Genomic DNA, 1069516 nt, shown 5'->3' with positions numbered 1-1069516 from the left:
ATGGGTTATCGAGGACCAGTTCTCCAACGGCCGCCCAGACTTCGAGAAGGTCGGTGTCCAGGTTGTCAAGAATGTCCACGCCGTCGAGCAGTTCGAGAAGCACAAGCTCCGTCTGCTCAACGGCAGCCACTCGGCCATCGGCTACCCAGGCCAAATGGCCGGCTTCAAATACGTCCACGAAGTTATGCAGAACCCGCAGTTGCGCAAGTTGGTGTGGGAGATGATGCAACAGGAGGTGAAGCCGCTCTTGCCCGAAATTCCAGGCGTCAACATCGACGAGTATTGTAAAACGCTCATGAAGCGCTTCTCCAACTCCCAAATCCAAGATCAACTGCCCCGCGTCTGCCTCAATGCGTCCGGCAAGATCCCCCAGTTTATTATGCCGTCGATTGCCGAGGCGATTATGGAGAGTCAGAAGCATCAATGTGAATATCCTTTCCGCCGCCTGTGTTTCGTCGCGGCCTCTTGGTTCCTTTATATCAAAGGCGTCGATGACCACGGCAATAAGTTCAAGGTCATTGATCCCATGCTTGACGAGCTCCTGGCTGCGGCTGAGGATGGCGATGGCCCCGACGGGCTGCTTAAAATCAAGAGCCTCTTCGGCGACGACTTGCGCGGATATGCCAGGTTCACCAATGAGATGAGACAGGCCATGAAAGACATCTCTGAAAAGGGCGTCTTGAAAACACTCGAAGAGTACTTCCCCGAGGACGCTAACTAATCGCTGTTGGTTTTGGCGAAAAAGTTACATTTGCGTCTGCGAGCGTTGTTTTACGTTTTCTTTGTATGCGTCCTGAGGAGTGAATATACCTAGGAGGAAAATACGACATAGAGATAGACGGTAGGTATAATTTACCTAACAATGTACTTGTATGTTGGAATGGATCTCGTTCTTTGGGAGGCACCTATCATTTTCGATTTGATTGGAACTAGTTGTTTTCTGGGTGTGTTTATTTTAGAGAAGCAAGCTGCAAAATTTGGGGGCGGGATATAGCCATGGGTCTATGATGTTTAGATAGACTAATGCAAATCTTAATTAGTACATCTGATATACCTCGGGAGCAACTTTCCAAGCCTTGTATGTGGAGTAGACAGCTTGCGGCCCCCGGGGGTCACCTTCTCCCGATGAACGTGCTCAGTTTTACATTGAAAAGAGAGATGAGCGCTTTAAAAATGGAAAGTGAGGACGCAGGAAAATTGCAGAATGTCATCTGGGCATGCTTAAGCCAATTGTTGTGTTCCATGAGCTATCAAGATGGCCCCCGAAGTCAATGACCAGGTGATAACATGAAATACTAACTATATAATTACACAAGAAGCTCGGGCCAGCCCTATGGGCCGGCCTCCCTCTACTAAAAAAAAAAGTATTAGAGGGTTCGCCAGTTTATTAGAATAAGACTAAATATTAAATAAAAAAAATGCGAGGAGGCCGCTACCTCTACGCTCCTATAGAGCACTGTCGACGCGGCAAGTAGAGTGGCAGCAAGCCTAACAGCCAATGAGCGGTCGCGAAAATGGAAGCAAAAAACCGAATTGCAAATATATATAACCGTGCCAAGCGCCCAATACACCTGCCGGGTATTGGTACGCCCCAGCAGATGCAAGATTTTCACCAGATGCAAAATCTAGAAATTAGGTATCTTTTGTATGACTTACCTATACAAAAGGTACTTAGGCACCCCGTAGGCATAACATACATTTTCTCAGCGCTCGAACTAGCTAAAGTAATAGAAAGTGTACGAATATATAGTGCAAGTCTAGCTTAATTATTTTAATGGTAGTATTAATTCTTAGTATCTAATATGGAAGAAGAATAATAATTTAAAAAAATGACACTATGAAGGCTATGTGGTAGAAATATACTAGATACTTTCTTTATTTTAGTATACTTAATATTCCGTACCAAAGTTTGGTTAAATAATACAGACTTCCTTTACACTATATATATCTTCTTATATCTTCCCTAACTAGTTTGAGGGCTGAGAAAATGTATGTTATGCCAACGGGGTGCCTAAGTACCTTTTGTATAGGTAAGTCATACAAAAGATACCTAATTTCTAGATTTTGCATCTGGTGAAAATCTTGCATCTGCTGGGGCGCACCAATACCCGGCAGGTGTATTGGGCGCTTGGCACGGTTAATTGATGATACCTCAATCAAGAAAACGACAGTTATCGCAATTGAATTCTGACTGCCCAGGTGGAAGATCTATACATACATATTGTAGCCCATCTACACCTGTAACTACCAAATACAAACTAGGAAAAGAAGATTTGTTTAAAATAACATCAACAGTGGATTTTGAAGTAGTATCCGGGATAATAGAACACCTGCTAGCAGTTTAAAATAGTATGTGTAAACAATGTTACAAAAAAAAAAAAGCCAAACCCACAAATCTAACTTGGATGGGGGCTATATAAGACAGCGAGTAAACAAAAGACAAGTCTAAATCATGAATATGCAAACAAGTCTCTCAACAAGTCTACAGCATGATCATGAAGACACCAGAGGCAACAGCAGCGACGGCATAGGCACCAGCCTGCCAGACACCAATGTGCACAGCCTGGGGAACAGTGCCAGCAGCAATACCAGACGAGGTAGCACCACCCGCAGAAGTGCCAGAAGCACCAGCACCAGCGCCAGTGCTAGCAGCAAGACCACCGCTGACAACACCAGTACCAGCGGTGCCAGCAGCGCTCATCTGAGTAGCGCAGGAGCCAGAAGCAGAGCTAGACTTCTGAGTCTTAGCGACACCATTGAAGCCACAAGCCTCGCTACCAGCCTTGCCCTTGTTCTTCTGGTAGAAAACGTTCATAGCCCAGGCCAGACGCTGCTTAGCAGAGCACATGGAGTAAGCGCCGTAGGTACCAGAAGTAGCGTTGGACTCGACTCCGTCCATGACACCCTTGCTGCCGAGGTAGCCGAAAGTAGTTCCGATCTGCTTGTCGGTGATATCGGAGTTGGGGACACACTCGAGGGAGCTGTACATGCACTCGCAGAGATCAGCGTTAGGCGAAGGGGGCAGCTTGCTGGCGGCGTTCCAGTCGGCGCCGATGGTGGGGCAGCTGCGGCCGACAGTGGTGGAGACGGAGTACTTTGCTGATTCCACGCCGCTCGGGGTTGCCGAGGCCATTTGCTTGGAGAGGTTGCTGAAGTCTGGGAGGGTCTTTACATTATCGCCGTCGACGGAGACAAGACCGTATTTGTTGGCTTCTTCGTAATACATGTAGACGATGCCGCCGGACCAGACGTCGGTCATCTTGTCGCTGTACAGGACGGGGACGTCGGTGAACTTGCGGGGACGGACTTGGTTGCAGCCGTACTCGGAGAAGAAGGCGGGGACGGGGTAGTCTGCGAATTCTTTGGTGCGCTCGGAGTAGCCGGATTCCTGGAAGTTGGAGTCGCCGCACCACTCGTAGATGTTGTAGCCGAAGAAGTCGATGGAGTCGGCGGCTTCGTCGCAGATTAGGTAGTTGGAGACGGCTTCGCGGACGCTGGCATCGTCGTCGGTGGCGTAGCCAACAGCGAGGGAGCTGCGGTAATTCTTTTGCTTGATGTAGGACTTCATGTCGCGGACGGCGGCCTTGACGTATGCCATGGAGTTTGTGTTGTTGACCTTGTTGGCGACTTCGTTTCCGGCGAAGAAGCCGATAACGTTGGGATACTTGGCGAAGGCATCGACGACCTGGGAGTAGCGAGTGAAGAGATCCGAGTTCCAGGTAGGTTCGTCGGACTGGATAGATTCGCTGGGCGAGGACAGATCGGTGATCAGGTAGATGCCGGCATCAGCGAGAGCGTTCATACACTCGTCGTGGTCCTTGCTGGGGTCGACGGCGTAGGTACGGACAACATTGGTGCGTAATTGGGTCAAGTAGGGAATATCACGCTTGCAGCTGTCGATGGCCAGCGGGTCGGTGTATGAGTCCGTGCCGGAAGCACCGTTGCGACCTGTGAAGTTGGGCTGGTAGGCGACACCACGGATGAAGAACTCGGTGCCGTTGTTGGAGTAGAAGAACTTCTTGCCCTTGATCTCAATAGAGGGAGCGTCGGCAGCCATGGCCGCTCCCAGAAGGGAGAGACCAGCGATGATAGAGGCCTTCATTGTGCAAGGAAATTGAAATCTTAAGGAATGTCTGACGGGTACACACCGTCTTTAGTGATAGTGAATGTAAATAAGAAAAATAAGAAAAAGAAAGAAGAAATCTAGGAAGGGAGGAGAAGAAAAGAGACCATGGAAGGGGGAAGTGGAGGAGGGCCCAAGGGGGTACGCGCATTCATGTGGATATATCAGTTGCATATCATCGTACATTGGTTTATTCTTTTCTATTTTTATTGAGTTTGTTTTTTGGTAAATCAACTGAAAGATGTGATTGGCAATCCACTTGGACCATATCAAAAGAAACGCGGAATGGCAGAAGTTGATATTCCCCCGTCATTGGCCACTATACTCCACCTTTTTCCACTTCTCTCCACTATTCCTCAATATCCCTCCACTATTCCCTTCCATCAAGCCTTTCCCGTTGACTACTTTGCTGATTTGCCACTTCCCCTGAAACAAGTGTATGCGCTAGTGAGCCCGTGGACGGCTGATGACGCCCCAAAGACCCTGGGAGACCCTGACTGGAGGGTGGTGTGGAATCTCATTCTTCATTTTTTTTTAGGTATTACTCTATTGCATCTTGTAACTCGTTCAAACACGGGTCACATGGTGTACATAAGCCTACAGTATTTGTATAATAGACAAAGATATCCAAAGCCAGAAAGCTTGTTCGTTGCCAAGGGCGATCAATGCGATGACGTCGTTCGGAATGAATCTCTAGGCGTCCTTGGCTAAGGCTTGTACATCGTAATAGCACTTAATCAGAAATATAAGAATTAGTAAACTGCAATCCCGTCTCAAATCATGGTCTGGACTTATGGTTAGACTGGTAATAGAGTACATGCGTAGGCACTCCGTACAATATACGGAGAACGTCCCCCTTATGTTGTAGGCATTTCGGGACAATGTTTCATTTTGAAACTCGCATCTACAATGATTTATGATATTCTTAGATCCAACAAGGCTATAATTGACTATTGTACAGCAGCTTAACATCTTATGGCACGTATACTGTACAATTTAGTAACCTTCTATTGATTTCCCATTAACTCGTTGAAAAACCAATCGATATCCATAACATTCTCAAATTTGGATGGGCGATCAGACGGCACAGCAGGCACTGACATTTCTTCCCGTTAGGTTACCATGGCCCTCTTTTCATGGGAATAATGGTATAGCCAGGGTCTTTTTCTATTAAAAAAAACGGCACTCTACGGGGTACAACAGCCCAACGCAGACTACACCATTCGAGACCAGAACTACTTTGTAGGCAGTGCAGCTCAGGGGTACAAAGTATATGCACCCCTGAATATCATGGATCACGTCAAAAGCGGGCCCTAGCAGACGATATACTCCATACTAGAAAGTCAATCCCCTCCCGTTCGGGGCTTCATGGCATTTTGCTTTACCAAGCTTTTTGGCGACCTAATAGTCCGCTTGGTATGGAGTCGGAGTGGATGTTTTGCTTCGTTATTAGTATGAGCCATTTTCTAGACATTGGGGCTATGACAAAACTATCGAGGATTGGCTTGCTGTGAGGTACATGTTTATGTTTGCTCCATGGACTAACAGAGACTGATCCCCCTTTACTATCTACAACATATACCGCGATAAACGTTGAACATATCATGTGTATAAGAGGGCCTCTGTCCCGGACACAGACGCGCTCCACACCCTTGCAAAGGATCGACCTGCCCCTGCGAATGAGACGTCATTTCTGAAGTCCAGAATACGGTTGTTTAACTCGGCGTCGTTATAGCCGGAAGCTAGATCAAGCCAGTATGCTCGGGTAATACTATGTGCGATGCTAACATCTACACCGTCTCCAACGGCGGATAGACATTTTATAAGCGTCTTGTAAAGGATGCCCGTTCGTGCTATTAGAGAAGGAGCAAGAATTATGGGCTAATCAACGCCCGAACCTCGTTAGTGTCCACGGGTATGGGACCTCTGGGGTTAGCAAGATCATATAATCCTGAGAGCAACGCGAGAGTTAACACCCTTTTCATCTCGCTATCATCAGCCAACGCTTGGAACGTCGTAGTTACGGGGATAAGATCGTGGTGTACTTCAACTAGTGATATTCAATGCGGAAAGATGGGGATATAGGTACTCCGTAGTCAGTGAGCATAAGCCTAAGCGCCTTCATCTGCGAATACTACTAGCTGCGCAGGTGATATGGGGTACTCTGCACACGTTCTAATAAGCAAACGTCCAAATAGCGTGATCTATATTCTGTTTTTAGAGACAGAGAATGTGGATAATATTAACTACAAATATCCCAAATGAAGTTACTTATCGACATAAAGCCCTCTAGGGCTGGAGAGGAACTGAAAGTCAGCATGGCTCAAAGTGGCTAGCGCGACGTAGGCAGCAACTATTTTAAGGGCACTTGAGATGCCCCGGAAATTCATAGGGCTGAGTTTTTTTTTCCTTTTCTGTGACTTTGTATACCATCTACCATTTAACTTGAGGCTCTTGACTTCCCTTTTGCTCTGTCTGACTCTGCTTCTCACTCTGCCTCATTTCGCTTCAGCAACCCGACCGCAAATCTTACACCACAAACACCAACCAACGCAACAGAACTGGGAAAGTGACACCACGTCGGCAGCGCAGCTAAGTGAGCTGAGTGCTCATGGATATATTTCTGCGGGATGACGACAGCCATTTACCTTTGCAGGTCAAAGGGCAAGCCCAAGCCACCGACGTCCGCAGAACCTGCCGGAGGCCGAATTGATCATTGATCACGACCTCATCACGAAGAGCCGGCCTATAACAAGTGTCAATATAGACACCAACTGTCTGATGATAGGATTACAATCCCTTGTTGAGGGAGCGTGCCCCCTCCCAGAGCACCTCCAAGGCTCCCCGGGGCCGAGGGCACCTGCTTAGGTGAACACGAGAGTCCTTGGCGCTGCCCCGCGCTTACAAGGGCACCAACCAACCCAGAAAACCAAACCTTGGAAAACTAACACGTGATTGTTTCATTATGCGTCTGGCTTGACGGGACACAACCCGCACCATAACATAAAGGAAAAGGGGGTTGTGGCGTTCATGCCTGATGTGGAAATCAATACGAGTACTTGAGACTTGATTTGACCAAAAACACTGCCAAGAGCGGGTCAAAACCCCCTACACAATTTGTGTTCGAGGAAATTTCCCTAATCAACGGAAGACCCATATTTGTGGCCCGGTCTCTCTCTGAGCCACGATTGCACCGCTACATCGTATGTCAATATCTGCAGGGATGCCCGAGGAAATTCATCAGATGCGGTGTGACCATGCTATTTGAAGACTGCAGAATGCCGACGATCTCAAAGAAACAAGTTTATGCCAAGTCACCCAAGCACAAAGGAGCAAAGCTTCCACTGACGAAGCTTTCGGTTCCAAGGTTTTTGAGTGGCGCTGGAGTTTCATGGATCCAGCCAGCGCATCAACATTCACGATTTCACGATATCTGACGCAGTCTGCGCAACAATTAATAGAACTGGGCTTGAAACAAATATTTATTCTGACTGGTTCTTTGCCAACTACCACCTACTTTATACCAACCAGTCTTGCGATCCGAGCTCGCTTTTCTTGAACGCCAAGCTCATAGTACATATTTACTCCACTATACACACTATACGCACCACAATACGGAGTACGCACCATCACGATCGCCCCGGCGTACGGATTAGTGTGGCTGTGTTTTTCAACTCTTCTCGAAGTCTGTTTCTAAAGAAACCCAGAAAATTGTTACCAGACAAATCTATCCCTCCATTTTCGAGTCACTCCTTTTGCTCTCTTTCCCACCGTCCTCGTTTCATATTAATCACTCGTTTGGTCTTTGTTGATTTCCCCGCCTACCCCTTGCTTGAGCGCGACTCTCACCGTTCCCCTGTTCGCGTGCCATTGTTTGAATCTCCTTTAAACATCTTGGATCCGCCATTCATCATCCTGCTGTGGCTGTATCTTGAGGCTCGTCCAAATTTAGCGCTTAGACTGCCGTAATCGCTCGCTTCAGCCTGTGAACCAGCTGAGTTACCCACATCTCGAAACTCTTAGCCAGTACGTGTTCCCCTAGCCCTTCTCATAGGCATCCGTCGCAGGCGTCGCAGGTCCAAGCCACGTTGTGGCTCGTATCACCAATTGGGCCAAAGTTAACCTCACTGTTCGCCTCTTTTCTCCCAACCGCTGTTGCTTTGTTCTTTTTTAAATATTTAAACATCTCTCGCAAGATCACACTTACTCACGAATCCATTTCTCCACAGACCCTCACCTCAATCCACCACCATCATGCGTAAGTCCAACATTTATGCATACTCAACATGTCAACTGGCCAACCATACTAAGAATACAACTAGATAAAATTCGCAGAGCGGCCCGCGTGTCAGCATGGTACGGCCCCTCCTTCAACCCATTCCAAAAGCGCGGCCCAATCAGGCCCAATCGATCGAACTCTATGCAGCTCGAGGATGGACTATCCCACACCCAGACCATGGACGAGCTCTCGGCGGACCAGCACCGCCGAGAGGAAATGAAGGACGGCATTAGCGTTCCCGAGTACTCGAACACATTCCCGCCGGAGTTCGCTGGCAGCGACCATGAAACACACAAGTCTCCGCCTGAACCGTCCATGGCTAGCCAGGATCCAATCAATGTCTCGTCGGTGCGTGGGGTTGATACTGAGACTGTTGGATCTGCGCAAGCGCGTCAGCGGAAGGGTGGCATCTTGGGCAAGTTCAAGAATCGCCATGATAATGATGAGTTGGAGGATAAGAAGTCGCAGTCGGATAAACAGACCTTTACTTTTGCCTCGCAGTTAAGGGCTACTATCTTGAACTCGTGGATCAATGTTCTTTTGATTGCTGCGCCTGTTGGAAGTATGTCTTGCTCTTTCTGTCGGCTGTTGATGTATGAAAGTGCGCGTTCTAATTTTATGTTTGTGCACAGTTGCGCTTTATGCCGTTGGAGCTAATCCGATTGCGGTCTTCGTGGTTAACTTCATTGCTATCATGTGAGTGATTTATACCGCTAGCTATTGTCGAGGATCTTACGGCTAACAAACGTCTACTAGTCCTCTTGCTGCCATGCTCAGTTTCGCAACTGAAGAGATTGCCATTCGGTATGCTTCAATGTATCTGATTCTATTTGACCTATGCTTATATCTCTTCTAGCACGAGTGAAACAATCGGTGGTCTGCTGAATGCCTCATTCGGGTATGCTTTATACTCGTTGTCTCCTTCCGCAGTACAATTACTAACTCAGATAGTAACGCCGTCGAGCTAATCGTTGCAATCATCGCGCTGGTCCAGCGCAAAACCCTCATCGTGCAGACCTCGCTCATCGGAAGCATTTTGTCCAACCTGCTCCTGGTGATGGGCATGTCCTTCTTCCTCGGTGGTATTCCTCGCGTAGAGCAAAATTTCAATGTGACAGTTGCCCAGACAGCCGCGAGTATGCTCGCATTGGCTGTTAGCAGTTTGATCATCCCCACTGCCTACCACAAGTGGTCTAATCGTTAGTCATGACCGCATCCCAGACCCCCGAGAGATGAGAGCTAACAAGAACTTTGATTATAGTTGAGAAAGTAGACGGAACTGCCGCTCTGTCCCGAGGTACGTTCCTTCCTGGAACTTTCCAGCCCGTCTGTGTCTATAGCTTTACCTGTTTTCTTACTCACACCACACCACAGGCACCAGCGTCCTCCTTCTAATCGTGTACGGCTGCTACCTCTTCTTCCAGCTGAAGTCACACGCCGATATGTACAACCGGCCCAGCGAGAAGGTCGAACGGCGGAACGTAAAGGTCGGCGAAGGCGATGCTAGCCGGGGCATCGCGCAGATCGGCAAAATGACCGCCACGCCCTTGGTCGGACAGAATCCCGACCACATGCAGATGGAAGACGTCCAGGATGCACCCGAGGAGCCGCAGTTGTCCATTACGAGTGCCGTTCTCACGCTGATTATCTCGACTGCTTTTGTTGCTGCGTGTGCTGAGTTCATGGTATGTATCTGCGCTTTTCTCCCAGATCTGTTCTAGAGCCTTTTTTTCTTTCTTTGTGTGATTGCAGTAAGCTCATACATCTATGCAGGTTGAATCCATCGATGCTTTGACGGCTACTGGTGACATTCGCGAGACGTTCGTCGGGTTGATCCTTCTGCCTATTGTCGGTAATGCGGCTGAGCACGCTACGGCGGTGACAGTCGCATGCAAGGATAAGATGGATCTTGCGATTGGTGTCGCTGTCGGTTCCAGTATGCAGATTGCGCTGCTTGTATTGCCGCTCATTGTTGTTCTTGGGTGGATTATTGGTGTTGACGATATGGTATGGATGAGCCCTACGCAAAAGATTAATTTGGATTTCGTGGCTGGTATTAACTGTGATAGACCCTCAACTTCGATGGATTCCAGGTGATTGTACTGTTCATGGCTGTTCTATTGGTAAGTATATTCGTTTCGTGGCGAGAAAGCGATCTCATTGTACTGACGTTGTTCCATAGGTCAACTACCTCATCGGTGATGGCAAGTCTCACTGGCTCGAGGGTGTCTTGTTGATGATGATGTATCTGATCATCGCTCTTGCGGCTTGGTATGTGTTTGTTACAGATGGTTGACGAGTGTCCGTTACTGATTGCGTCTCTAGGTTCTTCGTTTAAACCCTGACACTCATTATAGTCATCGAGCTGGGTCCTCGTTGACGATACGATATCGATCTTCTAATTTACCGTCCCAATCCCGGGAATTCTTTGGTTATTATTTCTCTTCTCTATATCATGTTTATTTGACTTATTTTTGGATTTTATTATGATCGCTCATAATATACCCACTCTGGCGGTGCTTTCTATGTCGGACGCATTTTATTTCTTTTCCTTCTTTATAGACGAAATTGACTGGTTATGCCACAACTTTCGCATTAATCCATTTCAAAAAAATAATAAAAAACTAAATAGCCGAACAAGAGTGTATTCATACAACCAGCCTGATAGATCAGGCTAAAAAGAAAGCTGACTAACCCGGTAAGTTGCCACCCGGGGAGTGGGGATTGGCAGGGCTTTCGGGACTGAATTCCCGACGAATTTAGAAAGTCACCAGACGCAATACAGCCGACGAGTAAGCAGTGTACAATTATGCTAATATCACAGTATATTAAGGTACAACCTTGGAAAACAACATACTTTAGCCATCGGGGAATTATCGGGCTAAACAATCTTGCACGGTAGGCTATCCAAATCCGGACTCGGGAGACTCGGTATCCCACCGATGTTTCTAACCGAGCCGATGTGGGGAGGGCTGGTTCCTGGCTTATTCTTTTGAATCCTTTTCATTTTTACTGCGGAGTCTCCGTACCGAGTGGAATAGTGGAATCCGGCATCTCCCCGGGTCTTGGATTCCTTTTCTGGAAGTGTTTAGCCTATGCAAATTAGAAATGTGGCTTTTAACCCACGTAGAGTACTCCGTACGGAGTACGGAATAACTCATCATGATATGGATGATCTCAAAAACTTAGTGCGAACCACGTGTCGACGAATCACATGTGGTCGGTAACTGCTCCGCGCCGAAAAGGGACAGGGATGGAAGGGAAAAAAGGGATATGGTCCCGACCGTCGGTTTTCGTTGGAACGAAATAATATTTAAAGCCACTATGGCGCTGGAGGCTTGTTTAGTATTATCAATTGGATTGGACTATTTCTAAATCGAACGGTATTCCGGCGGCACGGGATGTCTCGGATAATATCAAGTTGGGAAAGTTAGCAGGAAAACCTTGGAAAGATGAACAAAGGACTTTCCTTTATTAATTTTTGTCACCTGAGAGGCTACTCCATATGTGGGGTTGAGAACCAAGAATGTGGAAGGACAGTGTAGCAGTAGCAGTACGGGGTATGCACTGTTAATCAGGTATATGTCATGAAAACTGTTCAGTTTCCTTTTTAAGCTTCCCCACTATTATCCACTTGGGGTACAATATAAAAAAGCCAAGAAGGTCGGAGATTTACTGGACATGGGTATATTGGGCACATGACTATTGGTGCCCTCTCCCTTCTAAAGTTACTATACCATATAAATACTACTCTAAGTCTCCCTTACTATACGATATAGATACTACTCTATAGGTCTAAAACCAAAAAGAAACCTCGGAACAGACCCCCAACTAGAACTTCTTACCTAATATAAAGTAAATGCGGGGTTATCCGGGGTCCAATCGCTGGCGCCTCGGAGGTTGCGGTCCAATCGTAGTATCGGACGGGGCCGAAATGTGACCGGGGAAAAACTCGGTGGATGAACTTTTCCGATGTGCGACCTTCTTGAGCATGTGTATAACCTCGGAACTACACAGGTATGGATTCCGTACTCCGCAATGGATGAAACAAAAGCCTCTGATCCCCGATGCAGTCGGCCTCGGCCTGTTTGCTTTTACACATGAATAGGACCAAATTGTCGGAGTATAAGGATGGCAGCAGAAGTACGGAGTAAGGACTGGTCGAGTCAGTCCAATTCCCCATCCCGTGAAATATGCGTGTTCTTCCGAAGGGATGGCAGCTCATTCGACCCTCTGCCGAGCGACCTGATCCCTTCCCCGATTCTTCCACCTGTGATGGGTTGGCAAGCGGGGGGACAAACACAACCAACAGCCCACATTGTAGGAACGTCACACGGAGACCATCGAATACGGGGTGAGAGATGAAAGGTCACAGCCGACGCCAATCAACTCCAGGGTAACTTTCAATGTAACTCCCGTGAGGATCTAGGATCTCGCTTGTTTGCGGGGAGCCCCGACCAGGGTTCTTAGAAACCGTTGATTGGATGCTATATCCCTTTCTCCCCCAGGTTGATAGGCTCTGTGTGAATTGCAGGTCATCCATGTTCTGGGGACCAGGCTATACCCGAGGGATCCAAATGGGCCGAGATACCCCTCTTGGGGAAAAAGAAAAAACCCATGTGGGAAAAAAAGCCTTATGGTCCGGTCCACTGGTTTTCTGGGCATCTGGTGGAGTTTCGGTTTTCCCCGTTCTTTTTCTACTCGCAAATTCTGGATTCTCGCTGTACTCTCCGAGAATACCCCCATCTGTGCGCACACTTGTCCCGCTTGCCTATTGTGGTGTTCCCGACGCGGGAAGAGACGGTGTATGGATTCCCGCCCAGACAAATGCCGATCGGCCATCAGCTGTCACGGGGTAGACCTAGTCAATTACCTAGGTAGAGGCAAATTGGTACTTTTGTACCCTTGTATGTATAGAGTTCTAGGCGGCGATGGAACCAGGATGTACAACATTGTAGGTATGATGTCCCAAATCCACCGATCCCCCAGATTTAGGCCACTGTGACTTAATCCTCATGGCCCTGGAGGAAAAATGCCGGAAAATGGCCGGAGGACAATCGACCGGCGAGTGGATGGGTATTGTTATTCCAGCCAGTCCGGGTGTTTTGGATCTGGATTTGGTCTGGAAGTGAAGACAATGTCCTACTTGACAGGCCAGATTGCACTTTTCTTTTTTTTCTTCTTTATTTTCGGACCGTGAGCTGAGCCCGAGTCGGGTAGAGATGCGAGATGACGATCATGAGATCAGAGCCTTGGATTGTAAGAATGGGGTATATTTCCTATGTAGGCCGCTCAGGCCTCAGGGTGTTTCCCGTGCCGAGAAGGTATATACTGGATAAATAAGGGATTGTAACATGAGATATGTATTTGTATAGAAGGTATTTTTATAGTTAAATCTAAATAATTCAAGATTTTCTATATTTTCTATACTAAATGTGATATAATATCACCACATTAATACGGAGAAACGTAAATCGGCAGCCGGAAACTGGGGGGCTCCACCTCCACGAAAAAGCGCGTCCTTGCATACTTTGGGGCCCTCCGCAATTTCAGCGGCTCTTGATTTTCTCGGCTTTTCTTTTTTTTTTGGATTTTTCCCTTTCCCTTCTTCTCTTTTTTTTTTCCAGCTTTCTCTCTCATATTTCCCCGGTCGAGACATTCCCCGTTCCCTCCCGACAGTTTCTCCCGGTCCGGTGCCCCGACTCTTTTGAGTTTCCCCCACACTCCGCCAATTCCGTTCTTCTTCTCCCTTGGCTCTTTCCCTCTTTTCTCTTTTCCTTTCACTTTAGGGATATCTAGTAAGTTTCCAAGCTACCTAGGTAGTCCCCGGTATATACAAAGCTGACTATTATAGAAACCAAACGCGCCTTCGCTTAATTCCCCCGAGATTCTTCCCCCGCAAAAAGAAATAGCGTGTGACCCGATACCGACGGTAAATGGGAGAATTGCGATTGCCAAAAATCGACTCGTCGCATATCTGCAGACCTCGGATCTATCCAATACACCATGCGGTCCAGCATCGCTTGCGCTCGATGCCGACGCAGTAAAATCAAGTGCGTCAATGCCGGCATCGATACAACCTGCCGCGCGTGCGAATCATCCGGGCGCGAATGTGTCTACCCAACCCCAGCAATCGGAGTGAGCAGCGCCAAACGAGACCTGGCTGCCCTAGCAGAAGGCGAGGATCGGAATGGAGACTGGGATGGCCCGAAACGACATCGTTCGCGCAAGGTGGTAGGCATCTCCGGCTCATCGGCTGGTTCCAAGCTCGGAGTGGATGCGCTTGATTCCTCGATACTTACAACAAAAGTTTGGGAGGCCGTCTTCGACCTCTTTCAATCGCATTTTGCGACTCTTCTACCCTTCCTACATCCCGCGACATTTCTCGGCCAGATTCGGCAACTTTCGTCTCCCGCTCCTCCTCCCGCGACTTTCGATGGACAAGATCCCCGGAATCCCATGTATAAGGTGGACCCGTCTTCGTCACTGATTCCACTGGGTGTACTAGCCTTGACTGCTCGGTTCCACCCTCCGTTGGCTGCAGCTCACTCACCAGCATCGCCTAGCCATTCTTCGAATCCGCTTGCCGCATCGGAATACTATGCCGCAGCCCTCCGCAGCCGGCTGGCCGGTCTGGATGGAGCTTGCCTCGCTCAGCCTGACCTTCCGCGCGTGCAGGCGCTATTGATGTTAGCCTTGCACGAGTGGGGGATGTGCCGAGGTAAGAGTGCATGGGTCTACGTGGGCATGGCCATCCGGCTTGCACAGGCCATGGGTCTGCCCTTTGAACTTGAAAATGAATTCCCAGCGCGAGATCCTTCGAGCTCGTCCCCCGGCTTGAGAACCGAGACAGATCATTTCGGTCTGCCACGACGTGTGGAGTCCAGGGAGCCGACCTCTGATGATATCATTGCGCAAGAGACCAAACGCCGGACATTTTGGGCATGTTTTATCCTCGATCGATGTCTCAGCAGTGGAAAGTATCGACCTCGGATGGTCCGAGTTAAGGAACTCGGAATTCAGCTTCCGAGCGATAATGCTTTTGCCTTTGGCGAACGGGTTCGGACGGCCCGACTTAATGAACCGACCGTTCGGCGCCCGCAGAGCTTTGGTTCTCAAAGCATGCAAATCCCTAGCATCCGTCAAAGTATAGGAGGCTTTGGCGAAGAAAAGCTCCCAGGACCCAATGGGACTCCAGATAACAAGCCCTGGTCGCCTATCTCTCGCCGCAAGGATTCCAGCGAGGAGGACGTTGATCGATGGGAGGTTGGCGCAGAGGAGTCGGTGCTCAGCCGAGTTATTCGGATCATTCGTGTTTGGGGAAGCATCGCCAAATGGTCTTGCGCCGGCGGTCGACGCACGGAGCAATATCCCCCATGGCACCCTGAATCTCGCTTTGCTTCGCTCCGTCAGCAATTGAACGAGTTCCAGGATAGTCTTTCTCGCAACCTGCAATATTCCCTGCGAAATACCGACACACATCTCATGTACAAGACCACTCTGGCTTCATATACCGTGATGCATGTTGTCTACTTCCTATCGGTGATTGTCCTTCACCGTGCCTATATTCCATTCCTGCCTATCCGCTGCAATGAGCCTTCTGGCCCCTTGGATGAGCCGTTGTTCGCTGTCGACAAGGTCAATGGCCCACCCGATGGTTTCTGGCGGGATAGTGCTCGCGAGCTCTTCAAGGCAGCGCGGCAGATGATCGACCTTGTGGCCACCTGCCAAGCCCGCGGTGCTCTTGTTGAGAACCCGTTGGTCGGATTTGCTATCTACAATGCCGCTTTTGTCGGTGTCTATGGAACACATTTCCCGCACATGGACACGGATGGCTTGATGGGAACTAAGCCACCCCCTGCGAGCCATGATAGCCACCAGCTTGGTGTCGCACAAGCACGCAAGGCCTTGGATATCATCCGAGAGATGCGACCTCGTCTGAAGATGGCGATGGGCTGGTTCCGCACCCTGAACCGCCTCCACAGCTACTTCTCCAAAGTCAAGCGCGATTTCCGCCGGGTTTCACGAAATCGCCTGGATAGCATGTCGGATGCCTCTGACCATGGCCTCAATGGTATTCGCCTCCTTCGCGAAGGCGGTGCTGGTGGCGGCCTTGAGGAATTCAAGATGCTCGAAAAGCTTTTCCTTGACTTTGGAAGCATCGAGGACCAGTTGATAGAGCCTGGGATGGACGAGGACAGTATCGCAGTACCCGCAGCAAGCGAGTCCATCTACGAACGCACGAACATGAGTGACGCTGGAAGCAACGCCGTCAGGAGCGAAACCGGTGATCCCGGTGATCAGATGCTCGACGGTGCCGGTGGTCGTCGCGAGTCGTGGGTCCCGGTCAACAGCCCTGGTCTGTCACTACCTGGACACGAAGGCGATCGCCGTCCCAGCCTACCTCTTCCCAACAGCCGCCAAATGCCATCTGGATCCCCCTACTCCCTCCCATCCCTTCAGCAACATCACCCAGACGGCCCCATCTACACCACCTCATCCCCCAGTTTCCCCTCTCTATCCGCAACTACGCAGTCCCCATCCCAGTACTTGACGACAACAAACAACCGCCTGAATCCCATCAACTCCTGGCTCCCAACCCGCCCGCAGGCTCCTCCCCCGCCGTACTCCCAATCCCTCCCTCCTATCAACGCAGCGGCCTCACACACTATCCCTGTCCTCCCCCCACCGGGTTCCGTCAGTCAATTGGCCCCCTCCCCGCCTCTGACCTCAACCGAATACCCAGACTCAAGCCTGCTCTCCACGAGTCTCGGCGGAGACGACGTCCTCGCCTTCCTAGATGGGTGTGAATGGGGTCAGCTATCCATGCTCGCACCTTCTGAGATCGGTATTCCCGCCGGTTGGCTGAGCACGGTCTGGTCCCAATTCAGCCGCTAGAGCTCCCAACAGAGATAAATTATCTCTGTCCCACCTCTTTAACCGGCACCCATCGAAGCAGTGGCACCAATCGCCCCGCCTCATTGTATTATTACTCTTTACGACTTCCCTCGTCCGTTACGTCTTACGTACTGTACGATCATCTCTTTACCTCTCTCTTTTATCTATGATCGCCGGCGACTCAAAAAATGGGACATTCAATTCTGTGGAAAATCGCCCGAGTGCCGAAGGCAGGCGAAATGAACTCCAAATCCAATCATTTCCTCTCCTGGTCTGGCCACCTTATTTATCGGCCCAGACCGGGAAGTGAAAACGGGATCACGAAGATTGATTATCACCTATACCCAGTGCGCGCGACCTCGTCTTTTTTTTTTTTTTTTTTTTTTTTGTCATGCTATTGTTTACTTGCTACATGATTTCTTTTTTTTGGTTTGGGTTATGCTGCTCAACCTGCGCGGAAGGCGTTCCTCGTGGTTTCCCAGCCAAGGTGGCCGTGAAACCCGAGTTGATTATCCATTTACCGTCAAATGGTTTATTTTTTTTCTTTATTGGTTTTTGGTCAATTTGTTTCAAGCGAAATTTGGGATGGCGCGGAAGCCTGGCAGCGTGGCCGGGTTTTCCGACTTTGATTTATCTTTCTCCGTCAGTTTTTATCTTTTGTCTATCGTCTTCCGACCTTTTAGAGGTCGAGGTATGTTCTTGGAGATGCGTTTACGATAGCCTAGGCGTTGAACTTGTCTGTCTGGCAAACTGCAATTCTTTTGGGTCAATTTATCTGCCTTTATGGCTGTTTTGTTATTCTTCATTCGGATTCTTTTCGACGTACAGATACACACTTCGTAAAGGCCACTGCTGTAGCCCTCATAGAGTAAATACCGACGGACGATAACTAGTCGCCGGTTATGCGCGGATGTTTTTGTAGGTTTTAAGCTGTTCCTCGGGTATTCCGCGGTCCGCGGCTAAATGTATTTTCGTCCCGAGAAGGGGAAAATATATTATACAGATGTCGTACTAGTATCTGGTACACGATGGCTTTGATATAGTCTCAGGCTAATTATCTTTTGGGTATGCTTGCTATAATATATAAGACCGTTCAGTGATATATTCTAATGATTGGGTTATCCTGTTTGAAAGTTTTTAACAGACAATGTTGCTACATATTAAATGCTTTGCCGCCACTGCCAGTCGTTAGTTATTTGTGAGATACAATATAGTTAGTTACTGAACTTAGGTTAGGACAAACTATCTCATTATTAAGTTTTAAGGTTAGAACGACCTCAGGAAAATGATTCCAAGACCACCATCCGATAAGATCAGTAATTGGCTGATAATATGCATAGCGATTCATGTCACATCTATTAGGATGCACATGCACATATCTTAAAAGGCTGTCTGTGCTGTGCTTTTTTTCCTTTGACATTTTTTCTTGTACTAAACTCCGCCTTTCCATACTCGCAGAATTTCGTCCGCCACGGCGACCTTTGCGACCAGGTCTTTCATTCACTCGGCTCTTCCTTTTGCAAACCCATCACCTATCTCTTGCCTTCGCCCAGATGAGCCAAATAACCTCATTTTCTAGGATACTCTCGATGGAGGTATCGAGCAGGGATGACAGCGAGTACAGAATTTTGGTTGGAAGTCGGGTCAGATATTTGATCATCAGCGTCGGCACATTCGAACGGTCAACGCTTTCCATGCCCCTCAGCTCGTTGCCCAAATTTCCTGAAGATGACACCTGGAATATGGCGTACGTTAGTCGAGACCCGTCGAGCAATGAGGTCATAATGGATCTACAGCATAGAAGCTTCACTGGCATAAAAGACCTTTGGCATCCTGTATTGGTTGACTGTCTCGAATTGAAAAGGATCAAGTACAGGGATTGATACACAAAAGAAGATTTCTATGGTATGGAGTAGATGGGAGGAAGGAAGAGAAAGGGGGACTTACTTCCGCTCAAGCGAAATTTGTGAGGCAAGTTGTTGGAGTCGCTACATATAGGATGGCTCGAAAACGGGTTGGCCATTTTATTCGTATAACGTATTCAGTAAGCGAGCCGCCTTTCCCCAGGGGCCAGGTCTCTAAAACACATAGCTATACATGCCACTCTTACATCCACAACTACATTCGTGTTCTATTGTATTGTTTGTCGGTAGCGGTAGATACCTAGGTAAGGTTGATTCACATTCTATATCAATTTCACGGAAATATGAAGTTTGACCTTATAGTCGATCCGATCGATGGTCCTTAGTGTTCTTGATGATTCTTGAGCGACAAAGTTCTCCAACACCACCTTCATGACGAAGTTCGTCAACAGATGCGATAGCAGCGGAAGAAGATGATCAGCCATAGAAACAGCCAGGGATCACTTCTAAAGTATCCTCAACTTCTCCCACTTCTCGAGCGCTTTGGTATACCGAGACTGAAGCCTCTCAAACCTGGCTCGCATTCTCGCATCGGATTGATCTTCTCCGGCTATAGCGCCGATCTCTTCATCCTCTAACCTAGCAAATTTCTCAACAGACACGGCGAGCATGGGACATCTCGGTCCTAGGATATGTCGCTCCACCACCTGCATCGCCACATTGTCAATAAAGCGATACAAAGCAATATTATAGTATGACTCCAGCCTAGCACGGACAAGTAACACCTGGCTGAGATTCGTGGAGATAAAGCGAGAATGGTCGCCATTACCCTTGCCGCTGTGCTTGACATCGCCATTCTGATCATGCTCTGTGGATGATCCTTTGGATGACATTTTCCCAAGAAGAATTTTGCCTCGATTCTGATCCGCATCGAGCGTGTCTGCCAGAAACTTCGGGTTGTGAGTTACTAGCGGTCTAGCTTGATTATCCTCCAATAGTTCGGAAAGAGCCGTGTCTGCATGTTTATGCCACTCTTCTAGTTCCTTAGCCATTATGCGACTGACCTCCAATCGCACTTTGCTGTTGGGGATGGCAATGCGGATCAGAACATCATGGCAGTTCTTAACCAGATCTTTCACATCATCGACAAACCGGCTGGCAATGCCTCCCCAATGGGCAGATTGCTTGCGGAAGATTTTCTCCTCCACGTCTGGATGCACAGTACCGGGAAGGTTGCGCCCTTCGCTGATCTTGGCTTCCTTGTATATTTCAGCGTATAGACCACCGGAAGAATTACTCATGAGTTCGTCCCACTTCTTTGGGTCTTTAGAGCTGATGGCTATCAGCTCTTGCTCATAGTCGAAGAACCGATGCTGCATGGTTGTTTTATCCGCCATCTCCTTATGGAATTGATCTAGGCGAAGTTGTATTTCGTATCGTAGCATGATCCTCGGGTCCTCGGAAGGCACAACCTGATACTGACCTTTAAGCGTTGCCTCTGCCATGTGCTGCATCTCATTGCAAAACTGGAAGGCAAAGAACCGCTGGGCTTTCGGGCTATCTCGAGCTTCACCCATGCGGCTCAGATCTGAATTGCATTCCCGAAGCTTCTGACGAATTTCCGCTATAATGTGCGGGATACTAGACTGGATCTGCGCTCGTCGTTCTTTGTCGACATATTGCATCAGCGCTTGTATTCCTGTGCGGTCTTTCGCGACTTCTTGCCAGTCTTTCTTCATGAATTCGGCACTTTCTCGTTCGTCCCGCTCTGCGTCGGTGATGTGGGCTTCGTTAGGGATTCTGCTTCGCAATCCGAACCACCCGTGATCGAGATGAGGAACAGTAGAGAGATCGTTCCGAAGGAGTTTGACCATCTGAGTTGGGACTTAGCATGATTCGTTGTTGGGTGGGTAGGGGGGTTAACTCTGGAAGATGACATACCCATTCATCCGAACCTTCTTGTTTGCGATCACACTTGTTCAGCACGCCAATACACCGCTCTTCAAGGCCTGGAATCTCCTCCATCAGTTCGAAGATCCGGAGACGCTCCACATCCACATCATCAATGACAACCCTGCTTAGCTATCAGCCTGGGCATAATGGAAGACGTTGTCAGATAGCCTACAAGACGATGTTCCGGTCGTTCGCTAGGTACCTGCGTGCCAGGTCCGATGCAACAGCTGCATTCATCCGCATTGACGTATCTTGCGGACCGTCACCATTTGCGCCTTTCAAGACATGCCCCTTCTGTTTCTTCTTGTCGCCACGTATGAGTCCCGGAAGATCGATGATGGTCCAATGCATCTCGTCTGGGCCCACCCGCTCAATGCGCAGTGTCGCGTCGCTCAGACTCACCCTCTTTACCGGCTGATCCGCGCCAAAAATACATTCGGTTGCCTGAATGGCCGAGCGATGAGATTATATTCAACCATCCACGGCAATAAACATACCTTATCGATAATCTCTTTTATGACATCGGTCGTCAGCTCCTCCTTCTCGACTGAAAAGTCCTTAATGCGAGCCAACAATGCCCCGTCATTCTCGGACTGTCCACCCGGCACGATCGTGGCCTTGATCGGGAATTTCCTCGCAGCGGAAGATTGGCGGAAAGATATCTGGATGGGGAACCGAGTGCAAGTCCCGTCTTTCACTGGAAAGGAGACCTCTGTGATAGCTTGGAGCACCGAGCTCTTGCCCGCGCTTTGGTCACCTACCACCACGAGCTTGTGCACATTAGTACTGTGTCCACTGATGCTATTGATGACAACTGATCATTTGGACTGACCTCGGGTAGGTTGATGGTACTACTTAGCCCGAGCGCCTGCAGCTCATCGATGAAGGCCAGCTGTTCCGAGCTCTCGACCCCTGCGAAGTGGCGCGGTCTACCCATTTTGATGCTGGTTTGGGGATGTCTGTATCGACGGTGTCACTACGGGACATCAGCCCTCTTATATTTTCTTCCCCTGCCCAGTACTTTTAGAATAGTGAGCTGCTAATCCCAATCCTGATTCAACCCCTGTTCTAAAAGAGGGGTAACCAGGCCGCCGCAGCCTTCCCCCTGTTGCCATGGATGGCTTTACTCGCTGTCCATGCATTAGTCGTTGTTCTAACCGCCGATGCTTTGATTTCGGTATCTTTCTGGGATGGTACTTGGTGGATTATCCCGTGGGATTGGTTCAATTGTCTTGACGGCAAACCAGCAATGGAAATGCCTTTTTACAGCTACTGAACGTGTTGTCTTCTTCTGCTTAAAGCCCCCGCCGCAAATTCCCAGATGATGACAGTCTAGTGGAACATGAAGTACGTTTTCTCGCTTGCCGTAGACGCATAAGATGTCCGCGAAAGTGAAACGCCTTCCCATGGCAATCGCGGGACCCATTCCCTTCTCTACCCTCAAAATGATCCATACTGTGATATTTAGCAAACTAATGACTTCCTTATATAGAGAAGCCGAATGTATAAATAATCTAGGGGGAAAACGAAACCTCCTAGGAAGGTTTACCGAAATGCGGCCTTGTCTTTTGATCACATTTTGATCACATCTTGATCACGAGGCTGGTATCCTTGCCCCCTGTAGCCAAGGCAGACTCCAGGGCTAACTGATTGGTTACTAATTAAAATGGGTACCCCTGGAGACTTGGTGTGAGATAGATTTTTAGGCCGGAGGGGGGTATGTTGTAACTTGTAGCTATCTAACTATCGACGGGATCTTTCCCATGTGAGGCGCAGTGCCTCAGGCAGGATTCAGGCACCCGACAAAATCTACTCAGCCTGGTTCTGAGCGCCCTCATAAAAGCGGCAGCTAAGATAGGAAAGTCCTACCCGAGAAAATCAAGTACGTATAGCTACCTAGGTATACTGTGCAGCACATCCATACACTCGGGACAGAAAAGCACCTCATAGTTCATGGATTCAGGGGTTCGTCTACGCCCCGCGCGGGCCCAGGATCTGCCTGATATTGCCAATGTCGTCGCACAGGCCATGCTGGAGGATGAACTCTTTACCTGGATGTGTCCGGGACGCCACGAGCACTATGCGGATTTCCGCTATTCGTTTCTCCGACGACTCAAGACACGCTTCGTCTCCCCGGGTTATGTAATGGTTGTGGCGGTAGAACACTCCGGAGACCGTGAGCAGATCCATGGGTACAGTGGGTGGGAGAGACTCGGGACCGGGGCAGATGCGGGACAATGGCAGCGCAGGAATAACGGCTGGTGGCATGGTGGTGATCCCCGTTTCATCTACCTTAATCTTATCTACGATCGTCGTGGGCAGGCGCCTGGCTAACACCAGCAGCATATGCAGCCCTGGAACGCACATTACTAGACTTAGAGAACCGATATCTCTCTATGGTATCCCCGGACCGCAGTGTGGATCTATATCGACAACAGCACTACAGGACGGCCGCCGCGGATGACGCCTTCCCCTTCCCCGAGTTCCCCGAGTTATGGTACCTGGGGCAGTTGGCCGTCGACCCGGCGCATCAGCGCCGCGGCATTGGCCAACAACTGGTCGAGTGGGGGCTGCAGCAGGCACGGCGGGAGCGTGTGTGTGTCGGGTTGGAGGCTGGTGTTAAGGGCGCCGGGTTGTATCAGAAGCTCGGCTTTGAGATTATCAATACGACCGAGTTGATTCCGGGCGTAACTATTCGGGCAATGCTGTACACTACATAGTGCGTATGGCTGCATGATGAGGATGAACGACCGAAGAAGGAAATTTGATCCCTTGTGGTGGTGCATGATGATCATTGTCCTGAAAATCTACTCTGGAATTCTGAGTTGTAACGAATTCTTATCATTGACTTCCATCTCTCGACGCTCAGCCGTGGTTGGAAAAAGGAACAGGATCGAACAAGAGGAAGTTATGCCAACTGCAGACCCAAGAGCCAAAACCTCTCCGGGTAGTTTGAGCGTGGGTCTTGGGCATATCGAATGGGCCGGCGCATTTAACGCGAGGTCTGGACACTCCTGTGTTAGCGAACTCTTTTTTGTCTGACTCAGAAAGGTATCATTCTTTTTTCCCGCTATGTTAAATTGATAATATTGCCTGACGCGCAAGCAGCCGTATTTCCTATTCTTGGCCTTCCCAGCTAATCAGCTGATGGTTAATAGTCTACTTGTAGGTGCGCCATATGCTTTTTGAATTGGATAAAGGTCAGAGCTGTAGGTCTGAGGCTATAGCAGCCAGCTGATAGACGAGCTGGTCAATCGCTCTTATGGTATCTATCTGCAGAATGAAAGCGTCTCTGTTCCTCATATGCCGCAGTCGGAATTTTCCGTCATGAATTTCAGCTGTATATTGAGTCTTATTCGTATGATGCTTACATCACGAAGTGGGAAGGCCAAATGCTGGGGTATTTGTTTTCCACCAGTGTGCTAATACAAGAGTCAATTTCCGTCCTATTCGATGGGACCTCGTCATCAACATAAGGATACCCCTTCCCACAACCCGTCAAAATCCGCGCACAAGATTTTCTAACCGAAAGTACCAAAATTATGATTGCCCACTTTGTCCGACTATCTACATTGCCGTGGAGCAATTCCCAATCAATACGACTTGTCATGTACTCATACATACGATCACTTGAACGGGTTATCAATACATCATCCCATTTAACAATACGCAAAAGTGCATCAAAATCACATCAATCCTCCATAGCTCTGACCCTCAGCTTACAACTCCCTGTCCTCTTTATAATACTTTTTGAGGGCTTCGTCATCCTTCTTCAGGTAGTCTTCATAGGATTTCGGTTTATCTGTGTTCTTAGACACTTCGTTCTTCTTTTCATTGTGGGAATTTTCTTCCTGTTCGTGGTTGTGATGGTGCTCGAAGATCCTCTCGACTAAGGATTCCTTGTGTTGAGTATGCTGCTGACCGTCTGCTGGATTCTTCTTAGATCCTTAACAAGTCCAAAAATGACCAGGTGGCAAACCTTCAGGCATGTTGGTGTTTGTCGGAAAGTAGATTGGTCAAGCGGGTGATAGATCTTAAGGAATGGTTATGACCGAACCGAACATCCTTCACTTAAATATCTGGGCTGGACAACCCAGCCGCGAGTAACCCGGTCCCAATCATTCCCGTTCCGTGCCGGGCTTCTCACCTGGGCACATGCTCGTATTGCCCGACCTTGGTAGAACTAACTAGCTGTTGACTTGTACCCAAACTTACCAGAGACACGATAATATCCCCAGCCAATAATACCTACTCCATCACCAACCGATGGGGCGATGCACGTTCCACTTGAATTATACAGAGTTATCGGCACTGATCCGTTCATTCCCATACTTTCACGTTATATTCACGACTTTGATGGCTACCTACTATAACCTGTTATATCCTCATGACAGGCGAGACACGGTGCACCGCACAATGGACCATCTCATCATTTTGGTTATTGGTGACTCGTGCAATTGCATTACGATAATTCACCTCAAAGCTGTTATAAATCGTACGCCTGAATCGGATGTTTACCAGACCTGCCTTTCTTGCTCCCTAGTACTGAAACTCGCCATGGTCGTCTATACTTCCAGTCCAGAGACGAGATACCGTAGAGATAGAAAATAACAGCGGTAAAACCCAAAGCCTGCCTTTCACTCTTGTGTGCTGCTTCCTCTGGCCGAACTAACTCCGACTGGAGGGCGGTTGTGAATGATAGCTTCACAAAAGATATGACGATAAAACTTAAACAGCCGCAACAAATTACTAAAGTACTGTTGCCACATTTGAGCCCCAAAGTTTGTATAATCAATTGCACAAATCTGAATGATCTATGTACAAGTCTGTTTTTTCTTACAATAATAACCTGTTATTGAGTATATTTAGAAGTACATACAAAGGCCCCGAAGGTGTTCCCCATCGACCAAGATATTGATACAACTCAAGAAAACCATTGTTTTATCTTAAAACACCTAATAGAATCCTCACATCAAACCTCCATATGTGTCTCCTTCTTCTTCCTCATTCTCTTCCTTGTGGTACCAATCCTTGTACTTCTCCTTCGCACTTTCCTTCTGCGGAGCTTTCGGTTGTGATTCGGTTTTGTTTTCCTCTCCATCATCCTTGTGGTGATGACCGTGATGTTCAAAGATTTTTTCCACAATATTTTCGTGGTGCGGGGGTGGGGGTTGGGATTCTGTATTTCATCAATTGCGGGAATTATTTATGGTAGCCTGGGGCCGAACAAACGTTGAGGTTGAGACATTGTGTTCTTTCGAGTGACTAGACTGTTGTGTGACTTGGTTTCCGTGACTGGGATGGGGATTGGGATTATGAACTGGCATTATATCTAAGGTGAGATACAAGTACGATGGACATGATGTCAACACTTTTGACGGCTGGGCCAGATATGCTGTGTGCATCAGAAGGTTACCCGATGAGGCATTCCCCACATTGAGCACATTGACTTTTAAGGTTCCACCGGTTGGAAGTTAATGGCACTCGGGGCATTCTTCTTCTCAGTTTCATTGGGTTAGAAAGTTGGATCGTTATCGATCCATTTATTAGCTACCGAGAGCTACCATAGCTATGGATTCAATTGATTTCTGAGCGGTTTTTATCAAGGCAAAGTTTCAATCAGTCCAGTAAACCCGGGCCCACCCGCCTTGCGACGAGAGAGTCCCGGGAGCCAGTATTCATCCACGAGTACATTGCATCTCACCACTTCTCTAGCAAGCGATCACTTTCAACTACCACGCTGGATGATGCACACTAGGATATTCTTTATTTCGATTTTCGAAGCCATGTATGGATAGATACAAGGTCAGGGTAAGGTGGCACACATCGGTATCTTGGTTACCCGTATTGACTGCTCGCCCATTTTGGAGACAGTAATTGCCCAATCATCTTCCATATATAACATTGTTTCGAGATACCACCATCTTGGCATTCTAATTGGCTGATCGCTGGAATTATGACGTGTAACACCGAATCGACACCGAGGAAGAACGAGCCTTGGTAGCTCCACACGGGCCCACACGGGCCCACACTTTGTGGGCGGTTGAAACTCAGCTCCTCCATTCTGTATCTGGCTCAAATCACGTTGCCGACTGGGTTTTGACCGATCATCGACCGTGGTGCCGCTGAGATGTGACTTCAGTCATGACAGCGGTGGGCCGTAACACGAATGTACGCTTGCTTTGATATATTGGCTTTAGGTCATAGACTCTGCGAGGGTCCTAAAAACTGACCAATATACGTCGATTCATTCCAGCTTATATCCTTTGGACAGGCCGCTTTAGTCGGGCCGTCAGGATGACGGAATTGACTAGCCGGAAAGAGAGCTCAAAATAGCCGCAGCTAGCTCTGCGGGTTTGGTGTATATATAAATCGAACCAAGAGCACTAAACTGCATCAAAAAGGTCCTAAAGCCATTTCCACAAGAAGGGTAGCTACAGAACTCATCATGTCCGCTGACAAATACTATACTCTTGCCGAAGGTCAGTCATTCTAAACAATGTTATGGCATTTTGACGTACTTATTGTGAAAAAAAGGTTGCCCCTTCGCAAGCAACAGCACTGCGGTGCTTATGCGCAACAGAGAAGGTGGGGGTCTTGGTCTACTGCAGGACACCCAGCTCATCGAGACCCTCGCGCATTTCTCTCGTGAGAGGATTCCAGAGCGGTAATAGTGATACATCGTGAATATATTTCTTACAGCTAACAATATAATTGTTCCAGCGTCGTTCATGCCAAAGCAGTTGGGTAAGTCCCTTAAATAAATCCATTCTGGATAAGTGAGCTAAAATGTACAATTCTCCATCCAAAGGGCGTACGGAGAGTTCGAAGCTACTGCCGACTGCTCCGACCTGACATCCGCCAGCTTTCTCAATAAGGCTGGCAAAAAGACTCCTGTTCTCCTTCGAGTTTCCACTGTTGGGCCAGAATCAGGCTCTGCTGATACTTCGCGAGATGTCCATGGCTGGGGGATGAAGCTTTATACTGATGAAGGAAACCTTGACTGGGTCTTCAACAACACCGTAAGCAAGTCATTAACACACCCCAACAAACTTCTGCTTATACAAAGCGAAGCCAGTATTCTTCATTCGGGATCCAATTAAGTTCCCCTCCATGAATCGTTCTCACAAAAGACACCCACAGACTCACCTTCCCGATGCGAACATGGTATGTGTCAATTCCTAAGCTCAATACATACAAAAGGCTAACTAAAGCATTAGTTTTGGGAGTAAGTGGAGCCATGAAACGTTTGGCGAAGTATTACTGATAAGGCCTAGCTTCCATGTGGGCAATCCGGAAGGAATCCACCAGCTCTTGGTTCTCTTTAGTGATCGTGGAACTCCTCGATCAGTCCGCTTTTTAAACTCCTACAGTGGACACACTTACAAGTTTACCAAGGAGGTAAGGAACCATACGACAATATTGCATATAATTGGCTCACGCTTATAAAATAGGACGGTTCATTCAAATATATTAAGATCCAAATGAAGACCCAACAGGGAGTCAAGAATTTCACCCCAGAAGAGGCAACTAGAATTGCCGGCGAGGATCCCGATTACATGATTCGAGATATGTTCGAGGCTATCGAAAGAAAAGACTACCCTTCGTGGGATGTTTTTGTCCAAGTCATGGATCCCTCCGAGGCCGAGAACTATCGTTGGAATATCTTTGATATGACCAAAGTCTGGCCACACAAGGACTTTCCGTTGAGGAAGATCGGCAAGATGACCCTGAATCGTAACGTTCGTTATCTGATACCCTTGGCTTGCTTCGGCAGACTGACTATTTTAGCCCGGAAATTATTTTACCGATATTGAGCAGGCGTCCTTCTCTCCATCTACTCTGGTACCTGGATTTGCCGCTTCCGCCGACCCCGGTTAGTCATACACCTAGAGCGTCATCTGCTACTTAAAAGGCTCATTCCCGTCTTATCTAGTCCTCCAAGCGCGCTTATTTGCTTATCCTGACGCAGCTCGCTACCGCCTTGGCGTCAACTACCAGCAGCTCCCAACTAACGCAGCTAAAGTCCCCGTATACTGTCCTTTTGAGAGAGATGGAAGAATGAGATTTGACGACAACTACGGCGGTGATCCAAACTACGTCAATTCCTCTCTCCAGCCGACCAAGTTCTACCCCGACGTCAAAGGAGTCAGCCCTGAGTCGTTGAGCTTGCACACCGAGCACGAGAAGTGGGTTGGTGAAGTCGCAACCTATAGCAGCCACATTAAGGACGACGATTTTATCCAGCCTGCTGCTTTGTGGGATGTCATTGGCCGTGATCCGGGGCACCAGGATAGAACCATTGACAACCTTGCTGGAAGTATCAGTGGGGTCAAGTCGCCGAGGCTTCGTAATGAAGTATATGGTTCGTCCACGCTTTCGTTCAATGTTGTGAAACGGATTTCGCTGACCCATATGCAGCACTCTTTAGCAGAGTCGATCAGGATCTTGGGAGAAAGGTCAAGCAGGCGACCGAGGCAGCTATCAAGGACCGAGGCATTTCACGAGAGCTCTCTGTATTATCAAATTGAGTATTATTATTCAACTAACTTCCTTCTATTCGATCAAATTGATAGCAATTTTACCACCTATCAACTAGCGATTGGCACTGGTAAGCTTTTGTCGCCAAAATATAGTATACGAACACGACTTTCAGATAATGCAGATAATCACCTGCGTGAGTAGATATTGATCCGCAGACACGACATTCCAAGTGTTAAAAGAAGATATCACTGGATTTGGATCACCAAAATCCCCATCAGGGCCGAAAGACTAGGTAGAGCTGCATCAACCGTTTAAATTATTGCATAACAGGCACGCGCAAAGGGGTCTACATATCACCGTAGAAGTGGTAGGTTTTAGGACATCGCTTTTAGAACATCATGTGGGTTCTTTATAGTCCTAAGTCCTATGGACTCTATACTTCGTCCATACATCGCTTGGGATACTTATTAACCCTGGAAGAACCAAAGTTCGACCGTAAATACCCCTAGTATTCTGTGATCAGTCTCGCGCCTAGAGCACAGATCATATATGGAGTACACCAGTATTAATGTTTGAAAATATCCGAGGAAGCCAATTGCTGCGAATGCAAGATCAAAAATATTCCTAGATAATATTCCCAGAAACCTGCGGTAATTTGTCAACGTTGAACCTACAGACAAGACCATCCATGAACTTTCGCTTTTTTTGTCCTTTTCTTTCTGTCTTTCTGTCTTTCTCTTTTTTTCATTCTTTTTTTTTCAAATGAAACGAAAATGAAAAAGATTGCTGAAACTCCACACTACAAGCGGATCCAAAATAGTCATGTTAACAGGAATTATTCGTCGACATCCCGTGGGTCATGCTCTTTCCAATACTGCTCATATTCCTCCGGTGTCTGACCCGAGATAATCTCATAGCGACTAAGAGGAGCCAAGGGAATCCCCTGCTGCTCATACTTATCCAAACGCTTTCTTGTAATTTCCCGACTCTTGTTGATACTATAGACCTTGATTCGATGAGCCGAGGACGTGACATGCAGACCCCAGTTCCACGCCGCGCGGACATTGAGTGGCTGCGTGTTGAGGGAGTTATCCCAGCATCGACAGACAATCTCAATCCATCCTTCGACGTCACAAGGTAAATCGAATTCCCAGGTACGCCAGGTCCATTTTCCCTTTTTGGATAGACGCTCCGGTGGCACGTCGTACCAGGTGAAACCGCCATCTGCGGACAATTCGACTCTTTCAGGCCATCGACCACCGCCGGAGTAGGCCCAGCCTTTGCATCTGATCTTTCCTGTGTGTATGACCGCTTGTTTTGTCCATGGGCTCATGATAGCTGAGCTGACTGGCATTTCCTGGATTTGGATGCCGTCTGTGGGGCGTATGTTATACTTGCCAACTTGTTGGTTGAAGTAGAGGTATTCCTTGCTCTGAACCGGGGCGAGAGATGGGTTCGCAATGGCCTTGATGCGGTAAAGCCATTTGACGCTTCGGGCTCCAATGTATCCTAGTACCACAACTCGCAACGGATACCCATGGATTTTGGGCAAAGGTTCACCGTTCATCTCCCAGGCCAGCATCACCTCATTGGCCTTCACCTTGGACCACGGGACACTAACAAGGTAATTGCCCACCTCAAGATCCTTGATGTAGGTCTCAGCACCGTAAAGTTCGAGATGTTTAGCTGGCTTGACGAGCCCCCCGCAGTCCTTAATCAGCTTCTTCAAGCTGATACCGACGTAACGAGCTGTCCCAATGGCACCCTCAGCCCACGGTGCCTGGGGAACTTCGTCTCCCTGACCACCGTACAGGGAAATTTGCTCAATCCGACGAGTTCCCGAGCACTGGATAGTGACTGTCTTCTCCATGCGTGGGAACTTGGTCTCATCCATGAGATCATGGAATTTATAAGTCGTTGGGTGATTCACCAACCCATCTAGCGACAGTTCCCACTCTTCTTTATCAATGATGGGAATGCCGCCGTGGTTTCGGACGAAGTGGAGAGGATTTGGTGTTATCGGCTTCGAGGTGACCAGCCTCTTGGGAGGTTCCCCATTGTAGGGGAACTGGAGGAGATGCAGCATATCTGCATGTTTCTCGCGAAGAACGCATCTCCAAGAGTCATCTGCAGTAGTGGCAAGTTCACCTCCGAGGGCAGTATGCCACGCCTTGAAATCATCGCCCGGAAGCACAGGATTTGTTCCTGGAATTGGACCGAAAATGAAATCAGGGCATGGGGCAAATGTCTGCAAATTGAGGATCTTGCGCGCTTTGACCTTTTTCTCAGGATAGTTTTCCCACTCGACGTATCTATATTGCAGCAATAATCATTAGCTTATTGGCCAGTAGTCATATGTCATAGGCAAGGGGCAGCAATACCCTTTCCAACCATTACGTTCGCGGGTGAAGAGCTTAGCCCGATCACCAACCGATGCGATCGCCTCTTCGTCCTTCGTCAATTTGGTCGCCGGCGGGGGGTAAATGTGGACAGTGTCACTTTCAGATTGGTCAAGGATAGGTAGCTTGTGACCCGCCAGGCCCTGTTCAATCATCCACTCATCAGGACGATTGGTAGTATCCAGTTCAGCTGTCAACTCCATTATAGATAAAGATGCAAGGTCACTATGTAATAAACCGTTACGATAGATACAGGCACCCGTATGAGGCCAGGTAGCTTCTTATATGTCAGACATGCTAGGGTTCTAGAGGAGTGGGAAATTCCGGCAGGTGGCCCTAGCGGCACCTAGGAATTGTTCCCCGATACAGAGTTCAGAACGCATCCAGGAGGAGGCATGTAGTGGCCCGGGAATGATGGCTGGGCATTGTAATGACCTCACGACTTTAAACGAACTCGTCGACAATAGATACTATGTAAAGTCAAACCAAGGATGCACTCCAAAAAAAGCACAAACTTTATCTCGGAATAATAAGCAGAAATTGGCGTTAGCATAGTAAATCTGGTGTATTTGGACAGTGGGAGGTGGGTAACGACGTCGTCCTTCTAAGCGAAACTCAATTTCGTGTCAGTCTATTTGTTATCGATATGGAAACCGTTTACTTTCTCGGAATAAAATACAGTGCCATTGGCAAAACCGTGGAGTCCCCCTATCGAATCGGATTTCACCGCAGAGATGTTCCATCAAGCTACAGCTTTTTGCTTCACGGTGGATGCCAAAGAATGGTGGTGACGTATCGCTTCTAGGTCGACCGATTTGTCAATCCCTTGGGAACGATACAGTCCTGGCTACGATTATTGGCCAATTTTGCTTGAGCTGTGAGGAGTTCCGTAAAACCATGCCCATCATTGAACATTGATCGATCTCTTTTCCCGTGTAGGAATGTAGCGGAGCGTTAGCGTCCGATTGGGGTAAGGAATGCATGATGCGTTCGTTGGTTTTGCGCTTAGATCTCGCTAGTTCGAGGCATTCGAGGGGTGAAATTATTCACGCTTCAGTCAGTAAACCATCTCATCTGCCGCGAGCAAAAGATATATTTATTTGAATCATGGCCCAGCGACGACTCGCGCGGCGAACAGCATCCCTAATTCAGCTATCTCAGAACTTTCGCACACAAGGCACTTTCACAAATTCTGGAGTAGGGAGACGGTGTCTGGGAATACCAAGTGAGGTACCTTAAATGCGTCTATACCATTCTGTGGCCCCTAGTTATCACATAATCTGACCAGATAGCCACCTCGGCATCAGCGATCCTTTGACGAACAAACCGTGAGGCCATTTTCCGACTTTCTCACCGACAAATTTCATCGTCAACATGATTATCTACGGATCAGCGTAACGGAGCGGTGTAATTTGCGGTGTCTGTACTGCATGCCCGAGGAAGGCATAGACCTATCGCCACAGCCCCAGCTGTTGACATCACCAGAAATTGTTTACTTATCATCACTCTTCGTCTCTCAGGGCGTTACAAAGATCCGTCTGACGGGCGGGGAGCCAACCGTACGGAAGGACATTGTCCCCTTGATGCAAGAAATCGGCAAGCTACGGCAGGACGGGCTACGGGAGCTTTGTCTCACCACAAACGGGATTTCTCTACACCGAAAGCTAGACCAGATGGTAGAAGCAGGCCTAACAGGCGTGAATCTGAGCCTAGACACTCTAGATCCATTCCAGTTTCAGATTATGACCCGACGGAGTGGATTTGAGGCAGTGATGAAGAGTATAGATCGTATTCTGGAGATGAATCAGGTCAGCGCTAGCATCAAGCTAAAGATCAACTGCGTTGTGATGCGCGGCTTGAACGATCGCGAGATCATCCCATTTGTCGAGCTATGTCGCGAGAAGCCTATCGAGGTACGCTTTATCGAGTATATGCCCTTCGATGGGAATAAGTGGAATAAGGGCAAGATGTTCTCATACCAGGAGATGCTGGCGGTGATCCGAGAGAAATATCCGACGTTGGTGAAGCTCGACGATCATAAAAATGATACTAGCAAGACATATCAAGTACCTGGATTTAAAGGCCATATCGGATTCATTACGAGCATGACGCACAATTTCTGCGGCACCTGCAATCGGCTCCGAATCACGAGTGACGGCAATTTGAAAGTATGTCTTTTTGGCAATTCGGAGGTTTCGCTGCGAGATATCATTCGAAAGGAGAATCATGGGCAGCCTATCGACGAGGAAGCCTTAAAAAGACCAGGTCTCCTAGATACTATACATACCGCTGCTCGTCGCGGTGACAATAGGGCCCTGCCTAGTGAACGAGAGCGTGAGATCCTGGATATCATCGGCATGGCCGTGAAGCGCAAGAAGGCGAAACATGCCGGCATGGATGAGCTGAAGAACATGAAGAACCGTCCCATGATTCTCATTGGCGGGTAAGCATGCTTTTGTTACAATTAAAATGATTTATGACCTGTATATTTTCCATGCATCTAGATGGAAAATACCAATTCACATTCAGGATATTTGGTTTTACATACTTATAAAATCTTGTTTCGGGTGTGATCTTCTAGGATTCATGCTGATAGCCGAATAGATAGTATACCGGTCCCATCACGGCCATTTACCAGCTCTCGGGCAGACCGGCGCTATACTTTCTCTCCCTAGTCAAGAATTTTGAGGGTGTGCGGCTAATAGAGAAACAAGGGGGCAAGAGCGGTCATTGGGTACGCGAGAAGGAAGACGATAGATAATAAAGCTTGTCATCAATCAGAGTAAATGATATACCTAGATGAGAGCGTAACTAATTCCTCACGTCCAGGCCTGCGCCACACGCCGGCCTATCTATCAAGGCTAATAAGTTAGAATCCTCATTGATGTATATTCCATTGTTATTTTCCCCTCGGTTTCTATTGTGTTGAATTCTCAAGGTAAAAAATAAACAAAAAGTACCTAATCGAATGGTACGGGCTGGCCTCTATTCTGCGGTTTAAGCATCATTTGCGTCCCTCTCCTTTCCCTCGGTAAGCATGGGTCTTCAATCCATATTAGAGCGCCATTTGAAATTCAATTTCCTTACAGCATGAATGCCCAATCAAACCAAATGATGTAACATGTCCTTAATTGACATATCTGGAGATGATATTATAATTATACCCAGGTAACCAAAAGAATTTTGGAATGATGCGTTGGCTAGGGCAGAACCATGGAACGAATCAACCCAGATTTAGAATTACGGAGAACCTTGGAAGTGGTAGCGGGCGCTTGAACCCAATTATCGCTCACCAATTCTACAAGTGAGGAATTGAAGGGCGGGGTGTGCATGAAACTTGGAAGGATATAACCTACCTACCAATTATCGCCTACCAATTTCACAGGTAGCCAAGTGAAAGGCGGGGTATACATAAAGGATACTACCCACCATTTACCAAGCCAACATCCACTCTGGGTCTTATGTGGCTAGATCGTAGGATGACTTATTTCGGTGGGGCCGAGCGTGAGTGGGGTGATGTTTTTTCGGTCCCTCATCCCTCATCTTTATTCGCTCCTGCTAAAGTATGAATAGTCTAGTCTTATCTTTCGCTAAAAATATCGTTTCTACGATCAGACACAGACTAGATTGGGGTTGTACCTTGGTATATCTTTCCCTTCCGCGTTATCCGACGCCTGATTTTACCTGTCCTCTAGATGGTCATATCATCTCGCTAAGGAACCCCAAAAAACCTTAACCTCCAAGTCCATCCTCTTTCGCATGGATCTTTGAACCTAAGGTAAGCCCCCGCAGCTACTGGACTGTTGGTGAACCGTATCGAGTTGGGGGGGAGCGCTGTATAGAGTTCCCCGCACGAGGTAGACTATTGATAAAGCTCGGTAAGCCCACTGTGGTTGCTATACACCTTTGAACGGTCTCTATACTGAGAGCAAAACCTTTCAATCATGTCTGTCCTCTTCACACTCTTCGTGGTGGCTTTTCTGCCTCTGGTAGATCTTACCAACGCAGAAAGGGTCCTTGGGGCTTATGTCTTCCAGCGCCACGGGGACCGTACAGCTAAATCCTGGCCACCTGCTAAATTGACCAATCTGGGTTACAGCCAAGAGTATGTGACTGGTACCTTTTTTCATGACCGTTATATCTCGTCAAACTCCTCCTATCAGATCGAAGGGATCAGTACCGAAATAGTCAACTTGTCCCAGGTTACTACGAGTGCGCCGCAAGATAATGTTATCGAAAACTCAGGAGAGGGGTTCCTGCAAGGCCTCTACCCTCCTATCGGTTCTCTTGCCGTGGAGACTCTGCGCAACGGATCAACAGTTCAATCCCCGATGAACGGCTATCAGCTGATCCCGATGTCAGATGTACACTCCGGCAGCGGGAGTGAGGACAACATGTGGCTCCAGGGCACAACTTCCTGCAACAAAGCCAAAGTCAGTAGCAATAACTACTTCTCCTCGAACTCCTTTAAGAGCCTGTTATCGTCCACCAGCGAGTTTTACCAGTCTCTTGAACCGCTAGTCAACGGGACATTCAGCCCCACTGAGCTGAGCTTCAAGAATGGATACACCATATGGGATTTACTCCATGTGGCTTTGATTCACAACTCCACCACGACCTTCCCCCCATCTAGCCTTCTCAATGATCAGGTAATGCAAAAGCTTTTTGTTCTCGCGAGCGAGCACGAGTTCAACCTAGCATATAATAGCTCCGATCAGATCCGTGCTGTTGCTGGTATGACACTTGCTGGCGAAGTTCTTGCAGCTTTGAATGAGACAATTACATCTAGCGGCAAGTCGAAACTGAACATCCAGTTCGGTGCTTATGCCACTTTCTTGTCTTATTTCGGCCTAGTCGGGCTGAACACCGCAGATGAAAGCTTCACTGGTATACCAGACTACGCTTCGTCCATGGCATGGGAGCTTGTGACAAACAATACTGGCACCGGGATGCCCTCCACGTCAGATATAAGTGTTCGTTTAATGTTTCACAATGGAACTAGCGTCGAGGGCTCGACGGATCTAAAGGCTTATCCACTTTTCAGACAATCGATGCTCGAGCTCCCTTGGGCGGAGTTTGTTGACAAGTCAAACGAGTTTGCCATTTCATCACAGCAGCAATGGTGTCAGGCCTGTGGGAATACAACCGGAATCTGTAGCTCAACTTCCAATGACGCCGACGGGGATAGTTCATCCTCCAGTTCATCGTCTGGGTCTTCTTCGGGCAAGGGGATGAGTTTAGAAGTGGCAGGTGTCATAGGTGCGATGGTGACCTTGGGTGTTCTTATGGGGCTATTGGTACTCAGCATGTTCATCTTTGGTCTACGGCTCGTACCCAAGAGTGCGCTCGCCAGTGTTCGTCGGGGGTCGGAAACTTCTACTACATCGGCGATGAAGACGACAGCGTAAAGGGTTCAGATGGGAAGGGGACTATGAACAGTAGGATATATCCTTGTACATAGCTTTTACTCTTCATGAAGCTCATCTTTGTTACTCTGTATTTACTTTTAACATCACACTCTCCTATAATAAAAGCGTTTATTTGTGTTGCGATAAGCTCTTGATTCGACAACAGCCCCTACTCTTACACCTGAGCTAGTAAATATTATAAGCCGGCTTTTAAGACGGTATTAATTTACGTAATATAATATAAAGCTCTACGCACAGTTTTGAAAGTTAAGGACTCGGAATAGGCTCGTTAGGAAAATTCGAGTCTATAGACTTGTTAAGTAAACGTCTCTGTATGTAGTGAGTCAGGTTTATATGAGAGTACTCAATTCAAGATACTAAAGATGGGGAAGAAAGGACAAGATCTGGAATCAACCATGGAGAGCTGATATACCCCAGATCTATGCAAACCATGCAAACCACCGACTTTTACTATCTAAGCGAAGCAAACAAAGACAGATAGTGACACTATCTACTAATAACTAGGAATCTAAGATCGGTGAAATACAGCTTCGAGCTTATAGAACCTCATAAAGAGTTAAATAGTCGTTGGACCTGGCACTCACCCTCAATTTAGACCCGCCAAGACGCCAAGGAGGGTCCAAATTTTGACCTTGGACCCTCTTAGGTAATATTTTGAGGCACAAATAGGCCTAAATAGGTAATTTTCTGCTTATAAATGGTGTTTTATATACCCTTAGGAAAAAAAGGAACTCTCATTGAGTAGTCTTCCGCACGACCCAGTAAAACCCAGACCCAACCCAGAACCCTATATATGAGAAAGACCGATAGATTTAAATTCAACGAGGCTGAAGTAAATGGAGTAAATTGCCGTGTCGAACCGTGTCCTTCTGATCTCTTCCAAGTCCATTGGCTTTAGATGCAAACTTGGGTGTGCTTCATATTTAGGCCGTGGATTATGCTAGATAGCTACATTGCCAGAGGAATTGACGACGTTTCTCATCCAAAACCTTTGGAAATTCTTCAAAATGGCTTTCGTCGTTGACCTAACGCTTAAAGACATGGCTACATTGCTTAAGGTGGAGACACGAGCTGCCCACAACGTTGGATAGCAACGTAATATCGTTGAAGCTCTTATGACCACCATGGAGCTGGAGCGCAGTGAGAACGTGATTGTTGTCACGCACCAGGCACTGCTGCACTGCATTTACGCCTACTTCCCGAATGTACCCCAAGAAAAGACCCTCTAGATGGAAATACCCTTGTACACCCTCATTAAAGTTCACCCCGCGCGCTTACTGCATCGAGGAGCAGCGCTTTAAGGCTGACATCCCGGCTGTCTCGACCTGGCGAGGCAAGGGTAGCTCAGCCAAGCACGGGGACTCCCCGGCGGATAAGCAGTAGGGGCATCATAGAGCTACATTGGGTGGACGTCGATTTTTATTATTGGGCTTAGATTGAGATTAGGCCGATACCAAACCATCTTCATAGATTGAATCAGTATAGACATTCTTGAATATCTACAGTAGTTCTCTATAATTAGTCAAGAGACCTCTACCTAGGGAGGAGGCTACTTCGCGATATAGATATCTATCATCTATAGCTATTCATGTATTTAAAGTAATTATAAATCCCAAATTGTCGACCACTTGCAAAAGAATAGTGCTGCCACACCAACAGCGAATGCTAGGATATACTGCAACCAAGTGCTGGCTCCGAGAGCCATCTGTTGATTTTTGCTTTTCAGGGTACCAGCAGCCAGCGGACTCATCTTTGATTCCCGTGTTCCGGTTCGGACCCGAGACAGGAATGGGATCAGGTCTGTCCCGCCAAGCCCCTTCCGCGTCTTCTTCTCTGGAGCGATATAAGGACTTTCGGTTCGAGGTGCGGAGGTGTTCTTGTCACAAGAACAAAGACCCTGACCGTCAATTTTGTCATTTTTGAGCGATTGAGTCATGATGTAACGGGCCACAATCCGGATGTGGACATCTCGCATGGAGCCCATTATTTCGAGACAGGTGTTGTAGGCCGCGAGGAGGTCCTGGTGGTCACTTCGCTCTTCCACAAAGGTCCGGATGTTGGCAATCTCTGCTATATGTTCAAGGAACCGGCGGTGATTTCCGGGCATATATCCACGCATGTTGGAGAAGAAGCTCTTATCGCCTTTGGACGAACGCGAGTGCGAGATGCCTAGTACAAGGTCGAAGAAGACCACTAGCGAGCTTTGCGCGTTGCTCATCCCGAGATATGCACGACGGTCTTCTTCCTTGCCGGTCCCATCATCGTACACCAGACCGCCTATTGACTGGCTCCCTGCCAAAAAGTGCCGTAGGTGGTGGTAGAAGACGTGTGGATCGCAACCCTCGGGCATTCGTTTGAGAATGTCAATCATTTCCTGGAGTCCTTTGGCCAAGGTACGTAAACACTCAGTAACTTTAATACCATCCCCAGCGCGTGCGGCAGCGATCGCGTCTAGCATTAATGGTATGGTCGAGGCCGCATTGCCCTCGATGGCAATGGAAATCTGGTAAAACCACCGCTCATCCAGGCTCCCAGTAAATGTGCAACCCGCTTCCATATCCTCTGGCCGACTACATGTTAGATTCTGATCAATTGGCCGGTAGTTCCACAGATTGACAGCGGCGTATACCCCTATCGGGGGGAGCTCCAAATATGCAGATACACTCAAAAGTGGAACCGTGAGTGGGGGAGGTATCCTCTTGTCGTATCCATTGATGTTAGTCCGATTGGAAAGAGGAAAAAAAGAAGTGGGTCTGTCTTACTGCTCTGGGTTCTTTCTCTCCGAACACATAGGCGTGAAGCATGAACGTAAGGCACACGCTCGCCCTCCTCCACTCCGCGGGAGTTTTCAAATAATCCGTCGAGAGGACCGGAAGCTGGTCAATTTCCTGTCGCAGCTTCTTGGCCACGAGAAGTGATGGTAGGTCGGCCACAATAGCCTCCCACTCGGCATAATATGGATCCGGCAGGACACTCAGTGGTGTTTCCGGGGGCAGAAAACCGTGGTTTGGGGACATATCATAGTCAGACAAAACGGGAATCGGTCGAGTCATCTTGAGAGGAGGTGAGCGTCGGATTCAAGAATGATCTGATATGGCAACCTGGATCAACACAGAGGTTACCTCGTTATCCAAGAGCGACTGAAGATTACGAACAGAACAGATCAAGAGCAGATTCTCATGCTAGGGCAAGCATGCTAGGTCAAAGAGGACCTAGATTCTGCTCGTACAAGCGAGGTCTGCCGCGAGGGAATAAAGACTACTTAATGCCCCGCCTGAGGTCCATTGCAATGTACTTTCCTCTCCCTCTATCCGCCCTGTCACGCAGCTGAGATTCAGCCCAGGGCATCCACTCTTTTGTGGCGGGCCTGGCAGAGCAACCATTGTGCATCCTGTCGATCCCAACCCCAGCTCGTCAGCCGGGAAGAACATATCGTCATATTTCATGGCAGCAGCATCATGATCCCTAATCGACCTCACTCCCACTGGCATCAGTCCCGGAGCCCATTGGTAATTAAAATTCGCGTCGCGGCTGCAGTCACGCGGTAATGTTCCTGGAGCACAGTGGGAAGGGTCGGAAAGTCAAAAAGATCGCCAGACCCCAAAACAATGGTAATTTCTAGGTGGCACACCTTCAGGGCGATCTCCGAGGGGCAATTTGCAATTATAAACTTACTACGGAGTACTCCATAGTATTCCAAGGTTGTGGTGTCCATGCGGGATCGAATACGTCTGTCACTCCACTATAATTCGAACCTCGAACCTCAAATTGCGTGTGGATTTGCCGATCTGTCACGATCCAGATCTCGCTACTAAATAGTGAGCTTAGTCACTAGTGCATAGAGTGCAGCTGAGAATCCGCTAATCTGATACATTCATCCGTTCCAATTTTCAGCCAGCCCTTGATGCAGTCTGAAGTTCTGATACCTGTCCGCCCCGCTCAGCAGGGTGTGCACACAGGAAAAAGGTCATGGTCTGTAAATTAATATAAATTTTTTTTAGTTTCCCCTGGTAAGGCATTGACAGCTATCAAGCCGGAAAGGCTTCCCCCATCTTCAATTCAATCCAAAGCCCAAGTCACACAGAAGTATATGTCTAGCAGCCTAAAACTTGTCATTGTAGAGACCGGTCCCGTGGGGACCCTGGCAGCACTTTATGCCGCCAGTCGAGGGTGGAAGGTGGAAATATACGAGCTCCGGGCGGGTGAGTGCCTTCTCTTGATTCTATCTATTCTATCTTCTATAATTGCAAACTGAACAACATTTCTAGACGCTCGTCTCTTGAAAAATTCCGTCGCTGGCGAAAGGGCTTCGATCAGTCTCGCACTCGAGAGATGTGTAATGTAACTTATCCTTATGACATACTGTATTTGTAAACTGTTGGAATATTAATATTCCGGATGATATCTAAATATAGACTTGTAGATCTTGGCGTTATGGTTAGAGAAACAATCAAATAGTGTAGGTGATGACACGGATTTCCGGAAGCACTGAGATTGGCGAAGAGGTAGTGCGGCAGGTCGGTCCATGGAAGGAGATCAAAACGCGACCGGCACTAGACGATATGGTTCAAAAACTCACAGAGGCGACGACGGCGGCCGTGGACCATGACCAACGCCATGCTCTAAGCGGTGGTTCACTCCAGACCTCAAAGCATAACAAACTAAGGTCAATCAGCTACGCCGGAATTGGAAAGAAAGCTGTGCCGCACTTAGGCGAGAGCACACCTCTGCTATAAACCTTTTCCGAGAGATGCAATAAAGACCACGAACATAAACCTGGGCTATTGAGGCAGCTAGGTGATATTCTATGTGAAGACCAGAGTGGAACTGACCGGTGGAATGAAGACGGGAATGGGCGCTTTCGTAGAGTTTAGTTGCTATTGAGAGCCGTCTATTCTGGTCTGTGGATGGCTTGGGTCGGGTTGCGATGGAAAACAGAGTCGAATTGTTTATAATTGCATAGAAAGATGTGAACATAATTGAATGCGATATATATAACACACCAAACTCACGCCTCCAAATTAATAGCTTCCTGGGCCTCCAATAGCTGCAGATAAACACCCGCAACATTCCACCGTACATCAATAGCCATGAAGCCCTCACGCAGGCTCCTCACCACCTCAAGGCCATGCGGTGTTCTACAGCTGGTCCGCATATGGGCCCCACAAATGCGATAGGCAAAATATAGACCCCACGGGGACATACCCTCTGGATCTCGATCTAAGAAGCATTGTCGCTCGATCAGATTTGCACTAATACGGTCCGTGATTTGTTGAAGGATAACCTTCGCTCGTCGTGAACGACCGGTGTCAATTTCTTGAGCTCTATCAGATGACAGCCAGGGTGTGTATAGGGCGACTAGGGCACTGAGTTTCGTGTTAGAGCTTGTACAAGACAAGGTTGATGATTGTAGTACCAACCTGTACACGAAAGTGATTTGATCATAGTCCGGGCAGTCTATATTCAATGAAGCCGCTAGCATTGACTGCAGGGTACGGTCCAGCTGTATCCAAATATCATCTTCACTGGTGAAGTCGGTTGAGAGGTGATGGAGAACCTGGCCCAACAGCCTGGCGGCTTGGCAAAGTAGAGCAAATTTACTCATATGCCCCGTCATTGGGGACGAGAGAGTAGAGAAGTTTCCGGGTTTGACGGTCTAATTTAAAGATCAGCACCTAAAAGACAAAGGTCACGGATTGAGATACCCCCTGGTCCCATGCAGCATCATCGGCTGGTAAAAAATCATCCAATTTTGGATCTGCAGTTGCAAAGGGCCGTCCTGGACAGCCGATGCTCACAAAGCTTTTTTGTTATTAGTATCCAAAACAAAGGACTCACGGTGGACAGTGACGAACCGGTCTAAAATAACAATAGCCCACCAGACTCTCCGTCGTTCTTCAACCTCCACCAAAGTGAGCACTCTCCTACTCGGCACCGTGCGACTGACATTGATACCCAAGGCATGGGCATACCTTGCACAGGTCCCGATCGACAAGAATGCAGCCGGGTAGATCCCGTGTCCTAGCTCATAAAGAGCAACAAGAACACCAGCTTGAAGTACTAAAATAGAGAAAGAGCCTTCCACTTCCAGATAAAAATGTTTAGTTGAGTTATACAAGGCCGTCCGGGGACTACGAGAACCAGCCGGCGGGAAGGTAGTGATGAGCTTCAGTGCCAATAAGAGAAGAACAACATCGGGCCGCGAGTGGGATGAGGGCTGCAGGTACAAGTCATAGAACCGCTTCTTCGAAATGAAGGGCATCCACTGATGAATATGCTCGAAAAACTGCGCTGCCGTGAGTCGGATTTCATCCAAATCGCCTAGTAGTTGTAAAATATACTGCGGGACAGTCCCTGCCACAGGTGCAGTCTCCACTAAGGTGTGCTGTAGCAGAGTCGGATCGAGAAACAAGATGGTCTGAAATTCAATAGTCTGAACATCTGCCTGCTCGTCCAGGGGAGAGGGGTACCATCCTCGCTCCGGGCTTGAAGCGGTGGCCGAGTGACTGGGCACCTCTGGTCTCGAATATTCGCAATTGTGATTCCGCCTGCATTGCCCCGCGTTAGCTCCGCTGCTGTAACGTAGTATTTCGTGCTTACTTGGCGCAGAGGGAGCATCTGGGGAGTGCCTTGTCGCATTTCCTCTTGCGCGACCTGCAGGATTGGCAGGACTTCGGGGCCAGGGCGAGGCTGGACTCATGGCTGGGCATCTGCATGGTGAAGGTGGACGGGGTTCGGTTTCTGGCGGGCTTTGACGGCCGCAACAACGGGAGACTAAGTGAGGAAGATGGCCGCAGAATGCGGGATGTGGATATGGACGACAGGCGGAGATTAGGCGGAGATGACCAGATCATTTGCGGCCGCAAATACGGCCGCAAGTGATGACAAATTGCGGATATCGGTGAACGGGTGGGCGGAGAAACAGGACGCTGAACTATACAAAGAATGGACACATATAAGTATGCATCATTGTCGATTCATTCAAGACACTAAACCTTGATATTTATCTGAAAAACTTCCCCTCTGCTCCTCAATATGGGCTCATTAGGCCCCTACGCTACCGCACATCTCAATCCCCAAGGCGCCGGAGATGCACGACCAACCGCCCTTCAGATTATCCAAGATGAGGGTGTTGAAGGCAAACTGGCCGGCAAGGTTATTGTTATCACTGGAGCCACGTCAGGCATTGGTGTCGAGACTGCTCGTGCCTTATCGGCAACCGGGGCTATTCTGCTCCTCACAGCCCGCAACCGATCTAAGGCCGAGAAGAACCTCGCCGGGATTCTGGAACCCGGCCGAGTCTCGCTGATCGACATGGACCTAGAATCATTTGCGAGTATTCGGGCCGGAGCCGAAAAAGTCCTCACCGCATCCAAGGGCCAGGTCAACCTTCTTATCAACGGCGCGGGTGTCATGGGCCTCCAGAACCACACGCTTACCGAAGATGGCATTGAGGCACAATTCGCTGGCAACTATTTAGGATTCTTCGTCCTCTTCCAGCGTCTAAAGAAAGCTTTGTTAGCCAGTGTGACCCCAGAGCTGAATTCGCGAGTCGTGGTCGTGGCTTCATCTGCCCACCGAGCTGCCACCCTCCCAGCTAGCGACAACTACAACTTCGAAAAGGGCGGATATACCCCTGAAATTGCATACAACAACGCTAAGCTAGCAGCGGTATATCTGGCCAACACCATCGAGCGGGTATATGGTGCCCAGGGACTACATGCTACCAGTCTCCACCCCGGCGCGATCAAAACTGATATATCCCGCAACATGCCTCCGGAGTTCTTAGAAGCTCTCATGACCAACCCCTACGTCCTGAAGATCTTGAAGTCTTCCGAGCAGGGGGCGGCTACGACGGTGTGGGCGGCTGTGGGTAAGGAGTGCGAGGGAAAGGGTGGCAAGTATATCGAGGACTGCAAGGAAGCGGATCGTGGTCAGGACGATGGCCAAACTTTTGGTACTGGATGGGTGAAACAGACATATAATCCTCTGGAAGAGGATCGTCTCTGGAAGGATTCCCTTAAGATGGTTGGACTGGAGAGTGAAGCTTGATCCTTTTCATGCGTTGATAGATGCTATGATTATATCACTCAAGATAGCTAGGATGGCAATGTGATCTACGCAAAATGGGACTTGATTTCCAGGATTGCGATGGCTTCTTTCTTTTAAACAATGCTTCAGCCTTGAGGTTGACTAGGTGCTATGATTCTCGGCTACCGTGTCTAATTCCTACATATTCTTCCACTGCCTAATACCAAGATAATGAGATGAAAGCCTCAGAAAGCTCAGCTTTGAAAGCAGCATGTGCCTTTCCAGCAGGCGTTGAGACTGAGATATCGTCCCCGTAAACTGCAACGTAGATTGACACAGACCTATTCTGCAGCTGCTCATTGAGAAGATCAAATCCTAGCATCTGCAACTCTTCACTCCGACACCCTTTTTCAAGGCTTGTAAGCCTTGCCAAAAAGGTTATGAGCCCCTGCTCTTTATAATATTTCCATCAGTTTTTTCTTCTACTTCGCGCATATTCTTCTCCACCTTGCGCCCTTCCACTTCGCTGTCGCAGTAAAACTTTGTCGCTTTTAATTCTGGTAGTTATATAAGATCAAGCACTTCTCAGGTTGCTATGAATTCATTTTTGTTGTTGAGCTCAATAATTGCATCAGCGATACATCTACGGATGTGGATGTTTATGATAATGAAGGGAGTTTTGGGCCGCTGTTTATAAGTACAATGACCGGGTTGGTTATATATAATTGGAGGCCAACCCTCCCTCCCATCCGTATTCATATCATAATTATATGGGGGCACCCCGCTCCGCTCTTCCTCACTCTTGCTCAATTGCCCATATCGAGTCGGCGCCGGCTGTATCGTAGATCAGCATGTTAACCCTGGAGATCCTTCATAGTAAACGAGTGACATACCGCGAGATTTCGCGCCGGTTGATCCAGAAGATCATCTTCAGCGTCTCAAGGACCGAGAGGAAGCCGAAAATTAGCCCGAGTATGTCACGGCGCATTGGCCTTCATGAAAGGACGGCGCTTCCCAAAGGCGAGCCGGACAAGTTCGGATAGGGCTGGCTCTTCGTTGTCTCGGGAGCGAACAGGAATTGGAGCTAGAAAACATGTCAGAAAGAGGCCAGAAAAGAGGTCCGAAAAGAGGCCTGACTTACCAGCTAGAGCAAGGGAGGCCAAAAATGAGATTAAAAAACGGTTAAAACAGTCCATCTTGATGATGGGTATCATACGGCGAAATGATGAGAACATGAATTTTTCGCGATCACCATCTTTGGTGCTTCCCTGGCCCTGCTGGCCGTTCATCTCCCTCAATTCAAAGCCCCTGCTGCCCGCCCCCCTGCTACCCGCCTGGATCATATGTCAGCATGCCATTCCACCCGTGGGCCTGGGCAGCCAACCCCACATAGCATCCAAATAACATACGTGGAAATCTCACGCCGGGCAACCCAGCAACACAGGGAGAGGAGCTGCTGCCCAAATTGGTACATCAGGTGTCCTCCAACCACCGTGAGCATGATGGGGCCATTGTGCGGCGTTCTCCGAGGCCAGGCGAGCTAACTCGCCGACCCAACTTTCATTTTCGTTGGCGGCGGCTTTGGGTATCAGTGCTAGAAAACACGTCAGAAAGAGTCCAAAAAAGGACGTCAAAAAAGACGCCTGAAAAGAGGCCAAACTTACCAGCCGGCATAAGGGCCAAAAAAGACCTTTGATGATGCCATTTTATTGATAGCCATAATAAGGGATAAAAAAGAGATAAAAAATACTCTGTAAAAGGTCATCTTAATGATGGTTATCGATGTGGGCAAATGATGCACCTGTGTGAAGGTGAAGTTCTTCTGTGTCCTACGAAATTACTTTGTAGACTACAGGGGAATGGTTTGTAGGGAAGGTGCGAACCCACAATCCATAGATGTGATGTCAGAGCTTAATCGGTTTAATGAAATACAATAGCAATCCAAGTGTATGCTGAGCAACATACAATATCCGTATATCGAACCCAATCAGCCAGTCTTATCCTTCTTTGTTGCCGAGCCCTTGACATTTGCAACATAGCTTGGTGGTGCATCAATCATGTCAAACGGGCTGTCATAGCTATCACCTAAAAGCCCCCATATTGCGACTCGCGTGATCCGGTGCCTGGTAAGATTGCTTATTTCTTCACGACACTGTTCTTTCAGCAATTTCCTGTCTTCTTCAGAAACTTCAAAGCCTCGAGCTCTGCGACAACATCCGCATTCAAAAGTACAATGTCCAACTCCAAGACCACGCGTGGGATCAATCCTACGGTTAAGACAACACCCACATCCACGAGCACAGCACCCATGCTGGCTAGCACAATCTTCAACAAGCACACGGTGCATATACCATTTAGGATGGGACCGCCATAGCTCAAACGCTCTTAGCTGATACCCATCTTCCAGACAGGAATGATAATGCCACCACTTTTGCTCCAAGAGCCAGTATTTGGCATTCAAAGCATCAAGCCTCTCTTTGGCATCTTTTTTGAAGGCAGCTCCCTCTTTAATAGATATCTCTTCTTGAACAACTTCCCGGAGATCTTCCTCTAAAAAAAGAAGCTTATGTGAGATAAAAGGAGGGCCAGAGTTGTCTCTTCTGACTTCCCTCCAGTATTCACCGAAGCGATATCTTTGGAGAATGTTTATCTCCCCAGATCGTTCGAGACCGACTTCCCAACGGTCTTTGTCGCCCCTCACGGCCCCGAGCGCTTTTCTGTGTGCTCGATCTCGACTCGGTTTTCTTTTACGACGGGTGAAAGAAAACGGCATCTCTGATGTTTGAACGTGTTATCTGAATTTGAGGATGAAGTATGTTTCTTGAGGGTTTTTGCTTGGTCTAATAAAATCCATCCATAGTGGTGTCAGCATACATCTCCCGAGGTCCGACACCTGAAAGGTTGGGTGATGACTTAATCTTTTAGTAACCCCTTGGAAGTAATTAGACTTCCAATATCTCGATAAGACGTCCGTCTTCACTTAATGATGAATAGCTTAGGTGGAGTTACGTGCTCGCAGAGACCTGAGACAATAAGGATAGAGCCACAGTATTAGCTAGGTATGTAGATACAAATATTTTGAATACACCTAAAGGATACATCCAATTCCATCAAAAGCAAAGCGATGTGCATATTCCCAAACCAATTATTGATAACTACTAAAGAAACCTTCGAATTCAAAACCACATCTACTACATAATCTTGTACAACGTATTTTGCTTTGCGGGAGACGCGAGAGACGCTGATCTGTATTGCATCAAGCCCGATCACGGGCAAGATAAATGGCTGTGACGTTTTTACTTATGTGGTGACGTTATCTGATTCTGGTATTATAGTGTTGAATCATATTTGCTGTTTTACTACGCCTCTTATACATCCCCTGTTCTCTGACCAAATGACACGGTTTCTATATTCTAGTTTCCGAACCGATCGATACTGGTATGGCCAAAATGACAAAGTGAGGTCTACTAGAGAGGTCATGATCCCTCTACGGCCCGCATTGTTAGAGGTTTGAAGAGCCAGGATACTGTCCTCACTGGGTGGGTATAGGTTAATAGAGGGGGAGGTTTCAGGGTCATCCACCGTTACGTGGTAAAGCTAGTCTCTCCTCGGTTCTCATAAGAAGTTTTCATTTCCTATCAGACAAGATCTTTTCAACAGCCAATTTACCATTAGGCTTGTGCCGTAAATGTCGAAAGACTTCACAATTCAAAACACTGTTCCTGTGCCACCTAATCAAAAGAAACCCTTACGCATCATCGTCAACTCTAAGAGTAGACGTAATGCGAGCAACAGTCTGCACATCCTTGTCCCCCCGTCCACTAAGACAAACAACAACATCCCGCCCAGGCCCCAACTCCTTCGCAACACGCACAGCCCCAGCAACAGCATGCGAACTCTCAAGTGCAGGCATAATTCCCTCAAGCTGACTGAGCAACGAAAAAGCCATCAGAACCTCCGCATTATTTGCCACGACAAAAGTAGCCCTACCAGACTCCTTCCAACTCGACAACTCAGGTCCAACACCAGGATAATCAAGTCCAGCAGAGACAAAATGCGTTCTGCCAATCTCCCCATCCTTATCCCAAGACAAATAAGTCCGCAAGCCGTGCAACATACCGACAGACCCTCGGCTCAACAAAGCAGAGTGCTGATCCGCCATAGACCCATAATCACCCGCCTCGACGCCAACAAGAGCAACAGATGAATCACCAAGGAAGGGGTAGAACATACCAACAGCATTAGAGCCACCGCCAACACAAGCAACCACCGCATCAGGCAGTTTACCACCATTCATCGCGCCGAACTGGATTCGAGTCTCCGTGCCGATAACAACCTGGAATGTGCGCACGATAGTCGGATACGGATGTGGGCCAAACGCCGAGCCGATAACGAAATGTGTCGTCTTCAGCTCCGTCGCCCAGATCCGAAAGGCCTCGTTGGCTGCGTCGCGGAGGGTGCCCTTCTCGCCGCTGCACGCGGCGTCAACGGGGATAACCACTGCGCCGAGGATGCGCATGCGCAGGACAGTCAAGGCCTCACGTTGGAAGTCCTCGGAGCCCATAAACACGGTGCATTTCATGCTGAATTGCGCGCATAGACTTGCTGTTGCGACGCCGTGCTGGCCAGCGCCTGTTTCGGCGATTATCGAGGTCTTGCCGAGTCGTCGAGCGAGGATTATCTGGCCCAGGGCGTTGTTGATCTTGTGACTACCTGTGTGATTTAGATCTTCGCGTTTCAGCCAGATGCGTGCTCCGCCTGCGTATGATGTTAGGCGCGGGGCTAGGTGGAGGGAGGAGGGTCGATTGGCGTATGCTGCGTAGGATTTTATCTCGGTCCAGAAGGCTGGGTCTGCATTTGCTGCCTTGAAGCCGTTTTCTAGCTCGGTGAGGCCTTCCAGTAGGGACTCTGGGACGTATTGGCCGCTGAATGTTCTCAGGTTGGTGTTTGTGTCTCCTATATTGGTGGCTTTGTCGGTGTCTTCGGGTGTATCGCCTGCTCCATCAGAGGAAAGGTAGATAGTAGTGGAAGACAAGGGTTGGTTAGCTTGCTGTCTTCTTTCTGTTATGATAATTTGATCTTCAGTGCATCCAGCAACTCGAAGACAATACTCCTTGACCTTCTGAGCACCAGTTCCAGGAGACGCCCTTCCCAGTATGTAGATGATCGGGGTGCCGATGACGACTCCTTCAGCGAGACGAGCAATATCAACAAAACTTTGTCGGGTGTCGATACCAAATCCGACAGCTACTGGGACTGAGTTCCCAGTGGAAGTATTCACACAATGGAGCAGGTCTTCCACACACCCATACGGCTTCTCATGGGTTCCGCTGACCCCCATACTAGATACAATGCAAATAAATGAGTCAGCGATGTTGCAAAGCATATTCAGGTGTGCGTTCGGGGTGGAAGAGGCAACGAGAGGAATGTACGATAGCCTGGAATCTTGATTAGCCGAATAGAAATGTAAGCCCGGAAGATGGGGTATGCAGAGCAGACCCTTTGGATTTACACAAATCATGGAACTGCACCGTCTCCTCGGAGGGAAGGTCAACGATGATAAGCCCGTCCACACCAGCAGCCTTGCAGTCTCGAAGTAGCTTCTCCTCTCCGTAGGCATATGCACGCACAGGGCTGCAGTACCCCACCAGCAGCACGGGGACAGTCAGACCATGTTTACGGGCTGAATTGACCATCTGCAGGATGTATGAAATTTGAACGCCGTTCTCGAGGGCCTTGGCATTGGCCTGTTGGATGGTTGGGTCTTCGAACATGTGGTCTGTGAATGGAATTCCAAGTTCGATGATGTCTGGTCAAAATTTATAATTAGCTGATGTTTAGTACAGGATGGTACATGTCTCACGAAAGAGACAGGAGTAAACCACTCATACCTGCACCCCCGGCTTGCATGGCCAATATGATGCCCGGTGTTTCGCTAACCGTAGCCAGCTGTCACATAAGTGATCAAGGCAGCGCGACTTTGGGCCTTGCATTTTGCAAAGGCTTCCTTAATGGCTTCCATGTTGTAGTAGATTGAGAAGACAACAACGTTATCTTGTCGTAGAGAGAGCACTGTCCCAAATAGTGAATAGAAGAGATGAAAGAGGAAAGAAAGAGGTGGGAGCCAAAACCTGCACCTATTTAAGCGAACAATCTCAGATTCACCTGCACAAGTGGAAGTCTTGTGTTAGAGGCATTGCTGTCTGAAGCCTGCCTGTTTGCTTCCCATGTCCTCTCTTCCGGCCAGATAGATTTCTGTCTCCTCTATAGCCATTCATTTAAAGTCTTTTCTCTAAAGGGCTTTATTTCAGCAGCATTTTTACAAGTCTCTGAATTTTACGTATAAAATGTTGATTATACGTGCCACGGCGATTCAATAATCTCGTCACCAACCGAAACACAATGGCCCGTTGCCGAGTCTCCATCCCATCTGGCAGTTCGGTTATTTACCTACCAACTGTTTGCCCTCCTCGCTAGATCCAAGGCTCGCAAATTGAATCTTGCGAATAGCATGTCCCTTCCACATGAGCAACATAACAAACATAAACGAGAATACCGCAAAGAAAGCCATCATACCATAAACCCAGCCAACATCAACAGCCTCAACCCAAGGATTGATATAGAAGCTAATTGTCAATCCATAGACAATGCGATAAGCACCAATAACAATACCTGCCTCAGCTGGATACCGCGTAAAGCACTCGACAACATAATTCACCGTGACAGGAACACTAGCCAGCGACCCAACAGTAACAATAAAAACTGCTAGTGCGAGCACCATATAGTGCAGATGATACTGCAACGCGGCACCGAAGATCCCCAGGCCAATTGGGTTGATCACAAGACTAGGAATCCACAGTACATGCAGTCGATACTCGGGCTTCCAAACACCGCCGTTGTACCGTCGCGCCAGTGCGAGCGGCAACCGGTCGTTCAGATAGTGGCCGTAGAATTGGACCACGATGATGCCAATCCAATGGCAGAATGTGAATGCCGCGTTTTGCTCCAGTGAGAACCCGTAGCCACCTTCTGAAATGGGTTTCTGGAGCCATACCGGCGTGAGTGCGTTGACTCCAACGTAGAACCCGAAAGAGATTAATGTGAATATCCCCATGATGATTGTCACAGGACACATGCCGATTAAAAAGGGGGTGATTCCGACTTTGGCCTGTTCGAGTAAGGTCAGATCGAACGTAGTTATTATGGTATGGTATAGAGCCTTGGGCTTTCCCTAACATACCGTCTCTTTCCAGGTAGTCGGCAAGACAACCTTCTGCCCGAAGAAGAAAGTCGCGAATCTATTGGCCAAAATTCCACCTGGAACATCCGGGTTCTTCTCAAAGCATTCACGCTCGAATCCAGTTTCCTCAAGGAAACAGAAACAGCAGATAAGGGTGAACCCCAGTAGACCGACCGTCCACCAGAACTCAACCGGGAAAAAAGAGTGCGCAGAAACAAAACCCGAGAAGGTCGGACCGGCAATAGTTCCAAACAAGAATGACATATGCAGAGCAGTAAAAGCGCGGCCACGCTGATGCAAGAAGAACAGATCGGTCACGATGCGAGGACCAAGCACTGTAGGCACGGCACCGAAGAAGCCGGCAAAGAGCCGGGAGATCACGTATGCGATATAGTTACCAGGGTCGGTCATGACAGCGCCCCAGATCTGGCATACTAGCGTGAAGAGCACACACCAGAAGATCACGGAGCTGCGACCGAGCATGTGAGATATCGGGGCGAAGAAGAATGGGCCTGCCGCCATGCCGGCTAGGGCGGCTGAGTTCTGGAGGGGGATATTAGATGGGTGATACTTGATTTGATAACCGCGTAGAGTTTTCAGTCTTGGCTGTGTAGTTATAGGCTTACCGCATATGACTCCTCCAGCTTCGTCTTGTTGTACAGTTTCTCCTGATCAGCCAAATTGAGCTGTCCCGATAAAGGCGCAATGGCGCCGGAGAAAGAGGCGAGGCATAACACGGCTAGTATTACATATTTGCGGGTAACAGTCCAGTTCTGGAAGGATATCATCAGTTCATTTTCAGGAACAATGATGTTCATGGGGCTTCTGCCGTACCAGAGGGTCACGGGGGTGGGTACTAGGTTGGGGGACCAGGACAAGTTGAGCTGTATGGTGCTTTTCCACTGGGGGTAAACAGGAAGGGGATGTTTCGACATCCTGTGCTTCTTTGGGGTCCATGGCTGACTTATAGGGCGTCGTCAAATCCTGTATAGCGATCAAATACCTCTTCCAAGAGCTGGGGGTGTTTTTCGCTATCCCTTGCGTTGACGTCTCCCTTTTTTTTCAGCCCTGGGACACAATATATCTTGGCGGGCTAGCTTAAAGGCCTTAATTTTGCCAAGCTCTTTTGCCGATCTCTTTGTGAGAGGGAAAGTTTGCGTGGGGACGCGTCAGCTTGGCCCTAAAGTCAGTTGTGGAGTGTTCCTTGTGTGGCATGGAGGAAGCATATAAAACACGAGAGTCATTCCTAACATCTTCTGCACTTAGAACAAACACACTGTGAACAATTGCACCGAGCAGAGCTCGAATTTGTGTCAAATCGATGCGGAAGTCGAGAAGAAATAAAATGAAGGCCTGATATTTCAGGTATCTCCAGCCAGAAATGGCACATGAACTTCAACCTCACACGGTCACCGTGGAGTGCCACTGGGATTGTCCCCGTTATCCCTGACTATTTTTGACTTGACTCATATCTTCATATGCAAAATGCAACTGTCGGCCATTCACGCCGACAGCCCTGTCAGATCGACATGGGAGAAAAAAGCTCCACACGAGAAAAAAACCAGACTTCGGCAACAGCTTCAGCATGCCGAGGGGTCTTTCATACAAAATGTCCACTCAATCCTGTTGGATTATTTTCTGTGTACATCATTTCACTATTTTAGACATGGGGAAATCATCAATCAACATTTTACATCGATTATATACCATCTAATCCCACCCAACATTCAATCATGGAATCCAAACCAGATCTCGAGTCCCAAAAACAAACCCCGCTGGTCGATTCTCCTCACGATTCGGAATCAGAAGATGACTTGGCCCTAAAACCTCAGCCCTCAAACGCCTATGGCATCCCAACATGGCGCAAATGCCTCATCCTTTTTGTCGTTAGCTGGATGACCCTGGCTGTCACATTCTCCAGTACTTCACTATTACCCGCAACCCCGGAGATCGCTACCGAGTTTTCTACTACATCGGAAATTCTCAATGTCACTAATGCCGGTGTGCTGATTGCCATGGGCTTCTCGTCTTTTATTTGGGGTCCTATCACCAACCTATTCGGGCGTCGCAATGCCTATAATGCAGCGATCCTTGTGCTTTGTGCATGCTCGGCTGGTACCGCCACGGCGATTAATTTGCATATGTTTATCGCAATGCGCATTTTGGGAGGCTTTACGGGTACCTTCTTTATGGTTGCTGGGCAGACTATTCTTGCGGATATCTTTGAACCGGTATGTTGGTTTGGTTCCGGTTGTCTTCTGGTTACTGACAGTTGATAGACTGTGCGTGGAACGGCTGTCGGCTGCTTTATGGTTGGATCTGTCAGTGGTCCTGCAATTGGTATGTTTGGACTATCACTATACCTATATATATCGCTAATTGTTTAATTAGGACCCTGTATCGGCGGCATCATCGTCACATTTGCTCAATGGCGCATTATCTACTGGCTGCAATTCGCGATGACATTACTTGGCCTCGTCTTATCTCTTCTTTTCGTGCCAAGTATCCAAGAAAAGAACCGGGAGTCCAACAAACCCTTGAAACTTTGCACTGTTATAAGCATGTTCAATCCCATGCGCATATTTCGTCAATTCGTGTATCCCAATGTCTTTCTCGCAGTAAGTATTATCCGCCTGTATTGAAATTGTACTTCGTCCATAATGACTAACAAGCAACAGTGCCTCACATGTGGCCTCCTTTCTACATTCCAATACGCCCTTCTCACATCAGCCCGCTCAATATTCAATCCACGTTTCAACCTGACATCTCCTCTCGTCAGCGGCCTATTCTACCTCTCTCCGGGAATAGGCTTTCTGATCGGTAGCGTCGTTGGCGGCAAGCTGTCCGACCACGCCGTGAAGAAGTGGATTATCAAACGAAACGGGGTGCGCCTGCCTCAGGACCGACTGAACAGTGGTATTGCCACCCTTTTTGGGGTCCTCCCAGTGGCAACCTTAATTTACTGCTGGACCTTACAGGAAGAAGTGGGTGGTATGGTTGTGCCAATTATCGCCGCTTTCTTTGCGGGCGTGGGGCTTTTGGGTGCTTTCAATGGGCTGAATACTTATTCGGCTGGTGAGTGCTATCTATGTGATACATAAGTATTCCGAGCTAACCATATATCTTGCAGAGGTTATGCCACACGTTCGTTCGGAGGTCATCAGCGCAAAGTACGTGGTGCAGTATATCTTTGCTGCCGCAGCGACGGCGGTTGTTGAGCCGGTAATCAGTGCTATCGGAGTAGGATGGACTTTTACAATCTGTGAGTTTTCTCGTTGAGATCATGATTTAGACATGTCTAACAATATATCCAGGTGTATTCTTCGCTATAACGGGTGGTTTTCTTGTCCTTGCTATCACAAAATGGGGCATTGATATGCAGCGATGGTCTGAAAGGAAGTTCGGCCTCGATGCGAAGTCTTGACCACAACGATATGACGCTTTTTTCCCATTTGCATTTATATTTTTGCATTCTAGGCGATATGAAATGCCTGCATGATAGGGTTGGTTTATAGATTGCGATAGACAGACATGACTCGATGATTTCAAGAAAATAATAAGACTTTAATACTGAAGTCTTCCCCCATATAGAGAACTCTGAGAGGAGACATTTCAAAACATTTAAAGGCGCATTCTTCATTTCTACTTGCTCACCTAGGCAGACCTGGGCCTTCAAAGTTGCTGCCCGGGCGCAAATAAATCGATTAGTCAGCTCTAACTCGGCCAAAGCCCGAAATTGCCGAACGCTCGGGAAAGAACTTCAAATTTCCGACCGCATCCGGACGATGTTCTTTTTTTGCGCAACTTGAAAAGCCTGAAAATCAGGGGATTTGTCAGATGGCGCGAAAAAGACGTGCTCTTACAGAAGAGCAAGACCAGGAAGGTCGGGAGTCCCAAAGAAGGAAATTTGTCGCGTGCGTATTCCAGGTACCCCACGCCGAAGCCACCGAGCACTGACGCGCGGTATGAACAGCTGTCAAAGATGCCACTCGCATAAAATCAAATGTTCCGGAGATCAGCCGTGTAGCAAATGCCGCATGGTAGGACTCGCTGATGAATGTGCCTACGCTACTCGGGATCGCCAGGTGAAAGTTAGTGAGAAGTATGCAAGCAAGCCACAGACTATTATTAGACCAAGCCCTTTAAAAAGCTTGTCTATCACACGTGTCAAACCAGAAGCTAAAACATTCTTCTCCAATCAGCTATTTAGATCAAATCCTTGCAGAGAATCAGCGGCTCAAGGAACGGTCGATCACCTCGGCTCAAGTTGCCGAGACCAACGATCCCTCGCAGAGGTAGACACCCCTTGACTTTCCAAAAGATGACCCGCAACATACTGAGATGTACAACAGAGGCCCCTCCAAGACAGCAGATGCCCCTGATGGAACAGGCATTCAGAATCCATTGATTGGAGATCGAGCCTGGTTCCACCGGTATGATCCCTCTTCGCCACCCATCTACATCGGCGAGGCAGCATGTTCAGCATTCGCAACACGGTTTCGGCGTTTCTTGTCGGGGAATAGTGCAATGCCACATATTCCGCGAACACAGTATGAGCGTGAAGAAACAATCGCCGCAGCGAACGAAGCCGATATCCAGTGGCCGAGTCTTCACCATGCTCGGTTGTTAGTCCGGATAGCAATCCACCAGATCGGGCATCTGTACCACCTCATGATGCGCAAGTCGACGTTGGATAAACTGGAAGAGATCTACCAGACACAAGACTTTGACTGCACGGCTAACAAGTGTAAATTCTTCGCCCTGTTCGCCTTTGGCCAGGCGTATTCAATCCGATCCGAGCCTAATTCCGGCTCCAGGGTACCAGGCACGTCCTACTTTGCTAGATCAATGGGATTGGTCCAGGTCCTGCCGGAAAGAACCAGTGTTACACACTTAGAAACCCTGCTATTGTTGGTATGTGGCCCAGCATGTACTATTGTTAGACATCGAGTACTTACCCATATCCCAAGTCTCTTTTTTCATACTATCTCAACCGGCGTCATTCAGCATACATCCTGATCGGGAATGCTATGCGGATGGGTTTGACCATCGGCTTGAACCACAATATCCCAGAATCACAGCTCATCGACCCAGTGGAGCGGCAACACCGCATTCAAATATGGTGGACAATCTACATCTTCGACCGGATGTGGGGATCCAAAATGGGTCTCCCAATGCAAATCCTCGATGAAGATATCCACGTCGACATGCCATCAACAATCTCCCCCCGCTGGCGCCACGAAGAAGAACTCTCCGACTCAGAATACATGACCGCCAACATCAAGCTGGCACGCATAGTCGGCGAGACAATCACCAAACTATACAGCCGGCGAAAGTACCAAGAGACCTTCCTCCAGCGCGTTCAGAAACTCCTCAAAGCCCTGAAACACTGGGTAGAAACACTCCCCGAATCCCTCAGACTGAACATGGAAGACCTGGAATCGAGCAAAAAACCCATCGTCTCTCTGCACATGGCCTTCAACCAATGCGTGATTCTAACCACGCGCCCAACGCTACTACACCTCCTGATGACACTAAGCAAAAAAAGCAAACCCCACCCCAATACCGCCAATAATACCAGTGGGACCGGGGCCGAAAGCGAGAGCGAAGAAGTATCCGTTTCCCAGCCTGTCCTTACCCTAAGCGAAGCGTGTATCCATGCAGCGCGGCACTCCCATTCCATGATATTGACAAGGTGGATCAACGGGTCGATGCCAACCTTCGGCTATTTCCACGCCCACTACCTCTTCTCCTCGGCGTTGATCTTGGCAATGTCCAGCTTTGTTCCGATCGGCAGTCCGACTGATATAACGGGATTCGACTCCGCGCTGGATCTGCTGCGCTCCATGGCCGAGAACGGGAATTTGGCTGCGGGGGAATTCTATAATAACCTCGAGCAGGTGAAGGTTTGTTTGACTGCGTATCGAGGAGAGAGGCGGGGCGACGGGAGTGCTGTGATGGCTGCTGGTGGGGGAGTGGCGCCTAATACCAACGCCCATGCTAGTGGTAATGCTCCCTCTGGCGCTGGTGCACTAGCTTTGTCTGGGCCTTCGTCCAATTTAGCAGCAGCTACTACTCCTTTTTTGAACACCTTGCCACTGAACCCATCCACATCGATATCGGCATCGGCATCTATACCTCCAGCGTCGTTAATTCCCACAACACATGATATCCTTTCTTCTGCTACCAACCAGCCTGTCCACAGCCATGGCATCGATGCATATTCTTATCCCTTGAGGGATACCGTCAGCGGGTACACCACTGAAATGGCGTTTCTAGAGCCGACCATGCAAGATTTCCTAGCGCAGTCAGATATCGACCTTGGGCTATTGCATCCTGTTGATACGTTCTTCAACGAAGCGGAGAATCTATATACATGTCATGAGTTCTGATCAGCGTTGGCCTATGAGATATTGAGATTGGTATGCACGTTCCAGACTTAATTGTTCTTGTCTGAGTTGAGTTGACAGGTCACTCGACACTCTAATGCTTGAAGGACACTCTATCGTGTGTACACAGAAATATTCTTGTGAGCAAATGCAAGAGAACAATTTTATGATAAGACATAAAACTGTTAGAATAAGACGCAACCAACTTTGCGAAAATCATTGATGAAGATAAACCGAAATCATAAATAAGACATCAAGTGAACAAGCATTCCCAGTATGACAAGGGACGCGTGATGGATAGAACAAGTTGCATAGTATATGTCGTTAAAGCCAGCAGGCAAAAGCAGATGCATCGCTTAGGGTCGCTTCCCCCACCAATCAAGCCGGGGTATAGATCAAAAGTTTTTCAACTACATGGGAGACATTGAAGAAAATGCGTGAGCCTAGAATTCGGTGTCAACACCAAACCCAAACCTCGAGCCATGTTGTGAAAGAAGGTCGATGCAGACAAGCCAGGCTCGCTGGGCAGAAAGGTCTTTGGCCGACATCTCTTTCAACCAGCGAGTCGCTTTGTTGATCTTCTTGGTAATATCAACAGCCTTGGTGGAGCCTATATGAGTGTGAGTGAACAGCTCGGTGAGGAGGATGGTAGTCGACTGCATGATGTTGTGCAGGATGCACCACCATGGAGCGACGCCATATAGCCAGGTCGAGTCTGGCTCCTCGGGCAACAGTTCGAGCATTTGACCTGCCGTATAAACGCACAAGGCTGCCATCTGATCACACACCGTTCCCGGGGAGCTTGCTTCAGATGACTGTTGAGACGGACGGCGGATACAGGGCTGCAAGATTATCAGCTTGGTGGCGTAGAATTGGAAAGCAAGACTAGCACGGTGCTGTAGGAATTGATGAGTTGTGTCTAGCGTTGTGAAATCAAACTCCGCCGGGAGACGAGACAACCAGTTGTCAGCATGGTTGTTTAGTGTGGATACGGCGGCTTCGATCTCATGCCATGACTGTCGCATTTCTCTAGGAGCATAGAGGATATTAATAGCCTCCCGTAAGAGATGGGCTAGGTCCACTGCGTACAGAAAGTACAGAGAGGAGTTGGGTGTCAGATTCTCTGCCCCCGTTTGACTGGGCCTTTCTTCTTGTTTCCCCTTGCCAGGCTCTTGTTGTTCCGGGGGCCTTGGAGCCATACTCTCTTTTGGTGAAGCAGCCATGGTATCGAAAATTAAAGAGGTCAAAAACGCCCTTCGAGTCCTTTGGTCGGTAATAAGTTGCATAACACGCCTATCCCAAAATTCTTCCTCTGCAAAGGGGAGAGGGAGGGGCGTGGAGCAAAATGTGTCCCCCGTGCCAGGTGGACGGCCTGTCATCTTGCATAGCGTAATATCCAACATAAACAGTGCCCACCAAACCCGATATCGAAGTTCTTTTGAAAAGGGTGTCATACTCTCGCTCTCGCTTCGAATGTTGAGACCCATGGCCACGGCCGATCGAATTGCAATTCCAATGAGTCTCCATGACCTAGATGAGCAAGTCCCACATATCAGATATAAATCACACCTAAACAGACAAGGGAGAGAAAGGGGGAAGACCAACCTGTTAACTTGCCCAACCGATAGGAGGTAAAAGGCAGCCAAACCCTCCACCTGTGCCTGTTGCAAGTCGGGATGATCTCGCAACAAGCTACCTCCATTCAGCCTCCACGCCCGTGCAAAATAAGTCTGATGGTCGTCGCAGTTGGGTTGAGGCTGATCGACAAGGAAGGAGTGTCTGGCCGCAATGGAAAACACCAGGTTTAGCACTATAATCCATCGTTTTCCAGGTCGCACGTCCGGATTCGCATAGAAGGATCGATACTGATTCAGAAAGATTGCCTTTCCAATAATCGGGAAAGTAGGATGAACGACGTGAAAGTAGGTGTCAACGAGCCTGTTAGCGATTTGTTGTGGAGGCCGGCATGCGAGGTCGATATCGTCGAGAACCAAAATTTCCGAGTCATCTTGGAAGTAGTTCACGGAAGAGATCGAAGGGCGTCCGGGTGTCTCTTTGATTTGTTTCGAATTGTGATCAAGATCGCGTTTGAGTCTGTACAACCATGCCATCTCCGAATGTTCGCCCACAAATCCCGTCGCCTGTACTTTCTCATCACGGTTGAAATCCTCTTCGGTATAGTCTACAACCCCGGAGGGAATAGATATAGGACTAGCATCTGCACGGGAAGAAATCACTGATTGATTGATATGGCCTGATGGGTTGGTGAATAAGGCAGAAACAGGGGTACGGGAAATCACTTGGCTGAGTGGAGTGCGTGCGTTTAGCTCCCTCAGTGTTTGATCGACCCGTTGGGCCGAAGAGGCATCGAGCTTGGGATAAAGATCGCGGATCAAAGCATCGAAGGTTTCAACGCGTGTAGTTAGATCATTCAGCTGCCTATCACCTGTTAGAGAAAAGTATGGAGACTGGCGAAAAATGTTACGAACTTCACCATCTTCTCTCTTTTCCGGTCGCCATATAAACACGGGACACTGGCATCCAGGCACCGATGACAGGCTGGGCGATGGCCACTACATTTGGCCTTTTGTTCACGGCAATTTTCACAGGCTCGACTGACTCGACCACTGCTAGCCAAACTACTGGGTTGTGCGTTCCGGGGGATAGCCACCTTAGCATTCACGCGGTCGCTTGTGTTGAATGAAGGATAATCACGAATATCACGGATAGCACGAGCAGGGGTTTCGGTATTGAACTCGAATGGGGAAGGTTGCGGGTATTCAGGCACGGCCCAGTCATAATTGAATTCGTTTTCCGGGTTCGGATATTTTGAATACGGGGCAAAGCTCTCACTCATATCGTTGATATAGTCTTCAAAAGGATTTGTTCAGAAGGATCTTTCGCGAGACGCTAGCGGAACACTCATAAGGCCACCTAGAAGAACCGCGGGAGAAGGAACACCCCCTCTTGCACAGTTTAAAAAAAAAGGAAAAATCACAAAAATACATAGTAGATCCCCCTACTGTGGGTAGTGGGTTTCGACCGAAATCGGGCCCTCTGGTATGCTGGAGGTATTTGCCGTTTCGCCACTAAGAGCAGCGCTAAACCCGATAAGCGCTTCGCTCTGCACTTTGGATGGTAATTCTGAACAGATAAGGATGAACATTGCAAACCCTTCCATATAGAAATATGGAGGTACTGTATCGCATGAACCATGGTGTATGTGGTATATACGAGCCATTCTCGAGGTTTTGGCTTTGAAGCATCCATGATGGCCGTACATACGGTTATATTAGACCTGCTCTTTGATAGGCCGCGTGAGACTGATGTTCTCCCTGTACTTAGGGTTTGGACATTCCAAATCCCGATGGCCCTGGAGTCTGCGATATTGTCGAAGAAAGGTTGACCTGTGGATCCATGTGCCGCCCGTGGACCTGGTTACATCGATGGATCATACCGAGGGGGCTTAGGCGTACTAAGTAGGAAATGAACCATTGTCACCAACGACATCAAGACAAAACAAAAAAGGGGGTTCCATGCTTGCATGAGAAAGATCTGACGATTAATCGCGCTCGGTGGGTGATTTCGATTAAATTTTGAAGCGCTTAATTTTCTTTAGTCTCCACGGTTTCACGGCACTGTCAGTCCCTGTGACAATGCATCGGTGCATGGGCTCTCAACGACTAACTTTGTCCATCGAGTACGGAAAGTCCTCGAGACATTCTCAGCAGGTACTAGCAGTTATAATTCCGAACCCTCAAGCTGCTTTAGGATGTGATGATAGGGGTGGACTTGGGATCAACGCGCCCGTTGCTCTTGCTTTTTCTGTTAGTGCAACAAAATCCATCGAGCCATCGTTCAACGTCATTCTTCCAGGAAAATCCCAGAGACGAATTGAAAAAGATCCCCCCAAGCTCTGTGGGGGTAACGAAGAGGTGTTGTTCAAATTGGGTGTTGGAGACGATAAACAATGACGGGCAACCCGGAAATCCAACTCCGGATGATATCGAACCAATTAGGGCCCTGTCAAAGAGTGTCAAAGAGATCAACATCATAAGCTTCTCCGCCCCTGTGATTTTAGGCAAAATTCGAATTTTCGATCTGAGCCTATCAACAGCGCCAATGCCGCCAATCCTATGAATTGGGAAAATTATGCCACTTCTTTGTCCTGCTCAAGGGGATTACGATCAACCACACCCCAACTCACAAAATAATCACTTTCAATTCCTCTTTAACACCAGTGGAGAGCCATGCTAAAGACAAAAAAAAGTGAGATTGGAGGCTTAGAATTTGCCTCTTCGGTCAAGCTCGCGTGGAGTTGAACATCGAGTTGGGTGTAACTATCTGCTATCTGCTAGAGGTTTAAGGCTCAGAACTAGTTTGCCCCCAGAATTCCAACCATCTTCGTTATTGTTTCCCATGGGTTCTTGGGATAGCAAAGAATTTTTTATCCATCAAGTCAATTGATTCAACCTGTATGATAGGAAATCAACGGCTGCTATTGGATGATTGCGCCATAGATCGAGGTTTTATAATTTGCCTCAGGCATCAGTATCATGTGATGATGTTAGTTCACGTGACCGTGGTATCTCCCTTTTGCAAAGGTTATCTCTTGCCAGGACTCATGGACGCATTCCGATATCTAAATTAACTAATTGCAGTGAAATGCAAGCATAAAGGCATACAGAAATGTCTTTGCGCGGGCCCATGCGGCGGTCGCACCTGAGGCAAGTGAGCGCGGCGAGCTTGGAGAGCAGCTCCACCCACTCACCGGAGGCTTCGAACCGTGACCACGACCACGACCAAGCCACAGATGATCGGACTGTCAGGCTGTCCTCAGCAAGCTGGACACGACATCAATGTGCACTTTGGGTGCATGATGAGACGTTTTCACGTGAAGAGATTTTGTTGAATCCATCGGCTTTCGGCGAAACCGAAGTGCAAGTTGGGGATGTCGTCGAGATCCTGCCCATGCGGGGATCTGGCGATGCTGGCTATTCTACCCTAAAGCCCGAGGCAGCTTTGAAAGCTGCTCGTGAGAGTAAGGCCGAACTCAACTCGGCGTCTCAAGCGGATAGCACCTCCAAATTCAAGACTCCACTGCAGAGCCGTTGTCTATTCGTGGTAAAGGCCTTACCGCCAGAGACTAAGGCTCGGAATCCTCAATTGGAGATTTCAGTGACAAACAACATTGCCAACATCTTTGGTTTCAAGAACAGAACGCAAGTTCTATTATCGATTGTGGACCGAGACCAATGTGCGGCGTCTCATGTCGACATCGCCTTTCGCGATCAATACATGGTCCGATCGGACATGTGGAGATTAGTCATGTCAGAGTTATCTGATAAAATCATATACAAAGGACAAAAGATCATGTTTATGGGAAGCATCAAAGCCACTGTCAAAAACATCTTTATCCGAGAGAAGAAATGCCTTTCAGGATATTTCTCGCCACAAACGATCCCTATTTTCCGAAGCGAGTCCGCTAAATATGTTCTATTCATCCAAATGTCGAAAGAGATGTGGAACTTTGACTCGGAGGGGACTGGCGACATCCTCTTCAGCCGGGTTATCAATGGTTTTCTACCGGAGCTCTTCAAGAGATGGGCTAATTCGGATGCAAAACATTTGGTGACCATTGTGCTGTTCACTCGAGTCGAATATGATAAGTCCAACAATTCAAGTCAGCCTAAACTCAGCGCTGGGAACTTGAACAGCAAATCCGGACCAAACGAAGTTCCAACTCGAGATTTCTACCGTGTGGTAGTAAATGATATGGCAAGTGGCCATTGGACAACCATCCTAGATGAGCTGAAAAGGGAATTCAGGACCTTTTTGCGAGATGTCTCAATCCTGAAACCGGACGACATTGATGCTGCATCTGGCAGTGGTATCAAGAGCCATTCCAGGCCAAACATGGCGACCATTGCCGGGCACCCAAGTTCGGCTCTACGAGGAAACATCCTAGAGGCCATTCATCTCGCCTCTGCTCACTTGGCTTTTGACCATATCGATCGAGACATGGTCCACACTGGCACCTCAATCATTGTTATCACCCCCGGTAGCGGCGTTTTCGAAGTCTCTTACGAGTCCTTGGCTTCTACAACAGAAGCCCTTGCGAACCGAGGCATAGCAATTGACTTGGTCTGTTTGAGTCCGATGCCTCTCCATTCTGTGCCGCTCTTCAAATATCGGGAGCCAGTGGAACAACATTCTGGGGATTCGGGAGGGGCTAGATCCAGTGAAGTTAACAGGGATAGGATGCCTTCTGAGATACATCATTCCCTTTCAAGCGTTGTTAGCAGATCATCCTATCTTTCTCCAAGCTCATACCTGTCTGCAACAAGAATGAGGGAACGGGCAACACCTCAAGCCAAAGACTGGAGCTTTGGTATTCCTCATTGGCTTGACATCTCCTATTGGAACCCTGAAACATACAGAGAGGCCCGGCGAATCTTGAAAAAAGACCCAAATGCGCCTATCTCTCTTACCGTCACTCGGCCATCAAAGGCGTTCACGCCACGAGTGCGCATGTATGAGATCCAAATGATGGGAGTCATGGAAAGTGAACAAGCAAACATCACAATCCCCTACCTTACTGAAGGGCGCGGTGGAACAAGACCTCGTGGATCTTGGCCCGGTTACAGTTCAGGTAGTCGCGCTCCTCCTAAAGCCCGTTTCGCGAATCCTTCATCTTTCAAGGGACAACTCAGTGATAGTCTTCGCCCGGGATCCTTTGTTCAAAACGCGGCGGACCAAAATGAATCGCAAACTCGAGATACGCAGAGTTCACGCAAGGAAGTGATGTCTTGGATGGACCAATACGACGAAAACCTTTTCGCTGTCTCTCCGAAACCACACCAGGCTACCAAAGCGCCCAAAGCAAAGCGACCCAGTGAATCAGAAGTCCAGGCTGCTGGGGGCGGAATACATGAACGGTTATCTGCTCGCTCCATCACGCACCTCCGCCATCATGAAACAAATCCTGCAGACGAGAATAATTCTTTGCACTCTGGGCCTCGAAGAATTGACTCGAATATGAGTACACCAAGAAGCCCAAGCTCGGGTAACAGCGTGTCTCCCATAAAAGCAGCGTTGAAAAAGACGCCGGCGCCAATGGCCTCACGAATTTCTCGGACGATTAGCTTTGCGCTTCGAGGCTTGAGCGCTACTCCCCCGAGAGCCTTGGCGAGCACGGTGGTCAATGTAGAACATGCCAGTGCTATGCCCATGACAAACCAAAGAACTCCTGCCGGGTCAATTTCCGATGCCAGGAGCATCACTTCTTTGAGCCCGTCAGAAACGCCATCGACTACATCAGTCTTCGATGTACTGTCGCCATCTTCAACACCCGCCAAGTCTTCCCAGACTCCAGCTAGGCCGATTTCCATCAAAATGCCTCCCAAAAATTTACCAAAGGAATCCGAACAGCCAGAAGAGGCGGACCCCCATGGATCACTGTCGGTGGGAACGCCAGCGAATGAAGTCGGTCGGGGCCATAGTGGAGATCCTCCGAACGATCACAAGATCGAAATTACTCTCAGCCATAGTCCACGCGAGCCACATGCGCGGCACTCCCCAAGCAAAGCTTTGTCTCCATGGGTCCGATCTGTCAACCCATGCAATACCCCTAAAGATGTGCTGCGGGATACTAGTTGGTTTGGCCGTTGGCAACATGCGTATCCTCGCCCTCCACATGTGGCTGTGGTAAAGTGGAAGAGCTTAAAGTCTCCCGCGGTGCTTCCATTGACGACGGAAGAATTTCCGACCGCTAGTGTGCTTGCTTCAGACTATCTACAGACACCATATCGTGTCTTCCCAAATGAAGATTCCGAAGGGATTGAAGCACCAAAGACACGCGGGGTACTTTTACGCGAAATGATCTCGCTGCGGCTTTCTCATGGCTTCCAAATCGTTGTTGGAAAACAAGTGGCCGAAGTGTCCGCGCAGCCCGCCCTTGAATCATTGAACGTCTTCGATTTCCGAGGTCTAGAACGCGATGGGCTCACAATTTATCTCTCCAAGGGCAACACGATTCACCGACTTGTCTGCATCCAGGGGGAGAAGTTGAAGTGACCCGCTTTACGCATCAAAACTCTGCGGTGGTCACTTCTCCCAAGAAGCCTACCTTTACTCTCTATCAACCAGCAATGAAAACAATATTGAGCGCGGAATATGAAGTGAAAGATATCAAGCTGGATCCAACCTCCGAAGAGTACAACTGGAATTATGCCGATAATTATGTGGCTGGTCATCGAGATTATCTCCAAAACCCGGCACAGCAGCTGCACTTCTGGCGGGTCCGTTACGTTTTGATACCGCTTCAACTCCAGGGCAATTCTCGGCGAAATTTGCAGACGTCCCATGAGGATAACGAGGAAGAAATTCATTTGCTGGGGATCAGCCAACTGACCCATATCTGGCAACGATACAAATACGTGTCGCCAGAGGAAAAGCTTTTCGAGACATCAAATCCCAAGCGAGACCAGAATCCTTTGAACATCATGTACCAAACACGCAATCCATCCGAGATCGTTACAGCAGAGCTGGACCGTTTGCTACTCACTGATCCAGGGCTTGACAATGCGCCTGCTCAGCTCTTACCGGAGTCAGAACTGTTGGACAGATCCAGCATCAGTCTTATGTCGTTAGCGCAAATTATCCAAGGCGAAAAGGGCGTCCGGATGATGGACCGACGTTGGCATTGGAGGTTACACTACAATTGCTTCATCGGGTTTGAATTCACAACCTGGCTGTTGCAAAACATCCGTGATATCGATACCCGTGAACAAGCGGTCAAATTCGGCAACGAGTTAATCGATCATGGGTTGTTCCAACACGTGGAGAAGAGACACAACTTCCGGGATGGCAACTATTTCTATCAAGTCTGTGCCGATTATCGTGTCACTCGTCCTGAGTCTCGAGGAAGCTGGTTCCCTCAGCTTAGACCTGACAAATCGATGCCGTCGACACCCGCCATCGGGACTGCCAAGGACTCTCCTGCCAGCCTCAAAGCTCGATCAGACAGCATCGACGAGCGCATACCACAGACTCCCAACACTCCTTCCAAGGCGAAGAACAAGGTTGCCATCATGCTGTCGAAATCCATGAAATTCGATGTTGATCCGCGCAAGCGGTCGAATCGACCGGAGGTGATTGACCTTCACTGGGACCGACTACATAACCCCGAGAATTGCTTCCATATCGAACTCAGCTGGATGAGCACGACCCCCAAGTTGATTGAAGATACCGTGCTTTCTTGGGCCTCGACTGCCGACAAATTCGGGCTGAAATTGGTACAGGTGCCGATCGCCGAAGCCTGTGCTATCGACAAGACGCAGCCATTCCGGAAACCCTACAGGGTCACACTCAAGGTCCCCCCACCCAAAGGACCACTGCACACAGTGTTCAACAATGCGTCGTTTGCGCAACCGGGTCCACCGGATCGCCTCTACTACCAGAAGGCCATATTGCGGAAGTTTGATTTCGTTCTAGACTTCGAAGCCGCCTCTGCATTCCCAGCAGACGTTGAAGTATCTTACTCCTGGGGAAAGCCCGATTACATTTACCCGCAATTCATTCACCGAACCGGAAGCATCCTCGCGCAGATTACGGACGAAGGCGATTTCCTGCTCCTTGCGAATCGGCTGGTGAGTACCCGCAGCACTCCGAGTCGAGACGCAGGCCGTTTCGACAACCACAATCGGTCCGACTTCCGAGGCCGTGCAGCAAATCATGATGGACTTGACCGCGTCTCGCCCCGACTTTCCCCAATTACCCGGCCCGTTCATGACATTGGCAGCATCGGTAGCCCACTTACCCCATCCGGATTAGCCAGCATCGACCCAGCAAACCTGTACCGGGCTCCGGAACACATCCTCAACGGCTTGGCTGAGTTCTGCAGCGATGCAGCCCAGCTAGAGCAGTTCTACTCGGAGTCACATGCTCGTCCAGTATCCACAAAGGTGGAATCGACTACCACAAACCTAATGGATGCATCGATCCCGTCGCTCGAGCTTCCTGCCAGCGTAGTCAGTCATCCTATCTCACCGCCGCCAGGACTGCCATCCCGGATCACCCGTGAGTCGCGCGAGGGACTGATGTCACCGGAAGTTACACGTGCCAGGGCTCGAGGGGAAAGTATCAGCTACAATGCAAGCCCTAGGAGTGGCAGCTTACGACCCTTGATCTAACCATTCGAAGATACCCATTTGACGCTCTGATGATTTTGTACCCAAATGAAATGCGATATTAGCTATTTTCTTGTTTTTGTAAAGCAAAAGTGGCCGTGAAACGAAGCATTTGATTTTATTCGACCCCCACGTATTCCGTACAGATTTTACCAATTTCGATCTCGATTGGGGGGGAATCCAAAAATATCCAGTCTTTATCACGATATAACCCCTCACCAACGCTAGAGCAAGCCACCACGCAGTTTAGCCTGATATCAGCCATTCAGCCGACATTCTAACCGCACACTCTGGTTGGTCAACATCTCGATCCAACGACCTCTCCAAACCCCCGAGGTTTTGCCCCCGCCTTATGTGCTACCCCGAGCTCCAGAAAATAGCGGAGCTCTCTGTTGGCGAATGCGCTATTCAAAATCAGGCCATCGCGGACGATACGCCGTGTCAAATGAAGCAGGTCTACCTTCCCCATGGCGTACCGGCGTAAAACAAAAAGAAGCTTGACTGCCCTCTCTGTAGTTCAATTTCTTCTTTATTCTACTTTTTTATTCCCATCCAGAGCTGAAAGATAGCCACCAGGTGTATCTGGGGTAGCTTGTGCAGAATCGAATCCAAGAACAAGGATCTCAGTTGAGATTCCCTGCCCTTTCTCCCAACATGAAGTTCACCGACGGGATGTGGTGCCTGCAGGTAATTTTCCTGGCTTCTGGTTAATGAAGTTGTCATAGAATGAATACTGACATGCAATCGGATCGTATAGGAGGGCGTCAACATCGAGTGGATGAGCAACGTGGAGCGATTTTCAATTGAGGACGACTCAGCCAATCTGCTGTTGAACAAGTTCCAGGCACACCGAGGACACACCCTCAATTCGCGTGCGTTTTCAATCCTCCCTTGGTATAGAAATCCAGAATCTAACAAAAGTATACAGCAACTGTCTCCGCGCGGATCACCTCGCCAGTGGAGGGAATCATCGGCGTGAAGCTTGTCCACTGGTAAGTACCCCAAGAGCTCAAACCGGAGCTCTCAATGTTGGTGTTGGCAATCACTAACAACATGAAGGGCGGGCCAAAATGACAACGGTCCTCACTACCACCTGAACAAGACCACCGGACACACCAAAATCCAGCACGACAAGGCCGAAAAGAAACTCAACTACACAAGCGGGTCACTCAACCTGGCTGTAAATACCGCCGCCAATGAACTGGGCCTAGAATTCCAGTCTCCAGCCGGTAAGAAACTGACCGGCCAATCGTTCCGCTCTATCGGATACGTGCGCGACCAGCGCACTGAGAAACATCGCTACGAGGACGGCATGTACGCCGAGCGCCAGGGATACATGCTCACAGGGCTTGACCTCGGCGTTGGCGAGAAAGTCTACGGTCTTGGAGAGCGGTTCGGACCTCTGGTCAAGAACGGACAGACGATCGATATCTGGAATGAGGATGGCGGTACCTCGTCTGAGTTGGCCTACAAGAATATCCCCTTCTATATCAGCTCGAAGGGATATGGTGTTTTCGTCAATCACCCCGGCAAAGTTAGTCTGGAGGTGCAGTCTGAGCGCACGACTCGCGTCAATATCTCTGTGCCTGGCGAGGAGATTGAGTACTTTGTTGTGTATGGAGCTACGCCAAAGGACATTCTGAATCGGTATACTGCTTTGACTGGTAGACCGGCCTTGGTTCCGTCGTGGAGCTATAACCTCTGGCTTACTACGAGTGAGTTTGGGATATCGGTTGCTCTGGGAAGCAGGATGAAAGAAGCTAACATTGTTGTAAAGGCTTCACGACCAACTACGATGAAGAGACCGTCACTGGGTTCCTTGATGGGTTCCGTGACCGCGACATCCCACTGGGCGTCTTCCATTTCGATTGCTTCTGGATGAAGTCCTATCAGTGGTGCGACTTCGACTTCGACTCGGAGATGTTCCCGGACGCGTTGGGATATCTCAAGCGCCTCAAGGAGCGCGGTCTCCGCATCAGTGTCTGGATCAACCCGTACATCGCCCAGGCATCTCCATTGTTTGAAGAGGGCAAGAAGAACGGATACTTCATCAAGGTATGTTCATGTTCCGAGACAGTGGCACACAAAAGATGATTTTAGAAGAAACAGCCACTAACAATCCATAGCGCACCGATGGCTCAGTATGGCAATGGGACATGTGGCAAGCCGGCATGGCCGTCGTTGACTTCACGAATCCCGCCGCCAGCAAGTGGTACAACACGCACCTAGAGCGACTAGTTGAGATGGGCGTCGACAGCTTCAAGACCGACTTCGCCGAGCGCATCCCAGTCAAGGGCGTGCAATACCACAACGGCGCGGACCCGGAGCGCATGCACAACTACTACGCTCTACTCTACAACAAGACCGTATACGAGACACTCAGCAATCGTGTCGGACGCAACCAGGGTCTCCTGTTCGCGCGCAGTACCGCACCAGGCGGACAAGCGTACCCAGTTCACTGGGGCGGCGACTGCGAGAGCACATTCGAGGCTATGGCTGAGTCACTGCGCGGTGGACTAAGCCTGATGCTGTCTGGTTATATCTTCTGGGCGTCTGATATCGGTGGATTCGAGGGTACGCCGCCACCAGCACTGTACAAGCGGTGGGTGCAGTTTGGTCTGCTGTCGACGCACTCCCGTCTGCATGGATCGTCTTCGTTCCGTGTGCCGTGGATCTATGGAGAGGATTGCTCTGATGTGCTGCGGGACTGCGTTAAGCGCAAGATCTTGCTTACTCCGTATATCCTGCAGGAGGCCCTGAAAGGCCATGGAAACGGCACGCCGCTTATGAGGCCGCTGTTCTTGGAGTTCCCTGAGGATCTTAACACATATGCTATTGATACGCAGTATATGTTTGGACCTAATTTGCTGGTTGCACCGGTGTTTACGGAGGAGGGTGAGGTTACTTTCTATGTGCCTGCGTCTCCTGATGATGAGGCTGGCAAATGGATCTCGTGGTTTGATCATTCCAAGTCTTATGAATCTGGTCGTTGGTACACGGAGACTCATGACTTTGATACCATGCCAATTTTGATCCGTCCTGGCTCTGTTACTGTTACCAATCCCACGATCAAGGCCCCTGAGGATGATGCCTTGGAGGGAATTGAGTTGCTAGTCAACGGGCGCCTGCGGGCTGAGACTACAGTCGAAATTGTCAACTCGGCTCAATCAGACGAGATCTTGAAGACTGTCCGAGTTTCTCCTACTGAGGATGGAAAGGTTGAAGCAAGTGGTCACAGTGTGAAATTGGTTTATGTTGCCTAGATTCGTATCAAATAGAGAATGAAATTCATGGAAGCTATGTCATTTGCATCAAATTGGTCAAAGAGTCATATTAAAAGCGTAGGGGAAGAGCCCCCACTAGCAGAACTAAACTTCAGTATGAAGTGGGTGGGTATCATATTCAAAACAGGTCGCAATGCAAGAGGCAAAGCCGAAAAAGCAAGAAACGCAAGAAAAAGTAAACAAGAGAAAGGGAATCAAAAACTCGAAGCGCTGGTCTTGTACCATATCAGGCAAGACCAAATCACTAACTATTGGGCAGGGGAAGAAAAAGAACAATGCATGAGTGCAATATGCATCGGTATGCAATCAGTAAACGTAAAGAAATCGAAGCTTGGTAAAGCAGAATCACCAAACTTCTTCGACGTCAAGGAGCCACTTTCGGATTCCTTCACGCAATGTATTATCAGCGCCTGATAGTGCTCTTCTCCGCTCGCGGTCGGCAAGCCCGAGTGTGCTGTCCACATCCTCACGGCAATGTTCGGCGGTGACAAGGCGGACGACTTCTTCGAGGGCTCCGAGCACCATTTTGCGGCATTCACCACGAGGTACTTCAAGGGGAGGGGCTTCATCGCCTCTAGAAGAGGGGCCTTTGTCTTCAGCTTTACGAGCACGGTTAGGGGAAGGGGCACGTGACTGTGCCATTGACGAGTAACCGCTCTGTCCCAAGACACGCTCGACAGCATCAACTAGAACTCCATCGAGATCCATCACAGGCTCCTCGATGAACCGCTCTTCCACAAAACCCTGAGTGGCCGGGCTGTGAGGTTTCTCATGCCCGGAAAAGAAGCTGGTGAATTGTGAGGCCGAGGCACCTCCAGTAGATCCACGGGGGGTAGCGTCGGCAGGGGAAGGAGGCGTATGAGAAGCCCCAGAGTTGTGACCCACTATGATCTTGCGTCGCAAGCGGAGTCGTTTCACCGTAGAAGCCTTGGTGTCTGCAATCAAAGTCGTTGCAACATCTACCCATTTCTCTGATCCGTCCACATCGGATGTGGAGGGGATATATGGGGATGGTTCAGCCCGCATTGCCTGTTTGATTTCTGCTTCAAGAGAAGCATAAGGCCGGACCGCTTGGAGCGAGAAATCCTCATGGAAGGATTTTAACCAACCAGCCACATGGGCAGTTGGTCCATCGCTATCCTTCATGGTACCCGGAAATCCGGAGCCACTGCTATGTGTAGAAGCAATTGCATCCATGCTGGTGACGGAGGTTCGAGTCTTCTTTGGCGAGGCAATAGTCGAATCGCCGGATGAAGAAAGTGACATGAAACCAGGAAGTGGAAGGTCAACATCCACCACGCCTTCCTCTGCTCGGACTGACAACTTCAAAGGCGACTCCCGAACTTGGCTGGTGAGTGATGATGGCTCTGGCGAGGCAGCCTCAGTGTTGTGAGGAGCGGCGGCAAAAGCAGTTGGAATTGAGATGTTTCCACTGGGAGCTGTTTCGGGCCGATGCTCATCCTCATGTTCTGTGACCTCCTTGACCATTTGAGTCAAAGTAGTTGACCCGCGCCTAGCAGGACCAGATATTGTAGAGGCAGACCTTCTGCGAGCTTCAGATGGGGAATATGGCTCGCTACATTCGGTAGATGAGCCTTGGCGGGAGCTCCAAAGACCGGAGAAAATACCCCCCCAGCGGCCTCCAGCTGAGGAAACACTGCCATCCGTGCTTACTGCAGAGCTGTCACTTCGTTGAAGGCTCTTCAGTAGAGTCTCCGATGCTAGGCTATCGTTGCCTGCGGCTGCGCTGCGCTCTGTTCTAGCCTGGGTGGAATGGCTTGGCTGAGAAGTAAAATGAGGAACAGGAACAGTGCTGCTCTGAGTGATCATAGAAGTAGTTGCTCCGCTCGTATTCATGGCTCGAGCATCCTTCGGATGGATGTTTGCCCCGGGGGGTTTGATGGAGCGAGCATCAGATCCTCTGCGCGCCGAGGCCGAGTGTTCCGCCGGTGGTGTTATTTCAGCTCCATCGATCGACCGCTGGGCTGTCTCTTGAGACGAAACGCTCACTGATCGCTGGTGGTGATCGGCATCGCCCATGATCATTCGTTGAGCACGAGCTCGTCGTTCAATCGCTCTTCGAAGGGATTCCTGGCGGAGGACAGGCACAGTCGGTGGGCTTTGAGAGATAGCACGCATTGAGGCCGATGTACCAGGTCTAAGAGGGGAAGGTAACGGCTCCAGGCGTTGTTTGGAGGGCAAGAAAGCGGCTAGTAAGAACACGAGGCGACGAGCAGTCATCTTATCTGGGCATATAATGACTGTTCTGTTTGCAAGAATGAGTTCGCCATCCTGCTGAGCTTTGTTTTGCTGGTTATGGCGGCGACGATACCACTCCGGGCCAAGGCTGTTGAGCCACTCGGTGTGATTTCCCAAAAATGCTGTCAAAACAACTAGGAAGAAGAAGTTCTGCTCTTTGTCGCCCAGACCACGAACAATTGAACGGCCTTCCTCTCGCCAGACGCCCCAACGACTTTGTCCAGTAACCACATATGGGGTTTGAAGAGCAAGGCTGATCCGGCGGGAGCTGCGAATGGCTTCTTCTTTGAGCTTCGAATTAACCGATAGAATGTTGGCAGGTAAATGCACAATGGTCTGGTTGGTCCGCTGCATATTGGGAGGCTTCACAGGCTTTGGGTGTGGCCCGGATAAAGAGTCCACCTTCTTCAAAAGAAAGAGAATTTCGTTGCGAACAAGTCTTTCGAGGTGGGAGAGTGTACGAGTAATGACGTCCCAATGATCAACTAACAAGTCCAGACGCTCATCCAGGCTAGCCGGGGGCGAGGCAGAAGATAGGCTATCATCAAAAAATCCACCCGGCCAGCGGTGATCAGAATCCAGCGAGCTTGAAAACCCTGGCCGAGGAGAGTCTGGGCCTGGAGTACTAAACCTTGATGCAGGACGTCCGGTATTGCGTGGCAGCAAGGGGATCTGAATCGTAATTGCAACCGCGTACATGGGTGTTTTCTTCTCCTTGATTTTCTTGCGCTTAGAAACGTCCGGGAATGGGAACTCCATCTCGGGCAATGACTCTTGGTAGAGAGCATTGGCATAGTCATGTCGCTCAGCCGATGCTTCCGCTCCTTCGGGAAGATTCACACTAAACATGCGAGTCAAGAGAACTGTGACTTTGGAAGGTGGCTTGTCGTCCACTCCTCGGGCTAGTCCTATCGGAGCCGAGGGACTCCCTGTGGTATATGCCCGGGAAAGTGGACTGCGGGCAGCAGGTGATGCACTCACCCCAGTTGCCGGGCTTTCATCAGCGGAAATTATGTGCATTTTTGTAGACGACCCCCGGTAGCTGAAGGCGCTGCTGCCGAATATGCAGTTCAGAAGGCCGGTATCATTGGAGTCGGAGGGGTGTCGCTGTGGGCCAGGGTCATGCCATGTTCCCGGTGGTGCCAGTGTAGAGCTACGGCCTCGAGCCCGGGAAAAAGCACCCGGGCCGGCTGGTGTCGACCTGCGTGCATCTGCAGCTGCGGAGAGGGGACTCGATTCGACGAGGGATGATTGGGTGAGAATATTGCGACGTGTTCCACGAGAAAGACTTGAGGCTGCTCTAGTATGTCTAGTACCGGACTGGTCGTTGCCTTGTGGGTCGATTCCTAGACCGGCGGGGGGTGAATCGGAAGCACGAGTGTCAAGTAAGACACATGCATCTCGGTCGCCCAATGCATTTTGTGCAACAATCACACGAAAATCTTTGATTGGATCCAATTCCATTCCCCCGCGGTCATCATATGCACCAGCGGTCGAGGCATTCGGGGAATTGAAGGTCGTCTGTAATGGGAAGGCATGGGTATTGGAACGTCGAAGGAGGCTGGCGTCGGGGAAAAGAAGACCGGAGGTGTGTTCCTCTTCAGTCACAGACTCAAGAGGCGTTCCATTGCTTCGTCCAGAGTATGCCGCCGGGTTCAGAGTCGACGCGGCGGTACTCAAGAGTCGGCCAAGCATGGTGAATGAGAACGGGGAAACCCACAGAGAGAACAGGTACTTAGGGACGGGGAAAGAAAACGGGCCGGTCGAATTCACGCGGTGTAATGATGGGTATCAAGCAGCTAGGGATATCTAGGCTGCATCCACCCATAGCTTAATTCAACGAAGCAAGAATCATCATCAAACGATGAAGGGAATTCAGAATATCCAGAATGATGAGAGGGGAGGAGTGGAAGGTGGGATGAGGTGCAGCAGTGGGGCTTGGGATCAGCAATTAGGAGTTAGGACTTGGCTTTGCACCCACGAGGACTCCACAGTATCAGAATTGTGTAGGAAACCAGGAAGTCAAATGAAATAATCCCAGAGCTTCTTAAGGGACCCAGTTCCTTGAACAGAGAAACCACCGGGGGGGCAGTAGAGAGGAACGTGAAAGGGCGGTGAGTAGAGTCACATGATCTCAGCCTCATAATCTATGGTCAGGGATAGTGACCTTTTGGTCTTTTATTATGGATCTGATTCTCTGACTCTGGTGCAATCAGCCCTAGAAAGCATCACGAGGTACACAGTTTGGGGCATAGGAAGAGCCTATCTTAACCATGTATTGCCGGCTATCGGAACTGCATCCAATGATACCCATACCAATCACTACTACTGGCCAACATGTCGCTATTCTCTACTGTCCTCGTGTCACCGTATAGTCGGGTTTACAAGGAATCGTGTTACTCGGGGGGCGCTGATTTGTGTGATTTGAGACGGACATGAATTTAGGATTGGAGGGAAATGTTTTATCTCCCAAATATTACTCATGATGGGCACATGCCATCTCTACACCGTCACTCATACCTCGTGTGATACAAGCATCATGCCTGCAACCCCAGATACCACACCTCTCGACAGGCCCTTGTAATCATGTTTGTAAATACCCCGACCCTAGGTAGAAGAAAAGGACCCTCTTCATGTTGACTACTAAGCTGTTCTGTCCACGTGGTTCTGCCCTTCAGCCGGTCCTTTTTCGTATTTTCAGTTTCCGTTTCCCATGGTAGTAAGTTGACACGAGACGTCACATTGATTGTCAACCATTCTGGATAGCATGTTACCAGTATCTAGTTTCATATTGCCAATGGTACATATGTAAAATAGATCATATTTCACAGTTCAATTTCTTTCATTGAACTTCAGTGTATATTAACTACCAGGTCATTTCAGTTCTGCTATACTCTCAGTGAGAACGCTTGACTTTTGCCACCAATCGCTTCAACTCCTCAGAGCTAGACTCCTTAGAAGATTTCTTCTGCTTCTTCTTGGTATCCCGGCTCTCTGTCGGCGCTTCAGCCTCCGCGTCATCACCAGTACGTCGGCGCTTACGGCCCTCGTCCAACAATGCCTTCATGCCGGAAGTCGACTTGAACCGGGGGTTGGTAGGATCAATGGCGAAATCGTGTGTGTCGTACAGACGTGAGAAACGGGGGTCGCTGACGTTGACTTCAAAGTCATCTGCCTGAGCAGGTTCCACCTTCTTGCCCTTCTTGCCCTTGCCCTTCTTCCGGGCCTGTTTCTCGGCCTTTTCAATCTCGTTCATGTCGAAGTGCTTGATGTTGACCTTCTCGTCATCTACCATCAGTAACTCCAACTCAGCCCGTTGGGCAGCTGACGCGGCTTCCTCGGCGGCACGTTCCTCACGCTTCTTGCGCCTCTCCTCCTTGCGTCGAGCACCTGCTGTAGCCTTTCCATCAGGGTCATCAAAGAAGGGATCATTGAATCCCATTTCTTCTTCCTCTTCCTGTGGCACCTCGGCTGGAGCAGCTTCATTGTCTTCACTGTCCGCTGCGGCGCCATCCTCTTCAGATGCCTTAGGAGCCTTGAGTTTCTCCTTTCGGCGCTTTTTGCGCTCACGCTCCTTCCGCACGTACTTGTCAATTGTGCTTTCTTCGATCTCCGGTTCATTTTCGAAGATAGTATCCTTTCCATGGCCGCCAGCCAAGCCCGACGTGAAAGTAACCTCCATCTCGCCGACGGGGCGTTCCGCTTTGGTGCGGGTAGGCTCGGCGCTCAGACCCAGCAACGCACGCATGCGCTGTCTCTCGGCCTCTTTCTTGGATAGCTTTGTGGTCGTAGCTTCTCCTGCAGTATTATCGACAACTTCGACGCCTCCGTCCTCGTCATCCGAATCTTCGTTCTCGGAACTATCGCTACCAAGGTAGGCTTTCAGGTCGTTTTCGTCAATGTCCTGGCGTGAGCCCCGGAAGGCACGTGCCTGAGCTTCTTTTCTTGTTTTGTCGTCCGCGTCCCATGTCAATTTGACCTTGCTGTGCTGCAAAGCGTCCGTTACAAATTCAGTAGGCTTGTAACCGTCAGGAATCCGAGAACACTCGTCCCGAGACTTGTCATCGGAGAAGTCAGTGTCCTCGGGCACAAAGCGGAGATCGAAGAAGTTGGCACTAGAGAGATATTCGGCACCATCCACCAGATCGTAGACATGCTTTGCGACGTCTTTTGATGAAAATTTGATAATGGCGTAGTAATACCGCAGTCGGTCGAGCTGGTACCGGCGTAGCTGTGTAGAGTTGAATTCTTCACCGTCGTCAGCCTTCAGCATGGACTTCTTAATTTCCTCCTCCTCCTCATCAGAGTCAAGTTCCTCCTCTTCGGAATCGTCTCTGATGTTCTTTTTCTTCCCAGAAGCAAAAATCTCTTTCGGGGGGCCTTCAACCTCCTCCCTCTCCATGCGCTCCTTTCCAAATTCGCTAGGGTAGACTGTGGCGTTCAGCACCCGTCCCCCAGACGGAAGGAAACTAGAGAAGACTGCCATCAAGTCCTCGGCACGAATGTTTTCCCAATCAAGGTTGACGACAGCTATCCGATTCGTCACTTCGCCGAGCGGTACATCGGACCGCTGCTGGTCCGGGAACTCAATCACATCGTCTTCCGCATCGTCTTCCTCTTCGCTGGAGCTTTCTTCTTCGGATGACGAGGACTCAAAGCCGCCATCACGGGCAGGATCATATGAGACAGCGTTGACCCGTTTCAATTCTTTCTGGACTTCTTCGTCGTTGTCGGCACTGTCCTCATCCTCGTCTTCATCTTCATCTTCATCCTCATCCTCATCCACCTGGTAAAACTGCTTCAATTTTTCCTTGGTGTCGTCTTTTCTGAGCTTTCGTCCATAGCGGTCGACAGGAGCGTTGCTGGAGAAATCCTTATCGTCTAGCACATGCGCAAAGCGCTTATCGAGTTTGACATGAGTCTGGCGTTTGCTAGGAAGACGGTAGCGAGGATCGGTCTGGATGCTCGCGAATCGAGGATCCGCTAAAGCGACACAAATAGTCAGTAATCATGGTCATGGGATTTCCTGAAAACAGGTCTTAAGCTTCCACTGTACGTACTGATCGCTGGACCAACTTCGCCTTTGGGCTTGCCAGCCTTGGACTTTTTCTTGTCTGAGCCTGCCATTGTGAGAGCTGGGAAGTTTCACTTCGCACACCACAAGCACGCAGGAAAATATTTTCAATGCCTGAATATCAATAGAGATCGTCGGATTCAGCAAGTGAAAATAGTCGAGACCGATAAATTATTTCTTTTTTCTGCCCGCCGAAGTCAGGGCGGTCAGGCACGTGTATTCTCAAAACGGCAAGTCTATTTTTTTACTTTCCAAGGCCATTGTCATGCAAGACAACTTGACAAGATAAATTGTAATGGTGTTTGCTTAGATTTGAGTAAATATACAACGTGTGTATAAGCATGCTCTTGCTAAGTGTCAATCCTAGTAACCCAATGCTTGGTCTCGGAAATAAATCATAGTGAGCGGATCAACATATATACTTAAGAGGAGGAACAAATGAATGAAGGTTTCAGCATCCGAAGTACCGCTTTTCTATCCAGCGCGGTTCTCCCTCTTCTTCGATGCGTCCAACAATCACATTGATCCTGGGGTATACGGCAGTAAGTCTTTTGAGGCCCCGTTCACCTGCTGCGCAAGTTACGAAAACGATCCTCCCTTGTTCCACCCCATGATCAATCAAGACGCGAACAGCCATAAGTGCGGCACCTCCACTGGACATTTGAGAGTCGATTAGTATGACAGTTGCATGCTCCTCGATCTGCGACGGAAGTTTCAAATAATGCAACTCTGGCTCCTCGTTGCTCTCGTTCGTTTGGATGAGCACACGACCAGTAAGACAGTCGGGAATGGATCGCTTAAGTGCGGTCTCCATGCAAGAGCCTCCACGTAAGATAGCCACGGCTGATACGGTACCCTTGGGATGCAAACCGAGGTATGTGCTCCCTTGTGGTGTTTCCACATTTGCGGATACATACGATGTCATGTCCAAGGCCCTGCGACAGTGATGTCAGTAAAGTAGTTATTGGGCGCATTTCGGGAGGGAGCGCAGTACTTTTCAATCAAGATCGAAACCAGTCGATCAAAGTAGAAAATGAAATCTTCTTGCTCAGTTTCTGGGGTCTGCAGAATAGTATTCATGCCAATAAACTGTGGTGTCGAAGGCAAGACATGCACGTTTGGAGGCAGCTCTACTTCAGCTGCAACCAAACCTAGTTTGCGAAGTGCTTCAGTGTGATTGTCAGATTTCTCCTGCAGCTTGCGTTGGATGTGTTTGACCACCATGTCTAAATCAATTAGTGTACAGCTCTCAAAACCAGTAGCTCCAGGGGATTGCATACCGATAGCGGTCGTGTTCTCAATGCCACGCGGGATAATGATATCTAGGATTCAAAGTTAACAAAAAGTCTCGAACGCTTTGCAAACCCATATGACTACCAACCTGAGATAGGGCGTTGAGGCTCCACAAATCGAGTGTAAGAAGGCTTCACGAATTCAAACCATTGTTTGATGATTCCTTCAATGTCACGCCCTCTCTCACGGACGTCACGCAAGACTATATACTGTTAGTGGGGTCAAGGTAGCACGATTGAGGCAACCCACTCCTGCGACCTAAGCACACATCCATATCTGCTTCAACGAAGATCTAGGCCATCAAATTAGCACCGATAAGCACAATAATAGCAAGAAGCTATAATACCTTCACATCCAACATCTCGACGATTCTAGGATCATGGAGCGCCAAAATTCCCTCGAGAATGATCACACGAGGGGAGTAGAGGGTGGTTGTATTAGGCTGCCGCTGGTGCTCAGAAAATGAGTAAATTGGGATGTTCGCTTTCTTTCTGTGACATCCAGTCAGGTCAAATAGGAGAACTCTAGGAAGAACAGTAGATTTACCCTTTCTTCAGATCACGGAGGGTCTCCACTAGAATATCAAAGTCAATCGATTCCGGGCAGTCGAAGTCATATTCATTTGCGTGGGCCTTGTGGTGTTGCTCGGAAGTCAAGGTTTTGTAGAATGAGTCCTGCATGGAATACATTAGAACAAGAGGGTCTCAATTTAGATGCACCAGAGGCCACAAGCTGTACCATTACAAGGATCACCACCCACGGCAAGTTCAGAGACTTGACAATCTCCATTGCCACGGAACTCTTACCGGAGCCAGAGCTGCCAGCAATGCCAATAATGCTCAAGTCCTGCCATGGTGGAGAATATCGCACTTCAGGGGACGAAGAATATAAAGGGGAAATTGATTCCATGTCTATGTGCGCGACATACAACACTGTACTTTGTAGGTAGTTATCTTAACCCTCTCCACCCCTCTGATTTCGATGTGAACCTTGAAAGCTGCCCCGGGTGGGGGCCCACGATAGATTACCTAATATTCTAGTCCCAAAGCGGGTTAATCGAGGGTGATTTCTTGGACGGTTCCAATATTGCTGTGTTTGATCACGTGCTGATGAGTAAGATATTTGTAAGCATCCCACTTGGGCCTAGCGGATTATTTTCGCTTAAGCTACTTCTTCCGCCGCGAGCTTTTCAATTCCTTTTCTCTTTCGCATTCAACCCGGTCTTCTCCCACAAAGCGATTTGCCTTTCCCCATGGCCGTCGTCTCTCGGGTTGCCTTCCAGCTTTACGGATAGCTTCAGATCAGATTCAAGACTGGCTATCTAGCTCATAATGTCTGCTAATCTTGTATGCTTCTCGGCTTGACACCCGTGGTTGCTGGCATTTTAACACTATGCAGATGTCTCGCACTCCCTCGACTGCGACGCCTACTTGGCATCACTTCGAGCGGAAGCTTGAGGAGGTCAAGCCGTCCAAAACGTGAGTTACCTCTGTTCCATCCCCACCTACCCACCACCGTGACATGATGTTCTTGAAATTAAGTTGGGAATCTCTCTGAAAACATGTGAGGAGAAACAAATTTGACTTATCCTTCTGATTCACGTCACCACTGCAAAATTTTCACTCATCCGTTTCATCAATGGTTACTGACAATTATAATGCAGTGATATCAATTATTTGGTCATGGATTACCTCATCACCAATGGCTATCCCGCTGCTGCGAAGAAATTCGCAGTGGAGGCCAACATCCAACTCAGAACGGATCTTGAAGCCATTCAAGAGCGGGTGGAAATTCGCACTGCGATTCACTCTGGTGATATCCAGTCGGCCGTTGAAAAAATCAACGAGCTGAACCCTCAGGTAAGAAAGTTTTTCCCACTAGTCTTACTTCACATCCCTTGGCCCCACTTGCTATGATTTTACCAAGTTTCATGCACCACTCTTAAACTCCCTTCGGGGACATTTGCAGAAAAACAAACATCTTCAGTCCTTAATATGAGCAACTGCCAAATATTGAATCTCACCAGCATATCACACATTTCATGTCAAGTGCCATGGCTAACCAGACTTCAATAGATCCTTGACGAAGACCCATCGTTGCACTTCTCCCTTCTGCGTCTGCAGCTCGTTGAGTTGATCCGCACCTGCATGGACACCCCTGGTAGCGATATTACTCCTGCCCTGGACTTTGCGACGGCACAACTTGCACCGCGCGCCCCTACAAACCCTCAGTTCTTGGCGGATCTCGAGATGACCCTTGCCCTTTTGATTTTCCCCAGTGATAAACTCGCCCCCTCGCTTGCGTCGCTCCTGGACCCTGCGCTTCGTAAAGAAATCGCAACCCGAGTCAACGAGGCAATTCTGCAGAACCAGGGCGCTCGTAAAGAGGCCCGGCTGCGCAATCTTGTGAAGACCCGGGCATACGCCGAGCAAAAGGCACGAGAGGCCAAAAAAGACATCCCAGATACCCTGGACATTGGCTTGGTCGGCGATTCTCACGAAAACAGTAACAGTAATGACCTTGCTACTAACATCCGTGACACATTGATGTCGAACAACAGCGACCTTGACACAATGATCTCTTAATTCTCAACTTTCCTTTCAAGCTGGCCTTGATTGTCAGCCAGATTCCCCCTGTCCTGTCACGGCAGAAGATCTCCTTTTTTTTCGTCTTTGCTCTTCTAGCGTGGCGTCTTGGATCCATATTTCAAGGTGTTCAGGCGATGGTATTTCGCTAGCTCCAATATGGGCGTTTCAACCCATTGCAATACAATTGGCTTTTTAATCTTGATTGTGGTCACGTACCTTCCTTTGTCCTGGACATGGTACTTCTGTAGCGTAATATCACTTTATTATATGTGAAAAAGACTGGTGGAATCGATACAAACAATGCATGTATGCAGCAACAAAAGAAAGAGCTCTCCCACACAATAAATCAACCCGCAAATATGAACCAAGCGTGGCTATGGAAACTAATAAAGAAGCAACAAAAGCAACATCTATGGACGAGTTTTAAAGCAACCAAAATACCCCCGGACTCACTCACTGCAGAATATCGAAAAGAAAATCAATCAAATGCCTCTAGATCAATCAATGATAAGAACATAAATGGGACGCAGCATTGCCTTCCTGGCTTTAGAAGCTCATGAGATCTGGAGAATAAAAGCATTAGCAAAGCACGACTGTTGATGACTGTTGATGGAGGAAAAAAAAAAAAAAAAAAAGACATACCTCTTCCAAAGAGCGCTCTCTTGGCCCAATCCATGGCTAGCATACACCGCGTGCGGAAGCTAACACTCTCGGCGAAGTAGATACTACGCCAAAGATACATAGCAATGACACCGCCACTGAAGCTCATACCACCAAAGTCAAACACAGCAGCGTTGCTGATGTATGCCAAGCTTCCGAGGTGCCTATACTTAAATGCCTTGTAGACAGCCTCGTCGAGGTCACCGTAGTCGATCTCGTTGGCCTTGAGACCGGGAAGAGAGGCGGCAATCTTGGTCAGTTTACGGCCCAGGTACACGCCCTGCTGGTTGGCGCGTTGGGCAGTGGCAGGCAGGGACGTGAGCTTGGTGTCAATCTGGTGCAGGAGCTCGGACAGCTCGCCGTAGTCGAGAGTGCCGGAGTGGTCAATGTCGTACTGCTCGAAGAGCAGATCCAGACGACGGAGATGGTTCGAGGCTTGCGGGAAGCGTTTCTTAACCCGAGTGGCGAATTCGGTCCATTCGGAGAAAGTGAGGTGCACTTTCTCGGGGTCACGACCTTTCTCCCAGGCAACGGTGCGGAGGAACCTGATGATGTTGTCTGCGATGTTGTTCTGGACTGTTGAGCAATCGCCGATTGCGTAGACATCGCCTAAGGGAGCGCCAATCACGCGGAGATGGGAGTCGGTTTCGAGAGCGTGCTTGTTGTTTTGGCCTTCCAGTTTGTTAGAGAGTTTTTCTGAGATTTCGGCTTGGGCTAAAACGATGTTGTTAGATCCAGTACATTAAGTAATGGTGTTAGTGCACTAACCAACTCCAGTGGACCACAAGCAGAATCCAGTTGGGATTTCTTTTACAACGGTCTTGCCGTCTTCCACCTGGGAGAAAAGAACCCGATCGCCACGGACTTCCTTGACACGGGCGTTGGTCAACACCTCAACGCCATCGCGAGTGAATCGACCCTACAAGGCGTTAATATCAGAACAGTTCCGAGGGTTTCAGATGTGGAGAAAACATACCTCGGCATACTTAGAGAGTGCTTCGTCGTAAGTGTTCAGGATGTGGGTTCGACTTTGGATGATGTGGACAGACATCTCGTTTCGTACAATGCGAGGGAAAGAATGAAGCAGATCTTCATTTAGGAGATCGAACAGCTCGGCAGCGAATTCAACACCGGTTGGGCCACCTCCACACACCACAAAGGACAGCAGGCGTCTGCGCTCTTCATCAGAGGTAGTGGGGAGACATGCTAGCTCCATATTCTCAAGAACCTTGTTCTTGATTTGACGAGCATCATCAATCGTCTTCAGGAAGTTACAGTTTTCAAGGCCTTTCACACCGTGTGGGTTTGTTACACATCCTAGTACATAGAAATGTCAATATGTTTGAACGTGAACCTGCTTGCGATTGGCACAACATACCGACTCCGATAACAAGCTTGTCGTATGGAAGATAGAAGTTCTTTGTCTGACCATCTTGGCCAACCTGGGACACTTCCACCAGCTTCGCGGAGAATTCGACATCAACCGCGGAAGCCTTAACGAAGTGACCATTAACCCGGTCAATGATACGCCGAACAGGCTCAACCAGGGACCGAAGACCCAAAGTTCCAACCGTTGCAGAAGGTAACATGGGAGTAAACAGGAAATAGTTAGTAGGGGATACAACAGTAACATGGTAATCGGCAGGGTTCAAGTTCTTAAGGAGCGCGATGCTACCCCAGCCCGTTCCCAGGATAACCAGACGAGGCTTATCCTTCTGCCGAAGCATCTCCTCCGAGTCATAGTCGCCAATTAGCACATCGGCGATGGGCAAGTTCTTCGGGCCTCCGAGTCGAGGATTGAGAGCCAATTCCGAGACCGGGATATCCATCCCACTGGCAGCTTCACGGTATGTACTAGCATCGTAGACGAAGAAGGCGACGATCACAGCGCCGGTGGTTATTATGAAGAACCCGCAGAATGTAAACACCTTGAATATAGCAGTAATAGTACGGGATCGTTTCAAAGGTTCGACTTTGGCTGCGATTTCTGATTTGAATCGGATCGGCATCGAGACCGGCGCCAAGGCTCGCCATTGGGGGGCTGGTCGCCGACGCGGAGTGTGTAAGGAGCGGGATAGTGGTTGGCGGGACGTAAACAATGCCTTCGAGGCATGAATTCGGCCTGGTAATGACCCCATTGACTTCAGCGCAGCGCCGTCCGCACGGGTCCGGCGCAGCATCGCGTTCAGCATTGTCATAACAGAAGGGAAGCTTGTGTAGAGGATGTTCAGCGATGGAAGAAAGAGACGAAGCAGTTCATGGTCCGTCCGTATGCACTCAAATAACGAGCGTCCTTGAAGCAATCTAAAACAAAAAAAGACTCTATCTCACAAAAGTTATGACCCAGGACAAGGATACGACGCCAACTATTACCAGCGACGTCATCTTAAAATAGGTCACGTGTCAGGAGCTACTCGGGAACCCGGCATCAAAACTTTGGACTCATACGACAGCTCCGGGCTCCGTTGTAGATTCACCGACAACTATATCTAGATAAGCCACTCTTGTGTGTACCAATGGAAATGAATCCGTGGAATTCTATTATATACCCATAACTAATGGGAGTGGATATCGGGCCGAGCTCGAGGAAAGCCTCAAGCTCAGAACATGTATGAAAAAGAGCATAAACACAGCAACCACCCATCTCGATCTTGAAAATAAAAATAAAATAGCCATTCCCCGTGGAATGCTTCATGTGCAAAGGAAAATAAATAAACGCCGACCTCGCTTGACATGCAAATAATAAAAAAAAGATTTCCCTGTATGATGGATGATGTGGATACGCGAAATCAATCCCAATCCAGGTCCTCGTCCGGCTCAGCGCTAGACTTCTTCTTTCCGGTTGAACTCTTCCGGCCCTTGGGTCGCTTGCTGAGGTTTGAGCTGGAGACGGAGCTCTTGCGCTTCATGGGCCGAGGAGCCACCGTCTCGTCGATATCTCCGACGGCGTCCAGACTGTCCCCTTCTGCGTCCTCGTCTCCATCTACCCTGAACTCCTCGTCGATGGAGAGTAGGGTTGCAAAGTCTCGACACTTCTGGTGCATCGCTTCCTCGCTGTCCAGGGCTGTCATATTTCTGGCAATGGCCTCCCAGAATTTGTCACCGGTCACACCGTGCACCTTGGTGGCAGTTTTGTTGAGCTCCTTCGTTGCAGGTTTCCCTTCTTTGTTCTTGCTGTGGGAATTGACTCCGTAGAGACGACGAAGGTGAGTTCGAGCTTCCCAGAGCATTGACAACGATGCAGCAGCAGTTGCAAACAATCTCAAAGTCGCAGGGTTAGTTTGCCGCGGTATGATTGTCGATTGAGACATCTCAGGCGCAAACCCTGTCATCATGTCATTTGAGGCATTTGCATCCATCTGAGGCGGGCCAATCGGGGTGGGGGATATGTCCGTCTCAATCGCGTGTGCAATAATAGTGCCGGTCGAAGAAACGATGCGCTCCATACACGCAATGGTGGGCACCACTTCAGCCAATTGACCGTAGTCAAAATATGCCAGGTTTTGGGAGATGAAACGTGCTAGTAGAAGATGTTCTGGGGGGTTACCAGTTACATCCAATTTCTTCGGTTCGAAGTTGATTTTGGAGCAAAGGTTCGCGAGGAACTTTTTCTGGTAACGGCTGTTGCTGATTTTGACAATCTCGAACAATGGCGCGAGCTTCGAGACATAAGGCCGAGCATTAGCGCCATTGGAGTCGCCAACAATATCACGCTGGTAATAGAACGCCTCTTGCACAGCCCGCATGTATTCTCGCTCAAACATGGATTCGTACTGTTGGTGTAGCATTTTGTGCGTGTCGAATGCGATTTTCGCGATTGCAGGGACTGTAGAAGTCTCCAGAGAGACGAGAACGCCCGCGCATTCCTTTGGATGCACTAAGCCCTGCCTATTGATACTCGCAATAAGTTCAATGGCAGTCAATGAATAAGTATCCTGGCGCGATTGTGCCACCTGAAGCATGTTTGAGAGGAAGTGTTGGGCGATCAAAGCAGCAGCGCCATCATTGTCGCTAGCTCTCAAAGAACCACCCAATCTGGTGGTGTCTTCCTGGGCGGCGGCTTCTGCAGTTGGCATGACGGCCTTTTCGGACTTGCCTTCATGGATGGCAAAGAAGTCTGCAAAAGATCGGAGAACGATGTTTTGTAGGCTTGGGGCATCTTCCTTGAAAGCCTGAGCGAAAGTCTGCCGTGTGCGTTCTCTGCCGAATTGACCAGGCCAAGACTGGCATATAGATCCCAGGCTTTCGAGAGCCATGACCCTCAACTCAAAGGGCGAATTCGATGCAGTGAAGGGAATAATAGAGTCAACCATCAGCCCTGCAACTGAGCCACCGGCCCAGGTGGGAAATTCACTCTTGAAATGAGATGCATACTTTTCAAGATCGCAATGCCGCCCAACACAACCTGCAATACGAATATAACTCTTGGCACGGGCCAGAATTGCAGCATGTGTAGTCAAGGAGAGATCAACACTCTTATACTGTTGCAATGGTTTCAGTACTGAAACTGTCAACTTCACCAGTCTGTTCGTATTTTGCAGAACACTGTTGATGGTCCACAAACAAGCCATGACTTCGTTCAACTCCGAGCGGGCGAGCTTAGCAACACTCTTGAAAAGGTCATTTTGCACTTCTTTCAGAAGGGTGTTGTGGGACGATGATAAAAATGGCAGCACGCAGCGATAGATAACCACAACAGATCGGAATATGAAAAGATCATCTGCGGTAGAAAGGTGTCCGATGTAAGGATGTAGGGCCTCCAGCTGATCCGGGGTAAATAGCTTCGCATTCGACTTGGCAAAGACAGTGATCGTCTGTAAAAGAGCTTGTTGGAATTCCTTGCTAGATCCATCTGAGTCCTCCACAAGTCTCTGGAACATGGTAGAGACCATCGCCTTACAAACTTTGAAGTTCAATGTTGCGGACTTGGATTTGTCCGAAAGAACCGCTTTCAAACAGACGCTAAGAGACTCCAGGGCAGTTTCACTGCGCTCGGTCAGGCCAACGATGAGGCCTACCTGCTCTCCGAGAGCCATTTTCAGTTTTGGCCCTTCGGACGAGGAATCAATAGATTCATGGAATGGAACGAGCCATATTTCTTCAAAGGTTTGGCGAGCCAAAGACGCCACGCTCTCCTCAAGGTCGCCTGTGCGCTGGAGGAAACTGTCGAGAATGGCCAGCTTCAATTCCTTTCGAGACGTTTTGTGGTAAAGTTCCTTCAAAAGCCCGATGCAGCGTTTCCGGACACCAGCTGTTTGATCAGCTGCACAGGCTAAAATGCTTCGACATCCTTCTTCTTCGAGCTTAGGTTTCAAACCAATGCATTGTCCGATCAACTGTAACGCAGAGTCTCGAACCATGGGTGAGGCATCTGTTGTACACCGATGTATTACGCGCAAAACCGAAGGATCTCTGTCAAGAAGGTTCGGGTCTTTCTCCAGCATGTAGATGACACTCTTCAAGCTGCGGCTGCGAACCTTGGCCGAGTCACCAAGGAAAGAGGCCAAAAGAACTTTGAGAATGGTGTCGAATGCTTTGCCAAAGTTGGAATTCAAGACCGTGAGGATATAGGCAAACTTTCCATGCACGTTTGGAATTTTGTCGAATTCTTTATGGGTCTCCAACCAGCGTGGGTCCGAGAAGGATCTTGTTAAAAGAGTAACCAAATCATCAGTCACCTCGTCGTGGGCAATTTCTTCCTGATCCTCGGAGTTATAGTATAGGGCGCAGGCTGTTTTGGCCCATTGAGCCAAGTAGTAGCCCCGCGCGCTGGTCAGTTGCCAATTGTCTGAATTCTTGTCTTGCAAAAGGTGCTCGAGTGCAATCCTATATGGACCCGTTGGAGTGATGAGGTCTTGGTGATGCAGTGCGCCAGAAGAAAATTCTTCGAATTGTTGTTTGAGGTAATCAGTCAATTCACTGTCGGAATCTTCCAGAGCCGGGAGCATGTGCTGAGCGGTTGCTATCAGATCTGAGATAGCAGAACCCATCCAGCCAAGAAGCTCAAGTGCCATGCTCTTCGCCGTCGCCGCGCTTTTATCTTGGTCGGTGATTTGAATCATGCGCAAGGCCAAGATCCGGAGAAGCAGTTCTGCAGCCGGCCAATCAGCCGAGCCCAGTACATTGATCAGATCCTGAGTGAAAAGATCCAGAATATTCCGGTATGGCTGGTCACCAGTTTTCGTCGAGTTCATAGCACGCTGAACGATGAAGTTCACAATGTATTGTGCGGAGCGCATGGCATTGTCGTAGAGTCGGTTGGTCTTGTTTGCTAGGCGTTCCAACGATTCGTCTGACTCGCCGTCATCAGACTCACCATTGGCATGGTCCTCGCCATCGCCCATAAGCTCGTCGTCGTCATCGGCTTGTGCTTTGATTCGACGTTTCGCCTTCGATCGCGAAGGTGTTTCCAACGCAGTTGTCTGAACAAGCTGCAGGACTAGTGCGGTGAGTAGTTGGATGTTTTTTCCATCTGCAACTTTGAACTGCCGGGCGTTCTGACGTGTAGTGGGGAGTTTCTCCAATGAGACCAGAATCTCATCCAGAATGAACGGTCGCTGCTCAGGGTATTTGGAAAACACCTTTGCAAGCACATCCATCGCACCACGCCTAGCAGGCTCGTACTTCTGGTATCCTAAAGTAGAGTCTTTGTCGTTGTGCGCATTTTCCACAAATATTAGCTTTGCAGCAAAGAATTCTGCGGCCGTGATCGTCCCCTCGGAGACATCAATGCGAGACAAAAAGTCTGCAAAAAGAGTGAGAACTTTCTTGCTCTGGTGAACAAGAGTGCCGATGATCCGTTTCTGGGCCGAGAAGAAGTGGAAGTGCTGGCCGTCTTTGCCACCAGGACGCGATTCCACTGCGGGAATAATGCAATGGTCAAATAGTTGATTGAGAACGGTGGGAATGGCCTCGATGAGATCTTCTGGACAAAGATCTCGCTCCGTCTGACGCCCAGACATCGTCTGCAGCAGCGTTCCGATTGCAAATAGTGCGTTCAACACATCCTCGATCTTACCCAGCCACTCCTGGGACTCAAGCTCACTGAATGAATCCCCTAAGCCTATGTCGGGGGATTGTGCAGCAATGATTGGCTTTTCGCACAATTTTTGAATGCGGTTGAGGTAATCAGACGGTATGTCCTGGAGTCGGTCAAACCCTGCAACTTTCCGAAGGGCTTTCTGAAGGCGAGTGTGAGCATCAGATGATAGTATCAACCCATGCACTTCTAAAGATGTTGGGTTCACGAAAATGGGGTTCGGTGTGTCAGAAGTTGGGGGCGTCGAAGTATCGGGTTCGATTTGATCTTCTGCTTCAAAAACCTCGTGAAGAAGATCTTGAAGTTTTTGCAAGGCTGCATCTGCTTCTTCTTTTTGGTCCCTGAGTCGCACCGCCACCATAGCGTCTTGGCCATGGGCTTTAGATTGGACCTTCTTCGCATTCGCGTAATCGCCGTGTTGAGGTACGGGTTTGATTGGAATAACGACGGATAGTTGGCTCGATGTAGGAGGACGATTCTGCTCAAAAGAGGCTGACAAAGATGCCGAGTTCGATTTGTTCGCAACGTATGCGCGCTGATTCAATGAAGCAGCTGTCTTCGGTGTGATGTCTTTATTTTCGGGTTTTGTCTTTGAGGGTGCTTCGGGATCTGCGGTCGTCAGTTAATTGACTATGTACAAACGTCCGTGGTATCTTAGGGCTTACATCTGAATGCAATGTCCGTAGAGTTAAGCATCATACGTGCGAAGGAACCAAGGCTGTTGGGACCGGAAGTCACACCGTCAGGATCGTTTGGGCGCAACTGTTGACTTCGTGTAGGAACCCGAGGAAGCTTGAATTTGCTATGGAATCCAAATGAGTTAAATGCGCTTCAAAGACTTCAAGTTTCCTTACAATTCTGTTAGCTGGTCTCCATCCAGCAACTGTTGGATATATTCTCGAGACGTTTCTAAACGACTAGACTCGTCCGGTCCAGATTGCATTTCCGTGTCAAGTTCACCCAGTGTTTTGCGGCCTTCTTGGAGGACATGGTTTATAGAAGTGGTATTTGAAGGTCGACCAACATCGGGGCGTAGGATACAGTCTGTGCATACAAGCTGTCAGTAAATTGAGCAGAATTGAAGAGATAAAGAGAACAGACGAACCGAGACCAAATACAGGCGCGCTGGACATGGATGAGTACTGTAGTGCTTCATCCACAGATAGCGGCCTTTGATTCTGAAACTGCATATTGGAGCCATATGGTGGCATTTGATCATGGCCGTTGACGACCACCTGGATGGCCGGTCGTCCATTTTGGTCCATGGTCGCGGTTAAGTCAAAAGAAGTAGGCGCGTGTCACAAGGTTGACATGCTCCTGGTAGAGACATGGCAAAGAAGACAGGCGCCTTATGACATCCCTAGATCATTTAAATAATGAAAAACCAGAAATCTGAAAGAAAATAAGCTGAGCTACGATCAAATGCGTTCATGAATTCCGCATGGGTGACGGCACCCCTACTGCCGCCTGTGACCGCCTATATGGGGGCTCGTGCGTCAAAAAAAAGTTGCATAGATTATTCGCTGCATAAGGCCTGATTCGTTGTCACTTTGCTTGCACCCTTGATCTTCTGCAGCTTCCAGATTGTGAAGTTCATTTAACACTCGTCAACATGTCTGCCATCGGTTCCTTGATTTTCTGCACAGATTGCGGTAATCTCCTACGAGAATCTACCGGCAATGCGGATGCGATTCTGCACTGTGATGTCTGCGGCACTCGGAATAAAGGTGGGTGAATAAAAACCTTTTGTCGTTTTTGCCAGGCTGCTAGGTGATTCATTGCTAACTACTATTTGCAGATACAATCCCTCAAACAACCGTGTCCGAGTCCAAGCCCTCCGCATTCCCCTCAGCACTGAGAGCCAAACGATCGGCAGTCCAGACCCTGTCAGCAGAGGACCGGAAGACTGAGGCTATCATCGATCGTACATGCAACGACTGCGGGAGGAAGCAGATGTTCTACACTACAGTGCAACTGCGCAGTGCCGATGAAGGAAGTACCGTGTTCTACAGATGTGTCTGCGGTTTCAAGTATGCCCACCCCTCAAAAGCATGCCCAACAAATACTGATTATTTTGACAGGGAAACCTCCAACAATTAATCTTGGAAACACCGATATTGTACAAAAGATGTGGGGAAAGTCTATTTTTGGAGAAAGGCTGTATAACTAGCGGGATAAGAGTATTAAAATCACGACCGTCACGAGACAATTTTCTTTTTTTGCAGGACATCCATCATGCAGCAACGGGTGCAGCACTATCTGGGATCAGCGCATATTGGGTTTCGCCATTCTTCTCAAACTCTGCCATGTCAAGAGCAACAATGACACTGTCCCTGACCACCTGATCGGGGTCATTCAAGAATTTCTTCAAGGTCTCCTCCACACCCTCCTCCTCGCCCAGGCTGCCAAGGGCCTCCGCCGCTTCGTGTCGCACCATTCCTACTTCAGACAGGTCACTCAGCGAGGCTGTGAGACTAGGGATTGAGGCAGGGTGGCAGAGTTGTCCGAACACAAAGGCAACCTCATGACGGAAGAGAGCAGAGGGGTCTTTGAGGCCCTTGGCCAGCGCATTGACGGCATCAACTGCTGTGGGAAGATCTGGGGGCGAGGCAAGGTCGCGCAGACCGAACATTGCACGGTATCTTTGAAACAAAGGGAGCTTTGTGTCAAGCAGTGTCTTTTCCAGGTCAGGAATGCAGGGTTCGGCGCTGGCCTCTAGGGGCATGGGTGGAGCAGGGTCGATAGAGGTGAAATCACTGTAAATCAAAAGATCTCAATGTCAACATTTCTCTTCATGGTATATAATCTCCCGCAGATCGTACCTAGGCTTCAATTTCTCGGCCTTGCGCTCTTCTGAGTTCTCCCACAGGATTCGGTCGACAGCAATGTCGCAAGTCTCCCGAATAATATCCAGTTCCTTTGTATCATCCCTCAATTTCTTGAGGATGTCCAAGCTATCGGCGTATCCAAGAGCGCCCAGCGCCTCGGCAGCCTCATGGCGACACATCGCATCCTCCTCGGCATCCTTCACCACATGTTGCAGGTATGCGACAGATTCGAAGTTTTTGGTTTGGCCGAGGCAGTAGGCAAGCTCATGCTTGAGCAGAGCTGAGGGTGACGCGAAACCTGCGGCGATCGCTTCGATGGCGGGGAGGGTCTGGTCTGTGGTGGGTTGTAGGCAGGCCAGGTGCTTAAGGGAGAAAAGAGCGCGGAAGCGGCGAGCAAGCGGCTCAGATTCTGAGACTAAAACCTTGCGGAGAGTAGGAACGGTTTTATCTGTTTCGGAGGCCATTTTGAGGGGTGTAGTCCGACGGGGAGTATAGAGGTGGAAAAGAAAAGTTGTTAATCTTTTTGATCTTATCAATTTTTAGAGTGGGGGGTGGGGCCCATTCAGACTTTCGCTGCGCATGGGTTTTTGCTCGTACGTTATTGTCTTGAATGCTTCCGGTGTAAGCCTAAGCCATAATTTATTGCTAATTGCGTTAAACTGCCCAGGTATCCTTACCGTTTATAATCATGTATTGTTGTAGATTTAAGGATTGAGTATGCGGGATCTAGGAGGTGGGAGCGCTGATCTTAAGGATATATATAATTTTTTCCTTGCTGGCTGTACAGATCTTCCACATGTAAATTCCATTGAGATCCTTGAGCATTGAAACAAGAATTTACCGAAGAACTAAATAAATATTCTCACACTTCCTATATACATATCGCAAGACATCTACTACCGGAATAAAAGCTTGAATGGCTCAATTCGAAGCACCACAGAACTAAAGCTAGCCCTTACTTTATAACCATTAGGATATTCTTGCTCGTATGCCCTATTATCACGCAGTGACCCCGATGGCTGTATGATGCTATATATATAGAAAGCGCGTCGGCATCCAAGCACAGCTGTTTTGGGGAATACCGGACAGTTGGAGCTACAAGCATTTTGACAGACTTTCCTAGGCAACCTTTTTCAAAGCCATAAAATAAAACTAAAAACCAAGCCAGCCAAGTAATGATCTTGTACTATGTAGACCCTCATCTACGCTCAGTTCACAGTACAATGCTACTGGCCTGGGAACCGATTTCTTGACTGAAAACCCTATATTGTACATCGAGGAACCTCCACTCTAGTTCTATACTCCCACGGACTTGAGTTGTTGGTATTTCAATAAAGTTTAAGATGCTGTATCGCTGGTATTATGAGCATACAGTTAGCAAAGAGGGCCGTGATGCCGGTTAGTTATATCCAAGACGGACATGTTGATTTGAACATTAAATTTTACAAAAGCGACACGAGGGATATACATGTGCAGACGTTTCAAAAAAAAAAAGAAAATTAATATGTCACCACACAGAAGCAGAATTGATATCGTTCCCTTCCTTTACCTCCTGGTAGTTGAAGGGGAGCTGACTGGTAGCTGTTAACCCTAACTAATGACATCTAGAGATGACCTATATTAGAATGCGATATATCGAAGTGCTTGAAATTTAGTTCGAGTGGTAAACTGGTAAATATGTACATAATACAGCGCGAAGTCAAATCATTTGGTCTTGATATGTCTGAGCTTCTTGGGCTCGTGAACGAAGTTGTTGGCGTAGGACTTGGGCACGAAGCGGCGCTCGTTCGGTTCCTGGACGAAGTATTCGTAGCCCTGCTTCTGGGCAAAAGCGATTGCGTCTTCCTTCGACTTGAACGTCAGGTTGGTGCCTTGCATGCTATCGGCAGACGACTGCCAGCCCATGAGCGAGTTCTCCCAACGGTGACCCCGCTGCAAGATATCCCAATCCATGCGCCAGTGGTGCTGGTGCCAGGTACCGGACTGTGTTGCGGCCTTGGTAGGGCGGTAGATACTGTGGGAGTCATGGGTTAGTGTGCGGGAGCTAGGCGATACGGCTCGAAATTTGTATAACGTACCGGACATTGCGGGCCTGGAGATCGGTAGGGGCTCCAGAGAGAACGGCCGCAGGAAGAGTGTCGCCAGGCTCGCTACCATCCATCACGCGCTTGGGCACAGGGGAAAATTGCCTTAATTGAAGCCAAAGAGTTAGTGAAAAGATCTGCGATGGAACTAAAGGGGAATGTCGTACGAGGTGCCGTGGTCAATGGTGGCCTCATAATCCGGCTGGTGACGGGCCATAGCCTCGGAGGGGGTCTCCTTGGTGATCAAGGAGCTGTCCTTGGGAGGCGTGGTGGGAGCATCCGAGGTGCTGGTCTTCACGGAAGGATCGCCCTTGGGGGCCTTGAAAGAGACGAAACGGGCGTTAACAGGCGCAGAAAATCGGCTGACCCGAAGGCTAGCAGCACCCCCAATTCTGAACAGTGACATTGTGTCTTTTTGGATGCGGGGAATGGTCGTTGCCAGTGAGGACTCCCTTCAAGTGTGGTTTGGTTGCGAATTACAGGCAGGTCACGACACCACCGAATCGGGTTTAGCCGGGCTTGGCAAGCCGAACACCCGCAGGGCTCGGTTTGTTCCTCCTTCCTCCTCCATCAGCTTTCTTTGGTTCACTTGCGCTGCGAATCAACGTAAGTCCACGTCTCTACCACCCTGCAAATGCTCATTGAGAGCCGCTCTATTCAGTGCGACCAATTTCTGACCCCCTTCAGCCTAGACAAGATGAGCTACATTGCCCGCCGAGGTCTCTCGACCTTGATCCCCCCCCAAGGTAAGAGCACCCCCATTCATGACTACTCATAGTCATTCGATCATTCGACTCCTCAAATGATGCTAATTGTTCCTCCAGGTCGCCTCCCCTAACGTGAGTTATCCACGCGCTGCCACCTTCGACTTAATGCATCCCTTCCACACCCGTCCCGCCCCGAAGCCGTTTTTCGTGAAGCCCGCGATTTGATCAAAATGCCGCTTTTCTTTCGCCTTCATAACTGACATATTCTCAATCAAGGCCATCGGTGCCGCCCAGGATGCCGCCCGCATGGAGCGTGTTGTGACCTTCTACGCTGGCCTTCCCCGTGGCCCTGCCGCTGCTGTCAAGCCTACCGGCCTCATCGGTCGCTACCAGGCCCGCTACTTCAACGGCAAGAACGCCTCCGGTGTTCGTACGTATTTATCATTTGTCCCCTTGTATTGATATAAGTACTGATTTTGATGCAGCCCTTATCCACGCTATTGGCGGTATCCTGATCCTGGGTTACAGCATGGAATATTACTTCCACCTGCGTATGTATTCTCCAGCTATCAAACTGCTTATATACCCTCTTTATAGTTGGAACATCACTGACTTGATGTTTTTGACTAGGTCACCACAAGAACCACCCCCACTAAGCTTTCCCTTTCCATCGAATGGGTGGAGGATTGATGTATGTACTGGATCCTCTGTCCTAGTGCAAGGGAAGGATGTGGTTTTAGCGAGAACTTTGGAATCTCACTGTGTTTCAATATTCAGATTTACTATCCTTTGTCATTTTGTCGTAGTTGCCGTAGATTTGGAAGTATACATATTACGTAGAAGTTTGAGTGACGGGCTCTTTCCATAGTTTTTCATCGCATGCAAACTTTACACCAGATATTAAGAAATCCCTGGGAATTTACCACTTGCAAGCAACGTCAGTATCCAACAAGATTACCGTTTAAACTGAACAAAACGTCAAAAAACTAGGGCTTTCGAAGAAGATCCAAGGCGTGTGGGCAGACCTCACAACTTTTGTACGGGCCACGCTAAACCGAAAACAGCGACCCTCAGCTTCAACCCGAGTTGACACTTGAATCTCGTATCATCCCTCCCTATCTTTGTATCATCAACCGTCCTTACGCATACTCCCTCCCTCTTTGCCCTAATCCCTTTCTGGGACCTCTTGGGCTGCGGATTTCCCAAGACACACGCGCCTATCGATTCCGCGATCGTGCTCTCCACACCAAGCCCAACCTGACACCGGGCTTTCTCATCAACATCCCAGAGAGTTGGCCGATATTATCTCTGGTTGTGATATCCCATATATTCAGGGTGCAACCAGTCAAGGAACCAGTGCAACTGTGGCGATCCTTGGTATCTGACGATAGGTATGTCTTCTTGGGAATCTGGCATGTTCGATCTGCAGATGCCTATTACGTCCCCGGACCTATTTCCCCACTGTCAGGGCACTTGGCTTACCTGGTCGCAATTATTGTATGGAACAGAATCGAGTATTGTTATGGCAGAGCAGAGCAACCGCGATGTGGTAGATCAGACCCTGTCGGGCGGCGAGCCTTCGCCTTCCGACGTTCCTGCGAGCACCAACGACAATCTATCTGCTGGAGGGGACGCAGGGAAGACCGAACATATCGCAATGACTACCGCTACATCGAAAAACTCAAACTTGAATGATCAGAAAAACCATGAGACAACGAACACTCTTGATTTACAGGGAGAAAAAGCCGCCGGCGACAAGGACGCTGGAGGCTCGACGACGGTGAGCATCGCTTCTGGATGCGCTCCAAAGCACTTGCTAATATGGGCGTAGGATACTTCTAAACAAGGCGCCGGAGTTGTTGCGACTCGAGTTCTTGAACTTAATGGACTGGCCTCGGCATCGGACGGCGGAGAGGATACAGCATCACAAGGTGGCTCGGAGTCGGATGCGAGCCGGCCAGATAGCAGGAACCAGACTCACAGTGGCTCAGTCAAAAAGCCAGCAGGATTCAAGCCAGTTTCATTTGCCAAGTTTTCGGTAAACAAGGTCCCGGGGGCTCCAACACCACCTAAGGTGCCTGAGAAAGGTATGTTCTTTGTCAAACACTTCCCATAGTTGGTTCTAACTTGCTCAGCGCCAACCTCTACCACAACACTTGGTACCCCACAGCCAAGCTCCCGACCGCGCTTGGTTGCGAAGACTACACTCGGCATGCGTGATTCATTTTCGAAGACTGGAGCAGGCGGAGGCAAGCCTGGTGGATCAGGGCCTGATCCAAATCAAGTGTGGAATAAGAACCGACGTATGTATTGGTCATGCGATGCAGTGGAATCATTTGAACTGACATTGATATCCGTGCAGCTGTTGTGCCCGCTCCTCCGAAACACTTGACCGATGAAGAACTGAAACAACAGTACGGAATTCATATGACTTCTCGTATTCAAGAAGATGGGGCTGTTAGCTCTGAAGCAAAGTGGGCGGATATTGATGACGATGAAGATGATTGGGCCCCTGAGACAATTGAGTGGACAGATGGAACTAAGGTCAATCTCACTCAACCTCACACTGAACCCCCGCTGGCTCCCACCCATCGGGAACCCAAAGAGCTACCACCCGTAGAGCCAAGCATCGTGAAGGAGCCTGTCAAGGTTGCGCCGAAGCCAGCTGTATCAATGGGGTCCCGTGCTATGGTACTCAAAGTTGGAGCGAACGCTGAAAGGCAAGCGAGAACTGCGAGTGCTTCTTCTAACGGCACAAATGACAAAGTTCCATCTAGCTCCACAAGCCCAGCACCGCCATCCAAGTCTCCTTGGGCCGCTCTGCCTCCTGTCGAAAGAGTGTCACCAGTCAATGCCCCGGTTCAGCCTCACCAACACCGCATGCCCATGAGATACCCCCAGAGAGATGATGGCCATCATGCCCCAATGGCAATGCCACCCAAGGAGATTGCAGCGGATGATTTCAACCGTGCATGGAAAGATCAGTCAGATTTGCCTCAGCTTTTCAATCCTCGATCTTCCCAGTACGAGCCGGTGGGCGAAACCAGGAGAGGATCTTGGCGTCATGACCAACACCCCCGTGCTCCTGCGGTTTTGCAGAGGCCAAACGATCACCCAAGTGGACCGGCAGAGCCATCTGCTGCATTCCAGACACACAGGTCTAGCCATCAGGACGGTATGGGCTGGGGTGGTCGTCGTCGCACATCATCAAACGTGAGCGGAGGAAGTGGAGGATTTGGCCGTAGGATGTCAGTTGGCCGATTTGATGCCCCTCCGAGATACAATGATGCTCGAAGAGGTTCCCAAGTGAACGGGCCGGGTGATTCAGCAATAGTGGGTCACGAGCAGCACCATGGCAAAGACGAAATTGCTCCGTCTGGTCCAAATGGTACAGCACGTCCAGCTGTTGATGTAGGTATGTCTACTGTGGAAACACAGACAGCGGTTCCTCAAGTTCCGCAAGAACCTCAGGAGGACCCTGTTGCTCTGCAAGAGCGTATTATGAAGGAGAAACGTCTAGAGGCGAGGCAACGAAGAATTGAGCAGGAGGAGAAAGAGGAAGCGGCTAAAAAGGAGAGGATTAGGCAACGTCTCGCGGCCATGGGTCCTGCGCCAGAGAAGAAAGCTCCCGAATCGCGCAACCCCCCTCTCTTCAACCTCAACCCCAACCTCACTCTCATCCTCACCCTCTTCATCCTCCCCAAACCCCTTCTCAACTTCCTATTCAACCCATCCACTCTATTTCTTCCCCGCCCAAGCCTCCTGTCCCAGAACCCAATCGGGAACCAAAACAGTATGGTATGATGAAAGTGCATCATCCCGACTCTGTCAAGAAACTCGTTGGTGCGCATGACCGGACGTCTGAGAGCAAACATCTCAACCGACGTGTCTCATCACCCCACCAAGAAACCCACCGTGACTCTGCACCTGCATCTGCCTCCCACTTCAAAACTGAACCTCACTCACCTGTCCAGAGCAAGGCAACTGATCCAAAGCTCGACGAGCACGGTACTCAGTGGCAAGGCAATTTGACTTCTACTTCACCGTGGTCTCATCCCAATATTGCTGTGCCCACTACATCCGCCAAAAATCTATGGAAACCATTTGGAAGTGACCGCACTCCAACCCTCGGTAACGGCATCTTTGACCAACCTCTGGGTACTTTTGCATCACGTGAAAACCCTCTAGGCCAACTCGGCTTGGAATCGTCAAATATGCCTACTCCTCCCAAGTTCTCTGCTCCTAAGGAGCCAACTGATTCTTTGCCGTCACCTGAGGCACGTCACCCCTCATTTGAATCCCTCAACCCAATCGGACGCCCCAGCCCAATCGGACCGCCGAGCACACGGAATGCTCGTGCCATTAACGAGTGGAATAACTTCCACGAGAATGCCTTGGAGAAGGAATCTCAGAACGCTAAGGAATTCCTGAAGCGACTTAATGACAGACAGAAGGGAGCCCCAGGCCCGCCACCTGCGCCTGTGGTTTTCACTGAAACCTGGAAAAAGACTCGTGCCACCGAGGACGGCCGACGAGTCGTCACCCGGGTCACCGAAAGGGTCATCAACAACGACGAAGACATCGCCAAGGCCAAGGCGGCCGCGAACCAGCAACCTAACCCTCTTACGAGTCTCGATACTCCTATGGATGGCCTCAACGTGTCTGACATCGGTGTTCGTCCAGCTGGCAATGTTTCTACTCGGAGCTCTCGATTCTTCCCCTCGGCATCTGAACAGTCGAAGCGCCAGGTCGCCGAGAAGGAGCGCAGCAGTCCTTCGCCTCCTCCTCCCGAGGAAGTTAGCCACCCTGCCTATTACGGAGACGCGAAGAACCCCCACGTTAATCTTCCGGCCCCTAAGCCTCCCAAGCCCGTTGTGAAGCTCCCTCCTAAGGCCATTGGTGCCCCGGCGCCCCCGCCAACATTTGCTTCTATGGCAGCTGCGCCACCGCGTAACGCGGTGCCTCCTTCTTCCACTGCGCTGTCGTGGCAGGACAAGATTAACGGTCTCTTCGGAAAGACCACTCCTACGCAGAAGAAGAGTGCCTTGGCTGTGGCATCAGCCACCAAGGAGCCTCTTCCTGTCCTTGCTGCCGCCGTCTCCGTCTCTATTCCCCAGACCAAGATTGGTTCCCAGACTGGCGATGGCGATTTCGCCGTTCGACAAGTCAATGAACAAGATGAGATGTTTGAAGACCGCGAACCCGGCTCTTTGCCTGCCGTCCGTGTGCCAAATATGGCGCCCCAAAATTCTTGGAGTGCAACTCGTCCATCAGAGCGATCCCGTGGCAAGAACTTCAAGCCGGTGCAAGCGCAGAGCATTCAGCCGTTCCTGGTTGGACACAATGATCGCGATAATCATGGCAATACTCGTGCTTCGATTTTGCTTCCAGGTGGCTCCGAACCCAAAACTGTTCTCATTCAACGCAAGGCTGGTCCGACTCGAGGCCGCAATACCAATACCAATGTCAGACCTCGCAAGGGAATCAACAACAAGTCTGGCGAAGTTTCTGGGGGAGGCAATAAGAAGCCTACCTCTAACACCGTCCCACGACAGCCACCCCGTCAGCGGTCGGGCTGGAGCCCAGAACCCCCTACTTCTCGTTAAGAAGTTTCGGTCTTGCAAGCATATGGTTTATCTCAAAGCGTTTTCGGTATTTTCTTTCTGGTTCCTCTTGCCTGGGAGGCGAGAACTTGGGGTCATTCTCGCCAACTCCTAATCAACATCTGTTTCCGACTCTTGTGACTTTTGTTGCCATTGCTCACTTCGTTGCTCTTTCCTGGAGTTGGGCCCACAATTCAGATCCTTCCTCCACCCCCTTCACGCATTCGCGTTTCTCATGTACTTGTGATTTTCGATTTCTCGCCTATTGTGTCTCCTCCCCCGACCCATTCAGGACTGTGGCCTTTCTTTTGGCTTTTTATGTGTGGATGACCATGGTCTCCCGATTCAAAGTCCTGTTTGCGCGATCATTGCCCGAGTGGTGCATGCTTGTTCCGACCTAGCAGTATCACATTGCCCCGTGTTGCTGAGTATTCAGTCAAATTCGCACCGATACTTACCAAGAGAATTCCATTATTACACAATTCCATGTTCTTTTTCTAGTGTAAACGTAACCTCCAGCTCTCAAGATAGCTAAAGAGGGTTGGCCTGCTGCTGTGTATCTCCATCTCCCAAACATGTATTCTCCGTCTACTACTTTCACAGATTGCTCAATCTCAAGCAAATCTATCCAGGAAGCGACAGCGTTGTCCATATCAAACTTTCACCCGTCAACTCCTCCGTCGAACCTCAACCATCTGCTCTCTAACAAGATGTTACGATCTCAGCCCGAGGATTTCATGGAAACTGCCCAACTGAAGGCGATGAGTCAGATCACGACCAAGAGCTCAACAAATGATTTGTTAAGGCCATGGGCTAACTGTATATTGGATTACAGGGGGGAAAAGCACGCATTCGAGACCATGACGAGAACCTGCGACCTGAACACGCCCCAGAGCCTGCATTTCGGCTGTTCTATTCCTTCGAACTCTCCGGCCCATAACACCGAATTACCATACCCATGAAGCCGTCGGACTCTTGGCTTGTACCACGCCCTTTACCGACTTCGGAAACAAATCCACCGAACTCGAGAGGCAGGTGTCGTCTGTTTAGAGCGAACCTGTAGCCCGACTACAATCAATGGCAGGGAGGGTCTTTGGACTCGCTGTCAAGCATTGCTGGCTATGGACATATCTATGGGGACAGCACCACCATATTCAAAGCCGCTGGACTGGCAAGAGCCACCGGGAGTTATGGAGCTTTCTTTGGGCGTTGGAGGGAAAGATTTATGCTATAGCTAAGATGGGATACTCGGCCTTGCTACGGGACTATCGCGGGATTTTCGGCGGTGATATGTAGTATCGCATGCTTTATACCCGAGCTAAGTATGGAGCTATGGGCTTCTTTGGTCGTAGGGTGTGGTCTTAAGCGTTCGGCGTCTTATTGGGCTGTTTTATATGGCTTGGATCGCATACTTAATGTGTAGTTGAGACGGATATGCAGGTAGAACTGGGAGCTCTTTTTATTTTATCGGAATTTAGGTAGATAATTTGCATGTTGTCAGTCTTATATCACGATGGCTTTACTCGACTCACATGGTCACATCGATAGAAGAGACAGAAAAGGTCATCGTCTATGACGATATGATTTTCCGAGTAATGAAATGCTTTTAATAAAAAAAAGGCTCAGAAGCACAAGTAGAAGATAGTCAAATAATGTACACAAGTGGTAGGTATCAACCGAGGAAAGCCCTTATAAGGCTCAAGATAAACGCCCCGTCCCTCGAATACGCCGCCGAGATCAACCGTAATGTCATAACAACTGAATCAACACAGACATGGTGGCATCTGTGATACCACAAGTCCGAAGGTTACCTATCGTGTCGACGTCCATAACGCCCCCAAAACCAAGCCCGAACATCCGTTAGATAACCACGCATATTTAAAAACTCGTAGCAAATTGAACAAAAAGAAAAGTGAGCAGAAAACCTCCCCTTACCAGTTCCAGGTCCGGCTGGAAGCAGCAAAGACAGGAGGTTTCCACTGGAGACGGGCAGGATCGATTTTGCGCGCGCCCTTGACCTCCTCCTTCTTGAGACGCTTTTCGTGCTCCTCCACGACGTGGTCCGTGAGAACAATGACCCAATTACCCTTCTGCAAAGAGAGTTAGTAAATCACACGGTATTGTATGGGCTGCAGTGCAGTGCACACGCGGGAAATTAGACTTACATGGTATCGGAGCATGTTGAATACAACCAGGGTCTCGTGAACATCCTTCTCAGTCATGGAAGTGAGCACCGCGAGCTCGTTCTCGCTCATAGCTTCTCGATTAGGCTCGATCAGCAACTCCACTAGCGTCTCGCGCCAGTACTGTCGATAACCGAGTAGACCCAGATCACTGAGTGGCTTCTCAGGGGAGCCGAGCTTGCCTTCGCGCTTGCTGAGCTCGTAGCTGAACGAGATGAGGAGACGGCCGAAACCGCGGCGCTGGTATTGCGGCAAAGTCATAATACATGCTAGGTTATACCCTTCCGCAGAGTCCTTCTCCTTGGAGAAGTAGCCGACGAAATGGCAGCCGGTCTCGTCGCGCGTGGTCATGCAGTAGAACAGGAACGGGTCGACGTCGTAGTAAAGCGTCTTGTGGTCGAGGAAGAGCTTACTCAGGAGACACAGGTTCCGGCACCAGGTGCGCTGGCGACGGCCGTCGACTTCAAAGAAGGAGATATAGTCGTCGCGGTAGATCTCGTTACCGGGAGGGTGGGTCAAGGTGCATTTTGCGCGATGACGCTCAAAGGCACGCTTGTTGTCGAAGTAGCTGAGACAGAACTCGTCGATGTAGACCAGGTCAACGTCCGAGAAGGAATCCGGGTATGGTGAGAAGTACCATGGCTCGACGTCGTACTTGCCCATCTGGAGACGGGTCAAGTTTCGCACGCGATGAATCTCCGTCGGGTTCTGTGTCATACTACCACCTGTGCGGAGGCGCTCGATTTCCTCCCCACGTGTAATCACCTCGCCTGTTGTCGTTTTGACTTGATCTTCTTTTAGCGATTTGCTTTCCGCTGCAGCGTCTGCCATCTCGAAGTCTTCTGACTCGGTGGCCTTCGGCGTGCCGACTGTTGACACGGCCTCAGATGGGAACAGCGAGGTGTCTCCTCCAGGTGTCTCGACACCGAAGTTTTCTTTCCCTCCAGCCTTCGAGGGCCGTGACAACTTGCCAACATTCACGTTCTTGCCGCCCAGGATATCGGGTGTTTGTGACAAATCGCGGCTGTCAGCTCGGGCACGCTTATTCACACCCACATTCTTGCTGGGCGCCGCTTTGCTGGCAGCAGCGGTCTTCTTCTTATCAGTCTTCTCTGGCTGGGGCCATTCAACTTCTTGGGAGAGATCGATGCGAGAAGACGCAACCCATTCTGGAAAAAGAAGTCAGATAAAGTTCAATGTGAACCAATGCACTCGTTGGGTGAGAACTTACCATCAAGACGCTTGTTGAAATCGACATAGTGTACACTGGGATCTATATCAGCACCAATTCAAAAAGCACAGACATGATATGAACAAAGGCAAACATACTAAAAGGAAGGGCCATCCTTCCGCTGTCTAATCGACAGAATCTCAGCTTTTCGTAGTTCTCCATCCTATACAGAATAGTCAGTATCAAAGCCAACATTGGGGGTTGGCCACGCTGATTGACAATCACGTGATATGACATGACCGCCAAAATCTGCGACCACAGGGTCAAAACGAACCTTTTGCACCATGGCCTTCACACCGATTCTATGAGGCCAGTTAGCATTTGCGACCGATAAAAGTGGACCTAAAAAGCCTAAGGCTAATTATTCCAGACATAAAAAGCGACATACCTGATGGTGTTGAGTGTGGCGAACCCCTTGTCAACGGGGTCGGGCGTCCCCGTCATCTCCCCATGGGAATCTCGGACGCCCATCTTGTTGGACTGGCAGTAGGGACTGAAGCAATATCAGAGATGGGAATGATGGAATCGAGCAGATACTGTGGTCATTTGGTGATGGGGAAATGATGCGGGAAAGGGAGCAAACTGGGAGGTTATTATGTAAGCTGTTCCGCATCGGGGTCCCGAATCTATACAGAACTTGATATACATTTTCGTGCCGAAGATTCAAAGAGTATATTACAAGACGGAAGGTAAACGTTTTCATTGCTTGAACAAATCCAAATGATAAATGCCATAAACACCGTCTCCTGTTTTCGGGATTTGCATCCCCTTCCATGTTGCCATGCCATGATCTTGTAGATAAAATACAAAGCCCAAACCAACGCCAAGCGCCTTGCAATGAATCAGAGACGAAGAATAGTCGAGAAAGAAGCCATATGTCTTAGCTAAAAGGCTATATATGTCTTCCTCATGACGCTTCAAACTTCCGTTTGACACCATTCGCATTCGCGGACGGTGGCATAGCTTGGGCTCTCCTTTTTTCTCCTCGTCCCCGGCAGCCATGCTGTGCTGGCGCTGCTTCCAAGCTGTTTTGATGATGGGAGCAAGGCGGATGAGATCGTCTTCGGTGACGCGGTCCTCGATACTTTCAAGAACCTTTTCAACAGTGGAGATGTGGTTTGCATCGTTCTTGTCATCACGAATACGATGGAAGCGCCAGCGTCCTTCCGTATCTTTGGCACACTCAACGATAGTGTCATCAAGAGGAACGCGCAGGGCTTTGAGATCTTCCCACTCCTTCGGCTCAAGGAACATCTCTCCAAAAAGACGGTACTCGCCAGCATTGAGCATGACGAACAGGTGGCAAGTCGGGATAGCGTCGTAGTCCACGTAGGGCTGGGTGATACCCTCAGCCTCGTCCTCAGTATCTGGCTCGAGCGTGGGAAACTCAAGACGCATACGGAAATCAACGGTGTTCTCTTGGGGCGGCTTCCATTTGAGGATGTGCTCGTCGGTGCCGATGCGGTACGGAGTACTGCGGCAAGTAAAGATGAGACCGTCATTACCATGAATGCGCTTGACCTTGGGGATAATTTCGCGGAACATCATCTCAATACCGTAACTGAATTGCGTCGATTTGTCCTCGACTGCGAAGGGGCGGTGGTTTTTCTCCTCGGGGAATTTGCGGTACATGGCATTGTATGGCCGGAGCACCTTTTCCTTGAAATACGCCAGCCGCTTGTCCAGGGTACGGTGCATCAAGCTTTGTCCGTCCAGCACCAGACAGTCGAAGACCAGATATTTCAACTGCGTGGTTCCATCCTCGTAGGTGTCATTGACAAGCTCGCCGTCAACCAGGGTGTCGACGTGGTATCCCTGGAAACTTTCGTCGTTCGGCAGGGGGAAGTGCAGGCCAGGTACGTAACGGTAGTCGTTCTTGCGATCGATCAGGTAGTGAATCTCCGGCATGTCGGAGTCTGGATCTCCGCGCGCAAAGTACATCAGGCAGCGGATGCCGTCGGTCTTTTCGCAGACAAAGTAGTCCTCCCGCTGCAGCTCGCCGAGGTGCCGCGACGAGAAGCTGACCGGTTGTGCTCCAGGGAAGTTGAGGTTGTTGCGCCCGAGGAGTTTGGCGACTTCGCGGCGAAACTGATCAGCTAGGTCATGGTCGGCTTTGATGCCTATCGCGTCTAGATCGGGGACAGCGTGGCTCATTGTGAAGGATCGAAGGTTCGGAGGGGCTAGGTTTATAGTATAAGAAGCTCAAGAATGAGTCTGGAAGTCTCCGACTTCTCTCAAGAGTTGAGAGGGGGGTAGAGCTCCGATCAATAAGACTCGGAAAGCTTGATGGTGGAGTGATAGCAAATGCGAAGGGCGCTCGCCCGCAATCGCGACAATATAAACCAGACGCTTTTCAGCTGCAGGTGGCTTTGAAGAGAATGAATAAAGAGGATCACCCAAGGGTCATACTAATATGGCTCGCTTTGCTCATGCTGCCAGGTTTCAAAGACAATGCATGATCGGCGAACGGAACGAGCTGAAAGATTCTGATGCCTCAGGCATGGATCACGTAATCTGAATAGCTTCACTGCCTGGGCTATAGAGCTAGGTGATCCTGCGAAGCGCATTCATTGGAGTGTCCTACACGACTACAGATGGTATATATGCTTACAGGTATATCAAACAGAACTCAATAAGGTAGAAAGTATTCAATTGCAACCACTTTCGAAACTTCAAATGTACATATCACGCCAGCCGGGGTATCATATCGTCACCTTTCAAAGCAGACAGAACCAGCCTGTACCCATGGCCTATCCAGGGAAATCGAAGAACGAAAAAGATGCGAAGAAATCGAAGAAGAATGGTGCGATGGTCAATAGTCCTCCTGCACCGATGAACGCCAGCATCCAGTATCCAGTACAGGCAGTAAAAGCTCAAACCCAACCGCAAACGAAAAGAGTCGTCATAAATCATCGCATGATATGCGGAGTCGACTGACATTGCCAATCAAGAGCCAGCAGTGACCGGAGTTGTGCGGTTACCTGGAACAGCGGATCTCTTGCCTAGATCCATTCCACCAGCGGAGACATCAGCCTCTCCATTGGCGTCAACAGACGAGCTTGAGTCCAAATCGGCTGCGACAGTCGAGAAAAGAATGCCACCGAAAAGGGGTTGGCTATCGTCGTTGGAGAAAAGTCCACCGCCGTTCCGAACTCCCATGGCATGCGACATCTGCTCCTTGATACGGACGTATCGGTACTTCGACTTGGTGGTGATGATGGGGTGGCGAACAAGAGGCTGGGGCGCAGAACGGGCAATGGCGGCCATGACGGCGTCTCTTTCTTCGTCTGAATCAATAGGACCGGTGTTCTCGATATCTTCCTGCAAAGGAGCGTTGGCATCGATAGCAGCCTCTGTAGTTGGAACGGGTTAGTCATCTCGTGATCTATAGTGAGCACGAACAAAATAATAGTAGACTTACTCTGCTGGCGAGCCTGGTTCTTCTTCTGATACTGCTGGAGAAGCATATCATACGGCAGTGTCCGGCCAGGAACCGAGCGCTTGGCACCCATTGAATGGCTCTTGCAGGTCAAGGAACGAGCGCACTGCGCGCCGTTGGGAAGAGTAACACCACACTGTTTCTCGACATCGACAGGGCCCTTCGGCTTGGCGGTCTTTTGCTTGAGCTCGTCCTTCTTCTTCTTTTTCTTTGACTCCTTGCCATCGTCCTCATCGGCCTTGCGCTTCTTGCCCTTCTTGTTGCCGTCCTCAGTGCCCTTGGTAGCGCTCTTCTTGGCACTCTTCTGGCCCATGTTGGGATTGTCTCCGTCGGCTTTGTCGGGCCCGTCATCGTCTCTATCGTCGCCGGCCTTCAGGCGATTGGCCGCGTCGCGGGCTTCCTTCTTCTTGCGCGCCTTCTCCTGCTTGGCCTTCAAGCAGCCGCGGACATGATCCGCTGCAGTTTGCTTGAGAGTGGGCCGCTTGCAATGCTTGCAGATTACAGTTTCGAGGAGGTCATCTTCGCGCGGCTTGCCGGTCGGGAACACGGCGACGACTTTGCTGTCGAGGATGGGGAGGGGAGAGGCGGTAGGTGAGGTATCGATGGGACCATCTTTGGCCTCTATGTGTTTGTTAGTATCATCAATGCCCGTGGAAACATGTCTGGGGAGCTGTACCATCTGCCTTCTTCTTGGTGGACGCTTTGGACGTCTTCTTAACCTTGATCTTGCCGGGTTTGGTATCCTTGTCCGTGAAGCTGTACCCGGACGCATCAACCAGACTTCCCCGTCCTGTCAACAAACATAGAGTTAGCTCAGACCAATCATAGATTTTAGATGCGCCGAGCTTGATGTCAAAGTATCCCAGGTGTTTTGCGCTTTTGACAGGAACCAGGTATTGCGTACCTTGACCGGGGCCACCATTGTTCGCCATGGTGAGCGCAAACTGATAGAGTACCGAGAGACAGAACGCTTTCTTGTCACTCGGAAAGCCTTTGAAATGGCGTGGGGGGTGGTTATCAAGGAATGAGTTCAGTCTCCGGAGGAGTCAAGGTCGGGTTGGGGCTCCGCATTAGGATCAGTCACGTGCCATATATTGATCTATTGAATAGGCATTTTTGCCTCTATTGTGCTTTGAGCGCAACATTTTCAGTTTATTGTTGAGAATGGCTAATGAGTGGAGGTATTGATGTTCTTTCAACCAATCTCTTAATATAGTACATTGTTAGTCAATCAGATCAATCAGGCATCGATTCTTTCTAGGCAAATCAGTACCTGCCAAGCTTCAGGCTCTAAAAAGCGCATAATTAGTTGTAGTCTAAACAAAAATTATAATACAATATCGTGTACATGTTAGAAAAAAAGGATCATGAATAATTTGAAAAGCAAAGGGCACTGTTTGTGCCGCCAAAGCCAAAGCTGTTTGTCAAGGCAACATCAATCTGTCGTGACTGGGGAACTTTCGGCGCATAGTTGCAATTAAACCCATCAGCCAAGCGGTCGAGATTGATAGTAGGTGGCATAGTATTCTGTTCCTTGTTAGCACAAACCCTGGCACAATATTTCCAGTGCACAGCAGCAACTCACCTCATGGATTGCAAGTACACTGAACAAAGCTTCTATAGCACCGGCACCTCCAAGCAGATGACCGAGGGCACCCTTTGTGCTGCTAACGTTCACATCAGCAGCCTTATCTTTGCCATCAGGGCCAAGCAGAAGCGCCTTGATAGCAGCATTCTCAGCAGCATCGCCGACAATGGTCGAAGTTGCATGTGCATTGATATAGTCAACCGCAGCAGGGCGTAACTGGGCTTGCTTAAGCGCCTTTTTCATAGCCATAAACGCGCCTTCCCCATTTACCTTGGGCGATGTCATGTGGTATGCGTCGCTAGAGCAGCCATATCCTCTGAGTTCTGCATAGATCCGCGCCCCTCTTGCGAGAGCATGCTCTAGCTCCTATATTCAGACATCAGTATCAGGTTGTAGTGTGTAGATAAGAGGCAAAACACTAACCTCAAGAACCATTACAGCTGCGCCTTCGCCAACCACAAAGCCTGCACGGTCGGCATCGAACGGGCGTGACGCCTTCTCTGGAGTGTCGTTGAATCCCGTCGCTAGACTTCTTGCACGCGCAAAACCGCCAATGGCCAAAGGATGGATACAGGACTCGGCACCACCAGCGACCATGACATCGGCATCACCGCAGGCAATAAATCGAGCTGCATCACCAATGGAATGGGCACCAGTCGTGCAGGCCGTTGTTGCAGAATGGGTCGGGCCCATGAAGCCGTACTTCATGGAAATATGCCCAGCGCCAAGGTTGATCAGCAGCTTCGGCACGAACAGCGGATTGATCTTCTTGTAGCCCTGTGCAACAAGTTAATTATAGGCTTCCCTATATCACGTACGATAGAAGAACCTCACCCCCTTTTCGTAGGCAACAACCGTGTTGTAGATTTCATCAAAGTTTCCAATGCCTGATCCCAGGCAGACTCCCTATAAAAATGGTTAGTATAGCCGTCAAACTAGGGCATATTCCCACACATACCGTCGCCTCCCTCTGCTCAAAAGGCTCGGGCTTCCAATCTGCGTCTTGAAGCGCCTCTTCCGCCGCTACCATGGCATACTGCGCAAACTTGGCCATCTTCCGCTCTTCCTATCCATCCCCAAAGTGTCAGCATTGCAAATAAAACACGCATCACAATGTGAGGGTAGTTGGGGGAAAAAACTTACACCCCGATCCAACCATTCCGAGGCAGTCCACCCCCCATTCTCACGACTGCCCTGTGGCACAACAGCAGCAACCTGACAGGGCTGCTCAGCATAGCGCTCATCGCGATCTTTCACATTAACAACGCCGCAATGGCCATCTAGCAAGCGTTTCCATGTACGCCGAATTCCTGTAGCCAAGCACGGTGTTAGTCACGCATTCACATATTCCAAACACCAAAGTACGATCAAAGACGTATAGTAAAACCCAGTACGTAAATAGCGGGTATTGTCTCCTATCTCAAGGTGTCCCGCACTGGTCCGTATGCCCTCCGTCATTGGTTGTCACAACCTTCCCTTTCCGGAGTGGGAAGTGGGGAATGTAGAGGGAGCTCAAAAGCCCAGATTCCGGGGATATCGGATATCACGTATGAGCCCCCGGATAATCAGAGATGGGTAGAGTGTGCTCGCAGGGGATTGCCTTGCTGACAGACGGAATTGGGGAATTGCGGAATAGCGTAATTGCATGCATCGATAACATGCCAAGGTGATCTCCAAGGACGACCTTGGAGCTATCAATGCCAACAGAACAACAAAAACAACCAAAAAAAGGAAGTAACTCACCTACACCAAGCGGTGTCACCGCCCCAAGACCAGTTACAACAACTCGTCGCATTGCATCGTCGATATCCTTGTATCAAAGCTATCGGAGGTAGTTGTCAAAAGAAAGAAAACGGAAAAGCGGGCCAAAGCCAAGAAGGGAAAGTCTGCACGATCGGGACAACCCTATCTGTTCGTCTTTCCCTTTACAACACTGCTGCTTCAGGAAACTTAACGAGACAGAGACATGTAGAGAAATAAATATCCTCATTTCCAACTTCCCTTTTACTTCATCCCAATTACTCCAGCCATGCCTGCTTGGAAAACCTTCCTTACACTGGCTTTGGCCGGTTCCGCGGCCTCCTGCGCGCACCACGATAACGGCGAGGTAGTGCCCGAACATGAGCGAGCGGAATTACTCAAGAAGTGGGATCAGGAGGTATGATGACACTATGATACTACAATATCCAAGAAATGAGGCCCGAACAATTCCTAATATGTAACTATCCAGTGGTCCTTCTCCGGCATTGCCAGCTTCGCCCACCTGAAGCCGGTCAAGTGTCTTATCGAGCCCGATGAGCACTACGACATTGCCATTATCGGCGCGCCATTTGATACAGCTGTCAGCTACCGACCAGGTACGAAAGCAACCCTTCCCAATTCCCATCACCCACTACCGACACAGCATACAAACCAAACCCATGAAACGCAATACTAACAAAACCCCGCAGGAGCCCGCTTCGGCCCACGCGCAATCCGCGCCGCGAGCGCGCGCCAAATGGCCGCAACAAGCTACAACACACGCGCGGGACTGAACCCATACCAATCGTGGGCTAAGATCACCGACTGCGGTGACATCCCTATCACACCGTTCGACAACGGGCTCGCCGAGCGGCAGATGTACGAAGCGTTCCTTGAGCTAGGGTCCCGCCGGATCGTGAACAAGGCACCGAAGGCGAACGGGATCGGCGCCAAGCACCCCAAGCTCGTAACGCTTGGTGGAGACCACAGTGTTGCGCTGCCCGCGCTGCGGGCTCTGTACCAGATCTACCAGAAGCCGATCACAGTCGTTCACTTCGATGCCCATCTCGATACATGGAATCCTGTTCGGTACAGCGCGTACTGGCAGTCCGAGCAGACGCAGTTTAACCACGGGTCGTTTTTCCACAAGGCTAGTCGGGAGGGACTGATTTGTAATTCTACGTCTGCACATGCGGGACTGCGGACTCGGCTTACTGGTGTTGATGCGGGGGATTATACGAATCCCGGGCCTGAGCAGGGATTTATTCGGATTCATGCGGATGATATTGATGAGCTTGGGCCCATGGGTGTTGTTGAGACGATTCTTGCTCGTACCGGGATTGATCCTGAGCAGCCTGTTTATCTTTCTGTTGATATTGATGTTTTGGATCCGTCGACGGCGCCGGGGACGGGGACGCCTGAGCCTGGTGGTTGGACTACGCGGGAGTTTATTCGGATTCTGCGTGGGTTGGAGAAGTTGAATATTGTCGGCGCGGATATTGTGGAGGTTTCGCCGGCTTATGATAATAAGGGGGAGACTACTGCTCTTGCGGCGGCGCAGGTTGCTTTTGAGATTATTACTAGTCTTGTTAAGTCTGGTGTTGATGAGGAGCTTGGTGGGTGGTATGGGTGGATGGAGCAGGAGGGAGCTCAGGAGAAGAAGGAGGGTAAGGATGAGCTTTGAGTTTGGACATTTTAGATCTACGAGATGCATGTGGAACGAAGTGAAGAATGAATGACATACTTTCTTGAATGATCTCTTGTTTCCTATCTAGATATAAACTGGAGTGATGTCATGGCACCGTAGAGCCTATGTGAGCTCATTTAGCCTATGATATCAGTGACTCGGACCTCGGGAGGTAATCTTGGAAATAAAATATCAAAATGCTACAAGCTGAGTAGCGGATATACACTTTACGCCCAAAAATCTTCGTAGAACTGGTTGAATGGGAGTCTGCGACTTTCTAAGACCCAGAAATAACGTTGCTCTTCAGTGAGACATAACTCGAAAGACTGCAAGAGAACGCAGAAAGAACATGAAAGGAGATGCTTGTATCAAGAGCACGCGCATAGAGAGTAATGGCGATAGTAGATCAGATTGGAATAAACGGCGAAATCACAGAGGCAAAAAAAAAGACGCAGAGAAGAAGCCGGATCTGCAAGAGAAGGGTACAGCAAGCTCAAATTCATAGCCCGGGGGGTTGGTCGCAAAGCTGGGGGTACATAAATAGCACGTCAAGGAGAAAAAAGACTGGGGATATGGGACAACAGTGACGGAAACCATGCAGCCAAAAGACGATGCCCTGACGTCCAACGCCGAGAGAGACGATCGAAGAGGTGCAAGCGCCGGGTGCGGAGAGGGTGATATGTAGGATGTGGGAGTGTAGCCGACGCGACAAAAGGGGAGAAGAAGGTCAAAATTGCTGTCGCTGTAGTTCGTAAAGAGGAGGAATGAGGGTAGAGGATCGGGGGAAGTGAAAGGCGAGAAGAGACGAGTACCAACAGTAACTCGAGACCAGGTCGTTGAAGACGACAGATAGACGCAGCCAGGCGAAGCAAGAAGAAAAGAAGCAGAGATAGAGAGCCAAAAAAGACACGGCAAATTAGAGAGGCTAGATCTCGAACCGGGATATGCGAACAGAGACAAAATAAGAGAAAAGGAGATCAAGAAAAAGCACAGAAGCCATTTTCAACTGGAAAACGTAGATATGGAACGCTTCAGATAGCATCGCTAGCCATAATACAAGACCACACTCCCCCCCCTTTTTTTTTGTCGCTGAATTTGGATATCCCAGAAAAACCAAACCAGACGAGCCAGAAATATTTGCCGCCCAATAGAACGTGAAAAGAGTAGAAAAAGAGAAATAAACAGGTTCATTCCATCGTAGCTGCTTCGAGGCGCGCGTCAACCAGGCATCAACCGAAGTGCAACATTATCCGTCGCACTCGGACCAACCCGTTGCGATAAATCCGTGAGGGGTAAGTTCACAGCAAGCGGCAGCCCCTTGACTTCTTCTTGGGCGCGGGCTCGAGTGCCGCAACAATAGCCTAGAAAGTAGAAAAGAAACGGGGGTCAGTGGCGGTGTGGAGATATCGGGCAGCAAAAAATGGAAGAATCGGTGTACCTCGTCAAAGACATCCTTCAGCTTATACTGTGTCAGGGCGGAACACTCCACGTATTTAACAGCGCCAAGTTCCTTAGCCATCCGGTCACCGTCTTCCTTGCGGATGGGGGACATCTTCTGGCGGGCGAGCTTATCCCGGACACCGGCGTCGTCGCGCAAATCGGTCTGGGTGCCGACGATCAGGCAGGGAACACCGGGGCAGTGATGGTGGACTTCCGGGAACCACTTTTCGCGGACGTTCTCGAATGAGGCGGGTGAGGTGACGGAGAAGCAGACCAAGAACACGTCAGTCTGCGGGTAAGAGAGCGGGCGCAGGCGGTCGTAATCCTCTTGGCCGGCGGTATCGAACAGTCCAAGGGTGTAGGGCTCATCGCCGATCCTGAATTTGGAGAGCGATCGGTTAGAAGTGTTTCTTTGAGGCTGGACTGACGTATAATATTTTTTTTCATGAAAGAGGGGGTTCGAAGGATGACTTACATCACGGTCACGGCGTAGTTGTCAAAGACGGTGGGGACATATTCCGAAGGGAACTTGTTCGTTGTGTATGAGATGAGCAGACAGGTCTTTCCTACTGCACCGTCCCCCACCACGACACATCTGGGTTGGGGTTAGCCATGAGATCTTGGGGGGGTTTTTCGCCTCGGCAAGGAGGGGATAGTGAAGCGAAATGGAATAGCGTACTTGATGGTAGCGACGACCATTTTGAATTAATGAGTATTGATGTAAGAGTGTTAGGGGAGAAGAGTGTGGAAGACAAAAAGGGAGGAAGAAGCTGTGGTCTGGATTGAATGGGGCAACCCGCAGAGTATGGAGTCTAGACACGGTGCTAGTCTCGATACACGGTCTGTACAGCTCTCGCTTGATTAACAGCCTATGGTATTTATTAAAGTATTAGGGGGATATTTTAGATATAAAATATGGATCTTTTATATTTCTACGGAGTACAATTTTATATGATCTAATATCCATGGATTAATATGATATTTCCTGTGTCATTCATTACTGTGCCAAGAGAACGGTACCAGTATCTCATCTCCCTCATCTCCCCCTCGACTCCTATAAATACTATAAATATCAACGGCCAGCCGCTGTCGGCTAAGCGCTGTGATCCATTATTTTCTATTCTCTAGACTCGAATTTGAGGCTTCTAGGGGGACCACAGCTTAAATAGAACCCAACATATCTACGTAAGTACTAAACACCTATAACTAACCCTAATAATACCAAGTATAGCCTTGGAAGTCTCCTAAGATAAGCCCGGTCTTATAAACCACCCTCGAGGAACAAAATGAGAGGTTCCTCCGGAGTATTTACCCTTACCCCCTTTTTCCTTCGAGTCAACTCTTTTTCTTTCACCTTTTTCCCGTGACACAAAAGAAACCAAGAAAAGAAAAAAAAAAGCAAAGTTAATAAAAAAAGATCCCCAATTTCAATCCCGTTTCACCATTCACGGGTTCCCGGTCTGCCGTCTCCCCCTCGGCCCTAAATCTCCCCTTTTGCAACCCGTCGTTTTACGAGAGATCCAAGGACCTAGATGGATAGAATAAAATACAATTCATACATAGTACTCCGTATACAGTCGAATCCAATCCAGCATACTCTAATTCTTACCTACTCCATCCCCCGTAAGTGGCTTGTTCCCGTCCCAGCTTGGCACGATCCAGATCCAGTCTCTCCACAACTATCGCCTTCACTGGGTTGGCTGAGGTCATTGCCCAAGTGCGTGACTCACATTACTAACCAAGTATGTCTATGGATACATACGTAGCTAATGATGGATGGCTGACAGCTGACGGCTGACATGACATCCGTATATTGCAGCATGCGTCCTCCATACGGAATACCTCCGGACAGTACGGAGTATAGCATTCACAGTAAGCACATGCACATGCCAGGGGTGCCGGGCAGATCAAATTCGTATCGCGTGTATCCTCAAGCCCCCCGTCGCGGTTTCTGGTATGCATGCATGCATATATGCAGGTACATGCACGGGTAATATACGTGGATAGACGTGGTGCTTATGACACCTGGGCCCGCAAGGGTGTGGTATACGAGCTGAATAAGGGCTGGGGGATGGGCTGGGGAGAGAAGAGGAAAAGAAAAGAAAAGAAAAGAAAAGAATAGAGCTGGTTCAATCTTTACAGGTCTAGCTAGGCTTTCGAGATTTGAAATGAAGTCGAATCCAAATCATTCCCGCATTGACGGATAGCAGTGGATACATATAAGGCCACGATGCGTGAAGTTTGGGCTGGACTAGGCAAGTATATTTGATTCTGGTGTAGGCCGATGTAAAGTACTTTGTATAGTGTGCAAAACTGGGGGAATTGACTTTATTTCTGACCGTTGCAGAGAGATGAAACCCACTAGGCCGTAACTGCAGGAGAGAAACATATTACAGCCCGAGGGGTCTGGGACGGCAAGCCGGCCGGATCGGAATAATCGCTTGGTTTTGGTGGAAGTTTGCTGTTGGGGGAAACCGCCGGAGTGTTTTGGAGTGTACGGACTATGCTTGACCAGGTTATGGGTTATGGCCTGGAGGCGACATGGGTTCATTATCTTTGTTGACGATATAAATTATTGTGATGTGTTCGGGCAGTGCAGTGTAGTGTAGCAGGGCAAGTCTTTCTCTACCGCTTGGGTAATCTTTTGGGATTGATTCCTATCCAGGTCTATTGAACTGTTACAGTCTTGGAAAGATAGATACCTCTAATCACATGAATACATGAGTAAGTAGTAACGCCGAATGCATATGATGGACTGGCTCATCTCCAGTCCGGATGAACAGAATATATCGGGGATCTGTTACACTTTGCTCAAACAGCCCTAAACGCCGCTTGCTGGTTTGTATCCAGATGCAGTAGAAAGATTAAGCCATGAAAAAGCCCCACAGAAAGCTTCAGGTCGTAAGATCGTAATCGTCGTGTGCGGTGAATTCACACAGTAATGCTGGGGTTTAGGTTCGTTTGGTGTGTCTGTCATCCGAGCTGGGCTCTGCCTCAACTGGAGCCGGGTCGCTCCGGGGTTCGGGGCTACCGTAGCCCATCTAGAATCAAGTCAGAGGAGATCATCAAAAAGCATTGTTTGGCAACTTACCTTGTCAAGTTTGTAGTTGACCATGAGAAGACTCAACGGAATGAGGGGGAGGGTAGCGATGACAGCCAGCGTCAACAGCCTGTTCATGGTCTCTTGGTATGCACGGTTGATAGCAATGCGAGTTGGAGATCCCATTGGGTAGGACAGAGCGGTGGTCAGCTTGCCGAAGATTTCAGCAGCTTGGTCCTTGCTTTCCTCTGGGAGGTAACGGAGAAGCTTGTGTGGGATGGCCGAGGACCAAACGGCTCCTGAGATAGCGGCGCCAACTGCACCGCCCATCTCCATGGAAGTCAGGAACATCGCAGTGGCTGCTGCAACTTCCTGGTGGCTGGCGGATGCTTGGACGCCTAGCTGGACGGGCACGTTAACCAGACCGCCACCGATGCCGACTATGATTTGTGTACCGAGGACTTGGAAGTGCGAGGCTCCTTCTCCTCGGTACAAGAGCATCAGGGCTAGGCCGGTCATGTACACAACACACCCGATGGTAATGTAGATGCGGTATCGTCGGGTATACTTGATAAGAATTGATACACTGAATGCAGCAATGGTTGAGGTGAAAGAAAAGGTCTGGGTGACACGCCCGGCAGTGGCAACGTCGTACCCTTGTACAACCTGCAGGTAGGAATAAAGATAAGGCTGAACGGAAAAGTAGAAGGCCACTAGGTAAGGTTAGCAACAACACCTCGAATTTCGAGAGAATAATCAACGTACTGAAATACCAGAACGCCAATGCACAGCCCGCAAGAGCAGTCCTCTGCTTGAGGAGGTGTAGAGAGAGCAGGGGCTTGGGAGCCAATTTTCGTGAAGACTCCCAGAACGGTAGCAGGCACAGGCAAACAACACCAAGCGCAATCATGACCAAAATACTGACATTCTTCCACCCGTTCTTTGCGGTGGCCGCAAGAGTCAAAGGCACCAAAATTAATGTGACGGCAGCGGACAAAAGGGCCAGTCCGCCCACGTCCAGATCGTACCAGGTCCGACGCATGACGCTGACCAAGTTCATCCGTCTTCTGGTCCGCTTTTTGATCAAATTCAATCTCTGGGCCTTGCGTTGGTTGAAGAGCAACGTAAGAGCGAGTGGCAGGAAGGATGCAGGCAAGATAATAGCCCACATTCCATAACCCCATCGCCATGAGCTAGTGCGCAGCACCGCGCCTGCAATGGTCGGCCCGAGCCAGACCGTAGCCAAGAATGGGAATTGGGGGAGGAGGGCGAGGAAGGCACGATTCAGCAAGTCACTGCTGTCGGCGATGAAAACTTGTTGGAGGATCTGCAAGCCCGTCGAGCCGGCGGAGTAGAAGATTTGGGCAGAGGCGTAGGTCTGGACGTTGGTAGAGCCGGCCATTTGGATGTATCCCAGCATGTAGATAAGGATGCTTAAACAGAAAGCTTCGAAGCGACCAAATACGTCGGCGATCTTAGCCATAGGGGGTTTGATGACAGCTAGAGATCGATTAACGATTAGCAGCCGCTCATTGCTTCGAAGCGGGATAGTGAACTCTCACCATTGACCACATTTTGGATAACGAGGACGGTCGAGATCAACGAATGTTTACTGAATGCACTTGTCGCATATGCAGACAGCGACATCACAGTCTGACCTTCTAGCGACGTGCAGAATGCCATGAGGAATATACTTCGCGCTAAGTCAGCAGGGGTTCAGCAAAAGCACGGAACTGCAAGCCACACGAACCTGACGTAGGCCACCATTAAAGACGTAGTTGTCCAAGTCAGATTGATGGCTTCAATCTTTTGGACTCCCTCCTGCATTTCATCCGGTGTAGACAGTCCAGTAGACTGGCCCTCGATCTCGTAGTCTTCCTGCAACAGTTGATCCCGTTCATCCTCCATTCTGGCGTTTTCGTGTTCGATAGTGCCGTAGGACGGTCCTGAGCGTGGATCAAGAAATGGCATCTCGTGACCGACGCACCGTTAACAGAAGATCGAATGCGTTCAACGGAAGTATTCTCTAATAGACAGCATCCATATAAGAATAACCGGCAAGAGAGTTCGGTCTGGGATTGGTAGAAACCATATACAAAAGACGGCGACCTTAGAAGCGGCAATTAAGCGGGAAGCAGATCATCAAAAAAAAATAGTTCATGCGACATGAGACGTAAGCAGCGGCAGGTGTATCACATAAAAGGGATGAAAGCCCGCTCTAATAAGTAAGTACTTTCGGTCTTCAGCCAGATGCCCGAACCAGTCAGATCCACGGGGGAAAAGAAACGACAACACGAGATGTCAACAGCGAATCGGAGACCGGATTAGGACAGGACAAGAAGAAAATAAATATGGGGCGCGATATGTAAAAAGTCGTGGAAGCGCGCTTGCCTCGGGGGTTGGCCCATGAAGGGCTATTGTAAGTTAGAGGATCCAGTAGGCAGCTATGGGGCAGATTGGCGGATGGGTAGATCCGCCGTGCTTCGGAGAGAGACGCCCAAATGTAAGGGGAAGCAGGACTTGTAGAGCTTAGGACTGCAAGTCTTGGTTTTGCTGCGCAAACTGACACCAAGCCCGATCATCGGTCGCACTTATGCACGTTGATGGGGTCTGCGGTGGCAGAGAGGTGAGGTGAGAGAGGCTGAGGTCCGATCTCAGCTCATCGCTAGCATTCCAGGATGCTGCACCAAGATAGATAAGAAACAGTGTCACAATAGTCCAGTCATCATTCTGGGATGTTGAAATGCCCCAGGTGTTTCCCAGTGTATTTTCCTAAAAGGTAAAGATGCATGTGTAAGAGGAAAATTAAAAAAAAAGGTGGAGTTTCGGGCACGACCCTTTTGAGGATTGGAGGGGTACCCGCGGAATACACCTGTCACTTGGTGGCATGGGCTGACACTGTGGTACTGCCAAGTCATTTCTTCCCTGGTTCACATCATCAGATAAGATGAAAGTTTGATTTTCCTTTTGATCTTTGTTTCTATGCCTTATTTGTTTCGAAGGTAGTTCTTTCATTCATTATTAGCGAAGACGGAACTTCATAACTACATAATATATTGGAAATGTTCTCCACTATCTGGCAGCAACATGCATTGCTACCCCGTCTAACTCCGATCTAGGGAACCATCATGTCACTGCCGGAATGACGGAGCCGGTCACTTGACCTGGGGCTATGTCATTTTCCCTTCTACATTTAATGTACGATAATTGATATAATTTATAGTGGAAAGTAAATTTGGAAAAGGGATGGAAGACATGGAAGCAATCTCTAACTTACTTCACTCCACTTGTGTCATATCCACACGCGACTGGTGTGACCTCGGCATCCGAAATAAGGCTTGTGCAGCGCATATGGACACCCGATTGTCGGGATTACACCACACTAGGTATAGTAGGATCAGATAACTCCAACCGGGAAGGTGTAGGCCTACGATCTCTAACGGGGTAGTGTACAGATATAGGATAGCATTGCATTAATAACGAGAACATGAACAGAAAGAAGACCCGAAGGCTATCTAATCCACATTATAGCTAGAGGTCTAGGAGTACAATATAGACACCCAACAGAGTACTCAAGTCCCACCTGATAATCGGGTAATCTAATAATTTAATGTGCACAATGTACTACTTGTAGAGCCTAATATTTGTCGTTATGTGTTCAAATTAGCATTAATCACTCCGTTGATGCACCTAGTAACCGCGAGTGGCTAGCATGGTTAATCATCCGCTATGACAAAAATCGGACTATAAATCTGGGAAGAGACCGATTTTATCGACTGGACTGGAATCTATCCGCACATCGTCCAATCTGCGCCATGTCAGTCATCTTTGGCATATGCACAGGTTGACCTGGAACTCTGTGGAGCCGTGGTATGTCTGCAGCAAGCCGGCATCCTTATTTCTACCAGTATAGATCATGAATGTTCTGCTGTGCTCCATTGCAACGTATGGTCAAAAGTAGTCTTGCTTTGCTTCATTCCAATTATCCTATTTGTCATATATAATGTCGGTTCTTCCCAGTGACCATCGCCATCCCCTTATTGGGGGATCTAATTAACAACATCCCGACGATCTATTCCTGGTCTATAACCAAATGACCGAAATTGACAGGCAACTCCTTGCCCTCACTTGATGGCCGAGCAGCATAGACACCAACCCAGAAATCCTTCACATTCTCCTCGTCAAAGACCCAAGTGATCTCCCGGATAGGGGACTTCTGCAAACCCTCAACAAGATAGATCCACAGACTATTGTCCTTTTCCTTAACCAGCTCAAGAGTTGCCGCACCACCGCCCGAGGGCACTGGACGCAAGCTCCAGTCTGCCCAGTTGTCTTTGGCGACGACGCTCAGGTGGGGTCGGCCGTGGGTAAGTTCAATGCCGCTCTTCACCCATTTCTGGCCGCCATCGGCGGTATTCAGGACGAGAATCACGCCGCCCTGGTCATAGTTCTTCTCCCAAAGGGCATTGAAGGCGACGCGGACCCGCTTGAATGACTTCAGCGGCACAGACTTGTACAAGATCGGAGCTGAGAAGCGAATGGTGGAGGGCGGCTTGGCCCATATATCTGTGGAAGCCGGTGCTTTGATGGTAAACTCTGGGGGAGGAGTACCGTTGCCTGGCACTTTGGCATCTGAATTGGCGAATTTGAATTGCGATTGCGCCATGGTGGGCTGTGGAATGCGGGGAAACAGTGGTATAATGACACAGATGAAGTATGTTCAGTCACCACGCCGCAGATATTTGGACAAATGGGTGGTTTAAGTGGAAGATTGAAGATTTCAAGGTGAGTGAACACAGAGTGTGAGTGGAAAGATAAATGATTTCATCCGGGCGCGAATAGAACAGGTAGTCCATGGGTCCCCCGACTACAGCTACGTCACTACATACCGGAACTTGCATCGGAAAATCATATTGCGCATTTGTTTTCCGCTGGGGTTACCCAAATGATGAAATAGATACAGAGGTTCTCCATTTAAGTTTTTGTTCAATGTTTTATTTCGCTATCTACAGTCATATTCATTGAACCCCAGAAACATTTGAGCTCGTTGTACATGATTGTCTGACACCACGTGATCGTATTGATGATGTAAGTTCTCCATGGGGAAAATAACCAAACAGGTTGCTTTTTCACTATCATCAATAATGGCCGCAACGAGCCACCTTATTGGATCAATTTGCAGTTGAAGATAGTCCCAAGGGTGTTTACCCATTTGGCGACACGATCCAATATGACTGCACGACTACTGCATCCCGATGAATGGGAGCTTGCCTCACGATCCTCAGTTGACTCGCAGGGGACGTTCAATCTTGATGAGGCCGATTTTGAAGCCCAAGTCCCTTCTTCATCCAAATTTGGCAAACGCAAACTGCCCTGGCTATCCCGGATCATCTCTTCGGCGTCAGCGGGTTATCGCCGCCTGAACAACCCTTCCAGACCGGCCCTCGCAGGTACACCACGACCGAGCTGTTCTCGACGTTTCTGTATTCGCCGCTGTTGCTACCTCCACGTCGTCGCCGGAATCGTTTTCACCCTCGCGCTTTTCACCTCGCTACTCTTCCCGTCATATACCCATCTACCCGCGCATTACTCTACACTCCACAAAACAATACTCGAGAGCTCCTATCCCGGACGAGGCAATCCCCACCAGGAGAAGGTCTTTATTGCAGCAAGTCTGTATGATAGTGATGGCAAGCTTGCTCAGGGGCAATGGGGAACACAACTCCTGGAGTTGATTGATCTGCTTGGACCTGACAATGTGTTCCTGAGTATCTACGAGAATGACAGCGGTGAGGAGGGAGAGCGCGCATTGCGCGCGTTAGACGAGCAAGTGCAGTGCCAGAAATCAATTGTGTCTGAAAAGCACCTGGACCCGAAAACCATACCGACTGTGACCATTCCCGGTGGATCAAAGCGAATCAAGCGCATCGAATATCTGGCCCAGGTTCGGAACCGAGCATTACAACCATTGACCGACCACCCGGAGATGAAATTCGATAAGTTACTCTATCTTAATGACATCCTCTTCCACCCTGTCGAGGTCCCCCAGCTCTTATTCTCAACAAACGCCAACGAAGACGGCGTTGCCCAATACCGCGCTGCCTGCGCCGTAGACTTCGACAACCCCATCAAATTCTACGATACATACGCCACCCGCGATCTTGAAGGTTACAGCATGGGACTCCCCTTCTACCCATGGTTCACATCATCCGGAAAAGGCGAGAGCCGAAGCGATGTGCTGGCCGGCAAAGACGCAGTGCGAGTGCGCAGCTGCTGGGGCGGAATGGTGGCATTTGATGCCAGATACTTCCAAGCCGGCTCGCCGCCCACAACCCCCAACCCAGCACGCTTCCGCTCCGGACACGATCTCTTCTGGGAGGCGTCTGAATGCTGCCTCATCCACGCAGACATCCAAGACCCGCCAACCAACATCGACGAGATCACCGATACGGGCATCTACATGAACCCGTTCGTGCGGACCGCTTATGACCACCGCACACTCTCTTGGCTGGGAATCACCCGCCGCTTCGAGGGGCTGTACTCATTCCTCCACAACCTTGGCAATCACCTTGTCGGTCTTCCTTGGCACAATCCCCGTCGCGCCGAAGTCCCCGGTCAAATTGTGAAGGAGACTGTGTGGGTTACGGATGCTGCGAAGGAGGGTGGCGGCTCTTTCCAGGCCGTTGATCGGGTTGCGGGCAATGATGGCTATTGTGGTCGTCGTGGCCTTCAGGTTATTGTTGAAAACCGTAAGCCCGGGCAGAAAGGATTCGAGGGTATTCCTGTCCCATCGTAGAAGCTTTAATATTCTGGAATCAGATACCCATTCTACCCATTCTTGTTATATAGATTTGCTTATTTTTTGGTGGTGTCTTCGGTGTATTGATAGTTTTGTGGAAGAGATCTTTAGAAGCATTAAATAAATGAATAATATCCCAATGTTTACACCTCTTACTCCGCCTAAGACTATGCCCTGGTGTATCAAAGTAAAGCACCCGGGACCGGGATTAAATTTCCGTCCAGGAGACCCGTCGCCTTTAGCGTTGGCAGCCCATGGAGGGCATCACGGCGTTGTTCGACTGCTGCTCAACCGCAATGCCAACTTACATGGCCACAAGAAACCGGTGAACGAAAGAGGAACAAAAGGCTGAGGCAGAGAGAGGTCAGCAGAACACTGTGCGACCACTACGCCGTTTCTATTGGCGAAAGAAGTATCACAATGTGCCAACATCGGAATGAAGCATACAGGCGAGGCCCGTTCCGCGGGTAGCTATAAGAGCGGAATTCTCCCATTTCCCCGCATTTCCTCAGATCGAAGGTATATAAATAATATGCCTAGTGACTATATATACTAACTAGCACATCAGGAGACAATACTTGTGGACTCACCATGGCCATCATCTCAGAAGCATTGATCTCAGCCTGGTCACATCTACCAGCCATCTTTGTCACCCTTGCTATATTTCACTTCACGCACAATTATCTCAAACCAGGAGTAGCGTCAATCCCTGGACCATTACTGGCGAAGATAACGAACCTTTGGAGGCTCATCGATGTTGCCAATGGTCGTGCAGAAGTGACGCTTCATAACCTCCACCAAAAACACGGGGACTATATTCGACTAGGACCCAACGTGGTCAGTGTGCGGAATTTGGATGCCTTGAAAACTATATATGGCATCAATAAGGGATATCAAAAGGTGGATTCAGATTACAAGAGACTGATTGATCTTTCCACTAACGTTCCCCAAGACACATTTCTATTCTGTTCAGCAGCAGCTTGCCAAAGGCAGACCGACACCTACACTATTTACTACAACCGATGAAGTTTTCCATGCTGCTATTAAAAGGCCTGTCTCATCAGCTTATTCAATGAGTACTCTAACTGAATTCGAGCCTTTTGTCGATAAGACTATCTATACTTTGTTTGGGAAATTGGATGAATTTGCAGCTGAAGCAAAGGTCTGCGATATTGCTGCTTGGCTACAATACTGTAAGTACTCTATTTCTTCTCGTGAGACATGAGAGCAGGAGCTAACGTAGCTGGAAAAGATGCATTTGATGTCATTGGAGAATTGACATTCAGTAAGCCGCTCGGGTTCCTCGAGAAAGGGAATGATATCGACGGAATCATCGTCGCATTGGAGCATATGCTGGACTATGCCGGAAAGGTTGGCTTGCGACGCATCAGATAATTGACATGAAAGCTAATTATATTGAGTGATAGGTTGGGCAGATGCCATGGCTTGACTACCTTTTCATCAAGAACCCTCTCAGGAGCTTTTTCGGAGGGGGTTCGACCGGAGCTGTGGCTCGCTTTGCTCGCGCAAGACTAGACGAACGATTGAACCAAAAAAGCATGTCACCAGTGGCCAGCACACACAAGGACTTTCTCGATCGGTTTTTGGAAGCAAAAAATGAGCACCCGACTATTGTGGACGATAACCAAGTCTTCTCATATACTATCAGCAATATGAATGCTGGATCCGACACAACGGCGATTTCTCTCCGAGCAATACTTTATTACACCCTTAAGAACCCGCGGACAAGTATGAAACTGTACGAAGAGCTCACCATCGCCTTGGAAGAAAATCGGATCTCTTTGCCTGTCTCGTGGAAGCAAAGCCAAGAGCAACTCCCCTACCTCGATGCAGTGATTAAAGAAGCACTACGTCTTCACCCAGCCGTGGGATTGATGCTTGAGCGGGTCGTGCCCGCTGAGGGACTTCAGCTTCCTGATGGTGGCCCATTTTTACCGGCTGGTACGATAGTCGGTGCTAATCCGTGGATAATACATCGTCACCGGGTCTTTGGGGAGGATGTGGAGTCATTTGTTCCGGAACGGTGGCTCAAGATGGATACTGAGTCTGAGAGCAATTTCCAGGACAGAAAGCAGAAGATGCTTCGTGCGACATTTACATTCGGAGCTGGACCGAGGACTTGCATTGGCAAGAATATCAGTCTGCTTGAGATTTATAAGCTGATTCCATCGCTACTTCTAAGATACAAGGTGAGAACATGGTTCCAAAATGAGATTTGACTCTAACCAGGGCCCTTCAGATTGAACTCAATGATCCTAGTGCAGAATGGGAGACTGTTAATGCGTGGTTTGTGAGGCAAAAGAATATGGATGTGAGATTGAGACATAACAGCGAGGCGATAGCAGGGTCATAAAGTTGGACAGTGGCAACCTCGGGAGGAAGAACTCGAAGGGGTAATACACTCTCTGTTTACATCTAAATCCAGTAGATTTTATATTGCAGATACTAGTTACCTGAGGCTAGAATAGCTGAAGCTACCAGTAGAAGAAGAGCGAAGAAGACGATGCTCAAAAGGTATCACAGCCTTTCTTCTAGTGCTTTGACCAATATCCGCGTAGTAGCTAATGGACAATATATTGCCTAAACCACAATGAGACAGGTTGATAAAAGCAAGCAGTCTCTACAAGAGCAATAAAAAGCATAAAGAACACTGTTTGTCCACTGGGAGATTTCTTTGTGAGACATCCTGAGAACGTTGGCATGTCTTATAGATACCTGTTCTAACCGAACCAGTTACAAGTGATATGTATAATATGTGCCTTATAGGAATGACTCTAGGTCATTCTATCTTGATGTCCTGCCTTGTCTGGATCTTCGGATTTGGTCTTCTTGTAGGAACGAACAAGGCAGAAGTCATGAATATCTATCAAACGACATTATTAGTGTGAAGCATGTATACATAAAGAGGGATGCTCCTTCCCATTGACAATTGAGTTCTCAAAAGGAAGGAGCCACCCAGTCAATCGTGCCTTCCCAAGTTGAACAACCCTCCCAACACGTTCTGCGCGCGTCCCACGTCCCTGTCAGATAAATTGTTTTGTTTTCTCTTTCTTCTTCTTCTTCTTCTTCTTCTTCTTCTTCTTCTTCTTTTCCTTTTCCTCTCCCCATCTTCATCACCCTTTCTGTTCCATCATGGAGAACGTTAAAGTCATCGGACCTAACGGGCTGGCTCCGCTTACTCTCCAACAACAGGCGGATTTTCACATTACGACTCAGGTTATTTACGACGTCATTAGGAACGCCAACATGATAAGCCTGGAGGAGAGTGCCCATGCTCCTACTGCCGTCCGTAACAAGGCTCGTGCGGACCGTCTTGCTGGTGTGCAGACAGTGTCAGCCCGTCTGAACGCTCGTCGCTTCACCAAGCTGGAGATGAATGAGCTCAAGCTCCATGATGCCTCCAAGAACATTGAGAAGGCTATGGAGCTTGAAAAGGTATGTCACACCCTTCCCCTCATTCACACTCTATCCACAGCTTGACTCTTCCCACCACATGTTCACCTTCTTCTTTCTTTGACTCGCTTCTATTCTCTATTCTTGTTTCTTTTTTGTTCACGAGTCCCTTCAAGTCGCGTCACTCTCGAGAATAACACTCATCTCTCTTCATTACTCCTGTCTCACACTGATCTTCATAGGACAAGAAAGTGGCCGCTTCTCGCACCACTACCTTGCGTGCCCCCGACGCCGCTCAGAAGACTGCCGCTTCTCACACCACTGCTTCGGGTACCCCCACCGCTCAGAAGAATTTCAGTATTGATCCACGTGCTAAGCCGTTTGTTCCTACTGCTGCCGAGCCTGCTGGACACAAGAATGCAACTCTCACTAAAGCTGGTGCCGAAAACAAGGATGCAGACAACGGCTCTACTGCTGGTTCCAAGGCATCTCAAAAGGCTGAGTCCATTGGGGATGAGGAGTCCGCTGGCTCTCCCAAGAAGCCCCGAGGTCTTACTGCCCCCGCTGACTTTATGAAGCAAGTCCGTTTGCTCCACTTGCAGAAGCAGATGGCATCTAAGATTGTGCCTGCTGGACCTCCTCGTCGGATCGTTTTCGGAAATCTTCCCGAGTGGGCAACCATCCCCAGCGTCCTGCAGCTTGTTTACGGTGGTGCTATCGAACGTGCCTGGAGTGAGAACGGCGAAGTCATGGTGCAGTTTGTTGAGCAAGACGACTGTGTCAAATACTATGAAAACCACTCTGAGGGGATCAAGCTGAAGGATGGTGATGACGACGTCACTATTTCTGTCGCTATTCCCGAAGAGGGCCTGCAGGACAATGCCGAGCTTTCTAAGCGTGTCGAAGAGGGTGCTTCCCGTGTCATTTGCCTCTCTGGTCTTTCCCCTGGCTTCAAGACTAGCGACAACGAAAACATCTTGGGTATTGCCGCTGACCCTGTCTGGGGTACGAAGAGCTTCGACCGCATCCTGATCAAGCAAGCTGAGGTAAGTTTGCACGCCAGTAGTTCTATGTTTTGAGTTCCTACTAACTTGTCTTTCCTAGTCTGGTGTTGATGTCCACGTCTTCTTCCATGATATCCATGACGGTTGGGACTTCTTGCAAAGCATCAAGGAGGGAGCGTACGACTGCATTGCCAGCTTTGAAGTTGACCCGTATGTTACCGGTTTACATTTTCCCCACACGATTTCTTTACTGACTAGTTATTCCACCAGATGCGCTCTTGCTCAGGGATTCCATTTTGTGGATGAACCCAACCTGATGTTCACTGGAATTCTTGGCGTGGACTAGTTGGGCCACAGCCGCGTCGATAGCAACCATGGCTATTTGATTTGATGATAGTGAAAGAGATATGGGAGCTAAAAGCGGACACCTCTGGATTCAGATCTTCAAATTCTTTTTCGATGGGTCTTTTAGTTGATGTTTCTTCCTCCTGTTAGGACGTGATTCCATCTAGAGTAGCCCAATCAATGAAAACACAAGTCAACTTTCAATTGGGAACCCCGTATGAACACATGAGCCACCACGGATTATAGAAGCCCCATGTACGGTGTATAGCAGCTGCTACAGTCGTAGGAGAAATCCAACATAGACCTGCAGGTCAACCATAACAATGCCCGACACACACACACAACCTTACCCGTACAAGCCAGATCCCTACACGCTTATCCTCGCACAACCTCAATGCCGTCTCGACAAACATACACCATCTAGAAGAAACATAATTACGAGGATCGTATACATAATAATCAGCCCTGTCTAATTGGCCGATTTAAATTAAATTAATCACGAACTATATCGGCATTTGCAATGCCCCTCTTGCCTTTTACATGTTAGTGCTGATGGGATTCGACAGGGCGGAAGAGTGACAGTGGTCAATTGGAGCTTATTGTGGAGTTTTGGGAATTTAGTGCCAACTGTAGCGTCGGGGATGTTGAACTGATGTGGATAGCTTTGAGTTGTCTAAATTTTAATTTTTTTTTGATGAATTGGTATTAGTATATTAGTACAATATACAACAGTATACGGAGTACTCCGTACAATATAAAATATGCACCACTTTGCAGGACTAAAATGCCAGTCCAAGCCAGTCCAACCTTGGAAACATACATGCATGCAACTTGCCCCATATGCAGTATTACTCCGTTCGACTTTCGAGTGCAGAGTCGTCTTGGAATAAAGATTGGTTCCTGTGTCGCAGCACTGTGACACAATAGGCTGTGCCACTTCTATATTGCAGAGCCCAGTCTCTGTTGTTCTACACTTCATGTTACCTATATCGTACACCGAGTGTTGTAGACTCGCAATAGAATGTGAAATATCCATAAATTCGCAATTCTCTTGATACAACTAGATCGTATTATACAAAACATACAACAGCCCCCAAAGTATATTCACGCCTAAAATGCCCCCCTTGGAAACGAGACACCTTAGGCTGCTATATCACCGTACTACAACATACTAGTATGCTCTAAATATCAAAGCCTCGGCAATTCGCAGATCCTTCTGTCACAGACTCCATACTTATTTTGTATTTCATATGGGCGCATTTACAACATACTCAACACACTTAACTTGGATATCGGCCCCCTTATTGCGTTTCTAGCCCCACAGCCCGAAATAACGCACACAATCCAACAATGCCCTCTAGAAACAATGAGGCTGAGACATCGGATCGGAATTTATCTTTCTGTCAGAGAAAAGCAAAAAAAATCACGATGGAGCAGAGCCCGCGGGTGAATTCCCGAACTCCGACGCGCTAGGAATTGACAGGATTGGCCCCATTTACATTCATGTTTTCTTTTGTTTTGGACGATCTCTATTTCATGCTCTCACCGAACTGGGATTGACAATAGGTACATATGTAGATAAGATCAAAAAGGAAACAATTGATAAAAACAAAAGCAAAGAAAGCAAATGCCGAAGGGCGACATGTCAATTTCTTTTGTCTTGTGTCTGTTATTGCCTGGGACTCGTCATCTAGAATACTAAATATTGAGTACATATATGTCCATCGTATACTGCGTATTGTAGGTTTAATCCCCCTTGGACGTATCTATATATTGATTAACCAACAAATTACCATTTTCTCGAAAAGAGACCACTGATTACCCGGTTGAAACCACTGCAATTGGCCCCCAAGACATATATTGCACGGAAGTACCATGGGCCAACAATGCGATCCTTCAGCCTTGGCCCCTAACATGCCCAACGCCCCGGTCTTGGGAAGCTCTAGTGGGAAATACTAATCCATAAAGGTATTTTGCTCCGCCATTCTTGTATAGTGATCCCAAGACAATGGATATAGCATAGGAGGAAGGGGGATAAGAAGAGGTCTCAAAAACAATAAAAAAAGCCCCTGATGAAGCAGCAGAAATATCAGAATCGCATTAGATAATCCGCAGATCCGAGATCTTCCTACGGAGTAGTACTCCGGACTTAGTACGGATATGGACTACTTAGACGAAATATGGCATTCGCCTTGGCGTGAAGGATTAGGAGGACCCCACGATCGACGGATCTGAGGGATTGGTCGGGCTGTGGATAAATTCTTTTCTTAGCATAGTCTGGCCGGCTAAGTTCCTTAGTGGGCTGTACGGAGTCCGGCAACGTGAGTAATAGTTTTTTGTTCTAGTGTATGGAAATAACACAATGGCTATGATTGTTGGGCTGCATATACATGTACAAGACATATGCTTGCATACTCGCAGGGGATCAAATCCAACGGTTATTCCGGCTATCTTTCCTAGACTGAGAGGCTAGACGAGGCCGGAACGCAGCCGAATTTCGAATAAGGTGAGGAAGGACCATGTGCGTTGCTCGGGATTTGGAATGCGTAAGTCAACAAAAGCAAGGGTTACTGTCTGGGGATGCTGTTTAACAATAATGCAGAGAGGGTAATCTTAGATATGCAGAGATTAAGTGTGATTCGTCATACCGGATACCGGATAAAATAATTGGAAAGAAATGATTTTTTAATAGATTCAAATTCAACCTCGACTCTTTATAGTAATATCTAGATCTAAATCTGAACGCTGTTGACTCTCACGGTATGAATTGCTCCACACGACATATTGTAGATATTATATAACCAAGAAACAAGCCCTGGAGCTTGGAAAGTGTAGGAAGAGAACACGAAATGAAGAAAAGACAGGAACCCTGATGGAAGACTTGGGGTAACGAGAGAACATCCAAAAGACAACAGACCTCCCACGCTGAACAGAGGTATCTTAAATAAAGACGAAGACCGACCCACGCAAAAACAAAGACAGTAGACAAATTGACCTCCCAAGAACGAACCCACCAAAAAAAAAAAAAGAAATCACAGCCGTCGCAACGCAACATCCCCCTCCTTCTTCATCCAAGGATACCAAACATTAGTATATTCCCTAACGCCAAACTTCGGCGCAGGCCCATGATCCCCAGCCAACGCAGCCGAAGCCCCCTCCCTCAGGAACTCGCCATCCCGCATCCGCCTCTGCTCCCGCAGGGTCGGACACTTCTTCTCCTTAATGAAGCGGTAAAACTTGCACTGGATACCCTGGAAGCCTCTTCTCTGGCGGTCCGGGAACTGACGATTGAAAGCCTCACGGACCTCCTTCCACTCCTGACACAGATCGACGCGGTGGTACCAGATGAAGTACATTTCCTCTTCCTCGTACTTTGGACGAGGGGGACGACGGCGGTCGCCGTTAGTGGAAGATGAGCTTGAGACGCTTGAGTAGCGCTCGCGGGGATGGTAGGGGTCTGGCGAAGAGGGCGAGGACAGCGAGCTATGGTTTGTGCTTGCGCTTGCGCGGTTTGCGTTTGTGCTGGCTGGTGAAGGCCGGTAGGTGAAGAACATTTGGTGGGATTGTGGCGGGTTTACGCTGTGGCGGCTTGCGTTTGTGCTGCTGCTCTGGGTTGTTGCTGTGGTTGTGTTGGATAGTGCGCCTGGGCTGGTGTCGTGGTAGTTGTTTCGGTTGTACCAGTAGTTTGGGCTTGGGGGGAAGCTTGGTGAGGGTTGGTGGTGGTAGCTGTGGCGGTGTGATGGTGGGATTGAGGCGTGTTGGGTGCGTGGAGAGATGTCACCGTCGCCTGGGTTCAGTAAGGCGTCGATTTTCATTTTGCTTTGGCGTGCTGATGGCAGTGTAGCGTATGATTCTGTGTGTGTTGCCATTTTGGATATCATGGATTCTTTTTTTCTTTTTTCGCCAGTACGTATGAGTTTTGGCGTTGAGAATGAATTTATAGAGACCAAGCTTTGGATATCCCCAGAATGCTCAGACCAGGTCTGATAGTAGAAGTGGGGATATAGAGGTCTATATCAAAGAGCCAATGGACGGATGTGAAGTACAGAAAGTAAGGAAGTATAATATATCCTTGGGGTAACGGGCAAGGTTTATAGATCTCGGAACTCTAGAAAAAGAAAAGAAGACCACCCTGGAGCACAACTCGGTCTTAAATGAGGAAGGGAGAAAAAAAAGGGTTCAGAAAATCGAAAAATAGTTCTCAAACTAACAGCGCTGTTGGGTGCACTGTACCGACTGCCTGGGTCTGGTTGTGTGCCTTTGGCCCCCTGTATAGCTGTGTACCGCGGATACACAAAGCTCCTCTAACAGGGGTCCTACTTTTTTCTAGAGTTCCACCCCCAGAGAGACACATTTCGAAATAATATAAAATATTAAAATAATTAAAAAAAGAAAAAGGAATTAAAATGGACCGGTGAACCGGACAGTTACTCCGTGTTCGGTGGTGTACATAGTGGAGAGACCGTACCGTTTTTATTATTATTATTCGATTTATTTGATATTGAAGATGTGGCAATGGCTTCGGTCGACTCCGATTCCTTAACTTTTTTTTTCGAATCCTTCTTTTTCTTTGTATGCGAAAGTTTCGCGGCAATTTGGGTCTACCGTACTATGTAGCTCCATGACACAATCTGGACGATCCTCTGCAAATTTTTTAATTTCTTTTTGGTATTGTATATATGCAGTTACGAAAAAACGGGGGCCACGCGGTAACCAAAATTACAATTTACCTTTAGCCTTTTGCAATCTTAGCGCCAAGGCGAAGTTTAGAATGACAAATCCCGGGTTTGCTGTAGAATATCAAAAAGCAGTTGAGAAGATTCGAGAGAATGTAACAAATGAAGGAACGATTTCCCAAAAGATCATGAATTCATTTCTCTCTGTACAGGACATCTGCAACCCTGTTACTGCATGAGCGGTTAAGTGATAGGCTCGATTGAGACGGATTCAGCTTTGGAGACACATATGAGTTAATATACTAAAAAATAAAATAATAAAGAGATGAAGAAATGAAGAATAGAACTCGAGTGCATTTTCTGTTTTAGTGTCAGTGTTTCATTTGCGCTGTCCAACGCTACCTACCAGTTACCCGTTATTCATGTGAGAAGTGGATAGGCTACAGTCAGAAGTTGACTGTTTTGTTTTACTTCCATTTTTTATTTTTTTTAGAGGTCATGGATGTGGGAAGGGGGAAAAAGAGTGCAGAAATTAAAGAGGGAAAAAAAAAACCAACACAAACGCGCGGCGTCTATTGGTAGACGCAAAAGTCATCTGTTGCGACGTACGCCATGGCCCTGGAATGCCGGGGCGAATGAGCGTGTGGAGCTAATGCAAGCTCAATTTGACTGCCAACACATCTTGTCTTTCCAAGGTTGACAGGCGCATTATGAGGTAAGAGAGAGAGAGATCTTTTAAGACCGTGGCACACAGTTCCCTACTCTCCTCTATCCCCTTCAGGTCTTTTCACGGAGCTTCCGAGATCCTATATACAATAGAAAAGTACAGATACTATCTCAAACACCGAGATGTAGCGAACCATGGTTTATTTTTTTTGTTCCACCGAGCGCGGGGGAATTGGGAAAATCCAAATAGCTCAAGCGTCAACTCGGCAGCAGCCGATACAGAAAGCGGATTTCCCGCGCAGTCAACTTGCATACATTCCAAAATATCAAATCTGTGACGATACATGTCCACTTAGTTACGGATCCTGTTTACTGTGATTGTTACTCGCGTGATAATAACTCCCCCCCCCCTAATGCGGCATTTTTCCCTCGATCTGCGCCTTGACCAGGCCGATCGTCAGTCATCTGCAGCCGCCAACGGTTTTCTTAGATTTTCTTCACGGTTTAAACCGTTTGGACAATTCTATTTGAAACAAAAAAGGTATACAATATAGGCAGGTCCAGGCAGGTATTCCCAGGTATTCCCGGGTATTCTCAGGTATAGACAGGGTATCAAGTATATAAACCTGTTCTAAATCGCCCGGAGACATTGAAATCGCCCGGAGACATTGATCCACGCAATCTCCTCAAAATAACAGCCATAAACAGAAAAAGAAGGGCAAAAAACATAAGGCAGAAACGTTGTGATCATAGCTTCTGCGGCGCAGTCAACTTGCACAAGCGTGAAATCCATACTCAATTAGGGCACCATCCGCCCGTTCTGTATGGCCCGTTGCTTCCGGGACCCCCCTTGGCAAGCCTCTCACCACAGGCAATCCTAGTCCCTGGAGCCCCCGATTCCGTGCAGATCGGATCAACATGGCTCCCCCCGGGGCTAAAACCAGCCTTTCCCCTCTCCCCACTCTGTTTTCTTTGTCTGCCGCTCTCCACCAAGTCCAATCACGATACTGCTGGCGTTCGTCAGTCGCGTAGCCGCAGCCCGTTTCAATCACGTGAGGTTATAGTGGTAATATAATTTAGTTACAATACTAGCCCCGAGGGTCCTGCATTTTTATATTTTCTTTTTTGGTTACTCCTTGGACATAAGATAGCAAGTATACACTAAGGGCGTATATGCAGATACTATGCATCGCGCTTGACCCGCTGCAACCCAAAGATCAACTCCTTCCTGAATAGACATATCGCCGTGTTCATCAGGTGAAAAAAAGAACATGGTAATTTCCATATTTTTAATTATCGTCACATTGCGCGAGTCATGCTGTGCATATTGTCATGTCGCCCTGGCACTCTAACGGCCAACCATCAGTTAGGGCGTCAAGTAATAAAATAAAACAAAATTAGATTCATTTTAATTTATTTAATTTCAGAACGTGGGCAGATTGGTCTAAAATTCATGTGTATCTATCCAATCACCTTCTTCTATCGCTTGACGTCTGATTTTCATCTTTTCTTTTTCCGGTTTGTCTGAGCCGCGTAGATCGGTGAGATGTGTCGAAATTCCCCTTTTTTGGTACTTTTTTTCCCTTTGTAATTTTAGTTTTCTTTGTTTGTAGCTACTCAATTATGAGAATATAGAATATGCAGGGTTGAATTCCAAATCCCTGACCTCTGTTCTCCAGGCTTCTGCAGCCGTCCCAAGTCAGCAGCCAAGAACGCTATGTCCTGTTGCTAGACGTTAGCGATAGCCGCCGACTGCCCCACGACTAAAGCACACAATTCATTGGGTACTATTGGTTGTGCATGCTGTTATAGATATGAGTATTGTACTTTAGTATTTAGTAAGCACTTTAGTTGGGGGCTTTCTTAATTGGGGGGTTTCCGACCTCGATCTAGAATCCATTTAGATCTGGACTCTTCTTCTCTTGATTCATTCCTGAAATCTCCCCTGCCGTATTTGAAACGGGATGATCCCGTCAACTGGGAAAAAATGACTCGTTTGATGCGCAAATTTCCGAAAAATGCACTATGAATACTACGTGGTAGGGATATCAGGATCCAACATGTCTTGGATCGGCCCTGGGCCGGAGACGCGCAGTCACTGCGCAACATTCGGGGAACCCACAGTTTTAAGGCAGGGCCGTTACCCAACGGAGATGAAGAGGGGATAGATTCCTCTTCCCCCACACATCTGTGAATCTGTAAGGACGGAGTACTCCGTAGTGTAATCTCTCTTGGCACATGTAAAACTACAATGATACATATGTACCTATATTGACTGATTCACTTCCGAAGAGATTCCAAATAATTCCTAATATCCGAAACTTTCCCCTCACCGTTCAACCATGGATCGGGCCATTTGAGGCTCAGATGGTTTGGAGCGAACCTAGGATCGGAGTCGATCCTCCGAACTACGCCGAACTGTCAGATCTAAGAACGCGTGGCATGATACTTTTACTCGCCTTGAGCGTTTTGAAAATCGCAAAATAGTGCTTAATTTGGATTAGTGGAGCATGTTGTCAACTAGTTATATCGTTGGCCAACTATACAACTAATCAAGCTACGGAACTAAAAAAACGCATTAAGCATCCTGCATTGGCGCGAGAGCACCTGACGGTGACCACCTGCACGCAAGAGCGAGCAACCCGTGAACCCCGGTAATCCCGCAAAACGTTGGCTGTTGTTGGCTGTTGTTGGCTGTTGTTGGCTGTTGGGCCCGCTAAAGGCGCAAAAGCCGGGCGCCAGTGTTGCAACATCAGATCATGGGTCCCCACGGGTAATCTCCAACGAACTATCTCTTGGATATTATTTAGCGATCCTCTAAACAAAAAGTGATGGAAAAAAGTAGAATTAATAATCAATCAACTAGACCCCGTAACTCCTCTCGGCCTTCTCCTTCGGGTCCGAGTCCCGTATCTAGCTATGGGCCCAATTTTAGCCTTCTGGCTTTCGTCCTCCGAGACTCGGTGTACGAGTATTTCAGCCGCATGGTGCCAAGGGAAGGGTACAGAATTTCTCGCACTAGCCACGACGCCTACATTATAGGAGCAGTAGATGCTGTCCCTCCGTTGGTATGCAGGAGCTTTTGCTACATGTAGTATAGAGTAGTCGTGTCGCGATATCCATACTGCGTATTTAGGTACAGTAGGTGCAGAGTAGCCTAGACTATGGAGTACGGTTGATGTGCAATATTAGTGTAAGGACTTAAATCCGTATATCTCCGCTTTTTGGACCCCACGCCATCATTCCCACTAAAAAATAAACGGGGGCCGGCCCAATCCTGCACGGTTCGATCCAGCGCAGCTCACCCGCAATGAAATTGGTCATGATCTTCTTTCTGTTTTTTGGTTCTGACTCTGACATAGTGATATCTCGGCACTTGGTGACAAAAATTCAATATCGTCATGCTAGCATCATACCTAGCATTTATCCTTGTATGTACCCCTGCACATAGCACTATTGGACCAGGTACGGATTTCCACCTCACGAATCAAAATGGGGGGAATTACATGCCAAGCAAGCTCAATATACAGCTTCTACTAGTTCCTCCAACATCTTTTCCCATATCCAGTTTAGGGCGAGGTACGAGTCTGTCACCTTTGTCTGAAGGAGATCTAACTTTTCGGCAAGTCATGAAGAGGGTCTGTAAGTTTTGAAAAAGGAAAAAAAAGACGCAAGGACAAAGAAAGAAACACCGAGTTTGCCGATGCTTTTTTTTTAAACACCAAAATTACCATAACGGTTTAGTTCAAAGGACCTGGAAAACGACTAGACTCCGGATTCCGCCACGCTTCTGGAATCGATCGACGCGCAAATCACAAAGAAATGATAAGCGAAGCAGCGAATGAGGACCCCCGCCCGAAAATACAAAATACGACGCTAGCCCTCTATTGTACAACATACATAGCTGTCTTGGATATCACTGTATTTTATATTTCCATTACGTTAATTACTGCTTACAGATTAAGTACTAAGCAACCTGTCCTGGAGCGCTAATACACGTTGGGTTAATGATAGCAGGGCTATGGATACTATGCACCCATATTGTATGGTATTACCATGGCAATATCAACCAGCTTGACTGTACTCCGTGCTCCTTATATTGCACATTCAGCCGCGTGGATAACATCAGTCATGATATTAACATTAATATACAAAATGGTCGAAACGCACCAATCCGCTGCGCGGGATATCCGCAGAAACCTTCTATTGAATTTTAGAATCAAAAGAAATAATATCTATTGCATGATGTTCTTCCCATCCTTCGTCGAAAATACTATACTCTCCAATCCACTATTGGATGTCTATTCTCTCCCTTGCCGATATTCTTCACTACTCGTGCCAGGCGAAGTGGGTATAGCTTCGGATTCTGTGTCGAGGATATTTGTTTCTCTCGTGACTTTACCTTCCTAGGGATTAGTGGCTATTGAGATAGAGTACAATGTATATTGTGCTCGGTAATTCTGGGGGTATTATCCCAATGCTGTTGTCATAGCCCCCATTGTCCGCCCCCAAGCTAAGAAGCCACTCGATCCTGGCTATGGAGAGGTGAGGAGTACATATAAGCACTAGTGACACGTGGGATTTCGTGACGAACTGACGGAGGCTGTGCTTATTTCTCATTTCTGATGATCTATTTCTTCTTTTCGTCTTACACTGCCGTTAGCTTGATCCTGATTATTGTTCTAGAATCTAGTGGTTCCTTTGAAGGTTGTATAGGGGCTTGCTTATCTCAGGCCTCCCGGGTTTCCAAGTTTGGATAACTTAGCCGGAGATCCATGTATATATATGTAGTAGATGGTTACACGACATACAATATACCTAGGTGTTGTACAAAGTACGTAGAAGCTGATTTTATTTATTTGTTTTTCTATTCTGATCTGCAGACGACTCTTCAGCTCCAGAGCACACGATCTGCCGGGCTCAACTCTGGTCTGTGCAGTACGGTCGTATGAGCATACATATACATATCGTACAGTGTAAACCAGTCTCCAGACCTTAATTAATTCGGCCCACTAACTACCGGTTAGACAAAGCCGTCTCTGATTGTGATTTGACAGGTCGTATATGCGAAGTTCGGGTAGATGTGGAGAACAATGTTATTGTGGGATCCAGATAGGATTCTTCTGGCCTATCGTCTCTTTTTCTCTGGAAGACTATTCTCGTATAATGCATTGTGAAAGGCTCCCTCGTTGTAGTTACCGTGAATACATACTAGATCCTGCAGAATCTCAAATTTCCCACTGTGGATTCCAATCAGCCCTGGCGGCCTGATCTGGCATGGAACCTATTACACAGCAGCCGATCGAAGGATATGCAGTGAAACGATGAGATGTCGCCATATCTACGATGTACTACAGCCTATTATTTTGTGGGGGGATTTTCACTGCAAGGTTGGGAATGGTGGTTGGATTGGATATGACGTGGGTTGTGAAAGAAGGGGGTGACCAGGTGTGTGTGTGTGGAGGTTGCGTATGGGGAGATGTGACATGGGGAATCCTTCGAAAGGGGGAAAAAAAGTGGAAAAAAAAAAGTCAAGTGAAAAAGTCCAAGAACCAACAGTTAGAATCAACTCTCATTCGTCAGAATAAATAAGACTACCAACATCAATAGCATCACCACCCTCGACTTATGATCATGAGCGACCGCGGCGATCATGAGTTGAATGCATGCGCGTTGACATTCAGACGTTGTACACCTCCTTCGACCACCCACGATCCCTAAAGCAGTAAATAGTCATAGGCACAGCGTCCTCTGTATATTGTAACTATCGGTGAGAACACCGATCAGTTCAACGCCTGCGTGCGTTTTACTCCCCGCCCCAGCCACACCAATCAGTCCCCGGGCATTGACGAAATGGCGAAGCACTACTGCTGCCATCATCACACCGAAGCCAGAGAGCCGGGTCATTAGCTCCGGGATCGGGCCTTCTGGCGTGAGCTATTTCTGCACTTCGATGTTTCAGCTGATGCATTGAATTCGCGAGCCTGTGGGGTGTTGGATGTTGGATATTGGATATTGGAAGTCTTCGGAATGTGTCGCCTCGGGATTTGTTGCCTGTGGATGGTGAGTGGTGAGTGGTGAGAAAGGAGGGGGTGGTGGGACTATTATTTTCGTGTGTAGTATTGGTCTCAGCTTGAGGTTGAGGTCGTATTTGCAATAGTTCCTTTGGCAGACATCAGACACTGATTGCATCAACGACTATACCTAGTTTAGTAGGTCGTTCGTAGATAGTCTTTCTTCATGGCTTGTGAATTTCTCCGAATTCTGGTTCAAAGTCAATAAACCCTTTAAGCTTGAAGTATAATCATCAATGTACGAAGTACAGAGTTTCCATTCTACTCCATACACCCATTTTGGCAGGTCTTTAAGTCTTTTAGTCTTTTACCTTTGAATATTATTAGCACCTGCCAAAGTATAATCGGGCACTATCGTATAGCAGACTTGGCATTGATCTTCAGGTATCCAGTAGATATGAGTCTATGAGTTTCTTGATGACTCTTCAAAGCCCGCATCATCATATGGATACCGGGATATTTGCCAAAGATCCCTGTTAATGTGACGAATTGTTTCCGATGTTCCCCCGACCGCTGCAAGATAGTCGAGCTCAACTAATAACGGATACCCGAGAGACTTCCCGAGCACATGAACCTGACGACAACTCGTACATCTTGACTCGGTTTGGCAACAGCCTTTCTTTGATAGTTAATGCTCCCATTGGACCATTACAGGGGGGGGCACAGGCTTGAATAAAGCGGACTTTGCTCGAAGGTGACGTCGGCCTTTGTCATAAATTCTCTTGCGAATCAGAACGTTGCACGGTGTTTGGAGACGTGCAGACGGAGTACATGGAGTACATAGTGAATCAGCGAAGGGGCTGAAGGATTGGGGGGGGGGGAAAATCATCTGTGCTTGTATTTTATGTTGGGTAATTTCTTTGCTGTAATATTTCAGTGGATTGGTAAATTACCTCTAGCGTGACGGTTTTTTTTTTTTTTTTGTCTATTTCCTTTTGCAGAGCCTCACCTCTTCACAGAGATTCTCGCCTGTCACATTCGCCCAACCAGCATTGAGGTATTAAATTGCGGTATATGAAGGTGAACCATGGAACTGGACCAAGCTATAATATAGTTTCATTTCCACCCATGGAAACACTTCGGGGTAGCCGAACGTGAATGACCTCGGGATATCAAATGTGGGTTTATCGAAAACGGAGAACACGGACATGGAGGCGGGACATGCAAGTATTCTTCAGGACTTGATCTTCATTCATACTTCTATAAAGGTAAAATGTAAAAGGTAAAAGCGTGAAGATTACGAGATATCTGGCATCGGGCACGGGATCTGCCCGGTTTCATGTCAAATTCTTTCTCTTTTTGTGATCTTCGACACTTTGCATGTGTTAGGCCGCATTCCCGGGTATACATGGTGCTATTTCTGCAGGAAGCAGTGGGGTTGGTAGCCTTGTCTTAGATGTTTTGTTGAGTCCACATGTATGGAGTAGAGTGATGTGATATCCAGCCTTGCGCCTATCAAAGCTTATTACACATTTTATCCAGCGCCGTTGGAACGCGCGTGTAATTATAATGTATAATGTATTTTTTGAATTCTATTTCACGTCAAATAGAAACTGTTCGCCGTACAACATACATGTTGGCTACTAGCTTATAGCGCTACGCTAGCGACCGCTATAGGATAGATCTCCTGCAGCATGCAGTTTACTGTTTCGGGACATGCAGGCAGACTGATGTGTACAGCGAATAACTTCGCGACGTTTGAACTGCACCAAACACCGGTTTGTAGCGAGATGTACACTACATTGGTGTATACAATATGGATGATCACCATCAATCGCCATGAACTAACCACTGACAAAATGAATTAAAGTAAATAATATCTCCATCCAATGAACTATATCTATAATGCCAACTATCAAGTACCTAGATACAAGATCGACAACACCGACATGTATATTTTGAGCACCTGACCCAACAACATCATAACCAACGCAATCAAAGCAATAAATATCTCCCAACAAACCAACTCCAACACCAACATCTCTTCCCGCCCTGCACACCCTCAAAATGACTTCATCTGCATATCTACCCCGCAATACGCCGGCGCCCGCCCCATCCCTAAATCTCATCACATCTCAGGATGACCGCATCGCACCAACCCAAACCACGTGGCACGATAATTAACTCCTTCCTATCTTGATATTAAACAAGCGAAAGCCGCACCGCCCCCCAACACAAACCCTCCCCCCTGGTTGGTTCGCCCGGGGTAGGTCGGAGAATTGAACGTTAGCCCACACACCCCCTTCGTGCGTTTTTAACTTCGATGGCCTGATCACTTTCCTTGCACGGAGTTTCTCCGACTACACTCGTTGTCTGGCTATTTACTTGTGGAGGTATTTTTCAGGTTTGGGCTTGGTTTGAGTTGGTTTGAGTTGGAGAGGGGGGGCTCAGGTGAAACATTCGGTCCTCGGGGGTAGGTATGGAATTGGAAAATGGGGAAGATGATGATGGTGGATGCATGGCTTAAATTCGGGCTTGCTTTTGACGCTGTTGGCCGGTGCTTTTGATGCTACTGGTTGCTAGCGGCCAATCTTGTACGTATGAATCCCTACACTGCTGGGAATAGATGGATACCCATGTAGAAGGGTGGTATAGTATAGTAGTATAGGTTGTGGTAGTTTCGTTTCAGGTTTCAATCTCAATGCAGGAGCGTCGGTGGGGGGAGGGGCTTTCTTTCATCCTTGTTGTTCGGTCTCGGGGATAGCTCTTATTTCCACCGAGAATACATGGGTGTGAGTATGTTAGATTAAGGGTTCAGGAGGCATCTCGTATAGACTATAGGTATACAGCATGTGTAACCTAGGGATCATATACTCCACAGGCATCGATGCAGGGCTCGTTTGACTGTATGCCTACTTGATACACTAGTTTCCTCTTCCAGTCCACAGTGTGTGGAGCATGTAGAGGTAGCTTGAGCTAGGAGTTTGAGTATTAGTCCCAGCCATCTTTTCTCCTCTCGGGGTAGTTTTTTAGTTGACTGGGCAGTTCTACACTCTTAGTAGCTGCAGAAAGTAAGAAAGTAGCAAACGAAGCTTAGGTTGAATTCAATGAAATATGAAGTTTGAGGTATCCGGGGTAAATCAAAGCAAACGCCCGATCAACGGAGCCCTGCTCGAACGAAAACAAAGGTAAGAGGTGGGAAAATGGCAGTGTCGCATAGCTGGCTAGTTTGATGCTAGCCATAAACAACCAAATCAGGTTTCAGTAGTCTTCATCCGAGTCTACGTGTCCACGGTAGCGAGACATGTACCCAGTCCCGCCATCCTCGCTCGCTGAATCATCAAAGTCAAAGTCGTCGTTGTCGTCGTCCGACGACGCTTCTTCATCTGGGTAATCGTTGGCTGGGTGGTTTTCGGCTGTGGTCGAAGAGGGTCAGCGAAAGTCTATGGGTTGGGGATGAAGAGGGCAAAAGAAGGGAATGAATCACATACCATTAGAGTCCGCATCCTCACTATCCCACTCCTCCTCGTCATTTTCAACAAAATCATCCCAGTACTCCTCGTCCTCGGCCGTGATGACAATGACACCGACTCCAGGCTGAGGCTTAGCGATATCCTTTTGCTGCTGGTCGGACTCATATTCGGCGAGCGGGTTCTTCAGCATCTCAGCTTCCGATAGCGGACGCCGGACGTAAACGTCGTAGACATAGTCGCCTTCGTCATCCTCCTCCACAGCCTGTTCAATTTGCTCCGAAGTCTGCGGTGTTGTAGGTGCGACTCTCGGTTCCTTGGGTTGACGGGGCTGGTGTTTCAACGGGGGCTTAGGAGCTGCGCTGAAAGCAGGCTGTAAAGATGCAGGCGGGGGAGGGGCCGGTTTCCCCGCGAGGGGATCAAAGTCCATGGCATGGTCTTGGTTAGCCTGTTGCTCAAGCTCCAGCGCGACCTGCTCGAGATCATGGGCTAGGCGTTCAGACTCCTGATCCCAGCTCCTCTGTTGTGTCTGGGCGGATTTCTCCAAGGTATCGGACAGATGCTGCTTCGCAGCTGAGATAGCACCCTTGCGCTCCTCGCGCCACCGTTTCTCGGCCTGGTTAACGACAGGTCGTTTGCGTGGTTTAACTGGTGACGGGGGTGTGGTGTCGGTGTCCTGGACAAGTTCCTTAGGCTTTAACGAGAGAGACTGTGCCTCCGCCACCAGATCCGAGACCATGGATGCCTTGCGCGAGTGCGCATTCCGCTGCAGCTGCTCGACCAGCACGGCCACACCAGGCGCAGGACCACCAGCGCGTCGCTTCTGGATTCCCCCGGGGGAACTTCTTAGGGAGTCGAGATTTGAGCGCGAGATCTGGAAGCGGCGCAGGGCCTGCGCGCGGCTGGAGGATGTCTCCATAGATGCCGGGCTGCTGTCACGCACTGCGGGTTGGTGGGGGACATTAGAGCTAGCCGCAGGGCCGGGCTGCAGGTCAGTGAAAGGAGAAGGGCCCCCGTAAACAGCACGCCTATGCTTTTCTTCTGCTTCTTTGCGGACAGCTGCAATGCGCTGCGCTTCACGGAATTCTGCTCCCGGTGAGGTGGCCCGTACCCTGGGCACGCCCATCGAGGACGCTGGCGCGCGCCGATTTACATGAAGGCTGCTTACTGAGCGCGGGCTGCGCAGAAGCCGCTGCACGGCTGGCGTTGCTGGTGGGCTTGGAGATGCATCTCCACTCCCGCTCTCGCTGGCTTTCAGAGTGACTCTGTGGAAGACGAAGTCGGTAAAGCGCCGCTTGGTTTGGTGGAGTGCGGATTGAATGACTGTGGAGTAGGTTAGTGTCTGTTGTCAATGTGTCGGTCGAAGTTTCATCTTCAGGGGCAACCATTTCCATGGTATTATGTATCTCTTTAAAGGGGTCTAGATCGCGGGGCAAAAAAACAAGGGAATTGTTCTCGTACATAGGGTCTCGACGGGCTCCTCCTCGCGCCGACGCTTGATATTGATTTGCTCTGGTGGAAGCGCCATGGTGCAAAGTTGGCGCAGATTTTGCGATGGCTTGCTTGGGGTTGTGGAGGAGAGATGAATGGATGAAGCGGTTTGAAGCATCCAATTTGATGTGTCCGATCTTTACCCGATTTGGTGTTGGCAATCACGTGATCTGAATATTGTAGATGTCAATGGCAGATGCATGAGAGCAAAATGAGCGAATACAAATCAAAACTAAGAGATTGGCTGTATCTACATGTAATATGGATTAAATATAACAATACAATGTAGAGTTTGGGTAACCTGAGTATCTACATATGCAGTTCCAACCTTGCAAGGTTAGTTTAAGATGATATCAGAAACGCTACAATTGAGACATCAATACGATGACTTTTCAGATGTCTCCGAATATATAGAACAAGACATGTGACCTGGCGCATCATTTTCATGTGTAAAATCTGCCCGATTCTATTATAGATGGATGATCATTTACATTTCTAACTAATGTTTCAAGTTTGTTGGGTAGATGGCCATTTTTCTGCTAGAATAAAAGCCAATAGGACCAAAGTCCCAAGTGGTCGCTATGCACTGCGATAATCGCCGCCACGACTCGTCCTTCTCCATGGTCATCATACAGTGAAACATGCGGCGTGCTCACAGCCCCGAAGCAAAATAAAGAGATAGAAAAGTCAAAGATAAAAAGAAGGAAGAGACTCAAGGCCAGCTAGCAATACAAGGTGGTAAAAGAAGGGAAGATGGCATGAAAAGGATTAATAGGGGAATAGAAAAATCATTGCGAACGGAATATGTCCGGACGAAGGAAGGGGGAAATCCAAAAAAGCCAAAAAGTAAAGAAAAGACAAGGGTTGAAAGTGAATGGCAAAGAGTCAGAAGTTAGAAAAAGAAGAGATTATGACCAATACAAGAAACGAATCAGATCAAAGTGGGGGGAGGAAAGACATGACAATCAAGAAGGGACTATATGTAAGAAGAGAGAATAATGTGGCATTAGGTTCACCGAGGACAATGAGTCAAGGTTGCATCCTTCGGAGCGTGCGCAGATAAAATTATTTGGCTCCGATCTCCTCTTCAGCCCAGCCGGGTAGCGAGTTTTCGTTTTGAATAGCCAGGCCAAATCCTGAGTGGTTCAGTCCACCGAGAGCAGAGAAGCTGGAGAAGCTGCTCTGAGGCTGGTGGGCCGCACCTGCGCGAGAGTGGCTGGGTTGGCCAGAGACGGGTCCGAAGGGCTCCTGGGAGAATGAGGGCAAGCTGACAGCTCGTGAGTGCGAAGCACGGGGCACGCTAAGGCTGCTGGTGCTTGCGTGGTGACCGTGTCCCGACCCATTTGCCACACTCAGGTAGCTGTTGGAGGACTTGTGCTGGTGCATAGGCGGGTCCATGTGTCCATTTGACATGTCGCCGTTGCTGACGCCGTTGTACAGCGACTGCTGTGACTGGGACTGTGCCTGTAAGCTAGAGAGAGCCATAGGGTCGTTGAGATGGTTCTCCTGATCCTGTGCCTGATGAGCTGACATCTGGTTCAGGTACATGGTCAGCGGATTGCTCGAGCCGACATTCAGAACCCCAGAGGGAGAGGTCACGTTCTGCAGCGGGTGGCGGTGCTGTCCATTTTGAGATCCGGTGGATCCTGATGCCGGGGAAAGGGCAGGGCGAGTCGGGCTGGACTGGGAGCCGGACTGGCTGAGGTTCTGCTGGAATCCGTTGAGAACGGATGGTGGTGACTGGCCTTCCATGCCGGCTCCGTTGCGGTTCTGCTGTCCATTCTGGTTGTTTCCGGCTTGACGCGGTGGGTTTCCGCAGCGGTCCTTGCCAAAGTTGATCTTGAATCGCCGGTAGTCCTCCCGATTGCGCATTCCCTCAATAGCCTTGATGGCATTGGCGATATTCGTGAAGTTGACAAAGGCGCAGCTCTTCTCGCGCAGTGTGTTCACCAACTCGATCTCACCGTACTCCGAGAAGTCCTGGCGAAGGCGTTCCTCTGTCCAGGCCTCGTCCAAGTTACCAACATAGACATTGCGTGATGCACCGCCGCTGACTGCTAACGCAATGGCGGGCGGGAGAGGGCCGGAGTGTTTGCCCCATCCAATCTTCAGGCGTCGGTTATGGATCATCAGCCCCTGCAGATTGCTCAGGGCGTAGAAAGAGGCGGCGGAGGTGGGATCGATGAATGTGACGAAGCAAATGTGCTTATCTGGGATGTATCGAACATGGTGCAGCAAGCCTCCGCGGACGACATTGCAGATCTCTTCAATAGTAGTTTCGGGGTGGATGTTTCCAAGGTAAATAGTGCGGTTGCCGAGATTGTTAACACCGCCCGCTGTCGTTGCCACGGCGGCCGCGGCAACAGACTGCTGCGCAAGCGCATTAGAAATCAGATCACGATCCGCGGTGTTCAGCACGTGCGCATATCCAGGTGCGATTCCAAGGAACTGGGCAGCATTTTGCTGCTGAGTCTTGGACACATAAGCACAACGGTCCTTGCCGTAGAACACCCGCTTCGGCGCTTGCCATTGCTGCTCCTGGGGGAGCTGGGTGACAGCCTTCATGGCATTACTGATCGACAGGAAATGGACGAATCCAATCGCCTTCTCCTTGACGATCTTGACGGTATCAATGGGCCCAAATTTGCCCAGATCCTCCCGTAGGTCATCCTCGGATGTTTCCTCGGGCAAATTTCCAAGATAAACGTTACGCGACGCGCCCGACTGTTGAACAGCCAGGGCGACTGAGGTGGGGACCTGTGAAGGCTTGCCCCAACCGACCTTGATATCATTTCCCTTGATTGCCAACTTCTTCAAGATGGCATCTGAATGGAAATGAGTGGCAGAGCTGCTATCCAAAAAGGAGATGAAAGCGCAATTCTTATCAGGGAGCAGGCGAACCGACTCAATTTGACCGCTACGCACGTGGTTCAAAATTTCCTCGGCAGATGTTTCAGCCGGGATGTTTCCAAGATACACGGTGCGGCTGGTCCCTGACAGCATGCCCGGGGCCACGGAAGCTTGGGGGCTGCCGAGAGCCGCATTGCCCATACCCCCAAGACCATTAATCGGCGATTGAGGACCGCCCATCATTTGGGAGGCACCCATGCCGTCAGGTGACATCATTCCATACAATCCGTGGTTCTGCATTCCTTGCGTTGGGCTGTGCATATGGTTCTGGTTGTTTTGGACGTGCCCATTGCCATTGGCCTGTGGGAAGCCACCGAAATTGGCAAATTGAGGCGATGCAAAAGCTGAGGGAGTTCCTGGTTGGAAAGGACTGCCTACCAGCAGCTGGGAGGGGAGCAGGGGGTGTAGTTCATATCGAAGCCGGATGCCATATCGGAGTGTTGGCCGGCGGCAGTGTTTATAGAGGGGATATTGGCGCGACGAGTATTCCGGTCCGAGAATCCTTGGATAGGGTTGGGGTGGTTGTTGTTGTAAGCTCCGTGGGAAAAGCCAGTGTCACCGTTCAGCGCGTATTTAGACCCGGGAGGGATTAGACGCGAATTATTCGGGATGCTCGATACATCCGAGGCTTGCATGGCGAGATAAATCCAACACTTGTCCTAAGACAAGAACCTAGCCTTAGTCGGGGATAAGAGGCCCTGACTACCAGACTGAGAGGCTCTGAGGGGGAGAAAAGGGAAAAAAAAAAATAAAGGGAGGATTATCAGATCACCATTCAGGAGATGTCTCCACAGCCAAGAGCACAGGGAAAAATAGGGAGGATTCGGGTGGAGAAAGAATAATGTCACCAAACAAAAGATGAAGCTCTTTCAAATGGAGACGTGTCTAAACGGAAGTTCAAAAGTCAATTGGAATGTTTCAATCAGGGTGAAATTGGGGAATGGGGATGGAGACAAACCTGTCCTTTTTTGGGGTCTCTTTTAGAGAATGCCACTGATATATATGTCAATCCCCCATGCAGAACAAGTATATCCAACTTCCTGAGGACGAAAGAGAAGGAGAATCCAAGTCAAAGACTACAAACAGAAGTCATTAGCTTAAAGAGGTTAGGAAATCCAAAAGGGAAAAATGACCTGAAGAAAAAAAAAAGGGGGTAAGACTGGGGGAAATTGGGGAAGAGTTTACAGTTGACAGGCTTGAACTAGTTCTTTTTTAATTAAAAAATAATCATTAAAAATAAAGAACCGATCGAACGAGAAACAGAAATAAAAAGGGTCAAAAAAGAGCGTGGAGAAAAGGAATGAAAGGCAAGGAAGTGAATCTAGGTAAGGTATGGAGAGGGAAAAAAAAACATTAAAAGGGGGAATAGGAGTGGGTTAAGGGGCCGGACTAACTTCAGTCTATATATTCTTGATACTGATTTATAGGAAGTTATATGCAGTTGTCCTCAATTGGATTGTACATTGATATTGAATATAAAAGAATAAAGAACATAATATATAAAAATCAAATATAAAGAATACAACATAGAAACTTGGGTTTCCCCAAACTTCGACTTCCCGTGGCTCCTGCAGAACTGGATCAGGACCCAATCTCATTACCCCTGACATGTTCATGAGATTATTACAACATATATTAATATAAATTGTATGGAGTACGGAGTACGAAGTGCTACCTAGGCGACCTCTTTCAAATAATGTTACTCTTCTTTTAATCTCCGTATATAGGCTCCGGGAAAACCGGGGGGGGGGGGGGGTTCTAGGTCCCGTGACCTCTTTTTATACATCTATCCATGACAACTGCAATATCCCGAACATGTCAGTCACTATGTCATTCCAAGGTTAGTACAGGCTCTGACTCAACTCGTGGATGAGTTTAAAATGCTGATCTACTTCAAATAATATATCCCTTGCTATACTACTCCGTATAGGCACAGATATACTGTACGTCTTGTGGGTGAGAGAGCAATATAATTATATAAATGAATAGATTCAAATCAGATTAGAATCCCATATTTAACATCGAATACTTGTGAATAAATCAGTCAGCCCTTCTAACCTTGGAAGGTTGGATCATAACCCCAAAAAGGTCACCCGAAAGATATCCGATATACAGTCCGATCAATGCCTCAGGCACCCGTGGGGAATCCCGCATCTATCGGAAATTTACCCCTCTACCGCAATGTGCGATTCCTCCCTTGGACAACTTGCAATTGGGAAGAGATAAGAGTTCCATTCTCTGCGTATCAGGTGAGTCTACTCCTCGTCACATTCTAATCTGTCCTGCCTGGATTCTTCCAGCCTTACGGTGTATGACTCACAGATTAGACCCTATATTAATTATTCCTCCCACAGAACTCTCCCGCATCTCGATCAATCAAATCCTTGGGCAAGGACTAGACCAAACGCCATGGCGTCTACCAACATCTACATCGACGAAGACGTCGGTAGAGACGAGTCCCCCGCCACCGGCACCGAGACCGCTCCCTACAAGACCCTCGTCCACGCCTACGTGGAACACCCCCCCACCACCGAAGGCATTCAGTACCTCACACGCAAGTCCCAGACCGACGCCGCCGGTGAGGATGTCGACCCCGCCGCGAAATTGGAGTGGAAGCCCGCCACCAAGTCGGCAATGAAGAAGGCCAACAACCTCTGGGAGCAGCGCAAGAAGAAGGCCGCCAAGGAACACGAATTGGCCATCCGCGAGAAGGCCGAGGCCGACAAGCGCCAGAAGGTCCTTGAGGATGCCAAGAAGGTCGTGATCAAGGAGAACACTTCGCTGCCCAAGCCCGTGCGCGTTCGTCTGGACGTCACTGACCCGGCCACCATCAAGCTGCGCACCACCGAGTCCGACGAGGCCGGCACCCGAGTTCGCGTTCTGGGCCGAGTTCACCGTGCCCGCGCCCAGAAGGATGTTGTTTTCATCACTCTCACCGACGGCTACGGGTACCTGCAGTGCGTCCTGACCGGCGACATGGTCAAGACCTACGACATCATGACCCTCACCCTCGAAACCTCCATGTCCATCCACGGTGAGATGCGCGCCGTGCCTCCCAAGCAGCACGCCCCCAACGACCGCGAGCTGCACGCCGACTTCTTCGAGATCATCGGCAAGGCCGCTGGTGACAAGGAGGCTATTACCACGCGTGTGGCGCCGGACGCCGACCCGCAGACTCTCTACGACAACCGCCACTTGGTTCTGCGCGGTGAGACCTCCTCCTCCGTCATGAAGGTGCGCGCCGCTACTCTGCGTGCTTTCCGCAAGACTTTCGAGGAGACCCGCATGCTGGAGGTGACCCCTCCCGCCATGGTGCAGACCCAGGTCGAGGGTGGCAGCACTTTGTTCGGATTCGACTACTACGGCGAGAACGCCTACCTGACACAGTCCTCGCAGCTGTACCTGGAGACATGTCTCCCCTCCCTGGGTGATGTGTACTGTGTGTGCCCGTCTTTCCGTGCCGAGAAGTCGTTGACCCGCCGCCACCTGTCGGAGTACACTCACATCGAAGCCGAGTTGGACTTCATCACCTTCACTGATCTGCTCGACCACCTCGAGGATGTTATCTGCCGCGTGATCGACTACACTCTGGCCGAGCCCGAGATCGCCGGATATATCAAGCAGCTCAACCCGGACTTTAAGCCCCCGTCCCGTCCCTTCCGCCGCATGAAGTACGACGATGCTATCCAGTGGCTGATCGAGCACGAAATCCCCAACGAGGAGGGCCAGCCCCACCAGTTCGGTGACGATATTGCCGAGGCTGCTGAGCGTCGCATGACCGATATCATCAACCAGCCCATCTTCCTGACTCACTTCCCCGCCAATATCAAGGCCTTCTACATGAAGAAGGATCCCGAGGACCGCCGTGTCACTGAGAGTGTCGACGTGCTCATGCCCGGTGTTGGCGAGATTGTCGGAGGTAGTATGAGAATGGACAACTGGGATGAGCTGATGGCCGCCTACAAGCACGAGAACATGGACCCCTCCCCCTACTACTGGTACACTGACCAGCGCAAGTAAGTTTTGATATCTCGCATTTGTTCCTAATTTTTTCTTATAGTCCATACTAACATCTGAACAATAGGTATGGTACCTCCCCTCACGGTGGCTACGGTCTCGGTCTCGAGCGTTTCTTGGCCTGGCTGTGCGCTCGTTATACCGTCCGTGACTGCTCATTGTACCCCCGGTACACTGGCCGTTGCACTCCTTAGATATGTTCAAACAAAAGTTATATGTAAGCATGATCACGATAGGGTACGGGAATGTGGCATGGGTGCTACAATGGACGAAGAATGAGATTTCCTTCAAAGATCAATTAGAAAGAATTCAGTTTTTATGTTACGTACCCAGGTACGGAGTATTCACGTAGATTTGGCTTGTCTCCTTGAAAACTCGGATATCGACGTAGACCTAACGTCCCAGCAAGATTGTTTAGACTGATGCCCACTGACACTATACATTCACTACAGCCCCGGACCACACCAAGTCCTGGATACTCTCATCTGAACCCGTATGTCCAATCTAGTCCACCCATGAGCAGTCTTCGACATATAGGATCTCCCGAATATAGTTTCCAACCCCAAGGATCCCAATCCCAAATCTCGAAACCTTTGCTGTTGCCGTTGCCGTTGCCGGTGAAACCCAGCCCAAGACCCTGGCACCTGGAATTCCCAAACCAACCAAAACGGAAGCATGCATGCGCACACAGCGTCAAAACCGAGTCCCGTCCGTACAGAGGTTTAGCTAGATTCAGAACACGGCTGTTCACGCGCGGCGTGACACGATCTGCCGTGCGTTCTGCGTCTCCATCGCCCCCTGACCGGTGAGATTTGGTGTTGGTGTTGGATTCGAGCTCTAGCTACAACAAACAGAGCCATCGATGGGATCCGGCCGTCTTGGTCTGGTGATGCTGGTCCGCTGCGAACCAGGTTGCGATCAGTAGGGAACGGGTATCGTCACGGCACGGCTGTGATCGAGGATGGGACATGGGTTTGTCGTCGTATAGAAAAACATCGGAATCGAGATCGAATTGGACGAAGTCTGGTCACGGTCACGGGGGATCGAATCAGCGTGATGTCATCCTACCGAGTTGTTTCGGGTCACGGGAAACCCTGTCACTGGTCCACCTCCTCTCATCATCTCGCACAGCCGACGATGGGAGATGGGTTAGTACGGGCTTTTCTTTCAAAAGAAATGAAAAGAGACTTGCAACTCTTGTGTCTAGGCAAGGGAGTGAGAGAAGAAGAGAGTCTCGGTCTCTCTCCGTCTACAAGAACAGAGACGGACAGTGCAAAGATGATCCCGAAGTCAATCGTGACCTGGGTTAGTACAGCCTCTTTTCAAAACAGACCAGCAAAGCTTTCCGGTATCACTAGCATAGCGTAAGAGAAAAGAGAAGCGTCTCCGTCTACAGGAAAAGAAGCGCTGCGCGCAAGGGTGATCCACTCTATCCTGTGCTTCCATTGCTCGAAACCGCACGGAGATAGAATCCGTGAGCCCACAGGGTTACCCATTCCACTCGGCCACTTTGAGAAACGCCCAAGCAGCCCTAGGTTCTGTTTCCAATGTCCAAGGGAGCAAGAATAGAACTGTGTTTGTCCCGTATTTTGGACAGTGTACCATCATATAGACGCGCGCAACATCGACGACGTACTTGTGTCCCCGTTTTCCTCTTTCCACGTTCTGACAACCGCAACTCGCCCCCATGGAGACAGATGCAGCTCAATCTCGGCACTGTCCCGCGTTGTTCAAAACGTCGACCTTGATGTTCGTATCATTTCTCAACCCTGTTCCGATGTTCTTTGCATCGTCCGGAGATGACGTTTCCCCCTGCACCGGTCGATGGGCTTTCATTGGGTTCCGCTCACTTTGGGTTAGTGGCTGCTGGCACTAAAAGTGTTGGCCGTATTTCACTTCTCATACCGGTGTTTGGTAAGGTATTTTCAACTTGACATGGGCATCTGAGGCATATAGCATGTTTCATGTCAACGAGATCACAGCTGTTGGCCCAGCACTGCCTCCTGTCGTTGGAACTGGGTACAAGTGCTTTTCTTTTCCCTTTTTCCCCTTTCTTGCTCTTTGAGTCGGACACACCGTCGTCAATCATTTTTCCTTTTCCTTTTTCAACAACCCTAATTAATACATACCCCGATAATACTTGTGACAAAACACAACCCACCATTCAAATCCCGGATGGCAAACTACCTCAGGAAAGAACATGTATGTGAAAAAAAAAGAAAAAAAGCGTGTGCTATATCGACTACCACTCGACTTGCAGCATTTAATTTGTTTTCTGCCTTTTCCAAGACCCAGGCAAAAGAAAAAAAGAAGGGCACTCTCATCTCATGATTGTTCTCCTAGAAGACATCAATATGCATGAATGGTGCACGATTATGCCAACAACCCCCAATTCGCTGGGCCACACTCCAAGGCACAAAAAGTGCTAACAATTGCGGAAACCCACGAACCACAGCGCAGGTTCTCATTGTAAGGTCAAAAGCAGAAGAGAGCGACATCATATCTCGTCCTGGACGCGTTGAAGGGCGACGTGGATCTGCTCGTTCGACGCCCCAGAGCGAATAAGCAAGACGAGCTGAGCAACAGCATCGCTATGAGCGTCGCGCATGACGGTGACCAAGTCTTCCAGGAACTTGCGGTAGTAATTCAAGTCGAGTTCCTGCTGGCGGATCTGCTGGCGGCGCTGAGATAAGTCGCTGGCGAGTTCGCTGTTCAGGCTGGTGGGGGGTCACGAGATCTCAGCTTCCGATCATTTAAGCATTGCCGGAAGGGGTTTTGTTTACGGGGATGAGGAAGATGTGTTCGGGGGAGAGAAACAGTGGAAGGTAAGAGAGAATGGAGGAGAAAGTCTTTTGCAATTTGGGGCTGATCGGGAACGACGACTACTCACCCTGCTACATTCTCGTGTGCCGACACGGTCTGATGGTCTCCGTTGCGGTCTCCTGGGCCTCCTTGGCCGTTTGTGGAGGTCGCTGGGGTGCGGCCTGACATCTTGTGTTTGGACTGGGTGAGGTGTGCTGTCAGGGGGGTTCTGTTCTTATGTGGGAAGAGTGTTGGGGATGGTTTGGGGCTATCGTTGCTCGAAGCTGATCATATGAGGGTTCCTGGTATTCGCCTGTGTCTACCTATAGAATATCACAACATTTGTAGCAGTTAGTAACCGGACTACTGGCATTTTGGGGGAGAAATGGACAGATTCTAATGGAAGAATGGGGAAAACGTTTAAGAGGGTGAAGTATGAATATTGACAAGGTATGAGGGGTTGGGGGGCACAGAGCGGTCGGCCATACGTTTTTATAGACAAGTGTCACCCAGCTGGGAAGAAGATAGCCTCATACATAGAATTCGTAGAAAGGTTCGGAGATGGGATTTGATGAAACTCGAGAGGTCAAAGAGAGAAAGGCGGGACCTTTTAAAAAAGAAGGTACTTGAGGGGATGCAGGTTGCCTCCAACGACAACAGGACGAGAAATAGAAGTCCTATACTTCATAGGGCTCTCAGGCCTTGGATTAACGTTGGTAATTTCGGAATTTCGGGATTTCGTTCAGAATAAAAAAGAGCCCAAAAAAAAGAATTGCATCGTTGTTCAATTGTTCATTGTTTAAGACCTTGAAATCTGCCGGAAAAAATTGCCAGCCAATCGTCGTGCTTTTCTCTCCATGGGGATGGATCGTTCAAGTATATTTGGGCCAGCCTCAGCTCATGCTTTTCTATTATTTTTTTCCCCCAAGGCTTTTCGGCTTTGAGCTTTGATTCTGGTCTGTTGGTTTTGCCGGAAAAATCGATGAGAAGTTGAGGGCTCTGGATTTGTCTTTTGTATTCGGATTTGCCGAGATCACGCTCCTCGTTTCCAAAGAGGCGAAAGACATTCCTTCTTGCATTTGCATCCGTGGCGACTTTTGGCTCTCTGCCCAAGGTAGTTTGTTTGTGGAGAGTGGTGTAGCGGCAATGATTTGCACACTTCCGTTCCACTGTTCCAATCGAGACAGGAGCCAATTGGGATGGCTAGGACTCTCGGGTGGACTCGAACTCGCGGTAAGCCAGCTGACTTCAAGTGTCTTTAGTGAAGATGGAATCCGACCCTCTATCTCGATGACCCGTTCAAACGCGTGGATCTTTTAGTATCCCTCGAAGCTGAAGCTGTGAATACTGGACAATCTGGAGAAACGTTGTCTCGTCAAGTCGCAACCCGAACGGGTTTCTTGGGCATCCCTGGGACCGGGTTCTGTCTTCTTTCACGCGAAGGAAAACACATTGAAGAGGTATAGTTCTCTCTGTCTTGTCTGGGATTCACCTGGCTTTCGTAGAAACTGCGTGCTGACTCGCTCTTTCCGTTTAGGACACCCTTTGTTAGCGCCCATTCCGTTTCTCCACGGGACTGGATTCAAGCTCCCTTTTCCCTCTCCTTCTTGTCTGTCGACAATCGAACCATCCATATCCACACTGTATACATTGTCGTATACTCGACCGCACCTATAAAGTTGAGCGCGGTTGGCTCTTCTCGTCAGACATCGATTCCATGATCCCGAAGATTTCGTTCCCGATCCCACGACCCCCGAAGGCTTTGAAAAGGATCACACCTTGAATGTCTTGTGGGACTGTCTAGGCATCGGTTACTGGCCGTTTAAAGAATAACAGGGGCTATAAGTGTTCCCATGACCTGGCTGTCCAGTTATGGGGATTATGGACGCGGCTGGATGGGAGGGCCGATTCACCAACACTCCATGATATTACCCAGTGTGGTAGTGTCTGGGTGCTGGACTGAATCACAATTGGGGGTGTGACATGTAACCAACATTTGATGCGGAGTCTGGCATTGGTTTGGGTATATGGACCAACCCAACCCAACCCCTGGCTCTTATATGCTTCTGTACGAGTGTGGTGTGGCATCTGTCCTTTATACCAACACTTTTCGGTTATTGGCCATAGAGAACAGGTCGTTGGTGCCGCGGAATTGCGTGTCTCGAGTCTGATAGACCACCCCAACTATTCTGTCATCACCTCAAGGGTATTTATGGGCCATGTCCGGGCCATGTGGGCTTGATAAAGGCGTTTCGTGGAACGGGAACAGGGATGGGAACGGGAACGAAAGTAAGTGACTGGTAGTGCAGTATGGGCCATGGGCACCGTTACCAAACTATTCTTTGTGGACGTTGTCGTGGGTCGTCTTTGCGCATCAGTGATGCAGTGTATGTGGCTCCATGTCGGTTCAGGGCAAGGGACACGATGTCCGTTGATCTTGCAAGCTATCGAAAAGTCCGTCTCTGAAGGCCGTCTTCGGGTCGGATGTCAACTTGAGCACAGGGTCTCACGGTCTGTGCTGTCACAGAGCACAGAACGCCGTGATCAGCTGAGCTAGACACAATAAGGGGAGCGTCGATCGGTGATTCGGGGCGGTTTCATCTGGGCCATGTTGAAGATTGCGTTGGTGTTGTTGGGCTTTCGACGGGGGTTCGTGATGGACATTGACGTTGGCTTTGTTCACGGTTTCATAGGCATCCAGAAAACAGGCAAAACAGGCAACGCTGTCATCATCCGCTGCAGCTTCTGGGTGACATCCGATCTGTCCGAGTCAGTCATTACATAGCACGGTCGGTAACCTTGGAAGTTGCCCCATTTGGTCAGCTCGGTGCATGACCGAGGCAGTCTCTTCCTGTGGTCGTTTGTCCATCAATGTGAGGCTTCCTAATCGGTGATGGTGATCTATCATGGCAGGGTAGGTATGAGATTTGAGCGAGAAGCAGGTGCGAGTCACCCACTTCGAAGCCAAGATCGATTGGGTTTGACACCTTCGACCTAACTTGGAAGTAAGGACCCCTGTCCCCAAGTGATGCCAGACATTTTCCAGGGACAACCTCATCTCGAGAGTTTACCTCGAGACTTTCCAGTTGTCATTTCTCCTTGGCAGGACACACGCAGCTATCATAAGGAAGGTCCAAGGTGTGCAGTTTCCTTTCCCGGGGAAGGAAGACAAGGGAAAGCCCTATCACTCACCCCGTCCAATTGGATCCACTCATGATGAGGAAAATAGTTCCTGGCGAGGTTATTGGGGGGCTCCACCGGCGCCAACATTGAAATACGCAATAAGCGTCAGACTTGCGTTCTACAATGTGCACTGAAGTCCAACGAAGAATTTCGAATCCGGACTGCGCTCCGCCAATATACGAAGATGTTAGCAGTCGTTGGAAATTCTCGTGGATGTGAAGCATCGAGAGAATGCCCTGTCATCGGGTCGGACGGATCTTCTTCAGGGTCCATATCTCACTACTGACCACCAATGCAGTCGCTGAAACCAGTACTAACAACAGAATATAGAGCAAAGCTTTGATATTGCTCTTGATATTGCTCTTGGTAAGGGACCCGTTACTGCCATGTACAGTCGAACCTCTAAAGAATTGTACGGCGGTCAGTCCTTTTTATGGGGATCCATGCGTCAGTGGCTCCAAATGTTCTTAAGTCCAGCCACCCGTGGACTCAAGTGGCAACCTGCTAAAGCAGAGTTGGTCTAACTGTCTCTTTGCATGTACCTAGGTACGGTGTTTTCATTTGTAGATGATTTGTTGTTACTCGGGTCATCCACGGCTCGAGGGGAAGTACATTTCCCAGGTCCGACTTAGCAGATCCCCTATTGTTCACAAAACACAGAGGGGACATATTCCAACTCAGAGCCTAATCTACGTACATGGATATTAGTGAGGGGGACATCGAGAGCGAGTCAGTGGCTCGTAATACCCATGAGCTAGCTTTCCAACCTCAGCCTCTCAGAGCATCAATCCGAGCTTTTCCCGAGCCTGCCCAGGTGCTGGTAGCCTTACGTAAGAACTCTACGTGAACATGACAGATGCCCTGTTTCCACGGCAGGGTGCAGATGACCTTGAGATTCGACATTGGTTCTAAGTTCCAAGGTTTGTTGTCCCATGGACATGAATAACCGTACATACGATCTGAACGTTCCAAGGTTGCTCTTATAACACGCGATGACCTCGATACATCGCCTGAGGCAGTAAATGTGTTTCTCTTTATAATATCTCCAGGGGCTGCATGGATGTGGACTTTATTTTCAACATACAGCGTACAATGTATATTATATCAATATTCACACGCGCGGCTTAATCCCAGTAACACTAATCAAGGCAGACCAGAATCCCAGCTGTCCTCTTTATCAATCCACTTCCGCGAATGTTGGTATGCAGACATGATGAGCCAAGCTCATACCTCTCGCCAGGTCAGAATCAAACGCAACAATAGCAGTTGACTGCCAGCAGCTAGACAGAACCAATGGACTAGTTACTCAATTCGAGAATCTTACCCCAACTAATTCATACACAGTGTCATATAAGAGTTATGTTGTGCATGCCAATGTATACAAATGCCACATTCCACAACCACCCAAAAATGCCACCAACACAACACCTAAAAACAACCCTCCATTCCTAATGTACGCGTGAAATACTAATAGCTAGCTCTGATCCCGCGCGCTGATTGCACCTCCGCATCCGACAAACACGACCATCTCAACAACCAGCGACGACCAACGACGACCAGCCGCCATCTATACACATCAAAACAGAGAAAAATAAAATAAAAACGGCAACAGCAAAAGCAAAGAAAACCGAAAGTCCAATTTAAACATGCATCTTTCCCCCCTCCTCCTCCTGAGCGCGACTCTCGCTTCAGCGCAATACGGCCCAGGCCCAGAGGAACTAGAATACCTCAAAAACATCAACGAAGGCTCAAACAACAACCAGAACCAGGACGAGAACTACAACCACAACTACAACGGAAATGCCGAGTACGACGGTCCCTACGAGCACTATCAAAACACCGCCGCGAGCCCTTACACCCCAATCCAAGCCCCAGCCTCATCGCCATCTCCTCTGATCCACAGCACATTCGTGGTGCGCCCTTCTCAAGCACCCGTTGCCCAGGCCCAGGCCCCGGCCCCTGGATACGCTTACAACCACCCAAGCCCGGATGTCTCTGAACCGTCTGCTGCACACCGGGACCAGCAGACTCCCGCTCCTCACCGCGAAGAAGCATCTCGATCCGCACCCAAAGACCAGTCCAAATCCCATGGATCGTCTCGACACTACGGACCCTCCTTCGATACAGCCAACCACAAACCCCCCGGCGGAACAACTGGCAACGTAGCTCCGGTCGACCCGCTGAAACCTGGTTCGAAGGTTGCGCCTCCTCCCCTCTTCCCGAACAAGAATTACGGAAAGGATGAGGGGAATGCGTTCTGTATGGGGGAGTGCTTTAAGCATGAGAGTGATGCGAAGTGTGGGGAGCCTTATGTGAGTTTTTCTTTCCTTTTTTTTTTTTTTCTTTTCACTTTTCCTGCATGTTATATAGATATATATCTTGACTATGTGGTATCCGTGCATATATATATGGGGTTGCTAACGCTTTTTTATTCCAGGCTATGGCTATCTATAAGCCGGCTAAGGGGTGCTATACGTGCTGCTTTACTTCTGATTTCTAGGGATTTGGTATAGATATTGGGTTTATTGGTTTGTGGGAGATGGGTATGAGTTTATTTGGTGTCTTTATTCTTCATAGGACAGATGAGATATCTCTCGAAGGTTTCAGGGTGTTTCTCATCCATTGTTTCGATTCTTACTTGTGCTTCTTTGTTGGGGTGTTCTTGATCAATATTTTAGTGTTGTCCGCCTTTCTTAGAAGTCATTTATTTCTTTTTGTTATGTTTTGTTCATCAGACTGAAGTAAGAGTAGTCTGAGGTGGGAAGTTTCATCGGCAGACTGAGGTTGACTTGTAGCCCTAACTTCAGCCACTGACCTATCAGCCTGGATTCAACTATGTAAATTGTACATGCATACAATATCTACATGTAGCTGAATACATAGTTAAGTACAACGGATAAGCACCCTAGATCTGTTAGTAGGTGTATCCACAAATAAACAAGCTTGAATTAAAGAACTAAACTAACATTGCTTAATTTATTGAATTCCGGTGGAGAGGTAGACGTTGAAAATAATTCCATAAGGTTCATTTGATCTAGATACCAGAGATATCCGCATTAAGAAATCTATATTCGCTGTGATAGATAGTAGGGAATAAAATAAAGAGCAAAATCCATCAGATCATATCATTTTCGACGCTGAAGAGCCACAGCTCGCTCGGACCCAGAATTCAAAGAAAAGAAGAAAAGAGAACAGCCACGGGGGGCAGAAATAAACCGAAACGAAACAAAGTCAAAAAGGAGCAAAGATGAGCTCATCTCATTTCATGAGACAGCAAACAGCCCCATTGTACTTCGTTCAATTCAGTTCTTCACGCAAGTCTCAGCGGGCCGGCCGCCAATACCCCGCGCCATGCAGATAGGAGCAGAGCGTTTCTCATACAAGCCACCTTCCCACACAGTACTGCTAGCAGGGAAGATCGAGCCACTGTCCGAGACACCGATGGGGCCGAGATCCTCATGCGCAGACGCGATGTGCGGGACGACCAGCTCGACGCCCTTGGTCACACTCGTACCGGAAAAGTACGGGTTGTGGCGCGGGGGCAGCGGACGCTGAGCCTCGTACATGCTGCCCAGGTAGTCGGAGGCGGTGCTGCTGAAGGACGAGGCCACGGTGGATGGGGTGTTCATCAAGCTGGGCACGTGACTGTGGCTGTGTGCCACATCTCCGACCAGGGCGGGAAGGCTGGAGCTGCTGCGTTGGACGGCAGGCCGGGAGAGCATGGGCTCGCCGCTGCCGCGGTGGAACTGGGAGAGATAGTTCCATGCCTCGGAGGATGCCAGGGATGAGGCGCTGCGCACTAATACGGGCTTCCATTCGGTGGGGTCGAGATCTGACTTGGCATCATGCACGTGGCTGGGTATCCGCATGGCAGGGATTGAGTGGCTTGGCACCCTGGTTGGGGTCATTGGGGCCACGATTGTGCGTGGAGAGAGAGGGGGAGATGCGGGTGGTGTAGTAGTGGAAGACATTGAGGACATAGATGGTAATGATGCTGAGAGTGGTTTGCAGGAGTCTTTGCGGCGGCAACTATATAGATGAAAGGAAATGATAAGTATTCGAGTGCCAAGATAATGATGCAGGTCCCAAACAAAGAATTGAGAATTGGGAGAAGGGAGGGAGAGGAGAGAATATCAATGGCTCTAAATATAGGCCGAGGGGAATTTGTCACATACCTTTCGCTACAATATAACAAAGTGTTGTTGGGGACAGTAATCTGGTTCTCACACATGGCGCTGGAATTGGGTCAGCTTTATGTTGAAGAAAAGACCGGTGTATGGAACACAAATGACGGCAACAGGCATGTGAGGGAAATAATCCCTGCAGGATACAGAGATAAGAGCTTTGGGTCGATCACATACCAAAAGTTCAAGAAGCTGGCCATGTCAAATTCAGTATCGTCCGAAGACGTAGACGGTTTGCTCGCTCCCCTTTGTCCCGAGCCCAATTTAGAGATTATGACGTTGGCACCGGATGTCCCTCGTCGATGTAAAGCTGGACGAGTAGACTTGGACTTGGAGACATGAGGAGAGGAAGGGGAGCGACGGTGAAAGGGGGCTGTTTGAGTCATGGGTGGCGGTGAAGGCTTTCAAATGCCTCACTATCTTATCAAGAAGATTCTATCGCCGAGACTGGAGCAAGTGTGGAGCACAAGGGCCCCTGGGGGAAGCACAGACTGAGGGATTTGTGGTCGAAAGTATTGATTCCAACTGGAATGTGCCGAGTTGGTGCAATTGGGAATACAAATGTTTTTTTTTTGAGAAAATGGAAAACACCGGAGTATGTATATTGAGAAACGTGGGGTGAAGAGTAGAAATGCTGATAAGGTAGTGTTAGCATCTGACAAGGACATTGATCTCCCGAGGTCGGGATGCAACAAGGAAGGCTATCTTTAGCCTGTGAGTGGGGAGAGATAAGGGGGGATATAGATAAGGCGTGACATACCAAAGGTTGTCTATACGAAGAGAAGTCTATAAAGTTGCAAAAATACCTGAGACTGAGTAGAAGAAGAGGAATGGGTGACACAGAAAGAATTAATAAAAAAAAAAGAGGGGAATGAAGTGGAATATATAAATATACAAAAGTGGGAAAAAGCCCTGAAGAGAAGGGAAGAAAGGAAAACGTGCTGTTGCGGTAGGATGAGACGATCATGTCTAGACTTTTTGAACTAGAACCCTTGGAGCCAAGTACCTGATAAGTCACTTCCGACCGCCTCCGACAGCAAATTTAAGCTAAAAAGTACTTCCAGGGTACTTCTCGGGTACTCCCAGGGTACTTGCCCCCCTTCGACACGCAATCCCCGATCTAGACCAGCGCTGAGTCACTTGTGACGAGCCCTGGAGCCCTTCAGGGCTACCTATAATTAGCCGGCGATATTTTTGTAAATGGACCTTTCTCTGGTGTTGTCATTGTCATTGCCTTGTACCACTTATTCACTTCATTAGGTACATATCTACATTTTCTCAGTTTCCAGACCTCTGAAACGCACAGATGTAGACTTCCAAGTATATGCATGCAGTAGCGCAGGGACCATATCTCCGGAGGGGGTCGGATCTGGCGTGATCGGTAGATTGACACCATTCTTGGCAATCCAGTATCTACAACTTAATACCTGTATACATTTTGCATGTGTACAACATACCATATACCATGGAAGAAACTACATTCTAAATGACGCCATAAATGCCTCGACGAGTTCAAGGATTTCATATAAACAGAACCAGATGGTGTGAACTGGTGGATATGAATACATCATCGCCCACATATCTTTATTTTTACATACAACATAGGTTTGTACGAAATGGTTAAAATACTACATACCTAGGTAGTAACAGAATAACTGCCGGCTACGGCGATAATAAAAATGGATCGATGAGGAATCGAGAATCTCGGCGGGGTTAGTATATGAAGTGCCACACACACAGACACACACATTGACACGTCTACCTATGACAAGTGTTGCAGGGCCTCGTCAGAAGGGGGGCAGATGTGGGACTATCATTCCAGGCCAGAGTCAAGTGCTAATCGTCGATCTTCCGTGTTTCGTGTTTCGGGTCTATGGGGAAAACCGGGGCTTTGTTTCGAGAACGATTGGAAGATATTTTCTTTACTGTTTACATCAGAAGATAACTTGCCCATTTGGCGTTTGTTTATGATCTTTTTTCCTTCCCGTTTGCTTTCCGCCGGGTACCGATTTGGTTCCTTGGATCGGCCAGATCGGGGTATAAATATCACAGGACGAACTTGGATTGATTTTTTTTTTTCAGTGGGGCTGGTGACATCTGTCAACATAGAATACATCATAATCGTAAAGCTTTGACGTTGAAAAGTCTGAGTCTTTGACAAAGTCCATTATTCGATGTGGAGAAGAGGTGATGCTGACGTGTGGGCTATTAGGTCTCGATTCTATCTGGGTATCTACAAAATATCGTACAAATAATCGTACAAATAATCGTACAAATAATCGCTCATGCTTTATCAATCTCCATTGGCTCCCCTGGAGGCGCTGCTCGAGACGCGGCCGGGGTAGGTGTCGAAGGAACCTTGCCGTTGAGAGCCATTTTGTCCATCCTCTTCCCTGTAATCGACTCGGCCTGGCCCTCATCCTTATCGGTCTGCAGTTTTACTGTGCCTGGACCTGGCTTGCCGGTAAATCGCTCGGGCACTCCACGGGCAGCCTCGGCCGGCCCGACAAAGCATCCAAGCATCGAGCTCCAGATATACCCTTCCGACAGCAGACGGCGGATTTGCCCATATGCGTATGAATTGGCGTAGGGAAGAGCGGTGTCTGGATCGCGGTAACGCGAAGGCAATGAGGTGATGACACAAAGCGATGACGAGATTTCTATGATGTGAGGTTAGCCTTAAAAATTCCTAGTAAGGGATCGAAAAGATACAACATACTTGTCAAACGAGTAGGCTTTTTGGCGTTGAAGTACATGCTGTATTTGCGATGGTTGGCGGTCGCATAATCAAAATTTTCCAAGATCGTAAGACTGCGCCCTGTATGCTCAATCACCGGAGGGGGTTCTGGAATTTCTGGTTGTGCTGATTCCTTCACCATTCCATTTGATAATTGTGATTCGGACTGTAATGTGGATGGTCGGTTTAGGCTCTGAACTGGGGCATTTTCAGGCACTGTGGCTTGACTAGGTGCTGCAGTGGCCGGCGAGGCTTGAGAGGCCAGTGCAATACCAGGGCTGATAGGTGTGGCCGATTCAACTGGCCGAGACTGGTCCAGTGGCGGTTGTTCTCGTACAGTCATCCCGGCAGCATGTGATATCGGGGTCTCTACCAAATTCGGCTGGGCACGAGCAACGTGCGGAGTGGCCAAGCTTGCCTGGTCCGTTGATTCTGGAACTTCTTGGTTAATCTTGGTAGAATCTGCAGCCGCTGCAGCCGCTGGTTGATCAATATCCATAGCATCGTTCTTAGTGGGGGATGGATCAGGTAATTTTTGAATAGAACCATTTCCCGCAGAATCTAATGTATGACGAGACGCTGGAATTTCCACAGCAAGTCTCTTTCTCTCCGAATGTTTGGACGACTCGGACGACTGCCTCTCGGCGGCGACTGATTGATCTTGCTCAGAGGGTGGTACTGGTGTATTTGCGTCAACCTCTGGAGCTTTCCCTTCCACAGCATTGTCCTTGCCCCGCTCGGCAGGAGGTGTGGTGATTGTCTTCGTCTCTGCAGAGTTTGCATCTGGTTGGCTGGCGTTCGCCCCAGAAGACACTACGGGGGTGTCTGTACTTTCTGCAATCGGGGCTGTAGCATTTTCGGGTGGCTTGTTTTCAGGCGTCTTTTGGTCTAATGTGGAGGTGGGAGGAGGTAGAGCGGGATTTGCCGGACCAGCAACTGTATGCAAGTCTGGTGGTGGTTGTGATGTGCCTGTGGTAGAGGCAGGGACGGGTCCAACGATGGTTGCAGACCCCAAGGCCTTTGACTCTGCCGCAGCCTTCTCTTTATCTTCCTTCTCTTTCTTTTTCTTCCTCGATTCTTCTTTATCTGTCTTCGGTTTGATCTCGATTTTGCCCACCCGTGTGAGACGCCCGTTCGTCCATGTAGCCACACCACTCCAGTAGGAAATCACTGGACCATCAAGACGGCGATTTTGTAGTGCTTCGATCCTCGCTCGTCTTTCGTCCGCTTTTCTTTTTTCCGACAGCTCCCAGCGGTTCAAACTTTTGCTATTAAGCCGTTCCACTCTCGCAGCCTCCGCAAGATGATCTTCCTGGGTCATCTCTTTCGGCTTCAAATGGGCCTTCCGCTTCTCTGCCTCCTTCATTGTAGCGATGATGCGAACTCGTTTCTCCTGGCTGTCCTTGAGACGAGCATGCGTAAGCTCCTTGTTGACCATGGTCTGTCGACGCGATGATTGTCGAGTAGGCCCATCCTCCACAGTAGGAATCCACGAGATGCGCTCTGACTTTTTCTTCGGACGAGGAGCGGCGGACATGGTGGACGGGGCGGTCGGGTCAATCTTGACTCGTTTGCGCAAGGTCTGGAACCGGAGGTCATTCTGGGCTCTGCGCCTCTTGCGCTCGTCTTTTTGTAGTTTCTGTTCGCCCTCGTAGTCGTTCTGCGCGTTCGGTCCTTGGTCTTCATCCTCGTCCGACGATTCAAGCAACTCATCCTCTGCGTCGGGGTCTACCACATCCGCAAACTCATTATCGTCTTCAACTTCCTCAAAGAGAAGCGCCAGGTCATCATCGGCAGCGGCTTCAAGGAGGGCAGACATGTGCAGTCCTGCGGTACTTCGTTTCGCGCGCCCTCTGACCAATGACTCCACGGGCATCTCCTCTTCCTCCGAAGATGGAAGCCCAGACGATGGGTCTTCTTCCATAATGTCGGCCATGGTGTTACTGGGGTGGCAGGTGCCTTAGAATGGACGATTAAGCATCGGACGCTAGAAGGGGACGCGCGCGAGAAACTATGCTTGAATCGCGTGTCAATGATCAGCAGAAATTATGAAAATTATAGCATATAGAATGTGGATTCTGCCACACTATTAAACATGAGCTGTTGAAGTGATGGAAAGATACCGTTGCGGGCAAGTTGGCAAGGAGATTGGCTTTGAACAAGAAGTGGCGCGAAAGAAAAGTTGGTGCCTCAGGCGAGTAGAAAATGGCCTGACCAATGGTCTTGAATAACGTGTTGACATCGACCTTGAAGCAACGACACAGGATTTCTCTGATTGTTATTTGGTCCTACTCCCATTGCATAGTGACTGATACTACTCAACTATTATCCCAGAAGCGACAAACCACTCTATTATGTACTACGATACCACGAACCACCCTGTTCTTCCGCCAATACTGAATTCTTCTGGAAGCTTGGCGAACACCTCGCAGATCCAGAAAGCACCCTACAGTTCTTCAAGCTAGCAATTTGCAGATAATATCTAGTCTACAAGATAGTCACCTCTCTAACACAGCCACTATGACCAGCCCCAGAGGACGCCAGAGCTGACGCCTCTGGTAAGGAACAAGGACGAGGACACGTACCTGACCCATATCCCTTGCTCGCCCCCAAAACACAGTCTTTGGTTTCGAACCCTCAGTCGCTTCTCCTTACATGACTGATTGCATCATATCTCATACCCTAGAACGATATCTTCTCATTCGTGATGAGCCTGCTTCATCTATATCCTGTCAAGGATTCAATCGTCGAAACATGACGCACTGGAATGCGGGGCTTTTTTCGTTTCCACTCTTGTCTCTCTTTTCGTGGTCATGCCATGGGCGCTTTTCTTCCGAGAGAAAACCTTGAATTGGACTTTTTTTGGAGGGAATGCTGGGGTTATAAAAGCCTTGTATCTGTACTAAACGTATACCTCTTTAGATTTGTTGATACCTCACCATATCCAACCAGAATGGTGTTTCTTGGGAAATCAATGACATCGATGGGGCTGTGCCATTGCCAAACGCCTGGAGGAACTGCCGATTCCCGATATTTGTTCCCGTTTGGATGTTTGGATGATTGCATGTACAGACGTGCAGTAAGTAAATACTTTATAGATGTCTGTCTAGGTACTTATGCACCTTGAATATCCCAGAACTTGATAGAAAATGGAATCAACCATATAGTTATAGAGTAAAACAATCCAATTACACCCAATGATTCAATCATATTCCCTATTTTCAATCGAAATTCATCTGAATCAACAATCGAATTGTGGGTGAAGCTGAAGGAGGGCCCTCCACCAACCACAGCCATCTTCCTCGGGCATCCGGCCAGCTCCCCAACATCTTCTCCTTCTTTTCCTCTCCCCTTCTCATCCTCCCTTTGACTTCTTCCTCACTTCTCTTTTTTTTCCTTTGCTTTCTGCATTATTAGGGTGAATTCAACTTTCGGTTCGTGTTGGAAGACACTCTCGGAGCGCAACACTAACTCACTTCCAGCCACCTCAATCCCTTTGGACCCGGATCATCCTTTCCATCTTTTATTTCTCACTTGACGCACTTCGTGCCAGACCATCCTTGTGAATTTGCCGTGTTTTCGAGCCTTTGACGACCATTAAAAAGGACCCGTCTTTTTTTTTTAGCTCAACTCGATTGCTTTGGGACACCCGCAGATTGTCATACACCCCCGAGCAAACGGTGAGATTATCATCAAAGAACCTTGACACTGCATAGCGGTGCTTGCATTTGGAAAGCATCGGTCTCGGTACGAAATATCCCCACGATTCATCTCGACTTTGTGGAATTGCTTTGTCGACCCCTCCCACTTTGCGACCCCCCAATACGAACACACATATTTCGAACATCAACTAATTTCGACTTCTGCTTCTAGTATATCCTCGATCCTTCGCTCTATCCTTTGTCCCATGATTCCAGTCCCACACTTTTGAACGAATTCACATTTCAGTTCCGACCTTGCTCTATTTTGGCATTCGCGCGGCGGTCATACTTTTGGAAGAGATTCGGGGACTGCCTTGCTGAAGGCATAAAGTGATAATCCATAATGTTGCCGGTTTCGCGACCTGACGGTCAGATGAATTTCAATTACATCCCAACCACCCAACCCATGTCGGGTACCTCGACGGGGCGCAGCTCTCCCAGTGATCTGGCCGGGTCTGGGAACCCAAGAATGCCGTTTGGACCTTCTCCGGGGTCCATTGGCAGTTCGAGGCCTGGGGCTGGCTCCCCTTCTCATGATTTGGCATCACGCCTGTACTCGAAGCGGTAGGTTTGCTTCCCGTGGGACACAAAACTGCGACAATTGGCTGACACCTTGATTCTTCCCGCAGAGCCCGTGAAATTCAAGCGCAAGAAGGTATTTCTCCGAGTATTTGGGGACCTCCTACTAGCGGCCATTCAACCCCGCTTCGCGAGAATATTCCCGAATCGCCGAGTCAAGATAGCTTTCCCGATTTGGTTCCTACCACCAATGGCTCTATGGACAGCCCTGGCCGCCGAGCTCGCGCTGGAACGGTCCCATCTCGTTTCCCTCCAATGGGGACACTGAATGAGATGGACCTTCAGCAGCCTTACATGCCGCAGACCTCACGACCAACACCCTCAACTAGTCCTTTTAGACCTCCCGGTGTTTCCGGGATAGATACAAGTTCCAAGGTTGCGAGTTCAACTGGTGTGGCCAACCCAGCATCGCTATCCCGCCTTCGAGCTGGCTCGATGCCGCAAAGAAGCAACTTTTTGGGAGGTGGCGGCCCCTTCGGCCCATCATTGTTTTCAACCAACTGGTCGACGGGTCGTGAGAGAGCTACAACTTTAACCAGCATTCGATCTTCGGAAGGGCCGACTTCGCCCAGCCACTCTTCTTTCTCGAGGGATGGACTTGCGGACACTGATGTGAAGACCTTGGATTACTTGGGGCTTGCGGAGACCCCTCAACAGGGAATGTCCTCTCTTGCACGTCCCTCGATGGAAGCTTTGATGCAACAGCAGCAGCAACAGCAACAGCAAGCCTCTGCGCTGCCACCACTCCTGGCTGAGTTGGCCATGATGAAGAACAATAACCGATTCCGATCATACTCTGTCAATGCTAAGGAGAAGTACGCGGATGACGAGGATCTCGAATATGAGAACCGTTACTCCCAACTTCCCTCTGGCAATATGACGCCAACCGCCGCTGCAACTGCCGCGCAACTTGCCGCCACACAGGCCCAGATTCACCAGCATAATCTCGCTGTTCAGGCTTTTGCCAGCCATGCCTCTGTCAGCAGACCCCGGGCGCGAACTGCTGGCATTTTGGAGGCGCCTCCCCAGCGATCATCCATCCGCAATTACCTTGCCACACCTTCCCGCCTCGACAACAGCTTCAGTGCTGCTGACCTGCAGATTCCCGAGAATGTTGAATATGACGAATTGTCCGAGGCAGTTCAGCTGATGCATCTCGGCGGTAACGGTATTCCCGCCATGGGTGGCCGGCAGGCCAGCGAGATGGCAGATGAGAACAACCAGGATGGGCCTACCCGGGCACTTTGGATTGGTAGCATTCCCGTATCCACTACTGTCACGTCCCTGGAGGCCATCTTTGGCATGTATGGAAAGATCGAGTCGACCCGTGTTCTAACTCACAAGAACTGCGGGTTTGTCAACTTCGATCGCCTTGACAGCGCTGTCCAAGCTAAGTCGCTGCTCAATGGCAAGGAGATTTTCCCAGGCGCAGGCCCCGTTAGAATTGGTTACGCCAAGGTTCCTGGTGCATCGGCCACCGGTACTCCTGGTGCCAATGGCATCCAGTCGTCTCCAACTCCTGACCAAAACTTCAGATCAAATCTTGCAGCGGCAGATGGGGCAGATCGAGCGGATAACGCTAATGTTATCCCTCAGATTCCGGCTCTGGCTGATCTGTTGCCTGAGATGATGCAAATCGTGCAAGAATTCGGCGCAAGTGAAGATGACTTAAAGAACATCACGGCAAGTATCCAGATTTCCATCGCGTTCAAAGCTTTCGAGGATGAAATCCCCTCGGTCCAGGAAACGAGCCAGTCCCGGATGTTCGACGCCCCTCGTCTCCGTGACATCCGGAAGCGCATTGACAATGGTGCATGCTCGATCCAAGAGATTGAGGAGACTGCCGAAGCCATGCTTCCTGAGGTTGCAGAGCTAGCGTCCGATTATTTGGGCAACACCGTGGTTCAGAAACTGTTTGAATTCTGCTCTGAATCCACCAAGGAGCAGATGCTGTCTCACATTGCACCCCATCTCTGCGAAATTGGTGTCCACAAGAATGGGACCTGGGCTGCGCAGAAGATCATTGATGTCGCGAAGACTCCTGGACAGATGCAGCTGATTGTTGATGCTCTCCGCCCTTACACTGTTCCTCTTTTCTTGGATCAGTATGGAAACTATGTCTTGCAGTGCTGCCTGCGATTTGCCAGCCCCTTCAATTCCTTTATCTTTGAGTCTATGCTCAGCCGAATGTGGGAAATCGCCCAGGGACGTTTCGGCGCCCGAGCGATGCGAGCTTGTCTCGAAAGCCACCATGCCACCAAAGATCAGCAGCGGATGCTTGCATCTGCTATCGCTCTCCACAGTGTGCAGTTGGCTACTAATGCCAACGGAGCTCTTTTGCTCACTTGGTTCCTTGATACGTGCACATTCCCTCGCCGCCGAACAGTATTGGCCCCTCGACTTGTGCCTCACCTTGTTCACCTCTGCACGCACAAGGTTGCCTACTTGACTGTTCTCAAGGTAATCAACCAGCGCAACGAGCCGGATGCTCGAGATATTGTTCTGAAGGCACTCTTCTTCAGTCCCGGCGATGAAGTCTTGGAGAAGATCCTGAGCGACCAGACATCTGGTGCGACTCTGATCTTCAAGGTCTTGACCACCCCGTTCTTTGACGAGTCTATGCGGACTGAAGTCGTGAAGAACGTGTCCAAGGTTCTCACGAAGCTTAAAGCTTCTCCAAGCCAAGGCTATAAGCGTCTGATGGATGAAGTGGGCCTCTCCTCACGAGGTAGTGGTCGGGAGCATCACCATGGACGTGAGAACTCCACCCCTGAGAAATCGCAACACCGCCAATCCTCTCGCCAGGGAAGCACAGGTTATCCAGCCCAGCCGTCCATGGACAGACAGTACAATGGACAGTTTACTCCCAACACGTTTGGACACAACCCCGACAACCGTCCTATCTCCGCCGACCACTCCAACCCCCGTCCCTTGATCCGTACTCGAGCAACGGACTTGGAAACCACTTGAGCGGTCTTTCCGGTGCAGGCGGATACAGCCAGGAACCTATGAGTCAGCAACAGCTGCAATACCAAGCCTTCCTTGCCGCACAGGCTCGTGGCGTTTCCACAGGCTATCCTGGCATGCCGGGCGCCAACTACGGCTACCCAGCTGGCTCGCCTGCTGTAGATAACCTCCGATCTCTGCAGCCGCAGCAGGCTTCCCAGCTGCCCGCCGGACCGGGCCAGATGAGTCCCAACCCGATGCTTTCCCAGAACAACTACCAACAGTTCAGCCCCGCTGTCAACCCTGCCCAGATGTATCAATACCCTCCGCAATACTACCCCCAGGCACAGCCTGTACAGGGGCAGTCGGGCGGAGGCCGACGTGGACGGGTGAGTTCATTCTCGGATCGGCCCTAAACCGTGTAATGCGGCAATACTAACGTACATGCCTTTGCGCCCAGCGTTGATCCCATCTTCGCGTATGATTTCTAATCGACCTGCCTTCCCATCTACATGTATAAATTTTCTTGATCATCTTTTCTTCTTATTTTTTTTTCTCATTTTTGAAGTTTCTCATGGAGACCAAGCGGATTTATCTAGCTACGTGTTGTGATTTCACTGTCCTATCTCTTCGCCCTGATCGGACGCTGGATCGCCGGCAGGGGAGAATCGGACCCGGGAGAGGAACTGGCTGTGCATGGGGAATCGGTGAAAAAGTCTTGTCTCTCCTCTGGGTGGAGGCCCAGTTTTGTATCTTCAGCGTTTTTGAATGACCTTGTATCTTGTGATCTTACGATAGGACTTTTTCTCTTCTGTCTATTGTTTTAAGATCAAGATGTCGGCTGCCTAGTGGAGCATAGTGAATTGATGCAGATGTGAAAAGAGACTATATTGCAGTGAATGTTAATAAATCGAATCTAATCGAATTGAAAAAAATCAACTTTATCGAAATCCCTCCGTTGAATTTATATGAGGCTGAGAGCTGAAACCTCCACAACTACCCGGTGCAATCCATCGCTCATTTTCACCATCACCAACAAGGGAAAGACAAGGTCCAGGATGAGCAATACTACTCAAGAGGAGACTGCAATTCTCTTCCAGGACACAAATATATATCTCCTCGACATCCCGCATTCCATTGCGCTCGCGCAAGAAGGGAGGGCAACACCACACCAACAACCAGCCCCAGAATCAAGTCCAGGAACAGAAAAGAACACACACAGGAAGATACTGAACCTACTTTCATGCTCACCTATAAAAGAGCCATTCCCTTCTACCGAGCCCAAAAAACCAGCTGCTCTCGCGAAGGTCCTCGACACCATTCCTATCTCCGAGAGGCGGTTCCACTCGGAACTGATACTGCCACTCGTGAGGGATTCTCTCGAAACTATCAAGGCTGGGTTTTCCCGTGATCGCCGATGGTGTGAGGCTCGAGCTGTGCCTAGTGATACTGAATCTCATAGTAGAGCGCCGAATCAGCATCCACGGAAGCGGCGGAGGGGAAACGATTATACGTGCTTAGAGTCTGCACCGGACGACCATGTTTCGACAAAAAATGACCCACCAATGATTCTATCGACTACCTCGCCCAATGACTTCGAATCTTTATCAGATCTTGCAATTGTCAAGAATCCATCACCAGAGCCCGCAATCATCAGGGTTGGAAGCTGGCAGGGTGATGAATCGAATTCTCCGTGTGAATACATGGTCCCACCTAAGTCGAGCTTTGTGCTTTGTACACTGCCTCTATTCCAAACTGAAGTCGACCGTCCATCTACATCAAATAACTATCCTATCCCCGGACTCCCGGAGCACCAAAAGTTCAATCTCATCCTCATGGACCCGCCCTGGCCAAACAAATCCGTGCGACGCAGCAGACACTACCAAACACATCACTATTCCGAGATGGATATGCTTACCGAAGGATTACGAGATATACTCCGTGTACACTCGCACGACCCCACAACAAGACAGGGGCTACGTCCATCAGAATCTCACACCGGCTCCCCAATCCAAAGCGAACAGTCTATAGCTGCTATATGGATCACGAATGCGGAAAAAGCCCGACGAGCAGCATACAAGGCCTTGAGCGGGGCTGGCTTTTGCATCTGCGAGGAATGGATCTGGGTCAAGACTACGTGGGACGGACAACCGATCTCAGCACTGGACGGTCTCTGGCGAAAACCGTATGAGATCCTTGTCATTGGCCGCAAGAGTGGCCTTAATGTCAATGTCAACGTCAACGCTAACGCCAATAACGCACCACCCCTGTCTCAAATGGATGACCTGACGCGCATGAGTGAGGCTATTACCACGAGACGGGTCATCGCTGCGGTTCCAGACTTGCATTCTCGTAAACCAAGCCTGAAATCTATTTTTGAGAAAGTGTTTTTCACCGAGGCTGGTCAACTCCAGGAGTATTCTGCCCTCGAGGTGTTTGCACGCAACTTGACGGCTGGTTGGTGGGCTGCTGGTAATGAAGTCCTCCGGTTCAATGCCAGTGAGTGCTGGGTTGATAATAGGAGGCAGAGGGATACAGACTATGCATGAATGTGCATGACTATGCAAAAATCAGGTTTTGAGGTCGGCCAAATGCGTTACATTGAGGTGATTTCCAATACTGTCAACAAGCGGGGGTAACCTATTGACTCAGCGCTTATGTATATGGGGTCATGGTACTTGGTGCATCAGGTTGTATATAATTAGTGATGCATACATACATTAGGTACATACACATAGAGGAACACACCGGCGGGCACCGTGGGGCCGCTTATTCCTTCGAGAATTTATTTCATCCCGATCAGCGCGGAACGTCCGCCGCGCTGACAAAATACATAATATTTTTGATTTACATATTTTTGATTGCAATTGCAACATCTAGTGACTCAATTGCAGTAATAAAATGGCATCTTAATTTCTATCACTCTATATATCCTTTCAGAAACGTGGAAAGACTCTCGCTCAGATTGACCTCTGTGCGACCCCTATGTTGTAAACCTGCCGAAACCAATTCAGCCTCATCGAATACAACATAGACAGATTTTTCCAAACGCAAATCTTCTGTCCTGGAAGATTTTTCAGAAATGGCCAAAGACCAAGAAAATGGTTCAGGGATCAATGACAGTTCGGAGCGTCCAAAATGCTTCACCAGCACATTCCAAGAAGTTCTCTTCGTCCTAACTGCCACGATGGCCATTGGCCAGCAGTCATTCTTCCAGGGCTGTATCGTGGGAGTAACCGCATCTATTGGCAAGGATTTACATATGAATTCTGCTGAAATCACCTGGATCAATGCCGGTGCTTCGTAAGTTCTCCCCACATTTTTCTACTAGATTTGAGTTTGCCCCGTTTTTTATATGATTTGGATCTCTTCCTGTTCCCATATACATACATCATACTATCATACCATCACCCAATATACAACATACAACATACACTACTAACCATGCACTCAACCCCAACAGCCTCACAAGCGGCGCCTTCCTCCTCACCTTCGGGAAGCTAGCCGACATGTTCGGACGCAAGGTCCTCTTCATTATCGGTATGGGCGGATTCACCATCTCGCTACTCATCGCCGGCTTTGCAACAAACGCCATATACATGGATGTCTTCTCGGGAATTTTAGGTTTATTCGCAGCCGCCGTCGTCCCACCCGCGGTCGGCGCCCTGGGCGCTACTTATGAGAAGCCCTCAAAGCGCAAGAACCTCGCGTTTGCCTGTTTCAGCGCGGGAAACCCGCTGGGTTTTGTCGGCGGCATGATCATCTCCGGTGTTGCGGCGCATTTGTATAACTGGCGCGCTTCGTTCTGGACTCTTGCTGTTGTCTATGCTATCTTTACCGTTTTGACTGTGTGGACGGTGCCCGCTGATGGGTTTACTAGGACGCCGTTGAGTGTCCAGGCTTTGAAGCAGTTTGATATTCTTGGAACGGCATTGGTTGTTGTTGGATTTGCGTTCTTTTCGAGTTCGCTTTCGTATGTTTTTTTCCCTGGTGAATTTTATACCAATGTTCTTGGGCTTCCCGCTGACTACTTTTATAGTCTGGCTGCAGATGCACCAGATGGCTGGAAAACGGGATACGTCCTTGGCCTGTTTATTGTGGGCTTTTTCCTTCTCGTGGCGTTTCTGTATTGGCAGTCCGTTGCGAAATACCCTCTGATGCCTCTTTGGGTTTGGCGAGATCGTAACTTCTCTCTTGTATGTGTTCCACTTTCCAAGGAAATATAGATCGAAACTAACCGTTCAGCTCATTGGAACTTGCTGCCTTGGCTTCATGGGGTTCTCTGCCGTCAGCTTCTTTCTCTCCCTCTACCTTCAAAACTTGAAACATCTGTCTGCCCTTGAGATCACCGTCCAGCTACTCCCAATGGTTGTCAGCGGGGTGCTGGTCAATATCGTCTGCGGCCTGGTCCTGCACCGCGTAAGCAACAAAATACTAACCGGCATCGGAGCACTGGCATACACAGCCGCGTTCCTTATCCTAAGCTTCATGAAGGAAGAAGCTAGCTACTGGGCATTTATATTCCCAGCGCTAGTTCTTGTCGTTGTTGGTGCTGACATTCAATTCAACGTCACAAATGTACGTCCAGCCGCCCGTGTTTTTTTCTATTCCTTAATTCCTTGTCTTTCTGCAATATGTTCTGTCTTTGGGGATTGACTAACTTCATCTAGATGTACGTGATGTCCACCCTACCACCATCCCAGCAATCCATCGCCGGCGGCATCTTCAACACTGTCAACAAGTTGTGTACCAACCTGGGCCTTGGCATTGCTACTTCTGTTCAAAGCTCGGTCGCTCTTCGCATGACCGCCACCTCGCCTGCGATTCAGCCTTACCTCTCGGTTTACTGGTTTGCGGCTGCGGCTTCGGGGGTGTGTCTGCTTTTGGTGCCGTTCTTGACAATTGGTAAACAGGGCAATTCTGTCCCGCAAAACGGCCAATTGATTCCCAGCGAGGAGGCTGGTGAGAAAACAGCTGTTACTACTAATACCGATTCTGTGATTTCTTCTGCTGTTGATATCACGGAGCCCCCGAGGAAGTAGACTACAGGGCTGACCTTTTCGTCCTGAAGAGGGTCGGCGTTGTGATTGAAGAGCAAAAAGTGTGCGATATTTGGATACACTAGATATACCTGGGCATGTATATATACATCACATCCCAGTATATCCTGACTATTTTTCAGCGGAATGACAGACACAGACACATATCATTAAATGTACTTAATAACATACCACTGCCTTCAAGGCACAGCTCAAGAAAGACATCCCCTCTATCCGAATACCAGATCCAGAAACACCTTGAAAACCACTCATTCCGAATCCACCGGTGGACTCTAATCAAACAAAGGCCCCAAACTAACCAAACTAAACCTCAAATCCGGATTCCCTCCCTGCGCCTCCATCTTCAAAAACCTCCTAACCCCCAACTCCAACGCAGCCTCACTAAGCGCATCCTCCCCCTCTTTCAAAACCCCCCTAGCCAGCGGCCCCTTCCTCCTCCCATCCAACTCCCAAAGGGTACCATCAAGCCCCCTAACAAAAGCAACAAAATGCAAATCCACATTATCCTCCGCCAACGGCGCAGCCGTATCCCCCAGCTTCGCCGCATCAGCATGCGCACTCTCCAGCGCCTTACTATCATACAGCAAATCCGCCCTTTGAACAGGCTCCAGTCCCTCCGCTTCGCGGAGCAACGTATCCAAATCCGAGCCGGCGATGACATGTTTCCGGGCCTCGCCGTTCGAGACCGCGTGCAAAAGCCCGATCAGTCCGCATGCGTTCCGGATCGTTTGCTTGAACCACATTACGGGCTCGGAGGGCCCGGAGCCTGTGTAGGTGGGTTTGGAGGCGTCTTCGGTTTCCCGTGAGGCTTCGTATGTTTGCGAGACGGGGAAGACGAGGAGGAGGGCTTGGGAGGGGCGCGGGACGAAGGCTAGCAGGTCGGGCTCGTCGATCGAGAATACGTCTGTGAAGCCTAGGGTTGGGGCGAGGCCGAGTTGGTGCACTAGGTGCGACATTACTTCGGGGTTGTTTTCTGGTGAGGGGTTAGTTTGGGGTTGATTTTGGGGGTGTTTGGGGGTTGAGGTCGGACCTAGTGGCACGAAGGCCTTTTGGGTGAGTGGGACATCGACGTGTGCCATTGTGTGTGTGGTTTGGTGGTGGTTATGGTTATGGTGATGTTGTAGGTATGTAGGTTAGTGTATGTCTTTGTGATATGGTGAGGTTTGGGGGCGAAGGATTGCGGGGTCCGGGAGTTTCCACGTTTTCTCCAGCATTCGATATTAATTGCTTTTTTAATTGCTTTAATTGCGCTTTGATAGTTCGTTGCATATAGTATCAGCCTTATATTTTCTAGAAAAGATGAAACAGAATAATATGAATATAAATATTATGTATCTCTGCATCGGGTTATACTTTCCGAAATTGGAAGTAGAAACGGCCTTGGAAGCCTGAAAACTAAGGCTACAATTTTCGGCGGAAAAGGGATGCATGTGTTTGCACGTGACGATTTCAACGCTTTCAACTTCCATATATTAATAGCAACAAACCCGGTTAAATGGATTTGGATAGTTTTGCATTGACCTGCTGTCAAGCAGGATTTAGATCGCCATTTCCCAGCGTCCAAAAAGGAGAACTTTAATCACCGAGGCACCGAGGATGGTCATTAGCCAGAATGACAACTAAAAGTGGACGACTCTGACAAAAGTCACACGCTAAATTGGCGGGTACCAAGAAAGCCTTTGTTTCCAAGGCACTAGTCTAAGCCGTTAGCGCGAGCCTGAGCATGATCGCCACTCTGCGTCCTTCCGAAAACATGAAGTGTCCACCAGTAGTGATTGGATTGGCATACTGACTTTCCGTGGGACCCATGTCAATTTCGGGGCTTGCAAGAAACCGGGAACAGAGCCACGTTATACGAAGCTATGGAGCCAAGCTACAAAGTACTCCGTCGACCCAACGGCGTGGTAGCTCTCGCGAACACTGCCGAAAACTGCCTAAACGAGCACTACTGAAACCCTAGCGGAATCCCTTATAGACACAAGTCCGTCTGTTGTCTCGGCAGACCACGGCAGACCACACGTTCCTCCCACATGTCATGCTCGGCAGTTTCAATACCATGCCCTAATATATTGCTAATTAATATCCCATCACTATCTTTGCCTGACTCGACGGGGAGTGGAATCCAGCGGCTCTTAGTCGACCCAATTTATTGCCGAGAAGAAATTCATGAGTCGAGCCGTGTTGTCGATCATCTTGACGTTGGACTAGCGTTGTTTCTCTCCGACTAAAAAAACATTTTTTGGCCAGCCAAGGCTAAAAGAAAAGGGCTAACGCGTTCTAGTTCCTCTTTGCTTGCCCCTGTATTTTGTAATTTTCCACGGGGCCTGTCAGGGAGGGCGTTCTTATTAAGAATCCTTCTCCCCCACATTTTTGAATCCTTCCCGGCATGACAAGCATTTGTCGATATGACTGACGAAAAGCAAAGAAGCACGGCGGTTCAGACCGTCGCCGCGGTCTTTCTGCCAATCGCCACTATCACGGTCATGCTGCGCATCTATGTGCGCGGTTGGATCGTAAAGGCATTTGGATGGGATGATGGGGCTATGGTAATTGCAATGGTATGTTCAATCTTGTATCCTTCAACCGGAGATAATCCTTCCCGAAAGTTTTCTGTGGAGTTATACCGAGATCTAACAAACTCAATCTACCACAGTTATTCTACGCCATGTTCTGCGGAACCATGATCGGAGGCTCGATTTATGGCACAGGCTATATGCTTGAAAACCTCGCTGTCGAAGATCGCCTTATCGCAATGAGGTTCTGGTGGCTCTGCGAGATCGCCTACTGCTTCGCCTCGGTTGGATGCAAGATCTCCGTCTGCATCTTCCTGATGCGCATCACTATCAGACCCCTCCACATCTGGATCCTCTATACCGTCATGGCCTTCACCGTCATATCAGGCCTGATTTTCATGTTCCTCATGCTTCTCCAGTGCAGGCCACTGGAATATTTCTGGACCAAACTGGCCCACGACCCTGCTATCATAGGCAAATGCATGGATATGAAGATCATTGTCATCATGACCTACGTTTACAGTGCATTTGCTGCGCTGTGTGATTTTACCGTCGGCATTTTGCCCATCTTCCTCGTCCGCAAACTTCACATGAAGCGCCAGACCAAGATCGCCGTCATGGGCATCTTAAGCATGGCTTGCATGTATGTTTTCATCTCGGGTTTCCGTACTGGTTCCAGGTCACTGACAAGAGATTCCACAGTGCTTCATCGGCGGTTATCGTTCGTGTCCCCTTTGTCTCAACATTCTATGACCCCGATTTCCTCTGTATGTTCCTACTTCCCCTGAATGATAGACCAAGACACGAACAAAACTAACCAAATCCTCCCCTCCTAGACGCAACATACCAAATCGCCATCTGGTCCAATGTCGAAGCAGGGCTCGGAATTACAGCCGGTAGTCTCGCAACCCTCCGACCCCTCCTCCGCATCTGGACGGGCTCTCACTCAGACCCATATTACTCCACTGGATTTCCCAATGGACGCTCACGGTCTGCCTCGCGCCAGTTGGGCGGCGGTGAAAACCGCCCTTTTCCTTTAGGCTCGCTGGACGACAGCGGGCAGTCTCGCTTGAGGCCGGATAAGCTTGCTGTTACTGTCACGACTATCCAGAGCCAGAGGGATCCTGATGATGTCTATTCCACGAGCCCGAGTACCAGCGAGGAGAGGTTGACTATTGATCGGCCCTCGCCTCGGTTGCAGAGTGAGATGGGGTTAGGGATTCATCGCACGTTTGAGGTTACGCAGACTTCGACGGCGAGGCATGATTCTGAAGGGATAATTGTGAGGGAACATGTATAATTGAACGTATAACTAGATATGACTTAAAAAAAATGTATATATTAATATCTTATTATCATTAACTGTTTCCTTCTTTCGGGGTTTGTATGAAGGAATGATTTTTTAGTAAGGACGAGTCGTGGTTAGGTGTATAATGTTACAGCCGTGAAGAATGGGTTGTATTTGATTCATTTAGTCATTATATCTGAGATGGCCTCAAACAACTCCCCTCTATCGACTAGGCTGCTTTCCCTGCTTCAACGGCTCGAAAATATCCGTCCACAGCTCATTAGCCTCACCCAGGAAGTATGTCAAATCAACATCAGCCAGACTAGCATCCCCATCTCCAGACATAGTCTCAAGCTGCGAGATCAAGCTCTCCAGACCAAAAGCCTTACCCGTTGCCTGCGTTGCGCCAGCTTCGAGCATAACATTGACAACATGGATATGGAAATGGTAGTAAGTCGGTTGATCTGCGAGATTCAAAGTCAGCAAAAAAGCTCCCCCATGCAACGAAATGCAACAAAATGCAATCCCAAACAGCAACTCACAATGAACATAAAGCTTAATCTGATCCTCCTCCAAACCCGGATACATAGAAACCGTAGCCTCAAGCACCCTCTCCCTCAAATACTTCAACCAAGGCACAAAACTCTTCTTAAGATCCCTCAAACTCCAAATATCTCTCCTCTGTGCCAAAGCCAACAAATGCAACGACCCCATACTCTTCCGATCCCAATTCAAATCAGGCAACATCAAAAATCCATCTTCAGGCCCGTGTCCCTCATCCCGCAGAATCACATCCTCCTGCTCAGTCCTGCCCTCGAGGATATTAAACACCCAGTTCAGCCTTCCTTCCTCGCGCTTCGCTTGCATGTACGGCCGCACGTGCGTGCGGTATATCTGCCCCGTCTCTGTTACCATGCGCAGCTGCTGGTCAGAGTACTTCTTGATGTGCTGGGCTGTGCATGGCCAGATGAGGTTGAGTTTGAGGTCTTGCTGGGGATTGGCGGCTTCGGCCGGTGTTGGGTCGCTGTTGTTGCCACTTGACGAGGCAAGGTACCAGCGGTAGATGTCGTTGTCGCCTAGGTTGTTGATTCGGGAGATTGCTGCTTGGAAGGCTTGCAGCACGGCGAGGGATTCGGTTGCGAATGCCGCTCGCTCGGCTATTAGAATGCCTTGCGTGTTGTCGATTGTGCCTAGGAGGGCGATTCGTCGGCCATTTTGGTCTGGAGGGGTTTTTTTTAGTCTATTGATTGCTGCGGGGTGGGGGTGGAGGAGTCGTACCTTGTTTGAGGAGCTTGCTCACTTGGAATTTGGTAATTAGTGCCTCCGGGGCGAGCTTGTCTGTGTCTGGGGAGTCGGCCATGTTTGGGAGCCTTTCAATGGTGGGATGTGAGGAAGTTCAAGATGTTTTGTTCGATTTATCCAGCTTTATCGGGTGGGGCGGTCAGGCTTATCGTTTTGGTGTAGATCCATGGATCTATGAGATGGATTCTGTTGCAACGCCTGGAGAATTCATTTTATATTGTCAAAAATGATCTATTTAATGCTGTAGAGTTGCTTTGGTGTTCTGATGCATTGAACCCTAAGTGTATCCATTAAACGCATTGGACCAAAGACAATTGCTCTCAAGCCTTCTTCAACAAATAGCTCGTACTTGATGAAGGTTATAAGGAGAACTCGGTGCTCAGCTTCAAGCAAAAGTAAGTGTATATCACAGAATTATGCTATCAGATACATTGATATACAGCCTAGAGCCCAAAAAAGCCCTCCATCAACTCCATTCTAACCCAACAAGCCTTCCTCAAGCAGCAGCAGCCTCCTTTCCATTCGTCGCTGATGGGGTTGTATGCATCTAATGAACTGTCAGAAAATAATCAAGGCAAAAAAAAAGAACCTAGTTAGACCATTATTTGAAGGGAATAAAACATACCGCGTCCGCAAACTGCAGCCACTCTTCCACTCCCTTGACAAAAGTGTCATCTGCCGCAGGAAGAGCCTCATGCCCCCATACTACAAACTCATCAAAGGTCGATTGCGTCTCCATAATCTTCACTGGTTCCTCGGGCTCAGCCTCCGCATCCTCAGCGCCGTCACTGTCTGCCCGTTGAGCTGCAGGTAACACGCGGTCTGTGGGTGTTGCGACTACACCTATATATTTTCAATGGTATATAGTCAGCCAATTATGATTCAATTGCAGTTTTCATATTTCTGGGAAGCTCATTTGGACGTTCTCTCATACCTTGGTAGCCATCAGGAATGGCGACGCGCCGACCTCGAAGTTTGCGTCCGCGGAAATGCGCCGTTTGTGTACTATCTGGATGTAAAAGAGATGTTAGTTTTGGTTTGCGCGTTAGTCCGGCTAGGTTTCTCCAGCGGGAGCTGTCTGTCTTGCATGCCTTTTTCGTCTTTCACTGTCCAATACCGGTCCAACGAATCAATTGGTCCATCGTGGTGAATCCGGCATGGAATGATATTTGGTGTGTATTGTAGAGTCGAGTCATTCTTTTCAGATTGTGAGCTCGCTTTTGAGCAGGGCTGGATGGCGTACATGTCGGGCATTGTATCGGTTGCTCTTCGTAGAGGACGGATGTTCTGTTTTGAGGACTAGCTGGGCAGTAATGGTGCAATCCAGGATATTGTTGGGATTAATTGGTTGCTGGTTTGTTCTTATGTCGTCGAAGTCTGTAATTGGAGGGATATTGCCTGGGTTCTGCGGTTTGGGTGGTTGCGATGATTCTTGCAAAAGATTGGAGGTGAGGCGCGACGCGTTCTCCCGTTCTCCGCGTTAAGTGGAAATTCGAGAGATCGACGTCTACAAATATTTACTTAGCTATCTTTACAAGTATATTGTAGATGTTTCAATGCATTTGAAGTCGTAAAAGTAAAAGATTACAGCCAAATTTCCATGGAAATGCAAAACAATTCAATTGCCAATGATCGGGGTATACATGTACAGAGTATCTAAGCATGTCTCTTCGAAAGCTATATCGAATATTCAGCCACATCAGCGCTTGCGAGTGGTCTTCTTCTTCTTCTTCTTTTTCTGGCCCTCGCCCTTCTCCCTGGTGTCGGCAAGCATCCGAGCAGGCCATTTCTTCAAATGCTCCCGCTCAAACGCATCCTTCTCCCGACGATACAAAGCCATCGTAGCCCGAGCATCTTCCACACTAGAATGTGCTCCGTCCTGGATCTTGATTCCCAAGAACTCCTCAGCCAAAATCTTCAAACGTGGTGATCCACCGCCTGCGATCCTCCGATATGGCGCGTGCTTGCTGGTGTCTCGGATGTCGCGCTTGGGATGGCTGAGGAGGAGAGCGTCCAAATCATTGCTGACAGCATGACCGACGAGAATGCGGTCCTTCATGATTTCTGCAATTTCTTTTTGGACATGCTCAAGGGTTCGTGCCTCCACCATGTGCTTCGGGGCAATCCCGCTCACGTGCGTGCGCCAATCTGTGACCATCTCCTTCGGGCGCACGTACGAATCGTATATTTGGTCGCCATTGAAGTTCACGACACTGACGCGGGCAAGTGCAGAGTCGCTGTCAGGGTTTGGTCCGACGCCCACCATTTCACAATCCATTGCGACATATTTTCCTAGGTCGGCACTTGAGCTGGATAGTTAGTAGCTGATTTAGAAAGGAAAGTCCAAATAGTATGAATGTATGGCTGTACGATCTGTGATCTAGCGCTTACCTTGATGAACGGCCTTCATTTTCCTTGTGACGCGAACTCGTCTCAATCTTTGGAGCTGATGCATCGGCTGAATCGCCAGTCTCTTTCTTATCAGACATCCTCTTGCGCTTGAGGGTTGGTTTGGCGTCTTGGTTATATGGCTTTTGCTTCTCGGTCAACTTTCGTTTCTTCACGATCCCATCTCCAGCGTCGCGGTCGGAGGGCTTGCGCTTGACAGTGGGATCTTTCTTGAATGTCGCCTGCAGCTTCTTCCAATTACTGGATAGCGCTGTCTTGTCCATTCTGTGTCTGTTGGTGAGAGAGAAGATGGGAATGATAAAAAAAAGCCGATAAGCAAGTAAATTTTCGGGACCCACTTTTATTTTGGGGTTGATAGTTGACCAGGTACCGACTTTGATACAGTGCTATATGACCAAGTTATATGTACAATTTGTATGTGATATATACGATTATCTTTACTGTATTTTCAATTGTGTGTTTAGTGTTTACTTTAATTTAGTTTAAGTGCTTGAAAAATATTGAGATGAAACCTGATCCTAACTCATCTAACCTTAGGACCACATTATATGTCCAGATAACAAAATGCACGCGCTTTTAGAGGGAATATGCAGAATCATTCGTACCCAGTCTTGAAATCCTTGGAAGCCCACTTCTCCGTGATCTGTCTTCTGGCCTTGCGTGCCTGGGTAATTGGTGTGCGGGACTCAAGCTTACCCTGAACGATCAATGTTCGGAATCGGTCATCCAAGAGATTGCCTTCCGGCTTCAAGAGTCGTAGAGAATCCTGCAGCTCATCAGGAAGCACCAGCTCCAACGGCTGCTCGGGTACACTAAAATAGCTTGTTAGTCGCAACATAGGTTTAGAAAAATGAACAAAAACGTACGCTCTCTTGCCACCGAAGGGCTTCTTGCGGAGGGCAGTCTCATCAGCATCTTCAGAATCATCCGCATCCGACTGATTCTCGCGCTCGAGATCCCGTTGCTGGATTTGCTCGGTGATCTTGAGGATATGCTCGGCCTGTGCATCTCTCTTTACCCTCTCTGCTTCCCACTTCGCTTTCCCCTCTGCTGCCTTGCGTCGGATGACCTTGTTGCGCTGTGTCTTGGACTTCCGCTCGGGGCGCTTCTTGTTCAGCCACTCGGACTTCTCGTACTCGCTTTCGAAGCCCTCCCAGGCACTTTCATCATCCGACTTCACCTCTCCGTTGTCGTTCTGGGCCTCCTCAATCAGACGCTGCTTCTCAGCTTCCTTGGCCTCTTCCTCCAACCGCAGCTTCTCGGCCTCAACAGCCTTGGCACCATGTGTCTCCAATAGTTTGTCCCACTCTTCGAACACAGGGTTGTAACTGGTTCCGGCGTGCGGCATCTTAACAGAGGGGATGGGCTTTCCATTGGCAGCAAGCGAGATCGGTGCGTGTTTTAATGTGATCGGCTCAACCTTGGGCTTGGGCTTCTGCAGGAAATCAAAGCGAGGGTCGTCGTACGTGAGTGTGGGTTCGGCATCTTCCGCCCACGGATCGTAGAACTCGTTTTCGGTCTTCTTGCCCAGAGGGTTTCCCTCCTTGGCTACTTGCTTCAGGCGGAGATATTCCTTTTGGCTAACCCAGTCGCTCTTGGGCTTTTTCGTCTTCGGCTCAATGACTCCGTCGGTGACGTTCGGGTTTACACGCTTCCGGCCGTCCAGGGCGGGGATCATTGACCGCTGGGCAAGGATCTCATCTGACTTGAGGGGCTTCTTTTGCTTTTTGGCGATAGACTTGCGCACGTCTTCATTACCAACAGTATCGAGAACGAAAAGCTGATCGGAAGGCTTTTCGGAGATAAGACCACTAGCAGGGAATAATTAGAATCCAAATTCACTAGTAAAGAGCCAGAAAAAAAAGAGAGCAAAGGTAGGCCTACCCTGTGATCTCGGCGTCCTTCAGATCGCGCAAACCCTCCTGCACCGTGGTGATATCGACATTCTTGCGCCACGCCTTCTTGCCCTTACGGGAAGTTTGCTTGAATTGCTTCGGGGCATCCACGGAGGTCGACATTGTGGAAAACAACAGAGACAGACAGTCAACGTTGATAGTATGAAAATATTGGCTTATCTTTTTTTCCGGTCCAAAAAAAATCTGGATCTGCTTATCTCAGCACGCGCGGGGGCGGTGATCGCGGCTACCACGTTTACCGCGCTTGGCTGCGAACTCGCTTTTCTTCCGCTTCAAGCTGTCATCACTTACGGCGCGTGAACTCTCTATACGCCAGTGGGTTGTCATTTTCCATCTTTCTGGTGGCACCCTTGATCTTTTACTATCGCTTTTCGAAGATTTGACACTGCGCTTAGCGCAATCGCACGCCATGCCTGTTGTCAAAGGAGGTGTCTGGTAAGTGCCACCGTTGGAACTTGCCCACGAGCCTTTGACGCTAACATATTTTAGGACCAACATTGAGGATGAAGTGCTTCGGGCAGCTGTACGTTATTTATGGCTCACTAGGAACCTCCCTAGCCAACGTTTGATGGGTCAAAAACTGACTCGATCGCAGGTATCCAAATATGGTCTCAACCAGTGGGCTCGAGTCTCCTCCCTGCTCGCACGCAAAACCCCAAAGCAATGCAAGGCGCGCTGGATCGAATGGTTGGACCCGGGTATTCGGAAAGTCGAGTGGTCGCGGGAAGAGGATGAGAAACTGCTCCACCTTGCGAAGCTGATGCCCACGCAATGGCGCACAATCGCTCCCATCGTCGGGCGCACTGCCACACAATGTCTTGAACGCTACCAGAAGCTTCTGGATGAAGCCGAATCTCGTGAAAATGACGAGCTCGGTTTGGGAGGACCTGGCGAGGAGAGCGCCGCCCCCAGTGCGGACGATGTCCGCCGCCTACGGTACGTGAATTTTACTAAAGGTCATGATGTTCGCGTTGCTGACACCTTTTAGACCCGGTGAACTCGATCCCGACCCTGAGTCCAAGCCTGCCCGTCCCGACACTATCGATCTGGATGAAGATGAGAAAGAAATGCTGAGCGAAGCGCGTGCTCGTCTCGCCAACACACAGGGTAAAAAGGCCAAGCGAAAGGCCCGAGAGCGTCAATTAGAAGAGTCGCGTCGACTGGCCGTTCTCCAGAAGCGTCGCGAACTCAAGCATGCCGGTATCAACGTCAAGGTTGTCACGCGGAAGCCCGGTCAGATGGATTACAATGCAGACATCCCATTCGAAAAGCCAGCTGCTCCTGGATTCTACGATACAATTGAAGAGAAAGATCTGAATGAACGCCAACGAGAAGCATTTGATCCTCGGAAGCAGCAGCTCGCAAATAAGAGAAAGGGTGACCAAGACGATGATGCGGAGCGCAAGAAGCGCAAGAACGATAAAGGCAGCACTTCGGCCGCTTCTGCTGCAGCTGCACGGGCAGGTCAAATGCAGAAGATTCGCGAGGCTGAACAGAGCAGCAAGAGACGGGGGTTGAACTTGCCAGCACCGCAGGTCACCGAAAGCGAAATGGAAGATATTATCAAGATGGGAATGGCTGGGGATAAAGCTAGTCGAATGAGCGCCGATGAAGCAGGCACCCGGGAACTCCTTGGAAATTACTCAGCTATTGTTGGAGGAACTCCTATCAGAACCCCGCGAGCTGCCCCGGAGGAGGACCGTATCGCCAACGAAATCAAGAACATTCGAGCTTTGACTGAAACTCAGTCTTCTCTCCTGGGAGGGGATAACACACCTCTCCATGAGGGCAGTTCATCAACTGGATTTGATGGGATTGCTCCTCGGCGGCAAGCGATTGTCACTCCCAACCCCATGGCCACGCCATTCCGCCAGGCAAATGGCATGGGTGCAACACCTATGCCTGGTGGTGTTGGGGCCGGTGCTACACCCTTGCGCACCCCACGAGACCATCTAGCTCTGAACCGGGAGGGAGAGGGTGGCCAACTCATTGGCAGTACACCTCGAGACATTAAAATGCACGAGAACTTCACTCGCCAACAGATGCGCAGCAAGCTGGCCTCGCTTCCCAAGCCCAGGGAATCCCAGTGGGACTTCGAAGCCCCATCCGAGTCCGCCGAGCCCACCATATCTATGGAGATCAGCGAAGAGGATGCGGCTGAGCGTGATCGCCGTGACAACGACGCGCGGGAGAAGGCGGCCAAGGCTGAATTCAAGCGTCAATCACAAGTTTACCAGCGAGGCCTGCCTCGTCCCGCCGTTCTGGATCTAAACGTTTTGTTGCAACGTGCCTCCCAGGCCACCGGCACCATCGAAGGCCTGATTGCCAACGAAGCCGCCATCCTGATTGCACATGACTCTCGCAAATTCCCCGTCCCCGACGCTCAGGTCAATGGCCAAGCACCAAAGTTAAGTCCACTGGACGACCGGTTCTTGGACGCAGCACGAACTTCTATTGCCGCTGAGATTGCTTCCACCGAAGCACAGCAGTTGGAATGGCAAGAGAAATTCGACGACGGCTGGTCGTCAGCTCGCGGCAAGTCTCTGCCTGGTCTTGAAAATTACGAGGATGACGAGCAGGACGTCTTCCAAGAAGAACAACGCATGATTGCGGCCTTCGACACTGTTCAAACATCTCTCTTTGATACCGCTGAGCGCGGAAACAAGCTCGAGAAGAAGCTTTCGTTGCACTACGGTGGATACCAGAACCGTGCCAAGACGCTGCGGTCGAAGATCTTGGAGGCTGGTGCTGCTTTGCCTGCCGCTATAAATGAGCTGGATGCTTTCCGTACACTCCAGATCTCTGAGGAGTCGGCTGTGTCTCGGCGACTTGAGAGACTCCGCGAAGCAGTGTCTTTTGTTATGCGACGTGAGCGGGAGGCTCAGGATTTGTACAGGAGCCGAAAAGATGAGCTTGATGAACTTCTTGCTAGGACGGGTACGGTCAATGGATGGCACTAGGTAGTTTGCTTTTTTTTTGTTCTGCGTCATGACCACAATATCTTGCTCTTCTGTACAATTACTACCTCAGTCTAATTTGACGAACCGTACGCGGTCATTTGCTGGAAGATATCCCTGATATATCCAAGTTATGGTGTGCCATGAACAGTTTGATAAAGATTTCGTATTGATTTAGCTGCTTGCTCAATTGATAGCCTCCGACTTGTTAACAGCCCAGGGCCTCTCCAGCCTTGCTTCGATGAATCAATGTCATCCTCCCTAGATCCTTCTGGAAAATATCAACTACACAAGAAAGATAAAGTTAAGATTCATTGGTAAAGATGCAACCCTGGTATTACTATCCGTACTTACCGATGCCATATCAAACGCTTGGCTTGGGAGCATCAGGCTTTGCATCTTCAGGCTTTGGAACCTCGAGTTCGTCCTCCTCGTAAATCCCAGCAAATCGCCTATCGTACTTGGCAAGAGTATCCCTTTCCGCCGCCGAAAGAACTGGATAATACTTGGCATATTGCAAGGTAGGCAGAGCCTCCAGGATGCGAATGTAAAGCGCGGTCGAACGATCGCCCACAACAGCTGGATCATCCACAGTAACCAGGTGTCTGAAGTACGCATTGACCTTGTGAGCGTTGACCTCGAAGAACTCACGAGGCGTGCCGCGGTTCGCATAAACGTGGAAAGAGAAAGGGACGTCGCGGAATTGCTCGCATAGCTCCACGATGGTCATCCTGTCGGTTGTCCAGCCATCCCAGCCGTGCAGGACGAAGATGCACTCGGTCTTGGATGCGCGGGCTTCCTCGAGAGCCATTCCCAGGTACTTGCCGACTCGGCTGACGGATGAGATCCGGCTGTGGGCGGGTTGGATGATTGTCTGCATCTTGTGGGGACGGAGGCCCAGGAGACCGAATCGCTTGCGGTGTTCGGCGACGGTGATTATCAGCAGTGAGCGTAGGTACTCGTGCATTTGGTTGCTGTTCACTTCTGCCCTCGGGTAGTTGTGGTCCTTCAGACCTGAGGCTCGGGCGATGAATACCACCACTGGGCCAAGGGGGTTGCGGGGAGAAGATAAGTTTATCTTGGATGGGGAGTCTTGGGTGGTGTTGTCATCGACGGGGGGTGGACGAGGTTTGTCCGGCGATTGCTTGAGCTGAAGCATGATTGAGGGTGATTAAATGCGCAGAGTGAGGGATGAGGGATGAGGGAAGGGAAGAGTAAATGAAGGAACATTTCAAATACCTGAGTCGATAAGAAGGTTTGTTTAAAATTACGGTCTGATGGTGTATATCCAAGTAGGAAGGTACGTCCAGAGGAAGGAGCGACTCTAACTTGAAGATTACATGGACCTTGGAAGGAAGCTGGAAAATGTAAACATACAAGTCGATTGGTGAGATCCCTTGGACACGACTATAGAAAAGTAACAAAATGATATTGATATAAACCCATTTCACGCAGTTCACCGCTTCTTGATGCTGATATCGATCTTTCCAATGCCCCAGGCAGCGACAAAGACTGTGAGCAAACCCGCGAAGAGAGTGAAAGGCTTGCGCAGGGCATCGATCATGGAGTGATCGTACGAAACCTAATGACCAGTTAGCATAAATGCGAGATGAACAAGTGACAATACAGATCAATACATACCACAAACTTAGAGTCACGCGCTTCGTCGGTCAGACTGTCAACCTCCAGGGTCAAGGTGGTCCGGCCCAGAGTATCCATGTAAGTCTTGAGAGAGCTCAATTGAGCGTGAATGTGGTTCGCGCCAGGAAGACCATTGCTGTTGGTTCCCTCAAGGATCTCGAAGCGGACATTGTGAGCACCTTCGGGGAGAACAACGCGCACAACCACACGCTCATACTGGACGCCCTCAGCCATCTTAGGTCCCTCAATGAGCGGGACCTTGAGGACATAAGAGTCGGAGTCGACACCCGCAGCACGGCGTAGGAACGAAGCAAGGTCATTATTCCATCCAATACGGAAGCTGTAGTTCCAGCCTCCGAAGATCGGGTAGCGAGGCTTCAGCTCTAAGTTACCCGCACTCTTACCAACGCTCGGACGGTAGCGGCTGGTCGAGACATTGCCGATATCATCAATGAAGTAAGGGTCGACAGAGCCAGGCAGAAGTGGGTACGTCAGCTCACGAACCGCCGAAGTAGGAGCTTTCTGGTAGTTGGTGAAGGTCCAATCGACACGTGAGAACTGGTTGGTCAGCTCCGAGCCGTTGTTGCGCAGCCAGTACCGTTCCTCGGTTGCAAGGTTGCCGCCCCAGTGCGAGACTTCCAAGTCACGCTCCAAAAGGTTTACGGTGATCACGGGCTTAGTGAACTCGTAGCGGACGGTAATTGGGTGCTCGGTGCCCGGGGCCACCTTGGCCGTGTCATACGGGCCGTAGGTGTACGTGGCGCCCTTGCGCTCGGGGTCCGAGCCGGACTTGAGACCATCAGTGGTTGTGTAGTCCGGCACATTGGTGCTGGGGAACTTCAACTTGGTCTTCTGTGTATCCGTTGTGTAGGCGGATGGCATATAAGCGGAGAAGGAGTAGGTGAGGTATTGCTTGTCCGCCTGTCCAATGGTCGCAGGAAGCGGGCTGAGAGAGGAAAGCACCGAGTACGAGATTCCAAGGGTAATCTGTGACTTCGGAGCCAGAGGATCCGGAAGGTGAATGACGAAGTACTGGTTGCCGCTATTTCAATTGATGTTAGAATCGGTATCACGGTGTATGTGCCTCGCCCATTACAAGGCTAGACCCCCGGCATGGCCATTGGCCTCCCAATTGATACTCACTCGGATGATACAGCTTCAGTATAGTCCACATCAAAGCGTCCCTTCTCCGGGGCCTTCTTATCCCTCACTTCGAAGCCTCCAATACGGTCGAACACATCGGCAGGGAAGGAGACGTAGTAGTCGTTCTGGGGCTGTTTGTCGACATTCTCCACAACAACATTGATCGTTTCCCGCACATAGCTCTTTTCCAAATTGGTATTCCGAACCAGATTTGTGTTTTTGAAAACCTGCGGGGGTTTGAAGCCGGACGGAAGATCCAATCGACTAGGTGTAGTAAGGTTGGTTGCGGCGCACAGGCTGGGCGCGAGCAGCCCAAGCACCGTGGCGGTGAAAAACCTCATTCTGAATACCTGGAGGACACAATTTCTCCGAGGTTCAAAAGGTTCAAGAATCCAAGATGTGACTGTGTCTGGTCGATGAACCTTGGGAAGCTTGCGAAGCTGATGATACGTGGTCCCCATTGTATACTAGGGTCGCCGAAGCGGCCACATCGCGCACTCCGGCTTATCGCTGATAAGGGCCTAGGTGATCTCCGAAGCTTCTCCTCATTTCGCATCTTTACTTCTTGCATACTTGACTTGCAGGTTCACTTAGCTGAGGGTACAGCTGAATCTTATTCTCAGATATCATCATGTTGTCGAACACGATGTTTGCCTCACGAGCTGCTCTAAGGTCCGGCTGTTTGAGGGCAACCCAGCTGTCGTCTGCTCGTCGTTACCATGGCCTTGCCCAGAGCAAGTTCTTTAAGGTGTCAGAAGAGGTGCGTGACGCAGTTGCTACAGGGAAACCAGTCGTCTCACTCGAGACGACAATCTATACACACGGTGAGTCTTTCTATGTTCGTTCCTGGGGTTGAAGAGCTTCACCCAAAAGCGGGGAAGCCAAGACTGATCGGCTGTAGGTTTCCCTTACCCCGATAACATTGCTCTCGCTTCATTGCTGGAGTCTGTTGTGAGAGCCAATGGTGGAGTTCCTGCAACCATAGGAATCCTCGGCGGTGTAGCCAAGGTTGGTCTGAGTACGGAAGAGCTTATCGAGCTGGCCTCGACAGCTCAAGAGAAGAGCGCTCTGAAAGTGTCTCGTAGGGATCTCGGATATATCTGTGGCATGGTGAGTTAGCTGTTACAATGGCCCAGAGAACCGAAACTGACCTATATTAGGGCATGGTTGGTAAGCCAATGTATGGCGGTACTACAATTTCGGGCACTATGATCCTGTCAGAACTAGCTGGTATCAAGATCTTTGGTACCGGTGGATTAGGTAAATTCAATGATCCAAGTTCAATCGAGAATGAAATCCATCTGACTTGCTCTAGGTGGTGTGCATCGCGGAGGAGAAAACTCAATGGATATCTCTGGTAGGGAAAACCGTGGAAACAAAATCAGCATACCCCAATTGTTGACAAATGATTATAGCTGATCTTACTGAACTTGGACGTACCCCGGTGACGGTTATTAGCTCTGGATGCAAGAGCTTCTTGGACATTCCTCGAACGCTCGAATACCTCGAGACCGAAGGTGTCTGCGTGGGTACATTCGCTGATGGCCGGGATGGCGCCGTTGACTTCCCTGCTTTCTTTACACGAGAGAGCGGCATCCGCAGTCCCCGGGTCATTCAAAATGAAGCTGAAGCTGCTGCCATAGTTTGTAAGTTTACCACATGCGTTGAAAGCTACAGCCTCGTTGACAGAATCTCCAGATGCGCAATCAAAGCTTCCAGTAGCCTCCGGCATCCACTTTGCCAACCCCGTCCCTCTGGAGCACTCGATCCCCAAAGCCGAGATGGATATTGTGATTGAAGAAGCTATCCGCCTTTCCCATGTAGAGGGTTACCACGGCAGTGACAACACGCCATTTGTGCTTGCTAAGATCAAGGAACTAAGCGGTGGAAAGAGCGTAGTCGCTAACCGGGCCTTGGTTGAGTCCAATGTCAAGCGTGCAACCCTAGTAGCTGTTGAACTTGCCAAGCTTGAACGAGCTGACCTAGGAACAGGGTCCCGGTGAGTTTCGTTTCTAGATACGAGATACGAGATTCAATCAATGCTAAGTTCGGAGATCTCCTTCCCTATAGACACATGCCATCAATCCCAGGTGTAGCTTGGCCAAGTCAAGTTGCCTCGCAAGTTGAAGATATTACCGAACCAGCTAGTACCGAGGCACCTATTATACCGACACTAAAGGCAGATGTCGTGGTTGCCGGCTCGCTAGCCATCGACCTATCTTGCGACTACACGCCGTTCGGAGACGAACTCACACAGGTTGCACCAGTACCGCATACCTCTAACCCAGCAATTATCGGGCAAAGTCTAGGCGGCGTTGGCCACAACGTTGCCGTTGCCGCCAGCTACGTCGGCAGCGACGTTATCTTCTGCAGCGTCGTCGCAGACGATCTCAGCGGCCGCGCCGCACTATCAACCCTTGAAAAAGAAGGCCTCAGCACCGCAGGCATTCAAGTCCTCCCAGCGACACCATGCACCCGCACAGCACAATACATCGCAATCAACGACATCAAAAAAGACCTCCTGGTCGCCATGGCCGACATGGGCATCGTCGAGCTACCCGAATCGCAACTCGACTTTGATGGCTTCTGGGAACCTCTCCTCGAACGCACAAAGCCAAACTGGGTCGTCGTCGACGCCAACTGGCGGCCCGACGTGATGGCCAAATGGAGTGCCGTAGCACGCAAACACGGCGCACGCGTAGCCTTCGAGCCCGTTTCAACAGCCAAATCCCGACGTCTGTTCGGCAGCGATGCAAACAGCACCGGCGCGACTATCGGTCCCAATCAGACCGTTCCAGATAATGCTATCAGTCTTGCGTGTCCGAACCGCCTCGAGCTGGCGGCTATGTACACCGCTGCGCGAGAATCCCTTCTTTTCGAGTCTGCGGAATGGTGGCATATCATTAATTCTATGAATATGTCTCCGACGGGCTCGCGCGAGCGCCTCATTGCACTCACTTCGCTGTCTCTCGTCGACGAGGGCCTTCCGCAGCAGACTGTCCAGTTGCTTCCTTTCATTCCCTGCATTGTTACCAAGCTCGGTGGTGCGGGTGCTCTGCTCACTCAGCTTCTGCCGCCTAGTGACCCCCGTCTTACGGATCCGGAGTCTGCGCCGTATATTCTTTCTCGTGCGTCTCCTGGATCGGACTTGCCTTTTGGTGGTGTCTACATGCGTCTGTTCTCGCCCGCTACTATTCTAGGTGCCCAGGACATTGTCAGTGTCAATGCGGCGGGTGATACGCTGCTAGGTGTTGTGGTGGCTGGCTTGGCCAAGGATCCTTCTGTGCGCATTGAGGATGTCATTCCTATTGCTCAGGAGGCGAGCCGGAAAACATTGGCTAGCGCTGGAGGTGTGAGCAAGAAACTGGTTGAGCTGCGGGGCTCATTGGGGCTGTAATAGGTGTAGCTGTGTTAGGGCCCCGGTACTAATAACGTTGATACTTGAAGCATGGGCTCTCCATATGAAGTGAGTACCTCGGGGTCTTAGGACTAATTTAGGCAGCTCGGGAGCAAAGCTACACTTACTAGGGCGATCAATAAGTCAACTCGAGGCACTAGCCTGCTCACGAGGCTCGGCTTTTAGAGCTAAATCCGTAAAAGGAATTGAATTAAATCGTTCAGACGGCTATACCTATTGCTCTATTAATGTTAAATACTTAAAATGCTAGCGCATCTAAATCGCGTGTGCTGAACCAATAATCGTGGTTATTATACTTCTTGATATAGCTAGCGTGGTGTATCCCCGCGGGGGCGCCCAAATATGTTGAACCTCGACTTATAAACCATGGTTGGGGCACGTGAAGTGACCTCACGATTATACACGGAAGAACATTGAACCCTACATAATTAACTGTCTCCTGCTCTGAGGGTGGCTAGTGAATATCTTGCATTCATATATAACCACGTCTTAAACAAAAGCTCCAAATGTCGGGAGACACATCAACATACCTTCATCCTTCATAACAAAATGCCAGAGCTTATTGATGAGCTTGGTCCAGAAATAATTGCGATGGTTGCTCAATATCTTGAAAGCAAAGATTTTTTCAACTTTCGCCTAAGTAATTTATACCTGAGAAACAGCACCTTCGCCCTCTTCATCAAGCTCTACTTCCGCACGCGAACCCACATGTTAAGCCGGCACAGCCTTATGAATTTACTCGATATATCGCATCATCCGATCTTCGGTCTTTCGATACGCTCTGTGGTCATTGCCACCAATCACTTGACCCCGGATGGACTTTCAGATGAGCCCTATCTTCCAATGTCTTGGACGGAGCGAAGTGCCTACCCTCCAAGAATCAATAAAAAGAGCTATCGTGAATATTATATACGACAAAATTCCTTCCGACAATCAGGCTTGGACACAACATATTTATCAGAAATACTAGCGAATGCGGTTCATTGCCGAACTTTGACCCTTAGTGACCGCGATCAACCCTGGGGCGCTGCATTTCTCGAAAGAGTAACGGGGGTCTACCCGACCTCAAGTATGGAAAAAGAATACAGCAAGATTTATATTCAACAGATAACCCATGTGATCATTGACGCTGCGACTGCCAGCGGGGTTCCAATAAAGACATTCGAATTGAATGCTGGGATTGGACGAGCAATGAATCCAAGCGTGCTCACATTCCCTGAACTTCACCGTACCCAACTACCATGGGCTGCGACACTCACCTCATTGCAGCTTTTGATGGGTCCGGATTATAACGAAGATCCACATATTTGGTCCAAGCCTCTCGCCGATTTCATCTTGCTCTTTCAACGCTTAGAGATACTTGATCTATCTTTCGAACCACGTCTGCACCAAAGCGGGTTTCGGGCGCTCAGTCAGGCCTTAAGTCTACCTAATCTTCGATCTTTACGGTTTGGCGGCCTTGACTGCCTTTCAAAAGACCTGATATTACTTTTCGGCATCCATCAAACCACATTGAGAGAGATTGTCTTGACCCTCGTTGGTATTAATACAACACCAGATGGCACATGGCAGAAGTTGGTGACTATGCTTCACGATCAGCTTCAAGTTACGAAGTTGGAATTCGTAGGATGCAATGTGGATGGTCATCTGATATGTTCTCAACAGACTGATCTTAGTTTGTTCCGTGGAATTACTTTTACCACTGACACTGACTGTATATAAAAGAGGGGGAAAAAAAGAGAAAGGTCTGGCTCGGGTTCGAACCGGGTTCGAACCGGGGCCGCATTGCTTCCAATTTGGACAAAAAAAATAAAGGTCCTGCCCGGGTTCGAACCGGGGTATTGGGTAATCACGTGGTTTTATTACGTAATCAAAAACCCATATGCTCACCACTACATTACAGAACCCGAGATTTCTTTTGGCACCCCTAAAAGGACCCTAATTCCTATCCTGTCCAGACCATTTCCGGCTTACCTATTATAACTAGGGGAAATTGTTTGAAAGGAAATAAAAGGTTGGATATTGATTGGATTTGTTGAAAATCGAATAAAATCCACATCTGCCCGTCGACAAACATGCCTCTCCCTGATCACCGACGCCGGTTCGAACCCGGGTAAGACCTTTTAAAAAAAAAATTCCTTTTGTCAAAGGTTATAAAGCCCGTCTGCACAAAGTATGCATTTTACCGCCTTCGTATACATCTAGGAAGACATTTAAAAATACAAATAAAAAGAACATCCAAAAGGCACATCGGAGGGGTCTTACATGTAACACCGCTAATGCCAATCAAAATCAGCATATGTAGCTAGCTTTACGGCCTCTCTTGTAGAATACATATGACTTGACCAACCTCGTTGATAACAATGATTAAAAATCTAATTTAGATTGTCAATGGAGTGCCTTTTTTCATCACTAATTCTGTAGACTTTTATCATTCGTGTTGGTTGGGTTATATATATTATATATATTATACACGAGGGGTCGTACGGAGATTAGTGCGGTAGAACTATACAGTCGGATCGCAAAATTTTCTTCAGACGGATCGCCCATCTAAAATATGTATACATACCCTAGGTTGGAAATCCCATTAGAATCAATATCGCATTATATATCGCTGGTTTAATGTCGCGCGGGTCGGCAGTGATTGCGGCCTAAGCTAACCAATTTAAAGAACCAGCTTTCCTATGAAATGATGAGCAATCGAGAAATATCTGCATCGTAGATGGCATAGGATGGCATGGGCTATTAGCTATAGCATACTTATTATATGAGAAAATCATCCAAAGGATAGACCTTGAAAGCACTGCCTAATAGGAACAGGCTGATTTGGATTTGATATAGAGTGATTAGAATAATAGGACGGTACTATAAGTAAACATTGTCTGGTATATGATCGAAGGCTTCTTAGTCGTGAAAATAGGAGTAGGAATTATAGGTATACTTGTCATCAGAGAACCATGCCCAGATGCATGGTGATCTGAGAGGTTGATTGCATGGTTGAAGAAGCTGAGAAGCTAAGAGACCAAGAAGTTTGACAATACTATATAAACCCGAAGATGCTTGTTTGTGGTGTAAATATTCTTTAAACTTATTCCTTCTTTTCTCCACTCTCTTCTACCTTTCTTTTCTTCTTGAGCAGATAGTCATCATCGATACCAGATTTGCAGGTGGCTTCTCTATCGAGTATGTAACCGATCATCCACACTAAATGCAGGTGTATATGAGATCCTCTCCTCTAACACTATCGATTTCCAGGTTCTCACCATGATTTCACGATGACCCTACGCTTTGACGTCCCTCGGGATCTGTCTTGTTCGTGCTTCCAAACACTACATAGTTTGAAGACATACTGACTTTCCCTGTCTGCTCTAACAACCCCAAAAATAATGTTGAAACAAAAAGGGAGGTCTCGCTTTTATTCTGGGCCCATGTTTTGTAATGGTAGTGTTTGAATGTGTCCACTCCGGATTGTCTGGGGCATGGGGCTGACCTGAAAATTTAATCATATCTGTCTGTTCATAATTACAGTGACAGCAAATATTTTTAACACCCCTTATTCCGCTGGACAAATATCCACTAATAAAAGACTAAGGATAGCGGGTGTTATAGCAAATCGAGGCGGTATAGCTACTTAAAAAGGCGGTAACGGGGTGTTAAAACATTTGTGGTGTCACTATATCTGCTTCAGTTGCCTCCACTGAATTTAGTGCATTCTGTGATCATGCTCTAAACGATTCTAAATGCTCCCGCCGCGGATATACCCCCCCCCCCCCCTCCTCCCTACTCTGCAGGAGACGTTGAGATGGCCCAGCTTCCTCCAAGCCCCGACTACCTCCTTGTCCCTCTGCCTGCGTCTTCTTCCCCGGCTCCGGGGCAGTCGCCGCATTAAAAAAAAAAAAAAAAAAAAAAAATTTGATACTATCAAGGACGTTGTGATTTTGTTTATTTGTATATGTATATGTATTTGTTATTTTTTTTTTTTTTTTTTTTTTTATCTCGCCCCCTTTCCTCGAAGGTGCCCTCGGGCTACCGGTTTCCTCATTTTCCCCCCTTAAAATAGATCAAGCCCAATTGCTTAAGTCGGTCGTTTTATATCGGCTGTTCGCGGAATGTAACATCAACGACGTCACAAGAAACCCTAAGCATTGGCAGCGGCTCGGCATATGTAATACCAAGAGCAGCAAATCGAGCTTTCCAAACCTGAAACAGATATTTCCACATACAAACAGGGCTAGACGTCCTGTTAAATTCCCAATCTACAGCTCAACCACCACATTCAGACCATGGTCAACATATTCCAACGCCTCACTCGACGGCGAGCCCAAAGCTCCAACAGTAACCCACCCGAGTTAGACGCAGATACTGCGGGCCCCAATTCCGCAGCATCCCATCCGCACGGAATACATCGAACAGTGAGCACGAGTTCCGGCAAACGTAGCTGGCGGTACGAAGAGCCAGCGCCCCGGCATTTACTTCTCATCTCCGATACAGTGGAGTTTGATACCCACGTAGTCCACCGCTTCCAGGCAGAAGGATTTGATGTGATCTATATCCCCTTCCTCGGCAGCGGAAATGAAGAAAAGGATGCAAAAGCGCTGAAGAATGCGGTGCACGAGAAAGAAGACGACCTCGAGAATGGAGAACGATATGCGATAGTCGGTACGTCTTCCATTCGCACTTTCTTTATCTCTATATACATGCTTCAGTATTCGAAGCAGACCCCTCAGCCCTACAAGATATATCGAAAGCCCAGCTAACCATATACCCCAGCATACCACCGACCCGCCTACCTCCTCCTATCCCTACACCACACAGTATCCAGCCATACAAACCCATTCCCACACCTATGCGCCTTGATAACCTACTACCCCCTCTCCTCAACAGACCAATTCACCTACAAGCAAAAAGAAAACTGCTCGCCGCCAGGCTGCTCAGACACAGGCTCAATCTTTGGCCCATCGTCCAAGTCAACATATCTCCCAATCCAAATCCACATCCCAGGCCCACGAGTCCAGGCATGCGCGCTATGGCCATGGATCGAGCTCAGTGCCGCAGAAGGCGACGTCACATACAAGAAAAAACACCGTTGCTACGTGTACACGTACCCAGGGTCCAGGGCTGGGTTCGCGGAGCGGGAAGTCGCCGAAGAGAAAGAAGGCGAAGTGGATGTGGACTTTAGCGCAGATGACGAGATCAGCTCACAGTTGGCGTGGAGTCGTGCGCTGGGGTGTCTGCGGCGCTCGTTTAATGTCGGGGGGCACTGGGCTGTTATTGATATCGAGACTGTTTGGGAAGAGTACTGGGACCGTGTGATTGGTGAGATGGAGATGCGGAAACGGAATCAAGCTTCTGCTTCTGCTTCTGACCCGGCGGTGGAAATGTTGACTGGTCATGGCCATTATGGTGAGATGGGGTGTCCCGCTGGTGAGGTTTTTGTGAAGTGTATTCCTACCGACGCTGGGGGTGAGTTCCTTTTTCTCCCCTTTTATTTTCTACGATCCCGTTCGGTGATTTACTGATATGGATGTTACAGGCTCTGATATCTCGAGCCTGAGGGATTTCTTCGCTCATGCGTATTTTCCTACTGGACCGGTTGATCAGCATATCCGCCTCTTGTCGCGCACTGTGGGTGCGGATCGAATCGTGGATGAGATGTTGTTTGCTTGTCGGCATACTGCTGAGGTTCCGTGGCTGTTACCTGGTGTTTCACCGACGGATCGAGAGATCAAAGTCATTATCGTTGTGGTGGCAAGCTTCAGTGCCGGCCAGATCACACGCCAGAGTCTTTATTGGGATCAGGCCGGTGTGCTTGTGCAGGTTGGATTGTTGGATCCGGGACTTGTGCCGTCATCAAAAGCTGTCAGAAGCTATTAAGTGTTTGGTGGTGTTGTGGTCTTGGGGTTTTCGATCTTGTAGATGACTGCATAGAGGTCAATAAGGACTACCAAGAAAATATACATACTCAATCAGCACCGTCTTTCTCTCTCTTTCTCTTGATATCTATCTACACAATTCTTTTTGAATGGCACCCTGTTCGACCGGCCTAAAAGCTGAAGGTCCTAAGGATGTGTGGTTGACAAAACCATCCAGTCCCTTTGACTGGGCCGATTAAGCCAAACCAGTCAATATATATTTCAAGATACCTATTTCTTACATCGTCTGTCTTGTTTGTCTCCTGTTTTGATCACACTCCTCATTAGTACCTACATGCAGGTATACCTAGGGGTTTCTGTCAATGACCAATCTACTCCATATCTACAGTAGAAAACAATGCTTCGCATGGGAAATTTTGTTCACGGAACATCCCGCTAAACATCAAGCCTTACAAAAATCGCCTATATATCGATAATTTTGCTGAGTTATCTAAATTATTTACAGGTTTTTTATACGTAGTAAACTATAGCCAACCACCGGTGCTAATTTCTGTCTTATTCTCTTTTACCTCAGGCGTAGTGTAGATGTGTAGATAAAAGGTCCTTCTCTCTCTTTCTAGAGCCCTAAAAAGGCGGTAACGGGGTGTTAAAGTGGTGTCACTGTATCTGCTTCAGTTGCCTCCAGATTGAATTTAGTGAATGCTGTGATGATGCTTTAAAAGATACCTTACACCATCTAAGGTTAGTATTATTTTTGATTTACCGAAATCCTTTTTTTCAAAAAAAAAAAAAAGACACAAGAATTGCAAGGGTCACGTTACGTAAGGGACAAATATTACCTTCAAAAAAGGAGTTTTAAAGGTGAACAACTTTTTGATCATCAGAATAGCTCCTATATGAATAGCTGGCCGCTTGCGGCCGTGTCAAGTCTTTTTTTTTAGTAGTCTTTTAGATGTCTGTTTTTAGTAGCCTTTTTGGGTGATCGTTTTCTTTTTGGATGTCTGTTTGTATAGATATTATCTTCCCCTTCTTAGTTTGTTAGTTAGACCACTGAAAAAGGCGGGAAAAAAGCACATTTTATATAGACGACTTTTCTATATATAACCTTAAGGACCCCGCCGCGCCCCTCCTACCACCACCCCGGTAGACAACAGTCCCAGGCTCCTCCCTCCCAGCCCCGTCGACAAGAGGGTCCAACGGAGATGGCGCGAAGTTGTTGGCGGAGAGATAGACCATAGGACCTTTGGCCTTAGAGATCTGTCTGGTAGAGTAGACTAGCTGTCGATTGATAGCGTCTGCTTCCGTGACCCCTCGGAACTCAATGTTTTGGTTGTTGGGATGTCTGTTGGCATTTGGTCGGAAATTCCACCCAAATTTTGCTGGAATGAACTTGCTTGAACATGCACTGTTATTATTGTAAGGTCGTCCTTTTCTAGGAAAGTTCAGATTTTGGCGATCGCTGAATTGCAATCAAGTCAAGAATGAGGCCAAAATAGTTGGCTACTTCTTTGGGGGGGGTTGTCGTGGGATTTATGTCGATCCTGATCTTGATTGAGCTTCCATTATTTTAGAAGTTGCTGTAAGCTCTTTGTACTCTTCTATCCAGAGTACTAAGAGTGATGTGGGAAGCCATAGAGCAAATAACTGGGGGTCATCTTGCGGGAGCCTCTAAGGGTCGCGAGGCTTAGATCAATTGGTAGTTCAGTCCGTCATCCTAGGCACGGTACTTTTCTGATTCTTCCTTTATTGCACCTTCGATAGCTTTGATAATCACAGGGGTGTTGGCAACGTAAAGCCAGTGTGAATATAGAGCAAATATATGGGAGTCATCTTCCGGGAGCCTCTTCGGGTCAGTTCGAGTCTTCCTCCATTTCGAAGTCTTTCGTGGTACATGCGTCGATCACCGAATTTTGAAACTTAGCATCGAGCAACTTGTCACCAAGCACATATGCCTTGAAGAGATTAGAATACTCCTGGGCACGGTTCTTTTCTGATTCTAGGGGTTTTGGCAACGTAAAGCCAGTGTGAATACCAGAATCGGATGGGAGGAGGATATCAATTGTCCGGGATTTCGGCTTTCCAAGGATTTTTTCTTTGAGAGAAGGAGTCTCCTATGTGGCCACAATATCTCCACTCAAAACATCGCAAGCTTCGTGGAGATTGACATCACGGAAATACAGCGGTCCATCGCTATCTTCGTAAAATCGGAAGATCCCGTGCAGTGCTTTGGCCTTCCCCTAAGGGTCGCGAGGCTTAGATCAATTAGTAGTTCAGTCCGTCATCCTGGGCACGATTTTTTTCTGATTCTTTCTTTGTTGCGCCTTCGAGAACTTCGACAATCACAGGGACTTTGGCAACGTAAAGCCAGTGTGAATATAGAGCGAATATCTGGGGTCATCTTCAGGGATTTCCCGTTTCCAAGGATTTGTTCTTTGAGAGAAGTAGTCTCCTCTATAGCCACAATATCTCCACTCAAAACATCGCAAGCATCGAGCAACTTGTCACCAAACACATATGCCTTGAAGAGATCAGAATACTCCTAGGCACGGTTCTTTTCTGATTCTTCATTTGTTACGCCTTCGATAACTTCGACAGTCACAGGGATTTTGGCAACGTAAAGCCAGTGTGAATATAGAGCAAATATCTAGTGGTCATCTTCGGAGAATTCGAGAGTGTGTTCTTTAGATTTCTTTTACGACCTAGATATGGCCCCTTTTAAAAAAATTTGAAGAGGTGCAGATTGTTGATTAATGAAGATAGAAAGGATCCCTTAGGGGCCTGACTATAATCGTCACTATTAGTCCTTGATTTCTAAGTTAAGTTAGTAGTAGTACAGGAAAAGTTTTATATTTGCTCTTTCTATTAATTATATAGGGACTTAGCCAAGTGTCACTAAGTGTTATGAACGTCCTCCCGCAAGATATACTGGTAAACCCATCTGGTGACACTAGTGTCTTTGGTATGCATTCTGGGGCGCCCCCTATCACCACCAGGCTCCCAGTCGAGAAGACTCCCAGGAAAAAAAGGTCCTACCCGGGACGAACCGGGGTTGCGGGTAATTCGATTTGTCACGTTTATTTCCAAGTTCGCCAAAGAGCTGAGAAAAAGCAATAAGTCAATTTGAAGAGGTCTTAAGCAGGCAATTCAAAATGAGATGGCTAAGAAATCAAAGACAATCTTGAGTCTCCCGCACCTAGCAACCGATAGACATCAGAACGACGATCAGATATGCAAGTGACAGACCGGATACTAAACCGCTCTTATAACAGAGTGGATCTTCCTTGTCCGAGGTAGCCATTCCATGCGCGGTCTGTCTTTCTTGTTTCTCGTGTCTGGCGGAGACAGTTCTCACTTAAGAAGCGTCGATCGCATTCCACGCAGTAGTTTTCGTAATGTCCTATGGCCTCCATGTGCGGGTCGGCAGCTTCCTCAGTGTGGAACAATTCCAAGCAAGTCTCACAGGGAACAGCCGGCTTCCAGTGATTCCTCGCATCCATATGCTGGTTGGCGCTTGGGAAAAGAAGGTGCGACTGCAAGTCTCGCATTCTGCTCACATTGATTTCATAATCAAATTCACCAGATCGAGCCATACCATTCCTCCTCACCGGGCTGGTGGAAGTCGGCGGCCTAGGAGTCTTCTCGACCGGGAGCCTAGTGGTGGTAGGGGGTGCACCCGAGGTAGTGGAAAGAGAAGCGACCACTTTCTTGTCCTATGAAAGATCAGTGTGAGACAGGAGTAATGAAGAGCGATGAGTGTTATTCTCGAGAGTGACGCGACTTATAGGGACTCGTGAACAAAAAAAGAAACAAGAATAAAGAATAGAAGCGAGTCAAAGAAAGAAGAAGGTGAACATGTGGTGGGAAGAGTCAAGGTGTGGGTAGAGTGTGGATAAGGGGAAGGGTGTAACATACCTTCTCGAGCTCCATAGCCTTCTCAATATTCTTAGAGGCATCATAGAGCTTGGGCTCATTCATCTCTAACTTAGTGAAGCGACGAGCGTTCAGACGGGCTGACACTGTCTGCACCCTAGCAAGACGGTCCGCACGAGCCTTGTTACGGACGGCAGTGGCAGCATGCGCACTCTCCTCCAGGGTTATCATGTTGGCGTTACTAATGACGTCGTAAATAACCTGAGTCGTAATGCGAAAATCTGCCTGTTGTTGGAGAGTAAGCGGAACAAGACGGTTAGGTCCAATGACTTTAACGTTCAAGGTCCTTGTGTCATCATTTCTTTTTTCTTTCCTTTTTTTTTTTTTTTTCAAAGCGGCGACTTCGCCGGCGATTGAGGAGGAGGTAACTGTACCCCGATCACAGTGCCGAAAGCAAATCGGTCTCCCTTATCATTGCTGCCTCGTCAATTGCAATGAATGATGGATGCAGATTATAGTAGACAACGGGATGTGTGAAGATTGGAGGGGGCGCTAGTGCTGGAGCGAGCTAGGATGGCGTATTAGCGGAAGGCCCCGCTCCGCTCCGCTCAGTGCAAAACTGTCGAGGATAGGTATTGAAGAGACCAATGAACAAAAAAAGAAACAAAAACAGAAAATAGGAACGAGTCAAAGAAAGAAGTAGATGAAAATGTACTAGGAAGGGTGGGTGGGAGTGTGGATGAGGGGAAGGGTGTGACATACCTTCTCAATATTCTTGGAGGCATCATGGAGCTTGGGCTCATTCGTCTCCAGCTTGGTGAAGCGATGAGCATTCAGACGGGCTGACATTGTCTGCACCCTAGCAAGACGGTCCGCACAAGCCTTATTACGGACGGCAGTAGGAGCATGGGCACTCTCCTCCAGGCTTATCATGTTGGCGTTACTGTCGAAATGGGATATGGCCTCCCTAGGCCCTAAACAGGAATCATGGTTTTTGTTATGGTCTAGTGGAAAAGTGGCTGTATTTTTCCCACAGTTATGAGCCCGGTTCGCTTTCACTGCTCTGAGACTACTGGTTAGAGGCCCGAAACCGGGAGTGCGCACAAAATAAAGAAGGTTCCCTTACCTTGTATTGATTGATGAAGATGGGGTAGACGGAAGGGCCCCCCTAGGTCAACAAACTAAAAAAGGAAGGTTGTGACACACGGGGGATGATGATGATGATGATGATGATGATGTTCTCATTAACCCGATGTAGCTCGCTATTACATACATGCTGCTATGCGGGGATAGCGTTCCAGAGCCTGCTCTTCGACGACGAAATGGTGGTGCATCCCCAGTATACAACCACCCTGTATGTAGGACTCGATCCCTCGAGGTGCTGCAATCTGAATTGTAAGGCCACAAACCGGCCGGCAATGCAAACAAGTCAAAAGAAATTGTAAAGAAAGTCAATTCATCCGTAGATGATCTCCCGCATTCCCCGCGGGTGCAGAGTGTCCCCTTTTCTCTGTAATGCACCTTTCACTCCTTTCTCTCACTTCTTATCTCACATTGGCTTCCCCGAGTCACCTGGTCCCTGTATCACCAGGACCGCCAGATCTGCATCTTGCATCTTACATCCTGCATCATGCCGGCAGGTCGTACACGAACAGGTTCGGGTCTTGGCGTTACTAATGACGTCGTAAATGACCTGAGTCGTAATGCGAAAATCCGCCTGTTGTTGGAGAGTAAGCGGAGCAAGACCGTTAGGTCCAATGACTTTAACGTTCAAGGTCCTTGGTGTCATCATTTCTTTTTTCTTTCCTTTTTTTTTTTTTTTCAAAGCAGCGACTTCGCCGGCGATTGAGGAGAAGGTAACTGTACCCCGATGTAACTTGAAGAGGGGCTTAGCAGCGGCACACCGAGCTAGGATGGCGTATTAGCGGAAGGCCCCGCTCCGCTCCGCTCAGTGCGAAACTGTCGACCTCGGGAGGATAGGTCTCACATTCCACCCAATGGTCGTAATAGTCCATATGGGAGTCGCACTCCCCTTGGTAGCGGAACTTGAAGTCACAGGTGCCACATTCGTACATCTTGACTAGAAGATATAGAACTGAGTGACGAGAAATGGATACAAAAGGTTGGGTGTCATTTGAGAAGAAGCAGATCGATGTTGTGCAAGCTGCCCAAAGCATTTGATGTTCTTCGTGTCTCGTCGGTCGTAAATTTGTTTCGGCGTAGAAGGGAAAAGAGCACGAGCAACCCTATTCGTGAGATAGGAGTACGGTGTGACTGTGCTAGTCTTGCTGGTTGAACGCGGCGCGGAGATGCAGATCAGCGGTCTAGCTCGAAAGCTTTCTTGCCAAGGTCGGCCATAAAAGTTCAAGTATTCATCACGGCGATGTTTTTCTCCTTCTTCTTATTTAGGGCTTAGGCGACCGGGCTAGTGGGGGTAAGAATGGGTTTTCGTCGGTGAGACTGTTGCCGTAAAACCCATATTCAGGAGTTTCGAATGCGATGGTGCGAATGCGGTCACGCTTCACACAGCGACCTTCTCCGAGGTGGAAGAACAGGCCTAAGAAGCCAATCCAGCTTGTTGGGCAGAACCAACATTCGTATATTGGAAGACCCAGGGGGTTGTTGCGGTTTTGTCCAGCCACAGGGTAGTGGTACATGTCGGTCGGTTGAGGATGTAGATGGACGTAGGTGTGGTATATGATTGAAAGTGAATTGAGTATCGACTGACGATATGGTCGACGGTCGATGGTCGATGGATAAAGGAGGTGTGGTGGATGATTGAAGGTGAATTGATTTTTGTCCCTTCGAGTTTGCGAGTCACCATGCCGCATCGGCTTCTAGTTTTCCGAGTGACTGTAACGCGCCAGCTTCTATCGTAACAGTTGGCCTTTTCTTTTTATCGCGTCCTGGAATGGGTGGCGTATGGACCCACGCCTGGGTGCTGGGGGTAGCGGAAGTCGTTACGACAGAAACGTAGGCCGGGGATAATGACATTGGCACCTGGGCCCTCGCGAGTGAGGCTGGCGTTGAAACAAGTCACTCTATAGCTTGCCTCCTCCCGATGTGGATAATTTGAGAATGTTGCTTCCACAGCACACTGGGAACCGCTCGACCAGCTGAGCGGCCTGAGCAGGAAGGGCTGTTTTCGACATGATGGCACAGGTAAGAGACCTGAAAGAATTAAGAACGGGTTTTCGTCTGTGAGTCGGTTGCAGTAAAAACCGCATGTCACTATCTAGCGAGGGTCGAATAAGGAGAAGAAGTCCATGTTTATAGTTAATGGGAAAGGTGGCCATGTGTTGTATTGAGTTAGCTAGGTAAGAGAGAGGGGAATGAAGGTCAATCTACAAAGTAGGCAGGTCCTATCAACCTAAAGCAGAAACGCGGTATCAACAGTAGTCTTCTTCTTAGTCCTATTTGGCGGTCACACGATTTTCCAGGTAAATTATGTATTCAACAGATCTCACTTTCAAATTTCTGATGTATGGCTAGTGTACTTGTAGTATGATGTGGTGAACGACTTTTGATCTTACGGGGTCATTCCTTCAACCATGGCCTGCCCGCGTACGAAGATAGTAGACGTCGCATGCCTGATTTTTTAAGATTGTCTGAATTATGCCCGAGTGAGCCATGTGAAGAATGCGGAGAAGGTGAGATGTGTCGTAGGAGAGGCACTTATGGTGTGTCAGGAATGATCCATCCCAAGATAGTTCTACTACCTACCTACATGTATTATATGTGCAGGTAGCAGTTTCACATAACATAGTAAATAAACTTGTTAAGGAAGTAAAGTGCCTTCTCTAGTGGTCCCTGGCTCTTCTCTGCACAAATCCCTTAAAATCTATACATTCACACGTCTCTTCTTCAAAAAAGACCTCCTCTTAAACCTCTAATCTTTACGTTTCTGACCATTCAGCTTGATACAACCATTGGAGAGTTACTTAAGAACATAAAACGTCGCTATAACCGACGGGTGGTATTTCGGTACCCCTAACTGCTATTGGTATGCTTTTTTAACCACCATCGCCCGTATCTCGACCAGCCCGCTAAGCCTCAGATGATCAATCATTTCCTCAAGTCAATAGGAAAACCTATGGGGGTTGTAGAGTCAATCACCACTCATGACCTATGTCGGGGTGCAGCCCGGGACATTACCTATCTACCGGTGGATAAGCTAGTTGTCACCAGTAAAAAGGTGACCGCTTCGGCCATCGAACACTCACGTTAGGCAACCGACTTCGATGTGACGGAGGAATACGTAGGGAGGGACAGAGAAGAAGCTGAAGCTGTAAGTCAAGATCTCTCATTTCTCTACCTGTTATGTCTCATGATGCGTCGAATAGAGAGGTACTGACCGAATCGTTGGCGGGTCGTGAGGTAACTCCGTGTGAGTAACTCTCGATTAGGGTATATTGAGACCGTGTGTAGGTGTGTGGGGGTATGTGGCCTGGCCGGATAGCGTGTCGTAGATAAGGTAAGACGCCGGTGACGATGACGATGCTGAGGATGGCTCTTCGAAGAGAGAGGCACTTGGATGAGGACAATGACCTCGAAGAGAAAGGCCTGTGGGGCGTATAGAGGAAGGTTGAATAGAGCCTCCGAGGGCTTACAACATGGCAGAAGAGGGCTACGTCGAAGTACGTGGTGCAATGTGAGATATGGATTGGGGAGTTAATAAAGCTAGGCAAGTTTTGACTATAGAATCTGACAGAAATACGCTGCATGTAATAAAATAGAAGGATCTTCCGCAAAGCTGTTCTATAGTAAAGTACTAGAAATGAAATTGTAAAACTGTCTGATCTCTTCATACAAAAAAAAGCCCATATTCATAGGATTAATGTCCCATGGCCTCCATGTGCTGGTCGGCAGCTTCCTCGGTGTGGAACAATTCCAAGCACGTCTCGCAGGGAACAGTCGGCTCCCAATGATTCTTGGCATTCATATGCTGATTGGCGGCAGACTGGGAAAAGAAGGTGCGAGGGCAAGTCTCGCATTCGATGACCGGTGCCTAGTGGCCAAGCGCATCTATTTGCTCCTAGCAGATCCACTCAGTGCGAAACTGTCGAGGATAGGTCTCCCATTCCACCCAATGGTTGTAGTAGTCCATGTGGGAGTCGCAATCCTCTTGGTAGCGGAACTTCCAGTCATAAGTGCCACATTCGTAAATTGTGAATCGGCTTGGGACCCATCCCACCTGTCTTCCCTGCGACATGAAATGAATTGACTAAAAGACATAGGACCAAGTGACGAGAAATGGATAAGAGGTGAAAGAACAGGCCTGAGAAACCGATCAAGCTTGTTGGGCAGAACCAACATTCGTAAATGGGAAGACCCAGGGGGTTATGGCGGTTTTGCTCTGCTGCGGGATGGTGATACATGGTAGACGGTTGAGGACGTAGATGTATGTAGATGTGATGGATGGTTGAAAATGAATTGAGTCTCGACGATATGGTCGGCGGTTGATGGACGATGGATGAAAGATGAAGGAGGTGTGGTGGATGATTGAATGGAAATTGATTTTTTTTGGGGTTTCACCCTATCCTGGGCGCCTTTGAGGTCGTGCTGCGGTGCTTGTAGCACCTACTGATCTCTGATTTTGCTCGGATTCTGCGGTGGTTCTGAATTTCGCCGGGGGGAAGGGATTCCCAATGGATTATATTGGCTGTCAACTGACTGGTCAAAATATATCAAGCCCCACAGGTTATTTCTCGATCACTGAGTATCAGACGTTGATATTAAAGCAAACATACATTTAGGCGCACCGCTCCGGAAAGGGATAGTTTGCGGTAGTTATAGATGATCGGGTAATGGCCTTCTTGTGGTCAACGATGGAAGGGCTAGATAAAGAATTAAATGTTAGTAACTCGTCTGGGTGTAGCCTTGGAAAGCCCATAGAAACTTACACTTCCTACTCTTCTGTTCATGTCACGTAGGCGATGATTGCCAGGCATATGCCATACCAGCATAGATTCATCGAGGGTTGAGGTTTGGCCGAACAACTGCAACTCTTGTCCGTCCCGATGAGCTTCAGGGCGCACACCTGGACAAATGCGACCCCTGACATTGGGGAGGGGTGTCAGCTGATGCTAATCCATTTCTCCCCTCGTAGGTGTAGAAAGCGGTGATGTGTTCCTCACAATGTCACGGCCATCTAGGATATCGCGATGGATGGGGTTCATTTCACCCCTAAGAAAGTACCGCGACCACTGACGCCGAACTTCTGGTTGGTCCAGAGTTTTTCGAACTGTTCGAGAGTGTGTTCTTCGGATTCCTTCCACGACCCAGACATGGCCTTTTTGAAAAAAACAGTGAGGAGGTGCAGATTGTTGATTCATGAACATGGAAAGGCTCCTTTGAGGGCCCGACCATGATCGTCACTGTTGGTCCTTGAATTTCGAATGAACTTAGTAGTGGTAAAAAATGAATTCCAGCCATTTTACTTACTTCTTGATTCGCCTTTTAAGAGCGTGCTTTTTGGAGTCCTCCAATGACCCCGATAGGCCATTTTTGAAACGAGAGGGAGACGATTGATTTGTGGACATCATGGACTTGAACGGTTTCTTTGGGGCCCCGACCATGATTGTCACTATTGGTACCTTAAGGTTGAGCTCTGAGTCAAATTAGTATTGGTGAGTGGACACTTTCAGCCGTGATACTTACTTCTTAATGTCACCTTTCAGGAGTGTGCTCCTTGGATTCCTTCCTCGCACTAGCTATTCCCTTCGTCAAGTCGAGGTTTGAAGTAGGGAAATTCGATGCCGGCAGATTACCATTGGTGCTCACCCACCTCCTCCCACTTCTCTCTTCGTAGGTGTAGTATTGGAAGGAAAAATGTAGTCATTTCAAATTAAAGATGGGGAGAGAGGAATGAAAAGGTGGAGGTATACAACACAGGGAAGGTGCATTGAAGAGCTTGTTCGATACGGTACTGCATATACCCGTGGACATGTACACTACTAGTACGGCAGTCTCTAACCGCCAGTGCGCCATACCTGATTTTGCCTGCAGTACACTTTGTATTTGAGTATTTTATACACAAAAATAGTCGGCCGCTTTTACGGCCTCGTCAAGTCCTTTTTAGCAGTCTTCTCAAATCTCTTTTTAAATGCCTTTTTTAGTGTTCTTTGTCAGATTTCATAGCTCTGTAGAACCTAGCTTCTACAACTCTCTACTCAATATATCTCACATTGCACCATGCACTTCGACGTAGTCCTCTCCTGACATTCATATTTGAGGATCTTTCAAGATTCTTCTCATTCGGTCTCTTCAGAAGTCTATTTTCATAGATATTTTCTCTCCCTCCTCAATATAACATTTGATTACTCATGTACTATGAGAAAATCAGTTATGACGCACTCGCGATCAGAGACTGCCGTGATGTACACAGATCAATCAAACCTCACAATGCAAGCAATCCAAAAACATTATCTGTACCAATAATCCAGAAGCATGTAAACTTGGAGACAAACAACCTCCCTCCTCGTGTCCATTTTCAAAATGGCCGATTTACAGGATGCACAGCTCATGCTTAGTACGGTTTGTCCTATCCCTTCATCCTCTAACCCGCAGAAAGAATGCAACAGCTAAAAGATTATCTTCCTACAGAAATTGGGCAAAATGCAGCGCGTGAATGTGCAAGCTCTCATCGGTATAGATGAAAGCGGCGAATTTAGCCCACCGGGGATCGCCCCGTCCACCTTATTGGAGAAAAGCGGGTCAACAAGAATCCCGGGAGGACGAGTCGGTGCCCAATAATCCTATCACATGGTGTAAGGTATGTTCTTGACCATCTACCATGTATTACTCTTGTTTACATTCTTTCGAGGCACATAGTGTATACCAATGCAAATCGTTGGAGCTTTGTACAGAGTCGATGTATTTATAAAATGATGTTCTCAAATTGATTTATTCTTCTATAGCGCAGATCGTTTCTCTGTATAGACATAGAATAAGTATCTTTTTGTTGATATGTCATCTTAGTTTCTACTAGATGTATCTTCCAAGCACGACCATGTGCCTAGATGCAGCTTAGCCAAATTTCTCTTACTTTCACCCAATCGAAATATATAAACCGATAATAAAATAAAGTTACCTTATGTTCTTTATACCCCATTGATCATAATTTTGGATCTTCGGCAGGTTCGATAAGCTGGCAGTCGCCATGTTTCATAACGTTCTTTCGACTGATTTTATGGAAATTGTAGTTAAGTGAAGCAATCATTATTCAACGTAAGCTAAGAAAAGCAGTCCTACTTGCTAGCGAATTGACTCGCTAGCTTCCTATACAGTCTTGGATAGCTGATCTATAATAAGAGCACGATAAATCGTGGGGTATGTTAGAACCATTTATGATAACATCCCGAATGTATTAATATATACAGATAGAACAGGATCTATAATAAGAAAGACACGATATGCCATTGCAATAGTATAAAAACCACTAGGATCATGCCGTGGTATGATAAAAAGATTCATGGTGGAGTGTGAGAATGATAGATTCATTGAGAGAGTTGAGAAAGCTAAGTTCCAAACTGAGAGAAATCTGACAGGTTCAGACAGAGTCAACAATGCCAATACTCGACTCATCGTTATCTTCATCGCTGTGATTGCCCACATTGATTCCTGATCCACCTATGCCGCTCTTCCCTGTATTCCTCCCTCCACTCTGGGTCATGACCTTTATCATCGCCGTGGTTTCCCACATTGACTTCAGAATCACATACATACCAGAATCCTATTCTCTGGGTCATAACCTTTATCATCGCCGTGGTTTCCCACATTGACTTCAGAATCAGACTTCCCAGAACCCCTCCCCTCCACTCCAGGTCATGACCTTTATAATCGCCGTGGTTACCCACATTGATTTCAGAGTCAAATTCACCAGATCGAGCCATACCGTTCCTCCTCTCCTTCTCTCTGATCTCCTCCTCCTCCTCCTCCTCCTCCTCCTCCTCCTCCACTTCACCAGTATAGTAATTGATCCCCCCCCCCGGCGGACCGGGGGGGGATGGGTGGGGTGCGTAACGAACGAGACATTATATGTAAGGAACTGAAGCTTTGAAACCTTGTTAGTATGATCAACCACAAGCAAGAATCATATGAAAACACTCAGCAGATTGATGAAATTCTGATTGAATCGATGGTTACAGAAGAAGACTACTTGCATACCTATGAATTCAATGGCATTACCCACTTGAGAGTGGGTCCGTGCCCAGCCCCACCCGGGAGGGGACTTGCTGACCAGTAAGATCAAAAGTCGTTCACCACACCTCCGTACTACAAGTACACTAACCATATATCAGAAATTGTAAAGTGAGATCTGTTGAATACATAATTTACCTGGAAAATCGTGTGACCGCCAAATAGTATTAAGAAGAAGACTACTGTTGATACACAACATCGGTCAGAGCTATGTCGTTCCTTCCATTTGTGTAGTGCCTTCTGTTTTGGGACACAGGGTCTCTCCCCCCTTCACTTTCTTTTTCTTTCTTCTCTCTCTCTCTCTTCTCTCTGGTCGACAAGTTCCCCACCCCCGGGGGGTCTCCCAATCTATGAGTTCTAAGCTGGATTGGTTCCAACGAGCCTGCCTGAGAATACCCCCTCAGGCCCCTCCCGCCGTGGGCTGGCTCGCTCCGGCAACAGCGCAGGGCCCACCGGCAAATATTTGGTGCCAGCGTACTTCGTTTACGCCGTCTTGAAATTGCACTCAACCCTGGCATTCGAAGAGATCTACCGGCATGCCTACAAGATCGTGTTGATGATGCGGGCACCTGATCTTTACGAGCAAGTCAAACAACTGGAGCAGGACTGGCTGAAAACGAACGTCCGAACACTCATTGTCGATTCAATTTCTTCGAGCCTCGTGCGTGCCAAAAATCCGCCAATACGCAGGACCAGTCGAGTGAGATGGGGAGGCGGGTGAGCAGTTCCTCACTGTCCTAAAGGATGCTTGGGAAGATCATCAATTGGGTATGGGCATGGTTACCGATGTTCTGATGTATATGGTGAGTTTCTTACGCTCTAAGATATTGTTATAATGCTCTAACTTCTTACGCAGGACCGTATGGTAGCAAGCCGTACTCACCCACCCATCGACGTGGCCTACATGGCTCTATTCCAAGACCATATCCTACGAGCTCCCGTCCGTGCCGGCTCTTCTTTGACTGCTATAGATGTGCTCGAATCCACCATACTCTTTATAATCCAACTGGAACGTTCTGGGCACATTATTGAGCGGCCGCTCATTCGGCATTGCATCTAAATGCTGAAGGGTCTCCACGAAACTGCTATAGAGGAGGTCTATCTCCCCGCCAACAACTTCGCGCCATCTCCGTTAGACCCTCTTGTTAACGGGGCTGGGAGGGAGGAGCCTCTACGAAACTGCTATAGAGGAGGAGAGCTCAAAGCTTTATCTAACTGAGTTTGAACCAGCCTTTCTCGAAACGAGTAAGGACTTCTACCAGGCGATCCTATTGAGACGAGGATCCTATTGAGGTGAGTATCCCATCAAGATAAGGATCCCTTTGAAGAGATGAAGATATTCCCAGATGCTAGGAACGCCAATGTCGATGAAAAATGCGGAGAGAAGAGCGCAGTTCTCCTTCACCTTTTTTTTTCTCTTGAGTTTTCTATTTACTCACTTTCTCTTGGTTTACTATGGCCGTTAAGATAGTAGTAATGAGGGCTCGTCATAAGATTCGAGCTCCCCGAAGGGTTCGTTGACACCGCGGGGTCAAAACTACGAAGCTATCCACTAACTATACTTGTAGGGAGTCTCCTATGCCAATACCGAAGATTTCGATTCTATATGGACAGTCCTCTCATCATCATTGACTGAAATTAATACTAAAAATGCACGTGCTCAACCATGTTGGCACGATTTGATGCCACCGCCGAGATTACTTGCGGTTTATCACGGGAGGGCTTGATACGGCTTTCGAGTTAAATCGCCGCCGCCGCCGCTGGTCAGCTTCTCCCCGGGAACGCCAAGCTCCACCGCGTGAGAGGACCCACCATCACGATATCTTCCAAACTTGCAAGAAAGCGTAAGGAAAAAGGTGAAAGGAAAAGAAGAGAAGCTGAAGCTGTAAGTCAAGATCTTCCATGTCTTTCGCATCGAGAAGTTCCTCACTGTCCTGAAGGATGCTTGGGAAGATCATCAATTGGGCATGGGCATGGTTACCGATGTTCTGATGTACATGGTGAGTTTCTTACGCTCTAAGGTATTGTTATAATGCTCTAATTTCTTGCGTAGGACCGTATGGTAGCAAGCCGTACTCACTCACCTATCTATATGGCCTCTATTCCAAGACCATATCCTACGAGCTCCCGTCCGTGCCGGCTCTTCTTTAACTGTTATAGATATACTCGAATCCACCATACTCTTTATGATCCAACTAGAACGTTCTGGGCACATTATTAAGCGGCCGCTCATTCAGCATTGCATCCAAATGCTAAAGGGCTTCCACGAAACTACTACAGAGGAGGTCTATCTCCCCGCCAACAACTTCGCGCCATCTCCGTTGGACCCTCTTATCCACGGGGCTAGGAGGGAGGAGCCTCTACGAAACTGCTACAGAGGAGGAGAGCTTAAAGCTTTATCTAACTGAGTTTGAACCAGCCTTTCTCGAAACGAGTAAGGACTTCTACCAGGCAGAAGGGCAACGGCTGTTGGAAAAGGTGATAATGAAGATGAAATTAAGGATGCATGAAGATGCAGAGAGAGATGCAGAGATGCAAGATATGCAGGACGCATATAGAGAATTTTTGTGGGAAGAAAACTCTGTTATTGGGGTTTAGCACATGGGGCACATGGTCAGATAGACTCGAGAGTGTAGGTTCCTATCAGATCTTTTCAGAAACGTGAAAGGCCTTGAGCTGTTCTAACGTTCCCATTGTTGTCGAAATTGTCCTGCAGGCCCTCTTCGGGCATAGTGACAGAAATGGTGAGCTCATCGTCACCATCCTTTAGCTTGATGTCTTCGGAGCGGTTTTCATAGTGTTTGACGCGGTCATCTTGTTCAACAAAATACACGATGACTTCGCCACTCTCGCTCTAAGCGCGTTCGATCGCACCCTCTTCGACACGCTTCGGAAGGTCGGCATTTTCCTGCAGGCGCTCTTCGGGCATAGTGACAGAAATAGTGAGGTCGTCATCACCATTCAGCTTGATGCCCTCGGAGTGGTTCTTATAGTATTTGACACAGTCATCTTGCTCAACAAACTGCACGATGACTTCGCCATTCTCAATCTAAGCGTGTTTAATAGCACCACCGTAGACGAGATGTAGGACGCTGGAGATGTTTGCCCACTCGGGAAGATTTCCGAAAACAAGTCGAAAGAGAGGTATTGAGAGGCTGAAAAGAAAAATGCCAAAAAGAAAAGAGAAGGTCGTACCCAGGTCGAACCGGGGTTGCGGGTAAATCACTGTTAGGACCGTGGGCCCCTAAGAAAAAGTGAGATTTGTTGAGATGGAGATGACGTTAATCTCTAAGATGGGATAACTATCCCATTGAGACGAGGATCCCATTGAGGTGAGGATCCCATTGAGGTGAGGATCCCATTGAGATGAGGATCCCTTTGAAGAGATGAAGATATTCCTAGATGCTAGGAACGCCAATGTCGATGAAAAATGCGGAGAGAAGAGCGTAGTTCTCCACCTTTTTTTTTCTCTTGAGTTTTCTATTTACTCACTTTCTCTTGGTTTACTGTGGCCGTCAAGATAGTAGCAATGAGGGCTCGTCATAAGATTCGAGCTCCCCAAAGGGTTCGTTGACACCGCGGGGTCAAAACTATGAAGCTATCCACTAACTATACTTCTAGGGAGTCTCCCATGCTAATACCGAAGATTTCGATTCTATATAGACAGTTCTCTCATCATCATTGACTGAAATTAATACTAAAAATGCACGTGCTCAACCATGTTGGCACGATTTGATGCCACCGCCGAGATTACTTGCGGTTTATCACGGGAGGGCTTGATACGGCTTTCGAGTTAAATCGCCGCCGGTCAGCTTCTCCCCGGGAACGCCAAGCTCCACCGCGTGAGAGGACCCCGCCACGCCCCCGCCAGGAAGAGTCCCGCCCCCGCTTTCCCCAACCCCGCCGGGGCCCATCCTACCAACCCTCCTGCCAACATGATTCCCGCGCGGCCGATTTGAACAAACGGGGCCTGCCTACCAATATCCCTCCAGGCCCCTCCCACCGTGGACTCGCTACGTCACGGTGGGCCAATCGACAAGCTTTAACAGGCGAGCCGTGGGCTAGCTCGCTCCGTCTCCGGTAACAACAGCGCCCGTAAGGGCCCGCCCGCAAATTCCAATAATACCCCCGGACTACGTCCGGTGAGAACCTGCCCTTACCCCCCGACCCCGACTAACTCCGCTGCCGCCATCTCCTTCACTAGAAGGGCGGGAGACGTCACCCTTTTTTAAAAAGGAAGAAGAAAATGACGATGATGATGATGATGCGAAGTTTTATTTATAAATATACTGATGTATTTTTTTATTTTTTTTCCTAATCATATCATCAAACGTGCCCCCGGGCTACCGGTTTCCTCGATTTTACCCTTAAAAATAGATCAAGCCTAACCCTAACCTTATACCGCTGCGAACTATACGAATCTAGGATAGTATTTAGTGCTATCACTGCTTATCCGGCGTCTTCTTTTGATTCTCTATTATTAAGAATTTGAATATGTATAGAGAATTTAGGTATAAAGTTTAATATAGAATTTAAGTATAAAAGAAATCAAGTATTAAGAATATAAAGTATATAGTTATAAGAATAGTAGGCCGTCTATAAGACCGTATAATGTCCTTTTTAGTAGTATTTTTATCAGTCTTTTTAGTGGTCTTTTTAGTGGTCTTTTTAGTGGTCTTTTGTTTAGATATTTCTTCCTTATAAATATTCATATTACAATATATACTGTAGGCAAAGCATTGGCGGTTAGAGACTGCTATAGTACGTGGTCGATGCAGGCAGTTAGCGAGATTATCAGAGGATAATGAGAATTCAGGAATTTGACGCAGTTATCTTGTTCAACAAACTGCACGGTGGCTTCGCCATTCTCGCTCTAAGCGCGTTCAATCGCACCGTCTTCGACACGCTTCGGAAGCTCGGCATTATCCTGCAGGCCCTCTTCGGACATAGTGACAGAAATAGTGAGGTCGTCGTCACCATCCTTTAGCTTGATATCTTCGTAGCGGTTCTCGCTCGCCACTGCCACGGCCACCGACTCCACCACGGCGACCGCCATCGCTGTCACTGGCGCTCTGGTACGGGGGTAAGCCACATGGGCTGGACATAAAGTAATTGGCTCGTCCTGTCCGGTTTGGACGAAAAGAAGCTGCCGTGTCCATTTTGTTGATTCATAGACATGACACACTGTGATTGTGTGCTCTTCGGATTCCTTCCACGATCCTAGCATGGCCATTTTGAAAAAGAGCGAAGATGCGTAGATTGATGATTTATAAATGTGGCACACTGTGACTGTTGGCTAATCGAGAGTGTGTTCCTCGGATTCTTTCTACGATCCTAACATGGCCGTTTTGATCTAGAATAAATATGAATTTGTAATAGAACAGATAAAAGTGAACTAGTGGTAACAGTATAGAGTACTAGGCTCTCCTAAATTATATTGACTAAATGCAGTCTAACTACGATATAATATAGCGGCTATTATATATAGGAATTAGTGATATATGTTACTTGCTAGGTCAATCAACAAGAAAGAGTGCATTCAAACTAGAAAAGCAAAGATGGGGAGAAGGAGAGAGAGCAAGTGGTGAATCCTAGGGATCTTATAGCAGAGCTATCCCACAATACAAACAAACCCCTTTCCCAATTAGGAATAGTAGCACTTCGAAGAACAAAGGAAATAAAGCAAACAAACGATCTCTAGCATCTGATAATATACAGATCGTGATATAACCCCCACGAAAAAATCCATCTAGTCCCTAGATGCTTGAAGATTGGTAATAGTAGTATTGTAGTCGAAAGTATCACTAGACTTCGGCAGAACCCATTTTGGGTCGGAGGCTCCGACCCAAAACCCAACCCATTTTTACATAAAAATACATAAAATATAAGTCTTGGCATTTTTGAAGATACTTTTTTAGTAGTATAAAATACTTTTTTACTTATATTTGTTTTGGTTTTTTAATTAAATTGCTATACTCTTTATATATATATTTAAATTTTAGAATTTTAAGCGTATAAAAATATAGTTTGTTTAGTTTGCACTATATTGGGGCCCCAATGGGTTACCCATCGTTGGGTCGAAGCAATGGACCCAAAACCCATTTTGGGTTGGGTTGGGTTGGGTTGGGTTGGGTTGGGTCCGGGTTAGAGTGGGTTGTGCCGAAGTGATACTGTATCACTGTATCCAGATTTGAGAGCAACTAGTTCTGGGTTAAGAGAACTAAGTCGAATTGTATTGACGGAGAGATCCATTTTATCGTTATTATAGGTATTCGAAGAAGTTAACGTGTTCGAATTGGAGTTAAAGTTATAACCGGTAAGTTGTTATACGATCTTGATGAATTCCGGGTATCTCTATCAATTCCTCACTTCTGGATTGCCGCTCGTCACTTCTCTTTCTTTCTTTCTTCATAATAGTATCAAATGATGATTTTCACTAAGCACCCGAAATTGTGCTGACAAACTAATTATATATCAGTTACTACATATCTGATTTGAGTTATTTAGGCGACTAAGATGTTCTATAATAACTCGTATTTTATTAACATCTATTAATCTAGGACTATATCATAAAGATACGAGACCTCGTTCTTCCGTCTTAGCTTATATAACAACATTTAGTAACGTATTTCACATGCGAGCCGCCACCACAAGCGAGCCGCCATCTCCAAAACACATAGTAAATGCGACAAATTATAGCTTCATGTTTCAACCACAACAACTTAATTTAATTCCCGCTATAGGTAGATAGGTATTGATAAGCATTTTCAGTAACATATAGCAATTTTAACGAAATCGAAAGCTTACATTGTTGTCGTATTGAAAATTACGTCGCTGGGCTCCAGAAATATATATATGTCAGTTACTAGAAGATCAAACTCTTTAAAACTCCCTAAAGTAGCTAGATATCATATAAAAACCGTGGAATTAATAGGAAAAGCTAGTATAGACCACCGTTGTTGAGATATCAAGTTGTAATCTATCGCATTTACTATGTGTTTTGGAGATGGCGGCTCGCTTGTGGTGGCGGCTCGCATGTGAAATACGCAAAATCTAGTCCTAATTATGTAGGTACCTTATACATGTATACGATCAGATAAGTCTTCAAATAAAGCCACGGTTCTATGGTCTAGAGGTTAGGACTCTGGTTTTTGATTTACCTAGTAAAAAAAATTACCAGCAGCCCCGGTTCGAACCCGGGTAGGACCTGTTCTATTAAATTTTTTTTTTCTTTTAGTCTTTTAAATCTAAAAATAATTCGTTCTAGCGTCTATTATTTAGTTAGTTAGGTAAATCCTCCTTCCTAGCTAGCCTTTGCTTCTAAGGCTACCTTAAAAAAGGAAGAATATAGAAATTATTCTATAATATTAGTCCGGGGATTCGGTCCCCTTAAAGGAGAAAAATAGGATAGGTCCTACCCGGGTTCGAACCGGGGCTGCTGGTAATTTTTTTTACTAAAGTAAATCAAAAACCAGAGTCCTAACCTCTAGACCATAGAACCGTGGTTTTATTTGATCTTTTAAAGCATTATCACAGGATGCACTAGATTCAATCTGGAGGCAACTGAAGCAGATACAGTGACACCACTTTAACACCCCGTTACCGCCTTTTTAGGGCTCTAGAAAGAGAGAGAAGGACCTTTTATCTACACATCTACACTACGCCTGAGGTAAAAGAGAATAAGACAGAAATTAGCACCGGTGGTTGGCTATAGTTTACTACGTATAAAAAACCTGTAAATAATTTAGATAACTTAGCAAAATTATCGATATATAGGCGATTTTTGTAAGGCTTGACATTAGCGGGATGTTCTGTGAACAAAATTTCCCATGCGAAGCATTGTTTTCTACTATGGATATGGACTAGATTGGTCATTGATAGGAACCTTCCTAGGTATACCTGCATGTAGGTACTAATGAGGAGTGTGATCAAAACAGGAGACAAACAAAACAGACGATGTAAGAAATAGGTATCTTGAATCTTGAATCCGGGTCGTATGGTTTAGTGGTGATGACTCGGGTTTTTGAAGTCACGTGACAAAAAATTACCCGCAACCCCGGTTCGAACCCGGGTACGACCTTTTCTTTTCTTTTCTTTTTGGCATTTTCTTTTTCAGCCCGGTGGCTCTTATACATACAGGTACGTTCACAGCATTTCTTCCGCTAGAGATAAGTCTAATATAGATGGTCAATAAAGTGCATCCTTTCAACATTGATCTGACTTTTATCGTTAATGTTAATTGGAGTTATATATATTCTACATGGAGGGCCGTACAGATATTTCTACAGTAGAACTGTACGGTCGGACCGCACTTGAAAACAAAAATTGCCAATGACTGCCCTAATTGGAGACACCATTGGACTTAAAGTACAACCGTACCATAAACCTGCTTAACCCGTCAGTCGCACATACTTTTTCTTGGTCAAGCTTCTAAGGCGATCATACCGCGGTTGCGTCATGATAGGTCCTCGGGTTGTACATGCACGGACGTCACAAAGATGCCGATTCGCCGATCTACTGTAGGTACCCGGAATGTGGGTTTTGTGTCAACCTTGTCTGAAACATGGATACGAATCCGAGAGGACTACATTACATGCTATAATGGACTTTTACAAAAAGCAATCACCTTTATCTATACATTAATATTTTCTTTTCACAATCTTTATATTTTTCTGCATGAGTATAGCTCCGTAAATCTAAATCTAAACATATAAAATCAAACATGCATCGACGGATGTGTTTCGAGTAAAGTATGCTCGCATTATCAACTCTCAATTATGCCGGTTAACCAAAGACCATGATATCCTAGATATTTGATATATTCCTAATATGAGTTCATCCCATCAACAAGAATGTATATACGCCTTAGTTCTAATCATTCAGAAAAGCTTGGTTGTAAGTGGTTAGTGTATAAATAAATAGAAATCTTATAGGTGAGGATAAACAAGCCAATCTTATCCCACAGATTCCTATCACAGTACCTTCTAAGAGTGATTATTACTAGTATACTTTTATCGAGGTCGAGTTACCCTGATTTCTCGTTAACAATATTCAATGGCATAAAAGTCGGCTAGTCATGCTACATAACCTAACGCATGGAGTAAACCCCTTTCGAGGCAAGACTTCAATGGCATTCACTTAAATTTATTTTATTCAAGACACAGATCATTTTCAGTTTAATGTCATTCTACTATCTTAAATGCTTCTTCTAAGCTCGGATGGGCAGACACACTGGGCAGACACACTCACGACTTGATACTAGAACAGGCTTCAGACATGGGATGTTGTATGCCTTTACTTGCGAACATGTTTGATCTTACTTTAACATTATTTATATGTCATTTCAAGTTAATTCTAGTTCATTTCCATCTCAATGTAATACAATTGTATCCCTATACAGTAATTTGTAGGGTGTAGTCGGCAAGTCCCCTCACGGGTAGGGCTGGGCACGGGACCCACTCTCAAATGGGTAATGCCATTGAGTAAGTACGCAAGTAGTGTTCCTCTGTAACGATCGATTCAATCAAAAATCAATCAATTTGTTGAGTGTTTTCATCTGATTCTTGCTTGTGGTTGATCATACTAACAAGGTTTCAAAGTTTTAGTTCCTTATACACGATGTCTCGTTCGCTGCGCGCCCCCCCCCTTGGGGGGGATCAACTACTATATTGGTGAAGTGGAGGAGGAGGAGGAAATCAGAGAGAAGGAGAGGAGGAATGGTATGGCTCGATCTGGTGAATTTGATTCTGAAGTCAATGTGGGCAACCACGGCGATGATAAAGGTCATGACCCAGAGTGGAGGGGTTCTGGCAAGTCTGATTCTGAAGTCAATGTGGGCAACCACGGCGATGATAAAGGTCATGACCCAGAGAAGGGGGGTTCTGGCAATTGTGATTCTGAAGTCAATGTGGGTAACCACGGCGATGATAAAGGTCATAACCCAGAGATGGTTGGGAGGAATACAGGGAAGAGCGGTATAGGTGGACCAGGGATCAATATGGGCAACTACAGCGATGATGATATGGATGAGGATGATATGCTGGACGATGATGATATGCTGGATGATGACGAAAACACCAAGGAGGATTTGCAGGACCAAGTTAGGGTTGAGGAGATTGGAGATGCGTTGGAAGACGTCGTGAGTGGACCGGAGGGCGAAGACGTGGATATCGTCCGTGAGGAGATTGTGATCCCTGATAGCCAGGATGATCCGGAGATTGTCATCCCTGACAGCCAGGATGATCCGGAGATTGACGACGAGATTATCAGTGATCGACTACGGCTGAAAATGCGAGCTGCAATTCAATGTCTACAAGAATATAGCAGAGACACCAACTTGAACAGTTTGAATATGGACGAAAGGCCTTTGTGTCTAGCCTACTGGCACCTGTTGAATTGCATCGATGCTGACTTGATCACGCAGCGGTTGATGGACGCAATTCCCCAGGTGGTACAAAATTTGTTTGAGAAGGATCTGATCACTCTGGAGGATTGGCTTGCGTTGCCTAATGCGGAGACGGAAGGCCGGACGGGAATATATGTGTTTATTGTGGTGGAGGAAGAAACCAAAGAAGGTGATCTCATTCTCGCAATATACGTGGGATCGACTATAGAAATTCGGGTTCGAGTTGGAACACACAGGAAACCGGGAACATGGTTAAGGAATCGGAGGTCACTGCTGTACAAGAAACTTGGGCAAGGAAAGAAAGCGTACGCTCGGGTTCTGGCCGCTTTCAATACTCCTATCCAACGAGGGTATCTCAATCTTCTGGAAGGGTTGTTCATTATCTTGCTGGGGAGTCTAGAGAAGCCGATGTTCTCTCATCGATATGTTAGACCCTGCGTTTGGTCCCTTATTCAGGTTATCCGAGAGAGAATTAGTATTCCTTGGGGGAAAAACACTTTGGGGTTGAACTTGGCGTTCCCTTTGTTGCAAGGGTTCTACAACAAAGGTGCTAACGAGATGTCACCCTGTGTTCACTGTGGGATGATGACTGGATCTCACAAAGACAGGATGATGATGGAAGGTACTGAAGAGAGCTTTCATATCCAATTCCACCGGTTTTGCGAATACCCCGGTGACCCACTGGGTGGTTATCGCTGCTCCTGGTGTCATCGTTTCAGCATAAGGAATGGGAGGCTGCCAAATGAAGAGGAGATAGAGAAGAGAATGACCTGGTGTCTGTTGATGGGAAAGTTGAAATGGAGCCGAGAAGATCCCAAGAGTGGGTACGAATTCAGATGTGATCGATGCGGCGCAATCGATGGATCGGATCGCCATCTAAGCGTCAGAGATTCGTGCTGCATTTTGTGTAACCCGTGTGCGTGGACAATAAGAAACGAGGCGAAATCCAAGATGCCGATAGAGCCAGATGCGAAGGAACTACAAAACGAGAGGCGGAGGAAGCGATACAGAGAGCAAATGGAGGACCCAGAGAAGAAGAAGATGTATGACGAGAAGAGGATGGAGCGGACGGCAAAGAGAAGGGCGGACCCAGAAAAGAGGAAGAAGGATGCCGAGAGGCGGAGGGTGCGGAGGAAAGAGCAAATGGAGGACCCAGAGAAGAAGGACATGTTAAGACAGAAGGGGAGGGATGCGTACAAAAAGCGAATGGAGGACCCAGATGCGAAGAAGAGAAGTAACGAAATGGCTGCGGCGAATAAGAGAAAGAGAAGGGCGGCCCTAAAGGAGAAGGAGAAGGTAAACACGGATGAAGAAATGGCTTGACTGTTGAAGGGAAAAGGGACGAAGGGTATATATGTTGGTAGTTTCGATGAATGGGGGTTGCGGTGCTATGTTTCAACAGCTGAACGTCCTGGCCCCTCTGGGTGTGATGGGTGCAACGGTGGCAGATCATGGTTGAAGGGATATGTTGACGAGAGGAAAGCACATCCAGGGCGCAAAAAATGAGAAAGTTGCCAGAGGAGGCACATGGGAGTTTCAGAGGTGAGCACCTTTTGATCATCAGAATAGCTCCTATATACTCACTGTGAGCGAAGATTATAGCGTGGAGTTTGAATCCCGCCTTCGCAGATCGGTCTCCCCGGTGGTCACCGAAAAAGGGTTCAGCGTCGACGGGGGCCTTCAGCATCGACGGGGGCCTTCAGCATCGACGGGGGCCTTCAGCGTCAACAGAGACCTGCAGCGTCAACGGGCTTCAGCGTCAACAGAGGCCTGCAGCGTCGACGGGGGCCTTCAGCATAGACGGGCTTCAGCGTCAACAGAGACCTGCAGCGTCAACGGGGGCCTTCGGCGTCAACGGAGGCCTACGGCGTCGACGGGCTTCAGCGTCAACAGAGACCTGCAGCGTCAACGGGGGCCTTCGGCGTCAACGGAGGCCTACGGCGTCGACGGGGGCCTTCAGCATCAACGGGAGCCTTCAGGATTGACGGGAGCCTTCAGTGTCAACAGAGACCTGCAGCGTCGACAGGAGCCTTCAGCATTGATAGAGGCCTGCAGCGTCGACAAGGGTTTGCAGCGACACACACATGCAGTATCGACAGATGCCTTCAGCGTCGACAGAGACCTACAGCATCAGAAGCCCACAGTGTCGGTAGGAGCTTCATAGCCCCCTTCACGGCAACCAGGAAAAAGCATGAGGATTGGCAATGCCGCAACGGCCTTCATCCAGCTCTTAAAAAAAAAAAAAAGAAATCCCACGTGACTGTTCAAAAGATGGGCCGATCTTGTCGAAATCCATCCTCAATCCCGTTGTTCTCACAGCTGGTCCTGTGACGAGAACTGAGCCGCTTCTCTGTCCTTGCTGTCAGCCACCGCTCTGGTCCCGGACATTTCGTATGCGGTATTATTACCCTCAATGACGGCATGCCAGGGCCTTCATATGGGGCCACTTCAAATTCAACATTTGCAAATACAAATGAGAATCATGAATGAGCTTGTTGTGGAAATTGAGCTCTTGTCGCTACACTGTCCGTTATTGAGAGATCCTCGTCGATTCCTCTCATTCCGGTCATTGATATCCCGAGTCCAGTGGCTGGCCCCACTCGACTTGGCGGTTCATTGACCGGAGACTTTCTTCGAATCGTGACAAGGGTATTGATAGACGATATAGCTTCAATGGCTGTGGACTTATCGGAGTGGCAATTCATGCGCCCTCTCGGCCAATGGCATTCTGAACAGACGCAATGCAACATGGTTCTGGGCTGATAGGGGCCCCGCATTATATGATCGTGGATGGGTTTGTTATGATGAGGGTGAGAGGTGCCGGGGATACTGGTATGAGTGCGGAATCAGTGGGAAACTGCACTGATTAAGGGTCATGACTCGGAGGAGGGTGAGGGATCTATTGACACCGGCCCCATAATCACTGTGATTGATACGCGGTGGAGGTCGTGACATGGAGCAGGTCGGGGGTTCTGGTAAGTCTGGCTCAGGAATCGGTGTGCTTGGTTGGCAATGAGGGTCGTCAACAAAGAGGGTCACCAAGGGGAGGAGGTTGGCTGTGCAAATTGCATGTTGGATAAGGGATATGGTAATGAGGAAGGTCGGATGATGAACCCGGACAAAGAAGAAGCGCGGCCACTACTGCATCTCATGCATCTGGAGAGCGTTTCCGACATATCAAAGTCGCAGAGTCTGCGCCTTTTTGCAAAGTAAGCTTTCCTTTAACTTCCCACCCCGTTCTATCTTAATATTCAACATCAACAGACTTCCCTAGCACGTTCCAGTGGAATATGCTACCAATTTTGTGGCCATTTCCTCGTCTCCAAGAGAGGCACATGGGAGTTGGTGGGCTTGAATGCGAAACATAAAGAAAGTTCAATCGCATTTCTATCATCATCGGCTACATTTTCCGCGGCGCTCCATCTCCTGAATTGTCTCGACACGAATATATGTGATCAACAATGGTGCAACTCACAGGCCAGTGTGAGTTTGAAATCAATGTTTTGACATGGGAGATGGAGCATCTTGAAAGTTCAACTCGAACACAACCAAGCCTAGTGGACGTCCTCGACCATACTATGGCCATTCGGTGGTCAAGACGGACACAACCTCACAGGCCAGTGTGAGGTTGAAATCGAAATTCTGATCCCCAATTCGGATAGTCCCTGGGCTATAGCCTTTCATGGCTGGCCCAACTGAATAGTGCAAATTCAATCCTATTCACTCAAAACCGAACCAACTCGATCGAAGCTATCAATCCCCTTTCCACTTGCAATCATCAAAGACATCAAATCACAAGCATCAAATCACAAGCATCAAATCACAAGCATCAAATCACAAGCATCAAATCACAAGCATCAAATCACAAGCATCAAATCTCAATACCACAACTATCAAACCCTCTTCTCTCACAAAAATTTAATACTGCAACTATTCCCATTCGAGCATTCACATTTTCATCGGTTCTCAATTGAATCACAAGCATCAAACCTCAATACCACAGCTATCAAATCCTCCTCATTCGCAAGCATTCAATACCGTAAGTACAACTCTTATTCGAGCATTCACAGTTTCGTCGCTCAATTCAATCGCAGGCATCGAATCTCAATATCACAACCATCAAATTCTCCTCATTCGCAAGCATCAAATCTCAATATCTCAACTATCAAACCCTCTTCTCTCGCAAACATTTAATACTGCAACCATTCCCATTCGAGCATTCACATTTTCATCGGTTCTCAATTGAATCACAAGCATCAAACCTCAATACCACAACTATCAAATTCTCCTCATTCGCAAGCATCAAATCTCAATATCTCAACTATCAAACCCTCTTCTCTCGCAAACATTTAATACTGCAACCATTCCCATTCGAGCATTCACATTTTCATCGGTTCTCAATTGAATCACAAGTATCAAACTTCAATATCACAACTATCAAATTCTCTTCACTCACAAGCATTCAATACCGTAAGTACAACTCTTATTTGAGCATTCACCGTTTCATCGCTCAATTCGATCACTAGCATCAAATCTCAATACCACAACTATCAAATTCTCCTCATTTGCAAGCATTCAATACCGTAAGTACGACTCTTATTCGAGCATTCACAGTTACATCGCTCAATTAAATCGCAGGCATCAGATTTCAATACCACAACTATCAAATTCTCCTCACTCACAAGCATTTAATACCAATATCGCAAACATCCAATTGGAAAGACTCGATACGAAACATCCGACACATCTTCTTTCTCGTGGTCGATGTTGACTACGGATTCCATCGAGAGTTCCATATCCGAGATCGGATCAAGTCACATTCTTGTCGTGGGGTGTGTCAAAACACTACCCCGTCGTACAAGACCCCCAATGATGTGCGGAAACCAGTATCAACAGGGGCGCAACGAACGCTACAATAAGTCTATCAGAATTGTCCATGACCATCACGGTATTCATTGTCGTCAATCAATCAATCAATCAATCAATCAAAGTTCAATTAACCTGTTGCAGTCTAACTAGTTGCGTATGACTATGCAGGCGCTTCATCCAACTGAAGCAAGAACTCGAAGCCAAACGCCGAGTTGGGATCACTCCCAAGAGTATACAGATGCTGATCGTAAAGAGCGTGGAATCAGCCCATTCCTGTAGATCCATCCCAATAACCCTGTAATCCCAAAAACCCATACATAAGAAATATATAACGATCGCCATGGAGTGCACCCTCCATCTTCCATCTCTCACTTCTCACTCTCACTCTTCCCTTCCATCCTCTGTAACCTCCCCTGCCTCAGTTTCAATTGATGGTGTTTTTCTCCTGGCCAGTTGTTGATTGGCATGTTCGTCGACTCTGGCTGAGTTTCTCGTTTCACAGCATCATTTATCGTCATTGGCTAATACCCATCGTCTTCCACACCTAGCTCCATGGCCGCGAGGCCTGTTCGTTCGTCGTCGTCGTCGTCCTCGAGTCCCATATGTTGAAACTGCTGGAGGAGACCTGTTCGGTGCATGAAGTTGACCACGTAGCGGATGGCCTGCGGGTTTGACACGATCTTGTCATAATCCATTTCCTTGATACCAACTGCCCACAGCTGCTCCCACAGTTTCGTGCGCGGAATGATGTGTCGTGGACACTGCATTAGAACATGCTTCGGTGTCTGTGAACCTTCGTCACAACTACACCGGTCTGTCTCCGCTGCCTTGATTTTGAACAAGAAGTGTCGAAGCCCGATCCTCATTGTGCGCGTTTGAATCAAAATTGCACATTGTGGCTTCGACAGTCCCTCGTATAGACGGAGCGTCTTCTTGTTCGGCGCCTGCACCAAGCGCTTTGTGGGTGCGGAAGTTGTCTCCCGCTCCCACTGCTTCTCCCACCGCTCTCTGATTCGCTGGCGAACCGCTCTCTTAGCAGCTGCGGCGAGGCGGATTATCGGTTCACCCGTTCCGCTCCCGGTCGCAACTCCCATCCCCGCACCAAGAAGCGCTGCGCTCTTCGCTTCCGCATCGGCAAATTCATTGCCGTCCACACCAACGTGTGCAGGGATCCACCTGATAGTGATATTCGTTGGATTTTGCTGGTTTTGGTTCCGTGACCGGATGGCCCGTACGTGATCATATATCAGTGCGAGCACGTATTGGCCAGACGGTCGCTGTGGGTTTTGGACTGCCTGGATGGCAGCTTGGCTGTCAGAGAAAATGACCACTTCTCGAGCCTGTTGTTCCCCGTTATTTGGAATTTCCCCGTTGTTTGGAATTGTGTCCTCGTTATTCCCCCCTGCCGCTTCCTTGAGCACCATTTCAATGCCGCTGAGCTCGGCAGCGTACACTGTGGACTGGGAGTCTTTGCCAAGATATTTCCTCTGAGACTTCACTCCGTGCTGGAGACTGGCCATTGATGCGCCAATGTGCCCAGCAAAACCGCTCCCATCTGTGAAAATCATGGCGGTTTTATCTTGCTTGTCGCAAACTGCTTCTTCGTAAATGTTGTTATAGGTTTCCAATGCAGCTTCTTGATTCTCAATGAAGCATGGGATCCTTGTCTCCCATGGTGCAAGGACAAATGCACGTTTCCTTTCCCATTGTTCTGTCGGTTGTAGGCGTAATGGCTTCTTCAATGCCAGCGCTTCGAGTGGCGACCAGCCTCCAAGTCGTTGTTCCGTTGGTTTTCTGGCTTTGTATGCAATTTGTGGACATGCCCACTGTGGTCCTGTGAGGATCCGTATGGCTGTTTCCTCTATGATTTGTTGTATTCGTAATTTGATCGGGGTGATGAATAATTCAATATCGAGTGCCGCTCCCGCCGTTCCGCGGAAAGCTCCACTGATCAGGATTGCCGCACGTTTTTGGATTTTTGTTAGTTCGTTAGTGAGCTTGTCGAGATCGCCCCTTGGCATGGCTCTAGCAGCTGGACAGTACCATGCAGACAGCCCCCATAGCATCTGTGGAATGATGACTGCCTGGTATACCTTCCGCATGGCAATCAATGATGACCCCCATGTGGAACCTGAGATGCCTCGGAGTGCCTCAAGGCTGCTCGCTCCCTTCGCTAGCATCTTCTTCCGGTGTGTTGTAAAATTGAGGTGCTTGTCGAGCCATACTCCAAGGTATTTGGCCGTTTCTGTGGGTGCGAGGATAGTTGGTATGTCTCCTGGTATGATAATCGGCATGCCGTCATGGCCTGATGGATCATCCGGCACCTCCCAGATGTCTTGTTCGGGAGCCGACTGAGTCGTTTGAGTCGTTTGAGTTGTATCCGTGTCCCAGGCAGATCGCACTATGTCTGCGTTCTGGACCGATTGTACTATGTCTGCGTTCTGGACCGATTGCACTGTGTCTGCGTTCCGGACTGATCGCACTGCGTCTTCATCCTGGGCCGATCGGTTCGCTTTTATGTTTGTCGGGTTGGAGAAGTGTATCAGTTCGAATTTATCGGGTGCGAACTTGGCGGCATGTTTCTTGGCCCATATGTCTGCTTTCTGGAGCGCTTTTTCAAGGACCTTCACGTTCTCCTCGTAGCTCCTAGAGATAGCTACAATGCATACATCGTCTACCCAGCCATATGCCTCGCTCTCCCCGTAGTGCAGTCCTTGGAGTGTGCACGTACGCACCAGCGGTGCATTGAAAAGGAGGAATAGGATCGGCGAGATTGGCGATCCTTGCGGGATGCCGGTCGGTGTAGGGAAGGCTTCGCTCATATAGCCGTTTGGTAACTTGATTCGTGTGCTCCTACCGGTGAGAAATGACTGCACCCATGGAGTGAGCGCACCGAGTCCCATTTGTTGCATGTTATATAGCAATCTCTCGTGAGATACCATATCGTATGCTCCAGCCACATCTAGGAGTAGCATGCTCGCTATCTTACCTTCTCCCCATGCTTGGTATACTCTCCCTAAGATCAACTGGATCGCGTGGTCGACAGACACCCCCTTTCGTCCCCCAAGGTGTGTCTTTGGGAGCAGATTATGTTCCTCCGCACACCATGCGATTCGTGTGGCAACAATCGCTTCGAGGATCTTGCCGAGTGTGTTTAACAATGCGACGGGCCTATATGATTTTGGGACTCGGTAGTCTCGTGGGCCGGCTTTTCGTAGTGTCACTGTGACGGAGGTTTGAAAGTGCTGGGGGTTGTGTCCAATTCGGACACACGCGTCGAAGATGGTAGTGAGAAGTGGAACAAATCTCTTCTCTGATCGTGAGCCTGGCTCCGCTAGCACCCGCCATAACTTGTTCGGCAGCGTATCGTACCCAGGTGCTTTGTTCGGTGGCGCCTTCTTGATTGCAGCTCTCACTTCGGTGACGTTTACCGGTGGTAGTTGGAACTGCTCTCGATGGTAGGCGTGGCCTTGTTGTTGTTGTCTTTGGTTGACATATATGTCGGAGAGGTCGGCTTCTGGTGGTTGCGGGAAGAACACTTTACGGAGTAGATTGACTTTCTCCGCGTCTGTCTCTGCAACCCCTCCTTCAGCTTTCTTTAACGCCGGCATCGCGCTTCCTTGCTGTTGTTGGCCTCGGTTCCTAGCCCATTTGGCCACCCTCCATAGCCCCTGGGGGCCCTGCTCCACGGCTTCTTCAATGAAACTCCGGAAGCCCCGCCGGAGAGCGGTCTTGATGACCTTCCCCTTTTGATTCCTAGCCAGTTTATATGTCTCCCAGTCCTCCTCGCTATGTGTCGCAAGGTATTGACGGAATATGCGGCGAGAGTGTTTGACAGCCTCCCCGCACTCCTTGGTCCAGGATGGGTTCGCATGCGGGCTTGGTTTGGCCCATGGTGTCGATTCCTGTACACCTCGCTGAACGATTTCGATCAGGTGGTTCACTGCATCGTCGATTTTTCGGGGGGTCGACAGCCGTGGTGGTTCGTCGATTCGTTGGGGGGTTGTTAATTGCGGTAGCATTGGGAGATTGTCGGCCACAAAGATGTCGAATTTCTCGGTATCCATGGCCTTCCAGAGCCGTCTCTTCACCTCGACAGTCGGTTCGGTGTCAATGTCGAGTAGTACACGGATCGGTAGATGATCTGAGTCTGCATGGCAGTCTAGGGCCAGTTCGCATACCACTAGTCTCTCGGTGAGGTCCGGTGTACCGAAGAACAGGTCGATTGTCGTTTGTTCTCCGTTCTGGTCCCTAGTAATCGTACCGGGTTCCAGCCATAGGTCAAGGTCCGCTTCGTCACAGAGCTCAATAAGCCTGTCAGCACCTATATCCTGCGTGGCCTCAATGCCTCCCCAGGCAGGGTGGTGGAGGTTGAAATCCCCTACAATCATAGTATACTGACTGCTCCTCCGCCGTTGGTTGCCCCCTAGCAGTTCGCTGAGAAGCTCCACTGTATCGGTGGTGCCGCATTCATTATATATGTTGAAGAGGCAGACCTCGCCAATTCCCGTTTGAATTCTCACTTCCTGGCAGAACTCGCTGTGTGCGTAGTGCGTCCAGTTGGTACCGATTCTCTTTGAAATATATATACACACCCGTGCTCTGCTTCCCGTCTCTGAACTAGACGGGAAGAGAAGCTCGTGTGTCTGTTTCAATGGGTGGTATGTCGTGTCATTGTATGGGTTCTCCCATGGTTCTTGCACTACAATGATATCCGCCTTCGCGACTTGCGGCTTCGCCAGGAAGTCCGCCATGACGACATCTCGCGAGCGGTGCGTGTTGTATTGGATGATGGTTAAGGGTGTATTATTCATTAAAAGTGGGGTGTTCTTCGGTATGCTTCTTGGTGAATTGGCGCGTTCTTCTCTCTTCCTGCATGCCGGCTCTATTGGTGAACTTCACCGAGGGAGCTGACATTGTGAGGTTGACCTGGTCGTCGAGGGTGCGTTTATTCTTACCCCGTGGGCCCGGTGTATGTGTTGCCATGTTGGTTTTGAAGATGGTGGCGTTCTCTTTGCCGGCAGCCCTATGCTTGCTAGCTGGTCGACGTGCGTTCCCGCTGGTAAGGGATAGTACCGATGGCTGGTATTCACTAGCCGATGCGGCCGGTGCCGATGACGATGGCGTACCTGGCATTACTGCTTCTTGGTCTTCGAGAATATATGCCTCATCCCTAGGTCGTTTCGATGTGTTGAGCATTGTCCTAATGAGGCCCTTGCTCCTGGTCGTCGTTGACGATGATGTCGACGCCCGGCTAGGTGCTCTGCGCCTTGGAGGTTCAGAGCGTGTCTCTACCGGTGTGTGGATTGATCGATCGACTCCCCTTGCCGGCCTTTGTGCCGACTGGCGGATCGACTCTCCAATTGCACTTGCCTCAGTGCTGTCAACTGTGAAGGTAGGCAGTATGTCCTCTGGCTGGGGTTCCTGGGTCCTCTGCATATCGGTATCCTCCGGTGATGTTGGCCCTTCGTTACTACTCGCCGGTTGGCCTGTGCTTGGTGTTTTATTCGATGTCTTTGATAGGCTTTGTCTTCCATTTCTGGAGCTTTCCTTGGTGGAACTCCAGGAGCCGCTACCTCCTGAACTCCCGGGTCCCACTGTTGTGGCTGCCGGCGTCCTTTCGGCAGCCATCGAGAGGTATGCCGGCACCCGGTGGTGCCGCTCCCTCGCCTGCGCAAGAACCTGCACCCTCTCGATCTCTCTGATGAAATCGGGGCACCGTTTCGACCATCCATTGTGTGCGCCCCCGCAATTGGCGCACTTTCGTTCACTGAGAGTTGCATCCTTTTTACGCTGGCAGTCTCGAGAATGATGCTTCTCAGCGCAAAAGACACACTTTGTTTCGTTGGAACAGGTGTTTCCTATATGGCCGTATTTCTGGCAGTTGTGACATTGGCGTATACGCGCAGCCCGGTCGTACAAGACCGTGGTAAGCACCTCCGAGTCCCAGAGTGTTCCATTATCGATTGCATTGTTGGCGGTATGTGGTGAGTTGAATTCAACGATCAGTGATCCGGATTTCTTGCCTTCTGGGAGGACAAGCCATGACACCTGGGTAATCTCGGCAGTGTCCCCCCAGTTGAACAGGTTCTCAGTAAGCAACTGCTTTATGATACTCTGTTTCCGGCCTTGCTCTCCGAGTCCTACCGCCGAATTGATACCGAGAGACCGTACATTGACATCATGTACAACAACCCCCCAGCTCGGCAAGCGCACTTCCGATCCCTTCCACAGGTGCTTCACCCACGTAGTTCGGTGGCATCGCATGATTTCTGCTTCCTTCGCGGTACGAAGACTGAGCGAGACATCCCCCGACTTCAATTGTCTGGCTGCGACAAACTTGGCTGATGCCACTGTCACTCCATACGTGGCTTTTGCTGCTCTCACACGTGCCCTCTCAGCTAGCTTCGTGATCTCGGCAGGGGTCTGTGTACGGAAGTGTTTAATACCGTCGGAATCACCCAGTTTCACGACGATCTGGCGGTCCTGGATGAGATCGGAAGGCGATGCGGGGTTAGTCGACGTCGACCCATGACTAGATAAAAAGTGCGTCGGTGGTGGCGCGCTTTTGACAGCGTCGACATACGATCGGATCCGATTTGATCCATTGACATTGGCATTAACATTCGAAGAAGCAATTCTCACCGCATGAATGTCTTGTTTAATTTGGCTGGTCTCCTGGCGCAGCTGTTCAAATTGCTGCTTCCAGTCCTGGCCAATTGGGTTCTTAATCAGGTCTGTGGTGAGTTCCTGGATGGATTTGAGATAGTCTAATACTGGTCTCGGGACTTTAACAGAGTTGTTACTGCTGATATGATTCAGCAACTGGCGTACGTCGTAGTTGGCATCCAATATGCGCTCGTTGATGTTGGCTGCAGAATTTTCGCGGCCCCCTGAAAGGGGCGGCCACTGGCTCCCTGGCGCCACCATACCTTCCACCAATATATAATTGGTATCAGGAGATGGAGCCGGAAGTTACAATTAACTTGCAATTAAAATGAGGACCGTAGCCCGCGGCGTTGTGGTGCAATTTCAAAAATTAGATTCGCGCAAAGATATGTGTTTTTCTATTCATTGTCGTCACAAGTGAAGGAAGTTCAATGTTTCCTCAAAGAACATGGCCATCAACGTTGAAAAAAAAAAAAAAACGTCTCCATGACTTCGACAACAATGCGAACGTCAGAACAGCCCAAGGCCTTTCACGCTTCTGAAAAGATCCGATAGGAGCATACACTCTCGAGTCTATCTGACCATGTGTTCAACCCCACTAACAGTGTTTTCTTCCCCTAACAACTCTCGATCTACATCTCTCTCTGCATCTTCATGGATCCTTAATTTCGTCTTCATTATCACCTTTCATCATCTCCGTCTCAACAAATCTCACCTTTCCTTGGGGGCCAACCGTCTCAACAGTGATTTACAACTTCACTTCCAGCGTAGTCAACAACATTGACTACCCCACCCTCCCTTCTTCGTCGTCAAACATCGACAAACAACATACACATATCTAGTCAACATGACTGAACTACGGGGTGCCGCCGAGCCGAAGCTTATCGACTTGGTTCCCAGTCTCAAAGGGAATCTAACTAGGAACTGTGGAAGAATCTGACATACTGGGACCTGCTTACCGGCACTGAAAAGCCTTCTCGATCTCACCGCTATCGCAGCTGTTACTGAAGATGAGACTAAGGTTATTGAGGAAGCCGCACCGGCACCAAATCCAGGTGCACCAACTCCAGATGCACCCCCATTAATGCTGCAGTCAAAGCAGGCTCCAAACTTTCGAAATAACTGGGACCAACGCAATGCAACTGTTCCTATCTATGTTGCTTCTACACTTGACAAAAGCCATCGAGTTCAAGCAAGAGCACCTTCCGAACAAACAACAAGACGCATAACATTCAACTCAGCATTCATGTCTCCACCGCTGACTTTATGAAGCAAGTCCGTTTGCTCCACTTGCAGAAGCAGGTGGCACCCAAGGTTGCGCCTGCTGGACCTCTTCGTCGGATCGTTTTCGGAAATCTTCCCGAGTGGGCAAACATATCCAGCGTCCTGCAGCTCGTCTACAGTGGTGCTAGCGAACGCGCTTGGAGCGAGAGTGGCGAAGTCATCATGCACTTTGTTGAACAAGATGACTGCATTAAATACTATGAGAACCGCTCCGAAGACATCAAGCTAAAGGATGGTGACGACGAACTCACCATTTCTGTTACTATGCCCGAAGAGGGCCTGCAGGATAATGCCGAGCTTCCGAAGCGTGTCGAAGAGGGTGAGATCCAACGCGCTTAGAGCGAGAATGGTGAAGTCATCGTGCATTTTGTTGAGCAAGATGACTGTGTTAAATACTATGAGAACCACTCTAACGGAATCAAATTTCGTCCTAGGACCTAGATAGATGTGTCAAATTCATAGCTTGTAACTTAACTTCTTCAACCACTCAATACATATCACATTCCACATGCACTTCGACAAAGTCCTCTCCTTACAGGTTATAAGCCCGGAAGCTCACTACGCTCCACAGGCCTCTCCATCGACGCCATCTCCGTACTCCAAGCGCCTCTCTCCTTGAAGCCCCCTCAGCATCGCCATCCTCGGTATCACCATACTCGGTATCACCATCGTCACCAGCGCCTCTCTTGATGACGTGCTCACCATCCAGGCCACCTACAATCACCTACAAACGGTTCCACCTATGCAGTTCCAACACTAGCAAACGTTGTCAACAAACATACTCCTCTCTTTCGACGATCACCCTCACAGTACCTCTCCTTTGTCATACAACACCACATCGTACATCCTCCATCATCTTTCAACATGTTTTCGACAACCAGCGTCGCGGAGACAAAGCTCTCGGAGCTCGTACCTACCCTCGCCAGCGAATCCAACTTCGACTTATAGTGGACTGTACTCAAGTGCGCTCTCGACACCCGGGACCCTCATCTCTTCGAGATTCTCACCGGCCACGCGGCCCAGCCCACTCCCAAGGACACCTTCCTAAGTGGACTCTTAAGTACACTAATGTCAACGCCACTACTCCACAAACAGTTCGTTATCAAGTGGCGCACCGCCTACACCGAATTCGCCGAGGTGTGCGATTCTCACATTTCAAATACGACTTAATACTTCCTCTTTCTTATCGCCGTTACCGTGAATCCCGCTACTCATCAACAGCTCAACAGCCTTTATCCTTCGACCACCGATTCTTCTGAGTACATTCTTATTAGCATCTTCTCCGACTTCATCATCTCTAAGAATCGACGTCTCGCTAGTCACCCCAATTTCACTACCCATCCCGTCTTTTACAACGCCAATTCGACTTACAACAACAAGTCCGGCAACGCTCCCACAAACTCGAAGCAATTCTACACTTTCCACCAGTGTAAAACACTGTACACTTCAGAGCTATACCATCTCAACACCGCTAACGCCAACTTCAAGTCAGCTAACGCGATCAACCTTCCGGCTATCAACGATCTGGCTCCCACTACAGCCAATGCCGTCACCGGTGACCCTATACCACGTTACAACAACCTTTTAGCAACCAAGTTTCAACAACCAACATTCGAAAACAAGGTTCACAATTCGTGGGGAGACTTCAGCTCCATGGTTCCATGTTCCTGGGTGGTTTCAAATTCATAGCTTGTAACTTAACTTCTACAACCACTCAATGCATATCACATTCCACATGCACTTCGACATAGTCCTCTCCTGACAAGACGTCCTCATCCAGGAAGTCTTTTTATGATATCACGGAATGAGCTTAGTGGTTTTTATACAATTGTAATGGCATATCATGTCTTTCTTATTATAGATCCTATTCTGCCCGTATATATTTGGTAATCATAGGGTAATACTTAGATGAGGCCAATGGCTTGAGGAGAATGGCTTCAATAGCTTGGACAATAGCTTGAGTGCTTGATCAATAGCTTGATCAATGGCTTGAACAATAGCCTGGACAATGGCTTGAACAATAACCTGGACAATAACCTGGACAATAGGTTGGACAATAACCTGGACAATAAATTGGACAATAGATTGAGAGCTTGAGGACAATGGCTTAAGGGAAATAGGTTAAAGGAAGTAGACTGAGGTGTAGTGACCTGGGCATGTGACCCATAGATAAAAATGCCTCCCCCGTGAAAGTAAACAATCTTTCTCTCTCTCTCTCTCTCTCCCCGCGCAACCACCACAATGTCTTCCAGACTTACACGCAATCGCAAGGAAGACGGCGAGAGGAGGAGAAGAGAAGCTGATGATGAAGCTGTAAGTCAAGATCTTCTATATCTCTACCTGGTCTGTCTCATGCATCCAATGATGGCATGGATCATCCACTTCACGATGGGTTTCATCACGTCTCATCATGTCTCATCACGTCTCATCATGTCTCATCACGTCTCATCATGTCTCATCACGTCTCATCATGTCTCATCACGTCTCATCATATCTCATCACGTCTCATTATGTCTCATCATGTCTCATCATATCTCATCATGTCTCATCATGTCTCATCATGTCTCATCATATCTCATCACGTCTCATCATGGCTCATCATATCTCACCACGTCTCATCATGTATCCTCACGTCTTATCATGTCTCATCCTGTCTGATCAATTCCCATCGATTCCTATCATGTCTGATTGATTCATATTGATTCCCATCATGTCTGAATGATTCATATGCCTTCGCATTGATTCTATCGAGGCAGTCCGGATCGATAAGTTCTCGTCTATAATATTATGAGCACGCTAACCAAATAAATAGGAAAAGAAGAGACGCGAGGACGACTATCTGGAGTGGATGGTCAAGTTCGGCAAGAAGGTCTTCGAAGAAGGTCGCCGCCGGTCTGCCTCTCCCCGCGACCGCCAAGCTCCCCCGCGAGAGAGGACCCCGCCGCGCCCCCGAGAACCAGAGGCCCGCCGTCCCCCCCGCCGGTCGACAGCTTTCCCGGCCCCCCCCCTCCGTCTCAAGCCCGCCCCCTCACTACCAACAGGCTCCCGGTCGAGGAAACTCCCGGGCTGCTGCCTCCCATCTGCCCCGTCGACAAGATTTCCGGGGCCCATCCCACCAACCCTCCGGCCGACATGATTCCCGCGCGGCCGAGTTGAATCAACGGGACCTGCCTGCCAACACCCCTTCAGGCCCCACCCGCCGTGGACTCGCTACGTCACGGTGGGCAAACCGCCAAGCCCCTCCTCAGGAGGAGGCGAGCCGTGGGCTGGCTCGCTCCGGCAACAACAGCGCCCTTGAGGCCCCGCCCACCAATGCTGATAATGCTCCCGCGGCCAATAACGCCCCCCCGCCAACTCGTCAGGAGACGTAGAGATGGCACAGCTCCCTCCTGGTCCCGACTATCTCCGGGTGCCTCTGCCCGCGTCTTCTTCCCCGGCTCCGGGGGAGTCGCCGCATTGAAAAAAAAAAAAAAAAAAAAAAGATACTATCAAGGACGTGGTCATTTTGTCTATTTGTATATGTATTTGTATATGTATTTTAATTTTTTTTTTTTCAAAATCATATCCCCAAAGGTGCCCTCGGGCTACCGGTTTTCTCACACATGGTCGTGCTTGGAAGATACATCTAGTAGAAACTAAGATGATATATCAACAAAAAGATACTTATTCTATGTCTATACAGAGAAACGATCTGCGCTATAGAAGAATAACCGCAATGCAGGATACTCATCTCACCAACCCCGAATGGCATGATACATCTGACCCCACTTAATCAAAGCTCACCAACCACCCACGATCCTCGCTGACTTTCCCAGATGTTTTACCGTCGTCAACAAGATAGCACTTGTAAGCCTCGCGCAGCAGACTCTCCCGCGCAACCTCACAATCCACCCGAATATCCTCCACCAACGCCTCCAGCGAGACATAATCAAACTCAGGCCGGATATAACCCAGGATCAGCAGGTTGAGTCGCGTTTTATAGAAATCCGGCAAACGATTGAACTTAGTCTGACCCTCCTGCCCCGCAGCGGTGGGCGACGGTTCCGTGAGAGCGGGCATGATATGGATTTCCTGAATTGAGCAATCGCGTCAGTTCGATACTGATACCCCACCAAAATGCGGGTTTCAACATTTGACGGCATTTTCGTCTGGTTTATTATGCATCACATACCACAGATCGCACGGTGTTCTTATAGAAAGGGTTATATCCGATACTCAACACAGCAGGCAAAACCACCGCAGTAGATGTGCTGCCCTCGGATGTCTCATGTTGGTATGTTTTCGGGTCGAGCGCTACGACGCCGTAGTAGACGCCGCTTGTCAGCTCTGGGTGCTTCTCGGACAGGTCATCGGCGGGGATGTTGGCGGTGGGGATTCCGAGCTGTAATCATCCGGGAGATTGAGTCAGCGGTAAGTTTATTGTGCCCGTTGCGCTGCGCGATTATGGCAACGAGGTTGGGGTTGCAAGATTCATAGACGTACATCTTTGCTCCCGCGGCCAAATCCCTTGATTACTGGCCCTGACAGTCGTATGGGGTAAGGAGCTTTCGGTGCGTCCGGGTCGCACGGCTTGTCGGATCGCATGGCGGATTCTGTAGGGTGAGGGTATGGTAAAGCGTAGATAGTAGCACAGACTGATCTGCTAATAGTGTTGTTTCGTTTGGTGTGTACTGATTGTGTGATTTAACATTTATTTGGCGTGATGATGCTGGCGTTGAGTGTTTCTGAATACCCGTGGACGACCGGATCAGCCTGGTGGGGGTTATCGCGATAAGGAAAATAATCAGGCGCCTGAGGCATCAGACATCAATCCACATGCAATTCCAATGGATCGAAGGTTGGATTAAGCTTATTTCTTTGTTTAAATTTAGATCGGATGGTTCAGGGCTCAACGAGGTCAGAAGTGACCCCACTCAATATCATAGCATTATGCTCATACAGTAACCCGTCCCAGAGATATCATTTTTTGTCCTTTTTGAGCGCCGCAAAAAGAAAATGAAACAAGAAAGCATATCGACAATCCTGGAATTAGTTCCAAGGATCCAAGAAACATAACGTATATACGAGAACATAGAACAAGAAAAGACACCGTCGGCGAGTGGCCCGAAAGAAATCAACATCAAAGGGAATCATACAATCCCAGAACCAGGAAATATTTACCAGGTAGAATAGCAGAAGAAAATAAGACAAGCCTGATGTTAGGCCTTGCCGAGGGTATGAAAGGGTAATCTGAAACAAGAGCAGGAAACAAAATCAAATACATGGCAAAAACTAAAAGATGGCGGGTTAGCATGAGAACCAACTATGACAGGTTGCGTGAGTGAGAGAGACTTACATTCATCACAATGAGCATCGGGATATCGAACACATCGCGTTTCACTGTCCAGCAGTACGCGCATTCGACCTTTCCGTCCTTGAAACCGAGCTGATTCATGCCAGCCTCGCCAGCAATGCCACCCTTGCGGAGGTGGTTGTTCCACTTTCCGTTATCATCTGACTGTGCAACCTCCATATCCTCCTTGGTCTTATATTTGAGCAGCTTGCACCGAGTCATGACACTACCACGAGAATCGCCAAACGCCAGACGCGCAAAGTCCTCGTAGAACTCTACGACGCTGTCATCGTCGAGGAGCTCGGCCAAGAATACCGGTTGGGGGCGTCCAGTGCTGGAATTCTCCAATGTTGAGCCACGCGGTGTGAAACTACCGCGTGACGTTGTCCCGGACTGGGGTACGCCCGAACCACCGGTGTTGACGTTGAGGTTTGCCTCTTTTCCTAGAAGCACGTCTTTCTTCCATCCGGTTAGGATGCTGAACTCCTTGCCAACGGCAGCGATCTCGCCGGTGCGACGGCAGACAATGGTCGGCGTTCCACATGCATTGATGAAATCCTCGTACTCCCAGAGAGTTCGCTGGAAGCATTTCTCCATGAAGATGAGATCATCGCGATTAAGGGTCTTAGTAGTTGCGATAAAAGAGGGTCGAATAGACGCAAGCGCCTTGGCAATTCGCACGGTCTTCTGTGGCGTAAAGCGACGTTGAATGAAAGCAGTGAGGTTATGGAAGCCACTTGTGTAAGCATAGGGCTCCTTCACGCTTTCGTATATTGAAGAAGGATTGCGGTGGCGCCGTTTAGAACCAGTCTGCAGATTTGGGTGCTTCAAGATCGATGCTGACGTCACCTGGCGTTGTCCATTCGGCACCAGGCTGTTGGACTTTGGAGCAGGAGCGATATTGTTGAATGGGCCGTCGTCAAATGCAGCCGTTGCAATGTTCGGGCTTTGGGCCGAGCCAGGACTAGTGAAGCTTGCTGGCCCACTTTCGATCGCAAATGCATGTGGTGCGTTTGCTTTCATGTGTTCGGGGAGCAGGGCATTTTGGCCATACACACCGCTGACATTCACATGCTGGCCCGAGGCCGGTCCGGCCGGCCATTCATTCAGGAGAGGATCGCCGAACATGAAAGGTTGATTCCCCGGGCTTTCTCCAAAACCAGGAGCTGGTGTGGAGAACTGGGCTGATCCACTGCGGCCGATCGACCCTCGCTGTCCTGCGGAATCAGGAGAGTCACCGGCCGCCCCAGTGGCCATGTGCCCAAGCATGCCGAATTCCAAAGCACCATATCGATTTTCGAAGTTCATGCTCGATAGATCGAAGTTGAAGAGCGCTGGATCACTGGGATCAAAAAATGGCCCTGCAAAAGGATTTTGGGACTGACTTGTATCCCCAGAGAGGGCAGCCCCAGAGAGGGCAGTACTTGGGGTAGGCTGCTGGTTCACAGCCGATGAAAGACTCGGATTCCGACCATTGGTGCTGCTCTTCATATTGAAAGTAGGCGAAACGGGTGATTGCGTGGTAAAAGGGCTTTGGCTCATGGAGGATTCCTGGTAGGGATTGTAAGATGATCCTGTCTGCGTCTGGGGCGTAGGGTAAAAGGTGTTATTCGCAGGATTGGTTGGTTGTTGGTTATGTTGATGGCTGTGTTGTTGACTATGTTGTTGGTTGTGTTGCTGGGCGGAGGTGACAGCATTTGCGCCATTTCTAGATATAGGCAGATTATTGCGGAGCGTGTTGTTGTATAGATTGGTGCTGTTGCTGCTACTAACAGCTGGCATCAACGCCCCGTCGGGAGCATCATGGAGATACTTGGCCTTTTTGCGAACACCATCATGGCACGCATCTTGAAGTCCACGTTTGATGCAACGTTGACACGGTCGTTCGTCGCCTAAAACCCGATATACATTAGTCAGATATCTAAAGTGCGGGGATCAATTCATCATCATACCGCAAGTCAAATGAGCTCGTTGGCATGCAAAGCAAGCTCGCCGAGCCTTCTTCCGTCGCGGTCGGGAAGGATCCTTGGCATTAGCTGCTTTGCGTTCCGCCTTGCTATCGCCATTAGTTTTGGGCTTTGCGTCCATTTGTTCGTGCTCGGTGATATCGGCGGAGTCACGATCCCCACTGTAGTCCCCTGCAGGAACCGGGGAGCCGTTCTTGGCTTCCATGTTCATTTCGGCATGTATCCCGAGAACGGTGATTTATGGACTCGTCCACAAAAGTGAGGTAAATCGGTGTTTCAAACCCCGTAGGCCACTTTCCGTGCCTTCTCGTGTTGATCTAAAGAAACAAAACGTGGTGGCGACAATACCGATGATACCATGCGCGCTTCGATCTCGGCGGATGAGCGGATCCACGTGCACAAAGATTCAGCCCAGCTTGTGATAAGAGGAAAAAGTAAACGATCGCAAATTGCTAATCGTCCTTATTGAGTCTTGAGATCCACCCAAATCACCTCTCGAAGGTTGGAGGGGTCTCGGGTGCTTGGCTCCTATAATCGCGCGTTTGCGACTACAGTTGGTGGGGAATCGGAACTGGAGTCACGGCGAGTCGAGTCACGGGTGTAACGGGGGACAATCGACTGGAGATGCGACGGATGTACGATGATCTGACACATTGAAGAATTTCAATGTGGTTTGTAGATGGAGAGAAATTGGCGCAAAGCTGACAGAAAAATCGCGCAACGGTTTCGGGGCTGAACTGGGGAGTGGAGAGGTGGACGGCTTCGTACGGTTGCGGGGAAGATGTGAATTTTTCTCCAAATGTGAGAGCCGTGCCGATGTAAGGCCAGTCGAGAAGCCAGAGAAAGAAATAAAGTCGAGCAATGCAAATATTATTCGCGGGGAAGGTAGAAGAAGAAGTGGATGAGACTCAGAAAGGCTCTCGATCGGAGTGTTCCCGTGACTAGTGTCTAAGCAACACTTTAACACGACACAGTCCAATTGTAAAGGACTTCTGAAGGGCTAAATGAGACTTTGAGAGAATTCTTTTTTTAATGTTTTTTTTAATATTTATTTGACAATTTATTTTATAATTTTTAGCGCTATATTTCGCACTTTTAAAAAGGTGCAGGGCTGGCTATACTTCGTAAAACAGCCACTATTTTACCTAATTAATTTGTAGGCTTTTTCTTTTTTTTTTTTTGCTACCCAACCTAATTATTAAATCCTTCGTTGGGCGTGTCTTAATTTAAGAACTCTTTCTATAATCAGAGAAATCCTGGGAGCATATCGTTCTTCAACATCTTCAATAAGAAAGAGCTATAGATGTACATCATACTCACATGCTGACGTTCAGGGCAACGGCCACTGGAGGCCGGCATTTGATTATGCCAAGTATTACGGCTTTCACAGCATTACCGGAAACAACAGGTAATTTAAGCGCGTTCACGGCCTCTGATTGGCCAAATTACAATCCCGCACCAGATCGGGTTCAGCGCATACCAGATGACCTATACTATTAGTAACCCCGCGGGGGCAATTGCGCACGTGCGGGAACTTCCAGCTCAATTGTATACTTTGTACCTTGTTCTTCTCTTAAATTACCCATAAACGTTGAATGCAAGGATCTTCAATTGAGTCATTATTCTTCTGTCAAAGCTGGATCAATCCCGAAGAACCCCGCTCCAGACTTTCCACAGTTCTCGGCATCGCGCTCCCACCCGTTTTGTTCCGAGGCTGGCTGTGTGTGCTCTGCCGAGGCTAGAAGGCTCTCAATATACCGCTCAGCTATGACGATTGCTATACTCCAAAGGAGGGATTGTCATGTCTGCCTGTAGCCGGGGTTAAGTTGGTTGGGGATGATTGCCTGTGACTAGATTCCAAGACCACATGACGCTTGTATGCTTCCCAACTGGCCTGGGCCAGACTGGGGGGTTGCCGTCGGAGAATTAAAGCCTGGGCCAGGTCCGTCCAAATTCTATTATTGGAGTAGGTGGGATCTACTTATTCCTGGTGTGTCAAGCACGCTAGTAGTATCAATGGCTTCATAGTCTGCTTGAGGTAGGAACGGCCATATCGAATATGCAAGATGTCTATAGATGGTATCAAGTAGAGCTAGGATCTGAAGCTATATCCTTGCTGATCATGCGTATTATTGACTATGATTTTCTGCATTGACTTTTGAACTGCAGGCGGTACAGCAGCTGGAGGCGTTAGGTCTTGATCTATGGTTGCAGGCCAGGTGCTGACCCTATCATCCCCAGTAGCCAAAATGTCCCAGCCCAGGAGGTTCCCAACATCTGGTCATGGGATGCCGTGTTCATCGTCTACGGCACACCGTGTTCAGATGAGACCAGTTGGTAAACTGTTGAGATGCAATGGCACCGAGGGTAGACCTGTGGCCGCCCTCGTAAAGGAGCCGTCCAGCCAGCAACCAACCCTCTTGAGGTTAATGTATGTATGGGGTATCATATGTGCACGGAAGTATCGATCACGCCTGTGATTTCGCGAACCGGCTCTTACTTCGGATCCAGCTCCCATACCGGAAGAATAGGTACCTATTATGAATGTCAGTACAATGGTCAGTGGACAGAACAGCTTGTGTTGAGTTGTATGTCGCCAGAGCCACATGCAACTGGAATATCAAACTTTCATGCTCGAGACGAGTTGCTCGAGGTTCAAAATGTAGGGGGAAGTAAATAGGTAGGCCATAGCGTAAGAGGAAATCAAGCATGTCAAAATCAGCACTTACGGGAAAGGGGTCATGACAAGGGTCAAGAACGCTAACAAGGAAGTTGCCCAGTGATATCCAAGTTTGTGATACACTGCATAGCCGTTAGCTATAATCGTTACGTCTCAATCGTGTGCAGGCAAGAACATAGCTGTCAAGCATTGAGGAAGAGCTACAGATCGGCCTGTTGAGAATACAACATATCGACCCGCATTGGAAAGATGCGCGCTTCATGCAAAGCACGGGCTTCTGATTCTTGTCCCAGCACGGAAAGAGTCCAGACAAACTTACTTTGTATTCCAAATAGTGGAAATATGCCTCCAAAGGACGACCGAGTGAAGCTGTTCGCTGCTAGGGCGCTGGCAGCAAAAGTTGGATATGCATCGACCAGGAATGTGAAGATACCCGAGTAGACCAGGATTGTCCTAGCAGTAACACGATCCATTAGCATCACACGCCCCAAAAAAATACCCCCACAAGGGAGACAGGGATTGTAGGACCAACAGATGGTCGCCCAGTCAGGTGAGATTGCAAGGTTGATCTTACCCTGCACCAAAAACAGCACTGCCAATGATAGGCGCAATCCAATGGACATTAGAGTAGATTGTCCAAGCAAAAATGAAAAGACCTATAGTAACCAAGGGTCCTCCCAGGATCGCTATCCCATCTAAGTCAGCCATTGTTCTCTTGCAACCTTGGCACCTGAGCAATTCGTTGGTAAACTTACCTGGGGGCAGTCGCCACTCCGGCTGGAAGTCATCGAGCTTGTTCGTGGCTTTCTCATGGTTGCGCTCCAGGCGAACGTAGTTCCGGCGCCAGATCGGATCCGACAAAATGGCTACAACCATTCCAACAAACAGACCAAGGAAACACAGCCCACGTTGCCATATTACTAACCCGTACACCTCAGAGAAGACTAGCTGGAAGGCACCAAAGAAGAGGTACAGAATACCCAATAGGATGGCCGAGAAAATGCAAAGGCATAGACACATTGGCTCCAATGTCAAAAGCAATACAGGGCGGTACATGGAGCGTAGAACGGTCCGGGCCACAGAACGCTGCAGCTTTTCGATTGGAGCTTTCCATCGTTCGTCTCCGGTGTCCTGGCGCATCTTCTGCGCCTTGCGCCTCAAAAGTCTAGAACATCCTTAGCGACGAAAGTATTCCAGGATCTGGAAATACATACACTGGGTGATAGGTCTCCGGAACCAAGAATATAATCGAGGCGAGCATCACTCCCGTCCAAATCAGGAGCACATAAAACGTCCAACGCCTGCGAGTGATATAAGCTTGGATCGTTACTAGAAGTTCGATATAAAAGCATACCATGTGCTAAATGCATTTATGAAACCACCAACCCTAGTGGTTTATTGTTAGTATTGAGATCAAGGAGTAGGACAAAAAAAGCGACATACAGAGGACCAACTTCGGGGCCAACAAATGGGCTCGCAGTATAGAGCATCATGGGAAAGGCAAGTTCATGGCGGTCAAACAGGTCACCGACAGTACCTCCAGCAACACTCAAAAAGGCACTGCCTGACAGTCCACTAAAGAACCGAGCGATAATCATCGTCTCTGTATTTTTGGCCAATGCGCATGGAATCAGCCAAACAAGAAACAACGTGAGAGAAGATACGTAAATGTTTCTTCGGCCATAAAACTAAGCAAAATCAAATCAGTAATTCAAATATCCAGCAGCAAAAGTCTCAAACGAACCTCAGATAACGGACTCAGAAAGAGCGGACCAATTCCTAGAGAGCGTCAACACATAGTCCAGCTCGCGAAAAACGACAAGAACAGCACGAACCAAGACCCCAAATAAAAAAAGACAATCCAAGAGTCGCAACTTCTTGCGAACATCCAAATTCACTCATCAATTGGGCATATGTCGTAGTATACATCGAAGATGCACAAGTCCTAGATACAGTAAATCAGCTTCTATGCGACACAGAAAAACCAAAACTAAACCAGCTGTATACTCACACGCAAAGCGAACCCATCGAGACAATAATGACAATCAACCACCGTCGGGCTTTGCTCATATTGCGCGGATTCATAGGATCGTTCTCCTCCCAGCCCACAGTATACGCTTCATCCTCGTTCGCCACCGCAGCCTCGTCGACTTCATGGCCGCCAATACTGACGCCATCGTTCAATGACCAGCTGCGTTCCAGGGACCTGGATGTGAGTGATTTAGACGCATTCGAACGCTGTTTCTGGAGTGGTGCGCTGCCTTCGTTGTGGGTACCCGGGGAGGTGATCGGAGCATAAGTTACATCCTCGGATTTGGTGCGGTCAAATTCGTCGTCGCTCTTATCGCTAGAGTGTCTTTCAGGGCCTATGTGGGCTTTTTCGTCGCTGAGGTCTGGGTGCGACACGTCTGTACTTGACCGCAGAGACATGTTCAATGGACAAGCGTCAGGCTAGCTCATCTGGTTTGTTTTTGTGTTAGCGATGAAGTCATATAAAACAAGAAGAACGATTCTGGGACTATCTAGGTACATGTACTGACTGGTAGATATGTGAGTCACTATCTTGCAAGGGAAATTGAAGAAATTATTATTTCAAAGTAGCGTCTAAATTGCAGGTCAAAAGTCCGAGCTGATCAATCAAGGCGATCCCGGGGATAAACAGTTTACGGGGGCCTAATTCCGCCATCTCGAAGCCGACCTCGGGAGTGATCCCGAGGTCCCGTATCGCCAATTAATACTAGCCTTGGACATTGCTAGTTAAGTGTAATTATAACATAGATAATTCTAGCTAGATTCTACAATATACATGTCCATTGTCTTTTAACTGGGGCATAGGTTAAAAAAAAAAGAATTTGTGGTTATCGGACGCCAAGGGGTAAACACGTGGGATCGTTGATATACCATGTGGCACAGAGCTATATAATTCTCCGAGTCCGAAACGGTCTAGACAAAAACAAAAGTTTGAGATAGAGATATGTTCAATTAAGCTAGAGCTAACACTACGCAACAGAATCAATTCATCAACGCTCCCAAGGGACCAGATGCCCAAACAACCCCTAACAAAAAAGTAGTAACCAAGGTCCTATGTCTCCAAGCCAGCCCTAAACTCCTGATAGTCATTCAATAGAACGCTATCGCCAAACAATAACACCGGATCTCAAATCGAGATATTCCACGGAACCATCCCAAAGTTGAGCTGTACAAGAAAGAGAAAGATGCGCCAATAGATCCCAGAAATTTTGGTCAAGAGGACACATCCTCTACAGAGCCTGGCTGAGCTGGCTCATGGCACCAGAAGCATTCTCCTCGGCCCAAGAGCCCCAGAGTGCCTGCTTGCCAGCGATCTTGAGGGGACCACCAATAGACTTAGCGCCCTGGTCAACCTTGACAGCATCTTTCGTGGCCAGCACCAAGACTTCGAAGAACATCTTGGTAGCGTCAGCCTTGCTGGACCGCTGCTCGGGAAGGAGATCCTGGAACAACACGCTCTTCTTCTGCTGGGTGGCTGAGCTACCAAGCTTCTCGCGGAGAATGTGCACAGCGTGCTTGGTGCCCATTGAGACCGGCTCGGTATCCACGGGGTGCGCCATAGTATCATCCAGCTCGTCCATGGGCTGGTTGTTGCCTTCGTCCTCACTCAAATGCAAGACGTGGTCTTCCTCATCTCCAGGGAATTCAATCTCAGAGCGCTGGTTCATAGTCGTATCGAGAGCGATGCCCTCGTCAATCGGGACGATGGCTTCCTCATCACCAAGCTCCAGGGCAGGAATGTCGACGGCAGCCACATCCATATCGGAAATGCCACTGTCGCGCTTGCGTTTCAGCTCACCGGCCTTCTTCACAGAATCCAAAGAGAGCATGCCGCGCAGCTCGGGCGCCCACCCGCGTCCACGGTCCTCGCCAAACACACTAGACACAAAGTTGCCATTCTGCTGTCTGGTCATGAGGGTGAGCAGGACGGGGTCGCGAGGCAAGAATGATGCGGGCTTCAAAATTGAAGAACGGTCATTTTGCTGGTCCTTGATCTTGGAGCTGGAGATTGCGACCTCCTCGTCGAGTCCCATAAGCTTCTGGCGCTTGGTGCGCTGACCATGCTGGACGCTAACGGCATCAGGGGTTGCAGATACATCTCGGTTGAATTCCTCTTCCAGCTGATTCATCTGATCGGATCCAGCATCAGAAAGGGGGCTTTCGGAGTCACGTTCGAATCGGTTGTCGGCAGCACGGGGCGTCTCGCCACCACCAAAGTCGTCATCGTTGTTGAAGTCCATGGGAGCATCTGGGAGTAGGTCATTCAGATTGTCGTGGACATCATCGCCAAGGTCCATCTTGTCGAGAGCATCATCATCTCCAAGGTCCAGTCCCAGATCGTCGTCGTCGTTGAATTTTCCAGCGTCATTGAAAAGATCGTCCTCCACGGCACGGGGCGCGGGAGCGTCTCGACCAATTTCCATAGTCGGGTCATTTCCAAGGGGCAATTCCTCACCCAAGTCAAGATCAACAAGGGAAGGGTCTTCAAGGCGTGCCGGTTCCTGAGAAACAGAGCGGCGGAAGCTGCTGTCTGGGAGGTATTGGCTTCCAAAATCCATGCCACCAGGGCGCTTGGTGGCAGGCTCCAGGTCGAGAGTTTGAGGGAAGAGCAGAGATGTATCAAGGTTGGTGAAAAGATCAGATTCAGTGAGCACATCGGGAAGAGTAATGCCACCTGGAGCGACGACAGTCGAAGTCAAGTCATTGTTGTTTGTGAGACGGAAAGCCTGATATATGATTAGACTGAACCAAATCCATATTGATTTAAAAAAAAGTGCGTACCATTTTAATTTTCATGAGAGCTTCATTGCAATCATCGAGAAGGTAGCGAGCCTTGCGGCTGTAAATTCGAACCACTCCCAGCAGCAATTGGCCACTCAATCGCAAAGCCATAGGGGCTTGACCCTGATCAACAATAGCATTGACACTGCTCTCGATATCCGACTGCAGGATATGCGACTTCGAAAGTTTGCGTTCGATATTAGCCGACAACCAAACGCGAGCCAACGGCCCGGTTTTCGACAGGAGGGTCTCGGAATAGAACATGGTGTGTTTATCGCAACGAAATACTTTACAACGGCGAAATGTCTTTCACCAAATCAGGAGGCGACAGGACCCGCCCGGCGCGGGGGTGAGGTGTAGAAGGGCGACGCGCTGAAGCCGGGAAAACAATGGCTTGTGCGATGACTCGCACTCGATAATTGTATGAAAAGGTAGATATGTGACTAAAATGATAGAAGTTTTATCACTCAATCGCGTGAATTCAAGACATCGAAGACGATGAAGATAGGGAGGGGATGTGCGCGCGAGGGATATCTTGGAGTTGTCTAAGAAACCAAGGAGGAACGGAAGATGCGCGTCGGTGGGAATATCAGGCGGCAGCCGTGGCCTGGGCGGGATTTTTGCTGATGTAATTGAGGGGGCTGGGAATGTTGAGTCACGTGTAGGGTACACAAAGGAATCCCAGAGCCTAGTACGGAGTACGAAGCATCATAACAATGAATGTTGCTGGCAAAAAAAAACTAGTTTAGGATCAAGCTAAAGAGAGAAGAAGCTACCAGTGGAACTTTTGAAATGATTTCTCAAAAAGCCATAGAAACTCTTGTATAAAATCATTGTTCTTGTGGAGTACATCGTATACTCTTCTCTACACGTGACATCATGCGCTAGTCTAAATGCAGAACCCGGATAAACACCATACCCGAAATCACTAGGCCACAACGGGTAAAGCATCATCATGGGACTTAGCCTCTTCCAAGTGGACTCGATGCTCTGAATGGGATTATTTTGTGGTTTGGATTATAGCAAAAGGCTCTTTTGAATTGGATTTTTGGTCTCAAGTCATCTGTCAGTCGCTTGTTCGTCGTCGACCGACTTGCGCCAACTCCGCAAATCCAGCGGTTAGTCTAGCCGCCCCCGTTTGAAGCTGCTGCCAGATCGCATCTAACGTGGATTGTCGAAACCTAGTCAATTCTCATCGAGACGGGATGAAAATCACTTCTCGACATATCTAACGTCTTATTTTATCGCCTTTAATAATCCATCCTCCAAAGCATGAACAATGTCAAGGTCCGCAACACCTTCATTGCCTTTGCATAATGCATCAAACGCCGCCGACTTTCTTGGGCCTCCCTCCGCAACACCTATGACCGGACGGCCAAATGCTCCACCGTCCGTAAGTATACTTGCTCGATTCACGCATTGCTTGTGCTATCTTATTTCTCTACTTCTCAACGCCGCTAGACAATGGAGTTTCTCTAACACGGTCTTTTTTTTTTTTTTTGCAGACATCCACCTCAACATATTCGTGGCTCGAGCCTCATGAAACTGCCGAGCGACTACGAACCTCCCTTTTACACGGCCTGACACCCGCCGAAGCAGAGATACGCTTGGCCAGAGATGGACCGAACGAGCTTCCCCACGATGAGCCGGAACCCCTCTGGCTGCGGTTTCTTAAACAATTCAAGGAGACGCTGATTCTCCTCCTCCTTGGTTCTGCTGGAATCTCTTTTGTGATGGGCAACTACGACGATGCCATCAGCATTACTCTTGCGGTAACAATTGTTGTGACTGTTGGCTTTGTTCAAGAGTATCGGTCGGAGAAGTCGCTGGAAGCATTGAGCCGACTTGTACCCCATTATGCGCATTTGATCCGTGATCTTCCAACAGCTTCCTCCACGGCAACTGAGAATGGTAGTACATCGCCCTTAGGATCATCCGTGGAAATGGATGAAATTCGGAGCAAAAGCCCAGGCTCCGCGTCTGCCGCGGTCAAGGCTTCTTCAACCGTTCCTGCGAACGAACTTGTGCCCGGAGATTTGGTTCTTTTCACCACCGGAGACCGTATTCCCGCCGATATTCGAATCACCGCTGCAACACATCTCAGCATTGACGAGTCAAACTTGACTGGAGAGAACGAGCCTGTAGCGAAATATGCGGAAGCTCTGCGCACCGCATCTGGCAGGACCACTCCAGCGCCAAAAGGAATAGAACCCCCTCGATCGCCATTCTATGATGCACCGGCAACAGGTGCTGTTGGTGCTGACATTCGGTTGAACGAGCAGCACAACGTTGCGTTCATGGGTACACTAGTCCGCTCAGGCTACGGTCAGGGCATCGTTATATCGACCGGCGCAAAGACGGAGTTCGGCAGTATATCAGCTTCGCTACAAGAAATCGAAAGCCCTCGAACACCCTTACAACTGTCCATGGATCGTTTGGGCCAAGAGCTGAGTTATATCTCTTTCGGTGTCATTGGATTGATCGTGGTTATCGGTCTTATTCAAGGTCGTAAGATTCTCGAAATGTTCACAATCGGTGTTTCGCTGGCCGTCGCAGCGATCCCAGAAGGCTTGCCTATCATTGTCACTGTCACGCTCGCTCTCGGCGTCCTGCGCATGGCTAAGAGGGGGGCGATCATGCGAAGACTCCCCAGCGTTGAAACTCTTGGTTCTGTCAATGTCGTCTGCTCGGACAAGACTGGAACTCTCACTCTCAACCACATGACAGTTACCAAAATGTGGCATTTCGACTGCGCAGAACCATTCGAGGTGCAAAGAGAAATGACCTCGGTGATTGCTCCTGGTCCTGCAGCGCAGACAATCCTTCGCGTTGGTAATATTGCAAACAACTCTCGTTTGTCCCGGATGCACGCAAACTCGCCAGCTAGCGCATCTTCTGCGGCAGTACTTTCTTCGACCATCAACAGTGATTCGGCTGCTGCTAAAAGTCGATGGGTGGGTCAGCCCACCGATGTGGCAATCTTGGATCTAATGGATGCCCTGGGAGAAGATGATGTGCGGGATCGTATCAGCCCTCGCATCCATGAGACCCCATTCAGCTCCGAGCGGAAATGGATGGGTGTTGTTATCGGCAATTCTGATGGTTTAAATGGAGGTCCCCATGTTGCCTATATCAAGGGTGCTCTCGAACAGGTCCTGGCGCGATCGGATACCTATCTCACCAAGGATGGTCGGGAAGTAATTCTAGACGAGCCCCGTCGCAAAATCGTTCGGGAAGCAGCAGAGAATATGGCATCAGAGGGTCTTAGAGTCCTCGCTTTTTCCAGTGGAGTTGTTCGTGATACCTCTAGAGGTGGCAGAGGCTTTGGCAGTCGGTCGTCCCCGAAACTCGTCCATGGTGATGATGACGAGCGGTACAACGGCTTGGTCTTTGCTGGACTGGTGGGTATGAACGACCCGCCGCGTAAAGATGTGCACAAATCCATTCGACGCTTGATGTCTGGTGGTGTCAGAATCATCATGATTACTGGCGACGCCGAGACAACAGCTGTGGCCATTGCGAAGAAGCTTGGGATGCCAGTCAATGATTCCCCGCATGCACGTTCGGTCATCGGAGGTGATGAACTCGACCGCATGACTGCCGCCGAACTTGCCCAGGCGATCTCAACGGTCTCGATCTTTGCCCGTACGAGCCCAGACCACAAGATGAAGATTGTGACAGCACTGCAAGCCCGCGGCGATGTGGTTGCCATGACCGGTGATGGTGTCAACGATGCGCCCGCTCTGAAGAAAGCTGACATAGGTATTTCCATGGGCAAGCTCGGCACCGACGTTGCCAAGGAGGCGGCGGACATGATTCTGACGGACGACGATTTCTCGACTATCTTGCGAGCAATCGAACAGGGCAAGGGCATCTTCTATAACATCCAGAACTTCATTACGTTCCAGCTTAGTACCAGTGTGGCTGCACTCAGTCTTGTACTGCTGAGCACCACTCTTGGCTTCAAGAATCCGCTGAATGCTATGCAGATCTTGTGGATCAGTTAGTACTCCTGCGTCTGATTTCATCCGCTGTATTTTTCTAACAATCATTACAGATATTCTCATGGATGGCCCGCCCGCCCAGTCCCTAGGCGTCGAGCCCGTCGACCCTACCATCATGAACCGCCCACCACGACCCAAGACAGCCCGTGTTCTGACAAAACCTCTGATCCAGCGCGTCCTCACCTCAGCCATGATAATCATGATTGGCACATTGTCAATCTACATTCACGAAATGGGCGATGCCACCGACGGCAGCCCAGTCGAGAAGCGCTCCCGCGTCGTCACCGCGCACGACACTACCATGACATTCACCTGCTTCGTTCTATTCGACATGTTCAACGCATTGACCTGCCGCAGCGAGGGCAAGTCCGTCCTGCGCGGTGAAATGCCGCTGTTTGGAAACAAGATGTTCAATTACGCTGTTCTCGGCTCCTTGGCCGGACAGGCCTGCGTGATCTACCTGCCGTTCCTGCAGCGCGTCTTCCAGACCGAGGCTCTCGGCTTCGGGTCCTTGGTCAAGCTAGTCTTCATTGCCAGCTCGGTATTCTGGGTGGATGAAGGCCGCAAGTATCTGCATGCGATCCGCCGTCGGCGTGGGGTTGGTTCCGGTTATAGCGTCAATGTCTGATCTGCCGGTGCGACGAGTGTACGGTTCGAATTGCCTGTTACGATTTTAGAGGTGTCCATGCCATCGGCGTGTGTAGTTTATCATATTTGGATTGATATCCCCCATATACATAATAGAATGTTCGGTTGTCGGCATACATGTTGTGTTTTCCGTAAGTGATGTGCAGATCAGTACAGTTTTGTAGATATGAGATACTGTTCAAGCCGGTAATAGTCGCCCGCTTATGCAGTCTCTGCTCTTGACGACCTAGTTCAATGGTCTGATCCATTTGGTTTAGATAATGTATGGGACGTTTCAAATCTTTGAGATTCTTCTACCGTATCGTATCTTTTTGGATGTCTTTTTGTATGTCTTTTTTTGATATTTTCCGCTTTGTTAGTGCTGTAGATAGATTGACGGAAACAATGAGCCCCAAAATATAGTATGTGTGTGGTAAGGTGTAAAATGTGCAAAGCGACTTTTTATATACAACATGTTGACTGCTCAACCCGGTGATGGCAAGACACACAACCTTCCTCTTCACCCGATTAGACACGATCGCCATGCTTGGTCGCGCTTGACCTCTGTCTGGTAATCCGTCGACCGTTACTTCTCCTTCCGTGTCTTTGTCCATAACGTCTCGTGAAGCATAAGCTAACTCGCTTCAATGCCAGCCCTAAAGGTGTATATAAAAGCTCTATAAAACATGTTTTCCTCGCCAAAAAGCATGTCCATATACTCGAATAGTGATACATATACTCATGCAGTATAAATCATTAAGTCAGGGCTGTCTATCTTCCACTCACCAATTCTACTCTCCATTCAGAATTAGCCTCAATCGTTCATCATGCTGGAACTTCTACCATGTATATAATCGGTAATCTATGATTTTTCTCATTCGATACGTACCTCTGCATTCCAAGCATAAATACTTTCATCTTTCTAGCTACAGCACTTAGGAGGGAGAAAGATACCTAGAAAGACAATCAGAAAAGATGTCATACTATAATATTAAATATAACGTCTCTAATGTTATCTTGAGCTCAATAGATCAGATTTCTGAAGTCCTACGTCCTGAAGTACAACTGCGTAGTTCAAAATAGGAAAGTGGTGATATAATAGGCGCCAGCGCCAGAAACAACGAAGTACCCCCCACTATGTACATATCACATCTGTAACTGATTTTGAGAGTGCCTGATATTGTTTAGAAAACGGCTGCAACGATCCTCAATAGGAATAAAGGTGACTGATCACAAAGACGTTGGGCATTCCAGGGCTCTTTTCTAGTTTCCCCCCGCTCTCCCACTTACGCTCAAATCCCCATCGCCCTGAGGCCAACATGTCTTCAGACTATGATGCACCCGATATTGACATCGACAATGTGAAATTTGTTGGGGTCATTAAAGAGACCGAAAATGGATTTCTGTGCCGAGCCCGCTGGCAAGACAAAGACTGCGTGCTCAAAGTGGTAAGGAAGTAAGTTACACAGCTTGTCTGCGATCTCTAATAGATCTGGTAGTTCCCTCCTTATAAATGGGACAGGTGCCACCCAAAATCCCGTTCTATGGATCTTTTCAAAAATGAGAGCCGCGCATATAGTCGATTGAAGGCCCGAGGCTTCTGTGAACGGGAAGCTGTGCCTGATTTCTATGGGGTCGTTGAGAATCTTGACCCTGAGGCGAAAGGCTGGCAACCACGGCTCAAGGAATTCTATGACAAAACTTTTCCTCGGGGTCTTGATCCCAAGGCTCGCCCAAATGGTGTCCTGATGGAATATATCCATGATGTGAACATGTTTGATATCTCTAACTATACAGAGCAAAGAGCTCGCAAACTCCACCAGCTCCTAATTGAAATTCACGAGGCTGGGATTGTACACCTTGATCTCTATCCTCGAAACATGTTGATTCAGGGTGATTCTGATCGGGTACTCTTGATCGACTATGAACTTGCCCAGATATTTGACCCAAAGCACCCAGAGCAGCCCAGATTTTTTAACCGGGAAAGAGCATTGATGGATGACTTTGTGGAAGCGCTGGTAATTTTGCCAGTCGCAGTCTGATCTCAAGTTTACGGCTGACCCTTTTTTTTTTTTTTTTGGCAATTATAGGGCAGAGATCATAAGCTAGGGAAATATGAAGAGACGCGGACGATGTATTTCGAGTGAGTCTGAAGGAGCGGGATTTTGACTGTCAAAGGCTCTTGCGCCATTTCATCGTTTTTCCTATTGAGAATGTCTGTTTCACGGAAAGATACTCAGTTTTTGTCATCGTGCTGCGGCTGATGTCCATTACAATTTACCTCCGAGTCCTGGGAGAAACTCTTGCTTTGATCATTCTCCGATTCCACTTCTGCATAACTCATGGATTAAAATAGGTGAAACTATTTAACTCCGCAGAACATAGCTATTACTATGAACTGTAATACAGAAACAATTGGACTCCCTAAGTGTGATTCCCTTGCCCACGGAGCAAAAACAAATATTCTTTAATGTATATATATACTGTGGGAGCAAAAATTTAGTGACCGACGCAGGGATCGAACCTGCAATCTCTTGATTCGTAGTCAAGCGCCTTGCCATTGGGCCAGCCGGCCATACTAATTCTTAGTTGAGTTTGCCCAAATGTGCGCTATAAGCGAAGGCAAACGACGGACCCACCCAGGTAGCCTCGATGCGTCTCATTGATGCATTCATCCAAGGTTACCTACAGGTACCCAGGTATATATTGAAAGGTCACACATTTTAAGACTTGTACCGCGGTATAGCTGATGCAATTGAAGCTTTAGGGAGTGGAAGAGAAGAAGAAATAATTTGAGACGGGGGAATATATTTTTAGATATATAAAAGGACTATCAAAAAGACATAATAAGGCCACATAGGCGGCCGACTATTCTTGTAATCGTCAATCCAAATTTACTATTCGTTATTTAGTATCATTTTAATAGTAATGGTACCTTGGGTTTAGTTTTTGCTTTAGTGTAGAGTTTAGTTTACAGGGATTTTGTGCGTATCATAGCTTTGAAACAATACAGTTATATGTTCTACATACTTTGGATATTCTTGGCAGAAGCCAGTACAATAAGCTGTACAACCAGTATATATATATTCAAGCTATAAACCTTGCCCTGGAGGGTCCCTCTATACCCCAAGGCAGATGAATTTTCCAAACTACTATATACTATAAATACCCTGAAAAAGTAAAATTGTTCTCGGCCCAGAGGCTGAAGACCCCGTCCCACGGGAGTGGATCGCCTAGCTGACCTGCAGAATAACTGATAAGGGAAATAGGTTAGAATCATCCTACATGCAGATACAACATAGAAAATCGACAGAAACACGTAAATATGACAATCTTCATCCCCTTTCCAGTTTATTTGAATATCTGGATTGCACGTATTCTGTGCACATCAATATGTAGATAGGGTCAAGACTCCGGCATCGGCCAAAAAAATTAAAGTCAAGATCCCCGAACCCGGGATCGGGAAAAAACGGAAAGCCAAGAGAAACCAAAGAGGCGAAACGGGAAGACCTTATCTGTCGCCAATCGTTGGCTCATTCCCACTTCGATACGCTAATACAAAAAGGGAAAGGCTTAGCTTACGGCCTAGCCCCACTTAGCGCGAGTGGCAAGTTGGACTTTATCTGTAGCCAATCACATCCACGAGAATACAGCGTCAGTCGTCCAATTACTGGTGGCGGATAGGAATTTGATGGAATTTTGACCTTTGGGAAGCTCTGATATCCGAGACAAGATAAGCTCTTCATTCTTCTCCCGGAAGTCTCCAGAATTTCGACCTCCACGACCCGATTCTATACAAGAAGGAGGGGATTAGCTGCAGGATATGTATGATAAGCTATCTAGCTATCTTATTTAGATGAAGAGTTCTCTTGAAAGATACATATGTATATAAGAAGTAGACCCATATCCGCAGAGTGGAATCTAGCTCCCTGCAACCCCAGGAACTATTCCCCGGAGTCGCGAGTCACTGCCGAATGGTACATGGGATCATAATCTACATGTAATCTCCAGGTATATCCCTCAAAGCAAGGCCAAGGCTTGGACTATTGGCATGGGAAGATCCATACTTATCATCCCTTGCCACCCTATGTTGCGGCCGTCTACGCCGGGGATGACGAGGTTGAATTGCAATGTGTGAATATGTTAATTATCTATACAGAAATCAAATGGAAATTTTTATATATCCAAAGACCTGAACCTGGAGATATGGAAAACATGGAGAGAGAACTGGGGATGGTATTATCGGGGATTATCCCATTGCTATTGTCACAATCTCTGACCAAACCACTTTAACAACATTTTTTTCAACTATCTTCCGATTTTCTTCTCCTAACCGCGCCTTCCTACCAAAATTTCTACGGAGATACTGTTTCATGCTCTCTTTTAACTTTTCTACATCTCCTCGGTGCTTTTATCTTAGGGAAATCACTTTTGAATTGTCAATTGCTTTTGCTTACCATTTTATTTCGAGGACCCACCAGTGTCGATCCGACTTATCTCTGGATTTTTGGTTCGAGTTCGGGTTTCCTTATTTTTATATCCGTGGCGAATTTCTTCTCTCTTCCTTAACTTCTGGAACATCCAATTTTTTTCACTTTCTCCAACTTCAACACTTGAACACTTTTGCTATACCCCACATATTCAACTTCAAAGCTTCGAGCTTCTCACACAATGGCGTTCAACGGGAAAGCCCCGTACGCCCCGGACTATGCCTCCTACAACTGGATCGGAGCTCCTTCCAACTACGAGCTCTCGACCAACACAGACTTGGGCGGCGATTCCCGTATGAGTCTTTCCTGTCTCGGTGTTAAAGGGGATGTCTAACGAGGATTCCCAATATAGGCACCGAAAATGTCAACAAATGGTTTCAATCTGGCGACCAGGCCTACATCATCGTGGCCTCGGCCATGGTCATGATCATGATCCCCGGTCTCGGCTTTCTGTACTCAGGATTGGCCCGGAGAAAGTCTGCCCTTAGTATGATCTGGGCTTGTATGGCTTCTTTGTCCGTCGTGACCTTCCAGTGGTATTTCTGGGGTTACTCACTGGCTTTCTCCCCGACTGCGACCAACGGTTATATCGGCAACTTGCGCAACTTCGGTTTAATGAATACATTGGCTGATCCCAGTCCCGGTTCTCCACTGGTTCCTAACTTGCTCTATGCATTCTATCAGGTAAGATCGAACATTGCGAATCGTTGATTTAGTTTCTTGTTGGTTCTCAGGCCAATGCTGATTGTCAATCTCTAGATGCAATTCTGTGGTGTCACTGCAGCTATTGTTATGGGAGCTGTCGCTGAACGCGGTCGGCTTCTTCCTGCCATGGTCTTCGTTTTCATCTGGGCTACTATCGTCTACTGTCCGCTAGCCTGCTGGGTCTGGAACGTCAATGGCTGGGCATTCAAGTACGGCGTGATGGATTACGCCGGTGGTGGTCCCGTCGAAATTGGATCCGGTTTCACAGCTCTGGCCTACTCGATGGTCCTCGGTCGCCGACAGGAACGCATGATGCTCAACTTCCGCCCACACAACGTCTCTCTCATCCTCCTCGGCACGGTCTTCCTCTGGTTCGGCTGGCTCGGTTTCAACGGTGGTTCCTCATTCGGAGCTAACCTGCGCGCAACCATGGCCTCCTGGAACACCAACCTGACTGCTGCCTTCGCCGCCATCACTTGGGTTCTGCTCGATTGGCGTCTGGCTCGCAAGTGGTCGATGGTCGGCTGGTGTTCCGGTACCATCTCGGGACTGGTAGCTGCGACACCCGCCTCCGGATTTATCTCTCCCTGGGCTAGCGTCATCCTCGGAATTGTGACCGGTATCGTTTGCAATTACTCGACCAAGATTAAGTACTGGATCCGTATCGACGACTCTATGGATGTGTTGGCAGAGCACGGTATTGCTGGAATCGTCGGCCTGCTTTTCAACGCCTTGTTCGGCGACGATGCCATTGTTGGCCTCGACGGTGTCAACACCGGCACCGGTGTCGGCGGATGGGTCATTCACAACTACAAGCAGCTGTACATTCAGATCGCCTATATCGTCGCTACCGCCTCTTACGCCTTCGTCATGTCCGCCATTATCGCCTACGCAATCAACGCCATCCCGGGCTTGAACCTGCGCGCTTCCGAGGAAGCAGAGCTGCTCGGCATGGATGACGATCAACTGGGCGAGTTCGCCTACGATTACGTCGAGGTCCGTCGTGACTACCTCGCCTGGACACCACAGAACCACGACCAGCTCGCGGACGGCCACCAGGTCCCCGCCGCGCAGCGCTACGGAATCGGCGAACATAGCGAGATGATGCTCGGTAGCTCACCCCGCGAGGCGATGCTCGAGGGCCACTCGCCCAACGGCGAAATCAGCCAGAGCAGCCGCGGCGGCAGTGAAGGTGACATTGCTATGCACGAAATCAAGATCGCGCCTGCTCCTCGCCAGGTCGCTGAGCAACATCCTCCCGATACACAGGGTGCTGAACCCGTTGTGCTAAGGCCGGTCCAAGAGAAGACGGAGAACTAATTAGTTCCACTACATTCTCCTCCTCTCCCTCGCCTTTTTCAAGCATTTTCTCTCCATCTCATTTGCATGGTATAAATTTCGCATCCTCCATTCCGTCCAGCAAGCTTTGATTTTCTTCGTTTTCGCTTCTTTATCTCGATATCCCTTGAGCGTGCTTCTTTCTTGCAACAAAAGCCTGGGGCTTTTACTATACCTCCAACCTACCCTCCGATTTTCCTCGATACCTCAAATCACCACTATACTACCGACTTCACATACCATCCACCATCTCATCCTCCGTTATTCATCTTTTCCTCACCCTCGCGCTACCGAACATACCTCATCACTACACCTCCCTCGGGAAAAGCAACTTGAATTATGGTCTAATTTGGCCTGGCGCTCCATTGTTCTATGTTTTTTATGGCCTGGATGGCTAACGGGGATATTAAACTGGGTTTTGTACGTGTATACAAATTCTTCATTGAATTGCAAGGGAAATACCTTGCTTTCTGTCTATGTTTTCTGGTTTTGCGTCTGCAGTATAGAGCGAGACAGCCTGATTTACAAATTTATCTATTATCTAAGACCTTTCTTATTCCAAGATTCTCAACGTGAACTTGTACAATTGTAGATGGTAGATATGTAAATAGAAATATGAAAGTACCTTGCCTGTTAGTTTACATGCACTGGTCTAGAATTCGATATAACAAAATCAGAAAAAGAAAACAACAAAAACAAAAGAACAAGTCAAACGAACAAAACAATTTATACAAAATCTCCCCCAAACAATCAAACCCTAAAACAACCTTGAAAAGATTCTCCACCTACCTCCTAACCATCCCCCGAACCCTAATCAAATCCTCCCTCCCAAGCTTCTCAACAACCTCCGCCGCAACCCCACCCCTCCGAACCTCATCCCACTCATCCTCATCCATCCCCATAACAAGCGTCATCTGCACACACCGCGCAAAGCACTCCCGATACTTATATCTCCCCGGCGCACCAGCAACATACCCAACATCAACAGCAGCCCCAACAAGACCCCCAACATCCCTCTCAAGCCGCGCCGCGCCCAGCGCGTTAATCCGCGCCCCGTAAGACCAAAGTCTTTTCTCCAGTAGACGGGCTAGATACGCGATCGTCACGCCGAGGACGCGGTCGAAGGCCGAGGGCGTGAGAATCCGCGCGAATGGTGTCAATAAGTCGTTCCATAGGGAGGTGAAGCGTGGCTTGACGAGTTCTTTGTTGTCGAAGGTTGAGTTTGGATTGTCGGGTTCAAGGGCGTTGGGGTTTGGTGCGTATTCGATGTCCCGGAAGGTGTCTGCGAGAATCGGCCGGAGACGGGGTTTTATGGCGTTGTTGAAGATTACTTGGATTCCGTCCGTTAGGAGGTCGGTTACTTTGCTTTCGAAGGTTGTGGAGAGGGTTTGGAGGGTTTGGTAGACTTTTTGTGCGGCTGTTGGGTTTGAGAAGATTGAGAGGAGGTGGGAGGTTGCTTGTGTGGTGGTGGTGGTGGTGTCTGGTTTAGAGCCTGTGTTGTTTTGCACGATTCGTCGGATGTAATCTACTCCTAGGTCGAGGTTGTTGATTTGAACTAGGAAGGAGATTGTGGTTTGTTCTGCCGGTGGGCCGCCTTGGATGGAGCGTGGGTAGCACTCGTCGCGCATCTTGCGCTGCGTCATGCCGATGAAATCGGAACCTAGGACGCGTGAGAGGGTCGGGACTACGTTCGTCACGACTCCTTCTTGCGAGGTTGCGAGTGACTGTTGGATGACCTTGTTGACGATGTACATTATGTCGTCGACAGCTGAGGTGATGTGTGGTGGGTCGGCTTTCAGTGGACGCTGAGGATTCAACGTGAGGCCTGATGGGGACTCGTCTAATTGGAAAGCTTTTTCGACGGAGCGGCGGAAGAAGAAGGTTGTCATTGCGTTGAAGGGGGCCACCAGGCGATCGTTGATCTTTTGGGCCAGAGGTGACTCTCGCAAGAAGCTCGGAAGCTCGAAACGCTTATCGTCGTCTGCGCCATCCTCGCCAGAAGACTAGAGAAGTTGTTAGTGCTGGTATTAAAGAGGAGGCGGAGGTTGCAACTAACATTACATGTATCAGCCAGGAACCGACAGTACAGTGACCACCGGCCTAACATGATAGCCATTTCATTTAAGACACCATCGATCTCTTTCATATCGACTCCCTCCTCGTCGGTGGCAGTGCTCGCCCCCATGGCAGGGGACTGTGAGCGAGGCGGCCCTGGTCGCTGCGCAGGCAGGAAGCTCTGCACCAAGAAAGTGAAAGCATATGATTTGATATCCATCAATTTGCGATCCACATGTCGCTCATCGCTCCAAGTATCAAGAATGATACCGCCCTGTACATCAGCCTCGACCTGCAGCCGTTCAATGACCCGTCCCATCTTGCGGGGGCCATAGTGGTGCTCAACGAGCCCGCCATGGCCATCAATAATCTGCGCAATATGTTCAAATAGTTTGGTAAGCGCATTGGCATAGAAGAAACCATCCTTAGTCTGAGCACCGCCGGTAGCCCCGTTAAGGTTAGCCCGAGCCTTGGCCGCAACACCCTGGCACACATAACGACCATAAACATCAAGTCCAACCTCCGAGCGACCAATAAGCGGGAAAAGCTTGAAGAAGCGCGTAATCTTGGCCCCATCATTCTCCTTAACCGCCTTCTCAAACTCACGCAGGAACAGCCCGCACAGCGACTCCGCCGCGTTATCCAGCGTCACACTTGGCGGGTCCGGCACTTCAGCCGTAGGGACCATCTCCGCAGCAAACGCGCCATTGACGACCGTCGCCGGAATCTGAGCTGCACGGTGTAGGTAGCTGGCGGCTTTCTCCCAGTCCTGGGGCGCACCCATCGATCCCGCCACGCCCAGCGCACACGCCTTGAGCTCGGCAACCTGCTCGACAACCTCAAGGGTGGCTTTCACTCGTGCCTGCTCGAGATCCAGCCGGCGGACCGCGCTGGAGATCCGGTCGGCGGTGCCGGCGGCTTCGGAGAGCATTCCATGGCTGATGGACCGGGTCGTGCTGGCGTGCGTTCCGATGTTGGCGCGCATCAGGTCCAGCCGGCCCAGCTCACGGGAGAGGTCTTTCTGGGATGTGACCAGGGCATCAAGGCGGGCGGTCACAGACGCTTCTTGGGTGTGTAGGTGGGACAACGTGGCTTTGATCTCGGCGACGGAGCTGGCGTTGAAGATGTCGGGCTGTGGGGGAGGGGATGTTTCTGTTGGTGAGGCATTGGTATTTGGAGAGCTTTGGGGTATGGCATTATGTCCATTGGCGGTTGCAGCCATTCTGGGCGCCATTGGTTGTCGCAAGTTGGTTTGTTGATGCCACGCCAGTTGTAGGGGGGTCGTGGGCGGTGAGAGTGGGTTTTACAGCTTCAAGCTTCAAATTACTGTGCTACGTTAAGACCAACGGGGGTTTGAGACTCCAGATTGTTAAAACAAATAGACTTGCCTTACGTGCCTTTGACCTTTTTTTGGTACTTTGTTTGTCATTTTATCTGGCGCGTCTTAATGTGGTTGTGAATCAGCCCGACGTCATTTTCCCCCACGCTCACGATTCCATATCAGTTGCTCTTTTTCAGTTCCTTCTTTTTTTTTTAGTTACTTTCTCTGTTGATCTCTTAACCGCTTTTATCTACAAGTCTCAAAACTTGTCTCTTTATCTGTCAAGTCCACCGCCATCATCGGACGTCGCAAACCCAGACGTCCAAACCGGCGCACCATGGGCAACGAATCGTCGACCGAGGTGGATGAGTTCACACGCCCCTTGGTGCTTGAGGCACGCAGCATCGAGGCGGTGGCCAAATATGTTAAACAGCACAATGTGAAGAAAGTTGTGGTCATGGTATGCAGTGTCAATCTCCATGAAGCAGTGCGTTAAAGCTAACCAAGCATGCAGGTGGGAGCGGGTATCAGCACTTCAGCAGGCATCCCGGATTTTCGCTCACCTGACACGGGAATCTACGCCAACCTGGCAAATCTAGATCTACCAGAGCCTGAGGCAGTCTTTGATATTGGCTTTTTCCGGCATAACCCAAAACCTTTCTATGCGCTGGCGCACGAGCTGTACCCCGGACGCTATCGCCCGACCATCGCGCACTCATTCATCAAACTCCTCTACGACAAAGGGATGCTCTTGAAGCATTTTACTCAAAACATTGACTGCCTCGAGCGCCAGGCAGGCGTGCCAGGCGAGAAGATCGTCGAGGCCCATGGCAGTTTTGCATCACAGCGCTGCATTGAATGCAAGGAGACCTTCCCAGACGAGGAGATGCACCAGATGGTATCCAAGGGCGAAGTACCCCACTGCCACAAGTGCAACAACCTAGTCAAGCCGGACATTGTGTTCTTCGGCGAATCTCTACCATCCGACTTCTTTGAAAGCCGCTCTCTGCCAGAAGAGGCCGATCTCTGCATTGTCATGGGAACTAGTCTGTCTGTCCAGCCATTTGCCAGTCTGCCTTCGATGGTTAGTCCGGGCGTGCCTCGCGTGCTCATCAACATGGAGCGTGTCGGTGGCCTTGGATCGCGGAGTGATGATGTGTTGGTGATTGGGGACTGTGATGCTGGAGTGCGCAAGCTTGCAAAGGCTATGGGATGGGGAGAGGAATTGGAAGCGCTGTGGGAGGAAACCAATCCAGACCCGCAGAAGAGGGCGGAGGAGAATGCCCCGCTACAGACCCGCGACGAACGGCTACAGGACGAAGTGGACCGACTAACGGAGGAGATCGATCGAACTCTGGGTTTGACAGATGCGTATCAGAATAAAGTACGCGAAAAGCTGGAGTCACACGAGAAGGCACAGGAGAAGGCACACCGCCAGTCCGGGGGGCTAGACCATGTTTTCCCCCATTTGGCGCGTAAGCTGTCACATTGAGATTATGATTTTCATGAAATGTCTTTAATAGGCAGAAATAGAAGAGATATTCTTTTTTTTTTACTAATGTACAAGGTGTTGTAGATATAGCTAGTTAGTTACTCATAGTAAGTAAGTATAACGTGGATAGTCAACCGTGCCAAGAGATGATCTCGCCGATCATAACGTTTGCAGTCGTCAAGACATACCTGGTTTATTGCGTAAATAACTGGGAATTATCCAAGGTTAGTCTCAGACTATTTATAACGTTAGAATATTTATAGTCCGAATGTCCATGTGCTATTAAATGACAAGATCCCCCTTAGTTCCCCCCCTTTGGCCCCAATTGACTTTCTCGTTTCTCTCCGACAGTCCAAAACAAGACATCTACAGTTGCCCCACGTTGTTTTCCATATCGTCATTCTTCCCCTCCCAACTTTTTTTCTTTCTTTTCTTCCTTTTCTCATATTTTCCTCCATAACTACACATTCATCATGGTTGGAATTGGCCCAAAGCACCCGCAGTCCCGGAAGGGTGAGGCTCTTCAAGCTACCCCTGTATTATTAACATACTAACTATGTCGTACAGGGTCCATGCACGAACTGCCCCAGAACTTGTTGGGACCCATTCAGGACTTCGAGAAGGCTTTCACCGTCGATCGCTCCAAGCTGAAGCAGATTGTGAACCACTTCGTGAAGGAGCTCGAGAAAGGTGAGACTACTTATCCACAGCTCTCCCATTCTACACATCAGTCGCTAACAAAAATAGGCTTGACCGTTGAGGGCGGCAACATTGTGAGAACGACATAATCCCCCCGGTCTCAACATGGACTAACCCTAGTAAATAGCCCATGAACGTCACCTGGGTCCTGGACTTCCCCGATGGAAATGAGCGGGGCACCTACCTGGCCCTCGATATGGGCGGCACCAACCTACGTGTTTGCGAAATTACCTTGACCGAGGAGAAGGGCGCTTTCGATATCACACAATCCAAGTATAAGATGCCTGAGGAGCTGCGGACTGGAACCGCCGAGGAATTGTGGGAGTACATCGCCGACTGCTTGCAGCAGTTCGTCGAGACCCACCACGCGGAAGGAAACCTCGCGAAGCTGCCTCTTGGCTTCACTTTCTCCTACCCCGCCACTCAGGAGTACATCGATCACGGTATTCTGCAGCGCTGGACCAAGGGCTTCGACATTGACGGTGTCGAGGGTAAGGATGTTGTTCCTCCTCTGGAGGAGATCCTGAAGAAGCGGGTATGTCTATGCTTGAGATGATGCTACCCTCCCCATGGCGGGTTCAAAAAGGCTTACGAAACTACAGGGTCTTCCCATTAAAGTCGCAGCACTTATTAACGACACCACCGGTACCCTCATTGCTTCCTCTTACACTGACTCCGCCATGAAGATTGGCTGCATCTTCGGTACCGGCGTTAACGCCGCATACATGGAGAACGCAGGGTCCATACCCAAGCTCGCGCACATGAACCTGCCCGCCGACATGCCCGTCGCCATCAACTGCGAATACGGCGCCTTCGACAATGAGCACGTCGTCCTCCCCCTCACCAAATACGATGACATCATCGATCGCGACTCTCCCCGCCCCGGCCAGCAAGCCTTCGAGAAGATGACCGCTGGTCTGTACCTCGGCGAGATCTTCCGTCTCGCACTAATTGACCTGATCGACAACTGCGCCGGTCTGATCTTCAACGGCCAGGACGTCTCCAAGCTACGCAAGCCCTACCTGCTCGATGCCTCCTTCCTCGCCCGCATCGAAGAGGACCCCTACGAGAACCTGACAGAGACCTTGGATCTCTTCGAAAGCACGCTGAGCATCCGCCCTACCCAACCGGAGCTGGAGCTCATCCGCCGTCTCGCCGAGCTGATCGGTACCCGTGCCGCTCGTCTGTCCTCCTGCGGAGTCGCCGCCATCTGCACCAAGAAGAACATCGACTCCTGCCACGTCGGTGCTGATGGATCCGTCTTCACCAAGTACCCCCACTTCAAGGAGCGCGGCGCCCAGGCCCTCCGCGAGATCCTCGACTGGGCCCCTACCGAGAAGGACAAGGTCTCCATCATGGCTGCCGAGGATGGTTCCGGTGTTGGTGCTGCCCTGATTGCTGCCCTGACACTTAAGCGTGTCAAGGCTGGTAACCTCGTTGGTGTCCGCAACATGGATGACATGAAGACCCTGCTTTGAGTGGGACTGGTCTTGTAGTGGTGATGGTGACTATCATTATCATCTGACCCATGACAAAACAAACCCTTACCGAGGGATTGGAGTATATCTTTTTGAAATTGTGGGTTATGCCATCAATGGTTCGGCGGGTTTGATGAAAGATTTAACGATATATCGATTCTGTGTATGTTAGCCTTGGAAGGCTCGTGAATAGAATATCCATAGTGCTATTATTCCCTTGGTAACTATGTACTGTAGCCAGTATCACATCATTTCAATCATCCTTAACACACGAAGCCCACCTATATAATGATCAAACCCATCTAGAACCACATACCCATATCCCCTAAACCCCCGAATCCTCCTGATCAATATCAAAAGCCGCATCATAAGCATTCCAAGAAGCACAGTTATTATCAAGCGCCTGCCGATCAATCAACGGCTCAATCTCACTCTCCCTCTCCAAAAACTGTAACGCAAACCCCTCATCCGTATGCCACCCAATATGACAATGCATAAGCCACGCCCCGGGATTATCCGTCTCAAACGCAAGAAGCAAAAACCCATTCCCATTCAACATCGCCGTATCCCTCCTTGGCGGATTAGTAGTCGAAACACTCCCATCCCACGGATTCGACCCCTGCGCCAAAACAAAGAAATCATGGCCGTGTAAATGAATAGGGTGCGTCACAGGGAAACTCGTGTTGATCATGAGGTACACCCACTCGTGTGCGCGCGGCAGCTCAATCACCCCACTTGATGTCGTGAAGTTCGGCGTGTTTTCGTTGTTGAAGAGCTGTAATAAGGTCGGGTCTTCCCAGAGCACTTGCATCGTCGTGCTGTTGAGGTACCAGCGGAAGAGGTTCGCGTTATTGCGTCCCAGTGTCACGTCCGTTAGGTTGTTCCAGTCTGCGGCTGAGACGTTCTTCGAAACTTGGGGGATTAGGCTCGAGGCGGGCTCGTCCACGCATTCGTCTGGGAAGGTGAAGGGGTTTGTTGTGGGTGTGTGTGGACGGTTGCCGTAGTAGAGGATTCCTCTTATGTTGTCTGGGTTTGCGTTTTCGGAGCATGCTTCTTGGGGAATTGCGCGGATCCAGAATGAGTCAGAGATTTGGCGTTGGTTTGCTGTTACAATTACGTCGTAGCGTTGGCCTGTGAGTGTTTTTGTTAGTTGTTGGTTCTTTTTTTCCCCCAGTTTGGAGAAGGAGAGTTGGAGTTAGGGCTGGGTTTCGATATCAAAAGTAAAACATCACATACCCATTCCGATATTGATATAATCCGCCGTAAACGGCCTGATCGGCACAAAGTCCGCCGCAATAACAGTAAGCGTATGATTATCAATCATAAACTTCCAGTGCGTATCAACAGCCGAATTAACAATCCTCAGTCGATACGAAGATCCCTGATTAACCTTCATCTGGAACCGCGTGCCCGTAGAATTGGTCCCATTACCAAAGACATTCGTCCCGTTAATCAAGCCAGAATCCAAAGTCGGCGGTCCAACCGTCTGAGCCACCGAGTACAGCTGATCAACAGTGGGGTGCGACCAGTCCGTCAGGAACAGACTGCCCTTATCGACCTCATAGTTCGCCGTAGCAGGGCCATTAATCACAATCCCGCCAAACACACCCTCCCACGCCTGCAGTCCAATGTGCGAATGGTACCACGATGAACCGTACTGCTCGGCGCGCCATTTGTAGGTTATGGTTGAGCCGGGGGCGGTGGGACATTGCGTGATGGAGACCACGCCGTCGTTGCCGTTCGTGTAGTTCTGTCTGATCCCGTGCCAGTGGATGCTAGTCCCGTTCTGGGATGTGTAGAGGCTGTTCGTGACGTGGATCACGACCCAGTCGCCCCAGTCTGCGAAGATTGTTGGACCGGGGATTGTCCCGTTCACAGCCATTACTGACCGGCTGAACCCATCTGGTGCGGCTACTACGTCTTCGAGGTTGAGCCAGTACTCCCGTGTTACGCCTGTGTTGGGTACTGTCTGGGTGTAGTCGGTGCTGACGTCGTATTGGCACCATTTGGACCGTGTTCGGGGCGTGTTGCCTGCACAAGGTCTTCCTGTTGGCTTGTGGATTTTGGTTTTGGTCTTGGTTTTGGTACTGACTGTCGTGTGGTTCGTCTTGGTTGTCGTGGGTCTGTGGCGTTGCGGCTGGATATCAACTGAATCGAATGGATCGTGTGGAACGGCCGCGACAGAGGCACTCAGGCTGAATGCCAGCAGGAGAAGAGCTTCGAGCTTCATAGCTGCCAATTTTACCCACGCAGGGCACTTATATAATGCCCAATTATCTTTGGGTCACAGATATAGCTCTGTATAGAGCTTTCAAGATTGAGAAAAACCAAAAGCTTCAAGTATAAGAAAACAAATGAAATTTGCTGCTGATACACAACCAAGAGAATTGCCCTCTATTTAAGCCACTAGCTTATATATTAGAATCGTATAGCACGATAGGCGGTTTGACCAGGACCAAGATTGGCATGTCTCTTCTCACGAGGTGTCCTGCATTCGTACCTCCTCACTAGGATATGCCGGGCAGCCCTACCGGTGATGTCGTGGGAAACAGGATCTTGTGATACACAAGACGACCGACAGACGAATAGCCATGGCGAAGCGTCAACGTCATCGTCCAGCTCGGGTGTTGAGGCTATGTACTCAGTGGATACCCGAATCATAAGATCAAGGTGCCCCGTATTCACGCCGGGGAGCTTTCACCTTTCAAACCGTAAGAAGATGGTCGGCCCGGGGACCTTCCTAGCGGCTGGAGGTTGCGCTGTCTATCAGACCACGTGCGCACTGGCCGTTTTGAGTCCGCAGGTGTTTGTTACTGCCTGTTCTCTCGTAATAGTACTATTGACACGATAGAGAGCCTGGATATCCCATGCAACTAGGGCTGTGTCTCTCAGATTAACAAAGCGAAAACTTGAAAAGAGAGCCAATTACGGAGATTGACCATCGGGGATACCATTCTGTAGTTCGATCGCAGTCAGATTGGCTTGCAGGTCTTGAATTAGGGTTATGCTCCCCGACACGCTGTCTTGTTTTATCTCTGTGTAACCCGTTTCAGCATTTCAGCGTTAGCTTATACGAGAGTAAACATTCCACGTGTGTGGCTCGGGAATTAATATTGTGATCTTGCATGCTTTGATGTTTCTTTTTTTGAGATATCAGCTGGTTTGACCAGGATTGTCCAGGATTGTCGATTGTTGCGAGAGTCTTGACGCAGCGCATGCATGATGAGTGGATCGTTGATCTGACCATTGGGGTTGTAATAGCCGGGATCTGGATTTTGACATGGAACACAGCCAGATGATGACAACGGGGGTGTTTCTCCTTTACTGGGATCTAGGGAATGGAGTTGCAAATTACGTATCATCGTCAGCTCGTACCAGTCCAAATCACAAAAGGAGGCTTGGATCACAATATTGGGAAATAAAGAGAAGGATCATGGAAACCACACATGCCATTGGGTAATCCCTAATGTGCTGCCTGCTTCTAATTACATCAATTGTTATCTCATCGACTATGCCCTCGTGACTACTTTCTGTTCTATAAGTTTTGCTTAATCCTGACACTGCCCTGTATACCCCTTTCCAACATATTGTATGACTTGTTCATTGCAAGATGCTATCTCTTTCTATTCTTCTCCTTCTAGCCTTTGGGCTAGTCTGCTCTGCGCACCCGCTTGAAAAGCGACAGTCAAGGCCAACCGATTCTTTCAAGTTGTATGCCTATGGCCCAGGCATTAGCGGACTGCCCGTCTTCTACAGGAACGGTATCTCAGCCTTCCCAAACCCCAAAAAAGCAGTATTGACTGATTCATATCACCTTGACAACAGGTACAGCCGAAGTTGCAGATGCGTCGAAAGTAGACACAACCACAATGGCCGCAATGACCCCAGTCAACTGTAAGAATCCAATTTCTCTACTTGATGCTGTGTGGAAAATCACAAAAATCAACAGATCTACATCTAACATGTACATGTAACAGTCACCGCCTCCAGTGACAACACCTGGGTTGCACATCCCAGTTCCAGCACTAGTTCCACCGAGGGCTTCAGCACCATCTCGACCAATACGAACAAGCTGTGTCTAGACCGAGGCAATACGGACTCCAATCCAGTCGGATTCACCGGCACATCCACGACGGAGCAGTCAAACACAACCAAGCTCAGCAACGTGTGGTCCACGTACGGGGGGTACGTCCTAGTCACCGTGAGCGGGGCCAACTTTTACGCGAGACCAACTGGTACCGATGGCTTGTACTCTCTGCTTTGGAGTAGCTCGGCTGAGGCAATGACGGATACTATACCGCTAGTTCTGCGGACTGCTGAGCCGGCGACGGTATCTGTACTGACCTAGCCGAGCTGGGGTTGGATATCCTGGATTTTGTGGAGTGGGAGGTATCATTACATAGTAGGAAGTGGTATGGTGTGGGGTGAGGTTGTGGTGAATCGATCTTGGCTCTATCTACCCGGAGATTTGTCGAATAAGATATCATGCAGCTAGTAATGTGCTATCGGGTATCATCTCTTTATGTTGTCTTGACTGCAGTGTGGCGGAGGCGAATACAGGGGTTTAGCCAGCGCTTACTACATTACATACGGCATATAGGCTGCATTCGCTGGTTCCAGAACATCAGAGTCCCGTATTTTTTAAATTATCCGATGTAGTTCAATTGGAAAGGTATAACTCTTCGGTGATGTGTGGTTGGAATACGCCAACCTCGAAGCATCGGTGGCGCTTCGGCCTTGGATAATATTGTACGAAGTAGAAATCAAGTGCTGGGTATGGCAAGCAAAAGCAGGAAAACAATGAAATCTGAATCGATACATATACCTCCTCAGACAAGTACCAGCCACTAGATCATCGGGCAGTAACTGGCATGAGAATCCAATAGCAAACATATCAAAGAACATAAATTCAAGAAATTGCTACATAACCCTATTGCTGATATACGCAAGAGGGTAAACTGCGCAGACTGTGTCAGACAAACGAAAGAAGTACATATATGAGACTTGCGGAAGATGTCTTGTTGCTGTGCGCAGCCGAAGGGGGAGAGAAAGCCCAACAAAGGATTATCAAGCAAAGTGTTGGTTGTGAAGAGGCCCCGGCATGAAACAAAGAACCCACAGGGAATAAAATAGAATAAAGAAAAAACTAGGAGGTAAAAAAGTGAAATCAGAAGTAGAAAAACAAGGCAAGGCAGATTGACAAAGAGAAAAAAAGAACCTGATGCAAACGACATTTGATATCAAAAGCCAAAAACAAAACTCCCCAGTTCTCCCAGACCCATGAAACGCCAGATATAACATGAAAACGTGATTCTTAAGAAAAAAAAACACCGGATCTCCCATCCCGAACCCTTGGTAAATTGATATCCCGAATAACAAAAACATTAAGCAGAAGCCCTTCTACATCTCTCATCTGTACCGGACCATGCCTTCAAGCCATCTGCGAAACTAAACCCTTGTCGATCGTTTCCGCAGACCAAACTCTTGTTCCTGGAGCTCTCGTATCAAACGAAGACTTTCCTCGTCTGCACCCTCATCTCCAGTGATGTGCTGAGTATGCTTGTGCTGACGCGGTGATAGTGATGTAGGGGCGTGACGATGAAAGTGCTTTTCATACATCGGAGAGCTCTTCTTCGCGTGTGAAGACGAGGGACGTGATGAAGGCTTTCTTGTCGATGCTGGAACAGGAGTTGTCTTGCGTGTCCCGATCGTGGAAGACGTGGCTCGTGCCGCTTGTTTCGGAGCCCGGGCTGTAGTTGCATCGGGCGCGAACCTATCGACATGTCGAGGTTGGCGAGACGAATGCCGAGAGCTGGAGTTGGGTGTGTGGAGAGCAGTTGACACTTCCCCTTCCACAGATTGTACGGCCTCTCCCTCCTGGACTCCATCCATCTCGTCGGCCAGCGACGTGGGCGGTGAGACCAAGGAAGTGTTTGGCTTGGATGAAGACACAGACACGGAATTTAATTCCTTTGCATCCACAGACTCGGCTTGGAAAGCAGGTGGTGATGCGTATAGAGCTTGATTTTGAGGTGCCTGATCTGCTTCAGGTATATGCTTAGCTGAGCCAATTTGACTGAAAGGCTCGTGATCATAAGCATCCATTAGGTCGTCTTGCACCATCAGTTCATCGCCATCATGATCGAAGAATACTGCAGGCCGTGTCATGGGTGATGTGCTCTCCTGCTTCGCTTTTTTGGCTGTGCCAGGCATGTCATCGTCTTCAGCAGGGCGTGCTCGCTTGGCGGAAGCATTCGCACGAGGTTTAGAGCGCTCCTGAGCTTTGATCGGGTCTATCCGACCGTACTCATCGTGGATGCAACGGCGCTGGTCTCAGGTCAGTAACAGTAAAAGGAGCAAAAGAAGCCTTTGGGGTATCACAAACCTTGCTCTTCCGGCAATCATCGCACGCCTTACTGCGCCCCTTTTTTCCTCCATTGGTTCCGTCAGGGCTCACATCAATAAGACGATTGGCGGCTATTGTGGAGTTGCCCATGACCGCAGATTGGAATCTTGCCGAGCTCTCGAATCGGTCTAGGTCAACAAGATGCCCATCGTTTTGGAACCCAGTTTGCGATGCAATCGCTGCCAAAGAATTCAAAGCAGACACAGCATCCTGGGCCAAGGAGGACGGCGTGCTCACTCCAGAGCCGGGCGTGAAGGCATTGACTGCGACCTGCCCGTTGAGCACCAGATCACAGGGTTCATCTTTGTGTCGGCATCGAATGCGTCGTTTGCGACATGCGTCACATGCAACTCGCTTGGGACCAAGACCTGAGGCTCGTTGGACAGCCCGGGGCTTGGGTGTAGCAATATCCTTGACGCTAGTCTCCGGAGCAATACTGAATAACGGTGCTGGTGTTGCACTTCCATCAGACTGCGCATAAGCAAGGCTGCTGGCTGGGGGATTCGGCGTTGCAGGGTCCTCTTCTGAAGGCCACTGGACCGCTTGTCTTTCGGCATAGGTGCGTTGATTATCGACGTTGCGTTCGGATCGGCGGCTTGGTCGTCCTGCGGGCTTCTTGTCTGTGATAGAAACCTTGGGATTGCTTTCGATGACGCCAGGTCGAGTCCAGAGGGGTGCCTTTTCGTTACCACGCTTCCAGGCGACCCAAATTCCGAATTTTCTGATCATGTCCACGGGATCTCCTGTGCCTTTGGGAATGGAGCGCCTGACCGCGTTTCGAATGTCCATGGAGACCACTCCATCAACGGTATAGCCACCCGCAATAAGTGCAGTCCGTAGCAAATACTTGGTTAACTCAAGTAGGCCCTCCAACTCCGCCTGTGAATAGAAACGTGCATTGTGATGGGGAGAGCCTGGAGGTTCTTGGTTGGCACGTTCTCCAAACTCGTAATAAATTGGATATTGACGGTGGAACCGATAGTTCTCATCCTGCATGAATGCTTCCATCACATTTTGCGGGACCGGGTCATCCTCAAGATACTTTTGAGCCGTATACCACTGGATCTTTTGGAAGAAAGGGTATCGGAACTTCTTGGGGACTTTGGTCTCCTTTTCGATGTTGAGTATCTTGATTTGCATCCCGTAGTTCAGTTTGGTCAAAAAGTTGCCACCAATAACCAAACTGTTTTCCGGGGTCCAAACTGCGTGAATCCAGCCGGACGGGATCAGCATGGTGTCCCCCTCAGAGAGATCCACACGGTAGCACTCCTTGGTCTGGTTTCCAAGGAAAATCGAATCCTGGGCGGGAGAGTTGCACCACTCCTCGTACTTCTTTAGGTGTTTGTCTTTGGGAGGAATGAAGAAGAAAGTCTTCTTGCCCTTCAGGATATGGTAGTACACCGAAGATCCTCCAAAGTCGATGTGAAAGTCGGTATAGCAGTCAGCAACAGACATCAGGCAGTAGAACTGAACTTTGGGATATTCGCCAATTGCCTTCAGTTCCTCCGGCCACACAGCATCTTGCAGATCCAAGTCACGCACAACCTTCGGTCGCCGGATGAGTCTGCCAAGTTTGCTCTGCGATACCTCCAAACTGATGACATTCCTAACAGGCTTGTCCTGCTCATTGCTTTCGTAGTAATCAGCCCATTGCTGCATGTTCCACCTCTTATCCTCTCCTTGCTGAGACTTCACATCGATCACTTCAACCCTTTCTTCGGGTCCGTAAAGCTCTGCCACAGCACGAACAGTGAGACCCCGCGGAATGACCATACCTAAGAGGTCTTGACCACAATCAACTGTTTCTTCAATATGAGTCTCTTGTTCCGGGTGGTTCTCTAGAAGATCATCGAACATCTCTTGAGACGAAGCCTCCTGTACTAGAGATTCGAACTCTGGATTCTCCGAGGAAACAGGCTCGCAGGAGTTCCAGCAGGCAGGTATCACAATAGGCTCCGTCCACCCATTTCCTCGCTCGAAGTATTCCGCTGTGACCAGCTCAGGTTTCATTCGGGGGAAATTCTCAGGTTGGAACCGAATCTTTCCTTGTCGAATGGGCTCGAGATAGTGATGTTCCAACGAGTCAGTGGCAGCTTTGACGAGGCCTTGGTTCAGGCCTGCGTAGTCAATGGCTGTCCGGGCCCGCGAGGACTTGCGTACAAAAGTTGTTTGGCCATAAACTGCTCGACAATGCCGACAGATAAACTTGTCGACTGTGCGAACCTCCCGATCATTCTTGAAGCCGGCGCAAATGATATGGAACCATCGTTTGCATCCATCGCAACTGATCCACGTGTCTTCGTCCTGTTCCTCGGTCTCAACTGGGATACGTACTAAATGACATGCCCCGCAGCTTGCTTGATTGGTATCACTTTCTTCCTCTTCCAATTTTGGTGGAATGGGCAGGGACTTCTGCGGGAATTGAGGTTCTTGGGGATTGGCCGGAGGATGGATCCCATAAGCAGTATGGTGAGGCGTATCAGCTGGTGGATGCCAGGCTTTGCCTTCTTGTTCATCCTCCCAAACAATTGGCGGGAAAGTGCCAGAGCTAGTAGTTGGGCGGATCCCACGGATCGCAGGACGGGATATGAAAGCTGACCCGTCAGAGCGAGAGCGCATGCGGGCATGAGGTATATCCTCAGAATTGTGATTCATCTTGACGTCGCCCTGTTCCGGATGTCCAACGGCAGCAAACCCAACACGAGATTGACGAATTGCGTCGCCTGCGTAGTGGTGGTAGGTCTCGCCAATGCTGACTCGTTTGTTGTGGTTGCCCGGGTGGAAATTCGTAGGCCGCGCGAGATTGAGTAAAAGCTCTGCATCGGTTGTCATGCTTTCAAGCCCAGCTGGGGGTGGGTTTTCTGTCAGCATTCCTGGCCGCGGGCGGTAGGGCGACGGATTTCTCCCCGACCGTGCCCGCTTCGCCGGTCGTTCAGACTCTGCGGAGTCGGGTGGAAATAAGGGAATCGTCGACTGAAGGTTGGGGGAAGGCGGATTGGGAGGGAGCGATGCGAAGGTAGGACTCGTTGCGAGGGCGATCGTCGCAAGTGTGTCGATAGTCGAGCTTGAGCGGCCATGGCCCGATCGCTGGTGTGAACCACCTTCTGCGGCGACATGTCGATTGTGATTTGAAGGACGCTGGTCGCGATCGAGACTGGCAGCTCGAGGAGGGCTGCGGCTGGCCCAAGAGGAGTGAAAATCGGTGGTTGTGGATGGAGTGATAGGTTCGACAGCGCGTAGAGGAGGGGACGGAGTACGGTACTGCGGCGGGCGGCCGCCGATGGGATTCGCGAATGATGCCGCGCTCATCATTTTCGCAACCCGGTGAGAGTGTAGATTAAAGAAAATTGAAGATGGAGGGTCGGAGGTGTGAAAAGATGCGCTTGCGGTAGGTGGGTGCAAAGCGGGGATACTGGACCACACGGGCTAGCGAGAGGCCGGCGCAGGCGAAGGGAATGTCATTCCTGGCAGGAGAGCATGCGCACGACGGACCGCAAATATATGATTGATATTTGATGAAAGATCGAGGGCGAAGTAGGTGGTCGACGGTAGTCGCGGAGCGTTGAGGGGGTTCGAATCGAGCGGCGGGAGGACAAAGGCGCCCGAGAGTCGCGCCGCAACCTGCGGGCAGGTAGGGAAGGGAATCGAATGAGGTCCAGTAGCCAGGAATCGTTTCCTGCCAACTGGATGAGAAGTGACAAGTATGCGAATGGATGAAGCGCCGAAAGCGAGAGAGAAGCGGATGAGCGCGAGGTGTTGGGGCGAAGGAGGAAGCGGGAGTCGAGTAGTAGCAACTCTGAAGGTATGTATACGGTACAGCTACGGGCTCCTACATTACGTTGTGTCCTGCTATTACTTTTACTAGAAAGGATTTGAATCGCATTTATAAAATATGAAGATCAAAAAGCACTCATTACAGCATGCGATTGTGATTACTTGGTTGTTTCCCCCGGTGCTCAATTATCTGTAGTCCAAAGGAAGTTGGCGACGCCGAGAGCGTCCGTCTTGGTGATACAGTCCGATACCATCATGATACCAACACGATACCATCACGTGCTAAGTTTGGTAGATCACCACACTCAAAGAAATCACATGACCTGGTCACATACGGTTTAAGAACCAACTGCCACTAAACCGGGATAAGTAAGCGCACCGCCAAGACAAACCTCGTGGTTGTCCTTGCGACCTTGCTCGGATCTTCTGCCTCTTCGCTATTTCAACACTGCAACTGATACCTTGCGTATCTTTCTTGTCAACACTTTCATTCAACATCTTCTAGGACTCTCTCGCCTACGAGAATGAGCCGAAAGCTCGCCCCCGAAGCCAATCGGTACGTGAGAATACTTTTTCCGTGCCCCTCCCCCGATTCTCAGCACAAGTGCCATTTCGCCATCAAATGCTTGATCGTTGGGTCTAGCAGATCCCTGACATTTAGAAGTGACTAGCGCTAACCTCTTTTTTTCTTATTTTACAGGATTCTCTTCGTCAAGAACCTTAAGTATGTACCTGATCATTTCGCTGCTTTGCTCCGGCTCGCTTCCCCGGCGGATCAGCCCTGCAAATCGCCATTTTCAATCGCGACCAGCTCGCTGACATCTTTCTCAACAGCTACAACATAACAGCAGAGCAACTGTTTGACCTGTTTGGCAAATTTGGCCCCATTCGGTAATAGTCACCCATGGTCTCGTGTGTCTGAACCCGATCTAATACCATTTCATCTGTAGCCAAATTCGCCAGGGTATCGCCAATACCTCCAAGGGAACCGCATTCGTTGTCTACGAGGACGTTCACGACGCCAAACAGGCATGCGATAAACTCAATGGTTTCAACTTCCAGAACAGATACTTGGTCGGTACGTATTGCACATGGATCAAATGAGCATCGGGGATTATTTGCAGATGACTAACTTTGGGTCTTTTAGTCTTGTATCATCAGCCAGAGAAGATGGTCCGTACGAAAGAGGACATTACGGAAAGGCAGGAGAATTTAGAAAGGCTCAAACAGCAACACGGGATAGAATGATGTGACGAATTCTTTTTCTCTTCCCTCTGCTAGCATTTAGCTGCGCATGGTATTGCAATGGCTGTACCATTCACTCGCGGCTTGGTTGAGGGGTTTCCGGCGTTTTTATTCCCTGGGTATTTTTTTTCTTATTTCAGAGGGTTTGATGGTGGGCGAGGCTGGTTCTGGTCGTCATATATTGACCCAGAAATGATGCGAACAACACGCCGGCGAGACTGATTTCTTCTTATGTTTATTCTATTTAACCATTACTACTATTACTCTCTTCGTCAATTTGACCCTCCACTTTGCTCCAACATTCTCTGTGCTATGGCTAGATGCTAGGTGCAAAGGTTTCTCTGAGCGCCACACTACTAGAAGTGACAAACTAGTCGAGTCTTGAGCTGTTTTCGAGCTTCGTATCATCTGGATCTCCAATATCAAGCTACAACCGGGGTCTATCTATCTACCTAAGGCTGGCGCGTCAATGATCAGTACCCACTCTTATACAGGGGAATTATAAACTTGGCTTTCACTTATACGATGCATATAAAACATATCAAGATCAAGATCAAAGCAGCCAACAAAATAAAAATATCATGCCAAGACCAAGGACCCTTAAAATAGCCGTACTGCCGTTCAAACCCTGGAGGGAAATGCTATCGGCCTTGTCGATCCCGCTGCGGGGATCCTGACACCGCCTAGGGCGCAGCATCGTGCAAACTCACTCAATTGACCCTTAATTCTTTTTCCATAACTCCTTTTTTTCTACCTCATCCAGAAAGAACTACTTTTTACTGCTTTTTACAAGTTCAGGCTTGTTCTTACTCATCCGTTCATCCGGTTCATTGCCACCCATTTCGATGTCACGCGTATGACGTTCGGCTGTCTCCGCCTTTGATAAACCTTCCAAGGTTACTACCTAGGTGCTGACTGTTACTACAACCTGGTTTCCAGCATATGTTGCGTTCCACCTTAGATCTATCACTGTCTTTCTGGTTTTACTAGACTAAGAAATGATGGATGACACGACCGGCTCGTTGGCTTCGATAGCTACGACCACGCTTATCGCTGCTACCAGCACCCTAGCCATTCCAACACCCTCGGGCGCACACACACTACACTACCAAGCAACAAATTCTTCAAGCCCAGGGCAGGATCCAAACGGCGAAGGAGGAGAATGCAAGCTGCTTGGTCCATTCTCTGTGTTTGTTCAGATTGCTCTTGGCGGCCTCGCATTATTATCTCTAGTCTATAAGAGATGGAGAGAACGACCACAGCGCCCGGTGAAGATCTGGGCCTTTGACGTCTCAAAACAAGTCTTCGGGTCTGTGATGCTCCACATGCTGAATCTGGTCATGTCAATGTTTTCTGCGGGCCAACTGGAGATTCGAAGCTCATACAAGCCGAACCCATGCTCGTTCTACTTACTGAACCTGGGAATCGACGTGCGTTTTTGCTATTCTTGCTTTGATCTCTTTTGAGGAGCTGCTCGCTAACTGATGGAATAGACTACCCTCGGCATCCCCATTCTGATCCTCCTTCTCCGCGTTCTCAACTATTTGGTATCCTATACACCTCTTGCCAACCCCCGGAATCGATAGAGTCGGGAAACTATGGCCAGCCCCCACGCGTAACATGGTGGCTCAAACAGGCCATCGTTTATTTCATGGGATTGCTCGGCATGAAGATATGCGTGTTCTTCCTCATCGAGCTCTTACCTTTCATCATCAAGGTCGGCGACTGGGCGCTAAGGTGGACAGAAGGCAACGCTGCTGTCCAGATCTTCTTCGTCATGCTTCTTTTCCCAGTCATAATGAACGCCATACAGTATTATATCATCGACACATTCATCAAGAAACCAGTCTCGCAATACGCGGTGGATGACACGATTGGAGATGCTGGCACAGATGATGATGCTCACCGCCGGGAGGCTCTTCTTGCTGGCCTGGACGAGTCATATTCAACTGATTCTGATGATGAAGAACCACAGAAATCCCCGAGAACCACTTCGCAGCCGAAGGCTACTGCAGATGCCCTCCAGGAATCTGAGCATTTACTTCCTGAGGATCAAAATCCTGTTCCTCCATATGAACCTCCGAGCTCGAGTAGCAGTGGTGACCAACATGAACCCAAAGCTACTTCCACACATCACTGAATATTGCTTTCTGTTTTGGCTTTGGAAATTTCATATTTGCTTTGTTTTAGTGTTAATAGTGATATTTAACGAGTATACGATTATGTCGTTTTTCCATATTAGTATTGAGTATATCATTTCCCCTGCTATCTAGTGTGCATGCATCTATGTAGGTTGTGCATTTGGATAACTGTTTGTCATATTACTCGTAGTCGAATCATCCGTTACAACCTTGAACCAACTAATGTCTCTTCGGATTCTGTGTATTTAGCTTCAGTTATGGCTCTTCTCATCAATTTCCTCCAGCTAGAGGGTGAAAAGAATGTCAAATGAGTGTATTAAAGCCTATTTGAATGCCTTTGATATCCCATTTGGTGCCTTAGAATCAAGGCAACAATATATGCCGCCTTCCACACCGCTCTGATCTGCCCATTCTGGAAAAATCAAAGAAGAAAAATATTCAAGCTCCGCCTGAGGAACATTTGCAGCATACAATTGCATTATTGCATTCAAGTTTCAATTCGGTGACCGAGTCTGCAAGCAGTTGTGCTTGATTGGCAGATATCCTCACACCACCCACCATGCCTAACGTAGGGCTAAAAGAAAAGTCCAGGCAGACGACCACCCGGTCTCCGTTCGAGAACACTACGGCCAATATCCGCCCGGAGGACTCAGATGTCGAGATGGACGACGAAACTAGCTCGGATGAGGAAGATGTGCCCGAGAAAGATGAGGCGGAGAAGAAGCTAGAACGTATGCTCTTTGGCGACGATGAGGGCTTCATGGGCGCATTGAAGAACCAGCAGGACCGCGAGGCTGGTATGGCTCTCACTCTGCACAGTGATGACGAGAGCGATGCTAGCGAAGATGCCGAAGGCGAGGGCCAGGACTTAGCTGCTCTAGCCGATTCAGACGTATGCGACTCCACTCCCATGCGTTCACATATCTCAGGCTTTCGATCTAACAATTCTGCTTTCATCTAGCTTTTCTTCCTTGACTCCGGTGCACCCCCCACCACTGATTTCCCATCGCCGGAAACTCCGTCAGACGCCGAGGACGACGAAGAAGAGGACGAACCCGCAGTATGGTACGATAGCGACGACGAGCGCCTCGCCGTGTCGCTAGCAAGCCAAGCCAGACTGCGCAAACTGCGCAACACCGAAGCCGAAGATGTAGTCAGCGGCAAGGAATACGTCCGACGACTGCGCAGACAGTTCACACGCCTGCACCCGACACCGGAGTGGGCCACACCGGAGCTCAAGCGCCGCAAGACGGACTCGGACTCTGACGCAGGCAGCGAGGAGGAAATCGACTCGGACGACGAGAACGAGAACCTCTCCATGCAGCCTCTAGCCAAGCTCCTCCAAAATGCCTCGGACCTGACGCGCATAGAAGACAACGCGCGCTCCAGCGGAAAGCGCAAGCTGCGCCAGGAAGTCATCGACATCCAGAGACTGAAGGACATCGGCAAATCCCAACCCTCCTCCGTCGACTCCCTGACCTTCCACCCGCACTACCCGCTCCTGCTCTCCTCCGGACCAGCCTCCACCCTCTTCCTGCACCACATCTCTCCCTCCGCACCCGCCCCCAACCCCCTCCTCACCTCACTGCACATCAAGCGCACACCAATCCACACGTCCGCCTTCGCCGCACCCTCAGGCAACAAAATCTTCGCCTCGGGCCGTCGGCGCTACTTCCACATCTGGGACCTGGACACCGGAAAAGTCGACAAAGTCAACGGCTCCTCCGACCGAAAGGAAGAGCAAAAGTCCATGGAGCGCTTCAAGCTCTCGCCGTGCGGCCGCTTCGTCGGCCTAGTCGGCACGGCCCGTAAGGGCGGCGGTCTGATCAACGTCCTGGATGCCAACACCGCGCAGTGGATCGCGCAGGTGCGCGTCGACGGCCGCGGCGGTGTCGCGGACTTCGCCTGGTGGTCTGACGGCGAGGGTATGACAGTCGTGTCGAAGAACGGTGAGGTCTCTGAGTGGGATGGACGTGTAGGCCGTGTTGTGGCGCGCTGGGTCGATGCCGGTGCTGTCGGCACGACGGTTCTCAGCCTCGGTGGTCGCTCGGGCCGGACTCAGCTTGGTGGGGATCGTTGGATTGCGATTGGTTCTTCCAGTGGTATTGTTAACGTTTATGATCGTCGCCCGTGGGCGGCTGCCTATGCGAATGCTTCTGCTGCTGAGAAGGATTCCCCAGCTCAGGCTGGTATCCCGCGTAACCCTGACCCGGTGCGTGTGCTTGATCAGCTCACTACCCCCATTAGCCATTTGGTCTTTGCGCCTGATGGGCAGATGATGGTTATGGCGAGTCGGTGGAAGCGTGATGCTTTGCGTCTTGGTATGTTTTCTGGCTCTGCTTGTGCTTTGTCTTTCTTGTGTTCTTTGCTAACTGTGTTGCTTTTATAGTTCACCTTCCTACCTGCACGGTATACCGTAACTGGCCTACTTCCAACACGCCATTGGGTCGCATTTCCTCGGTGGCTATCTCACCGAACTCGGAGCAGTTGGCTGTTGGTAATGAGCAAGGTGGTATCCGACTCTGGGAGATTCGGGGATAGAGGTCCCATACTGAATAAAATATTTATGTTTTCTTGTCATATATTTACTACCCTGATAGTGGGACATGCTTTTCATTCTGTTGTACAGTCGCTGGTAAATCAATGTGGTCTCTGGGTATAGAGTTAGGGCTGGGTTCTCGGATATCAGCCATGATCCAAGTCCAAGTCATCTACTGACCTATCAAACTCCTGTTTATTGAAAACAAAAAAGCAAAGGTATACGCAATGGTACTTTAGTAGGTCAATCATTTTTTTGAGATTGTTCGTAGCTTTCTAGCAAAGAGAAACAGCACGCAGAAACGCCCAGGACCCGAATAAAAGAGTAGAGTAGGAATCAAGCCAGCAAACACGCCATAGCACGTCCAAGTCGTGTCAAATCAAATGAAGGGTCATGGTCTCATCCGCGGGAGGGTTCTATACTGTTGGCCTTGGTCAAGGGTTTTCAGTAACAAAGGGGGTATCTGAGGCAAACATCGTAGAAAAAAGCGCAGGTAAAAAAGAAAAGAAAACATGATAGCAAGAATCATCTCCGGGGTGGATTGCTAAATTTGGGCTGGGTATAAATTGGTGGAAATTGGTGGAAATTGGTGGATTTCCAGAAGATTCCGACGACAGGGGAAGGGCATGGGCAGATAATTCATCAGACCGATAGATAGGTGAGACTTGAGAGATTGAATGGATCCCCCGAAAAGCTACTCTTCCGATCTGCTTGAGCCCCACCGCTGAGGTCGCTTCCCTTGCTCGACATAGTTCTTGATAACGCAGGGAGCACGATTGGGGCCCTGACACACCTTGTGGCGGTTGAGATGCTTGAACTTTGGACCAAGGGGTCCGTTCACGAAGTGGTACTGGCCTGCAAATCGATACTGACGAGAATCGCCTAGTGAGTAGAACTTGTCGCCCCAATGGCCCCTGTAATGGAACCATTCCGTTGGGGCAGAGGGGCTGAAGGTGGACGCCCGCAAATGCTCGTTGTCGAAGTCGTAAGTGTAGGCCTGCGAGTTGAGGAGGGGATCCCATAGTGGACCGCGGTCGGTTACATCGTGCAGAAGTCCCCAGGGGAGGAGGTACTCGTGCACTCCGGGCGTGGCGTACATGGCATGACTGCCCTCGGCGGAGTATATGACGGGCTGGCAAAGTAAAGTTAGTGAGATTATACTTGCTGCTTTTGTTATATGGGAACTTACCCGTTGTCCGATCTTCTCAACGGCTTCGTAGCTATAGGCCTCTCCGCCCTGGTGGGCGCTGAAGAAGAGCGCTTTCGGTTTGCCATTGTGGAATCGCACCAGACAATGCTCCCAGTCTCCGACATGATTGCCGAACCGCACGTTGACAACAGTGTTACCGAGGTTGAAGCTGTAAAAGTAGAACCAGAACGCATCCACAATTCCGTTGCCTTTGTCCATCACCACCAGGATTGCAGGGGCATCGCTTCGACCACCGGCACCATCGTAGATCTCCTCTCCACCATAACGTTTGCGAAGCTCCTCTTTGAGTATTTGCTGAGCTTGAAAATGTTCATCGGTGTTGGATTCGCGTAGAGCGGCCGCCTCTTCTTGCAATTGGTGAAAATTATACCACTTGGCACGATCTTCCTCTGTGTCACCGGGAATATCACCATCGACTCGACCATCCCAATCAGCCCAGGATTCTTCTTTCTTGTTTCCATCTGTTTGCGGGATATTCCTATCGCCTTCCAGCCACGGTGGACGCGTCTGTACATCATCATTGCTCGTCAGGAAAAGGTGCCTGGGCCCCCACTTGTTCAACTCGTCCAGATCGGCCAACGTCGGATGGTCCCATTGAGCCTGAATCGGGGTGTAATTCAGCATCGGAGTGGTATGATGCAAGTGCTCTGCGATATCCCCGGGCCAGAACTGCTCGCCAGAATAAAGGTGAACGAGTGGGGCATGGTGGAAAACATAGTCCGGGATCTGCCGCCGAGCCCGCTCTTCGGCATCCCACTCGGACTCACTAGCCCCGCTAAGCCAAAAGGACCGCCAGGGTGCCTCTGGCTCGGCATCTTGCGAATTTACCCACTCCGCCGGATCGCGATTTCCGAATTCGCCGTGTACGGTTTGTAAATGGGCTGCACCACAGATGCCGAGCCATCGGCAGGATTTGCGGTCGAACCACGAGCGCGAGCTCGCAATCCAGTTCCGCTCCTCCTGGTCCTCTGCAGACCAGACAAAAGCAGCCGGCCGGAGTAGGTGGATTATGCTGTTGATGGATACATAAGCGATCAGGGTCGAGAGCACGGCAATGGTTGTCTTGGCCTTCCGGGTCATCTGCTGGAGCGAGTCGACATAGACTGTCAGGGCCGAAGAACTATGTGGGGTATGTTCATAGACTGCGATTTCGGGAATTCTAGTCGAGGCTAGGGGTTCAATGCAGTGGGAGTCGAGTGGTAGGGCTGCAGCGGTCGGGCATTCCCCAGGAACTATGGTGGGACGAGAGATAACGAGAGTTGGGACAAGGAGGGCGCACAACAGGACCGCGGGGTTACCTATATAAAAACAAACAGTCGTTTTTGTTAGCGAGCCCGATTTTCCGAGCATTAGAATTTCCCGATGAAGAATACAAAAAAGAAAAAAGAAAAAGAAAAAGGGACAGGGCAAGAATGTTCAATATCTTGAACTAGTCAGACCGGGAGCCTGCGGAAATGCGTGGAAATCATAGCCAAGCCGGATGCCATACACCGAGTGCATATGGAGTAGGCTTATCCGTCCAGGGCCGGAGCGGAAGAGACGGGAACTTACGAAGAGATGATCCCATGGTTATCCAAGTTGTCTAAGTTGTTGCGGTGAAGAGATGGGTGTGGTCTTTTTTCTTTTCATAAGGCTGAGGAAGGCTGGGCACAACTCTACTTCTAAGGTTGGTTACGAGAGTATAACCAAGGAATATACGAATGTACAGCCCCAATATGATATTTAATGGTGTGCAGTGTCCGAGGAGGGAAAAAAGTCAATTGTCTACGCTAAACCCCCTCCATCTGAAACGTTAAAATTCGACAGATGTTTGGATGCCATCTTCGCCACTCCCCATTATTGTTGATTTTGTCCTAATTGGGAAGAGAGGGGGAGATCTCACCGCTTGCAGAAAGCTGACTCAGGTTTATCTTATCTCCACCCGTGGACGGCTTGTTCCAGTCCAGACCTTGCAATTCGTCATGGATACAATGCTTGACTCCGAACCCGATGGAGAATATGAATATGAATATGGTACAGAGACCGAGGTGAGAATAATTACCCTTGTCTTCTCTCAATGATGCTAATCAATTGATAGACCTTTTATCTCAACCTGGACCTGACCGCCCACCATGGCCCTGTGCGCCCTCCACGCCGTCGCCCAAAGGAAACAGGGTCCCTGGAGGATACACGGAACCCTGCAGACGACATGAGCCAAGGCTTCCCAAGCGAAGCTTATCCTCCGATCGAGAGCGCCGAGACAGGCAGCCTCCCGAACGAACGAATCCAAATTCTCGACCTCCACACGAACAACCCGATCATTTCATACTACAACCAAATGTTCAGTTGCTCCTGGGCTGATCAAATTGGCACTGAACTAGTTTTCGTCAGTCCAGGCACAGAAACCGACCCGGACAACCACTTCCCTCAACCGCTACACCGTGGACCCTCCTACGAGCTTGTGGCCGCCAACAGCGTGAAGATCCTCGGTCGGAAGGCACAGCTCGCTCCCAGTGCTGGGCCAGGACCTGCCCAAGGCTTTACCGAGGGACCCTCAAACACAGGACCTAGCGATGAGCCCGCAGCTTCTCAGGGCGGTGAACCCCTCGGCGTACCCCGTCGTCCCGCAGCCCCATCCCACCAGGCGCAGTTCCTCCACAGGTTGCAGCAGATTAAGAATGCCAAGGGAGAGGGCGATACTGTTCGCACGGTCATGAGCACACGTCGCCATGTGAATATGACGGACAGGCAACAAGGCTGGGCCCGTACCGAGGCGCAGCTCGCCGAGATCGAGCGACTGAACGAACGTGCTTCGAGAGGGGACTTGGAGGCTAAAGCGACTCTTGAGCTGCTGATTCAAGAGCTCAACCCTGATGAGGCAGAATCTGAATCTGACTCGGAGTTAACATCTGACAGCGATGATCTTACTTCATGAATGTGCAGATCAACAATGTGCTGACATCGGCACAGAATTCGGGTCTAGGCCCTGTGTCTTTTGTGTGGATCATCGGAACCTGAACAAACAAGCCATCGGGTGTCGGTATCTTACTGGATCTACGTTGTAGTCCATACCCGACTTTGTGCTGTCACGTGAAAGTGCCGGGAGCCGGGAACCGAAGAGCAGCACCGACGAAGATATATTGATATTCATGCTGGAAGCAAAAAGGCTACTCTCGTAATGGAAAAACAAAGCTGACTTTCTCTTTGTATGATATCGAAGGAATGGCATCACAGCCCGGGACAATCATCCCGACAACGCGCAATCACTGGAGATGACAAGCCCCACCCAACTTGACCGAGTGAACAGCTCATCGATGGGGCCATCTTAGCTACGCTAAAATGAACCCAGTTTACTGCATAGGTGAATCTAGAGGGCAACGTCATCCACAAACCCGATGCAGGAATGAAAATCTTGTTCCACTTGAAAATCACTGATCACGCAAACCATGATACAATCCAACAAATATGTACAACCCACAACCTACAATATAGATTGCTCTCTGAACCAATTGTATCCTGCATCTGGTGTTCCTCTTTTGGCATCTAGAACGTCTGCGTAGAGTACAAAGCAGGTTGTGCGACCCCATCTACTTCCACGACGCGATACAAGTGACGTCGTGATCGGCAGATCTTCACATGCAGCAAGCTGATTGTTCGTTGCTTGTGTTGGACTACAGGTCCCTGGCTGTTCATCTTGTACCATGTAGTTGCTACTTCCCATCCCCGACGCACGAAAATACTGTTCTAGCAACCATTATGTGAGTGACAGTCACACCGTCCATGGGTATCTTCAACTTCCCGAGGTAAGTGCAAATACCGGGGTTCTATTTTCCAATTCCCGAGGAATTGTAGCCGTAGCAGTAAAGCTAATGAAGGTAGTACAATAGAGAGTCACTGCTTAAACTATACACCGGGCAATAACCATAGCAAAAAGGTGTCGACTATCCCTATCAAGGTCACACAAAAGCACAATATATATAATAATAAAGTATCCAATTTTCATTTCTGATTTGGAGAGCCCAGGGAAATAAAATTAAGAACACCGATTGATTCCCCAGACTTTTAAAAGCGCCCCATTGGGCAAAACCAGAACCAGATAGTAAATGTCCGCGCCGCCATGCAACACGCTAAATCCAACAGGCGACAAGCAAAAAGAAAGACAAAGACAAAGACCAAAAGAGAAAGACGTAAGGCTAACAAGCATCGCGGATATCAAGTCAAGGACGAATAGTGAAAAGGAAAGTGAGAGAACAACGGACAGGACGGGGCGAATCCGCCAAACAGTGTCCCATATGTCCATGTGCGCAAGACCATTATCAGGGAATATTGGATGATGGTACAATAATTTCTTCTTGAGGGCCAAGAAGAAGAGAACGGAACCCGAAACGAGAAAAGAAGAAGAAAGAGTTGGAATCAGGTGAATCACTCCAGGCTCAAGCTGGGGATGTTATTGTAGCAAGCCTTGCCCTTGGAGAAGGCGACGGGCGACGGTGGCGGCGCGGGAGGCATGCCGTCGATGAGGATTGAGCGGGTCTTTTCTGCCTTTTGGGTTGAGGCTGTCATGATGGCGCGGGAGATGTCCTGCGACATTGAGTAGGAGGGAGGCATGACTGGGGTTGCGGTTTTGGTTGCGACGGTGGCCATTGTTTTGGGTTTGGATTTGGGGTTTGATTTCTTGATTGGAGGTGTAGAGGTTGAGAGGGTAGATTAGGAATCTTGAGGTTTGAGCGTTTGAATAGGTTGAAGAATGAAGTTGTTGGTTTGGGTCTTTATATGTTGTACTTGGGGAAAGTATGGAATTGATCGGCAACCTCGGCTGGGAGCGAGCTGAGGAATGTATAAGGCTAGGATGTTTTTGAGCTGGATTCACGAGATTGAATGTCAGCTTTCTGTTTGTGCAGAGTGCTTGTGCTTAGTACTTGGGTTTGGCATATGCTCCGTATAGATGGAGCTTGTGGCTCCGAAGTTGCCCGAGGCCCCCGGTTTCGGGGGATCGGGTCGGAGGGTGCGATGTGATGTGGCAAGTAGTGACGGGAGTTATACTTACAAGGGTGAAAGGAATCGGGTATTTGCGAGATGTAATAGTATTAAGTGTTGATGGGAGGCGAGAAGTGAGTTGTGATTGTGGAGATGATAGGCTGTAGTTGTGACGGTGGTTGTGAAGAGACTGAATTAACTTAATTATTGCAGTAATAGTATTGTTCCGGTAGAAGACTCGAAGACGATCAGAGTGAACGGTGATAGCAAAGCTGTTGACAGTGCTTGATATGTAGTATTTGAAAATAATTGCACAGGTGAATGAACAGAACTAGAAAAAGGAGTGAGACGATTTTAGGGTCATCGGGTCGTTTATATTTTTTTTTCTTCCTGTCAATAAATAATAATATAAAAAAAAGATATGAGACACCCAAAACAGATAATCAAATCAAAAAAAGCCATCCCCGTAAAAGTGTGGAGGAGTACATTCCCTGGGGAAGCACGAAAGTACTCAGTACACGCATACCTGGGCCAGGCCTAATGCTTACTCCCTAGAGATCTGCCCGCCAAGCCTACTTGCCTCATTCTAAACAGCCCAATAACCCAGCTATCGAGGTAGGGATGGGGCACATTCCCCATCGGACCAGCGGGAGCCCAACCCCGAAGGCCTGTCGGGGAGAAAAGAAAACAAAGGAGATGGGGCCTGACGCGTTAGTGTGGGGGAGAAGACCAGGGGGTGAGAATCGATGAATCAACCAATCGATATTAATATGTATTGTGTTATTGACATTATTTGCCATAGAAACAACTAGCTTGGAGACGGGAACAACTAGCGAAAGCCGATTAAACCGGTTGAATCGGCAAGGCTCTATTTAGAACTAACGAGAATTAGTGCTAGTTAAGGGTTATTTTCTATGATTCTACGCCTTCTAGCGTCTCCCGGAGAAAACTCGCTGTTGACCTCGGCACGAGAGCGGAGACGGCGATCCCTTCGAGAACGAAAACTGGGGCCCAGCGACCAGATTGCCGGGGTTATGGAAGGAGATTTTCCGTTGCGGTGTAGGGGATCGGCTTGGGGGTGGCGACAGGAATCGGAACTATTGTTTGATATGGCCTGCAATAAATATACGGAGTACCTAGGTACTCTTCCGGGGTAAGGTATCATCCGATATTAGGCGGCGTCCAACAGTCATTTTCACCGTCTATTGGAAGTACTCAAATCAGGACTTTTTTTCTTTTGACGTGCTCACCGATTCCCGAGGTGCATTGCTAATCAGGACGATCTTCCAAAAAATTGAGACAAGATTGCCCAAAGGCACTTGGGTTGAGTTGTATATTATAAAAGGGGCGGCTCAAACCCACCTATAGCACGGAGTACGGAGTATACCTCCACCAATCCAACACACCGATAAAACTTGTACTCCGTATGAAATAGTATATTGCACAACGCCACAAATAAACTTGTAATAGTTTTGGCGCTTCACCTACAACAGTTGTAAATCTCAAGGGTAGTGGACCACGCCAGGGGCCGAAACAGCCTGGGGCGCATATCAAATATCCTTGTTTAAGATGTGTTACATCGTATCCGAAGTAGATGCCAAAGGGTCTACGATGCCCAACGCAGGGATACGATCCATGATCCGGGGTTAGCTTTCCCCCAATTCCTACGATCCAAGCTCACCTCCTTGGTAAATTCAGGGGCGCAAACGTTGAGCTACAAAAGTACCAAAATCCCCTTGACCGTTCAACCGTTGATCGACGTCCGAATAGGGGACTCCACAATTCTTCTCCCCCGGATTCAAGGGGCCACGGTAGTGATTTGACTATTTTCAATATGCAATGCACTCCACTCCACTGCCACATACGTACTCACAATGTATCGTGATCTGGGGGAAAAGGGGGGGAAGAGTGTTACTCCAGAATCTCTAGAATGTCCATTCCACGGATTTGCTGATTTCCTGGGTACCGGGTCTCCGACGGTGATCCAGGGCGCATTTATCGGGAATTTTGGACCCCCTTCGATCGCGGATGGACCTGCCCGTGGTATCTGCTTGTAATAATAGCAACACTAATATGCTACGGAGTATCATATTGTGGTATCGGCAACTTCTGTGCTATGTCTAATATACTTGCATATCGAGGTGCACCATGTACCTCATGAAACGTCGTAGATAACATTCCCTTTTCGTGACCAGTGACCACGTAAGATAAGCTCTCGGCGTGGTGACTTGTCCTTTTCACCGCTCGTTTAGAGATACTTTTGGCTATGTACTTTCAATAATAGATTGTAGAGATAGGTCAAAGAGGGGAAGTGATGAGTTGGCTGCCCAGTGTGTTGTTAGATACACCATTTTCGACATTTGTGATGCCAACTGTGGGATGGATTCGTCAGGTACAATATGTACAACACATCCTATGCATGATTATGAGCTGACGTGATCATGGGCTAGTTACTAGCTATTCGGACTACTTGAACATACCTAAGACCAATGTTGGTCTACCCAACATGTCAAGTTCAACTCGTGTGCCTTATCGACGGACGGGAATATCCTTGTAGTGCCAGGCTTGATAGGAGGATAGGATGAGACACTCTTGGGCTCGCCTACAATAAGTTCCCTGGCGTACCGCTCCAGCCAAGGGCGATAAGGCGAACGCAGGGCTGATGTACTCGATACGCAGGGGGTACTTCGATCGGAAAAGATCGAGACCAGATAATCGGCTCTTCACTCTGCTTGGAAAGGTGCCCGATCTACAGATTGGCACTGATGAATTGTCGGGATTTGGAATCGCGTTCTGTTCTGGCCCTTGCACGTCTTCGAATATCTATATCTAATTATAACATCCCTTGGATTTGTACCAAAGATCTTTCAGGAACGAAAGCCCTAATTTGTAGGTGCAACCCTGAACTCTATACCACTTCCAACCTTGCAGAGAATATGCTTTCAAAGACGCGACCTGACTATCTTCTAGATGATCTTCTGACCTGCTAGTGCCCGTGTCCTGCCTTGAAACTTGGGACTTGACTGCACGAGGTTCTCCCTAACTCCCAACATTAGTGAAATATATCCAGGTAGCTGTGAACTTGGCAGCTGAGCTCGTGTCAAATGGTGACACATAATCAGGCACCCGGAAGCGTTGGGAAACATGGGGAACCCGTTCTATGTGTCAGACAAACCAGGTGAACCAAGTGAATTGAAGAAAACCTGGGGGATCGGAAGGCTACCCGAACAGGAGTGCACGGGTGGTGTCCCCAGACTCTTGAAAAATCTGATGCCTGAGGCTAATTAAACTTTTACGTCACGGGAACGGAATATCATTTCCCCTAGAGGATGGCAAATTGGTCGGCGGCGGGCTCTTCCAATCGCAAGCCCGCCGAGAGTCCGCAATCACGTAAAGGCCCCGCCATGGAATCCCTGGGATGCGTAAAAAAAAATGCATACGATATGTTTGTTGGGGTAAAGAGGTCCTAATGCGCTATTTCTAACGAATGGCAATGTGCAACTAAAGAGCGTGCACTATGGAAGATGCGATGGTCTATTACCCCGCAAGTCATCTAGGTACCAGCCCTGGGGAGCCCCTCCGGTTGGAGATATGACATACACTTGGAGCCCTGGAGAAGAGATATTATTGTTTGTCACCGGTCACCGGCCCGGCGACAGTCGCAAAGATGGCAGCAAATTGCAATTAGCCCTGGCTAAACTTGTCAAACTCGTCAAACTACCCCCAAATGGCGAAAATCCCCCGGACCGAGACAGCCACCAGTGGATCTGAATTGAGTAGGGCAGTCGATCACGATGGGATCTGGGGGGATGCTATTCGGGCTGGAACATTGAGAATGAGGCATTTAGCTTAACTAAAAAATTTCGGAAGTCTCTTATCCCAAGTGGGTTCTCCATGACACATTGCATTCCACGATGTTCGATAGAGATCGCATCATTCCCATACATCGTCCATGCACTATAGTAAGACATCTCAGGTGATCTCTACTATTCTCTTTTTTCAAGCAAGTCTCTTTCAGGTCACCCGCTTCTTTTTTGCCCCTGTTCCTGTAGACTAGTTTCGCCTCAGCCACGTTCCAGACTTTTGAGGCAATTTTTTCCTCATCTCGGCCCGCATGACGCAGCGGGATTTTTTCTATCGGCTTGAGGTCGGAAGGAGGGGCGATGAGCTCCAATCAGCGTACAATGTATCGCCGGCTTTTAGTCAAAAGTGGACAGAGAATGAGCGTTTTGGGGTGGAACAAGGTGGAACTGCGGACCTCGTGGGCTTCGAGACCTCTATACGGTTGAACCTCCCGCCTACCGTCGGTTATAACTGGTCAAGGGGGTTGGACATAATGTAATAATAATAGAAAAATAAAATCATGTATTAATGGAGATAATAGAGAGAATTACTATTAAAAGTTGAGAACCAAGTTTTGTATAAAAAGACTAGGGTTCCCCGGATTTTCTGATTCTTCTTTATTCAAAAAACCATTTCCCTTTTCTTATCACCTTCAGTCCATGGCGACGATCGGTGATCATTGCATTTGCCAGTAAGTCCTTTCCCAAGTTCCTTCTTCTTGTCTCTCCTTACTTGTTATCTCAACCTTCCGGGCGAGATAAGAACATTCTTTGTGTCGCCTTATCTCATCTCCCCACGTGCCGACTCGATGATTCATCTCAGCTGCTCATTGACTTAATATAGCTTCTTTCATCTTCTCGTTCTTACGTGTTAAGAGATTTACCTCACATACTACATCATGTCGTCTCCCGCAACTACCCCACAGGTGGAGACTCCCAATGGCAATGGCGTGAGCTTGCCTAGTCGCCCTCAGCCTAAGCTCTTTGCGAGCCAGGATGGAAGCTCTGGCACCGGCACCCCCATCGGTTTCCAGCGCTTTCCCCCCACAACAAGCACTTAGATCATGCCGTTGGACATGCCATGCGACAACCGTCCCCGCAGCCCACTCACTTGGGAATTCCCGGTACCCCGCACCGTGTGCTCTCTGAGGAGGACCCGGGCTACATTGCGGCTAAATTTGAGGGCAAGCAGAAGCAGATGGAACAGGGTCAGTAAAATTGAGTGGTGATATTGAGATGATGCAATTAGCTAATTCCCAGCAGTTATGGATATATTGGAGGAGAAGGGCTTCTTCCCTAGTGACTTTGTCATCTCGGAAACCACCTGGTTCTATAACCAGCTTGGCATCGACGATACCTACTTCCAGACCGAGTCGGTGGATGCCATCGTGACCCAGATCCTATCCCTCTACGCCGCCAAAGTCGCCGCCTATGCCCGCGATGATAAGCAGCTGGAGATTCGTCTGGACAAAGAGGCCGAGGACCATGCTGTCTACATCGATACCAGCAGACCCGGTACGGTTTCTGTCGATGGTCCACGCTACGAGCAGCGCATCGACGAGAAGTACGTCAACCACTCCAAGGGTGCCAACAGCTACCGCGTGGAGACCTTCCGCTCGCCTAGCACTCTGCCCGGCGACAGCGGCCAGCAGCTCCGCTGCTACTTCGTGTACAAGTGCCAGTTCGCCAACCCCAGCCCCTCACCGAACGAGACCAACATCGATATCATTGGCGAGAAGCGCTTCTTGCAGAAGGCCACCCCCAACACCAAGGCGATCTACCAGGAAATCATCGCCACGGCCGTTGGTCGCTCCGGTCCTGTCATTGAGATGTTCGAGATCGAGGGAAGCCGGGAAAAGCGTCTGGTGATTGCTTACCGCCAGGGATCCGCTATGGGCTTGTTCAGTGCCCTGTCGGATTTGTACCACTACTACCGCTTGACCAGCTCGCGCAAGTACCTGGAGAATTTCTCCAACGGAATCACTGTGATTTCGCTCTACCTGCGTCCCTCAGACAACTCCGAGATCTCGGCCAAGTTCCCTCCGATTGAGGCTGCTATCCACCAGATCATGAAGGAGATCTCTCTTTTGTACTGTATCCCCCGGAACCGCTTCCAGGGCCACTTCGCCACTGGTCGTCTGAGCTTGCAGGAGACAATTTACGCTCACTGCGCCTGGGTGTTCGTGCAGCAGTTCCTTAACCGTCTGGGTTCAGAATACACTTCGTTGGCTGCTCTTTTGGATAGCAACAACAGTGTGCACGCAGAGTTGCTCTCAAAGATCAAGAAGCGTCTGCGTACGGAGACATTCACTGCTGATTACATCTTTGAGATTATCAACAAATACCCTGAGCTGATCCACAAGCTCTATCTTGACTTCGCCAACACCCACTACGTTCAGACCCAGGAGTCTGGTGATGACTTCCTCCCAACCCTCAGTTACCTGCGTCTGCAGGTCGATGAGGTCCTCGATGGCACCAAGCTAAAGCAGCTCATCCGTGGCACCGCCCTTAACGAGCACGACGAGATGGTTATGACCTCCTTCCGCGTGTTCAACTCCTCCATCCTCAAGACCAACTTCTTCACCCCGACCAAGGTGGCTCTCAGCTTCCGCTTGAAGCCAGACTTCTTGCCAGAGCACGAATACCCCCAGCCCCTCTACGGCATGTTCCTGGTTATCAGCTCCGAGTTCCGCGGCTTCCACCTGCGGTTCCGTGACATTGCTCGTGGCGGTATTCGTATCGTCAAGAGTCGAAACGGCGAAGCATACAACATCAACGCTCGCTCGTTGTTCGATGAGAACTACAACTTGGCCAATACCCAACAGCGCAAGAACAAGGATATTCCCGAAGGCGGTGCCAAGGGTGTTATTCTCTTGGATGCTGACCACCAGGACAAGGCGCGGGTCGCCTTCGAGAAGTACATTGACAGTATTCTCGATCTGCTCCTGCCCCCGGTCAGCCCGGGTATCAAGGATCCGATCATTGATCTGCACGGCAAGGACGAGATTCTCTTCATGGGTCCCGACGAGAACACCGCTGAGCTGGTCAACTGGGCCACTGAGCACGCTCGCGGCCGTGGCGCTCCCTGGTGGAAGTCGTTCTTCACTGGCAAGAGCCCCAAGCTGGGTGGTATTCCCCACGACGCTTACGGCATGACCACCCTCTCGGTCCGCCAGTACGTGCTCGGAATTCAGCGCAAGCTGAACATCGACCCCGCTACACAGCTCAAGCTGCAGACCGGTGGTCCAGACGGCGATCTTGGGTCGAACGAGATTCTTCTCTCCAACGAGAAGTACGGAGCCATTGTTGATGGAGCCGGTGTGATCTACGATCCGAACGGTCTGAACCACGAAGAGCTCATCCGCCTGGCCAAGAAGCGCGCGATGATCTCACAGTTTGACATGACCAAGCTCTCCCCCGAGGGCTACCGCGTCCTGGTCGACGAGAAGAACGTCAAGCTCCCCAACGGCGAGATTGTCCACAACGGCATGATCTTCCGTAACACCTACCACCTACGCTCGCAGGAGAAGTTCGACGTGTTCGTGCCCTGCGGTGGCCGCCCCGAGTCAATCGACCTGGCGTCTGTCGGCAAGCTCATCCGGGACAACAAGTCCATCATCCCCTTCATCGTCGAAGGTGCCAACCTGTTCATCACCCAGGACGCCAAGCTGCGCCTCGAGAAGGCCGGCTGCATCCTGTACAAGGATGCCTCCGCCAACAAGGGTGGTGTGACCTCTTCCTCCCTGGAAGTCCTGGCCTCGCTGTCTTTCAACGACGAGGAGTTCGTCGAGCACATGTGCATCCGCGAAGACGGCACCGTCCCCGACTTCTACAAGGCCTACGTCCGCGAAGTGCAGGAGGTCATCCAGTCGAACGCCGCCCTCGAGTTCGAGGCCATCTGGCGCGAACACGAGCAGACTGGTGTACTGCGCAGTGTCCTCAGTGACCGTCTCAGCTTGGCCATCACCAAGCTTGACGAGGAACTCCAGATGACCGAGCTTTGGGACAATGTTGCGCTCCGTCGCTCTGTGCTTAGCGACGCTCTGCCGCGTCGTCTGTTGGACAAGATTGGTCTGGAAACCATCTTGGAACGTGTATGTCTCCCCCCCCCCCCCCCCCCTCCTCTTTCTATCTTGTTTATGAATCCCCGCTAATCAATCCCAGGTCCCTGAGAACTACCTCCGTGCCATCTTCGGCAGCCACCTGGCCAGCCGCTTCGTGTACGAGTACGGCAACCAGCCCAGCCAGTTCTCCTTCTTCGACTTCATGACCAAGCGCCTGGCTAAGATTCAGTCGTAAGCTTTTGGAATTAGAAATTCCTATTGCGAAAGTGCTGTTTTTCACGCTGTTTTGACATTATTTTTTGTTTTTCCTTTTTGACGAGAAAGACTTTCCCCGGGTCAACGAAATACTTAATACGGAACAAAAGAAGATCTGTTCCCTTGACGAATGTATGGTTAAAAAAAGTTTGAGCGAAGAGAAGAGAGAGGCCGTTGGGGCAAGATGATCCTTTAGAATCAAAAATTCTTACCCATTGGAAGTGACAGTCATAGTCCTACATAACTCACTCTATCATGCAAATTCTATTGTATTACACCAACCAATTCCCCTTCACAATATTTACTTCCATCTATTCCGAGAAGACACAGACTCGGCCATAATCAGCACGGTATTCACTGCCTACATGGAATGTCAGTATACACATCCTATCAATAGGACTAACACCCGTGGGAACCCAACAAGCTCGTCCTAATTGTAACGAAAAGAACACTCACCAGTAACAAATCAACACCCTCAGCAACCTCAACCTCCCACCTCGGCCTCAACTTCGTTTTGGATTTACTGTAGTCCATCACATTGTGTCGCGTGATATGCATGATCTTCTGATTACCCATCATCACACCCGTACCCGATGCAGCTAGCTGCATCACTCTCAACTCAACTTTTGAGCCCGGGGGTGCATCGGCTTCTGCATTAGCAGGACCGGAACTGGAACTGGTATTGGTACTGGCATTGGCATTCTGCAATGAATATGCAGACGAAAGAAACGGTGCAGCCGGCGCCGGCTCTTGCGGCGGCTCAATTGCATCGAGTAGATCTCGTAGGGAATTAGGTGAGTCTCGACGGACGGAGTCGTAGGAAGGGAGAATGGAGGGAGAGTGGGGATGGTGTGTATGTGTATGCGTTGGTCTTGATGCTATTGGACTCTGAGAATGCGAATTGGGGAGTGGTGGATGTGGATGTACCACCCCCGCATCTGCATCCGCATTCCCCTCACCATGACCACTCCCACCCCCGTCTCCAACCCCAATCCCAGAAACAGTACTATAAGGCGGCGGCTCGTCACCCGGCACAGAACCAGACACATCAGCCTCCACTCCCCCTCCCCCTCTAACAATACCAGATCCCTCCCTAACCGCAAGCGCATTCACAAACCGCACCTCAAGCCTAAACCCCCCACCCCCAACCCCAATCCTAGACCCCGGCCCATCGCCAGCCCACGGCATCGAAGCATTCAATAAATCCCCAGTCCGCTGATGCTGGTCAGGGAGTCTAACCGCCCACTTCCGCATCGACAACCAAGCCCGTCGTAATACGAGCAGCGGCACGCCCTCGCTGTCGCAGACTATGCGGCTCGTGTTCGGCCATGGTTTCCCGTACACGGTGTAAAGGGGGACGGTGCGGTCTGGGCTGTTGAGGGTTTCGTGTGCGCGGATGTGGTGGACTGTGAAGGCCGGGGAGGCGGGTTTGGTTTCTTGGGTGGGTGTTATTGTTAGGGTTGTTGCGGTGTTGGTTAGGAGGTCTGCGGGTGGGGAGAGGAGGTGGTGGGGTTGCAGGGCTATTGGTGTTGCGGGGGTTGTGAGGGGGTTGGATTTTGATTTTGATTTGGGGTTGGGCATTGGATTGGATTTTCATGGATTTTCATGGATTTTCATGGATGGCTTGGTGGTTGGTGGTTGGTGTTAAGTTTTTAGCTGGGGTAAATGGTTGTATAATGTAGGTTGTGGATATTGTAGAGATATAGGAACAATTGAAGAGTTGGAGAGACTGATGATGATGATGATGATGATGATGATGATGTATGTTGATGTGGGGTCGGGAGTGCCGGATAAGTGTAGAGATGGCAGCACTGAGGTCACTAATTAGGAGTTCAATATATACAAATAGTAGAATAAACATGAGGCTGTAAAATTCCCATCAATCTCAAATCTCATATTCCTACATAGGTGACGTGACCTACGTAGAATACATACTCTCTCTTGACTCCCCAGAGCCCCAAGTCACGCTAACCTGTAATAGGAGATATTTCCGCCCGCCTTGTCGATGTAGGCACCTTCGATCGGCTTAAATTACAGTAACTGTATCTCTTGGCGATCTAGATATTTAAAAGTACGTTATTATAGACTCCCTTGTATTTGCAGGACTGCATTATGTACATGTGTATGGTATGGTATACCACATGGCTCTTTGATACTGTTATCTCTCGCCCCTCCTTGCTTATTGGACCTCTCCAGGCTATCTATGATACTCATTTAGCGAACAACCTCATCTCCCATGTCATTCATGCACTACAGCTTTTCAAAACCATCGGGCATATTCCCCTCTTCAATCCAAGCTATAGCGGTATCCGCAAAGAGCTGCGGCTTTTGTCGATTCCACGGATGTCGCATTTCCGGATGGACATAAGCGATCGTCTCAGGATTGCTCTCGCGAGCGGTCTTCATTAACCGCAGGGCAATTTCCTTATTATCGGCACTAGGCACCAGTCCTCCCTTTGCGGCGACCACAATCAAGGTTCTCGCAGCCCAAGGCGACGGCCATTGCAATTCAGGCGAAGGTGTCATGATTTGTCGACAAAGCGTGAGCGTGCTTAAGCTTGTGGGAGGAATGTCGGTACCGTCCATAGCCCATCGAATTAATGACCGGGGTATCATGTTTTCCACGCGCTGCATTGCCCATATCGCAGGCGGGATATAAGGCGTGAAGACTGTGCGAGGAATTGACCCGAACCCTGATACAAATACCGATTGCACTAGGTCAGGATAGGCAGATGCGAGCTGAATGGCCACTCGAGCGCCTAGGCTGTGTCCTATAACGTGTGCGTGGGAGTGAATCGCTTTGTCGCGAATAAGTTGTGCTACCGAATCCACAGAAGACTGAATTGAAAATTCTTGTTGGGACGATTGGCCGTGGCCCGGCAGGTCGGGGGCCAAAACGTGATATTTGGTTGAGAGATGGGGGACCACGAGGTCCCACCAACTGCCAGTCACGAAAGCGCCGTGGATTAGAACGATAGATGCGGGACCGCTGTCGTTCCAGCTTAAATAAGAGACTGGATATGTAGTCTCCATTTCTTGCAAAGTGCTGGAGCGAAGCCTGTATATTGGTGGAGGCTGCGGGGGACAAAGATGGCAGGTGTGGAGAAGCTAGGTATCCTACAACCTTGGAGGTTATTTATATGATGACAGAGTCTACTGGAATTAATTGGGGGCGGAAATATCTCCTAATACGGATTAGTGCGACATGGGACCTTGGGGAATAAAGAGAGAACATAAAGATAAAGCTGAATTTCGAATATTATACCATCTATGCCTATAATAATTCTATATAGCATGGTATCTTCAGTCAGAATCTTTGGTCTTAGCATCTCTACATATGCAGGCCCAATTAGAATCCCTCCTTCACCAGGTGGAACCATGGTCCACACGCCAATAATAGCCCTGGAGGCGCGGTCCAGAGGAAAAAAATTCTAATTCTGCTTTTCAGAAGGGAACTTCGGAGAATTTTTAAGAAATCCTTTGAAAACCTTAGCACGGCTATTGTGCTGATGTGGTGTAGATTAATAGCAAACCTCTAGAAGATCAGCAAGAAACAAAGTTATTACGGGCTAGTGGCTGAGAAGCTTGTTTTTTTTTCATGTCGTCAGATGTGAGATGTTAGCTGTCACTGTGGAAGTGTCAGATATAATATAATTGGCCTCTCAGGTACCCTCGGGTATGGTCTGTTCCTAGTTGGGTCAGGCCAGGAGCAAAATCTTAATATCTGCGCTAATAGGGAACGCAACGCGTACGGCCATAACTTCAATGCATAAATTGCATTACGTGGGGCCTTGAGCCGGGTTCTCCTCATTTCAGACAAAAAGAACCCACTTCCCCCATTTTCCTTTCTCTCTTTCTTCTCTTTAAAAATATGAAGACCGACTGTTTGTGGGGCCTTCTGTTATCAGACTGTTGCCACATTAGCCTCTCTGCTGTGAGGGCCTGCTGAAAGAGGACTTATTCCTCTGATATTTCCCATCTAGAAAGAACAAAAGTCAATACACTTCCGCCAACTTCCGGAGGGATTCAAGTTTGCCGTGCGGCGCCATGTCGGAGGCGCAGGAAAAGTTTCCGCCAATCCCTCATCCTTCTGTGGAGACAGCCGAGAGTGACCGAGCTGAAGACAAGGATCAAAATGTCGATACCAACACAGAAACTTCTCACCCAGACGAGGCCAGCCCGAAGCCTAGTATCTCTACTTCCCAAAGATGGCGGACAGCAAGCCGGCGGGTTCGGAATCGAGCTGGCACAATAGCCGAGAAACTCGGACGACCCCACGAAAGAGAGGCCGATGGCTTGGATTCGCCGATGTTACCAGAGTACTATGGAGCAACAGACGATATCCGAGGATTCGAGGCCCGCCGGGCAATCGACGAAGAAGCTCGGCTCCCAGGAACAGACTATGATTCACAAGCTCGGCTCTTGGTGGAACGAATGGGGTCACAGTTCGAGCCACGTCCTCCACGCATTGAAGAACCACGTTCTGGTTCGACAACCCCAGGAACTCCAGATGGAACGGCAACACCCGGCGGTCCACCCGGAGGACTCCTGTCACAACTACTCCGTGTATACGCCAACAATCTCCACACTGCAAGCCGGATGAGTGTTGTCTCCACGACGTCAGAAACAGACCCGGACACAGAAAGCATCCCACCATCCGGCACAGTGACACCGGGTGGAAAGAAAGACAAATTGAAATGGTACAACAATGGCAGTCACCCCAGCAAACCAACCCACAGTTATACTTCCTCCCTCGTCAATGCATCTATGGATTTGGGTCGGGTCGGGGTCCCCAGAGCCACGGGTCCCCCACCCGTGAATCCCAAAGAACGAAAGAAGCAAAAGCGCAAAAGCAAGAAAAACATCAAGCTCACCGTCCACATTGCCGCCATTCTCGCCCGCCAACAGTACATCATGCAGCTGTGTCGCGCTCTAATGAAATACGGCGCCCCAACCCACCGCCTCGAAGAGTACATGATGATGACCTCCAACGTACTGGACATCAAAGCCCAGTTCATGTACATCCCGGGATGCATGTTCATGTCCTTCGACGATCCGCTAACCCGCACCGCCGAGGTAAAGATCATCCGCGTAGTGCAGGGTCTAGATCTCTCCCGTCTCGCAGAGACACACAACATCTACAAAAACGTCGTCCACGACCTCATCGGCGTCGAACAAGCAACCCACGACCTAGACGAGATCATGCAACGCAACCCACGCTACAACCGCTGGCTCCTGATCTTCCTAACCGGCTGCGCCAGCGTCGCCGTCGGCCCATACGCCTTCAGCGCCCGTCCCGTGGACCTCCCTATAATCTTCATACTAGGCTGTCTAGTAGGCTTCATGCAGTACGTCGTCGCGCCAAACTCGGCCACCTACTCAAATGTGCTAGAAGTCACCGCTGCAGTACTCACCTCTTTCATCGCGCGCGCGTTCGGCAGCATCCAGCACAACGGCGAGCGCGTCTTCTGCTTCTCGGCCATGGCGCAGTCCTCCATCGCAATGATCCTACCGGGCTTCGCCGTGCTGAGCAGTAGTCTCGAGCTGCAGTCGCATCAGATGAACGCGGGCTCGATCCGCCTCGTTTTTACGATTATCTACTCGCTCTTCCTCGGATACGGCGTTACCGTCGGAACGACAATCTACGGGTTGATGGACCACAACGCTACGAAGGAGTCGACGTGTTCGAATCTGCCGGAGGTCTGGGGGAACGAATATATCCAACACTTCCCCTTCGTCGCGCTGTTTTGTCTCTTCGCTGCACTGATTAATCAGTCCAAGCCAAAACAGCTGCCGGTTACTATCTTCATGGGACTTTGTGGATACGTCGCGAATTACTTTAGCACGAAGAAGCTCGGCTCGAATCAGGTCGCTAATACTGTTGGCGCGTTCACGATTGGCCTGCTGGCTAATTTGTATAGTCGGTTATGGCATGGTCATGCGGCTGCTGCTATTATTCCGGGTATCTTTACCCTCGTTCCGTCGGGTCTTGCATCTAGTGGGTCGATTATTTCTGGACTGGAGTATGCTGAGGCTGTTGCCTCTGGTAATGCCTCGAGTACTAGTGCAACCTCTAATAACTCGCTTACCTCGCTGGGATATGGTATGATCCAGACGGCTATTGGTATCTCAGTTGGGCTGTTTATCTCCGCAGTAATTGTTTACCCGCATGGGAAGAAGAGGAGTGGGATCTTTAGTTTGTAGATTCGGGCTTGTACTTGTTCAATATTTGATCTAGCGATACATTTCGTTTGTTTATATTGTATCATTTGCCTTGGCGTCTTGATTTCTAGAGACTGGAGAAAGCCTTCCATTCATACCAACAGATACATACCATCTCAACACATCACTACATATATACATACACCATTAACAGTCATTCCAATACCCAAAATTACAACGTCAAAACAGCCCCAATAAAAGCAACCCAAGCCGAAAAGTCCGCAACCATTCGAACCCGATGAACCCCCACCCAACGCGCCATATCAACCGACGCGCCAACCCCACTCTCCCCCAAATCCTCCTTAACAGCAACATCATCCACAATCCTCTTCACCGGGCCAACGACAAACGGCACGAAAACCAAATGTCCGATCGCGCCAGCCAGCCCGACCCAGTAACACGCTGTCGTCTGCAGTGGCTTTTGCGGGTAATAGCGATTCAAGAAGAGCGTGCCAGCGGCTGAGGTTATCGTGCCCAGGTTCAGGGCGAGGACTGTCCATACGGCGCGGTTGAAGACATGCGCGTACCATTTTGGCAGGATTTTGTCGGAGGTTGGGCGGAGAGAGGGGAGGAGGAAGGCGGTGTTGGTTGTTAGTTCTAGGAGGGCGTGTGCGAGGGTTGCCGTGCTGGTTGCCAGTGGGAGGGTTTGGAGGAGGAGGTGCGGGTTTAGGATTAGGCCGGAGGCCATTTTGTAGATAGGATTTAGAGGCTGGTATGTGGGATATATGAGATGTTATGGGTTAGAAAATCAATCGTACTATAAAGTTAGCCCAGGGGCTCGGCGGCTCGGGGGTTGGGGGGCTGAATGGCTTGGCTAATCTCCGTGGGATTAGGGGGTGGAGTTAGTTTGTAGGGGATCTTGGAGGTGGGTTTACCAACAATGTTCTTAACCAAAACAGTCTTAGAGTCTATTGAGGCAAGTGCACTGGCGCTCTTTCTCTAGACATAGCATTAAAGTGTGTCTGCTTCTGCTTGTTTGTCACTTTATCAAAGAAATCCTTCTTTTTACAGTCAAATATCTTTCCCAACAGTATAAATATCCTCAGCATCATGATCAAATTCCCATCCTTGTCAACCTCCTCCAACATTCTGGCTTCAAAATCAGCCATGAAAAAGACCAAGCTGTCTATTCAACTTACCACTGTCGCTCTTTCAACTATCTTCTTACTTTCTCTCACACCATTCTCTCAGCAAAACGATGGACAGGAGTGTCCCATAGGTCTTCAGGGTCGATTTTGGGACCACGAGTGACCTTGATGTCCCAGTTATATTTAAATCTCCTACTCCTTACAACCCAGTTTTTCATCCTCCGTATAATGAGGTGAGTTCAAAGCCAGGGACATACCATTTGAAATTTGAAAGGCAAGGACATAGCTAATACCTCCAAGCAATTGAAGCTAGTGGAACCGATTCTTCACACCAACGTTGTTGACAAATTTCACTTCGCAAATACCGAAGTGAGGAAGGAGGGTGTGCTATATATAGTCTCGTCAGAGGAATCTCTCAAGTGAGAGATATCTGATGGGAGAAGCAAAATGAAGTGAAAGATAAGTGAGAGATATATCTTTGATCCTCAAAAGGTAAGGTGCAAATACGAGGCGAGAAACACAAGTTCAAGTCACACTTTTAACTATCCAAAATAGCGAATGGGAACGCGCAGGCCGGAGATATTGGTTGGATAGTTCCAAAAATATCCCGTATTGAATCGGACCTTGAAGAAGACGAGGGCAACGAAGACAGCCGAGATGATGACAACGAGGACAACACCGGCGGCGGAGTCAATCTTTCTCGGTTAGAAGTCCGGGAACCGTTTTGCGTTAGGGACACCTACATTCAAACCTTGACCTCAGACCTTTTACCCGGTCGAAATGAGGCCTTCATCACAGGGATGAACTACGCCAAGGCCGGTACAACACACGGAGAAAGAAAGACACGGTCTGGCATTTATCAAGAGGTCCTCCCTTCTTAACAAGCAGCAACTACGCCAGATTGTGGAAGCTGCGGGATATACCTGCCTCCGATGGTTCATGGGGCCTCGCTTGTGAACTTGCAGTGGTCAATGGGACGGGGGTATAAGGAAAACAAGAGCTTTTCGGTTCGTCGAGTCGCTCAGATGCTGCTACAGCCTTGGAGATTTACATATTTACTGACCGTATTCTTTCTAGTGCTGCTTGTAATGCCTCAAGCTTCACTTTATGACAAGACCGGAAGAAGTGGATCAAGCGCCTGACAGCGAAAAAGAAGAACACAAATTTTGAAGGCGATTATTGCGAAATCCGAGCAGTTCTGTGAAGACGTTATGAAATGTCAAAATGAGAAGGCGGATAGAGAAACACCTAAAGAAGCTACGCTTGAACTATCAATCCATCGGGGATGCCACGAGAGAGAATATCGGTGATGGATTTGGCCTTGAGTTCGATGACACTGAATCCATACGCAAGAGCCCCTGACCACCAGTCTTCGTCGAGAACATGGACCATTCAACCCAAGAAGCAATGGTGCCCAGACGATTTTCATCAAACTGTGAACATGGAGTGTTCCAGATTGCCCTCCGGGCGTTGTTCGATGAGTTCCGCGGTTTCCATCGGACCTCTTACGGATAATTTGTGGAATTTGGATATATGCCTCTTATGTTTGTGGGGGGAAAATGAAGCTTTCCTTGAGACCCTACCTCAAGCACTTTATCCCAACCCTCGACTACCAGACCATTGCCCTTCTTTCCGTTGGCCGAAGATGAAATTCCCAAAAGATGCAGATCATGCCACCCTTCTCAGATCCCTGCCACTGCCAGAAAAACATACGTGCCGTTGTGTATCTACCTTTATGGACTGTGATCGAGCTTCATCTTGAGTATGACCAATGCAACATATGGGCTTTATATATAAATAAGTAGAGTGAGTTCATTGTTTTCCCATTTGCGTGATGTGTCTCTGTTGATGAGTGTTGCTGATACATCATTTAGAAGAAGTACAAAATGGCCCTTGAACCGGGAATTCTACCGCCATTTTAGCTCCCGCTTGAAGCTGTTGCCTGTTTCAGCAGCAGGGGGAATGGTCATTGGGACCTCGCACGAAGAGCGAGCGCCATATACCGGAGGAATATCTGGAAGACCTTGACGACGAAGAGATTTGCGCCCAGAAACGCTCCAGGAAGAAGGAAGTGTCAGGCTCAAAGCATTACCGGAGAGATCTGAGTCTCACTTGAAAAGTTCTCCTCGAAAACCAACAGGGATTCTCTTCAGCTTCCTTGACTCGCGACATACCTAGCAAAAGCAGAAGCCGTTGACATCAGCCATTGATGACTGTGACGTGAACGAGATATTGCAGGGGAAGTTATACTATATACACGCTTGGAAGCAATCAACGATGAAAGGAAGAAGGGCAAGAAGCAACAACCATCTTCATTTATACCTATCGGCCTGCATCACATCAAGTTCTAGCAGTGTCTTGGTCTTCTCCACAAGAATGCCTGTCAAGGACTTCTAAGACCCACTTCCCTCGATCTAGTCACTCAAGAGGTAGTCTATTTGCTGGAATTGACCATACAACTCCTCCCCACTCGGAAGTGGATACCAGAAATCCAACTTAGTGCAGGGAAGACAACGATAGAGAGTGATGTTAGTGTGTCCAGTTAAAGCCCGTTAGCAGGAGCCTCTAATAATTCAAAAACAGCCTGAACCTCCTCACAAATCCACTTCTCTTCCCTCAGAGCCAGAAACCTGACAGATGAGCTGATTGAAAAGCTGGCTCAGCCAGATTTCGAGGTACATCGTCTAAGTCATATCCGGATGAAATTCAATGTTTCGGATCTCAAAATCTATCACAGGGTCGATAAGTGTATACTACCAGAGGTACGACAATTGGAAGGATACGAGGAAGAAGGGTTTCACGACGTTACCCCCGAGGATGGGAATGTCTGTTTGCTTCTCAAGAGTTCCGGGTTAACATGAAGAGGATAATTGGTATCACCTGCTACCAAGGCGGGCGACAACTGGGTAGGAAGGAAACCACCCGTGGACGCGTCAAATGTAAGTCTAACGAAAAAAGGCTCTGAGAATATATGAACCATCTAACGCACTCATTTGTGTTATAAAGGCGCTTTATTATATATCCGGGCGCTGGTGTTGTTCTCATATGGCTTGACACTCAGAAGACAACAACAAGTGAATCAGCCTCATAGGCAGCACCGGAATGGCGCGAATAAAAGACTGGACAAGAAGCGACACTCTCACACCAACGCTCACTACCTAGGCAGCTGTCCAAGCTCAGTCTTCACAGAAAGAAGTTCCCAGAAATTCGAATCGGCCACAGTCCAAGCTGCGAACTCTTACCTTCATCCACCGACAACATGAATACCCAGACCCTAATGTCAAAGCGTGGAGCGAAGAATTCGAACCGCTGGATGGATCTTCGCTGGTTCTTTGTGAAAGACGCAGTACACCAAAGGTGCATTGCTAAGATTTCGATAGTCATGGATAGAAGTGGACGCACTTCTCTACCAATTAGGAGAGAGCCCAGCGATGATCTTAGGAGTGAGGCACAAGATGGGCTCCCCCAGAATAGCCAACAGCCCTCCCAAGCCCCACCGAATCCAACATATGGTGCTTACGGCGAGGCCGAACCAAAACCTGGATACTGGGCCAAAAGAGCGGGGAGCTGCCCTTGGCCGAGGGGTGTTAACGCTATTGTTCCCCTTTATTTAAAGCGCGATTCGATGATGAAGAAATCGGATCCACCCACTTTTCGTCCTTCTCTCTATTGCTCTCAACTCTCAATACTTGCTTCATGATATCAGTTTCCGCCAGATGGCAAGGGTGGCAAGGACAAGCCGAAAGATGATGATATGGGCCGGAGGATGATGAGAACGAGGATTCTGGGACAGCCGGTGCCATTAGCAGTCCTGCGGCTGCAGCTCAGGCCGGAGGTGGCGGGGAGCTGTCTGAGGAGAAGCGGAAGGCAGACGATGGTGGTTCGGGTGCGGGTGGGGACAAGAAGGAGAAGTACCCTTTTGAGCATCCCCGATCGGAATCAAGCCCACCTTTGTGCCTGAGTATAGTGGCGTATGGTACCATTCGCCTTTCCAGGAGCCCACCGTTCGGCTCTGGCGTGGGTAGGCGGGCGCTGTTGCGGCGTATACCTACTTCAAAGAGGTTCGTGCGCGCCTTAACTTCGACCTGCAGAGCACGAAGAAGGTGTTGTGGGACAAGGGATCTCACCGACATAACCGGTAGCCGAGTTTCAATCCTCACAATCGCGTCTGACTTGGACATTGAGGTCGTTGTACCAAGTCTCCCGAACACCGACGACACCACTACACTTGACCCCGCTGGTAAAGGTGCAGCACAGCTACACAGTATCTCAGAATTCAGGTTATTCGAAATGAAGCGACATTTGCCATTGGCCCAGACAGAAGTATATCATTGCTCTTCTTCAGCAATACGGAATATATAACTGTACCACAGTGTCAACGCCTCTCAACCCCGGGCAACGATAAAGACATTGAACGGGACGAAGTTACCGAGAGACAATGAGACTGTTGTTAAGCATAGTTGCAATCTGCAACATGGTCGAACAGACAGGAACCCCTGAACGCAAAACACGAAGCAGGCATCGGAAAGTCAAGCTGCTGGAGGCAGAAATATGTAAAGGAAGAGAACCAGAGACGGAGCAAGGTGGAGCAGGCATGGAACGAAAGCGGGTGGGAACACTCCCAGTCGGGATGGCCAAGTCAAAGCCACCGGAACCTGATACCCACCTTCAGCCGCACGTCCCCTTGGGTCATGGGTTGCATGAATGACATCAAGCCCTGGTACGACGCGTATGAAGGAAAGAGACCCATCATGTCCCAAAGGATGACACTGCCCGGCGCAACCCTGATAACCTACCAACCTTGTTTACCTTCTAACTTTTGCTTCACGTACACATGTCAATTGCTATTACTCACATGCCGATACCATCAATGTTGATATTTGCATCACATCTATCAGATACATCGTGATATCTCGGTCGAAAAACTTCGTGACTGGAGGGGTGGCACGATGGTTTCCCTTGCAATCAAAGTTGCGGCTTGCCTCACGCAAACTAAAGGGATTCAGCAGTTCTATTTTAGGTCGCGGATAGCATTATCCGAGTTAGTGCGTTTAATGTTACGCGAAGAACGCGGGAGTCGGAGATAACAATTGACTCGATCACTGATAGTATCTGGTCCTGGCTCTATACGCGAGGCTTTAAAGCGTCCGATCTAGCCCGCCTAGAAACCATCAGTGGATCTATCAGTACCCTCTTACTCGCAATGATCACTAGCCCTAGGCGCCCTAAGGAACTCAATCGAACACCCGCACCAAGGGTAATTCCGCGGGATAACCCTTCTCTATTTTCTCACAAATTTACCGAGTCACAACTTAACGAAATGAGAGAAATGCACATCCAAAAACAAGTGGAATTGAACTTGCAATATACGGACTCTATAAAAGATCTTTCCGAGGAGGAAGAAAATGATCTGTTATAAGCGGATGAGTTTTCGGAAGATGAAAAGGGTGTTATTCTTCATAGACTTGCCTTTAAGTCATCTATAGACTCTACGACGAAGTGCATGACTGTGAAGACGTCCAAAAACACACCACGAAGAGAGTCCCCCGCCGGGCTTTTCCAGCCATCAAAAAAGAAAACAAACGACACAGTCCCTCCTGACAGAAGGGGGAAGGAGTTAAAGTGCTGTTGGTGCAGTAATCAACGTTCGGCAGTAATTCCTCAGAGGCACAGAAGCTTCTGAAGGACTCTGCTCGTCACGCCACCCACCGCCGTGGCACCAGAACGTATTGGAGCACTCGGCGTCATGACCTAACGGCGTACGTGCGCAATCTCAGTGCGGCGAACCTCTTTTAACGCTGTCCGCTGCCGATTTGCATTGGGATGACCTTATTTGCCGGTGTGACTTTGATTGGGCTGAAGACGATGAAGACGCTGCGGTCAACGGTAATTTGCCTACGGCCGCCACATCAAAATCTCTTAATTGCTCCTTGCCTAAGGCAAACTGGTATAATGAAGCTTTTCCGATTCATAGTTACGTGCTCACCCCAAATTGAAGGGTAGTTACCCTCGTGGCGGTAACCCCAAGGGCGTACAGAATTGAAGGTCCTAGAAGGGAGTTGAGCTGCTGCAAAAGAGTGAGTAAACTACAGAAGAAGGGGTAGAAAGTGTCACTAATCGCAACTATATAGATACCCTATGGCTTTGGGTTGATACTTAACAGAGATATCTGTGAGTGCCAAGAACCAATCTATGCACTCGGCTTCAGCAAAGTTGAGGATCTACGACGACTGGTCATTTCCTGGCCAATCTTTGTCCTGTGGCCTTGCTTCAACGGGGATACAACCCAAACGCCCAAGAAAAGTCCATCTCGACTGGCCCATGAACGCTGGGATAGCCTTACCAGAATCACATCAAGCACACACGAAACTCTGGCCACTCCAACCGACGAAACAGAACTGAGGGAAGTAATGGGGGTCCGTGTTTGTGACGGCGTTAAAGGTGATAGAAGACATGGAAGAAGACCCGAAGGACTGCGTGTATTTGCAAATAGTTAGTCTACATGAGCCCGGAAAAGGATTTGAACAACCATATGAAAAATGATAGAATTGAGTGATGCGATGAATCTAAAAGTTATAGATTTCTTCGGAATATCCGTTTCTTTCGTTTATCTGGATTAAATTGAGACTATACGTATCAGATCCTAATTCTGCAACCTAAACCCATACCAAGGCCAAGATAGAATATCATAGATCCATCAAATATCTAACAACAGCTTGTCCATATCCACCACGCGACTTAGTTCTGCCACAGTCTCCTTCCACACCTGAGTCTGCGTCTTCCGACCATCATCACTCTCCCCATACCCTGCAAACGGACCCTGCTTACAATCACTCAGGTATCTACCATCCGAGCTCTCGCCAGCCAGCACTGCCGCATGAACAAGGGTCCGAGCACCCATAGAGAGAGAACGACCCACAACCCTCTTCATACCTGAAAGGACACCCCCAAAGGCGCCCTCAGCCGTACGATGTAACTCAGACCCATAGCATAAACCAGGGTTGACAATATTGAGAATCGCACCGTGAGAAACAGACCTATGGCTGCGGACAAGCTCCAGAAAAAAGAGCTGGTAGAGTAGCTTCGACGTGTAGTATCGATCACCCATATCGAAGTGGGCCTTATCATCCAGTACTTCGATGAGAGGAGTACCCTTCGCAGTAGAGACTTGGGCTTCTTTGAACTTCGCCCAAGCGGCAGTCTCGCTACCAACGATTGAGATCACGGGGCGGGGACGTGTAGCATTAGCTGCAGCCTGTTTGTTGAGCTCGGAGAGGAGAAGCAGAGTAAGCAGAGCGGTGCCCAGCCAGTTTATCTGGATGCTTGACTCGTGGGATGTCGATGGAGTCTGGGAGTAGTTGAAGTTGGCAACACCGGCGTTGAGGAGGGCAAAGTCGATAAAGATGCCAGATTGCTGAAGACGGTTGACAAAATCGGTAATACTGCCATAGTCCGCCAAGTCTAGCTCCCAGACTTCGACCACAGGAGGCTTGGTAGACTTGGGGAGCGAGGCGAGGAGAGACTTGCGCGCTATTTCGCCTTTGGGGAGGCTGCGTACCGCTAGGATGAGATGTGTGAGACCGAGCTTTAGTAGCTGGACTGAGGCTTGGTACCCCAGACCAGTGTTTGAGCCTGTCACTATGCCGGCTTTGCCTTGGAGAGAGGTGGTGGAGGGTGCCTTGGGAGGGCACACTAGGAATTGGCGGTATAGGAAACCGGGGTAAGAATTGTAGAAAGACATTTTGGTGTGGCTGGGAGAGATGAGAGTAGATGAATTCAAAAATGTAATTGGAGAGGGCTAGAGGGCGTATAAATAGTTGAATGGCATATCTACCTCTAGGGCTATATAGAAAAACCGACGGTGCCGTTCTCGACTGTGATTGGCTGGTCGGGCTTAAGCTTGATGTCCGAGAAATCGACGGTGCCGTTCTCGTCTTACATCTTCCACCACACTTGATTCGATTGATTCTATCATGATCTCGGGGATTACCCCGGAAGAAGTCCTTCCATCTCAGCTGTTACGCTATCTCACGGCCCACCAGGTTTTGATTTGCTTGCACTGCCGCTACGCCATTCAACCAGGGGCTATCGTCCGCCATCTCAAAGAGATCCACCATTTCAATCGCTTGGAACGTCGGGCATTTGTGGAATATGCTTCTCAGTTTGAGCTAGCACATATTGATTCTATAATCTTACCAGACGAGACCCAGTTTCCGGTGGACTCGCTACCGATCCACAATGGGCTGGCCTGTCGCTTTGAGGGGTGCGCTCACTTATGTGCCACAATCCAGCGAATGAAGGCGCACTGGTCATCTGCGCATCATCTTACTGCTAGAAATGATGAAAGCTGGTGCTCAGTCCCGCTGCAGACCTTTTTTCGGGGAAATGCCTTGCGGTATTTTACAAACCCGGCGCTCTTGGCGTTGTCGACGGATAGTTCAGAAGAACCGATGAGCACAAGCGAGGAATCTCCAAGTACTGTAAGTGGAAGCAGCAATTATGCGAAGATAATTACTTTAACTGTTATTTGCAGATTGTTACAACTCCAGATTCAGATGAGAAACAAGGAATATCAAGTCTATTTGCTTATGAAACCAACATATCACTGAGCGTCGAGAACACAACCCTCTTTGATAATTATCTGAACTCCACATATAAAACGATATCATGTGGCCCAGATACAGACAATGTGTTCCGGATTATTGTCCCCCAACTAGCCGCCAAATTCCCATTCCTGCTTCACGGCATGCTAGCTTGTTCAGCGCTCCACCTGGCTTCCAGCGACCCCCCAAACCAAAGATCATATATGCTTCAGGCAATCCGACACCAAGACCAAGCACTTCCAGCATTCCACTTGGCAACTATGCATGTGGTCACCAATAATTGTCAAGCAATACTAGCCTATGCATTCTTCCTCGTCGTTTATGGCCTGAGCTCCGGAAGTGAAGATGATGTATTGTTTCTCGGTAACAATTGGGAAGCAAGCTCCCCGTCTTCGAACTGGATTAGTCTCTTGCGCAATGGCTGCTCCATGCTGTGTAATGTCTGGTCTGAACTAACACATGGGCCATTGGCTCCTTTCGCAGCACTATGGCGGGATAATCTCGGCGTCACTGCTGACCCCAGTGAGCCCTTACTTGTATCATTGCTGTCTGCCATTTCAGAGTCAAGTGAAGTTGTCGCTTGTGACCAGAGATTTTCGGATAATGATATACATATATACCGGGACGCAGCTTTTAAGCTGGCCGAAGCATTCGAGTTCACCCGACGATTTGGCGCAACTCTGAGTGTTTGGGATGCTCTGAACTCGTGGCCGATGCAGGTTTTGCCCGAGTACTTTGATTTGTTAGATCAGAACCATCCGGGAGCATTACTACTCTTGGCTCGTTACGCTATCTTGCTAAAGCCACTCCAGGCAGAGTGGTTTATGAGTGGTCGGGTTACGAAGCTGATGGATGAAATTGGGCGAAGGCTGGAGGGAAATTGTTCATTGCTCATTTGGAAGTTGTTTTTGGTTACTCACCAGGAATTCCTTTATTGATATTGGGTATTGGGTTCACATTTCAAGTGTATGTTCAATATATACTACTGACACAGATTATTTGGTATCGACTGCTTTAAGTGCACATATATGAGGGCAATGCAATCTATCAATGGCAAAGCAGCGTAAAAGCCTCAAAATTACCCCGCAGTCATCTGCCTAAACACGAATTAGGTTGATTTCATTCCGCCAAGAAAAATAAAGTGATCGCAATAATTTGGCCTGCAGAATGGTGCATTTACTATCCAAATGTTGGGCCTATGTCATTTCGTTTTTAACCCTGCTTCAATCTATCCACCACGGCCCATATCGCGAGAGGCTAAAATTGACGCAGTGAATAGTTTAAAAAGGGTTGAATACTGCGTGTACGCGTTGAGATCGTCGCAATAAGAACAAAAAAAAATTAATTACTAAATAGGAAAAGAACAAGCAACATAATTAATCGATAAATAAATGTCAAACAGAAATTCCACTTTTGCGAGAATTGGAACGCCTTTCCTAAACAGGTTTGGCTCCTCTTCCAAGGCTTTCATCGGGTATACCGAAACATCCTATCTATGAATTTCACAGGAAGTCCACTAGGATGTTCAGAAAAAAGCACGAGGCCTAGAAAGATCGCGGAGAAGCTTCAACGATGGAGAGAAGAAGTAATCACCTCCGTGGGACTCGATAAAAGATTGGAAGGTGACCTGATTATGCTTTCCATGACCATCAAAGATACTCGTTTTCAAGTTTTTGTCAGTGGCTTTCTTGTCCCACTGACCAACAACGGCATCCTGTCCTGGGTCGATGCCACCAGTGAAGTCGGTCTTTTCGGGGGGGAAGTTATCGGGATTGATCCAGTCTTCAAAATGAGAGTCAGTGGCATGAGACATATATCTTCATGAAATGAGTGATGACTTACGGTTCCTAATAAACTCGAACCCAAGGGAAAGATTGGTTTGGTAGCACTTGAACATGAGGCCACGGTCCAATTTGGTTTCAGTCGTCTCATCATCACGGAGCTCCTCTCCGTATGGAATACCACGGCGGAGGATGTCGAAAACGTCCGAATTTCCGACCCCAGATCGGGGAGCGGCCTTGCGTATATGGGCCGCAAATGGGCAGTTGACCTGGTTGTCCTCGGGATAGTCGAATGCATTCCATGTTTCGATGATTTTTTTCTCCGGGTCATCCTCGGCAAACTTCGCAACAGGGTCCTCATCGGGATACACCTGAACAGGTGCTCCTAAAATATCTCTTAGTACTTATCGTATGTATGAGTGTTCCTACAGCTTGCAGCTTACCGCTCTGCCAACGTCCGACAAGTCGAGCGCCAAACTGCCCTGGGGTGAAGTTGAGCCTTTTAGCCTCTGATTCTACGAACCTATATCCATTGTTAGTTCATGGTTCAGAATATTAAAATACGTGCATACATACTGGTTCCACTCAGGCACGAATTGTTGGAGCTTGCGAATGACCAGGATGCTGCCGTCCTTGGCCCAGGCTGGATGCTTTGACTTTTCATCCTCCCCATCGTATCCGAATAGGATGACTCTGGAATATGTAAGCAGTCTGAGAAAATGTTTTATGAGGCCTTGTTTTGACCTACCCTGGACGAGTGTGGTGCGTGCGAGTCCCGCGAGATTTCTCATCGAGGCCCTTGACGATTGGCTGCGATTTTCCGTCCAAGAACCCAAAGCTAGAATGGGTTAGATAGACTCTGCCTAATATCAATGTTCAGAAACTTACTGCTCATGCCCCTCCATCTTTCCGGGTCTTTCCTTGCCCTCCAATTCCAAGACAACAGTAGCGCCTTTGGTCCTGCCGAAGTAATTGCGGACTAGGTCATCTCTTTTTGCCTGGACTGCGTCTTCTGTGCCACACACTAGCAGCACTCCATCAATGGAGTTCTGTGCGAACTCAGGAAGCCAATGGTGTGCCTCGTCTCTCCCTTCATTCACCATGCCGTGGAACTGGCCCTTGATGAATGGGTCATGCTCGAATTTTTCACTGCTCAACTAAGGAAAAGAGAATGGTTAGGTTCGGCGTCTGATACTTCAATGGGAAATGATATGATATTACCTTGGTCATGCCTCTGTTGGTGAAGGATATGTTCACACCAACTATTTCGGCATCGTCGGATCCTTTGGCTCTCGGAATATGCTGATGCTCCGGGAGCATATCGTGTAGTACAGTGAGGGGCGCAAGCCCCAGGGTTAGAAGACCTCCGGCCAAAGATCCGGCCAAGCCCCCGAGACCTGACCCTGACTCTTCCTTGTTGCCATCTTTCGCCGTCCTAGCTGCAACGACCTTTTGGATTTTGGCGCGATCTAGCAGGGCTTGGTTGGAGGAAGTAATGACTTGATCCGCGAGCTTGTGCAGCCCAGGTTTGAAAAGAGCAGGATTGTTGATGGTGAAGAAAATAAACTTCTCACATCTTTTGGACAAACCAGGCCTAAATCAAGGTCAGCACCAATGTTCATCATGGTTTCCAGGTCCTAAAACTGACCAGATATCTCCCTGTATGTTGTTCAGATCAAATTCATTAGAGATGGATGGCATTTGCTGCTGGAAATGACCCATTTTGTGCTGGTAATGATTCTTGAATGTAACTCCTGGTTGAGGTATAAAAAGGTTGAGGTATAAGAAAGAGGGTGATTTGAATCTTCATGTAGGCTATTTTTATAGCTTGATTTACTGTGGGGCTACATCTGCAACCAGCGTCTATGTCACATCTAATGAACTCTGCTACATTAGCAAGTCAATGATGTAACTGTGAGGCATTTATTCTACACCTCATGCTATCCAGGGTTTGTTTCCCAGTCCCTCTCTAGCGCATTGCCAATCTGTCGCCAATATTGCAAGTTATTCCATGATAAAGCCACCGTACCTTTTTGCGAGAAGCAGTTTGATCATAGAAAAATCAACAGTGTGGACGAAATGCCCCCCCAACAAGAGGTAGTTGTGTTGAGAAAATTTTCTCCAGCCGAAGACAGCCCATCAGGGTTACTGAAGATTTTGACAGCTACTAGTACCATCAAATCTCTGGTTTCCTAAGGGGAAATGAGCTAAAGACCAATTGAAGAATGCTTATTTGCAATAATTTACGGTGTATTGTATCCGAATGGCTTGGCCTAAGGATTAGATCGTAACATAGTATCCGGATATGGCATTTCAATCCACCTCTACCTTAGAATTTCTATTTCCGGGATAACCTAAGTAATGACGTATAATGATTAACGTTACTATAGTAAGTTATATCAAGTGATATTCGAGTGACTGATAGCCTATTTTAGCTTTTAAAATTAGTTTAATAGCAGACCTAACCGCAACCTAATGACTTTGACCCACTATATTCTATAGCTTCCACTTCCGGATCAATATTGCATAAGCCCTTCGCTCCGGGCCGCTACGGGCCGCGCACGGCCGCGCACCTTAACTAATTAGGTGGAGCAGATTCTTTGCCTTAACTAATTTAAGAATGATTATTTATAATAAATCACTGTGTATTATATCCGGATGGCTTAGCCCAAGGACTAGATCGTAATATAGAATCCGGATATGTTATTCAAGTCCACCTCTGCCTTAGAATTTCTATTTCCAGGATAACCCAAGTAATCACGTATAATAACTATCGTTACTATAGCAGGTTGTATTAAGTGATATTCGAGTGACCGATAGCCTATTTTAGCATTTAAAATTAGTTTTATAGCAGACCTAACCGTAACCTAATAGCTTTGACCCACTATATTCCATGGCTTCCACTTCCGGATTGACATTGCACCAGCCCTTCGCTCCGGGCCGCGCACCTTAACTAATTGGGTGGAGCAGATTCCTTGCCTTGACCAATTTAAGGATGCTTATTTGTAATAATTTACAGTTTATTATATTCGGATGGCTTAGCCTAAGGACTAGATTGTAATATAGAATCCGGATATGGCATTTAAATCCACCTCTACCTTAGAATTTCTATTTCCGGGACAACCTAATTAATGACGTATAATAACCATCGTTACTATAGTAGGTCGTATCAAGTGATATTTGAGTGACCGATAGCCTATTTTAGCTTTTAAAATTAGTTTAATAGCAGACCTAACCGTAACCTAATGACTTTGACCCACTACATTCCATAGCTTCTACTTCCGGATTGACATTGCACCAGCCCGGGCCGCGCACCTTAGCTAATTAGGTGGAGCAGATTCATTGCCTTGACCAATACACTACTGGATATTGTTATTCAGTCACCCTCACCTGATTCATTTCTGCAGGCTCTTTCCGGGCGTATGGTACCTGAGGCAAGCATTCCTTCTTTGTATTACCTGCTTCTTCAGGTATTGATAAACATAGAGATGCTGTTCCCTGGTACATTCTGGGTATTGGATCTGCACTGAACATCTATTGCTCATATTGACATTCCCAGTTCAACGATGAAACGCTTCAGTTACGTCCCTTGCATAATTCGTTATGCTCGGGCAGTAGTCCGACAATGCTTGGTGTGTTGACATTCTTGTCGACCTTCACGTCTTTGGAATGGTTGGTTTAAAGCACAACTTACTCCTCTCCATAAACACGACCACATTAATCTTTCCTCGAGCACTTTTCGCCTAGGCTGATCTCTGTCTGTTATGACCACATACAACACACTTGCATCTCAAGATGAGATTTGATTGGCGTGCGGCGATATTTTCCTTGGGACCGCAAGGGCCCGAGAGATATCAGAGCTTGAGGGGCTTTATAGAGATGGAACAACACCAGACACTAGGAATATTGATGGAACCGAAGGCCCCTCACTCTCACAGCCGCTGCCAAAGGGCCGTGAGGTTCCCCGGGGTAACTGGGTCGCCGAATGTACCTCCGTCACGGGTGGCAACAACTGCAACCAAGCTTTCGATGGCAACAACGTAACCTATTAGCATAGCCTCAGCGCCGCCACCTCCCAAGTATCACCATCAATTTGGGGTCACAAGATATTAGCGTCAGTGGCCTGACTATGGCCCCTAGGTAAGATCAGAAGGCCGCACTCATCGCGCAACACCAAATCTTTGTTAATGCTGACAATGAGACCTAGAACCTGGTTGCATATAGAACCTGGTGGCCGGATCAAAGCCAAAAGCTCTCAGCATTTTAACCGCAAAAGGCCTAATTCGTTCGACTAACAGCCTCTACTCCAAATGGAATTGCCATCGCGGATAGTAGGGTATTCGAGACCGACTTTATTACCCCTAACCCTTCTCTAGGAGCCAAGGCCCTATAATCGACTTTCCCCTCGTTCCCGTCGTAGGTGCTATAGACACACACTCTAGCGAGGTGGTCGCTTAGTCCGTCTAGGGTTACAATATCTTTACCGGCGGTAAGGAAGGGGGAAAACATAGACCGTTACCTAGAACGGCGGGGCGTAGTTAGTGACGCGTCGCGCTCTTACTAATACCTAGCATGATATGTTCTGCCAAGTCTTCCGCGCGACCCATTTTGGGTCGAAGGTCTCGACCCAAAACCCAACCCAGTCTGGGTCTAGGTCGAAAGCTTATAACCTAGGCCTAATCTAGACCTAGTGACTAGGGCCCTAGAAAACCCATTTTAGGCCTAGTTCGACTTAGTGTTTTTATATAAATTATGGTATAAATATTTAAATAATATGTCGAATACTAATATTGAATACATGGTGGAAACAGGGTATTTTACCCGGAAAATCATGTGACAACTGGTACCAACCATACCATATAAAAGTGCATATTACAGTTAGTCATCTATGTCCGCATTGATTGTTGAAAACGCGGGTTTTGTCATTTTTAGTTGGAGATTTTAATATATCTGATTTTGTCCATACGTTGTCGTACTACCAGGTTTTCATCCAACTTCATTTGACGATTCTAACAGTGGTCCAATCAGTCTAGAGAGAGCTGAGGCATGCACCAAAGAGCGGGGATAACAAGTAACATACATGCGGCGCAGAGCCCTACTGATCAGTCAGAAGCAGATAACAGGACGTGGAGACGGGGCTTACCTACCCGGTGTAGTAACAAATGCTTGGCTGTAACTATTGGCGACGACCACTTGAAGTCTATCAGACAGGTGGGTGAATGCAAACCGACTGTCCCGTAACACATTTCCAATAATCTGTGCATCATCAGTTTTCTGAGGCAACAATATCCTTTCCAAACCAGAGACGCCTACCTCATTTGCATTCGGCTCCAGGGCGAGTTTCCTGAGGAGATCATTCCTGAACACATTTCGTGTAAATACTGATGTGGTGGTTACGCCCACTACCATTCCTATTTGCTGAGCCAAGTAGTAGGTGGTAATTGCCCCGGCTCCGGCATTTTTGGGAACTGCCACTGATATGGCAACAAATAGGGTGGTAATGAGCCCCGTATGACCGATAGCATGAATTGCGAGGTATGCCAGTTCCCAGAGCTTGGGTCCCTGCGACCATCGAAGCATAAGCAGACCAAAACCCGTAAGATTAATAAAGCAAGACGTAAATGCCAATGCCTTGTATTTCCCGGTGCTGTTGAGGTGTTAGTCGAGTGTGAGGACTTCATGTGTAGTATTAATCCGTAGCACCCTCGGGCTCGACTTACCGTCGTATAAGAAATCCGAAAATAGGAGATCCAACAACACAGCCAAGCGCTATAATAATGAAGGTGGCTCCACTAAAAGAAGCCGTAGCATTTCTGGTTCGCGTAAAAAACTCGCTGGTATTGGAAAGAATCTTTTTGATAATTAGCTGGGAGGTTTGAAGATGTTGGGGTTGACTTACACCAAAGGCAGCAAAGGAAGCAAGAAACTGTATCATATAGATTGCCCAAATCCGGTTATGCTTGATAACATCCAAAGACACCAACGGAGATTTGGTCCAGAATCTTTCATTCAATCCATACGCAACGGCAGATAAGATAACTGTCACGGAAGCAACAGCCATTGCAGTACCCTCTCCTCCTTCGAGGGAATGGCACAGTACCGTGAATGCGGCGACAGATATTCCCAATGAGAATATACCGAACAGATTAAGTTCACGGTTGACAGTATCGTTGAGTCCATCTTGCGCTTCGTTTGAGCTATCATTTGGTGCTGGTAGTCTCCATGTGGCAATAAAAAAGCAGAGTAGGCCGAATGGGACTTGTACGAGGAAGGACCTGGATAATGCATATCAAAAAATGTCAAGTTATAATAAGCAGGAACATCAACGTACCATCTCCAGCCAACGAAGTCCACAAGAATTCCACCAAGAGAGGTTCCACAGCTGAGCCCTAAAGGGAATGCCATTCCAAAATAACTTCGCAACATTACAACTTGTCTCGGCGAGGCCAAATCTGTATTCATTTGATCAACAGTGTCTTCGAGGCAAGAAAACAAACCAAAGAGTATAAAGATTTACCGTTGATGATCAAGCTCACGAGATCTGTCATGCCCGAAGCCCCAACGCCAGCGATGAATCTACCTCCAATGACAAGCCAAATTGTGGGTGCAACGCCTCTTGGGGAGGATTAGCCACGTCGTACAAATGAAACGGTTTGTTTGGAACGTACGTGATGGCACAACCGAACGAGAACATCAGATAGGCTATTAGTAGTACCAACTTGTACCCATATGCATCACTGAGCTTTCCGTACTGCTACCGTCAGATATGTAACCGGGTATGAACTTCGCACGGGGCTTACACACCAACGGAAGGGTAGTAATGAACCCAAGGTTATAGGCTGAAATAAGCCAGGGCCCCAATGAAAGTCGTTTGAAGTCGGTCGCAATTTCGCCGTGTGTAGCAAAGACAAAGGAATCATCTGCTGCCGCGAGAAATATTCCTATCGGTGATTTCTAGTTAGCGGGAGTACTCTAGAGAGCCTGTCAAAGGATGGCTGGACCCGAGTACCTAGCAAAGCAACCGAAATAAACGCGCGGTCGATAGGGGATGCCTCCTCTCCCACTTCCGCATCCTGTTTAGCCGTGGCACCATATTCCAAGAATAACTGACGCTCAGCCAGTGGCGTATTTTCATCGATCATTTCACGATGTCGTGGTGGAGGATCGATAGTAGAAAGATGTGAATGAACGAAGGAGATATGTAGAGTCAAAGAGGCAGGAATTGAATCGCAGCAGTTTGTAAAAAAAAACAGATTACCAAAGCACTCAAAAGCAAAATTCGCCACTAGTACACATACTACGGGCCCTTCCGTTACGGCCTTAGCATTCCATTCAATACAGACCAACTTTCTTCCGCCCGGGCGTCATCTAAGGGCTATGTAATATTGAAATTCCTTAGTCATTCAAGGACTATATTTTTCACTCAGTTCAACTAATACTACTAAAGAGACCGTTCTTTTACATATGCATCCATTTCTGCAGGTTAAGCACGGAATATATGCAAGGCACAGAAAAGTGGCCGTGTGCGTGGTTCCAGAAGCGGCACATGTGGGACTTGGTGTAACCTCAAAGGACCGGGAAAATGGGAATGCACATGTAACCAATACTTTGCTTAGGTGACTTGTCGCAGGTCCGCGATCTTTTTCTATAGAAGCTTGGGATCTGGAATAGGGACTTCGTCTTCAATAAGTGAATGCCTCCTCGCTCTCCACTTACTTCGAATTCACTTTAAACTGACGATGGATTTCAACTATGAAATACCACTGGCTTCTTTCCTACCTTCATCAATCTCAAAGATAATCGCCATCCTCTTACTCTTTACCGCCGCATTTTATTTTCGTCGAATTTGGAAATCTCAGGACAGTCAACCACGTCGGCGAACCCCCCATCACTTCCGAAGGAAGTTGACATTTATCCCCTCAGCCGTGAAACCAATTGCCAAAGAATCAGGATTCCAAGAGCTGGAATTTTATAAAAGTCTCTTTTTCAGACTGCAAAATGTGGAGTATAATCCGGAGGTTTCTCCACTAGCACGACAAGCAATCTTGTTCCTAATGTCCGAAGCATTGAGCGAATATACAAAAAGGAAGTCTCATCCCAGTATCCTATCAATGGAGACTTTCAACAAAGAAGAGCTTTCCCAGTTTCTCCAAGATCATCAGAAGAATGTCACGGACCGATACGCACAATATATTGCGCAGAGAGACCTGGGTGGCCCTCGGCAATTGGTTCGCGACCGACAGGATGCAGAGTTCTGGCTGAGGAAGATTGCACCGTTGAAGATGATTGACGGGGCTTGGCTGGGTCACTTGAACAAAATCACTTTACCATTTGCCTTGCGTCCAATCATGAAGAAAACTTGGCAGGTGTTCAGTGAGGAGCTGGGAGATGGTGATCTTCATCAGCACCACGTTTACATTTATGAAGACCTCTTAAGGTCTTTCGAGCCAGAATTACCCTCCCCAACGACAAAGGAATTTCTTCATCCTAGATTGAATTTCAGCAGCATCAAGTATTGGAGAGCGGCTGTAGCTCAATTGATGATCGCCATGTTTTCGGAAGACTTTTTCCCGGAGATACTGGGGTTCAACATGCACTTCGAAATGCTCCAGCTGGATACAATGCAGGCAGCAAAGGAGCTACCAGAAGTTGGACTCAATCCATACTACTTTATACTTCATGTGTCCATTGACAACAGCCATTCTGGCCATGCTGCTATGTCGATGGAATGCGTTGTGGACTACATACGAAAAATCTCGGAAATGGAAGGCAAAGAAGCCGCTCATACTGCGTGGCGGCGGATTCAGGCAGGATACATCTTGAGTGAATGGCTGGGTTCTGAAGGGATTCATACGGCAGACATCCCTCTCAAACTTGCCTCTATGCCCTGTGACCAGCTTGAATCCAGGGTGAGCGAGATATTTCGCGCCAAAGCTCAGGCTGCGCAAGGAATACACGCCGGATGCAAGGCAAATATTGGGAGTCGCTCTCTAGCAGACTGGCTGAGTCCAAGTAGCTTGCTGGACGAAAAATGGCAACCGAATTTTCTCCAGGCTCTCACCACCTCCAAGCCATGGATTCATCCCGGTAACAGCAACAAGAGCAGGCTGGTGAAAGAACTCCATTGGGGAGGCAAAATGTTCGGCACCTTTACAAGGGAAGAGCTTGCTAGTCTGCAACAATGGATCGATTCTCTGGGACCACACCGCATTCCATTTTATTTTGATTTTGTTGGTCTTTCAGAGGCCGCCCACTGCGAGGGCTGCTGCAGCTCGAATATGCCTCAGGCAATATCTGGATCATCGAATTCCACAGACCTGACAGATGACATTGCACCTTTGCTACACCACCCGCAACTATCAACCCAGCGGGAACTCAGTGCAGGTGATCTTGATTTACCACTGTTGCTGCCTCTTTGGTTCGCTCAGTGCAGTCTCCTGGAGTCGTTTGTATACGCTCCGGGGAGGACCGCAGACCCAATGGGGTGCGCCGTGGTTCGCTTGTTACGAGCTCAACTCGGATTTGAGATGGAGCATACGATGGTCACAGGGATAGATGAGTCACACACCGAAGAAGACAATGGTATTGTTGGGATTGGCCTGGAGATGATTAAACGAGCCTCTCTCCCTGTTCCCCCTGACTTGTCGACGCTCCTCGCTCGTTGGCCCTCTAAATTCGCAGACAAGATGCTTCAGATATCTTCAAAACCACTCCAAAACTTGGGTGTTCTACTTGGTATCTCCGCGGCGCTGGTTGAGCTCCAGGGGGTCATCGCAGAAGCCCCTAGTGCTGGACTGCTTTCGCCGGAAAGTTGCGTCCATTTGCAGGTTCTTTTTCGTCGACAATACCACTATTTGCAAGAGTGCCAGCAACACATATCCACAGATGAGAGGTTGCTCATGGATTATTCGCATGGGTATACTATGGCGAAAGCAGAGATTGGAGATTGTGTCAAGATCAATATGCAGAGATAGAGGAGAAATGATTAGAAAGCGTCCTTGCCTTGTGGTCCTGGTTCCATTGTTCATAAAGAATATATTCGGTTGCTTTCGAGCCAAAAAAGCCCTTTCGTGTTCTGCTCGAGGGTAACCGTCGCTCGACTAAGTGGCGCGTGCAGTCATTGCACAGACCATGGATTCTATTTGTAGATGGTGGTACTGAAAACCTTCATACTCGAAACAATCAACTCACACGGCAGATCATTTAAAGCTTGGTTATTCGATAGGTGGAAAATGTACTATATGTCACTAAAGAATTTCCTTTTTCGCGATTAGCTCAGCGCACATGTGGACCAGTGCGTGATACGAACTCTCCAAGCAAGGTGATATCATCACTTCGGCAACTTTACCCACGAGAGATACATATAGGCTCATGGACTTTTCATGTCAACCTTGGAAATCCTCAATGTTTCCTTACAGGATTTCGTCAAAAGATCAAATATTTCCCCGAATTTACAATCCTCCAAACTTTCAACACTTTTTATATTCGCAATATTTAAGACGGACAATGGGTCTACTGGGCAGTGGCGATTCCTATGTGCTATTGACGGCTGCTTTTATGCTCTTACTCTATACTGTGCTGGGGAGCTGAATAAGGTGTAAAGAGGGTAAGGAATTCCATACAATACAACGTCACATTCGCTACAGTACTCGTCTGGTCCAGTCGATGTCGACGTTCATTTCCACAATCGCACGTTCAATGGTTACACACAACCTGGCTCCGCTCCAGAGTTCCGAGGTGTCCACTCTCTAAGGTGTGCTTTGGAGCTGAATCTCTTGCGCATCTTGAGCTACCTTGATTGGTTTTTATTTTATTTCTTTGTTTCTGAAGAACTACCATCGCCGCGCCAAGAGGGCAGCCTAACAATGGGAGCTGCAGTTGGCCACTATATGCCGTGACGAGGCTCAAAGTTAGTGTCAGAAAGTGGATCACTCAACATGTACATACTCGGATCTATAGTTGTTGTATCCTGCATCTCGCTTTTTGAGTTGGATCTCAGGTCACGTGATGTATATCGAACTGTAGGGGTGGCTGCCTGTTAGACAGACACTAACTACGCTAGGTAGTAGGGAGATGAGCTGCTGAGACTACAAATAGCTGGTTCCTTTCATAGAGATTAATATCATTATACTTGTACCTCAATCCAGGATTCAACCTTTTGCGAGGGGTCAGGGTAAATGAGACACACACACACATATATATAGCTGTAGACGTAGAAGGTACCTGTTCGGTACGGATTCGAAGACCAAGATCTGTATTCTCCGGCAATCAGTGCGGCAGTAGGAGGCAGGGACGGCTGTACCCTCTGGAAAAGTTGGTGTCGATAATACGGCTATATACACTTTAACGTCGATAGTTATAAACTTTAACGCCGATAACAAACTTTAACACCGATAATAAACTTTAACGTTATATACCGAGCGGGAACTATCCCCTAAAGCGATGGCGGACCCACCGACGGGAGGGCCCGAGCCCTAACCCAAAAACCTTCTTATATGCGACGAGAATGAGACTTGACTCGGTGGAAAGCGATCTTATTAGTGAAACTGACAAGTAGTTTTAACTCTTCTAAGCATGGCACTTAGTGAAAGAGTTTTGCCTACTAAATTAGTCTTGATTTTAATGAAAGAGGAGGGAATCTACCTACAAAACCTCTCCTAAGGAACGCGATCTTAGTTGACCAGGCAAATCGTTAATATCGACGGGCCACTCATATATCAAAGGGCTTCCCATCATCCTAATAACAATATCAGCTAGAGTGTATAGATTCAAAGTGGCAGCGTCCTAAAGTCAGATTCCTTCTGCTACCCTCAGCAATTCTAGACACCACAAGTGAAAGCGAGTGACATGGGAAAGGCTAACCCAAATGGCAATTAAGTGAGTGCTTTGTAACGGCGTATAAGATCTTTTTATCGCTTACCATTGATTCCATGGGCTCAAAACCATGCACGCTATTGACAAGTTTCTATTTTCGTCAGCTTTTAATTTCTCCAGGATGAATTTCCCTCACATCCGCGAGAGCTGTGATGAAATCCAGGCGGTTCTCATTGCGGATCATATCGACATATTTGCGAGAAAGGATTAAGCGATATCTAGCATCGGGTTAGGTATAGAAAGCATCTCCCAACTACTCAAAGGTATACAAAAAATCAAAGAAGGGAAATAGACCGCAATGGGAATATCACTGACCTTTTTCAAGCTTTGCCATTGCCCAGCTCATACCATCTCCCGCCGATAACTGGCAGCCCAGACAGGTTCTTCAGTTCTGTGGATCTTCCCCAGTACCATAGAATAAATATAACAAGGCCATAAAAGACACAGGGTGACCCGGTTTCAAGGTACCAATATTTTGAAATTGTGTCTTCCAGATTGCAAGACATTTTAAAGCAATCCCTAGCAATCTGGCATTGATTGGATATTTACCTTGAGAACTAGTGGTGAAGTGGGAGACTTGAGTGAAGGAAATGGCCCTGGGCAACCAATACTGTTCGAGAAGGGGTAGGGAGGATACACTTTCACCCCCTTGGTACCTATGTAATTGCCTATACTAACCATTGACTAGTCAATGAAAACACGTGAGTCCATTTTGAAATTAATGTAAGATAATTCTTTGAGAAAAATAAATACAATACATAATCGTAACACAACCGTATGCAATTTACTTTCTCACATCAGGATCGGATTCAAGGCTATTTACTTATCCTATCAGGCTCCTTTGCTATGCTAGATAACACTTGGATGCACCTAGAAATATGTAGGGAAGTGAGTACGTAGGTAACGCAAGTGGAGTAGATACTTATGTGACAGAAATCTGGCAGTACGACAATGTATGGACGAAAACAGATATATTGAAATCTCTTTTTAGCTAAAAATGACAAAACCAGCTCTTTCAACAATCTGTCCACGGGTGCGGACATCGATGACTAACTGTATTAAACATGGTGGAGACAGGGTATTATACCCAGAAAACCAAGTATTCGACAACATTTGCTGCATCACTGTATGCGCGGCCAGGACCCTACTCTTTTACCGCCTTAGTTTCATGATATAGATACTATACCTGTAACCTCGCAGTTTAGCAGGTCGCAAATGTACTGTCCGACGCATATGCCTAGGTGTGCAGTACTTATGATATATTTTAATAGTAGATATAAATTTGAGACTAGTATATGTAGTACAAATAGTACTGCAGTGTAACCACGCACATACCGTCGAGCCCCTGGGCCAGTATTGTTGTATTGATGCGTAAGAGCGGATCACCGCTGTAATTTCCACGTCGAATAGCTCACTCGTTCATGGTGTAAATCGAATCCCATACTCCATGTGAAAAATCTGCTTTTACATTAAGAACTGTTAGGAAATAATCTCAGCACAACACAGTAGCCCTATTGGTATTGTCGATTAGCATTTGTATGAGAATCACGTTGAAAACATCGTCTATTCAAGTTGTGTATTGAACTTGAAATACTGAGAGCGAGTCGTGTAATGCATGGCAAGTAAGTAATATGAAGTCATGAAGCGCATATTTTCATGGACTATGCGTAATTAGCTGGAAGAAGAAAAATCGAGTTGACCGCATTTAGGTAGCGGTACCTAGTGCAGCATGTTTACTAAGCCTATTATATAGCATGCATGCCCAGGTTTCGGGTTCACAGGTCTCTATTTCGGTTAGTTAACACCGTGAGCTGAGAACTCTTTGTCAAAATTTGACCGTTCCAGATTTCAAAAATCGAAATGGCAGTCAATTTCACCTCCATCCCTTTGGTCGACTACCACGACTCACTTTCCCCTGACACAAAGCCACGCTTCCTCTCCGCGCTTAGGAATGCACTCGTCGATGTAGGTTTCTTCTACCTTCAGAACCCTCCGATTGAGGTCGAAGTACGGGAGGCACTTGTGAAGACAACGGGTGCATTTTTCGACCTCCCAACAAAAAAGAAGCTAGAGCTGGACGTGGCCGAGACTAAACACTTCCGAGGATACGCTTGCGCGGGTGCCGAAAAAACAGCCACAATAAGCGATCAGCGGGAAACTTTAACTGTATGTTTAATGACACAATTTGAAAACATTTGGACGGACTTTATAATAACATCGTTGAAGGTTGGTATCGATGCACCTGTCCATGGTCCAAACTCGCCCATCTACTACGGTCTCGAAGGACCTAATCAGGTATGCCAAGAGACTTACATCAGTCCAACATGTCCATTTCTGACTATGACTACAAAGTGGCTTCCTGAAGAAACCACCCCAGGCCTCCGTAAAGCAGTCGAAGTATACATTGAGCAGACCCAAGAATTAGCAGACTCGTTCAGAATTTTGATTGCTGAAGCCTTGGAACTACACCCTGATGCCTTCACGAAGGTACTCCAGAGAGAATACCCCTTCAGTCTTCTCAGAATCGGTGCCTATCCTAGCATGGATCCTTCAAAGCCTACTGCGGTAGATATCCAGGGCGTTGGGCCTCACAAGGATGGAAGCTTCTTGACCTACCTGCTTCAAGGAACGAGCCATTCAAGTCTAGAGGTGCAGAACAAATCGGGAACGTGGATCTCGGCTCCCCCTATCCCGAACACACTTGTGGTGAACATCGGCCGGTCACTAGAAGCCCTCACACAAGGAGTTTGCGTTGCCACTACTCACCGGGTCAACTTGAAACCAGCTCAATACCTTGGGGCGGATAATATGCCTCTCGGCAAGCGGTTGAGTTTTGCATTCTTTCAACAGGTGGCTCTCGATGTGACTCAAGAGGATATGAGAGTGGAGTTACCCCCTCATATTTTGGCTTTACGTGAAAATGATGTGAAGTCCGACGCTGAAACATTCTTCATTGATCTTTTCAAAGGCTCCGCAGGCGATGCTCTTCTAACAAATTGCATCACGAGCTATCCTGAAATTGGGAGGCGATGGTACCCTGAACTTTTGGCTAAAGTGCTTGAGCAGCAGACTAAAGCAAAAATGCTAGATGATGCAAAACTTGTTGGAAAGTCTCAGACGGTTTGAATGCGCGGTTGGAATGGAATGGCATATCATTTGGCTAATGTTTTAATATTCGTCTACGTTCGGCTTCATTAACTATTCTTTTTGTTCGTGAGTGCCTTAGGAACCATTGGGGTATCGTGATAATTCCTGAGAATTCTCTACTATGTTTGTATCATGTTTGTTGTCCTTAGTCAGGTAGTAAACCCCATACAAATTGGTAGGAAATAGAGGTAATAAAAGACAGAGTTATCATACATTTCTATTGACCGGTTAGATACTGTATTAGACATCAGGCAGGGGGGTGTGGTTGTATCAATCCCCTAAATAAATCACCCTTAAAGCAGATGGTAGCCATGTTTAGGTCAAACATCCGCATTCGTTGGTGTCATTGACCACCATAACGAAAAATTCGATAAAGACCACGTTACCACATATAAAATTGGTAAGGGAATGTCAATCATGATCTAGGGGGCAATCTTTAGTGGTGGAACATCCCGAATTGTTCGCGATGAACTTGCCGCGCGGAATACGGCTACACTGCACCGTCGTATCTCGACGTGGTGGAGGCCGAATTACCTTGTATTATCAAAATCCGGACAATGCTGCGATCCACTCAGCCAAAATTATTGAAAAGTGGTTGGCTGAGAATAGGATTTGTACGGAGTGGCCGCCGTATTCGCCGGATTTGAACCCGGTCGAACAGCATGGGCCAAACTGAAAGGGATGATTGATCGGATTGATCCGAACCTTGATAAACTTGGTTGCGCCGCTGCTGAACGTTTTGGATATTTTTCGGGATTAATTGAGCAAGCGTGGGTAGAGCTAGGCCATGATTACTTTGATCTGTTGGTTTCTACTATGGATCATAGGATTGAGGTAGTAATTACTCAGAAGGGGTGGTATGCAAAGCACTAAAAATCTGTAAATAATATTTGAATTCCCTAAGAAATGCTGAATGCAAAAAACTCATTTTCGTAGTAGTTAATTACATTGGTAGTAGTTATTTATTTTAAATGTATAGGTTGTATACACATATTTTGAGTGGGCGGGTCACACGGAGTCTCGGGAATAGAATGATAAATCATTTATCTGAACTACAACACTATTAGCGCTAAATACCAACTAGGCTGTTACTATGGTTTTACCGTGGTACAGCTCATGTATGCATATATCGCATGATGTATCGAGAAAATAATGGTGAAGTACTCGGCGATTGAGAATCAATAAGCGCTTAGGTGCCCAGTCACTGACCTTGAAGGTGGGGTCCCTCCAGTCTTTGATAAAATGGCTGGCTATCTTTACGAGGTACAAGTTGATTACTCGGGACGTGGATGGACTGGGCTCGTTGGATAGAAAACCGACAGATGCCAAGAAGACACACCGACTGGAAAGCGTGGGTTTGATCCACTTGCAATTACAAAGACTATATCACCGAAGAGCAGTGTTAGCTCACATTGGATACTCGTTGCCGAGCATTGAGCTTTTTAATTTAGCCATCGCCGGTGGGGAGGTATGTATGTCCCTTTGGATTCTCACATCTAAAAACGAGCCTGGCCATTGCCAAGACATCTGTATATGCTCTGGCCGACAAGCACTTGAGGAGACATTTTTAGATGTCGACTCTCAGCTTGGTGTTGAGTATCAAGTATGTGGAAGTATGTGGCCCTTGATTGGATTGATACACAACAAACTATTGGGAAACAAACCGAAGTTCTCGTCCAACGTCGCAGTTTCAACTTCCCAAATCAGTTTCTACCACAGCTTGAGTACAGCCGGCAAGTGCATTTGATGAATCTACTGTTACCCGCATCGAATGGGGGTAGGATGTCCTCCCCCAAAGCTGCTTTGTCTAGAATGAAGTCTTTGGATGCACCGGAAACGCCAAAGAAAATATTCTAGGCTGGTATGTATCGAAATTATCGCCCGCTTTTGATCTAATATAGAATACGATAATGATGTTCCGCATCAACAGCTTTTGTCACTAAAAACACCCATCTGTTCATTAGATTATGGGTACCGATATTATTTCCTAGAACTAGTGCGTCGGTCTCAAGAAATAGGACACAAAGTATCGGTCCTCTATACCATCAGTCGGCTGCGTCAGCCGATGGACTGGGGAGTGCAGGCGACCGCCGGTCTGACTTTGTAGATAGTTTGCGACATTGACCACGACACAATCCCGTTTGGGCTCGATCCATAACCACTCTTTCGTATCCTGGGTCTGCAACTGACTGGCCCATTTCTCACACCATAGCAAGGTAACCGAACCGCTGTCGGTGTGCGTAGTGTCGGGTACATCAGCTATGTATGCATGGGTTGGACTAGAGACGAACTTTAGTCCTGAGTCGCTCGGTCCACGATGAGCATTTTCCAGGTGCGAGGATTCATCAAGGCCAAGGCTATCAGAAAGGCTGCGGAGACAGGTGCGGACTATGGTGTCGCAAATATTGGCAAGATCGTGCGTCGCGCTAGCGTGCTCTGCGAAGGGAATGGGTAAAGTGATGCTGTCCCTTTCGTCTCGAGCGATCTGGCAGTAATTAGCGACCATGTATCGCAGTAACATGGGCTTACCTACTTCGAATGATTCAACGCCTGGTCTGTGTTTGTAGCTATTGATGTGTGAACGTCTGCAAGCATGGCTGGCACCACTAGTAGAGGTCAACATACCCGCGATCCACACCCTCCCTTAACGACTTCATCTTCTCGTCAAAAGGCTTGGCGAAGTACTCATGGCAGTTCAGGTAAGAAGTCCGGATATAGCCTGATATTTTCCCCGAGAGGTCGTCGTTGAAAGTGACAAAGAAAAATCCCGGAGACTGGGCGGCCTTCAAAAGTTTCGCCATCTCGACTGGGTCTTTTGCAACGAGACTTTCAAATTTGATTTCCTTGAGATCAGCGACATCCAAAGATTGACCTCCCACAACCCTGGTAGTCTTCGAGAGAGAGAAAGTCATAGCTTGGGACATGGTATGCTGGAATTTTGGGGCAAAGTCAACCAAGGTGTTTGTTCCCAACTCAGTGATAGCCACTGTATAAGAGAAAATAAGTAACGAGCCTACTAGATGACACGTAATAAAATCTCGACATAGAGCTCTCGTCCTCGGAAATGCATGTCCTGTGCTTTGGCCATCTGTATTTATGTAGATCTAGACTTGCCTCATTTAGAAAACAATTATGCACGATACTTTTTCACGATTGACGCGCAGCATGATATATAAATGCATGTCAGTTCATTACTTTTCATTTATAAACATAGTGCGTTTGGTGTTTCACAGTTCTGCACGTAGGCATACCCCACAGTTCCGCTCAGGATGGGAGCGGCCTAAGTGTGCAGGTGGCGTTTTTCGATCTGTCACATGGAATAATATAGGTCCCTCTTTAGGGTTCTTTAACTTCGTGAGCCAACTCTGTCCTGTTTTGACGATATTCGTAATCAGAGAGGAATATTAACGCCTCCAAATGGCTATGCACGCCATCGAGGACCCTTCTCAGCACTCGGGTCCATGATTTGATCGATTTTGATTGCACACAACAGAGGGCAAGTGGAGCAATAACCTTGAAGACCTCCGCAAGGGCCTACAAATGCAAGGAGACCAGTGTGTCCACTGGGATTCACCGACTGGGCTTCACCGACTGGGCTTCACAGACTGGGCTTCACAGACTGGACTTCACCGACTAGACTTCACCGACTGGACTTCACCGACTGGACTTCACAGACTGGGCGAGTCGGCCCGAGCGATCTACCTAGGTATGTCGCTTGCGTTGTACCGCTTTCCCTCCTCAATTACTTACGATTTCTGCTGCCCTTGAGGCCGTAATTGACCAATATTTCCTTCGCATTTCCAAAAGATTTTCAGTAACTGATTGTGAGAAAGCATCCACTATGGTGGCGCTCAGCGAACTACAAGGACCTCCCCTTCCAGATTCCGATACGCCCCTCCACGAGGTGTTTTATCAGAACGTCGTGAAGTACCCCGATACTGTGGCTCTTGTCTGTACCCAGCAACCCTCTACTCTCTACGGAATCCCGAGCCTGCCCATCGACAGCGACAAGCGTGAAGCTGACTATCTACGATGGACCTACCGGGACCTCGATCACGCTATACAGCGACTTGTCACTGGTTTGCGAAGTCGAGGGCTGAAGAGGGGTGACCCATTGGTGATATTTATGGCAAATACCGCTGAATATGTTATTGCCACCTGGGCTGCGTACCAGATCGGCTGCGCCTACGTTCCAATCAATCCCAAGGGCCTATCCAATGCCAGAGAGATGGGGCATATGTTACAGACAGCAATCAAAGGATGTCAGTCTGATCTTATTGGCATCATTGCCGGAAAATCCGATATGTGTGCGCCCATTGAAGAGTTGACGTCCGGGCTGAGCTGCGTGAAAATATTGCTCGAAGGAGGGTTGGACGGATGGACACCATTTGAGGAGCTGATGCAGAATTCAGCTCCAGATTTCCTGCAAAGCCTAAGCAAGGGTCATCACTCAGAAGTTTTCGATCGATCAATTTTCTTCACCAGTGGAACGACATCTCTCCCGAAAGGTTGTATCATGCCATCTGCGTATGGTTTTGCGGCCGCATTGTCCTGGCGCCAAAGCAGTGTTCCTATGCTACCTGGGGATCGGGTGTTATTTACATTGCCAAATAACCACGGGTTTGGCTGGCTTTGTATCATATCTGCCTTCCTCAACGCAGGCACCGTTGTGATCCCGGGCCCAAGGTTCATCCCAGAGGCTGTGATCAAGGCCATCCAGGAGGAGCGAGTGAGCCACACTGGATTTGTGCCAACTATGGTGCATGCTCTGAGCAGTATACCACTTCCATCTGGGAAGCTGACTTCTCTTCGGCGTATTGTACTTGGAGGCTCTCCCCCAACCGAAGAAGTCATCAGGATCTGCCTTGACTATCTAGGTTCGTCGGGGGTGGAGAATCTCTACGGTATGACGGAGGGCATCCTTATCTCTTCTGATGTGGTGAGCCAAGCCAGCGATATGATCAAAGGCAGAGATGTTTCTATCGGCACGCCACTCCCTGGCATGTCTGTCCGTATATACGCCAAGGACAGCAAAGTGGCACCTAAGGCTGGAGATGCTGGCGAGATGCATTTCTCAGGCCCAAGTCTGATCAAGGGATACATTGGAGGAGCAGATGAAAACTTCTACAACGAAAAGGATCGCCGTTCGTGGTTTCGCACTGGTGACAAAGCCTTCATTGGTAGCGATAATCGTCTCTACCTGATTGGTAGATACAAAGATACCATCATTAGGGGAGGCGAGAACATTGAACCATCAGCGATCGAAGCGGTTCTGGGTCAAATCCCCGAAATCAACGTTCTTCAACCTCAGGTTGTACGCGCACCGGACAATGTTGCCGGCGAAGTTCCTATTATCGTTGTGAACAAGGAAATCGATACCATCACAGTGAATAGACTGAAAGACACTGTCTTGGCGCGAATGGGAGATCTTTATGTTCCGGCAGATGTGATACCGGTACAGGCATTAGGACATGAAGTATACCCGAGGACCATGGCAGGAAAGGTCCAGAAGGCCAAACTAGAAGAACTGGTCAGGACATACTGGGAGCGCCAGCATACGCAGGACGATCACAGTTTTGATGGGCCCATTTCAGGCCCTGAAGTGATGGAATCATTGTGCATGGCCATCGAAAAACAGAAGGGACATCCGATTGACCTTTCTATTCGAATGATTGAGCTAGGAGTCGATTCAATCTTGTCTATTGCAATCCTCAAGCGCGTCCAGATAGCAACAGGGGTTTCACTTCCGTCATCTCTGTTCTTCACCCAGGCAACAGTCGGTGCAATCTGCCAACAGATCAGTTCGATTTCAAACATGGCAGACTTCCTTAATTTCACACCCCTCATGGAAGATGCACCTAGCAACATATGCTTTTCAGTTCTGCTTCAGGGGACCCCTAGAAGAGGCGTTCCTTCCCTCTTCCTCGCCCCTCCAGGCTCTGGAAATGCCTTCGTATACAAAACGCTGCCTAAATTTGCCAACGACTGTGCAGTCTACAGCTTTGGCTCTCCATTTCTCATGACCAAATCAGAATCCTCTTGGACGATAGAAGAAACTGCCACCATCTATGCAAACACCATTCGCAGCATTGATCCTCAAGGGCCATATATGCTATGCGGCTGGTCAATGGGAACGGCCACTGCATATGAAACCGCATACCTGCTCCACGAACAGGGAAAGCAAGTTCTGGGGATAATCATGCTAGACTTGGCATTGCCTCGGCCACCCCCCAAGATCCCGGAGGCAACCGTCGAGCTGTTTGAAATGATGGGCGTATTCCCCCCTATTCGTCGTGAAGGCAAGCCCGATGTGGAGATTCCCGCTTTTCGGAAGAAGCATCGTGTCGCGGCTTATTACGCGAAAATGAAGTATGTGCCTCGTCCCTTCAACACCTCAGGCAATGCAAGCCGACCGCGGATATTTGTCATCTGGGCTGGGCACGGTGATCATGACAGGATGATAGACATGGTTCTCGAAGCAAAGGATCTTTTGAAGAAAGAAGGACCGGGGACAGAGATGAAAATTAACCTTGACTGGCTTCACGTCCCACGTGAATCTTTTGATGCTGGTGGCTGGGACGAAATGGTTGGATCAGATCATGTCGAGTGGAGCGTTGTAGAAGACGCAGATCATGACTCGCTTATAGAATCAGATTTGGTAAGTCTCGTGTCACTTACCCCTTCAGCCCCTGTACTCGCCAGCTTGATCTACTTGCTAAGCATTGATAGGTGAAATTGACCGGGGCCTTGATGGAAGAGACAATGGATAAATGGGTGCGAGAAGCGGAACTTAGGCCCAACGGTTCACGTTGAGGCACTGATGCCGTGGAGGCGTGTCAGGAAACGGTTCAAAATAAACCGCAAGTAAGGAGGCCAGGCAGGTCCTGATATCTTCGGGGAGAGACAAACACTGTACTCACAATTCAGTAGTACTGACTACCTTATTTTGGGATACCAGATAGAAAATAAAATTACTTGATATTCATCTTCCCAGCCTTCAGAGGCGAATCTTTCTGCTGAGGTCCTGCAGAGATCTGTTCAATCTAGCTACATTGAGGCCTTTCGTTTTATTCCAGGTACGTAAGACCTTACTGAGTTTCCAAGATCTCAAACCAAAAATTGACTGTTGTAGTATTTGCGACGACCCTGACGATTATCTGCGGGATCCTCATTTTCCTCTCATAGAAGGAAGTGGATACTGACAAGAATCAAGAGTTTGCGATATCAATGACCTTTCAACTCCAAACTTGAATGCTTATCAAATTCAAAGTCCGGGCTACAAGGGTGACATGCTGTGAATTGTGTCAAAAATATGGTCGATGTGCATGTGGGTTTCTGGATATTTATCCGGAATATCTTATGGCATCAATATCAGACGCCTCGCATAAAAGTGCTTATTACTGTCAGCATCTCCTACAAAATTGTCAATTTTTAAAAGTAGCCTGATAGACCCATGGGTTCCTTGATCGTTGTGGCTTAGGATACTATTACTGAATGCAACATTGACGTTCGTTGTATAAGTAAATGACTTAACATCCTTTGCATTCTGCTTTCAGAAGCGGTGAAGTAAGCTTCCAGCCGTATGCATCCACGTCAGCTTTCATCCCGAGTCAAGGTTTCATTCCATAACAGAGCACTCATTCTCATAGGACATGGGTTTGCCATATCTCAGCCAGCCACACAGGACACACAGAAATTTGTTCTGTGAACCTGCAGAAATGACCGGTTTGTGTAACCACCCTGCAGAGTAGCAATGCCACCTGAACAGATCTCTTTGTGATTCGAGACTACAAGTTGAGAAGCAAGGCGCAATGGAACCCCTTACTTCCTTTGTTAACTTTTTGAACTTTTTTAATTTAAATTTTTTGTCGACCTTTTACTATGATCTAACTAAGATACCTACTGTTCGATATTGTAAGACCAGAGATTTCCTAGGAGAAGCTCTACTAGTGGGTCGCGATTTGCTGTAGGTATGCAATGGTCAAATATGATTTATTGGAATAAAAGAAGGGGTATCTATATATACCCTACCGCACCCTAAGTTTCAAGTTACGAGTATAACTAGTTAGGTCTGCAATTCCGATACTGTTCGATGCATCTTCTATTGGAATGACGAGACCAATCAACACAAATCTAGAATTCGACTGTATTTATGTATATTATTCATGACATCGCTTACGACCGACAAGTAGCTTCCCATTACATAACTGATCGTAATTTGATTGATGAGGAACCTGCGAAGACTCACTGTGTCTTGTTTCGTCCCCAGCTGCTGCTAAATAGGGGCAACCCAAGGTGCGCACGTAACACCCGGCATTTTTTGGATAAAATGTGCCTTCCTGTATTCTATGAACTGCCCAGAGCCATCCTCGGCCACCTGAAAGACTTTTGCATCGATATCAAGCCATAATTCATCAAAGCCAGTCAATCGTAGCTCAATGCTACCCTTCACCATATTTAGATTCAAATCGATTTTGAAACCCTGGTGGGGGTATCCGTGCAATACACCCAGGTTCATTTTATACACTTCCAGAGCGACCTCCATCTCCAGAGTTTCCAAGTGTATAGACCCCGACACCTGTTCCGGAACCACCAAGTCAGCAAACGCATTGGAAGGCCATGTCAACTCTCTTGCTTACGGCAAATATACCCACAGCCGAACTGAAAGGCATTCGATCTTTGCTCTTGTAACCACATAACGTTGAGTTATCAACCTGGCCTATCTTGTAGGCACCATGCTCGGTCGCAGATCGCTGCACTAGAAGAGCTTAATGTTGTAAGCATAATCGAACATAGCAAGGCTGAAGGGGCCTGCCTACCACTATAGAACATGATGAGGGGTAGTAAGCCCACTAGTATTCAAACCACGTCGAGAAGAGGGGACATCTGATTTTCTCCGCGCCATAGACTTCACTCCATTTATAGTTCCGAATTTTAGTCCAACGGACTTGGATCACCATGCTTTGTGATCCATTTATTTCATTTGTTAAATATTTTGAGCACCACTCTAACATGAACGTTTGCGGTAATCGGGAAACTTAGCTGTATTTACATTATTTTTTATCAGTACGAGAGATTTTTCGTTTGGCAAGGTATTTCCAACCTCAATGAACGTAATTGGCGGATGGTGCAAAAGGATGTCGAATTGACGATCCTTCAACAGTTAGCACTGTATTAGTTAGCATATCTCAGTACAAACAGTGATAGATAGTAGGCGGTAAATTAGAGAAAGGAAGATTCTCATAGTACGGTATCCAACTAAGAACGACGTGACTCCATGCAGATTGTGGAGGTAGCCCATCTAGACCGGATATGGACTAATGTGGAAGCAACATTCTGCTGAGCCCGCCATGCCGATCTCCTTGCGGATGTGCTCATAGTAATGACACCCGACGCAAGGACGGAGTACTACCGTGGAGCTTGGTGCTACTGGCTGTAAATGCAAAATAGATTGTTCGCGGCTTAGTATCCGTGCTCTTTAATCTACCTTCGACGCTACCCACACCGTTCCCCGACATTGTACAGAAAGTAAAATGGCGTGACTAAGATCCGTCAGAAGATCGCAACCGTGTTTTTCGAACATGGAAAGCGATAAAGGCCGCGACTGTACATGCATGCTGGTTCACATGAGTTGGTGGCGCAGCTTAATCGATCACTGCCTCTTGTGTAATAGCTAATCCCGTTGCAACTCCCAGGGGTATACAGGGAGTAGACGGCTACTCCCGGACCTAACCCCTGGCCAGGAGTAGGTTAAGGAGTACGAAGGGCTAGAAGAATAAGGTCACCCATTCACAAAGACATTTTAAGCTCTTTCGCGATCGATAGTACACTGTTACTTAGGCCTGCCTTTCTCATTATACTTCACTGTTCAACGCTTGTGACAACCATCCTATGAGTTGGGGGCTCTTCGGACTAACCTACTTGGCGCTCTATTTGTCACGTCCTTCGGAGTTACTCCAAAGACCCGAATCCGCAGTAAGACTTAGCACGGCAACGTTACGGTTGCGAGTCGATACTTGAACATTACTGGGTGGGGCCCCGGAAGGCCCTATTCAGCCGCCTGAGCACCCGTGGACCCGCATACCGCCAGAATACCCGCAAGAAAAATAGTAACGTTGAATTATAATATTACAGCCAATAGCAAAGTCTACCGGCAATATGAGGAACTAGCTCCATGGCCTTGGCATCAGGCACTTTAGAAGTTATGAACCTGGATAAGCCAAGTAAGGGAAAGAAACCATACACCTGGCCCCATTTCCAAGCCACGAGCTGTAGTTGAAGGTGAATGAGCGACCATCCACTTTTTTATGAGATAGGCTACACCTGAAGAGCAAGGGCCGTCGTTAAACCACGATGCTTAGCTGTGGAGTAGTATCTTGGGGCGATCCACTTTGTCCCGATCCCGGGTAGAATGTCGGTGTGCTGATACCCGCTACCCGCCGCTTGCAGTTCGTTACACAGGTCAGAAAGCCTGCAGAGATCTTGAAAGCCATCCACTCTATTTTCTTGGTGCCGATAGCTGGTGCTCGTGGGGGAGACCTTAGGCATCAGCAGCCATGGAATGTTTATAACATCCCCCTCCCCCAACAACCGCGCAAAGCAGCAGCACCTGGATCTAAAATCATTTTACTGGGCTTTTGCAGATCAAGATGTCTTCCAATCAACCAGGCATCCCATTGAAAATAACCGTCATCGGTGCTGGCATGGCCGGTCTCTCATCAGCAATAGCACTCTCAGACATAAATCCCCACCACCAGATTACAGTCCTAGAATCCAACGCCTCCCTCAGCGAGCTCGGCGCCGGACTGCAACTCTTCCCAAACAGCACTCGCATCCTACACAAATGGGGCCTCACACCATCTCTGGAAAAAGTCGGCGTCCAATCCTCACATATTTCCATCCGCCGCTGGGAAGATAACAACGAACTGACCTTCAACATGAACAACCCTATCAGCACATGGCTCTACGGCTGGCCCCAATGGCAGATGTACCGACCAGACCTGCAGCAAGCGCTCTTCGAGCGCGTAAAACAGCTGCACAACGTGTCAGTTTTATTTGGCAAGTCCGTTGTATCCGTGGACCAAGGGACCGGCACGGTCTGTACGGCAGACGGTGAGCACTTCGAGGCGGATCTCACGGTCGCAGCAGATGGGATCTGGTCCCGGGCCAGGCGATCCTTGCCGGCGTCGAAAGATGTGGCCCCCACCCCGTATCGGGAACATAACTACCGCGCTGTGATTCCGCGGTCGCGGATGCTCTCAAACCCCATTACTGCACCGTTCATGTCTTCCACGGAGGCAAAATTGTGGGTGGGGCCCGGCGTGTTTGTGTTGGGTTATAGGGTTGCCTCGAACGAGTTGTATAATCTTGTTATCGGTGTCCCGCGACCGAGCGAAGGGATGCCCGTCGGGTCGTGGAATCACCCTGCCGATGTTGAGACGATGCGCGAGCTTGTATCGGAGTGGTGTGAGGAAGTGCGAGTGTTGGCTTCTCTGGTTCAACAGGGGGAGTGCGTTTCCTGGACCTTGGGTGAGGTCGGTCCTATTTCCAGCTATGTTAGTACATCTGGAAGAGTAGCGCTGGTTGGGGACGCGGCGCATGCTCTTCTTCCTCATGCTGCACAGGGGGCGGGAATGGCGATTGAGGATGCAGCGAGTCTGGGGGAGTTTGTAGGTTATTTGAGGTCGACGGAGAATCTGCCGGAGGTGATGAGTGCGTGGAGTCGGTTTAGACAGGCTCGCGTGGAGCATTTGCGCAGCATCAGCCGTGGTAATGCCGGTGATATGACTCTTCCGGATGGCGAACATCAAATTGCGCGAGATATGAAATGGACTGCTATTCGCGATACGCAGCGGGCGCAGTCGGCTGAGCTTGGACTTGAGAAGGTTAGAAAGAAGGTAATCAGGGAGAGACCGGCGCCTGATTCAGCTTGTAAAAGCACGTTTGAGCCTGGTGGTAGGATGTGGGTCAATGGGTATGATGTGAGTGAGGAGAGTAGGAGGTTCTGTCGCGAACATCTGGGACTTGGATTATCAGCTTAGGCAATGAGGACTTGCTGCATGTCATGACATTCTCGGCCCATGTAACTTCCATCCAAGCTCTGTATTCTGTTCTGGGAGCCCTGCCCCTACCTGTGCCACTAGCCTACTATATTATTTTGAAACAATAGGGGTTTCTGGCAGGAGACTAGGCTTGAATTGCTGTATCCAGGTACTTATAAAAGGCTGGGTGTCTGCGATGGCAGATCTCACAATAAACCACAAACTCTACGCCAGACGGCAATACTACACATGATACATTGAGCATTGGAGATGCTAGAGGTAAAATAGAAGGTAAGCTGTGCCAATCCGCAGAGTACTCCACCACTCCGGATTGTGTGTCTCTCCGTAGAGACGCGATGGTGGTAATTGATGCGCCGGCGTTGGGAGTCAGACCCAAACCTCGCAGAATAAACAGTGACCAATTTGGCTTCCTGCAGGTTGCCTCGGGGTGCTCTGTCCCATTTTTGATATTTCCATCCAAGACCCCAAATGTGTAATAATTTCCATAGTTGCAAGCCGCTGAGAGATTCTTCGCGGGGTTGATGAGATTCTCGGATTTGGTGACGATATGGTCAGGATGCTGTTTTAAGTACGAAAGCCTCACGAGGATACCTTTTTTTATGAATAAACCCACGTTGTTATAGAGAAAAATACCTGATTGGCCAAATACGCCACCCTCGTATAACTATTTGGACTTGCTACACATATTGAATCCTTGACATTTTCTAGGCGGTCTATGAATATTATTTTCTTTGGTAACTTTTGTATAAGCAACCCTATATGTCTAGTCACAATTGGTAATTGGCTTTGACTATATAATAATATTAGTACTCGTTTGAGGTAGTAAGTAGATCGGGGCCACTTACACTACGTTTCTTTGTGGATATCTTCGAGAAGCGATCGGAAGTTGGAAAGGCCGGGAAATCTACGGTCTTCATTGTTTTAGTAGGTAGCTTGAGCATCGAAATACCTCATTACTTACTGCTCTGGGACACATTGTGAAGATCTCCACCGGGCGTATTGATTAATAATAATAGAAATAACAATAATAATAATCACATAAACTTGCGTCTCCTTGTCACTTTCCCAGCAGCAGCTCCAGTTGCGTATCTGACTTAGACACCCAAAAGTCCAACCTGGGTGCACCCCACATGATGCACATGATGGATAAGCAAAGCACGTCGACCTCTGTTGCCTCAACAAACGGAATTATCAGATCTGTCTCGTGGCAGGGCACAAACAACGGATCTTTACTTCGGACAAGCCGCATCCAAGTCGCTGCAGATTGTGCGTCCCAGAGGCCTTGACGCGCCGTGAAAAACACAGCTCCCGAGCAGCCGGTTTGACGGTCTCGCATCATCAGGTACACGCCCTGCGCATAGTTGCCAATGAGCCAGATTCTGCGCACGCTCTCCGCGAGTAACCAGTCGCGCCACTGTTGGCCTGAAGGGTCATCCAAGCTCTTCACCCCTAAGCCTTGAGAGAATAAGCCGGCGACACCAAACGAGGTCTCGAGGCAGGCGTCCAAGTTGGCTGATTCCCATAGGTTCTTGTTCCAATCCTGTAGAGTTGGAATAAGGGCTTCAGCTTGCGCTCGCTGTCGAATATCTCCATCGAATAAGCGAATTAACTGGTATATGAAGAGCGCTTGTACCCGCCCGAGCTGCTCAACCGTCCGGAGAGAGGACGGGGCTCCTTCTCCGGAATCTGTGACAAATGATGGTTTATTTATTAGGTTGTTGGCTTTTTCTTCGATAATTCTCATAACGGCCTCTTCATTCTTGTCGTTCTTTGACTGGTATAAGGCCACGGCTGCGAAAGCATCCTGCAAACATGGTGGCAGGCCAGATTCGGAATATAACTGCCTGTGTATGAACGGACAGTGAGTATCTCGGGCCCACTGGAAGAGCCATTTCTTGACGGTCTGAATAAATTGTTTGAAGTCGGACACATGGACGTTAGAATTCTCGTTATGGCGGACCGAGTCAATATAGTGAATAGTCCACGTGTTTGTTTGAAGGAACCAAGAGCTGCTTGCGACTTGGGTTTCATTGTTCACGGGACTGCCAAAGTCCGGTACAGGGAGCTCCTCATGAGTACCATATTCCCATAAATTGTTGAAAACTTCAAAATCTCCTGGAGATACTGTTTTTTCCGCACTTAGGTGGTGCAACGAGTTTAGCGGGCTTGACTCGGAGCTCTCGGCTGTTCTTAGCGATTGAACGGCTCGGCGGGCATACGGGCGACCCAAGGGGTACTGGCAAGGCACTTCCTTTTTCACGCATCGTTGGCAAGTTGGAAGATGTTTGTCACATCGGCGCTTTGCGCGAGTACATGGCACGCATGCTTTCCGCCATGGCGGGCTCCACGTGGTAGATTCTTGGAGATCCATGTGGGTTGAATTCTGCGGATCGTGTAGCAAGGTGGAACTCTGGCGGCTCTTTGTCGATATGCTTGGCACTTGATGCGTATAGCTGAAGTGAAGAAATACAATCACAATAAATGACAAATCATGTAAGTTGAGCCAGATTTGGGCTGGCGGAAAACTGGCGGAACTTTGTGGGCCCGACGACGGAACTTTATGGGGCCGATGAAGGGGGGAAGCCTCGCCACGCCGCTAGTACTCCCCCTACCAGACATGTCAACCACGGTAGGCTGGATGAATTATTCGACAAAGTACACGCAATTTGCGGGATAGAGGTGTTAATCATCCGCAGACCCACACAAAGTATGACGTTTAGGATCACGTTATAGGGGTTTGTAAGCCTTAGAAATAGTACTACTGTTGTACAGTCTCGAAAGTAATAGATATAAAAGTCTTTGATCTCGGGAAGCAGAAAGTCCTATTGTCCCCCTATTCACTTTCTTGACTATCAAACCTTTCGATATTGAATCTGCTACCGCTATAATGCCCTCTATCGCCGACAACTTCACTACGGTCGTCCACCGTGAGCCCTACGCGGCCATCTCCCCTACCCGCCCGCAGCTCTCACAGAAAGGCAAGGTCGTTCTCGTAACTGGAAGCTCTGGTGGTATTGGTCTCGCTATTGCACGAGCCTTTGGCAAAGCAAGTGCCGCAAAGGTCATCCTAACCGGTCGTCACCAGGGTCCCCTTGATGCTGCCGTCGCCACCCTAAGCAAAGAGTCACCCCAGACTACCTTCATCGCCCGTCTGAACGACGCCTCAAATACTACCAGCGTCGAGGACCTCTGGGAGCAGTTTGATACCGAGGGATTAGTCGTTGACGTCCTCGTCCTAAATGTGGCTCGCGTGCAGCCCATCGGCACCATCCTCGAGATAGGGTACAAGGAGGTAGTAGCCGACCTTGCTACAAACGCCAATTCAATCGCAGCGTTTGTCCATCTTTTCTATCACCAGAGCAAGAGAGATACAAGCAAGAAGCTGGTATGTATTTCACCAAGACGGCGCTATCTTCCGTATAGTATGAAAAGTAACAATGACTAATCGACTTCTCTTCGATCAAGTCTTTGGTGAACATATCGACTAAAGCCATTCACGATTTCGAGGCTGCAGCTTCACTCCCAAATTACTCTGCATCCAAGAGCGCAGGAACAATCTTGGTCCAGCAGATCGCCCAATCTGTATCGCCAGAAGACCTACAAATCATAAGTTTCCACCCAGGATCGATCTTTACAGCGGCGGCGCAGAAGGCCGGGTACACGCGCACCACACTCAACTGGGATAACGGTAAGGGCATCGCATGAAACTTTCACATGGAATATTAAACCTATGCCGGTGAAAGTTATCATAAGATTGAAGGTCACTTTGCTAATGATATTCTATTGCAGAGGACCTTCCTGGTCACTATGCCGTCTGGGCCGCATCGGACGAGGCGCAATTTCTGCATGGACGCTTCACTTGGGCAGCATGGGATGTTGATGAGATATCTTCGGGCAAGATTAGAGAGCGTATTGATGGGGATGTCAACTATCTCAAGGTGGGTGTCACCGGTCTCTAAGCATGTCATTATATGTAGGGGCGAGAGATGGACCTTATCCAGATCATCAGCGTGTGTGTAATAGTTTCTATGTTGCTGTAATCAACGTAATTTACTACGCCTCGTAAAGATATATTCCAAGGTTTGTAGATGCGATGTAGGCAGATCTGTCCTAATATGGACCAGTGCAAGAGAGTGTGGAGGTAAAGTTGATTCCGGACATTACTGTATATATCGAATTATTCATCTCCATGTCTTACCTAGGTACATAAAGGATGGCACACCAAAACCCTTAAATCTTCCACTAACTTTCCTTTATCAAACTAACGGTGAGATAAATTTGGCCGCGTTCGACGACCCAATTTATGACTTTTGACTTCTTGTACCTGCCTTTTCTTTTTCATCATTTCAGGGCATTAGCGCGCGAAGCGCGCGCCACCAGTTTCATACATACATGTAGCTTTTGATGGTGGAACATAGGATCTACTCTGACACGTGACCAGTACGTTGGCTGTCACGTGCTAGGTTCTGCCAAGGAGTCTTTTCTAGCCTTAGCTTAGCAGAATGAAGCGTCATTCTTCTCCTTCCAGCTTTTCCTGCTACGGATCGCAGATCAAGGAGAAATAGAAGGTATAATTCATGCGATCTAATAACTATGGCTCTCGACATAATGAAAAACGAATATAAAATGATGCAAACGTAAATCAAGCGACATGGAGAAGACAATTACAAACTCTCAGAAATCAAAACAACATCCAGCATCCAAAATGAAGACCGAGGACGACCATCGAGTAATCTCGTTTATCTCGACCAGCTGGTCTCGTTGAATTGGAGGTCAATCAATTGCCAATCTTCTCAGCAAACCACACCACCAAATGACTGACAGTCGGGTGACTCCACGTCAACGTCGGGGGCACCGCAACCTTCAGCGTCTGCTGTAGCTGGCGACGCAAAGTGACCGTCATGACAGAGTCCACACCCAGATCAGCCAGGGCTGCCTTCGAATCCACATCCTCAGCTGTCATCTGCAACACCTTGGCGACACAGCCCCGGATCTTCTCATCCAGATACGTCTTGAGCTCCGGTCCTGACGAAGGCACCGCATCACTGCCACTGGAACCTGCAGCCGCCTGCTCGGTGCCAGAGAGCGTGCCCACGCGCCGCACCGCAATATCATTGAGGATGGACACCGGCACCGGCTCCCCGTCCTCAAAGGCGCGACTTCGCAACACAACTCCGTGGTCTATATCATATTTGGCGAGATGCTGCCAGGCAGCGAATGCCTCATCGCGTGTCACGTCCGTGATTCCCTTGGATTCCAACTCTGCGTTGATGAAGTCCGTGCTGGCACCCATACCAAGCCCCCGCCACGAAGTCCACTGGAAGGACACGGCCGCGTCGCCTAGGCGTGCCCGGTGCGTGGCCAGTGTATCCAAGAAGGCGTTGCCGCTGCCGTAAGAGGCTTGGCCAGTAAATCCGACCAGGTTTCCGCAAGAGGAAAACATGACGAAGAAATCAACGCTCTTCGGGGGGAAGACTTCATGCAGGGCTAGCGCACCCGCAATTTTAGGCGCGAGAACCCGGCTGAAGGCATCGCGTGTGGTTTGCAGCACCAGTTCGTTATCTAGGACACCGGCAGCATGGACGACACCCTGGACTGCAGGGAGGGAGAGGCGGTCCAGTGCCGTCGACAGCTGCTCCACCGCATCCGGCTTGGTGATGTCTAGCGGGAGGACATGGACCGAGGCGCCGCGACTCTCCAGGAGGCGGATCTTGGCGATGGTCGGCTGGAGATCCGTGCTGACCTGGTCCCAGGTTCGGCGAGGGGGAAGGGCGCGCCGCGAGATGAGCAGCAGACGCCTGGCACCCTTCTCGACTAGGAAGTCAGCGACCTCAAGTCCGAGGATGCCGAGACCGCCGGTGATCAGATACGTGCCCTCGGGGCGGGGAAGCAGGCGAGGACCGTCGCTGGCAGGGCGCAGCTTGGTGCGCGGTAGGCTGCGGAACCGGGAGGTGCGGGCGATTCCGTCGTTGATTCGGATGATGTCGGCCCCTTGGATGTATCGCATCGTCGACAGGGGCACGATGGGCTCTTCAACGTCGATGAGGGATCCCAGGTCGGGATGCTCACTGGCGATGATTCGCGCCAGGCCGAACAATGGGGATTGGGCCAGGGCGGTGGCTGTTTGACCGTCGCCCACGTTCGCAGTGAGAGTGAAGACTTTGATGGGCAGTGAGCCATTGACGATGAATTTGATCAGTTCGAGCAGGTTCCAAGTGAACGACTCGGATGCAGCAGGAACATCTGCCAACGAGGCGACCTCACCTGGGATGTAGGCCACAACGGTTCCCTTCTCGAGGGGGAGGGATGAAGCGTTGCTGAACAATTCCTCTGTGCTGGAGAACTGGAAGGATTGAATATTGGACGGCAAAGTCGCGGCATACTGGGCCAAGGCGTTAGAATCCGGCGAGACCAGAATCACCGTCGTGATGGACACGGGCTCTTCAGCCGGGGTGGCCGGTGGCCAGGCGATTTGATGAACGAGACTCTCCATACTGCCACTGACACCGGGGGTGCCTTCAATCTCGGAGAAGCGCATGGCTGTAAACTTAGCGAGGACCTCTCCCGTCTCACTCAGCACGCTAACGTGAGAGGTGGGCACTGCATCGGAGGCCTCCTCGACGTAGAGCCAGCTGATCTTAGGCGGATCCTCCTTGGTGAAGATCTCCACGCGCTCGATCTGGGCCGGCATCCGCAGCGCAGCTGTTTGGAAGACGGTAGAGCCGACGGAGGTGGCTGCATCGAGAATCGGGGCCCAGGAGGAAGAATCCCAGGGCAGGGGGTCATCCCCCAGGACGGCCGGATTGACATCAACGCGCGCCAGCATCTCCTTGGTATTGCGGATGTGCTCTGTTACCGCCCAGGGGAATCCCATGGCTGAGACGCCCACCTTGTCCAAGTAGTCAATCGAAAAGTTGTCTGCTAGTTTGGTGACCAGTCGCGCTTTGACGGCGGCGAGGTCGATGCGATCTACGGAACCCAGAACCTTCCGGTCCCAGTATGCAGTGGTGTGAGTGACCCAGGAGGCATCGTCATCCGACAGCGAGGGGTCACTTGAAATCAGCTGGGAAACGACCTTGACCTGATCTTGCTGCACCACGACCTGGACCGACCGTGGCGCGTTGATAGCAACGGGAACGCGAAGCACCACGTTCTGGAGCATCTGGCCGCCGGTGCCCTTCAAGAAAGTATTAATCAGACCTGCTGCTGGAACGATCTCGGTGCCATGCAGGGGATGGCTGCCGGGGAAGGGCTTCGATTCATTGTCCAGCCGGCTAGTGTAGACGAAGGTGTCGGTGCCGGGCACTGCGATGCGCTGTCCCAGAAGCGTGTGCTTCTCGACATCATGAGTGAGGCCAGTGTGGAGGGGCGCCGTCTCTATCTTGCGCCAGATGGGCTTATGCATCCAGGTCGTTGTGGGCAGTCCGGTCGCCCAGCGTCCAGGCATCTGCGCCGCCCAGTTCACTTCAGCGCCACGGCAATGAAGCTGTGCAATGCTGTGCAAGATGTGTTTCTCAGTCGGCTTTTTGCGAAGGAGAGTCGGGATGACCGCAAAGTCCTCCATGCCTGCGTCCATTAGCGTCTCGTTAATAGAGTGAGACACCACTGGATGGGTTGAGACTTCAAGGAAAAGGCGATGTCCATCTTCAACGGCCGCCTTGACGGCCGAGGTGAGACGCACGCGGTTGACCATGTTGCCGGCCCAGTATTCCACGTCGCGCAGGTCCTGGCCACGAGGGTCTACCAGTGCGGTGGAATACAGCTTGATTGTGGGACTCGTGGGGGCCAGCGCCTGTCCGAGCGCGTCTCGCAGAGGATCCACGAGGCCATTCAGGGTTGGACTGTGGAAGGCAATGTCGCTCTTAACGGTGAATGTTTTCACACCCCGTGCTTTGAAGGCTTCTGCAGTCTCGGCCACTATCTCCTTGTCTCCAGCCACCACACAGGAAGAAGGCGATGAATCGATGGCCACAACCAGATCCTTTCGGGAACCCAAGATCTCTTCGGTCTCGCTACTAGGAAGGTTGACGAGAATCATACCGCCCTTGCCCATGACCTGTCGGTATAACAACGCTCTGCGGGTCACGATGAGCGCGCCCTCTTCTGGGGATAAAGCCCCAGCCACAACACTAGCCGCGATTTCGCCGACTGAGTGGCCAATAACGGCCTGTGGAGTGATTCCTTTACTCTGAAGAACGGCACTGAGTCCGATTTGCATGAGATAAGTCAGGATCTGCACCCGATCAGACGACTCAAAATCGCCCGTCCGGAGTAGCTCGAAGGGTGACAGGCCAATCTCAGCTTGGATCAGCTCATCAAGTGGCTGGATGGCTCCGAAGAATACAGGATTGTGAATCAGTTGCTTGCCCATATCCGGCCACTGCGCACCGTGCCCGGAAAACACCCAGACAACGTCCTTGCTGATGTCTGCGCCCAATACACGGCTCTGGGTCGTGAATGGATAGTCGACTCCATTGGCCAGTGATTGCAGGACCTGGGCAGCATCAAGATGGTCGTCAACCACAAGCGCTGCTCGGTAGTCATGATGATCTCGTCGCGTAGCCAAAGTTGTGAGAATGTCACTCAGATTGTGATCTTTTCCCTCGGCAGTCATCCATTCCCGCAACGTTTTGGCCTGTAGTGCCAACCGTTTTTCCTGGGGGCCTGACAATAACAAAAGGGCTGGTCCGGTGGCTGCCCCATCATCAAGGGGGTCTGGCTGTAGGATAGGATTGAACTCCTCAATGACTGCGTGAGAAACGGTACCTCCGTACCCATATGAACAAACACCTGCTCGACGGATGGGGTCTGAGGAGGGCCACGGGGTGGCCTCCTGGACCACCTTCACGCCGGCCGTCTTCCAGTCGATCCGGCTATTGACATTTGTCAAGTTAGCCTGGGGCGGCAGGACGCCCTTTTGGATGGTCAGGATTGCTTTTATGAAGCCCATGACACCTGCACCAGCTTCCAAGTGACCGATATTGGGCTTGATGGACCCGATGTAGCACGGGTCGTCGGCGGGGCGGCCTGTGCCATAGACGCCTGCGATGGCGGATATCTCAGTTGGGTCGCCCAGGGGCGTAGACGTGGCATGGGCTTCCACATAGCGCACGGTGCTCGGGTCGACGCCCGCAACCTTAAGGGCAGTTCGCGCGGCTAGCTGTTGTGCTTTGGCATTGGGAGCCATGATACCGTTCGTCTTTCCGTCCTGAGCCACTGCACTGCCCTTGATGACGGCCAAGACGTTATCATGGTCGAGCAATGCACGGTGCAAACTTTTGAGGACGAGGGCGCCGGCGCCTTCACCTCTAGCGTACCCATGGGCGTCATCATCGAAAGACTTGCAAGATCCATCAGAGGAGATGGCTCCGGCTTTGTCGAGGACGCGAGTCAAGCCTGGTCCACAAAGGGCATTGACGCCTCCAACAATAGCTACCTGTGATTCTCCCAACCGGATGGCTTGAACTCCATGATGGACGGCGACGAGAGACGAGGCACAAGCCGCATCCACGGCGGTGCTGGGTCCCATCAGGTTGAGGTGATAGGAAATGCGATTGGGCACGCCACAATACGCGGTGCCGATGCCCATCCAGGCCTCGACATTCGGCAGATCCTCAAGCACTAGCTTGGAGTAGTCGTCTGAGTTTACACCCCAGAAGACCGCTGTGTCGCTCCCAGACAGGCTCTTGGCAGGAATACCGGCATCCTCCAGTGCTTCTGAGGCCACCTCCAGCGAGACTCGCTGTTGGGGATCCATCTGTTCGGCCTCCTTAGGAGAGATGCCAAAGAACTGACAGTCAAAGTCCTCCAGGCGATCTAGGAAATAACCACGTGAGGTTGTCTTCTTGAGCTCTTTTGCGTTTCGTGGGTCTCGACGATAGTAAGGCTCCCAGCGCATCTCTGGAATCTCGCTCACTGCACTTTTCTGACTGAGGAGCGATTGCCAGAGAAGCTCCGGGTTGTGGTTGCCTCCCGCTACGCGGCAGGCCATTCCCACGACGGCCACGTCGTTAGAGAATTCCTATTCACTGTCAGTCTGAGGAGCGCTTGTGGCAGAAGACGATGCAAAACATCGGGAATTGGGACCACAAACATATTCACTATACGCAGTCCCAGGGGTGTCAGCTGGTGCTGGGGAAGTTCCCCCAGAGGGGTATGTAGAAGGTGAAGTAGAATGCATGTCTATCAGTAGCAGTTCGGAGACTCAGTCTCCTTAGCAAAGTCAAGCTTATTCATTAAAATGTATACAGCTGTTGGTTATTGATGTTCCTTTATAGCTCTCGTTCACAAGTACAACGTCTGGACATCCTCCCCCTACCACCCTCCACGGCGGTTTCCTATCGTCCCGGAGAGGCCGACACCCAGAACATTCACAAGGAAGATCAACAATTGCAATAAGAGATAGTGGGCTGGGGTCCATTTTCCGCATTTGGACATCTTTATCTACATCCATTCGTCCATTCGGGGATATTGTCCAGGCTTCCGTCATAATGCAGCCAAGCTTCGCAAGAACGTGTTTTACTGAACATGTCTTACTGACGGATAACGGAGATCTACGGATACGAGCCAAGAATTAGGATCCCGTCCGTAAGCGGTGGCGATGGCGATCTCGAGTGTATTGTCACAGATTTGTGCAAAGCCTCCGTAAGCCCTAAGCCTGAACGGGATGCATGCTGATTAGCCCAAAGGAGTGCCGGGGATGATCTCTTCACAAGCTGCTAGATGAGATATTTCACCCTTTAGGAACCTCATGAGAACTCCGTGCAGACACTCCGGATGAGAATGTGCATCGCTAAATATACTCCCATGTTTTGATCAGGCCATTTCAGCATGCTTCAACCGGCAGCCCATGGGAAACTCTGCATGCGATAGTGGTAATTGAATGTCATAGCAAGTATATAGGTGCTGGTAGAGGCACAGGGTTCTTTCTCGGTAATTCTTAGGAGACGATCTCGAATATTCATGGTTCTATTGTAAAATCCGGCATTTACCAGTTGACCAACTATCGGAAGCATATCAACCACGATGGCCCCGTTTGTCCCCTACCACTACTCGGCGGGCCAGTCGACTATTGTTAAGTATGTAATTGGCTCCCTTTTCACTGCTGATTATGGGGCAAAAGGTTTTGGGATCGCTGACCGTAATCCAGATTTGGCGGTCTTCTCACCACCGAATTCCTTGAACCTCCACCGGGCCGTTGTTTTCTCTTCCGTCAGACATACCGCCACAACATTGAAGGCGCAATCCCGGAAAACCTGCGCAAGATCATCAATAGTCCCGATCGACCAAAGGGTCCGCCGCCGCATTTCCACCAATTTCAAACCGAGTACTTCCGCGTCGAGAATGGAGTGCTCGGTATTTCAGTGGACGGGGTCGTCCGCCGCATCACCCCAGAAGACGGCGAGATCTCGGTCAAAGCAGGCAGTGTGCATAACTTCTTCATTCATCCAGATTCTCCCGAGAGCATGACTGTCTACCTGAGTGCGTCGGACTCGGGGAACGACTACCAGCTCGATCGGGTCTTCTTCGAAAACTGGTATGGCTATTGGCATGATGCGTTGTTGCATGATGGAGGGATCGATTGGATCCAGTTCCTTGCGGTATGAATCTATTCTCAGCGCGCAATTCCCCTTGCCATCGGGGCTGACATCATAGTAGATTCAAGACGGCGGGGATGCCTATACACCCGCTCCTGCATGGGTCCCCTTCCGCCGACAGGTTGGATACTGGACATGTGTGATTGTGGGCCGGTGGATTGGGGGACTCCTAGGGTACAAGCCCTTCTTCCGGGAATACACTACGGATTGGGACTTTGCCGTCGCCAAGATGAAGGGTTCATTCTTCCAGCGGCATCTGGTGCATGCTGCATTCGAAGAGGAGAAATCCTGGGCCAAACAGGCAGCGCTGGAACCAAAGGCTAAGCCTGAAAATGCTGAGTTTGAGCCGTGGGTGGAGGATATGTCTCCCGCCCCATTGGCCCTGGGCGCAGTTGCGTATGAACAGGGGCTGTTCAACGGCGTACAGCCCGCGTCGGTGAATGGGTCCAATGGTCACTCTACGGGGGTTGAGAGCAAGTTGGAGCATCTAGGTTCTTGGACACAGCGACGGACAGTGGCCGATGATTCGGGCAAATAGAGACGTATTACCCAACACTTGTTAGTTCATACATGGATGAATCGCAGTTTGTGCTGAATTCAATCGTTATTTCCACTCCTTGCTTCCTGCGTAGGGCGAGTACGAGATGGGCTTTTGATTATTGCCTAGACTGAGATATGTTCAGGAAGAAACCGTGGAGAGTAGAAAGAGCAAGACTATGATGATCTCAAGATAACACATGACTTGACGTGGTGTGTCACTTGTCATCCATAGAACACTCCAGAGCTACATTTCTTATATACCCTATACAAAATAACTGCCGTTTCCCATGGATTCTTCTTTCTACATAGACTGTCAAACATAGAGGGATTGTCCCTCGTGCACCAGGAGCTAATAGGACGTCTAACCCCTCTTAGTATCCTCCAAGCCTGTAGCATACGCTTGACCCCCAACTGTTTATTCAGGCAAGGCTCCGATCTTATTTTTGGGAGCATTACGAAAGCTTAGTTGATATAATACCCAAGTAGATAGGATGGGATGCACCCGTAGACAATATGTCTAGCTATGAGAGCTCTATACGAGCGGACTCCGATTCTCCTTTAGGAACATGAAACCATCGCCCGCCTAGTTGAGTGCCAATCTCAAAATAGGTATTATCCCTTTTCCCCGCGGCGATGAGGAACATAAGTATATGTAGACAATAAGTCTTTCCTAGGGAGAACTTTCCGGCCACCCTGTCAACACTATGGATTTCCTACAGCTCGCACCAACGCATCTTCTGGCGATACTACTCAGCAGTACCAGCGCATTATTTGTTATCACGTATCTCCTCCGTTCAGGACATCGACCTGCAGAGCTCCCAGACGGTATGTGGTTGCAATGAAGTGGCGGAACTTCACATCTAACGTGTGCACAGGTCCTCCAACCGTTCCACTTTTTGGAAATGAACTGCAGGTGCCAAAATCAGATGCACATTTCCAGTGAAGGCCAACTCCCCTGTGATGTAACCGGGTAACATGCTAAGTGATTTCTGTAGGTTTTCCCGGTGGGCGAAGGAATATGGTGGCTTTTTCACGCTGAAGCGATATAACAACACCACCATCGTCATCAGCGACCAGAAACTGATCAAGACGCTTCTGGACAAAAAGAGCAACATATATTCCCACCGACCGGCATCCTTGGTATCTCACCTGATCACACAGAGTGACCATCTCCTGGTCATGCAGTATGGGGAGCGATGGCGCATGCTACGTAAAACCATCCATCAATACTTCATGGAACCCCGCTGCGAGCGCGACCACTGGAAAGTCCAAGAGGCGGAGGCCAAGCAGATGCTACATGACTTTCTGACCATGCCAGAGGATCACATGCTGCATCCCAAGCGGTACAGTAACAGTATCACCAATTCGCTTGTGTTTGGTATTCGCACCAAAACCATCCACGATGACTACATGAAGAAGCTTTTCTACCTGATGGAAAAATGGTCCTTGGTGCAGGAGCTTGGCGCTACCCCGCCTGTTGACTCGTTCGCTCTGCTGCGCTATGTGCCCCAGTGGCTGTTGGGCAACTGGCGAAATAGGGCGGTCGAAGTGGGTGATCTAATGCAGGACCTGTACCAAACTGTGCTAGACCAAGTTAAGGAGCGCCGCCAACGGGGTATTCAGCGCGACTCCTTCATGGATCGGGTTCTAGATACACTGAAACAGACTCCGCTCTCCGATAATGAGCTACGGTTCCTAGGAGGAGTTCTGATGGAAGGAGGGTCTGACACTTCGTCCTCGCTTATATTGACCATTATCCAGGCCATGACGAAATATCCAGAAGTGCAGGCAAAGTATGCCGACCGGGCCTGGTCTTTCATCCTCATCTTCTCAAGTAAGAAAGCTGACAAGGTGGTATTGCAGGGCTCATGCAGAAATCGACTCCATTATCGGATATGACCGCTCCCCGGCTTGGGCTGACTGGTCCAAGCTGCCCTATATCAACATGATCATTAAAGAGTCCCACCGGTGGCGTCCGGTCAGCCCCTTGGGCGTTCCCCACGCCGTCGCTGAAGGTCAGTTGAATCCGATCTTTTCCCTCCCGCCAAGAAAATAACCGAGAAAGAAAAAAAAATCAAACCCCGAAGAAATTGGCTAACAAGCCTTCGCAGATGACCACATCAATGGGAAACTCATTCCGCAAGGATCGAGCATCGTTCTCAATGTCTGGGGCATGCATCATGACAGTGACCGATGGCAGGAACCAGAACATTTCCAGCCTGAACGCTTCGCAGAGTTCCCAGCCTTGGCCTCAACCTACGCAGCGTCCGAACGGCGTGATCACCTTGGTTACGGGGCGGGCCGGCGCATCTGCCCGGGCATTCACTTGGCGGAGCGTAACTTGATCATTGGTGTTGCCAAGCTGCTCTGGGCCTTCGAGTTCCTCGAGCCACCCGGAAGCGACAGTGACATTTCAGCTCACTCTGGCGCTAGTAAAGGATTTCTTCATTGCCCCAAGGACTATGGATGTGCCATCCGTCTGCGTTCCCCCGAGAAGAGGGCGACGATTATGCGGGAATTTGCCGAGGCGCAAGAGGTATTCGCTCGATTTGATTAGTTAGATTAGAGGATATGCACTTGAATGTGATTCTTATCACCCTCCCCTCTCCATTGGGTATTTCCATGCGAACTCGTGTCCGACGAAAATATCTACGCTACTATGTCTGTCATCTCGGCATCAAACCCTATTCTTATGTAGATCATCCATGTAATCAACGCAAAACCCTTCCGTGTGGATACATTCAAATTGATTGAAACCCCCGATCGGCGTGGCATTCCTTTTCCTAACACCTTACATCCCATCCCGTGCTTCAATCAATTGGCTACTTTGCTTCTAATGGCGTAGTATTTTCGTTGATAAGACCGCGGAAGCGGCAAGGCCAGTCAACTCGGTCTAGTTGTGCATATTATGATTACCACATGGCTACTACATCGTACCTGGAATAGGCAATCTGGATCCTTCTCCAAAAATACGTTTTTAATCCCTGCACATATGCACGTCGTATTGGAGAATGGCATAATGCATAATTGCCAACTCCGTTTCCGCAGCCAATGCATGTCGCCCAGAGGAGCAGCGGAACCGCGGACCTCACTCCCATTCTTCACAGATTGGATCTGACTTTTAAGATAAGGTGATCGTCATAGCACGCCTTTGAGGCGTTGGCTGGAGTTCGCGGAGTTTCTGGATAGGACGTGGGGGTGAATTATCGTGAAGAATCTCTTTAGCGCTGGATGGTAGGATTATAGAACTCACGCTAGGATTTAATTTGATTTAATTTGATATTTAATTATTATTTTTATTCGGCATCGCATGTGCCTATTCCGCTTAGTTAGTATATTTCTTCAGCATCACCCATGGAGTATGCATTAATAGTCCTGATTTTATCTCCCTTGATCTATACTGCCTAGGATTATATATCGTCTATATTACTATTGTATTTCCTACCATATAAATGTCGATCACACATAGATACATTGCCAATCTAGGGCTAAGCTTTTGCAGTAATACTTGGGCAATCTGGGCAAAACTATATATCTGTAAGGTCACTGATCTATAGCAAGATGGGACCCCCTGTTCACGCCAAGTTATCTACGAATACATGCACGAAGTAGGTATAAGGTCTAAGGTTTATTATCTTATCTGTCTGACTTGGACCAATAGCACAATCCCGCGTGGACGATCATCGCTTATGACTCCAACAAAGAGAAGTGGCGAATTAGGCCAATTTTGGTAATGTCCACGATAATATCTGAGAATAGCTGACGAGATGACACACTAGTGGGATTTTGGGTGTGTTCCTAGGTAGCATTCGGCTTTTTTTCTCGTTTGTTTTTCCCTTCTTGTTCGTTTTTTTCATGCAAGTCTCATGCCGTGCAGGGATGCCCGGTGATCCCTGCTTTTGCATGTACTTTTGTCCTCGGCCAAGATCCGCAACCTCAGGCATCCAACCCCAACACCGCGCATCTGATTTTCCCTTTGCGCGATCTGCCTCCTACCCCCCCCCCCCCACCTCCGCCCCTCCCATCTAGTCTCGAGTAGTCCAGAGGGAAATTCCTTTTAAGGTTCCGACCGCCATTTGGAGTCGACTGAAACTGGTCTGAATGAATATCTGAATTGTCTTGTTCTCTTCACCGCTCCGTCATGTACTCCACTTTCTCCGCCAACTTCGATACCACAATCGACGCCTCCCGTGAGAGATCAGCCACTCCTATCACAGCTCCACGACCCAAGCGCAACCAGGTCGCCCGGGCCTGTGACTGGTGTCGGCTAAATCGTGTACGATGTGATGACAAGCAGCCATGTCAGAACTGCTTGAATCGCGGAGGTTCTTGCAGCAACACAAAGCCACAGGAGGCCACCTCGCTCCCGGCTGCAAACCGGTAGGAAACCAATATCCAGCCCCCTCAGAATCACATCGGGATGAGCGTGAATGGCCTGCTGATCTATATCGACAGAGAGATGCAAAGGTTACGAAATAAAGTCAAGGACCTTCAGGATCAGATCGCGAAACTCAAAGATGGAGCGGAAATCCAAGCACAGACGGGTTTCGCGACGCCACCACTGTCGGATGCTGCCCACACCTCGTTCGACTTTGCGGACCTCACCAATACTACGGAAGGATGGCAAGGCCTCCAGCAGACGGGGCAGATTCACTACGGGCCCTTGTCATCTTCATATTTTGTCTCTCGAATCAGTCGCTATCTCTCCCAAGCACTCAACCAGCCAATAGAAGATGCGAAGTTGGAGGCATGCATGGCACGCTTTCATTATATTGCCCCCTCCCATCAACCGTCTCGATATGATGCAAGCCCGGCCAGCCAGGCGGATCAGTCTACGGACGAAAATGAGGAGGCCGAGGATCTGACCCGGTCACAAGAGGAACACTTTCTCAATCTGCTCTGGCAGTCTTTTCATTGTGTCTATCCTATCCTCGACGAACGCGATTTTCAGCAATATTATGACTCATTATGGTCCAATTCCACAGATGGAATGTCTACCCGGAAGCCGTCCGCCTTGGTCGATGTGCTGTTGGCAGTCTGTATGCAGTACAGCAGCACGTTCTTCGTCAGCGAAGACAACCAGCAGGGAGATCCGGAGTCTGGATGGCAAGCCAAAAACGCGAATCTAGCCAGTCGAACTTACTACCAGAGGGCCCAGAGGCTTTTGCAGAGTGAGCTCGAAAATCCAACTATCATGGTCGTGCAGAGTCATATCTATTCGATTGTCTACTTGTACAACACCTCCCTGCTGAATACGGCGCATATTAACCTGGGGGCTACGCTGCGAATCGCCCATGCTCTGCGGCTGCATATCCGCCCACTGGACGGGACATCCTCGGAGCAGCAGGAGCTACAGCGCCGGATTTGGTGGACGCTTTATCGGATCGACATCCAGCTTTCAATGACCCTGGGTCGGCCGCCACTCATTCAGCTGTCCCATGTCAGCTGCGGGCTACCGGGAGATGGTCGCGAGCACGCCCGGTTATCTGGCACAGTCCTCCTCACGAATCATGAGGATATTAGTTGGCTCAGCTTCCATGTCCAGTGCACGAAGCTCATATATCTCGTCCAGGGCGTGCAAACAGCATTACATCGGAAATGTTCCCAATTGCTGAACGGGGATAAGGTCAAGGATCTATATGAGGACCCGCGCCTCCTCGAGACCTTGGCCGAGTTTCTCGGACAGGAGATGACAGCCATTCATAACTGGGTTCAAAATGTGCCGCAGTCCTTATGTAATGCTCGCAAGGGGGCGGGTGAGCCCTTCTCCACCAACCGGGACATGCTGAATCTGTGCCCGTATAGCCCGCTCTGGTTGCAGCGCCAACGCCTCCTGCTGGAGCTCCACTATCACCATCTTGTGATCTCGACACTGCGTCCCTTTATCCGATTCCCTCCCGTCAGCTCCTCCATGACCCCGCGGACCGACGGTTACAACATCTCCTGTCTGAATCACGCCATGGCGATCACCAGTATTCTAAACCAAGTGCTGTCTGAGACGGATCTCCTGCGCGGCTGGTCGCCCATCTTCCAGTACCAGTGGGATGCCATTCTGTGTACCCTGGGATTCGTGCTCGCCAATTCCGTCTGTCCCCCGACACCGTCTGCCCGCAAGTCACTGCAGACGGCGATTCGCACGCTGGACCTAGTCAGTGATCACTTTTTGGCAGCCAAAAATGCGGCGCAGGTCGTCCGCGAAGTGAGTTGCCAGGCCGATCGACTCATCAACAACGTCCAACAAGGTCTGACACGGCGACAAACGCCGCGTGCCAACCAGTCCTTGTCCACCAGGGCGCAGAATCCCAGGCCGCAGTCGAACCAGATCTCGTTCGTCTCGCCCGGGCAACCCGAAGTCCGGCCCAACTCACTCAAGCGGGCGCTGCCACCTACTACCCTGGAGGTATCACAACATCAGCCAATGCCTAACTTTGAAGCGCGTATGCAGTTAATGGACATGATGCCCATTGGGTCATTAGCCGAACTATCCCCTTCTTTGGGGACGACGGAGTCTATGTCGATGCCCTCGGCCACGTCTGCCGACATGGTCATAGGCACTGAAGCCCAGTGGTTGCATGCGAGTTCGATGATCCTGGATTCTTGGACGACGAACTCGTGATTCGCCGTGTTCTCTTTCACTGTTATTTATTGTTTTGTCTTGGCGATTTTTATATTTAGTCCGACTTAGAGTACCGCCATCTCTAACCCTAATCCACGGTCCTTAACCAGGCAGCGGGTTCTGCTAGGTGGAGAGAAATAGAAGATATACAAACTGGATGATAACTGATTTATAGCACATATGGACGTGTATGTACCGGATTTTGGAGTTTTAAATGTCGGGATCAAATCTATATTGAACAAGATTAAACTACAAGTACTCTGATAATTCTCGTGGTCTTCGCACTTCTCGCTCCTCATCTAGATTATGCATTCTAGCCTCAACATCCCACGGCCATAGACTTTGGCTAGCAGTGAAGATTGTGGCAGTCTACCTCCCAAAGATGTGTTTCTTCCCCCCTACCTCTTTTCTCCATATATTATCCTCCCAACACGTGCGAATGGACTTCGATGATCTACCAAGGTTGCAAAACAACAGTCACCTCGAGTTTTTCAGTGGATACAAAACCTGGGCAATTCCCCCGAGGAATTGGGAACAGCGGCTCAAATTGGATTATACTTCGATGTTGCTAAAGGTGAAAAGAAACATGCGCGATTTCTAGCCAATCATAGCGCGGTCGTATCCGTATATATGGAGCCCGTGGAGATTTGATCAGTCGTTATTATTGACACTTCCGGAGGTCATACAAAGTTCCCGCGTAATTGACCAAAAGAGGAATCGATTGGCCGACAAGAATTGCCGCGTATAGTACCCAATCTAGAAATAGATGGTCCCTCGCGCAGCTTTCAATTTCGTTTACTCGTATTTCTGTTGTTCGGATGGTAAGCTATGACTCACATTATTTGTGACGCCTGGTTCATTTGGACTTGACGCACTAAGTAGGACGCCGTCAAACCCGTCAACCCCATCGGAAATCTCGCAACGGATGCCTCGTATGCAAGAAACGACACATCAAGTGTGACGAACAACAGCCCTCCTGTGGAAACTGCGAGATTTCCAAAAGAGAATGCCACTACTTGGTTATAGTGAAGAACAAGCCCAGCAAATTATCGTACGACCAAGAGCTCACTACTTTAATCTGGCGTCAGGCGGAAACCACATTGCGACAGTCGCATTCGCCGACCAGGAAAGATTCTCACGTCCACGAAGCAGACGAGCTTTTCACTTTCGGGCACTTGGGCTTGCTCCATCATGTCGAAAACAACATGAGCGAATGGCTGATGGCTACAGAACAAATGAAGCCGCTCGTCGATGTCTATCTTACATTCGCGCTGAAAACACCTTGCCGAATCCTCCAAACGACGCTATGCAATGAAATTTTACATCGACGTCCTGGCCGAGCTTTTAACAGTTAGCCAACAGTACAATTCCTTCCTTTCTGGTATGTTCCATATCATATTACCAATAAATCATTTCAATGCTAAAGTCCATCAAGACTTCCTCCCAATGGCGGTTGAATCCCCCGCCCTAGCAGATGCCTTGGTCGCTTGGTCATCGGGTCACCTCTCCGTCTATGACAGCGCCTATCATATAACCGCTCTAGAGGCACGAGCCGCCTCCCTTCGCGCACTCGCAAAAGCTTTAACTTCAGAGGATATTGCCAGTCGGGAGACGAATTCCAGAATATAAAACGAGCGTTGGGGGTTCTGGAGTGGATATGGAAGCGTCGAGCTCAGGGAGGAGTGGGAAACAGTCAACTGGATTGGCAGGATATCGTTGGTCAGCAGAGTGATGATCTTCTTTTGACATAACAAGGTCTCTCCAAGCTAAGGGTCCAGTGATTACAATGAGGCACATGGCCTATGACCCGGTGTATCTGTAGTGAGTTCATATATTATTGTAGAGTGTGCTGGGGGAAGCATTTGAATACATCTAATCATAGTATCATGAAATCTCGTCAGGGGGTTAGTTGGTCATCTGTATTCAGTAACCAGTTTTACACGGCACAAAGTTGGGGACGGTTACACTTCTAGACCTTTGCGTTTCATTACCTATGAAATATATTTGACAGGCCATTTATATATTGATATCATTGATATGTACTGGCCTTCTATTTAGGTAGACGTAAAGATTTCTGTTATCATGTACTTTCATAAATCGGCCCTTTCTAGCAACTGGGCCTCGACAAGCCTCATGGACTATAAAACCGTTGGTCCTGTCGCATGGCCCTATAAGTCCTATAGGAAATTCCAAAACTTTAGTCCCACTTCCCACAGGGCTCGGAGAACATCTCGTCGTGTCAATTTATCCTGGTGGCCTGGCACAGACGACCACCAGCCTCGACTTGCCAGTCCTCACTGCCAACAGCCGTCGGGGCGTAGAATGTCTGGAACGGATCATATTTCGTCTTGATAGCGTACAGCGGATTGTAGTTGCGACCGTAAAAGGTATGTTTCCAGTCTGGCTGTTGGGGATCCGCCTGTCTGTATAGTTAGCCAGTAGTCTGCGAATCATGAATGTCCCTCGCCTTGCCTCATTCATATAACACCCCGAATCTGGACTCAAAGCTGTCAGGATTGGCACCCATTTGGTCGTCATTCGGTCTGCCAGAACTTTCATCTCGGTGAGGTTGGCAGCACTGGGCCAGTCCCTGGAGTATATGTGTGTCAGCGAGCATATTGAAACAAAGTGTTTGCACAGCATGTAGGAAACGAAAAACGTACGTAGTCAAGATGACAGTCATTGCTGCTGTACGCCACGCAGGAAGAACGGAGTTCCAGATATTGCCGGTTACAGATGATGAGACATTTAGACCAATACCCACGAACGTAACTCCATCCGCGGTGATTTTCTGGACCGCATCCGTGAGCTGCGAGTTGTTGTGTTGGATGAGGTCGAGCGGGAGAAGGCGACCTCCATACTGCGCGTTCTGCACCAGTTGCGTCGGGTTGGGCTCGATCAGTTTCATATAATGCTGGAAATAGGACGGCGACTCGGTGATGTTCAGGGTATAGGAGATGTCCAGTTTGTGCAGGTCCTGCAGAAAGGGGGCCAGCAGCTTCTTGGCCTCCACTGCTGTATGAGCAGGCAAAGTCAGCGGGGTGAGCAGGAACGACGAGTTTGTGATCTGTGCGATGGCCATTCCACCAGCCGCGGTGTATGTGGGTAGGTGACGATGGTAGTGCCCTATTGCTTCAAAGAAATGGTGCGACGAAGGGTTCTTATTCTTGAATTGGAGAACGACACCAGTGACGGGAAAGTCGGGAAACGCCTTGACGGTCATGGCGTACACGACACCATATGTCCCTCCACCACCTCCGCTTAGCGCCCAGTACAGATCCGGGTTCTGGGTGGGTGATGCGGTAAGCAACCGTCCCATCCCATCCACAACCTCCCATTCCAAAACCTGGTCGGCTCCAAGACCGAACCGAGAGCTCAGGGCTGAGTGACCCCCTCCTTGTGTGAACCCCCCGGCGGGGCCTACAGTGGTACATTCCCCGCCAACTACCACAAGCCCTTTTTTATGGGCAGCCGGGTTAATGTCCGCGCCTTGAATACCTGCTGTTATCCGCGCGGCGGGCCCGGTATAGTGCGTGCTGGTGTAGTTCAGGAAGTCAATGTCTTTAATAAAATGGGTCCAGATGGATAGTGCGCCGGCACCCGTTGATTTCCCTGCATAACTAGGATGAAGTATCAGCGAGGGAACATGTTATCTATACTGGATGATGCATACTCATGGCCTGTGTTGCGAATGACGAGACGGATGTTTCGTTCCTGGGAGAATCGAATGGTCTGAATAAAGTCATCTGGTGAGCTGGCATTGACCGCATAGCGCACCATCGCACCAAGCGTGCAGGGCTTTGATCGGGGGGTAAAGGCATCGCAGGTTTCATTGGCTACGGGGGCCGCCATGATGGAGGAGGAGGACGCATCGCTATTGAATGAGGTTGATTGAGCAGCCGGCGACGGGGATCGTTGTGTAGATTGTAATACTTACTGGAGCTCTGGCTTCGTCCAATGCTGTCTCAGAGAATTACACTCACTGGCAGTATAGAAGGGGTCATGACAGGGCTGTCCCAGTGGTTGTGTGTTCACTAATCGTCCGCCAATTGATGTATTGAAGCGTGCCCAGTCGTTTGAGGAAGGCCAACAACTATCATCGGGCATGCATCGGCAGTTCGAGGAGAAGCTGGTGGACACTTGGAGAATAGAAAAGACGCACAACAGAATAAGAGATGGGGATTGATGAAGACGCATTGTGAAGCGGGCTATCCAGCTGATCTAATTGCTTGCTATACTACGAGCCGGTCGAGGGGAATATTCTTATAGTTTCACCACGAGCTTCTTGTGACCATCGATTCTCCAAAACCTTGAAAATGGCATTGAGTTGCCCTACCCCGACACCAGATCGGAGGGGGATGTCTGTTGGGGGCCTGGTGGGTTCCAGATGGGGAGGGAGCGGATTCTGTGTCCGATAGCAGCCGATGTAGCCCCAGGTCATCCTTTACGAAGAGTTTTCCTTGGTCTCCAATGATGTCTCTTACCTCTTTTGGCTCCACTAGAGTGAGATCGGCTATTAAGTCCAAATGTCAAGACCACAACGCCCAGTAGTATTACCTGCATGATATGATGATACCTTACTGCATGATAAGCTTTTGCATGATACCTTTCAGGCTCCGAGATGACTCCGATGGTATTCTACTGGTCGTCTCTCAGACACTAGGAGCGATTGGGAACAACGTTTCTGGAAGAGTTCTGGAAGTAAGATCAGAGTTCTCTACAGCTAGTATTGTCTAGACCAATTTCAATTTCTTTCTTTGAACTGCTATGTGGGTCTTTCTATGTAGTATCTCTGCTGCTTAACGTTGGAGGGCAATACCAGTTTAGATATGTGAGGCTATGTGATGCAGTGGCATCCAGACAGCAAGGTAGCAAGGCTTTGCTTGTTTGCTCCTTAATTATTCAGACCTCCCTTTGTTTCATGAAGCATAAACAGCTTCGTGGCAGTAGGTAGTTGAACAACAGATCTCGATCCCTGTTCCTCTTTGCTTTTCGGAGTGTGCCTTTATCAACCAGCCATATAGAAAGGGATGATTCTTGGGGTTACAAAACAACGATATCATTGGTATCATTCTAAGTTCTGGGTTCTAGAATCTAAAACTGGGTGCCAACATGAATTCCGCCATCGACCAACATATTCGTGCCCGACACGAAGCTGGCCAGGGGACTCGCCAGGAACACTGCTACGGCCGCCACCTCTGTCGGCCCTCCTAGCCGCTTAAGAGGAATTTTCTGTCGTTGTTCCTCCACCCATTCCGGGTTGATCTTTGAATACAGCTCCCAGGGACCTCCCTTGCACAGGATCGGTCCTGGGGAGATGGCATTGACCCGGATTCCCTTCGGTCCCAAAAAGTGGGACAATTCCTGGACATGTTGCAGCTGCGCTGCCTTACAGGGCCCGTAGGCCGCCGGAGGGGACCGGTAGAATTCCCGGCCCATGAAGGAGCTCTGCACAATGATGGATGCCTGGGGAGACTTTTCCAAGTAGGGGGTGGCCGCCTTGACCAGCTCGACGAATCCCATGACATCGATCGCAAAACTGCTCTCCCAGTGCTCTGTCTCGCCTTCCATATGCATTGGCGATGCTGCGGCCAGTCAGTATGCATTTGAACGAGGGGATGCTAGGAAAATTAATCACCATTGGCGATAATCACGTCAATTCGTCCGAGTCGTTGGGCCGAGCTCTCGACCCACTGGACGAGGGCGTCTTTGCTAGCAACATCGAACGCCGTGCCCACGGCGCGGGCGGTGTTTCCCTCATCGAGTGTCTGATGGAAGTCATCGTACTCGGTATTGGTGACGGTCCGGGCACAGTAGGATACATTGGCTTCCTCTTGGAGGAATTTATGCACCATTGCCTCTCCCATACCCCGCGTGCCTCCTAGTCACCGTGTTAGTCGGACGCAACTTGATGTATTTTTGTTATTTTGCATATTTTTCTTACCTGTGATGAGCACATGAGCGCCTTTGAGACCAGTTGTGAGAACCATGATTGACAATAAATTTAGGAATTGGAATTGAAATGTGAATGGGAATGGGAATATGTTGAACGTGGAGAAAATAGATAAAACAAAGAGACGTTAAAACAGCGAAATAGGTTCCGGCCCCCTTCGGAGTTCGTAGCTTTTACTTTATAGGTTGGAAATAACCGTTGGCTCTCAGACCCTTTGAGAGCTACACTAGGCCATTCACCTTAGCATTCTCCCTTAGGCGAGTTGAAAGTAGGCCCAGAACACTTACCCGATTTGGACTGTCTCGAAACTCCGAAACTCCTTTTGGGAACCCACCATATATCTAGATTGGACAACGAAAGGAGGTAGACGAGATGGGCTATTATTTTGATTTCCTTTTGAACACGTCCATTTCCACCTTTTCTAAACAATGTGATTCTCTGATAGTTGAAGGGGTTGTGATAGTTTTGCACCGTCTCATACCTTCATAATGGTAGATAATTATCATTCGTCATTAGACGAGGCAAAGACACCCATCCAGTCCGATGGCGATGCACCGAAATCTGAGTTGGCCGAAACCGATGGCCCGTCGTCAAAGTCTTCACAGATTGCACCAACGGGGGAATCGATTGCAGACAGTGTTCGCAGCTTCCTTGAAATACGCCAGGGCGCCATTCCCGATGACACCGGGGTGGTCTTTGACAAGATATCAGCCGTGGGAAGCGGAACCGGGGTTAGTACGACTGATTCCAATTGAAAGCATCTCAGTTAACAGTTGGTAGTCGCAAGATGCACCCACCGTCACCTCGGCGGCCCAGTCGGTCTTTGGGCTGTTGAGTCCTCTGCAAAACAGACAAAGGAAACAATATTCTCGACCCATCCTCAGCGGATTCTCGGGCACGATCGACCCCGGAGAAATGTTGTTGGTTTTGGGCAAGCCGGGGAGCGGGTGTACAACCTTCTTGAAGACCCTGTCAGGCCTGTGGGATGAGTACAAGGAGATCCAGGGTGAACTCACTTTGGGCGGTCATCCACTGCTAGATGTGATGCAACAGCGGCCCCAGGATATTCTCTTCTGCGGTAAGTTCTCATGTTTTGCTGGTTGATTCTTTTGGAGATATTCTGACAGAAAGTTCTCCCTTAGCCGAGTCCGACGACCACTTTCCCATGTTGACCGTGGCGGAGACCCTGCGCTTTGCGACCAGAGCACGATGTGGTCCCGAAGTCTCGGCCCGTAGAATTGACACGATGGTTGCTCAGTTGGCCAAACTAGTTGGTCTTGAAAATGTCCTGGATACCAAGGTGGGAGATGCGAAGATTCGAGGAGTCAGTGGCGGAGAGCGACGGCGGGTGTCTTTGGCGGAAGCCCTGGCCACCTGTGCCCGGTAAGTGGTCTAATCTGCTCATTTATGTACCAATGGCGATTTCATCGACTCATACCTCCTCACAGCCTTATCTGCTTGGATAATCCAACGCACGGATTGGACTCATCCACCGCGGTCGAATTCATGGAGATGATGCGCGAGTGGACGACGCAAAGTCGATGTGTGGCCGCAATGAGCGTCTATCAAGCCAGTGATGCAATTGTCTCCTATTTTGACAAAGTACTGGTAATCAATTCCGGTCGCCAGATCTTCTACGGCCGTGTCCAGGACGCGAAGGCATATTTCGAGGATCTCGGGTTTGAGTGTTTACCGACCACCACGGTTGCCGACTTCCTCAATGTGATGTCCGCTGATCCAGACGTGCGACGAGCCCAGGAGAACAGGGAAAGCCAGGTTCCACGAACGGCGGAGGAGTTTGAGAGTGCATTTAGTGCGAGTCCCATCTACCAAGAAATGCGATTGTCGGTGCAGGTGGCCAAAGAACGATCACAAGCCCACCCCACTCCCCTCGTCAAAGCATCGGCCTTTGCTCTCCCTATCTGGCATCAAATTTGGTACTGTGCCGGCCGCCAATTTCGAATCGTCACCAGTGATTATAGCTTGTGGGCAGTGGAGGCTGCCACCATCGTCGTCCAAAGTCTAGTACTGGGCACGCTGTTCCGAAACCAACAACGAACGACCAATTCCCTGTTTATTTTCGCGTCTGCCTTGTTCTACTCGGTTTTGGTCCCGGCCCTGCAGTCCATGGCTGAATTCGGCAATGGATTCGCTCAGCGACCGCTCATCCTGAAGCAGAAGCGATACCAGATATCCCGCCCAATTGCCTACGCGCTCGGGTTGGTCACCACAGACGTCGTGTGGAAGGTGGCGGCGATCTGCTATAATATCCCCTTATACTTCCTGACCGGGTTCCAGCGGACGCCCGGGAATTTCTTCACCTGGTTCCTGATTATCTATCTGGAGCATCTCGCTCTGTCGATGTTCTTTCGCTCGGTGGCTATCTTCTCACCTAACATGCATCGGGCCGTGCTCCCTGTGGGTATTTTCTTTAATATGTACGTCCTCTACACGGGGCTATACGTGCCCGCACCACAGATGCAAGTATGGCTCGGGTGGCTGCGATATCTGAATGTTAGTGGAAACCGTATCATGGGGCTTGGACGAATCATGCTAACTTGTGACAGCCCTTATATTATGCATTTGAGTCGGTGATGGTGAATGAATTCAGAGACCTGAGCTACCAGTGCAGTGCCTCGGATCTCGCCCCATCGGGGCCAGGATATACCGACATAGCCCATCAGGTCTGTACCGTAGTGGGGTCGCAACCTGGGGATCGTCTCCTGTCCGGAGCGTCGTACATTCACGCCCAGTACGGTTTCCAAACATCCCACCTCTGGCGGAATGTAGGAATTAACGCGGCCCTATTCGTCTTTTTCGCCCTTTGCTCTGGGTAAGTCACCAAGCACTCAAGCCCAGCTCACGATGAACGTCTGTGACTGTAAGACTGACACTGTAATTTGAACAGGGTCGGGATGGAAATGCTGAAAACACCCGCGGGCCAATTGGCCACCGTCTTCTACAAGAGCAGCCCACGGGGACTACACCGCCGTGATAAAATCGATAACGAAACAGGACCAGTCGATGGGAATGAAGGTTTGGAGATATCGCTTGGCCAAAGCAATGACGAAAGTCGGTCGCAAGAACATCAGGACCCCGACAAAAGCCACAATCTTGCATGGACCAATCTTTGTCTCGACATCAAAGCCAAGGAGGGCGATAGACGTCTGCTAAACAATCTGAGTGGCTCGGTAAAGAGTGGACAACTCAAGGCTTTGATGGGTGTCTCCGGTGCCGGGAAGACAACCCTGCTGAATGCACTCGCCGGTCGTTCCATCGGGACTCTCACGGGAACGCTGGCGCTCAACAGTCAAGTGCTGCCCACGTTCTTCCGAAGTCGAATGGGTTATGTGCAACAGCAGGACATTCATCTTCCTACTCAGACGGTGCGTGAGGCATTGCAAATGACGGCGCGACTTCGACGCCCAGAGTCTATCCCTCTGGCCGAAAAGAATGCCTATGTCGAGGAGGTGATCAAGTGGTTAAATATGGAACATATTGCGGATGCCCTGGTCGGTGTCCCCGGCGCCGGGCTCAACCTCGAACAACGGAAGAAAGTCAGTATTGGCGTGGAGATGGCATCCAAACCAGAGATCCTCTTCCTGGATGAACCGACCTCGGGTCTCGATGGCCAATCCGCCATGTTGATCGCTCGCTTGCTTCGTCGTTTGGCGGACTCGGGTCAAGCTATTCTATGCACGATCCATCAACCGGCGGCCGAGCTCATCGACCAGTTTGACAAATTGTATCTGCTGAGCCGCGGAGGAAACTTGGTCTATGACGGTCCCCTGGGAACACGCTGCCACGAGGCAATCCAGTATTTCCAACCACGGAGTCGTCCCTGCGGCCCAGAGGAGAACCCGGCAGAATATTTCCTGGACGTGATTGGGGCTGGGTCTCGCAACGACGCCCATATGGATTGGGCTAGCCTCTGGAATGAGAGCCAGCAAGGCAAGGAGCGAGAGAAGGCCGAACAAAGCCTGATCCCCGCTGCAGAGCAAGCACCACGACTGGAACAACAGTCGTTGTATTCGGTACCGTTCCATGTGCAGCTGTGGGTGGTGGTTCAGCGAACGTGGCTGTATTACTGGAGAGAACCGGATTATGTCACTTCGAAGCTCTGGATGAGTGTAGGAAACTCCCTCCTCAACTCCCTCACGTACCTGCAGTCTCCCAACACGGAGCGAGGGGCGTACAACAGGGTATTCTCTGCATTTATGTCACTCATCGTGGGCCCCCCACTAGGGCTACAGGTGCAACCGCGCTTCGTCACCCTACGGGATATTTTCGTCCACCGCGAGCGGGAGAGCTTGACCTACCACTGGCTGGCGTTTGTCTTATCCGCGTTTATCGTGGAACTGCCTTTTACATTTCTCAGCTCGCTGGTCTATTGGCTGCTGTGGTACTTCCCTGTTGGCTATTTCTACGCCCCCTCGCGCGCAGGATACAGTTTCCTTATGTACGAGCTCTTCGGTGTCTTTGCCACCAGTCTGGCTCAGCTGTGCGCATCGCTGATGCCCAATATCGAGGCTGCCTTTGCTGCCAACGGATTCTTCTTCATGTTCTGCAACACCTTCGCCGGCACGCTTTCGCCGAAGCCAGTGACACCTTCGGGTTGGCGCTGGTTTTACAATATCTCTCCCCTCTTCTACCTGGGCGAGGGCGTCACTGTGGATGTGTTGCACGATTTACCCATTCACTGCGACGAGTCGGAGGTTTCAATATTTTACCCGGTAAATGGAACGAGCTGTGGCCAGTACGCGCAGGATTTCCTGAAAACCGCCACTGGATATCTGCTCGATGCGACCAGCACGACGGAGTGTCAATACTGCCGGTATCGCGATGGACAGTCATACGTAAGTAGTTCTAATCCAGAGAGAGGAAGTCAAGGCAGCAGATCAAGTTTGGAAACTAATCATTCAATAGTATCAACAATATGGCTATGATTTTGCTCATCGGCATCGCAATATCGGCGTTTTCATCTGTTTTATCGCGTTCAATTTCACCATGGTTCTGGTGATGACATATCTCACCAAAACGCGCCGTCAATGATACAGGATGCATTATAGTCTGCTGCGGCACCGGGCTATAGGAGGGACTTAATTTGGGATGTTGTTTTCTTGTTTGATAGTAGAAAAAGTAGAAAAACCATAGATCGCCACAGAAATCCAATTTGAATAACTGTTTCTCTTCAAATTCTTCGCGTATGGTTCTATTCACATTGTCGTGTTCTAGATTGTAGAGCTCTACTCTAAGTTCCTGCCAACGGACATGACATGATGTCCACTACAGATCCGGCATGTGAATGATCTTTCTAGAGACAGTCCTTTCTCCGCACAGAACTGAATGGGGAAATGGAATTGTAACGGCATGGGGAAGTGAGGCATCATAGTAGTGACGGGCTAAGTTCCTTGGCCAATCTGGTTTGGGAATGTCAACCCCGACTTCTCCATGGAGTAAGTCAGAACAGCATCTTATACTAAGGAGCCTTGGCTGCCAAAACCTTAGCAGCTCTAGATCGGTGGCGGGACAGACTTGTTCGTATTTAGATCACTGTTTCTTCAGGCAAGTTGAAGTGCCGAGAATTGTATTTAACTGATCGTAAGCCCTCGTCTCCTCGTTTTGTGGTATTCTTTCTGATTCAATTATTGCCTTTATTTGACGATCCAACGCGGCACCAGATGAAACTCTCAGCCGAGGGAACAGTTATGACTTCCTCAGAGGAAGGAGCTCAGTTGAGCTACGATGCCTCTTCCTCTCTTCCTAGAAACAGCAAAGAGCAAGACTTCCAGCCCGTCCCGCAGATCGGCAGCCCAGTAAAGTGCCCTGTCTTCATACACGGGATTGAAACATCGTCTAACTGTCCGTGACTGCTAACAGACTGCTCTCGGCATGGGCGCTTTTGCGATTGCTTTCACAACTCTATCAATGAGTCTTATGGAGTGGCGAGGCGCAGCCATTACCAATGCCTATATTGGTAACTGCTTTTTCACAGCGGGCTTGGGCTTAGTTTTGGTGGCCCAGTGGGAGCTGGTGCGCGGGAATTCATTTGGCCATACGGTCTTTGGGGGCTTTGGTAAGCATCCAGTTTCTCCATCCTGTGACCTGTCGTGCATCATGACCGGGATCTGACCTATCGGGTACCTATTTAGGTCTGTTTAACTTGGCTTTTGGGGCGATCAATGCACCCGCCTTTGGGGTGGCAGATGCCTTCAAAGATGATCCTGCCGCATTTAATAATGCGATTGGATACTTCATGCTTGGTGAGTTCTTTCTACGGAACGTCTTTCTTTTTCTTGTCTTCTTGTTTGGCTGTGATTTCGGCTAATATGACGACATAGTATGGGGTATATTCGTTCTATTCTTTACCGTCGCTGCAATGCCCATGTCAGTTGATACACATTTATACAGATACCCCGTCTGAAAACGTAGTCGCAGCTAACCAAGAGACAGGAACCTGGTGTACACGGGCATGCTCGGAACCTCCCAAATCACATACACCCTGTTGGCCGCCTCGTACTTCGCGCTTGCGGACGATCATGCATCTGCTGGAGTCGCCCTGAAGAAGGCCGCAGGTGCATTCGGGTTCGTCTCGGGCTTGTTTGCCTGGTACACGGTCGGCCACCTAATGTGTCAGGATGCGCTCCTGTTCTCGTTTCCGCTGGGAGACACGAGTCCCTTGTATGCGCGACTGCGGCGACAGAAGAGGCACTGAAGCATCAAAGCATTATGGGGAAGTGATCAGGGTTTGGGGGTAGTGTGATCTCGAGAGGCCAGATGTGTGTAGGGAAGATCAGCAAGCTTTAGGGTGTCAGTGTTGATGTGTAATACGAGGAGGATTGTGAGATCTGGAAGCTATCGCGTTATGAAATATGTTGCTAGGATGATGATATGTTGAAGTTTAAATATATAAAGTCCGTGCACCATCTATTCAAATTGGGATCTTGCAAGGTTTATACCAAAGGTGTAGTATAAAATTGGGGCTTTAAAACATCTGATCTATTCGGTTGTGGAAATGATTCTATATTCATGGATTACCTTCTATCCCTATACATAACCCCTTATTCTCTATGGAAACATGTAGAAACAGATGACTTAACTAATCCCATTTGTAATACAAGTGACGGATTCGCCGGTGAAAAGGACTGGATACAGGCTAGATTGGAATGCAACCTTTCCATGTGGCGCGATTTATAAAAGAAACCGCATAAGGGAAATCAAACTGCATCGGGAGCGCTGAGCTTGCATTCCAGTGATGGTCTAGATCTGCTTCTGCTATACGGAAGAACCAATTAGGGATAGTGTTGAAACAACCCTTAACTCCGTGTAATTAGTGAGGATCACCTGCAATTCTCAACACTATGTACGCTGGCGAAAGTAACCAGGTTTTGTCAATGGCATATTTGAATGATGATTGGTCTCTACTAGACATGTGTTTATGATAGGGATACAAATCATCATTAATTCGAGCTGAAATGCGCTCCAGCATAACTGTAGCAAGAAAACGGTTCCGTTCTCCTACTTAGTTCATCAAAAGTCGACCTGTTCCCAGTACGCACACCGGTCTGTATTGGTCAAGGCCAGTTTTACGCGAACCCCATCATCTCCCAGAGAAAGCACATGGGCTTTTTCGTGGTAGAGAGGGACATGGGGATCTCCTTTGGAATTTGGATTCCCCGTCTTGACAAACTGCACGATCTGCCGCTGCATGAGTTGCGCGATGGTGGCATTGAGCGACGAGTCAGAGCCCTGTCCATTGTAGAAGACAGACGAGGTGTCCGAGAGATGCATCGCGGGCGCCACAGCGTACTCAATTGCATACCCTGGCGTTGCGACGGCTCTGTGTAAATATCGGGTGTTGCAGGTGGTGGAGAGCTCGGACCAGAGTAGATTCGCCCGTTCGTGTTGACTGCGATAGGGCCAGCTGCCATTAAAAATGGGTGGGTAGAGCACCTGGGCGACGTGAGCGCGTACGCTGGCATTGGCACTATGGACCAGCACATCCACATATCTGTTGAAGGTGGCGTCGCTGGTTACATTGGCCGGGGCCAACATGAAGCCTTCATTAGCGGTATACGAGGTGAGGATTCGCACAGAGGGATCGACTTTGCGCTCGAGCAGGAGTCGCTTAGGACTATCGGGCACAAAGTCACCATCAATAGCCTGAAGGGACCGCCAACTGGTCAGTATCCAAATAAATGAAGAACGAAAATACAAGCAAATAGCTCCGGATGGTACTCACTGGTCCAAACACGCCAGACCCATACGGACGGGATGCCACCAACTCATAGTTGGCATCTAGCAAGGCCTGGGACGGCAGACGCCGGGCCTCTTCCACGCTGCTGACGTTCAACAATGTCAGGAATCTATCCAACAGGTCATCCTCGATAGCAGGTGTCTTCGTGCCCGGTTCCCAGGCCGGGCTCTGCGCAATAATTTGGGCGAACGGGGGGCGAATGGCGCGTCCGTAGGCCGTCAGTTGCATCGTGATCGAGCCACCACCGGCCGAGACGCCCATGACGGTGACGCGCGAGGGATCACCACCGAACTTCGCGATATGCCGTTGTACCCATTCCAGTGCCAGCCGTTCATCATACAGCCCGGCGTTAGGTACTCCCCCTGCCGACCGAAACTTCTGACCTGACAGCCATCCAAATGCGCCCAGCTGGTCGACACCATTCCCGTATAAGCCGCTGAAAGAGCAGGAGACGAATGTGCACTGAGAAGAGGGGGAGACCACGTACTCGATAATTGACTCCAACATAGATTATACCGGAGGACCCATCTTCCTTACTAGTTGCGATCAAGCCGGAGGGATTCTGGTCTGACTTTGACCCGGAAACATAGGCTCCATCCTGGAAGTAGACCAACACGGGCGCACCAGGATTCGGTTTTGCTTTTCGGTCTCGTTGTTTGGATATCACTTTTTCCGGGACGTACACATCAAGAAACAGGCAATCTTCTGACTCCAGTGGATTCTGGTCTGCGACGGGCCGCGGCTTGGTGCAGCCATCCTGTTGATAGACCTGGTCATATGCGGCGGTGAAATTAAACGTAGACCTCTCGGTCACGGCACTGACAAATTGGCTTTGCACATTGAACCAACAAGCCTGAGACTGGGGACAGATATTACCAAGTCCCTTTCCATTGACAACCTCGTTGGTACGATTGCGTGGGGGAACTGGCAGCGCGAACCGCAAGGGGCCCAACGGGGGTTCGGCATAGCGGATATTGGAGAATTGGTAATAGCGACCGGTTGACTAGGTATATCATTGAATTGATCATCAGAGGATTTCTAAGCCTTTCATTTTTCTCGCGGGCACGAGACTCACGTTGAAGCCGATGGCTTGGTGCCGCTGATAGCCCAGGTCCACAATCGGCAATTCGGCTGCTACAGCAGTCCCACATGCGACCAGTAGCAGGCCGGCCCAGTCGATAATTTGCATTGGAAATGAATTACGGAGTACAATGAACTCCAAAGTTTCTTATATTTCAGTATTTACTCTGTCTTTTAGTCTGGTACGATTATATATATGTAGCTTATGTGGATGTTAATGTCGCAAGCAAAACCTCTACATAGAAAGAAATACCAATAGTGAGAAAAGGCTAAAAGGGGTTCCATATAAATTCCGTTTCTAAATTCCGTTTACGAAGTAATCTCCAGAGCCCTTCTGGATTTCTAAGGTTGTAATGTATTATAGCTAATCACTACCCAAGGTTGGGGGCAATCTTGGAAACGATTAGAAATTCTAGAGCGGATCCATGGATGCAGGTCCAGCTAGACCCACTTTATTTCATTTTATAGGTGCGCCCACCGCCAAAATTGATTAGCTGAGCTCGGGAATTCCCGTTGCCCCACTCGGATTCCGAAAGGAGATTCGGAGCTGATCAGTAAAATGGCAAGCTACGATTGGTCAGATACCAAACTGACAAAGATGAATGTCCCAAAGGAGTAATGCATTGTCACCAAAATGTCCTCTTCCAGCACTGCTCGCACTTAAATAACCAGGCACGGTCGGGCAATATGGACATCAATACTTTTGCCAACCCTCGAGCGGATAACTATATTTCTTTCTACCTTCCATTTTCACTTTATTACGACTCCATTGGGTAGTGGTACCCATATCCCAGATCCCTGAACCTTCAACCAGCTGACTAAGTGCCGCTCGGTTCGCTTCCCACCATGAGTATAGACGATTCGACGCCAAGCGAGAGCGTGCTCGAAAGTCAAACGCCAGATCGCGTTGACGAATCAATCATCAAAGCCGGAGATGCCGAGAAGGATGAAGCCCCACGCCGGGAAATCGTAGGCTTCCGCTGGCTGCTCGTCTGCATTGCCGTCTTCTCTGCCAACCTGCTCTATGGCTTGGACAACACTATCGTGGCAGATATCCAGGGTCCCATTGCGGGTGACTTTGACGAGTACACTCGGCTGGGTTGGCTCGGTGTGGGCTTTACCTTGGGATCAGTTGTTTTTATTCTCCCGCTGGGCAAAGCTTACGCCATCTTCGATACGAAATGGCTCTTCCTTGGCTGTTTGACCATGTTTGCCGCCGGTAGTGCGCTCTGCGGCGCTGCCCCCAGTATGAATGCCATCATTATCGGGCGCGTGTGGGCGGGTGCCGGAGGAGCGGGCATGTATCTTGGGTAAGTTATATCGTGACAGGCAGAGGTCAGAAAGAGAGAGAGTACTAACTAAGACGACCTAGAAATCTGAATCTGATCACCATCCTGACCACCCCCACGGAGCAGCCCGTGTATGTGGGCTTGGTTGGCTTGATTTACGGCACCGGCTGTATTTTGGGTCCCATCATTGGCGGTGCCTTCTCCGACAGCTCGGCCACCTGGCGATGGGTACGTGTGATTCCTTTCCCATTTCTCAGGACGAGTGTGCTAACCGCAGTGTATAGTCATTCTATCTCAATCTGGTCATCTTTGGAGTCATGTCACCCATCTATGTATTCCTCCTGCCCTCCTTGCCACGCCCTGCAGGTGAAGGCCGCAGCTTCATCAAGAAGCTCGTGGAGCTCGACTGGGTGGGCACGGTCCTGTCCGCAGGCATGCATATCTCCATTATCCTGTTCATCGTATTTGGCGGTGTCGAATGGTCCTGGACGGATGGACGGAACATCGCGCTGTACGTGGTCGCTGCCGTCTGCACCATTGCCTTCGTGCTCAGTCAGTACTTTTGTGTGGGGACCAACAAAGAGAACCGCTTGTTCCCCGGCGAGTTCTTGCGGGACCCCACGATGATCCTCCTCTACATCATCATGGCCTGTGGTGGTGCCTCCCTCTTCGTTGCGGTTTATTACATCCCGCTCTACTTCCAGTTCGTCCACGGCGACTCCGGCATCATGTCAGCCGTGCGGTTGTTGCCGTTCGTCTGCTTCTACGTGGCTACCATTCTGCTGTGTGGTTATGTCATGCCCAAAACCGGCTTCTTCATCCTCTGGTACCTGGTGAGCGGGATCTTTATGCTCATTGGATCCGTGTTGATGTACACGGTGAAATTGGATACCAGTGCCTCCAACGTCTACGGGTACTCCATCCTGATGGGACTGGGTATGACCACCACACAGGCCGCCTACGCGGTGGGACCGGCTATTGTGACCCCCGACCGCGTTGCGGAGTGCCTCCAGTTCATGAACATCGGCCAGGGCCAGAGTCAGCTGCTGGGATTGGCTATCGCAAGTGCCATTTTCCAAACCAAGACCCTCAACGGGCTCACTGCTCTGCTGGGGAATAAGGGATACTCACATGCGGACATCCAAGGTGCCGTTGCCGGCGCCCGGAGTACTCTGATGGAACGGCTGCCCCTGGCCTTGAAGAATGAAGCTCTGGAGGTGATTGTCAGTTCGATTAGTGATGTCTACGTGATGGCGATTTCGGCGGGTGCTCTGTACGTGGTTGCATCCTGCCTGCTGCCTCGCCGTCGGTTCTAGAATCATTCCGCAAGGAGGGGGACCAGCGATGGCAGACGGAATACTGGCTTTAGATCCGTGACTGGGGTGTCTTTGGTAATGGGGTTTTCTTTTCTTCCTGTCCGTTTTGAGCGCGAGGTCAGCCCATAGGTGTGTTCTTCGCTCTTTTTGTTTATAAATCGTAATTTACCCAGCCAGTGAAAATCAAAATATCTTCAGGAGATAGATTAGAATACAACTGCTGAGAAGTTTCCACGTTTCCGATACGGCAGACAAAGCCCTCTCCAGCCGAGTGTTCCAAGTTATCTAAGTAGATTTGTGATTTAGACATTGGGCCCGGGGATATCCATGGATATAATCAACCGTATTTACGAATATAGCGCTCCGTAACTCCGACTCCGCATCCCCACCTGGTATTAGTAGACAGAGGGATAAGAGAAAAGTATATATATATATAGTCCTAGACTCCCCACTCCTCCCCTCTGACGTTGTAGAAACAAAGTCTTCCTTCGCACAGTTATCTATTATCCAGCAAAGCACGCACGATGGGCTCCTCTATTCCCAGCACCTACAAGCAGGCAGTCTTCAAGGAACAAGGCGCCAGCCTGACCCTAGAAGAGGTTGACCTGGTTCTACCCAAGCGTGATGAGATTCTGATCAAAGTCGAAGCCTGTGGCGTGTGTCATTCGGACCACTTTGCGCAGACCAATCTCATGGGAGGAGGATTGTGAGCCATCCCCTCCTAGAATATACAAAGTTTTGTCTAATTTTTGGTGTTTCTATAGTCCCCTAGTTCCCGGCCATGAGGTCATTGGACGTGTGGCTGCCGTTGGGGAGGGCGAGACCGTTTGGAAGGAAGGAGATCGTATTGGAGGTGCATGGCATGGCGGGCACGATGGTATGTATACTATTCTTTCCACAACTTCAAAAGGGTCTGGGCCCTTGACGAGACTATATACTGACTGATGCACTAAACAGGTACCTGCGCGGCATGCAAAAAGGGCTTCTTCCAGATGTGCGATAACGAGGAAGTCAACGGCATTTCCCGAAATGGCGGGTGTATGTCTTTCCCTTTTCTTTACTTCTCTCTCTCTTCTCTCACCACTATTCTCCTATCATTCTCTCTAACGGAATAATATCTAAATGCTAACCTCCCCTCTCCCACTCCGGTAGATGCCGAATATTGCATCATCCGCCGCGAAGCCGCAGTGCACATTCCCGATCATGTGAACGCTGCCCAATATGCGCCCCTACTCTGTGCCGGCGTCAGCGTCTTTAATTCAATGCGCCATATGAATATCCCTCCGGGTGAATTGGTCGCCATCCAGGGTCTGGGCGGACTCGGCCATCTGGCGCTCCAGTATGCGAACAAGTTTGGCTACCGCGTTGTGGCGCTCTCGCGGGACTCCAAAAAGGAGGAGTGGGCACGGAAGTTGGGGGCGCATGAGTATATTGACACGAGTCGGGAGGATCCTGTCGCTGCATTGCAGAAGCTGGGCGGCGCTTCCCTGATCGTGTCTACGGCGCCTGTGCCGGAGATCATTAACCCGCTGATTCAGGGACTCGGTGTGATGGGGAAGTTGTTAATTTTGTCCAGTAAGCTTTCTTGGGGTGGTTTTGAGACATTTTGCTCCCTTGGCTTTTGGTTGGATGCTGACAAGGATAGTTGTTGGTGGTATCGAGGTGCATACTGGCCTGTTGGTGAGTGTGGTTTCCCTCTCTAAAAATCAGAGAGAAGCGAAAGCAAAAGAGATGATAAGAGGACTTGAAAGATCAAGATACTAATGCCAGTTTAGGTTGGAAAGGGTAAATCCATCTGGAGCTGGCCCAGTGGCCATGCCACCGATTCCGAGGACGCCATCGCGTTTGCGGACCTGCATGGCATCAATTGCCTGATAGAGGAGTTCCCTTTGGAACAGTGCAACGAAGCATTCGGTATTAAATCTCTTTCCTTTGGTGGGTTTATTCTCTCTGACGTCCTACTTTCTACAGCGGCTATGATGGAAGGAAGTGTGCGGTTCCGTGCCGTCATCACCATGCAGTAAGGAGTTGCAGGACATATTAGGGATGATTTACAATATACTTGTCATGTTGGTAGTACCTGCGTAAGGGGGAGTGTGAAAGGTGTCAAAGGTTTATAGGTGTGATAGATTGAGTAACTATTTACTTCTACTTGATGATATATCTCATGTAATACTTTTCATCTTCCCTTGTAGTCGGACTGTGTATTACCCGGCCCTTAACAATTGCCCGAAATATCGCACGCGATCTTCTCTGCCAGTGCATCTACATTGAGTTAGCCATTCTGTTTGAAGAAATGTGTATATAAGGAAGGGCAAAGACTTACAAATTGTGGACTGGGGGTGGCCTGGTGGTAGGAACGGCAAGGCCGAGGCATCCACCACGCGCAGGGCGTCAATGCCAATGACTCGGGCTTTAGAGTCCACCACTGCCTGGGGGTCATTTACCCGGCCCATTGCACATGTACAGGAGGCGTGGAAAATGGTATCGAAGCTCTTCCGGACATGATCCAGAATTTCCGCATCCGTGGCGACCTGAGAGCCCGGGAAGTATTCAGGCCCGATAAGAATGGGCTTGATGGCAGTGGTATTAAAGAAGTCACGGGTCCGCTTGAATGCTGCCACCGCGAGTTCAACATCCACCGGATCGGTGAGCCAGTTGGGATTGATCAACGGTGGCACCGCCGCATCGGGCGACGTGATCGTGATATTTCCCCGCGAGCGTGGCGTACAGAGCGAGACCGCAAGCGAGGCGTAATTATAGCCGTCACTGGGGTTGTCTCGGATATAGTTTCTCTGGTAGCCGAAATATCCCCCCATCGTCAGGAACTCCACCTCTGGCCAGTCATCCGGATATTCAGCGAGCACCTGAAGGGTGTGATTCGAGAGCCAGGCCGACCGCTTGGGTTCAGGGATCTTTTCCCACGCCAGGATGTCCGATGTGGGATTGGCGTAGATGCCCGCCGCTCGTTCGTTGTAGTCGCGGTTGGCCTGGGCCTCGAACGCCTCATTTAACAGGGCCGACTGCGTGATGACATTCACCCGGTAGGAAGGAGCGTAGATGATATGATCCTGCATGTTCTGGCCCACGCCAGGCCGGTCCGCCACGAGGGGAATACCATGCGCCTTCAGTGTGGCCGCGGGGCCCACACCGGAAACCATGAGCAACTGGGGGGATTGCAAGGCCCCTGCCGAGAGTACAATCTCCTTGCGTGCGGAGAGCGTGTACGGATATCCCATTGTCTCCACGTCGACTCCAACAGCTCGCTTACCGTGGAAACGGATGCGTTTCGCCAGGGCGGATTGGAAGACCGTGAGGTTTGGATCGGCGAGGCCCTGGCGCAGGAAAGAGGTCTCGGACGACTCGCGATGCATGGTCGTAGCATTGATAGTATAGAGACCATAGGACTGGCCTAAAAGTGCTCCACTCTGGAACCCGCTGCGTATCTGGAGACCGATCTCCACGAAGGCATGTTTCGCCCATGTTGCGAAAGCCTGGGCGTAGTGAGGATAGGTGACGGATAAGGGGCCGTCCCCGGTGCCCAACACGGTTGGATCGTTCACGACACTGGCATTGGCCCCGCGCAGCGCGTCGTCTGCAGGGGTGTAATTAAGGCTCTTCTCGAAAAATGGCAGGAACTTGTCCCAGGCATAGCTGGGATCCCCCACGGTGTCTGCCCACTGCTGGTGCGCCGCCTTGGTGCCCCGTTGATACGCCATGTAATTGCGCGCCGAGCTGCCCCCAAGCACTTGCCCCGCGCGTAGTGGCTCACCCGGTTGTAGGCGCCCTAGATCAGATGCATCAGCCTTTGATATCTATTGTTCGGGGGAGGCGGCTTACCGCTTGAGGGGTGGTGTGAAAGCCCCAATCGATGCCGGGCTGCCAATCGTCGAGATCGGTGCCCACGTAGAAGGCATCTTGGGCGGGGATCTGGCTAAGATTGCCATTGTTCAGCTCATAGAAGCCTCCCGCTTCAATAACGGCGACTGAGCCGACACCCTGTTCGGCCATTCGCGTTGCGATTGTCAAACCGGCCGTGCCCCCGCCAATAACGATGTAATCAAACGTTTGATTCTTGGGGATGCCAAAGGAGGACCCCAGCATGCGCCGCGCGTGCTCATTGTGATGGGTTTGTGAGCTCGATGGCCCCTCGGGGACCACAGCGCCGACCACAGCAACTGCGATGGTCGCATGGAAAATCTGTGATATCAATCTCATCGTCGGGTGCCGTCACGGAAAGAAAATTCCAGCGGAACGGAGTCAGAAAGCGTCTGGCTTTTGAACAGCCAAACCCACGGCTTATCAGCGCGGCTGCCATGCTCCGCGTAGTTCATCCATTAGCTTCTCCTTCGGCCGAGGGCGATGGTCGTGGTGAGAAATTGTTGGAAGTGACCGTATTTTGCCTTCATAGCCGACAAGTTGCCTAAAGGAGACAGTGGGAGTTTCGGAGTCATACTGGATGACAATTGGGAAGTATGAACCTGACAGCCCACCTCCACCCGAGTGATGATCATATCCGAGGATATGTGCTGCTTGTGTTGAAAGGAAGCCCATAAATATATTGAATCTGGCACCGGTTTGCCAGAATTTGCAGTTCCAATTCCAATCAGCCTTGCTCAAGTTTCACATCTCTCCAAAATGAAACCATCTATGTGGACCAGCCTCGCTGTGTCCCTGATCGGCCTCCACCCAGCTGCCGCTCGGGATGACTTCCCCGGAAATTATCCCTCGAGCCCCCCGCCACTTGGCCCTTCGGACTGGGAACGCACGCCTGTCTCGGTGTTCGCCAAGGTGCTCAACACTCAGCCGGATCCCGACTATATTCTCCTGAAGGAGCTTGTCACCTATGACTGTACCTACATCTCGCTCACTTTCGATAATCCCACTCTGCATGGGATCATGCCCTGGGCGGGCACCCACTCCCATGTGGGTCCGCAGGCCTTCATCGACATCTTCACCCGAGTAGGCCTGTATTGGGACCGGGGCCCATTCACCATCGACCATATTTTTGGCGATGGTGGCAATGTGACCGCCTGGGGTTCATTCACGGCCACGTCGCGCACTCTGGGGAAGACGGTTATTTCGCCCTGGGCCGCTCGGGCGCAGGTGAATTCGGCCAACAAGATCTTTGAATTTCAGTGGATGGAGGATACCTTCACCACAGCTTCATCCTTTGGGTCGGAAAATAGTACGAAAGTGTTTGTTTCCAATCCGCAGGGCGGCACCACCAGTGCCTAATCGAGATCCAGCACTATAGCGGAAGGACACAGCACAACTAGTGTTGCTGCAGGGAAGGTGGTCACCCGAAGGAGTTTCGGAGTGATATTTCCTTTTTCGGAAGGACCCAGACAGGGTTTGATGTGATGAGAAGCATAAGCGCCTATAAATGAATTCCATCTTTGTCAAGCGCACATATGCGTGCATATGCGTCCAGATTTCGTAAGCATACTCCGTAGACATCCTGCAAAGTGTAGAACCGTGGTCCTCCTCTCTCTCTCGCTGTTTGTTCGGAGTGTTCCGCAACCCCTGCAAGCCTCACGCTCACCCGGCACCGGTGATTCGCGTTCAGATGTCCTGCACTGCCATCTGGCCAAGATGTCTCTGATCAGGGTGGTATGATTGCTGCATGCAAAGAGAGGGGAAGACTGCAGCAGTTAGTCGGACATGGGTATGGCTGCTAGAGATCTGTATGTTGTATTTGAGCAGGAAAAGCCCATCACTAAGTGCTGCTTTTCGAAAGGGTCAGTACTGCAAATGCTACCCCAATGAACATGATGACGAAAATCGATGTGCACCACCATTTCTACCCTCCGGCCATGCGTCTAGGTTAGTCTTACGCGTGTTCGTGTTGGAATGGGAGCCCCATTGGTTAACCTTAAATAGCCCTAGATCGCGCAGGTGGTGATCCTTCGGGCTGGTACATTCCCCCTGGACGCTGGAGCTAGATCAGGACATGGCACGACGATTGAAGGTGACCACCACCATTCTCTCTGTCACTGCACCTGGGCCAGCCATTGAGCCTGATGTTTCTAAAGCCGCCGCCCTAGCGCGGAGCTGCAATGAATCAGCTGCTGCCATTCGGGATGCTCAGCCATACCAGTATGGCTTCTTCGCCTCGGTCCCCTCCCTGTTCGACACGGAGGCCGTACTAAAGGAAATCGACTACGCCTGCACCACTCTCCGTGCCGACGGAGTCACGCTGTTCACCCGCTACGGCAAGGGTCCCCATTACCTGGGCCATCCAGACTTTCGACCCATTTGGGCCGATCTCAGCCGTCGCGGTGCCGTGGTCTTCATTCACCCAACCCATCCGGTCGATACGCAGCTCGTCAACACATGGCTACCGCAGCCCATGTTTGATTATCCGCATGAGACTGGCCGGGCCGCCATGGATCTGCTGACCAGTGGCATTCTAAAAGACTATCCGGGGTGCAAGATCATCCTCTCCCACGCCGGCGGGACGTTGCCTTATCTCATCCATCGGGCGGCTACCATGCTGCCCTTGATGCCACGCACGCTCGGTCTCTCGACTGAAGAGCTGGTGGAGGCTGCTCGGACCTTCTACTTCGACACGGCCATCTCATCAAACCCGGTCACGTTGAAGGCGCTGTTCGAGTTCGCTGCGCCCGGCCATGTGCTCTTCGGCAGTGACTTCCCCAATGCCCCGCATGGCGCGATCCAACGCTTCACGAACTTTCTGGAAGCGTATGAGCTGCCGGAGGAGACTAGGCGACAGGTGGATAGCGGGGCGGCATTGGAGTTGTTTCCGCGACTGAAGGGGATCCCGGAGAAAGCGAGGCTTTGAAATGCAGTAGGATCCATGTTAGCTGTACACAATAAGCTAGGCAAAGAGGGTTGGAGCTAAGGCTGACGAGACAATTTTGCCGATGATCTAATGATTGTTTATATAGCACAATATGGATATAATAGCAAATTGATTGACTTGCAACGCATCATCCCGTCGAGTAACCTATCTGTGTCTGGTGTATTGTCTCTGAATGTTGAATTGGGGCTTTGTTGGCCTCACTTAGGGCAAGCATAGCTACTCTCTCCCAACAACCTCATGTTCCACCTAGCATCCAGATCATCCAACTCGTCGTTTTTCCTCCTGGATAATGTGGTCTTGTTTCCTGGGTTATGTGCTCGCTATCAGATAACCATAAAATCCACCCTCCTAGTCTACATAATCTTGCCATCAGATTACCTCGAAGAATGCAGCTATTTAGGGATGATTAGAAGCCCCATTTGGGGCCCCATTTTTCATATCTTTTCCATTCCATGGTCAGCTAGCTCTAAAACTAACTCTCATGGTATATTCGAGCCAACTCTACGGGAAGAGGAGAGTATTTCCCTAAGGGGAATCTTAGCCGGGGCACACTCCTTTTGGTAACCGAGTTTCTTTATCCCATGCATGATGCACCTGAGCATCAACCCCTCGGTTGTCGATCTATAAGTCAGCATACATATAGTTACCCCACTTCATCTCGATCCTGAAGAAATCCAAGCCCCAAAGGATTCAGCCTCGATAGATCCCATTAGCTATGGAACCATTCTTGCTGCTACTCCTGGTCTTGTTACCAGTACTCGTATTCGTACGATATGCCTTCACATATGGCCATCGACTTAGCACCATGCCCAACGGTGAGTTATCGTCTTCAAAGTTGATTGAGACTGGAGTGCTCATCTGGCGTAGGTCCACCTACCCTACCTTTCATTGGAAACATCCACCAGATCACCAAGAAGTACACCCATATCAAGTATGTTCGATAGCCTCCATCCCCCATTTCCTTTGAAGCACACAGGAAATTCTCACAGCCAATGTCTTGCGGAGTTCAGGTTCACCGAATGGGCCGCCCAGTATGGAGGATTGTTCATGCTCAAGATCGGGAATGGCAATATGGCCGTTATTACCGATCGCCGACTAGTCAAAGAAGTCCTCGATCGCAAGAGTGGCATCTACAGCCACCGGCCCCATTCCTTTGTCTCGCACGATCTCATCACCAAGGGTAATCACCTACTGGTCATGCATTATGGCGACCAGTGGCGAACCTTCCGACGACTGGTTCACCAACACCTCATGGAGACCATGGTGGAAAATCACCACACCGAGATCGTCAATGCCGAAGCCATACAGCTAGTTCGAGACTATATGGTCGACCCGGAACACCATATGGCCCATCCCAAGCGGTACAGTAACAGTATCACCAACTCGATCGGTAAGTCTTCCATTTACTATTCACTGATAGAAAAGTCCTAAAAGCCCTATCACAGTATTTGGAATCCGCACGGCCAACCGGGAGGGATCCAACATGCGACGGCTTTACAAACTCATGGAGGAATGGTCGGAAGTGATGGAAACAGGCGCAACACCACCAGTAGATATGTTCCCCTGGTTGAAACTGCTGCCACAGGGGCTGTTCAACAACTATATCAACCGGGCCAAGGCCATCGGCGTGCAGATGGAGACCCTCTACGTCGATATCCTGAAAAAGGTGATCCAACGGCGGGAAGATGGCCACAACAAGGGTACCTTTATGGATAAGGTCCTGGATAGCCAGGAGAAACATAATCTCCCCTGGCACCAGCTGGCCTTCATCGGCGGCGTTCTGATGGAAGGGGGCTCGGACACTAGCTCCAGTCTTACCCTGGCTATTGTGCAAGCGTTGATCCAAAACCCCGATGTGCAGCGAAAGGCCCATGCTGAGATTGATGCCGTGGTCGGCCACAACCGGTCGCCTGTTTGGGAGGACTTTGAGAAACTTCCTTACATCAACATGATCGTTAAGGAAGGTCACCGTTGGAGGCCAATACTTCCACTCTGTTTTCCTCATGCACTAGGAGAGGGTAAGGCTATTTGTTTCCTCTTTTCTTTCTTTTGCTCTTTCTTCTTTCAAATTATGATCGTCTTCTAACCTCTGTACCAGACGACTGGGTCGATGGCAAATTCCTTCCCAAAGGCACGATAGTCGTGATCAACACCTGGGGGATGCACATGGATCCATCCCAACCCGATGACCCAGCTGCTTTCATTCCCGAGCGCTTTGCCAAACATCCTCAATTGGCTCCCGACTATGTGCCGGGGACATGGGAGCGTCGCGATCACTACGGCTACGGGGTTGGACGCCGGATCTGTCCTGGCATCCATCTGGCTGAGCGCAACATGTTCCTGGCCATTGCTAAACTGCTGTGGGCATTTGATTTCCAACCGGGAGAGGGCCCGATGGATAGTGATCCGGTGACTGGGTACCATAACGGCTTCCTTTACTGTGCCAAAGACTACCCTTGTCGACCTGTAGTACGCAACGAGGTCATTCGGGCTACGATTGAGAGGGAATATGCCACTGCGACTGCGGATGTGTTTTCTCGGTTTACTGAGGGATAGTTATGGTCAGGACGGCCGCGTTCAAATACTCGATGGAGCTGTGGCGAGGGAAGAGAATGATCGGATGTTTCTTTTTGGTTTTTTCTGGTTTTCTGGTGTTCTTTTTCCTTTTTCTTTTCAAGTGTTCTCTATACATACTCGATCTGGTCTTAGTATAGCTTCCGGGTTAAATTCTAGTCTGGTTTCGTCTTTCAGCATCAATAACGTAGTGTTCTCTGGGTTTATAGCAACGTTGATCCATTTATATTCGATCCAACTGGGCGATTTTTATATAGCCATGTTTAAGAAGACATCGAAAAAGACTTCGAAAAAGAACATCCAAAAAGCAATTCGGAGGGTTCTTACATATAACATCCTTAATACCATCTTGGTCCTAATAGATCAGACTATTAAAGTCTTAGGTTGTCAAGGACAGAGGCCGCATGAGCGGACGACTATTCTTGTATTTATTTAGGAGGAAATCAAGGTCACATCTTGACATCGATTTTAGGCGAGACTTTATTACTCTTAGCTCATTTGTCTCTCACTTTTGCTTACTTTCTCTCGCTGTCCAGCATGCCGCTATATCCCCAAAGGTCCCCTATATCCGCGGCGAGCATCCCCCTTGGCCAGCAGACACTACCGATAGGGAAAGGGGACTTTCAAACAGGAGGTATTTATCGGTGCCCCCTTTATGGGAACTATCATACATTGGCTGGCTACTTAGATACAAAAATCATTACACCGACACTTCGTTTGAGATGCCGTCAAACTCTAGACCGTCCTCTTGATCAGTGCGTTTTATCGTCATCAGATGCTCCCAATGCTCGGGATACTTCTGACTTGCCCATTTCTCCACCTCATCTTTCCAGTATTGGTACGGGATAGCGTTGTAGAACAGCCCGATACTATGATCTATGTTAGCGACTATAACACAAAGAGCGAAGGAATGTACTCACGTATTGCTTGTAGGGGGGATCCCAATCTCAGCTTCCATGTTGTCGATAGCTTCAACGGCCAGATCAAACTCGCATTGCGCTGCCAACGCCTCCATATACGCCGAATAGAGCGGGCGATTCGCAGTGATCTCCAACTTCTTGACCTTACTCATCATCTTAATAGCCTCCTGGGCACCATTGTGATGCTTCTCGCAGACCTTAAAGAAAATCGTGATAGTCTTGTGACAAGGGCCTTCCTCCGACTGAAGAATCTGTCGGAAAATTTCCATGCTCTTTTCTGGCATCTCGCACGCAGCATAGGCCATCATCAGACCATTTAGAATTCTCGTGTTGAGATCCACTTCAAGATCCAGCTTCAGCATGTTGTGCACAAGCTCCAGGTTGGTTGCATCCGCCGTGCGAGCCAGGCCCTGGAAACATCGGGCATAAGTGTCTGGCCTAGGGCGTCGACCAGGTTCATCGGCTTGACGCATGTGTCCAAATACCAAGACGGCAAGATCACTGCGCTTCCGGTTGAAGAAAGAGGTCATGATTTTGGTGCGGACTGAGACCCACGTTTCCGGGAACGCGATCTTCAGAAGCTCGTATGCATTCCACACGTCTGTATCGGACTGGGTTTTGTCCGTAATATACTCTGCGAGCGCGTCGCGCACAGGCATCTTCTGTTCGTCGCTGTAGCTGCCTAGTCGTGGACGTAGCAACTCTGAAACAGCCTCGAGGTCATTGCGGTAAAGTAGCATGTGTGTCAATGCGGCAATGGTCGCAGATTCCAGGCGCACGTTCTCTTGGAAAAGCGGGTCTAGGAGGGATGAGATTTGATCGAACAAGGAGTCCTTTTCCTCAGATCGACAGAGCATCGCGATGAGCTTGTTTGCAATTGGCAGGTTGTGGCTCGTGAGGGAAGTCGCGTCGACCTTCTCTTCGATAATCTTCAAAGTCTCATCGACATCGCCGGCCTGGATGCGGGACTCCAATTCTAAGATATGAGTTTGGCTATCTGGGATGAGATTCCACTGGCCTGCGAGCGCCATGAAATCAGAAGCCAACTGCGGGTTCTGCATCGCGTTTGCATACTGAATAAGGTTATTAACGATGTCAATGTTGATGGAGCTCTTGAGCTGAGGATTCTTCGCAGTCCATGCATGGACCTTTTGCGCAAGAGCAGAAGCATTGCTCCCCTTTGCTGCTTCCCAGAGCAAAATGATGCTAGCGGTGTCTTCGTTGGGCTCATTGGGGAGAGACTTGAAGATCTCCTCCGCCGAGTCTGCGCGCGAATTCAAGAGATAATATTTAATGAGAGCTTCTCTCGCAGCCATGGAGGGTTCTGAGCCACCGGCAATTGGAGAGTCGTAGACAGTTTGGGCCGCTTTCCACTGACCGTGGTCGACGAGAAATCTGACTAGCTCTCCATGTGAGGCTTGGTCAAACTTGTTGCCATGGTTCCCCCACTCTTCAACAATCTTCCGCACCTGTCGCAGATCGTCCTTCATGGCAAATCCCTTCATAATTGTGAGCCAGGGTGACGGGACAGCTTTGCTCATCTGACCCCAAAACTTCAATAAGGTATGTCTAGCATCCTCGGGATTGCCATTCATAGCCAAGATATTGATATAGAGACCAAGTGCCGGTCGGCTGATCTTCCCCGGACCAAATCCATGATCGAGATTTAGTTCTTGATATGCGTATCGGGCAAGGTTTATGACAACCTCGCGAGCCTGTGGGGCACACTCAGACTCGGAGAGTACATCCAACACTTTTTCGAGGTTCTCAGTCGAGAAAACATTCTGCCAGTCTTCTTCTTCCATCTCGCTCTGCTGGGCCCTTAAATGTTTGAAGGTGACGATCAGCGCGCGGGCTTGGAAATGACTGATGAGCATTGGGGTTTCAAGCCGCATTGTGAAAAAGGTTTGGAATGCTTTTGCGAGAATATCACTCGGAGGGGTTCTGCTTCTATCTTTGAGTGCCCTCATCAAATCAGCCATTGGTTTCAGGCCTTTTTCAGAGGGTAAAGTAGATTGTGACCGCTCGGGGTCTGAGCTGAAGACAAAGATGTTGCGTCGCGATGTATAAGGAAGGCTGGACATAGCAGGTCGTACTCGGGCAGGAATGATTGTGTGCAATAGGCGGTTTCGATGGCATTGGGGGAACCGAAGTGGTTCATTGTTAATGATTGCCCGGAAGACCCGTCTGGTGAGATGGGACTGCATTATGGATGATGTGAGCTGAGCCTATAGCTAAGATGAAGTAAAAGGGATTGATAAAAAGGTGTAGTCCCAAGTTGACTCGCAATCTGCATGGAATCGTGAAAAATGGGGGTTCGCGACGCGGAGAGACCTGGAGGCGGAAGAAGTCTTGGCAAAAAAAGATCTCATCTCCGCGTTGCCCGGTCTCCCTATCACCGTCTTCAACATCTACAACTAATCAGGGATTGAAAGGTCAAGATGTCTTTGAACCTCTTTTCCTCGTCGTCATTGCTGCGCAATGCTGCGACCACAGCCAATGTTGGCCTGTCGTTCTGCCGCTGGAGCTCGACCGCTGCCATGAGCGCTTTCACTTCCCAGCGCGGCACAAGCTCACAGAGTATGTGATGGACCCGATATACCGAACTGATTTATTTGTTGTCCCATTCTATGATATGGGAACGCATTTACTTTGAGTGTGAGTAGCGACTAACGTGTTGTGATAGCCTCCCAAGTGGTCCAACGACGCCGTTTACCCAGTCGCCTCAAGTTCCTCGAGGATCAGAAGGCGCAAGGCGAGAGTCGAGCCCTTGAGAGATACCAAGCGCGTGATTTCAAGGCTGGAGACATCTACGCCCCTCACGATCTCAGCCCGGCCGAGATGAAGAAATGGGGAAGGCGCCAGAACCCTAAGACAGATGCTTTCGATGCATTGAACCTGAATCCTATGGATTTGTACAAGGTACGGAGTTCTTGAGCCAATGAAGCCATTATTTGTATGGAGTATATACCGTGATGAGCAGCCACTAACTGTTGGCTTTTTCGCCATTACAGAACTTCTCCATCATGTCTGAATATATGACCAGCATGGGCCGTATCAAACCCCGAATCAAAACCGGCCTTCGACCTGTCAACCAGCGCAAGATTGCTAAGGCACTCCGGAGAGCCATCGGCATGGGTCTTATGCCTAGCGTCCACCGACACCCCGAAATTCTCGCAGCCGAGATGCGGGCACGTATGGAGGGCCCTGGAGGTTTCTAAGCCGAACATACTACTTTGGAGTCATCGTTTTTGGGATCTAAACAGATTTTGGGAAATTCCCTTGTACAAGTACAGGCCGGTGCCTGGTGGAAGGGGCACGACTTAGTGTATTATTACTCTTAGCGCTATGCATTGATTTTATTAAGAGCTACAACTTTCAACTTCCTTTGTGCTGTAATATTTAAAGCAACCAGATATATTTTATATGTGTTGACAAAGATCTTTCTCTTTCCTGCATATTCTCAATGCTTGTTTTATGTAGACAAGGCGTGGCTGTGTTCCCCGCTATTGTGGCCCGGGTACGTCAGTCGATAAACAGTGGATGGTGGGACTTTCCTCTGCTTTCCCCCAACTCCTCTGCTTGAGTGTGCACATCTTAGCAATGTCACTTACAAATGGTGAGAACCTGACAGCCTCATATCATCTTTTATTATCCTGACATATTCAAAGAGTCCATTTGGGCTCCTAGCCCCTCCACCACCCGCGGCCAGCCCACTCAGCTTTCTTCTGATGCTAAAGGCGAGCGATTGGCCTATGCAGTATGTGATTCCAAAAATCTCTAAAATGGCCCTGCCTAGTACTGACAGAAGCAATTATAGTCCAACAAATCCATCTTCCTACGTTCAATCGACGACCCCGCAGTCGCTAGGCAGTACACCGAACACAAGGCGCAGACAACTGTCGCACGCTTCGCCCCCTCCGGTTTCTACGTTGCAAGTGGTGACGCTGCTGGAATCGTGAGAGTATGGGACTGTGTCGGCGAGGGAATCACCAAGGGTGAATACAGCATTGTTAATGGTCGAATCAATGATTTGGCCTGGGATGGTGACTCCCAGCGCATTATTGCCGTTGGCGATGGCAAGCAGCGATATGGACACTGTATTACCTGGGATAGTGGAAACACCGTTGGAGAGATCCACGGCCATACGCAACAGCTCAACACCGTGTCAATTAGGCAACAGCGGCCTCTGCGTGCCGCCACTGCTGGTGACGACAGGAAGACGGTCTTCTATCATGGAGCTCCGTTTAAATTCAACAACGGAATTGCGGATAGGCACTCAAACTACATCTACGGAGTTGGCTTCAGCCCAGATGGTTCGCACCTAGTCAGTGTTGGCGCAGACCGGAAGATCTGGCTCTACGACGGCAAGACGGGCGAGACCAAGGGTCAGATCGGCGAAGGAGAACACAATGGCAGTATCTTTGGTGTGTCGTGGGCCAAGGACTCGCGAAAGTTCGTGACTGCAAGCGCGGACCGGACTGTCAAGATATGGGATGTGGAAGCTGGCAAAGCAACACAGACCTGGACCTTGGGAGAGGAGGGTGCTATGGCTGTTCGTGACCACCAAGTTGGCGTGGTCTGGCCCCCAGGAAGAAGTGATAACCTGCTCATCAGTTTGTCTCTCAGTGGAGACTTGAACTACCTGGTCGAGGGAACCCCTGAGCCCCGGCAGGTTGTCTCGGGCCACCAGAAGAGCATCACCTCCTTGACACAGACCACTGTGGATAACAAGGAAACTTTATGGACAGGCAGCTTTGACGGACGAGTATGCAACTGGGATGTAGCTTCAGGTAAGGCTGAGGAGATTGAAGGAGATGCCCACCCAGGTTATGTCGCCGGGCTTGCAACTACATCAGAGGGTAGCGGTAGAATTTATAGTGTCGGCTGGGACGACACCCTCCGTTCTGTCGATGTCGCTGCTAAAACATACACTGGAAGCGCTTCAAACCTCAATGGACAGCCGAAGGGCGTTGCAGCTGGTGACTCGACCGTGCTTGTTGGCGAAGCCGAAACCGTCGAGATTTTCCAGGATGGCAAGAAGACCGGAGAATACAAGACAGATTTTGCAGCTACAACTGTAGCCGCGCATGGTTCTCAGGCAGCCGTTGGAGGCGAGAATGGATCTGTTCAGATCTGTGCCATCTCCAGCTCTCGACTTTCTCCCCGGGCAGACATTAATGCCTCTCGCAACCCAATCTCTGCTCTTGCCTTCTCCCCAGATGCCTCCCACTTGGCCGTTGGTGACTTGCGGGGACGTGTCCTGGTTTTCAAGGTTGCCGATGGCAGTCTGGTGACAGACCGCTGGACGGCGCATACTGCACGGATCACCTCACTTGCCTGGAACGAGGCTGGCTCACACGTTGTCAGTGGATCGCTGGACACAAACATCTTTGTTTGGAGCTTGGCTAAGCCAGGCGACTGGCTTGAGCTGCAGAATGCTCACAAGGAGGGTGTCCATGGTGTCGGATGGGTTGCAGGAGGCTCCAAGATCATCTCGGCTGGTGCTGATGCAGCGGTGAAGGTGTGGAAAGTGGAAGGCTTGAAATAATTGTGAAGTAGCTGTGGCTGTATTTTGCTACGAAATTATAAAGGTCTAAACCTCTTCTTTGTTGTCCAGACAGACTCGAAATCAGTATCAAATCTATTACTATCAAGTCCCCCGAGTTGTACACAAAACAAGTTGTAGACAAAGCAAAAAGCAAAACAAAGAGGTGCGTGGCAATGATAAATGGGAAGTGGCCGTAATTTCCTCCAAGGTGCCAATCGTTGCCAACAAATAAACCTGCATAGCTCTCTGCACGTCCGCACAACCCTCTGACGCCTTCATAAAGCCTGGATAAAGGGCGAGTCATCGAACATGTGCCATGGGGCTTGTACAACGCCCTGAGTCCACGCGAAGTACGTGAAACTTGAAAAATGCCGTCTGGAACTCCCAGCAGCTCCCGCCGCTCACGCCCAACGGTATGTACTCGCATTTTCTGACTTGAGAGATTCTAATCGTCGATGAAGCTCCGTCAGGCTACATTTGTTCTCCCGAAAACAGGCCAGCGCCTGAAAGGCCTCGTTAACCTCCGAAATTCCACTCCCATCTCCGACGACAATGAGGAAAGGCGCGGGCTCCTCACAAACGAGATCCAACATTATGAAGGGCACTTCGACACGCTCAGGCGCCGTATACATGGTAAATGGACGCAGACAAATCAGTTCGTTAAGTCGGAACAGGGCATTGGGGTCTTGAAATACAGTCTTGCATATTTGGTCGGATCTCTTGCAACTTTTATTCCCGCGGTCTCGGCCATGCTGGGCCATCAGGATGGAAAACATATGGTGGCTACGGTCACCGTCTACTTTCACCCTGCCAGATCTCAGGGTGCGATGTTCAAGGCCTTAATCTGCGCGTTTCTGGCGTTTTGCTATTCTACCTTCTTGACTATTACCAGCATGTTCGTGGAGATGTTTTTCCAGGACACATTGGAATTGCCTGCCCTTGGCCATGCGGTGGTTTTGATAGTATTTTGTGGCGGTGGGCTTGGCTTTGTCGGTTGGACCAAGCAACGGCTAGGAGATCCTCTGGTGAACGTTGCCTGTTCACTCACTGCTCTGTCAACAATCACCGTCTTGACCAAGGAGGGTGCTGTGCAAAGCGGCGACTTGTCTCTTGCCAAGACCTTCCAGGTCTTGAAGATGGTCCTGATGGGCGTGGTGGCCGTCATGGTTGTATCCTTTTTCGTCTTCCCCATATCTGCCCGTAAAAAGCTGCGCTCGAACCTCGTTACGGTCACTGATACATTGGCTCTCATGATGGCACTTATCACGGAAAGCTTCTTGAGTGGGACTGAGGAGGTCCTTGCCTCGGCCGAATTCGTTGATGCAGAGACGAGGCACCGCAAGGCCTATAGCCAGCTCGACAGGCTCGTCAGAGAAGCCAAACTTGAGCACTATGTGGCAGGCACCGAGAAAGAGTACAGGCTCGAAAAGAACCTTGTCCGCTGGGTGCAAGATATCACCCATAACATGGGAGGACTGCGTAATGCAGCTTCCCTCCAGTTCAGTTTGATTCGTGAGACTATTGCCCGTGAGTCTGCCTCTCAGGAAGATCAGCAGAATAGCTCGGCTCATGTGGACTATTTCACACCCCTCGAGCGATCGTGGTCATTCCCCGATGGGTCCTTTCTGGAGCCTATTGTTGAGCGACCAGAGGAGGAACTATCTCCAGGCGGTTCCCACCGACTTGGAAGTGCTGAATCAACACCCAGACCCGCACTTCTTCCAGCAGATGTCTTCACTATATTCATCTCTCATCTGGGTCCTGCAATGGTACGTTGGAACTCAAGAAGTATATGATGCAATTCAAGACTGACTGGAAGCAGCGATCGTTGGCCTTTACATTGAAAGAAATCTTTAAGGAAATCCCCTTTGGGCCTGCACCGAACTACAGGGTCTCAGTGAATGGTCGACTGCGAATCAGTCTTGAGCGGGCGCTTGATCTTTATAAAGAATCACGCGAGAAAGCACTCGTGGTCTTGTATCAACAAAAGGAAACAATGAAATTGAAGACCCGCGAAGCTGAAGCGGATCTTGAGGAAGTTACAGCCAGCTGTGGCCATTTCAGCTTTTCCCTCTTCGAATTTGGAGAGCAGCTCCGAGAGATGCTTTCCATTTTAGATGAATTACAGTTGGAAGTTGAAGAGCGGCCTAATGGGCGAACCTGGTCATGGCTCAAAGTCTGGCAGTGGTCGAGAAATACGGAGACCGCTAAAATAGCCTCCTTTGATGCTGGTACGTATATCTCCACATACAAATCGTTGAGACATGGATATTATGTTAATTCCCTACAGAAGCAGCTTCAAGACCTTCCAATCCACCCGCTACTGGGCGGAATTTCCATAGACATGCTAGGCAAGCATCCGACGGCTTGATTGCACATGACAGTCTGCCTGTCAATGTTCAGACACAAAAAGGCCCCTCGGCAAATGAAACAACAAAGCAAAGGCTCGGTTACCGTTTATGGAAATGTCTCGGGTTCTTCCGACGAGATGATACAAAATACGCGATCAAGGTTGGGGCAGGAGCTGCAATCTACGCCCTGCCTGCTTTCCTTCCTTCAACTCGCCCGTTCTATGGGCGTTGGCGGGGAGAATGGGGTCTGTTGTCCTACATGCTGGTTTGCTCAATGACAATTGGAGCCTCGAACACGACGGGGTATGCCCGGTTTCTCGGTACTTGTTTGGGGGCAGTCGCTGCTATCCTCGCATGGAATATCACCGCTGGAAATGTATTTGCTCTTGCATTCTTGGGATGGATAATGGCCGTCTGGACTGGATACATCACTATTGTTCGTGGGAATGGGCCCATGGGCCGGTTCATCATGCTCACTTACAACCTCTCTGTGCTATACGGCTATTCCCTTTCTCAGAAGGCGGCGAATTTCGACGAAGACGAAGGTGGTGCTCATCCAATCATGACCGAAATTGCCCTCCATCGAGTTGTTGCTGTGTTGTCTGGATGCATTTGGGGAATCATCATCACTCGAATGATTTGGCCCATAAGCGCAAGACGCAGGCTCAAGGAGAGTCTGAGTCTTCTCTGGCTGCACCTGAGCCTTGTCTGGAAACGCGATCCCCTATCCATCATGGCTAAGGGTCAAAAGTCTGTTTTATACATGACACCCCGAGAGAAGCTTGAGATTGAAAGATTTTTGTCTCGGTTGGAGTCTCTTCAGGCTGCGGCAGGGTCCGAATTTGAATTGAAGAGTGCATTCCCCGAAGCCTCTTATGCCAACATTGTTCGCCGCACACGCAGCATGGTGAATTCTTTCCATACTATGAACATCGAGCTGATGAAGAATGATGTGGCCACTGAAGGCGAAATCAGCCTTCTTCAATACACAAAATTAGAACGGCAGCAGCTATCTGCTCGCGTGAGCCATCTATTATCAGGTCCGTCCTCTTTCAACTACCGTGGACTTAATGCAATGCTGACTGTCTTACAGTGATTGCTTCGTCAATGAAACTCGAGTACCCTTTGGGTGATGTGCTTCCTAGCATTGAGCATGCCAGAGACCGGTTGCTTGCTCGCATCTACCGCTATCGCCTGGATCATGAAGCATCTCAACAGACCACAGATGAGGACTGTGGTTTACTTTATGCCTATAGTGAGTATTTCTTTGGTTTCTAGTTATATGCAGTACAATATACTGACCCTTGTACTTCTAGTTTTGGTGACGGGCCAATTATCGAATGAGATCACGGAGATCATTGCGGAGATTGGACAACTCTTTGGGGTATTAAGTGAAGATGTAGTGCAGCTAGCTTGAAAATCTAGCTAATAAATTTGAAAACCATCTAAAATTACAATTGCCGTAGAGAAATATATGTAGAGATATAGGGCAATGCTGCTAAGTTTGGCGCACATCGATGTATCCGTTTCTGGCTTCTGGCGGGGAACCGCAAGTCGGAACCTCCCCTTCCACCCAAACCCATCGCCGTCTCTTTCACTCCTTCAATTTTCATCTTCAATTCATCAGGTTCTCTTATGAAAACATCCTCTCTTCTTCTATTTCTAGTTTGAACCCTAGAATCCTCCTTGATGAAGGCGTAGGTGCCAATATTCCCTGCCCTTCGGCGTCGCCCGTCGCGCTCTCGCGAGTTCAGCAACCATGCAGATTGATCCGGCGGCTCTGAGTCGGAGTGACTCTATCTCAAATCCAAAGGGCGCTGTGCCCAACGGCTCAGTATCTGCGAAGACCTCTAGAGCTCTGATATCGGTGCCGCGGCTAGAGCTAGAGCATGCCTACACGGACCTGAAGGCCGCCATCGGAGACAAGTGGGCCGAGTACAAAGAGTCCACAGCTCTGTTCTTACTAGGTATGTCGTGATGCGCATGGAATTTCTGGTCGGAGAGCGATTGCTTGAGCTCTGCGGGGACTGGCTTCCCCCTTCCTCCTACGTATTGGCCTCGGTTCAATCACCTCCTGACCTCTTGCTTCATGATAGGACATTACAACCAGAGCGAATACTCGTCACGCGTCGATTACTTCTTGTGCGCCGATCCTAAAAACGAACATCTACATAACAATTTCATATGCGCGCTCATCGGAAACCTCACGCGAGACCTCCCCGATCATGGCGTCGCAAACTGGGTATCGGCCAATGATAAACCTTCGACCATGTCGAAACCAGTCTCCGGAGATGCTGCGGAACAAAGATTGAAGACGGAGGTTATGAAATTACCTCCGAGGGACCGTCGGCGCATAAAGGGAATCTCAGAGGTACGTAGTCGCAAACGATGACGAACACCTTCACCCCAGAAACCGGCAGCTAATGATCACCAGCGAGATCCCAATGAGACAGTGCCCACAGAGCTCGAAGAAAGTCATCTAGCTAAGCAATTCAAATTACCCAGCCAGGTGCCCGCAAGTGCAGGCGGGCTAAATAAAACTAGTAAGGCGATACCCTTCGCGTCGAACTCGAGATATCCTCTCCGTTCCCGTGGTCCCCTGTCAGGAAATAATCCCTAACAATTCTCCTCCATTGCAGACTGGGAACTGGAAATCCGAAAACGCTATGCCCAGCCCCTCGCCGCAGAAACAGGCGAATTCCCCGATGCCGAATCCATCCATGCCCGCATGGTCCCCATATGTTACGAAGAATCTCTACCCAGCGGCGCAGGGCTCCCATGTGCTGAGTTCATGGCAATTGCGACGGAAACTTTCGTGAAGGAAGTTTTGTCCGCGGTATTCTCACGCACCCGTTCGAATGGCCCATCCGGTACAATCAATAACATGATGATGCGTCAATACCGACACCAACTGGAAGTCGAAGAGCTTGCATACACTCGTGGGGAAATTGCAAAGGATGCCGCTACAGGCCTACTCCCCGTTGAAGCGAGAGAGGCCAACATTCGAAAACCATTGGGCGTTAGAGACCTGCGGTTAACTTTGGAGTTGGGCGGCGGTGTCCTCGGCCACATGCCACTCATTGTAGACCAGATCATGAACGGGTACTTCGAAGACGAACTCGAGACTGAAAGACACGATCGATTGGAGAATGGCGTTGGTGAGCCGCATCAGGAAATCAAACCCGAAGACGAGATGGACTTGGACGAAGACGAAGACGAAGACGGTTCTCTGCTAGACTGGGAAGGTGGCACACTTGGTGATCGAGATCAGTTGAGCTCTTTGCTCGACGAGTGTCTGTCCATGGCCGCATGAGAATTTATACCCCCCGCTGTCTTTTTCCGTTTCATACATGCCACATTACATGCTTTTTCTGCTTTTTCTGCTTTTTCTGCTCTTTCTTTTTTGTTTCTACTCACGGTTTGGATGGTGGCTCACGGCGTCTGGGTACTACCAAGGGAGGCTGTCACTATTGTGGCGCCACATGATTTGCATATGGATTTGGAGTTTGAAGATATTGTCTTATCCGGTCTCGATCGCCTCTGCCTTGTCCCCTATATTTCACCTCCTTCCTGTTTTGGTCATGTACAGTATCACTTTTGAAGGGACAAGGCGAGCGGTCGATATCTGGAGGATGAAGGGAAATCTCGAAACAAACAGACCTAAAAAGCTGAATGGCCAAGACCCCTGTTGAGAAGAGGATGTCAGGCTTGTTCGATACCCATGGATTCTACTTTACAACTTGGTTATCGTGAAAAGTTATTACATAGTTACACATTAGCACACTGGACTTTTAGACGTGAGTCTAACAGAGACAGATCCCTGTCAAAGATTGAATTCCATGGGCGGTTTGCCCCCGAAACGCCTGTAGACAATACACCACAAAGAACATTGATGCCAGCTAGTTGATGGCATTTGCGACGAGCTTCAAAATCTCCTCAGTGGTCTTGTAGGCATTGACCGGGTCCTTCGCGATGGACTGCCAGAATTCACCATGCTTGGGTTCCATCGAGATGCACTTCGACACGACATCTGATCGTTTCTCCTGTACGCAAATGTCAGATAGATATTCCAATGATAACAGAGAGCCAAAAGAATGAATAAAAAGGGGGAAACTAACCTCAGTACCATGCTGCATAAGGAACTTGTAATACCAAGCCCAGCCATCACCGTAATCACTATCCAAGACGATCGCCTTCTCAAACCAGGTCATGGCCTTCTCCAACCGGCGTTCGCCCCAGAAGATACGCGCGACAGTGATGAACAGAATTGGGTCGTTCTCGACCTTTTTGATAGCCTCCAGACTGCGTGCTTTGCGCTGAGCGCGGGGCTCGAGATACCAGATACTTTCACTCCACAGAAGCCCTGATGATGGGACTTCCTGGATCGCGCGCGCCATGAGGACCTTGGCCTGGGCGATGTTGTTTGCGCGACGTTCAACGCGCACACTTTCGGTCCAGAGCTCCGCGCTCTTGGGAACGGCCAAACGGGCTCGGTCGAGGACGGATCGGGCTCGGACCACGGCGCCCGCTTTTTCTTCCAGTCGCGAAGCAAGTAGCCACAGCGCAACGGACTTGGAGCAGGCTCGGGTGCCTGTTCCGTATGCCTCGCGCGCCTGCGGGAACTTGTTCTGCGCTTCGTAGATTTGGCCCTTGATCATCCAGAGCTTGTCGGCCTTCGGGAAGAGTTGCAGGCCTTGGTTGACTAGATCCAGAGCGTCGTCGATGTTGCCGAGCTGCCGCTCGAAAGCAACGCTCTTGGTCCACACGCGATCTGTGCCAGCTTCACGGCGGGCGGTGGCCAGGAGCTCTCTGGCTTGGTCGGTCTTTTTGGCGTCGGCCTCTAGCTTGACAGCAGCCAGCCAGATATCTTCGTTGTTGGGGTTTTGGTTGAAGGCACGGCCGAGGACTCGTCGAGCATCGTCAATATCTCCAGACTGCCATTTTTCCTTGGCAAGGAGGAGCCAGAGCTCCTCGCTCTGAGGGCATGCTTCGACTGCCTTCTCCAGAACCTGCCAGAGAGCTTCTTTGGTGCCGTGGTTGCGCTCCAGATCTGCTGCTGCGAGCCAGATTGATCGGCGGTTCACAAAGACCCGCAGGGCGTAAGCATAAATTGCCCGGGCGGTTTCGTAGTTACCACGGGCAATACTGGCCTTTGCGTCGTCCATCCAGATATCTTTTCGGTCATCATCCTCATCCAGGCCCCATCCAAGAGTCTCTTGGATGATACTACCACATGTAAGAACAGCACCTTCGCCTTCGCATTTCTCGGCTTCAGTGATCCATTCCTCTCTCTTCAGCATGGCATTCTCTCGGGCCAGGGACTGGATAGCACGCTTCATGACATTGACCTTCGCAAATGTACCCATCTGCTCCTGGAGTCGAGCTGCAGCAATCCAGATTTCATAGCTAGTAGGAACGGCCTTGCGAGCAGCGTTCAAGACTTTCTGTGCATTTTCTGGAGATTCAAGGCGAGCAAGGGCAAGCCACAACTCGACTGACAGAGGAATGATTTCAACGGCCTTTGCCAACAGCAAGCGCGCATCGGCGGGATCATCTTCTAGGTTGACAGCTTCTTTCCAGATCTGCACCGATTGGGGAATGTGCAAAATAGCTTGTCGGAGAACATTCTTCTTGGCACGGGTGTCCGTTTCTAATCTCATGGCCTCGGTCCAAAGTCTTGTGGAACGGTCATTGTTCTTGATAGCATTCGCTGCAATGACCTTTGCATTGTGGCCTTCATTGAGTCGAATATTTTCCAGCCATGCATCTTCGCTTTTGGGGCAGAGTTCACACCCTTTAGCGATGAGGGTCCTAGAAGCCACAATCCGGCCAGCAAGCTCCTCCAGACGAGCTAGGGCAATCCAACCGGGAGCATGCTTAGGATTGGTCTTGGTGACGGATTCTAACAGGGTACGAACTCGCTTGATATCGCCCACCTCAACTTCACCAGCCTTGGCTTCTGATTGTGTCAAGCTGGTGAGGTAGCCCTTGGGGTCGATATTCGTAGCGGTTCCGGATGTATCAGCGGATGACCCTAGCGCAGCCTGATCGAGGCGGACCTTCAGCACTTTATCACGCGCCGCACCGATATCTGCGAAGTTCATCATGGTGCCGTCGGCGCTTTCTCCTTCGCCGACGTTCGTTTCCGTGCCATCTTCGGCGATTGTCGTGCCGTATTGAGCCGAGTCTCTCGCGCCAGCGATGACACTATCCGGGACGGCGTAGTGCCGCTCTCGGGCATTCTGTTTATCTCGTCGATTCTTGCCCGTCAAATCTCCAACTTCCGGGAGGTTGGCCCAGTCTTCTTCAGATACCGAGGCGAGTGTGCGTTTCAGATCGGCAAATTGGTGTTGGATCTTCGGGTTATTACGTTCGTATTCTTGTTGTTCGGCTTTCTCTCGAGCTTCCCTGTAGGCGGCGAGCGATTCAAGTCGGTACTCTGTCCAAAGAACCGGGGCTAACCCGATAAACAAATGGTTTCGGAGGGGGAATGGGAGGGATATGACTAACCTGCGAGCTCTCCGGCGCTTGTCCATCTTCTCGTCTACCTCTTGGTAGATGCGGTCTGCCTCATCATCTTCTTGGTCGAACTGTCCGTATGCGAACAGCCCGACCTCGTTGTCGGGATCCTGGAACCGCTCATCTTCCTCCTCCTTATCTTCCTCTTTTCCACCTTTCTCCCGTGTAGTGGCGCCGTAGGCAGTTGGTGCAGCAGCTCCGAGAAGCTGAGCTCTCTTGGTCAGAGCAGCCTGGATCTGTTCGGGCGTAGGTCCTTCACGCGCCGGGCCAAGATCGGAGCGAGTGGTGAATCCTGTCGCACCACGACCTAGACCAGCAACATAGTTTTCAGGCGCTGCCTGGCTTAGGAAATCCTTTCGTCCAGACGCCATATTGGGCACAACACAACTCAAAGAGCTCGACATCGATGGCGCTGAAGGCGAAGGCGGGCTCGGGAAAGGGTAATTCCGGTGCCGGCAATCTTATCGCAAAAAAAGTTCCAGCCCACATTGAAGTCCATGCTTTGTTGCCGCAGGTTTTCTCTCTGGTTTCTTTTGATAATTTTCATATTCCATAGGATCATTACTCCAAGATGCCCAAAGTTAACAAGCCGAAGCGCAATAGCGCCGCTTCGCATGGCATGTCAGATGCTGCTGCCAAGACAAAAGCCGCTCACAGCATCTTCAAGATGAACACTGATATCGGCCAGCACGTTCTGAAGAACCCTGGTATTGCTGGTACGGACTGGTTTTCACTGCACTATGCCTTCTCTAGCTAACAGGTGGATATCTAGCTGCAATTGTGGAAAAGGCCGAGCTCAAGCAAAGCGATGTGAGTTACAAAAGACATTGATTGGCTTGACAAACACTAATAGTGTGAATCAATAGATTGTCCTCGAGATTGGTCCCGGTACTGGTAACTTGACAGCCAAGATTTTGGAAAAGGCGAAGAAGTGTATTGCCGTGGAATTGGATCCTCGTATGGCCGCAGAAGTCACCAAGCGCTTCCAGTCCACTCCATACCAAAAGCGCCTAGAGGTCATTCTTGGAGATGTGATGAAGACGGAGCTCCCATACTTCGATGTCTGCATCAGTAATACTCCCTACCAGGTATGTACAGTCCTATATCTTTTTCAAGGGTTTTCCCCGAGTCTAACAGAGTCAAGATCTCTTCTCCTCTCACATTTAAGCTCCTGGCTACATCTCCGGCGCCTCGTTCCTGCGTTCTCATGTAAGTCTCCGTCATCAAGGCTGGAAGTTTTCAGAAACGTTCTGTGTAATTGAGAGCTTACATGTGAACCTCTCATACAGGTTCCAACGTGAATTCGCTCTGCGTTTATTCGCCAAGCCCGGTGACAAACTTTACAGTCGACTTTCAGTCAATGCGCAAATGTGGGCCAAGATTGATCATATCATGAAGGTCGGCAAGAACAACTTCAAGCCACCGCCCCAGGTCGAGTCCAGTGTCATTCGAATGGTCCCCAAGAACCCACGGCCACAGATCAACTACGAAGAGTGGGATGGTCTTTTGCGAATTGTTTTCGTCCGGAAGAACAAGACTCTCCGGTCCAGTTTCATTGGTACGACAAGCATCATGGAATTGCTAGAGGCAAACTATCGGACATGGTGTGCGCAAAACGACATCCCAGTGGAGGATGGCCCGGTTGAAGTCGCCAACGACGATGCCATGGTAATGGACATGGGCGAGGAAGAGCAGGAACAGGCTGCCGAGGAACCGGCCGACGAGGCCATGGAAATGGATGATGACGATGTTCCTGATTTCTTCAAGGAGAGCACAAATGCCCGCCTTGAAGCAGCACTCAAGAATGGAGCTTCGCGCAAGAAGCGTGGCAAGGTTGCAGAGCTAGTCCGTGAGAAGGTACGCCAGGTCCTGGAGGATGACACTGGTCTCGGAGAGAGGCGCGCGAGAATGTGTGACGAGAATGATTTCTTGAAGCTGCTGTGGGCATTCAACCAAAAGGGCATTCATTTCAACTGAGCGAGACAGACCATGTCTGCCCCGGGGGAAAGCATCCGAAAATAGAAGTTGGGAATTCGGATCATGAATTATGATTACTATCAATAAAAGATACCATTTTCAGGAGGTTCATCACCAGCAGGCCGGAGGTGAGCACGCGAGTCTTGAAACAGGCTTTGCCAGATAAATGCTTCGCTGAGTAAGAGCTCAATATCTTTCTCGGTCCAACCCTTCGTTGGCAATGCTTGGAGGAACATCATGACCTCCTAGAAGAACCGTTAGTTCCTGTTTAATAGAGGCGATATTCGATTAGAAAATCGTACCTGGAAATCCATCTTGACCAATTGATCTGTCCATTTGACCAAGAATGCAGCGCAAACATAGAGGTGGAATCGAGAGAAGCCCTGCTCCTCGGCCTAGAATGACGATTAATATCATGCAAAGCAGTCCCCTAGGGGAAAACGCACCATATACGTGTCCCACATGCGTATCGTGTTTTTGATGCTCATTTCCCGCATGAGCAAGCAGTTCATCCATCGGAAACTAAATTGCATAAATTCCACACCTTCTTGCTCCAGGTGCTTTGCGAGTGCTGCATCGATGCGCACTGTTAAGTCTCGTAGTGCCCTGACCTGTCGGTGAATGCCAGGCTGAGCATAAATGTAGTTGTCCTGGATACCGTCCAGCAGCTTTGTCAAACACCAAAAAGTGTCCGCTTCCACCGCATCTAACACACTCCGAGGCAATTGGCCTGGGTCCATGCCATCTTCAACGTTCAGATCGGTTATATAAACGCCCAGGAAAACCTGCCAGAATGGAGTTACTAGATCATTGATACCTTGAACATAACCACTTGCCGGGTGTCGAATGGCCCAGAGATAAAGGATGCGCTCCAAAGACCGCTGAGTGGCTTCATAGCCATACAACGGAATGTGGGGGCTGGTGCGTGGAACATCAATGCTAATCTGGTGCCAAACTGCCTCATCAAGCCCTCTGCCACGGCCCTTGGTTGAAGGGGGGTTTGCAGAGCTTGCCCCACTGCCTCGGTCAAAGGCCTGCCGGACTCCGTCAAGGTACTCCTTACGCTTCCGTTCCAGAGTGGAGATGCGTCGTTCACTATTTGTAGGAAGATAGCCAAGGAGAAGTTGCCAAGTCATTGGCCGCACTTCTTCCGGGACACCTGACCAAGCGAGATCCCGCAGCTCAGTGGGAGATACCGTACTTGCTTGCAAGATGCGCTTGAACTTGTTGATTCGCGTAATGCGACTCGAATGGATGTCCCTCTCTTTAGGTGAAGCATCTATAGGAGGTGGGGAGTGGTTGATGAGGTTCAAAGCATTGGCAGGGTCTATAACTGTCAGCATGGTTCTGCTTTTTTCAGTCATCGACTTATATATACCTTGTAAGATGTCCTTGTATTGAGGCCGGAGAATCTTCCCCTCCCCCTTGCGAGCAGTTGGATACATCGGGGCACCACGCTCTTCCGCAATATCTGAACTATTCGCGCGTTGCCTGTTGGCGGCGGCTAATCCATACCCAAGTGTTGAGGAGTTGCCTCCTGCCCCACCACTGAAATCAATATTCTGGGCCTTCAAAGGCGCGGATCTTTTCCTCCTCATACTAGCAAGACTAGGGAGCCCGAATTCGTCTTCATCATCATCGTACACAATCTCATCATCGTCATCATCTTCATCATCTTCTTCCGTGGGGTCACGACTCCACTCGTCGACCCCTTCGGTCATAATTCCGGGGTAGGGTTGCCGAGGAGGTGAGGCAACCAGGTTTCCTGGCCTGCGAGCCAAGTTCGATGCAGAATTTGTTGCCGACTGCTTCGGCGGTGTTCTCGGGGCTGAGTGGGAGGAGGTAGGTCTGCCAAAGAAGACACTTGTCAGTCGTCGATTCCGGTCAATTGCTAGATCTGTAGAATGCATTGCTAACATACTGTACAATATTGGCATGTGAGTATGATGCGCCAACAACAGTATTCGAGCCATAGAACTTCGATGGTCCCTGATTTAGGGGCGTAGTTCGGCCAGCCCAGAACGGCGATTCGGCACGTCTTCAAAGGACATTAGCATTCAACAGACCATACAGCTGTTTTTATAGCTGTAGAAGAGGGCATATAAAACTTTCACTTACTCCGAATTGTCTGTGAAATGGAGATAAAGGCCATGTAAGCAAGAGCTGCGATTAAAATGCAAGGGGAGGCAAAAGATACGAACCAACCTGGACCATTTCCTAGGGATACAGTCAGCTCAATGTCCAGCATACAAGGATCCAAGAAAGTCTTAGGACTTGTAAAATAAACATACCTGCTGCCCTTTTTTGTTCGCCATCGTATGGGGATTCCGAAAGAGGTGCGCTCATGCGGGACTCTGATACACGTGCGGGGTGGCCTGTGATAGAACGAATGCCGTATCCTGCAGCCAGGCCATGTAGGAACGGAATAGAAAATCAATAGAGCATATTTGGGAGGAATAGACTCGAAACGAAAGACAAATCAAAGCAATCTTGTAGGTTCTAACCATATAGATACAGAATGCCTAGCTTTCATCCGCGTGAAGAGAACGCATTATGTAAGCGCTCCGCTTGGGGATTCCCGCGATTGGACTTCTCAACTTCTTCATCCTCTTGTTCTCAAGTTTTCGCTCTTCTGTTACTTTTGTTTTGCTCTATTCTGATTTACTAGGGTTACACTTGCTCCCGTGACTAGCTCTCTTATCGATTTATTGACCGCTCACTGTTTTATCATGGCTGACCCAGAGGATGGAGATGATCTCTTTGCTGATCTGTATGTTTTCTACCTTACTCTACATTGAAATAACAAAATTCTAATCAGACTTCCTTCTTTAGTTACGATGCTGATGATTCCACCAATCGCACCACTGAAGCGGTTGAGGCGCCGAAGCCTACTGATCTAGGCGCGACCAACTTTGCTCCTACTGGAGACGGTGCTGGAGAGGGCTTCGCACCTGCCCCTGTTGCCACATATGAATCGCACCCTCCTCAGCCTTCGATGTTTGACCCGGGTTACCAAAATGGCTCCGGAAACGCTTATGGCGCCCCTGCCACTCCCCAGGCACCCCCTCCTGTCGAGACCGAGTCTCACGGAACAGGAATCAAAGAAGACGGGTAAGTCCACTAATCGCGTTTCTTTTACATCTCCCTGTTCGAACTCTACCCCAATTGCATGTATCCGTCTGGTTTTGGGCTTTATCTCGCCAGTACAAGCCTGGGTGGCGCCAATTGCTATTCATGGGTTCGACTACAATTCTGGGTGCAGGAAGGAGTCTCCTAGCTACGGGTTAAGATTTCTCTGGGCTGTGGACTATGGGCTGTTTGAGGAAAATTTGCCGGTTGTCTGATAGCGCATGCGCTTTCGAAGGAGGGAAAACAAAATGCGGGCTCGGCGACCAATCAACAACATGTCTGTTCGAGGAACCCTATCGCACAACCACCAACGTCTACCAAAAGAGTGATCTACCGTTCATATATTGGAATACTCCGGCATCTACTCCACGGAATCAAGCAGAGGCTCAAAAAGCACATCCCCTGGAGCCCTTGACGAAGACAATTGCTTGCGCAAATCAACCACACGCCACCCACGGACCTTTATCACAAACGATTCATATATAGTACAGCCGATACTATATAGTTTCCTGTCGATATACCTTGATAGGGCAGAGCAAGAAGTAGCTATCTAGCTTGGGACTCTGTGTTAGACAAGGCAAAGGTTTTCACGAGTCAGACAGACAGACAGTGACAATTCACTTTTTACGACTGAAATACTTGCACCTCCACGCTTCTCATCTCGCTTGTCTCCGGCTTGAGCAAACCAGAAAGAGGAGGACATGAATTCTGCATCCAGGCCCATGTAAACCAGTGGGCTTGACGTTAAATCCCGGTCATGAACTTCAAAATTGCTCAAGCCCATACAAGTATACATTGACAGTGACTACGAGGTACAAAGATCATGTACCGACCTAGCACGTGCCCTGCTTGTTCTAGGGCAGTTGTGCTCAGAATAGCGACTCTTTTCGCACACTCGAATAGCCCATGAATAGCAATACCTCGCCACCCGCCTCTGCACGTTGATTTACTTCCTTTACCCTCCCCAATTATTATTTCTACCACATTTGTCTTCATCAGCATGTCGTTCACTGGATATCTTACCCCTGGACATTCCGATTTTGACCTTTGGGCTGGACCATCGCTAACCGATCACAATGGGATTATTAGAAAGATGTTCATTGGTGGTCTGAACTGGGAGACTACAGACGGTAAATATGTCTTTGCTACACGGAAAACGCGTCATCTGGCTGACATATCTTGATCTTCATATAGAGTCACTCCGTGACTATTTCTCTCAATTCGGTGAGGTTCAGGAGTGCACCGTCATGCGGGATAGCGCCACTGGACGCTCTCGCGGCTTTGGGTTTTTGACTTTCCGTGACGCTAAGACTGTCAATACTGTAATGGTGAAGGAGCATTATCTGGATGGAAAAATTGTAAGAACTACCTCGCAATTGGGACACTTAGGCAAAGTGAGCTGTTGCTGACCAATATCGAAGATCGATCCCAAGCGTGCTATTCCTCGCGACGAACAGGAGAAGACTTCAAAGATTTTCGTTGGTGGTGTTAGCCAGGAGGCTACTGAGCAGGACTTCAAGCAATTCTTTATGCAGTTTGGCCGTGTTGTGGATGCCACTCTTATGATGGACAAGGACACCGGACGTCCTCGTGGATTTGGTTTCGTTACTTTCGACGGTGATGCTGCTGTTGAGAAGGCTCTCTCCCGTCCTCTTGAGATTCTGGGCAAGCCAATTGAGGTCAAGAAAGCCCAGCCCCGTGGCAACCTGCGTGAGAACAACGAACAACGCGGAGGGGGCCACCGCAACGGAGGATACCGCGACCAAAACCAGAACGACGGAGGTCAGCAGCAAGCCCCTCAGCAGGGACAGGGTAGTTCGATGACTCCTCAAATGATGGCCCAATACTGGCAACGCATGCAACAGTACTTTACCATGATGCAGCAGCAGATGGCCGGTCAGGGAGGAATGCCCGGCATGAACATGGGCGGTGCTATGAACATGAACCCCGCTATGATGGCCCAGATGCAACAAATGCAGCAGATGCAGATGCGTCAGCAGCAGCAGCAGCAGCAGATGGGTGCCCAGCAGCAAGGTGCTATGAGCCCCGGCCCCGGCCCTCAGAGCCCTGGCTCCCAGCAGGCCATGCCCAACATGATGAACCCCGCTATGATGCAGCCCAACCAAGCCAATGCCCCCGGTGGTCCAGGCAGCGATTGCGCCAGCCCTGTCCCCAACGCCGCCGCTATGGCCGCCAACTACAGTAACAACGGAACCCCAAACGCAGCCAGAGGACAGACTGGACCTGGATACAATGCGACCGAGCAGATTGCCTTCGAGCAGCAAAAGTACGAACAACAGCAGATTAACCGCTCGATGGACCCTCGCGGTTTCTCGCCTTACCAGCAGCAGGGTGGCCCAACTTCGTGGGAGGGCATGTACGATGAAGTTCCTCAACCTCACGTCCCGACCGGACCAGCAGGTATGAGACGCATTGGAAGTTCGGGTAGTGGTATGTGATTCTTACGAGTCTTTGCATATTGTGCCCCTTTCATCCCAATTCCGTTCTTATTTTATTGCTCGTGGTAACTAACACTTTTATCAAACAGGAACCACTCCTCAGCCCCAGAGCACTGCACCCGCTAATGCTCCCACTGGACCCCGTAACGCCGGCAAGCCTGGTGCGAACTACCGTGGTGGTGGCCGAGGTGGACACCGCACCTTCCACCCCTACCAGCGCTAGTCTCCTCGTTGTGGCTCCTTCAAGTGACGCATTTAGTCTCTTCTCGTTTCAGATACAACTTCGTTTCTTTCATGTGTTTTTTAAGTCTTTTTTTTTTTTACCTGAGGCCAGCGATTTTGGGCCTCATGGATTGATAATTGCGTGGCCGCCAGCGAACGCGTGGAAAACCGGCGCGCTGGTTGTATTGGCAATCCCCATACTCTTTGACTTCATTTCAAGGTTATCTGGTCCAGTGCTTTCGTGCTTTTGTTCGCGAGTGCCGACGTTCGGGAATCAACCTTGGAAAGCTTGGGTCGAGGCTATCCGTGCTAAGCGGGAGGGAAATTGTTAGGTGATCGGTGAGAGCGGGTCTTCAACCTTCAAGCTCGGTGATACACTACATTTTGTTGTGAAGTTAGCCTCACAATCAAAAGTCGAAAGTGCTCATTCAAGTTACGTCGTAGATGGTCTCGTAGGTTTAGGGCGGAGGTTGTAGGGCAGAGGGTTTTCGTTGTTTGATAAATCAAAATGTCGACGAGGCTCCCCAGCCATGGCAACATTTGAACTATAGGTGGGAACCAGCGCGACAGGCCCCAACCAAGCGACACAAGGCTATTTTGTATATCTCAAATTACTTCTTGGGAATCATGGCTACCTTGGGGTGAATATCTATGTATTTTTGTGCTCAGAATAGTCATTTTCATAGTGGTGATCGAATCAATTGTATAGGTCGTTTTCTAGATAGGGCCATGCAATTCACGTGACTTGATAATTTCCCAGTTGGTGCCATTCAAAATGCCCAGTTCACAAATCTCTTGAAAGGTTTGCTAGGCCCTACAATGTAAGCACTCACCTGAGCAACTTCCAACACGTTTAGTACAGAATTACCAGGGAGTTTCAATGTTCTTCACGAGCTTGTTCAGATAGATGACTCCCCTCACTTTGAGTTGCTCTATATATCCTTCCACCCATCTTACTTCCACGATGCATATCAACGTTTCTGTCTGTAGACCTCTGTCTTAACTGAGAAATCATAAGGTTATAAGTTATACAGCATTGAAAACTACATGAGACTATGAGATTACATTCAAATAGTTTATGCTAAGAAGGGACGAAATCCTTGACCTCAACTTCGGACTGCTGTTAGGACCGTTTTCCAATATAAATATAGTGCATCAGGAGAGATACCATACCCACGTCGCCAGGGTTACAAGACTACGAACAAGTCACAGGGATTATTACGAAACTAATATGGAAGAAATGCTCATCAATTGCAAGCGGTAATATAAATGATAGATGGTAAACATGGTAATGAATGAGGTATGTATAGAGACAAGATGAAAAAAAGAATGGAAGTGATATCACACAAGAAGATGCATCTAAAGGCAGGAAGATCAATAAATGCCCAGCCGCCATTTTCAAGCACGCTAAAAACCGTCAAAAAAAAGTAACTCCCAAGCCACAGCGCGCGTGCCCGATCTAAGAATGTCGAGTGGAAGATAAAAACACGGGAGAGAAAGAAGAAATGTAACGTCATATCAAGTCTGTGACGCTTTCGTTGGTTGTTTTTTATTCTTTTTTGTTGTTTCTTTTTTAATATGCCATTCCGTAGCCCGGAGCTGCGGGACGACGGCCTTCAAGAGAGCTTCGCGAGCGGTGGCTGTCGGGGCTTGCGCTGCGGCCGTGCGCAACGCCGTAGTCATTGTGAACTAGGCCATCGCGTTCGTTGCTGCCAGGTGATCTGGCTCGCTTGGGCTCATCTCGGTAGGACTCGTAGGGGCCGGTGAAGTTGAAGTTGCTCATCTCGGCGTATTGCTTGCGCTGTGGGTGTTCCATAAGGAGGGAGTCTCGGGCGTCCAAGGGAGTGAGGTCATCGATATCGCGGTTTGCTTTTTCTATAAGAAAGAAATCGTTAGTATATGGACATGTTGAGATGGGACTTGGATCACAAGGTATCTTTGACTTACCAGCTTCTCTTCTCCGCTTAGCATGCGGGTTCTCGCGGCAGCAGGCGATGAAGGCGTTGACTGCAATGAGAATAGCGAGGACCGCAGTGAGAGTAGACTGCACGACAATGAGGACAATGCCGGTGACTGTCTTTGTTGTTTGGGAAAGACCGAGTTCTTCGACGAAGACAAGGACGCAAGCAATGGACAGGACACGGACGATCTGGACGGCGATGTTGATTCCCATTGATGCCTTAGTGGCATATGGGCGGCTCCATAGCAGGAGTCCCAACAGAAGGATTTCGCAGGCGAGCTGGCCAGCACTTTGGAACAGACCGTGGCCCTCGCCACCGGCGATGATGCAGCCCTTGACCAAGGCGTACACAATGACGGGGATGAAGAGCCACCAGAAGTCCTTCTTGTAGCTGTCGTAGAACAAACTGTATTTTTTCCAGGTTTCCTTGTCCTCGTACAGGCTGTCGGTATCTCCCTCGGCCTTCTTATACTTGCGAGCCATGTAGACAATGCGAAGGGCAAAGAAAAGAAGAAGCGCTGTGAAGAGAGAGAGGGTTATGGCAGCCAGCAGCTTTGCTGCCCACGAGTCACCCTTTCGCAATTGGTAGACACAGTATAGAACCCAGATACTGTAGAGCACGAGGATCATGTTGGTAATTGTCCGCGCCATCAAGCCCCAATAATCCTTCCGGAAATCGGCTAGCTTGTTAGGGAAGTTGCCATAAAGCGCCCACAGTTCCAGTATGACCTTCATCAAAAGAATACCGACGACAACCACAGCGATAACGATGGCGAAGATCAGGAGAACAGTCATGAAAACATCGGCAGAAGGAACCATCAGTTCTTGAGCGACATTCTTCAGGTCGTTAACCGTGCTCGAAGAACCTTCACCACTGCTCGAAGAGCTGTTCGAAACGCTAGCATCGGCGGAAGTGTCAACCGAGCGAGCAACCATCTCGCCGAATTGGATGGTGTAGTCCCAGCTCCGTTTTGTCGTGTTGGTGGATGATGAGCTACTTTGCGTCGTAGAGGAATTCTTCAGGAACTCGTAGCTTGACTCAGTCAAGTTACCGCCTGTAGCCGCACGGAATTTGTCAATGGACTGCAGCATGCCTGGCCAAGAGATCAAACCAGTACTCCACATGAAGTTCGAGGAGAAGCTTTTATAGACCTGGGGGTAGGCGACACTGAGCATGCCATTCGTGGCCATGGAATGGAACCAGCCCATTACATCGCCAACACCAGGGCTGGATGACGGTGATCCAGCAGTTCCTGCGGAGCCGATGGCAGAGACACCGCTCAGTGCTAGAGCGCCTGCGGCAATGCCTGCCGAGACATATTTGACCGCGCCGACGTTCGTGGTATGGCCGTTGGTCAGTTGAGACTGGATGCAGGCCACGTTATTCTGGCCTGCCTTGGATTTAAGGACAAGCTTTGCCTGACCATCCAAGTCGGGCATGTTGAATGCGATACCAGGGATCTGGCTAGCATATTGGGACGGAACTTCCATGGATCCGCTGGCTTTGAAAGTGCCCTTGGGAACGGGGCAGAGTTCGTCCACATGAATTTCATCGCCGCAGGGATCAAATTCTTTGCTGTAGATTTCGTTGCCATAGGCAGTGACGGTGATAGACGCCGACACTTTCTGTTCCATCGCATTGGTACCAGCCACGTCGAAGACAACTACTCCAGTAGAACGAGTGTAGGTAACATCCATCTTTTGGACGTTGATTGCCGAATCGGTCATGCACAGGTCGAATCCGCTCGTGGATAGGGTGTCGGCTGCCAGGGCTTGAGGCACAATGGCCAGGCCTAGCAGAGCCCAAATGAAGTTCTGCATGTTGGCCAAGCACAATTGATATTCGATATGTTATACCAATCTAAATCTAACAGTTTGAACCAAGGGGGCGCGTATTCATCAAGGATGTAGGGATCGACTGGCGCGATGATCGGACGGGTTGTAACGATATATGGCGCGACTGTGGGTAAGTCACAGGGGGGAAAAGTCAAAAGGAAAAGGCAGGATCAACCCGCTATAGGAAAGAAATAAAAAGATAAATAATAATAAATGAGTCGAAAGGGCCGCAAGGACGAGGCGGTGGGATTGTGTGAGACACTGGTTCTCGAGCAACCAGGAGCTGTAAAAAACTGAGCGAGAGACAATTGAACGAGGGTAGTAGGAGAGAGGAAGCGATTGGAAATTAGAGAATGAATTTCCCCCTCTCACGATGCGATGATCTGTGAAAAGAAGAAAAGAGGGAGGAAAGTCTCGACCGTAGATTACTTTACGAGTCTAAACTTGGCCAAACTTGCTTGGCCCCTGAATTTGCGACTGATTGGCCCTGACCCCGTTTCAGTCTAGACCTAACACTTGGTATGTTACTATTTCCATTAGACTTTGTATTTATATCTTTAATTTATTATGTCTATTATTACCAAAATATCGTCTTTAACCCCAGAAAAGGAGTTGAGGTGCATAAACAGTTGAAGCTCATATTTAAAGCTCTCCTCCAGACTATTAGACCCAAGGTTTGCCACTCAAGTTACCAAGGTTCCGGCCTAAAGGATAGCCCAAAGGAGTGGCGCTAAAGTTCTCCCGGTCGCCCACCCATGGAACACATTCCTCCACACCAAACGAGGGATTACACTAAACACCTGGGCAACAACAAAACGCCACACCAGCCACACGGGATGTCAATTGCCCTCTAGCGCTTGCGAATTATGATTCGACCATTCAAATTAATTTGAATGGATTACGGAGTAGGCGCAAGGAACTCGGGGATAGCGGTACCTGCAGAACCGAAACATGAGTATCCATTGTCGGCTTCTTCACAAATCGAATATCCCTATCACAGTGCATCTGATGTATGACGTGTGCCCCTCGCGGGGCAGGTGTCGCACACACAAGCCCTGGGAGAACAGAAGCTGCAGGGCTTGAGCATGACTGGAGCGCCGATCGAAGATCCTCGCACGATCCCAGTTCTAGACTTACCCAGTGGACCCCTTACAGGCTTCTGGATGGACACATAATGTTCTTGGTGAAAATCTTGTTATGATGCACGCGACCAATCGAGTCCAGAGCCCTATGTTGTACAACATAGAAATCACATTTTGTGCGTATCGCACACACACCTCGGAAAGGTATGAACGTGTAAAACATAAAATTTGAGACCGACCTATGTGGGTTCACCCTAACTATGGTCCGATCATCAATGTGAGACAGGGCCAAGCGCTGGGGTGCCACCCTAAAATCACAGATTTCTATTCTTGTCGCTTTTGACAGCACATGGCACGCCATCAATTATTGGAGTGATTATCACTACGTGCTTACTAGTTGTCGGTACATAATTCGTAGTTTATACTCCGTACTCCATACCCAGCCTGTTGCTAGAGAGCAGCTACGGAGTAATCCGTAAAAACTTTGCAGATATTTATCTCTAAGGATTGAATTCATTTCATGGTTTCAGGTTAATTGTTACCAATGAACAAACCCTTCATTGGATGATATTATCAAAATAGGGGCGTGATCCCGTCTCCAGGAACAGTCCCACCAAGGAAATCTCCAGGGCTATTAATCAAAGCAACATGAAAAAATCTTCCTACTCAAGAGTTGAATACGAACTACGGAGTATAGAGTAAATTTCTAACCTAAATTATAGATGCTTTTTTAAAAATCCTCAATAATTCAAATATTGTAAGAATAGTCTGCTGCTTATGCGGCCCTCGTCCTTCATCTGGGCACGACACGACATATGACTTTAATAACTTAAACATCCAAGCTCAAGATCAAAGGTTAAAATACATAGAAAAGTCTCTTGTACAAAGATGCTTTTTTCCCCCTTTTCTCTGCCGTCTAGCTAACAAGCTGAGAAGGGGGAGAAAATATCTATGAAAACAGACATCTAAGAAGCTGAAAAGACCACAATAAAAGCCCATAAAAAAGATATTTAAAAAGTCATCTAAAAATACTACCTCAGAAGACTATCTTGAAATACTTGACAAGGCCGCATAAGGGGCCGACTATTCTTGTAATATTAAAAACATTATGTTCAAGATAATAATGCTAAATACAATATATCTTTTTCGATGTCTTGTTTCTTCTACATGTTATCATCAGAAGTTGAAAAAACTAATAATGATTGTAAACCGAAGAATATTCGCGATATTAAGCATAATTCTTACAAACGACCATGTGTAACCTGTGATTTGTGAAAACCCCAGGGCTGAATGTACCCAGAAATGTGAGAGGGGTATAGTTAGTTATACTCCGTACTACCTTCTTGTTAGGGCCGAGCATTTGGCAGAAAATGTACTATCCATACCGCCTACTACATCGTGACTGACAACCGAAGACCCTCATTCCACCACTTCGCCCATCACGTCTCCCTCCAGGCACAAGCTCGCTACCATGGGGCCCGAGGGGCTCGAGAAGCCCGAGATCCCAGATAAACCGGAGAAAAGATCTCGCCGCCGTGGGGCCGAACTCGATCCATTCCTTCGCACCCGGATCTGTGTGCTCAGAACCACAGCCAAATGGACGTACAAACAGATCCAGAATGAATACCCGCATATCCCACTCTCGACCATCAAATCAACCATTCTCCGAGAGAGCAATCGTGTCAATAACCAATCACAAGCCCGCTCTGGCCGACCGTCAAAGCTGAAGGACGAAGATCGAGCCCGAATCCGCGAGGCTTTTCATGCGAATCCTCAAATTACATATGACGAACTGCTGGTGGTGGTTGATTATAAAGTTGGAAAGGAATCGCTTCGTCGGTTTTTGAATGATGATGGGTTGAGGAAGATACAGACGCCTGGTCGGTCTTCTTTGGCTGGGAAAGGAGCTACCAAACAAGTTGATGGGGCTCAATCGGTTCAGTCATATGACACACCTCCCGCTGGCTGGGCTGGTGATTTTGCATCTGGTGTAGGACCCGACGAGTCAGATCCTGCATCTGCTACAGCGAGTCAAATCGTCAGCAATTAGACTTGTTGAAAGATATACCCTGGGATTTTAGGCGTTGCGCGTTCATTTGGGGGTTGCCTGCTCCATCATCCAACCAAATTTATTCTGCATGCCATGACGAATATAAGCTATACGGGATATATAGGGCATTGAAGTGAAACCTTCATTGCAGGACTGGTTTTGTCACAAACTATTTTATGGCCTCTATATTACATTGCGGATAATTGGTCTCGGTTTGCATTGAACATCCACAATACAATGTATTCACTCATTGTATCATTGATTTAGTAACCTACAGAAATTATTGATTCCGGGAATCTTTGTTAGGTCATTGTTTTCGAGCAGCTTGTTTGTATCATGCTAATGGTCTCAGATATAAAGTGCGGGAAATTGCAGGAAACATGCTAGCAGAATAGACCCATTTATGATCCTAAGACGGAAAATGGATTATACCATGCGTCAGACTGAAGATCTGGGTAAATCATAGCCATTTGGAGTAAATGTTCTACTTAGACACGGAGCTATTTTTGTAGTCCCTTCGGAGCCGAGAATGGAATACGACATGAATATCACTAGATCCTTGCTTCTTCAATAACGAGGCTGCAGTCGTGCTGAAAGATAAAATTCTCACTTATGCTTCAGAAACGATTACGAATGAGCGGTGCTTCACTACATCTATTCTTGGATATACCTGCCTAGATAGTCCCTAGACACTCACTAGGCGGAGAAAAAGATAGCAGGGGCTAAGTAGAGCTTGGGGTTTATTCTATAAATACTCGCCTAACGGAACTCAGAGTGGACAGGACAAGTGGTCAATAAACATAACTATGGGTTTCCTCTTTGTTTTGAGGTGCATGTCTTTCATTTCAGTCAATATATTTGCAAACACTGTGTTCATGTCTGGTAGGTTTGGTTTCTTGTAGCCTTTGTTGCATTTATATAGAGCCTATGTTCCTTTTCGATATGAAGACAATCGTTTTTCACCCCCTTCCCACCAAATCATATAGGAGTTCTCACCTTCCCATCAATCAAATGGGAAATTAAATGTTGGCGCAAGAAGAGTAGAGCGACCCAGAAAATGTAAATTTTTTTTTACCAGTTCGAAGACAGACTAAGCTTTACTGTTAAATGTTAGGAGTGAAAGATTCAATTATCAAACTGGATAATTACATTCGCTCGATATGTCCCATGTTGGAATGTACCTAGGTAATGCAATTATCAATCAGATGAAACACATCATCGATAAGAATCAAAGCCCTAGCTGAACAAAACAGCAGGGAAACACAAATTGTCCATATGAAAACAACACCAGACGCCAGGGTATTTTCCTTTTCCCGAAAAGCAACCGCCTATGCAGAAAGAAAGAAAAATCGTTAGATAAATGACAAAGGTCAACTTATGTCATAGTCACATCTTCCGCCGGGGTGGCGGCAGTGGAAGGCACAGCGGACACATCAGTCATAGCATTATCGCCATCTGCATCATGCGTAGGGGTACTTTTCTGCGAGTGGGACTCAGGGGTAGGGGTGATACCATCACTGAACGCATCACCGTCAGATCCGGTGTCATCCTCATTCACCTCTTCCCACAGACGAACAGTCTTGTCCACTCCGCAGCTCACAACCATACGCTTGCCGTTCAGTGTACCGGTGTGAACACAAAGCACAGCATCAGAGTGACCATTGAGGCGCTGCAGGACTTGCTTGCTCACAATATCCCAGAAGAGAATAGAGCCATCCTCACTGCCGCTGACGGCGAAACACAGGGGCGGGTTGTAGATCACATCTCGGGGCCCATAAGTACCGAAGCATCCCGACAAGCTGTATTTGTCGTTGACATGACCTTGGAATGTCTTAACGACACGGCTCTCAACATAACTCCACATCCGAATGCAGCCATCCAGGGTCCAGGCCAAGACATATTTGCCGTTGGGGGAGAACTTGACGCATGTTGCAGGCGGGTTGTCTTCCATCACCAGGGTGCGGAGACACTGGCCACTGTGGGTGTCCCAGATACGAATAAGCCCATCCAGAGCGCATGAGGCGATTAGGGTTCCGTCATACACAACATCGATACCGGCAACAGGGTCGGAGTGGGCTGGAAGGGAGCGCATAACGTGGGCTCGGCGAACATCCCACATGAACACAGCCTCGTCGTAGGAACCGCTGACAAGGATGTTACCCTTCGGTGCGAATGCGATTTGATACACGTAGTTTTGATGGCCATCAAAGACCTTGGTGTGGGCCTTGAGCTGCATCAAAGCATTAGTAAAAGGCCCTAGAACATAAAATGATGGATGGGTTTCTTACAGTGTTCACGTTCCAGAAGCGAATTGTTTTGTCGTCAGAACCAGTCGCAATCCAGTCACCGTTAGGGGCCCAGGCAAGGGTAGAGATACCGGCTAGGTGTCCCTCAAAGGTATGAATGAGTCTACCACTCGCAGTGTCCCAGACCCTGACAGCTGCGTCGGCACCTGTTGTTTAAAAGTCAGTTAAGTCAGTTAACAAGTCATGTAGTAGCTAGACCATGAACATAATACATACCCGCACTAGCAATCATAGAGCAATCGGGTGAGAATTGAACAGCCGACACTCCGCGCAGGTGGCCGCGCATCACAAACTTCTCCTTGTAGTTCAAATGCTCGGGCTTGGGAGGCACCGGAGTAGCAATAGGCGTGGCAGAGCGATCGGACCAGTTGTCGGCGTCGCCAGCCTGGTTCTCGTCCGAGCCAGTCACGTCATCTTCAGCAAGATCATCCGAACCGCCCTGGGAATGGTCGTCACGGATGCCAGGGCGGGCAATCGGAGAGGGGCTTCGGCGACGGTTGCGCATGCGTGAGGAGCGCCAGTACTCGTCGGCATCCACAGCTAGCTCGTCAGGGCTCTCGGATTCGCTGTAGAGACGGCCGGTCTTCTTTGGGCGCTGTGGGGTGAAGCCCTTTTGCATGGTCCAGCTGGCCCGGCGACGTTCGGCTTCGTCATGGTCGGAGCCGGCGGCTAGTTCGTCGGAGGAAGACTCGACGGGCGATTGGGCGCGAGGGTCCCGGCGGCGAGGCTGGGGGTTTGCATGATCCATTGTAAAATAGGGATGCGCAAGAGCATCCAAACAAGCAGATGCAAATGCGCCGAAATGAGGTTGACAATAGCCAATTTCGAGCGCCGAAATGAAAATCAATCGGACGCGTCGCGAAGCATAATATAAAGGCGGTGTGGTATTTTGCAAGCGGTGAGACTGGGGGCAGCTTTTGTTGGCTGCGTCATATTAAACCACGTGGACTCGTGGACGTTCAGGTCACCTTAATTGACCACTTCCTGTTCGCTAGTAACCCTAAATATCGCCGTCAACGCTCATTCTGGTCAATATCTGGCCCAATGGCCTACTCTATACCCTCCAAAGCTCCAAGTGACATCCGCATTCTCACTTTCAACTGCTGGGGTCTCAAATACATCGCCAAGTACCGCCATGAACGCATGTCGGAGATCGGGCGGCAGTTGGCTGTAGCCAACCCGCCGCCGGAGATAGTCGGACTGCAAGAGTGTTGGACCCAAAAGGATTATGAAAGCATTCGCGATCAGACTCGACACATCCTGCCGTATGGGAAATTTTATTACGGGGGCATATTTGGCGCGGGATTGGCGATTCTGTCAAAATGGCCGATCGAGGAAAGCAGCATGTTCGGCTACCCGTTGAATGGCCGACCAACGGCTTTCTTCCGAGGAGATTGGTTCGTGGGGAAAGGTGTGGCGAGCGCACGCGTTAGGTTCGGCCCTGATACCGCTGACGTCGCCGAGGTGTTCTGCACTCACCTACATGCGCCATATGAGCGCGAACCGCACGACTCCTACCTCTGCCACCGGACCGCGCAGGCATGGGAGATCTCCAAGCTCATGAGCGGCGCCGCGGAACGTGGTCACCTAGTCATCGGCCTGGGCGACTTCAACATGCTGCCTTCCTCTTTCGCGCACCGTCTCATCACCGCGCAGAGCCCTGTCCGAGACGCCTGGCGCGAGCTGCACCCGGACTCGTCCCTCGCGGCAGCAATTGATCCTGTTGAAAAAGCACGGAATCGGCCTATTCCAACGGCCGAGTTCAATCTTGCGGAGAATGGAGCTACATGCGACGGGTCCTTTAATACCTGGCGCTGGACTGAGGCCATGCGCAAGCGCTTAGTCCAAGGTGAGGACATTGTCATTGACAAGGACACCCCAGACCCGCGCGGCAAACGTCTGGATTATATCTTCATCGGCGACGGTGGCTACCCGCCAGCATTCCCGCCGTCTACCTGGTCAGTAGAGTCAGTTCAAGTATCCATGACACAGCGCCATCCCACTCTCCTCTGCTCGCTGAGCGACCACTTCGCCGTTGAGGCTGTCATCACCCGTTCTTCGGCACCGACATACCCTCATTCCCACTCTACAGACTCTGCCCCAACCTCTCCCAATTCTCCCACCCTACATATAACAACTTCAAAGCCCGTCTCCCCCAACGCCTCCCTTTCCCCAGACACATACGATCATATCATTGACATGATCCACAAATACGTGGCCCGTGAACGCTCTCAGCGCCGTTGGCGTCTGGCGCATTTCCTGGTGTCTATTGTGGTTTCCATTGGTTGCATGGTCGGCGTGTGGTGGGTTGGCAGCCGCACGTACATCGGATTCATCCTCGTCCTGGTTAGCACGCTCAACTTCGGTGCTGGGATTTTGGATGGTTTGATTGGTGGACTATTCATGTCAGGTGAATTGCGTGCCTTGAAGGAGTTTGAGTGGGAGGTGAGAAATGCGAGGTGCTTGGTGGTTGCCGCCGACAGTGGTGTAGGTGCTGCTTCAGAAGAAACAGAGAGAGATCAGAAGGACGATTGATTGCTTTTATCACAAGCTGGTTTGTGGAAAAGGGATTAGATCATACATGAAGGGGTGTGGCTCGATTGCGTGGCTTATCTGTCTGCTTATATTCGGTTACAAAAGTGTAGTATATTATGTGCCCAGCTAGTCTTATCCTCGACTGGCAAAACTAATTCATAATTCGAAAGCAAGATCAGCTTCTCGAGATAAAATACTTGTCTACAGATTCAAACGGAATAGAGTTTTCACGAAACGAGTGTGAATTGCATTTGTTAAGAAATCGTCATCATCAAAGCTACATAAACCTCCACCGAGTCGACCAGCATCAATTTAGAAGCAAGCAGAAACGACAAAGCGAGCCAGCATAAAAGAGTGCGAATTTACTCAGCACACTCGCGCTTACGGGTCTCAAAGACACGCAGAGTCTCCTCGGCGGCCTTGACACCACTCATAACCATAGCGCCGAAGGTAGGGCCCATACGGTTGAAGCCATCGATCTCAGAAAGCTCCATACCACCAATGATAAGACCCTTAGCGACCTCACGGGTGTTCTTAACAATAGCGTCCTCAGCCGCGTTCATGTCAAGGCCACGCATGCCGCCCAGCTTCTCAATAGCGTTCATGGAGACGAGACGCTTAGCGCAGAAAGCGCCGAATGGTCCATCGTGACCAGTAGTGCTGACGATAACAGGGGCGTTGATGGTGTTGGGGTCCATGCAGGAGTGGTCGTCGTGGTGGAGGGTGACGAGAGTCCAGTTGACGACGACACCGGCGAGGCGGATATCGTTACCGTCTGGGCGGGTGATCAGGTCTTCGACGCAGGTAGCGTTGAAGAGCTTGACGTTAGGGAAGGCGAGGACCTTTGACAGGAGCGTCGACGTGAACAACGAGGCGTGCTTCACGACCACGAAGTTAGGGTTGTTGGGCTCTTCTTCGAAGGGCACGCCGAGCTCGGTCAGGAAGGCGTCTGCGGGGCGTCGGAGGATCATGGCGCTGAACAGCTGTCCACCTAGCCAGGCACCACCACCTGTATAGTATGTTTGTTAGTGATATTCTGTTGGTTTAGGGTGGAGGTCTACGAGAGATAGTCTGCTCGCATGGGACAAGACTAACCGGGCGACACAGAGGCCTCCACGATGGCGATCTTCAGGTCTGGACGGGCCTTGGCGAGCACGTAGGCAGTGCTCAGACCACAGGAACCGGCGCCGACAATGACAACATCGCTCTCGGCGTAGTTGTCCAGATCCTGGAAGTAGCGTCGGGTCATGGCGCGCGAGACTTGGCTCTCGCGGATGGGGGCGAACTTGAACTCATCCCACTTGTTGCCGAACTGCTCAAGGAGGTTTGACTGGCCCTGGCCGGTTAGGGTGGTGGTCACCGACTCGGGGACGATGACCTTGCCCTTGATGCCGGTAGGGGCAACAGTAGCAGACTCAAACATGGCAGCGGGAGGAGACATAATGGTTCAGAGATCAAGTCGGGGATATGACTTTGGGCCTTGGTTAGTTTGACTACTCTAGTTTGGGGGAGAGGGAGGGGGGAGAGCATGATCCTTTCGCTGGTATTATCCAGATCAAGTTAAAGGCCGTATAATCTCAGAACGAACCCACGCCGAGGGTGGATCTGATGTCTAGACATTGGATTCACCACCGACGCAAGAACGAACACCGGCTCATACACAGAGGTTACCTGATATACCTTGATCCCTGAGGGATAATGTGCCCAGCCAAAGAATATCCATGGCTCCCAAAGGAAGGGCAGTATGTACTTTTCCGTTTGGGATCTAAACGAGAGTCAGCCCTGAGGGTATGCAAGTATACATGGTAGTAGATAGTTACTGTTGTAATGTAAATTCGTCAATGGATTGATGGAGAGAGGAAGAAGAGAAAAAAGGAACTGCGGGCAGCTCAACCTTATATGGCCAACAAATCATACCCCACCATCCCACCTATCGAGATGTCATAATACTCCGACTCTCTCCGGTTTTCCGGTGAGCTTCCCGGTGAGCTACGTTGCACGAATCAAATGCTCTCAGGTGACGTTTCTAGCTTTTCTAGCTTTGGCTTCATGAGTGGCCCGGAGTGTTCCGCCCCGGACCTCATACTTTGCCCCACGGAGTAGGTTTCCTGTTACTACGTGCATACATATGTAGCTATACCCGATTTTCCCTTTGAGCTGCCGCTTTTAAGAGGCCCAGGCTCACTGAGCAGATCTCAGCACGGGCTTAGATTAAGGTTAGTGATCGTCCATGGATCCATGGATGGCTTGAGTTAGTCACGTGCGCCATGACATGGTTAGTTCGTTGATAGTATTGCTCCTGCCCTCATTCTTTTCCAGGTTGGAGCACTCTATCTATCTCATTAAGAAATGCGTCATGGCTATAGGGTGAATTCGTTTAATGGTATTACAGTCAAAAGTGCAGGCTAGGACCCTAAGCCCACATTGCAACATAATACATGTAAGATTTTATTATCTGTGTCGTGCTTCAATCTTCATAAGAAGCTCGAATAAATGCTAGGGCACCAGGTAAGCCATTTACATATTTTCAGCTCCATTGTCTGACATGAACAAGACAAATGTACTCTCCAGCTCATGTGTAGATGTGTAGATGTGTAGACTCAAGGTACTCAATAACTCGGGCAACATTGGCATCGAGTTGATCAACCATTGCAGCAAAGATTTCCATCTTCCGTGAAGAAGCCTTCTTCTCTTCTGGGTGCAGCTCTTTCCAATCCTTCCCAATGGCACCTACAGGAGATGCGTGTTGTATATTCCCCTCCACCAATCCTAGCTCCTCGAGACGCTGAAGCCGCTTCTGTGTCAATGCATCGGGACCATCGTCGTACATTCCCGCTGAGCCCAGTCAGTAATTGAACAGTCAATACATGTGGAGGACCAACCGTATTTCTCGATGATCTCCCGGGGCGTTTGTAGAGGCCAGCGTGGAGCCGTATATCGTAGATAGACAAAAAAGGGCTTCTGTGATTCTTTTTCCGTGCGGTTCTCGAGGAATCCCAGCATCTTATCTGTGAATGTAGGAGTTACGTAGAAGTCTTCGGGGATTTCTGTTGTCCGGTCGAAAAATTTGTCTCCTTCCATCCAAAACCCAGTTGTGTGGATAAAACGGACTTCGATATCATCCAGCTGAGGCTCATAGTTATAGTGGTTGCCAGCTCCTGGTAGCAAAGAGAAGTTCTTATCGAAGCCCCTGGGACAAGGAGCAATCTCTTTTGTCATTCCAAGATGCCTATCGGGGGTCAGTAATGATTCTTTAGAATATTTGGAACTCAGATGTAGGAACTCACCATTTTCCGGACGTGAGCGTGTGGTATCCTCCATATTGCAAGATCTCCGAGAGAGCCGCTACTCTCAAGTTCAAATATCCCTCGTAGCCAGGCTTTCCCTCAAAACCATTACCATCACCAAATGATCGCATGAACTCTGCCATTTGTCCTAGAAGATGTAAGTTTTTTTGGGGTAAAGAAGGCGATTCCTCGATGCCCATACCAAGTCCAGCAATGTGGCTATCTGTCCCAGAGAACAGCATGGATCGAGTGGGAGAGCACGCAAATTCTGTCTGGAAATTGGTCATTCGGATTCCTCTTTGGCCAATTTCGCGAGCGCAGGTGTCTCAATCTCTCCTCCATAGGGGGAGATGTCGCTGAAACCGAGATCATCGGCAACAATGACGAGGAAATCTGGTCTTTTATTCGCGCTACTCATTGTAATAGAGACTCGAGAAACTTGAAAACGAATTAACAACGAAATAGCAAGCAGATAAAATAGGCTAAGGCGAAGCCTTTATATGGACTTATTTCAGGCCCCATTTAGCTAGATTTTTGACTAGGCTCATAGCTTGATAAAAAATCTTACGGGGATAGACGACTGACAGTCGCTATATTAATTTGAATCTGATATGGGTTACGCAAGCAGGGCATGGATGTCCAATTGTATAGATGAAGGTGCGAGCTAAAACACTTGCCGGCCATCCTTCCTCGTTCTCCGGCGTTGTCACGCCATTTTAATACAAGTTCGCATCCTATGTATTAGAGACCATTGCTAATTATTTTGCCGCCGGTGCTAATGGTAGTGTAAATAGTTTCTGCTCGTTTCTGTGAAACAGGTTGCAACATGTATGTTGGGGGTTGGCTCTGGACAACGCGAGTACCTAGCTAACAGCTGGATTAACTAGAAAGTGGATCAGGAAAAAAGTCTTGTGTAGTAATCCATTCAGTCCATTGTCTCTTTGGTTTGCAACCTTATGTACTTAGCAATGATGCGAAAAAAAATATGACATTATAAGTAGGAAAGTCTTCGGCTTGTGCGCTTATTGGCAAGAGAAGTGGTTTATCACGTCCTCGAGCAACCTTGGAGAGCATTTTGATCATGTAAGGATCAGTGATCAACCTTAGAACCTTCCAAAATTGGACGTCAGGGTACGTACTTAGGGACGTGCTCAATTTTACTCAGGGATCAAAAAGCGGCAAGATATGAGAGCACTAAAAGGGGAAAAGGTTTCGAGTGCCAGGCATTATCCGGTACTAACCACAAACTAGTAGATTCTTGACTATCAGGTGGGAACATACTAAATTAATCAACAACTCTGATGATATCACTGCTATCAAGCTTGTCTGGATGTATAGATTGGGTGTTTTCGTGGCACTTAGTGCATCGATGTACGTTGTACTGACGGGTGACTACGATGGGGCCAAAGTACTAGGTCGCGGAATGGGAGCAATTATTATCGTGAATGAGATCCACCTGAAGTCGTTTGGTTCTGAAAGGCCAAACAAAATATTCATATTTCATTTTCTCTTCGAAAATCCTGTGTGGGCTTTCTGACATCATAGTCATCACAGCTTTCAGCTGGGGCATATATATGAGAACGCAAGCAGACGCATGAGAATATACAGTGATCTCCGCTAGAGAATCCAAAAATCACAGCACAAAACGGTAATTGGCACCGTAATTATCCTCCGCTACCGGGCCATCCACAGATTTTGTCGGGTCCTCTTCAATTCGAGGCCCATACTTCTTGTCAAGGCGCCGGTTCTCCCATACCAGGAGCACACGCAGACACAAAGCGAGGAGTGTAGTGAAGAACATAAAAGCAGCACATATTGCCATACCCTTTACATACCTTGGGGCTTGTTCATCTGGGAAGATGTTGGTGCCCAGGAAAGGCCCACACTGGCCGATCAGGTTCAACAGAATAATACCTCCACCACGGCGAGTATCGGAGCCCTGGTTGTCTGCACAACGTACAACGTAACACGTCCAGTCAGTAAAAGACATTTAAATAGAAGCAAACTCTAATGATCAGAAGGGAAATGACTCACTCAGAACCCACGGCAGAATATTGGCGATCGAGGGGAAGACTCCACAGGCCGCCAAGAACACACCAAAGTATCGAACACCCACTGATGTGCAAGTCGCGCAAAGGATATACCCCACGCCACCAACCAGTGATAAAGCTGCGATCGTCAATCCGCGTTGCTGAATACGATCCGCCACCCAGGTGGTCGCGATCGTCGCCAGAAATGAGGCAAAGAATGGAGGTGCAGTGAGCCCCTGGGCGTTGATGGCCGTGAAGCCCATCTCCTTGAGAATGGTGGGTAGGAACACGGGGAGAGAAGAGAAACTGACGTTACAGCTGAAGTACATCAACTAGGTACACGGTTTAACATTAGCAATTCCTCCGATACACACGATGATACTGATGGTCGACTTACAGCTGTAAGCCACGCTTTCACGTCGAGAAGCGTCATGGCTAATTCCTTCCATTGGATCTTGCCCGTGCGATCCGGTTCACCGGATTGTTGCAGTGCACGGGCACGCGCAACATCCTTCTCTTCCTCAGTCAGGAACTTAGCGTCCAGCGGGCTATCTGGCAAATAGAACCAAGCCAGCACGGCGGCCGCGCAGACCGGAACACCCTCAACCAGGAACAGCAATCGCCAATTTGCCAACGAAGCATGTCCCGAAGTAATACCATATGCCAAGGCACCGGCGAATGTATTTGCCAGCGGCGCGGCAGACAGAAACAGACCGCATCGGAGACCCAGCTCGTGGCGGCGGTAGAAGAATGACAGCAGATAGGGCACACCGGGACCGAAGCCAGCCTCGAAGGCGCCCATCAGGAACCGGAGCGCCATCATGCCTTGCCAATTACTGACCGCTGCTTGGCACGTTGCCATCAAACCCCTTTCCATCATCCGTCAGTTTATAATTCATACATTCATATACATTTGCAATTCCGGCTGGTTGACAGCATGGCACATGGGATTCATACCAGGAGAATACCACGAAGGTAGCCCATTGGTGCGGTTTGACAATCTTCCACATCAGTGCTTGGAATTCAAACAATGTATATGAAATATAGAAGATTGTCAAGAGCCAGGCGTAGCTTTTTCCATCGAGGCCGAGGTCCTCTTTCATGCCGGCGATTTTGGCATTTCTATGGTTTACACTGTCAGCGGTTGTGCTATTTTGCGTGCAGGTCCAAAGATGCTGTTGCGGACGAACCCAATGTTACTTCGGTCGAGGAAAGCGAGGAGATCTAGATACCACAGAAACACGTAGTTAGAATATAAGTTCGTTTAACGTCTCGAGTTCAAAGCATACAGAAAAATCCCAATAACGTCGGAACACGCCAGTCCAATTTTCTAACCACTCGACGCTCTAACTCGGGATCAATAGCCGGTAAGATTGCACTGGGCGGTTTCTCCTGGTGAGCGGGCACGGTGATTTTCTCAATATCTTCATCAGGGGCTGTTTGGATTACATCCTCCGGCTGCTCCTGCCTCAAAAAGCCCATAGTGAATCGAAGACGTCACAATGAACAATGGGATACTGGTCTGAAGGTGAAAACGGGAGAGAAGAGAGAAAAGATCGGACAGATCTCCGGGGTCGGAGGTATACTTATTCGCGGGGTGTAAAGGGAAAAAAGCCAGGATCGGCAGAGGCGTACTACATAGTACAGGAATTAATGACCAGCTCAGCTCAGATTGGTGGGACTACAGAAACTATTGATATTTATTGGTCACTGGGATGAAGGAGATTTTGAGTGGAGAAATTGGAGAACAGAATGCGGAGGAATTGGCAAAAGCTTAGGTGGAGAGCTGCCGCTTTTGTGTAAAAGGCCGAGGTTGGGGGTTGGACTACTTTATGTATTTCTTTCAAGGGTAGAGTGATACTTTTTGTTGATCTTGAATCTTGACTGGGTACCTATTTGCCGATTTAATAGTAAGAAAATTTTATGATGCAGAAAAATGCTAACTAGTTAACTAGTTTGTCTAAGTGCGTAGACCACACCTTTTCCCATCTGCCACCTTCGCATATCTTTTTAAATTTGTTATATAAACAGATTTGAGTCATTCATTTATGGTCTATTGTCTCTTTGTACCAAATCACATAAATAATCCTTGGATGACTGGATGAACCTTCCAAATTGGGAAAGCCCATGAAAAGCTGGTGCCTGTAAATTCAGGTGTTCTGCATATCAGGTCCGTATCGGAAACCGTATCAAAAATCTCCCGCGTAGTGTCGCGTTCATTGAACACCTCCGTCCTTCATTGCTCTTGCCCTGTCTACCTCCATCGCATCCCGATTGCCTCACTTGATTTGAACCTAATTTACTCACATCTTCCCAAAGTTGATTGCACTTGGCAATCAAGCGCCCAATATGGATGACCCGGCCACACGCATCCCGGGGCAGCTGGTAAGACCCCAACAACTTCCTATATTGATTGCTTCATGATCTGTGACCCCCCCACTAATCTTGTCGCAAATATGATAGCTCCCCCACATGCACCTGGTTTCGCGCAACCGATACCCCAGCATGCACATGATGCCCTCTGAGACCGCCGTCGAGTATTTGACGAGCGCACCCCGGATCTGTCAATCCCAGCCCATGCATTGGACATTCCTCGATGGTCCCCCGGATGGAACTGTTATGCTTACATGGCAGCCACAAAACCACCTAGGCAATAACTTTGCTAGTGATGGCTATATCTGGGCCGATCAGGAACAGGCCTTTACCTTTGAATCTCGCGGCTACGTATGCCTCCTCCTGCAATGAAGCTTCCCTTGCCCCATGTGGATTCAATTCTAATATTTGAGGATACAGACTGTCGAGATGTATCTTCACCGAAGCGGTTTCCACCCTCCCAATGAGCCCGTGGCAACACACTGCCGCAAGCGCTACCGCATCACCTCGTCCAAAGTACCGAATGTGCCCCAACCCGACCCATCACTGTGGATTGTGCACTACACCCGTGCGGCGCCTCAAGACCATGCCCCTGCAAACCGAATTCAAGTTACACCCCAAGTCCAAGGCATGATGGGCCAGCGCCGCTTCCTTCAGAGCCAAGGACAATTGGCCCGCAAGGACTTTTTGCTTCATGATCGCAACAGCTGGCCAGTTATCAATTTCCCCCAAATGACTCCACAGAACTTTGGGCAACCTGGTACTTACCCGGCTGCTGCGCCTCGTGGGCCTGGTTTCTATGCACCCCCAGGTCATCCAGGTGCAGCTGCGCCTAATGCACCCGTAGCCAAAGGGCCACGCGGACACCGTGCGCCGTCGGCTGCCCTCGCTTCTGCAACAGCAGATTTTGCTATTGAAGATGAGGACGTCTCCAGTGGTGATGCGATGGATCTTTTGACGCCCCGCGATGTCAGCAAGATGCGATACCAGCAGCATCACGAGTGGATGGAGGAAATCTTCGCGTCGCCATACACTATCTCACAAATCACACCAGTCTCTTTGGGTCTGGGCCGGAAGGGAGAGCTTGAGTCCCTAACTGCAGGCTTCTTTGATGCTCCTGTTGGAACCTCTGGCGGAGAAGGCCAGGAGGCGGGCGACGCCCCACAGGCCAACAAGATGGAGCCGGCTAAGGCAGAGGAGTTTGCCGAGCGGGTTTCTAAAAAGGTGGCGGACATGACCGCCGAGATTGAAAACTTGAAGAAACAGCATGCTCGCCGGATGCAACGTTTCAACCGAACCTCGTTGCTCAAGGATGCCGAGTTGCGCCTTCGAGAGTCTGCTGCTGACCCGACCGAAAAGGGCCCTGAGATTTGGCGACTGGAGGGCAGAGTTGTCATCCCAACAGAGGATGAAACCCCGCAATTGGATTACATTGAAGATAAGGCCAAATACAGGGTTGACGAGGTAGTCCGGGAAGTTGAGACTGCCTGGAATAAACAAATCGTTGCCGAGCCCAAGGTATCCTGTGTCGAGAAGGGTGGTTTATTGGAGAAGATTGAACCCGAACACAAAGACGAGCCTGACTCATTCACCAATGATATGGTCATGGACGACGATTCCCACCTACTCAACCAATTTGGCAGCCCGGGCGTTGGTGTAGGCGCAATCTCAAGTGTTTCTGTCAATGGACAACCCATCCACGGCGCTGATATGTCCGGTGATGTTGACATGGATTTGGGCGACCAGCTTCACGCTGGTACTAATGTCCAGGCCAACGACTGGGTAATGGTGAACAATGAGAGCAAAGACCATGGCCCGGTCGGTGGAGACTTCGACTTTACCAACATCGACAGTGCCGGTGATGCCCTGGCGGCTTATAGCGAGCAGAACGATGGGCTTGACTTGCCAGACCTGGAGAACTCGGCATTCGGCGACGCATTCCATGCATCTGACAACGAACACTCACACAATCCCGATGCGGACGACATTTCCTAGTCTGCCCTGAGATCTTTTCATGTGAAAGTTTTTTTTTAACGAATGATTCTGCGGATCAGTCATTCCGGTCTATTTCAGGCGTTGCGGGGCTTGCTATTCGGGTGTCTGGATTTATGCGGATGCTTTAGCTGGTTTTGTACCATAAGATTGGCCAGGGGAAATTCTCTGCTTCCTCTGGCCCTGCGAATTTCTTTTTTTGTTGCCTCGAATTGAGAGGATAGAGGGTGGGATCTCTTATGAATTTAATCCCTATTTTTTCAAGTTATCTTCCACTGTAGGTTTGATCGAATGAGATATTTCCCAATTAGGAAGGTAGCTGTTGGGTCCACGCATATTCAGAAACTGAAAATAAAGGGAAACACAAATCCCTTTTCTATAATTATATACCTATGTACCTATGAAGTGCATGGAATATAATATAATTAACTAATAGTCTCCAGGGCTATTCAGGTGGTACTGCTAGTACTCTGATATCGGGAAGCCGAAGCCAAGGTGGAGACTGACGATCAGCCCTAGATAATACTAGTCTTTCATGATAAATAACTCAAAATCTAAAGGCCATCACCACTAACTATTATTCTACAACGTTAAGCTTGAAATGTCTGCAATCGGAATTGTGATGGCGTGCATGAACTGCTCAACTCGACTTCCGCCCCTCCCCGTTCATGACGTCAGCCACCGGGACTGCACTTCCTCTGGCAAAGAAAAGAGAAGCCCTGGAGAGAATAGGGTTCGTCACCATCGTCATCTATAGGAAGGCGCGACTGACTTATCATTTGGCCTCGCCCAGATTCAGTTTTCTCGGTTTCTCATCTTAACATATCCCACCTCCCGTAACCCTAACTTGTATTGATTGACTATATCTCATACAAGCAAACAATATGTATGTATCCTATATTCCCAACCCTTACTTTGACTAAACCAAAGTCTAGGAACCGCAACCTCTCATTCCGCTCGCGAAAAGAGCACCATGCCAGCCGGCAGCGGTTCCGCATCTCCACCTTCCGTGGGTTGCAAGCGCCGGAGCTCAGCCGCAAGATGACCAAGCTGATCAAAAGCGAGAACGCCGCCATCGGCGCCCACGAAGCTGCCGGCCGTGAGCGCACCTCGATCGCCGCCCAGCTCTCTGAATGGGGCGAGTCTACTGAAGACGACAATGTCTCCGACATCTCCGACAAGCTCGGCGTCATGCTTGCTGAGATTGGCGAGCAGGAAGACAACTTCGCGCAGAACCTCGAGGACTACCGTAGTATCCTGAAGCAGATTCGCAACATGGAGGCCTCGGTGCAGCCGTCGCGCGAGCAGCGCCAGAAAGTCACCGACGAAATTGCCAAGCTCAAGTACAAGGATCCTTCGAGCCCGCGTCTGGTCACGCTGGAACATGAGCTTGTCCGGGCTGAGGCTCAGAACCTGGTTGCTGAGGCACAGCTGTCTAATATCGTACGTTTAATTCTGACTTCGTTCTGTTTTTGTTTGGTGTGTCGGGTTAGTTTGGGCTGGCTAACGTTCATCTCGTCTGCAGACACGCCAAAAGCTCAAGGAGGCCTATGATATTCATCTGGCGGCTGTTATTGAGCGCGCCGAGAAGCAGACCATTCTGGCTCGCCACGCTCGTCGCCTGCTCAACTACATTGATGACAGTCCTGTTGTTCCTGGTGATGCACGCCAGGCGTATGAGCATGAGCCCTTGGCACGCCAGATTCTCGAGGATGCCGAGAATGATCTCCGTGGATGGGAACCCAGCGTTGAGCCTATCACCAATGCCATGGGCCGAGAGTCTCCGACTCATGCCAACGGTGTTAGCGGTGTCAATGGACATGATGAAGTAGTATCGGAGCACCAGTCGGATGTTCTCGAGAATGTTTCTGTGACTGAGGGTTTCACCCAACCAGTGGGAAGCGGTGCGCTGCCCGCGAAGATGGTGGTTGAGCCTGAGCCTTCGCCTGCGTGATCGTTTCAGTCTTTCTCGGGGGTTCAGTGGTCTCTTTTTTAGTTCGATACGGACATACTTCAGCTGTAATGTGTAAATTCGGTTGTTCGCCTCAGATTGGGCACCAAATGTTGCTGGTGGTTTCGGACAAGGCGTTGGCTGGCGCTGGACATGGGGGTCTATACTCAGGAAATATGCAAATTGTTTATTGTAAAGTTTTAATTCGTTAATTCATTAGTTCATTAATTCGTCGTTTGTTTTATTTATTTTTTCTTCCAATTTTTTCTAAAAATGATATCAAATGAATATCGCGATTTGTAGTACGGAGTAGAAAGTTCACGTGACCGCAGGCGCCAGAGTGACGCGGAAACCCCGAGCTCTAGCGGAGCTTCACCCATCACTCGACTGTCTCACCAGAATCCCTTTCACGTCTTTCCAGCATCTTTTTTCTAATTTTCTCCTTATTTCCTCTTACATCAGCACACAATGGATAAACTTGTTGCCCAATACTCGCGCCCTCCCCATCAGAATGAGATGTACTCAGAGCAAGAGCAGCAGGACCTCACTGCCAGCGTCCCTCCACTCTCGCTGAAGTTCAGCCTTCCTCCTGTCGACAACGTGAGTTCCTGATGAATACTGTGGCAGGTTCTCTTTGATTTCGATGGCGGTTTGATCGGGGGATGTACGTCTATCCTGACGTCAACCTAGCTACGCCGTCATCACAGCTATGCCTAAGAGAATCGCTAGCCAGAACCTATCTACGATTGAACCAAGCGAAATAATGGACTGACACTGATTTCTTTTACCTAGCACTCTGCTTTCCTGCGTGCCATGACCGATGACCACTCCAATCCCAGCTGTCCTATCAAGCTCGCTCACGGCACAACAACCCTGGCCTTCCGGTTCCAGGGCGGTATCGTACGTTTTCCTATATTTCGGCTATACCATGGGTATCTTGATTTTGGAGCATGTTATGCTGATTGATATATTGGGTTAGATCGTGTGTACCGATTCGCGAGCAACAGCCGGTAACTGGATTGCCAGTCAGACAGTCAAGAAGGTCATTCCTGTATCGCGGTTGAGTCGGGGCGAGGACAAGAAATCGAACGAGCCGACGCCAGGTCTTCTGGGAACCATGGCCGGTGGTGCAGCTGTAAGTTTGGACCGCAAGTGATGATGACGAGTGATGGTGCGATGGATATTGATTGCTGATGGTTGTTGCGAATTGCTAGGATTGCCAATATTGGTTGCGGTATTTGAGTCAGCAGTGCACTCTGCATGGTAAGTTCAGCTCGATTCTTGATATTTGCAGGGAGTGAAAGGACATTGCTGATGAATTCATATCTAGAAATCCGACACAAGCGCCGTATCACTGTTGCGGCCGCGTCTAAGATTCTTGCCAACCTCACTTACGCCTACAAGGGATACGGACTTAGCATGGGAACTATGTTAGCAGGAGTACGTCCCATACATCATTCATAGCCATGAGATTCAGAAACTGACAATGATCTCTAGATGACGCCCCAAGAAGGACCCGCCCTGTACTACATCGACTCCGACGGCACCCGCCTCCCCGGTAACCTGTTCTGTGTTGGATCCGGTCAGACTTTCGCTTATGGTGTGCTGGACGCCGAGTACAAATACGAGCTGACTGAGGAGGAGGCATTGAACCTCGGCCGCCGAGCCATTCTGGCTGCCATGCACCGTGATGCCTACTCCGGTGGTTTCATTAACCTGTACCACGTCAAGGAAGAGGGATGGGTGCACCACGGATTCGATGACATGAACCCTATCTTCTGGGACACGAAGCTCCAGAAGGGCGAGTTCTCCAACGTGACATCTGCGTTGTAAACGGGCTAGAGGAATGAATTTGTGTATGTAAACCGAGGACCTGTGAATTGCCTTTTCCGGTTAGCTTTGCCTTTTTAGGTTGAGCGCCCTAATACACCGTCACGTAATAATATCTCCCTCTACTGCCTTGATATATAGGTAGACCCGACCTCGGCCTTTGATTTCTCCCTTTCTCTTTCACTTCTGCCTCTATCCCCTCTGTCTTACACCTACCGCTGTAGCCCTATGATTTTGGTCGCCCAACCGGAACCCCTCCGGCCCCTCTTTTCTTTCCTTGTCGTTACTTACGGCTAAGTCCGGTTTACCTCTATCATAGTAGCTTATAACCTGGATAATCTAGCCTCCACGTATAGAGCGCTCCTAGGGAGTATAGCCGGACTTAGGTGGGTACGTTCTCGAGCGACACGATGTATTAGTCTCGGAGAGTGCTTATATCTACATAGTCTACTCGTTCTAAACACCGATATCCCGGCCGTTCGACCTGGTGACACGCTCCTCCTTAGTTCGATAACCAAAAGAAAGCTTCCCCCCTCGACCGACTCGAAAGTACCTTGGCTTTGTGCATTGTAGAGAGAGTAACCGATATCCGTAGAGCCGATTATATGTTGCAGGATGGATTGCGTTAGAATGTAACAGGACAGGGATTGTAACAAGGAATGCGTCACCCTTCGCCAGATTTGTAGCTATGTCAGAGAAGGCTGGGTTATTCGACTTTGTCCCCTTGTTTAGTTGGCCCAGGGGGTTGCTTACCGACTAGATCAGGGTGGGAGCAAGCGTGCTGAAACCGGAAGCGACCATATTAACAACCGTATCATTGTAGAAAAAAACTCCCACCCAAGAACGTGAAAATGCTTATTGTGTTGGTTCGAGGATTGAGTATCGGCTTGATCCGGATTTAAGGCTCAGAGACTCCGACCTGCACTGCAGTGGAGTGGACCTGGGCAGGGATACATGAGCCCGTTACGGGGGTTAGCATCCTAACCCATGACCCAAGCACTATGTACTTTTTTCTTGTTCTAGCTGTCGTTCACGAACGATGAAGAGCCGAGTCTCGGCTTCTTGTGAATATTCTGGACATGCAGTTGCCTATTGAACTACGTATCGTACTCTGTACTCAACCCAGGATGCGTAGCCCTGATAGCTACAGCAGAGTACCTGTAGCTGATCTACTTAGCTGGGACAGGTGTGCTCAGCTGTGCAGCACGGGTATTAGTCTGACATATATAGTACTCGTAGTATTAGGAGTAGCCTTATTGAAAAGCCAAGGCTGCTTATTCTGTAGCCAAGCAGCTAGACACCTATAGAGGTCCAATAACTGCAACTACAGCATTACTCATATCTAGATAGCAATAGCATACCGAGACAAGAGCCTCCAACACTTACACACAGCACAGCACAGCAACTCGAAAAAGGAGTTACTCATAAATCTTTGATACGAACTATGAATCATAGGCACTGAATTATGAACTGATCCTAGTAAATGACATGATCTAGTTATATTTACATGAATATGACCATGGATGTTTGCTTTTACGCTGCTCTGATTTGCTGAATCGAGTAACGCGGCCACTAACAGACATCACTCTTCTGAATGCAGAATACTCTATAATTTGATTAAAGGCGATCTGCATATGTTTCTTTGTTCAGTGGGGAATGAAAGCCCTAAGCCATGGCACATCAGGTCCGCCCGGACTTTGATCTGTTATCTCCGACGAGCTTGTATTCTTATACCGCCAGTATCTCGAGACAACTTCCATGACAGTTTACTATATTTGAGTCTTTGAGTATGTCTAGCGACGAAGAAAAGCGCCAGGGCCCTCGGGAACCTCCCAATGGAGGCGCCCGAGCGTGGCGTGTGGCTCTGGGAGCTTTTGCCGCTCATATGTATGTCTTATATGCTGCTGTTCAGTTGGAACGCAATCTGTTAAACACATCCTCCATCTCCCATTAGTAGTTGCTCTGTCTTTCTCCTGGCCCCTTCACAGAATATCTCTGATCTCCAGCTAAACAGCCAATTGCATAGCCACCTCAATATGCGGAAACCTTCCCCTAATCAATCGAAATTTATCCAACAGAATATCCTTCGGCATAACCTGCAGATTATGAAAAGAAAGCACAACCCCCTGCATAAAAACAATATCATCAATACGACTCGTCGTCTCCTCCCTCGTCGCCTGCGGCACATGAATCACCACATCAGCAATCGTATTAACAATCTCCAACAACTTGCTAATCATCGACGATCCATGCACGCGAATCGTATTCTGCGAGATCTTCGTCAAAAACTGCCTGAGCTGACTCGACAACCTCAACGGCATCTCCAGCTCCAATGACGGACACGACGCATGCGAACTAAGCAAGCAATTCGACATCGCCATCTGCCACAACAACGTCCGCATCCACTGCCGCGTAATAACCAAATCCGCCTGCTGCAGCTCCGACAGCGCAGAAACCTCAACCTCCCACAACGCATCGTCCAGCTCGCGGTATTTCCGCTCAACCCACGACGCTGTCACCTGCGTACGGTCCCCAATCCACAAACTGATAAATGATGCATCCAGCATGCAGAACGTCTTGATCACCTGCGTCCAGCCCTGCTGGATGTCCGCGCCTACGAAGGTATCTTCTTCTGGGTACTGCGTGTGCGGGGGCAGCGTCACCGGGGAGAAATTCACGATCGACATGAATCGCTCGTGGATGAAACATTGCCAGTACAGTCGTTGGCGGCGGGCTCGTTCGGCCGTGCTGAGGCTTGCGTTGACGGTTTTGTCACTGATACGAAGCATCTGAATCATGCTGATTGCTTCGCGGAGGTGGAAGAAGCCTAGGTCGTAGTGGCCTAGGCTCATGGCGCACATCTGGATGAAGATGCTTGTTGTAGCGCGTAGGATTGAGGGGCGGAAGCCTATTACTAGTGGTTGTTGGGTTTCCACGGACTGGCGCATTAGATCGGTTATTTGTGTTGAGGCTGGTTGGGGGCTGGATTTGGTGGTGAATTGAGAAGACCGGGTTAGGTCCAGGGTTACTGCGGTGAAGGCGTAGACGAAGGCTGCGTGCTCTCTTTCTGTGTTCATTTTTGTGATTGATGTGCGCACTTCTGTCTCGGTGATTATTGGACTGAAGGGATATACATAGGACATGTAGGCTGGGAGTAGACTTTCAAAGTACGAGGTTGGTAGTTGAAGCGAGGCTGTAGGTGCTGGTGGAGAGAGAAGTGGTGTTAAGGTGGTGGTTTTGGTGTTGGTATTGGCGCTCTTGTATTTTGAGATCACAGCTCCTCGGCGTAGTGAATGTTTTCTTGATCGCAATAAACGGTTCTCTGTGTAGGTGCACAGAAGATCCAGGTGCTCGCATTGCTGACATCTTTGCTGGCCGTTGCAGCGAACTTTGCGGCGATTACATGGGTCACATGCTTTCGGGACTCGCGACTGGGAAGTTGGACCAGCCATTTCTTCTGATCTCCAGGGTTTCCAGTGTCAGGGGTTGATGTTTAGTTGAAAACATGTACTTCTTTTCCCCGCGCTCGACGTTGAAGAGCTTGTCTTGGCACTCCAGACTCTTTCAGCATAGCGCGACCGGGTTGTTCTCCGTATGTCTGAGGTCTATGTTGGGATGAGAACATGTGAGACTTACCCTAGTAGGCCTAACTCGTACATATATGCATTAATTAAAAGCTTAAAAGAACCTGGGGTGAATCCGGGGTGATCCGATGCGAAACTGGGGTGCGTGGTGGCTTTAGACCAAGATATATATTACGGTATCTACGTACGGAGTACAAGAAATTGGATATAAAGATCTGACTCGAATCATTCAAGGATATTTGATTGTAATCTGCTATAATGATGTCCTTTAACCAATTTGAGTGTGAGCTATCTAACCAGTAGTATATCCCAGCCCTAAACCAAAAACACTCTTCCCTCAAACGCCTGTAAGTCCTCCTTGTGTCCATCTACATTGCCAGCCAACAACTTCCAATCTTGGCTCTTCACAGAATCTGGTTTCTCAAATTTCTGTGTCGTATCCGAGAAGTTGAGAACCACCAAAATGGTCTCGTTGTGATTTGTCTTGGTATAGGTGAAGACACTCTGATTTGGCTCGTCGATGATCTCAAACTCTCCAAAGACCAAGAGATCAGCATACTCCTTGCGCAGCTGATTCATTTGTTTCCAGAAGGAAAGAACAGAAGATGAGTCTTTCTCTTGGAGCTTCACATTGATCTCGGGGTAATTGTCATTCGGGCGCATCCATGGCTTTGCCGATGAGGCCGGTGAAAAGCCAGCATTGGCTTCAGCACTCCACTGCATGGGGAGTCTGGAATGATCTCTCGCCAAATGCTGCAGAGAATCCATGGCCGTGTTCAGCGCGGCTTGATCGTCGCCTGACACTTTGCTGGTCATTCGATAGTAGTTGGTGCTATCGATATCTTTGTATTCGTCAATCGTCCACTCCCGGGGTGCATTCACCATTCCAATCTCCTGGCCCTGGTAAATAAACTGTGTGCCGGAAAGTGTGCCTTGCATCATGGCAAGCATCTTTGCAGACCGAACCCTCAGCTCGGGTGTCTTGTCAGAACCGAACCGACTCACAGAGCGGCCCTGGTCGTGGTTTTCCATGAACACTGTGGTCCATGCATCTGTACCCTTGATAATATCTTGTGTGCTCTTCACCGCAGTTTTCAGTTCTCGTAGATTCCAGCCCCGCAAAGTGGTCAGGAACTTATAGTCTTTGCCCTGGCCGAGGTCCACGAGGTCGAATTGAAAGACCATGCTTAGCTGCTTCTCTGCTGCTGAGACATAGCGCAGAACACCCTCAACGGTATGTGTGTTTGGCAGTTCGCCAACGGTCATTGCATCGTATTTGGAAAGCACATCGTTCATCTCGCGCATGTACTCGTGAATGCGAGGACCGTTGCAGAACAACGAGAAAGCAGGTTGTGTGTCGGACTTTGGGTCAAGGATTGGAGCATTGGGATACTCGGGGTGCTTGCTGTACATATTGACAGTATCGACGCGGAAACCATCGACGCCCTTCTGCAGCCAGAATTCCATCGCCTCCTCGTAGACTGCCTGGCGAGTCTCGGGATTCTCCCAATTGACATCGGGCTGTTCAACACAGAACAGATGGAGATAATATTCCTGTGTTGTCTCGTCCCACTCCCACGCACTGCCTCCGAAAATGCTGCGCCAGTTATTTGGCGGCTGACGATTCCCGTTGGCGTCGTATTTCGCTGGCTTCCAGATGTACCAGTCGCGCTTGGGGTCTGTCTTTGAAGAGCGAGATTCTTTGAACCATTTGTGCTGGTCTGAGGTGTGATTCACTACCAGATCCAGGATAATTCGAAGTCCACGCTTGTGGCATGCATCGATGAGGGTCTCCATGTCCTCGACAGTGCCGTATGGGCCATACACGCTTTGGTAGTCGGCAACATCGTAGCCCATGTCAATCTGCGGGCTGTCGTACATGGGACACAGCCAGATCACATCCACGCCAAGGCTTGTGATATAATCTAAAGACGAGATAATCCCTGGGATGTCGCCAATGCCATCGCCATTTGAATCTTTGAAGCTGGCGGGATAGATTTGGTAGATGATGGAGTTTTTCCACCACTTTTCGCTCACTATAGCGGGAGACATGGTGAATGTATGGGATTGCAATGCAATAAATGGAAATAGAAGAGAAAATATGGTCCAAAATAGGGAAGAAAGCGAAAGGGCCATATATATATGCCTATTGCATTCGTTTTTAGATAATCAATGCACTAGGTACATCTCCAGAGCTCGATGATGGAGTCCAAGCGCGTCCGATATCATGTAGGGAGGGCCATTGCTCTCATTGACTCGATGTCGGCCCGACCGCCATTATCAGCAATATCTTGTACCACTCATTTGCCTGCGGGGTTTTCTAATGCTGGACGAGGGTTGGCGGTGTTTCAGTATGATAGGCATTCCCACTTATTCCCACTTAATCCCACGATCCGGAGAACATACCGAACTGTCCAACCGTCAGACCATGTGAAATGCCGAGAGTGTCTATGCCGATTCGTCTCTCTTTCCGGGCCTAACGGATATCCGTTGGTTCATCAAGCAGAAATGAGGGGGGAAAGGGGGTAAGTCGGGCCGACATCAGGCCAATCAGCCAACGATGTCCCCCGGCTTCTTCTAACTGGATCGGGAGAATCCACAACCCTAAGATGGCCAATACGAGGCACACGAAACACGGCTGGACGAGAAAAAGCACATGCGGAGAAAATGCAGAGCACTAGATGTCTCTTCATCCCTGCCCGGCCCGACCTTAGGCCAATCACGACTCTCCCAGGAAAATCCGGGGATAGTGGGCTAACCCAAGCATACCCCGTGCAGATAAACTGGGGAAAGTTTCTCTACGCCACTCCGCTCGCTTCTGACAAGAATTAAGCAAGGATTATACTCGACGGACAAGTGGGCCAATGGAACCCCGGTCTCGTCCTCGCTCGTTATGGACTACCATCGACGCCCTTCAGCACAGTTTTGTATATAAATGTCCGACGACGCCCGCATGAAATACTTCTCTTCTATCCCGTCCTATTCACACTGAGTAACAACCTGGAATCATACTCAGAGCCTCCATTGGCACCCCCATCCCAGCAATGGCTTCTGAAAAGCAAGCCATCGACCATGTCGAGAAACATGCCGACTCAATTGAGCCAGCAGGCCATGACCTGCCGGGCTACACAGACCTCCAAACCACCACCGAAGCCCACGCCGCTATCGAAAAAGAACACAACATGACCGCCATGGAAGCGCTACGACTCTACCCCAAAGCCGTAGCCTGGTCTCTCCTCCTCTCCTGCGCCATCATCATGGAAGGCTACGATGTAGTATTAATCGGCTCATTCTTCGCCTTCCCATCCTTCAACATGAAATACGGCGAAATCCTGTCGGACGGCAAATACGGCCTCGCCGCCTCATGGCAAGCAGGCCTAACCAACGCAATGAGCGTCGGCCAGATCCTCGGTCTCTTCGTCAACGGAATTGTCTCCGAGCGCTACGGCTACCGCAAAACCCTAATGGCCTGTCTCGCCAGCACAGTCGGCTTCGTCTTCATCCTCTTCTTCGCACCAAACGTCCAGACCCTCGTCGCCGGCGAGTTTCTCATGGGCATCCCCCTCGGCGTCTACCAGACACTCACCGTCACATACGCTTCAGAGGTATGCCCAGTCGCATTGCGCGCTTACCTAACCACCTACGTCAATCTGTGCTGGGTATTCGGACAGCTCATCGCCTCAGGCGTGCTGAAGGGCCTACTCGGACGCACCGACCAGTGGGGGTACCGCATCCCCTTCGCCATCCAGTGGGTGTGGCCGGTACCGATCTTTATTGGAGTGTACCTCGCGCCCGAGAGTCCGTGGTGGCTTGTGCGGAAGGATAGACGTGAAGACGCTATCAAGGCTGTGAAGCGGCTCACGCGCGCAGACCCGAACTTCAGCGCCGAGGAAACCGTCTCCATGATTGTGTATACGAATGCCATGGAGCAGCAGACCGAGACGGGCGCCTCGTATTTGGACTGCTTTAAGGGGACAGACCTGCGACGCACGGAGATCGCGTGCTGTGTCTGGGCGGTGCAGAGTCTGTGTGGCAGCGGTCTGATGGGCTACTCGACTGTCTTCTATCAACGTGCTGGACTGGCGGACTCGCAGTCCTTTACGATGTCGCTGGCGCAGTATGCGATTGGCGTTGTTGGCACGTTTAGCTCGTGGCTGTTTATGACCTACTTTGGTCGTCGCACACTGTATGTGGGTGGTCTGGCGGTCTTGGGTGTTATCCTGTTTGTTATTGGGTTTATGTCCATTGCGCCGGCGACTACATCGCTCTCGTGGGCGACAGGATCCATGTTGCTTGTGTATACGTTCGTCTATGATTCAACTATCGGGCCGGTGTGTTTCTCGCTGGTTTCGGAGATGCCGTCGTCGAAACTTCGCACTAAGACGGTCGTGCTGGCGAGGAATTTGTATAACGTGCTCAATCTGGTGACTGGTATTATTATTCCTTACATGCTGAATGTGGATGCGTGGAATTGGAGGGGGAAGTCTGGCTTCTTCTGGGGTGGGCTGTGCATTCTCTGTCTTGTATGGTCGTTCTTCAGACTTCCTGAGCCCAAGGGCCGCTCTTATGCTGAGTTGGATGTTCTGTTTGAGAACAAGGTGCGCACAAGGGAGTTCCCGGCTGCGAAGACCGGTTTGGTGCAGAGTGATCTCGAGGGAGAGAAAGGCTCGGTTTGAGGTTAATATCTGAAGTATAATATGTGGAGGAAGTATTGGAAGTATAGCAAGTTTGACATGTAGTATGGCCGTTATTAGTGAAATGAATATCTCATCTTGTTATAACTGGATCCTGAGATTGTTGAACGCCTTAGTAGAGAAGATTATAGCTGCAAGTAGCCAATATACGAAGATCGTTTTCTATTAACACTTATGATTCTGTTAGGAAATGAATGCTGTTCGTACACAAAAGAATATTTGCAAAATAAAATAAGACAAGAAGCAGATGAGTATAATCATTAAACCAGGTATACGCCACCTATGACATTGAAACAAGAAACAATTTTTGAGATCCCCAGTCAGAGACTGATATATCAGTTATCCACCAAGAACTTCATCTTAATACCCATAGCCGCCAACTCGACATCCAAGTACCGCAGCACACCAGGCACAGCAACGATGGTAACATTGTCACCACCGACGTAGCGCTGTCCATTACCATCTTCCCAGACCTCAGCACGGGAGTCATCGAAAGTAGCCTCACGGGCACAACGACGGCAACGCACAACACCATTGACACCGCCCACAGCACCAATAGCAGCACCAGCATGAGCATTGGTGCTCTGCTGGTTAGGAGCAGCCTTGGCAGCAGCCGCAGCAGCACCGGGGTTGATAGCCGTGCGGGAGCGGGACGAGCCGGAAACAGCAACCTGCGTAGACAGGAAGGAACCACAGCAGCGACAGATCCAGGTGTGCTGGGCGTCGGAGCAGTTCATGAGACGATCCTGCAGCAAGAAGGCTGCACCGTGAGCAATGAGCGAATCACGCTCCATCTCTCCGACACGGATACCACCACCCTTCGCACGACCCTTCACGGGCTGGCCCGTGAGCGCGTTGACGGGACCGGTCGTACGCACTTGGAACTTGTCGTTCACCATGTGACGCAGACGCTGGTAGTAGACCAGGCCCATGTAGATGTCGGCGGAGAACTCGCGGCCCGTGACACCGCTGTAAAGCGGCTCGTTGCCGTAGTAGTTGTAGCCGGCTTTGCGAAGCTGCTCGCCGAAGTAGTCGGTTGCGGTGTTTTCTTCAGAGAATTGGAAGGGAGTGGAATCTTGCGGGAGACCGTGCATGGCACCGGCTTTTCCGGCCATGGACTCGATCATTTGAGCGATTGTCATACCTGGGGACATGTTAGCTGGGTGAATTCATTTGATGTTAAGATTGATGGAAACTTACGGGATGGGAAAGCGTGAGGGTTGATGATCAGATCGGGCTGCATGCCGCTCTCGGAGAAGGGCATGTCGACTGCAGGCCAGAGTTGAGACAAAACACCCTTCTGACCGTGACGAGAGGAGAACTTGTCACCAATGACGGGCTTTCGGGGAATGCGATACTTGACGCTGAGAGATTGAGCGGGCTCGTTGCCAGACTCGGAACCCATGATGCGGATGCTCTCGACGTAGCCTTCCTCGGCATCCTTGTATTTCATGTAGTGGGTGACTCCATCGACGTTGACGTACGAGTCGGAGGCGGGATCGAAGCGGACATTGTGCCAGGCCGCGATCTTGTCACCTTCCTTGACGCGAGCGCCCAAGTGCGGCATTCCATCTTCGTCGAGGATGTTGCGCACCTGCTCTTTGACCTCGTCGCCGGGGGCGAATCCAAACAGCTTGGTAACCTCACGCTTGGACTTGGTCCGGCGGGAATCGTTCTCGGATAAAGTGACGACCTTGGTCTTGTAGACTGTACCGTGACCGAAGCCACGTTCATGTGCGGACTTGTTGATAATCATAGCATCGTCCATGTCGTATCCGGTGTAGGAGATGATGGCCACAACTGCGTTCATACCATTGGGGAAGTTGTCCAGGCCGTAGGCGTTGTAGAGAGGTGGCCGCACAATTGGCGTTTGACCCGTTTGGATGCGGTACAACTTGTTGTCGGTACGGTGAGCAATCGAGGTACCTGGCGTACCCATGGTTTGTTTGCTCATCTGACACTGGTACATGTTACGTGGAGACTGGTTGTAGTCGGAGAAGGGGGTCATGTTCGCGACGATGGAGAGGATGTTCGTGGGCGTGAACTCAATATGGGTCGAAAGACCGGGAATCAGGTCAGACTCCACACAGGCAATCTCCATGAAAGGTTGCTCGAATGGTCCGACGTAATCCAGCTTATCCAGCGCCAAATACTTAACAGGGCGGTACATTCTCGCTGATTGGGAGAACATGTAGACACCTGGGTATTGACCGCCGCTTGAGTTGGGAATATATCCAATTTCCAATTCACGAGGAATGTTGTTCTTGCCTTCGACCTTCCAGTATCGGATAGTATCGGCAATTCTCTGGGCCTGCTTGGGCGAGCAGTAACCAATGATTCGGCCATCCAACTGGACGACCACGCTCTCATCCAGAGCCACGGAAGACTCAGAGCGGACACCAAGCTGAACCAAAGTGCGAGGCAGTTGAGATACATCCAGGTTATCCGTAGATATTAAACACTTGTGCGACAAATGGTTGAGCAGACCGCAAGGCGATCCATCAGGAGTGTGGACAGGGCAAAGGAAACCCCAACTTTCTGGTAGCAGTTTGCGGACAGTGGTAGTCTTCAACTGAGCGAAGAAACTACCACGGTGAATCATGCGGAAATGACTGATGAAGCGGTAAAAGTTGATCTTCTCTGCAATGACGGTGTAACCTGAAGTTTGTTGCAAATCAAGACCCGTAGGACTGACCAAGTTACCGGTGGAGAGGAAGTACTCGAGCGCATTACCAATATTCTCGTTTGATCGCTTGACGATCTTGGACAGGAAGTCTCGCTCAAATGCTTCATCAGTGAACTTTGCGCCGTTGTTCCGGATGGACCAATCTCTGGCAATGGGACCGAAGGAACGGAGCCACTCCTCGATACGTTCCTTGAGAATCATTCCGTAAAGGAAGCCACCAAGCAGAATTTCTTGGTTGGAGACGGCATCGGGGTTATCGGGAGCACAGTCTCCTGCAACTGTAGAGTAAAGCTTGCGGATCATGAAGGTGATCAACTTGAACTTGTCCCAGTCTTGCGTCTCGGTGACATTCTCATTTCCAAGATGGGGGAGAACAACCTTGCGGAGGAACTCTGTGCCAACTTCCTCGTCGGGCATATCAACGGGGACTCCCAGCACAGGTCGGAAAGCCTTGCCAAGGTGAGACCGGCAATCGTACTGGCTGTGCTTCTGGTAGGCGTGGTAGGTTCTCAACAAAAGCTCGACACGGTCCGTGACGAAAGTGTTGTTCATGCCCTTGGAGGAAGCACCGCCGACAATGGCCTCGAAGATTTCACGGTCGTTGGTCTCAGCAAGTGCCTTGAGAATCATCATCACGGGGATAAGGTATTCATTCTTGCGCCATGAGAAACGGAAGGTGACGTTTCCATCGGAGAGGTAGTGGAGCACGTTGGTCTGCGAAGTCTGATCGGGACGGACGGATCGTATTTGAACACCGAACTTTGTGTAGGTCTGACCACGCTTGACGAAAGAACCACGGATGATGGACATGGGGTAGTTGCGCTTGCCGACGACCAGCATACGAATGAGCTTCTCGTTACCGTTGACGATGTAGAAACCGCCCAGTTCCTCCGATTCTTCCTTGTGTCGAACAAGCTCGTCGGGGGTAGCCTTTTCGAGGTGACACCGGTTGGTGCGCACCATGATGGGGACATTACCCAGCTCGCGGACAGACTCCATCCAGTCTCCATTGTTGACCTGGTACTCGAGGCGAGCGCGGAGCTTACCACGGTACGTCGCGTGGCGCTCTCTGCATTCCGAGGGGTAGATTTCACGGTTTCGGGTGGTGTACTTGTTGGTGGGGGGCAGGGTAGGCTTTTCGAGGAAGATTTCACGCACGCGGACGTTCAAGCGATTCCGCTTCGGTGGGCGAACGCCTTCTGCTTGGCGGGCCTTCTTCTGCTCGTAGGTTTCGAGTTCACCATCGAGGAAGGTCTTGGTACCGATATCCTTCAATCCTGCCTCCAGGATCTTGCTGTCGTCGAAAAGAGCATTGAAGGAATCGATATGCGGCCGAATCGACTCGGCCAGCGATGGATAGGCCGTGTGATCCGTGGGAGGATTCTTGAACAGATTCTCCCGTCGCAGGGTGTCGTATTCGACTGACCACTGGGTTTCTGTGGCTGCGGGCGCCATGATGGAAATTCGCAGCTCTCAAAAGCCGGTTGATGCGGTATAGAAGAAAGACTGAACGGCACAATAAATGTGACCGTCAATGTAAAGATAAAAGCGCGACAGTATCGGTTCGATTCCTCCGCCCAATATTATATCACTAGACCACAGGAATTGAACCGACAATGGCAGCTGCCAAACGAAGACGAGAGGTCTGTTCTGCTTGGGGAAATTTTTCGAGGGTGGAGCCGGATGCTTATCGTCACGTGGTGATATGCATTATGGGCCTGAGGCGCCCAAATGAGGTTCAAGTCCAAAAGTTCGACGTTCAGACAGCTGCCGTTCATCCCGTTCATCCCTACTGAAACTCTAGTTCAACTGCAGGTTCCTGACATGCTCTTGAACCCCTAATCCTAGTAAACTCTAGCTTGATTAAACTTGCGACACCAACGGCCAGAAATGTGGAAATTTTGTAACGCCACACGGGATATGCTGCACAAGGCTGTTCACCCCCCTCCATTTTGAGGCCACTGGAGCCTAAGCGCCCTCGGGTCATGTGTGTAGGTAGATCGGTCAATTCTCCATGGAAAATAGTACATATGTAGATCCAATATCCTTTTCTATTGACATCTGCTGGCGGTTATCCCCTTAAAACATCATTCCCTCTAATAATAGGCCTTTTAAATTGTTGTTTCTGAGTTGATTTCTTGTTCTGGTGTGACGATCTTTCTTTTTCCTTTCCTTCTTTTTTCCTTCTCTTACCTTTTTCATCTCTTCATCGAATCTCCAGAAATCAAGAATATCAACCTGTTGCGCAGTTACAAGGTTGACCCCACTCTTTGGCTTTTGTCATCCTAAGCTTTTTCCACACACAAGGCAACTTACCCAGCTCTTAATCTCTCTGATTTTCGATTTTTTTAGTTCTATTTCTACTATACTGTCTCTTTTTCTCTTTTCTCCTTTTTACCTTTTCTTTTTTCATAAATTTACCCCTCTCTTCGTCATGGCCGGCATATTTCGTGCTATCTATGACTGGCTTCTGAGGATGTTCTGGTAAGTGGGCCGTTTGATAGATAGATGCAGTTCTCGGGAGACCACGGCCCGTCCCCGCAGATGAAGCCCTGCTAAGACTCCATACAGGGCCAGCGAGATGGATGTCACCATGATCGGTCTTCAGAATGCCGGCAAGTCTTCTCTGCTGCGTGTGTTGGCGGTAAGTCGATCTGATAAAGTCCTTATGGGTCCCGGTTGCTGACCGTAACAGGGTGGGGAGTTCACTATCGAGTAAGTTATAAATGGACCCGTGGTCTCACATCTGAGGTCATTTCGTCATTTCATCCCGGCCATGTCCTAATTCCTTATAGCTCCATCCCGACAATCGGATTCAACACCAAAAGAGTGCAGAAAGGCCATGTGACCTTGAAATGGTATGTTCATCCTTCCCGATCAAGCACAGCGGCGCTAATATATCCCCGCAGCTGGGACCTGGGCGGGCAACCTCGATTTCGGCCGATGTGGGAACGGTATTGTCGGGGTGTCAACGCGATCGTGTAAGACTTGTGTATTTCCCTATTTCTTGGGGTCCTCTCTCCCTTTCCGGCATACTAACCAAAGTCAATAAAGGTATATCGTGGATGCAGCCGACCGCGCTGCACTCCCAGTAGCGACAGAAGAACTTCACGACCTGATGAAAAAGCCCACGCTGGATAGTATCCCCCTCCTGGTCCTCGGGAACAAGTCCGATCTTCCAGACAAGCTGTCTGTTGATGAGATCATCGAGGCGATGGATCTGAAATCTATCACCCATCGTGAAGTAAGCTGCTATGGTATCAGCGCCAAGGAGGAAACCAACCTTGACGCTGTCCTGCACTGGCTCATTGCGCGAGCTAACCGATGAGGATACTGTCCCTTGTGTTTGCCAGCTTTGACCTTCAACCTTGACTCGTGATATCCCTTTGATTTTCAATACCCTTGACTGTCTCGCATTTTGATTGTGTTCATATCCTGTAGACTCTAGCGTGTTTGGCCCGCAGCCTCGGATGTAACGACGTTGACGATGTAGTCTTGTTTCTTTTCTTGTTGCTTGTGGATTTGAGAATCCCATGATGATGATGTATGTTAATGGTCATGTGCGCTTTTTTCGTCCCTATTCTTTTTCTTCGTATCTTTTTCTCCCCTGGTCGCTTTCCTGAATTGGTGTGTATTAGAGTGTTTTGGCAATGCTCACTGGTGAAGAAGTTGTCAAAAGTCCACCTGGGCAGGGCCAACATAAATAAAGGAAACACGGACCACCCCGGCACTGATGTGTTGGCTGCCAACGCATCGATGCAGACGAATAAGCATCCCCGCCAATGGACTTCTGACATTAAACACCTCTTGTGGGTGATTATATGAAAGCCGGAAAAAATAATTCCGTTGTAAATCGTTCGCATATCATTCCCTGCCAGCGCTTACTTCATATATATCTTTACATAGTTGATCTACACTGCTGTGCACCCTCATATCTTGCATATTATTCTCAGACAAATCAAATCAAGTGGCATTAGTCGTACACAAAATATCTAGATCAGTTTTTGTAGGTCCCTCCTTGCAGACAGGCCAGATCCGGAGTTGCTCAAAACCCCCTTTGAAGCGCCCAAGATAGCGCAGTAACGCCCGTAAACATCAAAAACAAAAACCAACAGGAGTGAAATGCGAAGAAGCTATGGAATCATTTGCAACGCTTCTCCACAATGTTCGGCCCATGCTCCTCGTACTCCTTCTTGGAGATCCACATCTGGTGGAAAGTTCCCAAACTAGCCAGAATACTTCCTCCAATCCAGGAGCCGAAGCGTCGCTCGGAGGTGTTACCGGGAGCAGTGACACGCACCCTGGGGCCAGGGAACATCTGCATCAGTTCATGGTTCAGACGATCAGTGAAGCCATAAAGCAAGCTGGATCCACCGGTCACAACGACATTGGCCAGCAGGTGGGGGCGGAGGTCGACGTCCACGCCAGCCAAAGAAGCCTTGACAAGCTCTGGGATAGTCTGGGAGGGTGTCGGGGGAGGGTAAGACGAATCAGGGTCTGGAATGGCAGCCTTGGCGTCGAACAGAGATTCCACCGCGCGGAAACGGTCGACACCGAAGACTTGGTTGTACCCATCGGGGAACTCGAAGGGGCGACCGGGGGTGGTTCGAGCCATATCTTCGTTGGAGACGCCCGTGGGACTGGGGGCTGAGAGCCTTGTAGGCCCGGGCCAAACCTGGACGACACATTCCTTGAACTCGGACAGTGTGCGCTCCTCAAGGAGAGCACGGTACGACGCATCGGGTGCCTTATCTGCGGAGAAGGTCTTGTAACTCGCTTGGGCCGGTTGGCCAGCTTCGACAGCCGACTTTGAGCTGATAAGGTAATGCGGCGTGATTGTGATGGGTTGTGGGGAGTTGGCCTTGAAGATTGCCTTGATCTGCGATGAGATGTAATCACCACCCAACGGAGAGTGCTGCACGCCGCGTTTCAGAATCATGCCATCGTGGATTGGGGTAACAGAGATGTTGGAAGCTCCAATGTCAATAACAAGGGCGGAAGCCTTGCCGGAAGCGAAACTGTGCATGGAATTGGGTCAGCAAATGGTACACATATCATAGTTAATGGGCCGTACGTACGCAGCAAGAACACCACTGCGCGCGAGATAAAAGGCCGGGGTATCCCATTTCTCCATTGCGATTTCAATGGTCTTTTCGCGTGCCTTCGCCGGGTTCCATCCAGGCTCTGTCATCAACAACGGGCTGTCCGACAAAGGCTTCTCCTCTGACTCCACCTCCATCTCCGTAGGGAGCTCCTCTGGGGAAACGTCGTTTAATCCGTTCTGGAAGGGATTTCCCGCTTTCGTGCCGGTGAGTCGCGACATAAATGAGTGCTCCCACACTCTCTCTGCCATATCCCAATCCTCGACGATTCCATCCTTGCCAATCGGGTTGTAGATGGACAGACCGGGTCGTGGGGTAACGAATACGTCGTCGCCGAATACGAGCTTCTCTTGGCCGTCGGCGTTGTATTTTCCATAGTAGGTTGGGATCAGTGACTTGGGAGCATCTTCACCGGCAAAGCCAGCGCGAGTGGTTGAATATCCTGGGTCTAGGACAATAGCCGACACCTCATCTGTAGCCGTGCGATAATTAGTATCTTGCGCGGTAAATAGCGGCCAAGCGATCTTTGGGATCGAAGCGGTAGGCGCAATTGGAATGGCATATCTGGGATCACATACCTCCACCATACTCGGCAGCTTGAGGTGGGTTGGAAGGGTTCATCGCGAAAGTTGTGCAGGTATATCTAGGATAAGGGTAGTAGCTGCCACAAGGATCATGTGAATATTTTGGAATGAAGTCGCCTGAAGACAGATCAAGACGTGACCATGTATATTGGACAGACAATCAGAGGGGCTGGTTGGAGGCAGGAGAAGGGCGGGTCTTTTTGGTGCGGGTGTAGCTTTGGCTTTGGCACCCAAACGGGCAGTTCAAGATCAGGCTTAGTCATTCTGACCTCGGGAGTGAATATCGGTGACTAATCGGGACAGATACCTAAAAGCTTCAGGACATTATACATGGCCCTCCTTAGGTCTGCATCCTTTTCATGGTTAAATATTGGAGATATACAAAGGGTTTCAAAGGAATGGGCCATATGAGAAAGTAAAGATAAACTGGTGAGGCGGTGTACCTATAATCTGAAATGAAGCAAAAAGGATCTATACAGGACAAAATGCACCCAGCAAACAATATTGAAGATATCATTTCCTTTTCCCTTTTTCTCATGTTTGTTTTCCCATCTTATTCAACTTTGTGTAAAAATAATCATTCGGCCTATTGGAGTATCTACATAAATCATCTAGCATATCTCTGGATATATATAACAAAGTAGTCAGCCGATTAGGCGGTCTCTATCCTTGACAGCGTAGGATTTTAATAGATTGAACATCCACTTGGCTCGAGATGATGATGCAGACCTTAGTAATCGAGATAGTACTCCAATGTCTTCATTCTTTTTTGGTGTTTGGAGCCAGAGAAAAGAGAAAATTGGCCGCAAATCGCAGATCACCCGCAGTTAAAAGCAGCCTGTGACATAGTTGGTAGCTCTTTGAAAAGGAGGTCAGAAATAGCATTGGCCCGAAATCATTATGGTATCGTATGCATATCAAGTAAAAACACATGCCGCAGAGGATCAAGTATATAAAGTCCATTTCAAGGAAACCAGCCATTTTGGTTGAGAACAATCATCATTTCTTTCCCGCCTGTGCTTCTTTTTCCCGCATTGCAGCTCTTGCACTGCGACTGCCTCCAAGTTTCGGACCCCGAGGCGCTTCAACATTGGCCACCGGTTTTGCTGCGGGCCGAGTTCGACGCCTAGATTGCATCGCATCCATAAAGTCACGCCTGAATTGCTCAGCAACTCGGTCATCAGCAGCCTGTTGGTCATCAAGCTGTGTTTCCTCCTCGTGTTCATCATAAATTTCCACTATAACAGCCAGCGTTAGCAAAGATAAAGTTTTTGGAAAATTTCTCTTTTGAATACCATACATTTGCTCTCACGTAGTACCTCCTCCACAAGACGGTCTCTTGCAATGTCTGCATCTGTCCTCTGTTTGCGATTGCGCCAGGGCTTGCCCTCTGGGCCAGGGCGACTCGTCTCTGAAGCATGATTATCCACCGATGTCGGCAGCTCTCCCTTCTCCATTTGTCGAGTCGCAGCTTCTGTCCGCGCAATGTTTCGCAATGTGGCTTCATGGCCGAGGTCGATTTCATGGAGTTTGCCTAGCGATGCAGGTTCGCGTGTCTGGTGTCCAGGTAGCGACAGCCCCCCGGCGACTTCCTCTTGAGTTGGTTGGTTGGAACCTGAATGGTCCGCTTTTGATTCAGGCTGGTAGCGCTTAGCCATCTCGGAATCTATGAATGCCATCCTTATCTCGTTAGTCCACATCAAACGAAACGGGACGATCAGCCGTGGGAAAGGATTCGTACATGTGCTTGTCAACATCCACTGTCTGCCCTGTATATCCTGTGAAACGTTCATTCATTGCTCGTATCTTCTCGTCCTCAGTTTGTCCAGCCGCTGGTACTAGCGCTAGTTGCTGGCCCTGATCATCTCCTAGTCGTGACGCGGTAGAAAACCCAATGCCGCCCTTTCGAACTGCGCGTGGACGTCGAATATTATTGCTCCCCGGAGGTTGTGACGCGCTAGGATTGTCATTTTGATTATCGGCCTCTTCGGTGTCTGGGGTTTCCTGATCAGGACGGCGTCGCATGAACTTGCGCTTCTTTGCTGGGCGAAACAGGGATTCGGTTGGTACAATATCTTCTTGCGTGTCCATTGTGATTTGCGACAACGTGAACCTTGGTGGCAGGGGAAAGATAAGCGGGAAATTAATTGTCAAGGTGAGGTCATTCAGCAGTAGACAAATTACAATTCGCCGATTTCCGACCGCCTTTTATTCTGCCTACTTTATCGGGCTTATTGAACACACATGAAACTGAGATCACAGCATGTAACCTCCCCTTTTTGTATAAATTAGATACAAATTCGAAATGGTATTAGAAAATTCATCTGCAATTGCTTCTGAGCCTAGCCTCGGTCATTCCAGCTACCAGAGGGAACCTTAGTACCTCATAGTAATATTCCAGACATATGAGGCTCTGATAATAGAGATATAGTAGGCGGTCAAGGCCCACATAATGAAACTGGTAGTACATAACTTGTACACCAGCGTTTAGTTAATATAATTGTTCAAATATAGTCGCTGGTGCAGTTAATGTTATATCTATAAAAGAGGTAGATAAGCCCAATGAGAGATAGATGAAGTAGATATTGACATGGCCGAGCTGGCTAGGTAAGGTATTTGTCAAGCATTCAGCTCCAAGTAACTAAATAGATATTCTCAATGATTTTATATTCAATCTCAATAATCAGTATAGAGCCGAAATATGTATCATTATTAAAACCGTAGATAATATCGGGAAGAAGGTTGGTTGTCTCGTAAGCCTCAGATCTCATGATCCACCCATCCCGAGATCTTCGCCCAACACAGAAGAATTCTAGCCTTGGAGTGCGGAATTGGGCTGTGAATTGTGCACAGTCGAATGTTGTAGCTGACGATCTCATTCTTTTTTAATCATTTTACTCATTTTAATCATAGATCAACTGAGGAATGGATTTTCGGTTGATTTAGTTTCTAACAACGCAATGCGTGGATTCACTGATTTCCATGATTCAGGAAGGGGGCCAAAAAGTGGTCTGAGCCAAACCATATCCAGGTCTGTGACCAGGTGAGATATCTTCTTTCTTCCAAGGTTTGTTATGAGGTTATACACCATGAAGTTCATACGATTTTTTGCTACGATATGGTGAGGTATGATATGAGGCCTATAGGGCTAGATCTAAGTCTCAATATAATCTCCAGGGCTATTCCACTATTAACTGCCGACAGGAGAATAAAGTATGAGATCAGAGTTTACATATGCACATTAGAGTTTGAACCTCCTCGTGGTTCTAAGGCGATTTGACTTTCGGAAAGTGCCCGTTGCCACCAAACTTGGAAGGTTTCGGTGCTTATCAAAAATCCACATATCAGCCAGAGCCAGTAGTATTTAAATTGATTTAACCGAATACATACATGTAGCCATGGTGTCACCCGGTGTAATTAATATACCAGCTCCGAGTTTACTATAACGTGCCTTATATTTGCCCTGGCACAGACTCTCATTAGGGAGGCCCGGGATAATGATATATTGGCTTTCCATTTGCAATTTGGACAGACTACGGATATATCTTCCAAAGACCGGGGAGCTTGTAGGCGATATAGTTTCGGATGTTGACCGAAGATGGGCCTAGGCACGAGGGTAAGATGGTATATTTAATTATCGAAGCGAAATGAAACAAAATATTCGAATTGTGAGGGAAGTCGAACCAATACCGTACTCCGTTGGGGGCGGGAAACTGGGTCACGCACACAAAAGGCATATGGATATGACGCGCTTAATTTAACCATCAATTACCTAGGTAGTCTCCAGGGCTCCTTCGAATATTATTAATACATATGAATCCCCCCGGGGCCGGGACCTCCAGGGCTCAGGATTCCCGAGATCGGGAATTCTCAGACGGAAATTAGAATCCGTACCTGACCCATATAAATCTTTGTCTGATTCATGTGCACTGTATGTGAATGAAATTCTAGAACATGACCCCGGATGGACCGGATGGGCGTATTAATTTTTGGCCTGATCAAAGGATTGCTGCAAATCATCAAAGCGTGTCAGTACACCGGAGAGGAATGCCGAGAATATCCCTATGTCAGGGTGGCTGGTTTTGTTGAGGCTCCAAGGCTATGCGGTGTATATGCGAGCATGTTCTGGCTGTTAGGAAAACCACTGACCGACCTTTGCTTAATTCACCCATTTGGTAATTGGTCGGATTTTTTACCTTACCATAGACATCGACTAGACCCCGCAAATAATGTTGAAATCTCTGACTGCAGGTGAGCCGAATACGTCCACGGTGTGGAGGTGTCTCATCTTGCTAGAGTCTTTCGTCTCAACAATATTCCTCGGACATCTCTCGGAGAACACGGGAAGGTATCCACCAGAGAAGAATGTGATGTATGTTGTACATCGTCAGCAACAACGTAGGTGGCTCGCCTGTACGAGATTGAGACTTTCCTTTTCTTTTTCGTGAGGCTCCGATGACACAATCCCCCCACGATTTGGATAAAAGAAACAGTGCACGTCAATACGGGCAAATCCGGAGAGTGACCGAGATGGTGGGGTGCAGGAATGAAAACCCCGACACCCCAGGTTAGATTCGAAATCGAATTATATCTTGGCACTTGGCAGGGTTAAGCCTTTGGGGCTAGCTCAAGCCTTTTCCCAGCCTATCAATGCCGACGCCGGCCCGAGTTAGGCAATGAGCGACGCGTAAACTAAGTAAACTGAACCGAAAACTGGGAAATTTCATGCCGGCATATATCGGAAAATATAAATTACTCTATACAGCTTCACCCCTCCCCCATTCCAGATATAATTGAGTACCCGAGAAATCACTGGAGAAATCATGGGGGAGAATTCGGAACCCCGTCTGAGCTCCTCTGAGTTCCGATATTCGGCATTTCCTCCAATCAGCCCGGACAGCTAGCCAGATCATCCCACCACTTACCTCTGATTTTCGGCCCTAAGTGTATGGATCAAAGCGGGTTTTGATTCGGGAGTGGCGAAGGCGCGGGATCCTTGCACACCGGAACCAAACCTACCCCGTGGAGTCGGCGACGTGACCGAGTCACAGTCGGACATTTTCCAAAATTTGACTCAAAGGGTGCCACCACGGTGGATATATACTATCCACTGTGGAATTCTCCATCCCACAGGCACATAATTTAATTTTCTGATGCGGGGTCTCCACGAGAAGGGTTGACCGAAGAAGGCTATAAACCCATGGAGAGACCGGCCTCCCATTTCTCCTTGTTTCTCTCATCCCTCAGAGTGACCTTCCCTACACACACTCCAACATGGTCACGTTATTCCGAGGAAAAGCACTGAGCGTAGCGCAGGCTTTGCTCATTGTAGCACCGGCCTTCATCGTCTTCGGTTACAACCAGTCTGGCTTGGGCCCTCTGGCTACATTGCAGAGCTGGGTCAGTGTGTTCCCCGAAATCGACACAATCAACACAGAGGGTGCCCAGCGCGCACAAAACTCCACAGGCAAGGGTACCGTCATCGGATCCTTCCAGCTCGGTGCTCTATTCGGAGCCTTGTCGTGTACATTCCTGGGTGACCGTCTCGGTCGCCGCAAGACTATCTTCTTGGGTGCTATCCTTACTATCATCGGCCAACTGCTGCAGACCGCGGCTTATGGCTTGCCACAATTCGTCGTCGGCCGCGTCATCCTCGGTCTCGGTGTCGGCCAATTGAGTGTTGCCGTTCCTGTCTGGCAGTCCGAGTGCACGTCAGCTAAACATCGTGGACAACACGTTGTCGTGGACGGTATTTGTATCTGTTTGGGTTATGTGCTCTGTAACTGGATTGATTTCGGCTTGAGCAAAGTCGGCGGCTCATTGCAATGGCGTGTTCCATTGGCCGTTTCCTTCTTCTTCTCCCTCGTTGTCGTGCTTTCGGTCTTCTTGCTCCCCGAGTCTCCTCGATGGCTCGTGCGAGTTGGCCGCATCGAAGAGGCCACCAGCAGTCTAGCTGCCTACAAGGGTCTGCCTGACGATGATGAGGCCGTCCGCGTTGAAATCGCTGGTATCGAGACCTCTCTCGAGAGTACGGTCAACAGCGCCTCCCTCATGGAAATCTTCACCTCTAGCAAGGCCGACGATGAGCGCCTTATCTACCGGTTCTGTCTTTGCGTCGCACTGCAATTCTTCCAGCAGATGTGTGGTGGTAACCTGATCTCGACATACGTGTCGACAATCTTCGAAGAGAACCTCCACATGTCCAGCGACCTGGCTCGCATTCTGTCTTCATGTGCTATGACCTGGAAGTTCCTTTGCAGCTTCATCTCCTTCTTCGCCATCGACCGACTTGGCCGCCGAAAGATCTTCATGATCAGCGGTACTGGTATGGCTGTCTGTATGACAGTTCTCGCCATCACCAACAGCTTCGAGAACAACAAAACTGCGTCGATTGTCTCGGCGGTCTTCATCTTCCTTTTCAACTCGTTCTACCCTATCGGTTTCCTCGGCGGTAACTTCCTCTACTGTACCGAAGTCGCTCCCATGCGTCTCCGTGTCGCCATGTCCGCCATCTCGACTGGTAACCACTGGCTGTGGAACTTCGTGGTTGTCATGATCACCCCCGTCGCACTTGATACCATCGGGTACAGATACTACATTGTGTACGCTGTTATCTCTGCCTGCATTCCAGTCTCGGTTTACTTCTTCTACCCCGAGACCATGAACCGCAACCTGGAGGCTCTGAACCATGTCTTCCGTGATGCCCCGACTGCATGGGATATTGTCTCCATGGCTCGTCACCTGCCCCAGGGTGAGGCTGCTGAGGTGGACTTGTGGATGCGGACCGAGGAGAAGGGTGCGGTTGACCAGAAGGAGAATGCTTAAATTATGGATTAAATTTGTTGAGACGTTGCCAACTGTATATACTATGTCTGACGATGATGATGGAATGGCTTGTGCTGAAGTACAATTAAAATAGATGAGCTCATTATGTTGAGCCCATCAAGAATTCTAAGATTTTATTACTTCATTTATTTCCCTGAGATTGTCGTATAAACAAACTAAACAGAATTCGGTCTCTGAAGTAAAGTATTTTCCCTAAGAACTTCGCACCGCTGAACAACCCATAGTCAGTCCAATATCGTCCCAGTTTTGGGAGATCAAACACAGTTTCCTCTTTCACTATGGTAGCATGGTATACATAATAGAAGTTGTACCTCTAATTCAGCATAATGAAATTGTTTGGTTTATGCAAAATGTGGTGTTAGCAACTCTTTCATGAATCTCATGTCAAGTTCTTTGCCTTCTATTCTTGCAACCCTCTCGGTTTTCAAGCTTACTATCTTTAAGTTGATATACCATATCATTGTCATTAATATATTCTCGATCTCATTGTTTTCCCAAGGTTATCCGTTCCACTTCGAGTTTCATTGTCTTTCAAGGCTATGTTTGGCTCCCTCGTCCACATCCTCGGGGTATTGTCGATTGTTCATCCTTTGTTACTTATTCTTTGGTCCTATTCCTAGTAAATTTGGTGTTTGATCACGATGAGTTAACAATAACTTCAACAAAGCCCATTCTAATGTTCAAAGTAACCTATATAATCCCCCTCTGCATCTCTCTTGGTCTTCATTCCAAGATCATTTCGAACAATAACCCCATAACTTATTATATTTTACTTCAATCGCTTGAGTTATACCAAACTACCACCACAATGTTCAAGATGATTCGTCACTCGCTGAGGTGTTTTCCAAGACGCCGTTGCGATTGTGATGACGATAGTCAATCATCAGGAGCCCAACCCAACCGCCCACGAGAAAAGGCACCAAAGCGCGCCCTGAGTCAACCACTCCCTAAGAATGTGGTCAGATGTGCGGCTCCAGCTAACCGGCCCCAAGCCAGCAATGAAAATGAAGACAACGAAGATGCAGATAGCAGCGATGATTATTATCCCCCAGATTCAGGAGAAAGCTCTCTTTTCGTGAGCGCCCCTGGTACAGGTGAACACAATACCGACGAAGACAATTATAATGGAGCTGATGAAGACAGCCTCAATCTGAACCAATACGACGACGAAGTAATATACGATGATCCGGGGGAGCCTGAAAAACCCGAATATTACAGCGAATCATGGTCGAGCAATTCCAGCGATAGGAGACGTCGGCGCTCTCTAGATAGTCAAGCTCGAGCCGATGCTGAACACAGGGGTCTTCATGGATCCAGGGACAGTAGCGGCAGCAGCAAACGCCAGCGTCTTGAAAGCTCAGTTGATACCGCAGGCGGGAGAGTGAGAACGGGTATCGAACCGACCGTGGAGGAAGTCACCAGATACAGAAATATAGGAGCACAATACCAAGCATGGATTGACAACCCTGAAGTGCCAGGGTGTCAAATTCAACCAGCAACATTAACCATAGAGGAGATGACTGACGAAGACCAACCAATGCCTTGGACAATCGATGAATCCTACTTCACAGTCGAGCCCACGGTGCTAGAAGGCGGCGACGCCGAATCGATGAATATTGCTCGCCGCGGTCCGCGATACCGGTACACACACCTCCGAAGAGATCCCGGGCCAAACATGCTCGAAGCCAACGAATTTGAACATCGGGTTGCTCGGGGCGTTCTTGTTGCCGAGAGAATTTGTAGGGAAGATGGACCTCATTGGAATGAGGTTGCTCGGGCTCAATATTTGCTTGATTTTAACTTGAAAACTCTCAGGCATGTTATCTTTACCGATATCAACAATGAAGAAACAGCTCCATATATAAGCTATGAACTCTACCCCAGATTGGGTGTTACGTGGTCACAGTCAAGAAACGTTGAGTGCATGGTATTCAAGCATGGTAGTGCTGAGTATCAAGAACTCCTCGGAACAAAGTTGGGTAAGGCTATGGCTTGTCTTATCCTTTCTTCATTCCCCAGGGGCACGATGAAGATCACTCGTATTGTTACTTGGTGTAATTGGGCTGCGCCGCAGATCCGATTTGAGATTGAACCTGTTACTGCTGCGCCTATTGCCCTGGCTAGAGCTGCATGAGCTATATGATTTGATTAAGTGGTTGATAATAATTTGCATCCACTGGTGTTGGTATTTAATTATTGGGATTGTTTTTAGAGATAGAAATTATTATTGCACTTTTATAATGTTGGAGATCCCTGATGTAGTAGATGGCCTTTTGTTTAAGAAAAATAGGCATTAGTCCACGAGTCGCTCATACATATCCAACCAAATAACTTATACAAGAATGACCGGAAAGATGATCACATTCATGGATAGCAAAAAGAAAAAAACAATATAAGAAGATTGAAAATAAGGTACCAGCACCAGTATTATACAGCATCAGCAATGATAACCTCAGCAGCCTTCTCACTGATCATATAAATGGGCAGGGCGATATAGTACCCCGGAATCTTAGGAAAGACCGAAGCATCCACAACACGCAGCCCATCAACTCCACGAACGCGGAAGTCAGCATCCAGCACAGCCTGAGGATCCCCATCTTCTCCAATAGCAGCAGTACAGCAGGCATGGTGACCCCATGCCTCTTGCTTAATGAAGTCTTTCATCTCATTCTCGGTAGTGACATTGGGTCCTGGCCAGACCTCTTCAAACCCGCCGTCGAGAGGAATAAGATCATCAAAGATCGTGCGAGAGAACTGCATTGCTTCATACACAGCCTGAAGATCCTTGTCATCCGCACCATCCGTGGTAACTCCGGTATCGAACGAGTGGAAGTTGATAAGGGGCATATCACGCGGGTCAGTAGATCGCAGCTCAACCGTGCCAGCGTTATTGCGGGAGCGAGACTTTAACGTGATCCAGGTCCAGTGCTGGGCGTCTTTGAGACCTTCGTAGGAGTAGTTGGGGTAGTAGCCCGGGAAGTTGACGGGTGCTCCTGAAATCAATAGGTCGGGCTCATCCTCTGCGACAGACGACTTGCGAATGATGGCGATGGCGATCCCATTGGTGGTATAGGTGCCTTTGAACAAGGGATCGTTTTCGTATTGTTCTAGACAGGGGTCGGGAAGAGAATACAAAAAAGTACACTTGGATGTAAGGACGAAATCAGTGGGCGACTTGCCCACTGTGCCCATCTCGTACCGGTCCTGAAGATTACGACCGACGCCGGGGAGATCCACCAGGGTTGAAATTCCAAGTTTGGATAACTCCTCCTTCGGACCAATACCACTCAGCTTCAACAGCTGGGGGTGTTGAACGAGCCTGCAGACAGAATCACTTCGCGAGCAGCACTCACGCTACCTGGTGTCCCGTTAGACGATGTCTGGGAAGCTCGGGGGTCTGCGCGGTACAGGCTCTGTCCCCGAAGATAGTCAACACCGGTAGCCCGTGGCTTAGCTCCGGTGGTATCGAACAGGAGCTTGGTTACCAGGGTGTTCAGCTGGATATCAAGGTAATATTTTCGTGAACCATCCGAGTTCACAGCGTTGACTGTCTTCATGAGGAATTCTCGAGGGCCTGTCCGTTTGTACTCGGGGACATCCACAGCGAGAGGCACTTGGTATGGACCCTCATCGTAGTCGCGCGAGGGGAGGGGGTTGTTTAGGTCACGCAGTAGAACTCCGGCAAGGCCCGTGACCGTGGTGATTATTTTGCCTAACAGTGTTTGACCCGCGGCGGTCGCCCCGGCCAGGATCAAGGATAGAAGCTTTTGGTCTTCAATGACGAGACGCAAGTCTGTAAGGCTTGTTGTAAGCCATCCGTCAAATCCGTGGCCCAGCAAGCTGCTTGGCAGATATCGGTTGCGCTCTAGTCTCGTGAAGTATTGTCTCATGTTGGAGGCGGACCATGAGTCGTTGCCAGTGAGACTGGCCAGTTGCTCCCAGTCATTCTCGTACGGGTAGATGGTGCTATCAAGATACTGGTCAGCATATGATAGCCACGTCCAACAGACATCGTGAAGGTGTGGCTCACATCATGGCATTGTGAGCAGAGCATCCACCCAAAGTACCTGCTCGAGGATATAAAATCCCCAAGGGTTCGGAGCCATTGGGCACATTGTTTCCAACATGGAGGTCACCGGCAGGTGTCCGGTAAGTCATCTTGGTGTCTTCTTTCTGACGAGTCAAGTTCGAGTAGTGGTTCACGAAATAATCCCACCTCATCGGCTCGTATTCCGTGGACTGGAGCTGCAAAGCGGGGACGATTTGCTGGGTTGCATTTCCCTGGTCATCTCCTGCTTCTAGAAGAAGCACCTTGTATCCTGCAATGGCCAATCGTGCGGCTACAGGGCCACCTCCAGCACCAGAGCCAACAACGACATAATCATACTTGGTGGTCGAATTCTCGTTATCCGAAGACCGCTTGTGTGCATTATGATATCGATGACCTGGTCTATGATCACTGTATTCGGGTGTTAGTCTTCTGTGTCGTCAAGGTCCGAGCAGGGACTGGAGGTGCACATACGAAGCCAAGACAACTGAAAGGGTGGACAGCAGCCCAACTACTGCAGAAAGACGCATAGCGAAAGAGAAAGGACGGAGACGTACTCCACAATTAAAAAAGAAAAACCGAAAAGAAATCTTCAAGCAGAAAACAAACAAACAAACGACCGACTTGGGATATATGAATGGCCGCAGAAGGCTTCTCCTGACTCTATTATAAGACCACAGAAGCAAAAGCACGGCGGGCACCCATAGTACGATCTTTGCCCGTGCTACTGAGTATATTCCTTCATTTTCCTTGTGAAGGTGATCGACATAACCTTCCACTTTCCAAATTAGCCTGTATCACCCATGGATATCTAACCCGAAATACAACACCAATGCAGCCCTAGTAACATACCATTCCCATGAACCTTGTACATGGGAATGGCTGTGACTCGTATTGAACTAGGTCTGAACCCAATGGCGACTTGGCAAAGTAGAGATAGGCATTGATACCCTTGGCTTGTGGAACTGGCCAGCCAATCAATATGTTCTAAATCATGGCCACTCGTGCCGACCTCCTAGCGTCTTCTCTATGCCGTTTGACATGCCGATCATATAGCTTTCCAAACAGCCACCAATCTAACGGTGAAGCTAGTCTTCTTTGGGTGCCAATTCTTTTGTTCGTAACAATGATACAGTTTACTGTTTCGGTGGCGTACGGAATACATCGTAGACGTCCCACTCCTAAGCCGTATTATCGGGAAAACTAAGTGGGCTGGGACCTGATATCCATACTGGAAGTGAGATCCAAAGGCTAGCCACTCGGGAGTTGCTCCACTCCCCGGTTAAACGCGTGTAAATAATTACTCCGTGCCTGAAAGCTAAAGCCCCTTATTGTTGGTGTAGAACTAGGGATATAGCGAATCTTGCTTCCTCCCTGTTTCACTAACGCCTGCTGAAGGACCCTCTTATACGATAGGGGTTAACTTCGTATGAAAAAAAAAAAATACCACATGGTCTTGTGAATGACTAGAGTTTTATATTGGTTTATTGAGTATGTTGAATACGTATCAAAAAAATATACATATTAAAGACGAACATCGTCGTGTTGGTTGGACCCAACAATCCAATAACTGTAAATAAATAAATACAAATATATAAAAAAAATTGAAGGGAATGAAAGCGATTGCCCCACATAAGAATACGCCTCATTTCCGTCCTTAACTACACCGGGTGTGGGTGGTGTAGCCGGGCTTCATCAGAGGTGTCCACCTCATCAAGTGGGTAGAACTGGCGAGCACCATTCTTGCTCTGGACAGGGACAGCTGCAAATTGAGATCCATTCCCGCGAGAATGGGAGTTCATAGCGTATGATGACTTGGCTTGCTCAGTATCGCCAAAGAGTCCGGGAGATACACGACGTAGTAAGGATCGAATGGCGGGCAGACATGCACAGATAACGCCAACATCGCATTCAATAGTACTCCAGTACCCAACAGTCACGTAATCCCCTTACAGATGTCAATAAAATTGCACATATCGAAACAGGAAAGAGAAGAAAACGAGACACTCACATGTTAGGTTAGTGGTAGAGGCAAAGTGAATCATTGAATTCAGCCGCAGGATGCTGACAAGCGTGACACTAGGCTCATGAGTTAGTCACTGACATTGTGGAACAGGCTGGAATAGGGAAACGCACAAGATACCCAGGCAGAACATGCACATTACGAATGATTTCCGTTTCACAGAAAGGTTTAGGCCGTATAGCTGGCGCAGTGGAAGCACCATGACAATAATATCAAGGACCATGTTGAGAACTGCCGCTGCCCAGCCCTGTGCATTGATATGGTTGCACTTGTAGTTTTCTTCCCCATACCAGCGGTGCCACGCTCCGGGTAGAGGTCGACACTGGAACACCGAGATCAAGATAAAGGCGATCCAGTAGGAGACATTCAGTCCAATGGTGATGTAAGTTGCTATCCTAAACCTTCGATTAGGGAAGATACGAAGGTAGAAGAAGCAGATTGATATTTTGGTTAGCGGGAGAATGCTTAGATAGATCAATTCGTCCCAAAAATAGACCTGGTGCAATTAGACAAGTTCGCCTTGGCAAGTGCATGGAGTAAGGGGTTTGGGGTGCTCACATAAAGAATATGGGTGATGTTGTCGAAAGGAAGGGTCCACATATCCTTTCCTAACCCTGCATTGGCCACTATACAGAACGGTTAGTTGAGTGAAGATGGGTTTAACCAGCCGCAAAGGAGCCATACAGACGACGGAGAGTGCTGAGAGTGGAATGAGCAAAGCCTGTTAATTCGTAGTCAGAAATAAATTCAGTTTCGAGCAAAAGGGATGGTTGTATGTACCATTGTCAATATCATTGTCCAATCATCCGCGCCAAAAACGCCACCACAGCAGCTCAATCGAGCCAACATGCGGAGGATGAAAGCGACAAGGGCTATAATTCCACCAGCAATTCCTGCGTAAGAAACAATCTTTGTGCGATCCCGGATAGGCTCCCCGCACACTGTCATCGTGACATTTTTTGTAGCTTATGTATGTTAGCAGTGATGACTAGTGTGGATGAAAGATGAAACCATTGACTGACTTAGAGATTCTCGAATTGTGCAACTAGTGACAACACATTTCTGGAGAACGGCTGTGTAATGTGCATCATTGCATAGACATGCCTGGTCGGTTGTCTCGCAGGACGATTGCGACACCGAAGCAATCATACAATCCAGCTTCAAAGGGTCAGTGTTATCTAGTTTGCACCAAAAGAGGGGTAGAAGGATTGGACTACCTACCGCACACGAGGGTAAAACAGCCGCCAACTGTTCCATCCCTGCTATCACGGTCGTCGCGAACAAGGCGGCCACGAGGGCTGCTGTACCGAACAAACGCATCGTGAAGTCTGCAGGATAGGATGCATTCGGGATCAAGAGACTGACAGAGGAGACATCGACTGGATTTGACCAGGCGAGTCAGGAGAATCTATGAAGTAATCTTATGAGATTCACGACGATCCCTTGGCTAGGATACAAGAGTTTGATGTGCCTCCCCATTGGGATTGTTAGCGCATAAACACCTCAAATTTTGGTGCCGCATTCGTCCTCGCTGAAAAGTTGCCGTTCTACTTGTCCGCATGTTTAGGCATTTAGGCACTAGATCTGTCATCGGCAAATATTTCGGGAACTGTTTCAACTCCCTGCCAAGCATCACAATGTGGTCTGGAAGTAGTCCACAGCGTCAGGAGTTCCTAAATTAATCGAAACAAGTACAAACACTTTTCATACGGCCAGCCGTAAAACCGGTAACTTTGGACATCTGTCGGGATCCATCGACAAATTGACTAAGTTGGTCTCTCACTCTTTCAAGGTTCGAGCCGTGGGCATGGTGGCTGACTTAGAAAATTGGGATCTGCACATATACGAGCTTTTCCCCAGCTCTCAACCCGACTCTAGACGTTTCAAGGGCCCACAAATATCGGCCTGAGCGTCCATGCAGCAAAACAAAGAGCTCGCTAAGCCGCCGATCTAAATCGGGACTTTGACATTCCGCCCTACTCGGAACGGGTTTATGCGTTCCGTCTCTATAATGGAGTCTAATCGTCTCCAGGAAGACCCACAAGCGGGACAGGCTCCGAGACAACATTATTGCTTAGACCCGGTGAAGAAGTTCCGAATATTATCCGCAGTGGGTCTATAGTCTTGCTCCCTGAGGAAAAGATCGCTTCAGTATTAACGAGATGCACCCATCCTTCTACCCATAGCTTAAAATCCCAGTGCCGTGATCGACACTGTCATTGAACTAAGATTCAATTTCACCACGGAGGCGTCTGCTAAGATTTGACTTCACTGCGAGGCGTGCGCCAAGGCTCATGTCCGCCACAAGAGCGTCCGAACATTCCCCAACCAGGCCTGATCAACCTCAACATACAAATATATCCATAACCCACCCGCGATATAGCCAAACGGATGGCCATGCAGAAATTAGGGCCTTGTGCCGTGTTATTCAGAGCTGTTTATAGGGGCGTTGAAAGGGATGGTGGGACGGTTAATTTACGATATACATACGATGTATTCTGCGCAATACAAATACCATACGGCTGGCCAGTTGTCTCTACGATGTACATACTCCTTTGGGCCATAATTGTATATATTCTTCAGTGGACTTATGCGCTAAAATGGGCCATTCAGGGGGTCATCATTTCTCAGCATGTGTATCATTCGGGGATTTACCTAGGCACAGAATTGCCGCGGGATATCTAAGGGACGCAATATTCCGCTCTTGTGGAACGGTGTTCTTGAGTCGCTCGTTGCATGATCATTCCTTCGGTCACAAGTGGAAACTGGCATTTCTAGTGGAGGGACCAACATAGTCATTCATCATGCGCATCTTCACTTCAGGGCTGTTGCTCTGGCCACTGTCGCTCCTTACCCTAGTATCAGCTTTCCCAGGGTCAATGAACGGCCACAATGGCAACTCAGGACATCAAGGCATGCACAAGTCTTGCCCATATGCCAATGGCCAGGACCAAGCCAAGCCAACGACAGAACATGAAAAGCGGTTTCTTTTCAGTTTGATGAAATCGCCTGTTGATAGTACGTCGCAAAAGTTCCCTCGCGCTGTCACAGTTTGTAACAAAATAACTCTAGTTACCGGCGAACATTCATTCCAACCCCCGGACTTCGAGAACGGTGACCAGCGAGGCCCCTGTCCAGGTCTGAATGCGCTCGCAAACCATGGATATATCCCTCGGAGCGGAGTGGTATCGGTAGGTTATTCCTTTGTGGCTGGCATCAACTCCTAGGCTAAATGCGAGAAGTTTGTAAATGTGATTGCAGCAATCAACAAAGGTACAATTGCCTCATGAAATTATGAACGCAGCATATTCTAACATTACTTCTATAGTGTATGGCATGGGCATCGATCTAGCAACCGTCCTTGCGATTATGGGCACCGTCTGGACTGGGGACGTGCTGTCCCTCGATCCCAGCTTCTCCATCGGCGGTCCCGATACTGGCGTTAACAACCTGCTGAATAACTTGGGTGGCGTCCTAGGTTAGAATACCTTCTTTGCTTGCAAATCCCCGTCGACTGCTAACACAACCTACAGGCGAACCCCAAGGCCTGATTGGCTCGCACAACTTTATCGAAGCAGACTCCTCCAACACCCGTGACGATCTCTACGTTACGGGCAACAGCTGGACACTGAACATGGACAAGTTCATGACTTGGTATAATATGTCTTCCGACGGTACTTATGATATGAGTCTCATGGCCGAACGAGCAAAGATCCGTATGGACGAGACTATTCATACAAACCCGGATTTCTACTACGGGCCCGTGACGGGGCTCATTGCGCGCAACGCCGGTTACATTTTCGCAGGTCGGCTGTTCCGAAATCACTCGAGTGAGAATCCAGAGGGGACACTGAGTAAGTTGATATAAGAGATGGTTATATGCGACCGATGATGCAAGATTTGCTAACCCCATCCTAGCTAAGAGCCACCTCCGGAATTTCTATGGCATTTACGGCCCGGAACACAATCTGACTTACCGCGAAGGATGGGAAAGGATTCCTGAGAACTGGTACAAGACTCCAGTGGACTACGGACTCGTCTCACTCAATGTGGATACCATTGGCTTCATAGCAAGATATCCGGAGCTTGGAAGGTAAGAGACCGTGCCAGGTTTCCCATATTGATCAGTTTCTAACAATGTTTTGAATAAAGTATTGGAGGAAATATGGGTGAAGTGGACACCTTTGCCGGAGTTGACCTAGGGGATTTGACAGGTGGTGTCTTGAACCTGGCTGGCCTGCTGAAGGATAATAACTTACTGTGCTTCGTGACTGAGGTGCTGAAGTTCGCTAGCCCCAACGCGCTCGCTGGGATATACTCGACCGTAGCTAAGCCGTTGGAATTTGTCACTAATATCCTGGCTGTGCCTTTGCTCAACCTTACTTGTCCGGCATTCCAAGACCTTCAGATGGGAGGGAAGCCCCTATGGGAAGCGCTTCAAGACGACTTCCCTGGTGCTTCGAAGAGCAATAGTTCGCTTTAAACATTGTGGATTTGTTTGAATTGGCGGAATCATTAAATAAGACGGTTGAGCTAGGATCTTTTCTTAGTAGAATATTTTTTTTAATAAATTCCAACTTAACTTCCCGTTGAAACGTGAAATGGGTATATGTAGGTAGGTAGGGGTGCTGTTCTAAGACACTAGGGATCAGCATGCTAATTTTTGTCGGGGATTAGGAATGCGAGAATATGCATGCAGGGTTATGCAGGTTGGCATTTCATGGTGACCTGCATATAATTCTCATTAATTACTATTTACATTCCAAGGATCTACCAAGGTTCTACCCCGGATTGTCTGCGTTAGTAGACCAGGCGGATGTGTGATGATGACAGAACTGTCAGATTATCCGCTATGCGGCTCAGTGGTTTAGTGGGATAATTCGTCCTTCGGGAGAAATCTCTAGGTTTCAAAATTACCTAACATGGACGAGGTCCCGGGTTCGATTCCCGGCTGAGCCCCATTTTTTTATTTTTTTGAATTCCATGCATACATACAGCATTCAACGTTAGGAGTATGGCTGCGTTATAGTTCGTCTCATGCATATTTGTGTGGTTATAATTGTCGATACTCATGCATATTCTCAAGAATAGATAGAGTCTGCCAAGAAGACCATGGCACTTAGATAACACCACGTATTACGAAGCTCTACAACATTGAAGTTTGCGTAGGGCGGAAGCCTATTTGATCTCATAGGTATCACAACTGATTGCCGTGACCTCGGCACCTCTTTTCCCTGTAATAACATTGCAGGAAATTTGTCTTCTTCGATTCAGCTCCCTTGTGATTCCGGGAAATTCTCCGATCAGACCCCTCGAAATCAAACAAAGAACTCTTATCTGCCAAGGTCACTAGGCCCGGTTCAACACAAGTAGCGCATCGCGTGCGAGAACTAGCTGGGCGGTCCGGCCAACGACAGACCAACGGCATACCACGACAGACCACCTCATGCAACTAAGCGATAGCTCTAAACTATCGTACGTATCTCGCAATGAAAGTGAATGCTCTGACTGAGCGGTAAGAATCATCCACACATCAATGGTCGACTAGGACGACTAGGATGGCAAGGATTGTTTAGTGTCATGGTAGTGTACGGACTAATTATGCGGGGTTCGTTGCGCTTTGCGCTTTGATTCCGATATACGGGCCGTCTCTCTGCATTTGCACGTATGCGATTGTGCTAATCTATATGAGTTTAATTAAGTTGAGTTTGATGCCTGCCCTAGACTCTCCTAGATTGCTCGGTAGTACGATCTCTGGAGTGTAACCTAAGACATTCCTGGACCTTAGATGGGGAGTCAGTAATGCCCATTCTTTCCCCCGGCAATTTAAGGTTGGACCTACATATAAAGATAAATTTCCTCGCCTTAAATGTTTGGATCTGCTCTATACATTTATTAATTGGTCTACTTATTATTTACCTTCATAATGCGCTCGCTGTGGACGTTAGTGGCACTGGCTTTCTCAGCCAAAGCCATCAAAACAACAGGATGTCCTCTTTTGGGACCAGCATTCCCTGCCCCTACCGCTCTGTCAGTGGATCCCATTTTTCGCAGCAAAGCTGAGGAATTGACCTCAAAGCTCAATGGTGCCATTGAGGATGGAAGTCTACCTGCTATATCATTCGCAGTGCAGGTCTTCAGCAGCGAAGAAGACGAATCTGCATTCGGTTTCTACCACACAGATGGTCCAGTTAAAGTTGGATCTGTGGGAGTTCGTGAGGTTGACGAGGATACTATGTTCCGCATTGGCAGCATATCAAAGCTGTGGACTATGTTTCTCTTCATGACCTTGGAAGGAACACGATACTTCCACGAGCCCGTTTCAAAATACGTCCCTGAGCTGCGAACAAATTACAGCTCAGCACAAGCAAAAGATAAAATTAATTATTTGCAATGGAGCGACATGACTATCGGCGAACTGGCGAGTCACCAAGCGGGCCTTGCAAGAGACTGTATGATGAGCCTAGCCCGACGACCCGAGTGCGCAGTGTGAAAAGGAAACTGACCATGGATTCTAGATGCATTTGGAGACCTCGGGTTCCAATCCGATCTTCTCCAAAGCATGGGTTTCCCCGCGCTTCCAAAAAACCAGCAACTGACTTGTGGGAGTGAGCACCAATGCGATAGGAATGGTAAGTCAATTGTGTCTAATATTATCGCTCAAATTATTTGGCTGACAGAGGGGATGCTTTCAAGATTTTTTCCGTGGCATTCTAAGAACGTGTAAGTATGGTGATTCTCCTGGATTTGGATATACCCCTAACCTGGTCTATTAGATCCCTTGACTTCGACCTCACACACACCGATATACTCGAACGCAGGATATCAAATTCTTGGCTACGCATTGGAGTCAATCGCAAAAGACGACTTTGAAAACATATTAATGGACCGTCTTATCAAGCCACTCAACTTGACTCGGTCCTGTCTTAAGGTCCCAGATCCTAGCTTGGCTGTGATTCCCTACAATGAGACTTTCAGTTGGTTTAGTTTTGATATTGGCGAAGAAGCTCCGTGAGTGCCAATGAACTGTTTGATGTATACATTACTTACGAACTACTAGTGCTGGAGGCATTTTCTCTTCTGCAAAGGATATGGGCACATTCGGCCGTGCGGTTCTTTCCAGCGCCCTTGTTGACCCTGCCGTGACAAGACGGTGGCTCAAACCGGTAACACACACATCATCCCTGCAACATTCCGTGGGCGCCCCCTGGGAAATTTATACGTTTTTGACACCTCGTCGGGTCGACCTGTACACCAAGGCTGGGGACCTTGGACTGTACTCCAGTTCCATCGGTCTGTCACCAGATCACAATGCCGGTTTCACGGTTTTAGTCGCCGGTGGTAACTCTCACGCGATGACATCGACAATCGGGGAGATGGTTGCCGATATTATGCTTCCCGGACTTGATGAAGTCGCCAGAGACCAAGCTCTTGGACGCTTTGGGGGTACATATGCTTTGACGAGCGGCTCCTCAAATTCTTCGATCACCATCACGGCCGACGACGGGGCTGGCTTGGCAGTCTCAGAATGGACCAGCAACTCGGTTGACATGATTGAGTCTTTGATGACTTTGCAAAAAGTGACCGATCGCTCTGCGATAAGCATTCGCCTACAGCCTAGCGGTCTTGAGACCCCAGGGCGGATCTCCTTCTTGGCTGTTATCTATACGCTTGATGTCTCGGAAGAGGCTGGGCCCATTATTGGATCCTGCTTTTCGTGGATTCTGCTCGAGTCCCTGGTGTATGGCAACGTCGGTCTCCCAGAGTTTGAGTTCGCCCTGAATCATGATGGGAATGCGACGAGCTTATCCCCTCGGGCGTTGCGCGTTACTCTTCCTAGAGTTTAACGGGCCGACAAAATTTCATTTGTACTTGATTTATCATGACGTATCGAACTTCGTGGTTGTTTGATTTTTTACTGTATATAATTACTCTACGTACCAGTGCTGGAACGTCGATAGGCCATGTCGGGACTTCTGATAACCATGAGCCCAAGCTAGGAAAAAGAGATGATTGTTACGAATGCCATCATTATTTAAGTTTCTCTCAAAGTCTCGTAAAAACCAGAGCTTTCAATTTACTTATGTTGATACGGAGGGTAGTGCGTCTGCCGCCAAACCGAGGAGGTTCTCCTTGCCTCCCTCCCTCCTTGGGTCTGCATATCCTTCTCTCCATCCCCTTGCCCCGGTGAATTCTTCCTCCCTTTTCACATGAAAAGCACACTACACTAGTCTTAGTAATCTATATGATACTCGATTTTGTACGGAATAGTTGACCTGAAATATATCCAGCCTCATTCTCCAGCCGCTTTAGCGTTTATTCATTGCGTTTTTTTCAATGGCGCCAAAAGGAGACTACCACGATGATCAAGCGTGGTTGAAATCTGTGAGTGAAGTCGAAATCCTCGGTGACTCTACCTAATCTCACAAATCTGGGTTGACAGCCAGTCATCTGAAAATATTCCACTTAATGTTACTATTCGACGAGCCTCCCAATGCCCTGATAATCACAAACTCTTGATTATTGGAATTTTTGCTGAAGTATATGTTTTGGACGATCATATTATCAGAAAGATCCCTCGCAGCCAGAGTGAAGAAAGCATGAAACCGATACGCAGCGGTATAGGTGCCATGTGACAAAACCCCTTTTTGGGGTAATATTGATGCCTGAATTAAGACTGGCAGAAAAATGAAGATACTTGAATTAGTCCACGGCCCCGGAGTATTATAGAGGCGTTAATAAGCACCGTATCCTAGTTCTGTTAGCTGATCTCGAAGTATAAAAATGAAGCATTTGACACCATACAAATTTATATATCACCACTTTTTTGAGTGGTTTACCCTAAAAAGCCTTTATTGAGATCTTTGTACCACTTAAAAAGTGGTGATATACGAATTTGCACGGAGTATAGTGTCAAAAGCTTCATTTTAATATATACATACAAGAATAGTCGGCGCTTATACTAGACTTCCGCAAAGCTCGCAAAACCCGAAACCCGACCCGACCCGACCCTCAAAAGGGTCAGGTTTCGATTCTAAAGCTCGCAGCGGGTTTCGGGCTTTTGGTTTGGGTCCAAAGCTCGAAAGGGGGGGCTCGTCGAGCCCGGACCTTGGGCCTAGTACGTCAACGATGGCAAAAAGAAGAGGAAAAGAAGTATTACTATGGAGAGTGATGAATTGAGGGAGTGGTGAATTGGGAGTAGTTGGCTGTATCACACTGCCTATAGTGTAAGCTTTTGTTGGAGTGAAAGTAAACAAGTCGTATCCTACTTTATAGTATTTTCACCTAAGTCACTTTTCGAATCCGGATAGATTTGGCGTAGGGTCTAGGACAGCTGGTTAGTAAGTAGGCTTCTGATAATAGTGGCCTAGGGGTGGTGAATTTGCTACCTTACTATAGCGGAGTCGGGATAGAACAAATTTGCATAGTAATTTTCAGATTTAAAGAAGATGTTTGGCAAGAATGATTTCTTACGGCGAGGATAGAAGACTTTATAGTTTTCGTTAGCTATAGAAAACTTCGCGTAATGTATAGTGCTGTAAATTGGCTTCCTAGGAGCTAGGATTAAGGAAGCTTCTGGCTACAAATAATCTCCGACTCGATACTAGTTCCTAGGAGCGCGTATTGATTTTTGAGGAGTAGAGCAACATTTTACCCATGTATTTCCGAACTTTAGCGCCTCGGCTAATATACTCGCACGATTCTTAGGAGTATATGGGTAATGAATACTAATATGGGACCAGTCATACTTTGTTGGAAAACGAGGCCCAATTATACCTCCTAGGAGCTTATATCCTTCTAATGTTGTTGATCGCAGACACCTTCATTTTCCCGATTCTTGCATATAAATACATCCGTATAACCCTTAATATCCTGACTGGCTTAAAAAGCAAAGCTTTCACAGATACTGAAGAAGCTTAAGGTATGGAAGGTTACTCTTGAGGGAAGAAGTCTCTCTAATTGGCTAGTAATAGGCTCCCCTGTTTTGACGCCTCAGTCTGGCTAACCAGATATTCCAAATTGTCTCAAAAAAAGGTATTATCTCTATAATAATTAAAGGAGATTATGAGAAATGAAGGTCAAATTGACATGGTCAAGGTGGGAAAGTCAAACACTGAGCACTTCTGTTACTATATGCATGCCAAATATGTCAACATCCCCAAGGCTTGTGAGCCTGACTATATCTAGCTACTTCGATCCGTTCCTCACGCATTCTTCTTGGCCTTTACTTGGCCAAGCTTAAAAATACTCGACCTGGCCTCTTCCTTGTCTAGTCCAACCCCCTTCAACAAGGTACTGTCGAATACATTTCTTGGTCCCACGGCGTTCAAAAACCAAACAGCAAAGGCATTAGTACCTTTCCAAATGGAGGTACTCTTTCCATTGAGAACTTCGTCCACAACTTCCCGGGCAAACTGGGCCGGCCCCATCGTCTTTGCAAGGTGAGTGGTTGTTCGCGCCTTTACAGAATCCTCCACGACGTGGTAGATACTCTCCGGTCCAAAGTTGATATTGTCGGCCGCCATCAAGGGAGTCGATACTTCTCCCATATACAGGGTTTTGACTTTGAGGCCAAGTGGCTGCAACTCGAGTCGAAGAGTGTCCGAGTAGGATGCTACAGCCGCTTTGCTAGCGTTGTAAGCGGAAGCGAATGGATTCGGGACGCGCGCTAGGACGGAGGCGACATTAACTATTATCGGCGAAAAGCCTGGGCTCACGCTGGCGAGCAGAAGGGGGGTGAAGGCAGTAGTCACTTCCATGAGGCCAAAAACGTTCGTGTTGAAGAGTGCACGCACGCGGGCGGGATCTGCCTCGACGGCGGGTGCTTCGTAAACTAGGGTGCTAGCAGCATTAATTCCCGTACGAAAGCCTGCAGTCGACTGTACTGGAGATAACCCACGAGTGCCCGCATTGTTGAAGAGTATGTCCAAGGAACCTCCTGTACGACTCGAAATTTCTGCCACTAGGGCCTTGATACTGCTCGCGTCCGTGACATCGAGAGTAAGTGTTTCGATATTCTTTCCCTGGAGGTTGGCCAAAGTCTTCAGCGACCTGGCGGTCGCAAATATGCGGAAGCCCTTAGAAGCAAACTGTAAAGCTAGGGCGTTACCGGCACCTCCTTGGGAACATCTGGTAGGTGGGCGGTTAGGCCAGGGAATATGGAGGGAGTGGATAGGTCTCAACGCACCCGGTGATAAGAATTGACCTTTGCTTTGAGTCCGACATATTGGGAGAAACAAGGCTAATTATGAAGGATATTCACGGCGCAATACCGCCTATGTATACATTTAAAGTAGTATGAAGCACGAGTAACCAAGGTATAATATATGGCATAGGAATAAGAGAAGCTGATTATTAAACAAATTTCTAAGCTACCTAGATCGATAAATAGATACCTAGGTTGGTAACATAAGTCCATGGATATTCGGGTGAGTTATGTCAACCTTCCGCAACGACCCAACTAACTTTACTATAGTCGGCAAGATAGTTGCTCCATCCCCACCGCAGATTACCGTGGCGGCATTTTTAAACCCTTTTTTTAAAAAAAAAAGTTCCATAAATACTAGGGCCTGCTACCATTCACCGTATCCTTTTGGTCATTCGTTGCGCACCCGGCACATCATGAAGGCTCTTATTTCCAACCGCAGGATTGCCACCAGATTTGTCAACCTCGTCTGTGGCAAATCAGTCGGTGGTCAAGGCGGACAGGTCAAGGAGGATGTTCCCATTCCTACAATCTCGCCCGACGAGATTTTGGTCAAAGTCAAGGCGGTCGCGTTGAATCCGACGGATTTCAAGCACCTAGACGCCATTTCTCCTCCTCACTCCATCATAGGCTGCGATTATGCCGGCGTGGTCCAACAGGTCGGCAGCGCCGTCAGGTCGGGATGGGCACCCGGCGATCGCGTGGCGGGCGCCGTGCACGGTGGTCTTTTTCCTGAAAAGGGAGCTTTCGCCGAGTACTTGAAAGTCGACTCGGATTTGGCTTGGAAGATTCCTGATGAAATAAGCGACACGGACGCCACCACCTACGGCGTCTCAGCCGTGACTGCCATGTTGACCCTCAATGTCCGTCATGGCCTCCCCTTCGTCCAAGGTGACGAGGCAGCCCTCAGAGATGAGGCGATCTTCATCTATGCTGGAGCCACCAGCGCTGGGCTCTTTCACATCCAGATTGCAAAGGCAGCTGGGTATAGAGTTGTTACGACGGCCTCACCGCGTTCATTCGACCTTGTCAAGGCGTACGGGGCCACTGCAGTGTTTGACTACAGGTCGGCAACCGTTGCAGCAGATGTCGTCAAGGCGTATCCTAAGATCTCGAAGGCCGTCGATTGTTTCTCCGAAGGAAAATCTACTTCCGTATGTGCAGAAGTACTGAAAAACACTGGCGGTACGGTGGTAACGCTATTGCCTAACGGCAAGTCAAGCGTATCGGGCGTGGCGTACGAGATGGTGATGGCGTATACGATGTTTGGTCACCCTTTTCAGTGGTTACCCCCAATTGGCCCAAAGTTCGAGGCCAAACCAGCCGACCGCAAAGCTCTTGTCCGCTTTTACAAAGACCTTCCAAAAATCACACACATTTTGAAACCGATTCCTACTATCAAGCAAAAGGATGGGTTTGAGGGTATTTTAGATGGATTGAACAAACTACGAGCAGGCGCTGTAGCCGGGGGCAAGTTAGTAGTGGATTTTCCAGCTTAGTATAGCGCTGTATTATGCGAAGTGAGATGAATTCAATTCAAGTCCGAGAGGCTTAGTACAACCACAAGAGAGCTTGCCTGTGCGTGGGTCAATTACCATAGGTATAGGAAGATTGATCGAGTTTCGGTCTTCAGAATTACTGGCACGACGTATACTTCATCAAATCCGAAGAAATTATGCAATCCTCTGAATATAACAAATAAAGTTGAACTATCAAGAGGGACTGGGCCTGCGAACCAAACTGTTGCTCCACATCATCGTGCATTTCGGTGATGTCGAGATATCCTTACCGCCTAGACACCGGCCTATGCATTGCCCATACGGACAATCTCAACTGATTTCAGCGCAACGATCATCCGAAGCGCTGCCACATTGGAAGATCCATCGGTAGATTACTAAAGCGACAATACGCCTCATAAATTACTGCGACCCAAGTATTATGCCGTGCCCCGGGTAGCAACTACAATTGAAGTGAAATTTCTGTATTTAACCGACGGTAAGGAGCTTCGCTCCGCAGCTCGATCACTAATCATGAACTTGCGAGGTACTATATGAGTCAAACGGAGTAGAAGCTACTGTAGGCAGGTTCTTTCGCATTCTACACCCGACTTCGAAGGTGTATAGCGGCCAAAGGTTGGATGTCTGGTTCTATAAATATATATGACAATTGGGACTAGCTTCACCCGATTTTTAAACTGTCTTCGGCACCGCTCTATACCATTTTTCCATTCCCAATGTACAAATCTCCATATTCACCCAATTTTAGGCGTTTAAGCCAATTCTAATGCCCCCTCGCATTAATCTCGACCCTTATATAGCCGAAATTCTCGAACTCTCTTTTATGATACGATATATATATTAAGCTCGCACCAACATTGGGGTAGGCCGTGTGCACAATACGAGCAATGTCTTTCCATGTTGCAAATTTCGAGCCGTCTTCGACCTACGAACCAGATTTACCGGTTGGCCAAAAGGCTGGCGACTTCTGCGCCAGATCTTTGATGGACTCATGGATGACATGACGGATTCTATCAAGCCCCATGCAGATATTTGTTCTAGTACTCATTACTATATCCCCCATACCACGTATATATGTATTAGTTGCTAAAACTTCATGATATTTTTGCATGCTGCAAGGCCTTCTCCACATCCTCGCGTTGAAATCCAGGCGTGCGACCTAAGCAGACTCCCCTGCTTACCAGTGCTATCAAAGTCAGAAAACTCTTCAGATCCCAGATTAGAGTACATATTTACCTGGCATCAGTCGCGCGATGTTGATAGTGGTCTTCGTTGGTGAGCCCTGATTTGGCTCATCAGAACACAAAATCAGATTCACGTCTTCCTCCTGGAGGAATCCCTCCAGATCTTGCAAGTCAAACCAATCCCCTTTTAGCTGCTCTTGAGTATCTGGCGAGACAAGCGACAACGGATCCTTAATCATATCCCATTCATGATAACCGCGGCAAGAGTAGCCTACCCCCTGGCTCTGCAATGAGGGTCGGGGATAGTGGGTTCCTGCACTACCCAAGCCGAAGAAGGGGATTTCCTCCCACCCATCTAACGGCTTCTGGTTCACTTGGGCATCTAATCTCTCTTTGAAGTAAGCTGTGAGACGCTCCCTATTCATCATACTGAAAAGGAACCCGAATGGCTTTTGAAGACGATATAAACCGATGGACTGATCGCATAAAGCCAATTTTCCCTGGTAGAGACATGCCAAATTCAGTCTTTCAATGAATTCAGGCAATTCTATGACTGAAATCCTTGGTGATTCGAGGGTATGTGGGAAACTGCCACCGGTGAAATGATCCGATCCGCTGCGACCAAGGGACGAATGCGGGGGTATTTTGGATGGTGGGATCGTTATTGGCCCGGGAAATGAAGATTGGGGCAAGTCTTCACTGTGTGAGGGGACATTAGAAACCTGTGTCTCACGGTCGGGGTTTGCTTCGGATGCCAAAGAATGAAAGGTCTTTATCGTATCATGTAGATGTGCGGTCAAATCAGAGTGTGACGCCAGTACCCCAGATTGAACTAGCTGTCCGCTAAATGACAGAACAGTAAGGCTCATTTGATCCAAGATAGTCTCCAGCTGGGAAATACGGTTATTGAGGCCTGTAACAGCCTCCCGCTGGCGAGAGCGAAACGCCCTTTGCGCTAGGCGAATCTGCATGCGACGGCGCTGTTGCAAGAGTCAGTGGTTGGGTTAATGCACATAAAAGGTTGATGGAGATTGAGCAATATCCAACGAACATCTTCTGGAACTCCACTTAATGGGGGTTCAGCATCTCGTGGCTCTCCGCGTTGTTTGGCTAACGATGAGGCCGGCCTTGGCTCATAACGCTGGCGTTTCTGCGGTTTCTGGGTTTTGGATTGAGAGGGAGTTGTTTGTTTTTTCTGATTTTCGCAAGAACGATTCTCTAGGAACACGTCGCCAGATATAGGCAATTGCCCATGCATTTGAGTTCTTTGTGAAATAGATGATTCAGTCTGGGGATAAGAGGGGATTGGCAGCAGTGATGTAATATTGGAGGTCGTTGAGTGCGGTACGAAAGGTCGGTTTTGGCCGAATGGCAAGGTACTATGCTGTTTATCCTCATAGCCCGAGAGATGTAGGTCACCAGATGGCTGAAGCGATGATGGCTGGTCCATAGGGTGTTACGTATGACGTATGTTAACAGAGGACCAAGATAAGGACCAGAGAAATACTCTAAGAATGAGCAAATGCAGATTGTATTAGGATCGCCATAGGTGTCACCTGACGTGCTGGATCATTTGATGTATTCGGCAGACAGATTAACGTGACCGGTAAGCCAGTGGGCCACCACCTTACCCAACCTACTGAATTTAGATGTATTTATCTTAACCCAAACGCCATTAAATTAATTCAACTAACTAATACGTCTATCTGGACATCTAGTTAATTTGTGCTCTATTCCTCCACACCCACTACATTTTGGTGTGGCCCGTGTTTGTCCCTTGGTGAATCTCTATATCATCCACGAACGCAAGCAGACTGCCTGCAATGTGACAATAGCTACTTAAAATGGGGTTTTATTCGGTCAATTGCATGATATAACTCATTCGCAGGGCAGATGAATATAAACCTTGTAGGGGGCATTATGCATGCGTGTAAATACAGTTGCAAGAAACTACCGACAATTGCGACAGCAGAGACGGTAGTTTTGCAGAGAAACGCACAGCCTTGCAATGGCAATTTTCCTCGTAGGGGACTTCCGTAAAATGATCCATAGAACCCTGATTTTCAGGATCTTTAGATGTAGGCATTTCCAAAATCTCAATTTCTGCGTGACAGGTCTCTCTGCCTTTATCGTACTGGAGTTGGTTGTACTGGAGCAAGGTCTAGATTATACAGTCAGACTTGAGAGTTGGATGTGAGAAAATGGTTTAATTTAAGCCATGATTGAGAACCAATTATAACCTGTGGGTCTAACATTGTTTGGGAGTGTTGTGCACCGCCTGTTGAGACTGAACGCGATTCGGCTTGATTAATAGACCGACTCGGCGATAGTTCAAGGGCTGACAAATCAAAACCGGTCTCCTGTACACTAAGTACGGCAAAGCCTTGGCTTAAAAAATTTCACCGTCGGTCAAGTTAAGTTATGGTCAAGTGAAATGATGAGTAATCATCCCATGCCGGGCGAGGTTGCTCAGGTAAAGTTTATTAGCATGGATATTTAGTCACAGCTCACCAATTGAACTCTACTCTTACACTATACTTTCCTTCCATTTATTTTCATCCATTGTTCCAGGGCTCAATCAATGCACTCTCCCGAAAAAGAAAGAGCAGAATGTAACTCTAGCCATAGTACTGTTATTCGGATAGAGGAAATCGATATCTTTGTAGTCAACCGGGTTGAGGGCAGTGGCACTTAGTCAAACTAGTATCTCACTATCGGTAATTTGGGGAGTTAGTATATTGACGACACGCTATGTAATCGCCATGATCATCGACCGAGACTCGGGATTATTATTCATCAGGATCTCACCCTTCGGAGATCACAAGAAGAAATTATATCATGACTTTACGGAGATTCAAGTATTTAGCTGAATGGCACCTACTCTTTGTACGAAAATTGGCAGCGGTCAAAATTAGATCCATTGTTTCATTTTTCAAATATGCTTTTTCCTTTTGGCACGAGCCACTCTTTTGACCCTAGAAAAGATATTCCAAGTCTTTCTGGACGGGTCATTCTGGTGACTGGGGGCAACAATGGTCTTGGGAAAGAAACCATAAAGCAATTGGCGATGCACAATCCCAAAATATACATGGGTGGTCGCAATGCTGGGAGAGCAGAAGAAGCAATTCTTGATATTAAGCGAGAACTCCCTTCCGCGGACATCGCTTTTCTGGAAATGGATCTTGCGTCTTTTGCCTCCATCAAACACGCGGCTGAATCATTCCTGTCCACAAATGACCGTCTCGATATCCTCATTAACAACGCCGGTGTCTTTGCTTCTCCCCCGGGTTTGACCGAAGATGGATATGAGGTCCAATTTGGCACGAATTACATGGGTTCGGCACTACTCACTCGACTGCTTCTGCCGATCCTCACCAAGACCGCTGGTACCGGGGCTGATGTTCGTGTCGTGAACATTAGCTCCGAGATATATCGAAACGCTCCCAAAGCCGGTTTACTTCTCAACCAGGTCAAGACACCCCTTACCGAGATTAGCACTGTCGCCCGTTATGCTCACTCAAAGCTCGCCAACATATACAATGCAAAATCTCTCGCCCAACATTTCACCAATATTAAGTCGGTTGCTCTACACCCAGGGCTTGTCCGGACGAACATCGGGGGTGGCATGACAGCCAACCGGATTCTGTCATTCATATTTCAACTAGTCACCTCAGTGGCTTCCGTGGATGTTTCTACAGGCGCGCTCAATCAGGTATGGGCAAGTGCCGCTGATCCTGCTGAAGTGAAGAGCGGAGCGTATTATATCCCCTTCTTCAAAGAAGTGAAAAGGATAGGCATCGAGAGTGACATGGAAAAAGCGGAAGAATTGTGGCGATGGACAGAGCAAGAGTTCAAAGAACATGGCTTTTAGTGATTTTGTAATGCAATGTGCACTGTACCATAATCGTGTTGAGAAACTACTAGCTTCTAACTAATTGATAATCCTATATAGGGAGAAATAGCGAGCTATCTATCTACTTTTTAGAATAACACACTAATTTTACTATATAAATTACAACTCTATAGCACTACAGTAGGGCTAATCTAGGAGTCTAATAATCGTAGAATGAAGGCTAAGGACTTAACACGCTATAAAAGTGGGAGTGTAAAATATAGTTGAGTAAAGTCAAACTACAATGGAAGGAAGTGTCCGCAAAAAAATAAAAACCCCAAATTCTCCAGTGAAATGCGAATCCAAGGTTTTCGAGTCCTTCATGACCATAGAGATGCCTGTCGTGCGGATAATTATTTTCACGACTTCTGATGAATTTCACTTTGCAAAATCGAAAGTTTAGATGAACCGAGGGAAAGATGACGTCAACCATTCCGCTAGAGCTGGTCAGGGGAATAAAATAAGAAATTAGTAGTCGATAGACTGCGGCATATCCTCTCCATTGGATATCGGGTCATATACCATATCCGCAAATTGAGGATAATGGATATTATTTCAATACCATATCCCCAATGAGGATATATATGGATATCCGCACTAGTACAACTCTGGCTTAATTATCTACTTAGGTGTAGTTATGTACCTCTTATGTAGCTTATTAATTTATTTTTCAAAATAAAAGATACATATGTTCGGACCTAACTATACTAACGAGACGTTCGTTGGTGATTGCGAGACTATTGAGGGAGATGCGCCCTTTGATATTATCAATGGGGAACATATGGGATCTAAACTTTGAGGTGAGGGAAGATATGTGATGTGGCAAGTATTCGATAATGCTACACTTTGTATGAACACGCATCACGAAAATGAACAAGTCTGATTCTTCCAAAGGCGAGATCCTCGCGACAAAAACAAAGGGCCGATCGTGCTGCCTTCCAGCGTAACAACTGGCACGGCTCTGTCGCTGGTACCTGGCATGATCACCGGTGGTTTACCACTTCCTCCAGCAATAGGACAAACACCTCTTCGTGGTGCTGGGGATCATTACTCAAACGAGCAATCATTTCAGGAAGCTAAGATCTGTCCTCGGGTAGGGCATTTTCCTTGGTATCCTAGATTTGGCCTTTATTGCCAGTTTATTCTCTTCTATTCAATCTATTTAACAAAATGTCCGCTTGTGCAGTACGACGCCTTTCAGCCAGCTGCTGGCCGTTAAACACTTGATCTACGCGACTTTCACAATAATCAGCAATATCGTAACAAATAAAGAGGCCGCACAGTTTACGCACCCTGCTTATAGTGAAGGTCCAGCCGGCCAATAGAAACCCGATAAAAATGAAAGATGATCCTTTAACAGAATGCTCCACTAGATTAAATTGGCCATGAACTCATGGAAGTGGGTCGATTCCTGGTAGTTGCCCCTCCGATTGCTATTCGCTTATTTTGTCACCCCAGTTCCTCCTCTTGGCGGTCTTGTTTATCTTCCAGTTTACTCACACCTACCACGACTATACCTTTATGACAATAATCTCAGTCAAAATGCGAGAACATAAAGCTGAATGCGGTTCGGAGGGCTTTCCTTCAAGCCACGATGCCCTCGTAGATCAATATCTCCATAAACGAGCTGCATTGATCACAGAGGAGCAAAAACAACGACATGGTCTGCGCCCCCAGTCAAAAACAATAGCGATAATGGATATTATGGGCTGACTGGTTGCTGTGCCAGACCGTCACTTCCAAAATTCGCTATCACCGACAGCCATTCGAGCATGCGAGATAGTTTCCGAAATTCGGGCAAGAGAAGCGAAACCGCTGGAATCTTATACGAAGGCACTCGACTGCGGTTATTATGAGTATGAGGCTTATCAGCCTCAGGATATTCTGCATTCCGGAGACCTGTTTAAGAGCCGGGCTCTAAATTACATGGACCCAACCAAGACCGACCTCTGGAAGATAGTCCACCGGATGCCCAAAGGCTCCCTGCTACATGCCCATTTAGAAGCCATATTCGAAGTCGAATACATGATTGATCAGTGCTTCAACACGCCAGGAATCCACATGTGCGCGGAGAAGCCGTTGCTCACCTCAAAAGACTTTAATGAAGCACCGTTCAAATTCCAATATGCTTCGGCGTCAGTTAGCGGCGAGCCAAAGACGCAGTCTAATTCCATCTGGATGCCCGGCTATGAGTCCTTATCGTTGATCCCGATTCGCGTGGCCGCTTCCTCGTTTCCTGGTGGCGGAGAGGCTCAGTTTCGTGCCTGGTTGAAGAGTCGTTGTGTTATCATGCCGGAACAGCCACCCCGAAACCACCATCACGGGTTCGATGGAATTTGGGATCTCTTTAAGCGTATTTTCCCCATTGTGATCAGTATCATGTCATACGAGCCCATCTTCCGATGCGGTTTCCGACGGGCACTCAGTCAACTAGCTAAGGATGGGATTCAATACGCGGAGTTTCGAATGGGTGGTTGGAATGGTTTTCGAAGGGAAGGGCACGACGACTTGCTTGCAGATCCCTTTTATATATTCCGAGTATTGGAAGAGGAAATCAGCTTGTTCGAAGCAAGTGCGGAAGGGAAAGACTTTTATGGGGCGCGAATCATCTACGCCCCCAAACGGTCCTACCCCATAGAGAAGATCATGAATCGGATGGAAATGTGCATCCAACTCAAAAAAGCCTTTCCAGCACTGATATGTGGATTTGACCTGGTCGGCCAGGAAGATCAGGGGCGGTCTCTGGTGGAGCTCATGCCGACGCTATTGTGGTTTCAAAAACGTTGCCACGATCAAGGGCTAGAGGAGATCCCCCTTTTTCTGCACGCAGGCGAATGTCTAGGCGATGGAGACGAAACGGACCAAAACATATTCGATGCCATTCTGCTCAAAAGCCGGAGGATTGGCCATGGATTCTCAGTATATAAGCACCCACTGTTAATTGATATGATAAAGGAGCGTCAAATCTTGATTGAGTGCTGCCCCATTTCCAATGAGGTTCTCGGGCTGACAAGCTCCATCAAGTCCCACCCTTTACCGGCATTGTTGAGCCGTGGAGTTCCGGTGGCACTTTGTAACGATGATCCGGCCATCTTTGGGCGTGGGAGCGGTCGAGGTGAGGGAAAGAATGGGTTGACGCACGATTTCTTCTTTACGCTGCAGGCATTGGACAACCTGGGATTGGCGGGCTTAGGATATATGGCGGAGAATTCTGTCCGCTGGAGCTGTTATGAGGATCAATCCGCTGAACAGTGGCAGGCGGGTATTCAAAGTGGAGGAGGTAATGGATTGAAGGCAGCCCGTCTCCGGCAGTGGTATGTCAAGTTTGAGGAATATTGTCAGTGGATCGTCGCTGAGTTCGGGGATGCCATAACGCAAGATACAGTGCATCTTGCACCGTAAATATCGAGACTAGTAGATAGGCATGCGGTTCCATAAATTGTCTTGTTCGTCTTATTTGAGCCCTCTGGTCAATGCATGAATATCACATCCGAGGAGTGTGCACTGTTCACTTCTAACTCGCATTTGCTTCGCAATCGATTGGCCATTCCTGATTGAACAGGCTTGATAGTAGTACCGGTAGTAGCCATCCTCGTTCCGGGCTGGCCTAGGCTAAATTTGGTGTTGGAGGAGTCGCACCCCACAACCGAAGGGCGGTGCGGGGCGCGATGGGCCGGATAGCTAGCTGATTGGGCCTCTGGGTGTTCGGGCGGGCCCGCTATCGAACCGGGGGTAGTCCACGGGTACGGATGAAAGATCGAATTATGATTGAAATATCAGATCCATGGAGGCATCGAGGACATTTGAAGTCACGTGCATTATCCTATACGCTAGCATCCCCCAGGTTGACGGCCGAATTTATTTCAAGCCGCTCACTGAAGTAAAAAGTGGTATGAACTTTGTCCCATACACCTGTGTAACCCCCTTTCCCTCGTCCTTAGCTATATATATTACCTACCTGTACACCGAAGAAATGAATAACCCCCTATTATTGAATAGACCATTTTCGCCTTTTATTGACCATCGTGCAATCCTTACAGAATTTAGAAGCTTAAATACAGTGGTCGTAGTCATCAGAGAAATGAGGTTGTCGATATAAGTGTATGTACCTGTACTCGTCCCCGCACTGCTTTTTGAGCCGTAGCCGAAAGGGCCAGGGTGTCTCTCTATCACGGAACATCTTTCATATTATCATTCGTATCGGCCTTCGCACCACAATCACCCGATTCAAATGGGTCCGAGGGCCTCGGCCCTGGAAGACCCCCAAAAGACATCCCGCTTTCTCTTCCAAATCAAGTTTCCACTAATGCGATCGCCTTCTGAAGGACCATACGATCGTTTTGAAAGCTGAGCTTCTTCACTGCCTCTTCTAAAGAAAAGAAAACTGGCGTGAACTCCTCCTCACTGCCACCCGATCCAGCAAAACCACCTTCATCTAGCGTAGCAATATACCACCAAATAATTTTGACATTGCTCTCACCGTCACCGCCTAACTGCCGCACGGTCACCATGAAGGGCTCGGTGAGATCTGGATAAGAGCGAGGTTCGTCTGGCATCTGTCCCTGCTCGTCGATCGGAGGTGCACGGGTATACATTCTGACGGGATGAAGGTGGGCTTGGTAACCAGTCTCTTCGCGGACTTCGCGCAGTGCGGCCTCGTGCCTGGATTCACCACAGTTGCGGCGTCCTTTCGCGAGAAGCCATTCGTTCTTCGCATGGTAATGGATAAGGCACACAGTCTTGTTTTGACTATCGGATAAGTTGAACAGGATCGCCCCGCAGCTTTCCACAAATTGTTCCGACGCGTATTGGGTGGTGGTGCTGGGTGAAGTTGCCATGATGGATGACTAGCACAGTCCGTCAGTCAGTCTCAGTCAGTAAATAACCATATTGGTCAAAAGCATGTGCTCGTTTATACTCACCAAATTGGGTTGAAAAACTGGCTAGTACAAAAAAATGGTTTGGATGCCAGAAGGTATTAATCTTCCATTACTACGGGCGCTATGGTCCCTTGTCGTGTGCTTGAAACAAGTTCGAACTATGATCTGTGGAGACGATATACGGCAGTCTCCAGGTTCCAGTGCGCCATAACTGATTTTCCCAAAGTAAATTTTGTCCGCCTAGCTCACCGCCAGTTTTTCATTATCTACTCATTACTAACTCCGTATAACACCGGTGGACCTTTCAATCAGCTCTTCAAATCCAATTTTTACGCCGCTTTTACTAGATAATTACTCTCTTTTAACTGGTAAGTTACTATACTAATTTAATAGCGAACTATATTAGCGAGAATTAGAATATAAAAGTATAGAGAATGAAAGTTAGAGTATAAGATTTAGGCATTATTAAGAATTGAAGTATAGAGAATCTAAGTGTAAGATGTAAGTATAAAATCCAAGTATAAAATCCAAGTATAAAATCGAAGTATAAAAAATCTAAGCATACATTCTATAGTAACTATAAATTTAGCTATAAAGTATAAAGCACAGAATTCAAGTATAAAAAAGTTAAGTGTCAAGTATATTAAAGAATTTAGTTAAAGTAGTTAGTATAGTTAGTTAACTAGTTACCATCGAGAATTTAGGCATTAAGAAATCAGGCATCGAATTCAAGTATTAAGAATTCAAGCATTAAGAATTCAAGCATTAAGAATTCAAGCATTAAGAATTCAAGCGAGAATTGAACTTGAATCTTAGAATTGGTAATATTGGTACAAAATACTGATATTACAACTTGAAAGTATTCTGCAGGCAAAATGAGTTAGTTATGGCGCACTGGAACCTAGAGACTGCCGTAGGACGATATCCACTCTTGCAAAATCTTCACCCTAGAGAAGATCGATGCCTTATCTCGTTGCTGAGATTAGTGGTTTGCCTTCTTCTGCCCAATGCCTGTGCGAAGTTCCCCTCACATGTGGAGGCCCTCGGCGTGCCTACAAGCGGCCAACTCATCATGCAAGACTTTTTCGACTCACTGACGCAGATCGCTGACCAGTCTTGTGCTTGCTTCCCCGCTCGGTGGAGCTGTGGCTTTGTTTTTTCTTTCAATATCCCGTTCCCTGTTGCAATCTCGATCGAAGGATCGGCATGAAAATTACCAAACCGCCAACAATCACGATCATACTCCATAAATATTCTTGTAATCAAGTCTTCGATATTACTCTGGTGATCGACCTACACCCGATAACATATACATAGATCACACGAATATCCTTCCATGTACGGAGTAGTGCATTGCTGGTCACAATTTGTTCCCCCTCATATACGCTTCCCCCACCCCCGTTAGTCCAGCTTGTATTCAACAGATCATTGCGTTCTCTCTGTTGACATGGCAGTCAAAATGGATACTCCTTCTCAATCTACCGGGTTTCTCATCGATCCCCTCCTAGCGAAACAGCTCTGCTTTGTCTCCGTTGCGCTCAGTGGCAGTCGTGCATACCAATACCCGCAGCGAGAAGTTTCCACAGCAGACTGGGACTTTGTGGGTGTTGTGGAACAGAAACATGACATTCTTAATCTCGTGCGGCATAGGAGAGAGGTACTTTGCGACATGATTGGAATTGTTCAACCGGAGGACTTCCCTTGGGAGGTGCGTCTATTAGCTTTCCTATTTTTTTCTCATCTCGCTGAAATGAAAGCTGCTCAACTTCCATATTAGATCATAGAAGAAACACATGAAGGCAACAACAACTGCAATGGTCAGGAAAGTGGTTGGGACGTCGTCCGCTTCTCCGGCTGGGCCCACGATGGCTCCAAACGATCCATCAAACTCTGGAGTGAAGAGCACATCCGCACCATTGCCGCAGACCCCGAAGTGTGTCGATTCGGCGTCCTGTCGGCTAAGATAGTCAGATACACCCGCAATCATCATCCGCGTATCGGAAATCGGATCTTTGTTTATCAGCCACTACGAATCGCGGAGAATTTAGCAGTCCTCGTCGACGTCGACTTTCTCGCAGGGAAAGATGACCCGACCGCAGTGAGCCCGGGAGTCACTTGTGATCTACTTTTGAGTTCATACGCGCTCTTCGAACAGTTTCCGGATAGCATGAGGTCTCTCAAGGGTGCTTTGATGCGCAAATGGAATGATATTATGGACCAACCTGACTTGGCATCTTTGATCCCCCTATTTCATGGATATGGCCGATTTGATACGAAAACAATTCACCGTCTTCAGATCGAGCTTATGACGAAGAATCCTTCATCCTCGTCAAGCCCACCTGGATCCCCAGATGAAAGCCACAGCGGCGGTAGCTCAGTTACCTCCGAGTTTAAAATGGACGAGGAAGTAGAAGACTATGGTGTGGTAAGCTTTCTGCCAATGAAGGAAAAAGAAACACTCTGGTCTCTACAACATGAGCATCCTGTATCCACCTTTCCCCATCCTCCTCCAGGGTATCCACATGGAGATTTCGAATTTCGGCCGGTCACAGAAAAATACTACCCCTCATCATTTACCTCCAATTCTCAAGGCTCATTCGGGGAAATTCGCGTAAGAGCGGCTGGATCAGAGTCAGGATGGTCACCCGTCTTTGTCAAGAAGGGACGATACATCAATGATGAACTCCTCGCATTCCCTACAGTTCAGGAACACTTCCCACCTGAATGCTTGCAGCAACTTGTGACGGTCGATCATGATGCCCAGATGTTGTTTTATCGTCTGTTTGATGGCAAAACACTGAACCAAATTCGGCTGGATTACTATTTGGAAGGCAGGTCATTCCTGACGGACAAACATGAATACAGAAAGGGACGAAATTTCCTAGACACAGTAAACTGGTTCCTGGACCTCGAGCTCAGGCGCGCCGAACTTGTCCTTGATTCATATATCAAGACGATCGATGTCAATCCAGATCCTACCAGTTGCCGAGAGCAGAAAATCCATCGATTTTACCATGCACGCCTGCGATCAGACTCCCGTTTCCTGGAATTCTACTCTGACCGTTGTTTGGAGGTTCTCGGACTGCCGTGTCTGGATTCAAACCAAGACTTCACCACAAGCGACTTTTTGAATACACCCCTGATCATCAATGGCGTGACATACCCTCCGCTTCGACATCATTTTGACCGTGCCACCGACATCCTTGACCCCAACAGACAAGGGGCCTTATCTGATCTGCCTGTCGCATTTGGCCTGGGAGATGGCCACGGAGGGAACCTGATGGTCACCGAGGATCTTAAAGGGGGTGCAGCAAGAAGTATTTACATCGACTACGAAGTCTCTGGATCTCACTGCCCGTTCCTCGACATGGCGAAATCAATCTACAACGATGCCTTTTTCAATGTCCTCTACGCCGACCTACTTTGTGATGATGCTACCAAATCGTTGCCGACGAACAATAAATCTGGCGCATCGGTCTCTTGGAACATACAACCCGATGTCATCGATATTAACTACAACTTGCAACTGGATACGATTGGTAAAACTGTGGCGATCACCAAATTCGAATACGTGCTGCGGCCGATCTTCGATCTGGTCAATCAATATGACACACAAAAGGCCAATCTCTCAGTGGACGTTCTGAGTTCCGCTCTATTTACTTGCGCCCTGTTGACTAGATGTTTCCGAGAAAGGGCAGATATCTTCTTCTTGAACCTCGCCATCGGGGTCCGACTCGCGACCGAGCTGAATGAAGTATTGTTTGAAACCTTCGAGTGGGATGGATTGCCTGCTGGGAGGAACCCAGGTATCTCTGATGATTCAACCGAAGGCATGCAGCTACAGCTATTGTCGCTACCAGAAGAAACCCAATATCTGTCTTCACAGTTCGCGAAAGATCTGAGTATGGATTTCTTCGCCTTCTTGTTCTCTTCAAACCTCCAACCGGACGATGTCTTTTTGAAGAGAGCCGATGAAACGTATCAGCTCCAACAGCGGTTTTCGCAAACGGGGCAAGAGTCACAGGGGTCTATTATTCGTCGGATTTCGGCGGCCAGACGGGCTGGTATGATGGTATTGGAACCCCCCCCCCAGCCAAACTTCTGATCCAATTCGATATGGTTAGTCTGATTTATTGATGGTTAGATTTCCCCCCACACATGCATTCGGGAAAGTATCTTTGCCGAACCACGGATCGATCACCATTTCGCATACGGAGATATCTTGGCCGAGTTCGAACTGGATACATCTAGATTATTGGTCGATGTGGGATGCTGCATGGGCACTGACATCCGGAAACTGATCCTGGATGGATATAGGCCCGAGGTAGGACACTCGTTTGCGGTTTCATCTCATGACACATGAATGGAGGATCACTAACATCAATATGATACAGAATATTCTAGGTCTGGATATTGAGAATCGTAAGATATTTCCCGCTAACCTCCGAAGCCCTCAAATTCTTTCTTTCTTTCTTCCTGTGAAGTGGACCTTCAAAGTGACATAGTATGTACAGGCTACTTCAATGTCGGTCGAACTCTCTACAACGAAGACCTTAACGCCAGCAAACTTCGTTTCCGGCAAGCGGACTTGGTCGACCCCAACTTCGCCATGAAATACCCGGAGCTTGGAAATCGATTTCACTTTGTGCACTCAGCAAACGTGATCCATCTCTTTGGCATAGCCAAACAGGAGATATTCTTCCGCAATCTAGTCCATTTGGTCGCACCAGGGGGCACAATCTGGGGTCGACAGGTTGGTTTAACGGAGCAATTTGAGAAGGGCTATCGACAGCCTGAGGGGAAAGGGGCGAGATTTACTATCAACGAATTTCGGGACTTGGCTTTGCGAGCCGGGAATTGGGATGAGCAAGAGGCTCGATATGAAGCCCAGCTAGTAAAGTACGATGAGATTCGGGCGCAGAGACAGGATAAGGCGTGGGTTCTACAGTGGAGTGTGAAGGTGCCAGTGGCAAAAGAGAAAGGGAAGGGAAATGGGGTAGAGGGTTGCGTCGGGTTGATCGAGGAGGAAAATTGAAGGAGTGTTTGGAGAATTATGCTGTCCAGCAATACATCCATAGATAGTATGAAGGATTAGTGAGGTCAAGTACCCACGTTTTTGTCGGCACACCTTTGCCTTCGTCGCCTTTCGCTTGGTTGCGTTCATCTGACCCTCCAAATGCCCGGAGAGCGCCCCACCAAACCAAACAAACCAAGCCAATCAAACCAATCAAACCCTTGCAAATATAGCAAATAAAGCAAACAAAAATGATATATCGGAAATGACCACAAGTTAGCACGTTCATCGATGTAAGCACCCCTTAAAAGTCTTGATGGTGCCTTCGTCAAGACCTTGTACGCTCCTCTTTTGGCCTGTAGCTTCTCGAACACTGTTTTCTCATATCCCAACCGCGTGGATGACAGGAGCTCAAGGCAATTCACAATGTGACATGCGACCCCGTTGGAGCTGACGACGATCGACTCTGGGGTGATGTGAGGGGTGGGGGAGTCCGTAGGTCGCTAAATCTGCTGCGGCATGCGGATTGTCAAGGGGAAGTGACAAGGCCGCGCTTTCCCGACGAGCGGAGCTGTTTTCTCTGATCGATATCTGCATACTCGATAGAACAGCAGACTTACTAGTCTTGTATCAAGTTTTTTTTTTTCCATGTACACGGGTTTTGTGTGGCGATAGCTGCAAATCCAGCGACGCATTCCCTCAGAGAGGGATTGGTGGCGTCTTCGCTTATGGGCATTGGCAAATGGAAGCAGAAATCAACCCTCCCCTGATGAAAACGGTGGACTTACATGTGGAGAGAACTGAGTAGCTTGGCCTATGGTATTGTTAGAAAAGCGATTTACACAAGCAGTCTTTGAGCAGGATTTACTCTCCGGAGTAGATCTTTAGATTCAAACATGACCATGATCTCCAGTTCGTCTTTGTATTTGGGCGATATGTATGTTAAAGTAGCGGATGAGAGAAACTGGTCTCAGCCTCGCTGGGGCCAAACGAGTGTCTTCCTGTCATGGCGGGAGGAGGATCATGTATTATGAGGTCTTACGCGAGCTATCAAGGCAGCGGTCGTGTGACATCTCTCGACATCCTAAATTTCGGTCGTCCTCGACCGACGCCACGCAGATAGGCTGCTTGCCGCAGGTATTGTGCGGTAGATTGAGTATTTAAAACCAAAGATCAAGTAAAACCAAAGCCCACATTGCCGTCGTGCGTGGGCCACACATCTCATGGGCTTTTGGTGACGAAAGTGAAGGGGTTGACCGTCGGATGTGTCATCGTGCGCAGCACACGGGACTGTTGCAATGAGTTGCAAAAGCGAAGTGTGTGGTATTCTAGGTCCATTGTAGCGCGTACATTGTGCTCCGCACGGGGCTTTTGCAATTAGTGTAAACCAAAATTTGTGATATTGAGATGCAGGCGAAACACCTGTATCGCTTTGTTGTTGTGCGTGATTCTCGGATTTGACTATCGAGATTCAAACCGATGTCCAGTCAGTCTCTTTAGGGCACTTGATCTATCCATTGTCGTACGTGACAACGGATCAGGAACAATCATGGTTGTCTTGCGAGATAAGCAGGCATCTATAAAAGCTCGTCAGCAAAACTCTTGGTAGAATATCCATTCTCATCTGACTTACAAATGAAAGGCAAACATTTATCCATTCCCTTTACAGTGCATTATCCATGCAACCATTTCTGCAGCCTCTTGTCTGATAGACTGCTGTAGGCATACTCCTTCTAACGACGCTTGCAGTAGAGAGGTCGCAGACTGGTGGAGCAACCGTTGGATGGTATCACATGGGTGGCATCTGGTTCGAGGCTTAAGTCGAGCGCCGACGGAATTTCTGAATCTTGAGTTGAGACTGTATCAAAAAAAGAAAGGCGCCCAGTTTACAGTCAGCAAGGTGTTTTGTTCTGTTGTCAATATTGTTGACGTACACCTAAAGGCAACGCAGAGAAATCCGAGCCACTATTCACGCTGGTAATCGCCTCACCAGAGCACTCTCTATCTCCCCATAGACAGAGCCTGAACCTACCAGCACCATTGAATGAAAACTGGTCATTTTTGCCAATCATCTTGGACATCGAATGAACTAAGTTCGTTCAAGTTGGTGCTCAAAGGCCCCAAATCGCGCGATCGTGCCACTCACTAGCGGCACGAGGGAATAGAGGTGGCCATTGCCAAAAAGGCGCCCAGAGTATTTCTTGGGACTTGGAGAATATTGAGTAGAAAATTTAATAGAGAGAAGTAGTGGGAACATGGACAGAAATGTTTTGGGTCAAGGCCGCTCCTTCCTGAAAGAGCTGACCCTGCCGAGGGAATCACGACTCACCCACAACAAGACATATGAAAAGTTACAAGACATCATCACAGAAAGACTAATCCATGGATATGTACTAGTAGACTTTAATCGTAATATTTAGCTACCACGCCCCCAATGATAGGCTGATCTCCAACTTCACTCCGAGCCACACCTTTGTCAACTCCCTTGGCGACTCTCGCCTTCACCCACTCACCAGCAGTGATACCAACCGCACTGTTATCAGTTGTCTGATCATATCCCAGCCGATGCAAAACTTCACTCACAACAGGCCGCAGCTCGAGGCTATCCTCCGGTCGAACAAAGTACAAAACACCCAGACGATCTACGTTCCTCTGATCCGGCGGCGGTGCAACGACACGATGTATGCTGCTCTTGAGGAAGCCGTTGGTGAGGAAATGGAGGGAGTCCGCAAGATTAACCGTAATGCTCCCAGGATACGGCTTGACCCACTTCCACTCGCCCTCCGGGGTGCGAACCTGCAGTGCAGCAACGGGTTGGCGGAACAGCAAGGTCAAGCTGCCAAAGTCGGTATGACCCTTCGACCAAATCTTGGCGGCCTTCTCATTTTCTTCGTCTGAACGTCGGTGGTACTTCATATACCGTAGGTGGCAATCGCTCTTCTCGTCATAGCGATGCACATTTAAGAAATGGTCCTCGGGTAGCTCGAGGATGATGGCGAAGAGCGTGAGAAGTTTGGCCGCGATTTGGTCATGAATATGGCGTGCGAAGCCCTCGATAATGGGACGATTTTGGTTCACAATGTCCGGTTGGGGAAGCTCGAGGGCTGGGATGAATTTCGGGATGTTGTAAATTTCTGTCTTGTCATAAACACCCGGACTGATTTCCTAAGCTAAGGATTAGAGTGATTGTTTTTCGCCATATATTATCAATTTTCGACTTACCCGGAGACCCATTGGCTTGTAACCATTGTAACCACCCTTCTCAAGCTCCGCACGAAACTTAAGTTTCTCCTCTATTGGAAGTTTGAAGATCTCCTGACCAATAGAGAATTGGCGGTCAACATCTTCCTGCGACAGGCCAAAGTTGGTAATATAAAAGAAGCCTAAAGCCAATGATAAGTATTACAAGCATAAAAGGCAAGGGGTCGGGAGCATAAAATACTAACCTATGTTCTGGATAGCCTCAAAGAGCTGCTTGGCTAACTGCTCTTTACCACCGGGCTGGTCAAACAGGGACAGATCCAAGGTGGCGAGGTCCGCCCAGTCCACTACATGCAAATCACACGTTAGCCATGGTGTCTCAGATCTCGGCCTCACCAGGATCTTGGATTCTGCAGTAGAGCTGAGTGGAGGACGCAAAGAGCTTACGATCAAAAGAAGTCTCCGGGACCTGGCTGTACGTCGGAATATCAGATCCTGGAACTGGGGCGGGAGGTTGAGTCAAAGTTGCCATGGTTTATGCAAAATATTCGAACAAAATATACAAAATGAATATAAACACAGTAACTTTCAGAAAAGTTGTTTTATTATGGAGACAATGGCGTGCCTTGGATTGCAGTATATCTGCGAGAGGGGGGGGTTTATCAAGATCGCGATACCCTGGCTTTACAGCAGACTCGGGATTGACTTTTGATATTATTGTTGAATCTATTCCAATCGGGCAATTTCTAGTCTTCTTCCACTGACAGCTCGCAAGGTTGAAATAGAAGGTGAGTGAGATTATTAGTGCGAGTGCAGGCCGATCTCCGCTTTGCGCCACGTGGATTTCAGATCTCATCATGATATCCTCCGTTTGCGTGATCACGAACTTTGCCGTGACTGAATCACGACTTGGGCACCCCCTTAAGATTATTCAAAGTTATGATACTGACAGATCCTACAAAATAACCGAAAGACTTCTCCAAGGAACGTACTTAATGACAACCTATTTACTATAGGAATTGATGGAACCCCCGCTGCGATAGAATCATTGACAAAAATAACGAATTGATCTCAAAATATTCGGATATACTGCTTCCCTCTGGGTTAGAAATCTATCGAGTCGGCGTTGTATCTACGGACTCGATAATAGTATGGCCTAGGCCGTAGCATTTGCAAGACTTGTGGACTATGAGGCAATCCTTGTTGTGCTAGGTTTGGAGCTTGGTCTAAGCTTCTATAATGTTTTCGGAGGGTTTCCGAACTGATAAAGGAGAGATATTGATATCTAGTAATAACTGCTCCCGTTTAACAGAGACAGTAAACAGTAATATTTTCAATATTGTACTGTCAAAAGCCACATCGCGATAATGGCAGACAAAGAAGACGGGCGCAATTCATCCAAAGATTTGGGGAGGACTACAGCCACTGATATTACTTCCGCCGGTGACAGCAATGCCGATCATGAACTTCATTTTGCGAGACGTGGTGAAGCTCTTGCAGAAGGCTCATCGAGCCAGGAAACCATCAATGGCTATGATCCGGAGCTTATGAATGGTAGGACATTGCTCACGGCAGCAGAAGAGAAGAAGCTACTACGCAAGATTGACTGGCGGTTAATGACGCTTTGTTCACTCATCTTCATGTTCAAAAATCTGGACAGTAACAATGTGCGTATCCACAGCCATCCCATCAAGGATATCCAGGTTACATCATAACTTACAGCCTCGCAGGCATCCAATGCTCGCATCATGAACAAGGGAACAGATCAGAATATCATGACACAGCTGGGAATTACATCTAACGAGTACAATCTCGTGACTGTTCTTTACTATGTAAGATATTAAGCGAGTCTTCATCCAGGTGCCGCGGGGTGTTGCTAATCATAAACATGCCAGGTCCCATACATCTTGTTAGAAGCACCTTCAAATTTACTACTCAAGAGGTTCTCTCCATCGAAGTGGCAGTCAAGAATTATGATCAGCTGGGGTATCGCTCTCATGTGCAATGCTGCCGTGAAGAACAAGGGGGGTTTATATACAACACGGTTCTTGCTAGGAGTGGTACGTTTCCGCTTGAATAGGTCTTATGATTTCAAGAAGACACTTACATGTGAACTCATGATTGTCTATGAAATGAACTAACACTGCAATAGGCCGAGGCTGGACAGTTCCCTGGTGTCATTCTCCAGATGACTTACTGGTATCGCCCGGACGAGATGTCCTTACGACTGCTCTACTTCTGTAAGCTGCCCATGATCTGCTCTCAAATCATGCGCTGCATGAAATTTTGCTTACCCATAATATAAAGATATTTGCGGAAATGTCTCGGGTATCTTCGGTGGTCTTCTTGCCTATGCGTTTGACACTGTATCTGGCGCAGGGGGACTTTCCGGGTGGCAATGGTAGCCCATTCCACTCCTCTTCTGGAATCTGTACTAAAGTTCTTCCAGGTTGTTTCTCTCAGAAGGTATTGCGACCGTTCTTTTCGGAGTTGTGATTTGGTTCCTACTCCCAGACTGTAAGGGTTCTTTTCTGCTCTCACACCACCAGTGGCTAACATGAGAAAATGTGATATAGTTCCCGAGACAGCGAAATGGTTGACCGAGAGGGAGAAGAAGTTCATCCAGGCTCGACTGCCATCTAATGCTCCTCGTGCAAACGAGCAAAACTTCCAGCTACGTGAAGTTATCGAGTCACTAAAAGATCGGAGGCTGTGGCTGTTTACAGCTATTTGGGCTACCTTTACTGTTGGAACCAACGGCGTGACTTTCTACCAATCAACAGTCATTGCCAACCTCGGTTTCACGTAAGTTGTATATTTTCCGCATTCAGCTGGAAACACAACAGTGACTTCAACGAGCATTGCTAACAGTCTCTCAGGACAATTGCTCAAGCCCAACTCCTCAATATTCCCATTACGGTCTGCGGTCTTTTGTTCATTGCGGTTACAGGAATTACAGCAGACCGCAGCCGGATACCCCGACCATTGTACCCACTCACCTTCCTTCTCATCATTTTAATATGTTACGGCGTATTTGTTGCCTATCCAAGTAATGCTGCAGTATATGCAGTAACGCTGATCGGAAATGCATTGACTGCAGGATGGTATCCTGTCATGTGGTAAGTTTCCCACATCTTAACCCAATTCAGATGTTCATCTATAGCTAACAAGGTAATAGGCCGTGGCGCGTACAAACCACCTCCCGGGCTACGGGATCCGCCTTCTCTATCGGATTTGTCAACAGCTACGGTCAAATTGGTGGCGCTATTGGCCCGCAGCTGTTTCAAAGCATGTACGCACCACACTACACAGTGCCCTTCTCTGTCGCCATGGGCCTGGTCGGTACTTGCGCGATCTTGACAGTGGTGACGTGGTGGGTGACTTGGGACACGGAGCGCGACACGAGGCGGTTGAAGCTAGCTAAAATTGCGGCGGAAAGAAGGGGCGAGACGATTTTGGAAGATGTTGTGGACAATGATTTGAAGACTCATTGATGGAAGAGCTATTTAGAAGCTGAGATATATTGCGGGAGACCCTCCGGGGCTATAGACAAAACCCAACTCCACCCTTCCTGAACAAAACTCAAGTAACCAAGATTCATGGCGTGGATCTCTTTATAAAAAGTGACATTATATTATCGCGATCTTAATTATCTAGTTACCCCAAGTTTCAATTACTCCGCGCCATGCACTCCAACAAAAAAAAAAGGTCCGAGAGGTCGAATCAAAATCGAGCGATCTAACCGGCGCTAATAAAAACCCTCCGACTCCATACATTCCCCTCACAATTTGTGGGAACTTCTTCATGTGCTTTTTTAGATTGGAGATTATTTCTTATTCGCAGAAAGGTTTCTGACACAGCACAGTTGGTACTCGGCTCCTCTAGCTTGCACAATGAACCCCTCTGACGCCCAACCACTCCCAAGGGCTTCCAGCGACCCTTACTTTGACCTGGGGACATTAGGTCGCAAAGTCAGTACCAATTCCCAGGAAGCCCAGATATGGTTCGACAGGGCGCTTGTCTGGACATATTGCTTTAATCACGATGAAGCAATCACCTGCTACAAGCAGGCGATCGCACACGACGAGAACTGCGCCATGGCCTATTGGGGGATATCCTTCTGCTCAGGCTCCAATTACAACAAAACATGGGCGCTGTTCGACGAAAGAGACCGACTCAATGCGATCAGACAGTGTTATATATTTTCGCAAGAAGCGCTGAGGCGGGCGAACAATGCATCAGATTGGGAGCAAGCGCTCATCAAGGCTCTTGCTAAACGTTACCCCAACGATGATCCGAGTAGGGATCTTGCCGGATGTAGCCGAGCGTACGCCGATGCCATGAGAGAAGTGTATATAAGTTTCGGTCGCGAAGATTTCGACATTATCACACTCTTCGCCGACGCATTGATGAATTGTGCTCCGCGAAAGTTATACGACGCCTCCACGGGGCTCCCGATAGCATCATCCCCGGTGTTCGAAGTGAAAGATCTACTAGATCGGGCCTTGAAGATGCCGAAAGTCGAACTGCATCCAGGTCCCGCGCACATGTATATCCATCTGATGGAAATGTCGGCGACTCCCGAGGCTGCTCTCCCGGCAGCAGAGATGATCCGTGAAATGTTTCCCGATACAGGCCACACCTTCCACATGCCTGCCCATATCGATGTTCTTGTGGGCGATTATCGTCGCGCGGTGGAATACAATCTGAAAGCGACCCTCGCAGATGATAGATACTTTAAACTGAATGGCGGCTTGACATTCTACAGCTACTATCGTCTACACGACTATCACTCCCTCATCTACGCTGCGATGCTTGGTGGGAAGTCAAAGGCGGCTTTGTCGGCGACCGATCGAATGGAAGCGACTATCACGGAGGAAATTCTTCGGGTCGAAACGCCTGCACTTGCAAACTGGATGGAATTTTTTAAGGCAGTCAGAGTCCATGTGCTCATTCGCTTTGGGATGTGGGAAGAACTTAAAAGGCTCGACCCGCTCGAAGATAAGGAGCTCTATTGCGTCACGAACGTTATGAGACATTATGGAAAGGCCATCGCGTATGCGGCCACGTCTCAGCTCGAGGAAGCCAACGAAGAACGAGAACTTTTCAAAACTGCCTCTAAGCTTGTACCTCCTACACGTCTCGACTTCCCCAACAAAATCACCGATATTCTCAAAGTAGCATCTGCTATGCTGGATGGCGAAATTGAGTATAGAAGAGGTAATTATGATACTGCGTTCTGCAGGTTACGAGAAGCAATTACTCTGGAAGACGAGCTGCCTTTCGCAGAGCCATGGGGTTGGATGCTTCCAGCTCGGCATCCATATGCAGCCCTGTCATTGGAACAGGGAAGAGTTGAGCAGGCTGCACAGGCTTATGCTGAAGATTTGGGGCTCTCCCCGACACCTAAACGTGCCCATCAACACCCGAATAATGTTTGGGCTTTGCATGGCTATCACGAGTGTCTTCAACTCTTGGGTCGCCATGCAGAGGCAAACATTATCAAGAAACAACTTTCCCTTGCTCTTGTGGAGGCAGATGTTGAAATCACATCTTCATGCTTTTGCCGTCTTGGGAAATTGCCTTCCTCTTGTGGAAAGCCTAAGGTGAATGGTTGCCACAGTGTGTAGTCGACGTGTAACAGCTAGATGAACACTGATTGAATTAATATTGTTCCGCTGGCTTCTCGTTCAAGATATGTAGAAAGACATAAAGGATAGCTCGCGCCCACCAGATTAGGCACCAATTGTAATATGTCAGCCCTTCATGGTCTTCAGCAACACCTTGAGAAAATAATTTAAAAACATGGGTATCACACAACGGTATCTGCAACTTGCTTAATCATCCCGCGAACCTCATCAACAATGCGGAAACAAGGCACCAACTTCCGCGCTACCGGATCATGCGGGCAGAGATCGAGCGGGTCGTGATCAGCAGCATCCTCCTTTCTCCGACAACGGCCTTCAGAGTTGGGGCAAGCTTCGTGGCCGACCATATGGCGATTGCGTTGCCGCTGCGCAAACTGTTTACCCAGCACCAGAAGCCGTTCGGTGTCTGTCTGTAGGCCGTGCACCACGAGATCTCGTAGTTTCTCGCCGGTGATTTGCAAATTCAATTCTGACGGGATTCCAAGCCCGGAGTCAAGATAAACGGTCCTAGTCTCGTTCCTGATATCGAGTTCAGTGCAGTGTTTATTCAGCCAGCGGAGGTACTTTTGGTAGCCGGATGTTATTTCGAACATGAGCTGGCCGATAAGGAGCACATTTTGAACTGTTACCCGAGGCGGTTTAGACACGTCGTAGCACATAGGACAGGTCAGTAGTCTCTCCGTGAGGGACACGCCTGTGCGAAGCATCGGAACGATATCGTGTGATATATTCGCGCGGCTCAGGCTCCGAACTAGATCGGAGACCTCTTCGTCGCATTTACAACACTGTGAGAACGACATGGGGGAGACGTATGCATCCAAGGCTATTGAAGGTATCTCGGGGTCTTGCAGTCCGTTCTGACGTGATGTCTGCAATAACTCAATGGGAAAGGAACAAATATCGCCGTTCCCGAGCATCTCCCAGTGGGAGGAATCGAATCCGCAGTTCCCAGACAGCTCGTATGGCAACGAGTCGAACTCACCGGCTCCCATTGGCATATTGCCGGTTTCATGAGGACCGAAGGCCGATTGAGAAATGACAGGCGAGAAATGCGAGGAGCTTGAGGATCCTATTCGCTCCTCTCGATTCGGCAAATCGCGGTCTGGTTCCTCTTGTCGTGCACGCTTTCTCGGCCTTCCCGGGGCTCCTTTGTCTTTGAATTTACAAGTCAATGTTAAGCTGCGGCAACGAGAGCAACCGCTCTTTTCGCCTGAGCATCTGAGTTTCCGTGCCCCTATTCATCATTAGCTACACTTTCATACTGGAGAACGCCTCGGCTTACGGCATGTTTCGCAGGAATTTCGCTGTCGAGTGGGGTTCATACTATGTTGAATGTGACAGTTTGATCTAACAAGGACAGGCCCGAGGTCGGGAGTTGATGTCCACCAGGTGGAATCGCACGATTGGTCATCCTGCGCTGAGATGGCGTCAACCGAGCTTCGAGCGGGGTACAGCAGGAGCAGCGTCTTGAACAAAAGATTTTATGCATCATCCCCTCGGGGATTAGGATGCAATCCATCAATCATAGAAAAAATATAAGCCCAAGGATTGCGTGTGTTTCTGAATATCAATGATCGGAGTTGTCGCGGTTTGCGGGTTTCTCCAAAAACCCCCGAGGAAAAACCCCCGAGATATCGTTCAAGATCGCTCCGCCTCTATTTCTATCCTTTCTTTCCTTCTCTAATTCAAATGACCAGAGAATCTTAATTGCAGGATTTGAACAGCAAAATGGCCAAATCTATAACTGCACGCGAGTTGCGCCAGCATTGGGTTAATCACCATGAAATTGCCCTCCTCGACGTCCGTGAAGAAGGTCCCTATTCCGAGGCCCACCCTCTATTCGCACTAAGTGTGCCGGTCTCAGAGATCGAGAAGAAGTTGCCTCCATTGGTTCCTCGATTGTCGGCCCCGGTTGTTGTTTACGACGATGGCGAAGGTTATGCAGATCGGGCTACCGCCCGGATATTCGCCCTGGGGTATCGGAATGTTGCCATCCTAAAAGGCGGGATTTCTGGTTACGCCCTCGTTGGCGAGGTCTATCGCGATGTCAATGTGCCATCTAAGGCGTTTGGCGAGCTCGTCGAATCCATCAACCACACCCCATCCTTATCTGCGCGGGATGTTAAGGATGTTCTTGAGAGCGAAGCTGATGTTGTTGTGTTGGATGCGAGACGTTTTGTGGAGTATAATACGATGAGTATTCCCCGTGGCCGCAGCTGTCCGGGGGGAGAACTTCTGTATCGCTTTTTTGAAGCTGTACCCTCGCCGGAAACCACAGTCGTTGTCAACTGTGCAGGTCGAACGCGGAGTATTGTCGGGACCCAATCTTTGATCAACTCTGGAATCCCGAATAGAGTAGTTGCGCTCCGAAATGGGACGATCGGGTGGACATTGGAGGGTTTGGAACTGGAGACCAAAAAGACGGAACGGGTTCCAAGCCCTTCATTCGAAGCATCAGAAAAGGCACGGCAATACGCTGAATCGTGGGCGAATCATGTCGGTGTCTCTTTTGTTGATGGATGTCAGCTCACTCGATTTACCGCGGAGTTGGAAGAGAGGACTCTATACCTGCTAGACGTGAGAGATCCAGAGGAGTACGCCCTTGGACACCCTATTGGCTTCTCGAATGCTCCTGGTGGTCAGTTGGTACAAGCCACTGATGAATGGGTCGGTGTTCGAGGAGCTCGCATTGTTTTATACGACACGGACGGTGTGCGAGCGCGTATGACAGCCAGCTGGCTTCTGCAACTCGGATGGGAGGTGTATGTCTTTGAAGAGCGATCTTTAGTGCCTGATGGACTCTCGTTGCCTAAAGTCCCTTCATGGCGTCCTTCAAGCGATGGCTCTATCAAGCCCAATGACCTTCAAAACATTGCAGGAGCGACTGTGGTCGATCTCGCCCGCAGTCCATCCTATCGCAAAGGCCACATTCCGGGCGCATGGTTTGCTTCTGGGCCCGAACTTACCCGAGATTTGAGAGCTATCGACAGTGATGGCCCTATCGTGCTGACCTCACCCGATGGTGATGTTGCCGCCATGAATATTGACGACGCACGAAAATCAGTCTCGCGAGATGTTTATTATTTGGTGGGAGGGACAACGGCTTGGGTAGCGGCCGGGCATCCCCTCGAGACCGAATCGCGGTGGCTGTCGCAGCCAATCGACGTGTATAAAAGACCGTATGAAGGGACAAGCAACGCTCGCAAGGATATGCAAGGGTATCTCGACTGGGAGTATGGGCTTGTTGCGCAACTGGCAAACGATGGCGTCGCCTGTTTCCACGTTGCGCGGGATTCGCGTGGGGAGTCTGGGAAGCTGAACTGATCAGAGGTGGTCTACCTTTACCCACCAACCACCAGCCACCACCTCCTACCTTCCACCTATCTACACCTCCATGAGCAATGGATTTGTTTTGCATTCATTGACAAAACGACAAAAAGACAAAAAACATACAACAGCATGTATAAGGTGGTGGTCACCTAACGTTAAATTATGTAGCTAATATTGTAGATTTCGGGGAGTATAGTAGTAATAAAATCTAGCGGACGGTGCTGCCACATGTAGAATCTAGTTATAGTCGTAACCCTGAAAATAAAGAAGCAAGTCGCTAAATTGTCCTAGATTTATTAACTTCCGCCTATAGGTCGGCGCTCCGCCGGATTCGACTTCCGCAGAACCCATTTTGGGTCGGAACCTTCCACCCAAAACCCAACCCAGACCCAGTTCGACCCAGTTCGACCCAGTTTTTGCATAAAAAGGGGTCTTGGCGGTCATAAACCTATAAAATCAGCAGAATTATACACATAATTAGCGTGTTTGTATAGTTTGTAGCCCAATTTGGGGCCTCAGACCCATTACTAGGTCGAAGGGTTCGACCCAAAACCCAACCCAAGTCTGGGTTTTACTGGGTGGTGTGGAAGACTACGCCGGATATTAGAATATAGAGCTTTTGTCGAGTGAGTTAGAAGAGGAATGAATATAGGGTCGTATCGAGAACTTCGGGATGGCCCGTTCCACTGGCAACCTAAGGACGCCGAAACTGGAAGCAACATGCGTGGATCTGCTCTAATCCGTGAATTCCTTGTGGATATGGATGTTAATAATGGGCAAAGTGGATGGTTCTATGACTGGGGAGAACCAACATGTGTCCCGCAACCCTTTCATTTGAAGGTTGCTTCAGGGCTGTTGGATCAGCGAGATGTCCCCAGAGGATCATCCCACCTTTATTATTTATTCCTGATACTCCAAAACTATGCGTATGTACTTCATCTATGTTGTAGAATAGAACTTCTTAAACTTTTAGACCGATACAACCTGGTCTAAAACCCCAACTTCTTTTGAAACACCAGAGCCAATTACCCACCCCTCCTCCCCCCCCGGAAATTATAGTAGGTTCCATATCAGGAAGAGAGCAAGTGCATCAGCTTACATTACGAGGTGTGTGTTGCACAGACTTATTGATTTAGATTGTCAGATTGTGCATCAGATTACGTTACAAGGTGTGTGGTGCACAGCGTGATTGATTTAGATTGTCGGACTATCTCCGGAGTACCTAGCACGGATTCCCCACCAAACACATCCTTCCCCAGCCCTCCAGCTCCTTGTCACTTGCCTCACATCGAACGTCTCCACACACTCACCCAATCCATACCTTTTCCCATCGCATGTGACTGCTCAGCCTTCCAATGGCCGACTCTTTGAAATCCATTCGCAGGTTCGAGCTGCCCCTCCTCAGTATTGATGGGTGTTCCTTCGACGTCATAAGGAATTTCCTGTCCAGGGTGACTCAAGTGCGCCAAATAGACGGATGAGGGCGAGGCAAAGGGGGGCCCACCGAGGGACAGCTTTTTTTGGGTCGGGAATTCGACGCAGACGATCACACTTTCCTGGTGCGTGGAAAGGAGATCCCAGTACCGACGAGCCCAGGAGGGACGAAGGTCAGGGCTGAGGGCACAGAAGAACTGTCGTTGCAATGTCAGTCACATATTACATACACACTGAGAGGCCACATTAAAGTTATTTCCCCTGAGCACGCTATAGAGCTTGCCGATGGCGACTTTCACGCAAAAAAGACCTATAACCAACACCACGACTTGAAGGTGGACAGATAATTCGGGCGAGAGAAACCACTCACGGTATAGTCGTAAATGAACTCGAATTTGTCAACCGGATCCATGCGTGCAATCCACTCGTTACTAAAAAAGTCGCCTATGATGAACCGCGCCGTCCCGGGCCCTGCTGCCTGATCTCGAACAGGATAATCGGCCAGATGCTCCTCAGCCCAAGTATTAGCTTCCTCAACTGCCTTAGCTGACACCTCAAGGCCATAGGCGTCGTAACCTAGGCTAGACAGGAGGAGGACGTCATACCCACGTCCACAGCCTGGCACCAATGCCCGCTTCCGCCGACGCTCCCCTTTTTCGTCGTCTTGAATAAAGACAGAGGCACCAATGAGATCCTGCCGGTTCTCCATGACATGCACAAGGGCTGGATTGGGAATGCCCTGATCCCAAGGGAGGAAGTCGCCCGCATCCCATAGGGCTGCCCACCGATCATTGGCCGGAGGGCCCTCGCCACTAAAATGCCTCAGAAGGCGCGAGACCTCCTCCTGGTTGAGAGGCTTTCCCGATTCGGCCATATTGGAGGATAGATATATGTGTTTGTAAAAGGAATTGAACAGAGTGTTTTGAATTTAAGGTGTTGTTCAGGTTTCCGTCGCTTTAGGCCTTTCTACTGTTGGATGACGGGCTAACCAGGTCAATTTATGTCCAAAAGCATTCCTTCATGATTGCAGGTGACCTCGGCTCAACGTATATCGAATCCTCCACAAACGTTGGCTAGGCGAATGAGCATCTTTCTCGTCTGGTCCCCGATGATAGCCATCGTCATATGTTGCCGAGCAGGATTCCAATCTTGTCGATATGCATCAATCGTGGCCTCATATCACACCCGAGCAGGGTTCCAATCTCGTCGATGTGCATCAATTGTGGTCATACATCACACCTATCCCCACGTGAGAACCAGTCATAATATCTTCCTGGTGCCTGTTGACGATGGGAAGAATATCGTGTAAACCTTGTCGACGCCGAAGTGGTGTCCATGTCTCTGCAACCGGCCAAATCCAGAGTATCTGTGAAACAAACTGCACACACTATTCCCTTTAGTTCGAGAATACGAGGAAGCCAAGGATTGGCCCCATTCGCCGAGTATGCAAAGTGTCCTCGGGGACCATCCGGGGGCCATCTCATCATTGTAGGTGGTATAGTCTATAGAAAGCAAATAAAGGAGCGTGCAATTTAAAAGATCAAGCTAATCTCCTCAACCCGGTTCAATTGTCGCTAGCTTGATTGAGCAACCTCTGCTATAGACACTACCCCTATACTTCCATTTAGGTATACCTAATCAAACTTTTCATCTCGGATAAAGTCATGGATAGAGAGACTAGACGCGATGCCTACAGCGCTGAAACGTTGCGGGAGACTGAATACCCTATGCTCAAAGGTGAATACTCTAGAAATGTATTTGGCTAAAGCGAGAATACTGGATAACCAATTTGTCTAGGGGAGACATATCTCGACCATACCGGTACGACTATCTACGCACAATCGGCTCTCAAAAGCTTCATCAACGAAATGTCCACCAGCCTCCTTGGAAACCCGCACTCCGATTCACGGTCATCCCAGCTCTCAACAAAGAAGGTCGAAGATGTCCGAAAGCGGACGTTGGAGTTCTTCAACGCCGACCCGGAGCATTTTGATTTGGTTTTCGTTATGAATGCTACTGCGGCGGTTAAACTCGTCCTCGAGGCATTAAAGGATGCACCCGTGTCGCAGGGCCTGGAGAAGACCTCCCGGGGGCCGGGGCTCTGGCTCGGATATCATCTGGAGTCCCATACAAGCATTGTGGGTATGCGCGAACTGGCCGATGCAGGACAACATTGCTTCATCTCGGATGATGAAGTCGAATCCTGGCTCAGGCCCGAGCCTTCCAAGGGCAAGACTGGTCGATGTCCAGGGCAAAATTCGGAAACCTTCCAAGTGGGTCTATTCGCGTACCCAGGGCAGACAAATATGACTGGACGACGGCTGCCTCTTCACTGGCCAGAAGTTCTACGCCAATCAGAATATGCCTCCTGCCAGCGGGTGTTCAGCCTTTTGGATGCCGCAGCTCTGGCCTCGACCATGTCATTGGACTGCTTCCGGGACCCGGACAAAGCCCCCGACTTCACAGCCGTCAGCTTCTACAAGATCTTCGGCTTTCCTGATCTAGGAGGGTTGATCGTGCGCAAGAAATCCGCACATGTACTGCTGCAGCGTCCCTACTTCGGTGGCGGCACCGTGGAGATGGCCACCTGCTCCGACCAGCCATGGCATTCTCGAAAGGTAGCCTGCATCCATGAGGCGCTCGAGGATGGCACCGTGCCATTCCATAATATCGTTGCTCTAGGATGTGCTCTTACCACACATGAGCAGCTGTATATCTCCCAAGAGCACGTGTCTCGCCACACAACCCGCCTCATTGTACACCTCTACGAGCTCCTCTCTTCTATGCACCACCCGAACGGCGTGAAAGTGTGCGAGATTTATAAAGACCACTCTGCCACATATGGCGATAATAAGACTCAAGGGGCTATCATCGCATTCAACATCCGCTCTGATGAAGGCCGGTGGCTAAGCCTCTCTCATATCGAGAAGGCTGCCAATGAGCACCGCATCCATCTTCGCACGGGTACCGTATGCAACCCGGGGGGCCTAGCAAAGATACTAAACCTGGAGCAGTGGGAGCTGTTCCAGAACTACACCGCCGGGGTTCGATGCGGATGTCGCAGCGTGCTCATTGGATACAAGCCTTCGGGTATAATCAGAGTCAGCTTGGGCGCCATGAGTACTATAAGCGATGTCGAGATCTTCGTGGGGTTCATCCACGACCTATTTGCGGCTGGCTCTTTTCCTCTTCTGACACCCGCGCCTCTTCCCTCGCCCCAGAGCCTTCGAGTGCATACTCTGATGGTTTACCCAATCAAGGGCTGCGCTGCATACACCGTGCCAGAGAACAAATCCTGGCAGGTCAACTCGACCGGCCTGCAGTGGGACCGCCAATGGTGTCTAGTCAACTTGCAAACCGGATCAGTTGTCGATAAGAAGGAGGCTCCACGCTTATTACTTATCGAGCCTCAGATCGACTCCGAAAACGGGATTCTGCGGATCAGCGTCCACCACTCGCTGCAGCAGAGCCATCCTAAACTGCGAGGCACTATGGAAATTCCACTGTTCCACCCGGGTGAAAGGAACTCCTCCAATAAGGCAGACAGCTATCAATATTGGACCACCGTCGTCCAGGAGGTCAGCCGTCCCTCCTGCAGCAACGCTCCTCAGCATGTTCAACTGTACCAATCGCCCGATCTCGCTACCTTTTTAACCGCCGCCCTTGCCGTTCCCTGTACGCTTGCAAGATTTTTCCATCCGGAATGTCTACCAGAGTGCTCTACGGAGCGGCTCCGTCCGAAACATTTGCCGGAGGTGACGGTCTGCTCCAGCCAGGATCCCACAATTGATCGATACCCGATGCCCATCCCAGTTGAAGCGGAGAGTGGCCGTGCCCGACCAAAAGCTATAGCTCTCATGGAAATACTGCGAGTCAATGCCCTGATGCATTCCAATCTAGAGTCTGGGCACCGGCAATGGTATCTACTGCGTATTGGACGGAGGGATCTAGAGGGTGGAAATTACAAAGCACGCGTCATCCATTACGGGCGTATGAGGGCGATTGAAGTGACCGCGGAGCGACAAGGGCCCGAGATCTTTGAGGCGACGAGCCCCGTAGTCAAGATCTCGTGGAGTGAGGGTAGTGGTTGTGCTGGTGGTGGTGGTGGTGGTGATGATGATGATGATTATGCAAGTGTTATGGACTCACTGGATGGAATGCTGCCAATTCATGCTGGTCAGATTGTTCAGGTCTAGGTAGCTAGTATGGCAGGGAAAGAATAGCGACGAAGATTAGTGCAGCTGCTTATGCATGTAACCCATATACCAACATGGGACCCTTGGAATGTATACATTTGTCGACTCTGATAACCGTCCGTCAAGGTACTGCAACTGACCAATGGGCTGATCAACTACTGTATTGAGATATGTGACAGAAATCTGGCAGTACGACAACGTATGGACAAAATCAGATATATTGAAATCTCTAACTAACTAAAAAGACAAAAACCCGCTTTCAACAATATGTGCGGACATCGATGAGTTTTGAATATACGGACCTAACAGCCATGGGTAGGAGTTCTCATTTGATTTTATACGTTCCAGTTAGGAGATTTTAAAAGCTTGAATACTACTAACAGAAGACTAACATTAGATCTGATTTTCTATCCCTTTCAAGATCATTCCAAACTTCGAGTCCGTACTCCATCCTCCTCGATTAGCCTGTCCAATACCAACCAATGATCGTTAATATATCTTCTCCATCCACCGGGACGACCAGACTGTGAAGGTCATCGACGAGTGAGCAGAACTGACCCACCCGTGCGATCTTGCCTTTCTAAAAATATGAGTGAACAAAAAAAACATACAACAGCATAAGTATGGCTATGGTCACCTAGCACACACGATTCGATGTCGTGGGCGGCTCGCCGCTCTAGAGGTCCTCTTCAGAGGTATCCAGGCAGCCGTTCACCCACCTGAGTATTCTTCAACTGAACATCCAGCCCGTGCAGCAAGAAGTGCCTTTTCGTATTTTGTGTGAAACTACTGTAGGTGTCTTCCACCATTTCTCCCTTCTTCACTAACCCTTAGTCTATAGTACTATAAAGGCAAAAAGCGTACCCACTACAAACCCAGCCCTTTCGAACGGGGCCTGAAGCAGAATGGTTCATCAGTTTGACGCTTCTATGATCATAACAACACGTCCCAGCATAATGATCTTAAAGCAAAACATTCATTGTGGTTCTGGTGGTATATGAACAAGATCAGAATGCATTAACAACAGATGCACCGTAGCTTCTATTCTTGATGTGGCCACACTCGTGATAGGCGGAGAAAGCAGATGAGCGGATTGGTTTATATCGTTTCCAGTTATTAGAGGTGGCTCACATGTCCAATACATCTATTCCAGGTTGGCCATGATAGTCAAGGAATCGGGGTATTCTGGCCCGAGCAGCTGTTGCAGGTTTCCGTCGCTTATATCCCCAGATCTTCGGCTCCCATCTCTCCGCGGCCTTGAAATGAAGTAGCCTGGAAAGTACTTTCACATATCCCTCCATAGGTGTTGATGTCAGCACCTTTTTCAAGCAATAGCTGCACAACCTCTATATGACCTCCATATGAAGCAGCCTGGAGTGCAATTCCATTTTCTCTTCCATGTATGTTGATATTAGGGCCTTTCACAAGCAGTAGCTGCACAATCTCTATATAACCCTAAGATGAAGCAGCCTGGAGTGCATTTCTGTACCAAACTTCTAGCGCTGCTAGCCCGTTGACATCGGCACCTTTCTTGAGAAATAGCAGTATAAGATTGGTATCACTTCTAGATGAAGCGGCCTAGAGTGCATTTCCATACCGACCTCCCTAGACATTAACATCGGCACCGTTCTCAAGTAATAGCAGAATCGTCTCGAGGTGACCTATGGATAAAGTGGCCTAGAGCGCATTTCCATACCAACCTCCCTCGGTGTTAACGTTAGCACCTTTCTCAAGTAACAGCTTTATAATCTCGGTGTGACCTCCAGATGAAGCGATCTAGAGCGCGTTTCCATACAGTCCGCCCTTGGTGTTAACGTCTATGTTGTCCTTGAGGAGAGCCCCGACCGTACATTGAAGACCCGCTAATGAAGCGTAGTATAGTGGAGTCGCCATCTGTCTCGTCTGCTTCAAGCCCATAGTTCTTGCCAAGGATAGTCTGGGTCATAGAGCTTACCCTAAATTGCGTATACCTGACTTTGAAGGAGATATCTCAAAATACCTTCAAGGACATCTGTCTTGACTTCGGCCGTTTGTGCATGATGCATCCAATACTGCGCCGCGAAGCACGAGAATGGAAACCTGGTCCTAATTTTCTCAATCTGGGTCCGTCCGTCAAGATCTGACAAATATGAGAGACAAATTTTCGTTATATCTCCCCTTGCCGTTATCTCGCTTAGGCGACTCTGAATGTATATTCCTGCATCACTACTTCCCTGGTCGAAAGAGACTGCAATCCTGCCGGATTTCAAATACTGCTGAACCGATAAATGGGCCAGCTGCAGTTCAGTTGATGTCCTCTCTCCATCTTTCTCGTTTCATTTGTTCTTTTTCACGACCAGAGAGATCAGGCTTGAACACACCCTAACAATGTCTAGGGGCTCGGGCATTCTTAGAAATTTGCTCGAGCCTCGCAAAGAATACACATTCGCTAGCTTCCAGACAGATCTGCTAATTTGTCGGAAGCGTGGGTATTAGGGCGTGGCCTTTTTCCCGGCTAGCCCGATATTGTCATGGCATCGCCCAAATTCGTAGAGATGGAAATATGCCCTTTACTGCGCTATCTTTACTATTAGGCCGGACCACTGGATCTCCACAGCTACGGGTCTGACAGCAAATCTCTATCAAAGAGTACTAGAAGCTAAATAGTCCTATCTAGATCGCATGGCGAAGCGTCGACCTGCACAGTGATTTACGATGGCCTTTTCGATCCAAGATGGCCCCGTTATGCTTATTCCTTGTCTAATGTGATAGAATTAGATCCCAAGCGGGGTTGTAGCTGAAAGGGCATTATATATTTACGCTGATAAGAACTCGCCCGTTAACTGTGGGAGTTTTTGTGCTAATTTCAATTGCGTCTTAGCCACAGATCCCAGGCGGACATTACATTTCTAGAAATTGTAGTGGAGCTAAAGGCAGGCTCTGGTCTACTTTAGGCTTACCCCAAGAGATTGCATCGCATATGCAATAGTGCAAACTTCGAGTGGCTCAGATGACATGACGTCTCTCCTTTCTTTAGCGAAAGCTGGAAGATTCCAGAACTTATTTTCGACTTCTACTTCTCCAAAAACGTACTGATCCGTCACAAGGTGGAATTGGCTATGGGTCCTACTATATATCTTCAATGATCTGTTATTTTGGCTCTAGAAGAGTTAGCTAAATCTATCTACCTATTTGTTTATCTCCAGATCAGTCGGACCGTTAACTGATACAAATTTGTCGAATTATACTCTCTATTCTCTTTTCATTTTCCCTTTCATACTAGCTCTTTGTATAATATCGGCGAATATTAATAATATTTAATTCTACCATAGCCCGTCTAAACCGACAAAACCAAGTTTTAGCTTTAACAGTAAAGGAAATGTTCATGTACTATGTCACCTATATTTGTAAACAAATCCATCTACCTAGGGAATAATCATTATAGCTCTCCTGCATCTGCTCACTTAGAAGACACCATTCACCGTTGTGAAGATCAGTCGATAAATTTGTTCAATATCAAATCGCGAAGACTTGGAAAATAATACCCTCATTGAGACTTCGCAATGTTGATGAGCGTAATACCGATTCTTTAGGGCAAACTTTTGACCTCCGTCGCCAAGAGTATTCTAAAGATATACCCGAGATATAAGTGAAATCTTTGAAATGATTCCCATCGCAAATTCCTTAAATTTAAACTTTGGGTTGAGCGAATTTAGGAGGGAAGTATTCTGCAGGCTTAGCTCGCCACATTTGCCCAGTGACATGGTTGGCTAGAACGGGCACAATACTTGTGCTTCACAATTTTTAAGACACTACAGACTAGAATACTAATTCAGGAAAGAGTGATAGAATCTTTTTTAGGGTTTTTGGTAAATGTTACCAGTGCTTGCGTGTCATTTCCATATTGAGGGATCGGAAATCGCCATACAACTTGGGTGTTGGGCCCATGACAGTTCGACGCAGATTAGATAGTTCAAATAAGGTGGGTCTGGTTTCAACCCTGATTGATTGGTGGAAACCAGATTTTGGCTTGGATCCTCCAAAATCAGAAATGGAACCATCAAATGGACAGTGATCAAACGGCTGGTCTCTACGCCATATGATTGGCTCTTACCGCAATTTGTACCCTCTAAGTCTAGACAGGCTTCACCACCAACAAAATCGATAGTAAGTATTACATTGTATGTCCATGTACACCAAAATGCTTTCCTGGGATCAATTATAAGACGGTACAAAACTTCCCTTATCCCCAAAAGAATATTTCTCATGCGTCTGAATGGTTTGAAGAATGGGTTGGTCACTGGAGGCAATTATCGCGCTTATTACTTTACTGATTACCGGCCCGCCATCACTTGTGCTACTCTGGATTCATTTTCAAGAACGCAGGGAGTCTGCTCCGTCTGGTAAGTCACACTTTTGGCTAGAAAAAGAGAAATGGAAGAAAGAGAAGTTACCTATATCTAATCCAACTGGTTAGATCGAGAACACTCTGTCACCCTTCTGTGGATGTCAGAAAGTGAATATTTCGGATACAACGAGCGCATTCTCGAAGGCGGTCTTGTCGACTATCGCATTCCAGCTAGTTAGTGTTCATGGCCCTTATATGGCTACATTATGTTTTCAAAAGTTAATATTTGGGCAACTAATAGAAACAAATGAATTCTGCAGAGAGGTCCGTCTGTCGAAGAGCCATTACGAAAGTCCATGTGTTGTATAGGTCGGTTGATAATCAATAAATTATCTCCACTATATGAAAGACAATGATGGAACAAGCCTAGGGAGATGACAGTTTGCAGTAGTGAAAATATAGCATTACGTCTAAAGACTTCCCTTATATATGTCTTATCTTGATAGAGACCTACGATGAGATCCATGGATAGATTAGTTTGTAAAAGACGGCACGAGTGTAGTGTAGACGGAATTTGATCTATCAATAGGCCTAAGTCCGAGTACAATCCCCATGACTATTTTATAACACTATAATGATTCGAATTCATAATTGTTATAGAATATTCTATAGAAGTCAAATCAGCGCCCTTAGCAATCAATTATGCTTGGATGAGGCACGATATATCTCCATCTGTTCGCAAGGGCGCTTAAATGTTTATGATGGAAATATCAATATTAGACATGGCCATAAACCGCAAAACCGCAAAACCGCCCTAACCCAAACCGCAATTGGAACGGGTTTTGGGGCGAGGTCTAGAAACCGCAATGGTTTATGATTTTTTAAATAGAAACCGCAATGGTTCTTAGGGCCCCAAATGGCTTATTAATTATAATGAATTTTACATAAAATTATGCAAAAATGGGTTTTCAGTGGTTATTTTAGGGCCCCAATAGAGCCGAGGAAAAACCGCAGTGCGGTTGTGGTTTGGGGGTTAGGGCGAGGGTTTGGACCCACTTGCGGTTTATGGCGAAGTCTACTCCTACCTTCACTCTACCTAGTCTGCGATGATACATAACAGCTCGAGGGCGCACCTCTGCTTCTGCTATTCTAATTATTTTTTTTACCTAACCAGTTGAAAGAGATGCGCCCAGAAGCCATACAAAGGAAACTTGACGAGACGAACGCACTTTGTCGCCATGAAACTCCCACTGGTGGACGAGAATTGTTATTTCTTGATATTTTTGTTGTTTGCATGTTTGTTCGGTATAGTTAACCAATGGAAAGGGACATTGAATACTAGAAATGCGGTATGACAGGGTAGGGAAAAAGCAAATACGCAGAATTGCCCCTGGCAGGGATTAGAATGAGCTGTTCGCTTCCAGCCATCAGCCACCCCCTAAGGGCTTCGACCAGTAGCAATCCGGTACAAGATGGAAGGAAAGGTACATTAGTGTGCAGCGACGTGGTGTGCAGTCATTCGTCGAGGCCATAACCAACACAAGCCATTATCCCTGAGAGCTGTTTCATGTTGTCCCTGTTGTCTACTTTCGTACGTTCCCTTTTTTTATTTTCTAATTTTGCGGATCAAGGCCAAAGCGCAACGCAGGGTGGAATTTTTTTTTCTGTATCTTATGGAAAGATCCAATAGGAAGCCAACTGAAATATCTTTTCTCTCACAGCACTGCTTTCGAGTATAAATTCGGTATTGGTAGTTCAGCTTTGGGCGAAACAATCTCACCTATCAGTTACTATTGAAGCCCATGGCACTAAACAAAGCGAAAGAAGAAACAGAAGAAGCTTGGGGGAGACACCGCGAGGAGCTCAAGTCGTTATGGCTAGAAAAGCGGTTGACTATGAAACAGGTGCAAGACTACATGTCCCAGACGCACAATTTTTGGAAGGAGTAAGTTAGCGACGGTGCTAGAAGCTTGATGAAACCGACTAATACTTAAACGGCCGATCAGGGAACATCAATACTCTCGACAGTTTAAGAAATGGGGATTCAAGAAAAATCAGAAAGAAAAGGAGTGGATGTTTGTTGCGAGCCGCGGCGAGAAGCGGAAACGCGATGGGAAAAATTTTGGCCCTGTCCGGATGCATGGTCAACTTATTCCTGAATCTAAGGTCAGGAAAGAAATTTCTCGTCATGTAACTTTGTCCTCTCAATACTTCGGAGACCTTAGTGAGTCAAAAACGCTAGTAGTTTATGGCTTTTCCGGTCAAATTACTTATTGATCTTCTAGACCCGAAGACACCTGATGGGATCCTCGTGGGTACCCCTAGAGCAGAGATAGAAGCTATCTACGATGGTGCCACAGACTGGCCTCAAAATGAAAGTTTCGACTTTGCGACTCTTGGAGATATACCTCTGGCTCCATCGAGCTATGAAGGTCTTACGTGGCAGTCTGATATAGAAGAATTGATCCCATCAGGTTTTGGGCATTTCTCTCAATCGAATGAGCTGCCAGCCGTTTTATCATCCCCCGGAAATGTCGCCTTGGAGCACCAAATCTTATCTCCCAGACTATCGCCATCTGCCGTCACCAATGATCATGAAAGCTCTCTCAGTTCCGACCGTATGATCGAGGAGGGCCTTCGAATTATCTTGACACAATTTGGTGGAGACAGTAGCAGCGGCCCCAGTGATTTGGCCACGGCCTTGGAGTCCGTTACGACAGGAACAGAAGACGCCTTTCAATCCGCCTCTTCAAATAATTATTCCAACTATCTCCAAACATATGTGTATCTGGCATCTAATAACCTCCTCTCTGATCTTTCAACACAAAAGCTCATTTTACTTATCGATAAGACCCATTCTCACTCAATGTTGAAGGTGCTTCTGGAGTCACTCACTACAACGATTGAGATATTTATGACCACTCTTCTGGTCAGTGCAGCAGCCATGGGAGACGCCAAAATTTGTCGAATGCTCATCGAGGCCGGGGTAGACTTGGATGCCCACAGTGGACTGGCCATGCGGACAACAGCACTTCACCGAGCAGTTTCAAATTGCCGCACTGAATGTGTAAAAATGATACTAGAGGCTGGTGCAGACCCAAATTTGGTAGTTGACGGCAAGACACCCTTGCATAATGCCTGCTCGTACATGCCATATCAGTCAGCATTCGAGAGTGTGGATCTATTACTCCAACACGGAGCCCGTGTCAATCCACCCCAAGATTGCGCCCGACTTACTCCGTTGCAGCTTGCCGTGCGAACCGGGAATCCTGAGCTTGTGCGGCTCCTTCTCGACAAGGGAGCAGATCCGAACCTCTTCACAACTTCCAAAATTGGCACTGCTCTGCAGATGGCGTGTACAATGTCAAAAAACGCGATAATTGTTGAGCTTTTGATAGATGCAGGGGCTGACGTTGACTCTTACTCTGGGTACCAATTTCATGCCCGAGAGGAGAAAGACTATGCGGATAGTGATGCAGAGTCTTACTCAAGTGACGAGGATGAGGATGATGGGATTGATTCTGTGTTTGGGAATGCAGTCAAGCCTCCTATTCTGTTAGCGGCCGAAAATGAGAATTGGGAGGCGGTGCAACTTCTATTGGAGGAAGGGGCTGCCATCAATGCCGGTCTAAAAAAAGCCCTTCTAGAGTCCTCCAAGAGGAACTAGAAAACTTCGAGATACCAGTTCTCACTCCACTGCAGGCCGCTGTTCGGGCAGAAAATATCACTATGACCCGCATGCTTTTAGCCAATGGGGCTCATGTTAACCAGAAGATGGAGGGCAAACACGGCTTTACAGCGCTTCAAATTGGCGCCACCGTTGGCAATGAACGGCTAGTTGACATCCTTTTGCGAAAGGGGGCAGCTATAAATGCTCCTGCTGGTGTCTATCATGGAAGAACGGCGCTCCAGGCTGCTGCAAGCCATCTGGATACAACACTGATGAGTCTCTTGCTTCGAGAAGGAGCAGACGTCAATGCTCATCCGGCTCTGTCTGAAGGTAGGACTGCTCTACAGATAGCAGCCGCGGCAGGTAACATCGAAGGCGTCAGACTACTGCTTGATGCAAATGCAACTGTCAATATCGACCCTAGTCTCACTGGGGGGATCACAACTCTTGAAGCGGGCTTCATGGCTACAGATCAGGAAGTAAAAAGCGAGATTGTACACCTTCTGCTGCGTGCTGGTGCGTCTCCTGTGGCGCACCAAATCGACCAAGAGCAATATGCACCTCTTCACTCTGCAGTCAGACGCGAAGATTTGAGCATGATAAGAATACTTTTGGAGAGAGGAGCAAGCCCAAACATTGGTTTCTGCGATTCCGGGGCGAGAAAAGTAACTCCTCTGCAGAGAGCTGCATTCCAAGGAAATAACGATATCGTCCAAGAGCTGATAATGCACGGCGCAGAGGTCAATGCTCCACCTTACTGGAAAGGTGGGCACACATCATTGCAGGCTGCAGCTTTGAGGGGACATGAATCTACAGTCAAGATCCTTTTAAGCTTCGGCGCAGATATCAAGTCAGGAATTGCAAGAGTTGATGGAGTTTCTGCGATAGAAGCTTCTGTTCGTGGAAGGAATGATCTGATTACTCGACTTCTTCTCGAAAAGGAACCTGACGCCATATCCTCTGATCCTATTACGAAATGTCGAATCATAGGTAAAGCTTTGGCATCTTGGAAATGCGATGTCTCTCTGCTAGAACTTCTCCTCAGGGGGGGAGCATATGCTGGAGAAGCAGCAAACTCTGCTTCAATGTCATTTCTTCAAAGAGCAATAATACAAGGACACAGTTTCCAAATGGTTGAATGTCTAGTCTCTGCTGGTGCCAATGTGAACCATCACTGGAAATGCAAGGTTGATAGCCTCGTTACTCCCCTTCAATCTGCCGTGCGGAGGAAGCATGATGACATTGTCGAGCTGTTGCTTCAAAGAGGCGCTGATGTCAATGTCCCAGCGAACGAGAATGGTGGACAGACTGCGCTACAGATAGCAGTTTCCCAAAACAATCATGCTATGGTAAAGCTCTTGATTAGCCACAAGGCAGATGTCAACGGTATACCAAGTCCAGTCCGAGGCCGATCAGCCCTCCAAGAGGCTGCAAGCCGAGGTTTCGTGGAGCTTACTCAGTACCTACTGGATTGCGGGGCAGACCCTAATCTACCAGCAGCACGACTTGGGGGCTTTACTGCGCTACAAGGAGCTGCGATCGAGGGAAAGATACGCATTGTGATCATGCTAATTCAAGCTGGGGCACATGTCAATGCAGCGCCCGCTATTAAACAAGGACGCAGTGCGACTGAGGGCGCTGCAGAGAATGGCAGACTTCATACTTTGCATCTCTTGTTGAACCATCATCCTGACACGGAAGAGTTTGATATCATCAGAAAACGAGCGTCAAGACTAGCTCTAGCCAATGGCCACTTAGCTATTGGGAGGTTTTTGATGGCATATCGCAAGCATGCCTGGAGGGCATGAACGATCTTTTTGGTCGCTTCGCGATGGTATTCACTGGGAGTTGATCTTGATATAGGCCTGGAATCAAATCTATAGAGTTCTCCTTCTCTCTATATATGGCTACCGAAATAGTTGAGTGTAGAGTACGTTTACAGGTAGATCCCGACCTCGGTAGAACGTATTGAGCACTAATGATGGGAACGGAAAAAAAAGGGTCGACAAAACAATAAACAACACGGCAAAGAGGAACGAGTGAGATGAAAAAGAAAGATTTATCTAAGGAGGACTAACCAAGTAGAAGCATGATAAACGCCAGTCAGTCAAGGTGCGTTAACGACGTGGGAAAGGCCTAACGCTTCCACCGCGAACACAACGGAAGACGGAAGAGCAGTAAAGAAGAATACACAAGTACATAAAATATCGATAAAGAGGCAAGCACAAATCGTACATATTGCTAAACTAAAACTACATTATGCTATTGATAACAATATCCATGCGCGCCAACCAATGCGCAAGCTTTTAAGACTTATACGCCTAATCACTCCCACCTCTTCCACTCTCCAACAGAATTCCTTATCTCATTAGAAGAACATTACAATAATAGCCCTTCCTCTCCGCCACAAGCAACTCCTCCCTGCGATCCTTACAGCTCCTCTCCGCCTCAAACCGCAACCATAAAATAGACTTCAACCCCGCAAGATCATCATTCGCACCAAATCCATCCAGAATAAAGCTTGCAGCACGCCTCCCGACAATATGGACAACGGTAGAAGGCGGACAGGACAGAGGTACAGAACATCCGTGCACTGGGGTGGTGGGATTTTACTAGTGGCCAGACCATTTTGTGGGAGCAGTCTTTGCAGACGCTTAGTTATGGTAAGGAAGGATGCAATGCCATGTACCAAGAGATATACTGTCGCGACGACATTTGCGGAGAACGCCTTTTCTGCGTGCGTAGTTTAGGAAATTGCGGATGACGGGGATTTGCTTCTGCGCGTGAAGATGCGTCATCGACGAGATCAATGAAATGGACGAGGCGCGGCCTTGTAATGACGAAGTCCCGGGCGTGTTCTGGAGGTTCTAGGCAGTATTGGAATGGTTCTCGGAAATGGGGCGTCAGGACGCGGACGTTGCGGGCGCAGGTGCCGCAGACGTTGATTTATACCAGGCAGCAGCTCTTCCAATGTAGACGGTCGCATTGATACCCGAACCAATTATTTGATTCGGTGCAAATTATCACCTCAATAAGCGGATCTAGAGTTTGAAAAATCTAGTTAAGATTCACTATTCTTAGAAAGGCGATTATGAAAATTATACAAGGGCAAGCTTTGGAATATCGAGAAACCAATCAAGTTCTTCCAGACGGGACCTTACATATCCATTAAATAGGGTTGCTTTTTCATGTCCTTGGTCCAATTCAAAACATCGGAAACGTCTAAAGGATCAAGCTCTGAAGCTTCTATCACCCAAGAAACTATCGAAATCCTCAGTCTCTGGAAGTTCATTTGGAATCTTGAAGGACCCCTTCGGGTTCAGTACCTTCTGGTGCGGCACATTTTCCTAAGGTGAGGAGCACAGAAATGTCTGCAGCGATTCTTCGTCAACCATCAAGTAGATTCGATATGTGGTGTCATAGTTCTGGGGGTTTTTTTGGGTCATGAATTTAGGGCCGATTGTGGTTTCGAATTAGGTTCATAGATGCTCCCTCAAGCCGGGATATTCATCCATGATGTCTGGGTGGTACTGGGCCCAGGGCTTAACACATGGAGTGGTATCTGCGTTCCAAGCCCACAAAATATCCGTTACAACCGGTATAACAGTACAAAATCCGTCCTCTGAGGTCTCTGCGATATAAAGCGCTACATATCAATTCCCAGCTCCACCACTCTGAGATCAATTCGCTCAATATAGCAACGGTTGATGACTTTCTTGCGTCACTCCACTGTGCTGCACTTCGCATTGCTTTTAGATACTCAATAATCCCTGTTAGTTGGCTCGAATGCAAGCTTGGTCAACCTCTGCGTCATCGACTGGCAGCGTCGAGCAAGCCAGGCATATGTTTCGTCTCTTGCGAGCTGTGGGAACCAGATTACATTAGGAATATCGGCATCTGGTGGGGTGTCTGTCAGCTCGAACAGGTCGTTGTTCATAATGAAGCGTGCATGGTTGGCCGCCTGTTGGATCTCGGCGGGCACAGCTAGCTGTTTAGACCACCACTTGCCAAATATAGGATCATAATAGATACTTAGAATAAGACAAGGTAGTTCGCCATCAATGATGAAGGGTCGAAGTAGCCGCACATATCGATCTATGTTGCCTAACCAGTTGCCATCAGGATCAGCAGGTCTTTATCGAGGGTAAGCAAATCAGCCAGCAGCGGCTCTATCAGCACGCGCAGCCCCTAGGTCCTCTGGTACGGCAGTAACTGATTTCTGGAGGATATATATAGCCTGTATAATACCTGCAGTTATACCTAATGATAGGTCGCTATGGTCTAGCCGGGCGGTCTGGGGTTAGCGCACCGGAACGGAAAATTCTCACCTGGTTCCTACACTGTCTATCGCGCACTCACCCTTCTCACCCCCGTCTACTGGCCGCACATTATCCACACGCCGGTCAGTTAGTAGTGGGTGACCACCAGGGAATTTATATTCAATAATAAATTGGATTCTCTTCTTATTTTTCTTATTTTTCCGCTTTTTGTCATTTGAATCTTAGGAGGAGGACATGGTCAACTTGTGGAAGCTAGTACCGAAGAGTTGTGATCAAAAAAACTTGCCTGTGAGAAAAAATCAGTATGGGAGGGAAGGACATGTCAGCGGTTCAGGGGTGTGCAGGATATTCAGGTGTAAAATAGTGGTGTTCATTCAGGGCATTCAGGTGAAGGGGGGCTGGAGCGACTGAATAATACTTAGGGTGAAGGGAGTTTCCCGGACCAAAAAAAACTGGTGAACAAAAACATACAACAGTGAGGATTCGCTGGTGGTCACCCACCCAACTACTAACTCACCGGCGTGTGGCTTAAGTACGGCTGAGCGGACGGGAAGCCCTGTTTTCCACACCCTATGGTCGTATGTATCATGCTATGAGTGGAAGAGAATGATAGAGTGCAAGTAGTGAGCATGTAGTGGTGTGAGTGACACCTCAGCGTCGCGCGACCTGGGGTGAGAAGGGTGAATGCGCTATAGATAGAGTGAGAGTCTGCGTGAGAAATCAGAAGTCGTTTAGCTGCCTTTTTTGGTTTTCTCTCTATTTTCTATTACAAACTTATACCTATCAATTGAGGGGTTCTGGAACCAAGAAGAAGCCCATAGATAGGTATCGGCTTCTTCAAAGGTTATACATAGGAAAGTCCATTTCACAAATTAAGCCTTTTCCCGCCTCCTTCTGTCGTGTAGGTAACAAACTGGAGAAAGGACATGTATCTATGAAAACAGACATCTAAAAAGACTTACTGAGAAGACTAACTGAGAAGAATCTGAGAAGACCACCAAAAAGGACTACGGAAAAAGTTATTCAAAAAGACATCTAAACAGACTATCTGAGAAGACTACCATAAAATACGACCAAAAATACTTGACAACGCCGCATGAGCGGCCAACGATTCTTGTTCTATATATAAAGAGATTAGACAGTGTTGGACTATGTCGGTCATCCCATTGATGCCTCCATGTGTTTGCAGACTGAGCTTGTCTTTGTTAGATGACAGCCTTTTGTTTGGCAGGGTATAAATCCCCTGCTTCAGATAGATTGAATAGATCATGATTCTTCTTCTCCCTCTCTCTCTCCCCCATAGTTAGCAGCCTTAACAGACAGTTTTAGAATTTTACTTCTAGCACCATTCTTATAGTTCCATTTACCTTTGCGAAAGATTTACTCCACTTATTACATGCTGCATAGTTCCTCAGTGTACTATTTGAACAACATCAAGTGATAAATAACCATACGTTTAGTTCATGGAATGTTATTGTTATGGTTAATTTAAAGTTCACTAGTATGTTACAATTGAAAAAATAAAACCATTGGATTTTCCCTATGTACAGTAAGGTTTCCCGTCTCTTAGATGGGGTCCCCTGATGCCATACCTTTCTTCTCCCTCACTTCACATCTCTAGCGGATCATGCCATATAGCAAGCTTCACACCCCCTGGGTGGAAGAAGCCTGGGAAACGCCAGAGACCGCCCTTCACAATACAGACGGCGCCAGACTCTATGAGACCGATGGTAGGGCCCTGCTGCACAAGATAATCGAGCTCAATGACGTTCCAAGACTGAAGCAATATATCTCTGTGTATTCTCCGCCTCTTGAAATTAAGACCAGGGAAAATGTTGACCCGCTCTGTGTCGCCGCGGCGACGGGGCGCACCGATGCTCCCCGTGTTCTCGTGGATTACTACAACACCGAGCCAACAAAAGTCCCGCTCCACCAACGGATGGTATCATTGTTGACTCTGGCATGCAAAGATGCGCATATTGAGACAGCGCGATTTATTCTGGACTATCAGCCTGCGCTCCGTTTAGCCCATGTCGACGATTCGTACGGCGATGAAGCGCTGCTGGCGGCTGCGAGGTCTTTGACGTCTTTGCCTATAGACGGGGTTAGAATAGACACCCCTTGTGATTACGACGAGTGGATGAACAATCGCATCAGCCGTGGTGAACAATTGATACACTTACATCTCGATAAGGGTGCTTCTGCTCAAGCGGTTGAACCGCCCATCACGCAGGTGTGGGTGACCAGGCTACCATCCGGAAGTTACGCTGAAAAACATAGTGATGACGAGCGACCGCTCCAACCTTCCACGGTTCTCGGTCTTGCTTCCTCCCGAGCTAGTTGTGCGTTGGTGAAACGACTCATTGATCATGGGGCCAATCCACACGCTAAACAGCAGTACCAGCACAACCCTGGTTCCACATTTTACTCGGAATTTGTGTTTCCTTTGGACGTTACAGCAATTCACATTAGCAGCATGTTTTGGAATATGAAGGCGGTGCAGGCGCTGCATGACTATCACGATAGCGATATCACGGAACCTCTCTCCTGCCTCGATAGCAATGGTCGTCTACCGCTTCATTGGGCAGCTGCGGGCCCCGGATCATTTGAATCCCGGCTTCCTGACGATGAAATCAATAGTCGGCTCACTAGTACTTTCAAGTTACTTCTATCTGGCTATCCAGGAAACAGCAATGTCAATGCCCCAGACAATCAGGGTGAGAGTGCCTTACATTATGCAGTGAGAGCACACGCCTGCTGTGGTGGAAGCAAGCACTTTAATGACCTTGTAATGTTCTTACTGGAGAATGGGGCGGACGCATCTGTGGTAGACATTAATGGTCAAACCGTGCTTCACAAACTCGCCGCCCGCTGCATGGCTGGAGAACCCATAGACACCACTCTGATAGGGATCCTTCTATTGCACGGTGTCAAAATGAACCAACAAGATAGTGACGGCAACACTGCATTGCATCTTATGGCTAGAAATCTACGTCAGACTCAGGCAGCGAAATTCTTACTTAGTCGAGGCGCTGATGTCAGTCTCACCAACGCAAAAGGGGATACAGCTTTACACGAATGCATGGTGATGGGAATCATTTTGCAAAGGCAGACGAGAAAAGGGGCCTCCTTGAACCCCACGCTTGCTGACCGGACAAGAGCGCTGGACGAGATGGTTTGTCTCCTGCTCGAGGCAGCTGAGGGAGATAGCATGATGGACCAGCCAAATTCAGCAGGTGAGACGCCGCGACAACTGCAGTCTAAGAAACTGGTTTTGTGGCAGGAGCGGAAGCCAGATGCAGTCACGAGAAACAGTTAATCTTGCGAGTTTCTATTTTGTCGACATTGCAGTACATCCTGTGTATGAAAAGCAATCAAATATTGAAGTAACCTTACATTTTGAAACCAATCAGCTTTGCGTACAAGTTATATCAACTGAGTTATCTTGGGTCTACCCACGAGATGTATGGTTGTATCTATGTCTTTGACCTCTCAAGCATCAGAGTCTCTCACATCTGGCGCATCATTGCCGTCTAGCATCCAATTTTTATGAACCGTGCCATCCACAGGTTTATATTCATTGCTCCTGTCGACGGTCGTTGCCCAGCCACTGGTAACACTGCTGTCAGTTAATCTATCGTTGTATGTACCAAATTATGTGGGGGAGAGGATGATAGATGTAAATTTATGGGTAGAAAAAATGAAGAACAGGAGGGTAAGCGCCGCTATAGCATGGCGCGACAGGGGATGAGAGTTCAATCTGCGTGTACTGTCTACATTGGATCAACACATCGTATAGCTAAATCAGGCTTAGCGCAAAGTTCAATTGACTTAGTATGAAATCGCACGGGCAGAAAAAAATATATTCTAAGATGATTGGATTGGTTTCTTCACCGCTTTGGATGACCCTGCCACATACTCCGTCCGCTATGTCAACGTCTTAACTCTTGAACTATGTAACGCTTGCCGCCTGATAACTCATTACAATGTAGAGACTACGAACTTCATAGGATTTATCTCGATTCACGAAGACTTAATCAACCCACCGGCATTGAAATTCAACTGGCTACATAATCATGACGGACCATGAACAAATCAGGTGATCATCCCGCCAACTATTCTGTTTGATGGGCGCACTAAACATCTTAGATCCCCCTATGTGGCCGGAAATATAGTAAAGCTCCAGCTGAAGACACCATATGATGGACAAACAATAGACGCCAAAATCATGAAGGTCTTTGAACCGTTTACCTGGTCCACTGCGATGCTTGTCCGACCAGTGTGCCCTACCACCGCATGGGAAGATGATATGGTACTGAAACTCTTCGACCGACGTTTTGCAACACAACTCAGAGAAAGGGAAGAAATAAGTCCTTGGACCTCGGATATCGAACAGAATTATCATCAGTTCATTCTCGATGGTGATGCAGCGAAGCTTGTTGCCGAGCTGACCGCCGACAGAGATTTGCCAGCTCGAAATGTTGACACATGGAATTCTTCTCAAGAAGAAACCTATTTGCATGACTTTATGCAAGCTCTCTACGAGACAGAAACTCAAGCATACAACACCCTAGCCGATATGCAAGGGAACGACATACCCCGACTTTTTTCGTGTGTGACAGTGCCTACCTCTACCACCGCGCAAAATACTCTGCTCAGCGAATACAGCGACATTCCTGGAATCCTTTTGCAGTACATCGAAGGGTTTCCCTTAACCGATATCGCTACATGCGCCCCAAGGGATAGCTGGCAAAGCATCTGTGAGGATGCCATCCGAATCGTCAATCTTGTCGGTGATAGAGGAATACTAAACGAGGATGTCAAAACGAGGAGTTTCATTGTGCAAAGTCGCCCGGAAAATCAATTCCACGTTTTCATGATCGATTTCGCGTTATGCAACTTCCGCGAAGAATATCAAGATGAAACCGAATGGGAGGAGTGGAAGGCAAGGCAGGATGAAGAAGGGGCGGTTGGATTTGTTATGCAAAAGAAGCTGCAAGGTGGATTTGTGTACCATCGATCTGCTCGATACAGAAAGCTGGATGAGAAATACAAGATGGACGGCTGAGATCGGCATGAGTTTTGTTCTGGTTCTCAAACTTTGCGTGGGTTGCCCAAGAAAAGATTGATGACACTATTACTATCTTCAAAAACAGTCCCTGCAGCACCCTAGCCGATGAATCTTGCCCCATCGGGCTGAAGTAAAACCGGACGGCCATCCATGTTAGAACGAGAAGGAAGGACTATCTCGCGTAATTAAACCTGTAAGATAAATGGTCATCTTCTGTATACTCGATCACGGTAGTATGGGATCCACAGGAGGTAAGTACTTATGTAGTCAGCACTCGAGGAATCTGTGGATGCGAAAGGCCTGATTAGGTAGTGCCTCGCCGTGCCCAGTTAAATACATGGTCTTATGTGATCAATGAGGTGTAGGTATATAGGCACGGCCCACTTTCTACCCTGGATTATAGGTGGTCTGGAAAGATCACGTTTCCTGATCGACAAAATGAGCGCGCAACCCCCCGTTCGTCTGTACTGTTTACCCCTCACTCTTCATCTAAACACCTCTGCATTGAAATTTCTCATGTTATACCTCTTCAGTCATGGACTACGATAGGTGTATTGACCGTCTGCACGAGGCAGAAGAAGAGATATGATTTGAAAAGGTTCCAAAGGCCCGCTCGAATGGAAGCCTTTGCGCCTGGGCTTCAAATTTGCATCCTCAGCAATTGAAATGCCGTCTAGATGGTGATTTTCTGAATGACTCTTACAATACTGCCCAGCAAATCCTGTTTGAAGATAGCACTGCTCTGGTAGTTGAGGCTCTCCGTATCATCCGCCAGGAAACTGCTTTACCTGTCCCAGACGTTCGGGCCTGCGGGGTAGCCGATATGAACCCCCTACATCTAGGCCCATTTATACTCATGACTTTCATCGAGGGTATCTATCTTAAAGACGTTCTCATTGCAAGTGGCTCGCGTGTGCTCAAGAATGATATTCCCGACGACACAATCGAGATGATCTATAGGCAGAGGGCCAATATCATGTTTCAACTATTCAAAATCAACTTTCGTCCGATTGGTAGCATACCTACAATAACTACCAATTTTGTTGTGCCCACACATCCGCTCACATGGAAAGCTCATGATATCTTACAGATAGGAGAGGTAAACACTTTTGGTATATATATCTTGTGTTGAAATAGTACACTGAGGGACTATACAGCATGTAAAATGGGTGGAGTATCTCTTGCAAAGATAAATGGAACTATGAATATAGTGCCAGAAATGGAATTGTAAAACTGTCTAATCTCTTCATACATAGAAAGAAGCCCATATTTATAGGCTTCTTCTTCCTCCCCTGGAATCCATCAATTTGTAATAGAAACAGAAAGAAAGAAGCTGAAATGGCGGTGATAGCACTGAAAGCAGCCTGAACTGAAATCACTTCCTGTGATATAACAAGCTGGCGGTTGTATACAGGAATTGGTGTTGTAGACGGCAAGCTGCATCGACTAACCTCGATTCCGTAGGACCTCGAAGCTCTTGGCATGGGGGTTGCATAGTGATTCGTAATGCATAAAGAATGCCGAATTAGGGTTAGCGTTGAAAACTCCATGTTAATTACTGAGAATTAACCTGGATTCTCAACATCTTGAAACTTTGAATCTTCCCATATTTTCTCACACGTATATTATAGGCCATAATAACCAGAAGTTCTCCACGATTCGGCAATACTTTCATTATGTTCTCGGGCAAGACTGGCAACAGCTCGAAAACCAAGCAAATTCTGTCGCCGGAGAGACAAATGCTCTGCCACGATATATATCATTGAAGGTTTTGGAATCTTTGATTCCCGAGATGATCGCTACAGAATTCGACGAAGGCCCGTTTAAGCTTATTTGCGATGATCTTGGCCTGGCTAATATGATCGGTAAAAGTTCTGAAGATCTTACTACCGTCGGGATAGTTGATCTGGAATGGGTGTACGCGGGGCCAGGACATAAAGAAATTTCCACTCTGGTTAAATGGTCCGTGGACTCGGGCGCTATGTGGCTCCATATGCTTCTCTCTTGTGGCTTTTTGGATATGGGCAATTTTCCCTATATACAATTGCAAGAGCAAATAGGGCTTGAAAGATGGAGTCTAACTTTGGAAGAACTTCGCGATACTACAGAAGTTAAGAGCTTCATCGAAAGGAAGATGAACGACCTGCTTAAGTATGACGAGGATCTGGACAAAGTGGAAAAGTTCAATGCCGCTGGGAAAATGACGAGAGAGGAATTTGTTGCCTCTGTTCGGTCGCTTTTAAGGGTTGACGAATAGATGCCTTAGAGGAACGCGATTTATTTCCAATGCTGTCTTGCTGCTTTCCCTAATGTTTTTGTTAGATCATCCCATTGATGCCAGATTGTCCAGGCTCGTTTGTTAGCAGACTGAGCAGTTAGTTTGTGAGTCTACAGGGTATAGATACCCTACTTTTGCTAGATTAAATAGATCGTAATTCTTCTTCCTCTTTCTCCCCGCAGTTGTTAGTAGCTAGAAGAGTTTTCATTCGGCAATCAGATTAAGAGCAAACAGGACGCCACAAATCCAACAAACCTTTTATACTATCTCCGCGGAATGAAGTTGAGAAGAGAACCAGTGCTTTGTATCAGTCAAACGAAGACAGCGGAAATGGGTGGATGGGTCCCGTTTTGACCAACAGGTGGGAAATACACTTGCAAACGGTGAAGCTCTCCTAGCCTTCGTATCCGGCGTCCGGGTGCATGGAGAGAAGCACTGCACATGCTGCCACTGGCGCGAGCAAAAGCGCAGATGCAGCTTCAATGATGCCCCCAAAGGTGAACACGTCTGAGAAGAACGAATTGAGAGCCCTCCAACAGATCATTCGGGCTATGCAGAAGGAGCACAAAGCATTGAAGAAGTCTGCGATTTGATTGGCAAGAGCGTGCAAAGTAGAGTTGTGTTTTGGGGACAAAGAGGTTTCTTGCACGAAAAATGAGTCGCTCTGTACTTCAGACCATTTACGAGACATTTTCAAGGATCAATTAAAAGCCTAGGTTATCAATTGAGAATGTTGTGATGTGCTTCCTAGATTGACCAGTTCGTTCAAAGATCAACAACCCCTAAACCCTGTTCCAGAACTCTACTTTCTGCAGACCGACCTCGACTATGCAAGCAACGGTAGTCCACAATCCCAACAGAAAGTTCTCCCAATGAATGCGCCCGCCACTTTCAAGCTTCCTCGAATCGAATCGAGCAATCTGCGTCACAATAGAAACGGTCCAAACCGCCATCCAAGAGAACCACAGCCAGGGAGAGTTGATTTTCAACACAACATACGGAATCACCGCCAGTGGTAGAGCACCCAGGAAGGCGAGGAATAACCGGATACGTTGCCCCGCGACCACGTAAGCAGAATTAATGTTCATCTTCCGATCATCGACGCTGTCCTGGTGACTGTAGGCGGTGTTGAAATAGAGGCACCAGAAGAAGATGAGAAGGCAGATCGGGGTGCAATGTGTGAAGATCTCAGACATGGACTGCTCTTGCCCGTTGATTGAGGCCCAGCCTGTTATCGATGGGTAGGCGACGGCCAGACCGAGGATATACTGGGGGTAGATGAAGACTTTGCTGAATACGGGTCGTTTCAAGTAGGGATACAGCATGATACTGGCTGTCAAAGGCAGCATTAGGCCCCATCTAAGAGGGATGGACGGGTTAATCAACTTTGGCTCTTCCATGCGCTGGAGTTATATGACACTGAATGTCAGACTTACATGCTTCTGTTATCCAATATCAAGTCCAGCATTTTCACCGACAGAAAATACTGACCGACCATCCACACCAGGGCCTCGACGGTTGAGACTTTTCCAGATGCCAATGGCCGCATTTTTGTCCTTTCCACCCTGGCGTCAATATCACGGTCCACCAGGTCGTTCCATGTGTTCCCAGCGCCGCAGAGTAACAAGCAGTGTACAAAACACAGGCCGGCTTTGACGAAGATGTACTCGACGGAGAGACTGGCGGGGTCCTCTTGCAACTTCAAAGCGCCAGCAATTAAGGTAGACCATACTGTTTTGCAACGGAAATTCGAAGTTAATACTTTATTCATGAGAGAGCTAGGAATAGGAGCTCTCCTTACCAGCGGCCATCATCGTGTAGTAAGGCATATATCGGTTGAACCGCGAGGTGCTGATCAGAAGACAGGCAAGGTCCCATGAACCAGGCTTCTCCATTGAACTGACCATGTTGATGAAAGCAATGCAGTATAGTGTTATATATAGTATGGCAAATATCCTTCAAAGACGGAAACTCGAAATCTTTGCAGATGAACTAGGAAATTGGGCTGTCCTTGAGAACTATCAAAAGTTATACCCGGTGTCGCAGCAGAGAGCACTTCTGGGGGCGATATCCTGTACTATACGAGGCCAGGTTTCTCTACATTGCTGCATCATCCTAGTTTACTGCCCCACGTTGCCGTATCCACGTTATGGCGACGATCAGACAAATGAATTCCTAATTACCATGCATGAAAATAACGACTAAGACACAGACTGTGGAACAGGTGCATGAGTGACGAGGAATGCTCCATCTTACCGCAGCGAGAGCCACCGTTTCACTGAGGAGCCTATCGTGACCGAGCTGCTTCCTATGCCCAATGCATCTATACCAACCTTGGAATATACTAGTTAGGTAATATGCGGGCAGTATTTACCGTACATGTATGTACTTTTGGAAAAGCACTGTATAGTAGTATATCTTAATAAATAATAATAGTGGGCCAAGGCCAGGCCTACGCAAGAGACTCGATGGGTATAAGATCAGCCCCACGATACAACCCTGCGGGCTGACTCCATCTTTTGGAGAATGCTTACTAGATCCACACGTAACCTTGGAAGAATCCATGCCATGTTGAGGAATAATACAAATATGTAAAACTGTTACAGAAAATCTCGAATAAAATAAATATAATATTAACTTTATTTTAGACGTCCACGGTACATGTGATGCCCATTTATGGGTTTACGGTTAAAATAGATTAGTTGCCTTGTGTCTTTTTTTCAGTGTATCTTGCGTATAATTGGGTGCAAGGAGAGAGGAATAGTAGTAGCCTACAATGACCTAACGATCAAGAATAATCTTGAAGTAACACTAACACCTTGGACGATTGCTTCCCGTCTGCGTTTCGGGATTTGCTTCAAGCCCGTCTGAACTTCGATCTTCTACAGTACTTGTATTACGACCAGCTAGTTACATGTAAATAGTGCCACATACATAGCCCCTTTCTCTGGGCCTTGGGGCCATTAATCACTTAAATATCAGAGCTTTCTATACGGGATTGAGATACCCTTCCAAACTACAATATCCACGTTATGGATAACGGCACAGCTTTCTTTACAACTCCACCGTTCTCTGCGGCCGCGAGAGCTATTTTCGATACCACGCCGCAATGGTTTTCATTTACCGTGGGCTTGTTGATTGCGTACCCCCTTATCATCAATTTGCTGCGCCATAGACGACTTAGAAAGCTAGAAAAGAAGTTCTACTTCCCGACGCGCGAGTCTATGGCTAAGATGACAGACGAAGAAGCATTCCAAATTCAAAAAGAAACGGCGCAGCTAGAATTCCCATTCATGTTTGTGAAAGCCGGGCAGTTTGCTTTGTTCCGGGTACGCAAATATATCTCATTTATTAATACACCAATATATATTTTTCTTATTCTAACCTCCCCTAGACTTACGGCATTCCAACAATCTCCCACCTTCTCACAAAGACAGGCCAATTTTCTAAACCAGAAACCTCCTTCAAGCGCTACACAGACACAGCCGCGCTTATCGGCGAAATGGTAGAAAATAGCCCGACCTCGCAACGGGCTTTCATCTCTGTAGCCCGCACGCGTTTTCTGCACAGCGGCTACCAAGCTTCAGGCAAGATCCTTGATACAGATTTGCTCTACACACTTGCGCTCTTTGCGGTCCAGCCTGTAAATTTCATCTCGGCATTCGAGTGGCGGCCGCTAAGTGATTTGGAACGCTGTGCTATTGGGACGTTTTGGAAGAGTCTAGGTGACGCGCTAGGTATTAGTTCTGACATCCTCCCGTCGGGTAAGACGGGGTTTAGGGATGGGATTCAGTGGCTCGAGGAGGTGGATACTTGGAGTCAGGAGTATGAGGCCAAGTATATGGTTCCAGATGCTCAGAATCGGGAATCAGCGGATCAGGCAACAGCTGTGTTGCTTTATAATTTGCCGAAGGCATTCCATCTGGTGGGATTGCAGTTCACTTCGTTTATGATGGATGACCGGTTGAGGAAGGCTATGTTGTATGTGGAATAGTCGCACCTGAGATCACAAGATCTTATTTCATACAACGAAATATCGAGCGCTAACATCAACTAGATACGAACCACCAACACCCTTCTGGACAAAAGTCTTCTCTACTCTCCTAATAACCCGCAAATTCATTCTCCGCTACCTAACACCCCCACGACCTTTGATCTTCGCGGTGTCAAATACAACCAAGCAACCAGATACAAACAACCGCTACCACCGCAAATCCTGGGACGCACTTCCCTACTACGTGAAACCAACATTTTGGAATAGATGGGGTCCAATGGCGTGGGTTGCCTGGGCGCGCGGTCATCCTGTCCCGGGCGACCAGGGCGAGAAGTACTATCCGAAGGGGTATCATATTCACGATATCGGGCCGAAGTATTTTGAAGGAAAGGGGCAGAAGGCAATTGAGGAGACGATGAAGGAACTGAAGATTTCTAGGACGGGGAAGTGTCCTTTTCATTAGTTTAAAGTAAATCTCATGATTCAGTGAAGTATTGGAGAGCGCATGGGATACTTGGAAGAAAAGCAGATCTATACAGTCTACTAAACTCTTAGATTGTAAAATGAAAGGACACAGAAATATTTGTATTCTGAGACTATTCTGAGACCAGGAAGAAAGATTAGAGAAATTTTCATCTGATGATAAGGAGGTGACAGAGGAGCAAGGAAGAGTTAGTTGAAAAGATTTATGTATGTTTTCTGGTGAAGTGAGAAGAAGAGCAATTAGATGCTGTGAGCTTACCAGTATCACAAATGTAAGGCTATTCCCACATTTTGCCTCGAGAACATCGTTCATATGACTTTTCTAACTTTCACTCTTCCAAGCTTTCCTATAGTTTCTTCCCTTCTCACTCTCCAAACTCTCGTTTATACCTCATTCTTTCATATATCGACACGAGCTTTCTATCTCTTCTTCCTCCCTTCCCATCTATGTTTTACCATCTCAAGCTTATTTTCACTAGCAACAATGCCTGTTCCTACATTCGTTTTCTTCGTCCTTGTTGCGGCCATGGCCGCTTACTGGCACACCGACGTCTTCCAATTTGTTGGATGTATTATTGTTTCTTTCGCCCTGTTCGTTACGGGGATTTGCTCCATAAGCAGGTAAGGAGGTTCAATCCCTCATATGTCCCCTATATATGGCGAGCCTGAGGGTCATGTCTCATGACACCAAAGGAGCTGCCAATAATGCCTTGCCCAAATGCCCAACCGAATAAACCCTCCAAGTCGCATCCCATGTCCCATCCAGATCCCGCCCCGGAACCCATCCAAATAAGTATTGAGACTAACATTGAGTAGTCCCCGTACATGGCTGTTCCATTTGCTGCAATATATGGCATAACCTAGGCGCTGCTAGTAATCCAGGTTATTCAAAATGCTCCAGCGTTAGTGAACCTGAAGATATCCATTTTTTCGCCCGTTCTGGATGTTGTGAATATAGAAAGACCTCAATATAATCCTCAAATTGTAATTTCTAATGCGGAAGCAAAATTTGAATCTAAATCTAATCCTCGTAGCTATTACCCTTAGAGTGAACGTGTCTTTTCAAAAATTCATACCCATCAACCACCGCTTCCTTCGCATCCTGGCCAGCATGAGAGCTCGGATAAAGATCAAATAAATGCACCGCTCCCTGCACCACCCTGATATCCGCCTCAATGCCGTTTTTGACCAACGCGCTATATGTTGACTCGGTCTGCGCGCACGGGACAAGGTCATCGCTCGTTCCATGAACCATAAATGTAGGTGTGCGGTACCGCCCGGTGCGGATCTGATAGTTTGGACTAACTGCCTGAATCTCCTCGTCCGTGGGACGAGGTAGGTCATTGGGACTGCGACCCTCCTTGCGCATGCGTCCCAACAGAACAGGGAGGGTTTGTCCCGTCCAATTCATGTGCAATGCAATCCGACTGCGCGGGTCGCTGGTTGACATCCAGCCCCCGAGTGGCCGTTCCTTGAACGCTGGATTATAGCCCTTGATCGGGGCGCTCTGCACGCCTTCCCAGACATCGTACTCCATATCATTTGATGCGACTGTCTGTCCAAAGGGGAAGTTTGGCCTCGACCAAAAGGGATCTTCATAATCAGTTGGACAGTAGAAAGCCAATATGGCCTCTGGAGCGGTGATTTCCACAGCGGGAGCCGTGAACGCCAGCGTCATTGCGAGATGACCACCAGTGGACCACCCGATAGCCACAACCTGGTTCCCGTCCGGTCGGATATCTGGACGCAGCAAGGGGAGATTTGGGAGGATGCGGCGCACCCAACCTAGCGCGTCGCGCACGTCGGCCATAGGGCCTTCTGCAAGGCTAACCTCAGGGCATAGGCGGTAGTCGACACTGACGGGCAGGAATCCGGCGTCGAGAAGGGTTTGTGTCTGGGCCGGACGGATATCTTTACGAGATAGCATGACGTGGCCACCTCCATGAATCATCAGAGCTGAAGAGAAGGGTTAACAAATGAAAGTATGAAACGGACTTATTACGAGGGACAAAAGATGAATCTGAACTTACCAATTGGTCGTCGTTTCCGCGTAGTGTCAACCAGGTCGGGATAATATATATCAGCCAGCAGCTGTAGACCATCCCTTTCACCCCAAACAACAGTTTCCATCTTTGCAGGCTTGGAGCAAATCTCTAAAGCAGAAGAGACGTTCGTCGGCGATGCGACAATAACACGTAGGGCATTCGACTCTACAGTCTCATTATTCGTCCAGCCCACCCACTCGAAGCCAGATTGACGAAGCGTTTGATCCCAAAGATTTTCGGTGGCCAGCGCGTGCTTCCGACCGTCCTCAAACCGCCACCAGCCCTCGAGGAGTCCGAACACAAGATCCAACCAGAATATGTCACGGGTCAGCTCGACGAGACATAAGATCCCATCAGGCCGGAGGAGCTTGCGGATATTTGAGCAGGACTCGAGGAGGTTTCGAGTAGCATGGACGCAGTTGGTCGACAACACAATGTCGTACTGGCCGTGCAAGAGCGGGGGAGGGCTGCTCTCCACGTTAAGAGTTTCGTACCGTACGAAATCATAGTTAGAAAACTTCTTCCGCGCAGCTGCAACAAGCGATGGCGAGATATCCGTGAAGGTATACTCCACGCGTGTCGCCATTCCAGGGAGGGCCGAGAGCTGCTCGAGGAGATTCTTGGTGGTGCCTCCTGTGCCAGCGCCGATCTCGAGGATTTTAACCTGCCGACTGTTGCCGAGAGCTCGGATGACATCCGTGAGATACTGTGCGAGGTAGAGGTTACCCGACTTGAACACCGGGGAGTCCGTATAGACATCTCCCACCAGGCGCCGAGTCTGGGAATCCTGGAAAATCAGCGATACCCCGTCCGCTTGCCCGGTTAGGCACTCAGCCAATCGCGAGCCTGTGATCTGGAGAAGATCGTGCTCCAGTGAATATGGAGGGTGTGCATCCCGGATCTGGGCATGCAAGGCGTGCGATTGGAGCGGCGAGATGGGTGTTGCTGTGCGCACGAGTTGACCAGTTGGAGTTTGGCGCACGAGGTTGACTGATTCCAAAATTGTATACAGGTGCTTCTTTAACTGCTCGTGGCGTGGTAGGACGGAAATAATAGGGAGGACCTCATCTGGCTGACTGGACTCTAGCGGGGAGCCCAAGGCGCGGAATGCTTCCAGGATGTACGCCGTGATGAGTGTCATTTGCTGCGGATAAATGGCATTGAAGAAGCCGGCCCAGTGGGCATTGTGTGTGTGGGATACCGCGGCGTGTGTCTCATAGAAGCATTGGTGTGCCACTGAGACTAGCGACGGTCCGGCATCAGCTGGCACGGGCAGAGGAGTTACAGTTTGCGGTATCACAGTCTGCTGCCGTACTGGTTCGACCACAACCCGCGAAGGAGCTAGGTGAGAATGTCCCGGGAAGATATGCTCTGTCAAACCTTGGATGTTGGGAATATCCACCAAGGTGGAATAGGAAATATCCACATGAAATCTCTTCTTGATTTCGGAGAGCACTTCTGTGCTCATGAGCGAGTCCACTCCAATATCGATCAGCGAGACTGATGGAGATACCTCTTCGACACCAACTCCAAACAGCTCGCAAAGCATTCTTTGGACAGCAGCAAGGTCGCCATCCACATTTACATTGTCACTGGCTTCGTCATGGTCGGCTGTCACAATTGCTGGCTGGGTCTTGGGCGGGAGTTGTGGGACGGAGATGTGATCCGCGCCGTTAGGGAAATTGTTGTTCAGCTTGGCCAGTGCGCGAGTGAGAGAGCGGATGGAGACACTCATGAACCGAACGCCCATCATTGCGGCGGTAAGACCGTCTCCTTGAGAGTTCATCACGTAGATGTCGCACACGATCTCGTTCTTGGACGGCCGGACGTAGTTGGTGTATACCTTCCATGACAACGGAATAGCTCCGTCTTCCTTCTTGACCAATGACTCGCCAACGAACGTTTCCCCGATAGCGTTGCACACGAAGACTTCCTCTGCTTCGCGGCCAGAGAGGCAGTTGACGTGAATTCCTGCAACTTGCAGAAAGTTGTCCAGGAGGATGGGGTTGCAGGTAGTCTCAGTGGCTGACGGCGCCATACTGACCAGCCCCGCAGCCTCACGGCCATTTGCAAACACCTGCCTCACTCCGCGGAAGTAGTCTGCATAGTTGGTGACCTGTTCGAGGGCAGAGTAGACCGTCGATCCTTTCAGTCCGTTTGATGCCAGATGGTCCTCAATTCCTCTTGCCCGTGCCGGGTCCATCAACCGATCCATAGACTGAAAGCGGGACAGAGTCCTGGACCTTTCATTGCACAAGCAGACACTGCCTGTGGCGTGAATCGATGACTCACTACCCGTCTCGCTACTGCTGAAGACCGAGAACGACCACGGCTGGGAAGGGCCCACTCCCTCCGGGATCAGTCGTACGAACACGCTTCCTTGCGGATCTAATACTAGGGGGGATGATATGACAAGGTCCTCGATATGAGACATAGCCAGTGTTGAGGATTCACCCAAGGTGAAGACGGAAGTTGCTGCCCGCAGGACCATCTCCATATACATGGATGCGGGACACAACGTCTGGTCCAATACCGCGTGCCCCTTCGTGCATGACCTATACAATGCATCTTGGGTGTTAACGGCAAACAGATACTCCTCTGGGCCGTCGCTCAACTTGCGCAACAGGCCGGCTTGCTCCTGACTCCCACATTGCAGTTCCGCCGAGGAGCTGGAAAAGAAGAAAGCAGTAGGGTCAAAGTCAATCCAGTGGCTGTTCTTCGCGAACTGATACGGCGGAAGGTTCATCCAGTCGAAGGTCCCACGCTGCGCTTGATGGAAGGGCCAGAACTGGACATGGACGCCCTGTCCCCAGAGGGCGCTGGTGACAGTTGCCAAATTCCGGCTTCCGTCCGACCCATCGAGGTCAACCTTGTGGTATGTGTGAGTTGTGGACGATTTCTCCAGCACTCGACGCACCATGGGGATGATAGGCGAGGCTGAGCCGGCTTCGAGCCAGACGGCGGGAACTTGTAGTTTTTGAGCTATTCTTTCGACAGCGCGTTGGAAGTGCACAGGCATGCGGCTGTGCTCGACGATCTTTGCCGGGGTGACAATCGACCAGTCGCCAGTCGCCGAACAGGCTTCGATGGGAATAGCTGGTGCTTGGTAGACAAAGGACTCTGCGAGCTCTGTGAGTCCGGGCACAATGCTGTCAACAAGTCTAGAGTGGAAGGCATGCGAGTTTTCCAAACGTCTGACCCTGACGTTTCTCGTCGATGGGTTTGCAGCGAGAGCGTCTTCAACCGCCCGGATGGATTCCCCCGTGCCGGCAAGCACTTGTTGCCGTGGTCCATTATAGCAGGCAATGTCAGCACGGTTGGCTGCCTGCTCCAGCACCCGCTGGACCTCGCTCTCCGTACCCTCCACAGCGAGCATCACCCCAGACTCTGGGCCCCAGTTGGTTTGGATCAGGCGCGCACGCTCAGTAACCAGGCGGATGCCGTCATGAACACTCAAACTGCCAGCCACGGATAGCGCAGTGAGCTGACCAAAGCTATGGCCCACGATGCGGTCTACGCGCAGTCCTGAGTCGATCCAGGCCCTGGCGGATGCGTACTGTATAGAGAAGAGCATGAAGTGCAGGTGAACGGTATTCGCGATGGGTTCTGATGTGAAGATATTTGGGAAAAGACTGGGAAGGCCCAGCTTCTGGCCTGCTTGCTCGCATGTCATGAGGTGCGTCTGTAAGAGGGCCGAGCTGTCATAAACTTCTTGTGAAATGCTCGACGTAACTCCATTCTGTCCGCCGAAACACAGAACAATTGGAGGCTCGCTGGATGGCCGCTTCTGGACGATATCGGCAGACTTGTCTGCGGCAATAGCCTCCAAGCGGGTGCTCAGCGATGCCGGATCAGAAGAGGTTGAAAAAGTAAGAGTAAACGGCAGTGTTCGATTCTGCTTCATTGCGAGGTTGTACGCCAATTCCCGGACGACGATATCGGACTGCGGGTGGCTCAAGAGGGTGGTGCGAAGGGCATCGCAGTAGGCCCGAATAGATTCTTCAGACCGTGCAGAGATCAAGATAGGCACATCTCGAATGTATTCCATCATTGCCTTCCCCTGCCCCGAAAGGCTAGGAGTGTGGTCTCTCACTATAAGCGCAGCGTTGCTCCCCGACGCCCCGTAATTGCTGACCATGGCAACCCGTCTCGCTGATGCCCATTTGGTTGACTCTACGGGAATCACCAATCGGTCGTTCTCGAGCGGAGGCATGACCTTGGGATTCAAGTGCCTGAAATTTGCCTGTTTCGGTATCCGTTGCTTATGGAGCATGAGGATCGTCTTCAACAGTCCGGCGACCCCCGAGGAGGTCTCAGTGTGTCCGATGTTACCTTTGATGGACCCCACATGGAGACTCTGTCTTCGGTGCGGGTTTCCGAATGCCTTGCGAAGGCTTTCCAGTTCGATCGGATCTCCAACTTGTGTGCCTTTGACATTGTTACTAAACTGCAGGCCAAATGGAAGAGGGCAGAATAGAGGAGACCAAGGGGAGGAAGAAAGCAGGATACATACCAGTACCGTGGGCCTCCACATACGTGACCTCATCCGGGGCAACCCCAGCGAGTGACAAAGCTTTGTTATAGAGCGATCGTTGAGACTCCGCATCGGGGACGGTGATGGGTGACCTGTTCGAGCCCTGGTTGACAGCTGAGCCAGCGATCACGCCGAGGATCGGGTCGCCGTTGTCAATCGCATCCTGCAACGGCCGGAGAACAACGAGGCCAGCGCCCTCTCCGCGGCAATATCCATCCGCAGAGACGTCAAACGGCTTACATGCTCCAGTCGGTGACAGGAAAGAAGCAGCAGCCAGGTTCTGGTACACTCTGGGGTTTGTCAGAATATTCACACCGCCAGCCACGGCGATCGAGCACTCCTTTGTTTGCAGGGCCTATCATTTACACACCAGTTAGCCATTGCACTTTGACAGAAAGCAAACGTGAGTCCCATCTCGTACCTTGCATGCCAGATGGATAGCCACTGCTGCGGATGAACACGCTGTATCCAGCGTAATCGATGGGCCCGACCAGCCGAAATGATGGCTGATACGGCCGGCTATAAATGACTGCAGGGTTCCTGTAACCGAGAAGGCATTCGCATGTCGCGACGCCACATTCTCAGTATAGTCCTCAGATCCCACGCCCACATAGCAGCCGATATCGTCCGATAGCTCAGCCTGCTGCCATCCGCAGTATCCGGCAGACTCCATGGCTTCATATGCTACTTGCAGCAGCACGCGTTGTTGTGGATCCATGGACTCGGCCTCTCGCGCTGAGATATTGAAAAAACGATGGTCGAACGCATCTGGCCGGTCGAGGAAGTGACCCCAGAATGGGCCCTTCGGCTCCCGCTGCAAGTCTGGCATCCGGAACCGACTCTCAGGGGCCTTCTTCACTGTACATTCCCCCAGCTCCAGCAAATCCCATAGCTCGCTCGTGGTGTCTGCGTTAGGATATCTACAAGCCATGCCGGTAATGGCAATAGGCGGCATGTCAGCTGTCTGTGGACTACCATTGAGGGTGTGCGTGCCGTTCTGCAGCGACCCTAAAGAGCGAGCCGATGTATTTCCGTTAGCAAGCACTCGTGCCCCGTAGACATCAAGGTTGCTCCTGGCTACTAGATGGCCTCTGGCTGATCGTGGGACGAACTCTTCTTGGCCGATGGATAGAAGACGGGACTCGTCAACTTGCATATCGGCGCTGTTCAGTAATGCGGAGACTATTCCCCACCAGTTTGCCTTAGCGGAGAGGATCGACTCCAAGGCGACGGTGTGCAATATGGCTGCGTTTATGAGCACCTCCCCATTCTGACTTGATCGAAGGGGTAGTATCAACGCGTTGCTGTGAGGGAGTTGAAAGCGAGGATCCTTCACACATAGCTTCATTATGTGCTGGATGCCTTCGCGGTGTGTTTGCTGGTGGTGGAAGCGGCCCCGGAGGGGGATTTGCTTTGTGTGCAGACCACGGCCGCTGAACTCCTGCTTCACCCGTTGTGGAGTGTCACCGGGGAGAGTGATAGTGACGCTGTTGACGTCTGTATAGCAGGAGATATATACCTTGGATGTCTATCAGCCTTTTGCTTTTGTTTCCTTTTCTTTTCATGGGGAGAAACTAACATTGGGATTCCTTGTCAAAGTCTGTTCAAGATAGTCATGGTCCTCTGGGGACTCCCACCGCACTGCCATCGACTTAGCGTTGCCTGACACGATCTCATCGAAGTCTACCAACGCCCCAATACAGACAGCGAGCCGTATGGCGTTCGAAGCCAAAGACTGGAACTCCCGTGTATCCCGGGAGCAGGCCACGGCAATTGCCGCCAGAATGCCCACACAGAACCCCTGTGTGTCGATTATCCTTGGGGCTGCGGTCTGTGATAATGATGAGGATGGAAACGCCGGATGTGTCGCAACACTTTGGAGATTCCAAAAGTCAACTAGATGTCTCATCACCGTGACTGGAGTCATGATGAGACTTGAGGCTTCTGCCTCGCTATCTGGAGATCCATTCTCAAAACGCCGCCCCAGTGCAGCCAGGTGCCTCTCCCCCGACACCTTCTGTAGGGCTGGCCAGGCAGCAGTTATGACGGACCATAAGGAGGGAAGCTCGTCAAGAATATCAGACAAGAACCCCAGGCCGGCTGGATCTTTGTATACAGCATCCCGGATGTGGGCGATCGTGCCTTCGATTTCACAGCATTGTGGTCCGAAGAGAAGACGAAGGCCTCCTTCTGAATGCTCTGTATTCAATGACATGACACGAAACTCAATGAAGAAACGAGCTTCTCGATAGATGTAAGAATTCAATAAGCTCCTGGTACGCTCTTCACGTACAGGATATAATATAGTTACAGGTCTATAAGGAACTTGGTTCGGGAGAGGATATAAGTCCATTGATATAAGGCAAAAAACGACAGGCTTAGTCCGCTACAAAACTATCAATCTCCCATTTACGGAAAAATATGGGGGCCAGCTAGAGCCTCTGCAGGTTTAAGGTGGCCAAGAAAGTAAATTACCTGAATTACTATAACGAAGCACACGATTTTCAAGCGCTCTGAGATTGAAGGTACTAAACTAAAAATCAGAATTTTGTTACATTACAAGCTGATATATTGCCTAAAAACTAGGCATTCTGGTGTGACGTTGTCGCTGAGCCGTTCTGCAAGTAAGATTTCCTAAATTGCATCAAATTTAGGTATTGAGATGCTTCGGCTGTGTTGTTCAAGCTATTTAGCAATATACCCTTGGAAACCTACTTTATCTCCCTGGTTCTAAGCAGTTAGACAACACTACTACCGTCCACCAACCCTTGCTAGAGCTATATAATGGCGTGCAGGCTTTCAAAGCTAGCCTTACTACATTATTTGAAAAGTCATTCAACAGGGCTCATACATACATGCTATCCTCAGGAGTTGGAATCTCAATATAGAAGGTGAGACGGAAATAGCCCTCGTGTAATGCTAGTACAAAGCGGACCATAGAATGGTCCGAATCCCGGAATTTTTACGCATTTTGATGCATGCGACCTCGTGGCGCCTCGACCCCTCCCTACCCATTGATTCATCCCTCCAGCCTTGTTTTCCCCCTTTGATGATCGTCTCTTATCTCTCGGAACTGAAAATGGGGGTCTCAGGATCTAGTTCTATACCATTTTCCAATCTTGTTTTCACATACCTGCAAGTAAGCTACAGTAGCTTGGAGTCGGGTTCCAATGAGAAAACGTTTTTCCCCGCCTGGACGCGGGGCATGCCCGGGCCGGCTCCCACAGTTACGTTTATTCGGCCCGCAAGGGGCGTTCCGCGCACCAATCATCTCCTGCCGATCGGCATGCTTACTTTAACAAGGCTGACGTCCATTCCAAATTTCGGAAGTTGCATAGAGGTGGGGTGTTGTCTCAGTTTTGGAGTATTTTAGGTTTTCAGGAGCGAGTTGTATTACATTTACATTTTGTAGCTTACATACTAGTATTGGCCCATGAAAAGTAGCAAACGAAGATCATACTTTGATACGAGCGGTGGATATGACGCTGCAGCAACCTTGGAATAAACCTTGTAGAGTTTATGTAATGTCGAAAAATCCTTCGTTCGCCACTTCATTGCATTTGTTCCTTTAGGCCTCCCTTGTCGGGGCCAGCCGTCCCTCTGGGATGGTCGAATAGTGCGGAAATACCAACCAAAAACGCACCATGAGCACCATTCTTAATATATACTGCCCTTTACTTGTTCGCTGGTAGGATCCCGTCTACACTGCCTATATGTCGTGTTTGTTATCCAGGATACTTCCGTAAAGGTAAAAGAGCGATTGTAAATCAATTCATTCTGTCAATCCTGGGAGATCCTATCTGCTTTTCCAACACTGCCACAAACGCTTCTCACATAATGCGCGTTGAGGCCCGGGGGCGATATGCACAATAAGCTAGAGTGGACCCGATTGTATATTCCTGATAGTCTAGGCCAGGCTTTTGGCGATATGCAGCGTTACATGTACGAAGTATGTGGCTCTAGTACTACATTTCACCTGTGGATATTTTGTGGAGTAGGATGTGGAGTGGGATAATATTCCCGATCTGCACAAGACGTACGTAATCCCGTGGGGCTATCTATTGAGGCTTATTGACATGGGGCCAGATGCAGATGCAGACTAAGGTGCCTACATCTGGCAACCAGTCGTCATCATATTACGATCGCCCGAACAATCAATATGGAATTCGAGTGGAGTGCAGGTATACAATACAGTAAGACATGCAAAGGCTTGAACGTCACACACTTGTTACAATACATGTGGGTAGTCCGTTTCACTTTTTGTGGAGTGTTATTATGTGTATAGTCCTGATTCGCGTGCGGTATACGCGGTTGCGCGGGGCTGTATGTGGGAGCATTCTAGATTTGGAGGTGGAGATGCACTGAGGCGCAAATTAGGCAACTGCCTATAGAGTACGAAATATCCAATTTTCATGACCTGTATTGATACGAACTCAATTCAGTTGTGTAAAGAGGCGAGGTGTATGCGGATGGACTCTGCCCGTTGGGCTAGTAGCTTGTTGTTCTACCAAAATACTTTAGGGAATAGATGCTAGACGATTGGTCTCAACCTTGGAAGTCTAGTTCATCTTCGTTCTCAATCCTCCAGCACAAGTATACGTACAAGACATAAACTTATATACTATGGACTATCTGATCATAATACATATCACAGCTGTTGCTGTTGTGCTATATCTCGTCCGCTACGTTTGTGGCCTATACTTGCATCTCCAAAATGTACCAGGTCCGCTGTTTGCGAAGTTCACAAATCTGCAACGCGTGTGGTGGGTGAAGTCCGGACGAGCCCATGAATACCACCGTCAGATGCATGCTGTGTATGGGCCTGTCGTTCGATTCGGTCCAAACATGGTCTCTATCTCGGATCCTCGCGCCATCCCGGCTATCTACCCCAGTAGGCCCGGATTTCCCAAGGTCAGTAATGGTAGTACCAGAGTTATTGCGTCCAGTCATAATCGGATTTCAATCGCTAACATCGCTACCCCCAGAGCGACTTTTATCGCACGCAGAAGCCTTACACACCAAACAAGGGCGCCATGCCGGCGGTTTTCAATTCCCAAGACGAGGACCTTCATAAAAGGCTTCGAAGCCCGATTGCTCCTCTATATTCCATGACGAATGTGGTGAAGCTCGAGCCCTTTGTCGATCAAACCCTCGCGGTACTGTTAAAACAACTCGATGATCGGTTCCTAGACAGCAATGATGTTCCGTTTGATCTGGGGAGCTGGCTTCAATATTTTGCGTTTGATTCGATGGGGACATTGACGTTCTCTCGACGATATGGATTTCTGGAACAAGGCCGCGATATGAATGGAATCTTGGGTGAGATTTGGAAGTTTATGAAAAGAGTTTCCGTGGTGGGTTCTAGCTCTGCACGTCGTGTTACAGTTGGTTTCTAATGCGCATGACTTTCTCAGATGGGCCAAATTCCGTGGTTTGACGAGTTCTGTAATACGAACCCGTTCATAGCATTGTTCAGGTCACCGACAGGGTTTGGGGTGTTGAAGGTAGTCGACAAGTTTATATCGCAGCGCTTAGCCCGTCGTGAAAAAGGCGAGGTTTTGGACGAGAAGGATATGCTCTCCCAATTTCTCAATATCCAGGCCTCAAACACTGATGTTATGCCTTGGTAAAGAAATCTTCCCGCTGATCTATTTCTCCTTGTCTTATATCCGGCTAACTCATGTCTAGGGCCCCAAGAGCCTGGACTTTCTCTAATATCATGGCTGGCTCTGACTCGACTGCAAATGTCATGCGTACAATTATGTACAATCTCTTGGTTCATCGGGACACACTGAGCCGCCTGCAAGATGAGCTTGTGGAATGCGCGAGCCGAAATGGCCTTTCTCGGACGTGTCCCTCGTGGGAGAAAGTGAGAGAGTTGCCCTACCTCGACGCGTGCGTTCTAGAGGCTTTACGGCTGCATCCTCCATTTTGTCTACCTTTTGAGCGGGTTGTTCCTGACGGTGGTTTGACTGTTTGCGAGACATATCTTCCAGCAGGGACCATTGTCGGAATCAGCCCGTATATGGCCAACCGGGACAAAGAAACCTTTGGCAATGATGCAGACGAATGGAGACCCGAGAGATGGCTAGGTCTGAGTCACGAAGGCCGAAAGAGGCTGGAGAATAGCTTGTTAACTGTGAGTCTAAACTTCGTCTACGTCAGACATGCTCTTACTGATCCTGAGATGTAGTTTGGGGCGGGCCGTCGTACTTGTCTGGGGAAGAATATCGCCATCCTTGAGATCAAAAAGCTATTTCCAGTCCTGCTTTTCAACTACGATGTGAGTACTTTGCGTAAATTGAGGCATGTGCTCTTCTTAATGTGTTCCATGCCAGATACAAATTGTGAACCCGGAGAACTACAAAACGGAAAATGCTTGGTTCTTCAAGCAGACGGGGCTACAAGCAGTGATTCGCAGGCGAACGGAAATGGAGAGAGGTTCTAGTAGCAAGGACAAGCCCACTCTTCCACCTGTCTTGAATATTCCTCCTTCATTATCAACTGTCGATGTGCGAGTGATCGACCCGTAAGGCCCTATCTCGTCGTATCCATGGGAACTGATTGACCTAATAATTGCAGAGGAACGCTCCTTGACCTACGACCTGACCTATTCTGGCAACCCGAACTTCCAGGCCTCAAAAAGGTGACAGCACCAACTTACTGCTTTTTAATCTCGGCTGGCACTCGCCATGTTCTATTTGACTTAGGAGTCCGACAGGACTGGGAAAGCCTTCCGCCATCCGTTGTAGCCATGATCAAATCACAGACAACTATCCAGAACCCGCGCAACGTCTCGAACATTCTGGACTCAGACACATCGTCCCTGGGCATCCGCAGCACAGACATCGAAGCCATCATCTGGTCGCATGCCCATTTCGACCATATCGGCGATCCGTCCACTTTCCCACTGTCTACCGAGCTCGTCGTGGGTCCTGGAATCCGGGACACCCACTGGCCTGGATTCCCAACTAACCCGGACGCGATTAATCTCAACTCGGACATCCAAGGCCGCAATTTGCGGGAGATTTCCTTCGAAAAGACAGAAAGGGGAGCCGTCAAGATCGGCTCGTTCGACGCGCTGGACTATTTCGGTGATGGATCTTTCTATATTCTAAACGCCGCAGGCCATTCCATTGGTCATATAGGCGCCCTCGCGCGGGTTACCACCTCGCCGGACTCGTTCGTATTCATGGGTGGAGATTCCTGCCACCATGCTGGTGTACTTCGGCCTTCAAAATATCTTCCTTGTCCATCTCACTCTTGTCACATTCCGCTTTCGTCCGAATCGGAATCTGTCTTCACCTTGTCGCCTGTGCTTCCTTCTGATTACAACGCGGCGTTGAAGACAGTCGACAACATCAAAGAGCTCGATGCATACGACGATGTGTTTGTGATTCTTGCTCATGATAGTACCTTGAAAGGAAATGTGGACTTTTATCCTTTGACTATCAATGATTGGAAGGCAAAGGGGTACGGCAAGAAGACGAAGTGGCTGTTTTACAAAGATCTTGAAGACGCTATGGAAGGGAACAAGTAGAAATATATTTGAATTTTGAATTTCATAAAACTTTCCCTTTTGCAGAGAATCCTTGAGGAGCTCTCCCTACCCCCTGAATCATGTATAATCACCAGATTTCTATTACAGGCATGTATTATATTATTACCCTCCCTCTGAAAGTTGCCAGGGACATTCTTATCAAATAATGGATTTTATCTCACGTCATACCTGACTGATGTGGATGTCTATCCGCCCAGCTTCCCAGTTCTAGCTTTGGCTTAGGAGGTCTTAGCTTTTCAAAATCCTTAACAAGAACTTGCTTATGGCAGATTATCAAGAACTATATGTGAGTGTATTGACTAACTTTTGGTCTGATGTACTAGATGGAAGGAACTCTAGACAACATTCGACGAAAACAAAGACCCCGCATTCAAGAAGAGTACAATTTCTTCTCGTGGGTGTGCAAGCCGTGGACATTACCCTCAGTTTGGGCGCTAGCGCTTCTCATCTCAAAGCGAACTGTTCCATTGTTCACCCCATCACGCAAGGCATCAAGGTTCTGGACACCAATATCCTGGAGAGAATGCTGCACACCAGCAACAAGGTAAGGGACATACTGGGTGATAGAGCCACGATCAATAACGGAGCCCGCAACACCCTGCGCAACCTTGACCTTATCATTCTCAGAGAAGTACCGCGAAGCACCGGCGTTATTGCCAGCGCCGCTCTTGCTCTTGTCCTCCATAACCGCAATACTGCCCATACCACGGAAAGCCTTGACCAACTGTCCTTCACTGCTCATGAAGTACTCGCCAGGAGACTCGGTGGTGCCAGCAAGCAGACTTCCCATCATAACTGCTGAGGCACCCAGCGCAAGTCCCTTGACGATATGGCCCAGGTTCTGGACACCACCGTCGGCAATAGTGGGAACACCGAAGCGCGCGGCGAAGGAAGACACACTGCGCACGGCTGCAGCCTGAGGACGACCAGCGGCCATGACTTCCTGCGTGATGCACGCGGAGCCACTGCCCATACCGATGCGCAGACCGTCTGCACCAGCAGCGATCAACGCCGCGGCTTGCTCGCGGGTAACAATGTTACCGCCGATAACGTCAATGTCGGGGAAGGTCTGCTTGATGTATTTGATCATAGCAATTTGGAAGATGCTGTGGCCCTGGCTGCTATCCACGACGACAATGTCCAGACCGGCATCGACGAGCTTCTGGAGACGGACCTTATCCGCGTCGTGGGTGCTGATGGCCGCGGCGCAGAGCAGCTGCTTGGATGGAAGCTTTGATGCAAGAGGGTAGTGAATGTTCTTCATCAAGTCACTCCGGGAGAGCAGGGAGATCAGGGATCCATCCTTGTCCACAATTGGCAGTTTGCCCTTCTTCGAACTCCGGAGGACTTCGTTGGCTTCGGCGAGAGTGGTGCCTGCCGGTGCGGTGACGAGGTCTGTCGCCATAACAGCCGTGACAGGATCCTCGTGGTTCTTGTGGAACTGGATGTCTCGGCTGGTGACGATTCCGAGAAGCTTCGAGTGGAGGGTTCCCTTTTCTGTGAACGGAACAAGGTAAGGATCACCAAACGAAACAAAAAGAAAAAGAACCACCAAGGAGAAATCCAACTAACCAGTCACCGGGAACCCGCCGAATCCCCATTTAGTCTTGAGTTCCTTTGCCTCTCCGACCGTCGTCTCCGGAGACAGAACGATGGGATCCTGGATGAAGCCATTTTCATAGCGTTTCACCTTCCTCACCATCTCAGCCTGCTCGTCTGGTGGGCAGTTATTGTGGATAACACCCAGACCTCCCAGGAGAGCCATATGGATGGCCATGCTGTGTTCGGTCACAGTGTCCATGGGAGAAGACAGTAGAGGGGCCTTGATGGTGAACCGCCGGGTTACTTTGGTTTCCAACGAAACATCCGATGCCGGGAAGGCTGTTCGTACGATTAGAGAGAACAAGCTATGAAATAAGTTTCATTGTCTTACTGATAGAACCGGGCAAAATCAGGAAGTCATTGTAGGTCAAGGCTCCATGACTATCCGAGTCGAGGAGAGTATCGACGTGGAGGCCATCTCCAGGATACTCCTTGAGCACTTCTAAAGCCTTGGTATAATCCAGAACTTCGACCATAATGCTGGTTTAAAAAAAAGATAATAAGAAAAAAAAAAACTAGTAGGTATTGGGAATGGGGGGGTGATTCCCAAAGGAAGTCAGAGGGGCAGGGGAGGGGTGGCCTTTTAACATGACTCCGGCAGGGGTACGTTTAGCGAAAGGCCTTCGTTTTCTTTGATGATCTACGCCCCACAATGACCTGTTTAATCCATGGGTTGTCTCAAGGCTTTTACCAACGGAGTACGGACTTCTCCGTAATGAGCCCGTTCTAAGTTTAGCGTATCAATTTATGTACTTTTGTTACAGGCTCAAACTTGGGAACTGCATACAAAGTATACCACGCTAGCAGGGGTTAGACAACCAATCAATGCGAAACTAAGGGTATTAATAGATTGTCGGTGTAGAGCACGCGACTCGAGAGAAAAGCGTCAAGACAAGCCTTACCGGGCTCAGCACTAATGGGTGCAAAGTTCTATCGTCTCTACTTTACTATTCGCCCAACGCTAGAAGAACGCCGGATATCGACAGGGACTGAAATTCATCATCAAAATACGGACCCATCGGTCTCCCGGGATCCAGGAATGACATTACTAATGGAAATCAAGATTTTCTGAGGCAAATGTCTGGTCCAGGGGGGGTCCACACCTCTCGAGGGGGAGAGCGGGACTGGAGGATGTGCGGCTGCCCGTGCACGGGCTGCGGCCGCCGGCCCCACAGAACCGAAAATTTAAATGCGCTAACCTTCCAAGGTTGGAGCCTAGATTTGCGGCCGAATTCGGGCTTTTATTTCTTATATTATCTCCGTGGAGTCTGATTCTCATTTCCTAAATATGTAGCTAACCTATAATTGGTGACGTTTAGGCGAGCTCTGCTTCAATCAAACTCTCCGCCACGCCCGGATACGAATATATGTTGATCACCTTTAATCCTGCCTGGGTGAAAATATATCTCCATTCAGCTTCTGTTCTTTCCCTCACTGCCAAGTGGGCCAACATAATCATATCCATATTAGTTGCCGCTAGAATTGGTTTCTCCTCGCTAACGACAATCTCATTCAAAAGAACTCGGGAGTATCCCTTCGCCAGCGCAGGCACAAGGTTTGCCATAATCTTGATTGCATCCTCGTCTCCGAAGCCATGGGGAACAGAGTGCATGTAGTACGCCCGAGCGTATTTGACCGGCTGCGGCGTGAAGATGTTATGAGCCGTCGCTTCAAACTGGCGGGATTCATCGGGCGACATGCTCGCAATGGTTTGTTCTCGATCCTGAAGCACGAGCCTTCCTAGAAGAGGACTGAATTTAGAGGCAAATGTCTCGAGGTCGTGCCCTCGACCACCGCCCACATCAACCAGCAGAACATCGCTGACAGAGGCATCAAACCCGGAAAGGAGACGCTCTGAGACAGGGTAGAAACCGGTGTCGCACCAGTTTGGTTTTCCAGCGCGGTAGGCACTCATGTAAGAGTGGAAATACTGCAGATAGGGGGGTGTGTTGACCAGCCATTGGGGAAAGGTGAGCTCAGTGTTATGAGCAGCTTGGAATGGACCATCAGTTCCACTCAGCGTGGGGGTCTTGTACCCATTGCTCTTGAAGAATTCTGGGAATTCATTGAACGAGGGCCTTGACACATCATGACAAAAGCGGATGGAGTGTTGATAGTTCTCGGCGGCAAGGCTATCGCTCAGATCTGTGCCATGGAATGCTCCATTCTGAAAGGTAATCACATTCATAGCCACGAGATGTCTGGCCAAGCGCGATAGAAGGCTGACATCAACGCCCGTCTTCGAAGACAGAGCTTCACAATCTATCCCCTTACCCGCGGCATCTTTCAAGTGTTGAAAAAGATTGACGTCAGCAGCAAGCCTGATAATAGCGGACAGTGCGGGCTATATGAACATCAGCAATAGTTTCTAGTCTTACCCCGCCAAATCAAGCTTACCTGAGACCAGAAAGTGTGTTGAATAAACTCGCTCGGAACTTCAAGGGCGGAGATCAGAGCTCTACTATGAGCAATTAGGGATTCCCTTGCACCAGCTTCATTGTTCTCGAATTCTTTAGCTGCCAAGGTAAGCTCTTGGAGAATGGAGGTCGCAGACTTGGTGGCCATGGTGCTTTTGATGAACGATTTCAACACAGAGAATATGGGAGAAAGGTGTACACAATATCACGTTACACTTGGAAGATGACCTATTATATTTGTAGCCGCGTCTGGTGACACCAAAGCCTCTCACTTCCTGGCTTAAACGGAAATCTGGTCTCTCGATGTATAGTCCACGCTAGGTGGAACCTGGGGGCTGTCCATGCATGTCTTTGGTCTGCCTCGTTGCTTCTGTCATGATGCCTAGCACCTTTAATTTCTGCAATTTTGACAATACGACAGGGGTTTAAATTACCAGAGGTTTCGTAATATTTTATCTCTGCCCTTTTTAGCGTGCATGTATGTAATTTCGATCCAAGTGGGCCTTGCATGTTGTGTGTACATGTATATATTGGGGCGGTAATACGGTGTTAGGCGGGTGACTGGTGCTGGGTCACCCGCCCCAATCCTATTCCAGTAAATTTCCGTCGAATTTGGGTCTGGAACGTTGCAATCTGATCCGAGGTGGCAAATAACGTAACATAACAATTCATCTTGAGTACAAATACATGCAAAGAATATAAAATAGTTATTATTTAATATTACGTGTAGCAAAAAATGTTTTAAACAAAGAAAAACGTTGTAGGAAAGTGGATCCTTGGTACCACATCACCTGCATGCATATGTCGAGTAACCTACCCCGTTTCGGTAACCTACACGGGTTACCACATCCCAATACAAACTCGGGGCTAATGCACATGTACGTTTTGTTAGGGATCTACAACATACATATAAAGTTACATACGGTAAACGGATGGTATATGAAAGAGCTGATGTGAGACCTCTGGTTAGAATGAGGGATATAATTCAAGCAGCAGTGTGGGAATCGGAGGTATTGTAGAGAAGTATGTCGATCTCGCCCCGTTGTCTGCTGGGTTTCTCCAGGACCACCCTGACCTTTGCATATGTCCAGCGATATATCAATCGTGTGCACTAGACTTCACTTTGTTGCTAATATTAAGCGCTCTGTTGAGGTGTAGACGGATAATCGAGGGTTGTTGGGTTGTACAAGAATATCTCAATAACATAAAATTGAAAAGTAGACATTTGACCAGCTATCTACAACTTTTCCTTTCTGCCGCCCTTGCCACGTCCACTAGGCACTGGTTTTAAGACCTTATACCAGTTCTCCTCTAGCACTAGATGACTCTTGCCTTTCCTCTGTTCTTCCCACTCTCTCTCCATCCGCCGGAATCGATCCATCTCCTGCTGTAACCAGGCCACACATGTCCCTGCAACAGTCTTGATCTCCTGGAATGGCATCAAATGCCCCAATCCAGGTAAGATAACCTCTTTAACTCTTCCCTCAGACACACCTCCACTCCCGCCGATGCCTGACCCGCATATCTTGACACCTTCATGAATCTCATCGACATTCAAAAACGTCGCCCCGCCCACAATCCACAGGCATGACGGTCGGAGTGTCTCTAAGCGGCGGAAGGTACTTCGAGGTTCTGGCCGGTATAAAGGAATATACGCTACCAATGGATCCATATCGGCATGAGTGGCTCGCGGGATTTCGATCCGGCCCGTGGTCGGGGACCGGGCGTTGAAGTTCTGCCGTATTTGCGCTATAAGCTCGTGGTACTTGGGCGTCGCTAGGGTGACCGGAGTGGCAGTAGTGTCGGTGGCCGCATCAAAGCGCGCCTTAACGGCCTCGACATCCGGATACAGTGGTGTCGGTAGTTCGCGAAAAAAGTATTTTGCCATACGATCCACGCACCGAGGATCCCAGCCGTGGATGAGGCCACGGTTGGCACGTATGGCTGCCTCGCGACTGGGCCAGACGTCATTTCGCCAGAGAGTGTAGTTTATCGGGCCTGGAGGGTCGGTGCCGAAGCCCATCGAGGGAGGGCTTAGCTGAATGAGTGGATCGATAAGGAGGAGGGTTGTGAATAGGCGCGGATGTAGATAGGCAAGATTTGTGCTGGAAAAATGATCAGTATCCTATTCTTTGACTTCTCAAAATTGAGAGGGGTTAATTCGTCACAAACATGATATTCCCGCCAAAGCTATGGCCAATTCCGACGAGAGGACGTGGCATCTGCTCACGAAAATGGTTGATCATCAAGAATAGGTCCCGCGCGTGATCCATCCAAGAACCTAGGAAATTTTCAATATTGGGAGATGTTCAAGAATCGAATGGGAAGCACATACAATCCATACTGAGCTTGTCCTCATTCTGGATCCCGCTCTGGTTCATACTGGCGACGTCGGCCACCCAGATGCCTCGAATGTGGAAGCCATTAGCTTGTTCCAGCAGCTCGTCCCACAGCGGTTCGTACAGTTCCTGTGTCCGATTTTTGAGCATATGAGACGAAATATCAGGTTAAAGATAGGGTCACCTTCGGTAGACCGACTCCATGAGCGGCAATGAAAGTAATTGCATCCGCTGGAATGGGACCTTCGTGTTGGGGGGTATATTGTCTGACATGAAGTTTCAGTACATCTTCCTGCGTGACGGTGCTCCCTGGGTATTCTCTAATATGACTGCCCGGGACAAGATGCTCAGTAACGGTGAACTTCTCGCTTGACATGGCGAAGATTGGAACTCGGATACAGAATTAAGAGGGAAAAGAATGAAACGGGGAATTGTGTGCAGAAAAGGTCAGAATTTAGTAATTTACTAATATCCCTGCTAGAGTCTTCCTTAGCTACCTAGGCACGTATCTTCCCCTCTTTTTCCTGCAGGGCGCACGGAACAGCTCTAGTCTAAGGCTCCTAACCCCTTCTTTTATTTTCTTTTCTGTTGCATATACTATGATCAGTAAGTCTAACTGGGTGTAGGCATCTACTTTTTGATGTTTTTATTCATCTCCTTGTACCTTTGCCATGTCATTGTAAATGCATTTTTCATATCTTGCATCCCACCGCTGAATAGAAATCCTAGTTGTCCTGTGACTTCCTTGACGGTAAGAACTTCTCATTTGATCGTTCACAATCTCACTTTTCAGCTAAACCTCATTATTCAGTTGAGGCTCATTTTTCATCGGGACGAGATCGTTTCGTGGAGTGGTACATTGAGGTTGAGACAATTGAGCAGGCGATTTCAAAGCAAATGCAAATTGGGGAAGGCAGCTGACGATGTTGAATCCGTCAAGGCTGATACAGAGCATAAATGGGCGTTGAAAGCCGCACGTAAAGCAAATAAATGGGGGGTACCAGGGCGGATTTGGGGGTGGCCAAGCCAACAGTGTTGAATCTGAGGAAGGCATTTAGTAGTGATAAAAGTAAGTCAAAGCCGTAATGTAGGTGCATAAAGCCGTGCATGAGCCTAGTCGGAGAGTTCGTCGTAGTCGGAAGCATCGTCTTGCTCTTGGTCGTCGTCTTACTGGGCTTGGTTGTCCCTATTGGCTGGATCCTGTTCCTGCTTAATGGGTATCCCCAAAGGCAGCTTTGTCGTCAGCCGCGGTTATCTCGGCTGCTCTCTCTTTTGCGCTTTCAAAGTCGTCGGAGCTCCCAATTTCGATTGGCTGGAACGAGCTTGTGTAGTGGAGGGCAACTCTGTAAGGCAGTTTGATCCGTGGATGGGGCTCGTAAAACTGGATGCTTCTCTGAGCATCCAGCCTGGCTGGCTGGAACTGCCAAACCGAACCGTACAGCTTCAGTGCGGTGAAGCCAACCGAGGTCATTGAAACTTCCATGGGATTTCTCCCGGGAAAGATGTCACCGTAGGGTTGAAAATATAGTGCGGAAGACCTTGAATGCACGCGCGTCAACAAAAAAGGTGGGTTGACGATTGGTAGGATTTGGTCGCGTGGGCATTTCAGCTTCCCAAGGTCTATAATAGAAATCCCAACTGCACTGTGACTGCCTCGGCGGTAGGTATTTCTCACTTGGTAGTTCACACTCTTCTCAAGTAAGGCTCACTTCTCAATTATAGCTCAATTCTTAATTATAGCTCACTTATTAGCTAATAAGAGCATATCTCCCACCCAACCGTATGCTCTGTTTAGCATACGGCCATATAGGCGCGCAACTCTGATAGGTAGTTTGCCCCTCGGATGGGGCTCGTGGAACTGGATGCTTCTCTGGACATCCAACCTGGCCGGCTGGAACTGCCAGACTGAACCGTAAAGTTTCATGGCTATATAAAAAATCCCACTGAAGTCATGGCATAGGGAAAGTCGTGCCAGGGGACTTCCCCTAGGGAAGATGTAACAGCAGGGTTGAAAGATATAGTGCGGAACACCTTGAATTCGCGCGCGTCAACCAAAAAGGTGGGTTGACGAGTAGTAGGATTGGATGGCGTGAGCACTTTAGCTTCTGTGATGGGTGCCGGGGGTTGTGGCGTTGCGCGAGTCTTGATCTTTATCTTAGGCCGTGTAACATTCATTGTTTCCCCCGGAAGATCGGAATGGGTTTGAGAAGAGTCAAGATCAAATCACCTGATTTGTTTTGTGTAGGGTTTGTAGGCTCAACCCACTCCGGAGTGCGCTGGAAGATGCGCGGCTGGGACAGGAGATCATGCACAGCTGTGCCACTCACATCACCAGTGTTGCCAATCATGGCCTGGTCAACAGCAGCCCAGAAAGCATCAAGATGATTCTCAGCGCTGCGCAGCGCCGCGACGTTTTCTTTAATCCGGCGCTTTTCAACAGGATAGGTAAATTTCCCACCTGAAGGATCGCTAAGACTCGCAGCTTGCTTCAAGATGTTTGTATCATGAAGCCCGGCGAGAATCCGGGCAGATGGCATCGTCCGCTCTGTGTAGTCCTGGCTGAATCTATCCTTACGCTCGGCAGGTTCAATATCAAAGCCTCGGGTCCATGGGTAGTAGATTTCCAACTGGTGCAAACACTGAGAGATGATTGAGATATCACCCACCACCGTAGTGATGTACGAAGAGAGCAATTCCCGCACTTTTGCATCTGATTGAAGCAGTCGATCTAGCTCGTCCACGATGAGAGACATACCAGCTAAAGACAAGTAAGTGCCATCCACACCTAGGAGGCCAAGTAGCCAAATAAGTCTCTTTTCCACCTTGCCCAACTTGGACCCGGACTTGAACACAACCGAGATATCTTCCGAGTGAGAGTCGGGTGATGGCAGACGAGCAAAGTGTCTTCGCAAAGATGGAGAGGCTACAATCGCATATTTTAGATTGGATAATGGCTCTGTGTTACTACCTCACCCGCGCTCCATGGGTGAGGTAGTAACGGAACCGGAGCAATGCCTCCAGATACTCCTCCGGTAAATCTTTTGAAATCGATATGTCGTCAGCATACTGCCTTTGTAACAAGACCAACTTCTTGGCTTGGCTGCTGAGTTCGGAGAACAGCTCCAGGTCGAGGTATGCTTTCGATATAACAGAGCCAATGATGTGCGTCCAGAGAAGTTGTCACCGATTGCGGCTCAGGAGTGGGTGGGTATTTTCGTTGACGTTCTTGAAAGTCTCCTGGCGATGGTCCTTGGCCCCGTGCAGCATCCTGGAAAAGTAGTCTGGGTCTTCTCGCAAAGCCCACAGGTGATCTTCTGCAGCGGATGCCTTGGCCGCGAGGAGCGACGCAACAAGAGTAAGACCCAGTTGTGCTGGAACACGATATGGGGCTTCCGCAGCCATCACACCCAAAGACTGGAAACCGCTTAACTCATTTTCGGACCTCAGGGGCAGTTCTAGTAGAAGAGGGAAGGAGTCACTGGTCAGGGTGGACTCGGGGATGTCATGGAGAAGCTGCCTGCAGCATTGAAAAACAAATGTTAAAAGTCGCTCCTGTATTTCCAGTATCAGCAGGCCCTCTCCAGGTATGCACTGCTTTTGTTTGGCCGTCCATTCATAGGCATCTGGGTGTTCACTCCAAGCAACGATCTTCCCGTAGTTCGTGACATTTTCAGTCAGGCCATTCATAATCATAGTATGGCTGTCCAACAAGATGACACCAATTGCTTTGCTGACCCTGCCCATATTTGTGGCACCAAAGTCGACGGCAGCAAAATTCGAAGGGTTATGACGACCTCGTGCGTTCAGAACAAGGACAGCGTCTTGGTGTTCAGGGGATCCTCTTGATTTATGTACGGCCAGATGTAAGAATCCCGATATTTGGTACCTTTCTTATGACCGACGAAAGCTTCGAAGTCCGGGCGATGCATTGCCGGGATAGTCGGCCAGGCACTTAGGGGAATCTTTAGCCTCTGCTGGCGGGTCTTTTTGGACCAACGCTTGCGAATTAATGCCTCGTGATGCTGTAGGATTTCGTTCAAAGATTGATAGGTGATGGATATTTTGCCTGACCTTGCTTCGTAGTCGGACCGACCGCAAAATCCAAACCCACATTTCTCTTTTTAATTCCAATGTCAATCATTTGATTTGATTGAACTTTTTGCAGGTCTTTCGCATAATATAAGCTTCCATACATAGGAAACCGAGTAGATACGAGTGCTTTCTCAAACTCGACGAGTTGTTGAACAATTTGAAGTTTGTCAGGACCCGGTATACCATCCCACAGCTTGCTAAGTTCCACTCCCTGACTCTTCTCCATTATAATATACTCGGCTCCAATCTCTTCGGTAGAGGGGCTCCAAGCGTACACAATTGGGGCTGGAATCCTAAGTATATTCCGAACCTAGAAGAGTATAGTATTAGGTCATATAGTGCTTAGCAACACGAAGCCAAGCAACCCTTACATAGTCCATCGTTCCAACCTCACTAGCTGTAGTAAAGTATTGAGGTCCAGCATTAGGATTCGGAAGCTTTGCAATCACTTCTTTCCTATTGTTCATCGTAAGAAGGAAGACCTTATTAAAGTTCCCCTCTGGGAGCATCTGCACTTCGACGCAGGACATAGACCCTGTCGCCCGAGTTGCGATCCTGACGAGTTCTGCCAGATTGAACTTAACATAGCGGCGAGAAAGCTGTTCCTTCTCATTCCAAAGCTATCTTCCCGATGTGTAACAATAAAGGCTATCCTCGTCACAGTTTAACGTGGAGATTCCTTGTATGGCAGGGGTTGCATGCGACCGGGGCCAAATAGATGTCGAAAATGTCTGCGTCTGGCGAGAGGGCCAACATCGGAACCTGGCTATATCAACAATTTTCGATGGAATGCATGATGAAACGGATTCAGTTTTGCCAGGGTGCAAATGAGACCTGGGTTGAAGGATCCCATAAACCCTGCGTGCGTACATTTTGTTGAGGAACGAAGTCCACACGCGTCACGTTCAGAAAGTACATATCCTTGTCACATGCACATGCATCACATGATCGGGCGTGTGCAGCGACAACTTGACTCTTTTCGGTCATCCCTTTCACGTGTACGAAGACCCATAACTAGCGCTCAGGGTTCAAAACCCCCTTTAGAAGGGGTTTGATGCCTGAGTGCCTTATTTTAGAACGGCAGAAAATTGAAATACCTGAATTACCATAACAGAGCCCTTCAAGGTCGACAACATTAATGCCTTAGAAAATGGGCACGATATGTGACACATATCCTAGAATTCCCTTATTTCGGCGTTGAAGCCTTCCCACTATGAGAAATGAATGAGAGGCATGCAAACCTTCTAGAAATTGGAGATTCCGGGATTTGTATGGGTCCGAAGGCTTCATTCTTTTGAACATGTAATTAATACCTTTACAACACATTGTATAGAGCGGTATGGAGAGCGGTGCTAATTCAGGCATTCGGGCCTCCAGAATCCCCCTTAAAGGGGGTTTTGAACCCTGAGCGCTATGGGTCTTCGTACACGTGCCTTGTTGATAATCCGAAATATCCAAACACGCTAACAATTGCCAGTTACAGATCTGAAGTTCCAATGTTCTTCGACCACTATAAGGATTCATATCTAGCTTTCTAGATAATAAACAATAGGGACCCGAGGCATGTTTATTTATTTATGCCTTGGGTTTCAAAAGTTAGGGCATATAGTTTTTCTTGTTAGCTTCCCCATTCTAATATTGATTGCAATAGCAATAGCAATAACGATAGCAAATCACAACTCAGTGCCCTAGTACACACTATTTTATGTACCTAATCTTTACGGAGTAGATCGAAGTTGCCTTATGATGATGTCATCTTGGCCCTCCCGAAGAGATCCCGAGGTCACCGGGCCGCTATAGTATGTAGTCAGCTATGACCCCGGGGCCGGTGTACTCCGTATGGAGTGTATAGGTACGCTTGTACCTTACATGGACTTATGAGTGATGATCACTAAAAAATCGATTAAACACCTGAGCTCCTGGAGGTCTGTGCATTAGTTATGAACGAATTCAGTTTATGCCCGAAGATCTCCCGGCTGACATAGATATTCCCTGATTGGCTATGCTGTGTAGGTCCCCTGTGGTTCCCAATTCGAATGTTATTCCACCCTTGGAACCGGCAGGGATGACTTCAAAACGTCGCTTCCATGTCAATTTCCCCAGGTCTTATTCTCATCCTCTACTTCTCCTCTTACCGTGCATAGCTCAACGGAGTGTAGATATATAGGTATGTTGCGCAACATACTTCCAAGGGCCAAAAACAACAGTATCCCCAATATATTTGCGGTATTTTCTGATCAGCCAAGACTGCCCAGAGACAGCCCAGAGATATCATTGCTTGGTTGTGGTAGATTATTCGTGGCAACTGAACAACCTTAGAATATTTTACCGCCAAATCCAACGCATAAATGGGCAGTAATAGAAGAGTACATCTGTACACTGACGTCAGGGTAAGTGGAGAATGCCAAGAAAGGAAGAAACCTCGGGACCGCAGATCTGAACTCTCAGGGTTCTTTTCTTTTTTGGAGATATTCACACATAGGATAATGGGGAGATGGTGAGTATTATAAATAGTGTGACAATCTTTATGTATAATAATATTAAACATTCAATTGTTCAACACCTTCAATTATATCAACTCTAAGCGCTATAGATCAATTTGTACTGCGATGTACGCCTCGGCCGCCACCATCTGCATTGTAGATCCACTATAAATCCGGTTTCAGCGCGTGGAGTCGCAAGTAAGAAAAAGTCTGCACATGCTTTGTACATACTCCGTCCATGCTCCGTACTTTGTACATATAATACCTGGAGAAGGTCCACAAAACTTTTCCTTCTCACGCCCTTTGCTCCATCCCCCACACGCAAGGATGTCTACCCCAGAGCAACAAGAACCTCAAGCTGTTCACAGCGAGAGTACATCGTTATCTGTCAATGAAACAGACAGTGAAGCTAGCGCACCCGTCGATATATCCGCCGCGCTTGAGAAAAAAGAGAGCGAGCGCGCTGATGGAAAGCGCGAGCTGAAGGAAGGAGATTGCTACGAGATCCTGGGATACTGCTGGCCACGATGGAAGAAATGGACCTATCTGGCCGCGGTCGCGTTCGTTCAGGTTTCTATGAACTTCAATACCTCAGTTTACCCTGCTGCTGTCAAAAGTTTGTCTGAGGCCTTCCACATTAGCGAACAGCACGCTCGCACAGGCCAAATGGCGTACCTGGTTACTTATTCTATTGGTTGTGAGCTCTGGGCCCCTTGGTCCGAGGAATTCGGTCGCTGGCCTATCCTCCAGCTCTCCATGTTCTTGATCAACATTTGGCAACTCCCCGCAGCCCTTGCCCCCAACTGGGGCAGTCTTGTTGTTGCTCGTGCATTGGTTGGTTTCTCCATCGGCAAACTAGCGTTTTGATAATTTGGTAAACTAACATAATATTCAGGGTGGTCTCTCTACTGCTGGTGGTAGTGTCACTCTCGGTCTTATTGCCGATATTTACGAGCCCGAGACGCAACAATTCCCTCTCGCATTCATTGTTTTGTCCTCTTGTCTCGGTACAAGTATTGGTGGTGTGATTGGTGGACCAATTGCGCGATGTAAGCGAACTACTCTTTTCACCCTTGACCGGTTTACGACCCATTGCTAACAAATATGTTTGATATTTAGTCCTCGATTGGCAATGGTTCTTCTGGATTCAACTCATCTTCGGAGGAGTTACCCAGTTAATCATCTTCTTCATGCCCGAGAGTCGTTCAACCATTATCATGGACAAGGAAGCCAAGCGCCGCCGCAAGACCGGAGAAGACCCGAATATCTACGGACCCAACGAGCTCAAGTCCCCCCGTATCTCCCTCAAGGAAGCCGGCAGGATCTGGGCGCGTCCATTCTACATGCTTCTGCGCGAGCCCATCGTCCTATGTCTCTCTCTTCTCTCCGGTTTCTCCGATGCTCTGATCTTCACCTTCCTGGAGAGCTTCGCCATCGTCTACGAGCAAGGATGGGGCTTCGGTACCCTCGGACAAGCCTGGGCAGTTATCCCCATCAACGCCGCCTACTTCATTGCCTACTTCAGCTACTTCCCGTGGTTCATACGTGATCAAAAGCTTCGACTCCGACATGGCGATGCCGCCATCCCACCCGAGCGCCGTCTCAAATGGCTGCTCTTCCTCGCGCCACTCGAACCAATCGGTCTATTCGGTTTCGCCTGGACATCTTTCGGCGACTCGAAAAACGTCCACTGGATCGGATCCATGATTTTCTCCGGCTGTGTCGGTATCGCCAACTTTGCCATTTACCTGTCTTCTGTTGATTACATGGTCGCTTCATATGGTGTCTACTCGGCTTCTGCAACTGGTGGCAATGCTTTCGCGCGTGATCTTCTCGCTGGTATCTCGGCCATGTACGCGACGCCCATGTACACGAATATCGGCAATAAGTGGCATGTGGAGTATGCAACCACTATTCTGGCTTGTCTTTCCTGTCTGGTTGTGACTCCCATCTATGTCTTCTACTGGAAGGGACCGCAGCTTCGCGCGAAGAGTAAGTTCGCCTCTACGCTTGCTGCAGACAGAGAGCAGAACAATGGTCGGCGTGTCAGCAAGATCAGTATCGAGCCTTGAGCTTTGGTCTGGACATGCAGGTGAATTATTAGAAATACGTGAAATCATGCATATACCTTTGTTTTCATGTGTGTTATGTATATATGACTCGTCATGGGTAGATAGGGGATTCTTAATGACCTTGCTATTGACCATCTCATGGCTGCTACATAATCTTGGGGCTGGATTTCGTTCTATATCCCATTGCAAGTTGATTAGATGAGCTAGGCTCAAAACATACAATTTTATTTTCAGTATTCACATTATTTCATGTCCATATTTGGGAGGAAGATAAGTGAAAGACGCAATGACCAAAAAAAGGATCGTTGAGGTTATCTGCAGATCGGGTGGGGCAGCTACACGATGGATGCAGCAAGGATATGCACTATTCTACATCCACGCACTTCCCTCATGAGAATCCCATTTATTGGTATCCCCTTTCTCGCGCATCCAACACACTCCCTAACCACACCACCCACAAAATGATCACAAGCACAATTGAAATAGCCGCACCGCCCGCTAAAGTGCGCGATATTGTATGTACATACCAGCCCTGAGAGCCAAATTCTTGGCGAAACAAGCTGACCAGGTATCGCCCCTAGCTGCTCAACTTCTCAGCATACCCGGAATGGCACACGGAATGGCTCAAGGGGATCGAACTCAAGGACACCACCAAGACCCCGCAAGAACTTTCCTCAGGAGATGAAATCGAAGTCAACATTGAGAACTTCAAGTTTGTCGCCGAAGTCAAGGTGAGAATGACACGCTTCCCCCAACTCGAAGAAAGAAAATTAAGCTGAATTTCCCATAAACGGCAAAGGAGAACTCCGAGAGCTTGTTTTCTTGGCAAGGCCCGCCCGTGTTTACCATTGCTGGTTTGCATAAATTCCATATCGAACCGGCCAATGATGGTGCTTCCACTGTTTTCACCCAGTCCGAGGATCTCAAGGGTCTCCTTGCGTTCATTATGAGTCCTTCTCTGCTTGGAAAGAAAATGCGTGCCCATTTCGATATCTTCCACAAGGATCTTAAGGCCCGCGCTGAATCGGCCTGATTTGGGGGCTGGGTTTGTTGCACACGCACAATTTGGTGTTTTGTGCACGCACTTTTGGTTTTGGCGCCTTACCTCCACTACCTATCTATGTACGATGTACATATTGTAGGCAAGGGATTGTCTCCGGGGTATAGCCGCATAGGTATATCTTGGTCACTGTTCGACTGTCTTTGAGATAAACACTTGGAAGCTTAGTGAGAAAAATATAAAACACGCCTTGTCTTGGCATGTGGATTGCCAAAGTGACAGTATCATGAGCGGTCCCAAATTAAATTCGCTATGGTTTAGTCATGGGCTCGACAGCAATGGTGCGGTAGACACGGTTGGGGACCAGGCCTCAGACGGTGGTGCAGTTGTGGCACGCCTATAGGTCGCAGCGAAGGGAGACAGGTCAGACCTCGCACCTGTGGCACTGAGCTATACCAAGAGAGGTGTGGTAGTGTCGCACTTCCTCCAGCATGCAAGAAAACATATCCCTAACAAAAGGCTGACTGTCCAAGGGCTGAGTGAACGCCCGCTTGGCATAGGTTGTGTTTCACAGGTAGCCATCGTCTTTTGGGTGGTGGTGCTCATTATGATAGTGTCGCGTATGAACGACTTTTTCGGTTATCAAGGCTTTTTGACAGAAGTCATGCTTTGCCCATTGAAACCGCTGAATTCAAATTTATTTCATATAAATTCCACGCTACTGCTATATGGCGAGACCGACCCCGAGAGGTCTGATAGTGCCAATTGATCCGCAAGATTGAAGATAGTATCCCAATGAGATCGAAAGAGATCTTCACTCTGCGGTTTTTCCAACCACAACACAGTTTTGATGTGGACGAGTGTGTCACTAAAGTTGGCCAGTTGTAGAGCAGCAGCTATATCTCGTGCCCTGTTCATAAACCACCGGTGATGAGCCGTGCCAGATGAAGCCACCATCCCGACGGCACAAAACCAGACGTCAAGTGAATCATAGATACGAGGCGTTGACTTCTCGAGGTGCTCCATAAATCGAATGAGAATCGTATTCAGTATGACTGCATGCGAGTAATATGTTGGTCCCTGAGCGATGAACATGTATAGTACGATTCCGTAACGAATGGATTCCGTCATCCGTGAGAGCGGAGGTGTTGTCGTAGCTGGAGCGGAGAGTAGGAGTCGGTGTATGACAAAACAGGTAAGGTCGTGAAGTTGTGTGGCTGGGAAAAGTATATTGCCTGCTCGCTGGAAGATGTTGCGCAGACGATTGAAGACATTCTTGACAGAATCGTCCACTTCAATAGTGCTGAGATGAAATAGCTGGTCGTCAACCGCGGTCGAGTCGAACTGCCATTCCGGGATAGGAGGGATGCCATCTCCAATGCCGAAGTCATCTTGTGTCTCGAATTGAGGGTGACCCATGATGAGCATCGATACCCTGTGGATTATGTGAATATCGGTCCACTGAGTGGCAAAGGGGTTGGCTTACCAGCTGACCATTCTCGCGGTAAGCGGGCTTGTCTGCCTTACTGCGTTGATACCACCTCTCATATCGACCAGCTTTTTCAATCCGCTAACATGCATTTCGCCAACTTTTATATTGCCTTTGCCGAACTAAGAGTGATATATAATCAGGGATTGGTTCCAATTATCAAAGATTAGGAAAGGAGGGTGCTTATGGTAGTATCTTACCTCGATGGTTGCCAAGGTGATGACTGAGTTCATAGTCCCATCTTGAACAGCTAGCGACATATGATCAACCTTGCGTCGCAGTAACGCCACCGAGTCTGCCATGAGAAGTTCGGAGGTCTGAAAGCCTTTCTGAGCCAACAACTCTTCGTCAAGACATGCCGTTTGTAGAGAAACGTGAAATAGTGCAGGATCCCCTAGGGCAAGTGGCCACCAGGATATCAGAAAGGGATTTGAAGTCGCATTCATGTCAAGAGGGTAGTATTGGAAGGCGATTTTGTGGAGGACTAGATGCGTAAGCTAAGCTTTCATCGACAATGCTTCATTGGAAGCCTACATACAGCCGTAGATCAGACGTTGAACGTGTTCCCGGGGAAGTCTAGTCTGTGGATACGAATCAAATGGATCAAGAGACCCGAATCTATAGTTAGTTAAAGTGCCAGATCCATCCAGTGGGTTTTTTGATGCCCCATTCTGCCACCCGGGAGTTGCCGGCCCCGGCGAGGGTTCGTTTGCATAGGCGCACTCGACTTGACGCTTGACGCAGCGGGAACAGCGCGGCGTTCGGAGATCGCAGCTGGACTTTGATTTGGCACATGCCGCACAGGACCGGCGGAGAGATTGGCGCATTTTGAAAGGATATTGGTGGGCATCCAAAGGGGGGAATGTGTTAGCTTTAGGAATAGCTCAAGTTATAACCCCACACCGCTGTCGAGATCACAACGCGAAACAAAGAGTTGGAACGGCACAAACGTATGTCTTGACAGAAGGTTCGACGTTGAACTTCCCGGGCGATTATTCCGTTATATGTGGACCTCAGGTTAATGTCCCGAGTCCAAATCAAAAGAGGACTAGACCCCGCCTTACCCCTGCTTGGCATCGGAGTCTAGTCCTAATTAGGTAACATGTATAATCTGTGGATACCAGGGCAGTATCCATCCATATCATGCCATTACTAGGGAAATCTGCCCTACATAGGTAGGTATTCTCTACTCCGTACCTGTTTTAAAAAAGAGGCAGTCTGGCAACTTGCTCCTGTCATCTACCATCATGGACACCAACATGGCTTTTGAGATCGCTAACATCTCCATCGCCCAGAATGAGCTGCCGCAGATATGGCCTTCCAGCCATCCCCAGTTTCAAAGCCACCTGCTGGCGTCCTTGATGAGATTTTCATTTTGGCAGTACGCAGTGACTTTTCTAATTGCCATATTAGTCTATGATCAAGGTAAATGGATCCCTCAATACCACAGGAATCTGCTGATGCCGTATCTAGTGATGTATATCAAACGAAAAGGCTCTATAGCTGGACCTCCACTCAAAATCCCGCTTATGGGCCCATTTATACAAGCCTTGCACCCAAAGTTCGAAGGGTATCTTGCACAGTGGGCGAGTGGACCACTCAGCTGTGTATCTGTCTTCCACAAGTAAGCACTCACGGCTATCGTCTCATCGGGTTCTATCAAACCCGCCAAACTGTCCAAACTAATGCAATGTACTATAGATTTGTCGTCCTAGCCTCCGACAGAGATATAGCCCACAAAGTGTTCAAGTCGCCTGGATACGCCGAGCCATGTATAGTACCGATCGCAAAAGATATCCTAGGTCACAAAGCATGGGTGTTTCTTCAGGGTAGGGATCATGCCGAGTACCGCAGGGGGTTGACTCCCCTGTTCACCAACAGGGCCATGGCTACATACCTGCCGGTACAAGAGAAAGTACTGGCCGATTATTTTGGCAAATTTGTCGCCGCCAGCAAGGCGAATCAGGGACAGCCAAAGGAATTCATGACCATGTTCCGCGAGATCAACTGTGCACTTTCATGCCGCACATTCTTTGGCGATTATATCTCCCAGGCCGCCGTCAAGAAGATTGCAGACGACTTCTACCTTGCCACAGCTGCCCTCGAGTTAGTCAACGTGCCTTTGTCAATCTACATTCCATTCACCAAGCCCTGGCTCGGGAAGCGGACAGCCGACGCTGTCCACGCCGAGTTTTCAAAATGCGCAGCTGCGTGCAAAGCAAATATGGCCACCGGTGCGACACCAACGTGTATCGTAGACCATTGGGTTCTCCACATGATGGAATCAAAGCGATACCAGGAAAAGGTCGCGGCAGGGGAGACGGGCGCCGAGAGGCCAACTAACATGATCCGCGAGTTCACGAATGAGGAAATCGGAGAGACATTGTTTACTTTCCTCTTTGCTTCTCAGGATGCGTCGAGCAGTGCCACGACTTGGCTATTCCAAATCCTCGCCCAGCGGCCCGACGTGCTCGATAAATTGCGTCAAGAAAATCTGGCCGCTCGCGGTGGTGATAAAAACAAGTCTTTCGATCTTCCCATGCTCGAGTCGCTCACCTACACCAATGCAGTCATCAAGGAGCTTCTGCGTCACCGTCCACCCGTCATTATGGTTCCATATCTTGCGACGAAGAACTTCCCTGTCACGCCTAACTATACCGTCCCGAAGGGTGCCATGATCATCCCATCCTGTTATCCGGCTTTACATGATCCGAACGTTTACCCTAATCCCGATAACTTCGATCCCGAGCGTTGGATCTCCGGGGATGCCGAGTCCAAGACTAAGAATTGGCTAGTATTCGGTGCGGGACCACACGATTGTCTCGCAAGAAAGTATGTGCCACTATCTATGGCTGGTATGATTGGGAAAGCGGCGCTGGAACTTGACTGGGAGCATCATGCCACGGAGAGATCAGAGGAAATTCGAGTTTTTGCTACATTGTTTCCAATGGTTAGTAGCCTTATTACCTATTTTCTGGTATTGTTCCGCTCGTGCCTTGTGCTGACTTTTGATACAGGATGGGTGTCCGTTAGTGTTTACGAAACGTCCATAAAGGTGTTGCTAGCATTTGGGCTTCTGCGTGCTGGAACCCTTTCACAATAGAATTGATATCCATTGTGATAGCAGTTGTAGGACTTCCGACCTGTACGGTCGGATTTATCATGTTGGTATATTTTCTCTCAGTCTATTTGTACAAATTCATATCTCGCATGCTTCCAAAAAGAGCAAAAATTCCACCTGGGCACAATCCTCGACTTACCTCATCATGGTTTCCCTTCCTTCGAAACCATGCGATGGATCTTTTCAACCAGCTCATGAGTCCCATAAGGCTTATGGATGACATCATCCATTCCAGAATCGGTCATTTCTTTTTGTTGTGCGTCTCTGACACTCGCTGTGACTCCCAGAATAGGCACATGGTCTCCACTTTCTTTTTCAATGTCACGAATTGCTTTCGTGGCAGAGTTGCCATCCATAACAGGCATCTGCTGATCCATGAGAATGCAGTCGAATGGGGCATTTTTATTCGCATCCACGGCCTCTTGCCCGTTGCTTGCTTCCGATATGTCAAAACCCAGTGTATTCAACTTGCGCGAGATAATTCGCCTATTGATAACGTTATCCTCAACCAAGAGGATACGCTGGCCGTCGCCGGTCAGTTTCTCGTCATCACGATTCGCCCGTTTGCTCTCCTCATTATCGACCTCGCGGGCTATACTGTCGGTATGAACTGTGCCTGCGTCCTTAGGGCCACCTGGCCGTGCCTCCAAGATGATATCTTCAGGGGGGTTTTCTGACATCTGGGGTTCTTCCGTCGTTTCATTGACACCGCGCATTTTATTTCCCAATGACTGGATATCAACACAGAGTTTATCGATTGCAGAAACCCCGAGGCACTCATCCCCTTTACCATCTTCGTTGGTCGTTTTGCGTACTTTGAAAAAGAACCCAAAGGTACTTCCGTGAGATCTTTTGGAGCTCACGCCAATCTCACCCCCATGTAGGTGGCACAGCTTCCTACACACATTGAGACCAAGGCCAGAGCCACCGTAGATGCTCTCGGTTTTGGGGGTTGCTTGATTGAAACGTTCGAAGAGCCGTTTCTGGGCTTGCTCGGTAACCCCAATACCGGAGTCCTTGACGGCGACCATGACATATGTAACTTCGCCACTCCCCCACTCGGAATTGTTAGTCGCGTCTTTGTGGAGCGCTGCTTCGCCCGAATCGAAGAAGACAATATTTGGCGGGTACGAAGTTGGACGCTCGGTCGAAGCACCCACTGAGACTCGGATGGATCGCTGACCCTCCGACTGGGCGGTGAATTTGATAGCATTCGAGAGTATGTTGACGAGAACCTGGCCCATTCGATCTAGATCTGCCATGACCCAATCAATATTGCATTCGGCATAGGAAACATCGGCCTTGTATTCGAAATGTATTCTGTGCTTTCGGAGCTCGGGTCGGAATATCGCCATCGGAATGGTGAGATGTCGCTGCGGCTGGACCTTTCGTGGCGACAGCGGCAGCATCGACGCATCAAGTTTCGAAAACGTGAGAACGTCATTGACGATTTTCTTTTGATGCCTGATACATAGACTGATTGTCTCGGTTGCTTCGGTGATGTCCATGACTGATATTTCACCCGGCTCCTTGTTATAGATTGCCTCTTGAATATCCTCCGTGCAATGTACTATCGCAGATAGAGGATTGCGAATTTCGTGGCTGATCATATCAATGAATCGCTCCTGTTGCTTCTTTCGTTCCTGTGCCTCTTCCGCAGCCTGCCTCTGTAGGAGCTCTGCCTTTTTCTCTGGGGTGATATCTGCAATTGTACAGATGAACATGGCACCGTCGCCTAGCCCAAAGCATTGTACATCTTTATCATTCAGCCGATCCAATGTCATGACACACCAAATCGAGTCCGGGTCACGCGTGTGGTATTCGAAACGTAGCCGTTGTTTGGAGGATACGGCCTCCCGGTACTCAATAGACACTCGGTCGTAGTCGTCGGGATGGACCGAGCGTAACCAACACTCGGAGAAGTTGACGCTGGGGCATGGGATGAGTTCCCGAAATCGGCGATTCGCGGAGATCAGGTCATATCGATGGCTGAGGATGGCGACGCCGTTCGGTAGGATGTCGGCCAGCTGTTGTGCCGAGACATTTTGATTAAAAGTGAAAGTCATCTATTTCTTTGCGCCGAGTCGCGCTTCTTCCAATATCAACGGAAGAGACGTCAGACGCCGATAGAAAATGTTTGATGACTGCTCAATTATGTGTTACCCGCAAAAGATTCGGGTGGCGCGCATGGCAGGTGAGGCTGAATCGTGATCGTCGATCTTCCCGAGGTCTGTAAATTGCTTTCTTCCAAGTTTGTGATTGTAATGATATGTAAGCTAATATATGTTTATATGAGATCTTAATTGTTAAAAAGAAAAGGAGGGTATGACGATATATAATCTCGCACGTCATTGTGGGTTCTGCTTCGGTCTACAACATACTTTGAATGATGGGGAAGTATTATCTAAAACGTTGTGATTGGCAAAAGAGACCAAAAGTCATCCATGGATGTCCACTGAGAGGGGACACTGAATGCTTGGCACTGGTCCTGCATCCTGACGTCATTTAAACTTCAATAGCCGAGCCCTAGAGGTGCCTCGGATATCTAAATACTTTCTTTTTGTGTGAGTTGGGCGTGTGAGTTGGGCGTGTGAGTTCGGCTTAATGCATAATGGCTTGTGATTTGGAATGTCGGTAAGTATACGTAGTCCGTATCTAGCTTGACTGCGAGACTCATAATTGCTAGGAACGAGAGAGTAAGTTGAAGGGTTGTTACGAAGCTGGATCTTTGGCGTTATGCAAAATCACTGGATACAATGTAATACTACAACCGAGTGCCCGCGAATTGTGTATAAAAAAAGGTGAAATGTGCGTATTTATCAAGCACCTCGCAGTGCAGTAAGAGCTACATGTCAAGCGCCAGGACCGCGAATTTTATAGCGTAGTATTATTGTGCCATGAATGCTTTCCAAGTTGAGATATAGTAGAGAAGGCCAGGTGGGAAAGAAACCATGTGTTGAATTGGGCTCTTGGCTGGGGAGAGAGAGGAAGGAAGATCAACTACATGTAGTGGGAGCAAAGGTCCTATCCGGCTTAAGCAGTAAGGCTGCCTCAACAGATATAGTCCTCGAGTAGCAGATAATCATTACTACTATCAATCATCAATGGTTGGCCATGCGGGTCATGCTAGTCATGTTAGTCAAAGCTTTTGCTTGACTGGCGATCAGCTTGGCAATGCAGGAGAGAATGTTCTTATTGCTCACGTTGGGCTTGGCAAACGTGATCCGAGGGTTGGAGGGGTAGTTATTATTTTGTAGGTACATACCGTGGTTTACCAATGATCTATAAATCTGAAAGTTCAGTAAATAGAATCCTTTTATCAACAGCCACGTTAGGATGAGTAGGGACCACGCTCCTAATAATAAAAGGAGCGTACTCCGTACGCATACGGAGGAAGGAATGCGCAAACTGCTAAAAGGAAAATCAGGGTGATTGTGAAATTTTCGATTCTGAAATTTTCGACGGAGAATATAGGTCCCCCACTCAGGGAGAACCAGAGGTCTAGAAGACGGCCTGTGGGTGATGAACGTGGGATGAGCTGTCACGGCGGGAGAGTAAAAATCAGCGTGGCGAATCTCAAAATTTGACCATATACGAAAAATTGTAGAAATAGAATATCATTACTATAAAATTAAAATAAAGTCCTAGCTGAATTTTATCCGAGCCCATATATATAGCTTTAGAAAACACCAGCCTTGGAAGTAGCCCTAAAAACGCCAAGTTCACCAAGCCCTACCGGGATCCCGTGGGTCTTAGCGCTCGGCCCGATAACATTTTAAGTTTTTTTATAAAAAAGATTGAAGACTTTAAGCTGATAGCAATTTTCAAGACGCCATTGATGCGTTGTCTCTACAAATTGTATGCAATAGGGCCACGGAGCATATGCATTGCGTTATCAGTGCCACATGTCAATCATAAAAATCCTATACTATCTCGTATGTGCGAGTGATAGGGCCAATAAATTCTCCTCTCCACTCCTCGTGGGTTCATCGTGGGTCTTCTCATCTCAAAGAGGTAACCCGAGAGAACATGCTCCATTCTAAGATCTTGCTCGAAATGGTAATCCGAAAGGCCTCACTCCACTTTTTAAACTGGATCGATTGAAGATTTTGATTTTTAGTTTGATAGTAATTAGTATATTAGTATGAAAGTAGGTGCCAGTGCTACTCTGGCCATCCGTTTTAATCTTCATTCTATTTTCACAATCATAATGGGCATTGTGGACTATTTCAGTCGACCGCGTGGCCATCAGGCACATGGTGGTGATGAAACACCCACCATGGAGGTCCCAAAAGTCATCGAACCTAATATAATCTCTAGTCCGGACTTTTCGGGCGCTGTCACACCTGCGCATATGCTTCCTTCCCCGGCTGGTAGCGAGGATCCTCTTATTTTCGAGAAGATCCCGCATCAGTTCGGCCGCCTGGGTTCTTGGAAAGGGTCTCTGATTTTGCTTGTCACCTCCGGTTCTCAGTTTCTAGACAATGTCTTCATGACAAGCGCCAACATCGCCTTGTCGTCAATTCAACAAGATTTCGACGTGTCTAGTACCGATTTGCAATGGATGATTTCTGCATACACTTTGTCGTTTGGTGGCTTCCTTTTGTTAGCTGGCGCTTTATCTGATCGGTATGACACTTCCTTGCATTGTCTCTAGACTTGATGTCTCTAGACTTGACATAATGCTAACCTGCACAGCTATGGACGAAAGAAGATCCTTTGTCTAGGTCTTGCCTGGCTTTCTGTTTGGACCCTAGCCATTGGATTTGGGCAGTCGTTTATTCAACTCACAGTGTTCCGTGGCATTCAAGGAATTGGAGCTGCGATGACAGTGCCATCTGCTATTGGAATCATCAGCTCCTACTTCAGTGGCGTTGATCGCACCCGTGCACTGTCAATATATGGAGCCTCTGGAACCCTGGGATTCTGTACCGGTCTCATCTTCGGCGGTTTCTTGACCTCTTCGTTGGGCTGGAGATACATCTTCTATCTGATTGTCATCATCACCGGGTCCTTGGGAATCCTGGGCTTTATCGTCCTCCCAAGCGATGTTCCTTCCGAAAAGAAGCACGAAAGAATGGACTATATTGGCGCAGTGATGTCGACAGCCGGCCTGATCCTGCTCCAATTTGTCCTGTCCAGTGGTGGAACCTACGGCTGGGACCAGCCGTTCATTATTGTCCTGCTGATCTTGGCGGTTGGTCTTCTCGTTGGATTCGCAATCCTTGAGAAATACGTCAGCAACCCTATCATGCCGCTTTCTTTGTGGAAGATTCGCAATTTCGCCGGTCTCTGGGTCATTGGTTTCAGTAAGTTGCCTGTTTCCCGAACTTGTGCTCTGGCAATGCTAATTATAGATAGCTGGCTATGGCACCTACCAAAACGTTATTTACTATATCGTCCTTATGGCACAGGAAGTGGACAAGCTTTCTGCTGGCGATACAGCACTTCGCTTTTTGCCTATGGGAGCGATCGGCTTCATTGTCTCTCTTGGAACAGGAAAACTTCTCGAATACATGAATGGAAAGCACCTCCTCATTGCCGGACTGGTTCTGGCTGTGGTAGCTCCCATCTCGAGTGCTTTAACTTCCAATCCTGAAGCAGGCTTGTATGTATCGCCATTTCCTTTTGGATAAAAATATACTAACTCTCACAGTTGGCTCAATGTTCTCCCCACATCCCTTATCAGTATCTCATCGGTGTCTTTTATCTTCGTCACGACGAGCACTGTGGTACTCACAAGTGTACCGGTCGAAGTCAAGAGTCTTGCTGGCGGAATGGTGAGTTTTCCTTTTCCTGTATTTCAACTTTTATATGCTAACATCCTAAACTAGCTGAACACAGCATTCCAAATTGGCTCTGGTGTTGCATTGGCTATCTCAGCGGCTGTTACCGATGCTGTCGACATCCAGCAAGGACACAGTCTCGCAGAGCAGTACGCTACCGGTCTCTGGTGTTCTGTCGGTCTAGCTGGGCTAGGGCTGATAATCGGTCTGTTTGCGGTTCGGCACAAAGGTATCGGACCTAAAGATAGACTGGGTGCCGGCCCAGTTGCTATCTAACTCCGTATTACGACTTGGTTTCTGGGTTTCTCTTATAGATAGAAGATAGATAGACTTGTTTTTTTGTTTTCTCTTTGATGTTCGTCTTTAATCATGATGGATTTAGCGTTTAATTATCATGGCGGGGAAATGAGGTGGATATATCTATAGATTGCGTTTATTCACAATATCCAAAGACTCACACTAGGATGTGCCTAGGTAGTTCTCGGCATCGCTTACTCCCCGGAGTTGGGTCGGAGGTTGGAAAGTAACCCACAGTGAACTCTGAGGATTTTGTCTCACAATTCAAAAGTTGAAGTTATATATTTGCCCCACTAACGATGCCCATTTTAGGTCAAAATCCCGTTTTAATTTTCGAAAAATAATAAGAACCGACGCGCAATCAAAACCGGAGTATAGGACTGCGCTGGGGCTATGGGCCGTTGCAATACCTCGTGCCCACATTGCTGGACTCGAGCAGGTGCAGGTTACCCGCATATTCCTATCACGGAAAACGATCGCCTTCTCATTATCAATGGTAAGAATAGAGCTCTGATCACTGAGCTCAAGTCGTCCAAATTGTACCGCCTGCACCGAGACAAATTGCAAGCAATATTTCTCCAAGGCCTACGTGCATTGGGAGGGACCCCACAGTTTCAAGGGTCCACCACCGAGCCACCTGGGGTGGACCCACCGAAAAGTGAAAGCAACAATATCTAGAATTGGCCGAGGATTCGACACGATTTATCTATCGCGCTGAAATGAGCTGCTGCATGTTTGGCTATGCAGTTACGATCAGGGGCGCTAGGAACATTCTTTCCGCTCTTTCCATCGATCATTTGGATAAGCGGGTAGATGATGCCCTGAGTGACTTGTGCGCGGGTCTTCATGGGCGTCACAAGATTGAATGCTGGGCCCCATTTCCCAACTTGATTAGTACATATAGAAAGGCCGGCTCGGCTTCCCGGGATTCAGATATCGAGAACAACAACGTGGCTGAATTCCACAAGGAGCAGGCCTGGAATATGGTATATAGCACCAGGCGTAATATCCACCAATTGGTTGCTAGTGAGGAATTCGTTTACTCACAATGGAAGGATGAAGATGTGCCATGGTCGAGCAAAGCGACTAAGCCCAAGGAGTTTGTTTATCCTGATGGATATCTTGTCAATTAACCTTGCCTCAAAATTTAAAGTGCTAGTTATCTTATGTAATATTTATATATAACTAGACCTCCCGAGGTCAGCATAATACCTTTGTTACTTTCTAGGGTTAAACCTTGTTAAAACTGGATTATTGTAAGATGGTTGGGTCAAATTGTCCATAGATCTTGGCTTCCAAAATCATTTCAAATCTCCTTGCTCCCCAAAGGAGTTGTGGCAAAATGTGTAGTTTCGATTTGTAAAAATGAATGAGAGGGTAAGGTGCCACAGAGAGGAATTGTAACCCAATTTTACAGTATCATTCCATATGGAATTCCTGATCCCTTGGCATTCGGGATCAGGTTTCGGGCTCATATGCTCCCGAGGTCTATTCCAAGGTTTCATAGGACAGAAGCTTCCAAGCTTAGAATTTGAGTCCCTTAGGGTCGGCCCGGGTGAGTTACCATCCGAGTATTCTTGTAAAGGTTAATCTGTCCCTAATATCTTATTTCTTTAACTACTTGAAGTGGACTCACAATAGGTGCTCCATGCGTGATCCGCAGCGGCCTTGCTTTTCACTTTTATTACAGCTCCAAGATTAACTTGCGAATAAACGGCCATGTACTCCGTACGCTGTAGCGCATCAAACATTCAGCGCGTTGAGTTGGAGATGCCTAGACCCTCATTTGGGAGGTTTCCCCTTGCGTCGGCTCTTGGGTTCCATTTATGCCAGCCAGACGTCGAGGTTTCTTCAACAATTTTACCAAGCCGTTTACCAAGTTCTCATTTCCCTCTCCTGTTACTCTCCCTTTCTGTGCATTCTTGAGCCCTGTCACAAGGCCCTTTCCTGTTCTGCCTTTCACTTTCTTCCAAGTATTGTCGGCCTGGCCACTGGAAGCCCTTCGCTCTAGAGCGGGCCGAGACGAATGAGTCCAATAGCCTTGCATGTTTACTTCTGGATCATGTGGTTCAAACATCCTACTTGGGTTCGGTGGCAATGAGAAGATAATGCACAACAGAATGGAATGCCTAGAGGGTGATACTAACGAGCCGAAATAACCGGGCCTCGACTGTCCTCGGTTTCTTTAAATCTCCGGGATTTCACCAACTTGACAGCTGCTAAAAAGTCTGCCTTGTACCGAAAACTTAGACGATCCGTTCATCAGCGTCGATCCCAATCCCGCCGATCCATTATAATTATATTACCCACTGATCCTCACCCAGCCCTACACATGCCACGCTTCCTCGGCCTTCGGGGCAATAGCCTCAATATCGCAACCATTCTTGGGGTGCTCATGCCTGGAATCCTCACAATAGGCTACAACGCATCACTACTCGGGGGTGTCTTGACGCTGAAAAACTTCGAAGAACAATTCCCCGAAATCAACATTGTCGCTGCCGAGAATAAACCACATGCATCAAAAATACAAGGCCTTGTTGTGGCCTCTTACACCATAGGAGGGCTCTTCGGGACTCTCTCCTGTATATGGCTAGGTGACAGATTTGGCCGCCGACGCACAATAATGACAGGATCAGTCGTCCAAGTCCTTGGAGCTGTTTTGATGGCTAGTGCAGGCTCTCTCGTTCAACTCATCACATCTCGGGTCATTCTCGGCGTAGGCACTGGTGTTCTACTGGCCACAATCCCTCTTTGGCAATCTGAGATATCGCCTGCCAACAAGCGTGGTGCTCACGTCGGCATGAAGGGAATATTTAGCGGTTTTGGGTGTGCCCTTGCCCTTTTCCTCGACTTTGGAATGTCATTCACCAAAGGCAGCGTCGCCTGGAGATTTCCTTTCGCTTTTGTGGTGCTGCTTTCCATCGCGGTTTTGGTGTTCATCTACCTGTTACCAGAATCCCCCCGGTGGCTTATCCGACAAGGCCGACTCTCTGAGGCTAGTGAAGTTCTGGCAGCTCTCGAGGATACTTGTGTCGATGATCAAGCCGTGCAAACAAAGATCAAGGATGTCCAAGCATCACTGGACTTGTTTGAGGAAAAGTCGCTTAGACAAATATTCCACATGGGCCCCCAAAGAACTTTCCATCGAGCTATGATTGCTGCTTTGGCAATGTTGTTTTTGCAACTTACTGGCTCTACGGTCATCACCTTTTACAGTACGCATTCCGAATCATCTATCCCCTATTTATACAGTGTATTGACTCATTTTGCGCCCTTTAGCAACCGCAATCTTCGAAAACAACCTTTCGCTCGGCAATTCAACATCCACAGTCCTGGCAGCAGTCTACCAGCTAGTCGGTCCCCTTGGCGGAGCCTTCTGTGTTTTCAAAATCGACGGACTTGGTCGCCGTGTATTGCTTTTAGGCAGTGCAATCGGCAATTTCGTCTGTCTGGCTTTAGTAGCTGGCCTCGGAACCCAAGCCGACAACCCACTTGCAATGCGCGGTGCTGTTTTCTTCATTTTCCTGTTTCATTTCAGCTACATCATCGGCTTTGGCGCTATACCTTATCTCTACGCCGCGGAGATTGCGCCTTTGCATCTACGCACGACTATCAACAGCTTTAGCATCAGCATATCCTGGGCGGTCAGCATCATACTCACTGCTGTCACACCCATTGCATTCAACAGCATGGGACAGACATACTTTGTCATTTTCGCGAGCTGCAATGCAATGATGATACCTGTTATCTATTACCTATTTCCCGAGACTGCCGGGCGCAGTCTTGAGGAAATGGATAAGATCTTCACTCTTTCGCGGGGTGCCTTGGATCCTGTCAAAATTGCTCGGCTTCTTCAGCACGGACAATCAATTGACCTGTCGGAGAAGGAACTTGATCCGAACTTCAAATGCCCGGAGCTTCAGCTTCGCGAGGTATATTCGCCTTGATCCTCCTCCTAAATTTGTGGGGTTATACAAGTACAATGAATAACTAGTATGAACAATAAATATATGACATTGATATTTACACTTCGCTCTAATTCATTGCCGAGGAATTGGGGTTGCTTCGCTAACGATACACCCAAAATTGGCAACTCGTAAATCCACCACTCCTATCCAACCTATCCATCACCATACAACTTCAAACCTCTCAGCTACCAAACATGTCTTCAAAAAATGAAGTCCACGAAACAACTGAGCATCTAGAGCAGCGCTGGTTCTTGATAGATCTTGAGGCTGCCATTGAGGCCCTTGATGAGCACAGATTTGATGCGACACGACTCAAGAAATTGAACGTTAACCTCTGCCACATGGCTCTCGATCAAAACTCAGAGCTCAAGCCCCGCTTCTTCTCACCAACACCTAACCTCCCGCAACCCAGCGAGATACTCGATCAGGCTAGTTCACCTGATGGTCCTACTCATTCAGATCCATATTCTCGTGCATACACTATTCACACTTCGTGGAACTCGTATACCTTCCACGACGTGTGTCTCGATTATACCGATCCGTGGCGTTCGAAAGCGCAAGTTGACCGTTATTTCGAGCTATATCGCTCTATCTATTCATTTTAGCTGACCTTAGTCGATAGTCCTATCGACTACACACACCCCTTACAAGACCCTATACCAGGATGGCGCTGCCGCATTTGGCACTAACTTATTTAGTGCTTTTAGGATGGTTCCCTACCAATATTAATACTACTAAGGGAAACATCATAACACAACAATCACACCAATGGCTGTCGGAATTGTAATTCAAAAATTAATTTTCTTCTTAAAAACCACAAAAACATACAACAGTGAGTCTAAGGTCGTGGTCACCTAGCGCCCACGGTTCGGACATAGGCGGCTCGCCGCTCTATTCAAGAGTAGTTCACCCAACCCATCGCAGAAAGTTGCGTACAGTTCGGACTGAGTTCCACAACAGAGATTGCCCTGTAGCATCTAATTTCCAGGATAGTGAATATAGTCTATCAGCCTCTGTCGCTCCAAAAGCCGCAGCTAAACTATCCCAGGCAGTTATATCTCGGTAAGAAAGTTTGACTCGTGTGCGCCCCGTTGATTGCCGCGGTATAACCGTGTGGCGTTCTAGAACCCGGGCAGCTCCATATTGGACGAGCAGTTCTGTTGTTTGGATCCACGGTTGTAGGCTACTTTCGTCGAGCTGATTGAGCTCTTTTGCAAAGGTGCTGAGGTACCCAAGATAAAGTTTCCAGGGGGTAGAGCTGCCAAGCCGTTCATTGGGGTTGCCGCCGTGCTGGAGGATTAGAAGGATAAGCCGGGGGTTTGGTTGGTCGCGGGGGCCACCGACTGGATAATCGAGCTGTTCGGCTTGTCCGTCCAACGGTGAATATATTCTCCGGCGGAGTGCATAGTCTAGGAGTGGCCGGCCTTGCTGCTTGAATACGAGGTTCGGGTTGGAGGTTAGGCAGATTTGGACGTATCCTGTGAGTCCGTGCTGGATGGCTAGAGAAAGTAGGGGTTTCGGGCCTTGGGTATTGCAATCCCACCCCTTCACTGGACAGGCTGGTAGTGAGTCACTTGACCACGGTTTATTCCTCTGGCTGTCTAGTAGTTTATCCAGATGAGCTGTCAGAGGGAGAAGTGCCTCTGGAGACTCGTTCTCCAGCAGTGCTGCATGCTTCATAAAATCAGCCACGAGCAGCCGCGTTGGTTGTTCTAGCATTTGCATTTGAGCTAGCAGCGCTCTGCAGGTGAAAAGATTGACGTTGAAATCTTTCATATTCTGCATCTGCAAAAGATGCTGGGTAGTATTTTCGAGAAGGAAATCCCGCGCTGTCCGATGCAGAAATTCAACACTCTGGCGGTAGAAAATGTGTCTCCCGGATCCCCAGTCAGTGGTCTCGAGTAAATCCAAGCAAAATATATTAACACGGCTCTTTGCCCTCTGAAGCCGTTGAATCAGCTCCTCCTCGCCAAAAGGCTCCGTCGCTGTTTGCAAAAGAAATTCTGTGTGATCTTCGTCTAGGAAGGAACATGTCATCAATGAAACTCCGCCAGGACTGTACAAAGCCAGCCTGAGAAGCTTAAGGGACTTGACTCGATAAAATGACTCGATTTTGGCGAACATTTGGAGGAAATATGCTTCCAGTTCCTCCGGTACCCCCCTTAACCGGTCGAGCAAATCTGTAGCTGTATCATGGTTCGTTAACCCTCGCAAGAGTGAGCGACTAACTAGGATAACCCAAAGCCAGACACCTTTTGCTTTCTCGATCATTTCACAGACCAGTTGCAAACAGATTCTAGGATCTTGTTGCTGGAGGGCTCGGAATCTTTCGTTTGCCCGGAGTCTGGTGTTGATATAGAGTTCAATATCAGAGTACGTCAAATCCTCCAACCGCAGATGCGGATATGAAGAGAAATTATTTTTGAGTAACTCCCAGGGCCGGCTAGAAACACAGATTTTGATATGTGAACATTGAGATGACTCTTGTAACAGGCGGAACACCTTCTCAAGCCGATCGTCGTCTCCAGCAAGTTCATCCAACCCATCGATGAACAGACATATTCGGTGATGGTGAGCCGAGCGCCCGAGGAGAGATTGTAAAGTGTAGATCAATTCGTCGTCAGACCATGCCGGGAAATGCCCGAGTTCAAGATCCCAGGAGCGCCACCTGGAGGGTGAGAGCTCCCAAATTGAATCTGGCCATTGTATCAGCAGCTCATATAAAAGACAGCGCAGCATCCCAGACACTGATTTCTGTTCCTCGGTACCAGAACTCCAAATGAAGTGGGATGTTATTAGAAGTTGCTTGTCCCCAGCCCATATGTCAAGAGCCTCCCTGGTCCGCGACTCATGGAGGAGCCACTTCATGAAGGTAGACTTCCCGGATCCGGCCTTGCCTGATACCCAGTACAAACCACCAGGTCCACAGAGCCAACTGGGTAGGTCAAACCACATGGATCCCATGTCTGTAGGTGTGCGAAAGACCCAGCCAAGGGTGAGATCATATTTGCTGTCTATCATGTTTTCCCGGTCATGCATTCTCGAGAAATACAAAGTGTCGAAAAACATCCGTTTGAACGATCTTCGGTTCTGATCGTCAGCTTTTTGTTGGAGAGTTTGAAGTATTTTCGCGAGAACCTCGTCGTTCTCATTTCTCCATTCATCCAGGAGGCTCTTGCGAACAATCTCTCTCTTCCGATCGTCCTCAGAAGTCGATTGGGTTCGCGCTTGGATGGCCAGGCTATTTAATTGATGCAGCAGCTGTTCAAGCTCTTGTTTTATTTCATTTCTATACTCGGAAAGGGTGTCTCGAACCCTGCCTTCCATGCTTCGAATCTCATTGGTTGTTGTAGCAAGAGACTTTATCTGGTCCTCACTAGAAGCAGATAAGCCCGATTCCGTTAAATTAACTGAGAAGGGGTAACCCTTACTTAAGGATCAACAGCAGATGTATGATGACGACCTGGCCAAGACGATCCAGAGTGGTCATCCTTTCCTCCACCTTGTCCTTATTCCACACAGTCTTTAGCGCCTGGCGGAAGCTCTTCCATTTTCGCCCCGGCGTCGCCACCTTCAGCTCATCCAGCGTCACTAGGAAATCTTCCGCAACCACATAACTCTCCTGAGCAATATCTCGGAGGCCTTCCTGGGCGGCAGATAATCCTTGCGTTGCTGAAATTCCATCTAGCGAGGATAGGAGCCCCTTAGATAAAGTACTTAGTTTTGAGGAGATGGCAGCCTTCTCGGCATGATCTGCCAGAATGCCGTCGGTGCTCCGATACAGCTCTTTGCCCTTGGAGATGAGTTTCGTCGCGAAGTCGACAAATTGTATAACCGAGGTGGCAAGACTAAGAGCAGATAAGGGGTCCATCATGAATCATAGTAATGTCCCAGGTCCTTGACAATTTGAAAAACACCTCGAGTTATGTCAGTTCAAAACTATCTCACGCGGGGCTAGATCGACCTCCATATGGCAAGGTGCAAGGCGAGGCCTCTTGTAGCGTTAGCCAATAGCTGTGCTCCACGTTTACGTTTGCTTGGCAATTCAGGTATATACTTTCGGATTGCGGTGGCATAATTTTCTGAATTAAGTGGATATCGGTTTTTCCAGTTAAAGCTGTACGCTAAAGCTCTAAGCAGCACTAGTGGAACGGGTATACCATATGCCTGGCGATGAGGTCAGTAGAGACCAAATCGTTACCAGGCGCTAGTAGTCAAATAACGGAGGTTTTATCCAATGCCCTAGTCTTAGGTAACCGAAGAACTTTGCGTCATCCTTTGGTAAATTCGGATCTTGAAGGGAATAAACAGGTTATCAAGGGTGTTTGAATATGGACATTCTTACTGCAAGAGAAGAGCGCCATGGGAACCGGCGAGGCAGTAACCCCAGGCTGTCTGTGGGGTGAGCTATCATTCTAAGTGATTCTCTTCCCAAGGAAGTTACAGCAATTTTAGACAAAGAGATAAGACGTCCTTCATGGTTTGCCGTGGGGCAGTTTGCCGCCAACACGTTCTCCAACAACTGCTGACGAGCTTCTGTTGTGAGATGAGCATTAATTCTTTTTGCAACTCTGCGATCACCGAAGCAACTCTCGGCACTCATGCTGGGTTGTCATCAAGAATTATGTGTATGATGTGACCTAGTTTCTGGATGAGCACCCGGCGGTGCGGGTGCCATTCTACAGCATGCGGGAAAAGATGCAACAGCAGCTTATGGGACACTCCATCCCCCAGGTACCATTGAACAACTTCCTCAAGGTCCGTATGTCTCATTTATAGGTTGAAGCTATATCTAAAGCAAGACCAGAAACACACCGAGGCCCAATCGATCCTTCTAGAGATCAACAGTCCATAACGAGGCCCAACATCGAAAGCTCAATACCGAAAGGACTCCAACTATAGATACTCTACATAACCTGGAGGACTTCGAGCATGTCGCAAAACTCGTTCTAAGCCCCCGAGCTTGGACATACTACAGCTCCGGCGCAGAGAACCTATAGCCGCGACGACTGGGCAAAGATCACTCTCCGACCCCGTGTCATGCGCAATGTCGCTAGAGTGTCGCTCCGTAGCAGAATAATGGGCCACGAGAAGAGCCTTCCTGTATTTATTTTTCCAACTGCCCTCGCAAGGCTAGGCCACCTTTACGGCGATATCTGTTTGGCGCGTGGTGCTGCGCGCCACAATATTGTCTACGCCGTCTCGACATACCCGTCCACTTCCCATGAAGAAATTGCTGCATGCTGTGAGGCCGAAGGTGCATTTCATCCCAATCTTCGATTCGGTGGAGGTGCCGTGACCTTTCAGCTATACCTACCGCTCAATAAAGAGAAGGGGGTCGCGAGCGGGTACCCAAGCGCCTTTGGCTGTCATCGGAAGCAGATGAGAGCGGTTGAAAGCTGAATTGGAGGCAAGTACTATTAATAGCATAGGAGCAAAAGTGCAACATCCAGGAGAGCCAGGCAACGATACCCCCGTGCTCCGAGATTCGTCAACATTAGACTGGGATGATCTTCAATGGATTAAAGCTGCATGGGCTGTCATTTGAATCTCAGGAGGATGTGTCAACTGGTAGAAGCTAGTACTAAAATAGTTGTGACCAAAACAACTCGTCTATGAGGGAAAGAAAATCAGTGTGGGAGGGGGACACGTCAGCGGTTCAGGGGCGTGCAGGATATTCAGGTGTAGAATAGTGGTGTTCAGGGCATTCAGGTGAATAGGCTGAAGGGACTGAAGAGTAGGGCGGCAAGGCACTAAACCTAACCGATCAAAAAATATAAGTGAACAAAAACATACAACAGTGAGGATTCGCTGGTGGTCACCCACCCAACTACTAACTCACCGGCGTGTGGCTTAAGTACGGCTGAGCGGACGGGAAGCCCTGTTTTCCACACCCTATGGTCGTATGTACTTGGTTTTGCATTTCTAACGAATATGTGTTGTGAATCGGTTGATGGTGGCAGGTTAGCGAGGGTGAATAGTTTTAGTGTCGCGCGACTAGGGGTGAGAGCGGCGAGTGCACATAGACAGGGTGATAGATATTTCCGGGAGAAATTTTCCACATTTTAAAGCAGTCATATACAACGGCTTAAAGGCGGATGATAAAACTTATTTCCGTGAAGAACTCTTAATCAGCCTTCGCATAATATTAGGCCAATTAAGGGAAGTGCGCTTAGTTCACCATAAAATATCACCGGTAATGCTCTATTCCCTCTTTCCTCTCTTCTATTGTATCCTTTGGGTTTGCTAACCAAGTATTCTACAGGTTCTACTTATCTCATTAATAGGAAGGCGTGCACGTTTATTAGAGTCTTATTATAATTTATCATCAAAATCCCTTATCATACGCTCTTCTAATCTTTACGAATTATCCGACCAAACGTCGATATCGAAGGCATTCAAGATCCTCACCGAGTATTTTCTCAGGGATCCAGCAGGAAAGACGGTCTAAGCTGGGGCATCTTCTTTTCTTTAGGTCGGGCAAGGTTTCAAATGGCTTGGGGTTTAGTCTTATTAGATACTAACATTAGCGAAGCTAGTCTTTAGGTCAGGCAAGGTGTCGAATGGCTTAGAGTTTGGTTGTATTTTATTGGATATTGATACTATCTTTAGCGCCATCGCCGCATTTTACGCAGTTATATATTTGCTCTTTTCTATGAAACATTGATAAATCGAAACCATCTAGCGGATCTCACTTTTAGGATGTTATATCCGAGTAAACCCTTATATTACCCACAATCTTCGAATATAAAGTTCGGGTCCCCACATACTTTTCGTCTTTACTATGTTTAGTTCAATTTCTCTTTCTGCTAGGCCCACTATGACAGCACAATAAATTGAATCGGATAAAGAACTTGAGTAGAATTCAAGGCTTGGAGTGGAGTAGTGGAGGTTATCAGTGCGATAGCAAGTCAAAGGTGGGGGTTCAATGATTTTTCGCTAATGTTCGAGAATTGAAGGATGATCTATGCTGTCCTATCAATAGTCTCAAATTTATTAGTATTCAAATCTCCAATAAACTAATTTCAAGTATACCAGAGTCTTGATATGTGAGGATATATAGAAAGGAGAGAGGGGTTATTTGCTATAGAAATTCAAGCCAGGTATGTAGCTATCCACATAGCAACATTGAACATGCATAATAGAACATGTGGTTTCAATGGACGTTACACACACATGGGATAATTAAGTAGTTGTATACTTGATGAGTTTATAAGAGCCTGACAAACAAGGCGCATGTGCCCGCATCTGCAGGCAAACATAAGACCAACAGTTTCGTCCTCCCCAGGAGTGGGACTCACACTATCTTTGTTCCTCCGTTGCCTACCTAACTTCATTCCATCAACCGATCATGCCTTTGTCCGAGTCGTGTGTTGGGAAACGAAGACGAAATAGAAACGCCTCAGGCAAGCCAAAAGTGAGCAAAGCGCGATCCTGCGAAGCTTGTCGGCGGTTGAAAACGCGATGCGAAACGGGCAACTCTGACCGATGTCATCGTTGCAATGTTCTCCGGTAGCAAGCCAGATTGAGAAATCGGGTTACTGGGCTTTCATATCTGACCATATTTAGGGTTAGGTGCTCTTTCCAGGCCATTTCCCGCAGTCACCCCGAGCCGCTGCTGGAGGCGGAGGTGGATTCTGTGACAAGCCGCGATGACTACCATGCACGGTATACCATCCCATCCCATGCTAGATTTTGCTAGACTCGATCAATGTATTGATGACAAATAGGCTTTGTGCGGTGGAAACCACCTTGAGTCAACTTCAAGCATCACTATCTGTCCGCAGTGCTAGCGACTGCCGGAGTAGACCAGGGGTAAATTTCAGTTACCTGCAGGTCATCTTGGCAATACAATTGATTGAATATTCTAGGTAGCTCCATCAATTATTGAACGAACTGCACGCGATGCACCCATGAATCTTATCCAAGAGATCCGACAGAACATCACTTTACATGAACAACTGTCGACCAGCGATGATAGCACTGAAGACATTATAATCAACGGTATAGTTTCCGAGGAACTTGCTATCACACTTCTTAAAGGGTGAGTACGCTCTCAGGAATGTTCTTTTGGAACCTATTCCGAGGTTGACTTGCCAGATTCTCGAAATTATCCAACCGCTGGTTATTCATGAGTACAGACCCCGTCCAGCTACGCACCAAATCGCAGCTCCTATTTGGTACTTGTATTTTGGCCGGTCTCCATATCACCCCCTCCTTACATGGTTCATCAACACATCAAGCTTTGTATCGCCATATTCACGGACTGCTGGGTCAGGCACATCTTTCTTCCGCTGCCTCGCTCGACACAATACAGTCGATGTTGATTTTCTCCATGTGGGACCTACGGCCAACTTTGGGCCCAGACCACGGTACCTCGTGGCTTCTCAGTGGCACGGCGGCTATGCGGGTGATTATGACTACTCCCTTTGGGCAGCTTCCAAATACAAGCGACGCCGGTGGACGCGAACGAGCCCAAGCACAAGAAATAATGCGCACTTGGAACTTGATTTGCCTATGTCAGCTACAGTGCGTTACAATAACCAACTTCCGATCCTTGCGATGTCTATATCAAGTCTAACACCGATCTCAGGTTTTCTGTTGGCTCTGGTCGTCCACCCATCATATCTAGCCAGTACTTTGACGAATGCATTAAAGTCCTCGATTTTCCATCATACAACGCGCGGGATGAACTTGTATTGGCTGGAGTCAGGTTATACCGGCTCCTTTGGGATACTATAAGCTCCAACGTGATACAAAAGGGAAGTGCTGTTTGGCCCGAAATCGACAACTTGCGAAAGTCCCAGGAGAACATTTACAGTGAGCAATTGTTAATCAGAGCACTTATATAAACACTAATTCCAATTTTTTATAGAGCTCGATTCCTCTGAACCACTACGGTTTGCATACTCCTGCGCATACCTGATCCTGGCACGTCGCACACTCCAACATATGAGCGAAACTCAACCCGAGGAAATTAGCAACTCCAGAACAACACCAGAGGAATCAACACTCCCGTTAATTCGGTTCGCGATTAGCCAGTCGCACGAACTCTTGAACCTATTTGTCTCCATGTCAGATTTGACCACTTATATCCACCCTGCTTATGAAAACGTGCTATGTTCCTTTGCGATGGTGACACTGGCTGAGTTCGTGTCCCATTTAGATGACCTGGGAAGTGTAATTGTTCTCATGGAACAAGCTGTTTCGCATATTCAATGTGGAGGCAAAGCCGAGCCTGTGAGCCGGTGGTCTCTAAACATCATAAAGCAGCATGTTGCAGATAGGATTGAGCAAGAAGATTGTGTGACTTCGATGGGAGAGAATAGCACAGATATTTATATGCCGCAGTCAGTGCAACATGCTACTGAGCCCTGGGTTTGTAACGAATGGGGTATCGAACAGGAGTTTCCATCGCTTGAAGATATGTTCTTTGGTAATATGATTTGAATTCACCTCAGTTAACAAATATTGACATACTCCCGTTGTGAATATAATCCTCATTCCTGTAAGTTTCATATAAACATTGAAAAAATGCGAGAGGTCAACTGCACTCTCTCAACCTGAGACCTGCCTGGCACTCCTTGGGTTTTTTCGAGAACCCTTCGTGAGACTCCATGGTTTGCTGGTACAATGCAAACTCATACCGATGAAACAAAGTTCCAATGATTAGCTGCAGTTCCATAATGGCGACGTTCTGTCCGACACATGCCCGGGGGCCATATGAGAATGGGTTGAAAGCAGTTTTCTGTCGGGCAGTCAGGTTCAACCAACGGTCAGGCTTGAATTCCTCGACGTCGTCTCCCCAAATATCCTTCATATGATGGATAGTGTACGAGGGCACTGAAAGTACTGTTCCAGGTGGGAAGTGGAAGCCATCAAAATCGACACCCGGGCTATGATCGGCGACCAAACGTGGCAGACCAATAGCCGAGGTAGAATGCAGTCGCATTGCTTCATCAATACATCTTCGCAGGAATGGGAGCTCTTTGATTTGAGAATAAGATGCGATCTTTGCTTCAGAATGAATTGCTTGGTCCAACTCCTCTTGTAGTCGGGGAATTATCGTACCCGGTGCACTACGTTCTCCATGCAGGATCCAGTAAAAGATCCCGCAGGCCGTGTTGGATATTGTGTCCGAGCCAGCGATAAGCTGTGTCAGAGCCTCTGCTATGAGCTCGTCCCGCTCCATTTCCCTTCCATTAGCATCCTTGGCTTGTAGCAAGCGCGAAAGAATATCGTTGCGCGAGTCGACCATTCCCTTCTCCGCGGCATCTAGTCGTGACGCGACAGCGGCGACAGCAATCCCCGTCAGGTTCTCCACGGCCGCTACGCCCTTGGTGAAAAATGGATCGGGAAGGTACCGAGCCCATGGACGCAGTGCTGGAAGAAGGCCCAATGTCGAAGAGATCTCGCCTCGTCTATTCAACACGTCAACTGCCGGGGTGTATGAAATGGGTCCTCCGGTCACGAGCTGCGTCTCAGTCTCGTCTTTGCCCTTGTTTACCATGCCAAATGGTGAACCAAATGCCAGATCTCCGATTATGTCAAAGGCAAGATAGCTGAACCAGGGCATTGCGTTGTATGGAGCAAATACCTTCCCGTTGTTTTGTGACTGAGAACCCGCGATCCGGTCCAGCTGGCTTGTCCATCGCTCTAGGTTTTCTGCCATAAACGGCTCAAACTCAGCAACTGATCTGGGAGAGAAGGCATGTGATATAATTTTCCGCTTGCGTGTGTGTTCGGCACGGTCGCGAACATTGAACATGCCCGGGGTTCGCGCCACAAAGGCTTCATAATAGTGACTAAATATCTTTCGTTAACACTAGGAAATATAAATTCGGACAGGAAACATGACTTACTCTTTGAGGAAGCCATTTCCATGCCCATAAACAACATTTAATGCCCGTTCATCTGCGATAGACACATGGTTGAAACCAATACGGACGACTTTGCCGTGTTTTCGATGCGCCGCGTCGACTGCGGCATATTTCTGGCCATGTTTGGCACTTAATCCGACCCATATGTTGCTAAATTTGGCAACAAGAGGACCCGGAACTCGACTTAAGTGCCCGTATGATACTAAATAGGGGTATATGTAGTAGATCGCGAACCACGCGGGGATGGCCACGGCAATAGCCCATGGCGAGAGCAAAAGGGATAGAAGAGCCATCTGATGGATCAAGCAAAGTTGAATAAATTGAAGAACTAAAGATCACTCCACTATCTTCCTCTTTTTTAAATGAAATTAGTTGCTACTTAACATTTCACATGTCATTATCTGTCCGACGGTGTTGCTCGTACTCCGTCGGAGACGAGAGACCGATATGCAGCATCGATGTATAATGACCAAAGAACCTGCAGATGATTGACCCCGCAAGACTTTCATAAAGAGAGATGCATAATTCAACTGCAGTTCATTGGTTAATTCTTCCAAGGTAGCCGGCATTTTCATTTCACGAAATCTCCGCTCTCCCAGACTTCTTTCTATCAAAACACTTCCATCCAAGCAAATTCTCCATGGAGTCTCAACCCCGTCGACGCCGAAGGCCAGCTTGGTCTTGCATTGAGTGTCGCCGTCGCAAAATCCGCTGGGACCGAAATGACTCCTGCACGCGTTGTGTCTCTGTCCACACACGATGTACCTACAAGCTTTACGGCGATCAACCCAGGTCCCCCCTGGAGTCTTGAGAAGGCACCTCAAGACAATCAACACTGGGTACTCTCGTACCTTCACCATCGTCACATGTTGAACCGTCCAGAGATGATCCCCCGTCATCTACAGGTCATGGCCAGCCATTGGAATCCGCACTACTGTGATAGGGACACCAACACTAGCAGGAAGACCATATTATGGTTCGGCTTTTCCCGGTCAGGTTGGTAATGAACAGCCAAGGCAAGAACGAAACACAGAATCAGCCATTGCGAGTTTTTTACGACGGGTCCAGAGCCTAGAACAATCTTCGGCACAAACACCTGTGCATAGTTTACCTGAGACAAGTCGGGAAATATTCAATCGCCCGTCCCAGCTTGAAGGTCTTCAGTGGATTTTCACAAAAACTAGAGTTATGCGATGGAGTTTGTGGATAGGCACAGCTAAAGAGTTACGGTATGCATTGACATGCCTCTTAAACCATTCCGCTAATTATATCGCAAGTTTGAGCCTTTTTTGGCCTTTTATACCGAAGCTACTGGAAATGGTAAGGGAGAAACATTCGAAGGCGCTGAAAGCAGAGCGCTTCTCCTTGAAGCCGGTGATCTTCTTCAAAAATGCAAACACACAGCGAGAAGCATCAAGATCTGGCGACCTAGCAGATCACTATCGAATCCCCAGCTTGGCCTTGAACCCCCGTCTCGCGAGACACCAGATATTATGGTAACTTTATATCTGCAATACTTCGAGTCAGCGCATCGGATACTTCATATACCTTCCTTTTGGGCTGATTACCGGAGGTATTGGAACGATCTTCATAATGCCCCCAATGAGCTACGCCTCAAAATTCTTCTCGTGATTGGAATAGGGTCAAGCCTACACAAGCAGGAAAATACAGATATCGGATTCCGAAAAATGGTTCATCGATGGGTGTATGCTGCTCAAGCATGGCTTTCTGGGCCACTAGAAAAAGACCGACTAAGTGTTTCTGCGCTGCAAATTGACTGCCTCGCAATTCTAGCTCGACAAATTTTGTGACTCTTATAATGTTTCGTCGACGTAGAAGAACGTTGCCCAACTTCACTTAATTGCGCCAGTTGACTTTCGCTTCACTTCAAGGTGCCTATTGGCGCGTGGAAGACAAGGACTGCAACCGTCTGAGATTTCCTCTCCGCAAGAATCTGAAATTGTTCGTGTCGCAAATTTCGGTGGAATATAAATTTCATGATTAATTGGAACCTTTTGAACCTACAATTAAGTTGACTCGTCGGGCCTTCTAACCGTAGTCCACTGGAAACAGGCTTGGGGAATATAGTTATCACGGGAGCTGCTACAAGCTTCGCGTACTAAGCCTACATGGAAACACATGAAGCAGCTATCACATCCTCTATTTTTCCCTTTACTGTAATATCCTCCTACCCATTCGACAAAGCAATCAATGTCCGTCTCGATTCAAAGGGTGAAAATTAAAGATCTCAGTCTTCCAAGGTTGGCGCTTTAGATCCGTTTACCTAGTATACACCAGAGCCCCGCTTGAATTATGATGCAGAGATTGGGTGGAAAAAGCAAACCCATTTCCAACAGAATCTGTTTGACTGGAAAAAAAAAAATCCATGATTTGATATATGTCAACAGCAAAACCCCGAATACGGAATGATGCTAATTTAGCCAGAGGAACCAGTCCTTAATAATTATGCAAGCGCCGCTATCAAGAGGAAATGGGCTGAGCTGAAAGATGAACATAGGGAAGAAACTCAGCTATCCGACCCTATTAGTATGGTTGCATATGCAGGTTTGACACACTCATCGCGTAAATTCACCCAAAATATTATGCAAAGATGATACCAGTTGTGTATTAATACCCCGCAGACATCCCTTTTTTTATCTGACATTTAAAATTTGTGTTTCTAACAAGTGAGGGCCTTTTTCCCTATTCTTTGCTTCGACTACATTGGCAAAAATGAAAGCGTTCGTCTATAGTGGCCCAGGGAGGGTTGAGCTCTTAGACCGCCCAAAGCCTACTATTCAAGCACCCACTGAGGCTGTGGTGCGCTTAATGTATGCCTCTATTTGCGGGACTGACCTTCATATCCTCAAAGGAGATGTCCCTACTGCCGATTTCGGAACAATACTTGGCCATGAGGGTGTTGGGGTTATCGAATCCTTAGGTTCTGCAGTCCATAACTTACAGGTCAACCAGAGAGTACTGATCTCTTGTATTACCTCGTGTGGCGCATGTCGGCGTTGTCGAGGTGGTCTCGCCGCTCATTGTCAAACTGGAGGGTGGATATTAGGAAACCGCATTGATGGCACACAGGCTGAATATGTGCGCATTCCACATGCGGCTACCTCCTTGTATCCACTTGCACCATCTATAGATCCCCGTGCAGCGGTCATCATGTCAGATGCTCTTCCAACCGGGTTTGAATGTGGTGTTCTCGGCGCAAATGTCTTTCCGGGAGCATCTGTCGTGATTATAGGAGCTGGGCCTGTCGGTATAGCAGCGCTCCTCACCGCGCGTCTCTATTCTCCGAAGCAAGTTGTTGTTGTCGGACGCAATGAACCGAGACTTGTCATTGCCAGGAAGCTAGGTGCTGACGCAACCATCAGCTCTTCTGCACCAGATGCCCTCCAGCAGCTTATGGCTTTGACCAATGGCCAAGGATTTGACTCTGTCATCGAAGCAGTTGGTATACCTGAGACGTTTGCACTTTGCCAGGACCTTGTCACTGTGGGTGGCCGTATTGCCAACGCAGGCGTCCATGGAATCAAGGTGGATCTGCATTTGGAAGCCCTGTGGGATCGGAATATCAGTAAGTTTGGAAAATCTTGGATACTGAAGCCTACTGACCCTTTAGACATATATACATCCCTGGTAAATGGAACCACGACTCCCCAGTTGCTGGACCTTGTAGATTCAGGATTGTTGGATGTTAGTTCATTGGTAACTCATAGTATGTATACAAAAGGCAAAAGAATGCGATGTAACCATGCTTACTCATAGCTCCAGGTTTCCCTCTAGCTGAGGCAACAAAGGCGTACGACACTTTCAAAGAGGCTTCTGCGCACAATGCCCTCAAGGTGGTTATCGACTTTACTGCGGCGCAAGGCTCATCAGCAAAGATATAAATTACGCCAGAGGGCAGGTTCTGAAGTCACGGTTTAGAGCAGACTTGATGTTATGAGAATGATTCAATAAAGATGATCGCAGAACGTATTGACATATTGGAACCCACAATTGGCTAAATAAGTCACTTCCCATAATTTGGGCTCTGTTGAACCCAGGATCAACGACGGGAACTCTCAACTCTCCATAGTCTCAAGGTGGGCTACTCTTATATATGGCACGGGGAGTATAGTCACAAAGAGCAGTGGAAAACACTCTCAAGCGCGTTTAGCAACCCGGTGAGACTTTGTTGACCGCTCATCCGGTACATTACCTGCACATTATGTGGAATGTAGCAACTTCGGTGACAGAGTTGGCTGATGGCCCATGTCAAGAAGGCAGCGGTCTCGTCTTGTCCGTGACTATGATAGCAATAGTAGCAACTCCAGGTGATTGTCATTGCTTTGACCTCTCGCAGTGTGCTTCGGTCTCTTCAACTAGCTGGATGCCGGCCATTGCACTTGCGCTTCTTCTTTCTGTATTGGAGACACGCCTTTGGAGCCCTATCTGGCGGCGTGATATGTTTCGATGGTAGTTGGAATTTTCAAAGTTTGACGGGGGATAGATAGGCATGGTGCAGGCCGACCGGATCGTCCGCCTGCCGCCACATGGTGTGAAGTAATTACACCTTAGTTCCACAATACCTTTTGCTTTTACTGTGGAACATCTACCGCCTGCGCGAGAAGTCTCGCTAATGATTATTGGACCCAATGGTGCGTCGAAATATTTCAAAAAAAAAAAGCAAAATGAGCCATCAGGCAGCGCAGACAAACGCAACTGACACAGCCCCAACACAGCGCAACACAGCCTCATCTCCGCCCGACATTAAAAGCCATGCTGAGGAGCCCCACAAAGGTCCTTGGGCTCGCCTTTGATCTTTCTTGAATGAAACGGCAGATATGAGTTTCGGCTTTAGCATCGGGGATTTCCTCGGCATCATCAAGGATATTCATCATATTCGAAGAGTTTTTAATGGTGCGCCCGCTCAGTTCAAGTTTCTCAACGATGAGTAAAGCATTTCCTCGTGAATTCCGAGCGCGATTTGCATTGTCATACTGACCTGGAGGCTTATAGAGTGAGAAGACTCTCCATTCTCATACAGGACGTCGAGACATATATACCAAACGCAGCACAGAAAAACAAACTGGAACTGATAGCAAACGACTGCAAAAATCTGATCCAAGATATCTGGAAGGTTATTGGCGAATACAGAGAGATAGGCCAGAATTCTAGCATCAAACATGTTTGGAAACGCCTCAAACTGGACCCAGAAGACGTTCGAGAACTTCGGGATCGGGTTTGTAGCGTCATTGAGTCCCTCACTGCTATTAATGTGCGCATCACCCAAGATCAAGTTCAAGAGCTTGTCAACTACAAGAATGAGGAACAGCATCAGAAACATCTCGACTGGCTGTCATCAGAAAGCTTCGCAGCAGATTGGGGCAAACCACTCTACCAGCCAGGGACTGGGAGGTGGTTCATTGAGTCACCTGGATTTCAGACTTGGATCCAGAATCCGGGGCAAACGTTATTCTGTCCTGGGATACCTGGAGCAGGAAAGTCTAATATGGCATCAATCGTTATAGATGAGCTGGATCGTCGTCATGGAAACGATCCTAGTGTTGGCATTGCCTACATTTTCTGCAGCTTTCGCTATTGTGATGACCCTCGCCAGTCCCCAGATAATGTATTAGCAAGTATGATTCGACAGCTAATTCGGAGACTTCCGCTACTTCCATCGACGGTTCTGTTGTTGTATGAAAAGCACAGAAGCAATGGCTCCCGGCCTTCATTCAAGGACCTTTCCAAAGCCTTTAAAGATGTTGTTCAAATGGCTTTGAAACAAGTTTTTATTGTCATTGATGCACTTGATGAATGCAAGGCTGTCACAATATCTCGCATTCTCAGCCAAATATCCGAGACTCGGGCGTCTGGGAACTTGAACTTATTGTCAACCTCAAGATCTGTTCCCGCGATAGAGGCGAGATTCCAAGGGAGCCCTTTTCAAGAGATACGTGCAAGAAAAGAAGATGTTATGAGATATCTCAAGGCTCGTTTGGAAGATTGCGAGGAGGACTGTGCCTTGATCCGAAGACCGGCTCTGCAAGAGAAGGCTATACTTGTCATCGCAGACTCTGTTAAGGGAATGTAAGATTTCAAGGCCACAAGTTCGGTATTACTATTCCATCTCAATTTCTAACAATTATATAGGTTTCTATTGGCGCAGCTCTACTTAGATTCATTGATCTCGGCTCCTAGATCCAAAGAGATAAATGACGAATTGGAGAGATTGATCAATAGATCAAATCAGATTGATGAGGGAAACATTGCCGTTGACGATGCGTACCGAGACGTTGTGGAACGTATCAACAACCAAGACCCACGTCGCCAAAGATTGGCCAAAGACACGTTGTCATGGGTTATCTGCGCCAAACGACCCCTCACTACGTTAGAGCTACGTACCGCTCTTACGATAGAACTAGGAGAATCGGATCTAAACGAAGAAGATCTTTATGATCTTGAAGACATAATCTCCTCGTGTGCAGGACTAATCACGGTTGGGTCCGACGGTACAAAGGAAGTGGTTCAATTGGCCCATTATACGATGCAAGAATACTTCACACGACATCAGGCTGGGTTCTTCCCAGAGGCAGATAAGACTATCACGGCAAGCTGCCTTACTTACCTTTCATACGATATCTTCCGCCAAGGAATGTGTTCGAATGACATCAAATTTGAAGCCCGGCTTAGTCAATATCCGCTATATTCTTACGCTGCCAAAAATTGGGGCCACCATGCTCGGGTGCATTCAACAATCGATGATCTCTTACTATGGTTTTTAGGGAATAGCTACGTGCTAGATGCGAGTGTCCAAGCGCTATTTTCCTTGAAAGGATATTACGGCTTCGAAAGCTATTGTTTGAGAGTTCCATTGGGATTTACGGCATTCCACCTGGCCGCATGGTTCGGATTGGAGAAAGTATTGCAGTTTCTTATCAGCCAGTGTGATTGGTCGTGTGCCAGGGACTCTATGAATCGGGATCCACTCGCATGGGCCGCTTCGAATGGTCATTTGTCAGTTGTAAAGATGCTTCTCGATCATGGGGTTGAGCCACTTCAGCATGACGAAGAAGGCCAGACACCAATTTCTCTAGCTGCATTGAACGGTTACACTGAGGTCGTGAAGCTCTTCTTGGACTACAGTATCGACCCAAACCCAGATATTGGGAATAAAATCCCTCTGACAGAGGCATCGTATGGAAGACACCATGAGACCGTCGAACTTCTTCTCAATAGAGGCGCACACCCAGACCCTATGAACAATTACGGGCGGACCCCTTTCCTATGGGCGTGTTATAATGGCTCGATTGAGATAGTTCGAACTTTACTGGATCACTCCGTTGTTAAAACGGGAGCTTCTGGCGCATTCAACAATTACTGCATTGATTTTGGCCGGAGAGATGATCAAGGAAACACTGCTGTTTCCTATGCTTTAGATCGTGGCCACCATGATATCATTCAACTCCTGCGCGAGAAAGGCGTTCTTCCAGAACAAGATTCTCACATTGATGAATTATTCTGCAACTGGAGCACTGATGCTAGGGGAGACGATGTCACTGCTGCTCTGCCACATATTGGACCCGCAATTGGCTGGCCATTTATCGACGCACAGGGAGTGTCGAACAAGAAGCGCAAATGTCCTCGATCGAGCTTCAAATGTCCACTCTGTACCAATTCAAGACAATTCAGTAGGGCTGAGGTTTTGCTAAGACATGTTCAGCACATGCATTGCTCGGATACGAGATGGAAATGTCCACACCACTCTTGTGGGAGAATCTTCGGTAGAAGGGATAACCTTCATCATCATGTTCGGGCAAGCCATGGGGGAATTCAAGAAGACATGTCAGACTCCAAACAAAAATTGGATCCTCCAGCAAGGTGTCTGGTTTGCCAAATTCCTCTGAGTTCTTGGGGGGCATTTAAGAGCTGCATTTTGAAGCATAGCGAGAAAATTTCGTCTACAGACTAGCTGGAATGAAGAACACCGGTCTCGTGAAGAGTAGGCTCGGATGAAGTATGTAGATGAAAATAGGGTAGAATGAAGGGCTAAATCTGAAGCAAATATGATATTTGAGGGACGTAGAACCCAAACGTGAATGAAAAATATTTATCCCATAAACGACCTGGAAAGCAAGAGATGTTCCTCACGAGCTGGATTTACGAGAGACAATTACGTACAACCTCGGGAGTTGGACCTTGAAATTTTCGTTAGCAGCCTTGGAAAGACCCGGTGCTTATCCTGTATAAGCCTAGCGGATGCCAGTGTCTCATTGTTCCTGCGGCTTCGCCCGACACGGCCTACTTTCCACCTGCAGAATATAGTTGAACCGAATCTAGCGCCAGGAATCTTGCGAATCAGTAGTGTCCCCCATATCTCAATCAATATGATTGATACATATCGTTTTGGCGGACTCCACTGTGCTCCACATCTAGACAGGCGATGTACCCTTCATAAGGGTAAAGCATCATGTTGTTGAGGGGTTGACTCCACTTTGCATGTCCGACCATCGGTTGATTTTAACTCTTTTGATCTTATCTGATCCGCCTTTCTTCGTTGTTTTGATTTTTTTTCTTTTTTTCGTTAATTTTACGTTTGTTAGGCTGCGCTTACACCTACACCAGTCTGGCATACAGCTCTACAACTCATTGATAAACTGTCCACGAGATCTCGACACAATGGCCAGCGAAGGTCTTCCCAAGGATCAGGACCTTTCCGACCCTGAGTTACAAGGAATATTAGAAGGAAACGCCCGATTCCGCCGTTTGGGCTGGAAACGACTCACAGTCATTTCGATAGTCGAGGCAATCGCTCTGGGGAGCCTAGGTTTACCATCTGCATTCGCCGCTCTGGGAATGGTCGCAGGCGTGATCCTAACTATTGGACTTGGCTTCGTTGCAATCTACGCGGGCTACAACATCGGCGAAGTCAAACTGCGGTATCCACAAGTTGGTCATTATGCAGATGTCGGCCGACTTCTGCTGGGAAATTTGGGATCAAAACTCTTCGTGGGCAGCTTTGTTGCTCTGCTTGTCTTCGTGATCGGGTCGCACTGCTTGACTGGCGCGATTGCGTTCCAGAATATCACTCAAAGCAGTTCGTGCTCGATTATCTTTAGCGTTGCATCTGCTGCAATCCTGATGTTTCTCGCTATTCCTCCGTCTTTTGCTGAGATTGCGATACTCGGCTATATTGATTTCGCGTCGATTGTCTTGGCTATTGGGGTTACGATGATTGCGACTGGCATTCAGAGCTCGAATGGTTCGGGTGACTTTGCTGCGGATCTCGTACCGTGGTCTGCTTGGCCGAAGCCTGGTCTCACTTTCTCCGCGGCTATCGTAGCCACCAATAATATTGTTTTCGCATATTCCTTTGCTGGATGTCTGCCGTCTTTCATGGAAGATATGCATACTCCCGAGGATTATACCAAAACGCTATGGTGGCTAGGAGGTATCCAGATTGTTATCTACACCCTGACAGGGTCAATCATCTATGCTTTTGTCGGGCAGGAGGTGCAATCGCCTGCTTTGCTGTCCGCAGGCCCCGTTATATCAAGGATTGTCTTCGGCATAGCGCTTCCAGTCATCTTCATTTCGGGGTCTATCAATACAACAGTCGTCTGTCGATATATCCACGGAAAGATATACCGGGACTCAGTCGTCCGCTTCGTCAACACCGCGAAGGGTTGGAGCACATGGCTTGGTCTTGTGTTTATTGTTACCATCCTAGCTTGGATAATTGCTGAGGCCATCCCCATCTTTTCCGAATTGCTTTCTATCATTTCTTCTTTGTTTGTGTCTGGTCTGTCTTTCTATATCCCACCAATCATGTGGTATATGCTTTTGAAAGAGGGTGCATGGTATGAAAAGCACAATTTGAAGCCTGCGATTTTGAATGGTGTCGTATTCCTGGTGGGCATGATTATTTTTGGATGTGGTACATATGCTAGCATCGCTGAACTGGTAAGCCTTTTCCCCTTTCATCTTCCGAGCAAGATTACTGACTATGCTTCCTAGATTGATAAATTCCAGTCGGGGTCAGTAAGTAAGCCATTTACCTGCGCTTGAAATATTGCAAAAATGTGATGATGTCTATCTTTTTGTCTCCCCAATAACTACAATCTCTCAAGGGACTCAGGTCTGTAGTTATGTTTATATAAAAGTTCGAACTACGATGACTGTCATTCGCTTCAATATAACTCCGGCGATCTCTTTTTCTTTCATTTTTCCAGTTCTACAATTTACTACATTCAGAAGGAAAGAGACATTGGATGTACAAGGGGAAGAAGTAACTTTGTAAGTTTTATTTTTGCGTGGCGTCAGAGAATGGTAGCTCGATATATCAGAATACAATATTAGCATAGCATAACATGAAAGAAACACAATAATGGTGAGGGCTGTCGGTGTTGACCTCGCCTACTTTTCTTACCTCTTTTCCTCATTGCCCCTTTCAACCCTCCTCCATCGGTTCTCCGGCCCATTCGTTCTCCTCGAAGAATGCCTGCAAGGCGGCGCTTTCATCGCCCGCAAGTCCCTCTTCGTTAAAGAGTTCAGGGTCTAAAAGCGCGAGCAGAGCAGCATCATCGTCATCACCCTCCTGGGGTTCTTGCCCGGCGAGAGCAGGGACAGTATCGAGAGCAGGACCGATGGCAGGGGCATAGGCAGGACCAGCAGCGGGGGCAGTGACAGTTTTGTGTGCTAACCTTCTTCTTTTAGCTGGCGGAGAATTCGCCTCAGCCTCGGTTTCTGCTCCGGCTTCTGCCCCGGCTTCCGCTTCCACCTCTGCCATCTTTCGTTTGGTTTTGGCGTGTCTGCCTGCCGCATATCTGGCCATCTGTTCAGACCGGCGGTTAGGAGCGACCGTACTACCACCCAGTTTTACAGTGGGACGAGCTAATGCTGGCTGTTTAGCAGCTAAGGCGCCACCTATAGAAGAAGAAGAATGTTAGTATGCGGTCTTGCAACAATTGAACTGAATTAGAAAGGAGGTCTTACCTTTTACTTTACCGCCTCGGATAATGATAGTCATATTAGGTCTGGGTAATGGTGAGCGCTTTTCAGCTCCATAGGGATCAGGGGAGGGATTTCGAAGTTTAGGCCAATGCTCACGGATAGTTCTCAAAAGTGTAGATGCAAGATTGAAGGAGGTCAGTCGTACCTCGCCACCCTGTGGGTCAGCAATAAACGCAGGATGAATTTGGTCCAGAGAGAAATGGTTTAACCAGATTGTGTCCCCGTCTGCCAGATAGCCTTCTTGGATGAGGTTCTGTCTGAAAAGCTCGAATTGAATGTTGGCGATGTTGATCCAATCCCCATCCGGGCATACATCCTGGAGGTTTCCTCTGTCAGTTAAGAAATCACTCACTCTAATTGCAATTGGCATATCCGGGTGATCTGCTCGAATGATCTGAACGTCAACATTGGGCACTATGTAGGGTCGATGATAGTTGAACTTCTTGGGTTGTTCTGGTTGCTTTTGTGCTGACTTTTCTGATTGCTGCTGTGCTGGCTGCTGTGCCGTCTTTGATCCCTCTGCCTGTCCTTCTACCTGTCCTGCTGGTTGGTTTTGCCGGTTCTGAAAATCCGTGTACAACTCATCTAGAACACAATTGAGAAATTTATACAGCGCTCCACTGAGAAGCTCGACGTCCGTGACGTGATTTCTAACAGCGGCTGGTATCCTCGGCAGTCGCTTGCGCCACTCAAATAGGATTTGATTGCGTGAAGAACTCGATCGGAAAAGGTTGGCGATGGCTCTGCCGTCGTTCAAAGCATCAACCGCTACTATATCAAAGATTTCTTGTCCTAAATCGTGGAGAACCTGTTGGTCGTCGGGGCTATCTGGTATGCCAAGACGCTTAAATACATATTTTTTGTCGAAGTTGTGCGGCCAATTCTTGAGCGGCTGCGGCTGTAGTGACATTTTTGTTAGCTTTGAGAAAAGTTGATATATTTGAATGGTTGAATAGTTGAATGGTTGAGAAAGTCGAGGGTCATGAGAGGGCCTTTCCCACCGTTTAATACTCGAAATGCTCTTTGTGACTGAAGATGAAGTATTATACATTGTGTCCTTGAATCTCGATATTTCAATATACATTGTTAATATTTGAAAGAGACACACAAAGGAACAAAGAACAGGACGTGATGGTAGACACTAAAATAGAATCAAAGACTAGACTGTAACAAAGCGAGGTTTCGAGGTTCAACGTTATTATTAGGCAAACAATGAGACCTTTGAAGCTAAATATTATCGCATTGTTTCATCTGCCTACTGGAAATGAGGTATTGGTGTGGCGGGCCTGGTTTGCCATATTAATGCCATTGTGGCCATTGCCAACCCGCCACCTCATACGAAGGTTGATGGCGAGATTTGATCATGTCCAAACTTGATCAATATTCTAGATATGATGTTACAGACTAGTTACGATTACGCAAGATAGAGTGATTCAAATAGAAAAAAATCAGATGGCGTGGTGGATATTTGCGTTAAAACTCCTTAGAAAATATGAACAGAAAATTCATAGATATGACCCTCCAAGACGACCAATCGCCCAGCAGAAACCATAAAAGAAATATAAATTGCTCGCATACCCTTCCTCCTCTTATTTTCGTGATTCATTGTTTTTTAATTCGTTGCTTTCAACATGCCAAACAAGCACAGGCTTATGCAGAGATGTAAGCTTGGCCAGCCTGGTTGGGAGTGCCGCCGCTGAGCAAGTAGTTCTCAGCGCACATGAAGTAAGAGTAGCGAGCGACGCCTGTCTGCGAATCCAACCAAGGGATAACCTCGTTAAGGAAAGCAGCAGTAGCAGACGCATCCATAGCGCCGTTCATATCAGCGTTGAGAGCAAACTCGGTGATCCAAACCTCGGACAGGTTGTACTTGGAAGCAGTATCGACGGCCTGGGTGACGAAGGACTTGAACTCGTCGGCAGTGTTGCCGTACCAGTGAACGGCCAGACCGGAGATACCACAGCTGCTGCAGCTACCGATGAAAGACTCGAACCAGCTAAGGCCAGCTCCGGTGTCGGTGGAGGAGGTGACGGAGGGCGAAATCAGCTTCGCCTGGCCGGAGTACGGGGTGATGTAGGTCATGTAGTAGCTGGCAGCATCCGAGGGGCTCATGTTAGCCTGCGAAGCCATGTCGGGCTCGTTGAATCCCAGAATGTAGCTGCTGCCGCTGGACAAAGCGCTCTCGATGGCGGTAACCCAGCCGCCGAAAAAGTTGGGGCCCCAGAGCATGGGGACGAACTCGACGTTTGTGGGGAGCGAACCAGAGACGGAGCCGCCCCAGTTGTAGGCCCACGAGATAGAGCCAGCACTAGTCAGAGCAGACACGGTGGTGATGTCGTTGTAGGCGGCACCACGCTTGCCGGAGGAGGCACGCTTGGCCTCCATGGGGGCGGCCATAGCAGAAGTGGCGACTAGGCCGGCGGTGAAAAGCTTGGTGAAAGAGACCATTTTGAACAAAGATGATAAGTCACAAAGGAGTGGACTTGTAAGAATAAAAAAGGAGGGAAATAGAGAGAAACCTGTTCTCGACCTTGTGAAAAGGAATGTAGACTTGAAGGAAAGTGAGGCTCAGACCGTGCACGGCACAGGACTAGAAGACCAGAGAATAAATGAAGGAAGGTAGGTGATGAAGATAGAAGAAAAGAAGAAAGATCGAGGGAGGTGGAGGGTTTAAATCCCCCAGGCATCAGTGTGTCAAACCTACCAGCCTAACCCGCTGGCTGGAAGATATTCCGTTTCTTCACGGGTGGAGTGCAATTAGGAAGTGGTTATTGGATGTTCGGGGGCCTAGGAGGCGGGCTCTACCTCATAACCATGCCTTTGGCCAGATTAACCGCTGTATGCAAGATATCATTGGCGCTGGGGGACACCAGGGGATGGATCTAAATGGACTCCATGGACCATTGACAGGAATTGAACCCGTGGTGATTGGCTTGAACCGAGCGTCTTTTCTTACATGTGCAATGAAATTCACTCTCCAAGGCGCTAATTGACACTAATTCTTTCAGTTCTTCGGTATCAAGTAGGTTCACTTCTGGTCTAACTCCACAGCCAAGATCTGTAGACCACTCCACAATAGCCTGGACCATAATGGAGTCTGTTACATCGAATTTTAACATTGACTAGCAATGACGGGAGAATGCACGCCTTGAAACTATGCTCCTGGTGCCTGTAGCTTTGTCTTATGGTTTGCCCCTGGCAGAATACAAAGGCATGCAATGAGAAACAACCTTCCTTGGAAGATGTAAAGCCCCATGACAGAAAATTGACATAAATTGGAGTGCAGTGGGTGCGGCAACGTACCACGGATGGCATTGCATCATCCAATGGTTTACCATGCAGTCCGCCGCGCGGTTCCCTGGTTCCCGGCCAGGGGAGCCGCTCTGATAGGCGCACCCTAGATACATCGTCATCTGGGTCTTCCGGTGACCTATCATATCATTGTGTTATTGATCATAACCCTAGGAACACAATGAAAACATCAACATTTAATTTAAATTGGTTCCAAAGTCTCATTGTGAGATTGTGACCTCGGGAGATTGTAAGACTGTGGGATTCAATAGATTAGATTGGAAAAAATAATACCATTCATCAACTCATACAACACGCAACCACAACACAATCACAGGCGTCAACTGAAACTGACTAATATGATACACCGACTGTGTAGGCGCCACCACATCAACAGGATTATGGATCGAATCGGCCACTCATAGTGACACCAACCCCGATCGACACCATGTTTCACATCCAACATAAGATCCAGACCGTCTCTCCCTTTCACCGATATCCCGGGATGTTCCTTACTTCTGGATCGACTGGGGCGTTGTTCTAGGGCTAGAAGAAAAGAGGGGGCGCGGCCTGAAACCCCTCTACAGCCCCCCTGCCGATCTGTTGCCGAAAAACGGCCATGACAAGCCTTGCCGGACTACACGCCGGTGTTTCTTCTGGTACATCGCATTTGGATTGGCGCCCCATTCCATGTCCTTCCCTCGTTGTTCTCCAGCAAATGCATATCCTAATTTTCCATTTTGTCGGTTTTGGTTCTGGTTGCGCCTTGTGCCACCTCTTAGTGATTTGCTAGTTGTAGTTGTCCCCCTTGGGATGATGACTAGGGGCCAATGCTCTTATTCCCAATTCTCCTATAGGCTGTCAGGACATAGTCGGTACACAAGTATACCCTGCAGATGCGAATGGTACAAGGTTACATGCCAAGCAGATTCTGAAATTTTCAATCATATTATCCGGAGTGCCCTGTGGTACTCACTCTACGGGTTTCGTTCATTCTTTAGTTTCACTGTAGTCTCCCCGGACTAATAATAGTTGCCACTGGCGAGACTCGCGAGGTCGCCATGAGATCAGATTTCAGTCACCTCCCGCCTCTGCAGCCAAGATTCCGGGCATAGTTCCGAGGCACATGCATGCCTATATCTCTATTCCAATGACCAAGACTGCGGTTCTTCTCATCTGAAACAGACTAAATTCCACCGATCTCTTTGTGATCCCGTCACCGCGGACCAAGACTCTAAATTTACTCCTATTCAGGGCTACAGCATACTTTCAAACTATTAATTCCCGGACTATTATTATCATAATAGTTTTCTGCGAGAAAAAAAAAAAGAAATTATATAACCATTCTTAGGTTGTTCTGGCCGCGTTGGCAAGTAATGTGGCTTTTGTCGGTTCCCACTTTCCAAAGTTCCGGCGCTCTGCCCACGTCATCCTACCGCACATCCCTGGAGGCTTGCTGGCTTTGTACTCCGTACAACATCGCTTAATCCCAACAATGAATAGGAAAGATACGGGATGTTCATCTCTTATTACTTACCAATCTTGTTCTGGAAGGTCTTCACTCTCTTGCCCAAACTGTCGTCCCAGGATTCCTACCAGTTTTGACTAGTCCCCGAACTGAACGAGCAGCCTCGCTATCGAAAGCCATTTTTAGATCGTGACGCGTGGTCTTGGCCGCCAGGCACTCATGGCACTGGCCATATACTGGAGACACCACACGAGTCCATGACATGTTTAGGTAGCTATGGTCGCTGATACGAATATGTCTTCAAAGGATGACATTCATTGGTTCAAGGAAGTACATGACAACGCATGCCTGTGTTTGATATAATAAGTCTACCTCATGTTCCTATGGGATGCTCACCATCACTATGCCTTCTATTTCTCAGATGCGGAGGCGAGGGCGATGCGAGTCTCCTTGGTCTCATCATGAACGGCGCCAGACATGTCGCTATCGGTGTAGATGCTATCACCGTTGACACATCATCTATGTTGATTTCGGACAATCATGCGTACCTGACGACCTCTCTTGCATCGGCAGTTTCATTAAACACGAATCTCCTTGTTATGGGCATCAGGCTCTTGGTTGTGGCTGTTCCGACCTCTACAGCAGCCTTGCCTGCAGTCACGGCTGCCTGGGCACATTCGATTCTCTCCGCGTGCATGTCAGCGTTGTTGTGAGCAATAGTGCCATCGACAGCATGCAATAGACTTCTCATTGCTTTCCAAGGTTACTAACTCCAGCCTGTTATCTCCGTTTTGTTTAGCACCTGCTAAACAAGTACTCGAAGATGTATGTAAGAATTTACAGCATACAGAGGTCTATACTGCGGCTTCATTGATCACCTATATTACCGAATGACGAGGGAATGGTAATATAAATTTCAAGAGTAGAAACCCCTGGGGTTATAAGGGGATCCTCAACAAGACCATCATTGGAAGGCGAAGTAGTCAAAGGTTGCCCTGGAGTAAAATGATAAAAGTCATTTGCAAATATTATATTCCTTTCAAACATACGCTCACACTTTATCATGAAGGAAATAAATTTGAACATATTCTACAAATTATTTTTTTTTCGAAGTTACTAAATGACGTATGTAGTCTTAGTGGTTGTTGGTGACGACCCTACTATACAAGTGTATCCTCAACCTGGCCAACCACTAAATGTCTATAAATCAATTCAAGTATTTAACAAGCTAAACCATCATATTTGCAAAAGATCTATAATTCACTTTTTGTAAATAAATACCACATCGAGCAACTATTATCTATACCTCCATCCAATCACGAGTACTGCCAGTAATCACACCAAATGAAGCAGGCGGTGAACTCCGATGATGTAAATTATCCCGTCTCTCCGCATCCATCATCAGAACAGCTCCCCCAACCTTCAATTACTATTCTTCCCACAACCTCCAATCCAAACACCCTCACCCAACAATGCTTTCTCGCACAGCCTCTCGAGCTCTGCTCGCCTCCGTGCGCCCATCCATCCGCACAACAGCACCCACCACTTCAACTCTCCTCCCCCGGGCCTGCGCCATCCGGCCCAGCTCCGCCTCACAGTTCACCCGCTCTTTCCAGTCCTCCCCGGCAATCCGCAAAGGCATCCACCCAGAATCAGCAGACCCCCCAGCTCCAAATCCGCAATCGGGTCCTGTTGCCGGAGCTGCTGCTCATATCACTGAGCCCTCGCCGTTGACGCCGGAGGAGTACTACGAGTACTCGGAGCATTATTTCAACGTGCTGCAAAGCGAGCTGGAGAAGGCACAGGAGGAGGGGTCGGATGTTGAGGCAGAGTACAGTGTATGTTTCTCCTATTTCTTTTCTATATGTTATCTTTTTCCCGGTCTTCTTCGTCTTCCTTCCTATCTATCTCAGTCTACCCAAAGATCTTCTGTTGGCATCATATAAAATATAAAAGATTACTAACCCGCTCTTCTCCCCAGGCCGGTGTTCTGAACATCACCGTTCCCGCACTCGGAACCTATGTACTCAACAAGCAACCACCCAACAAGCAGATCTGGCTCAGCTCGCCCATCTCCGGGCCGAAGCGGTACGACTGGATTGTCGAGGGCGATTATATGCATGAGAAGCAGGATTCCCGGCCTTTCGTTAATGGGCAGTGGATCTACCTACGTGATGGGTCTAATCTGACCGAGTTGTTGAACTCCGAGTTGACCTTGCGTTTGCCCAAGGATATCTACAGTGAGATCGTTGAGTGAGTGAGTCGTCTTGCTGGGCTATCGATTACCTAGAAAGAAGAGAATTCTTGTCGTTCCAGCTTTTGTTTGGAATGTTGTTACATACTGTAGTTTAGTGTCTATTTATGATGCGGTTGCATTGAAATATTTCGTGTGCTATTCCTTTCTCATAAACTGGAGGGAGGCGAACGAATAATTTGGGAACATAGTTGCGGGTATCATTTGAGGTGAATTCACTAGGTGGGTATAGAATGATAATATGTAAAGGGAACGCAATGCTAAGGAGGAAAGAGTCATATCATCGCCCTAATTGAACGGGCGTATGAAAGTGTTGTTCATTCTTTTTGAAAGAACATGACGTGCATGGCCAAAATACAGTCTCAACCCGATGAATGGAACGGTGTCTCGCCTGGCCAAGTGATGTTGTCCGGCTCAAAACTCACACCAGAGACAGAGTCGACGGAGGCCAAGTCAACATTGAATATGTTCAGCAAGGTACAGCGGGTACCCCAGTGCGAGTCACTGAGACCAATAGCACCCGGAAACACCGAGTCACATGGCAAGATGGGAAGATGCATATAGACGACAGTCACAGCAGAACATAGAACATGCTCGCGCGGTACGGTGTTTGAGGTGAGGTCCAGTGGATTAAAGCCGCCCAACTCGGCGAGGCGTACTATGCAGTCCATGACGAGTAGTCGCATCTGGTAGTGGAATGGCAGAGCATCCAATCTCTCGAGCTGGTTCCGCCAAAATGATGAGAATGGCTGGGAGCCGACTTCCAAAACTCAGCAGCATAGTCCTTCTGTTCGGGCCGAGACTGACTCGATCCTTTCAAGGGTATTTTGCATAATCTCCTTTATCTCACACTTAAGCCTGAACAGCCACCCCGCTCGTACTCTGCGTATCGGCCTTAGGAAGATCGGCCTGCGGATACCCAGGGCGTATAATTAGCAACCAAACGAAAAAAGCGACATATATCTGGGTTATATGATAGGAAAACATACCAGGTCGAAGATAACCCGAATCATCAGACTGCAACTCGGACACACGGCGATTTCTTCGCCGTCGCGCAAATCGTCGATTGCGATCTCGAAGCGGTCGCCACATGGGCAGGGATATGTGTAGATCTGGATATTCGGGTCGAAGGTCATGTCCTCTATCTCGATCTCGTCGTAGATGTTCAGTCCATCGTCGGCCATTTTGAATAATTATCGGGAATGTACAAGGAGAGATGTGGCGAATGAGTAGGTCTTGTAGCGTTGACTCTTTCGGGCAGAAAAAGTTTGGCGCAGTCATGTGATCGGCGGGGTTAAGAGAGGGGCATCCCCGGATTTAAGACTTGGCAGGTTGATGAACTATTGACTTTCATATTGACGAACTTAACTATGTATATACTCAGCTGGATATACTTAGTATATTAATATTCTCATCCAGAGTCTTAAATCCACCGGTCTCATACGACACCCACCATTCCTGGCTTATCTTCTCCAATACGCCTCGTGGACATCATACACCGTATCAACGGCCCCGTGAGCAATGATTGATGAATGTCTTGAGGGAAGTTTCTATCTTGCCATCTCTGGTCTATATTTAGAAACCATGGACATCTACATTAGTACCATACCGTGGCGAGGCTCCAAGCTGCCAGAAAGACGAAGAGGTTCCAAACATAGATGAGGTTGCAGAATGTGACAGCATGGATTGCGGCGATAGAGAGGTAGCTGGCGAAAACAGCGAGCTTGATAATGGATTGGGACCTTGACTTGTTGTGGTCAGCCATTTAGCCTGTTCTTTCTGGCTGCTGTAGAAAGCAGACTTGAACCTGTGAGGAAGAATTGAGGTTGGGGCGTCCTGGGCTCTCCACATGGCCGTCAAGAGGGTGCTAGGGCTACCGGGAGTCTAGTGATCTACAAGTCTAACACTGCATGTGTTGAAGCCGTATCTTAATTGTACTATGTACTACCTGGGACATGTAGTTGTAGCTCATTTCTCTAATCGTGCAATTTCCATCTTTACTTCTTCAATCTCTCTCGCCAAAACCCCATACCTACGAGCAATATCCGCGAAAGACCCTTCATCCGCATCGATATCAGTAACCGGATCAGACACCTCCACATCACCATAAGTCCTCAGCTCTTGAATCGTCATCTTTCGGCGGTGCTGCAAGCGCTCCTTCGTCTGCCTCAGATGCTGCCTATACCGAGCAAGAGCAGCAAGTGTTTCCGGCGTATAGAGCGTAGCCGCAATCTCCAGTTTCGTAACCCTGTCCAAATCGTTAAAAGACCAATTCCACCAGAGAGATAACAGCAAGACTTGAAACCCGGAAAGACAAAACGTACTCTAATTTCCCTTCCACGCCCTGCGCAACAACAGCCAAATGCTCCGCCTTGGCTTTCGTCGCACGCGCCAGAGCCCCATGCTTCGCCCGCTCCAGAGTCACAACAGTGCGCTCGAGGACTCGCGCCCTCACAGCAACAACCTCCGCTGCCGTGGCAGCCATCTTCCGCCGAGCAACTGGCAGGTCGGACAGCTGTGCGTGGCGCAACGTGCGCACCCGCGCCTGCAGCTGTGACGAGAGCGGTGGGGCTGGCGCCATCGAGGTCCGGACTCGGCGGTCGCGCGCTCGGGTGCGTGCGTTGTGGTTCGAGGGCTGTGTGGCTGGGGCGTCTGCATCGGGGACGATGGCTGAGTCTGTGTTTGCGGTTGATAGGGCGCGTAGGTCTTGGATTGCGGATGAGAGGGTTTTGGAGAAGGGCAGGATGAAGGCCGGAATGTTGGTGTAGAAGGCTTCAATGTCTGGTGCTAGGAGGTTGAGTGCTTCGTCTGGTTTCTTGGGTTCGGTTTCTGGCTTTGGGGTGGTTGGCTCGATTGCGCTGGATGGGGTCTCTAGGTAGAGGGTTATTATAGCGAGGTTATCATGGCACTAGATGTGGTAGGTACGTTAGGGATGTGGTTTTTCTCTTGATGGGTTGGTGGCCTATGGCGGGGGTTGTACTAACCTCCACGGGTAGGTTGCTGTCTGGGGCGAAGGCCAATCGCCGGAGCATTTGCTCCTTGATTCGCTTTTTGGCATTTTGAGTCTGGCATTGCTTCAGCTCCTAGTGATAGAGTGTTGTCAGAGCTCTGTTCGTGCTTGAGTCCCGTTGGGTATGTGCTGCGCAATGGCGTGTCGGCTACTTACTTCCACCACAGCTGTGCGGGATGGGCTCGAGCTTTGAGCGCGCGTTGAGGCATCTGGATTGAGGAGGGAGGTTGTTAGATTCTCATATAGTCGTTTGAATTGAGGATTGTGCTCAAGAATTGAAGGGTCGCAGGGAGGAATCATGTTGATGTTGCAAAGAAACGGAGGATGTTCACCGCCGAAGAAGACCCGACTCGTCACGGCCAATGATAGACAGATATAGATAGGGAAAGCGAGGTTCGCAATATTTCGTACATTCAAACTACATACCTAATAGAAATTAGATACTTTACTATTACAAGTACATTCATTTTGCATTTCCGCGTTTCTTTCGTAATCATACAAGTTGAAGCCAAAGCTTCGGTCCACCTCTTCCAACCGCAACGTCGTCGGGGAAAATAGAGCAACCTTATCCACCTATCCTGGCTGTGAAACGAAACGGGAAAAAAAAGTGTACACTCAGGCGTAGGGGAAGGGAAATTCAAGGGGTTAAAGTGAATAAAATCCTGTTCGGCCAATCTTGAGCATAAGGTTCGTCGGTGGCAGTAGAAACCTTGCCGGGTGCAGGGGTATTCGAAATCAAAGTATGTACAGACGTTACCGGCGGGGATTGCATAGCGCATTGCAACCAGCCCGTCAGGATCAGCGGTGTGACTGAAAAAGAAAGATGTGGCGAGAAATTGTTCAGAAGGGCACTAGGGAAAAACGACGCTTGGAACGCAAGTCAGGGTGAAGGGCCATCCCGTATGGAAAAAAATGGCGGGATTGAATCGGCAGAGTATTTTTACTCCTCCTCGCTCTCCTCCTCGGACGAATCAGACTCATCATCGCTGCTTTCGTTGTGTTCAACAGAGGCCACTGGATCGGGAGAGTGAGCGCCACCCTGGAAACGAGAAAGGTTGCTCTGGAGCATGTTGATCTGAGCTTCCTGCTCGAACTTGCTCATTGGCTTGTTCTTCTTGGGTTTGGGAGGTGCCACATTGCTGGCAGGGAGATCGTCTTCGTCTTCATCATCCATGAGATTCGGTACGTGCTTCTTCACGAAGTTGAGCAGCTTCAGCAAGACATCGTTAGGGAGCTCGTCGATGTCCAACTCAATTTCAGCCTCGTCGGTACCCTGCGGAATGTATATTAGAATTGGTTTGTGTGTAATAAACGAATGGAAATCTTACCTTGAGTTGAGGAACATTGTTCTGGATAATTTGGAGGGCTTGTTGCATCCTCTTATCAGGGAGACTACTGATACCATTCGAGATGATCTGCTTCTCGTTGTAGGTGATGGCGCGGGTTTTGCCAGGTTGAGAGATCTTGCTCTTCTTGTCTCTCTTTCCAGAGATGATTTTCTTGGAATCCTTCTTGGCAAGCTTCGCCTTGCCAACCTTCTTGGAGGAAGGAGGAGTCTTCTTTTTCTTATTGGTAATAGCCTCGACCTGACGAGACATCTCAGCAATTTGCTTCTGAAGCAGCGTGAGTTTCTCGTCATCTTCTTCGCTCTCTTCCGCATCCTCGTCACTATCTTCATCAGAAGAATCAGTGTTCTGCTCGGGGTGTGGTTCATGCGCTTCGAGGTAGTCCGACTTCTGGGCCCACTTTGCGTTGAAGATTTCTTCAGCGCGCTGGCCACAGATGTAAGTGGGGTCACCGGGGATATTGAAGCGGTAGCAATTCTTGAAAATCTGGCGGACATCGTTTTCGAACTCCTTCGCATTTTCGTACTGGCCGGTCTTAAGTTTGGATTGAGCAGTCGACAGATCCATCGGCTTCTTGATCACGCTGTGGTAGGTGGGAATGTTCAAAGCAACGGGATCCACGGGATAATAGAAAGGCATCACCCAGCTGTAGTGCTTTTGCTTGTGCAGCTCATCCAAGACTTCCTGACAGAAGCGCAATTCCCATTGGAACTTCTTCTTCTTGGGCTTGGTAGAATATGGAAGGTCACGCTTCGGGGGATGAATGGACCGTTTGGGGCGACCATCGGGGTTGGAAGAATCGCGGCGGATGACGGGCAGACCTTCGGGTCCTAGCGCAAATGTCTGAGACGGGGGAGAGGAAGCCTTGGGCTGGCTTGGCAGAGAAGTCCGAGGCTCCCGGCGAGCAGCAGAGGTCTTCTCGGTGTGCTTCTTTGGCTTCCTCTCTTCAACCTCTTCGGGCTTGGGAAGATTAGTCATCTGCTTCTCGAATGTCGCCTTCAGCTTGATCCCCTCTTGGGTGACCAGGTGGTCGGCGCCATTGAAGATGGTTGTATTATTGACCATCAGTGCAAAGTCATCTGCGACTGCCTGGGGGGAAGAATATTGGTTATTCTTGAGCTTTCTTTCCATAGTTCCTAGGTCCATTGGTTGGGTGATAATAGTGTGGTATTGCGGAATGTTCAACTTGACAGCATCCACGGGTTCCTTGTAGAAACGCGCATCGTGCATGCGCTTGAGGCTTGTAAGGCTCTTTGAAATGAACTTATGTTGCATTTTAGTGAGCCCTGGCCCGCCACTAGTGCGATTTGGACCAGGTGTTGCAGCAGCTGGGGAGCTGAATCCCGGTGACTGGAAGTTAGAAACGGAGTCATCGCCTTCAACCTTGGTCCTCTTAGGAGCTGGTTCTTCGCTGAGATCAGCATCCCGTTGTCGGGAAACCTTAGAAGGAGATAGCGGAGCCTCTGATGCGTCCTTCATCTCCTGGTCAACGGGATGCGGCGCGGTGAGTGCAGGTGGTGCAGCAGCCGGGGTAGGATGATGAGGCAGGTCTGTTTGCACGGCAGTCAAAACATCCCGAGGGGTATCGATTGCCATTGGCTCGGGTGTGTCACTAGGACCATCTGTTGATGCAGGAACTGTAGGAGCGCGTACAGCAGCTTGCGGGGCGGACGAAACGACACTTTCAGCCGCATCGTTGGCTGGAGCAGGAGTGGCAGATTCCTGGCCCTGCGGAGGGCTGATCTTTCCTTCGGTCGGCTCTGTCTCCGCGGGTGGAGCAGATCCCGCGGCAGATGGTGTCTTGTTGTGGACAATATCGGAGGTTTGAGGATCGGGGGACTTAGGCGGTGAGGTAGCAACGATTGTGCCATTGGTGTTCGAAGGCGCGATGGGGGTGTGACCATTCAGCGCAGGCGATTTAACCTCGGTATCCGCGGGACTGTCACTTTTGGGATTCACTGCGACATTTTGCGCGCTGCGCACTAGTCAGATCAAGAACAGAGCAGATATGAAGCTGATGCACTTACCTGGTGGGTGGGTAGTCAGGCGCAGAAGGACCAGTGGGCGATGGGGGCAATTGAGGCTTGTCCTCCTTGGTGACAGGAGGAACCTCGGGAGGCGGAGTCGCCATTGGGGTCGCGTTGGATAAACAAGAATACAAGTTAGGGATGGGTAAAAGGGTTGAAGATGTGAGAGTTATGGGAAGGTGTTTTGAAAGCTAGTGATCAACTGAAAACACCCGTGGGATCTCTCCGCGAAACAATCTTGCCGCGTGAAACAATCTCGAGTGAACAAACACTAGCAGCAACCAAGGCCACGTAGTATGGACTCAATAGTTGATGAGGTTTGATATCAAACGTGTTGGCGCGAAAAAAACGCGACGGGCGGGGGGGAAGAGTGAGGTCAGAGATGATCGAGAGATAGGAAGAGTGGAGAATGCGATCGGAGACGAGGTATTTATACTGCCAAGAAGGCGGTATGGAGGTGTTCACGTGACGTAGTAGAATTGAAGCCAGGTCTAGACGACTTAAACCAAGATATGGAGCTAAAAAGTTCCCGATGATGATTGCCTGAGGCAAATATCAGGGGATAAAAGGGAATTATGAAAATAAAATAAAAATAAAAAATAAAAAAAAGAATTTGGGGTGAAGGCGGTTAAAAGGAAATAAAACCGTGACGCGAAGACGCGTTTGTTATGGGCAGGGCGGTCAGGAGAATAAAAATAGGAGAAACCAGGACGGAAGCAGAAAAATGGTCGGGAGGGGATGCCAGAATCCTTAAGTACAAACGGCCGCCTTGCACTCTCCTCTTACCCAGTTCCACCAGCCACACTAGTCCCGATTCACTTACCTTCTTACCCCTTGATTGGTTCTATACCCCTGGAACTTTTTTTTTTGGTTCTTTTCTTTTCTTTCCTCAACTTTCCTCTTTCGCTTCTATCGAGGTGAACAACTTAAATGATTGAATGAAATTTCCTGTATAATTTTTTCCTTTCACTTTCTTCTTCTCAGCTTTGCCTATACAGGTTGTATAAAAGCTTCGAAGTCCAGTGCACGCATATCTCGGATAACTCGAAGCCCTAGGGTTCTGTCTAAATCCGGGTTAGGCCGGGCGTGATGGGGGTCTGAGTCACGTCACCACTCCAGCTTTCACGTGACTATATCATGATGAGTACACGTATTGTACATCGTTCCAAGGTTGATAGGAAATAACATCACTTTTCTATACATATCTGGCGCAAGGAACATTGATGTTATAGAATCTTGAAACATCCATAGAGGATAGAGTAGGCTAGTCACTACCTGGTTCCCCGCTAAGCATCCTGGAAATTTCCAATCAGCACTTTGCATTTACTACAACATACATTGATGGGCAGCTGCACCTCGACCCTTACAGGTTAGGCAAATATACACATGTCACATGATTTGTGACCTGGGGGTACCTATGTTGTAGGTACTTTTGGCCTCGAAGATCTGCCCAATAGGAGTCCGTGTGCTTTGAACTATGTATAGGACATAATTTTAGTGCTGGACGGTTTAGATGGCTCAGGTTTATCTCTAAGCGCCATAGCGAAGGCTCTAATTTAGCTATGTTGTACTGTCATGTTTCTCATATATATTCAATTTATATATATTCAATTTGTTTTGGGTCACACGATGAACTTGAAGCTCATTGGAATTTTGTTCTAGTTTTATAAAATATATATCGGGGATGTCTGCACGAAGTATATGTTGAAATGGCCTGCAAATTTTGTTATATATTTTCGTTTAGGAAAGGGCTGCTGACATGAAAAGCGCCCAAAATTGAAAAATAAGCTGTAATAATAAAAGCACCAGAGTTAAAAAAGAAGTCCCAGCGGATATGAAAAGCAAACAAACTCGAAATTTTTATCAAAATGAATCAAAGAATTGGCATAGTTACCCCGGGGCCTAGTTATAGTGCTGACATTGAAGCATCACGGGATGATATGATTAGATAAGAACCTCTTACAGTCTAAACCCCTTTAGGACTAGCTCCTCAAGGCTCTACAGAACATTTTTTTTCCTGTCCGGATCAACTGCGAAACCACCAGCCTAAACCCCCATTTGTTTCCTTAGGGGCGGAAAAAAATAGAGTCTTATCGGAATCCTTGCTGTTTTTATTTCGGTCTGCTTTATTGATATTTATCTTCACACCACTGCACCCTCGACTGCGAGAAAAAAAACGAAGATAAGAAAAAAAGTTACAGCCAAGATGGGAAAGAAGACGACTCGCCCATCCACCAAGGTCGCCTCGGCTGCCGCATCGCCGGCATCGGGCCTGACATATGCGGGCAGCAAGTCGTCCATCCTGCGCGCTGCATTCTCCCCATCAGAGTACCAATTGGCCCTGTTTGCGTCCGTTATCCAAGGCCTCGATGGCCAGCACATCCGCATTCACGACACACAGACAGGACGCCTCCAGTGTGAGCATGCTCTGGGGCCGAAGGAAACAGTGACCTCTTTGGACTGGGGATACTACGGTGGCTCAGGCAAGGGTCGTGATCTATCGAAAAAGAAGCGCAAGCGCGGCTCCGATGTCAATGGGGCTGTTGATGGCCTGGACCAGGGGGATATCGTGGTTGCATTCGGCACAAACACATCGGATATCCGCATGTACTCCCCATCCGAAGATAAGGTGGTCGGCACCTTGACCGGCGCACATGACAAGGGTATCAAGGACTTCAAGTTCACGGCCGATCGGCCCGCCCAGGAGGCTTGGAGTATCGGTGGTGACAATAAGCTTGTCCAGTGGGACCTGCGCACCGGACAAAGCACCAAGTAAGTTTGGATACTTGCTGGGTTATACCGAGCTCCTAAAACTAATGATATACCTCTAGGACAATCCACCTCCCCGCATCCTCAGTCTTCACTGCTCTCTCCCGCCCCGTTCCCTCGAACCCTCCTCTTATCTGCGCTTCCCAGACCCCGTACTTAATAGATACCGAGAAGGCCGACGAGCCGGTTCAGTTCCCTGCCATGCGCAACCCTATCCACACCGTCATTTCGTCCTCTTCCGAGTCTGCTGGCGTGGGTGCATTCCTTGCATCCGATGGTGACCGCTTCGTCAACGTCTTCGATGCCGCCACCCAGAAGCTTGTTCGCAACCTTGTTGCCGACCAGGAGGTCTCATCGATTACACTGCAAACCGATGGCGTTGCCACCCCGGAGAAGCAAGTGCTTGCTGCTGTCACCGCAGATGGTAGCATCGAACTCTTCACGAAGCCATTTGTTCAGCCCCAAAGTGCGCCCTCCGCAAGTGCCAAGGCCAGCCGGAAACAGATGACCCAGAAAGCCAACGCAACCCTCAAAATCACGAACACCGAGTCCTCGAGCGCCTGCGTTCCCGTCGCGGCCATCTCATTCCAGGGCCCTACCCTCGTGGTTGCATACACCGAGGGTGGTGTGATCCCTGTCTTTGAGCGTGTCAAGTTCCTCGACGAGAGCACCGATGAGCTCTCGTTCACCGGAATCAAGACCGTGGTGAAGACCAAGTCCGGCTCAGCACTTTCTTCCGTCACAACGAACGGAGTTAAGAGCGCAGGCGAGACCCGTGTTGACGAGTCTCGCATGAATGTCGAGCAGGGAAACCTGGTCGACGATGATGTAGAGATGGAGGACTCACGACAAGACGCATCCGACTCTGGCAGCGAGGAGGATTCCGATGACGAGGACAACAAGAAGTCCAAGGTTTCCAACGAGAAGAAGACAAAGCCCACCAAGCAAGTCGCAGCAACCGAGGACGTTGAGATGCAGAACGCATCCGATTCCGAGGAGGAAGAGGAAGAAGAAGAGGGCGCAGAGCCATCATTCGGAGAACTCATTCGCGCAAACGCAGGCCAGGAAGTCGACGTCGAGGCCGAGCTTGACGACGACGTTCTCCTGGGCGCATTGGTTCCCGGCAAGCCCCAGGCCGCAGTGCAACAGATTCCCACTGGTGTTTCGCTTGCTACTGTCCTCACACAGTCTCTCAAGACCAACGACAACGGCATGCTCGAGTCTTGTTTCCACACCGGTGATACCTCCATCATCCGCACTACCATCCAGCGCCTCGACTCCTCGCTGGCCGCGACTCTGCTTCAAAAACTCGCTGAGCGCCTCGCCTCCCGGCCTGGTCGCTACGGCCACCTTCTCGTCTGGGTGCAGTGGACCTGCGTCGCTCACGGTGGCGCCCTGGCTGGACATCCCGATCTCCTGAAGCGCATGACATCCCTCTACAAGGTCATGGACCAGCGCTCTGCCAGCCTGCCATCCCTCCTGCTTCTCAAGGGCAAGCTCGACATGCTCGATGCCCAATTGGGACTGCGGCAATCGATCCGCGGTGGTGATGAGGGTATGGACAGCGAGGACGAGGATAATGTTATCTACGTCGAGGGCCAGGATGATCTCGAGGACAGTGAGACCGAGGCCAAGACGCCGCGGAAGTCAATACGCGACCAGGCGTACGATGAGGATGAGTCAATGATGAACGGCGTCGATGAGTCTGAAGATGACGAGGATGATGGAAGTGACGATGAGGATGATGACGAAGAGCCCATTTTGGACATTGAGGCTGCTGAGTCTGTCGGTTCTTCTGATGCCGAGGAATCGCTGGAGGAGAACGAGGATGAGGACGATGATGAGGACAGTGATGGCTCGATGGTTGACTTCATTGCCGACACGGAAGACGACGAGTCTGACGATGCCGCTCAGCAGCAGCCCCCGCCAGCAAAGAAGACCAAGTCTTCTGCTTCTGTCGGCAAGAAGAGCAAGGGCGGCAGAAAATAAGCGTGTCTCTTTGCAGTTGTACGAATTAGAGATGGGAGAAGGGGGTAACGGTCTATAAAAGAACATATTTTATTTTTCCTTCGATGCATCCGATCGGGTCTGCATTTCATTTTTCTTTGTTTTATCTTTTGCTTTCGATATCTTGTGCCTCTACCGAGCGCCTCTGCGTCTCTATCAATGTCTATTGAATTCTACCTTGGTGTCTTGATATCTCTCCTTGTGCGGAGTACTCCATACTTCTCCAGTAGCTATAACCGATGTATTTTTGTAGTCTTTTCGGGTGCATACGATAAACTGTACAGAGGACCTTCTATGTAAATACAGGGATTTATACCAACAACTCCTCCCCCTGACAGGGACCCTGATGCAGGACCCGATGACCCGGTATCCCTTTCTCCCCGAGGGGGATCAGCACGGATGTCGTCCGGTCCTGCGAGGGATAGGTAGTGAAGTGACCCAATGCACTGACATCAGCAGTGTCGAGGGCCAGGATGGCCCCATTCTTGCCACCTTCAATCCAGGCCTCGGTTGTCGAGTTAGGGAGCGTGATATGCGCTAAGCCGGAGAGGAAGACCACCCATCTATAGTGCGTTAGCTAAGAATTGTGGACTCTATAAAAACAAACAAACAAAAAAACATGTTTAACAACCTAACTATTCAGAATCATTGATTTTGAAATAGCAAAAGACAAGCATGGATGTATATAAAAGAAAAGAATCCTTGGGAAAGGTAAAAATAACTCACTGCAAAGCAGGCGCGTTATGTCTACCGCCATCAAATCCAGCCGGCAACACCGTAAACGACGCGTTCCCACCAATAGTCCCCAAATCCAGCGCGGCGCTCCCGACCTGTCCGGGTTGATCGGAAGTCTTAAATCCCGGCTGGAGAGCCCAGCACTCTAAGGTGGAGCGATTGTGGCGCGCGCCGAGGACGGTCACGTTGAGGGTGGAGCCGAGGGAGGTATCGGGGGATTGGGCGAGGATTGTGGATGGGAGGATGAATTGGATGAGGGATTGAGGGCGCATTCTGAGGAAATTGGGGTGGATTGTGCGAGGAAGAGGAAATTAGTAAAGAGAATATAGTAAGGAGAAGATCCAAGACCTGAGATCTGTTTTTGAGAGCTGAAGAGAGGTGGAGTGGGATCAGCGCTCTCTTATAAGCCTATGGTTTCTGTAATAGGCTGGCACTAATGCAGAGGTCAATGTATTGGTTGTATATTACTATTTGGAATGTGAGATTCTAGTACTTCGTACTCTCTACCGATTGGAGGGTTTGTCATATCTAGGCCAAAACTCGAATTATATCTGCTATATGTGCTATTCCACTCGCGTAAAGGGTATATATATCCAATCTCGAGGTAGTAGTTATTACTTGGTGTAAACCAATCACATTTTAGCGTTGAGAGGAATTCTCCCCCCGCTCAAGTCAGTGTCGATACATATTTCAAAGTGAAGTCGATATTACTACCTAGGTACATATGTATGTCAAACAAGTCCATTTGGTTGGATTGGACTGCAGAAAACAAGAACACAATAATTCATTTCCTCAAGACAAAGAATGATAAACCTACCCAAGTCCTCTCTGCAGCACTAAACTAATAAAAATATAAGCGTTTAATGATAGTGAGAGTACCCCGTACTCTGACCCAAAAAGACAAATAATACTAACGAATGACTTCACCACTAGACTTCTCAATGCCCTCGAGGCCCTCGAGAATGTCGCTTCCACCAAAGAGTCCATAAGCAGAAGCAGTGCTTGCCCTTCTTCCAGTCCAGACCTCATGGAACTTCACAGTTTGATCACTAGACGCGACAATAATGCATCCCTCCTCCTTGGTTCGCGTGCACCACATTCCACCTTCCTTCTCCTTGGGAGTGACCATCCGAGCACCGACCTTGCGGTTACTGACCTTGCGGCCACGGGTCGGGGCTCCTTGTTCTGGAGACCGAGTCTGGGTTGATGAGGACAAAGGTGAAGATGATTGACTGTCCGGTCTACTAGTGTGTACACGCGAGAAATGAGAGACTTTCCCTGGATATCGTACTGCCCACAGTGCTCTTCCGCAGTCGAAGTTGCTGATTCGAGTGTCGGGGCCATCCCAGGTGGTTCCATAGGGCCCCCAGGGAACGACAGCTACCTGTGCGCAGCTGGGCCAGGCAAATACGGCGATTCGAAATGGGTGATCTGGCTGTGCATAACCGAAAGTAGCGGCGATCTCCCGTCGAGTTTCGCTCCATATAAGACTGGTCACCTGCGCAAAGACATTGATGGTTGCAAGACAGGCTCCGCTCCGGGTGTGATAGAAGTGTATAGCTCTGTCGTTGGTACCTCCCCCTGTCGCGAGCAGAGATGACTGCCATGGCGCAAAGGCAATTGCTTTGACTGCAGCGGAGTGCATCAGACGATGCTTCTGACGGCCGTACGGGACCAGAATCGTTCGTCCACCACCGGAAATTAGAGTGCCTGCATGGTTTAAAAGCGCGGCCGCGGCTGGAGGCTTAATCGGAGCAGCAAGCCATGATGGGAGAGCAGGTCGTCTAAGAAACAGTCGTCTTCTTGCGGTGCCCAGAGCAAGGTATGGAAATACACCGAGGCTGAAGCTGCTAGGGGAATCCGGGGGCGTAACGGGTGGGACCGTATAATTCATATGCTGTGGCGGAACAATCTCGGTCAGCTCAAAGAGAAGGCAGGCGTTGTCATTACCGCCCGTGGCAAGGTACTTGTCATCGGGTGACCAGGCCAGTCCACAGATTTGTTGAGTGTGTGCACAGATCTTGGCAAGAAGCGTCATGGACCCGTTCCATTTCCATTTGGCTTGGTCTTCCTGGTCAGACCACTCGACCGAATAGTACCAGACATTTCCAAAGTCATCACCGACAACAATTTCTTCCACGTTGACTACCACATGCATGAACCGTTCTGAAACTCGCCGTGATGTTTTCGGCTTAAATGCCACGCATGTAAGGGTACTGGGATGGCTGATCTCAAACCGGGCTTGCTTCTCGAAGGTGCTCCATAGAGACAACTGACCAGACCGCCGGGCGACTGCAAGAATGCTTCGCTCGCCATCCTCAGAAGAAAACGACAGGGAGGTCACATAGTTTGAGGGGTGCAGATCTGGAAAGGGGGGATAGTCCACTCCATGTCCTTCAGACCAGAGATATACTTGATGGCCCAGGCCCACAGCCAGTATCCCAGATGTTGTTGAGTATGCAAGAGTGCTGCAGTAAAAATCGTCCCTAAGGAAGGGAGCATCAAGGATTCGAAAAGGCTTCGGTGGGACAACCTCTTTTCTGGCAGGAGATATGGGCCCTGGGAAACAATCTGAGTCAGTTGATGCCTTGGGAAAGGCTGTGGATACCGCCACCCTCACAATTTCCAAAAGTTGGATTAAAATATCATATATGTTTTGTCTGTAAATGGTAAATTTATTCCAAAGGTAGGGTCGGGGAGTGGCTGGTGCAAACTGCAGTTGCACTTACAACGCTCCTTTTCAACTTTCTTCCAAGCACTGTCCTTCCATTCAAATGGGGAGAGGCGCTCGAAGTCTGGAGAAGCTGGATCGAGGGGAGCATCCAGATACCGCAGACAAGTAGTACCTAGCTGTCTAGTCGTCGGGTCAATTCCCAAAGCAAGCGCAAGCCTCGACTCATGGATTTCTTGTTCACTGTATTTTGGTTTCTTGGGTAAGAACCGAGCCACGAAATTTGGGGCAGTTGATGATCCATTGGTCGAAGTGGTCGGCGTGTCATCAGGAGCCGCAATAAGGGAACCACCGAGGACTGCAGAGGCCCCACCCACGTTCCAGACTGCACCAGAGCTGACCTGTCTCAAAGATTCGTGTGCAGCGTTGTTGCCTGTGATATTGCCTTCAGTGACCAGACGAGGCCGTTGATGTGGGATCTGCTGAAGTCGAGTTGGCTGCCGGGGTCTGTTGGTAGTATAAGTCCTACGTGGGATTGAGGGTAGAAATGGATCATCCCCGGGAGGATGTCGTCGAAGTAGCCTCTCTTGAGGCGAAAGACGCTGCGGATGCTTGGCCACACGAAAGGTTGTTGATGTTGGTTCCACGAAGTCTCGCTTTGGGATGAATCTGTCAGGCGACATCGGACTTCGGAAGGAACTTCTTGGTACTGCTGCATTTCCAGGGTTTCTCACTCTGCTGCGACCTCTGTTGGGTGATGAGACCCGATTTTCTTTGGAATGAGGGACGGGTGTTAGAACAGGTCGGGTCTTGGGCTTTGACAATGATGATTGAGAAGTAGGTGTTTCAAAGAATGGCAAATTGATGGTTGCAAATTCAGTCAATTGGACAGGTCCACTGTCCTTGGAAGACTCGGATCGAGAGTGTGAAGTCAATGGATGTTTATGACTACCTGTAGAGGTTTCCTCGAAGGAGTGACGTTGCATATCTACCATTGTCCTGGATGCAGGTCGATAAGCTGTATATGAGTAATGACCTAGAGCTAAGAAAAGGAATGTATAAGGAGGCCTCTCTTGGAAGGCATAGAGGCAAGACGAGGAAGACGATGAAGCAAAAGACAAGTCCCCAAAGTAGAAAGAGTGCCGATCACGTGAAGCTATACAAATGCCGGGGGTGTTACATAAGTTACTCCACCGCCTCATTGCACCAATGAGATAATTCTAGTGGGCGGCATTTGATCAACACGAAGCAACCTACCTAGGTAACACATTTTACTTATTGCTTATTGTCAAACAAAGATCGAAAATGCCCAGTGTGAGATTAACTCCCCATGGCTGTACCGCTCGGGGCTGACGATTACAATAGCATGGTGTGCCACGGTACAAACCAGTTGAGAAGTCCGCCGAGGCACGACAGCAAGAGCTGCAGAAGATAGAAAATTACAAGGATCTCGAGCTTTCGGTATCCAAAAAGGTTGGTCATCTTGTAGATCTCACCTACAAACAGAGTCTGACACCAGACAGGTGGCTGAGCATGAGTACACAATCGAGACCTTGAAGAAGATCTCGGAGCTACTGTCTAGCAATCCAGAATACTACACAGCCTGGAACTACCGCCGGCAGGTACTGCAGTATCAATTCTCCCAAGTAGGGGGTTCGGATGACGAGACTGCTGCCAAATCAGTCACAGAGTTAATCATAAATGATTTACATTTCCTGATTCCCCTTCTCCGGAGCTTCCCCAAGTGCTACTGGATCTGGAACTATCGTTTATGGCTGTTGGACGAGGCTCGTCGTCTACTACCCATTGCCGAGGCCCGGAAAATCTGGCAGCAAGAACTTGCCCTTGTGGGTAAGATGTTGACTCTCGATAGCCGGAATTTCCACGGGTGGGGTTATCGACGCTTCGTGGTTGAGACCTTGAAGGAACTTGGCACTGCCGAAGAAGCAACAAGCATAACCCAGAAGGAATTTGAATATGCCAAGAAGATGATTGGCGCTAATCTTTCCAACTTCTCCGCGTGGCATTACCGGACAAAGCTTATCCAATCCCTTTTGGATGAGCAATCTGCCAGCGATGACGATCGGAGAAAAATGTTGGATGAGGGTTGGTCTAACCTGTCTTATCGGAGTCTGCCCTATGCTAATTTGCGTTTTCAGAACTATCCCTCATTCATCAGGCATTTATTGATCCTTATGATCAGTCACTTTGGTTCTATCACCAAAATCTGATGAGTGTGTTTGACCCGTCGATGGCCGAACGAACTATGGCTCCCAATTTGAGCTCGTCCGACCGGCTGGAGTACATTAAAAATGAGATTGAAGAGATCCAGGAGATGTTGGATGGAGCTGAAGACTGCAAATACATCTACCAGGCATTAATTGAGTGCACCCTTCTCGCATCCAAGGTGGAAGGCAGCTTGTCTTCCGAGGATCGGGACCAGATTCTGAGCTGGCTCTCAGAATTGAAGAAACTGGATCCATTGCGACGAGAAAGATGGCTTGATTTTGAGAAGACCTTGTGAAAATAGATAGTTACAGCCTATGCATATACGTTGGGTTATCTGTTTATTGACCCCTTTGCTCACCTGGGCAGTATGTAGTGCCACCATAAGACATTAAATTCCTAGAAAGACCAAAATACCATATTAAGACATTCTCTAAAGCATACTAAATATGATATGCATCGAGATAGGCTAATTATAATTCTAGCTTGGATATATACATCGTAGAATATGCAAATGCATTCCCAACGTCTCCAACCTGTCGGTTCCGCCCTGGGGCGCCAATCAGCGGCGAGTGTATCTGGCCATCGGAATCAATCACTTGAAACTCGTCAAATCCCTTCAATTCCTTCCTCATTCCATCTTTTTTCCCTTTTCGCGAATTCCACTCCCTTGCGATTTTGTCTTTTAGCTCTTTCGAGTCTCTGCTCTCTTATCCTATGGAGTGTTCCATCTTCTGATTGTTGTGAGGTCATCTAAACAGCTATGGCCGACATGTCTACGCCTAAACACAGTCCTGAATACGAAGGGGTAAGTGATTTAGAAGTCTTTCCAAACCCCCAGCTTGCCTTGGCAAGAGCTTATCGCCATCTGAATAGGAGTCTTTTGACGACGCCCTTGAAACAGCCGAAATCCAGGAGAACAACAACCTCAACGTCACCATCCCCAAGTCCACTTCCACCCGATCATTGACCGACAGTCCTCCAATTGGCTCACATATGTCTCCGGAATCAACGGAGAAACCTCCGTTCCCTTCTGAATCGCAGGACGAGAAGAAGACCGAGACCGCCGAGGAGCAGGACAAAGATGGCGAGGGGCAGGACGGACAGAATAACAAGAAAAATAAAAAGAAGAACAAGAGAAAGGGGAAGAAACAGGATGAAGGAACGGATACCAACGATGAGAATAACTATGACGCCAAGGACGAGGTGAACATCGCGACCGATGAGCCCACCCAGGGTGACCAGCCGGAGCAAGGGTCTGAGGTTACGCAGACAGAGATAGAGAAGAACGAAGAAGACCACGATCAGAGCCAAATGCAGAAGTCACCTCTACTCACGTCCCACCGTTTATCAACATCATCATCGCTCGACGAGGTGAACCTGATGAACAGCAAGGAAGACGAGCCGACAGACAAGGCACAGGGTCCAGGGGACAAAACAGAACCGCCTCCGTTACCTCCTAAGGACGATTCAGCCCCTCCGGCAAGCGCCGGGCTGATGGGTCTGTCGGGTGGCCTGCCCTCAATCCCATGGGCGGCTCCTCCAGTGAACAAGAACCCACCTATTCCTCAGCCAGCCCCGCCTCGAAAGCCTAGTGGCCCCTTTGCGTGGTTCTCTCGAAGCTCAACCTCGACCACTGCAAAGGACATCAAATCCCCACCCCACTCTGCCAGTCGACGCAACACTGCCACCTCCGTATCGACCCTTGGCAGCAACCTAGACCATATCGCTCGTGATGGCGACGACGTCTCGAGTGTCGGTTCAAAGAAGCCGAGACGCAATAGCCTGAAGGATCAGTTCAAGATGCTGCGCCTGCGTGAGGAGAGCCATGCGCCAGAGCTCGATCAGACGAGCGTGCGATCGGGCCAGGCCAGCATCAGCCAGTCTGGAGCTAGCCCCCCGATCATCCCAGAGGAAGGAGAGGAGGGCATCTTGGCAGCATCGGGAGCTATTTCACCTTCGATGACCGTTGCTCCTGGGAGAACGGGTTCTGTAGTTGATGCTTCCACCCCGGTGGACTGGGAGATGTGGCAACACCTTGTGAATAATGGGCCCCAGGCCTTGGCAAGCTCAGAGGAACTGAATGCTGCCATCAAACGAGGTATTCCTCAGACGATCCGAGGAGTGATTTGGCAAATTTTGGCGGATTGCCAGACTGCTGATTTGGAGGACATCTATCGAGACCTCGTGGCGCGTGGCACAGCGCAAGACAAAGATGGACGAACTGGCACTGAAACTACGTCGTCGCGCTCTTCAGTGCGGTCCCACCACTCGGGTTCCGGATCACGGTCTAGCAGCGCTGCCCCTAGCCCATCTCGCGAAGGAGACGCAGATAAGTTGTCAAAGGAACATGCCTCCAATGACACCGACCGTGTGAAGAAAGCAAAGACAGACGCTGTTGCGCTGCAAAAATTGGAGAAGGTCATCAGGCGAGACCTGGGTGCTCGCACCAGCTACGCGAAATACTTTGTTTCCCAGGGTAGCCAGGAAGGCCTCTTTGGGCTCTGTAAGGCATACGCCTTGTATGATCCGGGAGTTGGATACGCGCAAGGCATGAACTTTATTGCTATGCCATTGCTGTTCAACGTGAGTATACCCTCAATCAAGCTGATTGAGCTCATTGGCTAACGTTTTACGCAGATGGACGAAGTCGATGCTTTCGCCATGATGGTCAAGCTGATGAATAAGTACTCTCTACGAGATATGTTCATTCAGGATATGCCTGGGCTTCACCGAAGCCTATACCAATTCGAACGACTTCTAGAAGACCTAGAACCCGCTCTCTACTGCCATCTCCGGCGCCGTGGAGTTCCTCCTCAGCTCTATGCCACGCAGTGGTTCTTGACCCTGTTCGCCTATCGTTTCCCGCTGCAACTGGTGCTTCGCATCTACGACCTGATTTTCGAAGAGGGACTAGAGACCACCATCCTCAAATTCGGTGTTGCGATTATGCGACGAAATGCAGACGCGTTGCTTGAAATGAAAGACATGAGTGTGCTCACTAATTTCTTGAAAGAGCGTTTGTTCGACGCCTACATTGACAAGCAGCCATCCACCTCGTCAATCCTGGAGTCAGGCTTCTTCGGAAGCTCCGGTGCCTCTGATAAGGAGATCTACCGATCCGACATCATGGTTCAGGACGCCTGCGCCATTCCGCTCACGTCCGAGATGCTTGCCACGTACACCGCCGAATGGGTGGAAAAGACCCGAACTGAGAAAGAGCGTGAAGTCGAGCTGGAGCACCTGCGGCACACTGTGAGCACGCAGGGCGCGCGTGTCCGACTTCTCGAGGAACGTGCCGAAGCATCAGACAAGGAGCATGTGCAATTGGCCTCTGAGCTGGTTCACGTTAAGGTTGAGAATGAGGAGCTGCGCGACCTCAACGAGGCGCTGGAACTCCAGGTCAGCGAACTCAAGAACGTGGTCGACAAGCAACCGGCCGAAGTTGAGGAGAAGCTGCGCCTAGAAATGGAACGGATCATGAAGCGGAACATCGAGGTGCAAAACGAGAACCGTGCGATGGAAGAATCAATGTCCGACATGGAGAAGGAGTTGGTTGCCACGAAAATGAAGTGGGCAGAGGTAAGATATTCCCTTTCAATATTCAGCGCGAGACGCCGAGACTGACGAACTCAAACAGATTTCCGAGAACCACGAGACCCTCCGCCAGAAATGGAGCGACCTCCGTCGTGCCCTCGACTGATTACATCGTTGCTCCTATTACTACTCCACCTCTCGACCCCGGATAACAGTATCCGGTTCTGTATATTTGGAATGCGCAGATGAGATGGCGAGGATCTGCGATCACGTCCTACCTTGCGCATTTGCACCATGCTTATGGGCCGGGTCTTTTGCTTTTGTCCTGATTTACTCCCCGTTGCTTTCCCCCGTTTTCAGCCAATATTATGATTTGCGCCCCTTTTACGACCTCGACCTCTTCCCCAAGCTCTCAGCATGCCATTTCTGGAAGGCATCGGTGTTTTACTACCTGTTGAGTTATATTTGCTTTAGTGTGTATGTCTATCTCCGATCCTCGGGCAGGGCGTACTAGACGTATGCAATGTACATCATCAATGGACTTTGTTCTCTTACTGTGTCAGCTCTACCTTATCTCTACCTATACTCTCTTTATACGAAGTTCAAACATGCACAAATCCCAATACGTATCTCCAATTTTTCAAATCCATTACAAAATATTCTCATAGTAAGTCGTCAACACATCCTCCTTAACAGGCCCAGCACAAGCCTTGAGAGCCTTATGCGCCTCACACTCGCTATCATAGTACTCCATATCCTCCATCGAAGCAAAAGTCGTCTTGACAGACAAGTTGTATCCCTTATTGCGAGGATCAGGGATCGAAGCCCCAACAGCAGCAGCGAGGATATAGGGCTTCCCGTCCTAAACAAAGAAAAAAAAAACACCCGTTAATAACCGTTCAATTACGTTTCGTTCCGAACCCCCCTCCCGTTTCTCCGAATGGCTGGGTATAACAACATAGTACATATACGTAGGCCGGACAGTGCAGACTGCACAGAACCAGGACTGAGTATAGAAAAGACAATATGCACTCACCTTTGTAGCAGTCTTCGCAAGAACCTTGTACTGCTCCAGCACGCGGTTGCGATCCGCCTCGTTGGGGATCTTGAAGAGGGTGATTCGCTCGATTGGGGCCATTGTTTTGAGGGTGTGGAGGGTGAGGAGTCGGGACATGGATATCGGGGCTAAGGGGGATATTTATATGGGTTTATAGGGTTTTATATGGCGGGGTTAAGGCGATGTCATTGTTCCTGATACTTCCGTCGGGTTGTGGGGTGAAGGCAACGGAGTAGACCCGTTAATTCAAGATTTGTTTAATTGATCCGTGGTTTTTCTTGGACTAGTTAGTGTTGACCTTGAGAGTCTTCTATATTTTCTGTATCTTCTATATCTATCTCTTCAATTGGAGGTCTCTTTGCATAGGTTGTGAGTTGAGCGGAATGGTGTTGTTTGGAGAGCGCGCGATTTCCGCCCGGGTATTTGGTGTGCGGAATTTGGTATTGAAGGATGATGGGGATTATATAGGCGCCTAGGATGGATATTTAAGTCCCTCGGTATATTATTTTTGCACTATTGTCACGATGCTGTGGGACAAACTACGCATAGTATACCTACATGGCTCACTATATGGTTCACTAGAAGCACGGAACATAAGCCTGAAGGAACTTATCATCACTTATGATGCCCAGAAGATTGACTATTGACTAGAGTCCTTACATTGGATATGACATGGTGCTCCTCTCCCATACCAATTCAAGCATTCCATGCTCTTAAGACCCAAAAAGGAACCACCGGTGATCACAGATTCCCACGCAGAGCCTGCTCCCTCTCAAAAGCCTCGAACAAACTCTTGAAATTCCCAGCCCCAAACCCATCAAACGAATTCCGCTGTATGACCTCTATAAACACCGTCGGCCTATCCCCGACATGCTTGGAGAAGATCTGAAGCAGGTATCCGCGCTGGTCGAAATCAACCAAGATATTCAGCCGCTCGAGCACGTCTACATCGGCTCCCAGCGTCCAGGACACCTGTGTTAGGCGTTTCCGCAGACCCGCATAGTATGTAGCTGGTACATTGAGGAACTGGACACCGCGCGCTTGGAGCCCAGTTACGGCAGCGACGATGTCGTGCGTGCGGAAGGCTATGTGTTGCACTCCGGCGCCGTGGTAGTAGTCGACGAATCTGTGGGGGTTAGAATGGTTGTTATGTGGGTGGAGTAGAGGAGACGAGAAAGAAAGAAAGAAAGAAAGAAAGAAAGAACAGGGGCGGGTTGCGTACTCTTCAATCTGTGATTTCTTCTTGCCGGTTGCGGGCTCGTTCATAGGCATCTTGATGGTTTCGTTTGGTGAAGCGATGACAATCGATCGCATCGCCGAGTACTCGCTGCACATGTCTTTATCGTCGACTGTCCAGTAGCGATGGAAGTCGAGGCATTCCTCATAACTAAAGCTCATTTGTTAGAGTGACAATTCCGACAGGGACGACCACGATTCTACTCACTATTGGACAATGCTGTCCACTCCTCCCCACGACTGATTCCCGACACAGTGGTCAATCTCAAGAAGGTTGATGGGCGGCAGAAGCTGTGTGATCGGATCTTCACTATCAACCAATCGATACCCAGGCAAGAAGGGAGCGCCTGCCGAATACCGCTCACGATTCACCAGAGAATGTACGGTATCCCCGTACGTCCCAACAGTTGCAGAGACGATCCATCCATGCCCCTCGACAGCAGACGTCCGCGGTTCGGCGATGGCGCGAGCACCGTTCCCAACAGCCCGCTTCCACACAGCTTGTATATCGCCCGCGATCCTGAATGCGACATCCTTCACTCCATCGCCGTGTATGGTCAAGTGTTTATGGATCTCAGCCAACGTCGTCCGCTCATAATTCGAAGCCTGGCGCAAGAGACCGTCGTCTGAGCCTTCGTTCGGCGGGCCACAAACTGGCCCCGTGAGAACGAAAGTAGCGCCGCTGTTGGCTACAACATAGCTCACGAGATAGGGAGAGCCGGTTTCCGGGCCGCGGTATGCAATGGGGCGGAAGCCCATGCGAGTGATCCAGTACGAAGCGGCTTGTTTGGGGTTGCCGACGTACCAATGGATGTGATCGAAGCCGACGTATTCGGGCCCCATCTTCGTGGGAAAGATATCTTCATTTTCCGGGACGGCCATGGTTGGTGCTGTTGATTGTGGCTGCGTTGGTGATGGTGTCGGTGTCGGTGTGGACCGAGAAACATGTCATCCCTCCGCCAGCCCTTGGCGCCGGTATAAGTTGCGGTCAAGTTATTTATGAGTGATCTTGAAGACAACTGTGTCAGGTTCGGGAGAAAAATAGAATGCTGGTGAGGGGAACCCTGCCCAGACGTGTCACATTCCAAGCCCGCATCTCCGGATCAATAGAGGGAGATGGGCTATCTAAGATAAATGTATGAGGCAATGCTGAAGTCATCCATTCATGCAGACTGGGTAATTCCTTCTGCTGTCTGTGCGGGCTGTTGGCCTTGAGGTAAAACAGAGCTTTGTCCTTGTTTGGCCTTGGAAGGTTCGAATCCAGGCCGGTATACCAGCAGAAGCCGAATTGATGTTTTTGCACAACAACGAGGTCAATGCCGTAGAGAGAAGCCGCTGTTCTCCGTAGCAAAGCGCGAGGCCATGTTCAGTTGGGCTGGCCATGCATGTCATGACCTTTCATCCAAGTCCTGCGGCTCCAGTATATGTTGTACACAACATATGCCATCTCCAGAAGATCCCATCTCGCCAGTTTATCCCATTGATTCTAATGAAACCTCCAACCCAGCCCAATCAAACATTGGTCACAGGCTCCGGCCGACTCTTGAAGAAGATCTTATAGCGCACAATCTCCGCAACCTCCAGTTCCTCGCCCTCCGACGCCTGACGTTTCTGTAGCACGGCAATCGGCCGTGGCAGCTTCTTAACTTCTCCGGTCATCCGCTGGTACCGGCCGACATACATGTAAGCGCGCTTCATCCATTTTGTGTCGTCTGGGTTATGGACCGAGTAGTCTGGGAACATGAGTTTTCCGATCGGAGTTTCGAAGGTGGAGGCCGGATTGTCCGTAGATGAGGAGTAGTCTATGTCCTCCTCTTCGTTCCCTGAGGGGACATTGATTGTGCCCTGGAGCTCGAGAATGGCTAGGCCCGAGGGTGTTTGAAGGAGCGCTGGGAGGGGATTATTCGGCGTTGAGGCGATTGCAGTCGCTTTTGACGGGCTTGAGCAGTGTGGTTGTAGCTTTATGGAGGGCATGATGTAGTCTGTTCAATTGGAGTTGGAGGAGGAAAACCCGAACGCGGCACGCGTTGGGTTATTTCCCCACACTTCTTATCGCGAGAAATGGGCAATTACTGTAGATGGAATTACGACCACAGAATGAATTTTATTATTATTATCTGTAGACTTGTAGGATTAAGAGTATATACATGGATTTAGATACAAGGATTCTGAATAGTCCATTATGTTTGTTCTCTTGTCTCGGGAAAAGGCATAAGTCAACACTTGGTCCAAAGCCAGGAATCAAGTGATTCGGTGCTAATACATTGCAAAGGTAACAATTGATGTAGGTGTGCTACATACATAACTTTGGGCTTAAGCGTGGCTGGTTGACATGAGCTTTGGCGTAATAGAAGCATTCTTCCAAGGCCACGGCCGTCATAAGGGAGTGGTAGAGTGCCTTTCCAAGAGGACGAGTTTCGTGTCGTTGCAAAAGAGCAGTTATTATCTTGGTTGACTCTGCAGCATAGCTCTGGAGGTAGAAAGGGGTGACAACACAGAAACCATGCGCTCAAAATTAGAACGTAGAGCTCGATACCTGCGCAAACTGCCAGACAACCCTCGAAATCAGATTCAGATATCAAAGCGCCCGTGATATTTTGCGTTTTATCTGCATATTAATATGTCAGCTAAGTTCTTTGAATTGCTAGAATCAACATTAAAACCACGTACCAATAGTTCAGGGGTATTTACTCAATTGCAAATAGCAAATGAGCACAAGGCACAAGGCACAATGAGCCAGAATCATAACTCTCAAGAAGTGCTACTCTTATAGCAAACATCTTCGAGGTTCTGTAGGCCCTTGATCGCCTCACCAGCCACATCTTCAGCAGTCCCAGCTGGACCCTGTAATTTGCCGTAACGGAGATCACTCATATCACCAACAGTCGTATTGAGCTGAGCCAAAACCTGCGCAGCCTCTTGGTCAATACCAGCAATTTCATGCTCGATATTAGCGCTAGCCGTCTCCATTTCAGCCAGGAGACTAGCCACCGAGTGATAATCTCCCGGTGCAGCACTAGGTGGCTGGCCGAACAGATGCAGATCCATGTCCATTTCGCGCTGCTCTTCAGAACTTGAGGCTTCGACTCCAGGGGCTAGGATGGCTTTTCGGAGCTCTGCTCTCTGCTTTTCACCTTGCTTGATCTCGTTGTCGATGCTTTCATTGACTCGGTCCATGTCCTGTTCTCGGACCTGTTGCAGCTCCCGATACAAAGTCCTGATGTGTGGATGGGCTCTCAGGCGCTTTGGGAAGAGCTCTGTGAACTTTTGCAGTGACATGACTGTTGGTAGCGGGGCTGGAGATAGCAGGAAATTGCTTAGGATGGACTCCTCGGAGGGAGGCATGATGGATGTGTAATGTAGTGTAGTACACACAAATATGCGGAGTATAGTTTTTCTTCTTTTCCCTCACTGAGTGTAGGAGTGTAGTTCTCCCGTTTGACGCGAACCGAAGTTGACAATACTCACGTGAACAAAGAATATGAAGAAATAGAATGAATAGAAGAATGTAATTGAATCCAGAATAGTTCCTATTGTAATAAATAGAAGTTTGTATGAATAGTTGTAAATGTGAAGGTGACAATAAGCTGCCCGCGCCTATTTTCTTCCAAGGGGCCACTCATCCTCGCTTGTTTTCCTTCTTCTTCCACTCTACTTCATCTACTACATCTACATCGCCAACTTGTCTCAACCCCATTCTCTCTTATTAAAATCTTGATTCTTTCTACTATTCTTGAGCTGGTCTCTCGTCTGATCTAATCTTGTTCCTTCTTGCAGCTTCTTCCACTTTGCTGAAAGAAATTTGCTGTCAAAAACCATCTTGTACTGCCATTTGTGCATCTTCCTCACTGCCTGTCTTTGCTCAAGCCTGCAAGATCTATTTGCAGTGTTACAATCCATTGGAGTCTTTGAAGGCTTCCAAGGTTCTTCTGATCGTGGCTGTTGCCGCCTGTATCACACCCTTTTCCCGCAAGACAGGAGACATCTTGACAACTCCTCTACACCTTCAACCTTGAAGGTCTGCAATCTGTCATACAAACTTCTACACGCCCATCTTCTACTTTTTTCCCGACAAAATGGCTCCTATTTCTATGTATAGTAAGGACGAGAAGGTCCTTTGCTTCCACCATGAGATCCTTTACGATGCCAAGATCCTGGATGTTCGCCACAAGGACTCCAGCGACAAGAAGAGCCCCTTTGAATACCAAGTCCACTACAAGGGCTGGAAGAATACGTAAGTCTGGCTTGTTTCTTTTTCCCCGCTGTTTATCTACATCCTGGCTGCGATGTTGAGATTGTTCCCCTCCAACCTTGGAAAGTTTGTCCGGGCCATCACGGAAGACTTGACCTTGATCTATGCACGCTGTTATGCATGAACTCCTGTTCTTTTCTACTGCACATGTTTCTAGAAATCAATACGTGCAAGATCATTATCATTGAACAATTTGCTAACATTCGAACAGTTGGGATGACTGGGTTCTGGAGGACCGTCTTCGCAAGCACACCGAAGACAACCGCGAATTGGCCAACAATCTGCGTCGCGAAGCTGAAGCTTCTTTCCGCCTGAAAAATACCAAGGTCACTGCTAAGAAGCGTGCCGGTTCCGACCGTGACTCTGTGCGGGACAGCGAGGAGCGCGGCTCCGTGCCCGGCCGTGGCACCAAGCGAGCCCGTGATAGTGAAATCGAAAAGGTATGCAATTAACACATCGACCAAATTTGGTGCAATGGAAATCAAAACCAAGAAAAAAAAAACACAAAAGAACTATATAACATTTATGACCGCATCCTAACAATCTGCAACAGGAGGAGAGCTTCAACATCCGCCCCTCAGTCCGGATCATCATGCCAGACAACCTGAAGTCCCTACTTGTCGATGACTGGGAGCAGGTAACTAAGAACCAGTGCGTCACCTCTCTGCCAGCGAAGTACCCCGTCCGCCAGATCCTGCAGGACTGGCACGAGGAAGAGCTTCCAAAGCGGTCGGGCTCGTCGGCAGACGAGGACGTGCTGGAGGAAGTGGTTGCCGGGATCCAGGAGTACTTCGACAAGTGTCTGGACAAGATCCTTCTCTACCGCCACGAGCGCCCCCAGTACCGCGGGCTGCGTAAGAAGTTCGAGGCTGCCACCGGGGACCTGGCCGACAAGGGCCCCATCGATGTCTACGGAGCGGAGCACCTGATCCGCTTGTTCAGTATGTATCCCGTTCCGGCTCCTTACTTTCGGTTCAACTGTGATTGGGAACTGTGCTAATTACTGCGTTCGTGTAGGCACCATGCCTGAGTTGATTGCTCAGACTAACATGGATATGCAGGCCACCAACCGCCTGCGAGAGGAGATCTCGAAGCTGTCCATGTGGCTGAGCAAGAACTCCGAGAAGTACTTCGCTACCAGCTACCAGCTGGCGGAGAGCACTCACTGAGTGCGGGATGAAGTTTTTCTTTGGGGGGGAGGGGGAGGGGAAGGGGAAGGGGTTTGTGTCTCTTTTTTGTTGCCTTCGTTGGGGGTGGGGGGGCCACCCTTCCAGCAGCAACTTGTTTTTTTTATTTTTTTTTAAATTTCGATTCGAGAAGCGCGGGCCTGGGAAGGCCTGGAATACAAAATACGTTGTTTGGCTATTTCTTAGTCTCCAAGAGGACGTAGAGTATTCTAGGGTTTTCGTGGGATTGAAAAGTCACGACCTGTATAGGTAGTAGAGAGAGCAAACACTGACATCTCTATGCTATTACCTTGTAGTTATCATGGATACAATGCAATAATGACTCGATACTGAGAAGGCAGAAAATGTGAATTCTCAACTGGATATCTTAATAGAAAACTCAATAGCACCACTACTACCCAGTGATCTACCCTTTCACAGCACCACCCACAAACATTTTGGATCCAGATCAAAATCCAAGATCTCATAAAAATAGAAAAAAGAAAAAAGGAACCCCACAAGCCGACACCTAAGCAACCAGTTGCCTTGCATCATCAACAGCCCACCGCGCCGCACGCTTCAACTCACTCTTCCACTCCGCCTCACGCCACTTAGCCCAAGCACTCAAACCCTCAGGCGGCTGAATACTCAGCGTATCATAGCCCTGCTTAATGATACGGTGGACCTCACGCGGGGAGAGATTCTTCTTCCTGATCGACGGCAACGCCACCGGCGCAGGCTCATCGGCTTTAGGACTAGCGGCAGTAGCAGCAATGGCGCCCGCGCCCTCCGAATGGAAGAGGAGGGTGTAGAAGTGAGTAGACACGGATTGGAGGGTGTCGATGGCTGCTGAATGCAGTTCGTTGGCTTGGGACATTGCATCGACTGGTTTGGAGGAGGCTGAAGCGGCTGATGCTGCGTTACAGGAGCGGGACAATGAGTATGCATTGCGGAATTTGGAGATGATGGGTCCTGTTTCGACGAGCTTGTAGAAGAGGTCGTCGTAGGAGGCTGGGTCTGGGAGGAATGTGTCACCGCCTGAGACGCAGAATGCGATTAAGTCTGCGAGGGAGGTCGTGAGGGTTTGGATCTTGGGGTTGCTGGTTAGATCGGAGGCGTAGGTTGTTAGGAAGCGCATGAGGGAGAGAAGAGTCCGCCAGAGCTCGGACCAGTGGTAGGCGAGGCGGATCTTGTTCTTTGAGAGATAGGTTAGGAGGCGGAGGGTGATTGCGATTGTGTGGCTGGAAGAATTGTTAGTAATGTATGCACGGCTAATGAATACAGTGGATGGTTGTTGCATACATGTAGATGTTGACGTCGAGGCGCCGGCGAAGGTTGTGCGTAATAGTATCGATGGCGATATCAAAGATGACGGTTGCGACGACCCGGTCTCCGCTGACTAGGGGGAGATAGGGTTGTTTTTGTCGACAAATGCGGACCTTTCGCTTGACATCTTCGCTACAAATTTGCTTGCAGATGGTCGGGTCTTCGACCAGGATGCGAAGTGTAAACAGGTTTAGTTCGGCATAGTGCCCGACCCGCGGGGATCGATATGCATGTTGGAGAAGATAAGAGGACAATGAGAGGAAGCTTGAGAAAGGGGATTCTTCCTCGTTGCTTTCTGGTTTTAGATGAACCAAATGGTAACCAAAGAGCTTATTGGCGTTTGTGAAGTCGTATGTGGCCATTAGAATTGCGGCTTCTTGTGCCGGGCTGCCAGAATTGTTAGTTTCGAATCAATGGATTCTCCGCGCAGAGAACTTACAGATCAGCGAACAATGCCTTCGCCTCTTCCGCCGAAGGAGGGTTCGCTTTGTCTCTGGCGCCAGGAGCGAGCGCTCGTAGTCCAAAGAAAATCAATGTGTTGGTCAAGCTCCAGCCTTCTGGAATATCATCCTGGACAGCAATGTAGCCATTTCGCAGGCGATTACAGGCCAGACCGACACCCTTGGCAACTTTTTCAATACTTGACTCATTCACGAAATCATCAAGTCGAAGCTGGTAGGGATTTTGGAATTCAAACTTGTTGTAGTTGGCCAATAGCCCCAGAAGGAGGAATGGGTCGAACACTTGCAGGGGGGTATCAGAATCAGAAACATACTATTGGCAAATGTCAGTTATTTTCATACATAGAAGCAATATGATAAATCAAACCTTCATAAGCGAGGGGAAAAGATCCCTGTGTGTAAGATAGGAGACCAGGCTAGTTTTGTATGCTCCGCTGGTAATGGCAATGGCCGTCTTGATAGCCTTGAGCCGCACATCGACTAGAAAAGTTAGGATCAACTACCATGATATCGGTTAAGAGCAGAATAGACAAAGACTTACAGTTACTACCATTACGAATGATTCTGTCCAAGATGGCCACGAAGTCGGAAATGACATGGTCCACTTCGTCGAGTCCTGCAAGAACAGTGATGACATCCGAACTTGGGTTTGTGTATTTCTTGCTCAGAATGCTCGTCAAGAAAACACTCAATGTCTGTGAAACAAGGTTAGCGAATATGCCCCGGATATTGATCACGGGGTTCTTACATCTAGTGCATAAGAATCCGCCGGGGCGACCCCAGCTGCTGCCTCGCGAATGGCACGGACAAAGAACCGTCGAGTTTGGATCTAGTGATTGCATCAGCTGTTTGAGTTTATTTTCTGGGATTCTTTCTGTATCACGGCTTACCTGTAGATCGATTGTATCGTCTGGGCTCAAATTGTCTAGGATAGCATGCAGTTGGATCCGGTCTGGAGGTAGCAAGAAGAGTTCTCTCCAAAAGCCCTCCGAGGGGTCTGCATCATCTGCTGCCTATCAGGTTTATGTTAGCAATATCACATAAACATGGCTTTATGTCCGTACTTTGAAGAGATTCTCATAGAGCTGGACAATCTTAGGTTTGAAGGACTCGGGTCTACTCTGCTGGGTAAGGGGTGAGGCGTCCATGATATTAGACAGGATGATCTGCAACGGTTAGATCGCCAGCATTGGACCTCGGGAACAAAAATAGTAAGGTTAATTTAAAGTCGAGTTGATTCAATTGCTTCGAGGTTCATGAAAAAGGGACACCAGCCACTTTGTCAGCCGATCCAGCCACATGTCCTCTACACTTGGCAATGTGTTTACACTGTGGGATAATTAAAAGAGGAACAATTTTCAGTATATTTGTATATTAAACCGGTGGATCTATACAACCCATAATCTACATTTTGATACTATTCCCCGCCACTTAGCTGCATTTGGAGGTGTGGCATCCTCATGAGGGGTGAGCGAGGTCCCCTCCGAGGAACGGAATTCTCCGCGGTCTGGGGATGACTCAGCTTCCGAAAAACGCATTGGATGACAACATTGGGAATCAATTTGTTCTGAGTTGGGATTTGGTCATTCTACCTAGATAGTCGAATTAAATAGGGCAAAAAAGAATCAGCTGGTCTCTCAAATAAGCGTCTCCTTTAATTAGTCTATAATTACCAAATAACCTACTAAATCGAGGAAATGGCGCCACTGCTACAACTGCTGATGTGTAGAAATTACTCGACGCTTATTGGCTAGATCTGCGTCATGCAACTGCCTTACGTAATTAACTCGGGGCCACGGGGGAATCCTCAAAACAGTCAGAGATTCTTCTTCTCAACTTTATTAATCAATCCTTCAACCATCTTTCTCACACAATATCCTATGACCCAATAGCAATTTTCGTCGAGGTTCACTCCCATTTCACATCGATTGCTCCTCGACCATGAGCTTCTCTACCGCCATGCAACGTCCTGTGACATCATCCGCCACACTCCTCCGATGGGCAAAGCCCTCGGCAGGACGCCTGCGCACTTTCTCATCATATGGAAACGCTCACCTATCCTCCAAGCGGGATATGCAAACCGCAACCGCCTACCGTCCTCACTCGCTCCCATCCTCCTTCCCGCCTCCTCGAAGCACCGGCGGCGCCGACACTTCTATTTCAGCTGAATTCCCTCCTTCCGACATGAAATCATACCAGAACACATCACAAAGCACATTGTCCAATGTGAGCCTACGGGAAGGCGAAGCGCAGAAATCGAAACCGACTTCCGCTTCTCCGTCCGCCTCCAAGACTTCCCCGAAGCCCCGTCGGCCGCTTCGGGCAAGAAAGGCAGCCATGAAATTGTCCTCGGTGGCCATCGAGGAACTTCGGAAATTGATGGCACAGCCGGAGCCGAAGTTCATTCGAGTTGGTGTAAAGAACCGTGGCTGCTCGGGTCTCGCCTATCACCTGGAGTACGTGGAGAAGCCAGGAAAATTCGATGAGGTAGTCGAGCAGGACGGCGTGAAGGTCTTGATCGACAGCAAGGCTCTGTTTAGTATTATCGGCAGTGAAATGGACTGGCAAGAAGATAAGCTGAGCAGACGATTTGTTTTCCGCAACCCTAATATCAGTATGTGGCCCCTCCAAAAATTCCAGCATCTTCTTAGATTCGGTTTACTGACTCATGATTACAGAGGAAGAATGTGGCTGCGGCGAATCTTTCATGGTTTAAGCACACAGCTTGAGTGCACAGCTTAAGCATTCCTTTTGATATTTTCTTATACGGGAATTTCTCGGCGTCTTTCTTCTCGGTGCATCGGACGGCGTTTTCAAAGGGGGTTTGGACATTCCACGACTACCCTTTTGTTTGAGTACATACGCTTGATATCCAGTTGATACCTTTATCTACTTTCCTTCTTTCTGCATTTTTCTACTGTGTCTCATGGTCACTGTGGGCCTGTGGACTCCCAAGTTGGCGGGCCATGTCAAGAGACAGGCTAGAGGCTCGGCCAATAAACTGTTGATTCTTTTTCTTTGTCTACGGAGACATTCTTTCGAACCCTTGCAAGATCAACCATGTGATGTCTTTGTGTATAGATTAGTCCAAAGGACATTGATGATGACATGTGATATAGTTACTTACCTCAAAAAATTCATAAACATTTACTATAAACCTGCTTCCTCGATGCTTTATCTTTCTTTCCTTCCTATTATTAGCATTCTAGGGTTGTAGAAACCCCATAGTATACAGTTGTTGTCGAGAATGTATCACCTGACGGGATATGGTCCGAGGCTCCCGGGGCCGGAATGGGGTAAGCGCCGCATCTCCAACTTGAAACATACGAGTCATTGCTTGTATAGAGCGGCCTCTATCCATTCCACATAAAAGCACAATATTACCCCCTACCTAAAACATGGCCTCACCCTTCCTCTCTCCATACGCAGTAGGCGAACCAGACACCGACCCGCTCCTCATCACCGTCCGCTTCTCCGCCTCAATCCCCGATCTCCAACTAGACGTCCCAGAGCCCGAGACCACAACAGGCGCAGGGCTAAAGCAGCTAATCCGAGCCGAACTCCCTAAACCCCTGTCATCCCATCGCCTGCGCCTCATCTACGCTGGCCGCGGTCTCGAAGACACAACCGCAATAACAGTCTCACTAAAGCTCCCGCCATCACCAAGCCGGAGCCCTCGCCCCGCAGCAGACCAACCCGAGACATCAGACGACAATGGAAAAGGCAAGCAGGTGGTGCGCGATACCCGCCTACGTCTCTACATCCACTGCTCGATCGGCGACGTCGCCCTCTCAGAAGCAGACCTAGCCAGCGAAGCAAGCGTGTCATCAACAGTCCTTCTGCAACAGAAGCAGCAGCAAACCAAGTTAGGCAAGAAATCCACCGCCAAGGATGTCTCATCTCTACTCCCAACATCTGCACAACTGCCCCGCCACCCCCAGCCCCAGTCAACCACCACCACACCAGCACCCCGCGGCTTCGACCGTCTCCTCTCAGCGGGCTTCACGGCGGCGGAGGTCACCGCTCTGCGCTCCCAGTTCCTGGCCATGCAGTCTGTCTCCCGGACGCCGGATACTATGCCTACTGGCGACCAGCTGCGGGATCTTGAGGACCGCTGGATGGACGAGGGGTCGACGGCGGCGCAGGTGCAGGGTCTTGGTGGGGAGGGTGGGGTTGGGGATGATGAGGGTGGGATTGGATCTGGGTCGCGTGGGGCCATGGATGATATGCTTTGGGGGGCTGTTATGGGATTCTTTTGGCCTGTTGGTTGTGCGATGTGGTTGCGCAGAGAGGAGGGGGTTTGGAGTTGGAGGAAGGGGGTTGCTGTTTGTGTGGGTGTTATTGTTAATGCTGTTTTTGGGGCGATGAGGATTATGAACTAAGGTTGTTGAGATATGCGACTTTCTCTCTTTTGTTCTTTGGCGTTATGAGATACCCCCCAATTGAAGCTATTTGGTACTTTCTAAAAAAGACTTGGGGACTTATTTGGGCTGTTAACCGTTGTATTAGAGACCGGGATTGCTTGGACCAAAGACTTGGTCTAGCTGTATCAAGACTCGCCGGATGCTATCATACATAATGGCAAAGATGCGCGCGCGGGAGAGAATAGTCTTGCTAGTGTAGACGTAAAAGCAGAAAATAAAAGGATATGAAACATAAGACCGAGTATACAAACGCCAGCGCGAAACCCAACCGCTAATGGAACTTGCTGTAAATGACAGCGAAAATCAGAAGAACCAGAACCGTAATGATAGCAATAGTGATCATCCGATTGGTAGCCATCCTAAACAAGACACGAGAAGTCAGCAACCACGTCTAGATCGAGATCAGAACGAGACAAAGGGGAGTCAGTACCTACGAGCCATGCCCCTCAAAGTCTTGATACTAGTATCAACGTAACCCTCACTCTGCTGCAAGTTATTCCGAGCATTCGAGATCTGCTCCCTCTGCTCATACAAGGTACCGAGCGTGCCGCGAGCAACATCCTCCGTCTCCAGCGCCATGCGCTGACTCTGTTGAAGCCGCGCCGAGCTGCGCTCTAGCCGGTCCGTACCGGAAAGCAACTGCTGTCTTTGTTCGAGGTGCTCATCCTGCGGCTCGTCGGTGTACCGGTCGCCGAATAGTGCTTGCCGGTCATCCGAGAGGGACTTGAGCTTGCGCTTGATCTCGTCAATGTCGGTTGAGTAGTTGCGGAAGCGGATGTTGACTTTTGACCGGGCTGCTGAGGGGATGTTCTGCTTCTGCATGCGCAGTTGGTCGAGCTAGATGAGGATTAATTGGGTTAGTATCTCTTGTTCTTGCGGTTGTTCGTTGCTCTCGCATTGAGGCGCATGAAAAGCGGTTAAGGGGCTCGGTGGACTCACAAGTTCTGTTGCTTCTTCGAGGACTCGTGTTGCGTTGCCGATTTCTGCTTTCCGTTGCTCGCCGCTTGCCTCGGCGATCTGGTCCAGCTTCTGGTTCAGATCGGCTTGCACCAGCTTCAACTCGTTCTCGTAGCTGGCGAACATCTCCGAGCCGGTGTCTGTGTTCAGTGGGTTTGACATGGTGGTTGTATGATATGTGTTCTAGCTTAGGTGGAAGTGAAGATCGGCTGTCTGCAGTGGTGGTTGATGTGTTGATGTAGGCTCCACCTTTATCTGGGGCGGGTGACGCTGTTCAATAGTGCTGAGTGGCGGTTCGGTCAACGGATCTTGTTAGGGTGGCTTCGCTTTGCAAACGATGTAGCCTGGCTTTTCCGAAGTACTAGGGAATACAAAGAGAAAATAGTGAAAATAACCAAAGGTGCCGATAGGAACAAATGCTGGAACAGGAACGGGTGACGGTGAGATGCACGTGATTCATCTAAGCCGGGGTTGCATTTGCGACATGCATATGACATCTATACACTCTATTTTAGATCTACAACCATTAATCTTCTAGAAGTTGCAATAATTTGGAAATAGAATTTGATACATAGCATTAGCGTAACACCAGGCCCACACAAAACAATTCGCCTTTTCAATAAACATCCAAGATACCCCTTTGGTATACAAGATCATGGAACTTTCTCAAGCCTCATAGCCATTTATGACAGGAAATTCTTGCTATCTTGATCCACAATGATTGCGCTGCGCTTCGCATCCAGGAAGAGGTCCTCGCACTCAGCAATATCAGCCTCCTCGATTGCGCCGGGGCGGCCGTTGACGCGCGAGAGAATGCTTGCGGGGGTCAACAGCTGCAGGGCATACCGCAAGCTGACCTTGCTGCCATGCTCAGAGACCTTGTTCAACGCAGGTTCTGTGATATTGAGGCCTTCAACCTTGGCGCGCAGCCGGATGATAGTCTTGATCTCCTCGGGGGCGTAGGGGTTGGTGGGGATGATAAGAAGGCGGGCAAGCAGATCAGGGGGAATACCGTGTGCGGCACTGATTTCGTGGGTACCGCGGATAACGGTGTGACCGCGGTTGGATGCGAGGATGACGATCGGGGAGATGCTCGATTCAAGGGCACGGTTCAGATATGTGAAGCACTCAATGTCGAGCATGTGCACCTAGAGAAAAACCGGGTTAGAGATGTGATCTAATAATTCACAGGATAAACTTCTCCACGTACCTCGTCGATGAAGAGAACACCGGGAACCAACTCCGCGACACCCTGGTCAATGTACCGGTTGACAACCTTGTTGATTTCCTGGCGCAGCTTGTCCGTGATTTCCGTCTTCTTGGGCTTCATGAGCTGGCCCATCATACTCATCACATCTTGTCCGCCCTGGGGGCGGGCGTTGGCCATATCCAGGTCGTGAAGGGTCACATCCTGAACAATCTCCTTCTTCTTGTGAACCTCGCCTTTGGGGACAGGCACATACTCCTCAGCCTCGAGATCGAATTCGGTCGCATAGGCATCGGATCGCCCGACTCGCTTGCATGAGCCGGTGTTGGCTTCAATGTAGATGACATCTCCGACTGTGACACGCTCCTTCTGGATGGCTTCGTAGATGCTGGGGTCCAGGCGCAGCTTCTTGGAGCCCTTAGCGGACTTCAATCCAATGATCAGATGGCTAATTGTGCGCCCGTATCCACCCAGAGGGTTCTCGGCCTCCTCGGGGGTAAGCTCTGTCACCTCTCCCTCATAAACTTCCTTTGTTTCGCGAACACGGAGGCCTGTCATACGTTAGCTTGAATTTCCACGCTTGTTGCGCTTTCCCTATTGTCGCATTGCATACCAATAGCTCTCCGGAAGTTCTCCATCAATGCTTCGGTCTTCTTGACCTCTGCAGAATAGATTTCACTGCCAACAATCGGGCAGAAAGGAACCTTGGTTCCCAGCTCCTGCGATACAGCAAGAGCCAGAGCAGTCTTTCCGGTACCAGGGCCACCAGCAAGCAGGACAGCCCGTCCAGCCATCTTCTTTGACTTAATCAAGTCCACCACAACACCGCATGCCTGCCCCATGATTTGAAACGTTAGTTATCATTACTGCAAACCAGATATCCTGGTAGATTCAGCGTCGTTATCCACTCACCTCACGGGCAGCTCCTTGTCCCACAAATCCATCGGCGTTGTTCTCCGGAGTTCCATCAGAGCGCAATCCAAGACCCCGAATGTGCGTATGCGCTGCTGTCCTGTTCTCGCGCGAGTTACCCTTCACTTCACTAATCTGGACCATGTTTGGAAGAGGTGTAGCCGAGTAGAGCCACGGGTATTAACGAAAGATGAGTCAATCGGTTGAAAAGAAGGAAGTAAAAATAAATCAAAGCTTCAAAGAAATAGCCTAGATAGAAAAGAAAGGTAACGCGATGGTTCTCTGTGAGATATGCTTCTGGCCGAAATTCGCGAGCAAGGGATCGTCGAATGAGAACGCCGCCCCCAGGGCGGTGTACTGCCCCAAATTCTTCCCTGTTAGACCTCTCCTCCGCCTGTTGTCTATTAACGACTTTCTGGCTCTTTGCATTTTTGACACTCTGCGAGGGTCCGATACCTGTCGAACACAATGGCAGGCCTACACGCAAGATCAGCAATGGCCGCCCCCTTCTCTTTGGCCTCGGCCTTCCGCAGTCTTTCCATCGCCACACCGAAGCGATCCTTCTCAACAACGCCGGCAACACAATCGGTTCCGAAACTACCGGAAACCGCCCCCGTCTACCCCTACGGACCATCCCAATGGTACAAGCAGGCAGACTCCGGTCTCTATGGAGGCGCTTCGATCCGATTCGGTAACAAGATCTCTAAGGGACGCAACGCAGGCAAAACGCGACGAAGCTGGAAGCCCAATGTGCGCCGAAAGAAGATCGAAAGCGAGGCTCTTGGCGAGTCTGTGTTTATCAAGGTCACTCGTCGCGCCTTGCGATCAATCTACAAGGCCAAGGGCCTAGACAACTATCTGCTTTCTGATCGGCCAACACGCCTCAAGGAGCTCGGTCCTTTCGGATGGAACCTTCGACACCAGATTATGGAGACCCCGACGATCAAGGAGAGATTTGCAAAGCAGCGCAAGGCCTTCGGCGTTCCTGAGCCCCCAAAATTGGGCAAATGGATGAGGGACCACAGGCTGGAAATCAGGAACAAAATCGAAACCCTGGACATTGACGCAATGACCAAGCCTCGCACATCTTCTCGAAGCACCCAGTCGTACGCTCGGTAGAGCAGTTTGGACGACCTTGCATTCCGACGGAATGGACAGGCGCTTGTATCACTATCCTGAAGAGCGATGGACGGTTTTTTGGGCACCGCGGAATTTGTGCCATCTTTGTACACTATCTCGTTTCTTATGGTGGAAATGATGGCCACAACTTTCTAATTTGGGTGCGGTCTCTTTTTCAATTTGCATATTGGGTCTTCTGTGTATTATACTCCAATCTTACTTCATGTTCACTTATCAAGACGTTTCATCTAACTCCGTTTTTACGCCAAGTCTATAACAAGTCAAGAGTTATACATGGAAAAGTCGGTTTGCACGTTTTAAGCCTTTTTTTTACCGCCTATATTCTAGCTACAATACCAATAAGGGCGAAAATATCTACATACTAAAAAGACATCTAAAAAGACTACCAGAAAGACATGACAAGGCCGCATAAGCGGCCTACTATTCCTGTATGTATGAAGAGAATATAGCACTCTACCGAAATCAAAATTCCGCCGAGCCAAAGAGGAGTGGAAACATGAGCGTCTCATCGTCAATGCCATAAGCACTGCTAATCCGGTTCTCAGGTGGAGAAAAAGCCTGGGTATTCATGCCAGCCATCGATCCAGGATGAGTTGGATCACGGAAGAACGGACACTCTTCGGAGCACATGTGACTCCCCAAGTTCCCAAGCATAGTTTGGTCATGCGGTGCCGGCATTTGGTGGTGGAATTCCTCATTTAGACTCCTAGGGAAATCCTCCGTAGTCATCTCGCGTATCATGCGCAGGACACCCCGGTGCATGATGATCGACGTGAGCAAAGGCATCTGGGACTGGATGTAGGAAGCAGACTCCGCCGAGATGCGCCTCAGTGACGGGTCTTCCTCTGCCGTTCCGTAGAGTGGAACTTCTTTGGCTAGAACATCGAAGACATCGCGCAAAGGTTCAGCTTGAACCCATCGCTCAGCGAGGATGGCCAGTGCAGTTGAGCAGGCGCGTAATGCTTCTGGGACTTCTCGTGACCGGTAGGCGATGGTTTGATGTTGAGGTGGAGTTGCCCAGAAGCAGTATAGAAGGGTGATACCTACAGCGACTTGGCTCAGGAGCTGTTTACCGGACCTGGTCAGTTGATGTGGAAATGAATAGAGGGTCAAGAGCACATACCCCAGGCCATAGTTGTGCTGTCTGTCGGTCTTTTTGGAATGTCCTAAATGTCATAGCAATCTGAACACAGGCTGGGACTGATCGGTCCCCAAAGCCATTACAGACATTTGCTTTGGTTGGCTGGTGCAATAGAAGGATCGTGTAGTTGTAAGCCATGCCGACCCATCGATCGCTCGTGTAGCTTTTGGAGGCAACATCGCTCAATAGCCGTAATTGAGACCTCCAGGAATCTAATTCGCCCAGCATGTGTTCTCGCCATGTCGTTGAGGCATCGATTTCTTTGAAATCAGACCGCATCATGGTGCTGATGATCCGGGATTGTATACGTCTGCATCTGAATAGGTGAAGGGCCGGTGAGACATGTGTTTTCTGCGATGGTGTTTCTATTTGAATGCGGCCATCCTCTGATCCTTCGTGGTGAAGGTCGGCGTCTCCGACGTTTGAAAAAAGCTATCATTGTTAGTATCTCCCATGTCCTTTCCTGTGATCCTGATGTCAGGTTATTGAGAAACGACTTACCTCCACGCTAATTTGTTCATCAATGATATTGTTGGGGATGTGGTAAATCCAACTGATAAATCGATCCAAAGCATAAGCAGACCAGAACACTCGACGGCGGGTTTGGACCTCCAAGGAAAACGCTGGATTCGGCACCTGCGGCTCACTCTCAGCTAAGTGAAGTTGCGCCATGACACAATATCTCATCATTGCAGAGACAATGGTGACAATCATCTGCGATGATGGAGAATGAAGTGCGTGCAGAGTCAGAAGGAGATATGCCTGGGCATGTAGAACAGAATCGGGTTGCGCGAAAACGTGGGCAAGATATTGCATGGCAGTGTTATACAAAGACTAGGCTGTTAGCTTTCCCTTTGGTCGTAGATGTAGTATTTCATATGCCCTTACTTGAGAAGTAGCAATGTCATCGACCGAGACTCGAGGTGTGAGAAGTAGGGCAACAGCATGCACCTAAAAGGTATTCAAGTTTAATATAAATTCGAGATAACGAATATTTGATTCATACCATGGTTACAAAATAGGCCTTCCATAGAGACTGCTGATGTCTAGCCTTATCCACCTGTGAATGAGCCTTCCACGATTCATACCAGCCGAGAAAAGTGGCGAGATGGAGAAAGGGATATCGTGGGTTAACTCGTTCCAAATATATTTGAACCAAGCGATCAGATGCCTCATTTGAAAGCCGCGGGATACGATCTGCTTGTAATACCTGATCTGTGAACTGAGAGGGAATGTGGGCATTTGGACTTTCAGGTTGTGTTTGGGGGAACCCGGAGGAATTGGATCTTGTGAGAGTAGCTAGTATGCCAATCAACAGGCTGGAATGTCCACATTGGCCATGAGGATCTGGCAAGCCTTCCACTGCATGGGGGAATGGTAAGGCTAATGATGGGCAGGGGGCCGAATCCCGCAGAGGCACAGAATCTGACGAGGCCCTGGCTTGAGGCATACTACGAGGGTATGGTGGCCTCGACGCAAGAGAAGTGTGAGAAACATGGTCCGTCTCATTGCCTCTTTGATGTGGAGATTCCTGCGTAGATGCTTGCCGGCTGACAGAGAGATTCTCTGGTGTCCCATCTGGAATTTGAGACTCGAGGTCTACAATTCTTTCTTCGAGAGCTCGGGTGTATCTATAAAGGCCGTTAGCAGGTTACTTGTGCCATGGTTGACTCGACCTACTCAGTACTGACACGAGCCTTTCGGCTCACCGGCTCACTTGAGAGGCATTCTATATACAATCAGACATGATTGTCATGGTGTCTATGCCATTATATACTTACCCTTATTCGCTGCTGTGCAATTATCACACGGTCTGCTTCCTGTGCACTAGCTCTGGTTAGTTTTTCTGCGATTCAAGGCTGTAATCGAGTACACTCACCTTTTGCTTCCGTGATCGACACCGTCGACAAGCCAATGCTTTCTGCCTTTTTCTAGATGGTTCGACTTTGTTTCTTTCCATTCGGACTCGGCATTTGGTGGCTCACTGGGATCGGACTGAGATGTCCGATGACGGTTCCGTTTTGAACTCCATCGATCCACGTGACTAAGGATTTACCAAAAGGATGAAGACTGGAAGACTGAAAACCTTCGTTATTTTGTCTTTAGCTTCAGTACAGTTCATTTATAGAGATAGCAGACCAATTATATTCAAGGCCAAGTTCAAACTATTGGTGAAATTGCTGTGCAAACTCATCGGCATATCAAAGTCCGTCGGACATTACAGCCTCCGAAAAGAGTCGGAATTGTGTACTTTAAGTGCTGAGAGGGGTAACAATTTAATTCAACTCGTTTCAACCTTCGCTTTTGAAATATTCCCGACAGCAAAGAAGACTACACTATAATGCCTCAGAAAATCACCGTTGCCGTGGCGCAAGCCCGCACTCTGTCTACACTTGAGTTGACCCTCGCTGCTCTCAAGAAAACCACCCAGCATGCAGCTTCAAAGGGTGTACATCTTCTGCTCTTCCCAGAAGCTTATCTAGGCGGGTATCCTCGTACTTGTGACTTTGGAACTGCTTTTGGCGCGCGTGCCCCCCATGGCCGGGATCAATTTCTTGAGTACTTCCATGCTGCCGTTGACCTGGGCGATACGCCTGCTGGAGCGGGAGATGACTGGGTGGAGCGCAAGCTTCCGGTGGCTCAAGGTCGAGAGCACCGTGGTGATGGGACAAGAGAGTTCCTCGAGCGGGTGTCCCGCGAGACCGGTGTCTTTATTGCAACTGGCTTGATTGAAAAGGCCGGGGGAAGCTTGTACTGCTCCGCGCTGTATGTCGATCCATTGCGGGGTATTCTGGGGAAAAGAAGAAAGGTCATGCCAGTAAGTACATGGTCATTTATTATTTCTGCTGTCCACTGTAGTCAATTTGAAAGATACCTACGTATAAACTAATGCTGACCTGAAATTGTTGAAAAAGACTGGCTCGGAACGTCTTGTATGGGCTCAGGGCTCTCCCTCTACCCTAAAAGCCGTCACTACGGAGCTCAATGGAGTTAAGCTTACTATTGCCGCCGCTATCTGCTGGGAAAGCTTCATGCCTTTGCTTCGTCAAAGTCTTTATTCGCAGAATGTGAACATCTACCTCGCACCCACAGCTGACAGCCGTGACACTTGGTTGCCTCTTATGCGCACTATTGGTGGCGAAGGCCGCACTTTCGTGCTCTCTTGCAACCAGTGCGTGCGCTACAATGAACTACCATCCTGGATCACTGAGCAGAATAAAACTACAGAAGGTACGTGGTATATGATCACCCTCGGTTTGTTTTACCTGGTTGTTCAAACTGACTCATCATCTCTTAGAAGCTCCAGACCGCTATATCTCGCGTGGTGGCTCCTGCATCGTCGGCCCCTTAGGTGAAGTTGTGGCTGAACCTATTTGGGAAGTCTCCACTGATGATGCGGCTGATGGCTCCAGCATTGGAAGTGGACTTGTGATTTCTGACATTGACTTGGAGGATTGTGAGCGTGGTCGGCTTGATATGGATGTTGCGGGAAGCTATTCAAGAGATGCATTCCGGTTGACGGTTGACGGGTTGGACTTGAACCCTCCTCCGTTCTAGGGAGCAAGTGCAAAAGCATTGCAGTTGTAGTAACACTCAGAAGACTAAGAATCCATTCGGATATGGATATAAGAGTCAACAAGGGTATAGGTAATCTCTCTAGGACATATACTATTTCATAGACCAAATATCTGTGCAAAAATACATCTGAAATTTTATCTGAGAAGACTTCTAAAAATACTCCAGAAAATATTTTTAAAAAAAATACTAAAAAGAATACATGGCAAGGCGGCATAACCTACCGACAATTCTTGTAGCGTGGATTTTTATTCTAAACATCAATGCTTGAGAGAAATAAAAGTAATAAGTGCCAAAGGAGTGTGGCATGAGGTGTTTTGTTTTCAGATATATGTAGGTAGGTTAAGAAAAAATTATGGAAATATCAAAAGGATTCGAATGACAGTGCTCACCCACTGACTTCTACTTCCTGTTATATGATGTATTTTCCATAATTACAGCGAGAACTTTCCATCTTCGATAAAGACAAGTTTTTTTGCCTCCCCATTTCCATAATCGGTTTCGAAATCCTTTTTTTTTTTTTTCCAAATTACTCCTCCGTCAGCAAAGGCTGCCCGATTCTCTCCCGCATCTTCCCCTTGGAATCCTCACTTGGTTCAGGTCCGATAATTAGACCGATGCGCTCCTTTTGTTCCTCGCTCATTTCGTCGTAGTTTATGTGGATGCTTGTTCCGAGGTGCAGAGTTTTCACCCCACGCATTCTGTTGTACACAAGGCGAAGTGCGATCATGTAAAACTGAGGATTGTCCAGATCTTTCATAGTCCACGTTTTCTGAGCGGGTAATGTGAGGAGTGCCAAACGATGGCGATCGGCATCGGTCGGTTGAGTACTGTCCACAAATGCCTCCCAGGTTTTGGCCTTGTTCCAAGCTTCGATATCACGAGCGTTCGCAGTGTCCTTCCCTGGTGCTGCAGGTTCTTCATCGCCGCCACTCTCTGGCTCCGAGGCGTTTGATGCATCCGAGGATCTGTCTGATGAGAAATCCCTGTCATACAATTCTGCCCTCTCGAGTTCGTCCTCTTCATCCGCTTCATCAGTGGTCTCGCCGGCGTAGTCTTTGTCATTTGAGTCATCTTCAGGGGGAGGAGAACCGTCGTTATCCTCATCAGACGGGTCTTGAATAGTGTAATGCTGTTGTCCTTTTCTGTCACGCTTACCAAACGAGGCGCTTTCATCCCCTGTTTCAGCATTGGGAGTCTCAGATCGTGCCCCCTGGCGCTTGAAACGGTCTTCTTCACATTGCCGGAGGAACTCAGCCAGACCTTGGTCAAGACGCTCATCATTCTGCTTCTTACTGTCGGCGAGTCGCTTTCCCTCATCGGAGGCGTGGCATTCATCAACCTCGGGCTGGATAGCAATCAACTCCTTCAACATCATCGATCTGAAGTCCGGATCGTGTGCGTTCACAGCGAGCTGCAAACAAGCTTTGTCGGCTTGTTTTGCATTCCTGAACTGATCGTGTGTGTTTGGCGTGGACACACGAATAACCAGCAGAGGGAATTCTGATGTGATCTATATAACGTTAGTATACCGCAATATCAATATGGATTTGGAAGATTCTGTAGAGCTGAGGATCGAGGGCCATGGAGGGTGTGGATAAAAAGGACATTTGACATACTCTAAGCGCGCGTCCCGCTGCCTGAGCTTCTTGGCTCTAGCTTCTGCCCGGCGCAGTGAGGATAACACAGTTGCACGCTTTATGCAGATTCAGGCCGACGGAACCGACATCGTATGTGGTGATGAGAACTTTCAAATCACTTTTTGGATCATTAAATTGTTTGACAAGCACATCCCGTTCATGCTGGTCGAGGGAGGAGTGCAAAGTTTTGGCATCGACGAGGGCAGCACGGAGAACCTTTTCTATGTACCACGCGTTGATAGGTACTGAATCCACGATCAATACCTTTTGGTGGTGGCCATAACGCTTTTTGTCCAACGGTCGCATGACCTTCTGGTCGGCAAGTTGTTGAAATATTACGCGCAGGCGTGGCGAGCCTTGGACAAGGGATTTGATAAAGTCGAACGCCGTTTTGACAGGAGGGTCAAAGTCTTCCCTTGTTGCACCCCAGGCCCATTCGGCAGGTATTCCCGCATCACGCCACCGTCGAAGAGTCGGGATGAGGGTGTCTGAGTCAGTGAACTCGTGCTTGGAGTTCAGATTTGCGAGGCGGGTCGACATATTAGCTATCGCAAGCTTGCGGAGAGGCCGTGCTGATGATATAAACTTTGACTTGACGCGTTGGCCCGGCTTAGCTTTTTGTTCCACCCCTGTCTCTCTGACGTAGTCCCTACAAGACTCATGTTAGTGACTATAAGGGGTTGGCAGGTGTGGATTAAACGTACTTTGCTGCAGTCCCATGGAAGGCTTGGTAAAGCATGCGTTCCTCTACTGACAGCTCCACCGATGCTGTACGGAAATGGATTGGCTTGAACATGTCCTTCAATGGTAACGATGTTCCATCAGACAGGCGGATTGACGACCCCTGCGACCGCTGAATTGCCACTAGGTCCAGCACAAGGCCGAAGTAGTTGGCCAGTTCATGGGCCAGTTTTTCACCAGAGTGTAGAATCGCGTTTAGGGTATTGGTATTGAGAAGCATAAGTCGCAAATCTGACGTGGGTTCTAGGGCTTCGAATGCCGCCCTTTTCTGTCTCGAGGTTTTTGTGTCTAAACTTGCGCGTTCTCTCTCTTTGCTGGCAGATGCCTTGCAATTTCTTTCTAGAGATCGCCGGCCGCGGACGCCAATTAGGTCAATCAGGCCAATCAAATCCTATAGCTGTTAGTGAAATGCTTCCATTGCCCTTTCCTTTCATAATGGAGTACTTACACGGATAGAATTGAACATTGGCGTGGCTGTTGCGAAGATCAGGGCCTCAAACCTTTGTAGTTTAAGGATTGACGCAGTCGCAGTTTGTTTGTTTTTTGCGCGATGTGCCTCGTCAGCAATGAGGAGGCCGAACTTGTCATTGTGATCAGTCTTCCAGTACGTGCTAATGAAAGGAGCTTTGCCCTTTGTGGACAAGTATGAGGTGCGTTTCATATGAGTTTCGTAGGACGTAACAATGATCACAGTACGGGCCTTAGGGTCGTTTTGATCAAGAGCAAAGGACAACTCCTGTGGGAATCGCAAACGTTTCATCTGGTGTGACGTTAATCTGCGGCCTAGCATTTTTGCATTCAGCGTAGGATCGTTGTAAGACAGAATTGGGAAGAGGTATTCCCAATCGCTCCTGATTTCATCGAGCCACTGGCCCACCAACGGTGCGGGCACAATGAGGAGCATCGGCTTGTTTGTGGTCACCAGGATCGAATACAACAGAGCCGCGAGCAAGCATTGTATTGTTTTACCAAAGCCAGTGCCGTCTGCTAAAAATGCGCCAAAAATCTGAACCTCCCGAAGGGCCTTTGCAGCCGAAATCGCGCGCGTCCGTTGCTGTCGATTCCACTTGACGTTGCGGCAATTCTTAAACAGCTTGTTGATATCAATCGAACCAAGCAGTTTCAGGAGCAATCCAATGGCACCAGTGATTTGGTATCCGTAAAACCGACGTTTGGTGTGGTGTTCTAACAGCAATGAAGAATAAAGCCCATCGTCTTGTCGCTCACAGATAAGTAAATCGAGGCAAAGATCAAGATAGGGGCCACTTCGATTCTGCGTTCCAGAGAAGGCAGACTGCAGGGTATAATAGTCTTTGTCGGCCTAAAATGAAGATCATTAGCATATCCATAAAGTACTTTGGCCCATACGGCGGTCTTACCGAATGCTTGATGTAGTCCTCGCTATCTCGGTGAGCCTTTTGCTGTGCCTCGTCTACCACGGTCGCTTCTTCATGAGTGGCATTGAGAGAATCTGGGATCACCATCGGTTCAGGTTCGACCACCTCGAAACCTGCTTGTACCTTGAGGACTAACTTTGCCTGCCACTCCTGACACCCTGCGATGGTGTTGACGTTGTACCCACTGTACCAGCGTAGCTGCTCTTCGGGAGAGTCAAACTTTTTGGGTGCGAGGGTCTTGTCCTTTTGAGATGAGCTTGAGAGTATCGTGGTGACAGCATTGTCAAGCGGATGACTGCTAGCTGGTTCCTTATTGCCATCTTCATCGACCAGACTTTCCGGTGGGGAAGCCAGCATGGCCTTTTCGGTAGCATCAGACATCATGCCGCACTCGTAGATTTTCTCGGTCTTGAATTTGCAAGCCCTAAGGATAACAGAGATTCGAAAGAGAGAGTTGGTGGCATCCGAAAAGGTACTTTGGATGTCCTCCCATTCTTCTATCATCAGATCATGGAATAAAAATTCGTCCTCAGCTCCACTGTGGTAGTTCAATGTCAGAGTCATAATGTTGAGACCCAGCGCTCGACAATTGAACATGGCGCGAATCGCATCCCGGAACATTCCAATTGATGTGAATCCGCGAGGATCTTGAGGCATCTTGCGCTTCGGGGTAGGAACATTCAATCCTTTTTTGTTGGCGGCCTCAAGTGCACGATCGAGCTTATCCTTGCCCACAAACTCCTTTTTCCAGCACCATACAACGGTGACCTCAATTGGTTGACGAGTTTGGTCTGTCTGATCTGTCTGGCCTAGATCACATGTCACCTGCTCCTTCGGAGGTTGCATCCATGGGGGCAGGTTTGTCTCGTCGACCGAAGGGGCTTTTCGAATTGCCTCTATGGTCTCAACACGTTTCCATAGGTGGCCTGCTGTCTTGATGAAAGAAAGATATCGCAATAGCTCCCAGCAGCGGTTAATGACCTCCAGCCTAGTCTCCTGTTTATCTGTCAGGGGACCAAGCGTGGGTTTCGGGAAGACGAGTTGAGAACCTGAGTCAGGGAATGTGACATCGTTTTCTTGAGCGAAAGACACCTGAAATTTTTCGTTCTCGGCCTTGTTTTGGTCATCAGAGTTTTCCTTGTAAGTCTTGATCTGGGTCATCAGTCGAATGCAAGACCAAGCAACACGCCTGTACTTTTGCCTCTTTGCGTAGTCGGCGCTTGCGCCTGGGCGAATGGCGAGGACATCTGATTCTGTGGATGTAATTTTTTGGAGTTCTGTCCACTCATCATTGGCGCATTGAAAGGGACCCATTTTGCTCATTCCCTTGGCATTTTCGTCAAAAAAGGACCAAATCGAAAGAATTGGCCATGAAATTATAAGCCGTCGCAGATCTTCAACCTTGGTAAAACCGATGTATCCAGCGAGCATGGTTTCCCGGCCCTCTGTCTTCAACCATTTGCCACGGCTGCTGAGGTCGACGGGGAGAGCATCGACGATCTTGTGTTGCCGAGTCAGAGAAGTACGTTGGCGTTTGCCGGGAGTGCCCTGATTTTGGTTAGCCCAGGCCGTGCTTCAATGGTACTTTCGGGATCTCACTGATCTTGGGGTCGAATCGGCTGGACGCTTAGCCTTGCCTTTGCTATCGGGAGTGCCCTGATTATGGTTAGCCCAGGCCGTGCTTCAATGGTACTTTCGGGATCTCACTGAGCTTGGGGTCGAATCGGCTGGACGCTTAGCCTTGCCTTTGCTATCTGGAGTGCCCTGATTATGGTTAGCCCAGGCCGTGCTTCAATGGTACTTTCGGGATCTCACTGAGCTTGGGGTCGAATCGGCTGGACGCTTAGCCTTGCCTTTGCTATCTGGAGTGCCCTGATTATGGTTAGCCCAGGCCGTGCTTCAATGGTACTTTCGGGATCTCACTGAGCTTGGGGTCGAATCGGCTGGACGCTTAGCCTTGCCTGCTTTTGAGGCAGATGTCTGTTCAAAAGTGTTAGTGGTGATCCGATATAACGACACGAGCCGAGAGTAATCCTACTTTTGGGGTCGAGCCAGCCATAATAGTGGCTGGAAACAGGAACGAAATGAATTGATCGCAAATTTGAAACCGAGAATGCGTATGTGTCGTAAACGAAAATTGGGTTGAATCCTGCTGCGAAGGAAATGAACTGTCAGTGTTGAGGCATTTGAACATATCATGGAGCACATACCCCTTCGTAGATTGCAGAAGGCAAAAAAAAATATTGCAAAGCCAGGCTGTTACCAGGCGGCGAAACTGTTGTAATTGATCGAAAGTTAGAGATGGGTCGTTGTGAAGGCTGAGATGATGAATGGAGAGGAAAAGACCAGAGTAAAGCAAGGAGCATGGGGATGCTAGGCTTTTTCTGATGTGAGATATTTGAGATCACAAAGCCGTATATGGAGAGAAATATATGGGAAGATGAGACAAAAGATGTGAGGTTCACCTGGAGGACTGCTGTTGATCTTCAGAAGTGAGAGATACAGTGCTCACAAGGCAGGAATCTGACGACAAGATAAGGAAAGATGAGACAAAAGAAGGGGGCTTAACCTGGAGGACTGCTGTTATCTTCAGAAGTGAGAGATACAGTGCTCACAAGGCAGGAATCTGACGAGAAGATAAGGGAAGATGAGACAAAAGATGTGAGGTTCACCTGGAGGACTGCTGTTGATCTTCGGAAGTGAGAGATACAGTGCTCACAAGGCAGGAATCTGATGAGGAGATAAGAGAAGATGAGTTAAAGGAAGGTGGCTTACCTGGAGAACTACTGCTGATCTCCGAAATGAGAGATGCGGCTTTCGTAGGGTGTGAGGGTTGGATGGAAGGGAAAAAGCAGGGGGAATTGATTGATTTTGGATGATGGAAATGGAGGGCAAAATAAGGCAGAAGGAAGCAGTCAGTCTAGCCTATACCCATGGACAAATGGAAATGTCAGAAGTAGAGACAGGCTATATTCAGGACTAAGAAAGGGCAAAAGGGCAATTAGGATATGTAGAACCTGAAAAGCCCGACATTGACGCGCCGTTTGCCCCTAATAAAACCTTAGGAACATAGTATGTTAAACATACGATAATTCCACACAATTCTTATCCCAAAAACAACTGGATATTCTTTTGGAAATAGTACAGCTGAGACTATTTAGCATGTATAGGACTCTGTCAAAGTGAAAAGTACCGTGAAAAGTACTATGAGAGGTAGCATTGTCTAACCTATTCATATATGGAAAGAAGCCAATATTTATAGTTACTTTTTCCTAAGGAATCAACAACAATCAACAATATAAAGCTTGAATTAACATAATATATGCCGAATTGAAATGTCGAGGCGCCGATACAGTGTGATAGTGACTTACGTATAAAAGAAAGCAAAAGTACCATCAGACTACAGTCAGCTGAGGACATTAGTTTTGCTCTAGTAGGCTAGATCCCTAAATTAGGAAAATGAAATGCTAATCATTGAGGATGAACTAGGATTTTTCAAGAATTCCTTACTAGCTTAGCAATATAAAGAATTGCTACAAATTATTCAATGGAAGTTCCCTGATCGAGATATCAAATGGACGTTTGATCTCCGCTACAACCTCTAGTGTAGAGGATTGATATACGATGTTAGAGGCTTCGACTTGCTATACCACACACTATTCGATCTCCAAAATAACGAAAAGGACTTTTCTTACTCGCCCAGGATGATTTACAGAACTTTATATCTAAAGGGCTCTATGTTAAACCACCTAAGAAGTGGTTATGCATGAATCTGTATGGTGTAAAGCTTCATTTTACCTATGGAGTACTGAAGACAACTGATGGAACCTGAACTATAGTATTTTGCTTGCTAAGGCAACTGTCGCTCTGAGGGGGCTTCTCCATGTTGCCATAGTATCAGCCCATGACCCTCCGCATGCCTTTGGGTAACTGATCTGCAAGGAAGTGACCAGCAATTCCATGGATGAGAGATAAGAGATTGGTCAGACATGGTCAAGTTATCCACAGCCCTGGCTTTTCGACGTCTTCGATCTCATGTTTGGTGTGGTCGATGATATGGCAGAGGGAATAGACCTGCGTGCCGTGGGACATTTGGTTGAGCTGTAGTCCGTGTAAGTAACTGCCAATGACTAGTCTGATTATTTGACATACCCATAATGCATTTTCTGTATGGCTCGCGTGTTGCTAGATAGCCATAGGGATATTCGTTGATTCTATTAATCACGTTGGAGAGGCTAGCTTCATTTTGTTAGTTCAAACGTAATGGAGATGAGGTGGAAAGGAAGGGGGAGGAGGAAGGAAGGAAGGAAGAAGGGAACCTACCTATAGATGTATATGTACATATGTACATATGGACCTACAGTACAACACCTACATGCGCATACATGTAGGTATCCACCTGGGCACCTGCCCATAGATGCCCACCTGCCCAGGTGGGCATGCTCAGGGTATGCTTGGCCAGAATTCAGGTAGCAAGCGCCCACGGGCAGAAACGTACTTTTTCTGCCAGGCCAGATTCGGGCACTTCGCCATAAACCTCGAGTTTCGAACCCTACAACATTATAGGTTCGTGTCCCATTTCCTAAATAGACTTAGTAGCAAGTGCCAGGTGGCTGACTTCCATTGTTCTCAGGTGCCCAGGGGTGTACCTATTTCCTAAATAGGCTTAGTAGCAAACGACTTCTATTGTTCTTATCCATGCGTTCAACCTTGGAACCTGGGAAGGGTATATTCTCAATCATTTCTCGCTTCCTCTTTCCCCTTCAGCACACCTTCTGTGTACATACTTTCCTTCATCTCACTCTATCAATGGATCCAAGGCCGTCGCACTTGCTCCATATCTCACTTTCCTCTTCAACCCATTTTCCTTCACCTCACTCTCGGCCCAAGATGTCTGAATACGACTTCTCACTCTGTGAGCACAACTGGTCTCTTGCAAGATATCTTGGTTTCCCCATACCATCGCCCACTTCCATGTCACCGCCTCGATTTGATGAAGAAATGCCCGATTCCATCCCAAGCTCAACGCCTCCAGCCAAAAGATCTGTCCAAACCCCAACTTCCAGTCCAACGTCCCGGCGTAAACGTCAGAAGCCATCCTCGGTAGCAAATACTCCAACCTCCACGACCGTTAATTACAAGTCGCCTGATTATGTCCGAGAATTGATTGCCAGAGGTGTACAGCAATCCAATGGAAAGCCAACAGAATACCACATGATGGTAGCACAACTCGAGGACCGTCCAGCAAATTGGGAGGACCTTCCCAGCAGAACCCTGGATTCCTTTGACGTGATCATTCGGAGTGCCGGAAATGAGGGCAGCATTCAGGGGGGCATTATCCCTCCCTTGATGAACTACATTGGGTTGATATTAAGCCCAGAAACACTGGCTGTAATGGACATACCATTTAGCAAACAGTGTCAACTGCCTATCCAATTTCCACTCGACGAAAACTCGAAGAGCATCCCAGCTCCGTACCCTGACATCTCTGTTGGTCTCCGTCGAAGCCAGTTCTTGGATTATGAACCAGCCCTTCACCACCTCAACCACATTGCTTCGCCTATTTCAAAGACTCCGGACCTTATATTCCCATGCTTTGCTCTCGAGGCGAAAGGTGACAGTGGAGGCATGGATGCAGAAACACAGAACCGGCACAACACAGCGAATATGTTATTCAACCTGAGACAGCTTTCGGTTCTCGCAAATGGTGAAGAAGCTACGCACTTATCATTTGACGGAGTTATCAAAGCTTGTTCGGCCACAGTAACGCAACAGGCGATGACCATCTTTTGTCACTGGATTGAGCAGAACAAGAACACACAGAACCTGATATTCTACTCGCATTCGGTGAAATCTGTCGCTTTCGGTGCAATGTCGTATCAGGATTGGAATCGCGCCTCGATGTACTTGCAGAATGCCATTTCCTTCACGGTCCAGAAGACAATGAGTCAAGTCAATAAGGACTTGCCAAGATGGAATGAGGAAATATTCCGACATCGGTTGAAAGAAGAGAATCAAGACCAGCATGCAATACCTACCACGACTCCTTCAAGCCCCAAATGCAGCCATCAGGAAAGCAAGGAATGAAGGTTCATGTCTTAGCAATAAATGCTGCAGCTTTTTGTCCTTGCTCCCTAGTCGTGTCGTGTCTTTAGTTGTGTCCTGGTCTGTTGCATCTCGTTACGTTGTGTGCTTGTCCATTGTTTTCTGTTCGGTCGTGTGCTGCTATGTCTTAGCTTGATGTATAAAGACTCCAAACATTCTTTGCTTAATACATAAGATTGTTGAGCATACGAAGCAAATACATAGGGAAGTCAGGAAGACTTCGCTAAATAATCCTTTTTAGACTTAATATCTGGCTTCTGATTGATTGAAAGATCAGGTACCTAGTATATCCAATAAATTTATTAGCTCTGTGAAGTCGGCAAATATGCCTTTCATCTCCAGCTCAAAGACGATCTGTACTCTTGCGCCGAAGAAACCAGAAAAAGCTCCGGCCCAGGAAAACTCATTTTTAAGAAAGCAAGTAAATCAAGTCATGAATGTGACTCGGATTTCCACTTGATGACTCGAACCCTAAATACCGGCCGCATATTTAAATTCAGATCCTAGAGGGAAATGGCTGCCGCCTCATTCAAGTTCTGTCATTGCAGGCGGCACCCCGTGGTCCTCGAATGGCGTGGCACCCATATGCCTCCATGCCTTCGCCGACATCAAGGCCAAGTCCTTCTCCTTGGCAGGCTACAGCAGCTCGGCATTTCCGTCGCTGAGGTAAGAAACGGATCTAGTCTAATTCCCAGTTAGTCTCCATTGCTGGCGAGAAGCCTTGGAATACGTACGAGGCCCAATGTTAGCTTTATGACACTGTCCGCCCAGAACGGCGAGTATGTCTCTGTGGGGGTATTGCCCGTCGCCGCTTGCACAATGTTCTTTGCTACCGTCGTGGCTTATTACATGGCAGATCGTGCATTAGGGCTGCGCACACCAGCATCCGCGACATCGCCACAGACGTAGACGTTGGACAAGCTGTCGTGCCTGATCTGCAAGCTTAATTTGACACCTATGTGTCCCGTCGGTAAAATAGCTTTCGGACTCAAATCGGATAGAAGTGCCGAGGATGGTCTCTAGCCTGAACAGTTGACCTAGTCATTTAGATTAGTGATGATTTCGTCGAGGGCATTCTAGAGTTGGCTACACGCACCAGGAAGTCGCATTCCACTGTCCGTCCAGAGGTCAGTCTCACAGCGCCATTCTTAATCTCGTTGCCCGTTGTTTTGTTCCCGAGAATCTACTCAACGCCGAGACTTGTCAACGCCTTGCTTGCAGCAGCCTGGAGCTCAGGACCAAAGCGATGCATGACAGCGCCACGCGAGTGCACGAGTGTGACATTCTTCTCGGGATACTTGTGCTTCGCATCGGCCGCTAGCTCGACGCCTGCAGCACCCCCACCGAAGATGACAAGGTTCTTCGAGTCCCTGATTCTTGCCCGTATAGCTTCCAGCTGTTGCAGTCCTTCACGCTTCTCATCGGCGCCCACACGCGATGGCAACCCGTCGTTCGCCCCCGAGCCTGTGGCAATAACGAGAAAGACGTACGGGATTACCTCGTTGCCCCTGGCCAGCCGTACAGTTGTCCGACCGACTTCGGCGACACGGTCTTGCATCCATCGCACTCTCCCCTCAGGCGCACCATTCAGGTACGGTCCGTACGGGATGAAGGCCTTGTGAGCTCCATCTACAACACAGAATCGAGGAATGACCCACGTGAAGTAGAAATGCGAATGGGGCTCGATCACGATGACTCGATACGGACTGTTGGTGGGTAGTGTAGTGGCGATGCTGCGGGCGGCATTATAGCCTGCGAAAGACGCGCCGACGATGATGATGTTGTGGAGTTTGCGGTCCTTGCTGGGGGCGGGAAGTAGACTTCGACCTCGAGAGAGGACCGCGGAATTCTCGCCTAGGATCTGAACAAACACCCCGATTGCGTTGATGGCAAACTTCAAGGCCAAGACGGCCTTAAGAATTACACGGATCGGACCCCAAGCCATGGTGGAATGATGACGGGATCTGCATGATGTCAAATTTGGCCGATGGGGAGAAACATACCCCTTGGAGTCTTTTCAATCCCACTAGATTGAAAAATCCCATGTATGCTGTGAGCATAGCATCGAAAGCTTTTGCAAGGTCATGACCAGCTTTAGAAACGTCCATTCTTAATTCTTCTGGCCAATCGACATGCTGTAGAAAGAAAACTTCTGACCATATAAGTATATTCGACATGTCTACCGTATCTCTCAAGATCCTAGTAGGAACATATCTCGAATTAGTAACGGGTTAGAGCTATTCCGAGGTTATACACACTAGTTCACAGACTGCCTTCCGATTATTATAACGTTAGTAAAGGATCGAAGTCGGTTTTATAAATGCACACACTATAGGGTTAAAGGCATCGTCGGGATTAGCTTTATAACTATTAAGTGCAAATTTAAAATAAACGAGACACTAAAGAGAGGTCGGTATAGCCGGTTCTTCCCCGATTTTAGGGAGGTTATCCAAGTAGTTCGCTATCGTAGGGAGAACGCCGACGAATCCACTAAGAATCGGGATCACCTATTTTATACCTCGTTAGAGAGACTCTAGGATACGATTTTAATAAAGGATCTATCTTAGCAGTTTTAGAAAAATCTATCTTTACTTTATTATTACTATTTATAATATCTATTCTTTATCTCTATTAGAATATAAAACCATCTTTTATATACCCTAAAGATTAAGGGTGTATCTCGACCGAGTTGAACTTACTTCACTATTCAAAAATTGTGGAATTACTAAATTACAACTTACAAATAGTAGGTTAGGATAACCTATATAGGAGGGGAGATAATTATAATGGATAGGATCCTTTACAACCTAAGGCCACTCCTTTAATACCTTAGGACCTTTATATGTAGAGTTCTTTCATCATTATTGAGGTATAACAACCACACTTCTTAGAAGAAGTGTAGTTATAGAAGATGTATAGAATTAGCATCGTCATCTTTATACATACGATTCAGTGGAAAGATCTATACGAATCAGATCCTCTCCATGACTTCCCCTTAGCAAGGATTAGTCTCTGTTTGAAGAATACAATGCGTTCTCCTCTCCATCACTGAATTACCTGCCTGGCCAACAGGTGCTAGCCTGAAATCTAGTTTTCTTGACAATTCAAAACTAAGGAGCATTTATTGCTCGCCGATCTAGCCTCGCCCTGTGGGACACTTCTGGCCCTTACGCCGGAGCAGGAAAGAAATCCGCTCCAAATAGCCGAGCTGCGGTGTAATTGACCAGCCCTATAACAGAAGATAGTGTCGAATACTGTGTTGAATACATGGTTAAATATAGGGTATTTTACCCAGAAAAATGGTTGGACCGCCATTTGGCTTCCCCCACAAAAGTGCATATTATCGTTACTAAGCATGTCTTTGGGGATTCCCATTATTGAAAACTCTGTCCTTGACAGTTTAGTTAGTTAGAGATTTCTATATATTTTAATTTTACCATACGTTGTCGTACTGCCAGATTTCTGTCGTCAGTGAGCAAAAAGCGGCAAAAGGTGAGCACTTAAAAACGGAAAGGGAAAGCCATATCGTGCGGCCTGGTGTTTACGTATAATAGGGCCGATCTATAAAATATATCAGCCAATATCATTTTTTTTTTTTCTTTCTCATAATTCTTGTGCAATGAAAACTAAAGCATGGAGCTATTCAACAACTAGTATATATGTATCTTATCTCTGATTATTTTCAATATCCTAAATATAAATTCCCACTGGATGTGGGATCTCTAATGGAAGCGGCCAGAAGGTGGACCGCATTCGGACGCCACATCTCTCGGGATCTTCGCACCCGCGTCGATCTTCAAGCCTCTTTCTTCAATTCTCAACTTATGAAATTGCCCTCTCTCTTATTATGATTTGATTGAAACAGAAACACTGTCCCTTGTTGTACAACCTCACGTAGGGACAAGTACACGTCTTCATGCAGTTCGCGTTATCTCCGCGGCGGAGCCCGCATCCTCTACCTCTATCCCGTTCCTCTCGAATGCCATCCTATCGCAGGAAACAACTAAAGTCGGTCGCCGTTCTAGCACTCGCAATATTATCCCTGCTTTATCTCCTCCACTACCTCTACTCCTCAGCCTCCACGTCCGTTGTTGCTTCCGCGGATACTTCTGAGGTGGTAATCGTCACACTGCTAGACCGTCAACGGTACAGCGAGAGCTATCTCAAAAAGATCGTTGCAAATCGGGAGGATTATGCTAAGCGTCATGGTAAGAAATTTTTCTATGAAATGCTGTGGAAGAGCTTATTTCGCAATGAACTCGATCTAACCTTCACGCGGGAACAGGCTACACCAACTTCTTCGCAAGTGCGTCGGAGTATGACGAAGCCGTTGGCGATGCCCCAATGAGCTGGGCGGTTGCACCGGCCACCCGCCATGCCATGGCTACACATCCTCGCTCGGCATATTTCTTCCATCTCGCGACTAATGCTTTGATCATGAACCCCACCAAATCCCTCAAGTCTCATATTCTGGAGAAGGGCCGTCTGGAAGACTTGATGATGAAGGATGTGCCCATTGTGCCGCCAGATAGTATCATCAACACGTTCGCGCACCAGAAGGAAAAGGACGTGGAACTTATCCTCACCCAAGACAGCGAAGATTTGAACCCCGGGAGCTTCATTTTGAAGAATGGAGAGTTTGCCCGTTTCTTCCTGGATGTCTGGTTTGACCCGCTTTACCGCAACTTCAACTTTGCTAAGGCGGAGACCCATGGCCTGGTAAGACAAGTCTTTTACTCTATTAATCTATCTTTATATAGATAGAGCTTCGAGAGCCTTGATTCTGACCGAAATTCTGCTAGGATCACATCATGCAGTGGCACCCAACTGTCCTTGCTCGAACCGCCTTGGTTCCTCAGCGCATTCTCAGCTCCTATAGCCATGACTCGCCGGGCGCTTCTTTGGATGGTACCTACAAGGATGGTGACCTCGTGATCCAATTCCATGGATGTGAAGATGTAGAGGGCCGAGACTGTGCCCTCGAACTAGAGCCATACTATAAGCTATGGGAGAAGAAGGCACAGAGCGATTAAATGCTCGCTTGAATTTAGGAGTTCGCTGTTTCTACGTGGGGGAAATGGCGTTTTGCTTGCGATCTTTCTCCTGTTCATGAGTACAATGTTCTAGGGTTGGTTGGCGTTTGGTCGTGGAGACCTCAACATATGGCGTATTTCTGCTTTCAGTTGGCATGCATAGCTGCAAAAGGAACACGATAATCATTCATTTTTTCCTATGTCCAATACCAAAATGATACATCGCCTCATGGTATCAGTAATTAGCGCATACCGTTTTTTATCATGACAACTAGGGTTGATCGATAAGCTGCTTGGGACTTCTTTCAAGCCGTCAACAAAGGCAATCTGATGCCTTGCTATAATTTTCCTCCTCTTCTCCACTCATTCAATCACTCAGCCCATTGCCATGGCATATGTGATCGCCAAATACCAGCGTGGACTTGACCATTGAGAGAACTTTTTAGGCCAGGCCAGGGAAGATGACAGCACGCTTCTTCTTATACTTGTCACCGAACTCCTTGCGGTAGCGTTTCTCCTTCTTCCAACCCCAGCTCCACATCTGCAACCCACCAACAATAACGAAGAACAGCACACTCCAGTTCAACTGACTGACAAGGAAAATACCCAACCAAGCCAGGATCTCAAAGAAGTAGTTGGGGCAGGTAACGACACTGAAACCGAATCCAGACGGAATGCCTCGCTCAGTAGTACCAGGGCGGCGGAGGTTACGCAGGATGTAGTGCGCATTTAAGTTCGCCAGCTCACCGAAGACAAATAGCGCCAGTCCGGCGTACACAAGAGCCTGGTTGGGGGTACTGGTGGCGGCAGTCGCGTCCGGGCGGAACACCCAGTAGGCGATGTTGAAACCGGCCAGAACCCAGTAGTGGGCGCTGTTCTTGACGATGTTGCGGGCGGGCATGGTGGCGCTGCTGAAACGGTGCACGAAGATGGTCTCGAACTCGCGCTTCAGGAAGTGCACGCTCAGGAGTGCGCAGACTAGGAGTTGGAGGTCTGAGGGCGTGGGGAGGGGCTTGTCGAAGGTGAAATACAGTAGGGGGCGGAGGGGGAAGAGAAAGAGCGCGGGGATCAGGAGTGGGCCGAGATATTCGATGATAAAGACGGTACGCCAGGCGATTTGGGGTCCTGTTGGGTGGAAGAACTATATGTTAGTTTCTGTCGGTTCGTTGAGAAGAGAGCGCTGATCCTAGGGGTTGGATTCGCATTGTTCACGTTATGGGGTATAGACACGCACCGAGATCCTTGACGTAGATCACGCTTGAGTTTCGCATGCCAGTGTCCTCGATGGTCGTGTTGATCGAGTTGGGGACCACGCTGTGGTCGCTACCCTTAGTGATTCTCATCCGGTGGGTTGAGCAACCGGATGCTGCGGAGAGCGCAGTGTGCAATTCTTCACTGGAGGCATTGATAGGGATCTCAATTTCCTTGGGGAGCTTCCGGATGGGTTTGCCTGCTTTTAGATCAGCGATGCATCTAGGCTACTCTCTCTGTGATCTTGCTGAGAGCTTTGGGTGAACAAGAGCTATGTATGCATACCCCTTGGCTGAACGACGAGCGTGATTTTATCAGCCGCCATGATTATGACTTAGCTCAAGCAAATATAATGCTTAAACGATGGAGCTTATTTGGCGCCACTAAGAGAACTTGAAATCGCGACTTTGCTAAAGAAAGTGGCGTCCCAACAATCTACAAGTTGGGCCTCGGTTGACATCACGTGTTGACACCTGAGGCCAAATATCCAATATCCAATCTTTGAGCTTTCCTGGGATGCCTTCCAAGGCTCTGGGGCTGCCTTGGCAGCTTACGGAGAACAACGTCGTATGGAGCTACAATCTTTGCGTCTTGGCGATCCAGCCCGTGGCTATGTCTCGTTGCTCTGGATGATTTTTGTCTTCCGCACTCACTTCATCTTGGCAATTGGACTGGCCCGTCCGCCAATGGCACATTCTGTTCAATGCAGTATTTCCTAAGGAGGCTACCTGGAATGCCATCATTCACTGGGACAAAAGTTCATATATGTAGCCTCCCCTGTCAGCTGAGAACCCGTTCCCGGACGCTAATGAGGCGCAATATGCATTATAGCGGGGAAAGAGGGTTGCAAGGCAGTGCTGGGTTTTGTGGGAGCTGAGAAAAACAAGCTACTGTAATATCCAATGGTAACATCAAATCAGAATCGAATGATATCACCACATCTACTCCGTAAGTCTCAGCTCCATCTTACAAGGTTAGTCTGGCCGAACAGCACCGCCAATCAACGCCTCGACCGCGACAACCCTTAGAAGTCCATTTTAGATTTCTACATGCTATTGTTATTATTATTATGGGTTTCTCTTAGAAAACATTATTTTGCAGAGCCTGAGCGCATTGTGGATCTTCGAACCCATTCAGCCGCTGTCATTGCTCCAATCACAGTGTGCGGTTTTGACCACATCTTCTTGCAAGAAACTACGAAATTGAGCCATTGGATGTGCTAATATAGCTCGTGTCTAGTAGTTTAGCTAGGCAGTCATATTCCGGGTTATCCGCCAGCTATCTGATAAGTGGCTAGGCAAAAATGCCGTAAGACTTAGACTGACCGGGGATACTTCGTTTAGCACGCGCGAATCAGAGATATCTGATTGCTCATAGCAGCAGTGGGGCGTTCTTTTCACCCAGGTCCACCTTGCGCTAAGAATGACCACGAATGGAAAAGCGGCTGGACTTTTAGAATGTGAGGTGCATTCAGCCGTACGCTTTGCTTGGCTGATGGCCCTCGGCTTACTCCGTGATTCCCACGGGAGGCTTATAATAATATCCTATCCCATTTCCGCCGAAATGATCGCATGATGATTCACTTCTTCTTTTCCTAACTACCTGTGATAGTTGTGTTGCACTTTTGCTGCTGCTCCCCTATATACGTGCTTGCGACTTTGAGTTCTTCCTAAGCTGTCCATCTTATTACCTCGATACTTCACCCTACTTAACTGTGCTTGACATATACCGGTAAGCGCCTAATCGCTACATTATTGTTTTTCTTGTTTTTCTTGTTCAACTTCTACCTTGAATCATTCGGCCCTGGCTCAAGGTCTCCCAAGACCTTTAGTCGCAAAATATCACCTCGCTGGTATCTATAACATTGAAGCTAACAGATTAATCACAGTTCGCACTCGGACATTTTCTGTACCATTCTATTGTATTATATCGTCTCAATTCACCATGTCTGAGACAGATTCCAATTCCAGCAGCAAAATTGCTCAGATCGAGCAGGTTGTGACTGCAGCCTTGCGGCCCTTGCCCACTCAAACTGGCGATGGCAGCTATGTACAAGAGCCAACTGTGACTGGCCTTGCTAAGGACCTGCTCCATTTTGACTTGAAAGATGCCAAAACTTTGGCCGAGGTTGCCAAAAGTGCGGTGACTGGCGAGGCTGTGAATGACAGAGATTATATCATGGAGCGCGTGATTCAGGTTTGTGTTTCTGCGAGGAATTGGCTATGTTCTCATTCTAACTCCTCTACAGCTTGCTGCTGGCTTGCCTTCGACATCTCGAAATGGCAAGGAGCTGACCAATACCTTCCTCACCCAACTATGGGGTGATCTGGAGCACCCCCTGTCTCGTGAGTCCCTCAAAGCGATGTTGGTCTGTTTAGAAAATTCCGGGCAGTGACTGACTAATGATGCAGCTATCTTGGACGCGATGCGGCATACAGGAAGGCTGATGGATCTGGAAACGTAGGAATTGTCCCCTTATAGGTTGAGAATCTCTGCTAAACAGCCCTAGAACATTTTCTGGCCTCAGATTGGTGCTGCTAGCACTCCATATGCACGGTCTGTTCGACCGAAGACTATGCAGCCTGCTGCTCTTCCGGAGCCAGAGGCTCTTTTTGATAGTCTCTTGGCCCGGAAGGACTTCAAGGAACACCCGAACAAGATTTCTAGCGTGCTATTCTATCTTGCCTCTATTATCATCCATGGTAGGTTATTGTCTGTTGGTTGAGATCTCTGCGATACGAGATGGCATAATCACCGAGGCTAACAGTTCTCAGACCTGTTCCAGACGGATCCCAGGGACCAAACAAAATCATTGACATCCTCGTACCTGGACTTGTCTCCGCTTTATGGTAACAACCAGAAAGAACAGGATACAGTCAGAACATTCAAGGATGGAAAGTTGAAACCCGACTGCTTCTCCACCAAGCGGGTTTTGGGATTCCCCCGGGCGTTGGTGTCCTTCTCATTATGTTCAACCGTTTCCACAACTCTGTTGTCACCCAATTGGCAGCCATAAATGAAGGTGGCCGTTTCACGAAACCGGATGAGTCAAATGCTCAAGCTTATGCCACCTGGGATAATGACCTCTTCCAGACTGCGAGACTGGTTACTTGTGGTCTTTATGTTAACATCATTCTGAAGGACTATGTCCGGACCATTCTCAACATCAACCGAACTGACAGTGTGTGGAGTTTGGATCCCCGTGCGGAGATAAAGGATGGCTTGCTTGGCCAGGCACCTGCCCAGGCTACCGGAAACCAAGTATCTGCCGAGTTCAATCTTGTTTACCGTTGGCATTCTTGTGTCTCGGCTCGGGACGAAAAATGGTCAGAGGATCTGTATAAAGAGCTATTTAATGGGCAAGATCCGAAGCAGCTTAGCATGCAGGAATTCACAGGGGGTCTTCGCCAATGGGAATCAAAGCTCCCAGCAGATCCCCAGGAACGTCCTTTCGCCAAATTGCAACGCCAAGCAGATGGCAAATTCGACGATAATGATTTGGTGAAGATCTTTGAGGAGGGTGTTGAGGATCCTGCTGGAGCTTTCGGTGCTTTGAATGTGCCAGATGTCTTCAGAGGCATCGAGGTTCTCGGCATCAAGCAGGCACGCTCTTGGAATTTGGCTACCTTGAACGAGTTCCGTCAGTACTTCGGTTTGGCTTCTTATCAAACCTTTGAGGAGATCAACTCAGACCCGTACGTCGCGAACCAGCTTAAGCATTTCTATGACCATCCCGACCTTGTGGAGCTGTACCCTGGCCTCGTTGTCGAAGAGGCCAAACAGCCTATGACCCCAGGTAGCGGTCTATGCACCAATTTCACGACCTCGAGGGCCATTCTCTCAGACGCAGTTGCCTTAGTTCGTGGTGATCGCTTCTATACGGTCGACTTCACACCGAAGCATCTCACAAACTGGGCATTCAATGAGATCAACAATGACGTCTCTGTTGACGGTGGTCAGGTCTTCTACAAACTGGTCCTGAAGGCCTTCCCCAATCATTTCCGCGGCGATTCGGTTTACGCACACTTCCCGATGGTTGTGCCTGATGAGAACAAGAAAATATTGACCAGCCTTGGTAAGGCTAAAACCTATAGCTTTGACCGACCATTTTATAAAGCCCCGCCCCTCTTCATCAACTCCCACTCTGCTTGCGCAAAAATCTTGAAAGACCAAGAAGGGTTCAAGGTAGTGTGGGGTGAGAAGATCCAATTTTTGATGGAGAATAGCGGCCGTCCTTATGGCCGAGACTTCGCCTTGTCGGGTGATCTCCCTGCCAACGCAGCTTCTCGAAAGATGCTCGGTGCTGCCCTGCACCGTGAAAAGTGGGAATCAGAAGTGAAGGCCTTCTACGAGGACATTACTCTGAAACTCCTCGAGCGAAACTCATACAAGGTTGCTGGCGTCAATCAGGTCGACATCGTTCGTGATGTTGCCGTTCTCGCCCAAGTCCACTTCTGCGCCAACGTCTTCTCCCTGTCTCTCAAGACAGAATCAAACCCAAGAGGCGTGTTCAGCGAGCAGGAGTTGTACCAGATTCTGGCCGTGATATTCGCTTCGATTTTCTACGATGTCGACGTGTCCAAGTCTTTCCAACTTTGCCAAACTGCTCGTAATGTTGCACAGCAGCTGGGCGAGTTGACGCTAGCCAACGTTGAACTCGTTGCTAAGACTGGATTCATTTCCAACCTGGTCAACCGCCTACACCGCCATGATATCTTGAGTGAATATGGAGTCCACATGATCCAGCGCTTGCTCGACAGCCAGTTGCCGGTTAAGGATGTTGTGTGGTCGCACATTCTTCCCACGGCTGGTGCATTAGTTGCCAACCAAGGCCAGCTTTTCTCCCAATGCATCGACTACTACCTCTCTGAAGAAGCGGCGGAGCATCTGGTTGAGATCCAGCGCTTGTCTAGGGAGGATACTCCTGAGGCCGACGAGCTCCTTGTGCGATAGTAAGTTTCTCAATATCCCAATTAGGATTTAAGAGGCCATACTAACTACATACAGCTTCATGGAAGGAGCAAGACTCCGATGCTCGGTAGCATTGCCACGATTTGTCACTAAGCCAACGGTGGTAGAAGATAACGGTGAGAAGGTCACTTTGAAAGCTGGCCAGGAGATCATTTGCAACTTGGTAAGTTCTTTGGCGTCCTTTTCTTTTCTCTCTCAGCATTCAGATATTAACAGACTCTGCGAAATATAGGTTGTTGCAGGCCGCGATCCTGTTGCGTTCCCCGATCCCGACAAGGTCCGTCTTGATCGTGATATGAGCCTGTACACTCACTTCGGCTTCGGTCCTCATGAATGCCTGGGTGTTAAAATGTGCCCTCTTGCACTTTCCACTATGCTCAAGGTTCTTGGGCGACTGGATAATGTTCGCCGCGCCCCTGGACCCCAAGGCCACCTGAAGAGGCTTAATGGACTGGGAGGAATCGCCATGTATATGGATGCCGAGCACAGTAGCTTCTCTCCGTTCCCCATGACTATGAAAATCCAATGGGACGGAGACCTGCCTGCCAGGAAGGAGTAAAGACTGTATATCTGAGAATTTCAATGGAGGTGAATTTTGTCTGAGAGACCTCTATAATGTTCAAGGCTGGTTGTTTGTATAGTGTGCATGCGTTGTTCTCAGAGATGTATGTGGTTCACCGCGCAGCAATAAAATTGGAACTGGCTTTTAATCTGAAGTCCCACTTCCTTTCAAAGATGGCTGAGAGACTGTAGTCAAGTAGGTTTCATCGTATTTCTCTGTACGTAAGATAAAATCGAACAATTCCAAGGTTGCATCATATATGTCCCTAAAAGTTGGAAGTGGAAAGACAGACAGTCGATGCCTGAGGCCCAGTGGGGGGAATCGCCGCTCCGCCCTTCTGCCGGCAAGACCAGCTTCTTCTTCACGTTGCTCGTCCTTTCCCTCTTCTTTTCTATCAACCAGCCCCCCTCTTCCTCATATTTTCCTTTTGACATACCCGTCTTACTAGCTCTACGTCAAACCTCGAGGGATAACGACCTGCACCCGTTTTCCCTTATTTGACCGACTTCCTGATATCTCATCTCTCAGCTCTCGAGTTGAGCTTTCTTACTCAGATTCCTTCACGATTGGATGGTAAATTCGATCTAGGATCTCTTTGACTTGCTTTTTATTGACAGTGAAACATTGCTCAGGTGTCCATCACGTTGAGTTGATTCGATTTTCGTTGAGGCAGCAAAACGGCACCAAAAACGTCATAAGGCATCTTCGCGCTTTCTCCGCGACACCGGTCTTTACGACCTTCTCACTCCACCCTCTCTAGGAGACTACCCTCCTGGAATCTCTCAACTCCCTCATGTTTGACTGGTCCACCGATCGTTATCATGGGGAGAATTAAGAAGGTAGCCAGCCAAAAGCATGAGGCTACAATCGTAAGTTACTCTCCGGCAGCCTGATGTGCAACCCAACTAAAAAATTTTCCTTCCATCACAGTCACCTTTTTTGCAAGAATTCATAGCGCGTGCCACAAGTCTTCCCGTTCCAGAGCTCCCGTCACTTCTCAACACATTCCCTAAGCTATGGCCGTTCCCACGCGGTGATCTCTACCATTGGATCAATGTCCTGGACCGATTCGACGAGATTCTAGCCTCAGCCGTGGAAAAATACTTCCTGAATACTGGCCCTCAGACCCAGCTGTTCACGCGAAGTGTTTTGGAGGAATCATACTCGGCCGATGAGAGCAAGAAGCCAGCAGAGGGTGTTGATGCTAAACTGAATGCCCTGGGATACGGCCCCGAAGGAGATAGAGAGCTTGTGGAAGCAGTTCTCGATTTCTCTCGTCTTTTACTTGAGAAATGTGGGAACCGCAGCCTGTACAGCAGCAGCGATCGCCTGGGCGACCTGTTGAATACCACCTCACTCTCTCTCCTACAATCTACATTGCGGCTGTCTCTTTGCTTAGCTCAACGATACCACTCTCGCCAGCGTGGCACCCACCAACAATCTGTATTGCAGTCCCACTATGCTCTTGACCTTGAAAAGTTGCAGAAGATTGCAGCTCCTTTCCCGCGTCCAGCCATCGCTAGTAAAACACCATTTTCCGCGTCTCCTGCCGTTTTAACCAAGGGGAAGGAAAGTACAACCCAGACCAAAGTCAACGCCAATGAACTGGTTTCCCTCGTGCGTGATAACGATGGCTGGGAGGAATGGGGAGATGTTCGAGTTCTCTACTATCCCTCCGGCCCCGAACAGGCTAGAACAACCTCCGAATTTGGCCAAACTGAGCAGGGCTCGCATGTTCCAACTACGCCAACCCCATTGCGACGCAGTGCAACACACCCCACTCCTCATTCCAATCAGGGCTCGAATGCAGATGAATCACCAGCTGTCGCTGGTGGGAAGGCAGAAGAGGCCACACGGGCAGGCAAAGTCCTAGAGCTTCCCTACTCAAAAGTTTCAACTGCAAAGGTGGAAGATCTTCTTGCAGCCAACTTGCCTCATCTGCCCCTTGAATCAAAATATGAGCTGCTTCAAAAGCTCCGAGTCGCCAAGGCGTTGACAGCGTCGCGTGCCACGCGAGAACAGATCCTTTCCATCAAGGCACTGGCAGTGACCAACCTGGCCCATGTCCAGCCGGAGAGTACCTTCCAATCAAAGGTTCTTCAATCTGACTTAGAACAACCGAAGCGTCTTCAGCTTGCTTATCAGCTTGCTGAAGTCGTTCATCTCGGTGCCAGTGGCGACCTCGAAGTCTCCCGGTCTGTCCAAACTTTGGCGATCCAGGCACTGGATGCGTTGGCCAAGCACAAGGCTCGTGCTGTTGATGTCTGTGCAGCTTTGAGCGTCAATGTCAACCACGGAATTCTCATGTTCTTGACCCGTAAAATGGTTAATGAACTAGGCCCTGAGAACAACGATCCGGATGATGCCTACTACGATGAGTGGCGAGATGCTTTGCTTGCACTCCTGCGCACTCTCCCAAGCTCGAGCACACGTACACCGGAGACCCTGGTTGCAGCAGGTCTAATTCCCATGTTTGTTGATATTTTGAATCTGCGGACTGAAAAGTCCCGCCGAGTCTATTCCCGCATCATGGAGTTCCTCGACACATTTGTGCATGCGGTCCGGGATGCACTGGGTACACTGACAACAGCAAAGGGCTTTGACGCCATGTCCGATTTGATTGACCACGAGACCAAGACCGCGTTTGAGAAGGTCAATCGTGGGGATGGATTCCCTGCTCAATACAGGAACCCTTCGATTGACTATCAAATTCCTTACTTTCAGCAGCAGACCCTGCGCTGGATGTTCCGTTTCGTCAACCACATCATGCAGCACAATGGTGGAGGCTTCGATCGTGTTCTGCGAAACTTGATAGATTCACCTCAGCTGTTGACTTCTCTTCGCCTTGTGTTCGAGAATGCTCGTGTGTTCGGTTCACATGTTTGGAGCAACGCTGTCAACATTCTCAGCAGCTTCATTCACAACGAGCCTACCAGTTATGCTGTCATCGCCGAGGCTGGCCTCAGCAAGAGCCTTCTTGCTGCCGTTATGGGCCGTGAACTTCAGGTGCTGGAGAAGCCGCCGGCCGTGGAGCCCGAAGACCGCGAGACTGAGGCCGAGACCGAGGCCGAACCCGCCGCCACTCAACCGCCCAGCGCTGAAGCCGCTATCCAGTCTGAGGGAAAGCAGAAAGATCGCGAGTATTCTATCGTCAGACCCCAAAACACCCCTCTCGCACCTGGCATAATGCCCGCAGCTGATGCTCTTGCTTGTATCCCTGGTGCATTTGGAGCCATCTGCTTGAACTCCTCTGGTTTGGACCTTTTCCAGTCCTCCGACGCACTGGAAAGCTTCTTCGAGATTTTTGAGAACCCTGAGCATGTCAAATGCCTGAAGGATGACCCAGAACTGGTTCGTTCGTTAGGCACGACCTTTGATGAGCTTGTCCGACACCACCCGGCATTGAAGACCTCTATTATGTCTGCCGTTCTTGTAATGGCGGCTCGTGTCAACATTTTGGGGCGAGTCAAGGCATGGGAGCTAGGTATGGGCACAAAGATGTGGACTCAAGACGCCGACGGCAAAACAACTCTTTTAGGAGATGTCTTTTCATTGTTCCGAGAGATCGGCACTGCCGTTGATGCACCCACAGACGACCCTGCCTCATTCGGTGCTCCCCAGCTCAACGTGAACACTCTTCCGAACGGCGCTAAGCTGGTCGTTGGGGATCTGGATCATGTTCTTCCTTCGCCGGGCCCCGACTTTGAGCCTAAAGATAAGGATGCTCATGGTCTCTCGGCCACGGACTACTTGTTCCCAGCTTTGCGGTTCCTGGGCGCTTTCTTTGAGAACCAGACCAACTGCACATCCTTCATCCTGGCCGGCGGCACAGAGTTCTTGTTGGATCTTGCCACACTCCAAAGCTTGGCATTTGATTTCCACAGCACCAACGCCAACCAAGAGATCACCGTGCTTGTTCACATGCTCGCAGAAACGAAGCCTCACCTTGTGCTCCCGTCTCTCGTTCGACGAGCACAGGCAGCAGTGGACAACCTTTCGGCCTTTTGGACTGCACCCACTGGATCGGGATTCTTCACAGAATTGATTAAACCAGCAGACTCGAAAAAACCGGCTGTTGAGCCTACGGCTGCTGCTAAATCTGGCACATTCTTCGTGAGGCACTTGAATGCCGTTCTTCTCCTCACCGACGTCCTTCGCGAGGCTTTCGCGTCGCCACTGTACCAAACTCGACCTGGTCAGTCTACCTCCATCTTTGGCCAAGCCAACCTTGCGGACCACTACTGTTCCCTGATCTCCTCATTGAGCAACCTTCTTGCTTCTTGCGTGTGGGAAGGAATTTTGCTGGAGAAGAACATCCCTGAGAAGTGGCTGAAAGCCACACAGGCCTCTGCTGAAAAGCATGGCTCTGGAAAATCAAAGGCTGCTCCGGTTACCGGAAACCCCCATGAGCCTTCAGCAACGTCTGGCGCCGAACCTCAGCAGGAGAGCACTGGTGCACCAGAGACTACACCGGCTCAGCCGGGCCAGGGCCCGAAAGAAGACGACACCGAAGTCGATGAACAGTGTCCTGCTTTCAAGAATGCGCGTACGCTTCGTTACCTTCTAAGCGCTCTGCCAACCTCGATTACAGGGTTCTTGCACAACCTCGGACTCGGCATTATCGGCAAGAGACGCACGGATCCGCTCCAGAAACAGAAGGCGAATGCTATCCTGGTCTCGGATGCCATTGCTGAAGGTATTCTTCGCCAACTGCAGTTTAACCCTGCCAATTCGAGTGACAGTCCCAAGCACCGGTTCGCATATCTCATTGTCGTTCTTTCCCACTTCTCGCACCTTCTCTATGAAGTCTCAGCAGAGCGTCCCAGTCCGAACTACTTGACTTCAGTTCTCGTTTCATTTAATAAAAACAACGGCCTGAAAGTGTTGAAGGACATCTGTGACGTCTTCTTGGCCGACATCAAGTCCCTTCCATCTGCAGAGTCCATTCCCGACCAGGACAAAGAGCTTGCTGACCGGCTTGCATCCGGGTATGGTGGAATTAAAATCATTCTTGGGTTATTTGCAGACCTCGCTGCTGGGAAATTCATCGTGGACTCTAGCCAGACACAAGCCTTGACTTCTCACCCTGAACGGGACCGAGACCGTCCCGATTACTTCCAGCCAGGCCAACTCTTGGTGGAACTTCGCATGGAGATTTTGCCCATGGCCAAAGACATGTGGAACTCGGACTTTGCTACCCAGTCATCGAGCCCAATCATCCGATTGTTGATTGATATCATGCGGTGCTCCTTGGATGGTGAATACGAGACTGGCGCAGCTCGTAAAGCAGATACCCCGCCCATCTTGGTAGAGATGCCCAAGAAACCATTCGTCGTCCACACGGAACGAGCAACTGCCTTGCTTGAGAAAGGGTACATGGATGTTGATCTTAACAAAGAAGCCCTTTATCGTTGCAACAATCTTTTGATGGCGGCGGAAGAATACTGCAAGGCGCAGCAGTGGCTACGAGCCCCTCCCAGAGTCCCCCCGGGTCCTGGCGATATCAAAACCGGAGTACCCGAGTCTGCTCCTAGTATTGACGCCCTCGAGGATCCTGGTCTTGGAGACGTTCAACCTTTCAATAACGCCAATCCGTTAGACCGCTCTGCAGCACTCCAAATGCTTCTGGCTCAAGCAACCGGACGACCGGTGGCAGACGCAATGCAACGTTCTCCTTTCCCCGGAGGCGATATTGACTCCGATATGCACGACGGATTGGCTAGAGCTCTAGACAATGTTCTCAACGACAATGATGACATGGATAGCGATGACCGAGGCGAGTCATCGAACCAGCGTCGACCCGAGAGTCGTAATATCGGGTCAAGCTCTGCTGAACCTGCCGGGGCCTCCCAGGGAGGACCGGTCAGACGTCGCCATATGGTCACAGTCGAAGACCTGGATGCAGAGAGGCAAAACATTCGGTCAAACCTGATCGATCGGGCCCTGGACATTCTAAACGAACACCATGACGTCTCTTTCGAGCTGTCTGACTTGATCACCTCCGCTATCAAGAAGCATAGCGAGCCTGTCAACTTCCGTCGAGACATTGGAGAGACCCTCGTTCAATCGCTAGTCTCCCTGCAGATGGAAAACTTCCAGACAGCTGGCAAAAAGATTGCCGCATATGCACACATTCTCGCACTGACCCTTCAAGATCATGACATGTACGTCGCCACTCTTGAAGAGCTCAAAGATTGTTTCTCGACTTTCCTTGGATTTATCAAACTCCCAACACCTGAGAAGGCCGACCAAGAAGCCTTCCCTTGGGTTGGACATGTCCTGCTCATTCTCGAGAAGCTGCTGTCTGATGATTGTCAGCCTCCCAAGATTGAATGGAACCTGCCAAATGTTGATGATCCCAACCCCAGCGGCGATGAACCAGCTCGTCTTGAAGATCCCCTTGTCTCCCTCGAGGAGAAGACCCAGCTATTTGAAGCTCTTGTCGAGATCCTACCCCGAGTGGGCAAGGATGATACACTGGCGCTCTCCATGTGCCGTGTTCTTGTCATTCTCACCCGCGAGCGCAGCATTGCCGCCCGGTTTGGGGAAAAGCGAAACCTTCAGCGTTTGTTTGTGATGGTTAAGCAACTTTCCAGTGCTACAAATGATAAACTCCAAAGCGCTTTCATGCTCATCCTTCGTCACATCGTCGAGGACGAAGCTACTATCCGGCAGATCATGAGGAGCGAAATTGTGGCCAACTTTGAGTCCAAGACCACCCGTCAGATTGACGCGAACGGTTATGTACGACAGCTGTATCACCTCGTGTTAAGAGCTCCTGATATCTTTGTGGAGGTTACAAATGAAAAGCTGCGGTTGCTCCGATATGACAACCAACAGCGTCCACAGGTTCTTGGATTAAAGGCCGACAAAGATCGGCAGCAAAAACGAGGAAGGCCCAGTATTCTTCTTGAAGAGCCCAAGCCAGAATCATCTGCAGCAGGGGAAGCATCTACCCCCGAAGACACGGACAAGAGCGAGGACAAGGGCAAGGCCCCAACCAAGGGTGCCGAACTCAAAGCTCCAATTGTGGAGAACCCGGATGGTGTTATTCATTACCTGCTTTCAGAGCTTTTGTCCTACAAGGATGTGGACGACAAAGAGGCCGGTCCTGAATTCCCAGAGCAGGCAGCTGACCAATCTGATACTCAAACTGATGTTGAGATGGCTGTGGATGAGCCAACACCGTCAATTTCGAGCACTGCCGAAGCACAAGCATCTCGCGGTTCCAAGAAGGCAGAGAAGCCCCAATTCAAGGCAGATGACCATCCGATTTACATCTACCGCTGCTTGCTCCTTCAGTGCTTGACGGAACTTCTTTCCTCTTACAACCGGACCAAGGTTGAATTCATCAACTTTTCCCGCAAGGCTGATCCTCTGGCCACTACTCCTTCCAAACCGCGCTCTGGCGTCCTGAACTATTTGTTGAACGTGCTTGTTCCTCTCGGTACCATGGAACACGATGAGTCTTTGGTGTTCAAAAAGCGCAGCATCACCTCCACATGGACCATGCAAGTGCTTGTTGCGCTTTGCACCAAGACCGGCGAATTTGGCGGTGTTGGTAGACGTCGTACTGAGCCAAAGTATGAGGATGATGAGCCCGAGCTTGCCTTTGTCCGCCGTTTTGTGCTGGAGCATGCTCTCCGGTCCTACAAAGATGCTATGGCCTCTACTGAACCCCTAGATGTCAAGTATTCCAAGCTCATGTCTCTTGCTGACCTCTTCGATAAAATGCTCAGCGGCTACTCCTTCACCAATGACGCGGGCTTCCCAACTTCAACCAGGCAGCTCGCGAAGACCATGTTCGAAAAGAATTTTATCCCCGCGCTCACTTCTTCAGTCGCCGATGTCGACTTGAATTTCCCGTCATCCAGGCGTGTCATTAAGTATATTCTTCGTCCATTGAATAAACTTACCCAGACTGCCGTACTTCTCAGCGAGAATTCGGACATCCCTATCCAAGGTGATAATGAGGATGATGAGATCTCGTCGGCAACTTCCGTTTCTGACATGGAAGATCAACGCGAAGAAACACCTGACCTCTTCCGCCACTCTACTCTTGGCATGCTAGAGCCTCGTCATGACGAGGAAGAGAGCAGCACCGAAGAATCGGAGGGTGAGGACGATGAGATGTACGATGATGAATATGACGAAGAAATGGACTACGACGAGGATGTCGCTGAAGATGATGGTGAAGTCGTTAGCGACGAAGACGACGATGGCATGGGTCCAATCGAAGGTCTTTCCGGAGATGCAGTCGAAGTCATCCTCGACGAAGATGATGACGAAGACGAGGATGATGACGATGAAGATCACGACCATTCGGACATGCATGATGACATGTATGATGGAGAAATCGGTGGTGACCGAGACAACGAAAGCCTCGAAGATGGCGAAGAGGACGAATGGGAAAGTGAAGAAATGACCGAAGACGAAGAGGAGGTCGAGATGATGAACCAATTCGAAGATGAAATGGCCGACATCAGACAATCCACCCGACACCAAGGTGAAGACCAACACCTTGGCGACCTATTCCGTGCCCTCAATGGTTCCGGTGTCGATGATATCCATGGAGATGCCCTAGGTGGCGACATTCACGAAGAAATTCTTGATGACCTCGATGAAGATGGTTTGTCCCTCCTTAGACTGCTGAGGCAACTGCCAGTGCCGCTGCTGACATCCGGTCCAGTTGAAGATGAAGACGAAATGGATGAACTTGATGAGGACATGGATGATTTCGATGAGGAACAAGGATCTTATGGGGATATGGAAGGTGAGTCCAACTCTCCTATTGATTTTGTCGCATCATTGCTGACTCGTCTAGAAGATGATGATCTTCTTGAGCCATGGGGATGGGAAGGCGATGAGCCTCCAATGGCCCGGGGACATCCCCAATCCCGCTTCCGCGGAGGCCCGCCACCGGCCTGGGCTACTGTCACTGAAATCATGCCGGGTCGCCCATCTGGGCTTGTTCCTATCCAGCCTTACCACCGTGTCCACCGAACCCAACTGCCATCCCGCGGCGGCAACGACGATGGCATTAATCCTCTTCTTGTCCGGACTGACCGCCCAGATCCTGCCGTTCCACCTCGGGCTGCTGCTGATCCTTTCGCCGATTGGGGCCAGTCTATGGACACTGCAGGTGGTCGGGTTGTTGCCATGGATAGCCCCATCAGCTTCATGAATGCCATTATGCAAGCCATTGGCGGACAGGCGGCGCCAGGTTTCGGCGTTGTCACTCGCCCTGATGGTATTCACGTCCATGTCGACCGACGGGCAGTCTTGCCTGGTCGTATCCAGGATATGCTTGGAATCCCCCGAGGAGCAGGCCCTCCAACTCGCACTCGCGGCGACGACCCTCACACTGCTGTCAAGTTTGGTCTCGGTACTACCAGAAACCGCTGGCAGGAAGAGGCCCGCATTATTTTCGGCAGCCAGTATGTTGAGCGGACTCTGCGCGTCATCAACTCCATTCTGAGGCTCTTGGTTCCCCCTGCCATCGAGGAGGAGAAGCAGCGCCAGAAGCTCGCGGAAGAGGAACGCAAACGTCTTCAAGCCGAAAGGGCTGAAAAGGACCGCCAAGATCGCATTGCCGCTGAAGAAAAGCAGCGTGAGCTTAAGCAAAAGGAGGAAGAAGAAAACGCCCGACTACAGGCAGAGAAAGAACAACAAGAAGCCGAGCGCCAAGCTGCTGGGGTCGATGAACCCATGGAAGACGTCCAAGAAACCGATACTGCGGTTGAAACTACTGGCCCATCTACTCAAACCGAAGCCCAGCCCACTGAACCTACCCGACGAGTCTACACGAACATTAGGGGCCGCCAAGTTGATATCACCGGTCTGGAGATCGATTCAGAATATCTAGAGGCTCTTCCCGAGGAACTTCGGGAGGAAGTCATCATGCAACAGCTTGCTGAACATCGGTCGCAGGCTGCCGCCGCGGGTGAGGAGGACACTGAGATAAACCAAGAATTCCTTGAGGCCTTGCCTGCCGAGATTCGTGAAGAATTGCTGCAGCAAGAAGCGGCCGATCGACGCCGACGGGAGCGTGAGACTGCGCGACGACAGGCGGCCGCTGCTGGTGGTGCTGGAGCTACAGCTTCTAGCACTCAACCGGCCGAAGAAATGGATGCTGTCAGCTTCCTTGCCACTCTCGATCCCTCATTGCGCCAGGCTGTTCTGGCCGATCAGCCCGAGGATGTTCTTGCAACCTTGGGTCCAGAGTACATGACCGAAGCCCGTGGTATGGGCGGTAGCGGCCGACGCATGGCCCAGTTTGGCGACATGAGTGCCATTGATAATCGACAGAGAATTGAGCCTGCTGCAGGCCAAGAGCCAAAGAAAGAGCAGAGACGTCAAATTGTTCAAATGCTCGACAAGGCTGGCGTTGCAACCCTTCTCCGCCTCATGTTTATGCCTCTTCAAGGCAACGCTCGCCATCAATTGAATGATATTCTTCACAATGTTTGTGAGAACCGCCAGAACCGCAGTGAGGTGATCAGCGTTCTTCTTTCGATCTTGCAGGATGGCAGCGTTGATTCCACTGCGATTGAACGCAGCTTTTCTCATCTTTCTCTACGTGCAAAGGCACCAGGAGCACAGAAGACGCCGCAGTCTAAGCGAACCCTCGCTATCCAGACTGCTTCGAGCGTCAGCAGTGAAGTGACCCCAATTATGGTCATCCAACAGTGTATCGCCGCGCTGTCTTTCCTTTCGCAGTTCAACCCTCACATTGCTTGGTTCTTCCTTACGGAGCATGACTCTGCCTCAGCTGGTAAACTCAAGTCATTGCGCAAGGGCAAAGGCAAAGAAAACCGAGCTAACAAGTTTGCTCTGAATGCACTACTTTCTCTCCTTGACCGCAAGTTGATAATGGAAAGCCCCAATTGCATGGAGCAACTGTCGAGCCTCCTTAGCAGCATCACACAGCCATTGACTGTTCTCCTTCGTCGTGAGAAGGAGCGACAGGAAGAGGGCAAGGGCAAGAAGCCCGAGAGGCCTCAAATCGAAGCATCTGCCGATCAACCTACCGAGGCTGCCGATTCCAGTATGGACACATCCATGACCGATGCGCCGCTGCCCACTGTGGAAACCCCTGGAGCCCCCGGCCAAGAGACCGCAGAAGGTGAAGAGGCTACTTCGGCTGAAGCCAAGAAATCTGAAGATTCCAAGGAGCCCGCCGAGGACGAGAAGCGAAAGAAGCGAACCATCGAGCCTCCTGTCGTTCCGGATCACAACTTCCGACTGGTTGTCCACATCCTTGCGGCTCGTGAGTGCAATGGCAAGACATTCCGCGATACACTTTCCACCATCAACAATCTTTCCGCTATTCCTGGAGCTAGAGATGTGATCGGCAACGAGTTGGTTGCTCAAGCGCAGGCCCTTAGCGATACCATCCTGGGTGATTTGGAGGATCTTCTCCCTCATATCCACCAGGCCAAGACTGGTACCGACATGCAAGGCCTTGCCCTGGCCAAGTTCTCCCCAGCCAGCTCAGACCAGGCGAAATTGCTACGTATCCTGACCGCACTTGATTATCTGTTTGATCATGCACGAGCCGACAAATCCAAGGATATTGAGCCTGGATCCGCTCCCAAGGAGGATGTACTCAAAAAACTCTATGAAAGCGCCACTTTTGGCCCGCTTTGGAGCAAGCTGAGCGACTGCTTGACTGTCATTCGGCAAAAGGAAAATATGCTGAACGTGGCTACCATCCTTCTCCCTCTCATTGAGGCCTTGATGGTCGTCTGCAAGAACACCACGCTGAAGGACCAGCCGCTGTCTCGCGGCAGCCGTGAATTGTCAGTCAACAGCACCGCCACAGCTGATGCTGGTCTCAGCATGGAGAACATCTTCTTCAGGTTCACCGAAGAACATCGCAAGATTCTCAATGAGCTCGTCCGCCAGAACCCTCGCCTGATGAGCGGCACATTCTCCCTATTGGTCAAGAACCCCAAGGTCCTGGAATTCGACAACAAGCGCAACTACTTTACTCGCCGTGTCCACTCCCGCGGCGCCGAACCTCGCCACCCTCATCCTCCTCTTCAGCTCTCTGTGCGCAGAGCTGAGGTTTTCCTTGACTCTTTCAAGTCCTTGTACTTCAAGAGCGCGGATGAGTTGAAGTACGGCAAATTGAATGTACGATTCCATGGCGAGGAGGGTGTCGATGCTGGTGGTGTCACTAGAGAATGGTTCCAGGTTCTTGCCCGTGGCATGTTCAACCCCAACTACGCCTTGTTTATCCCTGTCGCCGCTGATCGGACTACCTTCCACCCCAATCGCCTTAGTGGTGTCAACTCGGAGCATCTCATGTTCTTCAAATTCATTGGACGCATCATCGGTAAGGCCTTGTACGAAGGCCGTGTTCTCGACTGCCACTTCAGCCGAGCAGTCTACAAGAATATCCTCGGACGATCCGTGTCTATCAAGGATATGGAAACGCTCGACCTGGACTACTATAAATCACTTTTGTGGATGCTGGAGAATGACATTACCGATATCATTACCGAGACCTTTGCCATTGAGACCGACGACTTTGGCGAGAAGCAGGTTATCGACCTGAAGCCCGGTGGCCACGACATTCCCGTTACACAGGAGAACAAGGAGGAGTACGTTCAGCGCGTGGTCGAATATCGCCTCGTCGAGTCTGTTCGCGAGCAACTGGACAACTTCCTCAAGGGTTTCCACGAAATCATTCCTCCCGAGTTGATCTCCATTTTCAACGAGCAAGAGCTGGAGCTTTTGATTTCTGGTCTTCCTGAGATCGATGTGGACGAGTGGAAGAACAACACCGAGTATCACAACTACTCTGCTTCCTCCTCACAGATCCAATGGTTCTGGCGTGCCGTCCGCTCATTCGACAAGGAGGAGCGTGCCAAGCTATTGCAGTTCGTCACTGGAACCAGTAAGGTTCCCCTCAATGGCTTCAAGGAACTTGAGGGTATGAACGGTGTGAGCAAGTTCAACATCCATCGCGACTATGGCCACAAGGATCGCCTTCCCAGCTCGCATACTTGTTTCAACCGTAAGTTTTTCTCCGCATTTCTTGGCTGCATTAGCGCATTTTACTAACTATTCTTAACAGAGCTTGATCTTCCTGAGTATGAAAGTTACGAAGATCTCCGTCAACGCCTTTACACGGCCGTGACGGCTGGCAGTGAGTATTTCGGGTTTGCCTAGACTGTTGTCATATTCTACGGCATGGGAATGGTTTCATCAAGCCAAAGCATTGTATGGCGTTTCTCTCGATTCTTACGAGATTTTCTTTTTAATGGGGACGAATGAGGAAAGTATTGAAGGCTGGCATGGGCCAGCGAGAAGTTTCTTTATGAGAAGATGAAAATTGAGGCACCTGGCAAGGGATTCGGTTGAAGTGCAGGTCAACCGTGTTCTTTTCCAGAGCCCTCTTTATGTACTTAGATTGCTGCATTAATTTTTTTCCTTCAAATTCGCTGCGTACTTCGTTCATGAGTAGAATTTATATGCAGCTCCTACCTAGGTAGGGCATCCATCCATGGATGGACCTCGGATGGTGAGAGGCTTATGTCATCAGGCGGTGAGCCTGTCACGGGACTGCATAGGAAAAAAGACATGCGGGGCCGCGGAGGAAAAACGATTTTTTGAGACGAACACGGTCATCTAAGAGAAGAGTGTGTTTTGTGCTTCTTTGAATTAAATCTCTCTCATTTTACTGTTTCACAGACCCCTACATCATGTCGACCAACTCCATCAAGCTCTTGACTGGCAACAGTCACCCGGAGCTTGCCAACCTAGTTGCTGACCGGTATGTGCAACCTACTAGGTCAAGACTGGGACAACCAGCTAATTATAGAGCTATGAATCAGGCTCGGAATTGAGTTGACCAAGATTATGGTCCTGCAATACTCCAACCAAGAGACCAGTGTCACAATCGGAGAGAGCGTCCGGGACGAAGATGGTACAGGCATCCCACCTTAATCGTGATATCAAGAACGCCCCACTCATATATATGATTTGTCGCAGTCTTCATTCTCCAATCGACGAAACCCAATGATATCAACGATGGACTCATGGAGCTCCTGATCATGATCAACGCTTGCAAGACCGCCTCAGCCCGCCGCATCACAGCCGTCATCCCCAACTTCCCCTATGCCCGCCAAGATAAGAAGGACAAGAGTCGTGCTCCGATCACCGCCAAGCTGATGGCGAACATGCTCCAGACCGCCGGCTGCAACCACGTCATTACCATGGACCTGCACGCCAGCCAGATCCAGGGCTTCTTCAACGTCCCTGTCGACAATCTGTACGCCGAGCCCAGCATGCTCAAGTATATCCGTGAGAACCTCGATGTCAGCAACTGTGTCATCGTCAGCCCGGATGCTGGCGGTGCCAAGCGGTGAGTTCTGCCTGTCTCGATACTACACATGTATCTATATACCGGGGTTAGTTCAAGGGCTAATTTGGATTGTTGTTAGTGCTACTGCCATTGCTGATCGCCTGGACTTGCAATTCGCGCTTATTCACAAGGAACGTGCCCGCCCCAATGAGGTCTCGCGCATGGTCCTTGTCGGTAATGTCAAGGACAAGGTCGCCATCATCGTCGACGATATGGCCGACACCTGCGGCACGCTCGCCAAGGCTGCCGAAACTGTCATGCAGCACGGTGCCACCGAAGTCAACGCCATCGTTGTACACGGTATTCTGTCTGGCAAGGCGATTGAGAACCTGAACGGTAGCTGCCTCAAGCGGTATGTACACCCCCGAATACCAGCGACGAGTCATTGCAATCTTGGATGATTTAGCTTTGGGGTTCCTTTTTACTAACTCTCTCCTCGCAGCATTATCGTCAGCAACACTGTCCCATTGGGCGACAAGCAAGAGCAGTGTGACAAGATCCATACGATCGATATCAGCCCTACATTGGCAGAGGCATGCCGTCGTACACACAACGGCGAGTCAGTTAGCTTCTTGTTCTCGCACACCGTGGGGTAAATCAGAGGCAGAAATGAATTATTACATCAAGACAGAGGATCAAATCTACCGGTTGTCCTAGTGATTACCTACGAGTGTGGTTTGCGCGAAACCGTGGAGTGAGCGGGAAACAAAAAAATACGATTTTTATGACCCTTTTTATTAGCCGGACGAGGATGTTAGTCCCCGGGTGTTTTATTATTATTTACTATGTTTTTCTTTGGAAAAAAGAGGCCAACGTTTAAATGTTGGCTCTATGCAGTTCTCTCTGGCGGAAGTTGGTTATCCTTGGCTGGGTTCGGTTGCATCGTGCATGTGTGTGCTCTTCATATGCAGAGTACTTGCTATTTGGTTTAAATTATTGCAGGGCTTGGAGGCCGTTTACAACATCCAATTAAACTTGGTGTTTTTTCTATTGATGAAGTGCTATTATGACTGTGTTGGCTTGGTTGTTTAAACTTTGATATATTGCTGTCATCCTACAACATATATATCAAAGATTATACATAGAAAAGAGGCTTTTCCCGCCTTTTTCTGCCGTTTAGCTAGCAAACCGAGAAGGGAAATATCTATAACAACAGACATCTAACGAGTCTGAGAAGACCACCAAAAAATACTTGACAAGGCCGACTATTCTTGTATAGATTCATAGTAGAACACATGGGATTTGGGCACTACTAGCCGCGTAGGTGGAGCGGAAACACGTCCGATAAGAGGTCCTTTTCATACCCCTGCTCCAAATACGTACTATTGAGCTCAAAGTGCAGTCATACACTTGAACAAACATAACTCCGAACGCCTTTCCATGCCCTTTGACCCTTATACAACACGTGACCGGTACCTAAACCGACCTCGGGAGAATTGTGCCTGGAAGCGGGGGAATTTAAGGTAATGGGATTATTGAACTAGTGTATGTATGTGACTTCATTCAAGTGGAGTAGACTGAGAGCCCACAATAGCCCACAAAGAGGGGGAGGACATAAAATCAAGGGGATATACAATAGACTACTCCATACCCAATATAACTACGCCTACTCCTTGAAAAAGCCTCGAGCAATTGACAGAACTGAGTATTGAAATTTGCATGCACTCCATTAAAAAAAAAAGGGTCATCAAAAAAAGGTAGGTTCAACACAGATATGCATGCGACTCCCAAGGCCCGAAATCACTGTAGCCAAACACAAGGGAGTATCAACCACTCAGCCTGCTTTGTACGTTTTGAAACCTGTTCCCCGTCTCTTTTCTTGTTCCCTTTTCTTTTTATCAGACATGTATCCTCCGCGCCCCTGAGAGTGATTCATTTTTTGTGAATTCCCCTCAAATCATCCCAGAGACGTGAAGCTCCTCCATTAAACCCCATCGCCGCAGAACGAAATCATAAAACCGCGGGTTTGGAAGTTTACTTCCGCATGGAGGAAGCTCTCCGCTTGCGGAGCTCATCACGCTTGGCCTTCTCCTCGTGGACACGGCCGGCAAGGAGCTTGGCGTAGTCGTTACTATGTAACCGTTAGTTCAGATGTTTTTCCAAAATCAAACCAATACACCCGTAGATCATTGATCAGAGCACGAGCATAGGAAAAAGAAGAGGGAATCTTACGCAGCATCACGGGCAGTCTCAGCACGGCGGCGCTTGATAGCAACGCGTTGGCGCTTGCGCTGGAGACGCTGGGGGGTAACCAGACGCTGGATCTTGGGGGCCTTGGTGTAATCCTTCTTGCCCTCCTTGGTGACGGTACGGCGGATGACGAACTTGCGGACGTCGTCCTTCTTGTCGAGACCGAAGAAGCGACGGATCTTGGTGGCACGCTTGGGGCCGAGACGCTTGGGGACAACGGTGTCGGTGAGACCGGGGAGCTCGCCCTCGCCCTGCTTGACGATGGACAGAGCAAGGACGGCAAGGTCCAGACCGGTGATGGCACCGCGGACGGACTTGCGCTTGCGCTCACCGGTGCGGCGGGGGCGGTAGCAGCTGTGGCCGTCGGCAAGGAGGAGACGGGTACGGGTGGGGAGGAGAACTGTAGAAATAATTCGATGAGTATCCTGCGGTTTGTTGGTTGTATCCCTGGGGATTGGATATAATTTTTTTTCTTGGTCATTCCCCAGGTTGTTGTGCGGCTGTGTACGTACCACCCTGCTTCATGGGGAAACCTGTAAATTAAAAATCGTCAGCATTGTGGTTCTCGTTGTGTGCGTTGGATTCCATTCTCCATCATCGAGTTGTTGTTCCGACACTAGGGATGGAAGAGGGATTGTATGCGTACCCTGCTTGTCGTTACCACCGGTAATCTTGAACACGTAACCGTTGAACTCATCACCGAGAGCATCGCCGGCAACCTAATCAAAAGAAATTCCAATTAGCCAGTCGTTCTCCATAGTCGTGTGTATGTGTATGTTGTTCATCGATTTGAATGTCGGACAGTCGGGGAAGGATGAAGGATAAGGGAGTGCTGACTTCGGTGCCCATGCGCTTCTCCATGAAGGGACGGAGCTTGCGCTCATCGTCGATCTCGATAATTTTCTGGGACCCATTGGCCGGGTAGGAGATGTTGAGCTTCATCTTGACGGAGGCGGCGCGGTCAAGACGGTAGCGCGGGTGTTGTCGATTTGTGAGATTGTCGTTGAAGGAGTCTGTATTGTGGATTTTTTTAGTTCGCCGGCTTAGCGAGGTGCAAGTCACGTGTCACGTGTGGGAAGTAGGGCTTGTGGCCCCCTAATGAGGTTTAGTGTGGTTTATAAGATCATGTGACTGGGTATCAGCACCCTGACATTTTATTTTCTTCGTTCATCAACTCAGTCATGTTCATAAAATGTTGTGGTGTGGGTGTCTACAGAGCGCTGAAACTCCAAAATAACTGTATTCTCGTCGATGAATATGCGATTCACCCCTGCCAACTATGCATCCAAGAGACCAAGAGACAACACATATCCAGGACCGCCAGCAACTACAGCTTTCCTTCCGCCTTGAATCAACACAGTGGTCTTTTTACTCAGACGTGAGACCTCCCAGTGCAACTTTCAAATATAACCGACCTAAAATCACCAACGGAATGATGAATGAATGTTTCGGATCATGATTCAGTCTCGACCGGCCGAACACCAACTTTTATATATCAAGACTGAGCACAGTCTCACAAAGCGACTCATTAACAGGCACCACAAGCCTCGTACGACAATTGCAAATTAGCAGCCTCCACTAACCATATTTGATCCTATATCCGACTTTTGGTGTCTACCATTCGCATGTCAGACCTTGCAAACGGCAGTGCATGGATCATTGAGCAGACAACCCCTGGATTTGTAAGACACTATATCATCCATGAGGGTATGGATAAGCTCTGTATGGATTCAGAAACCTGATCCGTTTGGCTCAAAATAATATCGGTGGCGTTCGAAGGTCGTACTCAAGATAACATTACGATGTGCTTTTTGGATGTCTTTCCCCTTCTCAGTGTTATAGCCAGAAAGATCAAAATGATTAGTTGGTCACTCCGCGTCGTACCTTTCCCCCATACTTTATTCTCCCTTATCCACCTATTTCCCAAATAGAAACATATTGTGTCTCACAGTACTCCGCCTAGAGATCTGCAGTATACAATGTCTTGGCACGTCCATAGTACCAAGAAACAATTTCGTATCAGACGGCAAATAGGCCAAACGAATGTCAAGTCCCTTCAGACAATGCGAAACAGAACTGGACGTGGTCTTGTATGCTGGGCTTTGTATGAGATGCAATTAAGTCTAGATTGGTCTCCACTATTCGGGACTGGAGAACGTGAATGAACAGGAGAACCCAAATATCACGCAGGCTTAGATACGGAAGAAAAGACTAGTTCAAGCAATTGTGGCCTAGTTAACTCCGTAAGTAAAAAGAAAATAAAATTGGTGACTCTGATTTACCCAGTTGGACGTGGCTCTCTCTCAGCTACGCGGCCAATCTACAGATGTGACGAATTCACATCTAACATACGGATTCTAACTGTGGTAGTGTCCATTTTTGTGTATTTTAGCTCTAGCTTATGATCTTGACAATTCTACCCTATTTCTATCTTCTTTCCATTTTCATGTAGCATTTCTAGAGAAACCCATCACATACCCGACCTTGCCGGTGTTTCTTGTCCGAGTGGAGGTTTCGTCTAATCGCCAACACATCTGACCATCGATTAGTTGTGTTCGGGGACTCATAGAGAGATAACCAATCTAACAAGGCATAGGGCAAGATATGGACGCACTGGCTTTGTTCAATGGTAAGATACCACCCGGAAGTTTAAACACGGCGAAACAGCCTTGGAGAAGCATCGTATCTCACTAAAACAACCTGAAACGCGATTAGTTCTTCTGCCACCAAGAGAGTCTAGCATAGACAGTAAATCCACCCCTAAAAGGCAAGAACATCGGCGCTGTGATCGACAACAAAGAACTCGATCTACTAGGCCGACTGTCTCAGACCCACCTCGCAGACTTCAAGTCCCAGATCCAGCAATGGCTAGACGCCGAGTTCAGCCGTGACGAAGGATCTTTTCGAGGAAGAGGTCCGGTCCAGCCAGGACCGCACGATCTCTGTCGTCTTTCCAGGTATCCATGGGATCTCTGGAACCTGATTACAAAGGACTACGACGCAGCAAGTAAATCGATTGAGCGGCGTATTGCAACGCTTATGGACCAGCTCGACACGTTGTCCGAGCTGTGAGGCACAACGGAGCTGAAACTCATTCTGACGCAGACGGTCGAGGTGACTTTCCTGCCTGGGTTTGAGTCCGCAAGTGATGAGTACAAGGATACGGTGCGGATCCTGGAAGAGTGGAATGGGAAGCTCCGCGAGGTGGCTAGGGAGTGGAGTCATAGCACTGTGTGTCTTCTTGATACTAATACTTTTATGATGGACCGCATTCGTGACTGGGCAGCTCTATGCGGGCATTGAGGAGGAGAATGGTTTAGGCAAGAACCTGGATCATGGGTGGGAAAATATTGAGGAGCCTTGTGTTGAGAGTGGGTTCCAGGTCATGATGTCAAAGGAGAAGAAACCGTGAGAGAATCCAGATAAGTATCTGTTCTGGTAAGTGGTTCCTTTTTTTTCTTCGCCATTCCTTACCATTTTCTATAAGAAACATGGGAGGAGAGGGATCGACAATTTAAATTCCTTTTTTTGCTGACTGTGACACTGTTGATTTCAGGAACGAAATGCATTTGGGTGCTTCAGCTCACCGGCTCATGGCTGCGGATATCTACCATGGGATTGATATTCTGTTGAATTCGAAGGGCGTGTCAGGGAAGCGCCACAACCGACGGGGGTTTGCAGCTTATGACATTGTCCAGATCAATGAGAAGCCATATTCTTCAGACAAACAACTCAAAAACGAGAAGGGAAAAAAAAGAAAAAGAAAAAAAGAACGGTGACAAATATGACGTCTCGCAAGTGCCCGGGAAGGGGTGTATAGCAATGATGTCGGTACCCGAGGATCAAACGCAGAGGACCCGACTATACTTGATGCGGGTGAGCAATGGCCAGGTTCCAGTGAGCTGGACAATCAAAGGGAGTGTGGATCTGGACCCTTGACTCTGAACTTCCCAAAGAAAGGGCACGGTAGTACCGATGTCAAACCATAGACTGGAACCTGCAGAAGAGTTATTGGAACCTGACGGGAAGATCCAGACATCTATTACCCGAGACAAGAGGGAAATAGGGGAGGAAAAGGGTGGTATTGTTCCAAGTGATAAGCAAGTGACTGTAACGCGTAGATCGAGAAAGATCGGCAATGAGATCATCCCAGATCCTGGCATGTGGGAGATAGCGTGATTTCAAATTATATCAATGGAATATGAATACCCATGAATTTTATGAATAGGAAAAAGATAATATAGATCAGTCTAGATGACAATGCCATGAGACAATCAAACTAAAAAGTCTAAACCTAGAAATTAATTGTTTCTTAACTTGTTAAACTCAAAATCCGCAGATTGTCTTTGCAGATTTCTTTTTGTCTAATTTGACGGGGAACCGATTTAGGAAATGCCCCGACCAATCAACGTCGATGACCCGTCCAGTGGACCCTCGTGGACCAGCTCGATCAAGCGGGTCGCCGCATCCGGAGACAAAGAAAACAATGACTCTAGTGCCTTGGCCCTGGAAATTAGGGAATTAGGGGGATTTTCATAGTTCCTTTTCTTTTTTAGTTGACACCTCGTTTTTCTTTTCTTTTTTCTTTTCTTTTTTTTTTTTTCTTGGTTAGGGTTAGTAATCTGAAGGGTACCGTGTCGTTAGAAGTATAACGGGTGAGATTTTTCAAGTCAATAGTCTATACAACAGTAGGAAATAAGTGAATGTATAACAAAGAAAAGCCACTTCCTATTATTTTATTTTTCGTTTTATTTTTCGTTTTATTTTTCGTTTTATTTTATTTTCTCGGTTGGCTCGGTCAGAATATTAAGGGCAATTTGGAGCTATTGTCAAAGAACTAGCCGCTAGACAGGGATTCCGGGGGGAAACCCAACCCAAGACAAAGAAAGCGCTTTTTAGGGCTTGTCCAAACGCCCATATACTTCGCTTTGTCCTAATCCCTGGTATTCCCCGGTCTTTCAATCATTTCTTATTGGGATTATTTCCCATTTTTCCTCCATTCGTGATTCATTTTCTTTGTTTCTCCCTTCTGGCCCCCTCTCTTTCTTTCTTGTTATTTCTTGGGGCCCAGTCGCCCCCAAACCTATTCTCACTTCTGCCTTCTCTTTCAAGGCTTATACTTTTTTCTTATACTTTTTTTTGACCTTACCCTTGTGACCATATTTCTTTGATTCATTCGCCTTCGAGCCCTTTCATTGAGAGAGGGGAAAAGTATTAAATAAATGTCTTACGATCGAGTTCTCCCCAACCCTGTTGCTCTACGCTATGAGTCTGCCCAAGTCACTCTGCCTAGCCCGAGCAATTTACTCGATCACAAAATCATGAACGAAGAATTGTCCAAGTCTGCCATGGCCATGAGACACCCTGTCGACGGTGGTCCAGTCGGGTCTTCGGTCAGATACTCTGATCCTCGATCAACGGGGGTACATCACACACATCAATATATCTCCCTAAATGGATTCAAAGAGGCACACAGGATGTCCTCAAATGGCTCCGTCAAGCCTGTCGGACCCATGATCTCGACCAAGGAATTGCCCTTGCGAGACAGATCAGATCGATCATCCTCCTCTTCAGCCAGCAGTACCAGTCCCATCAAATCACAGAAAGAGAGTGCCATGTTTTGCCTCTGTCAACCGGATCCGAAAATTCCCCGGCCTCGTAATGGTGAGTCGATACTGTCCGCACCGTCATTAGAGCTTGGCAAGTGCTTTTTCGATTGTTTCTTTTTTGGTCTTCATTAGCCAGATCTGGATCTTTCGAATACATGGACATATTGCTAATATTGTGCAAATCTAGCTTTCATTCTGTATCGTCAGCATTATCAGGCCATGGTGGTCGCTCATAATCCTGGCTTGGCCAATCCTGAGATCTCCAAGATTATTGGAGAACAGTGGCGGTCTCTTTCGGAGGATGACAAGAGTAAATGGAAGGCACTTGCAGAGGTAAGGCAGGCATCTCTGGCAATGTGATTTTCAAACGCTGACAATTTCACCAGGAGGAAAAAGCTCGGCATCAGCAGCAATACCCTGACTACCGCTACCAGCCTCGGCGGTATGGTCGGGATGGAAGCGCCCGGAATTCGGCCTCGGGTATTGGACACAACCCATCTGGTTCATCACACTGTAACAGATGTGGTGGTCGATTGATGAATGCACCCGCTTCCCCCATGACCCCGTTCACACCCAGCAGTGGGCCTGGGTATCGACCACCATCAAACTTCTCAGTATCATCACCACACCCAAATGCTATGCCGCCAAGAAGCGTCCAAGGCCGCGAGAAGGACCCCAATCCAGTACCAAAATCGGCAAAGATGGACCACGATCCCCGTTCTCGCCAAAGACACTGGGAGGAACCCGGTGGTCGATCTCCTGATAATAAACGCCGCCGAGTGTCCCACGGCTCATTCAAGCCAGCTTTACAACCCTCCTACCGGGACCGCAGTCCTAGCAGTGGCATTCCCAAGTCACCGCACCCGATGACCCCTTGGAGTGCTCGCCCTGATATGCCGCCGCGCCATCTCCCCATTCTTCAACCGCAACGGCCATATCAAAGTGTCCCGGGACAACCACACCCGGACCCCAGTCTGAAGCTACCGCCACTTCAGACCACAACACCGGTGATGACACCCATGACACCGTATCCACAAGAAGGATCCAGTGTCGAAGCAACAGTCATGACAATTCCCTTCCTCAACAAGATCAAAGTCCTCGCCAAAATCTCCCCACCCCTCCTCCCCTCATTCCGGGACGGCATCCCACCAGCCCGCGGCCCCGTCATCGCCGTGGACGGCCAAGACCCGGACCTCGTCCAAACAGCCGTCGAATACTTGAACAACCTCCTAAAAAAGGAAACAAAGTACCACGTCCGGGTCTTCGACGGACCAGAAATCAAAGCACCCCGCCTCACCTCCGCAGAAGCCGGGCAGATGGGCGACGCCACAGTCGACTACCTCAACACGATCTCCGCCTGGCACCGGATCTCCGACGAAGTCGTCGGTTTCGTGAAATCCACCTCAAGAGCCGGCTCCGTCGATGCCCGCTCCATAACAACAGACGAGGAAACCCCCGCCCCAAGCGTCTCCCCGCGCACCCTCATCCCCAAAACCGCAAACATGCACATCCACTCCCCAGCCCAGTCAAGCGAGAACGGCTCTGAGGCCAGCGTCATCACGGCAGGCAGCCAATACGGCGTGCCGATCGCGCTCGTCCCGCGCTACCAGCTCACCACGGCTGATGCATTCGCCTGCTCCACGCCCATCGGCGACTCCTACGCGCCGCTCGATCACTGGCAGTGGATGGCGTCGCTGTGGCGTGCGTGCGTGGGTCCTGATATCACGGTTTACATTCGTGAGTGCAGTAAGGAGGAGCTGGATCGCATGGGTGGGAATCCTGTTGAGGTGCGGCTGCAGGATGCGCGCACGGTTGTGCTGAGGAAGGTTGTTGGGCGGGATTTGGAGGAGAAGGCGCTTAAGCGGATGGGTTTTGAGATTGAGGACTTTTTGACTCAGTAAGATTAAGCTCAGACTCAGGCTAAAGCCTGCTTCTGGGGCTGGGCAGAGAATGTAATTCGGTGCATTGTTCAAGGATTCAAGGTTTCATTGGTTGGGGCGTGTGTGATAGAGTAGATAGTGGTAATTTGATGATGGCTCATCGTGCTTCTAATGAATACATAATATTAATAGTGAAAGCCGTGTAATTAGGTAAATATAACAATCGAGACGATGTAGAATGTATGTTATAATAAAAAAGAGGACGATGTCCGCTAACCCCGTGGGCGCTCGGACCCTCTTGATCCACCCCCAACCCGACAGTGCAGAGCCGCTTATCTAAGGCGGTCACCATTCTGCCAATATCTCTCCAGATTCCAAGGTTCCATCTCATGTTGTTTTTCTTGCAACCATTCACCATGTCAGAGCCAGGACAATGGGTCTCGGGCAGCTGGAGGAGAGCGCCAGTAGAGATCAACCATTTACCTTCGTGGCTTCCTCGACTTTCCGTGGCCCCATCCAGTCCTGAACCCGATATGAAATTTGAAGACCCGGAGGCGATGGATGAGCTTCTCAACCCTTTCATCCCAGTCCCAGAGGCAATGGATGAGCCTATCGATACTTTCATCTCAGAGGAGGCAAAGGAGTCTCTCGATCCAGAGGTGACAGATGGGCCTCTCGACCAACAGGTCGCAGATAAGCTTCTTGACCCCCACACACCAGAGGCAACAGATAAGTATATTGGTCACTATATCCCAGCTGGCGTCTTGGGCAAATCTTCATCCACGCCCCGCTACCCGGACTCCGACATAGCGCTGCTGGAAAAGCACAAATGGATCCGCACACGTACTCTTGGCGACAGCGACAATGTACAGATTTTCGTGCTACCAAACGCACCGCGGTCAAATGGCAAGGTTGTCAAAGCTCTCAAAGGCGTCATGTCCAAGATCGACAGCTCCCCTGAAGCATGGAACGGCTTGGTTGATGCCCATGCTGGTATTGCCAACACTCAACCCGATAACGAAGAAGAAGAATCCCTGTATTACATATACAATACGCTGCAAGAACCCAAACCAAACTTGGACCAAGTAACAGATCCGCACTCCTGGCGTGTCATGGAGGAATTGCTTAGCAATTCGGTTCGAGGTCTTAAAACAAAGCTTCATCCGTTTCAGTGCGAATCCGCTGCTGTGATGGTTCAGCGGGAGGTACAGCCGGGGCTGGCGCTTGATCCGAGATTCCAGCCTTGGCGGGGTCCGACTGGGTTGGAGTTTTATTATGACAAGGAATCTGGGAGCATTCTGAGGGACAAGATATTGTATCCCGAGGCCTGTGGAGGTAGGCACTTATATATTTGACGCTGATTTTCTCAGTGATTGTTGGGCTGTGGATATCTTAGTGAACTATACTGACTATTACTAGGGATTTTGGCAGAGTCCATGGGATGCGGGAAAACCCTCATCAGTCTTGCTGTGATATTGGCTACGCGGGGACATTTCCCCAAAATCCCGGTGGAGTATCAAACACTCGATAACCTCATCAGGAACAAGACTGGAACATTAACGGAAATGGCTGCTACTGCTATTGGTCGCTTTTCCCTGCCCTGGAAGGACTACTTTGACCGGATACTGAAAGATGAAGGGAAAGATCATAGTAATTGTAGGAAGGCTTGTGTGGCCCACGGTGCTTCCTACATGATACCGGCTCAAAACCCTCGCCAAAGAGATGTCTCATTGCACGGCCGGTCGGCCAAGCAAATTCGTCTTTGCTCTGGTACACTCGTTATTGTCCCGGAAAACTTGGTGGACCACTGGGAACGTGAGATCGCTACTCACACTAGTGATCTGAAAGTCCTAGTTCTGCAAAATAAGGACAAAACACCATCAACGGATGAACTAATGGACTTTGACATTGTGCTGTTCTCCAAAACCCGATTTACGCAAGAAGTTCCAAAAGGAGTAAAAGTTGGGCTGCAGCCGAATTCTTCAATCCTCAATCTTCACTGGTTGCGAGTTATTGTCGATGAAGGGCACGACGTTGCCGCTGAAAAAACGAACATGGTCGACTTGCTAAAAGAGCGGCTGCAATTTGAGCGCCGCTGGATCATTTCGGGGACTCCTCTCTCCGAATTGTATGGAGTGGAACTTAGCATTGCTTCACAGGAAGTGGACACAGACTATACTGAATCGTCACACGACGATCAGTTGCAAAAACGCAAAAAGGCGGGCAATGCCATTAACCATGAAATCAAAGATTTAAAGAAGTTGAGCTACATGGTTCATGATTTCTTCGATCTAAAGCCTTGGTCCAACAATCATAGGGATTGGCCACTTTACACAAAAATAGTGGGTGAAGATGGAATGCCTCGAAAATCCCCATCTTTACGTGCGACTCTCCAGAGTCTTGTTGTGCGACACCGGTACGAAACGGTCAGAAAAGAGATCACTCTTCCACCGCTGTATAACAAGGTGGTTTACCTTGGGCCGACCTTCTACGACCGGCTGTATATCAACATGTTCCTTTTCACACTCGCAGTCAACGCCATTACATCTGAACGTGAAGGTCCTGATTATATGTTTCATGACAAAAACAAAACCAAACTCACTGAATTGATAAAAAACTTACGCCTGGCTGGATTTTGGTGGGCTGGCGCCGATAACGATGTCCAAAATACTGTCGACATTGCTCTGGAATATCTGGAGGAAAACCAAGAGAAGATGACAGTGGCGGATTTCAACCAATTGAAACATGGAATCCAGATCGCACGAAAGGCAATGGGTTCTCCTGGTTGGAATGGGTTCAAAAAGATGCATGAGCTTGGAGTCTTTGTTCGGCATTTCCCAGAGCATGCTCGTAATATGTGGGCCCTTGATCCCACAGGTGCCGACCACGAGTCCCTGCTCATGGGTATGACCCAGGCACGTCGCGCGCAACAATTTGTGATGAACCATCTCCGCACCTCTGATCCCGCCGAAGGTCTCGCAGGAGAGGGTATCAAAGTTCGTCGGGAGCTGATTAAACACAGCCAGACAGCTGTTCTTGCTCACAGTGGGGCCCCCGAGTTGGCTAATCCTCCAGTAGACCAATCAAACCCGAAGAGAAAAAGGAATCAGCCACAAACTTTTAAGAAGAATGTCTTCCGGACTCTCCCAGAGACTTCGCCCTTGACGCAAACGAAGCTGGAAGGAGTAACATCAGCCAAGCTTCGGTACTTGTTGGAGCAAGTGCTGAAGTTCCAGAAGACCGACAAAATCATCATCTTCTATGAACACGACAACGTCGCTTCCTGGGTCGAGCAAGGCCTGGAGCTACTAGCAGTCAACTTCCGCACCTACGCCAGTTACAAGAGCATGGGATTAAAACTCAGAACCAAGCATCTGAACCAATTCCGCCAAATCGAAGATGTCCGCGTTCTGCTGATGGACGTCGGACAAGCCTCGCACGGCCTCCACATCCCACAAGCCTCACGGATGTACATCGTCAACCCAATTTGGGAACGTAATGTCGAAAGCCAAGCCATCAAACGAGCCCACAGAATCGGCCAAACAAGACCAGTCTACGTCGAAACTCTCGTCCTAGGCGACACCCTCGAACACCGGATGCTCAACCGCAGCAAAAATATGACCGCTGAAGAGACGAAGCTTGCAGGAGATAACCCGCTCAAAGATAGTACCATGAGCGAGATAATTAAGAACGAGCCATTCCTTCCCATGCCCGACGAGGCTTCGGCCGGCATGGCTCCGCTGGCACATCCGCTCGGGCTATTTGATCGGCATAAATTGCCGATTCCAGATAGCGAGGCGGTCCCTACGCGTGGGCCATCGCGGCAGAAGGCACAGCGGGGACAGCAGCCGGTTCGGGAGTCCGATGCCGATTCCGATTCGACTGGTGTTCAGGGGCGACCGGCCAAGCGGCCACGGATTGGCTTTGCGGAGCATGACCAGATCATGGGTGGGGGTTCTGTGGCTGCGGTTCCTGCGCCGCTGCAGTCTGTGCCTGCGTCGAATTCAGCGTCTGGGACAGGCGTCCCTGTGTCTGGGCCTTCGCGGACTGGCTTTGCAGAGCATGTGGCGGTTATTGGGGATAGTGTTGGAGCATCCGGAGCATCTGGTTCAGTGCAATTCATGCCGATGCACTCTGTGCCAGGTTTGCCTGGGCACGGTGTTACGCCACGAGTCTCATTGTTCGGGCCGTTCAAGCCATAAGATATTTGTACGATTTTACGTTCTAGCGCCATTTTAGATTTTCTTACCATGATGGATACCCATATTGAAACTTGTTAACTTATTCAAGTCAAGAGAGAAAGAATTACTTCATACACCAAGTATACATGTGGCAACATAAGATGAAGTAAACTAAGTTTTAAAGCGTGTGATTCCTCGAAAGATGATAAAAATGTCACATTGGAGATAGCTACCCACCAACTGCTGCTAATAATATGAGTATTAGTACTAGCCATATATGTAATAGTGACCCTGGAATTGGCCCAAGATAATCATACGCTATATGTAAGAATACACCGACTTGTTTTCAAATGTTATTTTTAGATGTATACAAAGCATCCATACAACATAGATGCCCAGGTGGGTCTATGAGGTTAACGATAAGAGATAAGCCGTTTCTTACAATCGCACCCCTCACTCGGCGCTTGGAAAGCGTCAATTCTCCAATTCCTCCCAAATTACCAGGAAGAAGAAATGAGCAAGCCAGTACAAGAGAAAGCCGTATTAATAGGGATCTCCGGGCCCTCAAGCAGCGGCAAGACGACCCTCGCGCGGTTACTGCAGCGTGTATTCTGCGGGGTGAATCTTAAGCCCAAGGACTCACGTCTAAACACGTTCATAATCCACGAAGATGATTTCTATTTCCCGGACGATAAGTGCGTATACCTTCCAAGGTTATTACCTCAGCCCCCATACATATACCCCGTCTCAAGTGAAACAGACCATCCTCCATTAACCCCAACACCAAACTCCAACCCAAATCCCATACTGACACACCCCAGAATCCCCTACACAACAACCGCCTCCGGCGAACAAATCCAAGACTGGGACACAGCCTCCGCAATCGATATCCCCTTCCTCTCGCAAGCACTGCACTACGTGCGCGAAAACGGAACACTCCCGCCGCGGCTACGGAGCAAGGAAGACCAAAACGACGCGACAGATTCCGGGGTGTCGGACGAGATCGTGCAGGAGTTGAGAAGTCTTGTTAGTTCTCGGTTGCAGGACGAAGCAGCAAGAAAAAACACCGAGAACCCGACCATTGCATTCCTAGAGGGATTTTTGCTATTTGCGCCTCCCGAGCAAGAACAGCACGCGCTCCGCTCCGTTCATGACGCTATACATCTTCCTCTTTTCCTGCCTGCGGCATATGAGCTTGTTAAGGCTAGACGCGAGGGGAGGAGTGGATATGTGACTGTTGGGCCGGCGCCGGAACCGCCAGTGCAGACATCTGAAAATGGGGGAGATGGTGGGGATGGAAAGACGGGGACGGATATTGATCTTGATGCTGAGGATGATCGTCCACCGCAGAATTTCTGGGTCGATCCGCCTGGGTATGTGGATGATGTTGTCTGGCCACGGTATGTGACGGATCATGCTTGGCTATTGATTGCCGAGGATGGAGACGAGGATAAGAAGGACGGGAGCCAGGCTCTGGCGGAGGCTGATCTTGTTCGGAGGATTGGGGATGGGACTAGGGCTAGGACTGATGTTGGGGTTGAGGTTGCACCGGGCTGTGGGAGTGCAGGGATGGATGTTGTTTTGAAGTGGGCGGTTGAGTTGATTCTGGGATATTATTTGGATCGGACGTAGGTATAGTACAATATGCATGATCTAAATGGTACAGTATACAAGTGCGTATTTAGTGGCTTAAGCAATAGACTTGTGTCTTTTTTTTTGCTATCTGCTAACTGTAGCGATGGCTGCGCCTGCTTCTGCAATCCACTTCCCGGTATTCCCTTTCGTAACGATACTTTTGAAGCCATCCCCATCGTTAAAGAAGATTCACTCCCGCAAAATTGGTCCTCGCCATCCGGCAAGACAGTCGATGCGGTCCCTCAAAGGCGTGGGAGTAGGAGAGGAGGTGATGCCGTCATTCGGGAGGTAGTGATAATTGGAGGGTCCGAATGGAACCATGATTCGACAATATCATGGTAGATTTCGATGGTCTGCAGCACAGGAGAAGTGAAGGTAATAGTATCTTCAGTTCGCTCGGACACGGTGAGGTTAGGACTGATCCTTTGAAGGGCTTCGGTAACGAGGGTAACAAATTCCTCGGGGGCAGGGTTCCGAGCAAATACTAGAAAGATGACGGCCATTATGAGTAGAAGGACGTTCTTAAGAAGGCTTGATAGTTGATAATAGAGGTTTTAGAAATTGGAGGTAATCAGCTTAGAAGGATATCATACAGATCTAGTAAACAAGTATTTGCGAATATACACTCCTTTATATACATATGTATCTATAACTTATGTATTTAACCTTGGAATTCAATTAATGCATCCATGGATACAAAAGTAATGATAGCGCATTGTTGCCTGATAACTTTCTATATACACTTTCCTAATTGGGTACCGCTCTGGTGCCGGTCAAAGTAATTCTTACCTAGGTACCTAGGTAGTCAACCACTACTTAACGATTTCAGGGATGTTTTTCAATGCCAGTCATATAACGGTCATGAGATGGTACTGTGTGGGAAGGCAAAACTTTTTATTCCTAAATGCTTGTCAAGGATGCCCAAGACACCCGTTATATAGGCTATCTCCATCCCAAGTTTCTCAATCAATTTTGTTGACTAAAGATATAAAGCCAGGCAGATATTTCGTTCCATCCACTCTCTCAATTCATAGTCCGCCTAACAGACATTGTCCCCAATAACGACCGAAAAGTCACCGGCACTATCAACTCCAAGAAACCGAGCCACCATTCACGCTGGTAACCGCATCGCCAGAGCACTCTCTATTTCCCCAAAGGCACAACTTGAACTGTCCCGCTTCGTTGAACGAGAACTGGTTATACCCCCTGGCATCAATAGGCGTGCAACCCTTCAAACCACGCCTCCCGGTATTGCCCTGGCCGCGGCAGGACTGATATTGGAGTTGAGGCTGCACCGGGCTGTGGGAGTGTTTGGAGGTGGGCTGTTGATTTGATTTTGGGGTATAATCTGATTTAGCTCAAGGTCAGGCTTCAGAAAGGAAAATCGAGGGATTGATGGGAATGGGATGTGAGTGGACTGCCTCAACTGGCCCAATTCGAGTCTAGTCATCTCTACTTCTGAACACCCCCGGGCTAGGGAATGGAATGCATGACTTCCGTCTTCCAAATGACATAGCTTGAATCGGACGTAGTTATATAGTCACTCCGCAAAAGTTTCCGTGAAGCCCAGTCTTAGGCTAAACACCATAGTAAATGCAATAAAGTACAACTCGATATCTCAACAACCATGTTTTAATTTGATTTCAATATTTGTCGATAGCTATTGATAAGGCTCATTAACAGTATATATCAATTTTGAGGAAATCGAAAAGCTTTATTATCACGGCATCGAGAATTACGTTGCTGTGAGCCAGAAGTATATATTTGAGTCTGTAAGTGTAAGCTATAGAGATTCTCCAAATTCCCGAGGGTTAGATATTATATAAGAAATATTAGGCTATAAGAAAAAGTTCCTATAAACCACCGTTGTTGAGATATCGAGTTGTAATTTATCGCATTTACTATGGGCTCCCATGTGGATTACGCTACGCGGCCACCGGATCCGGAGAGAAATCAAGGAACAACTTCCCTTGATTCCTAATGTGTTGCAACAAATGCCGGATTTTTTCTAGATATTTGATGGGTACATATGTAGTTATAGCTAGAAATGAGTGGAACTAAACTTGATCTTGACCTTATCATAATCGTCATAGATAAAAGTCAATATCCCGTTTTCAACAGATGTGATCATTGAGTAATTAAGGCTTATAGAATAAGCCGCCTGCTGCCGGGACACTGCTGTGATCTGAAACAAGAGCTATATAACGAAACCCGCGATCCTCCTTGGTATCTATCTGTCTATACCCTATACCCTACCAGTCACCCACTCACAATGTATGACTCTTCCTTCGGTGGTATTTCCTTTTCGGGATATCCATCCGTCGCATACACCGACATGATCACTTTCTCCATTCTCTTGGGAGTGTTATACGCTGTTTCTTTGGCTGTTATCCGTCTATGGCTCAGCCCAATTGCCGGATTTCCCGGTCCCAAACTCGCGGCAGTTACATTCTGGTATGAGTTCTACTACGACTGGGTTTTGACTGGGAAATACTACCAACGTATCAAAGAGATACATGATGAATATGGTGTGTTCATATGGATCGAGCAAACCTCGGTACCTACCGTTCTTACTGATAGCGATTAGGACCAATTGTTCGCATCTCACCAGACGAACTCCACATCGCTGATGCGTCATTTTATGACCAACTTTATGTCTCAACTGCAGTCAGGAAGAGCAATGGCTACCACCGCTTCGGTCGGGGAACCGGTTTTGAAGGTAAGACAATCCAATCCGACTTTCGATCTCGCATCTGCGTCTTAGAGCCCTGCTGAAACTACTCCTAGATATGGTTGCCCTCTCAATAGATCATGATATACATCGAGCTAGCATAGCGCCTTTGAAGCCGTTCTTCTCCCCCGCTGGTATCAGCCGGGTTGAACCTCGAATCGAGGCATGTGTCCTCAAGCTTGGTCAGAAACTGGAAGAGCTAGCCAGTGTCAATGCCGACCCGGGCAATCCCGTGATTGTAAATCTGTCCCACGCCTTCAACTCATATACAAATGGTAAGGGATATTACTCTTGAAAAAGCCACTAATACCAAAAGCATGGCTTGTGTCTAATGGCCTGCTTCATCTAGATGTTATCTCGTCAGTTCTATTCGAACACCCAAGTGACTTTTTGAGTGATCCTGCATTCAACGCCCCCTGGTAAGATTCCAGTACGAAAGCTCGTAGAAGACACTAATGAAATACATAGGTATCAAAATGTTAAACGAGGTCTCTTGGCCATTCCACTCTTTGCTCACCTCCCATGGCTAGCAAGGTAAGTTAGACTCGCTCCTTCGTCAAGCAGTCGACCGGGTATCCGTCACTGACTATTTGAATATAGAGCAATGACAACGCCACTGATCAGATTTATCATGGAAAAAACGACTGAATGGAGGGTCTGGGATGATGTAAATGATTTTCCCTCCAGCCCTTTCTCAATGGTTTACAATTCTCGATTTATTAGCTGACCATGAGCAGAAAGCAAGACGAGAAATCCTGAACTCAAAATCACGCCCAGCTAAGGAAGCAAAGAACCGGGCAGACACAACGGTATTCGACCACCTTGTTCACAGCGAGCGTACCGATACACCATACGGGGTCGAGTCATGCAGCCGAGTTGCACAGGTAGGACAGTTTATCCCCAACATCTGACAACGAGTGGTTAATCTTACTTATCTTAGCTTATTCAACAAGCGGGAACATACAATTCGGGTCGAACCATCGAGACTATTGTTGCTTTCCTCTGCCTAAATGATAACAAGCGCAATATTCTGTGTGAGGCTCTCCGTCCGGTCTTTGCACAGAGCGATTCCGTATCATGGAGAGAGCTCGAGAAGATTCCGTATCTTTCTGCTTGTATTAAGGAGGGTTTACGGTGGGATTCTCCCCTTTTCTTTTTTTCTTTCTCTTCGTCTTCTTTTCGCTTTTCGCCCAGTGTCTATTGTTGCTAACGATCTCCATAGCTTGGCAATTGGTAATATGCTCCGAGCCCCGCGGATCTCGGACGATGAGTTATACTACAACCAATGGAGGATCCCCAAAAGAGTTAGTACAACCCATACTATAATGCGTGTTCTATCCTGCGATCTGACAACCCAGCATAGACAGCCGTGTCTATGACTACCTACTGGATGCATATGGACCCGGTAGTCTTCACTAATCCATATTCATTCGAACCGGACCGCTGGCTTAATTCTTCCCCCGACAAGCTGCGGGAGATGAACAATCATTTCGTGCCGTTCGCAAAAGGCTCTAGGCCGTGTCTCGGGCAACAGTGAGTTTGGAACTCGCAACCTTCTTTATACTATATTTTGTACCATTTCTGACCGTTCGAACAACATTGGTATCTAGCTTGGCCTGGATGGAATTGTATCGTGCCATTGCCCATCTCTATCGCCCGGGAGTGCCTAAGATACACCTATACGAAACCGACGAGACCGATGTTATTCCAGTTCACGGACTCCTTTTTTCGATGCCGCGACGTGATTCACCGGGGGTTAGAGCCTTCCTGACAAAAGCACCTCACTGAGCAGGCCCAAAAGGAATGTTTGGTGTAACTCTCCTTCCTATCAGGATTGATAGAGTGGGATAAAGAACTATTTTTGTATAATAATCGATTGCTGTGTAGTCTGTCCACTAGCCGACTCAATAGGCAATTCACGATATCAGTGCCCAAAGTAGCACATCAACACCTATGGATAGTAAACTCAAGGACAACGGCAATTGTGTGACAAAGAACTGCAGTATACAAGATAGCCGGCCGATTATGCGGCCTTGTCATGTCTTTTTAATAGTCTTTTAGGTGTCTTTTTAGGTGTCTTTTTAGGTGTCTTTCTTTCAGATATTTTCTCTCCTTTCTCAGTTCTATAGCTAGATGGTAGAAAAAGGAGGGGAAAATTGTATGTACAGACGAGTTTTGTATGTATAACCAGGGATACACTACCTAGATAGTATGGAGTATAAGTACGTATGAAGTGGCTTAATCAATAGATTTTTGTCTTCTATGTTTGGTATCTGCTAACTGCAGCGATGGCTGCGCCTGATTCTGCGGTTTCTCATTCATGTCCCGGTATTCTCCTCCGTAACGATACTAAACCACCCCCATCGTCAAAGATTTACCCCCGCGCAATTGGTCCTCGCCATCCGAGAAAGTAATCAATGCGGTCTCTCAAGGGCATTGGGGTGATGTCGGCAGGTGTAGTGTTGATATACTGCTGAACTTCAGATTGAATCAGCTCAGGTTGAAGATTGAACTCCGCCAGGACAGTGTCCGCCTCTTTCTCCACATCAGCATTCGTCGTAAAATGCTCTGCGTAGTCCACTGGGCCATAGACATACACTTCGCGGAACACACAGTTGCGCAGCAAGTACGACCAGTAAATGGTATGAACAGACGCCAGCAAACAAAGCAGTTGGAAAAAGAACATGATCAGGGCCCACAGGGTCCACAGTCCGCGTACACGGCGCGGCTTCTTTGGCTCAGCGACTGGAGTCACGGCAACTCTTGATCTGAGAGCTGGAGTTTCCGCAACTAGGGTCTGTGTACTCGTAGACTTGGAAGTTGGCACTTTGCCAAACAGAGGCCCATGGAGATGTGGAGTTTTATGGACTGTAGGCTTAAAACGGTTAAGCTCACCCAGTTGACCACATGAAAATTGGCACCTAGTATCAACACTCTGATGCTTCAGAGGAACAACCTCATGCTTGGGCCCATAAATGATGTAATCATCTTGGAGAATAGTTTTAGCATCCTTGCAGCTGAATGTGGTATTGATCCATGGCAGCCAGGTAACAGCCTTGCCTCTTGGCAGCTTGAAATCCCACGACACCGTGAACATCTCCAGAGCCTGGGGAACGCTGATGATATTGATGCGCGAGATTCCACTGCCATCTGCTGGCTGCAGCCGAACTGAGTTTATGAGAGGTTTTTTAGCTGTAAAAAAGGCATCAAACTCGCCGTCCGGGCCGCCATGCACAAAAATGTAGAATTGGCACTTCTCGGACCAGAAGTTGTGATTGATGAGATCAATGGAGCAAACAGCATTGTATTTGATCAGATAGGACGATGGATCGCTGGCCTCTGCCACCTCGGCCCGTATGACTGTGTTGACTTTGTAGTCCTTAAGTTGCCCGTAGTATTCTGCATTGCACTTGCGGAACGGAATCACGAGGCTTTTTCCACCATAGAATTGGGCCATCAAGCAGCTTTCCACGAGCGTATGTCGTTTGAAAGACGAAGTCATGAATTCCATCCCCTGGCCCGGGGGTGTTCGGAAGTAGAGATAACCAAACTCGAATTGCGCCAGTCGAGGCAGCCCACTCACAACCAACTCCCACCAATCTCTCGATTTTCCTTTTTGCAGCCAGACTTTGAGCGAAATCGCGATTTGGTATGTCGCGGAGTAGACAATGGAAGGGGTCTGCACGTAAAGAACGTCATTGTCCAAGATGAGCTTGGGCTTGTGTTTTTCGGCAATTTCTGCAGGGGTCTGGGGCAGAGGGTTAAACCCAGGGCATGTGAAGAATGATGGCGACCCGATGGATTCAAGGGAAAGAACCAGGTCCTCCTTTTCTCTATCACTGTATTCGGTGTCAGAAAGGCTGCCGTTGCACCCACGAGTAGAAAGGGTATCATAATTCCGCTGGAGCAAGTTCGCTTCGGTGAGTGGTTCGGTGCCACTCAAGTCTATCTTGCTTAGAGGAGTTTCTGCACTGTGCAGAGGAGTTTCATCGGGTACATTGTCAACCGCCGCTCCCTTGCAGTTTAGCGAGAGATGCTCAGATGTAACGCTCGGGGAACCTGGCACAATTGGCTCCAAATCTTGATGCAACGGAATATTCTCAGCCGTCACGCTGATTTTGTCCAGACTGGCAGAACGACTGTCAATGGGAGAGACGTTCTCAGGCATCACGCCGGTTTCTTCCAGACTGGCAGAACAACAGTGAATAATGGGAGGTATGTTCTCAAACAACACGCTAAGTTCATCCAGACTGACAGAACGACTTTGAATTGGAATTGAGCTAACGATGCTCTTGGTGGTGCTAGTGTTCCGGGACACAGGCTCCAGTCCCAGCGACGGGTCGATCTTGGTCATCATAACTTTGTGGCGGGTGCCTTGGTACTCATCGTCAGGAGGGATAGAGTCAGGCAGGGAAGCAGCCTTGGCAGATCTCTTACGAGGGTTGGGTGAGTTCGGGCTACCCAGACTGTTGATCTGGCTCTTGTGAGGGTCAGAAGAGGTTGAGCTACCAGGGCTATCAACCTGGGTGTAAATCCCCGAGGTATCCACCTGAGGATCGTCATCCCGCGAACCATCGTGGACAACAACACTCCCAGATTCAGAAATGGAGACATTCTTGGCAGGGTAACTCTCAGTCTCATCACTGTATTCCTGGACAGGCCGCTGAGCCTCTTTCTCGGGTGGAGTGTCGGTATCATAGTGGGCGGAGTCAGGCTTCAGCCGGATGACCCAAGATGGGGTTTTCACGGTGTTTGGCGATTGGACATTGAGGATTGGTAAGGTCAGGTTGGAATGGCGGTACGTTTGTAGCTGAATTTAGATGACAGTCAGTACTGAGACCAAAAGAGAGGAGTTGAGGGTTGCCTGGTTCTTTAGTGGTACAGTACCTCCATGGCGATTGTGATTGACACTGGTTCTTCTTGGATGCCGCTCCAGTCGCACCACACATCGAGGTTGCTGAGAGGGCTGTCGTTGGGGTCCATGGTGGTTTCCATGGTGGGCTCCATGAGAATGAGATGAAATGGAGATGAAGAGGAACTGAAAGGGAAACTGGTATAAGAGAGCAAAGACGGAGATGGAAAACAAAAGAAGTAGAGAGTAGAAGAGAAGAGAAGAGAAGTTGGAGAGGAAGGGACATCTGCAAACCATGAAGGTAGCAAACAACATTAGGAAGGTACGTAAAGATAGTAAGCCATTGCATTTCCACCTCATACATCATTAAAAAAAGAAAAGACAAGCAGCACTTACAATTAGCCAGTGATACTGCTTTGAAAAAAAAAGGCCTGTATGTACAAGAAGGGCTTAAGAATAATCTCACTTTTCTCCCAATCCCATGAAAGAAAGACCTCCCCCTTTTATATCCGTCAGCGCCTGTAAAAAAAAATGAAAACCTTTAGCCACCCAGTTAAAGCATCAAGCATAAGAAAATAATGAAACACTCCTCCCAGTCTATCGAGACAGAAGAAAAAAAAATAAGATAACATAAAGCCAGAACGTCGAAAACGTCAAGCAAATCATTGGGGCGTTTCATTCGGGGAATCAGGGTGATCAAAGGTTGCTGGGCCGGCCACGGAGCCAAATCGATCGCCTTCGTTGACCATTTGAGATGGAAGAATAGGAGTATTTGCCTGAGGAGTTTGGTCGAAATAAGCTCGCGCGGACCCATTGGTTCCTTGAGGATAGTCGCGATTCCGCTGCAGAGGAGGAAGTATTGTCGAGCTAGGGGGGTATCCGGACCGGGCATATCCCTGAGCTAACATCGCTCCAGTCGAATCTTGGGTCTGTCTCGGGTCCAAAATCCTTAGCTAGGTGTTCTATTCCACACTCTCACTGGTTCGCAGAGGGGTGCCGTACAGGAGTGCCAGGCTGGTTCATCGCCATCAGTTGTCCCACAGCGGCCTGCTGCTGCTGGCTGGATCGGCTTTGACCGGTAGGATCGGGAATCTGGGACATGGGGGCTGACGCTTGCATGCCCGCTGATGCTTGCATGCCGGGGTACATCTATTTACCGAGGTCAGCTCGAAGAGCTCCCAAAATCTGCAAAGGGTTGGGAATACGAACCGCTGCAAAATCTGGCATCACCTGCCCCGTGGAGTAAGTCTGCATGGCGGCAGGCGTTTGGTAGTTTGCTGGTTGGCCAGCGTACATGGCAGCTGGTGGCTGCGTATATGGATCCATTTGACGGGCCATTCGACTATCCACATCATAGATGCCCGGCTGTCTGCCATAGTCGATCGAAGTACGATGACGCTTGACCGGCGGCTGGTAGTAGCTATAATCTCGGGCCGTCGGCGGATAGCCTCCATAGCTAGATGATGGAGGAATCTGCACCGACTGACGCTCCGGGGATCGAGTAGGGACTGGCTGATGGAACTCGTCCGGTCGTGTGGTTCGTTTCCTGCGGCTGTTAACTACACGGCTTCACATTCCCATAGGTTCATAGCACGTACAACATGGTCCGAGGCTCCTTCCGAATGCGCAATTTCACACCTTGATCCGCAAATGATCGGGAAAGGTGGGTTGACTCCATCATTCCGGGGAAACTCTTGGGAGGGGAGACTGCAAGCTTGTCAGAACCCAACCATTGCTAGCTCTCTCCACGGCACAGATTCTTACCTGTGAACCGCTCTGAAATAACGGTCCTCAAATAGGAGACACGGTCCCTGTTGGCTCTTTGTTAGCTATTTAATCCAGACTAGGCTCCCGACCGTGCTACTCACTTTCGCATCTCGAACAAGGTGAACTTCAGGCGAAACTCGCCCTCAATCTTCACCGAGAGATCTCCAAAGACGAAGAAGCCTCCATCTACAACACCAGTCAGTGAAAAAGTCCGACTTTCAAGACAAGCCAGAACTAACCGCTGTTGTCCACGTCCTTCAACCGGTGAAGGGACGAAACTAGGGTTCCTGCTAATGCAGTCGATGGTGCGACGGGCACGGGACGCTCTTCTGTTGCATCGTACAGACTGCAGCACATGAAATAGTAAGGGCTTTGCAGGTAATGCCTGCGCCAAAGTCAGCCACCCGCGCAAAGCCACAGTGAAAGCACACACTTACTGTGCGAGGTAGGTGCCCTCCTCTCGCACCCTGAGCTGGACGATCGGGGGCGGATCGATAGGTTTGCGCTCTGCAGGCACCATTAGATCCAGTTCCTTTTTTGTCAGTCCCGCGCGTCCCCGCTTCACAGAGGGGGACTAGCTAGGAACAAGAGAGGGAGAGAAAGAGGGAGCTTCCACGTACCTTTTTCCTTGCCCCCCGCCACGCGGGCCCGATTGGGCTGCTGGCGAATGATCAAGTCAAAGTCAGAACTGGTGTTGTTCAACATTGTCAGTGGGATTCCCTGGACGACCGCGTAAGAGTTGCGACCCTGTCGAAGTAGACACGGGAAGAACGACTCACCCCTGAGCTTCGCGCGAGAGAGAGGCGTCGGAGAATGTCGCACTCATCAAGACGAAGAGTCACAGACAAACAAGGAAAGGTGGAGAGAACCCCCAAATTTTGAGGTTGCTTTGAAAGGCACCTGCGCAGTGAACCAGCAGATACGAAAGTCGATCCTCGGGAATACAGAGACCAGGTGAAAGTGATCTGTGGTTTACAAGGTAAAGAGTGGGAAAGGAAAGGAAGGAACGGGTCTTTGGACCGAAAGAAATCCAGTCAGAGAAGATAAGGACAGGCTGGGAAAAGAGTCACGATGTCGTCGGAGAGGGGTGGCAGCTGTAGTGGGGTAATGATTTTTTTCTGGTCGGACTTTCAACCATGGAAGAGAAGACAAATGAAGGACACCAAGCCAGAGATAGAGAGAGTGAGTGAGAGATGGATGTGTCGAAGGTGACGAAAACGGAGTGGTGTCGTCAGTTCGCAAGCGGAAAGAGCCAACCGAACACGGTTCCAGACAAAAACCTTAAGCTCTCTTTTTTTCTGGTATAACGGCCGCCCGAGATAGATATTCCGGCTGAAATCTAAAAAGAATTTATCAATAAATTGGGGGGAAAAGGGAAAAAAAATGATTCAAATTCAGAAAAAAATTCAGAAAATCAATTGGATCACAGGCTTCCAAATCTCCCAGTCTTGAACAAATCAGATTCCAGAATCCCACAAAAAAAAAAGGAAAAAAGGAAAAAAATCAACTAACCCAATGAATTATCCAGGATTTTAATTTAAAAAAAAAAAATCCAAAAAAAAAAAAAGAAAAGGATACCAAAAATAAGAGATCCTCAAAATACTACCACAGTAGCAATCTCTTCAAAAACGAGAGCAGCTGAGCTGAAGTGGATAAAGACCAAGTGTGACTGCCTTGGGAAAAGGAAAAACCCCAAAAAAAAAAAAAAAAAGAAGGAATTTAAACCGTAGACGGAAGAAAAGTGGAATAGGTTCAGCTACCCACGGTTGAGGGGGGCGAATGGCGATCCGGATGCGCAGTAAACTTCTGGCTTTCTTCTCTTTCTCGTTGGTCCGAAGAAAAAACGGCGAACGGCTAGTCCGTTAGTCCGCGTCTGTTTCTTTATGATCATAAAAAAACCCACAAGGTTGGCGCCGGCTATGCAGGTGATCAGACCCGGTTTTCTTGTCGGCCGTAATGGGTGTTGGTCTAAACGCCAGGTGGACTCGGGCCCAGGTCCGGCGTCTAAGCATCCCAGTCAAAAGTGGAGATATGCACGATCAAGCCGCATCGCCTATGTCCGGGGGTTGCTCCTGTGTCTCCACACTCCGATCTCAATCCTGCAATGATTAGCCTGGATGTTCAAACAGTATCAAGAAAGCACATTTTGAAGCTCAAGGACTTCCCAAGGCGGATATAGCTGCCGCCTGTCAACGAAGGCTCCAACCATGGTTGGGTAGCTTCCTTATGTCATCCCGAACCAAAGAATACCTTCAGGCCCTAGGACCTCCCACATTCGCTTGGGCATCCCTGAACAAACAAACAAAATTGAAGAGACAATACCTTTTTTTTTTGATGCCCTGGATGCTCCTTGCTGTGATAAATCTAATACTCGAATACCGCGCGTGGATTCTTCAATTGCAGCGTTGCGGTTGCGTGTACCGCTTGAAGACGCAAATGTCGAAGCTCAAGGTGAAAGGACTCAATGCACGCGCGTTCAAAGACTCAGGTCCGACACACTCAAAGATTGACAAAATTATCGAGATGATCCCCACAGTCACAGTCACAATCGCGTGCAGTGGCACGTCGTAAAGCCCCAGAGCGCTGGTCGAGCACCTTATTCCGATCCGAGACGACGAAAAGATACATGCCGGGTCATGATGCGACAGTGGGAAGCAAGAGAGGAAAGAAAGAGTTGAGTCAAGGAAAAAGCGAGAAGGAAAAACCACACGGCAGCACGGGACCAGGACTCGGACAAGGCGTTTAAGGGGGAAATGCAGCCACGTACAACACACCACTGCATCACTGTACGCAGGGCTTTCCCCGCGACGCGTCACATTTCCTGAAAGGCATGCAGGCCCAAGATCTGATGCAAGCTACTGTATGTCGACTGCAGTTGGGGGACGCTGGTTGGTTGCATCAGCCGGAAATCCCCTTGATCAAGCTATAGGGTGGGGGGCAGCATGCATCAGCCAACGAAACGAAGGAAAAACACATCAATGCCGGAGACTGGTTTGGGGCAGTCCTGCAGCTTGCAGATCGGGCGTTCATCATGATAAAAAAAAAAAAGAACCGGTACTTTCTAGTATGGACTACGGGGTCTGCTTTGCGCCACACTCGCTGACCCTCGATTTGCAGCTGAGGATGTACGGTACTTCCCCCCCCTCCTTTTCAGTCATCTTTCAGGTGGGTTTGGCTGCATCGGTAGTGCATAGGTGGATCCCACATCCTAGGGCATTAGTCGCTGCGTCTTGCCGAGGGACTTGCATTCCACACTATTTGGGCATAGGGGCCGCTTGTCCTTTTCGTTATCAGGACCTTTTCTTGCAGGATTCGCAAAGATCATCCCAAATCCTAGCCTGCATGCAGATATTCTCGGGTCCGAGTTGGGATGGCATCACGACGATAATCATCGCTCGCCAAAATGTGATACGGAGGGCTGCAGGTGTAGTTGGCTATGACAAGCATTCCTGTCACGGTTCACCTACCTCCGCATCATGGGAGCTTTGATAGCAGCGATCATATGCAAGGGTGAGGACAGCAGGAATCAAGTTCGATCAGAGGGCGCCGATCAGCCCGACAAAAGTCCGGGCCTCAATATTGAATGATGCAGCCAGAGTGATATCGGTATTGGCGAGTCACTTGACTGGAGCAGATGGGACCCGCTGTGGGGGTTTCCAACGCCAGTACTCAGCTTCCAGAGAACAGCGTCTGCGATTCGCTAAACTGACAAGTACAAGCTGACAAAAAGGGGGGGATCGAATAAGGAAGACAAGGGGAAAAAAGTAAAAATGAGGGGGTGGAAAGCGGGAAAACACACTCAGGGTACGGGCATTTTTGATGGCCTGACTGGGTCTGCGCTGTGGTTCTTACCCATTGCATCATGCTCAGGCGAGAAGTTCCTGGGAATGCAGTTGATAGGCCCGAAAAAAAACTCACAGCCCTAGATGCACATCATTATGCGACAAGCAAGCCCCAGCGCTGGGAGCACGACCTGTCACTTCCTTTTGACTTCCGGGATTCGGCCCCGGCGCCAGGACACAAGTCCCAAGTCTTGATCTTGGTCATGGCGGGGAAAGCCACCATGTCCTCTGTTGGAGAGTCATGATTCAGTGGAAACTAACTAGCATGACTCGTTCCAGAAGACGAAATAATTGGACGAAGGGTGGGTGTGATACTGGTGCTAACAAGTAGGGACACGAAGAGAGAAAAGAAGAAAAGAAAGTTCGAGTGCGAAAATCGAAAAATTAAAAGTGACCGCCAAAAAGGAAGCGAATTTTTCGAATTTTTTCCAATTTAAAAGTACAGCGCACACCCTGGCCCAAAATCCACTGCGGCCCCGATTGGAAAAAAAAAACTGGGAACTTGTTAGTGTCGGGGATGTTCTATTGACTACAAAGTACAATAATAATAGGACCAAAGGGAAAAAGAAAGCCTCAAACGGACCCGTGGAGAACAATCCAAAAAAGGCCAAGTAGTCACGAACCCCTGTTCGGCACTTCAACACACAAAGTGGCCGAGGGAAAAGGAGGAAGGGGGGGGGGATGGAGCACTACTGAAGAGCGTACTGGACGGGGCGGGATAGGGAAATTTTAGACTCACGGAAGATCGGTGTGGAATTTATTATTGGAGATTAACTCAGCGAATTACGCAGTCAAAGCCAAAAAAATCCATCCAGGGCGCATATCTGACAGCGGCAATCTCCATTGAGAACCAGTGGTTAAGAGCTGCTAGGTGGGCGCTACTGTGTTTATGCTTAAATGTTGGCCAGTGATGGTCCCATGGTGGTTTGGGGCCCGTTCCATGGTTGTGTTCCCTCCCTGACAGCTGTCCGGTCCGTGTTGGCGCCGTGGCCGCCGATCTTTTTTGTCGATCGGTGCTTTGTCGGGACTACTACGGAGTATAAATTGGTGTCTACTATATTATTATTGCACTACTCCGTAAAAGGTATGATCTTGTTATTCTTTCTGATCTATATGATCCCTCAAAATGCTAGTTGGTATCACTCGTACTCCATATTGGGAAGCCGATGCCACCGTCCACGGGTATCCTAATGCAAATCTCACCTTCCTAAAACGGTTGGTCTGAAATCCTTCCGTTGTGGGATACTCGATAGACTCATGCATGATCGTGATTCTCATGATTATTGCTTGATGTTTCGGTGTACTCCGTATTTTCGGTCGACTAAGCCCATTGTGAGTCTACTGCAAGGGTTATACAGAGTAATTCGTACTTTTGCTGGACAAGAATAGTGGGCCGCTTATGCCGCCTTGTCAAGGATTTTTTTGGTGGTCTTTTATGGTAGTCTTCTCAGACAGTCTTCTCAGACAGTCTTTTTAGATGTCTTTTTATATGCCTTTTCTAGTGATACTTTTTGTTAGTCTCCTTGGGTAGTCTTTTTACATGTCTCTCAGATCTTCTCAGATAGACTTTTTAGATGTCCGGTTTTATACATATCCCCCCCCCCTTCTCAGTCTGTTAGGTAGATGGCGGAAAAAGGCAGAAAAAGGCGGAAATAGCCTTAAAATGTGAAAACAATGTATAATCAGGGGTATGTGCAGCAAGAACCCCTAGTGGAACACATCAGATGAGCGACAGATCAGCCACAGCTATTGAGATCAAGTATTACGTTTTATTCCTCGTATACGAAAAAGTGCTACGACTACGATTGGCTATTAGGTCTAGATAAAAATATTATTGTTAATCTTCTCCAGTTTCGGCTTATCTAACAGATCTCTCCTAACTATCTCCAGGGCTTGACGTTTTCAACCGGCATGCAATGCGCGACATGATACTTAATCTTAGATATATCGTATGCAAGGCACAAATCTACTCCGTAAGTACACTAGAGAAAAAAGCTACCCAGTAATTGATACATTGACATAAGACATGCTAATCACACACTGTACTCATTCGTCGCAACTAGATAGAAAGAGAAAAGAAACACCCAAGCAAAAAAAAAACTCCAGACACCCCCATCCCTGCTCCGTGCTGGATGAAATCCCTGAAAAAGCGACTAGTAGTAAATGGACCAAAGAGGATCGACGAGTGCCACATGACACTCCTGTCGCCCCTGGACACCCACTTAGCGTAACGTAGCCTTCGAACAAGAAAAGAAATGGAGAAAGAATATTAAATCAAACGGTGGGATAATGCAGTTCCCGGGGACACGTGAAAGGAAAGAGAAGGGAGAAATAAAGGAATCAGAAATTTCGTTAAAACAAACGCCCTGTCCACATGCGTAACTTGCTTTGCAGGCAAAAAAAACCCCCTCGGATCAGAAGCTTCAAGATCATCATGTCTGCATCACGACATCCCCATCCACTTCGTACTCGGCGTCAACCTCTGCATCCGCATCTGCGTCTGCGTCTGCGTCTGCGTCTGAATCTGCGTCGGTGCCAATGGTATTGGCCACGGCCTTTTGGTCCTCACCTTTGCCTGGTGACTTGGAAGCAGATCCTGGCTCAGCGGGAATCATAACGTGAACCTTCTCGACCAAAGCCTTCCGGTTGACTGATCGCGGTGTCTTGGGGTTATCGTTGGATCGACGGGACACTGCTGTTCCAGGTGACCTCGAGATAGAGTTGGTCTTTTTCTCGGGCGTCCTGGGTGCTTCCGTGTCCTTGTCCTCGGATGGCTCGGACTCGGCAGCATCAATGCCATTGGTCTTGGCAGGTTCCTTTTGGGCAACATCTCCATTGACACGCTCCGGTTCTTTGTCGCTCGCGTCTGCGGCTTCTGCGGGTACAGGGGCCATTTTCTCGGCATCCTCATCAACGAGAGCTTCTTCCTCAACAACTTCGCTCTGCTCCAATTCAAGACCATTGGCCTGGCTAGGTGTTGCTTCAGCTGCGGGCGAGCCCGTGAGGATAGAGCTTCTCCCACGACGAATGCTGCCTCCAGGGGTGACCATTGCCAGCCCGGAGGGTCGTCGAGGTGTGTTGCGACCGCTATTACGGGCAGGTGTGGGTGTCATTGACATGTTATTGAGTTTGGTGCTACCAGATGGGCGACCAGGTCTGCGTTTGGGGGGTGCTGCGGGAGGCACAGGAGGCCAAAGTTCGAACCGGGAGGGTGGGATTCCAGCTGCAGGGTTGGGGATTGCAGGTGGTTCAGAGGTGCCCGCTGTAGAATGGTGGGAGCCATGAGGTGCAAGAGACAATGTGGAAGGCGGTCCAGCGGAGTCTGCGAGAGTGTCTCTATCCGACGCATTCGCCATTCGGACATTGCCCGCATAGTCGGTCGCTCTTGCCTCGGTCTCATCTTCATCTTCATCCGGGTCCTCTCGGGGGGCGACGGTATGTATGGGAGCACGATCGAAATGCGACTGGTTACTACGACCCATAATGTAAGGTGTCCAGAGCAGCGCATCTGGGTTGAGCTGGATGTAGCCCTTGCTTTCCCAGCCACTGATGACCTCGTTGTAATATTTGTGATCGAGACGGATGGCGTACGTCTTGGTGATTGGATCCCGCACGAGAGCTCGAAGTCCTTCCAGAGCAGATACAATGTCATCTGCCGTCATTCCGGTGCGATCAGACAGATCTGCAATGCTGACAGGCGTCTTCAAATCACGAAGTTGGTATGACAAAATCAATCGCCAGTAGTTCCGGTACGACACCAGACCCATGTCGGAGAGCGGCTTCTCGGGCGATCCATTTTTGCCTTCAATTCGGGTAAGGAGGTATGAGAAGTCGATGAGGAGGTTTCCGTAGCCTTTGCGTTGATGGATGGGTAGAGTAAGAATGCAGGAAACATTGTTCGCTGAGCTTGGACGTTTTTCTTTGCTGAAGTAGCCGACGAAATGGCAGCCCAGATCATCGTACTCAGTCATGACATAGAATAAGAACGGTTCAACGTCATAGTAAAGAGTCTTGGAGCCTAGGAAAAGTTTTGCGAGAAGGCAAAGATTTTGACAGTACACCGGGTTCTTGCGCCCATCAACTTCGAAGATTGAGATCGATCGATCTCGATAAATTTCGTCACCGGGAGGATGCTTCGCAGGGCACTTAAGTTTATGGCGCCAGGCGACGAAGTCCGAGTTCATGTACTTGAGACAGAACTCGCAAATGTACAGAACACGATTGCGGCTGTATTCCTCCGGGTAAGGCGCTGCATACCAAGTTTCGATTTCGTAGCCACCGAAGTTGATAGATTTGATCTTTGAAGGAGGACCAGAAACCTTTTGTGATGCATGCGGGGTGGCTTCGCCATTGAGTTCTGCTTCCTTCACTTTCTGTTGCCATTCATCTTCGGCTTTCAGACGCGCCTGTTCGAATCGGTCGCGATCGAATTGTGTGGGGAGTGTCCTGGATGTGTCTTGTTCGATCTCGGACAGAATGCCTCCATATGGTTTTGATTTGGCGTCGTCGGTTTCACGGTCGAACAAAGTCATGGAGTTGTAGGATATGGGGGGAGGGGAACGAAATGTGCCTGGGGTTCTGGGGCCACAGGTGGTGGCTTTGGTGCTTTCTTCTTCTTGCGTTGCGGTCGGATTTGAGAGCCTGTTATTTTAGATATTTTTGTCTCTTCCAGCCGGAACCCAATAATCAATTTCCCAAACTGCCTAGATACCACGCGGCAGTGCTCCCGGTCCACTGCACGAGTGCGTCGCACGCGTACAGAACGTGTCCGAGCAGGAGAGTGGACATCACCATCAGCAGTGGCATCCCCGCCCTCCAAGGCCGCATCGTTCAAAATCGGGTGATCGGAGCGGAAAGATGTTTGTCGAAGTCTCTTGCGAAGCACAGGTGTGTGCTCTTCGCCCTCGATTGACGAGGCCTTTCGTTTGCGTAGCGATCGCGAGCTATTGAGCATCTCGTCGTCGACGCCTGTTTCAAAGATAGAATGAAATCCCTCGTCATGTGTGCCAGCGTGCGCAGGTAGAAGCTCTTTGGGAAGGGCTGAGGCTCCGAGTCCGGTTTCTGTCGCTGGATTTGCTATCGTGTCGGGCTCTAGATTGTTATGAACACAGCTAGGACACCTCCATGGGTCTAGGTGTTGCGATGTTAGTACGTGTAATAAATCAAAGAGGCGAGAAGTGATGAGATAGAAGTCAATGACCATGTGGTTGCGTACCTTCCGTTTCATCATATGCTTCTTGTTCGCGAGCGCATTGCCGATGAGCTGTTGGGGTATCGAGTCAGCGATGGTCCAACATAACCGGGGAAAAGGGCAAACGGAGCGAGACGTACAGTGATCACCACACACAACACAAGTGAGCCATTCCTCAAAATCTTCACTTGGATCGTGTTCCTCGTCTTGACTGCAAACCCTATTGGTACGTTATTAGTACCTGAACGTCCTAATTCTGCGTCCAGTGCTGCATCGAGCCCTTCCACTTACAAGCAGTTTGAGCCACTACGGATATCAGTTTCGACATCCTCGCGGCCATTACTCTCAGCTTCCCAGTCTTCGGCTTCTGACTCGTGGTCACTTGATTCAGGTTCTGAAGCGTCGCGGTCATTTGCCTCAAACCCGGGATCGGCATCCGCGTCGCCTGTCTCAGACTCCGCATAGTCTCTATAGTCTTCTTCAGAACCTGCGTCGTCGTCAGGTAGCTTGACAGCTCCAACAGGCTCGTCCTCGTCATTGTCGTCATCGTCTTCTCCCTTCAACCCATTGACGCTTGAGTTGTTTCCATCCGCACCTTCCTCCGGGCCATCCCCATCAACTTCTCCAGTGTATGCTCGGTGAACGGCATCTTGGAGCTGTTGATCCATTTCATACAAGTCGGTTTCTTCTTCGCCCTCCGCATCTAGGTCACTATCGGCCGGGTCCACAGGCGGGTCGAGTTTGCCCGGTTCATCGTTTGCTGGCGGCACCGTCGCCGCCATAGTGAAAGTTACCGCCACCGCCAGGTTGAGCACAGCAGTGCTTCTTGTATGCGCTCAGGCTGACTGAGGTATCCTTTTCGTGAAAGAAGCTTAAACCGATTCGGCTACAGAAGCACCCCGCTGACGTCGGCGCTGATCCGGGGGTGCATCTGGCTCAAAAGCGGGTTCGGGGCTGGTTGGAGTAGTACTGAAGATATTTAGGAACAAAAGTATCGTTCAGGATTGACGCTCAAAGTCTCCAGGCGCAAAGTTGAAGCTAAACAAACAAGAGGTGTCAGTCCGCCGCTGGAGTGGCTAGGCATCGCAAGCGCGTCGCAAAACAGAGAAAACTCACCCCAAGAGAAACCAGTGCAATCTTTGATTTAAAAGCGTACCAGACGCGTCAACGGACAGTCCATACACCGGGGCCTGTCTCTTTTACAATCGAATGCGATCTGCAGCGGCCTTCACGCCCCTTGTCCTGTGAGTGTCGTTCCAGCGCGCTGAGTCAGCGCAGGCTAAACCACTTTGGGTGGAGGAGACCTCAATCCCGTCGCTGTAGGAAGAGACACTCCCCTCCACACTCTCCGCGATCTATCTACTCTCCTCAGTCCGTGAGAGACTTTACGGTTCTTGATTCTACTTCGACACCTCTTTCCGATCATCCACATACCCATACAACCGCACACCATGGGTGTCCCTTTTGAGGCCCTGCTTCCCTATGGGATTATCATGACCGTACGTACCATTGGTCAATGCCTTCCGGGACTATAGCTCACCAATTGCTACAGATGTTTGGCGTGACTGGTTACGGTCTTCACTACGTCAAGCGCTTTGCCAACGATGGCAAGAAGGCGCGCTGGAACCAGGACCTGTGGGATAGAGTAAGTTGTTCCATCCTTGTCGGCTGCGGTCGGAACTTGCATAAAGCACATTGGCTAACAATTTCACAGCAAAGTGAGTAATTACAACCTTATCGGCCGACCCCAAAGCGCCTGGGGATATTATATATGAGGCTAACCCCGACCAACAATAGTGATGGAGAGAGATCAGCGCATCACAGGCTCATTCCGAGGGCAGTCCAGCAACCACCAAGCACCCACCGGATTCGAAGTCAGCAACCCATGGAAGGTACGAATTACATACGCTGTGTCCCTTGGGATTCCAGTCTCCATCCAGAAATGCTGACCCGAGATATAGATCGAGAACCGGATCTACTAGTTTCAAAAATTACCACCTCTTTTCCTTTACGTTCAATGTCTGCGCCTTCCTTACTCTGTGATCATACATATCCACTGCAACTACAATTTCTTTAGAAACATTGTACCATACTCTTTACAAGAATAGTCGGCCGCTTATGCGGTCTCTGTCCTTGACGACGTAAGACTTTAATAGTCTAATCTATTAGGACCAAGATGGTATTAGGGATATTATATGTAAGAAACCTCCGGTGTCTTTTTATATGTCTTTTTTGATGTCTGTTTTTATATATATTTTCTCCCCCATCTCAGGTAGACGGCGGAAAAAGGTGGGAAAAGGCCAAAAATGTGAAAACAACTTCCTATGTATAACCAGGGATTCTAGTAGTCCGCTCACTCTACTTGAGCTCCGAGGTCATTCCCCGAATACCTTGGATCTCATTCTCACGAAGGTGCATATCGAAATACTTAGCCAGGGCCTTGACGCGGTCCTCTTCAGTCTCCATCACCTGCAAGACCTCCGTTTGCCCGCACAATCTCTCCTTGACTTCTTTGCCAGACATAACGCACTGACCGATGATCCCTGTGCCACCTTGGTCCAAAATCATTCGCATGCAGACAAAGACCTGGGTGAACCAGCTAGTTCGGCTCTGACTGACGGAGAAGTTCATAACCCCGAAATCCTGCGGTAGGAACTCCACGTCGGAAAAGCAGATTTGTGGCAACCACTTGCTTTCCGGGTTGTATCTTGTTTGGTAGATCCAGAGTTTTTGGCTCGGGTCCGTGAACTCGGCAATGCTTTCTCTGACAATACGCATCTCGGACGGCGCGATGGCCGTAGCAGTAGCACCTTCTTGAAGTAATAGTGGAGCAGTGGCACAATTGTTTCCAAAGCCGACATCAACCTGTCCATATCCGTTAGTATCCATGGGGTAGCTGCAGTAGATCCTCATGGCCATACCATGTATTTCTCTCCTCCAATAATGACAATCAAAACCATATGTCCACTTCGCCGGATCAATGGTGTTAACTCAGCTCGAAAGCGCAGAATGCTAATGTTGGAGAACTTACAACGACAAATATAATCCATTATCCAAACCCTTCGCCGCAGCATGACTGACTCTACCTCCAGTGGCGTAAACAAGATACCCCAGGGACCGCAAGACAATAAAGAAGAGTCCCGTATTCTCCATGCAGTACCCATCTAGCTGCCGCTCCACCATCTTCTCAAAGAGACTCTGCGGGTTCAGAGAGATAGTATGATGTTGCGAGTAATGCAGCCCTGAGTTGCCCCATGGAATGGCAGTGAGGTGCCGCCGTTGCAGATTACACAGCGCAGAAAGTGCATCGTTCTCAATATCTTGGCGGAGATGCTGAAGAAGGTTGCCCTCTGGTTGAGCGGTGTTCTCGGATTGAGCGGAGTGGGTGTACCTGATGCGGTTCAAGTATAACTCTAGTTGTTGATTGGTATATGTGGGTTTTGGTGGTGTCATTGTTGGGACTCCTATTGCTGTTTGGGTTTCTGTGCTTGAGGGGGGATATATGAATTATCTATATCCACTCATGATTGAAGATCGGAATTATTCCATTCCCTCCCTTGGTTGCCGTTTTGATGACCAATATTACCTTGGCTCCCCACACTTTCCCGTCCAAGGTTGCCTTCGCGACAGCACACTTTATAGTGGTCGGCAGGGAATACCCGTTTTCTGTGCGCAATATATCTGTAGACTACTCAGACTTGGGGGAATCGAATTGCATATCCATGTGGTTATCGTTTATAGCTGTTATTGCTGATAGCGTAGAATATGCCCATCTGTTTATATTTGTAGTGCTACTCGCAATACTTTATTTACAACGAAACAAGGTCCAGAAGGCAGATTCCAAATTAAAGAAGCATCCATGGATGTTACATCGTAAATGCTCTCCTCTCCCGGCCTTAAACCGGCGGGGTAAATAATTCCAGAATATCGGCAATGGAAGACACAAATCACGGTACTTGCAGTACTAAAAAAAAACAATATATTTCTGCGCTATATTTAAGGTAGTATAATGTCCCGAGAATAATCAGTTAGTACCCCACGTTTCCTGCAAGCTGTGCATGCGGGTGACAGGTTATTATTATCTATCACCTCGGGTATGACCGCACCTGAGGAACAGAATTATCCAGACATAATCGTGGAAAATATAGAATTTGATTATAGCCAGTGTCTCAATGTCTCAAAGCTAAGCAATAAACTGAAACGCGCCTTTAAACGCTCCAAGTTATAGATATCCGATGATGTAGTATTCATCCGATATCCGGACCTACGGACATGTGCTTCGACGATTAGCGAATGGACCTTTGGCTCTTCACATTTCTCTATTACTAAGGTTCTTGTCTAAATTCTGCTTTATACAGTCCAACTATCTATACAAATTCAACAGCACATTGCCCCTCCCACCGTGAACCCCGCATCTGAACATGGCTACACTGAACGAGCAACTTGCGACATTAATCGAGAACTTCTCGCCCTGCGATGTATGCCAGTGTTGCTTTTCCATACCAAGTCATCGAACCACTGAATGCATCTAACATTCTAATTCCCCAGGTATCAGACGCCCTCATCAAGCTACAAAAGACCCCCGAGGGCAGCACAGCAAGAGCAGGCTACCTCGCAGATCTAGGTAAGCCATCAATACCAAACTCCCCACCAAAGCCTCTATATATAGCTCCAATAATCCCACTCACATATATCAACCAGTGCCATTCTCTCCCACAACAGGACGGAATGAAACAATGCCCAAGATTGCCGCCCCGGCAACGACATTCAAATTTCTAGCCAAAGACACCAGCCCACCATCAATCGCGACAGAAAATCCCCAGAAACACGGTTTCCCGCCGGGTAAGCACTGGGTAGATTACGTCGGGGAATTCCAAGCGTCGGATCCTTCCGGCGCCGGATCCATCGTCGTCATCGAGCAGCCGGAGAACCAGTACTGCGCTGTGACGGGCGGGATCATGGCGACCCGGATGAAAGCCCTCGAGATCAAAGCTACGGTTGTGGGTGGGCGTGTTAGGGACTTGAAGGAATTAAAGGCTACTGGACTTCCGGTTTGTTGTGATCTCTCATGGTTTTGTTGGTTGTATTACTGATTGTTTTTCGCTTGATTATAGATCTGGGCTCGTGCTACTTCTACTGTTGGCACCAATGCCGAGGCCAAGGCTGGTGCTCGTGATGTGCCAATTTCTATTGGGGGTGTTACTGTTTCACCTGTGAGTTACAGCTCCTGTGTTATGTGCTGATTGCTCTATGTGGAGTTCAGGGTCTAATATTGCAATGCATTACAGGGAGACATCATCTTCTGTGATCCCTTGGAAGGAGTAGTGGCGATTCCTCGCGAGCTGCTTGACCAGGTGCTTGAGCTCATGCCTAAACTGACTGCAATGGATGAGCTGGCCAAGGAGGCTGTTGCGCAGGGAATGAGTGCCACTGATGCTTTTAAGAAATTCCGCTGATGGCATACTTCCAACCGAATGTATATACATACAACCAGATTATATAGTAGGCGACGAACTGGAAAGACCTGGACATACAGAAGCACGTATAGGGAATCTACAGCAGTATTACTATCAAATGTGAAACAGATATGTAGACAAGCATATATATGCAGTTCAAATCTTTTGGTATTCGAAATATTCAATACATAATGAGAAATCTGTGCATCTGAATTAGAAAAAAAGGGGCTAAAAAGCCAAATCGCTGTGCAAATATACAATCGAAACACGTCTCGTTTACTCCGACACCCAGACAGCGGCCATACCCATACCAGTACCGATACACATGCTGGTGACACCAATCTTCTGGTTTGTGCGCTTGAGCTCAGTGAACAATGTGCTGACCTGGCGAGCACCAGTGCAGCCAAGAGGGTGACCGAAAGCAATAGCACCACCCTTGGGGTTAACCTTCTCGGCAGGAATGCCGAGCTCATTAACACACCAGACACACTGAGACGCAAACGCCTCGTTGATCTCGTAGATGTCGACATCATCCTTGGTGATGCCGGCCTTCTCAAGTGCAACGGGAATAGCCTTCCAGGGGCCGACTCCCATGAGGAGGGGCTTGACGCCGACGACGCTGGCAGCGACGTACTTTCCGAGGATCTTCTGGCCCAGACGCTCGGCGGTGGAGCGCTTCATGAGGAGGACGGCGGCGGCACCGTCGGAGATCTGGGAGGCGTTACCGGCGTGGATGGAGCCGTCCTTGGCGAAGGCAGGCTTGATCTTGCCCAGGGACTCGGCGGTGATACCGGGGCGGATACCGTCGTCGGCCTTCACGGTGATGGTCTTCTCCTCGCCGGTCTTGGGGTCGGTCCACTTCACGTCCAGGGGAGCGATCTCCTCGTCGAAGAGACCGGCCTTCTGGGCAGCGAGGGCCTTTTGGTATGAGTGGGCGGCGAAAGCGTCTTGGGAAGCGCGGGTCACGCCACGGTCCTTGGCCATGTTCTCGGACAGAACACCCATGGGGACCTTACAGTTTGCGGACTCAGGGTGGCTCTCGAGGAGGTCGGAGAACTCAGTCACGGCACCGGGTCTGTATCAACTAGTTAGCCATGTTATCGAATGAGGGAATTCCGGGGCTTGAAACATACCCGTACTGAGAGGACATGCTCTCAACACCGGCGCCAATGCCGACATCGATCATGCCAGACTGAATGGCGTTGGCAATATCGGCGATGGCCTGGAGACCGCTAGAGCACTGACGATTCAAGCTCTTCACGGCGGTGCTCTCGGGGAAGCCAGCCACGAGAGCGGCGGCACGGAACTCAGTGGCACCACCACCGGGGGCAAGGACGGAGCCGACAGCAATGTCCTGGACGGCACTGGGGTCAACGCCGCTCTTGTTCAGAACAGCCTTGAAGACACCGGCAAGCAGATCAGCACCAGCGGTATCCTTGAAACCACCCTTACCACCCTTGGTGAGGGCGGTGCGGAGGGCACATGTCACGACAATGTCATCGGGGTGCTTCTCGAGGATCGCGGCGGCTCCCTTCTTGCCACCGGGGCCGAAGTGGGAGGAGACCTGGTTAAGACGTTGCTGGGCTATAGACAGAAATTAGTTGGCTGGTTCTATTTCGATTATAACTTGCAACAAGCCACCAGAAACCAAGTATTCCGTTGAATACATGGCCATGGGCTGTCACATGCATAGCACTCACCGTTAGACATGACGTCAATGTGCGATGAAGGTATAGGAGAGGGATGAGGAGGAAGAATGGGGCAAAAGTGAGGATCAGAAAGTAGCCCAGATATCCGGGGAAACGTTGGTTTATAAATCAGGGCCGTGGAATCGGTGGTATTTCCCCTTTGGACGGCCGTTGCTGGCCACTGTTGCATCCTCAGAAAGTACCGAGGTCCATTTAGCCGCATCATCGTTGATCCGTGACAGTCACGGGATCTCCGACTGGTCGATCATGGGGCATGTGAAATCGTATATCACATGCGGATGTTTTGCGACGTCATGTAAGTAGATCAGCTCGGCATAAGATTGTTCATAATTTGGATATGTTTTCAATTGTTGTGTGCACAAACATTTTACTCCGAAGCATATTTCAATATAACATCAATATGTCCACGGATAAGGAACCTTGGACCGGCTAAAATGTTAAGGTTTTTTTGATCCGTCTGTACTCAGGTACATTCATAAATCAAGAAAGGGCAACTTCCCATAATCAACTCCCCTGATAGCTCAGCTGGAAGAGCGCAAGACTGTAATTGTCCTGTTCTGCAAAGAACCTGTCATCTTGAGGTCCCTGGTTCGATCCCGGGTCAGGGGATTTTTTTTATTGTCTTTGTGTATTTTTGTGCTACATCAGACTTGCTATCTGGTGGTGGTCGTTCAGTTCACCACGACCTACTTTGATCCAACACAATGGCCACAAACTCCCATATGGTCGCGGATATCAACATCCTGTCTGAATTTCTCAGCGACAATCAACTACCCGATCTCTCCACCACATCCCCAGTCGACTGCATTGTCATATGCGCCTCAGCCGTTCTTCACAGTGCCGAGGTCCTCTTCAAGACTCTTCAGCAAAGACCATCTCTTACCAGAGCTCTCGTACTGTGCGGTGGCATCGGGCACTCGACCGAGCTTCTTTATGATGCGGTGAGATCTCATCCAGTCTTTTCACGGATCGCTGATGAGATCCAAGGTCTCCCTGAAGCCAAAGTTCTCAACCGAATTCTAGATGAGTTCTTCGATCGATCTCTCATCACCAAAGAAGGTTGTGAGATTCTCCTTGAACCCCGATCTACGAATTGCGGACAGAATGCTTCATTCTCTCGCAAGGTCCTCGATGAAGCGGGCTTTCAGGCACCAACCACTTGCATTGTCATTCAAGACCCCACGATGATGCTCAGGACCAAGGCATCGTTTGAGAAGGTTTATGAGGGTATCCAATCTCCAGTCTCGGTTATTAGTTGCCCGGTATTTGTGCCGCAGGTGCAATTGTCCCGTGACGGAGTCATTGAGTATTCAGACATATCGCCGCCTTCAGAATTGTGGTCACAAAGTCGGTTTCTGGAGCTGATCATGGGCGAGATACCGAGGTTGAGGGATGATAAAGATGGTTATGGTCCTAAGGGGCGTGGTTTCATTGCTCATGTGGATGTTCCAAGCCATGTTGAGGCAGCTTGGTCTCGACTACAAGTTGTGGCTAAGAGCTCTAGATAGCATTATGAAGACATCGAGTGCAGATAGAACACAAAACAGAGACATTGTATGTATGTATGTATTGGAATATTTGACTACAATAGTATGGGAAATATGGGAACCGAGGCATCAACATGCAGATCCCGTGCATGGCTGCAATGCAAGTACGGCACATACAACCCCACTACAATCTGTACCGTATAACATAGGAGTTTGGCGAACTTTGGAGATGTTTCAAGAGATTTTTATAAAAAAACGAATCCTGGAAAGAAATAAAAAAAATCCCCTGACCCGGGATCGAACCAGGGACCTCAAGATGACAGGTTCTTTGCAGAACAGGACAATTACAGTCTTGCGCTCTTCCAGCTGAGCTATCAGGGGATGTGATTGGTTGGTTGGCCCATTTGAGCATCATGAACAGACCAAGACCTGGCTAGCGATGTCCACTTCAACTGAATTACAACCACGGAAGACTTAGTTTCTTGTCAAAAATGAAAGTATAGACTAATTACTTGGTCGAAATGGGCGTATCCAGATAAGGCGGCGGCAACATACCCTCCAATGTAGCTTTAATTTGAAGCGCCAACGTGCGTGAGTGCCACCGGTGTTGCTGTGTATAGCCACCCATCACCCAAAAGCCCTCAAGGCATGACTGCCTCTTCCACAAGCCACGGATCTCGCCCTCAGAATCGACACCCCATGTGGCGTCAATGCGAGCTGCAATCTCGCGAGGACCAAGCTTTTGCTTACCATTGGCCTCGCCGTTCATGCCATCCACGCCATCCTTGCCGTTCTGGGCACCGTTGGAGACCTGACTTGCAGAGCCGCCAAGGATCTCAGCAGCAGTATCGCGCACGTTTTTATCAGCAAATCCCGTACACCATATGACAGCATCCACGTCAACATGGCTGCCATCCGAGAACCGCAGCCCCGTCGCCGTGTATGCAACAGGCTCAGCATTAGCCTTGACACTAGCCTTGCCTTCTTCCAGCAGCTTGGTACCGCCCATGTCAACATAGTGTCCACCAGCACGCTCAATCAGGTTCTGTATCAAAACAAATTCTGGGTTGTTGCTGTCCAGAACGGGGAATCCAACTGCTGCCAGAGCTTTGTAGCGGTCTGGCTCCTGTGATGCAAAATGCGCAAACAAGTTTCGGGCGAGCTGGGCGTCTATGAATGACGGGAGTGTCATAAAAAGCTTATCTGCGCGTTCAACGCCAGCATCATAGGCGCCTAGGCTGGCTGGGTTATCGACGTACTCCACTGGAAACACGTATGTCGAAGAACGAACGTTCATTGTTGTTTGGAGTCCCGCAGCGTGGCAGTCTTCGAGGATATCGAAAGCTGTATTGGCGGAGCCAATGATTATCACTGACTAGATTGAAAGTGATGCGGTCAATATCGATTCCGCCTGTTTATTTTTCGCACCGGAGCTTCACTCACCTTCGCTCCTTTCTCCTTCAGTTGCTCGGCATTCTTGTATTGCTCTGAATGGATGCTGATACCTTTGTACAGGTGGTCATTTGCTATTGAGGGCATGTTCATTTTTTGGGATCCAATGCCTGTGGCCATGACAAGGTGTTTACAGATTGCTGTACGTTGACCGGCAGGAGTCTGGAACTTGACCATCCACCGCTTGGTCGATGGATCGTACTCTGTCCATTGAATCTGCGCCGAAGTGATCATGTTGAGATTGAAAGACTCGACATATCGTCGTACTTGAAAAGCCAGATCGTCTTTCGAGAGACGGTGGGGAGTGAGGAACACCTTGTCATAGTCTGGTTTGGGATTTCATATCAGTGACGCCTACTCGGATATTAAGGCATGAGCAACTTACCCATATAGGGCAAGTGGCAGAGCGAAGTGGGGACATGGAAACGCATGGAGTCATAGCGGAGAGCCCAACTGTCCCCTGCCTGGGAATTGCGCTCGGCCATGACACTCTCAACCCCTAGGGCTTTAAGGCGTGCCGCGAAGGTTATGGCTCTTTACCATCAAGTGGGAGGTCAGCATGGATATTTTCGAAGCTTTTTTGTCTTCTTACGCATTTCCGCCTCCAATTATGAAAACTTCAGTCTCAAAGCTGTCAATATCACCGAGTTGTCTTCCAGGAGAATAAAGTAAGGTTTCATTCTCTTTCTGCAGGTCCAGCTCTTTGAGAATGGTGCTCAGAACCCAGATTTTCCACTCGATTGTCTCGTTGGCGCCCTTAACCGGCAAGAGTACCACCTTTCCTTTGCAACTGGCGGCTGGCGAGCTAGTTTGGAAGGCAATTCCACAGTCAATGAATTGCTGTGTACACAAAATCAGCTACCCTTCACCAAGCTCTATTTCCACAGATCCAGGTCATTTGCTCACAAGAACTGGCGTCGCTGGGAAAAATACAGCCCCGCCGTCGACTGTTATATCTCCCTTGATGGCCCTCAGCTTGTTAGTCTCCAACAGACTGGCAGCAATTATGCCTGGTGTTTTGAAGGTCCGTAGGTGGTACGTTAGTGCTAGCTGGTCCTTCCAGTATGCCTGGTCCTTCCAGAAGCAGTCTTCCAGCGCCCCCACGTCATTTCTGGCCAGCGCGGTGTTCAAATTATCCAATACAACTTGAGCTTGCTTGGTAGGCTTATCACCCGCCATTAAAACCGGATCTATCGTTCCAGGGGAGAGAAGAGGAAGCGGATTCTTCGCCATCAACTTGAGGAGGTCGACGCGCGGGGGAAACTCATCGTGTAACGGGGACATATTCTTGTCTGTTGATCACATATTAGTCTTGTCAACGCAACAGACCTGTGTCCAGCGATCGTCTGGCAAAACTCACTGGCAGCCATTGTTGGATTTGAAATAAACGATGTCTGCCCTGTGTATGGTGTGAAGGTTTGACAGCCCTCCCTAATCGGTCGCCCTGGCGACAGGGAACAATGTCCCTACACAAAGGCATTCACTGATATTGGCGGATTCATCCATCTCCTCTGGAGCCTACGGATTGGTGCAGCGACGGTCCGTGTCCCCTAGTGGAACCCACGAGGGCTTGGGGGTGGCAGAGTATGTATTCCCCAGAGCTTTGACACCTATTCTAGGCCTTGGATATCACCCCCTTGCTCCGTCAAAATGACAATTGTTCGTCAAAAATGGGCCACGGTACTTTGCCAGTAGTTCATAGGTTCTGACCTCCGCCAGAAAATGGGGCTCTATAAGTCGAACCCTTAAATATGGGGCCATGTCTAGTCACTAACCTTTAGGTCTAAACTTCAACTGATCGGCAGCGTTATGTCCGCTGTCAGCTTTTTAACATTATGCCTATAGTGGGTCTATCAACTTTACCCAATTTTTCAGAATCCTTCTGGAAATCAAGAAGAGAAGCGAAATACCTTCGATTTATGCTCCATATTCCAATACACCAGGAATCCAGAGTGCAACTGGGTATTAATCACCAAAAGCTTTCAAGAAATGCCTGTGGGTTGCGTGGACATGTATATATTTTGTACGGGATGTGGACCCCAACCTACATGTTCCCCACAAATTACTGCTGTATTTACTTCCCACGGAATATGTTGTACATAGACCATCAACTTCACACCTAGCGTCGGATCTCAACAACCTATATATGTTGTATTTCCTCTCATCATCAGCTGATCAGCCGGTTCCTGACCCTTTCTATCTCGTCATACGGGGCCCAGGCCCGTTCTCCAGTGAACCCGGGGAGAATGTGAAGCTCTACGTGCAGCAATGCAAATATGCCTGGCAAGCCGTCAATAACATGACAGTAAAGGAAAAGGCCGAAGCTCAGGCCATGACTTTGTTATGGGGGCTTGCGCGGACCGGCTCTGCAATTCGCATATGCCCGGAAGCCAAGCATTCTTCGTATACTAGCGTGGAATTTTACTACTATAACCTCGACCTTCGCGCTTGCCACAGTAGTATGCCAGGAATAAACAAAAATAAAGACATAGTATATTTCTAGTTTACATACAAATTTATGCTCCAAAAAAAGCCCTAATATCTCTCTGCTTCCTCCCTTCCAATTCCCTCGCTTCCAATTCCCTTGCTTCCAATTCCCTCGCTTCCAGTAACCTTTCATGCCTATGAAGCGCGCTAATCAACTGGGTTTCTCCCTGCTCCTGCTGCTCCTCATATATACAAAGGGTCTTTAAAGCCTGAATAGCTTCATGATGGAGAACCTGGGCCTGTTCTTCCATGATCTCATCTTCGTCAACCTCTGGAAGAAATTCACTAAGTACAATATCATCAATAGCATCGAGATCATCTTCCACAACTTCATCCATAGGGTTAAGAAAGTTCTCAATATCCACAGGATTAGGAATCCAAGCTTCCATATTGCGTATATCAGATGATATCTCATTAACTAGTGATTGAATATCACTAGTAGGCTGAGTAGGTGGAACGTCAAGTGAGATTGAAAGCCCCTTTTGGAAGCAGTTCTTAATAGTAAGAGCTGAAACATCAAGCTCCCAAGCTTGAATTCCCCATTGTATAGCTTTCAATATATTCATTGAAGCCATAGGAGCTTGACCTTTATCAAATTCAACCAATATAAACTTCACCCATTGGCGCTTCCAATACGTTTTCCACGTATTAATAATACCCTGATCAAGTGGCTGGAACCGGCTAGTTGAATTAGCTGGAAGCCAGATAACCAGGGTATTACGAAGGGGTGAAGAGCTATTATTAATAGCTTTCACCGCAGATTCGTGAGCTGAGAAGTTATCCATAAGAAGCACCACCTTCCTATGCACCATGGAGGCGTCAAACCACCGAAGCCATTCTTGAAAGATATGGCTAGTCATCCAGGCTTTGCTATTCCACTTCCAGTGCATATTAAGATTATTAATATTAACGCGGGAAGCAGCAAAAGCGCGGGGCTTCTTAGCTGTGCCTATATAGTAGTTATTAGCATAGGAAGCAATAGTATAGGAAGCATACATACCAATAAACCATGGTTTTAGCTTCTCAGATCCATCTGCATTGCAGCAAAATAGGACTGATATCCTAGCCTCCTCCTTTTTTTTTCAGGTAAAGATCGGGTTGCAAGGCTTCGGTCCGGAATACGTTTCCAATAAAGGGCTGTTTCGTCACAATTAAATATATCCCGAGGACTATATAATTGGAGAGCCTGCCGAATTGGAATCATAGCTTCGGAAGCAAGCTCTGGAGTACTTCCATCTTCACCATGGTGGACACGACTATATATTGATTCCCGATGTTGGAATCCGGAAAGCCAGCCATTGCTAAATGAAGGCATCTCTATACCTTCATATACCGGTAGCTGGCCCTAGAAAAAGCGCGCCTTTCCACGGATAACCTCTTAGGTTATAGGAATATGGGATTCAACGAGCTTTACCTAATGAACAAGAGCTTTTTCAAGATCTGGCCATTTGGCTATGCGGGCGCGCTTTGCATTGATTTGGTGCTTCGAGAGATCGGCGTCAAGATGAAGGTATCGGGAGGAAAGGATTTCGGAGATCGTAGAGGGGGAGGGACGATGGTTATAGGCTTCATAAAACCATTGAGCGATTTACTAGAGAGTAAAGGGTTGATTCGGCGCTGCCACTTTCTGGGAGGTTGGGATCGATCGGCGAGGCATTTTGATTGGTTGAGAATGCTTGAAAAAGGGGCTATAAAACCTCGATATAACGAATTTTGTATGGGAGGAATGGTAATTAACGAAGTTCGTACGGTAGTAAGGGGGAGTTTCGTTATTACTATGGCGGATTAATTGGTGGGCAGGGCAGGTATTACTTTTAAAAACAGGTATTTGTTAAAACCGGGTTCGTTATAACGGGGGTTTACTGGTATATGTAAATAAATATATAGTGGAAATAAAAAATAATCCCCTGACCCGGGATCGAACCAGGGACCTCAAGATGACAAGTTCTTTTCAGAACAGGACAATTACAGTCTTGCGCTCTTCCAGCTGAGCTATCAGGGGAGTTCATGTTTGATGTAGCCGAATTAAGTATAATAAGCCAGAAAGATGGCCCCCCACCAAAGCAAAGCACCCGGTGATTCACCATCCATATTTCCAAGAACCACCAGCCAATATACCTGCTCTAACCGAACCGAGAAAACAACCAAACCAAGCAGATACACACCAATGATCCGACGAGCCCTAATCGCCGCCTCGTCAGCGCGCGCATCGCCCACAAGCACAGTATCAAGCGCCTCAGCCTGCAAGCTCCAACTCATCCGCCCATCATGGCACCTTGTACGCGCCCCCCAGCAAAGCAGGAACCTAAAACGCTCCTCGATAATATCTCCAAGGTCAAAACCAAACCAAAAACTAACAGCAAACCCGCACCAACAGAGCCCCAGCACCACCCGCCTCTTCACCACCACCCCATTCACAGCCTTCACAGCATCACCACCAACCAAAGACCCCTCACCCTTCCGCCTCTCCGCAAACAAAGCCGACTCCTCCCCGCCTCCCTCTTTCGAAGATGTCTATTACAGCCCTTACCAGCCAAAGCGCCAATGGCCACCGGATATGTCCAAGCTGTCCCCGAAACACCAGTTCAGGCTTGAGCGCAAGTACCGTCGTCGCGCGGCGCTGAAGTATGCCCGGCCGAAGTTTATGAAGGCTGTTACGCTGGGACAGTGGGTTGTTATTGGATGTGAGTTTTCGTTGAGATTGTTTGGGTTGGAGATTGGGGATCGCGAATTGCGTATAACTCTGCGGTGGATAATGTGGATGGATTTCGAGGAAGGATGCTGACTTTTTATGCTACTAGTTGTCATTGTCTATGCTGTGCTGTTCATGGAGTGGGATACGAATGATACTGCGTTCCATTCGGTAAGTGCTCTTTCTGCCTTGGGAATTATGTTCATTCGCATCTTGGCTAACATGATTTCGCCTCACAGATTCGGGAAAGCTTCTTTGCTGGTCTCCGGGCTATATTCTCCAGCGCGCCGCCTCCTGGTCCGAAAAGGGATCAGAAGGGTAATACAGCGTCGGAGGAGAGCTAGTAGTCGAGTCATATCGACCTGTGTCTGACATCAATATTTTGTATAATATTCAACTAGATTCCCTACTTGCATCTACAGCCCACCCCATCCGGGGTAGAAAATCTCAAAATTCAATAAGAAAACCACTGTCGATTCATTCAATTCTCATATCTGTTCATAGGTCATTTGTCATGAAGAAATCCCGTCGGAAGAACAGGCGTTGCTGTACCATGGAGAGAAGGAGAAAGAGACAGGAAAAAAATCAACAGTCTGTCTCTTCCTCGCTTGCTGCTCCGTCGCCTGTGCCAATATTTGGCTTCGTTACATCATGTCCGCAGGACTTCTCTGGACAAGGAAATGCAGTCAACATGCCGATAACACCAAGAATGCCAACGCCTGTCAGAAATAACAGACCACCAATAAACTCCAAAGGTCAAATAAACAAAAAATACCAACAAAATAAGTTGGGGTGGGGCTGCGTGAGGACCAGCCCTAACGCCGAGTCATGATAGTGTGAAACCCAAAGAAAAGATAGGAAATAAAGACAAGAGAGGAATGGGAAATTCGTTAAATCGAACCGGGGGGTTGCGCACCCGGTTCTTAAAGCCAGCTGCGCAGGTCACTCGACGGGGTAGTCGGACCAGCAGCTGGACGGTTGTCCGAGAAGTCTAGAGCAAGCTCTAGCCTGGGCGGCCGCTCATCGACGAGGCCTTTTCTAGGACTACCCGGCGCGGACTTCTTGGGGGATTTGGTGGGCGAGCCAGGTTCACCTGCTCGGGGCGGGCCTTCACGAACAAAGGTGTACGGCCAGCCATCATCAGCTGCCGCTGCGACCCAGGTTCGCAGGCAATCATGCACAGAGGAATAGAACTTCTCCTTGCAAGTACGCAGACTACCACCCATGACTTTCTCAAAACCAGAGGCACGGAGCTCATCACGAAGTTGGTTTCGTTCATCAGGGGTGGGCAGCATGGCAATCAGGCCGTTCACAAGATCGAGATGTGCCGCAAGATAGTTGGTCGCATCCCATTCAACACCTCCAACGTACGGGGCAGCCGGAACAGGAGGACGAGGGACTGGGAAGTGACGCTCGTTGTAGGGACGAGTGTCTACTGGTGTCTTTTCGCCGAAAAGGTCCTCCGACTTGGGGAGGGGAACCACATTCAGGTGATGAAGGAAAATCCAGAAGACCTCCTTGGTCACGTTGGTGATCTCCTTACACCACACTCTATAGGGTCGTGACTGGTAAATATTGGCAATGAAGGACAGTGGCTGGTTGTCCACTGGTGGCGCAGGGTCCTTGAGATAAGAAAGGATCTGTTTGGCGCGCTTGGTCGCCAATTCACCAGCAGGAGCAGTGGAGAGCTGCGTGAATAGCAGGTTTGCAATGATCCCTCGAGTGGTGAACTCACTGGGACCCTTCTTTTCCTCGTCAAAGAGCATATGCAGCAGAGCGGGGAAAAGCTCATCCTCGATGGCAGTGAGATGTGCCAAGGCTACAGATGTAGTGCACAGAGCCTTCAGACAGAGCAATGCCTCGTGCAAAAGGGTGTCTTCATGGTCCTCGCTGTAAAACGGGTCAGTTACTGGTCTGAATGAAGAGAGATGATAGGATACATACCGCCAGGTCATCTTCATAATGCGGTAGAGAAGCTGCACAATCTCATCCATTCCTCCCTCAGTGATAAAGTCATTGACCCAATGGACGGTTTCGTTACGTAGGAGAAGACGTAGTTTGTGCATCTTTCCCACCTCAACCATCTCGGGCTTTTGGATCTCTCTCAGGTAATGCACAAAGTCGGAAGGATCCGCCGCGGTATCGACAGCGGCCGCATCAGCAAGTGATGCTGTTGAGGCATTGGCTGATAGGGTGGTGTAGACACCAACAGGTTGGGAAAGATCCACAGACTTTGGCCGACGGCTCGATGCTTCACTATCCCGCCGCAACTTTTTGCCAGGCGACGAGGGGCCTTTAGTGAAGGTGAATCCGCGGCTCCTAGATCGTGATCGAGAGCCTTTGCGATCCTGAGGCTGGGAGTCTTCCTTGGATTCTTTGCCGCGTCCTCGGCGGCTATCACCGGTTCCCGCGCTGAGAGGAGTGATGTTCTCCGTCCGATCTTTCTGGATAAAATCAGCCTTGATATTGGTATCAAGTGAGCGCATCTTGTCTCTCATGTTATGAGGAATATTCCTCGCATCCTAGAGATAGGTTAGCCTTGTTATTCAAATTGATTGTATGTAGTATGGTCAACAAACCAGCAGCTTCTCGAACTCGCTTTCGAGATCCTTGGAGTTCAGGTGTTGATGCACTTCAGCATCTCGCTCCTTTGCATTGAATGCCGAGATAGCAGCCTGTACCCGTGAAAGCCGCTTGGGCTCTTCTTTTCCCATGGTAGGTGGGGATGTTTTTCGTGGACTCGGTGGTCCTCTGCTCTTAGAAGAAGCACTATCAGCTCGCCCAGCAGGGTCACTTTCTCCCGAAGGTGCGCGCTGCAACCCAAGAATATCCTTCACTTTGCGGTTTCCTGTCAGAATGTCCGACTTGGGGCGAGGCTTGGGGTCATTCGATTTGCCGAGGGAGGGTTGGTGATAGTCATAGAAGTTGCGTTGTTGGCTTGGCCCGTAGCCCTTGGGCGTATAGAGAGAGACTTCGTCCGCCACGGTCCGCTTCATGTCGGCGGTCGATTTTGGCCTCGATCGACCAATAGGCTCTTTGTGAACCGAGGCCGAGTCCTGTGACCAGACTGGGGATGGCATATTATCGATAAGGTCAGTCGGGCTGCGGTTTTCCTTATCGCGACTCTGTTTCGAGCCATCCTTTCTTCCCCGTTGGGACCTTTTGAGGATGGCCGAGAGACTGTTGGATGATTTGGCCTTCTTGGGCGAGAGATCCTCGCTCTGATCGGGCGTCTCCTCCGATTTACCATCCTTCCGCTCCATATAATTTCTCAGAGACTTCAATGAAACAGCGCTCTTGGTCTTCTTATGCAGGGCACCTTTGCTTTCCTTGCTACCCATCTTTGGCGCGGGCACTCCGTGGTCACCCACATCACGATTGGGGACAATCTCACTGAGTGGGCGGTAGCCAGTCATGGAGCCAGGCTCCTCGGTGAATGGGTAAGGGATGTTCTCGGTTGGCTTGCTTCTCTGCACAGGCCGCGGGGCCACGGCATCATCGGCTGATTGATTTCGTTTATGGGTTTTGGATGACATTATGGCCCGGAACATGGACTGTTTGGTAGGGGATCGGTTCGCATCGTCAAAGATTTGGGGACCAGAGGTACTCGCAGCCATCGCTATCCTCTTTGACCAGCAACTAAGTACATCTTGTTAGCAGATGAAGTGGATGAAGACCCGCGGAGGAGAACGGGTAGTTGCAGTTTGAACTCACGGGATCTGTGCAAACAAACGCAGAATAGAACAACAACGCGGTCACAAAAAAGGGAGATAGTCAAGTATAACCCTTCAATTTCAACAAAGAACAAAAAGGCGGGGAAGGAGATAGGACTGGTGGAAGGAAAAGAGAAGACCAAGATGGGCAAGCTGGGGAATTTGAAGAATCAACGGCGTCTTGCTGCCAACAGCAACCGTCATCGAGTATCAAGATGTTGATCCACTTGCCTCGACTTAGCGCATGAGACGATCCTTGGGGTTGGCTGGATTGAAGGTGAAGGAGTAAACAACGTGCGGGTAAAGAGGTTGCGAGGGGCAACGGAGGGACTTGGCGGTGAACATGGGGTTTATTAGCTGTTATTAGCCTTTCGATTGTACTTATTGAAAGTGCCTATGAGAGCTAGACATGTCATATTGCATATTATTGCCCATTCATTTTGGGTTTATTTTAAGTATGCATATAGTCCTTGCATGTTTGTTTGTTTGATTGTCATTGTTGTTATTGTTGCTTTTCCTGTTATTACTGAATCCGGCTGGTTAATATATATATTGGATAGATTCTTGGTTGACATCACTAGATACATCTACTTTAAAATATAAATGATACGAAAAAGCAATATCTACATTTCAATTATCTCATAGGGTATAGTTTGTAATTATCATTCCTCTTTGTTATTCTTGACCAAACATGTAACTCACCTGTGCCGATGCCGGGAGGACGGCCCAATTGAGAATAAATACACTATCGTATTACATGTAGTCATGTCGAGTGATCCTCAACCCACTTTTGCAAGATCTTCTGATCATATTTTATGCAGTTTGTGCATATAAGTATCTCTGACCGTTTACTGTTTGGGTGGAATTCGATCCACAACCGTTTGCGACTTCCGGTGCCGGGGAATTAAGGCGACCGCCTAGACCTCAAACCCAAACATAAAAACGTACGGAGTAAAAGAATATAACTAGAACGCGAGAGCGGCGATTTGCAGCGGGAACATATGTGAGACAAATTCGGTTCATATAGGGTTTGCGGGTTCCAGAACGGAGAACAACGAACATCGGGCAATTTCGGACTCTCATAGGATCCCACAAGTTACCCGTTACATGTCTACCTCTTTGCACCCAAGAACCCAAGGCTTAATTTAAGGTGGAATTGTTGACAACAAGAGCCAAGCCAACACTCAGAGCCAAGCCGATATCCAAAGAGCCAAGCCTGCAACCATGAATTGCCCCTCGCGGACTGACGACACACTGGACAACCCGAGCTGGAATCAAAGCCCACCGCCCTTCAGCCCGGACACCACTACACGGAATGACTTCAATGGTCTCGCCAATTCCAGAGTCCATCGCAGACATGCCAATTCTGCCAATAATGCAGCAGGAGATGATCCGTTATCCATCGATGACAGACCGAACAGTCAGCAAGACCGAGACCCCGGAAAGGAAAAGGTGCCAAGCGGCGAAGTGATCGCTGCGGACTCGGGAGGTGATTCACCCCCGAGGAGTAGCGGATCACCTCGCCAACCTTTCTTTACTTGTTTGACGTCTTCTACTCTGCACTGCGCTCGAACTTTGGCTAAATTCAGCCGTTTCATCGGCCCTGGTTTCCTCATTGCGGTTGCTTATATCGACCCCGGAAATTATGCCACCGATGTCGCAGCCGGTGCAGACTTCAAGTACGCCTTGTTGTTTATCGTTCTCCTTTCCAACCTATTTGCGATTCTTCTGCAGTCCCTGTGTATCAAGCTGGGATCTGTGACTGGTCTGAACTTGGCCGAAAATTGCCGAGAGCACCTTCCGAAATGGCTAGTGATTTCTCTCTATATTCTCGCGGAAGCGGCTATTATCGCAACTGATATTGCAGAGGTGAGTTTCAAATTTTGGTCTAGAGGGTTTTAATTGAAGTACTGACAAACTTGAAAGGTGGTTGGATCAGCGATCGCGTTGAACTTACTATTGAATATCCCCTTGGTAGCTGGTTGTGCTATCACATTGGTGGATGTTCTTTTCATTCTCATTTTCTACCGACCTAATGGCAAGATGTGGGGGCTTAGGCTGTTCGAGTTCTTTGTCATGGCTTTGGTGTTAGGTGTTGTTGTTTGCTTTTGCATTCAGCTCTCTCTAGTAAAGGGCCAGTCAGTTGGTGAAGTGTTCCGCGGATATCTGCCATCTTCAGCCATCGTTAAATCAGAAGGGTAAGTCTGTCTAATCTGCCTCTTCGCTGCCCCCGCAAAGCTCTCAGCTACTAACGCATCTACAGTCTTTACCAAAGTTGTGGAATCCTCGGTGCCACTGTTATGCCGCACTCCCTATTTCTTGGTAGCGGCGTGGTTCAATCTCGTCTGAAGGAATTCGATGTGAATTCTGGTTATGTGGAGACCTCTGTGCCCCTAGGAAACGCCGATGGCGAAGTAAAATATCGCCCATCGATCCATGCAATCCGCGGCTGCATGAAGTACTCGATCATCGAGTTGTCGCTGTCACTTTTCACCTTTGCCCTGTTTGTGAACAGTGCAATCCTAATTGTCGCGGGTGCTGCTCTCTATGATATTCCCGGCGGAGGTAATGCCGATCTCTTCGGAATTCACAGCCTGCTCTCAAAGTCGATTGCACCAGCTGCCGGCTTAGTATTTGCTCTTGCCTTGCTACTGTCAGGTATTTCTGCTGGAATCGTTTGCACAATTGCTGGTCAAATGGTGAGCGAGGGAATGCTGAACTGGAGCATTCGACCATGGCTTCGAAGACTCATCACTCGCTCGATCAGTATCATTCCCAGCATCATCATTGCTGCGTCTGTTGGCAAAGAGGGTCTTGACAGGACTTTGACTGCGAGTCAGGTTGTTTTGAGCGTTATTCTGCCATTTGTCTCGGCGCCACTTATCTGGTTCACTTGCCTCAACCGCTACATGACTGTTCGAACTGAAGAAGCTTCCGAACAAGAGGGTGAAGTTGATGTGGTGACAGTTCCGATGCGGAACAACTTACTTACTTCGGTGGTTGCAGTTCTTGTGTGGCTTGTCATCGTTGTGATGAATGTGGCCCTGCTGGTGCTAGTGGGAATGGGCAAAGCATCTTAGTCTCTAGATGGTGATACTTTCCATGACACACACAAAAAACACGCATCTGGGACGATAGAAATGACCAAGTACGTCCCTGATTACAGCGAAAATAGATTTATAGAGCTTGCATACGCTAATTGATATGATATGACGGATGAAATGAGAGCTTCAAAAATATGATATGAGCGTAGCTTATTGCAAGTTAGTTAAACACCCAATCAACTCCACTGCCTGTGCCTTGACACAAAAGAACACCAAGTTGCCGCTAAACAAAAGCACACTTTAACATTAATCTTATCCAAGTCCGCCTGCGGCCTCCTTGACCTTATGTTGCTCCGGCGGCTCATCAATAAACTGCGGGGGAGCCACCTCATCATGTAAGAAGCTCGGCATAGCACTCTCGCCCATGCTGCTCTCAAACATGGATTCCTCGCCAAGCGCCTCAAGCTCTGCATCCAACTCGGCCTCATCAACATCCTCAGGGACATCATAGGCCCGGGAGATGCTTTCTTGAATCTCATTTCCGACCTCCATCAGATCCGCCATTTCATCTTGCATCTGCTCGATCTTATCCACGTCGACCTTGCCATACTGCTTCTTGAGTTCCTTGGTCGTGGTCTTCATCGCGTCCACCGTCGTCATCACATTCTTCAAATTATCCTGCATCATGCCCGCCTGCTCCATGTTCCATGATTGCTGGGAGAGTTGGTCGCGCTGCGCCTCGTATTGTTTTCGTCGCTGAAGGACCTTGAGCGCTTTCTGTCGGAGTGCATTCTTGCCCGGCCCGTCGCGCATCTTGGCGATCTTGGTTTGGTATGTGGTGAGTTCGGAGTTGAGCGCTGCTAGCTTGACATCTATGCTGGAAACTCGAGTGTCGACCTGTTGTATGGTTAGTGGGGTATCTTGAGGGGCGGGGATGGGCGCCTTGGATCAGGCTTGTGCGGGCATCGTACATTGGTAATAGCGCCTTCAAGAGTCGGCTTGGGGCCTGAACTCTTTGTGCCAAATAGTCGGTTCATGATGGTGGGTTGGGTTGGGGGGTTATTATTGAAAGGTGAAGGTGAGGCAAATAGGCAGCGGACTTGTGAGCGATTCCAGACCACGCGTGGCCAGTGCTCAGTATAACCGCGATCGGTGGGCCGAAATGGTAATTAACCAATAGCTGGAACAGAGCAGTTCTGGTAAAAGCTGGTAAACTATAGAATAAGGACGAGTCTTGGAATGTAGGTGTTTCCTATGTATACATAAGTACATGCGTGTATGTACGTAGGTACCGGATTTCCTTCCACTTCTTGGCTTTCCCTTTCCGTTTTAGTCCTCAGGCCTTGCCGCTTTTTGTCTCACCGAGTAAAACTGAGCACGACCCTGTATTATATAAGCCCACTGATCTCCCCGGGGCCCGAGGTCCCCGGGAGGTCCCGAGAGCCCTGAGGTCCACCTGGGCAAGGCTGCACCTGAGCACCCGTGGACCTGGGCAGGTGCCCACCCGAGGCGCCACAATGAACTGATATCCGTGCGAGGTGTCTCAGATCTTATCCTCCAGCTTACCATATTTCTACTTGAGCTTGCCACTGACCTGCAGTGCTCAATGGCACCAAAATTGAGCTAAGGATACAGAGACAACATTGCGGACAACATTGCGCTCGAATTGCCAATACATGGACGATCGCTGATCCATAAGACCGACCCCTACTGATATGGCAAAGCCCCTGAAAATATATTCTTGATTAACTGTCAGAAAAACAATGATGGCGTGATAAGCCTACAGAAGAGACACTGCGTGCTTCCAACCGGACCTAGGTCTGGAAGGACAAGCTAGACTTGACAAGGGTATTGTTCCAAACTAGTGGGTTGTGTCTTGGTCGTTGGCCCATGCTGTGTACATATCTTGTATGGAAGCATTGTGATTGGGAAGGTATGTGATTGGGAAACTATCAAAATTAAAAATAAAAAAGTCATCGCCCGGAGGCGATCCGGCAGCTTGAGATCAAACGGCACTCAAACTGAGGATGGACGGGGATCCAAGGGGCAATGCACCAAATGTCGCCAACGACAACCGCTAGGCCAAATGCCCGCCATCCATTCATATATGCAGGGCAGTGCCATTTCTCATATCAAGTGAAAATAGAAAATGAACGGAGTTCAAAAATCTATGTTCTCTAAAAAGTTGATTTCCTAAACATAACTGTTCCATTTCCCTTCACACCAAGCCCATAGCTTATTCCCATAATCCAAACCCCCCCCTCCTTGGAATCCCCAGCCTTGATGAGGTCCTGTCGCGGAGTAGCCTTATTGGGGCGGATCCGACCCCAGGGGATGATGTACGAACCGCTGTTTTCCAACGCAATATCGGAAGAGAGTCCAGCATAAAGTTCCGTGTACGCGCCGTAGATCGCATCACCCAGGAGAACTTTGTTCAAGACGAACATGATTGGCGCAGGAGTCCCATTGAAGGAAGCCGTCTTCAAGTAGCCCGGGTTCAGACAAACACTGACGATTCCATCCTTGGCGTATCGACGAGCAAATTCCCGACTTAGGAACCAGGTGCCCGCTTTGGACGTCCCGTAGTTATCATTGAGACTCTTTGTTCCTTTATCCAACAGGTCGAAATTGACGCCGTTGGGTGGTGAGCCTGCCTCTGCCAGACCGCTCGATGTCCAGACGACACGAGTCTTGCCACTCTCGCCAGAAGCGGCGGCAGCGCGTAGCTGTGGGAGAAGGAGTTTCGTGAAGAGAAGGGTTGCAACGCATTGCATTCCTATCATGGGCTCGAAGACTTGGGCTTTGTGTTGGCCGATCGTAACAGCGCGTTGGCCCCGGTGCCGGCATTGTTCCACAGCACATCTAGTTTATCCTCTTGCTGAGCGAAGCTTTCCGCTGCGGCCTTGACGGGCAAGAGATCGTTCAGATCTAGATGCAGGAACTTGAGTTTGCCACTCGTATTCTTGGATTTTGATGCGTCGGTAATCGTTTTGATGACCGCTTCTGCTTTGGCCTGCGAGTCCAAGTTGGTCAGTACATTGGGGGCCAAAAAAAAAACCTTTTGGACTTACCTGGGATCGAGACGCCATGTAGACAGTCGCTTCGCTCGCGTAGAGGATCTTCACCAGCTCATGTCCGATACCTGCATTTCCACCTGTCACAATAAAAACGCGACCATTCTGCGAGCCTGGGGGAGCATTTGCTCAGTGAAAGATGGAGCCGGAGGATATGCCCGAGTGAGGGTGGCGCGGAGGCTTGAAAAAGTGCCATGATTTTGCCTCGATGAACAGATGATACCTATGATACAGAACATTTGGTTCATGCTTGCAAGTTTATAAAGAAGATATCAAAAGCGGACTTCAAACTAGGCCGAGTGGATTTCTAAGAGAAGGGGGTATATTTCTAATCCTAGTCCGTACTTTGTAAATCCAATGATTGCTGTTGAGGCTTGTACAAAGAATGCGTCTGATTCGCCATCGTAGTTGTTGTTGGTGTAGATTCCAGGTTCGTCCGTCCGGACCAACTGTAGATAGGGTTGCTCCGCTCCCGACACAGCGGGCTGATGCTTATCTCTTCCAAGGTCACTTCATGTTTACATACCTAGGTATGTACCTAGGTAGTTCAGCACCTCGTTTCCTACATGTACATATCTTCGGAATTATGTTCATTGTCTTCATCTTTGGCTCTAACCATCTGGAGTTGGCCGTCCAGCCTAAGTTTTCCGCAGTCACACCCCCGGCCTACGGATAGATGCTAAAAGAAGAAAGGCTACGAACTATATGAGCATGAGACCCTAATAAAGATATTTCTATAATTCTGTATTACCAGAAGGGAAGGGCCACATAACTTACTGAGTTATGTCCCAGGAAAGGAAGTAGGAAAAGAGAGAGAGAGAGAGAGATAGGTGGATTAAAAATGAAGAAACTATCTCCCTAGAATATCTAAGGTGGAAAGCCTGCCACAAGCAATCTCTCGCGTGAGCCATCACGGCAGAAAGTAAAATGGATAAACACGGGACGAATAGACAACCACGCCGTCCGCGCGTAGTAATAGGAAACATAGAAGCAAAAGAATGGACATCCAAGGCCACTATTACATAGAGCCTTGCACAATACAAGTAAAAAGAACCTCAATCCACATCCAACTAATCATACAGCTTAGCCAAAGACGGCCACAGGCCATAGATCTATGGTTCCCTTGCTAAGGTCCAAGCCTGCTTCAGTTCTTAATCTTTGTAGTACCATCGACGGTAACAACGCGCTTGTTGCTGAATGTATCCTTCACGAATTGCTGGGAGTTGTGCTTCCCATCCTTGATAAACTCGTCGTTCCAGGTCATCCAGTAGGCCCAGGGAACGTTCTCCTTAGCCTGAAGCTCAGCGTCGGGGATAGACCCAACTTCCGCCAGCGCAAGAACTCTCTCACCCTTAGTGACAGTTTGCAGCTCGTGGAACTTCTCCGCGAGGACACCATGGTCACCAGTTGTGCCATAGTAGTCAATAGTGGCAATATCGCACTTGTCATTTCCGGGATACCACTTGGAGTCGGCGGTGTTGCAGACCCACACAATATTGTGAATGTTGTGCACGCGGGTGATACGGTCGTAGACGATGTTCCAGAGCTTCTTGAAGGGAGCTGGACCTTGAGCTCCCCACCAGAACCATGCACCTTCCGGCTCGTGGAGCGGGCGGAAGAGAATCGGAACGTCTGCATCCGCCAAACGTTTGAGCTGGACCGCAATGGCATCGATATCCCGAATCAATAGTCGGTAGTCTGTTCCGTTTCCGCGGTGGGCTGTTGCGTTCCCGCGGTAGCCAAGTGCATTGGCCACATTGAAACAGGTTGCCTCGGTGTAAAAGCCTTTGTACCACGGCTCTTTCTCGGTTTCGAGCAAACAGTTCGGAGCGTACCAGTGCCAGACAAGAGCATTGATGCCGCCTTCCTTGTCAAAGCGGATGGCTTGCTCGATGGTTTCACTCTTGCTTCCGCGGGCAACGGCAGAGGGCGAGTAATTCATGAGGTCGGTGCCCAAGATGGCCGGGGTGACGCCGGTAGTCTCTTTGACCCATTCCAGACTGGCAAGTTCCTGCTGACCGGAAATGTAGTGCGAGCCGTACTGAGATTGAACATACTTGAGGAGCTCCTTGGCTCGGGGAGTGGCGGCCTTGTCAATGTTGTTGTAGGACAACCCGGCGGCCAGCGACGAGGCAAGAAGAGAAAAGAGCGAAAGTCTGGTGAACATGATGGAATACAAGAACTAGAAAGAAAGAAGGAAAGAATGAATGAATGATAGTTGGGTGCTGAAAATATTCCATGCGATATGTTTCTCTTTATAAGTTTACTATGTCGCTGATCTGTGTATGTACTCTACCCATGGATGCTTGGAATCAAGATGAAACTACAATTTGACCCATTTTGATATATATTCAGGGTTTCTTTATTAATCCTATCCACAGAACATCTATAAGAAGTGATATCGTTCGCTACGTCTTTAAGCTCAGCCCACCCTGGCGTTTCAAGCAGACGAACTTATCTTGTACTGTGGATGCTGCCCCATTTGGAATGGGGATTATTCGGAGAAATCTTACCTAAATGGGTATAATCGAGGCGGCTTGCCCGGATTGCCTTTTCGGGTTTGGCGACGCACGGTTAAAAGCCAAGTTCATCTTTTGTACAACGGAACTAAAATATCTCAACCTCGATATTACATAGTTAGAATATTATTATGGCTTCTAATATCATTTACTTTATAATAAATTGCTAATAGGATCGAGTCTAAATACAAGCATAGTTCAGAGTAGTGGTTGGGGAGTAAAGCTTCCGTCTTGAGTCCTTTTGATAGTTTGTCTTAGTTCTTAATTACTGTAGTAACCCATAGTGACTTTCAATTAGAAATTGCGTTCCGTTTTCATTTCGAGAACTTTCCAGTATTGCGCCGACAGTGCTATCAAAGGTCACTCGAGGACCGATCTGCAGATCTGCAGGGAGATAGGTTGGCATGAACGCAATCTGAAACGAAGGCAGGTCATCCATAAACCAATCAGTAAAGCCAATCGAAATTATCTAAACCGATGGACCTACCTACCTGACTCGTTGCGTAATGATTATTTATTGCAGAGTAGTGATAACATTAGTCGTGATTTGAGCTAGGCAGAAGGTTGCCAGTCTGTTGCCAATCCAAGGCCCGGTACTTTAGCACGATCAGCCGTCTGGTGAAGGAATAAATTACCACCGACAAAAGATCGAATACAAAAGTGTACCCGGCAGACCAGACGAGAATTCCGTTGCCTAGTGGTAAAGGGTACAGGCCATCACAGCAAGAATCGATGTCGAACTTTGTTAGATCACCAGCGCCTTTTTCTCTCACCCGAGAGGGCCTGGTACTGACGCACAATGCAGGCCTTCCCTGGAATGGAAAGGTCTATAGTGCGGCCGCTACGCGGGTGACGCCGTGCCCGCGCAACGGAGACATTGGAAGGCTGGATGGCGTTCTTGGCGATGTTATTATTGCTGTTACTGTTAGGATAACAAAAGTTAGTGGACATCGTAGTGCAAGGCGGCGACTCTTTACAGCAGGCTCGGGGGTGGCGACATCTTGAGGGAAGGTCGCCGCGCACTTAGTCAATGTTGATTGGAGTGTGACCACTATCTAAGAATGCTATTTCTCTTGTGTTCGTCTTCCTCTCATTTCCGTGCTTTCAGTCGAGGTGGGAAAGAAACCTCCCCTAGAGCTGGATCTCTTGTGCTAACGAGGTATACGTGTACCGTAGGAGCTTTACAAACGAAATATAAAGGCTGTACTTTGATAGGAAAGACTCATTGCATCTTATGGTCAATCCGGTCTCTCGCAGCATAGTCAAGAATTGGAATGATCTATAAATAATAACTAGCTCACGAATAACAATTTACCATATTCGTCCTGTCTACACGGTTCTGTCAAGCGCAGAGTAAAATGTGAGTAAGAAGTCAATCTTAAACCTAGATGATCAGGGCGTCTGGTGAAATAACGAAAAGGATGAGAGGATTAGCACTGTGCTTATCTTGTATTAATAATTGACCAAGTTCTCCCCTCCATGTAAAGCTTTTTTAGAGTATCGAAGTGGTCATTGCAATTCTATCAACCTAACGGAAATGATAGAATGTTTAATCAAGTATGATACCTACAAATATATAAGGAGGAACAACTAAGAACCGGCATTAGACCCTACTCAGGACAAAAAATGCCTTGCGAAGCGAGATCCAGTCTTCCTATCGCTTTAGCCACTATTAGGATATATATTTAGCAAAGTGCTTTTTAAACGCTATATGCAAGAATATGAGAAATGCTGGAATATTGATCCCCGTAACTACACCAAGCTTTAATATTATCGTGAGCGCACCGTTTATATGACCTAGAATGTATCGAACGCTTGTCTCAAAATCGACGGTTCGGATGCGGCAAAGTTTCTCCCATTGTTAGCCCACTTCGGTACCTAAAGCCTTTGGTACGAGTTTTTCCATGTCGGGCGTAACGAAGGATTACCCGGCTGGCTTCGTGGACTGGTTGCAGATGAAGTGCCTTTCTAGGTAGTGATGAAAACCTTGACCGAACAAGTCCAATTGGCATGTGAATCTTGGAGCATGCATAGCTGTGTGCATGAATAGACATTAGCTGCGGTCTATAAGAATGTTGATATGGATTATTACTGGTATGCGTTCAATTGCGTTGATGCGACTATTAGTGAGGTTCATACGAATCTATTTTAGTCACATCACCTTCTCCCTTTCGGCTGATCATGCATACGACTTGCATAGCGGTTCTTCGAAACGATATGATCTATGATTCTGCACCTGATCGTTGTTTTGGAAAAGGAGACGAGCTTCCAGAACAATTTACAAGCAATGTCATGTGATGCCTGAGGCTTAATATACACGTGATCGTAAAGCACATTCAAAGTTTCAGTTCAGATGGTTTTTATACCAAGTTTAGCCTGTTTCACCTTAGTGGGGAGGTGTTTGGTATGGGATTTTACAAAAGTTATGGAGCGGAATCGTCAGATGATGTACTATCCGCTGGGATCTAGATCCTTGTATTCACTGTGGCAGTTTAAGTTGGGCGTAGACATGGGACAGGATATTGAAGGTATTCGGTACTTTATTTAGCATACAAATCTGGCGGGGAAGGGTTGTACCCAGTACCCACCACCATTTTGATGCAGCTGACCCCATGATGAGATGAGATGGAAATTTAAAAGTATAGGAATAGATAAGTAAGATTAAACAAAAAGAACATAATCAACATAAAATTCTCATCAAACTCACATATATTCAGGGATTTTGTAGTTCATTCTTATCTGGAGGTTTTTATCCCCGCGGTGATTACATACGTGTTTCCGCCCCTGCTTCTACAGGGCTCGTGGTCATCAGGGATCGGTAATCGATCAGCACAGCTTCCCCCGAAGCGGAACCTCTGTTTCTTCTCTCTTCAACTGCTTCCTTGATGGACAGGTGTTGAGTCGCCATTCCCGTCTCTCTCCCTCTGTGTGTGTGCCTCGAGTCTGCTCATTTTGACTCTCCAACTCCACTCCCCATTTCTTCATCTTCCCCTCTCCAAACCCACAGGGAGGTTCGGATTTCTCTCTTTCTTCGTCATTCCCTCGAGATTGAAGGTACGCTCTGTCAAGGGCTCTGTCTTCTGGTTCAGCAGCTCCTATAAACCCCCCTGAACAGATCCTCCAGCCCCGTCTGTCGCACCCACTCGGTGAAGGCGGCCTGCTTCACGGGTACACATCATCGGGACTGCTGGTGATGCAAGTGTGTGAACCTGATTGCTAATACATTCTCTATTCACACAGCGCTAGATCGCTTTAATTTCCAATCGATTACTTCTCTATCTCCAGTCATTTATCGGCCGTGACGGTCGAGCGTACCCCACTCAACCTGCGCGACCTGGTCTCTGTGTGTGGACACCACACTTGGCTTGCCGGTGTATCGGCCTGTCGCGCAACTTCTCCTGGGAACCCGATATTTCGACCAACCCTTGTACCATAGACTGCTCCGTTACGACATCTCGAAGACGAACGAAACGAATCCATTTTTTATGAATCATTTCCCTCGGCTATATACTCCATCATGTTTTGGCGCTTTGGGGGATATGCGAATATCTCCACCATCGATACCCTGCTCGACAAACCCGATGTCACTCTTGAGGAACTCTTAGACGAGCCTGAAATCATTCAAGAACTGAAACAGCTTAATACGAAACTCATTGAATACCTGCGCGAGGATCATGTCTTGAAACGGCTTATGGACTATGTCACTGCACCGAGCTTGCTGAATGATGATGAAGAGAACGATGAAGATGATGCGAAAGACGTTTCAGAGAAGGACAAGGATGCTGCCGCTTCCGCGGAGCAGACGGACACAGACGAGGAGAAGGAAGGGGATCCGCTAAGGGATATTCTTGACCCAGATGACCTAGACAAAGTTGAGAAGAATCGTCTGAAGCATGCCTATATCGCTTGTGAGATTCTCTCATCAGAGACCTGGTCCATCCTCGAATCTATGATGGCCAACCCTTCATACTTGCGAGACTTCTGGGGCTTCCTGCGACGATCCCCACCTCTTGATTCATTGCAGGCAAGCTACTTCACGAAAGTAAACGAGACTTTGCTTGATAAAAAGACCGAGGAGATGCTGGAGTTCCTCAAGACCCTCGATGGAATTGTCCCAGCATTATTGCAGCATGTTGATAACCCGATGGTCATGGATCTTCTCCTGAAAATTATCAGCCTTGAGAAGGCGGAGGGTGGCCAGGGTACCGTCGACTGGCTCAAATCCCAGGATTTGATCCCCAATCTTCTGTGTTTCTTGTCGCCCGATCGTCCGGCATCCGTTCAAACCTCGGCAGGTGACTTTCTGAAAGCGATCATCACCATATCTGCAAACGCAAGCCCGAACGACCAGTCATGTATTGGTCCTAACAGTTTGACACGTCAGCTTGTCTCGACCCAGTGCGTACAGCAACTCATCGATGCTATGCTCAAGGGCGGCAATCCCCTGACCGTGGGCGTGGGTATTGTCATTGAGGTAATTCGCAAGAACAATTCCGACTATGATCCAGAGTCCCTTGGCGGACCCGATACAATGCTCACCACTTACGACCCAATCTACCTCGGAACGTTGCTGCGTCTCTTCGCCAAACATATTCCCCAGTTCATGGCTCTCATTCAAAGTTCCCAGCACACTATACATGATGGAAATAAGCTCAAGACTGTTGAGCGAGGAAAGTTGAACTCTGCATGGGGTGGGCAAATTGAGCCGCTTGGTTTCGACCGATTCAAGACGTGTGAATTGATGGCAGAGCTGCTTCATTGCAGTAATATGGGCCTTCTGAATGAACCCGGCAGTGATGAGTACGTCAAGCAGAGAGATGAGGAGCGTGAGCGGTTGATCCGTGAAGGAGTTTTCGATTCGCGCCAAGACGAGCATTCTGGAGTTGATTGTAATGATACCACGGCCGATTTCGCAAACGATTCAGCCTTCGGTTCTGGATCTCCAGAAGATATCAAGATCACAGAAGTGCCACACGCGGGCGAAGAAGAAGGGTTTGAGGATGTTGGTGCATCTGGTGTTTTAGTGGGCGAGAAATCTGGCGCCGACACAACGACTACTGCAAACTCGCAGCCAACGGAAACAGTCAGCGAAATTCCTCCACCGGAGATCACAGCAGCAGAGCCGGTGTCTTCCGAAGAAACCGCAAATCCATCTGAAAGTTCCACCGCACCCATTGGCCCCTCATCGCCTACTATTGGTCTCCCTGACCAAGTTGGCAGCATGAATCTTGAAAATGAACCACAAGACGAGCAGCAAAAGCCTGGAAAGGACAACCAGGAGCCCGTGGTTTCCCTCTCTCAAGATGTTCCAGCCCCTCTCTTCTCGAAGGAACAAGCATCCGAGTCAAACTCGGCCCCTATCGATCAATCGGAAGAAGCATCCAGTGTTGCTGCACAGGCCGAGGAAACAAGCATTACGAACGATGGAGGCGATGAGGATTCGGCCGAACAATACATCCAACTCGATACTGACGGGCGACCCGTGGTCGGTGATTACTTGAAGATTCAGTTCGTGGAGAACAAAGTGGTCCCAACGATTCTGGTTTGTATTCTTTTGGAAAACGCTGAACACCTGCGCTAACCATTGATAGGGATTCTTCTTCCGTTTCCCATGGAATAACTTCCTTCACAATGTTGTTTACGATGTGATCCAACAAGTCTTTAATGGGCCCATGGAGCGTGGCTACAATCGGGCACTCGCAGTCAATGTATTTGACACCGGCCGGATCACCACCGCGATTGTTGAAGGACAGAAGCGCAGCGATGAGACCCAGCGGACCAAGCAAATCCGCCTCGGGTATATGGGACACCTTACTCTCGTTGCGGAGGAAGTCGTCAAGTTCAGCGAGCGTCATCCGCCAGAGTTGCTTTCACGGTCCGTTATGGAGAGCGTCTTGAATCCTGACTGGATTGAGTATGTCGAACAGACCTTGTCAGAGACTCGCGAGCGGGACAATGCGATTCTCGGCGGCGTTCGTCCTGATATGTCGGTTGGGTCTCGCCAGACTAGCCTTAACAACACCAACTCTGGCCAAGGCTTCTCTAACTCAAATGCTCTGGCGGACGCAGGATTGAATGGAGGGATCGGTGGCTCAACCTTCCAGAGCTTCGACCTCAGCCAAGGAAGTGTTTCCGGTGGAGCATTCGGTGGAGGTGGCACCTCCCTTTTGAGTGGCTTTGCCAGCTCAAGCGATGACGAGGACGAAGAAATGGAGGATCAGGACGACAGAGACTCCGGCAATGCCGATCAAGGCGACACTGACAATGTGGGTGACCTCTTCCCGATGGACATGATGGTGCACGATTCTTAACCGACTCCGTGCATCCCCCATTATGTTTCCCCTCTCCCTTCTCCATTTCTCTCACCATTTGATCTTCATATCCCCCCATGTATCACAAGCCATAGCAAGAGGCAACGAGCCAGACTTCCAGTTAGAGTTGCTGGATCGCTAGCGCTTGTTCAATGGAGCCACCGACTTCCTGCGCAAATTTTGAATTTTTATCTGCCCATGTGTTTTACATTGTCCCCTCATGTCTCATGTAATTTCTGTGGTTTTGATCTAAACTGGTGTGATGTCTGTTCGCAGATGTTCACTGCCGACGACACCTTGCAAGTCCCAACCCAGAAAATCTTGTGGCATTTTTGTTTTGCACTGGGTTTCTTCTGCGCTTTTCCCTTTCCTTTCACAGGCTGTGAGCTGTCAAATGTATTATATCTTTACTAACGTGACTTTCTAATAGGTGTTGACAAGTTCAGCCAGTCAACCTATCCCTATCTTACCCCCGCCACCTGCTCCATTGAGCCTTGGTCCATCCCGGGCACGCCGTCAGTTAGCCGCGCGCCTTGCCGCCCAAAAGCAACAACCATCAGAAAATGAAGAGGGCGACGGGGAAGACAGAGGGGCCGAAGGAAGTGATGACCGAGAGTCAGATTGGCCGAGCAACCCATTCGTAATTGCAGGGATCGATGATGATGCCGAAGGAGGCAGCTCTGCGTTCCCTAGTAGTGACTTTGGTTCAGCCAATGCCAAACACTCACCTACCTTCCCAGAATCGGGATTCAGCCCTCCAGACTCGCTGTCGACCAACTCATCCGAAGATGAAGGTGATGGCCACGCAGAATCCGTGAGGCGCCAGGTTCGTGTCCCCCTCGAAGTCGAGGATGACGACGATGATGAGATGGGTGAGATGGTTGGACCGAGTGGCATTGGCATGGACTCCGACGATGAAGACGAGGCTATCATAAATGAATCTCTTGGTTACTCCAACCTCTCGGGCCCCGCCCGATACAACAGCTTCAGCCGATCCCAGGCCGTGAGCTCCCATTATGACGACGAGCAAAATGACAGCAGTGATGGCGAGGATGATGGATTGGTGGAAATCGTGGTTCCTGGCCGCAGGTCCTCGACCGCGAACTAAGCTTGGACTCTTTGCATTTGATTGCGTGGCCATGACGGTACATCCCGCCTGGAGAAACGGTGGGAATTTTTACGCGAGTCGTTGTCGCGGCATGGCGTTTGTATATACACTTTCCATCGATGGAGTAGCCATGAGGTTATGCATTCATGATCCTCGAGTTCTGCATGGAGAGCTTTCTGATCTGATGTTTTATTTGTGTCCTTGCATGTATTCGCATGCTACCTGCCTCGGATCAGCTTATGAGTCCGTGGCTTTTGATTGTTGGCATTCGCCTGTGTACGATAGTTGAAGTCTGGAGAAGCGAATTGATTTAGTTTGAGCAAGCAGCAGCAAAGCCCCGTAGATCAACCCAAGAGTTTATTTCATAGATCATTCTACAAGATGCGTAGAAAGAACATCCACTTGAATCTCACAGACTCGAAGAAAAAAAGCGGGCCCCCACCATCCCGCATCAATTCTTTCCTCAGGACTTTGACCAATACAACCAAGTCGAGTCATCCTTGGATAACAGTGTCGTTGGCAAACAGTCGCACTGTGAGAAATATAAACATCAATCAAATAAAATCTACCTGCGTCAAAAATGGCAGCTTCCTCGGAGTAAGTGCAGTCTGGAGATACGTCATTCCCAGGGTATTTTGCACCCTAAGAATATTAAACATATCTAACACAACTAAAACAGAGAAGTCGATCCAAGGCTAAAAGCCCACACAGAGCTAGTGAGCTGGTTCATTCAATATGGTGGCACGGTCGATAAGAGCGTGCGCATCGCACAAGACGCCTCGCGCGGCGTGCACTTGCAAGTGAAAGCAGACTGGCCAGAAGCCATCCCGAAAGAGACTCGGGTGATCAACACTCCAATCGAAGTGTCAATGTCCTGGTACAATGCCATTGGGTACGAGTCACCGCGGGGATCATTCCCTAAACACGGCGTTGACCTCCCGCGAACATGGATCGACAAGGTCGGGCCGGAGGAGACTTTTGCTTTCTTCCTCATGGGCCAGTATCTACGGGGGCCTGAGGGATTCTGGTATCCGTATCTTCGTACCCTGCCTCAGCCGGGTCAATTGACCACCCCTTTGTTCTTTGGTGAGGAGGATGTGGATTGGATCCAGGGCACTGGGATTCCTGAGGCTGCCGTTGAGAGGATTAAGATATGGGAGGAGAAGTATGATTCGGGCTATCTTAAGTTGGATGCAATTGGATTCCCGGATTGTGAGCAGTATACATGGTGAGTATGGGATACTGCTATTGCCTGTTCCTTTTATTTAGCACGAGGAAACATTATGCTGATTGGTATGCAGGGAGTTGTATCTCTGGGCTTCAACTATCATTACATCCCGAGCATTCTCGTCAAAGGTTTTATCTGGGGCTGTCGAGCCTGATGATCTTCCAGAGGATGGAGTCTCGTCGCTGCTTCCGCTCATTGACCTTCCAAACCATCGACCAATGGCGAAGGTTGAGTGGCGAGCGGGTGATAAGGATATTGGCCTTCTTGTGCTTGAAGATCACTCAGCAGGCCATGAAATTTCCAACAATTATGGCCCTCGTAATAACGAACAATGTACGTATCGCGTTTGCCATGGCGTGGTATTCAAGCTTTTGAAACGTCTGTATCCTCAGAGACTGACTATAACATAGTGTTGATAAACTATGGATTCTGCATTGCCGGCAACCCAACCGATTATCGCATTGTTCATCTGGGTGTGAAGCCCGACAGCCCGCTCGGCGAAGCCAAGGCTCGCCAGCTAGAACTGTTCCCCCAGGTTGCCAAGAATACCGAGGACCACTATTACATCTTCAATCCCTTTTACCCACTACTGGCTCCCGAAACAAGGATGGAACACTCGATCTTCTCACCGGCATTGTTCAACGCATTGACCGTCATGGAATCAAACACACGCGAGCGCAAATCGCTCGAGATCACCGAGGGCTGTATTCGCATTCCCCCAGGATATGGAAACAGCCATAGTATCTATGCTGCCCTCGCTCAGATTAGCTTTGAGCTCATGGCTCATGCCACAAATCTGAAAGCCAGTGCGGAGCATCTGCCTTTGCAACCAACCACCCTGAACCAGACCCACTCCCAGATCTACCGCAACGGACTGGTAACATTAGATCAGGCTGCCTTGGTCATCGCTACTTGGACTATCTCCCGTGGCCGGGAACACAAGCGTGGTGAAAGCTGGGAGGATACCAAGGTCCTCCTACATGAACTAATGGCACGCGTCCCGGCCGGCCTTCTCTCAGACGAAGTCATGTCCCGGATCCGAGTGCGTATCCTGGAGCGTCCGTCACTCATTACTAAAAATGGTGAGCTGTTCAGATTAGGCGAGCTTTTCAGCCTTCTCCCGGCTGAAATGCAGGAGCCAGCTCAGACATGCTTCCAGCACGCCCTCGGAGTGGCGAGCCAGATCGTCCCGAGTATATCCACCGATCCGCAGACTATGTTTGCAACGGTTATTTGCTTGCTTGTTGCAACATATAATTCGTCAGAGGCACGGTTAAGATTGTCGTCGCGTCTCAACCGATGGTTTACTTTCTTGCTTGAGCAATACCCTTCGCCTTGTGACACTTCCAGATCCATTGAAATTGGTGTGGATGAACCTAGCGAAACACTTCGTCAATTCCAAGAATATACTAAGGCGGAACAACCAAGCTCATGGGCACCCGGTGACGGAGTTAATTGGCTTACCGAGGATAGTGGGTGGTTGGACTCGGAGTGGCTTCAATGGGCATGGACAGTGGCTGGCTCGGAAATGGTGATGATCCCTCTTGAGCCATTTGAGATCCTTAAGATGGAGGGATCACTGTCTATGTTAAAGCAGGCGTGTCTTTATGTACCACAAGAGTAAATAAAGAGATAATAGACATAGAAATGAAAGAGTTGTTTACGGTTCAACCTGCTTGCTTTGTGTCCATTATCTCAGCCTCCTGACTTGAGGTTGAAAACATCATGAGAAAAAAGGATATTGGAAAGACAGCCATGGGCATTCGCCTAAAAAAGAAATTCGAACAGATACTAGAGAAAGAGGCCACTTAAAGCGGCCATGTCTTCATGTATACATGTCACGTGATATAACATACTTGAGGTCGTCATGACCAAATCTGGAATACTGACTCAGCAATCTAGTCACGTGTGGGCTACCACCCAATCATATCGAGCCCAAAGGCGGATCATTCAGCAAGCGCAGGAATTGCCGTGAGCTCCACGACTCCCTTCCCTCCTTCTCCACGACCCTTTGACCCTCACCACGCATTGTCACCCCCGCCGTCATCATGATATCCAGAGCGGCGGCTCCCTCCACCTCCTCCCTCTCCCACCTCTCGACCCGCTCCCTCCGCGCACAGGGGGCGGCCGCCCGCTCCTTCGCATCTGTGTCGGAGGCACCTCCCGTGAAGCACTATGGCGGACTTAAGGACCAAGATCGGATCTTCACCAACCTTTACAGCCACCATGGAGCGGATCTGAAGTCATCAATGAAATATGGTGACTGGTACCGGACCAAGGATATGATTTTGAAGGGTGATGATTGGGTGGGTTGTCGCACAATTGACAGGCTGGGGAATTACCAATTGCTAATGCCATGAACAGCTCATCTCAGAGATCAAGGCATCTGGCCTCCGTGGCCGTGGTGGTGCTGGTTTCCCTTCAGGATTGAAATACGTAAGTGGTCTACATGCAATTCGGACGAACGCGATTGTTTTGGGATCCCGGGCTGACCCGCTACTCGACAGTCGTTCATGAACTTCAAGGATTGGGACAAGGACCCTCGCCCCCGTTATCTGGTTGTCAATGCAGATGAGGGTGAGCCCGGTACTTGCAAGGACCGAGAGATCATGCGCAAAGACCCCCAGAAGCTGATCGAGGGTTGCTTGGTGGTGGGTCGTGCTATGAACGCCAACGCCGCCTACATCTACATCCGTGGTGAGTTCTACCACGAAGCTACTGTTCTCCAGCGGGCTATCAACGAGGCCTACGAGGCTGGCCTGATCGGCAAGAACGCCTGCGGTTCCGGATACGACTTCGACGTGTACATTCACCGAGGAATGGGCGCCTACATTTGTGGTGAGGAGACCTCGCTCATTGAGTCCATTGAGGGCAAGGCCGGCAAGCCCCGTCTCAAGCCTCCCTTCCCCGCCGCAGTCGGTCTGTTCGGTTGCCCCAGCACAGTCACCAACGTCGAGACCGTTGCTGTGACACCGACGATCATGCGCCGTGGTGCCAACTGGTTCTCTTCCTTCGGCCGTGAGCGTAACGCCGGTACCAAGCTTTTCTGTATCTCCGGTCATGTCAACAATCCCGTCACAGTAGAGGAGGAGATGTCCATCTCGCTGCGCGAGCTGATCGAGAAGCACTGTGGAGGTGTCCGCGGTGGTTGGGACAACCTGCTCGCCGTTATCCCCGGTGGCTCGTCAACTCCCGTCATCCCCAAGTCCGTGGCTGACAACCAGCTCATGGACTTCGACTCCCTGAAGGACTCCCAGACCGGTCTGGGTACAGCTGCCGTCATCGTCATGGACAAGTCCACAGATATCGTCCGCGCCATCTCTCGCCTGTCTACCTTCTACAAGCACGAGTCTTGCGGCCAGTGCACCCCCTGCCGTGAGGGCAGCAAATGGACCATGCAGATGATGCAGCGTCTCGAGACCGGAAATGCCCGCGAGCGAGAAATCGACATGCTCCAGGAACTCACCAAGCAGGTCGAGGGCCACACCATCTGTGCTCTGGGTGAGGCCTTCGCCTGGCCCATCCAGGGTCTGATCCGCCACTTCCGTCCCGAGCTGGAGGCCCGTATCCGCCAGTACGAGAAGGAGCTTGGCGCTGCCCCCTACGCCGGTGGCTGGCACCCCAACAGCCGTGCTGAGGGCAAGCTGATCTCCCCTGGCATGTAAACGCACTTCCCACCTTTCCTTTTTCCATTTACAACCCTTTTTCTCCCTTTGTTGTCCCCTCAAAAAGAAGCAGGAACGGGTCGGGGATGATTATCGCATCTAGACCTCTCTTATATCTCCCTCTCCCTGGCCGGTAATGTCTTTTCTTGTTTCTTGTTTGTCTGGTCCGGCCAGGGAGGGTGGTGTTTCTCTTTTCTTTGCTCTGCTCGATCCCCTCGTGTTCATCTATCGCGCCTAGGTTTCCCTTTATTGTACAGTCGGTAGCAAATTTGATGCATTTGATGTGTTCATTCATGCTATGTAGCATATTTCCATTTTCTCCATTCCCATCAAGCGATTAATCTTATACTCATAACAGACGATCGAATGCAGTAGCAACAAAGTCTACCGCCTCACAATCGCAGAGCGATGATCCCCCGGTTTGAGCGTGTCTCAGGTCCTCCGGCGACACCAGTATCAGTATCAGCACCAGCAACCAACTCCCGAACATCAGTATCCTTCTGTTCTCTCCCATCTGATTTTCCCTCAACCTGAATCTCAGCGGCCCTCGCCTCCTTCTCCACTTTCTTCCTTTCGATTTTGAGCAACCTCTTCTCTCTCCAGCCCATCCCATACACATTCTCGACCCAGAGTAATCCCATCCCAACAGCCATGACCAAGCCCAGAAAAACGAAACACCATCCCCACCCCATGCCACTCAGCATCTGGCTAATGACAGCGGCCCCAACAGCACCAAGGCAGCAGCGGAAAAAGTTGCATGCCGACGCAGCTGTAGCGGGCTTGTCTGGGAACAGGTCGACAAGAAGGGTATTGAGGCAGTTCAGGGATGCAACGAAGCAGAAGCCTATGATGAACTGTAGGACTAGTGGGGCAGCCAAGTGTACTCTTTGCTGCAGGACCCAGCCATATGGAATGAATGCGGCAACGCCGATGGCCATTGCTGGGAATACCGTTTGCAGGCGATTCCGCTCAATTGGAAAATTGCGCAAGTCGTCTTCTTTCTTCCGGTCCACTGGGAATCCGAGCTTCTGGGCTGTCCGCTTGTAATTGTAGTCGATGACTTTCCCATATAGGACTGCGCTGAGGCATGAGCTTACTCCGAGGGGCCTGGGAGTTTGTATTAGTCAATGGACCCCTGGGTTGGGAGGATAAAGAGGGGAGGCACAGAAACTTACAAGAAACAGAGCCCAATCTGAAGCTCGTTGTATCCATATAGGGGACCAAAGAGATTGGGAGTGCTTGTCAACAGAGCGATATTTGAGAACATCACGATCCCGACGTAGGAGATGATGATCAAGGCATCCCACTCCAGTAGAATGGAAAAGGACCTGAGAGGATTCGGGAACCTCAGTCTTTTAGTATGCGGGGACTGTTGTTGGGATCCTTCTGCATCAGTTTGCCCTTCCTCATCCAACTGTGCCTGCCTCTTCGACCGCCATTGGATGACCGACCTGCGCCACCACTCATTTGGTACTTCACGGCCGTTACCAACAATCTTGCGCGCCGTCTCCGGCATAGCAAACACATAGAACACCAAGTACCCTCCACTAATAATGACCAGGAACCAGAAGACACTGCGCCAGCCGAGGAATTTGGCCAGAAGGCCACCGATAGCAGGACCCAGCGCAGGAGCAACCATAACACCTGCTGCCATGGGCCCGATATACTTCCCACGCTCTGCTGTTGTCGTAATGTCCGCTATGACGCCGTACCCAAAGGCCACAGTGCCGCTGCTCCCTATGCTCTGGAGACAGCGGAGGATAAGCAACGCCGCGAAACTGTTCTGCAACACCAGCCCGATGTTGGCAGCGGTGTACACTGCAAACGCAACGATATACGCTGGACGTCTGCCGCTCATGTCGGCGAATGTCCCCATGAAGCTCGGGGCTAGGCCTTGGAAGACCATATATGTTGTGATTGTGAGGTTGATCAGTTCCGGGGTGAGATGGTAGTTCCGTGCCAACGTTGGCATGACGGGGTAGTAGATTTGGCCGGAAAGAGGGGAGAAGAACGAAGCAAGAGTCACCATTACCACAATAAATAGCTTTTCGGATTTGCTAAATGCAGAAAACGATGGCTGGGAATTGTCCGGTGCTGTTTCTGTGGTCTCGGTATGTGGTCCGGTAGCTGGCGAGCCTGAGGTGCCCTCAACAACAGCCGCGGGTTGATCATGGACGTTGTTGGTATCGCTGGGGGATGCATGGATGGCTGGGGCTGCCAAGCCAGGGCCATATCCACTGTCGACTCTCCTTATATTGAGATCTGCCGGGGCGTGCTCGAAGGGACCAGGTACTGTCACGGTCTTTCCCTCACGACTTCCTTCAATCTGTTGCAGCTCCATGATGAATAAGGTGTGACAAACGGGATAAAATGAATGGCAGATGGAATCCGGGATGGTCTGTCTCAACAAGGTTAGCCAAGCTGGGGACATGATCTAGATATGGCGTCATTCTTACCATCAGATGTCGGGGCCGTTGAAGGCTAATAGAGGGACCTTCTAGTACGCACAACCCACTGTGATTTCGGTGTGTTATTGCATACTGGGCCCTCTCTACTGGCCTCGTTGGCGACATGCAGAAAGCACTGCCTAAGCGAAACAGACGGCAAACCCTGTGTTGATGCACTTTCGATGTAGCTCGTAGCTGCATCGATTACCGGGGAATAATGTACCTCCCATTCCCCATTGACCTCTACCATACGTATGAACATTGTCTCTACGTGGGTACTCAAAAAGCCATACATGCAGTCTAAATCCTGCATGTAATCAAGGGGTTGAGCTAGCAGAGTCCGAAGCAGTGCTTCGTCTAGATATGCCGAACCTATCTTGTGCTCGGTAATCCGTGGTGATTTAAGCTCACCAATAACCATGAGCTCGTTCTGGCTAGTCTTCAAAATAACATCGGGAGTGTTGTGGTATGTGCTCCCGAGGCATTTAAAATCGGCAAAATGGGCGTCGATACTTAGGGCCTCAAAGATATGGCCCAGCACAGTACCCACAGACTGGTTGAACCGTCCCTGTACACCGTGCTCATCGCCTATCTCGATGGTTTCCTGGTCATTATCGCGAGGTCTTTGTGTAGGCTCAATGACCTGTCGTTGCCAGGCCTGAGCTATATCTGTATTTTCTACATCCCGTAGAAAGTTAGGCCATTGGCGGAGCTTGCCTCTGTACTCAAGCTTGTGTAAAGCACTCGATTGAGTGTGGTACTTCCCTATAAGTAAAGGGGGGATGCTAGATCGCACAGCCTTTTTCGCGTTGATTCTTTGGCCGATCACTTCGGAGCGGATCTATAAGCAAAGCAATATTCGAAGTTAGAACAACGTGCGAATTGAGGATCCTGGGGTAATATTTACAGGATTTCAGACGATGATTATGATGCGCAGTATTCAGAAAAAAGTAAACAGATATTTTTTTTTCCATTGCACTATCGACAAATACTACGTGTATATAGTAGCTACGTATGTTAGTTTTGGAAAGAGCTACTTCGCTACTTCCCTAGTTCTCTTCTCCTCCCCTCCTCTCCTACTTTGTTTGTTCCTTCTTCTATCCTCTCCGCCTCTTGTCACAACTTCCTCCTCTTTTCTCCCCTCAACCCTTCCAACCCTGCCTTTGGTAAGTACAGCCACCCCTTTTTGCATCATTTCCCATCAAGAACCCATCAAAGCAATGCTGGTCATCAAAATAAGGCTCTTCCCAGTCTCATGCCGCTCTTTACACGGGCCTGCATGTAGATCTGGGTGGTCTCATAGTTGGCCTAGTCAGCTCTCACTTTGGTGTGACTGGCCTCTCAACTGGCTGGCGGCTTGCATGTCATGTATCTGTTGGCTGGCTGAAAAGGTTCTTGGTTACCATCTACTACCATCTGCCATCTACCATCTACTCTCACTCTACTTTCATCAACTCCCATCACTTTATTCTCCCATATCCTGTCTCTGTCATCTACACCTGTACCTCATCAAGAATTCGCTCTGATTTACAAAAATCTACAGTTTCAAAATGCATGGCGCTGAAACTCAGTTCCTGGTCGGCCTTGAGGGCACTGAGGTCCACACTGACGCCAAGACATACCTTCAGTTGCCCTCCCAGACATGGGTAATAACCGAGAAACTTGACGAGACATCTCTTGTGATGACCCAGAAGGACATGGACCACGGCGGCCTTGATCCTCCGTTTGCCGCTGCTAAATTCCTCTGCCACCGCAAGGATGACCCAACCAAGAAGCCAGCGTTTTTGCGAATTTACCACCAAATCCCCATCGCAGGCACCGAGTTCTCGAACTCCAGAATTCGAGCAAACCAGGCTGTCCCACCAATTGATCATCCTGAGCTGGATACATTGAAGATGTTGAAGGAAAAAAACTGCAAGGTTGTTCCCGACCTTCTTGGCTATCAAGAAGGACAGCAAGGAGATGATGGTATTGTTCCCTCCGGCTTCAGCACCTGTGTCGTCTGGGACAAAGTACCTGGGGAGCCTCTGACGCAGGAGTATTTCTGGAATAAAAAGCCCCTGACCCGCAAAGCAATCCGTGAAGAGTTCCGCCGAGTTTATCAGTAAGTTCCTACTCTGTGCTCATCTGTCGGGTCATTGAGTTAACATATCGGTAAGACAACTTGTGCGATACGGTGTTCAGCCACGTATGCCCACGTCAACAAAGCTCATATATGATGAGTTGACCGGAACAATGTGCGTGATATTCCTTCCCCGAGATGGTATTCGAGCGTGTGTACTTATTCTTCTTATATTCAGGCATATTTCAGGTTTCCAAAATGCTGGTCCTATTGACAGCACCCAGAAATGGTCTGATACCAACTACGTCTTGTATGACCTGGCCAAGCGACCTCCCAGACCGGATTGGTACCTCGACAGCAGTGGGTGGGAGTTCTGAACGTGGTCAAATTGTCTGCAGGGCTTGGAAATGCAATCGTCCCTGATAATCAATCAAATTCTTGCTGAAATTGCAACCGTCGCTGATAATCGATCAATTTCTTGCTAATAACCAAGTCCGGATCCCTGTAGTTTTCTCGTATTAGATATGAAAGATGCTATATATGTAGCAGTTTGAAGACAACATCGACTAATATGTTACTATTCACGTATACAGCTAGCTGTCTTAAGTTAGAGCAAACTAGATAGGGATCTATACAAAAACAATACATGAGCACATATACTAGTAGAACACCCTTGACAAACATCCCGATATGCGAGGACAGCGAAGCACAACCTAGACTCGTGATGGCTTCAGTTTTGCTCGTACTTGGGTTGCAACCAATGAAGAGAGCCGTAAGTGATCACAAGGGTATGACTACGAACAATATATTCTTTATTCTGCTACGATGTCTACACCAAAGAAGGCAAAGGACAGAATGAATTGGTTCAAATAATTTTTCAGCAATAGGGTAGAGTACAATACAGGTCATGGGAACCATTTGAGATCATTTGGGGGAACAGAACACAGCGAAAAAGTAAAGAGAGCAAAACAAAAGAAAAAGATCACGGGTGCTTGGGCTTTGGATGTAGTTAATGCCCGCTAATTCCACAATGAACATATGCAAACTGGAACATGATTTCCTTATCTCCTCAAAACTTAGTAGCCACCCGCCATGATGACGCCGTAGTACCGACGGCTCATCTCTGCGGTCTGCAAAACGCGAGCGTCGCCTGTCAAGGGCAGGCCCAGGACAGCGGAGGATTCAACAGACTGTAGAACGATAGAAGTCAGTAATGAGCAAAAACAATATATAAACGGAAAAGGGAGGTAACTAACGTGAACATCCTCGTGCGTGATCCAGCCAGCGACGGCTCGGCTCATCTCCTTAAATGCAACACGCTCCTCCAGTCCATCCAAACTGGATCCCTGGACACGATCACCCATTGCGACAAGAGCGTTGACCAAGCGGTTCAGACGAGTTGGATCACGTCGGCCGCTGGTGGCGTTGACCAGACGGAGGAAATCTTCGTAGACACCGCCGCCAGAAGACCAGCCGCGCATTTTACGCTCTGGCCCATCGCCGAAGCCAGAGACCAGAGCCTCGAGGGTACGGTAGTCGCCCTCGATGATGGTGCTTGGGCCGACGATGCGACAGAATGTAGCGTGGGCGTCGTTCCAGTGCTTGCCGCGAATAAGACAGTCGACCTCACGGGCGGCGTCGCCGATGTCGCGAGCATGCAGGGCCTTGGCAACCCAGATCCAGGCTTCGGGAAGCTGGAGCTCAGTGATGAGATATTGCCATGCCGGGTGGGAGGAGCCGTCGGCAGCGAAGGGCTCGGGGAGTTGAGCGGCAAACCGGGCGAGAGTTTCCTGGACGGCGCGCTTGCGGTCGTTGGCTTGGGAGAGATGCAGAAGGACGAACAGTGCTTGATCAAGTTTTCCGCCGGCACTGAGTTCAGAGGCGAAATCCCAGACGAGTTGGTCGGTTTGAAGCTGATCGATTTTGATGGCCGGGTTTTGACCGACCGTCGCAGCGAGAACGTGGTGTAGCTGGAAGGAGAGTCGGTTGGAGAGACGGTCACCGGAGACGGATTCGGGAAGGAAAGAGGCCGGGAATTCAATCGACTGGGAGCCGTGGCCTTGAATTACTGAGAAGGCCTTGAGCAGAACCCAAAGAGGAGATTCGCGCCCAAGGGTATCAGAGCCAGGCTGCAGGACTGCATGTGTACTGGCCTGGTGGGATGGGTGGGGGAAGGCGGGTTCCTGTCCGGTGGCCAAGTCCGCAAGGAACTTTGAGACAGCCACCTCAATTGGCTCATCTTCAGCAGTGCAATACCACAGACGAAGACCAAAGGCCTGGAACCAATCTAGGTCGAACCGCTCGGTGAAGCCAAAGCTGGAAGCTCGGTCTTCAAGCGCACCGCCCGATTTGCCCTCGCTGCGGAGAGCATTTCCAGCGACCAGTTCGTAAAGGGCTCGCGTGGGTTCGCTCATCTCTGAGAGTAAATTGTTCTGACGCCATACATCGATCTGGTTCGCTATGTCGGCCCGTGAGGTAGCATCGCGGCCAATCTGTGCGACAATAGTTGCTAGATGGGGATTTTGACTGTCGATCAGTGTCTTACACGCTTCCTCCACTCGGTGCGAACAAATCAAATGAACGGCGCGTTCCATGGGGGAGCGAATCAGATCAAGGTTCTGGGAGTGCTTTTCACGAATGATTCCCTCCCAAAGACGTGTGAGTCGGTCCTTCTTGATGCGGTGCGCAAATTGCTGTCGTAGACGCGGCGGTACACCCGCTGAGATGTCATCCTCGATATCATCATTAAAAAGAATGTTGAGAAGCTGCCACACCAAGCGCTCTTCCTCCGACTGGGAACGGGTAGACGGTGACAGAGGGAACTGTGACAGATCGACCTTAGCCATACGAACGAAAGGAGTGCCGTCAATACGCTGGATAGAGGACTGAAGCCGCTGGACATCAAGCATTTCCCTGACCTGTATCATCATCAGTATCAAGTTCAAATAAACACCAACAAAGCAACTAAACATACCTCGCCAGATTGGTTGTAAGTCATCACTGCAATATCGCGCTCTTCGCTAAAAATAGAGAAACTTTCTTTCCAGGTCTGGTTCACGCCTAAGATTGTATCCTCCATATCGTTTTTCGCGCAGACGAGGGAGTCCATGGGACCCCAGCGGGGTTTGAAAGAGTCATGGAAAGCGGCATCGGATTCACTCATTTGTGTTGTATCGCCAGCAAAGGTCTTGGGTTGCTTGTTGTAGGGCCACTGCAAGGAAGAAAAAAAAGTTTTAGCTCAGGTTATCGCATTTGTTAAACTATCTGACAGGTGAAGTGCAATTTCATAAATACATGATGCAGTAACACAAGGGAAAAACAAAGAGAATGATAATCAGTGTGAACATAAGAAAGGAGTTCTAACCTCAAAGCCCTTTGGCGGTGCCTTAGAAGGCTTCAGCGGAGAAGGGGCAGCTTGCTTGCGCGGCTGCTGAAACAAAGAGTTCATAAGATCAATGCTGTTTGAGAACCCTTTCTTCGGAGAGGCTGTCGCAATGGTAGTGGGAGATTCATCGTTCACGAGGTTGCGATCAAGGAAAGCGTTTGCCTGCATTTCACGCAGGGCATCACGGTTCTGCTTGCGTGGGCTGATGGTACGCTGCAGCTGCTCGGCCCAGTCGCCACTAAGATCAAGCTGAGGCTTTGCGGGACTGCCGAAATGTTTTGAGATAGGGTAAGTGGTATCCAGATCACCGTTGGTGCTCTGGTATTCGTCCCGCTCCACGGTGCGATGAGGAGTGGGAAAGGCACCCGCCATATCCATTTCATCTGCCTCATCTGATCCAACTACCGAATCGCCAGACTGTTGGCTCTCGGTGACGACGTCATCGTCATTCTCAGTAGTCGAACCCGTGGAGCCTTCCTCTAAAAAAGACTCGGTTTCACCCTCAGAAAAATAATCGTCCTCCACAGGCATGGCTTGGCTAGCGAAAGAGCCAGGAACAAGCTTGCGCTTCTTGAAATCGAAGGTATCGTCTTCAACGCCAATCATGGAACCGACGAAGGATTCGTCGATGGAGAAAGTGGTGGACTGATCGAAACTCGTGGGGTGGTCGAAGTGAGCCCTTGGGGTAGGGTGGTCAGGGCCCTGGGCACTCATGGTGCTCTGGTCAAGACTTTCACCTTCCTCTTCATCATAGTCAAGGCCGTACGTAGTGAAATGAGGCACCTTGAAAACCCAGGTTCCAGTCTCAGTCTCGTAGTTAACAAACTCAGTGTCGCCCACCTTCTGCAGACGATCAATGTGTTTGTCGAACAGAGGACCACTAGTGACAGGCGAGTTGCTCTTCTTATCTCTACCACGGGGCCAGGAGTTCTCAATCCGCAGGGTAGATGGCACGTTCAGTCCTTTGCCCCTGGCAGGCTTGACCGATTCCTCGGGGTAGACAGTAATCTTGCGAAGACCAATATCCACAATATTGGAGAAAAGGTTGTCCAGGTCAACGGTAGTCAGATCAACGGGGCCGTTGAAAGTGACAGATCCACAGTTCTGACGTCCAACAGTGAAGTCAACGACTTGTCTGAGCTGGTCGCGGCTCAATCGGCTAAGCTCGGCACGGGAAGGTTGCATCCAGTACTCACCAGGCCTTGGGTCACCACCAGGGATGAACGTAAGGCGCTTAACGGTAGCACCGTTGGTGGTAGGCGGTGCGCTTTCGGGGACAACAGCAAGGTCACGGCGGGTAGACTCCATCTCAGGACGATCGGTAGTGCCGGCAGCATCGAAACCATTGAGGCTACCGCTCTTGCGGACAGAGCGAAGGAAACCAAGCTCCTCAGCAGACGGTTCAGGACTGTTAGGTTCAACGCGAACAAGGTCTCCGCCGTTGAGCCCGGAGGTATTAGAGTCGAAGCTGACCTTTTTCTTCAGCTTGTCCGTAGACTGAGCAGCATCTTCTCCGTTGATGAGAAGAGGGGCCGGGGAAGTGCGAGTAGAGGTCGATAATATTTCATTTCTCAGACCACGGTTGATAGTGAGACGCTTGAGGTTGCTGGCACCACGTGCGCTGCCGGCCTGCAGGGCGCCGGGAGAAAGAATGCTGTCCGCCTCTGGATCGAAAGTCTTGCGAAGGTTGCTAGTGGAGTAACTCTTGCTGAAGGTACGACCAATGCTGCCATTGACGCTGCCGCGGAGACTGTTACTGCCGCCAGCACCACCCAACAAACTACTACCAAGACCAGATGGGGTACCAGTGCTACCAGAGGGCGAGCCATAGGTAGAGTAGGAGAAACCATATCCACGCTTCGGAGGGGTAATGAGGCGATTGGCAGCGTTGGGGGTAATTCTGTAGACCGGCAACGGAGTTCGCTGCTTTTGCTTCATGCTGGAAGACAGTGGCGTGGCAAGGGGACCGGGAGCCGATCCACCGGGAGCAGGAAGACCAGAGAAGATGGACTGGCTTCCATATGGATTTCCATCAAGGAGCGACGCTTGGAAGCTACCAGGGGCAGGCTGAGACTGTTGTCCGGGCATTGAGCCGCCGAAAGCACTGGCACCTGGGCCACCGGCCTGCGGTTGCTGGCTTTGACCACCGAAGAGCGAAGAACCGGCGCCTTGGCCCGTGGTGGTTTGACCACCGCCGAACATGCCGCCGCCGCCGGTTCCAGTAGTCGAAGAAAAGAGGCCACCGGGCTTCTGCTGCTGTTGGTTCTGTGTGTTGAACAAGCCACCACCGCCAGCGGCTGGCTGGGGCTGCGAGGCGCCGAAGCCAGAGAAACCACCTGCGGCGGGAGCTGGGGCAGATCCGAAGAGACCACCCGGCTTTTGTTGTTGTTGATTCTGTGAACCGCCAAATAGCGTACTTCCGGTACCAGCTTGCTGATTTTGACCACCGAAGAGTGAGCTACCTGCCTGCTGCTGGGGTTGCTGCTGGGCTCCACCGAAGAGCGAAGATCCGGCAGCTGGAGTGGTGCCAGCGGCGCCGCCGAGCAAACCTGTGCCAGTTCCCTGTTGCTGGGTGCCCGCGCCAAATCCACCGCCGCCAAACATTGACTTGGGTTGAGTTTGAGCTTGGTTCTGTTGGGCTGCGCCACCGAAACCACCGAAGGCACTTGGTGCTTGCTGCTGAGTACCGCCACCAAAGGGTGAGGCTGTGGCGGTCGAAGCTCCAAACGGATTCGCGGCAGAAGTTGTTTGGGTACCACCGAATCCACCAAAGGCGCTACCGCCAGTTGCGCCGGCGGCGCCAAATGCGGGCTTGTTCTGCTGTTGCTGGTTGGCACCGAACATAGACCCGCCAGTGTTGCCGAAAGCTGATCCAGTTCCAGTACCGGTGTTGCTTCCAAAGCCACCACCAGCGGTTTGTGTGGCTCCACCAAAGAGGGATCCTCCTGATGAAGCTGCAGGAGTAGCTCCACCGCCGAATAAGGAAGTTGCTGGTTTGGCTGCTCCACCAAACAATGGGTTAGCACCAGTAGAGCCGAATCCACCACCTGCGGTCTGTGTTGAACCGAAGCCGGTTGGCGCACTTGTGGCAGCCCCTCCGAACGGCGTGGTGCTAGCGCCAAAGGCACCAGGAGTAGGTGTAGTATTTTGCTGACCAAATCCACCAGTGGTGGCGTTACCGAAAGCAGGAGCGCCAAATCCACCGGCTTGGCCACTGCCGTTGCCGAAACGACGGCCTTGTTGGTAATCCGCTAGGCGCAGCTCCTCGAAAGACCATTTATTGTAGGGTTGCATAAAACAGATGCTTTGATAGTGGTTCGTGGTGTTGGCTGAGCTGGTATCCTTCTCATTCCAGGGACTGAACGGGGTGCCGCCAGTACCTTCGCAGTTAGGTAGAGCTCCTTGGAAGGCAGTGCCTGAGCCACCAAAGCCTGTGCTGGGGGTTGTTGTGGGGGCTGCAGTAGATCCGAAGCCACCGCTAGTGCCGAATCCGCCAGTGCCCGTAGCCGAAGTGCCAAAGCCAGTGGGTTTGGCGCCGCCGAAAAAGGCTTCCACCCGCGGGGGCTGCACTGGCATTGGCGCCAAAGCCACCAGTGGTGCCGGTAGAGCCGAATCCTCCACCAGTACCGAAGCCGCCGGTGGCGCCAGCAGTCTGAGTGGCTCCTCCGAAGAGAGATCCGCTGTTAGAAGTGTTGGTGGTGCCGAATCCACCGGGGCGAGTTTGGCCGCCGAAAAGGGCATTAGGTTGTTGGGCTGCTGTATTGGTACCGAATCCTAATGAAAAATAAGAGTTAGTAAACACAATCAACCCTTCGATGAAGCGATCAAAACAAGTGCAGATCGATGAGGAGAGGTCCTCGGGCGCATGTCGGCCAAAATGTGGGTAAGTCGCAGGTGGGTGGCAATTCCAGGAGAGGGCCACGATCGATCACTCCAGGGGGGACCGAAGAGCAAGTCCACAGATTCCACGTGCGCGATCAGTGCGAGAGCGTTTGAATCGCAAGACCATGTGATGCGGCTGGATATCTCGCAAGGGAAAATCGAGAGAGCAGCGCAAAGCTCATATATTTGAGCACGTACCTCCGCCAGTGCCGGAACCAGATCCGAATCCAGTAGATGTGTTGGAAGCGCCACCGCCAAAGGCGCTGCCGCCTGAAGTGCCAGTAGTGGCGCCTCCGAACGGGGATGCTGTCGAGCCAAAGCCTAGATGACGGAGGGGATCGCGGTCAGAGAGACTTGGATTCGAAGAAGCCCTTGCATTCCTATCTTGTTGTGGTGTCGCTAATGCATCCAAATGGTCCGCAGGTGATTTTCGATCGCACGGCGAAGGTCGTTATGTTGATATTTTTCGCCTTGCGCGTGGCACCATCGCGGGTCGGAATAAGGAGCACCGGTTGTCGAGATAGAGAAAAGCCGAGGACACGAGTAGGATGGGGGAAGATGGGGATAGGCGTCGAAAAAACAAGGGGAATTTGAAAAAAGTGAACAGGAAAGACCTACCTCCACTAGTGCCAGTGCCTGCTCCGAAGCCAGAGCCAGTGCCAGTGCCAAAGCCGCTGCTTTGGTTGTTCTGACCGAACCCTCCAAATCCGAAAGACATGATGTCGGTTGGAGTTTGTCGGGTGTTCACGAAGTCATAGGTTGATTGCGCGCAGTTTCGAGAGAGTGCAGATTAATATTAGAAGAGGAATTGCGAGCAGGAGTGGGGATGAAGAAAAGAGGGAGAAGACGCGACAGAAAAGGAAGAGTTAAGTTTGCTCCAGGGCTGGAGACTTGTGTTAGGTAAGGTCCGGGTCACAACGCTCCGTCACGTGATAGCTGCCTAAATCGGATTTCTCCAATGAATGCGGTGCAGAGCAAGAACAATAGGGGACAATAGACTTGTCTTCGGTCTGTCTATTGATAAATGACTCATTGATGTTCAATACAGCTCGAGGTGAAATATCTTATTAATTAACGACTATTGTCATTCACAAGTAATCCCAAGGTGAAATGCACTCACACGAGTGATGTATACCCATTTACTCGTCTACTGTAGCGCAGGCCTCTCTAAATTTTTTAAATTTTTTATTCTTGCTATATTCATGATTTCCATATGACCTGTCAACCGATTTTTGCCCACAAAATTTAGTCCTAAACCTCTCTTCCAATGCCTATGTCGACATGATTGATTTCTATCATTACAGAACCTTTGATATGAAAAAGTACAGGCCCAAATATGTCCAGCACCTCGTAACCGATAGTATGATACATAGTACCTAGGTAGCTCCGTATGTTAACTAGTTAACTATGTACATGTACATATGTATGTACCATCCAATCATCTCAGATCTTAGATCGCTATAGCCACGTGCGCATATCAGCTGGTCACCGCTGTAGACCGTCGGACACCCACGCACCGGAGGCAACTATAAAAACAGTCATCCTAATCGGGAGCATTTCTTTGTCGATCTTCCAGACCACCTTTAAAAATATACCTCGAGATCAGATACTATTAAAAAAATCCCCCTAGGAATTGCACAGCATGAAGCTAAAAATTCACGAGGTTCGTATTCTGCATGAGAAATCGCGAGTCACCGCTGTGGCTGAACTCATTAAGCGAGTTGAGATACCGAGCATATGTACGGTACACGACGAAAACAGAGACTACATGTATGTAAATGAATAGTTATAGTACTGTGTAACTAAGAAATATATGCACAGCTCATGCCGACTGCATCCAATAAGAGCCAGCGCAATGCAGGTAAGAAATCAACCCCATTGGATACGGGCTGATGATAGTTATACGGTACACCCGGGTTTCTTCCGAGGCCAGTCACCTAAGACGTTTATGAGCAACCTAAGGATCTCTTCTACAATTGGTACATAGATGGTTCTTGAAGAGCTTTATTCATCAGACCTTTGGAAAGCTACGTAACCAATAGCCTCTCTCTTTTTCGGTGTATTGGACTATTGACCGCGGAGTACAAGCTACCCCGGGTAAACATACATCCAACCACCTCGGAAGAACGTCCACGAAGTATATATGAAGCCAAAAAAAAATGCTATTCACATCGCTTCTGAGCGAGCCAAGGGAATCTCAAGTACAAGTAGTGATTCTGAAACCGGCCAAAAGAAAAGAAAAGAAAACCTCCCGCATGGTCAAGTCCGATTCCAACATGAATCAAGTGGACCAAGGTCGGGGGTGTATGATCCGTCGAGGACCATAATACTACTTCCAAAAGTCACACCAGGAATTTTGCTCTCCGACGTCATTATCATCAAATTCATAGACCTTCACTTTACTTCTGGCGGGCGGCGTGGACGGTTTCGATGATCTTGTCCACGACACTGGGGTCGGAGAGCTATACAGGAGATTTTGTTAGTGACTGTTCGAAGTAGACAATTGAGAATATTATGTTGCTGGAAAAGCGGTGTGCTTACCGTTGATGTATCACCGAGGCTGTCCTCCTCGCCACTGAGAATCTTCCGCAGGATGCGGCGCATGATCTTGCCACTGCGGGTCTTGGGGAGGTCCTCCACAACGAAGACGGCCTTGGGGGCGGCGAAGGGACCAATGGACTTGCGAACCTGCATTGAAAGGTCCTTGCTGATCTGTTCTGACCCGGTGCCCTCCTTGAGAGCGACGAAGGCATTGACAGCCTGACCGGTCAGCTCGTCGGCAATACCAACGACAGCAGCCTCGGCAACGGAAGCTGTTCATAGTTAGTTTGGGCTCAGTTGAGAATCTTGGAGTGTACTGTGGTTGCACTTACGGTGCTCGAGAAGGGCAGCCTCGATCTCAGCGGTGGACAGACGGTGTCCAGAAACGTTGACGACATCGTCGACACGGCCGCGGATCCAGTAGTAGCCGTCGTGATCACGGCCAGCACCATCTCCGGTGAACTATACATGAGTCAGCATCAATCCCGTAAGGTCAGGCTGCGAGGTGTCTTACGTAGTAACCCTTGTACACATTCAAGTAAGTATCCATGTAACGCTTGTGGGCACCCCACACGGTGCGGGCCATGCTGGGCCACGGCTGCTTGAAGGCCAGAACACCCTCAACATCATTGCCAAGAATCTCCTCTCCGGAGACGGGATCGATGATAGCAGGCTCAATACCGAAGAAGGGCAGGGAAGCACTGCCGGGCTTGGTGGGGGTGATACCGCCGAGAGGGGTGATGACATTTGAGCCGGTCTCGGTTTGCCAGTATGTCTGCAGATCCAAAAGTTAGAAGTTATTCCAAAATGTTCAAGGGTAGGGGGAAACGAACGTCGCAGACGTGAGCTTCCTCCTTGCCGACAGACTCGAAGTACCACTTCCAGACTTCCGCAGCAATGGGCTCTCCAACAGAGCCAAGAATACGCAGACTGCGCATCTTGTGGTGAATGTGCTGATCTCCAGCGCGCTTCAGCAGACGCAGAGCCGTGGGCGCAACGTAGAATTGTGTGACGTCGTGCTTGTCAATGACATCCCAGTAGCGGGAGAAGTTAGGGTAGGCGGGGGTGCTCTCGAACACGACGGTGGCACAGCCAAGCAATAGAGGGGCGTACACGACATAGGTGTGACCGGTAATCCAACCGACATCACCACCGCAGAAGTAGCGATCATCATCGTGGATATCAAACACGTACTTTCCAGTCATGGCAGCACCGAGCAGGTAGCCGGCAGTGGTGTGCATAACACCCTTGGGCTTGCCGGTTGAACCGGAAGTGTACAGCAAGAAGAGAGGGTCCTCGGAGCTGACCGGCTCAGGGGCGAGGTAGTTGGGGTACTTCTCGACCTCCTCGTGCCACCAAATGTCACGGCCAGCGGTCCAGGGCACCTCGGCACCGGTGCGCTTGAACACGAGTACGGTGTGCACATCGGGGCACTGCTTCATAGCCTCGTCCACAATCTTCTTAGTGCCAATAACCTTACCACCACGCTTACCCTCATCGGAGGTAATAACGATCTTGGAAGAGGCATCCAGGACACGGTCCCGAAGGGAGTCAGAAGAGAAACCAGCGAAGACAACGGAGTGCACGGCACCAATACGCGAGCAAGCCAGGAAAGCGATTACGGCCTCGGGAATCATGGGCAGGTAGATGCCGACCGTGTCACCCTTCTTGACACCGCGCTCCTTCAGAGTCCAGGCGACCCGGGACACCTCGCGCATCAGCTCTCCGTAGGTGATCTTACGGCCCTCGTTGGGCTCATCGGCCTCATAGATAATGGCGACCTTATCTGGGTTCTTAAGGGCGTGACGATCGACACAGTTGTACGATGCGTTCAACCGACCCTCGACGAACCAGGCATTGTCGCCGTTCTCGAAGGAACCGTGGTGTGTGGTTTCAAAGTCCTTGTCGAATGTGAGGAGCTCGCGGGCCATGCGGGCCCAGAAAGTGTCGGGGCTCTTGATTGATTCTTCATAAAGCTTGTTGTACTCCGCGAGGTCCTTGATGTGAGTGCCGGTGGGATGCTTATCGTGGAACGCCTTGGGAACGTGGAAAGTGTCGACCTCGTGTGCTTCATGCACCTATATCACCAACTGTTAGCCCATGATACTGTGGTCACTGGAGCTACGCGGGTCTGGTCATCCCGGTCAGGAGGGTGATTCTTACCACTGCGGGCTTGGGGCCGTCCGACATGATTGCGGGGTCCAATGGGAAGGATGAATGCGGAATGAACTATATAATAAGTTCTGCGCGAGATCGGATGTCAGAAGAAATGAATTGCGAGAGGTCCGGAATGGGGGAAAAGTGAGCAAGGTGGGATGAGCTCTTTATTAACGCAGATGGTGGGGTTGGCTAGAAATGAACTTACTCTGAGAGTCGAGGGTTATAGTTTATAAAGGGGGTATGATCAAACAGAGAGGGGGTATAGCAATTAGAAAGAGAGAAAAAAAAAGGAAATGCGAGAGGGGATGCACGACAATATTAGTAGTCGAACATTCCCGGGATGTGCCACTTCCCTTTTCTTTCCATATTGGGTCTGTGCACACGGACCACCCGTACAATAAAATACTCAAATACCACTCTACATCTGTCGAGCCGCAGACGGCCTAAGTACATGTACATTGTACAGGATTATTCACCTCGAGCCTCCGAATCAGGATTGAGATACATTCCGAATACACTCCAAGTCCTAAAGCTATTTCATTGCGATAATCACATCACAGCATATATGAGTTTGGGTTCGGCCATGCGGGGGTTGGAGGTTCCTTCCGTTGCTCCGGGGTAAGCTTGCCCCTCCAAGATTTTGACTAAGAGATGCTCGACACCTCATTGGGGCGTTTATAGTCGGGAAGAAACGCTAGTTCAACCGACCACGGCCTAGTTGTTCTCGTGTCGAACCCTTTGTCCGAGTCCAATAGGCGGGGGGTATAATCCTAGCTTAGCCAAGGGCCAAGGTCCGGGGATGGTCGCGGGCCAGGGGAGAGCGGGCCACAGGAGACCTTGCAAGTCAGTGACATTCAAAAGATACAAGCGTATCCTCGAGCCCCTCCCGAAACAGCTCCGACCCGCCGATGCAAGCCTTCTATGCCGCATTCGAATATTTGAGGCCTCCGTACTCCGACTCCATACGGAGTCGGAGTACCTTATGCATAGATTGTATTTTTCCCCCCAGGTCGTACTATGTTAGAACTCATTTGACTTTGATATTTCATAATATGATATTATGATGTCAAGGGATTTCCGGACCGAATATCCCCCATATAACTTAGTAGTTCGCCATCATGGAGGCTCATCATGGGACCGGATCGCCGACCTCGGGAGCGCTGGAGAACCTTGGAATGTGGGGTGGATGAGTAAGCTATCGAACCCTTTTGTGTTGACGGCTATTGGCGCTGTTGATCTGATGATCATAATCGTCTGAAAACTTTGGTATTGCGCACAGATACATATGGTAGTACAACATAAAGTGGTCCAGGATATACATACATGTATATATGATATTCATACATTAAAGCTACATGGGCAGGTCAACTGTTCTACGAGGCTCTGGACTCCGTATTTACACTATGTTTTAATTTCCTTCCCATATTATTATCATCAATTTTAAATGTTACATAGCACAGTTTTATGGGCTGGATTGTATTGTGGGGAGTAAAATGATTGTGGGACAAAAGGGGGGTACCTTGCAGCCTTGGAGGGCTTCTTTTGTCTTACTAGTACATAACTAGTAACTTGTACGTTTTTTTCAGTTTTCAAAGTTGCATTGGTGGAAATACTTCGATATAGAAATGATCCTTGAATCTGAAACAGCCCGAAGTTTAAGAATTTATCCCATCCCTCAACACGGGTTAGGCGGAATCTAGCCGCCTTGCGATGTAATGTGCATCGTAAATTTGACGGCGGGATCTTCGCCCCTCTGTAACTCTGCTACTGCATGAAGATCAGCGGAATACGAAATAATATGAACACACTACCACAGCTACTCTGTAAAAAGGAGTTGTTTAAGGTCCACCTTTTCCCACTCGTTTCCCAACAAAAAATAAAGGTAATGCAGCCCGAACCCGAGACCTGCACGCTACATACACCGGGCGATCCGACGGGGTATCAAGCCGTATTTGTACTATTTACAATAGTACAATCGCTGAATTGCAGCGGGGAGAAAGCACAGACCTGCCAATGAGCACAACGGAATTTTCGATAACAAAGATTATTGTGGGACGAGTCCCTCAGTACAACTTTAGAGCGTGAAAGAGGCCCGAGAAAAGACCGCGTTAACTCCATTCTTTGCTCGACGTTGCCCCAACAAAACAAACATCCAAGCAAATTCCACTTCAACACTGGGAAAAGGCCTGGACATCTAACCCGTTGTGAAAAATATTCGCCAAACCCGTCCAGTGTGGTCCATCCAAAATCGCACAAGCGGCAAATCCATCGTGCGGCTACCCCTGCCTATCGTTACATATTGTACCTAGACTAACGGCGCGCTAACGCGTGGATCGCATGACTCTCAGACGGGCCCGGACGACTGGGAGTATCATTAAGCTGGAGACTGTTGCGAACCAAATCCGACTTAAAAAATAGAATGCGGCTAGATCGCTGCATGATTGCCGCATAGTTTTTGGCTGCTTTAAGTGTCTTTTTCTAGTTCAGTCATGTCGATTGTAGGGACGGGTCGGCCTTTTCCGCCTCGGTATTTACTCGATATATTCGTCAGCCATATTCATGAAGCTTGTTGAATCTTCTGTCTCGAGTAGTTGGAGCGGGCGAGCGGATCATTGGGTGGAGTAGGGCGCGGAAGATGAAGACTTTAGGATTTGCAAAATGAAGACATTCTAGACCTGTAGCCCGCTATGGATTATAGCGTCAAATAGCTTATTTAGCGGTGGAAGGTGACCACCTCTCTTTCGGATTCTGGAAGGAGCAGTCTCACGGAAATCTGGGAAGTTTGACGATGATTCCTGAGCAGCACGTAGGCGCTATATATTGGCTCTTGTTACCGACGCAAGGGAGATATACCCGGCAAAAACATGCTGTAAGGGGGCTTTCATCATCGCATATTGGAACATTTTTGCTTTTTATTGTTCAGTGTAGTATCCCCAAAGCTGCGATTTATTAACTCATGCACGTTGACTGATGATCAATTTAGGGCCTATAGTTAGTGGTGTAGTTGTACTACACACTCGCTGGACATGCAGTGAGTTCACCTCAGTACTGATATGATGGAAACAAAGTGTTAAAAAATTTTGCTTGAACAAATTTTCGACAAGTGCTTCGTCCTACATGCATTTTTGACATGTTTAATTTACGATCTCTTGTTGGTTAGTAGTTTTGGTTAGAGATTTAGGGTTCGCAGATGTTGCGGGAAGGCGTCCCCGCGAGCCGTTAACCTTAGACCCAATCGCCTCAAGTCTTTTCGGCCATTACCTGGCCCGGTGGCAATCATTCGAGTATCTAATCAATATACTCGGCTAGCAACTTCGATCATTGCTGCGACCGTATCCACACCTGCTGTGAGAAGGCGCTGTCAGAGTAATAGATTGGTGAGTCGTCTTGGACCTTAAAAAAAGGACGACCTTTAACCCAATAAAGCCCTTTTATATTCCAACCCTTCAACTCCCGCCATCTGCTTGAAATTACACAGACTATTTCAATAGACCAGCTGTTCAACCCGTGCCACTTCATCCGAAAATGTACGGCACCAAGCGCGCAACACGCGCCCTTCATTCCAATGCCCGGCGGTTCTCTACTGCCACCCGACTACAAGCACCATCCGGTCTCAAGATCAATTCAGAGCGCTTATGGAACACGCTCCACGAGACATGCGAATGGGGTGCTGAGCATCGCTATGGCGAGTAAGTACCAATGTCCCATGCGACCATTGAACACAATCTAACGATACAACAGAAAGCCAACAGATACAGGGATGGCCCGTCTGACTCTCAATGATGATGATGCTCGTGTTCGTCGGTGGTTCGCCGCCGAAGTCCAGAATCTGGGCTGCTCTCTGTCTATAGACCAGATGGGAAACATGTTTGCGCGGCAATCAGGCCGGTTGAACTCGGCTGCTCCAATGATCGCAATGGGAAGTCATCTCGACACTCAGCCCCGGGGTGGTCGGTATGATGGTATTCTCGGTGTCATGGCTGCGCTTGAGATCCTTCGGACGATGAAGGAAAGCGGGTTCCAGACTAACTATGATATCGGAGTGGTCAACTGGACTAAGTAAGCATCGAAATTTGTTTTGATTGTGCCATTTGGGATTGTCACTAACCACAAGTCCACAGCGAGGAAGGCGCACGATTTCCCAAATCAATGTGTTCCTCGGGCGTCTGGGCTGGTGCCATCCCAATCCAAAAAGCTTGGGACCTGCGCGATATCCACGATCCCAGTGTAACTCTCCGCTCCGAGCTTGAAAGACACGGATATCTGGGTGACATTGCTTGTTCTAGCGATCCGGCTACCGGATACCCACTCGGAGCCCATTTCGAGCTACACATTGAACAGGGTCCAATCCTCCCAGAAAACAACCGATTAATTGGTGTTGTTCGGGGTGCTCAGGGATACAGATGGTTGACTATGACCGTTTACGGGAAAGATGCCCACACCGGAACGACACCTTTCAGTGCCCGTCAGGATCCATTGCTTGCATCATCTAGGATGATTGCCGCTTCGCACGATATTGCTAAGCGACACGACGCGCTGGCCTCGACTGGTATCATTAGAGTCCCATCGAACGCGTCTACGAACACCGTCTCATCGCAAGTGACTTTCACTCTTGATATTCGACACCCGCAGGATAGCGTGGTACACGCCGTGCAGGACGAATGCCTCAAGGCGTTTGAGGCTATTGCATTGCAAGATGGCAAGGGTGTGTCCTTTGACTGGACGCTGGATACGGACTCGCCGGCTGTCAAGTTCGATGACAACTGCGTGGCGTCTATCCAGGCTGCGGCGGATCAGCTGGTTGGCCGTGAGAAATCGATGCTCATGACTAGTGGCGCGGGTCATGATACTGTTTATACTAGCAAGCACTGTCCCTCTGCGATGATCTTTGTCCCTTGCCGGGATGGTGTGAGCCACCACCCGACAGAATATTGCAGTCCTCAGGATTGGTAAGTCCCTCTCATTTCCGTGAAGCCTTTTCAAAATCTAACAGTCGCAGTGCTCTGGGTACGCAAGCTCTTCTTGAAGCTGTTGTTCACTACGATCAATTCAGGGTAGAGGCTGAAGGGCAGAAGTAATCAGATTTTCAGTTGTATTGGCGTTAAATCAGAGCTAGATTGTACTATGTTATATGATAATGCTCCCATAATTAGAAAAAAATGAAGGATATTGAGATAAGAAACCCCAAAATATGCTTGTCGTACATTCATACCAAACTATATACAAGTGCTAGTGCCGAAACCGAGAAAGGGAATCTTGCCCAACGGAACGAAGGGAATAAAAGCCTTGAAATGTCTCATGAAGTTCCAAAAAAAATATGTTGGAGGCGGCGGTGTCGTGAGAAGGCGTCCCCACTCGACCCGAAATGTCGTCAGAAGGCGCGATGCGATGTCTTCAGAAGGCTCAAGTTATCGCAAATGGCACGGCAATAAATAAAGCGTCTGCATTGCGCAGATAAATTAAGCATATGCGAACGCACAACATGTCATCACGCCGGTCAATCTACTTCAACCCCGCGGCAGCAAATGAGAGCAGCGCCTCCCCGCAAATCGAAGGCCTAACATCATTCCACCAATCATTCCCCAACTATGCCCCAACTCCATTAGTCCAACTCCCAGAACTCGCAGCTGAGCTAGGCGTTGCAAACGTCGTCGTGAAAGACGAGAGTAACCGGTTCGGCCTACCATCATTCAAAGTTTTGGGCGCATCATGGGGCTGTTTCCGAGCGATTGCAGAGCACCTCGACCTGCCCTCTACGGTTTCACTCGATGAACTTTCAAACCGAGCAAAAGAAGCCTCGATTGTCTTGACGACAGCCTCGATGGGAAACCATGGACGGGCAGTTGCGTTCATGGCTCGACTCCTTGGTATCGAGGCGCGGATCTTTGTTCCTCAGTCTTTGAACCAGTGGACTCGGGATCTTATCGCCGGGGAGGGGGCTCGGTTGCTCGTTGTTCAGGGCGATTATGATCAGGCGGTGCAGGAGGCTGTGGATGAGACGCGTGTGGGACAGGGTGTACTTCTCATTCAGGATACGGCGTTTGAGGGGTATGAGGATGTTCCTACGTGGATCGTGGAGGGATACTCTACTATGATGCGCGAAGTCCAAAATGAACTTGCTCGGCTTGGTCTGTCGGGTAGTGTGATGATCACACCTGCTGGCGTGGGCAGCCTTGCGCATGCCGTCGCGAAACATTGCAAGTCGCAGGCCACACCTATGTCTGTAGTTGCTGTCGAGCCTGACACAGCTGCATGTTTATCTTCTAGCTTGAGTGCTGGAAAGCCGGTTACTGTGCAAACTTCTTCCACAATCATGGATGGCATGGACTGCGGCACAATATCTTCTACTGCCTGGCCCGATATGCAGCGTCTGGTTGATGCCTGCGTCACCGTCTCATCCTATGAGAGCCACCGCGCCGTGCAGTATCTAACTTCCAACTCTGTGGCAGCTGGGCCATGTGGAGGTGCATCGTTGGCTGCACTGCGGCGATTGGCTGTATCAAAGGAGGCTAAGTCAATTCTGAACAAGGATTCTGTGGTCATTCTTCTCAGCACTGAAGGTGCGCGCGAGTATCCAGTCCCCAAAGACGTCTCTGTTGACGATGTCGTGGGCTTAACTCAAACTCTCACTCAAATCAACTCTTCCAACCCGACCTTGTCTGTAACAGACGGAGTGGGTGAGACCGAAATCGCACACTATCTCGTTGCCTGGTTCGCCCATCGAGATATCGAGTATCACTGGATTGAGAAGGTCGCTGGACGACCATCCATTGTGGGAGTATTGCGAGGCAGCGGAGGTGGCAAGTCTCTCATGTTCAACGGCCACACAGACACCGTCAGTCTCTCCAGCTATGAGGCAGATCCCCTGTCCGGGTCTATTGGAACCAAGAATGGCAAAGAGGTTGTCTTTGGTCGGGGCTGCCTCGACATGAAGGGCGGTTTGGCTGCCGGGTTAGCAGCACTCGCAGCAACCAAAGCTAGCGGCCGCGTACCTCGGGGCGATGTCATTGTGGCTGCAGTATCAGACGAAGAAGATGCCTCACAGGGAACACAGGATGTCATTGAGGCTGGTTGGCGTGCTGATGCCGCTGTACTCCCCGAGCCAACCCAAGGCGCAATCCTTACTGCCCACAAAGGATTCGTGTGGGTTGAAGTTGATATCCTAGGAGTTGCTGCGCATGGATCCGACCCTGCATCAGGAGAAGATGCCATCCTGTATGCCGGATCCTTCTTACAGTCTTTGGAGAAGTACCAATCTCAGCTGCCAGTAGACGATCTCCTGGGTCAGGGTTCTTTACACTGTGGCTTGATTCGGGGTGGCGAAGAGCCTTCATCCTATCCAGACAAGTGCACTATCACTGTCGAATTCCGCACTGTCCCAGCTCAAACGGAAGAGTCAATCCTAGGAGACATCAGCGCCCTGCTGAAGGAAATTGGACAGCAGAAGCCTCGTTTCAAATACGCCGAGCCGCGCATTACGATGTCGCGCCCTACACAGAAGGTGGCAGCTGATCATCCGTTCGTGCAGAAGGCGATTGCTTGTGCCTCTGCTGTGCTGGGGAGCAATCCTGTCGTTAAGGCTGGCCCGTTTTGGACTGATGCGGCCTTGCTCGGTGCTGTTGGTATCCCATCCATTGTGTATGGCCCGGCAGGGGAGGGGCTGCACGCTAAGGAGGAATGGGTGGAAGTTGAGAGTCTTCAACAGTTTGAGATGGTGTTTACTCGGCTTGTCCAGGACTTTTGTCATTGAATATAGATCTATATAAGCATAGCTTAGAAGAACATACCCAAATTATTTTGTTATGTTTCCCTTGTAAACGGCGGACCTGTGAATTGCCTATATGAGTTAGTATTGGCTAGAGGAAGACAGCCGAGCCACAGAAGTTTTTCTCAAAAATAAGAAAATAGCTATAGTCAAAGACTGTGGCTGAGAATGCATTTTCGCGTAATGAATGCTTGTTATCAAATTAACTGCACAGATAAGAATCTATACTCGAACCACCAAAACACCAGCGGTATCTTGTCTAGTACAGTAAGACTCGACGTTTTAATAACCGGTGGAACTTCCCGTCTTGTTTCCAACACTCTCCGACTTCCCAGATTATTAGAGCCCAGGCTTCAATTTTCCATACAGTACGACAACTCTCCTCCTCTTGCCTCTCTTAGTTTCATTCCGTTGCCCATGAAGTGAAATCTATTCACTGATCCATATTCGATGTCAAAATCCTCCGTCCTAAAACTTTCGAGAATTTCTGACGTGAATTCTTTGCATTAGCAAACGTAAGGTTTTCTTATTTCACAGTTAGGAGTTCATCTTGTCATACCTCTAAACTGAAGCCGGCTTCCAGCGTACAGAGCGGTAACGCGCCCGTCTGACTTGCCATTCTTGTACCAACTTCGGCATGACCCAGACCACACCATACCCTTGAGAAATTCTTGTGAATATGTGTTATAGTCATCCAGAGCTTCTTGTTTCACACAAATTGACCTATGACAACGTCAGCAGATTTTACGATCACACAACCAGAATCCGAAATATACTTGATATCTTCCGTTGCCATCTTCAGACACCACTTCAATATCCATTTCGCCACGCAGAATACGCTCTCTAGGAGAGAGCCATGACCCACTGCTGGCCGTGAGTGATATTCCCTTTACTGGCAAGGGGATGCTTACCGGGACTATTGGGACCATTGAAGATGAAATAGTTTGGAATGTTGGCCGCTGCGATCCCAAAATATGCTTCTGGCGAGTCACTCCATGCGAGATTGAGTTGATGTCCATTCCGCCCTTGCACGGTCCATGAGGGGCGGTAACTAACATCGAATCCAGTTGCGCAGACGATGATATCGAATTTGGTGTGCTCGTGGGTTGTTTGAATCCCAGATTCTGTAATTTGGACTATTGGATTGACATTGACCCTCGCATTTTGCTCACGTAGAGCCTCAAGATACCCATCGCCCGGTGTTGCGCGTCGGCATCCAAGCTCATAGTGTGGAATCAGCTTGTCGCAGAGCTCTTGATCGTTCCCGAGCCGCTCTCGCATCGATGCATGTGCCTGCGCAAGAGCAGCTTTTTGAGCCGCCGAACCCTTGAAGAAGACGTTGAAAAAGTTGTCTTCACTATATTTAAGTTACTACGATTGGAAAAGAATCATTATGCAGCTGCCGGAAAGTTTTGACGTACCTGCGCTCGATCTCCTTACGAAGCTTAAAGAGCGAGGCAGGGTTATCACGAAACCCCTTCTTTTCTTCTTCGGTGAATGCAAAATTGGTTCCGTCTTTTGTAAGCTCAGCCGCATGATTAGAAAATATCCATGTAGGTGAACGGATGTAGTTGGTCAACTGAGCCGCGGTCTTCTGCAGCTGCGGGAGCACTTGGATAGCGGAAGCGCCATTGCCAATCACCGCGACTTTCTTGCCTGCCACATCGATAGAAGGGTTCCTGGACCACTTTTATTAGACCAATGACGTATACCGACACGAAGACAGAGAGACACACCAATTTGCAGTATGAACAAGCTCCCCTTTGAAATCATGAAGACCCTCGATATCAGGCCAATTCCAGTTACTAGTAAGATTAGTCTTATGAAACTTCAATGGTTGCTTTGTTCATACTTCAAGAAGCCCGACCCGTCGATCAATATGTTACATTCGTCTTCTTTTTCTTCACCGTCTTGTCGAATCTTGAGACGCCACTTACTCGAAGGCTCGTCCCAGGTCGCTTGGACTACTTTCGATTGAAGTTGGACATGTTCAGCTAGACCATATTTATCTGATGTTCTCTTTATATAGGACCAGATCTCGGGGCCTGAAGCGTAAAATGTTGACCAGTCCGGGTTGGGCTCAAAAGGGAAGGTGTAGATATGCGCGGGAACATCGCACTAAGCTCTCGAACGTCAGTCATCAGTTAATAAGGCTGTTGAATCTATCATCGAACAACGCACTGCAACTCCAGGATATCTATTCTCCAGCCATGTTCCACCAATGTCTTCATTCTTGTCATAGATGGTCAAATCGATAAAGCCTTCAAGAGCCTTATTGTATTTAACCTCGTATGCTGTCATCAGACCAGAATACCCGGCCCCGACACACACAATGCGTATGCGTCGAGGTTTGTATGCGGGCTCTTGCAATAAAGGAACCCAATTATTCGCATCGCGCAAAGGATTCAACGCCGACTTGGACGCCTCTAGAGAGCGTTGATTAACTTCAGGCTCCATCTTAGTCTCTATGGCGAGCTTGAGAGTTTCACTGCGACTTGGGGTTGGCTTTTTTTGAAAGTGTAGGAGAGAAAAAAGAGTAAAATGCGGAGTTGGGACAGAAAAATGCGGGAAATGGCTCATGTAGCTGTATTTTGTCTAAAACAGACAATGGTATTACGTCTGACTATGTTTATTCTGCAAGGAAGAGGGTATCCGAGCGTGATCCGATCAATATAGTGGGGTGACATAGAAGGCTGGCCCCACAGATACATGGCAGGGGGTGGCGCTGTCTGTTCCTCGGGCGGCACGGGCCAGGGTGGAGCTAATATCGCCACTAGCGCTGTCCGCCTGCATGCGTGATTGGCCCGGAATAACGGTAGTGGGTTGCCGTCATAGGGCGCCGGGCGGGGAATATGCGGGGTTCGGATGTGGCGGCATAGTATAGCAGAATACACAGTTATTTTTATGAGATATTTATCTATTGGTCCCTTAAATAGATAGATATGCATGACAGCTGGCGACAAGGATAGATTTCTATTAGTCTATCATGTAGGCAGGCAGATATGCCCGTAGCTAGCCGGGCGATCCATGCTCTGGCTAGCTATTTAGGGCCCTTAGCTTTGCGTTCTTTATGTACTTTATGTACGGAGTACCTGAAATTTCGTGCAGAGATCGGATAAGGGGCGAACGCTGAACATTGAAACAGTGGATGTTATGAGTTGATGAGTTGGAACAAAATGGTCAAATGCTCTTCAAATCAGCCTTGCCGAGTCCAACTAAAATTAGGATCCTGGGCAACAACGGTTGCCCCAGGGTTCGTCCTTCTGACAGGTGCATTCCATCCCGCTTCCTGCAAGTAATTACATTTCTTCACTCCATATTACGTGCCGTGTAAGAGTTGGGCGGGGAATATGCGGGGTTCGGATGTGGCGGCATAGTATAGCAGAATACACCGTTATTTTTTATGAGATATTTATCCATTGGTCCCTTAAATAGGTAGATATGCATGGCCTCGTATGAGGAAATTTGGTCGAGAGGGGGAGGAAATTATTGCACGGTCAAGCGAGCACTAGGGCTCTTGAATATGCAGGAAAAGCCATGTAGAGCAATGGTAATATGCGTGATACGTACAGGCTTGACGACAGTTAGTATCACGAGACCCTTCACGATATCACCGGGGTAGTATTGGCGGTACGGCTCGAGGGGCTGGATGTGGAAGTCGGCGATATTCCCGGTGCGTGGTCATCGTAATAGCGAGGCCAGTCGAGATAGTAGAGACCGATTGGTCGAGGGTGCGAGCAATGGCAAAGAAGGGCCCATGCTCTGAAACTTGTTTCTCGCAAGCGGCGGATGGGTGATGACAGCTTTACCAAGAGCTTGGCTTTGACGTGCCTAGGAGAAGCCTTGCATCCTCCCAAAAATACCATTAACACACGCATGTGAACTCCGTGGCCACCGGCACGTTCTGAATCAGGCAGACTACGGCTCATTGAAAATGAGGCGGTAGATCAAATATGCCTATATAATTGTATGAGAACCCCAGATAGACTCCTTATTGAGAATTCAAGTTCCTGATCTCTCTCCTACATCGCTATACTGCTATATCCGCTGTACAAGGTGCAATTTTTTCGACTACAGACCCAGGCTAAAATTTTATAACCTGCTATATACCACTGAGAAGCCGTTCCTTGCCTTGGGCTTTTCTCATTCAAAGCCATGTTGCAGAAGCAAGAAGCAGTAATGCAGCCACGCCTAGAGCGTCTCGAGCAAATGCTCGGCGATCCTCTCTTCGAAAGCATACTCTGGGGCCACGAGTACGACCTAGGTGGACTGGACAACAGTCTGCGTATTAAGATCGAGTCCGGCCAGTTCAAGAGGATTGTCTTCTATGGGATGGGATGCTCCTCGGTGGTGTCCGACATCGTCAAGGGCTTCTTTTTAACGGAGCGCATCCCGATACACGTCCAGGTTGTTAACGACTACGACAGCGACTGGTTTATCGACAGAGATACCTTGAAAGATGACTCCACTCTGACGATCATCGTCTGCTACAGCGGCTGGTCGGTGGAGCCGTGCCTGTTCTTCGAGACCATGCGAAAGATGACAGGAAACAGAAACCTGATCGTTCTATCTGGAGGCGGGAAGATTGCCGCTCTGTGCCAGGAGCACGGCACCTCGTTGATCCAGTATAAGCTAAGGCATGCCGACCGGGAATACCCCCTCTATCACGTTCAGCAGTTCTTCTCGATATTCCTCGATCTCTTCCACAAGCTGAAGATCACAAAGTCCTCATACCAATCCGAGCTCGAGGACTCGGTCAAGTTCCTGAAAGCCGAGTTCCATGAGGGAACCCTCAAGCGAGCAAAGGCCATTGCCGAGAAGCTGAGGGGGAGCCGGATCGTCCTGCTGAGCACGGCGGACTGGTACGTCACCCTCCTCAAGCAGACAACCATGTTTTTCAACGAAATCGCCATGGTTCCGACTCACAGAAACCTCCTGCACGAATTCTCCCACACCGAAGTGGCTGCCTATTCCGACCCGGCCAACAAGCAGGCCATCGTCACCTTCTGCGACTCCAATGCCGACGACTACACGCGGAATAAGATCCAGACCCTGGAAGGGCTGTTCGGTAGCAAGGAAGTCCCTCAGAACTGTAACATCGAGTTTGTCAAAATCGAGCTTAACCAGGACAACTTCTTCAAAAAGTTCTTCTTTACGCACTTTTTTACAATTTATGTTGCGTATTACCTAGGGAAATACTCCGACGTGGAGGGGAGAGACTTGATCTCGATCGCCGCGAAGAACCCTTGGTGGAGCCAGCGCTCGATCGAGCTGTTCCCCAAGTGTATCGATATCCCTTCGGTTCTCGAGTCCTAGAAGGCTGGTGACAACCTAAACGAGCCAGTAGGATTGCAGGTGAATGGATACTAAACAGTTTCTCTCTATTCAACAAAGGGGAAATCCTATTTGCGCTGGTCTCTCTCTTCAACAAGGGGAAATGCTACTATGTTTCGGATGGAAATTCTAGTTATCTTACATTACGATTATTCTGAAATGAGTCCATATTCAAGTTTCTATTGTCCCAGCCCGGGCTGTTTATTAGGAGATGCTCTCCTGTGCGACCTCGCGTAAAATTCGCCCACTGATCGCCACCGTAATAGCAAATCATATACGATCATTTGGCCTGATCTGGAGCATTAAGCATTAAGGTACTCTGGCACGAAATGTATTGTCTATTTACCAACATTTGTTACATGATACGCCTTTGAAATATAGACTTCAGATGCAGGAATAAGTCCATGAGCCATGCCGCAAAGACTAGCATAGTCATGACTGTTGCCACCCAAGCTATGGCATTGGATTCCAGCTCCTCGCCAATGCGAATCGTGGCAATTGTGAAGCCAACATTGGGAAAGATAATGGCCCACCAAGGAAGTGTGAAACTCATCTGTGGCTGCGACATACTATTGCCGCATTTGGGAATCATAATGGGCAACTGAGCGACCAGCGCAATCGCGAAAAGCCAGAATGTGAAGAGCCAAAGGAATATACCTATCCACAATGCCACGACGTTCAGGGTTTCTGAAGCAGTAGGGTGCTTCGCAAAGTATCCGTATTCGTCGGGGATCGCCTTGGCGCACCCAAGGAGAGCCACAATGGTGTATCCTGATGAACCTACGGATATGAAGAGTCCGGGTCTCTGGTTTGCCGGGCCTAAACCATTGATAAGCATGTTGCCCACGAAGAGCTGAAGAAACAAAATGCACAACATCCACCCAAGACCCTGAAAAGCAATGCCGGCAACGATGATGGCCATTCGTTGTGAGAGAGGCTGATATGCTGCAATAGACGACGCGACAGTGCCGGTCAGCATGGCGTTAAAAATCATCAGAAACATTGGTGGGCTCATGGTGCCAGGCTCGAGGGGGCAAACGACAAACATGACGACGAAGACGACGATGTTATACACCAGGGTGATAGCAGCATAGGTCCAGAAGAGAACGCGGACGGCGACAATGACCCAAGGACCGGCGTGAGGAACAGCGAAACGCTGCATGCATATGATGATGGTCGCCATCGAGAGCCATAGAGAGCCTGTGAAGTAGGCTTCCGGGGGTTTCGTGACGGATTTGCGGAAGTTGGAAGGTCTCTGTACGAACCGACAGATAATGGCTGTGGTGAAGAGGACGAACAGAACTAGGTTGAGGATGAAGACTACGACACCGGCGGTCTGCAGCCCGCGAAATTGATGGGGGGTTTCGGACAGGAGAATGGCCACGCCGCCGGTAGACTGAGTGCAGGTGAAGTTAGCCCATGTGAAGCGATCGAGCAGTCGGACCTCCTCGGCGGCGCTTTCGTCTTTGGGTTCCGCATTGTCAGGTCGAGCGGCGTTCCTCGTTGAGGCTTCATGCTGCTCTTCGTCTGGCATAGTGACTCCGTAGGGACTAAAGGCAGGGTCTTAACTGAGCGGAAATGGCTGATTTCCGAAGAATGAAAAGAAACAAAGAGGTACGAGGTTGCAGATGGCTGGGGGTAGAAAAAGCTCGCGAGGGGTAGCTACATGTATGTAGGGGAGTGTACTCCGTACTAACTAGTATAGATACCATTACAAAACACGCGGGGTCCAGCCGGCTTGAATTTACACCAGCAGTTTCTATTAAAATTTAGGGTATTATTAGTTAGGCAATTAAAGAAGTGCTATGAGATTATTCTACTCCAAGTATTCCTAACTAAGATTTTAAGATGCAGCCTAGTAATAGTAATACAGGGAATAAATAGTGCTGAAGATCACGATCACTGCTAAGTACATAGAAATTAGTGTTCCTCAACGGTTCGGTCCTATAATTGAACCCAGCCTTCTAGGTCAAGTCTATCCTTTCCGTTCCTCAGGTGACCCAGAATTGCATATGGGCTTTCCTTTTCCCTCTCCAGCAGAACTATTCAACCAACTTAAGTATGATTGCCAAAAAACAGAGAATATCGATGTCACAATCGATCGAGACTGGGGTTTGATATATGAAAAGTTGAATGCCGTCACCAAAGGCCAATACAGAAAGCTTCTGGGAATACTTATAGATGCTGTATTTTTCACTCTTTCAATTGCACCCCAAAGCCCCTCCCCGGCGAGGAGTCCATGAAACGCGAAAAAATAGACATTGAACATCGGAGTGTAAAAGGTTTGGTTGGCAGCTACCTTCGCCCCCAAAGACAGAGAGGATGAGCTGTAATTGAACCGCCGGCCTAAGAACAGGAACCATTCGTGACTAGGAATCGCGATAACAAGACCGATGATGACACTCCGCAGCGAGCGATGATAGTCGAAATCATCATCTCCTATCATTTGTGCTGAAAAGTCACCAAGACAAAATATCAGCGGTGTAAGGCACAGTTGGGTAATGTATGGTCGTCGGCTTTGAGAGTGTGAAAACCAATCAAATAGTGATGCAATGGGTCTCTGATGTTTTCGGGCCATCGGCCTCGGAGTTGTACCACGAGGAACAGCATCTTGTTTTGTTCGGAAATTTGTGGTTTGAGTGTGGTGATAGTTCACTGGGATACGACTCGGCAGCCTGAGACGCAACCGAGTGAGCATGACTTCGTGACGAAGATGAGGATGGGAAAGGCGAGAGAAGACACCGAGGAATCAGTATAGTACGTGTAAATGGACGGGTCCGAGAGAACGCGAGCTTGCCAGAAGAATCAAATCAGTTGGATGGGACTCATTACTTTATAGGGACCACAACTCGAATTTCCGACATACCAAAAAAAGGTGATACTCTCAATGTCCGAAAAAGACACAAGGGGTAGAGTTGATTATATAATACCGGTCTTATAACTACATCCTGGAATTTCGACCCCAATATCCAAGTCACGCTCCAATGCCCGGAGAAATAATTAATGCGTCACACTCAGAATCAGGAGGCCTGTTTATTTAGTGGTCGATAACAATAACAAGGTACGATCACCAACTGTCTAACCACTAACCGTGACCAGTTAGCAACGCGTAACACCAGTCCCCAGGATCACCATATCTGTTCCTGGGAACTGTGGGTGCTCTAGGAGCAGGGCTGTTCCTTGATAATCGAAGGTAAGACCAGAGCCTTCAATCTGAAATCACCAGGCTCTAGGAAAGACTGATAAGCTGACAGCAGTCCTGAGGCCCACCAGCCTTCTCCCAAAGAAGATGGCTTATTCCAAGGAGGAAGATCGATTTTGTGTCGACTGTTTGTACCAAGATTTTCCATCTGATTCTGCACCAATCGTTATAGCGAACTACCTAAAAGACCTCGGGCCACCAAAGAGTGCGCTCGACCACTTGCACCCTTGCAACTGCCTTTCAGCTCGCCCTTGAAGGCTGTGGGCCTCCATATCTCAAAGACCAGGTAATAGCCACTATTGCCTAGTAGGCAGACTAGATGCAACGAGTTGGCCAATTGCTAGAACATCTAGCCAGGCAGGAACTCGTCATGGACGTGGTCGACGTAGAAATAGCCGATCAAGCACTGGCGGATCACTGAGAAGATATCGTGCTGCCCGTGACGGAGAGGCCATGGAAGACAACAAGCTGGTGTGTCTAATGAGTCCCCCGACTAAAGGCCATGTCGGTGTCCACTTCGACGATGCACGGAGCTGGCTGAGGCTGATTAGAACCTTGGCTTATAACCAGATGATGCACCCGGACAACTTCGATCTTGATCGCGTGGCGAAAGAGGTACTTGCGTTTCTGGCTTAGTTTGTGTATCTAGCAATGTTCCTTGTGCATGCTTGATATTGTGTAACCATCAACCTGATACCCCAGTAAAGGGATCGTCAAGGCAGGGCAGAATACAGATTTAAAGAACGCATTGCTTGACAGTATAAAGATTTCAAAGGAGACAGCCAGACCCGTGAACATGGTCGTTGATTCGTGTAGAGGAAGTGTTGTGGCTGGTGTTCTTATCGCCACGGGACTACACAGCCAGGGCCGATCGGCAACATCCAGATCGGCCACCTTCGCCAGACGACATCCCACTTATTACCGCTACTAGCTAGCACACCCATCTCGTTGTTTCCAAATTTGCAGCAACTCTGATATCTTTTCTTGAAGATCCCGCAACGATGGCAGACGAATCACCAGCACAGCGATCCGCCCGAGTGCGCCGTGAGCGCCGCGAGGCAAAGATCAAGGAAGGAGGCTCAGCGCGCCTGGACAAGATCACCAGTCTCAGTGGACGCACACCACAACCTGGTACGAAATGAGAACTGCATCCCCCGTGTCTAGCTCCCGATAGCAATGCCGACATGCCGCCTCATTAGCCACGCTAGTACAAGCAATACTAACTGAAGTCAACTACAACAGACCGTGAAGAAGCCTCCCCATCCCCTCGACCTCAGCGCGCAATCTCCGCATCTCCCTCGCCTCAACCAGACATGCAGTCACCAGAAGCGATCCGCGCCCAGCAGGAAGCGTTTTTCTCGATGCTCCGACAATCCGCACCGGAACCAGGCCAGGGCGTGCATCCCGACCCACAAGCGCCAAATAGCCTTCAGGCACAGCAAGAAGCATTCCGCGCGATGTTGAGACAATCCGGACAGGACCAAGGACAGGGCCAGCCGCCCAGCGACGCCGAAGACCCCACCATCAAACTCCTGAACTCTCTCATGGGTGCTATACCCGGCGGTGACCCCAATGCCCCAGCAGGAGCACCTCCAGCCGGCGCAGGCAACCAACCGGCACCTGGATTCTCGCCCGCTGCTATCGCATCAATGCTCGGCGTCCCGCCTTTCATCGCCAATATGCTGGGTGGAGCGACGCCGCCAACAGAGGCGGAGCAGAAGCGCGCTCGGATTTGGAAGACTCTGCACACTGTCTTTGCTTTGGCGGTTGCTGTTTACCTGCTATTTATTATTGGGACTTCGGTTGCGTTGTTCGGTAGTCCCCCGCCAAAGCCTGCGACGGCACAGAACCCCTTTGCGATTTTTGTGACAGGAGAGTTGCTGTTGACTGGGAGTAAGGTGTTGCTTGGTGGGAAGTCTGGTGGTATGGGAATGGCAGTGCAGCTTTTCAGAGATGTCGTGAGGGATGGTAGTCTCCTGCTGTTCATGTTGGGCATGGGGACTTGGTACAATGGCGCATGGCAGACTACGGCATGACTAGGGTAGCTTGAGTATTTAGCTTCGTTAACGATCAGCACGATATGAGCATTTTCAATGGCATGTATTATGTGATTATTATTTCATTATTCGTATACAACTTTTGATAGAGGCTAAACAGACATGTTTACGACGGCCCGCTGGGACGGTGGGATCGCGTTGCGTAAAACACTCAAAGCAGATGCATCCAGACCCCAATCACCTTCCCATTGATCCATACGAGACCCTTTCTTGAAATGACCCGCCAGATGCTCTGCCCGAGCTGACCAGGTGGAAAGTGAACATCCACAGAATCCACAGCGGCTTTCGACATTGGCGCCCGATCCGCGCCAGGCTTCGAGGTCAGCCACGGGGACCTTCGTGCAACTGTGGAACTTGCGCAGATGCTGCCATAGATAATCCTTTCGACTGAATGAACGCGCCTGAGCAGGCTTGTCGGCACATACTCGGAATTCATGCTCTTCCCAATGGGCGGGCGTTGGGAAAAGGACGTCGCAGAAGGGGCATTCAGAAAACTGGAGTTCGAACGCTTGTTGGACGTCGTTGAGATTTGGAGTGCAGACCCAGGAGTCAAGGGTGAGATGGACACTTTTCTCGTGGCGGGCCCAATCGTGTTTCTTCTTGAAAGACTGCGTACAGAATGTGCACTGGTAATGATATTCGACTGCTGGGGGTCGTTGCCGCCCTCGAATGCGTTTGGGTTTGGTTTGCTTGGGGAGCAGTGGGAATGGCAGCCCCGTGTCTGCTGAGGAATGATAACTCCATGCTGAAGAGGCACTACCAGATGTTTCAGATGCCTTGCTTCCAATGCTGGATACCGAGGACGCCAAATGTGACGAGCTCTGGTCGAAATTGAAGAAATCCATGGCAGACCCATCGAACTGGAACGGGTCAATGCTGTCATCCGACTCTATCGAGCCAGAGGCAATGGCATTTTGAATTGCCGCTTCTGGAACAGGTTCATCTTCTGGCGGGGAAGCCTGCCATCGCTCCATGGGTGTCAGGGAAGACAGCGTGCTGGTGACCATGGGGGAGCCTGAGCGGGTACGGGATGTTGAAGAAAGTCCCGCAGTCTGGATCTTTTGCTTTTGGCGGCGGCGCGCGTTTGCAAACCAGGTTGATATGCGCTTTTGGGAGAAGCCAGTCTCATCGGCCAGCTGATTCTTTTGTGCATCAGTTGGATAAGGATATTCTTGATTTTGATAGAACCACTCGCGGAGAACTCTAGCTCCTTTTCTGAGAAACTGTTTGGGCTCTTTTCGTTCATCGCTATTTTCCATAGTTGTAGCGGGCAATGGGTTTCCATCTTCCGGCACACCGTGGAGATGACCCAAGACTGGAGAGAAAGTTTCAAAGCCCGACGGGAGGCGTTTCTCTCCCTTTGCTAGGCTGCATTCTCGAAAAAGGGCCACGCAGCTTGAGCAGGAGTTTCTGGGATTTGGATTGGCAGGCGCAGTGCGGATTATCAGACATTGCAGCCGATGCCTGCGACAATGGGCACATGATACAGGGGGACGATATGCCCCATCAAGCCACTGTGAGACATTGGTGAGACTTGGTTGCGGCAAGGATGGGTCAAAATATTCTCCTGCTAAAGGCGGAGCAGAATCATATAGAATTTCTGAAGCCTTCAATTCTTCACGGTCTTGATGTCCAGGTTGTGCATCGGCGGTGGGTATGACGTGTGACTCATGATTTGTCCACTGCGACCATTCCAGATCACTGATGTCTGAGGGAAATGGTTGAAATTCGTAGTCAGTATTTGTATCAAAAGAATGGCTCTCTTGCATCCATTGGGTTGGCTCATTTGCATCCAGCATGCCCTCCAGCTCTATATCTGATAGAGGCTGCGGCAATGGCTGCCATGATGAAGGGTTGATGGATGGCGGCTGCGGAGTCATGCCATATAGCGATGGACAGAGTTGCCCGCGCGGTATATAGTGAGCCCTTTCTTGTATATCGAGATTATAGTCCAAAATCCACGAGTAGCTTGGCTAGACCCCGTCGCGTTCTGCCTCGCCGTTAATTTGCCGTTATCGATGGGTGGCGGACGAAGTCCGCGCTAATCCATATTGGGCCAAAAAATGTTCCTCGCCACACTAGTCCAAAAACGGCAGGTACACACCAGCCGCGCCAGGCAAGATACATGTATGCCATTACCTAAGCTTTCACTGCCCCCGGAGCGCGTGGGCCGATCTCGGGAGCATCCAAGGTTAGGTAGATCCGCAATGAATCTCGAGGTCTGTGACCTCGTGTTCGCTGCGCCTACTAGACCTTCCCCAGAGTCTCCTTGCCGATTTCTCCGTATCGGTCTCCGTAAAATCCTCGAAGCAGTCTCAGATTATGCACGATAAGGTCGGGGTAATTAAGAGTTTCCGAAGTCGGCTCCAGGGCTGAGATCATCCTTGTACCAATAACTATTTACTTGATACCTCAATTGAACAATCTTCGAAGAGGTGGCAGGCCATGTCTAGATGGAAGCAAGGTCAATGTCCTGGTCCGAGACAGAGCCTGTATGTTCCCTAGAGACTCAATCAATCAATTTCTACGGAAATCAATCTGGCAGCCACGTTGCTTATCGGAATTAAGCTTATCTTATGGTGTTACAAGACCAAAAAAATAAGGCTGGGTCCACGTATAATTGGAACTATCACGTATTAGGCAGGATACTGATTGAAATCTATAGTCTGGGGGATAAACAGGCGAATTGGAAGAGGCATAGAGGTTGATATGGCATCAACGGGAGTAGAGGAAGATATGAGACCTGGGGTAGATATGTAGGCAAATAACTAGGCGCATAATTCGAATCCACAGGTGGGACACACCGGAGTTTGACCTCTTCTCCGTGGTTCGGGTGGGGCACTTTTGAATCGCCACTCGGTGAGAAGGCAAATTTATTCGTGAGAACCCGGAATGAAGCCGAGTCCCGGTGAAGAAACTAGGCTCGGGAAAAAAGGCTATCCGATATAAAAATAAAAGCCACAATTTTTTACACTCAATACCTACCTAGACACCTAAATATGTACACAATCTTTTACAAGTTTCCCCAACAAATAATAAACCTTAAAATGGGAATGGTGATCGCCACTGTAGCTATGTGTCAACGATCAGGCAATGTGCGCTACAAGGTGGTACCGGGTGGGACTGGGGATGGACTGGGGCAGAATTAGCTTTTGCGATCAATTTCCATCACCAATTAGAATGAGTCAGCAAGGCTAATCCGGCATTGACATTGGCCAGACGTTGGCCAGGTCTCCGGATTCGGACCGAACTGAGACAATCATTGGTGAATTCGTCGGGTTGCATCGAATTTCTGTGGAACCTTCCATTTATTCCTACCCAGGTATGGGGCAAAATTCCAAAATTCCCGTTGACACGCGAGAAAATGGGGAAACAATAAGATGGCCAGATTTCCCACTTAAGTTTGTTCTTTCCTCGTAGGAGTAAACTTATCCTTTGTGCCCATCTTCTTCAACACTTGACTCCTCTGCTTTTTCAACTACACAGAATGGAGGTCAATACAGCACCACCTGCCTATGATCAGGATAAGATCGCTGAGCGGAAGGATATGCCACAATTCGAGGAGGAGGGCCAGCTCAAGGCTGGTGAGGTCCACGATGCTTTTGGCAACGAGGAGTACGCTGAGATTAAATATAAAACCTTGAAGTGGTGGTATGTATCATCTATCATCAGGAACAGAGTCTCTTATCGACCGTGCTAACGTGTGGTGTCTTCAGGCAATGCGGCTTACTCATGATCTGTGAGTCAGTTTCACTGGGTGTGTTGTCACTGCCCTCAGCCGTCGCTACCCTGGGCCTCGTCCCTGGTGTCATCCTGATTATTGGCCTCGGGATTCTTGCAACATACACTGGCTACAATATTGGCCTCTTCCGCGAACGGTACCCTCATATTCAAAACCTGGGTGATGCTGGCGAGATTTTGCTCGGCAAGTTCGGCCGGGAGCTCTTCGGTACTGGCCAGTTCCTATTCTGTATTTTCGTTATGGGCAGCCACATCCTGACCTTCCGCGTCATGATGAATACCCTTACCAACCACGGGACCTGCTCTGTCGTGTTCAGTGTCGTCGGTATGGTTATCTCAATCGCCCTTTCCATCCCCCGTACGATGAAAGGCATGACCTGGATCTCGTTTGCATCATTCCTCAGTATCTCGTGCGCTGTCGTGATCACTATGGTTTCCGTGGGGGTGCAAAGCCACCCCGATCGTGTTATCCACGCCACCGTTGAAACCAACCTGTACACTGCATTCCAGGCTGTTTCAAACATCGTCTTCGCTTACTGCGCCCACGTCGCTTTCTTCGGTTTGATCGCCGAGATGGAGTCGCCCCAGGATTTCAAGAAGTCCTTATTCATGCTTCAGGGCTTTGAGATCTCCCTTTACCTGACCGCCGCCGTTGTGATTTACTTCTACATTGGCACAGACGTGCATTCCCCTGCCCTCACATCCGCAGGGCCCCTGATGAGCAAGATTGCCTACGGCATTGCTATCCCCACCATTGTCGGCGCCGGTGTCGTCAACGGCCATATCGGCTTGAAGTACATCTACTTCCGCCTCTGCTCCAAGTCGGATCTGATGCATCAGCGCAACAAGCGTTCCGTCGGTCTCTGGATTGGTCTCGGTGTGGCTTGCTGGGTCGTTGCGTGGATTATCTCCGAGGCTATTCCTGTCTTCAGCGACCTGAACAGTTTGATCAGTGCTCTTTTCGCTTCCTGGTTCAGCTACGGTCTCTCCGGTATCTACTGGCTCCACCTCAACCGCGGCGAGTGGTTCGCCTCTCCCCGCAAGATCTTCCTTAGCATTCTCAACATCGGCATTGCCTGCTTCGGTCTGATTCTATGTGTTCTTGGGTTGTATGCTTCTGGCACAGCTATCAACAAGAACTCCGGCAGCAGCAGCTTCACCTGCGCAAACACCGATACTTAGATGGTTTCACCTTGCTTCATCTTTTTAACATCACGCGCACTGTATATATACCGCATATAGATTATGCTAAGAGCGCACTGGCTGGCTCTAGAATATAAATAATATATTTAAATTATCCTGAAAATGCTTGCCTGTCCTAATTGTACCTAGATTATACCCCTGAGACTAAGAAAGGTAAACTTCACTACAGAAGAAATTGACGATTTCCTCAAGTCCTACCACATAATCAGGTCTCCAGCCTGGTCTTCGCCTCTCCACAAACTGCTCAACATGGAAGAGGTCACGTCCATGGTCAAGTTTCATTGCTCGATTGTTCTACCCTGGATGCGACTGTTCGAACGCTTACTAATATAAGACCCTTTATGTAGCCTAAGGGGATACTTGGGATAATTAACTTGATACATACAAAATCCCCTCCCCGGATTCGAAGACATTATTGAAGGCGTTTCTCCCGAAGGGTGAGAACTAGAGATAGGGCCAGTGTTATCGAGCAAACAGAAAGAACTACATGGTCAGCAAACTTCGAGTCTTGTCTATGCGAGGGATACGTACTTGGAATAAGTTTGAAACTCTTCAAATAGCTTGATATAATAATCTCTTGTAAGTTGCTTGGCAGAGATTGGGCAAATCGGTCGTCCCTCAGTACTTGATTTATGATCTATGAGTGGCCGGGCGTTAGCATATGCCCAAGTTGAAAGTATTTTTTCCTTAAGATCCTTACCTGAAGTGACGCTATATCAGTACCAAGTCGTTGTACTAATTCATCCCGAAGCTTGTGTCGACAAACGGTTGCTGCCTCTGTGACGCCGAGAATAATCCCGAGTTGCTGTGCCAAGTAAGTAGTAGGTAGTTATCACAGCCGGGGAATGTTCCTGTGGTGTTACGGCTGAGATACCGACAAATGCAGTAGAAAAGAGACCACCAATCCCAGCCGCAGCACAAAATAAGTGGACAAGCCCAAAATGGCTCGGGGCTAGCGGCCAGCGGCAAGCCATCAACATGAAACCAATTAGGCTAAGTCCATGACTGGCAATAGCTAATGACTTGTACCTTCCAGTTCTGTAATGGCTAAATTAGTACGTCTCGTCAATCCGAATGTATCAGATTGTACTCACCTTTGAACCAGATATCCACACAAGACTGAGCCGACCGCAGCTCCCACAGAAGCGGGCATCAGGTAAAGTCCGACAGTGTCGATCGAAGTGTACTCCGTCCGAATAAAGAATTCAGCGATGTTTGATAGCACCTTTAGGAAAGAACCCGTAAGTGGAAGTGTGAATAAACAGGCAATGATGCCGGTCATGTTGGCCATCGAACCACCAGATACAAATCATCCCCAGCAGACGAAGGCAGTCCCGCCTGATTGGCCAACCAACGTATAAGAGAAACCTCTATGGTAGTTGGCCCAGAACCAAGAGTCCACATCGCTGCGTTGACGTTGAAGATAGAGGTCAGAAAATCCCCGAAATACGCTAGAGGCGAAGGACATGACGGAATGTAGGCAAAACATTTCGGGTGATCAAGACGCATGCAATTGTCGAAAACCGAAAGAGCTTCACGTATGACCGAGAGGACATCTTGTGACTCGCTAGGGATCCCTAGGCGTTGAATGGCTTCTATGCCTTCGAGGTTGAGTGTGCGACTGATCGGGCTTGATGAGTCTATGGGGTTATTTTTGAGAAGACCGGCGATGAGGGATTCAGCTTCTTGAATATTGAGACAAGGTCGACATTCCCTGGCTCATTACTGGGCGGGATAAGCATGACTGGAAACGAAAAAAAGAGGCCTGCTATCAGAAGAGATATTTCTTGTCAAACAGAGAGGAAAGTAGTCCACAATGGAGTGACCATGATCAAGTGGTTTATATTGCCAGCCGCTACTGCACGCATAATACATGTAGTAGTATAATAATAATACCGAACCGAATTGGAACTGGTTGGTTTTTGTTATTGTGACAGTCTCCACTCCAAGAGAATACATATGAAATACATTATCAGGCCAGGGTTTACCTATATAGGCAGGTAGGTTGATCGTGAATACACTCCACCGCTTCCTATCCCGTACTTGAGCTTTGACTAACCCTCACTTGGGTGTTTGGAGGTACCTAAGGGGAAGGTGTGGTTACGTAGCAGAATCTGCGATTGAAAGCAAGTAAATCCATTGAGCACTTACTTTGCGTATCTTGAGAACAACCTACGCTAGCAGCACGATATATCGAACATGGATTCCTAGCCTGTTACAAATTTACCAATACATTATATAAATACAATGGAGATTTCCCGAATCTTTCGTAAATTTAATATAAAGTTTCTACCAAAAGTCGCGTAGATACCCATGCACTTTGTAATGCTTTTCGCCATGAATCCGAGAATTGCATCCGATAGCCTTTTGCTTTGCGTGGCGTAGACCGTGTCCCCACTGCAAAGGGATCGTGCTGAGCTGCGAGTGGGCACTGATCTACAGGTTGAGCTGTTCCGTATGCTGAAAAATGCTGCAGATCGCAAACACTGCTTCTGTTGGTCTTGCCCCGAAAAGCCACATCCATGGATGCATAGACATCCAGCATTAAATCACATCGCATGGCTAAGGAGAATACGGAACACGAGCTTGCTGCGCACCTGAGGAATTTATCTCGCCAAGGTGTCTGATCATAAAATTTCCGAGTGGACATTTGAACTATTCAATCTGGCATACGAGAAATACCTTATTCAATTTAGGATAGGAATTAAGGGGAAAGATGAGAGTTAGCTTAATAAGGTAAGGAAATGTGCCATTTCCATCAAATAGGTGCCATGGTCTAGTGGTATGACGATAGATTGTGGTGAACCACGATCTCAGAACTAAAATTCTCTATTAGCCCCGGTTCGATTCCGGGTGGCGCCATACATTTTTTATTTTTGAAGATTCTTAATCTTTATTTAATCTTAGTATTTTTGATTAGAAAGAAAGACTATTACTATTTACTACTAACATTGGGGTCGAAATATAAGGGGCCTCCGATATTCATCTTGTAGTGCACTGTAAATTGATACAGTAGCGTTACGAATGTCGGTATGTATGGAAAGGAATTTGCATTAATTAGGCACTCGGTATTATATACATGCATTCAAGTGCAATTTTGTAACGTTTTTTTATTATATTCACCACAAAAGCCCAATTTCGGAGTGATGTCTTTACAAGAGATTGTCTTCTTCACTACTATACTGCCTCTGAAACGCCGTGGTCGGACTCACTACCACCGGAGATAATGAACGTAAGACTATGGACAGTATGAAGATCAGAGTCTGCGATGCATTCCGTTAATTACAATGTGTCATTCTCAAGTTATACAATCCCAAGTGAAAACTCCTCCGCTAGTTCATCAGTTTCCCGCACCACCCCCCATCAATATGTAACGGTCACATTCTTGTTCAAGTACATTGCGTCTGTCTTCAAGACAAGGTTCTCAGCGAGCCACCTCCCCGCATCCTCCCGGGAGATAGTATAGCCAATAGCTCTGGACTCCGGACCAGTCTTGGGATCCTCGATGCCCACGCGGATAGTCTTGTTAGACTCGCCATCAACAAGGTGGCTCGCACGAATGATTGTGAATGCTTCCCCGCTCTGTGCGAAACGGTCTTCCATGACTACCTTGTCTGCTCCGGGGACGCTGACAAACAGGTAATAGATGGGTATCATAACGATAGGAACATCGCGGCCGAAGCGGGAGAAGCCCGCTGTACTGCAAGCGATTATGTGCGGAGTTCCGGTTATGCCGGTGCTTCGAAGCTGGGCGAGGGCATCTAGGATAGTTGCCGCGCCTTTCTTGCAGACGTTCGGATCATCGACAGTGATTCCGCGTGGCTTGGCACCGATGGTGGACACGATGACATCGACGATGCGGCCATCGTCGGTTTGGAGGCACTGCGATACGGCGGAGATATCGTGTGCATTGCCTTTGATGACTTTCAGATTTGGTGTTGACTCTGAAGGGAAGACGGCTGTGAGTTTTGAGGGATCACGACATAGCGCGATGCATTTGTGCCCGGCAGCGAGAGTGCGTTTGAGGGCAGCAAGGCCAACGCCGGTGCTGGCGCCAAAGAATGCAACGGACTTGGTGTTTGAGGTCATTGTCAAAGGGCTGTGGTTGCTCAAGTAGCGAGGTATTGGAAGGTTGTATTCTGATGCAAGAGATAGTAGAGGCGAGGTGGATGGCTTCTTTCAAGTTCCTTGGACGGGACGATGGGCTTCATAATATACATATTGGCTGACAGCCCGTTATAGAGAAAGCGAAAGCTATCCGAGCCCACGTAGCAGGTCTCGCTCTTTTCTCGCGACTCGTATTAGAATGAGGGGTCGAACTCGAGCCTATCATATCGAGGCGGAAATGCGGTTCTCTCGTTGGTTGTCTCACTATCTACCGTACTGAGTCAGACAGCCAACTCTTCCAGGCCTTGCCGGTTGCCTAACGAGATCAGGATAATCAAGATTTTGATCAACTCGTTTAACTTGCTGGAACAAGCTCATCATGGTCCGAAGATGCCCGAAGAGCCTGTCATAGTCTTCGGGCCCCTTGAGGGCGCGCTCGCGTCGGCCTCGGACGCCGAGAAAAACGCGAGATTTGAGGCCTCAGGCAGAAACGCAACACCCCCAAAGCTGCGCAGCTGTGTAGTATGCCGAAGTCGGAAAGTTCGCTGCGATAAGCGAGCGCCTTGTTCCAATTGCCGTCGCGCAAATATCTCCTGTGTGCTTCCATCAACAGACCGTCCACCAAGATGGGCGCGCCATCTCAACCGCCTCAACAGCGCGGTATCCAACCTACAGGCCTCCCAGGAACCTGAACCAGTAGCAGAAGACGTGATGGAGAGACTTCACAATCTTGAACGCCTCGTTCAAGAGCTACGCATTCAGCTAGAACAGGCCAAATCAACAGCTAACTCTGCGGCTGGAGGGTCATCGGGGTTCGGTTCGCCTGATGATCGACAGTTGAACCCATCTTCCATCAGTACTGCTAATGTACAAAATAAGTTTGGGAGATTGGTGCTTCAGGATTCCAACCGAAGCCGCTACGTCAGCAGTGGCTTCTGGTCTCGGGTCAATGACGAGGTATGCCGCCTTAGTCTGTTGACATTGCTGCATGGAATCAATGGCGAGCTAATCTCTATTGAATTGTAGCTTGATGGCATCAGCGCAGATGCTCATGGTCTTCCATTAGGGGAATCTGATACCTCGGATGATGAGGCATCGCCGGACATGACCTTTTCCACACAAGAACTTGGGCGGACCCCTGCAGAGCGTCACGGATTCTTGTTTGGGCACAATTTGAGTCCGTTTTCTCCTAATTTAGCTGACCTTCACCCACTCCCCTCTCAAATTCCTTTCCTTCTAGACGTGTTCTCCGAAAATGTGAACATTATATTTCAAATCGTTCATCTTCCCACTATCAGGAACATGGTTCGCGATTGGCGCGGCCGTGACATGAAGGGACTCACACCGGCCAATGAAGCTTTGATGTTCGCTATTTACTACGCTGCCATAACATCGATGGAAGAAGAAGATGTAAGCCAAATCCTTTAACGTTCAATTCAAGCATGCGGTTCTCAGGCTCACGTCTCGGTACATTTAGATAGTACTTAATTTCGGAGCCACAAAAGCCGAGCTCAATCTCAAATATCGCCAAGGCCTCGAACATGCTCTTGCAAGAGCTGATTTTCTGAATGCACCTGACCTTGTTCTCGTGCAGGCATTTGCAATCTTTCTTTGTCTCGCTCGCCGACATGACAGTCCGAGGTTTGTGTGGATGATGACAGGACTAGTGATCCGAATGGGTCAAGCTCTTGGACTACATCGTGACGGAACACATTTTGATTATCTCACTCCATTTGAGATTGAGATGCGGCGAAGGGTCTGGTGGACCCTGTGCGTGCTAGATGTGAGAGCATCCGAGGACCAAGGAACCGATTACACAATCACGAAAGCGAGCTTCGATACTAAGATACCCCTTAACCTCAATGACACCGATATCGACCCCGAATCAAAGCAAGCACCTCAAGCCCGCGATGCCTTGACTGACATATCCGTTGCGCGTGTCACCTTCGGTATGTGCGAGATCACACGGCAGATGATGGCTCATGGTTTCAAAGAAGGAGCACCGTGCTTAGAAGAGCAAAGTCGATTGTTGCAACAGATATACCAAGATCTTCAACGAGAATTTCTCCAATACTCAACCGAGTCAGGGAACATTACATACTGGGTGATAGTTACGGTTGCTCGTCTTCTTATGGCCAAGATGACTCTGCTTATCTACCTGCCTCTGTTGTTCTCCTCGAATGAAGACTTCACGGAGGAGTTGAGGACAAAACTATTGGTCTCTAGTATCGAGGTCGCCGAGTACAATCATGCCCTAAACAACGAGCAAGCATGTAGAAACTGGCGCTGGGTTTTCCAGACCTATACCCATTGGTACTCCATTGTCTACATGATGCTAGAGATTTCTCGACGCCCATGGTCGCCTCTTTCTGAACGGGCCTGGGTAGCCCTTCATAGTGCCTGGCTAATACCGAACCAATCACACATGCAAAAGAATCTCCGCGTCTGGATTCCACTCCGAAAGCTGATGACCAAGGCCAGGAAGCATCGCGAAATGGAGTTTGGGCGGCTGAGAAACGACTCTCAAGCTGCCGAACAGCTGGAGCAGGGCTATCGCATTGCCGCACACCCTTCGAGCACTGGGCCATTTCCACCTGGTTCAAGTTCCGCAGATCTCTTCCTTGAACAATGGCGCCGGCTGGTGTCACCCCCGGATGAAACCAAGCATGATGCACTTGCACCTGGGTTCGCCGTCACCAATCGGTCGAATCTACCGATCCACATCGCAAGTACAACGAAGTCAAATTTGCGTCCTCCCAAGTCATCTCACAGTGCATTCCACTCAGCTTTCACCGCTGAGCCAGAGCATCTTGAGTTCGGGTACGAAGTGTCAAACATTGAATCTACAAGCTCCGATTCAGTCATGCCGCCTAATTCAGAAATCGGATTTGGACCTCGAAATCCTGCCACTTCATCACACAACCACTTTTCGATGGCACCAGAAGCTCAATTCGACGGTCAACTTGCTACCCCGGCCGTTGTACCTTGGCTGTGGTCTGAGGAGGACATGTCAACTGATTTAACCGGCACCTCTAGAGACCACGCCGATAGCAATATGGGGATGGATGAGGTAGATTGGTATAATTGGGCCGCGTCTGCGAATGATATGGAATGTGATGGAGGGATATACAGCAGTGGGTCGCGCTAGCCCACTGCCTGGTCACGACAGCCAGTTTCATCGAAACTACTGATGTAAATTGTATCGCTCAGGCTCACTACGGAGTCCCAAGGTAATCAGTTTAGTAATCTTGCGCATACAAGTGCATGATTCCTAGCCACCTGGATGAAGGCCAAACCTATATAAACTATGAGCTAGGCAAGACTCTTGTATTTCAACTTTTTCGCTATGAAATGCGGATGACAACCTTGCCAATGTGTGATGACCCCCAAAGATACTCATACGCTTCTTGTGCCTTTTCAAACTCGAAGGTCTTGTTAATGATAGGGTGAATGGAATTTGCAGTGAAACAGGCCAGCAAATCCTGGAATTGCTCTCGAGACCCGACAATGATCCGTCGGAGTATGTATGGCGCGTCAATGGTCAGAAATGTCGCATCACTATATTCTCCATTTTTGTGATCATCGACCATGTTGGTGATATGGCCAATGGAATGGATTAACCCATTCCATGCAACTGCCTGGAAGGACTGCGGTAAGGTCCCGATTCCTCCAACTTCGAGGATATGATCTGCACCCCGGCCATGCGTAACGGCTTTTACCTCGGCCGCCCAGTCCGATGTGCGATAGTTGATGCCATGCGTAGCACCAAGCTCTTTTGCCTTGGCAAGTTTCTCGTCGGAGGAAGATGTGATAATAGTGACCGCACCAGCTGCTCGCGCGATTTGGAGGCCGAACATGGCCACCCCTCCTGTTCCTTGGAGAAGTACAACATCTCCTGGTCGAATGGGCACCGAGCCATAGAGTGCGTTCCATGCTGTGACTGCAGCACACGGTAGGCAGGACGCTTCCTCAAAAGAAAGATATTCGGGGATCCTCACTACGCCTGATTGGGGCAGAATCACATATTCCCCCAACAGACCGGGTCTGCCTCCGGCAAGGCATGATTTAACAGCTTCGGGGGTAAGTCTGCCCCCAAGGTGGTCTTGGATGAAGTTGGACACCACCCGATCGCCAGCTTTCCACTCAGTTACGCCTTCGCCGATTTCCTCAACGATTCCTTGGCACCTGTCAACAACTGTTCAAATGTATAACGCGGTGATATGGACAGTACCTGCACCATCACTACCTGGCACGTCACAGGATTTACCGGGGTAGGCATAAATCCCCTTGGCAATCGCACAGTCCCTCCAGTTCAGTGAAACAGCCTTGATGCGGATCAAAATTTGGCCATATTGTGGACGTGGCTTGGGCACATCATGGAGTGTCAAACAATGAAATCCTTTTCTTTCCGGTAGGATATATTTCTTGAATGTATCTGCCATAGATTTGGAGGTAGGCCGATGGCTGGTGATGGACTTCCAGACGACCTGGATAATACGTAGGACAACAAGTGGGAAGAAGGAACAAAGGGGTTCATTACGGTACAAACCGCCAGAGTTCCACTTCGGATTTTTACCTATAGTAAATCACTGGCCGCCCACACTACTTCCACGCATCGCCACGTTTCGTCTTTTCAGCTGCTTTGACTTTCAAAGATGTGGAGATATGACATCATGCAGTGAGATCCCATCTGCCAGGTTCTATGTTCCTGGGCGGCTTCAGCCGTGCCAATATGACTGTGGGGTTTCATGATGACGGCCCCCTTCAACGGTATAGGCCGATATGGATATATTATGGAGTAGTATATTTTGATTGGAATGGTCAAGATCTCAAATATCCATCAGTATCCCCTATTCTTCCCAGATTGGGCCATCATTTGTGGGTCTCGGCTCCGCAATGCTGATCTCAATTGGTCATAGTTTCTTCTCACCTGCATGATGGTCGTGTCTGCTTTTGCGAGAACCTATGCATACAAGACGAGAGGCTAGAACCTCCAGGGCTGTGGATTTATTGAGCGGTCCATCCTGCAGACCATAACCTAGCAACTTCTCGGACGATTACGAGGATCTTGACTTCTGTTTCACAGCCAACAATGGATTCATCAGATCTGCAGAGAGAGGACCCCGTCGGGCCAACCAAATACGATTGTGTGTCTATGTTGTACTAGTGATGGCAGCATCATGTCAATTCTAACATGCTCTAGTGGACTGGGCGGATCTAGTCACCCTTGACCTTTCTCAATTCGACGTGCCTGGAGGAAAGACCAAACTGGCAAATCAGCTGAATAAGGCTATCCAAGAGATTGGTTTCTTCTATATCTCAAACGTTGGATTGACGCCTGAGCAAGTGGATCGCCAATTTGCCATCGGGCGCAAGATTCTTGAACTTCCCGAAGAAGAGAAGCTGAAGCACCGTGCGGACCTTGAGGGCGGCAGTTACAATGGCTACCGACCCCTAGGATCCATTGAGATACTTCCTGGTCTTTACGACAATGTCGAATTCTACAACGTCTTCAAGTTCACGGACAAATACAAGCGAGAACATCCCGAAATTGTTCAACAGTATTATTCTGAGATCGAAATCTTCCACCGTCACATTCATGAGAATATCGCTTTCAAATTACTTCAGCTCGTCGCCATCATACTGGAGGTGCCCGAAGATACCTTGACCAACCGCCACTCATACGAGGATGACAGCGAATCCTTCCTACGGTACATGCGCTACCGCAACCGCAGCACCAACGAAAACTCCAAATTCCAAGAGCTCTACCTGCGCGGCCACACCGACTTTGGTAGTCTAACTTTTGTCTTCTCACAGCCTATTGCGGGGTTGCAGGTGAAGACGCCGGATGGGAACTGGAAATATGTCAAGCCACATCCCGGGAGCATTGTCGTCAACACTGCCGATTGTTTACAATTTTGGACCAATGGATACTTGCAAAGCAGTATCCACCGAGTTGTTGTTCCGCCGGAGGACCAGAGACATGTTGATAGATTCGGGTTGTTGTACTTTGCTCGGCCGACTGACAGCATGGATCTGAAGACAATGGAAAGTCCACTTCTGCGCAGGCTGGGTCTCAAAAATGACAAGGATGAGAAAAAGAGCGATGAGCCGGCGCTCGAGGTGGGTGAGTGGGTTCGATCTCGGGTCAAGAAGAACTGGACCCGCTCACCGGAGGACAATGACCAAACTATTTCTGTAGGGGGTTATAAGGCGAAGATCTTCTACCAGTGAATAAAGCGTAATTGCATGTGTCAATTGTATTTCTCTTGGTTGGACTCTGTAGTGGAAGATCCAGCTTGTTTAGCAGAACTATGGAGCCATTTACGGGGCAATGAACTGCAAGTATGACGCAACTATGCACGCTGATGGGGCACTCCATAATTTTCAGCTATCCACCAACCCACAGGGAATGTAAGTTGATTTTTGCCTTTCATTCTTCCTGAAATTTGCTCTCCCATATGGACTCAATAGGAGCGGCCAAACAAAGAATAATGGCGGGAATAGGGGAACCGTGTGAAATATTCTGGCGAAAAGAATTAAGAGACCATATTGAGATAGGTGCCTGGTGTTTCAGGCCAGTAGCTCAGAATAACTAGGTTCAAGCTAGTTGTGAGAGCTTGTCTCTTCCTCCAATCAACAACTCTATGCCCCTCTCTCTGATCTTTCGTTTTGTGGACTTAACAGATCGACGATCTATACCCAGTCAGTCAGCGCATTCCCCCACTCACTAAGATACTATAAATGGAAATCAAGCTCTTCGAGCGAAAGGCCCTCATCAGGGAAGTATTCGAAAATGCATCTTGACAAGTTCCAGGTTACCGATGTTCGCTTTGTTTGTGGGCTGTCTGGATATTTCCACAAGGACCTGCAAGCAGTGAAACAGAGTCCCAATTATGATCCTCTGGCCGACGACATCGCACCAGTGACAGCAGGATTCAAGAAAGTTGTCCAGGCAGGAGAGGTGATCTCGATTCTGCTTCGTCTCCAAAATGGAACTGTAGCCATTGGGGAGTGTGTCGATGTCATCTTCTCTGGGACTGCATCGCGCGACCCTCTATTCACCCCCAAAGAACATCTGCCGTTGCTCAACACAGTTGTGCGACCATGGCTTCTAGATTGTGATGTGACGACGTTCCGCTCAAATGCGGTCAAAATTGATCAACCGTGGCCAGAACTCGGAAACAAGAGACTCCACACTGCTGTTCGTTACGGACTCAGTCAAGCTCTCCTGTCCGCGACCGCTCTCGCCAACAAGTGTACCATAACCGAGATCGTTTCCCGCGAGTGGGAGACAAATATCAGTCGTCGGCCGATAGGTATCCTCGCCTCCTGCCACCGAAATGACCAACTGCAACTGGACAGAATGATCATGAAACAAGTGGCCCTTCTTCCACATGCGTCATTTGTCCACGTGAGCGACATCGGCCCCAGAGGCGAGACCATGCTTGACTATGTGCATTCTGTTTCTCAACGTATCCAGGAGCGAGGGGATCCTGGATATCGACCACGGCTTCATTTTGACGTCTATGGGACAATCGGCGATGCCTTCACGGATGCAGAAATACCGGAATTCCTAGAGAAAATTGAGCAGGTAGCTCGTCCATATGATGTGTTGATTGAATCTCCGATCGTTTCTTCCAGCAAAGGATCTCAAATTCGACGCTTGCGCCAGCTCAAAAAGACCCTTGCCTCTCGCAGGATCAAAGTGGGAATTGTCGCAGACGAATGGTGCAACACGCTGGATGATATTCGGGATTTCGCTGACGCGGACGCCGTGGACTATGTGCAGGTGAAAACGCCTGATCTGGGCAGTCTGCATAACTCCATTGATGCCGTCATGTACTGTGTCGAGGAAAACATCGGGTGTTGTCTTGGGGGATCTGCAAATGAAACGGACATTTCGGCGCGGATTACTGCACAGGTGGCTCTGGCAACACAACCGCAGTTTTTGTTATCCAAGCCTGGGATTGGGGCTGACGAGGGGTTGATGATTTTGACGAATGAGATGATTAGGACTTTAGCCTTGGTAGATAATGATTGGTAGTATGTTTTGGTATTGATCTCAATGAAGTTGCATCTTTGACTAGTATGAATTGGGGTCAAGTACCTGCGCCTAAAACGCGGTACTGATGGGTATCAGAGAAACGGTTGTGTACATCCATAAAGGGTCAGACGAACAGTAGAAGAAAGGAGGGAGGTCGTCGATTCCCTAGCCTAGTCCCGTCACACCAACGTGGCCTCGGGCCACCGACATTGGACATCTCGAAAGAACTCAGAGTTCAGGCTCAAATCTCAAGTGTGTGATACCACTTGTCATCCTCAGCTACCAGATTTTCAAGATTAGCACTAAGACAGTTCATCCATGAAGAGATCCATAGAAGGAACCGGTAATTCCGCCGTTATCGCAGCTAACGATCGGTGGCCCGCAGATACCGTCAGAGATGACTTCGTTCAGAACTCCCCAAAGATACTTGGAGATTATGTGTCTGCGACGGTTTTAAAACAAATTTCTGAATACTGGGGTGGACGCATGGGCATCTGAAACAACTTCCCAAATGACATCAAGCTCATTAGGCCTGAACTCATGCCATCGACCTCGGCCCATGACCTTGTTCGAAGATCGTTTCCCTGTAACAACATCCGAGGTGGTTCTGCTTGGAAATAGCAAGTGTTTTTTGGATTTTGCAGAGGCGGCAGGGGTGCATGCGAGACCCAACTGGAATGCTGCGTTACCGATCGCCCACGAAGAGGGCTAACAAAATTTAGTGTAGATATCGAGCCATGGAGAATTTGTTAAACATGCGGAAGGTGAAAGTGACCATGATGAAACAGGTGGGGTGGCTTTAGAAAACGGCTCACAAAGGAGAAGAGTTGGTTTAAGGTTTCAACCCAGATCATACACTGGAGCATATGCACGTGGACGGATTTAGAAACCCTGGAATAGTCAGCCGCTTATGCAGCCTTTTTATAGTCTTTTGAGATGTCTTCTTAGGTATTTATATGGCTTTTCTTTTGAGATATTTGCCTCTTTGTTGATGTTGTAGCTAGAAGGATGAGAAGAATCAGCTGCAAAATATAGAATACTGTTTGCTGCCCGCGCTCTGCGCGGTCTACATCGTTTTGGTACAGGCGATATAGACTCAAATTAAACAGTAATATCCTAATATCAGAGTTAGGTATACGGAGTACAGATAAGACCCATTCTTCAACCCCCAATTTAAACTAATACTAGTCCTAAACAGGGAGATTACGCTAGTCCTTGACGATGTTTCAGGTAGACAAACTACTAGTTTCAATCTCACAAAGATCTCCTCCAGCGTGACTTGCGGCCCATGTACCCTTGGCACGCGAAAAAGCCTTCTCTTGGAATTGTTGCAGAAATTGCAACAAGTGGGCAGAGCTCATGGAAGCACCGCCAGACAGGTTGGTATTTGCGTGGCTGCTGGCACAAGTACCAGAGATCATTCCTTTTCCAGGCACGAATCCAACTGTCAAATGGAGAAAATATGGCATCTGTACTACTGCAGCTGTGAGACCAAGAACTGCAGGGATCTAGAGTCCAGTGGAGAAAGTGGAGATCGAAGGTACTCGGTCCCAGCCCTGGAGGGTACCTTGCCGCTTAAGTAATGATTCTTCCTACCCGTGGACCTACCTAGGTAGGTATTCTGGCCCCCTGAAGCAGCTGACTTATCGCGTAGAGTGATGGCTAGTCTCACCTCAGACACCCCATCGCTGGAATAAGGCGAAGCAAGCATCTAAGGAGCATTGAATGCAAGGAGAGAGAAAAGAAAAGGCGAGGGTAGTTTGCTGGGCCCTCCGGTCACACAATACAACATTCTTTAGCTTTTCAACATCCGAGAAATAGTCCACCATGGCCTCAATGCTATATTTATCAATAACTGAACATTCATTGCGCTGGAACTAGTACTTCGGTTGATAATAGACGGCTGCTATATACAACATGAAAGTAACAGGAAATCAAGAGCTCTACCATGAGAGCATCTTACTGCACCCCAGAGGCATATTGTAAAGTGGAAGGGTGGCCAATATCCATGATTCAAACCCTGCGACTTCGAAAGAAGTCACAAAAGTTGAAGATTTACTCCAAAGAACCATCTCCCAGGCAGCGCTTCAGGGGGTAAGAGTCTCCCAAGCAAGTTGTAACAACACCCTTTACCCAGGACAAGGAATTCGGTCCATAGGAATAAGTGTCCTGGGTATATGAATCCGCCTGATAGTATTCGTACTGTCCACTTCCGGGCTGTCCATTGAATACGTATCCCCGTTTGCGATTGGTCAAGGGATTGCTAATAATCGCACCCCATTTGTTCTTGGGAATTGTCATGGTAACAGTGCCAGTGAGAGTAGCCGTTTCGGTGTACTGGTAGGTGATGGTAGTGGCGACTGATAGGAACTTTTCGACCGTGGCGGTCATCGTGGTGCCAACCGAGATGCTGTTCGCGATGGACTGGCCTTGTGCCATAGAAGCGGTGGCATCGGCTTCGTTTGCATGCACGATGCTAGACATTGCGATGTCCCAGCCGAGGAATTTCTCATCAGCAAGAGGGATGATGAATTGGGCACCAGAGCGCTTGCTGAGACGTTGTGAAGGAGTGGAATCATTAGATCCAGTCTCAATGAATTTCGGCAAAGAATTGGTAGGTGGAGACAGAGAGACTCCAGGTAGATTGGCAGCTAGGTCTCTCTTGTGGATAGTCTGTGTGGTGCCATCGTGTAGAAGAAGAAGAGCCGTATCAGTCGTATCGGCCGGCAGGGCAGAAACGAGTGCACTGTTGGCACAGAGAGAAGCAAGGAAGACAAGGTCGATTTTCATGATGTCCAACAAGAAGAAACTTGGTAAAGGTCCTTGGATCGTGAGAAAAGTGATATCGCAAAATCGGCGACGGAAAGGAGACGCTATTTAGACTCGCTCAGGGAAGGCAACGGTTTTCCCAACCGCCCCAAAAATATGGTGTACTTTGTCGAACTAGACAAATCCATCATCCGGAGCCATATTACCGCAACTGATCTACCATGACAGGAGAAGCTCAGGATATTCACGCAAGAACCCGCCCTGTTTCACTTGTATACTCCCGAAAAATAGCCGGGGATCTACCGATGCTGATGATATCAAGCCATGGTGGGGAGGGATTGCGACAGGCTAATCAATTTAACTTCTCCCGAGACTTCCGAAGGATGATGTAGATCATGGGCTGACTACGAATGAGTCTACTGGTCAAATCCATTGGCCCTGAAGAAAACAACGGGGCAATTGAGACCTGGGGAGTGTAACGGTTGTGGGGCGTATTGTTGATCCTGATAAGGGTGTGCTGTGAGACGCCTTGGGGGCCAAACCCAGCTTATCCGAAGTACACCGTACAGAATAATGGAAACGCGGCTTGGACCTGGCTATCTTTGAATACCTTTATGAAGAAAATATCGGCCATAGCACAAAATTCACCTTGCAAGTATATACCCACTTGAAATGAAGATTGGAATAGTCAATCATCGGAGTATAGCTCAGCACCGGGAACCCTGACGAGATGCAGTTCACACGTGCTAATATCGCGGAACCTAAATATTTAGCTAAACTTTAAAATCTTGCAAATCACCTCTGAAGTAGGCTTGGTTGTGAGACATATTCCACCTTAAGGAACCTTGCAGATGACAGGAATGATCATGAAACATCAGATATGCAATTGGGGAAATGAAGATCAAAGATCATCGTTCCGATGGAGATTGCTCGGAAATTTTGTCTTGGTTTTGTCTCATTTCAAGAAAAGGGATCTGTACATGCCGACGGGCAAACTCGAAATAGAAGTACTATCTACGTCCTTTTTAACGTACCGTTTCTCTTGCTTTTCGAACATCATTTAAATTTACGTCTGCCACCCAATCCTCGAAAGCCAGCTTGATAATTACCTCTGATAACATTATCATAAAGATGAAGTCTATTTCACTTATTGTTGCAGCTCTTGCTGTTGGGTAAGATCTCCTCCAACTTGATGTTTAAAACAGGCACTGATTCTTTGTAGTGCTTTTGCAGAGCTCCATACTCAAGGTGTTTGCATCGATACCCCTGGCAAAGGAGTGGTAAGTACAACCTTAGAGCTTGCTTGTATCACTAGGCGGAAGAAATTCTAACTGCATTAAAGGAGGTCTACAATAAAGCGGCGACCGAAAAGGCATGTGATGCCTATAAGAAGCGGAACACTGGTGACAAGCAATGGGATCAATGCCCCGATTGTACGCTTCTGAACGAGAAGGACCTCCTATACTATTGCGAGTCCAAGGGGAGTCACCTCGGAGGTGATGAGTTACACTATTACTGTACCCAAAATGGTGCAGCTGACAGTGTTGCTTGGTGAAGAAGCTGGGGAGAGCAGCCAGAATTGAGGAGAGATATCACTTGCTGCACTTTGTACTTCAACCGATTCAAGGTGAATTTATTTAAGCTGATGCTGCGCTTCTGGGCTGATGCTATATGTCTGTACTGTCTGGGGTCCCATTGACACTGCTTCAATTGTTGTGTTTAGAGGCTCATAATGTAGCCCCAGCCAATATAGTTCTAAGCCAGATAGATAGCCGTCTTGAGCTCGGAAGGTCTGGCAATGTGACGAAGATACCATTGATGCAGGCTGAGCAGGTGGAAAGTTTGAACTTTTTGTACTATACGTAGGAGAAGCAAAGAGGGAATTAACTTCGATCCGAGTAAATTTGATTGGTAGTTGTATGTATGGCTATACTAGTTTCATGAGACTAGGTCTCAGATTGAAGTAAACTACTCCCACCTCTTAAAAGAAATGTGGTCCGTCTCGATTTTTTGAAGGAAGCCTGCGCTGAATTAGGCGATCCAGGCAATAATAAGTCTCAGAGATGCTCCCATCTGGTGCTGGAGTAGATGCAAGGCTGCCGAACTGGGAGAAAATAACATGTTAGGTAAATGGAGGTTCTATTACTTTTAAATATTGTGAAGCTAACCATTGGTAGTTTGTCCCTACGCAACCACTCCTCAACCATTCTCTTTATCTCCACCGGATAGAACCACTTCAAGTCAAATCGCTTATTCTCTCCCTCTCCATTCACCCCCGGCATTCGCCGCTTGTCAATGTGTCTATTGAGCCCAAGATCCGATCAACCCTTTCCTGTCGACCTCTCTGCCAAGCCACCACCGCGTTCTCTGACTCTACATCACCCGCAAGAAACCTAGCCAACACCAGGGCAAGTGCCGCGGAGCCATGACAAAGGCTCCATGGCTCCGCGGGTTTTGTTCATTATGGTCACAGGGAGGCTGTACTCTGCCGCTGTGGTTTATAGGGAGAGTTGGGTGATGGGTATAGCCGCTATTACGCCCACGGTGTTGGTGAACGATGGGTCGACATCTAAGTAAAGGACCTTGTGCATGAAATGCAGTTTTGATGTTGGGTCAGGGTGAGGAAGATGTCGGACAGACCTGCACCGATGATAACAACGTTGGTGGTGGACATAGTTCATGACTTGATGATATTATTAGTATGGGGGCACCACTGACTATAATGCCTGTAGGATTCGAAGCCATCTCCAATCATCCTCTCTAGTTCGGATTCAGGTCAGATCCGGAATTGAATGTTGCATGTCCGATGTGTGCAAAATCCTGGAGAATGCTACTCGTTGAATGTTCTCAAAGGAGAAAGAATGCATGTGCATTCACTATCAATGGGAGTGGACGGAGAGAGTGTGGAAGTGGGATCTATCTCACTGCATAATTTGCTGACCCTATAGGGGGTATTGGTATTACCCACTGTGGACCCAAACCCCAGATGCGGGAATTCTAAGGTTGCTCCCGGACCGTCCACGGCCCCGGCGCAGTACGTCAAATTGACTCCTACGGCATGCACCCAAATATCAGACTACCTAAGTTAAGCCTTTCGCAATAACCACTTCTCCTTTTCAAGCCTTCGCCGAAGGTAATAGGCGTAGCCCGTCAAGCCAAATATCCCCACCGCAATGACAAATGCCACGTAGTGAAATCTCAGGTCGCAAACCTCCTCAGGGTTCCAATAGCCACACACACCGTGAGAGAGTCAGGGAGAAAAGCCAGGAGTGTCAAGATGGTTCTATTCCAATAAATGTAACAATCATTACCACGGTAGGTATTTAATATTTATTGCTTACTTTAAAAAATGTTTGGCAAAAGGTGCCCCAAGGTATTTGACAACGGGGTTATCGGGATAGGAGTCCACAACCAACATGAGGGGTGAAGTAGGTATCTCATCGTGCGGCTGGCTTGCCGCAGAGGAGGCCAGTGATGGAATAGATCCTTTCGAGGATGTCGTTTTCTCCATATTGATAAAAAGAACGGACGGAAATGCAGGGGTACGTCTGAGAACTGTCGGGAAAATTGGACGTATGAAGATGGAGGCCGAAGAACTTTTGCCAAGAAAAAAAGCAGAAAACCAAGTTTAAAAAGCGGCAAGAGATTAGCACTAAAAGGGAAAAAGAAAGGTTTCGAGTGCCAGGCATTATCCGGTACATGTACTAAATTAAATTAGAATTCCATGAAGATTACTACATATGTACTGCTCCAGCTTTCCAAGACAGCTTCTCAAATCTGATCATCATCGATGGCAAGCCAGTCCTTCTCGCAATACCAAGAAATGCAACTGACATGAACACCGTATTTAAAATTGCCAGTCCGGACACAGTCATAGTCATCCTATCCGCCCCTATGATACCCATTACATGGCCTACACTATTTCTTATCATTCACATTAGAGCATAATGGGTAATTAGCTCGAGTCGGCGGATAGTACATCGGCGGACTCCAGCTCATTTTTGTCGTTGACACAAAATATCCCGGAGGTCACGGTATGTTCCAGCGCGATGTCACTGCTTCTTTTTTTTGGGACACGTAAGTTTCAGTTTAGTATCGCTATATTGACTCATGAAGCATCATCAGACTGTTTCATGCAGGATAACAACTTCAGATTCAAGAATAGGCATTTATTCAAAAAGGGGGAAATGCAAATTCGGTGTTTGTGTCCCACCATGGGGAAGATAATTAATTAACCAGCAGTTATATAAAAGCGCGAAAAGCCGTCGCTCTCTGGCCTTTCAACTTATCGACTTCCATCTTTTGTGGGACAATAAAAACTTAGAAGCCACTTACTACAGCTAGTGACTTTTACAATATCAGCGTTGCAAGACACTACCAGGTACGTGAGAGACCAAGAAAAGGCCCTGGGCCTCTGCCCAGAAAAAACGGTGGCGCTCCTCGACAGCCTCATGTTACATCTCATATAAAACTTCTCACTGGCCTCGCTCGGTGGGTGAGGACAATGACCGGGTTCCCAAAAGCTGGATTCATGGACCGTGGATAACCGACACAATTTGAGCGAAGGAGGAAAATTTTCGTTACTCCCATGTAACAATGAGCCCTTCCGAGGATGCCCGAAATGAAACACGCAGATTCCGTGTTAGGCCCCTCTATTAAACCGCATCTAGGTGCTAAGCCCAATATGGGGTTGGGCCGCATGTGTTCAATGCAAAAACTAGCCCAGTGCAAATTGATGGATATAAGTACCATTTGTATGGAACATCAATACAAAAGGTACTTGTGGCGAATATTTTCTTGCAGCTCATATTTCTTGAGTAGGAGATTGAATATTTGGTAGATAAATTTTGGCATTGAGAATCAAATCTACTCTATGATTTCCCAAAAAGTCAGGCTTTTTTTCAGAAGATCCCTTGTTCTTATATCAAAGTCGAGGATTAAAAAGCTGCACTTTTGGCAACCCCCCAAACTATACTATACACCACGCCTTTTTCTTTTGAAGAATCCCCGAAATAATATAACCCTGATACCACATATTTTCAAACTGCGTTCATTGCCTATCTATATAATATTGTGGTTAAGCAATATGATGTTGAAGAAAATTTTGATACTAGGTACCTTTTGTATGGCGATCCCCCACAACAGGTACTTTTATTAAGAAATTGGCACTAAACTGCCTAGTCTTGGAATTTACTAACGAGACCGCGAAGTTATCCGCTAAAAAGGGGTTCCCACACCCCGCATCCCAACTGAGAAAATGGATCGGATACATGCGGGATGAAATCAACGACCCCAAATCCCCTGAAATAGGAGTCGAGCCCGCCAAGACCCGGGGTTTTCGGGAACACGCATGTTATGGTTTTCCAAGGTTCTATCTCCGAGGTCGGGCCCTGAGGCCTGATAGGTGAGAATTTCGCTTCCAGAATATTCTAGTTCCAATCTTGCAACAAAGTTAAAAGCGCCACAGGCAGATTTTAGTTTTGTGCGCAATTACTTTAAATCTTCCAGCTTCAAATGAGAACTGATTGCTTAGAGGCAAATTGTATGATCTGGGGTTAAAACTTGGGGTAAATCTAATCCATGGACAATACATAAAACGTTGACTAAAATTTTCTCATAACGTTATCGCTGAGACTAAATGTTGGGGCCTCCGGGGGCATTGTTATACGCCGGGCCGGGTACGCCGGGCCGGTACAATCTGTTTTCGGGGTGCCATACCGCGTACGGGGTTGGCTCGCCTCACGCCGAATACCCCACAAATATGGAAGGCGCGCCGGTGAAGATACGCTTATGTAATGATTTCCCGGTGTCACTAGCCAAACCCATGAACGCATTTTTCAACACCGTCTTCGAAGTTGCAAGCTCATTGGCATTTTACCCCGGAGGACACCCCAGAGTGTGCTTTTGAGAGTTCGTGATTAGACAATTGCTCTCCCCACATTCGCCAGAATCCCAGCCAGTACATCATATCTGGTAATAGAATATTTTATTAACCTTTAATAATCTGTCGCGCCAAGCAAAAACTCTGGACCAACCGTTCATTTTTGGGCCTCCACACGCGATTTCCACTACCTTTTCTCTCGCCCCGGACGTTTTATTTTCTTCACCTCTCCATATACCCATATACTACTATTCAACATGAGTGTCCCCGAAGGACCCCGTCCTATTCAGGACCACGAAGTATACAATGACTCAACCGACATGGAGAAGAAGGCGTATCCGGTAGAGCCTACGGATGATCCCTTTGGAAACGAAGAATCTGGGGAAGTGAAATATCGCATCATGCCATGGTGGTTAGTATCTCACTCCATTTACTGTTTTTATTGCATTAAAGAGCACAGTTCTGACTTTTATATAGGCAAGCTGGAACGCGTGAGAGCCCATCATTAACCCCAGTTAACAGGGACCCCTTTCTAACATTGTTTGTCTAGTGATGGTCGCTGAGAACATCTCGCTTGGTATTCTATCTCTTCCGTCCGCGGTAGCAACCCTCGGAATTGTCCCGTAAGAAAATGTCTACCTCCACGATGCAGGAACAAGACTGACCATCTCCCAGGGCATTTATCATTATCATGTTTCTGTCCGGCATCTCGTGGTACACCGGATACACCATGGGCCAGTTCAAGCAGCGTTATCCCCAGGTCCACAGCATGGGCGATGCTGGCGAGCTTCTTCTAGGCCCCATCGGGCGCGAGATTTTCTTCGTCGGCCAGCTGCTGTTCATCATCTTCTTGATGGCCAGTCACATTCTCACCTTCTCGGTGTTGTTCAACACCATCACGAACCACGGTACCTGCACCATTGTCTTCGGAGTTGTCGGCTTGGTCATCAGCTGTATTGCGGCCCTCCCACGAACAGCAGAGAAGGTCTTTTGGATGTCCATTATCTCCGCCATCAGTATCCTGGTAGCCACCATCGTCACGATGGTTTCCATCGGTGTCCAGGCCCCCGATAATGTCCAGAACGATATCGTCGCCACCCCGACCTTCCAGGAAGGTTTCTTGGCGGTTACCAACATCGTCTTTGCCTTCATTGCCCACGTCTCTTTCTTCGGTATCATGTCGGAGATGCAGGATCCCCGCGAATTCCCTAAGGCCCTCGCTATGCTCCAGATTATTGATACCACTATGTACGTTGTGACTGCTATGGTCATCTACTGCTATGCGGGCCCGGATGTCGCATCTCCAGCTCTGTCGTCCGCTGGACCTATGATGAAGAAGGTTGCCTACGGCCTGGCAATCCCAACGGTATGTTACTTGTCTCCTTGCGGTTGTTTAGGGAGTGTGTGCTAATTTTTGATAGGTCATTGTTGCCGGTGTTGTTTTCGGCCACGTTGCTTGCAAGTATATCTATGTTCGCATCTTCCGCGGCGACCGCTCCCACCACATGCACCAGAAGACTTTCCTGGCTACGGGTACATGGGTCGCGATTGGCTTGAGTACCTGGACTGTTGCTTGGATCATCGCCGAGTCCATTCCGGTGTTCAACGAGTTATTGAGTTTGATTGTATGTTCTCTCAGCCTTCCAAGGTTTATTACCGGCTCCTTACTAATCTGTTATGCAGAGTGCCCTCTTTGGAAGTTGGTTTAGCTGTAAGTCGACTTTTGAAACTAAGATCTTGATGCCTGCAAAATGGATTACTGACTGAGAACAGACGGCCTTCCTGCCATTTTCTGGCTCATGATGAACAAGGGAAATTTGTTCTCGTCAAAGAAAAAGACCACCCTGACTATCATCAACGTGATCATTCTTGGAATTGCTTGTACTATTGTATGTTTTGCCTCTCTGTGTGATTTTGAATTCCTTGCTGACAAGACTAGTGTGGATTGGGACTGTATGTCTCGGGCGTGGCTATCAACGAGAGCTCGTCCAAGGCCAGCTGGACCTGTGCCAACAACGCCAAGTAGACTCGGCTATTATCACGGTGAACATATATTATGTCTCGGGTGTTAGAAACGGTTACTCTATAGATTTGCTTTGATAAATGTTGACTGATATATGGCATCAATTGGCTGGGCCATTGTATATAGACTGGTGTTCAATTTTACACGTATACCTTACACACTGCAGGTTTTGTTCGATATTTAAAGGATGTTTATTATTTGAAATTACAAGCTGAGTTCTCACGGACATAATTTCATATTCTTCTCTTGTACAAATTGAGCTGTAAGACATGGCCTCTAATTACATATGTATTTGGCTCAAAAATTCCGTGAAACAGTGATGCCATCACCAGAATAGTACCCAATTATCCTAATTATGCTTGCCATTTCGCTTTGTCTCCGACAACCCCAGACATTCCGCCATGTTGAAAAATATGTCAATCGAGCTATACACACCTCCAAACAGCTCCTGACACGGGCCGCGCGCAAAGACAGGCACATCCGTCAACGAGTGGACACCCTGCCCCGCATCAAGGGGGATGGTTCCATTGACCAGGAAACCAGTCACCGCATCCTTGTAGTTAGCAACGTACTCCTTCTTCTTGTTCTCCACAGCAGGTTTGCGGGGACCTCCGCTGTGAACGCGATAATCCTCGCGGTGGTCAGGGAAGGCACCAACACCGGCGTGCAGTGTGTATCTCGGGTCCCATTGGGCAGGGAAGTGGACGCCTTCATTGTACCGCAAGGCGTTGGACCCGGCGACGGTGTATTGTGACAGGCCAGAGTTTTCATAATATCCGACCGCGTTGCGCTTGCTGCGGTCGTCCGTCTGCGCTTCCATGTACTCCGTGTCGACCGAGCCGGTGACGTCGAAGCCGTGGCCGTGGTCGGCTGTGACGACGATGAGGGTGTCTTCAAGCTGGCCCAGCTTCTCGAGCTTCTCGATAGTAGCGCGCACGGTATCGTCGAGCTCGAGAAGCTCGCCCAGGGATCGGTCGTAGTCCAGAGTGTGCATCTGCTTGTCGATGCTGGCGGCCTCGGACATCAGGAACCAGCCATCCTTGCGGTGGCGCTTGTCGAGCACGTCGATCGCCTTGAGAGTCATATCCTTGAGTCCGGGCAAATCATCTGCGTCGCGGCCTGAGCCATCGGGATAGTTGCTCTGGTTGTAAAGGTTGGACTGGTAGACGTTACGATCAAGCCAAGTAGCGAGGTTGGATTTCTGGAAAACACCAAGCAGCTTCTCGTCGCTTGGGGCGCTGTGTAGCGCGGTGTTGTTCCAGGCCACGTTGTAACCCTTTTCGGCGAAGAGCTTGTAGTAATCACGCTTTTCCTCGCTCTCGAGGAAGTCCTCTGCACCAGCACCAAGGAGCACATCGGGGCCGTCCCAGTTTGTCCACTCGTAGTCGGTCAGACCACCTGCGTAGTATGAGCCGATGACATGGTCATATTCGCCACGGTCGCTAGTGTGAGCAGCCAATCCGGCAGGGGTAGCATCTGCCAAAAACGCAGTTGACACAATGCCAACACCGGCCTTCGGGTGCTGACGGCGGAAGATTTCTGCGATTGTCTCGAATTTCGGGTCATCGAAAGCGTCGCTGGAGGAGTCAACATAGACACCCAAAGCATTGACGGTAGTCTTGTGACCGGTGTAAAGGGCCGTCGCGGAGTTGGCTGAATCGGTAATGAACGAGTCCATGGAGTGTGTCATCTGGTGGCCCAGCACGGGGAACTTGTCCAATGCCATTTTTGTCATGTATTTGCCGTTGATGCTGCGGTGGGCAATGAGACGTGCTGCAGTGATCATGTTGGTTGTCATGCCATCACCGATGAACATGACGACGTTCTTCGCGCGCCGCTTGGTAGGGAGATCACGAACAAACCAGTTGGCAACTGTCTTTTGTTCCCCGTAATAGGTCAGTGTGGCCTCGTATTCGCCGGGCTCGTAAAGGGCGATTCTTCTATAGATCTTCGAGGTCACATTGACCAGGGAAGGTTTATCTGCGTCCTGGGCGAACCGATCTGTTTCTGTTAGCTTATATGTTCTCCAAGGACTGATTGATAAGAGGCCATTACCTTCAAACCATGTGAAGTCCCACTTCTCTAGCTCAGGTTCCTCAATTTTAAAGTATTCCGTTGCAGTGACAGGAGCTTTGCCCTTGCCATTACCCTTCTTGGCGATTGTGAAGGTAAAGTTTTCGTCTGGCTCTCCAATACGCGCTTCAGAACCATTGACGGGGGAGTGTACTTCGAGGCGGATGTCAAAGTATTGACCCGCTAGGAAGTCGACCCTGCAAATAGCCATTAGTAGCTAGAAATTAGGTGCAATTGAAACATCACATACTGATCCGGTGGGAAGATACATCCCAAGTCAGGACAACCACCCAACCGCTGGAAGGTCTGGGCTGCCGTGAAGGCGAGAAAACATGCCAGCGCGGAGATCGAAGAGGCCCGCATCTTGATTAGCCGATTGTGATAAAACCGAGGGATTTACATTTGGAGAGAAAGTATCCCCGTTAAGTACATCGAGCTTCGCAGCTAATTGCAAGCGAGCCTCCTGCCAAGAGCCGCCTGCCAAGATAATCTATAGTGATGTAGAGACACAAATCTCCGAAATATCCAAGTCCCTTGAAAGAGTGTTATTGCTAGATCGTAAATATATGGGAACCAATAGGAAATAAGCACGATTTGCACGTGTGTAATCCTGGGGTTTACCTGGGAAGCTTGAACCTCCTTGCCAAGTCAAGGGAACGGAATGCCAAGCCAGTCCAGCCAACCCCAGTCGTCCGCCAAGCTTGAAGGCCTTGGCGGACCATCGCACGTGGGATGGATGAGAGATGCGGTGGAATAATGTTCTCTTTACCCCGTGAGACCGTTTAGGCACTTGAACCACTTCCCATAGCTACCTAGCATGGCATGATGGGATGGACGAGCTATAAAAAGGCGCTAGCCAATTGTTACATCTCCGACGGTATCCAGAGGTCGAAAAAAGGTACCGGTAAGCGTTCGGTTGAAATGTGCAATGTTAGAAAAAAAACAGATAGAAAACAAAGTTGATAACCAAATAAAGAAAACAAGATATTGCCTGGTAGGGTGCGCCTCTAAGTCGCCAAATGCCTCTGGTTATCGTATCCTTGGCCCTGCTAGTTCACCCGGATTCGAATGATTGGACCTCGGCTCTAGCTTGGGAGAAACAAAACCGCGCCCTTGGATCCTAGCTAAATGGTATTCTCCTTCTCGGGAATCTGTGAAGCCATCCGAGTGCCAAAGCAACCAGAATACCACATATTCTAGCACGTGCCCGTTGATAAGCGAGAACTCCACTGTAGTGGCCTGAGATACTAACATCGTTGTATGTATAGTTGTAGATGCAGGCCTAGGCGTCAGGGAAGCGGAAGTCGGAGCTAAAACAAGTTCCGTTGATTTCCAACGAGCTGGACTCCATATGTGTTCCAGCCATCGCATCCCAGTTTCATCGAGCTTAGTTTTCATTATGTAGAACCGTCGGTGGTATGGGTATAGGTGAAGGAGGTTGATGTTGGAGCGGTCCATTGGCAACCCTCGGTGGTGTGCCAGGCGAAGCCTGACACATCGACGCCCGTACTTCATGTACTCAATGTCCAGCTACCTGATCTGTACGGAGTAGAAATGCGATATTAGCGTTGAAACCAATACTCCATGAATTTGAAGTCGTACCCATAAACAGGACAACACGTCCCTGTCGTTTGCTCAGCTCAGCGCTTGAGCTTGGCGGCCATGACCCACCCGCTAGGGAAGACAATCCTCGGCGAACAGTAAGACAATGGTGCCCATCCCGGTGGTAGACACTGTGTGGTGTGAATGGGACCTAGATTAAATCCGCCTCGACCTGAGGACTTGGCCATCTAGAGATTATTCAGATATGCATTGGGCGGCGTGAGGGTTGTTGTTAGTGGGAGGCGCTTCTGTTGTGGTGATTATGGTAGCGTATAAAGATCGGAGAGGCAGAGGGGATATGGAGGAAGACAAGTTTGAAGAACTGGTTCCAACCCCCAGTTCTAACCAGCTTGACCTGGGGATCTTGCTTCATCCAATTTATCAACCGAAGTTGTTGACAACTGTTTGTGGGAGGCAAAAATGGCCCAAAGACGTGTTTACACAGCATGAGCAGGGAGGCTGAAAACGGCGCTCAGCCACACAACATCTGCGCAGAAGTACTTCTTTTTCGTCTTGCTTTCTATGATGTTATCCATAGTGCTTTCAGATAAACAAGAAATGTACTATAGTGGTCGAATACAACACCAAAATGAACAAAGAATCGACTACTAGCATCAGACCCTCAAGACGACTGCCAGTATTGGACAAAGAAACGCTTTTTTGAGGCTTATCATGCTAACCATAAACTCTTCAGTTGCAAGCTGTGCTATTGACTACCATACAATGTGAGTATGTTCTGGTAATATCGATACTCAAGAATGTTGTTCTCATAGCTGATTATGGAATTTGTGTCTTCATTGAAAATCTATTCTCATAATAGCAGTCAATGATGTGGCTTTAACCGGTCATCGGCCTTGGCTTTCATTGTACTTATTTCTCATCTTGGGGCGCTGATATTGCTTACCATTTCGTCTCTTTATTGTCGAGTATAGAAACCATGGTGTCCATGACTAACAAAATGTCAAAGACAACCTTGGAATGGAATGTTCATTATCTCAGCTTTTGAAAGCATATGTTACTATTTATGATCGAAGGTCTATACTTGAGTCTAATTAGACAGATAGTATATCTCCTCAAAGACTGCTTAGTTTAAATTTAGCCCTTTGATTTTGACGATTCTTTCGAGTCCATGTCTTTGTCTATTGTCTATTGATGGCAATCAGTGGAAATGTCAAATGTCAAACACTAGTTCGAAGAGCAGAATCTATAAGTTCCTAATGTCCATCAAGTTTGCCTTGATCAACGAGATTTGACACAGAGAAAGCACCAATGCTCCTTCAAGGCCTTGGATTTATATCACCTTCTTTACAGCAATCTTCTTACCAATCCAACTTCTCTCCAATGCTACCTCCCACTCTCAGATACGGCAGGCGACAAGCTGTTGGACGATTACTACAGCAATGGATCGAATGCCCAGAATCTGACCCATCTGTGGGAATATGTCCAATTCTGCCTTCTACGCTGAAATTTAAAGATCTCAAGAAGGCCAAGCAACTTGAAATAGATACGGACATGAATCCTTATGTTCCACTCCAGATCGAACCCGAATTTGCAGATCTCGAAATAATGGGACCAACCGGCGGGGCGTGGGAGAAGATCGCCATTGATGAACCTAATGCTCCACCAGACCCTAAATACTCGGACATTCATGTCTGGGAAGGGCAAGTTGCACCTGGGGTTTTAATTGTGGAAGAAATAAAGAAAACACCCGGTTTCTTCATGTCCGAAGTCTGCCAGGCTATTTACCAGAACAACTTCCCGATTGATACATTGAAGTATGTCTATATGATCGATGTTTGCAATACGGATACCCGTTCGTTTGTGAGGAACGAGCTTTATACCGAATTCAACGGCCTCACTTTGTCAGATGACCAGATACATGACTGGGTATCTGGAACCCCGGAATTCGAGGCGCTGCTAGGGACAAAGCTCGGACAGACTGTGGCACATTTAATTTTGGGGGCCTTTAAACGTGGAACTCGCCGGATTTCACGAATCAGAATCTATGAGACGTTTGAGGCATTGCAGTTGCAGTTTGCCATTGAGGAGATTGAGCAGATTGTTCTGACTTACGACCCTATTCAGAGCCCTTCGGCTCGTAGTACAAGGTCGACATCGCGCCGCCAGCGAAACGTCGAATCAAGGAAGCGCAAGGTGGACTGGGATGAAGAGACTGAAGTGAAGAAAGTTTGGAGGCAATGGTAACCATGAGTTGGGCGTTTATGATTCGGCCAAACTCACTCTTCTTGTTATTTGTATTTTATTCTTATCTGTCTTTGTTCACTGGGTCATTTTGTATATCTACTATGTATTTTTCTGCTTTTCTTACTTCGCGGAAATTTTGTATGTTCTTCTTCGTCTTGTAATGCAACTATCAGCGTATATGTTAGTTATGTTAGTTCTACTGCTTCTACCCTCTTCAAATTAGATACCTCGGTAATCCCTATTAGGATGGCTATAATCATAACTTACTCCTTTCTATTCTAAGGTTAAAATGACCCTATATTGACTTTTCCTATAAGATAAACCTCAAAAAACACATATATCTTCAAAAATGACCAGACCAATAAAAAGCCAGTAGATGTTCTAACTCAAATTCATAGACCAGGATGATTGAATTTGGCCCCAGGGGGCTAACTCGTTACACAGCCTTGGACAGCTTTAGACAGCCCCGTGGCCCCTTCCACTTTCAGATCCTGGGCAACTTCCCACTTTCAATCAATTTACACAGTCTACCTAGGTAACCCCCGTCTCTCTCTTTCATTCTCCTTCTGTCTCCCCTTTTCTTTGCCTGCAGATCAAAAAGTGGCTGATTGGTCCAAAGTTGAGGCTTTGTTCCGCCGAGTCGGCGGGTCTGCCACACTATACTGAAAGCAGCCTGCACCGAGACCCAACAGACCCTTCTTTTGAAATAGTAGGCTCTTAGATCACATTATCTTGTGAGCCCAATCGTTTCCGGTTTGAGACTATACATCCTCGCCCCCCATGGTTCCCTTGGCATTGGGCCTAGGGATTGCAGTGGCCAAATCCCGTAAGTAGCCAATGAGAGATCCCTGCATTTGACAAACACAACATCTGATGCAACTTACATTTAGTTGCCATTGCTATATGGACTGCCATCATTGCTCCATTCCGTGGTCAAAATGGGGCCGCCATAGCCTACAAGCATATTGCATTGTCTTTTACGCGCACCCTCTTTCAAAATGCATCCATGGAGCAGCTTCAGTGAGTTGAAATATTGTACCAGGATAGAAACACCCCAGCAAAAATACTCAGATATATCCAGACTCCCTGGCCTGACAAAGAAGCAATTCTAACAACACCTCGCAGACTTGTTCTTCCCCCCGCTTCCGCTCAGAAAAGTTACGAAGCCCACATGAGACAACAAAAAGCCTCGCCCTACATACTCGTTCTTCCTGAAGATACAACGGCATTCTGGCTGGGTAATCCTGCTGCTGAAAAGTTGATCATCTACTTTCCCGGTGGCGGCTACTGCCTCCCTGCGCTACCGGGCCACTTCAGCTTTCTCGAAGCTCTCTCCACGGATCTAGAACAACATGGCAAAAGCGTCGGTGTGCTATTACTTGCCTATGAACTTGCCCCCCAAGCCCGATGGCCTCGTCAGTTGCAACAGGCCGTTATCATCCTACGATATGCCATCCAGACACTGGGGAAACGACCGTCAGACATTATTCTTCAAGGTGACTCTGCGGGCGCTCATCTTGCACTTGCGCTACTATCACATCTCGCTCACCCGCATCCTCAAGAGATCGTACCGAGATTTTCGGTTGATGAACCCCTCAGGGGAACGGTGTTGTTGTCCCCTTGGGTTGATTTTAGAACTGATCACCCGAGCTCCAGTGAAAACGCGGGTAGAGACGTTATATCGGCTCGGGCTTTGAATAGCTGGGCACGGATATTTCTGGGTCAGACCGTGGAAGATGAGTACAACTGCCCCGCCAAAGCCCCAGCGGGCTGGTGGAGAGACCTTCCTGTTTCAAGAATTTTTGTTGGCGCGGGAGGAGACGAAGTCCTGTTGGATCCGATTAGACGGACGGCCGAGAAGATGAAGGTGAGGTGGTTTCAACAAGCTTCGTGTCTCATCTAACAACTTGTCATTCTCAGGCTGAACTTCCCGGCGTGAGCATTAGTATTGTGCCACGAGAATTCCACGTCGAGCCGATCACGGACTTCGCTTTGAAGATACACCCTGGATCGCAGTTCAAGGCGATCGTGTCATGGTTAAACCAGACGTTTTTACAATGAAACGCAAAAAGGTATGAAGATGAAGACAGTAAGATACATTTGCATTTATTATTATAACTCACGATTGTACCCTAGTAGGCGGTCAGACGGCGCCAACTCGATCAGGGTTGGGGGCTTTGTTCGCCGTGTCCGTGTCGCCACCTGCGCACCTGGTTTCCCTGACCTGGACTACATAACTCATGTGAGATAATTTCAATTCATATTCTTACTCGTGTTTTATGTGAATAGTGAGACCTTTTCCCCGAGATGGACTCGATCCACAAACCCCAGCGGCCCGGGGATCAGCCTCGGAAGAAGATCCGAAAAGGGACCCGCAGTTGCTGGCAATGTACAAGAGCCCCTTGATATAAATGATCTATCTCTAACGGTTATTTTCTCACACAGGCAAACACCGCAAAGTCCGCTGCAATTTTGCGTCTGATAGCGACCAGAGCTGCAAAGAATGTCTCGCTCGGGGACTTCCGTGTCGCAGCCAAGAATTGCCGGAGCCCGAAAAACCCCGCGAGTCGGACCGCACATATCTGAACGAGCGAATGGCTCGGGTAGAGGACCTGTTGGAGAAACTTCTGATACGAGTCGACCGTGGGAATCGGAAGCGGGACTCGAAATCACCCATAGATTCAGCGGAAACCAGTCCCGTATCGAGTTCGGGTCCCCCGACCGTGACACCAGCTCCGGACAGTGCTCTAGTTTTGTCTCTCTTTGACAACAACGCGGTTCGTGTGATAAATCCCATCAGGATCTGCAATTCCCGCTAGCTCGCACTTACTAGTGAATTATCTAGATAGGTTTCAAACGATCAGACACCGCTGACAACGTTGCGCCCGATTTTACACCATATGGCACGATCAATCGGGACTGGGGGAGACTGCGCCGCGATCTGATAGCCTTGATACCCTCCCAGAAGACATTGAAAATCATATCGGAGGCTAGCAGTAGTTGGTGGCTTATGCGCATTCAGATATTCGAAGACTACGACAAATCATTGCTTTCGTCCTCGATGGATGAGCTTCGAACCGGCCACCCGTCTATAATTGGCAAGGCCATCTTGTGGATTACACTGTGTCTCCAACAACTCCCTTCAGGGTTTGATTTGTCCTCTCTTGATCTTCCCTCCCTCCCATGGGTCCTAGTTCAAGAATGCATCACCCGTGTTTCCACGCTCGTCTGCTCTGATGACTCTATTGTCAGTTGTATCGACGGGCTCGAGTGTTTGGTTCTTCTAGGGTTGATCTATAGCAATGACGGGAAGCTACGAAGTGCATGGCTTTCTTATCGTCGGGCCGCAAACATCGCTCAGTTAATCGGGTTCCACCGTGCTGAACCAGCTCCCAATGAAAGCGCCGAGTTTCAACATCGGGCTACCTTCATCTGGAGACACATCCTCATCGTTGACAGGCATTTTTCACTGATCCTTGGGGTACATGGAGCTGTATCCAATACGGCAATAGATCTATATCAATCCAACCCAAGCGACTCCAAAGCTTTGCCCGTTCACAATGAATCCGTTCTGAACCACCTTACTCGGATAGCCGGATTAATCATTGAGCGCAATCAGACCTTCACAGAAGTCACTCCGGCCATGCTGCAGATGACAAAGAGCATCGATGTGAAACTTCAAGCGTCTGCTCCCCCTCCTTTGCGGTCACCCGACAATGTTCCGCCAGGCAAGTGTGCCGAGCGGTCCTCTTGTTTCCTCGCGCTTCACTCTCGGTTTTGGTACTACCAGCTCCTGGCTTGGCTACACCTACCTCTCCTACTGTCGTCGGGCACTGACAACTTCTATAATTATAATCGGCAAACCTGTCTCCACGCCTGCCGCAACACCCTCGCTTGCTATATCAATATCCGACGCATCCTTGAAAACGGGTTTGACTCGAAGATTTTTGATTTCCAAGCCTTCACTACGGCAATGACAATCATTGTCAATGCACTCGGGCCATTTGGCCCGCAGGACTTTACCAAAGAAGATTACCTCGCTCTTGACCAGGTTGAGGCTATTCTAGAGCAACTATCGAAGAGCGTTCCTCCGGACAAGATTGCAACTCGAGCGTTGCATGTTTTGAAGCTTATCAAGGCAACAGGAATGGGAACCGAACCCCCGCCACTTGACGAATCAGAAGGACACCAATACGAGAATGGAAGGCCTACCCGCATCAAGCTTGATATTCCCTATTTCGGCACGATATACCTCGAACGTCGTACCACCCTCGATCAATCATCTAAACATATTCCTGCTGTTACTGTACCGCCGCCAACTTTGCCCACCACCGCTCCTGGGCAATACTACCCAGCGTCTTCATCATCATCTTCTTCATGGATGGGCATGATCCCAGATCGCAGTTATGCAAGTGGGCAGGTTGGCCAAACAGCCCAATGGGCGGATCCCAACGTGGGCTTTGATCCGCCCACCGAGTTTTGGGCTCTTAACTCTCAGTTCACGTTTCAGGCTCCGTTTTTGGCTGATTATGATGTCAATTGGGATTATTGGGATATGGGGTTATGACGAACGCATGCAAGTAGAGCGGGTTTGTGCTGGATACAAGCCTTGTGGTGGTTTTTGTCTTCGTTTTGGTGTTTTAACGTGTCACGCTTTATGTTGTTTCTGTACGAAGTATTGTTGGAGTTATATGACGTGCATTGGGCGGTCCTGTTTTTTTGATAAATATTTTGGTCGGATCAGCAACAAGGTCACTTCGATCGGCCTTTTGTCAATGCTATCATTTTCTTTGATCGTTTACTTTCCCTTACTCGGAAATTTTTTAGCCAAGGCTAAGAAATTTGAAGTTCAAGTTCACACCTATGAATTGCACCTGGGACCCTGATTAACCTGAAGAACCTCATTCAGAACGTGGGTAGAATGACACTGTCGAATAAGCTCGCGGCCCACTTTAACATCTCACCCCCACAGTTTCCCACGCTTACGGTTCGAATTCCCTGGGAACACTGGAATATTTGCCGAGAACTAAACACAGCCTTGAAAAATGCTCGCCCCTAATACAATTGTTTGATTACGAATAGGACTGTCTTCGCTTGCTATCATTGGTCATCTATCCTTAATTTCGATTATCCTAACTGCATGGGGTCGGGTGCAGCTTAGCTAATAGGTCAATAGAACCTGGAATGTCATAGTTATTCTCTTCACTCTTTGGTCATACTATATTCAATGTTCAAACACATTCGATGTGCGTTATTCAAGGTACCAAGTAAGTAGCCGTAGTGTTCAGTTGGCCATAAGTCATGTCATTAGGAGCGTAAGATACAGGAGTGAGAAAGGAAAGAAGCTAAGCTATACAGGTATCGCAGAGAAGATGAATGAGGACCACTTTAAGAAGTATCGGGCGTTATATGATCAATACTAGAGTCCGATTCCAGCCTATGAAGGACTGCATCTGTAATATATGCTCTAGAACATAGATCAGCAAGCTATCCCGTTAAATATCCGTGGAAAAGGCACGTACGAAAAGCCCCTAGCAATCATATCCGGAAATCTGTTCGTGACAGAGCCCCCGTCCTTGTGGATCTGCTGTATGTAGAAATTGATCTCCTCAGTCGCAGCTGAGTCTTGAAAGGTTACCTTCTTTGTTAGTAGGGTTCATGCGAGACAAGGAGGAAGGGGATTTACAATATATTTCGGGGCCATTTTATCGGACATGTATGATCTGTATAGGCTTTTCGTTTGAGTAAGAGAGTGAATCAAAGACTTAGGTACTGAGGTCTCAATATCCTGTCTATGAATCAGCCTGGGACTATATATGCCTTTATGGGCCAAGAATCCTGACGTCATTGTATGGGAACCCGGGGCCCGGGAGCCTGAAATTCCAACTTCCAGGTGGCAACTGCCAATACATCTACCTGGGTATACTCTTGAACCGGGCAAATATATTTTGAGGCTGTGTATTCCCCACCTTTTAACCGGATATACAAAGCAATTTTAGTGGATGATATTTGACTATGTAGTTGCCTGTTGATCATTAACATTGCCGTGACGCGCACCCTCGAATACATCAATCGGCGACGTTCCATTCACAACGTGGCTGGTTTACATCTGCTCTAAGGTGTTATATTGCGCAAAATGTCCAATAAATAGGACGTCGCACTCTACCTTGCGGGTTGGACTCCCATCTATATAGATCTATTTGAAGGGGAATGAGACGCTGGATCGCAACAGAAATCAGTAATGCTTGCTGTATACGTGAGGTAAACAAAGGAAAAAGAACCCACGGGGATCCGGGGTGTGACAGGGGGCCGAGGGATCTTATTGTGGAACTTTCGATCCTTGGAATGACAAGAGCTCCGTAAAGTTACCCCAAGCCCGCTCGAAAGAGGGATCCTTGGTGGAACACTCGCTCAACCATCGCAGAGCCTTTTGGACTCTTTCCAATGACTCGTTTCCCTCGCTAGCCCTCGTCGGATTCTGGGTGAGCAAATGCGTTATGAGCACTACGATGCTCTGCGCGAGGTAGTGCAAAGCACACCACCAAGGTGAGCAACTCAAGAGCCAGGAGATGTTTGGCTCATTGGGTAGGAGATCAAGCATTTGGCCTGCTGCATTGAAGCAAACCATTGCCATTGGGGTGTCAAGACCGGTGGGGAAGACTTCACCGCAAACATGAGAATGAAGGGCGGGATGCGAAATGACAAGTTTGGTCGAATAATATTGAAAAGCCAAACTCGTCCGCTGACGAACAAAGGCTCGGTCATCCCTGCTTTCCGTGAAACGATAAGTCGCAGGGAGCCGAGCAAACCAGTTGTCAGCGGCGCTGTTAAGCAATGTCATGGCCAGTTCGGTGTCATTCCGAGATTTTCGTCCCGCTTCGGGGGAATACAAGATCTCGATCGCTTCTTTCATCACAGCTGCCAAGTCAATGGAATAAAGTAAGTACAACGAGACGTTAGCCTGGAGCTGCTGGCTGGATGATGTCCCTTGAGACATGGAGTGTGGCGAAAGCGAATGGGATGAACGGTCGTTCGTTTCAGTCGAGGGCTCGAAGGAGAGTAGAGAAGCCATGAGACGGCCTCTGGATTGAATGTCCGATATAAGCCTCATTACATGCTCATCCCGGAAGTCTTCCTCCTTGTACGGCACCGGCAAAGGGGTCGTGCAGTGTTCCTGCTGCATTCTGGGCATGCGTCCAGTCATGACACAGAGCAGGATGTCTAACAGGTACAGCGCCCACCATAGCCGATATCTGGTTTCTTTGGACACGTGCGTGATGCTGGGGCTTTCGCTACGAAGGTGGATTCCCATCGCGACCGCCGACTGGATTGCAATGCCACACTTTCTCCATGCCCTAAACCAAAATTAGTGGCTAAGTAAAGGCTCGGGGTATTCGACCTACCTATTGGCCTGTCCGATGGAAAGCAAGTAAAGTGATATTAGCCCCTCTACCTGTGTCTGCTGCAGGTTGGGATTGTCCAATAGCACATTCTCGCTATTGTGTAATCGCCAGGCACGGGAAAAGTACACGGTGTGGGTATTGTGATCTAGCTGAGATTGGTCTCCGGAAAGCTCGGAATGTCTTGCAGCGATTGCAAACACCATGTTCAATAATGCCATCCACTTGCTTCCAGGGTGTGTTGTGGAGTTCGAATAGAATGACCGACACTGGCTTAGAAATATTTCTTTGCCAACGACAGGGAAGGAGGCGTGCGCGACTTGGAAGTATCTGTCCACAAGTTCATCGGCGACCGCTTGTGGGGGATATGCGAAGACATCTAGATCGTTTATCGGCGGGATTCTGGTATCATCCATAAAGAATGCACAGGAAGAAATCGATGGACGGGCTGATTCCTCCAGTTGGCCGTCCGGATTGGAACTTGTCTGACCGGTCAAGTACTTCAGCCTGTATAACCATGCCGTTGCCGAATGTTCTCCTACAAAGCCAATCGCTTGGAGTGAAATGTCTCCATTAGAGTCTTCGAGAGTGTGATCCACGTAGGAAATCGTTCTGGTTGGCGAGTCTGTCTCTGTCTCATCTGGTACTTTGGCGACGGTCGGCGATGACAGGGAAAGGCTAGATATCTGTGGGTTGTTAGGTTGATCAAGGGGGGCTGATTTCGGTTGACCGGATCATGGGGTCTGCACTCACTTTTCCGAGAGCTTGATCGACGAGTTTGGCCAGCTCGGTGTCGAATTTGGGATTCGCATAAATATCGCGCACGAGAGATTCGTAGTGCTGGAGTTGGCTCGTTATAACTGTAAGTTGTCTAAGTCCTTGGGTGAATATTTTGGGCCACCATATCTAGAAGAATCACAGACCTAGCGTTTCTCTCTCGCTTCCCATCGACATAGACGCAAAGAACGTTGGCCTCCTGGCATCGAAGGCAAGAAGGGCGATGACCAGAGCACTTGTTCTTCTGCTTGCGACAATTGTGGCATGCTCGACTAACTCGACCATTATTGCTTGCAAGTGGAAGGTCGAGCCGGGGAATGGCTACTTTGGCGTTCATTGGCTGTTCCCCGGTGACTCGAGGTGTGCTCCAGGGACGGTATGCACCGAAGACTGTCGACTCGCGTGGTGTCAAAGGCGAAGGCGACGCTTCTCTACTCTCGAGCTCAGCTGTGTCGTAGGTGAAAGGATCCCTGTCATTTTGAGGGACCGATGGAAGGGGTTCAGATTGCAAAGAGTGCCGAAGAGACGGCCTTCCGCTCATTGCGACTTGGCCCGCTATTCATTGTCAGTGCTGAATACTAAGCGAAAATGGGGAATGTGAGACGCACAAACCAGCACGCTTGTTAGAAAGGGAACGGGAAAAAAAGCCCCCTTTAACAGTGAAATATCCCCGATGGTGGGATTATCGATGGCCGGAGTATAGCTTGTAACAGGACTGTTTTGGCAGAAGAAATAGCACCTGTGATTGGCAGGCTCACGTTCCCGGCTGAATATCGTTCGGTACTATTGGTTAGTGTACCGAGATCAACAACGGCCCACTGTTGGCTTAATTTAGTAAAGGCATGGGCATCATATGTAACTGGGATCATTTGATGCCACAAATTTTACATGTTGGCTATATCTCAAGGATGAAATTTAAGATGTTGATCAGAATAAGATAAATAGAATCAATTCAATTCAATGAAGAATCTTCAACAAGTCTTAGTCGGTAATATTGTGACCTCCCGAGGTCAAAGCCCGAAATGGGATGTACCTAGGGATGCTTGAAAGGGTCAACGCTGAATGGTCGCCTAAAGTTCCCAGCCAATTAGAGGTCTTAACGCACCAATGAAAATAGATCTTGATCTCTATATCGTCGGTTCTATATGGATTGCTTCATATCTTGAAAATAAGCAATTCACTTGTACTCCGTATAATATACATGTAGTTGAGACTAAGGGACATCTGGCAACCCCTTCTCTTTTTGGTTTCACCTTTTTTATATTATTGTACGCTCTCGACCACTATAATATGTCTAACCTCCCCTTCTCCTTCGATCTGACCCAACGTTGTGTTCATGTTACTGTAATTGTCCTTGATTTATCATGATTCCAGGTACATACGCCGTGGATAATATACTAATAAATATGTTATAAACAGAATACCAGGTGCGATTTTAGTCTGATTAACATGACCACGTGACGAATACTTAGATTAAGTGAGTCCTTAAATATGATCACTGCGAACTATATGTAAATAGATTGCTCTTAAGGCAACAATTATGTAGACATTTAACCGAATTCACTCGGCTGAAGAGACATATATGATTCATGTCTTTAGGTTGATTACATCGTTCATCTGGGAAATTAACGCCAAGATACAGATAGCTCTTAGCCCAACTCTCAAGGGTATGGCTATTGTTGAAGATACTACTGGTTAATAGACGAGATCATATATTAATATTGTAGGCTATTGAACTATGAAAGAGGGAATGAAAGGAACACTGTAGGAGTCCTATTACTACAAACAGGATCATGTGACCTAAGAGAGCCAAACAGCTATCAGCCTTATAATTCGCTCTAACAGGCTACCCCTGTGCTCATCATTACTACGATCTATATACGCATCTTTGCCTAGCTTCATTCCATGTCATCATATCCAATACTTTGTGCAGCAATAAAGCGAGCTTCTTTTTTGGTCAGCCCACTTCTCTATCCACCTCATCGCAATATCCGGCATCTCTCGATGCTTTTACCAAGGGCCCCTCCATGCATTTGCGTACCTCATTCGCCTACCTGGTTCCTGCTCAATCCGACATTGCAGGTATAATCAAAATAACGAACTGTGTTGTACATTGTATGTCGGTAAAAAAAAATAACAAGGATAGATATATCAACGTCGATTGGTGATTCACGATCGATGACATCATATGTTATATCACATCGATTCAGCTGGAATTCATCCCTGTATGCATGGCAAATAAGTGCAAATCTGGCAGAAACAAAGAATCGAGTCTCAAATTTCAGACTCAGTGCGTTTGCTTTGTATTGTCAATATACAGCTTTTGGCACGTGCTAACTCACTTGGATAAGCGCTGTCAACGCCAAGACCGGGATTCCGCTGAGATAGGACAAACAGCAACCCCTGGCCAGGCCTATTCTAATATTGGCTGAAAATGTGGGGAAAAAATAGCAGTATTGGTGCGTGCGCCTGGGCAATCTATATCGCACAGATAAATGATAGGTCGAGCTCTTGTAACATCGTCATAACCCCATTTCCCATGTCGATGACGTAGCTCTGGGGAAAGCTTCCATCATCACGCCGATCTTGAAATTTCCTGTTCTCTACAATTCTTAAATTCTCTTCGTTCAATTCCTCTATTCTCAGGGTGTCGCCGAGAAGGTGTCCTCGTATTCTACAACATTGTACAGTCAAAACAAATTAACCCTATAGCTACGATAAGAGAAGACCGAAGCTCGATTCATTTCTTTCCTCCACCGACCTCCAAAAATGGCTACAGGCCAGCAATCTAATGCTCCGCAGAACCGTCGGGTTGGGGAGAATTGGAGTGGTGCCAATCCCATTCCAACCATTAGTCACTTTATGCAACATGTCGACGCCGAGAAGAAGGAACGCGACGGCAGGATAGACGAAGAAAATAGAGCCAAGAAAGAAAGGGCTGCACATGCAAAAGCGCAAGAGGCTGGTGGAGAGCAAGCAGATCAAAAAGATCAAAAAGACGGAGATGTTGTCGCTCATAAGCCACGCGAAGTCTCCGAGGCCAAGATGCGTACCGTGACAGACCCAACCACGGGCAAGGACATCGGTGTTGAAGACCAAGACGAGGCATCTATGGAAACTGTTAAGAATCCGATGGTACGTGGAATGGTCTCGAACAAATTATGAAAGGAGTCTAATCCATAAGCAGTTGACGGTTCCGAACGCAAATATTGGGAAACCCACGGTGAGTGGTCTCTATAGAATATCGTTCGTGGGGCATACCACTAACATGTATCCCAGGACGTCCAAACAAGTGCCGACCAAGATCTTGCAGAGTATAAAGAAAAACAAGACATTACCGCACCCCCTGATCCCATCGCCGAAGGTACAACCTCCGATGTTCCCATTCGAGGAGAGAAGACGAATGTTCTGTTCCATCCCACGCCAACTGTCTCATATCAGCCCATGTTTGATTCATTGCAAAAGCGTGCAACGGGCCTTTGCATTGGGATACCTGTTGCCATAATCATACTGGGGCGGATGTGCGGAGGATCTCTTTGGGGCCTTATTCCCTTAGCCGCATGTGTCACGAGTGGAGTATGGTTATGGATGCAGGAAGTCATTCGTAGTGGTCGAGCAATGGAGTGGAGCAGTGAGCAACTTCGTGGCCAGATGGTAAGTTTTTCTATTGTATGATCTTGTTGATGGATAGAAATACTGACAGCTCAAAAGGCTACTGCAAATCTGCTTCCTGAATCCGTCGAGTGGCTGAACAGTCTCCTCGGCGTTGTGTGGGGACTCGTTAACCCAGAGATGCTGACACCTATGGCCGACACAATCGAAGATATTATGCAAGTCTCTGCACCCAAGGTTGTAGAGAATGTTCGCATCGCAGAAATCGATCAGGGTAGCAACCCACTCCGAATTCTGAGTATGCGGGCTCTGCCCGACGATCATGTGCAGGGTTTGAAGGAGAACATTCGTGAGGAAAACAAAAAGAACAAGGACCCACAGGAAGCTGCTGCTGCCGAAGAAGGAGGGAGTTATTACAACATGGAAGCCTCTTTTGCCTATCACGCAAGCCCGACTGGTCAAAGTGCTTCGTCCAAGGCACGCAATATGCACATGCAACTGGTCTTCTATCTGGGCATTCGAGGCTTGTTCGGTGTTCCATTCCCCGTGTTCGTGGAGCTGATTGAACTTGTCGGGACTGTCCGCATGCGCTTCCAAATGATGCCCGAAGCACCGTTCATGAAGGATGTGACTTTCACCTTAGTCGGCATTCCCCACGTTAGGGCTGGCTGCATGCCAATGTTCCGAACGGGAGTGAATGTCCTGAACTTGCCATTGCTCTCCAACTTTGTCAACTCCGCCATTAGTACCGCGTGCGGCATGTTCGCAGCCCCCAAGTCAATGACCATGGATCTTGGCATGATGTTGACAGGAGATGACATCCACAAAGATACTTTGGCTCTGGGTGTGATGTGGATTCGCATTCACCGCGCTGTCGGCCTGAGTAAACAGGATGCTCGCGGTAGTGAGGGTGGAGGCAGTGATCCATACATCAACCTGTCCTTCTCGAAGTATGGCAAGCCGATGTATTGTACACGTGTGATTACCGATGACCTCAACCCAGTTTGGGAAGAGACTGCCGCCCTCCTTGTGACACCGGAACTGATCAAGGCTGATGAAAACTTGAGCATCGAGCTCTGGGACTCTGACCGCAACACTGCGGATGACATTGTCGGCAAGGTCGAGCTACCTATCCGTGAGATGCTTCAGCATCCCAGTCAGATGTATCCCCAGGTGTCGAAGCTTCAGGGTATGGATGAGGGCAGTGAAATGCCCGGTCAGCTGCATTGGGAAGTTGGATACTTCGGGAAACCAAAACTTCGCCCTGAGCTGCGTACTGATGGCAAGAAGAAAGACCTTCCTAAAAACCTAAGAGGCGATCCGACTTTCGAAGACGAAAAGGGAGCTATCAACAACGAAGAAGAGGATGCCGTTATGCATACACCACCCGATCCAATCTGGCCAAGCGGTATTGCGCACATTGTTGTACACCAGATCGTCAACCTTCAACTTGCCAATATCAAGGGCAGCGATGGGAACCGCAAGGGTAAGGAGTATGAGCCGGCGAAGCCATATGGTGAGAACACAGAGGAGGAGGGTGAAGAACTCCCAACGAGTTACTGCAAGGTTCTGTTAAACGATCAACTGGTACGTATTTGTAGATACATACCCTTCAAGTCCAAATGCCAGATACTAACAGCATGTTTTAGATCTATCGCACTCGTGCAAAGGCTGTGAGCTCCAAGCCTATCTTCAACGCAGGAACTGAACGATTTGTTCGCGACTGGCGTTCAGCCGTCGTGACCATCACCGTCCGAGACCAACGCTATCGCGAGCACGACCCCATCCTTGGCGTTGTTCCCCTCAAGCTATCCGATATTCTTCAAAACAGCTCACAAGTCACCCGCTGGTATCCCCTCGATGGTGGTATTGGGTTTGGACGCATCCGTATTTCTCTTTTGTTCCGCCATGTGGAGACCAAATTGCCACCTCAAATGCTTGGCTGGGATGTTGGCACCTTTGAATTTGCCGGACAAAATATCACCGCAAAGGACTATGGTCGACACACTAAGATCAAGCTGCGCACCGGTGGCAGCGTTGGCAAGGTCACCCGGCACCAGTGTCACATGCAAGGCAATGATGCGGTATTCGACACCTCCGATGAGACATTCCGCGACTCACTGCGCATGCCCGTGAAGCACCGATACCGCTCCCCGATTGTGTTCGAGTTCCATAACCAGGGCAAGCGAGGCGCCGCAGCATACGCTGTTCTGTGGCTCCAACATCTTGTCGATAACGAGGAAACAGACATCGACCTTCCCATCTGGACGACAAAGATGGGTGCTCGCTTGACACAAAATTACGTCACGGAGGAGAACTATAAAGCCAAGCAAGTACCTGGACTCGAAGACTTGACAGAGGTGGGACGTCTTCAATTACGATGCAAGTTCTCACCGGGCATTGACGAATCGCACGAGCGTTTCGTGGTTGACAACGACTCCCGCGAGACCTTCGAGACCTGGGAAGCGTGTCTGTCTCAGGGTGTCCGTTCCCGCACCGTGGACGTCGAAGTTCCTGCGGAAGTGCAGGAAAAGCACGAGCAGTCTTTGATCGACGGACGGGACATCTTGAAGCAAGCATCACCCTCTGAGCGCCAGCGGTGGGTTGACCACGACGGCCAAGACTGGAGTGGTGCATTTGGTCAAGACCCGCGTGCCTACACCGATTCCATCGGCCGCAAGGTCGCTGAGCCTGGCCGGGACCAACCTCGCCATGACCCATACACCCCTCCCCCACTCAAGGATAAAGCTTCTCAGCGAAGCAGTTCCCAAGATGGAGAGGACCACGACGAGGACACCTCGGAATCAGATGACGAGCTCGAGTCCTTGTCTAATGGGCCCTCGACAATCAGTGGCAGTGGTGGAGCTGGGTCGTCTTTGGCACAAAGCAATATGAGTACCAGCCAGGTAAACAGGGCGAATAAACACAGTGAGCAGCGACAGCAGCGTGGTCTCATGCAGTGGCGGCCTGCGCGGAATGCTGCTTTTGCCAAAGATGAGGCCAAGTATGCGCTTCGTAAGATGAAAAAGAAGATCGGAGCGGGGGGTCTCACTGGTCGCGAGCCAGATGTCGAGACGGAGACTTGACGAAGTATGACTGTTTTCTATTTGTTTTCGGCGTTTTGTGTGTAATTTGCATTTGCATGAATCGAGTGTATAAAATTTGAATATCCGTTATTTACTGTTTAACTCCAACAAGTTATTGAACGCTCATGGCCGTCATTCACTACCACCAATGGATATTAGATGCGTTGATATATATCCGAGGCGGAGAGGAAGACGCTGGATTTTTATAAGCCAATAGCGCCAGCCTAGAAGCAGACCACAGTGGCCTATACTACGGGAAGAACAGTTGTTCCACGATCGAATAGCCTCCTTTCTCTGGAAGCAATTCGATGAACAGGCCCACAATGAGAGAGGGCGTATACTTCGGGACAGCATGGCCAGAACATCATCTGACCCTATAGATGGAGTTTTATGAGCTTTCCTGTGGAAAATTGAAGTAGAAATGGATAAAAGAAGGGTGTCTGGTATCCCAGAGTAGTAGCGGCCTTGATGGCTTGTGCCACACGAACAAGAAAGAGGTATAAGAAAGCAAACAAAAGGTGGCGCCGGAATCGCAGGAAGCGAGATAACTGAGAATGAATGATGGTAGAATGCGAACAGGCAGAGTATGCTATTATTTTTTATTTCCTCTTATAAGAGTTTAATTCCAGATTTTGATCAAGAATTGGATGAACTTTGCCTTCCGCCGGTCACTCGCTGTTTTGTTGTGCGGTGCTTTATGAGATTGGAAAAAGTGCATACATATACATCGAAAGGATATAATGCATAGAAGATAAGATGCTAAAACCACAGCCAATGAAAAAAAAAAGAGGGCAGATGCGCCCAGAGCCACCGGATAATCCCAAACAGCGCCTCTATACAACATGATTCGTGAGTAAATAATATATGCGTCCGCCATTATTATGCAGAAAAAAAGAGACGGCGGAGAAAAAGAAACAAAAAAAGACATCAGGCATAAAACCATGAGCATCGCATAATTAAGGACCGGAGGCAAAGTCGGTGGATACTCGGAGTGACTCTGACCCGGAGGCAACCTGTGCCGCGTGCAATAATGAGACATTCTCGGGGCCATTGTTCGAGGCCCTGTCGACGGGGCCAACAGGGCCGAGAGTCCATTTCCATTCCCTGCGGCGCTTGGCCCGACCCTGCCGTGGAGTCTGCGGCGTCGAGGAGCCATCAGCCTCAAAGCCATCTAGCAGAGCCACCGCGCGAACTTGGCGCTCTATCTGCATCGTGCGGCGCTTTTTTCGCTCCGTCTTTGAGAGCGAAGACCCGCGCACGCCTTCATCAGCACTGGTATCATCGCCCGAGGCACTTGTCTCTGATGATAGTGACGGGCTGTTATCGGAGTCCTCTTTTTCGCCTTCGGGGGTCGGGAAGGGGGCGGGGCGTGTCTCAGGTGGGGTCTTTGTGTCTGCCTCGGCTTGCACTGCCTCCTCCGTCACGAGATCGAGATGTTGCGCGGTGTAGCGTTCTGTCCGGATCTCTTCTTCTAGTGGGTACCGGTAACTGACTTGTTTCTTCGCTGGGAAGAAGACGCGGCGGGAGCCTGCGCCGTTGGGTCTATTGCCGCCTGCTGATATGGAGCCTGATCGTCGGCGGGTTGAGGGTTCTAGTGGGGAGTTGCGTAGGATGCTGCGCACTCCGATAGGGATTTGGTAGGGGCGGTGGTTGAAGATATTATTGTTCGGGTGTAGAATGTAGGGGGAGGCCGGTTTGTCATAGCGGGTAGATTTGGTGGGGGAGGTTGCGGAAGATGGGGAGGGGACTTCGTAGGCGTTCTTGAAGGTATTTCGAATGGTGGGGGATGAAGCTGGTGCTGCTGCGAAGGAGAAGGATAGGCCGGTGGTTGAAGTGCCGAATGTGCGAGGAAGAGCGGTGGTTTGGAGGGTGAGTTTTGGTCGGGAAGTTATTGTGGTTGTAGCATCTGGCGACAGACACGACATGATGAAATGTAGAGAAGAATCAGAAGAATCAGAAGAATCAAGTGTGTATCATTTGAAGATCAAGAAGAAAGAAAAAAAGAAGAGGAAATGCGTTTAGCGGGGTTGAACTAAGAATAGAGGAGGTTGGCGCTTGGATGTGATGAAAGATGCATGTCACTCCAGGGACATTAAGAAAGATTTAAAGATTTAAAGTATTGAACACATATCCATAGGTAATAATACCCCCATATATACTCCGAAGGACTCCGTTAAAGAGAGCAGAGATTTCCATCACAATTCCAGGCTCAGGTGGATGCGTAACTATTGACGCCACCATCCACACTATTTTCTCTTTTTCTATTTTAATAGTATAATATATATACATATTTTTGTTTTCTACGTACTTTATAGAGTATTTTAATATATTTGTCTAATAAAACCAACAGGATCAGGATCAGAAGAGAGGAAAAGCTCTCATCTATAAAAAGAACAGGGCCCGTGGGTCTCTGATCTACATCTATACGGGTACGTACGTTGGTGGCAAAGACCTAAAAATGGTGGGTTTACAGAAACATTTCGATCTACATACTTTGTAGGTCGAAATTTTATTTTGAAATATGTCTTATCTTTCCTTTGTCTACATCTACTTTATCTATATATGTTTGATACCTAAGATCAAAGGTCTCAAAGTTTGTCATTCTGGTGTATCACACGTGACGCTAGCCGCAAGCGTCAGAGGTGTTTTCCAGGGTATGATTGGTAGGAAAAAAGATCGAACTGCGCCGGATTGACTAGTTATATCTTATTGTTGGGGGTGGCAGTGTGATGTCGGCTCCACAGATAGCCGTCAACGACCTTGCTACCTGGCAGACGGCCATGCCGGAGGAAAGCTTAAAGGACTGACCAGGATGAAGCAGCACGGGGTCTCTTTGGGCGTGGAGATGTGTAAAAGAGAGGGAAAACAGTCTTGAAAGATATACTGCCTTACATTGAAAGCAATATTTTAGAATTGATCACTTTTGACGCCTAGAATTATACTCTTCAGTGCCTATAACCCTCGCCGTTGTTAACTTTATTAACTTTACTGCCTATTAACTTCTCTTTACCCCTAGCTCCCGGCTTCTTAAGCCCCGTATAGGCTTCGTCCCCTATATCACTCCCTATTTCGTGCACTATACTAGATATTTACTAGGACGGGGCGAGAGGATAGGGTGCCAAAGGCGGGGTCCCCTCCGAATCCGCTACCTAGTATATCTAGATATCTTTGCTTTCCTTTATAATGCTAATTTAGTTCGAAATTAGCATCCGAAATTCTGGCAGTTTGGCCGAGTGGTCTAAGGCGATTGATTAAGAATCAATTCCGTTCGCGGGCGCATCGTCTATCTTTTTGCTAAAATCTGGTGATAACCAGAACTGGCAGTTTCGCCGGACTTGCTATAAAGTAGAAAGAAACTCTGGTATAATAACCTGTTTTTCTTTTTGGTAGAACGCCTGCCTTTGAAAGAGTAACCCTGTACAATAACATATGCACATGGATACTTCATGAAACTGCCAGGCAGCATGGCTAAAAACTAAGCCACTGACGCCACACCAGCCACAAATACGGGTTCCTCTGGAAAGAAAGTTGCCTTCGGTTCCTGTTTTCAGCTTTGGATCTTTGCCAGACACCCGCAAATCAACCTTGGAAGTGAGGTCGCATGGACACAGAATCAGCTCAAGGCTCATGACTCCACCAGTGCGGAACGACAGTCGAATCATCCTCCACTTGGTGACTCTCCCCACTCTTACCTATGCACTGCCATCCTTGGTCTAACCCATACCCAGGATTATGACTGTTTCTATGCCTCGGTCTTCGAGGTTGAGCGACCGGAATTGAGGTCACTTCCCTTGGCAGTTCAGCAAAAGCAGATTGTGGTAACCTGCAACTACGAAGCCCGACGGCGAGGTCTGCATAAGTTGCAGCTCATCAAAGATGCCAAACGTATATGTCCCGATGTGGTAATAGTTCTGGGTGAAGACCTAACCAAGTTCCGAAATGCCTCCAAGGAGCTTTATCTGCTGGCTCGCTCCTTTGTGTGGGGAGGCCGTGTTGAAAAGCTAGGATTTGACGAGCTCTTTCTCGACGTCACGGAAATGATTGACTACAACACTGGCGTGCTAAATCAAAATGACTTGGCAAATTCGTATTTCCATCTTGATCGGAAGGACCCGACCGTCGGGTTTTCCTACGATGCCACTCGCTTCCAGGGATCGACGTTCCCCGCAATGGAGGCAGCCTTCGTCGCTCAGAAAGATCCGTCTTCGTTGGAAATGAGGTTGGTTGTTGCCTCTCATTTACAGGGTCATATACGGAGTAAGATGGAGCATCAAATAGGCTTCACGGCTACGGGCGGCATCTCAACCTCCAAATTGCTGGCAAAATTGGTCGGTAATGTTCACAAGCCCAACGGCCAAACGACTCTTCTGCCGCCATATACGGCAACGGAACATAATACTAGCAACGTGTTCCAGTTCCTGGATGATCATGAGATCCGGAAGATTCCTGGAATTGGTTCTCGGATTGCCCAGAAACTAAAATCCCATATCACAGGGCAAGAGAGTGTCGACGAGAAGATCACAGTCAAGGATGTCCGACATTTCCCTGGAATGGGCCCACCTTTACTGGACAGGATCCTTGGCGGGCCAGGCTCAGTGAAAGGGATCGGGATGCGCATGTGGAGCATTCTTCATGGAGTAGACAATTCCGAGGTGCTCGAGGGTCGCGATGTGCCCACCCAGATCAGCATCGAGGATTCTTATGGCCGGTTAGATACCCTCGAGAGTGTACGACGAGAGCTAGTAGTGTTGTCGCGAAGTCTGATCCGCCGCGTAAGAACGGACCTGCTTGATATGAGTGATGACACTGCTCCCCAAGGGAGATGGCGTGCTCATCCTCGCACTCTGCGGTTATCGACCCGGCCAAGACCTCCGCCAGACTTGGGTACCGGGCGTGCATACAATTCCAATCGCATCTCTCGCTCAGCGCCCCTGCCACCCTTTATTTTCAACTTGGATGAGAATATCGATGCATTGGCCGAGCGGCTGGTCCGGGAAAGTGTTTTCTCTATGTTCCGCAAATTACATCCCGAAAAGGCTGGCTGGAACCTCAGTTTGTTGAACGTTGCGGTTACCAATATGGTGGAGAGCGCGGGGGATCAGAAGCAACACAGTGGACGAGATATCGGGAAGATGTTTCGGCAACAGGAGACGGTCCTTAAGGATTGGACTGTGCAGGAACCCGAGTCCTCATCTGCTGATCTGCCGCGGTTGCCCGGAGGTTCCCCTGAGATACAGTCACAGTCTGACGATGGTTGGGACGACGATGAACCCTTGGGGAGTATGGATTGCTCTATATGTGGGGTGTCAATCCCCTACTTTGCCCAGTTGGCACATCAGACATATCACGACGAAAAATAGACATGGATCCTTTATTCGGCAGCCTTAAATGCCAAGCGTCGGAAGGCTTTGATAGGTTCGAAGCGCCTTGGTCCTGAGTCACTTACGCGTTCGATGTACACAAATACTATGAATAAATGAAAGATAAAGACCCTGATTTAGACCCTTATTGATTGATTTCCCTTATTGTACGGAGTAGAGACTTGCACAATTTCAACGTTGTTTGGATATATATGCCAACGGCGTATCGTCCATGGATCTTGTTATGTGCCAAGCATGTAATATGCAACATCATTGGATGTTGCACGAATAAAAATAGCTCTCTTCTCTCCACCGAAGAACCAAAGGAACCAGTGTCAGCCAATTCTCTATATTAAATTGGGTTAAACTGGTTGTTTCAGTCCACTTTTGCCAAGCCATCTGGTTTGGGGGGATTCCTAAGCCCTTGGCAGCCCTGGAGGGCTGTACGGCCCCGAGGATGATCTGATCCCTCTTTCTTACTCTTCTTCACTTTCTGCTTTCCTGAATTTCTTGAATTACTTATTCTTTTTCTTAGTCCTTCGTTAATTCGCTTTAAATATCCTCCTTCTACTTGACCCCTGAACCCCAGTTGGACCCCTTGAAATTTCCCTTGCCACTCAGGGCCCTGGAAACTCTATTCCCATAAGACCGGGGAAAGGACCCTGAAATTCGGATATTGCGATGAGGTTTTCTACCATCTTGCCCTTGATCGGTGCATTTTCATCGCTCTTTCAACAAACACAAGGTAAATATGCCCACTTGCAACCTAGCACCCCATTACCCAGCCTTCCGTTGCCTAGCCCCGTTGTCTAGCCGCTGACAATCACCAGCACGATCACAGGCCTCAGAGGCCATTCGACAGGTGACGCCCGTCGACAATGCCATCATTCGTACTCCTTCACACCAAATAGACCACTTGTCGGAATTTGATATCACCTTCGCTTTACACCAAGACGGCAAGCGCATAAAGCTAGAACTCAAGCCCAATCATGATATCTTGGCCGACGACGCTTACGTGCAATACGTCGGTGCCGACGGCACAATAACACACGCGGAACCAATAAAGAGACACGAACACAAAGTCTATCAAGGCCGCGCCTTGGTAGGATCCGGAAAGGGGAGATGGACGCCCGTGGGCTGGGCAAGAATCACCGTCAAAAGGGATGGCCTAGAGCCTCTTTTTGAAGGTGCTTTCAGTGTCAATAATGACAAGCACCACATTGAGTTGCAGTCGACCTACCTCGACAAGAAGCGCCCGATTGATGCCGACGTCGAACCCAGAGATGGGGGATCGATGATTGTCTACCGTGACTCCGACATGTTTCACTATACGCACTCTGAGCTCAAGCGGTCGCTTCCCGGGTCCGAAGGCTGCGGCGCAGATCAACTTGAGTACAATGCTGATCCGTCCAATTCGATCTTTGGGTATGACACGGACGAAACAGATGGTCAGTGGGGTGTTGCTTCATTGAACTCGATGTTTGGATTGGGCAAGCGACAGTCATCGTCAGATATTGGCGGTGTCTCGGGCAACACTGGCGGCGTGAATCTGAAAACGACCATCGGTGATTCCAGTGGATGTCCTAAAACGAAGAAAGTGGCCTTGATCGGAATTGCAACGGATTGTGAATTCACCGAATCGTTCATGGCTACCAACTCTACCCCCAAAGAAGCGGCCAGGGACTGGATCATCAACGTGGTAAACACGGCTTCAAGTCTCTATGAGGAATCGTTCAATGTGTCCATTGGTTTGCGCAATCTTACAATCTCTGAGACAGGCTGCCCCAGCTCGGGCTCCGCTGCTACGCCATGGAACGTGGATTGCAATGGTGGAAATGTCACCTGGCGCCTGAATGAATTCTCCAAGTGGCGCTCAAAGAGTGCAGATGACAATGCCTACTGGACTTTGATGACAAACTGCCCAACAGGCAGTGAGGTTGGAGTTTCATGGATGGGCCGTCTTTGCTCCTCCGACCTGGTTACCTCCGGACTGAACTCTGTGACCGGTGCCAACGTCGTAGTTCGCAATTCCGGTTCTTCCTGGCAGGTGTTTGCCCACGAGACTGGCCACACCTTTGGAGCAGTGCACGACTGCGACGAAGACGGCTGCACGAATAAGTTAGACGCCTCATCTCAATGCTGCCCGATGAGTTCATCGACCTGCAATGCCAATGCGGAATACATCATGAACCCATATGCCAAGAACTCGATGACCAAGTTTTCGGAGTGTACCATCGGTAACATCTGCTCTGCCATTGGCAAAAACAGCATCAAGTCCTCTTGTCTGTCGGACAACCGCGGCGTCGTGACCATCAGCGGCAGCCAATGCGGCAACGGCATCGTCGAAGCCGGCGAGGAGTGCGACTGCGGCGGCGAACAAAGCTGCGCCGATAACTCCTGCTGTGACGCCAAGACTTGCAAATTCAAGGACAGTGCCGTCTGCGACGACTCCAACGACAGCTGCTGCATCAAATGCCAGTTCGCCTCCGCCAACACCGTCTGCCGCGCCAGCACCGGCGAATGCGACATCGCCGAGACCTGCAGCGGAACCTCGAGCTCCTGTCCCGATAACAAATACAAAGACGACGGTTCCAGCTGCGGCGCCAAGGACCAGAAACTCAGCTGCGCCAGCGGCCAATGCACAAGCCGCGACTACCAGTGCCGCACAGTGATAGGCTCACTGCTGAACACCAACGACACCTGGGCCTGCGAAAACACAAATAGTCCATCCTGCAGTCTTGTGTGTGGCGCTCCCTCACTCCAACACTCCATCGGTGTCCAAGAGTGCATCCTCATGAACCAGAACTACCTCGACGGTACACCCTGCGACGCCGGCGGTCGCTGCACCGCTGGCCAGTGCAAGGGCTCATCAGCCCTGGGCTGGATCCGTCAGCACGAGAAGCTGGTAATCGGAATCTGTGTCGGCGTCGGCGCGTTTATCCTGCTCGCTATCTTCTTCTGTATCTACAGTCGCTGCAAGCGCAGCGCACAGCTGCGTAAGGCCCGCAAGGCTATTCCCCCTGGTACATATCGTCGCTATAATGGGCCCCAACCTACTGCTCGCCAGCCTATGGACCAGTGGCATGGATACCGCAATGCCGGGTATCAGAATGTGCCTCCCCCTGGCGCTCCGCCACGATACTCATGATCACCCCCATGCTTCTGATTTTATTCTAGTTTGTTGGTTCTTTTGAACCTTTTCTTGTTTGCATTCGTGCCTCTGGGTTTTGCGGTCTGGGGAATTTGGGTTATCGGCGTCATCGCGCGATGGTTGCACATGTGGTTATTATCGGTCCTTATAGTATGCTATCATCCGTGATCTGGGGGTTTGGGCTTCCCTTTCTTGTGGCCACTCGTCTTCTTGAATTCGTTTGCATCTTTCGTGAATAGATTACGTTGAAGCCCCTTCGGCTATGAATGATACTGCATTTTCACATTGCAAGTATGGTACCCTCAGCATGTAGATAGCGTATAGAGGAATGAATATCCATTTGAAGTGCGATTTTAACCCAAAATAAACACAAAGAGGCACTTACTCCCAAAACAAACACATGAGTAGAACAACAAGAGAACAAGAAAAGTACTCAAATCCCAACACCAAGGAAAAACCCCCATGCACAACAAACAATCAACAACCCTCAGTCAAGTCTCCTCCCAGTCTTCGAGAGAGACCGAACCCATCCAACCGTATCCAAGCTCCAACAAGACGACCAAGAATCCCATCCTGATCATCCAACAACTCATTGCCAACAAATCCCAACAAAAGCCTCCCTCGTAACACCACCAACACCCTCAAGATCAAACTCCTCGATCATAGCCCTAAGCTCCTCCTCTTCAAGCCCAGTCTCCCCCAACTCTCGGGCAACACGTCTCAAATCCTCAAGGTCAATGAACCCCTTGGCGCCCTCATCGAACAGCTCGAACGCGCGCAGGATCTCGTCGCGCGGGTCCCGCTCCAGGATCTTCAGCGCCGTCACGGCCTGGAACGACGAGAGCGGCATGAGCAGGTTGGACGGGTGTTGCGGGTTCGAGACGGGGCCTTTGTTTGAGGCTAGCGGTTGCGGTTGGCCGTGTTGGTTGCCGACGGCTTGTTGTTGTTGCTGCACTTGTGGACGTGGAACGCCGTAGGTTGTTAGAAGTGAGATTAGTTCTTGTTTGCCGAGGGTGAAGCCGAGGGCGCGGAAGGCGACGCGGAGTTCGTGGTAGTCCAGGTGGCGGTCGCGGTCCAGGTCGAAGAGGGTGAACTTAAGGAGGGGGATTGGTTAGCTGGGGGTTTTGGATGGGGTTTTGGGGGTTGGTTTTAGTGTTGCGTTTTTTGCAATTTCCCTCTTGGAGGGACGTGGAAGAGAGAGGGGATTGATTGCATTGTAGGAGGTTACAATAATTGGGGTAGTGTCATAGATGGATGGATTGGGGTATCCCTTACAGCTTCATTAATCTCTTCCCTCTGCTCTTCAGTGAGTCTGTTCAGCGGATTCGCGTCCTGCGCTGGGCCATGGGACTGGGCGTTTGTTGCTGGCGCGGGCGCGGACTGTTGCATCTGCTTTTGGCCTTCGGGGCCGTTGAATTCACCTTGGTTGGCATTTCCCAGACCGCGATGCCGTGAGAATGATGAGGCGCTGAAGGGCATGGCATTCGTGTTGATGGAGCGTTCTGGGAGTTTCGTGCCGGCGTAGGAGCGCGACGCGAAGGGTTGGCCAGAGGCCATGGTGAATGGCGTGTTCAAGTTTAATTAGATGGCTGGATCAAGAGTTCTTCAGCATTAATTTAGGTGGAGGGGCTCGCAGCCCATGAGAATGCGTGTGGAGATGAGGTGTTTGGCGGTGGGAGGATTTCGGAGACGCGCCAGACACGGGCGGAATGACAACTCGCTGTTTTGCTTTTGTTACAGATATAGAGATCAACGAAAATATTATTATTTCTGGGAAATTCAGGATTCAATTTATTATTTCTAGAAGGATGAGCGAGTGAGCGAACTTCTAGACACAGCACAATCTGGTGCTAATCACAAGCAATTGGACATCTATCCCAAGCCATAAAAAACTTCACTTCCTATCCAGCAGCTAACGTTGTTCCTCAAACGAGTGTCGTATGTTCCTCCCATGGACAGATAACTTATTTTTTAAAAAAAGCAATAGTGGTGAGCGAATGTTGATGTTGCAGAACGCTTCAACAATGGTACAGGGATTGCGGGAAATTGCCTTGGAGTGGCATTGTATCGAGTGGCATTGTATCAACAAAGGTCGCAGCCATTGGATCGAATGCATTGTTATAATCGTTGTTGAGGAAGATCAACAAACCATTCGAGTCAGAGCATTCAATCTGATCGGTATAGGCCATGTTATCAAAGGCATTCTGTTCTTGGGTAATCACCGTATTCTGAGAAGTCCCTGATGATTGCAAGTGCCCATCATGCTGCTCAACAGGATTCGCCAAACGCCAAGGCCGAGGGAAACGATCAGCCAAGAATGCTCGCATTTCGCAGGCTGGCGGCGAAAAGGGACTGTCGTGCCGCCTCAAAACAGACGACGACATTTCCTCGGTGTCTCCCAGCCAGAAAGCCATATCCACGTCTGGAGATGACGGGATTTTAGGAACTACGTCCTCAAGAATCGCCATACTGGAGGATTTGCCCGTAGCCCCGTGTTTGGGGGACACATTGCGCAGGATATCTTCGAGTTTTTCGCGAACACCACTCAGATAACAGCTGGAGGCGCCAAACATTCTCGCAACGACATGGTTCTTTTGAAGATCTTGCAAGCCGCATACAACTCGGTAATATAATGCTGCGGCGACCCAAGCGGGATCGATCTCATTTCGTTTCCGTGACTGGCTTTTCTTCTTGTTGTTCTGCTTGTCCTTTCCACACAGAGCGACGTACAAACCAGGGCAAAAGTCCTGAGACATTTCTGCGAGCTTCCGAAAAGAGAGAATCAAAATATAAAACGAGACTAGTCGCCCAGTGGTAATTTCAAACCAGGACGTACGGATTCGAGCTTGCGCCAAGCCTTGAATGGCCATAAACAGCTTTGCCATTCTGAGTGCAGTCCAAACGAGTGGGTTGTGTTTGTATTGATCTTCAAATTTGACCAGATCCACGAGGGGGAGGGCACTGCTAACTCCAATAAGAAAATCATCGACGGGGCACTCTGTTTTACTCGATAGTGTGATACTGGACGGCGTTGCTGTCCAATGCCATGCAGTGCAGTTTCCGCCATATGTTACGCGGATATTGACAACCGCTTTGAATGCATTCATGCGTTCGAAAACCTCGGCACTCATGCGTTGCAAATTGTCTCTCGCTTCTTGGGACGGGAAGTTAAAGATCGTAGGAGAGCCACCGGCAGGCGGCCCAAGCAGGCACAGATCTCCCCAACTTCGGAAGCAGATTCGATTACCCTTAGAAGAGCATGGAGGACATGGTGTAGCTGTTCCACACTTCTTCTTAGCCCGATAGCACGCCATACACGACCCGCCAGCTTTCTTAAGTGCAGCCGTATCTTCTTTTTGTTGCTGAATTTCGGTCCCGCTACGAGGGATTTTTTCGTGGATGTTGTCAGATTTCCCAGGGTCCGCTGGATCCCATAGGATGAAGTCGGCATACATCTCCTTGAGAGGGGGAGACGGCGGGCGTACTGGCGCAGTAAATGGCTGGGTTTCACCGCTGCTGTGTTCACTTCGAGCACGCTCATGTTCAGGCAAGATGCATGACCAGGAATCATTGGCACTGGGAGGCAATGTCGAGGGTCGAGACCTCGAGCTTGTTCGGGATACGGAGCTTTGTAGTTGGTCTTCAATTGTGGGAGGTGTCATTATTGAATCGAAACAAACTGGACCTCCAAGCACATCCAGCTCCTGAGGTTGACTACTAAGCTCCTGAGGCTGACTGTCTGTCTGATCATTGTCGAGTTCGTTGACCATTTCGAGTATGTCTGGATTTGTGGGCTGGGTCTCATATGCCAGGGGCGTCAACGGCAGTTGCCACGTCAGTGGCATTGGTTGCTCGATACTGGGATCGGAAAAGTAAGGCATGATTGATGCGAGTTGAGACATGTCAGACTGGAAGGTCAGTAGTCAGTATCCAGAATTCACAAGACGTGCAAGCTTAGAAGCAAGCCAATAGGGACGTAGGAGGGCGAGATGAGAGATGGATCGAACTTACAGGATAGATGGAGTCCGGTGTATGCGGTGTACATGGTGCGTATTTACGCCCGCGGTTCGAATGGGGAGAGAATGGAGACGGCTGATGCCGTGTAGCAGCTTGCGCTATCATGGTTTCGAGGATAAACGAGGGGAATGGCAGTGATCGAGACTCTGAAAGATCGTCGAGCAAGGAGCGAGAGCAAAAGGATGGGCTTAGGGCAGAGCCTAATGACAAACCGATGTTTGTACTTGAACAAGTTGTCGATCCTTTGCGAGGGTAGAGGGTAGAGGGCAGAGAATGAGTGGTGTGAAGTAAAGATGGAAGTAGAAGATACACCTGGGCACCTCTAAAGTTACTCAAAACGGACTAGTACCGTCGATAACCAGGCCAAACTTTGGCTGAGGCTTAGCGGAACCTTCGCTGGGCCTTCAACATCATAGCGAGGCAGAACGGCGTCACTCGAGGTGAAGCAGGCACGACCAGGCCCATGAGGCCGATTCCAGATCCGGTATAGCGCACCGCTAGGTATAAAGAAGGTTTACCAAAGGTTCAGGGGCGGTGGAAGTGTGAAGTTTGGAAACCTGCTATGTCATAGTTCCACCATAAAATGGGCCTGGACGTAGTGTATAGGAAGAAAGACATGATCAAACAGTGAAGACAGTGAAGACAATCAATCTCGTTGATATGACGTACTGTTCAAATCGCGGTCTCTCTTCGTGCCCAGGTCCAAGTCCTCCAGGAAGGTACGACCGAGGAGTTGCTCTGGCAGGTAATTCTGTTGAACCTTGCCGTCGACATAGTTTGGATTGTACTTGTACTCCGCACCATATCCCAGTTCCTTCATGAGCTTTGTTGGCGCATTCCTCAAATGAACAGGAATGGGCAAGCCCGCGATTCCTGGCTCGTTCAAGGCGGCAAATACATTATTCAAGCCACGGTACGCGCGAGTGCTCTTTTTGGATAGTGCCATCGCCACAGTAGCGTGTGCCAGATTGATTCGTGCTTCTGGGAGTCCAATCTTCTCAACGGCGGAATGTGTGGATATAGCAAGTGACAACATGGTGTTGTCCGCCAGGCCGATGTCTTCGGAAGCGACAACGATCAGCCGTCGAGAGATATACAGTGGGTCTTCACCCGACTGAATCATGCGAGCAAGGTAGTAAAGCGCTGCATCTGGATCGCTTCCTCGAATGGACTTATGAAAGGCGGAGATCGTATCATAATGCTGATCTCCAGCACGGTCATACACGAGCGTCTTGGTCAGGGATCTTTTCAGGTCCTCCTTGTCCATTCCAGGTCGTTTTGACAGATCCATGGCTAACTCCAACAAATTCAGAGAAGTGCGAGCATCCCCATCGGCGAATCTGGCAAGATACTGAACCAGCTCTTCGTCCACCAGTTCGGAGGGCGAATAACTCGGGCCTTCAACCCGGAGAGCACGATGAAGGATTGAAATGATGTCCTCGTCGGTGAGCTTTGCAAGAGTGAATGTCCGGCAACGTGAAAGCAGCGCATTTTGGACTTTGAACGATGGGTTTTCCGTTGTGGCCCCGATAAGTGTGACCTGGCCGCTCTCCACCGGGCCCAAGAAGACATCCTGCTGTGACTTGGAAAATCGGTGAATCTCGTCACAGAAGATAATTGTTTTTCTCCCAGTGAGTCCCAGCTCACTACGAGCTTCGGCAAAGATCTTCTTGCACTCTGCCACGCCGCTGCTGGTGCTGTTGATTTCCACGAATCTGCTGCCCACCAGCGACGAAATGACTCGAGCGATTGTTGTTTTCCCTGTCCCTGCGCTGCCCCACAAAATCATACTCGGTACTCTATCCTGTTCGATGAGTCCACGCAGGATGCCGTTCGGTCCAACAAGTTCTTGGCCGCAAACCTCCTCCAGGGTTTTAGGTCGCATGCGCTCCGCTAGAGGTGCTGCTTTGTGGAATGCGTTGATCTTCGGACGTTTTGCTTGTGGCTCTTTTGAGTCGCCCTTTGGTTGTTTCGGCCCATCTCGCTCTCGCGTAGATTCCGCTTCCTCAATAAATGATCGTTTGCCGTTGAGAGCGCGTGGGGTCGTTGTGGGACGCGACGGGGACTCCTTCGGGATATTCGATTGGGCAGAAGCTTTGCGCGCGGACGGAGTCTGGAACATGCTGGGGACTGGTCCCTTCTGGGAGGATGCCAGTTCTCCTGGAGAGGAGGACGGTTCTTCGACGAAGCTCTGGCAGCCTGAGTCGATGTGGTCGTTGATCTTCAACTGGGAGACAGATTGCTCACATATTGGGCAGGCAACCATGATGACCGGAGAATGATCTGGTCATTCACTAGGTTACTTAAATCTTCAAGCTGAGGTAAACGTAGAAATGATAACGTCCACCCGCGGGTGCGACGCGTTCAACGCGTTAATTAGTAAGTACCAGGCCTTGGTGCCTGAAAATGGGCAAACAACAAAATCTATAACCTATATATACATTTAATATGTAGAAAAGTACATATAAGTACATATAAGGACATATAAGTACGGTATAATCTCCGAATGACCCGAAGAAAATAAAAAACAGGAACCGGTCCATGTCCCGATGGCCGTGGCCGAGCCGAATGCGGAGCACGCCATGGAGGGGAAATCCAACCTCTCCTTATCTTGTCCTCTCCAATCTTATTCTCTTCAATACTCATGATTTCCCGCTCTTTTCGGAATATCCTTGCTCAGTCACAGAATTGCAGGTCTAGAAACCTCTACTCCGCCCTTTCGATATTGCCCCGACCTAGTTACAGCGCAAGAGCGATGTCGGCTACAGCTTCACGACCCGATCCATTTCGCCCCGCCAAGCGGGTGGCAGGACAGCGCCAGGATGTTTGGTATGCAGTTTCAGGAAACAAGTTGGGAAAGACATACTAAGTGGGGATTCAAGGTCAATCGTCAACGAAGCCGCCGCAGCTTCCCCAGTTCAGCCGATTGTGAACATGGGCCAAGGGTTCTTGTGAGTCAGGCCATTTCGAGGACCCCCGATTACTTCAAGGGATTGGAGTTGACATATAATCTTTCTGCGCAGTGGTTATAACCCCCCGAAGTTCGCTCTTGACGCTGCAAAGGATGCGTTAGACCGAGTGGAATGCAACCAATACTCTCCGACAAAGGTATTGAAGGCCAACGAATCTGCGCATGGTTACACAAATGCTCACACAATATAGGGCCGCCCCCGCCTCAGACAAGCTATCGCGGATGCTTACTCGCCTTTCTTTGGCAAGAAGCTAAACCCCGAGACCGAGGTCTCGATCACAACCGGCGCAAATGAAGGTGAGGGATTGGTATAATTTACCTACAAATGGACATTTGGCGCTGACAATATGAACAAAAGGCATGCTCAGTGCCTTCATGGGTTTCATCGAGGATGGCGATGAGGTCATTATCTTCGAGCCCTTCTTTGACCAGTAAGGAAGCTCCGATATTGCGAGAAAATCGAGGGATACTAATTCACTCGAAATAGATATATTAGCAACATTGAGATGCCCGGCGGTACTATCCGCTATGTTCCCCTCCACCCGCCCAAGGATGGTGCCACCAGGACCTCCCCTGCATCGGAATGGACTATTGACTTTGAGGAGCTCGAGAGAGCCATGAACCCCAAGACAAAGATGATTGTAAGCAAACGACACCAAAGTTTTTATGAATATCCAAGCTAATTGTAGCAGGTCTTGAACTCACCGTAAGCGGTCTTGATTTACAGAGACGAATAAGGTCTCAACTAACTGTGTGTTCATAGGCATAACCCCGTCGGCAAAGTCTTCTCGCGCGAGGAGCTCGAGCGCATTGGTGAACTGTGTGTGAAGTATAACCTTATCATCCTGTCTGATGAAGTCTACGACCGCCTCTTCTACGTTCCCTACACTAGAATCGCTACTCTGTCCCCAGAGCTATACGAGCGCACTTTGGCCGTGGGCTCTGCCGGCAAGGCCTTCTACGCCACTGGTTGGCGTGTTGGGTACCTCATCGGCCCTGAGCACCTGATCAAGTACGTGGCCGGTGCACACACCCGTATCTGTTACAGCAGTGTGTCCCCTCTCCAGGAAGCTGCTGCTGTTGCTTTCGAGCAGGCAGAGAAAGAGGGCTTCTGGGACGAGAGCCGAACAGACATGAAGGGTAAAATTGAGCGGTTCTGCGAGGTCTTTGATGAGCTTGGTATCCCGGTATGTGATCACTCTACCCCTAAGTATTAGGTCTACTCTGCCATAGATTGATTCGGCTGACATCAATCTCTACAGTACTCTGATCCTGAGGGTGGATACTTTGTGCTTGTCAACATGGCCTCTGTAAAGCTCCCGGCTGACTATCCGTTCCCGCCCCATGTTGCTAGCCGTCCTCGTGATTTCAAGCTCTGCTGGTTCCTCATTCAGGAGGTCGGCGTGGCTGCTATCCCTCCCACGGAATTCTACACTGATTCCAACGCCCATATTGCTGAGGATTATCTCCGCTTTGCAGTGTGCAAGAATGATGATGTTCTTGAGACTGCCAAAGAGCGCTTGAGAGGGCTGAAGAAGTATATCGCCCAGTAAACAAAGACATGCAAGGCTTTGATATGTGAGAAGTGATGAGATATGCATAGAAGTGTTATGGTGCCAACAGAAAGTTGGATATAAAGATGCAAGATACGTGCCACAGAAACCAATTCTCCTTATATCCATCTTGCCTTACATGATTAATCTACCAGTACATATCTACTCATGTACAGCATCTCCTACATAGTTTACAGCACCTTAGAACAATGAACCAGGCACAGTATGACGAAAATACCCGCACACGACGGTCTTTGTTTCTATCTAGAAACAAAGGAGGGGGCGATCAACTCCCCCCTCCAACCCGCCGCCACCACCGAAAGCGTAATACATAAATGGGCATCCTGGACCTGGGGGGCATCCACCGACTGTACACTGATGATATCTCTCTCCAAACCAGCCACCCCAGGTCCAGGACCCCGGTACAAAGAAAAAGGGCTAGGGAGGGGACGGCTCCCTACCCTGACCACGGCATCTCCCACTCCATGGGGCCCGTTCCCGCCCCGTCCCAGCCGACGCCACGGCGGAATGTCCGCCGGTCCATTGGAAGGACCTCCGAGTATCCTCCCCCACACGTGCGAGCCACCACGTCGCTCACCGAAGGATGGGTGGCCCGGTGCGCCCTCAGAATCCAATAGTTGGATTCGAGGGAATCGCACACTCTCCCAAGGCCCAACCCCATACGGTGGTTACCGAGCAACGTGGGGCGACGCTCGCTCGCGCAGGTCAGATCCTCGCAGTGGCGCCGGTCAGCACCGACCCACTCCGTCTCGCAGGCATGCCGCAAACCAAGACTGCTCTTATCGACGGTGCCACCCATCTCGAGTCCCATCTGGTAGCGCAGCATGCCGTCCATGTCCTTGTCACTGGCCCACATGTTGTGAGCCCGCATCCAGTCCCGGACAAGCCGGTAAAGATAGTCCACGAGGGCTGGATGTTCAACCGCCGCTAGAAGGAAAGAACAGTTAGCATATGATCTAAAAAGGTAGGTAATGGTGAGGGCGGTATGATATCAAAGTGCAAGAAAACTGAGAGGGAAATCAAGCTGAAAGTGTAAGGAATATGAAAGTGATATGAAACTTACCGAAGAGACAGATTGCCAGGCACCGGCGGAACCGGTCCTTCTCTTCGGCGTCCTCGAATCGCACAATGTGTGCGACTCGAGGTGAACATCGCAGCCCTACGTGACTGGCTGGAGCGTCCGCAGCCTTCACCAGGTCGCCCCACTCCGCGAACACGAAGTAGTCGCCTCGGTCGCGGGCGGAACTGAACCACAGCGCCTGACGATGGCGCTCAGGGCTGTCCCAATGGTGAAGGCTGGGAAGCATTGGTGGACCCACGAGATCGTCGTACGGAATCGAACTAGCCAAGTGCTGCTCCAGGACTGGTCGAGTGGTGCAAACTAGCCAGTGCCTCTTGGCATCCTCCCACAGGTGGCGCTTGCCGCAGTAGCGGACTAAGGAAAACGGTCCGCACTTAGGGCAAACAACGGAGACCCCATTCCCCAAACCACAGAGGACTTGGCAGTCTTTCTCCTCGCAGACAATGCCGACTCTGCGCAAGTCCAACTGTGGTTCAGGGGCTGGGGCCCCGATGTTGCCGAACTGCTTGGCTGTGGGAGTTCGTTCTTCATCCTCCGACGACTCGGGTGGAGACGGAGAACGACCTTCCACTCCACCGCCCTGAGAAGAAGCAGTAGAGACGGGGCCCTCGCGGGCTTCCTGACGCTTCATCATGTTCTTGCGCCTCCGTCTCTCATGCTTCTTCTTTTTGTATGCACCCTTCTTGTCAGGTCGGCTAGACTCGGCTGGAGACTGGTCATCTGGCTGGACGGTGCCATCTGAACTGGGATCATCAGTCTCAGTCCCAGCCGAGTCTGCGGTGGACAAGGCGGAAGAGGCACGGGAGGTCGATGGAGGGTCGGCCGTTGGGGACGAGGACGCGGCTTCCTGGCCGCTGAAGAGCCCTGTGGTTTTTAGTTAGCATGTATTCAAAGCAAAACATATGTGAAATGCAATGACATACCTAGGCTGGCCATATCGAAAGACTCACTTCGACGCAAGACTGGATCCTGCGCCTCGTGGCCGCCATGGTACTCTTCAGGGTCTAAATAATAGTTAGCAGCCGCATCAACAATTATATAAAGAGTAAGTAACTTACCAGAAAACCACACCTCGTCCCTGTTGTTCGAGACAGGGTACCGAAGCCCAGCCTCATCCCCCCGCGGAATCTGGCGCAGCTCATCTGAACTCTCTGCTGGCTCGTTTCCTTCCGCTTTCACTCCCCCTGCCCCCTCATCCTCATCTTTCTTCCATGAAGCGCTCGTTGGTGTGAAGAAAGATGAAAGTGAGGATGAGGGGAGGGGAGTGCGGGGGGAGAGGTGGGTTCGGGCTGTCTCGAATGATGGAGAAAATGGGGTAGTCAGGTCATCGGGGGTAGTAGGGAACCGGGAGGCATTGACTGTTTGTTGGCCAGCAACTGCCGCAAGTTGCTGCTCAGTCGGGACACCCTGTCGAGCGATGTCCTGCACTCCCGGAAGTAAGCCACCACACTGGTTGTCGCCACATTGGTCATCACCACGTTGTTCTGTGTTCTGTGGTGTGGTGTGATCTGTGACATTGTCTGCATCCTTCTTGCCTGTATCGGAGCTAGACGAACCAGGCGTGTGCTTTCCCTTACCCTTGCCCTTAGACCTTTTGTTGCTTTTCTGGGTATCAATTCTGAGTGTAGAGACCCTCTTTGTCAACTCCTTCGGGGTCGACTCTTGCTGGATGGACTCTTGCTCAGTCAACTCATGATGGGTCTGCTCTTCCTGGTGCAACTCTTCCTGGGTCGATTCTTCTTTGGTTGACCCTTCCTTGGTCAACTCTTCCTCGGTCAACTCTTCCTCGGTCAACTCTTGACTTCCCACTGTCTCCATCGTATGTTCTTGCCCTAACACCGACTGCTCTGGACTTAGCACAACTGACGCATCCGAGTTTTCGTCCGCAGAGCTTCCTTCCTCGGCTGTGGAAGATTCCAGGCCTCTCTTTGATAATTTCTTTGATGTCTTCTTCCCTTTATACTTCCTCTTGATAGAGGAAGGGGAATTGTCGTCGACAAGCAACTTCCCAAACAGTTTGTTGTCTATGTTGCTAGGCGTTGCCATCAGCCATTGAATGCGCAGCCAAATCCGGACCGGAAATGCCATCCATTTGCCGTAAGTGTTCTGTGAGATGTTAGCTAGATCCCAATATGGTTGGTGAAGTTTGTATCCCGACAGGGTCTTTCTTCGAGATCTTCTGATAGAACCCGTCACGCTCATCAACAGTGACCATCATCTGCTCCACACGTTTCGCATTCCTTGAGTTCACAAACTTGAACTTCAGTGTGGGCGATTTTTCTTTCGCCTTCATCCAGCTTACTCGGCAGCCGGATGTCTCCCATGGGGTTGTCCATTTGATGTAGTAGCTGTCTCGCTTCGGGTTCTTCAACTCCCGAAGAGCCGGTGCGGAACCAGTCTCGATATTCCTCATGCCAATCTTCTTTGGAGACAGGAAGAGTGCTTCAATCGATCTCATAATCCCTGTCATGCCCTCTGGGTAATCGCGGGGGATCTTAAAGTCCACCCGTATGATGTCGAGGTCTGCAATCACGGCATCAAGGTCGCACTTGGGGCTACCCTCGGGGTTATTCTCCACAACGAATTGCGGGATAGGAGTCCGCCAGTCCTGAATCTTCAGCCTCAACTGGCCATTGCCCAGAGTGAGCCCAGCCTGTTTATCGGCCCAATCATCTGGCTTCTGAGTCATGTCGAAGTGTTCCTTTGAGAATTGGCTTGGCTCGGGCAATTCCCTCTCAGCTTGAATTGACTGAGGGTTAAGCAGTTCTGGCACTCGGCTCTCGATTGTGGTGCGTTGCCTTACGGATGCGAGCTGGGCACTTCTGAGGAGTTGCTCAACCTTGAGCTCTTCTTCGTGTGCCTTGAGCTGTTCTATCACAGCTTGAGTGAGCTCTTCTTCATGTGCCTTAAGCTGTTCTATCACAGCTTGACTCATCTGAGGCTCATCGGAGTTGAGCAGCTGAGTGTGTACTTTCGACTTTTCGTCGTGCCCTTGTGCAGGCGAATGTTGGGGATGCTTGGGGGAAATCTCGCCATCGACGAACTTGCTGAAGACGGTAGGCATTTTGTATGATGAAGGTGGTCAACTGCTGACTTGATCTCATCAGTTAGTGACACTTCATCAAGCTTTGTTTCCCTGTGGATTGGAAGACATACCGAGTGGAAATAAGAATGAGGTATTTGACGTTCTTTGTCGGGTATAAGAATCAAACTGACTATGCATTAGCTGAGGTTCATCTATATCCGACACCATGATGAAGAAGAAGACCCACTTGATGATAGGCCAAAGCCTATAGCAGTCTCTTACTACTCACTGGGTTTTCTGATGCGTCAATTGAGGCTCACAAATGGGATGCATGAAGAGCTTACCAAATACTCCTCGGTCGGCACAGGGCTCTCTTCGGCCCAAGATTGCTTTCGAGGTCTTCAAGAAAGCTATCTCGCTGCAGGATACATTAGCCAATGCAAGATGGGTCATCTGTCTTTACAAGAAATGACTTACCGCGATCGGTCCTCAGGGTACTAGGGGGTGTGAGATTCAGTCTCACACGGGAGGTTGTGTGCACTGCCTTGGCTTATGCATCAGTCGACAGAACAATGGGGAATACGGCCTCACAAGAAATGACTTACTCAGATCAGACTTCGAGAGTCCTCAAGATAGTGACAGACTGTGAGCTGGTCTGACGCAGGAGGTTGTGTGTACTGCCCCAACCAAGCATCAGTCGACAGAAGGATGAAAGACACAGCTTCACGACAAATAACTTTCGAAGAGTTGTCCTTGGGACACTGGAAGGCTGTGAGTCTGGTCTGACAAGAAAGATTGTGGATGATGTCTAGATCATGCATCCATCAGCCAAGTTCCATGGCATGGGTGACCCAACGCGTGAGGATGTGCGACAACATACTGTGTGAGGTTTCAAATCTTGGCTCACGCGTCTATGGCATGCACTATGAGGTGAATCAAGCTTTTTTTCTTTGATACAATGGCTTTTGTCACTGAAAGAGATGAAAAGTAAGATGCACGGGCCAAAGCTATTGAGTGTGCGGGGAGAAGAGATTTGAAAGAAGAGTGATTGGGAGGAGAAGAAGATGGAGCCAAATGAAGACAACAAAAAGGGACAAGCTTCGAGGTTCGATAATAATGGATGAGACAAACAAACTGTCCACGTGCTACCGCCACGGAGCCTTCGATCGGAAGTTACGACTGACCAGACAAATGCGGCAGAAATGAAGATACGTACATGTTTCTTTTCCCAGGAACTGTATTGTTGAGGCTGGTCAAACAAATCGAGTGAAGCATCAAGGTATGAAGTAGCTTCAATACCATCAACCGACCATTTGTGATACTGGTGGATTTACAATTACCGTCAAGCTGCGGTTCCAGTCCCGGTGTTTACTCGACAAAGAGTCTTACATTGAAGGTGCTATGGAACGGAAAATTCCGTTGAGTTCCATCCCCAAAGTAACAATACGTGATATGGGGTAGCCATATTGAGCAAACGCCTTGGCTATACAATTGAAAACGATGCGACTTGCTTGTCACTTCCTTGCAGACACCCGGAACTTGACATGTTGCCGACATCATATTCCCTCCACACCATTCGAGCTATCAAAAGCAGTCATCTGCTCAGCGATATCCCACAGCACCAGCTTCTGCTCAATACCCAACTAACTACATCAACGACGAAGCAAAAGAACTGACATGGAGGCTCGGAAGCCACGTGAATATGGGTAACAGCGCCAACAGGCCTCTTCTTGAGGTGTTTTTAATGTCTCTTAGCTACAAATCCAGGAATCTAATTTCATGTTGGAGGCCATTATTGCTTTATATCAATCTTCTTTGCGTAGAAGTCCCGGAAAACACACCTGAAGCATGCACCTTAAGGAGAAATTGGAAAATATACCACAGAAAGGGCATTAGATCAGTCATATACTCATAAAGTATCATAAACAAACACAGCACAAGAGGCCGATTGCGAATCCAGGAGTCTTCTTGCCATGTAATTCAAGACATGTAGTTGCAAGTTTTTAGGGTGCGAGTCTGTCACGTGTGGTCACGTTTTTTACGGACTCGGTGAATGTCACGTGATACACTCCTGTCAACGCCAGCGACCACAACTCGAATAAGCATCAAGGACTTTTTTCACACACCCGACCCTTTAGTGGAATTGTTAAATAATCCGTCATCATGATAGAATATATTGCAATATGACTACGTATCTTTCTATTGCCAAAAATTGTACGCGTGAAAATCAGCTCTGCACTCGATTACATCTTTCTGTGAATCGAGTCACAGACTCGCACACTCGAGTTAAGCGGCAACAGCCAAAACAAAGACTAACCCCCAAGGGATGTCAAACAACATACATATCGTCTACCCGCATGACACGGGACCAAAATATCTGTACAAGCATGATGTTAGATCAACTAGCCCTCGCTGTCCGGCTATTGGCTGTCAGTCGTGGGCGGCTAAGCGCCCATGGTGGCTATATTTGGCTGTTTGTCCACTCCGGCGCTTTTGACACTCACAGCAGCCAGTGAGACGCTTTGATGCTTCATGAAACAAACCATTGCACAGACTCCTTGTCTTCAGGCTTTATTTTTATATTTTCTTTGTTTCGAAATGGTCATGGTTCGCTCTGATTGGGGCTATCTCGACTATACGGGGTTGCTAAGGTCCATTAAACTGCTTCTTTATGAGCAACATTGGACTATTGTGATGTCTGCTGCCGCCCAGGATGTCTGACAATTTCCAGGTGACGTTTGCTGGCTGCTATATTTGAAGATTCATTGTCCCTTGTTTTATTCTGATTCTATTGTTCTCAATCCGCCACCCGGTCTATTCATTCATCTATTGACCTCCCCATTCATTCAACATCTATAAGAAATCATATACACCATGTCCCTCCACTAGTCCAGCTCTTTCCCTTTGCTCTCTTTATCTTCTTTTAAGGACTCTCCGTTTTTATGCACGCTTTGCATATTTTCCCTAGATTTAATTACGCCTCCAAGCATTCCTGGTCTTCGCTGGAACGAGATCACACCTGAAACATTTTGACAATTATCGCTTTCGAGAAAAAAAAGAATCACTACAATGGTATTCTCCCGATCCGGGCGATCGGTCTTTCCACTTCTCCCGCCTTATGGAGCTCACGATTCAAGCACGGGGCGGATAATTCCTCTACATCCAGATGGCCTCACTCCTTATCTGGGTCTGCGAGCTCGACTTTCACAAGTATGGATCAATCGATGGACGATACTTTTGCTCCTTGTTCTCTTCCGAGTATTGATTGCAGTTGGCGACTTGCAATCCAACATGGCATCCGCCAAGCGTGAGGCGCTCTCTGCATGCACGTCGGTGGAATCTATGGGCAGTTCGATGGCTTCAATGCCCTACTACCTATCCAAGGGCACCAATGAGCTTGTGGCTTCCTCGGTTGATGAGGCTGTCTCTGCCCTGAAGTCCGTGTTGTTGATGACTATCACGGGAGTCGGGGAGATCCTCTGGTTTGTCATTAACATGATGTACTCTACCTACGCCTGTCTCATTACAATGGCCGTCCGCGGCACAGTAGGAGCCGGGATCGAGTTGATCAAGGAAGCTACTGAGTGGATCAACAAAACCCTCAAGACAATCAGCGGTGACATTGAGAGTACAGTCGACAAATACAAAGACGAACTTAACTCATTCCTTGAGACAATCAACAAAGTGGCCAGTGTGTTCTCGGATGACCCTAGCCCCATCAACCTCAACAGCTCAATCAGTACGCTGGAGAATCTGTCCCTTCCGTCGTCAGTCAACCGCACAGTCGAAAAATTGGACAGCATCGTCCTTCCCAACTTCAAAGAGATCCAGAATTACACCAAGACCCTCTTCCAAACGCCCTTTCAAGAAGTCAAGGATTTGGTCAACGAGACTTTAGGCACTTACAGCTTCGATCGGTCCGCTCTCCCGATCCCTGCCAAGAAACAGCTGACCTTCTGCAACGACAACAAAGGAATCAACGATTTCTTCAACGGGGTCACCGAGCTATCACTAAAGGCACGCAAAATATTCATTGCTGTCCTCGTTATTGCTGCCATATTGGTATGCATTCCAATCGCATGGCAAGAAATCCGCCGATGGCGCTCAATGAAAGAGCGTTCCCAGCTGGTTCGCAAGGAAGCCCACGATCCAATGGACGTTGTCTATATTGTCTCACGGCCATATACCGCCGCTGCAGGTATCAAGGCAGCAAGTCACTTCAGCAACAGCCGCCGTCAGATCCTCGTGCGATGGGCCATTGCCTACGCAACATCCCTCCCTGCTCTTTTCGTGCTGGCTCTTGCACTGGCAGCACTATTCTCTTGTCTGTGCCAATACTTGCTCCTGCACTCGGTGAAGCAAACTGTTCCCGCACTGAGTGCCCAGGTGGGAGAATTCGCCGACAAAGTCGTTGACGCACTGGAAAGTGCCTCGACAGATTGGGCTACCGACGCCAACAAGGCCATCATTAATCTCGACACCGACCTAAACCACAATGTCTTCGGCTGGGTCAACAGCAGCACGCAGGCCATAAACGGGACTCTAAACTTCTTTATCTACAACACATCCAGCGTTCTAAACGAGACCTTCAAGGGTACCCTGCTGCAAGAGCCCGTCTACGAGCTATACGAGTGCCTCATCGGCCTCAAAGCAGAGGCACTCCAAAAGGGTCTGAACTGGGTAGCCGAGCACGCACATATCTCCCTCCCCACCCTCCCGAACGATACATTCTCCGCCGGTGCATCCTCCAGCATCAACGACAGCTCCAATCCCTCCGATAGTTTCCTCGCCGATGCAGGCGACCAGACAGCCAACAAGATCACCGAGGTGGTCATCAGCGTGATCAACAAACTGGAAGCAGCCGTGCGTATTGAAGCCATTATCGCCACCATCATTCTCCTGCTTTGGGTGTTCATCGCCTTGATTGGTATCACTCGTGCCATGATGCTTTTCTGGAGTCGCGATAAGCATCGCGGCGAGGGGGGCCAGGGTCATATCCTGGATCCCGTTCACAATGGTGGACCACCATCCCAAGATCCGAATGGTTTTACTGAAGTTCCACTTACTGCTATTCCGAGGAATATGTCTAGAGATGGACACATTGTTCCTCAGTACACGGCGGCGGCAACCTCCGTGCCTGTGCGGAATGAGCCGTCGTCATACGGTGATGAGAAGGTTGGTTTTGCAGGGGAAAGGAAGTATGAACATGCGTTGCAGGTGGACTCAGGTCCTGATCTGAGGGGAAGTAGCTACGTTGAATATGATGTGAAGCGATGATGGGAAATATATTCCTGTCTTCGTCCATCTTTTCTTTTATCTTCGCTTTTCTGAAGACAACTGTGCTTTGTATTTATTCTCACTCTCTCTTTTTGCCATTTCCAGCATTTCATTGTACTTGCCTTGGCCATTTGTTTCTATATGGGGGTGGTGTTCTGTCATAATAATTCCCAATAAGATAGCATTTCTAGTTTAGAATCAAGAATGCCACTTGATTTCAAAATTCTAATTTCCCATCTTCGACTTGTGCTAAACATCACCCTAGAATTACACTTCACATAGCACATCGTACAAGATCGGTATTAAGATGGATACAAAAGACTTCAATATATTTGTCTCACTATACTAAACAAAAACCCCAAGACATGGCATAATCTCATACAAATCGTCGGCCACAAATCAATAACCGCTATATGGCAACAAAGAAGCTCTTCTCCCCCTCTTTGGGCTGCACCCTGACCCGCTCAATAATCGGATCAGCACAGCTAATCCGAATACGCTCAGGGGTAGCAGGGGACTCCAAAGAGAGCACGTCATTCACGTTCCACTGCTTACGTGCAGCCTTCAAGGCATCACGAATAGCAAAGAACACCGCACTACCCATAAACAAGGGCGGCTCACCAACACCACGAGAGCGTTGAATGGTGCGCAAGTTCTCCCACTCCACATCCTTAAGCAAACTCACGTTGAAAATCTGCGGGATATCACGGAAGCCGGGGATTTTGTAGTTGCCCGGGCCTCTGGTGAATATCTGACCAGAGGCACGGTGCCAGAGACTTTCTTCGGTGGTGAAGAGACCTTGGCCTTGTATGAAGGCGCCTTCGATCTGGCCGTAGTCCACTGAGGGGTTGATACTCCGGCCCACGTCCATCTTTATGTCGGCGCGTAGAGGCGTCCAATCACCTGTCAGCGTGTCGATCTGGACTTCAGCTGCCGTGACACCTTGTGTGAAGTAGAAGAACATCTGGCCACTGTTCTCGCCCCATACGTAGCCGATATCGGGGGTACGGTAGTATCCTTGTGCGGAGAGGTTGACACGGGCGAAGTAAGCCGCGTGGGCAAGTTCTTTCATGGTGGCATTGGGCATTTTCTCACGGAAAGGACGTAAGCGTTCGTTGATTTGTTCACACGCATTGAATATGGCGTAGCCGTTGAGATCGGAGCTTGCAGAAGCAGCGGTTGCGGAAGTATTGGCCACTGTATTAGTTGCTGTCTCAGAGATGAAGACGCTGGACTGTGGCACTTGCAGCGCTTCGGCGGCGATCATGGTCATCTTTGTGTGAAGGCCTTGTCCCATTTCAACACCACCGTGTGCTACGAGGACACTGCCATCGTGGTAAATGTGAACCAAAGCTCCTGCTTGGTTCAAGAAGAGAGCTGTAAAGGAGATACCGAATTTGGTTGGCACAATTGCCATTCCACGTTTGGACCACTTGTGCTGCGCATTGTATTCCTCGACAGCCTTCCGACGCTCGTTGTAAGAGCTCTCCTCTAGCACTTGCTTGTACATCAGCGGCACGTACCAATCTTTGAGAGGCTGGTTGAAATGCGTCGTATCATCTGGCTTGTACATATTGATAGCCCGGATCTCTTCGGCCGGGATATCCAGATGATCTGCAATCTCCGATATATAACACTCAGCGAAGAACAGGCCTTGCGGGCCGCCAAAGCCACGGAACGCTGTGTTGGATACGGTATTGGTTTTGCAGACCCGGCCGCGCACATTGATGTTCGGTATTTTATACACGCCATCAATGTGCGACAAGCTTCGCTCCACAACGGCACCAGATAAATCTTGTGTGTAACCTCCATTGGCGAAAACATCTGCATCAAGCGCAAGGAGTTTTCCTTCTTTGGTCACACCAACCTTCCATCGGCAGAGGAACGGGTGACGCTGACCGGAAGTCAATATATCTTCATCACGGTTGAGCATACATCGCACGGGTCGTCTTGTTTTTGCAGCGGCAATGGCACAAATACCAGCCAGCTGAACAGATCGCGATTCCTTGCCGCCAAAGCCACCACCAAGTCGCTTCACACGCGATACAATTTTATTCGCAGATACTCCTGTCACCTGAGCGACATAGGCTTGTCTGTAAACGATTAGCTTAAATTATTCTGTGATGAGACGCGGTCGAATATATCGCTACTCACGTTTCGGTAGGATTCTGGGTACCACTCCAAATCTCCATTTCACCATCTTCCGGCTTTGGGATTGCCACACAGGCTTGAGTTTCCAGGTAGAAGTGCTCTTGGCCACCCATTCGCGAGACTCCAGTAAAGATGTGGTCAGCTTGTTTGAAAGCTTCCTCGGTATCACCATTCTTGATGTAGCGATAGTGCTCAAAGTAAGACTCCGCTTCAATGGCCTCCTCAATTGTAAGGATGCTCGGGAGGTCTTCATATTCGACCTTGACAGCCCTCATACCTTCCTCGGCGATTTTAGCGCTAGTCGCCAGAATCGCACCAATCGGTTGACCAGCAGTAGTAACTTCATCGACGGCAAAAAAAAGCTCATCGGACTTGGGTTGCCCCCACCAGTTTGCCTGGGGGTTAGGAAGATCCGTGTGGTCCACGTAGTCCACAACGCCTGGAATGTCCAATGCAGCGGACGGGTCAACGCTGAGGATCTTGGCATGAGGCTTGGTAGACAAAATCATGCAGGCGAATAATTCATTCTGTTGCACAGGAATATCATCTGTGTATTGAGCCTCTCCTGTAGACTGCTTCAACGCTGCAACATGCGGAGTCGCTCGTCCAAGGATCTTCTGCTGATAGGCAACAGAGCTCTCAAGATCTTTTGCTCCTGCAGAAATTGCTCTCTCAATCTCAGCAACAACATCTGGATCTAAGTCCGAAGCCTTGACATCGAGTCCTGAAAGTACATCGTAGTAGAATCTGTAGAAGAAGCCCAGAGCCAAAGACTTCCGGTAACTAGCCATACCGCCAGGAACCCCAAACGGCAGGTTGAAATCCTGCTCCAGTGCGCTCATGACGCCCTCTAGAGTTGCGGGGTTCGTGAACTTCTTGCCAACCAAAAATGCCTCAGCATTCTTCGCTGAGACGGTCATAGGTGCCATGCCACCAAACACAAGATTGGCGCTGACCACATCATTGGTCTCGGAAAGAGTCACGCGTAACGCGGAGTTGACAATGGCAATATCATCATCCTTCCGCTTTGCCTGTTTGTAGGCTCGCATATGCTCTCCCTGCGCCTTCGCAGCTGGAATGCGCAAGGTAGCGATGATTGCGTTGGGAGCGAGGGCAGTCTTTCTGTATCCTTGGAAGAATTCGGTCATTGGAATTTCAGTCTCGCCTTCGAGAGATTTGGCCACGAGGATAGTGTTGGTGGCTACCAAAACTGGGTTAAGATCAGATATGGGCGATGCGGTGGCCAGGTTACCCGCCGGGGAAGCGACATTTCGGATTTGTCGTCCAGCGAAGTAGAGCAACTGCTTCTTGATCGCTTTGAAAGGTTGGCCTCTAACATCTCCGTATTTCTCTACCGCTTGGTCACAGATGTGTTCGAGGTCTGTTAAAGACACATTTGCACCGATCTCCAAGCAATTGTCGTGCAAGGTGAACTGTCGCAATTCGGGGATATCTCCCAGGTAGACGGAGGCCGGGTATCGCATTGCCTTGAACTTAATCTCAATCTGTGTCTCCGTGCTTCCACCAATTAGTTTAGCATCTGGGTGGACGTTCTTAATCTGCAACAGTTGCTCGACGGTCACCGGTCGGTACCATTTCTTCTTTTTGTTGCCATATGCTAAAGGTCGGTATTCGTGTTTCCGCAGGGCGGCAGGGAAGATCAACTCTGTGTCTGGACTGTACGGCTTGAAGTCCGGTGCAGGAAACTTGTAATCGACCGTCTCGTTCTCGCCATTGTTGGTAGCAGACCCTTTACAGCAGCCACCGGAGCCCTTTTTCTCCATGCAGCAGCCCGACCCACCATTGGCAGAGGCCTTTCCACAGTTGTTGCTAGAGTTGAAGCTCTGAGCAGCATCTAGGATAGGTCGGTAACCCGTGCAGCGGCAAAGGTTTCCATCGAAGGCTTCTTCGACATCGTGCTCCGAGGGAGAGGGGTTGTTTCGCAGCAAGGCATAAAGAGACTTGAAGCTATCAGTCAACTTCGGATCCCCTCCAAAAAACGAATCAAGCGAAAGGACCACATAGGCGTACCATGACTATTCCAGGAGTACAGAAACCACATTGACTTCCATTACCGATCGCAATCCGCTGCTGGATGGCGTGGGGATCCTTCGAATTCCCAATCCCTTCGACTGTGATAACGTGCTTACCATCAATGCTAACGAGTGGAGCAATACAGGCATTCACGGAGGCATGGTAGATTTTCCTCGTTGTAGGATTGATATGGGAGACGACCTATAGACCGTATACCGCTCTGGTTAGCACTAGGTGCGTGTAACCCGATATAGTTGACTAAAACCCACCACAGTGCAAGCACCACACCCTCCCTCGGCACATCCAAGCTTTGTGCCTGTCAACCCAATACCCCGCAGGTATTCGAGTAGAGTCACTTCCGGGTTGATCGTGTCTATCGCAACCTTGGTTCCGTTGAGGTAGAACCGAATAGTGTCATCCCAGTCCTCAGTCAATGCAGACAGGCTGGTCGGTTTCTCAACCGCGACCGTGGAGTCCGTTTCTAGGATTCCCGGCGCCATGGTGGAGATGTAGGGATTGTGGCGATATGTAGAGGTAGGCTTTCAAGGGCGACTTTAGGTGCGCATCTTGCTTTTATAGCAAGTTGGGCTTTCCGCGACGACATAAACCTATTACTAAAACGAAGTCTTCGAAAAGTCAGTTTCAAAGGAGGGGAAGTCCAAAACGATGAGATCAAAACTCCAGATTCCGATATCAGGTAGGCCCCCACTTGGGGAGTTTCCGTTATCTTATGCGGGGATCGCCACTGTCCGATGGGAAGTCGGATGACTGTCGGATTCCCGTCCGCCTTCAGAGCTACCCAGTCGTTTTGCTGGAATTACTACTCCGTACTATGTGCATAATAAGTCTTGAAGATCTGCCAACTTGGTGAAACTTCTATATCTGAATTACGCCAAACCAAAATAAATAAATAAAAATATGCTAGAATACATATATGAGAGAAATGGTCTGTAGATGGTAACCCCGTAAATGGACGCTCATGGCCTCGAGCCAGCAAAAGGTTTCTCTTGCTCTTCCCACTTCTGGCGTTCAACAACGCTTCGAGCCCTATAGAATAACGGAATTAGCAATAGCCTATGAGACATTATACTGAGGAGGCAACGACTTACCGATAGGCCTTAACAAAACGCCAAACCTCTGTGTCTGCAAGGTTCCAAGCCTCAACAACATCCTTGATGTTGATGCGGTTCGTTTCCTTGGTCTTAATTACCTCGCGAGCCTTCTGGATGAGTTCGTATTCTTTGCCGACTCCTTGTTCGCTTGGCGTGCGATCCTGAGCGCTCTTGGCGGAGTCTTTGTCGTTCTCAGTTGCGGGATCAATCTTACTCCCACGAGGGATCTTGAAACCAAACTGCCATTCAAACTCGTCCAAGAGCTCTGAGGGGAGACTCTGGCCTGCCTGGGCAGGGAGAGATTCCACTGTCATCCACAAAGAAGTTCCGACAGCGTCTTCGCCTGCGACAACCTGCTTGAAGATCACTCCCCGGTATGAAGAACCCAATTCGGGCCCAAGGTGTTCCTTGGTCACCTCAGACAACCATGCGTCGCGCTCGGTCTCCCGGCGAACTTGTGGTGTAGTGATATCTTCCGAGTTCTTCTGCAGGCTAATAAGAGTGTAGGGGTGAGGAAGGGTGCCAATCGTAAACAAGAAGGTGGTGTTTTTATAGGTCGAAGGCTGGCTGATACGCATGGGTTGCTTTGCAGACCCAAACCCGCATGGGCGGCATTCGGGTTCATTAGGTGGACAAGAGTCGGGAATGGGCGACTCGGGGCACTGAATAAGAGCCTTTGCCAGCCGAAGGGCAGGTTCCACCAGCGCGGTAGTGTGCTGAGGGAACGGTTTCAGCACGGCCAGTCCAGCGGGGAAGGAGCTATGGAAGTGATTGTGCAGGTGGGAGTTTATCAGTTGGACAAGAGCCAGCTGACCACTCGCAGGGTTCTGGGTCATCTTTTCATGCACGGTAGAGTAGCGAGAGGTGATGGCTGCAGATTTATAAAATGCCAAAGCGCTCGGCGGCTCAACCTTGAATGATTCCGGTTCAATGAGATCAATAAAGGACTGGGTTTTATCATCGAGCTTCAGAACTGCGCTCTGAACGGCTGCATCGATCCGCGACTTGTCCGCCGCGTATAGGCCATTCTTGAGGTTTTCAAATCGGGTAATTGACTCTGGGACACTCCCCCGGCGAAGATACGAGAGCATGGGATCGTCATAACGCGCCATGGGGAAGCAGTGGAAGTCCGCAAGCAAGCCGGTGCCCATGTGCCCCCACGCAAGCCAGGCGAACACCTCATTCTGTGTTTTAGGCGCGAGTTTCCACTTCTGAACAACTTCATAGTTGGGGTTTTTCATCGCATCGCCCGGAGTCAATACCACGGGCTTGAATCCTTGCGCAAACCATGCCCGACGCCACGCGAGAAGCAATTCCGCATCGGCATTCTGCAAGTCCTTGAGATCCTTGCCATTGGCTTTGTTGGGGTTATATTTCGCATCGTAGTATGTGTAGATCGATCGACGTTCGCGAAGGGGAGGGAGGACGGAGCGATTCTCATCCAATGTGATGGCAGAGGAGAATGGGTTCAACCATTCGAGGGTGCTGTACCATTTTGATTCGCCGTGGGTGCTGTTGTCCTGTTCCTCGGGCTGCTCGTGGGAGGGAGGGCGGAACGAGGGCAGGTGGAAGTTGCTTAGTGAAGGTAGTTTTGGTGTGGGCACAAACTTGGCCGGGCCTGTGGCTGATTCCTCGCCAGCATCAGGGACCGGAGAGGACGAGAAAATGAAAAGCAAAAGCGCGACGAAAACAATTACAGACAGGAGGGCTGTACTCCTGTGAGGAATCATATTTCCAACATTCAAACCAGAGGACCTGTATAGAGGCCCGTCAAAAGTTGAAAAAAAAACACGTGTGGCTTCAGACCGCGACACTTCTCCTGAAACTCCGCCTCGAACGAAGACCAGATTTGGCCAATGCAGGCTTGGCAAGAAAATGACGATAGGTATGAAGACAACTCAACACACTTCCATCTGAATCTCTTAGACTGAATTGATATCACCCTGGCTTCCAATGATGAACCAAATACAAAATATAACCCTTGATAATAACCCTTCTTGCTAGGATGGTGATGCTGGTTCCTTACTTGCCTGAGGTCCAAAGCAAATGATGACTCAGCTAATCCATTGGAGATGGATGACCTCATCTGAAGAGTGGTCCGTGAACCTCGAGAAGCTCTGGAGTATAAAATGTCTTGGTTAACAACCAGGTATATTCTCAAGATTCTAGTATCTCTCTTTGATTTACCATCATAGTTGACATTTCTATTCGCTATATACATATTGTGTTCATTTACAAGCAACTAGCAGTGATCCATGAGCAATATATGTCTCCGTAGGCACCTACGTTTGACGAAGATTAATGGAGCTATGTGAAAATTTTGTAGGATGATATATATCAGTGATGCTCCACTAAATTATATATACATATCTTGGAACTACCGGCATATGCTATGTTTCACATATATATCTTGATTTTCCATCTATATGTCCTCTTCACCAAAATGAGACCTAGTTAGGGTTATACTCTCAGCACCCTAGGAATGGCTGTCTGGGCAAGTCTAGTCCCAGCATGCCAAAGAAATTCAGTGGAGAGATCAAACAAAAAAAAAGTAACTAGACTTCCTTATATAATGTACGATGTTACTCCCTACAATGTACAACCTCACCCTATTTCTGCCAATCTGTGCCGCTCTGGGCTGGAGAAACCTAAACTCCGACGCCACCCCACCATGTAACAAGGCGGTGAATACTATGTGGGGAAAACAGCTAATCAGCGCCTCCATTCTCATTGGCAGAAATAGCGGCGAGATCGGACTTTTCCACTATGGGGGGGGGGAATTTTAATATTGAGTCATCGTATCTTTCATTCTCCAACTATTTTGAATATACTGCAATTATGGCTGTGGGAGCGGCCTCTTTGCAGGACCGCCTGGAGATATGGGCACAAAGGTTGAACAACCTGACTGTCTCTCCATTGACTCGCGATTATCCCGATACACAAAAGACCGACAGCAAGAGAGTGATTGAAGCTTTTGAATCTCTACAACTCCCCAAGGAGAAGCTTTCGGGGTCATCATCCGGTTTCACCGCTTTCCTGACTTCCTTCATTATTCTGGTAGCGCGATTGACTGGTGATGAGGACATCGCTGTGGGCACAAACTCCAACGAGGATGGCCGTGCATTCGTCATCCGGGTCCCCATTGATACCTCGGAGTCGTTTGCCCAGCTCTATGCCAAAGTAGACAAGGTATGTATGTATGTTTCTTGCTATAGGGTTTACTGCTAAAAGACTTGCAGGCATTTAAGGAGGGCGCTTCCCAAATCGTGCCCTTGGGCAGCCTTCGCTCGTACATCCAGGAGAAGTCCAAGTCCGAACGCACCCCAGTCCTCTTCCGATTCGCCGCATATGATGCCCCTGCTGCCTCACAAGATTACCCTGCAAACACCTTCGATACTACTGATTTGGTGGTTAACGTTGCACCGGGTTCAGCTGAGGTCGAATTGGGCGCTTACTACAACCAGCGTCTCTTCTCGAGTGCTCGTATTGCTTTCATTTTGAAGCAGCTAGCCAGTATTGCTAGCAATGCTGCTGCCAATCCGGATGAGGCCATCGGCCGTATCGACTTCATGACCGAAGATCAGCGCGCACTCTTGCCCGACCCAACATCCAATTTGAACTGGTCTAACTTCCGTGGTGCCATCCATGACATTTTTACTGCCAATGCGGAAAGCCACCCAGACAAGTTGTGTGTGGTTGAAACCCAGTCGAGCAGCTCCCCTCACCGCGAGTTCACCTATCGCCAAATCAATGAGGCCTCCAACATCCTCGGCCATCATTTAGTACAGTCTGGCATTCAGCGAGGAGAGGTTGTGATGGTTTATGCTTACCGTGGTGTTGACTTGGTGGTTGCTGTCATGGGAATTCTGAAAGCCGGTGCGACTTTCTCCGTTATTGACCCTGCCTATCCTCCGGAACGTCAGAACATCTACCTTGATGTTGCCCGTCCCCGGGCTTTGGTGAACATTGCAAAGGCTACCAAAGATTCAGGTGAACTTTCGGACATCGTGCGTGCTTTTATTGACGAGAATCTTGAGCTCCGCACCGAAATTCCTGCGCTTGCCCTACTCGATGATGGAACTCTCTCCGGTGGATCCATCAATGGTCAGGATGTCTTCGCCAACGAAGTCGCACTGAAGTCCAAGCCTACTGGTGTCGTCGTTGGTCCTGACTCTATTCCGACCCTGTCTTTCACGTCCGGCTCGGAAGGCCGGCCGAAGGGCGTTCGTGGCCGTCACTTCTCTCTGGCATATTATTTCCCTTGGATGTCTGAGACTTTTAAGCTCACCCCAGACGAAAAGTTTACTATGCTGAGTGGCATCGCTCACGATCCTATTCAGAGAGACATTTTCACCCCATTGTTCTTGGGTGCTCAACTCTTGGTGCCCGCTCGTGAGGACATCCAAAACGAAAAGCTTGCTGAATGGATGCAGAAGTACGGTGCCACCATTACTCACCTTACGCCTGCTATGGGTCAAATTCTTGTCGGTGGTGCCTCTGCTCAATTCCCTGCTCTTCACCACGCATTCTTTGTCGGTGACATTCTGATTAAGCGAGACTGCCGCTCACTCCAGGGACTTGCGCCCAATGTCAGCATTGTGAACATGTACGGAACAACCGAGACCCAGCGTGCTGTCAGCTACTTTGAAATTCCTAGCTACGCCAGCCACGAGGGCTACCTGAACAATATGAAGGATGTGATTATGGCTGGTCGCGGAATGTTGGATGTGCAGATGCTGGTTGTCAACCGATATGATCCCACTCGTCTCTGTGCTGTTGGAGAGGTCGGCGAGATCTACGTTCGTGCGGCGGGTCTTGCAGAGGGCTACCTTGGTTCCCCAGAACTGAGTGCGAAGAAGTTCCTTACCAACTGGTTTGTTAAGCCTGAAATCTGGGCGGAAAAAGATCAAGCCGAATCCAAGAACGAGCCCTGGCGCCAATTCTACGTTGGTCCTCGTGACCGCCTTTATCGCAGTGGTGACCTTGGCCGTTACACACCGTCTGGAGATGTTGAATGCTCTGGCCGCGCTGACGACCAAGTGAAGATTCGCGGGTTCCGTATCGAGCTTGGAGAGATCGATACTCATCTTTCTCAGCACCCTCTGGTCCGCGAGAACGTGACCTTGGTGCGAAGAGATAAAGACGAGGAACCCACGTTGGTCAGCTACTTTGTGCCCGATATGAACAAGTGGGCCTCATGGTTGGAGAGCAAGGGCCTTAAGGATGATGATTCTGACTCTGAGGGTATGGTTGGTCTCTTGCGACGCTTCCGTCCTCTCCGCGATGATGCTCGTGACCATCTCCGGAGTAAGCTTCCTACATACGCAGTGCCGACCGTTATCATTCCCCTTAAGCGCATGCCTCTGAACCCGAACGGCAAGATCGACAAGCCCGCACTTCCATTCCCAGACACTGCAGAGCTGAGCGCCGCTGCACCCCGCCGCGCCTCGTCTGCGCTGCAGGCCCTCTCTGAAACCGAGCAGACTCTGGCTCAAGTCTGGGCCAAGCTCATTCCCAATGTGACAGCTCGCATGATTGGACCGGATGACTCCTTCTTTGATCTCGGTGGCCATAGTATCCTCGCACAGCAAATGTTCTTCGAGCTGCGTCGTAAGTGGCGTGTTATTGACATCAGTATGAATGCTATCTTCCGCAGCCCGACCCTTAAGGGCTTTGCTAGCGAGATTGACCGTCTGCTAGCAATGGAATCATTCGCAACTAGTGATGACAAGACTCTAGCTGTGCAAGCTGCTAATGAGCCGGATGACGAGTACTCTAAGGATGCCGTCCAGCTTGTGGATGAGCTGCCTAAGACGTTCCCTCAGCGTACCGAGGCTATGCTCACTAGCGAACCCACAGTGTTCCTTACTGGTGCGACTGGTTTCCTAGGCGCGCATATCCTCCGAGATCTACTTACCCGCAAGTCTCCTTCCACTAAGGTGGTAGCTCTGGTTCGGGCAAAGTCCGAGGAGCAGGCACTTGAGCGACTTCGCTCCACTTGCCGTGCATATGGTTTCTGGGATGAAGCATGGACCCACAAGCTGCAAGCCGTCTGTGGTGATCTTGGAAAGCCGCAGTTTGGTCTTTCCCAATCAGTGTGGGACGACCTTACCAATCGCGTCGATGCTGTGATTCACAACGGAGCTCTTGTCCACTGGGTCTACCCATATGCGACACTTAGACCGGCTAATGTTATGGGCACCATCGATGCCCTCAAGCTGTGCGGCAGCGGAAAGGCCAAGCAGTTTGCCTTCGTCAGTTCGACCAGTGCTTTGGATAAGGATCACTTCGTCCAAGAATCCGAACGTATCATCGCCGCTGGTGGAAATGGTATCAGCGAAGACGACGATATGGAGGGCAGCAGAGTTGGCCTTGGAACCGGTTATGGTCAAAGCAAATGGGCTGGAGAATATCTTGTCAAAGAGGCCGGCCGTAGAGGCCTGAGAGGAACCATTATTCGCTCCGGATATGTTCTTGGTGATTCGGTCACCGGAACTACCAACACCGATGATTTCCTCATCCGTATGCTCAAGGGCTGCATTCAGATTGGCCTTCGCCCAAATATCTTCAATACCGTGAACATGGTGCCCGTCGATCATGTGGCTCGTATTGTCATTGCCACTGCCTTCCATCCACCTGCCACAGGCGTTAACGTCGCCCATGTTACTGGACACCCTCGTCTGCGCTTTAACCAGTTCCTTGGTGCGCTAGAGCTCTACGGATACAATGTCCCCCAGGTTGACTACGTGCCTTGGTCCACTTCCCTTGAGCAGTATGTCAATGATGGCGAGCACAATGACAAGGAGTCTCAGCATGCTCTGTAAGTTACACTTCTCTCAGTCCATTACTGGATACATACTAACCTTTTTTAGTATGCCCCTTTATCACTTCGTTACCACAGACCTTCCCTCCAACACTAAGGCTCCGGAATTGGATGATGTGAATGCAGCGACGGCTCTGCGTGCCGATGCCCCCTGGTCGGGCGTTGACGCATCAGCCGGTGCTGGCGTGACCGAGGAATTAGTCGGCTTGTATGCTTCTTATCTTGTTCAAACCGGCTTCCTGCCCGCACCGACCGTTTCTGGAGCTCGCCCTCTGCCTGCTGCTCAAATCAGTGAGGAACAGAAGAAGACTCTGTTGAGTGTCGGTGGTCGCGGTGGTACATCTTAGAATTTATAAAGAAAAACGCATGTACTCATTCTGATTTTAAAAAAGCATTTACATTTTCAAAACACCCAACAAACTGTAAATTGAGCCATTAAAGAGGTGGCTTGTAGTGTATACAACCCCGATAGTTCAGAGTCGTTCGACTCGAACGAAAAAGCCCGATTCGCCGATCTGCCCGTTCCGTGCTACTCGGACTCACCTTTGGCTTCCGTCTCTTTACTCACTCCTGTCACTTGGGAATTTATATAGCTTAAAAGATATCCTCTTTCTTGCTCTCTTCCATATCTCTCTCCACTATTAGTATTCCATCATGTCTGAAGGTAAGTGTGTGAGCGGTGTTCATGCGCGTTCTTGGCAATTCAACTTCCCCATCAATTTTTCCCGCTTTCTCTCATCACTCAATCCACCGATCAAACCTATCGGAGCTCTGTGAGAAGTACCACGTACCGGTTGTTGGGATTAATTGTCTCCCTGATCATCCGTGTAATCCTCTGGTCTCCCTCAGTCGGCCCTTCATTCCCCAACCCCTGTCATAACCCCCCTTCCTCCGTTTTCCCCTCCATGGGTGCTGCGAGACTCACCGGGCGAACCGGTCTCATTGCGCGTGCACTGCGGGACTCCTGGTACTCACCGGGTTCCCTGATCACGACTCAGTCTCGAGTGACGCGCGGCATGACCGCTGTGTCTGCGCCTCACACCAAGCCCTTCTCAACCTCCACACCCTTCTCCTGCGCCAGCAACCAAAGCACCGGCGCAGCATCACCCTCGAGCTTGGACACACGTCCCAAACCCAAGACCCAGACTGACATCGCTGGTGCGGATCCCACAGATCGATATGCAGCAGGCCTGCGCCTGAACAAGGAATGGGCTGCACAGACAGCCCGCAACCACCCCGAGCTCTTCCCTGCCCTCGCCTCCGGCCAAAAACCGCAGATTTTGTGGATCGGGTGCTCCGACTCTCGCTGCCCAGAAACCACCTTCCTGGGCCTGGAGCCCGGCGACGTCTTCGTGCATCGCAATATCGCCAACGTCCTCCACCCGGGTGACCTCAGCTCCTCCGCCGTTATCGAATACGCCGTGCAATATCTGCGCGTCAACCACGTCGTGGTGTGCGGGCACACTTCCTGCGGTGGTGTCGCGGCCGCCATGGGCAACAAGAACCTGGGTATCTTGGACCCGTGGCTGTTTCCCCTTCGTCAGCTGCGTGAGCGCAACCTTGAGCTTCTGCAGTCCATGACCAGTGAAGAGGCGGCGTCGAAGCTGGCCGAGCTGAACGTTCGCGAGGGCTTAAATATCGTCAAGCAGAAGAGTGTTGTTCTGAATGCCATCCAGGAGCGGGGACTGCAGCTCCATGGCTTGATTTATGATGTTGGATCGGGTGTGCTCAGTGAGCTGGACACTCAGGACTCGGAGGAGGTTATCAGGGCTCGTCTGACGGCTTTCCAACTGGAGTGAGTTAGCGGGTTTTTTTCGGAGTTTGGGATTTTTCGGCCGAAGGCCATCTCATTGAATGTAGTATGAGTGATAGATAGAACACCTCTAGATAGCGACAGTGAACAGCGTACATGGATTTGATGAATTGATGATAAACATAAACATGCCAAAAGATTCCTTTTTTCTTTTTTGGCCCCTTGGGGGGAAACCTCAGGACTACCCCTCATAAATATCGTATGGCATGATGTGTGGATCAGGGGATCCGCAATGGTCAATGGGGTCAACGGGAATCGTGCAAGACCAATCAGTATCCAGGTGTGAAACATCCATGGATCTTTATATTGTGCTTAGGTCCAATCAGACTTTGAGGCTTTACGGCTTTATACGAAGTATGTACAAAGTGTTGTTTGAACGAATTATAATCTTTCTATAACTATAATCTAGGTATCTTTTGTATAGCAACTTCATACAAAAGGTACATAAACACAACATAACTAAGGCACGATGACTGTACCTAGGTACATTCCCGAGGTCACATCTACCTTACGTAGGCTTGCTCTTAACACTTTTGTTGATCTTTCTAGTTCTCTTTATACCTTGGAAATATGCAATGGTGTTAGTAAGTATTTAACTATCACCAATGCCATTCACCAACGCCCAACGTTCGTGGACTAAATAACATCAGTAATACCATCTAGGCCTATCTAGGTATAAACACAACTGCATAATCTACCAAATCATTGGTTTATCCAGAAAGATGAGAAGGTGTAATAGTAACATAAGAGGTGGCTCATACACGTAGAACAAACATATAAGGGTAATCTTCCAACCTTGGAAAGGTCTTCCCAACGTTCCTTCCCTGAGTACTTAAGTTTCCCTCTGCCCTCTCACATCTCAAACTTCTTTTTTCCTCTTCCAGTTCTCACTTGACATCCATCATGGCGATCGATATCTCAGATGGAGTTGGTAAGTATATGACCCTTCTGACATTTGACTATCATTCACCTAGCCACACTAATAATCAAAGCCACCGACGATAGTACAACAGAGCCCGAGACCAAGGATGTCCAGTATGAGCCTGAGGGCACCCTCTGTGATTTCCGCACCCTCTACCAGACAAAGCCCGATGTATATGGCAAACACTCATGGACCAAAGAAGTACCCATCGACTTGCCCGATCCTGTCGAGGATGCAGAGTCAGCACAATACGCACTTATCGTGAGAAAGGAAAAGTGCTATGATGGACGCAGGAGCTTGTCTATTCATTCCGTCATAGTTCAAAGCGAGCGTCTCAAGGAGTTTTTGAAAAAGGCACTGAAGGATTATCCTGGTATCACACCGACCTTGCAGCGCCTTGAGATCACATTACCTTTCCGGCCTTTTGTTCATCGATGGGAAGAAATCACCAAATTGCGAGATGAAGAGCAGGATCCAACTGCCAAGGCTCATGTGGATCTGTTCTACCGCATCATGGACGGGGAACTCAGGGATGTGATTAACCGCAAGAACGACCTGGTTGCCAAAGGTGTCATCACTCACGAGTTGGCTTGGACAATCCTGGAACCTCAAGGTGTGTTCCTTTCGTCGAGTGATGGAGCACTACGTGCGTATTCGTCCACGCAAGCATCAGCGGGATATGAACTATTGCAACATGATTATCTCGAAGTCGAATACGTTGAGTTTGACGGAAGCAAGTTCGGATACAAATACACAGAGTTCACGATACCCCACTTTGCGGGCACTATACCAATTACCTCACTGCCTATCTTTCCACTCGAATACCACCCAGAAAAGGATATTGTCCAAGAGGTGTTGACTGCACGGGGCAAGAAGTGGGAATCGTACAAGGGGTACCATTTCAAATCCTATGAAGATCCTTCGACCAGCACGAGCTCCAAAAGTCAAGACAACAATTTAGGCGACACCAAATATCATGTCGAGCGGCGCGTCATCATCGACACTGAGGCATACAAGCTTTTTGGGCATATGCAGGAAGTCCACCTTGACAGGGAGATCGATGGAGAACTGGATGATGCGCAGCGCCTCATTGCAACCCCAATGCTCCGTGGATATTCTCTGAATGACAAGGAATGGGATTCGTTCCACGTGGATCATTTGAAAGACATTGAGTGGAATGAGCAGGCCTTTGAGTCACTAGTCCTACCGCGGGAGCAGCAGGGGCTCAAGGACGTGATCTTGGCCGTCGCAAAGGCTCAATCCAAGAAAGTGGATACATTTGACGATGTCGCTCGGGGAAAAGGCCAGGGGTTCATTATGCAGCTCAGCGGTCCTCCGGGGGTCGGAAAGACCCTGACTGCGGAGAGCGTTGCTGAGGTTATGAAAGTGCCTCTTTATGTCATGAGCGCGGGTGACCTTGGAGTTGACGCTAGTGTCTTCGAAACAAAATTGAAACGCATCCTGCAGCTGGTTCCCAAGTGGGGTGCTCTTCTATTGCTTGATGAGGCTGATGTCTTCATGGAAGCCCGTGATTCAAGCAATCTCGATCGCAATGAGCTTGTCTCTATCTTCTTGAGAATACTTGAATACTACGAGGTAAGCTCCGATCTTGGGATTGTCAACGCCAGAAGATTGGGTGGGGGCCAAATACGCAAAAATGACATGTTACTGATCTTCTACCTTTTTCTTCAGGGTATTCTCTTCTTGACCACCAACCGTACACAGAATATCGATCCTGCCTTCGAGTCTCGGATCCACCTTTCCCTCACCTACAAAGAGCTCGATGCGGAATCCAGGCGCCAGATTTGGAGACAGTTCCTAACCCGCTCATCGAACATTGAGGCCTTCACGGATGAGCAACTTGACCAGGTGGCCGAGCTGCAATTGAACGGTCGCCAGATCAAGAATGTGATCAAGACAGCCGGTCTCTTGGCTTGGTCCAAGGAACGTGAGCTTCGATATGAAGATCTGAAGACGGTGCTTGCTCTGGACGATTTGCAAAAGTAATGCCTGGTGAGACAAGGGGGCATACTTCGTACTTCGTATTGATATTGAGATAGCTACCTAGCAATACCCACAGACTATTCGAATTCCAAATCAAAAATGCAATTTATGGCTCAATTTTGTGTTCTGTAATTTTCCCAGTATGTTGATATGCAAGTTGCCGAGTGTGTTGTATTTGTGTTGTATGTGTTGCCATTGCCCTCCGCCGCTTGCCGCCCGTCCGCCGGTCCATGGGTCCGAGTACAGGGCTGAGCAGGCAACACCCAAAAACACATCAGCCAAGACTTTCACTCCTCCAGTCATTGTCGATACAACCTTGGCTCTCTTGGGGGCGAACAATGTCATCTTCACTGTTCCAACAAATACTTCCGGCAGGCCCCGGGGCCGTTCCCCCTGAACCGCCCTGTCTATAGGGCTACGGGGCTCTTCGTATTCGCATACGCACACTCCGGCCCACTCCGTTCCATACGACATGGATTATGTTGAATGCAATTTCAAGACAACATTGCCTCTTAAGGCTGAACAAATGACATTTCCCCGGAACGCCGATCATTATCGGAACAAAATGTACACAGCATATCAACACTAAAACATCAAAACACCCATCATCTCCAAGGCTGAGCAACGGCCCCCTGATTCAGGTCCACCGTGTGTTGGCTAGTGCACCCGCACGATCCGACGGTTTTACAATTATAATCCAAGCGATCTAGCGCCATGGCACAAGTCCGATAGTATGCTGTTGTGGAGCACGCGAGCAGTCAATTTCTGTCTCCCTATTTTTATCATCTTTTCCCTTTTTTTCTTTCCCTCTGCCCCTTTGTACAGTTTGTATAAACGGATTGGAAAACAGTCCGTGTCGAAAGATTTCCTCATGTTGGCCGCTTTTTGCGTTGGGCCATTATGATTGTCACTCGTTTTCATCATCCGCAGCGCTTGATTTTGTCTATTTTGGTGCTTTCCGGTCTCTGCTCCAAGTTGCTTCACATATACCAACATCGATCTCTTCCCCTATACTTTTTGGCCCTCTATTTTCCCACATTCTTTATTCAGGAGCTCCTCCTATTCGTTGCAGTATGGATTCTCTTATATACGACCTCTGGTCGGTGGTCAGTGGCCGCCGTTATCGGATCAGCGATTGTCGCGTTGGTTAACCTTTTCCTAAATGCGATGGGCAACAATATTGACTTTTACCCTTAGATGCATTGATTTATTAGCAACGTCGTCGCAAGTTAGTTTCTATTGTCAGACCGGCAGCGAAATTCGATGGGATGCAGCCAGATCTGTGGGCGCCAGTCGGCAGGGAATGAAGTTAATATTGAGCGGACTGGTTCCTATGGCTGCCGCTACAACAGTGATCGCGGTGGCTTCCTGGCTTATGGCTCAAGGGATCTGGAATCTTATGACCCGCTGGCTATGCTCCCTCTCTAATCTCGGAGACGCCAAGTCTTCCGCCGTGTTATCGGGGCCCTCGGATCTGAGAAGTCTAGTGTCGAATAGATCTCGATTATGGACGCTCGTGGGCACTGGAATAACGATCGGACTCTGGCTGATCCGGCCATCAATCCCATACAATCATATGACGGGAGCTCTGCCCTTCACCATGCTCGGCGAACAATCTCGGGCTCGTCGGATGACCATCGAAACATTTCCGCTACCTGAATTGCTGGCGGAGGAATATCGGGAACCTGCTAATGGGCACTATAAGGGGTGGGCACCGACATTGGACGACTCGGGTAACACTGCCTATGGAAATAATAAGCCAGCCTGGGCACGAGGCCCTCTTCCTGCTGCGTTTGAGAGATGGATTGTGAATTCCGATTCAAACGGGATCGAAATTACCTTGGAGGCATCTAACTCGACTGTTCAAAGCGTGTCCAAGAGGGAGGAAAACAAATCCGATTCTGAAAGCAAGAACAAGACAGCTGAACCGCGACACTACTTCTATAACCCCGTTCAGGATCCCATGAGGATAAGCAACCTTGACCTGGAACCACTTGGTCCTCTGAAGGAGGCTCTGAAGGACCATGCCATCCCCATCAACCACATCGTCTTCGTGTTCTTGGAAAGCGGTAGGAAGGATCTGTTCCCCCTCAAAAATGATTCTCGCTTGTACCAACAAATCCGTGAATCATATGAATTATACGATGAGGAGGATGAAGCCGATCTAGACGACAAACTGTCCCAGATTACCCCCGTGGCAGAGATGCTTACAGGGGAGCAATCTGGCTTCGTTTCCTCGGTTAACTCAACGAATACCGGACTAGGTGGTCTCAGCTTCGACGGGATATTGTCCGGGAGTACTCTCTCTGCGAAATCGCGTCTTGTCAACTACTGCGGTCTGGGACCGCTCCCGGTGGACTTTATGCATGAAAATGATATCATTCCATACCAGCCGTGTCTGATGCACATCATGGATCTATTCAACCAGCGCAAGAAGTCTGCTGGCTCTAAGGATGCTTCTGGCTCTGGGAATTCCACCAGCTCTGGGAACTCCACCAGCTCTGGGAACTCCACCGACAGTCACCTAGAACGGGAATGGCAAACCATCTATGCCCAGTCTGTCACTGGAGAGTTCCAGGCACAGACTCGGCTTATGGATCTGCTCGGTTTCCAGCAGACATTGTACTCGGAAGACATTGATGTGGAGGATGCGAAATATTTCCATGAGGATATGGAAAAGATCAACTACTTCGGGTATGTTGTCGGGCAGAATGTCCCGCAGCTGTTCCTCACGTGTAAATACTAACTTGGGACAGTTATGCGGAAACTGAGGCCCGCCCCTACATCAAAGATTTGATCGACGAAACGCTTCGTCAGAACAAGAGACTCTTCCTTTCACATTTCACCAGCACAACTCACCACCCTTGGGGTACACCCGAAGGCTGGAACCGAGATAAATATTTCGGTGATCTCCACAAATCACAACACGAACTCATGGATGACTTCCTCAACGCCAACCACTTCGTCGACACATGGCTCGGCGAATTAATGGGCATGCTCGGAGAAGCCGGCATCGCCGACGAGACCTTGACAGTCTTCGTGGGAGACCAGTATGTGCAATTCCCCACAAGTGACCACCAAACCTGACATCTAACCAACGAAACAGCGGCCAAGCATTTGGAGAAGACTGCCCCGTCACAGGAACCTACCACAACCCCCACATCAGCAACTTCCGCGTACCCCTAGTATTCCACCACCCCTTATTACCCCGCATGCACCTTAATGTCAACGGCAGCGCCGTATCCATCCTCCCCACGATCCTTGATCTCCTCGTGAACACCAACTCCCTCAACGCAGACGACACAGAAATTGCCCTGGATCTGATGAACGAGTACGAGGGCCAGTCCCTCATCCGGCCGTACCGCACCTCGCACAATGGCCGCGAAGCCTGGAACATGGGCGTTATTAATGCCGGTGGCTCGATGCTGAGTGTTGGTTCCGCTGCTGTGCCCTGGCGGCTCAACCTGCCTTTGAACAATGACTTCGAGTACCGCTTCACGGACTTGGACAAGGACCCGTACGAGCTTGAGCCTGTCACAGGCTGGACTATGGGGTCGCTTGCGGCGGAGGTTCATTCCAAGCATGGGCCTGAGGCTTTTGATTGGGCTCAGAAGGCTGAGAAGGTTGGCCTTTGGTGGGTTGCGGAGCGGAAAAAGCTTTGGAATTATCGTGATCCTGACGAGTGAGTGGCTGTTTACGATGGTAGGCAGCTCGTGTTTTGTTTTCTTTTTTGTCCTTGGAGCGATTTGCATAGCATGCATTCTGGGGTATGTGTTTTTTTTGGGCTCACTGCTGGCTACCCAGGGCTTACTAGATGTGAGATAGCTTGGTTACCTTCCGGCTCTGTATAATATTCGGATTGGGTGGACCTGCTGTATATAAAAAGATATGATCTGTGCGGTTTTCTATTCGTATCGATTCTACTCCGTAGGGCAGCTATGATGGCATGGAATAGTCAACACATCAGAACAGTCCCTGTCGTTGTACTGCTTCATTGATTAATATACTACATATACACCGGATTTTAGGCCGCGCAAGTTGGGTTTCCGTTTCCGCTTTAGAGCTCACCCCTTAGGGCTCATGGGCCTTGGATATCTTGGGCGCCTGGTCATTTAGTCTAATCCTCTTGCGTTTCTTGTTTGGTTATATAGAGTAATCAGTCAGAGAGCGGGGAATTATTGATATCAACGATATTTTCTTGTTTTGCATCTCAAACTCCTTTGATTGGATTGATATACGATCATTGCTTGTTTCTCCAGTCTGCTGTTAAGAAGAACCATCCTTGTGATAGCGTACCCGCCGGTCGTGGTGGCCTTTGTGGCCTTCCTATAGGATGGCTGGCTTCTTGCTGAGGAGGATAAACGCAAAAACCAGATTTTTAGAAGCCAAGTGTATTTATAGCCCAAAAAATGGTAATCATGAGTTACTCAGTGATGCTGCATGCGATGAAGTACACTCACGCTACATGTTTAGAAAACAACTTCAATGAGTGAAATTTTCAAGTCGTTCAAACGAAATAAAATACTCCCCATTAATCATAGAAAGCGTTTACTTATGCAATGGGCTCAACCTTTTGTCACGCTTGGTAAAACTTGAATGGTACTCTCAAATTTGATCAGCCAAATGCTAGTCCCGCAATGGATTTCATCATCAATACCATAAACAGCGTATACAGCCAGCCGGCTTAAGAACAACCTATTTCTGAAAATTACGCAGAGGGTGCAAGAAACTTCATGGTTTTCCTGCGAGGCATAATGCAGCCTCAACAGTTTGGCGTCGAAACGCCGGACCATGTCCGAAGCAAACGCACTCAGCAGCGAGGTCTATTTTTAATTTATTAGTTTTTTGAAGCCAATGTATGCCTCGCCAGATACTCACACTGAACAAGGGCCGCAACGTGAGGCAACGAAATAATGTATGAGTGAGACAATGGGCGGCCATTCTCCTGGGTGCAAAATCCCCTCTCGCTGAGGAATTTCTGTACACCACTAGCATCTAGCCATCCGTCGACCTCGGATGCGACGGCCGATTCCAATTTCTCAGTCTGGGTCGCAAGCTCTTCCGAGGCATAATAATCTCTCTTAGAACGCAACGGGGCAAGTACAGTGGCCATGAGATTAATAAGCCCTCCAGTTTTGTCATGCATTCCAGCATGAAAACAGGAAATGAGATTATTGCGCTCAGTTGGAGGCATATATGGCCCGAAAACTTCTTGAATCTTTATGAAGTCGTCAGGAGTGTTCATAAGGAGCTGATACCCATTCTGACAGCATAATTTTACTAGATACTGTGAGAAAGTCCACTGCTCTTCCCTGATCGATCTAGTGAGAGCAATGGGTGGGGAGTGACCTGGTAGTGATGATAGCGGAATAGGTGGTTCAGTAGCGAGCGGAGGCATGACAAGACTGATTGGAGGCGCCGGTTGGCCTTGATAAAGGGATGATTGTGTGTATAAGGGCGGCAGCTCAGCCCATTCCACCGGGGTTGATGAGAGTCCGGTAGAAGCTCTTTCATTTGACGGCACCCTTGCGCGACTGTCACTGCATCTTTCATCCTTGTCAAAAGCAGTGGATGAAGTGGCACCAGCTTCCTTGACGAGAGCACCTTCATAAGGGCTCGCACATCCAGTCTCAGCAAGCGAAAGGTGTTGCTGGGTTATTTTGCGGAGGGCAGACGTGACGTGTGAATGCTTTCCAAGCAGGCCAGTGTCCAAAAGGAGATCACTGAAGGTGAGAAAGGATTGGCTGAGCTGCTCAATGCCACCCTCAAGCTCGTGGACACGATCCTGTAGGTTGCCAATAGTGTTCTCTTTTCGCGTGCGATACGTTTGCTGTGCCATGCGTAGCTGTTCGCGGCGCCTCTAACGGGAATCAGTCATCGAATACATTTTTGCTTTACATTTCACCCACCTCTAGTGCTTGTTGGTTCTTAAGTTTCAGAGGACGCCCTTTCTTCCGCACCCCGTCTGCCTTGTGTTTTTCTTCCATGATTTGGTGGATTTTTGCTGGCCTGCGGCTGATGGGACCGAGTGGATCTAGTATTCGTGGATAAAGGTAGTTAAAAGCTCATGAAGACCTATCAATTTAGATTATTCATCATCCTGAGCCTCCTCAGATCCTTGGTGGAAATGCGGAAATGTTAAGTAATCGGAAATACGCCCCTCGCATGTCAGCCCCGAGACTCCCAATGCACTTCAGCATACAGAGTAGAGTATGCGAATTATTTTTAACCATAAACAGGTCTTCTCAGATCGACTTGGTATAGGTTCTAGACAACTGTGTAGTTCCAAGACCGGGAGTTAACTTAACAGCCGGGCGGGTTGAGTAATCGCCCGCCCTTAGACGGGGATTCACATGGGTCCTCATTCCCATGGTTTATTCATCATTCTGCGGCATGCAATGACCATATCGCTGATTTAGGGTCGATCCAATTCCTAGACGGAATGATTACAGTGGATCAACCCAAGCTCAAATTCGTACCTGCATGGACTGGCTAGACGCGCCAGAACGAGGTTATTTGAACAGCCTTGCCCTATCCTCATGTATCCTATTATTCTTTTCGTTGTGTTGCATATTGCTTGTAGGTTTCTTGCTTCATACAGCTGCAGACCTGGTGGCTCAGTCCGTATAGATCTTCTTGCGCCCCTCCCCCTACTGCTGCATTGACAAGCACCGCAAGAGTTTTTAAATGGCTCTCTCCACGTCAAGCACCGACAGCAATTTGGAAAAGTTCTCCAGTCTGGAGAAAATCCCAGATCAAACACAAGACATCGATGCCGCGCACATGTCGACAGAAGAGGTGTCCCCAAGGACCCAGACAACATGGCACATGGCCGACGAACTTCAAGGCTTGAAAGAGCGAGACGAGAAAAATGGCGAGAAAGCCCGGAAAGTTGGAGTCACTTGGAAGAACCTCACTGTCAAAGGTGTCAGCAGCGACGCTACATTCAATGAGAATGTCCTCTCACAATTCAACCTCTTCGGAAATCGCGGTAGAAAAGTTCCCATGAAAACAATCCTCGACAACTCCTATGGCAGTGTTAAGCCCGGAGAGATGCTGCTCGTCCTCGGCCGACCCGAATCAGGGTGCACAACATTGCTCAACGTGCTCTCGAACAACCGTCGTGGCTATGCAGAGGTGAGCGGCGACGTTGCCTTTGGAAACATGTCTGCCGAGGAAGCCAAGCAATATCGCGGTCAGATTATCATGAACACGGAAGAGGAAATATTCTTTCCGACATTGACCGTCGGCGAGACCATCGACTTCGCCGCCCGTATGAAAGTCCCATACCACCTTCCTCCAGGAATCAAGTCTGCGGAGGAGTACGCTCAACTCAATAAGGAATTTCTTCTGCGGTCGGTGGGCATCTCACACACTGAATCTACCAAAGTGGGAGACGCGTTCATCCGAGGAGTCTCTGGAGGAGAGAGAAAACGTGTTTCCATCCTTGAGTGCTTGACAACTCGAGCAAGTGTCTTCTGTTGGGACAACTCCACGCGTGGCCTCGATGCTAGCACAGCTCTAGAGTGGATCAAGGCAACCAGGACGATGACCGACGTCCTTGGGCTCACGACCATCGTCACCCTTTATCAGGCAGGCAACGGCATCTACGAGCATTTTGACAAGGTGCTCGTCCTTGATGAGGGCAAGCAGATCTTTTATGGTCCACAGAAGGATGCAGTGCCTTTCATGGAAAACCTTGGGTTTAGGCGCGACTCTGGTTCCAACCGGGCAGATTTCCTGACTGGCGTGACCGTTCCAACAGAACGCATCGTTGCACCAGGCTATGAAAACAAATTTCCTCAGACTTCTGACGCAATTCGTGCAGCCTACGAATCGTCCGGTTTCAAATCCAAAATGCTGGCCGAGTGCTCCTATCCAGAAAGCAAAGAGGCGGCGGAGAACACAGCCATTTTTAAGGAGATGGTGGCTCGGGAAAAGCATCGGGGAGTGCCCGAGAAGTCACCTGTCACCACAGACTTCCTTTCTCAGATCAAAGCCTCCGTCACCCGGCAATACCAAATCATGTGGGGCGATAAGGCAACGCTGATCATGAAGCAAGGCGCCACAGTCATTCAGGCTCTGCTGGGCGGATCGCTTTTCTACAATGCGCCAGATAACTCCGTTGGTCTGTTCCTCAAGGGTGGTGCTCTGTTCTTCTCCATTCTGTATAACGCCCTCATCGCTCTCTCGGAAGTCACAGACTCGTTTACTGGGAGACCTATTCTAGCCAAGCATCGTTCATTTGCTCTGTATCATCCTGCGGCCATCTGCATTTCCCAGATTGTCGCAGACTTTCCCATCCTACTGTTTCAAGTGTCGCACTTCGGCCTCGTTCTCTATTTCATGGTTGGCTTGAACCGCACTGCGGAAGCCTTCTTCACCTACTGGATCACCAATTTCATGACGGCCATGTCCATGACCGCTCTCTTTCGACTAATCGGTGCCGCCTTCCCCACCTTTGACGCCGCAACCAAGGTCTCTGGTCTGATGATTGTCGCATGTTTTGTCTACATGGGCTACATGATCATCAAACCTGAGATGCATCCATGGTTTGTGTGGCTCTTTTGGATCAACCCCATGGCGTATGGATTTGAAGCTCTTCTTGGTAACGAGTTCCATGCGTCAATCATCCCCTGCGTTGGACCGAACCTCATACCAAACGGCCCTGGTTATACCAATGGAGAAGGTGGCCAATCATGTGCTGGTGTTGGCGGCGCTTCACCTGGTGCAACTAGTGTCACCGGTCATGAGTATCTCGCATCCATGTCATTCAGCCATAGCCATGTCTGGCGCAACTTCGGTATCGTCTGCGCATGGTGGGTGCTGTTCGTTGCACTTACCATATTCTTCACCTCCCGGTGGAAATTACCCGGTGAGGGTGCTCGCAGCCTACTTGTTCCCCGAGAGCAGCAGTATAAGTCGAAGCATCTGCTTCTCGGTGATGAGGAATCGCAAGTGTCCACAAAGACTCTGCCAGACTCTGGAGTAAACACTCCACAAGAGACTCTCGGAAAAGAACTCAACGACAACCGAAGCATCTTCACCTGGAAGAATCTTACTTATACTGTCAAGACACCTTCGGGGGATCGAGTTCTCCTTGATAATGTACAAGGATACGTGAAGCCAGGCATGCTCGGTGCGCTTATGGGGTCTTCTGGTGCTGGCAAGACAACTCTGCTCGACGTCCTTGCCCAGCGCAAGACTGACGGAACCATCCACGGATCGGTGTTGGTTGATGGCCGACCCATTCCTATCTCTTTCCAACGCTCCGCTGGGTATGTCGAACAGTTGGACGTGCACGAGTCTTTGGCAACCGTCCGCGAGGCCCTTGAGTTCTCCGCCCTTCTACGCCAGCCCCGCGACACACCTACTAGTGAGAAGTTACGCTATGTGGACACTATTATTGATATCCTAGAGCTGCGGGACCTTGAGTTCACCCTTGTTGGTCGTCCAGGTGCTGGTTTGTCCGTTGAGCAACGCAAACGTCTTACTATTGCGGTCGAGCTAGTCGCAAAGCCTAGCATTCTCATCTTCCTGGATGAACCTACGTCCGGCCTCGACGGCCAGGCCGCATTCAATATTGTCCGCTTCCTACGTAAACTTGCCGAGGCCGGACAAGCTGTTTTGGTTACCATCCATCAGCCGTCGACTCAGCTTTTCGCGCAATTCAATACACTCCTCTTACTCGCCAAGGGCGGGAAAACGGTTTACTTTGGCGACATTGGAGATAACGCCAGCACTGTCAAGAGCTATTTTGCCCGGCATGGAGCACCCTGTCCGCCCGAAGCTAACCCTGCTGAGCACATGATTGACGTGGTATCAGGTGCCACCTCTGAAAATGCCGATTGGAACAAGATTTGGCTGGAGTCGCCGGAGCACGACAAGCTCACAACCGAGCTAGATGTCATGGCTAGGCAAGCGGCTGCTAGACCGCCAGGTACCTTTGACGACGGGCACGAGTTTGCAGCTTCGATGTGGACTCAGGTCAAGCTCGTAACCCACCGCATGAACATTTCACTGTTCCGAAACACCGAATATATCGACAACAAGTTCGCCCTGCATATAAGCCTAGCGCTACTCAATGGCTTCTCATTCTGGATGATTGGGGATCGTCTCACAGATCTACAGAAAAACCTCTTCACCGTTTTCAATTTCATTTTCGTGGCGCCCGGAGTGATCTCCCAACTGCAGCCTCTCTTCATCGACCGCCGCGATATCTACGAGACGCGTGAGAAGAAAAGCAAGATGTACCACTGGGCTCCCTTCGTTGCGGGTCTTATCATCTCGGAGATCCCATACCTGATTGTCTGCGCCTTACTCTATTATGTTTGTTGGTATTTTACTTGTGGACTGCCTACTGCCCCCGGAAATGCCGGCAGTGTCTTCTTTGTGGTGGTAAGTCTTTCTATGTGTTGCTGGGCTCAGTGTTTGAACAAGACAACTAACATGAATAATTTACAGGTAATGTACGAGTGCCTCTACACCGGTATCGGTCAGATGATTGCCGCCTACGCTCCTAATGCGGTCTTCGCATCGCTCGTCAACCCGCTCGTCATCACGACCCTTGTCTCATTTTGTGGTGTCATGGTGCCATACAGCCAGATTGAACCGTTTTGGAAATATTGGTAAGCATTACTTGCCTTCGTCGGCCCCCGGAATTTTGATTCGTAGTTTCTAACCGCACTCACTACAGGATGTACTATATCGACCCTTTCAACTATCTCATGAGCTCCCTGCTTATTTTTACCACATGGTCCAAAACCGTCACCTGCACTCCTGATGAGATTGCTTTGTTTGACCCACCAGTCAACCAAACCTGTGGTGAATACCTTGCCACCTACCAGAAAGGCATGGGGGCGGGAACAAACCTCCTCAACCCGAGCGCAAATTCTGATTGCCGCGTTTGCCAGTACACCACCGGTGGAGACTACCTCAAGACTCTGAACCTCGCAGAGGAGTACTTTGGCTGGAGGAATGCCGGCCTCGTTGTTGTTTTCGTACTTGGTATCTACGGATTGGTGTTCTTGATGATGAATTTGAGGACGAAGGCTAGCAAGAAGGCCGAGAACTAGGTTGCCAGGATGCTACTGCAAGGAACTTCAAGTCAGCTACGATTTATCTCGCCTGTTGGCATTGGCCTATAGATGACAGTACCCTTCTCCTTGTCTGTACAGAGTGTAAGATCAAGGGTTTCTTGGAGTGGGCGCTGCTCTTGCGCGAGGCGGGGTGAAGTCGCTTCTGTTGGGTGTTGTTCTTCCCCTGGATACGTCATGCTAGAGAATCGTTCTTGATAGCCACCTGGTTGGCTTTTGGTCCCTAGATGTTGAATATACGCCATTGATAAGATGTTAAGAAATTGAAAGCGAGCTTTTAGGATAGGGAGGAGGGTGATGGAGAAAATGGGGGACGGTGGGCGAAATGTCTAATTTATACGTGTGGTGGATCATGTTATTGCAGGAACCCAGAGAACTATCACGGACCGATAAATACCGTGATCTGTGGTTATATTTTGTCAAAAAAGAATCGACCATGCGTAAAAGGACAGTAAATACCTAGGCGGTACATCTTGCGTGCTATTAACCTCATCAAGTAGTCGTATCTTCTGCAGATTGTGCTTCCATTTTTAACATAAATTTTTGAAATTTCCAAGCACATCATTGATGATTGTCATTTTAACCTTAATCCGATGTCCCCTCTAATGTTCCCCGAACGAGTTGCCATACTGTCTTTACTAAGATTATTATGATTTTAGGTACCATATATATCTTTAGGAACAAGTGCTGAATACCGCAGTCTCGGAAAGGCTCGTATCCACCATAGTAATCACCCTATGCTGTGAGATACTCAGTGAGCAGGACCCTAAGCAATAAGTACTTACTGCTACATACATATGTAGGTTATGTAGCACAAATCAGTCTGGCAATATCCAAGGCGGTAAACCCCTGGAAAATGCAGATCTTGCCATTATAAAAGTGCCAAGTATGGAGAATGTCTTAACCAAAATCCGGAGAATTATGCTTATTTAGCTAAAACTGGGGAGAGCTAAACAACGGGAGTCCAGGGCTAACAAATTTATATTTCATTTCCAATGATTTTGCCGTATAGACGGACATTGCCGACAGCTGAGAAGTGCTGACGAGGCCTCATGGCTTTTGCGGTCCACTTGAAGATCTTCATGGACTTGGCGGGAAGAAAGCACCACATTTTCTTCGTTTCACCCCCCTCGCTGCGTCAGATCATCCAATTATAACGGCCTTTGCTTGGCCCTTCCGCCCCTGCCATTTGTCCACGGGGCTTGGCGTCTCCTTCGATTCGCACATATCTTGCCTTGTCTAGACTCCCGGCGATGGTCCCCTTTCCTTTTCTCTTCTTCAATGACTTTCCTATACCACGCTCCTTGAAGAATGCTTTTTTTGCGCGTTTCATTGCTGTTATGGCTGTGCCAGACCGCGCTGGCGCAATATTCCAGCGATGATCTCATGTCATTCGTTACAGTCCGTGTCCCATATCCCACAAATTGTTTAATCCCGCTAACACTGTGTTCTCCAGCTCCCCGATATTCGGGCAGTGAAATTCAATGTCCAATACAAGAACCGCGAGCGCATTAGCCCCGGTTACTGGTTCGTCGCTCCTTACCTACACATTGGCCCCGATCCACCGTCGACTTTGTACGAGCAATATCAGATCGGTCCCCATATCTACGATGGTGAAGGAGTGCGTTCACACCGATTCCCCGCGATACAGACTCCGACAGCTGACCATATTTCGGTACAATAGCGCCTCATCTGGACTGGCTCGCAGCAGTTCGAGAACCGGAACGTCTTCGATTTCAAAGTCGTCAACAGCCTCGGCCCTGACCCACACCTTTCGATGGTCTTGCAAAACTCGTGGGATTCGAATGTAGACTCCGGGTATGGGCTGATCTTGACCAATAATTATCAAGTCCAACGAAAGCTTCCTTTGCCGGAGGACCTCGGCGTTTTTGACATCCACGAGTTCAAAATCCAGGACGACGGTAAGACTGCGCTGGTCACGGTCTACCTTTCTCATGAGATTACCCTAGAGGAATTCGGTCGTCCGAAAGAGACTACTTGGCTTGAGACCGGCGGGTATGCTGAGATCGATCTGAACACCGCCGAGGTTATCCAGTGGTGGGACTCTTTTGGTCGCATTCCTTTGCCCGAGACTGTCCATTACAACGCATATTCTCCAGTAGAGGCACACCCTGGCTGGGATTATGTGCATATCAACTCAGTTGACAAGAATGAAATTGGGGACTTCTTGATCTCATCACGGTTTACGAACACCATCTACCTCATCTCCTGCATAGATGGAAACATCATGTGGCGATTGGGTGGGATGTATAGCGATTTCGAGCAAGATTTCACCTTTTCGAAGCAGCACGACGCAAAATTCATTGAGTCGAATGGGACACACCATATTATCTCGTTCTTGAACAACGCCTCGGACGAGGAATTCAACGAGGAAAATATGTCATCATCCCTATTTGTCGAGCTGGATACCGGCGCGAGGCCCATGACCGCCAAAGCCATCCAGCGCTACAACCGGCCCGATCACCAGCTCTCGAGACTCCGCGGCAATACCCAGCTACTTCCGAATGACAATGTGTTCACCTGCTGGAGCAAAGAGGGCTATATTTCTGAACATGGTGCCGATGGAGAAGTATTGATGACCGCCAACTTCACCTCCTCGCGCTATTCATCCTACCGCGGGTACAAATTCGAATTCACCGGTCGCCCCGCCGCACCACCAGACATGGTCGCGTCTGTCTACGGCACCGATGAAACCAATATGGTGACCACGTTCTGGGTCAGCTGGAACGGCGCGACGGATGTTGCATGGTGGAACTTCTACGCGCAAGCCTCCGAATTCCACAACCCTGTCTTTATCGGCAAGACCCCCGATCCGATTTCGAAACCATGTACATTGCCCGCGGATATCTGGACTGGGTATCTGCCGAGGCAGTAGATGTCAATGGCACCGTCCTAGGCAGGTCCGAAATGCACCGAAGCAAGTCCCCCGACTGGAAGTCTGTCGGATACAGAGGGAAGTCAAGCCCGCCCATTCCGGTTGATCCATCAATCATGTACCAAGCAAGCGATAGCGCAGCAGGGGACAAGATGGTTGACGAGTCTGACCGCACGTCATCGGATGCAATCGATGCTCAAACACAGAAGACCACCCAAATCCTCAAGCATACATACGATGCTATCCGCAACATTAGCGGTATCTTCTCTTTTGTTTTGCTTCTTTGTCTATTTGTCGGCGTTATGGCTTGCTATATGGTTATCCGTGGTTGGCGTGTCCGCGTCTACCAGCGTCTTTGTACGGAAGATGGGGTTTCAGAAGAGCGGGCGCATCTCGCATCGCCGCATGAGGATTAAGGTTCTTTGGCCATGGTCAAAAGCATAGAACGCTGTTTGCATTATTTGTGGGAGTTTTGTACATTATTTTTCGGGTCTTTGGTGGACGCTAGTCCAATGTGTATATAGTACCGGTTACCGGTTTCATCGACTACCCGGCCATATCTTCGGCTTTCGCAATATACCGCGATTTGTTTACACTAGACCTCAACTGTGATTCAGTTCCGATATGTGGAAAGGCTTTGGAGTATGATCAGTGGCAAAGGAACCGAAAGAAATCACAACGCGTATGACGAGGTGCAGCCCATTAGGCTCATGCCCTCGCTTCACTTGCAGGTGGCGTTTTATCCGCACTTATAAAATCGGCATGAGGTCGGCTTCTCAGCGGCAGCCATGTACCTATGTATACCACCGATCCTTGCTACAAGTGGAAGTTGCTCGGCTCATCAATAGTAATACCCCAATCATAACCAACCGCCGGCGACCTCCGAGCATGAGTGCTGATCTGATTCGCCAAGTCTTTATACGGACTATCACACGCTAGTGTCTTCTATTAATCAATCCTTCTTCCCTTGCCTACTAATTCAATCCTAACATCTTCTTGCTTATAATTTTCGAATCTTTCTCATTATCCCTTTCGCTTCGCTATGGCCGACAGTGACATTCATGCAAGCATCAAAGCCCAACTAAGGCTATTTCCCCCTTTTGTCAGCATATAGAACCTGTTGCTCCATGGATGTTTCTTTAATATTCGAGAACCCACACCCGGGAGTGGACCCCACTGTTCATGATGAGTTAAGGTCTGGGCCTTGAAGGCATCAACCATGCAACCCTGCACGCGGTAGGCGTTGGGAAAGACTACATCTGACCGCGATAGCGGTGTACTCAGACTTGATGCAATCCTTTGGTGCAGGCAGCTCTAATATCGGTCACCGAAGCTGTTCTCAGGGTGATACAGACTCAAAGTATTGAATACCCCTCATGACAATACCCCTCGTGAGGGGTATTCCGTGAGGGGCATCCCAAGTGACCATTGTGTGTCTCTTTGATCGCCAACGATGCCAGAGTGTCCGTCCGGAGCTCGCGGCCCGGGTGTCGATCGGAGACACTGATCTAGATCCTGTGTTGCCTTAATTTAAAGGATGTCACTCCACATACCTCTGACATACCTCGATCGGGACCTATTTATACCAATTGGAGAGGCCGTGGTAAAGCGGTACTACCCCATGTTCCGGCCCACAAATTTACTTGATAATAACTGGAAATGCCCGCATGGGATTCCCGATACTGACAAATCTCGGGAATGTTGCCACATTTATTCCCGAGAAAATTATTCCCGAAGACTCTTTTCCATTATCTATCATGTAGGACTGGTCCAAATAATTCTTTTCATTTTCGTCACTTGTTTCTTTAAAGCTCAACCTTGGAACTCATATATTTGTTGTGTTCAACCAAATTCACAAATTAATACCGACCATGCCCTCAACAAGCTTATGCCAAGATGAGGCATGCCCTCCATACAGCCTTATGGATGATTACAGCGAAGGAGCTCACCCACAAATCCTTGAAGCTCTTTTGCGAACAAACTCCACGCAGCAGGTCACCTATGGAAATGATGAATACAGCATTTGTGCCCGGCAATTGATCCGAAACAAGATCGGTTGCACCGAGGACGAGGCGGATATCTTCTTCGTTCCCAGCGGAACCTCCGCAAACCTCATTTCAATCGCCAGCTGCCTAAGGCCTTATGAAGCTGTTGTTACTCTGGACTCGGGTCACATCGCCTGCAAAGAGGCAGGTGCGATCGAGGCAACCGGCCACAAACTTATCCTCGTGCCTGCAGTTGACGGCAAGATGACGCCCACCAATCTCCAAAAGGCGCTCCAGCAAAATCAATTTTACCCTCATATGGCCAAACCCCGGCTACTTTATATCTCTAATGCATCGGAGACTGGCACTGTCTACACAAAACGCGAGCTGAGCAGCCTCTCCGCTATTTGCAAACAATCAAATCTCCTCCTTTTCATGGACGGAGCGCGAATCGGCACAGCCATTTGCTCAAGGAAGAATGACCTCACCCTACGGGAGATCTTCGACATGACCAATATCTTCTGGATTGGTGGCACCAAAGCCGGTGCTCTAATGGGAGAAGCAATCGTTGTCAAGAAGGACTTGGCCGATGGTTTCGTTTTTCACCTCAAACAACATGGCGCTTTGCTGGCCAAGGGCCGTATTCTTGGAGTTCAGTTCATGGAGCTCTTCCGATCAGACTTGTTTTTCACACTGGCCACGCATGCCAATGAGATGGCCCAGAAGATCTCGACCAGCTTCGAGAAGCTGGGTTATAGGTTGGCTGCGGAGACAGAGACAAATCAGGTGTTTGTGATCCTTCCTCAACAATTGATTCGGAGCCTGCAGGACAGGTTCCGATTCTATGTTTGGGAGCAGCTTGATGATGGAAACTCTGTGATTCGGCTTGTCACGTCTTGGGCCACGGATGAGTTGGAAATTGATAAATTCAATGCGTGGGTGCAACAGTGGACAGGGGCGAACAATATTTGAAGTTATTCGCCGTCCATTGAACGTTGCCTACGGGGATCTGTTATACGTTTCGTTATCACCATAAAGGGACCCAATATTAATATAATTATAAGAAGAAATCAACATTCTTCAAAAATTCATATCAAAATTCTTCATAGATCCAAGTCAGCTGATCGCGCTAACCATATTCGGACACTAAGATATCCGCGTAACTCTTGCTTCCTCAGACGTGTGTCCAACTCTTCAATTAATCAACGTAAATGGCTGGATTGATGCAATTGCGCTCCTACATTGATCCGATGGCTTGAATTTGTCCTAATATGCCCCACGATACTTGACAGCCACTTCTTCTTTTCACCACGGCCCACTCCACTCTTCCCCGTATGTACACTCGATGAGGCTGTCAATATCATGTGATGCTTGTCGGTAAGCTTCCATCGGAACTCTTAAGCGTATAATCTTATCTGATCTGTTATGCAGGCAAGCAAAGGTCAAATGTGTGCATGAAGGGCAACCGCCCTGTCAACGTTGCCTGAAGACCAAGAACCAAGAATGTAGTTTGACAGATCCCCGCGCCTCGAAACAGAGGACACGGAGGAATACTGTCTCATCCAGGACCCCAAGAAAAAGAAAGGCATCATCCGCCCTATCGCCAGTGATTGGAGATGCAGAAAGAAACACCCCTGAGAATGTCCCTGTGGCTCAAGACCTATCCAAGGATCCCATAGCAGCGCTGTCACCGGCAACCGTCATCAGCGCAGTGGAAACCTACAGAAAAAAGTTCCCAATTACTAATTTTCTTCATTACCCCTCTTTAATATCCGACATATCATCCAACGTCCACTCGGTGGACTCCGTCTTTGTGGCCTCGGTCCTTTCCTTGTGCGTGCGGTTTATGAACAGCGATGAACTCGAAGAAGAAGAAATCTATGCCGACTACGCACGCAAAAACCTTGCCCAGCGCGTGCTTGAGGCCCCCTCTCTTTATCTTGCCCAGTCGCTCGTGATGATCTCATTTTATGAGTGGGGCACTGGGCGACCATATCAAGCTTGGATGTATAGTGGTATGCGTCGAATCCCCAACTGATCGTAGAGCACTAGCTGACAGGTATCAGGCATGGCGACATACATGATTCAATCCCTTCTGAAGATGGCAGATGATAGCATGGAACACAATCCTCAAGAGTTCCATGCATCCCAAACACAATACGAACAGCTGGTCCGAACGTACTGGTGCTGCTTTGCGCAAGACTGCGAGCTGAGCTCGGGAGCACGTCAGCACTTTGCACTATCATTCTCCCAGATCTCAGTTCCTCTCCCTATCAGTGATCGGGACTTCACATTCAATCATACGCCAGCCAGCAGGTTGATGCCTGCTGATATGAATAAAGAATGTTTGCTAGCGAAGGATCTTACGATTGAGCATGGCCTCACAATCGTCACTCGGGGATTTGACATATTCGTACGAATCCTAAGATTTGCGAACGAACATCGACGAGCACTGGCTTCTTTGTCTTCGAACGACTCGGCTATATCCCCGCTCCTCTTGACTTGGCAGGTCCTCAAGGAGGAACTGGATGAATGGAGGTTTCTTCAGGATGTAACAGTTCGGTACCCAGCTACTAGCGTTCAGTCGCACGTAGCACTCGGGTACGGGGAGTTGTTTGCGTACATCAATCTGGTTCATTGCATGAGGTATTTATTTTTATTTAACGCATTACAAACGGCGATATTAACTACATCTCCTTCAGCATCCTTTTTCTCCACCGGGACCGCTTCTTATCCAACCTGAAGCCCCATTCCGACGTTTTCCACGACACAAATGATGACGCGCAAGGCGAACCCGATACAATAAAACAGCTATTTGAAGCTGCTCAGCAGATTGGGGGTATCCTCAATGCACTAGATGCCTCAGGTGCACCCGTCATGTCACCATATTCCGGCTTCAGCGTCTTCGTCGCTGCTCATATCAACATGTACGGGACAATTGCCCCACAGCGATATCCAGGCGGTCTCAAACGGGCCGAAGAAGAAAAAAGCCGAAATCTTGACTACCTCGAGCGATTAAGTAAACTCTGGCCCGTTGGTCGCAGCTGGGTGAGTATATCCAAGACATCTCTAACCAAACATCCCAACTAACAGTAATCAGTGGCGAACGGTCCAAGAAGCAAATCGATTCTACGAGATAGTCAAGAGTAACCAAGCACACTCTGAGTCTGGAATGCACAGCCCCAGGAGATTCGCCCTCGCAGGTACCCTGGATGAATATGGTGACATCCGGTCTCGTCCGAGTAGAGACGCGTATGCGACTAGGGCACGAACCTCTGAATCCGGAGATACCCACAGCTCGCATGCCCGTGGGGGAACTTCGTCGTCGCCTGCTCTTGGTGGTGAGACCAACTTTCTTACCAGGGAGAATGCTGCGCTTGGTGGTCATCATGACTTTGAAACTGATATGTTTCAATGGCCATTTATTGATGGATCGTGGTCCCTTGGATTTGATGCGGGATTGGATGGGTTGTGGTATAACTCGGGGTTGTTTGACCCAAATCCATCTCTTAGATGATGATGGTCTTTTTTGGGGGGCGGATATGTTGCCAGAGCATTTCTCTACGAACTCCCAAAAAATATATACCCATTTCAATATGATGTCGTCGAGAGGGATTTTATTATGCTCAACCATGGACATACATCGCTACCATTTGTTGGCTTTTGGTATATCCAACCCCCCTGAGGGAATAGCAATGTAAGGATATCGTATCCACTAAGTATTTGAACGAATTCCAATTGAATTTCAAAAAATGGGCGCGATAGCTATACGAAGTTGTTATTTGGATATTGTACATAGACGGGGTTGTGCGTGTGTATACTTTGACAGAGATAGCTCATGAGGCCAAGATGGCCAAGTCCTCACATCAACCAGCCAAGTGGCCGAGCAGTAACTCGACCATCGCATCTTCCTTGGTCTAGTGGTGATGATTTCCGCTTGTCATTAATACCGATAAGCGCGGGAGACCGGGGTTCGATTCCCCGAGGGAGAGATTTCTTTTTTGCGTTTTAATTTTTTGCGATCTTTATTCACATGTTCGTTCTACAATGTTTCCATTTTACAACCAAGAACATACCAGTGAATAATCGTGGTCGGGGAGAAACAATATCTGAGGCTGAAGTTGACTGCATCGAAAGGCTGTCTAACTTCGGCCCTTAATAAATCCCTTCATTGTTTACTACATATTTACAATTATAGGATAGAAACCCACTCAGTGACAAATGATTTCATAGATAAATATCTAAACATTCAGGTTGAACGAAACTTTCCTTGCGATTCTCTCAAGACTGCCTAGCAATCTCATTACATTCGCACTGACACGGGTCCTTGTCAAGAGCCAATGTTATATGGACTAAGTCGTGCTTCATGCTCAAAAACACATTCTCAAACCTGTAATGACCAACAGCCTCATGGCACCAAAAGGCAGTATTGCGACGAATGATCTCGCTATCCGGAGCCCCAGCAACCATACGGAGTGCAATGGTTATGATCCGATCTGTTTGAATAGACAGCTTTACTACTGCCCGAGAGACATCCGTGTTGCGCTCCTTTCCTCGACCACCTGGATCGCACCGCAGAATCTTGGCCTGGGCATCTAAGTTGGCTATGAAGATGCGGCATTCGTGCAAGAGCTTGTCTTGCCAGGATAAGAATACCAAAGGCATGGATTTGGTGAGTACCGGGTGATAGATTTGAGTAGATGGGGGAGTTCGAGTATTTATATTGATATGCTTGATCGGTGCAGACGTCCTCGAACAAAGAAGAGAAGGGAGGTCGGGAAGGTCATTGTTTTATTTTTGATTGTTTGGGAAAATAAAGAGCATACACGCCAACAAAGACCAGATCTTGTCTGTCTTCCAAGGTTAGTTCAAGGTCGATAGGACAGAGACGATCAAATTACCTGGATATATACACGGAATTTGTAAGTGGTGTTGCACATACACGTACGACAGTATATGCATGTAAAGAAGGAAAAGAAGAAAGAGAGACAGAAAAGAAATTCATTAATTAATGAGTGGGTATATGATATTAGGAATTTGGCGAGAACACCTCCCGTTAGGATGTTTCCACGGTCTGTGATACAGCCACCGTCTTCCTGATGCCGTCCTGGTTGTAGATAGACTCGCCGCCAGACTCGCCAGCCTCCGGTGGACCGGCAAATGAAATCAGATGGCTCTGGTCACCAAAGTTGGTCACCTTGTCCCATTCAGTAGCAACATTGGAAGCCGGGGCCGATTTCCTATCACTCAACGGATGCGAAGAGCCACCGTTCTGGTAGTACTTCTGCGACGAGTAGTTCTTCTTGTAATGGGCCAACATGACGTTCAGGACAGGTAGACAGGCGCAGATCAATCCAACACCTCCCTCGGCATTACTACTAGACGTTAGAAAAAGAAAGAAAAAAGATCAAGAGGGGAAGGGGTTCATGACATACCCGGATAAGATGACACGGATGAACATAAGGCCCGCATCGCTTGAACCTTGTAACACCATGACCAATCGGTAAAGACTGAACCCGGTGGCCAGTCCACCAGCGCTAAGCAGGCCAATCACGCGAAGCTTTTTATTGCGCGACATTTGCAAAGACCATGTCAATGGTAATGGGAGAATAAGGATGATGAGGTCACTGACGACACTAATCACGGAGTCGGCGATGAGGGCAGCGGTCTGGTCCAGGCAGCTTCCTTCCACCTGGTCGCCGAGCCAGTATCTGGGGATGGGGGCACATATGCGAATCTTGACGATCAGAGCGACGGTGTAGTAGAAGCATAAGCAGCCAAGGAAGATATAGATGAACCAGACTTTGCCGCGGAAGGGAGCGAAGATGCGGGTGAGAATTGCTAGGAGGGCGATTTTGACGAAGAGCGCCATCGGACAGTAGAGAATGGTGGCAATGTAGCAGAACTTTTTGAATGCGATTTGCTCTTTAGCGTCGAGCTCGTTAAAGGGGTATCCTCCGCCATGTTCACCGACTAGTACAGGTAAGTATATAGTTGGTAAGATGTGGGAAGTATAGCACTTACTGACGATGGATATTGCACAATATCCCATAAACAGAAGCTGCGTAAAGTCAGTTTTGGCTAATAAAGCACCAATGTTATTTTGCTCAACGTACCCAGGCAATCGTACAGGCAACTAAGGAAGGTTAGCAAAATTCTGGAAAAATGTATGTATGCAAGGGACAAACTCACGATCTTCAACTCCTAGACCTTGCTTGAATCGTAACCGGGTATAGAATCGCAATATGACGAAAATAGTCACGATTGGAATACAGAGACATTGTGTGACGAGATTGATAGTATGCAAGACATCTGTTGGGTTCTCGACAGTCATGATGGGCTTGAAGTTCAAGTCCCCCCTTTACAATATTGCAAAGGACCGGGGAATTGACAAGATAAAGAACCTCCCATCGTGAAAATGAGGATAGACCAGCAGACGATCTTTAGCGGGGACTTGAAAGCTATCGAACCACTATGTATGTACTTTGTACGAGGTAATAGTGGCGCCGGATCCATGACGGCGATGATTGCTCAAGGGGCTACAATAGACTCCACCACCGGGATTTTATCGGTTTATGAATGGTTATTGGTGGTTTCCATGAATAACGCTAGACAACGCTAGACTCCGTTTATATCCACCAGTATGCACCCGCGTCGTGGGTGCCAATCAGTCGGGCAAATAGTATCGATTCTAGTGTCTCGTATTAGTCCGATCCAAAATTTGCACCGGTTCGCCACCAACACCGTTGTTTTACAAAACAGACAAATGGGCCTTAGTTGAACCCTATATTGACTAGCCGAGGCACTACGACAGCTTTGACAGCAACAATAATGCCTTTTAATTTATCTTTATTTAGTGATCGGCATTTGACCGAGAAAGGAGTTTTGTGCGTGTGTTTTCCTTTTCTTTTCTATAATTCCCTCGGTCTTCAATAATTCATTCCATAGTAAAACGACATAGAACCAAAAAAAGAAGAAAAAGAAGAAACATGACGATCCACTACTTGAACGGCAAAGACTCCGATCTCTTCAAACCCCTGGCTATCTCAAATGGCAATATTACCCTCGAACATCGTGTCGTCCATGCGCCTCTGACCCGCAACCGTGGAGAGCCATTGAATCCCACCAGCACCCCGGACCACCCCAATCGTATTTGGATACCTGGAGATGTGGTTGTGGAGTATTATTCCCAGCGTGCTACCAAAGGAGGCTTGATGATCTCGGAAGGGATTCCACCATCACTCGAGGTAAGCATTTTGAACCCAATTTGGTGGCACACGGTCCTCTTTGGGATAAAAGTATTGTGTGATTTCGGAACTGCACGCTTAATGACAATTATTCAAACTTTAATTTCATTTTTTTTTAACTTCGTTTCGACAGAGCAATGGCATGCCCGGAGTACCCGGCCTTTTCAACTCCGAACAAGCCGCGGGCTGGAAACGAGTCGTGAACGCCGTTCATGCAAAGGGAGGCATTATCTTCTGTCAGCTGTGGCACGCTGGCCGTGCTACGATCCCTCAGATGACCGGATCGCCCGCGGTCTGCCCCTCGGCCTCTGTGTGGGATTCTGCGACGGAATGTTACTCGCATCCGCCCGTTGGCTCCACCCAGCCCGTGCCCTACGCCAATCACCCGCCCATCGAAATGACAGTGGGACACATCAAGCAGACTATCGACGATTATTGCATTGCCGCTAAGACTGCTATGAATATTGGGTTCGATGGCGTCGAGATCCACAGCGGAAATGGTTATCTTCCGGAGCAGTTTTTGAGCTCCAATATCAACAAGCGTGAGGATGCTTACGGCGGTACGCCAGAGAAGCGCTGCCAGTTTGTGTTTGAATTGATGGGGCAGGTGGCCAAGACCATTGGTGAGCAGAATCTGGCTATTAGATTGTCGCCGTTTGGTATGTTCAATCAAGCGCGCGGAGAACAGCGTGTTGAGACTTGGACTCACCTGTGTGAGGGTCTGAAGAAGACTCTCCCGTCGCTGTCCTATGTCAGCTTTATTGAGCCGGTAGGTTTACGTTTGTCTCTATCTAATAGCACACTGCTAACCTACCCAGCGTTATGAACAAATCTTCGGCGCCGAAGAGAAGGATAAGTTCCTTGAGAGCTGGGGTCTGCTGGATGTGACCCTTGATCGTTTCCGCCAGATCTTTGGTTCCACCCCGTTCTTCTCTGCTGGTGGATGGGACGATCAAAACTCCTGGGGAGTAGTGGAATCTGGTAAATATGATGCTCTGTTGTATGGTCGGTACTTTACTAGCAACCCGGATCTCGTGCACAGACTGAAGGAAAAGCTCCCCATGGCTCCATATGACCGAACTCGGTTCTATGGACCATTTGAGGACAAGTCCTTCCATTATACCGATTACCCTACCGTGGACCAGAATTAGGTGATTCCATAGAGTGTATATAGCATTAGATATTACATAGGTAGATATATTAGATGCATCCATGGATGTCAAACTTGGATCTTTTTTAAGCATAAAAAAATCCTTGGAAATTTCGATTGTCACCTTGGAACGGTCGGAGTCCAGACCAAGGCCGACTTGCAAGTGATCCATGGTTCAAAGGCATCGGGAATTTCCGAAAACAACCATGGGATATCCATGACAGCCTTACAGTGTAGGTAGGACCCGGCAATATCGGCAATATTAGACCTCGGGGAACAATTTCCATCAGACTATTCTCTGGCATCACTCGTATCGGAGATTGAGATCGTCCGAAGCCCCGGTCCACCCCACCGAGGGGGTTACAAGAACCCGATGAGGAGTAGATAACAAAAGCAAAGATATCTCTAAATTGGTGTCAGCAGAGTCTCAGTCGCTGTCATATGTATTTCAAGATTGCTGCCGAGGTCAACCCAAATTATTACATAACGAGCTCCAGGCCTGGTCACTGAATTTGGCCAGATGCCCCCCCCGGGGACCGCGGAAAGATCATCCACTTCACCCGTGTGTCTTCTCGGAGAGCAATATTAGGTTGTATTCGTGCATGAAAATGGACGGCCAAGAAAGGAGACACGGGAAGGAAAGTTGATCATCTCGAGGTCCTATCGCATAGCTCCCCTTTTATTTACCTCCTTTTTACCATTAGCCGATGCCAAACCTGTGGTACAGCCGACGCCAGCCGTCGCCAAGGCTATGGTATGTGTCGCCTACACTTTGAATTTGTCGATCATATCTCTAGGGCTATCCTCATTTGTCACCGGTAAGCGAACTCGTGGGCCAGACGCATGTGAAAGTGCCGAAGGAATAAGCGCGCTGTCGGTCCGCCAGGGCGAGGGAGTGCTGACCACCTACTAGACTAAAAGGGGGTTGGTTAGTGGATTATAAAGTAGGCCAAGGGCAGATGTCAGGTTGACAGGATACCATAACAAGGTGATTAAAGTCTATGTCTGGGGGTAAAATGTGCCTGTGACGATGATTTACTTTCGCATTCAAAGTCACGCTTCTTGTTTTTATCTACATGGCACAGAAAATGAGATCATGACGTTAAATGACTTTCTCCATCTATTTAGGTCAATCGCAAATAACACTCATGGGCCACTCAATCCATTGGCGGAAGTCAATTCCTAGAGACTCCCGAATTCCTGCAATGACATGTCGATCCCAAGCAATCATAAGCCACGAGGATCTCATGAATTTCAAAAGAATACACCAATAAGCAAGAACAATCAATGAAAGGGGCTCCTTCTCCTCAAGAAGACTTATGAACTGCTCAGGCCGCCTATATATCCACCCAACTACAAAGGGCATCAGGCTAACACCATCCTTCCCAGCGCTTCGACTCTGGTATGCTTCCTCGAACATTCCGAGCAAGTCTTCAAGTGCACCGATGTAGATTTGACACGTAGAACTCCCGCCAGTTTTCGTTTCGATAAAACGTTGAAGTTCTTTAATATGAGACTGATGTTCTCCGAGCTCATCTTGTAACAAGGGGCTGACGCCCTGAATAACAGGATCGGTTTGAATCTGCAAGACCCCGGTAAAGATTTTGTCGCGGTTAGACATCAAGATCGATCTCACTCCTCTCATAAGAACCAGCCATTCGGCCTTCCCCTTCTCACTGAACACGAGGTATTCACCAGGTTTTGGACCATGTGCAAAATAGACGAAACATATTAGCACTGTCGACATGTATATTGACTGACAGTTCCCTGAATCAAGACTTGACAGAATAACGGACACAGATCGAATGCCAAATGTGAAGTGGTCATCTGCCTGTATCACATACTGGTCTCGTAGCTCGGGGTGGAGATGACCCAGATGTAAGGCTGCCAGCGCCAATATGAGGTGGAAGATGGACGGCGAGGAAAATCCCCATTGTGGAAGGTGAGTTTGCCAGACTCGATTGCGGTCGGTTGCTTCGTCCGTTAGGGTGCGGTATGTCTCTGTGACAAAGTGGTGGAAGAGTCGTAGGTCGGCGATTGAGAGGGTATCTTGACTCTGCGGTAGGGGGCTCGAGCTGCAGTTTTTGCATTGGATTTCTGAGGAGACTGTCTGCGAAGATGGCTGGCCTATTTCATCCTTGGGGTTGCATTCCCCAGATCCGTATTTAGAAGGCTTGAATCGAAATTGTGCCTTCAAAGGTCTGGATGGGGATGGTTCTGAAGAGGACGAAGCTGATGATACAGCTGCTGTCGAGAGGAAGTCACACTCGATAGCATGATGAATGCATTTGGAGCATGCTGGCTTCTTCTCGTCACACTATAGACTATTAGTGGGTTCTCATCCAAATCTTTCACTCTCTACCCAGTCTAGTCGCCCCCAAGACAGATCAATGACTGGAAAGTATTCATGATCCTGAAATAAATGCTTCTCTCCTTTATATCCATCTCTTTCTTGATTGTAGGAGGACTAGCTTGTGAAAGACGACAACCGGACTCGGGGACGGTTTGGAAACCACTCACTTTTATTCGCCGTCTTTTACAATTTCCACACCCTAAGCGAGACTTATGATGAGATTTTCGGGATCGGATCGCGCTCTGCGTATTTTCCATGATGATTAGGGCCTGTAGAGCGGTGGTCGTATTCGTTTTAATTTTGCTGTTTCGGGTTCCACGGCATGACGTAATGATTTAAAGATAGAACACACGTGACCGTGGAGTATAGGTAGGTATACCAAAAATGAAGATGTAAAAAGTGGGCGTAAAGAGCTGAATATCGGGGCAAATGGAAAAGGGAAAATACTTGTCAACCAGGAAAACTGGTTCAAGTGCTCCTCCAATTGCCCCTAAACCCAAAGCTGAATGTTCTCCTTATATGTCTGCCTAATAAAAGATCCTCACGTTCAGGCTAAAGTAGAAAATCACCATGGTACACATAATGGGTATGATATCACCTTCTTTGACATTCAGAAAACTTTAACTGGCCTCTAGGCAAACAAGCAAAAGTCGATTCATAAAGTGATATATCCCGCCCAAATGCAAGCAGAAAGTAAGCATTAGACGAGCTGGGAAACAGAGATTCGCATGCTCTGTATAGGTGTATCAGTTCCTTAGCTTTCCTACTAGGCTCCAGCCATAATATTCCATATAATTTTCTGGAAAGTGATAGACTAAAGGATATGGGACTGCTGGAAGCTGGGAGGAGTGCACAAAACCGAGCACCAATCAGCCAAAGGAAAGGAAAATATAAGATTAGCAAGAGAGAAGTTTGTTCAACTAGGACCAACTCTCCTTTATCTTACCATCTCAGCATTACTATAGGCTATGAAGCTACTTTTTGCACTGATTGAATCACTTTCCCTCGACGAGTTGAGGAACAAATGCCAAATGCTTTAAAAAAACTGATCTCTTTGTTATGCTACTATTTGATGACAATAATGTGGAGGGTCTATGATCATAGGGGTATGTGCTTTTGAAGTTCGCAATTTACTCTTACACGCTATGTATGACGATGGTATGAAGTGCACTTTCTTCCGTGCTGCGGGTCTCACACCGTCAGATGGCGTGACAAAAATGCCTTTTATATATAGAGACAACTCTCTTTGTCCATACAGCTAGATAAAAAAAAAGTAGAACAGACATAGCCTTGTTTTCGCTGTAGCAAATTTGATCAAAGACCAGGTCACCAAGACCAGCATGAAAGAAGCACCCCCATTTGATTCGCCCGATTTCACCCATAGTAAGTCCCCATCTCAAGCGGGTCAGGAAACTCCCCTGGCCACCTTTTCTGGATTCCATCATTCACCAGTGAGACCTCGTCCTGGTCGGCGAATATGCCATGCTGGTTGAAGAGATCGATTTGATCATAAACCCATGTTCGGCCATTCCAACCGTCATTGTCAATCTCATATTTGTGACGGTTATTCGCAACGATCATCTGGTGGATATCACCCACTGTGAATCCCGGGTTCACGGTCAGAACAAAGGTCAATTGCCCATTGGGTGGGACCAAGGTCGATCTCTTTTGAAACACAATGTTGGCTTTGGAGCCATTTTCAAGAACGGTGGGTGCGCGTTCGTAGGTTGGTTGACAATGAAGCCTTACCGCCGTCAGGTTTTCTTCAGATGTGGAAAGAAAAAAGGTCCAGCTGTTTGGAAGATTGAACTCGCGGGGTGCCAGACATATGGCTCGGATGCATTCGACTGGCTGGTGCAGGATTTCGAACCGCTCTCCCCGAGGTTTGAACTGGATTGGGTCCCATTCGGGGCTGAGAAGGTTGTCTGGTTCTGTTAGATCTTTTTGTTGGCACGTAGGTGATGAGTTGACATACTGCAGTAATAATCAGTGATTAGCATGTTGGGTATTGAGTATGAGGATAGAGAGAGACGAAGAGAAGAGAATGCTGGATGCCTCAGCCATGGCAGAGGTACCCGGAGAGAAGGTAAGAGATCAACCCATCAAAACTACTATAAGAATGGAAGGAGATAATCTTCAATATTTTGGGCTTCTGTTTGCTACTTGGCGTTCTCTTTTGTCTACTTAGGCTCTCTTGCTATGAGCCCTGTGTAGTTCCATTTTCAACATATTTTCTCCGTTATCATTTCCATGTTATAGTCAATTTAATAATGCCCTTCCTTTTTGACACACCCTTTTACGCCTCTCTTAAAGCACTGGTTAAAATGCTTTCATCTCTCTATATTAATGGCCTTAATGAGCATCCCGCAACTCGTTTTTCCAAGGTTATCCCTTTCTATTATTAAACTTCTTATCCTTCAGCCAATATTACTCACAACAGCTGCAATACTCCGTACACGCACACACACACACACACACACCCCAACTAGGGTGGCCATTTCGTGGAGGCGCTTTTCGTCATGTTAGCTGTTGAGATAGTCCTCAGCTCCCAGCTTTAGCAACAATCCATTCTTCTTTACAGAGTAAAAAGTACTTAATTGTGTACTTTTGACCTCTCTTGGCGATGCTATTTTTTCTTTTTTCAATAACCCATTTTTTTTGGCTTTTTTATGGAACATTTGGTGATTATTCCAGAACTCACGAAGATATCACTTGATTTATCGAAAAACAACTTTGGAAGCCGATATGCACTTCTCCCTATAGAGTACTTGGCTAAAATACGGTCCTACTACTGGGCTGCGTGTCGTCAAGGCTACTTGGATATTGTATCTGTACCCAATATTGCCACCGTAGATGCATCGAGCTTAGCTAGTGAACAATCACCACCTAGTACCATAATCTGCGGCTGACTCGGTGACCTGCCGACTTCCTAATTCAGCTATAGAAGCGATCCATAAACCTTAATCTCACACACTCCCTAGGGCATCCGATTACTGAAATCTTCATTCCCCAAAAGACCACGGGTTTTAAGTTGGAACCCACTTCATCTTGTTTCCCCATAATGTCACGTTGGGATCTCGCTACCTGTAAAGAAACCTTGGAAGCTTTTCCCTTGTCTTCCCTGTGAGTTCCCGTGTCTCGCCGTGGAGTTGGGAACATCCTGAACACGTTGAATAGACTATGTAGACTTAGACATGTAAACAAAGAAAAATGCACATATTCTCTGTTATTCTTACCTTCAGGAAGCACGTGTTGCCCTGCAGAAGACGAGACAAGGCGAGACACGTTATCATATATGACCTGTCTCCCTAGTCCTTCTCAGCCCTGGAGATCTTCTTCTTCCTTTTTTTCCCCTGCAACCTACTTTCATATTACCTGCAATGGATCTCATTCCAAGTGCCTTTGTGGCACGTCCGTTGAAGATTGTGGTTATTGGCGCCGGGTATGTGCATACTGAACTCGAGCGACAACCACTTCTAACATATTTTTCTAGTATTTCAGGAATCCAATTCGCACATGATGCGACCACATCATTATTAGGTGTCGATCTCGAAATCTACGACAGAAATCCTTCCCTTGGAGGTACATGGTATGAAAATCGGTATCCCGGGTATGTACGACGGTATTCCTGCGAGCTTCGAGCTTTGTTATCAGATGAATAGGTTCACTAATATTAAGTGATAGATGCACATGCGATGTGCCTTCCCACACCTACCAGTTCAATTGGGCACCCAATCCCTCATGGTCATCGCTTTATCCCCCAGCTCCCGAGATTCACAAATACTTGGAGGATGTGGCCGACAGGCACAATCTCCGCCGCTTTATGACCTTCAACACCAAATGCATCTTGGCGCAATGGAACGAAGACTCCTCAAAATGGAAAGTTGTTCTCTGCGACGTGGTTTCTGGCGAAGAAAAGACCATCTTTGCTGATGTCTTCGTCTACGCTGTCGGGCGGTTGAACAACTACAAGTTCCCCAAGATTGCGGGCCAGAAAAGCTTCCGAGGAGCCCAAGTACATACTGCAAACTGGCCAGCTGATATGACTGTCAAAGACAAGCGAGTGATTGTGATCGGGAATGGTGCAAGCGCCATTCAGTGCGTGGCAGCTTTGCAGCCAGGTGAGTCACAAAGTCACTTCGAAGACACGCCACGCTAACTGGGCTGGTCTCTCAAGTCGCTTCGCAAATAATCAACATCGCGCGAGGCCCAACGTGGATTCTCCCACATGCATCGGCTGAAGATGGTACTGTCCAGCGCGAATGTGAGTTTCTCGCCTTACCATAAAAACAAACGGGTTAACGACAGACGTGCTGATCTGTAGCCAGACTCAACCGAACAGAAGCAAGCTCTCCAGACATGCCCTATGCGCTATTATGACTTTTGCATCTCATTAGAGCGGAGACTTGCCGCAAGTTTCACGGGACTCTGGAGAGGGACCAAATCTCAAGCCAATTTTACATCATTGGCACATTCATTCATGAAGTCCAAGATCACAAGCCCTGAGCTTTTGGACGCACTCCTACCAGAATTCGAAGCTGGATGTCGTCGCTTCACTCCCGGTGGTCACTATCTAGATGCGTTGCAGAAGCCCAACGCCATGTATGTGCATGATTCGATCAAAAAGCTGACCGAGGGTAGCCTTATCACTGAATCCGGAGGGGAGTACAAGTGTGACATATTGGTATATGCCACTGGATTCGAGCCATATCAGCCACGATTCCCAGTCACTGGCCGCGCTGGACGATCGCTGAGTGAAGACTGGGATCGCGAGGGACCATGCGAGAGTTATATGGCTGCGATGGTTGCTGAGTTCCCTAACTTTTTCGGTAAGAACCTGAATGACCCTTTGTTGGTTATTGTGCTTAACCGGTGTATCTTGGACAGTCTTCAATCCCCCAATCTGCCCTGTGAATGGATCCGCCATCCCCGGGATCGAGAGAGCAAGCAACTATATGATTCGAATCCTATCCCGACTCCAAACAGACAGATTGCGATCCGTGTCTGTGAGCCAGCGGGCTCAGCGTGCATTTAACCAATGGGTTCAGTCGAGAATGCCTCACATGGTCTGGTCGGGACCATGCAAATCATGGTGTAGGTAGATCCCTACCTCTTTTCTTGTTCCTAGCTTAGCGCATTGACTCATTCTTGGTGGTACAGACAAGAACGACAATGGAAAGGTAGTTGTTCCCTGGCCCGGTACTGTCCTCCACTACTATGCGGCAACCGAAATTGTGCGCTGGGAAGACTTCGATCTAGTCTACGAGAACCCCGATGAGAAATATGCAAGTTTCGGCAATGGTGTGACAATTGATGGATTCGTGCCCAATCATTTCCCCTGGGTTCATCCCCCCACCAATTTCCAAAAGCCAGAACGGAATGCGCAGCCAGCTTCTCAAGTCCTTGCACCACCAAGCAACGTGTTGTATCGTGTGACAAGCCAAGTCTTACAGTTGCTGGGCGCATGGTCGTATCTTGGTGAACCACCAGTCAAGAGTTGAGGAATGTTACTATGCATATCTATCTTCCAATGCTGTGAGGATCCAATTTGTTTTCGTGTTAAGCGATCTATGATGTACCTTTATTGTAGATGTCAGTTCAACAGCTAATACAACCCGAGATCGTACTACGTTTCTGAGTTATTATAAGTTACACTGGATGTAATTGTATAACATAGATGCATATATTGACTCTATCGCGCAGATCTCGACATCCGATGTTCTGGACCGATCAACGTCAAGGTGGATATTCCGGTAATTCATCGGCTATATGCGCGTACGCTTGTGGTTCTCGGCAGATTCACCTGGATTATTAATGAGCTCTTTCGACTCTTCTGACTCATTTGGTCTTCAAGAATTTCAAGAATCTCGCATCTTCTTTCCTTCTTCCACTAATATTCATAATTAATTGTGTTGATACACTTGGTGAGTTCCGTCCAGTGCCCCAAAACTTGTCCTGGGGATTTGACGTCATATTCAATGTGAATCAACAAGATCAATACATAAATTATTGTGACTAATACTTTTATCATTGTTAGAGCTCACATAAATAAGCACGCAAATTTCACAATGGCCGACAATAAGATGGAATATGTCCGGTACAGAACCCCCGCGGCACACTTTCCACTCGAATAAGATGCTAATACGAAATAAATAACAGCCTTGGAAACTCAGGTCTAAAAATCTCCAAGATCATCCTTGGGACAATGGGCTATGGCAGCAAGCAATGGCAAGACTGGGTCCTGGACGAGGAAGACTCACTGCCTCTGATTGAACATGCCTATAAGCAAGGCATCAATACCTGGGACACGGTAAATGAAGACATCGCAATATATTCGAGAAAATCACCGAATAAGATACTAATATTCAACGTATAGGCGGACGTCTACTCCCACGGCAAATCCGAGGAAGTCGTCGGAAAAGCCCTGAAGAAGTACAACATCCCTCGCAACCGCGTGGTAATTCTAACCAAGTGTTTCTTCGGCGTCGACGACGAGGGAAATTTCCCACCAATCGCCGCATCTGCCACAAACGACGGCCCATTTGTCAACCGCACCGGCTTGTCCCGCAAGCATATCTTCGATGCTGTCGATGCCAGCGTGGAACGTCTGGGTACATACATCGATGTGCTGCAGCTCCACCGTCTAGACCGGGATACTCCGCGCGAGGAGATCATGAAGGCGCTAAACGATGTCGTCGAGAGTGGGAAGGTTCGGTACATTGGTGCTAGTTCGGTATGTCCATCATGCCTTCCACTCTGATTCCCCTTTCTTTTCTTTTCTTTCCTCCCTAACATCCACGATCTCCACACTAACCCACAACCAGATGGCGGCGTGGGAATTCCAATCCCTACAAAACATCGCCGAGCGCAACGGCTGGCACAAATTCATCTGCATGCAAAACTTCCACAACCTCCTCTTCCGCGAAGAAGAGCGCGAGATGATCCCCTACTGCCAAGACGCCGGCGTCGGCATTATCCCGTGGTCACCGATTGCGCGTGGCGCGCTGGCACGGCCCTGGGGCTCTCGCGAGACGGTGCGTGAGAATACCGACGGCGCGCTGAAGATGTTTGTCCGTAGTCGCGAGTCCGAGGCTGATAAGGCTATTATTGACCGGGTTGAGGAACTCGCTAATAAGAAGGGCGTGAGCATGGCTCAGATTGCTATCGCTTGGTCTTTGACTCACCCGGGCGAGAACCCCATTCTTGGTCTGCATAGTGTTAAGAGGATTGATGAGGCTGTTGCTGCTATTAAGGTCCAGCTGTCTCCCGAGGAGATTAAGTATCTGGAGGAGCCGTATGTTCCTAAGGCTGTTACTGCGCTTGAGCGGTAAGGATTTGAGAGGGACCTCGGGATATCTACGAAGCTTTATAAAGGCTGTGAATACATGAATACCATGCAAATTGAACTTTGAATTCTGTCTTTTACGTCAAACAAGGGCGCCACATCCCCACCATATTTGAAGGCATCTTGATATTTTTACAATAACAGCCCTGAGCTCTCGATGGTGAATAGTACCTAGGTATATAGCAGTTCACGAGGCACTAGACAAAGGTCTTTTCTACAACATGGGGAGTATGTTAGGAGGAGGAGATATATTTACTCCTCACACCGTATATGTATACGTCTGATCCAGCCCTGAGGATCTTCTCTATCATATGTACTTTGCTTATTCCGGAAGTATTCTCCCCTTCTGAACCGCAGCCACGCATTCTCGACAAATCACCCTCCACGGCGTACGAAGTTCACAGCTCATAATCCCGCCACCACCTTGGCAAACGCTGGCTGATCTTCATCACATTCGCGGATAAGGGCGATACACATCGCGATTATCTCGCACGCTATTACCTTAGCAGCAGGGTAATTCGATCGAAATCGCAGGCATGGGTGTATATAGCACCCATCACAGGATGATCCCTCCTCGATCTCTGGTTTTATTCGGCGATAGGATAGGTTGGCCAGCAACTAATTGACATGGCCTGCTACAAATTCTAAGTGGGCAAAATATACATTTATGGTGGCTTCATGCTCGTCTCCCTTTGAGGGTTATGGATTGTGGGTGTGGATATTGGATATAGTGAGATATTTTGAATATATACAAAGTACTTGGGAGGCTTGACAGAATCGAAAAGCTTGTGTAATTGACTGTGGAAGATAGGGTATTTTATTCATTTGTAGCGTGATGGATAGATGGATAGCAATGTACACGAGTGAGATACAAGCATACACATTTTGAGTTTAAGCCGCTAGGACATGAAGATGAAGATATGGTGACAGAAAGTGGGTGTGAAAAGAGAATATTGGAAGAATGCACAAATGCGAAGGATGCAATATGCTAGTTGGAATGTATGTGAGAGAGAGAGGAGAGTAGAAGAAAAAGAACATCGGCAAGGATTCGTACCGGACGAATCGCGCTGCAACGTATGAACGCCCAATTGATGCCAGATGCAATGAGACTCGAACTTGATGATGTGATGATGCCTACATGTGGTCTAGCCACAAACATGATGCAGGGGTATACATGGCGATGAGGAATTGAAATGTCAATGAGTATCGTGTTTTCGGTGAAAGATGCCAAAGAAAGTACTGAGGCGGCGGCGAACTTTGCCCTTGTCGGGCGTTGAGTCGACGGCTTCGGGGAGTGGGGGATCGGGCTTCTTTTTGCGGGTGCTGTTATGCTGTGTGATGCGGTAATTTGAGGAAGTAGGATCTCGATCTGGCCCCGGTTTTGATTTGACGTTTTCTCTTTCCGGCTGGGCTTTCGCAGGAGATTTCGCTTTAGGATGGCCAGCTCGGGATGAATCTTCTACCTCAGCGGACTGTTGGCGAGGAGAAGGAGAAGGAGGACGGGAGACAACGATATCGCGGCCGTTCTCGCCCAAGGTAGTGAACATGCTGTGTCGGTTCAGGCGAGTGCTAAGCCCAGAAGCGGATCGTCGTTTCGCTCGATCCATGAATGCAAGACCGGTGGAATTAGAGCGCTTGGACAAACCACCGAATTGCGTTCCATCCGCGGTGGTTGGGGTGGTGGAACGGCGAACATTTGACATCGACAGGCAGCGTTTGCCATCTTCATCGATATTCGGGAAAGAGTCGGTTTCATTCTTGGCGGTCGTCGGAGATGCATGTTTCACGGATGTCGGAGACGTGGTCGACTTTGTACCAGATGAAGACACCGGGTCGCCGTAGCGGAAGTTGTCTGACCACCCCTCACGGAAGGCGACCCAGACGCCGGTGACGATGATCAAAGTTCGCAGTCCATCATCAAGAGTGACCGAGTTTCCATCGTAGGGAGTCTCTGCATCCGAGGCATCACTCACCACCGACATTCCTGAGCTTGGAGTCGTGGGACCGGTGCCGGACCGAACGGCCGGGGAATATTCATCATTGACTTCTAATTGATTTCGAGTCATAGACGCGAGAACGGGATGCCGGCGAGTGGTAGGATCGATGACGCTGAAAGTGAACCGTTTGCTGTCGTCGCGGGATTGTGTCGCTGTGGGCGTACTCATCCGGCGACTCCTCCCACCACGCAAAGCCCACCGCACGATTTGCACGCCGCTATCTGTCTGAGCAACAAACTCATAAGACCCGCTTGGGAGAGGCGATGCCTCCCACACAGGCCCGAAGTTCAGGCATATCTCCGCCTTTCCTTTCAGTCGAGCATCTTCTTGATACTTTTGGCAGATCGTGGCGACCACCTCGCGATGATCTTCGTCTTCATCCTCCGAGCTGACGCGTTTTTCAGGAATGCTGCCCACCGTCCGGTCGTATTGTTCGCTTAACACCACAATGAGGTCATACGGACCCAATCCGTTTCTGGTACGATAGATGGCCGGGAACTTGCGGGCCAATAGTGGCAGGTAAGAAGTCGATGGGAGAATATCTACAACCGGTAACGGTCGAGGGGTTTGCGACACCTGTTGCAGCTGCAGGAGGAGCTTAGGGCGAAATCTAAACCGCTTATGACGACCATGAGCGGCGGGATGGGCGAACTGATATGATGTCTTGGGTCGAAACTTCCGACCTGTGGTTGAACGGGCGACCCGGGGCCTGGCGACAACAGCAGTCGATTCTTGGGAAGGCTCACCCGAGTCCGAGGCCGACACAATCGACTCAATCGGACTCATCACCATAGCGGATACAAGCCCCCGACAATCAACAGAACCATCAGCGAGCCTGGGAGGACTGTAGAAGGAGTTCAACAATGGTAGAGCAGACAGTAAGAAGGTAGGCGAGTAGGTAGTACACGTAGAAGGCCGGGGCTCTGGTTGGTGACTTGTTTCATCTGCATGGGCTGCTGCGGCATCCGCTGTGAGGCCAAGATTCAACAGCATTCTTGAGCCCTAGCGGAGCCACATTGGTGTTAGGAGAGCCAAAATCTTTGTGGAATTTCACCCAGACCGAATGTACTAGTCATCAATGGCCCGTATTCAAACGCGTCAGCTGCGGGGGGATGTTCAGCCCCAGAGCTATGTGTGGGGAAGGTCTAATCACGGTTGCAGGGGCAAAATGGACAAAGATGCAAGTCAAGATTGTAAAGACTTGCTAAATGTGTAAGAGAAAGTATATGCAAGGGGGATTTGAAAAGGTTTTAAAAGAGTGGAAGGGATGTTTTACTGCAGGAGCAATAAAGGACCTTAATATGAATGAGGCGGTCAGCCTTATAGAGCTATGTAAGAAAAAAAAAGACGAAAAATAAGTAATCAAAAAAGTTGAAGTGGAACCCATCCAGTTGCACAAATTGACCCTCAATGTGTATTTTAATATGTTTAATACATATTATGTACTATGTATTAGTAGTAACTAACCGTAGTAATAGTATGTTTTAATGCACAAACCTTCAAAGGTAAAAGACCCGGTTTATGCCTGTCAGCGGGTTCGGTCATATACGGCCTCCGACACATCCGGGATTCCGTGACGATCATCTTCCAAGGTTCATACCTAGGTAGTTGTTTTTTGTTCTAAGATCGGACAGGGATTTTAGCTTGCCTTCTTGGCACGGCCCATCCTATCGGAAAACGGGCAGATTTGTCCGAGGTTGGTTACCTGACTTTGTATGAGCCCATATACCGGTAGTATCCATATATTCTAGGCATAGTGGGACTATTGTCACGTTCAAAAACCGAATTTTCTTTTGGATAACCCGAGGGATTTTATATCTACATTCTCCACTACGGAGTACTCAGTTTTAACTTGGGAATCGGACAAATTGATGTGCCGCAAAGTTTGATGAACTAGCGCTTATGCTCATCTTGGGAAGAGCTCACTTGACCAAAGTTGTGGGAATAATGAAAATCCTTGGCAAGTTGCTATACGAGATACGGAGTACTCCGTAGAATCTGTTGATCTTCGCAGACTTTTTCTGTTTCACGAAATATGTGAAATGTCCGATGACATGTTAAATTCCCTTAGAATCGCCACTCCAATAAAGTACATATGCACTCCGTACTAGTTCCGTGCATGCAGTGATATCTTTTAGTGTTGATCAACGGGAGTCTCCAGAACCCGTGTGGATCAGATGACTAATTATGCATATTTATGCTGACCCTTTTTCAAGTTTCACCTCTGTCCTTCCTTCAGGTAAGTTACGTTACCTCGGCAGACCGGCGGACCGTAAACCGAGACAATCGTGAGGTAAGCATCCCGACATCTAGACTCCCGACAACCCGATTCCACTAGGAATCCCCATTGGGAAAACTTCCGAGGATTTATTCAAGGTCACTCCCTTTTGTGGTTTAGTGGCTGAAGTCACTGGAAACCCGTCATGGCATCAGTTCAACCCACCACAAGGCCACCGCCATTGTTTGCCAAACTACTACGATTGGACAACCCAATTCGAAGTTTGACACTCGCCTTTTGGTCATGGAAGGTCCTGTTGTACATCGTTGTTGCTGCCTGTCCAGGGTCGGGCTATGATACCTCCACCTCCTTGATTTCATATGCTGCCGACCCATCAACGGCTGCCCAGTCCCAGTCTCTCTCAGGGCCTCTCAAATTTGCCAGATGGGACAGTATCTACTTCCTGCATACTGCTGAAAATGGATATCTGTTTGAGCAAGAATGGGCCTTTGGCTGGGGCTACACTAAGATTCTATCTATATTTGTTTCTGGTATATAATTCCCTCTATAACTCTGCCCATGTCGGGGCATCTCATTCTAACACTAATACCGTGAATAGGTATTCGTCTCTCTGGCGCAGATGCTGGACCCGCTAGCACCGCAATGGTAGGAGTGGTTCTCTCCCACGTTGCCCATTATTTGTCCGTATTGGCGCTCTATCGTCTGTCAGCCAACATCTTTGGTCATGCGACTGCCACCCAACATCTCATCTGCTTCCTATCTGCAGCTCTTCACATCATTTCGCCAGCGGGCGCTTTTCTGTCCGCACCCTATGGAGAGTCGATAGTCTCTTTTTTCAGCATCACTGGATTTTACCTCTACTCATCGTCTCTCATTGCCGAGCGCAATGGGGCAACGCGTCTGCGAGATATTCGGGTTCTCACATCCGCGGTACTGTTCGCGGCTGCCACCATGGTCCGCAGTAATGGGATTCTCAGCGGGTTCCTATTTGCCTATGATGCCGCAGTTTTGGCTTGGAAGACCTTAACTAAAGGTCCTACACTGCACACCACTGTTCGTCTTGCAGTGATCATTGTTGGCGGCTGTATTGTAGGATCTGGGATGGTCATTCCTCAAATCCTGGCCTATCGCATGTACTGCATGTCCGAGGGCGATCTTCGGCCATGGTGTGAGTGGCCTTTGCCTAGCATCTACGGCTGGGTTCAAAATCGTTACTGGTAAGCAATGATTCATGTCCGAATACCACTGTTCCTCGCTCTTACTGACTGCAATAGGGATGTTGGGTTCTTGAGGTATTGGACCGTCTCCAATATACCTCTTTTTCTGTTGGCGGCGCCCATGTTGGCCATCCTATGCCGATCCACCTTGTGGGCATTACAGAGTCCCTCTTCATCCTCAACCAGCCCGGGGTCAATGCTCGTTCGGCTGGCGGTTCCCCAGGGTTTGCTGGCTGTCATGGCATTCACCAGCTACCATGTGCAGATCATCAACCGCATCTCGTCGGGGTATCCCTTGTGGTACTGGTATTTGGTTACCAGCGCTGTAGATCTCAGTTCAAGCTCACCCAAGCAAAGCCGGACCCTTGTGGCCGCTGTGTATAGCATGGTGGCCTACGCGTTGATCCAGGGTGTTCTTTTCGGTTCTTTCCTGCCCCCAGCATGAAAGAGAATGACGAATAGTGATGACCCGGCTCGATATTGGCCCGAGTCACCTGTTGTGTATATTGAAATTGTGATTTTAAGTTATAAGACATGGCCTAGACTGCTGTGAATGGCCAAAAATGTGGCTATCCCGAATTGATGGTTGGGCGATCTGCTTGCGTAAGGTGGCTGTCTGCCTAAGTTGGGGTAAAAGGCGCAGTCGCCCACCTGGGCACTAACTGAATTATAAATTGGAAAAGAAGAGAGGGGAAAGAAACAGAATCTCACATATTTTTCTCCAAGGACTATCAAAAACAAATCCTACTATATCTCTAGTGTGCATCTCTCTCCACGCGGCTCACCCTGCAGGGCCCAAGCTTCGTTACGTATAATTATGTCATCACAACCTCAACTCTCTCCCCTTTGACCTCATGACCCTTAACATCTAGGCATTTCAAGAAGAAAAGAAGAAACGGAGGCCGAACTTCTGAACTGCTCAATCACCAAAACAAATACGAGCCCGTCATATTCCCCCTCGTTTGCCGAAAAAAAAAGTACCTCATGCGAACACAGCCGTGTGAAATACAATCTCCGGTTCCAAATTCCGCGCATTTCGCAGTGGGAGCTACAGAGTTTCATTAAAAGTACGATTTCCTTCGAATCTTGTTCTGTGATTGATACTGTGCGGAAAAGAAGATACCCTCGTGAAATATCGACCTTGCTGACGTATTGCTGCCAGAGCTCACCGGCAACGGCTACTCCTCCCTCACCTCATCTCCACCTCGTGCCAACATTTCCTTCCCTACCTCTCATCCGACGATGGAAGCCTCCGGCCCCAAGGCGATTCTCACATCCCACAATTTCAATCATGTACAAGAGCTCTCCCGGGCGACCTCACCCGGTGGTGAGCCCGTCGCCGTGAATAGCGAAGGTGAACCGATAGCCCGCGTGCGGCCCCGTACCTATCCATACTTCAAATATCTCCCATACCAGCTCGAGGATGAGACCGAGCGGAATCAAAATCTGCGAGAGATTTTGAACCAGCTCTATATTGCAGTGGAGGCCGGCGACTTCAATCCGGGAGCCGTGCACTGGACACGCGAGCTACGCGGATGGCTGTCCCTCAAGTTCGATCCGACCCGGGCGCAGCGCATCAGCCTTGTAAAATTGTATTTTGAGCTTGCACTTGCTCCTGGAATTGACCCGTCGGTCGCCGAGCGATTTTCGAGCATGTTCATGCTTCTCACCAAGTGAGTTGGGTTATCAGCGTTGGTTACGGGGGTAGTGTGGCTGCTAACTCAGAATCTTAGGCGCAAGCATTATCTAAAACCAGTTACAGATCTCGTGCTAGATTGGAAGCCTCTATACAAGGAGCTCAAGGCTTTTGTCCTCCCCACCGAGTCCGGCCTTGTTCACTCGACCAACCTGAAGCGGAATGTTAAGACGCTGACCAAGCTTTGCGCATTCGCTCAATTATTCATTGACCCGTGTGAGCTTCCCGCTATGCTCGAAGAGTTCTTGCCTCATTATACCACATCATTCTCAGAAGGTGCCTTCGTTGTCGCCGGGCTCATTAATTTGCTGCTTCCGACATCCCCGCCTCCCGACTCACGAGCCGATCTCTTACCGCAGAGCCATCTGCCTACACATTTCCATTTGTGGTCATTGGTCGGTCGTTCAAAAACATTTGACACAACATATCTGGACTATCTTTCCAGATTGGCCCGAGATTCTCTGCCGGCCGCTCACATTCCATTCTCCGAGCATGGTATCTTCACAAAGGAACAGTCTGCTCTCATTTTCACCGCGATACTGAGGTTGTTGGAAATTCCCGTCGGTCAATCCACCTCCCCGTACAGCGCATTGGTGGATATCTCGTCCGGTCTGGGTATCATGCTTGATCGCGATGGGCGGAAGCACCCGGTTGCCCATCATATTGCCCGGTGGATTGTGATGTCGCTCTCTCCCGCTTGCGTAGATGCCGAAGTTTCAGTCCTCACACAGCTGGAAGGTCTTATCCAAGCTGTTGAGACATTCTTCCATCCTTCCAACTCGGGGCATTGGACCAAGACCCTGTCACAACTGGTTTACTACCTGACTGATTTCTTCGTCATGCGTTGGAATCGCGAACAAACCGGTGAGATGGATGTCCCACCTGAGCGACGATTGAATGAGGCTCTGAAGCGGCGGTTTGTTTTGTGCATCCGTGACGTAATCTTCATGGGCATATATGCCAAGAGCAGCACTGCAATGACCTTCTCCCTGTCGACCTTGCAAGGCCTGGCCTACTTAGAACCACATCTCATCCTACCTGGGGCTTTGCAGAGAATCTACCCCGCGCTGCAAGGTCTTGTCGAAGTGCACCGGACTGCGTCCTCTCTTCGGGCTATGACATCGCTGTCTCGTGTCATTTCGCGCACCAAGGGTTATCGCTGTCATATGACAACTTTGTTGGGTCTGACACTACCTGGAATTGACGCGAATGATCTTGAAAAGTCGCTTCATGCTCTGTCATTCATCCAATCGGCCTGTTATAATATTCCAATGGTCGACTTGACCCAAGGGCGAGAGGACGTCAACTGCAACATGCTTGCGATGCAATGGATCTCAGGTGAAATGGAGAGGATGGAAGAGCAAGGGTCCGATGTACAGCTGGGTTATGATACAGAGTTGGATGATGAGACCGAGGAATTGATCTTGCGCTCTTCGACATGTGGTTTCGGAGACTTTACGATAGCTTTCCTGGGTCGTGTCTTCACACTCTTGGAAAATCTTCCGGACATCTCCAGAGTTCGAAACGGTTCACCCGAAGAGAATATCGTGAACACTCTTCCCGCCACGTTCATGCCTTTGCTCGCTTCTTTGTCTCCTGAGTATTATGATATCGCCTTGGGGAAGATTGTGGATTTTGTGTCCAACCATGTCATCCACCAGGCTCGTGATGCAATGGCTTTCATCTGCAACGCCCTATGCAAGGTTAACCCCGAGAAGGCCCTCAAGCGTTTCATCCCTGTCTTGACTGCAGCTATCCGCACTGAGATCGATGATAATGGTGCTGGATCAACCCGGACCACAGGAACCGATGTTTTGCCTCGTGATCGAGGTCTGGTCTGGAATGTCAGTATGCTGAGCATGTGTGTGGTGCATGTCGGCAGCGCCGTCATTGGCCACCGCCAGGAACTCTTTGACATTGCAGTCTACATGCAACAGAACTGCCGTGGCATTCCTACAGTTCATATTTCCAACTTCATCCACCACCTTCTGCTCAACCTGACTGGGACCTACACTAATGATTTCTCACTCTACGAACCATCAGTCAAAGCGAACGGCATCGAGCCGAAGCTCTGGAGTTACCAAGCTGATGTGAACAACCTCAACATCAATTGGCATGTGCCGACGCGTCAGGAAATTGAGTTTGCTGTTGACGTCTTCAAAATCCAAACAGAGACGGCTTTGAAGTCACTATCTGCGCTGACTCATGAGACTTCAAATGTCAAACGTGATGGTAGCGGCAAGGACTGGTCAGATGAGGTTACTCGGAACCTCGTGCTCCTGCGGCTCGTGTTGTCTGGAGTTTCTGTCCTCTTTGATCCCAAAGCCGCATCAACCACAACACAAGGACCCTCGACCGGCACCTCTGGGGATGTCGAAATGGAGGATGATTCGGGTGTTTCCAATAACGTTGATGAAGATGCCGATACTGTACTGGACAGCTCTGATGATGCTATAATCAGACAGGCTTTCACCTACCCCACTGGGTATGCCCTCAAGGAGGGAGACCCGTTATATACCACCATCCATGAACTCCGTGAGCGAACTGGCTGGGTCTTGCATGATGTACACCGGTTCTTGAGCGATAAGCAAGAGGATGATGTTCCTTGCTTTGGGGCTTTGTACTCCGCCTTTAGGTCGTGGTTTGTTGATGTGGGCATTGAGAGATCCGCTCATGTACTCGACCGAGTGACTCGCCTCTTGGCCGCGGACATTCATCCCTATAAGATGAGTGGTATGCGAAAGGATTACCCCAGAGCCCTACTTGTGCGCAGAGCCAATGTGTATCACCTCCAACGCCTACGACACAACGCTTCTCCCCGTCCTCGGTCTAAGCTTGATGAAATTCTTCTTCTTGACATTGCCGAATCTTGCGTCTCTCTCTACACAGAAACACGCCGTAATGCCCAAAACGCAGGCGAATCGGCACTCAAGGCAGTCTATGGTGGCAGACTGCTCGTCATTCCCCCTCTACTCACAGCTCTGCAAAGGGGTGTCAAGGAAAACGACCATGCACGCATCAAGGGTGCACTCTACTCGCTGCTTCTAAGCAGCGTGGCCAAAACTGTCGGGCGGCATTGGAAGTATGCGCCTGCCGTGGTCAGAACGTTTATCGATGCCAGCGCCGTTGATAAGCCTTCCGTCCAGAAGATTTGCTCCACCGCAGTCTTCCAGGTCATGGATTACGGTCGCGCGATGGAGCGAATGGCTATCTTAGATCAAGAAATTGTGGAGGCAATTGCTCCCACTGAAGATGTCACCGGGCAAATCGAGAAAAAGCGCGCAGTTGTAAACAGCAAGCGTGTTGCTATCGAGAAAAGGAAAGCTGACCTGGCCGAAGAGCTGGTCAACCTGGCACGAGTATCCCATTGGAAGATTGCCAGTCGTGCTGCGACCATCGTCATCACTATGGGTCTCCGCTTTGACTATATCGCAAGCGATAACCTGATCGAATTGATGACACTCGGGTCTATTGACGACCACCCTGGCTTGCGAGGCATGTACTCCCAGGCTCTCATCGCGCTGTTCACTATGATCGATGTGCGGGCCATCTGCACTCACGAGTACAAGAATTACATTCTTGGCCATCAGCGATTCCCGTCAAAGATCAAGGTTGCAACCAAACCATATGAGGAAGGATACACCCAAGAATACCTTTCTAGCTTTGCGAAGCCTGAGGCGGAGTACTATGTTGATCACGACTTCCCGGGCTGGCTTGTGTGGGGCAAGACTATGCCGGCTTACAAGTCCAATGTAGCACGGGACATCGAATATGACGATGTTGAATGGAAGGTGCGCACTAAGATGGGCAAGTTGTTCACTCGCCAGTGGTTCTCCAAGTTCTTCATGTACTTGAAGCAAGAGCCACGTGACCCATCTGCTGACAAGTTCCGCATGTCCTGTGCCATGATGCTTCTCTACGCATTCGAGCTCATGATCCGGGATGGGCTTACAGCTGTTTCGTTTGAGGAAATCCAAGAAGAGATCAAGGAAGTCTTTGAAGATGGCAGTGATAAGCACCAACATCGTGCCACGGCTGAAATTCTCGGGGCTTTGATCTCCTCTGTGACGGATACAGGCGTGGAGAAGCGGACCATGGTCTGGGAGTATGCATTCCCTATTATACGAAAGATCTTCACCGACGGCCTCACTCCAGAGAACTCTGGCTACTGGACAACATTCCTTCACATGATCCTTCAATGCCGTGATCCCCGCCGCGCTTGGCCGTTGGTCGATTGGCTGTCCAGCTTCCGTCTTGACATGACAACCAACGCAGCATTCAAGGAAAGTTCCAAAATCAACCTCCTGCATCAATGTATCATTGATTCTGGTTGGCACTACCAGCTTGAGAAGCCCATTGTGGAAGATTTCCTTGCACACTTGGACCACCCATACAAGGGCGTCCGCGAGGCAATGGGTCAGACTCTTGCAACTATTTATCGCACGAGGTACCACGAGTCGTACCCTGATGTTCAGCATCTTCTCGAGGCTCAGAAATCATCCTCTTCTGTTGGTGCATACCCCTACCCGCCTACCGAAGACTTTACGAAGGTGATTCGTGGAATTTTCAGTCGAATCGAGGAATGGCGGAAAGCCAGAACTCCTGGCCAACAGACCCCCTCATCCTACACCTCGGGTAGCAAAACTGTTCTCCTTTGGCTGGACTCGACATTGTCTTCTCACGAGTGTACCCAGCTTGTCTCATTCTTCCCTGATGTCTTCACTGCGCAGCTCCTGCACATGATGGATGTGAAGGAAGACCCTGAGCTTCAATCCCTCGCATACCACGTCTTCCGCCATCTCCCCAACATCCCGTACCCAGCCGAGAAAAACTCCGAATTCATCCAATCTCTCATCCGCATCGGACAGACATCCCCATCATGGCACCAGCGCCTGCGTATCATGATCAACATCCAAATCATCTACTTCCGCCGCCTGTTCCTGCTCGACCCTGCAGACCGCGACAAGCTCTTCGAGTGTATCGCCTCCATGCTCGAAGACCCCCAGCACGAAGTCCGTGCTGGCGCCTCGGCCACACTATCCGGTATGGTCCGATGCTCGCCCGTCTTCCTGCGGGAAAAGATGGTCAGTCGCTTCCATGAACGCTTCACGAAGGTTCTGGCAGACAACCCCCTCCCTAAGAAACCGAAGAACTTCCGCTCAGGAATTTCCTCCTCCGCTGTCTCATCCGGCGCTGGAACCCCCACTCCCGAGCACAACCGCTTGATTATTGTTCGCCACGGTGCTGTACTGGGTCTTGGCGCTTTGATCCAGGCCTTCCCCTACAACAGTCCTCCGCCTCACTGGATGCCCGAGGCATTGACTTCGCTCAGTATCCGCGCGGCCAATGATCCAGGCATCGTTGGATCGAGCGTGAAGTCGATTATCAGCGAGTTCAAGAAGACTAGACAAGATACTTGGCACATTGATGCAAAGGTTCGTGCTTATGCTTTTAGCCTCAATTATTTCTCGAAGCAAACGGCTAACCATTATTATTATAGGCTTTCACATCAGATCAGCTCGAAGACTTATCAGGTGTTCTATGGAAGAGTTACTTTGCGTAGATGGAACTTCGGTATTTACCATTCTTCGGTTTCATTGGATTGGCGGCGGGTATCTCATTGGTTTTCTGGTCCGGCAACTCCTAATAGCAATGTGATTAATGGCCGTTCGTATATATTCCTCGGTCTCCCTGAAGCACGAGCTCTCTGATAGGGTGATCTATCTTTGGTACGGAAATGAAAGACCTGTGCTATTTTTTATTTGCTCTTTATATAGCCACTGGAGTTCTGTACATTTGAGATTACGGGTAGCTGGGACCAACCTGTTTGAGAAAAATAGACACTGCGAATGACATATTGTGCTCCAAGACTTTATAATTTTCCTGTGACAAGCGTCTTTTATGATAAGCCACAAGAAGTGAGTGTGACAAGGGAAAGAACAAGCAATGGACAATACTCCTTATGCTCCGTATATCCAACGAGTAGCCAAATCAGGAAATGAGGGTAGCATTCGCTCCTCAAATGGAGAATTTTGGAAGTTCTGGTACCATGTTGATCCCTTTCATGGAAGTATGAGTGTTTAGTATAGCTCCGAGACATGAAAATCTGATCTAATACTACTTACAAAGTACTCGTTATATGTCCCACGGCGTGGTACATTGTATGACAATCACACAGCTTGTATATTGGCGGCAGAATTACTCCAAGTGATATCCAACATATAACTATTTTAGCTTGTGCAACTTTAGACAATGTTCTATCATATCTATCAGGTTGGATTCTAGTTGTGGCATTACCCAAGTCTTAGTCGGAGATGCAGTCAACACCGCGTAGTGATGACATCGTAGGCCTCTAAACCCTAAAGACCGAACGCTCCAGTCTCGTAGATATTACGGTAAAACAAATCCATTGCTTCACCTTTCTCTGTCCGTACAATCTGATTGCTCACCTCTACACTCCCCTTTCCATCTTACCACACATACCCCGTACATCCTGGTGCTTTCAAAGTCAAAGAATGCCATCATCCACCCTGTTACTTAACTGTTACTCGCTATGAAATTCCTGACAAGAAACAGGACGCCGTCTCCATTTTATACCAGGTCTTTTGTCTCTCCATGGGATCGCCGGTGGACCTGGTTGCGCTGGCTGGGGTATCTTACTTGCCTGGTCACCGTTATCCAGACTAGCTCATATCTCTTTGGATACCCGGAGGCAAATCTTATGACTTTCTATGCTTTGTTACATGGCCCCGGGATTCTTCGGCCCGGTCAATATCATGGGACTGTTGGTGTGTGGGACAAGGTAGCAGGCGAAGACTCACCTGAGCCAGATGTGTTGGGCAAGGCACATGATCGGAGGTTTGTACCTATTCCAAGTACTGATTGTACTGGCATAGGACTGTGCTAAAAATGATACTTATATCAGAGACAAGCGATTCTATCAGGGCGGTACTTTAACCCTAACCAGTATCGAATCTGCCAACGCCTCGCACCCAGTCCCACTCATCTACGATCCATACCCGGCATACAACAGCCGACAATGGAAGAAGCAGTTCCATGGAAAGTTCCAGCCCTGCCTTGGCCCCAGGGGCCGTTATCTCGACCGCAGATCTGCAGAAGACATGGTCCAAGTCTACAAGGGCCAACAAGCCGGGTTCCCAGCTCCGCGATTCGGATCGTACGAGGCATTGGGTCTAGACGGAAACGTTTGCACGGACCGGTACTCCCGCTTCGGGGCATATGGATACGATGACGATGGCGAGGACGAGGTACCGGGCTTCACACGTCCTCCCGCAGTGTCGTGGTGCGAGGTTGATTGGCACAGGCTGCAAAACCTCTGCCTGGAAAGAAACGCAGACAGATACAAATCAACTAAGACTGCCAACTCTTCGAATCAGAGTCCACTGGCCTTTGATCTTCCCCAGGATCCTCAAAAATCATGGGAGTCGCCTGTGGGTGCTTCGGGTGTGAAGCAGTTTCACCCTCGCTCGGCAGTGCTCATCCGGGCGTGGAATGGTCTCAATTGGAAGCCTCACCATCGTGAATACCTTCGGGCGTTGATTATGGAACTTTCCTTGCATTCTGGTGGAGAATATCAGATCTATCTCCTGTGTCATGTCAAGGAAAACGAGATGCCCATATTCTCTGATATCAAGACAATCAACCGGCTCAGGAATGCCATCCCCCCGGAATTTAGGAATATGGCTCTTTTCTTCAATAACAAACTTTTGGAAGCTTGGTATCCCAAAATAGAAGAGCACAGGTGAAAAAACCCTTTCCCAGCGACTATTGTTAAAGACACAAGACACTCTTACTAACAGCACTCATAGTCCCCAACTCCAACACCACCAACCTCTGCAAATATTCTCCCAGCTGTATCCCCACTTCGACTACTACTGGCAATTGGAAATGGACGGTCGACACACAGGACACATCTACCACTTCTTCGACCGCGCCGTCTCATTCGCACGCCAACAACCTCGCAAATACCTCTGGGAACGCAACGCCTACTTCTACACTCCCGGCGCACATGGCAACTGGAGCGAGTTCACACAAATGGTGCACGAAAGCCTCTCCGACAGATCCAACCGCACAATCTGGGGCCCGGTATCCCGCACCGGGATCAGACCACTGGGCCCGGACCCGCCAGTGCCATCCCCAGAGCAAGACAACTACACCTGGGGTGTGGGCGAAGAAGCAGACTTCATAACCTTCCTACCAACCTTCAACCCACAAGACACGCAGTGGACCTTCCCGGACAAGATCTGGAACTTCAGACACGGCGTGTTCACGCCGCGCCGCGCAGCGGTAATCACAATGGGTCGGTACTCGAAGCGTCTGCTCGATCTGATCCACCACGCGCAGGCGACGAAGGGTCTCGGTCTTGCGTCGGAGATGACGGGTGCATCGTGGGCTTTGTTCCATGGGCTCAAGGCTGTGCATGTTCCTCATCCTATCTATGCGGATGGTCAGTGGACGCCGAGGGAACTGGCGCGTATCTACAACCCCGGTCCGCCGGAGAATGTTAATGGGGCTCCTGATAGTATTTGGAATTTTGATCATATGTTTGATCATATTATGTACCGGCTTTCGTATATGTTTACGACGCATAGTGCGGAGGATTTGTACAGACGTTGGCTGGGTTACAGGACTGCGGGGCATGAGGGTGGGAAAACGGTTAGTATATATTTTCTTTGTGGTTTTGGATTTTTTGGTCTGATTATGGGATTACGGCGACAATTGACTGATTTATCTGTTCTAGATCTCTGAGGATCGTTATGGTCGACATTGCTTCCCATCTATGTTTCTTCATACGATCAAGAATACGGCTCAACAAATGGGGCCAGACAGGGCTGTTCCCTGATACAAATCCATTTGGGATGATTTGCTTGGAGTTATTTGGCGTTGAGGTAGAAGGCACATATGATTTGCTTCGATACATATAAGCCATTTGATATCATTTGAATCAAGAAAATTGCCCATTGTTTCTAGTTTTTAAATTACGAAAAGATATATTACAAGGCAAGTTCACAAGTTCATTTTAGAAACTAAAGTTGTCCGATTGAGCTCTATTAAACAAATCATAGAATTGCACCAAAAAAAAAAAAAAAAACTCTTCATCGCTGTATACATAAAGGAGAAGCAGTAAAAGGCCGTCAAAACAGGCCAGCACGCAAAAATTAGGCAACTCATGTACGTGAATGGAACAAGCCGATAAACCGAGAGCAATTTACCGTTCATATGCTCTGTGAATTTTGATAATCCCCGTCCCAAAAATGAAAGCAGTCCATCTCATGACATCGTTAAGAACCCGGGGGGAGTGCCTCTTCCTCTCTATCCCCTGGCATTATACTTCTCATTGAAAGCATTGACCGCTGGAAAGGGGATTTGGTTAGCATATGACATTATTTAGCGTGATCTGGGTAGCCACTTACCAACAGCAATCTGTCTATACAGCCAGTTCCGTGAGCTTTCGTCTTGGACAGGAATGAAGGGTCCGTTGGCACCACCCTTTAGCGTGATACTCATTCCCGTGCGCTCCTTGGAGATGGTTTGGATATCCGTGAGACGGATATCCCACTCAGTAGACAGCTTCTTCGTGCGCACCAGCATGATACGTGCGTACGTCAACAAGACCAGCATGTCTCGACCAGGAAGCTCTAGGTGGGCAATGTAGTCCTCGTTGAAGTATTTGCCGTCGTCGGTGGTCTTCAACCAGAACTGTCCGAGCGCTTCGCGCTGCGAGTACGGGCGCACGATGCCATCAGTACCAATGAAACGAGTGAGTCGAACACGATCGAGACCTTCGGCATCGAAAACGGTAGTGGTGTTGCGAACACCTTCTGCCAGATCTAATAGGGAATTGTTAGTTAGGAATACCAGAGAGAGACAATGGTTCAACTTACTGGAGGCAAGATCGAATGCACCAATTGCTGGCTTGGTGGCCAATCCAAGGACACCCTTTCCAACACCCTTGAAGAATCCTTGGATTCCTTCTTTCTCGGCACCTTGCAGTGGATGACGTGCCAAGCCACCGATACCGCTTGCTAGACTAGTTGCAAATGCATTGCCACCAGCCGTGATTCCATAAAGCGCGTGCTTGGGGCGGTTGCGCACCTTGGACATCCGGCGCTGGGTTTGGAACTCCTTATCGAGAGTAGCGGCGGCAAGACCCTTGGACATACTTCCGGTGAGCTTGGCCATACTGTCCGAGAATCCGAAAACGGACTTCTTGACGAAGCTTGTGGCGCCCTTTGCGATACCAATACCCAGCTCTTGGGGACGGTCGGTCATGACCAGACCCTGGTATGGCTCATAGAAGATGGCGGCGACACCAGAGCTGACATTATTGAACAAACCGACAGGGTTGCCTAAGAAGTCGGCCGACCCGAGAATGATATGAATCTGGCCCAGGAATTCTTGGGTGTAGTGTGCACGGACATTGCCGACCAGGCTAGGGAAAGAGACACGGGCATTCTCGAGCATCAGAGCGTTGAGTCGGACAGGTGCATCATTGACATTACCCATCGACATTGTCATGACGTTGACAAAGAACATCAACGGGTTGGAGGGCTGCATAGCATCTTCCACATTGACGCGCTCGGTACGCATGAAAGAGATATCCATCTGCATGGGCTGGAGATGAAGGAGCTCGAAGTACACATCCTGACCGTTGTCTGCCTGTTGCGGCTCTGGAATATTGAGATCTTCATCGCACAGTTGGCCCTCTTGTTCCACGGCCCACGAAGCACCGGGAATCTTGACAAAGTCAAGCATGGCAAACACGAAGTCCTCATCCAGTTCGAGTGTCATTTGCTGCAATAGCAAGGTCGCATACTTGATGTAGAGAACACCGTATGAGTCGTCCTTGACCCGTGTAACCATTGCATGGAAGATCGGGTGTGCTTCCATCTCCTTGCCAGTCTTCGGAACAACACTGGGGTAAAGCAAGATAGGGAAAATGCCACCATAGAGTTGGTTATCGATCTGGATCCACTTGATTGTAGTGTTCAGAGTCTGGTACAATCTCGACTCCCTGAACTTGATCTCAATCTCGCGGAATGTGAGATACAACAGCTCCTTCAGGTTCTGGTTGATCAATGAGATACCAATGCCACCTAGGCGAAGTTGGGCCTTGAAGTTGACATCCGAATTCATTTCCTTGACCTCGAATCCAGTGCTTGTGCCCGTCTGGGAGGATTGACCTCTTTGCTGCTTGTACATACTCTTCGACGCTTTGAAATTGGACAGCACGAGAGTCTGAGTGGGGCCATCGGCAGCAATATTGATGTCAATGATCTTCTGGTATCCGCCAGGCTGCGAGGGTGGAATCCGCATTGGGATCAGGTTTCCTATCTCAGCAAGCTTGATATGGCGCTCTTTACCCTGGCAGGTCAACACGAGCGACTTGTTCTTAGTCGCCGGATAGTCCCATGCATACGGCATGATACTCCGCGCGGGAATTCGATACCGGATCGGTCTCCAGCCGCTAGTCTGGTCGTCTTCATCATCATCTTCCACATTTGGATTGGCTTGATAGAAAATGAACTCCATATCGCTTTCGTTACGCACGGAGAACGGCCAATTGCGAGACTCGACGCTGAAGTGCAAGAAAAGAGTTGCTCCTTCCAGGATGATATCAACCTTGATCAGCTTCTGCCGCTGATTCGCCTTGGCCAATTTAACGTGCACAGTTCCAACATCTGCAATGCTGAATGGAGAAGACCATTGGTTGTTGACGCCTGGGAAGCAGAGGCACAGCTGTTTCTCTTGTACTTGACGAAGGAAATGAAGCGGTACCAACTGCCCGTTTTGAACCTGGAGTACGTTGGATGAGCCTGGCTCGCGCACGAGAAGGTCTTCGTTGAGCTTGCTCTTTAGGATGAAACGTGGAGCAAGAGTGACCACCTTGGTCAGCTTGTACTTGCCGTCGCCTTCGGCAACAGACACTCCGGAGTGGAACTCAGATCTGCCTTGGCGATCAGGGAAGATGACCTCAAAGGTACTACCAATAGCCTCGAAACTCTGCGGCTTGCTCCATGCAGAATCGCTGACCTTCAGGATAGATCGGTTTCGTTGATCCTCGTTGGCATAAGAGTACATGTATGGGAGTGCACGGCCCTCGTCTCTTGGGTCGGCTCTGAGGCCTTGACCAGCAGCATTTCTCGCAGACTGAAGGAATGCTTTGCTTTGGATGTCCATGGGAAGGCCAGTCTTGTTCAAGATAAGGTATGGGCTGTACACAGAAACCTTGAAAGCACCACCGCTGTTGGGGATGTTGAAGTAATGAAGCTGTAACTTCAGTTGAAGACCCCGCTCATCCTTAAGAGACAAGGTATGCTCTCTGCGGTAGTCTTGAGCATTGCCGTTGACGATAGCAAACTCGCTCTGGCGGAAGACCGTATCTTGCAGATCAATGCTGAGCAATAGTAAGTGAGACAGCTCCACGACGTGGACCGGGCTGACACCACCCTTCCTGAGGAAGTTCGTCCAATCCTTCTTGGTGTTCTTGTCGTAGATGCGGTACTTGAAATCGTAGGGCAGCAGGTTCTGAATCTCCACGGGAGCGAAGATTCGGACTCTCATGTAGGGATACACGCTGGTAAGCGAATCTTTGCTATCAAACGTTGCGTTGACTTGGAAATAGAAAGGAGGGGACTGCTGTCCGCTTTCGCTAACGCACTTAACAGTGCGTGTGGGTCGCTTGATGAGGTCTTTCCAGAACAGTCGCTCATCTGACCAGTCATATCCGAATCCCTGATCGGGACGAACAACGATAGAATGGAGATATGCTGATCCAACGGGTGCCGGTCGTGCATCGCCAGGCAAAATCTTCTCGATCTTCAACAAGTGGCCTTCTCCGGGGCTGAAAACGCCCAATTCCACGGGAATTTGGGTATTGTTCTCGATAAGAAGCGGCGAACGGAATGTGATGTACTTGACATTATCAGGTCCCAGTTTGACTTCCACAAGTAGCCGGTGAAGAACATTTTCTTGCTTCGGCTTCAGAGCGTAGATAGTCTCGCCCTCGCGCACGACAGGAATGCGGCTGATACTATCGAAGCCACTGCCTTCCAGTTTGACACCAACCACTCCGCCGTGGCCTTCTGGTGTCAGCGTTTCACGGACAGCGGTGGAATCTTCAAATCGCCATGGGGATTCTTCGCCATCAGTAAGTTTCGCCGCTGGGCCTTCATCTCCTGCGCTGACATCGGCCCAAACTCTGAGGTCAAATCCAGTGTGGTTGCGGATTCTGTATGGGGCATCAGCGCCTCTTGGCTTGGAAAGGACATCCTGGTCCGTAGAGAGGAACTGGAAGGATTTGGATGCGAGTGCAATTGTGGCGGATGTTACGGTAAGCTCCATTGTCTTGTGCGAATACACATCGAAAGAGAAAACATCCGGGTTGATCTCCTTAGCCATGTGGAATCCCAGCTGCCAGGGCTCAATTAACGGCTCCCAGGCCGACTTCGAGAAGTTATACACGTTCAAGAACGTTTCGAAGTTGGTATCGGCATTCAGTGTTGATGACCAGTCGCGCACATCGACGTTGAATTTCTTGACGCTCCAATCGAGCAAAGGTAGATCGTGTAGGTCACCAATAAGAATGACTCGAACTCCGTCGATTTTGGCAGACATCTCTTCGCGCTTGAGGACAACTGAACTTTGTGGCGCATTTGTCTTATCCAGGTTTCCAACTCCTTGACTCAGGCGGCGGGCTCTCTTAGCAATAGTAGAAGACGTCTTGCTGGCAGAACGACCTCTGGTTGATTTCGTGTCGGTGATTTTCTTCGCCTCTCCGCTCTCGATCTGCTGGGCATTTTGAGCCCTCATTTCAGAGGCCTTGTTGACAATCTGGATTGCCATCAGAATATCACGCAGAGACAAGCGAAGAACCAGAGGCTCAAGGTGCACCTCAATGGAGGTCAAAGCAGATCCCTTATCTTGCGATCGGCTATCAATGGACATTTCAAGTGTGAAATCATCCAGAATGCGGAGTCGAGACGTCTCAAACTTATCCATGCGGCACAGGAACATGCCCACTTTTTGAATCTGCAAAGTCGACACATTTTGGTGGGAGATGAGAACTTCCTTGGTACCAAGGACGATAGCTTCGGAGTGAGGAATGGCAGGGTTAGCCACCATGATCACTTGAGCGTCGACAAGGTTCACTCGGAATGATACGGTCATGGCCGCTGCTGTGGTATCGCCCGAAGAAGCCTCGGTTATAGCCCTGTCGGAACTTGCAGCAGTATCGGACCCTGATTCTGACTCCTCAGGTGATTCGCTCTCCTCCTCCTCCACCACCTCTAATGGTTCTTCGGAGGCAAATGCAGACTGGCTGAATGACTGTAAAGCAGACAGATAATCCAAAGCAAACATAATGCGAGGGCTGTCAATAGTCAGCATCGCAATGAGATGTTTCTCTGGTCCTCCAGACATGGAGATGCTAGCCATGAACTGCTGTTGGACATCGTTGTTGATCAAAGACATGATGTTTCTGAACTTGTTCGAGTCCTGCTTGCGACTATCGCGAATGGAGAACGAATGAATGAGGAGCTCCGACTCCAATGAGCCATCTGTCAACATGCGCAGCTTGACTCGAGTGTCATTGAGAGAGAACTTGGACAGACTGGAGTCCTCTAGACGACCGACAGGCTGGTCATCGTTTGCTAGGATAAGCTCCAAGCCGACACTGTCGACCTTAAATATCATATCAAGTCGTACCCAGGTCTCTTTGTTTTCGCCGTCATCAGCAGGTGCTGCTCCCGGACCATTTTGTGCCTGGACAGCCTTTGAAGTAGCCTCCCTCGTAGGTTCAGTCACCGACGGGGGCAAAGACTCCATGGCCTCGAGCTCTTGCTGTTCGCCATCTGTGGCAAACGCGCCCGGTATCGACTTTGACAGCTCCAGCAAGAACTTGAGCTGGCTCTGGGATATACGAAGGTTAATGGGAGATAGAGAACCCTCGATTTCCATGTCTGGGCGTGGGTTGTTTGCTTGATGCTCCAGATAGCAGATGCTGAACTCCAAGTTGACCTTTTGGATCATCTCCAGCTCCTCGGATGTACCATCTTCGAAATGGAATTTGGAGGTAAGGCGAATATTGCGAACACCAGTAGAGATGACGTTGACAGCAGGGCTGTCCTTTCCTTCTTCCATAGGGACAAATTCATTCTTGGCATAGATTTCACCGAGGTGAGCAGTGATTGTGTCTCGAGGGCGATCCCCCATCATAACGCGAGGGAAAACCACAATGGGCGTCTTCACGATAATGTCCAGCCGCACACGTGAAGCATTCTCCTGAAGCTGGTTGGCCTGGCTGGCAGCGGCTTGGCGAGCTGCATTGAAAATGGCTTGCATCTTGCCAAACTTGACGAGGAAGTTGATGATCTTACGGTAGGGCTCCTCCAGGAAATTGATCTTGATTGAACCAGATCGTAGATAGACCTCGGAATCATAGCCAGGGTATGTGTCACTCTCGGGGTCAAAGGTCTCGTACTTGAAGTCCGCGAAATTATCTCCTTCTATGGTCAAAAGGCGTCGGATATCAGAATCCTCTGCGGCACCCAGGTTGACATCGTCGACCAAAGTCAAACTGCCTATCCGAGACTGAATAAGCATTGAGCTGCCCACGAGGAAAATACCGACGTCGGCAGTGTTCAAACTCAAGGTTGCCAAGCGGACTCCATCATTGTTGAGAATGAGAGCAATACTCTTGAGATTAGCCCTGATGCGAATCTTCCCAGCTTGCTCAGGCTTTTCTTCAACACGGGCTATTCCTTCAATGGCCTTGTCTGTTTCTGGGTTGGGTTCTGTCGGTTGTTGAGGATTTGTGAATGTAAGGAGGATGAAGTCCAGAAGCGTGAGAAGTGTTTTCCTTGTCACGACAAGATTGATAGTCGAGACTGATATGTCAAGGTTCATGGCAACCCCTTCATAAGTTGTGTCAAGCTCAGGAGACTCAGGTTTGACCCGTACCATCTTCAGCTGGAACAGGTCCTTATCTTCGTCAGCATCAAAGCCTTTAGAAGATATGATTCTCTTGAATTCAGGAACCGGATTCTCCTCAATGTAATCATCCACGCTCAAGGACTTCAGAATGACCTCAGCGACCATGTCATAGGGACGCATGTAAAAGTCAAGCTCAAATCCTTCAGCAACAAGTTCAACCAGCAACTGATCCCGCTGCGGATCATGGGGGTCAGCACGGAAGAGTGAGCCACGGAGACGGCCAACGGTGAATTTGAATTCGAAGTCTCGGCGATGGATATTGGCCGGTGTATCCACAATCTTCTTCGCCTGTTCGCTGTCTACTTCAACCTCCTCCTCGTCGTCGTCAACCACGGGAAGGTCACGTTGGACTGGTGGTTGGAAGGATGCTGATCTGGCTCGTGTGGCTATGGCCGCTTCTTCCTTGGCCGCTGCTGTGGTAATTGGATCAGAGGCAGACTTTCTCGTGTCGAATTCAGGGATTGCAATATCAATCAATTTCATCAATCCCTTGTATTTGGTGTCCGACATTGATGCGTGAAGCTCTGGCAGATGTCCAGAGATGCGTGTTCGGGTAAGCTGTGTCACGTTCGGTACGATACACATCTCTAGGGCAAAGTCGACATTGATACGGTCGATGATGTGGAAATTCCTGGACTCGACATTCGTGTTGAGCTGCGCTTTGGTTGCTTCAACGCCAGGTCCGATGAGGACCTGGGTGGAGTCCAGTTTGATGAGGAAGCGATCGTACAGCAGATGCTCTAGTTGCTTGTAATCTTCCTCCTCATACTGTCGTTTTTGCTTGGATTGAAGATCTCGCATCGCTTGGCGGTCGACCAACTCGCTGTTGACACTGGCATGACCGGCATCGACAATCAAGCAAAGAGAACTTGGTTGTGTGATGCTTTCTGGCACAATAATCAAGGGCGCGTGAATATCGAATTGCGCATCAACCTTCTTGTGCTCTTGCAAGGCAAACTCGAGGCCGGCCCGGGTTTGCTGCCGCAGTCCTTCAACTGTGGCACCTGCGGTGTCTAAGAGAGCACCAATCGACTCCATGTGTCGGTCAGGCGGCTCAAAGAACTGGACAATTCCCACGAGGAATCGAGGGTTATAAATGACCTCAATACTCTTCAGCTTGACCTTCACCGCTGTATCTGCATCGCTTTCAAGCGGGTTCTTCTCCAGCTGCAGATGGAACAAACTGTCCTCATCCTGAAGATCGTCTGCGCTGGTTTGGGAGGCAAGATCATCATCGTTCTCGGTTAGCTCTTGAACCTTTGTAGGTTCAGGGGGAGAATCCTTGACCTTGACGATCTGGGGATAAAGTGTCCCGGCAGTAGTGCCATCATACATTTTCAGCCCTCCAAGGTCAAGATCCAAGAGATAGGAATCAGGGCGTTGAAGTGCCTTGGCTCGGAAATTGTCGAACACTAGCTTCATGACTTCATTGGCCGACCCGTGAGGGTCCTGTATTAGAGTAAAGCTACCAGCCCGAAGACTCCAATTGACCTGAAGCTTAACCCATTCCCGGGGCACATCCACACTCTCTGTGATGGCTTTCTTTTCGTCCCAGTCGATGGCGTTATACAGCTCTTGTCGCTGTTCTTCAGTCATGGCGGTCTCCTCGGACTCCTCTTTCTTGGCGCCCCAGAGCCAGGAGGACCATGATTGTTGTTCTGCAGGCTTTTTGACACCGACATTTTCTTTTCGTAGCTGGTTCCTTGCAAGTGAACGCCAGAATCGGATATCCTCGTAGCTGAGTTTAGCTTCCAGTCTCTGCATTTCCTTGGTTTCTTCTGGCGTGAAAACTTCTTCCTTCTTCGTTTTCTTAAACAAGGCAATGTACGCGATGCGATCATCTCTGCGCTCCTTGATATAACCCCAGGTCCAGCGTCTATTGCGTTCGTGGATCTTACTAAGAACGGCTTCTCCTGCGAACCTCAACCATGCCCGAGGGTCTTCCTTTGGTGAGGACTTGGGCTGGATTTTCTTATATTCCTGATGGCGAATAAAATAGTGGAACAGATCCACCAGCATCAACGCGTCGCGATATTGCTTGTCATCAAGGACGAAGCCGAGCTCATCGAAGAGCAACCGCGCTTTGATTGCGGGCCGATCATATGTGCCTGACTTGTTCATCTCCAGTCCAGCACGGCCACTGACGGGGCGCAACATGAATTGGTTTCCTTCGTCGGCATCAATCGCAGTTCTCAGTTTTTCCATCAGCTCAGCACGGCCGATTCCCTGGGCTTCTGCGCCTATGTCAGAGCCTCGCCCGGTTCCGAGCAGTGTGGCATCTGTATTCCAATAGGCCGAGAGAGCACCAAGGACGGCCAATTTATGCGTGACACTGGAATCAGATTGGATGAAAGTCGGATTCCATTCTCCGTCTGTACTGACAGCACTCAATTCCTTGAGTGTCACACCGACAGCAAACGGATGCCCAGGTGATGCGATAGAGTCTTCATAGCGGAAATGCACATTCTTGATAGAAATTTGCAGGTTGTCCACCACGGCCGTAATCATGCTCTGCGTGAAGCTTTGGTTCCGGCGCTGTTCCTCTTGGCTCATGCCTTCCGCATTGCGCTCGCGCAAAATCTCAGCGCTCTCGATTCGGTCCATCTTCAGCACATTCGCTCTCCTTTCTTCCTCCTCTGGATCGTAATCCGCATCTTCTCTGGGTGCCGCGAGCAAGAAGACATCTTCAATATCGACTTTCACCGGTTTGCCTCGTAGATTTGACCATGGGATAGATAGTGTAAGCTCTCCGAGGTGGCCTTCGACGACGTTCAGAGGGAGGCGTAGCTGATCGAGCGCTTCGCGGCGCAGTTCAAGGTTCCGTAGCTTGACGTCGCCTGACCAGATTCCGATGTTGAGCTGGGTCGCATCGAAATTCTTGACATAGATTCCCAGGAACCGATTGAGTAGGTTAGCAACCACTCCCTCCAACATTGTTGCGGCGTGCAGCCGTAGACCGGGCCTGGTGGTTGGGCTCTATGGCCGGGGCGGGTGTCAGTGGGTCGGGGATTTGATGATAGTCTGTAATTGAAAGCAGTTGGCAAGTCAGTGGCGATCCAGGTAAAAGCAAAGAACGAAGCTTCTTCATTGGATGGGCTCTTACGCAGTACAAGGGCTGCTTTCAAGAACCCTGGGTAATAGGGGACATCCAAGCCATCCAAGAGCGGGCTGGGAGCACGCGCGATACCGAGGTGGAACTTTTCCCCTCCAAGCAGAGCGGAAACCGGTTGAGATGATTAGTGTCGGATTAAGGAAGGATGGAAGGAAATCACAAGCGCTAAATTGGGAAAGAATGGTGTTGGGTATTCAAGCCCAAGTTAATGACCTTGATTGCGTGGACCAAGAGAGGTGATTATCTGTTACGCAAGTTGTATGATGCAGGTACTCAGTACAAACGGGGTACAGCCTCTTACGGCAGGGCGGGTATCATTTCCACCTACCACCAAAGTATTTAAAAGGTACAAAGTACTCAAGCTACGATACACTTGGCACTACGTAGGTAGTTGGGGGCCAGTGGTAAGTATTTTGGTCGCTTTCGTTATCAAGGCCGTTTAAGCACGAGGCGATGCACTGAGAACCATCCAGATGCCCCCTGCAATATACTATACCGTACTGGTGGATACACACTTGTTTACCCCGGGAGTGACGTAGGCAACTTGGTTAGGGCATCAGCCCCCGAACCTAACTGGATCTCTAAAGTTATTGTGCCTGAGGCAATAATATTTGCAGCCTGAGGCCAAAATACCTGCATCGAGCTCCAATTTGCAGTTCGGGTCGCTACGGTCCGCCCGAAAGCAGACCACACCTCATCACTCGGTCACTTCATTTCTGGATATTCTTATTTGTTCCCTCCCGGAAAGCCCACGCCGTCGACTTTGTGATCAAGTCATTTTCCGGGTGTATACCCTTAATCTCCACTCCTCTACTTCTGTCCAGCTTTTTCAAGGCCAATTGGGTGAGTTGACACTGCTGTCCGGCCATACCCGAGGCTTTTCTCCTCCGATTTGCTAACCCGACGACAAACGAAAAGCTGTATATCTCCCCACCATGTACCGCAACGCCGCTGCCCGCTCCGCGCTCCGCGCATTCTCGAGCTCCAATGCCTCCGTGGCTCGCTCTGCTCTGGGCAACCAGATCTGCAAGGCCCAGATGACCTCGTCGGCCCGCAATCTGCTCCGTCCCTCCGCGCCCAGCTTCGCGCTCGCCGCTCACAAGCCTGTTACCACCGCTCTTGTGCGCTACTCGTCTTCTTCGGCTAAGGTAAGAGGCGGCACATGGCTTGGGATTTGCGAGAAGGCATTCAATGGCTAATTGCCGGTACGATAGCACGACGAGGATGATATTGATGTTATGGCGGGTATGAAGTCCGAGGCGGTACGTATTTCCATTTGCTTGTGAAGCTGGGTCTGCATATGCTAATTGCGCATCGTCAATATAGAAAGTTATCAAGGAGACCTTCAGCCTGACTGGAGTCCCCAAGGAGGCCCTCTACCTCGGTATGGCTGGTGTCGTCCCCTACCTGGCCACCTCTATGCAGACCGTCTTCCTCTCCTACGAGATCAACCGCGCCGCTGCTCTTGGTGACGGTCTGATCTTCTCCGGCCAGAGCGCTGAGCTGATGCTGCACATGCTCGAGCCCATCCAGATCGGCTACGGTGCTGTTGTGAGTGATCCCGAGTCTAGTCTCGTTGAGTAATTGGTTACAAGTTTACTAATCGCCGTTTATGGTTAGATCCTTTCTTTCCTCGGTGCCATCCACTGGGGTCTTGAGTGGGCTGGATACGGCGGCAAGTTCGGTTACCGCCGCTACGCCGCCGGTGTCATCGCCCCCGCTGTGGCCTGGCCTACTCTGCTGTTCCCTGTCGAGTACGCTCTGATCAGCCAGTTCCTCGCTTTCACCTTCCTGTACTACAACGATGCCCGTGCTGCTGCCGCTGGCCGTGCTCCTCACTGGTACGGCATGTACCGTTTCGTGCTGACCTTCGTCGTTGGTGCCTCCATCGTGGCTACCCTGATCGGCCGTGAGCAGATCCAGCAGACCATTACCACCGAGCACAGCATCAAGGACAAGATCAACGCTCTGATCTTCCTGCAGAAGAAGGAGAAGGAGGAGGCTGAGACTCGCCGTCGCAGCGAGATCGAGGATTCCGAGTAAATTTACCTTTTGACAAGACGAGAGGCGTCAACCCCCCGAGACTAATCTCGATGTTTGCATTACCCGTGATTTCCTGTAGAATATACGCAGAAGGCGGCCACTGAAATTTCTTTTGTTCAATTGAAGTGTCAATAGTTAGAGACACTAAAGTGATCTCGTCCAAGTAGCAACAATGTTTTTTTTGAGTGAGGAATTTACCAATTCAGCATCGAGTGGGGAGTAGATATAAGCGCTAGGATGTACAAGGGTATTGGTATATATGTATCCATGGATGTATGGTGGGCTCCCGCATTAATTCTTTTTATATTTTTTTGCGCGAAACACGGATTCAAAAAAGCTACACACGTGCTTGGCATCAAATCTGATTTAGAGCTGCAAGATTAGGTACCAAAGATATCCATGGATTTATGGATCTATATAAAGGGGTGTGTACTCCGTGCCTATGTAGGTAATTCAAATGTTGATAATCGGCATCTTCCTTGGTCACGGGTTACCGCAGATCGGAGTCGAGGGGTATTCAAAGGGGTAACGGAACAATTATCATTAGGGCGGGTCGATCCCATTGAAGTTGTCACGGGGTGCCGAAAATATCGACTAGAGATCTAACTATGGAAGGAACTAGCTGAAACGCACCTGAATATTATGGAAAAGAGGGTACTTTTGTGCAAGCATGGATTTCTCTTGAAAACGGTTCCCAGGGAAGGAAAGTAAAGCGAGACCTGCATGTGAGGTACACATAGTAACGCCCGATGGCGCCAGAAAACATGCTGGAATCCACCTAGATCGGCCTTTTCTTTTCTTTTCTATTTATGTTTTTTGCTTGTTTTTTTCCTTTTTTTGTCTCTTCTAATCTACAGGGTTGTACTCCGTACTCCGTAGAGTACTTGTCTCGCACGTCCCTGGCACCCCTCTCTCTCCACGCCTTGAGATAATGACCTCTAATAGGGCAATTAAGCCGGTTAACAAGAACCGGTTCTCCATGGAAGAAAGAACCTGGTACTAGTAACGTCATCTGCCGGGGGTTTATGTATACTTAGTTAGGGATTTAACTATTCTACATCAAGCATAAATGCCAATGTGCTAATGCTTGAAACAAGGATCTTGATCAATAAGAATGAGACCCGGGAAGTAGGGAGTCAAGATCATAGGCAGTTCCCCGGAGGAGGGGTTGATGCGCTCGAATGTTCTTGGCCTCGACTAGAGCCCGTTCTCCAGGAATGGGGATTCCCCATTCCTTATTTCTTTTTCTTCCCCTTTCCCCATAGGCTATATCGTTAAAAAATCAATAATTCTTCCAGATAGTGGGATTTTCTCCATGAATAGGAATGACTTGACTAATCTGCAAAGAATGTAGACTAATAAAAAAGGGGGTTCTAGAACGACTAAAGGGACCGCAGGGGAAAAATGGACCGTGTCATGTGTACGATCGACGGGGGTTGTGGAGTGCCCAGGCTTGGAGAGACGGGGTTGGAGGGAGAGAGTAGTATATGATATAGGATAAATAGGGTATAGGATATAGGATATAAGATGTATTAACTATATAGAAAGAGATATACTATACTAACTAGATCAATGGAAGATATATCAAGTGATATATATAAAGAGTTCTTCTAGAAACAGCTTAATCCTTTAATACTTATAATATAATAATATAATATAGGCAAATAGTGGGGGGAAAGGTGACGAGGTCTTCTGATCAGAAAAAAATCCCCCGAACCGGATTTCTCATTTTCCCCACCTGGGCTTTTCCAATGGTCCACCCCTTTGGATAAAGAGGGCTGCCCTGGTTCTGTTCTTGTATCTTTCTTGTTTTCTCCCGCTTCTTCCGTTTTCTCTATATTCTACCTATTACGCCCTTTATACTCATATTCTTATACCTCGACTTACATTTACTCGACTACTCAACCACTCACCTCTCACTCCTCTCCCATTCGAACAATTTCAACGTTTCACTTTTTTTTTTTTTATATAACGGTGAAAAGTGACGATATTTCACCCTTTCTATACCTGGCCGCTTCTCTGATACGTCACGCTCCACTTTTCTGCCACGGGAGCTGGTCCCCGTATCCCAACACCGCCACCTCGTAGTTCTCCCCTCCTCCGTCATTACCCCCTCTTTAAATCCTGGAGGACAGTAAAATCAGCCTCTCTCTCTCTTAATACCTCTTTTTTCACTACACATTCTGGAAGATGCGAAACCCATTTGATTTGGACTTTGAGAGCGTTGATGGAGACTCCGAAACCGCCCAGGATTTCGAACTCCCCGAACAACATGTGCACCAGCATGTGGAGGACAAACAACGGGAACAACTGGACCTCAACTATCGTCCAAAACAGAGAGATGATGGAGACCGTTCTTTGCTGCAGGATGAGGATGAGGATGCGATGAAGCGTCGATTCATTGGTACTATTGATCAGGGTACAACGAGTACACGATTCATCATCTTCGACTGCACAGGTGTTCCTGTCGCCAAATACCAAACTGAATTCCATCAGATCCATGAACATCCAGGGTAGGTGTTAAACCCCCTCCTTGCAATCCCCGACTCAATATTAATTGCCCCGCACCCCCACAGATGGCACGAACAAGACCCTTACGAATTGGTTGAGTCGGTCTATATCTGTATCGAAGAGGCCATGAAATCATTCCTTGCCCTTGGCCACTCCACATCCGACATCGAAGCCATTGGCATTACCAGTCAAAGAGAAACCGCCTTGGTCTGGGACTGGGAGACCGGCGAGCCCCTGCACAACGCAATCACGTGGACCGATACTCGTACCGTCAACCTGGTACGGGAACTGAAGGAAAGGCCCGGCGCCGATGAACTCCGTAATATTTGCGGTCTACCCCTCTCAACATACCCCTCATCTGTCACGCTACGATGGATGCTCGACCATCTGCCCGATGTCAAGTCGGCGTACGATGATGGCCGAGCTGCATTTGGAACCGTCGATAGTTGGCTCATCTACAACCTTAACGGTGGTCCTCAGAACAAGCTTCTGGTTACGGATGTGACCAATGCCTCACGAACAATGTTCATGAACCTCGAAACCCTCCAATACGACGATCGCCTCTTGAAATTCTTCGACATTGACCGAACCAAGATCCGTCTGCCCGAGATTCTTCCCTCGGCCGATCCCGAGGGTTTCGGTAAAGTCGCCGAAGGGCCGCTGGAGGGTGTTCCCATCACCAGTTGTCTGGGTGACCAGGCTTCGGCTTTGGTCGGCCACTGTGCCTTTTCTCCGGGAATGGCCAAGAACACTTACGGCACTGGATGCTTCCTTCTCTACAACGTGGGTGAGAAGCCGGTGATCTCGAAACACGGTCTCTTGGGCACTGTGGGTTTCCAATTAGGGCGAGACCGCAAGGCCGTCTACGCACTGGAAGGCAGTGTGGCTGTGGCCGGCAGTGGGGTCTCTTTCCTAATGAATAACCTCGGCTTTTTCCGCGACTCGCGTAAGGTCAGCGATTTGGCCGCCAGTGTGCCGGATAACGGAGGCTGCATTTTCGTCACTGCGTTCAGTGGTCTCTTTGCTCCTTACTGGATCGATGATGCTCAGGGAACTATCTGTAAGTCTCGAACACGGTGTTTCGCCTCGCAGAAACTCAAATCGCTAACGTTCACCAGGGGGAATCACCGCCCACACACAAAAAGGACACATTGCCCGTGCAACCATGGAAGCGGCCTGCTTCCAAACAAAGGCTATTCTGGACGCCATGGCAATGGACAGCGGCAAGGGCCTGACAGAACTGGCTGTTGATGGCGGCATGAGTAACTCGGACGTTTGCATGCAGGTACGTTTCAATGTCTTTCCTCTCAAACCCCCTAGACCACACCGCTAACTATTATTTTTCTTTTAGACCCAAGCCGATATCATTCAAATCCCCGTCGAACGTCCCTCAATGCACGAAACCACCGCCCTCGGTGCCGCAATCGCCGCCGGCTTCGCCATCAACATCTGGAAGGATTTCTCCGACCTTAAGCATATGAACCGCGCCAACCGAGCCTCGTTCACCCCCTCAATGTCCGTCAAAGCCAGCACCCGCATGTATAAAAAGTGGTCCAAGGCCGTGGAGATGTCGCGCGGCTGGATGGCCGACGAGGATAGAGAGGAACACAACGACGACGACGACGAATAAACAACTTTTATACATATTCTTTGAGATGACCGCAATCGGCTCGTCGACCCCGCGGCCCAATTTGTGCATCTCATACCATCCACGATAAATACACACGCGCAAGAAGCAAGAGAGATTGAGACGGAGAGGTTTACATGAAGATCATATCAACCGGATATCGCACATATTCTCTCTCGGAGATACCCGGATTGTTTTTTTTTTCAGGGGGGACATTTGGACACCTCGCGTTTCCATTTATACATATTTAGAGAATTTCCACCGACTAGAAAGTCCGTCCTAATAGGCGTTGTCCGCCAACGCCCATGTCCCCCTTCATCATGACCGTTATGACGGGAGTCGTTCAGAAGAAGAGCTGGGGATTTCCTTTTTTTTTTTTTTGCTGTTGGCTTGCTTCCTCTCCTGGATCGAGCTCGACTTAGCACTTGTGTATATACAACCCGTTCGTGAGGAAATGAAGGAAAAAAAATTCTAAATATATCATCTCTACATCTCAACAGTGCAAGGTACTCTGTGCGCTGGCGCAAAATCCAAAAAAACACTGAATATCAAAATCACTAAATATGAAACCCCCATGGATACTTCCCCCAACTCTAACCCTATTACAACATCCCCCATCCCATGTCATCTCCAGGGCTCTCCAAAATCCTGTATTCATCACATATTTCTCCAAGCAGCCATACCGAACAAACATTCCATGACATCATGACAGTGGAGAAGCTCAATCACGGTTGGCGTGATTATTTAGTGCCTGCCCAGGTGGGTAGCGGTGATGCGCCGGTGAAGTCATGATCCCCGCGGAGCCGGACTTGGTTTGATTTTAGGGTTTGGGGTTGTTGCTATATTTGGATCTACTGCCTTAGGTTTGGCATGAGGTGCGGAGATGAGAAGTCTTGATGATGGGGGATCATTGCCTGTTACGTTGGCAACAAATGATTTGATCAAGATAGATTGTGACATACACGTACAAATACAAAGCACAGGGAATATGTACAGAGATCAATTCAAGTTTCAATGGTATTACGCAGGCAAAAAAGCGGCGAGTCGATAACCACAGTCAACAAGCGAAGATCTGAGACATGATGTAGTAGAGAGAGAACCAAGGAAATATGGTATTTTCAATAGACGCCCGAATGATTGGGGGATGCACAATGAAGATGAAGAACAGGGTGGGTGTTTGTAGAGCCAGCAAGACATGGAAATGAAAAGGGGAGATTACAGAGTTGTGTGGAGATGAACTTATTCATTGACCGTGGGTGCTGTTCCTGCTGCTGCAGACGGGTTGAGATTGGTCGACTGCAAAGCTTCGGGAAGCTTCAGCGGCGCACTAGGGGAAGACTTAAGCTTCTTGATCTTCTCGCCCTTCAGCACTTGCTCCATCTCATCCTTTGTGAGTGTCTCGTATTCGATGAGCGCCTTAGTCAAGAGCTCGAGTTCGTCGCGCTTTTCGGTCAGAATGTTGGTTGCTCGGTCACGGGCCTCCTCTACAAGCCGGCGCACTTCACCCTCGATCTCTTGCTTGGTTTCCGATGATAGGCTATCGTAGTTTGTAGACAAGTCGACGTTGCCAAGTTTCTTGGAATATCCGAACCGGGTGATCAGCGTGAAGGCCGTCTCGGTGGCACTTTGAATATCCTAGAGAGACTGTTAGTATTGAGAAAAGAACAAAAAGACAACCAGTAAGACTTACAGCTGAGATACCACTAGTGACATTGTCGTGGCCGAAAACTAGCTCTTCAGCAGCCTTGCCACCCATGGAGACGGCGATGTCTGCCAAGTATTCGGTGTAGTTCCTTGAAACAGTATCCATCTCCGGCAGGAAGTGGGTGATACCAAGGGCCATACCACGGGGAACAATGGTGATCTTGTACAGCGGAGTGGAGGAAGGAGAGAAGTGTGCAACAAGGGCATGACCAGCCTCGTGGTAGGCAGTCAAGAGCTTGTCCTTGTCTTGGATGATGCGACTGCGAGCCTCGGCGCCCATCATAATCTTATCCTTGGCCCAATCGAAGTCGAACGGGCCAACATTAGCCTTGCGGTCACGGCTGGCATGGACTGCAGCTTGGTTGACCAAGTTCTCCAGATCAGCACCGGAGAAGCCGGGAGTGCCTCGTGCAATGACTCCGATGTCAACATCAGTACCGAACTGGATTTCCTTCATGTGATGTCTCAAGATGTCCATTCGGCCGCGAACATCAGGTAGGTCCACAACGACCCTACGATCGAACCGACCAGGTCGAGTGAGTGCCTTGTCCAGCAGTTGAGGGTAATTGGTAGCAGCAATGATGATGACACCACTAGTCTGGGAGAATCCGTCGAGCTCCGTGAGCAACTGGTTGAGCGTCTGCTTGACATAAGCAGCATCGCGCTCGTTTCGCTTTCCACCTATCGCATCCAGCTCATCGATGAAAATGATAGCCGGAGCCTTGCCACGGGCCTGAGCGAACAAATCACGAACACGCTTGGCACCAACACCAACGTATACCTCATCGAATTCAGATCCAGACATGTAGAAGAATGGGACACCCGCTTCGCCAGCAACAGCACGCGCAAGCAAAGTCTTACCAGTACCGGGAGGACCGACCAAAAGAACACCCTTGGGCAGCTTACCGCCTAGGGAAGAGAAACGATCTGGGTTGAGAAGGAATTCCACCAGCTCCTGCAGCTCATCTTTAGCCTCGTCACAGCCATGCACATCAGTGAAGCGAGCGGTTTGCTGTTCAGGCTGAGCTTCCTTGTCCTGCGCACCTCGAACGTTCTTCAGAACGCCAGTGGTTTCAACCAAGATAGTGACCGTGACCAGAGAGATATATGTGAAAAAGCCGAAAATGAGCAAGAATTTGACCCAGCGGAACACTGTGCTTCCGAGAGACTCGTCGACCACAACGTAAAGAGGAGCGTCCTTAGCACCGGTACCGTTTTGTTTTCCCATTCCGATTTGACTGCCAGTAGCCCGGGCAGCGACCGCTTGGCCCACTGCCTGGAGCTGTTCATGGCTCAGATTGTGGTTTGACCCAGCGAAAGTGCCAGCTCCAGCTCCAGCTCCAGCGTCAGTGCCACCGACGCTTGCCTGGGCCTGTTGGACTAATGCTTCAGTTGTGAGATCGCCTGCAAAATAACCGCTCCGGTGTCGTTCGATAACAATACCCGGCATTTTGGCACGCAAAAGAGCCGAATATAGAGCATTTTGAGCATCTGCGTTGTTCGGGCTCTTGTTGGCGACCTTCTCCTTCTGAGCAAGTACATGATGCCAGGATCCCCCGAACAAGAACCGTTGCTGTTGTATCTTCGAAAGACCATTGACCTTCGGGGCCGTGCGTAGGGAGTTAAGGCGGAATGGAGTTAGGGTTGAGTAAGAACGAGCACCGGGGATAGCATGGCGGACTGGCGTAAAAGATGAGATGGACCGAAATGCGTTGTCTGTTATCGATGGTTAGACATGATTCATCAATGAAATTTGCTCAAGCCAAAACATACTTCGGTTCAGCAATGACGACCACGTTTGTTGCGAAGGCCGGCTGACGATCTCCGCTCGTAGGGCTGCAATGGAAACTCCCTCTAGGTATCCAGGTAAGGTCGCGCGTTGAGAGACCTGTATCTATCAGCATAGAGTGACGCCAAGTGGATGATAGGTTATGCCATACTGTTTCATTTTCTTGTCGGCTGGGCTGGAGAGACTCGCTGACATTGGTCGTCGTCGTTCGCCCTGTCTGCTTCCAGGGAGCGGACAGGACGTTATACATTGAAGGCCAGAGATCCGATGTCACGGCAGCAACATTCTAGTAGCAGGTTGCTTGCGTCAGTTGTGAGATCTGGATGAGAAATCGCGAAGTGGTACTCACAGGCATGGGGATCGGGACTTGGAAGGCCATGACTGTCCGATATACAGCGGCACTCGGCCGGGTGCGAGGATGGGCGTGTGCTCCTCTTGGTTGAATTTACAACCGAAGGTAAAATTTAATCTGTTAAACCCGAGTTGAAGAGACTGACATCGCTGACGCAAGAATGAAGATAGAGAGGAAGGCGATAGTGTGCTCCGCTTTGATGCGGCGAATGGCGACGGCCACTTGTGTCCGAATGGGCGACCGTATAATACCACGTGATTCTAAATGGCACGTGCACGATATATCCGGAGGCTTTTTATAGTGTCAATAACTCTCATCAGCTCCGATGAAGGAACGAAGAAGACATTTTAGTAAAAAATGTCGTATGATTTAATCATGTATGGGTGATTTGGCGGAGCAAATTGGTAGCACACGGATTACATAGTAGCTGAGAAGGGCCAGGTACAGCTGTTGTCAACAGTGATGTTGGCAGAAGCTGCCCATGGTTCGCGCCCTGATCTTTACGAATTTCAACGTCTTGACGTCCACGGTCATTTGAACTTCATTCACCTTCTTGACGCTCTTAAAAATTGCCCTGTGAACACCTCTTGCTCAATGGCTTCAGGGACCTTCCGGCCTACGCTCTTTCTCAAGGACAAGAGCTCCCCTTGACCTACTATTCTGCCCTCCAATGCAGACTGGTATGTCTCGAAAAAATATCTTCTTGGTAGGGGCTCCGTTGCCAGCAAGTCTGGACTGGGATACAGATGAGCTTCTCAACACGGCCATACCTCCCTTTCACGAGAATACGAAGAGCCCAGAACAACAGCTATCCCTGGATCAACCACCTGTAAGATGGAGAGTGTTACGGTCACCATCAGTCGATAAGCTTGGTGACAATTATGACTCTTTTCAACACTATGAGGATCCGGCCTTTTTCATCTCGCATCAGCTGGCTGTCGCGACAGATGCGCCACAAGGACATTCAGAAGATTCGATTATTCAATTCTACGACCATTCTTTTGCCATCCACGAGACCTCCGAGGTAGCTGACTCAGATGTGTACGTAGCAGATTCCACGCAGGACAGCAGTTTGGGCGAGGACAGCGTGTTGGCTAGCTCTACGGCGTTGGATAAACCAGATGCCCCGAGGTCACCTCGTATCCTCCATATCCCTGGACCCCTCAGCAATTTGCAAGACCTTCCCACTGCCAGGTACATCCAGTCCATCGTACCGCAAACGATGACGGTGAATATGATTGTTGGGGTGCTGGCAGTTCACCCCCCACGTCGGATAGTAACACGACAATGGAAAACCGAATTGGATCTTATCGAGCTCGTCGTTGGAGACGAGACAAGGGCTGGGTTTGGAGTCAATTTTTGGCTCAAGCCAGAGAAGCCGACGGCTGCCAAGAACAACGAAGCGGATCGCCTGGGTCGATCGCTGGCGTCACTTCGACCCCGCGACATCGTTTTGCTCCGAACCGTCGGGCTCAGTACATTCCAAGATCGAGTGTACGGACAGAGTCTGCGCCGAGGGATGACTACAGTCGAGCTGTTACATCGAAAACCGGTGGATGTGACGGATGCAGTTGGATTTTACCAGGGCAGAATCCAAGAAGGTAGCCCCCACGATGATCAGCCGGTCCTTAAGGCTCGCCGAGTACGAAATTGGATGCTCCAGTTTGTGACGGATTCGGTTGGAATGTCGCATCCACGTGGACTGCCTCCGGATACGCAGTAGGTCAGTTAATTGCTTTTATGGTTTGATACTTTATATAGTTAAAATATCAGCTTGATAGATATCTTCATGTACAACATACTATGTGCTCCGTACTCCAAACCTAATGGCAAATTGTATTTGAGACGGGAGAGGGGGAACAGGGAATAGGGAATGACCCCCCCACCATAAATCACCCCCCATCACGTAAGTTTCAGGGGCGACATCTCATGACCATAGGAAATTGAGGTTTACTTTCGCGGGTGTCATCTGCATTACCCCGGTAGAAACCATGCAATAGCATTGGATATATTGGCCGGGGATGGCTGAGCTAGTAAGACCTCAGGAGACCGGAGACTTCATGCACGCGTCAGAGCTGTCGAGTTTTTTTGGAATGTATATGAAAGAATGTGCATTCATTCATATCAAGTGAAGTGAATCAATCTAAAATACTGCCCAAAACAGCTATGAAGAGCTTCCAACTGAAGTTGAAGTATATGGCCCCCTTTTTCCCGCAAACAGAGGCCCTCCAATCACCGCCACTCACGTGCCCCCACTTGGACGAAAATAAATCCATCAACGGCCAGGTGTTCCCTAAATAACAGAGAGTCTCTCTCTCCTTTTGCTTCTCCTAGCCTTCTCTGCTCTATTCCTAATTTTTTTTCCTAATTTTCCCTCAATTTCAATTCATCATGAAGGGTATGTTGTATAATCAATGCTTCCACTTGTCCCCGCTAACCCCTCTACAGCTCTCATTCTTGTTGGAGGGTTCGGAACCCGTCTGCGTCCTCTGGTAAATATCCCTTTTATTTTTCTCTGTCCTATTCTCTACTTGGCAATGCTAATACTCAATTGTTCTAGACCCTCACCCTCCCCAAGCCCTTGGTGGAGTTCGGAAACCGGCCCATGATCTTGCACCAGGTCGAGAGCTTGGCCGCTGCGGGTGTTACTGATATCGTTCTTGCCGTCAACTACCGCCCGGATGTGATGGTCGCGGCTCTCAAGAAGTACGAGGAGGAATACGGAGTCAACATTGAGTTCTCCGTCGAGTCCGAACCGCTGGGCACGGCTGGCCCGCTCAAGCTGGCGGAGGAGATCCTGGGCAAGGATGACTCGCCTTTCTTTGTGCTCAACTCGGATGTTATTTGCGACTACCCCTTCAAGCAGCTTGCCGACTTCCACAGGAGCCACGGTGATGAGGGTACCATTGTCGTCACCAAGGTGGACGAGCCCTCCAAGTACGGTGTCGTCGTCCACAAGCCCAACCATGCCTCCCGCATCGACCGCTTCGTCGAGAAACCCGTCGAATTCGTTGGCAACCGTATCAACGCTGGTATCTACATTCTGAACCCCAGTGTTCTAAAGCGCATCGAGCTCCGCCCGACCTCCATCGAACAGGAGACCTTCCCCGCCATCTGTAAGGAGGGCCAGCTCCACTCCTACGATCTCGAGGGCTTCTGGATGGATGTCGGTCAACCCAAGGATTTCCTCACTGGTACTTGTCTGTACCTGACTTCCCTGGCCAAGCGCAAACCCCATATGCTTGCCCCTCACACAGAGTCCTACGTTCACGGCGGAAATGTCATGGTTGACCCCTCCGCCAAGATCGGCAAGAACTGCCGTATTGGTCCCAATGTGGTTATTGGTCCCAACGTTGTCATTGGCGACGGTGTCCGTCTTCAGCGCTGCGTCGTGATGGAGAACTGCAAGGTCAAGGACCACGCTTGGATCAAGTCCACCATTGTTGGCTGGAACAGCTCTGTTGGCCGCTGGGCGCGTCTGGAGAATGTCACTGTCCTCGGAGACGACGTTACCATCGGCGACGAGATTTATGTCAACGGTGGCTCCATTCTGCCCCACAAGAGCATCAAGCAGAACATTGATGGTAAGTCTTAGTTTCTACCGATCACCACAAACCTATACTAATCGCTTATACAGTTCCCGCGATCATCATGTAATCCTCGTTCCTACTCCCCCCCTCTTCCTTCACGTCGCTATGCCTTTTGAAATACCTCCCTTCAACTCTCGTGCCGATACCACCCTCCAGTCCGCCCTCGATGCATAGAACCGGAGTCGTTTACTGCGTTGTCTTCTGTCTTCTCTTCTGTTGCCGGCGTGCCTTTTCTTCCGTGACGGTTTATCACCCTCTCAACTTCCTTCCTTTCGTCCGATGATCAATGCACTCAGAAACCTAGATGGTGAAAGCGTGCGATTTCGGCTGTTTTGCAAGAAATAACCCCTTTTAGTCTTGTTTTTCTACGTTCATCCTTCAAGTTATCCCCCATTTTAGTGCTTCATATTGAGGGTTTCGTCACTACATCCCCGCTCCTTTGCGGTTGGCCACCTGTTTTCATTCCATTTTTTCAATTTTTCTTTTTATCACTGCTGGTCTTCTGGCAATTGGTGGGCAAGGGAATCATGCCATATCCGTTTTAATGAGAACATGGGCGTGGGGCTGGTTCTGTTGATGTAAATAATGGGAGGCGAAATTCGCAAAAAAAAAGATGCAAGTTTAGTTGGTCTTAACACGATTTCTTCAGATATTTCATATCAGGTATTTTTGTAGAAGTATCGTAGACAGAATATTACATACAGATTTGGGGATACATACATACAGTCATTGAAGGCGTTCTGCTTCGAATCAGTCAAGCAGCAGGAAACCGAGGGATAGATTAAGATAAGCATATGTGAGTCTTTGGCAAAGTCATTTTTTCGTTTCCAGACCGTCTCTAGGAACGAGCCTCAGCTTGATCCAGGATCTCATCCCATTGAATTCTCAACTCTTCCATCTGCTTCCAGCACTGGCGTCCAAGTTCCTCGAACTCTTCCCGCTTTTCCTTGGTAAGATCTTCCGCGCCGCGCTTACGACGACGGAGTCGATCAGCCTCAACAACAGGCGTGCCCACAACACCTCCATGTCCCCAGCCGTCGACCTCAGTAGAAACCGCACTTTCAATTCCACGACGCCCGCAAGAGGAACCCCATTTCGCTCTACCACCACCGGCCCGGTAGTAAGGCTCTTCAGCAGCTTCCACGTCAGCCTGTGATGCCAGCGCGAGGAACACAGGGGCACAAGCGCCGAGGTAAGTAGACAATGGATGCCAAGGCGAACCCAGCATCCTCGCAGCCCAGAAAGCAGCAATCATCGCCCACGCAAGGGGAAGAATAAGCGGGATGATCGATGTGGCACAGATACCAGGGTGAGAGAGATACGTGCGCGGGGTCGCGTCGGGGGCATCTGTATGGATAGCATGGGTGTCAAGCTCCGTCTCAGACTGCAAGAAGCTATCGACCGCCCAGGGGGCGGTACTCGGTAGATTGGAAGTCAGTGCGAGGATATCAGTTAGAGCCTTGGAAGACTCATACGGCGCATCAGTGCGCAAACCCTGGATATCATCGACCTTGAAAAAGTCCCAAGTCGCCTCGAGGCTGGAAACCCAGACCACACGGCCGGGCCCGTTCGTGCGCGCCCGCTTCAGCAGCGGAGCTACGTTGTGCGCCAGCATGTAGTGCCCGAAGACATTTGCACAAAAGACTGCTCCGAGTGCGGGTTCTTCTTCCGTCTTTGTTTGCTTGCCTGTTAACACGCCCGTCGGCGCGAGCTTGTAGGACGGCCAGGTCACCGCATGGAGGAGATCTGTGCATACGTCCCAAATGGCCCTGGGCCAATTGATGCCGGACCAGCCGCCCAGCCCAGCATTGAGGACAATTGAGTCGAGTCTGGGGAGGGTGTGGACTAGTTTGCGGGAAAGTTCGCGCACTGAACGCAGATCGCCTAGGTCGACGCTCTCTGAGACGAAGTGAACGCGTGCTGCGGCGGATGCGGAGGGGGAGGTTGATTGTAGGTGAGCTTCTAGTCTGCGGATTGTGTCTTGGGCTTTGCACGCGCTTCGAGTTGTGAATATTATGGTGAGAGATTCGGATTCTGGGTGGGAGGAGAGGAACTCGTCGGCAAGGCGGCAGCAAATAGAGAATCCGAGACCGCTGCGGATGGTCCAAGTTAGTATAGGAAATTGAGCTAAATAGGTCCATTGAGAGGGTTGTACCTGTTGGCTCCTGTCACCAAGATATGCAACATATTTTGCTGCCCACAAGCGGGCTTGACCTGATCCATGGCTTGTTGCTCCAGTGAGTTTGTTGACTCGGCACTTTTTTTGATATCGGAGATAGGGGTTATGCAATAAGATGTCCTGCAATTGAAGCAGTCTTGGGCTGGGGAGGTTGTTGCTTGTTGTCGAAACGAAAAAGATGTACAACAATCTGCTGCATGTGAAACGAAACGAATCCCCCGGAAGTGAGCACTGGCGAGGTTTGTTGTTGAAAATCCACCGAACGGGGAAAGTGCACATGCAGATCACGTGCTCAACTTTAAATCTTATCCTTATCGGAATCGTGGATGTTCCTTGTAAAGTTGTTCCCCGTCATACTCGCTCCGCTCCTCACGCTTCATGGCTGAGATTTACTAAATATCACCCAAATGTCGTGTAGTCGGCACACGGGAAGTCATGGCAGTCATATTTGAGCGGTTTCTCAACACAACCGGATTCTTCTTCTTCGCCCTCATCCTCTTCTGCCTCATCATCCTCACACCAGCGGACGCCATCTACCAATGCTACGAGACGAATCGATTCACCAACGTGTTTTTCATTGTCGGCGCATATGTGATAACTTTTATAATTGCAGCCCTCATCTATGCCACACGCATCTACACGAATCGGATTGCACTCACCGGCATACCCAAAGCCTGGATCCCCGTGGAAAAGGAAGATGTGAACAAGAGCGTTAGGCGACTGGTGAAGGAAGGTCTCGTCCGCAGCGCCGTCATCGCGTATCAAGCCCGCCCGCGCGACATCTCCACCGACGAAGACAACTTCCAAAAATACAAACCGCTTCTCATTGACCCCGAACGACCCCCATGGGGCCAAGTCGAGCACCCCGGCTGGTCTTCGCCTGATTCGCCAGACCTACCGAATCTACCATATCGCACGGTCATACAGGAGCTTCCCAGCTTGATTGAAGCCAAAGCTGTATCCCTTGCCCCTGTCGATTCATTGTCGCCTGCGCCCATCTACCACTTCGATCCGGTAGGCGACCTTACAACACAGTCTCTCCCGGATACACGCGTGGTGGAAGTACTACAACGTCCTGCATCAATGGGTCTGAGAGAATATATCCGCCATCTGACGTCCCTCGGAGCTATCTATCCACCAGAACTCGGTGCGGATTTCCTTGCGCTGTACGAACGAGCCCGGTTCTCGCCGCACGAACTACACGAGACGGAATTCCGCGACCTGATGCATCTCTTCGCGGAGATCCTGAGAGGGATGACATCCCTTGCGCCACCGATCCTGGATGAAATTCGCGACAGCGCAAGCTACCGACGAGCCTATAGCGAATCTGGCATCGGGCCCTCAGATGAAGAGGGAGAAACAGACACAGTGGGGACTTATGGTTACGACGGGGCTCTTGGATCCAGGCGGAGTACCAACAGCCTTCGCCCATCGAATGCGTCTACCTGGGAGACCCAGTCCGGGTATGACACTGCGCCCGCAATTCAGAGCCCCGCCTCGGGACTGTCAACAGACAGTGGATCCTACGCGACACGAAGCCCTTTTCGCACACCTTCTACGAGGTCTCTACGACGCGTGGCATCGGGCCATTCTGGTAGTTCGGGAGGGAGTGTCATTCGCTTGACGCAGCCACGAGATCCGACAGATTTGCCGTATACAATTGACTACGCTGGACGTAGGCAGTGATAATATTCCATTGATACCCTGTATATTACTTATAGAGCAACGCCATTTGGACACCCAATTGCGCCAACCTTAGAAGTGGGGGTGGTCTTAGTCAGGCGGAAAACATTCCGAGTGCTTGGCAAACCTGCAAAATGATTGATAAGATCAATTTATCATTTGACGACGCGTCATCAGAAAACGAGGCAAACTGGCAGGTTTTTTTCCTTTCTCGCACCGTTGAAGCATATATCCCTATTCTGTAACAATGCATCTCTTTCGCCGAGGGACTTCCTCCCTTTTTAGCTCCTCCAACGTCTCTGCTGCCTCCTCCAAGACCGACATCACCACCGACGCTGTGGGCGACAGTGCCCTCGCTGCAGAGGGGTTTAAAACAATCTCGTCGAGCGATAAGCTCTTCAAAAATGTCGATCCAGCAGTAGACGGCGAAGACTGCTTGCACGACTGTGCGACATGCACAATCAAATACCCCGCAAAATTCGATATCGATCACCAAGACGAACTATATGGACAAGTCAATGGATGGGCGACGCATATGCTCGTCGCAACGGGCAAGTCAGATTGGGTGAGAGATGTGGCAGACGAGAAAGGGAGCGTCATGGAAGCCATTGAGAAGGGAGGACTGGAACCGAGCAACGGGGTATGACAATATCCACCACCATCCCTCTATACCTACAAATGCACCAAAACCAATGCACAACCAGAGAAGCTAACAACGACCTTCTCAAAGCGACTGAAACTTTCAGCATCAAACATGCCCGTCCCGGACGAATACCACATGGCCGACGCTGGCAAACAGCCAACAAACGTCCTCCTGCTGCCGAGCTTCACCGTCGTCGAGCACGTCACCCCACAACTTGTCCCAGATCTGATCGAGAACTTCGTCAACAAGTCTCTGACAACAACAACGCCACTAGGCGCGATCCCACCCCCTCCGGATAAACCAACAGAAGCAAACCAAGACCAAGAAACCACGCAATCACAAGACCTCCCACACCCATCCACAACATCAATCACCACATCCCTCAGGTCCCACCCCTGCCCGCACGCAGCAGTAATTCTACTCTGCTCGCAGCGGACGCGTGACGCACGCTGCGGGCAATCCGCACCCCTGCTCCGCCGCGAGTTCGAGCGCCACCTGCGCCCGCTCGGTCTGTACCGCGACATGGACGACCAACGGCCTGGCGGTGTGGGTATCTACTTCATTAGCCATGTTGGTGGGCACAAGTACTCTGCCAATGTGATTGTGTACCGCCGTCGGGACTTCAATTGGTACAAGCGTGGTGCTCCTGCGGATGGGGAGAGGCGGGTCGAGGATGAGGGTGCCGCGCAGGGAATCTGGTTGGCGCGTGTACGGCCGGAGGAATGTGAGAATATTATTCGGTATACTGTTTTGCAGGGAAAGTTGCTCAAGTCTGGGCAGCAGTTGCGAGCTGGGTTTGATCGTGAGCGCGGGCTGACGAGTTGGTAAGTTGGAGTTGGGTTGGTTGGTTGGGATTTTGGTGTTGGTATAGTGGATATAGTAAGGTATCTCACGGACATATTACTATTCTGGGCTGATGTTGGATTGCCTGATGTATCTCATTTGTGCTTATAGTGCTCTATATGTAGTACTGCCCCCAAGTCAGATCTGTACATGCGCATAATGCCAACAGCTATATCTTCTAGGGCTCTGTATTCCAAGGATATATTCATTATTTATTATCTGATGGTTCTACAAAATTTCATGGAATTTGAGAAAACAGTGCTCACACCAATTGAGAGGCAGAGGTGGCAATAACGTTCCAAGATTGGAATTCTCAGGCTTTGTAGGCGGTCCAGCTGTTGAGCCCCCCAGTGTCAGCCCTCGTGAATTTGAAGTACCAGGGAATGCGTTCAAATGCTGTATATATCGAGTTTACAATGCAAGAGTTGGCTTAAATGCAGCTTCCACTCAGCACACACTCTACAGCTTGTTTATGCTGTACATGTAGTATCCCCAGCCGCATTAACAGCCGCAGGTGACCACTCCTACAAACAGGAGCCTTTTCAGGTTCGAATTCATAAAGATTTTGAGTGAGAATTGGTGTCAATGTTACCCAAGATAGTTGAACGATTCAATGGATATTATCTGGGTCAAAGTAGATGCAACTCTTAAGCTTATTGTTCTCTATACACAATGAATAGGCTGCTAAACATGATGATCATTTCTTTTGATCTCTTACTTCACTTCCCGTAGCTCACTGTCATAGAAATATCACCAAATCCTTGAGCATAATACTAACTGTACGGTTACTACCTTCTCTTGCTCTTTATCAAGTATATTTGACTTCAAATATCGTTTGATATGGACATCGTACCGTTCGACTACGACCATACCTACGCTTCCAACTAATAGAACATATACTAACGTCGACAAGCAATCTAGGTGGCCATATATAGAACTGCTTTTCATGCGCTCCAAATGTGCAAGCCAGAGTTAACTGCAAGGTCAGCGTTTGTAATCCCATCTATATTGAAGCTCACTACGGAGTACGGAGTACGGAGTAGAGAATATTGCAACCTAGGATGTTCCTCTCGACCGTGCAGATAAAACTGAGGTTGCTCAGCGCACCTGCCCAGATGGGCAAGAAGCTCCGGGGCTTCGTGGGAAGGTCCACCTGCCCAGGTGGGCATCGGGTGCTGACCGGGTGCTGACCTCGGGACAGTCCCGACCTGGTCGGGCCCCGGCCCGCCCAGCCTTGCGTCCGGGCGAGCCAATATGCTTATCTAACCTACACCTGGACCGTGCCCAGGTGGACACCCGTGGGACCCGTAGGACCGCTCAGGGGCGTGCTCAATTTTACTCGGACGAGTGTATATGTGGGTTTTGGGTATACAACCCGTCTGATAAACCACCTACATACTGTTGCAGTAGTATGCCCCTCGTCCGGACGTTAGGCCATTTCATTCTCTACGATATTGTACCATAACCCAATTGCATCCACAACACTGTATCTCAAACCAAGGAAATGCACATCCACATTCCAGGTAAGGAGGATATAAAGCCACGCTATTGAATGTGCTCCATACCACCACGTTAGTTGCAGCAAGGCGTGCATGCGTACCCGACGGCCGAGACGGCCCTACAAAGAAATCCACGCCATGCCCATAGAAAACGTCATGCCCGCGAAATGAGGAAGTTTCCCCTCGATTAAGAAGATGCCGTTTTACAACGTACATCAGATGACTGGCAAGGGGATGATGCAGCTGTAGAAAGAAGCCAAGCCCACCAGCCGCTATCCCTCAGCCGTCGGGTTCTCGTCCTTCTCTGGGATCCACCGGGCTTGTTTGAAAGTAACATGAGACGGTGATTGCACAGAATAGAGGAGCCGATGCTCTCCCGTGTTGCTTTTATCAACGCGCCCCCTTGCACAGAAGTCGGGAAAATGGCGGATGCGGGAATTTTGTACATACTATATTTTTTTGCGGGGGAAGAAATTAGCCACAACACGTCATTTTCTATCCGATAGCTTCTTCTATATTTACACATTCGTGCTACTAGATAGATAGGAGCTCGGAGATGATGTCTTTTAGGGCAGGAGCACCCCGGGTTTTCAGTAAAGAGGCGTACGGGGTACTAAATTTCTAACTTTGCTGTCAGCTGTGATAGGGGCTTGCGGTAAGTTTTCTTGATGATTTGATCACATTCTTCTCTTCTTCCTGACTCGCGCTGTTGGTCTTCAGAACCAACATTTGGCGGTTTCTAACTTCGAAACTGGAGTCAAAATATCTGCAAGGGGGTCAATTGGTGGCTGTTCACTTAGTCCCAAGATCCTGGCCGGTAGGTTATCATTTAGCGCTGATAGGATAGCAAACCCCGAGTGTTGACCGACATTCGACATTCGCGCAACCAGAGCGAGAGAACGCAATATGGCGGGGAATGACCCAGAAATTCGAGAAATTTATTTCCGGTCTGCTGATTCTACTGCGGGGAGGTTATCATAGATCATCGACTGTTCCTCGTATACAACTAAACAGAGAAAACCTGATCACGTTCATACCGTCTTTCTTTGGTGAAAAAAGCTCGCGGAGTCTATAGCCATATTGCCGAGACAGAGCTCACCTAGCTTCTTAGCTTACTTTGTTCCAAAGTGGGGGATATGTAGCAGCCCAACGAGCTTCTCCCATTAGTGCGTCGCCATGCGCGCGTCGGAGATTAATTTAGTGGCTTTTCGCGACATGTGGAGGATATTTATTTTGAAGCTCATATCTGGTAAATTTATCCCAGTGTATTATTTTTATGTACAACATACCTCGTCGCTTTTCGGCACTTCACATGGTATAGGTGATCATCATAGAGATACCTAGGTATTTCCGATCTGTTTATTAACTCTCACTGTAAATCACTTTTCATTCTCATCGTACAAGGTACATGAATGACATTACATTTCCCTCGTATATAACCCATTACCTACAAATACCAACACTGTTAGTGGATTAGCCACAAGCCCAAGAGGGGGCCACGCCTTGCATGGGGTCAAATCAGAGAGCTCTCCAACAGCGTCATATCATCCCTCAATCGCCAAGATGAAACAAAATGCGGGGTAGTCAGAGCTTCTTAGATCATCATCTCACCAACAGCCGAGGAGAAAGAAAAGGAGAAACAAAAAAAATAAAATTGAAAAACAGATTCTCTCATCGAACTCTAACCTTCCCGAAACCCATTGTCCTTGCGTGATACTCATGCAGCTTCGAAACAGCTTTTGAATGGCTTCTGACTCCTTTTCTCCTGCACTTTGCTTATTCCCAACAAGACGGTGGACCTTTCTTTTCAATATCCGAATATGATACGGCCCCCAAAAGAGCCCATCCCTATCCGGAGGTCATCCACTCCACAAAGAAAACTAGTCTGCACAGAAAACAAAGGATCCGAAGACCAGGCTCTTGGGTATATTTGACTGACGCCTCATTTCTTTTTCGCATGCAAGCACACCGGTTTTTCGATTTTCTCTCGCCTCTGCGTCAAGCTCACCAGTCGCGCCCTGCTTTCGCAGCATCGTCATATGTAAATATGCAGACTTGCCTTAAGCAGAGCATGAATGCTGTGCTGTAACTAGTTACCTGATCAACATACATGTAGGCATATATTTTAGCCGAGCGATTACCGTTTCATCTAGCGTGCATCTGGGAGCCGATTAGGGCGAGGCCAACGATAGTCGCAGTTTATCTCTTAGGGGCTGATCGGCGGAGACTTTGGCGCTCTCTTGACGGGATTTGGTTTCTAAGTTTCGTAGTGTCTAAACGAACGTGCTTGCAAGTCTGGACCCTTCAGGTGGAAATGATGATGGGCTGTGCAATCTGTACACTATACAATATACAGTACTAGTAGCCTTTCTTGGAGATTTTACCTACATTCGTCTTCCTTACTGTTTTTTATTCTAATAATTCCAATAATTTTAAATTTGGTTTATTTCGTCCTGTTCGATTACCTCAATGGCGGAGGCGGGATGCATCCATAGCCACTAACAGGGAATTTGTGTGGGTCCTCCAACCAACACATGCTCTTGCCTCGTACACTGCGTACATCATCACGATCCGGGTATATCATGAGTGCAGAACTATTGGTCCTCTGAACGAGATCTACTTCCCTCAGCCTACCAGGTAACCGCAATAGATCTGCGATACACGATTAGGCAAAGTTCTACGGCGTACTCCGTACTCCATACAGAGTACCAAGGTTGTACTATGTAAACGGGGCTTGTCGATCACGAAAAGAGAGAAGGGGAAAAAAAGGAAGCCACAAAGCTGCTGCCATTCCTCCGGCGTAATAAGGTTATAGGATGAGAAGATCGACGCTGTTAAGATGACCGCAAGTGGGTTGCCACGTTCAGTAGAAGTTACCACTTACCACCAAAAAGCCTCAGCTTCTATTTGCGTTTCAGCTTATGTACTTTCTAAAGAAGAGATCTAACCCTCTCTGGCATATTTTGGCTGTGATTCTCACCGCATAGTTTGTTGCGAGAAGATCAAAGCTTTTTGCGACACCTCCGTTGATCCTATCGACTGGCAATCGAGACATCCCGGGCCAACCGAGGCTACCCGATACACCTTGTGATGAGGCGAAAGCCTACCTGTTTGATCCCTAAGGCATATGGTTTTGCCACCAGAATTTATCAGAGCCTGTGGAAAGTAAGCTAAGTACTCCGTAACGGCCATTTGTGTTTCTGGTTCTACAACAGACTTTGAGTGTTGCTGAAGGCCAAATGATCGACCCAGCTACGTCGATAAAAAGCAATTATAATGATTGATATGCGCTATACGGGGAGTGCGGTGAAGAGACTAAGAAATCCCTTGTTCATCGGGGATGTGGCACTCTATTTACCAGGGATAGCATGGTATATCGCAAAAGTTTATCAGACTTGAGATTACTTGAGACCATTGTGAATGTGAGCAAGATTCCCCCCCGCCTGGTAATCAAGAGCAACGTTCCCTCAAGGTATACAATTTTAAAACAAGTGGAGAGACGGGAACCAACCTTAAGGAAATGGGACCCGAAGCCTTGGTGCTGTTCGGGGTGGACAAGCGGGAGAGCTGAGCTGGGGTACCTGATCCATTCGGGATAGAACAATCCGAGTTATCACCGTTAGCCCCCGGGGTGCAGATGCCGCGTCATAAGTCATCCCTTGCAGTTTTGTCGTTTTCTTTCCCCTATTAACTCCCTTTGCTTCTTGGTGTTCTAAGTTTTTTTTTTCTCCTTGACTCCAGGTTTACGGTGTATACCATATTTCTTTCGTTTTTTGACTTTCCCCTTTTGTTTATGGAGACGCGGATATTAATGGGGAACTTCTAGACCCTGAGGGGAAATTAGTCGAGCTTTGCATTGCCAATCCGTTTACTTCCCGGAGAAGATCGTTCTTAGCGTTAGTGACCTTACCCTCTCATTTGGAAACCTAGATCGGAGTAGTTCGGCCGCAGCTAACCTTGGGAAATTAGTTTGATTTAGTTGTGAAAGTCGTTATTTCAGAGTCTTTGAATGGACGATTTCTCGAGCGCCCCCCCATGAATGGCTTTTCCTGCGGGCGAGAATGGTACTATGTTGTATGTACGCCCGTACTATATATGATATCATCCTTGACACAATTAACACAAGCCCATCTCTCTGGCACTACTTGGCAAGACGTGGCAACCCCCTTAGAGACCTTGAAACTTTATCTGTGTACAGTATACATCTCATGATTCAGGCTTAGTAGTACCCTCAACGAGTAGGTGTAGTTGGATTGTGATTATTAAAGGGGGCCAAGAGACTGGGAAGTTTATTTTGCAAGATACGGTCATATACAGGGTATTCTATACGGTACCATTCCATGCCCGGTCCAGTCTAGCATGTCTTGTCATTCGGGCCCAGGTGGAGCATTTGGTAAATAAGCTGGTAATGTGGGGGTTTCTATTTTTCAATGGGCTATCGCAATTTACCATGTTGATTTTCATTTCAGCCTTTAAGAGGGATCCCGTTAAGAGTTAACAGTCAACCTTGAAAGTTTTAGTATGCCACAACTAAAAATAAATTACCTCCACAAGTATTAGACGGTTTTCCGATGTGGTACACTGTTTCTACTGGGAAAAATTGAAACGATATTTCTTTGTATAATAGGGTTAGGGAAGAAGGAAATAAGGAAATAAGGAAAGAATTAGGATAGTCGATATAGGCAGTGATATTTTATTCAGAAGCTACTCTCTGATAGGTGTGTTAGTATATAGTATCCCTGGAATATATCAGTACAATGAGCCTGGTACCTGGTACCTTCGAATGGAAAATAATAATAATATTATAAAATAATACAGATATATATCTAAAAAATAAAAATACCCATAAAAAGAATAAAACTAAAAATATAAATATTAATATGCTCTTCTATGGTCTCATCCGCGCCGTTTTTTTCCCCCTTCACAAAGGTTTCCTATTAAATCTCATTAAATACTCTTTTTAATACTTGAGGCTCCCCCCCCTCCCCCTTCTTTATCTTTTGATCTTTATCGTATATCATTTCGTCCCCTCTTATATTATGCTCTGGATTCGCAACATCCCGGCTACCCATCCAGCCTGACCAGGATCTATTCCCCCCCCCCCTCTTCTCCATTATTTCAAGGTCGTCTGCGATCGCATATGCGCTTACCTTCTTTCCCCTCTTTCCCCCTTTGTCTATTTTCTGGCTTTCCTCCAAGTTCATCTTCTGCTATTCGCGGTCTCAGATCTTTGCATCATGGCTCCAGGCAGTGGGCGCGACTTTAACTGCTCATGGGAGCATTGTGGAAAGGTGGGTGCCTCAGCTCTTTCTACTCTTTTTCATCCCCCTAACCTGTTATTTGTAGTCCTTCAATCGCAAGTCGGATCTCTGCCGCCATTATCGCATCCACACCAATGAGCGGCCGTATCATTGCACTGTAAAGGACTGCAATAAGAGCTTTATTCAGCGCAGTGCCTTGACCGTACACTCGAGGACTCACACTGGCGAAAAGCCCCATGTTTGTGACCATGAGGGCTGTCAAAAGGCATTTTCAGACGTAAGGACCTTTTTAATTTCGCATGGTTGCGCATTTACTGATTATCGCTTATAGTCATCGAGTCTGGCCCGCCACCGCCGAATCCACACTGGCAAGCGGCCATATATATGCCACGAGCCTACATGCGAACGGAGGTAAGTACTTTGGGGTGGAAATGGTCGAAGCACTATTCTAATTGTCCTGTTGAAACTGCAGTTTTTGTCGCAAGACCACCCTCACCAAACACCAGCACCGCTCCCACCCCCCAGGGAGCATGACCCGACCATCCTCAGAAGATGCGACTTCCGAGCACTCTTACCACCAAACACCCGTATCTGTCTCGGTCCCGAGTGAGCAGTACATGCTCGCCCAGCAACCTTATTATGCGCAATCGGCGACACCAAGTCATGAGTTTTACTCGCCCCAGAGTGTGCCGATGGGCACCGTGCCGGTTCACGAAGCTGCCCCTCCGATCGTGTCCCAGAATGTACCTGGAACCTCGCCAGTAAACATGTCACACGCTCAACAGCCACACCCGCAACACCATGTACATCCACACCAGCACCCGCAACAACAACAACAGCAGCAACAACAACAGCAACAACAGCAACAACAGCAACAGCAACAACAGCAGCACCAACAATACCTACAGATGATGCAACAGCGTTACGATACAAGTCCGCGCACCAACTACCTCCCAGAACAATACCAACACCCGTCTTTTCAAGGCCATCAATTGCCACCCGAACAGCCAATGATGGTTTCATACCACCCAAACTATGCGTACAAACCCCCCGGCTCCCGACTCTTGAACCAAGCGGAGGGGACTGACTGGGGCTTTCTTGGAGTAGGCTAAGAGGAGATTACACCTAGATTTGTGGATCCAAAGCGTGTTTAATGCCTGTTACGACTTCCCTGCTTTCTCCGGCTATGCCTTTTCTTTTTTTGGATTGCAAACCAGAAATTCGCATCTGTTTTTGTCTGTGGTTCTATAATGGCTCTTTCCTATCTCTGCTCCATTTCTAGGTTTTTGGGCGCTTTTATTATGGATTCCCCCTCGCGATATTATGTTATTCTTTTATATATTGTCATTTTAAACGGAGGCAAAGGTGTTTCCCTTCTCATTGGCGAATCTTTTCTTGATACCTGAACATGGGAAGCGTTTTTCTTTCTTTTTTCTTTTCTTTTAATTTCTCTGTTATATTCCCTATCTCTGCGTGTATTGGTCGTCTATTTTCACCCATCAGATTCCGAAGAATTTCTTTACCAAGACGGTCATTTCTTCCGATATTGCCCATGATATATCAGCAGAAGCTAGTGTTTCCCAGGAATATTACTGCGATCGAACCTCCAGTCCCATTGGCTCCATCAAAGATCTAGCCTTTGAACAACAATCCTTTCTGCATCGTATATTCACTTACCCGTCTTTTCTCAGCCTCTTCCCGTATTATCTCACATTGTTGTCTGGGCATTCATATACTTCGAGCTAGTAGATAGAATGTCATACCATGCCTAGACTAGCATGCGACCCGAAAATAAATAAATTGCATGGCATGCATGACTCGTGGCTTATTCGTTTCAATTTCTGTCTCCATATTTTTGTGTTTTTTTCTTTTTTTCTTCTCGGACTTACACGCGGTGGCCCCATTTCCCTTTCCTCGGAGTTCTAGGACTCGGAAAGCCAAGGATGGCCAAGGGCCAAGGAGGAGCGCAACCCTGTCTCGCTAACAAAGACAACGCTCGTTCTCGCTTTCCTTTCTAGAATGGGTTCTCCATAAGATTTATTATTAATTATTTTTGGCTTCAAATGCTGACATTTTAGTGTGCCATCTGGGTAATTATGTACTATTTATACAACTATTTACTATCTACAGTAGTATTATTCACTGCATACCCTGTCTATCGGTCTACCAATCCCAATGCACAATAATAATACTTTGTAGAATACATTCGGGCAAGGATTCTTTCGCCTTCTCTTCCCGAGTTCCCGAATGCAACAGCAATTTGTTTTTTTTCCCCCAAACATACATGCCTAGTTACCTAGACGAATCCTGGTGGATTATCCCGGTAGGGATCTCTACCAGGTTAATCCACCAATGCGGACTAGGTTCCTGTTCTGCATATCGAGTAACCGTTGATCTAAGGTAGCAAGAATATTCCAAGGTTGCACTCTGGCTAAAACAAATCGCCACTAGTAGCAAATCAAACACCTCAAGTCTCTCATCTCCGTTGGGGTACCGGAGTACTTGGTCCATTGTACATGGCCCTGGAAGGGCCTTGTGGCAAACAGAAAATTTGTCTTTCTTTTTTTTTATCAAGGGTTTGCCGCTTCTCGAGAACTTGTGAGACACCTCCTGCGCCTGCTGGGGTGTTGTGTAGGTTTGTTTGATTGTGTATACGGGCTTGGGTTCAAAGGTACAAAGTACTTGTTGTGATTCTTTAGCTTATATAACTATACGAATCGACCAGTAAGAATTGAGTAATAGAAGGGGAAATATTCCTGGAAGTAGTTTCAATCCAAATGTCCAACTCAAACCAAAAAATAAAAAAATAAAAGAAAAAGAAAATTAGAACGGGGAGATCTCCTGCCCCCATTGTCAATAGAGTGCAATATCGACTTCTATTTGACTAACACCTGCAGCCCAAAACCGGTTTTATTTTGGTTTGTAAGGCTATTAAACTACAACCGGATACCATTTCCGATATGAAATGGAAAACATCTTGGTCTTGTCTGGTGAAATTTGATTTTTACTACGATGTAAGTCTTTTACATTGTTCTCGACCGATCTTTTTCGCGAGGATTTCTTTCCCTGACTATTCAAAACTATCTAACGCGGAGTCTCCGGACTTGCGGCCAGACCTGCCGACACCACTAACTTTTGACGCAGATCCGTACAGGGGGGGGTGATTGCCAAACCCGTCAAGAGTGGAGAGTTGGAACCCGGTGAAGGTGGAATATGAAAGGGCCGGTAGATCCCGCCTCCAGAAGGATCACCCATTTATTTTCTCTTGGGGGATAACTGGACACACCTCGGAAGACCCGGCCTGTCGGTGTCTTCGGGCCTTTTCCCAGCGGACTGGGATCCTGATATCACAGTACCTGCACACTACACGTATACACTACGTAAGTGGGCATAAAAGCCTCATACTTTAGAATCTCTGTGATTCATGCCTTAGTACTCCGTACTCTGTACAATATACATACATAGTCGGGGCAGGGACTATTCCGTAGAGCGACTTAATGGGGTCCCCCCCCAATATGCAAGTCACAAGCTGCGCGTAAACTGCGCGTTATGCGTTAGCCTTGAAAACGGGGTTTGATATATCCAATCGTTGAGGGTTGACAAGGTTCATCGAGTTTTTGTTCATTTCGTTTTATCTTTTGCTCATTTCGCTTCTCACTTCGGAGATTTCAATTAGACTGATCCTAATTATACTATTCCTCGTCCTCCAATCGATCCAGCAAATCACAAAGTGGCGCCTGCGACGGGTCAGCCCCTACTTCCGAGCCGCCATGCAATATAGTATGCTGTACTCCATAGACAACGGTTTCGTCCGGTGAAGACAGAATACAGACTTCGGGCGGAGATCTTGACTGAAATAGCATTGGTCAATTTGTCCTGCGCAGTCTCCGCTTTTGTAGGGTTTCAAGATTGGCATAACGGGGCAGCTACTTCCGTGGGCGCATCGGACTATAGATTCCCTGAGGAGACTAGGATCTAGACGCTTGCCAGCTAATGTATCAGAATGTGTCGGGATGAAAATGCAACCAAAACTACAAATTTCGATGTTGATTGGTTCAATATCTACCGCGTATAATACTAGTGATTAAGATCGCGAATGCGACAAACTGGATGAAACATGGCAAATAAGAACACAATCAAGAGCAGATTTACGATCGGAGGAATGAGGCCTTTGTATTCTGCGACCGAGGCTGATATTTCCGGCCCCCATGCCAAGCCCTTCTAGTCGCATCGGCGTTCTTGGCCCTATCGACGTCCAGGGGGAGAGCGCGAGCTACTTTGTATGGGTCAATCAAACACATTGGATGGATATGGACATCAGGGATACGAGACATTGGGGCTGCATGCAGGTGATTTCGAAACCTGCGATGTTTTGAGTTCAATTCCGCGTTGACTTGCTGCAACACCGGAGCAGAGAGAGAAATAGGATTAAGGCAGAAAACGAAAAGACCGCAAGGATTGGAAGAGCTAGGTGCAAGTATTTCCACTTGCGGGTTGATCGGCTACGCACTCATTTCCAGACATTACAATCTACAGTATAGTACATACTCCGCTGCAATATCCCTACGGGCTGCTCCAAGAGTCGGTGTGGGGATATTTCCAACGGCGATCTAAGGGGATTCAGGAGGATGGCTGGACCCGCAGAAGACTTTCCCATGTGAATGGCCAAAGAGATAATTTGCTAGAACACCCAGGTGAAAGTGTGTGGTTGTCATGGATGTCCCCTGTATGTAGTATGGCGATGTGCATTAGAGCTTTTTCTAGTGTATGATTACTGAGAGGTTTCTGAAACAGTAGAGAATATGACGACATATAGCATGGCCATGTAGTATCGGAGTTAGGGCATTCCGTGTTATTTCCTAGACTAAAAAAAGTACTTCGTAGACGCCGTTGTATAGCTTGCCGGCGTTGACGCGGGGTGGAGAACGTGAGCTTTTTTATGGGGAATCTAAAAGGAACTAGGAACTGGACTAAGTTCCTAAAGGGGTATGTAGTATGCAATTTGAGAATATCCCCGCTACTAACATTTCTGCTACTAACATCCCTGCCACTTTTATATGAATCCAAAGGGTTATTTCTTGACCTATCAAATGATCTACAAATAATCATACATGTATATCATTTGAACGAGAAAACCTTGGAAGTGAGTTTCAGGAGCTTGGGCCTTTCGGGAACACCGGGGAACACAGCGCAGAGACTGGTGGGTGCGGGTATTGTATTGTCATATACAGGCTTGTATGATATTGCGGAGTGCGCTATGGACCGTTCCCGAAGGTCCACTGGGATCCCGGTACCTGGAGACTGTATTTTGATTCCATGGTACACTGGGTATCTTATGGTACCTGGCAATTCAAGATATTCGGTGAATATTACGGAGTAGATAGAAGAATCACATTGTCCAGGCAGAAGGAAACTAAAGGCAAAAGGAAATGCTTGGCATGAATCCACAATGTAACCTGTCAAAGACAATTTTTTGGAAACCTCACCTCTTAGCCGGCTAGATTCTGGTTCCAGGTGGTCCCCGATGGTCGACAAGACCTGCATAGTCTACATCGGGAATGGTAAGCGGAAATGGTAAACGGGAATGGTAAAGAAAAAGAAGAAAAAAAGAGAGCAGATGGAGCCCGTCAAAAGAGAAGTGGATCGGTAATCTTTCCGTTATCCATACATATGTATGTTGTAATAACCCTCAACCTCAACGCTTCGACCCATTCCGTTGAGACTAGCCCGATCCTCCCGGAGAGAGACATGAGAAACAAGCTTTGTGGAATGGGGCATAGAACGCGCACCTCTCTGATCACGGGGTTTTTATCCAATGATTTCGCTTCGAAATAATACCCGAATTAAAGCAGTATGTTGTATATATCTTGTTACAAAGTACAATGAAGACTTGGTAAGATGGGTCTGAACCTCTAAATGGCAAGTTGGATACGAGCGATCGACAGGTTTCAAGAGAGCAGTCACCCAGTTCTAGCTCGAATTCACAACTGTGTGTTGCGGCTCAGGCCGATCCCAAACTTTCTTTCAAACTTTTCTTTTTGGTTTTTTTTTTTCAAACCGAAAACCCAGAAAAGAAAAAAAACACACACACAAACACAAAAACAGAAAACAGAAAACAGAGAACAGAGAAAAAAAAAACAGAAAAACCTTCCAAAGCAAATTACCGCTCGGCTATTGGCGAGCAGCGGAGAGAGTTTTAAACCTTGAATTGTTCTCGCCCTTGGCCACATGGCAGATCTGAAACTATATGGAGCACTCCATATAGCATACCAATCTGGAAAGGTCAGGGTTCAAAGTTCCCGACCCTAGAGCCTACCTGGGTAGGTATCGTCTCGCATTATGAAGCCTGATATGACCAAAGATCCCCCAACCCCCACAAGTGGTCCGCCCCCCACTCCTCGAACTGCGAATGTCTGGTCTAGATCCCGGTGCGGGATCGTCTTTTCTTGGGAGCTCCATCGATCAGCATCTTGGAGTGAAGCTATGGCTATGTGTGCCGAGGAGATACAACATACAGGAGGAAAGAGACATTCTGTTACACCCAGACCAACAACATACCGTTGACCATTTCTGGTTCTCGATTCTCACTTACATCGCGCTAAGATGTGTGCCATCCAAGGGTCGAGAGCGAGAGAGACCTGCTTGTTTCAATTGTTTTCCTCCCTGAAGTTGACGTGTGTGTCCAATGCCGTATAGAGTCTAGTCTGATCGCTGTGGTCTGGGTTCGTTTTTATACCGTCCCTTTTGCTTGTTTGTGTTACGGGTGGTCTTGGTATCTAGTAGTACCGGAGTAGTATACATCGTACATGCTAAATGGAACTTGAAATGTTATACGAATATCCTTGGTACACTGGGAACACATAGTCATTTCGATTTCTACGAGTCAAACGAGTCCAAATGCAAATCATCAGATCTGCATTAACAATACGGACGCCATAGCTCAGTATCATTTGCAAGACTATCTCTTCTATTCTGAAAAGGGTGCCCCAGGTACCACACCCAAGCCGCTAATCCACATTGAGAAACTTTAGACGAAGAGACACCTACGGCCCCTGTCATTGGCCCGTTCCTGTTTGTACTATACTCACCTGGGCATATCTGGGGAAGTGTATCCATATCCATATCCAGTCCAAGCAAATTAGTTAGTTACTGTATAACTTACATTATATACCCAGGGACATCCGTTGATGTCGAGGGTCTCACGGGTGTACGACACTGGTAACGGCTGCGTTTATAAGCCTTTTGTACGACTCCATCCGGGCTGGATAAAGATGCCGGGATCTGCGTATGGCACAGCATTGTATGCTGTGCTATGTAGGTTCCTATCTAGGAATAGCCATCCTGGCAAGTGGTGTGCCAGTCTTGGATTCCCGAGGTTATTGGCGAAGGCTGATCGGAGGTTTCCTGGACTATGCGGGGAACGGGAAATTGGGGGGCTGTGGCTTGGCTGGGGGAATTGGGGCTAACGTATGTACTATGTACTATGTACTATGTACTTCTCTTTCTAGGGTTCTATTTCCCTAGTCAATTAGAATGCTGGCGAGATGGGCACATGGCGAATGGTATTTTGACCGAGGCTGGGTGGGAGGAGATTGGACCGTGGCTATGTTGGCCACCCTTCTCGGCTGATGTCTGAGTTTTGGCTGATTTGAGCACATGAGCAGGTAGCTGCGTGATAGAGGTACTTCATGCAGGTACATAGGCAATGGTGACCTCGTATTCCGTTTTGCTAGGTATGGTTATTCGATCAGTGAGCAAAGACAAGACGTAGTTCGTCTTCGAGCAATCAAATTCGCGCTGGGTGAACCTGACCCCGTGAAGGCCGATAAGCGCACTCGCCATTTTATCAGGTTCATGTCGAATCATAGAAATGGCGGAATTGTCGCCGTTCGCACGTTGATTATCGAACTGAGAAGGAACTGGGAAACCGAGGAATTCGCCGAGATGGATCTCGCCGACCTATTGACATGCGGCGTATTCGTTGAAATCGAACGAAGTCGAATCCATGGACCGGCTTCTGGAGCGAGCTCGACAGATGGCGCACGCCTCGTTCTGATGGCTGCCTTGTTCTCAGTCAGAGAGCGGGCTATGATAGAAGTGTGTGCATAGGATACTCTAATCTAGGTGGTGCATGTCAAGTCAATCCCTCATCTCTAAGCCTTTCTAGTTCTGTAAAACACCTCTTCTCAGCTACCAGTCTAGCTAGCAAGCCAAATAAACGATATATAAAAAAAAATGCGATAATAAAGTCTATTACGCTACATCTCAGAGAAGATGCTAACCAGGCACAGCCTGATCACAGCCCAGCTCTAGAACATACCAAAAGTCGTAAATATCAAGACCAAAAAGCCTAATCATCCGAAACAGCAACCTCATCCTCCCACTTGGCAACACCCATCTCACGCGCACGTTTAACAACACGCTCAATACCATCGAGACCCATCTTCAACACATCCATCTTAGGCCCGTAGCTCAGACGGACGAAGTGGTGACACGGGCTGTCGAAGAGATCACGACGCTTCGCCGGGTTCAAGTCAAAGAAGATACCAGGAACAACAATGACCTTCTCACTCAGCAAGGCATTGAAGAAGTTCAAGCCGTCAGAGATGTTAGCCTGGGGAGGCAGGGGCGGGTCGAGCGAAGTCAGATCGAGCCAGACATAGAAGGTGGCCCCAGGGATGTCCTGGACACGGAAGCCGATATCGTAGAGACGGCCCAGGACGTAGTCGCGCTTTTCCATGAAGTGGCTCTGCAGCGCCTTCATCTCGGTGCGCACCAGCTCCGGCTCCAGCATCGGGATCGCAGCTTCTTGGAACGGTACGTTTGCGCCGCCGTCGAGGTAAGAGCCTGCGGAGCCGAGAGCGTCGACAAAGTCTTTGGGACCGACAACCCACGCAATTCGCCAGCCGGGCAGTCGGAAGCGCTTCGTGAGTCCGTCGATCAGGAGGACGTCTGTGGTTCGGGTTAGTTTCGTGTACAAAATTAGGTTCTGGGGGTGGATATCGTACCATCCTTGTTCACGTCGAGGACGTTCGCGGCACCGCTGATCGTCGATCCGTCGCAGCCCGTTGTGTAGTTGTATCCGCCGTAGAACTCGTCCAGGATGAGAGTCGCGCGGTCACGGCAGAGGTCTTGGATTTCGATCAGCTCGTCTTGCGGCACGAAGTGGCCTGTGGGGTTACGGGGGTTGGAAGTCAGCAGCACCTGGGTGCCACGGGCGATTTCCTCGGCGATCTTGTTGGGGTGGATGTGGTAGTGGTCATCCTTTGAGAGAGGGAGGGGGATGGGAGCAATCTGCAGGCTAATCAGTAAACGGTAACAACACCCCAGCTCAGCTCAGCTCTTTCGATAACGCACGTTCTTGAACAGAGTCAACATCTCCGAGTACGCAGAGTAATCGGGGATGGGGAAGGACAGGTACGAGTTGCCCAGGATGGCAGCAATGCGAATCAGTCCGGCGCGGCCACCGGGAACAATGCAGACATTCTCCCAGGTGTACTGGCTCTCCTTGCCCTGGCGGTAGTGGTCGTTGTACAGACGAGCGACGGCGGCGCGCAGTGGCTTGATACCGGCGGTCGGACCATATTCCCGAGCAGCAGAGGTGATGGGAATGGAGGTCGGGCGAGGGAAGCTTCCCTCGATCTCATCATCGGCCTCGGGGGCTCCCTGGCCTAGATTGGCCCAGCCGGTGGGATCCTCAGCGAAGCCATGCTCACAGGCTCGCTCTGTGCACCAGACAACACCGGTGGAGGCACGAGAAGCGTCGAGACCGGCGTGGGGACGGTGACCTTCGTGAGCGGCTCGAAATTGCCGATGGGTTTCTGATCGGAGTTCTGAAGATTTTAAAAGTTAGAAAAATCAGACATGTCGGAAATGTGATATTGCATATGCACGCACCATTATCCGTCAGGTCCTTGGTGGTCGATAAGCGGCGGTTGTCAGAGGGGCGCAGGATGCTCAGGCGGCGGCCGGAGAACGACATTCTTGGCGAGTTTTCTGGTTTTTGTATAAAATGCTTGCAGGCCCTGTTCTATGAAAAGAGTAGAGATTTTAGGGAGCGGGAGGGGGCAAATAAAAAAAAAAAAACACGTTTACACCGAGCCGGTTTTCTTTAATAAAACGACGCTTGCCAACAAAATACTGGGCGACGATTCGACGAAATCACCGACTTTCATAATCCCCTCGGACGTCAGGGCCACCAGGCGCCCCGTCTCCAATACATTAATAGCGCATTTGAGGTATTTCCTAGATAGCATTTTGGTGATTTCTCAAACTGTAGCCGATATTGCCGGGGGCTACTTAGGTATGTGTTTAAGTATAGATGGATATACAAGCGCTATACATATAGCGATAGAGCTAAGAGCTAGCTTTAGCTGGCCCTGCCAAGAATTGTCGGCTATCCAACTGCCCCGGCATCCCGATCAGATAGGCAAGTGGATACGGATTATATAGAAAAAGGTCTTTGTATAAATTCCATGCAGAAACCCCATAAAAAGCAATAGGCATATACATCATATAGAAGCTTCGTACGTTCGTGGTCATTGAGATACTAGTAGATCAGTAAAGAGATAACAATTCGCGAAATGGGAACGCAAATTCAAAACAATGCAGGGACGTCTTTCATCGGACAATCCCTTCACCTCGTCACCAGGACATCATTCATGCCGTAGACAAATCATTAGATGCTCGCGCGGAGATGAGTCCAACTACATGTTTGCCACGGCGTGGCTCGCTGAAAGTCACAAAGAAGAAGGGGAGATAGAAAGAAGTATCTCCCCCGAGAACGGCTGCTCAACAGTTCCAAGCCAATCCAGTTGGAACAATAAGGGTCAGGATAGGAAGAACGAGCGCCACAGGCGATGCAAAGCGTTGAAAAGACGGGGATCGACGCGATCCTCGTGGGGGGGGGGGGGAATCAAGGGAGGTATTAAGTCAAGAATGAGCGGGAAAGCAAAGAAAACGAATGATCTAATCGACCACCTGGCAGTAGAGTTGAATCTCTCCCACCAAGCCCTTGGCGAGCATGTCACGATGTTGTTCCCGCCACTCCATGAAAGCAAGCTGGACCGCCTCGTCGCTATCAATCGTGACGAAATCACCATCTTCATCGCGGTAGCGCAGTCGAACGGTCTTGTTTCCGATAGATCGATCGGTGAACCGAGCGAGTTTGGCATCCACGCGGTCCGTCAATGAACGGAACAAAATGTTGGTCGCAATGACCAGCGTGACATAGTTGTCGTCAAAATTCACCTTAGCCTTGAGTTGAGTGGGCATGTAGTCTCCATCCTCTGGCTCTTGGGTCAGGGGCGATGTGGCATGATCGGAGAGTTGCCCAGAATGGCGGCTATCGTTATATTCCGGCTCGTTGAAATGCGTGGTGTGGAGTTGGGGCTGGGTACGAAGGGGGAGTTGAGTGTTGGTGGGCGAACCGTTCTGGCTGCGGTTGACGGGGGCTTTCATGTTGGCCATGTGTGCAGGAATCGGTGGCACGGGGACATTGTCGACTGTCTGCATAGTGTGCACTCCCATATAACGCCGTGACTCAGAATTGCTATTGTGGTGATGAATATCAGGGCTACTAGCCGATCGCATCCGCTGGGCCATGCCATTTGCGGAGTGAGCCTGCGGGCCCGAGAGTGGAGGCAATGATGGACGCTGAGCACCTCTTCCACTAGGCTGAGGTGGGAAATATCCGCCAGAGGTTGACCCTTCTCGCGATGTTACACGAGACAACGCTGGTGCTGTGTAGCGAAGGGAATCCTCATTCCAGGCTGATGATGGAGTGGTAGAATTTGTATTCTGACGGCTGAAGGAAAATCCTGCGGATTGAGAACTCGATCTCGTGGAAGGAGTCTCCGCCGTGGGGGAAAAGTAGGAGCTCACGTTTCGATCACCCGGGGACATGCTTCCGTTGCCAGAGAACTGAGTGTGCACCGAAAGCGTTGGATCAGTTCCCGCATAGCGCGGTCGGGTGTTAGGGTGAGGAACAGAGGTGGTGCTGCCACCAGTGGCAGATCGGGTTCTCAGACTAGTACTGGATGCATTTCGGCTCATGGGGAATTCGGAATGGTATGCATCTTTGTTGTTGGCGTCATCGGTATCATACTCTTGTTGATAGGGGTTAGGCATGTGCGCCATGCCCTCCATGTATGTGAACTCGCTGTCGGATGTACCAGTATTGCGCAAATTGCGTCGCTCTGCTTGGATCGCCCGTTGGGTGTCAATGTCCTTGTACCAATTCCGCATGGTGTCTTCGTTTACATATCGGATGATAAAATTGTCGACAACACCAGGGTCTCCTTTCCAGAAAATCTGAATGCGGTAGAGTCCTGTTCGAATCGATTAGAGGCATATTTCTTAACCTAACAAGCCAAGAGTGATACCTACCGGGCTTTTGAAGACAAACAATATCTGTGACGTTGGCCATGTAGATTCGACCCTTCAGTTGAAGACGAGCCTTTCCTTTCGCATTCAACGACGGCTTATCTTTCTGCATCATAAGCTTAGACTTTTGCTTGTTGGGGTTGATATCTTTGCAACAAAGGAGTATTCGCTCGAAGAGATATATATGGTACTAAGGGCCATGTTAGTGATGTGCCATTTCGGGGAACAAAAAAAGCGTAAGACGCAGAAAGTAAGATCACATACCTCTCTCTCGCTATCCTTTCCACTGTCTCCCTTGACAACTTGGAAAGTGCCAAATCGAAGGAGATCTCCAAATGACTCCATCTTCAATGCTTTCCAGTCATCCACGCGCTCAGATAGATCAACTACCGCCGCAGCCAAATGTTCTTTGTGGATTGCCTCGTTAGCAAAGTCCAACACAGTCTGAATACAATTGACTGCATGTGTGATATCGGCCTGGAGTTGCTCGTCTTCTAATTGTTTGCGTAGCTCCTGAGAAGGTACAACCATATTAGTTCGTTGGTCTTGAACCCAGCATGTAGCAAACTTACCAAGAGCATTAGCGGGTATCGAGTCAAACGCTGGAAGGGTTTCACAAAGAAACCATTGAGCGTTTTCGGCTGAGCGACCATTTGTTGCAGATCTATATGGCGTGGCGCATTTTTTATTTTGTCCCATTCCTGCATACAAGCTTCGTCACAACGCATCTGGTTGGCAATGAAAGGCTCATACTGGCGGAAAGCATCTTCATGCAGGAAGAAAAGGTGACCCCAATTCTGCATTTCTTCTGGCAAGGCGTAATGCTGCTCCATGCGAATCAGGAACCGTTGGGCAAAGTCTAGTAGGTTGTTTAAGTTGAGGAAAATCTGATGGCTCGCATCGCCTGTCAAAGCACCCGTCTCTTCCAGTTCCTTCTTGAGCGCTTGGAGGTTCTGCAGGTGATGAACATAGTCACGCTCCGTCTCCAGAAGTTCCTTGAGAATATGCTCTCGCTTGGTAAGCTTCACATTGGTCTTCGCGGAGGGAGCCACTAGAACTTCAGATTGCTTTAATTGACCTTGCATCTCGAGAATGTCCACCACGCGATTGACCATCTTGATCACTTTGATGAATCCGGTGGTACTCTCGCCGTAAAGGTCGGTGATCAAAAAGCAATCTTGTTGAGGGAATGCCAGCTCTTGTAAACAGGCCTGTAGGAACTTGAAGGTCGCCGCTTTGGGACGCTTCGCCTCAGTTACCTTGCCAGTATCAATTTCTAGTGGCTCATCAGGGCCAGACGCATTATAAATGCTCAACAGTGGATAGCCATTTCTGAGACAATTCCACAGGGAAGCCACCGGATCTGTATTCCCTCTTATGCGATCATCATCGTCCATCTCTTGCAGGTATGACTCGAAGTTGGGAACTTCGGATAGCCGCCTCCTCAAATTGACGCAGCTCTGGTAGATCGATTCTCCACCGCGGCGGTTGATAATGTTGTCCTCGGCGACCGGAGCGCCGCTCATGGCTGAAGAGTCTATCATATCGAATTTCCTCGAGGGCCAGATATAGATGAGTTAGACCAGCCAGGCTCAACTTAAATCTGCACAGCAGACCCAAGAGGGATAGGTTCGGAGGGATCGACGAGCGTCGGAAGTGGAAAGATGACGATCATGGGTTCCCCGGGTGGGTGTGAGCTGCGCGGCGCAGGGAGGTGTCAAACAGGAGTTTCGCTCGAAATTCCGGAGACCAACAGCGATACGATCGGTTCTCGGTCGCAGGCGTGATTGGTTTGAATGTGTATCCCGGGAAGCGCTATCAAGAACAGAGGTAACAGATGATAAATATAGGTATATTTGTTTGAACCAATAGCGCGGGTATCAAGTACGATGCACCGTCACTTTCTGGAGGAAAAGGAGGGGCTCGAGGAATATATTCCGACCTGCAGCCAGCCCCAGTCGATGGGGTGTGAGGATTCGAGTGTTTAAACGACCGCTGCAGCCGGGCAGGCGAGTCAAATCAGGTAAAAGAGAGTTCAGAGGAACACCTTTGCGAAAGGGCCAGTCACTAGGACTCAGCGGAGGACAATCGAAGTCCCGATAAAAAAGGGGGCGCACGGAATAGTAGAATAAGAGAAGCCAAAACAATACGGACTCAGCGGTTGAATGAGGCCAAGAACCGAAACGACAGGAGCAAGCACAACAGCCGAGAGTTCTGCTGATGGAACAGAGGAATGGAATCCTTGGAGAGAGGTGAGCCGAAGGAGTCTGTTCAGTGCCTCAAAGGGTTTAGCGTGTGTTTTATGGGGCGGTGTGATGTGGAGAGGGGCAGTTGGCTTTTTGCTTGTGTCAGCAGCCAGTGCCCAGGTGGACCTTCAGGCCTTCTAAGGTTGGGGGCCAGGGCTGGGCAGGGGCCCCGGTGGCGGTTGGGGGCTGGAGGGCTGGAGGGTTGGAGGGTTGGAGAAGAACTACTGATGCTGGACTCTCCCGGCGTAGCACATGAATTTAGAAGAAAAGTCCTACCTTTTGTAGGGGGTCCGCATACAAAAGGTACATTCACTGAACTAGATAAGGAACATTGGAAAATATATACCCACTATTAAAATCTTTCTGTCTATAATGTTATTTTCTCTTGTCTTTAGCGCCTAGAAATGGTCTGTGCAACTATAAGACAGATTTTGTCAGTTCCCTTCGTGACAGCATTATATTAGCACTCAGTATTGGAGAAATGCAATCGGTACTATCCTTTTTCCCCGGGCTATGGCTACCTAGACATGGGGTATGTCCTCTGACCATAGCTATGGGCCCTGGCCGTGCAGAATATAGGTGGAGGTGGATCTAATGGAAGAGGCTATATATATACTAATATACTTCTACGGCAATACAATACTATATGAGACATTGAGTAATCTGCTCGTTATTGACCTCCCGCGTTTCTTGGAGTATTGATATTCTCATTGTCTTTGCCAATAGCCTGCTTTTCTCATGAAGTATAGCTATGTATATTTTGCTATATCCCTATAGACTCGAACCACGTGACCGATGGGGGTGAACAATGTTCATGGATTCCACGCGCGCCTACATAATCAAATATACATATATATTTATTATTACTTCGAGGGGCTCTTGAGGATAACTCTGTATTTAAATTCTAGAAATTCTACTTTTTCCCATTTCGGATTTAAATTGAAGTTCTCCCTTTTTTATTTACTTTGCGACTGAAGTTCGGGATAATCGCGCTCTATCAATCTCCAGGGCTGGTGGGCCCTGCCTCGTCCAAACGTCCCAAACGTGACGTGACATGCACCGAGGCCAACCCATCTGCTCAACCTCCTTCCTTTGCCCAACCCTCCTCTTGCAAAAGGATCCTATCCTCATTTATTAATTTTCTATAATCTCTTCGCGAAAAGTTCCTTGCAGAATTTCGCAGCCATCGCACAACGCCATTGATCTCGGTGTTCGACTCATCAGCTCAGCGCAGACCCCTCTGAAAACCCGCATCAATGGAGGGTGAGCCCTTGCCCGATGCTCCCGATGCTCCTGATGCTCAAATCTCCTCTACACTGCAATTGCAGACAACTACCGTCCCCGAGTTCCCCACGCTTTCTCTGTCACCCTCGTTTAAGCTAGATGAAGGCTACTCGGATGATACTCGAAGCCAGGCCGACAAAGATCTCGGATCGGACAATGTCATGGCGCTTCCAAATTGGGTGCTCGCCCAGTCCGAGGCCGGCAGAGCTGGTAAGATATTCCCTTCCATTTGCCCCTGTCGTAATTGCTACGAGCGCGAAGCATCAGCCTCCTTTGCTTGTCACTTTGCGATTTTCCTTGCTAACCGAGGGTTTCCTACTCCTAGAGCTCGCATACAGCCTTCTTCGGTCTCTAAGAGCCTCAACCATCGCCGCAGTAGTTGATCGACTTAACCCCATCCTCCATATTGACCCATGTGTCAGGCTTCCCCCGGAAGTCACATGGGAGATCTTTACCTACCTCGACGCTCGGACGCTTCTGAATGCCTCGCTTGCATCCCGCTCATGGCGTGAACGTATCCTTGAATCGGGTCTGTGGAGATTCCACTACATCCATGAAGGTTGGGACTTGGACAAGAGCGCGATTCGTGCGTTTGAACAAGAACATTCCGAGGCCATGTCGCCCCAGACCCGGAAGTCCCGCCTACGACACTCGGAGCCAGATCTCGGGGAACCTAAGCATAAAAAGCGCGTGCCGTCGACCTGGCTCGATTCACGAAGCGATGAAAACCAAAGACCGACCGTGTTTGGCCCTGCACCCCCGGTGGCCGACAGTGAAGGTGATCACCATATGACTGATGATGACGATCAAACCGCTCCTTCGTTCGCTGACGACCCGGTGTCCATTCTGCCAACTAATATTTCCCAATTTCCCTCGCCACTGTACCCACCTCTACGATCGCATCTTCTCATTCGGGATACCGACGGAAGCGCCAAAGTCAACTATTTTCATATCTACAAGCAACGCCGGCGGCTCGAAGCAAATTGGCATCAAGGCCGATACACCAATTTCCAACTTCCTGACCCGTCCCACCCAGAAGAGGCCCATCGGGAATGCGTATATGCGATCCAGTTCGAAGGCCGATGGCTAGTCAGCGGGAGCCGAGACAAGACTGTGCGAGTCTGGAACCTGGATACTAAACGACTGTGGCATCCCCCTCTGGTGGGACATATCAAGTCCGTACTTTGCCTGCAATTTGATCCTCGACCCGAGGAAGACATCATCATCTCCGGCAGCAGCGACAAGTCCGTCATCATATGGAAATTCTCCACTGGAGAAAAGATCCATCAAATTGAACAAGCGCATACTGACTCGGTACTCAATCTCAAATTCGATCATCGTTATGTTGTAACATGTTCCAAAGACCGAACTGTGAAGGTATGGAACCGCCGAGATCTTCTACCGAATAGCAAGGATTATCCGCATATCTGCCATGGATCAGGCGCCACATATCCTACATGGATAATAGATCTGAGCTCGATTGCACCGAACGTTCTTGAAGCCGGCATTGCGCATGAGCAATACAAAGTGCTAGAGCCTTACACGTTGCTTATGACCGTGGAAGGACATGGAGCCGCCGTAAATGCGATGCAGATCCATGGTGATGATATTGTGACGGCGTCTGGAGATCGAGTGATCAAGGTCTGGAACATCCGCACTGGTGCTTGCTCCAAGACCTTGCTGGGCCACGAGAAAGGCATCGCATGTGTTGAGTTCGACAGCCGGAGAATCATCAGTGGCAGCAATGATAACTCTGTTCGCATCTACGACCATGCCACCGGAGCTGAGGTGGCGTGTCTGCGAGCTCATAGTAATCTCGTTCGCACCCTTCAGGCAGGGTTTGGTGATGCTCCGGGAGCCGATGAAACCTTGCGCCAAGAAGCACGAGCGTGTGAAGCTGCGTTCTTCGCCGCTCAAGAGGCCGGATTGGACGTCGATATGGGTCATCGGGAGCAACGCCGCAATGGCTACCAACCGAACACTGCGGGATCACGGGACCCTCGCGATATCCCTGCCCTGGGAGCAAAAATCCCACCCGGTGGGGGAGGTAGTAGCTGGGCCCGTATCGTGTCCGGTTCTTACGATGAGTCAATCTTAATCTGGCACAAAGACCGCGATAACAGGTGGACAACGGATCATCAACTGCGACACAGTGATGCTATTGCCAATTCCGCTCGTGCGAACCTCAGCCAAGTGGCACGAACCACTGTTGCGGCCCAGGCTCAACAATTGCAAGCTGCACAGGCTCTGGCGTCACTTGGGCAAAATGCCAATGTCAACCCCCACGCTGGTCGTGCCAGCCCACAATTTGTGCCTCCTCTGGTTATCAATGCTCTGCCACTCAACCCACCTCCTGCTCACCATCATCACCACCATGGTCACCAACGCAGACCCCAAGGGTCCTCGACAGCTGCGAGGGTGTTCAAACTCCAGTTTGACGCACGTAAGCTCATTTGTGCCAGCGTGGACCCTCGCATTGTGGGATGGGATTTTGCCTGCGGTGATGAAGATATCATTGAGGCGAGTCCATTCTTCAAGAGTCTTTAATCTTTCTCGCCTTTACCCCTTTTAATACCAGCATCTGTTCTTGTTTTACTTCAGTTCATCTCCTGCATCGTCCTTACTGGGCGCGAATTGTGAAACCTCTGATGAAAAGACGGCTCAATTCACTTGACGATTTCCCATTATTAGCATCCATGCGATCGCGTTATGTTTTCTTTGCCTGGTGCATTGCTCCTTGCTCTCCCGCTTTCTCCTTCTCTCTCTCCGTGTCCCCCTGTCCTCTCCCTGCCCACCTTCTCAATGTCGTGTCATATACATACGATGGGCCATTGCTTTCTGCTTAATGATGTATTTCTTATCATGACTTCTGTGTTAGGAGTCATTCCTGGCTGTCCAGGTCTTATATCTTTTTCGGAGTTTGTTTCCTATCTTGTTTTCGATCTTATTATTATCTTTCTTGCATGGCGCCGGTGTGGCATTCGATCCATAGCATTATGATTAGTATCAATCAGAAAGTTTCGACTCATGACAATCTCACTTCTTGAATACATAGTTATGTACAAAACCACCTCGGCAGATTTGTCTTGATCTGTCAATTGGAAGGTGGGACCCGGGTGGAAAAAAAAATACGTGACTCATCAGGAACTATATCCCGCAATAACCACTTGGAAGTTCCCCGGACTCGAGTCTGTTAACTTCACTAACCTCACTTGATTTCTACATATCATCATGGCCACTCAAGCCCCAGACTACCACCTCATCGGGCTATACACCCGCTATTCCAGTAAGCAGCATGCAACGATCAATTCATACACCAGCGGACTTGACTGACAACCCCTCTCCAAATAGGCTGGACAGCACGTGTTGAAGCCGTACTGGAATACTTCCAGATTCCCCACACACGCCAGTTCATACAGCTGTCCGAGGTACACCACCCCCATCCCACCCATTCTCCACAAAACCCAAGTATACAGTCACTCACAAAAAACCAAAGACAAAAGCCTACTCCCCAACAGGCCTGGTCCCAATCCTGCAATGCCACTCCCTCCCTTCAGCAACAATAACAGACTCCCTCTCCATCTGCGAATTCCTTGCTGAATCAAACCCAACCCTCCCCCTCTGGCCCAAAGACCGCCACCTGCGCGCCCTAGCCCGCAGCGCCGCAGCCCAAATGCATTCCGGCTTCCCAGTCCTGCGCAATACCTTCCACACAAACTTCCTCGCCAGGTACTCGGGCAACGTGCCGATCCCGGATGGCGCGGCCGCGGAGATTGCGCGCATGTTCCGGATCTGGGATTCGGCGCGGAAGGCGACGACGGAGAGGCTTGCGCTGCTCGGCGAGGTTGATGATGGGTTTTTGTTTGGTGGGTTTAGTATTGCGGATGCGTTCTTTTGGCCGATTCTTTGGGTGGGTTTCTTCTTTTCTTTCTTTCTTTCTTTCTTTCTTTCCAAGAAAAAAGGATAATTGGAGCATTGGCTGACTTTTCTCTAGCGGTTCCGCTCTTATGGTCTTCCGCTAGATGGTGCTGGGCCTGATGCCTTGGCGTGGATGGCGAAGATGTGGAGTGATCCGGTGTTTAAGGCACTGGGGGATAGCTACTATGTGCAGGCTGAGGATCCGCAGACTTGTATTGCGCATTATGATGATATCTTCCGGGATAGGGATGATGTGCAGTATAGTTTGTTTCCGAAGGATTGGACTTTCTCGGTTTCTGGCTGAGGATTATATGAAGGATTGATCGTACAGAGGTCTAACCTATGCGAAATACATACATCAATGAATTGGGTGAAGATTTGTACATTCGAAGGCCTTAAAAGGTTTCCCGTGGTAGCTATGGATGGGAGAAGAACCATCTCATGTACATAGGGTATTTCCTCTGCCGAGGCCTGCCTATTTCGGGGCTTCAATGATAGCGGAGTCTGGGTAAATTTCGGTCAACTTCCAAGGGGGCAAGGGTTTATTTGAGTAGTCTATACCCAAAGGGGTATTCCGACCCACAATGTTATTTAGTATGTTTTAAGAAAGGAATGTTCGGAGAATTCTAGCTCCAGCTACGGAGTATATAGATACGACTATTTCTGGCCGTCATTAGATATATCTCCATAGCTTCTCTACAGCTTCTTCCTCCCCCCGCTGAATGCACGCAGTTTCTTCTCGCTAGATTAAGCACCCGTGATCCCCGAAAGCTTAACGATGAGGACCAGATTTGTTTGGTTGGTGGATACTATAATCGCGTTGATAGTCTCAAGGTCGCTGGTACAGCCACAATGCCAATACTTCGGAACCTTGGCATCGGGCATTTTCACTATAACTGTGCCTTTGTATTGGCTACACAACGCAATGAAGCGCCAAGACGGAGAATCAGATGTCAGAAAATGTCTTATATGCCCGCCGGAACGTAGAGATAGAATGCATCCGGGCCGAATTGAGACCTGGACCCTGCATCACTTAGTGAGAGTCGTGGGGTAATGCATCAAATTCCGTCCAGTCAGATGTCGTCGAATTTCTTCACGGATATTGAGGAAGTCCTCCGGCCATATATGTGACTGAGACAGCAAGTCCTGTCTTGGTATGAGCTCCAAAGGTATAAAAGGTCCTTCGTTGGCCCTCGATTTGATCAACCATCAACCACCATCAACCATCAACCGAACAAAATGCACTCCAGCGCTATCATCCTCGGCCTCATTGGCCTCGCCAGTGCCCAGACACTCAACATCCCCTCCCGCGTGGGTAACATTGTCTCTCTGCCTTCTCCCAGTGTGATCAAGGGCAGTGTTGATCTGGGCAACCGGGAGTACGACCGTGGTCGTGCCTGCAACAACGACGATGATACCGGTATGTCCACAAAAAACGAGTCCAGATAGATGGAGCTAATTGAATATAGGCTCCGACAACGCCGTGTTCATCCTGGAGAATGGAGCTTCCCTGAGCAACGTGATCATTGGAAAGAACCAGCTCGAGGGCATCCACTGCAAGGGATCCTGCACTCTGACCAACGTCTGGTTCCGTGATGTCTGCGAGGTGAGTAGTGCCATGTCAATGTCTATATGTCCTACCAATGCTAATGTGTCCCCTACAGGACGCCATTTCCATCCTCGGCACCGGAAATGCCCTCATCAAGGGTGGTGGTGCTCAAGAAGCTAAGGACAAGGTTGTGCAACACAACGGTGCCGGAACCGTCACCATTGATGGATTCACTGTTGTGAACGCAGGCAAGCTTTACCGCTCGTGCGGCAACTGCAGCAACAACAAGAGCAAGAGCCCTCGCAAGGTTGTTGTCAAGAACGTCAAGGCCAAGAACGTGCCTACCCTGGTCGGAATCAACTCCAACTACGGCGATACGGCCGAGGTCAGCGGCACTTGTGGATCCAGCGTCAAGCATGTCTGCGAGGAGTTCCAGGGAGTGGACAAGTCCGAGAAGAAGGAGAGCCCGAAGCTGACCTCGACTGCTTCCTGCAAGGGACAGTCGTCTCTCTCTTCTTGCTAGGTTCGAGTTAATCACTTGATGGAAGAAGAAAGGGAGGAAGAGGCACATATGAGAGGAGGTTGGTAGATAGATGAGGAGGTAGCTATCATTGTACAACAATATAAAGCGGCGTCAGAAAACCCAAAAACTCCCTAACTCCTCGTAAGTAAACCTGCATGCCACGCTTCTAAATCGATCATCCTATCTATCAAACATTTCCAGTCCAAGCGTTCTTGTCGTGTAAGCACGTGCAAGGTTATAGTGTAGATCGTATAAAGGTAATTTGGACCACTAAGTATATCAGTATGTGGGTTTGCATCGTATCACGAACCTTTACCCTGTTGTGATATAGGAAACATTTCTGCTCATTTCCGGGGATAAGGTAACGGCAAAAGTGCTTATAATAGTTCAAACACCTAAATCGAGCATAGCTATTTTATATAACTTACAGGGCAAACTATTTTGCTATAGCGCATAAGAACATTTGAATAATTCGACAGCCAAACCTGACATACTAGTGTGTTTCAAGGTCCCATAGCATATGTTTGATAGATATATTTGTCGTGGAGTTGCGTGAATTACATTTAAACAAAGGTATGATTTGGACAACACCAGTCTTATTCTAGCTTGGGGATTGATGCCGAGAGCCCATTTAGCTCCGAGCAAACGGAAAGGGAACGAACGCTAAGACGTGGCAGAGGACATCCGGTGTGTACTGGAGCAAGATGCTAGGACATGTTTGAGTTAATAATAAGACCACCCAGCAAGTACGTTCGTGCATTGAGAATTCAGAAAAGAAAGAAAACAGCATCACAGTAGCAAAGCAACAGGTCGTGGAGGCGCATATACTTCAACGAAAGACTATACAGCGGCTGGGTTCACAAGGGTCGGGAACATGACACCGTACAGAGACGAGATCCATGCCTGGAAGCCATGGAGACGAGTATTCTCCTCACTGTTTTCATTGTGAGATCCAGCAGGCGATACCTGGCTCTGGGCGGTTACATATGTTTCCCGCGAGCTGGTTGCTCCGAGAGAATCATCCGGTTCCTCAGCGCTGCCCGGGCAGCAGCAGAGGCAAAGGCAAGTCTGGGATTTCACCCACGACAAAACGTCCGGATAGACAGGCGTGCTTGCGTGAGAGCTTTCATCTGCGCCGCCGCCGCCGCCGCCGCAGCCAGCCATCGTCAAAACAGAATGCAACCGTGATGGATTGGGAGGGAGATGGTCTCCAGTTGCCCTCGTCCCTTGGGCAGAAGATTCCGCTGTATCCGCAGGACCATCTGATCCTGCCAAATTGCGCGACAAGCTGAGAAGTGCTGTGGTTCTGGGCCGCGGTGAGCGGTTTACCACTGCAGGGGTCGGGCTAGATGGAAAGGGGAAACATCGACTAGACGGCGACCTGGCCAGAGGCTGGGCACGCCTGCTTGGGCTTCGCCCAAGACCACCCTTTATCTGTGCAGCTTCAATATAAGGATCATAACTTGTATCTGTGGCTTCGTGGGGGGCAATGGGAAGATTGCGTTGATGGAAAGGGTGTTCATGTAGCTGTCGACCAATGTTCATTCCATGGCCACTTTGTCGATGGGGGAACCGGCCCTGTACCAACGTACCATCTTCGGGTCTTCCTATACCATTAACGAAAATCACACCAGCATGAGACGCAGAAGACGGCAAGCCAAATAATCTTCTTAAGGTGTCGCCATACGAACTGCCACGCTGGCTAGCAGGACCACCACCTTGCAGGTTGACGGGAGACCGTGCACTGTTGTCTGGGATCATGAACCGGGCAGAGATGCTCACGGCCTCTGATGTGCCGAAGGAGGGAAGGCCAGGGGGCGTAGGCGTTCTTTCTGGTGGTGGATATCGAGGTTGGACGGTTGTTACTGCAGGTCCCAAGCTCCCAGGCCATCTAGGCCTGCGGATACTACTATCACCGAGGGAAACAGCCTTGCGATGCAAAGATCGACCGGAGTTTGGTATCGATGTCGTTCTACTCAAAGCAGGTCTCGACCGGTGTGTGGCTTGCCAGTACTGGTCGGACAACAGCTTGGTGTGGTTCCCAAGCTTTCCTACGGTTTTCTGTGGTCTTCCTCGCCTGGCTTGCACATCGGTAGGAGTATGGTCATCCTGTGAATCTGTAGGAACGAATCGGGCCATGTTTACCGCTAAGCCTTGCTCGTGAACGGGGTTCTCATGGGCGAGAGATGCATAGAAACGAGGGCTGGAATCATTTGGTGTGGTGACTCTGATCGCATTGTATATAGATCTTTCATCGCTTAGGATGGACTCAGATGAGTTTGGGTTATCATATGGTGAAATGGAGTCGGAATCGTGAGGAGGGTGTTTTCCTCGTCGGAGGCTCTGTGATTCTGAAAAAAACTGCGAATGAGGGTTACTGGACTGATCGATTCTTCCTCGGGCAAACATCTTGAAGGCAAAAGAGCGAAGCCTGGTCAAGATTAAAATATACTGGGAGAGAGTGATAGGTGGGAATACCAAAGATGAGTATGTGATTTCCTCGAAAACCCTCATCGTGCCTGCCAAGATCAAGCCAAAAAGAAATATTATACAAAACAGTCTATATGTACACTCTTGAATGAATACGCGCTCTAAACCCGAAAACGTTGAATGTCATGATCATAATGGAGTGCCACCTGGACTGGGCATTGGCTTGCCAGTCACTTGGGCGTGCTCCTTTCTTAGGGCTCGCAGCAACCCTTCAATTCTGCGACGCTCTTCTTGTTCGGCCTGGGAGGTGTCAGTTAGTTTGAATAGAGAGAGAAAGGTACAACATCAACTCACCCTCAGTATCTTCATGTTCTCGTTGCGCGTGTCACGCATCATCTTCTTGAACTCATTCTTGAGCACCATAGTAGATGTCGTCTCAGAAGCGCCATCGCGGCCCACAGATGTGGGACTACTCAAGTTCATCCAGCTGATACGTTCTTCCGCCAGTTGTGTCTCAAGTTGCTCGCAACGATCCCGAAGACTGTCAATGAAACTTTCGAAGCGTTCGCGTTCCTTCTCAAACTCGATGCTGGCTTTCGTCATGGCTTCGTAGTCATCAATGGTCTCACGAAGTTCTCTTTCAAGAGTATCCGCCCGCTGCTGAAGATCGCCACCTCCTCGCTGGCTCTTCAGAGCGGCCAGTTCCTCAGTGAGCTCAATATTTCGCGTAACCAGAGCATCGTTCTCCCTTTGAATACTAGGGTTGGATGCCCCCTCTGCCGCGCGCTCGGCTCGGCTACCATAGGCACCATCCAGCTCCGCCTTGGCCATTGTCAGTTCAGTTGTGACCCGCACAATCTCGCCTTCAAGCTCAGTCAACTCATTCTGCAGGCGAGTGGCGTTGTGGTCGGACTGCGCGCGCTGATCATCCGCTTCCTTCATACGGGCATCAGATTGGATCCGGATCTGTTGGATTGCGGCTTCGAGTTGAGACACCTCTTGCTCTGCGCGGTCACGAGCACCCCTAACTTCTTCGGATCTGGAATCGCTATCGTTCTGCAGCGCTTCAACGACGCCCTGCAGGCGTTGGACCTCGTTCTCCGCGCGGTCCCGAGCTTCCTTGACGTCTTCGCCTCGATCGGTGCCATTTTGCAAAGTCTCAACAACGACATGTAGACGCTTGACTTCATCTTCCGCACGGTCGCGGGCCTCTATGGCGTCTTCCATCTTAGCGTCGGTATCGTTTTGCAACGATGCAATGACCACCTGGAGACGCTTGACTTCGTCTTCTGCATGGTTGCGAGCCTCTATGGCCTCTTCCATCTTAGCGTCGGTATCGTTTTGCAACGATGCAATGACCACCTGGAGACGCTTGACTTCGTCTTCTGCATGGTCACACGCCTCGCTGGCCTCTCTGACCTCTTCGCTCTTAGCGTCGTTATCGTTCTGCAACGACGTAACGATGACTTGTAGACGCTTCACTTCATCTTCCGCATGGTCACGAGCCTCTCTGGCCTCCTCGCTCTTAGCGTTGGTATCATTTTGCAATGATGCAATGACGACCTGTAGGCGCTTGACCTCGCCTTCTGCGCGGTCGCGGGCATCACTGACTTCTTCTGCTTTGGCATCGTTGTCTCTCTGCACATCGTCGATGTATTGTTGCAGACGCTTAACCTCGGCCTCTGCTTGATCTTGAGCGTCTCGGGCTTCGCTGACTTCGTTGATCCTGGCATCAGCTTCGGTGTGCAACGAGGTAACAACGCTTTGCAAACGCGCGACTTCGCCCTCGGCCTGAACCAGAGTTGCCTTGGCTTCTTCCTGAGAAGTACCATTGTGGCGCATTGCGTTGAGCTGTCCCATAACAAGAGCCAGCTCGTCACGGTTGGCGTTGCTTTCACGCTCAGATACTTCAAGATCTCTGCGAATTTGGGTCAACTGCTCCGTCAGGTCGCCGATATGGGCATCGCGTTCGGCGTCTGACTTGGAGTTGAGCTCGCGTTGCTGCTGGATTTGCGTGGTGAGAATACTCTTCTGCTCGAGTACTCCATCCACTCGACTCTCCAGGCCATCTACACCAGTCTGGAGGTATGAGAGTTGTTCTTCCAGCCCGTCGCCGTGAGACGCATCAGGGGGCGGAGGCAAGGTTGGCGAACGGGTCAAACCAAACCGGTCAACGATGGTTTGCACTCGATTGTTGATTTCGGTGAGTTGGTGCTTCCAGGCGCCCTCGGCTTCAGGTGAAATACCGCGAGCGGCCACGGGAGCAGGAACGTCTCCCGTATGCAAGACTATATTATTCATGCCATTCTTGATGTAGTCCAAGTGAGCGTCGACCGTTGCTGTGGGATTGACGGGCCCTCCACCCCCTGACAGCTGCGGGGGAGGATCGATGAATTCACCTGGGTTGGACTGTATCATCATGTCATGTATGCGCTCGCTAAGTTCCTCCAATCGTCGCTCTGTAGCCTGCATGGCCTCGGTATTCATTACGGCGGCCGCGTTGGCCTCGATCTTCCCATTCACGCCATAGTTATCCAAATGCTCGGTTGTCCGATAGAGACTGCGATCGTCGAATTTGTGATCATCATAGGCGCTATCCGAAGTGCGCGGAGCAGGGTTCTTAGGACCCTTCTTCAGACCCTTGTGTGTCATCTGTAAGACACCCGCAGTGTGCTCCAGTAAGCGCTGGCTGATCGTCTGAGACCTCTTCTCCAGCTTCCAGAGTTCCTGCGCCAACTCTTCACATCGCCTCTGGCTGACCGCGAGTTCGGAATCGCTCTTGTCAAGGGCTTCAGAAGCCCCACTTCGACCAAATATACCCCGGCTTATCCGGCGTGAGTTCGAACCATCGGCACCGTATTCGCCGCTGCTCCGCGGACTGGGCGGGCTGTAGAGCCTACCGAGAGACTGCGCCGCGTCACGTAGTTTCGTTTCGAGCGCCAGTTTCCGCTTCGTGCCCTGGATGCGAGTGGACAGTAATGTGACTTCCTTCTTCAGCTCTTCCACCTCCTCGAAGGATAGCACTTCGTAATTCGTGCTATCCCCTATGGCGGTCTCGGTCAATAGGTACATGGCGACGGGGTCGTTGGCATTCAGGAGAGCCGAGCTTCGCGGATGACTCGGGTTGAGCTACCAGAAATGAAGAAACCATGGTCAGCTGGAGTCCTGGGTTGGCGTGTGGTGTCTCTACTCACTGGGTTGTATCGCGACCGCTCCTCATGTTGGGGGTCTAGGGCATCCCGGTACCCGTCCACAAGTGTCTTTCCGTGCGGCGGCACCGGAGCTGGAGCATCGGAGGCAGTCATGGTCGAGAGATACCGCGGGTCCCCGTAGGAGGACTGGCTGGAGCGCATACTGATATTCATGGCCGTTCAATGGCCAGGGACTCTCCGATTGGAATGGTTCGTTAGGGGAAATTCAGGAACAGGCGTCACGCATCATGGATTTTGGGGGCGCTGGTGTTTGCGATCGGGAGGAAATGTAGTAGGTCACTCTGAGTTAGGAGAATAGTTGTGGAGAGGGATTGAAGGTTATTTAGCGAAAGTAGAGGCTAATATTAAATAAAAGATGGCGGGGACTGAAGGAGAAAACAGACGATCGGCATCACCTTAGGGTTCAGCCACGGCAATTTCTATGTTTACAATTGCAGTACTCGGTAAGTATAAATGATATGTTCGATTTGAATATAATTGTACACGTATGTTGTAGACATTATACTCCGTAGATGTATCCAAGTAAGCTAACCCCTGAATACGTATACGAGATCTCGGGATAGTTCCAAGGTTGGTCATTTCCACTTTCTTTGTTCTTAAGAGATGATTCGATGATGCGTTTAGAGGAATCCACTATATTGTAGAGATACATATACATTCTACTTTGCACTGTATACCTACTGTATACAATATCCAACAGCTATAACAGTTGTAAATTAATATAATGCTCACATGGTTCAACGCTCAACCCCGCTGTGTAGTACTTGATAGTACTTGTGCAATGTGATGTTACAGTAGAGCTGGTCGAGTACCGCCAAGTACCCCCCGGTTGCATGTACCTCGGATCCCCCAGAGTAACGTGGAAAAAGGCCAATTAAATGTGAGCTGCCCGCTTTGTTTCATTTACTTATAGAGGCCCGCATAGAATGAATTTGCTCTGTCAGAATTGTGGACATGTCGACTTTCGTGCGCTCTCCAGATACAGAGCAGGGCTCTCGACCTATCTACAAGGTCTACAAGCGACGCTTCTGGGGTCTGGCACAGCTGGTATTGCTGAATATCGTCGTTAGTTGGGATGTATGCTCTCCGTTTCGATTAATCCATATATATTGAGTTTGCATGTATGCTGACTCTCATATACAGTGGTTGACCTTCTCGTCCATCTCGACAACGGCCGCGGAGTATTTCGATGTCTCGGAGAGCGCTATTAACTGGATGAGCACTGCCTACCTCTTCGCGTTCTGTGCTGTGAGCCCGTAAGTATGCATTAATCGTCATTTTAAGCAAAAGAAGAAAAAAAACCCCGCTCCAAGTATCCCATTCACTAACCATATTCCCAGCATCGTTATCTGGATCCTGAACAAAGGCGGCCCCAAACCAGCTATAATCACCACCGCCACACTTCTACTAGTCGGCAACTGGCTTAGATATGCCGGTACCAGAGCCAACGGCGGCATCTTCGGGCTCGCGATGTTCGGCCAGATCCTAATAGGCTTCGCGCAGCCCTTCTGCCTCTGCGCACCAACCCGATACAGCGAGCTCTGGTTCTCAGATAAAGGCCGCACGAGCGCAACAGCAGTCGCCAGTCTGGCGAACCCACTCGGCGCAGCCCTGGGCCAGTTAATCGACTCGGAGTGGGCGTCGAAACCCTCTGATATTCCGAATATGGTTTTGTACATCTCGATCATCGTACGTGAAGCCCACCCACCCCCCCCAAAAGCTAATCCACCCATTGGTACTTTCTCTCTTTCTTGCTCACACCATGTAAACAAACAGTCCACTGTCGCAGCAATCCCATCATTCTTCCTCCCAGCATCACCACCAACACCCGCAAGCGCATCCTCCGCAAAGCCGCCCACGCCACTGGGCGCCGCAGTGCGCAAACTAACCAGCACATGGGAATTCTGGCAGATCTTCATCCCATTCTCTGTATACGTGGGCTTCTTCAACAGCGTCTCCTCTTTGCTAAACCAAATCCTCAGTCCGCACGGGTTCTCCGAGACAGAAGCCGGCATTGCAGGCGCCATCCTGATCGTGGTGGGACTCGTCACGTCAGCAATCATGTCACCGATAACAGACCGATACAAGCACTACCTGGGCAGCATCCGGGTGCTAGTGCCCGTGGTAGCAGTCACGTACATCGGACTTATTTTCGCGCCGGGCAGTGCGGCAGGAATCCCGCCTTCGTATGTGGTCATGGCGCTACTGGGCGCGGCGTCTTTCGCGATGCTGCCGATTGTGCTAGAGTACCTGGCTGAGATTACTTATCCGGTCTCGTCCGAGATTGGGAGTACCATCTGCTGGACGGGTGGACAGTTGCTTGGTGCGTGTTTTATTCTAATTCAGGATGCGTTGAAGGCTGGGGCTGGGGGTGCGCCGCCGTATAATATGCGGAATGCGTTGGTGTTTGCCGCTGTGGTTGCTGTTGTGGCTGCCCCGTTTCCGTTGACGATTGGGCTGTTTGGGAGAGATGTTCATCGTCGTAGGTGGGAGGTTGATCGTGGTGTTGAGTTGCAGCAGGTTGGGGAGCTGGCTGGGACGGTTGAGAATGATAATGCTAAGAGGGTTAGGTCTGATGAGTCTGCTGCGGATACTGATACTCTGATCAAGACTTGAGGACTGTGTCGCGATCAGGGTTTTTGGATGTGTGACTCGTCCATGTCAACACTTTGGAAGAGCTGTGACGTTTCGCTCTTTTTTATTGATTGCCGCGCCATAGCTACGGTGCTCTTGACGAGTCTTTATGCTGTCCTCTGATCAGCACAAGCTATACCCTATTCATGTTACCCTAATATCCTTTTGAATTTGCTTGATGCGATTTGGGTCGATATATCAAAGGTTATACATACAAAGTATGCTTTCCCCCCTCCTTTTTCTGCCAAACTGAGAAGGGGGGAGACTATCTACGAAAACAGACATCTGAAAAGACTAACTAATAAGAATCCGAAAAGACCATCTGAGAAGAGTACCATAAAATACTTGACAAGGCCACATAAGCCGCCGACTATTCTTGTCAGTCTTAGTTAGCGAATTGTGCATACTTGTGGATCGATAATCTGGTCATGACAATGCATAACCGACTTATATGCACCCTGTAGTTGGATATGGCTATAAGCCTAGCCTACCAGAGCACAATGCCAATCTAGACAGATGAGATTCGTTTTAAAACAAGAGAATAAACAAAAGCACAGTTCGAACAGGCGGAAGACCAGCTATCTGTACACGCAAGGCTAAAAGAGGAGGGCAAATGATCTATTATTCTTTGTTGCTTCCTCCGAGCCCTCCTCCCTGCCCTGAAAACACAATACATATGCGCACACATACGCAAGGAACGACCAGAAAACAAAATTTCACGTTTCTGGATCGATCCTGCGTTCTCAATCCAAGGCGGCAAGCTACCAGGCTATCAGTCCGCCTTGGCAGCTATCATAAAAGCGGGATTGGTTTTTCTTCCAGCGTTTCAGTCCAAGGGGTTCCCCGTATCGATGCGGTGGAGAGCGAAAGTTATTCGTGGGCCAGATCGATGCGAGGGTTGGTTGGAACGCCGAAATCAAGACTCAATGGAAGAGTCGTTTACTTCAGCTCCCTCCAGAGCTTGGGGGCAGCGCAGGCGGTCACGCAGTGAGTGAGGTGGAAGACTGGGTTATGTTAGTCGCACAATCAGGACTCGATGGGAGGCAATTCCATGGTTTTGTCTGCTTCCACAGTTGGTGTCAATTGCACTTACACTCCTCGACGCAGTCCTCCTTGGGGCCCTTGTAGTCCTCATCCTCCTCCTGGCGGGTGACGCGCTCAACGCACTCGTCGTAGTGGTGCTTGTAGGGAGCGCAGACGGCGGAGTGGGCGCACTCTGAGAGTAATAGTTAGATTCCGATCGAGAAAGCTAGTAGAACTCGTCTTTGCAATGCCATTGGCAGTTTTATAACCCAGGCGCGGATCCTGACATATAAGACCAATTGGTGCGAACAACAACTCACGTCCAACGATCGCATGACATGGGCGACAATGGAACGCGAATAAAAAAAGCAAAAGTCAGAAAAACAGCAAGGTCACTCACCCTCCTCGAGCTTGGGCTTGATGTCCTCAGGCTCATCCTCCTCCTCTTCTTCCTCTTCCTCCTCCTCGGCCTCAGCCTCCTCTTCCTCGGGAGCCTCCTCAGAAGACTCCTCCTCAGCGGGGGTCTCCTCAGCGGACTCGGTCTCGGCGGACTCGGTGGAGGCGGACTCCTCCTTCTCGGCGGGCTCTTCCTGGGTGGTGGTCTCGGTCTCGGTGTCTTGAGCGGGAGCCTCAGCCTGGGCCTCGGTGAACCCGAAGGAGGAGACGACGTCAGAGAAAAAGTCGGAGAGACCCATTGCGACAGAGATCAATTGAATGATGACCGGAGGTCTTGTGTGGGGGTGGGAAAGCGGAAGGGGGTTGTAATTGAGGGAGGTTGTTGGTTTTGCCCAAGAGCTGCTTCTTTCGGACTGGAAAATCGGAAAGGCCCGGCCGCTGAGAGACGCCAATTATGCGGCACGTGATTGGCCAGTGGGCTACAACGCCGTTCGGGACTTGACAAGTACAGTTTATGGGGAAGTTATTACTGGAGTTGTTTCTGCTTGATCTAAGGATCTCGGAGATATGGGATAATTTTGCTATTGTTTGCTGAGAATCAACGTTGGCGAGCATATCAACTCTCCGTATCTCCATTTCTAAGTGGGTAAACACCGCTTTGGTGTCGCTAATTGCTAATTGATGGGGACATAATGTACATGAGATAGAGAATAAAACGTGGCCAGTTCAATATGTGATATAATGGCATGTTGTAATAGACTCCCGAAAGATTAGGTGGCCCGTCGCAGCCGCTCCTCCAGCTCATGGGCTACACTCTGCGACTGAACTTCCTCGTAACATGGAGGCGGCTCCACGGGTTCGGTACCGGTGTCAGATGCTCGACTGCTTTGCGACTCTTCTGGTGTCTGGCTGGGTCTAGCACTTTGACTAGCATTAGGCGGGGCTTCATATGCAGGCAACTCTTCCAAATGAACTGCTGAGAGATCCACATTTTGTTGGCCTCGAGTGCCCTCGCTTGTGTTCTCAACAGCCTGCTCTAGTCGTTCCTTGATCCGCTCGAAGTTGGTGTGGAAGTCAAAAGCTCCGCCCTCCTTGAATGTCACTTTCAACTGAACAGCAGGCAGGGACGGTGAAATGCCACCTCCAGATACTGGTTGCACCAGAGCTGTCCATACATTGGGTCCAAAGAATGGCGCAGATACATGGGAGTCACGGACATTCAAGAGAGGTGACGAGAAGGACTGGAAGTCATTGCTTTTGGATGCGGGAAGGTAGACAACCTGGCGAGGGTTAATATGATGAGAAGATAGGGACATGATGAATGCTGACTCTTTGGTTGGTGAGGTGGATGCAGCCGGCACTGCTTTGGATTGAAAGTTTCTCTGCGCCTTTGTATCCGGACGGCGGAGTCAAAGAGACACTAGTACGAGGAGGGGAGGAGTAGATCAAACGTTCGTTGGGAAGACGGACGAAGCCGTCCTGGTCATCAAGCATTACCCAACTAGGCAGTCAGTATAGATGCTCCAATGTTATATGGGTCTGGTCCTGGCGGGCCCCGGAGAGAAACAGCCATGGGAGCAGAGGCATACTTGAGAGACATGATGCGAGATCATTCCAGGTGCATGTGACACTGTTGTTATCAGCCAAACCCCTAGCAGGAGAATGGTGGTCAGGTTGGATGTCGACCTGGTAGATGAAAGGTGGGGTGTGTGTGGTATTGGGTGTGGACGGCGTGGGGAGGGACCAAAGCAAGGCTGTAGATTTCCCCGAAGACAAGATCAAAAAGCCACTGCTCAGAGGGTCTAGAGGGTTTCGAGTGAAGTACAGACTTGCAATATCAAATCGAGGGAAGTTGAAGTGGAAAGGCGGGGCAGGCGGGGAGACAAACCTGCAGGGGAAACTTCCACGTTGTACGGTGTGGACGGTGTGGAAACTGCTTTTTTTTGGTATGTACTTTGTTTGTAGATCATTTTGATGTTAATTCCAGTATACTATGTAGTTAACTATATCAACTGTGTCTGTGTATATAAAACAACGTTGTCTCCACCATGTTAAGCTTAATGCTGTACGCACTTCAATGCGCTTGGCTATAGCTTCCAGGCCGATCCCATCCAAAAAACTTGGAACCGCATGACGCTTTGATCACCGAATCCCAACACTATGCATATGTGTGTTGGGATTATTTGATTGGAAAGTTGAAAGGTTCATCTCATACTGGGATGTTATCTTGTCATGTCGCAAATGTCGCAATATTTAATAATGTTATGGCCTGTGCTCAGCTGGAAGGGGGTTAGAAGAGGTTCAGAGCTTTTATTAGTGTGACTGATCATATTATTAGCTTATGTAGCATGTAACAGTTGCATATACATAGAGAGAACAAGAGAGTTACTTCAGTTTCAACGTTCAAAGTTCAATCATACGTTGTTCTAACTCGTTTCCAAAATGTCACGTTCTAGAAGCGTCCGAGCCAAAGCGCGCTAACCTTGGAAGACGCTCAAACCTTCCAGTTTCGAACTTCAACTCTTCCCCTCTTCTTATGTTTCTCCCTTGATTTCATGTTCTGATACCCTGTCTCTCAAATATATTGGATAGCCTGTGGTGATCTGAGGCTCGAAACAGCCAAGTAGGTGGATCCCAAGCTCTTCCGGTTAGCGGTACTTATGTTCATCTTTTCTCCAAGGACTTCATGTCGAGATCATAACCCATTCACGACCCTTTGACGACCCTCCAGCCTTCTTTCCCTCGGAAACTGCCCATCGGGCTTCTACGGCACAATGGGAGAAAAAGGCCAGTACATCCCACCCCTCGTGGGGTGGATGTATGATTTGGTCCTTTGGTCATTCTCCGTGCTCATCGACCTCTTCTTCCGCGAAGTCCACCCCCGAGGCTCATGGAAGATCCCCCGCCGCGGTCCCATCATTCTGGTGGCAGCTCCCCATGCGAACCAGGTATGCCGCTCGCTTCCGGTCACAGCACACACACACAAGATGCTAATGATGGATGTTCGCCCAGTTCGTGGATTCTTTGGTGTTGATGCGCGTCATTCGCAGCGAAGCGCAACGTCGGATCTCATGGCTTATCGCGGACAAGTCTTTCAAACGCAGGTTCATCGGATTTCTCGCGAGAGCAGTTGGGACGCTGCCCGTGGCACGTGCTATGGACAACTTGAAACCCGGGACCGGCACCATCTATCTTCCCGACCCGATCAACGAGCCAACTCTGCTGCGAGGTGTTGGAACCAACTTTGAAGGAAAGGGTTTCGAGAAGGACGGAACTATTGCCCTACCCACCATCAACGGAACGTCACACAGTACTGCGATCGCCGAGATCAAAGGACCGGAGGAATTGGTGCTCAAGAAGCCTTTCAAGCACAGGGATGCGCTGGCCCAGCTTACTGGACGGCAAGATATTGACAGTGACGGAAACTTCACTGGAGATGCATCCGAGCAGAATCCGGATTTCAAGGGTACCAAATTCAAGGTTGCTCCCCATGTGGATCAGACCGCAGTCTATCAGGCAGTATTCAAAAGACTAGGCACAGGCGGTTGTGTTGGTATCTTCCCGGAAGGTGGAAGTCATGATCGCACTACACTGCTTCCCTTGAAAGGTAAGCTCTTCGTGTTCAAGAGGTCCGAACGATTTACTGACATGATACAGCTGGTGTCGCCCTGATGGCTCTAGGCACCCTGGCTGAAAACCCTGACTGTGGTTTGAAGATCGTGCCTTGTGGCATGAACTATTTCCATGCCCACAAGTTCCGCTCCAGGGCCGTTATTGAGTTTGGTACTCCAATTGACATTCCCTCGGAATTGGTGGAGCAGTTCAAGCAAGGCGAACGACGGGAGTCTGTCGGTGCTCTGCTGGAAATCATCTACGGAAGTCTCGTCTCAGTCACTGTCACTAGTCCCGATTATGAAACTCTTATGGTAAGCTTCTTTCCGTTTCGGGAAATATGTTTCCGCTAACAGTTCAAAGGTCATCCAAGCTGCCCGTCGTCTATACAACACCAAAGGCAAAAATCTTCCTCTTCCTATGGTTGTGGAGCTGAACCGCCGTCTTGTGAAAGGTTATGCCCACTTCAAAGACGATCCCCGGATCGTCGAACTACGTAAGTCTATTGTAGGATATAACAAACAGCTTCGTCTTCTTGGAATCCGGGATCACCAAGTGGCCTACGCCAAGTTCTCCATCTTGCAGGTGGTGGCCACGTTGGTTTATCGCCTGGGCAAATTAGTACTCCTGGCAATCGGGACGCTCCCCGGCTTCCTGCTCTTCACCCCCGTCTTCATCGCGACCAAGTACCTCTCCGCAAAGAAGTCCAAGGAAGCACTGGCTGCTTCTACAGTGAAACTTCAAGGCCGAGATGTCATGGCCACATGGAAGCTTCTTATTGCCCTTGCATTTGCTCCGGCACTCTATGCCTTTTACACTGCTGCCCTCACTTATTGGACGTACTGGAACCGAGTCAATGGAATGGTTCCAGACTGGGTGCCACTTTGGTCGGTAGTGATGATCGGCATGGTGCTCTTCCCCACAATCACGTTTGCGGCTCTTCGAATCGGTGAAGTGGGCATGGACATCATTAAGTCACTACGCCCGCTTGTTCTATCTCTGAACCCATCATCGGCCAACACGCTGGTGAAACTTCGAGAGAGACGCGCTGCACTAGCTCATCAAGTGACAGACGCGATCAATACCATGGGACCTGAGCTATTCCCCGACTTTGATGCTGCTCGGGTTGTCACCGATCCATTCCGAGAAACGAGCAAGCCCGATACCACGACCGACAACGGACCGCCGGAGATCAGAAGAACCAGCGTGTCAGACCATGCCATGAAAATGCCCTCCTCAGAGCCCCTGCCCCGCAACGAGTCCTTCCACAACCTGGCCAACATTGGCTTCTTCTCTACGCGACCTCCTAGTCGTAATCGTAGCCGCAGCAGATCTGCTAGCGCCCGACCTGGGTCTCGGCACGGACTGAAGCCGCTCAGCTCTCTCACCCCGAAAGACCCGCTTGAGGACGTCAGTTCACGGATCCGTGATGCTATGAGGGAGCGTGGAGAGCGTCGTCGGCGTCGAAGCGAAGATGGAAGTTGGGATATGGCCAGCTCGGGCCCTGGAACTCCATCCAGCACTGAGGAGTCCCGAAAAGATCTTTGAGATGTGGACTGCCTTGATCATTTAATCCTTTATCATCCCGAGCATCAACCACGGTGTTCAGCGCGAAGCTGTGTATGTATTTGCTCTTATATAACCATGCAAGATATCCTCTCTGTTTTTTATGAATATGAATGTCATCAAACATCCACCTTGGGGGTCAGCTAATTATAGTTGAAGAAATCTTGTGATTATGAATGTACATCCTGGGCGATTCAGCACACGACAACTGTCCTATAGTCACAGACGGTATAAGATGTAGATACGAATGTCATATCCAAAGGCAACATACTTTTATGGCTATAGGTACCATCCAAGATAAACCAATTATGAAAAGTTAGTGATCTTGGCTGGGCTGATCTTGGCTAGGCTGATCTTGGCTCATGATTCGTTTTTGCCTCGCCACTTCCTTCCACAGGGCTTAAGAGCAAGGGGGCAAAAACAGAGCCCCTTAGAATCTAAAATTGCACATGAAAATAGTGTAGCCTAGGTAATTGCATCGCCTCAAAATCTAAAAATTGCCCTTAGCAAAGACTGTCATAACTGACCACGTCGCGGTTTGTAGTACAAAGCCAAATCCGGCCAGCCGCTACCCGTGCGCCTTTTATCTTCTTCTACTCCGTATCCAGTCTCTACCCCAACTCCTCCATTTTTCTGCGGAGTTTAGGGGGTTTATATTCCTTTTCACATATTCATCATGTCGGGTTCAATGCATATGTCGCGTCTCCGGAACTGGTTCCTCTCCTCTCCGCCTGCCGAGTACGCCATCACGAGCCTCAAGGAATTGCTGATCGGCGCACTCCAACAGGGCCCTGTCCCCCAGCATGTGGCCTTTGTCATGGATGGAAACAGGCGCTTTGCCCGGTCACATGGAATTGAGACAGTGGAGGGACACAATCTGGGGTTTGAAGCTCTTGCAAGAGTGAGTGCTACATTTTGGCAGCTCGGCGTTACACGGCAGCACCCGTATTATAGCCGATACTAACGACTAATAGATCCTCGAAGTCTGCTACAAGAGCGGAGTGAAGGTAGTTACGATCTACGCGTTCAGTATCGAGAACTTCAAACGCTCGAAATTCGAGGTGGATGCGCTCATGGAAATGGCCAAGGTGAAGCTGTCCCAGATGGCTCAACACGGAGACCTGCTCGATCGATACGGAGCAAAGGTTCGCATCCTGGGCCGCCTTGACATGCTCAAACCCGACGTTTTGGAGGCCGTCAACAAAGCTGTCGACATGACCAGCCGCAACGGAGACCGCGTCCTGAATATCTGCTTTCCCTACACCTCCCGCGACGAGATCACCTCCGCTATCCGCGACACGGTCGAGGATTATACCACGCCGATCCAACAGGGTCGCTCCGCGGCTGCTGCTTCCCGCTTCTCGGAATCCCATATCACACATAATATCCGCGCGCAGACGCTCGGCTCGACAACACATGAATCACACAGTGATTCTGAGTCTACGTCTGGCTCTTCGGGGCAAGATGATGACACATTTCCCCGGCATGAGTACTCCGACCGAGTCTACGGGTCGATGTCTTCCTGCTCGTCTTCCACAACCCTCCACCTCGGAAATCAGCAAGACCCCAAGGGCGGCTCACCACCGAGGCCTGCGGCTGAGACAGATAGCCCAGTCTACATCTCCCCCGAAACCATCTCTCGTCAGACTCTAAACGACCACATGTTGACCAAGGGTACTCCGCCCCTGGATATCCTGGTCCGCACTTCGGGCGTCGAACGGCTGAGTGACTTTATGCTCTGGCAGACTCATGAGAACACGGAGATTGTGTTCCTCGATGTCATGTGGCCAGAGTTCGACCTGTGGCACTTCCTACCCGTGATGCTCGGATGGCAGAGGCGGATTTCCAAGTCCCGACAGGATCCCAACGCAGAGGGGAACTTTGCCGGCGACACAAAATCAAGCGAGGAAGGTCCAGACGCAATGCTGTGGCGTCAAGCTGAAAAGGTCAAAGACATCTAGTAAATTGTCTGTTTATATACCCTGTGTCTACTTGTTTTTGTTCAGCTTCAGCATCACTGGCGTCTTGCTTTTTGCGGAGTTTCTGTTGGGCACGCCTGACTTGATATCATCATATACCTATGCATCGCCGTACACTACATCGGTCCTCGGTAAATAGAATATCATCTACTTCATAATCCCCCACATCCTATACACCAGATCCATCCATCGATGGACACGTTTGATGTACAAGAATATGTGCCCTTTTTGCTTCTCCGGCTTTTTTCTTCCATGGAGCTCATGAATTATCTTTCTTCTCCGTCTCTCGCTCTCTTTATTACAATAAATCATAATAAATACAAGGATGTCCTTTTCAATGAGACTCCCTTTCTCAGTGTGAAAACATTTAGCTACAAACAGCAGGCGGTGAAAAGTGACATTTTGATGTCCACCCCGCGCCGATACCGGTTCACGTGATGTTGAGTCACCTGCCGTGTACCGGTCCCACAGAGAAGGACTGCAGGATTGTATCCAGTTGAACTACCCCAATATCATCTATTATACCAATTAATTCAAAATGGTCAAGCAAATCGCCGGTTCCAAGGCCCTCCTTTTGGGTTCGGGCTTCGGTATGCCTCCCGTCTCTCCGAATCTCCCAGACCCTAATGCGTCATACTGCCCCGCATCGAGCATCTAGGGTCATACATATGCTAATTACTGATTTCTGGTAGTCACCAAGCCCACTGTTGAGGTCCTCAGCAAGGCTGATGTCGAGGTCACTGTTGGTACGTCCAATTGAATCTATACGGACCCATTTTGCATTGAACATCGCTGACGATGCGGTAACAGCCTGCCGTACCCTCGAGAGCGCCCAGGCCCTTGCCTCTGGCTTCAAGAATGCTAAGGCCATCTCTCTTGATGTCAACGATGATGCCGCCCTCGACGCTGCCCTGAACAAGGCCGATGTTGTTATTTCGCTTATCCCATACACTTTCCACGCTACTGTCATCAAGTCTGCTATCCGCACTAAGGTAACTATTCTTTCTATACAGGAAACGGAGACCTTACTAATTCACTATTCAACAATAGACTAACGTGGTCACAACCTCATACGTTTCCCCTGCGATGTTGGAGTTGGATGAGCAGTGCCGCGAGGCTGGTATCACAGTCATGAACGAGATCGGTCTCGACCCTGGTCTCGATCACCTCTGTAAGTGTCGATACCATTGATATAAACAAACCGACGCTTATAATAAATAGACGCAGTCAAGACCATTCACGAGGTCCACGAGGCTGGCGGCAAGGTTACCGGATTCGTTTCCTTCTGTGGAGGGTTCGTCCGATCATTACCATGTTCTATAGATGGTATAGCTAACAAACAACAGCTTGCCCGCCCCCGAATGCTCCAACAACCCCTTGGGATACAAGGTTAGCAAAAGTCCAATTCTCACCCATTTGATAAATAACTGACACATGGCTGTTTCAAGTTCTCGTGGTCTAGGTTAGCAAAAGTCCAATGCTGAGTTTCTGCTTGAACAAATGACTAACTAGCTCAGCCGCGGTGTGCTTCTTGCCCTCCGTAACGCTGCCAAGATCTACCAAGGTAGGTATTTTATTTACATATAACAGGAGCCAAAGAGTGCTAATACGGAATACAGATGGTGAGATCGTGTCCATCGACGGCCCCGATCTGATGGCTACCGCTAAGCCCTTCTTCATCTACCCCGGATTCGCTTTCGTCGGCTACCCTAACCGCGATTCTGTATGACATATATGCATTCAAATACTTTGATTTCAGTCGACTAATATTTCCAGACTCCCTTCCGCGAGCGCTACGGTATCCCCGAGGCCCAGACCGTTATCCGCGGTACCCTTCGCTACCAAGGCTTCCCCGAGATGATCAAGGTCCTTGTCGACATTGGTTTCCTCAACGACGCGCCTAACAGCGTCTTCGATAAGGCCACTTCATGGAAGGAGGCCACCAAGGAGGTTCTCGGCGCGACCTCTTCCTCCGAGAAGGATCTCCAGTGGGCCATCGCATCCAAGACTAAGTTCCCTAACAACGACGAGCGTGATCGTCTCCTCTCCGGCCTGCGCTGGATTGGTCTCTTCTCCGACGAGCAGACCATCCCCCGCGGAAACGCCCTCGACACCCTCTGCGCTACCCTCGAGCAGAAGATGCAGTACGGTCCCGACGAGCGTGACCTTGTTATGCTCCAGCACAAGTTCGAGATCGAGAACAAGGACGGCTCCAAGGAGACCCGTACCTCCACCCTGTGCGAGTACGGTAACCCCGTCAGCTCTGCTATGGCCCGCACCGTTGGTATTCCTTGCGGTGTTGCTGTTAAGCAGGTTCTCGATGGTACTATCAGCAAGACTGTATGTTTATCTTTATCCCGTTTGCTCTCGAGGTTTTATTTACTTACTTTGTTATAGGGTGTTATCGCTCCCGTCACTTGGGACATCTGTGCTCCTCTTATCAAGACCCTGAAGGAGGACTACGGTATGGAGCTCATTGAGCGCACTCTGTAGGGGTGTAGTCGGATCTTACAATTGAATATATTCGGCTGTTTAAAAAAAGTAGGAATGACATAGACGATGAATGAAATAACAGTGTGCATTGCTATTCTATATTCCACCCAATCAATGGGACGTATATGCGTTTATGTAGACCGACTCATCATTCACGATAAGGCTTGGATCCATCTTCCCAAAGTCTAGTCACCTAGCCATTGGTTTCTCCGATAATTGACTCTTTATCGGAGTAGTTAGTACACAGTGCTGCGGAGGAGAGGTTACAGCAAGAGCAATCTACTCGGTGCAAGATGTGCAGAAAGTTGAGAGAAGAGGAGCGAGAAAGTCATCGATCTCTTAGCGGGCTTCTTTGGAAGAGGCAGAACGCAGCTCCATCCATCCCGGTATCAGAGACCTTAGAAGGATGTCCTGATGTGTTCTTCCCAAAGAGACAGACCCGTCAACAGCAGGAGTGAATCTCAGAGTCCGCTATCTTAGAACCTCCGATGTGCTCGAAAGCCCGATGCTACCACAAGGACAAACAAAGCCCGACAATATGAGAGTAACCAGGATACCATCTATCAAAGGAGCTCAAATCAAAACATAAACTTATCTTCATTATCATAGACATAACACCATTCCTCTTATCATATCATCATTGAGCCCCAAGAGACCCAACACACAACTGCAAGGGCCACCCGGGTGGAAAAAGAAAAGAGACACGAATTGAACAAGAAAGCAGGCGAATAATCTAGTTGCGCTCTTTGCAATCTTTATCTGTGGCCAATTCATGGAGAGAGAAAAAGAGGAAAGAAGTTCTTCGAATGCATTTTTTTGTGTGTCTTTCATGCCACCGGTAAGAGATATAGTCGATCAGAGAATACTGCCAAAACTACACCAACGAGAACAACGAGGATGATTAGTAACTGATTCCAGTATTGCGAGGTTCTTGGGGAACGCTGGGATCTGTAGACAGGGCCGGATTGGCAAAGGGGTCCAAGGATTAAAAAAAAAAAATAGAAGGGGGTAATCACAAGAGATGAATGTGTAGACAAGACAAGGGAGGAGATGAAAAAGATGGGGGAAAAGAGGAGAGAGGACATACCCGAAAGTCTGCTTAATGCTCCGAACATAGTACATGTCCCAGTTCTGCTTGGTGACATCCTCCTGACCAACGGGAACACCAGACCAAGAAACACGCATCTGAGTAACACCGTCGATATCATTCTGATCGAAGTTGATTTCCTGCGAACTGAAGTGACCCTCGGGCCACTGAGCAAGACGCCACTTCTGGACAATCTGCTTGGGCTCGTTAAGCGTGACGAACTCGCCAGTCACGTTTCCGTCAAAGATAGCGAATTTGCCGCCAACCTTAGCGCCCTCGAACTGGCGCGGAGCGCCGCGCGTGAACGCCGTGATGCGCTGCGGGTCCGTGAAGGTGTTGTAGAGCTCGGCTGCTGTGGTGCGGAACTCGTCCGAGGCCGTCACGGTGGTTGTGTTGACGGCGACCTTACCGGTCTTCGAGGTGGAGGTTGACTGCGCGGCGGGGGTGTCGGCCTTGGTTTGCGGGTGGACGGCGGCCTTGGGGAAGCCGCTGGATGGGTTGACGCCCGGGGCGTGCTGGAGGTCCTTGCCATGCTCGGTGATCAGGGCGGGGGTGAGGCCGGATAGGGCCTTGCGGAGTTCGACGACGAGCTTTGTGCGCACCAGGTCCTTTACGGGCTGCTTGGTGTTGGAGTCGGCGTGGTTTTCAATCTCGAACTGCAGGGTGGGTTTTACATGGTTAGTGTTACAGATCACCTTGGCGATGGGGATTGGGTCAAGTGAACATACGACGTACTCATCTTCCTCGGTGTCGTGGGCTACCTCGGGAATGCTGATGGTGCCGCTGACATCCTCTTCGTCCTTGGTCTTACCTATGGAAGCGTCTCAGCTGCCAGGTCCACAAGAGAGAAAAAAAAAACAAGACATTGAAATAAAGCTGAATTGATATTGGACTACAAACCTGAGTATTCTAGCGAGACCTTGACATCGAACAGAGTGATGACCTTGCCCTTGCGCTGGCTGACATCTACGTCGCCATCCATGGACAACACCTTGTCTACTTTGGCTGACACGCCCCCTTCCTCGACACTGATGCCGACAAGGTTCTTTTGCAAGTACTCCTTGGCCCAGCCAGAGGCATCCTTGTTGACCCAGTGCCAGTTGTTGGGGTTGTGAAGGACCATGATGAATGTTGACTAGGGGAATGAAAGAAAACTCTGATTTGGGGTTGGAAAGTGGGTGCTTCCTGTTTTTAAAAAGAAAATCTTTTGGAGAAAAAGTGTGCTAAAAGTTCTGTTGGAAATTCCTGTTAGCCATGATCTTTTTCTCGCAGTGGATGAAATTTGCATGTAAGGAAAGGCCAATGTCAGGTCTCGGGGCGTATCCCGGACTTGTTAAGCGTTGTCCGCAAGTAGATGGAGAATCATCTCTCAGACTGGTGCCAGCTGAAGTCTCTTCATGTAAGGCCAATTGAGTGCTGCCGAGGGGCAGGTTGAAATCCCATCACCCTCGTTGCACTCAAGGGAGAATGTAGTAAAAGCAAAAGGCAATTGAAACTTACAGTTGTAATCAAGTCCAGAACATCAAGGACATAAAGCTTTATGACTCTGAGGTGAAATAAAAGAAAGGAGAGTCGAGGGGGAGAAGAGCTATTTGAAGGCCGACGGAAGACTCTAGAAGGTGCACGTGACTGTGGATAACGCTAGCGATATTTCAGTATCGCATGAGGTCATTCTCCTTCGGCACTCAGTGCTGCAATTGAACTATGTTCTTTGGATTTACTGTAATGGACAAGACATATTCTTTTACTGGTTGAAACATGTGTATATTCAACCCTCACATCCCTAAAGGAGACCAAAAACTCAAAGTGTCGCAGGCATTGCCTCGCATCACTCGATCTATAACGAACGAATGGGGATATCACGCTGCCAAGTACATAACAAAAAAAATAATCACAAAAGCCACTCTTCTATTCCTCCAATTGTTCCAATTCCTCCCAGCCATCTTCACTCATAAGCTGTTCCTTCACCCGTTCTCTTAAACCCTCAATCTGGCTTCCCAGCGCCTCAGTCCACTGACCCTCAACAGTAGCAACCTTATCCTTAAGATCAGTCGTAAGGGCCAGCTCTTCATCAGCACGAGTCTCCTGCATTTCACGACGAACATCCTCCTCAGGCTCCCCACGCTTAATCCGCTGCGCCTCCACAAGCTTCCGACTAGCCCGCATAACAGCAGACCGCACCTCATGCAAGAGACACAGCAGATTCGTCTGTGACTCGATGAACTGGTAGCTCGATTTCTCCGCATGGGACAGCAACGTATACAGATACTGCAGCGGATGTTCATGGTAGCTGGGATTTTCCTCGTATTCATCTGCAGGGATCTGCACCTGGAAGCCGCGCAGGTCCTCAGGCGCCTGCTGCACAAGAGCCAGGAGCGACGGGGCAATATCCCAGAATGCGGAGAGCTGCACCTCGACGCCTCGCATGACGTTCTGCTCAATGACGTCCAGGAACGTCTCGAGGCGGGTTAGCGCCTCGTTTTCGTACTGCACGCGGCGGTCGAGTGCGTCCTGCGTGAAGAATGCTTGCGTCTCCCGCAGCTTGTCTTCGTTTTTGGTTTGCTTGTAGGGGAGCAGCGCGACGGCTTTGTATTTGTCGTCGCGGTCGCTGATCAGATCAAATGATTCGCGATGCAGCTGTTCGCGCGCTTCGAAGAGCCATTTTAGTTGCGTCAGTTTCTCGAGGAGCTCGGGCTTCTCGTCGCCTTCTTCCTGCGTTTGATCTGGTGTCCCGCTCTGTGCATCGTCCGAGAGCATGCTGCTCAATTGGTCGATGCAGGCTGTTGCTCGGCTGATTCTGTCGAGGAGAATGGCGTGCATTGGTTTGAGCACTGTTTCTTGGTACGTGTCTAGCTGGCGTTTGACCATTGCCCTTTCTCGCTCGTTCTCCTCGGCAATCATCGCTGCCTCGGCCTCTGCTGCCTCTGCAAATGTGAGACTACCTTCTTGAATCTGGCTTTGGATATTCGACCTGAAGTGGCGGTGACCCTCGTCGACCTGTTGCTGGTGTTCTTGAAGCATTCGCTCCACGTCGGCCTTATACCGATGTCTTGTGGTTTTTATCTCCGCGAGATCAGTAATTGACCGGACCGTTGTTCGATGAGTAACCAAATCAGGATGGCTGTTATTCACAGCAGGATGGTGGCGGGGATAAGGCGGAGGCAGGGTGATCAACCGCGAGATGTCTAAATTGCGGTTTTCGTAGCGATATCCAGTCCCGGTGGAATTTGCAGGAGACCCTTCATGCCAGCCGACTTTCTCAGGCGGGTACTCATCAGAGCCATATTCCATACTCCCATAGTTCATGCTCACATCTTTGGGCTGAGAAGGAGTCAACTCCTGGTCCCCATGCATGGCCTCCCGGGGCAAGCCCATGTACTTCGACTCCCGCTTGGATCTCTGAACCCTTCTCTCGGCTCCCTCACCACTGGAACCGGTTGCCGACTCCCACCAGCGACTTGGTGCACGGCCTCGAGAGCTCTCGTCGTTGCTCATATTGAGGCTGGCAATCGGCGACAGGCAAGGCTGATAGTTGTTCCACCACGCAGACTCCGGTCGACCTGCTCGGTTTTGTGGGATATCTAGCTTTGGCTGAGGCTTAGGTTTTGGTGGTTGCTTGACCGGCAACTCGAAAAGGTTGCGACGCACATCGTCTACTTTGAAAGATTCCCAGACCTTGGAATACCGCTGGCGCCGGATCTGAGATTCGGCAAGCATATAGTCCGCAAAGATCTTGAGTGCTTCGGTATCATCCTCGGCACTGGCTTCTTTATCAATAAAGGTCTTGTGCCTTTGAATCGCATCCTGTAGGAAAGCAGGATCTTGTCTAAGGATAGATTCCATCGACACCTGCATCGTTTGCTGTCCTGGCGTTCGGCGTGGCGACAAGGGTTTCATTATCGACACAGCATCATTAGGCATGTGGAGAATGTGAGAGAGTGGACGTTCTTCCGCTCCTCCGGGCGGTGCACGGGAACGTGAGCGTGGCCGGACCTCTTTTGCTGAGTTAAGAGGCGGAGTTGGAAGTGCCTTTGGTGGTACTGCTTGGCTGGCTTCTTTGGGATATGCTGACGAGCCCACTCCATTTGGATTTGGCGAAAATGGAGGCGTATGTGCAAATACAGCCGAGGGGCCAGCAGAGCTGGGCTGTTGTATGGGAGTCCCATATGGTGATTTTTCTGGAAGGAGAGCGCTGGACGATGCTCGAGGCCGTGAGGCAGTATGTTGTCCTTCTGATTTAATGCTGCGGGTACTGAGAGGGGTTTTATTGTACTTGCCCGACGTCGGATGCCGATCTTGGTCTGGGCTATTGGTCTGGTCTGGTAGGATCAGGTTTGACGGTTTGATCTGTTCCAAAGCATCGGCCCAAGGATTACCATTTGCCGATATCGCACTTGGGGGCTCAAAGACCTGGCTTTGCCGGTTGCGTCGTTCAATTCGTCTTTCACGGATGCCCTTGGCACTTGGATCGCGGACTGCTGAGCTGCGGAAAAGACCGCCACTACCGGGAGTTCGTTGACTAGATGAATCGTGGGGATCTCCATCCGTCGGCTCTGGTGCCTTGGCCGCTTTTGCCGTGTCAACATATAAAGTCTCCGTTGGTCGACTGTTCAAATATCCCTCGTCTATCCAGTCAGCTGGCGTAGGCGGAATGCTTCCCAGTCCTGTTCCTAGCACGGGAGGTCCCCTTCTCGTCGTCCTGTTCGAGCTCTGGGTCGTTCTCAGAGATGATTCCGACGAGCCACTCACGCTGACGGACCTCGCAGCGGGAGGAGGCCCTGGAGGTGGCGGAGGAAGTGGCATCCCGGGCTCCCAGTTACTATTTGACGGCGATCGATTTCGCGACTGACTCGTTGCCCTTGATGAGCCTGCACTGCTTACCACAGCCCCAGCAGATGCGGCTCTTCTGGATCCAGGGGCCCGGGTTGGTGTCTCAAAGTGAGCAGGTGTTGCCGACATATGCTCGTTAAAGGCGGGTGAGGGTTGGCCTTGGTCATACTGTGCCAGCCGGGGCCTGTGGCTAGCTGCAGCATTATACTGCGTAGCTTGTTCATTATAGGGCATACCCTGGTACTCCACTCGACCTTGCGAAACAGATCTACTCGCTGGATGTCCCTGCGGGGGAGGTGGAGGAGGTAGCGACTGGCGCTGAGACCCAAAGTCGGACGGGTAAGCCATAGATAATGGCCGTGGCCGGTTTGAGCGTCTTTGATACTGGGCAGGCATCTCAAACCCATTCTCCCTGTTATCAGGCGGAGAAGGCGTTCCGGCAAAGTTAGGATTTGTCTGACCAGAAAAGTCCGGGGACATTCGATTTTGGTTGCTGGGAGGTGAGTATGGCGGAGGAGGTGCAGACAAAGACACATCTACCAAAGAATCAATATCAATTCAAAGCGGGTCTTAGGATACCACTGCTCTGCAAAGGCATGGGCTGTGAGTGAGACTGACCCGGATTATTTCTTTGCGGCGTCACGCGATGCATAGTGCCTGGCTGAAGATACGGGGCCTGCGCCTGGGGCCTGCCCGGTGGCCCCCAGTCCTGGGGATTATAAGGAACATTGTAAGCGTTTCTAGACGCCATGGAAGACGACGAAACGGATCTGCCGTTAATAGGCGATGGAACAGCCGGCGATATACCGTGAGTGAATGGGCTCGAAAGCGATGTTGATGATAAAGGCGTCGGTGTTAATCCAAGACTAGCCCCAAGACCCTGGTACTGAGGACCACTCAGTGCTGTTGTCAACAATGGCGGCTGTACAGCATGTTCTCGACGACCTGGTGATGGCTGATTGCTAGGACTCGCAGCTGTCGATGACCAGCCCGGGTAATGGTTGCTCAGCGGCTGCTCGACGCCTGCATGATTTGAACCCAACCAGCTAAAGAGGGAGGATCAGTATATAGAAATGCCCGAGAATAAGATGGGTCGCACCTATTCATATTGGGCTGTGCATTCATCTAGGAGGCCCGATCGGAAGCCATGGCCGCCTGGAATGAAAGAGGATAACCCAACAGAACAGAGAAAAAGCTATTGGCTCGAAACAGGCGAAACGCTAATTTTTCTATTCTTTGCAACTGCGGATGGCAAGGTTGAGGGGGGGAAACAATAGCCTAGCTACTATGGAGTAGTACTCCGTACGGCAGAAGCCTGATGGACCATACGGCAAAAGGAAATCTATATTTGGAACAGAAGAAAGAAGAATTCCGAGAACAAATGAGCCAGGCCGAAGCGGGGATTGTTATGCACCTGGCGAGGTTCTCATCACATTCGGGGCCCAAGCTCGGCGCCTATCGTTCTTTATGAGAGGCCCAACGACCCTTGTCCCCTGTATCCCCACAATAAAACAACAAACCAGAGAGAGCCCTGGAGGATGGGGGATATATCTTAAAGCCGTACGACATAAGAGTGGCTACTCCGTAGAGTATGCAGGGATGTCTATAGGGTAGAAGATATCCAAAAAAAGAATCATAGTTTAATACACATCTACATTTTTAAGTAAGGATCATATGTTTTTTTAGAGATTTCTTGCATTCTTATTGGTATTGGCCATTAAACTCGTCTTAACTACTGCGGACTTCCCTAAAAACGGGGATATTATCATCTGCCACGTGCGGCCGAGGGAATACCGACGGATCCGACATATTTTGGAACTATTCAACTGAAGTCGATATTAGTATAAAGACTAACAAGCGATGGCAAGAAACAAAATATGTTTGGACAAATTTCAGATAAAAGCCTTGTCACAGGCGATGGTCGTCAATATTAAATCCTTACGTTGACCGTCGTGATAAATTGAAGTGAATCATCATAAAAAGATGAGGGAAGAAAGAAGAGAAAAAAATGACAAAACTTACAGAAAGCAGTGAAGCAGATCGCCATTGACGTCTGCAATTATTAGTTCGCTCAAATGTTTCTGTTCGAGATCCATCAGCGTCGAGTACTGAATGGTCATTGCAGCAATGCATTAGACTCGTGAATTGATCAGGCATGACAGTTTCTCGTCTTCGCCAGCAAGCTGACTAGGACATATGCTTGTCTTTTATGTCGTTTCATCATGTAAAAGTCGGGAAGGGAAGGAGACAAGGTGTACATACACCCACAAGTCAAGTCAAGAGAGCTCTGGAGAGTTCATATTGCAAAATATCTGTCTTCAAAGAATCATTAGCACAAGCCAAGGAAATTTGATGAGTGAAATATTGTGTAGGAATGAATGTCAGAAAGGCATGAATGGTTATTAAAAAGATTGTGTCAGCATCGAAAACTCGAATCAGACTCGTCATCTAAAGGGTATCATCATAGAAGGTAGGGCAGCAAGAACAACAAGACTCAGTCGCTTACCTTCTACAGTTACGGTTGGATCTCAAATCGTGCAAAATCAGATAGGCTTCTATTCAAAAAGGTTAGTGACTGTGTCACACAACCGTCTCACGAGTCGATGAATATATGGTATGTCTCAGTGGGCGAGGTTTTCTAGGCCTGCCGCAAAAAAGGCGCATCCAATCATGACCGGACATCACTTAAGATGCCGTCGGAGCCCAGTGCCGTTTCATCTTCGGACAGATATTGATGTAGGAAAGGTGCTTTAGGCTTACCATTTGAGCCAGTAGCGCAGTAACCTATAGGTCTTCGAAACATTAGCTTATGGTCTGAAAAGATTTTTCATGCAAATGTTGAGGTAAGGTAAAGATCAGAAATAGCCATTTGTATCATCACCGACCCGAAGGTCTGAGACGGTAATTTCCAGCGTATTTTCATACACATCGCGTTCATCATGATATAGGGTAGAGGTAGAATAAAGAGACAAAGATAACTCACCATCTGCGCGTGTTGTGAAGTGGTATCTGCAATCGATGAGATGTATGTACTATCATTTCTGGAAAGGCAAGTTAGCTCAGTCCATCAAGGGTTGTGTGATAATTCAAAGCAATGATTTTGAGATCAGCCTGACGTGCAATAACATAAGTTTCATTCCCCTTGAGGTCAAAGACTCTAGTTTGTTTGGTTAAAGGTATCATCATGTTGGAGGTGCGTGGATGTGTTGGGGGAATGGAGTGGACAAGATCTTACCATCGTTGCAGATCCTGCAGAAGCACCTGTTGGTTAGTAAAAAAAACACGGTATGTTGAGAGTTATGGTTGGCATAAGGCCAGTGATCAATCGACCTCAGTCTCCGTTCGCATTGGAAGCATTAACCATGCTGAAGATGAGCGTAGGATGATGGAAGAGAAAAGAGTGAAAGCAGAAATTTGTACTTTTTTCAAGCTCTGACGGCGCGGAATCACCTTCAGCCCGGAGCTAGCCCATATTGGGACTAGCCTTTCCATAGGCGAGTTCTGCTTACGTCACGTATGTACACTGGGCAACGGCCCGAGCGCTCCCGAGGTGGTAACAACCGTACTACAATTACTTACTACAATATAGAACACCGAAGGAAAAAGTCAGAATATACATAATCATTAAATTATCTCAATCTATTGTTTTACCCCTTTCCAGTATAATACCCATCTATGCTTGAGACCGCTTCTTTTCGCGGGCCCAGAACTGATATAGAACAGCCAGCATAGCTAGCATGCACACATCAAGGGCAATAGTCCAGTTATATCCAATAAGGTATCTTGGAGCATCAACAGTCTTCCACACGCTAAATAAGAAAAAAAAAAAGGTTAGTATAAAGTTCGGCATCAGCAGGTTGCACAACACTCACAAAAGTGGAATCCAAGCCCCGAACGTATTACCAATGGTATTCATCGCACTGATGACAATAGCACGCTCCTCGGCACTATGAGCACAAATCTCATTTGCCCAGGCATAAATAATAGCCGCAATACCATCCGCCGTGCCAGACAGGAAGAACGCAAAGAATTTCAGTCCAACAGGGACATTCCAGATAGCTAGCACAATGCAAGCAAAGATATTCAGCACAGCAGTGATAGCAATCAAGCTAGCCTTCGCATCGTATACATCAGAGAGAACACCACAAATCACAGAGGCCACAATGGTGACCGCCGGCGAGACTGTCGTGATCGTGTTGATACTCTCGACCGAGTATCCCTCCTCCTTAAGCCAGATCGGCAAGCCGCTGTTCGAGGATACACCATCTGCCTGCGAGAAAAAGAATGCAAACGCAACTAGAACCCACAGCCGCCAACCTTTCAGGATCTGGAGAACCTTCGACTTGGTAAAGGGTTGGCGGGCTTCGCGGTTCTCGGATGCCATGCGCTCTTGTGCGAGGCGGACTTCGTCGGCGCTGAGGAAGCGCGAGTTGCATTTGTCGGGTGTGCTGGGGAGGACGCAAAGGCCTAGAAAGGCGATGGGGATTGTGCATGCAAAGCCTGGTCTCATTAGTCTGTGTATCCTTTTTCTTCTTGTGAGACACTTGGGATGCACTCACAAATGATGTACAGCCATCTCCACCCTTCAATCCCATACCGACCATCAAGCCTGGCATAAGCTCCCGCTTGAATATATCCCGAGCTCATGCTGCCGACTTGGGAGGCAATAAAAAATATTGCGCCTCGACGGGACAGTTCCGAGCGCTTGTACCAACTACCCAGGTACCATTGCACGGCAGGGAAGAAGAAGCCACCAAGGGCACCGACGAAGAAGCGGAGAGCGTAGAGCTGGGTGACATTGCTGGCCTTGTACTGCGCCAGAGTGAAGACACCCCAGAATAGATCAGCGGCAGGCAGGAAATAGTTCACGGGGCAGCGAGTCATCTATGAAAAGCAGTGAGCAAATCAGTGTCTCCATGGGATGGATTGTAAGTGACAACGAACCAATAATGTCAGAGGAATCTGCATCGTGATGAAACCAACCCTATACCAAGTCAGCATCAATACTCAATTCCCACTCGCCGGGCACCATCACCAACCCATCGGATTGACATACATGTAGACGGTTTGCAGATAATTCAATTGGTTCCCATAAAGCTTCAAATCTTCCTTCATGCCAGACACATAGGCTGTACTTGTAGCCGAAGAATCCAAGACCTTGGCCCAGTATGCCAGGAAAACGAAGACGATGATCAGTCCATCGAGCTTGAGAATCAGCCGCCGCTCGGCGGGAGTATCTGTTGGCGCAAACCACTCATACCATTTCTGGCGTGCGGGCTCAGAGCCGGCTGGATTCTCTGATTTTGTGGGGTTTTCCTCGGCTTCCACTGTCCGTGGGGCTTTCTCGGTGGGTAGAGAAGACATGGTTGAATATCTACCTCCAGGGCTATGTATCTTATTGTGAAAACAACACTAGATTCTGGGGTATGGGGATATGACACCGCCGATCAGATATCTAAGATTGTTTCTTTTTATTTTTCTTGGAAGCTCTGGACTATTATAGGGCTGGCTCGGAGCACGCCATCGGCCGCTCGAATGAGGAGTCATCAAATCCGCCGGTAAATTTTGACGCTATCACCAAAATCGCATCAAGCAAGTGCCCAGCTCAGTTCTGATTCGCTAGGGCCTTGAACTTCGACCCGGGGGGGATAAGTGCCGAGATGGTGTGAGTCAGTTCCACTTTAAGAAGGCCGGTATTGCTGCAGGGTCTGGGCTGTTGTAAAAATTAATCAAGGGTTATATAGATGTCACATCAATTAAACATCAGTAAGCATGTTAGCTAGCCCTGTAAGTATGCAGGTGTGCCCAGATGCTCTGTGGGACCCGATCTAGTGGCGTCCCCATCCTCTGCATAAGCCACGGAGTATACACGGAATAGTCAGTAGCACTACAGAACATTATGATTGAATGATTTCCTTTTATTTTTAATCCCGACTTGTGTGCAGGTATAAGTATCGTAAAGCGCTGAAAATAACAAGACTGCAACGTGGCAGAGGTCGGGAAACCAAAATATGAGCTCCGACCAGCTTAAATCATCATGTCCAAGAATGAGATAGATGAATAAATAGTGTTAAGAGGGAATATGCCGATGGAAACCAGCATCCAGAAAGAATAAAAGAACGTCTCAGCGAGACGCTTATTTCTTGTACTTGTTGTACATATCAATGACCTTCTGGACCTCATCCTTGGAGCCAAGGAAGACACCACTCTTATCGTGGATGTTCTCAGGAACAACCTCCATCAACCGCTCCATGCGCGAGTTGACAGCAAGGCCGCCTGCGTTCTCGAAGACCATAGCCATGGGCGCACACTCGTACAGGATACGCAGCTTGCCCTTGGGGCTCTTCGAGTCGGCCGGGTAGGCGAATATACCGCCGTACAACAGAGTGCGGTAAGCATCGGCGACCATGCTACCAATGTAACGGGCGCTGTAAGGCTTGCCGCCGTTTTCGGGGTACTTGAGGCTGTGGAAGTAGGCGTTGCACCACTCGTCCCAGTACTGGCTGTTGCCCTCGTTGACGGAGTAGATGGAGCGCGCGGGGGGCAGTCTCATGTTGGGGTGGGTGAGGATGAACTCGCCGAGCGAGTTCTCGAGCGTGAAGCCGTTGACACCGCCGCCGCGCATCGTGATCACCAGTTGTGCTGAGGCACCGTACATGGTAAAGCCGGACGCCACCAGGCTGGTACCTGGGTGGAGCAGGTCCTGGGGGCCGACGGTCTTGTTGGGACCAAGGACCTCGTCGGGGAGCTGGAAGACCCCGAAGATGGTGCCGACAGACACACCGGCGTCCAGGTTGGAGGAACCGTCAATAGGGTCGCAGACGACAGCGTAACGAGCATTGGGGTGCTCGTCGAACCGGATTACTTCCTCTTCTTCTTCTGAGACGATAATGCGGCACTTGCCGGAGCCACGCATCGCGGAGATGAAGATGTCATTTCCAATCACGTCCAGCTTCTTCTGGTCATCACCGGTTATGTTGGAGGAACCGGCCAGTCCGGTAAGGTTGATCAAGGAGGCACGACGGATGTAGTAGGCAATTGACTTGAAGGAGAATTGGAGGGCATGACACAGGAGGGTGAAATCACCCGAGGCTTCGGGGTACTTAATCTGTTCTTCTGTGAAGAAGCGGGAAAGTGTGACGATATCAGTGTTGATGTTCTCCGCTCCGACGGGGGGTGCTGAGGCCATTTTGAGGTATTGTATGGAGGATTTAGGGTATGAAGAATAAAAGGTGTAGCAATTGAGTTCCAAGTGAAGAGTAGGTTAAGTAGTAGAAGTGGCAATCTTGAAACAAGGAAGACAAAGTAAAAAAAGTAGTTCAACGTCAGTGAGGGGATTAAACCGGGTAGAAGTATGGGGAGTGACCTCAGTACCGTTTTCGTCATTTTGCCCCGCGTGACCTGCCCGAACCCCCCCCTCGCCCGGTTTCCCCCCCTTGCCGGGAACGCCCGTCTCTTAACTATAGAGCTTCCTATCAAAAATCAGGTATTATTGTTGATCGCTGCAGAAATTTGACATTTCAGAGATAAACCCCTAAACTCTCTCCAATTAGCTATACTCCCATACCAACATCTCCAAGCTAATCGAAGATGCGTTGTCCAATGGTCTAGATCCTCCCGGTCTGTTCCTTGCCCGACTCGGCCTCGGGATCAGCGACGGAAGAATGAATTCCCTATACCCCACTCGCAGTCATGCGCACCTGAAAAGATCCTGAGATTTAGGTAATGCCATTGGTGTACTTAATTAAAGGGGGATATCTACGCTAGAAACGATAGTTCGGTGTGGATATATGTAGGGATCTACATCAATGGAACAATAACAGGTGGGATGGATCGGTACAATATAGATAATGTATAATTCTAGACCCTTTACAATACAAAAAAAGAAACAGGGAGTGAGACAACCCCGTGCGTTGTAAAAAAAGAAAGGAAAGGACTAGTCCACGGGGTCCTCCTCCAACAGGGTCTTGAAGCTGAAAGGCAGGAAGGGAATACCCTCACCAACGAAATGCTTGCTCATCGCCTCAACCCAGTGAAGACGAAGCGAGTGCAACATGGCACTGGTACCTTCCATCACACAGAGAATGCAAATCGTCAATACGAACCAGAGGTAGAAGCTGACAACAATCATGATCACACGGGTCACGGGGTTCTCCTGGTCAAAGGCACCACCAATAGTCATGGTCCAGAGAACGATCGAGAGCTGCTGGTGGGCAAGCGAGAGAGCCCACAGACGAAGGTAAGAGGCAGTGTGAGAGATACAGTTGAGGCAGAATTCGATGGTGTGGATGACTTGGTGGATCATGATATCACCAAAGTCGAACTCCTCGTGCTCTTCGCTATCGTCGATGTCCTGAGAAAGCATGGCCACGCCTTCTCCCTCGCTGGCCATACTGTCACGACCCATGCCGCCGTCCATGTCACCATCGGCATCAAGTGCGCTCACCCGGGAGGTCTCGCCGAGACCGCGGTAACCCAAGGCACGGGCACGGTTGTGTTCATAGCGGAGCCAGAACGGCTTGAGGAAGAGCATAATAGGTACCTGGGCCACAGCAACGAGGAGCAGGAGAATCTGGACCAAGCTCTGGCCAGGGTAAAGTTGCTCTTCCACCGTACCAGGGCTCAGGAACATGAAAATGAGCATGTTGAGGAGACCGGGAGGGTTCATTCCCTTCTCCTGCCAGTTCACGGACCACTTGTAAAGTATAGTGAGGACAAGGTAACCAAAAATTGACTGGAAGAAGAGCAACCCAGGAACAAAATTGCCCCAAATGTCAACCTTAGACTTGAAGTGCCGTCCATTGACGTATTGCAAGCAAAGGGCATAGGTCATGTGGCACCATCCAAGGAGAACACTCATCTTCATCTTCATACTGTTTGAAAAGAGCAAGGAATTGTCCGCCTCGTGCCAGTTCCAGTCCAGACCAATTGGGTAGCGATAGCCTTCTTTCAATGTCGCCTCTACCATGCCAGGCTTGATGTCCTCGGGCCACTGCCACTGACTGGGGAAGAAGGTGAAAGATTTGGAGAAAATATCGTTGTAAATAAAACCGGTGTAGATCGAGAACAGACCCATCATCAACATGATGTATCGTCCATAGAATGCCATGTATGTCAGTTCATCCAATTTGGTCCGCGCCAGCTTCTTTTCCCAGAAGATCATAGCAGAAGCGGCTAGGGTCATCAGTGCACCGTGACCGCAATCACCAAACATGACTGCGAACAAGAAGGGGAAAGTGACGACCGTGTACAGTCCAGGGTTGACTTCCGAATACTTGGGGATACCGTAAGCATTCACGATTGTTTGGAATCCTTCGGTGAACTTGTTCGTCCTGACAAAAGTCGGAGGGGTCTTGTTGGTTCGGATCTGGTTGACAATTGTAGGAACAGTGAGGCCCGCGCGGTCGTTCACATCCTGAAGGGTTGACTTGATCAGGGCAAGAGAGTTTGTCGGACACCACGCCTCGGCGATCAGCGTCTTCCGCGCTTGGTCGTACGAAAATTTGTTCAAGGTATCGTAAACGGCCTTCTCCTTCTTGACAATGATCATCCACGCAGCAAGCGAGCGAGCAATTTGAGAAAGTTCCGCATCAAGGGTGTTCTTGGTGTTACGGAGCACATTGCCAACATCGCCGAGACGGGTGTTCACTTCGTGAATCTGGTCTCTTCTCAACTCACTGTTCTCATCAACACCGTACAAGGATGCGTTGAGCGACTCCGAGATCTTTCGAATCTTGGCAAGGATGTTCTTGCCGTGAGCGAAGATGACGAAAACATTCTTGTGGACTTCCTCGTTGGTCATCGGGTCGATAATGGGCTCCGAGATCTCGGACTGGTTCATGTAAAGATTTCCACGCAGGGTGCGCCAGAGGATACGCTCGAAGGCTCCAATGCGATCCCGGGGAATAACACCAGCAACGAATCCAATGTTCATTTCCGAGAAGCTCTGCTGACCCTGGGTGTCTCCATTTTGACGAGGTGCGTGGTGCTCAACATCGCGGAGCAAGGGAGCTTCATCGTTGTCGAAGGACTGACGAATGTCTTCTGTTTGTGTATGGGCCTATTCAGTTAGCCTCGTCTATCACGGCAGCATACTGGAAGCCACCTACCCGATCGAAGAATCCACCGGCCTCTCTAAGTACCCATCGCCATTCGGTCAGTTCAACTTCGCGCTTCTTCAAAGTCTCATAGCTATCATTAAGAGAGATGATCCGCTGTTCAAGGCTCTCGCTGCGATCAGCCAACTCATCGATCTCCGACGCTAAAGGGGCAGCCAATGTATCGGAGAAATCCGAGGAAGATCTCATGGGGATTGCGGCCTTTTCCATCTGTTGGTGGAAATAGCGGAGCTGTCTTTCGACATTGTCCAGGCGACGGATTTCTTTTGTAAAGGTTCTTTGGAAAGCGTTCGTGTCCGGGTTGAGCTAGAAAGAGGTCAGCGGGGAGTATCAAAGCAAAGCGTTCTTCACCACTTACATCTCGGAACTGAACCTGACCAACTTCACCTAAAGCACTGACAACTTCTCTTCCGATCTCGTTGGCAATGTAAAGCTGGGTCAAGCTCATATCCGCCGAGCGGAAGAAGGTGTCCCGCGGAGCCATGGTGTAAGGAGGCTACCAGGAGCCGTGTCTTTTGGTAAGAAGACAAGGAAAAGGAGAAGGCTAAAGAGCGACAGTAGATAGAAATGAGAGGCACAGATCCTCAGTTCTGTTGTTGCAGATAGTCCGGGCTCTACTTGGACTCGTTCTTGGGTGGCTCTGTCAAGCTGGCTGCATCCAGCCACGTGATTTGGTTGCACGTGATGTCATGAGACGGCTAAACGTAAGTGTCTTCTGCAACATAAGTACATGTAACTATATTCCCGATTACATCTGCACCTGGGCAGATGAATTGATGGCTTACTATCATCGTTTTGTCTTTTTGTTTTTCTGTATTCCAGGGGTCTGGATCAGCAGTGGATCTGTCCTAATCGCCTACCAAGGAATGGAAGCAGGTTTCTCCAACTGATCATAGTTGGGGAACGAGCATGCCATCGCATGCTACAAAATATGTGACCGCTAAGGTATACTGCTACAGTGCTATCGGAATAACCCGATGGTTCCTATCTACTTACGGAGTACATGTTGTTTCTATAGTCTTTTGGTCGAGGTCGAGTTCCTACCTACATGTATGTGGTTGAATTCTCTTATTCAATCCCCTTGTTGGGATTAGCGACCTACATGTGTACCTTTCAGGATTCTAGATATACGACACAATACCCGTCGTTTTACCTAGAGCCCCTTATGTAAATGGAGAAAAATTCCCTGCGTACTACCCAAAAGTTGGATTTGCCTGGAAATCCGATTCTACACTCCACTACCTAGACGATAAATATCTGCTACAGTCTAGCAAGGTGCATAACACCCTGTCTACATCTATGGTGGGTGTATGAAATATACCATCATTTGCAATGCATTCCCGGTGGTTTTAATGCGTTACATATCATTTGTGGGCACTCCGGAGGCCGTAGGGGCTTCCAGGCTTTGGAAATAACATCACATCCCACACAACACTTCCATCTCTTTTTCTGTTGATCTCATACAGCAGACGCTACACTGGGGGTTACCTGGCCACAAATCTGGCTAACTTTAAAGACAGCTTCCTCTTCCACAGGCCACTGACATGTCGTGGTGGTTGCTCATTTCTCCTCGTTCTCTGTCACTTCCTTTGTCTCTTCCTCTTCCTCTGCCTCGTCGCCTTCCTCGTTGTCTTCCTCGTTGTCTTCCTTCAAAGAAACACGCTTCATGGCTTCGAACAGTTCATCAGTATGAGATCTCAGAGAGGCCAAACCACCACCGAGTTGATATTGTAGCATTTTGGTGGGTTCTCCATTAAGAAAATCGAGCATGGTAAGTTGGACAATTTTGCAGCTCTCATCAAAATGCTTAGCTTTTCGTTTCAGCTTGGCCACCTTTCCTTGAAGAACCAACTTGGCATGATTGGCTTTCCGGTGTCTCCTATGCCGGCGAGCAGACTGGCGAGTAGAATGGGGAGGAGTCACATCTTTCATGGAATGGCTGTTAGCGTACATATAATAAAATATCCATTGCATTTGAGAATGTACCATTGGCGAGGTCACACCTGCGTTTATAATTGCTCCATATGCAGTTTGCGCAACAACCTCTGGAAGTGCCTGGGAGGGTTATACATTCTGCGAATGGCCAAGGTTTCTCTTTGCAACACCCGCAGGTTGTCGGAGCTTGGATGCCGACAACCTGAATTGTTGCTCCCCTAAGGTGAAAGGATACTCTAAGAGAGCTGAAAATTTTCGACGGTGGCATACCAGTCAGGACAATTTCTCGTAAGGGTGTCATACTTCGAAATCTTTTCAAATCTCGTGAAGTGGTGCCATATGTCATGACCATTTCTGTCAGATCCCTATATAGGGTTTAGTTTCCGAGATCCTACCTTCTCGAGGATGGATGTGTTCATTTGCTCACATGATTGGGTTCCAGATCTGACACTGATAGGCAATTGTTGATGTAGATGTGTAGATGTGTGCTGTAGAGGATGTCCATGAGAACTTGGGTGTTGACGAAGGATGAAGAAAGAAGCTCTCTTTCATGAATTATATATGTCAAAGGGGGAGATTGCACAGTGTTAATGCCCATGTTTCCAGTTGTTGTTTGCTATTGAACACAATATACTATCACTATACCCAAGACATAAGCGAGGTGCCAAAATCATCATAGTCAACACTAGTTTAAGGGTCTACACTTCGATTTTCTTGCACCAAAGGTTGCAAGGTAATCCACAATCTTTCACTAGAATATTGAGCGCTTTATTCCCTAGAATATGTTCAAATTCCCCACTATAATGTCACTCGCAGTGATGGTCAACATGTTTAGAAAGTATTTAGACACAGCAAAATAGATGGGGGTCAAGCGGGCAAATTTGTATCCCCAGACCCTCGAGCGTCAGGATATCACCAAGTGAGTCGATACTTCGTCTGCCATGCTATCTGGTGGGCTTCTCCAACTCAAACTGTGCAACCACGTCACCCTCGGTCGACTGCTCGCGGTAGATACTAAACCCAGTCTTCTGCAGCACCTTCACACTGCCAATATTCGCTCTATTGCACGCCGCAAACAGCTTCTCCTTTTCCAACTCTGATACAGTCCCGTCAAGAACCATTCTATCAAGCTTCCACCACGCATCTATAATACCAGCAACTGCCTCGGTGGCATAGCCCTGACCCCAGAAGTCAGGGTGTATATTATACCCAACTGACGGGGCTGGGCTAAGAGCATTGATCCCCGCTGCTCCAATAACCGTCTGTGACGAATCCTCGGAGCGGATAATGGCGAAGAAGAACCTCCGCCCAACAGCACCTGATGCATCCGGTGTTGTGAATGTCTTTCGGGTAATGATGGCCTCGGACTCCGATATATCTTTGTGGGCGACTTTGGGCCAGCTACGGATAGTCACAAGTCAGTGTCTATCCCGAGCTACTGTGGTAGTTGTTCCAAGGGTATGATCTTACACCCAGTCCGCCACCTCTTGTCGTCGTCGGATCTCAAAGATGGCCGCGGCGTCAGCCACCGTCAGCGGTCGTAGGTACAGGCGACTTGTGTGGATATGTTCCAAATCGGCCGGAACGATCACGGATGTAGCTTGATTGGGGTAGAAGGTCATTTTGACGGAATATGCGACGTGCTTGGAACTGGGGTTCGTGTTGTATATCGATACGACAGATATATATATCTGCCGTCCCTTTCGTTCGCATTATCTGATTTTAGAAATCCACAGTAAGTTTACTACGGAAAACTGCTACAGGGTAATGTCATACGTCTGGCCATTGGCGTAATTTCGCGCCCCAGTAAGCAGTAAGTAGCTAGCGTGAGTCATGGTTGCGGGTCTGCGACTCCCCGGCTTAGACCCGGGCGATGTATCTCATACCAGCGATATATGCAACACATAATAAGGATGCGACACAACAGGATAGCGAATACTTGTCGAACAGGACCCAACAGAAATATACTGACATCCGAGTGCAACCACCACACCGGGATAACGCATCACTTAGTGCTTTTGAAGCTCCAATATACAGTGTCACCTCATCAAGCCGGGAGCTTGGGAATTCAAAAACAAAATTGTCTGGAGATTGATAATTTGCACTCATAATACATAGTCGTAGGAAGAGAAAAGAAAGACCAACCCCATCCTCACGACCCCATCGCCATTGGTAGACACCAGCTTCTGCTGGACCTATTGACTGGAGTCGACGAGCACACAGAAATGGGTATGTTCAGCCGGAAACCAGATTTGATTTAGGCACCGCCATCCCTCTTCGCGTATTCCTCCTCCATGCGCTCCTCGTACAGGCGATCGGCTTCCTCCTTGGTCAGAGCGCGACCACTATCAGCATTCTGCGACGCACTAGCTGAGCTGCCAGGCGCGGTACTGAAATAGCTGGTGTTGTTGATCTGGTCGAGAGAAGTGTGTGCAGCAGAGCTGGGAGGTTGTGTGCAATTGGCTTCGTTTTGTTGCTTGTCAAAGAGGTCAGCGGTGGGGACGGGCATCTTGGTTGAGGTGGAGATTTTTGGTCGCGAGCGCGGCAGGGGTTTCGACGGGAGTAGGTTGCAGGAAAGAATGATGGTAGACTGGAATTGGAGCTGTTGTGAGTTTGGCTTTAGTAGGATGCTTTATGCTGGCAAGAGTTGGCCTGGTGCATCGCCACATGTGTGGCGAAGTCATCCAGTCAGACGTCATGCCAACAAAACATGGCCTGGAAATGAGAATCCAGCAGTTCAGGACTCGTAGCAGGGGACACTGAGCACTGAAGCACCGTAGATTGAACCCGAGATGAGTGTGCCATCAATTACTCATCAGGACAACTGAGAGCCGTGAGACGCGTCGAGGGGACAATAGACTTGGCACATGATTATAGAGATACATGTAGGTACGACTACAAGTGAGAGTAAACAATAGTCACTAGAGCTTAAATTGCGACTATCTACAGGCTACATCTCTTCTCCAACCTCGAGCCAATGGCTCAAAACTTGATGAAAAGAAAGAGTTCCACGAATGGAGAGTGCCAAAGAATGCGCCTGTCAATGACCACGAGGACCATTGAACAAACTGTTCCGCCGCGCTGTGCAATGCAGGGACCAATTTGTGGTGACACGTCTTAATGATCACGGTCACCCAAACAAGGTAAGTATGAAGAAGAAAGAAAAAGAAGAGGCAGACCCGGGAGAGCTGGGGTATTTATACACCCACAGAAAGGCGGTGGCAAATCCCATAATTTGGTACTCACCGATGATTGGCCAAATAAGCGAGATCACATGACCATTCCAAGACCCGACGCATGTGATATGACTCATCCACCGCCCTCCCTTTTTGGATTATCTGACCTGTCAGAGTTAAAGAATGGAGAATGGGCCCTACGGAGTATGTACACCGTACAACGTACAGGACATAGGTACTCTGCATTTATTTCCTAGGTTTCCATGTACTCCGTATGTATCTAAGTGCTTGCGCCAGAGTGAAAATGAAATCCTGAACCAACACACGGACCACAGACATGAATCAATAATTGAGACCTCCTTGTTCGAGACTCGACGCCTCAAAAACAAGCCCAGACTCCATCCCCGAGCTTATGTGGATCCTCCCCTATTCCACAACTTTGTATTGTGGCTCTCACCTCCCGTACTTCCCAAAAGTCCGAAAGACGTTTGAATCACAATTTGATTCGGATACTGTCCGTCGGAAGTATACCTTTGTTCAGATTGTACAAGATTAAATCGGGTGAGAAACCCACAGTTAATATCAAGCTAATATTAAGCAAACGCCCATCCTCATCAAAGTGTGCGAGTGTGCCATGGTTAAGTTGATCTAGTGGACGCTAGAGTTGTCGGGGGCCATCGGAGAGCTTAGATGGACGGGAAATCCGTCCCCTGTGTACACCGCATGTCAAGTTGGTGCTGGGCGGGAAGTCTTAAGATTAATTTACTCCGGAATATGCTCGGGAGATATGTCCAGTCTTTCTCGAAAGAGAAGTACGGAGTACTGTGTACCTATGTGGACCTAACTGTCGTCCAGCTGCTGTGGCACTATATTTTCGTTTCTTTTTTTTTCCTGCTACAAACGTATAGTTATCTGCATCATGTACGGTACAATGTAACTATGTCCCTGGGACAATCACAACTACGGAGTACAATGTAGTCAGATGGAGCAATATGCATTCCGAAAAAGCGGGAAAGAATCCCTAGACGCCCGGACTCCGCTACGCATGGCACTTGCATGGTGTCAAAATTTGGTCCATACAGCGACAACAGGGAAGGAAAGATCGACAAGCCCGACTGGAACAATGGTGTGATCGTCGATGACGGTAAATTCCAACCATTCATAGAACGAAGCAGGAGCAGGGTTCAGACTTTGGACTCGCGACCGCAAAAAAAGGGCGAAAGCGGCAGGGTTGGAGGTATCTAAATGGTCCTTAGTAGCCCTGGAGGCCATAATGGGTGAAAAAAGGGGGCCCATGATAGGGTGTGATGGGTTATCGAGCAGGGGGTGGATTCCCCGTGTGGCTATCATTACTGGAAATGCTTCAATTGCCACATTCTGGCAGCCAATGTTGGGACCTGATGGTAGTTGTAGATCGGAATCATACCACGTAGCTCCTAAGGATATAAATATAAAATGGTGCCATGGTGTATTGTGTTTGCGTACCAAGGTACTCTCCGTTCTCACGTTGGGCCTGCAGACACTGTCTTGTACTGTCTTGTATACGAACCGTGGAATTGAACCAAATAAAGTGCTTTGATTCACCTGCGCCGAATTTGTAGTTAGGGCTGGCCAGCCCCCTATTCGCTAAGACTCGAAACTAAATGCATAGTCTGGTGGGGACCATGTACTTTTTTGATCGTATTATCACTGATGAATCTAGAAAAAAGTAGGGTAGGGAGTGTGTTGTATGTAAAGGGCAAAAAAAAAGGTGCTTAATTAGGGGCATTATTTTCCAAGCCTGCGGATCTTGTTTCTAATTTCAAATATGTTCTTTTGTGAAATACTATACTCCGACGATTCTCGTATGGAATGATGCGGATATCACGTAACGAGGCGACATTCTGTAAATGTGGTGGGATTGGCTAGATAAAAACATCATGGGATCCTTCCCGCAGCGTGGTTAAGATAGTTGATACGCCGATAGGGATGTACATCAAAGGCAGAGCCAAGAAGGAGGGGTTGTGTCACTGCTGGTTGGTTGTCCACGAGGGTTTGTACGCCACTCCATCATAGAGTTGATTATCAGGTCATGGGATCTGAGTAAAGATTGCACCAGTAAGTCGTGATGGCCAACCATTTTGCAGAACCTAAAGATGAGTGTGCATGGCCTCGGTAGCCAATACCCGGCCTAAGCCATGCGAATGAATGCGACGAAGTTCATATCTACTCCGTACATACTCCGTACTGGGCTGATCATCACGAAGGGAGCAAAATGACGGGCTGCCTTGTGGTGGGGGCGCATGGAGTACAGGGATGCCCCTCCAAAGGGATATTCTAGTACCGATATGGCCCTTCCGAGGGATGGAGAGCCTTGCAAGCTTGGATCGAGTTGTCGATTATGCGGAGTATTACAAAAGAACCATTATTGAAACGCTCAGTTGATTTGACAATGAATGGGATCATTTCACAAATTCCGATGGCAACGTTCCCCCTTGAACTGTGTAACGGAGTTGAAAGCGATGTGGAATGAGCGCCAACGGTGTGGCGGCCCACCGAACAATCGTAGAACCTCCTTACGGGCCCAGGAAGTATGAAATTGTACACTTATACTTTTCTGATAGTAGTCTGATGACCTGATGCCATCCGAGATAACCCCGCCATGACGATATGAGATGGGTAAATTTTTTTTTGTATAGAATAGAATGCAGATGAAACAAAAAGAAGTATTCAAAGACACTGTCAAATCGGTAAGAGGATCCGAACTGCACAGATTAATTAGGACTAAACGGGACCGTTGATTCAAGCTGCATGGCCGATCATAGCTCGGGTGGCCATGGTGTGATGGTTTCATACTCCGTACAGTTGAAAGCCAAGATGTGCAGAGTTTTCTTTCTCCTATTTCCTGATGTTTAGGAACTAAATCCAGTTAGATCAGGTCTAGCATGGCGCTAGACAAAGAAGTTCGTATATCTTTTTACGAAGTATCCCGTGGATTTCACCTAGGCAGAGGTATAGATTGGGGAGACTTCCAAGGTTATATTCCACCACTAAGTTAGTTGCAAACCATATTCCAGGTTACTCCGTACATAGTAAAATGTCGTCAATTTGAGAGATTCAAAAAAGCACGTATAGTTAAAAAGAGTGATCGTAATAATAATAGGAAAATAAAAGGAAAATAATAGGAAAAAATTCCAGAAAAAAAAAAGAAAAAAGAAAAAACAATTAACCCCTGAAGTGCTCATTAGCTAATCTTGTGGGTCCACTGAGCTCTGGGCTCCCTGCAGGTCCTTTCCTTTTTTGGGACGCAATCAACAACCCTCTGACTCTTTTTTTTTCCCTTTTCCTCTCCTCTCTTCCCTTCTTCCTCCCACAAAGCAAAATACCCCTACTTCGTGATACCCGAGCTATTGTGCTCTAATTTCTATTGCTTTTCCTTTGAGATACCCTATACCCACGCCTTTTTCCCTACGAAGCTCAGCTTCTTTAATTCTTTATTATTTTAATCATGTCTGAAGTCCAGAAGACTGTTGAGGAGACCCCCGCGGTCGTCCCTGCCGTTGAGACTGCCGTTGAGACTCCTGCTGCCACCGAGGCTGCGGTTGAAGCTCCCAAGGAGACCACTGAGGCCGCCGAGCCCACTGCCACTCCCGCCGTCGAGAACACCGAGGCTGCTGAGGCTGTCAAGGAGGAGGTGAAGCCCGCTACTGAGGGCGTTCTCGGCTACAAGGCCCCTGGTCTGGTCAAGTAAGTTGCGACTGAGATTACGAATGCGACACGAGGAACTAACGACTATTCTTTTTTTTTTTCAGGGGCTTCCGCTTCGCCAAGCGCTTCTTCTACTTCAACGAGGAGGCTGTTGAGAGCAAGCACCTCTCCGTCTTCCACCAGAACGAGAAGGCCGCCGTCGCCAACCCTACCGCCGCCTGGGCCAGCCAGACCGGCAAGGGTCTGCTTTTCTTCACCAAGCGCGCTGAGGACAAGGCCACTCCCGCTGGCATTTTCAACCTCGTAAGTGCTTTGGAAACTGTGGCGCAATGTGACAAACACTAACATGTTCAATAGGCCGATGTCTCTGACGTGACCAAGGAGGGTACCAGCGAGTTCCTCTTCAAGGTTGCTGGCCAGAAGCACACTTTCCAGGCTTCCAGCGCCGCTGAACGCGACAGCTGGGTTGTCGCCATCGAGGCTCAGGCCACCGAAGCTAAGGCCGAGAAGGAGGCCATCACCTCCGGTGAGGGATACAAGGCTGAGCTCGAGAAGCTGACCAAGCCTGCCGTCGTCGTTGCCGCCAAGAAGCTCGAGGAGAAGAAGGCTGAGGACAAGAAGGAGGAGACCCCCGCTGTTGCTGCTGAGGCCGCTCAGGAGGAGCCCAAGGAGGAGAAGAAGGAGGAGAAGGTCGCTGCCAAGAGCCGTTCCCAGTCCCGCAAGCGCACCAGCATCTTTGGTTCCCTCCTCGGCAAGAAGGACGCCGAGGAGAAGAAGGAGGAGACTCCCGCTGCCGAGGAGACCAAGGCCGCCGAGCCTACCGCTGAGCCCGCCGTTGAGGCTCCTGCCCCCGTCGTTGCTGAGACCACTGAGACTGCTGCCCCCGCTGAGGTTGCCGAGCCTACTGCTGAGAGCCCTGTTGAGACTACCGAGGCCGCCAAGGAGGAGGCTAAGGATGAGAAGAAGGCCGAGAAGAAGGCCAAGCGCGCTTCCATCTTCGGTAACTTCTTCCAGAAGGTCGCCAGCCCCTCCCAGGAAAAGTCCGAGAAGGAAGCTACCGCCCCCGCTGCCGAGGAGACCCCCGTCGCCAGCACTGCTCCTCAGCTCGAGAACCCCGTCGAGGAGGCCGCTGTCAAGCCCATCGATGCTGAGGCCGTGACTGCCCCCGCTGAGGCTGTGGAGACCCCTACTGCTGAGACTCCCGCCGCCGAGGCCGTCTCCACCCCCAAGGAGAAGCGTCGCACTTCGTTCTTCGGCAACCTTGGCATGAAGAAGGAGAAGAAGGCTGACTCCTCTGACAATGAGGTCACCGATGGTGAGGCTAAGGAGACCAAGGCCAAGAAGCTCGGCGGTCTTTTCCGCAAGCCTAGCAAGGCTGTCAAGCTCGACAAGGAGGAGGTTACTGCCGCTGAGACCGATGCCAAGGCTGACGCCGCTGAGGAGGGCCCCGCTGTCCCTGCCAAGGAGACTGCCACCGAGGAGGCCCCCGCTATCGCCGAGGAGACCCCCGAGACCGCCGAGGGCTCCAAGAACGTCAACGTTGCCGCCGCGACCCCTGTTCAGGCTGCCGCATGAAGTGCGACTCGGAGACCTGTCGTGGAGTTTGAACGGTGGTGGGATATGTCCTATCCATCGCCCGCCCGCGATATCCCTGACGCTCTAATTGAGACCTGAAGGTGCAAATTTGATACCACTTCGCTCCACTTGTTTTGCTTTTCCCTCGCCACTGTCGTTGTTTTCAGTATCCACGGCCCCCCTTATTTCTGGGCTTGGACCTGAGATGTCGACAATGAGATACCCGCTGTCGCTTTTTTTCCTTGATCTTTATTTCTCTAAAATAATACCATCGGCGCCAACTACGCCAGCAGTTCTTTGGACTGCGGTTCATTCCTTTACGACCTGCGTCCTGCGACTGTGACTCTATTCGCGACGCGACTATGTGTTACGTGGTGTGTCGTCCGACTAGATTGATACCACTCTGCCGTTTTTTTGGTTTCTTGCTTTTGTGTTTGATACCCTGTGGGGAGGATGGGTGCTCTTTTTGATTGTTGCCTGAGCTTTGGATCTGGTCTCTTGACTTGTTTCTTCCTGCAACCCAAATTGACCCTCTAATGTTGTCTACCGTTATTGTCCCGAACGGCTGGTTTATATTCCGCCCGTAGAGGCGACACACCTTGCGATAGGTAATACTTAATAGAATCTCTCAGTTTTTCGCTTTATATTGGTGTGCATTGTGTTATACGTAGTCTTAAGCTCCATCGATAGTCGCCCGGGTAAACAGGCCAAAATCCTTTGCGGAGGCGCGCCGAGGTACTAATCCCTGTCGGCTTGCTCGCGGGGCACATGCTTGGAGTTGGCCCTATACATCTTGTATGATATTGGGTACCTCTTCTACTCGTCTCTTTCTTCCCGTATGCCCATTCTCGAGAGTCTCCTACAATGGCGACTACAACCATGACAGAGGTCCTTCCTCACAAGCCCGACCTGCAGCAACAGCAACAGAAAAACCAAGCACCACCTACGGCAGCCTCGGGACGAACAATTGAGCCTCTCGAAATCGAATCTACCCCAGACACAGAGCCCAACTACCCAACAGGCACCAAATTTTGGTTCACGATCATCGCACTATGCGTGGTCCTTATCCTCGGAGGCCTAGACGCCAACATCGTGGCTACAGCCGTACCGAGCATCACTAACCATTTCCACACAGTCGCCGACGTGGGATGGTACTCATCTGCATTTCGACTCTGCACCTGCGCATTCCAATTCGGGTTCGCGAAGCTGTATAAGCTCTTCTCAATCAAAACTATCTTCTTAATAAGCATTGTTATATTCCTCCTCGGCTCTTTACTCTGTGCCACGGCTACTTCGTCGATTATGTTCATTGTTGGGAGAGCAGTGACAGGTCTAGGGTTCTCGGGTGAGATGGCTGGGTGTTTTGCAGTCGTGGTGCACATTCTGCCGCTCAACAGGCGTCCAGTGTTTGCGGGTTTAATGGCGTGTGTGGAATCGCTTGCGATAATTGCGGCGCCTATAGTAGGTGGTGCATTAACCCAGTCTTTGGGGTGGAGATGGTGTTTCTGGTCTGATCTTCTAGTCGCAGATATGATCAAGGTATTTTGACACTGACTCCTTCGTAGGATCAACCTTCCTATTGGCGCTTTATCCCTGCTGGCTATGTTTTTCCTCTTCTCGGATCCAAGAGTCCGTGAAGAGGACGACCTGACACTGGCTCAGAAAATCAGAGAACTGGACCTCGTCAGTAACTGCTTGTTCATCCCTTCCCTAACAGCGCTCTTTATCGCGCTATCTTGGGCCGGAACAAAGTATCCCTGGTTAGATGGGAAAGTGATTGCATTGTTCGTTGTATTTGCTGTGCTACTTGCTGCTTTTGCCTTCAATCAATATCGACGCGGAGACTCAGCAGCACTCCCTTTCCGCATCATCACAAACCGAAGTGTCATCGCGGGCTTCATCTTCACGACGTGCACTAATTCAATGACGAACGTCTTGGAGTGGTACTTACCAACATACTACCAAGTCGTTCGATCCCGGGTAAGACTTCATGCCCAATTCGTGACTACAAGAAAATGTACTGACAATACTACTATATCCTACCAGACCCCAAGCGAGAGCGGGTATCTAATGATCCCCATCCTCGTCGGAATGATGCTCGGCCTCTTTCTCCAGGGCATCGGCACCACCACATTCGGCTACTACGCCCCCTTTATGATCTTCGCCTCCATATGCATGCCAATTGCCGCAGGCTTGATGACAACATACGATCTGCACACATCACTAACCAAGATCATCCTCTATTCCGGATTCGTAGGCTTCAGCGGAGGCATCGGGTTCCAAGCGCCCCAAGCGGCTGTTCAGACAACGTTGAGTGTGGCAGATGTCAACCTTGGGATTGGGGTCATCTTGTTCGGACAGAGTATGGGTCCGGCGGTGTTTATCGCTATTGCGCAGGTTATATTCACGAATCAGTTGTCGTCGAGTTTGGCAGATGTTGTACCAGGGTTGACACCTGCGTTTATTGAACAGCACGGACTTGGCGATATTAAGAATGGGGTTCCTATGCAACGCTGGAATGAGGTCTTGGGTGGTATTGATCGGAGCTTGACTCGTACTTGGTACCTTCCTGTCGCGTTGGCTTGCACGACGATGGTGGGGAGTCTTTTGATCGAATGGCGCTCGGTTAAGCAGAAGCAGTCATGAACTATGGGAGCGTTCAGATAGTAAAGTTTGTGGATGGCTTTGCCTTTCACAGTATCACATTCGTCCGCACTACTCCGTATATATATAACCATTAGACCTTGAACTATCATACATAGTCACAACAGGGCATGTTCGTTTCTATGTTGGATGTATTCTAGGAATGCCCCACCCGCCATGGAAAATCGGGTCCGTATACATAGTTGCATATGTATATGCAAGCAATACTCGTAGTTGAGGATCCAGCGACCCCATCGCGATGCGTTGGCGGTCTGGGGTGCAGTTTGATGCTTGTATCATTGCCGTACTAAGTAGCCTACTATTCGACTAGGCAGAGATGTATCGTGTACACGATGCCTGTGATATCGGCCTCTCACACGAGCTCATATCGTGGTTACCTACATTTAACATTCTGCAATATGATGCGACACTGATTGTAAGAGGATCTACAAAAGTCTAGACTTGACGATCAACTGTTATGCTAGGCAATCATGATGACATTTTTGACATTTTTTTCTACCTAGTCCTGGAGGTCACACATATGAGGTGTCCAGCGGGCACCCATTTCGGCGAAGCCTTGGCCTTTTCCGAGGTACGTCGGCATTATGAAAACCCACATCAAAGAAAAAATTAATAAATTGGGTCTGGACTATATTGTACGGAGTGTTCCGTACTCCGTACTCCGTATAACGTTAACAGGTTGATCTAAGAACTTTAGTCGAAGTAAACCAATATCCTATTGAGCCTTTTTTTCTTTCCATTTGAAAGCAAGTAATAGTACACATAAAAAACATTTACCACGGCATATCTATATAACGTTGTACATTTCAAAATTTTTTCAGAAGACCAAAAAGGACCAACGTTAAAAAGTCAATTTTACGCCCTTCGGCAGGACTAAGGAAACGTGAACATCTCATAGGATGTTGGCCCTGGACTCAGCCCACCGCGGGGACACAATTGGGTAAAGATCGGTGGATCCTTTGCAGTTTCATTATCCTCATGGAGAACGGCTGTACCTCCCCGAGTCTATACGCTCTGGTACGAAGTAGTTGGAATTATGTTCTTGGTACCTGGATGGAATTTATTTCCTGAACCAAAGAAGCTTGGTACGTTGTACATGTTTGAGAGGATTTGAGAAATAATAAGAGGAAAAAATTAATGGAGAAAACGGAAATAAAATAAAAAAATAAAAAATGTAGGATGCCTGGATAATCCCGGAGGGATAGGAATATGACCGATTATTGGTCAATTTGAAAAGAAGCGGAGAGGACGGTGGAGACAGGTACTTGAAAGATACTTGGACGATGTAGGTAAATGTAGGCGAATATGCGGCTATCGGCCCATGTACTCCGCAGGTACTGTGGACTCGATGGATGCCTGTCAAATCCAACCAATCAGAACCATGGATCACACTGTGACTCACACTTCGTGACTTTCAGGACTAAGCCCCGTGCGGCTCCGGAACCCCGATTGGTCAGCACCAGGGCACACAGCCCTTAAGAAGTGCCTGAGTTCCCCCCTCCCCGTTTGCCTGATTTTCTTTCTCCCTTATACCCGTCTCCTATATACACATCCCCTACATTTTTACATAAACCGCCATATTGCTGCCAAACCAAAACTATCCTCAACTTCACTACCGCCAAAATGGGTGCCCAATAAGCTCCCCGTCTTTCAACAACCAGTCTATCTCAACTGAGACAGACATTATTTCTTCAACCGGAACCAACCCTATCATCTCCTCTCTTCCCCCTTCAGAGTCTCCTTTTGGACCTCTGAACTTCAGCATCGCATCGCGTAGCTCGAGTTCTCCCAACAACTTTACCCCGATCGACTTTACGTCGTTCACCACGGATTACCACCAGCAACCATGGCTTCCCTCACCCCCACCATCACAGCCCTTGGCTTCCAATCAGAACAACAACAGCAACAACAACGACAACAGTGCACTCGAGGACTTTGTGCTCTACCCATCAGCAACACCACACCCGCAGCCCCGCTCGCGTGTGCCCGTGAACATAACCCATAGACCTTCTGCACTTCAGCCATTCCTGGCGCAGAATAACCCTCGACGACACTCCTTCAGTCTGCAGTTGCACCGACACCTTCAGCAGCAGTTCTCTGGCTCACCTGTCCAAGACCCCAGAGTGACCCAGCTTGCCCGGTCCCCCTCTTATTGGTCCCGTCCCACGTTCACGCACAACCGTCCTAACACGGCTTCTGTGCCTTCCAATTCTCCAAACACCAACCGCCCTCCCATCCCACTTTTCAACGGTCAACAAAACCACAAAAACAACACGCAAACATATAGACGTGTCATGTCCACTCCCAATTTCATGGAAGGTAATTTATCATACATCTCACCATATCCTAGCGAGCACATCGCTAACCCTACCAAAGCTCACGAGGTTGACCTTTTCGGTCTTCCCTCTGCCGACTTCCCTGCTGGCATGGATTCAGCTCTTTCGTTCAACGATCTTGGCATGGCCAACGACTTCTCTGAAGGTCCTCCTGGCACTATCTCGCCAAAGGATCTCATGATGGATGCATCTGTTCCCCCTCCGGCACTTTCACCGACCTGAGCACTCCGTCCTTCGAGTCGCCCGGCAATTTCAGCCAAAATACCTCGCCCATGTTTACCGACATGGATATTGCCGGCCACGAAGAATGGCCCTCCCTCTTTGATCACTCGTCAGATCACCTAAATGCCTTTGACCTCGCTACTTTGGATGTCGCAACTGCCTTCCCTACCGAAGAGAAGAAGCCAGCCTTGCCAATCTCCATGTCTCCTGTTTCTCCTCGCGCAAAGCGATCGACGACATCGTCGCCTGTTCCCGCCTCTGGTACAGTTAAGCACTCCAGCGTCGCAGGTGTCAATGCGCGATCACGCAAGAACTTGACGCCTGTTGAATTTGACCCCAATGATCCTATTGCTGCTAAGCGCGCTCGTAACACCGAGGCGGCGCGTAAGTCGCGTGCCAAGAAGATGGAACGCCAGTACACTTCTGAGCGCCGCATCGAGGATCTTCAGAAGGTCATTGCTGAGCGCGACGCGGAGATTGCCAAGCTCAAGGCTCAGCTCCAGATCCAAAACAGCTACCAGTAATGGTGATCCTTTCATCCCATTTTGGTCATTCCTAATTTTGAGACATTGGTCTTCGGCTTATGGCCCACTTTGTGATTCTGACGATTGTAACGATTGGACATTCAGTCTTCATGTTTGTGTTTCTGTTAAAAATGTTTTTGTTTCCTTTTGACCCTCTGGGTATTATGGTAGGCGCGGGGGTGATGGGTAAAGCCTAGCCCCGACGTCTCACCGGGATCAGATGGACGCGATTTGGTTCGTCCCATCTGATTCTATTAAAAGTTTTGAGACCAAGTTCCTCAGTCAATGTTTCTTTTTTCCTTCTCATCTGTGTTTCTCACTTTTGTTTTCTCCGCTCTGCTTCAAGCTACCTAGTTCGGTTTTGATTATTTGTTAGGCCGGTTCTGATCGTCTCCCTTTGTGGGATTGACTCGTGGCTATCTTAATATCGTATTTGCTTTTTTGTTTGAATCAATTATATTGCTCTATCCATTATTCCTACTTGTAAACTGTGCTCTAGTAGATTTTTCTAAAGATCATGTCTAGGCTAGGCTTATGGCTCTCCCTAGTACCAATCTCCTTCCCTCATAGATTGATTCTCATCAAGTACCCCACGATGATCTATAGATCTATATGCATGTCCCTCAAGGTGGAAATGAAAGTGTATAATCTAACCCAGCTCAGACTTGCCTTTTAAATGCCTCATAAACACACCCCGATCCCCCCAACCCCCCTTCATCTCATACCATCCACACTCACAACCCAACCTCCCAAATCCCCTCCCTGTACCAAAAAGCCAAACAGCACTCCATTCCTCCGTCAGAACGCGCCTGGTCCGCTTCCTTTCAGCATGAGCTACACGCCGTCCGAGGACTGCTGTTGCTCTATGCATGAACGAAAGAGTGTGGGAGACACTAGGAGAGATGGGGCGTTTGGGGTTCTGGTGTGCAGGGGTCGGGGATTCGAGATGGACAGGTGTGCTTGTGGATGCTGCGTGTATGGGAATGAAGGAAGGCTGGGTTGTTGGGTGAGGTGGAGGTTTCGGAAGTATCTGTTTCCATGTTCTGTCATCATAGCTGGTGGTGGTGGTGGTGGAGAGAGAGAGAGAGCGAGTAGAGGAGAAAAATGAAAGGAAGAAGGAGGAATCTATAAAGGAGGACAGAAAGAAAGAGTAGATGGATGGATGTGTAGGAAGATGTATGGGGATATGCATGCGCAAAGCACCTCGAAAGACTCAAAACGTGTAGCAGAAATCCATCCGCTATCTCAGCTCAAAGCATCCGTACCTCTCGACCTCCCCGTCTCCATCTTAGCCGTCCGCGCGCCAAACTGAATAGCCCTCTTCTTCTCACGAGAAACCTTCGCCAAGCCCAGTCGCAGAGCAACAAGTCGCAGCGCCAACTTCTCACAATCAATGCCGGCCGTAGCGTCGATCTCCGGAAGCCCGAACCCGCACTTCTCCCACACAGGAGCCCGCAGCACCCAAGCCACGAACTCCTCGTCCAGGAAGGGGAACCGCGTCTCGCGGCCCCAGTGGGAGAGGACGCGGTCGTCACGGCCGAGATTTCGCGAGCCGAGCCGACTGACATCGAGATCGATCTCGGCGATCAGCTCTTTGAATCCGCCTCGGTTGAAGGCGACGCTGTGTCGGCCGTAGCCGGCGAAGAGCTCGTCGGCGCCCAGGCCGGAGAGGAGGACGCGGGAGGAGGTTGTGTAGATGGGTGATGGAGACTCTGGGGTTGGGAGTGGGGCTGAGGGGTTTGTTTGGGCTGTGCCTTGGCCGCGGGATGCGAAGTACAAGGCGCATGCGATGGACATGTCCATTTCGGTGTTGTGGGGTCTCATTAGGCGCTTAACTTGGTCCCGGTGGGCGAGTGTTTCTGTGTAGGGGATGTCGATGGCGATGAAGCGCCATGTGCGGCCTGGACAGGTTGTTTGGAGCTCGGTGTGCGCGGACCGGCCGGTTATTCGGTCTGGGCAGTTTTCGTATATTGAGAGGGGTGCTGGTGAGGAGGGGGACTTTTGTTGGTTGGCTTTTGCAGCTGCTGCCACTCGCGGGTTTTCGAATGCTACGTTGAGAAGGTCGATTGGTTCGTCGAGGGGGAGAATGTCATGAGAGAGTCTGGCCAGAAGTGTGCAGTCTAAACCGCCGGAGAAGAGAACGGCTGTTTTGGCAGTTTGGCCTGCAATGTAGCCTGGAGGCTCGGGGATGTTCTGTATTCTCAATTCGAGTGATTGACGCAGTTTTGACTCGAGCTCCTTGACGAATACTGAGTCTGTTGTCAATGCAGGAGGCTGCTCTGTTGGTAGTGATGTGTTCATGGGTGGAATTAATTTTCTCTTTGGTCTCTTGTCAGTTGTAGCCCCCGGAGGAAGATATGAAGAACATACAATGTGATCAGCTGGCGGTGAAGCAGCAGAGCTCCATGGCAAGATCTCGATTTGGCACAATTCTCTGGGAGATAAAGAGGGATTTTGATAGCGAGCTACGTCAATCGTACAAACGCCCTCGGTGCCCACTTCCTTGAAGCAATCTACCGATGCACTGTCACAAATGCTGCAAATCTTCAAATTCCCATTTTCATCGAATCCCTCAAGGAGAGATCGCCTCCCAAGACAGTCCCTGCTGTAGAAGAGTCTTGAGTTGACCGCATCATAGAAGACAAAGGCAAATGGCCCAGAGATACTTGCAATGGCTTCAGCCATTCTTTCAACAGAATCCTTCTGATCACCATCCACTGCCTGTAGAAATAAGTTGAAAACGCGTTCAGTATCATTGCCTTGGACGCGCTCCCCATTGACCTTCCAGGCTTCTCCGTTCCAGCAGAGCACAGACTGGGTTGTGGGGTCTACGAGTGGCTGTGTATACACATGGTCACCTCTCAATGAAAGCACCGTGGATGTGAAGGTGAGATAATAGGAAAGGGGCGGAGACACTCCATCCTGTGCGTTGATATCTTTTTGCGCCGTATGAGTTTTGTAGCTGTCTGGTCCTCGCTTTTGGAGCAGAGTGCAGGTCTCATGTGTTGATGGCGTGGTCTTTGATGAGCTCAGCGAAAAGAAAATCCCACACATGGCGGAGGAACAGGGTGGGAGTGTTGTTTATTCTGAGATGGTTAGCTGGGTAGCTTTTTTTTGGATATATTAGTGCCTGAGGCATTAAGGCATTAGTCATGTCTATACATCCCGAGGTCCACCCATCCATAGACCCATGAGGTCGCCTATCATCAGCAGATGCACTCACAATGGATTGTAAGATGTTGATATTATAGATGGTTTCTTGTTAGATGGAATTTGTCTCTTCATACTGAGTTTGACTTTGGAACCAGTGAAAGGTGAAGGGCACCATACAAGTACCTATGAAGGTGCACAGGTTGAGCATTTGTTAGGACCACATATAGGTAGTAAATGTATATCTATTGCTGAGTGACAATTTTATAATTAATACTGTACGTATTGATCTTTTTCTCCGTTAATCCAGACTCGAATGGGAAAAAAAAGAACCACCTGGGCACTCATTCCTCCATAACTACATCGGTGTAGCCCGGATTTAGAAGCGGACTACCTCGGTCGAATGATGATCCGCACATCAACATGAGAGAGCCGCATGAGCATACTCGGAGCCTTTATGACCCCCTGAATCTATCCTTTTAGTCCGGGCGCATATGATTAATATAGCTTATGTCGGCCACAGAATCCCCGTCCTCTCCGGGTCCCGAGACGAGAGACGTCCCCCATATCCATGAATACACTGAGACGCCGGCCGCCACAACCGATCTCCTAGTTCAAACACAGGACGAGCTCGCGAAACCAGACAGCAGTCAAGCAGTCCAAATGAGTGCGCAAGATATAAAAGAGCCGCACGCCGTGGCTGATCTCTCCGATCCTGCCGCGATGGACTTGACGACAGCTGCCCAACCATCACAGGCTGAGCAAGAACAACTTGCGGGGCAGATGGAAGGACTGTCGGTCTCAGGAAATACGACACCCGATTTGGCATCCAGCGCAAATACTCCTCCACCCCCTCCGCCCCAGAAGGACGATGTCTATCTCAACCCCAACACAAACTGCACGACCACTGCGCCAACACTGCCACCCATCGATACAAACCGGACCGGCAGCCCCGAGAAAGAGCTCCCAGATGTGCCTAGTGACAGTGACCCCGACTCTAAACGAGGTGTTCAGGTCGAAGGGCCTAGGGATGATAATGGCTCCCAGCCGGAGATTCAAAGTATCATGGGACAATTCCAGGACCCCTCGCGGAGCACCGACCAAAATGTGATCATGTCTCCACGGCTCGAGCTTGCTGAGCAATTCCGAGGAGGCCCAACATTTTTCCCGCCACGCAAGTCCAGTTTGGACCATGCGCCTTCCACCGAGTCCGCAGTTTCTCCAGTCGCTACATCCCCGGAGAAGCAGCCTGTACCCCAACATCCGCACAAACCCGAATCGCCGGTGTCAAACCGGCGAGCGTCCACCTCGACGGTCCTACCACTGCCGGAACCAGAGTCTGACCAGCCATTCGATTTCCATCGCTTCCTAGAACAGCTGCGTCACCGCACCGCCGACCCCGTAGCCAAGTTTTTGCGGTCGTTCCTCATGGAGTTTGGCAAGAAGCAATGGATGGTCCACGAGCAAGTCAAGATCATCAGCGATTTCCTGACGTTTATCACAAATAAGATGGCCATGTGCGAGATTTGGCGAGATGTATCGGATAGCGAATTCGATAATGCCAAAGAAGGCATGGAGAAACTCGTTATGAATCGCCTGTATTCGCAGACTTTCGCCCCAGCCATTCCAGCCCCGCCAACGATACCCAGAAGTGCAAGTAGGAGCCGACGGAGAGAGCTAGAGAGGCTTCATGGGCCGTGGCGACGTGGCCAGCATCAGGAGGACATTGAACGAGACGATATCCTGGCCCAGAAGATTCGCATTTATAGCTGGGTCAATGAAGCGCATCTCGACATCCCGACTGTGAGCGGCGGTGGACGCCGCTTCTTGAATCTGGCGCAGCAAGGTATGTGTTATGGGCTATCTTGGGGAGTTTTCCAAGTTCCTAACTTTGCTTGACAGAAATATCCAAAATCAATGGCTACCGGGCTCCCCGAGATAAGGTCATTTGCATTTTGAACTGCTGCAAAGTCATCTTTGGTCTCTTAAAGAATTCCAAAAAATCCGACACATCCGCCGACTCTTTTATCCCCCTCCTGATCTATGTGGTTTTGCATGCAAATCCTGACCATCTTATTTCTAACATTCAATACATTCTTCGATTCCGCAACCAGGATAAACTTGGCGGTGAAGCAGGATATTACATTTCATCGTTGGTATGTTTGACTTCCATACTGCCCTAGATATTAAAAACTGACATCTCTTAGTCTGGAGCCATCCAATTCATCGAGACCCTCGACCGCACAAGTCTAACAGTCAGCGACGAGGATTTTGAACGCAACGTCGAAGCCGCCGTGTCCGCCATCGCAGAACAAAATCGGGAATCCGAACCATTTGAAGAAAAGCCCTCTACCCAACCCCCTCCATCTCAGCCCCAGGCCGGACCAAGCCGCAAAGAAACCACCCAATCCAGTGACGACGACACCTCCGCCCCAGTCGCAGGTCTACTACGCACAATTCAAAAACCGCTCTCCACCATCGGCCGCATCTTCTCCGACGACCCAGATTCAGGTTCTGTCGCTTCTCAAGAACGCCCCCAGCCTGTCCCGACGCCCCGTCTCACCCCGAACGCCTACCAGCCACCTCGCGCAAGCAGCGAGGACGGCCGCCGCTCAGGCGATGAGCGCGCCCACTCCGCCCATGGTAGCGGAACCTCCGCGAAGAAGAATCTAACCCGTGTACTCGACGCTCAGGACGCCGCCGCACGCCAGGCTAGTGCTGAAGATGCGGAGGCGCGCCGTATCCAACGCGCTGAACATAATAATGTTGTCGAGACACTTTCGAACATGTTTCCCAACCTAGATCGTGATATTATTGATGACGTCGTCAAGATGAAAGAAGGGAGGTGAGTACTTTCTATCCTTGCAAATGTTTGAATGTTATATTGGGCCTCGACTAACTGTTCCTCGTAGGGTTGGCCTAGCTGTTGATGCTTGTCTTGCACTCAGTGCAGAGTAAGTAGTATATAGAATAATATAGCATCTTTGCTTGTTCGGGAATATCATGTCAGGAACAGTCCTAGCGGCAATTCTACCTCTCTCGTCTTTAGCTTGAAATAAATAAACTCTAGAGGTGTATTTTTGTTGTATTTTTGTATGAAAAGGTAAGTTATAGCCTCCATGGCCTGACAGAGGGCAGGGTATAGCTTCGCTCGAGATCCGATCTATTGGTGTCCGGAAATTACACTACATCGCGTCCAAACCAACCGGAACTCTCATTTATTGCAGCTGCAAGACGAAAATATCACATTTAATTGAATTTACATATTTATATGCACCTAAGTATAAGCTGTTATGAAAACGATGGTCATCGGCAGTTGAACAGAGGCGAATGCCTCCAACCCCAAAGATCCTCGGCTCGTTTCCCCCGCAAAACCGTCTCTCGGGATTTTACTATTCTTATTCTCCTTTACATCTTATAATAATTCCGAACTGGAATAAGTACAATCTCTTTTCCCTCAAAGGGCAACATTGCACACCATGTCATCTCCCTTCCGCATCGTTGAGCATATCGTGCCCACTCAGCACATCAGGGAGTATCCTGGAGCCACGGCCAACGACCAAGAAGAGCCCTTACACTTGGCCGTGAAACAATATATCCCACTGGACAACCCCAATCCACAGCCAGGCGATATTACTATCCTTGGTGCTCACGCCAATGGCTTCCCCAAGGTACGAGATACAAAGTGCCGAGGTCCAGAGCCGCCAGACCCGCTTTCCGAGCTGCGCGCACTCATGGCAATGGCCTTCAAAGTATAGAATCAGCGATGTACTGATCATTTCTCGCAGGAACTATATGAACCACTCTGGGAGGAAATCCACGCTCGATCTAAGCAGAATGGGATCCGCATTCGCAGTATCTGGATGGCCGACGTGGCGCACGAAGGCCAAAGCAGCGTGATCAATGAAGATTCCCTCGGAAATGATCGTATGTAATATGAATGTCTTATTAGAAGCAATTTGATGCTAACTTTATTACAGCTAGCTGGTTCGACCACCCCCGAGATCTCCTCCACCTAGTCAATGTCAAGCGGGCTGAAATGCCCCGGCCTATCGTTGGCATAGGGCATAGCATGGGAGGCGCCCATCTGTAAGTTTCAATAACCAAAACATTTACGCAGCAGTTGGCTGATATATCTCCTAGCGCACAACTGTGCCTAATGCACCCCCGACTCATCCATACACTAGTCCTCCTAGACCCAGTGATCCAACGCCAAACCACCCAACTAGACGGTCTCAGCCTCCAAACAAACAAGCGCGAGATCGCCAAAACAACCCAACTATCAACCCACCGGCGCGATATCTGGCCCTCGCGCCAAGCCGCCGCAGAAGGTTTCCAGCGAAGCCCCTTCTACCAAGCCTGGGATCCACGCGTGCTATCCCGCTGGATCGAGCACGGTCTGCGCGACCTCCCAACAGCCATCCACCCACTAGACCCCAAGACCCCGATAGACAAAACCACCGGGCCCCCAGTAACACTCCGAACCCCACTGCACCAAGAAGTATTCACCTTCTCGCGGCCAAACTACACGAACATCCCGAACAGCACCAAGCCCGTCAACCGCGTAACACACCCAGATCTAGACGCAACACACGCACACAGCTACCCCTTCTACCGCCCAGAGCCAGCCCGCATCTTCTCCCAGCTCCCATTCCTGCGCCCCAGCGTGCTGTACATCTTCGCCGGCAAGTCGGACATGTGTATGCCCGCCATGCGCGCCGACAAGCTCGCCAACACCGGCACCGGGCTGGGCGGCAGTGGCGGCGTTGCTGCGGGTCGTGTGCGTGATGTCTTCCTCGAGGACTTTGGTCATCTCCTTGCCCAGGAGGCTGTGAATGAGTGCGCTGATGCGGCGGTTTGTTGGCTTGCGCCGGAGATCCGTCGCTGGCGTGCTGAGGAGGAGAGTTTCCGCGCGGCTTGGAGTCAGAAGTCGAAGATTGAGAAGGTTACTGTTGATGCGGAGTGGTTGAAGAATGTTCCTGCGCCGGCGCGGAGGTTGAAGACGGCCGTGCAGAATGGGGAGTCGAAGTTGTAAGTGGGTGGTTCGTATAGCTGTCTGGTATTGTGCCTGCTTCGTGATTAGCGTTGGGTGTGAATATAAACCATGTATAATCTGCTTTTGCGGATTACTCTAGAACATGCGAATATATAATGTTCAAGGCTGCATCGTCTGGATGTTTTTCTATTGCTTTCAGATCCTATGAATGAGTACGCCGAATCAACGATCATAACAGTTCACAAGCCCAACTCCCATCTATAGCAACGGCCCCGCGTTCCCCCAGCTAAAAAAAGTATCGTATATCTATGGACCAAAGCCAAAAGGTCCGTCTCCGGGACGAATTGCTTTCGTGGAAGCTGTGCAAAAGCAACGATAAGAGAGAATAAAAAACAGTGCTCTGCTCCAAGTTTCGTGGCAAAGGACAGTCAGGAAGGAGTGTGGTATCTATTTCATATTATGTTGGGTCACATTTGCAAGAGTGTGGTATATCGCCACCCATAAACAACGACGGGTGCGAGTAATGAACCAACCGGGAGGAAGAGAATGTCTAGGCGGCTGTTTCACGTTGACTTCTTGGCTCGGGATACCCCGTTCCCGGATGGTCCGCCCGAGGTGCGGATCACTTCGGGAATCTGCCAGAAGTGCGCCCAGCGCAGGTAGTATTCGTCTTGTCGGTTGTTGAGGCAGTGGCGGAGCCAGATTCCCCACGTGATATAGAGGTAAGCACCGATGCCAGTCATGATATGCCTGCAAGTAAGAATGAATTAGCAAACCGTCCAATAATAATCCATAGTCCAGGTTTGACACATACCACCAGCCATGACCTTCCAAAAAGATACCCCATGGAAGACCAACAGAGCGGCGCATGAGACGGATCTCAGAGCAGAACACCCTATCCAAGCCCCAGATGAAGAAACCTCCCAAAAACATGCTCAGTCCATATGCCACCATGAACCACATAGTCTTGAGGGTCTTCTCGTCGCGCACGTTCTCGTAGTGCTGGCGCTCCTTCGTCGGAACGGGGAGTCCCTTCTTCTGGCGCGCTAGGCGGTCCTCCTCCGTCGAGTGGCGCCACTTGGGTCGGAGGGTTGTTTCCATAGTGTGCATGCTGCGCAGGACAACGACGGTGGTCAGGAGCGCATAGGCGTTCTGGTGGAAGACTGGGTCTTGGAGGTAGTGGTAGTACAGGGTGATGAATACAGCAAGACCTGTGAGTGAAACTCCGAGACAGATTCGTACGGTGGTGGCCCGGGAGTACGAGAATGAGGCATAGGCCATAAGGCAAGTGGTATAAATCATCGAGAGTTCGTCCACTAGTTGCATGGGGTCTGTTGTGGAGGTTCACCGGTCAGCATTGCTCTTGCGATCACTCATATATCGTTTTAGGTATGTTTGGTGGATGTCCGCCACAGTTTAACCAGATGTTGGGTTTGGGGTATAGGGAGACTTGCATTTGAGGGTCGAGTGAAACAGGAAGCTCCCTGTTCCGACTACTAGGTAGCCAATGAGGGCGACCGTGAAGATTTGGTCATGTCCATTGCGACGGCAGCTCCGTATGCCCTGGACTCCAAGCCACATGAACAGCAAATTTGTGAATGCGTTGACAATCTCGGCGGCGTACTCGGTAGCATAATAGTCCTGGGCAAAGGGATACATTAGCGTAGTTCTTGTCTCTGTGCGCTTCAGTACTGGTCGGGAATACACACCTCTTCGCACCAGTTCAAGGTGGAGGTGACAGGCTCCCAATATCCGTCCTTTGCGGACGGATACGGGAAGAAGGGCAAAGACCAAGGCATTATGCTGTACACCAAGGTAAAGGTAGATGTTAACTCTGTAAGCTCTGTTCGCTCAATAGGGTCTCTAAATCCGAAGAGAAAAGGAAAAGAGAAACAAACTACATGACGTCGATTACCCACGGGGCTTATTGGTCCGTGCACACTCCCGCGAGATGCCGGATGCAGTTGGTTTTCTTCTCAGGGCTATTTATTGACATATTTCTATACTTCTATTTATATTCTATTTATATTCTATATGTATGTTTCGCTTCCTGCATTTGATCTACAAAACAAGATGCATATGCATTGGCTGCAAATGGCATACATAGTACAGCGTACACAGCCTCAACGTCAAAGAGCCGCATGAAGGATGGTATGGCAGTCATACGATAGATATACTACGTAGTTGATTGGAATACTATTTGAACTATGAGCTATTAATTGAAATAATAGTAATCTTCTACTCTTCTACTCTTCTACTCTTCTACTCCGTATATATTGTACAATGGTTGTATATGTTGTAGACCAACATGCAAAAACTCCAAGCGGTGTGGCTTATCGATAGTCATTCCGGTTGCTGATCCCGATGACTTCACTGTTTTTCAACGTCTTTCCTTGACCTCGGCACACTCAGCACTTGCAATTGCTTTCTATCTTGTTCAATTATATTTTCCCTCATTTACTCCCTGGTGGAATGCAAGCTGGTGCCCATATCTCGCTGTGACCGTCTCCGTAGAGTTTTCCCTGTTTTTTTACGCATCCGGTGGATCTCGACTCAGCTTGACCGTTACGCATACACGACGCCCATGGACCTCGATCTGGCATTGAATCCTTTACCTTCAAACCAAATATATTCACTGCCGCCGAAGTCGCGATCCGAGTTGACCCAGCAATGTCGAACAATAGCACATTAGCGGTGCCACGGGTGAAAACAAGCACCTCAACAAGTATGCTTTCTGGTCAAACCCCAATCATTTTAATTCCATTGCTAATCATAATCTTCCCATTGCTCCAGCCTCAAAAACACCCTTCCACTTTGCTGCTGGTCTTTGCTCTGGCCTTACCTCCTCCATCCTTCTCCAACCCGCGGACCTCCTCAAAACTCGAGTCCAACAGTCCCAGGGAGCAGCCCTCCTCCCAACTTTGAAGGCGATCATATCCTCTCCGAACCCAATCCGTGGATTATGGCGGGGTACACTCCCTTCAGCCCTCCGCACCGGCATCGGGTCGGCACTTTACTTCACCAGTCTTAACGCATTGCGCCAAGCCGTTGCGCAATCCAACCCAATGGCCCTAGCCAGTCCGGTAACAACCGCTAGCTCATCCTCCGTCCTCCCCAAACTCTCCAACACAGCCAATCTCGCCACGGGAGCCGTCGCAAGAGTAGCCGCAGGCTTCGTAATGATGCCCGTGACCGTGATCAAAGTCCGTTATGAGTCAGACTTCTACGCGTATCGCAGCTTAGTAGGTGCAGGCCGGGATATCGTCCGCACCGAAGGCCTGCGTGGACTCTTCGCAGGATTCGGCGCTACTGCCGCTCGTGATGCCCCCTATGCGGGCCTTTATGTTCTCTTCTACGAACAATTGAAGCGACGGTTCGCCTTGATGGCCGCAGAACCCTCTAATAATGGCGAGACACCATCTGCTGTTTCGTCCTCGTCAATACACTTCGTCTCCGGTGGAGTGGCCGCTGGCATGGCAACTGCAATCACCAATCCTTTTGATGCTGTCAAGACCCGGTTGCAGCTGATGCCTGCCAAATATGGGAACATGGTGCATGCTACGCGCTTGATGATCCACGAGGATGGCATGCGCAGTCTCTTTGGTGGACTTGGTATCCGCATGGCTCGCAAGGCCATTAGCTCCGCGCTGGCATGGACTGTCTATGAGGAGCTCATCCTGCGCGCTGAGAGGCGGTGGGAGACGAATTCCCAGATGGGTCTTTAGGCTTGCATGCTGCCTGCCCTTGGCTATCACTCTCCCTCACATCATACCCATTCCATTTCCTGTATTATAGTCCATTGGCCCCGCTCTAGCTCGCATCCGGGTCCGTGCCCAGACGTGCATACCTGCGTTGGGATTGACCCAATGGGAGGTTTTGACACAGGGCGGAGGCCCGACATGTATATTGTACTGCATCTGCACATATCGCCTATCATATAATCCTCGACCTAAACTTTTTCATCTATACTATGGGTATCCCTCACTCTAGCTGTACCGAGCACCTATGCCCGCGAGATGTTCGCCAAGCCCGTAGGTTAGACAGGAGACGGTGGACTGGATATATAAGGCAAAGTGGTACAATGATAGAGAAGATAGAATCAGAATAAAAACATGGGTCATCAGCTCATATCGCGTTACTATAGTACCACATACTCTGTGATATAAAAATAAAATAAAAACGAAAAGAAACAGATATCAACACAACACAACTCAGCACAATTTCAACAAGAAACAGTCCAATCAGACTGGATCTCATAAAACAACGCAATAACAACGTTCACATAGAACATATACGTGAATCCGAATTTCTTGTCCAAGCATCAATCATAATCAAGGCAGCGCAGAATAGAACACATTTATCCGAAGATGCGCACCCGGCCTGAAGGGCTCTTCTTCCGGACCATGAACAATTTGTCCTTTTTGCGGTCGTTGACTTTCAGTTCGGTCATCGAGTGGGACGTCTGGGCAATGACCTTGCCCTCGCGTAGACGTCGGGTATGAGCGAAGAGCTGTTCTTGGAAGTCGTCGTCTATCCACTTTTTGATGATGATGTAGTTGGTGTCGTGCTATGAACATATTAGTCTTCATTTGTATACACACAGGGTATAATCCTTACCTCGTCCCAGTCCCAAGGCAGACCGTAGGCGATCAAGGTATCCGGCATCAAGTGCTTGCGGTGGACCTAGCATGTTGTCAGTTAAAACCCCAGCATATAGAGGTATATGGTAACTCCATACCTTAATCCATGTGAGCTTGGTCTCTTCCTTTTTCTCTTCCTTCTCTTCTTTCTTCTCGTTTTTCTCTTCTTTCTTCTTCTCTTCCTTTTTCTTATTGATGATAACATCAATCTCCGCCTCAGAATAGCCAATGCTGCGGAGGTGATCGCGGAACTCCTTCGCCTTCCGTATCGCCTCCTCCGCCTGTCTCTGTTTAATCCGCTCCTGTTCAAGCTTCCACTCCTCAACAGCAGCAGCCTTCATAGCGAGCTCCTTCTTTCTCTTCTCCTCGGCCTCCCTCGCCTTTCGCATATCCTCATCTCGAATCTCCTGAATGAGCTTTTCGCGCTCCTCCTCTTCTTCCTTCTGCCGAGCAAGCTCTTTCCACTTCTCCTCTCGCACAAGCTTTTCTCTCTCCTCTTGCTCCTCCTTCATCCTTGCAAGTTCCTTCCACTTTTCCTCCCGCACGAGCTTCTCCCTCTGCCCCTTCTCATCCTGCATGCGCGCAATATCCTTCAACCTCTCCTCCTGGAGCTTATGTCTAACCTCCTCTTCTTCGGCAGCAGCCCTTTTCTCCGCCGCAAGCTTCTTGAGCTGATAGCGCTCTTCAGCCTTGCGCTCCTCCTCCGCGGATTGATGCTTGCGCTCGAACCGCTGCAGCTTATGCAGCCGCTCCGAAATATCTTGCTCGTACTCCAGCTCCTCTCTGAGCAGCCGAGCCTCGTGCGGATCGGGCTGCGGATTTATAACAATTCTCTCGCGCTCGTTCTCGCTGCGCCCACGAGACTTCTGCAGCTCCCGCTGCAGCCGTTCAATCTCCTGCTGATGCTTCCAGAGATCCATGTCCTGCCGGAGATCATTGCGCTCCAGCAGGTGCTGACCCATATCCTGCCGGATGTCGTTGCGCTCCAGCAGGTGCTGGCTCATGGCCAGCTCGTGGTCACGGTGGAAGGGGGAGGCATCGCGCGAGACGCTGCTGACGGCGCGCCCACGGCGGCGCGCGGGGGCCGGCGCCTGCATGATTTCATCGTCATCCTCATCATCGAAGCGGTTGTGGTTGTGGTTGCTGTGGTTATGCTTTTCGCTGAACCGCTGCTGCACCCGTCGAGACTGGGGCTTGTTCTCCGAGCGACTCTCTGACTTCAGCCCTTGCTCGTTGAAAATCATTACCGCTGGGGGTGGTGGTGGTGCCGTTGGTACGTCGCGCTCGCGGCGTCGGCCGCTTGTCGAAGCCGACCGGTGCACGCGGGTTTGGATTGGTGCTAGGAACTCGCGAGAGATGACTTCCGGGCGGCGGTGGCGAGAGATAGAGCGCTCGCGGATATGGGTTCTGAGACCTGTTCGCCGAGTAGAGACGTCGGTCTCGAACTCCGAGTCATGCGAGGAGTACTCGTCGTCAAACATTGCTTGGACGGGCATTTTGGCGGGGTTGCGAAAAGTCTGGGGGGTATATTGATAATATAGATTGGGGGGCCCTGATAGAGGGGCCTGTGCGGCGTTATCAGGTGCAGGTGGCAGATGATAGTATAGATATGAACACCAGAAAGCGAGGGAAAAGAGAAGTAACTTGATGCTGAAGAATAATAAAAAAAATGGGGGCCAAAACAGTCGAAATTTGTATACGAGAAGTGTGCGCTTATCGTCAGCCAAAGCGGGGGAGGGGCTGGGGAGAAAGAGAAAAAGAAAAAGAAGGGAAGCCAGGCCTGGAGTACCTTTTTATTTATTCAGCTGGGCGTCATGGGCGTCATTTTTAATTAGTGCATTTCAGCCTCATGGCGCATAATGTTTGGATTCGACTCGATAATGTTTTAACTCTTATATACTCCACACTCTCTCTTATATTCCATTCTATCAAGACTTAATATACTATTGTCATCTTTCCACTTTTACACATACACACACACACACTCTCTCTCTCTGTCTCTTCTCTCTGTTTCTCTCCAACCCCAACTCTAGGGTTGGGATACATACCATCATCAGGGCCCCACTTCGAGTCCAATCTCGAGATTAGTCTTAACGCCCCTAACAACTGGGCACTCTAATATTAATTCTTCTAGACCGCACATTAGGCATCCCTGCTGCATAAACCCCCGAAACAAGAAACTATGTCCTTCGCATACGCCAC

The 1069516-nt window shown here is 49.0% G+C and overlaps 399 protein-coding genes across 399 annotated transcripts in view; 204 read left to right on the top strand and 195 right to left on the bottom strand.

Annotated features, from left to right (window-relative positions):
• The window catches only part of N7471_001006 (mannitol dehydrogenase family protein), a gene marked incomplete at both ends in the record, with an annotated part of 1551 nt that extends 830 nt beyond the window's left edge, over nt 1-721 (top strand). The window contains one exon of the mRNA XM_057273727.1: nt 1-721. This exon is cut by the window's left edge and continues 830 nt beyond it. Within this exon, the coding sequence (XP_057141906.1) occupies nt 1-721 (721 nt within the window).
• Nucleotides 722-2482: 1761 nt separating this feature from the next.
• On the bottom strand, nt 2483-4102 carry N7471_001005 (glycoside hydrolase family 72 protein; the record flags this gene model as incomplete). Its single annotated transcript, XM_057273726.1, has 1 exon — nt 2483-4102. One exon carries the CDS (start codon nt 4100-4102, stop codon nt 2483-2485), a length of 1620 nt encoding a protein of 539 aa, XP_057141905.1.
• Nucleotides 4103-8377: 4275 nt separating this feature from the next.
• On the top strand, nt 8378-10740 carry N7471_001004 (hydrogen/calcium exchanger domain-containing protein; the record flags this gene model as incomplete). The annotated part of the gene is made up of 12 exons (XM_057273725.1): nt 8378-8381; nt 8446-8964; nt 9035-9098; nt 9159-9206; nt 9259-9300; nt 9354-9601; nt 9664-9699; nt 9777-10087; nt 10176-10409; nt 10472-10525; nt 10585-10673; nt 10728-10740. The coding sequence occupies 12 exons, from the start codon at nt 8378-8380 to the stop codon at nt 10738-10740; spliced, it is 1662 nt and encodes a 553-aa protein (XP_057141904.1).
• Nucleotides 10741-14408: 3668 nt separating this feature from the next.
• On the top strand, nt 14409-17300 carry N7471_001003 (putative C6 transcription factor; the record flags this gene model as incomplete). Its single annotated transcript, XM_057273724.1, has 1 exon — nt 14409-17300. One exon carries the CDS (start codon nt 14409-14411, stop codon nt 17298-17300), a length of 2892 nt encoding a protein of 963 aa, XP_057141903.1.
• A 1528-nt stretch (nt 17301-18828) lies between these two features.
• On the bottom strand, nt 18829-19083 carry N7471_001002 (uncharacterized protein; the record flags this gene model as incomplete). The annotated part of the gene is made up of 1 exon (XM_057273723.1): nt 18829-19083. The coding sequence occupies one exon, from the start codon at nt 19081-19083 to the stop codon at nt 18829-18831; it is 255 nt and encodes an 84-aa protein (XP_057141902.1).
• Nucleotides 19084-19437: 354 nt separating this feature from the next.
• N7471_001001 (putative dynamin family GTPase) lies at nt 19438-22070 on the bottom strand. Its single transcript, XM_057273722.1, has 5 exons — nt 21948-22070; nt 21613-21885; nt 21288-21559; nt 21104-21236; nt 19438-21036 (listed from the first exon to the last, which is right to left on the bottom strand). The coding sequence occupies exons 1-5, from the start codon at nt 22050-22052 to the stop codon at nt 19669-19671; spliced, it is 2151 nt and encodes a 716-aa protein (XP_057141901.1). The 5' UTR covers nt 22053-22070; the 3' UTR covers nt 19438-19668.
• A 1016-nt stretch (nt 22071-23086) lies between these two features.
• On the bottom strand, nt 23087-23383 carry N7471_001000 (uncharacterized protein; the record flags this gene model as incomplete). The annotated part of the gene is made up of 1 exon (XM_057273721.1): nt 23087-23383. One exon carries the CDS (start codon nt 23381-23383, stop codon nt 23087-23089), a length of 297 nt encoding a protein of 98 aa, XP_057141900.1.
• Nucleotides 23384-23511: 128 nt separating this feature from the next.
• Nucleotides 23512-23835, top strand: N7471_000999 (GNAT family N-acetyltransferase; the record flags this gene model as incomplete). Its single annotated transcript, XM_057273720.1, has 1 exon — nt 23512-23835. The coding sequence occupies one exon, from the start codon at nt 23512-23514 to the stop codon at nt 23833-23835; it is 324 nt and encodes a 107-aa protein (XP_057141899.1).
• A 999-nt stretch (nt 23836-24834) lies between these two features.
• N7471_000998 (uncharacterized protein) lies at nt 24835-25104 on the bottom strand (the record flags this gene model as incomplete). The annotated part of the gene is made up of 2 exons (XM_057273719.1): nt 24835-25043; nt 25095-25104. 2 exons carry the CDS (start codon nt 25102-25104, stop codon nt 24835-24837), a joined length of 219 nt encoding a protein of 72 aa, XP_057141898.1.
• Nucleotides 25105-26082: 978 nt separating this feature from the next.
• Nucleotides 26083-26363, bottom strand: N7471_000997 (uncharacterized protein; the record flags this gene model as incomplete). Its single annotated transcript, XM_057273718.1, has 2 exons — nt 26083-26294; nt 26348-26363. 2 exons carry the CDS (start codon nt 26361-26363, stop codon nt 26083-26085), a joined length of 228 nt encoding a protein of 75 aa, XP_057141897.1.
• Nucleotides 26364-27563: 1200 nt separating this feature from the next.
• Nucleotides 27564-29646, top strand: N7471_000996 (catalase; the record flags this gene model as incomplete). The annotated part of the gene is made up of 11 exons (XM_057273717.1): nt 27564-27597; nt 27653-27782; nt 27839-27862; nt 27927-28137; nt 28190-28282; nt 28336-28343; nt 28393-28516; nt 28570-28857; nt 28907-28991; nt 29052-29480; nt 29537-29646. 11 exons carry the CDS (start codon nt 27564-27566, stop codon nt 29644-29646), a joined length of 1536 nt encoding a protein of 511 aa, XP_057141896.1.
• A 788-nt stretch (nt 29647-30434) lies between these two features.
• Nucleotides 30435-32236, bottom strand: N7471_000995 (sulfite oxidase; the record flags this gene model as incomplete). The annotated part of the gene is made up of 2 exons (XM_057273716.1): nt 31981-32236; nt 30435-31911 (listed from the first exon to the last, which is right to left on the bottom strand). Exons 1-2 carry the CDS (start codon nt 32199-32201, stop codon nt 30435-30437), a joined length of 1698 nt encoding a protein of 565 aa, XP_057141895.1. The 5' UTR covers nt 32202-32236.
• An 869-nt stretch (nt 32237-33105) lies between these two features.
• N7471_000994 (uncharacterized protein) lies at nt 33106-34445 on the top strand (the record flags this gene model as incomplete). The annotated part of the gene is made up of 2 exons (XM_057273715.1): nt 33106-33228; nt 33291-34445. The coding sequence occupies 2 exons, from the start codon at nt 33106-33108 to the stop codon at nt 34443-34445; spliced, it is 1278 nt and encodes a 425-aa protein (XP_057141894.1).
• Nucleotides 34446-35942: 1497 nt separating this feature from the next.
• Nucleotides 35943-37406, top strand: N7471_000993 (uncharacterized protein; the record flags this gene model as incomplete). The annotated part of the gene is made up of 1 exon (XM_057273714.1): nt 35943-37406. The coding sequence occupies one exon, from the start codon at nt 35943-35945 to the stop codon at nt 37404-37406; it is 1464 nt and encodes a 487-aa protein (XP_057141893.1).
• A 1145-nt stretch (nt 37407-38551) lies between these two features.
• On the top strand, nt 38552-38810 carry N7471_000992 (uncharacterized protein; the record flags this gene model as incomplete). Its single annotated transcript, XM_057273713.1, has 2 exons — nt 38552-38632; nt 38688-38810. The coding sequence occupies 2 exons, from the start codon at nt 38552-38554 to the stop codon at nt 38808-38810; spliced, it is 204 nt and encodes a 67-aa protein (XP_057141892.1).
• A 220-nt stretch (nt 38811-39030) lies between these two features.
• N7471_000991 (indoleamine 2,3-dioxygenase) lies at nt 39031-40480 on the bottom strand (the record flags this gene model as incomplete). Its single annotated transcript, XM_057273712.1, has 2 exons — nt 39031-40125; nt 40190-40480. The coding sequence occupies 2 exons, from the start codon at nt 40478-40480 to the stop codon at nt 39031-39033; spliced, it is 1386 nt and encodes a 461-aa protein (XP_057141891.1).
• An 851-nt stretch (nt 40481-41331) lies between these two features.
• On the top strand, nt 41332-41772 carry N7471_000990 (uncharacterized protein; the record flags this gene model as incomplete). The annotated part of the gene is made up of 3 exons (XM_057273711.1): nt 41332-41374; nt 41429-41629; nt 41696-41772. 3 exons carry the CDS (start codon nt 41332-41334, stop codon nt 41770-41772), a joined length of 321 nt encoding a protein of 106 aa, XP_057141890.1.
• Nucleotides 41773-42435: 663 nt separating this feature from the next.
• Nucleotides 42436-44143, bottom strand: N7471_000989 (Zn(II)2Cys6 transcription factor; the record flags this gene model as incomplete). The annotated part of the gene is made up of 5 exons (XM_057273710.1): nt 42436-42793; nt 42848-43083; nt 43133-43229; nt 43283-43975; nt 44028-44143. 5 exons carry the CDS (start codon nt 44141-44143, stop codon nt 42436-42438), a joined length of 1500 nt encoding a protein of 499 aa, XP_057141889.1.
• Nucleotides 44144-44462: 319 nt separating this feature from the next.
• Nucleotides 44463-45479, top strand: N7471_000988 (putative short-chain dehydrogenase/reductase; the record flags this gene model as incomplete). Its single annotated transcript, XM_057273709.1, has 1 exon — nt 44463-45479. One exon carries the CDS (start codon nt 44463-44465, stop codon nt 45477-45479), a length of 1017 nt encoding a protein of 338 aa, XP_057141888.1.
• A 956-nt stretch (nt 45480-46435) lies between these two features.
• N7471_000987 (uncharacterized protein) lies at nt 46436-46959 on the bottom strand (the record flags this gene model as incomplete). The annotated part of the gene is made up of 3 exons (XM_057273708.1): nt 46436-46542; nt 46600-46792; nt 46843-46959. 3 exons carry the CDS (start codon nt 46957-46959, stop codon nt 46436-46438), a joined length of 417 nt encoding a protein of 138 aa, XP_057141887.1.
• Nucleotides 46960-47445: 486 nt separating this feature from the next.
• On the bottom strand, nt 47446-47768 carry N7471_000986 (uncharacterized protein; the record flags this gene model as incomplete). The annotated part of the gene is made up of 2 exons (XM_057273707.1): nt 47446-47581; nt 47647-47768. The coding sequence occupies 2 exons, from the start codon at nt 47766-47768 to the stop codon at nt 47446-47448; spliced, it is 258 nt and encodes an 85-aa protein (XP_057141886.1).
• Nucleotides 47769-49206: 1438 nt separating this feature from the next.
• N7471_000985 (Aldolase-type TIM barrel) lies at nt 49207-51480 on the bottom strand (the record flags this gene model as incomplete). Its single annotated transcript, XM_057273706.1, has 3 exons — nt 49207-50896; nt 50958-51267; nt 51399-51480. The coding sequence occupies 3 exons, from the start codon at nt 51478-51480 to the stop codon at nt 49207-49209; spliced, it is 2082 nt and encodes a 693-aa protein (XP_057141885.1).
• Nucleotides 51481-51900: 420 nt separating this feature from the next.
• N7471_000984 (uncharacterized protein) lies at nt 51901-53633 on the bottom strand (the record flags this gene model as incomplete). Its single annotated transcript, XM_057273705.1, has 3 exons — nt 51901-52626; nt 52699-53241; nt 53325-53633. The coding sequence occupies 3 exons, from the start codon at nt 53631-53633 to the stop codon at nt 51901-51903; spliced, it is 1578 nt and encodes a 525-aa protein (XP_057141884.1).
• Nucleotides 53634-54431: 798 nt separating this feature from the next.
• On the top strand, nt 54432-56122 carry N7471_000983 (putative MFS transporter; the record flags this gene model as incomplete). Its single annotated transcript, XM_057273704.1, has 6 exons — nt 54432-54929; nt 54978-55038; nt 55090-55316; nt 55377-55773; nt 55829-55960; nt 56013-56122. The coding sequence occupies 6 exons, from the start codon at nt 54432-54434 to the stop codon at nt 56120-56122; spliced, it is 1425 nt and encodes a 474-aa protein (XP_057141883.1).
• Nucleotides 56123-56735: 613 nt separating this feature from the next.
• Nucleotides 56736-59090, top strand: N7471_000982 (transcription factor domain-containing protein; the record flags this gene model as incomplete). Its single annotated transcript, XM_057273703.1, has 4 exons — nt 56736-56800; nt 56901-56993; nt 57051-57612; nt 57669-59090. The coding sequence occupies 4 exons, from the start codon at nt 56736-56738 to the stop codon at nt 59088-59090; spliced, it is 2142 nt and encodes a 713-aa protein (XP_057141882.1).
• Nucleotides 59091-59530: 440 nt separating this feature from the next.
• Nucleotides 59531-61944, bottom strand: N7471_000981 (putative C6 transcription factor; the record flags this gene model as incomplete). The annotated part of the gene is made up of 3 exons (XM_057273702.1): nt 59531-60617; nt 60693-61526; nt 61577-61944. 3 exons carry the CDS (start codon nt 61942-61944, stop codon nt 59531-59533), a joined length of 2289 nt encoding a protein of 762 aa, XP_057141881.1.
• A 1832-nt stretch (nt 61945-63776) lies between these two features.
• N7471_000980 (uncharacterized protein) lies at nt 63777-67163 on the top strand (the record flags this gene model as incomplete). The annotated part of the gene is made up of 1 exon (XM_057273701.1): nt 63777-67163. The coding sequence occupies one exon, from the start codon at nt 63777-63779 to the stop codon at nt 67161-67163; it is 3387 nt and encodes a 1128-aa protein (XP_057141880.1).
• Nucleotides 67164-67237: 74 nt separating this feature from the next.
• On the top strand, nt 67238-69280 carry N7471_000979 (uncharacterized protein; the record flags this gene model as incomplete). The annotated part of the gene is made up of 1 exon (XM_057273700.1): nt 67238-69280. The coding sequence occupies one exon, from the start codon at nt 67238-67240 to the stop codon at nt 69278-69280; it is 2043 nt and encodes a 680-aa protein (XP_057141879.1).
• Nucleotides 69281-69931: 651 nt separating this feature from the next.
• Nucleotides 69932-72540, top strand: N7471_000978 (putative sugar hydrolase; the record flags this gene model as incomplete). Its single annotated transcript, XM_057273699.1, has 6 exons — nt 69932-69964; nt 70035-70149; nt 70206-70269; nt 70337-70992; nt 71055-71332; nt 71404-72540. The coding sequence occupies 6 exons, from the start codon at nt 69932-69934 to the stop codon at nt 72538-72540; spliced, it is 2283 nt and encodes a 760-aa protein (XP_057141878.1).
• A 366-nt stretch (nt 72541-72906) lies between these two features.
• On the bottom strand, nt 72907-76515 carry N7471_000977 (uncharacterized protein; the record flags this gene model as incomplete). The annotated part of the gene is made up of 1 exon (XM_057273698.1): nt 72907-76515. The coding sequence occupies one exon, from the start codon at nt 76513-76515 to the stop codon at nt 72907-72909; it is 3609 nt and encodes a 1202-aa protein (XP_057141877.1).
• Nucleotides 76516-77716: 1201 nt separating this feature from the next.
• N7471_000976 (pre-rRNA-processing protein ESF1) lies at nt 77717-80031 on the bottom strand (the record flags this gene model as incomplete). Its single annotated transcript, XM_057273697.1, has 2 exons — nt 79881-80031; nt 77717-79803 (listed from the first exon to the last, which is right to left on the bottom strand). The coding sequence occupies exons 1-2, from the start codon at nt 79945-79947 to the stop codon at nt 77717-77719; spliced, it is 2154 nt and encodes a 717-aa protein (XP_057141876.1). The 5' UTR covers nt 79948-80031.
• Nucleotides 80032-80345: 314 nt separating this feature from the next.
• On the bottom strand, nt 80346-82096 carry N7471_000975 (uridine kinase family protein; the record flags this gene model as incomplete). Its single annotated transcript, XM_057273696.1, has 8 exons — nt 80346-80829; nt 80889-81120; nt 81175-81216; nt 81276-81389; nt 81437-81479; nt 81534-81678; nt 81734-81861; nt 81926-82096. 8 exons carry the CDS (start codon nt 82094-82096, stop codon nt 80346-80348), a joined length of 1359 nt encoding a protein of 452 aa, XP_057141875.1.
• A 422-nt stretch (nt 82097-82518) lies between these two features.
• On the top strand, nt 82519-83772 carry N7471_000974 (glucose-induced degradation complex GID8; the record flags this gene model as incomplete). Its single annotated transcript, XM_057273695.1, has 4 exons — nt 82519-82533; nt 82586-82665; nt 82851-83046; nt 83263-83772. The coding sequence occupies 4 exons, from the start codon at nt 82519-82521 to the stop codon at nt 83770-83772; spliced, it is 801 nt and encodes a 266-aa protein (XP_057141874.1).
• Nucleotides 83773-84321: 549 nt separating this feature from the next.
• Nucleotides 84322-86633, bottom strand: N7471_000973 (putative NADH-ubiquinone oxidoreductase 64 kDa subunit; the record flags this gene model as incomplete). The annotated part of the gene is made up of 5 exons (XM_057273694.1): nt 84322-84338; nt 84418-85149; nt 85204-85354; nt 85412-85752; nt 85814-86633. The coding sequence occupies 5 exons, from the start codon at nt 86631-86633 to the stop codon at nt 84322-84324; spliced, it is 2061 nt and encodes a 686-aa protein (XP_057141873.1).
• A 591-nt stretch (nt 86634-87224) lies between these two features.
• Nucleotides 87225-92739, bottom strand: N7471_000972 (putative sister chromatid cohesion protein Mis4; the record flags this gene model as incomplete). Its single annotated transcript, XM_057273693.1, has 4 exons — nt 87225-92083; nt 92140-92276; nt 92329-92518; nt 92580-92739. The coding sequence occupies 4 exons, from the start codon at nt 92737-92739 to the stop codon at nt 87225-87227; spliced, it is 5346 nt and encodes a 1781-aa protein (XP_057141872.1).
• A 347-nt stretch (nt 92740-93086) lies between these two features.
• On the top strand, nt 93087-93574 carry N7471_000971 (DNA-directed RNA polymerase I core subunit RPA12; the record flags this gene model as incomplete). The annotated part of the gene is made up of 3 exons (XM_057273692.1): nt 93087-93201; nt 93273-93504; nt 93556-93574. The coding sequence occupies 3 exons, from the start codon at nt 93087-93089 to the stop codon at nt 93572-93574; spliced, it is 366 nt and encodes a 121-aa protein (XP_057141871.1).
• Nucleotides 93575-93707: 133 nt separating this feature from the next.
• N7471_000970 (deoxyhypusine monooxygenase) lies at nt 93708-94766 on the bottom strand (the record flags this gene model as incomplete). The annotated part of the gene is made up of 2 exons (XM_057273691.1): nt 93708-94230; nt 94297-94766. The coding sequence occupies 2 exons, from the start codon at nt 94764-94766 to the stop codon at nt 93708-93710; spliced, it is 993 nt and encodes a 330-aa protein (XP_057141870.1).
• A 1240-nt stretch (nt 94767-96006) lies between these two features.
• Nucleotides 96007-96792, bottom strand: N7471_000969 (ETC complex I subunit; the record flags this gene model as incomplete). Its single annotated transcript, XM_057273690.1, has 3 exons — nt 96007-96316; nt 96381-96491; nt 96554-96792. The coding sequence occupies 3 exons, from the start codon at nt 96790-96792 to the stop codon at nt 96007-96009; spliced, it is 660 nt and encodes a 219-aa protein (XP_057141869.1).
• Nucleotides 96793-96814: 22 nt separating this feature from the next.
• Nucleotides 96815-97749, top strand: N7471_000968 (F1F0 ATP synthase subunit f; the record flags this gene model as incomplete). Its single annotated transcript, XM_057273689.1, has 6 exons — nt 96815-96849; nt 96914-96992; nt 97211-97225; nt 97370-97523; nt 97579-97644; nt 97724-97749. 6 exons carry the CDS (start codon nt 96815-96817, stop codon nt 97747-97749), a joined length of 375 nt encoding a protein of 124 aa, XP_057141868.1.
• Nucleotides 97750-98615: 866 nt separating this feature from the next.
• On the top strand, nt 98616-102699 carry N7471_000967 (uncharacterized protein; the record flags this gene model as incomplete). Its single annotated transcript, XM_057273688.1, has 5 exons — nt 98616-98873; nt 98925-99180; nt 99229-99396; nt 99456-100891; nt 101068-102699. 5 exons carry the CDS (start codon nt 98616-98618, stop codon nt 102697-102699), a joined length of 3750 nt encoding a protein of 1249 aa, XP_057141867.1.
• A 1620-nt stretch (nt 102700-104319) lies between these two features.
• Nucleotides 104320-106581, bottom strand: N7471_000966 (NuA4 histone acetyltransferase complex catalytic subunit ESA1; the record flags this gene model as incomplete). Its single annotated transcript, XM_057273687.1, has 6 exons — nt 104320-104786; nt 104862-106048; nt 106111-106145; nt 106209-106273; nt 106385-106412; nt 106499-106581. 6 exons carry the CDS (start codon nt 106579-106581, stop codon nt 104628-104630), a joined length of 1557 nt encoding a protein of 518 aa, XP_057141866.1. The 3' UTR covers nt 104320-104627.
• A 228-nt stretch (nt 106582-106809) lies between these two features.
• N7471_000965 (mRNA guanylyltransferase) lies at nt 106810-108264 on the bottom strand (the record flags this gene model as incomplete). The annotated part of the gene is made up of 1 exon (XM_057273686.1): nt 106810-108264. One exon carries the CDS (start codon nt 108262-108264, stop codon nt 106810-106812), a length of 1455 nt encoding a protein of 484 aa, XP_057141865.1.
• Nucleotides 108265-109056: 792 nt separating this feature from the next.
• On the bottom strand, nt 109057-110481 carry N7471_000964 (deubiquitination module subunit SGF73; the record flags this gene model as incomplete). Its single annotated transcript, XM_057273685.1, has 3 exons — nt 109057-109463; nt 109532-110170; nt 110226-110481. The coding sequence occupies 3 exons, from the start codon at nt 110479-110481 to the stop codon at nt 109057-109059; spliced, it is 1302 nt and encodes a 433-aa protein (XP_057141864.1).
• Nucleotides 110482-110914: 433 nt separating this feature from the next.
• Nucleotides 110915-112932, bottom strand: N7471_000963 (putative beta-ketoacyl synthase (Cem1); the record flags this gene model as incomplete). The annotated part of the gene is made up of 7 exons (XM_057273684.1): nt 110915-111076; nt 111135-111503; nt 111561-111914; nt 111972-112043; nt 112096-112203; nt 112281-112447; nt 112881-112932. The coding sequence occupies 7 exons, from the start codon at nt 112930-112932 to the stop codon at nt 110915-110917; spliced, it is 1284 nt and encodes a 427-aa protein (XP_057141863.1).
• A 234-nt stretch (nt 112933-113166) lies between these two features.
• N7471_000962 (agmatinase) lies at nt 113167-114561 on the top strand (the record flags this gene model as incomplete). The annotated part of the gene is made up of 3 exons (XM_057273683.1): nt 113167-113295; nt 113368-113494; nt 113588-114561. The coding sequence occupies 3 exons, from the start codon at nt 113167-113169 to the stop codon at nt 114559-114561; spliced, it is 1230 nt and encodes a 409-aa protein (XP_057141862.1).
• A 442-nt stretch (nt 114562-115003) lies between these two features.
• On the bottom strand, nt 115004-116761 carry cdc42 (Rho family GTPase CDC42). The gene is made up of 4 exons (XM_057273682.1): nt 116684-116761; nt 116480-116599; nt 116003-116381; nt 115004-115925 (listed from the first exon to the last, which is right to left on the bottom strand). Exons 1-4 carry the CDS (start codon nt 116701-116703, stop codon nt 115863-115865), a joined length of 582 nt encoding a protein of 193 aa, XP_057141861.1. The 5' UTR covers nt 116704-116761; the 3' UTR covers nt 115004-115862.
• Nucleotides 116762-118635: 1874 nt separating this feature from the next.
• Nucleotides 118636-121829, bottom strand: mirC (siderochrome-iron transporter MirC). Its single transcript, XM_057273681.1, has 5 exons — nt 120795-121829; nt 120607-120737; nt 119810-120544; nt 119096-119757; nt 118636-119045 (listed from the first exon to the last, which is right to left on the bottom strand). Exons 1-5 carry the CDS (start codon nt 121013-121015, stop codon nt 118956-118958), a joined length of 1839 nt encoding a protein of 612 aa, XP_057141860.1. The 5' UTR covers nt 121016-121829; the 3' UTR covers nt 118636-118955.
• A 1287-nt stretch (nt 121830-123116) lies between these two features.
• N7471_000959 (uncharacterized protein) lies at nt 123117-123710 on the bottom strand (the record flags this gene model as incomplete). The annotated part of the gene is made up of 1 exon (XM_057273680.1): nt 123117-123710. One exon carries the CDS (start codon nt 123708-123710, stop codon nt 123117-123119), a length of 594 nt encoding a protein of 197 aa, XP_057141859.1.
• Nucleotides 123711-124274: 564 nt separating this feature from the next.
• Nucleotides 124275-125840, top strand: N7471_000958 (glycosyltransferase family 69 protein; the record flags this gene model as incomplete). Its single annotated transcript, XM_057273679.1, has 1 exon — nt 124275-125840. The coding sequence occupies one exon, from the start codon at nt 124275-124277 to the stop codon at nt 125838-125840; it is 1566 nt and encodes a 521-aa protein (XP_057141858.1).
• A 594-nt stretch (nt 125841-126434) lies between these two features.
• On the top strand, nt 126435-128217 carry N7471_000957 (cytochrome P450; the record flags this gene model as incomplete). The annotated part of the gene is made up of 5 exons (XM_057273678.1): nt 126435-126743; nt 126796-127036; nt 127096-127214; nt 127271-128053; nt 128104-128217. 5 exons carry the CDS (start codon nt 126435-126437, stop codon nt 128215-128217), a joined length of 1566 nt encoding a protein of 521 aa, XP_057141857.1.
• Nucleotides 128218-128996: 779 nt separating this feature from the next.
• On the top strand, nt 128997-130607 carry N7471_000956 (uncharacterized protein; the record flags this gene model as incomplete). The annotated part of the gene is made up of 4 exons (XM_057273677.1): nt 128997-129299; nt 129500-130303; nt 130362-130471; nt 130532-130607. The coding sequence occupies 4 exons, from the start codon at nt 128997-128999 to the stop codon at nt 130605-130607; spliced, it is 1293 nt and encodes a 430-aa protein (XP_057141856.1).
• A 3031-nt stretch (nt 130608-133638) lies between these two features.
• N7471_000955 (uncharacterized protein) lies at nt 133639-134475 on the bottom strand (the record flags this gene model as incomplete). The annotated part of the gene is made up of 1 exon (XM_057273676.1): nt 133639-134475. The coding sequence occupies one exon, from the start codon at nt 134473-134475 to the stop codon at nt 133639-133641; it is 837 nt and encodes a 278-aa protein (XP_057141855.1).
• A 10748-nt stretch (nt 134476-145223) lies between these two features.
• Nucleotides 145224-146960, bottom strand: N7471_000954 (Iwr1 domain-containing protein; the record flags this gene model as incomplete). The annotated part of the gene is made up of 3 exons (XM_057273675.1): nt 145224-145378; nt 145454-146755; nt 146894-146960. The coding sequence occupies 3 exons, from the start codon at nt 146958-146960 to the stop codon at nt 145224-145226; spliced, it is 1524 nt and encodes a 507-aa protein (XP_057141854.1).
• A 1028-nt stretch (nt 146961-147988) lies between these two features.
• N7471_000953 (putative differentiation regulator (Nrd1)) lies at nt 147989-150094 on the bottom strand (the record flags this gene model as incomplete). Its single annotated transcript, XM_057273674.1, has 1 exon — nt 147989-150094. One exon carries the CDS (start codon nt 150092-150094, stop codon nt 147989-147991), a length of 2106 nt encoding a protein of 701 aa, XP_057141853.1.
• Nucleotides 150095-150207: 113 nt separating this feature from the next.
• On the bottom strand, nt 150208-150468 carry N7471_000952 (uncharacterized protein; the record flags this gene model as incomplete). The annotated part of the gene is made up of 1 exon (XM_057273673.1): nt 150208-150468. The coding sequence occupies one exon, from the start codon at nt 150466-150468 to the stop codon at nt 150208-150210; it is 261 nt and encodes an 86-aa protein (XP_057141852.1).
• Nucleotides 150469-151660: 1192 nt separating this feature from the next.
• On the top strand, nt 151661-152232 carry N7471_000951 (uncharacterized protein; the record flags this gene model as incomplete). The annotated part of the gene is made up of 3 exons (XM_057273672.1): nt 151661-151673; nt 151949-152082; nt 152188-152232. 3 exons carry the CDS (start codon nt 151661-151663, stop codon nt 152230-152232), a joined length of 192 nt encoding a protein of 63 aa, XP_057141851.1.
• Nucleotides 152233-152242: 10 nt separating this feature from the next.
• N7471_000950 (asparagine--tRNA ligase DED81) lies at nt 152243-154044 on the top strand (the record flags this gene model as incomplete). The annotated part of the gene is made up of 2 exons (XM_057273671.1): nt 152243-153849; nt 153918-154044. The coding sequence occupies 2 exons, from the start codon at nt 152243-152245 to the stop codon at nt 154042-154044; spliced, it is 1734 nt and encodes a 577-aa protein (XP_057141850.1).
• A 2303-nt stretch (nt 154045-156347) lies between these two features.
• N7471_000949 (uncharacterized protein) lies at nt 156348-156841 on the bottom strand (the record flags this gene model as incomplete). The annotated part of the gene is made up of 2 exons (XM_057273670.1): nt 156348-156567; nt 156741-156841. The coding sequence occupies 2 exons, from the start codon at nt 156839-156841 to the stop codon at nt 156348-156350; spliced, it is 321 nt and encodes a 106-aa protein (XP_057141849.1).
• Nucleotides 156842-158871: 2030 nt separating this feature from the next.
• On the top strand, nt 158872-159209 carry N7471_000948 (uncharacterized protein; the record flags this gene model as incomplete). Its single annotated transcript, XM_057273669.1, has 2 exons — nt 158872-158941; nt 158962-159209. 2 exons carry the CDS (start codon nt 158872-158874, stop codon nt 159207-159209), a joined length of 318 nt encoding a protein of 105 aa, XP_057141848.1.
• A 2272-nt stretch (nt 159210-161481) lies between these two features.
• On the top strand, nt 161482-162335 carry N7471_000947 (uncharacterized protein; the record flags this gene model as incomplete). Its single annotated transcript, XM_057273668.1, has 2 exons — nt 161482-162147; nt 162273-162335. The coding sequence occupies 2 exons, from the start codon at nt 161482-161484 to the stop codon at nt 162333-162335; spliced, it is 729 nt and encodes a 242-aa protein (XP_057141847.1).
• Nucleotides 162336-162686: 351 nt separating this feature from the next.
• On the bottom strand, nt 162687-164896 carry N7471_000946 (uncharacterized protein). Its single transcript, XM_057273667.1, has 5 exons — nt 164780-164896; nt 164197-164653; nt 164011-164070; nt 162802-163864; nt 162687-162740 (listed from the first exon to the last, which is right to left on the bottom strand). The coding sequence occupies exons 2-4, from the start codon at nt 164403-164405 to the stop codon at nt 163138-163140; spliced, it is 996 nt and encodes a 331-aa protein (XP_057141846.1). The 5' UTR covers nt 164406-164653; nt 164780-164896; the 3' UTR covers nt 162687-162740; nt 162802-163137.
• A 1406-nt stretch (nt 164897-166302) lies between these two features.
• On the bottom strand, nt 166303-168692 carry N7471_000945 (putative signal transducer; the record flags this gene model as incomplete). The annotated part of the gene is made up of 2 exons (XM_057273666.1): nt 166303-166679; nt 166739-168692. 2 exons carry the CDS (start codon nt 168690-168692, stop codon nt 166303-166305), a joined length of 2331 nt encoding a protein of 776 aa, XP_057141845.1.
• Nucleotides 168693-170800: 2108 nt separating this feature from the next.
• N7471_000944 (putative RNA binding protein Jsn1) lies at nt 170801-174006 on the top strand (the record flags this gene model as incomplete). Its single annotated transcript, XM_057273665.1, has 2 exons — nt 170801-171021; nt 171087-174006. 2 exons carry the CDS (start codon nt 170801-170803, stop codon nt 174004-174006), a joined length of 3141 nt encoding a protein of 1046 aa, XP_057141844.1.
• A 38-nt stretch (nt 174007-174044) lies between these two features.
• Nucleotides 174045-174448, top strand: N7471_000943 (uncharacterized protein; the record flags this gene model as incomplete). The annotated part of the gene is made up of 2 exons (XM_057273664.1): nt 174045-174371; nt 174443-174448. The coding sequence occupies 2 exons, from the start codon at nt 174045-174047 to the stop codon at nt 174446-174448; spliced, it is 333 nt and encodes a 110-aa protein (XP_057141843.1).
• Nucleotides 174449-175040: 592 nt separating this feature from the next.
• Nucleotides 175041-176531, top strand: N7471_000942 (MT-A70 family; the record flags this gene model as incomplete). Its single annotated transcript, XM_057273663.1, has 1 exon — nt 175041-176531. The coding sequence occupies one exon, from the start codon at nt 175041-175043 to the stop codon at nt 176529-176531; it is 1491 nt and encodes a 496-aa protein (XP_057141842.1).
• A 533-nt stretch (nt 176532-177064) lies between these two features.
• N7471_000941 (uncharacterized protein) lies at nt 177065-179024 on the top strand (the record flags this gene model as incomplete). Its single annotated transcript, XM_057273662.1, has 5 exons — nt 177065-177285; nt 177446-177955; nt 178022-178178; nt 178228-178560; nt 178653-179024. 5 exons carry the CDS (start codon nt 177065-177067, stop codon nt 179022-179024), a joined length of 1593 nt encoding a protein of 530 aa, XP_057141841.1.
• Nucleotides 179025-179314: 290 nt separating this feature from the next.
• On the bottom strand, nt 179315-180121 carry N7471_000940 (ubiquitin carboxyl-terminal hydrolase; the record flags this gene model as incomplete). Its single annotated transcript, XM_057273661.1, has 2 exons — nt 179315-180015; nt 180073-180121. The coding sequence occupies 2 exons, from the start codon at nt 180119-180121 to the stop codon at nt 179315-179317; spliced, it is 750 nt and encodes a 249-aa protein (XP_057141840.1).
• Nucleotides 180122-181447: 1326 nt separating this feature from the next.
• On the top strand, nt 181448-182855 carry N7471_000939 (putative integral membrane protein; the record flags this gene model as incomplete). Its single annotated transcript, XM_057273660.1, has 4 exons — nt 181448-181600; nt 181696-182198; nt 182258-182322; nt 182392-182855. 4 exons carry the CDS (start codon nt 181448-181450, stop codon nt 182853-182855), a joined length of 1185 nt encoding a protein of 394 aa, XP_057141839.1.
• Nucleotides 182856-183065: 210 nt separating this feature from the next.
• On the bottom strand, nt 183066-184203 carry N7471_000938 (putative mRNA decapping hydrolase; the record flags this gene model as incomplete). Its single annotated transcript, XM_057273659.1, has 3 exons — nt 183066-183307; nt 183386-184063; nt 184122-184203. The coding sequence occupies 3 exons, from the start codon at nt 184201-184203 to the stop codon at nt 183066-183068; spliced, it is 1002 nt and encodes a 333-aa protein (XP_057141838.1).
• A 438-nt stretch (nt 184204-184641) lies between these two features.
• Nucleotides 184642-185390, bottom strand: N7471_000937 (ribonuclease H2 subunit C; the record flags this gene model as incomplete). Its single annotated transcript, XM_057273658.1, has 4 exons — nt 184642-184692; nt 184771-184988; nt 185080-185154; nt 185237-185390. 4 exons carry the CDS (start codon nt 185388-185390, stop codon nt 184642-184644), a joined length of 498 nt encoding a protein of 165 aa, XP_057141837.1.
• A 454-nt stretch (nt 185391-185844) lies between these two features.
• On the bottom strand, nt 185845-186817 carry rex4 (putative 3'-5' exonuclease; the record flags this gene model as incomplete). The annotated part of the gene is made up of 2 exons (XM_057273657.1): nt 185845-186448; nt 186537-186817. 2 exons carry the CDS (start codon nt 186815-186817, stop codon nt 185845-185847), a joined length of 885 nt encoding a protein of 294 aa, XP_057141836.1.
• A 332-nt stretch (nt 186818-187149) lies between these two features.
• Nucleotides 187150-188572, bottom strand: N7471_000935 (ribosome biogenesis protein NOP53; the record flags this gene model as incomplete). Its single annotated transcript, XM_057273656.1, has 3 exons — nt 187150-187366; nt 187421-188365; nt 188439-188572. 3 exons carry the CDS (start codon nt 188570-188572, stop codon nt 187150-187152), a joined length of 1296 nt encoding a protein of 431 aa, XP_057141835.1.
• Nucleotides 188573-188756: 184 nt separating this feature from the next.
• Nucleotides 188757-191430, top strand: cef1 (putative cell division control protein (Cdc5); the record flags this gene model as incomplete). The annotated part of the gene is made up of 4 exons (XM_057273655.1): nt 188757-188905; nt 188960-188993; nt 189066-189406; nt 189459-191430. The coding sequence occupies exons 1-4, from the start codon at nt 188880-188882 to the stop codon at nt 191428-191430; spliced, it is 2373 nt and encodes a 790-aa protein (XP_057141834.1). The 5' UTR covers nt 188757-188879.
• A 361-nt stretch (nt 191431-191791) lies between these two features.
• On the bottom strand, nt 191792-192586 carry N7471_000933 (uncharacterized protein; the record flags this gene model as incomplete). The annotated part of the gene is made up of 1 exon (XM_057273654.1): nt 191792-192586. The coding sequence occupies one exon, from the start codon at nt 192584-192586 to the stop codon at nt 191792-191794; it is 795 nt and encodes a 264-aa protein (XP_057141833.1).
• Nucleotides 192587-192883: 297 nt separating this feature from the next.
• Nucleotides 192884-194552, bottom strand: N7471_000932 (dolichyl-diphosphooligosaccharide--protein glycotransferase subunit OST1; the record flags this gene model as incomplete). Its single annotated transcript, XM_057273653.1, has 3 exons — nt 192884-193009; nt 193069-194110; nt 194212-194552. 3 exons carry the CDS (start codon nt 194550-194552, stop codon nt 192884-192886), a joined length of 1509 nt encoding a protein of 502 aa, XP_057141832.1.
• Nucleotides 194553-194842: 290 nt separating this feature from the next.
• N7471_000931 (pseudouridine-5'-phosphate glycosidase/carbohydrate kinase family protein) lies at nt 194843-197608 on the top strand (the record flags this gene model as incomplete). The annotated part of the gene is made up of 7 exons (XM_057273652.1): nt 194843-195035; nt 195113-195321; nt 195372-195471; nt 195527-195568; nt 195627-195857; nt 195910-196210; nt 196282-197608. 7 exons carry the CDS (start codon nt 194843-194845, stop codon nt 197606-197608), a joined length of 2403 nt encoding a protein of 800 aa, XP_057141831.1.
• A 4304-nt stretch (nt 197609-201912) lies between these two features.
• On the top strand, nt 201913-203503 carry N7471_000930 (dienelactone hydrolase; the record flags this gene model as incomplete). The annotated part of the gene is made up of 3 exons (XM_057273651.1): nt 201913-202288; nt 202400-203092; nt 203163-203503. The coding sequence occupies 3 exons, from the start codon at nt 201913-201915 to the stop codon at nt 203501-203503; spliced, it is 1410 nt and encodes a 469-aa protein (XP_057141830.1).
• A 3259-nt stretch (nt 203504-206762) lies between these two features.
• On the bottom strand, nt 206763-208221 carry N7471_000929 (uncharacterized protein; the record flags this gene model as incomplete). Its single annotated transcript, XM_057273650.1, has 3 exons — nt 206763-207212; nt 207415-207657; nt 208135-208221. 3 exons carry the CDS (start codon nt 208219-208221, stop codon nt 206763-206765), a joined length of 780 nt encoding a protein of 259 aa, XP_057141829.1.
• Nucleotides 208222-209261: 1040 nt separating this feature from the next.
• Nucleotides 209262-209447, bottom strand: N7471_000928 (zinc finger protein; the record flags this gene model as incomplete). The annotated part of the gene is made up of 1 exon (XM_057273649.1): nt 209262-209447. One exon carries the CDS (start codon nt 209445-209447, stop codon nt 209262-209264), a length of 186 nt encoding a protein of 61 aa, XP_057141828.1.
• Nucleotides 209448-209777: 330 nt separating this feature from the next.
• N7471_000927 (uncharacterized protein) lies at nt 209778-210029 on the bottom strand (the record flags this gene model as incomplete). Its single annotated transcript, XM_057273648.1, has 1 exon — nt 209778-210029. One exon carries the CDS (start codon nt 210027-210029, stop codon nt 209778-209780), a length of 252 nt encoding a protein of 83 aa, XP_057141827.1.
• Nucleotides 210030-210268: 239 nt separating this feature from the next.
• N7471_000926 (uncharacterized protein) lies at nt 210269-210524 on the bottom strand (the record flags this gene model as incomplete). Its single annotated transcript, XM_057273647.1, is given in 2 exon segments — nt 210269-210469; nt 210486-210524. The coding sequence occupies 2 exon segments, from the start codon at nt 210522-210524 to the stop codon at nt 210269-210271; spliced, it is 240 nt and encodes a 79-aa protein (XP_057141826.1).
• A 1873-nt stretch (nt 210525-212397) lies between these two features.
• On the bottom strand, nt 212398-212750 carry N7471_000925 (uncharacterized protein; the record flags this gene model as incomplete). Its single annotated transcript, XM_057273646.1, has 2 exons — nt 212398-212575; nt 212647-212750. 2 exons carry the CDS (start codon nt 212748-212750, stop codon nt 212398-212400), a joined length of 282 nt encoding a protein of 93 aa, XP_057141825.1.
• A 444-nt stretch (nt 212751-213194) lies between these two features.
• N7471_000924 (uncharacterized protein) lies at nt 213195-213661 on the bottom strand (the record flags this gene model as incomplete). The annotated part of the gene is made up of 3 exons (XM_057273645.1): nt 213195-213209; nt 213276-213412; nt 213571-213661. 3 exons carry the CDS (start codon nt 213659-213661, stop codon nt 213195-213197), a joined length of 243 nt encoding a protein of 80 aa, XP_057141824.1.
• A 1208-nt stretch (nt 213662-214869) lies between these two features.
• On the top strand, nt 214870-215127 carry N7471_000923 (uncharacterized protein; the record flags this gene model as incomplete). Its single annotated transcript, XM_057273644.1, has 2 exons — nt 214870-214908; nt 214978-215127. The coding sequence occupies 2 exons, from the start codon at nt 214870-214872 to the stop codon at nt 215125-215127; spliced, it is 189 nt and encodes a 62-aa protein (XP_057141823.1).
• A 1318-nt stretch (nt 215128-216445) lies between these two features.
• Nucleotides 216446-217633, top strand: N7471_000922 (uncharacterized protein; the record flags this gene model as incomplete). Its single annotated transcript, XM_057273643.1, has 4 exons — nt 216446-216575; nt 216978-217234; nt 217317-217376; nt 217430-217633. The coding sequence occupies 4 exons, from the start codon at nt 216446-216448 to the stop codon at nt 217631-217633; spliced, it is 651 nt and encodes a 216-aa protein (XP_057141822.1).
• A 1593-nt stretch (nt 217634-219226) lies between these two features.
• N7471_000921 (uncharacterized protein) lies at nt 219227-219918 on the bottom strand (the record flags this gene model as incomplete). Its single annotated transcript, XM_057273642.1, has 3 exons — nt 219227-219387; nt 219448-219622; nt 219877-219918. 3 exons carry the CDS (start codon nt 219916-219918, stop codon nt 219227-219229), a joined length of 378 nt encoding a protein of 125 aa, XP_057141821.1.
• Nucleotides 219919-221446: 1528 nt separating this feature from the next.
• N7471_000920 (uncharacterized protein) lies at nt 221447-221806 on the bottom strand (the record flags this gene model as incomplete). The annotated part of the gene is made up of 1 exon (XM_057273641.1): nt 221447-221806. One exon carries the CDS (start codon nt 221804-221806, stop codon nt 221447-221449), a length of 360 nt encoding a protein of 119 aa, XP_057141820.1.
• A 4239-nt stretch (nt 221807-226045) lies between these two features.
• N7471_000919 (cell envelope integrity TolA family protein) lies at nt 226046-228301 on the top strand (the record flags this gene model as incomplete). The annotated part of the gene is made up of 2 exons (XM_057273640.1): nt 226046-226055; nt 226179-228301. The coding sequence occupies 2 exons, from the start codon at nt 226046-226048 to the stop codon at nt 228299-228301; spliced, it is 2133 nt and encodes a 710-aa protein (XP_057141819.1).
• Nucleotides 228302-228480: 179 nt separating this feature from the next.
• Nucleotides 228481-229142, top strand: N7471_000918 (uncharacterized protein; the record flags this gene model as incomplete). The annotated part of the gene is made up of 2 exons (XM_057273639.1): nt 228481-228520; nt 228574-229142. The coding sequence occupies 2 exons, from the start codon at nt 228481-228483 to the stop codon at nt 229140-229142; spliced, it is 609 nt and encodes a 202-aa protein (XP_057141818.1).
• Nucleotides 229143-239782: 10640 nt separating this feature from the next.
• Nucleotides 239783-240139, top strand: N7471_000917 (uncharacterized protein; the record flags this gene model as incomplete). Its single annotated transcript, XM_057273638.1, has 1 exon — nt 239783-240139. The coding sequence occupies one exon, from the start codon at nt 239783-239785 to the stop codon at nt 240137-240139; it is 357 nt and encodes a 118-aa protein (XP_057141817.1).
• A 525-nt stretch (nt 240140-240664) lies between these two features.
• On the top strand, nt 240665-241708 carry N7471_000916 (uncharacterized protein; the record flags this gene model as incomplete). The annotated part of the gene is made up of 4 exons (XM_057273637.1): nt 240665-240709; nt 240749-240937; nt 241022-241423; nt 241697-241708. The coding sequence occupies 4 exons, from the start codon at nt 240665-240667 to the stop codon at nt 241706-241708; spliced, it is 648 nt and encodes a 215-aa protein (XP_057141816.1).
• A 397-nt stretch (nt 241709-242105) lies between these two features.
• Nucleotides 242106-243171, top strand: N7471_000915 (uncharacterized protein; the record flags this gene model as incomplete). The annotated part of the gene is made up of 2 exons (XM_057273636.1): nt 242106-242113; nt 242613-243171. The coding sequence occupies 2 exons, from the start codon at nt 242106-242108 to the stop codon at nt 243169-243171; spliced, it is 567 nt and encodes a 188-aa protein (XP_057141815.1).
• Nucleotides 243172-243568: 397 nt separating this feature from the next.
• Nucleotides 243569-244384, bottom strand: fmn1 (riboflavin kinase; the record flags this gene model as incomplete). The annotated part of the gene is made up of 3 exons (XM_057273635.1): nt 243569-243871; nt 243972-244181; nt 244283-244384. The coding sequence occupies 3 exons, from the start codon at nt 244382-244384 to the stop codon at nt 243569-243571; spliced, it is 615 nt and encodes a 204-aa protein (XP_057141814.1).
• A 669-nt stretch (nt 244385-245053) lies between these two features.
• On the bottom strand, nt 245054-247310 carry N7471_000913 (Zn(II)2Cys6 transcription factor domain-containing protein; the record flags this gene model as incomplete). The annotated part of the gene is made up of 3 exons (XM_057273634.1): nt 245054-245071; nt 245136-247024; nt 247085-247310. 3 exons carry the CDS (start codon nt 247308-247310, stop codon nt 245054-245056), a joined length of 2133 nt encoding a protein of 710 aa, XP_057141813.1.
• Nucleotides 247311-249567: 2257 nt separating this feature from the next.
• Nucleotides 249568-252209, bottom strand: N7471_000912 (MFS transporter; the record flags this gene model as incomplete). The annotated part of the gene is made up of 11 exons (XM_057273633.1): nt 249568-249634; nt 249829-249901; nt 250099-250232; nt 250354-250465; nt 250535-250944; nt 250994-251080; nt 251134-251166; nt 251223-251467; nt 251524-251558; nt 251615-251724; nt 251791-252209. The coding sequence occupies 11 exons, from the start codon at nt 252207-252209 to the stop codon at nt 249568-249570; spliced, it is 1725 nt and encodes a 574-aa protein (XP_057141812.1).
• An 830-nt stretch (nt 252210-253039) lies between these two features.
• N7471_000911 (kleisin alpha) lies at nt 253040-254855 on the bottom strand (the record flags this gene model as incomplete). The annotated part of the gene is made up of 2 exons (XM_057273632.1): nt 253040-254536; nt 254592-254855. 2 exons carry the CDS (start codon nt 254853-254855, stop codon nt 253040-253042), a joined length of 1761 nt encoding a protein of 586 aa, XP_057141811.1.
• A 1015-nt stretch (nt 254856-255870) lies between these two features.
• pmr1 (Ca(2+)/Mn(2+)-transporting P-type ATPase PMR1) lies at nt 255871-259223 on the top strand (the record flags this gene model as incomplete). Its single annotated transcript, XM_057273631.1, has 3 exons — nt 255871-255984; nt 256097-258593; nt 258649-259223. The coding sequence occupies 3 exons, from the start codon at nt 255871-255873 to the stop codon at nt 259221-259223; spliced, it is 3186 nt and encodes a 1061-aa protein (XP_057141810.1).
• A 1318-nt stretch (nt 259224-260541) lies between these two features.
• Nucleotides 260542-261264, top strand: N7471_000909 (uncharacterized protein; the record flags this gene model as incomplete). Its single annotated transcript, XM_057273630.1, has 2 exons — nt 260542-260670; nt 260722-261264. 2 exons carry the CDS (start codon nt 260542-260544, stop codon nt 261262-261264), a joined length of 672 nt encoding a protein of 223 aa, XP_057141809.1.
• Nucleotides 261265-263893: 2629 nt separating this feature from the next.
• Nucleotides 263894-265737, top strand: N7471_000908 (ammonium transporter; the record flags this gene model as incomplete). The annotated part of the gene is made up of 3 exons (XM_057273629.1): nt 263894-264005; nt 264065-264396; nt 264472-265737. 3 exons carry the CDS (start codon nt 263894-263896, stop codon nt 265735-265737), a joined length of 1710 nt encoding a protein of 569 aa, XP_057141808.1.
• An 803-nt stretch (nt 265738-266540) lies between these two features.
• Nucleotides 266541-269044, bottom strand: N7471_000907 (Golgi transport complex subunit COG4; the record flags this gene model as incomplete). Its single annotated transcript, XM_057273628.1, has 2 exons — nt 266541-267758; nt 267812-269044. The coding sequence occupies 2 exons, from the start codon at nt 269042-269044 to the stop codon at nt 266541-266543; spliced, it is 2451 nt and encodes an 816-aa protein (XP_057141807.1).
• A 424-nt stretch (nt 269045-269468) lies between these two features.
• Nucleotides 269469-270623, top strand: N7471_000906 (SIR2 family NAD-dependent protein deacylase; the record flags this gene model as incomplete). Its single annotated transcript, XM_057273627.1, has 2 exons — nt 269469-269591; nt 269646-270623. The coding sequence occupies 2 exons, from the start codon at nt 269469-269471 to the stop codon at nt 270621-270623; spliced, it is 1101 nt and encodes a 366-aa protein (XP_057141806.1).
• A 473-nt stretch (nt 270624-271096) lies between these two features.
• Nucleotides 271097-272800, top strand: N7471_000905 (putative hexokinase Kxk; the record flags this gene model as incomplete). Its single annotated transcript, XM_057273626.1, has 5 exons — nt 271097-271136; nt 271191-271313; nt 271371-271396; nt 271450-271857; nt 271925-272800. The coding sequence occupies 5 exons, from the start codon at nt 271097-271099 to the stop codon at nt 272798-272800; spliced, it is 1473 nt and encodes a 490-aa protein (XP_057141805.1).
• A 248-nt stretch (nt 272801-273048) lies between these two features.
• Nucleotides 273049-275030, bottom strand: N7471_000904 (uncharacterized protein; the record flags this gene model as incomplete). Its single annotated transcript, XM_057273625.1, has 2 exons — nt 273049-273931; nt 274037-275030. 2 exons carry the CDS (start codon nt 275028-275030, stop codon nt 273126-273128), a joined length of 1800 nt encoding a protein of 599 aa, XP_057141804.1. The 3' UTR covers nt 273049-273125.
• A 1380-nt stretch (nt 275031-276410) lies between these two features.
• On the top strand, nt 276411-277148 carry N7471_000903 (uncharacterized protein; the record flags this gene model as incomplete). The annotated part of the gene is made up of 3 exons (XM_057273624.1): nt 276411-276561; nt 276626-276694; nt 276778-277148. 3 exons carry the CDS (start codon nt 276411-276413, stop codon nt 277146-277148), a joined length of 591 nt encoding a protein of 196 aa, XP_057141803.1.
• Nucleotides 277149-277719: 571 nt separating this feature from the next.
• jhd1 ([Histone H3]-lysine-36 demethylase) lies at nt 277720-282518 on the bottom strand (the record flags this gene model as incomplete). The annotated part of the gene is made up of 2 exons (XM_057273623.1): nt 277720-279127; nt 279186-282518. 2 exons carry the CDS (start codon nt 282516-282518, stop codon nt 278249-278251), a joined length of 4212 nt encoding a protein of 1403 aa, XP_057141802.1. The 3' UTR covers nt 277720-278248.
• Nucleotides 282519-283384: 866 nt separating this feature from the next.
• Nucleotides 283385-284525, top strand: N7471_000901 (putative pre-mRNA branch site protein p14). The gene is made up of 5 exons (XM_057273622.1): nt 283385-283536; nt 283681-283704; nt 283815-283871; nt 283931-284058; nt 284128-284525. Exons 1-5 carry the CDS (start codon nt 283505-283507, stop codon nt 284226-284228), a joined length of 342 nt encoding a protein of 113 aa, XP_057141801.1. The 5' UTR covers nt 283385-283504; the 3' UTR covers nt 284229-284525.
• A 427-nt stretch (nt 284526-284952) lies between these two features.
• Nucleotides 284953-286365, top strand: N7471_000900 (STIMATE family protein; the record flags this gene model as incomplete). Its single annotated transcript, XM_057273621.1, has 3 exons — nt 284953-285655; nt 285719-285772; nt 285814-286365. Exons 1-3 carry the CDS (start codon nt 285224-285226, stop codon nt 286363-286365), a joined length of 1038 nt encoding a protein of 345 aa, XP_057141800.1. The 5' UTR covers nt 284953-285223.
• A 560-nt stretch (nt 286366-286925) lies between these two features.
• On the top strand, nt 286926-288907 carry N7471_000899 (WD40 repeat domain-containing protein; the record flags this gene model as incomplete). The annotated part of the gene is made up of 3 exons (XM_057273620.1): nt 286926-287258; nt 287328-288687; nt 288756-288907. 3 exons carry the CDS (start codon nt 286926-286928, stop codon nt 288905-288907), a joined length of 1845 nt encoding a protein of 614 aa, XP_057141799.1.
• A 692-nt stretch (nt 288908-289599) lies between these two features.
• Nucleotides 289600-291682, bottom strand: N7471_000898 (uncharacterized protein; the record flags this gene model as incomplete). The annotated part of the gene is made up of 3 exons (XM_057273619.1): nt 289600-290037; nt 290095-291413; nt 291667-291682. The coding sequence occupies 3 exons, from the start codon at nt 291680-291682 to the stop codon at nt 289600-289602; spliced, it is 1773 nt and encodes a 590-aa protein (XP_057141798.1).
• A 182-nt stretch (nt 291683-291864) lies between these two features.
• On the top strand, nt 291865-293625 carry N7471_000897 (TFIIIC subunit 6 family protein). The gene is made up of 2 exons (XM_057273618.1): nt 291865-292142; nt 292193-293625. Exons 1-2 carry the CDS (start codon nt 291930-291932, stop codon nt 293027-293029), a joined length of 1050 nt encoding a protein of 349 aa, XP_057141797.1. The 5' UTR covers nt 291865-291929; the 3' UTR covers nt 293030-293625.
• Nucleotides 293626-294516: 891 nt separating this feature from the next.
• Nucleotides 294517-294738, bottom strand: N7471_000896 (uncharacterized protein; the record flags this gene model as incomplete). Its single annotated transcript, XM_057273617.1, has 1 exon — nt 294517-294738. The coding sequence occupies one exon, from the start codon at nt 294736-294738 to the stop codon at nt 294517-294519; it is 222 nt and encodes a 73-aa protein (XP_057141796.1).
• A 2207-nt stretch (nt 294739-296945) lies between these two features.
• On the top strand, nt 296946-297128 carry N7471_000895 (uncharacterized protein; the record flags this gene model as incomplete). Its single annotated transcript, XM_057273616.1, has 1 exon — nt 296946-297128. The coding sequence occupies one exon, from the start codon at nt 296946-296948 to the stop codon at nt 297126-297128; it is 183 nt and encodes a 60-aa protein (XP_057141795.1).
• Nucleotides 297129-299812: 2684 nt separating this feature from the next.
• Nucleotides 299813-299974, top strand: N7471_000894 (Glutamate/phenylalanine/leucine/valine dehydrogenase C-terminal; the record flags this gene model as incomplete). Its single annotated transcript, XM_057273615.1, has 1 exon — nt 299813-299974. One exon carries the CDS (start codon nt 299813-299815, stop codon nt 299972-299974), a length of 162 nt encoding a protein of 53 aa, XP_057141794.1.
• Nucleotides 299975-299994: 20 nt separating this feature from the next.
• On the top strand, nt 299995-303212 carry N7471_000893 (glutamate dehydrogenase (NAD(+)); the record flags this gene model as incomplete). Its single annotated transcript, XM_057273614.1, has 3 exons — nt 299995-300121; nt 300177-303007; nt 303078-303212. The coding sequence occupies 3 exons, from the start codon at nt 299995-299997 to the stop codon at nt 303210-303212; spliced, it is 3093 nt and encodes a 1030-aa protein (XP_057141793.1).
• Nucleotides 303213-303533: 321 nt separating this feature from the next.
• On the bottom strand, nt 303534-304813 carry N7471_000892 (uncharacterized protein; the record flags this gene model as incomplete). The annotated part of the gene is made up of 2 exons (XM_057273613.1): nt 303534-303593; nt 303689-304813. The coding sequence occupies 2 exons, from the start codon at nt 304811-304813 to the stop codon at nt 303534-303536; spliced, it is 1185 nt and encodes a 394-aa protein (XP_057141792.1).
• Nucleotides 304814-305482: 669 nt separating this feature from the next.
• N7471_000891 (alpha/beta fold hydrolase) lies at nt 305483-306265 on the bottom strand (the record flags this gene model as incomplete). The annotated part of the gene is made up of 1 exon (XM_057273612.1): nt 305483-306265. One exon carries the CDS (start codon nt 306263-306265, stop codon nt 305483-305485), a length of 783 nt encoding a protein of 260 aa, XP_057141791.1.
• A 1014-nt stretch (nt 306266-307279) lies between these two features.
• N7471_000890 (threonine/serine exporter family protein) lies at nt 307280-309436 on the top strand (the record flags this gene model as incomplete). Its single annotated transcript, XM_057273611.1, has 1 exon — nt 307280-309436. The coding sequence occupies one exon, from the start codon at nt 307280-307282 to the stop codon at nt 309434-309436; it is 2157 nt and encodes a 718-aa protein (XP_057141790.1).
• Nucleotides 309437-309626: 190 nt separating this feature from the next.
• Nucleotides 309627-310142, bottom strand: N7471_000889 (uncharacterized protein; the record flags this gene model as incomplete). Its single annotated transcript, XM_057273610.1, has 1 exon — nt 309627-310142. One exon carries the CDS (start codon nt 310140-310142, stop codon nt 309627-309629), a length of 516 nt encoding a protein of 171 aa, XP_057141789.1.
• Nucleotides 310143-313696: 3554 nt separating this feature from the next.
• Nucleotides 313697-313905, bottom strand: N7471_000888 (uncharacterized protein; the record flags this gene model as incomplete). Its single annotated transcript, XM_057273609.1, is given in 2 exon segments — nt 313697-313770; nt 313785-313905. The coding sequence occupies 2 exon segments, from the start codon at nt 313903-313905 to the stop codon at nt 313697-313699; spliced, it is 195 nt and encodes a 64-aa protein (XP_057141788.1).
• Nucleotides 313906-314366: 461 nt separating this feature from the next.
• On the bottom strand, nt 314367-314723 carry N7471_000887 (uncharacterized protein; the record flags this gene model as incomplete). The annotated part of the gene is made up of 1 exon (XM_057273608.1): nt 314367-314723. The coding sequence occupies one exon, from the start codon at nt 314721-314723 to the stop codon at nt 314367-314369; it is 357 nt and encodes a 118-aa protein (XP_057141787.1).
• A 293-nt stretch (nt 314724-315016) lies between these two features.
• On the top strand, nt 315017-315250 carry N7471_000886 (uncharacterized protein; the record flags this gene model as incomplete). The annotated part of the gene is made up of 1 exon (XM_057273607.1): nt 315017-315250. The coding sequence occupies one exon, from the start codon at nt 315017-315019 to the stop codon at nt 315248-315250; it is 234 nt and encodes a 77-aa protein (XP_057141786.1).
• Nucleotides 315251-317239: 1989 nt separating this feature from the next.
• N7471_000885 (Short-chain dehydrogenase/reductase SDR) lies at nt 317240-318283 on the bottom strand (the record flags this gene model as incomplete). Its single annotated transcript, XM_057273606.1, has 1 exon — nt 317240-318283. One exon carries the CDS (start codon nt 318281-318283, stop codon nt 317240-317242), a length of 1044 nt encoding a protein of 347 aa, XP_057141785.1.
• A 232-nt stretch (nt 318284-318515) lies between these two features.
• On the top strand, nt 318516-320083 carry N7471_000884 (transcriptional regulator family TF; the record flags this gene model as incomplete). The annotated part of the gene is made up of 2 exons (XM_057273605.1): nt 318516-319022; nt 319076-320083. The coding sequence occupies 2 exons, from the start codon at nt 318516-318518 to the stop codon at nt 320081-320083; spliced, it is 1515 nt and encodes a 504-aa protein (XP_057141784.1).
• A 587-nt stretch (nt 320084-320670) lies between these two features.
• On the bottom strand, nt 320671-322648 carry N7471_000883 (uncharacterized protein; the record flags this gene model as incomplete). Its single annotated transcript, XM_057273604.1, has 8 exons — nt 320671-320927; nt 320988-321311; nt 321370-321449; nt 321503-321619; nt 321675-321764; nt 321815-322083; nt 322148-322520; nt 322575-322648. 8 exons carry the CDS (start codon nt 322646-322648, stop codon nt 320671-320673), a joined length of 1584 nt encoding a protein of 527 aa, XP_057141783.1.
• A 3417-nt stretch (nt 322649-326065) lies between these two features.
• On the bottom strand, nt 326066-328068 carry N7471_000882 (transporter; the record flags this gene model as incomplete). The annotated part of the gene is made up of 9 exons (XM_057273603.1): nt 326066-326182; nt 326240-326573; nt 326647-326777; nt 326826-327201; nt 327258-327378; nt 327444-327541; nt 327595-327677; nt 327731-327867; nt 327936-328068. The coding sequence occupies 9 exons, from the start codon at nt 328066-328068 to the stop codon at nt 326066-326068; spliced, it is 1530 nt and encodes a 509-aa protein (XP_057141782.1).
• Nucleotides 328069-328980: 912 nt separating this feature from the next.
• On the top strand, nt 328981-330900 carry N7471_000881 (iron-containing redox enzyme family protein; the record flags this gene model as incomplete). Its single annotated transcript, XM_057273602.1, has 1 exon — nt 328981-330900. The coding sequence occupies one exon, from the start codon at nt 328981-328983 to the stop codon at nt 330898-330900; it is 1920 nt and encodes a 639-aa protein (XP_057141781.1).
• Nucleotides 330901-334660: 3760 nt separating this feature from the next.
• N7471_000880 (isopenicillin N synthase family dioxygenase) lies at nt 334661-335926 on the top strand (the record flags this gene model as incomplete). The annotated part of the gene is made up of 3 exons (XM_057273601.1): nt 334661-334966; nt 335027-335095; nt 335153-335926. The coding sequence occupies 3 exons, from the start codon at nt 334661-334663 to the stop codon at nt 335924-335926; spliced, it is 1149 nt and encodes a 382-aa protein (XP_057141780.1).
• Nucleotides 335927-337940: 2014 nt separating this feature from the next.
• Nucleotides 337941-338871, bottom strand: N7471_000879 (putative oxidoreductase, 2OG-Fe(II) oxygenase family; the record flags this gene model as incomplete). Its single annotated transcript, XM_057273600.1, has 3 exons — nt 337941-338432; nt 338481-338514; nt 338573-338871. The coding sequence occupies 3 exons, from the start codon at nt 338869-338871 to the stop codon at nt 337941-337943; spliced, it is 825 nt and encodes a 274-aa protein (XP_057141779.1).
• A 616-nt stretch (nt 338872-339487) lies between these two features.
• On the top strand, nt 339488-342760 carry N7471_000878 (NRPS-like protein biosynthetic cluster; the record flags this gene model as incomplete). Its single annotated transcript, XM_057273599.1, has 3 exons — nt 339488-339653; nt 339781-342605; nt 342677-342760. The coding sequence occupies 3 exons, from the start codon at nt 339488-339490 to the stop codon at nt 342758-342760; spliced, it is 3075 nt and encodes a 1024-aa protein (XP_057141778.1).
• Nucleotides 342761-344222: 1462 nt separating this feature from the next.
• Nucleotides 344223-344779, bottom strand: N7471_000877 (uncharacterized protein; the record flags this gene model as incomplete). Its single annotated transcript, XM_057273598.1, has 3 exons — nt 344223-344525; nt 344587-344714; nt 344767-344779. 3 exons carry the CDS (start codon nt 344777-344779, stop codon nt 344223-344225), a joined length of 444 nt encoding a protein of 147 aa, XP_057141777.1.
• Nucleotides 344780-346596: 1817 nt separating this feature from the next.
• On the top strand, nt 346597-347988 carry N7471_000876 (FAD-dependent oxidoreductase; the record flags this gene model as incomplete). Its single annotated transcript, XM_057273597.1, has 1 exon — nt 346597-347988. The coding sequence occupies one exon, from the start codon at nt 346597-346599 to the stop codon at nt 347986-347988; it is 1392 nt and encodes a 463-aa protein (XP_057141776.1).
• Nucleotides 347989-349066: 1078 nt separating this feature from the next.
• N7471_000875 (Zn(II)2Cys6 transcription factor domain-containing protein) lies at nt 349067-350380 on the bottom strand (the record flags this gene model as incomplete). The annotated part of the gene is made up of 1 exon (XM_057273596.1): nt 349067-350380. One exon carries the CDS (start codon nt 350378-350380, stop codon nt 349067-349069), a length of 1314 nt encoding a protein of 437 aa, XP_057141775.1.
• A 402-nt stretch (nt 350381-350782) lies between these two features.
• N7471_000874 (SDR family NAD(P)-dependent oxidoreductase) lies at nt 350783-352031 on the top strand. Its single transcript, XM_057273595.1, has 3 exons — nt 350783-351394; nt 351475-351697; nt 351799-352031. Exons 1-3 carry the CDS (start codon nt 350897-350899, stop codon nt 351966-351968), a joined length of 891 nt encoding a protein of 296 aa, XP_057141774.1. The 5' UTR covers nt 350783-350896; the 3' UTR covers nt 351969-352031.
• A 755-nt stretch (nt 352032-352786) lies between these two features.
• Nucleotides 352787-358104, bottom strand: N7471_000873 (type I polyketide synthase; the record flags this gene model as incomplete). Its single annotated transcript, XM_057273594.1, has 2 exons — nt 352787-358030; nt 358081-358104. 2 exons carry the CDS (start codon nt 358102-358104, stop codon nt 352787-352789), a joined length of 5268 nt encoding a protein of 1755 aa, XP_057141773.1.
• Nucleotides 358105-359034: 930 nt separating this feature from the next.
• N7471_000872 (uncharacterized protein) lies at nt 359035-360144 on the top strand (the record flags this gene model as incomplete). The annotated part of the gene is made up of 3 exons (XM_057273593.1): nt 359035-359087; nt 359159-359609; nt 359668-360144. The coding sequence occupies 3 exons, from the start codon at nt 359035-359037 to the stop codon at nt 360142-360144; spliced, it is 981 nt and encodes a 326-aa protein (XP_057141772.1).
• A 706-nt stretch (nt 360145-360850) lies between these two features.
• Nucleotides 360851-362703, top strand: N7471_000871 (cytochrome P450; the record flags this gene model as incomplete). The annotated part of the gene is made up of 5 exons (XM_057273592.1): nt 360851-360971; nt 361022-361085; nt 361142-361939; nt 362010-362161; nt 362258-362703. 5 exons carry the CDS (start codon nt 360851-360853, stop codon nt 362701-362703), a joined length of 1581 nt encoding a protein of 526 aa, XP_057141771.1.
• Nucleotides 362704-364164: 1461 nt separating this feature from the next.
• On the top strand, nt 364165-366762 carry N7471_000870 (Zn(II)2Cys6 transcription factor; the record flags this gene model as incomplete). The annotated part of the gene is made up of 2 exons (XM_057273591.1): nt 364165-364526; nt 364602-366762. The coding sequence occupies exons 1-2, from the start codon at nt 364288-364290 to the stop codon at nt 366760-366762; spliced, it is 2400 nt and encodes a 799-aa protein (XP_057141770.1). The 5' UTR covers nt 364165-364287.
• Nucleotides 366763-367772: 1010 nt separating this feature from the next.
• N7471_000869 (uncharacterized protein) lies at nt 367773-368632 on the top strand. The gene is made up of 2 exons (XM_057273590.1): nt 367773-368143; nt 368198-368632. The coding sequence occupies exons 1-2, from the start codon at nt 368074-368076 to the stop codon at nt 368389-368391; spliced, it is 264 nt and encodes an 87-aa protein (XP_057141769.1). The 5' UTR covers nt 367773-368073; the 3' UTR covers nt 368392-368632.
• Nucleotides 368633-369001: 369 nt separating this feature from the next.
• N7471_000868 (FAD-dependent oxidoreductase) lies at nt 369002-370614 on the bottom strand (the record flags this gene model as incomplete). Its single annotated transcript, XM_057273589.1, has 4 exons — nt 369002-369181; nt 369235-369352; nt 369426-370382; nt 370436-370614. 4 exons carry the CDS (start codon nt 370612-370614, stop codon nt 369002-369004), a joined length of 1434 nt encoding a protein of 477 aa, XP_057141768.1.
• Nucleotides 370615-371798: 1184 nt separating this feature from the next.
• Nucleotides 371799-372797, bottom strand: N7471_000867 (SDR family NAD(P)-dependent oxidoreductase). The gene is made up of 3 exons (XM_057273588.1): nt 372707-372797; nt 372401-372643; nt 371799-372347 (listed from the first exon to the last, which is right to left on the bottom strand). Exons 1-3 carry the CDS (start codon nt 372750-372752, stop codon nt 371857-371859), a joined length of 780 nt encoding a protein of 259 aa, XP_057141767.1. The 5' UTR covers nt 372753-372797; the 3' UTR covers nt 371799-371856.
• A 347-nt stretch (nt 372798-373144) lies between these two features.
• On the top strand, nt 373145-377911 carry N7471_000866 (CDR ABC transporter). The gene is made up of 7 exons (XM_057273587.1): nt 373145-373446; nt 373496-373793; nt 373858-374098; nt 374164-375229; nt 375283-375548; nt 375624-377571; nt 377642-377911. The coding sequence occupies exons 1-7, from the start codon at nt 373204-373206 to the stop codon at nt 377765-377767; spliced, it is 4188 nt and encodes a 1395-aa protein (XP_057141766.1). The 5' UTR covers nt 373145-373203; the 3' UTR covers nt 377768-377911.
• A 485-nt stretch (nt 377912-378396) lies between these two features.
• Nucleotides 378397-379430, top strand: N7471_000865 (GPR1/FUN34/yaaH; the record flags this gene model as incomplete). The annotated part of the gene is made up of 5 exons (XM_057273586.1): nt 378397-378531; nt 378596-378791; nt 378868-378978; nt 379057-379102; nt 379169-379430. The coding sequence occupies 5 exons, from the start codon at nt 378397-378399 to the stop codon at nt 379428-379430; spliced, it is 750 nt and encodes a 249-aa protein (XP_057141765.1).
• A 289-nt stretch (nt 379431-379719) lies between these two features.
• N7471_000864 (Carboxylesterase type B) lies at nt 379720-382200 on the bottom strand. The gene is made up of 4 exons (XM_057273585.1): nt 382048-382200; nt 381460-381975; nt 380958-381434; nt 379720-380878 (listed from the first exon to the last, which is right to left on the bottom strand). Exons 1-4 carry the CDS (start codon nt 382159-382161, stop codon nt 380246-380248), a joined length of 1740 nt encoding a protein of 579 aa, XP_057141764.1. The 5' UTR covers nt 382162-382200; the 3' UTR covers nt 379720-380245.
• A 698-nt stretch (nt 382201-382898) lies between these two features.
• N7471_000863 (MDR family MFS transporter) lies at nt 382899-384657 on the top strand (the record flags this gene model as incomplete). Its single annotated transcript, XM_057273584.1, has 3 exons — nt 382899-383362; nt 383425-383569; nt 383626-384657. 3 exons carry the CDS (start codon nt 382899-382901, stop codon nt 384655-384657), a joined length of 1641 nt encoding a protein of 546 aa, XP_057141763.1.
• Nucleotides 384658-385181: 524 nt separating this feature from the next.
• N7471_000862 (Polyketide synthase enoylreductase) lies at nt 385182-386681 on the top strand (the record flags this gene model as incomplete). Its single annotated transcript, XM_057273583.1, has 7 exons — nt 385182-385363; nt 385422-385534; nt 385615-385695; nt 385810-386232; nt 386303-386337; nt 386433-386571; nt 386629-386681. 7 exons carry the CDS (start codon nt 385182-385184, stop codon nt 386679-386681), a joined length of 1026 nt encoding a protein of 341 aa, XP_057141762.1.
• Nucleotides 386682-386875: 194 nt separating this feature from the next.
• Nucleotides 386876-388875, bottom strand: N7471_000861 (GMC family oxidoreductase; the record flags this gene model as incomplete). The annotated part of the gene is made up of 3 exons (XM_057273582.1): nt 386876-386922; nt 386984-388472; nt 388498-388875. The coding sequence occupies 3 exons, from the start codon at nt 388873-388875 to the stop codon at nt 386876-386878; spliced, it is 1914 nt and encodes a 637-aa protein (XP_057141761.1).
• Nucleotides 388876-389295: 420 nt separating this feature from the next.
• On the top strand, nt 389296-389895 carry N7471_000860 (nuclear transport factor 2 family protein; the record flags this gene model as incomplete). Its single annotated transcript, XM_057273581.1, has 1 exon — nt 389296-389895. One exon carries the CDS (start codon nt 389296-389298, stop codon nt 389893-389895), a length of 600 nt encoding a protein of 199 aa, XP_057141760.1.
• Nucleotides 389896-390610: 715 nt separating this feature from the next.
• Nucleotides 390611-391462, top strand: N7471_000859 (amidohydrolase family protein; the record flags this gene model as incomplete). The annotated part of the gene is made up of 1 exon (XM_057273580.1): nt 390611-391462. One exon carries the CDS (start codon nt 390611-390613, stop codon nt 391460-391462), a length of 852 nt encoding a protein of 283 aa, XP_057141759.1.
• Nucleotides 391463-392288: 826 nt separating this feature from the next.
• On the top strand, nt 392289-394039 carry N7471_000858 (cytochrome P450; the record flags this gene model as incomplete). Its single annotated transcript, XM_057273579.1, has 5 exons — nt 392289-392298; nt 392351-392414; nt 392494-392873; nt 392929-393501; nt 393582-394039. 5 exons carry the CDS (start codon nt 392289-392291, stop codon nt 394037-394039), a joined length of 1485 nt encoding a protein of 494 aa, XP_057141758.1.
• Nucleotides 394040-394692: 653 nt separating this feature from the next.
• On the bottom strand, nt 394693-397184 carry N7471_000857 (uncharacterized protein; the record flags this gene model as incomplete). The annotated part of the gene is made up of 2 exons (XM_057273578.1): nt 394693-394926; nt 394978-397184. The coding sequence occupies 2 exons, from the start codon at nt 397182-397184 to the stop codon at nt 394758-394760; spliced, it is 2376 nt and encodes a 791-aa protein (XP_057141757.1). The 3' UTR covers nt 394693-394757.
• Nucleotides 397185-397418: 234 nt separating this feature from the next.
• N7471_000856 (mitochondrial 37S ribosomal protein bS18m) lies at nt 397419-398198 on the top strand (the record flags this gene model as incomplete). Its single annotated transcript, XM_057273577.1, has 3 exons — nt 397419-397557; nt 397664-397899; nt 397992-398198. 3 exons carry the CDS (start codon nt 397419-397421, stop codon nt 398196-398198), a joined length of 582 nt encoding a protein of 193 aa, XP_057141756.1.
• A 382-nt stretch (nt 398199-398580) lies between these two features.
• Nucleotides 398581-400528, top strand: N7471_000855 (WD40 repeat domain-containing protein; the record flags this gene model as incomplete). The annotated part of the gene is made up of 3 exons (XM_057273576.1): nt 398581-398596; nt 398649-398737; nt 398798-400528. 3 exons carry the CDS (start codon nt 398581-398583, stop codon nt 400526-400528), a joined length of 1836 nt encoding a protein of 611 aa, XP_057141755.1.
• A 368-nt stretch (nt 400529-400896) lies between these two features.
• On the top strand, nt 400897-404296 carry N7471_000854 (FUSC family protein; the record flags this gene model as incomplete). The annotated part of the gene is made up of 6 exons (XM_057273575.1): nt 400897-400941; nt 400990-402297; nt 402351-402759; nt 402819-403919; nt 403973-404134; nt 404196-404296. 6 exons carry the CDS (start codon nt 400897-400899, stop codon nt 404294-404296), a joined length of 3126 nt encoding a protein of 1041 aa, XP_057141754.1.
• Nucleotides 404297-404638: 342 nt separating this feature from the next.
• Nucleotides 404639-406192, top strand: N7471_000853 (TADA1 family protein; the record flags this gene model as incomplete). Its single annotated transcript, XM_057273574.1, has 4 exons — nt 404639-404846; nt 404976-405250; nt 405314-405422; nt 405519-406192. 4 exons carry the CDS (start codon nt 404639-404641, stop codon nt 406190-406192), a joined length of 1266 nt encoding a protein of 421 aa, XP_057141753.1.
• A 586-nt stretch (nt 406193-406778) lies between these two features.
• Nucleotides 406779-409769, bottom strand: N7471_000852 (U4/U6-U5 snRNP complex subunit PRP6; the record flags this gene model as incomplete). Its single annotated transcript, XM_057273573.1, has 2 exons — nt 406779-406922; nt 406998-409769. The coding sequence occupies 2 exons, from the start codon at nt 409767-409769 to the stop codon at nt 406779-406781; spliced, it is 2916 nt and encodes a 971-aa protein (XP_057141752.1).
• A 200-nt stretch (nt 409770-409969) lies between these two features.
• On the top strand, nt 409970-411375 carry N7471_000851 (dimethyladenosine transferase; the record flags this gene model as incomplete). The annotated part of the gene is made up of 5 exons (XM_057273572.1): nt 409970-410114; nt 410171-410208; nt 410265-410486; nt 410543-410607; nt 410688-411375. The coding sequence occupies 5 exons, from the start codon at nt 409970-409972 to the stop codon at nt 411373-411375; spliced, it is 1158 nt and encodes a 385-aa protein (XP_057141751.1).
• Nucleotides 411376-411455: 80 nt separating this feature from the next.
• Nucleotides 411456-413690, bottom strand: N7471_000850 (GTPase-activating protein GYP1; the record flags this gene model as incomplete). Its single annotated transcript, XM_057273571.1, has 8 exons — nt 411456-411620; nt 411678-411770; nt 411822-412702; nt 412754-413223; nt 413297-413413; nt 413494-413503; nt 413577-413592; nt 413667-413690. The coding sequence occupies 8 exons, from the start codon at nt 413688-413690 to the stop codon at nt 411456-411458; spliced, it is 1776 nt and encodes a 591-aa protein (XP_057141750.1).
• Nucleotides 413691-413990: 300 nt separating this feature from the next.
• On the top strand, nt 413991-417285 carry N7471_000849 (uncharacterized protein). The gene is made up of 6 exons (XM_057273570.1): nt 413991-414145; nt 414208-414486; nt 415594-415634; nt 415699-415862; nt 415926-416955; nt 417053-417285. Exons 1-6 carry the CDS (start codon nt 414105-414107, stop codon nt 417184-417186), a joined length of 1689 nt encoding a protein of 562 aa, XP_057141749.1. The 5' UTR covers nt 413991-414104; the 3' UTR covers nt 417187-417285.
• A 1473-nt stretch (nt 417286-418758) lies between these two features.
• N7471_000848 (transient receptor potential ion channel family protein) lies at nt 418759-420966 on the bottom strand (the record flags this gene model as incomplete). The annotated part of the gene is made up of 2 exons (XM_057273569.1): nt 418759-419060; nt 419133-420966. 2 exons carry the CDS (start codon nt 420964-420966, stop codon nt 418759-418761), a joined length of 2136 nt encoding a protein of 711 aa, XP_057141748.1.
• Nucleotides 420967-423534: 2568 nt separating this feature from the next.
• On the top strand, nt 423535-424113 carry N7471_000847 (helix-turn-helix domain-containing protein; the record flags this gene model as incomplete). Its single annotated transcript, XM_057273568.1, has 1 exon — nt 423535-424113. One exon carries the CDS (start codon nt 423535-423537, stop codon nt 424111-424113), a length of 579 nt encoding a protein of 192 aa, XP_057141747.1.
• A 1375-nt stretch (nt 424114-425488) lies between these two features.
• N7471_000846 (WD40 repeat domain-containing protein) lies at nt 425489-427167 on the bottom strand (the record flags this gene model as incomplete). Its single annotated transcript, XM_057273567.1, has 3 exons — nt 425489-426343; nt 426402-426565; nt 426636-427167. The coding sequence occupies 3 exons, from the start codon at nt 427165-427167 to the stop codon at nt 425489-425491; spliced, it is 1551 nt and encodes a 516-aa protein (XP_057141746.1).
• A 296-nt stretch (nt 427168-427463) lies between these two features.
• N7471_000845 (inositol phosphosphingolipid phospholipase) lies at nt 427464-428954 on the top strand (the record flags this gene model as incomplete). The annotated part of the gene is made up of 1 exon (XM_057273566.1): nt 427464-428954. One exon carries the CDS (start codon nt 427464-427466, stop codon nt 428952-428954), a length of 1491 nt encoding a protein of 496 aa, XP_057141745.1.
• Nucleotides 428955-429316: 362 nt separating this feature from the next.
• Nucleotides 429317-430395, bottom strand: thiA (thiamine thiazole synthase; the record flags this gene model as incomplete). Its single annotated transcript, XM_057273565.1, has 2 exons — nt 429317-429963; nt 430050-430395. The coding sequence occupies 2 exons, from the start codon at nt 430393-430395 to the stop codon at nt 429317-429319; spliced, it is 993 nt and encodes a 330-aa protein (XP_057141744.1).
• A 119-nt stretch (nt 430396-430514) lies between these two features.
• N7471_000843 (uncharacterized protein) lies at nt 430515-430869 on the bottom strand (the record flags this gene model as incomplete). Its single annotated transcript, XM_057273564.1, has 2 exons — nt 430515-430719; nt 430775-430869. The coding sequence occupies 2 exons, from the start codon at nt 430867-430869 to the stop codon at nt 430515-430517; spliced, it is 300 nt and encodes a 99-aa protein (XP_057141743.1).
• A 657-nt stretch (nt 430870-431526) lies between these two features.
• Nucleotides 431527-432528, bottom strand: N7471_000842 (uncharacterized protein; the record flags this gene model as incomplete). The annotated part of the gene is made up of 4 exons (XM_057273563.1): nt 431527-431789; nt 431837-432183; nt 432242-432389; nt 432444-432528. 4 exons carry the CDS (start codon nt 432526-432528, stop codon nt 431527-431529), a joined length of 843 nt encoding a protein of 280 aa, XP_057141742.1.
• A 1346-nt stretch (nt 432529-433874) lies between these two features.
• N7471_000841 (putative MFS transporter) lies at nt 433875-435753 on the bottom strand (the record flags this gene model as incomplete). The annotated part of the gene is made up of 6 exons (XM_057273562.1): nt 433875-434188; nt 434276-434603; nt 434669-435140; nt 435229-435393; nt 435462-435495; nt 435561-435753. The coding sequence occupies 6 exons, from the start codon at nt 435751-435753 to the stop codon at nt 433875-433877; spliced, it is 1506 nt and encodes a 501-aa protein (XP_057141741.1).
• Nucleotides 435754-436620: 867 nt separating this feature from the next.
• On the top strand, nt 436621-438639 carry N7471_000840 (uncharacterized protein; the record flags this gene model as incomplete). Its single annotated transcript, XM_057273561.1, has 3 exons — nt 436621-436656; nt 436735-436995; nt 437065-438639. 3 exons carry the CDS (start codon nt 436621-436623, stop codon nt 438637-438639), a joined length of 1872 nt encoding a protein of 623 aa, XP_057141740.1.
• A 623-nt stretch (nt 438640-439262) lies between these two features.
• On the top strand, nt 439263-440590 carry N7471_000839 (Eisosome component PIL1/LSP1 family protein; the record flags this gene model as incomplete). Its single annotated transcript, XM_057273560.1, has 3 exons — nt 439263-439369; nt 439572-440079; nt 440162-440590. Exons 1-3 carry the CDS (start codon nt 439305-439307, stop codon nt 440588-440590), a joined length of 1002 nt encoding a protein of 333 aa, XP_057141739.1. The 5' UTR covers nt 439263-439304.
• A 405-nt stretch (nt 440591-440995) lies between these two features.
• pre2 (proteasome core particle subunit beta 5) lies at nt 440996-442532 on the top strand. The gene is made up of 6 exons (XM_057273559.1): nt 440996-441187; nt 441380-441487; nt 441567-441722; nt 441802-441850; nt 441918-442027; nt 442085-442532. Exons 1-6 carry the CDS (start codon nt 441056-441058, stop codon nt 442418-442420), a joined length of 891 nt encoding a protein of 296 aa, XP_057141738.1. The 5' UTR covers nt 440996-441055; the 3' UTR covers nt 442421-442532.
• A 1891-nt stretch (nt 442533-444423) lies between these two features.
• Nucleotides 444424-445869, bottom strand: N7471_000837 (Zn(II)2Cys6 transcription factor; the record flags this gene model as incomplete). Its single annotated transcript, XM_057273558.1, has 1 exon — nt 444424-445869. One exon carries the CDS (start codon nt 445867-445869, stop codon nt 444424-444426), a length of 1446 nt encoding a protein of 481 aa, XP_057141737.1.
• A 447-nt stretch (nt 445870-446316) lies between these two features.
• N7471_000836 (glycoside hydrolase family 13 protein) lies at nt 446317-448053 on the bottom strand (the record flags this gene model as incomplete). Its single annotated transcript, XM_057273557.1, has 1 exon — nt 446317-448053. The coding sequence occupies one exon, from the start codon at nt 448051-448053 to the stop codon at nt 446317-446319; it is 1737 nt and encodes a 578-aa protein (XP_057141736.1).
• A 992-nt stretch (nt 448054-449045) lies between these two features.
• Nucleotides 449046-450677, top strand: N7471_000835 (MFS maltose permease MalP; the record flags this gene model as incomplete). Its single annotated transcript, XM_057273556.1, has 1 exon — nt 449046-450677. The coding sequence occupies one exon, from the start codon at nt 449046-449048 to the stop codon at nt 450675-450677; it is 1632 nt and encodes a 543-aa protein (XP_057141735.1).
• Nucleotides 450678-450891: 214 nt separating this feature from the next.
• On the bottom strand, nt 450892-454836 carry N7471_000834 (DNA-directed RNA polymerase I core subunit RPA135; the record flags this gene model as incomplete). Its single annotated transcript, XM_057273555.1, has 2 exons — nt 450892-451839; nt 451896-454836. The coding sequence occupies 2 exons, from the start codon at nt 454834-454836 to the stop codon at nt 451031-451033; spliced, it is 3750 nt and encodes a 1249-aa protein (XP_057141734.1). The 3' UTR covers nt 450892-451030.
• A 979-nt stretch (nt 454837-455815) lies between these two features.
• Nucleotides 455816-456709, top strand: N7471_000833 (ADP-ribosylation factor-like protein; the record flags this gene model as incomplete). The annotated part of the gene is made up of 6 exons (XM_057273554.1): nt 455816-455865; nt 455953-456025; nt 456077-456096; nt 456177-456239; nt 456291-456362; nt 456436-456709. The coding sequence occupies 6 exons, from the start codon at nt 455816-455818 to the stop codon at nt 456707-456709; spliced, it is 552 nt and encodes a 183-aa protein (XP_057141733.1).
• Nucleotides 456710-457522: 813 nt separating this feature from the next.
• N7471_000832 (actin family protein) lies at nt 457523-459104 on the bottom strand (the record flags this gene model as incomplete). The annotated part of the gene is made up of 3 exons (XM_057273553.1): nt 457523-458399; nt 458460-458955; nt 459062-459104. The coding sequence occupies 3 exons, from the start codon at nt 459102-459104 to the stop codon at nt 457523-457525; spliced, it is 1416 nt and encodes a 471-aa protein (XP_057141732.1).
• Nucleotides 459105-460066: 962 nt separating this feature from the next.
• N7471_000831 (telomere length and silencing 1 family protein) lies at nt 460067-461158 on the bottom strand (the record flags this gene model as incomplete). Its single annotated transcript, XM_057273552.1, has 3 exons — nt 460067-460305; nt 460368-460747; nt 460809-461158. 3 exons carry the CDS (start codon nt 461156-461158, stop codon nt 460067-460069), a joined length of 969 nt encoding a protein of 322 aa, XP_057141731.1.
• A 3183-nt stretch (nt 461159-464341) lies between these two features.
• Nucleotides 464342-465892, top strand: N7471_000830 (sugar porter family MFS transporter; the record flags this gene model as incomplete). The annotated part of the gene is made up of 1 exon (XM_057273551.1): nt 464342-465892. One exon carries the CDS (start codon nt 464342-464344, stop codon nt 465890-465892), a length of 1551 nt encoding a protein of 516 aa, XP_057141730.1.
• Nucleotides 465893-466721: 829 nt separating this feature from the next.
• N7471_000829 (uncharacterized protein) lies at nt 466722-468047 on the top strand (the record flags this gene model as incomplete). Its single annotated transcript, XM_057273550.1, has 1 exon — nt 466722-468047. One exon carries the CDS (start codon nt 466722-466724, stop codon nt 468045-468047), a length of 1326 nt encoding a protein of 441 aa, XP_057141729.1.
• A 293-nt stretch (nt 468048-468340) lies between these two features.
• Nucleotides 468341-470491, bottom strand: N7471_000828 (GMC family oxidoreductase; the record flags this gene model as incomplete). The annotated part of the gene is made up of 4 exons (XM_057273549.1): nt 468341-469213; nt 469267-469879; nt 469944-470372; nt 470436-470491. 4 exons carry the CDS (start codon nt 470489-470491, stop codon nt 468341-468343), a joined length of 1971 nt encoding a protein of 656 aa, XP_057141728.1.
• Nucleotides 470492-471622: 1131 nt separating this feature from the next.
• On the bottom strand, nt 471623-473304 carry N7471_000827 (putative integral membrane protein; the record flags this gene model as incomplete). The annotated part of the gene is made up of 8 exons (XM_057273548.1): nt 471623-471909; nt 471973-472040; nt 472098-472480; nt 472543-472610; nt 472669-472705; nt 472765-472949; nt 473007-473142; nt 473206-473304. The coding sequence occupies 8 exons, from the start codon at nt 473302-473304 to the stop codon at nt 471623-471625; spliced, it is 1263 nt and encodes a 420-aa protein (XP_057141727.1).
• A 1484-nt stretch (nt 473305-474788) lies between these two features.
• N7471_000826 (peroxidase family protein) lies at nt 474789-476467 on the top strand (the record flags this gene model as incomplete). The annotated part of the gene is made up of 7 exons (XM_057273547.1): nt 474789-475002; nt 475057-475175; nt 475227-475257; nt 475313-475462; nt 475518-475838; nt 475903-476077; nt 476137-476467. 7 exons carry the CDS (start codon nt 474789-474791, stop codon nt 476465-476467), a joined length of 1341 nt encoding a protein of 446 aa, XP_057141726.1.
• A 1443-nt stretch (nt 476468-477910) lies between these two features.
• On the top strand, nt 477911-479831 carry N7471_000825 (serine hydrolase domain-containing protein; the record flags this gene model as incomplete). The annotated part of the gene is made up of 5 exons (XM_057273546.1): nt 477911-478436; nt 478503-478616; nt 478681-478707; nt 478761-478995; nt 479045-479831. The coding sequence occupies 5 exons, from the start codon at nt 477911-477913 to the stop codon at nt 479829-479831; spliced, it is 1689 nt and encodes a 562-aa protein (XP_057141725.1).
• Nucleotides 479832-482189: 2358 nt separating this feature from the next.
• N7471_000824 (uncharacterized protein) lies at nt 482190-483210 on the bottom strand (the record flags this gene model as incomplete). The annotated part of the gene is made up of 3 exons (XM_057273545.1): nt 482190-482818; nt 482885-483114; nt 483173-483210. The coding sequence occupies 3 exons, from the start codon at nt 483208-483210 to the stop codon at nt 482190-482192; spliced, it is 897 nt and encodes a 298-aa protein (XP_057141724.1).
• A 396-nt stretch (nt 483211-483606) lies between these two features.
• On the top strand, nt 483607-484689 carry N7471_000823 (zinc-binding alcohol dehydrogenase family protein; the record flags this gene model as incomplete). Its single annotated transcript, XM_057273544.1, has 1 exon — nt 483607-484689. One exon carries the CDS (start codon nt 483607-483609, stop codon nt 484687-484689), a length of 1083 nt encoding a protein of 360 aa, XP_057141723.1.
• Nucleotides 484690-485697: 1008 nt separating this feature from the next.
• On the bottom strand, nt 485698-487459 carry N7471_000822 (bZIP transcription factor). Its single transcript, XM_057273543.1, has 3 exons — nt 486943-487459; nt 485944-486871; nt 485698-485893 (listed from the first exon to the last, which is right to left on the bottom strand). The coding sequence occupies exons 1-3, from the start codon at nt 487339-487341 to the stop codon at nt 485802-485804; spliced, it is 1419 nt and encodes a 472-aa protein (XP_057141722.1). The 5' UTR covers nt 487342-487459; the 3' UTR covers nt 485698-485801.
• Nucleotides 487460-488829: 1370 nt separating this feature from the next.
• On the top strand, nt 488830-489762 carry N7471_000821 (Short-chain dehydrogenase/reductase SDR; the record flags this gene model as incomplete). The annotated part of the gene is made up of 1 exon (XM_057273542.1): nt 488830-489762. The coding sequence occupies one exon, from the start codon at nt 488830-488832 to the stop codon at nt 489760-489762; it is 933 nt and encodes a 310-aa protein (XP_057141721.1).
• A 1563-nt stretch (nt 489763-491325) lies between these two features.
• On the top strand, nt 491326-493185 carry N7471_000820 (uncharacterized protein; the record flags this gene model as incomplete). The annotated part of the gene is made up of 2 exons (XM_057273541.1): nt 491326-491446; nt 491513-493185. 2 exons carry the CDS (start codon nt 491326-491328, stop codon nt 493183-493185), a joined length of 1794 nt encoding a protein of 597 aa, XP_057141720.1.
• Nucleotides 493186-494075: 890 nt separating this feature from the next.
• N7471_000819 (putative NUDIX domain) lies at nt 494076-494621 on the bottom strand (the record flags this gene model as incomplete). The annotated part of the gene is made up of 1 exon (XM_057273540.1): nt 494076-494621. One exon carries the CDS (start codon nt 494619-494621, stop codon nt 494076-494078), a length of 546 nt encoding a protein of 181 aa, XP_057141719.1.
• A 1501-nt stretch (nt 494622-496122) lies between these two features.
• N7471_000818 (class I SAM-dependent methyltransferase) lies at nt 496123-499698 on the top strand (the record flags this gene model as incomplete). The annotated part of the gene is made up of 5 exons (XM_057273539.1): nt 496123-496371; nt 496441-498735; nt 498808-498987; nt 499058-499085; nt 499178-499698. The coding sequence occupies 5 exons, from the start codon at nt 496123-496125 to the stop codon at nt 499696-499698; spliced, it is 3273 nt and encodes a 1090-aa protein (XP_057141718.1).
• Nucleotides 499699-502080: 2382 nt separating this feature from the next.
• Nucleotides 502081-503410, bottom strand: N7471_000817 (uncharacterized protein; the record flags this gene model as incomplete). Its single annotated transcript, XM_057273538.1, has 4 exons — nt 502081-502842; nt 502900-503060; nt 503124-503225; nt 503275-503410. The coding sequence occupies 4 exons, from the start codon at nt 503408-503410 to the stop codon at nt 502081-502083; spliced, it is 1161 nt and encodes a 386-aa protein (XP_057141717.1).
• An 835-nt stretch (nt 503411-504245) lies between these two features.
• Nucleotides 504246-506372, top strand: N7471_000816 (uncharacterized protein; the record flags this gene model as incomplete). Its single annotated transcript, XM_057273537.1, has 9 exons — nt 504246-504545; nt 504609-504710; nt 504774-504938; nt 505031-505118; nt 505186-505279; nt 505328-505395; nt 505455-505683; nt 505758-505997; nt 506057-506372. 9 exons carry the CDS (start codon nt 504246-504248, stop codon nt 506370-506372), a joined length of 1602 nt encoding a protein of 533 aa, XP_057141716.1.
• Nucleotides 506373-506771: 399 nt separating this feature from the next.
• N7471_000815 (TPR domain protein) lies at nt 506772-508508 on the top strand (the record flags this gene model as incomplete). Its single annotated transcript, XM_057273536.1, has 1 exon — nt 506772-508508. The coding sequence occupies one exon, from the start codon at nt 506772-506774 to the stop codon at nt 508506-508508; it is 1737 nt and encodes a 578-aa protein (XP_057141715.1).
• Nucleotides 508509-508690: 182 nt separating this feature from the next.
• On the bottom strand, nt 508691-509848 carry N7471_000814 (Zn(II)2Cys6 transcription factor domain-containing protein; the record flags this gene model as incomplete). Its single annotated transcript, XM_057273535.1, has 2 exons — nt 508691-509760; nt 509809-509848. 2 exons carry the CDS (start codon nt 509846-509848, stop codon nt 508691-508693), a joined length of 1110 nt encoding a protein of 369 aa, XP_057141714.1.
• Nucleotides 509849-510254: 406 nt separating this feature from the next.
• N7471_000813 (uncharacterized protein) lies at nt 510255-511850 on the top strand (the record flags this gene model as incomplete). Its single annotated transcript, XM_057273534.1, has 1 exon — nt 510255-511850. The coding sequence occupies one exon, from the start codon at nt 510255-510257 to the stop codon at nt 511848-511850; it is 1596 nt and encodes a 531-aa protein (XP_057141713.1).
• A 1289-nt stretch (nt 511851-513139) lies between these two features.
• Nucleotides 513140-514164, bottom strand: N7471_000812 (TPMT family; the record flags this gene model as incomplete). Its single annotated transcript, XM_057273533.1, has 2 exons — nt 513140-513487; nt 513661-514164. The coding sequence occupies 2 exons, from the start codon at nt 514162-514164 to the stop codon at nt 513140-513142; spliced, it is 852 nt and encodes a 283-aa protein (XP_057141712.1).
• Nucleotides 514165-514954: 790 nt separating this feature from the next.
• Nucleotides 514955-517486, top strand: N7471_000811 (Pyridoxal phosphate-dependent transferase major region subdomain 1; the record flags this gene model as incomplete). Its single annotated transcript, XM_057273532.1, has 2 exons — nt 514955-515027; nt 515088-517486. 2 exons carry the CDS (start codon nt 514955-514957, stop codon nt 517484-517486), a joined length of 2472 nt encoding a protein of 823 aa, XP_057141711.1.
• A 4267-nt stretch (nt 517487-521753) lies between these two features.
• Nucleotides 521754-522052, top strand: N7471_000810 (uncharacterized protein; the record flags this gene model as incomplete). Its single annotated transcript, XM_057273531.1, has 2 exons — nt 521754-521868; nt 521943-522052. The coding sequence occupies 2 exons, from the start codon at nt 521754-521756 to the stop codon at nt 522050-522052; spliced, it is 225 nt and encodes a 74-aa protein (XP_057141710.1).
• A 1563-nt stretch (nt 522053-523615) lies between these two features.
• N7471_000809 (uncharacterized protein) lies at nt 523616-525480 on the top strand (the record flags this gene model as incomplete). Its single annotated transcript, XM_057273530.1, has 3 exons — nt 523616-523758; nt 523820-524037; nt 524099-525480. 3 exons carry the CDS (start codon nt 523616-523618, stop codon nt 525478-525480), a joined length of 1743 nt encoding a protein of 580 aa, XP_057141709.1.
• A 1133-nt stretch (nt 525481-526613) lies between these two features.
• On the top strand, nt 526614-527291 carry N7471_000808 (ankyrin repeat domain-containing protein; the record flags this gene model as incomplete). Its single annotated transcript, XM_057273529.1, has 1 exon — nt 526614-527291. One exon carries the CDS (start codon nt 526614-526616, stop codon nt 527289-527291), a length of 678 nt encoding a protein of 225 aa, XP_057141708.1.
• Nucleotides 527292-531390: 4099 nt separating this feature from the next.
• Nucleotides 531391-533082, top strand: N7471_000807 (ankyrin repeat domain-containing protein; the record flags this gene model as incomplete). Its single annotated transcript, XM_057273528.1, has 1 exon — nt 531391-533082. The coding sequence occupies one exon, from the start codon at nt 531391-531393 to the stop codon at nt 533080-533082; it is 1692 nt and encodes a 563-aa protein (XP_057141707.1).
• A 642-nt stretch (nt 533083-533724) lies between these two features.
• Nucleotides 533725-534938, top strand: N7471_000806 (uncharacterized protein). Its single transcript, XM_057273527.1, has 2 exons — nt 533725-533862; nt 533913-534938. Exons 1-2 carry the CDS (start codon nt 533840-533842, stop codon nt 534829-534831), a joined length of 942 nt encoding a protein of 313 aa, XP_057141706.1. The 5' UTR covers nt 533725-533839; the 3' UTR covers nt 534832-534938.
• A 334-nt stretch (nt 534939-535272) lies between these two features.
• N7471_000805 (uncharacterized protein) lies at nt 535273-537091 on the top strand (the record flags this gene model as incomplete). The annotated part of the gene is made up of 3 exons (XM_057273526.1): nt 535273-535290; nt 535433-535879; nt 536480-537091. The coding sequence occupies 3 exons, from the start codon at nt 535273-535275 to the stop codon at nt 537089-537091; spliced, it is 1077 nt and encodes a 358-aa protein (XP_057141705.1).
• Nucleotides 537092-537506: 415 nt separating this feature from the next.
• N7471_000804 (uncharacterized protein) lies at nt 537507-537803 on the bottom strand (the record flags this gene model as incomplete). Its single annotated transcript, XM_057273525.1, has 1 exon — nt 537507-537803. The coding sequence occupies one exon, from the start codon at nt 537801-537803 to the stop codon at nt 537507-537509; it is 297 nt and encodes a 98-aa protein (XP_057141704.1).
• Nucleotides 537804-537812: 9 nt separating this feature from the next.
• Nucleotides 537813-539150, bottom strand: N7471_000803 (4-hydroxybenzoate octaprenyltransferase). The gene is made up of 3 exons (XM_057273524.1): nt 538914-539150; nt 538549-538843; nt 537813-538471 (listed from the first exon to the last, which is right to left on the bottom strand). Exons 1-3 carry the CDS (start codon nt 539017-539019, stop codon nt 537895-537897), a joined length of 978 nt encoding a protein of 325 aa, XP_057141703.1. The 5' UTR covers nt 539020-539150; the 3' UTR covers nt 537813-537894.
• Nucleotides 539151-540144: 994 nt separating this feature from the next.
• On the top strand, nt 540145-541569 carry N7471_000802 (oxygenase MpaB family protein; the record flags this gene model as incomplete). Its single annotated transcript, XM_057273523.1, has 3 exons — nt 540145-540441; nt 540507-541093; nt 541170-541569. 3 exons carry the CDS (start codon nt 540145-540147, stop codon nt 541567-541569), a joined length of 1284 nt encoding a protein of 427 aa, XP_057141702.1.
• Nucleotides 541570-542542: 973 nt separating this feature from the next.
• On the bottom strand, nt 542543-550383 carry N7471_000801 (CAZyme family CE10; the record flags this gene model as incomplete). Its single annotated transcript, XM_057273522.1, has 5 exons — nt 542543-543545; nt 543620-548062; nt 548148-548523; nt 548590-549696; nt 549748-550383. 5 exons carry the CDS (start codon nt 550381-550383, stop codon nt 542611-542613), a joined length of 7497 nt encoding a protein of 2498 aa, XP_057141701.1. The 3' UTR covers nt 542543-542610.
• Nucleotides 550384-552791: 2408 nt separating this feature from the next.
• N7471_000800 (uncharacterized protein) lies at nt 552792-555708 on the top strand (the record flags this gene model as incomplete). Its single annotated transcript, XM_057273521.1, has 7 exons — nt 552792-553079; nt 553154-553522; nt 553583-553794; nt 553857-554307; nt 554362-554451; nt 554507-554697; nt 554751-555708. The coding sequence occupies 7 exons, from the start codon at nt 552792-552794 to the stop codon at nt 555706-555708; spliced, it is 2559 nt and encodes an 852-aa protein (XP_057141700.1).
• Nucleotides 555709-555999: 291 nt separating this feature from the next.
• Nucleotides 556000-557864, bottom strand: N7471_000799 (uncharacterized protein). Its single transcript, XM_057273520.1, has 3 exons — nt 557663-557864; nt 557302-557610; nt 556000-557226 (listed from the first exon to the last, which is right to left on the bottom strand). The coding sequence occupies exons 1-3, from the start codon at nt 557805-557807 to the stop codon at nt 556100-556102; spliced, it is 1581 nt and encodes a 526-aa protein (XP_057141699.1). The 5' UTR covers nt 557808-557864; the 3' UTR covers nt 556000-556099.
• A 782-nt stretch (nt 557865-558646) lies between these two features.
• On the bottom strand, nt 558647-559896 carry N7471_000798 (uncharacterized protein; the record flags this gene model as incomplete). The annotated part of the gene is made up of 2 exons (XM_057273519.1): nt 558647-559675; nt 559729-559896. 2 exons carry the CDS (start codon nt 559894-559896, stop codon nt 558647-558649), a joined length of 1197 nt encoding a protein of 398 aa, XP_057141698.1.
• Nucleotides 559897-560985: 1089 nt separating this feature from the next.
• On the bottom strand, nt 560986-562463 carry N7471_000797 (alpha/beta hydrolase; the record flags this gene model as incomplete). The annotated part of the gene is made up of 4 exons (XM_057273518.1): nt 560986-561853; nt 561921-562029; nt 562084-562216; nt 562272-562463. The coding sequence occupies 4 exons, from the start codon at nt 562461-562463 to the stop codon at nt 560986-560988; spliced, it is 1302 nt and encodes a 433-aa protein (XP_057141697.1).
• An 834-nt stretch (nt 562464-563297) lies between these two features.
• On the bottom strand, nt 563298-563570 carry N7471_000796 (uncharacterized protein; the record flags this gene model as incomplete). The annotated part of the gene is made up of 1 exon (XM_057273517.1): nt 563298-563570. One exon carries the CDS (start codon nt 563568-563570, stop codon nt 563298-563300), a length of 273 nt encoding a protein of 90 aa, XP_057141696.1.
• Nucleotides 563571-564258: 688 nt separating this feature from the next.
• On the bottom strand, nt 564259-565071 carry N7471_000795 (uncharacterized protein; the record flags this gene model as incomplete). Its single annotated transcript, XM_057273516.1, has 2 exons — nt 564259-564991; nt 565061-565071. 2 exons carry the CDS (start codon nt 565069-565071, stop codon nt 564259-564261), a joined length of 744 nt encoding a protein of 247 aa, XP_057141695.1.
• A 196-nt stretch (nt 565072-565267) lies between these two features.
• On the bottom strand, nt 565268-565831 carry N7471_000794 (uncharacterized protein; the record flags this gene model as incomplete). Its single annotated transcript, XM_057273515.1, has 1 exon — nt 565268-565831. The coding sequence occupies one exon, from the start codon at nt 565829-565831 to the stop codon at nt 565268-565270; it is 564 nt and encodes a 187-aa protein (XP_057141694.1).
• A 292-nt stretch (nt 565832-566123) lies between these two features.
• N7471_000793 (Aminoglycoside phosphotransferase) lies at nt 566124-566935 on the bottom strand (the record flags this gene model as incomplete). Its single annotated transcript, XM_057273514.1, has 3 exons — nt 566124-566489; nt 566551-566799; nt 566849-566935. The coding sequence occupies 3 exons, from the start codon at nt 566933-566935 to the stop codon at nt 566124-566126; spliced, it is 702 nt and encodes a 233-aa protein (XP_057141693.1).
• A 2054-nt stretch (nt 566936-568989) lies between these two features.
• On the top strand, nt 568990-570734 carry N7471_000792 (uncharacterized protein; the record flags this gene model as incomplete). Its single annotated transcript, XM_057273513.1, has 3 exons — nt 568990-569496; nt 569558-569711; nt 569782-570734. 3 exons carry the CDS (start codon nt 568990-568992, stop codon nt 570732-570734), a joined length of 1614 nt encoding a protein of 537 aa, XP_057141692.1.
• A 287-nt stretch (nt 570735-571021) lies between these two features.
• On the top strand, nt 571022-572195 carry N7471_000791 (SRPBCC domain-containing protein). Its single transcript, XM_057273512.1, has 3 exons — nt 571022-571249; nt 571316-571465; nt 571534-572195. Exons 1-3 carry the CDS (start codon nt 571094-571096, stop codon nt 571765-571767), a joined length of 540 nt encoding a protein of 179 aa, XP_057141691.1. The 5' UTR covers nt 571022-571093; the 3' UTR covers nt 571768-572195.
• A 241-nt stretch (nt 572196-572436) lies between these two features.
• On the bottom strand, nt 572437-574050 carry N7471_000790 (Zn(II)2Cys6 transcription factor; the record flags this gene model as incomplete). Its single annotated transcript, XM_057273511.1, has 4 exons — nt 572437-573169; nt 573221-573345; nt 573424-573707; nt 573762-574050. The coding sequence occupies 4 exons, from the start codon at nt 574048-574050 to the stop codon at nt 572437-572439; spliced, it is 1431 nt and encodes a 476-aa protein (XP_057141690.1).
• Nucleotides 574051-574470: 420 nt separating this feature from the next.
• N7471_000789 (uncharacterized protein) lies at nt 574471-576276 on the top strand (the record flags this gene model as incomplete). Its single annotated transcript, XM_057273510.1, has 4 exons — nt 574471-574648; nt 574697-574847; nt 574925-576173; nt 576241-576276. The coding sequence occupies 4 exons, from the start codon at nt 574471-574473 to the stop codon at nt 576274-576276; spliced, it is 1614 nt and encodes a 537-aa protein (XP_057141689.1).
• A 211-nt stretch (nt 576277-576487) lies between these two features.
• On the bottom strand, nt 576488-578410 carry N7471_000788 (PAS domain-containing hybrid sensor histidine kinase/response regulator; the record flags this gene model as incomplete). The annotated part of the gene is made up of 1 exon (XM_057273509.1): nt 576488-578410. The coding sequence occupies one exon, from the start codon at nt 578408-578410 to the stop codon at nt 576488-576490; it is 1923 nt and encodes a 640-aa protein (XP_057141688.1).
• A 2144-nt stretch (nt 578411-580554) lies between these two features.
• N7471_000787 (MFS transporter) lies at nt 580555-582406 on the top strand (the record flags this gene model as incomplete). Its single annotated transcript, XM_057273508.1, has 5 exons — nt 580555-580973; nt 581043-581653; nt 581706-581952; nt 582001-582124; nt 582179-582406. The coding sequence occupies 5 exons, from the start codon at nt 580555-580557 to the stop codon at nt 582404-582406; spliced, it is 1629 nt and encodes a 542-aa protein (XP_057141687.1).
• A 740-nt stretch (nt 582407-583146) lies between these two features.
• On the top strand, nt 583147-583560 carry N7471_000786 (uncharacterized protein; the record flags this gene model as incomplete). The annotated part of the gene is made up of 1 exon (XM_057273507.1): nt 583147-583560. One exon carries the CDS (start codon nt 583147-583149, stop codon nt 583558-583560), a length of 414 nt encoding a protein of 137 aa, XP_057141686.1.
• A 641-nt stretch (nt 583561-584201) lies between these two features.
• N7471_000785 (uncharacterized protein) lies at nt 584202-584474 on the bottom strand (the record flags this gene model as incomplete). Its single annotated transcript, XM_057273506.1, has 1 exon — nt 584202-584474. One exon carries the CDS (start codon nt 584472-584474, stop codon nt 584202-584204), a length of 273 nt encoding a protein of 90 aa, XP_057141685.1.
• A 285-nt stretch (nt 584475-584759) lies between these two features.
• On the top strand, nt 584760-586374 carry N7471_000784 (sugar porter family MFS transporter; the record flags this gene model as incomplete). Its single annotated transcript, XM_057273505.1, has 2 exons — nt 584760-585642; nt 585707-586374. The coding sequence occupies 2 exons, from the start codon at nt 584760-584762 to the stop codon at nt 586372-586374; spliced, it is 1551 nt and encodes a 516-aa protein (XP_057141684.1).
• A 215-nt stretch (nt 586375-586589) lies between these two features.
• Nucleotides 586590-587000, top strand: N7471_000783 (uncharacterized protein; the record flags this gene model as incomplete). The annotated part of the gene is made up of 1 exon (XM_057273504.1): nt 586590-587000. The coding sequence occupies one exon, from the start codon at nt 586590-586592 to the stop codon at nt 586998-587000; it is 411 nt and encodes a 136-aa protein (XP_057141683.1).
• A 301-nt stretch (nt 587001-587301) lies between these two features.
• N7471_000782 (uncharacterized protein) lies at nt 587302-590266 on the bottom strand (the record flags this gene model as incomplete). Its single annotated transcript, XM_057273503.1, has 2 exons — nt 587302-589771; nt 589827-590266. The coding sequence occupies 2 exons, from the start codon at nt 590264-590266 to the stop codon at nt 587302-587304; spliced, it is 2910 nt and encodes a 969-aa protein (XP_057141682.1).
• Nucleotides 590267-591093: 827 nt separating this feature from the next.
• N7471_000781 (uncharacterized protein) lies at nt 591094-591798 on the top strand (the record flags this gene model as incomplete). Its single annotated transcript, XM_057273502.1, has 2 exons — nt 591094-591157; nt 591374-591798. The coding sequence occupies 2 exons, from the start codon at nt 591094-591096 to the stop codon at nt 591796-591798; spliced, it is 489 nt and encodes a 162-aa protein (XP_057141681.1).
• A 2510-nt stretch (nt 591799-594308) lies between these two features.
• Nucleotides 594309-595845, top strand: N7471_000780 (fungal specific transcription factor domain-containing protein; the record flags this gene model as incomplete). The annotated part of the gene is made up of 4 exons (XM_057273501.1): nt 594309-594439; nt 594496-594924; nt 594989-595215; nt 595271-595845. 4 exons carry the CDS (start codon nt 594309-594311, stop codon nt 595843-595845), a joined length of 1362 nt encoding a protein of 453 aa, XP_057141680.1.
• Nucleotides 595846-595939: 94 nt separating this feature from the next.
• On the bottom strand, nt 595940-597568 carry N7471_000779 (cytochrome P450; the record flags this gene model as incomplete). The annotated part of the gene is made up of 2 exons (XM_057273500.1): nt 595940-597200; nt 597258-597568. The coding sequence occupies 2 exons, from the start codon at nt 597566-597568 to the stop codon at nt 595940-595942; spliced, it is 1572 nt and encodes a 523-aa protein (XP_057141679.1).
• Nucleotides 597569-600008: 2440 nt separating this feature from the next.
• Nucleotides 600009-601177, top strand: N7471_000778 (zinc-dependent alcohol dehydrogenase family protein; the record flags this gene model as incomplete). The annotated part of the gene is made up of 3 exons (XM_057273499.1): nt 600009-600861; nt 600907-601002; nt 601059-601177. 3 exons carry the CDS (start codon nt 600009-600011, stop codon nt 601175-601177), a joined length of 1068 nt encoding a protein of 355 aa, XP_057141678.1.
• A 936-nt stretch (nt 601178-602113) lies between these two features.
• Nucleotides 602114-605060, top strand: N7471_000777 (ankyrin repeat domain-containing protein; the record flags this gene model as incomplete). The annotated part of the gene is made up of 4 exons (XM_057273498.1): nt 602114-602223; nt 602289-603362; nt 603426-604942; nt 604996-605060. 4 exons carry the CDS (start codon nt 602114-602116, stop codon nt 605058-605060), a joined length of 2766 nt encoding a protein of 921 aa, XP_057141677.1.
• Nucleotides 605061-605951: 891 nt separating this feature from the next.
• On the top strand, nt 605952-607340 carry N7471_000776 (uncharacterized protein; the record flags this gene model as incomplete). The annotated part of the gene is made up of 2 exons (XM_057273497.1): nt 605952-607235; nt 607290-607340. 2 exons carry the CDS (start codon nt 605952-605954, stop codon nt 607338-607340), a joined length of 1335 nt encoding a protein of 444 aa, XP_057141676.1.
• Nucleotides 607341-607722: 382 nt separating this feature from the next.
• N7471_000775 (uncharacterized protein) lies at nt 607723-609195 on the bottom strand (the record flags this gene model as incomplete). Its single annotated transcript, XM_057273496.1, has 2 exons — nt 607723-608198; nt 608268-609195. 2 exons carry the CDS (start codon nt 609193-609195, stop codon nt 607723-607725), a joined length of 1404 nt encoding a protein of 467 aa, XP_057141675.1.
• A 740-nt stretch (nt 609196-609935) lies between these two features.
• On the bottom strand, nt 609936-610733 carry N7471_000774 (glycoside hydrolase family 128 protein; the record flags this gene model as incomplete). The annotated part of the gene is made up of 1 exon (XM_057273495.1): nt 609936-610733. The coding sequence occupies one exon, from the start codon at nt 610731-610733 to the stop codon at nt 609936-609938; it is 798 nt and encodes a 265-aa protein (XP_057141674.1).
• A 2721-nt stretch (nt 610734-613454) lies between these two features.
• N7471_000773 (uncharacterized protein) lies at nt 613455-613741 on the bottom strand (the record flags this gene model as incomplete). Its single annotated transcript, XM_057273494.1, has 2 exons — nt 613455-613542; nt 613593-613741. The coding sequence occupies 2 exons, from the start codon at nt 613739-613741 to the stop codon at nt 613455-613457; spliced, it is 237 nt and encodes a 78-aa protein (XP_057141673.1).
• A 718-nt stretch (nt 613742-614459) lies between these two features.
• N7471_000772 (frataxin family protein) lies at nt 614460-615611 on the top strand. The gene is made up of 2 exons (XM_057273493.1): nt 614460-614882; nt 615026-615611. Exons 1-2 carry the CDS (start codon nt 614517-614519, stop codon nt 615299-615301), a joined length of 642 nt encoding a protein of 213 aa, XP_057141672.1. The 5' UTR covers nt 614460-614516; the 3' UTR covers nt 615302-615611.
• Nucleotides 615612-615660: 49 nt separating this feature from the next.
• N7471_000771 (uncharacterized protein) lies at nt 615661-615969 on the bottom strand (the record flags this gene model as incomplete). Its single annotated transcript, XM_057273492.1, has 1 exon — nt 615661-615969. The coding sequence occupies one exon, from the start codon at nt 615967-615969 to the stop codon at nt 615661-615663; it is 309 nt and encodes a 102-aa protein (XP_057141671.1).
• Nucleotides 615970-616150: 181 nt separating this feature from the next.
• Nucleotides 616151-616509, bottom strand: dph3 (CSL family zinc fnger-containing protein; the record flags this gene model as incomplete). Its single annotated transcript, XM_057273491.1, has 2 exons — nt 616288-616509; nt 616151-616207 (listed from the first exon to the last, which is right to left on the bottom strand). The coding sequence occupies exons 1-2, from the start codon at nt 616480-616482 to the stop codon at nt 616151-616153; spliced, it is 252 nt and encodes an 83-aa protein (XP_057141670.1). The 5' UTR covers nt 616483-616509.
• A 386-nt stretch (nt 616510-616895) lies between these two features.
• Nucleotides 616896-618608, bottom strand: N7471_000769 (uncharacterized protein; the record flags this gene model as incomplete). Its single annotated transcript, XM_057273490.1, has 5 exons — nt 616896-617040; nt 617331-617546; nt 617623-618206; nt 618283-618381; nt 618465-618608. The coding sequence occupies 5 exons, from the start codon at nt 618606-618608 to the stop codon at nt 616896-616898; spliced, it is 1188 nt and encodes a 395-aa protein (XP_057141669.1).
• A 640-nt stretch (nt 618609-619248) lies between these two features.
• N7471_000768 (putative transcription regulator BDF1) lies at nt 619249-621785 on the bottom strand (the record flags this gene model as incomplete). The annotated part of the gene is made up of 3 exons (XM_057273489.1): nt 619249-619581; nt 619637-621629; nt 621682-621785. The coding sequence occupies 3 exons, from the start codon at nt 621783-621785 to the stop codon at nt 619249-619251; spliced, it is 2430 nt and encodes an 809-aa protein (XP_057141668.1).
• A 2102-nt stretch (nt 621786-623887) lies between these two features.
• N7471_000767 (WD40 repeat domain-containing protein) lies at nt 623888-626439 on the top strand (the record flags this gene model as incomplete). Its single annotated transcript, XM_057273488.1, has 2 exons — nt 623888-624453; nt 624513-626439. The coding sequence occupies 2 exons, from the start codon at nt 623888-623890 to the stop codon at nt 626437-626439; spliced, it is 2493 nt and encodes an 830-aa protein (XP_057141667.1).
• A 328-nt stretch (nt 626440-626767) lies between these two features.
• On the bottom strand, nt 626768-627531 carry N7471_000766 (uncharacterized protein; the record flags this gene model as incomplete). The annotated part of the gene is made up of 2 exons (XM_057273487.1): nt 627184-627531; nt 626768-627020 (listed from the first exon to the last, which is right to left on the bottom strand). Exons 1-2 carry the CDS (start codon nt 627462-627464, stop codon nt 626768-626770), a joined length of 534 nt encoding a protein of 177 aa, XP_057141666.1. The 5' UTR covers nt 627465-627531.
• Nucleotides 627532-628102: 571 nt separating this feature from the next.
• On the bottom strand, nt 628103-630858 carry N7471_000765 (WD40 repeat domain-containing protein; the record flags this gene model as incomplete). Its single annotated transcript, XM_057273486.1, has 2 exons — nt 628103-629751; nt 629922-630858. The coding sequence occupies 2 exons, from the start codon at nt 630856-630858 to the stop codon at nt 628103-628105; spliced, it is 2586 nt and encodes an 861-aa protein (XP_057141665.1).
• A 310-nt stretch (nt 630859-631168) lies between these two features.
• N7471_000764 (Rab geranylgeranyltransferase BET4) lies at nt 631169-632387 on the top strand (the record flags this gene model as incomplete). Its single annotated transcript, XM_057273485.1, has 4 exons — nt 631169-631177; nt 631229-631336; nt 631387-631969; nt 632023-632387. The coding sequence occupies 4 exons, from the start codon at nt 631169-631171 to the stop codon at nt 632385-632387; spliced, it is 1065 nt and encodes a 354-aa protein (XP_057141664.1).
• Nucleotides 632388-632722: 335 nt separating this feature from the next.
• N7471_000763 (putative GTPase activating protein (Gyp5)) lies at nt 632723-636206 on the top strand. The gene is made up of 4 exons (XM_057273484.1): nt 632723-632897; nt 632966-634675; nt 634730-635671; nt 635730-636206. The coding sequence occupies exons 1-4, from the start codon at nt 632853-632855 to the stop codon at nt 635790-635792; spliced, it is 2760 nt and encodes a 919-aa protein (XP_057141663.1). The 5' UTR covers nt 632723-632852; the 3' UTR covers nt 635793-636206.
• Nucleotides 636207-636275: 69 nt separating this feature from the next.
• N7471_000762 (Dabb family protein) lies at nt 636276-636800 on the bottom strand (the record flags this gene model as incomplete). The annotated part of the gene is made up of 2 exons (XM_057273483.1): nt 636276-636488; nt 636663-636800. The coding sequence occupies 2 exons, from the start codon at nt 636798-636800 to the stop codon at nt 636276-636278; spliced, it is 351 nt and encodes a 116-aa protein (XP_057141662.1).
• Nucleotides 636801-637354: 554 nt separating this feature from the next.
• N7471_000761 (4-hydroxyphenylpyruvate dioxygenase family protein) lies at nt 637355-638801 on the bottom strand (the record flags this gene model as incomplete). The annotated part of the gene is made up of 3 exons (XM_057273482.1): nt 637355-637809; nt 637906-638070; nt 638128-638801. The coding sequence occupies 3 exons, from the start codon at nt 638799-638801 to the stop codon at nt 637425-637427; spliced, it is 1224 nt and encodes a 407-aa protein (XP_057141661.1). The 3' UTR covers nt 637355-637424.
• A 630-nt stretch (nt 638802-639431) lies between these two features.
• On the bottom strand, nt 639432-639893 carry N7471_000760 (Ctf8 family protein; the record flags this gene model as incomplete). The annotated part of the gene is made up of 1 exon (XM_057273481.1): nt 639432-639893. One exon carries the CDS (start codon nt 639891-639893, stop codon nt 639432-639434), a length of 462 nt encoding a protein of 153 aa, XP_057141660.1.
• A 777-nt stretch (nt 639894-640670) lies between these two features.
• N7471_000759 (Cnl2/NKP2 family protein) lies at nt 640671-641264 on the bottom strand (the record flags this gene model as incomplete). Its single annotated transcript, XM_057273480.1, has 1 exon — nt 640671-641264. The coding sequence occupies one exon, from the start codon at nt 641262-641264 to the stop codon at nt 640671-640673; it is 594 nt and encodes a 197-aa protein (XP_057141659.1).
• A 731-nt stretch (nt 641265-641995) lies between these two features.
• Nucleotides 641996-643340, top strand: N7471_000758 (uncharacterized protein; the record flags this gene model as incomplete). The annotated part of the gene is made up of 4 exons (XM_057273479.1): nt 641996-642153; nt 642383-642611; nt 642725-643112; nt 643189-643340. 4 exons carry the CDS (start codon nt 641996-641998, stop codon nt 643338-643340), a joined length of 927 nt encoding a protein of 308 aa, XP_057141658.1.
• A 526-nt stretch (nt 643341-643866) lies between these two features.
• N7471_000757 (ARMH3 family protein) lies at nt 643867-646272 on the bottom strand (the record flags this gene model as incomplete). The annotated part of the gene is made up of 8 exons (XM_057273478.1): nt 643867-644578; nt 644640-645050; nt 645103-645437; nt 645492-645604; nt 645666-645819; nt 645873-645953; nt 646015-646137; nt 646189-646272. 8 exons carry the CDS (start codon nt 646270-646272, stop codon nt 643867-643869), a joined length of 2013 nt encoding a protein of 670 aa, XP_057141657.1.
• A 793-nt stretch (nt 646273-647065) lies between these two features.
• isa1 (Fe-binding Fe/S cluster assembly protein ISA1) lies at nt 647066-647840 on the top strand (the record flags this gene model as incomplete). Its single annotated transcript, XM_057273477.1, has 2 exons — nt 647066-647738; nt 647803-647840. 2 exons carry the CDS (start codon nt 647066-647068, stop codon nt 647838-647840), a joined length of 711 nt encoding a protein of 236 aa, XP_057141656.1.
• Nucleotides 647841-648522: 682 nt separating this feature from the next.
• N7471_000755 (DSC3 family protein) lies at nt 648523-649506 on the top strand (the record flags this gene model as incomplete). The annotated part of the gene is made up of 1 exon (XM_057273476.1): nt 648523-649506. The coding sequence occupies one exon, from the start codon at nt 648523-648525 to the stop codon at nt 649504-649506; it is 984 nt and encodes a 327-aa protein (XP_057141655.1).
• A 162-nt stretch (nt 649507-649668) lies between these two features.
• Nucleotides 649669-650927, bottom strand: N7471_000754 (v-SNARE protein VTI1). The gene is made up of 3 exons (XM_057273475.1): nt 650488-650927; nt 649979-650385; nt 649669-649907 (listed from the first exon to the last, which is right to left on the bottom strand). The coding sequence occupies exons 1-3, from the start codon at nt 650665-650667 to the stop codon at nt 649820-649822; spliced, it is 675 nt and encodes a 224-aa protein (XP_057141654.1). The 5' UTR covers nt 650668-650927; the 3' UTR covers nt 649669-649819.
• A 261-nt stretch (nt 650928-651188) lies between these two features.
• On the bottom strand, nt 651189-652768 carry rvb1 (RuvB family ATP-dependent DNA helicase pontin; the record flags this gene model as incomplete). Its single annotated transcript, XM_057273474.1, has 4 exons — nt 651189-651653; nt 651716-652263; nt 652326-652545; nt 652625-652768. 4 exons carry the CDS (start codon nt 652766-652768, stop codon nt 651189-651191), a joined length of 1377 nt encoding a protein of 458 aa, XP_057141653.1.
• Nucleotides 652769-653092: 324 nt separating this feature from the next.
• On the top strand, nt 653093-653743 carry N7471_000752 (mitochondrial 54S ribosomal protein bL28m; the record flags this gene model as incomplete). The annotated part of the gene is made up of 1 exon (XM_057273473.1): nt 653093-653743. One exon carries the CDS (start codon nt 653093-653095, stop codon nt 653741-653743), a length of 651 nt encoding a protein of 216 aa, XP_057141652.1.
• A 483-nt stretch (nt 653744-654226) lies between these two features.
• On the bottom strand, nt 654227-656865 carry N7471_000751 (uncharacterized protein; the record flags this gene model as incomplete). Its single annotated transcript, XM_057273472.1, has 8 exons — nt 654227-654829; nt 654888-655337; nt 655407-655739; nt 655794-655856; nt 655912-656536; nt 656586-656634; nt 656687-656732; nt 656785-656865. The coding sequence occupies 8 exons, from the start codon at nt 656863-656865 to the stop codon at nt 654227-654229; spliced, it is 2250 nt and encodes a 749-aa protein (XP_057141651.1).
• A 381-nt stretch (nt 656866-657246) lies between these two features.
• Nucleotides 657247-658463, top strand: N7471_000750 (carbon-nitrogen hydrolase family protein; the record flags this gene model as incomplete). Its single annotated transcript, XM_057273471.1, has 3 exons — nt 657247-657723; nt 657821-658136; nt 658204-658463. 3 exons carry the CDS (start codon nt 657247-657249, stop codon nt 658461-658463), a joined length of 1053 nt encoding a protein of 350 aa, XP_057141650.1.
• Nucleotides 658464-659010: 547 nt separating this feature from the next.
• Nucleotides 659011-664318, bottom strand: N7471_000749 (DEAD/DEAH box helicase; the record flags this gene model as incomplete). The annotated part of the gene is made up of 10 exons (XM_057273470.1): nt 659011-659994; nt 660209-660770; nt 660826-661253; nt 661311-662183; nt 662242-663807; nt 663859-663915; nt 663967-664023; nt 664075-664131; nt 664183-664239; nt 664298-664318. 10 exons carry the CDS (start codon nt 664316-664318, stop codon nt 659011-659013), a joined length of 4662 nt encoding a protein of 1553 aa, XP_057141649.1.
• A 2831-nt stretch (nt 664319-667149) lies between these two features.
• Nucleotides 667150-668346, top strand: N7471_000748 (uncharacterized protein; the record flags this gene model as incomplete). The annotated part of the gene is made up of 1 exon (XM_057273469.1): nt 667150-668346. One exon carries the CDS (start codon nt 667150-667152, stop codon nt 668344-668346), a length of 1197 nt encoding a protein of 398 aa, XP_057141648.1.
• Nucleotides 668347-668877: 531 nt separating this feature from the next.
• On the top strand, nt 668878-669273 carry N7471_000747 (uncharacterized protein; the record flags this gene model as incomplete). Its single annotated transcript, XM_057273468.1, has 2 exons — nt 668878-669030; nt 669064-669273. 2 exons carry the CDS (start codon nt 668878-668880, stop codon nt 669271-669273), a joined length of 363 nt encoding a protein of 120 aa, XP_057141647.1.
• A 274-nt stretch (nt 669274-669547) lies between these two features.
• N7471_000746 (FAD/NAD(P)-binding domain-containing protein) lies at nt 669548-670309 on the bottom strand (the record flags this gene model as incomplete). The annotated part of the gene is made up of 1 exon (XM_057273467.1): nt 669548-670309. One exon carries the CDS (start codon nt 670307-670309, stop codon nt 669548-669550), a length of 762 nt encoding a protein of 253 aa, XP_057141646.1.
• Nucleotides 670310-672280: 1971 nt separating this feature from the next.
• Nucleotides 672281-673397, top strand: N7471_000745 (putative alpha-1,6-mannosyltransferase subunit; the record flags this gene model as incomplete). Its single annotated transcript, XM_057273466.1, has 3 exons — nt 672281-672572; nt 672650-673083; nt 673167-673397. The coding sequence occupies 3 exons, from the start codon at nt 672281-672283 to the stop codon at nt 673395-673397; spliced, it is 957 nt and encodes a 318-aa protein (XP_057141645.1).
• A 442-nt stretch (nt 673398-673839) lies between these two features.
• N7471_000744 (trans-2-enoyl-CoA reductase (NADPH) TSC13) lies at nt 673840-674973 on the bottom strand (the record flags this gene model as incomplete). Its single annotated transcript, XM_057273465.1, has 3 exons — nt 673840-674522; nt 674632-674847; nt 674934-674973. The coding sequence occupies 3 exons, from the start codon at nt 674971-674973 to the stop codon at nt 673840-673842; spliced, it is 939 nt and encodes a 312-aa protein (XP_057141644.1).
• Nucleotides 674974-676592: 1619 nt separating this feature from the next.
• On the top strand, nt 676593-680178 carry N7471_000743 (peroxidase/cytochrome P450 family protein; the record flags this gene model as incomplete). Its single annotated transcript, XM_057273464.1, has 8 exons — nt 676593-676844; nt 676897-677012; nt 677060-677108; nt 677158-677350; nt 677423-677497; nt 677548-679600; nt 679656-679782; nt 679852-680178. 8 exons carry the CDS (start codon nt 676593-676595, stop codon nt 680176-680178), a joined length of 3192 nt encoding a protein of 1063 aa, XP_057141643.1.
• A 56-nt stretch (nt 680179-680234) lies between these two features.
• On the top strand, nt 680235-680682 carry N7471_000742 (uncharacterized protein; the record flags this gene model as incomplete). The annotated part of the gene is made up of 2 exons (XM_057273463.1): nt 680235-680284; nt 680454-680682. The coding sequence occupies 2 exons, from the start codon at nt 680235-680237 to the stop codon at nt 680680-680682; spliced, it is 279 nt and encodes a 92-aa protein (XP_057141642.1).
• A 320-nt stretch (nt 680683-681002) lies between these two features.
• tom1 (E3 ubiquitin-protein ligase TOM1) lies at nt 681003-693360 on the top strand (the record flags this gene model as incomplete). Its single annotated transcript, XM_057273462.1, has 5 exons — nt 681003-681050; nt 681112-688810; nt 688871-688954; nt 689009-693205; nt 693266-693360. The coding sequence occupies 5 exons, from the start codon at nt 681003-681005 to the stop codon at nt 693358-693360; spliced, it is 12123 nt and encodes a 4040-aa protein (XP_057141641.1).
• Nucleotides 693361-693893: 533 nt separating this feature from the next.
• N7471_000740 (ribose-phosphate diphosphokinase) lies at nt 693894-695151 on the top strand (the record flags this gene model as incomplete). Its single annotated transcript, XM_057273461.1, has 5 exons — nt 693894-693964; nt 694026-694117; nt 694183-694555; nt 694635-694907; nt 694998-695151. The coding sequence occupies 5 exons, from the start codon at nt 693894-693896 to the stop codon at nt 695149-695151; spliced, it is 963 nt and encodes a 320-aa protein (XP_057141640.1).
• Nucleotides 695152-696529: 1378 nt separating this feature from the next.
• N7471_000739 (40S ribosomal protein eS6) lies at nt 696530-697687 on the bottom strand (the record flags this gene model as incomplete). Its single annotated transcript, XM_057273460.1, has 5 exons — nt 696530-696626; nt 696728-697145; nt 697258-697278; nt 697392-697464; nt 697583-697687. 5 exons carry the CDS (start codon nt 697685-697687, stop codon nt 696530-696532), a joined length of 714 nt encoding a protein of 237 aa, XP_057141639.1.
• A 1662-nt stretch (nt 697688-699349) lies between these two features.
• On the top strand, nt 699350-700684 carry N7471_000738 (uncharacterized protein; the record flags this gene model as incomplete). Its single annotated transcript, XM_057273459.1, has 6 exons — nt 699350-699374; nt 699513-699813; nt 699892-699976; nt 700032-700153; nt 700302-700391; nt 700444-700684. The coding sequence occupies 6 exons, from the start codon at nt 699350-699352 to the stop codon at nt 700682-700684; spliced, it is 864 nt and encodes a 287-aa protein (XP_057141638.1).
• Nucleotides 700685-701967: 1283 nt separating this feature from the next.
• N7471_000737 (putative HMG box transcriptional regulator) lies at nt 701968-704255 on the top strand (the record flags this gene model as incomplete). The annotated part of the gene is made up of 3 exons (XM_057273458.1): nt 701968-702409; nt 702542-702687; nt 702741-704255. The coding sequence occupies 3 exons, from the start codon at nt 701968-701970 to the stop codon at nt 704253-704255; spliced, it is 2103 nt and encodes a 700-aa protein (XP_057141637.1).
• A 395-nt stretch (nt 704256-704650) lies between these two features.
• N7471_000736 (uncharacterized protein) lies at nt 704651-708436 on the top strand (the record flags this gene model as incomplete). Its single annotated transcript, XM_057273457.1, has 2 exons — nt 704651-705569; nt 705654-708436. 2 exons carry the CDS (start codon nt 704651-704653, stop codon nt 708434-708436), a joined length of 3702 nt encoding a protein of 1233 aa, XP_057141636.1.
• A 475-nt stretch (nt 708437-708911) lies between these two features.
• On the top strand, nt 708912-710133 carry N7471_000735 (ribosylnicotinamide kinase). The gene is made up of 2 exons (XM_057273456.1): nt 708912-709110; nt 709237-710133. Exons 1-2 carry the CDS (start codon nt 708929-708931, stop codon nt 710045-710047), a joined length of 993 nt encoding a protein of 330 aa, XP_057141635.1. The 5' UTR covers nt 708912-708928; the 3' UTR covers nt 710048-710133.
• Nucleotides 710134-710292: 159 nt separating this feature from the next.
• N7471_000734 (uncharacterized protein) lies at nt 710293-710553 on the bottom strand (the record flags this gene model as incomplete). Its single annotated transcript, XM_057273455.1, has 1 exon — nt 710293-710553. The coding sequence occupies one exon, from the start codon at nt 710551-710553 to the stop codon at nt 710293-710295; it is 261 nt and encodes an 86-aa protein (XP_057141634.1).
• A 1769-nt stretch (nt 710554-712322) lies between these two features.
• On the top strand, nt 712323-714569 carry N7471_000733 (cytochrome P450; the record flags this gene model as incomplete). Its single annotated transcript, XM_057273454.1, has 8 exons — nt 712323-712578; nt 712638-712769; nt 712838-713056; nt 713505-713665; nt 713722-713915; nt 714004-714085; nt 714145-714314; nt 714392-714569. 8 exons carry the CDS (start codon nt 712323-712325, stop codon nt 714567-714569), a joined length of 1392 nt encoding a protein of 463 aa, XP_057141633.1.
• Nucleotides 714570-715155: 586 nt separating this feature from the next.
• N7471_000732 (uncharacterized protein) lies at nt 715156-717788 on the bottom strand (the record flags this gene model as incomplete). Its single annotated transcript, XM_057273453.1, has 2 exons — nt 715156-717591; nt 717669-717788. The coding sequence occupies 2 exons, from the start codon at nt 717786-717788 to the stop codon at nt 715156-715158; spliced, it is 2556 nt and encodes an 851-aa protein (XP_057141632.1).
• Nucleotides 717789-718001: 213 nt separating this feature from the next.
• Nucleotides 718002-720226, bottom strand: vosA (the record flags this gene model as incomplete). Its single annotated transcript, XM_057273452.1, has 10 exons — nt 718002-718562; nt 718636-718782; nt 718843-719179; nt 719232-719340; nt 719398-719444; nt 719502-719586; nt 719640-719785; nt 719838-719907; nt 720021-720088; nt 720180-720226. The coding sequence occupies 10 exons, from the start codon at nt 720224-720226 to the stop codon at nt 718296-718298; spliced, it is 1323 nt and encodes a 440-aa protein (XP_057141631.1). The 3' UTR covers nt 718002-718295.
• Nucleotides 720227-720238: 12 nt separating this feature from the next.
• On the bottom strand, nt 720239-720527 carry N7471_000730 (uncharacterized protein; the record flags this gene model as incomplete). Its single annotated transcript, XM_057273451.1, is given in 2 exon segments — nt 720239-720454; nt 720471-720527. Coding segments are annotated over 2 exon segments (273 nt in total), but the record flags the coding sequence as incomplete, so codon positions are not given.
• A 2735-nt stretch (nt 720528-723262) lies between these two features.
• On the top strand, nt 723263-723487 carry N7471_000729 (uncharacterized protein; the record flags this gene model as incomplete). Its single annotated transcript, XM_057273450.1, has 1 exon — nt 723263-723487. One exon carries the CDS (start codon nt 723263-723265, stop codon nt 723485-723487), a length of 225 nt encoding a protein of 74 aa, XP_057141629.1.
• A 2187-nt stretch (nt 723488-725674) lies between these two features.
• On the bottom strand, nt 725675-729215 carry N7471_000728 (uncharacterized protein; the record flags this gene model as incomplete). Its single annotated transcript, XM_057273449.1, has 5 exons — nt 725675-727883; nt 727943-728372; nt 728458-728505; nt 728574-728653; nt 728725-729215. The coding sequence occupies 5 exons, from the start codon at nt 729213-729215 to the stop codon at nt 725675-725677; spliced, it is 3258 nt and encodes a 1085-aa protein (XP_057141628.1).
• Nucleotides 729216-729884: 669 nt separating this feature from the next.
• On the top strand, nt 729885-730415 carry N7471_000727 (NADH dehydrogenase [ubiquinone] 1 alpha subcomplex subunit 1; the record flags this gene model as incomplete). The annotated part of the gene is made up of 5 exons (XM_057273448.1): nt 729885-729932; nt 729986-730078; nt 730148-730151; nt 730231-730325; nt 730395-730415. The coding sequence occupies 5 exons, from the start codon at nt 729885-729887 to the stop codon at nt 730413-730415; spliced, it is 261 nt and encodes an 86-aa protein (XP_057141627.1).
• Nucleotides 730416-730767: 352 nt separating this feature from the next.
• N7471_000726 (arylamine N-acetyltransferase family protein) lies at nt 730768-731927 on the bottom strand. The gene is made up of 3 exons (XM_057273447.1): nt 731465-731927; nt 731355-731400; nt 730768-731298 (listed from the first exon to the last, which is right to left on the bottom strand). Exons 1-3 carry the CDS (start codon nt 731884-731886, stop codon nt 730792-730794), a joined length of 975 nt encoding a protein of 324 aa, XP_057141626.1. The 5' UTR covers nt 731887-731927; the 3' UTR covers nt 730768-730791.
• Nucleotides 731928-732854: 927 nt separating this feature from the next.
• Nucleotides 732855-733889, top strand: N7471_000725 (RraA family protein; the record flags this gene model as incomplete). Its single annotated transcript, XM_057273446.1, has 5 exons — nt 732855-732911; nt 732982-733057; nt 733135-733484; nt 733548-733646; nt 733722-733889. 5 exons carry the CDS (start codon nt 732855-732857, stop codon nt 733887-733889), a joined length of 750 nt encoding a protein of 249 aa, XP_057141625.1.
• A 276-nt stretch (nt 733890-734165) lies between these two features.
• On the bottom strand, nt 734166-735599 carry N7471_000724 (3-ketoacyl-coA thiolase peroxisomal A precursor; the record flags this gene model as incomplete). The annotated part of the gene is made up of 3 exons (XM_057273445.1): nt 734166-734964; nt 735023-735473; nt 735590-735599. 3 exons carry the CDS (start codon nt 735597-735599, stop codon nt 734166-734168), a joined length of 1260 nt encoding a protein of 419 aa, XP_057141624.1.
• Nucleotides 735600-736302: 703 nt separating this feature from the next.
• On the top strand, nt 736303-737106 carry N7471_000723 (YdcF family protein; the record flags this gene model as incomplete). Its single annotated transcript, XM_057273444.1, has 1 exon — nt 736303-737106. The coding sequence occupies one exon, from the start codon at nt 736303-736305 to the stop codon at nt 737104-737106; it is 804 nt and encodes a 267-aa protein (XP_057141623.1).
• A 213-nt stretch (nt 737107-737319) lies between these two features.
• N7471_000722 (uncharacterized protein) lies at nt 737320-740094 on the bottom strand (the record flags this gene model as incomplete). Its single annotated transcript, XM_057273443.1, has 7 exons — nt 739898-740094; nt 739444-739829; nt 739130-739377; nt 738923-739071; nt 738529-738863; nt 737641-738460; nt 737320-737456 (listed from the first exon to the last, which is right to left on the bottom strand). Exons 1-7 carry the CDS (start codon nt 739905-739907, stop codon nt 737320-737322), a joined length of 2085 nt encoding a protein of 694 aa, XP_057141622.1. The 5' UTR covers nt 739908-740094.
• A 959-nt stretch (nt 740095-741053) lies between these two features.
• Nucleotides 741054-741413, bottom strand: N7471_000721 (uncharacterized protein; the record flags this gene model as incomplete). Its single annotated transcript, XM_057273442.1, has 1 exon — nt 741054-741413. The coding sequence occupies one exon, from the start codon at nt 741411-741413 to the stop codon at nt 741054-741056; it is 360 nt and encodes a 119-aa protein (XP_057141621.1).
• A 1778-nt stretch (nt 741414-743191) lies between these two features.
• N7471_000720 (uncharacterized protein) lies at nt 743192-744060 on the top strand (the record flags this gene model as incomplete). The annotated part of the gene is made up of 4 exons (XM_057273441.1): nt 743192-743302; nt 743402-743708; nt 743826-743887; nt 743956-744060. 4 exons carry the CDS (start codon nt 743192-743194, stop codon nt 744058-744060), a joined length of 585 nt encoding a protein of 194 aa, XP_057141620.1.
• Nucleotides 744061-744190: 130 nt separating this feature from the next.
• On the bottom strand, nt 744191-747333 carry N7471_000719 (uncharacterized protein; the record flags this gene model as incomplete). The annotated part of the gene is made up of 3 exons (XM_057273440.1): nt 744191-745606; nt 745661-746238; nt 746296-747333. The coding sequence occupies 3 exons, from the start codon at nt 747331-747333 to the stop codon at nt 744640-744642; spliced, it is 2583 nt and encodes an 860-aa protein (XP_057141619.1). The 3' UTR covers nt 744191-744639.
• A 2-nt stretch (nt 747334-747335) lies between these two features.
• On the bottom strand, nt 747336-747633 carry N7471_000718 (uncharacterized protein; the record flags this gene model as incomplete). The annotated part of the gene is made up of 2 exons (XM_057273439.1): nt 747336-747546; nt 747605-747633. 2 exons carry the CDS (start codon nt 747631-747633, stop codon nt 747336-747338), a joined length of 240 nt encoding a protein of 79 aa, XP_057141618.1.
• A 1020-nt stretch (nt 747634-748653) lies between these two features.
• N7471_000717 (NRAMP family metal ion transporter) lies at nt 748654-750509 on the top strand (the record flags this gene model as incomplete). The annotated part of the gene is made up of 3 exons (XM_057273438.1): nt 748654-749298; nt 749356-749627; nt 749693-750509. 3 exons carry the CDS (start codon nt 748654-748656, stop codon nt 750507-750509), a joined length of 1734 nt encoding a protein of 577 aa, XP_057141617.1.
• Nucleotides 750510-750785: 276 nt separating this feature from the next.
• N7471_000716 (putative SNF7 family protein (Cta1)) lies at nt 750786-751510 on the bottom strand (the record flags this gene model as incomplete). The annotated part of the gene is made up of 2 exons (XM_057273437.1): nt 750786-751370; nt 751445-751510. 2 exons carry the CDS (start codon nt 751508-751510, stop codon nt 750786-750788), a joined length of 651 nt encoding a protein of 216 aa, XP_057141616.1.
• Nucleotides 751511-752287: 777 nt separating this feature from the next.
• On the bottom strand, nt 752288-753562 carry N7471_000715 (Glucose/ribitol dehydrogenase; the record flags this gene model as incomplete). Its single annotated transcript, XM_057273436.1, has 4 exons — nt 752288-752311; nt 752729-753199; nt 753334-753486; nt 753545-753562. 4 exons carry the CDS (start codon nt 753560-753562, stop codon nt 752288-752290), a joined length of 666 nt encoding a protein of 221 aa, XP_057141615.1.
• A 1129-nt stretch (nt 753563-754691) lies between these two features.
• On the bottom strand, nt 754692-755714 carry N7471_000714 (Endoglucanase H/Glycosyl hydrolase family 26; the record flags this gene model as incomplete). The annotated part of the gene is made up of 1 exon (XM_057273435.1): nt 754692-755714. One exon carries the CDS (start codon nt 755712-755714, stop codon nt 754692-754694), a length of 1023 nt encoding a protein of 340 aa, XP_057141614.1.
• Nucleotides 755715-759583: 3869 nt separating this feature from the next.
• N7471_000713 (SAPS family protein) lies at nt 759584-763485 on the top strand (the record flags this gene model as incomplete). The annotated part of the gene is made up of 3 exons (XM_057273434.1): nt 759584-761608; nt 761658-762332; nt 762808-763485. The coding sequence occupies 3 exons, from the start codon at nt 759584-759586 to the stop codon at nt 763483-763485; spliced, it is 3378 nt and encodes a 1125-aa protein (XP_057141613.1).
• A 580-nt stretch (nt 763486-764065) lies between these two features.
• Nucleotides 764066-766337, top strand: N7471_000712 (SET domain protein; the record flags this gene model as incomplete). Its single annotated transcript, XM_057273433.1, has 4 exons — nt 764066-764082; nt 764165-764713; nt 764787-765046; nt 765124-766337. 4 exons carry the CDS (start codon nt 764066-764068, stop codon nt 766335-766337), a joined length of 2040 nt encoding a protein of 679 aa, XP_057141612.1.
• A 424-nt stretch (nt 766338-766761) lies between these two features.
• Nucleotides 766762-768378, top strand: N7471_000711 (NADH-quinone oxidoreductase subunit NuoF; the record flags this gene model as incomplete). The annotated part of the gene is made up of 3 exons (XM_057273432.1): nt 766762-767019; nt 767078-767149; nt 767221-768378. The coding sequence occupies 3 exons, from the start codon at nt 766762-766764 to the stop codon at nt 768376-768378; spliced, it is 1488 nt and encodes a 495-aa protein (XP_057141611.1).
• A 392-nt stretch (nt 768379-768770) lies between these two features.
• On the bottom strand, nt 768771-770719 carry N7471_000710 (putative MFS transporter; the record flags this gene model as incomplete). The annotated part of the gene is made up of 2 exons (XM_057273431.1): nt 768771-769485; nt 769554-770719. 2 exons carry the CDS (start codon nt 770717-770719, stop codon nt 768771-768773), a joined length of 1881 nt encoding a protein of 626 aa, XP_057141610.1.
• A 1656-nt stretch (nt 770720-772375) lies between these two features.
• Nucleotides 772376-773264, top strand: N7471_000709 (uncharacterized protein; the record flags this gene model as incomplete). The annotated part of the gene is made up of 3 exons (XM_057273430.1): nt 772376-772929; nt 772985-773062; nt 773126-773264. 3 exons carry the CDS (start codon nt 772376-772378, stop codon nt 773262-773264), a joined length of 771 nt encoding a protein of 256 aa, XP_057141609.1.
• A 487-nt stretch (nt 773265-773751) lies between these two features.
• On the bottom strand, nt 773752-780970 carry N7471_000708 (Peptidase S59 nucleoporin). The gene is made up of 7 exons (XM_057273429.1): nt 780773-780970; nt 780353-780475; nt 779864-780046; nt 776252-779841; nt 775862-776098; nt 774144-775805; nt 773752-774077 (listed from the first exon to the last, which is right to left on the bottom strand). Exons 1-7 carry the CDS (start codon nt 780870-780872, stop codon nt 773964-773966), a joined length of 6009 nt encoding a protein of 2002 aa, XP_057141608.1. The 5' UTR covers nt 780873-780970; the 3' UTR covers nt 773752-773963.
• A 1277-nt stretch (nt 780971-782247) lies between these two features.
• On the bottom strand, nt 782248-785114 carry N7471_000707 (acetate--CoA ligase). Its single transcript, XM_057273428.1, has 7 exons — nt 785061-785114; nt 784859-784938; nt 783529-784773; nt 783210-783470; nt 783028-783157; nt 782696-782967; nt 782248-782616 (listed from the first exon to the last, which is right to left on the bottom strand). Exons 2-7 carry the CDS (start codon nt 784883-784885, stop codon nt 782554-782556), a joined length of 1998 nt encoding a protein of 665 aa, XP_057141607.1. The 5' UTR covers nt 784886-784938; nt 785061-785114; the 3' UTR covers nt 782248-782553.
• A 3266-nt stretch (nt 785115-788380) lies between these two features.
• On the top strand, nt 788381-789933 carry N7471_000706 (M20 family metallo-hydrolase; the record flags this gene model as incomplete). The annotated part of the gene is made up of 4 exons (XM_057273427.1): nt 788381-788544; nt 788597-788914; nt 788977-789804; nt 789855-789933. 4 exons carry the CDS (start codon nt 788381-788383, stop codon nt 789931-789933), a joined length of 1389 nt encoding a protein of 462 aa, XP_057141606.1.
• A 404-nt stretch (nt 789934-790337) lies between these two features.
• N7471_000705 (putative diaminopropionate ammonia-lyase) lies at nt 790338-792605 on the top strand (the record flags this gene model as incomplete). The annotated part of the gene is made up of 1 exon (XM_057273426.1): nt 790338-792605. One exon carries the CDS (start codon nt 790338-790340, stop codon nt 792603-792605), a length of 2268 nt encoding a protein of 755 aa, XP_057141605.1.
• A 368-nt stretch (nt 792606-792973) lies between these two features.
• Nucleotides 792974-795077, bottom strand: N7471_000704 (flavin-containing monooxygenase; the record flags this gene model as incomplete). Its single annotated transcript, XM_057273425.1, has 8 exons — nt 792974-793107; nt 793180-793343; nt 793397-793484; nt 793532-793977; nt 794042-794299; nt 794357-794425; nt 794473-794738; nt 794802-795077. 8 exons carry the CDS (start codon nt 795075-795077, stop codon nt 792974-792976), a joined length of 1701 nt encoding a protein of 566 aa, XP_057141604.1.
• A 1722-nt stretch (nt 795078-796799) lies between these two features.
• N7471_000703 (uncharacterized protein) lies at nt 796800-797936 on the top strand (the record flags this gene model as incomplete). The annotated part of the gene is made up of 1 exon (XM_057273424.1): nt 796800-797936. One exon carries the CDS (start codon nt 796800-796802, stop codon nt 797934-797936), a length of 1137 nt encoding a protein of 378 aa, XP_057141603.1.
• Nucleotides 797937-798309: 373 nt separating this feature from the next.
• N7471_000702 (tellurite-resistance/dicarboxylate transporter family protein) lies at nt 798310-799488 on the bottom strand (the record flags this gene model as incomplete). Its single annotated transcript, XM_057273423.1, has 1 exon — nt 798310-799488. The coding sequence occupies one exon, from the start codon at nt 799486-799488 to the stop codon at nt 798310-798312; it is 1179 nt and encodes a 392-aa protein (XP_057141602.1).
• A 2669-nt stretch (nt 799489-802157) lies between these two features.
• Nucleotides 802158-803192, top strand: N7471_000701 (uncharacterized protein; the record flags this gene model as incomplete). The annotated part of the gene is made up of 2 exons (XM_057273422.1): nt 802158-802287; nt 802399-803192. 2 exons carry the CDS (start codon nt 802158-802160, stop codon nt 803190-803192), a joined length of 924 nt encoding a protein of 307 aa, XP_057141601.1.
• Nucleotides 803193-803305: 113 nt separating this feature from the next.
• On the bottom strand, nt 803306-805093 carry N7471_000700 (Homeodomain; the record flags this gene model as incomplete). Its single annotated transcript, XM_057273421.1, has 1 exon — nt 803306-805093. One exon carries the CDS (start codon nt 805091-805093, stop codon nt 803306-803308), a length of 1788 nt encoding a protein of 595 aa, XP_057141600.1.
• Nucleotides 805094-806700: 1607 nt separating this feature from the next.
• N7471_000699 (Amino acid transporter transmembrane) lies at nt 806701-808136 on the top strand (the record flags this gene model as incomplete). Its single annotated transcript, XM_057273420.1, has 2 exons — nt 806701-806864; nt 806930-808136. The coding sequence occupies 2 exons, from the start codon at nt 806701-806703 to the stop codon at nt 808134-808136; spliced, it is 1371 nt and encodes a 456-aa protein (XP_057141599.1).
• A 761-nt stretch (nt 808137-808897) lies between these two features.
• On the bottom strand, nt 808898-809439 carry N7471_000698 (uncharacterized protein; the record flags this gene model as incomplete). Its single annotated transcript, XM_057273419.1, has 2 exons — nt 808898-809195; nt 809252-809439. The coding sequence occupies 2 exons, from the start codon at nt 809437-809439 to the stop codon at nt 808898-808900; spliced, it is 486 nt and encodes a 161-aa protein (XP_057141598.1).
• Nucleotides 809440-811520: 2081 nt separating this feature from the next.
• On the bottom strand, nt 811521-812246 carry N7471_000697 (NAD(P)-dependent oxidoreductase; the record flags this gene model as incomplete). The annotated part of the gene is made up of 1 exon (XM_057273418.1): nt 811521-812246. The coding sequence occupies one exon, from the start codon at nt 812244-812246 to the stop codon at nt 811521-811523; it is 726 nt and encodes a 241-aa protein (XP_057141597.1).
• A 408-nt stretch (nt 812247-812654) lies between these two features.
• Nucleotides 812655-815412, top strand: N7471_000696 (uncharacterized protein; the record flags this gene model as incomplete). The annotated part of the gene is made up of 3 exons (XM_057273417.1): nt 812655-813221; nt 813291-813674; nt 813742-815412. 3 exons carry the CDS (start codon nt 812655-812657, stop codon nt 815410-815412), a joined length of 2622 nt encoding a protein of 873 aa, XP_057141596.1.
• A 196-nt stretch (nt 815413-815608) lies between these two features.
• Nucleotides 815609-816706, bottom strand: N7471_000695 (zinc-dependent alcohol dehydrogenase family protein; the record flags this gene model as incomplete). The annotated part of the gene is made up of 2 exons (XM_057273416.1): nt 815609-816441; nt 816496-816706. The coding sequence occupies 2 exons, from the start codon at nt 816704-816706 to the stop codon at nt 815609-815611; spliced, it is 1044 nt and encodes a 347-aa protein (XP_057141595.1).
• A 650-nt stretch (nt 816707-817356) lies between these two features.
• Nucleotides 817357-818498, top strand: N7471_000694 (uncharacterized protein; the record flags this gene model as incomplete). Its single annotated transcript, XM_057273415.1, has 2 exons — nt 817357-817411; nt 817468-818498. 2 exons carry the CDS (start codon nt 817357-817359, stop codon nt 818496-818498), a joined length of 1086 nt encoding a protein of 361 aa, XP_057141594.1.
• Nucleotides 818499-819060: 562 nt separating this feature from the next.
• N7471_000693 (putative methylaspartate ammonia-lyase) lies at nt 819061-820311 on the top strand (the record flags this gene model as incomplete). The annotated part of the gene is made up of 1 exon (XM_057273414.1): nt 819061-820311. One exon carries the CDS (start codon nt 819061-819063, stop codon nt 820309-820311), a length of 1251 nt encoding a protein of 416 aa, XP_057141593.1.
• Nucleotides 820312-822366: 2055 nt separating this feature from the next.
• On the bottom strand, nt 822367-823101 carry N7471_000692 (uncharacterized protein; the record flags this gene model as incomplete). Its single annotated transcript, XM_057273413.1, has 1 exon — nt 822367-823101. One exon carries the CDS (start codon nt 823099-823101, stop codon nt 822367-822369), a length of 735 nt encoding a protein of 244 aa, XP_057141592.1.
• A 1110-nt stretch (nt 823102-824211) lies between these two features.
• N7471_000691 (uncharacterized protein) lies at nt 824212-824635 on the top strand (the record flags this gene model as incomplete). Its single annotated transcript, XM_057273412.1, has 3 exons — nt 824212-824252; nt 824303-824360; nt 824423-824635. 3 exons carry the CDS (start codon nt 824212-824214, stop codon nt 824633-824635), a joined length of 312 nt encoding a protein of 103 aa, XP_057141591.1.
• A 4583-nt stretch (nt 824636-829218) lies between these two features.
• N7471_000690 (Amino acid transporter transmembrane) lies at nt 829219-830987 on the top strand (the record flags this gene model as incomplete). The annotated part of the gene is made up of 8 exons (XM_057273411.1): nt 829219-829373; nt 829439-829452; nt 829512-829584; nt 829637-830327; nt 830383-830586; nt 830645-830672; nt 830735-830850; nt 830901-830987. The coding sequence occupies 8 exons, from the start codon at nt 829219-829221 to the stop codon at nt 830985-830987; spliced, it is 1368 nt and encodes a 455-aa protein (XP_057141590.1).
• A 346-nt stretch (nt 830988-831333) lies between these two features.
• Nucleotides 831334-833420, bottom strand: N7471_000689 (alkaline phosphatase; the record flags this gene model as incomplete). Its single annotated transcript, XM_057273410.1, has 3 exons — nt 831334-832985; nt 833040-833254; nt 833308-833420. The coding sequence occupies 3 exons, from the start codon at nt 833418-833420 to the stop codon at nt 831334-831336; spliced, it is 1980 nt and encodes a 659-aa protein (XP_057141589.1).
• Nucleotides 833421-836000: 2580 nt separating this feature from the next.
• Nucleotides 836001-836864, top strand: N7471_000688 (uncharacterized protein; the record flags this gene model as incomplete). Its single annotated transcript, XM_057273409.1, has 1 exon — nt 836001-836864. The coding sequence occupies one exon, from the start codon at nt 836001-836003 to the stop codon at nt 836862-836864; it is 864 nt and encodes a 287-aa protein (XP_057141588.1).
• A 780-nt stretch (nt 836865-837644) lies between these two features.
• N7471_000687 (Alpha/beta hydrolase fold-3) lies at nt 837645-838925 on the top strand (the record flags this gene model as incomplete). Its single annotated transcript, XM_057273408.1, has 4 exons — nt 837645-837690; nt 837755-837884; nt 837990-838731; nt 838785-838925. The coding sequence occupies 4 exons, from the start codon at nt 837645-837647 to the stop codon at nt 838923-838925; spliced, it is 1059 nt and encodes a 352-aa protein (XP_057141587.1).
• Nucleotides 838926-839171: 246 nt separating this feature from the next.
• N7471_000686 (transcriptional regulator family TF) lies at nt 839172-841431 on the top strand (the record flags this gene model as incomplete). Its single annotated transcript, XM_057273407.1, has 3 exons — nt 839172-839253; nt 839310-839641; nt 839710-841431. The coding sequence occupies 3 exons, from the start codon at nt 839172-839174 to the stop codon at nt 841429-841431; spliced, it is 2136 nt and encodes a 711-aa protein (XP_057141586.1).
• Nucleotides 841432-842252: 821 nt separating this feature from the next.
• N7471_000685 (uncharacterized protein) lies at nt 842253-842568 on the bottom strand (the record flags this gene model as incomplete). Its single annotated transcript, XM_057273406.1, has 3 exons — nt 842253-842331; nt 842387-842502; nt 842551-842568. The coding sequence occupies 3 exons, from the start codon at nt 842566-842568 to the stop codon at nt 842253-842255; spliced, it is 213 nt and encodes a 70-aa protein (XP_057141585.1).
• A 615-nt stretch (nt 842569-843183) lies between these two features.
• N7471_000684 (uncharacterized protein) lies at nt 843184-845582 on the bottom strand (the record flags this gene model as incomplete). The annotated part of the gene is made up of 4 exons (XM_057273405.1): nt 843184-844219; nt 844268-844950; nt 845018-845135; nt 845188-845582. The coding sequence occupies 4 exons, from the start codon at nt 845580-845582 to the stop codon at nt 843184-843186; spliced, it is 2232 nt and encodes a 743-aa protein (XP_057141584.1).
• Nucleotides 845583-847518: 1936 nt separating this feature from the next.
• On the top strand, nt 847519-851836 carry N7471_000683 (C2 domain protein). The gene is made up of 5 exons (XM_057273404.1): nt 847519-848176; nt 848229-848264; nt 848321-848695; nt 848753-850240; nt 850303-851836. Exons 1-5 carry the CDS (start codon nt 847811-847813, stop codon nt 851737-851739), a joined length of 3702 nt encoding a protein of 1233 aa, XP_057141583.1. The 5' UTR covers nt 847519-847810; the 3' UTR covers nt 851740-851836.
• Nucleotides 851837-852695: 859 nt separating this feature from the next.
• N7471_000682 (uncharacterized protein) lies at nt 852696-853664 on the bottom strand (the record flags this gene model as incomplete). Its single annotated transcript, XM_057273403.1, has 1 exon — nt 852696-853664. One exon carries the CDS (start codon nt 853662-853664, stop codon nt 852696-852698), a length of 969 nt encoding a protein of 322 aa, XP_057141582.1.
• A 1702-nt stretch (nt 853665-855366) lies between these two features.
• Nucleotides 855367-857099, top strand: N7471_000681 (putative DNA polymerase iota; the record flags this gene model as incomplete). The annotated part of the gene is made up of 2 exons (XM_057273402.1): nt 855367-855411; nt 855468-857099. 2 exons carry the CDS (start codon nt 855367-855369, stop codon nt 857097-857099), a joined length of 1677 nt encoding a protein of 558 aa, XP_057141581.1.
• Nucleotides 857100-857780: 681 nt separating this feature from the next.
• Nucleotides 857781-860247, top strand: admB (uncharacterized protein; the record flags this gene model as incomplete). Its single annotated transcript, XM_057273401.1, has 2 exons — nt 857781-857844; nt 857930-860247. The coding sequence occupies 2 exons, from the start codon at nt 857781-857783 to the stop codon at nt 860245-860247; spliced, it is 2382 nt and encodes a 793-aa protein (XP_057141580.1).
• Nucleotides 860248-860839: 592 nt separating this feature from the next.
• cdc31 (putative cell division control protein Cdc31) lies at nt 860840-861807 on the bottom strand (the record flags this gene model as incomplete). The annotated part of the gene is made up of 2 exons (XM_057273400.1): nt 860840-861343; nt 861526-861807. 2 exons carry the CDS (start codon nt 861805-861807, stop codon nt 860840-860842), a joined length of 786 nt encoding a protein of 261 aa, XP_057141579.1.
• Nucleotides 861808-862268: 461 nt separating this feature from the next.
• Nucleotides 862269-864372, bottom strand: N7471_000678 (uncharacterized protein; the record flags this gene model as incomplete). Its single annotated transcript, XM_057273399.1, has 2 exons — nt 862269-864158; nt 864262-864372. 2 exons carry the CDS (start codon nt 864370-864372, stop codon nt 862269-862271), a joined length of 2001 nt encoding a protein of 666 aa, XP_057141578.1.
• A 541-nt stretch (nt 864373-864913) lies between these two features.
• N7471_000677 (ssDNA-dependent ATPase MGS1) lies at nt 864914-866533 on the bottom strand (the record flags this gene model as incomplete). The annotated part of the gene is made up of 1 exon (XM_057273398.1): nt 864914-866533. The coding sequence occupies one exon, from the start codon at nt 866531-866533 to the stop codon at nt 864914-864916; it is 1620 nt and encodes a 539-aa protein (XP_057141577.1).
• A 258-nt stretch (nt 866534-866791) lies between these two features.
• N7471_000676 (kynurenine--oxoglutarate transaminase) lies at nt 866792-869165 on the top strand. Its single transcript, XM_057273397.1, has 9 exons — nt 866792-867096; nt 867150-867218; nt 867291-867375; nt 867430-867535; nt 867597-867669; nt 867726-867879; nt 867928-867944; nt 868002-868425; nt 868501-869165. The coding sequence occupies exons 1-9, from the start codon at nt 866912-866914 to the stop codon at nt 868789-868791; spliced, it is 1404 nt and encodes a 467-aa protein (XP_057141576.1). The 5' UTR covers nt 866792-866911; the 3' UTR covers nt 868792-869165.
• Nucleotides 869166-869248: 83 nt separating this feature from the next.
• On the bottom strand, nt 869249-872957 carry N7471_000675 (uncharacterized protein; the record flags this gene model as incomplete). Its single annotated transcript, XM_057273396.1, has 5 exons — nt 869249-869739; nt 869876-870757; nt 870817-870897; nt 870952-871999; nt 872052-872957. The coding sequence occupies 5 exons, from the start codon at nt 872955-872957 to the stop codon at nt 869249-869251; spliced, it is 3408 nt and encodes a 1135-aa protein (XP_057141575.1).
• Nucleotides 872958-876209: 3252 nt separating this feature from the next.
• prm1 (pheromone-regulated protein PRM1) lies at nt 876210-878195 on the top strand (the record flags this gene model as incomplete). Its single annotated transcript, XM_057273395.1, has 1 exon — nt 876210-878195. The coding sequence occupies one exon, from the start codon at nt 876210-876212 to the stop codon at nt 878193-878195; it is 1986 nt and encodes a 661-aa protein (XP_057141574.1).
• Nucleotides 878196-878604: 409 nt separating this feature from the next.
• On the bottom strand, nt 878605-882880 carry N7471_000673 (putative xanthine dehydrogenase HxA; the record flags this gene model as incomplete). The annotated part of the gene is made up of 4 exons (XM_057273394.1): nt 878605-880288; nt 880350-882307; nt 882378-882581; nt 882650-882880. The coding sequence occupies 4 exons, from the start codon at nt 882878-882880 to the stop codon at nt 878605-878607; spliced, it is 4077 nt and encodes a 1358-aa protein (XP_057141573.1).
• A 477-nt stretch (nt 882881-883357) lies between these two features.
• N7471_000672 (uncharacterized protein) lies at nt 883358-885222 on the bottom strand (the record flags this gene model as incomplete). Its single annotated transcript, XM_057273393.1, has 2 exons — nt 883358-883427; nt 883490-885222. The coding sequence occupies 2 exons, from the start codon at nt 885220-885222 to the stop codon at nt 883358-883360; spliced, it is 1803 nt and encodes a 600-aa protein (XP_057141572.1).
• A 1108-nt stretch (nt 885223-886330) lies between these two features.
• On the top strand, nt 886331-890662 carry aarA (L-aminoadipate-semialdehyde dehydrogenase; the record flags this gene model as incomplete). Its single annotated transcript, XM_057273392.1, has 3 exons — nt 886331-886681; nt 886732-890312; nt 890365-890662. 3 exons carry the CDS (start codon nt 886331-886333, stop codon nt 890660-890662), a joined length of 4230 nt encoding a protein of 1409 aa, XP_057141571.1.
• A 558-nt stretch (nt 890663-891220) lies between these two features.
• N7471_000670 (carbonic anhydrase) lies at nt 891221-892114 on the top strand (the record flags this gene model as incomplete). Its single annotated transcript, XM_057273391.1, has 1 exon — nt 891221-892114. One exon carries the CDS (start codon nt 891221-891223, stop codon nt 892112-892114), a length of 894 nt encoding a protein of 297 aa, XP_057141570.1.
• A 917-nt stretch (nt 892115-893031) lies between these two features.
• N7471_000669 (ATP-binding protein) lies at nt 893032-895057 on the top strand (the record flags this gene model as incomplete). Its single annotated transcript, XM_057273390.1, has 3 exons — nt 893032-893059; nt 893103-894646; nt 894743-895057. 3 exons carry the CDS (start codon nt 893032-893034, stop codon nt 895055-895057), a joined length of 1887 nt encoding a protein of 628 aa, XP_057141569.1.
• An 897-nt stretch (nt 895058-895954) lies between these two features.
• On the top strand, nt 895955-898859 carry N7471_000668 (uncharacterized protein; the record flags this gene model as incomplete). Its single annotated transcript, XM_057273389.1, has 4 exons — nt 895955-896196; nt 896252-897748; nt 897811-898104; nt 898161-898859. 4 exons carry the CDS (start codon nt 895955-895957, stop codon nt 898738-898740), a joined length of 2613 nt encoding a protein of 870 aa, XP_057141568.1. The 3' UTR covers nt 898741-898859.
• A 926-nt stretch (nt 898860-899785) lies between these two features.
• On the bottom strand, nt 899786-901041 carry N7471_000667 (bZIP transcription factor; the record flags this gene model as incomplete). Its single annotated transcript, XM_057273388.1, has 3 exons — nt 899786-899877; nt 899933-900914; nt 900964-901041. 3 exons carry the CDS (start codon nt 901039-901041, stop codon nt 899786-899788), a joined length of 1152 nt encoding a protein of 383 aa, XP_057141567.1.
• A 700-nt stretch (nt 901042-901741) lies between these two features.
• Nucleotides 901742-906129, top strand: N7471_000666 (uncharacterized protein; the record flags this gene model as incomplete). The annotated part of the gene is made up of 3 exons (XM_057273387.1): nt 901742-905452; nt 905519-905682; nt 905751-906129. The coding sequence occupies 3 exons, from the start codon at nt 901742-901744 to the stop codon at nt 906127-906129; spliced, it is 4254 nt and encodes a 1417-aa protein (XP_057141566.1).
• A 1332-nt stretch (nt 906130-907461) lies between these two features.
• On the top strand, nt 907462-909046 carry N7471_000665 (uncharacterized protein; the record flags this gene model as incomplete). The annotated part of the gene is made up of 3 exons (XM_057273386.1): nt 907462-907551; nt 907607-907771; nt 907835-909046. 3 exons carry the CDS (start codon nt 907462-907464, stop codon nt 909044-909046), a joined length of 1467 nt encoding a protein of 488 aa, XP_057141565.1.
• A 32-nt stretch (nt 909047-909078) lies between these two features.
• Nucleotides 909079-909462, top strand: N7471_000664 (uncharacterized protein; the record flags this gene model as incomplete). Its single annotated transcript, XM_057273385.1, has 1 exon — nt 909079-909462. One exon carries the CDS (start codon nt 909079-909081, stop codon nt 909460-909462), a length of 384 nt encoding a protein of 127 aa, XP_057141564.1.
• A 1455-nt stretch (nt 909463-910917) lies between these two features.
• N7471_000663 (threonine aldolase family protein) lies at nt 910918-912003 on the top strand (the record flags this gene model as incomplete). Its single annotated transcript, XM_057273384.1, has 1 exon — nt 910918-912003. The coding sequence occupies one exon, from the start codon at nt 910918-910920 to the stop codon at nt 912001-912003; it is 1086 nt and encodes a 361-aa protein (XP_057141563.1).
• A 373-nt stretch (nt 912004-912376) lies between these two features.
• Nucleotides 912377-914548, top strand: N7471_000662 (transcription factor domain-containing protein; the record flags this gene model as incomplete). Its single annotated transcript, XM_057273383.1, has 5 exons — nt 912377-912408; nt 912463-913046; nt 913098-913677; nt 913734-914079; nt 914132-914548. The coding sequence occupies 5 exons, from the start codon at nt 912377-912379 to the stop codon at nt 914546-914548; spliced, it is 1959 nt and encodes a 652-aa protein (XP_057141562.1).
• A 764-nt stretch (nt 914549-915312) lies between these two features.
• N7471_000661 (uncharacterized protein) lies at nt 915313-915696 on the bottom strand (the record flags this gene model as incomplete). The annotated part of the gene is made up of 1 exon (XM_057273382.1): nt 915313-915696. One exon carries the CDS (start codon nt 915694-915696, stop codon nt 915313-915315), a length of 384 nt encoding a protein of 127 aa, XP_057141561.1.
• A 391-nt stretch (nt 915697-916087) lies between these two features.
• Nucleotides 916088-917365, bottom strand: N7471_000660 (uncharacterized protein; the record flags this gene model as incomplete). Its single annotated transcript, XM_057273381.1, has 5 exons — nt 916088-916406; nt 916467-917004; nt 917056-917092; nt 917148-917167; nt 917224-917365. The coding sequence occupies 5 exons, from the start codon at nt 917363-917365 to the stop codon at nt 916088-916090; spliced, it is 1056 nt and encodes a 351-aa protein (XP_057141560.1).
• Nucleotides 917366-917794: 429 nt separating this feature from the next.
• On the top strand, nt 917795-919516 carry N7471_000659 (alkene reductase). The gene is made up of 3 exons (XM_057273380.1): nt 917795-918278; nt 918412-919047; nt 919097-919516. The coding sequence occupies exons 1-3, from the start codon at nt 918021-918023 to the stop codon at nt 919427-919429; spliced, it is 1227 nt and encodes a 408-aa protein (XP_057141559.1). The 5' UTR covers nt 917795-918020; the 3' UTR covers nt 919430-919516.
• A 1041-nt stretch (nt 919517-920557) lies between these two features.
• On the bottom strand, nt 920558-922038 carry N7471_000658 (Zn(II)2Cys6 transcription factor domain-containing protein; the record flags this gene model as incomplete). The annotated part of the gene is made up of 2 exons (XM_057273379.1): nt 920558-921745; nt 921949-922038. 2 exons carry the CDS (start codon nt 922036-922038, stop codon nt 920558-920560), a joined length of 1278 nt encoding a protein of 425 aa, XP_057141558.1.
• A 1117-nt stretch (nt 922039-923155) lies between these two features.
• Nucleotides 923156-923781, bottom strand: N7471_000657 (uncharacterized protein; the record flags this gene model as incomplete). Its single annotated transcript, XM_057273378.1, has 2 exons — nt 923156-923706; nt 923757-923781. The coding sequence occupies 2 exons, from the start codon at nt 923779-923781 to the stop codon at nt 923156-923158; spliced, it is 576 nt and encodes a 191-aa protein (XP_057141557.1).
• A 1380-nt stretch (nt 923782-925161) lies between these two features.
• Nucleotides 925162-927282, top strand: N7471_000656 (flavin-containing monooxygenase; the record flags this gene model as incomplete). Its single annotated transcript, XM_057273377.1, has 7 exons — nt 925162-925223; nt 925275-925391; nt 925466-925902; nt 925959-926045; nt 926110-926610; nt 926669-926875; nt 926942-927282. 7 exons carry the CDS (start codon nt 925162-925164, stop codon nt 927280-927282), a joined length of 1752 nt encoding a protein of 583 aa, XP_057141556.1.
• A 567-nt stretch (nt 927283-927849) lies between these two features.
• N7471_000655 (aldo/keto reductase) lies at nt 927850-929112 on the top strand (the record flags this gene model as incomplete). The annotated part of the gene is made up of 4 exons (XM_057273376.1): nt 927850-927878; nt 927941-928091; nt 928158-928514; nt 928606-929112. The coding sequence occupies 4 exons, from the start codon at nt 927850-927852 to the stop codon at nt 929110-929112; spliced, it is 1044 nt and encodes a 347-aa protein (XP_057141555.1).
• Nucleotides 929113-930322: 1210 nt separating this feature from the next.
• N7471_000654 (uncharacterized protein) lies at nt 930323-932116 on the bottom strand (the record flags this gene model as incomplete). Its single annotated transcript, XM_057273375.1, has 1 exon — nt 930323-932116. One exon carries the CDS (start codon nt 932114-932116, stop codon nt 930323-930325), a length of 1794 nt encoding a protein of 597 aa, XP_057141554.1.
• A 1430-nt stretch (nt 932117-933546) lies between these two features.
• N7471_000653 (uncharacterized protein) lies at nt 933547-935024 on the top strand (the record flags this gene model as incomplete). The annotated part of the gene is made up of 3 exons (XM_057273374.1): nt 933547-933892; nt 933961-934579; nt 934637-935024. The coding sequence occupies 3 exons, from the start codon at nt 933547-933549 to the stop codon at nt 935022-935024; spliced, it is 1353 nt and encodes a 450-aa protein (XP_057141553.1).
• Nucleotides 935025-935821: 797 nt separating this feature from the next.
• Nucleotides 935822-941838, top strand: N7471_000652 (proteasome activator BLM10; the record flags this gene model as incomplete). Its single annotated transcript, XM_057273373.1, has 3 exons — nt 935822-936252; nt 936313-941710; nt 941776-941838. The coding sequence occupies 3 exons, from the start codon at nt 935822-935824 to the stop codon at nt 941836-941838; spliced, it is 5892 nt and encodes a 1963-aa protein (XP_057141552.1).
• A 990-nt stretch (nt 941839-942828) lies between these two features.
• On the top strand, nt 942829-945138 carry N7471_000651 (DUF3405 domain-containing protein; the record flags this gene model as incomplete). Its single annotated transcript, XM_057273372.1, has 4 exons — nt 942829-943133; nt 943201-944037; nt 944105-944951; nt 945037-945138. The coding sequence occupies 4 exons, from the start codon at nt 942829-942831 to the stop codon at nt 945136-945138; spliced, it is 2091 nt and encodes a 696-aa protein (XP_057141551.1).
• Nucleotides 945139-945608: 470 nt separating this feature from the next.
• On the bottom strand, nt 945609-955223 carry N7471_000650 (membrane morphogenesis protein VPS13; the record flags this gene model as incomplete). Its single annotated transcript, XM_057273371.1, has 3 exons — nt 945609-945649; nt 945710-946126; nt 946181-955223. The coding sequence occupies 3 exons, from the start codon at nt 955221-955223 to the stop codon at nt 945609-945611; spliced, it is 9501 nt and encodes a 3166-aa protein (XP_057141550.1).
• A 795-nt stretch (nt 955224-956018) lies between these two features.
• On the top strand, nt 956019-957637 carry N7471_000649 (DUF3429 domain-containing protein; the record flags this gene model as incomplete). The annotated part of the gene is made up of 5 exons (XM_057273370.1): nt 956019-956244; nt 956320-956549; nt 956616-956663; nt 956728-956952; nt 957022-957637. Coding segments are annotated over 5 exons (1152 nt in total), but the record flags the coding sequence as incomplete, so codon positions are not given.
• A 1997-nt stretch (nt 957638-959634) lies between these two features.
• N7471_000648 (glycerol kinase) lies at nt 959635-961585 on the top strand (the record flags this gene model as incomplete). Its single annotated transcript, XM_057273369.1, has 4 exons — nt 959635-959957; nt 960021-961015; nt 961074-961240; nt 961307-961585. 4 exons carry the CDS (start codon nt 959635-959637, stop codon nt 961583-961585), a joined length of 1764 nt encoding a protein of 587 aa, XP_057141548.1.
• A 1236-nt stretch (nt 961586-962821) lies between these two features.
• On the bottom strand, nt 962822-965454 carry N7471_000647 (i-AAA protease YME1; the record flags this gene model as incomplete). Its single annotated transcript, XM_057273368.1, has 5 exons — nt 962822-963217; nt 963273-965002; nt 965060-965174; nt 965227-965361; nt 965425-965454. The coding sequence occupies 5 exons, from the start codon at nt 965452-965454 to the stop codon at nt 962822-962824; spliced, it is 2406 nt and encodes an 801-aa protein (XP_057141547.1).
• A 643-nt stretch (nt 965455-966097) lies between these two features.
• N7471_000646 (uncharacterized protein) lies at nt 966098-967150 on the top strand (the record flags this gene model as incomplete). Its single annotated transcript, XM_057273367.1, has 1 exon — nt 966098-967150. One exon carries the CDS (start codon nt 966098-966100, stop codon nt 967148-967150), a length of 1053 nt encoding a protein of 350 aa, XP_057141546.1.
• Nucleotides 967151-967750: 600 nt separating this feature from the next.
• N7471_000645 (mannose-1-phosphate guanyltransferase) lies at nt 967751-969771 on the top strand. Its single transcript, XM_057273366.1, has 4 exons — nt 967751-967825; nt 967876-967919; nt 967988-969011; nt 969065-969771. Exons 1-4 carry the CDS (start codon nt 967819-967821, stop codon nt 969082-969084), a joined length of 1095 nt encoding a protein of 364 aa, XP_057141545.1. The 5' UTR covers nt 967751-967818; the 3' UTR covers nt 969085-969771.
• An 84-nt stretch (nt 969772-969855) lies between these two features.
• On the bottom strand, nt 969856-971240 carry N7471_000644 (3-keto-steroid reductase; the record flags this gene model as incomplete). The annotated part of the gene is made up of 2 exons (XM_057273365.1): nt 969856-971110; nt 971173-971240. 2 exons carry the CDS (start codon nt 971238-971240, stop codon nt 969856-969858), a joined length of 1323 nt encoding a protein of 440 aa, XP_057141544.1.
• Nucleotides 971241-971631: 391 nt separating this feature from the next.
• Nucleotides 971632-972882, top strand: N7471_000643 (DUF4129 domain-containing protein; the record flags this gene model as incomplete). Its single annotated transcript, XM_057273364.1, has 1 exon — nt 971632-972882. The coding sequence occupies one exon, from the start codon at nt 971632-971634 to the stop codon at nt 972880-972882; it is 1251 nt and encodes a 416-aa protein (XP_057141543.1).
• Nucleotides 972883-973126: 244 nt separating this feature from the next.
• N7471_000642 (sucrase/ferredoxin-like domain-containing protein) lies at nt 973127-974350 on the top strand (the record flags this gene model as incomplete). Its single annotated transcript, XM_057273363.1, has 2 exons — nt 973127-973519; nt 973610-974350. The coding sequence occupies 2 exons, from the start codon at nt 973127-973129 to the stop codon at nt 974348-974350; spliced, it is 1134 nt and encodes a 377-aa protein (XP_057141542.1).
• A 6751-nt stretch (nt 974351-981101) lies between these two features.
• Nucleotides 981102-982237, top strand: N7471_000641 (putative C2H2 finger domain protein; the record flags this gene model as incomplete). Its single annotated transcript, XM_057273362.1, has 4 exons — nt 981102-981155; nt 981211-981402; nt 981457-981536; nt 981598-982237. 4 exons carry the CDS (start codon nt 981102-981104, stop codon nt 982235-982237), a joined length of 966 nt encoding a protein of 321 aa, XP_057141541.1.
• Nucleotides 982238-989305: 7068 nt separating this feature from the next.
• On the bottom strand, nt 989306-991179 carry N7471_000640 (pyridoxal phosphate-dependent aminotransferase). The gene is made up of 4 exons (XM_057273361.1): nt 991023-991179; nt 990483-990958; nt 990134-990419; nt 989306-990077 (listed from the first exon to the last, which is right to left on the bottom strand). Exons 1-4 carry the CDS (start codon nt 991105-991107, stop codon nt 989476-989478), a joined length of 1449 nt encoding a protein of 482 aa, XP_057141540.1. The 5' UTR covers nt 991108-991179; the 3' UTR covers nt 989306-989475.
• A 733-nt stretch (nt 991180-991912) lies between these two features.
• On the bottom strand, nt 991913-995077 carry N7471_000639 (Rho family guanine nucleotide exchange factor CDC24). The gene is made up of 4 exons (XM_057273360.1): nt 994082-995077; nt 993774-994022; nt 993513-993699; nt 991913-993454 (listed from the first exon to the last, which is right to left on the bottom strand). The coding sequence occupies exons 1-4, from the start codon at nt 995051-995053 to the stop codon at nt 992094-992096; spliced, it is 2769 nt and encodes a 922-aa protein (XP_057141539.1). The 5' UTR covers nt 995054-995077; the 3' UTR covers nt 991913-992093.
• A 1897-nt stretch (nt 995078-996974) lies between these two features.
• N7471_000638 (F-box and WD domain protein) lies at nt 996975-999586 on the top strand (the record flags this gene model as incomplete). Its single annotated transcript, XM_057273359.1, has 2 exons — nt 996975-997249; nt 997365-999586. The coding sequence occupies exons 1-2, from the start codon at nt 997012-997014 to the stop codon at nt 999584-999586; spliced, it is 2460 nt and encodes an 819-aa protein (XP_057141538.1). The 5' UTR covers nt 996975-997011.
• Nucleotides 999587-1000270: 684 nt separating this feature from the next.
• N7471_000637 (uncharacterized protein) lies at nt 1000271-1001261 on the top strand (the record flags this gene model as incomplete). The annotated part of the gene is made up of 4 exons (XM_057273358.1): nt 1000271-1000325; nt 1000391-1000467; nt 1000536-1000949; nt 1001034-1001261. 4 exons carry the CDS (start codon nt 1000271-1000273, stop codon nt 1001259-1001261), a joined length of 774 nt encoding a protein of 257 aa, XP_057141537.1.
• A 935-nt stretch (nt 1001262-1002196) lies between these two features.
• On the top strand, nt 1002197-1003029 carry N7471_000636 (pectate lyase; the record flags this gene model as incomplete). The annotated part of the gene is made up of 3 exons (XM_057273357.1): nt 1002197-1002377; nt 1002427-1002563; nt 1002622-1003029. The coding sequence occupies 3 exons, from the start codon at nt 1002197-1002199 to the stop codon at nt 1003027-1003029; spliced, it is 726 nt and encodes a 241-aa protein (XP_057141536.1).
• Nucleotides 1003030-1003869: 840 nt separating this feature from the next.
• N7471_000635 (uncharacterized protein) lies at nt 1003870-1005438 on the bottom strand (the record flags this gene model as incomplete). The annotated part of the gene is made up of 1 exon (XM_057273356.1): nt 1003870-1005438. One exon carries the CDS (start codon nt 1005436-1005438, stop codon nt 1003870-1003872), a length of 1569 nt encoding a protein of 522 aa, XP_057141535.1.
• Nucleotides 1005439-1005507: 69 nt separating this feature from the next.
• On the bottom strand, nt 1005508-1008999 carry N7471_000634 (involucrin repeat protein). The gene is made up of 3 exons (XM_057273355.1): nt 1008654-1008999; nt 1005814-1008588; nt 1005508-1005759 (listed from the first exon to the last, which is right to left on the bottom strand). The coding sequence occupies exons 1-3, from the start codon at nt 1008822-1008824 to the stop codon at nt 1005649-1005651; spliced, it is 3057 nt and encodes a 1018-aa protein (XP_057141534.1). The 5' UTR covers nt 1008825-1008999; the 3' UTR covers nt 1005508-1005648.
• A 626-nt stretch (nt 1009000-1009625) lies between these two features.
• On the top strand, nt 1009626-1011287 carry N7471_000633 (putative cell surface receptor/MFS transporter (FLVCR); the record flags this gene model as incomplete). The annotated part of the gene is made up of 3 exons (XM_057273354.1): nt 1009626-1009748; nt 1009815-1009927; nt 1010012-1011287. The coding sequence occupies 3 exons, from the start codon at nt 1009626-1009628 to the stop codon at nt 1011285-1011287; spliced, it is 1512 nt and encodes a 503-aa protein (XP_057141533.1).
• Nucleotides 1011288-1012244: 957 nt separating this feature from the next.
• On the bottom strand, nt 1012245-1013023 carry N7471_000632 (cytochrome b-c1 complex subunit 6 family protein; the record flags this gene model as incomplete). Its single annotated transcript, XM_057273353.1, has 3 exons — nt 1012245-1012309; nt 1012399-1012521; nt 1012729-1013023. 3 exons carry the CDS (start codon nt 1013021-1013023, stop codon nt 1012245-1012247), a joined length of 483 nt encoding a protein of 160 aa, XP_057141532.1.
• Nucleotides 1013024-1013494: 471 nt separating this feature from the next.
• Nucleotides 1013495-1014324, bottom strand: N7471_000631 (GRAM domain-containing protein; the record flags this gene model as incomplete). The annotated part of the gene is made up of 3 exons (XM_057273352.1): nt 1013495-1014004; nt 1014054-1014225; nt 1014314-1014324. 3 exons carry the CDS (start codon nt 1014322-1014324, stop codon nt 1013495-1013497), a joined length of 693 nt encoding a protein of 230 aa, XP_057141531.1.
• A 933-nt stretch (nt 1014325-1015257) lies between these two features.
• On the top strand, nt 1015258-1018126 carry N7471_000630 (putative glycerol-3-phosphate acyltransferase Sct1). The gene is made up of 5 exons (XM_057273351.1): nt 1015258-1015347; nt 1015405-1015672; nt 1015737-1016331; nt 1016382-1016650; nt 1016700-1018126. The coding sequence occupies exons 2-5, from the start codon at nt 1015499-1015501 to the stop codon at nt 1017882-1017884; spliced, it is 2223 nt and encodes a 740-aa protein (XP_057141530.1). The 5' UTR covers nt 1015258-1015347; nt 1015405-1015498; the 3' UTR covers nt 1017885-1018126.
• A 452-nt stretch (nt 1018127-1018578) lies between these two features.
• Nucleotides 1018579-1019863, top strand: N7471_000629 (undecaprenyl diphosphate synthase family protein; the record flags this gene model as incomplete). The annotated part of the gene is made up of 2 exons (XM_057273350.1): nt 1018579-1018803; nt 1018877-1019863. The coding sequence occupies 2 exons, from the start codon at nt 1018579-1018581 to the stop codon at nt 1019861-1019863; spliced, it is 1212 nt and encodes a 403-aa protein (XP_057141529.1).
• Nucleotides 1019864-1020419: 556 nt separating this feature from the next.
• Nucleotides 1020420-1022374, top strand: lys9 (saccharopine dehydrogenase (NADP+, L-glutamate-forming); the record flags this gene model as incomplete). The annotated part of the gene is made up of 11 exons (XM_057273349.1): nt 1020420-1020471; nt 1020574-1020627; nt 1020692-1020873; nt 1020932-1021052; nt 1021103-1021175; nt 1021228-1021270; nt 1021330-1021343; nt 1021399-1021445; nt 1021501-1021604; nt 1021658-1022221; nt 1022279-1022374. The coding sequence occupies 11 exons, from the start codon at nt 1020420-1020422 to the stop codon at nt 1022372-1022374; spliced, it is 1350 nt and encodes a 449-aa protein (XP_057141528.1).
• An 855-nt stretch (nt 1022375-1023229) lies between these two features.
• On the bottom strand, nt 1023230-1024584 carry N7471_000627 (AHA1 family protein; the record flags this gene model as incomplete). Its single annotated transcript, XM_057273348.1, has 4 exons — nt 1023230-1023248; nt 1023462-1024117; nt 1024190-1024272; nt 1024362-1024584. The coding sequence occupies 4 exons, from the start codon at nt 1024582-1024584 to the stop codon at nt 1023230-1023232; spliced, it is 981 nt and encodes a 326-aa protein (XP_057141527.1).
• Nucleotides 1024585-1025369: 785 nt separating this feature from the next.
• N7471_000626 (uncharacterized protein) lies at nt 1025370-1029416 on the bottom strand (the record flags this gene model as incomplete). Its single annotated transcript, XM_057273347.1, has 3 exons — nt 1025370-1028827; nt 1028910-1029337; nt 1029391-1029416. 3 exons carry the CDS (start codon nt 1029414-1029416, stop codon nt 1025370-1025372), a joined length of 3912 nt encoding a protein of 1303 aa, XP_057141526.1.
• A 2474-nt stretch (nt 1029417-1031890) lies between these two features.
• Nucleotides 1031891-1033744, bottom strand: N7471_000625 (Major facilitator superfamily domain general substrate transporter). The gene is made up of 5 exons (XM_057273346.1): nt 1033348-1033744; nt 1033236-1033275; nt 1032851-1033175; nt 1032164-1032791; nt 1031891-1032100 (listed from the first exon to the last, which is right to left on the bottom strand). The coding sequence occupies exons 1-5, from the start codon at nt 1033653-1033655 to the stop codon at nt 1031965-1031967; spliced, it is 1437 nt and encodes a 478-aa protein (XP_057141525.1). The 5' UTR covers nt 1033656-1033744; the 3' UTR covers nt 1031891-1031964.
• Nucleotides 1033745-1034427: 683 nt separating this feature from the next.
• On the bottom strand, nt 1034428-1035480 carry fbp1 (fructose 1,6-bisphosphate 1-phosphatase; the record flags this gene model as incomplete). Its single annotated transcript, XM_057273345.1, has 1 exon — nt 1034428-1035480. The coding sequence occupies one exon, from the start codon at nt 1035478-1035480 to the stop codon at nt 1034428-1034430; it is 1053 nt and encodes a 350-aa protein (XP_057141524.1).
• A 644-nt stretch (nt 1035481-1036124) lies between these two features.
• N7471_000623 (H(+)-transporting V0 sector ATPase subunit a) lies at nt 1036125-1039019 on the bottom strand. Its single transcript, XM_057273344.1, has 3 exons — nt 1038768-1039019; nt 1038401-1038715; nt 1036125-1038351 (listed from the first exon to the last, which is right to left on the bottom strand). The coding sequence occupies exons 1-3, from the start codon at nt 1038891-1038893 to the stop codon at nt 1036228-1036230; spliced, it is 2565 nt and encodes an 854-aa protein (XP_057141523.1). The 5' UTR covers nt 1038894-1039019; the 3' UTR covers nt 1036125-1036227.
• Nucleotides 1039020-1039969: 950 nt separating this feature from the next.
• On the bottom strand, nt 1039970-1040341 carry N7471_000622 (uncharacterized protein; the record flags this gene model as incomplete). Its single annotated transcript, XM_057273343.1, has 1 exon — nt 1039970-1040341. One exon carries the CDS (start codon nt 1040339-1040341, stop codon nt 1039970-1039972), a length of 372 nt encoding a protein of 123 aa, XP_057141522.1.
• A 947-nt stretch (nt 1040342-1041288) lies between these two features.
• N7471_000621 (GNAT family N-acetyltransferase) lies at nt 1041289-1041966 on the bottom strand (the record flags this gene model as incomplete). The annotated part of the gene is made up of 2 exons (XM_057273342.1): nt 1041289-1041745; nt 1041815-1041966. 2 exons carry the CDS (start codon nt 1041964-1041966, stop codon nt 1041289-1041291), a joined length of 609 nt encoding a protein of 202 aa, XP_057141521.1.
• Nucleotides 1041967-1042601: 635 nt separating this feature from the next.
• Nucleotides 1042602-1042853, bottom strand: N7471_000620 (uncharacterized protein; the record flags this gene model as incomplete). Its single annotated transcript, XM_057273341.1, has 1 exon — nt 1042602-1042853. The coding sequence occupies one exon, from the start codon at nt 1042851-1042853 to the stop codon at nt 1042602-1042604; it is 252 nt and encodes an 83-aa protein (XP_057141520.1).
• Nucleotides 1042854-1044582: 1729 nt separating this feature from the next.
• Nucleotides 1044583-1044792, bottom strand: N7471_000619 (uncharacterized protein; the record flags this gene model as incomplete). The annotated part of the gene is made up of 1 exon (XM_057273340.1): nt 1044583-1044792. One exon carries the CDS (start codon nt 1044790-1044792, stop codon nt 1044583-1044585), a length of 210 nt encoding a protein of 69 aa, XP_057141519.1.
• Nucleotides 1044793-1046861: 2069 nt separating this feature from the next.
• On the top strand, nt 1046862-1049428 carry N7471_000618 (uncharacterized protein). Its single transcript, XM_057273339.1, has 3 exons — nt 1046862-1047246; nt 1047312-1047510; nt 1047565-1049428. Exons 1-3 carry the CDS (start codon nt 1047008-1047010, stop codon nt 1048780-1048782), a joined length of 1656 nt encoding a protein of 551 aa, XP_057141518.1. The 5' UTR covers nt 1046862-1047007; the 3' UTR covers nt 1048783-1049428.
• A 218-nt stretch (nt 1049429-1049646) lies between these two features.
• On the top strand, nt 1049647-1051428 carry N7471_000617 (Major facilitator superfamily domain general substrate transporter; the record flags this gene model as incomplete). Its single annotated transcript, XM_057273338.1, has 3 exons — nt 1049647-1050206; nt 1050348-1050762; nt 1050829-1051428. 3 exons carry the CDS (start codon nt 1049647-1049649, stop codon nt 1051426-1051428), a joined length of 1575 nt encoding a protein of 524 aa, XP_057141517.1.
• Nucleotides 1051429-1053069: 1641 nt separating this feature from the next.
• Nucleotides 1053070-1054004, top strand: N7471_000616 (uncharacterized protein; the record flags this gene model as incomplete). Its single annotated transcript, XM_057273337.1, has 3 exons — nt 1053070-1053073; nt 1053127-1053765; nt 1053823-1054004. 3 exons carry the CDS (start codon nt 1053070-1053072, stop codon nt 1054002-1054004), a joined length of 825 nt encoding a protein of 274 aa, XP_057141516.1.
• A 50-nt stretch (nt 1054005-1054054) lies between these two features.
• cpcA (amino acid starvation-responsive transcription factor GCN4) lies at nt 1054055-1054528 on the top strand (the record flags this gene model as incomplete). Its single annotated transcript, XM_057273336.1, has 1 exon — nt 1054055-1054528. The coding sequence occupies one exon, from the start codon at nt 1054055-1054057 to the stop codon at nt 1054526-1054528; it is 474 nt and encodes a 157-aa protein (XP_057141515.1).
• Nucleotides 1054529-1055773: 1245 nt separating this feature from the next.
• N7471_000614 (asparagine synthetase domain-containing protein) lies at nt 1055774-1057582 on the bottom strand (the record flags this gene model as incomplete). Its single annotated transcript, XM_057273335.1, has 2 exons — nt 1055774-1056847; nt 1056899-1057582. The coding sequence occupies 2 exons, from the start codon at nt 1057580-1057582 to the stop codon at nt 1055774-1055776; spliced, it is 1758 nt and encodes a 585-aa protein (XP_057141514.1).
• Nucleotides 1057583-1058188: 606 nt separating this feature from the next.
• Nucleotides 1058189-1060636, top strand: N7471_000613 (guanine nucleotide exchange factor VPS9; the record flags this gene model as incomplete). The annotated part of the gene is made up of 4 exons (XM_057273334.1): nt 1058189-1059524; nt 1059581-1059834; nt 1059886-1060523; nt 1060591-1060636. The coding sequence occupies 4 exons, from the start codon at nt 1058189-1058191 to the stop codon at nt 1060634-1060636; spliced, it is 2274 nt and encodes a 757-aa protein (XP_057141513.1).
• A 521-nt stretch (nt 1060637-1061157) lies between these two features.
• Nucleotides 1061158-1062713, top strand: N7471_000612 (putative toxin biosynthesis protein; the record flags this gene model as incomplete). The annotated part of the gene is made up of 4 exons (XM_057273333.1): nt 1061158-1061349; nt 1061467-1061605; nt 1061659-1061767; nt 1061822-1062713. The coding sequence occupies 4 exons, from the start codon at nt 1061158-1061160 to the stop codon at nt 1062711-1062713; spliced, it is 1332 nt and encodes a 443-aa protein (XP_057141512.1).
• Nucleotides 1062714-1063237: 524 nt separating this feature from the next.
• On the bottom strand, nt 1063238-1064000 carry N7471_000611 (ceramidase; the record flags this gene model as incomplete). Its single annotated transcript, XM_057273332.1, has 2 exons — nt 1063238-1063424; nt 1063489-1064000. 2 exons carry the CDS (start codon nt 1063998-1064000, stop codon nt 1063238-1063240), a joined length of 699 nt encoding a protein of 232 aa, XP_057141511.1.
• Nucleotides 1064001-1064090: 90 nt separating this feature from the next.
• On the bottom strand, nt 1064091-1064622 carry N7471_000610 (Ceramidase; the record flags this gene model as incomplete). Its single annotated transcript, XM_057273331.1, has 2 exons — nt 1064384-1064622; nt 1064091-1064315 (listed from the first exon to the last, which is right to left on the bottom strand). Exons 1-2 carry the CDS (start codon nt 1064471-1064473, stop codon nt 1064091-1064093), a joined length of 315 nt encoding a protein of 104 aa, XP_057141510.1. The 5' UTR covers nt 1064474-1064622.
• Nucleotides 1064623-1065344: 722 nt separating this feature from the next.
• On the top strand, nt 1065345-1066399 carry N7471_000609 (putative mitochondrial carrier protein; the record flags this gene model as incomplete). Its single annotated transcript, XM_057273330.1, has 2 exons — nt 1065345-1065399; nt 1065468-1066399. 2 exons carry the CDS (start codon nt 1065345-1065347, stop codon nt 1066397-1066399), a joined length of 987 nt encoding a protein of 328 aa, XP_057141509.1.
• A 632-nt stretch (nt 1066400-1067031) lies between these two features.
• On the bottom strand, nt 1067032-1068810 carry N7471_000608 (uncharacterized protein; the record flags this gene model as incomplete). Its single annotated transcript, XM_057273329.1, has 3 exons — nt 1067032-1067241; nt 1067292-1067357; nt 1067413-1068810. 3 exons carry the CDS (start codon nt 1068808-1068810, stop codon nt 1067032-1067034), a joined length of 1674 nt encoding a protein of 557 aa, XP_057141508.1.
• Nucleotides 1068811-1069516: the final 706 nt, after the last annotated feature.

The sequence above is a fragment of the Penicillium samsonianum genome (genome assembly GCF_028829775.1).
Source record: "Penicillium samsonianum strain IBT 33392 chromosome Unknown utg000001l_segment0_segment0, whole genome shotgun sequence".
Taxonomy (NCBI): domain Eukaryota; kingdom Fungi; phylum Ascomycota; class Eurotiomycetes; order Eurotiales; family Aspergillaceae; genus Penicillium; species Penicillium samsonianum.
Note: the sequence above shows the minus strand (reverse complement) of the source record. Positions and strands in the feature narration are given on the sequence as shown.

Bases quoted from the DNA above. Each gene is read 5' to 3' on its own strand.
- N7471_000630 (XM_057273351.1), top strand. From the start codon at position 1,015,499: ATGGGAGAAAAAGGCCAGTACATCCCACCCCTCGTGGGGTGGATGTAT. The intron at 1,016,332-1,016,381 runs GTAAGCTCTTCG...GACATGATACAG, and splicing joins TACACTGCTTCCCTTGAAAG to CTGGTGTCGCCCTGATGGCT. The intron at 1,016,651-1,016,699 runs GTAAGCTTCTTT...AACAGTTCAAAG, and splicing joins CCGATTATGAAACTCTTATG to GTCATCCAAGCTGCCCGTCG.
- N7471_000623 (XM_057273344.1), bottom strand. From the start codon at position 1,038,893: ATGGCTCCGCGGGACACCTTCTTCCGCTCGGCGGATATGAGCTTGACC. The intron at 1,038,716-1,038,767 runs GTAAGTGGTGAA...ACCTCTTTCTAG, and splicing joins GTCAGGTTCAGTTCCGAGAT to CTCAACCCGGACACGAACGC. The intron at 1,038,352-1,038,400 runs GTAGGTGGCTTC...CTAACTGAATAG, and splicing joins CCGGTGGATTCTTCGATCGG to GCCCATACACAAACAGAAGA.
- N7471_000735 (XM_057273456.1), top strand. From the start codon at position 708,929: ATGAGCAAGCCAGTACAAGAGAAAGCCGTATTAATAGGGATCTCCGGG. The intron at 709,111-709,236 runs GTGCGTATACCT...GACACACCCCAG, and splicing joins TTCTATTTCCCGGACGATAA to AATCCCCTACACAACAACCG.
- N7471_000864 (XM_057273585.1), bottom strand. From the start codon at position 382,161: ATGCAAATTATCGACTGGGCCGGCCTGCTACTGGTCGCATGTGGGACT. The intron at 381,435-381,459 runs GTACGTGGTCTC...CCCTCTTCTCAG, and splicing joins ATGTTGGAGTCAATTATCGA to TGCACATTCGTCTCCTGCTC. The intron at 380,879-380,957 runs GTGAGTACCATC...CGGTCCCTTCAG, and splicing joins GGTCTGGCGTGTTTGGACCA to GCTATTGATGGTGACTTTGT.
- N7471_000874 (XM_057273595.1), top strand. From the start codon at position 350,897: ATGCCCTCTATCGCCGACAACTTCACTACGGTCGTCCACCGTGAGCCC. The intron at 351,395-351,474 runs GTATGTATTTCA...TCTTCGATCAAG, and splicing joins GAGATACAAGCAAGAAGCTG to TCTTTGGTGAACATATCGAC. The intron at 351,698-351,798 runs GTAAGGGCATCG...ATTCTATTGCAG, and splicing joins CACACTCAACTGGGATAACG to AGGACCTTCCTGGTCACTAT.
- N7471_000676 (XM_057273397.1), top strand. From the start codon at position 866,912: ATGATTTCCCGCTCTTTTCGGAATATCCTTGCTCAGTCACAGAATTGC. The intron at 867,097-867,149 runs GTATGCAGTTTC...TGGGGATTCAAG, and splicing joins GGACAGCGCCAGGATGTTTG to GTCAATCGTCAACGAAGCCG. The intron at 867,219-867,290 runs GTGAGTCAGGCC...CTTTCTGCGCAG, and splicing joins AACATGGGCCAAGGGTTCTT to TGGTTATAACCCCCCGAAGT.
- N7471_000867 (XM_057273588.1), bottom strand. From the start codon at position 372,752: ATGGTTCTCACAACTGGTCTCAAAGGCGCTCATGTGCTCATCACAG. The intron at 372,644-372,706 runs GTAAGAAAAATA...CACGGTGACTAG, and splicing joins CGCTCATGTGCTCATCACAG to GAGGCACGCGGGGTATGGGA. The intron at 372,348-372,400 runs GTGATTAATTTT...GACTGGCCGCAG, and splicing joins TGACGTGATTATCGCCAATG to CATCGCCAATGCATATGGAA.
- N7471_000625 (XM_057273346.1), bottom strand. From the start codon at position 1,033,655: ATGTCTTCTCTACCCACCGAGAAAGCCCCACGGACAGTGGAAGCCGAG. The intron at 1,033,276-1,033,347 runs GTATGTCAATCC...GACTTGGTATAG, and splicing joins TATCTGCAAACCGTCTACAT to GGTTGGTTTCATCACGATGC. The intron at 1,032,101-1,032,163 runs GTGAGTGTTGTG...TTTCTTATTTAG, and splicing joins GGGGCTTGGATTCCACTTTT to CGTGTGGAAGACTGTTGATG.
- N7471_000763 (XM_057273484.1), top strand. From the start codon at position 632,853: ATGGCCGACATGTCTACGCCTAAACACAGTCCTGAATACGAAGGG. The intron at 634,676-634,729 runs GTGAGTATACCC...CGTTTTACGCAG, and splicing joins CTATGCCATTGCTGTTCAAC to ATGGACGAAGTCGATGCTTT. The intron at 635,672-635,729 runs GTAAGATATTCC...GAACTCAAACAG, and splicing joins CGAAAATGAAGTGGGCAGAG to ATTTCCGAGAACCACGAGAC.
- N7471_000869 (XM_057273590.1), top strand. From the start codon at position 368,074: ATGAAATTTTACATCGACGTCCTGGCCGAGCTTTTAACAGTTAGCCAA. The intron at 368,144-368,197 runs GTATGTTCCATA...AAGTCCATCAAG, and splicing joins GTACAATTCCTTCCTTTCTG to ACTTCCTCCCAATGGCGGTT.
- N7471_000772 (XM_057273493.1), top strand. From the start codon at position 614,517: ATGCTTTCTCGCACAGCCTCTCGAGCTCTGCTCGCCTCCGTGCGCCCA. The intron at 614,883-615,025 runs GTATGTTTCTCC...TCTTCTCCCCAG, and splicing joins ATGTTGAGGCAGAGTACAGT to GCCGGTGTTCTGAACATCAC.
- cdc42 (XM_057273682.1), bottom strand. From the start codon at position 116,703: ATGGTCGTCGCTACCATCAA. The intron at 116,382-116,479 runs GTAAGTCATCCT...CTCCAAATTCAG, and splicing joins AACTACGCCGTGACCGTGAT to GATCGGCGATGAGCCCTACA. The intron at 115,926-116,002 runs GTACACCGATTC...TCTACTTTCTAG, and splicing joins TGAAGGATGTCTTTGACGAG to GCTATTGTTGCGGCACTCGA.
- N7471_000946 (XM_057273667.1), bottom strand. From the start codon at position 164,405: ATGACTCAAACAGCCCCCTTTCACCGTCGCTCCCCTTCCTCTCCTCAT. The intron at 164,071-164,196 runs GTATGTGATCGA...ACCCAATTCCAG, and splicing joins GCCAGCTTCTTGAACTTTTG to CGCCATGTGTGAGAACCAGA. The intron at 163,865-164,010 runs GTATGTGACAAA...TCATCTATATAG, and splicing joins TTGTTATATTGTAGCGAAAG to TTGCCGCCGCAAAGACTCCT.
- N7471_000799 (XM_057273520.1), bottom strand. From the start codon at position 557,807: ATGGTCGAAGTTCTGGATTATACCAAGGCTTTAGAAGTGCTCAAGGAG. The intron at 557,611-557,662 runs GTAAGACAATGA...TCGTACGAACAG, and splicing joins GATTTTGCCCGGTTCTATCA to CCTTCCCGGCATCGGATGTT. The intron at 557,227-557,301 runs GTTAGTTGGATT...TTCCGTTCACAG, and splicing joins CGGCGGGTTCCCGGTGACTG to AAAAGGGAACCCTCCACTCG.
- pre2 (XM_057273559.1), top strand. From the start codon at position 441,056: ATGGATAAACTTGTTGCCCAATACTCGCGCCCTCCCCATCAGAATGAG. The intron at 441,488-441,566 runs GTACGTTTTCCT...ATATTGGGTTAG, and splicing joins TCCGGTTCCAGGGCGGTATC to ATCGTGTGTACCGATTCGCG. The intron at 442,028-442,084 runs GTACGTCCCATA...AATGATCTCTAG, and splicing joins TGGGAACTATGTTAGCAGGA to ATGACGCCCCAAGAAGGACC.
- N7471_000634 (XM_057273355.1), bottom strand. From the start codon at position 1,008,824: ATGAATATCAGTATGCGCTCCAGCCAGTCCTCCTACGGGGACCCGCGG. The intron at 1,008,589-1,008,653 runs GTGAGTAGAGAC...CATTTCTGGTAG, and splicing joins AGCGGTCGCGATACAACCCA to CTCAACCCGAGTCATCCGCG. The intron at 1,005,760-1,005,813 runs GTGAGTTGATGT...GACACCTCCCAG, and splicing joins AGAACATGAAGATACTGAGG to GCCGAACAAGAAGAGCGTCG.
- N7471_000806 (XM_057273527.1), top strand. From the start codon at position 533,840: ATGACGGACCATGAACAAATCAG. The intron at 533,863-533,912 runs GTGATCATCCCG...TAAACATCTTAG, and splicing joins ACGGACCATGAACAAATCAG to ATCCCCCTATGTGGCCGGAA.
- N7471_000901 (XM_057273622.1), top strand. From the start codon at position 283,505: ATGAGCCGAAAGCTCGCCCCCGAAGCCAATCG. The intron at 283,705-283,814 runs GTATGTACCTGA...CTTTCTCAACAG, and splicing joins CTCTTCGTCAAGAACCTTAA to CTACAACATAACAGCAGAGC. The intron at 284,059-284,127 runs GTACGTATTGCA...TGGGTCTTTTAG, and splicing joins CCAGAACAGATACTTGGTCG to TCTTGTATCATCAGCCAGAG.
- N7471_000659 (XM_057273380.1), top strand. From the start codon at position 918,021: ATGACGATCCACTACTTGAACGGCAAAGACTCCGATCTCTTCAAACCC. The intron at 918,279-918,411 runs GTAAGCATTTTG...TCGTTTCGACAG, and splicing joins GGATTCCACCATCACTCGAG to AGCAATGGCATGCCCGGAGT. The intron at 919,048-919,096 runs GTAGGTTTACGT...TAACCTACCCAG, and splicing joins ATGTCAGCTTTATTGAGCCG to CGTTATGAACAAATCTTCGG.
- N7471_000639 (XM_057273360.1), bottom strand. From the start codon at position 995,053: ATGATAGACTCTTCAGCCATGAGCGGCGCTCCGGTCGCCGAGGACAAC. The intron at 993,700-993,773 runs GTATGTGATCTT...CATGGCCCTTAG, and splicing joins GAAAGGATAGCGAGAGAGAG to TACCATATATATCTCTTCGA. The intron at 993,455-993,512 runs GTAGGTATCACT...CGATTCGAACAG, and splicing joins TGTTTGTCTTCAAAAGCCCG to GACTCTACCGCATTCAGATT.
- N7471_000791 (XM_057273512.1), top strand. From the start codon at position 571,094: ATGCACTATTCTACATCCACGCACTTCCCTCATGAGAATCCCATTTAT. The intron at 571,250-571,315 runs GTATGTACATAC...TATCGCCCCTAG, and splicing joins CCGCTAAAGTGCGCGATATT to CTGCTCAACTTCTCAGCATA. The intron at 571,466-571,533 runs GTGAGAATGACA...TAAACGGCAAAG, and splicing joins AGTTTGTCGCCGAAGTCAAG to GAGAACTCCGAGAGCTTGTT.
- N7471_000822 (XM_057273543.1), bottom strand. From the start codon at position 487,341: ATGGACCAGCCATCATCGCTTCAGCCATCTGGTGACCTACATCTCTCG. The intron at 486,872-486,942 runs GTTCGTTGGATA...CTCTTGCAACAG, and splicing joins TAAGTGGAGTTCCAGAAGAT to CGCCGTCGCATGCAGATTCG. The intron at 485,894-485,943 runs GTAAATATGTAC...TGACTTTGATAG, and splicing joins CATCGCGCGACTGATGCCAG to CACTGGTAAGCAGGGGAGTC.
- N7471_000803 (XM_057273524.1), bottom strand. From the start codon at position 539,019: ATGGTCAGTTCAATGGAGAAGCCTGGTTCATGGGACCTTGCCTGTCTT. The intron at 538,844-538,913 runs GTAAGGAGAGCT...GTTGCAAAACAG, and splicing joins CTACACGATGATGGCCGCTG to TATGGTCTACCTTAATTGCT. The intron at 538,472-538,548 runs GTAAGTCTGACA...CATCCCTCTTAG, and splicing joins ATATTGGATAACAGAAGCAT to ATGGGGCCTAATGCTGCCTT.
- N7471_000708 (XM_057273429.1), bottom strand. From the start codon at position 780,872: ATGTCTTTCGGATTTGGAGGGTTCGGTCAGAACAACCAAAGCAGCGGC. The intron at 780,047-780,352 runs GTACGTGCTCAA...ATTTTTCATTAG, and splicing joins TGGTTCCGGCACTGGCGGAG to GATTCGGTACCAATACAGCA. The intron at 776,099-776,251 runs GTTAGAACTCCT...TCTTCCTTGCAG, and splicing joins CACCGCCAAAGGGCTTTGAG to TGGCCCTACAACAAGCAACC.
- N7471_000754 (XM_057273475.1), bottom strand. From the start codon at position 650,667: ATGTCAAACCCACTGAACACAGACACCGGCTCGGAGATGTTCGCCAGC. The intron at 650,386-650,487 runs GTGAGTCCACCG...ATCCTCATCTAG, and splicing joins TCGAAGAAGCAACAGAACTT to CTCGACCAACTGCGCATGCA. The intron at 649,908-649,978 runs GTACTGACTCCC...TGTCTTGTTTAG, and splicing joins TTGAGGGGCATGGCTCGTAG to GATGGCTACCAATCGGATGA.
- N7471_000866 (XM_057273587.1), top strand. From the start codon at position 373,204: ATGGTAGATAATTATCATTCGTCATTAGACGAGGCAAAGACACCCATC. The intron at 373,447-373,495 runs GTTAGTACGACT...AACAGTTGGTAG, and splicing joins CCGTGGGAAGCGGAACCGGG to TCGCAAGATGCACCCACCGT. The intron at 373,794-373,857 runs GTAAGTTCTCAT...GTTCTCCCTTAG, and splicing joins CCAGGATATTCTCTTCTGCG to CCGAGTCCGACGACCACTTT.
- N7471_000618 (XM_057273339.1), top strand. From the start codon at position 1,047,008: ATGTCTGAAGTCCAGAAGACTGTTGAGGAGACCCCCGCGGTCGTCCCT. The intron at 1,047,247-1,047,311 runs GTAAGTTGCGAC...TTTTTTTTTCAG, and splicing joins AAGGCCCCTGGTCTGGTCAA to GGGCTTCCGCTTCGCCAAGC. The intron at 1,047,511-1,047,564 runs GTAAGTGCTTTG...CATGTTCAATAG, and splicing joins CCGCTGGCATTTTCAACCTC to GCCGATGTCTCTGACGTGAC.
- N7471_000707 (XM_057273428.1), bottom strand. From the start codon at position 784,885: ATGTCGGACGGCCCCAAGCCCGCAGTG. The intron at 783,158-783,209 runs GTAAGACACCTC...ACTCATGTATAG, and splicing joins ATGTGTACAAGGGTTACTAC to TTCACCGGAGATGGTGCTGG. The intron at 782,968-783,027 runs GTAAGTGCAACC...AACTATGAACAG, and splicing joins GGCTGCCCTTCTCGAGCACC to CTTCCGTTGCCGAGGCTGCT.
- N7471_000726 (XM_057273447.1), bottom strand. From the start codon at position 731,886: ATGACACCACCAAAACCCACATATACCAATCAACAACTAGAGTTATAC. The intron at 731,401-731,464 runs GTAAGTTCTCCA...GATCCGGCGAAG, and splicing joins AATGGATTATATTTGTCGTT to TGGACATATGGTTTTGATTG. The intron at 731,299-731,354 runs GTATGGCCATGA...GGATATGGACAG, and splicing joins TTGGAGGAGAGAAATACATG to GTTGATGTCGGCTTTGGAAA.
- N7471_000645 (XM_057273366.1), top strand. The intron at 967,920-967,987 runs GTAAATATCCCT...CAATTGTTCTAG, and splicing joins GAACCCGTCTGCGTCCTCTG to ACCCTCACCCTCCCCAAGCC. The intron at 969,012-969,064 runs GTAAGTCTTAGT...TCGCTTATACAG, and splicing joins CATCAAGCAGAACATTGATG to TTCCCGCGATCATCATGTAA.
- N7471_001001 (XM_057273722.1), bottom strand. From the start codon at position 22,052: ATGGGTAGACCGCGCCACTTCGCAGGGGTCGAGAGCTCGGAACAGCTG. The intron at 21,237-21,287 runs GTAGGCTATCTG...ATAGCTAAGCAG, and splicing joins AACGACCGGAACATCGTCTT to GGTTGTCATTGATGATGTGG. The intron at 21,037-21,103 runs GTATGTCATCTT...GTCCCAACTCAG, and splicing joins AAGAAGGTTCGGATGAATGG to ATGGTCAAACTCCTTCGGAA.
- N7471_000683 (XM_057273404.1), top strand. From the start codon at position 847,811: ATGGCTACAGGCCAGCAATCTAATGCTCCGCAGAACCGTCGGGTTGGG. The intron at 848,177-848,228 runs GTACGTGGAATG...ATCCATAAGCAG, and splicing joins AAACTGTTAAGAATCCGATG to TTGACGGTTCCGAACGCAAA. The intron at 848,696-848,752 runs GTAAGTTTTTCT...ACAGCTCAAAAG, and splicing joins AGCAACTTCGTGGCCAGATG to GCTACTGCAAATCTGCTTCC.
- N7471_000849 (XM_057273570.1), top strand. From the start codon at position 414,105: ATGGCTGACCCAGAGGATGGAGATGATCTCTTTGCTGATCT. The intron at 415,635-415,698 runs GTAAATATGTCT...ATCTTCATATAG, and splicing joins GAACTGGGAGACTACAGACG to AGTCACTCCGTGACTATTTC. The intron at 415,863-415,925 runs GTAAGAACTACC...CCAATATCGAAG, and splicing joins ATTATCTGGATGGAAAAATT to ATCGATCCCAAGCGTGCTAT.
- mirC (XM_057273681.1), bottom strand. From the start codon at position 121,015: ATGCCATTTCTTGATCCACGCTCAGGACCGTCCTACGGCACTATCGAA. The intron at 120,545-120,606 runs GTGAGAGTTCAC...ATCGATCTCTAG, and splicing joins TATCCAAAATGTGGTCAATG to CTGTCATCAAACCCCCTATG. The intron at 119,046-119,095 runs GTAAGTTGCCAA...ACTTGATTCTAG, and splicing joins TCAACTACAAACTTGACAAG to ATGGGCTACGGTAGCCCCGA.
- N7471_000640 (XM_057273361.1), bottom strand. From the start codon at position 991,107: ATGTCGTTCTCCGGCCGCCGCCTGAGCATCCTGCGCCCCTCTGACAAC. The intron at 990,959-991,022 runs GTGCGTGCATAT...TAAAATCTTCAG, and splicing joins CAAGGACCTGACGGATAATG to AACTCCGATCAGAAACCCAT. The intron at 990,420-990,482 runs GTGCGTTATCGA...ATTAGCCTGCAG, and splicing joins TGTTGACTCTGTTCAAGAAC to ATTGCTCCCATCCCCCTCCC.
- N7471_000897 (XM_057273618.1), top strand. From the start codon at position 291,930: ATGCCATCTTCGCCACTCCCCATTATTGTTGATTTTGTCCTAATTGGG. The intron at 292,143-292,192 runs GTGAGAATAATT...ATCAATTGATAG, and splicing joins AATATGGTACAGAGACCGAG to ACCTTTTATCTCAACCTGGA.